Source organism: Pinus tabuliformis, chromosome 9 (genome assembly GCF_031772625.1).
Source record: "Pinus tabuliformis cultivar Carrire ecotype Pingquan chromosome 9, CPIR1, whole genome shotgun sequence".
In the NCBI taxonomy this organism is placed as follows: domain Eukaryota; kingdom Viridiplantae; phylum Streptophyta; class Pinopsida; order Pinales; family Pinaceae; genus Pinus; species Pinus tabuliformis.
This window is the reverse complement of record NC_142307.1, coordinates 1,440,928,901-1,442,082,333: the sequence shown is the minus strand read 5'-3', so window position 1 is coordinate 1,442,082,333 and position 1,153,433 is coordinate 1,440,928,901. Positions and strand designations below refer to the sequence as shown.

Genomic DNA, 1,153,433 nt, shown 5'->3' with positions numbered 1-1,153,433 from the left:
TTGAAAAATAAAGATTCACAAACAAAACCTAAATATGTCTTAGCAAATGCACTCATGATTATTATATGAATGAATATTAGTTGGCATGTTGACATGTTATATAATATTTGATTGACGGTTCCATGTGTGTAGTAACACAGAGAGATAGATAAATAAGGTAGCACTTGTTCCAACCAAAAAATAAGGGGATGAGTAGCAAGATGGTGCAATATAGTACAGACAAAGCCCCATATAATCAAGAGGACGAATTTGTTGGGAAGTGGGTGGAGGAATATTCTCCTAACTAGATGAACACTCTCATAAGTCTAAGGGCCAAGTTAAGAAGTTATAAGGTAGACATTAAAAGGAAGTCTAAGGGTCAAGTTAAGAAGTTATAAGGTAGACAATGAAAGGATCATCAAGGCTTAGGAGAAACAAGCAGAAGTGAATGTGATTATCTTGCAGATCATATCCTACTTATGAAGACAAAAACAATATGACCCTAGTACCAGCTACCTAGACAAATACAAATCTAGGCAAAGCCCCACTGACATAGAGAAGCATGAATTTGGAATTGATAGAGCAAAATATAGTAAATAAAAAAGGCACAATCAAGCTAACGAAGATACTGTGAGGAGAAACCTCATAGAACACCCTGGAGAGAAGGGAATACAACCCTAATCAATCATCAAGAATGAAAAATCAAAGACATTATTAACATGGAAGGAGTGAAAAAAGATGAATTTTGAAGGAATTTATGAAAGCGAAAACCCCCACCTTCGATGGAGAGAGTAAGAAAGTTAAAGAGGTGGAGGAATGGTTTTCTAAGGATCAAGAAGTATTTCATAGTGCATGACTACTCTGAAAAAATGAAGGCCAAAGTAACAATATTCAAATTGAAAGGAAAGGTGGATATATGGTGTGTAGATTTAAGCAATGTTAAAGTCATTTGAGAAAAGGAGTTACAATGGAGTGAGTTTCATAAATATTTTAGAGAGAAGTATACATCAAATAAGTATTGTGATGCTATGATCAAAGTGTTCCATGAACTCAAGTTGGGACAACTTACTAAATATGAGTACACAAATAAATGTTTAGAGCTACTAAGATATGTACCTTATATCAAGGATGAAAAAGTGAAAATTCAAAGATACCTCAGTGGGCTATCTTAATCATTTAAAGATAGATTTGAGTTTGTTAAAACTAAAACATTGGAAGATAGTATCTGAAAAACCAATTATCGTTACAAACAATCCAAACATAATATTAAGAACCAGATTGATTAGAAGAAGAAATATCAAAGCAATTTCAAGGGGAATGGATTGAAAACCTTTTAGCATAAGAAGATTGGAAAAGGGGGTAAATTCACCAAAGGTGAATTCCAATGGATACATGCCACTAATAGAGACAAACAAGCCAAGCTAGTAAGAGAAGAAATAGGGAGGTATAAGATATCATCAAATTAGAATGAAGATTGAAGACATTCTGAAAACAACATTCAGAACTCATGAAGGTCATTATGATTTTTTGGTCTTGCATTTTGGCCTTACTAATGCACCTTCCACATTTCAAGGTTTGATGAATTCAATTTTCAAACCCTAAGAAAATTTGTGTTATTATTTTTTGATGGTATACTAATATACAACAAGTCTTGAAAGGATCATGTTCAACATGTTGGAAGGGTGGTCAAACTATTGGAGGAGAAAAAATTGTATGAACAAATATCCAAATGTTTCTTTGGGGTACATGAGGTGGAATATTTGTGTCATATTGTATCTCATGAGGGTATTAAGGTATAGCCTAACAAAATTAAAGCCATTATATAATTGAAAATCGCCACAACCTAAAGGTATCTTCGAGGATTTCTTGATTTCACAGGGTATTATCGCAATTTTGTTAAAAATTATGGGAAAATGGTAGCACCTCTAATGACATTATTGAAAAAGATGCATTTTCTTAGACTCCAGAAGCAACTAAGGAATTTGAACATCTTAAAGACGCAATGTTCCGAGCTCCGATATTAGCTACACCAGACTTCATAAGAATCTTTATTGTGGAATGTGATGTCTCAGGAAATGGAATTGGTGTTGTTTTAATGCAAGAACGAAGACCCATTGCCTTTGAAAGTCATCAAATAAAGGGAAATAAGCTACAAAAACCCATTTATGAAAAGGAAATGTTGGAAATGATGCATGCCCTAAAGCAATGGTACCCTTACTTATTTGGAAGACACTTCAAGGTAAAAGCAGATCATGATAGTCTTAAATACTTCTTGTAACAAAGATTATCTTCATAAGAGCAGCAAAAATGGGTCGCAAAGATGTTGGGTTATGACTTTGAAATTATCTACAAGAAAGGGAAGCAAAATGTGGTTGCAGATGCACTTTCAAGAAAGGATGATGATGTGGAGGCATTGTTTTTTTCCATTTCTCTTATCCAACTTGATTGGATAAATGAATCAAGGGATGTGTTAGAGTCGGTCTAGTAGCCCTCCATCAGCGATCAAAGCTCTTTGCATTTGCATAAAGTAGGTGTTTCATTAGTGTCATCTCATTGCATTCCATTAGGCATGACATAACCCTGATGAAGGAGCTGGTGTCTTTATTCCCCTCTTGGCACTGCTGGATCAAGTTGTTTCAGTCAATAAACTCTTTCAAGGTTTCTTGTCTTGTCTTGAGGTCAAAAGTCCTAGGTCTAGGGTTTAGGTCCAATTTGTCTTTGAGGTCATGTCTTTAAAAGTCAATAAATGCCCAGCAGGCCAGAGGGATGACTATCAAAGTTTTTCTTCAAAAGATTTCATTTTGTACAACTAATTTTTACCTTGGATTTAAAAACCCTGTTTTTAAAGACAAGGTCATTTTTTCATTTTTGTAAAAGTTGTGAAAATTCAAAATTCTTTGAAAGTCGGCATACAACCTTGGTCCCCTTTGCTAAGATTCCTCAGAAGCTATCCCTGCAAAAATTTTCAAGAAAAAGCATCAGTTCAACCAATTTCAGGACAAAAGGAAACCATAAAGTCAGCAACATTTAAATTTTGAAAAAGTGTCAAGTTAAAAACATTAGAAAGAGGGTTTGAGGGGAAATTAATTTGAATCAAGCCTATAAAGCCCCTCCCTCCCTCCATTTGATCATCATTTGCCTCAAAGCAATAGTGAAAAGCGATTTGGAGAGAAATTGGGTGAAATTGTAGACAGAGCCCGCGCGCGACCTGTCAAGACCTGCGCGTGACGTGTTCAGGATCAGGGCGCGACGTGTTGGGCAGTTTTCACAGAAATTCACTTACAGCTCAGCAAAACGCAGTTTTTGACTTTTTGGAGTAGATTTTGATCCTCCTTGTTGTAAATGATGTAATTTTATGATACTTTAACACTTATTTATCTCTTCTAGAAGATTCATTCATGAGATAGGCAAAAATTTAATGAATGAATTGGTTTCCTAGCTTATAGAGGCAAGTTGTTTTGACTGCCTAGTTTTTAGTGCTCAGTTTAGAATTGGTTGAAACAGCTCCTAGGATAGTGAGCTCGACCCCTAGAGGCAAGGAAAGATGTTAGATTGCCTATATTATGTACTTTCTTGGTCATTTTCATGGTTGGACTCTTGAGGGAGAAAGCTCTATTGTATTACTCATTGTATCTCTGCAATTTTGGCAAAGGAAGAAAGACCAGGATTTTGCAGTCCTTTTTGGGATTCCTGTGGTTACATGTATTGATGGTGTGTTTCTCTTTGTACTTGTAAGTTTGTTATGTGAATCATCTCCTTACTTTTCCTTCTGCAAATTAGGCAAATGAAGTGTTAAAGTAGAATTCATGATTGCCATGCTCTGCTTTTAAGTTTGATTAATATTTATGTTTTCATCTGTCTAAAGAGAACTCTTGAAGGTTTCTTGCTCTCTTTAGCCCCTCACCGGTCATTCCTATCCATTCACTTAATTCAAAGCATCAATACAGTCTCCTACCTTGCCCCAAAGAACCCCCTGCAAAAACTGTGTCCAATCCCCGCACCCAAAATTGCCTTTCCCCGATTTTCCACCAAAATCCTAAAATCGCAAACCAAACCTTTTTATCAGTTTACTAGCCTAAAATCAGTGTTATTTATTGGTTATCTCTACCTCGTTGAAGATCTTTTCCGAGATAGACCGGAGAGAGCCCTCTCCTACCCCATATGGCTAGCTACGATGCTAAGTGGTTTGATGTTGCCTTGGAGTTTGCCTTTCTCAGTCTGAGGTGAAATTTCAAGCGCTAATAGGATGAATGGAAGAATGATGAAGAGGTGTGGACACTCATTCAAAAGTTGCAAGAATATCCCAGTGCATCTGATAATTTTATCTGGAAAATTGATTCACTGTGGTACAAAGATTGCTTATGAAAAATTTCTTCCGGAATTGCACACCTCTCCTATAGGAAGGCACTCAATATTTTAAAAAATTACCATAGGGTCAAGAAGGAACTTTTTTGGGATGGCCTTAAATCTGATGTTCAAAAGTGTGTGGTCGAATGTTTGGTTTGCCAATAAAACAAAATCGAGACAATTAAAACTTCAGGTCTTTTACAACCATTATCCATTCCATGTTGATGTTGGAATGAGGTCTCAATGGATTTTACCACATGTCTACCCAAGTTCGAAGGAAAGAGTGTGGTGGTAGTTGACAGAATTACCAAGTATGCACACTTTTGTGTGTTATCTCATCCTTTCATAGTCAATACAATCACCACTACATTTGTGGAAACAATTCAAAAGTTTCACGGAAATCGAAAGATTATTGTAAGTGACAGAGATCCCATTTTCACAAAAAAAAATTGGACAAAATTATTTTCTTGCCTTCTTACTCAATTGGCTCATAACTCATCTTATCATTCTTAATCTGATGGGAAAACTAAGATAGTGAACAAATGTTTCTAGGGATATCTTTGTTGCTTTGTGTTTGATAAAAAAACACAAATAGTCAAGTGGTTACCTCTGGTAGAATGGTGGTATAATACTTCCTTCTATATCACATCAAAAATGACCCCATTTATGGTGCTTTATGTGTATCATCCATTTTCCATCACATCATCTCTAAGAGACAATTCTAATATTCAAGCACCGAAAGATCACATCAAGCATCAACAACAAGTTCTCTAACTCTTAAAGGATAATATGACTCTAGCGCATAACCAAATAAAGCAACAAGCATATCAAATTACATCAAACTAGGTTTTGATGTGGGCGATTGGGTATTTTTACGGGTACAAACATACAAACAAATGTCACTCAAGAAAGCTAAAAAGGATAACAAGTTATCACCAAAGTACTATGGACCTTATAAGGTATTGCAAAAGATTGGTATTGTGGCATACAAATTGAAACTACCTGCATCTTCATTGAATACACCCAATTTTCCATGTTTCATGTTTGAAGAAGGTTATAGTTGACAAGCTTCCAGTTCAAACTATATTGTCGGAACTTGATGAGGAAGGAAAAATCATATTGGAGCCTAGAGTAATCATGGAAACAAGAATTTGACAACTACGAAATAGATCAATTTTAAAATAGCTCATTAAGTGGAAGAACTTACATGTTGAAGATTCCACATGGGAGGATGAGTACTTTATATAGAAGCATCCAAAACTACTCAAGCATTGAGGACAACACTTTTTTGAGGGAGAGGGGCATGTTAGGTCCCTAAAATACTAGTCTAGCCCCCATATTGTTATTGTTGTGCCCCATAGAAGCGCAATATTGTTATTACTGTGCCCCATAGAAGCCCACTATTGTTATTTTGTGTCCTTACATTATTATTGTTATGCAAGCCCTAATTATATTTTGACCCTTTAAACTCTTATTTATACCAAAGAAGCCTTGTCATTTGAATCATCCAAGAATTGTTCATTTATGTGATGTAAAAGGAGTTTGCCACCTTGAAGAGGCTTAATTTCAAGTCATTGATCTATCTTTTCTTCTATTTTGTGATCTGGTTCATAAAAAAAACCATAAGGGAAAGATTGCAATCGAAGGAGAATTTTGATATGGGTTGTGAATTCACACATGCAATCAATGTTTCGCATGCTAGGAATTGATCCTCGTATATATGAATGACCTTATATAACACATCTTTCCAATTCCATCAGTGCTTTGCCCAAAAAAACATGACGATGGTTGCCTAGATGGCCGCAATGGCATAACTCTCCATGGTGATCTGTGGCCATTTCACTGATACAAAATTTAATGAATAATCAAAGTAATACAAAGGAAATACATTTGAAAAGACCCAACTCTCCATTCCAAGCTTAGTATACATTATGATGAGAAGCATACTATTTTTGGGGTGAAACATTATGGAATTGATTTAAAGGACAATCCTCTTCATCAATTTTTAATTCACCTTGTTTTAGGAGTACACCTTAGTTAGCCAAGGAATTTGCCACTGTATTAAGATTTCTTTTAATATGAAATAAATTAATTATTTCATACTTATCCACTGCTAGTTTGATCTGATGGATAATAGAAATGGAAATTTGCTCCACTTCTTTAATTTTGATTACTTGTTGGATCACACTTTTTGAATTGCCAAAGATGATCAATTGGTGGAGTTCCCTGGAATAAGCCACTTCTAATCCTTGCCAGAGAGCTAAGTATTCAGTTTGGTTGTTTGTAGATATCCCTAATCCCCAAGCGAATTAAATCTCCATTTTTTCATCGAAGAAACATATTACCCCTCCCGCTCATGCCTCCCTAATTTGAAATAGCATTGTTGATAAAAAATGTGGTTGAATATTTTGAAACTACAACACTTTTAATACTATCATATTTTTAAATGATCCAAATCTTGTGTCATTTTCCTCTAATATTATAAAAACATGGAAATCATATTTTAAACCGAGTAAGCTTGGTTTTAATATTATGTTTTTCAAATTACTTTCTAAATAATAAAACATTATAAATTGATTAGTAGTACTAACAAAATAATATTAAATAATAAAATATTAATAATGTGTATTATTAAATTAAAATTAAAATAATATTAAATAATAAAATATCAGTAATGTGTATTATTAAATTAAAATTACAATATGATTAATGTGTATTCTTACATCAGAATTATATTTTATGAATAAAATTTATATATTTATTGATAACATCACAAAACATTTTTAAAAAATGTAGTTAGTTTATTTTTTAACAACAAATTAATAAAAATATAATTTGTTTTAGGCCCAGCTTAATGTATAGCCAAAATGACAATTTTAGGGCATTTTTTCTAGTTAATTTTAATGAAAAACTTGAGTTTAAGTGATTTAATTTATGGAATTCCAGTGCTCTAGTGGTTTTTCAAAGCGCTGAATCTATGTGTCAAAAAAATATTTTAAATAACAAAAAATCACAATCTTAATTCAAATTATATTGTTGTATTCTTGTGAAAAAAGATAGTCTATAAATTAGACTACACCTTTGTTTTATATATATTTATATATAGATGTAAAACTCCTGTTTTATAATCTACTTCTAAATATTTGGTATTTTTTTATACATATATTATAAATTTTTAAATTTATTTATAAAAAAAATAACACAAATTTATATAATTATGTTAATTTAAATTATATTTGTTAATATAGTTGTGTTAATTAATGGTCGAGTCTAGTTTTTAAAGCATCTTTGTTATTGAGTGGTTATGAGTTCAATTTTCTAGACACTCTCGAGGTCATCCTCAGCAATTGAGTCTAGTGATCCTAGTACAAACATTCTGTGAGGGTAAGGATCATTAATCTCGAGAATCCCTAAACTATATAAAAAAATTAATTTATAATAAAATACAATTTTGTATAGATCCCTTTTAGTTAATATGCCCAGATTTAAGAAAAATAAAAAAATAAATCAAATCAAATCTTTATATATATAGACACAAAAGGATTGAGAATCCTTCGCTATTGCAATGTAATGAGCCATTTGTTTAGCATTTTCTATATAAATGATAGTGTTTCTCAACATACTCTACATAGTAAAATATGATTGTTGATTTTTAATAAAATATAATATGTATGGATCCCTTTTAGTTATATATATATATATATATATACAAAAGGATTAAGAATCCTTAGTGTTGCAATGTAATGAGCCATTTGGTTAGCATTTTCTATACGGATGATGGTGTTTCTCAACATATTCTATACAGTAAAATATGATTGTTGATTTTTTTAAGGCCGTTACTTTTTCCGCTTTAATTGAACATAGAAATGAAATGAAATGAAATTTTTACATCCACGAGACTAGATATAGTCTAGGGGACCACTAGCTTCCTTGATTTTTGTCTTTTGTAATTCAATCCTCTTATTATTCAAATTAATGATGAGCTGACCCAACCTTATAACAATCCCCTCATTGAAAAGACAATGCCAAACAACATATGTTAACATATAGTTGTAACTATCTCTTGAGGTCTCAGAAAGCATCACATTCCAAAATGAAATGTTTTTCTTTTCCACTGACCTATTTTGCATCATAGTTGAGAAGAGCGCCCATAAAACACTGTGAGCATGCACGATCATGAGTGAAATTTCACAATTCCCAACTAATCCCAAAAGAGGATAGCACGACGGGTTCCTGTGGTGATGACACGAACAGAAAGTAACTAGAAATGTTCATCTACTCACACTTCCCAAATAACCCCCAACAATTGGCAATGTTTTGATGGATAGCACCAGGAAGTACCTGGAAATGTTGATCTGCTCACCCACCCACAAAATTCAATAATGGAGGAATCAATGTGGAAAATCTATGGAAATTTATCATGTACCAACCAATTTCCTCCATGGAATTGTTTGCCATTGAGAAAGTTGTGTCCATTGACAAGATGGCTATGGAAGTGTATCATGTACTATCCAATTTCCTCCATGGAAATTGTTTGTCATGGAAAAAGTTGTGTCCATTGACAAGATGGCGGTGGGAAAATTGCTCCAACTAGGAAATGGAAATTTCTTGTCATGTAGAAAGTTGTGGCCATTGACAAGATGGGTGTGGAAAAATTGCTCCAACTAGGAAATGGAAATTTCTTGTCATGTAGAAAGTTGTGGCCATTGACAAGATGGGTGTGGAAAAATTGCTCCAAATGGGAAATGGAAATTTCTTGTCGTGGAAATTTCTTGTCATGCAGAAAGTTTGAAAAATTGCTCCATCCGGGAAATGGAAATTGCTTGTCGTGGAGAAAGTTGTGGTAATTGACAAGACGGGTGTGGAAAAATTCCTCCAACTAGGAAATCTATAACCGTGATTCATATCCTATTATAACGATGATTCATATCCTATTCTTTCATTCACATGAAGCCAGGAATTGGCTAATAGCTTGGTATTTGTATCCTCCTTTCACCTTTCTTCCCTCATGCTCTACTACTGCAGGCTTACTGACGCCATGGTGGTTTATTCTCTATCTTTTCCTTTTCTGTCACAAAACGAACCATTGTTACCTTTCTTCCCTCATGCTCTACTACTGCAGGCTTACTGACACCATGGTGGTTTATTCTCTATCTTTTCCTTTTCTATCACAAAACAAAGCATTGTTACCTTTCTTCCCTCATGCTCTACTACTGCAGGCTTACTGACGCCATGGTGGTTTATTCTCTATCTTTTCCTTTTCTGTCACAAAAAGAACCATTTTTGGAACCTGGGTCTCCATCAATTGGGTCCATGTAGCTCATTTTTTACATCTAATTCACCTTAACTCGGATACATTCAATGTTTTGGGGGTAAAATTTTGCTTCTTCATAATCGTTCTACACTCGCAAATTTCTTCTGCAAACTCTGCCTTTGCTCTCTGCTCGGGTTTTCTTTGCTTTGAAGTTTCAAATCTATGGAGGTTGTTGGGACTGGAGCAACAACCAACATTATAAGCGAAGTTTGCAAAGTTGTTATGGCTCCACTTGTCCAACTCATAAAAGATGTTGTTCACTTAGATCGCAACACTCGACTTTTACAAGAAAAGTTAACAACTGCGAGAGCCTTGTTACAAGACACAGACAACCATTTTCAACAGCGGCAAAGAAGTACCCCAGGTGTGGTGATTGTTGGGTTGAAAATGCTCGGATGGTCCACTGAGGATGCGAAAAGGATTATAAATCGCTCTCAACAACAACAAGGTTGTTTAGATGGCAGCATATGCAAACCCAAACTCTGTAGACAGATTAGAAAATACAATATGGTTATTGAAAATCATTGCAACAATCTTCAAAGTGTCATGTCATCTGCACCACTGGAAGCAAGGGCATTAATTCAGATAGTACCGGAGTCTGGCTTTGTGGGCTCGGAGATAAAATCGGTGGAGATGCAGCTTAATAGATGACTTGAAGATGTGGAATATCATCAATTTCGGGTAATAGGAGTCTTTGGCATGGGTGGCACTGGCAAGACAACGTTACTGAAAACAGTCTACAACATCCACAAGAAAAGTAATGTGTTTGAAGAGGTAATTTGGTTAACTGTTTCTCAAAAGTTTAACATGCTGGACTTGTAGACTATTATTTCCAAAGCAATCAATTCGGACCTGGGGTTCGGAATTTCTAATGCTAAGAGAAATTTTGTTGTTCTTCACATGCAAAAGATGAAACTCTCTAACTATCTGAAAGAGGAAATATCTTCTAATATTGGACGATGAGTGGAATCCGATCCAACTGCAGGAAGAACTGGGAATCCCCTTGGGCAATGATAAAGGTAGCAGAGTGGTAATCTCTACCCGCAGTAGAGATGTGATTCGAATAATTGGGAAAATTACTACTCCATACAGATAAAATCCCTATCCATGGAAGAAGGATAGCAATTGTTTGGTAGAGTTGCCTTCAGACAATGCTCCTACAAAAAATGTAGAGGATATTTCCAGAAAATTTGCAGAAGGGTGTAAAGGTTTGCCGCTGGCAATAAATGTTGTTGCAGCAACAATGAGGGGTAATAATACTGATGATGAGTGGCATCTTGCTCTAACTCAAATGAAAAATGTTGATCCTGATTTTCTAAAGATGTGCAGTGGCATTCATGGAAAATTTTAGGGGCGAATGTTCGCCCTTTGGCGAAATTAAGGGGTTTTAAATTTTTAGTGGGCGAATATTTTGTATCATAGTACATTTTTACAAATCGCCTCAAATAGCCCACCTTATTTTAAGGGAGAGGGTAAAAAAGATAAATTTAGCCTTTGAAATTAGGAGTTACAACCTTCCATTCGCCCTAATTTTCAAGAATATGTTTTATTTAAGTCTATCCTATGGGCCAAATACCATATTTATAAAAGAGGTATGGTAAATTAATAAAAATATAAATAAATGAGAGGTATGGTAAATAAATAAAACACTTTTTATATTTACTCCATAAGTCACCTTATATACATGCAAGTGTGTAAACAAATAAAAATATAAATAAAGTGGAGGTATGGTAAATAAATAAAACCTCTTTTTATATTTAATCCATAACCCTCTTTCTATTTATGAAGGCTCGAAAAAGAGGTTTTATTTAAGTGAATCCTATGGACCAAATACCATATTTGTAAAAGAGGTATGGTAAATTAATAAAAATATAAATAAATTAAAGTTATGGTAAACAAATAAAACATTTTTTTATATTTACTCCATAAGTCACCTTATATTTACGAACACTCGAAAAATGCGTTATATTTAGGTGAAACCTATGGGCAAAATACCATAGGCTAGATTATTATTAATACCATGCAAAAAAACATTATTAACCCTAATACTAGTATTAATAAAAATAAAAATAGCACATGGTATTGACCCATGGTATTCACCCAGAATGTAGCCTATATAAATGGGGGAATTAAACCAGCATAGATCCATCTTTACTCTGGATCTACTAAGACCCGAGAGGTATCAAATATCGTGATATGAAAACTAGCATAGAGTGAAAATATTTGATCCCTCTCGGGGCTTGGTGGATCAAGAGTAAAAATGGATGTTGTAATTTAATGCATGTTAAACATTTTAACTTGGTTAAAATAAAAAATAAAATAAAAATCAATTATTAATTTTATTAATTTTTATAAATTACTCATAGTAATTTTTAAGCTCCATGTTTATGATAATCCATGGTATTGACCCATGGTAATACCATGGTATTCATTTGAGCATAGACTATTTCAAGAGGAAATTCTATCATCTTAGATCCATCTTAATTCTGGGTCTACCAAGTGCTCAGAGGGATAAATAGATTTCATCCCCCTAAGAGTGGTAGATGTGGAGTTAAGATGGATATAGGTTGGTTTTTATGATAATGAAGACATTTAGGAAATTATATTGGTGATTAATTTAATTAATTTTTATAAATTACTAATAGTAATTTTTAAGCTCCAGGTTTATGATAATCCATGGTATTGACCCATGGTAATACCATGGTATTCATTTGAGCATAGACTATTTCAAGAGGAAATTCTATCATCTTAGATCCATCTTAATTCTGGGTCTACCAAGTGCTCAGAGGGATAAATAGATTTCATCCCCCTAAGAGTGGTAGATGTGGAGTTAAGATGGATATAGGTTGGTTTTTATGATAATGAAGACATTTATGAAATTATATTGGTGAATGGTTAAAGCTACATTTAGTCACTTCACAAAATTTAGTAAAAAATACCAATATCTCCATTAATATTGGTTTTTAACTTTTTCTCTGATTTAACAAAAAAAATTCGAAACAATGAAACCTTATCACTCTTTTCGCATCACCCTCGTCGAAGATTTCTCACAATTTTTCAAACATTCTCAATATGATATCTTCATGAAAAATTTTAGGTACTAATGTTCGATTAGTTGTTTGAAAAATAAGTTGGTTTGTACAACCTTTCATCTTTTGTGCTATTCTTAGTTTGTCCTAATGATCTGTAGGGTTGGAGCCACTACACCATATTTTCCAAAAAGGTGGAGATTGTTCACCAAAAAGGAAATTAATCTACATGTTACAACGCTGTTAAAAAATGTGAGACCTATGAGGGTAGTGAATTATGCTAATAAGCAATTTAGATTGGGAGAGACGTAATTAAATTGTATTATTTAATTGAAGATTTCCAATTAAAATAATAATAAATCTACAATTATATATGAATGGTCACTTCTTTCAATTAGATCCCCTTTAAGCCCTTGGGATACCTAATACTTTCTTATATAATATAGTTGGGGCTTGCTACTTGTTGGCGTGTTGGGGTAAAAAAACTTGATGTGTTTTTTTTATCTCGCAGTTGGAGTCTATGGAATAAGAAAGAAATTTGATAACTTGAAAAAAGTGGTAGCTTGACAAAAGTTGTAGAGAAAAGATTAATCTCTCATACCTTGATAGAACTCGTTGTCAATATCAACACCTACAAGAACTTTGTTGTGGAATATTATCAAAACTAATAGAAGGATATGAAAGAGTGTATTGTAAGAACCTTGACAAACACGGCCACTGAAACTTGAAACATTGTTTGTAGGAAGAGAAAATTATGTTTCTTTTTCCAAACATGTATGTTAGTATATTACAACTTAATGAATATGTTTTCTTATTGTCATATATGGTTTCATATTTTAACAAAACATTCGCCAAGACTTCACAATGTTTTATTGTTCATTAAAAGATTTGCCAAGATCTTACAAGATTTTATAATTCAGCGAAAGATTCTCCATCACTGTACAAGATAATATAATCTGGTGAGAGATTCGCCAAAAAAATTATATATACATATTATGTTATTGATAAAATCGCCTCCCATTATTCCTATGTATCATGGGGATTAGCCCATTTATTATACATATAAATTTAGGTTTGTTCTTAAAATTTTCCCTAGTGGTATTGATCAAGATCTCTATGGGCGAATAAAATGGAGTTACGATCGTAACTTACAAAACTGTTTTCTATATTGTGGATGAAAGCATTCGGGTGGAGAAATTGATGGAGATGTGGATAGGGGAGGGATTGGTTAGTGGCAGAGACAAAATCCTTTTAATGGAAGCAGGGCACAGGTATATAAAGTTCTTAGTAGAATGTTGCCTGTTTGAGTATGTTACCATTAGGTACACTGGTGAAAATGAGTGCATAAAAGTTCACGACATTGTTCATGACATGGCACTATATATTGTTAAAAGGGAAGAGAAATGTTTACATAGAACAAATCAAAAGCTAGATGAGTTTTGTTAGTTTCAGTCTTTCCAGCCTTCGTCCAGTGATCAAATATGCTCTTACAAAGTGGTCTCAGAGTTTCCAAGTCAAATTTTGTCATTTCAAAGAATTTTCAAGCAAAATTTGGTCACTAGGCATTAGGTCTAGGGTTTGCTTTAACTCCTTCTAAAGTTGTCAAAATGTCGGTCCATGTCATTATTCAGCTGAGTCTATCATCATTCATAGGGTTGTCATTATCATCTCAGTGTCTTATGGGTCATTTTACATCTTGTCCATGCTTCAGTTGCGCCTAGGCAAGGTCATTTCCCTCTCCTAGGGTTTTGAAGCTAATTTCTCTTGGACGGTCAAAGCATCGGCGAAACTTGTATCCTGATGTTCATACACCTTTCCCTATCCTTAAAGTACCTTACCAAATGCTTTCCATCACTGAGATCCCCCAAATTCCTCATTTTTGCACAAACCCTAGTTTCTAGCTACAACCTGGCAATTTTCTAGGTTGGGTCTGTGTTTTGCCCTTTTGGACCCCTTCCCCTCACTAAATCTCTAAGATTCCACTTTCCCCTGCTTCCTAACATCCCTCCCCACTCCCAAAAATTTCCCCAAGAATTTAGAAGCCCCCTATCCCCTTCATTTCGCTCCATTTCGACAAAATTCCTTGTTTCACACATCGGGGCAAGTTTCACTCAAATGATGTTTCAGCGCAATCAACGATGAATTTTGCAAAACTGAGAGAGGTTTTTGTCCACAACATGCCAAAGACAAAAACCCTCCTTCACTTTTTTCACAGGTGTCATGGTTTTAGAGAAATGTCAAAATTACAATCGCCGGATCCAAGGAGGTTGGCCAAGGCACTAAAACGACGGAAAAGGCTCGATCCACTCCAAATTTTGGTCAAAGCCTCTTTGAATGAGCATGGTACTTGATTGGTGACTCCCAGCCCAAATTTCAAGAAATTTGGAGAAAATTTTGTCAATTGTGAATTTTTTGTGCCATTTGCAGGTTTTTCCCATTAACGGGTCTCACCCCCCGCGCGACCCTTCATCATGGCAACTCCATTTGGCAAAAACTCAGCATTTCCAGATTTTTCATGCAAAGTTACACATGCTCATGGATGGGCTTGAGATTTGGTGAAGTTTTGGGCCTCCAGAAAGTCAAAAAACTAGTAAAAATTGACTTTCTGCGACTTTTTTGAATTGCAGTCTTGGGAGATTTGAGTTTTGACAGGGCAAATGAACTCCAAATTCAAAAATTCCAGTTGGGTTGGAAAGTAGACTCACAGATCTTTCCAAAAAGCCCACTTTTTCTCAATTTGGTCACCTGGAAGTGCCCCAAACATGGCTCCAAAGGCGCGCGACCCGTCAGGCAGGGGCGCGCGACCTGTCAGACAGTTTTGTCCAGAAATGCACTGTACAACCCAGAAAACGTAGATTTGACTTAGTTTGACTTTTTGGGATGAAATGTGATTCTCTTTGATGTAATTATTTTACTTTTTAGACACTTTTACTCTTATGTAACACTTCTAGAACATTCATTCATGAAAAGGGTGAATATTAAATGAATGAATTGGTTTCCAAGTTTATAGAGGCAAGTTGTTTTGACTGCCTAGTTTGTAGTGCTTAGTTTAGAAGTGGTTGAAACAACTCCTAGGATAGTGAGCTCGACCCATGGAGGCAGGGAAAGAGGTTAGATCATCTATATTATGTACTTTCTTGCTCATTTTCATGGTGGGACTCTTGAGGGATAAGCTTTCATTGTATTATTCACTGTATCTCTGCAATTTTTGGCTAAGGAAGACCAGGGTTTTGCAGTCCTCTTTGGGATTCTTGTGGATTCATGTGTTGATGGTGTGCTTCTCAATGTACTTGTAAGCTTGTTATGTGATTCATTTCCTTTCTTTTACTTCTGCACATTAAACAAATGAAGTGTTAAAGTAAGAATTCATGCCTGCCATGCTCTGCTTTTAAGTTTGTTTAATTTCAATGTTTTCTTCTGTCTAAAGAGAATTCAAAGTTATTGTTTGCTCTCTTTAGCTCTTTATCTTTCATTCCTGACCATCCACCTCAGTTAAAGGCATCAACGTTGTCTCCTACCTCGCCCTAAGGAACCCCCTGCAGAAACTGTGTCCAATCCCCGCACCCAAAATTGCCCTCTCCTCAATTTGCCACCAAAAACCCAAAAAACCCCAAATCAACCTCTTTGATTAGTTTACTAGCCTAATATCAGTGTTACCTTATTGGTCATCTCATCCATTGAAGATTTTACCAAGATAGACCGGAGAGAGCCTTCTCTTGCCCCGTAGGGCTAGCTACGAGGCTAAATGGTTTGATGTTGCCTTGAGGTTTACCTTTTCTCAGCCTGAGGTGAAATTTCAAGCGCTAACATACTGGCGACCATATTGGGGAGAACAACTTGTCTGTTGATTGATGTGTTGGTTTCATAAGTCTTAGACGGAGCTTGAAGTTATGGCAGGTAGCCTTCGAAACGCTTTTGCTTTGCATTAGCGGAAGTAGATAAACGCTGCTTCAGTCAATCTCTGTGAGCTTGTGAAAACAATACTTCGATTGCATTTTACCCCAGTACATGTATTAAGTTCAGATCTGATTGTTGATGGTGAACAACGATCAGACACTGACAAGGCTGAAATCATTCACTGGCGACTCCTTCACTGAAAACTCCAGAGATCAATGCTTCATGGTGACTCCACTGCAGGAAGATTAGTAGCTTTGAGATTTTCAAGATGGATCGGATTGCAAGAAGATACGCTCCCTTGAGCCGAGATCACATTCCAGGTTTTCCGAATAAGATTCCCAAGGTAGATTGGTCAAGGAATTTGCCTACATTTAATGATGATGGTAAGAAGGATGCTGCTTTACATCTAGTTAGATTTCATATGCATATTCGCAAGTTGAAGGTGGATTTTCCTGAAGATTGCTTGATGAAGATATTCTTAGCCACTCTGGAAGGTGCAGCTCAATCATGGTATGAAAGTTTTCCGCCTGCTTGTATTTACTGTTTAAAGGATTTTCATGCCTTGTTCATTGAAAGATATCAAGCTTCTTATCCATCATTAAATTTGGTTCATGACTGTTGCAAGCATGCTTGTAGTTTTATTGAAAAACTTGACACATATTATGAAGATGATAATTTTATGGATGTTGAGATCATGGAGGCTCTGTATGAGAATCCATTTCAGCAGCATAAAGAAAACTTAGAGGATACCCATCAAGATGATCAGGAAATTTTGCAGCAAAATCAAGATCAGCAGGTTGAAGATAATATGGTTGTAATTGATGAAATAGAAGATCTGCCCACAGAAGACAACAGCATGCAACCCATCAAAGAGAGCTCTGCTGTTGAGATCATAGACAGAGTTTTGGATTCAGATGTTCATGAACAGCAAGGTGAGATCTTTGTGCAAGTAAGTGATGAATCTCCTTTCAATAACTCAGTAATAAATGATAGCTTGAGTGCCCTATCATATGAAGATAACTACTGTTTAAGCAGAAGAGAACAAAAGGCATTGTCTCCTTTGTCTGAAGAGGAGATATATCAACTTTTGAAAGGTCTTGTTACAGCCCAAGCTACAGCAGATTTGCAGTGCACACATAATCAGGAAAGTGTTGGGAAAACTTCTTCCTCGGTTGAAAAAGATGACTGTCTTGTAGATCAGCAAACAGATAATGTTTTCCTTCACAAAGATGATAATTCGGCTGTGATATCATATGAAGATGACCTACCATATTGTCAGACTACAGAAGATCATAGCATACAGGATTACCTTTCAGATTCTTCATATGTTTCATGTGTTGAAATGTTTTTCCAGGAAGAGATCTGCTCATCCATTTGTTCAGAGTTTTTTGAAGCCCATGAGCATACTTTCACCGAAGCACATGAGGAAGACAGATCAGAAATTGAAGCAAAGGATACCTTGCTCTTTCAGCAGGAGGTGGCAATGTCAAGTCTTTATGTTTTCGAGGATCCAATGGCAGATTTGTTACAGTCAGCAGTGAAAGTGATTATTGTTGTGTTCAGTGATGAAGGAGATCATGGTCAGCTATGTTTTTGGATGCTCAGTTATAGGTTTGTACTGTTGACCAGAAGTTCTGATAGGAAGAATCAGTCAAGAAGCCATCTTCTTGATTGGTTGCATTGGCATTTTGAAATAGTTTGATGGTATATTGTTTTGTAAGAAACACAGGTGGTTGTCATCATGATTTCAAATCTTGATGGACTGCTGCCCTTCAATAAGCTTTGTAAGTTCTTGTTTTCGTTAAGTCAGTCATGAGTCATTTGTGTTTGGTCTATTGAGTGAGTTTTTTCAAGTTATTTCAGTTTGCCATCGAGTCGGTTAAGTTTCAGTCAAGTTTTCATTCAATAAATGTGTCAAAGTTTTGTGTCAAAGGTGTAAATAATGACTCCATCGCCCAATGGTCAAAAGCACTGGTCTGCTCTCCCAGAGGTCTGCGGTTCTTGGCACCTCCAAGGAGCTACCATCCCCATTGGAGCCAATGTTAGTGTCAGTCTTTCCAGCCTTCCTCCAGTGATCAAATATGCTCTTACAAAGTGGTCTCAGAGTTTCCAAGTCAAATTTTGTCATTTCAAAGAATTTTCAAGCAAAATTTGGTCACTAGGCATTAGGTCTAGGGTTTGCTTTAACTCCCTCTAAAGTTGTCAAAATGTCGGTCCATGTCATTATTCAGCTGAGTCTATCATCATTTATAGGGTTGTCATTATCATCTCAGTGTCTTATGGGTCATTTTACATCTTGTCCATGCTTTAGTTGCGCCTAGGCAAGGTCATTTCCCTCTCCTAGGGTTTTGAAGCTAATTTCTCTTGGACGGTCAAATCATCGACAAAACTTGTATCCTGATGTTCATACACCTTTCCCTATCCTTAAAGTACCTTACCAAATGATTTCTATCACTGAGATCCCCCAAATTCCTCATTTTTGCACAAACCCTAGTTTCTAGCTACAACCTGGCAATTTTCTAGGTTGGGCATGTGTTTTGCCCTTTTGGACCCCTTCCCCTCACTAAATCTCTGAGATTCCACTTTCCCCTGCTTCCTAACATCCCTCCCCACTCCCAAAAATTTCCCCAAGAATTTAGAAGCCCCCTATCCCCTTCATTTCGTTCCATTTCGACAAAAATCCTTGTTTCACACATCGGGGCAAGTTTCACTCAAATGATGTTTCAGCGCAATCAAAGATGAATTTTGCAAAACTGAGAGAGGTTTTTGTCCACAACATGCCAAAGAAGAAAACCTCCTTCACTTTTTGCACAGGTGTCATGGTTTTAGAGAAATGTCAAAATTACAATCGTCGGATCCAAGGAGGTTGGCCAAGGCACTAAAACGACGGAAAAGGCCCGATCCACTCTAAATTTTGGTCAAAGCCTCTTTGACTGAGAATGGTACTTGATTGGGGACTCCCAGCCCAAATTTCAAGAAATTGGGAGAAAATTTTGTCATTTGTGAATTTTTTGTGCCATTTGCAGGTTTTTCCCATTAATGGGTCTCACCCCCCGCGCGACCCTTCATCATGGCAACTCCATTTGGAAAAAACTTAGCATTTCCAGATTTGTCATGCAAAGTTACATATGCTCATGGATGGACTTGAGATTTGGTGAAGTTTTGGGCCTCCAGAAAGTCAAAAAACTAGTAAAAATTGACTTTCTGCCACTTTTTTGAATTTCAGAAAGCAGTCTTGGGAGATTTGAGTTTTGACAGGGCAAATGAACTCCAAATTCAGAAATTCCAGTTGGGTTGGAAAGTAGACTCATAGACCTTTCCAACAAGACCACTTTTGCTCAATTTGGTGACCTACAAGTGCCCAAAACATGGCTCCAAAGGCGCGCGACCCGTCAGGCAGGGGCGCGCGACCTGTCAGGCAGTTTTGTCCAGAAATGCACTGTACAACCCAGAAAACGCAGATTTGACTTAGTTTGACTTTTTGGGATGAAATGCGATTCTATTTGATGTAATTATTGTACTTTTTAGACACTTTTACTCTTATGTAACACTTTTAGAACATTCATTCATGAAAAGGGTGAATATTAAATGAATGAACTGGTTTCCAAGTTTATAGAGGCAAGTTGTTTTGATTGCCTAGTTTGTAGTGCTTAGTTTAGAAGTGGTTGAAACAGCTCCTAGGATAGTGAGCTCGACCCATGGAGGCAGGGAAATAGGTTAGATCATCTATATTATGTACTTTCTTGCTCATTTTCATGGTGGGACTCTTGAGGGATAAGCTTTCATTGTATTATTCACTGTATCTCTGCAATTTTTGGCTAAGGAAGACCAGGGTTTTGCAGTCCTCTTTGGGATTCTTATGGATTCATGTGTTGATGGTGTGCTTCTCAATGTACTTGTAAGCTTGTTATGTGATTCATTTACTTTCTTTTACTTTTGCACATTAAACAAATGAAGTGTTAAAGTAAGAATTCATGCCTGCCATGCTCTGCTTTTAAGTTTGTTTAATTTCAATGTTTTCTTCTGTCTAAAGAGAATTCAAAGTTATTGTTTGCTCTCTTTAGCTCTTTATATTTCATTCCTAACCATCCACCTCAGTTAAAGGCATCAACGCTGTCTCCTACCTCGCCCCAAGGAACCCCCTGCAGAAACTGTGTCCAATCCCCGCACCCAAAATTGCCCTCTCCTCAATTTGCCACCAAAAACCCAAAAAACCCCAAATCAACCTCTTTGATCAATTTACTAGCCTAATATCAGTGTTACCTTATTGATCATCTCATCCGTTGAAGATTTTACCAAGATAGACCAGAGAGAGCCTTCTCCTGCCCCGTAGGGCTAGCTACGAGGCTAAATGGTTTGATGTTGCCTTGAGGTTTACCTTTTCTCAGCCTGAGGTGAAATTTCAAGCGCTAACAAGTTTACTGTAGAACAAGTGATGGATGATTGCAAGAGAATATCAATTCACTATTATAATGATACTGCATTTCTGCCGATAGATTTCAGATGCCCAACACTTGGAACTTTGTTCTTAGCCCAAAATGAGGGTTTAAGAGAAGTTCCAAATGGCTTCCTATTCAATCTCACCTCTCAGGGTTTTGGATCTAAGCAACACCAATATAAAATCGTTGCTAGATTTGATGTGGCAACTCAAACAGCTTGAGTTTCTGGGGTTGAATCGCACCGAAATCAATGATTTGCCCGCCGACATATGCAATCTTTCTCAATTGCAATTTTTGCATTTTAGCCACTGTTGAGAGCTAAAATAGTTGCCATGTACAATAGGAGAGCTGAAAAATCTCAAGCATTTAGATTTATGTTGTTACAAGTTACCGAGGATTCCAAGTGGGATCTCTCAATTTACGTCACTGAACAAGCTAGGCATGTTCACTGGAGGGGGCGTGCTGAGCGTGGACGAAGTGGAGAGTGGTATGTGAAGTTTGAAGGAAAGATGAAAGATCTTACCAGTTATTGTTTTACTAACCTTTTATAATGAAGCTCACAACCTGGAATATTAGAGGCATAGGCAATAGAAGGAAACAAAGAAATCTCAGCAATAGAATTAAAGAAGAAAAACCATACATTGTTTTTATTCATGAGACAAAATGCTTGATGGAAAATATTAGAGAAATTCACAATAAGTGGCTAATCAAGTATGAGTATCTAGAGGTGAAAGCAGAGAACTCGGCGGGGGGGATTCTCAGACTGTGGGATCCACAAAAATTTGCCATCCTAGATGCTTCAGCATCCAGGAACTATCTTTCTATGATATCTCAACCTATAGGTGATAAGGTAATATATATGATCACAAATGTTTATGGACCTCAGAAGCAAGCAGATAAACTCCAACTTCTCATCTCCCTTGAGGATCTTAGAGCAAGACACCTAAACATGCCCTGGATTGTTGCAGGAGTCAATATGATAAGATCTCTTTCAGAGAATAAAGGTGCTATTAGACAGTTAAGAAGAGATTCCATGGCCTTCCAAAACTTCATAATGAACATGGGGTTAGTGGACACTGAAACAATAAATGGAACCTTCACCTGGAACAACAAGAGGGGAGGGGCTTCTCAAGTTTCCTCCAAACTTGACAGATTTATTATTTCAGAGGACCTCATTCTCACAGGCCCTGCCATGACAGCTTCCATTCTGCCTTTTAGAGGATCGGATCACTGGCCTATACAGCTGGAGGCAACCTTTATGGGCACACCAAGAAATATACCTTTCAGGTTTGAAAACGCTTGGCTCTCCCACCCTAAATTCACCAGTAACATTGACAAATGGTGGATAGAGGATTTGAACATTCAAGGCCCTAGAATTTTCATGCTCTAGCAAAAACTCAAACACATAAAGTCTCGACTTAAAGAATCGAACAAAAAGGAATTTGGAGATATCTTCCAAGCCAAAAGAGAAGCTAGGCAGAAATTGCAGGAGATCAATCATATCAATATCACAGATGGCTTGACCAAGGAACGGAAAAAGCTTATTGACTCTTTGCAGACAGAATGGGAAGATCGATGCTTGCAAGAGGAAATTTTCTGGAGACAGAAATCAAGAATACAGTGGATCAGAGAGGGAGAAAGGAACACAAAATTCTTTCACAAATCCACCATGGCTCACAGGGCACATAACAGAATCACAAAGCTCAAAGACTCTCAAGGGATAGAGCTTGTCTCTCACAATGATATGGAATCAATCTTGGTATAACATTCTCTCAGTATAGCAGAGGAGCCTCCAGAGGATAGATCTAGGTTCATCAACCTTTTCACTCAGTATATCCCTCAGTTGTTTACCAGAGAGGACAACCATAATCTTAACAAGCTAGTGTCGCAAGAGGAGGTCAGTGAAGTGATTAATGAAATGCAAAATGGAAAAGCCCCAGGCCTAGATGGATTCAATGTAGATTTCTTTAAAACTTGTTGAGAAACAATTAAATAGGATATACTTGAGGTTGTGGAAGACTCAAGAAAATCCAAAAATATTATGAGGGCTCTGAATGCTTCCTTGGTAGCTTTGATCCCAAAACAGGAAAATGCCATGACTCTGGAGGGTTTCAGACCCATAGCCTTATGTAATGTGGTGTACAAAATTATTTCCAAAGTGATAGTTGATAGACTCAAGCCACTTCTACCATCTCTCATCTCGGAGGAGAAAACCGACTATGTGGAAGGAAGACAAATCCTCAACAACATCATCCAAACTCATGAGGTAATACACTCTCTCAAAAGCAATAAACAAGTTGGCATGATCATTCAGTTGGACCTTGCAAAATCCTATGACAAGTTAAGTTGGTCTTATGTCAGAGAAATTCTAAGAGACTTTGGCTTTGACCAAAATTGGATAATATGGGTCATGGCACTCGTAACCATGACCACTTTTTCCATTTTTCTTAATCGGTCCCCATCAAGAACCTTTACACCTTCCAGAGGTCTCAGAAAGGGATATACGCTCTCTCCTTTCCTCTTCGTCCTCATGATGGAAGGGCTAGGTGGAGCAATCAAAATGGCAAATGCTGAAGGATGGATACAAGGAATCAAACTCACCTTGGATGGAGCAACAAACACTCATCAACAATTTGTGGATGACACAATGCTGCAAGGCATCCCCACAGTCAGGGAAGCCCAAGCGATCAAACACATCTTAAATGACTTCACTATGGCAGCAGGCACTGAGGTAAGCCTCAACAAATCCAAAGTTTTTTTTCTTTAACACTAACATTGCTATTCAAAGAAATATTACCAGAATTCTTGGGTTTCAAAGGGAACAACTACCTTCAAAGTACCTAGGCATACCTCTCACTGATAAACCTCTAAGCAAGAAAGTGTGGGAGCCATTAATAAATAAACTTTAGGACAAGGTCAGAAAGTGGACATGTAGGACACTGAATTTGGCAGGATGCCTTGCACTCACACAGGCTCTCTTGCAGGAAATTCCCATTTTCATGTTCTCATCTCTTCCTGCTCCTAAAGGCATTAAGCAGCAAATCAGGGACATACAGAGAGATTTTTTGTGGGGTAGAGGAGAAGAAAAAAGAAGTGGACCTTAGTTTCCTGGGACAAGATATGCAAGCCCAAAAGCCATGGTGGTTTGGGGCTCCATGACCCTGAAACCCTCAATAAATTTCCAGGAGCCAAACTTTGGTCGAGATGGATTAAGGAGCCGACAACGCCCTAGGTTAAGCTTTGGAAGCAAAAATATGCCAGGTATTGGCAAGAGAAGGATCACATTAGAATGTGAGGGCAAATCAAGGGCTCCCATATTTGGAACCTTGCATGGGAAAATAAAATTATTGTTCAGCAACAAAGCTTCTGGGAAATTCGAGCAGGGAACCTTGCACGTTTTTGGGAGGATAACTGGCAAGAGGAACCCAACCTTTATAAGGAGGAATTAGCAGCTCTCAAGAATGATACAGATAACAAAGGTTTACTTATGGTCAAAGTCTTCTGGAACTAGAAAAGAAATGAAGGAAAATGGAGGAAGTGGAAGGATCTAGGCCACAGTGATGAGAGCCCTATGAAAGCCCAAGCAGATGCTCTCTCCCAGGAACTACAGCGGAGAAGGATTCTGGTATCCTCCTTACCTAACCAATTAAGATGGGGAAATAATACTGAAGGAGACTTCAAACTCAAAGAAGCTAAACTAGAAGTATCATTATTTAACTATTTGAATCCTAATCAAGTATGGAAAAAAATTATGGCAGAGCCCCCACTAGATGAAAATAAAGCTATTCATCTGGCTAGTGCATCAAAGGAAAATCCTAACTTGGGAGAATCTCCTAAAAAAATGCTTTATAGGTCCCTCCAAATGTTACCTCTGCGACTTATAGGAGGAGACGATGGATCACCTTCTCAACCTCTGTCCTTTCACATCCCATGTGTGGGACTCGATGGCCTCAATTTTTAGACGTACAGATCGGCATAACTTCAGCATATCAAACACTTTGAAGAACTGGAGGAAGAATTTCTCGGGGAATGAAATCATCAATAAATCCTGAACTCTGGTTCCAGGCTTTGTTATTTGGAATTTTTGGAAAGAGCGCAACAGTAGGATCTTCAAAAACAAGACAAGCACACCCCAAAAAAGAACTGACCAAATTTTAAGGCATCTCAAAGACACAGTTAGAAGTTTGGTAAGAACACTTCCTAAGGAAACTCCTCTGCCCCAAGAGGAGAGTATCATTCTTTAGTTGGGTCTTCAGTCCATAATCCCTCAGGACCTAACCAAGGGACTAGGAGAAATAAATGCAAATAGTATCATTTGGAAGCCTCCTCCTTATGGTTTCCTAAAGGTTAACATAGACGACACTTCTAAGGGCAACCCAGGATTAGCTGGCTTCGGAGGAGATATAAGAGATGAATAGGGTCAGGTAAAGAAGATCTTCCATGGGAATCTGGGAAAAGCCACTAATAATATGGTGGAGCTTATGGCATTAGAGCAGTGCTTAGAAATCCTATTAGATTCGAATTCTCATAATGTTATCATTGAAGCAGATTTGGAATTAATAATTAGAGTGGCCAAGAAAATATGTAATGGTTCTTCTCTAGATAAAGTTTCAAAGAATTGGAGGCTTCTGCAAACCTTTCACCATATCCACTCCCACCTGCAAACCTTAAAAACTATTCACTTTGTTCATGTGAAAAGGAAAGCTAACATGTTAGCAGTTCGTTTGGCGAACGGAGGAGCAACCAATATGGATAAGGATTTGTGATTTATTTGGGAGCTGTTACCCCCAAGAAAATTGTTGGAGGATTGTCTCTATCAGGCAGACAAAGATATGGAGCTATGGACTAATAGGATGGAGCGAAACAGTTCAAGAGATAGAGAATCTTGGAGGAGGGCACAAGAACCGTCTGTTACACTTGATAAATGGCCAGCGTGGGGCAAAAGTACATGCAGGTTAGTCAGCGAGGCGTCCAATGATAATACCATCAATGTTTATCAGGCGGGGTCTATCCGGTTTCTGGTTTTTTGGGGCAAGGCTCCAATTCCATTCCGCGTGTGACACGTAGTGGCGATAGGTGAGAAAATACTGCCCTCATCAGGCAGTTATTCTTCGCGCTTTTTGATCGCCCGATATCCACGTAGACCGTTGGATTCATGTAGGGGGATCAACAGTGTAGATTGATCGTGCAAGTTAGTTCGGTGTTCTATATCCGAAAAATTCTAAAAGTTGGACTAAAAGTTTCTTCGGGTCTATGCTTGACAGATTTTTGGGTGGGGCCCATTTGGATTGTTCGGTCGGTGGCACTTAAAACTTACTATGTTTTTTAGCTAAGCTTTGGTGGTTGTCCAGAGGTCCCTCGGTGGGTCTCTTAAGTTATTTTATAATCTCAATTCTATAGACCTGTCTTCCTTGAAGGTCAAGGTTACTTTCTTTCTATATACTGCTCACTTTTGTCCAGAGCGTTCAACTCTAAATCCCCAGTTTTCCTTTCCGGTCTTCTCATGTTTTTGAGGGTGTGGCCTGGGTTTGGGCCTAACCAGCGGCCTGACTTACAACACTGGGGTGGCGACATGTAAATTATGTACCATTGGCTAGATTAATAGAAGGTCCTACTCTTACTTGATAAAAAAAACTAAAGAAACTAGTATGAATAGTATATGAATTAAAATAAGCTTAAAAATTGGTGAAAATATTTCATGGTAATCAATACCTTCCATTTGAGAATATTCTTTTTCTACCAATGTTGTTTTGTGTCTTTCACACCCAACAACTTTCCTATCATTTTGGAGTTCTACTAGGTCCAAGGTTTTATTCTTCCCTAAGACATTCATTTATTTTTCATTGTGATTTTCCATTTAGTATTTTCAATATCATCCATAACTTCCTAATAATGAGAAGGTTCCCCACTATTAGTAATCAAAACAATAGATGAAACATAATATGTGTACCAGTTAAGAGGATTTTTGTCCCATGTAGAGCTCCTCATTGTTGGTTGTGGTATTTCCACATTTTCTTGTACATGCACGTCTTCCTTTTATTTAGAATCTTCTCCTTGCATCCCATATTTTGTAGATGGTTGAGTCTCCAACTGAATTTGTTGATTTTTTTATATTTGTTCTTATTCAATTTCTGAAATGTTTAATTTTATAAGGGGGGATTCATCAAATACTACATCTATTGTAATGGTGATTTTGTTGGCAATAGGATCCATAATCTATATCCCTTAACTACATCTCATAACCAACGAAGACATACTTCTTTGGCATGAGGTCTAACTTAAAATGTTAATTTTCAGGAGTGAGAGCATAAGCATCACAACTAAAAAAATTGAGTAACGCATAATGACCTATCCATATCTCTTTAGGAATATTAAAATTTATTGTAACTAATGGTGACCGATTTACCAAATAACAAACCATAGTGACTACTTCTACCCAAAATTCTTGTTGCAAATTGGTTGTATTAAGCATGCTCCTTACTCTCTCTATAAGAGTCATGCTCATCCATTCTATGTTATGCAACCAGCTCACAAATAGATAGATCTATGACTTAAAAATTATCCTCTTTGAGGGGGAAACCTCTTTTACATTACATAAATGAACAATTTTTGGATGATTCACATGACAAAACCTCCTTTCTATATATATGAGTCTAAGGGGTCACAATACAATCAGAGCCGATATAAAAGTAATAATTTAAGGGCACAACAATAATAATAGTGGGCTTCTATTGGGCACAATAATAACAATATGGGGACTACATGGGCACAACAATAAAAATAAGTTGGCTACACTGACAATAACAATGAGGGAATTCACTAGTATTATAGGGACCTAACTTTCCCCTCTTCTTCAAAAAAGTGTTGTCCTCAATGCTTGAGTAGTTTTTTATGCTTCTATATAAAATTATCATCCTACCATGTGGAATCTTCATCAGGTAAGTTCTTCCACTTGATGAGATACTCTAAAATTGATCGATTTTGTAGCTATCGAGTTCTTGTTTCTATGACTAATTCAGGTTCCAATATGATTTTTCCTTCCTCATTAAGTTCTGGAAATATTGTTTGAACTGGGAGTTTGTCACCTATAACCTTCTTTAAGCATGAAACATGGAAAATTGGGTGAGCTTTGGAAGATGCGGGAAGCTCCAATTTGTATGTCATAGTACCAATATTTTGCAACACTTTGTAAGGACCATAATACTTTGGTGATAATATATTATCCTTCTTGTCTTGCTTGAGGGCCATTTGTTTGTATGGTTGTAGCCATAAAAATACCCAGTGGCCTACATCAAAACTTCTTTCATTGCGATGTTGATCTTCATGTTGTTTCATTCTATTATGTGCCAAAGTGAGGTTATCCTTTAAGATTTGGAGAACTTGTTGTTGATGATCGATGTGATATTCCACTACTTGAACCTTAGAATTTTCTCTTAAATTTGATGTGATGGATGGTGGATGATATACATAAAACGCCATAAATGGGGTCATTTTGCTATAGTATGGAAGAAAGTGTTATACCACCATTCAACCAAAGGTAACCACTTGACCCATTATGTATGTTTATTAGATACAAAGCAACGAAGATATCCTTCCAAATGTTTGTTCACTATCTCATTTTTTCCATCAGATTGAGGATGATAAGATGAGCTATGAGCTAATTGAGTACCTAGACAAGAAAATAATTTCGTCTAAAAATTTCTAGTGAAAATGGGATCTCTCTCGCTTACAATAATCGTTGGGTTTCCATGTAGCTTTTTAATTGTTTCCATAAATGCAGTAGCAATTGTAGTGGATTTAAATGGATGAGATAATGCATAAAAGTGTGCACACTTGATAATTTTATCAACTACCACCATGATGACACTCTTTCCTTTGGACTTGGGTAAACCTGTGATAAAATCCATTGAAACCTCCTCCAAAAGTTGACTTGCAATGGATAAAGGTTCTAACAGTCCCGAGGTCTTAATTGTCTCAAGTTTATTTTGTTGTCAAACCAAAAATTCTGCCACAAACTTTGAATATCAGATTTAAGGCCATCCCAAAAAAAAATACTTCTTAACCCTCTGGTAAGTTCTTAAAAACCCTGAGTTCCCTCCTAAGGGAGAGGTGTGCAATTCCAGAAGAATATTTTGTTTGAGTTGGGAATTCTTACAAAGGTATAAATGATATTTGTACCATAATGAATCATTTTTCTAGCTAAATGTATCAGATGTACTGGGATCTTGCTGCAACTTTTGAATGAGTGTCCACTTTTCTTCGTCATTCTTCCATTCAACCCTTGCTTCGGTTATCCAATCTAGTTGGATAATAGAAATAGCAGAAAGAAATGCTTCCACGTCCTCATCCTTTCTTGAGAGTGCATATGCAACAACATTTTGCTTCACTTTTTGTAGATGATTTCAAAGTCATTGCTATAGATCTGACCTGAAAATATATGATAATAGAAATAAACTCAAGAAATAACAAGATATGAATATAGAAATGCTTCACTTTATTAATATCAAAACCCTTAAGGCAGGGCAACACCATACATTCACTCCTTAAGGAAGGAGAACAGTCCACAAGCCATATGCTTGTTCATACAATAATCCTTGACATCTCTCAATGGGGAGTCTCTAGCCTCTATATAGGCCTCATACATACAATACCATGGGTCATTACCATGGTTTCCTCAATACTATCTATCTAATACCATGGGCTTATTACATTATTGCTAATTACTTGTGGTCCCTTACATGATATGAGTTAACCACCTTATTTATTACTATGGCACATCCCATTATTACATTATTCCCTTGGGTACCTCCCTTTGTACCCCATATTATCTCCCCTAGGTATACTACATTCCATCCCCCTTAACATGTTTCATCCCCGAAACATACGAAGAACACAAATAATAAGATCTAGTCAAAAGAGTAGTCCACTGGTACCATGCGTGTGTATCTAGCCATCCCAGAGAAAGGTGAACCCTCGATCCAGCTGGTGCCTCACTCGCTTGAGATGGAAGTTGACCCTGGCGGCTTTTCTGTGTATATGTGTAGTAAGTGGATCGTTGCCCCTCACTATCTGTCATGCGGGGGTTGTCGTCCTTGTGGCTAATTTGTTTCCATCTTGTTGGTTGTTTTCTTACGGGGTGATGTGGGTGGTGATATGCTGAAGTTTTAACCAAATATGTCTTTTTCTTTAATTCACCACCTAATGGAGTCTGATTGGTAGCTAGTACATGTTGTGGTGCCTGTTGTTGTTTCTTATCTCCAATATTACTTCAACCACTGAGTCCTCATCTGATGTATCCGTACCTACAACATTTTCTGCTTCAACCTCCTTGGAATCTACCTGTTTTTCTTGTACCTGGTTTGATGTTTGTGTTTGGTTATCGAACATCAAGGGCTCATCATCTGATGTATCAGTCCCTGGAACATCTTTTGCTTCAACCTCCATGGACTCTCCCTGTTTGTTGATGGAAATATCCTGTAATGTAATTTTCTTCTTTTTATACCGAAGTTTCAGGAATTTCTTTTGCACATTAATATTGATAACACCCACAGATTCCATCCAAAGGTATCCTAAAACCACATCCACATTAACCATATCTGAAGCATGAAAATCACAATGCAACACATATTTATCCATAGAAAGCTTCAAACCTTTATAAACTTGAATATCATCATTATCAACATGTGTGTTTTCAATGTGTTTTGCTGGAACTTGCAATTTCTTGTCAAATTAACATTTATAAGATTTTTCTTGCAACTAGGATTTATAGACACAATGATTTTCTCCTTCTGAATACATCCATGAACCTACAATAAAGAGATACCAGTAGAAAATAACCCCTTACATCTCTCATTTCCTTGTTGTCTAGAATGATACCATTTGTCCAAAAGGAGTTTTTCAAATTCTTTATCTGAAAGTTCAGACAACTCTTTGTTGTAAAGTGAGTTCCACCATCTGGCAGCCTCACCTCTAAAATTAGCCACTACCCAAAATTTCCAATGTTTTTCCCATAATGAATTTTGTGTTTTTATGTGTTCTTCAATAGTAGGACCATCATCTTTTCCTATAAAATCTGGAACCACCATGAAGAGTGTTTTGAAAATAAAAAATAAAAAAAATAAAATTCACTTACTTGACGAAAATTTGAAATGGCCACAAATTAGTCAATATTGCTCAGAATCCCTATTATGACCTGTTTTCTGAAATGGAACAACCCTTTTGCTTCTTCCCATGTGATAAAAATCTTGATCTAGGCACTGGAATTTCAAATTCGTGCTGCACTTTTCTTGCCGTCACAAAAACTTTCTGAAAAAATAGTTGTTTTTAAATCAACAATATCTCCCTCATCCGGACTCCAATTCCACTGTTTTTTTTTTAAATTGGGTATTTTTTCGCCAACAACTCAGATCTGCAATAAGATTCTGCATATTTTGCACCAGAACATACAGATCTAATATGAAAACTCGTCACCACGAAAAATATCTGTAACACAGCTGATTTTTAAATCAACAATATCTCCCTCATCCAGACTCTGATTCGGGTGATTTTTTTTTAATTGGGTATTTTTTTTGCAAAGAACCCAGATCTGCAATGAGATTCTACAAATCTTGCACCAAAACATATAGATCTGATCTACAAACTCACCACCCCAAAAAATGTCTGCATCACAGCTAATTTTTAAATCAGCAATATCTCCCTCATCCGAACTCCGAATTCGAACGATTTTTTTTTTAATTGGGTATTTTTTCACAAAAAACTCATATCTGCAATTAGATTATGCATATTTTGCACTAGAACATACAGATCGGATCCACAAACTCACCGCCCTAAAAAATGTCTGCAACACAACTGAATTTTTAAATCAACAATATCTCCCTCATCCGGACTCCAATTTGGCCGATTTTCTTTTTCAAATTGGGTATTTTTTTGTAAGGAACCTAGATATGCAATTATATTTTGAAAAATTTTCACCAGAACATACAGATTCGATCTGTAAATTTTCCGCCCCAAAAAGTTCCTGCAAAAAATAAAAATAAAAATTCTGCTTTGCCCAAGAAAGTGCTCTGATACCACTTGTTATTGCTCCGATACCATTTGTTATAGATCTGACCTGAAAATATATTATAATAGAAATAAACCCAAGAAATAACAAGATCTGAATATAGAAATGATTCACTTTATTAATATCAAAACCCTTAAGGTAGGGCAACACCATACATTCACTCCTTAAGGAAGGAGAACACTCCACAAGCCATATGCTTGTTCATACAATAATCTTTGACATCTCTCAATGGGGAGTCTCTAGCCTCTATATAAGCCTCATACATACAATACCATGGTTCCCTCAATACCATCTATCCAAGGGCTTATTACATTATTGCTAACTACTTGTGGTCCCTTACATGATACGAGTTAACCACCTTATTTATTACTATGGCCTATCCCATTATTACATTATTCCCTTGGGTGCCTCCCTCTGTACCCCATATTATCCCCTTAGGTATACTACAGTCATAACCCAACATATTTATTACCCATTTTTGTAGCTCTTCTGAAGATCATCTTTCAAGTTCTAAGAAGTATTTAAAACTATCATGATGGGTTTTTACCTTAAAGTGTCTTCCCATTACGTAAGGTCACCATTTCTTAAGTGCATGTAGTATTTCCAACATTTCCTTCTCATAAATAGTTGTGTGTAAATATTTTCCTTTGATTGGACGACTTTCAAAAGTAATGGGTCTTCCTTCTTGCATTAAAACAACACCAATTTCATTTCCTGAGGCATCACATTCCACAATAAAGGTTTTTGTGAAGTCTAACATAGCTAAGACTGGTGCTTGGAACATTGTCTCTTTAATATGTTCAAAGGCCTTAGTTGTTTTTGGAGTCCAAGAAAATGAATATTTTTTAGTAATGCTATTATAGGTGTTGTTATTCTCCCATAATTCTTAACAAACTTGTGATAATACCCTATAAACCCGAGAAATACTCGCTATGCTTTATGGATGTGGGAATTTTCCAATCCTTAATGGCTTTAATTTTGTTAGGGTCTACCTTAACACCCTTATGAGATACATTATGACCTAGATATTCCACCTCTTGTACTCCAAAGAAACATTTGGAGGTTTTGGCATATAATTGTTTCTCCTCTAATAGTTTGAGCACCCTGTCAACATGTTGAGCATGCTCCTTCCAAGACTTGTTGTAGATTAGTATATCATCAAAAAATACTAACACAAATTTTCTAAGGAAGGGTTTGAAAATGGAATTCATCAGACCTTGAAATGTAGGTGTATTGGTAAGGCCAAAAGGTATGCCCAAAACTTCATAATGACCTTCATCAGTTCTATATGTTATTTTCAGAATGTCTTCAGTCTTCTTTATTATTTGATGATATCCTAAACAAAAATCAAACTTGGTGAAGTAAATTATTCCATGTAATTCATCTATGATAGGAATGGGAAATTTATCTTTAATAGTGAGCTTGTTGAGCTCCCTATAATCCGAACACATGCACCATGATCCATATTTCTTGTGCACCAATACTACTGGAGCAAAGAAAAAGCTTTTACTGAGTTGAATTATACTAGCCTCTAGCATTTCTGCAACCATATATTCAATTTCACTCTTTTGGGCATAGGGATATCTGTAAGGCCTTATGTTTAGAGGCACACTAACTGGAATCAAATTAATAGCATGATCATGATCACAAATAGGTGGGATGCCTTTGGGAGTCTCAAATACCTTGGAATGATTGTCCAAGAATTTTTCGAGATCTAGAGAAAATAGATGGTTTCGATGTTTGAACCTCTAGTGAACATAATTGTGAAATTACATCCCGTTGTTATTTATTTAGAATCTTTGGTATGCCATTAGAGTTGATTATAATTCATGGTTTCCCTGCGATTCCCCTTAATTCAACTTCCTTTCCTTCCCAAAAAAATTCAAGAAAATTTCTTGAAAATTAAAAGCTATCATACCCAAAGATTGTAACCATTGGACTCTTAGAACAACATCAACACCACCCATTGGAATGGATAGAATTAGACTATTAAATACATATTCCCCCATAGTTAGCTTGATATTATGGCACTTTCCAGAGCAATTTATAGTTCCTCCATTTGCAACCATCACTTGAAACTCTGGTGCTGGGTATAAGAAGCAATTCAATTCCTTGGCTATCTTACAATAAATAAAATTATGGGTACTACCCGAATCAATCAGCACTATTACCTTTTTATTCTTGTTGTGTCCTTCTATCTTGAGAGTTTGAGGAGTGGTAATTATTGCCAGTACATTACAAGATATGGTTAGATTCATTTCTTATTTCTTTAGGGTTGTTTCCTGGTTTATATCCTCTTGTTTGAAGTTTCTTGTTCCTTTTCTTCCTCCTATTCACAACCTATGTAAAATAAGTTTTTTCTCATCACACTTATGACCTTTAGAGTATTTTCTATCATAGATATAGCAAAGCTCTTTTTCTCTTTTTTCTTCCAATTGTTGTGGTGTCAACCTTGTAGGTTGTGGAAGGCTAGGGGCCAACCTGAATGCCTTCTCTAATGAATCAAGTTCTCAAAGGTGAACCTCATGTTGGATATTATCCTTTAAATTCCTTATGAACACATCAATCTTATGCTCCTCTAGAATATCATTTACCCTTATATTCAATTTTTGGAAGTCCTTAATGTGCTTTCCCATTGAACCCTTTTGTTTGAGATTTGTTAATTGGCTAAAGAAGGTGTTTCTCTTTGTATCCACATAATGTGCTATCATTTCCTCCATAAAAATTGACCAAGTGACAAGTGGTTTACAAGAAAAAATCCATCGATACCATACAAACTGATTGGGTTCTAAATATAAAGTTGCAATGCGTACCTTTTGTGTGTGTTGCACATTATAAAAATCAAAATATTTCTCCATTTGTAGTATCCATGTTACCGAATCCTTTCCATCAAACTTCCTCATATCGATATTTGGAATATGGTGGGTCTTATATCCAATGTTAGAGTCTATGAAATCATGATTAACATTTCTTTTGTTCTCATCCTGATTTTCATCTAATACATTTTCGCCATTAGGAATCATTTCTTATAGCAACTTTGTCAAAACTTCCTTCAAACCTTCCATGTATGCTTTTAAACCATTCTTCAAATCTTCCATGTTGCCTTCCATTTTTTCTTCTATGTCAACCTTCAAATCATCCATGTCTGATTTTAAACTATTCTTCAAACCATCCATCTTAGCTTCCATTTCATTTTTTGTTACTCTTTAAGAGAAAAAAATTTGTTTCACTTGGTCTTGTAATTTTGATATATCATGTTGCATTTCTTCCTCTTCTTCATGTGTCATAGTAGAGCTTTTTTTGCTTACTAGGTTTTTCCATTTTCTTGCTTCGAGGAATTTTTAAATCAAACAATGATAACTATGCTTCACTATGCCTTTTGAATCACTTCAAAATTATTTTTCAAACAAAAGTTATGCAATTTTTATTAAAAAAAAATACACACATTTTTCTTTCTCTTAGGAGCTCGATCTTGAAAAGATTGTAACTCTGTAATTTCGGATCTACAAGTTACACAATTTCTTCGTGTTTTATATCTCTGATTCCTCTTTCCAACCCCAAGATTCTGATCGAGATTGGATTCTTCAAGAAAGAGTTATGCCACATCTCCCACGATGCCCTGATAATGGATTAGTTCAGTAGAGTGAAGTTTTACGGGATGCCACGTGTCACTGTTTCTGCCTTCGGCCATGAAATTGCTACACAAAAAACTAGAGTTTGTGCATTTTCAACCACTTCTTATAGAATTCAAATCCGATGCCTGAAACGAAAGTTATGACTATTTTCCCTAGGTCACCTATTTGACATAGAATTCTGGAGCCCGTAAAAACCCTAACTTCCTCCGAGCATATATCCGAAAATATAGCAAACCAACGTCTGGAATTTTTACACGGATTTATTTGAGATTTCAGCTCCACATGGTAAAAATTTCAACTTCTAAAGTTTTGTAGAAAAAATGTTATAGTGCAAATTCCAAGATGTCCTATTTGAAAAATCAAAACCCTAAAATCCAAAGTTCTGATACCAAATGTTATGCAACCAGTTCACAAATAAATAGATCAAGGACTTAAAAAATATCCTCTTCTAGGGGGAAACCTCCTTTACATTACATAAATGAATAATTCCCTGATGATTCAAATGACAAAACCTCCTTTCTATATATAGGAGTCTAAGGGGTCATAATATAATCAAAACTGACATAACAATAATTAAGGGCACAACAATAACAATAGTGGGCTTCTATGGGGCATAATAATAATAATATGGAGACTACATGGGAACAACAATAACAATAATATGGCTACACTAACAATAAAAATGAGGGAATACACTAGTATTATAGGGACCTAGTGTTCTACCACACCATTTTTCTATGGAATTGTTGTCGCTGCAACAAACACCTTCCAAAATTTTGCCAATACTTGAATTTTGGAGCCTACTGTGGCTCTTTTGATTGGTCGTTCTATATTCACTTCTTGGATATTCATGCTTTGTTATTATCTTGAACTCCCTTCTTGAATTGCAAGTGTCGAAGTCACCTTCTCAAACATGCTCATTATGTAATGAATTTGTGATCACATTCTTTCATACAAGCTTGAACAGGCCTACGCAGTCTGTCAAGACATTGTTTGTGCTATGCTTAACCCATATTGAGTTTCATTTTCTCACAAGTGTCATTTTTGTTCTCACAAGTGTCATTTTCATGTTTTTGACTATCTCTTTTGCTTGATTTCAGTTAAATTTGTGTCGCTCTCATGTTATCTTCACTCTGGCATTTTTTTCTTTCACCATCATTCACATATTGCAAGTGTTGCTCACACTTTTCTTTCAATATCGCATGTGTCGTATTTTGGCATTGGAAGTGTTGCTTATCACATGAAGTGGAGTTTTGGTTTGTCTAAAGGGATATTCTTTATGATGATGAGTTTTTCTTATCATTTAAACATATATCGCACTCATTTCCTAAGTTGCAAGCATTGTCGCAAAAGTGTCGTCGTCATCGTCGCAAAGTGTATCTTTAGTGTCACACTTGGAGTGAGTTGTTGCAAAGTTTTCGCACTAAAAATAAGTATGGTATTCAAGTGTTTTGAGTGCTCCTTGTTTTGTGTTCAAAAAATATAAGCGCGTTATCATATTCAAGTCTTTCCTTGGTTCAAACTCTCCTCATTAATCGAAAACTTAGTCAAAACTAGGAAAACTCCCTGACCGTGCAACTCAGCCTCAGCAACCCTCTTGAACTATGCATTGCATAGTCTCAGTCCCTCGGCAACAACCTTTCCTCTTGGAAATGTGCATTGTGCAGTCTCTGCCCCCCAGAACTACTCATTGTGCAATCTCAGTACTCAAGCCCATCCCTCGAGCTCTAAAACTGCACAATATTTATCTCTAGCCCAGCCTGGAATGCACATTGAGCAGTCTCATTCCTCAAGCCTCAACCTTGAGCTCCTGAACTTTACAATTGCGTAATCACCTAGCCTCATTGCCTTTTTGAACTACACAATGGGAAAACTTAAGGCTCAAGCCTCCAGACTGAGTCCTCAAGACCCTCAACTAAGCAGTTCCTCTACCCAGGCCTCGAGAACTATGCATTGCATAGTCTCAAGGCTCAAGCCTCCAGACTGAGTCCTTGAGTCCTTCAACTACTCAATGCCTTGGCCTTTTTCCTCCCATAACTACGCAGTGGGTATCTTCAAGCCTTAATCCCTAGCCCTAAGCTCTTAAGCCCCTCAACTATGCAATCCCTTGAACTTGGCCATCCTAAACTACGCATTGCAAAATCTCAAGCCTCAGCCCTGGAACTTGGCCTTTGGAACTGTGTAATTCCTTAGCTAGTTACTCAACCTGTCACTAGTTCCAACCCTAATAGGCAAGTTCATGAAATATGTTAGGTTAGAAGTTTTCGGATTGATTTCGGTTTGTCATGAATGGTTTTCAATTGTAGGTACTTTGTTTTATCGTGATGGGATGACGAGGGAGAAAAGGAGAAGGGGACCTTGCTAAAAGACACATATGGAATTGAAGAGATAAGATGATCATCAAGCGTGAAGTCCAAGGAACAATAGATTACAACAGAAGATCAAAGATCAAGATTTCATGAAGACTCTATCTTATTCACAACCCTTTGGAGGGTGGATATGAAGAAAAATCATATCTCTCATGAAGATGAAGCATTGGACATCTCTTGTTGAAGATAAAGAAGCAGTAAAAAATAGCTTGAAATTGCCATGTCATCATGCAGTCCATATCATCAGTGTCATGTCATGTCACATCATGAGTCACCATGTGCCACATCACTTTTGTGGATTATGTAAATTTGTATTCAAAATGTATTATAAAATGGAAGTCCAAGGTACATGTACAAAATATGAAAAGCCATGGAAATCAAACAGTCATGAGGGTAGTCAAAGAGTCACAAGGGAGGTGAAGCATCACCCCATTGGTTATATATACACCCTCATTGTATGAGAAATGGAATTTTCATCTTAGCTTCTGCCATAAGGCACCACAGAGACAAAGTTAGTACTTTTGGGGAGCAAGTCATGGCTCCAATGCTCCACTATTGGAGCTAGTGGTTTTCATTGTATATGTGTGTCCTAGAAGTTTCATTTAATATATGAATCTTGATGCCCAACACGTTATTGATGCATGAATTATGCATGTTTTTGAGATTTTTCTATGAATATTTATGATTCATGTTTGTTTTTCACGTGTACTAAATTAGTTGAACTATTTCAGTTATTATAGTGCTCGTCATATCGAGAATACGTTGTACTGGTTGAACTAATCATCGCATCTTTATGGACTATTATGTTGGATACCAAACAGGTCTTTCTGCTTGTATTGGTTACATGATCATTGCATCTTTGTGGACTATTCTATTGGATGTTAAACAGATATTTCTTGTTTGTGTGTGTGTATACTAGGGTGGTACTATTACCTCTCTCTTAGGGGCCCACCTATTTTTTCCTTTGCAATAGAAGAACCTTGACACACCTACAGCTGAACACTCAACGAGAAATCTCACTTGCTTTTCAATGATACGTATGTGATCCTCTCTCTTGCTAACAACTAAATCCAAGGAAAATCTATAAGAATATATAGAAACCGGGCCAATTATTAATATGGGGATCTTATTCCAAATGTTGTGAGGTCTAATGGGGAATTCACATCGGGGAGACCCCCTTGGTTGACGGGTTTCCAACACCATCAACAAAATGGCACTAGAAGGGGGGCCATATGACAGGTTGTGCCTATTGACTTTGCTTTGAATATCTTATTCAAAATGGATCTTCCCCAAATCATAATCCCATGATATTTTTCTAAAGAACTTAATCACCATCCCTGCAGAAATTTTCCATAACATGTCCCAATTTAAATTTGATGGTGAGGGTGAATTGACTCTTTATGAACATATGTTTCTAGTTGTTCATTTTTTCCTTTCTAATGGAATACATTGCAAGGATGTTATGGCTATATTTATCACCCTCACATTTGAAGGTCATGTTAAAAGATGGTGTCATACATTACATGTTTCTTCTATCCATTCATTTGACTAGCTTGCAAAGGAGCTTCATACATAATTTGACAGGTATGATTACCAGAATGTTCTTAAAATAATTGATCAACTAAGAATGAAGCCTAATGAATCAGTTGAGGATTTTTCCGATCGATTCCTTAACCTTTGTTATGAATTTCCGGGAGAAGACACGGATTGGGATTTCTTTAAACAAAATTTTAATAATTTGGTTCATATCTCTTTGCACAGTGAATTTGAACCCCCTAATGCTTTTACCTCCCCGACTCTCTTAAATCATGAGAGACCTCAAATTTCAGAGGAGGAAAGCACTACTCTTTTTGTTTCCTTGTCCTCCTCCTTTTCAAGTCCTGATGTGGGTGCCTCCTTAAGATGATAATAAAGTTGGGAAATCCGTAAATCAAATTCCTAATCCATCTCTTCATCCCCCTTCTACTTCTCATGATTCATATCTAATGAAAGAAACCCCGAAGTGTCTCATGGAACCTAGGGTGAAGGCTAATCCTTTCATTCCTCAAGATGGCATTGGCACTCTTAATATCAATATTGAATATGGTTCCATTGAAGATGTTACTTCTTCAAGGGGAATTTGTCATCTTGTATCATCTACATGATCCATGCGATCAATCTGCTCTACCAACTAGCCCTTCACGCTCTCCTGATTTGTAGGAATTTACAGGGTAAGTTCCTCAGAAAGAACACCAAAGGACACCACTCACAAACAGATCAGAGATCAATACACCAGTATTGTTGACGTGGTTAAAACCATGAAAGAGGGAAACAGTCCACGACCTGAGCCAACGCGGCCACTTTAGGCAATTTATTAATAAAAGAATGAACATTTACATAAGCTTCTCTCATGAACGGTTACCCTACAAATGACCCTCCATGCTCTTTAAATAGATTCATGGACCAATCAGGTGTTAAGCCACGGATCAAGTGTCGGTGATACCGATGAGAGAATGAACCATCGAATCACTACATATCGTGACTGTCAGATTGTAAGTTACAAAATTACATAGTAAAGAAACACACTTTACCTAACTCTACACTAGACCAAGTTATACTTAACTATTTCCTATGTGTCGGAATATCCTAACATCCCCCCTTAAGAACAACTTAGGATAGGATTGAAGGATATACAAATATGACACAATAGGAGAAAGAAGGAGGCACTAGAGCCTGTCCCCCCTTAGTTACAACTTCCTGAACTCCAACCATAAATCGAAGTTTAGTAAACTTCGCCTCTATGAGAGCCTTTGTAAAGATGTCTACAACTCGATCATCCGTTGAACAATATTGCACTTCAAGAACATGGTTGTGAATGAGATTTTCGATTAAGTGCATGTGCAGTTCAATGTGTTTGCTGTGATGATGTTGGACTGGATCTTTGCATAGTTGAATGGAACTTTGATTATCACACCAAAGTGTAGTCTGATGTTGCTGTTGAAAGCCAAACTCTGACAGGATCTGACGAAGCCACGTGGCTTCCTTACTAGCTTCTACGACACCATGATACTCTGCTTCTGCTGAAAAAAGAGAAATGGAACTTTGTTTCTTGCAAGCCCATGTAATAGGTCCTGAACCAAGAGTGAACACATAACCTGCAGTAGACTTCCGATCATCAGGGTCACCAGCCCAATCAGAATCAGTGAAACTAAGCAATAGAGGAGATGCTTTTGCACTGTAATGAATCCCAAACTAGACTGTACCTCAAACATAACGAAGTATTCTTTTAGCTGCTTTCCAATGACTTTCATGTGGGTTTTGCATAAACCGAGCAATAAGGCCAACGACAAAGGAAAGGTCAGGACAAGTATGGGTCAGATACAAAAGTTTTCCTACGAGTTGACGGTATAAGGTAGCATCAACTTCAGGGGAAGTACAAGTGACTGAAATTTTGGCTCCAGACTAAAAGGGAGAAGGGTATGGCTTATAGTCTTCCATGTGAAAATGGCGTAGAAGATCACAAGCATATCTGGACTGGGAAAGGGAAATACCTTCCTTGGATTGCAATACTTGAAGACCAAGAAAATAATGCAAGTGTCCTAAGTCTATCATTTCAAACTTCTTTTTAAGGCTGGACTTCACATGGTTGATAAGGTTGGGATCACTACCAGTGAGGATAAGATCATCAACATAAAGAACAAGAATGATAAGAGACTTGCCCACTTTCTTGGTGTAGACAATATTGTCAAAATGACACCTAGAAAAGCCAGATTCTAAAAGAAATCTATCCATTTTGACATACCAAGGCCAAGGAGCTTTCTTGAGACCATAAAGGTATTTCTTAAGCCGACATACAAGGCTAGAGTTTGTTTGTATAAAGCTAGTAGGTTGTTCCATATAGATTTCTTCATGCAAGTCCCCATGCAAGAAGGCAGATTTAACATCCATCTGATGGACTTAGTCTTAATTTTTGGGCAAAAGTAATTAACTGTGCAAATTACATAATAAATCACACTCCTACTAAGGACATCGCTCAAAAACAGATCACAGATCAATACACCAGTATTGTTGACGTGGTTAAAACCCTCAAAGAGGGAAACAGTCCACGGCCTGAGCCAACGTGGCCACTTCAGGTAATTTATTAATAAAAGAATGAAAATTTAAATAAGCTTCTCTCATGAACGATTACCCTACAAATGACCCTCCATGCTCTTTAAATAGAGATCATGGACCAATCGAGTGTTAAGCCACAGATCAAGTGTCGGTAATACTGAGTAGAGAATGAACCGTCAAATCACTACATATCGTGACCGTCGGATTGTAAGTTAGAAAAGTACATAGGAAAGAAACACACTTTACCTAACTCTACACTAGACCAAGTTATACTTAACTATTTCCTGTGTGTTGGAATATCTTAACATGATTTTTTACTAGATGGTTCAAATTGCGATGAGATACAAGGCAGACATTTCATTGGTAGAGGAGGAGGAAAGTAAATATACTTTTGATCTCTCTTCCCTTTTTCAAAGTACCCCATGTCAAGATGATGCACTTCCATTCTTGGATGATTTTCAATATGCTAATCTCGGTAGTGAATCAAATACAACCAATTCTTCCAATCAATTTGTAGCCTTAGGTAACAATCATTCTGATGTTGATGCATGTGACCATGAATGCCCAAGTGCACAAACTTATCTTTTAGTTTCTTAATAAGTTTCTCTTTTGAAATATCTAGATCTTAAATCTGTTTCGATCAAATAATATTCGCTTAAAAGTGATTCTTCCTCTTCACCTCCCTATCCTTTGTGTTCTACTCTTTACAATGCATCAACTTGCAATGGAGATTCTCAATGCTTTTCAAGTTTTTTATATCATGAGTTGAATCTTGAAATGACACAGGATAGTGAGAATATCCATGAAGAAGAATAAAGTGATGAAACTATAGAGCATCAATTCCATCCCTTATCATCTCTTATTTTGTATGGGGGCAACCCTTCGAGTCGGTGTGATCATGAGACTTTTTCGATTCATACATCCTCATATTTGCGATCATGGTAATATCATGAATTGAGTAATCTATTTGGTGAAGTTGGAAAATCTGTTCAAACCATTGTTGTATATATCTACCATCTAGATAATGGTGATCATGTTAACGTAATCGATAACATCTATCCACATGCAATTTGAAACCTGGCTCAGTTTATAAAATGTTCTTATTTTCCTTTCCAAGTTTTTGGAAGTTGTCAGGAAGTCAAGGCACTTCAACTCTCGTTGATGGTGATGTCAAGTTCTCGCAATCCTGGTAAAATTCCTGAACCATGTCAAATCCATATTTTCTTACACAATTCTTTCATTCGTATTGTTTCACTAGATGAAAACTCATTCTTGATGGATTTTGGAATTCCTCGTTACAATTTTCCTATTTCTCGAGATCAGTGTTATGATCTACTATTGTATTAAATTCATCCTCGTACAAATCTCTTGTATTGAATTCGGAATTGGAGTGTATACCTTTCATAAATGCGTGGAATCATAAAGCTAATAAATTTGGATATCACCTTTTTCTGAAAAATCCATAACTGTTGAATTCTATGGCGAATAATCAACTCCTATTTTTTCTTATGAATGTCTTCACGGCACCATAAATCCTCTTGAGTGTTGGAAAGTGCTTGAGATATTTGTTGAATCAAGTTCCTTTTTTTCACTAATTACATCTGGATTGGTTTTGTATATTTTTTATACTAGCATTCCTTTTCAATTCTTTCGATGATTTCAATGCTTGTGCAATTTGTCACCAATTACAAAATGGTTTGTCACATTCAACATGCGAGGAAGTTGGTTCTATTCTTCAGAGCACTCATCGAGCTGTTCAAATTGATTTATCTTGGTTAATTACTAACTAGGAATCTAATGCTTCAATCAGTCCATCTGATCATGATTCTATCTCTGATGATTGTCATTCAACTTACCATTTTCCCATCAGCACATCCAATGACAATTGTTTTACATCCTTTTATCTTCATGGTTTAACATCTCATCCTTCGAGTACTTGTCAAACGGTTGAGGCGCTTTAGCCTTCGCTGATGGTCATGTCAAGTCCCCATTTTCTTGACAAGCCAATTGAATATGATCAGATCAATTGTCTCTGACAATATTCTCATTTGGACCTTGTGCTTATAATTTTCATATTTTCATGGATTGTTGGGTTTTCAAGAGTGTTTCAAATTTCATGATCCAATCTATGATTGCATGGAAGCATATTTCTTAGGAATCCCTTTGGCTGATGGAAAACTTCGGTCTTTTCTCATGCTTTCTGAGAAGGATGACACAGATGAAGGTGCATTCACAAGAATATTTCATGGTTTGTTTGCTTATAATGGTCATAAAGAAGGTAAGAATGTGAACTGTTTAGAAGTAGTGGCTATGGCCAATCTTTCTATTGATAAGAAATACCTTATATTTGTTTTGAAAGTTATTCAAGCTCTTATCTTTTATGTGGCACAGTATTTTGTATTCGTTTTAAGTGCTCACATATTTGTGTATGCAGGTTAGGAGAAACAATGGTGGCTTCACTATAAATTTCGTTACACTTGACCCTAACCTTCTAACTATTTAGGTTAGGAGTAGGATTAGTTGCATTCTAGTTTCCCCCCTCTTGCACTCATCCTTCACTTGTTCTCTTTAATCTTTCTTGTGCTTTCCTACTTCTCTCTTGTATCATGTTTGGTTTAGCCTCATTTTTCTTTCTGGTTGTGTCGTGTTTTTTCTTTTCTAGGACAGTTAATGATAATTTGCATGAACGATGTCCCATTTCTACTTAAAATGAAATTTTGAAAAGTAGAAAAAGACTTTGTGACACTGCAACATTTGGTTAATTCTTTGTCCTTCTTTATTGTCTTGGTTGCACCTTTTGGTCAATGATGTTCTAATGGAAAATAAGACCCTTGCGTAAGGAAAGCCTTGTGTTGAGCCATGATATTTGTGTATATCCTAGAAACCTTACACCTTCACTCAGTTCTTTATAGTTGATCCAATCAAGTAGAAAATGACAAAGGGGAAATCTAAAGGAGCAAACCAATATCAGATGTCTTACATATCCTTTTTTGAGGGGACAACCTCCTTTGCTCTCAATAAGTTGGGATCCCTCTTCTTCCCATAAAATGAAAAGCTTCCTGCATAGGGAGGTGAAGCAAGAAACTTTGTCAGGGTACTGTCTAGGCTCATTGGCAGTGGAGAAATGTTTGTGTCCCTAAAGTGACTCTGTCGGGGTATTGTTCAGGCCTGTTGGCAGCAGAGCAACATCAGAGATGAAAAACTATATTCTTAAAATTTAAAGTTCACGAACTTCTTTACTCTTTCTTGATTCGAACAATTGTGTGATCGTTGATCTTATGTTTGTGTTCAACCAAGCACAGGAATAAAGAGGGCTATGTTCATGCATGGCATAAGTGGGGAAGTCTTGGTAATCCGAATGTTGAATAAATACTCCCTAAAAAATAGACCCTACATAAATAATTTACCAAGGCTGAGAAGTTGGAGCACTACCAGTGTGTCACCAAGTGTTGTCGTTGCAACAAACACCTTCCAAAATTTTTCCAATTCTTGAATTTTGGAGCCTAATGTGGATCTTACAATTGGCCATTCTGTATTCACTTCTTGGCCAGTGATTCTTTGTTAATATTTTGATCTCCCTTATTGAATTGCAAGTGTCGAAGTCACCTACTCACACATTCTCAGTCCATAATTAAATCATGAGTGCATTCTTTCATGCAAGCTTGAACAGTCCTAGCGCAGTTCGCTAAGACAATGTATGTGTTATGCTCAACCCATGTCGACAGTTCATGTGCATGTTCATTGACAGTCTCTCACTTTTGGATACATTTGTACCTCAATTTTGGTGATTTTTTTTGAACTATCATTTTTTCTTGCTTTCACTTTAATTAGTGTTGATTTTATGTTATCTTCACTCTAGCATGTGCTGCTTTCACCGTCGCTCGCATATTGCAAGTGTCATTTGCACTTTTATTTCAATATCGCATGAGTCATCTTTGGTATGGGAAGTGTCACTTATCGCATAAAGTGGAGTTTTATTTTATTTAAAGGGGTAATATTTATGATAATGACTTGTTCTTTTCATGTAAACATGTATCACACTCATTTCCAAAGTTTCAAGCATTGTCGCACAAGTGTCGTCGTTGTCGTCGAGTTGTCACAAAGTTGTTGCATTGAGGAGAAGTATGTTGTTCATGTGTTCAAAAATCTGTTTGTCCTGTCATCAATTGATCTAAGTTTGTGATCATGCTCAAGTCTTCCCTTGGTTCAACTTTTCCTCATTGATCAAACACTTAGTCAAAACTGGGAAAACTCCTCAAACGGGCCACTTGGCCTCAGTTAGCGCTCCTGAACTGCACATTTCCCAGTATTAGTCCTCAAGCAGTAGCCTTTCCTCTTGGAATTTCACACTTTGCAGTCTCCTCCCCCTAAAAATGTGCATTGTGCAATCTCAGTGCTCAAGCCCAACCCCTAAGCTCTAGAACTACACAATCTTTCTCTCTAGCCCAACCTGAACTATGCATTCCATAGTCTTAGTCCTCAAGCCTCATCCTTAAGCTCTTGAAATGTGAAATTGCACAATCACCTAGCCTCCCTGCCTCCCAGAATTGCGCAGTAGGAAAACTAAAGGCTCAAGCCTCCAGTTTGAATCCTTGAGTCCCTCAACTATGCAGTTCCCCTACCCAGGCCTCCAGAACTACACATTGCAGAGTCGCAAGGCTCAAGAATCCATACTGAGTCCTTGATTCCATCAACTATGGAATTCCTTGGCCTCTATTTTCCCATAACTACGTAGTGGGCATCTTCAAGCCTCAAGCCCTAGCCCTGAGCTCTTAAGCCCCTCAACTATGCAATCTCTTGAACCTGGTCATCCTGAATTATGCATTGCATAGTCTGAAGCCTCAGTGCTAGACCTTGGCCTCTAGAACTCTGCAATTCCTTAGCCAGTTACTCAACCAGTAACCAGTTCTAGCCCTAACTGGTTAGTTCATGAAATATGTTAGGTTAGGATTTTTCGAACTGATGTTGGCTTGTCATGAATGGTTTCTAGTTGTAGGGACTCAATATTATCATGATGAGATGATGCGGGAGAAAGAGGAGAAGGGGAACATGCTAGAAGACACATGGAGATGAAGAGATAAGATGATCATCAGGCGAGAAGACAAAGAAACACTAGATTAAAACACAAGATCAAAGATAAGGACTGCATGAAGACTCCATTTGATTCACAACTCTTTGGAGGGTGGATATGAAGAACAAAGCATATCTCTCATGAAGATGAAGCATTGGAAATCTCTTATTGAAGACAAAGTAGCAGCAGAATATGACTTGACATTGCCATGTCATCATGTAGTACATGTCATCAGTGTCATGTCATGTCACATCAGGAGTCAACGTGTGCTACATCACTTTTGTGGATTATGTAAATTTATATTCAAAATGTATTGTAAAATAGAATTCCAAAGGACATGTATAGAATATGAAGATTCATAGAAGTCAAATAGTCATTAGGGTAGTCAAAGAGTCACAAGGGAGGTGAAGCATTACCCCATTGGTTATATATACACCCTCATTGTATGAGAAATGGACTTTTCACCTTGGCTTCTCCCATAAGGCACCAGAGATACAGAGTTAGTAATTTTGGGGAGCAAGCCATGGCTCCAACGATCCACTTTTGGAGATAGTGGTGTTCGTTGTATACATGTGTCCTGGAACTTTCAATTAATATAAGAAGCTTGATGGCCATCACATTCTTCATGCATGAATTATGAATGTTTATAAGACTGTTATGTGAATGTTTATGATTCATGTTTGTTTTTCACTTGTACTAAAGTAGTTGAACTATTTTGGTTATTTTAGTGCTCATCGTATTGATAATGTGTTGTACTAGTTGCAATGATCATCCCATCTTTGTGGACTATTCCGTTGGATGATAGGCGGGTCTTTTTGCTTGTATTAATTACATGATTGTCACATCTTTTTGGACTATTACATTGGATGTTATACAGATCTTTCTTGTTATTTGTGTCTCTTCTAGGGTGGTACTATTACCTCACTCTTAGGGGCTCACCTATTTTTCTCTCTGCAATAGAATAACCTTAACACACCTACAGTCGAACACTCACCGCGACCACTCACTTTCTTTTTGAAGGCACATATGCCATACTCTCTCTTGCTGACAGCAAAAACCAAGGCAAATCTATAAAAATATATGGCAATCGGGTCGATACTTCGGATGGGGCTCCTATTCAAAATGGTGTGAGGACTAATTGGGACTTCATATTGGGGATACTCCCTTGGTTGATGTATTTCTAACGTCGTCAACAAGAATGTATACTATGGTTTTATGCATTTTGAGGCCAACATTTTTGCAATATTTTTCACATTCCAAAGGTGTGAACTCACCTCCATTATCTTTTCTTAAATATTTTATTTCCTACCAATTCTCTTTTCAGCCAAAACTATAAATTATTTAAATACATTAAACACACTATCGTTTTTAGGGACATATACCCTCACCTTTTAGAGTAATCATCTCTAATTGTTACAAAATATGATGATCCTCCAAAATAAATTTTAGAGGATGGCCCCAAAACAGTTTGATGGGTATAATATAGAATATCTTTACTTGTGTGACTACCTATTTTAAACGTTTGTCTACATTTATTCCCAAACATACAATGCTTGCTGAAATTCAAATTCAAAGATTTTAAATTTGGAAGTAACTTATGGTTTATTGGTACCTTTAGCCCTTTCTTGATCACATGACCCAAATGATGATGCCATAAACATAGATTCATTTGCTTCCTCACACACCAGCGCTACTACATTTATTTGAGTACTCACTTCTAGATTATAAAGGTTCCCAATATTTGTATCCTTCATAACCACTAAAGTTCCCTTTGACACCTTCAATGCTCCACTTTGACCTACAAATTTGTAACCTCCAGAATCCAAAACTCCTAAGGAAATTAAATTGTTTTTGAGTTCAAGTATGTCTTGCCTCTATCATGAACCTTGTGCCATAAAAATGAAACCAATAATTACAATCCTCTTCTAAGGGTAAACCTCCTTTTATAATGAATATCATATACAAGACAATATTTTATGATGCTAAGACTATGTCTCCTTATTACATATATAGGAGATAAAGGGTACAATTATAATAAAATGGGACCATGAAAGGTTCTGGCCTACATAACAATATAACACTATAGCAATAGAAATGTAATCACTCCATATCTAGGCATTATTAAGGGGTTTAAGGGTTAAAATGGGCCTTGCATAGGGCATAATTAACATGCCCCTCCGCTTCAAAAAAGTGTTGTTCTCAACACTCGACTAACTGCCAATGAATTTTTCAAGAATAATTCATCTACCAATGTTATATTTCTAGTAGGTTCTTATATTTTATGATGTACTCCACAATTGTTGGGTTACTCGGTTACTTAATCCTTGTTTCAAGGATTATTTCTACTTCCAGTATGATTTTCTCTTCTTCATATCTCTTGCACATTTCCTGGATACAAATGAATATCATGGTCATGATCTTGATTAGATGGAAGACCCTTAGGCATTAATCCAAATGCCTAGAGATGATTTTTGATAGATTTATGGAGATACCATGACATAGATGATATTGATGTTTGAAAAATTAGTGAATATAATTGTGACATTACACCCTAGTGCCCATTTTTAAGTAATTTTTTCATTCCATTAGTTCTTATAACTTTAGAGGGTTTCCCTTGGATACCTCTAAGTTCAATTCCCTTTCTTTTTGAGGTAAATATTATGAAGAGGTCTTGAAAATTAAAGGTGATTGTTCTCAATTGTTGTAACCATTGGACCCATAATACAAAATCAACACCAATTATTTGTACTGAAATCATAGGACTATCCAACAATTAATCCCCCATATTGAGATTAATACTATGGCACTTCCCTGAACAATTTATGGTGCCTCCATCTGAAATTATTACGTGAAACTCTGGTGTTGGATATATTAAACATTTATGAAGTTTCGCTAATTTGTAATTGATGAATTTATAGGTATTGCCCAAATCAATTGGCATTATTACCTTTTTCTTTTTGATATATCCTTCTATCTTGATGATTTGTGGAGTATTGATTCTAGCCAATGCATGACAAGATATTGTTGGATTAGTCTCTTCTGGCTCTAGATCTTGTGATGATTCCAATTCTTGATCTTCTTCCTCTTCAAAGTCTATGTTGAATAATTTCCCCTCACTACATTTATGCGCCTTGTTGTACTTGTCGTCACAATTGGAACATAGTCCTGTTTCTCTTATTTCATCCATTTGTTGAGGAGTCAACCTTTTTAGTTTAGGAGAGGGAGCATGATCTTTGCTATAGTTATTAGCAATTGATTTTCTAGTGCCCATATTTTTACTTTCAACTTTCCTTGCCAAAATTGAAATCGTGCTCTAGAGATTTAAATTCAAAGTGATACACTTCAAGTTGGATGCTTTTTTTTTTTAAGTTCTCCTACATAGGTCTAACAAATTATCCTTCGAAATATTATTTAAACTAAGAATCAACTTTTGGAATTTTTGAATTTTCGCTTTAATTGGACCTTTTTGTTGAAGATTTAACAATTGAATGAAGAATATATTTCTCTTAATGTACCCATAATGTGCTATAAATTCCTCTATAAAAATGGGTCGGCATATAAAAACATATTTTTTCCTTTCACAAAGTCATTGATACCATACATGTTAGTCTTGTTCTAAAAACATTGGATGCAACATTTACCTTTTGTAAGGATGCCACTTGGAGTAGATAAAAGCATTGATCCGTCTTATAATACAATTTGTATTATAATTACTTTCAAACTTCCTCATAATGATATTTAAAATATAATGGTTCCTTGGTGCTAACTTGAATCCCTAATGATGTGGATCTTTGATTGAAAATTTATGATTACGGTTATGCAATTCAATATTTGTGTTATCCAATTATGATAACATACTCCCCAATGAGATTGATTCTCAATCCCATGATTCTTTGTGTGTTCATGATTCCTTGTATCTACACATCCCTTTCAGGGAGGTTTTAATATAATGCTTTGAAATTCTTTTATTTCTTCCTCGATGGATTTTTGCATTTCTGACCTTATTTTCATTTATCTTATTTTCTATTCCTTCCCTATTTTCATTCATCATTTTTTTCATTTCTCTTCTAATTTTTTCTTGAGAACCTAAGGATTCCACCTTTTTCACCACACTACCATTTATTTCATTAACTTTCTTCTCTAATTGAGATAACCTAAATTCTAAGTCCTCACTTCCCTAATGAGTCAAGAATGAGCCTTCAATAGATTTAATTGGTGTAGTAGCTTTCTTTGTAGGCATGTTAGAAAATAATAATTGCACTCCTATTTATCACAACTTTCAGGCAAAAAAAATAAAAATAAATAAAAATAAATAAAAAAATAAAAATAAAAATAGAAAAAGAAATAGAAATAAAAATAAAAATAAAAATAAAAAAAATAAAAATAAAAATAAAAATAAATAAAATAAAATAAAAAATAAAAATAAAAAATAGAAATAGAAATAGAAATAGAAAAATAGAAATAGAAGTAGAAGTAGAAGTAGAAATAAAAATAAAAAAAAAAATAAAAAATAAAAAAATAAAAAATAAAAAATAAAAAATAAAAAAAAAATAAAAATTAAAAATAAAAAAATAAAATAAAAAAATAAAAAAAAAATAAAAAATAAATAAAAATAAAATAAAATAAAATAAAAATAAATAAAAATAAAAATAAAATAATAATAATAAAAAATAAATTTGTGTACAAACTCAAGCAAGCGTTGTCACCATGTTCTTGGTACACCAAGATCGATAGTTATCTCACCAGTTTGGGCTTCACCAAAAGTGAAGCGAATGAAAACCTCTATCATATTTGGGTAGAAGGTAATTTTTTTATTATTTTATTATATGTTGATGGTCACTTGATTTTAACTAGTGATGAGCAGCCGATTAGATCTTGCAAAGAGGACCTTTCAAGGGAGTTTGAAATGAAGGACATGGGTATCATGCACTACTTCCTCGGATTGGAAGTATTCCAAGGCGATGGGAAATTAATTGTCTCTCAAGGCAAGTATGCACATGAGATATTATAGAGATTATGGATGGGAGAGTTGTAGAATCTTTGAGATTCTCTCACTTTGCTTCAGAATTTTCCATATTCTATAGCTCCATAACCATGCAATAAGACCATCTTCATAATTAAATATGGGTTTAGACACATTATTTTCTAATACATTTATTTTGGTATTTTGAGTGAATTTATGGTCAAATATTAGAAAAGTAACATGTATTCACTTATATATAAAAGTTGGATGAGTTTTGTGATGCGTGTAGGCATATTTGAAGATTCCAGGACAACGATATTTGGCATCTAAGAATCAAATTCGAATTTCATTTTCAAGCTCTTGAAAATTTGAGGAAGATTTGAGATCATTGAACAAGCACATTTCATGGAGAAAGATCATGAATGTTTTCATAAGTGTCTCCTATCAAATATATGAGATATTTGTGAGAGAATATATAGAGATATTACTTGCTATATGTGAGCACATGTTTGTGGATCTAGTAGAGATTTGTGGATGTACATTTATGAGTTAGTTATTGTAGTTTTTGTATAAATAGGTGTCTACTCCATTCATAGGGTGTGAAAAGTTTGGGGGCTATTCTCATGCTTTAGTGTAGAGTTTTAGATGTTAAGGATTGACAATATGGTTATGATTGTGTAATGAATACCATTGTAGTTCACTTTAATATGGTTGGTGTTTGATCAATAATTTTCTCAACTTTCCACCTCTCACACACTTTATAATGGCCACCTAATGAGTATGAGAAGTATTTTAATGTTTCATTTTTTAAGATATATTAGTTTCTTATATGATTCGTTTTAGGTCCTTTAATTAGATGCATTGTTTACATTCTTTTACGCTCATTCCATTTGTGTTCTTTTGCAGGTCAAGCATTATTGCTTTCATGTCATAGACTCATTACTTTTCAATTTGTTTGTTTTTAGATTCATAAATAGTCATGAATGATTCTAATTTGAGATTTCACACATTAGTAATTTTAATTGATCTTTCACTTTTTTCAAAATAAGTTTCCTTTAAATTTCATAGATTAAAAATTCAATGCTTTCTTAGTATAGGATTTGTTGCTTTCTAGGTTAAATTTACTTTCAAGTCTTTACTTTCCAGTCATTAGAATAAAACTACTTTCATGTTGATAAGATAGATTTACTTTCTTGTTGATAAAGATAGATTTACTTTCATGTCATTAGAATATATTTATTTTCATGTCAATAGAGTAAGTTCACTTTCATGTCAATTGTCATTTCAATTTCATAGATTAAAAGATTGCTTTCCAAGTTTTGAATTTGAGACTTTTGGAAAAGAAAGTATGTGCATATTCATCTTAGACATTTTTCATGAATAGATTTAATTTCAGTCTTATAATTTCTTTCAATAGAGTAGAATTTCCTTTTTGAAATTAAAAGTTGATTCCTAGCCTATATTGTGCAAGTATACTTCGCAAATTCGCAAACCTCGTGTTTGACAATTTAATGACAAGTAATTTAACTGAAAATTAAATACCAAACATTTTTGGCATTGTTGTCGGGGAAGTATACACAAGGTTTAACTTTCAATCTAGAATTCCTTTTTAGCTTCAATCTCAATTTCAATAAATTTTTGTACTATAAGAGTTTTGACTCTAATCCATTTATGGACAGGAGATCTAGAATGATGACCAAACATTTCTTGGAAACCAAGGGCTACATTGAAGGTTGGTTTCAAACAGTGGCTACAACATAACATTCTTCCATTCTTCAACAAACCCTAGCGCCTAATCCAAATGTACAATTGATCTCTCATATCCTAATTAATATTGAGGTATATTTTTCAAAGTTGGATGTTAGGATACTAGAGATCTTGATCCGTAAATGGCTTCATTGGAACTACTCCTACACTTTAAAAAAATTACTTTTCTTTTTCCAATAGAGTAGGAAAATAAAACTAAATTTGGTCATGTTTTTGAGTTTTTGTTTTGATATTTGATTTCATTTATTGCTTGAAAATTTTCATTTTGTGGTGCAGTAAGAGTCACCTCATTCACTAACCATTGGCATGAAGATTTACAAGAAAAGGGACATTTGTGAAGGAGAACATGTAGAGTTTTAAGAGCAAAACTTGAGGTTTGAAAGATCAATTCTTCTTAATTTATTTTTCAAAATTCAAAAGAATAAAGAAACATGATAATCCTAAGTATGCTCTCTTCTTGCGCCTTGTTGCAACTTGGAAGATCATAAAAGAAAAATGGATAAGTTAGCTTTGAAATTTCACAGTAAAATTCATAGATATGAAAAAATAACTAGGAGATCTAAATTTATTATTTATTCTAAAAATTTGCTCTAATTTGATCTCCAATATAATTAGATATGTCTCAAAATTTGCTCAAATAATTTCTTTATTTCAAATATATAAAAAATACCTAATTAGACTTTTCTCAAATTTTCTAAAATAAATCCTTTATTTTTAAATTAAAATAAAAGATATTTCAATAAATAAATAAATAGTTTATTTTTCTTTATTAAATAAAGGAAAAATTAGAATTAAAAAATAAAATAAAATAAAAATAAATAAACAAAATATATTGTTTTATTACAACATTTAAAAAAAATTATTATTATTAAAAAATAATTTAAAAATAAAAATTAAAAAAAATAATAATAATTTAAAATAATAATAATAATAAAATATTATAAAAAGTTTTTGAAAAAAAACCGTTTTATTATGTTTTGGACCAAATGCCCTATGCATATGTGTAGGTCGGCCATAGGCCATGGCCCAAGCAAATGTGTGAGGCTAAAAGAGGCCAACGCATGCCATGGTCAATGGTTGGCCTTGCGCATATGCGCAAGCCTCCGGGCTCCAAGCCAAGGCCCCCGCAGAGCAGCACATCCCACGACCAAGGTATGCAAGCCACCAACGAGAGTCAGTGCAACGCAACGCAGCTAGGTTAGGGGCTAATATTTTTTTTTAAATATATATATATATATATATATATATATATATATATCCCTGCAAATGAATCAATAACATTTGTAGAGCGAGGGGCCAAATTTGCTCCATGCTTTCAACATGCAACAATAAAAAAAAAATTGTGAATTTTGAGTTTTGGCTCAATTTTTTATAGAATAAATTGGTTGTGAGATCAAATTTTTTTTGCACGAGCATGAGTTCGATTGAAAATCAAACATTTTGGTGGCATTAAACTGAATGACAAGTGCCCTGGAGCAGTTAGACACTTAGATTTTTTCTCAAAAATCCTTTAGAATTTTTCTCAAAAATCCTGAATTTATTTTGCTGGGTGTTTGTCAAATTGTTGTCTTGTTAGTCATTTTGTCGAATGGTTTACAAATTTTCCAAATTTGATGGAGCTCAATGTGGGTGTCAAACCGGGAAAGATAGTAGACGAAACAAGGTCGGGAATAAAAGTGGGCACAATGGGAACTTGGTTGCAGATCAAGCACTTGGTATTGAGATTTGCCACTGTGGATGTGAATGAAGTAGTGGAGGATCTCCCCCGGACATGTAAAACATGAAGAACCTGCAGACATTTCATCTTGAAAATTACCAAGGGATAAGTTTGCCCAATTGTATTTGTGACTTTGAACAAGTGGAGGAGCTGTGTTTGAGCCATTGTGGCCAATTGGAAGAGCGTCCACCATTGGAGAGATTAAAAAATCTAAGGGTATTGACATTAGATGAAGTACATGCAGTGAGGAAGTTGGGGATTAGGGGAAGAGTTGGTGGATTTGCGATGTTGGAGCGCTTGGATATATAGAACATAACCGTGTTAGAGAGTATATCAAGCTCGCCATCATTATATGGAATTGCAGAGCATTGAAAAGATTGCCGATCAGAATCGAAAAGCTCTCCAAACTCTCCAATTTAAAACATACAAGCATTGATGAAGTTGTATGGGAGAGAGCAATCCAGGCAGATAATAACATAAAACTTTGCCTCCAAGAAAATGTTACATTATTTTAAATATCAATTAACAAGATGTTGCCGTACAATGTGGGTAGCTGGTAGATATAAATGTAATTCAGATTGAATACAAGTAAAATATTTTTAAAGCTTTATAGAATTATTTTCAATTTTATTTTCTTCAAATTTTTAATGAATACAAGTTGTAGCATAGGAGTTTCAAGCCTATATTCTTTGGCAACAATTGTTTGAAGATTTCTTTGGATCCTTTAGGGTATAATTTGGAAAGTGTTATGGGTTATTATTATAACCCAAAAAAGTTAAATTACTTGCAATGCAATGATACTCTAAGCGGTTCATATTAACCTCCCAATCTAGAATGTATTCACATTATATATATATATATATATATATATATTATAGCTTTCCTTCTAAGAAATATAAATCATTTTCGGACACAAAGCATAACATTTAAATCATTATACTGGTAAAGGGTGGACGTTTGGCACTTAAAAAAATTTAGTCCACACCTAATTCAAATAACATATGAAAATACTTTGAAACATCTAAACAACCATTGCTCCAGTTTCAGATAATGATTTTGTAAAAACCCTCTAATACCAAATAAGCCAGGCTGCCAATGAAGTGTCAGGCAAGGATGTAACACAGCTATTACAAGCAAAGCTACTAACTTATCAACAAAAAAAAATTGAATGTGTTTTAAGTTGTCCTGAGATTAGAGAGAGAGCCAATTAAAAGGGTATCTGTATTTTGGTGCGTGGCAAAATAATTTAACTGTGCCAAAGCTAACTATACAACGAACCAGCATATGTTTCCATGGACACCAACAAAAACTGCAAAGACAAGAAGCTACGGAAGCATTGATATTAGAATGTTAGCAAGCCTGTGAAATCAACGGGGGCAGATAGCTCAATTTCCTGGACAAGCCAAGAAGAATCTTCTTCAACCAACTCGGAATATGTTATGGGTATCTGAGTTACTCTGTATCTGGGGATTTCAATCTTTTGCAATGCTTCCCACCTTTCTGTCAACCCATCACCTTCCAACATTCTCAAAACATCACACATTTTGGGACGATGTCTAGGCTGAAATTGAGTACATAACAAAGAAACTTGAACCATCTCTTCTAGCTCAACTCTATCAAAATTTCCCTTAAGATCTTTATCAACAATGAGGTGCAACTTCTCTTGATGAAGCTTTTTTACCTGTCAAACAAGGACACAAGAAAACAAGTCAAGAGGTGAGCTTTCCCACTTAAAAAAAGAGCTATCTCATTGAACTTCAGGGCTTCATCCAACTGAGCATATCACCCAATCAAGCATTACAACTGTCTGTTTTACAGTAGGACCAAAATCTAAAGCCCTTTGTCCTGTAATGAGCTCCAACAGTAACATCCCAAAGCCAAATACAACAGTTTTCTCTGAAGATTGTCCTGTTGAAAGGTATTCTGGGGCAATGTGACCTACCGCCCCTCGAACAACAGTATTAGCACGAGAATCCTTGTGATCCAAGAACTTTGCTAACCCAAAATCTCCAACAACAGCTTCAAAATATTCATCCAGTAATATATTCGCTGCTTTCACATCCCGGTGAATAATCTTGGGATCACATTGCTCATGCAAATATAACAGTTCCCTAGCTGCTCCAAGGGATATACGCTTGCGAGTAGGCCAATCCAGGGCAAGCTTCCCTTTAATATGATCTGCAGTTACCTAATATCTAATTAGCTTCCTCTGGTAATGATACCTTGATAGATCTAACTAATTCAAGAAGACTTCCAACAGAGCTAAAGAAAAAGTGAAACACTAATAAACAATATGGGGATAGACCTCTAAGACAAGAGGCCACACTTCCATTTGGCATGTAGGGATAGATCAGAAGCCTCTCTCTGGAGGTTGTGCAAAATCCATACAATCACAATAGGTTCCTATGCATAGCCAAGTTGATCATTTCCACGTCTGTTTGAAATTGAATTTCTCCTCCCTGCACATTACCATCTTTCAACCTTTTTTATAGCTACTACAGTGCCATCTTGTAGGCATCATTTATACACAATTCCATATCCTTCTACTCCTAAAATATTCTTGTTACTAAACTTATTAGTGGCAACACATAACTCTTTGAAGGAGAATCTCTTCAAATGCCCTAGACAAATATCAACATTGTGTTGTTCTGCAAGAAAATTCGATGCACAAGATGGTACGACTGTTAGATCTATCATTGTCCCGTCCTAAAAAACATTGTTGGAATGGAAAGGAAATCAATTATGAAAAGGATTTGCATGCAAACGATTGACATCAATGAAAATTTGTTCATTGTGCCACCAAAGGAGAAGTCCAAGGAAACGACAAACACAAAGCCAAGAATAGCGGCCAAGACAACGACCAGCTTTCTACTTTTAGATTGTCTTGAAGGAACTCTACCTGAAAGCAGATGCCATCTTTTACTGTTTACATATGCTCCAAATATAGTAGAAAACAATGTGCAGAACTTGAATTGAGGGCATTACCTTGCGGTGTTTCAACGACTAATGGGATAGGCGTTGGAAATTCTCCAGGGCACTTATATGTTGAATTCGGTCCAAAGATCAAAGGGTTGCCCACAATACTGAACAAGAAGGAAAGGAAAGGAATCAATACTAAACACTTCCCATCTATTATTTAAGGCTTCCATAAAACAAAATAATAAATAGGGTGTCCTAAAAATTTCTTACTTGAAGGTTCTAGCAGAAATGCTTGGCACAAAACCGCTCAGATTATTGCATGATAAATCCCTGAAATATTTAGGAATCAGTACACCCATGTTATGAAAGCAATAGTTGTAATTTGGTCTGACGGGATATAAAAATTTAACTAAATATTGTAGGCAAAAGAATAAGAGAGCTCCAAAATAGTAGAGAGACATACAGGAAAATAAGCCCTGTGATAGTAGCTAGTGATGGGGAATTGGTCCAGATAGGTTATTATTGTTGAGCCACCTGGTTTGCCCAGAGAAAAACATACATACAGTAAGTCACATTATTTATTTTTTATTTTTTTAACTATATGGTGAATTTTTTATTTTTTTAATCATATGGTGAATCGGTAACTGTCAGTTCTAATCAATGGGAGACCCAGGATCAAACCTCATAGCTGCCACTATAACACCAAGAGCATAACCAACCACCTGCAAGTCGAGTATACTAAGTTCCTATGATTTTAGCAAGAGCAGACTCACGGGAAAGGGGAATCCCCCCCTCTAGCCGCCACTACAGCAGATCATTGTACTCAATGAGATTTGAACTTCGATCTCCCCGGGCTTCGCCCATGTGACTTACCGTCAAACCACACATCACTATACAGTAAGTCAGATTATTATGGGCCAAACAATGTAATATATTTTAGGTCTTTTTGATTTTCTTTTAGAGGCATTAGAATACTTGAGAGACAAAATCACATAAAGAGGCCTTGACCAAAGATATAGCCAATTTTTGAGCGGCTACATTTTCTTCTGTAATTAAAAAGAACTAAACCTAGTTTTCTTCTCTTGGCCTTTTCTTCACTGGCTCTGCAGTACCAGGGATTTGTGATTTTTTAATAGTAATTTATTGGAAAGGCTGAGGAGGATAGGCACAAATAACACAAATAATTCACACAATAACACACCAGTTGCCGCTTTTTTATTGATCACACAAAAACTTGATTGATTACAATGAAGCAGGTGAGGGGTGTTTAAATATTTTCCAACTAGCCACTAGCTTAAAATAACTTGAAATAGAACCACACACTAAATTCGACTTTACCCAAAATATGTCTTAACTCGACTTGACTCAACTTGACTCTCTAATTTTAAATAACTCTATGCAAAAGTAATTATCTATTTTAACAAAGAATAAGTTTGCCCAATTATATTTGTAACTTTGAACTACTGGAGAAGCTGTGGTTGATCTGTTGTAGCCAATTAGAAGAGCGTCCACCATTGGAACGATTGAAAAATCTAAGGGTATTGACATTAGAGCAGCTACATGCAGTCAGAGAGTTGGGGATTAGGGGAAGCATGAGTGGATTTTCGATGCTCTAGCGCTTGGAGATGTGGAACATGCCGTTGTTAGAGAGTACATCAAGCTCTTCGTCATCAAATGTTGTTGTGTGGAGGGAGAGTACAATGCCCAAACTCCACAACTAGATTATATGGAATTGCAGAGCAATGAAGAGATTGCCTATAGCAATCGAGAAACTCTCCCATTTAAAACATATAGACATTGACGAAGTTCTATGGGGCAGAGATCAATCCAGGAAGATAATAAAATAAAACTCTGCCTCCCAGAAAAGTTTAAATATTTTAGAATATCAATTAACTGATCAAATGTTTGTTTATTGATGTTTACTATTAAAGAAAGCATGACAATGTCAAATGCAAATGGATAATTGAAGAATACAGCCAAAGAATACACCTGCACTTAAATATATTTCAAACTATCACAAATTTTTTGATTAAACAATTTTGGAATTTCTAATAAATATTTTAAATATTTTTTATTTGATTTTTCTGTATTCATCTCAATTTTTTGTACGAGTTGGTGTTTTAAGCTGGCCAGTGTGATTAATTATCAGTTTTAATTTAATTTAATAATATAAATAGTTGAGAGATTAAAAAATTCAATTTTTTTTATATCTCACCAATTCTTTCATAAATTTTTATCAAACTTCTTATCAAATCAAAACTATTTACATCCCAAAAACCTAAACTGAAAAATATTTTAAATATTGTAATTTATATTGATTTTAGGATTTTTATAATATTTTATTTTATAATTGGGAAATAAATTTAATTAATTTATATATAAATTATATTATTTTTTAATGTGGTTAAACAAGGATAACAATATTGTTATCTTCTAATCCCGGATGCGGGTGTCTAAACGGCGTAGCGGACAGATGGGGAGTCACATGGGCAGGTGTCAGCCCATTAGTGACATGCAGTACCCCACGGTAGGTAAAGGAGGCTCGCATGCTGTAAAACCAGTGCCGGCATTAATGCTGGTCTTGTCGTCCATACTCCGCTGCTTGGCAAACTGCGCGATGGAGATTAATACACCCGGAATTCCTCTGGCATTTATGCATACCACTGCAATCGTTTGGCATTCTGCTATTTCACTGGTGCATCACTCGGCGGAGTGGGGAAGGGAACAAGAGCATCCATGCTCTGCAGCCAACTCAGGGCCTGCCATACGCCAGCGAAATCGGAGTGGTGAGTTCAATAAGGCAGCCCACGCCCTAGCTAAATCCTCCTCACCAGGTTCTTGTACGCGAGTTCATCTTCTGAATCCAGAAATGAGGGGTGAGCGACAGAGAATGTGCAGTAGGCGCGGGGGCTCTCGAGGGCGGGCCACCACCCAGCGGCCTGCCCCCACTTCTCCTTCCTCCTCTGTTGAAGTTACGTCTGTGCCGCAACAATTCTAGGGTCATAGAGCCGGGCACGGCAGAGGAATGGAGAGCGAACGAAGAATGGATTGTGGGCATGATGAACATCCTATGGTCAGGTATCGGACACCCTGCACACTCGCTAATTCCAATTTTATTATCTCTGTAACGGTTGAGCATTGTGACATTCTTAGAGAACCGGCAGATGCCACTCTGGAATATACTCCTCCTGTTCATGGGACAGGACCTATCATTGACCTGCAACGCCCGGTAAGGGAAAGCTCCCCCTTGGCCTGTCCATCAGCTCTTGCAGGTCCAAGCGAGCCTGACAGGGAAAGCTCCCCCATAGCCTGTCCACCAGCTCTTGCAGGTCCAAGCGCGCCTGTTCAGGGACGGCCTTCCAGTGCGATAGTCCCTCTCTCTGATTCTGATGACTCTCTACAATTTGGGTGCCAAATTGAGGAAGCGCCTTACACCACGGACAATGAATGAGCAAGACAAGGAGTTCTCTCTCGGCAACCTAGGCCGTAAGAGCTTTATTTTGTCTTTGTTTTCTGTGTCTATGTATCAGTTCGACAGCATAGGTCTGTCTGTCTATGTGTCGGTCGTATGGGTATATATGTATGTTTGTCTACGGGTCCCTGTTATGCAATGTTTAGAGTGACGGTTTCGAGTCTTAGAGGCAGCAGATATAACAGAAGACAGTAAACCAAATTTTGACTGTGTTCAATTTTGGAAGATGTAAGCTGAGCAAATGAACAATCTGTGTGCAGGATTACTGAGCCATGGCCCTATTGTAACTCTTCTGTAATTTTTGGCCTTTTTGTATTATAATAAAATTAGCCGTATTCAGAGAAAAAAAAAAAAAAAAAAAAGAAGAAAGAAGAAAGAAAGAAAGAAAGAAAAAAAAAAGAAAAAAAAAAGAAAAGAAAAAGAAGAAAAAAAAATATATTGTTATCTTCTAAACATATACTTATTTAATACAAAGTATTAGAGGAATTAATATTACTATTCACATCACAAAAACTTAAACTTAAAATAAAACATGGTAATTTATATTGACTTTAGGATTTTTATAATTGAAAAATAAATTTAATAAATTTATATATAAATTATATAATTTTTTAATGTGGTTAAACTAGGATAACGATATTGTTATCTACTAAATATGTACTTATTTGATGCAAAGTGAGGAATTAATATTTGGAAATGAAATTTAATGTAAAATAATTTTTTTCACATTATATATAAATATAAATAATTTAATTATGTTTAATGATTAGAAATTTAATTTAGATTTAATAGGAGATAAATATCTTTAATTATATTTGTAATTTTGATTTATGAAAATAATGATAGAAAATTTTGAATTTTGATGAAGTATAATATTATTTTATTTTTATTAGTTTTTAGTGATTTTGGTGATTCTCTATGGTTGTGAACTATAGGCGAGGAGTACATCCCACATGCAATGGAAGCAAATTGAGAAAATTTAGAAGCATTTGATTATAAACAAATTCAAAGTTAAAAGTGCAGTTCCTTATGCTATCTTGTTAAGTGAAAGAAGGGTTGCTCCTATTGAAGCAATTGTTATGGTGCAAGTCATAATGTATTTAAAAAAATTGAGCAAATGAAAGAGGGCACATGGCCAAAGGTTGTCTTTAATGACATATTGGGCAAAAGAAAAAAGACTTGGATGTAACAAAATAACAAATGGTTTAGTAATGGGGTATTTGCTTGAACAAGTCTCCCATAAACAATAAAGAGATAAAATTTTGTACTTGGGATAAGGCGCTGGGGAGAAAGAAAAAGTACTATATTGAAGTATTTAATCTCACTCAAAGTCATCAACAAAAAGCGTACATAGAGGTTAATATTTCTTTGAGAGACAAAATTCAACAATAAAGAGATAAAAGCTTTTGTTGTGGATAAGTTCTATAAGCGTACTTGGGATAAGGAGCTTGGGAGAAAGAAAAAGTATTATATTGAAGTATTTAATCTCACTCAGTGTCATCAACAAAAAGTGTACATAAAGGTCAATATTTCTTGGAGAGCCAAAATTCTTATTGCTCAGTTAAGGACTAATTGTCATCAACTCCGTTGTGAAACAGGGCGCTGGAAAAGGCCAAAAGAAATATGGGAGGAAAGAGTGTATTTTTTGTTCTTGGAAAAGTGGAAACATAAACGCATTTCATTTTAGAACAAGAGGTCTTCAAAGACAACAGGGAAAGTTATGCAGATATTTTGGCAGCGAGCTCTTGGGATAATTTATTTAGCGAGGGGTTTGTTGAAAAGTTGGAGCCTTTATTGTGAGGCAATACATCAACCATATGAAGAAGCAATATGTCCCATATACCATCTTTAGCCTCGTGGATGTTAAACTATTTTTCTTTCTTTTTTTCTTTCTTTAAATAAATTATTAAAATAAATTTATTTATTTATTTAAATAATTTTCTAATAATAATATATTGATTAATATTTATTTAAAAGGTAATTTTATGATATAAATGGTTGATAATTTTTATGTATTTAAATAATGGTATATTGATTAATATTCGATTTAAAAAATAGATGTTTTTTATTTTTTATTTTAGGTTGGAATTTAATTTTGTTATTAATTTTTTTATTCTTCTTGAAAATAGTTGTGAAAATGACTTGCATCTTTGAAATATGGAAAAAATTGGTGAATTTTATTTCGAATAGTTTGCATCAAAATGTTGGAATTTCTTTTAGGAATGTTTATATGAGGGTATTCGCATGTGAAAACAATGGGCTATATGAAATAATAAATTTTCATTAAATCAATGGGGGCAACAAAAAGAATATTTGACATATTTTTTAATTATTTAATCACGAAAGGAAACTAATGTGAGAATATGCTTCTCACACTAATCAATGACAAAAGAATTTATAGAAATTAGATAAACACAATTTTTAGTAATAAACAATGCAAAAATAACAAATATTAGACAACAATCCCTGATAGAAAATTCTTCAAGGTCGAAAAAACTTACATTTTCAAGGATGCTCAATGTATTATTAATAACTAAATGATTAAAATACGATATAGAGTCAATGTGCTCTTAACAAGATTGTTCAATAATAGTATAAGGGTGTTGGAGAAATTTTGACAACATAATAGTAAATTAACTCCCACTATGTCAAGCACAACAAAACCATTAACCATTTATAATTTCCAATTCTACGTGCTAAAAGCTACAAACAAATAATTGACCAACTATTACTACTTAGCATTCATTGCTATTCAACTATAAATTTCACTACACAACCCCTATTTCCTACTACATTTTAGAAATAATTACCTACTCCACTCTAAATCAAAATTTCACCCATAAACTAAATAACCAGATTTAAAACATTAAGCAAGTGAATTTATTAGTATATTAGTGTTTTTCTAATATTTACTCAAATATTAACTATAAAATATTAGATGTTAGAGAATTACTCTATGATCAGATAGAAAGAATTATATGTTAATTAGTCCACTAAAAAATAGAAAGGAGTCCGTGTAAATAGAGTTTCAATATACAAATGTCATGATCAACCTCCCATTCACCTTAATTTCTTGGAATTGAGATCTTTTATTAAGCCTTTCACCACGATTCCCTGAAGCCAAGTTTTTTTGGAACTATTTTACCTACCTTTCATGGAATTTCGAGCTATATGGGAACAATCGCACCATGGATTTCATTTAAGGTTTTAAGAAAATATTTTCATCCATGGATTTCCTTTAGGATTTATTTGAAGATTTATCTAAAAGATCTATAAACTTTTAATTTTTTTGAATAAATATTTCATGATAATTTGTTTAAAAGATATATAAAGTTTATGAGAGTTTTTAATAAAGATTTGATGGTGATGATTTTGTAATGTAGATAGTCATACATCTTCCATCAATTCTATTATTTCTACACAATTATATCATTATTGAATCAATTCTCTTACTAGTGCTCTTAATCAATCAATGCTACGAAGCTTACATATATCTTTGAAGGAGTGGCAAGTTTATTTGACATATACATGTATTCATAGTGTTTTCTTATTTCAGAGATGGTTCGCTTCCCACTACTTCTAGGAATACATTTGTGAAGATTCTATATACAACAATACATAGTCTTAATGCTTTATCAATATAGTATTATTTTTCTTTTCCTAAATAGTTAACATTATGAAGACTCTAGAGAGTTATTTTATACAGTCCATTACATAGAAGAAAAATATTTATGGATGTAAATGGGACAAATCTCTATGGTTTGATTCAAAATAACAAAACTCTTGGGGCATATTTACTATGAAGAAGTTGAGAAAGTCCACATTTTCATAAAATATGTAAATAATTTTAATGAATGAAGTGGCACATTAAACTTGATCACTAAAGAAGAAATTTTTGAGAAATTTTAAGCAAACCCTACAAAAGGGAAAAACAATGCATCTTGTGCCTTTTTTTCACTATTTCTATCATGTTATGGCTATATCAAAGTGGTAGGAAACAACTGAAGATAGATCAATTTTACAACATCGAATATGAAGTTTAGAAACTAGTTATGAAATTGTACTTGTTTATAAATATGATATATAGTATTAAGTTGGATATAGAAACCAAAGCTTCAAATAATTTTAAAACTCCATCAGATAATGAGATATTCACGTAGCTTTTGCCTCGACAAAGGCATTTGAAAGTCAAGTCACTAAATCATTACTAGGAACTCTAGTTTCCTAGACATAATTGTAATGATAATGTAAAATCCTCACCAAATTCAATTTCGTGGCCTACACATAGCCCTATTTGAAAAATAGAATGTTTAAATTTTTCTTGTAAACCTTGTATATTATTGATTACTGATGCAGGTGCAGATCCATCTCCAAGAAGATCATTTTGACCATACCCCAAAGGATCATGTAAATTTTCTAAAGGGAAAGGAAATTCCCTCAATTTGTAAATCTGTATAAAATTAGAATTATTATTTTTCTATAATTCCATGTGTCTTGATTGTAAGAAGAACTTGTATAATTTGGTTGTTAGGATATTTTAGGAAGGCTAGTATTCTATCCAAGTGGGCACATGTAATAATAACAAGTGTCTAGACAAGGTGTGAGTTAGTTTTAGGAGTGGACAGAAGTCCATTTTCTCTGTAGTTTGTTAGAATATATTTTGTCTCATGTAAATATTTGAAAAGTTTAGAAAAGAGGGGGAGAGAGCTTGTGTAAGGACGCAAGTATCCCTTCAAAGTATGCAATGTTAATTTTTCTTAGGGCTATATTGTTTTTTGCTTTGATAATTGCATTTATTCATTTACTTATTAAATTCAACCCATAACATCATAACATTATTCAGATTTACATCATTATTCAACAACATATGCAATTATATAGAAAGAACAACATCATCATCAATGTAGTGAAACATAAAGGAATAATAGAAGAAAATAATTCACCCATAAGGACACTAGGATTGGTCAGAGACTAGGAAAAAAAACACTATGGGGAATCCTTTCAAATTATTCTTCTTATTAGATTGTCATTGAATAATTCATCAAAAAGAGAGTACAATGATCAATGTCTTCAACCATAAACCTATACAACAAAATCAACTAAACAATATCCATGAAATGAACCCAATAGTGCTTGATCTATATTACAAACTTGAAGGTTCATTGAAAATTTGCAAGTAAATTTTATGTCTTTTAGGCAATGGATCAATTTGCAAAAGTACATAAAGTAATGGTTTTTTTTAAACCTCAATTTGCAGCATAAAAACTTCAATGTTGCAACTGTGGGGGAAGCCACCTGTGAAGGGATTGCCCTCAATTGCAGAAGAAAAACAAAAAAAGGATATATAATGTAGAAGAGGTGAAGATGATGAATGATGTAGCTCAATGTATGCCTTGGATTTACACTGCATTATCCAGGTGGTTTTAGAGAGGCTAAAAACTAGAAGTCTTTTGATTTCGAAAAAATCAAGACCAGATCGAAGACCTTGCCATCCTGATTCCAACGACACAGATGATACTCAAATCCAACTTGGTATGTGCAAGTTATTGGCAGTCAAATTTCCTAGCCAAAAAAGCAAGATTTTCTTTTTGCCAAATAAATTTGGAGGCTCACTAAATTTGGCAGTCCAGGTAAAATTGGAGGAACCCACTAAATTTGGTGGAAAATAACCGAGTGAAAAGTTAGCACTTAACAACAACTAGTCCTCGTCAAAATTTTGCCTAGCTATTATTTCTGGTAACCCCCCCAAAATTCGACAGACTGTTTTTTTCATTTTTTAGTATTTTCACTCGGATATTCCACAGTTTTCATTTTTGCTTTGTCGACGTTTCGAGTCTAGACCAAGACTCATCATCAGGACTTGATTTACAAAAGAGAGAGCCAACAGTGATAAATAAGGTTAAGGTTGAGATGTCATGTTAAAAAAAACATAAAAAAAGGGTCGGCGGGTGGTCAAACCCTACCAATGCTCCAACCAGCATTTGACCATATATATTATATGGAGGCAAGCCTACATTGGCGGACCCTATACCCAATGACACACCATTTTAAATGGGTTCAACAGGATTTGAACCCGCACCGACCCAAGCCGACCCACCAAAGAGTGACCCCAAAACCAAATGGAAACACAAATTAAAACCACATTAAAATTACCACCAACCAACAAATCAAAATGGTGCCCCATATTCGAGGAGGCTACGAGGTTGGAACTTGAGCCTTCCCCCACTAAATATGTCAACTACCAACCACCCAATGTGTGGATCTTTGTTAGTAATGCCGACATTTTTTAATTTAAACCAAGACTTTTTCCCATACGAGCATCGAATAACAACGGAGCCAAGAGGAACCACGTCGAGTGCCAACAACAGAGCAAAACCATGATGCACTATGGAACCATGAACCCCTGGCAGAACCATGACCCTGTGGAACCTTGACGCAGGGAATCTTTTGATGATGTGAGGAATATTTTAGATTCCTTGGAGGCCCAGATTTTACAGTGACAAAATGGGGTCGGCTTTATACTCAGATTGCTCAAAATTTTGCAAGGATCAAAATGGCACAGTTTTCTTTATGATATGAGCAACCAATTTTCCAGAGGTAGAACCTTGACATAAGAATTTGTGAGGAATCTTTTTGATTCCCTAGAGGCCCATAATTGACAGTTTCAAAAAGGGGTCAACTTCATAATTAAATTTCACGATTTTTCACGAAAATCATGATGGAACAAACAATTTTGGCATTTGTAACTGATTTTCAGTCCATCATCATATTGGGAGGTATAATGATGGATTTTGGCCTCTTTGCTTGTTTTTATTTTGGAAAAAGGATGGATGTACATTGCAGGTTCTAGTGATCTTTGTATGTTGCAGTAGGACATAGAGATATGAATATTTGTAGGAATTGCATCATTTTAGGTGTTGCAAGAAAACCGTGATGGTATAGAGTTGAAATAGGGCCATGTTGTCAGTTTGAGATAAAGTAGTTGTGTTTACAACCATTGGTCTTAGAATTTCGAGATGATTATGATGATGATGCGTATGATTTGAATTTGATCAGCGAATTCAAGAGGACCATTTTGTGCCACTTTATGTGAGAGGTCCATTTTATGCCACCTTGTGTGAGAGGACCATTTTATGCCACTTATGTGTGAGAGTTAATTTATGCCACTTTTGTGAGAGATCATTCCTTTGTCATGTTAAAGGAGAACGTCTTGTGAGTGAGAGTTATTTGTAGGAGAACATCTCTTGGGAGAGACATGCCACTCAATATAAGAGTTTCACCCTTGTGTTGACAAAGGTTTTTCCATGTACTCATCACCTATTTCAGATACTAATGAAAAAAACTCCCCACCCTTGACCCAAGGCCTAGAGCCCTAGAGACGTAGTCCACACTAGACGAACTCACTTACCATGTGTTGTGTTATGATTGCTTCATGGTTATTTGCTTCTTATTTATGTTGATGGATTGTTGAAGTATTGTTTAGAGAATGTATTTCTCATGTTTCACATGCAAATATAAGTGTCAATAAAAGTCCTACAGATGAATACTTTTGTTTAAGAAATACTCACAAAAAATATTGGATCAAGTGGTATCAGAGTGGTCTGACCATTTTTTCAGGGATTGTGAATATCATCATGGGCAAAGGATTGAAGTGAGTAAGACTTCAAGAGTTGGTAGAGATTAACCGTTTCATTTAGGTAGAGAATGCATGCTTCTGCAAGATGCAGAGGAAGAGAAGTGGAAATTAAGGATCATGTTAGAGTAGGCTATGGAAGAAAAAATGGGAGAATGTTCCACTACAAAAGAAGATTTGGCCAAAGAAGATGACCTAACTTCACTGGCAGAAGCAAAGGGAAAGGAAACTTCTTTTTGTCATGATTTTATTTCTATTGAAAGCATTGAGATACCTATTTCAAGAATTGGCATGAGACTCCTCAGCAAGATGGGGTATAAAGGAGGAGGACTTGGTATTAATGTCCAAGGAATTACGCAACCATTGGAGGTTGTAAGAAGGCCTCAATTTGCAGGATTGGGGTACCTTGTAGAAGAGTGCTCAAAGTAAGCAGAAGACAGGGATTCTTAAAACAAATAATCCAAGTCATTGCCAAAACCATAAAGGAAAAAGGATCATGAGAGAACATCACAATCTTCCTATGATAGTGAGAATTGTCAAGGAAGAGCTAATGAAAGTACTTCTTGTTAGGCTTGCACCAAATACAACTAAAAAAGGTATAAAAAGTGTCGGTATTCTAATGTTCCTTTTGATTACAAGAAAATTGATAATGATGAGAACAAATTATGGCATCGAAAGCCATGTACATTTTGTGGTTTGCATAACCATGTTGTTTCCAAGTGTTGGAAAATAATGGTAGTGAGGAAGAGGCCAAGACATGAAGACTCTTCTCCACATCAGGGTAGAAATAAGGTCAATAAAGTTTGGGAAAGAAAGAAATTTGCAACCATTGTAACAAGAGAGGGCATTAGAGAGATACGTGTTGGAAGATCCATCCAAAAAAATGACCAATTAAGGATAGGAAGCATGTGAAAAAACATGTGAAGGAACCAATCAATGAAGCCGTCAACAAGAGAATAAACTACAAGAAGATCCATTCACCTGGTTGGGTGAGATATGGTGGAATCAAAACATTTTTAAATAGTTGAGCTAATCTGAATGTATGCAAGAACGCAAAATAATACATAAATGCAGAAAAAATAAATCTTCATTTCATTAAAATAAAAAAATTGAAATATGCTTACAAGAAGAATGGAAATAAACTAGTTGGGGTGATGGTAGCTTATCTCTGAGAAGAGATGTGGCAACTACATGCCTATGAACTGTGTTATTATGAGGCTCAAGGGCCTTTTTATTGTTAAACAACAAAGAGAAACCTTAACCCTAGGAGATGGAATGCCAAGAGTTTGTGGGCCTCGTTGCATTAGTTGGGCAATAAACTTCTCGGGGTTGTAACTTGGTGATATGATCTCTTTTTGGCATACGATACATCGTTGGAAAGATATCTCTGAGTAATATTGGATTTACGGCAGGCCTAGACCAAGGGCCTACTGTGGACCTCAAAAAAATGTCGTTAAGGGGGTCAAAACAACTTTGGAAGTTTAGGAACCTAAAATATGATAAAAATAGTAAATGTTGCTATAATTAAGGAAGCTGATGAAACCCACTGGAGGTCTAGGTGGAATAGGTAGGTGGCCACCAATATCCACATGGATCATTACTCCCCCTTTAGGAAGCAATGTTCCCCATTGCTCGTAGAGCCTCCATGAGATCAATAAATTTTTGTTGAACCTGGTGTTAGTGTCGGTATCTTCATCCCTCCATCAATGATCAAAATTCTCTTGTTGCATGCATTCTTAGGTGTCTCATTCGATCAGTTGCATTCCATTAGGTCATGGATCATCTGATGGTAGTGGCTTATTATCAATTTTCCCTCATGATATTTACCTATTGGCCTATTTTTACAAGTTCAGGTCATTTACAGTCATTTTCTGTCTTTACATTTGCAAAAGCCATTTTTAGGGTTTTAGGTCTCATTAGGTCTAGGGTTTGTCATCAAAATCTTGTAAAAGCTCAATAATGGTCAGCAGGCACATGAGGAGGTCTAATAAGGTCTCAGCATCAAAAATTTCAATAATCACATGCTCAGTGATTGATTTTTCCTCAAAACCCTGTTTTGAGGAAAAACAAAGTTTTTATGTTTTATGTATAAAATTTCATGTAATTTTAATTTTCCTATATGTAATAAGTCCGGAAATGCAGCCCTGGTCACCTTGCCAAACTCCTACACTCCAGCTCCTGCAAAAGAGACAAGAAATTCAAAGCATTAGTCCATCAAAAGTCAAAAAGAGAGCCAAACTGCAAAACAGAGTTTTTAAAGGATAAAGTGAAAAGCAAACTTTAGAAAGTGGGTTTTTTTAAATGAAAAATTAAAGTCAAAAGGTATATAAGGGATCATTTGTATTATAGACTTCATTTGTGCCTAAAGAGAGAGTGAACAAGTGGAAATCACGTTTTTGAGGCGAAAGAAGGAAAAATGCAGCAAAACCTAGAACTTTCTCTGGGCGCGGCGCACATGGGTAGTGGCGCGGCACACCTGCTTGGCGCAACGCACAGAACGCAAAATTTACACTGGGACTTGAACTGGCGCGGCGCACCTGTTAGGCGCAGTGCACTTGTGTGTTAGCACAGCGCACCGGTCTGCCTAGCCATAATTTCACTCAAATTACCTTACCAAGCTCCAAATCTTGCAAACTTCATTCTTTCAAGTAAGTAAACATCTGAAATTGCCATTGCAAGAGATTTGATCATCTTTGATGGTGTTTTAATAGGTGAAAAAACAAACCCTAACTGTTGCACAGTCATATTGCAAAAAACTGTCTAGGGTTTTGAAAATTGTCATTCTTGCTGTTTTATTCCCCTGCATCATTTTCACATCCCTCTTCACTACATTTCCTAAATTTTATTTCCCTTTCCCTCTCTCATTCACACTCACCCTACCCCTTATCCCCAAAACCCTAAAACCTTAACAAATTCCCACTATTCCCAAACCCTAATTTGCATCCCCAAACCCTATCACTCCCTAAAAACCCTACAGCCAACATCAAATCCTTCATTCATCAGTCCCACTCATCAGTCCTATTCATCAAACAATAGTCACCTATTCTTGATATAAAATCTCTTCATACTCATCATTTTACACCATACAGTGGCAAATATGGAAACAGATTCAGCTTATGAAAGGGATGAGGAAACTGTGAGTGATTCCTCCCAAGAAATTCATGCACCAAGAAAACCACATAAGGGAGGAAAACACATCCAAGAGGAGCCCACTACACTCACAAAATTATTGGCTTGTCCTCTTGCAGTAGCATGTTTCAAACATCAGCCTTGCTACCAGTTTTGTGAGATGGTGGAAAGAGTGAAATACCACCATGAGCTTGCTAGACTATTTGTCCTTCATCTTCACAATGGCCAGGTCAATTTAGCAAGTGTTACCTTCACTTTGACACCTGAAACTATAGCTGAAGCAACAAGTATTCCTAATGTGGGTGAACAGTGGAACAAAGGACAGCTTGTGGACAAAGAGCATTATGAGCCTTATATCAAGGCTAGTTATCAGAAGCAAATCAGTAGGGTCTTTCCTTTCAGATACCTACAGGACACATATGCTCCACTCATGAAGCTCATTATCAAATACTTCAGCTGTGAAGGGAGATTTTCTCACTTGTACACTTATCATGTTAGATTATTGATGCATTTCACTAGAGTGAGGATGATGAACCTCCCCTATTTCATATGCAGAAATATTGAGAAAATGACCACATTGGTGCAAAGAAAACCTCCTCATCAACAGTACAATAGCATTTATCACTTTGCATTGATCAAGATTGTTGTTTTGCATTAGCTGAGTTTGCTGAATGTTTCATGGGATGATTTCATTTCACATGAGGTTTTCAAAAGCCCTCAAGTGACCCCATCAGTATTTCAAGAGGCAAGAGGGCCTTCAAATCAGCAAGAGGTTCATGAGACTCAAACTACCAGTGTGCCAGTATTTATCACTTATCAAAAGGGCACAAAAATATTATTTGCAGTCGCCAAACAAGTACTATCTCCACCTGGGGTGGAAGGGGTCTCGTTTCCTTCATCAGACCATAGGCAAATGCTATCTTCACCCGAGGTGAAAGGGGCTTTGCCTTCTTCTTCAGCAAAGCAGGTACAGGACAAATGGAAACAACCATTGCATGATGAAGTACCTTCTGAAGGTCAGGAGAATGATTTCATTTTGATTCAGGATGAGGATACTGATTTGGGCTCCCAAAGCTCAAAACTCAAGGAGATCATTAAAGAACAAGAAGCTGATATTCATGACTTATCTCTTAACCTTGAAAGAGCTAAGTGGATCATAAATTACCTTGAGAAATGGAACAAGCAGTTGGAGGACAAGCAGAAAATCATGGAGCTGCAAAACATAAGGGAAAATAGGCAAACAATCAAGAGGAGGAAAGTCAAATTGACACCGCTTGAGCAGGAGATTGATGCTGACCGGGAATATTAGCTAGAGAGGGAAAATATGCACTTGGAGAAGCTGCTTGAGAAAGCCAACAAGGAGAAAAATATGTCGAGGCACATGGCTTTTCATTATTTGGCAAGAAACAAGATCTGCAAAGCGAGAATAAGGAGCCTAAAAGCCAAGTTGAGGAAAACTTTGAGGAGCAAGAAAGAGCAAGATAAGCTCAAGATCTTAGTTGAAGCTTCCTTGGCCCAACATAGTACTTGATGCAGGTCACTCATGCCAAATTTCAAGAAATTTGGCACACTTTTTGGCAATTTTGAAATTTTGAAGGAAAAAATAGGTTTTTCTGCCTGGTGCATAGCGCCACCCAGTGCTCGCTTTTGATAGGGACCTCCTCTGGAGGAAAACTCTACATTTTTGGATTCCTTGTGAAAAATCATGCATACCCAGAAATTACTAGAAATTTTTGACAAGTTTTGAGCTTCCAAAAGGGTCAAAAACACCTCAAAAATGCCCTCTCTGCCACTTTTTGGCCACACAGGAAGCAATGTTGGGAGAAATAATTTTTGGAGGGGAAAATGGACACCAAATTCAAAAATTCCACTTGTTATGGAAAGTAGATAGATAGAACTTTCCAACAAGCCCACTTGGAGAAAATTTTGTGAAGGGGAAGGCCTCCAAAATCAGCTGGAAAAAGCACTACGCACAGGAAAAGTGGCGCTACGCATAGGATGAAAAAGTGCCATTTTGCCAAAAAACTCTGTTTTTCGCCTAGTTTTTTCTCAGTTTGAATTTTCTCTCTCATGGTCAAACTCATGATGTAAATTGATTTAAATTGATGGAATTTGATGTAAAAATGATGAAAATTCACTCAAGGAGGTAGATACATCATGTATAGGTGGTTTTGAACTGAATGAATCAGTTTCCTAGGTTTTAGAGGCAAGCTATTCCACTGCCTATTTTTTAGTTCTTAGTTTAGATCTTGTTGAAACAACTCCTAAACTCATGAATTCGACCCCTAAAGGCTAGCATGGGTGGTTTTTTGCCTATATCTAGTACTTTTTCAGTCATTTGTAAAGGTTGGACTCTTGTGAATGCTTTGAGCACTATTGTACATTCATCTCTGCAGTTTGGCAAGGAAATAGACCAGGGTTTGCAGCATTTTGTGGGATTCTTGTGGCAAGGTGACTTAGTATTGTTTTTCCTTCTGTGATTCAAGTTTACATGTGTTTATGTGTGCCATCATCTCTCTCTTTTCATCTTAACTAAATGAGTCAAGTATAAAGGTGGAAATCATTGATGTTGTAATGCTCTACCTTAGGGTTTCATTAGTTCTACATGTTTTCTATTGTTTGAAGAGGACTCGTGACACATTCATGCCCTCTCCAACTCCTCACCTGTCTCAAGACTCACCATTACACCTAATCTGGAGTACTAAAGCATTTTCCTATCTCGCTCCACAAAAACCTCTGCAAGACTGAGTTCATTCCCCAGACCCAAAACTGCCTTTCACATTTGATCCAACAATCCACCATAAAACTCAATCAAACTTCTCTGAGCATATACCTAGCCTAAAATTAGTCTTTACATCAGTCATCTCAAGCCTCACTTGCTATATTTTCCTGAGATTGACAAGGAGAGAGCCCTCTCTCGACCTGGTAGGGCTAGCTACCAGGTTAAGCTTGGTTTGATGTTACCTTAGACCTGTCTTTCTCAGCCTGAGGTATATTTAGGCCATAACACCTAGTCCCTAGTGAACCACTTGCCCTGGTGAAGGAGTTGACCTGCTTTGACAACTCGATAGCTAGATCCTCTGCTGGAAAGTGTTCTTGATTTTTATGTCCATGATCCTGTAATTTGTGGCTTGTTTGATGTAGCTTGGGTTGAGCTCCGCTGGTGTCAGCTGCTCAGCAACATTGGATGTGTCCAACAATGGGGGAAGTATGGTCGCAGTCAGTCCACATTAAATATTGGGTTTAGGCCAAGGAATGGTGGAATGTTGAGATCAAAGAAATTTACCCTTACATATTTGGTGATGGTGTGTAGCACATATCAGAGCAGTCGAAGCTTGTAGTGGGGCCCAATGAGGCGCTCCTTCTATAAATGTAACCAAACTTTGTCGCCCACCTGGAACTTGTGTGGTACTTGATGTTGATCATGACACTGCTTGTACTTAGCATTGGATTTGTCCAATATGTCATGGACCTGCTGACAAATGTTCTGAATGAACTCAATTAAGATGTTAACCCTGTTATCTTTAGATTGGACATGAGTTGAATCTACCTGAGTAGATGCAAATTGTATGGCCACATCAGTGGGACTTAGTGGCTAGAATCCCAACCCCACCTGAAAGGGGTTGTGGTCAGTTGAGCTATGGAGAGATCTGTTGTAGTTGTGCTAGACATGGGGGAGAATTTCATTCCATGTGCATGGATGCTTTGAGTTGTACATGCACAGAATGTGCATGATCATCTTGTTGACAACCTCTTTTGGAAATTAGTCTGGGGTGGAAGGTCGTGGAATTAGTGAGCTTGGTATCCGACATCAACCAGAGGCTTAACCAAAATGTACTGAGGAACCTGTTGTCTCGATCTAAGATAATATACTATGGTATCATAAAGTTTACCCACACTCGTTCAAAGAAAGATTAGTAGTGGCTTTTGTTGTGATACTCTTCTTTCAGGCCACCAGAATGACCATCTTAGAGAATTTGTCGACGACCACGAAAATTCAGTCGTTTCCATTCTTAGTAGAAGAAGGCCTGACATGTAATCCATGGAGATGGATTCCCAAGGCTGACAAGGAGTAGGAAGATGATTATATAGGCCTTGCTTCTTGATTGTTAGTTTGGAAATGGTGCATGCAGTGCAGGATCTAATGTACTTCCCAACATCTTGTTGAAGGTTCGACCAATACAAGTACTTCTACAACACTGCCACTGTTTCCTCTACTCCAAAATGTCCAACGACCTGACTATCGTGCGCCTCCCAAATAACCTTGGCATGCTCGCTTGAAGGAACACAAAGGCATCCTAGGTGGTAGGATAGTGTGCTCTAGAGGTGAAAATCTAGAACTTTCTTTCCTTCGAGGAGCATCTGATATGTGTTGTTGAATTCTAGATTGCTCTTGTAAATATGCAGCCATCCTGAAGTCTCGTGTCCACAAGAGTCGAGCACAATGGTTAGCGGCATAACCGGTGGTTGGCTGAGATAGTTTGCAACATTATTGGTGCTTCCCTTCTTATACTTGATGTTAAAATGGAACTATTACAGATATGTGGACCATTTCTAATGGCAATTGTTTTGCAAATTTCCTTGTGTTTGTATGAATTGCAGGGGTCGGTGGTCTGTGTGGATGACCATTTCCTTCCCTAGGATGTAATTCTTCCATTGTTGGTAGGCCTACACAATGGAATACATCTCTTTTTCATGGGCGGTATATTTTCAGACTGTGTCTAAAAGTGTCTCACTGTGATATGCCAATGGATGCCCTTACTGAGTAAGAACTACCGTGATAGCATAGTCGGAGGCATCTGTCTCAATCTCACATTAGGGGAATTTTGAGGTCTAAAATGGGCCTTATAAGAAAAATGTACAACCAAAATAAAATTTATAAGAACCAATAGGATTCAAGATGATGATGTCAACCGTGGGGGATGATTCACCATTTTTGAAGTAAAAAAGTAAAATGATTAAAAAATAATAAAATAATAAAATTTGATGATGTAATCTAACCTTATTTTATAATTTCCAATATTGTTTTATAATTTCCTTAGGAGGCCCATTTTAGACCTAAAAATTTCCCTAATGCAGGTGTGGTAATATGAGCACCGGTGCAGAGCAGAGGCGATGTGTTAACTCAAAAATTCATTCTATTTGGATTCAGAGTAGAAGAACTTTTCTTTCGCTCTGCCCTTTGTGACTTGACTTAGAGGCAAAGTGATATGAGAGAAGCCCAACAAGAACCTGCAATAGAAATTGGAAAGACCCAGAAATCTACGTAGCTCTGTTAGAGTGGTTGTGGCTAGTCAATATCGAATAACTTGTACTTTGGTTGGGTCCACATGCACACCTTTCTCATCAATGATGTACCCAAGATATTGAACATGGGTCATACCTAAAGTTCATTTCTCCAAATTTGCACACAACTTGTGTTGTCGCAGGGTTTGGAGGACATGTCGAATATGGTGTAGGTGTTCTTCCCAACTCTGGCTGAAGATCAGGGTTTCGTCCAAATACACTACCATGAATGATTTGGTGAAGGGACACAAGATGTCGTCCATCGGCCTCATAAAAGCTGTGGGGGCATTCGTCAACTCGAAAAGCACGACCAACCCTTTCAAAAGTCACTCCTTGGATTTGAAGGAAGTATTCTACACATCTAAGGGTTCGATTGGAACTTGGTGAAAACCAGACTTCAAATCAATCTTGTTGAAATATTTTTCCCTTTGAGCTGGTCTAGAAGGTCATCAATCCATGGAATTGGATACCTATTCCGGATAGTGATCTTATTTAGTGCTTGATAGTCAATATAAAGTCTCAAGGTGTTGTTTTTCTTTTGTACCAACAAGATAGGGCTCCCATAGGGTGATGAACTTGGCCTAATGTGCCCTTTCTGTGACAACTCCTAAATCTTCCTCTTAATTTCATCGTTCTCTAGAAGAGAGTATTGATAGATCGGTTTGTTGGGTAGCGACGTGCCTGGGGTGAGATCGATGGAGTGCTTGACTTGACAATGTTGGGTTACCCCTGTTGGTGAGGTGAAGATGTACCTGCACTCCTCCATGACCTTGTCCATCTGTTGTTGCCGTGTAAAGAAACCCTATCTAGAGGCTGTGGATTTGGCCACGGTCTTCTTCTTTCCCTGAGGGTGAATCATAAAGAAGAAAAATTTCTCGGTATGGGAAATGATCTTACTACATTGCTTCGTAGAGATCAAAGAGATGGCAGTAGATGATGCTACCTTTGGTATCCTGTATAACTATTTCCGAAAGAAATAATAATAGTGCGATGCCTAGACTCATATACAGCATGATGCTTCCACAAGTATGGTTGTCCTAATAATACATCAAAAACTTCAAGAGGAGAAACAACACACAATACCTCATGTGTGAAGGGCTTGATGTTGTGGGTAAGATGACACTACTGGCTGATGCAGAGATCTTGTCCTTGGTGAAGCCACCTGATGGTATATGATTGAGGGTGTAGTGTGGTTAGTAGGCCCAACTGCTTCACGACCTCTATTGAAATGAGGTTCTTTTGGCTTCCATTTTCGACCATGAACTGCAATGGATAACACTTCACCCACATCTGTGAGTGGAAGAGTCGCTCCCCCTCCCATGAAACTTTGGGCTCAATCTTCTGGATCTTGGTGGTGGTAATAGTGGCACTAGGATCCATGCCAATAATATGCTTCCCTTTGTCATTCCCCTTGTTGGATTCTGACTTAAAGTCAGAACATGCATCTGATTCAGAAGCCTTCAGCTCGACCACTAGTGACTGCTTGGATCGACAATCATTTGTGTTGTGACTCTTATGGAATTCACTCCATTTCTGATCTGGACTTAAACAAGAACGCAAAAAATTACAGAGATAACCATAAATACAGAGATGTGATAACCATAAATACAGAGATGTAGCGGAAATAATACTTCATTTCATTACTGAAATATGCTTCCAAACAAACATAGAAATAAACCAGCTAGGGCAATGGTAGCTTATCTCTAAGAGATTTGGCGGCTACATGCCTCTGAATTATGTTACAATGAGGCTCGAAGGCCTATTTATTGTTGAGAAACAATGGAAAACCCTTAACATTCCAAAACCTAACCCTAGAAGATGAAACGCCAAATTGTGGGCCCCGTTTGGGTAAATTGGTACATCAATTTCCCGGGGTCGTAACTTTGGCATATGATCTATGTTTGATGCGTACAGTAGCTCGTTAGAAAGATCTATCTGAGCACTACCATTTTGGGAAGGGCAACATTAGTCCACGGACCCATGTTGCCCCCAGATTTCCCAAAAAACGTCGTTTAGGGCCTCAAAACGGCTCCGGAAGTTCATGACCCGAAAAATTGCTAAAAATAGTAAGTTGTGCTACAATTTAGGAAATTGTAAAAACTGAAAGAGACAGTTGTGGGGGTCCAAATGGGATAGGTTGGTGGCCACCAACATCCACCTGGATCATTCCTCCCCCCTTAGGAAGCAATGGTCCCCATTGCGTTGAGTTCCTCCCTGAGATGAGGAAGCTTCTGGTGAGCTGTTCTGCAATCTCTGATGTGTCCAGAAATGGTGGGAAGCATGGTCGACAACGGTCCACATTGAACACTCGGTGCAAGCGAAGGAATGGAGGAATGTTGTGCTTCAAAGCATTGTTTCCCGTAGCCTTGGTACTGGTGTAACGACCATGTCAGAGTGGTCTGAGTTTCTGATGGGTTCTGGTAAGGCGTTCTCTCTGCAGATGTAACCAAACTTTGTTGCCCACCTGAAACTTGTGTGGTACTCCTGTGGGTGAGGAGAAGTTGTTCCTGTGTTCTGTCATGACTGTATCCCTTTGCTGCTACTATTGTGTGGAGGAACCCTTTGCAGGGGTCATAGATGTGGTGACGATCTTCTCCTTACTTTGGGAGCGAATTAGACAGAAAATGAATTTCCTAGTCTAGGAGATGAGCTTGCTGCCTTTCTTGGCAGTGATCAAAGAGGTGGCAGTAGGTGGGGCTATCTCTGGTATCCTGTATAATGAATTATCCAAAGAAATAATGACAGCGCGAGGCCTTGACTCATACACAACATGTCGCCTCCACAAGTATGGCTGGCCTAATAGTACATCGCAAACATCCAGAGGTGTAACATCACATAATACCTCATCTGTGAAGGGCTTGATGTTGTAGGGAAGGCGACACTATTGGCGAACTTTGAGATCTCATCCTTCATGAAGCCACCCGATATTGTACGATGACCGTGGGTGTGGTGTAGTTGGTGGGCCCAACCGCTTCACGACCTCTGCTGAAACGAGGTTCTTTTCATTGCCACTGTCGACAATGAATTACAGCAGTGAACCCTTCACCCACATCTGTGAGTGGAAAAGACGCTCCCCCTCCTCTGGGTCTTTGGGCTCATTCTTCTAGATCTTGGCGGTGGCAACAGTGGTGCTGGCATCCGCATCAATGATCTGCTTCCCTTTGCCATTCCCCTTGTCAATTTCTGGCTCAAGGTCGAAACGTATATCTGATTCGGAAGCCTTCAACTCGACCACCAGAGACTACTTGGTCCGACACTCACTTGTGTTATGAGTGGGACTCTTGTGGAGTTCACACCACTTTCTTGTGTCCTTCTTTGGCTTTGTGGTGTTGTTATTTTCTTGCGGCTTTGATGGGTTGTCTTGGGTCACCCCACCTTAGCCTTGTCCTCTGGTCTTCGGATTTGCAGATCCAAAGTCTCGCTTCTTCTGTTTGAACTTTTGCTCGATTTTGACAGCATATCAATACGCCGTGCCGAGCGACGAGACGTTCAGGAACTCCATCTCTTCCTGGATGTATCGGTGTAGGCAGCCGCGGTATTTGAGTACCAGATGCAGCTCAGAATCTTTGATACCCAACTATGTACGAAGGGTATGAAAAATATTGGTGAACTCTGGCACATCTTGGTCCTGCCCCTGCCGCAATGTGGTCCACTTTATGTATTTGTCCTCGTAGCTTTTGACAGGGTAGTACTGCTCCTTGACTGCATCCTGGAATGAATCCCAAGTGGGTGCGGCTAAAAATAGTGAGTCTGTGCTTTCATCCTTCTATTCGCAATAGGTTTCCCACCAGTCCTTGATGTGGGGGGGCTGCTTTGAGAAGACGAAAAACAATCTTTTCCCGACTTGAAAATTCATGAATAGAAAAATAACCCTCTATCAGATTTAACCACTTATCTACGGCATCTATGTCTATCTAACCCTCGAATATGGGGATTTCAAAATTAATTTGTACTTTAAAGGGCGTTGCGTTTCCGGAGTAGCTACTGGAAGTTGATGCGTCGCTTCTAGGTAGCCGCTGAAGGATCTAGGCAAAGTTGTCCATCATCGCGTTCCATTGTCGCTCGAGGGCTTCTTCGAGCAAGATTTTGATAGGATCTCCTGCCCCCTCGTCTTTCTTCTCATCTGCCATGGGAGGCCGTCGGGATTTGCGAGGCTAGTCTTGCAAAGGTTTGACCAGTTCAAGCCCTAACTCCTTATATCCCGACCTCGTTGGGGACATGCAAAGAAAAACAGAGAAAAAGCAGACCGCTCTAATACCACTGATCCGGACTTAAACAGGAACGCAACAAATTACAGAGATAACCATAAATACAGAGATGTAGTGGAAATAATACTTCATTTCATTACTGTAAAATACTGAAATATGCTTCCAAACAGACATAGAAATAAACCAGCTAGGGCGATGGTAGCTTATCTCTGAGAAGAGATGTGGTGGCTACATGCCTCTGAACTGTGTTACAATGAGGCTCGAAGGCCTATTTATTGTTGAGAACAATGGAAAACCCTTAACTTTCCAAAACCTAACCCTAGAAGATGAAACGCCAAATTGTGGGCCCCATTTGGGTAAATTGGTACATCAATTTCCCGGGGTCATAACTTTGGCATACGATCTCTGTTTGACGCGTACAATAGCTCGTTAGAAAGATCTATCCGAGCACTACCACTTTGGGAAGGGAAATAGTTGTACACGGACTCCCAAAAAACGTTGTTTAGGGCCTCAAAATGGCTCCGGAAGTTCAGGACCTGAAAAACTGCTAAAAATAGTAAGTTGTGCTACAATTTAGGAAACTGTAAAAACTGAAAGAGACAGTTGTGGGGGTCCAAATGGGATAGGTGGGTGGCCACCAACATCCACCTGGATCAATTTCCCTATGTCCTTCTTTGTCTTCATGGTGTTGTTATTTGCTTGCAACTTCAACGGATTTTCCTGGGTTACCTTGCCTTAGATTTTTTCTTTGTTCTGTGGTTTGGGGACACCTTTCTATTGTAGCGGCTACAACCACCCTCCAAAATTTTTCCTTAGCTTTGTTTTGGAGCCTCCCTACCAACCTTTCACAACACATTGTCTTGCTTCGTTAAGTACACAAGCTTCAGTGTTTTTATTGCATAAAGACAACTTGTTGATCGAAGCTTGATGCATTCCCCTCACAGGTTGATCACCTGGACTTGGTCCAGCTGCAAGCTGAGCAGCTCCCCCAATAAATTGCACAATTTTTTAGGACTGGGCTCCAGAATTGCATAATCCTTCCAGTTAGGCTTCTTAAAGAAAATTGTGCAATCCTTCCAAGCAGGCCTGCTCAGCCCAGGAATTGTGCAATCCTAGGCAACAATTAGCTGATTTGCCCAGAAATTGCATAAATCTCCTAGGTAGCCAGCCCAGCTCCCATCCAGAAATGCGCATTTTCTCCCAGCAGTTGAGCAGCCTCATGCATGAGCAGTTGGGTTGACCAGTTCCACCCAGGACCAAGGAAACTTGAATTGCATGCATGGATTTCTTTTTCCCATAATAGAAAAAGGCAACATGCAAAAATCATCCCATGTTTCAGGGAGCTATTTTTAGCAACCAGAGGTTACATCCAAAGTTCGTTTTAGAAACTTTCCTCCAAGTGTCGTTTTTTCCTAGATTTGTGGCATAAGCGTCATGAGCCCAAAATTATTTCTTCGACACATCAAAGCTCATTCTTTCACATTGATCTTCGATCTCTAACGTCCCACAACAAATCCAGGACCCTTCGACACATCCAACTCAGCTATTCATGGGTAAGTGGTCTTAACTTGTCTTTTTCAGCATTTCTGTCGCTTTTTGTGTTTTCGCTTATGTGAGTGTTATTTTCTTGATTTATTTCAACCGCTTATGTGAGTGTTATTTTCTTGATTTATTTCAACGCTTTTTTTCATTTACATGTATACTAGATTGTACTAGCACCATTTCAGTTTTCATTTCTATCTCACTGTTATCACATGCATGAAATTGTTTTGCACGAATGGTCAATGATTCGGCGACTCACTTCACCCACATGCATTTTGATCTTTTTACTGAATCTTTCATTCAATGTTTGCATGCACATTCAATCACTTCTTCTTTCACTTAGTGTCGCCATGCATTCACTTTCAGATTTTCTTTCAGTTGTCTGTCGATGGGTCTGGGTAGCCTTGGCCTGGACTCTGCCTGACCCAAACAACATTGCACAATATGGAGAAGGAAGGCTCTATCTTCCTCTCCAGAAATGTGCATTTATGTCCAGAAACTGCCCTCCAAAACTGTTTTCCGAATTTATGAGGGATAGTGATTGTTGGCCCAGAAAATTGCGCAATGCAATCCCTGAGCTTGCAGTCATTGTGAGCTGGAATTGTGTATTGTGCAATCCCATCAGTCAACAATCAGCCTGGATTGCGCATTGCACAAATACAGCAGCCAGTATTGCCTCCTAGACAGACCATACTTCCTTTTGGCCCAATTTTTGTAGCCAGTCACCCAGCCTCCCAGAAGAAATTGTGCAATCTTTGCCTATCATTCCCTAGGTATGTGTTAAGTCATTCCCCAAATTTTCTTTGGTTTTCGCTGACAAATTTCTTGCCATGCATGTTTCTTTGTCTCCAAATCTTTCAGGTGTTCATCTGCCTCTTAGTAGTATAGGATCAATGGCCTCAAAGAGAGAAGGATCAAAGGGCACTTACGGAAGTGCAACTGGAGCAGGAGTTGAGCAGGTGTCCACATGTCTACTAATCTATGAAGATACCAAGTTTTTTCTAGACAAGGACATCAAGCTAAAATGGCTAGAGGTCAATGAAGAATTTTCCGGTACTTTTGGGGAAGACCTCTAATATCGTCAGGTGTATGTGAACATTCACAAGTTTGGCTTGTACTAGATTGCATGCAGATACCCCACGTTCCCATGCGCGGACATGATACACTAGATCGTCTCACACATTGATCCCGAGACGATGACTTTGAGCAGTGTCAGCAGGATGAAGATTTCCACCTTCTGGGCAAAGGATTATGATGAGATGTATTAGATGTCAAAGCCCGTGACTATCATGGAGACTCCTTTCAGCTTACCCAATAACAATGCCAACTCTAAAGACATTCTGAAGAACTGGGTAAAGGAGTTGGTTAGATTCAGGATGACACCCAACCAGATCTATAAGACGAAGATGGTACAGAAGACATATCAATACTTGGTCATATTTGCATGTTGACTATGTGGCCAAGAAAGCACAAAAACCTTCCCACAAATTTGGGTGATCACGCTGGATCAACTGGCCAGAGAGGGTAAACCATGTAACTGGTCTGGCATGTTGGCTCATCAGCTGAAGGAATAGATAAAGAAGGCTCGACATTCACCAAGAGGTATGCAACCAGAGATCTACATGTTTGCCTACATCTTAGATGCAATCTGTGGCTGACAGGAGTTCCCGGGCTTGGAGTGGGCATGGTCAAAGACGGAGACTGCTATGAACACATATTGCAAGTTGTTGTCTGAATGCAGCTTCAGAGGAGTAATCACATGGCTGTACGATCATTTTTCACCCTAGTTTACAAGATGATATTCAAACAAGATCCACCCTACATGTCAAAGGAAGACATGGAGGCACTCATAGGCTTTGCCGATTGGTATGCCTCACCGTCTAGCACCTTCATACGAATGTTCAGTGTGGAGAAGCCTCCACATGTTCTACTGAAGTTTTCCTTGGATATATTCGTCATGCCAGAAGTAGCATATCACATCTCTGTAGGATTAAAAGCTATAATGCACTGGAAGAAGAAGGCACCTTTGCCTTCTCTTACATTGCGGATTGGGTTATACAAGATTCAGAGTTTCAAGCAAGTAGATGTCGAGGCAGAAATGATGAAGAAGTATCCATTCGACCTCTAAAGTTACAATTCATATGACCTGTTAAACTCCGTCTCAACATGAGATTGATTCTTCTTCAAAACAGGGTTTTGAAGAAGAAATCATTAATGTGCTGTTTAGATTATGTAATTTGTTCTCCAGCTCTTCAAAAGGCAGCAACAAACTTCAACGCTCCTATCCCTGCACAAGCACAATTTGAAATATCATCAGCAATCAAAGGCAAAAATCTATTTGGAGGGCGCCATCTACATTTTTGGAATAGGATACTAATCTTCATCTTTTTATGTTCAGTGACTAAAGTCAATTACTTCACATTGCGCTATGGCTTCATCTCTGCACACTTAGCTCCGGGAAGCAGATTTAATTTTCACAAATATATTGAGAGAAGCCCTGAATGAACACTACTCACAGGCATTTTAATTCTATGGTTCTTGCATATGTTATGCCCTGGAATAGTAAAGGTTATAACATGGCCATAAAATTTCGTGCCAAACTTACACATGTATCACCGGTCTGGTATCAGTTGAAGAGAATTGGGACAGAGCTACAGTTATTTGGTAAGCATGATGCTGGTCAACAGTGGATGGCTCAAGTTCGTAAGCATGGGCTGCCATTGATGCAGACTTTGAGAGAACATCATGGTTGGTTGTTGAATTTATTAGCATTTTTCAAACTTCCAGATTCAAATTCAAGATCGGCCGTGAACTGTCCCCGAATAATCATTGGGAAGCATAGTATAGAGATCAAATCCGATTTGAGGGACATGGCTCTCCAGCTTAGTTCTTTTCTGGCATTGGATGAGGTCCAGATATATATCCTGGTGAGCAGGTCTTTTAAACAGGAGACCCTTGTTACAACAGATGGAATTGAATCATTTTTAGGAAACAATTGCAATGCGATATTTCTTGGAGCGTCAATGTTCGTTAAAATGTGCACGGCAAATCCTCATGTACAATTGTACAGGTGTAAATGCTTTTTCAGAGTATATTGCAATATGGTAACAAGCTCTGAGCTCTGGACAGATGGGCTTATCTGTGTATTTGAATTTGTTTCTGGACGTAAGAGGAAATGCAGGGGCAGATCCAGTTATAGAAACCCATTAACACCTGAAAAACATGGTCAAAATATAACCAAGGTTAAACAAATGTCTCATCCAAATGATTGCCCTGAAATCAATACAAGTGAAGGTTATTTGCAGCATAAGAAGGTTGCTGTTGTTTCAACAGATTAATGTGATCAGTTTCCGGATTTGTTACATGTTGAAGAGCCAGCCCTTCAAGAGGTCATGACAGACACCAGAGAAAGTCCAATTGTAAGAAAATCTGATGGTGGGGATAAAGTCCAAGAATGTTATTGGGTTCCAATTGGATGTGCCAGATTTAAGGAACTTGTCCAGATGGTGTATGTATGCAGAAAGTGGGCTAGACGAGCATCAATGTTGGTTGCTCGTACAATGTTTGCTTGTTGTGTTCTGGATTAGAGTATTATTGTTGCAGGTGAGTTCACCAATTCTAGGTAGTCTATTTCCAAAGAAGAAATATATGATCCAGAGCGAGATATATGGGAACCTATAGCCGAACTTCAACATTCTCCTAATTCGTCTTGTTGTGGTTTAGTATTTGACGGGAAATTGCATGTACTGCGTAAGGGCCTTTCGACAGTTCAAATATTGATAGGAGTAAGTCTTGGTATCATTACAAGAAATGTGGATCATCTCTAACTGAAGTTTAAATGTCACTATACAGATTTCGGTACAAATATAATGTGAAGGCTTGCTCGGTGACACCTCAGTGAGAGGTTCAGTGTAATCTCAGAGAGGATGCTTCAGGAGCTCGGATTAGGCACAGTAGAAGGATCTCGGTACTACTACAGCCAGTGGAAGGGGTCTCGTCTTCATCATCAGAGCAGCGAGTGTTATCTCCACACCAGGTGGAAGGGGCCTCGCTTTCTTCATCGGCACAGGCAGTACGAGAGGGCAAGCAGCCCATGGTTGAGGATGAGGCAGTTGGCGAGGCACATGATGATTTCACTGGTCGTGATGCTCATTCTCCTTCCTCTTCAGATTTCTATGAGCTCAAGGAAGAGAACCTTGTGTTGCAGCGGAAGCTTGAGATGGCTCAGTGGACTATCACTTATTTAGAGCAGCGGACCAAACAGATGGAGACCGAGAAGGAGTTGGATGAGTTATGGAGGATTCGATTCGACCGAGTCATCAACCGCAGGAGGCCTGGGGACCCACTGCCCAAGGATAGAGAGTTATTGCTCATCCGAGCAAATTGGTGCTTGGAGGGACTGTTAGACAAGGCAAACCGTGATAAAGAGCTGCTCCGGAACATGAAGACACACTACTGGGCAAGATTACATGTTTGCAAGGCGAGAATGAAAATTCTCCAAAGAAAGCTGTCAGAGGCCCGGAAGAAGAAGAAAAGGACAAATCCACTCCGCATCTTGGCTGAGGCATCCCTCACTCATCATGGTACTGATCAGCCTTGATCTAGCATCAAAATCTGAAAATTTTGAGAATTTTGGAGCATTTTGCAAATTTTTGGTAAAATTACAGGTTTTGCCCACGGTTTGGTCTCACCCCGGGTGAGACCATTTTGAAGGGCTGCTCGGAATTTTGCAAACTTGGCATTTTTGGAAAGGGCATGCAAAAAGAAAAATTACCAGTACTTGGGGGCAGCCTAATTTTGAGTTTTGAGCCTCCAAAAGCTTAAAATACACCTAAAAAATGACTTTCTGCCCACTTTTTGAGTTGCAGAAAGTGACCTTGGGAGAAATGGTTTTTGAGGGGTCAAATCAACACCAAATTCAGAAATTCCACTTGGGATGGAAAGTATACAGACCAAGCTTTCCAATGAGCCATCTTGCACCTGATTTGGATCAGTGGAACCCACTCAAAAGCAGCTGTAAAGGGGCGCGACCAGAACCTCCAGAATTGCCAGAATTTGTCATTTTTGGTCAAAAAACACTGTTTTGACTATGGTTGACCATTTTTACTTGTAGATGATGGATGAATGTAATATTTTCATGGTAATTTGATAGGATTTATCTTTCTTTACTCTTCTAGAAGCTTCTTTGATGTAAATAGTTAATATTTAATGCATGGATAGGCTTCCTAACTTTTAGAGGCAAGTTGTTGTGCTGGCCTATTATCTAGTGACTGATTTAGAATTAGTTGTAACAGCTCCTAGGAAGCTGAGCTCGACCCCTAGAGGTGGGGAAAGAGGTTTTACCTTCTATATTATGCCTTCTCTTTCTCATTTTCATGGTTGGACTCTAGAGGGAGAAGTGCTATTGTATTTTTGACTTGTATTTTCTGCAATTTGAGGAAAAGGAAGGCCAGGGTTTTGCAGACTTCATTGTGGATTCTTGTGGATTATTATGTTGATGGTGTGTCTCCTACTGTTATTGTAAGTGTGTTTATGTGTTCCATTTCTTAATCTCTTGCTGCTATTTAAACAAAAGAAGTGATAAAGTTTGAATTCATGCATGCCATGCTCAGCTTTCAATTTTGTTTAAAATTTATGTTTTCCACTGTCTAGAGAGGATTCAAATTCATTGTTTGCCCTCTTTAGCCTCTCTTCTTTCTTCTCTGATCATCTCTTTCAGTTAAAGGCATCAGCATAGACTCCTACCTTGCCCCAAAGACCCACCTGCAAAAACTGAGCTCAATCCCCGCACCCTAAATTGCACTCCCTCCAAATTGCCACCAAAAACCCAAAAAATCTTTAAATCAACCCCCCTTATCAATTTACTAGCCTAATATCTTTGATCCTAATTGGTCAGCTTATTATATTATAAGATCTATCAAATCTGACCCGAGAGAGCCTTCTCATACCTCGTAGGGCTAGCTACGAGGTGAAATGGTTTGATGTAGCCTTGAGAGTTTGTCTATCTCAGCCTAGGTGAATTCCAAGCGCTAACATATTGGCGACCATACTGGGGAGAACAAACTTGTTTGTGTGTTGATGTGTGTGTTTCGCAAGTCTTAGACGGAGCCTGAAGTTACGCCAGAAGCCTTCGAAAACGCTCTTGTTTTACATCAGCGTTAGTAGATAAACGCTGCTTCAGTCAATCTCCGTGAGCTTGTGAATACATCACTTCATTTGCTTTTTACCCCAGTACATATATCAAGTTCAGATCTGATTGTTGATAGTGGACAACGATCAGACACTTGAAAGGCTGAATCATTCACCTGGCGACTCCAACTCGATCCAGACATTCCAGTGCCTGTTGATATGTTCATGCAATGGTAGGGTATGTGGCAGACCCTGCACTTTGTGAAGTTCTAGATGGAGTTAGAGAGATGTTAGCAGGTATTGAAATTAATGAATAATTTTTCAGTATTTTCCTTCAATGTGTGAAATCTCTGAAGCTTCATCTTGAAGGCAAAACTAGATTTTATGAGTTAGTTGTTGAAAGAGTTGAAAATGAGATTCAGTATCTCGATGAGCAAATTCAGTCTTATGATTTCCAGGACCCTAAAAAGTTCTTGGAAATCCTTCCTCCATCGAAACAAGAAATCATAGATTTGCCTATAGAGGTATACATTGACAATGTGCAGCTGGAAGTATGTATTGCAGAGTTGGGGCAGCCTACAGAGGCCGGTGTCCGTGATCCTATTGCAGCATACATGGACACATTTTTCACTTTGATTGACAGATCAGGCTGTCTTGTACCTGACCAGGATCAACATGTGCATGAAGGGCTGCCGGCAACTGCATCTGTGACTTCGTGGCAGCATTCTCAAGCGGCTTCATTGTCAGGTTTAATTGAATGGTTAATATGGCATTTTAGCATTACCTGATCTATTGTTTGTACAACAGATTAGAATAGGTTATGTACATAAATAAGCAGCCATAAGGGCAGCATCTTGTTTTAGTTTGCTTGAAGATTGTTTGAGTTCAGTTTCAGTGTGAAAGTAAATCCAGAGTTGTGTTGATGATGACTCCATTGCCCAATGGTGGAGGCACGGTCTGCTCTCCCAAAGTTCTGCGGTTCTTGGCACCTCCAGGAAGCTGCAGCTGCCATCCCAAGTGGAGCCAATGTTAGACTCCGTCTCAACATGAGATTGATTCTTCTTCAAAACAGGGTTTTGAAGAAGAAATCATTAATGTGCTGTTTAGATTATGTAATTTGTTCTCCAGCTCTTCAAAAGGCAGCAGCAAACTTCAACGCTCCTATCCCTGCACAAGCACAATTTGAAATATCATCAGCAATCAAAGGCAAAAAGCTATTTGGAGGGCGCCATCTGCATTTTTGGAATAGGATACTAATCTTCATCTTTTTATGTTCAGTGACTAAAGTCAATTACTTCACATTGCACTATGGCTTCATCTCTGCACACTTAGCTCCGGGAAGCAGATTTAATTTTCACAAATATATTGAGAGAAGCCCTGAATGAACACTACTCACAGGCATTTTAATTCTATGGTTCTTGCATATGTTATGCCCTGGAATAGTAAAGGTTATAACATGGCCATAAATTTCGTGCCAAACTTACACATGTATCACCGGTCTGGTATCAGTTGAAGAGAATTGGGACAGAGCTACAGTTATTTGGTAAGCATGATGCTGGTCAACAGTGGATGGCTCAAGTTCGTAAGCATGGGCTGCCATTGATGCAGACTTTGAGAGAACATCATGGTTGGTTGTTGAATTTATTAGCATTTTTCAAACTTCCAGATTCAAATTCAAGATCGGCCGTGAACTGTCCCCGAATAATCATTGGGAAGCATAGTATAGAGATCAAATCTGATTTGAGGGACATGGCTCTCCAGCTTAGTTCTTTTCTGGCATTGGATGAGGTCCAGATATATATCCTGGTGAGCAGGTCTTTTAAACAGGAGACCCTTGTTACAACAGATGGAATTGAATCATTTTTAGGAAACAATTGCAATGCGATATTTCTTGGAGCGTCAATGTTCGTTAAAATGTGCACGGCAAATCCTCATGTACAATTGTACAGGTGTAAATGCTTTTTCAGAGTATATTGCAATATGGTAACAAGCTCTGAGCTCTGGACAGATGGGCTTATCTGTGTATTTGAATTTGTTTCTGGACGTAAGAGGAAATGCAGGGGCAGATCCAGTTATAGAAACCCATTAACACCTGAAAAACATGGTCAAAATATAACCAAGGTTAAGCAAATGTCTCATCCAAATGATTGCCCTGAAATCAATACAAGTGAAGGTTATTTGCAGCATAAGAAGGTTGCTGTTGTTTCAACAGATTAATGTGATCAGTTTCCGGATTTGTTACATGTTGAAGAGCCAGCCCTTCAAGAGGTCATGACAGACACCAGAGAAAGTCCAATTGTAAGAAAATCTGATGGTGGGGATAAAGTCCAAGAATGTTATTGGGTTCCAGTTGGATGTGCCAGATTTAAGGAACTTGTCCAGATGGTGTATGTATGCAGAAAGTGGGCTAGACGAGCATCAATGTTGGTTGCTCGTACAATGTTTGCTTGTTGTGTTCTGGATTAGAGTATTATTGTTGCAGGTGGGTTCACCAATTCTAGGTAGTCTATTTCCAAAGCAGAAATATATGATCCAGAGCGAGATATATGGGAACCTATAGCCGAACTTCAACATTCTCCTAATTCGGCTTGCTGTGGTTTAGTATTTGACGGGAAATTGCATGTACTGCGTAAGGGCCTTTCGACAGTTCAAATATTGATAGGAGTAAGTCTTGGTATCATTACAAGAAATGTGGATCATCTCTAACTGAAGTTTAAATGTCACTATACAGATTTCGGTACAAATATAATGTGAAGGCTTGCTCGGTGACACCTCAGTGAGAGGTTCAGTGTAATCTCAGAGAGGATGCTTCAGGAGCTCGGATTAGGCACAGTAGAAGGATCTCGGTACTACTATAGCCAGTGGAAGGGGTCTCGTCTTCATCATCAGAGCAGCGAGTGTTATCTCCACACCAGGTGGAAGGGGCCTCGCTTTCTTCATCGACACAGGCAGTACGAGAGGGCAAGCAGCCCATGGTTGAGGATGAGGCAGTTGGCGAGGCACATGATGATTTCACTGGTCGTGATGCTCATTCTCCTTCCTCTTCAGATTTCTATGAGCTCAAGGAAGAGAACCTTGTGTTGTAGCGGAAGCTTGAGATGGCTCAGTGGACTATCACTTATTTAGAGCAGCGGACCAAACAGCTGGAGACCGAGAAGGAGTTGGATGAGTTATGGAGGATTCGATTCGACCGAGTCATCAACCGCAGGAGGCCTGGGGACCCACTGCCCAAGGATAGAGAGTTATTGCTCATCCGAGCAAATTGGTGCTTGGAGGGACTGTTAGACAAGGCAAACCGTGATGAAGAGCTGCTCCGGAACATGAAGACACACTACTGGGCAAGATTACATGTTTGCAAGGCGAGAATGAAAATTCTCCAAAGAAAGCTATCAGAGGCCCGGAAGAAGAAGAAAAGGACAAATCCACTCCGCATCTTGGCTGAGGCATCCCTCACTCATCATGGTACTGATCAGCCTTGATCTAGCATCAAAATCTGAAAAATTTTGAGAATTTTGGAGCATTTTGCAAATTTTTGGTAAAATTACAGGTTTTGCCCACGGTTTGGTCTCACCCCGGGTGAGACCATTTTGAAGGGCTGCTCGGAATTTTGAAAACTTGGAATTTTTGGAAAGGGCATGCAAAAATAAAAATTACCAGTACTTGGGGGCAGCCTAATTTTGAGTTTTGAGCCTCCAAAAGCTTAAAATACACCTAAAAAATGACTTTCTGCCCACTTTTTGAGTTGCAGAAAGTGACCTTGGGAGAAATGGTTTTTGAGGGGTCAAATCAACACCAAATTCAGAAATTCCACTTGGGATGGAAAGTAGACAGACCAAGCTTTCCAATGAGCCATCTTGCACCTGATTTGGATCAGTGGAACCCACTCAAAAGCAGCTGTAAAGGGGCGCGACCAGAACTTCCAGGGGCGCGACCAGAACCTCCAGAATTGCCAGAATTTGTCATTTTCGGTCAAAAAACACTGTTTTGACTATGGTTGACCATTTTTACTTGTAGATGATGGATGAATGTAATATTTTCATGGTACTTTGATAGGCTTTATCTTTCTTTACTCTTCTAGAAGCTTCTTTGATGTAAATAGTTAATATTTAATGCATGGATAGGCTTCCTAACTTTTAGAGGCAAGTTGTTGTGCTGGCCTATTATCTAGTGACTGATTTAGAATTAGTTGTAACAGCTCCTAGGAAGCTGAGCTCGACCCCTAGAGGTGGGGAAAGAGGTTTGACCTTCTATATTATGCCTTCTCTTTCTCATTTTCATGGTTGGACTCTAGAGGGAGAAGTGCTATTGTATTTTTGACTTGTATTTTCTGCAATTTGAGGAAAAGGAAGGCCAGGGTTTTGCAGACTTCATTGTGGATTCTTGTGGATTATTATGTTGATGGTGTGTCTCCTACTGTTATTGTAAGTGTGTTTATGTGTTCCATTTCTTAATCTCTTGCTGCTATTTAAACAAAAGAAGTGATAAAGTTTGAATTCATGCATGCCATGCTCAGCTTTCAATTTTGTTTAAAATTTATGTTTTCCACTGTCTAGAGAGGATTCGAATTCATTGTTTGCCCTCTTTAGCCTCTCTTCTTTCTTCCCTGATCATCTCTTTCAGTTAAAGGCATCAGCATAGACTCCTACCTTGCCCCAAAGACCCACCTGCAAAAACTGAGCTCAATCCCCGCACCCTAAATTGCACTCCCTCCAAATTGCCACCAAAAACCCAAAAAATCTTTAAATCAACCCCCCTTATCAATTTACTAGCCTAATATCTTTGATCCTAATTGGTCAGCTTATTATATTATAAGATCTATCAAATCTGACCCGAGAGAGCCTTCTCATACCTCGTAGGGCTAGCTACGAGGTGAAATGGTTTGATGTAGCCTTGAGAGTTTGTCTATCTCAGCCTAGGTGAATTCCAAGCGCTAACATGACCCACATTGTATTGTGAAGGATCAGTGCACAAGAGTACAATTCAACTAGATACATGGGGCATGTCATTAGGTGAAGGAGGACTCATGGAGATACTGTTACAACTCCTCCAGACTCAATGAACTAGTCAGCTTTGTTGTGGAGTGGTTAGTGAAGAAACGTGAAGCACCATCCCGGAGAGCACCAACATCAGCAGCAGTAACAACATAGGTAAGCATACCAGTGTGCGACAAGGGAAAGAGGAAGATTGTTGATCACATGGAGGAAGAGAAAAGCTTCAAGTTTTAAGTAGATCCATTGGTAGAGAAAGTAGTTATGGCTATAGAGGCGAAGAGGCAACAACGCGACAAGCGAATCGGGCAAAGGTAGAGGGAGAAGGGAAGAATGGAGGAAGCAGAGAAGGAGTTTCATGAGTTGAAGAAGAAACTTTGGAAGGAACAAGAGCTACGCAAACGGGAGAGAGAAGCACATTAGAAATACGTACAACAAGGGGTGCAACATGTGCAAATAGATGAAACAACGCTCGTACAGGTAGTGGATTCATTAGAACAACTAGCATCAGGAAAACAGGGTGAACCATCGTAGGAGCAGGACTTCACTCATGAGATAGAACAAGCACTTCAATATCTGGATACAGATATGGAGCAATGGGAATTGGAACAGGACATCGACATTATGCCTCACCACCAAGAGGTCGACTTACCTACTTCACCACATCCAGATGATGAGCAAGTCTCAAGTGATCGAGGAGGCACTGAGATCCTCAGAGATCAGCCGAAAGAAGAGTTGCACAACATCTCATTCGACAAGTCTCAACATAGAGTTGTGTAGTCTCGTAGGGTGTCGACTTCGGATGATCATACATCTCCTGCATAAGTTGAGGAATGAGTGAACGTATCTGACATGCAGAAACATCAATCAGCCTTGGCCAATGCAACTAGAGTGTATGTTGAAGCCACTAGCTCAAGTGTTCACTTTCTAATAGTTGAGAATGAGCGAATGGCTAAGGAACTACAGACAACCAAGCAAGGAGGAGAGTGGGTGAAAACATCCACCCGAGCTTAACTAAAGAAGGTAATACTAGATGAAGTATTGTCCCTTGACACAGTTATGCAAGTGTTGTACTCCAAGTATGGCACCGTGCATAAGGCAGTCGTCCATCTCAACGGATGGTAGTAGCGATGTGATAGAAGAGAACGTATCTTGATGAACTTGCATGCTTTCATTTATTACATGCAAGCATGGAAGATGAGATACAATGGAGCTCTACTTCACTTGCATAATATGATGAAGGTCAGTGTAGTCGAGCTGAAGGCATGTATCCGAAGTCAGATCAGGAACTATGAAGAGCTCTTGCAGCTCATCACTAATATATAAGATTCCCATGCACGTGTGTTCAAGAGTATGGATGTTGTGGTGTGCGCACATGCAATCCCATTTATTGGGACACTCACCTGGGTGAAGACAAAGGCACAGGTCTGACTAGATCTTGACTCGTACTTCGATGATTTGATGCACATTGCTACCAACCCAGAGTTTCCCATCAGTGCAGACATCATGCACAAGTATGTTGTTGGTCCAGACACATTGAAGACAATGATGCACATGCTCATAGATGAGTTGGATAGAGGATCCCGAGCAGTGTACTCGGATGCTATGGAGGCAAGAGTCAGGTTCCAGAAAGATGTCACCTTGGAGCACACATACACCATCAAGGACTACTGATCTTGGCATCAGTATGCTACTGTTTATCATCGCAAGGATGTTGAGGAGTTGGACTTCCATGGTTTTCTAAGTCATAGTGATGTCTAGCATGGCTTGCTCAAGCCATTTTGTCTCACATGGGTACATGTACATTGTATGTAACGTGATGTCAGGTGTAAGTCAAGTGTTGATAGTTGGATGTAATAGTCATAGAGTAGATGAAGAGTCATGAGGGTAGTTGAACTATCACAAAGGCGAATGTCAAGGGTCACCCCACCCTTTGCTATAAATAGTCCCTCATAACTCATTGTATAGGCTTTTGGTCAGCCAAGCTTCCGATAAGACTATATTGGGGAGATCTTGGACAGTATTGTAATGAGACTTGGTTTCTCCATTGCGCAAATCTAGTACATCTCTTTGGAGGAGCAGGCGGTTGTGGCTGCAACATTTTGCTACTGGGACTGGTGGTTGGACATGGATGTATTGTATGACTGGAACTTACAATTCTTAATATAACAAGAGCTAGCATTTTTCATGCATATGTTGTATTGTATTCTATGTTATCTGGTTTACTGTAAATGATATATATATTGGTTTGCTTATGCGTGCATGTATAGCTACTTGTGTATGTATGTATGAATCTTTTTGAAATGTGATGTTGGTTTAACCATCACTTTGGATTTCTTGCTAACTTACCTTCCATGTTGTGATGCATCTTTGCTTGTGTGTTCCCTTCTTAATGACGTGCTATCATAAGTTTCCAAGGGGTGCACTCATCTCAACCCCCGTGTGTTAGAACCTCTCATGCACCTTCCTTGGCTCGATGCAACTATCACACCCTTGCTATGAATAGAGTTATCTTACTTGCCTCTGTGCGAAATCACGGTCAATTTATTACCATACGACCCACTGCTGGGACTCCTACACCAAACGGTCTGAGGTCTAATTGGGACTTCTTACTGGGGAGATCTCGTGGCATGTTGGCAGGTCCAGCACCGTCAACACTTTCCCTTACTTCAGATTCGCAGATCCCGGAGAGCACCAACATCAACAATAGTAACAACAGAGGAAAGAATACTAGTGCACGACAAGGGCAAGAGGAAGATTGTCGATCACATGGAGGAAGAGCAAAGCAGCAAGTTCTGAGCAGATCCATTGGTAGAGAAAGCAGCTATGGCTATAGAGGCGAAGAGGCAACAACGCGACAAGCGAATCGCGCAAAGGTAGAGGGAGAAGGGAAGAATGGAGGAAGCAGAGAAGGAGTTGCATGAGTTGAAGGAGAAACTATGGAAGGAACAAGAGTTATGAAAATGGGAGAGGGAAGTGCATCAACAACAGGTACAACAGGGGGTGCAACATGTGCAAATAGATGAAACAATTCCCGTACAGGTAGTGGATTCATCAGAACAGTTGGCATCAGGAAAACAGGGTGAACCATCGCAGGAGCAGGACTTCGCTCATGAGATAGAACAAGCACTTCAATATTTGGATACGGATATGGAGAAATGGGAATTGGAAAAGGACATTGACCTTATGCCTCACCACCAAGAGTTCGACTTACCTACTTTACCACATCCAAATGATGAGCAAGTCTCAAGTGACTGAGGAGGCACTGAGATCCTTAAAGATCAGCCGAAAGAAGAGTTGCACAACATCTCATTTGACAAGTCTCAACATAGAGTTGCGTAGTCTCATAGGGTGTCGACTCCGGATGATCATACATCTCCTACGCAGGTTGAGGAACGAGTGATCGTATCTGACAAGTGGAAACATCCAGTAGCCTTAGCGGATGCTGATGAGCCCCAAAAATGGATAATTATATGGGCTCATTCAACCTCCTAATTCGAATTAATCCACTATTCTCATTAGTTTATTGCATGTTTTTTATTATATTTATGCTAATAGAGTGAATTGGGTTAGTCATTATGCCAACAAGTCTAATGTGTGCTTTGTGTAGTCTTTTTGGTCAATTTGGAGACAAAATCAAAGGTTTTAATGAGCACTTGGCAGCCAAATTCGTGGGAGAACAAGGGAGAGGATTTGTAGGAAGGTGTCCCCTTCATTTATGGGTCCTTACCTTGAATTCTCCGCCATCAGCTCGGAGTTCAAGGGCCACCAAATCAATTATCACAAGGGCAGCCAAGCAAGTGCTAGTAAAAGTGTTGTTAACTACAAGTTTTGGCAGTCGAGTTCCTAAAGTTTAGGAGGGCTGTTGGGGTCCTCAATCTGTATAAATAAGAAGGCTTAGGGCCTCATTTTGGTTAGCCAGTAGTTAGTCACTTTGTAGGCAGAAGTTAGCTAGTTTGTAGTTCGATTTTAGTCAGTAGATTAGTTTTGCATTTCAACACATTTTCAAGCTTTCCCTTGTGGACAGTTTTTGATGTAACTATTATTTCTTTCTCAATAAAGATGAATCCAGCTTTGCACCAGCTCTAAATCTCTCTTAAGAGGCTGTAGCTCTTGGGGTTGGACCCATCTCAAGTTCCCAATACCTCCTTTGTTTACTTTCATGTATCTTTGATGCATTCTTAGAATAAAATCTGCTATTTAGATTTAAATCTTGCTTTGTTATTTAAATTGTTTTTGATGATTAAAAAGGATCTTTATGTTTAGATTGAGTTGATAGGTTATTACAGGGAAGAGCTTAAGAAAAAGGCCATCAAGCACCTCTGATTTCACCTCTCCCAGTGGAATCAAGAGCTGGGATCAAGGTGACCTTGCTGCCAACAAAAACACAGTCTTTGCTTCGCCATGCAATCATTAGTGTTCGATTTTTATTTGCAGAAGTTGGTTACATGTTCAGAGTCTTTATTTCTTAGTTTGCATAGCATTTCACATTATTTTTTTGCAAATAAATTGCTGTTCATTTTCCTTGCTGTTATTTAGGTCAAATTAGGTCAAGATAGCTAGATCTTGGGGTTGCATAGTCTTTGTTTGGTCAGTTTTAGAAAATTGTGTGCAGATCACCTGTATTACCTCTCTATCTACCTTTCCTCCATTAGATAATATGCTCCAACCCTTAATCCATGATTCCTACCCTTCATTTGCCATACTTTTCCCACCTTGCCCTAATTTCTACATTCTTGTGCATCATCGCTTCCTCCATCCTTGAACCAAAATCAATCGCTCCTTAGCCTCATGCGCCAGGTCCTAAACCCCTTAACATAATTATCCAACCTCCATTTCCACTTTCCCACCATTTTCCTCCATCAACCCTCCAAAATCCACTTTCAGAACATCCTGTAGAAAATTACAGAACATCCTGTAGAACCCCTGCAGACTTCCTGTAGAAGCTCACGAATGAGGTTTCTTGATAGCCAAACTCTGTGAAACTCTCTGGAAGGGTGTTAGGGACCCCTTATGCCCTCTCTGAACCTTCTCGACCTCCTCCAAGCATTTCCTCTCACCAATCCACCTCTGCATAGTCAAAAACAGTTAAAACTCATGCATAATAATTCTGCCAACTTACTCAAAAATACAAAAAGATGTTTCTTTTCAGATTTCACTTCAGAAGTAGCTTAGGCACATGAATTTTACCTTTCTAAGAGTCAATGGCATTCCTTTCTGTAGATTCCATCATTTTTCTTGCACCAGTGGGGTTAGTCAGTAAAACTAGGGTTTGCTAGGGTTTGCATTTCCTTTCCTCTTTCAGTTTCTTTCTGCAAGTAGATTAGCCTCCTTTGAGTTAGCTTTCATCCATCAGTTAAAAATATTCTTCTAAGAGCTCATAGAAGTTGGCTTAAGCTCCTAGCGGACTTGTGCCAGCTGACCAAGTGACAGCTGCGGCAAGAGCTACTACTTGTGCATACAGCACCGTCGCTTCCAAGTTTGTTACGAACTACCGGGATGATAAAATTAAAGAAGGGAGTTCCAGGAGTTGCAGCAATATTTCTGCAATACTGGAGCTCACCAGATGCAACTAGAGTGTATGCTGAAGCCACTAGCTCAAGTTTTCGCTTTCTGATAGCTGAGAATGAGCGAATGGCTAAGGAACTATAGACGACCAAGCAAGGAGGAGAGTTGGTGACAACGTCTGCCCGAGCTGAACTAAAGAAGGCAATACTAGATGAAGTATTGTCCCTTGACACAGTTATGTGAGCGTTGTACTCCAAGTTTGGCACCGTGCATAAGGCAATCATCCATCTCAATGGATAGCGGCAGCGATGTGCTAGAAGAGAACATATCTTGATGAACTTGCATGTTGTCATTGATTACATGCAAGCATGGAAGATGAGATACAAGGGAGCCTCACTTCACTTGCACAAGATGATGAAGGCCACTGCGGTCGAGTTGAAGGCACGTATCCAGAGTCAGATCAAGAACTATGAAGAGCTCCTGCAGCTCATCACTAATATATAAGCTTCTCATGCACGTGTTTTCAAGAATATGGATTTTGTGGTGCATGCACATGCGATCCCATCTATTGGGACACTCGCACAGGAGAAGACAAACTTGGCACATGTCTTACTAGATCTTGAATCATATTTTGACGTGTTGATGTGCATTGCAAACAACCTATAGTTACCCATCAGTGCAGACATCATGCACAAGTATGTTGTTGGTCCAAACGCATTGAAGACAATGATGCACATTCTCACATACAAGTTGGACAGAGGAGGCCGTGCAGTGTACCCAGATGCTATGGAGGCAAGAGTCAGGTTCCAGAAAGATGTCACCTTGGAGCACACAGACACCATCAAGGACTACTGATCTTGGCATCAGTATGTTACTGTTGATCATTGTGAGGATGTTGAGGAGTTGGACTTCCATGGTTTTCTAAGTCAGAGTGATGTCTAGCATGGCTTGCTCAAGCCATTTTGTCTCACATGGGTACATGTGCATTGTAATGTAATGTGATGTGAGGTGTAAGTCAAGTGTCGATAGTTGGATGTAACAGTCATAGAGTAGATGAAGAGTCATGAGGGTAGTTGAACTGTCACAAAGGGGAATGTCAAGGGTCACCCCACCCTTTGCTATAAATAGTCCCTCATAACTCATTATATAGGCTTTTGGTCAGCCAAGCTTCCGATAAGGCTATCTTGGAGAGAGCTTGGATAGTATTGTTATGAGACTTGGCTTCTCCACTGTGCAGATCTAGTACATCTCTTTGGAGGAGCAGGCGGTTGTGGCTGTAACATTTCGCTATCAAGACTAGTGGTTGGACATGGATGCATTGTATGACTGGAACTTACACTTATTAATATAACAAGAGCTAGCACGTTTCATGCATATGTTGTATTGTATGCTATGTTATCTGGTTTACTCTAAATGATATATGTATTGGTCTTCTTACGCATGCATGTATAACTATATGTGTATGTATGTATGAATCTTTCTGAAATTGTTGTTGGTTTAACCATCACTTTGGATTGCTTGCTAAGTTGCCTTCCATGTTGTGATGTATCTTTTCTCGTGTGTTCCCTTCTTAACTGCTTTCTATCACAGGCTTCCAAGGGGTGCACTCATCTCAACCCCTGTGTGTTAGAACCTCTCATGCACCTTCCTTAGCTCATTGCAACTATCACACCCTTGCTACGAACAGAGTTATCTTACTTGCCTCTGTGTGAAATCACAGTCAAGGCATTAATATATGACCCACTGCTGGGAATCCTACACCAAACGGTTTGAGGTCTAATTAGGACTTCTTACCGGGGAGATCCCCTGGCATGTTGGTGGGTCCAGCACCATCAACACTTTCCCTTACTTCATATTCATAGATCTGAAGTCTCGCTTCTTCTATTTAAATTTTTGCTTGATCTTGACAGTGTATCTGTTATCACTCCCATGGTCTAGCCTCCTATGTCACTCAACGAATTCCTATCGCTTCTGCCTTTACTGCTTGAATCATTCATCCTTTAAAGCTAGGAGTGGGAAACTATTAGTTTCATGCCGCAATACAGAAGCAGAGGACCCCGGTGTGGTACTTCCTCTTCCCTCTATATTGTACACCATGTTGGATAATCAAGTCATTCTGGGCTTCCAAGTACTTTTTTACTTCTTCCACCATAGACTCTAGTTTCGTGTCAAAAGGGACCTTTTTGGGTCGGCCCATGCTGAGTTTGAATGCTCCATCTCCTTTCTTAAATGCCATAGCTTCCGACCCATCACACCTTTAAATTTTTGCACTACCTGGTCGCAGAGTTATCACATTGGGACTTTCCAGTAAAAATTCTTGACAGGATGGGGCCTTCCAATCCATTTTAGCCCCTTTTGCTTCATGTGACTAGGGGCCATGATCAAGTGCTTAGTCCTTAGGCACTAGGGCCTTTGGAATACCCTCCTGGGCTCTTTTTCCTTTGCTACATAAATTCCCACATATCTGTGGCTTATTACGCTCACCTTTAGTATCTCCCCTTGACACTTGTGATCGATGGTCTGCGAGATTGGGCCCATCAGGGATATCACAATCAAAGTATAGGAGAGAGCATTCCTACCATATTACATAGAGCCTACCAATTGTCCAGACATGAGACTTCAAGAAAGAAGGATGCATAAAATATCACATTTGGGAGGGGTCTCGCCTATCACAATCCCAGGTCATGAGGGACTTTGGTGGAGGAGGGACCCATCTTTGTGCGATTGCCGATCTACGAGATTAGCCCTTGGTTTTCAGGCCCTCAATGTGATCATGGGTCAACCCCCTTATCAGAGCCCCTTTATCACATGATTGCAATCAGGGGTTTCACTATGGAATGATGCCTTGTCTTGTCGATTGCCGATTTGCGATGGGTGATGTCATCACTGCCACATGTCACCTTATGAGTGGTGACACGTGTCACCCATAAATTCCCCCATGGGACCCCTGAAAATGATAGATCATCATGCCACATGTCCTCTGTATGACCACGTCATCTCTGTACCACCACATCATGATGATGTCAGCTTCTATGTGGATTCATCGGGACCAATGGTATTCTGCCATGTGACCATCTGGAGGAGAGATAAAATGGCCTGCCTTCCCTTGGTTTTTCGTTGCAATCCTTTGTTAACTGGTTTTCGGACCCTCCCAACGACTTTACACTATATCGAGACTTTTCCACTTCGCAATATTTTAACCCCAGTCTTGTCCAGAATCATTGATCATTGATATTGCAGGAAGTCTGACATGTAGGACCTCCAACCACCTATAGACTATGCCCGAGGACCCTTTGATCACCAATATGCCTTACCTTGGACTCGTCAATCACCGATGAGTCAATATGTTGTGCCTTGGACTCGCCAATTTGTGATTTTCGATATCTGCGATTAGCTGATCGAAGATTTTGTTGTTTTCCCCTATCGTTGCTTCAGAAAATCCTCAATTACGATTTGCGATGAGCTTGACCCTTAGCCATTTTTTATTTGTTTTCTAGCTTTCAAAGGGTGTCTTCAATCTTCTCTAAATTCTGATCTAGGAGTCCATTGTTTGACTTCCACCTACTGTTGGAAATCTTATTTCAAGCACTATCCATTGGAGAGGATCCAATCTAGCTTTGAGAGCCTCTGTGTCTCGGAAGATGGCTGCAAAATTCTTTGTTCTTTGGTACTCTTTGTACAACTAGAACTCTGTTTTCAAAAGGTGACAACATTGGCTCCATTTGGGGACAGTGCCTTACTAGCAAGGTGCTGAGAACCTACAAACTATGAACTTCTCCTTTGGGCATGGAGTCTTTTCTAAACAAACAATAGTTTTGTGAAAGTGGATTTTTCAACAGAAACTGGAAATTTCATATAATAATTACAATACACACACCGATATTTACAATGAGTGCAAGACAGGTACCTCTAGTTTTGGAAATAGAGTTTGAGGAACTGACCATTTACCGGTAATTCCAAAGATTCACCATCCAAATTTTCAAGTAGGTACGTGTTATTTCCTCTCTCTTCTACAAGCTTGAAAGGGCTAAACGATAGTGGATCAAATTTTCCATGTTTTCCCTTTTCTTCTCGTCGAACGTCCCATTCGAGAACTAAATCTCCTGGTTGAAGAGGTTGATCCTTAGCCTTCTTATCAAACATGGATTTCATCTTTTATAGGTAGTTTGACAATTTGGCCCCCACCTGTTCTCTATTTTCATGAAGTTTGACCAATTGATTTATCCTTCCTGTCAAGGCACTTGGCTCTTCCTCAACTTCCTGCAATAATTTTACCACTGGCATCTCTAATTGGATTGGGAATAATGTAGCCTTACCATATACTAGATCGAAAGGTGCTTTTCCACTGGATCGTTTAGGAGTTACTCATGTGGCCCATAGGGGAATTTTAAGTTTGGAGTCCCAATTCCTCTGATTCTCAGTGATGGGATTCTTCAACACCCTCACCATAGTTTTGTTTAAGGACTCAACCAAACCATTACCTTGAGGATAGTAGGTAGTGGAGTTCCCGATGATGATATTGAATTTCTGGCAGAAGTTGATGAATTTGGCAGATTTGAAGACCTGAGCATTGTCAGTGATAATTTTGATAGGAAAACCAAAGCGATATAATATGTTCTCCTCCATAAACTTAATTACCACTGAGTCTGTAGCATTTTTGGCTGGGATGGCCTCTACCCACTTGGTGAAATAATCCATGGCCATTAATATCCACTTGTGTTGGCCACTAGACGACGGGACTATAAGAGAGATCCACGCCTTAGAATTCAGCCTCTTCGAGGGGGCAACCTCCTTTACATTACATAAATGAACAATTCTTGGATGATACAAATGAAAATACCTCCTTTCTATATATAGGAGTCTAAGTGGTCCCAATACACTCAAAGCCTACATAACAATAATATTGTAGGGGACAACAATAACAATAGTGGGCTTCTATGTGGCACAATAGTAACAATATGGGCACTACATGGGTACATCAATATAAATAAGGGGTATAACTACAATAGTAATGGGGTAATCACTAGTATTATAGGGACCCAAAATGCCCCTCTCCTTCAAAAAAAGTGTTGTCCTCAACGCTTGAGTAGTTCAGGATACTTCTGCATAAAATTCTCATCCTCCCATGTGGAATCTTCAGCGGATAAGTTCTTCCACTTGATAAGGTACTCTGAAATTGATCGATTTCGTAGCTGTCGAGTTCTTGTTTATATAACTGCTTCCGGTTCCAATATAATTTTTCCTTCTTCGTCAAGTTCTGGCAATATTGTTTGAACTGGGAGCTTGTCGCCTATAACCTTCTTTAAGCATGAAACATGGAAAACTGGGTGCAATCGAGAAGCTGCAGGAAGCTCCAATTTGTATATCATAGTACCAATCTTTTGCAACACCTTGTACGGACCATAATACTTTGGTGATAATTTATTATCCTTCTTAGCTTGCTTGAGGGACATTTGCTTATATGGTTGTAGCCGTAGGAATACCCAATCACCTACATCAAAACTTCTTTCACTGCGATGCTGATCTGCCTGTTGTTTCATTCTATTCTGTGCCAACACAAGGTTATCCTTTAAGAGTTGGAGGACTTGTTGTTGATGTTCGATGTGATGTTCCACTGCCTGAACCTTAGAATTTTCTCTTAAACATGATGTGATGGATGGTGGTTGATACCCATAAAGTGCCATAAATGGGGTCATTTTTGTTGATGTATGGAAGGAAGTGTTATACCACCATTCAGCTAGAGGCAACCATTTGACCCATTGTGTCTGTTTATCAGATACAAAGCAACGAAGATATCCTTCCAAACATTTGTTTACTATCTCAGTTTGCCCATCAGATTGAGGATGATAAGATGAGCTATGAGCTAACTGAGTACCAAGACAAGAAAATAATTCTGTCCAAAAATTTCCAGTGAAAATGGGATCTCTGTCACTTACAATAATCTTTGGGTTTCCATGTAGCTTTTGAACTGTTTCCATAAATGCAGTAGAAACTGTACTGGCTTTAAATGGATGTGATAATGCACAAAAGTGTGCATACTTGGTAAGTCTGTCAACTACCACCATGATGACACTCTTTCCCTCAGACTTGGGTAAACCTGTGATAAAATCCATTGAAACCTCCTCCCAACGTTGGCTTGGAATGGATAAAGGTTGTAATAGACCTGGTGTCTTAATTGTTTCAACTTTATTTTGCTGGCAAACCAAACATTCCGCCACAAACTTTTGAATATCTGATTTAAGGCCATCCCAAAAAAATTCCTTCTTAACCCTGTGGTAAGTTTTTAAAAATCCTGAGTGCCCTCCTAAGGGAGAAGTGTGCAATTCCATAAGAATCTTTTGTTTTAGCTAGGAATTCTTACAGAGGTATAAGCGATCTTTGTACCATAACGAATCATTTTTCCAGCTAAATGTATCAGAAGTACTGGAATCTTGTTGTAGCTTTTGAATAAGTGCCCACACTTCTTCGTCGTTCTTCCATTCCTCCCTTGCTTCGTTTATCCAATCTGGTTGGATAATAGAAATGGCACACAACAATGCTTCCACATCCTCATCCTTTCTTGAGAGTGCATCTGCCACCACATTTTGCTTCCCTTTTTTGTAGATGATTTCAAAGTCATAACCCAACATCTTTGTGACCCACTTTTGTTGCTCTTCAGAGGATAATCTTTGTTCTAAAAAGTATTTAAGGCTATCATGATCCGTTTTTACCTTGAAGTGTCTTCCCATTAGGTAGGGTCGCCATTTCTTAAGTGCATGGAGTATTGCCAACATTTCCTTCTCATAAATAGCTTTGTTTAAAAACTTTCCCTTGATTGGACGACTTTCAAAAGCAATGGGTCTTTCATCTTGCATTAGAACAGCACCAATTCCATTTCCTGAAGCATCACATTCCACAATAAAGGTTTTTGTGAAGTCCGGTGTAGCTAAGACCGGTGCTTGGCACATTGCCTCTTTAAGATGTTCAAAGGCCTTTGTTGCTTCCGAAGTCCATGAAAATGAATCTTTCTTCAATAATGTTGTTAGAGGTGCTGCTATTCTCCCATAATTCTTAACAAACTTGCGATAATACCCTGTCAACCCAAGAAATCCTCGCAGATGCTTTATGGATGTGGGGATTTTCCATTCCTTAATGGCTTTAATTTTGCTAGGGTCTACCTTAACTCCTTCATGAGATACAATATGACCCAAATATTCCACCTCCTGGACTCCAAAGAAACATTTGGATCTTTTTGCATATAATTGTTTCTCCTCCAATAGTTGTAACACCCTGTCAACATGTTCAACATGATCCTTCCAAGACTTGCTGTAGATTAGTATATCATCAAAAAATACTAACACAAATTTTCTAAGGAATGGTTTGAAAATTGAATTCATCAAACCTTGAAATGTTGAAGGTGCATTGGTAAGGCCAAAAGGCATGACCAAAAATTCATAATGACCCTCATGAGTTCTAAATGCTGTTTTCGGAATGTCTTCAATCTTCATTCTGATTTGATGATATCCCGAACGAAGATCCAACTTGGTGAAGTAAATTGATCCATGCAATTCATCCAGTAATTCATCAATAACAGGAATGGGGAACTTATCTTTAATAGTGAGCTTGTTGAGCTCCCTATAATCTGGACACATGCGCCATGATCCATCCTTCTTGTGCACCAATACTACTGGAGCTGAGAAAGAACTTTGACTCGGTTGAATTATACCAGCCTCTAGCATTTCTGCAACCATACGTTCAATTTCACTTTTTTGGACATATGGATATCTGTACGGCCTGATGTTTGGAGGAACACTTCCTGGAATCAGATGAATAGCATGATCATGATCACGCATAGGTGGGAGACCTTTGGGAGTCTCAAATACCTTGGAATGATTGTCCAGGACTTTTTGGAGATCTGGAGAAATAGATGATTCCAATGTGGAAACATCTAGCGAACATAATTGTGCAATTACACCTCTTTGCTCCTTTTTTAGAAGCTTTGTCATGCCATTAGAGCTGATTATCTTTCCTGGTTTCCCTGCAATACCCCTTAATTCAACTTCCTTTCCTTCCACAGAAAATTTCATGAAAAGTTCTTGAAAATTAAAAGCTATTGTACCCAAGGATTGTAGCCATTGGACTCCTAGTACAACATCAACACCTCCCATTGGAATGGAAAGCATTGGGCTAGTCAATACATATTCTCCCATGGATAGCTTGATATTATGGCACTTTCCAGAACAATTTATTGTTCCTCCATTTGCAATCATCACTTGACACTCTGGTGCTGGATATAGGAAGCAATTCAATTCTTTTGCTACCCTACAATGAATAAAATTGTGGGTGCTTCCTGAATCAATTACCTTTTTTTTCTTGATTTGTCCTTCTATCTTGATGGTTTGAGGAGTGGTAATTCCCGCCAATGCATTACAAGATATGGTCGGATTTATTTGTTCTTCATCTAGGCTTTGTTCCTGGAATATATCCTCTTCTTTTGACCTTTCTTGCTCCTTTTCTTCTTCCTCTTCACAATCTATGTAGAATAATTTCTTCTCAGCACACTTATGACCTTTTGTGTATTTGCTATCACAATTGTAACAAAGCCCTTTTGCTCTTTTTTCTTCCAATTGTTGTGGTGTCAACCTTGTAGGTTGTGGAAGACTATGGGCAACAACACTTCCGTCTTTATAGTTGTGAACGGTATGCTTCCTAGTTGCCATAATTTTGCTTTCCATTTTTCTTGCTAACCTGAATGCCTTCTCTAATGAATCAGGTTCCCAAAGGCGCACATCATGTTGGATATTATCCTTTAAAGACCCTATGAACACATCAATCCTATGCTCCTCTGGAATATCTTTTACCCTTATGTTCAATTTTTGGAACTCCTCAATGTGCTCCATTATTGAAACCTTTTGTTTGAGACTTATCAATTGGCTAAAAAAAGTGTTGCTTTTTGTATCCTCATAATGTGCTATCAATTCTTCCGTAAAAATTGCCCAAGTGATAAATTGTTTACGAGAAAAAAGCCATTGATACCATACAAACTGATTTGGTTCCAAATATAAAGTTTCCATACGTACCTTTTGTGTGTTTTGCACATTATTGAGATCGAAGAATTGCTCCATCTGTAATATCCATGTGGCGGGATCCTTGCCATCAAACTTCCTCATATCGATTTTTGGAACATGGTGAGTCTTCGATCCAACATTAGAGTCTATGGAATCATGATTAACATTTCTTTTATTCTCATCATGAGTTTCCTTTACTACCTTTTCACCATTAGTGACCCTTTCTTGTAGCAACTTCTTCAATTCATCCATCTTATCATCCATGCCATCAATTTTAGCGTCCATGCCATTCACCTTAGCTTCCATGCCATCCATCTTAGCTTCCATGCCATCCATCTTAGCTTCCATGCCCTTTATCTTATATTCCACGCCATTTACCTTAGATTCCACGCCACTTATCTTAGATTCCATGCCACTTATCTTAGCTTCTGTTAGCTTTTGTGAGCGTGACATTTGTTGCACTTGTTCTTGTAATTTTGATATATCATGTAGCATTTCTTCCTCTTCTTCATGAGTCATGCTAGAGCTTTCAGGTTCCTTACTAGGTGTTTGCATTTTCTTTCCTCGGGGCATTAGTTACCGATAATAATGTTTTACTATGCCCTTTGAATTCCGTTAAACCAAGCTTACACAAAAATTAAAAAAAAAAACTACACACCTTTTTTCACTTTATAGAAGCCTGATATTGAATCTGATGTATCTCTGTAATTTCGGATCCTCCAATTCTGAAATTGCTACCTGTAGTAGCCTTCTGTGTCCTCTTTCCAATGCCACAAGTCTGAGCCAAATTGGATTCTCCAAGGAAGAGTTATGTGAAATCTCCCACAGTGACTAGCTTTTAGACTGGTTCAGTACAGCGAACTTGTACGACTTTCCACGAGTCCCTGTTTCAACCTTTGAATCTAAAACACACATAAAAAAAACTACAGTCCGTCCTCTTTCTGTAGCTTCTTACGAAATTTCAATCTGATCCCCAGAGAGAAAGTTATGACGATTTTCCCCAGGTCACCTGTTTTGAATGTAATTCAGGAGTCTGCAAAAAGACCAACTTCCTCAGATCATATCTCTGCAAATATCGTGCAAAAAGATCTGAAATTCAGACCCAAGGTTCAGCGCGATTTCTTCTCAAATGGGTTTTTTTTGCGACTTCTGAAACGTCACAGAAAAAAAGTTATAGCAAAAATCCCACGATGACTTGTTTGGAGCAGCGAAACCCTAGAATCCAAAGCTCTGATACCAAATGTTATGAAACCAGCTCACAAAAAGATAGAAAAGAGAGATCCACGCCTTAGAATTCAGCCTCTTCGAGGGGGCAACCTCCTTTACATTACGTAAATGAACAATTCTTGGATGATACAAATGAAAATACCTCCTTTCTATATATAGGAGTCTAAGTGGTCCCAATACACTCAAAGCCTACATAACAATAATATTGTAGGGCACAACAATAACAATAGTGGGCTTCTATGTGACACAATAGTAACAATATGGGCACTACATGGGTACATCAATATAAATAAGGGGTATAACTACAATAGTAATGGGGTAATCACTAGTATTATAGGGACCCAACATACTCATGTGGCCCATAGGGGAATTTTAAGTTTGGAGTCCCAATTCCTCTGATTCTCGGTGATGGGATTCTTCAACACCCTCACCATAGTTTTGTTTAAGGACTCAACCAAACCATTACCTTGAGGATAGTAGGTAGTGGAGTTCCCGATGATGATATTGAATTTCTGGCAGAAGTTGATGAATTTGGCAGATTTGAAGACCTGAGCATTGTCAGTGATAATTTTGATAGGAAAACCAAAGCGATATAATATGTTCTCCTCCATAAACTTAATTACCACTGAGTCTGTAGAATTTTTGGCTGGTATGGCCTCTACCCACTTGGTGAAATAATCCATGGCCATTAATATTCACTTGTGTTGGCCACTAGACGGCGGGACTATTTCTCCTATGAAGTCTAATCCTCACTGTCTGAAAGGTTCTTCCATGTGCACTGTAATCAGGGGTAGATGAGAAAGTTTTTGTCTCTCAACAAACATTTGGCACTTTTGGCATGACCTGACCTGGGAACGAATATTTCCAAACAGTATAGGCCAATAAAATCTTGCCTTGAGGATTTTGTGTGTTGTGATCTTCGAGTTGTAATGACCTCCACAAACTCCTCCATGAAATTCCTCAATCACTTTATGGGTTTCGCCCTCTACCAAACATAACAACAAAAATCCCACCGGGTCCTTCTAGTAGAGTTAACCATTGGATATGACATACTTTTTCCCTTGCAATCTCAGAGTTCAGTATTTGGATTTATCCAGCCCCATCGGGCACCTAAGGAATAAGAGATAATGGATGATATTCTTATACTGGGGTGATCCCTCATATTTAACATAGATCTTCTGCTTGGATGTTTTAATCCCATTCTAATGAACCTATTTTCTACCTTCCTCTGTTATCAGGTTCATCCCTAAATCTTGGCAATTAGATTTTGATAAAACCTTGGCCAACCCATGGCATTTTATGAGCTTAGTAGGATTGATGTCTAACTCATATTCTTGTATCTTTGCTATCCACCTACCCCTTTTTCCTTTGCTGTCGCACCAGGATGTCCTTGACCATTGTCGTTGGGACAAACTCTTTGATTTACAACTATAGCACATACATACAAAATGCCTTCAAAGCCTTGACTAGTGCATAGGCTTGTTTCTCTAAGATGTTATATTTTTTCTCAGTATCTAGTCTGCCTTCCTCTGTTATCAGGTTTATCCCTAAATCTTGGGAATTAGATTATGATAAAACCTTGGCCAACCCATGCCCTTTTATGAGCTTAGTAGGATTGATGTCTAACTCATATTCTTGTATCTTTGTTATCCACCTACCCCTTTTTCCTTCGCTGTCTCCTTGCGCCAGGATGTCCTTGATTGTTGTCGTTGGGACAAATGCTTTGATTTCCGATTGTAGCACACATATACAAAATGCCTTCAAAGGCTTGACTAGTACGTAGGATTGTTTCTCCAAGATGTTATATTTTTGCTCAGTATCCCTCGGGACTTGGCTGAAGAAGGTGATGGATTGTTCATAACCATATTTATTCTTCTGTAGCAGAACTACGGAAATAGTATGCAGAGAAGCAAAAGAAAATATATAGAAATGCACTGAATAGTTGGGGCTAACTAATATCGGGGCTTCAGCTAAAGCTTCTTTAATTATAATGAAAGAATCTCGAGGGGCAGGGCTCCACTTGACTTCATTTTCCTTTTTAAGCATGTCTGTAATACCCTTGACTATTTTTGCATAGTTGGGTATGAACCTCCTCAAGAAATTTATTCTCCCCAAAAAGGCTTGGACCTCTTTCTTATTTCTAGGTAGAGGAATATGACTGATGGATTCAACTCATTTAGGATTGATCTTAAATACTTCCTATGTTACTATGTGTCCTAGTAACTTCCCCTCACTTAAAGCGAACTAATATTTCTTGGGATTCAAAGAAAGAACATACCTCCTGCATTTCTCAAAGGTGAGCTTCAAGTGGAGGATGTGCTCTTCATCAGTCTTAGAGAAGATTATGATATCATCCAAATAAACAACCACGAACTTGTCTTAATGGCCTACAAAATCTATATCCATAGCTCTCTCAAACATGGCCCCTGCATTAATAAGACTGAAAGGCATGCTAGCATACATTAATGTTCCCCACGGGGTGGTGAAAGCAGTCTTCTTCTGATCATCAGGGTGGGCTGCCACTTGGTTGTAACCAGATAACCCATCCATCATGGAAATTATGACTAAGCCAACCACCTTCTGCAATATATAACCCATCTTAGGCAGCGGGTAGTTGTCTTTCAACGACGCCCTGTTCAGATTCCAAAAATATACACATAGCCTTATTTCTCCATTATTTTTTCTGACTAGGACTAAGTTGGCCACCCACTCCGAGTACCTTAAAGGCATTATGATTTTTGCCTGTAGAAGTTTCCTCACTTCTTTTTCAATGGAGGGGAGTAAGAGTGGATTTATCTGCCTGAGTGACTTCTTTTATGGTTTTATTCCACTCTTTAAAGGAATATTATGCTATATGATGTTAGTATCAAATGCTTTTAAATCTCATAAGACCGGGCAAAAACATCCTTGTAGATTTTGAATAGATTTAAGTACCTTTGTTTATATTGCAAGGGGATTACTTTTGATAGCTTGATCAGCTAGGGTTCATGCTCTAAGATGATACTGCAATCTTCTCCTTGATCATCCATCTCCAGATCCATTGGTTTGGAGGTTATGTCATCCTTATTAAAAAGTCTTTCAAGTGGGACTAGTTCGCGAGGAATGGTATTCCCTTTTAGCTGTAGAATTTTGTGTCTAGCCACTATGTCTTCTCATGAAGTGGTTTCTTGATCTACCTCTTTTTCCTCTTCTTGATTGATGTTTGAGTTAGCTAACTCTCCATCGACTTCTATAAATCTTTTCACCTTCTCGTCGTCCTCGAATACCTGCTAGTTCTTGACATTATCAGGTATAGAGAGTCTGTATCTAACTTCCACCTTATACCTAGGAGAAGATTTGAGGGGGCTTGAAACTGCTTGTTTCTACATCAATGGAATCAATCATTATGTTTCCTTCTCTAGGCAAAAATTGGGTATTAAAGGCTAGGAAGAAATTATCAATTAGATCCCACACTTCATTCTGGTAAGTCCTCAATCTGGGGTGTTTGGCCTGACACTAATTTCTGACATGCCTTATAACCAACTCAGAGTCTCCATAGACCATTAGGAATTCAATATTCATATTCTTTGTTGTTTTTAGCCCAAGGAGAAATGCTTCATACTGTGCCGCGTTGTTGGTTGCCTCAAACTCCAGCTTGAATGAGATGGGTATCAGGTTTCCCTCCGCAGATACCAGCAATACTCCTGCTCCATTTCCCTCTTTGGAATTTTCTTCGTCAAAGCATAATTTCCATGATTTGTTTACATTTGTGTGATGGTGTTCTAACTACCTTGTTAGGTGTATTGTTTTTTCTTCTAATATGGTCTCATCTTCTTCTAGGAACAGGCAGGAGAGGTCACTTTCTTTTCTATGCACTGGGGAGGTTTTTGAGCCTTTAGCTCGGGTCACAATTTCTACAAATCTGGACTCTCTGTACAACCTCCTTTGTTCACCTCCAAAAGTGGATATAGTGGCATAAGTTAGATCTAACTTGATAGAGGCCCCCACCTTGCAACCCCAAGATCTAGATAGGAGCATGCCGAACCGAAGGGGAATATCTTCCACTACTATGTCCATTACCATGCCTTTCACAGGGATCTGAGCCAGGTTTACCACTAAATCTTTTATCATTCCTAAGCATTTGACCCTCTTAGAGTATAGATCCTTGTAGGGATTGGTGATCTGCAAGCCAAGCTGTTCCATCACTGCTAATGGTATGAGGTTGTGTGAGGTTCCAGAGTCCAACATGCAATTATGCAATAAGAGGTCATGGATTACTGGGGTCACATAGAAGGGTACAATAGAAGGATCTAGTTCTTCCACATGAGACCCAAAAAAAACCATTGGCCTTTCTTATTGAAGGTTTAAACAATCATGGGTGGGTGAAGAGGTGGATGGATGCATGAATTGAGAGACTTGAGCTTTATAAGTAGGTTGCTTTAGCAACTCAATAAGAGGAACAAGAATATTTGCCTTTCAAGTTCCTTCTGAATATTGAACATAGGTTGGCCTTTTTCTATACCTCCTGGCTCTGCTTCTCCTTCCTTACCACTGACAGTTTTTAGCAAAACATGTGCCTTCTTTTCTATGTGTTCCTCGGAACTATTGCTTTCCTTATTTGAGGAGACTTTAATCTTGGATGAGTCAGGATTCATATTAACTTTCCCTTTATCTGGTACTGGGGGAATATCTTGGGGAGAACTTCCCTCTTGTTTTTCTGGTTCCCTCGACCTCTTTCTTGAAGATCTTAGATCATACCTTTGGTGTATCTGTGCTTGCATGAAATCCACAAACTATTTACAATAATAATCTATATCCTCCTCATTTTTTGTTGCTTCTCTATCATGACGGGTCTCCTAGTGAGCCATATTTTCATGTTCTTCTTCAGAGAAAGCAGAATACAAGTTTCCCTGCATCTCATGTGTATCTGACGATTGTTCATTGGGATCATCTTCTAAATATAGAGGATGAGGGATCTGATCGAGTTGTTCCTTTCTTTCCCTTGGAAGTATCTACAATGGAGGCCTTCTATACTGTGGGTTATAACCCCAGTTGTTTCCTTGAGAATTATGTTTGGAGAGACTCTTGTTCTCAAGTTCAAGCTTTCCAACCTTATGTGATAAACTCCTGATGAGTTTATCCAGTTCATCCCACTTCAGATCTGGTGATTCTTTATCTTGACCAGAGGAGGATGCTTCTTCTTTCCCCCTTTTATTCTCAGTAGGTTCCTGCTTTCCTCTTGACTTCCCTGCCGAGGTGAAATTTTCTTCCACCTCCATAGCATCGACTTGGAGTTTATCTAAAGTGAGAGACTTCCTTTCTCTTAGGGTAAAACCAAAGTTGGATTCAAAGGCTCCCAAAAAATCTACGCGAGCAGTAGCTGGAGGAGGCTTTATCTCACCAAGCAGGTTATTATACTACTTATTGAACCTTTTTATAAATTCTGAAGTGTCCTCTTTTGGCTTCTTCCTTATAGCATTAAACTCTATGAGGAGGTACTCATGATTTCTCTTTTCACCCCATTTTTGTGTGAAAGAGTTTTCAAGTTCCTCCCAGGTAGTGATGGAGGCATTAGGTAGGGCTTTAAACCATTTTTTGGCTTCTCCATCAAGGGATTGTACAAAGAGTCTCAAGACCACATCCAGTTGTTCTACATTTATATTCTCAGCAAAAGCACAGAAGGTTTCAATGTGTCTCTGTGTAGTGTTTTCATCCTCCCCATTGAACCTAGGCAAAAGATTTAGGTAGTCCTGGGGCATAGCACTTAGGGGCTGAGGTAAATAAAGAGGGGCATATTTATTCAGCAAAAAACCTGGAACAACCATCTGGATTAATGGAGGGGGGTTAAGATTTTCCGGAGGAACTTGGGCCAAAACCACAGTGGTTGGAGTGGCTAGACTGAAAGCAGGGTATGTAAGGGTCTTAGGAGTAAATCTTGAGTAGTGAGGAATAGAGGTTTTGGAGCTAGATGAGGAAGCTTCAAAGATTGATGAGATGGTAGCACAGGTAGTAGGATTTTTCTCCTTCCAGACTTTCCTAAAAATTAATTTCTCTGGGTCATATACAAACGAGGTTTTCTGCTGAGAGGTATCTGAGCAAGTGTGAGGCTTTTTAAAAGCTAGGATGATAAATGATAATGGGGTTTGTGGAGTTTCCAAGGTGATGTGGATGCAATCAAAACGCCTTTTCTCACCTACACAAAGAGCACTCAACTCGTCATATCCCAGGGGAAAAATCCTTCAATACATTCCCCAGCAATGGCACCAGAAGATGTTTCTCTCCCATAGATAGTTTTAGATTACTTACAAGACCAATACCTGGGCACATCTAGATTTTGTGTGTCTCGTATGATTCTCAAGAAAATGGAGACATCACACACACACACACACACACACACACACACACACACACACATATATATATATATATATATATATATATATAGATATATATATATATATATATCTATATATATATATATATATATATATATATATAGATATATATATATATATATATATATCTATATATATATATATATATATATATATATAGATATATATATATATATATATATCTATATATATATATATATATATGTGTGTGTGTGTGTGTGTGTGTGTGTGTGTGTGTGTGTAACAGAATGGGTTGGTTCATTCATCTAAAGGAGTAAGCCATGAGTTTCTGGTACTTCACATATACAACTCACATAAATATGTGCATAAAATAGTCGATGCCGAGTAGTTCAAGGGCCTACAGTTTTATAATATTTGAGATAGCAATGAGAGAGGATAAGGAGAAGGAGTAACTCATCGCATAGAGCTTAAAACATGAAGAGTTATACAATTAACACATAGAGCTTGAAGCATCAATCATTTCTACACTTATTTGAGTTATAGGTAGATATAATGGACAAAAGAGAGACTGGGTGCTATGATTCATGGAGCGAAATTTTAAAGATATAATCTCAATAATCCATATAGGCACATGCATTAACAAGTCAATACAAATGAATCTGCGAGGAAGTTTGAAATATTTCTAGCAGCTATGATTACATGAATTTAGAGAAGTAACATGAACATAATGGATTTTAACATAGGGAGAGCACACTGTAGTACTCGAAGGGGAATCACCACCATTTTCTTTATATTGAAAAAGATTCATATCATACGGTCATACAATCTGAAAATAACATGTAGCTTTTTCTTTAGGATTTCTGAACCTTTGTAAAGTGTCGCTTCCCTCTATTTATCTGGAGAGGGGAGAATTTTAATATTCATTACAACAAAATATATTCGATCCTCTCTTAGCTATCAGGTCGACTATTTGTCTCAGCCAAGGATGGATTTGTGGCCCAAAAACATTACAAAATATTAATTGCCTCATTTAATGGCGAAACATTACAGGGTAATAAAACAATTCAATAGTGAGATAAGAATGCTAACAAAATATCTTCATGCCCATCCCTATGATCACCTTTGCTTCAGGTTGTAGCTTGCCCATGGTCTGGCCTCCTATGTCACTCAACCAATTCTCGTCGCTTTTGCCTTTACTGATTGAATCATTCATCCTTTAAAGCTGGGAGTGGGCAACTATCAGTTTCATGCCGCAATACAGAAGCAGAGGACCCTTGGGTGGTACTTTGTCTTCCCTCTGTATGGGACACCATGCTGGATAATCAAGTCCTCCTGAGCTTCCAAGTCTTTGTTTACTTTTGTCAGCGTCGACCCTGGTTTCATGTCACAAGGGGCCTTTCTGGGTCGGTCCATGCTGAGTTTGAATGCTCCATCTCCTTTCTTAAATGCCACAGCTGCCAACCCATCATGCCTTTAAAGTTCTGCACTACCTGGTCATGGAGTTATCACATCGGGACTTTCCATTAAGAAGTCTTTATAGGATGGGGCCTTCTGATCCATTTTAACCCCTTTTTCTTCATGTGACCAGGGGCCATGATCAAGTGCTTAGTCCTTGGGCGCTAGGGCCTTTGGACTGCCCTCCGGGGGTATTTTTCCTTTGTTACATAGAATCCTGCATATTGGCAGCTTATAACGCTCGCCTTTAGTATCTCCCCTTAACACTTGCGATCGTCGATCCACGGGATTGGGCCCACCCGGGATATCACAATCAGAGTATAGGAGAGGGCATTCCTACCATATTACATAGAGCCTGCCAATTTTCGGATGCGAGACTTCAAGAAAGAAGGATGCATAAAATATCACATCCGGGAGGGGTCTCGCCTATCACAATCGTAGGTCGGGAGGGACTTCGGTGGAGGAGGGACCCTACTTTGTGTGATCACTGATCTACGGGATTGGCCCCTTTAGTGCTTGGCCCTTGGTTCTTCGGTCCTCCATGTGATCGTGGGCCAACCCCCTTATCAGAGCCCCTTTATCGCATGGTCGCAATCATAATTTTCAATACAAAATGATACCTTGTCTTGCCGATTTCTGATTTACAATGGGTGATGTCATCACTGCCATGTGTCACCTTATGAGTGGTGACACATCACCCGGAAATGCCCCCATAGGACCCCTGAAAATTCCAGATCAACATGCCATGTGTCTTATTCACTACCACGTCACAATGACATCAGCTACTATGTGGATTCATCGAGACCAATGGTATTCCACCATGTGGCCCCCTGGAGGAGAGAGAAAAGGGCCCACCTGCCCTTGGTTTTTTGTTGCAATCCTTTGTTAACTAGTTTTCGGCCCCTCCTGACGACTTTACACTATATTAGGACTTTTCCACTTCGCAATCTTTTAACCCCAATATTGTCCAGAATTTTCAATCGTCGATAATGCGGGACCTCCAATATTATGGGAAGTTCGACATGCGTGGTCTCCAACTGCCGATAAGCTGATAAACTGTGCCCGAGGACCTTCTGATCATTGATCTGCCTTGCCTTGGACCCACCAATTTGCGATGTGTGATATCAGCAATTGGTCAATCGCAGATTTTTCTATTTTCCCCTGCCACTGCTTCAGAAAAGCCCCGATTGTGATTTGCGATGTGCCTGACTCTTAGCCCATTTTTCTTTGTTTTTTGGCTTTCAAATGGTATTTTCAATCTGCTCTAATTTCTAATACAAGAGTCCATTTTTGGATTTCCACCGACCGTTGGAAATCTTATTTTGAGCACTATTGATTGGAGAGGGTCCAATTTAGCTTTGAAAGCCTCTGTGGCTTGGAAGATGGCTGAAAAATTCTCTGTTCTTTGGTACTCTTTGTACAACTAGAACTCTGTTTTCAGAAGGTGACAACAGTATCAATAGGCGTCGCCAAGCGAGGAGATGTCCAGGAAATCCATCTCATCCTGAATGTAATTGTGTAGATAGCCACGATACTAGAGTACTAAATTCCACTTAAAATCCTTGATACCCAACTTCGTGCAAAGGGTATGCAAAATATTTGTGAACTCTAACATGTCTTGGTCCCTTCCCTACCATATCGTGGTCCACTTTATGTATTTATCTTCATAGCTCCTAAAAGGGTAATATTGTTCCTTGATGGTGTCTGAGAAAGAATTCCAAGTGGGTGTGACTGAAAACAATGAGGGTTCCCTCTCATCTTTCTATTCATAGTATTTTTCGGACTAGTCCTTGACATTGGGGGTGACTTTGAGGACTACAAAAGTATTCTTTTCTTGATTGGAAAAGTCATGAATAAAAAATATCCTTCCAACATATTTAATCACCTATCTATGATGTATGCATATGGCCTTCAAATATGGGAATTTCAAAGTCGACTTGTACGTTAAAAGGAGTGGCACCTCTAGAGTGGCTGCTAGATGAATATGTGTCATATGTGGGTAGCCGCTGAAGGATCTGGGAAAATTTATCCATCATCACATTCCTCTGTCACTTGAGGGCTTACTTGAGCAATATTTTGAAAGGATCTCATGCTCCCTTAGTTTTCTTTTCTTGTGCCATGGGAGGCCGTTGGGGTTTGTGAAGTTGGTCTTGCAAAGGTTCAACCAGTTTGAGCCCTAACTCCTTATACCCTAAGCTCATTGGGGACATGCAAAAAAAAAAAGAGAAAGAGAAGACCGCTCTGATGCCACTAATCCAAACTTATGTAGGAACATAATAGAATACATAAATACAGAGATGAAACATAAATAAATCTTCATTTCATTAATATTACATAAATGAAATATGCTTATAAGCATAATGGAAATAAACTAGCTCGAGTGATGGTAGCTTATCTTTGATAAGGGATGTGGTGGCTACATGCCTCTGAATTGTGTTACAATGAGGCTTAAGGGCCTTTTTATTATTGAACAACAAAGGGAAACCATAAACAACCAAATTCCTAACCCTGGGAGATGGAACACCAAGAATTTGTGGGCCCTTTTGGGGTTAGTTGGGCAGCCAACTTACCAGGGTCGTAACTTGGTCATATGATCTCCATTTGGTGTGTATGATACCTTGTTAGAAATATATCTCTGAGTGTTACAGGATTTGCAGTAGGGACTTGTAGTGGACCTCAAAAAAGTGTTGTTTAGGGGGTCAAAACAACTTCCAAAGTTCAGGACCCAAAAAAATGCTAAAAATAGTAAATGTTGTTATAATCAAGGAAACTGAGGAAACCAACAAGAGGACTAGGTGGAATAGGTAGGTGGCCACCAATATCCACCTGGATCATGAGCATGGCCACATTTTTAAATCACATGTTGCGAAAACGTTTGTAAAAGTGGTGAAGTCTTTGCCATCACTTATGGATGCAACATGGTGACATTTTTGGCCTTTTAGTTGATAGAAAAGGGTTTGGTTTGTGATGTAAACTTGACCATGATTGTTATAAAATCGTGGCAAGTATGGGGTTTTCATGGGTCTTGTTTTGGTATTTTTATTGAACATGTATTAGTAGCTACAAGTTTTCATATGATATGGGTGTTGGTTTCATCATTCTAAGTTCAAAAGTACAAGGCCGAAGGAAAGGGAAGGTGGTATGTCAAGGGAAACTATTATGCATGTCGAGATGGAAGTCATGTTTATTCTTTTGGAGGACCAAAATATCCTTAGTGGGGAGGAATGATCCAGGTGGCTCTGGAGAGACTAAAAAATTGAAGTCTTCAGATTTAGATGAAACTAAGACTAGATTGAAGAGCTCACCATCATGATTCCAATGATGTAGATGGCATTTAAATGTGCCTTTGTATGTGCAATTTATTGGCTGTCAAAATTTCAGGTCAAAGAAGCAAGACTTTTGTTGCGAGATAAATTTGGAGGCTCACTAAATTTGGCAGTCCTACTAGATCTAGAAGAACCCACTAAATTTTGCGACAACTATCCGAGTGACAAATTAACACTTAACGACAATCAGAACTGGTCAAAATGTCACCTAGTTAATTTTTCCAATGACCCCGCCTGCAAAATCCGGCAAATTGTTTTTTCATTATGTTAAAAAAATATAAAAAAGGGTTGGTGGGTGGTCAAACCCTGCCAACATGCATTTGATCATATATATTATATGGGGGAAGGATGCAATTGACAGACCCACCACCCAATGAAACACCATTTTAAATAGGTCCAACGAGACCTGAACCCAAGCCATCTAGGGACAACCCACCAACCGGTGGCCCAAAACCAAATGGAAACCCAAATTAAAATGACATTTAAATTACCACCAACCAACAAGTAAAAATGACACACCATATTTGAGGAGGATGCATGATTGGAACCTAGGCCTTCCCCCCACCAAATCCGTCAATTACCAACTACTCAACAAGTGACTTTTTGTTAACAAAAAAAAATTATATTTAAACCGAGACTTTTTCCTGTACGAGCAACGAAGACCAACAATGCTAGGAGGAACCACACTGAATGCCAATAGAAAAGCGGAACCATGACGCGCTATGGAACCATGAACTAGATGTAAAAAATCATGACCCTATGGAAGCTTGACGTACGTAATCTTTTGATACTATGAGAAATTTTTTAGATTCCTTAGAGGCCCAGAATTGACAATGACGAAATGGGGTCAACGTTATACTCAGATTGCTCAAAATTTCGTAGGGATCGCAATGGTGCAACCTGTTTTCTGATATGATTAGTTAATTTTCCAGAGGCAAAACCATGAGTGTGGAACCTTGATGCAGGAATATGTAAGGAATATTTTAGATTCCCTGGAGGCCCATAATTTGCAGTTTCAGAAAGGGGTCAACTTTATATTCAAATTTCATGATTTATTTCAAGGATCACGATGGCACAAAACCTTTTGGCATTTGAGCAATTAATTTTTAGGCCATCGTTAGATTGGGAGGTATAATGATGCATTTTTTCCTCTTTGCTTTTTTTTTTTGGTAAAAGGATGGATGTATGTTACAGGTTATGGTGCTCTCTGTATGTTGCAGTAGGAGAACGAGATCTGAATATTTGCAGGAAATTCATCATTTTAATTGTTTCATGAAAATCAAGATGGTACAATGTTGAAAGATGGCCATGTTGACACTTTGACAAAAAGTAGTCACGTTTATAGCCATTGGTCTTAGAAGTCGAGACAATTATGATGATGATTAATATGATTTGAATCTAGTCATCAAATTCAAGAGGACCATTTTGTGCCACTTTACATGAGAGGTACATTTTATGCAAACCTGTGTGAGAGGACCATTTTATGCCACTTATGTGCGAGAGTCCATTTATGCCACTTTTGTGAGAGATCATTCCTTTGTCATGCTAAAGGAGAATGTCTTGTGAGTGGGAGTTCTTTGTAGGAGAACGTCTCTTTGGAGAGACATGCCACTCAAGATAAGAGTTTCATCCTTGTGTTGACAGAGATTTTTCCATGTACTCGTCATATTTTGCATAGAATAATGAAGCAACCTCCCCACTCTTGACCCAGGGCCCAGAAACATAGTTCACACTAAACTAACTTTGTTATCACATATTTTGTTATGATTGCTTCATGGTTATTTGATTCTTATTTATGTTGATGGATTTTTGAAGTATTGTTTAGAGAATGTATTGCTCATGTTTCACATGAAAATATAAGTGTCGACAAAAGGTCTTGCAAATGAAGATTTTTGTATAAGAAGTATTCACAAAAAACCTTGGATCACTGCATTAGACAATCGACAAGTAGATCATCAAGCCCCAGTCATCAAGATGGAATGTAAGATCATTAACCAATCAATTTTAATTTTAATTAATACAATATCTAACCTTATTTATATTAGCCCTAAAGTTGTAAAAGATTGCACCATGCAAAATAAATAACGTACTAGGTCGTGGATGGTTTAGTTGGCTATGGGGGCTAGGAAGAAAATAATAGAATTTGTGGATTCATGCCGCTTAGAACAAATGGAATGGATAAAATAGTGAACCTCAACATCCTTCTATTGGGTTTATATGATGTATTAATTGGTTTGGATTGGATGGAAACCCACAGGAACAAGGTGGACTATTACAATAAGTCATTGGAGTGCCTTGATGATAAAGGCAAGGATAAATCATTGCAAGGAAAGAAGAAACCTATTTTTGTCAAACAAATTTCAAAATTATATGCAAATAAATGCAGTGGAAAATGGTGCACTCTATTCATGATTCAAGTGAACAATGCAGCAGAGGATAAAAACGCCAAAGTTGAGAATTACCCCATTTCACAGTAATACAAAAATGTATTTCCAGATGAAATAGTAGGGTTACCAACTAAGAGAGATATTGATTTCTCTATCGAGTTAATTCATGGTTCAATGCCAGTCTCTAAGACACCTTATCGCATGAGCACCCTTGAATTGATGGAATTGAAATTGCAGCATCAATTATGTTTATGAAAAAGAAGGATGGCATGATGTGGCTATGCATCGACTACTAGTAGTTGAACAAAGAAATAATAAAGAAAAAATATCCATTGCCAAGAATTGATGACTCATTTTACCAACTAAGAGGAGCTATTGTGTTTTCAAAAATTGACTTAAGGTCTAGCTATCACCAAGTCATAATCAAGGATGAACACAATCATAAAATGACATTCAGAATGAGGTACGAGCACTACAAGTTCGTGGTGGTGCCATTCAAACTCACAAACATGCTAACCATGTTTATGTTCCTAATGAAAATTTTTCTCAACCAATACCTAGACAAGTTTATCTTAGTATTTTTGGATGATATTTTAGTCTACTCAAAAACCAGAGAGGAGCACAAGAAGCACTTGAAGGTAATATTACAACCATTGATGAAACATAAGTTATATTGTAAGCTCATTAAGTGTGATTTCTTTAAGTCTCAAGTTCAATATTTAGGGCACGTAATCTCAAAAGAAGGATCGGTTGTGGATCTCGATAAGATCAAGGCCATCATGGAATGGCCCACCCCCAGAAATGTCACAGAAGTTAGAACTTTGATGGGCTTTGTAGGATACTATCAAAGATTCATTCAGGACTTTTCGAAAACTGGACATCCAATCACAGATTTGCAGAGGAAAAGGTGTAATGTTTTAGTGTACATAAGAGTGTGCAATCAACTTTGAGTAACTCAAGTATATGCTCATGCATGCACCCATCTTAAGGATTGCTGATCTGGAGAAAGAATTCTTAGTTTGCATGGATGCTTGTAAAGAAGGATTTGGAAAAGTACTAATGCAGGAGGCATATGTAATTTTCTATGAATCAAGGAAGTTAAATGGGCACAAAATAAATTATGTCGAGTCATGAATTAGAAATCGTAACAATCCCCATCAAAGTGATGGTTCCCCATCACCCCCACCTTCCAACATCCCTCAGATCCCTCCAAGAACATCGTATGTACCGCTTCCTCATTATAGCTATTTACCCTGTAAAGGTCAGATTCATGAGTTGTATGTGGTGAAGGTTACTCAGATATAGATGGGGGGGTTTTACTCTATATTTATCAGAATTATGATCTGGTGTTTAGGGGTTTTTGGGATGTAGGGGGGTACCTCCTTTTATTTGGGTGTTTCTCCGCATCTTTTTTTGTTTTGGTTCTTTAGAAATTTTTTGGGCTTTGGGTGAGGGGGTATATACTTTTTTTCATGCTTTAAAAATGTGGATACATTACTTGATTGGGAAAAAATTTGTGTTGTTTTCAAACCATGTGGCACTGAGATATTTGTTCGACCAACCTAAATTGAATGCAAGACAAGCTAGATGGTTATCCCTCATTAATGAATTTGACTTCGAGATAAAGTACATCAAGGGTAAGGAGAATAAGGTGGTTGATGCACTTAGTAGATTTCTGCAAGTAAACCACTTGGAAGTTATAAGTTCTTGTGATTCTATCATTAAGGGAAATATTAAGGAGGAATTATTACGAGATGAACACTTTGAGTATGTGCAATATTTTTTACAAAAAGAGCCACAGGAGCCTTTGAGTAATAAATACACACTCAAAAATGATGAGATGATAAAGTTCAAAGATCGATGGTATATACCCTGCATGGATGACTTGAAGAAGCTCATCCTAGATGAGTTTCATAAAATACCTTATTGAATTCATCCCATTATCAAAAAATGATTGCCACTATCACGAAGATATATTATTGGTCAAGTGTGAAAAAGGAAGTTGCAGAGTGCATTTCCAAGTGTCTGGAGTGTCATCAAGTTAAGGTGGAAGGTAGGCATTCGACTGGATTACTACAACCAATTTCAATCCTAGTGTGGAGCTGCACAGATCAATAGAGAATGCATAGAGAGTTTCAAGTGGGGGATCATGTGTATCTCTAAATTAAACAAAGGAGGAGTTCACTAAAAGTGGGGTCTTATCCTAAGTTGGCACCCATGTTTTGCGGACCATTTCATATTTTGGAGAGAGTGGGACCAATGGATTAGAGACTAGCCTTGCCTCCCACCATAAAGGCACGTGATGTATTCCACATATGCATACTGAAAAAGTATGTATGTGATTCTAATCATGTGATCGATTGGTCTGTGATATAGGTGGAGCCCAAGGTAGATTTCCAACTAGAATCTTTGTGTATTATGTACTAGAGGTATACCATGCTCCGTAATTGAGTAGTACAGTAGGTCAAGGTGCAATGGAAGTACTTTGGACCCAATGAGGCAACCTGGGTGCATGCAGATTAGGTGAAAGCGTTGTACCCTTTTTTGTTTGATATGTAATCAAGAGTTGTACTTATAAAGCTCAAATGTTTTGTTTCCCTTTTTGGTTTTGTATGAACGCCAGGGAAGGTGTTCCTTTAAGGGGGTAGGGTTTATGACAACCTTGCATTAAGTATGACCTTAATAAACATTTTGTGTAACTGAGCATCTCAGTGCAATATCTTATTGATCTGATATTCACCCTATGAGTGACATCAGTTAAAGAATTATAAAACTAAGGTATTACAAACTCATGTGCTGGTGTGTGTGTTCTGTGTTATTGAAACAACAGATTGATCAGATTGCCAATACACAGACAATAACTTGGAAAGACAGTAGAGAAATACAGTAAGAAAACATAAAGACACAAGCAATTTTAATAAGGAGTTCACCCTATTCTCCAAGGCTACATCTCCGGTCCAGCTCTCAATGGTGGCCTTGTTTTATTGTGTCTTCAAGCAAAGAAATTACAATACAGGGACTCAATATGAGTTCTCTTGAAGCAGATTTTGCTTGGCAGGGTGGTTCTTGGATTCCCCAAGCCACTGGAGTGCAAAGACTCTTCTTCTTCCTACTAGCTCTGTGACCTCTTGGTCTACAGTGGAAAGAGACAAATGTGATGCTCAGTCCGGACAGATTCATCTATGGGAAGGCTTGAATCTTCAAGCTCTCTGGTGCTCGATGCTACCTCTGGTCAGATCGGCCCTCTTTCTCTTCTGCTTTGCTTTAATGTTCTCTGTGTTCATTCCTCCTCTCAGGGTTCACTGTTACACTTCGCCTCTCGACTTCTATCTCTCTAACTTGTCTTCCAACTCTGGGTCCTCTTCGTCTGTTCATGGATTTATCCATTCAAATCCTATGCCTGTTCGGTTCCTCTTCCGCCTGTCGATTCACCTTCTATAGCTGCGCTTGGAGTTCCCTGTGTTCGGCGTCATCATGAACGCTTAGGGAAGTGGCCACTTGTCCTCCTCTAAACGACGCCAGCAATGCTTTGTCGGTTCGTTTCTTCAGTTAATCCATGGATGCGTTCTTCCTTGACCGTGGCGGTCAAATGGATTCCAAATCCCTGTAAAATGCGGCTTAATTCCCTATCAATTCTGCTTCCTCCATCGGGGGTGATCTCGGTCGTCCAATCTGGGCCCTCCAGATCTGACGCCATACGCACGTTTCGCGCAGTTTACTTTCTCGACTGATAGCGCGCGATCAATTGCGGTTTTCTCTCACCTCCACCTACCACGCATCGATCGTTGTATGGAATTGCTCTTCTTTCGTCCAAAACCTCTTACCGTTCAAGGGCGCCCCGATCAAAACCGTCGATTTCCAGAGCGTGGGTCACGCCATTTGTGTTTAGCGCTTTTTCCCTTTTCCACCCGCAGTCCTCCAGTTCCCCCATGCAACCGAGTGATCGCCTTTTTCCTTCGCGGCCCTGTTTGCCTAGTGATGTGCGATCATCAAAAATCACTTCCTTTTCCCATTTTGGGGCTACTTTGGCCTCCTGCGCAGTCTCCATGGGCCTCAGTCAGCACGCTTTGACCGAGATCCTCGTCGTTCCACGTCAGCTGCCATGGCCACTGGTTAAGGGTGTTTTTTATCACTGTTTTGGATTTCTTCAAAGATTTTTTCGACCTGATACAATCATGGTTCTTTGAAAGTATTTCTATGGATCCAATTCGGATCATGGCCTCCCCACTGAAAAATAGTTTGGACCACCAAAAGTTGGTTTTCAAGCATCAACTAAGTGAGGATATTGTTTCTTCACTTGTCCAATATCAATCCACTTTGCACTGCCTGGCTTTGAACCTTTGAGCCCAATCCTGAGGTACTCATCTTCTCCCCTTTGTGTTGTCCTCACCTTCCTGTCCAACAATATGTCTTCCTGCAACTCATTGAGGTATTCAAGTAGCTGGTCATCAATAGAAGGCAACTGACTTTACTCTTCAGGGTCCTCAATCATTGAAGGTTCAAACAATCTCAAGCAATCTGCATTTACGACTGAGTAGATGTGCATGTAAGCTGGTAAATCAAGGCGAAAAGCATTTTCACCAATCTTCTCAAGTATCCTAAAAGGTCCATACCTGATGGGCTTTAGCTTTTTACCTTCACCTTGCATCCAATCTTTGCTGATATACAGCCAGACTTGATCTCCAACTTGAAAACTATGCTCCATCCGATGCCTATCATGCCTAACCTTATACTTGGCCTAGCTCTTTTCCAGTTGTTCCTGTACTGCCTGATGGATCTCATGGATCTGTTCAATGAACCTAGTTGCCTTGTCCACATCACTGTGTCCATCAACCATGGTATCTTTACCAAAGACAAAATCCAAAGGATACCTTGGTGTGAAACCAAAACATGTCTCAAAAGGAGATCTCTGTGTAGAAGAGTGTTTGGTTCTGTTGTAAGCATGTTGCACATAACACAAGTGTTCATCCCAAAGCTTAAGATGTTTACTACAATATCCTCTCAGTAACTGGATTACGGTGTTGTTTACTACTTCTGTCTGGCCATCTGCTTGTGGATGAAAAGTTGTGCTTTTCTTCAGTTTGGTGTCCATCAGTTCCCACAGACTCGACCAAGACTTCCCCACAAATCGGGTGTCTCGATCAGATACAATGGAAGTGGGTAATCCAAAATGAACCTGTTAGCGCTTGAAATTTCACCTCAGGCTGAGAAAGGTAAACCTCAAGGCTACATCAAACCATTTAGCCTCGTAGCTAGCCCTACGGGGCAGGAGAAGGCTCTCTCCGGTCAATCTCGGCAGATCTTCAATGGGATGAGATGACCAACAAGGTAACACTGAACACTGATATTAGGCTAGTAAACTGATTAAAGAGGTTGATTTGGGGTTTTTTGGGTTTTTGGTGGCAGATTGAGGAATTGCAATTTTGGGTGCGGGGATTGGACACAATTTCTGCAGGGGGTTCTTTGGGGCGAGGTAGGAGACCGTATTGATGCCTATGATTGAGGTGAGTGGATGGAAAAGACCGGTGAGGAGCTAAGGAGAGCAAATAATACTTTGAATTCTCCTTAAACAGTAGAAAACATAGAAATTAAACAAATTTAAAAGCAGAGCATGGCAAGCATGAATTCTCACTTTAACACTTCATTTGTTTAATGTGCAGAAGTAAAGAAAGGAAATGAATCACATAACAAAGCTTACAAGAACATTGAGAAACACACCATAAACACATGAGTCCACAAGAATCCCAAAGATGACTGCAAAACCCTGGTCTTCCTTAGCCAAAAATTGCAGAGATACAAGTGAAATAATACAATGATAGTTTCTCCCTCAAGAGTCCAACCATGAAAATGAGCAAGAAAGTACATAATATAGATGATCTAACCTCTTTCCCTGCCTCTATGGGTCGATCTCACTATCCTAGGAGCTATTTGAACCACTTCTAAACTAAGCACTACAAAATAGGCAGTGAAAACAACTTGCCTCTATAAACTTGGAAAACAGTTCATACATTCAATTTTTACCCTTTACATGAATAAATATTCTAGAAATGTTAAACAAGAGTAAAAGTATCCAAAAAGTGTCACAATTACATCCATGAAGACCATCATTAACCTCAGAAAGTCGAAAAGAGTCAAATCTGCAATTTCTGGGCTGAACTGGTCAAATCTGGCAAAATTTCCTCAACGGGTCGCGCCCCTTTTCTCAACGGGTCGCGCACTTTGGAGCTCTGTTTGGGGCACTTCCAGGTGTCAGAATTGGGTGCAGGATAGCTCGTTGGAAAGGTATACGAGTCTACTTTCCAACCCAACTAGAATTTTTGAATTTGGAGTTCATTTGCCCAGTCAAAACTCAATTCTCCCAAGACTGCTTCTGCAACTCAAAAAAGGGGCAGAAAGTCAAATTTTGCATGTATTTTGACCTTCTGGAGGCCCAAAACCCCATAAAAACTCAAGTCCATTCATAGGCATATGTAAATTTGCATGAAAAATCTAGAAATGCTGAGTTTTTGCAAAAAGGAGCTACGATGACAAAGGGTCTCACCGGGGGTGAGACCCGTTGAGGAGCCAAAACCTGTAAATTTCCAAAAAATGCCAAAATTACCCAAAATTCTCAAAAAATTTTGGGATTTGTGCTGTAGCTGATGCTAGTGAGTGCCATGATCTTTGAGGGATGCCTCAGCCAAGATACGGAGTGGATTGGTTTTCTTCCTCTGCCTAAGAGCCTCGGACAACCTCCTTTGGAACATTTTCATTTTGGCCTTGCATACATGCATCCTTGCCCAATAGTGATTCTTCATGTTTCTCAGTAGCTGTTTCTCTTGGTTGGCCTTAGCCAATAGCCTCTCCAAGTGGGCATTCTCCTGAATGAGCATTGACTCTCGGTCAGCAGGCAATGGATCACCGGGTCTTCTACGGTTCAAGACTCGGTCGCTACGAATCCTCCATAGCTCATCAAGTGCTTTCTTCTCCTCCAATTGTTTGTTCCGTTGCTCAAGGTAAGTAATAGTCCATTGGGCACCCTCAAGTCTCCTCTGTAAAACATCATTTTCAGCCCTGAGATGCTGAATGATCTCCTTCGCCTCTTGGCTAGGAGAACTGGCCTCAAGATCAATCACCGGATCCTCATGAATCATGGGCTCTTTGCCCCTCTGTAGTACCTGTGCTGGTGAAGAAAGCGAGGCCCCTTCCACCTGATGTGGAGATAACACTCGCTGAGCTAAAGATGAAGGCGAGACCCCTTCCACCTGCTGTGGAGATAGTACTCGCCTAGCTGCTGCAAATAAGGCCCTTGGGCCTTTCTGATAAGTGACCAAAGGAGTGGAGCTGACATGTCGGGTGACGGGAGCATCAGGCTGCTGAAAAACTCACGGGAGATGAACTCCTCCCATGAGATGCCCTGCTGAGTCAACTGATGTGAGACTATGAGCTGAATCAAACCATAATGACACAAGCTCATGTACTGCTGGGCTGGGGTCTTCTTCTGCAACATGGGCAACATCCTCTGAATGTTATGAAACAAGAAGACCGGGATGTTCATCATCCTCACTCGGGTGAAATGCATCAAAAGGCGAATGTGATATGAGTACACCTGTGAAAATCTGCCCTCACAGGTAAAATAATGCATAATAAGCCTCATGATGGGAGCATACTCGCTCCGGAGAAATCTGAATGGAAAAACACCTGTCAAAAGTCTCACGAATGGTGGCCGGACATAGGGCTCAAAGTGAACAAAATCTAGCAATCTGCGCTTAGGCCATACCTCACCCACATTTGGTATCCCTGTAGCCTGTGAGATCACCTCCGGTGTCAATGTGAAGTTCACCCCTGCCAGAGTGACATGTCCATCATGGAGGTGTAAGACAAACAAGCGGGCCAACTCTCTATGATGTTGAATCTGAGAAATTCTCTCACAGAAATCATAACAAGACATATACTGAAAACAAGTCACTGCCATGGGGCAAGCCTGTAATTCTGCCAGAGAGGTGGGCTCCTCTCGCTTATGATGTCCACCCTTACCACCCTTACGAGGCCTCCTCTGTTCCTCAACCTCTATAGATGATGAATGGTCATCACTTTGCTCATAAGTTTCGGTTTCTGACATGGTTTAGGAGCAAAGTGGACAAATAAAACTGTTGTCTCTGCCTGCAAAAAGTGCTGAAATCTATGTTGTTTCAAGGGGAACAAAACATGAGGGAAATGTTAGGGGAGGGATCTTTTAACAAGGAATGGGAATATATAAATATTACAGGGAATTTTTAAGGGAAATTTTGCAAATCATATGCATATAGGAACACATATTTGTAATAGGGAAATCATTTGCAAAGATTATTGCATATGGGAAAAACATGCATGAAAGTAAACATGGGAATATATGTATTCATGTTCAATAAGGGAAAAAGGGAAACCATGCACAAAACATGCTGACATTTTACCAACAGTTTTTGTTATTTTGCATAAGCATATGGTAGAGGGGAATTAGGGTTTTCATTTTTTGTTTTTGATGCTTTGGGAAAGGGGTAGGGTTTTCATTTTTAATGGCTAGGGATGGGGAAAAATTTGCATTTCATTTATAAAATAATATGGGAAGAGAGATGAACATATGAGTGTAAGTGATAGGGAAAGGAAGGGAAGCCAACCAAAGGGAAAAGTAACTTGAAACAACACAAACCCTAGCACAATTTGGTCATGAACATAGCAGCCATATAAAGAGTTCCACTTGCAAAATTTTGATCATAAACGCATGCCCATGACATCCACCATTCATAACAGCAATGAATCCATGTTTAGAGCACCTACCTCGAGCAAATTTGGTGATTTGGAAGAAGATTAGGGAAATTTTTTGAAGTTTGCAGCAGACCGGCTCAACAAGTCGCACAGGCCTCCCAACGAGTCGTGCCCCTTCCAACGGGTCACGCACGTTGATTTTCAGAACTGCAGAAGCGCTCTGGACGGGTCGCGCACCTCCCAACAGGTCGCGCACTTCTCTCGACGAGTCGCGCCCCTCTCAACTGCCCGAAATCGCTGCAATTTTGCTCCTTTCTCTCAATCACTCTCTCTATCTCTCTTGCAAGCATTAGAATGCACAATGAGAGTGAAAGGAGGGAATTTGGGCTTTTATAAGTCTCATTTGAAAAAATTTCATTTACAAACCCACTTTCTAATGTTTATTTTTGACACTTTTAAAACACTGATTTTTTGGTTTCCTTTATCCTGAATTTGACTCATTGAGTGCTTTGACTTGATTCTTTTTGCAGGTAGATCATCTGAGGGACTTTGGCAAGGAGACCAGGGTTACTGCTGCCCTTTTGAAGATTTTTTGGAATTTCATTCTTTTTACAAAAATTTAACATGACCTTGGCTTTAAAAACAGAGTTTTTAAATCCAAGGTTAAAAATGAACTGTACATGATGAAAATATTCAAAGAAACATGTTTACAATCCTCCCTCTGGCTTGTTGGGCACTCAAGGACTTTCAAAGACATGACCTTGCAGAGATAAATGACCAAAACCCTAGACCTAGGACCTTTGACCTCAAGACAAAACAGGACAAGCTTGAAAGAGCTTAATGACTGATATTGACCTGATTCAGCAAAACCAAGAGGGGTATAAATAAACCAGCTCCTCCATCAGGGTTATGGCATGCCTAACGGGATGCAAAATTTGACACTGATGAGACACCTACTAATGCAAATGCAAAGAGCTTTGATCACTGATGGAGGGCTTTCAAGACCGACACTAACAGAACCCATACATGTTCAAAGAACAACTTTGTAGTTTGTTCAGCTGTAATCTGTTTACTACAAGGTATCAAAATACACATTTTACTGAACCTATCCACAACAACATATAGATAATCATGACCTTTCCTAGATTTATGCAGTCCTCCAACGAAATCCATGGAAACACTTTCCCAAGGGTGAGAAGGAACTGGCAATGGAGTGTACAAGCCTAGTTTTCTATTGCTGGGCTTGCTTTTAGCACACATGGCACACCCTCTTACATATCTAGAAACTGTCTCATTCATTTTCGGCCAATAGCAGAATCTTTGCAGCTGTGCAACTATTTTACTTACCCCAAAGTGACCTGATATCATAGAAGTGTGTGCCTCCCTAATTATCTTTATCCTCTTAGTTTGTGGAATGCAGATTTTCCCACAATGGTATAAGAGTCGGTCCTTTATATGATAGTCCAATTCTTCTACTCTTTTTCCTTGACTCAAAGTTGCATATTGTTATAGACATATTTGGGCATTGCAACCCCAATCACATATGTCCATAAACCAAGGGCTTCTAAACCCCTAAAAGTGTTGTTCCATACCCTAAAGGATCAAGGTCAACTTATTACATCATTTCCCAAAAGTTCTCCCTGAAAAACTGCTCAGAACTGGTCAAAACTGGATCATCTCACATGCTCCATGGCTAGGGTGCGAGGCATCTCACCTTGTACACATGGGAGGTGTGATGCATACTGAAAAGGCCTTCTTTAGGGTGTGATGAGTGAGAATAGACAAATGTCAGAGACAGTTTGCTAAGTGGATGATCAAGAAATCTTCTAGAAACTTCTCATATGACACTTGCCTCTTAGAATTCGCCCAGGGATGAGTAAGAGATCAATGAAATGTCCAAGTGGAACCAAAAAATATCAGTGGAATGACACTAATCAAAAACCCAGAGCTGACTCACACCTCTTCAAATATCTATATATGGATCCCTCATCTTAGAGATCTGAGGGTTGAAGGCTGGAATTTTGTAATTTGCAAGGAAGTGTTGTTGGTTTCTCTTTGAAGACATCATTGGGTGATCTTGCTTTGTATGAGGTGAATAGGGCTTTCATGCTAGGAGGATGGCATTGGGTCAAACCAAGTGGTTGTAATCCTCTCTTCTACTACTTCTATCATTAAATATATTTGAGTTTTCCTCCATATTCTTGTAGATCTCTAAATATTGTGTTGATATATGCATTTGTATGGTCAATATATATCTGATCCTATGTTTTTTATGATGATAGATCTCTATGCTTTGATGGTATTATGCTACTTTGAATCTACAGGTGCCCTTTGAAGCGGGACAAGTAAGGAAGGAGTGGCGAGATTCTGTCAAAGGGGAAAGGAAACAAGCAAGGAGCCAAGCAAAAGACTGAGATTGGTACTCTTTGCTTCTTTCTCATCTATCTCTCGTAAAGGAAAACACAAGTGACTTTAGTTTGTTTGTTTCTAAGATAGCTACCCGTCTTAGTGGGACTAGCAATTTTAAATAGACACTAGTTTTCCCGATAACAAAATGGCGACTCCACTGGGGAGCGAATAGTTTGATTGCTTGTCTCTATTTGTTTGCTTCATAAACTACAGACGGAGCCTGAAGTTAAGCCAGCTAGCCTTCGAACTGCATTTGCTATGCAAGTGCAAAGTAGATCAATGCTGCTTCAGTCAATCTCCGGGTTTGTTTATGAACTGAACAACTGACTTGCAAACATCCTAAGTGCCCTAGAGGTAGCTCAAGTAACCTCATTAGATCAGCCCCTATACTTTGTATTTACTGACTATCATTAGCTCGGCCTAAATCCCTGAACTAAGCTGAAAACTATGACCAAAAACCAAGTTAAAGTCTCGTCCCTGGACCATCGCACTATCTCCTTTTGGCAGACTGGATGCATCGCACCTCCCGTGTGCAGTAGGTGGGATGCATCCCTGTTTCCCTGTGTTACAGGTGCGATGATCAGGTAAGATTGTTTCTGCCTCCATATTTTGGTTTTTTCTTCATTGTCTTCAGCTTTATTCGGGAGTTTTTTTGTCTACGATCAGTAGACCACTATTGAAACCCCCTTCCTTTGCATTATTTAGCCTCCAGTATAAAAAGAATTGTGAATGTTTTTATGTATTTTTCGCCATTTACAATTCTCCTTTACAAAATTGTAGCTTAATCGAACTGTCGTCTTTTGATTTGAAAGTGTCGCAAGTTTCGTTTTCAGTCAAAGAAAAGAATCCTCCTCTTTTTGATAGTCTATTACACTGTTACTCTTGTATTTGATATGAATTAATAGTATTTCAAGTTTCGAATGTAGCTTTCAATTGAAAATTGAAAAGTGTCGTCTTGTCTTCCTTTCGTTTTTTGAAAAGAAAATCGTTAGTACTGTCGCTTTGAAAGAAGAGATAATTCAGATTTGTATTTAGCATTCTTTTTGTCATTCACACATTAAGAAAGCGGAAAACAAATACATGCATGTGCATTTTCATTTAGACTACTTGTTGATTTTGATTTAGGACAATGCATCTAGTGTGTGCTCTCTGCTCTATGTTGAAAGGATTTCGCTTCTCTTTCCTTAGTAGCTAGGATTTTCATTGCAAAAAGAAGAGTAAACGATTGTTTATCATTTTAGATTTCATATTTAGGATTTTCATATCTACATCACGCGGTGAACCTTAAAGGCAAACTTCTTAAGAAAGATCAACTGTAAAATAAATTCAATGAGCATAAAAACGCTTTGGAACCTAACACACAACATCTAGAAGTCTAAGCTAGAGACGTATTCTGGCGTTGTAAAGCCTGGTAACTGTCGCTTTCGTCGTAGGTTGAGTGATTCCTCCTCTTTGAGATGACAAGTGCCAGTACGGACTTGTACTCCCACGTACCGTCGAGTATATATTGGGAGACCACAATAGGCTATATCCTTTATCCTTAGGAATCCATGTCTACAACCCTATCGATTGCAATCCACTGAACATAGCATTCAGGAAGATTAATTGCCATACCGTAAAAAGTATTCTGTAGTTTTGTGATTGGTTCGGTAATACCTCTCTCTAGATTCCAGAGTAGTATCTTCCGTTCCTTTTTAGACTCCTTAAAGGAAAAGGTCCATCTGAGCACTTGTCACTTCAGGCTCATTAAAAATCGAAGGCAACTAGAGTCATCTTTAGCTTTTTCTCAACTCTTAAAAATTGAAAAAGAAAGTTGTGTCAAAGCATCTAAAATTCATTTAATTCGGAATAACATTTTCCCCTCTTATTTTGAGTTGATCAAATAATCCGCAATTGTGGAAGAAAGTCAATCAAAACCCCATCGTTCGCGGAGACTTACGAGTCAGTCGTCTTTGACTCCAGAAACGAAACCATTCCGGGCCAAGAAGACTCATTTAACTGGGTCAAAGTCTCTTGGTTTGTTTGAAACTTGTGTTTCAACATCCTCTGAGACTCCAGTTACTCCAACCATTTCTGGTATCCCTGTCTCTATAGAAGAAGTTTCGTAGTTACAAGAGGACATTAGAACTAATCCTAGTGTAACAGTAAACACTTCTATTCCTGAACCAGCTCCATTTAGGGTTGATTCGAAAGGTGTTACCCCTCTAGCATCTGTCGCTGCAGAATCTATACCTTCTTCGACACCAAAAATATTTTACGGACCTGACGGTCTACCTCTTCCACCTGGATTGATCGCTATAGAAGAGATTATGAAGGATCTTCCATCTAGTACTCTATCGCATTTTGGAACTGGGATCCATCTATATCCTTCTACTTAAGAAGTTAGTACCCCTTCATCAAGTTCCTGTAGAATCGCTAGGAAGTCTTTTGGATAGACTCGATATGTCTGGAAAACCATCAACATCTAGGACTGTGTCACCCAATACAACGGTAGCAGAACCTCCTGCCGCCACTTCGACGATGTTTGCTGGTATACCATCTGTCCCAACTAGCTCTCAACCGCTAGAGGGAGTCCACCCAGGGACTGTTTCGACAGTATGGTCTGTTCCCGTTTGTTCGTCCGGAATAATATCTGGAATTTCTTATGTTGAGTCTCAGCAAATTGATCGTATCAATTTGGGTAGTTCGGTCTCCAAAAGCCAATCTTTCCTGTGAGCATTGGATTTACTCCATATGGGGGGAAGTATGCCCTTTCATTATTCCCTCCGGGAGAACAACCATACAAGAGTTCACAACCAAATTCAAGTCAAGTTGGAATCACATCCAATGGTTGGGTCCCAATACTGCCTCAACAACCTAGAGTTGTATACTCAATGCAACCAAGTCTACTTATGTTGAATATCCCCACTACACCAGCTATTGTGATAGTGTCGCAAGTACAAGAGTTGCATGTTGTATGCCAGCCTCAAGTTTCTCAGGTCGTAATACAACAGCCTCTTGTCCCCACGACGCAACCGCAATCCCCGATTGGTGGCTCCTTAACTGGAATGACTCAGGCTTAAACGGGTACTATTACCCCTCATCTTGGTCAAACATCCAGTATTGGGCAACAGCAAATGGTTTCACAACCATGGCTGGGGCAACATCAACAACCGCAATTCCAGCAAGCTTACCAAGGACCTGAGCAACAAAAATTTGCAAGTAATGGGTAGTTGTATATTCAAAATGGTTATCATCAATTATACCAAAATGGTTATACCCAACAACCTTATCAACATCAAATACATTATGCTGGTATGCAAAGATCGACTGCTCAGGTGATCCCATTTTATCCTGGGTATGCTTCGCCGAACCTGAATCAACAGTTGCCCTTCGTGGCGACTTTAGAGTTACCAGATCTAAATCGGCTAACAAATGATCCAATTTCTTATGCCCTTTGGTGGCCGACGAAATGGAAATCCAGGTGAAGATCCATCGAATCATGTGATGACCTTTCATCTATGGTGTTCCTCCAACACTCTAAATGATGATTCAATTAGGCTTCACCTTTTTCAACGAACGTTAACTGGTCCGACAGCAAAATGGTACATCGAATTGACTAGAGCTTCATTTGATAACTTCGGCGCCCTTTCCACCACTTTTTTAACCGATTTTCAGTTATCGATAAGGTATGAAACAGGAATAGAGCTTCTTACCAATTTCGAGCAGATGATGTCCACTCACATATCTGATCATATTCATGAGTGGCGACGTCGTCGTAGAATGGTAAAAACATATGTTCCTGATCAGCTACTAGCTGAATGGTTTATTAAGTCATTGTTACCTTCTATTATAGAAGATGTGGCAAAGGGAGGAGTCGTCATTAAAGAGCAAGTCATTGCTCGTGCGCAATATCTAGACTTGATCTATACTCAGTCTAGCATGCTCTATGACAAAATCCCTGATGCTCCCAGACTAGAATTTTCCATTCCTCCTCCTCCTAAATCAAACAAAGACTCTCATGCCGACGATGGCATGATAGGTACGACCAGCACGAAATACACAAAGGCTACATCTAAGAAAGGCCGTAAGGTTTCTGGTCAAAATGCAAATGAAGAACTTCTAGCCTTGGAGGTTAATTCCATGTCGACCGACAAAGGCAAAGAACTGAAGCACCCAGGGGGAAAGAAGAAAGGGAAGAGCAAAAAGAAGAAATAGGACGATTCGTCTCCTGGAAAATCTTCTGCAAACCCTTCTGGGCAAAATAAACCTAGTCAGCCATGCCTCATATGCGATGAGGACCATTGGATGAGAGATTGTCCATCTAAAGATGAAGTTAAGAAAATCTTTAAGAATTCAAGGACTTCAGTAGTATTGACTACCCATTTCCGAACCCAGGAACCAATCTGGTTGCTAGTGACAATGATCCCCCATCCCAAGTGCTTATGTTGTCCATTTCTAAACAGCAAAATGATGCTTTGATATCGACAAGGAATAAAGATTACAGGAATCCAGAGCTGTCGAACAACAAGGCTACTGATCAACCTAGTAGTTCGACAACAACTTCGATCGAAGTTGTGCCACCCATCATTCCTAAGCTAATGATAAAGCTACCAAAGGGAGTAGTACACAAATCGACATTTAATCCTCATGCCAGAGTAGCACAGAATTATAATATAGTAGAGGACCTAGCCCAATCGCCGTCCACTATGTCGACACTTGAGGTACTGTAAAATTTCCCCTCCCAGAAGCAGGCTCTATTATCAGCAATAGGTGGGATTGACCCAGCGGATTCCAATCTTGTGGCCTTTAATCATAAAGGATATGAACCTAAGTTACTAACTCAACTCGCTTTCCTCATTCAAGTGAAAGCCCTCAACAAAACTATTCATCGAACAATTATTGATGAGAGGGCATCTGCTTGTATTATGTCAATGAGTTGCTGGAAAACTTTAAGCTCTCCACCCTTGTCACGATCATCAACGCCATTAAAAACATTCGATGGAAGAACATACACGCCGTATGGGATATTAAGTAACTTGAAAGTTGAACTAGGGGGCAAGACAGTAGAAATTGATGTCGAAGTTATCGATGGAAACCTCGATTATAATATCCTACTGGGAAGGCCCTAGATTTATGCTATTGCTACTGTTATGTCAACTTACTTTAGAAAGATTGCATTTCCCTTTCAAGGAGGAATTACAATCGTTGATCAACAAACCTTTCTCCCCAATAGTTCTCAGTTACTGGAAGCATTCCATTGATCCATGGAATCTCTCAGTCACTTCAAAATATCGGAGTAGATCTCCTAAAAGACCCTTCCTTAATGGGTACTTTTTCCCTTCCGCCTCCAAGTAATTTGGCAGAAGTGGCCACAGTGGAAACCTGTCACATGATATCTTCTACATCAACAAAGATGAAGAAGAACTCTGAACATTTTGATAGTGTGGATCATCGCGAGGTAATGCCTCCAAGCCCTACCATAGCTACATCATCTGATGATCAATTCAATGATGTTGTACATTATGTATTGGGGGCATTGGAACCAGATCTTTCCTTCATGACCCCTTATGAGTTGTGATCAAAGTTCGCCATGAGGATAGTTCTTTTACTGTGTCAACCTCATTAAAAAATGAAGAAACTCCCTTTCCAAATCGAGTCTTTAATTATGATCTCATAAAATCCAAGTCGAGTCTTTCAAAAATCTCGAAAGTGAACCTTTCCATCCACCTCATTGAATCCAATGAAGCTTCGGGGGCATGCACCTCGATTTGTGTCATTATGCTGGGGGCATGCGAACTTATAACAAGCATAGTTTTTCATTTCAAGCTTGTGTAAACATGAAACCGAATCTGAGCATATGTTGTCGCATGGTTCAAGCTCATTAAAAAATGAACCAGGCCACGAGCATTTTTACGCGAAGTTCAAGCTCGTTAAAAAATAAACCTAGCAATGAGCATATGTTCCACCAAAGTTTAAGCTCATTAAAAAATGAACCCACCTTCGGTAAATAACCATTGCAATCGCATTATTATCAGCTTTTGAGCCTTGGTCGTGTTCTTACCATCACCTCCACTCTTTTTAGCCAATCATACGCCTCCATTTGATTGTTTACTCCTTTTGAGGAACAACTGTGACGAGCGATCATATTAGCCACCTTCTTTACACTGTCGTGATTGAAAAAAGTTCCTGTAACCAACTGTTATCCAAAAACATCACTCGTTCCTCAAAAAACGAGTCTCCTTTAAGCTCTTTTCATTTGACTCGTAAAATATGAAAATATTGCCGAGCAATTGGCCTCTCCAGCTCGTTAAAGCGATCGGAAGTGCTATCCCTCCTATAGATTTTAATCTTTTTGGACCTAAGGGATCATTACACAAGAAAATCGAGCGCTTGTCTTGTTCAGCTCGTTAAAACTATTGAAAATTCATCCCTTTCATATTATTTTATACTTTTTCAGACCTAAGGGATTATATTATGAAAAAGGATTACTGGAGTTTCCTTTCCGTCTCTTTTCAGACTCTCTAAAATTGAAAAGGACTGAGTTTTCTTTGTTGTTAAACTCGTTAAAAAATAGCGAAGAACTTGTCCATGCAGACAAGAGCAAGTTTCACTGTCGCTAGGCTCGTTAAAACATGGTGACAGGTTTGCCCGAAGGGCAAATTATAGAACAAGCATATGTTATCCTCCTCAAGCTTAACAAAAATAAAGAGGTACTGGTCAACAATGACTGGGAAAAATTGGGAAGAAAACTTGAAGGAACTTTATTGGTAGCAAGTCGCTCTTGAACATGACACTTTCACTCCATCACCATGATTGAGTCGGGTTGGGTTATTCCGTTCACCGATCATATCACCATTGGTCCACCGTACAATCCATCTTTGGGGTTAATGCTACCAATCCATTTTAGTGTCGTCGATATGTTCAAGAGAAGTCGCTCAGAGAATTCACCAACCCAGCTTGTGTCTCATCCGCTGCAATACCTTCACCCTTCATTCTTTCATGACCGCCACCCTGAACCTTGTATCATTAGATCGTTTTCACCTCCACAAAATCATTTGCTCCGTTTCTTGTCGTAGATGTGGGATTCAGTAATCCCCTCTTATGATGGGTCACTTCTTGTCGACATCAGCTCATTATCCAAGAAGTTGACTTAGGAACAACCCTTTCAGTAATTTGAAGCTTGCATGCCTCAATGGAAAGTTTCTCACTTCCGGCGACAGGTTTACATCAATAGCCTTCGACCAAAAGATTTTGCGTGGTGTTCGAAGTTAAGTCCCATTTTCACACCACGTGAATTGTACTGCGGTACCTTGAGGGTCATTATCATTATCGGTGATTCCTCTCGTACCTGTTAACATATTACATCAATGATTGGTAATTAGGTGATGTCTTTCCATGTTTGACTTCAGAACATCTTTTCACATGGATCGACTTGTACTTTGGGCAAATATTGAACGAGTTTGAAGACCCCCGATCTAGTTTCATCCATCCAAGCTGTGATATATTCAGGAAAATAAAGACATCAAATGTACATCATTGCTGCATAGATAATCATCCGAGCCAAAAGATGATGGCTCTACCAGAATCATCAGTCTGCCACACAGACGGTTTTCTGTCCTATGTACATGAAAATGAATTTATAAAGCTGAGCATGGGAATGCCCGCCTTAGCTAGATCATGAAAATATTATGAAGATAATTTATTGTATTGTATCTTATTACAGGTCACCTTCCAGTTCGAAGAACCTCGGATCCTGATGATAAAGCATTTCACTCGACATCAAAAGATTTACGACCTCATGCTTTAGGGGGCAACTATCATAGACATATTTGGGCACTGCAACCCCAATCACATATGTCCATAAACCAAGGGCTTATAAACCCCTAAAAGTGTTGTTCCATACCCTAAAGGATCAAGGTCAACTAATTACATCATTTCCCAGAAGTTCTCCTTGAAAAACTGCTCAGAACTGGTCAAAACTGGATCATCTCACCTGCTCCATGGCCAGGGTGTGATGCATATCACCTTGTACACACGGGAGGTTCAATGCATACTAAAAAGGCCTTCTCTAGGGTGTGATCGGAATAGACAAATGGCAGAGACAGTTTGCTAAGTGTATGATCAAGGAATCTTCTAGAAACTTCTCATATGACACTTGCCTCTCAGAATTCACCCAGGGATGAGTAAGAGATCAATGAAATCTCCAAGTGGAACCAAAAACTATCAGTGGAATGACACTAATCAAAAACCTAGAGTTGACTCACACCTCTGCAAATATCTATATATGGATCCCCCATCTTAGAGATCTGAGGGTTGAAGGGTGGAATTTTGTAATTTGCAAGGAAGTGTTGTTGGTTTCTCTTTGAATACATTGTTGTGTGATCTTGCTTTGTATGAGATGAAGAGGGCTTTCATGCTGGGAGGATGGCGCTGGATCAGACCAAGTGGTTGTAATCCTCTCTTCTACTACTTCTATCAATAAAGTTATTTGAGTTTTCCTCCATATTCTTGTATATCTCTAAATATTGTGTTGATATATTCATTTGCATGGTCAATATATATCTGATCCTATGTTGTTTACAGTGATAGATCTCTATGCTTTGATGGTATTATGTTGCTTTGACTCTATAGGTACTCTTTGAAGCGGGACAAGTAAGGAAGGAGTGGCGAGATTCTGTTAAAGGGGAAAGGAAACAAGCAAGGAGCCAAGCGGAAGACTGAGGTTGGCACTCTCTGCTTCTTTCTCATCTATTTCTCGTAAAGGAAAACACAAGTGACTTTAGTTTGTTTGTTTCTAAGATAGCTACCTATCTCAGTGGGACTAACAGTTCTGAATAGACACTAGTTTTCCCGATAACACATATACATCTTTAAAATCCATATCCTGAGCATATTGTTCTATGTAGCTTTCATGTGGCACAGAATTATGCTTAAGTATGGTAGATGCATTTATAATGGGTCTAGATAACATGTCTACAACCTTGTTATGTATGCCCTTTTATATCTGATGACTAAATGAAATTGTTGTAGAAAAACCATCCATCTATAATGTCTTGATTGTTGCAACTTAGTTTGGGAGTGTAGATATTGAAGTGGCTGATGATCAGTATGTATTATTGTCTCTTTTCCCATTAAATAACGTTTCCACTTTTTCACACTCTGAACTAATGCATACAATTCTTTATCATATGTAGGATAGTTAACTACTGCAGGATTAAAGGTATCAGAATGGTAATATATGGGTTTGTCATGCTGTGTCAACACTGCTCCCATGGCATAGTCACTGGCATCAATTTGGATCTCAAATGATCTTTGCAGATCTGGCAGTGCTAGTACAGGTGTTGTACTTATTTTCTCTTTCAAGGTGTCGAAGGCTTTCTGATGTTTTCCTCCCCACTGAAACACCATATTCAATCCTGTTAAAGCATGTAAGGGAGCTGCAATCGAGGAGAAGTTAGAAATGAACTTCCTCCAATATTGTGCTACTCCTAGGAAGCTTCTCACTTCTGTAGCAGACTTGGGTTTAGGCCATTTCACAATGACTGCCACTTTAGAGGGATCTATTTTAAATTCACCTCCCCCTACTATATGACCCAAGTAGTTTAGAGATGTTTTTCCAAATTCACATTTTGAGAGTTTAACATAAAGTTTTTCTCTTTTCAAAACATCTAATGTCTACTTAACATGCTTTAAATTTTCTTCCCACGTTTTACTACAAATCAGAATGTCATCTAGATACACAATAACAAAATCATCAAGAAAAGGTCTGAGTAAATCATTCATTAATCTCATGAAAGTAGCAGGAGCATTAGTTAAGCCAAAAGGCATAACCGACCATTCATACAATCCCTACTTTGTTTTGAAAGCAGTCTTCCATGCATCTTGCTCTGCAACTCTGACCTGATGGTATCCACTATGCAAATCCATCTTGGTGAAATAAACAACTTCTTTTAATTGATCTATAAGATCATCTATGCGAGGAAGGGGATAATGATTTTTTATTGTTATCTTATTCAGTGGTCAGTAGTCTATGCAAATTCTCCACGAGCCATCTTTCTTTCTCACCAAAACAATTGGTGACACACATGGTGATGTGTTAGGCTCGATGAAACCCTTCTCGAGCAACTCCTGCACCTGCTTCTTGATTTCAGCATTCTCTAAAGCAGACAACCTGTACATCCCAATGTTATGCAATGGAACATCTTGCTGCAAAATAATATCATGTACTATTCCATTTTTGGGTGGCAGACCTTTAGGTTCCTGAAACAAGACATCATACTCTAAGACAAACTTTTCTATATCAGCTTGCTATTCAGCATTATAGCCCTCAAATACATTGGTTTTATCAGGTTTCTTTTCCTTTACAACCATCAGTAAGAATTTTTTGCATGAATTAATCATTATTTTCATCTGTCCTAAGTTTATGAGAGTATACTTATTCTCAAGCTTATGAGCTCTTACAAAGTATTTGATTCCATCTTTAACCAGTAGATAATTTTTCTCGGATCTATAGAAAATAGCCTTTCTATCATACAAGTAGGGACTTCCTAAAACAATTCCACATATATCCAAAGGAATTATGTCTAACTCAACCTCATCTACAAATGATGACCTGAAAGAAAACTTGAGTTTGCACTGTCTAATCACTTGTAGTTGTGCTTTATCATTCAACCATCCTAATGGGTATGGTTTCTTGTGAGGTGTAGTTGTTAATCCCAATTTATTTACAATTGCTTCAGAATTTACTTGTAAGCCACTATCAAACAAAGTATCAATCTTTTGATTTTTGGAAATAACTCGAATATGAAAAAGCTCATGTCTTTTTCTCTCATTTTCTTCATCAACAACAGATTGAGCAGAATTACTAGTAGATGCTTCAAAATTCTTACCTTTTATACCTGTGTCTACTATAGCTGTTTCATCTCCCGAGTCTGACCCCAAATCTCTCTGAATAGCTGCAACTATCTTCTTCTTCTTGCCCTCAGAATTCTTAGGTCTCAGCTCTGGATGCAGAATCCAACAGTGCTCATCATCATGCCCCTCCTTTTTACAGTGAGTGCATGAAGCTTTGGCTTTCTGTGCAGTGTTAGCCTTCCTTGCTTTCCACTTTTGTTTCCTTTTCTCCTTTCTCTTGCTTATAGTGGGTTGGGATGGTCCCCTAACTTCTGGATTGCCATTCTTTCTTGTAGCCTCTAGATGAGTAGCTTGTACATATACCTCATCTATACTAGTGGGATTAAACATGAGGATGGTATGCCTCATGTAGCTGTGTAGACCACCATTGTACTTCAAAAGAGTCTCGGGTGAGTCTAATGAGATACCCAACATCAATGCTCTCTTTCTAAACTCTTGAGTATACCCTTGCACACTTTGCCCTTTCAACTATCGAAGAGTTTGCCAACTCATCATGGCTTGTTGCATGTAGGCCAATGGATAGAACTGCTTTTTGATTGCAGCAAAAAATTCACTCTAGATAGAGATGGTCTTGCCATGTCTTTTCATGTCAGCTTGGGTTCTGCCTTCGCACCAAACCAAGGCAGTTCCTCCTAGGCGTAGGCTTGCTAGCTGAATCTTACTATTATCTGAGTTTATGTTCTGTACCCTGCAATACACATCAATTTGTCTAATCCAGTTGTCCAACTTTTCAACATTTAGCTCTCTATCATATATAGAAAAATCAAATTTAACATCTAGCTTAATCAAAGATGCTTTTTTATTATGCACAGGGTTATTAGGAGGTGTGAGAAAGTGTTCCTCTTGCCCCTTTCCTTTGGAGTTGTCATGGAAGTGAGACTCATCTTCTTATTTCTCTTGCTTAGAGCCTGATGCATCTTGTCATGCGGAAAGAGTCGTTAGTGCAGACACAACCGACCTCCCTAGAAGCCTAAGACTTTCTAGTGACAAACAAGACAAATAAGAGCAATCCTTCTCTAAATATGCTTTTACAATATGAGAAATCAAGTGTGTAGATCCTACCTGTAACCCAACGCTGTTGTAGTAGTCCAGCTTCGTTGATCCAGATGAGCTCCTCCTTCCCTTCGAAACCTACATTCACTAACAATCAAACGATTAAATAGCACCTGAATATCACATAAAATAAAACATATTTAACATATAGACCAAGGAGTATATGAAACAACTCATAAATAACAAATTGTTGAGAAGAATGGACTAATTTGTATTAAAAGGTAACAAAAGGAACCATTACAACCTGAGCCTTGGTGTTGTGCAAGTCCCTCTCAGGGTCCACAAGAGTTCTCCTTTACTCTGATCAGCTCACCCACTTCCAAATAGAACAAGCAAAGATGGTAATCTCTCCTCACAAGCTTCTACAAGGAAGTCCTAATTCCAGCAGCATCTACCCTTAGGAATGTTCAGCTTTCAACCTCTCCTCCCTTTGGCCCAATGCCTGTATTTATAGTGCTCTAGAGGAAGTTATTCAGATCCACCATCAATGGGATAAGCCCCTCTTTGGATGGGATAGCTCCCCTCTTGATGGGATAAGTTCCTCTTTGGTAGGGATACATGAACCATCTGGAGGCACTTCATACACGTCAAACAAGCTTCTAGAATGCTCTAGAAATGACCACAAGTAACTTTTTAGAGTGAAACTTGCGCCTTTTGACCTTTACAGGAGTACGCACCCACCCCTTTACATACATAGCGTACAAGTACGCAGGTATTGTGAACTTGGGTTGCGTACATGCAGGTAAGGCTAAGAGAAACTGCGTACCAGAGATAATTGACTTTAAATGACTTTTCTCTCTTTCTTGAAGTTTGACATGAAGAGCAGAGGCATGAGACTTGCCAAGGAGGATAGTATGACAGTGGATGGAGCCATACTAACTGCAAATAGTCATGGTGACATTTTTTAGTGTAACAGATTGCCCCCTAAAGTGCGAAACCTATAGTAGATTAGGGTTTTTATGATCTAGGAAGGGTGAAGTACTTTATCATTTCAAGGAGTATCTTGCGGAGAGCCTGGTCAGAACCTGCAAATATTCAACACAAAATACATATATAAGATGCTATCATCACTGAGGTAGGCATTCCCATACTCGGATTGAAAACTTTAACTAACAATCTAACTACTGCTCTGATATAAGAATGATTTTGCAGTACATCACAATCGTAGACTTTTGTAGACACAGTCTGGACGCAGCCATCTGTTTATGGTTAGTCTACTATATAATGAATACAAAACTCCTCGCAGCCTGGATGGTGGAAACTAGATCCAGGGTCTTCATCTCTACTTCCTGAATTGGTATGATTCTATCCATGCGAGTAAATGAGTTGATGTCGAACATGGTAGAAACCACTTGATTACCAGTCGATGATGTAAACTGTTAACAAGTGTGAGAGAGACCACCAGTGATGTCAATGGTTCTCAAAGTACCCAGTACAATCCATGAAATGTGAATGAATGGGTTGATGTCGAACATGTCACGGAATCCTTTGATCGAAAGTCAATGATGTAAACTGTCGTCAAAGGCGAGAAACCTGCCATTGATGCATGCAGACTTCAAGGTACTGACGATTTCTAAGTCATCTTTCTAGATAATGTGCTGATGTCGATAGAAAGCGACCCGTTGTAGGCAAGCCCACAACACGAAATCATAGATCAAGTTGAAGAACTGTAGCTGTAAGGACTGACTCAGGGATGGTCAAAATGGATGACGAGTATTTTGCAGATGAATGTTTATTGCAGAGACCTATTGAACACATAACGACACGACAGATGGCTTGGTGACATTTGACCCAAAGTTAGTACCCGGCTAAATACTTTCAATGTGGTTTGATCAACTGTGAGGCAAAGGATTTCCCAAGCCAGGTGAATAAAAAGTGTCGTGTTCAAGAGTGGTAATAAGGCTTCTTCTGAGACAAAGGATAACAAATGGGCTCATTTATCTCTCTTTTCCCCCACCATTTCTGGCAAGTACCTCTTTATTTTTTACAAGCTTGAGGAGGATAACATATGCTTGATTATAAGCTTATCCTTCGGATGAGTCCAACTTAGTTTTGATTCGAACCCTAAGAAGGAGTGGTTCGTCCCTGTTTGTAATCGAACAGGTCCTTTACTGTGAAATTTTAACAAGTCCAGTATAGGAGAAACTCGGCGTTTTTCAATTTTAGAGAGTCTGAAAAAACTTAAGAAGACTCGAGGTTGAACTTTTTCGTAAATTTGTGTCTCCCAAGCCCGAAAAAGTATAAAATAATACTTGAGAGAACCGCTTGATCTTGCGACCAAGGAGTACTTTCATGATTAGTGTCTTTGACCTGAAAAGTAAAAAGTGATCAAGGACACGTCGTTTTATTTCCAGTATCGAATTTGAAACGACAAAAATCTGGCAATCTTTTCCTGTTTTTACGGTCAGAAAAGGGCTATAAGGGGACCGTCTTTTAATTCCGTTTTAACGAGTGTAAAAGAAACGCTCGGCAATCTTTTCATGTTTTAGGAGTAAGAAAAGGGCTTAAAGATGACTCTAAGGTTTCACTTTTTCGTAAGTTTTAATGAGTTTGAAAAAATGATAAAAATGTACTCATGGTTTTCATTTTTTCATAAGTTTTAATGAGTTCGAAAAAATGATAAAAATGTACTCATATGGACGACTTTCAATTTAATTTACGAGCAGGAAAAGACAGAAAGAACTCGGCATTTTCATTTGTTTTACGAGAATGAAAAATAGCAAAATAATCTCGGGATTTTCATGAGTTTAACGAGTCTTGAAAATAACTGAAATTGACTCGAGATAGGTTTCATTTTTACAAAAGCTTGAAACAGGGAAAAACTATGCTTCAAAGTAGTTTCATTTTTACACAAGCTTGAAACAGAGAGAAAACTGTGCTTGATGCCCCCTAAGCATAACTGCTAGAGCGCATGCCCCCCAGCTTCATTTCATTCAACCAGTTGGATGAAATGAAGGTTGAGTTACGAGATCATTTGAAAGACTCGACCTAAAACTGTAAGAAAATTATGCAAAAAACTGAAATAACTAACCTAAATACTTAACATCTATGAGATCTAGTCAAACTCTCGATTCAAGTTGAGGAGGATTTGTTTCATTTTTTAACGAGCTTGACACAGGAAAAGAACTATGCTCGGATTCGATTTCATGTTTACGCAAGCTTGAAATGAAAAACTATGCTTGTTATAAGTTTACATGACCCCAGCATAATGACGCAAAATGAGGTACATGCCCCCCAAGCTTCATTGCATTCAATGAGGTGGATGGAATGAAGCTTTACTTTCGCAATCTTGGAAAGACTCGTGGGAGTTGTTTCATTTTTTAGTGAGGTTGACACAGGAAAAGAACTATCCTCAAAACCCTTGTTTCATTTTTTAAACGAACTTGACACAAGATAAGGAACTATGCTCGTAACTACTTTCTACAATCTACCTAACAAAAAACTCTACTCTAAAAACCTTGATTCATTTTTTTAAAGAGCTTGACACAAGACAAGGAACTATGCTCTAGAAGTTCGCATGCCCCCAGCATAACGATGCAAAGCGAGGTACATGCCCCCTAAGCTTCATTGCATTCAACCAGATGGATGGAATGAAGGTTAACTTTCAATATTTAACTTGAAAAGGGAGTTGATTCATTTTTAAGGAGGTTGACACAAGAAAAGAACTATCCTCATACGTGATTCATTTTTTAACGAGGTTGACTCAGTAACAGGAACTATCCTCATACCTGATTCATTTTTTAACGAGGTTGACTCGGTAACATGAACTATCCTCAAAATCCTACTTTCTACAATATACCTATATAACCTATCCTTGTTTCATTTTTAAACGAGGTTGACACAAGACAAGGAACTATCATCGAACCTGATTCAGTTTTTAACGAGGTTGACTCAATAACAGGAACTATCCTCATACCTGATTCATTTTTTAACGAGGTTGACACAGTAAAAGGAACTTTCCTCACACACACTGATTCATTTTTTAACGAGGTTGGCACAGTAAAAGGAACTTTCCTCACACACACTGATTCATTTTTTAACGAGGTTGACACAGTAAAAGGAACTTTCCTCACACACACTGATTCATTTTTTAACGAGGTTGACACAGTAAAAGGAACTTTCCTCGTACTAGCCTGTTTCATTTTTTAACGAGGTTGATACAGGAAAAAACTATCCTCGTAACCTCCTATTTCATTTTTTAACGAGGTTGATACAGGAAAAAACTATCCTCGCGGACACCTGTTTCATTTTTTAACGAGGTTGACACAGGAAAAGGAACTATCCTCGCCCCTGATTCATTTTTTAACGAGGTTGACTCAGTAAAAAGAACTTTCCTCGTACTCACTGATCATGGCTTCCAACTGGAAGAAAGACATGTCAATGGACACACCTTGATCATGGCTTCCAAGAGGTCTTCATCAGAAGGAAGAATAGTTCTCTGGAAGGAACACATGTCAAGGGACTCAAAAGGGATAAGAACATCGTGTTCAAATAATCCCATAGAGTTTTCCATGTCAATTATCGGATCTAAATCAACAGTGAGAGGCTCACTTACATCGGTAACTGAAAACATGGGACTAGTTGCCACATAATTAACCCGTGGCAGGGTAGATACCACTTTAGAATCAGGAACATTTAGGGGTGTCATATTATTGGTAGTTGAAACAAGACTAGGGAACGAAAGCTGGTCTACAGTCAGAATACTGCCATTGTGAGGGAAAGACATCACGCGAAAGAGTGTCGATACGACAGCTTTCATTGCATAAACATAGTCTCGCCTAAGGATTAAATTAAAATCCAAGGGACCTCGAACTACCATAAGATCAATACAGACAATTTTACCTTCCAAGGTAATGGAAAAATTAGGAAGGATCCCTAAAGGTTCACTAATGGTTCTGTTAAAAGCTTTCAGATTCTGCATAATAGGCGCAAGCTGAGGGGAACCCAAAGCTTTCCAAACAGTTGAGGATAAAATACTAACAGAAGCACCTTCATCTACCTGAGTACGATGTATGTCCCTACCACCAGCCTTGACAATGATTTGGAAAGGGATGGAGGAAGGAAGACGAGGTTCTGTCATTCTATTCCAATCAAAGGAAAAAACCTCAGTACTTGGAGGGGGTTCTGTAGAAACAGGTGAAATGCCCCCTTGCATAGAAGAATCTGATGTAACAATAAGAACCTGAGCAGTATGAAGTTCACTCTCTAAAGGGAAAGTGGGATCGACCGAATGTGAAATTGAATCGACCACTTGATCAACTAATGGATCATCAACCTGAGTGACATGAGTTTCACTCTTCAATGGGAGAGTGTGATCGACTGTACTTGAATTTAGATCAATCACTCCATCAGTGGACGGTAGGTTGGGAGAAAGTTTACGGTAACCAGTTGGAAATTATTGTTGTGGAACAGTAAGGTTTTCCAACAATGTTGAGGCTTCATCCATGTGAGGGCAAATGTGAGTTTGATGACTCCCTTTGCATAACTTACAAGGAAACCTAACTTTACCCTTTTGCCCAGGAACCTGACTATCACTGGTTGATGGATCAATGGAAATTTGATGTGATTTTTCTGACCATACTTCCAAGACCTTTGGAATACCAGGACAATTGACAAGGAAGTGGTCACCCTTACAAAGCCTACAAGGGTATTTGGGTTTACGATGCATGTCGGAGTTTTCCTCAACACAACTAACACTTACAGTCATGGTTGGTTGGTTGACTTCTTTCTTATCTTGCTTCTTCTTCTTCTTCTTCTTCTTCTTCCCTTTCTTCTTCTTCTTAGCCTCCTGGTTACTAGCATCAAGGCTTTTAGCAGGCGAAGAGGAAGAAATGGAGGAAGAAAAATTAGGCGAAGAAGGTAAGGGGTCAACAGAAGGTTGGTGATGTTGAGATGGTGAACTATGTTGAGGTGAAGCATTCGGTTGAGGTGGAACAAGTGGAGTACTTTGGGCCAACAAAGTTGAAAATAACCATATCAGTAAACCTACTGTAAATCCAGGTAATGACAAAGTAGCCATATAAGGAGGACCAACATTTCCAAAGTAAGGAAAAGTACTAGGATTCAAGTTAGGAGGGGTTCCTAGGTTGGTAAATTCCGGAACATTTGCCATTATATTCAACTTCAATGAATTTTATTAACAATTTTAAAACTAAAATTAACAATTCACACTTAACAATTAAAATTCACAATTCACACCTATGGTCTCTAAAAGTAAAAACAAACAAATTAACACGCGCTATCAAATCTAGGAGTCAAACCACACACAAACAGTAGCCTTCCGGACCGAAAACACTAGTTGGTGATGAAATCCAACATCGCAGAATTCAGTACAGAAGTGGCGGGTGGAACAGTTACCCCGGCAACCTGCTTAATGAATAGACTGGACCAAGTTCCTCCACTTTAACCGTCTCGAGTGAAGTGAACCCCCCAGAAAATCCAAGTGAGTCTAGCCGACGTCTGCTCCAGGTACAGTGGGATCTTCCCTCCACCGTCACCTCGGGTAGAATCCTAAAGATAATGGTCACTAAGGTTACCAACAACAACAAATATACCTGGGGGAACAGTCTACGACCCGATAGCACGCAAGGGCAGAGTAACAAGTTCAATCCCCTTGCCAGCTCCTTGACAATAATCCAAGGTTTACCGACAAGTGACCCCAGGCTCCTCGACAATAATCTGAGGTTTACCGTTTGTAGTACATGCGTATCTGGCGTCTTTCCCAATGAAGGAGGATTGATCCCCTCACTGGTTCGGACATGGTATCGTGCTTCTCCTTTAAGAGGAGCTTTCCCAAAGTACAAATGAAACAGTTGGATTTATCCTACCACAAGATGAGCTACTTGTTTGGTTTTGCTGTCTTGGAGAGTTAATTACTGTCCTACTCCAAGACACTAGCCTAAGCTATATTGGTGTTTCAGAGCCCTGGAAATGTAAAAATTACTAGATGAATTTTAATTAAGCGCTGTGTTATTAAGGCTGTTATTACTCAAATGGGTAAATGGATATGAAACCAATGGTGTTATGACCCGACTCAACTGAATGCAATCGAATATGATAATGTAATCTTTTCAATTCGATGAATCCTAACTAAAGTAAGGAGAGAGTTTCCATTCACTTCCAACAATGCAAAAATTGATCACTAAGAGAAAATATAACAAATTCTCTAATGCACAATTTTATCAAGAAAAACTAATGCAAATCAATTCCAAACCATTTTTTATTTTTTATTTTTGTCTAAATTCAAATCAAAGAAATCTGATCTAAATCTACGATTGATTTTTCAGAATGTAAACTATGCAATTGTAATCTATGCACAATTCACTTGAAAAGTATGCAAATGTAATCTATGCACATTTTTTATTCATATTCTGAAAATGAGAATTCTAAATATGCAGATGTGATCTATGCAAGAGAATTCTCGAACACAAGATGATTCTAATGTAATCTAAGAACCAATCAAGTGTAAGTCGAGAAAATTGGGTGAGAGTTCCAAAGATCAAAAATAAAAACACTCAAAGGCGATTAACACTCATACACAATTTAGCCCCCCCCCCCCCCCCCCCCCGGCGAATGAGGGGGGAATTTTTTTGCAAAAACAAAAGCAAAAAGATGCAAAATTGTGAAAGGACTGAGAGAAACCTCCAAGTAATGACCAAAGGAAATCAAATTAATAATTTCTCAAAAAGAAACTCAAAACACCCAATTGATGAAAGCTTAAATCAGGAATGCTAATGAAACAAGCTTAGGTGAAGATTTATGGCAGGTAACCAGTGGATCTGGGCAGTAAAAACAAATTAACAACAAAATCTAAGAGGCAAAAAAGGAGAAAATTAAAATTTTCTTAATCTTGACAGGGTACGCAGGCGACCTGTTTGCACAGGTGTGGGTACGCTCTGTGCACAAAGCGACAGTCCGTACAAGTACGCACTGTGCTCAACGTAGAGGCTACGTACTTCTAGAAAAACAAAGAAAAACTAAAATCGAATTTAACCCTAAGCTAGCCCACCCAAAAACACAGTCAGACAGCCAAAAACCGGAAAACAAACGACTTTTCTCAGATCAAAATTTCATAGAAAGGAAAAAACATTCACATCAATGGCTTCCCCAGCGGAGTCGCCATTTTTTCATGCGGAAAGAGTTGTTAGTGCGGACACAACCGACCTCCCTAGAAGCCTAAGACTTTCTAGTGACAAACAAGACAAATAAGAGCAATCCTTCTCTAAATATGCTTTTACAATATGAGAAATCAAGTGTTTAGATCCTACCTGTAACCCAATGCTGTTGTAGTAGTCCAGCTTCGTTGATCCAGATGAGCTCCTCCTTCCCTTTGAAACCTACATTCACTAACAATCAAACGATTAAATAGCACCTGAATATCACATAAAATAAAACATATTTAACATATAGACCAAGGAGTATATGAAACAACTCATAAATAACAAATTATTGAGAAGAATGGACTAATTTGTATTAAAAGGTAAAAAAAGGAACCATTACAACCTGAGCCTTGGTGTTGTGCAAGTCCCTCCCAGGGTCCACAAGAGTTCTCCTTTACTCTAATCAGCTCACCCACTTCCAAATAGAACAAGCAAAGATGGTAATCTCTCCTCACAAGCTTCTACAAGGAAGTCCTAATTCCAGCAACATCTACCCTTAGGAATGTTCAGCTTTCAACCTCTCCTCCCTTTGGCCCAATGCCTGTATTTATAGTGCTCTAGAGGAAGTTATTCAGGTCCACCATCAATGGGATAAGCCCCTCTTTGGATGGGATAGCTCCCCTCTTGATGGGATAAGTTCCTCTTTGGTAGGGATACATGAACCATCTGGAGGCGCTTCATACACGTCAAACAAGCTTCTAGAATGCTCTAGAAATGACCACAAGTAACTTTTTAGAGTGAAACTTGCGCCTTTTGACCTTTACAGGAGTACGCACCCACCCCTTTACATACATAGCGTACAAGTACGCAGGTATTGTGAACTTGGGTTGCGTACACGCAGGTAAGGCTAAGAGAAACTGCGTACCAGAGATAATTGACTTTAAATGACTTTTCTCTCTTTCTTGAAGTTTGACATGAAGAGCGGAGGCATGAGACTTGCCAAGGAGGATAGTATGACAATGGATGGAGCCATACTAACTGCAAATAGTCATGGTGACATTTTTTAGTGTAACACATCTTCCACCTTTTGCTTTCTAAAGTCTCCGTACATTTCTTCAACCATAGACTTTATAGCTAGGAAACTCTCTATGAATTGAGGGTTTGGTCCTATAGAACCTTCCTTTGACATGGTCTTTCGAGGATAGACTCTCCCAATTTCATGATTAGTTTCCACCAACTCTCCTTCTCCTAATTTGAGCTTTGATCTTGTGAGCATTCACAGCTAAACCAACACAAGCTTATCTAACCTTACAGACTAGAGCTCTGATACCACTTGATCTGATATTCATCCTATGAGTGACATCAGTTAAAGAATTATTAAACTAAGGTATTACAGACTCATGTGCTGGTGTGTGTGTTCAATGTTATTGAAACAACGGGTCGAACAGATTGTAGCTTTTCCATTCACCTTCTGCAGCTGCGCTTGGAGTTCCCTGTGTTTGGTGTTATCATGAATGCTTAGGGAAGTGGCCACTTGTCCTCCTCTAAACGGCACCAGCAATGCTTCGTCGGTTTGTTTCTTCAGTTACTCCATGGATGCATTCTTCCTCCACCATGGCAGTCAAACGGATTCCAAATCCCTGTAAAACGCGGCTTAATTCCCTGTCAATTTCGCTTCCTCCATCGGGCGCGATCTCAGCCGTCCGATCTGGGCCCTCTAGATCCGACGCCATATGCACATTTCGCGTGGTTGAATTGCTCAACTAATAGCGCGCGATCAACGACAGTTTTCTCTCACCTTCGCCTGCCACGCGTCGATCGTTGTATGGAATCGCTCCGCTTTCATCCAAAACCTCTTACCATTCAAGGGCGCCCCGATCAAAACCGCTGGTTTCTAGAGCGCGGGTTGGTGGGCCCCAATATTGTATCAATAATGTTGCAACTCCTGGGACTCCCTTCTTTAATTTTATCAACCCGGTAGTTCGTAACAAACATGGAAGCGACAGTGCTGTATTCACAAGTACTAGCTCTTGCCGCGGTTGTCACTTGATCAGCTGGCACAAGTCCGCTAAGAGCTTAATCCAACTTCTATGAGCTCTTAGAAGAAGCTTTTTAACTGATGGATGAAAGCTAACTCAAAGGAGACTAATCTACTTGCAGAAAGAAACTGAAAGCGGAAAGGCAATGCAAACCCTAGTAAACCCTAGTTTTACCGACTAACCATACTGGTGTAAGAAAAATGATGAAAGCTACAGAAAGGAATGTCGTTGACTCTTAGAAAGGTAAAATGCATGTGACTAAGCTACTTCTGAAGTGAAATCTGAAAAGAAACATCTTTTTGTATTTTTGAATAAGTTGTTAGAACTGTCATGAATGTGCTTTTAACTGGTTTTGATTGTGCAGAGGTGGATTGGCGAGAGGAAATGCTTGCAGAAGGTTGGGAAGGTTCTAAGAGGGCCTAAGGGGTCCCTAGCACCCTTCCAGAGAGTTTCACAGAGTTTTTCTATCAAGAAACCACTTTCGTGAGCTTCTACAGGAAGTCTGCAGGGGTTCTACAGGATGTTCTAAAATTTCTACAGGATGTTCTGTAATTTTCTACAGAATGTTCCAAAATGGGATTTTGGAGGATGGATGGAGGAAGAAAGATGAAGGAGTGGGTATGGAGGTGAGATAAGGGTGTGAGGAGGTCCAGGACTTGGGGAATGGAGTTGAGGAGTGGCAAGGATGGTTGGATTTGTTCAAGGAGGAGCGGAGCAATGTTGCACGAAAATATGGGAATTAGAGAAAAGTGAGCAAATGGTGAACATGAAGCAAGAATCCGAGTTAGAGGATGGAGCAGATGGGATTGATGGAGTACAGGTAGATGGAGAGGTATTACAGGCGCTCTGCAAGTTATCTTTCAAATTAGACAAATGAAGACTTGGAAAATCAAGAAGCTAACTACTTTGACCTAATCTGACCTAGATAGCAGCAAAGAAATGAAACAAAAGTTTATTTGCAATGAAACACTGAGTAATCAGGAACCTGAACACGTAACCATAGCTGGTATCAATCTCTGCAAATTAAATCTAACACTAATGATTGCATGGTGAAGCAAAGACAGTGTTTTTGGTGGCAGCAAGGTCACCTTGATCCCAGCTCCTGATCCCACTGAGGGAAAGGTGAAATCAGAGGTGCTTGATGGCCCTTTTTCTGAAGATATTCCCTGTTATTAACCTATCAACTAAATCTGAACATGAAAATCATTTTTAATCATCAAAATCAACCTAAACAACAAAACAAGATTTAAATCTAAATAGCAGATTTTATTCTAAGAATGCAGCAAAAACACATAAAAGTAAACAAAGGAGGTACTGGGCACTTGAGATGGGCCCAAACCCAAGAGCTACAGCCTCCTAAGAGAGATTTATAGCTGGTGCAAAGTTGGATTCATCTTTATTGATCAAAAGAATAGTTACATTCCAAAAATTGTCAACAAGGAAAACTTGAAAATGTGTTGAAATGCAGAGCTAACTTACTACCTAAAAAATGACTAAATCGAACTACAAACTAGCTAACTTCTGCCTACAAAGTGACTAACTGAAATGAGGCCCTAAGCCCTCTTATTTATACAATTTGAGGACCCCAACAACCCTCCTAAACTTTAGGAACTCGGCTGTCAAAACTTGTAGGTAACAACACCTTTACTAGCCCTTGCTCGGCTACCCTTGTGATAATTGATTTGGTGGCCCTTGAACTCTGAGCTGATGGTGGAGAATTCGAGGTAAGGGACCATAAATGAAGGGGACACCTTCCTAAAAATCCTCTCCACGAATTTGGCTACCAAGTGCTCATTTAAACCTTTGATTTTTTCTCCAAATTGACCAAAAAGACTACATAAAGCACACATTAGACTTGTTGGCATAATGACTAACACAATTCACTCTATTAGCATAAATATAATAAAAAAACATGCAATAAACTAATGAGAATGGTGGATTAAGTCGAATTAGGAGGCTGAATGAACCCATATAATTATCCATTTTTGGGGCTCATCATCACCCCCCTACTGAAAGTGTTGCTCATCCTCTGAGCAACTAATCTATCTCCTCATCTTTGATGGCCTTGGTGGCCTCCCTGTCATGCCAAGCTTCTGAAGTGATGTCCTCTTTTTGGTCATGAAACCATGAGTTTCTCTCTGCTTCTTCCCATTGCCTGTGCTCCTTTTCCTAGAGAATTCTCAGCTTCCTGTAGAACTGTCTCAGCATCCTGTAGAGAGGCCTTTATGTCCAACATTTTCATTCTTTCTCTCTAGGTGGATGTCTTATGGCTTCCCCGTTCATAGGTGATGGATGCCTCTAAGAGAGACCTCTCCTTTTATGTAGCTGGGGTGTCTAAAATCGTGATTGGCTCTTTTGACGGTGGTTGGGGTCTGCCAATTTTTATCCACATGCTCCTTCTTGCCTTAAAATACATGGAAGGCTCCCTCTTTCACTTTCCTTTTTGCTTTGGAGATGTGCTTAGGGTGGCCAGCACAGCTGCTGCCTCCCTGGCTAAAATCTCAGGTGATTTTTCCTTTTGTTTCCCTGTCTCCATGCTTCCTGTAGAAAGTCCTGTGTTGACTGTTTTTTGGCTTCCTATAGAAACTGTTTTCTGGCTTCCTGTAGAAATTGTCTTCACTGTTTCAGTCTGCTTGGCTGGGGGTGTCTTCTCTTTTAATTTTGGTGTGGTTGCCTTGGTTGTGTCCTCACTTGTTTGGACTTTTTCAGTCTTATCTGCCCTGCTCTACAATCTCTTCTCCCTGGGTGTTTGTGCCATTGTTCCTCCCACAGCTTTAGGCTTGGCAACTTGGCATTTTCCTCGTTTCTCTTCTTTTTCTCTATGTGGTGGTCTGTCCTATGTTTCTTTTCCACTGGCTTTCTCTTCTAAAGAGTGGTGGGGTAAGCTTTAGGGTCAACCCTCTGAAATCTACAATGGCCAATGTCTTTGATTTAGGTTGCAGGGACATTAAGTACTCTTCTGTTACCTCATCGTCATGACCTTGAATTCTGTCACAAAAGGTCATCCAATTGGCACGGGTGAATAGGTTCACCACCTCGGGAGTTTCACGCAATTTTCTGGAATCCGAGGGTTCCTTTCTTATAAACCCTCCTGGCATGGTGAGAGTGTTATGTTCTGGTTTGTGCTCTGATCAGAAAGGGCTTGATGTTTTATGGTTTCCTTCTTCAAACTTGAAGACAGTATCCCTCAAGTGTTTATGTTTTAACTTTGCACCAGTTCCCTGGTTTTAAGAAACTCGACTGTCCGTGTACAGAAGGAAGACTTTGGTTTCCCTAGACAGAGTGCAGAGCTCAATTTCCACCCCCCAGCATACATATAACCATGTAAAATTCACATTTTTTTTCACACAGGTTAGCCCTGACAGTGCTTTAACTTTTCTACAGGAGGAATTTTCTTCAGGACCCGTGGAGAAAAACTTGGACGCAAACCAACGAAGAAATTTCATGCAACCACAAGTAAACTGCTATTTTGACTCACAGGCAGACTTGTCTCTAACCCTCCAATTCAAAACAGCTCAATTCATCACCTTTTTGGAGTATATCATGCATGGAAGAGTGTTTTCGATCCTACCTTTCTCGGGACTCCAAATTTGTCGAAGAAAAATCCATTTTCTCTGCTCCAAAAGGCTATGTTGTATTTCCTGTAGAGCCTCTTCCTGTAGAATGCTTTGCTGGCTTCTGTAGGATGTCACGGCGCTTCTGAACGAGCTTGGGACACGGGAGGATTTTGAAACAGGTAGAAAACCCGGTGGAGGACGACTAGTTAAGCATTTGGTGCATACTTCAGTTGAGGATGTTGCAAGTGCAAATGAACAGCAGTTTGTGAGTTTCAGCCGAGCATTTTTTAATTGTTGCGTGATTCGTGGTGAGGTGGCAAAAATGTGCGCTGGCCCATGCAGACGGCAGTGCTGTCACAAAACATCATGTTTCCTACCTGTGATCACTCCCATCAATTACGTTGAAGGCTAAACAGTCACCACTACCTATTTCCAGATTTCCACCTGAGATGGCAAAGCACACTGTCATTTTGACCCATCGAGCGTTGTTTGAACTGGATGAGGGTGGCCAGTTAGCTGGCCACCGATTTTTTTTAATTCCAACCATCTTATTGCTCATGCAGTTTTCAAATTACATTCATGCAATCAGATGAACGAGTTTTGGTCACGTACCTGGAAGTCGAATGTGGTTGATGTGAGGTGTTGTGGCCTTTCATTTGCTGCATGCATTGGTTTATGTGGTTGCATGATGGCTTGGTTGCTGATTCATGGTTGTTTTCCTTGTGCAGGTGTCCTCTGGCCGGATCTCAGTTGCAGGAATTTGTTTCCACGTTCAGACTTGCACCCTCAAGCTGCTACTGTTGAATTTTTACAAGACAGTGACTTATTTTCTCCACAGCTCCCAAACGATAGACCGGGTCGATCTGAAACTTTCTGAGCATGGTTCTATCATCATTATGCGCCTCCCATAGCGAAATTGCGATCAATGGATGCATAGATTTAGAGAAAAATGGAAAATGGTTGAAGATTACAGAGGTCAATTTCTTGGAAACGGTGCATCGGAATCAGCTGAAACTGCTTGGGTAGGTTATTATCACCCATCTCCCCATGAAACAAATTTTGAAACAGATGCACAGATATGGAGAAAATTCAAAAATGGATGAAGGTGATGGAGGCTGATTTCTTGTAAACCGTGCAACAGAATTGGTTGAAATTTCCCGGACATGTGGCCATCATCCCTATACAACTCCCCGTAAAATGATTTTGTAAATGGATGCACGGTTTTCACGTGAGGGAAAAACAAATTTCAGCACTATGTATTTTTTCTTCAAAGCATTCTGCAAGTTCTTGCATGGTAAAAAAAAAAATGAGCTTGGGCTGTGATGCAGGGATGGAGATGATGGAGGAGGAGTTTGAAGATTGCAGGAGGACTTTTGAACCCTTGAGGAAGCTATCATGTTCGCCAAACTACCTTTTTGAAATCCATTTCTAGCTTCCTGTAGAACACACAGTTTTGAGGAAAGAAGCACAATGAGATGGAAAAAATGATGGAGAAGGGTGAGGGATGGAAACATGGATGCTTGCAGGCCTCATGGACATATTCCTAGCCTTCTGGTCCTCTTTGGAGATCGATTTTGGATCGTTTGTATTCTTCCTATAGAGGACACAGAACTTCCTGTAGAAAACACAGAACTTCCTTTAGAAGGCATAGAACTTCCTCTGTCTTTGTTTTGAGCGCTCCTCCTGACCTGCAATTTCCTTGCTGCAACCTACAATTATTCAATGGAAATTAGGTTTATTTTTATTTCTTTTTTTCTCTTTTTTTTTTTGAAAAACAACTAGGGTGCCTCATGGAGGTTTTCACCTTAATTGCCTACCCTAGGCGCCTCCAAGGGAGGTTTTCACCCAGGGATCTTATTCCCTTTTTATTTTCTCTTCTTTCTAACCCATTGACCGCCTCATGGAGGTTTTCAATCAATGAGCCAATCTAAGGCGCCTCCGAGGAGGTTTTCACCTTAGATTTTTATTTTCTTCTTATTTTCATTTTTTTCTCTTTTTTCTCTTTTTTCTTTTTTCTACCCTACCCTACTTGAAAAGAAAAATCATTTTCAAGTGTAGTAATACTTCTAATGTAGCCATGTACACATTGAGATTAGAGACAAAATGATGTGGAGGCTTGAAATGCATGCTTTGATAGATATCCGGATTTCAGAGACCAAATGATCTGACTTTGAAGGGATCAAACATAGCTGAGGAAGAGAGTACCGCTACAACTTAGTGACCGTCTGAAACCATATCTCAATATAGCTCTGATATCCTTGGTCCTTTTGCTGATCTGGATCATGTTTCATGTCACATTCTACCATGACTTTCTCATCTTCCTCTTTTTTCTGATCTTTCTCTTGAATACATGGGAGATTTGATGGTAACCATGAGGGAACTCTCTTGATCTCTGATTTTGATGCCTTCTCTTCATCAAGTGCAGCCCATGGTTCTTTGATATTTTATTTTGAATCTTCTTTTGCCTTTGGTCCTTCAATGTTATCAACATAATCTATGTTTTGCAATACTCTTCCTGAGCTATGGTGAAGATCATCAAGCTCAAGAGGAGTCATTTGGACATGTTGTGCCTCAGCTTTGCAATTAGTTTGAGCTATTCCAATGTGCGGGTTTGGAAATGGTGGTACGGGTAGTTGAGTGGGGGTGTATTTTTGAGATGGAAGTGGATGGCGTTGTGGTTGCACAGGTGGTGGAGGAAAATGAGCGGGATGAGAGTTGTACGAGGGCCTCCACCCCTGATGAGGTGCATTCCATTGAGGCTATGGCTGAGCATAAGAATGAAACGAATGAGCAACTGGAGAATCATGGTATTGAAGAGGATACGACCAAGGAGGGGGTGTGGACCAGGAAGAATGAGTAGGGGGACCCCAAGAAGGCATGGAAGTGGCTTGATAGGGGTTATAATAGGTCTGGGATGTCTCTTGCATTCCCTCCTGGTAAGTTCTAGGTCCATGTGGCCTCCTTTGGTTCATGAAATAGGGTGGTTCAGTGGCTCCTTTGGCTCTCTGATATGCAGCTTTAAGTCCAGGCAAGGAAGGGCACTGATTCGTAGGATGGTATTCTTCACAGACGAAACACACTTCTAGGGAGTGCATTGGACATTCGTCCCTAGGATGCTTTCTATTGCACCTAGGAAAAAAGATGTCCAAAGCCCTCTTGGCTTCCTCTTGCTTCCTTTGGATCTGCAAGGTATCCAGTTGCATGGCAAGAAACTGCCTCATATCACTCTTGAAATCTTCCATCTGATTTTCAAATTTGTTTTTGGACAAGGTACTACTCCCAACATTTCTGCTTGTAGCCATTTGCTCCAAAGGAATGTTTTCTTCTTCTTCTTCCCTTGAGGTTCTTCAAATATGTCTTGTTGTCCACCTAAGGGTTCTTTAATCACAGCCATCGAAGAAGAGAGAAGTTCGGCTATGTGAAGCAGTGGGGGTGTTGTGCAATCATTTTTCTGACATTATCTCTACTCCTACAAGGCATGAAAGGAAATCTTTTTTGTTGATTTTTGCTTCTTCTTTTTTTCTGCTTGTACCTACAAAACTAAAATATACTGAACGGCAACTAACTAAAATCTATTTTGCTGAAAGGAAAATGCGGAATTGAAATGAAAGCAGGAGAGGACTAATCTATTTTGCTCAAATGAAATTGCAAGAATGAAATGCTAGTCTACGCTTGCAGAATTGAAATGCTAATCTACGCTTGCCAAATTGAAATTGCGGAATTGAAATGCTAATCTACACTTGTAGAATTGAAATTGCGGAATTGAAATGCTAATCGATGAAAGCAGGAAATATCTACTCTACTTTTACGGAAATGAAATGAAATAAACTACTTAGCAGAAGGTTGTAGTGGAAAATAGAAGAAAAGCAACAATCACCAATACTCTGATGCTTCCCCGGCAACGACGCCAAAAAGAGTGGTGGGCCCCAGTATTGCAGCAATAATGCTACAACTCCTAGGACTCCCTTCTTTAATTTTATCAACCCGGTAGTTCGTAACAAACTTGGAAGTGACGGTGTTGTATGCACAAGTACTAGCTCTTGCCGCGGTTGTCACTTGATCAGCTAACACAAGTCCGCTAGGAGCTTAAGAAAACTTCTATGAGCTCTTAGAAGAAGATTTTTAACTAATGGATGAAAGCTAACTCAAAGGAGGCTAATCTACTTGCAGAAAGAAACTGAAAGCGGAAAGGAAATGCAAACCCTAGTAAACCCAAGTTTTACCGACTAACCATATTGGTGCAAGAAAAATGACGAAAGCTACAGAAAGGAATGCCATTGAATCTTAGAAAGGTAAAATGCATGTAACTAAGCTACTTCTGAAGTGAAATCTGAAAAGAAACATATTTTTGTATTTTTGAATAAGTTGTTAGAATTATCATGCATGTGCTTTTAACTGGTTTTGACTGTGTAGAGGTGGATTGGCAAGAGGAAATGCTTGCAGAATGTTGGGAAGGTTCAAAGAGGGCCTAAGGGGTCCCTAGCACCCTTCCAGAGAGTTTCACAGAGTTTGGCTATCAAGAAACCACTTTCGTGAGCTTCTACAGGAAGTCTGCAGGGGTTCTACAGGATGTTCTGAAATTTCTACAGAATGTTCTGTAATTTTCTACAGGATGTTCACAAATGGGATTTTGGAGGATGGATGGAGCAAGAAAGATGAAGGAGTGGGTATGGAGGTGAGATAAGGGTGTGAGGAGGTCCAAGACTTGGGGAATGGAGCTGAGGAGTGGCAAGGATGGTTGGATTTGTTCAAGGAGGAGTGGAGCAACGTTGCACGAAAATATGGGAATTAGGGCAAAGTGAGCAAATGGTGAACGTGAAGCAAGAATTCGAGTCAGAGGATGGATCAGATGGGATTGATGGAGTATAGGTAGATGGAGAGGTATTATAGGCGCTCTGCAAGTTATCTTTCGAATTAGACAAATGAAGACTTGGAAAATCAAGAAGCTAATTACTTTGACCTAATCTGACCTAGATAACAGCAAATAAATGGAACAGAAGTTTATTTGCAATGAAACACTGAGAAATCAGGAACCTGAACACATAATCACAGCTGGTATCAATCTATGCAAATGAAAATCTAACACTAATGATTGCATGGTGAAGCAAAGACAGTGTTTTTGGTGGTAGCAAGGTCACCTTGATCCCAGCTCCTGATCCCACTGAGGGAGAGGTGAAATCAGAGGTGCTTGATGGCCCTTTTTCTGAGATCTTCCCTGTTATTAACCTAGCAACTAAATCTGAACATGAAAATCCTTTTTAATCATCAAAATCAACCTAAACAACAAAACAAGATTTAAATCTAAATAGAAGATTGTATTCTAAGAATGCAGCAAAAACACATAAAAGTAAACAAAGGAGGTATTGGGCACTTGATATGGGCCCAAACCCAAGTGCTACAGCCTCCTAAGAAAGATTTAGAGCTTGTGCAAAGCTAGATTCATCTTTATTGATCAAAAGAATAGTTACATTCCAAAAATTGTCTACAAGGAAAGCTTGAAAATGTGTTGAAATGCAGAGCTAACTCACTGCCTAAAAAATGACTAAAATCGAACTACAAACTAGCTAACTTCTGCCTATAAAGTGACTAACTGAAATGAGGCCCTAAGCCCTCTTATTTATACAAATTGAGGACCCCAACAGCCTTCCTAAACTTTAGGAACTCGGCTGCCAAAACTTGTAGTTAACAACACCTTTACTAGCCCTTTCTCGACTGCTCTTGTGATAATTGATTTGGTGGCCCTTGAACTCTAAGCTGATGGTGGAGAATTCGAGGTAAGGGCCCATAAATGAAGGGGACACCTTCCTAAAAATGCTCTCCACGAATTTGGCTGCCAAGTGCTCATTTAAACCTTTGATTTTGTCTCCAAATTGACCAAAAAGACTGCATAAAGCATACATTAGACTTGTTGGCATAATGACTAACCCAATTCACTCAATTAGCATAAATATAATAAAAAACATGTAATAAACTAATGAGAATGGTGGATTAAGTCGAATTAGGAGGTTGAATGAGCCCATATAATTATCCATTTTTGGGGCTCATCATGGGTCCCGCCATTTGTGTTTAGCGCTTTTTCCCTTTTCCGCCTGTGGTCCTCCGGTTCCCCCATGCGACCGAGTGCTCGCCTTTTTCCTTCACGGCCCTATTCACCTAGCGATGCGCGATTAGCACTAATCGCTAATCAAAAATCACTTCCTTTTCCCATTCCGTGGCTCTCAGGGGCTACTTTTGCCTCCTGCACGGTCTCCATGGGCCTCGGTCAACGCACTTTGACCGAGGTCCTCATCGTTCCATGTCGACTGCCATGGCCACTGGTTCAGGGTGTTTTTTATTGTTGTTTTGGATTTCTTCGGAGATTTGTTCGACCTGATACAGTCATGGTTCTTTGACAGTCTTTCTATGGATCCAATTCGGATCACTTATTATGGCAGAAAACTCTATTTTAATATAACGAAAACCATTACTAGTGAAATTCGTTCTTATTTCGATCATGGTGCCAAACAATATGAATACTTTGTTTAATGTTTGATTTAACACTCTAATTAATGTCAAAGTTAAAACAGGCATATATTCACACTTGAAATAAATTGACAGTGAATTAGTTTTTTAATTAAATATAATTATTTAAATGTTAATGTTATAATTAATAATTAACTAATAATTAGAATATTAATAATTAAATCTTTGTTTTATTAATAAAATATGAGGAGAAGGGACATAGGCCAGAGTCTGAGAGGACGGGGTTGATGTAAACTTCCATAATCATCCCATATAAGTTAATGTCAACCCCCCAAGACTAAAAGAGCCGCTCAAATCTCCCCTGGGAATTAAGGCAAATGCGATGCCATTCCAAATCGGTGCCCTTCTCGTGAATCAGAAGGGTGATATGTTGAAGAAGTAAGCGTAGGGGCAAATTTTTCCCTCTTATCCACACTCAAGAGTAAACTCGGGAAAATATAAACAGACGAGAAATTAAAACAAGGGGTTTGATTTTGAGTACTGAAGAAGAATTTCTGAGGAAAAAACTAGCATTGTGAATAGCTCATGGGGATCATCCACCACACTAGATTGTTGTTGTACAATTCTCAATTTTTATCTAGTGTCGTGAAGCCTAAGCATGGAGTGGGGTGGAATTAATATACTTGGTGCTTGCTAGGGGCTAATAAACCACTTTTGTCTTCTATGGTTGATAAACCATCATCTTATCTCTAGCTGAGAAGCCACTTGCACAATGAGTCAATGGTACTTGTTGGGACTGATAAACCATTGGTGTTTGCTATGAATGATAAACCATAATGTGTGTCTCTGGCTAGTAAACTACTTGTAATTGACATCATTCCTATAGCTTAGTTGGTGAATTTACTAGAAATTTTTACCACCTAAACTTTGGACCTGACATGGGGGTGGTGAGTTACAGCACCATATCACGTAACTACCTACAATTGGGAGGAAAATGTGATGCCCCTTTTCCATTCATCAAGAGAAATCAATTTAACCAGATAAGTTGTTCAACCTTTGTTTGTAAATTTTGAATGTTAAACTATGGTACCCCTATGAATTCTTGTAAATGGATTATGCCTAAACGTATATTTTTATTCTCACATTTTTGTTCTCTGAATTAAATTTATGTATTTTAAATTTTGTGTAATTGGGAGGTGTCTCATTGGTGGCCCTACCGTGAGTAATTATATCTATAATTAGTAGAAAAAGGAAAATTGGAGTGTTTCATCCTTTAATTATAACTTGAATGACCAAAGTGAATTTGAAACCACACTTGGGTGACGTCTCACTTACTATAATTATATGTACTTTTATGTGGTGGAAATCTGCTCAAACTACGTCCCCTTTCATTAATTGATCCGAAGTTAAATTATGTTATATGTGTATGATATATTTCACTTGCATCCGTCCATCATCTCACCGATGGGAATCCATTGTGTTAACTCTCGGGACCATGATCCCCAATGGGACAATAGGTGGATCCCTCGTACTAAATCGTGTGTATGTTCGAGTGTGGCTTCCTGGGACCCCGACCCTTGATGGGGAAACAGGTGGAAACATATGGAATGTTATAGTTAACATCGCTCACATTAATGAAGTCATGTTGTACCCTAAAGGATCAATCTAGAATTTAAATTGATAAGTAGTTTTATATCATCAGAAAACTTTCACTAAGTTGGGCACGATGATTACATTAATAATTAATTCTGTGTGTTTTAGAAAAACAACATTTTTATGGCCAATGCATTGTTAAACATTGAGAAATGTGAGTTGAAATGTAGGTAACACCTTCCATGGACCATATTATTTCTAGGGAGTAGTAGTTAGTGTTACACTTCTCCTAGGGATTATGCATGTTGATGCATCATGTCTATTTCTACCAGAAGTAAATGTCAAGTCGCTTGCCATGTTGTATCTACCCCTTGCATCTAAAGTTATTTCTTCAACATTCTTTTTTGTGGCTTTCTCTTCTAGAATAATCATGGGACTGATTCTTCCCATTATGAGAAATGAATATGATTCCTTCAAGGGGTTGAGTTGTTATCTTCCTCTTCCCAAAATATTTCTCACCTTCTACAACTTTTTCTATCAAAGAATCAAATGTAATAGACTTCATTTGGTCATTTCCATTTAAGGATTCAAGATAGTTGGAGTATGAAGGATAGAGGGCCTTGATAAAGGATGTGAGAGGAAGACATATATTTACTCTAGTGGAAGCCATGTCATTCATGTTGGCTTTGATCTCAAAATCCAATGCCATGGAGTCATTATCCTTCAACCCTAAGTTGAAGAATTTCAGTAGTAGTACACAAGCCCTAATTCTAAATGTGAGTCATATGAGTCTTTTAACTTCTTTAAATAACCACAAGAACTTGTAATGGAAATAATATGACAACTCACCTCTTCACTTACTGATGTGACAATAAGGGAATAGGATTTATTGTATTTATTCTTCCATATGGCTAGTTGTTTATTTGATGTAGGTTTCTTAGGTTCAATGTCTTTCTTTCCTTCATAGATGTCATCACACAAATCATTTATGAGTATATGTTTGATCTTTCTAGACCCTTATTTGTAGTTTTACTTTCCAATTAGCACCATGCTAACAATGAAAATGAGGGAATGCATCTTTGAACAAAACAAAATCTTTACTAAAATAATTGAATTAGGCTAGCTTTTCCTCCTTGACCAAATTCACAAGTGTATTAAAATGATAGGAGCTTCTTTGCATTTGAAAATTTGAAATGTTATTATTCTTGGATGAAGCCATATTAGTAGAAACATGAAAATCAAAATGGGTATATGGTAAAAAACCTTAAAAAATGGATGTCTTGTTCTACCTATTAATTTTTATTAAAGCACCACAAGAACTAATGAACACGTAGTTTCTAACACAAAGTTTCATGATTTCATATATTAGAGACAAAAATTAACCTCAAGATCACCATTTGAAAAATAATAACACTTTTGCCTCTAAAGCTAGTTTTGTTTCCAATTCTATGTGTGCATTTGAATTCCTAGGAAGAACCTTCAGATTTGGATTCATCTTCTACCATCATGGAGGAAGCTCATTTCCCCTTCACTGTATCTTCCCCTGATACATTCAGCAATATTGAATCTGAGACACACAATCGTATTGTGCCCTTTGCCTTCCGATCCAACTTCTTCCATTCTTCATCGGACACTCCCATTGGTTTAGTACCTAGATCTACCGCGATCCACTGATCTTTATCCACCAACAGATCCTCCATCTTGAGTTTCCATAACTCAAAACTCTGACCATTAAATTTCTTGATCTCTATCTTTCCACTGCTCGCCATCTTCTTTCACCACCAGAATCGATCTCGCAGATCTCCCACTAAAAAAGGTCTACCACAAGCCCGAGTGAAACCCCTTAGCAACAAAGGCGTCCCCTTGAAGCCAAAACATCTTTGATACCAAATGTAGGTTTTAACCCCGTACAAAAATTACTTGCATACAAATTCTAAAACACAAAAAATAAACAATGCGAGAGCATAACACATAAAACACATATACACAGATATTTCCCCTGGATCCCAAAACCGGGACTACCAGCTTGATTTTTCATTATGTTCCTTTCAATGTTACAATACATATTTATACATGTCGAAGTATCCAATACCATGGACCGAAAACCATCGCATCCAAAACCATGGACCGAAAACCATCGCATCCAAAACCATGGATTAAAAACCATCACATCCAAAACCATGGACCGAAAACCATCGCGTCCAAAACCATGTGCGAAAAACATGCACAAAACCATAGGTAGGTCCACCCAACCTAATATAGGGTCCAAAAACCAAAATTTTCTAGGGCGCTGCCCCGGACCCCAGAGAGGGGGGTTACCTACACCCCTATGACCACCCCCCTGCTATGCAATCGGCGCAACGAAGGGGGGGCTCCGCCCACCAGTTAACTACGTGAGCTAGTCGTGGAAAGAATATAACACAACCCAACACAAACATGTCACAAATACGCAATCTACATGTCATAACAACATATTTAAGCATAGGGGTCTCATACTTATATGAGAATCATTAAGAAGCATTGATGTCTTATCACAATAGTTGCAATATCATCTATTATAATATAATATTAGGTCTTATATTATATTGTTCATTCATTTTCTAATAAAAACATGACGAGAGCCATACATCAAGTATGTCATAAAACATCCTCATAACCAGCATATAGACAACAAAAATAGCAAAGATATAACGGCCATAAAAACCTCATATAAACAAGTATATTTACCCATAAAATACAATAGGAAAGGATCTCTTATTAACATATGCAAAATTCAACCAGATCTGGGACTTCCATGTACCACCTGACCGTAGATTGGGCTAAACCAAATATATCTTTCATCCAATCACCCCGGCACCATATTCCAAGCATGAATGTGGGATCTCATGGAAAAAATAAAACAAAACCAAACCAAAGCTTCCAGAGGAAAAACCACTTCAACCCTCAACCAAATATTCCACCTCACGATCTGACATCACTAACCTCACTAGATTGGTCTCTACCCAAGCTGTCCAGGGCTCCAGAGCGTTTAGTCCGACCAAGGCTTCTAGGACTAGTAACTAAACCCTTAGTTGTTGTCAGGATTCCATAGCATTTGTCCAACCAGGGCTTCCAAGACTAGTAACTCAACCCACCAAGGGCTTCCAAATCATTTGTCCAACCAAGGCTTCAAAGACTAGTAATTCAACCGAAGTTGTTACAGGGCTTCCAGATCATTTGTCCAACCAAGGCTTCCATGAACTAATAACTCAACCCACATCCATAAGGAACATGAAAACCAACCAAAAATCAAAATTAAACCCACAACACCATGGTTATCCAAGAAATGGAAAGGCTAGAAAAAAATCATTGTCAATGCAGACAATCCTCTATGCAAATGCTAGATCATAACCAAGAAACCACATCCATGTGCCATGCATTCGAAAACTAGCAAGGAAATCATACATACAACTTGGTACTTGCAAGAAAAATCTGTTGTAGCTGCTGATAGTGATGCCCTCTCATGCTTTCCTTCTATTCCTTTGCCTTCTTGATCCAAATCCCAAGTATGCCACACTCCTCCAAGAGATATCCAAACAACTCTAAGTGTCCAAGAGTATGAGAGAGAGAGAATAGAGGGAGATCTCCAAGCTAAAATTGACAAAATTCTGTCAACTGATCCTCATAAGCCTTTTTATTAATTAGGCCTCTAATTTCTTCAATTTTCCATTATTTTCCTTCATTTTCCTCCTCACATGCAACGTGTTACCTTTCACCTTCCTTTTCTCCTATTTTCCATTATTTTCATAAATAAATGCCAATAAATGGCACTTTTCCTTTCCAAAACCTTTTCCATTGCCTTTTCCAATTTCCATAGCCATTAATTAATCATAAGTGATCCCCGTCACTATGTTTTTTACCAACATTCAATTGGAATACGTGTCCCATGACCACGGTTATTATTTTTCCTTTATTAACTTTATTACATGGATTTTTAACCAAGGCTATTACACCAGTCTTCTTCTAGCATGAAAACAACTACCATCTCACAAACTATGAGGTGGAGTATATTATCAGAGTGCACAGTATGAAGATTAGTGAAAATCTTGTTAATGCGGGTTAAATGAAGAGGTTTATTAACTCTAGAAAAAGTTTCATGGTCATAGTTGTGAGAGTAAAGGATGTGAAGGCATCTGAAGCTTTCCAAGGTTATGATGTCACTCACACAGAAGAATTGTATGAGATTGTTTCTAACTATGGTGGGATTTTTTAGGAACCAAGTGATTTGCCTCCAAAAAGAGAGATACAACATAAAATTCATCTCCAACAATATGCTCATTTACCTAACGTGGGTATCTGTAGGTTGTTGGTTGTTCAAATGGAGGAGATCAAGAAACGGGTGCGGGAATTGTTGAACCAAGGGGTCATATGACCTAGCTCTTCTCTGTGTAGTCCACCTATAGTGTTGGTGCCAAATAAGGATGGCACATGGAAGATGTGCATAGACTATCATGCACTAAAAAATATTACGGTGAAAAACCGCTACCCTCTCCCTCACATTGATGATTTATTAGACTAGTTGAAAAATGTTGTTTATTTCACCAAACTGGATTTGTGCAATGGTTACCACCAAGTTAGAATTGCAAAATAGGATGTGTGGAAGACTGCATTCAAGACAAAGAAGGGGTTTTTCGAATGGTTGGTGATGCCATTTGGGTTTTGCAATACTTTAGCCACATTTATGAGGGTGATGAATGATATATTTAGGCCTTTTCTTGATCATTTTGTGCTTGTGTATCTTGATGATATACTTGTTTTCAGTAGAACTTGGAATGATCATGTGAATCATGTTAAGAAGGTGCTTGATATTTTGCAAAAGGAAAAACTATATGTAAAAATTTCCAAGTGTGAATTTGGCAAGACTTCTTTGGTTTACTTAGGTCATATTGTTAGAGGAGGACAGTTGAAAATTGACCCTTCAAAAGTTGATGTGATTGTTAAATGGCCTAAGCCTACCAATGTAATAGAAGTACGCAACTTTTTGGGTGCAGTGCAATATTGGAGAAGGTTCATTGTGAACTTCTCCATCATAGCATCTCCTTTGCATGATTTAACCAATGTGAAGCAAACTTTTTAGTGGGGAGGAAAGCAATAGAATACTTTCGACACCCTGAAGGAGAAGATTAGTACCACACCAGTCTTAGCCTTTCCTGACCTCCAACAGCCATTTGAAATGGAGGAAGATGCCAATGGTTACGCCATGGGTGCTATGTTGATGCAACATAGGAAACTCGTATGTTACCTGTTGTATTTGTTTCTTGAATGCAATTCTTGGTTGCGAAACTACATTGAGAAACCAACTCAACCAGTCTTTAGGTTCAAGTTGGCCCTTGAACCAAAGGGGGCTCCCTCAATATTACAAGGTTTTTAAATGTTTTTCACCATCACTGGATAGCAACCTATGAAGCACAATGGCCATATCTATTATTTCTTGTAGGTGGTTGTTGATGAGTATCCAATATTTGCTTAGAAATAAAGTCCTCTCCTGCTAAAAATTGATCAAAGTGCCAACATCCAACTTTGACAGAATAACATAACTTTAGAGAGTTTGGTAGAGGAATAAAAGAGAATATATGATAATTAAATATTCATATTGAATAATTAATCAACCAGATATAGTAGATGTGTGTAGAAGAATTCTAAATCCAAACAAATATGCATTCAAGAGATGATAGAAGGCAACAATTAAATGATGCAAAAGAGTTAATTTAAACATATTGTTCAATTGTCCGCATGGGGTAGCTCAAGTGGCAATGGCCGTGGAAATGAAGTCTCACCGAACCGGAGATCTTGGGTTTGATTCTTGTGCTACCCTCCCTGGAAATGGGGTGAATAACAGACATGTAAAAACTCGAAAATGAGAAGGTCCCACCTAAGCTTACAAAAAAAAAAGCATATTGTTCAATTAGCTAATCTTAGTGTAGATGATAACTTTGTGGTGGGTTGTCAGGGAAGTTAATACTTAACGTAGCCTTACCCTAACTCCTATGTTACCTTGAATATATGAAGAAATAGATTATGAAATCACTGGAAAAACATACACAAGAAAAAAAAAATTGTCATGAACTAGAGTCAGATACCTTCACTAAAAAATCCTGTAATAGAAGTCTTTACAAAAAAGACAGGGTTTCGGCATCAAAATCCAACCCTTTTGCAATGAAAATCAAATAATATATAGAGCATTACATCAAGCTAACTGTGTCTAAATTTCTAGAATAAAAATCTGAACAATATACTAAAAATAAAAACAATCTCTGAAAAACTGCAGAAATTTGGAGTTGTTTGCAAGTCTTCTGCCTTGAAATCTTGAGCTGCTTAAACTGTCTGTTGGAAAACTGCACTTTGATCCTCAGTTTGTTGATCTTATCCTTTTTTTTTTTTTTGAGTGTTGATATCTCTGCCTCTAAATCTGAATAAGAATGACTTTTGATCTTCCTCCTTCTTCAGATGCTAAAATCATGTCCATAATCTGGTTAATTGATCCTTTTTATAGAATTGATTAATCCCTTGTCTTTTGATAAAATCCTTTGATAATTCAATTGATTATCTTTTAGGTGCTTAATCATTGTCATAAAATTTGGAGATGATTTGGAAATCATTGATTTTTTGTCACTCTTTAGTTTTCAAAAATATTAATTTTAAGTTTTTGGGAATAAGATATTTTAATAAAAACATTTCCCAAAAATCTATAAAATTATATTTCCATATTTCCATAAAAATAATTATTTTATGTGGTTTTGAAAAAACATGTCTTCAATAGAAAACCATGTCTTGTTTTGACTTGTAAAACTATTATTTTCTTCATGAATTTCATAAATAAAATCCCTACATATTTCCTTAAATAATCTTTGCTTTGTAAAACCATCCATGGTTTTGAAAACCATGTCTTGTAATACTTTTCCATTGTAGCATTTATTTGTTTATGAATTTCATAAATGAAATTTAAAACAATTTACCCAAACCATCCATTGTTTTAATATTTAGTTTTGCCCACTTTTGGTATATGAATAAATGAAACTTCACAAATAATTTTAATTTTTCTATGCAAACCACTTACTGGTTAGCTTCCCATGGTTTTGAAAACCATGTCTCCAACCATGATTGGTAAATTATGAAAATATATTTTTTATCCTCATTTTTCACTCCTATAAAAACTTTGGATGAGAAAATATCCAAATTTTCTGTTCACATGCATTTTTCCTCTTTATAATTCTTTTCCTCCTTATACCATAGCAAAAAACATCCATTTGTATGCTCTGTAAAATTTCATTTTCACCTCTGTAAAATCATTCCACAAGGAGGAAATATCTCTTTGTAACATTGGAAACTCCACGATTTGTATTGAAATGTACTTCTAGAACATGTATCTTCACTTTTAATTTTTTACATTTTTTTGGCGTTATACCTCACATTTATAAATTCAAATCAATATGGTAAATGGTATGGCAATGGTATTGCAGGGGGTAGTAGGTGGTAAATGGTTTAGGAGGTGGGGGTCCGCAATACATGAAATAAAGACACATGTAAAAAGTGGTAAAAATAAAACAACTTTGCAGAAGGGGGGGTAGGTTAAAAGTCAGATAGGCAGGGCCCCCGCAAACCATCGATTTAATATTTCACACATCTCGAGGTATTGTAGATTATGGTGTTTTAATGTGTGAAATGTGAGATGGTGACATAGGTTTGAATGGATTTATTTATTTGACTTATTGATTTTGAATTTCGACCCGGTAATATATGGTAATAAATGTGGTTGTCATGCTTAGAGATTGGGGTTGACTAAATGTTTTTAACATAAGTTTAATGTTTTAAATAAATAATTTTATTAAAAATATATAATTATGTATATTTTATAAAATTAAATTTTATTTAAAATCAAAACTATTATAAATAATACCCCATAAACTTGTATAAAAACCATTTTTTCCAACGAGGTTCACATATAATTGAGGGTCTGGCCAGGAAACAAATCAACAAAATTAGAAAAAAGAAAAAATTGTAACTTTTCTTGGACAAGAAAAAGTTACAACATTACCATTCAGAGACTTTCTCCCAAGTTGTTTTGAATTATCCCACTTATGACAAGGAGTTGTATGCTTTGGTGCAAAGCATCAAGAAATGGAAACATTACTTGATTGGTAAGGAGACAATTATTCATACAGATCACCAGCCCTTACAATACCTCCAATCTCAAACCAAGTTGCAACAGACACGTCATTTTAGGTGGATGGGATTTCTTTAGCAGTTTCACTTGGTAATCAAATACAAAAAGGGCACAAGCAACAAAGTAGTGATATGCTCTCTCGTCCTCCTATTTTTGCATCTGTTATTTTGCAAAATGCTTCTTTGTCTCATGAAATTTATGTTGAAAAATATGTTGTTGATGAAGATTTCAAGGAGATTTATGAGAAGCTAACCCATGGATCACAGGTAGACAATTACCATTTGCAGGGAAAACTCTTGTACCATCTTGGCAAACTTTGTATTCCCACCAATGAAAGAGTCCATGTAATCATAGAAGCACACACTTGTCTTGTGTCGTGTCATTTTGGTGTAGGGAATACTATGTCTCATTTACAAAGGTTTTGTTATTGGCTTCATATGAAAGAAATTTTATCAAAATATGTAAAGGGACATGTTATGTGTTTTTTTTGTAAGCACACTAATAGAAAATTAGGGCTATACACACCACTCCTTGTTCCTTATCATCCTTGGGAAAGTGTCTCTATGGACTTTGTTAGGGATTTTCCTTTGCCTATAAAGGGTCATGATTATTTGTATGTCGTGGTGGATAGGTTTAGTAAGATGTGTATCTTAATGCCTTGTAAGAAGAAAATTATTGCAGAGAAAACTGCTCAACTCTTCTTTCAGTATGTCTGGGTCCACTTTGGGCTGCCCACATCCATCGTATTTGATCAGGACTCTTGATTCCTTAGGAAGTTTTGGACAATTTTGTGGAGAATGATGGACACCAAATTGAAGAGGAGCACGACATTCCATCCAGAAACCGACAGAAAAACAGAGGTGGTTAATCAAACAATGGTTCACTTGCTTCGAGGCTATTGTGGCAAACATCCCAAGTTGTGGGATGAGCAGCTTCCTTATGTGTAGCATGTATACAATAGGGTCATGCACTCATCCACTCAAAGCTCACCATTCAAAATGTGCTTTAGGTACCTGACAAAACATCCCTTAGACATGTTCTTTGGGAAGGATGAAGATTCCAGTAAACAAAATGAAATCATGCAAGTTCATACAACGAATCCAAATGATTCGTCAAACAGTGCAAGAACACTTAGAGAAAATCCAAGCTCAATACAAGGTTTGGCATGACAAACATCAAGTTGATGACTAGTTCTAGGTTGGAGATAGGGTATGGCTCCATATTCACAAGGACAGAATGAAGGGGGAAGGCAAGAAATTGATACCAATTTGATATGGTCATTTCACCATCTTTGTAACAACCCTGGTTAAAAATTCATGTCAAAATATATAAGACCACGATCATGGGACATGGGAAAAACATACTAGTGAGTGTTCATTTGATTTATTATGGAACAGGCTTTGGAAAGGCATGAGGCATTTATTGGCATTTTATTTATGAAAATAAAGGAAATTAGGAGAAAAGGAAGGTGAAAGGTCATAGGTTTCAGGTGAGGAGTAAAATGAAGGAAAATAATGGGAAATGAAGAAAATAAAGGCCTCATTGATAGAAAGGCTTATAGGATCAGTGGGCAGGCTTGGTCAATGTAAGCTTTAGTCAATCAGTTTTGGAGCTCTCATTTTATTCTCTCTCTCATACTCTTGGACACTAGAGTTTTCCTAGAGCACTCTTGGCAAAGTGTGTCATACTTGGATTTTTGGAGCAGGAAAGCGCAAGAGGACATCAAGATCAACAACTACAGTGAGTTTTTCTTGCAAGTACCGAGTTGCATGTATGTTTTCCCCATTAGTTTTGGAATGCATGGCATATGCATGTGGTTTATTGGTCATGATATGTCATTGGCATGGAGGATTGCCTGGATTGACAATGGATTTCCTTAGCCTTGCCATTTCCTAGATAGTCATGGTGTTGTGGGTGCATTTCTTTCTTTTTTGGTTGGTTCTCATGTTTCCTTTATCTTGGGTTGAGTTACTAGTTCCTCGAAGCCCTGGTTGGAAAAAATCTCTAGAAGCCCTGTAACAGCTTGGGTTGAGTTACTAGTCCTGAAAGCCTTGGTTGGACAAACGCTCTAGAAGCCTTTGGTGGGTTGAGTTACTAGTCCTGGAAGCCCTGGTTGGATAAATGCTCTGGAATCTCAGCAGAAGCTGTGGATTGATTTACTAGTCCTAGAAGCCTTGGTTGGACCCTAGAAGGCTTGGGTAGAGACCAATCTGGTGATGGTTTGTGATTTTTTACTGTAAGGTGGAATCACTGTTTGATGGGTTAAGGTGGTTTGGCCTCTAAAAGCCCTGGATGGTTTTAATTGATGTGTTTTATGAGATCCCACACTCATGCTTGGAATATGGCATGAGGGTGACTAGGTGAAAAGAGATTTGGCTCAGCCATGTCTACGGTCAGGTGGTTCGTGGAAGTCCCGAACCAAGTTGGTCTTTGCATCATTAATATGAGGTTATTTCTCCTTCTTATTTCATGAGCACTATACTAGTTTATATCATGATTATATGGTTGTTGTTTCCTTGGTATTTTTGTTGCTATTATGTTAGTTATGAACATGTATTATGACAGTGACTATGTATGGCTCTCATCATGTTTTTACTTGTAAATAAATGAACAATGTATCTATAGCCTAATGGATGAAACTATAGCTAATGCTTTGAGGCATCGATGCTTCTTAGCAATTCTCAGATGAGTATGAGACCCCTAAGCTCATATTTGTTGTTTAAACCTATAGATTACATAATTGTGACATGTTTGATGAAATGTTTGTCATGGCTAGTAGGTGTCCATTCAAGTCCTTGTCCAAGCAATTGAATTTGCATCATTATTTTGTTGTTATCTTTCAATTCTGAAAGTTTCATTGTGTTATGGGCAGTGACTTGGGCTCTGGGCCTAAAAAAGAGGCACAAATCTCAGAGTCACAGGCACAAGTATGAGGAGAAAAGTCCCCAGGCGCATGCATACCCATGTTGTGGGAGCATCTGGAGCCTCTTGGATGCATGCTTTTCCATATCAAGGGAACATATAGGGGTTTAATGGTCTAAAAACTCAGTGGGACCCAGGGGTTGGTTACCTGAGTGGTTGGGATGACTTCTGGGAGTTATGTTGATGATGTGGAAGGTATGTATGGTGTGTTTTTTTTTATTCTACTTCCTTAATTGACACATAGGGAGTCGAATCGTATCATAGTAACTTCTCGTCACATGTTTACCCTAGTTGGTTGATTACTTGGGTAGATGTGGGAGGAGGGAGTTACAATCTTGGAGAAGATTGGAGACAATGCTTTTTACCTTGACTTTCAAGCATACATGTGGATGTATTCCATGGTAAATATTAAAAATTTGAAACTCTACGAGCCTCCTATTATCATGGACACAGAGGAGATCTGACAGGTCCCTTCAGTGCATGATTTTGCACCAGAATACTTGGACAAACTTCCCAAACATATCATTCTTGACAGGAGGACTAATACTTCATTACAGGGAGATGTGAAGTACCTTCACGTAGGTTTCAAATGGATGCATCCAAGTAAGGCCCGATGGATTGAAAAATAGAAAGTGAGGGATAAATTCCCTCACTTTATAGTTGATCGATATGTAGAAATTTTGAATAATATGAAACTTATTCACAGAGATTATATTGATTATACACTATTGTGGAATGCATGCATAATACATAACCTCCTCTATGTTGACCATCAATTTTGCGGAATTAAAAACAATGAAACATCAATCGCATGCGCACATTAACACAGTATGTAATCCGGGGAAAGCATACAGCTGAAAACCCCACACTATCTGTATATTATAATGATAGAGAACATGTAACAATACATAGTACAATACTCCTCACAAGTACTCAGTATTATCTCCACCTGTTACACACAAACTAGCTCAGATCTTAATCAAGTCACATGTTCAAATCTCCTCCATTGTCTGCCTACCTCTACTGCGCAATCCAAAGTAAGATTAGGAATGATCCAAGCTCATTTTCCTTGGCTTGTACTGCGCAATCCTCATTGGCAATCTCCATCAATGCATGTGCAAATCTCATGCACAACTATAGTCACAACTGATAGCAGTCTCAACCTCTAACACCTGTCTCCACTGAACTGTCCATGCACTGAGTTAATTGATGTATTCTTTAGTTGCTTTGTGAGTTAATAATTAGTGAATTAATTAACAATTAATTCACATCAGTCATCACTAGTGTATTTGCAGTTAAACTAAATACAACTAGTTCAACCAAGTCAAACTGAACACAACTCCATCAAATCCTCAATCAACTCCACTAAACTCAATCACTTGAGTTCTAACTGAAGTCCACCATGCAATAGCTCAACTGACCCATAAGAAAAACATATTTCCTTCTGACAGTTGCATGTGCCACATCTGCAGCTCAAACTGAAGTGCTCCAAGAGGATAAGATAATGTTTATAGTCCAAATATTATTATGAGCCAATAATATTCGACTATTCTATTTTTAGCCTGGCAGTCTAAAAAATAGACTCCGCCCATATGTCTAAAAATAGAAGTCCATCTATTTTTACCAACATGACAAATCATCCACAAATAGCATCCTGCAACTCATAGACCATGATCCATATGTCTAAAAATAGACTTTGTGCCAAAAATAGCCTGCGGGCCCACTTAGTGAAGGCGACTCCTTTCCACTAAGCTCCATCATCTTGTTGCATTTTTAACACTCCCTCTCAACAAGATATGGATTATCTATAACCCCTATCCTACCTCGGTGGTATTCGAATTTGCTGCTAGTGAGCGCCTTCGTCAAGATATCAGCATCCTGATCCTTCGTTGGAATGTATGAAAGTAACATGATTCTCCGCTGCACACAATCTCTGATATGATGGTACCTGATGTCAATGTGCTTAGATCTATCATGAAATACTAGATTAGCCGAGAGTTTACTGTAACTCTGGTTATCACAATAAATCACAGTAGGCTCCAAGCATGAACCGAACAACCTGACCAGGATCTTCCTCATCCATATAGCCTCGCATGCAGCCAAACTTGCTACCATATACTCGGCCTCTACTGAACTGAGTGCCACGGATCTCTTCTTCCTACTGTACCAAGAAACTGTTGTCGACCCGATACTGAAAATCCCTCCAGATGTGCTATTTCTGTCTGTTGGGTTCCCTGCCCAATCCTCATCCGTGAAGCCAGATAGCTTCACCTCATCCTCCTGTCTGTACCAAAATCCATATCCCGATGTGCCTCTGAGATAACACAATACATGCTTGCCTGCCTTCCAGAAGAGCTTGGTTGGCTTAACCATAGCTTGTGAAAGCTGGTTAACAGCATAGCATATATCGGGTCGTGTATTGACCAGATACATAAGCGACCCCACCAACTGTCGATAAACAGTGGCATACACTACTTCTGCTGAAGTAGCATCCTCTTACCTCCAACCTCCAGGAAGAGGAGTATCAACAAGATTGCAGCCATGCATGTTGAACTTCTCCAATATCTCCCAAGCATACTTACCCTGAGAAACAAATAGTCCATCACTGCGCTGCCAAATTTCCAATCCCGGTAAATAATGAAGGAGGCCCAAGTGCTTCATCTCAAACTCCTTAGCAAGATCCTCCTTGCATGAAAGTATCAACAGCTCATCACCTGTTGGAATCAAATCATCTACATAAAGTACAATGATAAGAAACTTATCCTCCACCACAATCTCGTATAGGTTAGGATCCGCCTCACTCTTGGAGAATCCAAGTCCGGTGAAATAACTGTCTATATGTGTGTACCAAGCACGTGGTGCTTGTTTCAACCCATACAGCGCTCTCTTGAGCCTGCACACATGCAACTCGTTGCTGAAGATCTTGAAACCTTTGGGTTGCTCTATGTACACCTCCTCCTCAATGACTCCATTGAGGAACGCAATCTTCACATCCATTTGATGAATGTGCCACCCCATCTACGCTGAGAGAGCAAGAATCATCCGTATGGAAGAATATCTTGCGACAGGTGCAAAGGTCTCCTTATAATCGATTCCCTCTATCTGTGAGAAGCCTCAGGCAAAAAATATTGCCTTGTACTTCTCCACACTCCTGTCAGCTTCCTGTTTCACTTTGTAGATCCATCTCGAACCCACCACTGATTTCCCCCCCAGTCTTGGGACAATCTCCCATGCACTGTTTCTGAGAATCGAATCATAATCTTCCACCATGGCATCTACCCATGCGGGATCCTCCACAGCTTCCTCGAAAGAGGATGGCTTAGTCACAACACATTTTCTCACAAGAGCCATGTATCTAGTGTACCGATCAGGTGATTGTCTCTGTTTGCGTTGTCCTGTAGGTGGGCCTACAACCTTATCTGCATCTTGAGCCAGTCGCTCAGCTTCTGTAGTGCGCTTTCGCCCTCTGATGGTTGGCATTGCATGAGTGGTCTCTTCCACTCCACGAACTTCATCTTGTGGCTGATCCACGTCCTGAAGCTCATCCTTAGGAACTAATAGCTCTTCATCTGCATGCAAGTGTGGCTCCCTCTCAAGCAAACACTTCATGGCTTTCTCCTCCTGAAATTTCATATCCCGTTGCACAACAGTCTTGCGACTGTCTGGAAAATACACATGATAGTTGTGGGGTGTATCAGTGTACCCCACAAATATCCCAACCTCTGCAGTCGGCTCCAGCTTCTTCTTGGCATCCTTTGTCACATGCATGTAAACATTAGAACCAAAAATCCTCAAATGAGAAATATCAGGCCTCTTACCAGAATAAGCCTCCTCGGGTGTACTCATGCCAAGTATCCTGTGAGGACAACGATTCTGCACATATACTGCAGTATTGCATGCTTCCGCCCACAAGTGAAGGGGTAGGCCCAGATCATGCAACATCGCTCGTGCAGCACCCACGATCATTCTGTTCTTCTGCTCAGCAACCCCGTTCTGCTATGGGTTATGGGGAGCTATGAGCTCTCTTCGAATCCCTTCTGCACTACAGAAGTCCTTGAACTCGTCAAAGATGAATTCACCACCATTGTCGCTCCTAAGAACCTTCACCTTTTTCCTCGATTCCTTCTCGACTGGTGCTTTGAACTCATAGAACTTGAGTATTTCTCACTCTTCTTCTGCATGAAGAAGATCCAGCACTTTCGAGAGAAATCATCAACAAAGATCACATAGTACCTGTTTTTTTCTGTCAAAGCTACTGAGAAAGGTCCACACACGTCTGTGTGAATTCTCTCAAGGATCGTCGTTGTTATAGACATTTTTGGGCACTGCAACCCCAAGCATAAAATGTCTATAAACCAAAGGATCCTAAATCCCTAAAAGTGTTGTTCTATCCCCTAAAGGAACAAGGTCAACTGATTTCAGCTTCTCCCAGAAGTTCTCCATGAAAAACTGCTCAGAACTGGTCAAAACAAGAACATTTCAGCTACTCCATAGGCAAAGTGCATTGCATCTCACCTAAGTACACTCTGTGGGTGCGTTGCATTTCAAAAAGCCCTTCTATGGGGTGCAATGGGTGAGAAGTGACAAATGGCAGTGTCAATCCGCGAGGTGGAGAGGCATGGAATCTTCTAGAAACTTCTCCTGTGACACTTGCCTCTCTGAATTCGACCAAGGATGAGTAAGAGATCATCAATCTCCAAGTGGAAGCAAGAACTATCAGAGGGAAGACACTAATCAAACCACAAGCTGACTCATCTCCCTTACAGATATCTATATATGGATCCCTCATTCCAGAGATCCAGAGGCTGGAATTTTGCATCTTGTAAGGAATTGTTGTTGGTTTCTTGAGACAACATCATAGTGTTGGCTGATCTAAGATTTGTATGAGGTGAAGAAGGGCTTACTTGCTGAGAGGATGATGCCGGGTCAGAACAACTGGTTGTAACTCCCTTGGCTCTTTTCTTGATTATCAATAAAAGTTATTCAAGTTTTCCTCCATACTCTTGTGTCATTTATGTTTTATGCATTTGTATGGTCAATTTACATATGATCCTAGATTGTTTATGATTATAGATCCATGTTCTTGTATAGTGTTGTGCTACTCTGATTCTACAGGTACTCTATGAAGCTGGGCATGCAAAGAAGCAAGTAGCAAAAGACTATCAGAAGAGAGAGGAATCGAACTAGGAGCCAAGCGCAAGACAGAGGTTGGTCTCTCTTGTTCTTCTCTCATCTATATTTCATAAAGGAAAAACGAAAGTAGCTTTACTCTGTTTGTTTCTAAGGTAGCTACCACACCTTAGTGGGATAAGCAGTTCTGTATAGACACTTTTCCCTGTAACAAAATGGCGACTCCACTGGGGACCGACTAGGTTGTTTGTTTATCTTCCTTGTTGTTTATTTTATAAACTTACAGACGGAGCCTGAAGTCGAGCCAGGTAGCTTTCGAACTGCATTTGCTATACAAATGCAAAGTAGATAAATGTCGCTTCAGTCAATCTCCGGGTTTTTTTTATGAATTAAACAATTGATTTACGAACTCTCTAATTGCCCTTGTGGTAGCTCCAGTAACCTCCTTAGATCTACCCCTGATTGTTGATTTACTGATTACCATTTGCTCTGCCAAAACCCCTGAACTAAACTGCAAATTGTGACCTAGAACCCAAGCAAAGTCTCGTCTCTGGCCTAGCGCAGGCTTTGTTCTGTGAATCTGAAACTCAGCGCACTTCCCGAGTGTAGTAGGTGCGTTGCATTTCAAGTTCGTTGTGTTACAGGTGCGTTGATCAGACTAGGCATTGTTCCTCAGTTTTGGTTTCTGTGATCATCCTTTTTAGTTCTATTCATGAGTTTTGCTGCTTGTAATCAGTATACCTCTATTTGAAACCCTTTTCCTTGCTGTTATTCCGCCTCCATTGTGCAAATAACTGTAAATATTTTTGTGTATTTGTTGAGTCATTTTCAGTTCTCCTTTGCAAAAAAGTAGCGTAGTTGTACTGTCGTTTCTCGATTTGAAAGTGTCGTAAGTATCGTTTTCAGTCGTAGAAGAGAGTTTGATTGCTCTTGATAGTCGATTACCCTGCTACTATTGTATTTGATCTGAATTTGTAGTTTTTCTAGTGTCGAAAGCAAGTATTCATTTCCAAATCAAAGTGTTGTGATTGTCTTCATTTTTTATTTTGAAAAGAAACTTGTTAGTAATTGTCGCTTGAAAAGTAATTCAGATTTGTGCATTAGCTTTCTTTTTATCATTTGCATACTAAGAAAGCCGAAAACAAATACATGCATGTGCATTTGCATTTAGACTGTTTGATTGGTTTGATTTATGACAGTGATTATAGTGTGTGCTCTTTGCTCTTTGTGAAAGAATATTGTCTCTCTTTCTTTAGTAGCTAGGATTTTCATTGCACAAAGAAGATAAAAGGTTGTTTATCATCTTAGATTGCATTTTAGGAATTGTACATCTACATCACGCGGTGAACCTGAAAGGCAAATTTCTTAAGCAAGATCAACTATAAAATAAATTTAATGAATCTAACAACGCTTTGGAACCTAACCCACAACATCTAGAAGTCTAGGCTAGAGACGTATTCCGGTGTCGTAAAGCCTGGTAACTGTTGTTCTCACTGATGGTTGGGTGATTCCTCCACTTTGAGACGATAAGTGCCAGTACAGACTTGTGCTCCCACGTATCGTCGAGTATATTTTGGGAGACCATAATAGGCTTAATCCTTTATCCATAGGAAGTCGTGTCTGCCACCCTATCGATCGCAATGCACTGGACACAGCATTCGGGAAGATTGACTGTCGTACTGTAAAAAGTATTCTGCGGTTTTGCGATTGGTTTGGTAATCCCTCTACCTAGATTTCCAGAGCAGACCCTTTCATTCATTTTCAGACTCCTTAATGGAAAAGGTCCATCTAAGCACTTGTCACTTTAGGCTCATTAAAAATCGAAGGCGACTAGAGTCATCTTTTGTTTTTTCTCGACTCTTAAAAATTGAAATAACAAGTTGTGTCAAAAGTGTCTAAAATTCATTTAATTCGGAAACATACTTCCCCTTTGATTTTTAGTTGATCAAGTAATCTACAATCATGGAAGAAAGTCAATTGAAACCCCGTCGTTCACAGAGGCTTACGAGTCAACCGTCTTTGTCTCCGGAATCGAAACTATTACGGACAGAGCGAACTCGTTTAACCAGTTCCAAATCTCCTGGTAAAGTTAGAACAAGTGTTCCAACAACATCAGAGACTTCGGTTACTCCAAACATTTCTGGTATCCCTGCCTTTACAGAAGAATTTCAGCAGCCACTGAAGGACAGTAGTACTGATCCTAGTCTGAGGGTAAACACTTGTATCATTGAACCAGTTCCATCTACAACCGGTTCGGAGAGTGTTGTTCCCCAAACATCTGTCGCTGCAGATTCCATACCTTCTTTGGCACCAGAAATATTCTACAGACCTGACGGTCTACCCCTTCCACCTGGTCTGATTGCTATAGAAGAGATTGTGGAGGATCCTCCATCTAGTACTCCATCGCAATTTGGAGTCGGGATCACTCTGTATCCTTCTTCATCAGAAATTAGTCTACCGCCAGCGGAAGCTCCTGTAGAATCGCTAGGTAATCTTTTGGATAGACTAGAAATGTCTGAACAACCGTCAACATCTAGGACTGTGTCATCTGACACAGCGACGGCAGAACTTCCTGCTATCACTCCAACAATGTTCGCCAGTATACCATCTGTCCCAACTAGCTCTCAATCGCTAGAAGGAGCCCACTCAAGGGCTATTTCGACGGTATGGTCCGTTCCTGTTTGTTCATCCGGAATAATATCCGGGAACTCTTATGTTGAGTCTCAACAACTTGATCCATTTGGAGGTCATTTTGGGTTGTCTGGTCCTCAAGGGTAAAACATTCCCTTAAGTACCTGATTACCTCCGTATGGGGGAAGTATACCCTTTCATTGTCCCCTCCGGGAGGACAGCCATACGGGAGTTCACAACAAAATTTGGGTTATACTTGAATTACGTCAAGCAATTGGGTACCGATACTACCTCAACAATCAAGAGTTGTATATTCGATGCAACAATGTTTACCTATGTCAATTATACCAACTACGCCAGTTATTGTAACGGTGTCGCAAGTTCAAGCGTTGCCTATTGTATGCCAACCTCAGGTTGTAATGCAACAGCCTCTTGACCCTGCAACTCAACCACAATCGCTGACTGGTGGAATGACACAGGTTCAAACGGGTACAATTACCCCTCATCTTGGTCAAACAGTTAGTATCGGGCAACAACACATGGCTTCACAACCATGGCTAGTGCAATACCAACAACCACATTTCCAACAAGTATACCAAGGTTTTGAGCAACAAATCTTTGCAAATAGTGGGCAGTCGTATATTCAAAACGGTCAAAATCAACCATTCTAGAATGGTCATGCCCACCAACCTTACCAAAGTTACCAGCATCAAATGCATTATGCTGGTATGCAAAGACCAACTACTCAAGCGATCCCATCTTATCTTGGGTATGCTTCACCTAACTTGAATCAAAAGTTACCCTTCGTGGCGACTTTAGAGTTACCTGATTTAAATCGGTTAACAAACGATCCAATCGCTTACACCCCTTGGTGGCCAGCAATTCCGCATAAATGTCCATCAGATATTCCTAAATTTAATGGAAATCTGGGTGAAGATCCATCGAATCATGTGATGACCTTTCATCTGTGGTGTTCATCAAACACCCTAAACGATGATTCGATTAGGCTTTGCCTTTTTCAGAGGACGTTAACTGGTCCAGCAGCAAAATGGTATATCGAATTTCCCAGAGCTTCATTTGACAACTTCAGTACCCTAGCCACAACCTTTTTAACCCATTTTCAGTTACCAATAAGGTACGAAATGGGAACGGAACTCCTTACCAATTTCAAACAAACAACGGCCACTCACATATCTGATCATATACATGAGTGGCAACGTCGTCGTAGAATGGTAAAAATGTATGTTCCTGATCAGCTCTTAGCTGAATGGTTTATTAAGTCATTATTGCCTTCTATTACAGAAGATGTGGCAAAAGGGGGAGTCGTCACCGAAGAGCAAGTCATTGCTCGTGCACAATATTTAGACTTGATTTATACTCAGTCTGGCATGCTCTACGATAAAATACCTGACGCTCCTAGATCGGAATTCTCAGTCCCTCCTCCTCCTAAATCAAACAATGACTCTCATGCCGGTGATGGCGTGATTGGCGCAATAGACACGAAATCGACAAAGGCTACATCTAAAAAGGCCCTAAGATTTCCAGTCAAAATGCAAAAGAGGAACTTCTTACCTCGGAAGTAAATGTCGTATCAACAGATAAAGGCAAAGAAACCAAACAACCAGGGGGCAAGAAGAAAGGCAAAGGGAAGAAGAAGAAAGAGGAAGAATCATCACCTGAAAAATCTTCTACAAACCCTTCTGGAAATAGGAAACCAAATCATCCATGCTTTATATACGATGAGGATCATTAGACATCAGATTGTCCGTATAAAGCCGAGCTTAAAAAATTCTTCAAGAATACAAAGACCTCGGCAGTATTAACTGATTTGTTTCCAAATCCAGGAACAAATTTGGTTGACAGTGGAAATGCTTCCCCGTCTCAAGTGTTGATGTTGTCGGTTTCCAAACAGCAAAATGATTTTTTGATATCGACAAGGAACAAAGATTATGGGAATCCACAGCTGTCGAACAACAAGGATAAAGATCAACCTCGTAGTTTGACAACAACTTCAACAAAAGTTGCGCCACCCATCATTCCTGAACTGACAATAAAACCGCCAAAGGGAGTAGTACACAAGTCGACATTTAATCCTCGTGCTAGAGCAGCATAGCATTATAATATAGTGGAATATTTGGCCCAATCACCATCCGCTATGTCGACACTTGAGGTACTACAAAATTGCCCACCCCAAAAGCAGGCTTTATTATTAGCCATCGGTGGGATAGACCCAAAGGATTCCAATCTTGTATCCTTTGATCATAAAGGATACGATCCTCAATTACCAGCTCAACTAGCTTTCCTCGTTTAAGTGAAATCCCTCAACAAAACTGTTCATCGAACAATTATTGATGAGGGGGCATCTACATGTATTATGTCGATGAGTTGCTGGAAAACTTTAGGATCTCCAAGCTTGTCGCGATCTTCGACGACATTAAAATCATTTGACGGACGAACATATACCCCATATGGTATTCTAAGTAACTTGAAGGTTGAACTAGGAGGGAAAACAGTAGAAATAGATGTTGAAGTAATCGACGGAAACCTCGATTACAACATCCTACTGGGAAGACCATGGATATATGCTATGGCTGCTATTGTGTCGACCTATTTTAGGAAGATTGCATTTCCCTTTCAACGAGGGATTACAATCGTCGAATAACAAAACTTCCTCCCCAACGGTTCTCAAGTTATGGGAAGCATTCCAATGATCCATGGAAGCCCCCATTCGCTTCAAAATATCGGAGTAGGCCTACTAAAAGACCGTATATTAATGGGAACTTTTTCCCTTCCACCTCCAATCAATTTGGTGGAAGTAGCATCAGTAGGAACCTGCAATATGATATCTTCAATTAAAAAGATCTCATAAAACGATATCAACATGGATCATGCGCAGGTTTTGCCTCCAAGCCCAACAGAAATATTGTAGCAATCAATGTTCCTAGCATGGGAGGCAAACCCAAATCAATGATCATCAAGCGTTTGGATAGATAGGTATAAGGAATATGGCACCCCTTCAGATCCTTGGTTGAGAGTGCATGTCACCGACGAAGGAATTGTTCAATCAATGCTAATTGAAGGGGCACCATGGGAAGATTACCACCATTGTTCCCTTCTTCCAGATTATGAAGAAAATACTCCTGATGACCTTTATCATCCTTCAGTTTTAATTTTCTATCAAATACTCTAAACACGGTGGATTCAGAGCGAAACTTGTCCAACATTGAAGAGACTATCGCCATAAATATCTCAACCAAAACAGATGTTGTAGAGAATATTTATGTTGGCAAATGTTGTTCTCCTTCAGAACTGGAAATATATAACGCTCTTTTTCGCGAGTTCAGAGATGTCTTTGCTTGGTCATATAATGAAATGCCAGACATTGACTCGAGTATCGTTGAACACGAAATCAAGATGTATCCAGATGTCAAACCAGTACGACAACGGCTACGGCAGGTGCACCCCAAGAAATCCGATGCCATTAAGGAAGAAGTTGAAAAACTTCTCCATGTTGGTTTCATTTACCCAGTTCCTCTAACCGATTGGGTATCGTATATTGTCCCTGTTATGAAAAAACACGGAACAATTAGAGTGCGCGTCGATTATAGAGATGTAAATCAAGCTTGTCCAAAAGACAACTACCCTACACCCTTCATCAACCAGATAATTGATGAATGCGCCAGATGTGAAATATTTTCATTTATGGATGGATTCTCCAGGTATAATCAAATAAATATCCGCCCACAAGACCAGTCAAAGACTTCATTTATTTGTCCGTGGGGCACATTCGCATATCGAAAATTACACTTTGGTTTAAAGAACGCAGGGGCAACATTTCAGAGGGCAATGAATTATGCCTTCCATGACATCAAAAACATCGTTCAACCATACCTCGACGACCTTCCGGCTCATTTGCGAATCCGCAGCATTTAAGAGCAATATTTCTACGTTGTCGACACTATAAGATACGACTCAATCCACACAAATGTGTATTTTGTGTCAGTTCTGGTCGTTTACTTGGCTTTGTAGTCTCGAAAGACAGGATTCGTCTCGACCCATGTGAGGTTCAGGCAATCATAAATTTTCCTCCACCTTCCAATTTGCTTCAAATTCAGAAACTCCAAGGGAAAGCAAACTTTCTGAGGAGGTTCATTCCAAATTACGCCGAACTTTCTAAAGGTTATACGTGTCTTTTGAAAAAGGAAGTACCCTTTGTCTGGGATCAGGTTGCACAAGCTTCCTTTGATGCTTTAAAAGAATCCCTAATGAAAGCATCATTAATGTACGCTCCTGATTATCAAAAAGACTTTAACCTGTATCTGGCTGCAGCGGATACAACCATCGCAATGGTTTTAGTTCAAGAAGACAACGGAATTGAACATCCTAGATATTATTTAAGTAAGAACTTAAATGATACAGAAATCAAATATTCTTATGTTGAAAAGCTAGCGCTCGCAGCTGTTCAAGCAATACAGAGATTTCGACACTATGTCCTCTTTCGAAAAACTACCATTATGTCAGATTGCAACCCCATGACTTATATACTGTCGCGACAGTTGTTGGGGGGAAATATTTAAAATGGATAGCAATTCTACAAGAGTTTGATCTGGAATTTCCAAAATCCAAGTCAAAGAAATCTCTGTTTTTCGCAGAATTATTATGCGATCTCCCATCGTCGTCCAACGATGAAACATCCGAAGAAACGATCGTGGACGAAAATTTGTTTCTGATATCTTCAAGAAATCTGTGGTATGGGGATATAATAATTTATCTCCAAACCCAAAAACATAGGCCTAATACCTCTCGCTCCAAAAAAAAATGTATTTGATACCAATCAAAAGACTACATGATCGTCGGTGATACACTTTACCGTCGTGGTGTTGATACAGTTCTACGAAGGTGCCTCACCCATGAGGAGGCCGAAAAAGCCCTGAATGATTGTCATTCAGGTTTGTGTGGGGGGCATCAATCCGGTTACGCTACAGCACAAAAAAAATTACGAGTAGGATACTTTTGGCCAACAATGTTCAAAGATTGCATAACCGCAGTCAGAAGTTGCCATGCCTGTCAAATTTTCGATAGCAAAACCAGAAGACCACCCACACCTCTGCAGCCAATAGTTGTTGTTTGGCCATTCACCAAATGGGGCATCGATTTCATGACATATAACCCCACCTCGACCGGGGGGCATGGGTATATCATAGTCGCAGTTGACTATTTTACCAAATGGGCCAAGGCGATGCCTACATTAGATAATACTAGTGAAACAGCTTCCCTATTCTTTTTCAATCATGTAGTCGCCAAATTTGGCGTCCCACAAGCTATAGTCACAGATCATGGATCGTATTTTTGCAATCACTTGATGGTCGAATTAGCTGCCAAATGAGGGTTGTCTCACGACATCTCTACTCCATATTACCTGCAAGCCAACGGACAAGTTGAAGCAATCAACAAAGTCCTGAAGCGCATGGTGCAAAGGATGATTGGAGTTCACAAAAGAAGCTAGCACCTAATCCTGTACTCAGCCTTGTGGGCTTACCGAACATCAGTAAGGAATGCAACCGGGTTTACACCTTTCCAACTGGTGTATGGCCTAGAAGCAGCCTTACCAATCCAGTGTGAAATCTCATCCCTCAAACTCGCAATTTACCTTCTCCCCGGGACTTCAGAAGAGGAGGCTCGTTTCTTGGAACTAATCCAATTGGATGAAACCCGTCGTGATGCTGCTTTGGCTAACGAAGCCCATAAGAAACGAGTCAAGGCGCAGTTCGACAAAAGTGTCAAACCCCGTGTCTTCTCAGAAGGTGACTTGGAGCCCCTATATTGTTAAGTTAGTGTTAGAAAAAGGAGCCTACGAGTTAATGGATTATGACGGGATTCCACTGGCACAACCTCGTAACGGGTTGTACCTTAAGCGTTACTATGCGTGATTCAGTATAGTAACCTATATGCTTTTGTTATGTTTTTGTTTTCGCTCAAGTATTTGTTTTGGTCAAGTAATCCACTTTTTGCATTTATTGCAGATTTCAAACCTATTGGAGTCATGTGTTGGATATGCCGACGGAGCGAGTCGTAGTTCGTGGAACCTATCTTCCGCGGCCTGGGCCATTTTTGATCCAAGCAGCGAGTTAGTAAGTTTCAGAGGGGTATGTATTGGTCGATCAACGAATAACATCGCTAAATATAGCACGTTGATAGAACTTCTCTCTGATGCCATCACACATGGTATACGCCGACTGATTGTCAGGCTAGACTCACAAATCGTCATACTACAACTCACTGGTATCTACTCTATTCGAAATCCAGCTATTTATCGCATGTTCCTAAGGGTTAAGATTTTGGAAAGGCAATTTGATTTTATTCAATATCAGCATATTTCCATAAGCTTAAACACATTAACTGACTCATTGGAAAATTATGTGTTAGACAGGGATTTGCAGCATTTATAAAAAGAAGCATCCCATCAATATTTGCGTTTGGATAATGTAACTTAACCAAAATAAAACTCCGAAAATCAAAAATATATATATAACTGTTTATGGTTTACACATAATGTTCTGTAACCAAGACAAAATTGGTCAAACGACCCAAAACTCAAAACGCTAGGGGGCACCCTAGTCTAATGATGCTCGTGATAGCAAGTCACAGCCTGTGCGATCATGCGTAAGAGCCTAGTCCATCGTCTTGGCACACCAGTAGTATGTCGCTGCAACCTCAAAGGCAGCTCGTCAGTCCTCACATCTGGAATACTGAGAGTGAGGCCCTCGACTTGGTCCTGTAATGATGTAAGAGTCTCGGCCACATCGAGGTCGCGAAGAATAGCCCTTCCAACAGCCTCTCCTGCTGGGGCGGCAGCTGGCACTCTCAGGCGTACTACTAGCCGAACGGGACCGACATCTGCATGAACACAGGAGTTTTGATTATTCTTGATATAATAAAGCACAAGGACATTATAAAAGAAAAACGATAAACAGGAATATGGTCAAAGAATTTACCAATGACACCCCACTGTTCGCCAACCGGCAGTACTAAATCTGGGTCACCCCGGAAGTCCATACCAGCATATGGATACTCAGAATAAACCATCTCCTGATGATCAAACCACCTGAAGAAGGTATCAGAAAAGGAAATCTGAGACTGACCAGCATGCCTAGACATATGGTCGACCCATCTCTGCATACGTGGTTCAGTCGGTGAAGGTAAATCGAGTGCAATATATTGTGGCTGCATCAATGGTATCTTTTCCAAGGAGAAGGCGGTCAAGATAGAACCATACCCAAAGTTCTTCAACCTCCTGCTGTTCACCTTGTTCAACAGTTCTTTCATCACAAGAAGTACTGCGTCACACCAGTTGAACACCTTCGGTTGGAGACATTCCAAGGCATACTGCATATAAGATCGGTTGGCTACATGAAGAGCCGCACCACCAGCCATCCTACCAAAAGTGAACAGAATAGTCCTTAGGGACCTGTCAGTGACATCACGGATGATGATCTTGCCGTCTTTACTCGGTTGAGATCCCTCTCTGCAATACCTGCAAACATAATCTCTCACAGATTCACCTCCTCGGGCCAAACCTGATAAAGAGATGAGGGCACCCCACCTCAATAAGCTGGTCAAGAAACAGATGTCCACTATAGTCAAGGGGATGGATTTTCCCCTAATCTGAAACACCTGGCTAGTAGGATCCCAAGCATCGAGCAAATACTGCAGCAAGTTGATCTGTTGTCTCATGCTAGAAATGTGGAAAAACTTCAACAAGCCACAGTTCCGCAATGCATTTACGGTAACTGGATCATGCAAAGCAAGCATGTCCTCTTCTTCATGCTCACGTTCTCGCCATGTAATAGTCATCTTCCTCCAAAAATCTCTGAAAACAAACAAGAGAAGAGTTAGATCCTGATTTTGGTGAGAGACAAGCAAAATTTCCATCAAAAACTGTGCATAAACTTCCTTCCTTGCGCCCATCGCACCTACAGTAGTGTTCTGGGTGCGTTGCATGTCAGTTGGACAGTAGACAGGCTAACATCCAACGCACCTTTCGATACACAAAGGGTGCGCTGAAGCCAGGGCGAGTTTTTCAAACCCCAGAGGCTCAAAAAAACCAGGAATCAAGCTTAGAATGCAAAATGGAAAGCATGAAATGAAAGAGCTCGGGTTTAGCTCCTACCTGGTCTCCCGGAATCAGCTGATGAAAATCAAGGGGGGAAAAGCACCACCAAAGCTCCAATAAACCAAAGTTAAAATGAAATGGTAAAATGAGAGGTAAAAGCACTTTTAAATTACTTTTTACGTAATTCGAGTAAAATATTAGTGTTCTAACTCATTTTTCAAACATATATTGTTCATTTCTAACTAGTTTGATGAAGCAATTGAAAATGCAGTACAATCTTTGAAAGAACAAAGCTATTTATGGTAAAGTCAAGAAATGATCGTTGTATCGAGCAGTTTTAGCACATAGTTCAAGCTCGTTAAAAAATAAACATAAGTCATGAGAAAATGTTTCTCCCCGCGTTTAAGCTCATTAAAAAATGAACTATTTCCCGGTAAATAACCATCGTGAATGTAGTACTTCAGCCTTTAAAGCCTTGGTCGTGTTCTCATCATCACCTCCACTCTGTATTGGTCGATCATTCACCTCCATTTGATTGTTTACCCCCTATTGAGGAACAGCTGCGAAGAGTGATCCCACTAGCCATCCTTGTAACACTGCCGTAATTGGAAAATTCCAAACCTTACCTGGAATCAGATGCTACCCAATTTTATCACTTGTTCCTCAAAAGACGAGTCTCCTTTAAGCTCTTTTCAACTGACTCGTAAAATATGAAAAGATTGCCGAGCCATTGACCTCTCTAGCTCGTTAAAGGGACTGGAAGTGCTATCCCTCCTTTAGATTTTAATCTTTTTGGACCTGATGGATTATTACACAAAAAGATTGAGCGCTTGTTTTGTTCAGCTCGTTAAAAGTATTGAAAATTCATCCCTTCTGTATTGTTTTGTACTTTTTCGGACTTAAGGGATTAGATAACGAAAAAGGAATTTTTGAGTTTTCTTTACGTCCCTTTTCAGACTCTCTAAAATTGAAAAGGACCGAGTTATCTTTGTCGGTAAACTCGTTAAAACCTAATAGCAACAAACTTGTCCATAGCAGACAAGAACGAGTTTCATTATCGCTAGGCTCGTTAAAACATAGTGATGGGTTTGCCCAAAGGGAAAATTATAGAACAAGCATATGTTATCCTTCTCAAGCTTGACAAAAATAAAGAGGTACTAGTCAGCAATGACTAGGGAAAAATTGGGAAGAAAACTTGAAGAAACTTTGTTGGTAGCAAGTCGCTCTTGAACATGACACTTTCACTCCGCATCCAAGTCGGGTTGGGTTGTTTCATTCACCGGTCACATCACCATGGTCCCATCACACCATCCACATTTGGGGTTAATGCTGCCAATCTATCACGTCAGTGTTGCCGGTATGTTCAAGAGAAGTCATTCAGAGAATTCACCTGTGTCTCACCCGCTACAATACATTTACACTCAATTCTTTCATGACCGCCACCCTGAACCTTATATCACCAGATCGTTTTAACCTCCATTAAAATCATTTGCTCTGTTCCGTGTCATTGATGTGGGATTCATTAAGGCCCTCCTATGACGGATCGCTTCTTGTCGACATCAGCTCATTATCCAAGAAGTCGATCTAGGAACACCTCGTTCAATACTTTGAAGCTTGCATGCCTCAATGGCAAGTTTCTCACTTCCGGTGACAGGTTTACATCAATGGCCTGCGACCGAAAGATTTTGAGTTCGATTCCAAGTCCTTTATTCACACCACGTGAATTGTACTGCAGTACCTTGAGGGTCATTATCATTATCGGTGATTCCTCTCGCGCCTGTTAGCAGCTTACATCATTGGCTAATAATCAGGCGATGTCTTTCCATGTTCGACTCCAGAACATCTCTCACATGGATAGATTTGTACTTCGAGTGAAGATCGAACGAGATTGAAGACCGCGGATCTAGTTTCATCCATCCGGGCTGCGATATATATTCAGGGAAATAAAGACATCAAATGTACATCGGTGCTGCACAGATAATCATCCAATCAAAGGGATGATGGCTCTACCAGAATCATCAGTCTACACTCAGACGATTGTCTGTCCTATGTACATAAAAATGAATTTATAAAGCTGAGCATGGGAATGCCCACCTCAGCTAGATCATGAAAAATTATGAAGATAATGTATTGTATTGTATCTTATTACAGGTCTCCTCCCAGCTTGAAAGAACTTCAGATCCTCATAATAAAGCATTTCACCCGACATCAAAAAAGATTAACGACTTCATGCTTTAGGGGGCGACTGTTATAGACATTTTTGGGCACTGCAACCCCAAGCATAAAACGTCCATCAACCAAGGGCTCCTAAATCCATAAAAGTGTTGTTCTAACCCCTAAAGGAACAAGGTCAACTGATTACAGCTTCTCCCAGAAGTTCTCCATGAAAAACTGCTCAGAACTGGTCAAAACAGGATCATTTCAGCTGCTCCATAGGCAAAGTGTGTTGCATCTCACCTAAGTACACTTTGTGGGTGCGTTGCATTTCAAAAAGCCTTTCTATGGGGTGCGATGGGCGAGAAGTGACAAATGGCAGTGTCAATCTGCAAGGTGGAGAGGCATGGAATCTTCCAGAAACTTCTCCTGTGACACTTGCCTCTCTGAATTCGACCAAGGATGAGTAAGAGATCATCAATCTCCAAGTGGAAGCAAGAACTATCAGAGGGAAGACACTAATCAAATCACAAGCTGACTCATCTCCCTTACAGATATCTATATATGGATCCCTCATCCCAGAGATCCAGAGGCTGGAATTTTGCATCTTGTAAGGAATTGTTTTTGGTTTCTTGAGACAACATCATAGTGTTGGGTGATCTAAGCTTTGTATGAGGTGAAGAAGGGCTTACTTGCTGAGAGGATGATGCTGGGTCAAAACAACAGGTTGTAACTCCCTTGGCTCTTTTCTTGATTATCAATAAAAGTTATTCAAGTTTTCCTCCATACTCTTGTGTCATTTATGTTTTATGCATTTGTATGGTCAATTTACATCTGATCCTAGATTGTTTATGATTATAGATCCATGTTCTTGTATAGTGTTGTGCTACTCTGATTCTACAGGTACTCTGTGAAGCTGGGCGTGCAAAGAAGCAAGTAGCAAAAGACTATCAGAAGAGAGAGGAATCGAACTAGGAGCCAAGCACAAGACAGAGGTTGGTCTCTCTTATTCTTCTCTCATCTATATTTCATAAAGGAAAAACGAAAGTAGCTTTACTCTATTTGTTTCTAAGGTAGCTACCACACCTTAGTGGGATAAGCAGTTCTGTATATACACTTTTCCCTGTAACAGTCGTGGCGCAACTATCCTTCTCGTGAAAGGTGGCTTTCACAAATTTTCCCAAAGTACACCCCTTGCACTGATCTAACTGCGCAAGAGTGCCTTTAGGAAGCCCAGTAGTAATCTGTTGCAGTATCTTCAAGGCTCCATGGTGAAGGTGGCCCAATCTCCTATGCCACAGCTCACCATCATCCCGGCTCACCAATCCTTCTGCCTTACATGCCATTGTTGCACAGCCATCTACATGCAACTGATAAAGGTTCCTAACTTGAACCCCTATCTTCCAGGTTTCTCTAATTGTCTTACTGCGTAGGAAAGCCTTTCCCTCGCTGAAAACAACATCATATCCCTTGTCTTCTAACATCGCCACAGAGATAAGATTCTTCTTCAATCTTAGAACATGCATCTCTTCCTTCAACACGAAGGGTTTACCAAACTCCCTCTCAAAGGAAATGGTACCAATACCGGTCGCACTGTATCTACCATCATCTCCCATCTCGATGTGCACTCCAAGATTTTTCTCCTCCAGATCAGAAAACAAATCTCGATCTACTGTCATGTGAAAAGACACACCATTGTCCAAGAACCATATCGATCCCATCACACTTGATACCAAGCATGCAATTAATGAAAAATCAAGCTCAAACTGTGAGGTTAAGGCCTCTCCTGCTGCAGATCCAGCAGCTTGCTTATTTTTCTTCTTCTGCGAAAAATTTGTGGCATAATGTCCGTGCTGGTGACAATGAAAGCACTTCACCTTGGACATGTCCTAATTCTTGCCTTTCGCACCAGAATGAGAAGCTTTCTTGTTCTTCCCCTTCTTTGATTTGGCAGCCAAAGCGCAATTTTCTTCATCAGATGCCTTTGATGAAGATCCGTCCCTGGTATTCCGCCTGATCTCCTCCTGCACAAGATCTGACCAAAGTCTCTCCCATCCTGGCAACTTCTCCCGACCATTAATAGAGTCCTGATAAGAATGCCAACTCTTCGGAAGACCAAGAAGAGCCAAGCTCACCAAGTCCTCATCATCGACAGTCACCCCCACACTTCCCAGCTCATCCCTGCATTGGGTGAACTTCGTGAGATACTTGGGCATACTGTCTCCTTTCTCACACTTAATGTTTCTGAGTTTATCCTTGAGCGCCAACTTCCTCTGGTCACTCTTGCTTTGGAATAAATCTATCAACGCTTTCCACATCAAGTATGGAGAAGCCTTTCCATGCAGACTAGACACAATGTGATCCTTCACGCCCTCCAACAGAATCCTTCGACACTTTTTTGTCTTCTTTTGCCTAACCTCATCGTGAGCAGCATCAGTAGGATTTGGGACCACAGCCTTTATGAACTCCTTCAGCCCATTGTCATCTAACACCGCCTCCATCCTGTCTTCCCATGCAATATAATTCGAGCTGCCCTTAAGAGCATACTCCAATCGCAATCCGTTGAAAGACATTTCAACTTGACACCAAGAAGACACTGCTACAAATTCGAATTCCACCAGCTCAAAACTCAACCACTTCTTATCTAAAATTCGTGAGAACAAAGTATTTCTCATACAGAGATTGACTGTATGGGCTTTTACCGGATATCTCACCTTCCAAAGGAAGGATGAATCCAGAGGCTACCTGGCCCAATTACAGACTATGCTTGAAGAAATAAAATGTAACCACTTTCTGAATAATAGATCTGATGATCAACTGTCCTCTGATACCATGTAGAAATTTTTAATAATATGACACTTATTCACAGAGATTATCCTGATTATACACTATTGCGGAATGCATGCATAATACATAACCTCCTCTACGTTGATCATCAATTTTGCGGAATTAAAAACAATGAAACATCAATCACATGAGCACATTAACACAGTATGTAATCCGGGGAAAGCATACAGCTGAAAACCCCACACTATCTGTGTATTATAATGATAGAGAACATGTAAAAATACATAGTACAATAATCCTCACAAGTACTCAGTACTATCTCCACCTGTTACACACAAACTAGCTCAGATCTGAATCAAGTCACAGGTTCAAATCTCCTCCGCTGACTGCTTGCCTCTACTGCGCAATCCAAAGTAAGATTAGGAATGATCCAAGCTCGTTTTCCTTGGCTTGTACTGTGCAATCCTCATTGGCAATCTCCATCAATGCATGTGCAAATCTCATGCACAACTATAGTCACAAGTGATATCAGTCTCAACCTCTAACACCTGTCTCCACTGAACTGTCCATGCACTAAGTTAACTGATGTATTCTTTAGTTGCTTTATGAGTTAATAATTAGTGAATTAATTAACAATTAATTCACATCACTCATCACTATTGTATTTGCAGTTAAACTAAATACAACTAGTTCAACCAAGTCAAACTAAACACAACTCCATCAACTCCTCAATCAACTCCACCAAACTCAATCACTTGAGTTCTAACTGAAGTCCACCATGCAATAGCTCAACTGACCCATAAGAAAAGCGTATTTCCTTCTGACAGTTGCATGTGCCACATCCGTAGCTCGAACTGAAGTGCTCCAAGAGGATAAGATAATGTTTATAGTCCAAATATTATTATGAGCTAATAATATTCGACTGTTCTATTTTTAGCCTGGCAGTCTAAAAAATAGACTCCGCCCATATGTCTAACTAGCATTTGCACCTTATGTTGCAAAGGAAACGCCGTAAGGCAAAGAGTGGGGAAGAATTTCTAACATATTGTCTTGGAAATTTTTACATTTGCTTCTCATTCCAAAATTTCAATAATATTTGAATTACATGAAAGTATTTTTCTATTCGAGTAACACCATGGGTTAATTATTTCGTTGTCTCCATAGCTGAAGATACCTTGGTATTTTTTTGTTTGTTTTAATATATTTATTAATTTGTGGTGGATATGAAATGGGTATATACTATATAGTATTGGGATATCTATGGTTTTTCATGTTTTGTAAAAGAAATTGTTTCATTTGAAGTTGTTTGTGAAGTATCCGTTACAATTCTTCTATTAAATAAATTATATTATTATAGTACGTAGGTTGTCTGGCCAGTTGAATGAAGATGCCATCTCCAAATAAAATTTATGCAGCTCTGTGAAGTTCTATGCCGAAATGTGCCAACTAAAAAGATTCATTATTTTATCAATAAAAAAAGATAATTCATTATTTTATCCATAGCTGAAGATACCTTGGTATTTTTTTGTTTGTTTTAATATATTTATTAATTTGTGGTGGATATGAAATGGGTATATACTATATAGTATTGGGATATCTATGGTTTTTCATGTCTTGTAAAAGAAATTGTTTCATTTGAAGTTGTTTGTGAAGTATCCGTTACAATTCTTCTATTAAATAAATTATATTATTATAGTACGTAGGTTGTCTGGCCAGTTGAATGAAGATGACATCTCCAAATAAAATTTATGCAGCTCTGTGAAGTTCTATGCCGAAATGTGCCAACTAAAAAGATTCATTATTTTATCAATAAAAAAAGATAATTCATTATTTTATTGTGTAAATGCCATAATTTCCGTTAAAAATGGGACAATCATCCACTGAATAACTGGGAATTATAAGCCTCTGTTCAATTCTATTTTTTGGGAGCTCCAGAAAGTGGCGGCGTTGCTGCAACTGTATGTAGAATAGATGCAATATTTTCTTATTCAAAGGTTGAAACAACCCTTTTTTCACAGAAAGTAGAGTAGATCTATGGACAGTATTGTAATTGGTGTACACTTGGCTAAAGTATATATTGGGATGGATTTTCGAAGACGCATCTAGCACATTCATGGGGGAACAGTTTCCAGATTTTTCTCTGCCGCCAAAGAAGAGTTGCGTGCTGCAGCCCTAGCTTGCATACCTCCAAAGGAAACATCCCCGAACAATAACTCTGAAGACAGAGAGGCCATTGGGTTGGGAGACAAAAGGACAGTGTGAGGATCAACGATCAAACTTCGTTCAATCGTCCAACACCACAAATCCACGGTCAACAATAGGACACGGCATCGGCTGGGGCAATTCATTTCAAAGGGAAACGCCTTACGGCGTAATAAAGGTGTCTCAGGCCAAAAAGAAATTAGCATGTAATAGACTCCTCAAGCTTGAGAAAAACTGGCGTGGCAAGTTTCCAATCACAGAGAAACACTTAATCAATGATGGGAGTGGAAAAAAATCTGCCGAGACATGTTTCCAAGCCATAAGAAACTCTTTTGTGTGTAAAATGAGAAAAATAAACATCTCAAACTCCCAAGAATGCTTCTCCAATGCCCCAGGAGTGCCTCGCCAACACCACAGATGTCATATCCATAGGGAACACTCAGAAACTCATCTGCGAATGTGTGTTTTCAGTTCCAAAGAAATGCCCAATCGTAAAGGAATGTCCAATGCCAGCGAATTCCAAAAAATGGATAGCAAATGAATGAATAGGAAATGGTGTGAGTCATCCGACTTGGGATTTGAATAGATTTTAATACAAGGAAGTGGGTTGATGAATCAATTAGAAAAGGACAGGACAGATAAAGTTTTCTTCCTTTATTTTCTTTTATTGGAATGGGGTGCACCCGCATGCAGGGGATGTGTGGACATCCCTCAACCCACAGGATATGTTCAGGTGTCCATGACATGGCGAATAGGGAAGGGGGATATACCCCCACATACCCTCCCAAACTGGATACAACCCAGCCACATCCAACATGTACCCAACATCCCCATCCAGGATCTGTACCTGAGATACAGGTCTGCATACCCAGGACACAAAATTACTTCGAATCACTATTTTACAGCTTTTGTAAATTTTCAATTTAAAGATAGGAACACGAAAATGCATTTGATCAACCAACTGATTTAATAACAGAACAATTTTATCGTCCTGAGAGCTAACCAAAATGTTAAGGATTTCAAGAATAAAGATAGCATAATAATGATACTCAAATGTTATTTCATTCACTAAAAAAATAGATAAACATAGAAAATCCGGCCAGTAGCATTGCCACTGTTACAAAACACAAGTTACTTCCCATTTTGATCCAGCAATGAGAATATTTTAGTAAAGAGATATAAAAATGTACAATGCAAACGGAGTCCTCTGGAAAAAAAACCCCGGTCTCCAGGAATCCGGAATGTGCAATTTGTGATTTTCCAATGTCCTTGCAGACCAACCTGTCCCTCTTGAGTCTTTTCCCTTCATCACCTTTTAATATCGGTACCAAAATGAGAAGGGATAAGCAGTTTAGTATCCTTTTGTTAGCCAAATGCTCCGTTATAAAATAAAACATTAGAGCAATAATTCAATATCTTCACATGCAACTCCCAACTCCATTATAGCATTAATAGTGTTAATTAATGATGCATTTAATCGCAACTTGACAGGAATATGTTGAATTTAACGAAGTCTATATATAACTGCAATGGAGAACAACTCATTTCCAGCATCATGTCTATGGAGTGAAATTCTTCATCACACAGGACATTTACCTGCTAAAAGTCTCGGATGAAACAATCAAATGTCTTACCCTTGCTTCTATTGCATCAGTAGATGTTGCAGCAACCTTCTCATATCCACTATTTGTAAAGTCTTCATGAAATGTTATTCCACGACTATTTCTGGATGGAACAGTATGTATGGGATCATTGTACCTTCAACAGTTTCTCTGGACGTGAGTCAACCTCTTCTTCCCATTGAGGGATCTGTTCCAGGTAGCATGAATTCATTGCACCTACACAGGAATGAGGCTAACAACATCAGAGATGCAAGCGCCAAACTTAAACCTTCAGCAGCAACCAAACCAGTAGTACACATGCATATATATACACTGACAAGAAGTAACAGGCTGCTTCCGGGTATATGTTTCATATTTTCCATGATCATCATAGCTGATAAAACCATGCATTTTGGCTGCATTGTCAAGAGCAGCTCGATCTAACCACCCAGTTTTTCTCTTGTCAAGAGCAGCTCAATCTAACAACCTGGCTTTTCCATTGAAACTATACCTGTGCACAATTTGCACAGCTTCATTGTCAGACAAATGCTCCCTGAGGCCATCCCACAAAAATATCATGAATTTATACTCTGCTTTGATATCACATTCATGAACATAGGCCTCTCCCAACAAAAATGTTATCTTTACACTGTTCATATATCAAATTCCAGTATCTATTAAAACATGATTTACTCAAGTATAAAATCTGAATTATGCCTTTAATCAGCCAAGAGTTGTCCTTGGAAACCACTATATTTTGACCATATGGATGGAGTTCTTGAAGCTCTTTGCAAATCTCCTCCATGGATGCACTGTGATCTCTAACCAATCATTCTGCCCTTATTGATTTGTTTCCAGAAATCCCTAAAACCAACCCAGATTTTGCCAATGTTTGCCATTAAATACAATTTTGCTATTTATGTAATTGACCACACAGAAACATGAATGATTGATTCTGCTGAAGAAATGGCACTGATCACACTCTTTGCTTCATAACGTGCACTGTTTGTATTTTGCACATTTTCTTTTAACCAGCCAAGAGTTGTCCTTGGAAACCACTATATTTTGATCAACTGGATGGAGTGCTTGAAGCCCTTATGAGTCTCCTCCATGGCTGCACTGTGATCTTTAGTCAATCATTCTGCCTTGATTGATTTGTTTCCAGAAATCCCTAAAACAGCCCTGCAGTTGCCAATGTTTGCCATAAAATACAATTTTGCTAGTTATGTAACTAACCATACAACAACATGAATAATTGATTCTGCTGAAGAAATGGCACTGATCACACTCCTCGTTTCATAACGCCCACTGTTTGTATTTTGCACATTTTGTTTTCAATCCAATCTTATGCCATACCTCAAGTCTTCCGTAGCTAAAACATTACATGAATGGTTTGTATTTTGCACATTTTGTCTGCAATACAATCTTATGCCATACCTCAAGTCTTTTGTAGCTAATGCATTTACATGAATGATTGATTCTACTGAGCATACAGAAGTGGTCACACTCCTCTCTCCATATGGTGCACTGTATTTTGTTTATTTTGCTTGCAATCCAAACTTATGCCATACCTCCAGTCTCTGAAAGTGGATCAGCATGAGGGCTGTTATAATCCACTTGTGTTTCCGAGCTGGGAGAATCAAATGGTGGACCAATCAAATATGTAAGCCCTACTGTACCAGCATGAATACATGCCTCTCCAAAAAAGTTGCATTTTCCTTCATTAGCCTTATGTTTTGCATGGCCTGCCATTGTGCAGTAGGTTCTGACCAAATTCTCAAATGGGACATTACTTTCACTCTGAACCGAGACATGTTGCTTAATAAAATCAGATCCCGCCCCATAGAAAAACAATGCCATTGCACTGATTGTACCAAAAGATTGGCCCTCCCACTCAATAACTTGAGATACTCCAAGAGTGCTTGATGAATCTGATTTTATACCATACTCTTCAAAAGCAAGAGCATTTATTTCTCTAGGGCAAAAATTCACTGATGCACGAGTCAATAGTCATGGATGGTAGCCATTTGCTTTCAGAATTCATGTAATGCCATGTCTCTTTTCCGAGTAATCACTGTAGGAGAACAATTGATCTGATTAGATTTAAATGCGGTCAGGAGAACAAGGGGGGGACTTTATAAAGTCACATTATTATGTATTTACTTGCCCATGAATTTAAAGATAGGAACATGAAAATGGATTTTATCAACCAACTGATTTAATAACAGAACAATTTTATAGTCCTGAGAGCTAACCGAAATGTTAAGGATTTCAAGAATAAAGATAGCATAATAATGATACTCAAATGTTATTTCATTCAATAAAATAATAGATAAACATAGAAAATCCGGCCAGTAGCATTGCCACTGTTACAAAACACAAGTTACTTCCCATTTTGATCCAGCAATGAGAATATTTAAGTAAAAAGAAATATAAAAATGCACAATGCAAACAGAGTCCTCTGGAAAAAAACCCGTGTCTCCAGGAATCCGGAATGTGCAATTTGTGATTTTCCAATGTCCTTGTGGACCAACCTGTCCCTCTTTCCCCTTCATCACCTTTTAAGATCGGTACCAAAACGAGAAGGGATAAGCAGTTTGGTATCCTTTTGTTAGCCAACTGCTCCGTTATAAAATAAAACATTAGAGAAATAATTCAATATCTTCACATGCAACTCCCAACTCCATTATAACATTAATAGTGTTAATTACTGATGCATTTAATTGCAACTTGACAGGAATATGTTGAATTTAAGGAAGTCTATATATAACTGCAATGGAGAACAACTCATTTCCAACATCATGTCTATGGAGTGAAATTCTTCATCACACAGGACATCTACCCGCTAAAAGTCTCGGATGAAACAATCAAACGTCTTACCCTTGCTTCTATTGCATCAGTAGATGTTGCAGCAACCTTCTCATATCCACTATTTGTAAAGTCTTCATGAAATGTTATTCGATGACTATTTCTAGATGGAACAGTATGTATGGGATCATTGTACCTTCAATAGTTTCTGTGGACGTGAGTCAACCTCTTCTTCCCATTGAGGGATCTGTTCCAAGTAGCATGAATTCATTGCACCTAAAAAGGAATGAGGCTAACAACATCAGAGATGCAAGCGCCAAACTTAAACCTTCAGCAGCAACCAAACCAGTAGTACACATGCATATATATACACTGACAAGAAATAACAGGCTGCTTCCGCGTATATGTTTCATATTTTCCATGATCATCATAGCTGATAAAACCATGCATTTTGGCTGCATTGTCAAGAGCAGCTCGATCTAACCACCCAGTTTTTCTCCTGTCAAGAGCAGCTCAATCTAACAACCTGGCTTTTCCATTGAAACTATACCTGTGCACAATTTGCACAGCTTCATTGTCAGACAAATGCTCCCCGAGGCCATCCCACAAAAATATCATGAATTTATACTCTGCCTTGATATCACATTCATGAACATATGCCTCTCCCAACAAAAATGTTATCTTTACACTGTTCATATATCAAATTCCAGTATCTATTAAAACATGATTTAGTCAAGTATAAAATGTGAATTATGCTTTTAATCAGCCAAGAGTTGTCCTTGGAAACCACTATATTTTGACCATTATAATCTTTACAGATCGAGGCCCCCAATTATTCCAACAATGTATAGGAGAAACAAAACAACATAACTGTAAATCGTCCCTCAGATTAAGGGCCTAGTCTAAGTTAGATAATGGGATGGGTCATTAGCAATAATAAAGGGCTAACTTTAAAGCAAACCCTTAGGGCTAACTCTGTTTCCACTTATTTCAATGATGTATGCATTTAGTTTGATTAGAAAGGGAAACTGCTCGTTAACTGGTAACCACATCTGCTCCAAAATGGGAAAGAAGCCCTAGCTACAACCCTGGCTTCATAGCCAGATAAAGAAACCCTAGTATATAGCTAACAAAGAAGCCCTAATTGTGTTATCCCATAACACACGTCACCCACCTGTCTCCTTACTTAAATCAAGACACATCTCTTTAAAACATAATACAAACAATGATGGTCTACAGGTCGACCCTGCAACCTATGTTCCGCCAATGGCCCCACTCTAGGGCTATAACCAATCGCACCAACTAGTGCCTCATTACATATGCCCAAACAAAAAATATTTAAAGACTTCCTTTGTTGTCGATGGGGGAAGGGCGGAACAATATGCGTGCCAGCTCATGGAACCAAGACCGACATGAATCCTGCAACTGAAACCTGGAGTAAGGTTTCTACTAGGGAATATTCATTAGGGGAACCTATGGGGAATCTTTTAGACTCCCTAAAGGCCCAGTAGTGACTGAAAGTGGTCACCTTTATACTCAAATTTCATAATTTGTCGCCATGAATCTGATAGTGAATATGGTTTTCTGATCTGAGCAACCTATTTTCATGTCATCCCTAGATTTGGAGATATAAGATGTATTTTTCCATGTAATCATTTGATTTTTGTTGAGATTAATGAAGAAGCCTCCCCATTATTGAAGCAAGGCCTGGAGACGTAGTCCACATTAGACGAACTTCGTTACCAAGCTCTTAGCGTTATTTGTCTTAATGGTTTCCTTTCTTTTTCCTCTTGTTTTAAGTGAATGCATGTGTGGTTTTTCATGTTCTTTTACATGCAATTTTGAATACATAAATGAAGTAAAGATCTTGAATCAATGACAGTGGCAAATGATCTCATTGTTTCCCTATACCCGGAGTTCCTAGTGAGGCTTTGCACTATGCTACTCGATTTTGTAGTAACAAGCATAAATGAAGGGCTACTAATTTCCAAAAGAATACATGTTTCACATCAAGATGATAGTCAATAATCAAAGGAGACATGCAAAGATCATGGAGAATAGCCTACCTCTGTCATCTACATAATAATGCAAGTTTGCTTAAGGACCAAGGATAGCTTACATATCCTGAGAGTCACATCCAACAAGTTAGCAAAGTATATGATAAGAAAGCATGAAATAGTGATCAAGAGAATTCTTATATGGAAAAACACTCACAATACACAACATTCATCCTCACAAGCAACCATGAAAGTGTTGAATGGTGAAATAGTGCACAACCATTGTCAATTTCACAAGAGTATAAAGAACAAGTTAACCATTTCAATCTATTCTACATATGAAGAAACCTTACAACATCAAAAGAGTAACCTTTTACAAGAGCACAGCATATTTCTTATAAAAAAATCCTAATGGTCTTTGTTGTTTTAGTGACTAGATCCATAGCTTTCTATGTTCATGGCTCTTGGTCTTCCAATTTTATTTGTCTAATTTGCTTTAAAAATTTGTTGACATTCCAAATTAAATGAGATACATATTTACAATAATCTGGAAATTGCAATATGTGTACCCGAACACTCTTTATCCCTTACTTTCCGATTTCCTTTTGCAATTTTTCTTCTAAATTTGTCTTTCGATCTTTCTTCTAGTTTGTCTTTCTGACTTACAATGTACAATTGGGAACTCGAGCATATGGCCTTTCTCCTTCATGTTTTGGATGCAAATAAATTGGCTTTAAATTCTTCCTAATTTGTCTTCTTTTCCATTGTCTTTGATGGAGATGATTGGGCCTCTCTCTCACCTCCTTGGCTTGTTCAACCTTTCCTTGATTTGCCTTGTGAAATTTGCACATGCATGTTATGTCTTTGACTATGCCTAAAAGATATACTATATACTTTTAGTTCTTTGGATTTAATATTCTTTATATCATGGATAAAATTCAACCATATGAGGCTTTGGACGTTTAACTTTTTATTGGCTTTCAATCCGAAGGACTCTCTTCACTGCTCATTAAAATCCAATAAAGCTTCTCCAGTGTACAAATTCTATTATGTAATCAATAACTTATACCAATACAAGATATGCATGATAAAATTGATGAAGAGAATTTGTTTCAGGGGGTGGATTTATGCACATTCTTGAGGAAAGTACGAGTTTTTTTGTTTTATTTTAATTTTTATTTGGCAATGAACTCTATCAAATCATTATGAATCAAGAATCATTTCTCCTTATAATAGTTGATTTTCAAGCTTTCCCATCTCAACTTGTGCATGATCATATGAGCATGTTAATAAACTGATGAGAATCAATTCAAATACAATTTCCTTCATATAATTGTATCTTATGCCTGTAACCAAAAAAATCTGGGGTGAATTCAGACCATTAAAAGCAAATAACAATGAATTTGCTCGAAGGCTAAAATAATATAAAAGTATAAATTATTGAAGAAGTATACAAGGTAATAAGCTTGTAAACCAAACTAAAAATGTGTTCGCGGATAAGAGTCTCCTCAAGCTCTTCATCCAAATTTTCTTTTAAAATTTTGATAACTTTGTGAGAGCATTCAAAAGATATGCTTTGCATGTTATTCCTCTTATTTCTTGCTTCATCAACCTACTTTGTACTTTGGAAACATGACAACAATTTCACCAGAGAAACAAAATTCAAACGACTCCCAAATCTTTCAAAATGTAACTCAATCTTGAAAAATGGGTGGTGAGAAGATTTTCCACCTGTAAAAACAATGTATCAATGTAGTTTCAAACCTGAAACTCTCTTAGCATAAAGAATGAAAATACAACTTGAGATCTGAAAATGAAGACTCATCGTGGAAATCTATGCACTACTTTGTCTCTATTTGTTAAAGAAAGTTAAAGGCCTAGAAGACCAACATGATGAAAGAATGAAAAGCTTCATTGGTAGTGAGTTTTGTTTAATGAAATTATGCCTGTAACTACAAGAGAATACAAGAACAAGTTTATAGGCAGAAAAATTTAACTACAAATCAAAAGAAGAGAAAAAAAACGAGGATGACTTCAGCACAACATTAGACATGACTTTTCGAGCAAGCATAAACTTGAAATTTGAAAATAGAGATTAAGGAAACTCAAAAAAGAAAAAAAAACCTAGCACTTTCATTCTCCTTTTTAAATTAAAAATGTGAAAGTAAAGCCCAAGACAAGCTTTGAAGCTTCTCTTGTTTTGGGTTTCATTGTGTGTATAATGCAGTGGCAGGTTCCAATTTCATTCCTTTGAGTCGTAATGCCTTAAGCCATGAGTACAAAAATATATTGAAAAATGTTTCAGTGTGTGAGCTTTGAATGTTGGATATTCCAAGGTTCCTTTGATTTGGTGAGCCTCTCATTCTTCTAATAAAAATCTAGCATAAAAAATAATAGAAAACTCATCAAGCATTTTATGAAGATGAGCGGGATTTTTTTGTCTAGAAGTTACGCATATGAAACATTAATGAAGTATGAACACTAATAAAATTGTGAAGCAAACAATGGAGATCCTTCAATGGCCTCCAGAAAATAGCATCCTCAAGCTACATTAAGTTTGCTTAATCAACCATAAGCTCCCCAAAAGTAATATGTATTCTTGATGGAAAGATAAAAAGTATGGTGTCTTTATGAAAAATGACAAGCTCATAAGTTCTTCAAAACGTGTATGTTTTCTTCAATGCATACAACAAAATTATTTCAGCGAGCTTTGCTTAAAGGTAGCTTTACACACAAACAAGAAAGTCTTTAGTGCATAAGCATGAATCATATAATGAACAAGCATGAGCATGAAGGATTACATGCCTTCGTGCATAAGCATGAAGAGTCAATTGCACAAGTATGAATGCTTGAAACCAACAATGAATTCTTCATTAAACCCAACATCACTTTTCAATATCTGATGCATCAAATAAGAATGTGAATTTGTGCATGAATAGTGTAATACAATTTTAAAAAATGTCATCGAGTTTTTCAATGTAGAGTTTTTAAAATTTGTAGAGTTTGAGTGTTTCAGGTGTTTTCAGAGGGTTGAATCTATTTTTATATTAAAAACATATTTTAAATAAATAAATCACAATCGCACCCAAAATTGTATGATTAAATTTCAATAAAAATTATTTCATCTACCAACTAGATTGTGCCTAAAATCTTAGCAACCATTGTGAAGATGAAACAAATACCTTTAAATTCACTAGCCTAGATCCATCTAACATCATATCTATCCTGCCCCGAGAGGGATCAAATCCCTCGAGGTGAAAACCTTCGTGTTGGAGTGTAGAACTTGAGGAAACGTTTGCACATTGAGGGTTTTGATCCCTCTCGATGCATGACATATCTGGTGTTAGATGGATCTAGGCTCATTCTAGTTGGGGGCAGCAATGTTACATTTCATATTATCATTATTATGTATATTTTTGAGATGTACATCATACTTTGAAATTTACATGATTAGAAATACGAATAGTAACAAATGATATCAATGTAACAATTTTTAGTGATCAACAAAATGAAATAATTAATATATTAAAAAAAAAAATATTGATCATATCATTCAGATGTGATATGAAGAAAATATTGAAAAACATATAAATTACTTAGTAATTAATCTTAATCTCTCTTATTTTTCTTTTCTCTTAGACACATTGGCATACTTTTCCATCTCTTCGTATCGATCATATGGAAAAGGAGGTTGAAATTGAAGACCATCTAAAGATTTAACTTGAGATATTGCAGTAAAAGTGAGACCTTGTGGCTCTATCCTTCCAATATCAATAGTTGTCTTCTCTAGTGTTAATCCATGGGACTTATGAATTGTTAATCCCCAAGCAAGTCTAAATGGAATTTGTCTATTATGACCTCTTTCAATAGGTATAATAGGAACAATATGAGGGAATAGTTCATCCCATGGAACTTCGACATAGTTATCAAATTTTACTAAAACATATGTTGGAGGATCAAGAGGGGATGTTCTAGGATTATACACAATATCTTGAACTACTCCAAGGGTACCATTGACAAGTCTTGCATTAGTCCATAAATTTGAAGTAAGCATAACCCTAGATCCAACAAAAAGAAGGAGCTAATTATCCAAATTTTCCTCATTTGCTTCAATGGTGTGGTTGTTATCTAATATTGTATCAACACTATGTGCAATAGGGTGATTTAGGGCTATCAAGCAATGCTTATTGTGATTGTGCACATCATCATTTGTTGCAATCAAATGTATAACCTTATTAAATGTCTCTTTTGTTGAAGAATACAAATTGGAATCTGTATATTTCATTAGTAATTTCCAGTATTGTATTGTTGGAATCGCATCTCTAATGTTCATTAATAAATGACGAAGACATATTTGATCATTGCTTTGTCCAACTTACCTGGATATTTTATCAAGAGTTAGAACAATTGTGAATAAATTCCATAATGCTTTTGCATGACCTTCACATGCATATGTAGGTCTATCCATAATAGGAGATAGATGTCCCAAATCACCAACCGTTATAATTAATCTAACTCCAAAAGAAACTTCTTTATTATCGAGAAAATCTTGACGAAGTCGAACATCAATATGTGTCAACAAATTTCTCCCTATAAACTTCATCTCATCAATAAGGATACACTTAGCATGTCTCATCTCCTCTTGTAAGGTAATCAAACATGACCCTTGTAAATCAGTGAAGTTCTTTACTGGTATATAAAGAGAAAAATGTATTGTTGATGCAAATATGTTGAATGTTACAACACCAGTAGGGGCCAAAAGAAGTAATGGGATCTTATGAGGAACATAGTCAATTTCAAGTGTTTGTTTAATAGTACCAATCAAGTAAAACTTTCCAATACCTATCGTCCCTTAGATAATCATACACAAGGGTTCTCTAGTGTCATCTCCTTTGCAATGTTCAAGAATTATATTATATGTTATTTTTTGTGTTTCTCCTAAATTTTAAAATGATTATTTTTTTAAAGATTTAGTAGTAACAATTGCATTCACTTTTTCATATCATATATGAAATTCATTGCACCTCTTGATGTCTCTTTTTCAACAAAGCTAGAGCTCCATTTTTTCATAACATTACGATCCCTAAACCAATTATGTCAAATTCACTGGCATGTATAAACTTATTCTTATACAAACCTGAAATAATCCCTCTCTCATGTTGCTTAGGATCATTTTGTACATGTAAAATATTTTCATCCTCATCTAGAAATTGAGTTGGATCCTTTGGAGGTATTGGATTACGATCAATATACCAAGGATTATAGCAAAACAATTCCCAATTTCATATGATGCTATCATCTATAGCTCCAATATCTATATGAGAATCATGAAATGGCTTGTACAAGGTTAGAAGCTTCTATCTTGTTGAAGCGTATTATTTCTAGGAGAACTCTTCATGGTGAAAGGTTCTTTAGAGGGTGCAAGCAATAGAGAATCAAAGGCAAGTGTATATCTAATCAAGCAAGCTCAAGGTTTAGTGATTAAGCTCAGCTGAAGCAAGGTAATTACCAGGCTATGAACTCATACCAATAAAACTCCACAAACCTATCATTTTTGCAAGGGGGGATTGAACTAAATTGAGTAAAGGCTCGTACAATGGTTGAATTATTTCATGGTAACCATTTCTCATCATTGTGACATTTGTCATATGACCAAGATCTAGCAAATTCTATCAATGAAAGGTGCTCCATAATCATAGGTCTCTTCATATATGCATCAATAACAGAATTATCATTATGGTCGTTATATGTATCAACTTTTACTTGTTTTAAAACGTTTATCCCAACATTTAGAACAATGAATCAATGACTACATATAGAAAGAGGAATTTCCAAAAGCATATGACATGTTTCTTGTGCTCCTATATCCCTGTCAATGATAGTCTCGAACAACAATTTTCTATATGCATGTGTTGTTGGTTCATTTGGATTTTGAATAGAAGAAATACGCATCAACATATCATGGAAGCTCTCTACCCCTTTTTCTACTTTTGCTACATATTTCGCTATGTAGTTAATCACAACATGCCTAGAAAGAACAGGTTTCCAATCCATATTTGCATGCCACATCATCAATGTTTCACGATTATGTGTATTTAATCTATCATCATTTCATCTAGGTTCATATATTTTTTCTCCACTCTCATCAACATAAAGTCTTGACATTTTGCATAGCTCCCATGGTGCCTTATATCTACACACCAATTTTCCACCCTTCTTTCGAAGGCATGATTTCTCATTGCATGTTATGTGGCGCTCAACACAATTGAGAAGTTCTTCATAGTCCATCATTGGATCAAATTGAAATATTTGTTTAGTGTTCTTTAAGCAAGGATGATCATCATCATTTCATTTAATATGGATATTTATTTAATATTCGTTGTGTGGATTGAATGCATGAACAAATATATCAAAGTATTATTTTTCAATTCTAACTTTAGTGGGGTCATTCCAATTCAATCCATATTGGGAGCATCTTTTAGCCAAAGAAACCCATGCACATGTGGAAATCCACAATGTTGTTATTCATAACGACACCGAAAAGATTTTGCATGATGAAATTTTGAAAAAATATCATCTCGAAACAATGTATGTCTCAAATGCACATACTTGCTACAATGTGAATATTATCAATCACATTTTTGCATCTTCATTTCCTTGCTTCCTTTGGACCTGTAGGAGAGGTATCGGGCATCAATATATGCAAATTTGTCCATTGCATATATGTTATACTTAATGTGAAGAATATTGTAGGAGTCCTAATTTGTTGAACCAAGTCACATAATTATGAAATACATTTTGTCCAATATGCACATGTACCTCTTAGAACATTTCCAAATCTCATCAATCTATCGGCAATTTTAGAATTGGGAAGATTTTGTAAATTCTCTCATAAGTCATCAATTGTTGTAGGTAGTTCTATCATATTTTTTTAACAAAAACTACAAAAGATGCTTGAGCATGGTGTCTCATGATAATATTAAGTAAAAAGTATCTAAATCAAGGATGTCTCCTAAACCTATTATCATGAAATATAAGGAGATGTTTTGCATACTCATGAAGATGCATATTTCTTAGTCATGGTTGTAACCAATCAGCTTCTTCTTTAGGGAATAATGTTAGAAATGTCATATCAAATAACCCTTCAGTATTATACCCATTTATGGGAGGAACTAATTGTAGGTCAATTAATGACATTTGTAGATTTGTCATTTGGTTGGTTTGCTTCTCCATTATGATTATTTATCCATGCTCGAATAAGTTTAATTTCCCTAGGTGCATTTGGAGGCCTTGTAGCAAAGGAAGTTTTCAATCTTCTAAAGCACCTTCACAACCTAAAGCTCCTTGAAACCTTGCAAAGTCCATCTCATTGTCCATATCTGGTAGTATAATATAATTAATCATATGCGGCACATTTGTTGTTTTTCTTGGTAACTATGCCACAACATTCATATCAATTTCAACACCTTTATAATATAGATCATCTTGAATCTCATATATTAATGCATGTAGTACCATTTGTCTTCTAACATCCAAGTCTTTAATATGTCGAGGTAATTTCTTGGAAACATATTTAACATATTGAGGAAAAATGATGGTTTGTCCTCTATATTTGTATTAGCCACTTATTGAATGCATTACCTGCAAAATTGGACTCACTCATACTATCAACATTTCCTCAACTTATGTCAGACTTCCAAGGATCAAAGGCTGTAACGCAAGATTTATATGATTTTGTGATAAAAATCTATGATTATTACCCTCTCTTTTACATCTCGTACACATTGGACCTGTCTTAGTAGCCACCACTTGAATGTGAGGATATGACTACTCACACATATGGCATATTTAAGGATGACCTAATTTATCAATTATTTCACGAAAATTTTTATGTGCAATAACTTCATCTTCATATGAAACCATTGGTACATTAGACATCATTTCAAGTTCATCATCACCTTGCTCCATTGGTTGATGATTTTCTAGATTCATGCCCACTAGTACATTGGACATCATTTCATGTTCATCATCACATTGCTCCATTGGTTGATGATTTTTTAGATTCATACCTATAGGAGAAAGAGGTTCAATTATTGACCTTACATCATTGAGACTGTTATGCTCCTATACCAATAGGTGTCATATTTCATGATTGATTGGTAAAATCCCAAATATGTTCATCCTTTCCATGCTGCAAAGGTTCCATATTTTGAAAAAAAATCAAAAAATTAAAAAATGAAAAGAGGGTATGCCCTAAAAGAAAAATCAAAGGGCAAAAAGAATGAAATGGTCAAAAGAAAAGAAATGAACCCCAAATGAAGAAGACCAGGAAAGTGTGCTAGTCCAAAATGCCACTACTATTCTATTTTTCCAAAGAATCTCATTGTGTGCAATCAGTTGACTCTTGTCACAGTTGATGGATGGCCAAACAGCTTAATCTTGGCCAGTTCATGTTTAAATTTCTTGTTTTAGAAATAGAGAACAAAATATGTCCAAACAGTTCAAGCTTGGCAGATAAGTAGTTAGGTAGAGAAGCAAAGGTGCTCAATAGTTAAATCTGAGCCCCTGGAAGAAATAAGGGCAGGCTTAGACAGGATAGCAGTTAAAGAAAAGAAGAGAGTAAGGGTTTGCTAGTTTAAATGCACCCAAGGAAAAAGGAAGAAAAAATGTTAGATACAGTAGGCTGGGTAGGTAGTTTTGGTGTTGCAGAAGCAGACTTATGAGTAATTTTGTCTTTCAAAGGTGATTCATCTCATGGATATCATAAGTATCATGGCAAGGTGTGGCTACAAATCAGGTGATGCATGTCTAACTTCCCTCCATACTTCTCCCAAAATCACTCACTAACCTCCCCCCTAAAGATGTTGGGATCTGCTCAATACTCTTAAATCACTCCATTTCATGAGAAAACCAGAGGGAAATAGTATTCCTGTTTAATACAAAGAAGCCACATTTCTTGTGTAAAAATCCTATTGTTCCCTAAGCCTAAGTTGTTCAACCATGTTAACTTGGCGCCTACCCTTCATAAACCCATATTAACCCTTAACTTTATTATATAATTCCTATATAATATTCCCTCCCCCCCCCGTATTATATAAATATATGAAAAATCCCGAAAAATCTAATATCCCGCCCCTGCTAACTATAGCAATATGCCATTGTTTTAACGGGATTATAGGTTCATCAGGAACCATATAATAACCATCCTCATGCAAGGTTTCAGAGTCAATTAACCCCACGTTATTTGATTAACCAACAAACATTGCAAACTATACAAAAACCCTCCCCGCATGCAAATATTGAACGTTAATTAACATTTGGTTAATTAACCGTTAATCCCCCCAACAGCCAATAGCACATGCCCCGGGAAGTCTTAAACCATAACGAATATTTCGTGGGTCCCGCGCCGTGGTTCTCCGCCATATCCCGTTAACCGCCAGCCGTCGGATCTGGGCTCGCCCATCCAACGGCCCAGATCCATATCGCAACCCCCTCTGTTGCCAATGTTTACCGCCTGGGAATGGTGGTATTCCCGCCATACCAAGGGATGTGTGGCGCCCTCCCGCAATGCTCGCTGCCCTCCCCACCAATACCACCCTGGCCGATAAGCGGTGCGGGCCCAAAACCACTTACCGCCCCCGCTGACGTCATCGCCACCTCATCCATGATGTCATCGCCACGTCACCCCGCTACACGACAAAACACCACGTCATGCTGACGTCATTCGGAAAAAGGTACCAAAAGCCCGCCAAACCAATTTTTGTCAAAAACCCGTGAAAGTGTCGTTTTCATTCATTTCTATTGGTTGCTTTCACGAGACCGGTGCATGCAAATTATGTCGAAGCTGCTACCAGAGCTCCAGTCCGCCACCCGACCAGCATAATTCGGCATCCCACTCTGCAATTCGTCGTCCAAACCTGCAAATTACTCCATGCACGTCCAAAAACACAGGTATTTACCCATTTCACCTCCCAAAACCGTGTTTTTTTAGCTTTCCTCTGCAAAATTTTCCAAAGAAGCCAAATTCTAGTTGAATTCACCGTACTTCCTTCAAATAAGTGCACCAGAACCACTTCTCTTTACCCATTTTTGCCAAAAACCCTGCAAATTTCGTTTTTCTCTATAAATTTCACCCAATGAGCTAAATTCAAATCGACTTTGGTCTACAATTTCCGGAGAAAAGCCCCAGAACTGTTGTTTTGCCTACTTTTGCTACAAAAACCCAAATTCCAATTTGAAAATCACAGAAAATTGAGCAATGGAAGCTTCGGTGGCCCTGAACATTGCTCCCCTCAATGCACCTCATAAAGACCTGGAGTGGTTACCCCTGGCCGATAGAGATTTTCAAATCCAAGACTTAACTGGTAATGAAAACCACCTCCAAGCATTTTGTGAAATTAGAAACAGTCACAGAAGTAACTCTGATTTATATGGAATATGGGAATCCAACCTACCCAGGTACTACCTCCCCTCAGTCAATGTTTTTCCTGATATAATCTGCTTATGCTGTGCCAATTATGAACCTGTACAAAGAGCAGTCAAGAGTCCATCTGGAACTGTCCTCTTTTATATAACTCCTGAGTCCATAAATGAAATGTTACACTTCAAACCCATTCTGCCTCTGGCTCCTCTTTCTATGGGATTCTTGCTTGAGCAGGGCCCTAAAATACCAAACTCAGAGATAACCCGCATTGCTCAAACATTCATGAGACCAGATTGCCAGCCCAAATTCCCACCTCCCTTTCTACATGTCTAGTTCAATAAAGCTGGAAGATTCATCATTGATATGATATCCTGGGATTCAAGACAAGTGAATATGTTGATGAGACCACCCTAGTTTTGTTGTCCACATTTACTCCAGGACAGCCCCCTGCTGTCAAATATGACTATGCTACTTTCATTTCCAACAAGATCCATGACCAACTCTTGAATCTAGATAGAGAAGGAGTCTTCAAGTATACCTCTTATATATATCATCTGTTCTTGTATTTCCAAACAGAAAGTTTTCAGTTTCCCATCAAAAAATTGGATTCTAAAGGAGAAAGGAGGTCTGTGATCTTTTGGACCTCAGTCTTCCATGAAGTCCATAACTCTCCTTACACTTACTATGAATTCATTGATTTGTTTATACATCCGGTCTCCTCTCTACTGATGAGAACTCCTCCTCCTAGACTCTCTGGTGATATGCAGAAAATTTTACAGCTCTCCAAAAGCTACAAAATAGGTGACTAGTACTTCTACCAGAATCACACTGAAATCAGAATATATGGCTGTGAGTTGTGCCCTTATAAGCTGCCCAAATATGTGCCTATGAGACTGTTTGCTCTAGAATATTTCAGGCAATTTATCAATTCAAATTTGACTCACTTTTATAGTGCAAAGAAAAAAGCTCAGCTAAAAATAAGAAACCAGTTAAGCCCTTTTATCATTAACAAAAAGGAAGCATGGCAAGATGCTAACAAGATATTGGGAGAACAACTCAAATTAAAGAGGAGATTTTGGTGGGTACCCTATGACCCAAATGGCTTTATCACTGAAAGAAAAGTAAAAAATAGGCTATCAGCCTATAAACATTGTAGGATCCCTGAAATAGAGCAATTTGCTAATCAGGATGAGTGGGTAGAGGGCACATTAATTGAAGAACTCACTGAGGAAGAAAAAATGGAACAAGCTATGAAAAATCTAGAAAAGACTCTTGACCTGGACTCTTTTGGACAGGTATTTTTCAAGTTGCCTCAGCAAACCGAAGTAGGTACATCATCTGCTGGAACTTCATAGCTACCTGCCCAAGAAATCACTACACCAGCTGCAGGGACATCAAAGGGCAAAGAAGTGCTAGATTCAGAGCAGCACATAATGACAGATCAGCCAGCATCATCAAAGGAACAGGGCCAAGGGAAAATTCCTCCTGTCCAGACCAAAGCACCAGAGATACCAGCATTACAGACTCCTCTAAATGAGGAAAAGGGCAGGAAAAGAGACAGAGAAGAAGCCACACCTGTAAGTGGACCAGCAGAGCAACCAGGGGCAAAAAGGCAAAGAATAAATCCTCTACCTAAAGAGGAAATTATTGAGGAAACCATAGAAATCCCAAGAGGCGAGAGGGAAACTAGCCCATAGATTTCCCCGGTAATAGAAACATCCACTAGCTCTCATAGGCAGGACCTAGAAAGGCATCATAGTGTGGAAGTTTCATCCACAAGACCATCAAGCAAGCAGGCCTTAGATGTCAAAAGAACATTCACAGAAATTAAGGCTAGAAATGATCCATTGAGGCTGCAACTTTATGACCAATTTCTCAAGATGACCCCCGCCAACCAGCAAAGGCTAATGTCTGCATATGACATTAAAGAAGGAAAAATGATCTTGAGCCACTTTAAGCCCAAGGTGCAGCAACCACAGTCAGCAGCTGACTACATTAGAACAAACCTGGAGGTCCTTGCCAAAGACATTCATCCTATGGACCAGATTGAGTTGCACAAGCAAACTGGAGAGATGGTCTACTCTACATTGGCAGATAAGGCAATGTTGGCTTATAAATTGCAGAACTCATTAAACAACACATCTGCCCAACTAGATTTGGAAAAGGCATCTTCTTTAGCCAAGGACAACAGGATAAAGTCCTTGGAGGATATTATCATTGAGTTGGGACATGATCCTAAGGATGCCAAAGGAATAAAAGCATTGATTAAGAAGAAGGAAGAGGACATTGTTGCCCTCAGGAAACAGTTGAAGCTGCCTACTACCATGCATCCACAAACTACAGAGGTTGTGCAGAAAAAAGCAGAGGAGGACATGATGGACTTGCTGATGAGAATGAATCAAAGATTAAGCGAGACAGAGCAGGCCTTGGAGAAAGCACTACAAGATAAGCAGGGAGAGTCGACCTCCCAGCCATCTCAAATAGCTCCAACAGTCACAACTGCTCCTCCCACAGTTACAACAACAGTGCCTCCCACTGGCCCAGCATCAGCAGCAGGTACTTCAGCAACAACAACAGCAGCAGGCAGCAGCACTACCATGACCACTGAGGAGTTAATAAAAGCTATGGAGGAATTAAAACTCCAAGTATCAAAATTAAAAGAGGCCAAAGAGAAATTGGCAAAATTAGAAGTGAGTTATGACAAATCTAAAATGACTGTGGCAGAAAAGACAAGAGAGGTGAAAGCATTAGAGAATAGGGTAAAAGCATTGGAAAAGGACCTCTCTTTAGATAAGCCTCTGGGAGAAATCAAAGGCATTTTGTGGGCTAACATCAATCAATCCATCTGTAATATATGGAGATCTATTCAGGTTATATATGAGCAGATTGACTTGATAGCAGCAGCCCAGGTGGAAATTCAAAAGGCCAGAAATTTATTGGGACATATGCCCGAACAGGCCAACAGGTTAATAAATTTTTTGAATACTAAAACCAGCGAAGAACTAGCAGCACTGGACATCAGAGATAGGACAGGCACCATTCTAACAGTCAAAAGAGTTCTGACCATGAGAACCCTGATGCAGAATTTGGAGAGGAAGAGCCAAGACATGCAAGTGGAGGTAAATTCTTTTGTAGAAAGATTTGCAGTTTTGCATGAAAGGGGCTTGCCAAGTCTGGTGGGAAAAAATGAACGCCTATTGAGACAAGCTGAGTACACGCACAGGTTGAATAAACATGCTGCTGATCAACTAAATGCATCATCAAGTACTTCAGCAGAGTGTTGAGATTTTCTGTTTTAGTCAAATAGGCAAAAATCTCTGAAGGATGACAACAATAGGGATTCAGTTCCTAGATTAGCTCCAGGTTGTTGGGAGGGAGTTAATGCCTCCTATATTTGATGTGAGGGAGTTATGAGGCTGTTAGATTGTCTATGCTATATAACAGGCAGTCATTCGGATGATTTGCCAAGAGAGAGTGTGAGGATTTCATGATGTAATCTCCTAATTTGATTAATATATTCCTGATGCCTATGTTTGGTGGACGTAGCCTATATTGGTTGGGTGAACCACGTTAATTCTTGTGTTTATGTGCTTGATAATTGCTGTGTGTATTTATGTTTGTTGTGCACCTGATCCAACAATTGGTATCAGAGCATGTTGGAGGTGGATCGCAGTTGTTGCGTGGATGATTAAAGACTGGCTGCCTGGATCGTTTGCTGGAGCGTTTGCTGGCAGCGCTCGTGGAGCTGGAGCGAGTGCGTATCTGTTGCTGGTGCGTGGAGACAGTCCAGGGCTGGTGCGCACTGCCGTTTTTTTGCTGTTGGTGCGTGGAGAAGAAGCAGGGAGCCAATCGTTGCTGTTGGGAGCGCGGAATTGGTTTGGAGGTGGAGCGCGGAGCTGTTGCCAAGGCACTGGAGGTAAAGTAAAGGAAAATCTGCGAAAAGTTTTTTTTTGTTTGCTGTTACCTTCAGCATCTGCTGTACCCAGACTCTTCTGTTGCTATTCTCGAATCCTATGACCGTGGTATCGGGGTCCTTCTTGATTTTGTAGACGAGATAGATGTGGTAGGAAATCAAGAAAAGAAAACCTGTTGGAACCAACACTGCGTCCAGATTTACAACTAGTTCGCTCCAAAACATCTTGTCACCGAAGTTCTGGCCTTACAGGAATCCAAACGCCTGGTGGAATGTCTAACTTACGGGATTCTCACTTTAAACCCAGAAACGGTACTGGTATGTTGTTCATGCGATTATAATAATTCAACTGTAGCTTTGGGATTCGGAGCCAAGCCTGCCGAAATATCTTCTCCCACCATACGCTAGATTCAAATACAAATCCGCTGATTTAAAACTTGGAATTGCACTGTTGCCTGGTCCTATTAAGGAATCTGTTTGACAAATAATCAAAGGAAATTCGGTAATTATTTTAATGCCATTAACCAAACAAAAAAAAGGAGTATGTAATTATTTGTTAAACAAAAATTAGGAGTTATAAGGGATATTGAAGCTTTTTTGAAAAGGACGGATATTATTTTTTTTTTTTAGAAGTGCATATGGCAGAGGGCAGTTTTTTTTTTTAAATAAGTGCAAAGGGCAGTTTTTTAAATAAGTGCAAAGAGCAGTTTTTTTTGTAAAGGCATAGGCGGTTTTTTCTTTGTTATGTAAAAACAAAGGCATAGGCAATTTTTTTTATTGCTGGTTGGATATTGGAGATTATTGTGTTTTTTGTTGATACAAATGGCGAAAACTCAAAGTGCCCGGTTTGAAATTGAGAAATTTAATGGCAAGAATAATTTTGAGATCTGGAAGGTAAAGATGCACGATCTGCTAGTTCAACAAGGTGTGGCGAAAGCACTGTTAGGGAAAAATAAAAGGCCTCCTTCCATGACGGAGGATGAATGGGATGAGATGGACGATAGAGCTCTGAGCGCAATTCGGTTATGTCTGGCGGACGATGTTCTGTTCAACATTGTGTCAGAGAAAACCGTCGCAGGCCTGTGGACGAAGCTTGAGAAGCTCTATATGACGAAATCTTTGACAAATCGGATTCTCCTGAAACGGCAGCTTTACAGTTTGCGGATGAAAGAAGGTACCTCAATTGTTGATCACCTGAATGTTTTTAATACCTTGTTGGTGCAATTAAACAGTCTAGATGTGAAATTTGATTCAGAGGATAAGGCGATAACTTTATTATGTTCTTTGCCTGAATCCTGGGATCACTTTGTTACTTCCATAAGTTTTAGTACATCAGAAATTCTTGAATTTGACGATGTTGTTGGAGCCTTGTTGGCTAAGGAGACGAGGAAGAGGTCGAATGCAGATACCTCTACATCAGAGGTAATGATGGCCAGAGGTCGCTTACGAGAGAGACACTCCGGGGGAAAGCATAGCGACTCTCGTTCAAAATCCAAAGGAAAGAAGCCCAACGTGAAGTGTTGGCATTGTGGCAAGGCTGGACATCTGAAAAAGGATTGTTGGAAGCGAAAGCAGGCTGCTAAAGAAGGCTCTTCGACAAAAAAGAAGGAAGCCAACACCACGGATACAGGTTCAGTATCAGGTTCAGGTATGAGTGATGAGGTATTGTCAGTTAATATTTCAAAACATGATCAACATTGGTTGTTAGATTCCGGGGCATCTAACCACATGTGTATACATAGAGATTGGTTTAAAACATATAGATCAATTGATGATGGTGTTGTGTACATGGGTAATGATGTAACATGTAATATTGTTGGGATTGGAAGCATACAACTACAAATGTTTGATGGCACAACCAAAATATTAACTGATGTGAGGCATGTACTAGATTTAAGGAAAAATTTGATTTCATTAGGAGCACTTGATTCAAATGGATATAAAACTGTAATTCAAGGTGGAGTTATGAAAATTTACAAAGGCATCTTACTAGTTATGAAAGCTAAGAAAGTAGGAAATCTATTTCAGTTAGATGGTAGAATTGGTTCAGATCATGTGTCTGTGTCTGAACATGACAGTAGTTCCATTCACTTATGGCATCAAATATTGGGGCATATGAGTGAAAGAGGATTGAAAATTTTGGCTGACCGAAAGTTACTTCCTAATCTAAGATCTGGAAAATTGGATTTCTGTAAACATTGTCTGTTTGGTAAACAAAGTAAACAAAAGTTTAAAACAGACAAACATACTAGTAAAGGGATACTTGATTATATTCATTCAGATGTTTGGGGTCCAGCTTCATATGGTGGTTCATCTTATTTTGTATCATTCATTGATGACTTTTCTCAGAAAGTTTGGGTCTTCATGTTGAAAAAGAAGTCTGATGTTTTTACAGTTTTCAAGCAGTTTAGAGCATTGGTAGAAAACAACACTGGTAGAACTATAAAATGTTTAAGAACTGACAATGGTGGTGAGTTTTCCTCCAAGGAGTTTGACAGCTATTGCAAGGATGCAGGGATCGAGAGACATAAGACCACGGTTTATACTCCTTAGCAGAATGGAGTTGCTGAACGCATGAACAGGACTCTTCTAGAAAGAGCAAGGTGTATGCTGAGTAACGCCGGGTTGTCAAAGGAGTTGTGGATGGAAGCAGTGGCAACTGCTTGTTATGTGATAAACCGATCTCCATCAACGGCAATAGACTGCAAGGTTTCGCAAGAGGTATGGACAGGACACCCTTGTGACTATTCTAAACTCAGAGTGTTTGGTTGTGATGCATATGCTCTAGTGCCTAAACATCAGCGAACTAAATTAGATCCAAAGTCTAAAAGGTATATCTTTGTTGGGTATGGTGATGGAACGAAGGGATATAGATTGTGGGATCCTACTACCCGCAAAATCATCATCAACAGAGATGTAAGGTTTAATGAATCCTCTCTTGTACAGTTAGATGTAGATAGAAGATTGAAACAGGATGATGTATCTGATTTCCAGCATATTCAGTTTGAAAGCATTTCTAATGATAGTCATAATGACCATAGTTCAGATTCTAGTCATGAACAGGTTTCAGAATCAGATTATGAACAGGGTTCAGATGGAGGACATGAACAGGTCTCAGATGGCGATCATGAAGAAATTCCTACAATTGATAGACAGCCAATTGTGGAAGCACCAGAAACATTCTTAAGGAGATCTACAAGAATCAAACGTCGTCCGAGAAGGTATGATGATCATGTTACTTCAGTTGCTTTGATCGCTAATGATGATGAACCTTTGTGTTATCAGGAAGTTGTAGAAGGTTCAAATAGTGACAAATGGAAAGCAACCATGAAGGAAGAAATGATGGCCTTAGGTAAGAATGGCACGTGGGATCTGGTTGAACTTCTGAAAGGCAGGAAAACTGTGGGATGCAAATGGGTCTTCAAGCTGAAACGAGGTGTGAATGATACGGAAGACAGGTACAAAGAGAGGCTGGTTGCAAAAGGGTTTTCTCAGAAAGCTGGCATAGACTTTCATGAGATTTTTTCACCAGTGGTTAAAATTGTTTCAATTAGAGTTGTGTTAGCATTAGTGGCTTTGCTTGATTTAGAGTTGCAGCAGTTAGATGTTAAGACTGCATTTCTACATGGTGATTTAGATGAGGAAATATATATGGAACAACCGGAAGGGTTTGTTCAGCATCGCAATGCGAAATTTGTCTGCAGGCTCAAGAAGTCATTATATGGCCTGAAGCAGTCGCCTCGGCAGTGGTATAAGAAGTTTGATTCTTTCATGTTGAGTCAGAAATATGTAAGAAGTGAATATGATCATTGTGTTTATTTCAAACAGTTAAATAATGGCATGTTCATTATCTTAGTGTTGTATGTTGATGATATGCTTTTAGCAGGCAAAAGCATTGAAGAAATCAACAGGTTGAAGACTCAGATGGCAAGGACGTTTGATATGAAAGATCTAGGAGCCGCAAGACAGATTTTGGGCATGGAGATTTTCAGAGACAGGGGCAATGGTAAGCTGTGGCTATCACAACAGAAGTATGTTGAGAAAGTACTTTTGAGGTTTGGTATGAACAATGTGAAGCCTGTGTCGATCCCTTTAGCTTCCCATTTTAAGCTTTCTTCGAGTTTATGTCCTAATACAGATGAAGAAAAGGATTATATGTCTCGAATTCCTTATGCCAATGTAGTAGGATGTTTGATGTATGCGATGGTGTGTACGCGACCAGATATTTCTCATGCAGTTGGGGTTGTCAGCAAGTACATGGCAAATCCGGGTAAAGAACACTGGTCAGCAGTAAAATGGGTGCTTCGGTACTTGAGAGGCACAAGTAGTTATTGTATTTCTTACAATAAGAGTAGTGAATTTGTTTGCGGATATGTTGATTCCGATTTTGCAGGTGATTTGGATAAGAGAAGATCAACTTCAGGATACGTCTTTACTCTTGCAGGTGGAGCTATCAGCTGGATGTCAAAGCTACAGAACATTGTTGCTTTGTCCACTACTGAAGCAGAATACATTGATGCTTCTCATGCTTGCAAAGAGGCAGTTTGGTTGAAAGGTTTGCTTGGTGAATTTGGTAGGCTACAGGACAACATCAGGTTACTTTGTGACAGTCAAAGTGCAATACATTTGGCTAAGAATCCGGCCTATCATAGTAAATCAAAGCATATTCCAATCAAGTATCATTTTGTAAGACAGTTTATCACTGAAAGGGGCGTTTCTCTTGAAAAGGTGCATACAAAGGAGAACTGTGCAGACATGTTCACGAAACCAGTTTTGTTGGAGAAGCTACGCTGGTGTTTGGCTTCTCTTGGCTTGCAGAAAAGATAAAATAATAATAACAGGGCATCAGGCGAATTGTTGTCAAGGTGGAGATTGTTGAGATTTTCTGTTTTAGTCAAATAGGAAAAAATCTCTGAAGGATGACAACAATAGGGATTCAGTTCCTAGATTAGCTCCAGGTTGTTGGGAGGGAGTTAATGCCTCCTATATTTGATGTGAGGGAGTTATGAGGCTGTTAGATTGTCTATGCTATATAACAGGCAATCATTCGGATGATTTGCCAAGAGAGAGTGTGAGGATTTCATGATGTAATCTCCTAATTTGATTAATATATTCCTGATGCCTATGTTTGGTGGACGTAGCCCAGATTGGTTGGGTGAACCACGTTAATTCTTGTGTTTATGTGCTTGATAATTGCTGTGTGTATTTATGTTTGTTGTGCACCTGATCCAACACAGAGAAAACCCTTCCATCTGGCCAAACTCTCTACAACAACTTGGAAAATCTCTTCTATATTGAACATGAAGTGAAACATCTCTTTACAGTCTAGCCTAACTTCTACAAGTACACAGACGCTGATGAGACTTTGAGAAAGCTACTAAGACATCAGTTACCAGAAGAGCAGTGGTGGCAAAGCATGTTGGAAATCCTATAGGCATGTTTCAACTTTTGTTTTACCCAGGATACAACAGATACCATAAAGCGGAGGGAGGAAACAGATGAGAGTTATGCGGGGTAGCAATGTATCAAATCAAAATTAAATGCACCCGAGGAAGCCGGGGCAGCAGCGCGGAATATCAGTGGGAACAACCACCAGCCGACTCATCGAGCTTACAGTCAACACATCTCACCAACTGAGCGGCCAGCGCAACAGCAATTACTTCTTCATTTATTTCGCCCTGTTTTCAAGATCATTTACTTCGCATGTAAAGTAGGTAGAAGAAGTTATTACTAGATATTATCTCTTTGAGATATTTTGTAAACACTTCTATACAAATACCTCCCCAAGTGAAGTATTAGGGGTTGGTGATACATTTCTAGAACTGCGCTATAACTCTGAAAATCTTCTGAATACAAAAGCTGTTGGAATCCATTGTTGCTGGACTCTCTGGATGTGGAATTGATAGTAGAGGACTATGTTACAAAATTCCTGAATCATTTTGTGGATCAATAAGTCTCTCTTACTTGTGTTTTCAATTTCTGTGTTTACTATATCATATATGTTTCATGATCTGAATAATAGGGAAAAAGAATAACTCAGAATTTGTTTGCAAGCACTCTGAGTTCAATCTCTGTTATTATTAATGTTTTCTTCAGAATTAGCATAAGCAGGAATTCTTAACTGCTCCTGTTTCCCCTGGTTCTTACATCTTGAATATTAGCTAAGGAATTCTTAACTGCTCCCTGGCAATATTCATCCACTTTCCCTCTGTCAACATGATGAAGGATTCTTAATTGCCCTTCACCCACTGACTCCATCCCACCTGATTCCAGCTTATAAATTGTTCCATGATTGATTACCTTGCTCTGTAGTACCACCCTCTGTCAAAGAAACCATATCCAGCAGTTCATCCTCATAGACTCCATTAGCCCAATGGACTGAACTTCTTAGATTTACACCCCTGTTCTATTGAAGATCACCATCCAAAAATCAAACAAACCCTTGTACTTCATAACTAGCCTAATATACCTCAAAACAAAGCTAAATCATAAAGAGAGAGCCCTCTCTGGATGCAGATTGGCTAGAACCTGCATCTAAAAGATTGGTCTGTGGTTACCTCGGCCGTATTCCCTTTTTCTACAACTTTTGGGGAACAACCTCAGTGATAACAGAGACCTCTTAATTGTCTTCTTCGATGTGCTCTTACTTGTTCTCTATTTTGAATTATGTGTTCTTTTTTATTATCCTCATTCATTCCTTCAAATTTCAACCTTTTACTTTCATAAATATTTTTTCATCCTTCTTCCCTTTCATACTCATTCTTCCTTTGTCATTGCAGCGTTTTTATTTCACGATCCTTCCTTTATTGTTCTTCCCTTTGATCATCAATCATTTGTTGCCTTCGCAATATTTGCTGCTTATTTTTGTGTATCCTCTTCTACTCTCTTTCCATTTCAATTAGTTCTTTCATATGATTTATTCCTGGTCTTCTAACTTTTTGTCTCTATACATTTCTTGTTTCTTCAATATTGTTATTATTCATTTCCCCATTACTAGTATTCAAAACGTCATATTCCTATACGAAAAAATCAAACATATAAACTGACCATAATTACTATTTATTTTTATTTAAGACCTTATTATAAAATATTTAATACTTGGTAAATTGGAATCTACCTTGTTTAAGATTATTTTAGATCCAATAATATACGGTAACATGTAAATCATAAGCCCTAAACTTACACCTAAAACTGAAATAATTAATATATCAACTTAAAATAATTGTATAGTTAAAATACAATGTTATTATAAGACATTAAAATACGAAGCAATATAGATCAAACACATTATTTATATCTTTATAGTGCATATCCAATATATATTGTTTAGGCAATATCCAATGTGATGTTTTTTAATCAAGTGATATATTCTTCTATTTTTCAGAAACAGAGATTCAAGATCACTTCCTCAATATTCTTGAGGTGGATCCTTAATAGTCCAAAAGGAAATCCTGAGCATATTCTAGTGCTCTCTTTGCACATTTCAACAATAATGACAACTTTGTAAGCCAACCGAGATATAAAAGATTTCAGAGTTAGTTTCAGCTTATAAAATATTGATTGACTAAAACTACTCAAGTATTGTGTTAAATACGTCAATAGTTTGGGCATGAAAATTTGTTGATCTCTTGAAGAAAGCTTCAAGCAAAAGATGAATTATGAAATATTAGTCAAAAGTAGAGGTAATAAAAATGCACAGTGATGTAATCAACGGTATATAAAGAAGAATATATACACCATTTTATGTGGAGAATATACCTCACGCATTAGCTTGGATATATGCATTCAACCATGTATAATCCAGTGAGAGGAAGTGTGTTTTATTAGAAGAGGACGGTGCCCAGTTATCATAAATTAGTTTTTGGGGGGTTAAACTGGTAATGTTTTGTACTTTCTGAGTGGCTTAATATAAATAATGGCTCTATCCACAAAAAAATGCAATTATGTTGCTTATATTCATTGGAGCTTTTAAACCCATTCTAATATGGGATTTATTTATAAGCAAAATCTAATCAAACTTATTAAACAATTTAATAGTTTTAATAGTTTTTCAAAGGTTGTTTTCATTAGTTCAATAAATTTCTCCATCATCATCTGGATAAACATAAGCACGATTAAGGGTAGGTTTATGTTGCACCATCATGAGCAAAATGTAGTGATGCCAAGGAAGATGAAAAGCAAGCAAGAGTGCAAGGTTGAAAAAAGAATGTCAAAATTATTTATGATCGCCATAAGCTGAGACAACCAACTTTGTTAACAAACTGTGAATGTAAATAAAAATAATAATAATAAAGCAACCATTTTGAGTATATAATTTGTTTCTTCTTTATTAGGCCGATAGGCCTTCCTATGCATCAACTTCTTGGTCAACACTTTTACCTTGCTCTGTTAGATCAGGTGAGACATTTTCAACCGTTGATTTGAAGTGTGACTGCTTTTTCCACCATGGCAAGATATTTTTACTGTGTTTTCCCATTCTTTATGTTACTCTTGAAGATATTTTTACTGCTTTTTCCATTTTTTTGGTCTGCCAGTGATTGTTGTTGTTCTTCTTTCCTCGCTTTTGGCAAGCACTAATTAGTGTTAAATTATATACCCCACACACCAATTAAAACTACCTGCGGCCAACTCTTTAGCTGTATCTCCACAGACTTAATCCCCAAACCCCCAAAGCTGCGGTTTAAAGCTCTGTAAAGATCTTTTCGAAATTTGACTTCCATTCTCTGATTTGCCCACGCGGGTTTTGGTAGTCAGAAGGCTCAGGATTTCACCAGAAGTTTTGGCCGTTCAACTCTCAGGTTGATTACAACTCAATATATTGATTCTTGCCAATAATTTCTTCCTTAAACTGGTATGGATACCCATACTTCTAATTGGGTTCACTCTTCGCTTGATACCCTGAAATGCTCTAATGTGTTCTGCTCGCTGGTGTGGTTTGTTCTGGGTGCAATTTTGCATTTATGTTGAGCTCACTATATTCCGCCGAGACCCATCTGACTTAACAGAATTTTGTTGTTGTTCTAGGGGTTCTACACTGGCCCCTCAACCTACGTCAGCTTCCATCTTCTCCTACGATAGAAATCTCGGCTCGATTTGCAGGCCATTACCCGACAGGTGCTTATTTTCCTTCAAATTGTCGTAAACACGTGTTTTTGTTCTTTAGATAAGAGTTGTTAAATATATATTTTTTTCTCTATTTCTTTCTACAAATGGTAACTGAATTCATGTTTTTGGACTGCAGGGGTATTGTTTCACCTACACACGGGTTCTGGCAGTCAGAAGGCTCAGGATTTCACCAAAAGTTTTGGTTGTTCGGCTCTCGGGTTGATTCCAACTCAATATATCGATTCTTACCAATAGTTTCTTCCTTAAACTAGTATGGATACCCATAATTCTAATTGGGTTCGCTCTTCGCTGGATACCCTGAAATTCTCTAATGGGTTCTGCTCGCTGTTGTGGTTTGTTCTGGGCGCAATTTGTTCTTGGCAATTCCTTTGACGATCTCGAAAGAAAGGAAGTGAATTTGAACCCTCCGGTACTGCATGTTGGTTCATTGTTTCCCTCTTGTTTTTTGAATGGTGAACATTCCAAGGACATGAGAGTTGGAACGAGCATTTGGACAGAATGTGACTGTTCCGAGTGGCTGGATGCAAAACCTAATCGTTTGGTTCTATACGTTTCCTTTGGGAGTATGGTTCATGTGACTAAAGCTCAGCTGGAGGAAATAGCGATGGGTTTGAAGGACAGCGGGTAGTTGTTCCTCTGGGCTCTTCGTCCGGACATAGTCTCTTCAACAGTCTCAGACAGCTTACCCCACGGTTTTCTAGATGAGATAAAAGGGCAGGGGCTCGTTGTTCCACGGTGCAATTAGCTGCAAGTGTTATCCCATCCGTCCGTTGAGGGATTCGTTACTCATTGCGGATGGAACTCAATGCTTGAAAGCATAGCTGGTGGAGTTCCCATGGTAGGGCTTCCATTTTGGGCAGATCAATTCACCAACAGCAAGCTCATGGTCGATGAATGGAAAATTGGATACAGATTGAGCGGTGGGAAAGGGCTAATACTAAAGAAAGAGATATCCAGAACTATCAGAAAATTGTTCAGCGACAAAGGGACGGAGGTAAAGAAAAATGTCGAGGCTCTAAGAGACAGTGCAAGGACTGCGGTGCGAAGAGGAGGATCTTCAGATATAAACATTGAGAGCTTCCTAGAAGGTTTGAAGGGGAACCGTATCAGTAAATAACTGCATGATAGCTAACCATCTCACACATGTTTATCACTCGTATGACGCATGATGTTTTAGCTGAGTTTATAAATGTTTTAGTTGAATTTATACAAAATTCTTTGTATAAATTGGAAGTTATTTAAATTCGTAGGGGAAAAAAATTAAAATTGAGCGCTATTTGATCCTGTCTTTATATCTAAAATGTGTGGTTTCAAAACAATAAAACGACTTTAATTTAATTTCGTGGTATTCTAATATGTGCTTTGTTCCCTTTCTATCTAAGTAGAGGATGATTTAATCGATTACGCTGAATTTTACCAGTGAATCATTATAACTATTTTCGATTATCATAAGCATAAAGTTTTATATAATTTTTGTTTTTTAATTTTTTAATAATGATGGCGGTTATTCACATCATTAAAATAAATAAATAAATGAATATTTATTTATTTTACAATTTTAGTTTTCTAATTACAAAATTTAATAGAAGTGTTTTAAAGAAGTATATTTTGTTATGAGTTAAAAAGTTAAATAAAGACGTTAAGAGAAAATGTTTTCCCAAAAACTCTATGGGTCCCCTTAACAGTTGGATTTAGCAACCATTACTCCTCCATTGAGGCTCAGCCAAAAGGACATCAAAAATATATGGAAATTGTTTAATTACGTAGCCATTGACAATTACTTGCATTGATGCTTGGTGGGAATTTTAACCAAACAATGTTCATATATAGAATTCTAAGACATATGGATCGCCATAGAACATAAGAGAACTAAACAATTACTTGCATTGATGCTTGGTGGGAATTTTAACCAAACAATGTTCATATATAGAATTCTAAGACATATGGATCGCCATAGAACATAAGAGAACTAAACATAGCAGATACAAAAGTGAGTGACCAAGTGACATAATAGACTATTAGTCTAATATTATGACTTGAAAATGAGCATTGGAGTTGCCTTGGTTTCGAGTTGACAGTGCAAAGCCATTGAATAGAGAAAGTGAAGTCTTCGTTTGCGAAACTTCCTAGGCTCGGGAGTCAACCTGAAGATGTTTCCAATGATTTCAATATCAAAGAAATATGGTCTACCACCAAATTCCCTTGTTCCCAGTTGAAGGATATTGTTCCTCACTTTAGGTGGAATAGATTCAAAATGGTAAGTGACAGAGTTCTAGCCAAATAAACACTGACATCAAGAAGTGGATGCTCTTGTCGCACCACCCTGACAACTACCTTGACGTAACCTCAGAGCCATGAAAGGACTTGTAATAACCAAAGATGACCAAACTAGTGTATGAATAGACATAATTGGTGTTACCCACAATGGAACATGTGGTTTATAGTAATGGCAAGGTGAAAATATAGGTACATAGGGATTGAAATTTGAGTGAATAGGCCATGTTAGAAAGGCATCCTCAACCACTAAAAGGATGATTGGCCTTAGATATTGTTGTAGGTATTCTTCTTGTAGACATTGGTGTTGCTGGTAGGGAAGGCATATAGAGATGTGCAAAATATTGTTAGGAAGATTAGGCACGTGATTTTTTCAGAACCAAATGGAAAATGTGCCTCGGTACCAGACACCACATAGTTCATGCTTTTGAAATTTTACTCAGAGAAAGAAAATATGGATTTGGTATTGCAAATGAATGAGATGTATTTTCTACAAACCAATTAACTCTTCTAGAAAAATTCAACAATTCCAATTTAATAATCCTATCGGCCTCTCTTTGTACCTTTTGGGACAATTGCTAGTAGTTATAGTTTTGTATTTGCATTGTTTCTCACATCTACAAGAATATCTTACTACAGATTTTGTTAATATTGTTTTGTTGTATGGTTTGATTTGCTTTGCTGCAAAATTAAAAGTAAGGTTGGTTTTTTTATAAATATACTTTTATGGATTTGGATTTTTCTACCACATTCGTACATCATGTTTCAATTTGAATTCTTATACCATGTCCATTCAAAATATATATAAAATGTTTCAATTCTTGAATGCACTCACAAGAAGTTGTTTAAAAAAAAATATGTAAAGAAGCAAAGGATTCAATCCTCGATCTTTTGAATAGTACAACTTTATATAGATGCTGGATTGGGTCGGACCTTCCCCATTGCATTTGATATGCAGGTTCAATGATGTACATGCACATAATTACATGCTTATACCTATGCTTATTATATTTTTAAAGATAGCTTATGTTGAAAATTTATTTGGATATGGCGCGAACACGAAATCCGTGAATGCGAAGAAGATCAAATCTGAGCATAACGAACTCAGTGAAAAATTCTAATTGTTGTGTAAATCGACTTTTAGTTTTTTATTTATATGATTGTGGAGCAAGCACGAATGTAACAAATGCGAAGAAGATAAGCAGAATGAACTGAGTGAGAAATTGTAATCGTTGTGTAAATCCACTTTTAAATTTTTATTTGTATGATTGTGGAGCGAATGTGAAGAAGATCAAATCTAAGCTGAACGAACTCAGTGAGCAATTGTAATTGTTTTTTTTTTCTTTCAGGGGAGGGCGAACCCCTTTGAAGAAGCTATATAAGTCTAATTACAACTATGCATAGTACATCATATGCTGCAGCGCAGCCTCTGCAGGATTTGATACCGGTCGGGGTCGTGAAAACCGACCGCCCCGACCGTCCCAACATACACTCATGTGTGAGCAATTGTAATTGTTGTGTAAATAGAATTTTACTTTTTTATTTATATATTTAAATTTTTGTTTAGGGCGACATTATTTATATGGTTATTTAAATTTTTGTTTAGACCGAAATTAATTTGTTTAGAGAAAATTATTTTTATTATTTTTTATTTATTGGACACGTGTCAACTCTACATTGAGCATGGACATACTTAAATATTGCCCTCATACCGAGCTATAGAAGGTGTCTCTTAGCACAATAAAAACCTTTTGCCTATAACTTAGTCTACAACTCCAAAACTTAAGTTTCGAAATAGAGAAATGATTGTCCAATGTTTTGATAACCAACAAAAAGCATTGAATTGATGTATAAATCAAAATTTCGACCTCATGTTAGGCATAGTTGATACATTGAAAATCCATGGTTGCTCATGTTTAACTCTTCAGCCACTACCAAGAGTGATTCAAGCTCCAACGGGTTTGGAATAGCTCTTACTTTGAAACAAGCTTTGAAACCCAATGAACACCTTAACACCATAAATTAACTTCATTGTTAGAAATTTCAACAATAAACACTTTGGATCAACCCTGATAGATATTAAAAATTAGCAAAACCATAGCATTTGAACATTTTTTTCGTGAGGTTAAATTTGAAAAAACATAAAAATTAACTAAATTATAATTTTATTTTAAATTATTATTAATTATAAAAATAATTAATATATAAATTATATATGTATATATTAAAAAAATATGGGGCATAGAATATACCCTAGAATTGCTTATGTTTGGCTAAGAGCTCATCTTTCTCAAACGTAAATAAATATGGTAGCATTCCAAGACTTAGAGGCATCTAGCGAGAGTGAAAGTTTGTCCCTTTACAGGTCATTAGCGGTTAATTCTAGGTGGAAGGTTTTTGTTGAATAACAGTGAAGAGTCAGCCTACATCTGCGGATAGCAGCGAGTGATAGTTGTCTCCATTGTTGGTTTGACAACTGATTTATGATAGGTTTTCTCACTATTTAAAAAAAATACATTTAAAAAAATATGGAATAAGATTCATGACAATGGAAATTTACCCCCACTTTATTATGGAAATTTTTAATGTGTAAATAGACCTTGTTACAATACCATGGGATAATACCATGGCTTATCAATACCAGATGCCCAAAAAGTCAACTCATTTCATATTATACATGTTTATATGACATCTTTTTTAATTAATCAATACATTTAAAAGAGTTGAAAGGACATAACTACTTTGAGGATAAATCTCGACCATTGATTTGTGTATGCTACTATGAATATTCTATAATATTCCATGGAATTAAATCCCTACCATTCACCTAATAATTATTGACAATTAAATTAAAATTTTGGAAGCCCTATTCCAAAATAGACATGTCAATCAACATAATGAAATTAATTCGGCTGCTACTCAGACCCTTTGATTAACTCTACCTAGTCTCAAGCTGATGAGATAATTATCTATGAGCATGGTAGACGCTAAGCCTTATCCAACCAGTGGGGAAAGTTTGGTCACTTCATGAAAAAAAAAAGTTAAACAACATTTTCATAGATGTTGGTATCAAAATCAATTATGTTGATTATATTGAATTTGTATGTCTCAAAAACATATAGATAATATTTTTGGCATTAAGAAATTCAAGTTGGTGACTCACTAAAAATATGTCCAAAAGAGCTCAGCTAGCTAAAGTATTGTGTTTGTACAAACACTCATTTCACATTGATCCAAGTTCATTTGCTCATATTTCAGCGCTATTATATAGGCCTTTATAGCGGTCCATGAGTTAATCAAATTTTAATGTGTGAAGGAGGCCTTGAGGCACCTAATCCACTTATAGGGAAGCACTTAGTAATTGATGAAATTGATCTATAAAATTTCCATTCAATGGGAACATGTATCATATGCTTGGATGGAGCTAAACATGGAACTTGCATGCATCGATTCCCTCATCTCCTTGATTTTTCCACCTAATGTGTCATCGCCACCACACTTGATATCGTGTTTTGACTTTATCACTACAAATCATGTGAAGTGATTTTGTGGGTTGCATGCTCATGATATTTCATTGTTAGGCATGGCTCGACATCACTACCATACATTTTAAATCCACGTTTTCACTGCTTCATGACATTCTCTGTGATATTCTCAACTAGAAAATATTTCTAAGTGAAAATACAATTTTGCTCCATTTTTGACATTTTTGTTTTTCAACTTAGGAAAAGTAGGTTGTAGGGCCCCACTTGCAAATTTTTGCTAAGGAAGACTCCAACATAGGGAAAAGGGGAAAATCGATTTCTTAGTGGATAGTGAGGGCCACCCCCAAAGGGAAGTACGCACCCCTTGGACAATTCTCACTCTTGGAGGGAGAAAGGAAAGAGGGGGTCAACGAATGGGACCCACATGGAGAAAGGAAGCTCGAGGATAAATAGGAGAAGCATGCATCATTTGGGGGATTTTGAACCTTTGACAATCGAACTTACCTAGCATGCTTGAGTTGTTGAGCCAAGTTTGCAAGTGTTGTTCAACACACAAGATTTCCAAGGGGAAGTCTCAACTCTTTCTTTAGTGGACTTCGAGTGCCACCCAAGGGGCACCATTAGAACATTGTGGAGTTTTTCCAGAGGTATCTTGATAGGGTATTTCATGGAATTCTCAAGCAGTTTGGGTGCAGATAGGGACTATGCATTCCTGGGAGAGTGAGCTATATAGAAGAATTAGTTTCAGGATTTTAGGAGCAAATTCCCTTGTGGTTTAACAGCAATTTTGTAGGAGATTTCATGGTGGGTTGAGGGGCTACACTATGGGCCGAATTTTCTTCACCTGGGCTAGCATAGAAGTGACTAGAATAGGCCTGCGTAGTGCCTTGTTGTTGTTTGCTTGTTGTGGGGGCTCACTCTGGGATTTTGGAGTTGGGTTGGCTTGGAGGCATAAGTATAATTTGGGAGAAGGTTACTCGGCATTTTTTATGGACTTGGGAAGCGGAATTTCTTAGGAGTTCGAATTGCCCAGTTGATTGAGGAGTACGTTGATATTGGGGTGAATTTTGAAGGTTGGAACGAGGCCCAACCCTTTCAGGATTTTTGTGGGTTTCTTGAGGAGAGGTCAAGGTTAATTTCTCAGAATTTTTTTTTATCACTCTACAGGGGTTAAATAACATCTTCTTTCCAACCAACAATTGCATATTTCCAGGGCCAGTGCAGAAATAGAAGGGGAAGCACTTCCTAGTAGTTAGTCAGCATAATTTCCCACCTTGGGTTTTCAAGCTTGCTTTAACAAGCTCGGGTGCACTCACTCCATTCAGATTTGTACTTTCCCTTTGCATACATAATAAAATGGCTCAATTCTGCACATTTCTTGGCTAAATTTGAGGGTTACTTACTGCATGTTGAATTTTATGTTTTGCATGTAAAAAATTTCTTTGTTTATCATTGTATTGCCTAAGTAGGAATATTACAGTGGTATCAGAACTCTGGTCTTGGCTTATCCGTGAGGATATTTCTATGACCATAGAGGAAAAGCATAACATTACCTACCGGAAGTAGAGGTATAGGAGTCAAGAGAGAGATTTGGAAATCACACCTGAAACTGAGGCCCCATAATAGGCAATAGTGGAAGTAGATACGGGGGAACCAAAGAGAAAAGAGGAGGCAGCTTTTGAGAGCCTCTTGAGGGCCCTGAGTGACTTGGCCAAAGGACAAAAGGAGATGTTGGAGGAGATCAAGCAGCAGAGTCAGGACTAGGGCATTCACCAAGAAATTCTATTTGAGGAAACTTTAGGGGCTCCCCACTAGTATGACCACCATTCCCCCCTAACTCATCCACATGTTTTCAATGGGCCAACTAGGACTATGTTGCTCACATTCTTGCCCTTAGGAGCAGGGGAGCAAGCTAGTTAGGATGACATGCCTATGGGAGAATACTTTAAGGAGTGGAAATCTATGGGGGAGGATTTTCGAGTTGCATTGTCCTTCCAAGATTTCTGCCAGCTCAAGTAGAATGAAAAGGGCAAGGGCGCAAGGGGCTCACGCACACATAATTCAGAGCTGCAACACATTATTGAGAGGATGTATCTTCCCACTTTTTATGGGTCATCCAAGTGCATAGATAGGGCATGGTTGAGAAGCTAGACACGTATTTTCAGCTTAGCTGGATGACTGAGGTGGAAACCATCAAAATGGATACTTTGCACTTGGATGGAGCAACACATGATCGGTGGTTCCATGGTTTTACCACGCTAGGGCATGCTAGTGTGACCTCCTATGAGGTCTTCACATGGAGGGTTGTGGAGCATTTTGACAAGAGAGATCCAGAGGCACATTTCAGAGATCTTACACAACTTAGATAGACAGGCAGCCTAGAGCACTACATAACATAGTTTTTTAGGGTATCAGTGATGGTGTCGGACTTGTAGGATGCCAAGAGGGTCTACACCTTTGTTGAGGGCTTGGTTGAGTCGTTACATGGGTTAGTGAGGTCCCGCAAGCCCACCACTTTATAGGAGGTAGTATCTTGTGCTAGGGATTTACAAGATGTGATCCCCAAGCCTAGGGCACCAGTTCCACCACGATTTCATTTTCCACAAAGGGGTCACGACACTAGGCCTCCACCACAACGAGATATTTAGGGGCATGGATAGTTGGACGATGAGACCCAGAGAGACCTTCATAGGAGGAAGTTTTGATTCACTTGCTAGGAGTCGTGGGCACCAAAGCACAGATGTACCAAGGGCAAGGCCCACTACATAGAGGTGTTTTCTGATAGTGATTTGGAGGATGAGGAAGAGCAGGAGATTGGAACTAGTGACGATGAGCCATAGGTGTCCATAGGAGGAGGAGGAGAAGGAGGACCACCACCCCCACCTAAAGGAGATCCTTTCTTACCAATAGCAGAAGTTATCGCTTCACTTCGGGGGGTGTCGAAGAACCTTATGTTGAGGATCAGGGGCACGGTGCAAGGACAATGTGTTTCAGTATTAGTAGATAGTGGGGCAACCCAAAATTTTGTAGATGCCTAGATGGTGGAGAGGAGAGGCATGCACGCAAATTCCTTTGAGGGATTCTTTGTTTCGATGTTAGGAGACCGCACCATGTAGTTTACCAAACATGTTCTCGAGATGACAATGGTGATGGGGAACTATTCGATGACGGGCCATTTCTTTGTGGTTGACATTCCAGACACCAACGTGGTGCTTGGAATTCAATGGCTCTACTTCTTAGGGTGAGTTACCACTGATTGGCAGAAATTGGAGATGGATTTCACATGGCCTGATGGGAAGTCAGTTTTACTGAGATGCATGCACTCATATCCCCCATAGATAGTGTCAGTGAATAGGATGAAGGTAGACTTTATACATGGGGATATAGAGTGGGTTGTAGATCTTAGGATATATGATGCAAGGGGCGGGCCCAAACCACCACACCTGGACGCCCATGCCATCCTAGACAGGCACCCCATAGTATTTGGAGACATCCCACCAAGGCGGCCACTTGATAGTGGGTTTGAGCACACCATTGAGCTAGAGCCAGGGGTACAAGCATTCGTTACGACCCCTTATAGACATCCTAAGGTCTATCGGGATTAGATTGAGTGATTTATCCAGGAGTTGTTTTCATTGGGGCACATTAGGCCTAGCTCTATCCCCTTCGCTTCATTAGTTGTTCTGTTGAAGAAGAAGGATGGTACATTGCGGATGTGCATTAATTACCAGGCCCTTAATAAGAACCTAAAGAAACAGTACCCCATTCCCCACATAAATGAGATTATGGATGAGCTTAGAGGAGCTAAATACTTCTCTAAGATAGACTTACACTCAGGGTAGGTCTAGATTCGGGTGAGGGATCAGGACATCCCTAAGACATCTTTCAGGTGTCACTATGGCAATTTTAAGTTCCTAGTTATGCCCCTTGGGATTACCAACACACCTACTACCTTCCAGTTCTGCATGAACCATGTGTTCTGCAAGCAGTTGTGCAAGTTCGTGCTAGTGTTCTTTGATGACATACTAATTTACAACAGGATGTGGGAGGAGCACCTATATCATATAGAGGAGTTACTTCATATCTTGGAGGGGTAGCAGTTTTATGCGAAGTTGTCCAAGTGTGAGTTTGGGCTAACTGAGATGCTTGGGGCACATTATTGGATAAGATGGAGTGTGGATGAATGAGGAGAATATTAGAGCCATACGGGACTGGCCAGTTCCCTAGAATGTGACCAAGTTGAGTGGGTTTGTGGTCATTTTCACATACTGCAAGAAGTTCATAAAGGGCTTCTCACAGTTAGTAGCACCCCTCATAGATTTGACTAAGAAGGGGGAATTTGCATGAATGAATAGAGCATGGGTAGAATTTGAGCACCTCAAGGACCTAATGAGCAGTTGTTCGGTGTTGACTTTTCCTTGTTTTACATAGCCATTCACCTTGGAGTGTGATGCATCATGTGAGGGAATTGGTGTAGTGTTGTCGTAGGGAGGCCACCCGATAGATTTGGAGAGTCGGAAGCTCCTTAGTCATGAGAGGTTGTATTCTATCTATGACAAGGAGATGTTGGCCATCATGCATGCATTGGCCAAATTCCAACAGTACTTGGTGGGCAACAAGCTCAGAGTGAAGACCAATCATAACAGCCTTCACCACTTTTTGGAGCAGAAGGGCCTCAACAAGAGGTAGCAGAAGTGGGTCAACAAGATTTAGGCCTATGACTTTGACATAGAGCATGTCAAGGACAAGCAGAACATAGTGGCAGAAGCCCTATCCAGTAGACCCTCGACACTTTCACTCATGAGAATTTGCCATGACTGGAAGGTGCATATTTTGGTGGAGTACTCCAAGGATCGAAAGGCATGTGAGATCCTGGATGGTACTCATGGGGTTGAGTGCTACTGTTAGGCCCCTATACTACTAGTGTAACCCCTTATTGTTATTATTACAACCCACTTATTATATTGATGTACCCATGTAGTGCCCATATTGTTACTATTGTGCCACATAGAAGCCCACTATTGTTATTAGTGTTCCCTTACATTATTATTGTTATGTCATCTCTGATTATGTTATGACCCCTTAGACTCCTATATATAGAAAGGAGGTCTTTTCATTTGTATCATCCAAGAATTGTTCATTTATGTAATGTAAAGGATGTTTCCCAATCAAAGAGGCTGAATTTTAAGGCGTTGATCTATCTTTTCTATATTTTTCTTGAGCTGGTTTCATAACAGCTACCGGGTGATAGATGATGTCATTTACTACAAGGGGCACATATATCTTGTATCTAATTCATAGTTGAGGGAGAATATTCTCCATGCAACCCATGATTCACAATTTTCAGGACATCAGGGGTTCCTAAAGACTTACAAGATAGTTAGGGAGTGTTTCACTTGGAGGGGCCCCAAGGGGAACGTTTTGAGGCATGTGCAAGAATGTGAGGCCTTCTAGAGGAACTAGGGAGAGTTGAATCATCTTGTCAGGTTACTACAGCCGCTTCCCATTCTCAAGGGGAAGTGGGAGAGCATTTTGATGGACTTCATCATAGGACTCCCTATGGTGCAGGGTCGTGACTGTATATATGTAGTGGTGGACGGGTTGATGAAGTATGCCCACTTCTTTGTTATCCCCTCCAGGTACATTGCTTCACAAGTTGCGGAGCTATTTTTTAGGGATATTTTCCAATTGCATGGTCTTCCCAAAACCATATTCAGTGATAGGGACAACCACTTCATGGGGGCTTTTTGATATGAGCTCTTCAAGATGGTGGGAATAGAGCTTACTCCTAGTACCAACTACCATCCCCAGAAAAACAGGAAAACCAAGATAGTTAACAAATGGTTGGAGGGGTATTTGTGAAATTATGTGACACGGCCACATCGAACTTGGGTGAGATAGCTACACTTGGGGGAGTATTGTTACAATACTACTTATCACATGTTTATTGGTATGTCACATTTCCAAGCCTTAAATGGATATGATGTTTTATCTTTTGCTGGCCTTTTTTTTGGAGACAGTTGGGCCCCAAGAGCCAAATATTCGATACAGGAGAGCCAAAACATCCTTAAGGCTCTCAAAGATAATTTGCAGATAGCCCAAAACCAGCAAAATATGTATGCAGATAGGCATCGGGTTGAGAGACATTTTGAGGTGGGAAACTTGGTTTTCTTGCATCTCCAACCATATAGGTAGTCCACGCTGAAGAAGAAGGGGGTTGAGAAGCTACAACCACATTTTTATGGGTCCTACAAAGTGACTAGGAGGATTGGTGAGGTGGTATACAAGTTGGAGCTTCTTCTTGGAAGCAAGGTGCACAATGTTTTCCATGTCTCATGCCTCAGTAAGGTATTGAGACAACGTTTGATAGCAGCTACTGAGCTACCTTCGTTGGATGATGATGGGAATTTGGTTCTTGAGCCTGAGGCTATTCTAAGACCAGGGAGAGGAGATTGAGGAGTATAGTTATCAAGGAATTTTTTATCAGATGGAAGAACCTGCCCGATGAGGATGTTACTTGGGAGGGTGAACAGATACTTCAGCACCCATCACTACAGTTTCTTGAGTGCAAGCAAAATTTTTGCAAGGAGGACTGTGATATTCCCACTTAGCAAATATTGCTAAGTGAAAAAGTGAAAATACATTTTTTCTCCATTTTAGACATTTTTGGTTTTCAACTTCAAAAAAGTGGGTTGTAGGGCCTCACTTGAAATTTTTGGCTAAGGAAGGCTCCAACAAAGGGAAAAAGGGGCAAATTTATTTCTTAGTGGATTGTGGGGGGCACCCCCAAAGGGAAATATGCACCCCATAGACAATTCGCACTCTTGGAGGGAGAAAGGCAAGAGGGTTTTGATGCATGGGACCCACATGGATAAACGAAGCTCAAGGATAAATAGGAGAATCATGCATCATTTGGAGGCTTTTAAACCTTTGACAATCGAACTTACCTAACATGCTTGAGCTGTTGAGCCAAGCCTACAAGTGTTGTTCATCACACGAGATTTCCAAGGGGAAGTCTCAACTCTTTCTTTGGTGGACTTCGAGTGCCACACAAGGGGAGCCATTGGAGCATTGTAGAGTTGTTCTGGAGGTATCTTGATAGGGTATTTCATGGCATTCTGGAGCATTGTGTGTGCAGATAGGGACTACGCATTCCTAGGGAGAGTGAACTATAGAGCAGCATCAATTTAGAGAATTTAGAAGCAAATTCCCTTATGATTTAGCACCAATTTTGCTGGGGTTTTCCTGGTGGGTTGAGGGGCTACACTATAGGCCGAGTTTTATTGATCTGGGCTAGCACATAAGTGACTGGACTAAACCTGAGCAATCCCTTGGTGTGGTTTGCTTGTTGTGGGGGCTCACTCCGAGATTTTGGAGTTGGGTTGGATTGGAGGCATAAGGAGAATTTGGGAGAAGGGTACTCCAAAATTTTGGTGGACTTTGGAAGCAGAATTTCCTGGGAGTTCAAATTACATAGTTGATTAACGAGTACATTGAACTTGGGGTGAATTTTGGAGGTTGGAACCAGGCCTAACCCTTTATAGGTTTTTTTGGGTTTCTTGAGGAGAGGCCAAGGTTAATTTCTCGTCATTTTATGAGCACTCTACAGGGCCAAAAACCATCTTCTTTCCAACCAGTAGTTGCAGATTTCCAGGGCCAATGCAGAAATGGAAGGGGAAGTACTTCCTAGCAGTAGGTCAAGTACTTCCTGGGGTTTTCAATCTTGCTTTAGTAAGCCCAGGTGTGCTCACTCCATTCAGATTTGTACTTTCCCCTTGCATACATAATAAAATGGCTCAGCTCTGCTCATTTCTTTGCTAAATTTGTAGGTTACTTACTGCATGTTGGATTTTATGTATTGCATGTAAATTTTTGCTTTGTTTATCACTATATTTCCTAAGTAGGAATACTACATTCTCACATGAAAATGTCATTAAGCCTGTTTCTGCTCATTACTAGCTACATGACTTTATGTGCAATATTGTGTTTGGTAGATAAATGACTATGCTCAAAAATGATTTTTTTAATGCCACATATTATAGTCAAGCATGATACATACACATAAGTATATTAAGGTACATCAAGTCTTAAAATGACATAAATTCTCAATCAATCATAAAATTGGCATGAACCAAAACATATTCATGCATGAACAGAGTTATGGAAATAACTTGAAATCATGTGTGAACCAAACTCTTAAAATAATCATTTTTAAGCAATCAAAAAATAAGCACTATGCAATCAATCAACCTTGAAGCACATCTCAAAAATGTAAGTTTCCATGTAATCACAAGTGAAACTGATTAGTCATTATGCTCCAGAAGGTATCATTTAGATAAAAATGATTGAAGAAAGTACTCTTTCACAATAAAGCTTAATTCTAAATTGAAAAATAAAAAGGAGTCCCCATGACTACTAGGTTGGGCCTTAACAAATGGCAACACATTCAACAAATCCATTTATCAATTTATGAAACACTTGAGATACGAATCCAAAAGTAGGAAAATTTGAATTTCTTTTCCTTGAAAATGAATTTTTACATGGAGTGGGTCCATGTAAAATTTCCCCTGGCAAGGGAGTTCATGGTTCCTTTAGCAAACTAACTTCACTCAACTCATCAACTATATCAAAAGAACAAGTGATAAGGTTATTTTTTCTTGAGCACGAATAAATGGTCATAGCTAAAATCATAATCACAAGGATTATTTAACTTCAATGTAAACGATTTTCTCTTGGCATGAATTTGATTATTTGATGTTTCCCCACTAGTCGTGAGTGTCGATTGCCTTGATGGAGTTACCATGACATCATATAACTTTCTTCATTACCAATTAACATCCATAACATTAGCTAAGATATCTACATGACCCCTTTTATATGCAGTATTTCCATTCCAAATCCTTTACTATTAATGTATTGCTCTTGTAATTGGTGAATGAGAGGAGCAATAGCTCTTTTGAACCTTGATGGTGTTGACTACCAGCTTTAAAAATTTATTATTTTATTCACCACTCTTGAGTATTAATAATATCCCCTTATTATTGTTAACCTTAGACTTCTAGTATTTCATTGTTCACATGGCTCATTGATTTTTAATGTGGTGAATGGATTACCTTGACAAGTTGGTTCATCAACCAAAATCAATGCCATGCTCATCAAAGGATTAATCACTTTGAATCCTTCAAATCCAATAATTACTTTTGAATCTTCTCATAATATCATTGTTTGTCTTTCAAGTCCACTTTCTTCCAAATCATAACTTAAATGTAGCACATGGAGTTTTCTCAACTTCAATCCTTATGCACCAAGCATTGGTGCATGTGGAAGGCTTAAAAAAATATGCACTTAAGAAAGCAAGAGTTGTGTTGACATGATAATAAATCTAATGTTTTTGTAAAAGAAGCCTAATAATAGAAAAACAAAAACAACTTCAAGTAAAGAATGAAAAATATTGTATGAAAAATAAAAACTACTTATGAAAAAATTGCAAAAACCAAAAGATAAAAATTAACACTGAAATGAAACTACTATGTACAAGCTAGCCACTTTAAGGTTAAACTAACTAAAATACCACTTGAACAATTGATCATTAATAGGAAGGAGATTTAGACTTTCTTTTGTATTTGCAATCACTATGTACCATGTCAATCTTCTCAACCACTTCAAAAGGTCCAAGCCAAAGTTGTCGAAACTCCATGCGCTTTCCTTTTGGCTCACTCATCATGTCCCATTTCAAGATGAGATCACAAACTTGGAAATACTTGTTGCTAGATGCATGCTTATCAAGTCAATGTTTAATTATCTTTTAGTGAGCTCAAAATATACTATTAACTTTCTTTATCTCCTCTTCTAACTTTAACAATGTTTTTAATCCAAATTTGCATCATGGAGGAATGCTCACTACTTGTTGGAAAGAGGCTAAGAAGATGTTTATTGTTAAAAATACATATTTCCTATATATGAGACAATAAAGTGATGAGTTACTCCTATTTTCACATCCAAGTAACTAGGAATATATGCATGTTGCAAATAGTTTTTTGAATCACAGTAGCATGAATCCATATTTGCAAGTATGAAGACGTTGCTTGTTATATATAATGACACTTTAGTATCCCATATTATTTCATTAGTATCAATTTGATCTTGCTTCTCGGCTACTAGTCTACAACCCTTGTCCATAAACAATGGTGGCAATCTTGATATAAAAAATGTACTCCTACTTAGTTTGGGTTTCCTCGTCCTCTAAGTGAGTAGATACCAACAATGGCATATGGAATAATCATCTTCATGTAGCTTCTGAAATGTAAGTCTCGTGCCACTTAACTACTTTTACCATGATCAGTGTTTGTTTCTCAATTATCTATATTGGACCATTATATTATTTGGCATGCATCTTGTTGCTCTTGTATTGGAAAAAGTGGAGGAATTATCTTAGAAGACCATTTTTCCCGGCAGTTCCTAGTTTAGAAAATTAGGGTTTGAAATCTTCTAGAAACAGTTTGAGTCATTGAATGGAATTGATTGGGCGTAAAGTTTTGTTCCTTAAGTGTAGCACCCCCTAGCACTATTATACAGACATAAACCCCTCTGATGGTGCAAGAATCACCTCAATCAGAGTCTATATGCAAAAGTTATGCCATCAGAAGTTGACCTTCCTGTTTTGGCCACCATAATTTGAGAGGATGTCATGTTAGCCCCCATTATTCATGACAAAATGGGCTAGCCACATGATCATGATGAAGAATACTTTATAAGATTCAATATTATCTAGAAGAGTCCATATTATAACTCTAATTAAGAGTTAAAGGAGTCAAATTTAACCATTGGTAGGCTATCAGACTATGTTATAATCAGCCACTAGGAGGAAAAGGGGTTCCATTCTATTCAAGTGAATTTTTTTCCATATATGAGCAGAGTAATCGAGAGTGGATAGGGAGAGAGAAAACAAGGAGCTTTTGTGCACTGTAGTAGCCCACAAGCCACAAGTCTCACTTCTTTGTACTTGCATCCATTTCCATTTAGCGAAAGAGAGAGCAAAGAAGCTTCACCTTCCAATTGGGTTTTCTCCCAAAAGGATTTCCTAGGTCATATCTTGAGTTATTGTGGTTTTTGAGTGATTATTCTATTTTTTGCATAATTATAATTTGCATGCATACAAAATAACAATAATTAATAGATTCATAAATCAAAGGAGAAACAAACTCTCATAACATAGATTTCAGATTTTATAATATGTTTTAGTATATTTAATATGATGAAATTTGTAGTGTAATATCGATGGAAATTTATGGATCACTCAACCACTAAATAATTAAGTTTGAAACCTTGATAATCGATGTTGATATATTATATCAAAATCTCACTCCCTCATCTTGTTGAGTGCGTACGATAGCAAGGGATTGATTAGGTGCAAATGCATATAAGTTTAAAGATTTACCAAAGTTTAGACTATTCAAGGTCGGAGGAGCTATAATGGAAAGCATAATATTTTCAAATTCTCCTCTCTCATCCTTTGTCCTATGGAAAACTGCATCATTTTTAATTATCTTTTACATGGGTTTCAATGATAGGTAAATATTTTATAACTTCCACTAGTAAGGCTTGGTTCCAAACTTGAGAGGTGTCAAGTGTTGTATACCTTTTGTTTCATAGACTTCAAGCCTTGAAACATTGAAGCAAATATAACTATGTACTACATGAATAACTTGATCTACGTTCTTCTTTCAAATTCAAAACAAGAAAAACCCACATTTATAATTAGGCTTACTTAAATCACTTAGTTACCCCCTCACACTATATGGAGTTATTTTCTTTCACACCAAGTGCTTTCTTGAAATGATCATATAAGTCAAACAAATTCTTCGTAAATTTGACATTCTTGGATATCTTACTTGTCATTGTTTTTATTATCGTATTCCTATAGTAATCTAAAGATATGATCTTTTCTTCATCATTGATGACCCCAACATATACCCTTATTGGTCAATAAATGTTATGATCTATTAATCCTCATTTCCCTAGTACTTAATACCTCGAAGCAAGTTTAATTGATAGCTTATCAATTAAATATTTAATGGGGCTATGTTTGATGTGGCACTTGCTAACACAAGCATGCAATTTTCTCTCTAATAAATGAATATTATGTTAGAAAAAATAGAAAGAAAAGAAATGAATTGGATAAACCAACAGCTCACAGGTGAGCAAGCTGCACCTGTAGGCTGCAAAAACTAGAGCATCCACTCTCACATCAATTAACCAAAGATAAGACATTAAATACATCTCAAAATAATAGGGAGGCAAGAACAAACTCCTACAACCTAGGAACTAATCATAACTTAAGGAGATATGTTACAACCATGTAACCATTTCTCCATTAATACAACATAATATTAATTATTTTCAACTCTCCCCCTTAATGGAGAAAGGATTATCATGAAGTCCTAACATCCCCCTAAACAATTCAAACTTTACTTTCCCAAGAGGCTTTGTAAAAATATCAGCCATATTGTCACATGTTTTACAGTATTCAATAAAAAATTACTTTGACTAGACCTTTTTTCTCACAAAGTGAAACTGAGTGTCTATGTGTTTCGTGTTCTTATGAAACATTGGGTTGTTTTCGAGCTTAATGGAACTCTGGTTGTAACATTTGATGACGGTTGCTTCTATCTGCTCTTCTCCTACATCATGGAGAAGCCTCCTCAACCAGATAGCTTCACATTTCGTTGTGCATACTGCTTGGTACTCGATTTCAGTTGAAGATAAAGACACAATGCTCGGCTTCAACTAAAGATAAAGACACAGTGCTCTGCTTTCTACTACTCCATGCTATGACCCCATATCCAACACTAAATGCATAACCCGTGATAGATTGTCGATCATCCAGGTTACCTGCCCAATAAGAGTCTGAAAAACTTGCTAAAGTAACATCAGATGTATCAGTGTAAAAAATACCATAATCACAAGTACCATGAAGATACCTCAGTACACTTTTTTCTGCAAGCCAATGACATTCAAGAGGTTTAGACATAAATTGGCTGAGCACACTAATAGAGTATTCTAAGTCTGGTCTAGTTGTAGTTAGATATATCAAATTACCAACTAGATGCTTGTACAAAGTAGCATCAACCTCCTTAGAGCCATCGTCATTGCACAATTTCAGATTCTGCTGCAAAGGTATTGATGTTGTCTTACATTGTTCCATTCTGAAATTTTTGAGCAACCCTCTGACATACTTCCCTTGAGTAAGGAAGTTTGCTCAGAGTCTCTACACACTTCCAGACCTAGACAGTAATGTAAACTTCTGAGGTCTTTCATTTCAAAAACCTGTGACATCTGCAATTTGATTTATTTGATTAATGCATCTGCATTACCTATTATAATCATGTCATCCACATACAAGGAAATCAAAATTATCTGCCCTTGTTCATCATACATGGTATATAGATTTGGATCATTACTACTCCTATGAAAACCATGCTGTAAGAAAAATGAATCAGTGTTCTCGTACCAAGACCTGGGTGCATGTTTTAAACCATAAAGGATCTTTTTCAATCTACAAACTAAATGCTCCTGCCCTTGTTTAACAAACCCTTCAAGTTGCATTAAATAAACCTCTTCAATTAAATCACCATTTAAAAATGTAGACTTAACATATAACTGGTGTAGCTTCCATTGATGTTTTGTAGCTACAGCAATTAACATCCTAATAGTGTTCAGTTTGGCTACAGGAGCAAAGTTTTCTTCATAGACAATTCCCTCTTTCTGTGAATAACCCTTTGCTACCAATCTAGCTTTAAAGTTTTCTATACTCCCATCTGAATTAAATTTAGGTTTGTAAAGCCACTTGCAACCTATCGGTATTTTTCCTTCAGGCAATTCAACTAGTTCCCAAGTATTATTTCTAATAATAGATTCAAATTCTTCATTCATTGTGGTCCTCCACTCATGATATTGACTAACTTCTTTATAATTTGTGGACTCTATAACATTTAAAATGTTTGACATCAATGCCTATTCTTTCAATCTGGATGGTAGGGTAGTATGCCTACCTGATATTCTTGGTAAGGGACTCTCCTCAAATCTGTCTGCTTTAGGCCTTAACGGGCTTGACTTACTGATTACATCACCTGCTTCTTCCTCTTTTTGTTGTTGTTGTTGTTGCTGCTACTGCTGATTTTCCTTGTTGCTTTCTTCGATCAACAATGGAATGTGCCACTCTTCAATGTTGTTCTCCTTATTTCCTTCCTCAACCTACTCATGTAATAGCACATCTTGACTCGCAAAAACTTTATGAGTCAAAGGATTAAACAACTTATAAGCTTTAAACTTAGTGTTGTATCCTACAAAGATGCATTTAATGGCCTTAGGGTCTAACTTCTTCCTATCATCCTTGGGAATATGGGCAAAGGCTTTTGACCCAAAAACGCTTAAATGATTCACTGCAGGCTTGTATCCATAAAATGCTTCAAAAGGAGTTTTAAAGTTGAGACATTTAGTTGGACTCCTATTTTCCAAGCATAGTGCAGTGTTGATGGCTTCAGCCCAAAAACCATTGGATAGACCCTTAACTTGAAGCATACTTCGTGTGCATTCCACAAGGGTTCTGTTCTTTTGTTCAACAACTCCATTCTACTGCGGAGTGTGAGGTACTGTGAACTGTTGAATAATCCCATGAGTCCTACAAAATTTCATGAACTCTCCTTACTTGTATTATCCCCCTTGATCAGAGCGGCGAATCTTAATGAATTTCCCTGTCTTCTTCTTCACCATATTCTTAAATTTTTTAAAGCATTGAAATGTCTGGTTCTTCTTTCTGATAAAGTATACCTGGGAGAATCTAGTGCAATCATCAGTAAAGAGTAGAAAATAATATGCACCACCTAGCGACCCACTCTGCATAGGTCCGCATATATCTGTATGCACAAGCTCCAGAATATATCTTTTCTTCCTATCGGCATTCAAAGGAAACTCTTCCCTATCCATTTACCCTAATGCACATCCATCACAATCTAAATGAACATTCTGAAAAGCAGGAAGTCCATCAACCATACCTTTTCTTTGTAGTAGCATGAGATATTGTAGGTTAAGATGATTGAATCTTTGATGCCAAAGATTCTCAGTTGTCAATCATGTTGAAGCCAAAGCTTGATGTGGCATCCTCTTGACGTTCAACCTATACAGGCCTCCCACATGCACTCCTGACGCAATTGGTTCCTTCTTGTTGTCTTTTACGACACAATATGTTCTAAAGAATTTGACTTGCAAGTCTTGATCTTCCATCATTGAAACAGAGATCAAGTTCTTCTTGATCCCAGGTACATACATGACATTTTTAATATATCTAGTATTACAATCAGGAAACATCACTAGAATATCACCGTACCCCCTGATCTAATAACCTTTGTCATCACCTAGATATATGTTAGCTCCACAAGTAGTTTCTCCAAAATTCTCGAACCAATGTCTATTACCTGTCATATGTGATGACACGCCTGAATCTACGAACCATATTTCAGCCTCATCCTCCTCAAGAGCTGAAGGAGCAAAATTAACTATGAATAATCAAAGATCATGACTGTGGCCTTCATCGGCAAAGTTCCTTGTGTGCTTTCTCTGTTTATTTCTAGCCTCGTTTGTTTGTCTCTTAAAACAAAACTGAGCCAAATGATCGGTTTTCCCAAAAACATTTAATGTCAGATTTTTTACCATTGTTACTTGGAGACATATCTCTAAATGGTTTCTTCTAAAAAATTCCACCACCTTTCTGTCCCTGTGTTTGTTTCCCTTAGTATTTCTTCTTCTTCGCCATTAGAGCAAGATTGACACTTTGTGATCTCAAATTTCACCGCCACTCTTCTTCCTGTATCGGGATTCCTGTTAGCTCTTCAAATGCATGGGCTTTGTCCCTTGCAGACAAGCCTGTGATGAACATCTGGTATTCATCCATCATCCTATTCAATGTAATTGTGACAAGATTAAAATTAGACACCTTCTCCCCGATGTCACCCAATTTGTCCTTCAGGTCCTTGACCTGTGCAATGAATCCAGTCTCAGATTCATTCTCCTCCATCCTCATGGAAAACAACTTACCTTTGAGTGACAAGACATGATTGGTGTTCTGCATCTGGTAAAGGTTCTTGAGTGTACTCCATATCTCACTGGACGATTTACAGTCTCTGATATGTGGGATAATGTTGTCTTTAACATACATCTTCAATGAGACTTTCACCTTATTGTCCCTTTTATCCCAATCCTGTATTAGTGTTGCCATACCACCTACCGAAATGGTCGGCTTCTGTTCATCGTCGCTGACGATCGACCAAGCACTTGATCCCTTAAGCAACGTCTGTAGCTTGAATTTCCAATTGGTATAATTAGTCCCATCAAGTTTGTTAGTCTCATTGAGATAATATTATGTGAAATTGTTTATTTTCGACTAACCGGATTCCAGATCCCCTGATCTTCAATTTATTCTAACTAAGTGAACAATTACAAGCTACAGTAAAAAAAAATCTCAACACATACCAGAACCTTTGAATCGATCACAGATCTTCCACCATTCTACCACGATCTCTGTGTCTACAACTTAGATCCACCACCGATCTGGCAAGATCTCATGCACAAAACCATAAAAAATACACCATCACCCTATATTTCTGGAAAAACGTGATTTTTGGGGCGATGAAGAAAGTCGTACCCTGATATCCATGATGGTCATTGCTTCTGTCAGGCCGAAAAATGTAATGACCGCTTTGTGCTCAGCGGGAGGTACGCTAAGACCTGTGAGAAAGTAAATTTCTCTTGTGAGTAAGGTATGTCGTTCCCGACCACCTAAACTCTGAAACTTTGAGCACTGAGGCTCCTATGTTGCCACTGGGGAACTGTAGCCACAAAGGCTCTATAGCCACTAGGGCTCTAATGTAGCCAATAAGGCTTTGTAGGTAAATCAAGCTCACCAGATCTGAGCTCTGATACCATGTTAGAAAAATTGGAAAGGAAATAAATGAATTGGATAAACCAGCTACTCACAAGTGAGCAAGCTGCACCTGGAGGCTACACAAATTGGAGCGTCCACTCTCACATCAATTAACCAAAGATAAGACATTAAATACATCTCAAAAGAATAGGGAGGTGAGAACAAACTCCTACAACCTTGGAACTAATCCTAACTTAAGGAGTTACGTTACAACCATGAACCATTTCTCCATTAATACAATATAATATTAATTATTTTCAACTTATTACAAGATTGAAATTCCAAAAATAAACTCCATATCTCTTCTTGGTAGCATTTAAATTATATGAATGACAATGAATTCGAATTTCTTACTTACCACACAATGATTTTCAAATCATCAAATATACATACAATTTAAATTTCAAATCAAAGGCCTCCCCGAGTCAGAACCAAGGTCTCATACTTGGCAGTGTGGTCGATGTATTTAAGCTTGAAGTTGTAGGAAATCGAGGTGCACCTATCTTTTGGATCAAGAAGTGAATAACCAACATCTATACCTTCCTTCAATCCAGAACCATAATAGAACAAATTTTAAATGTTAGCAATCTAAGTGAGTATTCAAAACATTATCTAGTTCTACTCCATTATAATGGGGAACTTGTCAAATAAACGACAACCTCAAAATTAAAGCAATAAAATTAATGAACACACTCAAGCATACAATGAATAACTAAAATTGTATAAAATTGAAAGCAAACATATTGACAAGCTCAAACAATATACAAGTAGAGCCCTACTTTAAGCTTACAATCTAGAGTTGTAAGCTTCAAAAACATTGTGCATTATATTTGCAATTTTTGAGTCTAAACTCCTTTAGCCTTATTCAATTAAAAGAAAATTTATACAATATGGACATTTTTTTATACATAATTTACTAAAATCTAAATGGCACAATTAAACATTTACAACTACTCTAAAACTAATTTATCCAACTTGAAACTAACCTTGTAGTGCAAACTAATCATCTACAGTTATAGAAATTCGATAAAACATCTAAAAAATAAATAGAATAAAAATAAATAACTATGGTAGAAAATGAAACAATAGCAACTAATAACTTGTTATATGAAATAAACTACAATGATGCTATGGAAATTAATTACAACTATTGTTACAAAAACATATTGCAACTACAATATTTTAAATTGAAATCAAATCAGAAATTAAATCTCCAACTGCGAAAATGAAAGACTTACTACAACAACTAAAATGGACTACTCAAAAAATACATAATTTTGTTAAATAAATTATTCTTGAGATATAATATGTCCTAAGTGTATGGAAAATAGAAATTTCATTATACAAGAAAACATATGTTACAACAAACATATACATGCATGGATAAGGAAATAAATACACAAATTAGAAAGAAAATGGGAATAACGTAAAGATTATCGCTCTATAATTTGTTGAGATCACACACGAAAACGTTCAACACACTTTTAATTTAGAGATGAAAATAAGGAAAAACATTAAAACCCTCTTAAGCTCTCGTCTTTTATATTTTATACAAAAACTATTAACTACTTATGCAACTAATTAGCTAAATTCTAGCAGTTCTTTCCTTGCACGGAGGAAAACAAATGTTTTTATTTTCCAAAACGAACTACCAATTACCAAAAATTGTTAAACTGTTGGCAAGATTACACCCTATACTTCGGCCAAGTAGGTTGACAATCTTGTAATGACATAGACAAAGTTATGTAAGGTTGACTTAGGCAAAAACTAAACGAACTACCAATTACCAAAAATTGTTAAACTGTTGGCAAGATTACACCCTATACTTCGGCCAAGTAGGTTGACAATCTTGTAATGATATAGACAAAGTTATGAAAGGTTGACTTGGCAAAAACAATTTAACACAAGAGAGTGGTAAAAAGTAAACATTTATAAAATTTCATTCCATTACTTTTAACAAAAGATTATGTATCGATGTTCATATTTTTCTTTGGCTATATGGCCAGAAAAAAACTCTACAACAACTACCATTTTCATTTGAGTGGAGTGGCTGGATGTTGATGAAAGGCTCTTTAGCAATTATGCCAATGAGAAACTTTCAACAACTATTTTCTAACATGAAATTATGTCACTTATCTTTTAACATTTAACATGAAAGTAAATGGGTGTCTTGTTGAACCTACAAATCACACATTAGCCATGCAAAACAAACCATAGCATATAATTCACACATAATCCAACCATGTTTATGTGATATATTGATGGAGAAAAATGAGGTAAAATAAGGAAATAGTGGAGTAAAAAGGTTAAATTAAGAGTAAAAAGAGTGGTTTAATGTGCAATTGAGGAGGAAAATCACAAACCTCACCATCACCTCCATACTTTGATCTCTTGTACATCCCTTGTACAATTATTATAAATCTAGAGAGGTGAATTGCACACGTTGGACCATGCATATTGCTCTAAAATCATGGGAAACTAATTTTGTAGAAATTTTTTCAACATGGAATCCAACTAACATCTCAGTCACAGTCCACCTTTTCCTCTCATTTTCCTTATCCATAGTTAACTCCCCTCTATAATTTAGTATTGGATATAATAGAAGTGGATGATTGTATCTTTTTTTTAACCAGAAAGAGTATTTGTATTATATAATTTTGTGCCTGGTTTGCAACGAATACATAAGGTATTACAAAGTTAATTCATCAAAAGTTTCCATGTGTTTTCTCCTTTCGAATAGGATTACATGCTTTTCCTAAGAAGAATATCTTTAAGCAACAAAAATAGGGGTGATGTAGGAGAATTCAATACAAACAACACATAACGCTACTAGGGAATTTTTTTAATAGGCTTCATCCACCATTAGAGAATTATAGCATGTTTGATTTGGTTATTAGAATTTAATTCACCTATGTTCAATTTACACCCCTTATTAGCATACTTGTATGCTTTTTTATTGAAGTCCCCTAGAACATGAAAATATGCTTTGGATTGGATATCTTCTGTAATTTTCTTGTTTCTTTTCATGATGTTTTCCACAAATTTCTCCTTTGGGGGGGAGCCTTTGACCAAATGATGCAAGATTGGGAGGGAATCTCCCATAACCATAAGTGTGTCCACCTGACATTCTTTGGATAACACAAGTCCCTAGTAGAGACCATATATCTTTGTTTGATTGTTTTTTACATGACAAAGGACCCATGAGTATTTGAACACTTTGTCCTCCTTCGTGCTATAGAGTACTCCTCCCCCTCTTTCCACCTCTAAAAGTGGATGATCAAATCTTAACCCAATCCATTTTAATGCTAAACTTCTTAATGTGTGTACATAGAGTTTATTGTATAACAATGTTGCATGAAGATTCAAAAGGAAATGAGGTTCTTGTTTTTTAAGGATATCATTTAATTCTTCCCATCATTGTTGACAAATCATTGGAACTAGTAGTTTCGATATGTTCTAAAAGCTAACAAATGCTTGATTTGGAAAATGAATGTTTTTTTATATGGTCTTGGAAGATTTCTATGACGAAATTGGGAGTCAAGACATACCCATAAAGCTATAATTAGCTCCTCGGTTTTATATAGTTCCATTTCATGAGGCCTTTTGAGTTCATTTTCTAAGATAGATTGAAAATCTCTCAACTTGATGTCCTCAACATAATGGTTTGGATTCCACATGGTGTTGATTGGAATCAAATAATTGTGCAGAAATAATTCACAACAAAGTAAATTATGCCTTTGAGGAATACTTAAAAAATACAATGAACAGAAGCTCCTTCTGATAGGTTGTTGGCCTATGACCAAAGTTGAAACTAAACTTTCAATCTGAAATCTTACCCATTATTATTTTAAATATAATGTGTATACCAGTGATGGTGGTTTATACAATACAAATTATGTAGTTTATTCCCCAATTTTGTTAACCCTTTCTTTCAACTCCTCAATCTCTTCATCTTTTTCTTTAATTTCTTCTTCATGTTCCTATTTCATAGCTGCAATTTTTTTGCGCATCTCTTTATTATTTTATCAAAGTTGCCAAATACTCTTTGCTTGGCTACTACAAAATCTAAAGACTTTCTCCTTCTTTAAATTGATTTTTTTTGTGATTTTTCCATAGGGACATACTCTTATGGATTCAAGGATGTATATAAACTTTTCTAAGTACCATGCTCAAGATTGAGCCCTTTCACTTGTTCTGTTAACTTGTCTAACTCCTCCATTAAATTAAAATGAAATTCTTAAGTCACTTGGGTTGATTGTGGTTGCTCATATTTTTCTTCAGTAATTATGAATTCTTCTTCTTCCTCGGGACCATCAAGTTGCGTGGACACTTTAGATAGCCTAGCTTCTAGCCTATGGCTGCTTGAATACATGGCATTGTCTCTTCTTCTTTTTACCCTTTGCCCTATTGGTTCTTATGTGTCACTAGGCTTTCATTGATGTTGTTAATAAAAACCTAATATTTGTGGTTAATCTTCAAACACTTGTAGCAACTAATTTCTCTAAAAATTCACTCCAATTCATTGTAATATGTCACTTCTTTGATGCATATTTAGTTAATAAATAAATCAACCCATGATGGGCTAACTAATCATGTTTCTTTTTTCTAGTATTGCCCAACCATTAATTGTAGTAACATTAATAGAAAATGAGGGATATTAATTTTTCGATTCCTTCTTAGATGAGCTAGAAAACATAAATGATAATGCATGCATAATGAAGCACGACATTCATAGGTGATATATTGGATGATGTGCTATAGAGCCTCAGCCGAAGGGGTTAGTGAAGACAATAATCTTATCCCTTGTATTGTGTCCTCAATTGTTTCTTCTTCACCTAAAAATGCTCTTTGAGTAGTTGCAAAATTAACTCGCTCTTTGAACCATCGTTTTTCTTTTGGAACCAATCCCGTTACTTTAGCCACAGTGTCCTCTGTAACTTTGAATGTGATGTATGCAACCCAAGAGGTATTTGTTCACAATTGAAAATGTAAAGAAAACAATTCAACCATGGGTAGACTAGTATTTTCAATCCGCTGAAATAATTGTAACTAGCCTGCTCATTGAATAATGTTTGCAACTTTTAGATTTCTTGACACCATCTCCATAGTAAATGACTCTTGTCTAAATAAGCTTCTTCCCATTCTGTTCTTTATTAGTACACACATTTTTTTATGGTGTTGTTCTAAGTTTCGAGTGTGGAATTTTTTTGGGCACAATAACCAATTCAGTGATGCAGTTCTCAATACTAGATACATAGGAGTTCTTTTTCAAATGGAGTGGAATGTTACTTTTTTTTACATGAAATGATTTTGAATCCTCTTGAAATTCGTGGCCTGATATTGTGTACCAACCAATTAACTTCCATAACTTCCATACATGTCGATAAGACTAATCTGTTGGTCGTAGTCTAACCAGACTGCTTTTTGCCCTGAAAATCATGGAATTCCGACAAGATTTTGATAAATTCGGCAGGGATTTTTGTAAAACCAGGTTACAGTTGTAAAAATTCAAGGTTTTTGGTACTCTAGATGTTTTTTATGGTGCTAAATCCATTTCCACCATCAAAAACATGATTCAAACATTGCTCATGCAAGATTTTTTTAATTTTTTTTGCCTGGATTTCAGCGACTTTTGGTCGTCCGGGTAATTCCTACACCTTGGTAGACACTTCCAATTTGTTAAGTTGGGCCATTTAGTTATGATGTGCAATCACACGTATTCCTCAAATCATAACTAAAAGCAATGGGAGTGGATTGTTAGAATGATAAGTGTTAGCATCTAATGGTAGTAGATTAAGTTCAACATGCATGGAAAATAAATAGGTATCTATACACGTCACCATGCACACTATTCAAAAGATTCCAAAAAGTTGCATATTGTTGCAAAAGTTCCTAGCTTGAGTCTGGTTGACTATTGCTAGATTAAATAGTGGTGGAACACATGTCCCTTTCCCATTATTATAGAAGATGTTGGCAACATTTGATAATTAAATTATTTGGTGTAGTGGCTAATGTAATTTTCTGCAGCTACACTTTATTGCATTCTTGACATAATGTTTGTAAATTTTCTAAAAACAACCGCATTAATGAACTCTAATATTTTCACTACAAACTAAATTAACTTCATTGCTACTGCAGAAAAATTTGCAAAGTTTATGGTTGAAGGATTCTATAAACCGTCGTTGTTGGAAGATTTTGCATATTGTTATTGTTGAAAGATTCTACATACTGTTGCTACTAAAATATTCTCCAAAAACTTTACTTTTTTTCCTCTTTTATTGAAATGTTAGACATTTCCTTTAAAACAATTTTGGTAAAAGAACAATGAACAAAAAGATGATCCATTGATTCATTGTCATTATTGCACAAGTAACACCAACCAACTCAAATCCAACTTACATATATATACATATCACCACCACTGCCTTTTATCTCCCACATTCTGACTAGTTTAGCAATATAACCTAGCTTTTCTATAAGTATCCTTATCGTTGTATTTTTAAACCAACTTATTTCAGCATCATGTTTTGAAAGGCATATGGCATTGTGTTTAAGTGAGTTGATATAATGTGTCCATTTCACTACCATCTTGGCATGCAATCCCAAATCTATGGAAAATTCCAAACTTGTAACATTGCTTCATGAATCACTATTGTTGAAGTTTCTAATAAATTTGTGATGCCTCTATTATGAAGGTGCATATTAAGACGTTCAGAAGGCCTATAATTATCCCCACATCCAATCCATGGGTCCACACTTATTTTCATGTCAGTACCCTTTCCAATTTTCTGGGAAACCCACGATCCTAAAATATCATAAGTTTTAAGAAAACCTTTCCACACATTAGATACTCCTTGAAAGGATTTTGGGTTCTTGTCTAATTCATTCCTCTAGATTCCTATCCTCTAATAATTTTTCTCTCATCACCTTTCCCCGCAATCATTTGTTAAACAAAGGCCTCTAGAGACTTTTAGCTGTTGAAGCATATCTAAATAAATGAAAATAAATAAATAAATAACCCTGAAACACCAAGCTTTTTAAAGTGGCAATCCTTCATGAAATTATATGTGAAATCCCCTCCTTTCCCTTACTACCTATGCAAAGAAAACTAGAACATTTTTATGAATCCTTTTAATGATAATCTTTTTGGAATACGTGTAATGGATAACTAATAAACAAGAACTCTCAATTACATTCTTAACTTGTACCATCCTTTCACTCATATATGACCATCTATGACATCAATAATTGATCCTATGCTCAATCATTTTAATCAACCATAGTGAGTCCCTATTTGGATAATTGTTTGGTTTTAAAATAGCACCCAAATACTTCACTCCAGCGTCAAGGGGTTCCATCTCCATTAGAAAAATATGAGAAATCTACCTCTTCGTATTATCACTCAATTCATTAATAGAATAGAATATTTATTCATTTGATCCCTACTAATTTACAAAAGGAATCAAGTATGATTTTGAGGTAATTCATATCCCTCAAATTTCTGCTCCCAAAAAGGAGAATGTAATCAACAAACAACAGGTGAGAGATAACAATTGGACTTGCTATTGTGATCCCACCATTGAAACCATTTCACCTAGTTTCCATAATTAATCTACTTAAAGCTTCTGCTACTATGAGAAATAAAAAGGGCACTAAGGGACAACCCTATCTAATACCCCTATATACCCTAAAAAAATTGATAGTGAATTTATCTATACTGCAAAATTCACTAATTCAAGGCACCCTTAACAATCCCAATTACATCATGGATCTATAAATTGAATAAAAAGAACTATTATTTTGTGAACATGTTAGATAAAGCCCATTTTAATCTATTTTCTATTATCTTTGCAACAATTTTTATATACAAGATTATAAAGCAAAATTGCCATAAAATCCTTAATGTGATTGAATTATTCTTTTTGGGTATCAAAGCTATAAAGGTTGCATTCTTGTCCCCTGGGATTTTTCTAAGCAAATTTAATTCCTCAATAACCCTAAGGTCATCCTCCAAGATATCATAAAAACCCAATTAAAATTTTGTAATCCAACTATCAAGACTAGAACTTTTCACCTCTTTAAAAGATGATAGAGCAACCTAATTTTCCCTTTTTGAAATACTTGCTTCTATTCCAATATTTACCTACTCATCAAAGAATCTTGGAAATAGTCTTACCACCTTTGTGATCTCACCGATATTGGAAGCTACATTTCATTTCAACAAGGCTTGAAAATGATTTTTACCCATTGATAATATGTCCTTAAAGGAAAAAACCTTAGAGCCATCTACCCCCTCTAACTCCTAAATTGTACTGAATTTTTTGTGGAAAGATGCACATTTATGAAAGAATTTCATATTATTATTATCCTTCAAAAGCCAAATAGCTTGATCTTGAGCCTTCCTTTACTCTCCTCTACTTCCCATAGAACCATCTTTTTGTTTCTAGATCATTCAACTGCTTAAACCCCTCTTTAGAGAAAACACCATTGGATTTGATTAAGAGAAGTCTCTAATGCAACCTCCACACCCTTCAATAGCTTCTAATTATATTTTTGTCTATCTTTAGCCCATTCGATTACCAATTTGTTTAGTCTTAATCAAATTATCAGAGAATTGAAACAACAAAGAGGAACCATTGTTTCCCTCATCCTTTTTCCAATTATTCTTGGAAAAAATAACAAAACTTTTTTCTTGAAGCCATGTGTTGTAGCATCCATTGTCCTTTTAATTTTATTTTCAGTTTTATTACAAAAATGAAAAAAATCAAATATTATGTTGTAGCGAAATAAGGGGAAAAGCGGAAATTTGAAAGAAATAACTTATTTTATTTTATTGACAGCTTTTGAATGTGAGAAACCCACGAGAAGATCTGATCGGTTCGCTTGCAAGGCAATAGATCCGATGGCAATCGTGTGGGTAACTAGAACGAAGTTTATTTTGGAAATCGGATGTGATGGTGTATGAAATGCAGTTTAATCCGTTGAAGTCCGGATCAATCGCAGTCGTCCATCGAAAGGGACGAGATCCGACGGATATCGCGTCGAAAAGTAATCGGGTTTTATTTTTAAAATCGAACCTGATAAATCTTTAACTAGCAGTTTTATTTCTTATCAGGTCCATGTGGGAGTCAAAGGGTTGTTGAAAAAATGAACGCGATAAGGTTTTGTTCAACAGGTTTAAAGTTTCGTTGAATTCCGAAGGATTGGACCGTCCATTGACTGGGTGATCGAACGGTGATCACGCACAGCTCAGGCGGACGTGATAAGTTTATGAACCAGAGTCTAAATCCTTTTCAGTTCTGTGATATTTCACGTAAATCATCGATTTCGTTGTTTTAGCAAAATAACCAAAGTTAGAGACGAACAACTAAAATTCCAAAGGCAATGATAATTGGTCGGGTTTCTTTGTGTTTCCGCCAATCGAAACACTCCCGATACATACGTGGGCCCAAGTCCACGCACAGAGTTTTGTCAAAATGTAGTTTGTTGTGTTAAAACAGTTTAACCATTATCAGAACATCTACAGAGAAACTTCATCAGCAGCCAAGTCACAGATCTAAACAGCGAACAACCATTCTAAATTCTGTTACTTCTTGTTATTTTATTTTCTTGAGAATGAGGTGTCTTTTACCCTCTAATGTAATATTCTGTAGTGATTTTTACTTTAGACAGTTAGTAGATAGTTAAGCAGTTTGACAGTTTTGGTGATTACCAACTGTCTCATAATGTATAAAAAGAGGAAAATTTACAGAGAAAGGGTTCAAATTTTGGAGAACCTAGAGACTAGGCCACTGTATTCTTGATAGAATTGTTGATTAATGAAAGAATCAGAAGTTTTCCACACATTGTTGGGTATGATTTTGTGACTTCTCTATTATGTGTCATCATATGTTTTCTTCCTTTAAGTATGGTAATGAAGCTGCAGGTCTTTATTTGCTTGTGTAAATGAAGTTAAAATCCCTTAAAAGAGCACTCCTATACTTGAAGTTCCTACCTCTGCAATTCTTCTAAGTTACAGATAGTATTTTTTGTGTAAGACATCATATTATCTTTAAGTTCTCCAAGTGTCACAGATAGTATATTTAGTGTAAAATAGCATATTGTCTATGACTTCTTCAAGATTTCTTCATTCATCATTTATATTCAGCAATCAAATGGCATTCTGAGATTTTTCATGTCACCTAAGTATTGAGGGTTTAAAATCAAGTCTTTCAAGTCCTTAATTTGAGAATACAACATACAATTAAGTGACAAACAAGTGACAATAATTATAAACATTAATGTTTTAAGCACAATTTCTACACAACCAGGAAATTGGTTTCTTAAGGGACAACACCATGCATGGTTGAATTTAAAAGAAAATGAGGTTTTCGAATCCATCTCTTCAATCTGCAACAAAATAGACACGTGATATGAGAGCCCTCCAGAATCAACCCAAGATTTATACCTACTAGCCTCCTCTACAACCTTTTTTGCCACAAGGAAATGGTCTAATCTCCTTAAGATCCCATCCCTTCCTCTTCTAGATTTCCACCAACTATGAACAACCTTATGGGGATCCACATCAATTAAGTTAATATATTCAAAAATCCACGAGAAGTAATCAATAAGTAGGTTTGGCCTTGCTTTCTCGTCTCAATATTCCATAACATTTGACGTCAGATTCAGATTACCTCCATCAATCAAATTATTCCTCGATAATAATTGTTGGTCCTTATTATTGTCTCATGACAACTTCATGTTCTTATAAGGGGCATACAAGCTCACAATGCTAAAAACTTTTCCTAATATTTTATACCTTCACTAAAAGAGAATACTTGTAGCGATGAAAATAGAATTAATAACCTCAAATTTATCATTCCATATTGTCACAATGCCACCTTATTAACCCCACACGACAATTGAACATAAATTTCACTCTTTCAAAAATGAGGAAAAAACTTCTACAACCAACAACCCACAACACATCATTTCTTAAATTAAAATTACACAAGTTTGAGCACGGTGAACGTCCATCAAAGGGATAAGCATATGAGGGCACCTAAAACATTAAAGGAGAGAATAATCATGGAGAAACAACTTTATAGGGATTGTTTGCTCTAAGAACTACATCAATGGTCATTTTTTTACGGTCCTTCACTAATCTGGAAACTATCATGGATATTTCACTGGACAATTCGTCACAATAGATCTGATATTATTATATTAAAAATTTGAGATTCTACATTATTACAATTTTATTAAAGTTTAAGATCTGTAGATTTAACTATAATTAGTGCAAGCATGCAGATGGAAATTATGCAGAAAAATAGAGAATGACAAAATAATTTCACACACACACATAAGACACAAAATATGCTCTGGGAAACCCTTTCAGGAGAAAACCCAGTTGGAAGGTGAGGCTGCTTCGCTCTCTTTCTTCATCTACAAATATGGTTGCAAGTACAAAGAATTAAGGCTTATGGCCCGTGGCCAACTACAGTGCATAATTCCTCTCTGTGTGCTCTACCTCCAATCCCTTTTGGCTATCTTTGCTCATCTATGGAACAATGTTATCTTGAAAGAATGGAATGCCTCTTCCTCCTAGTGGCACAGCCTGATAGCCTACTAGTGGTTAAATTTGACTACATCAACTCTTAACTAGAGTTACAATATATACTATTCTAGATTCTTTTACATCACAAACACGTGACTGGCCTATTTTCCATTAATAATGGGGGGTGACGCAACATCCTCTCAAATTATAGGTGTGAAAATTGGAAGGTCGACTTCTGAGTGGCATAACTTTTGCATACAGACTCTGCTTGTCGTGATTCTTGCGTCGTTGGAAATATCTTTGTGTATAATAACATGAAATGGTGCATTAAGTAAGAAGGAAAGCTTTACCCTCAAAAAACGTCGTTTGATGCCTCAAAATGCTCTCGAAAGGTTTCAAACCCTATTTTGCCAAACCAGGTCCCATCAATAAAAACGGTCATGTGAGCTAATTCGTCCACTTTTCCACTCTTAATGCATCGAGATGGATGAAAAACAATATAATGATCCAATCTGGATCACACCTCCCCATTTTGGGAGGCTTTTGGTCCCCAAAAGCTTCTACTAAGTGAGGTGAGGAAAATTTTTCTCCAACTTCTCTTTGGTGTACCATTTAGATTTGCCTGGAAGTTGTACCTTCAACCTAATCTACCAAAGGTCATGTTGCCCCTATCTTGTAGTTTTGGACCTCTGCTGCAAAATTCTATATTATGTCAACTCTACTTAAGAATATGGTGCCAAATCCTCCACAAAAGGTAGGACATGTTCCTCTTCCTGATCTATCAGGAAAGGCTCATAGAGTTTCAAATTCTCCACATTCACAACTAATTAAATAAGCATATATGGTGATAAACTGAGTTTATATGCATTATCACCCACCTTTTCCATTATCTCAAAGGGTCCATACCTCATAGCCTTGAATTTCTTACCAGGCCCTACAGCCTCTCCTTGTTCAATTGTAACCATACTATATCTCCCACCTTGAATGATTTATTCATTCTATGTTGATCATCATTGGCCTTATACTTCTCCTACGACTTTTGCAGTGTTTCTTATACCTGTAGATGGATGTGCCTGGTCTTATCTATAAAATTTTCATCCCTCAAAGCATCTCCTGTAATATCTTCCCTCGCTCCTCCTTGTTTCCCATATGCAATGTCCAATGGTGAAGGCAGAAAATATCCAAAACAAGTTTCAAATGGGGACTTTCCTATAGAAGTGTGGACTGATATGTTGTAAAAACATTGTATATATATGATATTTCATCCCAAGTCTTCGGATTCTTCTAGTTATATACCCTTAGAAGTTGCACCAAAGTCGTGTTGACTACTTTTTTTTGCCCATCTATCTATGGATGGAATGTTGTAGATCTCTTCAACTTTATGTCCATATTCTCCCACAATGTACTTCAAAATGCACTAAGAAGTCTTGTATCCCTGTCTGAAACGATGCTCCTTGGTATTCCAAAGTGCACCCACACCTGTCCAAAGAACAAGTTTGTTGCTTCTTTCCCACTGATGGTATTTTTACAAGGCGTCAGAACACACATCTTATTGAACCTGTCAACTACCATGAATAGGTAGTCATGTCCCTTCCTGGTTGTCAGTAAACCTCCCACAAAGTCCATGGAAAAGCTTTCCCAAGGATGAGTAGGTATATGTAAGGGATGATATAGACCCTGTCTCTTGTTGTTAGGCTTGCTGGTACAACAAAGCATGCATCCTCTTATGAACCTAGCTACTTGCTCTTGCATCTTGGGCCAATAGACATACCAATGCAAGTTAGCCACAATCTTCCCTACAACCTTGGATGTGTGAGATTCTCTAATCAACTACAATTGCTCACCTTTAGGAACACATATCTTATCCAACATATGGATTAACTCATCCTCGAGATGGTAGTCAACGTTGTTATCGCCATCGTGCACATGACTCTAACTTGACAACTGCTGATACACCTCCTTGAAGTCCTCATCCTCTGAATATGCCTCTATATATGCATCATGGGTGAATGGCTCCATGTGCATAGGAGTCCCGAAAGTTGTGATATTTGATGTGGGTGGCCTTGAGAGCATGTCAACCAACTTGTTTGTGTCGAACTTCTTATACTTGATCACCAAATGAAACTGTTGTAAAAACCCCATCCACCTTTAATGCATGGTATGTTGTAGTTTACTTTGGGCCTCCAAGTACTATAACGGCTGGTGATCTATGTGGATTATTGTCTCCTTTCCCATCAGATAGTGTTTCCACTTCTTCACAGCTTTCACCATGGAATAGAGCTCCTTATCATAGGTAGGGTAGTTAAGGACTGCCCAACGAAATACGTCAGAATGGTAGCATATAGGCCTTCCTCCCTGCATCAAGAAAACTCCCATAACATACCCACTCGCATCTATCTCCACTTCAAAGGGTCACTGCAAGTTTTGTAATTCCAGAACTGGTGCCTGATTGATCTTCTTCTTTAACTCCTTGAAAGCCCTATGTTAACCTTTTCCCCACATGAAACTCTTGCCACTTGCTATTATGGGATAGAGTCTTGTTTCTACCGCTGAAAACAAGGCTATGATTTCCTCATGTACTTTTTTACCCCAATGGAACTCCTGACCTCATAAACATTAGTAGGCACCAGCCATTTCATGATGGCCTCCATCTTGGAAGGATTTATCTTCAGTCCTTCTCCACCAATCACATACCCTAGATACACCAAATACTACTATGCAAACTCACACTTCTTGAGATTTGCTAGCAGTCTATGATCCTGAGTCAAACAGAGCATCAACCTTTGTTTTCTTGACCTGTATCTTTATATGGAAGAGTTTGGTCATTTCTTTCTCTCCATGTTGCTGAAGGCTACTCAAATTCACCTAGTTCTGCATTGATGTAGAAATGATATTCTCATCCATGTACGAGTTTCTTTCGACTTAGTTGCTCAAATCAGTAGCCATCATATTCTTCTTCTTCTTCTTATCTTTCTACTCTTCAGGTTTAGATCTATATGCAAATTCCATCACTTCTCCTTTGTATGGCCATCAATGTTGCAGTAGTTGCTAGGATCTTTGCACTAGTGTGTTGTGGTTGTCATATTTTTATATTTTCCCCATTTTTTCTTCTTCTTTCCCTCCTTAGAAGCATCTTGTTGATCCTTCTACTTTGATTCACTTGATTGTGCTCTCTTTAGGTTTATGTTCTCCAAGTATTGTGCCTATACACAAGCCTTGTCCACCGACTTAGGCTTGAACAACATCACTTTCTAGTGCAGATGGTAGTGCAGACCCCCCAAATACTTTAGGAGTACATTTGGGTTCTTTAGAGAGATACCCAACATTATAGCCATCCTTTTAAATTTTGTGGTGTACTCTTGCATGCATTGGCCCGGCTTTTGCCTAAATTAATGCCACCGAATCCACTGGTCCTCCATGAAACCAATGAGATAAAATTGTGAATTAATGAGGCCTTTTAAATCCTCCCCCTTAGTCACTATAGGTTCTCCATCAAACCTCAGGGTTTTCATATGGCTCTCCCACCAAGTCAGTGCATAGCCCTCTAATTTCAGTTGCACGAATGAGATATATTTCCCTTCCTCGATGTGATGGACACTAAAATAAACTTCCAATTATTGCAACTAGTGGTTTAGCTTCAAAGTGTCGATCTCATCGTGGTATGACTTGATATCGACCTTTGCTTCCATTTTAAATAGGGATTATAATTGGTTCACGACACTCGAACTGGGTTGATCTTTTTCAGGTTCTTTCTGTAACAACCCTAGTCAAAATTCCATATAAAAAAGTTAATAAAGGTAAAATAATGACCAAGGTCATGGGACACTGATTCCAAGTTGAATGTTGGGAAAAAACATCCTAGTGTGGGTGTTCATTTGGTTATTATGGCTAAGGAAATTAGTAAAGGATTTGGAAAGGCAAAGTGGCATTATTGGCATTTTATGTATGAAAATAATGGAAAATAGGAGAAAAGGAAGGTGAAAGGTCATAGGTTATATGTGAGGAGGAAAATAATGGACACTTGAAGAAAATAGAGGCCTCATTAACAAAAAGGCTTCTGAGGATCAGTTGGTACCTTTTGTCAGTATAATTTTGGATCTCTCTCTCTATTCTCTCTCTCACACACTCTTGGACACTTCGAGTTTTCTTGGAGAATTTAAAATCAAGCAAGGGAGAGTAGGATCAAGTGGTTATAACATGATTCTTTGTAGGAATTGAGTTGCATGTATGATTTCCTTGCTAGTTTGGACATGCATGGTTATGCATGTGTGTTCTTGGTTCTCTTGTTGTCATGGGCATGGGTTTTGCTAGGTGTGACAATATTTTTTTAGCCTAGCCTTGCCATTTTTGGATAGCCATGGTGTGATAAGGTTCTCATGTTTTATTTAAGCTGGATTGTCAAATGGATTCGAAACTGAGTGAGGTGGTCTCTGAAAGAAAGAACACATGGCCTAGCGATCCATGAATCGGACTATGGAATGCGGTAAATCCTTGGCATAGTAACCCATGAACTAGACTATGGGTTGCGGTAAAGCCAAATTTTGTGTACCTCAGTGGGCCTAGGAATCCTCGACCGATGAATGGAGGGATATGCCCTCAATCAGGTCTAGGAATCCTTGGCTAGTGAATGGTAGAATATACGATAAATCCTGGAGGGTGGAGTCTTCATTAGGCCTAGGTATCCTCGATCATTGTATGGCGAGATGTACAGTAAAGCCTAGAGACTAGGAGACAGGAATATTCCTCACAGTGTAGGTGGAGAAATTAGGTGGCATCCATGCTTGTTTAGGGCCCAGTGATCCGGTTGGGATTGCGGTAAAGCCTAGTTCTATTGATAAGAGTGAGGTGGTTTAGCATGAAGAATCCATGGTTAATTTTGGTTTTGAGTCCCAAATTCATGATTGGAATATGGCACGGGGTGATTCACTGAAAGAAAGATTTAGTTCATCCAATCTATGGTCGGATGGTACATGGAAGTCCCAAACCTAGTTGGATTTTTGCATCCATTAATAAGAGATTCTTCTCCTTGTTATTTTATGTGAAAATGTATTGGTTTATATGTGGATTTTATTTTTTTCATATCCTTTTTATTTTTGTTGTATATATATTGGTTATGAGTATGTTTTATGGCAGTGATGGTGTATGGATCTCATCCTGTTTTGATTTGTAAATGAATGAACAATGAATATATGACCTAATAGAGTATAATGCAGCTAATGTGATAAGGCATCAATGCTTCCTTACAAATATGAGATAAGTATGAGACCCCTATGCTCAGATTTGTTGCTATGACCCGTAGATTACATGTTTGTGACATGTTTGACGAAATGTTTGTCATGGCTAGTAGGGGTCCATTCAATTCACTGATCAAATGCTTTCATTAGTACCTTTGTTTTTATGCTATTTATGATTTCTGGAAGTTTCATGGAGTTATAGGCAGTGGCCTGAGTCCTAGCTTTGAAAAAGTGGCACATAATTCAGGGTTGTTGGCATAGCACTGCCTAAAAAAGACACCAGTCACATGGATGCCTTACTATGGGAGTGACTAGAGGGTCCCAATGGCATGCATGTCTTATCATGGGAGTGACTAAGGCTCTAGAACAATGAAAAAGCAAGTTGTCTCAAGGGTTGGTTGGCTCCTGATGGTTCTATAGCATTTGTGGAAGGTCATATTGCTTATGTTTCATCAATTTCATTTCCTTAATTGTACATGGGGAGTTGAATCACATCACAATAGCCTCTTGTCACATTTCTACCCCAATGGATCGTTAACTTAGGTAAATGTGGGAGGAGAGTGGTTACACTTTCTTCAACCAGTTCTTTGTTTCTCCTCGATCTTCTGATCCCCGTTGTAATTTGTCCTCTGCATTTGAACCTTCATATTCTCCAAATATCCCAGCTTGTTATTTAAGTCTTCCGTGAGGAGGTTTACATTGTAGTTGATATTTGTGACTTGTTATTCCAGCCGCGTAAACCTCACCTCTGCAGGATCACGAGGTTTATTTACAGATTCGTCAGCCATGATTAGGGTTTTACGATTTTCGACCCCATTAACCTAGATCCACTACAAACTCCACAAAATACCTAAAGAAACCTAGCTCTAGTACCAATATGATTCGTAAGCTATCATGGATATTCCACTGGACAGTTCGTCACAACATATCTGTTATTATTATATTAAAAATATGAGATTCTACATTATTGCAGTTTTATTAAACTTTAATAATTGTAGATTTAACTATAATTAGTGCAATCATGCGGATGGAAATTATGAATACAAATAGAGAATGACAAAATAATCTCACACACACACACATAAGACACAAAATATGCTCTAGGAAACCCTTTCGAGAGAAAACCCATTTGGAAGGTGAGGTTGCTTCACTCTCTTTCTCTATTTGGAAATATGGCTACAGGTACAAAGAAGTAAGGTGTGTGGCCCATGAGCTGCTACAATGCATAATTCCTCTTTGTGCTCTACCTCCTATCCCTCTTGCCTATCTTTGCTCCACTATGGAACAAAATGCTCTTGAAAGAATGGAATGTCTCTTCCTCCTAGTGGCCCGATTATAACACAACCCCATAGCCTACCAGTGGTTAAGTTTGACTACATCAACTCTTAAATAGAGTTACAATATAGACACTTTTAGAGTCTTTTACATCACAAACATGTGGCTAGCCTCTTTTCCATGAATAATGGGGGTTGACGCGACATCCTCCCGAATTATAGGTGTGAAAACAAGAAGGTCAACTTCTCAGTGGCATAACCTTTGCATACGAACTCTGACTGACATGATTCTTGCGTCATTGGAAAGATCTGTGTGTAGAATACCATGAAAAGATGTAGTGCTAAAGTGATAAAGTTGTACCCCGAAAAAACGTTATTTTATGCCTCAAAACGCTTCTGAAAGGTTTCCAACCATGTTTCGCCAAAATGGGTCCCGCCAGTAAAAACAGTCCCATGAGTTGATTCGTCCACTTTTTCCACTCTGAACGCATTGACATGGATGACAAACAAAATAATGATCCAATCTGGATCATTCACCTTCTTTGAAGCCTTATATTTAGCCGTAGAAATGTATGAATTTCTACCAACTAGACTAGATTTGGACTCCAATGGTGTTAGGATTTCTTTGATCCACACCCCCCCCCCACTCACCCAACCTATTTTTATGACTCTAACTTATCCTTTCTTGAATAGAGGTAGTATGAAGAAGAAACATTGTGTTTTAGGTGAAGGTTAGAGGCTTATGAGGGATCCCCTTAACAAGAAACCCCCCTCTTCAAACTTTTTAGAGGTACTTTGAACCTTGTGAAATACAGAAGGTTGACTCAAACCTAACACCGATGCATTGAGAGGAGTATATTAAGACACTAAGATCCCTTCCTAGTTTGATTTATGAGTAGAAAAAGTTCCAAACTCGTCAAGGAAATTAAGAGTAAAAGAAATATGATATTGCATACCTTCACTAATTCCTTCCAAAAGCATATACTTAAAGAAATTCTTGTTTTCTTAATAATCCACACATGTTGAATGAGATAGAAACTATCCCAGGACCTTGAGCTCAAAACTCTTTTTCTTAGAGGAATTTAGAACCGCATTCTCCTTGGAAGGCAAAGTAACCTTCTCTTTGCAAACCATTTGTTTCTTGACCCACATTTTCCTCTAAGACTTTGTCATAGATTAATCGTTCCATAAGTACCCAACCCCCCAACAATTTTAACACCTAAATGGGACCCACTAATAGTCAAAATGATGAACTAGTTCCACACCCCCATGCATGATTTTCAGCTCAACCAATAAACCATCCTGATGTCCACATCCATCAAAACCCTATCTAATTTTTTATTTGTTGGATCCCAAAAAAAATCCTCCAAAGCGAGGAATCTTCCAATTTTATTACATATCAATATCAACACCTTTTTGCACTCTAATTCAAGTGTTAAACTAGGTAATAAGGATCAAAACTCGACTTCTACCTATCTAAGACCAGACTCAAGAGGCCCCACAACTAGGAATGCATAAGAATAGTATTATGTTCCCCGTAAACCTAAATTTGAAACAAATCCAACCCTTGTGTAAAAGATGAATTATTGGAATACATTTAAGAATCCTTCACCATTCTACATTTAACATTGCCTTAGGGTTTCCCTTTTAACCAATTTCCTTATAAATCTGTCAATTAAAGATTTACTGGATAACTCCTTAACCCTATCCAAATTTGCATCATAATTGAGCTCCATCTCAACTCTATTTGGTTTAACCCTAATGACATTTCTTCAAGTGACTAAGTCTTTACCTCCCCTATTGAGCTTTGGAGTTAGAGTTTATCAATTGAGTTTGAGTTTGCAAGGTAGAAAAATTAACATGAGTAGGAATTGTTTCCTTGTTCTTCCAAGTCGCACCTTCTAAATTATGGTTTGGAGTATTCCAAACACCTTTAGATCAAGGATATAATATCATATTCACATCCTTTCCATTAGCTACTTCATGAGAATATGGTAGGGGACTAAGCTCATGACTTGTTGTGGTTGTAGCAACCTCGAAGCTAAGACAAAAGTGGTCTCATCTTCCTTGAATGCATGAGCAGACTACCAGATGTCAAATAATTCTCATGGGCTTGAAATATTGTAGATGGCCTCATGAGGTCATCCTCATCATAATCCATAACCTTAGACCGCTACTGAAACAAACCAAACCTTGTGTAAACCCTAGATCCCATTAATCCCTTTGAGCAAATACACAATTAGATCAATTATATTCATATTAATGTAGTTAAGACTTATGGAAATGCTAATCCACTATCTAATTGCTACCTCAAATCCTTTTGGCTCTTTTTCAAAGCATGTGCCCCCCAGTTCGAATCTTGAAGATAACTACATCAAACTTTCATGGAAACTGAGTAATCCTTGTAGACATTAAATGCATCATCCTCACACCATCTCCATTATTGAAAAATCTTGCCTCTTATAGACCCATCACCCTCAAACCATCTCCTAAAAGCACAAGCACACCATCCCCACACCATCTTCCAAAATAACAAATTGTCCAGACGCTTTTGCTAACCTCATCTCATCTCATAACATCACATGACAACTCCACCTTAGAACCTCAAACAACATCTTCACTTTGACTCAAAACCTTAGATGTCAACTTCACCTCAAAGCCTTAGATCACTAATCTCAAACACAAACCTCAACTTGCCTTAGAGCCTCAGATATCAACATTTGCTCACCTCCAAGGTTTTCAGGGATATCACTACCTTAAAATCATAGAAAATTCATACATAATTTATGTTTATTTTTAATGGTAATGCAATAAATAAGATGTGAGAACACTTTATCTACCTATATACATTTTAAGATATGTTAAGTTTAAATTAAAAAATAATATAATAAAATAAGTTGAAAAAAAAATGAATTTGATCATTATAATTTATATTAAGTATGTATTTTACTTTTATAAATTTAATTAAATGAAAAGAAATCAATCTCACATAAAAATAAAAATAAAAATAATAAAGAAAGAAAGTGAATGATGCATTTTATTTTTATATATACAATTAAATAAAATATATATATATTATATAATAAAGAAGGAAGTGAAAGATGCATTTTATTTTTATAAATACAATTAAATAAAAACAAATATTCTTCTTCATCATTGTTAATTTATTAATTAGAAATGGTAAAATCATTAGAAAAAAAATGAATGTGGTATTTTGTAAATATCTTTATCTAAAATTAAATTTAAAGTAATATAAATAAAACAAGGGTAGTTGTAAAGTAGCACATCTCTGCGCGTGAGTGGAATCGGGAATGAAGAAGTTAAATCTACAAAAATATGATTTCCATTATGTTATATTCAAATTAATATGGGAAAAACAAATTAAGACAGTACCACAACTAAAAACCCAAGCCTATACTTAGTAAAAAAATGAGATTATTGAGCAGTATAGACTTTTCGTGCATGCTTCAATTATTCGTGAATTCAAAACATTTAAATATAAAATGTCAAACTATCCTTATTAAAATGATAAAATATTTTGAAGGGAGCTTATACGTACCTAAAAACAGTTCTTATGTTATCTACACGTGAACAACAACAAAAAAAGAAACAACTTGGATCCATTGTAATAAGGAATGTAGTATTAAATCAAGCTAGTTAGGAAGAAAATTATACAAGACAAAATATAAACTTGTAATTTTTTTGCATTTGTCCATGCAATTTGTGTAGATATCTAATATCTTTAAACAACAAAAGATGTGTTCAAAATGCTTAAGACTTGTTTTAATATAGAAGATAAGTAGCCAAAGTGTCTTTATAAAAGAACGCAAGATATGTTGCTAAGCTCAAGACAACAATTGTGGTTTTGCATAAGCATGTCGCATGTTATGCTCCAATGTTAAACATCTATCAGAATAAAACCCAAATAAGCCATATCTCTAGTTGATCTATACAAAAAACTAACATTACCAGTTTACTTTCTGCTTGCACATTTTAATTAGAGCTTGAAGTGATGACAAGAGCTAATTCCTAACCAGTGGCCCCATTTGGAATATCTAGAGCATTGTTTGAAGTTCCATTTAAACAATTATCTACATTTTCTTAGAATATGGGAAATGTCAATGAAGACAACTATAAATGGAAATAACTTGCAGCCAATATGCACCAATGATAAACATTTTACCCATAGTATGAATAATAGCAAGTGTCATCACATTATTTTCTTCGAGTGAGCAAGGATCGAGACTAATCTCATCAAAGTCATGTCGTTAGACAAAACACTCAAAAGTTTGACTTCACAGTTCATTGAGCAATGCTCAAAACTTCTAGCCACTTCATAAACCACAATATTCACATTTGAGAGAGTACCATGAGAATTTCTCAATATAAAAAGAGCATTATACAAAATCTTACCAAAAGATCAGTTTTCACAGTTGGGATGCTTTCTACAGGTGCAACATTTTCTTTAATTGGTTTCAAAACTGGAGGAGGACGAGGTGGTGGTGCATCATCTTGGGGTTCTAATTTTTTCTTGTACTCCAGAGATAAAACCTTTGGAATAACTCAGTATTCTATTTGAGAAACAACAATATCTTAATAAATATTTCTTTAAAATCGGAATAATTATTAGAAAACTTCACTAGAGCTTTGGAAATAACAAACAAACCGCAACTTCTATTGGAGAAATGAATGACGCTCATGGTTGTTCATTCAATAATTTGATTCACAAAAAACAAAGTATAACAACGCATGTTTGTAATGCCCAACAACATAACATTACACTCGAAAATGGCACTGAATATGATGACAAAGTTCATAAATTATCTTTACTTGTTCAGGTTTAGTAAATTTAAAGTCATCGTAACACCCCACCCCACATTTACCCACTTTAACACACTTACCAAGGTCAAATGAGCTTAGAGTTACAATGCATGACCCAACTTTAAAGATTCAATTACAGAAATGGGGTCTAACTTTCCCTGCACATGTTATTCAATTTTACAAACATTTTTTGGCCATGGTACATGTAGCTCATAAATGCTTAGTTTCATCAAGGGTTCATCAAGAAGGCTTGTTGCCCTCTTTTACTAGTTGAAATAGTACTTGTAGCAACTCATGCATTCATATAAGATAACAATAAGCCTATCAAACCATGGAATGGATCCATAACAAGAGAACATCATATAATGAGAAATGTAACACACATGTAATTAGCATTTACCCATAATAGAACCACGACAAACCAGTCATAATATCGTACATAAACTCAGAACTTGTGCTCATTAATCTCAATGAGAATCAAGACATAATAACATATGTAAATTCCAACCAAGTCAGGGACTTCCACATACCACCCAACCGTAGATTGGACTAAACCAAATCTTTCTATCATCTAATCACCCTCATGCTATATTCCAAGCATGAATGCAGGATCTCATGGGATAAACCAAAACTAACTAAACAAAGACTCCAAAGGTTAAACCACCTCCACCCTCAAGCCATGATGATCTCACCTAAACTAGTCCATAGATTTCCAAACCAACACAAGCTTGGATGCCTCAGAATTTATTCACCATACCTAGAGGAATTTTCCCATCTCCACCCACATGTCAAGGGCTTCCCAAAGAAAACCATCTCCACCCCCAACCCTTGGGATTAACCTGAGACCACCTCACCCGGATCTGAAATATTTCGACAATCCAAAGTTCCACCAAGAATGAATCCCAACACACCATGGCTATCTAGGAAATTGAAAGGCAAGGTTGTAACCACTGTCAATCCAAGCAAATCCCATGTTAGTGACAATAAATAACCAAATAAACCAAATGCATGCACCATGCATTCAAATCTTGTCAACTTCAAGCAAATCACACATGCAACATGTTACCTGAAAAATCCTCTTGTTTTAGATGCTCTTCCAATCTTTTTCTTGCACTCCCTTTCTTTTCCTTGCTTGTCCTTTGCTTGCTTGCTTGTGTCCAAGTGATCTCTTCTCTTGTTGTAGTTCTCTCTCTCTCTTCTCCTCCAAAAGTGCATGAGTGAATGCTAGAATGAATGTCCAAAAGTGTAAAAGAGTGTCAGAATAATCTATCCCTTCTTTTATTTTATTTTCCTTCATTTTCCCTTGCATGCATATTCTTGTATCTTCATCTTCCTTTTCTCCTATTTTCCTTTATTTCTTGAATTAATTGTATTTTATTTCTTTCTGCCTTTACCAATGCCAATGCCAATCTCCATAGCTAATTATTAACCACAAGTGATGCCCACTATAATGTTTTCCCACTCCATTCAACTTGGAATGTGTGTCCTGTGACCTTGGTCTTACTTTTTCCTTTATAATGTCCTTCCATTTACATGGAAAATAAACCTAGGATTGTTACAAACCCCTCTCCCTTGGGTGAACACCGTCCTCGGTGTTCTATGACACTTATGACAAAGAAATTTTGTTGAAACTTAACAAACATACTACTTATGGAGATTTATAAGCACAACTCAATGCAGTATTTACAATGACATATATATACATATGTACATATATTCATATATACATATGCCCATTTGCTTCAACCAACAAATAAAAGGATATGGTAAACATCCAGTTATAATTCAGTTGTCTTTCAATGGTCCTCTTTGCAGTCTTGGATGCTTTAGATGTGTTCCATCTGACTTGGATTTGCACTCTTTTACTTGGATTTTTGCATGTATCCAATGTCCAATGCTACAATCCTTATGCTACTTGTTTTCTTAGTGAATAATTATCGGCTCAATGTTCTCGGGCACACGCCCAATGTGCTTTTGATTCCAGCCAACAATGCTAATGATCAAAACAAATTTATTACCCGACCTTCCCTTCTTTTCTTCCCAATCCCTTGAGAATCCATTCCTTAGTAAGGTTTCCTCACATCAGAAGGTCCAAAAAGCAAGGCATGTCCCTACCTCAAAACCATCATACCAATCATAGCATGCTTATGGAAATCAATGGACACTATTAAGTACCAATGTCCCACAATGGCCCTATTCCTAAACCCCTTTACCAGGGTACTATTGCATGTTCCAATTCCTTTTGTTGCTACTACTAACACTCTTGAAGCTAGTTTCAACCACCCAAACCAGCCAATTTCCATTCTTTCTTGCATCAAGCACATAATTTCCATTAGACTCATCAAAAGGAATTGTAATAAATTCAAATCATACCTCATGGGTAGCTTATCAATGAGGTGACATTTGCAATTCTATTTAATTCCACATCTAGTTAGCTCAAAACGCAATCATCATAAATCATAATCCTAAATTATGTTCATAATTTTGAAAGTAAAAATTGAATAAAATATTGATAATCATCTTCAATTGTTCTTTGTTTATATCATTTGTCCAACCAGTAAGCATCCCATGGCCTTTGCTCCTATACACACACTAGATAGGTTTTCAAACCGGAAAGTGTTCAATACCTTCTCTTCTCTTCAACCACGTACACACACTAGATCAGTTTCCAAACCCGACAAGCGTCCAATGCATTCACTTCTCTTTCATATGCAGTATCAGTACCAAGGGAATCCAAAGATTATATTGCATATACCCTCAATACCATCATCAAGGGAATCCAAATACTATGCCACCTCTACCCTCAATATCAACAACAAGGTAATCTAGAGACTACACTGCCTCTACCCTCAATATGAGCAACAAGGGAATCCAAACACTATACTGCCTCTACCCTCAATATCAACAACAAGGGTGTCCAGAGACTATACCGCCTTGTTGAGGGTGCTGGACCCGCCAACATGTAAGGTGATCTCCCCGGTAAGAAGTCCCAATTAGACCTCAGACTGTTTGGTGTAGGATTCCCAGCAGTGGCTCGTACGGTAATGCCTTGACCGCGATTTCACACAGAGGCAAGATGTCCATGTTGGTAGCAAGGGTGTGACAACTGCAATAAGTCAAGGAAGGTGCATGAGAGGTTATAACACACTAAGAGTGAGGTGAGTGCACCCCTTGGAAACTTGTAATAGTACGCAGCTTGGAAGGGAACACACGAGTGAAGATGCATCACAAGCTGGAAAGCAAGTTAGTGAGCAATCCAAAGTGACGGTTAAACCAAAAACAGATTTCAGAACGATTCATAGATACTTATACATAATAGTTCATACATGTATGTGTGAGCAAAAAAATACATATATCATTTAGAGTATACTAGGTAGCATAGAATACAATACAACATATGCATGAAACATGATGGCTCTATTATATTAATAAGTGTAAGTTCCAGTCATACAATACATCCATGTCTAACCACTAGTTCTGACAGCAAAACGTTACATCCACAACCGCATGCTACTCTAAAGAGATATACTAACTCTACGCAGTGGAGAAGCCAAGGCTTGTTACAATACTGTCCAAGATCTCTCCAATATAGTCTTATCGGAAGCTTGGCTGACCAAAATCCTTTACAATGAGTTATGAGGATCTATTTATAGCAAAGGGTGGGGTGACCCTTGACATTCCCCCTTGTGACAGTTCATCTACCCTCATGACTCTTCATCTACTCTATGATTTTTACATCGAACTATCGACACTTGAACTTCCACTTGACAAGACATTACATTACAATGCACATGTGCCCATGTGAGACAGAATGGCTTGAGCAAGCCATGCAAGACATCGCTGACACTCGGTCCATTGTGGTGAGACCAACTCTTTGACATGTTTGTGATGGTGAAGGTGGTGAGCTGATGCCAAGCTTGGTCGTCCGTGATGGTGTGCATGCGCTCCATGGTGATATCTTGTTGAAGCGAACTCTTGCCTCTGTTCCATCTGGTGCATTGGTATGGCTCCTCCATCCAACTCGTCTGTTAGCGTGTGCATGGTCTTCATGGGTGCGGTCGCACCAGAAACACACTGATGCATAGTGTCCATGCTGATCTTGCAATGTGTGTTGGGGGACATGCGCATCAACTGTCACCTGCATGTTCAGCTCCAGTTAGACTTGCTTCTTGTCTTTGCCTCGGTGAGTGCGCTGAATGGGTGGGATCGCATGAGTGCGCACAATGACATCCATGCTGCTAAATTCCCCTGCATGTGATCAACAACACTACTCACCATGTCTCCTTGGTGCCAGCTCCTGGGATGGATATATAACTTGTATGGGCGCAGTTTCATCCATGAGTGCATGTTGTGCCCCTATTGTACGTGTTCCTGTTGCAACTCATTCTCTCGTCTATGCAGCTCCTATTCTTCCTTGAGTTGTTGCTTCAGCACATGAAACTCCTTCTTTGTTCCATTCTCTACCTTCGCGCGATATTCATGTCGCGTCGTCACCTCATAGCCTGAGTCTCCAAAGTTTCTTTCATCACAAGTGGATCTGCTTGAGCTTGCAACTTTGTTCCACCTCTGTGTTGTCAACAACCTTCCTCTTGTGTTCGTTGCATCCGGTATGCTGCCTTTAGCTATTTTTCATGGTGTTGCTTGTTGTGATGTTGCTGTTGTCATATCTTGATGTCCTTGTCTACAAACAACTTGATGTCTTCGTGGGTAGGCAAGTTCATAGACACTTGATCGACTGCATCCCCAAGTGTGCTCTGAGAGGTGTCTTCGACTCTACTCTCCTAGAAACCATTGGACCTGTACTGTTGAGAGGCAAATGAACACCTGCAATACCTAGAGACATGGAAACACTCATGGCAAGTAATTTGTCAGTCGAACACCAAAACAAACTTGAGAACTGACTTGCAACATACTTGTGTGACTGTTCATGAAGGTCGTGCAATTTCCGTCGGGAGGTCAAGAGACTAACTTCCAAAACTGTGCAAGGCACAGTCCAGGCTGTTAGGAGGCTGATTGACTATTGGAACTGCGCAATACACAGTCCAACCTGGCTTATTGAGGGCTGAAATTGTCCAATGCGCAATTTTAGTCAGCAGTGACATGCATCCAGCAAACTGCATTGTGTAGTTTCCGGGGCCAACAGGACACTGCCTCCAAGAATTTTGAAATGCAAGCCTGGAGGTCAGTGCCTGGCTAGGCTTGCATAATTTCTAGAGGGAAGGCAAATTCTTCGCTTCCGGAAATGCGCAGTGCTAGCCGGGCAAGGCACTGTCCGGGCCAAGGCAGCCTAGTTCGGCCAATGGGTGACTGAAAACATGAGAAGTTTGAATGCATGGTGAGATGAGCGCAAACAAGAGTGAATGATCATTCATGCAAACAACAAGGATAGCATTCAAAAAATGAGAAAGCATGCATGTGTGTGAAGCGAGTCACCGCAACAGTGACCCTCCGTACAAAACAATGTCATGCATGCGACAGCAGTGAGATGCATGTGAAAACTAAAATGGTGTTAGTAAAAGATAGTATGCATGCAAACGACAGAAAGTGCTCACTAAATCAAGCAAACAACATTCATACGAAGCGAAACACAAAAAGCGCCAGAAACGCAGCGCAAGTCATGAGCAGTGGGCTTACCCCAAGACAGTTCAGTTGAATGTGTCGACAACTCCTAGATGTAATGTGGGATGCCAAAGCTCCAAGGTCGATGTGAGGAATGAGCTCTGCAGCGTCCAATTGATGAGTTTTGATAAGATCGAGGTTGTGACACAAATGCCACAAATCTAGGAAAAGCGATTCTTGGCGGGAGGTTTCTGAGATGATCCTTGCATGTAACCTCTAACTGCTAAAAATAGATCCCTAAATCAAGGGATGCCTTTGCATGTTGCCTTGGGAGGAGCAGCCCATGCATGCAAATCAGTTTTTCTCAGTCTCGGAGGGAACTGGTCAACTCAACTACACATGCAACAATCTGCTCAGCTAGGAGGAAAAAATGCGCATTTCTGGGAGGGAGCTGGGTTGGCTACCCAGAGGGATTGCACAATTTCTGGGTAGAGCAGCTAACTACTACCCAAAATTGCGCAATTTTTGGGCTAAGCAACCCTGCTGGGAGGAATTGCGCAATTTTCTCAGTGAATAGTGACAGGCAGAATTGTGCAATTCTAGAGCCCAACAGGCTGCCAGACATAATTGCGCAATTTCTGGAGGGAAGGTTGGTTTCCCTCCAAAATTGTGCAATTTCTTGAGGGATCTACTCAGCCTACAGCTGGACCAAGTCCAGTGAAACAACCTGTGAGGGGGATGCAACAAGATTTGATGGATAGGTTGTCATTCTGCAAGAAAATCACTTAAGCTTGTGTACTTGACAAGACAAGACATGCTGCTGTGAAAGGTTGGTAGGGAGGCTCCAAAACAAAGCTAAGGAAAAATTTTGGAGGGTGGTTGTAGCCACTACAACACTTGGTGACACACTGGTAGAACTCCAGCTCTCTGAATGGACCTTGTTTGTGAAAAGAAAGTCTAACTCCGGAAGTATTGTTCAGTTCCCAGTTCATCTTGGTTTCCACACTTGCTTGATTGTAAGATGTAGCATCTGCCAAACTCTTGGTCGATTTACACACATTGCAAGCTAATTCAACACATTTGTTTCGATTGGGGTTGAGGGGTATATTGGTGCACAAGCAATATAGTCGTCAGAGCCTTAGTTCCATCTCTAGTGTTGTTTCGCTGCCAGTAGGCCTGGACAGTACCCCAACGGAGTCACGCATGAACACAAGAATTACTCCGCTACCAATCAGCCTGGTCAGTACCCCGAAGGAGTTACTTGCATCACCTCTCTGTGCAGGAAGCCCTTCTCTTCTTTCACCTTATTCATTTTCCATTTTTTTCAAACTTTTTTCACTTTTTCATTTTTTTCATTTTTCATCTTCCTAATTGTGCATAGCACTTATTCATTTCAGAGGCGGAAGAGGGATCCCAACTTATTGAGAACAGAAGAGGTTGTTCCTTCAAAGAAGTAGTTTATGTACACCTTTGACGTGCTTGTTAAGGTTTTCCCCCTCACCTTACTCTACTTGACTGAGCTGACAAGGAATAACCCAAAAACAACTGACTGGAGTAGGTGATACTAGTTAGCAGGCAAGCATTGTGTTTTCACTAAGGTTCACTTCGAACAACGTATTTTCTGTTGATGTATCATGGACTAAAGACAACAAGTTCTTACATAAGAGAGCGGACAATAGATAACCAAATGTTGATAGTTGTACAAGCCCTCTCGTACTTTACCGAGCTTGTTTCAAGAGTTGCACACAGTGCATGCGAAACTAACCTACGAATAATAACGAGAAAACAAACCAAAAAGAAAAGCAAGAAGCAGAAGAAAATGTGGAAGCAAAGTGAGTAAGCAAACAAACAAACACACAAAGAAAGAAGCAAACATGCATGCAAGCAAACAGCTCAAAAGCAAACACTACTCCTACTCCTAAGCTAACAGTGCATGGGTCATCTCACGTGAAGTGATACTTCCAATGCAGCCACCGGCGCATTGGTTGACCCATGTTGGTGAAGGCACAGTTTGCGAACATTGTAGTTGCACAAACTAGCAAGCATGAAAGATATAACGATGAAGATGGACACACTCTGAGCTTACAAGCGACCACAGAACAAAGATGAGTGAAAGCGCATGACATGCACTCTGTGGAGTTGCCATGGTGTTGTGCTACACTGTGTGTAGATGTTGAGTGTATGCATTCTCTTGACTGTGACATGCAAGCAAACGTGAGAAAGGTAGACCACTTACGTTGTGCATGTGTGCTTGTTGTGTAAGATTCCTCCAATGCATGAGTGATGGGATCGTGTAGTTCGAGTGGAGGAAGTGAAATCTGGGTGTTTGGTTGATCTTCAATGCAAAACAGAGTGATGAGGAGCCTTGAGCGTTTCAACAATTTCCTGACCAGAAGTGAAACCAACCTCAGGACAGCGAGGGCCTGACATAACCATCAGGTTGGGCTGAATTGCCTCAACAGTCTACGGGGTTTCAACTTTGTTGACAGACAGATCATCGTAGACCAGTATCTTAGATAGATTAACAACGATTCAATCAACATCGTGATCAGATGACGAAGTAAAGAGATCACGACAACCAAGATCATAAAATTCAAGATGTTTGTCAGCATCCTCATGATTTGATGAATTGGGCAGAGGGGTAGATGAGAAGCAAAGATGTTCACCCTCTGTATTTTCAGAAATGATAGATGACAGATTGGATGGATTTTCAGAGGAAGATGTGTCATCTCCACACTATGATGATAGACTGACATCTGACGTTTCCTATGAATGATCGGAAGTATAAACATCTGGAAATTGGTTTTCATAGGGGAAATCAGTTGTGGAAAAATCACAAGGGATGTCAGGATAAAGCGGATGAGGTGCGGCTGGAAGGGAGTCATCCTTCACCGCGAGTTCTTCTTTAGATTCCCGCACACACTCATCATGAATGATGGCACAGGTTCGATGCATAACACCAACTTCGTCGACAACTTGATCCTCATTCACAACATGTGAGGAGTTCGGAATGGGAAAACACAAGACGATACAATCTGGAGGATCAACATAATGCGGGGACAGAGGTTGAGGGAATGAATCCACCTGACAACCAACAAGCTTGCAAGCCAAATCTGCGCAGATCCCAAGAGCAGGTGGGGTGGGAGGATGTGACAGTTCAACATATGTGTGTGTGTGATCTCCCACATCACTCCTCGATGGTGGAGTTGTTTGATGAGGTGAAGGTGGACAATCATTTTTGACAGCAACTGTGCCTGCCTGTGATACGCAGCTCCATCATCGAAGTGTGCTGAGTGGGGTTTGGATATGCGAAGAAGATACTCAAATCTCCCATAAATAAATTCCCAATCAATTTCATCTTCTGGAAATTGATATGCAAGATTGCAAAAGCGTGTGTAAAACTGATCAACGGATTCATCAGGTGCTTTTCGTAATTTCAGAATTTCTTGATCGAGTACTTTATGGTTAAAGTGATTGAAATCACAGTCTATCTCTGCGACCAGATGAGCAAGAGAATGAATAGATTTTTCAGGCAGCATGGCACACTAGTGCATTGGGTGCCCTCGAAGCGTGTAGACGAACAACACGCAGGTCATGTACTCTTAAAAAATTCCATGTCTTTCGCATGAGCCTACAATGTCGACTGCGTGCCTGACCAAGGCTACGTGGCCTCCACCATCAAATGTTTTATATTAAAAGTTATCCAAGAGCTTTTCTGAGATAATGAAGTCGTTTCCATAAGGCATACACTCTGAAAGAGCAACTCTATAGTTAGTCATGATAGATATGTAGAGATTCAAAACAGATGTGAGGACTCAGCTTGTCATCTGGCCCTCCTTCTAGCGCCAAAATGTTGACAGTGTTGGACCCGCCAACATGTAAGGGGATCTCCCCGGTAAGAAGTCCCAATTAGACCTCAGACTATTTGGTGTAGGAGTCCCAACAGTGGGTCGTACGGTAATGCCTTGACCACGATTTTGCACAGAGGCAAGTAAGACGTCCCTATTGGTAGCAAGGGTGTGATAGTTGCAGTAAGTCAAGGAAGGTGCATGAGAGGTTCTAACACACTGAGGGTGAGATGAGTGCGGCCCTTGGAAACCTGTAATAGTACGTAGCTTAGAAGGGAACACACGAGCGAAGATGCATCACAAGCTGGAAAGCAAGTTAGCGAGCAATCCAAAGTGATGGTTAAACTAACAACACATTTCAAAAAGATTCATACATACTTATACAGAATAGTCCATACATGCATGCGTGAGAAAACAAATACATATATCATTTAGATTAAACCAGATAACATAGAATACAATACAACATATGCATGAAATGTGATGGCTCTATTATATTAAGAAGTGTAAGTTCCAGTCATACAATACATCCATGTCTAACCACTAGTTCCGACAGCAGAACATTACAGCCACAACCACCTACTCCTCTAAAGAGATATACTAACTCTGCACAATGGAGAAGCCAAGGCTCATTACAATACTGTCCAAGCCCTCTCCATGACAGTCTTATTGGAAGCTTAGCTGACCAAAATCCTTTACAATGAATTATGAGGTTTTATTTATAGCAAAGGATGGGGTGACCCTTGACATTCCCCTTTGTGACAGTTCATCTATCCTCATGAATATTCATCTACTCTATGGTTGTTACATGCAACTATCGACACTTGAACTTCCTCTTGACAAGATGTTACATTACAACGCACATGTGCCTATGTGAGACAAAATGGCTTGAGGAAGCCATGCAAGACATCACTGACACTCAATCCGTTGTGGTGAGACCAACCCTTTGACATGCTTGTGATGGTGAAGGTGGTGAGCTGATGCCAAGCTTGGTCATTTGTGATGGTGTGCATGTGCTCCATGGTGACATATTGTTGAAGCGAACTCTTGCCTCTATTCCATCTGGTGCATTAGTATGGATTCTCCATCCAACTCGTCTGTTAGCATGCGCAAGGTCTTCATGGGTGCGGCCACATCGGAAACACACTGATGCATAGTGTCCATGCTGATCTTCCAATGTGTGATGGTGGTCATGTGCATCAACTATCAACTGCATGTTCAGCTCCAGATAGATTTGCTTCTTGTCTTTGCCTTGGTGAGTGTGTTGAATGGGTGGGATCGCATGCTGCTGAATTCCCTTGCATGCGATCAACAACACTGCTCACCATGTATCCTTGGTGCCAGCTGCTGGGATGGATCTATAACTTGTACAAGCACAGTTTCATTGGTGAGTGCATGTTGTGCCCCCTATTGTACCTATTCCTGTTGCAACTTATTATCTCGTCTATGCAGCTCTTGTTCTTCCTTGAGTTGCTACTTTAGCACATGCAACTCCTTCTATGTTCTGTTTTCTACCTTCGTTCAATCTTCATGTCGTGCCATCACCTCATAGCCTGAGTCTCCAAAGTTTCTTTCATCACAAGTGGATCTGCTTGAGCTTGCAACTTTGTTCTGCCTTTGTGTTGTCAACAACCTTCCTCTTGCGTTTGTTGCATCTAGTATGTTGTTTTTTATGGTGTTGCTTGTTGTGATGTTGTTGCAGTCATATCTTGATGTCCTTGTCTATGAACAACTTGATATCTTCGTGGGTAGGCAAGTTCATAGACACTTGATCGACTGCATCCCCAAGTGTGATTTGAGTGGTGTCTTCGACTCAGCTCTCCTTGAAACCATTGTACCTATACCGCTGAGAGTTAAATGAACACCTACGATACCTAGAGACATGGAAACACTCATGGAAAGTAATATGTCAGTCGAAAACCAAAACGAACTTGAGAACTGACTTGCAACATACCTGTGTGACTGATCATGAAGGTTGTGCAATTTTCGCTGGAGGTCGGGAGACTGACTGCCAAAACTGTGCAAGGCACATTCTGGGCTGTCAGGAAGCTGACTGACTGCTAGAACTGTGAAATGCACAGTCCATCCTGGCCTGTTGAGGACTGAAACTACGCAATTTTCAATTTCAATCAACAGTGACATGCAACCAGAAAACTGCATTGCGCAGTTTCTGGGGCCAACAGGACATTGCCTCCAAGAATTGCGAAATGCAAGCCTGGAGGTTAGTGCCTTTCTAGACTTGTATAATTTCTGGAGGAAAGGCAGATTTTTCGCTTCTAGAAATGCGTAGTGCTAGCCGGGAAAGTCACAGTCTGGGCCAAGGCAGCCCAGTCCGGCCGATGGGTGACTGAAGACATGAGAAGTCTGAATGCATGGTGAGATGAGTGCAAACAAGAGTGAATGATCATTCATGCAAACAATAAGTATAGGATTTGGAAAACGGGAAACCATGCATGTTTGTGAAGCAAGTCGTCACAACAACGACCCTTCATGCAAAATATTGTCATGCATGTGATAGCAGTGAGATGCAAGCAAAAACTGAAATGGTGGTAGTACAAGCTAGTATGCATGCAAACGACAGCCAGCACTCATTGAAATCAAGCAGACAACATTCATACGAAGCGAAACACAAAAAGCGCTAGAAACACAATGCAAGTCATGAGTAGTGGGCTTACCCAAGACAGTTGAGCTAAATGTGCCAATGACTCCTAGATGCAATGTGGGATGCGAGAGATACAAGGTCGATGTGAGGAATGAGCTCTGCAACATCTAGTTGATGAGTTTTGATAAGATCGAGGTTGTGATGCGCATGCCACAAATCTAGGAAAAGAGACACTTGGCGGGAGGTTTCTGAGATGATCCTTGCATGTAACCTCTAGCTGCTAAAAATATATCCCTGAATCAAGGGATGCCTTTGCATGCTGCCTTGGGAGGAGTAGCCCATGCATGCAAATTAGTTTTGCTTGGTCCCGGAGGGAACCGGTCAACTCAACAGCACATGCAACAGTCTGCTCAACTAGGAGGGAAAAATGCGCATTTATGGAAGGGAGCTGGGCTAGCTGCCCAGAGGGATTGCATAATTTCTAGGCAGAGCAGCTGATTGCTGCCCAAAATTGCACAATTTCTGGGCTGAGCATCCCTGTTAGGAGGAATTGCACAATTTTCCCAGTGAACAGTGACAGGCAAAATTGCACAATTTTGGAGCCCAGCAGGCTGCCAAACAGAATTGCGCAATTTCTTGAGGGAGCTGCTCAGCCTGCAACTGGACCAAGTCCGATAAAACATCCTGTGATGGGGATGCATCAAGCTTTGATGGACAGGCTGTCATTCTGCAAGAAAGTCATTGAAGCTTGTGTACTTGACAAGACAAGACATGCTACTGTGAAAGGCTGGTAGGGAGGCTCCAAAACGAAGCTAAGGCAAAATTTTGGAGGGTGGTTGTATCTGCTACAACACACCTCTACCCTCTATATCAACAACAAGGGAATCTAGAGACTACACCATCTCCACCGTCAATATCAACAACAAGGGAATCCATATACTCCCATACCTACCTGTCCCAACACATTGTACAACACATACACATACACATTGTGTACAACACAACATTTTCACATATACACATGATACAACACATATAATATAGATGTTACAACACAACATGTACACAATACACATAGCACAATACAACACATACATAACACAACATGTACACAATAGTAGTGTTGCACATCCAGAGACCACACCATCTCTATAGGAAACCTTTCCTCTAGTGTCTTTCCCTCACTTTACTGCATGCATCCACAACCCAAATCCTCAGTATGTGGTTCTTTCCATTATCCATGCTTTTTCCATCACGTCGTAGATTATACTGCTTCCATTTTGCTGATGTATCCTCCAACATTCCTTGTTCATAGCATAAACATGGGCATAGTTATAAACAAATAAATCATGTTCACAATACAATTACAAGTGTTCATAAGGTCAAGGTTAAGATAACTTCCATTATTAGTGCAAATCATGCACAACATTGAGAACAACAATTCCCAACTTAGCTAAGGCATTTGTTACCTCAAGCCCATTTACTTTACATTTCCTAGTTACCTCTCTCATGGTTATCCTACCACTCCATTTATCCCTATGGACCCAACCAACCTAACTAGTTGTCATATTATTGCCTTCAGTTGCTCTTTATTCAAGCATTGAGCTTCATTTGGGTATTACATTGCTTTTTGGGTTCCACTTAGCTCTCCCCGAGCTCTATTAGTTTTTCCTCTTTCCCCAACAAATTCCCAAGACCCTCAAAACATAAAAGTAAAAAACAAGAAGGAAAAATGAATAAAACATAGAAATCCAAACAACAATACAACACCATAAACAAAGTGGCATGGCCATGCACCAATCACGGTCAAAATTATAAATCAAGCAGAAACAAATCATGAAACGCCAAAAGCACAAAACTTTCAACAGACACCATGAGTCAATCCCCATGATTTCCCAATGTTTTAAAGGGTTCATAAATAAAAGATCAGCTTGAGAATTCTTCAATATTTTATAAGACTCTTTTGCCCTATGATTCCCTACATCACACAGCATTAACTTATGCCTTTACAAGATTAGATCTTAGCCTCTTATCTCAAACATCGGCCTTAAGATAACAACCTATCAAATATAATGGCATTACATATACTCATTTAATCATCAACATGTGCATGAATATAACACATATCCACATAATGTCAGACAAAATCAAGGTTAAGAAAACTTCTTGTATTCATGCAAAGAATTCATTCATTTGGAATTGTGGTTTCCAAACATAGCCAAAGGAATTCTCGCTCAATTCCTTTTTTTTTTGTACCTTTTTAGCCTTTTGCAATTAAGTCATTTTCTGTGCTATGACACTCACACAATTGTTAATTATATCAACATAAATATATCAATCATTGCCTTGATGTTAATAACAAGCATGTTGCTCTACAAGTTCACACATGTTCCAAAGGTCGAGACATCATGTCTATTAATTTGAAATCAACCCTTACTAAGACTAACAACCATGTCATAATTTGCAATCAACTCATAGTCATTAGTCATAGTGCTATAACTATCACCCACTTGCACTCAAGTGCATATCAGTTGTCTCATCACATATTGTGTTAGTACAACTATCTTAAAACAAGATCATTCATTCATAAATTCTTATAATCCCATACTCATATCATGCACTTAATCAAGCATTCAAATAACATGTAAACATACCACCTTACTATCCATGGTCCACACTAAGGTAGAAGGAGGCAACTACTATAATGGCCCAATCTCCAATGTCCAATTATAGAAATGGGATCTCTAAAGCTCTACTAAATTTAACCATACTTGTCAAAAATTTATTTTCATTTATCATACATTTTGTATGAGATTAAATAAAAAACATTGCACTCATTCCACTTGAAAACATGCCACATAATCATGCCACTTTTCCATTTCCTTACATGTAACTTTTCAAATTCATTGCATGCAACTTTTCAAATTCCTTGCATGCAACTCTTCAAATTATGTGAATGCAAGAATGCATAGATCAACTACATCAATATTATCACACAACAATACTATCTCATCCAAAAAACAACATTTCCTTCAAACAATTACCATATTATTATATTTTCTTCAAAGAACCAATATACTATTAGATTTGCATGTAAGCATTTATTCAAACACTTTACATGCAACTTAATATAACAAACTCTTTTCATACAAATAAGCATATATCAAGTCCAACAACACTATTACATGACAATACTATCCCCAACCACAAACAACATACTCATTGGGGAATTTTATCAAACATTTTGTATGCAATGAATCATTGAACCATTTAAGCATTTCATCAAACATTATGAATGCAACTAATATGGAAAATGATTTAATGAATATCTTCTAAAATATAGTAGAACAAGTTATGGAAACATAACCATATGATCAGTGGGAGTCTCCCTCACTATGGTTCAAGTTTCAACTTCTGAAATTTCATAGATGAAAAGTTATAACAAAAATACCAACACAATCCTATTTGGTGCACAATTCTAGGAGCATTCAGGAAGCTCGACTTCCACTGGTCATATATCCTAAAATATAATGACCCAATATCTGAAATTTTTACCACAATATCAGTTGGATTTCCCCTCATTGTGGACAAATTTTCAGTTCCTAATACCACCAAGAAAAAAAGTTATAACAGAAATTTCGACATGACTTATTCGAGTCCTAATTTTAGTATCCTTCAAGAAGCTAAATTTCCTTTGCTCATATCTCCTAAAATGTTGTGACCCAATATCTGAAATTTTTACCACATGATCATCTAGATTTCCCCTCAATTTGGATAGTTTTTCAGCTTTTAGGACCTAACATAATATAAGTTATAGTAGAAATTCCAAGATGACTTGTTTAAAGATGCATTCAGTGAGGTCGTCTTCCTCATATCATAATTCCTAAAATATTGTGAACCAATATTTTAAATTTTAACCACATTATCAATGGGATTTACCCTCGATGTGGAAAAAAATTTAGCTTCTAAAACTCCACAGATTAAAATTTATAACAAAAATGAAATCAGTTATACTCAGTGATCCCTACATGTCCACATGCACATATTAACTTGCACAGTCTTGTAATTTAAAAAAAAATAAAAATCATATCACTACAATAAAGAAGATTGCATGCTAGCTAATGCAAGGATTGAATCATTTCTACCACATGTTATTCCAATACCTTTTACACAGTAACAAGAACACATTGGTTAATTCATAAACTAAAGAAATCATGAACCGTGTCATCAACAACCCATGAATCATGAACCATGCTTTGATATCACTTTATAACACCCCACCCCACATTTACCCACTTTAACATACTTACTAGGGTAAACATGAGTTGAGAGTTACTATGCATGACCCAAATTCCAAGATGTAGTTTTGGAAATGGGGTCTAATTTTCCCTGCACATGTTATTCATTTTTACAAACATTTTGTAACCATGGAACCTGTAGCTCATATATGCTTAGTTTCATCAAAGGTTCATCAAGAAGGTTTGCTTCTCTCTTTTACTAGCTGCAACAATACATATATCAACTCATGCATTCATATAAGATAACCATAAGCCTATCAAACCATGGAATGGATCCATAACAAGAGCACATCATATAATGAGAAATATACCATGTATGTAACCAACATTTAACCAGAATAGAACCATGAAAAACTAGTCATAAAATCATACGTAAAATCAGAACTTGTGCTCATTAATCTCAATAAGAATCAACACATAATAACACATGCAAATGCCAAGAAAGTCGGGGACTTCCACGTACCACCCAACCATAGATTGGATTGCACCAAATCTTTCTTTCAGCCAATCACCCCTGTGCCATATTCCAAGCATTAATGTGGGATCTCATGGGATAAACCAGATATAACCAAACATGGACTCCAAAGGTTAAACCACCTCCACCCTCCTTTTATTTATTTTTCCTTTTCCAATGCCAATGCCAATTTCCATATTCAATAATTAACCACAATTGATGTCCACTATAATTTTTTCCCCTCCATTAATCTTGGATTATGTGTCCCATCACCTTGGTCTTATTTTTGCCTTTATAATGTCCTTTCATTTACATGGAAAATCAACCCAAGGCTATTATAGTCACGTCCAAGGTCAAGATCTTTGTGAACTTCATAAAAATATGACAATCTCTTGGCCTACAAGGAAAGAGGAACAAACAATTTCTAAAGTTATTTCTATTTGTCAAGAGTGACACAAAATGCTACTCATTTCACATTTGAGAAATGGTGCCAAGCCAAAAATTTTGTTTTTGTCAACTAAACATGTTGGAAATGAATAGGAAAGTATGTATATGTAGCATGAGAGGAACTAAATAATTATGAAAACTTCAAATATGTTCAAATGGAGTGCCACTAAAGCATTTGTTTTTGAAAAAAAGTAATGATGGATCATAGTCATTTTTAAAAACAAAAAAAGTAAAGGCATTGCATTGTTTCGATAGGGTTTGAAACTGAATACATCAATTACAACACTTCTAGAATAGTGAATTTCCAACCATGCTTGTTTACCAGCTCACCTATAGATATCAAGATCCTAAATAACATCATGGTGTTGCATTTAAAATAAATGCAAGTAGATAGTTGTCTTCATCATATGTTGGTGTGGAGCCTGATTATCTTCTGTATTCAAAGGTGTCACCGCATTGGACCTCAATTCATAATGGGGCGGCAACGCCACCCGTAAAATATTTGCTGCAGGGGGGATCTGGGGGTGGTGGTTGCAACCTTTTGGAAGTCCCCCCTTGGCGGGGGGATCGGGGGCAGCGCCCCCAAAGCTAAGAATAGATGTAAAATTGCCTTGTAAAATGTTGTAATTTCGTAGTCAATCTGGGCCGTTCATTAGGCGGAGATCTGACGGTATAAGTTATGTTTAATTTAGGGGTTTTTGCCCTAGAAGGCAACCCCTCGCTATATATGAGGAATTGTATTGCGTCTATGCAGATTTGTATTCTGAGTGAGGAAGAGAGAGGAGATTGAGAGCGAAGAGAGAGTTACAGCGTATCTGTTGTAGGTTTTATCTCTTCAGTTTGCTGGATAATATAAAAAGAAGGACTGGTTGTTTCTCCGTGGACGTAGCCCAAACTGGGTGAACCGCGTATATCTGTGTCTCTCTTGTTTTATGCGTTTTCTGTGTTTATATTTCTGCAATATTTTATGTGTTCCATTGCTCCATAATATATAATTTTCTAACATCATAAGCTATTGATTGTCGATGATTAAGACACTAATTAAACATACTAAACCATAAAATTTTCTACCTTGTTAAAAAGGTTGATGGTGGCATCATTAATTGCGGTGTAAAGTTTAATTCTCTCCCTTGAAACCTACAACATTGTACAAAAGACAAATAAATATCCCCATCATAAACTACAACATCAACCTTAGCGAGTGAAACATCTTCCTTCATGCAAGATAGAAAATGAATTAAAACCACCAAAGGGTGAAGATTCTACAAATCGGTGTGAGCGCATATTGTTGGCCGTCAATTTTGGTCTATTTTTGCTTGAGGAAACTTACTTAATCCATATATTTTCCATATATTTTCCACTATATCTATCCCATTTTGATGTATTTCATGTATATTTGGGTATTTAATTTTAATTTTGCGAATTCTAAAGTTTTTTATGAAAATTTGATTTCAAGTGCAAATTTTGACAGATTCAGAAATTCCCATAATAGCTATGTGGATGACATGTTTCCAAGACACTTGGGCTCGAGTTAGATGCATGGATGGATAGCTTGGGAACTAGGACTGAACTAATTCCACTTGGTTCAGTCAGAACAAGCTTTATTAGGCCCGGTCAAGGCTGGTCAAACATGACTAGTCACCCAGAAAATCCCTAGGAAATAGGGCAGTTTTGAGATTTTATGGGATTGACCATATTTCTTGGGATGGATTGGATGAGTTCGACTTAGATAGGTGGATATGAGTAGATATGATTGTTAGAGAGATTATAGATCAGTTTGTTTCATAAAACTTCTATTTAAGCCAAGACTTTGATGGCTTATGATATGTAACTTTTATATAATTTTATGCTGAGACATTTGGATTTTGGAGATTAATTTGAAGAACCTATTCTACTTTCATTTTGTTGTTCATTGATGTGGATGAGTGACTGAAACTTCAGCTTTTGATATCAACTTCAAGTGTGCAAAGCAAGGGTGGAGGGCCCCCACTCCAAGCTAAGTACACTTCATTGTTAGACTAGCTTCATTTTCCATAAACTGGTTATCTTAGAACTTGTTTATGTACTTTGTTTCAGATTTGCTTATGAATTGATGTGTGATGATTTATATTATTGAATCTTAGTTTGTTTATCACTTTAGTAAGATGGAATAACAAAGTGTTCAAGTTGAATTCTCCTTCTATTAAATTGATAGATCAAAACTAGGCTTCTCCTTTGTTACATGCAAGCAGTTTTTCTTATGTATTTTTAGTTTTCAAATGATAGCATAATGATGAATGAATTGTGATGGAAATTACCCAAATATCTCTTAAGTTAAGAGTCTCCTTCATTATTGATTTATGCATCTTAAGCTATTATTAATTCATGGTTTCTAATTTCTATTCATCAAGTAATAATTGAGAGAGAAGAACACAATTGGACCTCTTAAGTTAAGAGCCACTTCATCTTTCCTTCATTGCAAAAGTGAATTAGAAATTGTTAATGTAGGTTTATATTTGTAATATGCACTTCTTCAGTTTTTAAAAACTCGTCTTTTAAGCTTGACTATTTCTGATATCCATATATTGTGGACTTGCCTCCAAGTTTTACAAACCTGGATTGATAAAGAATACTTGTGTTAATTTGTGTGAATAAATTAGCTCAACACATATTGTATCACATTATTGGATATAACTATTACAATTTAGAAAGCAATAGCCACAGATCAAAAGTGATAGAAATCTCTACTGTCAAGCTGTCAACCTTATTACATATCTATCTCCAATGATAGCTCATTGAATCTCGATCTTCGAATTTGTTAAAAAGTGTAGTTTGGAAGGTACTCCCATAACCCCTAGGTGTTGGGTTTGTGTGGAGCTAACCCACAAAATTGTTTTGTGGGTAATGTAACCAAGCAGTGGGATTTGCACCCAAAACAATGGGAAAATACGCAAGTGGAAAGTAATTGTTTATTCATTCGATGCATGTGGAGCACCCTTGATGGACTAAAGGGGACCTAAGGATATAGTGAAATGACTTAAACAAATGGACAGAATCTCATTTCTAATGATATTTAGGGTTTTGTCAAATGAAATCAAGTTGGCTTGGGTTAAGTGATGCCCCTTGAGGGCTAAATGTCACCCTCATAGATACTATAAGAAGAGATGAGACAAGTTAATTTGAGTCATCCATCCAAGTGAAATATCATCTCAAGAAGGCAAGTGAAGGAGTCTAATGAAGCCATAGCAAGAGAGGAGGGTTTTGGTTCGAGCTTACTAGCACTTGTGGAGGTCTTGCTTTGTCTTCAGCAGTCAAGTTCTCCTAAGATTTCACTAGTCTGTCGAAGGAAGGTTGCAAGCATGTTTTGGCATGAAAATGTTAGTTTTTAATGGATATGTAAAATCAGACAAGTATTCTAGTCTCAAAGGTGTCAAAGAGCCTAAGGAACACAAGCTCTCCAAAACCCATAAAAGGTTTCGAGAGAAAACACTTAGAAACATCTCAATTAAATTAATTGATCAATAACTAAAAAGATCCTAAGTCTAACTTAGGAAATTAATTAATTAATAGGTATTAATTGAGAAAATATATTTTTCTCTAGAGATTTTATGAAAAGTGACTTATGGATTCTGACATGATCTGAGCCATCGATCACGATTAAATCTTGGCTATTGATTCTCCAGTGATAGATTATAATAGAAAGTTGAAGGGATTGGAGAAGGCACATCAATTGAGCAAGGTAGTTCGAATTACCTAGTTTGCAGTATTCAACAAGGTGTAGTTCAAGCAAGGGAAGAGATAATAGCAAGGGTTGCAGCTGTGAGAATTTCTAGAGAAATTCTCAAGAAGTCTTCTAGTGTTCCAGAGTTAGGAAAGGGAGGTTGAATTTATCTTCAAAAGAGGTCATACAGAATAATGTGAGTTGCCCAGGTTGGTAGTGCGAGTTGTCAAAATCAACTTGCTTCAGTTGCAGGAGGCCAAATCAGGGTCCAAAAGGCAAAGCGAGTAGTTTCTAGTGACAAAAATAGGTAGGATGGCTCACCTAGACGTAGTTTCCAAGCTATATGAATTTCCTTCAACCAACAGTGCACATTTCAGGCAGCGAGTGCAAGTGAAAGCCAGTCAAAGGAGACATAGTTGATTTGCAGAGGAGATCTTGGATCTCAATCCATTTCTAGTCAAGATAAAGTGCCCGATGATTTCCAGTTGGGCATCCAAATGTAATTCCCTATTTACTGCATAATAATAAACCCCACATATGTTGCACTCGTTTTCCATTCAAAGTTTTTCCAGGGACATTTATCCAAAAATAACAGTGCCAGTTTTATTGTGTGTGTATCCATTTATCAGTTCCAATTTTTATATTTACGCATCATAAATTATTGTGAAGAATTCAAGTGTGAATTATTTGTTGTTTTTCATAATAATAATTACAGGAGACAAACATTGTTAAAGATAGGAGAATATTTTGCAGTTGTTGGAGATCAAGGATTATTCACATGGTATCAGAGCAAAGAAGAATAAATCACAGGCTCTAGGTTAAGGCAGCGAATTTTGTGCAGTTTTAGAGGAGATCTAAAGCACCAAATACCATATCTACACACGCCAAGCCAGGGGTGTGATTTGTAGAGAGGCAAAAAATTGATTTCCAGTTCAGGATGAAAGAAAAGTTCGATTTTGCCTCATATTTATAGCAACAAGCAGTAGCATTGTTGGTAATTCTTTTAGGTGAGTATATCATTTGATTCGTAGAGAAGATCTAGGGTGATGAATTTGTAGCAAAGGTTTTGCAGTAGCAGATCGGCGCAGGGAAAGGAAGAGAAAAACACACAGATGGAATTTACAATATATTTCTCATAGGGTTTCCAGTTTTCCAATTGTACGAAAGGAGGCAATAATTTTCAGTAACAAAGGTTGTACCAAACATGTTAGTCCATCCAATGCATGCTCTAGGGTCAACAGTGTGTTTGCTAGTGCCGAAGAAGGACATCTGCAATTAGAGCAAGTTGCCCAGATGGGAGTTGCGGGCATATAGTTATGGAAAGGACACTAGAGGCAAGTGGGAATTACCCAAGAGTAGATTTATGCATTCCAAGACAGGAGTGCAAGTGTAGAAGGGAGGTCAAGTTAGTTGTCAAAAAGGAGAAGGATATCTCCTAGTTTATTTCTCTAGTTCTTTAGTTTTCGTGGAGATGTCCACAACAACCCTTAGAGATTTGGACAGATTGGATGAAGCCTCTAATTTTGGTGCCTAGAAGGCTAGGATGAAATTCTTATTGGAAGAGCACGACTTGAAGGAATTTTTTATAGTTGTAATGGTTGAGCCTACAGGTCCGCAATAGGTGGTAGCTGTCAAGAAGGAGAGGCCAAGACCAAGAGGATGGTTCGACACTAAGTTTTGGATCATACTACCCCTCATATTAAAGATAATAACATAGAAAATTTCATGTGGGATGTCATTGTGAAGTTGTACAAAGATCCATCTAAGAATCAGAAAATGATTCTCAAGGAGAAGTTGAGGTCGGTCATAATGTAGAAGGATGAGGATGTTACATCCTACCTCACTAATATTCAAGGAGTCAGAGATGAACTCGCAACTATAAGAGAGAAACCATCAAATAATGAGATTGTGTGAATGGCACTCAACGAGTTCTCCAAGGAGTGGTGTACATTAATACAGATGATTTCTATACGAGACATTCTTCAGGGTTGGGAGCGCCTATAGAGTTACTTCACTCAGGAGGAGCTAACGCTTAACCTCGTAAATGGTACCACCAATAGTAGTAGCAAGGGGCTGAAGGTGGAGAAGGAAGAAAAGAATGTAACCCTTGTCGGTAAGGGAAAGACAAAGATGGGTCCCAGTCAGGGACAAGACTCAAAGGGAGAGAAGAAGAAGAAAGATCTGTCAAAGTTCAAGTGCTTCAGATGTGGTGAGTTTGATCACTACGTCACCCAGTGTCAAAATAGGAAGAGGGACAATGAGGGGTAGCATACAACAACTTCGATAGAAATCGATGAGTTGACTTCCATATTGGAGGAATTCGTATTGATAGCGGCAATACCTCCAGATGGAGGAGGAACATGATACTTCAAAATGCTAGAATGGATGAGGTATATTGAAGAGAAACAAGAAGTATAGATCAGATATAATTGTTATGCATTATTCACATGGATCAATACATATGTTGTGGTAGCCCATAGTAATAAAGTAGTAGGTGGATCGAAGAGTCACCAAGATGCAGTTAAATTCTTGGGGGACAATGCAGAGCTAGCGTTGGAAACTGTAATTAGGTCCAGTCTTCATAATAACCTATTTAAAATCATGGCATTGTATAGTTTGTATAAACAAAGAAAATTTTATTTTAGTAAAGCATGGGTTTCTGGCTCAACTCTAGGTCAAAATCTTGGTCTTCATGCTTCTAGATCTTTCTAGGAAAAAGAAGAAATGGTGTCATATATCATAATCCCATTTGGACTCATTGTAACAAAGAAAAATATTTATTTTGTCAAGAAAAATCCATGTATTTCTCCATGACCAAGTCTCCCTAAGGGAGGGCTATTCAACCCCTTAAGAAAGATATAAATATAAGAAGTTGGATGTCAATTGGTGCACTCACTTACAACAAGTTCGATCTGCAATAGTGAAGGTGAAGAAGAGATAGAAGGATGAAGAAAGGAAGACAATAAGTCAAAATTTCTTGGGATCATCTCTCTCTCTCTCCACACGTGTGAGGATTATGGTTTTAATGCTTCTGGTTGCAGGAAGTTGAAATTGCAGGGCCAAAATTCTAAGGTGCGGTTGCAGGGCCACAATTTTGGGACAAAGTTGCAGTAGGTCAAAGTTTGGAAGTTGCTTTGAAGAAGATCTTGCTTGAGGGGCTAACATGGTGTTTAGAAGGTTTTTGGGCTTTGGTTTTTGGGTCTTGCAAGTCTCTTTTTGAATATATTTTATACGAAGAGAAGAAGTTTTCTAGGTTTTCCCCTTGGAGGGTTTTTTCCCTGGCTTGGAACCTATATCTTGTGTACTCCGTCTTATTTTGATCTTCATTGTTTTGGTAATTTCTTCATTAAAAAGATCTAATAAAGTAATAAAAGGCCAACACATATCACAAGTAATTATCAATTAAAGACAAATCTTTGAAATGGTTTTTTCCCTGGCTTAGAACCTATATCTTGTGTACTCTGTCTTATTGTGATCTTCATTGTTTTGGTAATTTCTTCATTAAAAAGATCTAATAAAGTAATAAAAGGCCAACACATATCACAAGTAATTAGCAATTAAAGACAAATCTTTGAAATCTATAAGTCTCCTAATTTTCAACATGGTATCTGAGCTAAGGTGAAAGAAGGAGACTGGAGATTACAATCTAGTTGGCATTATTGCAAGGGTTATCGAGAAGGTTTTCAAGTTTCTTGGGAGTCTTTCTACATTGGTAAATAATTGCATATTGAATATCATCTCCAAGATAGCGACAAATGTAATAGATAGAAGTTTGTTCTCCAATTTATCTGGCACTTTCAAGGACAAGAATGTATGGGTTATTGATAATGGTGCTTCTAGAAAATTGACAAGAGAATGCAGTCACCTCTAGACTTTAACAAAAGGAACCTTCTCTCTTTCAATCAAACTTGGAGACAAGAAGAGTTATCTAGTGAAAGGGATTGGATCTACTTCATTTGAGCTCGAGTCTGGTGGAAATATTCACCTCAACAACATTCTATATGTTCAGGGTTTGAAGAAAAACTTACTTTCTATTTCTTGTCGAGAGGATAAGTGTGATAGAATTAGTATTTTTGATGGAAAGTTTTTGGCTTGGGGAAAGGGTTATAATATTAATAATGTTAGGTCGACTGGGATCTGTGAGGGGACATTATATAAAATATTGTTGACCTAGGTTGTCATTGATTCAATATGGCAATATTCTAGATATTAGATGACCCATGAAGGGGAAGCAGAGCAGATCCATGAAGAAACAGGAGCAAGGCCATCAGGAAAGCTAAGCCATGTTAATGGAGGAGTTAACAAAGGAGGCATATCAAAGCTGTCACTTATGCTTAAGAGTATTGCAGAATATCAGAGCAAGAGAGGCATATCTGAAAAGACAGAATCCATCAAATTATGAAGGTATCAGAGAAGACATTGGAGCAAGAGGAGCCACATCGAAGGAGCATCACATGTAATACATGCCCAAGAAGAACCGAGAGGAAGAAGTCATCAGAAGAGGAGTTAACATATCGGAGGAGCATAAACAGCGCTATCGGAACTATCGGAGGAGCCATATATATGTCATATATATGCCAAAGAAGAACTATCAGAGGAGCATAAAGAAAATCAGAAGAGTTAAAGGAGCGTAGCAATAAAGAAGAGCGGAAGAGTTAAAAGAGGTGGAGTTTACTTATATATCGAAATACACTATCGGAGGTGGAGTTTACATATATATCGGAATACACTATCGGAGGCAGAATATACATATATATCGGAGAAATCATATGGGGGGGTTCTAATATGTGCCACTACCCGAAACCCCCGACTGCGATATACATGTGCGGACTCGACGATATATATGTCTGGGGGCATAAACAAGTGAAGTCCGCTAAGTGTTCCGATGCATGCTTTTCAGTGTATTTAATATATTCTGGCTCTATGCCTTGCCACATTAAAACATGCGAATTGCAATATATATATAATTGTGATACGTTGCAGACCCACTGCAACGTTATGAAATGCTCTATTGTTATATCGCATCCACCTATCGGAACTCGCATATCACAATGTACAAAGGGTTGTCACCCCTGAAAGCGCTGATTGCGATAAAGTATGCGGACCCGTTGCAACATTGCAATATGACTTAATGCTATGTCGCATCCGCCATATCGCAAGTGCTTAAGGCCTTGCTGCATTGGAAGCGCTGATTGCAATATATGTTGCGGACCCGATGGTCCTGTCAGGCCAGGGTAACTCCAAAATGGGCAGAAGAAAACTGACTTACTATTTCATTAGATAACTATTGTTTATATACATAAAATGGACGGATCAGTTCATCTTCTTGATGACTATTCACGTTCCTGTTTACCCAACCGTTGAAGATTAGGTGTGAACATTCCCCCCCTTAATCTGAAGGGATGTTGGTGAGTCCAAGCATCGGTCTGAATCATTCAAGCTTTTCTCTTCCAAACGCTTTGGTGAAGATGTCTGCAATTTGCTCATTTGTGGAACAATGACGGAGATGGATTGTTTTGGCCTCAAAATGATGTCGAATCAGATGATATTTAGTATTGATGTGCTTAGTACGATCATGGAACTTTGGGTTCTTGGCCAAATTTATTGCAGAGGTGTTATCAATCATGAGTGGAGTTGATTGTACTTGTTTTACCTGCAAATCTTCAAGAATTTTCCTGAGCCACACAATTTCTTTCGTTGCTTCAGCTACTGCCACGTATTCTGCTTCTGTTGTGGAATCTACTGGAACTGATTGTTTACATGATCTCCAAGAGACAGCTCCTGATCCAAGACTCATAGCATATCCTGAAGTAGATACCCCAGTTTCTTTGTCTCCATCGAAGTCTAAATCAGAGTATCCAATCAAGCTGAAGTCGTCCACCTGTGTATACTTGATTCCAAGGTCTTGAGTTCCCTTCAAGTACCTTAGAACTCTTTTTGCAGCAGACCAATGTCCCTCACAAGGCTTTTGCATAAACCTGGAGAGGATTCCAACAGCAAATGAAATGTCTGGTCTGGTAGTAGTGAGGTAGATGAGACTTCCTACAAGCTGTCTATACTTTGTTGCATCCTCAAATTCCTTTCCTTCAATAGATGTGAGCTTCAAGTTTTGTTCCATTGGAGTAGAAAGAGGATTGCACTCTGTCATGCCAAATCTGTTTAACAAATCTCCAATGTATTTCTTTTGAGAAAGAAATATGGATTTTGGATGTTGGGTTAATTCAATGCCAAGATAGTAATGAACATAGCCCAAATCAGTCATTTCAAAACTTTTTCCTAATTCTTTCTTTATGGATGCAATATAGCTTTCATTGTTCCCTGTCATTAAAAGATCATCTACATATACCACAAGATATACAACTGTTTTGCCAACTTTCTTGACAAATAAAGTTGCATCATCAAGATCAAAATGTTTGAAGTTGAGTTTCAGAAGATGCTCAGTTAGTTTTTCATACCAAGCTCGTGGTGCTTGTTTGAGGCCATACAAGGACTTCAGAAGTTTGCATACTTTATGTTCATGTCCTTTCACAGCAAATCCTTCAGGCTGGGACATAAAAACATTCTCTTTTAGATCTCCATTCAAGAATGCAGTTTTTACATCCATTTGATGGACTTTCCAACCGTTCTGAGCAGCTAGTGCAAAGAGTGTCCAGATGGTGGCCCATTTTGCTGTGGGGGAAAAAGTTTCCTCATAATCGACCCCTTCCTTCTATGCAAAACCTTTTGCCACAAGCCTAGCTTTGTGCTTGTCAAGTGAGCCATCAGCTTTGTACGTGTTCTTGTAGACCCACTTGCAGCCAATTGGTTTGGTTCCAAATGGAGGATCAACCAGCTTCCAAGTGCCATTCTTTATGAGGGCATCATACTCCTTCTGCATCGCTTCTTTCCATTCATCATGAGAAGCAACTTCTTTGAAGGAAGTTTATTCAAAATCTGTAGACAAGTTCAATTCACAATCATAAGTAACATCCATATCAACAGGTGAATTAGAGTTATCTACATCACCTCCATCTTGTCGGTTTGTATTTCTGGTTCCTGTTTTTCCAATTTCATCAGGAAGAACACTTTCAAGTGTCTTTGTCAGCCACTTTGGGGGACCTTTCTGAGATGGTCCAGGCTGCTCTGTTGATTGAGTTGGGACTGAATCAAGATTGAGTCTCCCAATTCTATCAATTACATCACTTAAAGGATCATCCAGCGTTGGAGTTTCATGCAAGGGAGATTGTTCTTCAGAAGAAGATTCCACATGTTGATCTAGTATAGGAATCCCCCCTTCAAGATATGGAATCTGATTATCAAACTCTTGAAATGATTTCGTTTCTGTGAATCTATCCAAGCGATCAAGTTGTCACTCAACAACATTGTCAGATTTGGATGATTCAAGAAAAATGACATCTCTAGATACAACAAACTTTTTATTTACTTCATCATAGAGACGGTATGCTTTAGAGGTGTTTGAATACCCCAGGAAGATACAGTTACGACTTCTAGCACCAAGTTTGTTTCTATGTACCTTTGGTATTAAAGCATAACAGGTGGAACCAAAAATCCTGAGATGTTTTACCGAAGGAACATGTCCATACCACAATTCATAAGGAGTCTTGTTTCTTATAGCACTAGATGGACATCTATTCTCTATATATGCAGCACATAGGACAGCATCAGCCCAAAACATTATCTTTACATTTTTGAAGAAAAGCATGGATCATACCATATTCAAGATTGTTCTATTCATTCTTTCTGCTACACCATTCTGTTGGGGATTATAAGGTACAGTTGTTTGATGTTTGATCCCATGTTGGCGAAGATAGTTTTCAAATTCATTTGATGTATATTCTTTTCCATTATCAGTGCGAATAGACCCAATATGAGATTGTGCATCATTTTCAATCCACTTATGAAAATTCTTGAATGTTTGAAAAGCATCAGATTTGTTCTTCAATAAATAAACCCAACACATTCTGGTGTAATCATCAATAAATGTCATGATATATTTATTTCCATTTGCAGAAGGAACAGGCATTGGACCACATAAATCTGAATGAATGAGTTCAAGCTTCCTATGTGCTCTTGAATGTGAATCATGAAAAGACTGTTTGTTATGCGTTCCTAGAATGCAAGCATCACATTGCTTATGTTTTCTAGGAATTGTAGGCAAACCAGCAACACCATTTTTCTTTAATAAGCGAAGACTGTCATAGTTTAAATGTCCAAATCTAGCATGCCATAATAAACTTGATGGAAGTGTACCTTCTTCATGATGAGAAATATATGAGAAATGTTGTGCATGAGCAGAGGTTCCTTGCAGTTTAAGAAGTCTTTCTTCTTCTATTCCCCTCATGACCAGTGAGTGGTCAGATGCCTTTCTTACCTCAAGCTTTCCATCAAACATATGAATGGAGTGACCTTGCTGGCGGATGTGGACCAAGGATAGCAAGTTTCTCTTGAGCTGTGGGAGATATAGAACATGATCCAGAAGAAAGTCTGGAAGACCAGGCAGTTTAAGCCTGATTGTGCCAAGCCCTGATGGCTTGATTTTTGACTGATCTGCAAAGTATACTGCTCCATCAACATTGTCAGTGAAATCTTCAAAAAAATCTTTCCTATGAGTCATATGACAGGTTGCTCCTGAATCAAGCAACTAATCATTTTTCGAAGAAGCAAGTGAAGCATTAAACAAATCTTCATTTACTCCAATGTTACATTGTGCCTCAATATAGTGAGCGGATTCAGGTGCTTTACCTTTGTCTGTGTCATCAGTTTTACCTTTCTGCTGGTTTCTTCTCTGCTCAATTTTGTCCCATGGTAGCTTGCATGTAGAAGCATCATGTGATCCATTTCGTTTGCAGCGAATGCAATGCAGATTTGCCTTTTCTCCTTGAGAATGTCTGCCCCCCCTGCCTCTGAAGTATCTTCCTCTTCCTCTTCGTCCACCTCTTCCTCTTGTAGAATCTTGAGCAGGATGCTTTTCTTTATGAGCAAGGCAAACAGTCTCTTCAGAAGATTCAGGGACTGTCTTCTTTCCAAAGGCTTTCTCTCTTTCAGCAAACTTTTTCACAAGAGAGTCAAAGGTTATATCTTTAAGATTTCCATTTGCTTGTAATGACTCAAGATAATTGGAGTAGGTAGGATAGAGTGCTTTGAGAAAGGCAATAAGAGAGATATCCAGCTCAACCTTAGTGGATTTAATATCATGCATTATAGACTTTATTTCATATGCAAGAGCAAGAGGATCATTATTTTTCAGTTCAAGAGTGAAGAGTTTAATCATGAGCTGAACAACCTCAAGTGCAGAATGTGAATCATAGAGTTCTTTCAGCTTTTGTAAAGCTTCAAAGGCAGTGGAATAGGATGAAATATGACGACTTACTTCTTCATTTACAGACGATGCGATCAATGCATAGGCTTTGCTGTTCTTGTTTTCCCAAATGACAAGTTCTTTATCTGATGTAGGCTGCACAGGGTCTTTGTCTTCTTCTCCGACACACACTCCTTTCCACAACTCATTGTAGATGAGGGTGTGTTTTACCATCCGAGACCATTCAGAATAGTTCTCCTTGCCAGTGAGAACTATTCCTACCATAGAGATGATTGAATGCATTCTGTAAAAAATTACTTCTGCTAAAAAAATCCTTACGTTACAGCCTTCAAATCCCTCTAATATTTGCTAAAAGCATCAGCATTTCATTGTACATATTACTGCAATACTACTATGTTTTGAAAAAATACATAAGGGATATATCACTTCAATATATATCAATGCAAAACGCATAAGGGATATATCACTTCAATATACATCAATGCAATACTATTATGAAAGCAGCGCAATATGTAAAAATTTTGAATGATACTGCGCGTTTTAAACTCTCAATCTTCACTGTTTTAGCAGATTGCAGAGACAGTATGCTCAGAAAAGAAAATTTCCTCCTCTTGCGCCGAGTAGAACAACCCTTCCACCTCAAGTCTGCAGCTTATCAACAAATCTCCTCTTCACAGATTTCTGTGTCTATATGTGAAGCAACGGGGCATATATAACCTAGGTCGAGCAACGACACATATATATCAGAGATTCTATGGCTATGATTGTCCCGCAGATTCGCAAAAACTACGAACAGGCACCACCATGAATAAAAACCACCACACTTCAGTTGTGTCCACAAATCCACGCATCCACCAGCGTTGACTGCTTCTCTGATGTTACAATCTGCTACAAACGCCGGCTCTCCAGCAATGTAAGCGGAGCTACAAATGCCGAAAAATACAGTCCGGCCTCAGAGCTCTACTTGTTTCCCTGCTGTCGACGCCATAACTACATCCGATCTGGAATTTCAAGAGCTAAAAGGTTTTATGGAGCTTGGCTTTGACTTCAGCCACGACAAATTGAGCCCGCGACTACTGGATATTCTGCCTGGATTGAAGCGTTTATTAATCGATCATAATATCAACAAGAAAATAGAGTTTCGAGAATTACCCTTGGAAAACTGGGAACTGCCCAGCGTCGGGCTTCTCTGATACCATCATTTGCAGCGCAAATCGACCAAGAAAAACACTATTGTTTCTCAATAGACCACGAGAACATTCATTGCAGTTTAAGAGTTCGATTCATGCCCGCTCTGCTAACGTCCACGGTTCAGGCCAGCTAAACAAAGTTGAATTGCGTTTTGGGTATATCAATCGGTGTTTGGGCACAAAAGATGCTACCTATGAACTCTCAGCGATGAACCGCGCGAATCTGAGGTTTGGAGACAGCGAGGGAAAATTTGTTTGAAAACGTTTACCATGCAGATGCGCAGGGTATGATGAGGCCGACAGTAAATGACAGAGATTTCATGAGGCAGCGAAACCACGCAGGGATCTGAGCCTTTGTCAGGGGTGGAGAGGCAGGATAATCAATGATGCGCAGAGAATTAATAACACTCAGAACAGATGCAGCGCTCAGGACAGAGCAGCGCTCAGGACAGAGGAGCGCTCAGGACAGAGATAAGGGAGTTACAAGGAATCTGGGACCTGCGCTCTGATACCATGTCAGGCCAGGGTAACTCCAAAATGGGCAGAAGAAAACTGACTTACTATTTCATTAGATAACTATTGTTTATATACATAAAATGGACGGATCAGTTCATCTTCTTGATGACTGTTCACGTTCCTGTTTACCCAACCGTTGAAGATTAGGTGTGAACAGGTCCTATTGTAACACAGCTTAATACTATATTGCGTCCAACAGGGCCATCGGTGATGTAATGAGCTTAACTTATAAAAGACTTCCGGAAGCCGCGATTGCCGATTGTGATAACGTTGTGGAGGAGCAGACCCGATGCAGTTATAGATGCAGGTGTAATGAATTTGAAGTCCGGCCTTAAGCGTTCTGGTCGGGTTTTTCCATATATTCCTGTGTATTTCAAATAATTGTATTGCCCGGGGTTTTGAAGGCCAAAATGCATAAATAATGGTTCCGATAGTTCAGTGGGCCTGAACGATGGCGATTACGATTGCGATGGTGATGTGGCATGTGGGGCCTCCTGATTGGTACAGTCTCTCCGTAAACAGTAAAGCCCTATGTATGAACGTTATTAAAGAAAAAAAGGGATCTCTCTAATATTGTTTAGTAAGCATCATTTCCTGGGTAATTCGGCCTTCTCTTCTGAATTAACATGTCCATGAAGCATTGTTTAATTCTAATAGGCAGAGGAAACTATAGCGACCAAGAAGGGAAGCTGAAGGATCAAGCGAGTGCAGAGGAAACCATAGCGACCGAGGAGGAAGCCGAAGAGCCAGTGGAAAGAGGAAATCGATGGTCAGAGGCATCAGGAATATACAAAAACAAAGAACAAGGAAAGTTGAAGGTTGATTAAAAAAGGGCTAGAAGAAAAAGAGGCAGCTGGAGGGTCCAGCAGAACAGAAAAGGGCTGAACGACCAACATGACAGGAGGCATTCGAAGGGCAAGCATCTATGTTGATCGTGTTACCCTGTGAAAGAATCAGAACTGTGATGAATTAATCAGGTACACAATGCAATATGTATAATAATTCTGGGATGTAATAAATATAGGTTTATCTGACATTGTTTGAAGGGAGAAGTAGTTAGCAGAGAAGCAATCATGCTGAAGTATTTACTATGACAGTAAGAACAGATGCTTGAACAGAAAGTTGGTTATTGTACAGAGCTTAGTGCAGCTAATATTAGACTCACTAAAGCTGTGTGGAGACATTGTCAGAGATCATGAAAGCTATTACAGACTCTGTGTGGACAGTATGAAGAGTTGTAAAGACTCCTTCATAAGAAGACTGGTTGTTATTGATGTTGTAGCATGGAGACTACAGTGAAGCTGTAAATAGAAAGAACTCAGTAAAGAAGAGTTCTGAGAGCAGAACATTACTATCAAACATGCCTTGACAAGATTGGGTCGGAACCCTTAGGGTTGGTGCCTCAGAAGTAGGAAGGATTGGTGTCCTTGGGACTGGTGCCTCGGGAACTGGAAGGATTGGAGTCCTTGGGAGTTGGTGCTCCTAAGTCCAGGATTGTTGCCTTGGAAAAACAAAGTTGGTGCTCTGGAGGTTGGAGCCTCACAAAAGTCCAAGTTGGTGCTTGGAAACTGATTGAAACCATTTATATATTGTATATATTTTATTGTAAAGATTATATTAATAAAAGCATTGATACTTGTTGTTCATCTTGTGTTCTGGAAATAAATGTTTAAACTGGTAAAATAATAGCTAAAATAGAAATATTGATTCACCCCCCCCAGAATTTCCAACAATTGGTATCAGAGCCAGTACCTTCATTCAAAGCCTAACAGCTTGAAGGTTGATCTTTGGAACACAAATGGCGAAGTCAAGGAAGAAAGTCTCCAATCCTCCTAAGGATGTGTCTCCCTCTACCACTAAAATAGAAGACAATCAATTTGAGGAGGCTCCATGGTTCAATGGGAACTTTAATATATGGGAAGCAAGAATGAGGAATTTCTTATAGATTCAAGGCATTGAAATCTGGAAATCAATGATTGTTGATAGTAGGATGGATGGAGAATCCAAGGAGTACAATGCAAAAGCAATGAAGGCAATCTTGAATGGGCTGCTTGATTCTATAAAGAACGATCTAGGAAAATATTCATCAGCAAAGGTTATATGGGACAAACTTCATGACTTTCACTCAAAAGGAGCATTGACCATGACCATCAGTTAAGAAGATGATGGAAATCAAGAAGGAAATCTAGAACCCATCATAGAAGCTGAAAATGAGAATGATGACATCAAAGCTAAAGTAGACCTAGAAGATGACCTTCTAATCCATTCTAACTAGATTAACACTATGACCTTATTAAAATATAATTTAACAATAAACATCAATCGTAAATATCTTAACCATAATAATCCGCAAGCTAGGACACTATATAGGAAGCCTTAATAAACAATCAAAACACATAAATAAAAGTAATAAAATTAAGATATAAACATAGTAAAAACAATTACAATAATAACTATTCATCAAATAGAATGACCAAAAGGTTAATTAACACAATTAGAATAGGACATCACCTCCTAAAACAAATTAAAAAATAAAACATAAACAAGTAGAATCATAACAATTAAAATTAATAATTAACTAAAATAATAAAATAAATAAATATAATGAAATAAATATAAATATAACCCTTACATATGTATTTTAATTTTAATTTTAATTAATAAATTAACTAAAATACATATACATATTTGATTTTAATTAATATATAAATATGTATATGTACATAGACATATTTAATTTTAATTAATAAATTAACATGGATATGTGTTTTAATTTTAATTAATAAATTAATTAGAATTATAATAATTTTAATCAATAAATTAACTAGGATTAAAATAATTAAATCGTAATTCATCAAACATAATAACTTAAGGGCTAATTAATAAATAAACATGGACATGTATTTTAATTTTAATTAAGAAATTAATTAAAATTAAAATAATTTGAATTAACTAAAGAATTAATTAACAAGAATAGGGATATGTATTTTAATTTTAATTTATAAATTGATTGAAATTAAAATTATTAAAATAATAATTCATTAGAATAAGACAACGCATCCTTAGACATATTAAAAAATTAAAACATAAACAAATAGGATCATAACAATTAAAATAAATAAATATAAGTATACCCCATATATATGTATTTTAATTTTAATTAATAAATTAATTAAATACATATACATATTTAATTTTAATTAATAAATTAATATGTATATGTACATATACATATTAAGTTTTAATTAATTAATAAATAAACATGAATATGTATTTTAATTTTAATTAATAAATTAATTAAAATTAAAATAATTAAAAGAAACAATTAATTTAAAAACAAATATAATTAAATTAATTAAAGCAAATATAATTAAAATAGATAGAATTAAAACATGAAATAATTAATACTAATAAAATTAACAATAATACAATTAAATAGAACAATTAAAAATAATTTAAAGATCTGTCGGCTAAGCATCTCTTGCATCTCTATATATATTTGACAAATAAGACCAGTGTTTCAATTAATTCTTTCTCATCCTAAAGATGAACCACCGTTGCTAGTTCGAAACGTCGATCTAAAAAGAAATTGAATGCGATGGATCTAGAAGAAAATCTACACAAACATGAGACTCGCAGAAACCTCAAAGACAAAAGATGAAAAAGATTTTGTAGAAGATCTCCTCACTCAACTTATGGCAGCCATGGAAGAGATTAACAATTTGAAAAAGGAAAATGAGGAACTTAAGAAGATAGCACTAGCTGGTGACCAAGATCAAACAAGGGAGAAAGTTGACCTTGTCAAGCTTCAAGTACAAGAAATGGATGAAGAGCTTGCCAAGCTTAAGAAGGAATTTCGTCAAAGCAAAAGAAAGCATCATGAAGAAGTCATATCCATGACAAATCAATTGGATAAAGCAAAGAAACAGGAAGATACCTTGTCAAGTTAAATTGAACAAAGGCACAAGAGCTTGAAAAAACTTGAAGAAGAGATTGATCAGTACAAGGTAGAGGTATCCTCTCTCAAATCTCAACTACAAGAAGCAAGGAAACAAGCACAAGGAGCTGAGAAGACAATGGAAGCATTGGAAATCATAGTAGGACAAGTTGATGAAGCAAAAAAGGAAAGAAACACCATGATATGTCAACTAAAAGCAAAGGATGAAGAAAACTTCAAATTAAAATCTAACGTCAAACTTCTCAAAGCTGAAACATGTAAACCTACAAGGATCAAGGAAGAAATGGAGAGCAGTCTAGCAAAGGAAAATGAAGAAATCCTCAAAATAAATTCAGATATCATCTCCCTTAAAATAGAAGCACATGAAGCTACTCGTATCAAGGAAGAAACTGAGAAACAACTTGCTAAGAAGAATAGTGAATGTAAAATATTGGAAGAAGAGATTGGCTTCCTCAGAAAAAAGGTTGAAGGGATGAACAAAATCTTGAAGAGCTCTCAAGCCTTGGATGACATGCTCAGTTATCAAAGATGTCAATTTGATAAATCAGGTCTCAGGTATGCTGGTGAATCCTAAAACAAGAATGATAATGCTTCAAACAAAAGGGATGTGAAGAAGCCGGGATGAAATGGTGATGCTCCCAGTTCCAACAAAGGCAAGGAGAAAAATCAAGGCAACACTGGAAGAAATCCTGCGCCAAGAAGAAATGTAGATGATGTCAAAGATGCGAGAGGCAATGGTTATCATCAAAGGATCTCAAGACAGAAAGGCTTTAGAAGTACATCAAGGAAATCTCCATCTCCTAGGTACTAAAGTTCATTTTTTGGTTATTGTTATTCTTGTACAAACTTTGGTCACATGGCAAAAGATTATAAAGCATATTATAAAGATAGATATTATGGTCCCCAACAATCTCCAAGAAACAATTTTGCAGGAAGAAATCATGAATTATTATTCATGAACAATGTAGAATGCTTCAAGTGTCATAACACTGGTCATATGGCATGTGATTGTAACTTAACTTGGGCTCTTACACAAGCTAGAACCATGCAAAAGAAGAAAGTTACACAAGTATGGAGAAGGAAGCAAATACAATCCGAAAGTCCCTTGAACTCTCCAGCCAACAACACATGTTATTGGCCTAAATTTTGACAATCTAAGCATTTTATGGGAAGACTTTGCCAAAAGAGATGATGCATACAGTTAGGGGGAGCCTGTGATTCTTGATCATTATTACAGAAGCTATTAGTGAAAGGGTCCTTATGAAATCCTTGTTGAGCTATATTAACAATCATTCTTTGATAAAGATCATTTCTCAGGAGTACTCCATTGAAGAACATGATCCTGTAACCATTCTTTGGACTGTTGTTAAAGATGCTTTCCACTTAATCTCTAAGTAGTATTTGGAGCAACAAAGAAGGTCATCTAATGCTAGAGAAATAGGGCAAATAACTATGGTGCTGATATTACAGATGTTAAATGTCTTGACTCAGGGATTTAATGTGAGAACAGGTAAATTATGGACACAAATAGAGGCAACCTTCAAACAAACAGATACATCTGGAATGGAGTTTGAAGTAAGAGCAGCTGGAAACATATAACAAAACTGAAGCATTGCAAGAAGATGCAAATCAGCAAAATGAATTTAAAAGATAGTCACAGATTGGATATCTAAATCTGCTAGCAGAAATAACTTGTAGAGATATGTACAAGAACACAAGGAAAAGATGGCTCATAGAAAGGAGAATGTTGTGCAGTCAAATATAACTTAAGCTGATACTGGTCACTTAGAAAATATAGCAACAGTGAGGCACAACCTCTCACCATTTCATCCAAATGCAGTGATGTTGAATACTGGATGGCAGTGACTCAAGGAGAAGCACAAAGACACAAAGGAACTCGGATCTGAAGAAAGATAGCAAGAAAGACAATTTCAGTGGCATTTTCTCTTGATTCGAACTATGAAGGCCTCTCAATTCTGACTGTGGAGACAACAATATGGATTGAAGCATAAAATCTTGGACTTGGACACTTGGTGTGTGGCTATTTGCAATCTGGTTGAAAGCATTGAAGTAGAGCATCTTTAAGCATTGTTGAAGCCATGATAAAGTACTTCTGAGACATGAAGAGGGGATAATGTGCTAATTGATGATAAAGCATCAATCCTTCTATCTAATTGATGATAAAGCATCAATCCTTCTATCTTGAGTAAATAGAAGAGCACTATGACAGGGGGAGTCACAGACCCATGAAGATCTACCATTCATAAATAACATAAGCAGTTTGATAGGGGGAGTCCCAAAGCACTCCTTTGCCATTGATGTCAAAGGGGGAGAGAAGAAGAATATTGCCATCAATAACAAAGGGGGAGATTGTTGACCTAGGTTGTCATTGATGTCAATATGGCAATATTATAGATACTAGATGACCCATGAAGGGGAAGCAGAGAAGATCCATGAAGAAACAGGAGCAAGGCCATCAGGAAAGCCAAGCCATGAGTAAGAGTCTGTTAATGGAGGAGTTAACAAAGGAGGCATATCAAATCTATCGCTTATGCTTAAGATTATTGCAGAATATCAGAGCAAGAGAGGCATATCGAAAAAGACAGAAGCCATCAAAGTATGAAGGTATTAGAGAAGACATTGGAGCAAGAGGAGCGACATCGGAGGAGCATCGCATGTAATACATGCCCAAGAAGAACCAAGAGGAAGAAGTCATCAAAAGAGGAGTTAACATATCGGAGGAGCATAAACATAGCTATCGGAACTATCAGAGGAACCATATATATGTCATATTTATGCCAAATAAGAACTATCAGAGGAGCATAAAGAAGAGTGGAAGAGTTAACGGAGCGTAGCAATAAAGAAGAGCTGAAGAGTTAAAAGAAGCGGAGTTTACATATATATCGGAATACACTATCGGAGGCGGATTTTACATATATATCGGAATACACTATCGGAGGCGGAGTTTACATATATATCGGAATACACTATCGGAGGTGGAATATACATATATATCGAAGAAATCATATCGGGGGGTTCTAATATGTGCCACTACCTGAAACCCCCGACTGCGATATACATGTGTGGACCCGACGATATATATGTCCGGGGGCATAAACAGGTGAAGTCTGCTAAGTGTTCCGATGCATGCTTTTTAGTGTATTTAATATATTCTGGCTCTATGCCTTACCACATTAAAACATGCGAATTGCAATATATATATATATATATATATATATATATATATATAATTGCGATACGTTGTGGACCCGTTGCAACATTATGAAATGCTCTATTTTTATATCGCATCCGCCTATCAAAACTTGCATATCGCAATGTACAAAGGGTTGTCACCCCTGAAAGTGCCAATTGCGATAAAGTATGCGGACCTGCTGCAACACTACAATATGACTTAATGCTATGTCGCATCCGCCATATCGCAAGTGCTTAAGGCCTTTCTACATTGGAAGCGCCGATTGTGATATATGTTGTGGACCCGATGGTCCTATTGTAACACAGCTTAATACTATATCGCGTCCAGCAGGGCCATTGACCATCGGCGATGTAATGAGCTCGACTTATAAAAGACTTCCAGAAGCCGCGATTGTCGATTGTGATAACGTTGTGGAGGGGCAGACCCGATGCAGTTATAGATGCGGGTGTAATGAATTTGAAGTCCGGCCTTAAGCGTTTCGGTCGGGTTTTTCTGTATATTCCTATGTATTTCAAATAATTGTATTGCCCAGGGTTTTGAACACCAAAATTCATAAATAATGGTTCTAATAGTTCAGTGGGCCTGAACGACAGCGATTACGATTGAGATGGTGATGTGGCATGTGGGGCCTCCTGATTGGTACAGTTTCTCCGTAAATAGTAAAGCCTTGCGTATGAATGTTATTAAAGAAAAAAAGGGATCTCGTTGATATTGTTTAATAAGCATAATTTCCTGGGTAATTCGGTCTTCTCTTCTGAATTAACGTGCCCGTGAAGCATTGGTTAATTCAAATAGGTAGAGGAAACTACAGTGACCGAGGAGGGAAGCCAAAGGATCAAGTGAGCATAGAGGAAACTACAGCGACCAAGGAGGAAGCCGAAGAGCCAGTGGAAATAGGAAACCGACGGTTAGAGGCATCAGGAATATACAAAAACAAAGAACAAGGAAAGTTGAAGGTTGATTAAAAAAAAGGGTTGGAAGAAAAAGAGGCAGCCGGAGGGTCTAGCAGAACAAAAAAGGGCCAAAGGACCAACAGGATAGGAGGCATTCGAAGGGCAAGCATCTCTGTTGATCGTGTTACCCTGTGAAAGACTCAGACCTGTGATGAATTAATCAGGTACACAATGCAGTCTGTAGAATAATTCTGGGATGTAATAAATAAAGGTTTATCTGACATTGTTTGAAGGGAGAAGTAGTCAGCAGAGAAGCAGTCATGCTGAAGTATTTACTATGACAGTAAGAACAGATGCTTGAACAGAAAGTTGGTTCTTGTGTAGAGCTTAGTGCAGCTAATAGTAGACTCACTAAAGCTGTGTGGAGACATTATGAGAGATCATGAAGGCTATTGCAGACTCTGTGTGGATAGTATGAAGAGTTGTAAAGACTCCTTCATAAGAAGACTGGTTGTCATTGATGTTGTAGCATGGAGACTACAGTGAAGCTGTAAACAGACAGAACTTAGTAAAGAAGAGTTCTGAGAGCAGAACATTACTATCAAACATGCCTTGACAAGATTGGGTCGGAACCCTTGGGGTTGGTGCCTCAGAAGTAGGAAGGATTGGTGTCCTTGGGACTGGTGCCTCAGGAACTGGAAGGATTGGAGTCCTTGGGAGTTGGTGCTCCTAAGTCCAGGATTGTTGCCTTGGCAAAACAGAGTTGGTGCTCTGGAGGTTGGAGCCTCACAAAAGTCCAAGTTGGTGCTTGGCAACTGATTGCAACTATTTATATATTATATCTATTTTATTGCAAAGATTATATTAATAAAAGCATTGATACTTGTTGTTCATCTTGTGTTCTGAATATAAATGTTTTAACTGGTAAAATAATAGTTGAAAAAGAAATATTGATTCACCCCCCCAATATGTCCAACAATTTACACCTCTATCTTAAGCCTTACTTCACTTAGATGTGAAAGCTTCCGAACTGTGGCGTAGAAGGTATGGGCACCTTCATTATAAGATTTTTCCATCTCTAAGTCGAATGGTCAATGGCATCCCAAATTTGAAGGAACCTATAAGGGGTGTGCTCTAAGAAAGAATGTAAATAAGCCATTTGCAAGAAGTCACACCAGATCTAAGGAAGTTTTATATCTCATACACTCAGATGTATGTGTTCCTATGGCAGTGTAATCTCTTGATGGGCATCAATACTATGTAACCTTCATTGATTATTTCTCAATGAAAACTTGGTTATAACTTCTCAAGAATAAAAATGAGGTATTTGAGAAGTTTAAGGAATTCAAGAATGAAGTGGAGAATATAACTAAGAGAAATATCAAGAATTTTAGATCTGATAATGGTGGAGAATATACCTCCAATGAATTAATAATATTTCGTAAGGAAGCAAGGATTAAGAGGTAGTTTAATGTTCCTTATAATCTTGAACATAATAGTGTGGCCAAAAGAAAGATTAGAACAATTTGAAGAATGTGTCAGGGCCATACTACATGACTAGGATCTCCCTAAGTTTTTATGGGGAGAGGCATGTGTGACAATTGTTTACTTGCAGAACCGAAGTCCTCAAGCGATTCTCAACAATATGACCTAGAAGAACCATTTGTAGGAAAGAAGCCAAGTATGGATCATCTTTGAATATTTGGGTGTCCTCTGTATATATATATATATATAGATATATATATATATATATATATATATATATATATAGATATATATATATATATATATATATATATATATATATACCCAAGGAAAAGAGAAAGGAGTTGGATTTTACCAATATGAAGGGCATCTTTATTGGGTACAGTGCTTCATCTAAGGCATGCACAATCTATATTAAGGAGGGTCATTGAATTGAAGTAAGCGGGGATGTCATCTTTGATGAAAGCATAGCTCACAAGAAATCAAAGGATGTTCCAGTCGACTCTGGAGAAGAGGAGATACCTATCTGTGAGGATATATCAAGGACAATGATGATCAAGATCGACCATCTACTCAACAATATGTTGAAGGTCTAAGTGAACCTTTGCAACAAGTAATTGTTACAAAAAATCAAAAGGGACTTGCTTGGTTGAAAGCTACTCTTCAAGAAGCAGAAGGATACACAACAAAGGGGACCTTTAGGGCAAGTAGAATACCAAAGAGCTATTATGGGTATGTTGCATATATGATAAAGCTCAACGAACTGAAACCTTCCTCCTATGAAGATGTAGTTGAACATCAAGAGTGGATGAATGCAATGCAGGAAGAATACCAATCAATCATGAAGAAAAATGTTTGGGAATTTGTCCCTAGGCCAAATGACAAATCTATAGTCACTTCCAAATGGTTACAAGACAAAGCATGTTTTGTATGGGAGCATTGATAAATACAAAGCAAGGTTTCTAGCAAGAGGCTTCTCTAAAAAAGAAGTTATTGATTACGAAGAAACCTTTGCTCCTACATCTCAATATACAACAATAAGATCGCTTGTTTTTGTAAGGTCCCACCTAACCAACCATCAATAATATAGAGATGTAGAGGTCACATTAATCAGTAATACTCATTTTTTTTAAACTTATAATATGAGTAACTTGGTTATCATGAATTGGATACGATGGGAGACCTGGTTCTGCACACCCATGACAAGGTTCATGGCGGTTTTGGGGGTTAATCCTAGCGGGTCTGACTGCTATCCTCTTGTTTTCAACCGTTTGACCCTCGTGACCCACACTCTTCTGGTTTACTATGGTTTGGACTTTGATCTGGCTTCGCGGGAACCCTGTTTCATCATTTGTCTTACCCTCCCCTGGTTTTACAGACGATTGTTACTGTCGGTTCCCGATGGAAGAGGAGGACCTCGTGGACTACAAGGAGGACCCATCGCCTGACCAAGAGATATGGGCTTATCAATCTGGCCCCGACACTGGTCCCAGGCCTGCAAAATCTCATAAGATGACAGATGCTCGACTGATGCCTCTCCACCCGCTTCCCACCGGTAAATTGCCCCTGACTGATGTCCACATTGAAGATCTCCCCGGTTTGGATTGTCCTCCACTCTCTTCGGCTACCCTTAACCTGCTCGTCACCAGCCTTCAAGCCTCCCCCACTTTTGACTCACCCCTGGTTTCGTCTCTGCCTCCTTCCATGCCATTGATCGCGCCCTCATCCTCCTTCGCACCGGCTGGTCCATCTAACCCTACTCATCCTGCATTTTCCTTTGCTCATCCTGGGTCCAGTAGCTTTGACCTTATTTCTCCGATTCGCTCTGGATGTTTTAGCTCTCCCATCCCTAACCCTAAATCCAATCAGTCAACCCCTCGCAGTTCCTCTGAGGCATGTAGAAGTTTACTAAGAGAGCTCCGCATGGGCCGGCACACGGATAAGCCAAAAAAGGGAAGGTGCCTCAAGGAAGTGGATACAGACATTAATCTGACCTTTGGCGAGGACGTTCTGATGGGAGATGCGGCTGATACGGCACGTAAGGTTCTCGTTGGGCGTGTGTGTGGAAGAAACTATTCGGTGGAGCGCCTTCGTCAATGGACTATGGAAATTTTGGGTTCACTGTTAAAAGAACTCCCCGTCATCAGGGTTTTGGCTCGTGGTTGGTTTGCCCTCCGTTTTCACAGAGAAGAGTATACGGATTGGATTCTTTCCTGTTATTGGCATATTGAGATGGCACCTGTGCTACTAAAGCGATGGGATCCTCTGTTTGATCCAGAACGAGAGTAGTTGGGAGCAGGACCAATATGGGTCTGACTGCTAGGTTTACCCATGCAATTCTGGATCCCTCAATTTTTCAAGCACATTGGTGATGCATTGGGGACTTACCTTGAGCACGACCACTCCTACGAAAAAACTGGAATCATGACCATGGCCAGGATCCTGGTTCACCTTGATACCAGGGAGGGACTCGAGGAGAAAATTACACTCCACAGGAGGCATTTCTCTTGCAGACAGGTCCTCAACTATGAAGGAGTGCCCTTCCACTACAGAAGACGCCATAAAGTGGGGCATCTGTACAAGGATTGCCCACTTCTCACAACGCCGGCTTCGGAGACAACTCGAGGGGTCCAACATCACCTCTCGGAAGAGCGGAACATGAGCGACACAGAAGACAAAAAATCCACGGAAGACCCCCCATCACCACCTCGCACGCGCTCCAAATCTGCTGTGGGATCGGCTCCCCCTCCGGGTAATGACTCTGCTCCCATAACCTCTGTTTTTCTTTCAAATGATTTTCCTACTACTCTGCATATTCCATCCCCCCCCTTGCCACTTCCCCGTGCCCTCTCCCCACCATTTTTTGCAACATCGTAACCCCCCCCCCCACATTCTCCACTACGCCTCCATCGTTCCAAGGAAATTCTCCCCCTCCCCCCCTACCTCCTCCCCCTTTGTGTTGGGGTCCCATTCCTACAACCTCCGTTCCAGATCTCTGCAAAATACTCCCCTCCTCGGATTGGGTATAACTCCCATCTCAACTGACTCCAAACCCACCAGAGGGCGCCCATCCAAGATTGCAAAATCCATCAGGTCGGCGGTGGTTGATGTAGCACAGGGTCGACAATCCACTATTGAAAGGGCACTTAGAGCATCTGATCCCTTTGCTCCTGTTCCCCCGTGATCTGGCTTTCCTTCAACTGTAGGGGACTAGCCAACCCCAAAAAAAGATTGGCTCTCAAGCGTCTTTTGTTCAACTCCAACTGTAACATCCTCCTCCTCCAGGAAACTCTTGGATCGTCTGAATACATATCCAGAACCCTTCACTCCCTCCTCCCGGGCTGGTATTTCCAAGGTCTGGATGTTGTCTGTAGATCAGGGGGTCTTGCCACGGGTATCAACCCCAAATCGGTCAAATCTATTTCCTCCTAGGGTGGGAAAGGGTTCTTAGGCACGGATGTTTTTGCGAGTGACCTAGGGATTCAATTACGAGTCATAAACATATATGCTCCAAACCAGAACAGAATTGATTTTTGGCACTCCTTACTGGACAACCCTCTTATTACGGGATCCACCATCATGGGAGGTGATTTAAATTTTTCTCTGGGGAACGAGGAATCCTGGGGCCATCACTCTCAAATTGACCCTATTACGAACCAGATGGGTATACTCCTGGAGAACCATAGATTCATCGATGTGCCCATGAACAAGAAAGTGCCTACTTGGCATAATAGAAGAACCGGTGAGGCTGCCCTCGGTAGGAGGCTTGATTGATTTCTAATTCATGAAGAGCTCCTTAGTTCCCTCACCCTATACAGGCAATGGGTTGGCACTGGAGGATTATCTGACCATTCTCCCATTTTTCTACAAGTCTCAGGCCCTTCTAAAAATCCTCGAGCCCCTTTCAAATTTAACTCCGGATTCTTAAAAGACCCGGACTATATCAAACTAGTCTCAGATTTCTGGAATGCACAATCCCCTCTCAGGGAGCAGAGAATGGCTGTTGATTTCTGTGGTCGCCTAAACAAACTCAGAACACTTATTATGGATTGGTCAAAAAGGAAAAAAGAGAGAGACAAACAGACCCTAAAGGATTTAGAAGAACATATTGTCTACCTAACAGATGAAAAGGGGCTTGGTTTCCTCTCAAATGATACAAGGCTTCAACTAGTAAATCTGGAAACACAGAAAGCAAAGATCTTATTGGAAAAAGAAGAACTTTAGAGGCTTAGAAGTAAAGCTATTTGGCTTCAAGCTAGTGATGGCAACACAAAGTTTTTTCATAACTTCACCAATGTTAGAAAAGCTACAAACACAATTTGGCATCTTCCAAGGATGGTTGGGCCTCCACTCTCCCCCAGTTAGCAAGGCTGGGTATATCACACTTCAAAAATCAGTTTACAGCTCCCGCTATCACCACTCTCCCTGATATCATTAACCTAGCTGGTCATTTCCCTAGATTTGTGGATCCTGATGAATCTGAAGATCTTCTAAAACCTGTCACTATGGGGGAGCTTGAGAGCACCCTAAAATGGTTTAAGAAGGACAAAAGTCCAGGCCTGGATGGATGGCCTGTTGAATTCTACACTACATTTCTTGATATTCTGGGGCAGGATCTACTTGCGGTCATAGAAGAAAGTAGGATATCCGGCCGTATCTATGCCCCTCTAAATTTCACCTACTTAGCTCTGATCCCTAAATCTGACTCCCCTACCTCTTTCAATGACTTCCGACCAATTTCTCTTTGCAATTGTCTATATAAAATCATATCCAAAATCATCGCCAATCGTATAAAGCCCATCCTGTCTAATCACATCTCCCAGGAACAATTTGCTTTTCTTCATCACAGACATATCCATGATGCTATTGGCTCGGCCCAAGAAGCCCTTCACTCAATAAAACTCAAGAAGCTCAAAGGACTGACTCTTAAAATAGATTTATCAAAAGCTTTCGACAAAGTCAGTTGGTTATACATAAGAATGATCCTTACTCATTTGGGCTTTCCCCTAGCTTTCACAAACTGGATCATGGGATGCATCTCCTCAGTATCATTTGCTATCCTCATCAATGGGTCAGCCACTCCCTCCTTTCATGTTAATAGGGGCATAAGACAGGGTTGCCCTCTATCCCCTCTACTCTTTCTCCTAGTCATGGAAGGCCTGAGTAGATTGATTGATTCTGAAAAAAGAAGGGGGAGACTCAAGGGATTAAAGATCACTGAACATTTCAATCTGACTCATCTCCTCTTTGTGGATGATATTCTTATTTTCCTAAGTGGAAGTGTTCAGGACACCACATCCATGAACGAGGTGCTAAATATTTTCAGCAGAGCCACGGGGATTGAAATCAATAGGGGAAAGTCTACCATCTCATTCTCGGAATGCTCCTAGCAGGAAATACAACTTTCACTTCAAAAATTTCCTTTTCAAGTCATTGAATTAAAGGATGGACTGAAGTATCTAGGCTTTAGACTCAATCCTAATGGATACAAAATTGTTGATTGGAACTGGCTCATCACCAAGGTGAAGAAAAGAATAAATTGTTAGTGTCACAGATTCCTATCTAGGGCTGGAATAGTAATTCTTATCAAATCAGTTTTGGAAGCGACTCCAGTCTTTTGGATGTCTTTGGCTTGGATCCCAAGAGGGATTCTTCACAGAATACAACAAGCTTGCTGTCAATTTCTTTGGAAAGGAAGAAAGGAAGGGAAACCATTTGCCTGGGTTAAATGGAACAGAATCGCCACTCCCAAAAAATGGGGAGGATGGGGACTTAAGCAACTCCCTGCCTTTGCACAAGCTTTAGCTGCAAAACAGGGCTGGCTTTTATTAAAGCAAAAAAGCCTCTGGTCGGAGGTAATCACCCATAAATACATTTGGCCTTTATCTATCATTGATTGGATAAGACGACCCTCCTGGAACAGAAAGGGCATCTCGGTTATTTGGAGGGCCATCCTAAATACGATTCCCATTATAAAGGATGGACTCTTATGGAAAATTGGAAATGGAGCTTCAGTTCGTATTGGGATAGATCCCTGGACCGGAAGTGGGAACTCTTATCAACTCCCACCTGAGCTAATAAATTACTTAAACAACAGAGGCATAAGATATATTGAACAGCTTGGAGATCATCAAAACTCCACCTTTCTTTCACAAGCTTGGCTCTCTAGACAAAACTGGAACATTCCCATTGAATGGGATAGGACATGGCAAAATTTTCTCCAAGCACTCACAGAATCACATGTCAGATTAAATAATGAAGATGATGAACTTATTTGGGGACACTCAAAAAAGGGCCAATATTCCTCTAAACAGGGCTACGACATCATTGTTGCTGATTCAAAACTGGAAAGCATAAGAAGCTGGTGGAAGTCTCTTTGGAAACTGAAAGCCCCCATGTGCACAAGACTTCTGATGTGGAGCATACTTGAAAACAAAATTCCCACTGGAACTTATCTTAAAAAGAGGGCTTTCACTGGTCCTACCTGGTGTGTACTCTGCCATCAGGAGGAGGAATCGACACAGCATCTCTTCCTCACCTGTCCCATTACAATTTCAATATGGACACAAGTTCTTACAACTCTCAACTTGAACATGAGCTGGCATGGAGCCGATTTACTAACTGCATGGGACACTTGGTGGGGAGTTGCAACGGAAACAAAACAAGAAATTTGCCCCTTATGGTCTCATGGCATATTTGGGTCAAGCATAATCTCGTAATCTTTCAAGACAAGACAGTAATATGGAATCTGATCCCTCTGAAAATTTGCTTGGCGTTTGAGGAGTTACCTGCAGAGGAAAATTACAACAGACCCAGGATCATAAGATAGGAGCAGATTGACAAATCAATTCCTTGGGCCTACTTTGATGGGGCTGCTCAACCACATGGTTGTGGGGGTGGCATCATCTTCCATCTCACCGAATCACACTCCTTCCAGATTAGTATGGGATTAGGCCATGGAACAAATAATCATGCAAAACTGATATCTCTCTGACACCTGATTTACTTTGCTATCCTTCAACAATGCAAAAAATTACAAATTTTTGGGGACTCAAAGAATGTGATTGACTAGTTTAACAACAATGCTACTTGTAATGCTTGGGCACTGAGATCTATTATGGACGAAATTGTTTTTTTTAAAACATATTTTGATCATCTTTCTTGCTCTCACATCTATAGGGAGCGAAATGAAAGCGCGAACAAGCTTTCGAAAAAAGCGACGAATCGTCCTCTAGGAGAATGGATGATCATAGAACACACACCAGCAAGAACATATCGGTACTTCCACAGGCCATACATTGACATGGAACTTCAGAGGGGGAACAACCCCTAATTTACAGAAATTTTTGCTTATAATTTTGTTCATTATGCAGTTTTTGCAAAATCGATGTAAATAATATATATTACAAAACAGTCATCACCTTCTGGGTGACATTCTGATTTCTATTTTGGTCTTGGACCAGCACAGCACACCCCTCAGGGTCTTATTGTAATTATTTCTGATCTTTGATAGTGGACTTCGGCCACAGTACAGCATATGCCCATGGGCATCTACAGCATGTAATTTCACCTATAATGAAATTATGAATTTTCTTTCAAGGAAAAAAACTTGGTTATCATGAATGTCAAGTTCCTTCATCTATTTCGATATAATAATATCACACAAGAAGTTAGGGATAACTTTCCCTTAAGACCAATCCCAAAACACATTTCCTCTCAAGTTTAAGAGATAGCATGTGCTCTTTTCATACTTATACATGAGCTCTAAGTAAGAGTGGAAATAAATTCTACCATAATTCCATGTGCGGACATTAATCTAGGTCAACCTATTTGATTTCCTAGATTATGCTAAATAAGCTTCATTTATTGACTCTTGATATTATAACCACAAAAGTATTATACTTATTTTACAAAAATCACATATAAGTGTATGAGTATTAACCTACCTATAGAAAGGTCACTGAGGGAAGAATATGTCTCTCTTCATCACTAAATCTAATAAATATGATATGTTTATGAAATGGAATGACAAAATATATTAACCCAACAACATTTCCAAATTCATCAATTAAAAATTCTCAATGCCAATTATTAAGGCAATGCTTCAACCATCAGAATTATATAATGAATGTTGCAACAAAAGCAACTACTGTTACCAATTCAGAAGCATGTTATTCTTCAAAAAGTTCCATGTAAAGTAATGAAACTGCATAAATTGGGCACAAGTAGTTGTTTTCTATAGTCATTGAAGCACAAGAATGCACCCATGAACACATGCAGCTCAAACAAAACTTTTTATGCTAACTTGCACAAAATCCTACAGAAAGTCACTGTAAAATTGTTTCCAACAACCCTTTTTTTATGAAAGATTTAGATAATAAAATAAACAACAATCTTATTGTCTATTCACAATTCAAAAAATACTAAATTAATTTTCACGTTCATACCAAAAAACTGCAGACATAGGAAGCTACATCCATCAAATAGTCTATTCATAAATTTCTAGTACATAAAAACTACGAGAAGTAGGACTTTTACTCTAACAATTTATATGCACAAAAACTATAGCCATTCATGCCTTTTGACAAGCACTTTGCAAACATGTAATCTACAGCCATTGAGGCTTTTTGACAAACACTTGGCAAGCATGCAATCTACAACCATTGAGGCATTTTGCCAAACACTTGGCAACATTGAATTTGAGATTCTTATTCAACCTATTCAACTCAAAAAATTCAGAAATTGAAACTTCAAATGTTGGCATCTTAAAACAGGAACTAAGAAATCTTAGTTTTTCATCAAAAACTCGAAAACAGACGCATATAATTGACAGCAGCAATCTGTAAAATCGCCCAGATTCTCGATCTGGGTTGGGAAAAATACTTTTTTGGAATCAAATTGAGGGTTAAATGGCCAAATGGCATGGATACCCCCTGATGCTAAGCGGCAACTCAATAGAAATTTCCAAAGATGTGGTTTATTAAAACAACAACAAAAACATTCCTACTATCTCATTTATCACTTTTGTGAAACACTTAGTGTGCAAACTTCATATACATTTGTACATGGAGAAAAAAAAAACTCAGATTTATGATAATATGGTATTTTAGTCAACTCATGGCAACCTACTATGGACAAAAATTCATTATAAAAAGAACTTAAAACTTTGGCAACACATTATTGTTTTAATCCCCCTGCATGTACATTCTCAACTACGGTTGTCATTCATTATTGGTTAGCTCATATCTAAATCTGTAAATATCTCATAAACATTCACAAGTATCAATTTCCAATGAATTTTAAAGTTCTACAACACTTTTAAATTAATAATAAACTAAATTTTCAAGAATTCTTATGAACATACCTCGTAGTGTATTTATACAATTCCAAAAAGATGGGAATATGCTCCAGCTCCAATATCCTTACCAACTCATTGTGAACCATCCAGTTTTCCTCCCAACCACATCTAGGAAGAACTTCTCCCCCTAGAACCCTCGAGCTATATGCTCACAAGCAGTACCAAAATATAGCAGTAGAGAGATATACAAGGCAAACTGAGGAAGATAAATTTCAGTTTCTCTCAATACCATTCGTGGACAACTCCACTAAGTAGAACTACTTAGTAATTTAGTTTAGGAATTTCATATTCATTTCAACAACATTTGGCTACTCTCCAAGACCCTCCATCTCACAATCCTCTTCAAGTCTCTCCAACTCTTAGTATTACAATGCACCTCCTCCCAAGTGAAAATACGTGAGACATATATATAGGAGGAGCAACAAACCATTGTCACAAAGGAGGAGTAATATTCATGCCTTGTATTCCATTTAGAGCAGTGTAACTCGTGCCATTAAGGAGAGGTATGCATGCCTTAATTAAGGAGAGTGTAACTTATGCATTAAAGAGAGAGTAAGAGGAATTTTTTATGACATGTCTTTAATGAATGTAAGATGAACATGTCATTCTTTGATGGGTGCATAAAAGAGAGTGTAATGTATTATTAAAAGAGAGAGATATTTACATAGAGCCATGAAAGTCACCGAGGAGAGAGGAGATGAAGGTGACTAGTAATTCCTTTTTAATAATAATATCATAGTCTCATAAAATATAATAATAATAATATTAAAAATACTGAGGATTAAGTCAAGATTGAACTATTAGGATTGATTAATGATAAGTTAAGTGATTTTCCTTCAACTTTACTTGATTATCCATTAATTGAAGGCGATTTACTATTTTTGCAAAGTCATCCTTGAGATGCTAGACATGACTTTCTATTTTTATAAAGTCACTCCATAATTGTCAGAAATGGGATTTTATTAAGGAAATTCATCCCTGAGATGCCCATGAGTGGTATTTTTCTTCCGTAGAATAGGGATTCCACATACCTATTGCATACATCTCCATGCCTTAGTAGATTAAGGACTTTGCGCCCTGATCTACTCTAAATATCCAAGATTCCACACCTTGATCTTTTTAAATATTCAAGACTCCGTGCCCTAAACATTTTATTATAGATCCAAGACTCCACGTCTTTATCTTTCATGGATTTAGGACTCCATGCCCTAATTTCCATGGCTTCTCATCTACTCTGCTTTGAAACTCCGTGCTTCACCTTAAGGTACTGATTGTGAGCTCATACCCATCTAATGGTTCATTGGTAAGGCCTTGTTCCAAGACCTGCACACATCACAATCTCATAGATCAAAGGAATCAATTGAATTTCATAATTAACTTATTCACATTTTACCAAAGATTGTGCATGACTTCCACAGTCATTTTGGTTATGGAGAAATGACTTCCGCAGTCATTTATAATTTGAACATCCTTGTTTGAAAATAACCACATCCCTTGTCACATCCTACTCAATACAAGATTAAGCATATATAATCATAAAAATTATGTATCATGACTTCCACAGTCATTTATAATTTGAGCATCCTTTTTTGCAAATAACTATGTCCCCTGCCACATCTTTCTCAATACAAGATTAAGCATATATAATCATACAAATCATGTATCATGATTCCCGCTGTCATTTATAATTTGAGCATCCTTGTTTGCAAATAACTAGGTCCCCTGCCACATCCTCCTTAGTACAAGATTATGCATATATAATTATACAAATCATATATCATCCATAAATCATAATTAACCATATGTTCCACATAACTATGATAATCCATGGATCTATGTGTCTCAATCCTAGATCATCATCCATGTCATACACCTATGTCCAAACTAGGATACCAAAGAGAAAACATCAATAATATGCACTTAACCAAAATCAGTATCATAAGCACTTAGCAACAGTGTGACCTAAACCAGGTCTATAGCATACAAGCATATACATAAGTCTAACATGCATAATCTTTATATCACTACTTCAAAATCACCCTCTCCAAGTGTCATCAATGATATCTCACCAAGAAGGGACACACAGTTTCATTGGTTGCTACTAAGGGATCGAACATCCATCAAATGGACTTCAAAACAACATTTCTGAATGGGATTATTGATGAAGAGGTTTACATTGAGCAACCTCGAGCATTTGAAATAAATTAGAGGGAGACTCGTGTCTATAGACTGAAGAAGGCTTTATATGGCTTGAAGCAAGCACCTAGAGCTTGGTATGCTATAATGGATGCATACCTACTGAGACTTGGTTTTACCAAGAGTTATGTAGATCCTAACCTATACATTAGGGTGGTTCAGGGTAAACCAATTATCATACTTTTGTATGTGCATGATCTACTTATTACAAGTGTAAAGCATCAAATTCAGGAATGCAGGAAGCATTTAGCAGCAGAGTTTGATATGAAGGATCTTGGGATCATGCATTATTACTTGGGACTAGAAATTTGGCGAAACCCAGGTGAAATATACCTTGGTCAAGGTAAACATTTGATCAAGATACTACATAAATTTGGCATGATGGAATGCAAGCCTATGGTGACTCCTATGATTGCCAATCTAACAAATTTGAGGAGTTCATATTCTAGTTTGGTGGATCTTACTTGCTACAGACAATTGATTGGCTCCTTGATGTATCTGGTAAATTCGAGACTTGGCATTTATTTTGTAGTAAATGTACTCAATCAGTTTCAGATAGAGCCAAAGCATGACCATTGGATAACAACCAAGCATATCCTAAGATATTTGTGTGGAACCATACATCACTGCCTTCAGTACAATGGTAATGAAATCCATCTCATGGTATATATAAATTCATATGGAGTGGCAGTGAAACAGATGGGAAAAGCACAAAAGGTGGATGCTTGAGCCTGGGATCTTCCATGGTCTCATGGATGAGTAGAAAGCGAGATAATTTTTCTTTGAGTAGTGTTGAAGTTGAGTATGTTGTTTCTAGTGAAGTTGTCGAGAAGTTGTTTGACTTAGGAAGTTATTATCATATTTGTTTGAAGGACCACTTGGCCCTACATGTGTAAATTGTGACAATGAAAATTGTATAGGATTGATAGAAGACCTGATGTTCCATGCTAGGAGGAAGCATATAAATAACAAGTACCGCTACATCAAAAGTCAGGTATGAGATGAGGTCGTAGAGCTACATTATGTACCTCCAGATGAACAGGTAGTAGATATTTTGACTAAGGCATTACCAAACAAGGAGATTGAGTATTTTAGAGACAAGCTTGGTTTGGTAGACATCTCTTCCCTAATTGAGAGGGATTGATTTGGATAGTAATTGTCTTTATGGGTCATGCACTAGACTGGGACTAACAATTGTAAGTCTTAGTGAAGTCCATAAAGAAAGAATGGATTCTGGGGATCAGATAAGCATATGAGATTGAAACTTCTTATGGATTGTAATATCCAGGAAAAGAGTAGCCGAGGAGGACCAATATTCTTTGAGGATTCAATATTGGAAATCCAAGATAAGAATAGTCCTAAAAGTACATACCTGATTACATCTGGATTGGGTATGTGAATTAGAGGTAGTGTGGCAGCTCACGTAAAACCTCCCAACATAATGCTCTGAAATGAAGTTGAGATTGTCTAGTTAAGGCCTTCAAGGATAATGTTGGTTATGATATAGATGCTTGACAAAGATGGCCTATCAATCCAACTCTTCTTATGAAAATTCTTCAAGATTGATATTTCTTATACCATGTCATGGGACTATGAATACCTCCCTAGTTAAGATGGAGTGATGGAAAATTGTAACTAGGTTCAGTCTTCATAATGACCTATTTGAAATCATGACATTGTATACTTTGTATAAAGAAAGAAAATAAAAGTTTATTTTATGTAAAGCATGAGTTTCATGCTCAAGTCTAGGTTAGAAGCATGTTCATCATGCTTCCAGGTCTTTATAGGAAAAAGAAGAAATTATGTCATGTATTATAGTCCCATTTGGACTCATTGTAGCAAATAAAAATACTTATTTTGTCAATAAAAAACCATGTATTTCTCCAAGACCAAGTCAACCCCAGCCAAGGTCAAGTCAACATAAGGGAGGGTTATTCGACCCCTCAAGAAGGCTATAAATACAAGGAGCTCACCTCACTTGGTTCACTCACACACAACAAGTTCGATCTACAATAGTGAAACTAAAGAAGAGCTACAAGGATGAAGAAAGGAAGACAAGAAGTCAAAATTTCTTAGGATCATCTCTCTCTCTCCATGTGTGCAAAGATTAGGGTTTTGTTGTTACCAGTTGTAGGAAGCCAAAATTGTAGGGTTGAAATTCTAAGGTGTAGTTGTGGGGCCAAAATTTTGGGACAAAGTTGCAGTAGGTCAAAATTTGGAAGTTTCTTTGAAGAAGATCTTGTTGGGGGGCTGACTTGGTGCTTGGAAGGTTATTAGGCTTTGGTTTTTGGGTCTTAGAAGTATCTTTGTGAACATATTCTATAAGAAGAGAAGAAATTTTCTGGGTTTTCCCCTTGGAGGGGTTTTTCCTTTTCTTGGAGCCTATATCTTGTGTACATTGTCTTGTTGTGATCTTCATTGTTTTGGTAATTGCTTGATGAACAAGATCTAATTAAGTAATAAAAGTCCAAAACATATCATAAGTGATTATCAAGTAAAGGAAAATCTTTATAATCTATAAATCTCTTGATTTTCCAACAGCTAGTTGTAGTTAGATACTTGAGAGGTAGTTGTAGATCCAGTTGGGCATAGTTAGGTGCTTAGTAGACATTACAGAGCTAGTTGTAGTTAGGGATTCAAGGGACAGATGCAGAGCTAGTTGCAGGGCCACAATAGATCAAAAATAGTTTGAGACATAGAGGGAGAAACCCTATGGAATCTTGATTCTCGAGTTTTGAGGTGGTCAATACACAATTGCTGTGGTAGAAACAATGCAGAGGCAGTGCAAAAGCAGCACTGTTGGGGTATCAACAGTGTGAGATTTGAGATTGGTTCAACTACAGTTAGTAGCAAGTGAATTAGAGCATGTGTAGTAGCATGGTGAACCATTTTTACTAGAGTAATTTTCTTCGTAGTGACTTCCAATTACACGGATTTACATAAGCTTCAAGATGTGAAAAAAGGATGTATTACAGTTGCTAGACACCCGCAACTTGGATCAATATAACTAACAATTTATTCATCAGGGAGTAGATGAGTATAATGTATAGTGGAGAACACCTTCCTTGCTAAGAGGGAGTGTTAGTTTTCATGGATATGGTAGCATTAGACAGGTGTTCTAGTCTTTAAGGTGTCAAAGAGGCTAAGGAACACAAGATATCCAAACCTTAGAAAATGTTTCGAGAGAAAACACATAGAAGCCTCTCAATTAAATTAATTGATCACTAATTAAAAAGTTCATAAGTCTAACTCAGGAAAATTGATTGATTAATGGCTATTAATTACGAAAACCGATTTTTCTTCAGAATGTCCAGAAAAGTGACTTGATGGAATATAAGATTATCTCAGCCATTGATGATGATTAGTTCTTGTCCGTTGATGCTCCAGTGTGAGATTATAAGAGTAGGTCAAAGATATTGGAGAAGACCATCAAGTGAGCAAGGTAGTTCGAATTACCTAGTTTGCAATATTTAGTGGAGTGCAATTTGAGCCAGGGAAGAGATAATAGCAAGGGTTGTAGTAGTGAGAATTTATGGAGAATTCTCAGGAAGTATTCTAGTGTTCTAGAGCCAGGAAAGGGAGGCTGGATTTATCTACATAAGAGGTTGTACAGAGCAGTGTGAGTTGCCCATATTGCTAGTGTGAGTTTTCAAAATCAGTTTTTTTTCAGTTACATGAGGCTGGATCAAGGTCCAGAAGGTAAAGCAATTGGTTTCCAGTGACAGAAAGAGGAAAGACAACTCACCTGGAGGAAGCTTCTAGGGTGTATGAATTTCCTTAAGCCAACCATGTGCATTTCAAGCAACCACTATGAGTCCTGGGAAGGAAAGCGAGCAGGCTAAAGGAGGTAAATGTTATTTGCAGAGGAGATCTTGGATTTGCAGTCCATTTTTAGTTGCAAGTTGGCCAAAGGAGGTTGAGTTCATTTTCATAGGAGACTTTGGATCTCTATTCCATTTCCAGTTGAGATAAAGTGTCAGAGGATTGCCAATTGGGCATGTAGTTGTAATTCTCTCTTTTGTTGCATAATAATAAAATCGGCAACTATTGCACTGGTTTTCCCTTCGGGGCTTTTCCAGGGACATTTGTCAAAAAATAATGGTGTCATTTTATTGTGTGTGCATCTATTTCTTAGTTCCAAATTTTATATTTCCACAACATAATTTTTTTTGTGAAGAATTGCAGTGTGAATTATTCACTATTTGTCACAATAATAATTACAAACGACAAATAAATTGTTAAAGTTAGGAGAATAATTTCTAGTTGCTACAGTTCAGGGATTATTCACAAAAAAGGGAAGCAAAAAGGCCTAGTTCTCCTTCTTAAGGGAGGGTTGCAACATGGTTCGTCTGGCTACCTAAAGGAGGAGGATCGAGAGGCCTAATACATTTTATAAGATTGAAGAAAGAGAGTTGTAGGCCTAATGTGCAAGATAGGAGGCCTAATGGCCTAAAGTAAATATGGTTAGGAGGGTTAAGTACCCTCAGAGCATAGCGCAAAACTAGGAGTGTCCTGTGTAGCCTAGTTTTGATGCTAAAGGCCTAAAAGAGTGAGGTTGAATGTTTGATCTAGGTTACATATGTTTTGGACAGGGACCCCAAGGAGTTTAAGTTTGTGTAAGGGCTTCTAGAAAGGGTTGGTGCTAAGGAGATGTGTTTCTAATTGGATGTTTGTCCAAGACGGTTTTGGACAACAAGTTATTGTTCCCTAGTTCAGAGATTTCATGGGATAAATTTGTGATAAGAGGGTTGTGAGAAAAAGGCCCTAAGAATAGTGAATACAAGTGGTTGTTCAATGGTGTGAGGGCAATTTAGACAAGCCTTAAATTTAGTGAATGCAAGTGGCATACCCTTGATGTGTGGGTTGGTAAATGATGATCTTGTGTTGTAGCAAATTTTGATAAGTCTTAAGTTTTGTCATCCTAACAGCATCAAGGAGATAGTTAGTGGGCAGCTGGTTGAAGTCCCTAAGAACACTGATATTGGAGTAGCCTTGTCATTGCCAGAGGGAAATTTAAGTGATGCCCTAGTTTAGTGATTTGAATTGGTAAATCAATGATAAGAGGGAAAATTTGTGAAGTTACTAAGAATATGCACATTGGTGGAGTAAGAGGATTGCTAGAGGGCATATTTGTGAGCCTAAGATCAGTCACCTTTAGAGAAGCTAAGGGATTGATAGTGGTAGTTTGAGCGGTTGAAGATGTAAACAATTATGGAGCAACAAAACTACTTGTGAGTAACAAAAGAGGTGGCAAAGGACCTATCAGGTGTTTAAGGTGTGTGCACCAAAAGGGTTGAGTTGAGTGCTACTTCAACAAGTAATTCAAGTGTATCATGTTTAAGGGTAGATTGGTTGTCATAAGTTATTGACATCAAGCCCTAATTTTTCTTTTATCAGGGCTACTTGTAAGGGCCATAATCCCTAGAATGAAAGCCCTATGTTTGTTGTATTAGAGTTGTAATATAATAAGTTTTGGGTTGAAAAATTATCTTGTGTACTATATTGATTCACTATTGTACATTTTCTTCTATACAAAGTGCTTGTGTTGTGGCATTTTAATGTGTTTGTGATCATTTTCTAGACATAAATCTGATTCTAAAGTGTCGAGGATCAACATACCCTTAGCAAACACTATCAAATACTACTTAAGAAACACTTTTAAACAATACATTAAAGCATTCTTTTTGTAACCTTCACTCCAGGAACAATCGATAGGGAAAGCTCGAGGAAGAAATTTAAGCACTGATACACCCTATCCCCATGAACAAATAACCGGTACACGCCAATAGTCAGTCTCTCCCCAACAAAATTTCTTCGAATATAAGTCTTCGACCCTATTACCCACTCTCAGAACAAACATTATTACAACTAAACAATTATAAAGCAATTAAATATAGAACTAAGTCATTAAATATATCCCTCCCAATTCTAAAGCAATAGTAATAGATCTAAATCATTAAATATACCCCTCGGCAAAGCAATCCCCCTGGCCTAACCATCCTTCTATATAGCCCTTTACATTCTTTTCCTTCCAATGGCTAACTCACGAATAAGTAATCTGTCCTTCCAAGTTATCGGCCTGCCCAACTCTCTCTCTCTCTCTTGAAATAACTCATTGAATCTAGGTCTTCGACAATATCTAAACAACCCTTAATACTTTTATTCCATCTACCCACATTAGACATCAGTGTTATCCAACAAATGAACTTGAACTCCCAAATGATCCTGCCTACCCACATGACAGATAACATTGAGACTGCTACCTCAATACCCACACCTATACCAACCAACAATAATTATCACAATGATATAAAAATCTTTCATGTGACCCTTTATATTGTAATATTTTCATATCTAAAATGAAATATCTCTCTAGAACCAAGCCTTCGAGCCCTAGCAAGGTGGTGTGTTGAAGATTCAACAAAATCAACATGTCTCTCTTATGTATACTTTGTATTTGTTATGTCACTTGTGTTATTTTGTGATTTATTACTCTAGTGAAAGTCACCATAAATAAACACTAAATTCCTAAGGTATACACGTGGTAGAAAAATAGTTTAAAAGTGTTAATGGAATTAAACGATGTTCAAATGTCTCGAATAATTTGTAATTGTAACTGAGATTGTAAAATGACAAACTTTGAGGTAAGTCCTGTAATAGAAAGACTCCATACCAAGGAAATGAGTAAGTAGTCAACTACTTAGTCTCATGTATGAACAAATGGTTGAATACTTAGTCTCTCCATATGAGGTAGGTCGATTTTTCTCTTCATCAGTCTTTGTAGAAGATTTCTCATGCTTGTTAGGTGCAACACCATTGACATATGGGTCCTCAATCCGTTGGGTGTCTAAAGTAGGGAGCACATGGGTAATTTGGATCCCATGATGGGTTTTACATATGGACTACATGGCAATTCCTCCCTTCTTTTTGATTCCAGGGCTCATTTGTTTAGGGGTTTTGATAACCCTGGTTCTACTTCTAGCCTTGGTTTGGTTAGCTCATACCATGTCGACAGTTTCTTTGTATCTTCTGGCGGTGGGGATGTTTTACTGGTGGGAGTAGTTAGTTTATTAGTTGGGAAAGTTGTTTTTTTGCCCTTTTTGTTTGGATCTTTTCCACTTCAGGTGTTATAGTCTTTCTAATTTAGATTTCATTAGGGTTTTAGCAATGGGCTCTTCTGTTTTTTCCTCTTTAGTAATGAGTGAGTGTTATGCTGAGGGATTTGGAGGTTTTTTACTTCTTCATTTGTTATCCTCTCAACTATGTCGTGGTTTCTAGTATTCTCTCACCCTTGCATTGGCCTTACTTTGGTAGATTTGGGCAATGGTCCACCATCTTTGGGTTTTCAAGGACTGTCACAAGCCTTCTCACTACCAAAAAAATTTACCTACTTTGTTCTAGCATCAACATAATTTTTCTCTAATGGGTTCCATGTGAGTGGTGTCTTGTTGGGAGGTCCTCCTATTGGTAGTAATCCAGCTATTTCTAGAGCTTTGGGATGGGTATTTCAAGAGGGGGATAAAAGTGGAAGAAAATTTCTTGTGTAAAAAGAAAAAGAAAAAAAGGAAAGTTTGCCATGGTGTTGGGGGATGATGTGGAGATAAGGCAGGTAGTTGGATTATCAGAATTATCTCTAGTAGCTTGGCTAAAAGCACAAATTTCTCTTTATCAATGCTTATGGAGTGGGTTTCATTTTTGTAGGGAGGTGTCATCAGTTAGATTCCTATGGTTCGTACTCTAGTCAAGGGTTGGTTCATTTTCACTTTTGCTTCTGCAAAAGATGTCGAGAACGTCCTTCAAACTCCATGGTTGATTGACTCCATACCTATAATTTTAAAGAGATGGAACCCTCTTTTCATGCAAATCGAGAATGAATGGGTAAAGCGTAGGTTTGGGTGCATATGCCATGGTTGCTATTTCAGTTTTGGACTAAAGGGGATTTCAAATTTATTGGAAACAATCTAGGTTAATTTCTTGATTCTGATATGTCCTTTGAACATACTCATAAAATGAAAATTGCTCGTGTCTCAATTAATTTGGATATTTAGGATAGTTTGTGGGGAGAGATGGAAATTTATCATAAAGGAGTTACTTATACTCAATTTTTAGACTATGAAGTAATTATGTTCCGTTGCATAAGGTGTCATCAACATCGACACATATTTTCTCATCACACTCTACTATCCAAAAGAAACAAGGGGTTTGATGCATCTCCTTCAAAGAATTGAGCTTGTATTGGCGTGTTGAGAGTTTATTTAACTTAGGATTTGGTTCAAAAGTCTCCCACCATAGTTGTTGGTTCATTGAATTTGGACCCTCCTTCAACTATAAACAAATTTCTTCCTAATATTGAAAATGGAACTCGGCTCGAGGAGGAGCAACCAACACAAGATTCATTGGGTACCATTCATTTTTCTCTTTTTATTTCTCATATTTTCAATTATCTATCTAAAAAAGGACATAGTAGTCATTTGTTGAACTCAACCTCAATTGTGTTGTCTAAAAAGTCCCATATTCCCTCGTTTTCCTTATAAGTTTTTCCTATTGTTTATGGGGTTTTAATTAAACCTCCATCCATTATGAATATCCCTAAATAATCTCAGTCGGAGTATGGGGAATCCTCCTCTCGTTATAACTTTAGACCTCGGGTTCCAAATGTCTCTCATTCCGCCTAAGGGGGACTAAGTCACATACACAACTTAGTCCCTCACAATAAGGGGCGAGATCAGAAATCATGCCTCTTAATGACTTAGGTTCAAGCTAAACTAGACATGGCTTTAGGGAAGTAACTTTCTATTATTTGGGCACTTAGAGCAGCAATGGCCCATCAAAGAGATGCCATGTGATCATTATTTCCCTAAATTGTCAAGCGTTTTCCAACCCTTATAAAAAAACTGGCACGTCGCAAATTGGTTGAATTACATAATATGGCCATTAGAATGCTTCAGGAGACTTTAGCTGAAGGAGATTACATTCATCATCTTCTCTCTAATTTAATATTTATATGGGAGTTTTTTAGTTTGGATGCAAGGGGAAGTCCTAGGTGTTAGGTGGTAGGGCATAATTCTATATTTATCAAAGAATTAAATTTTTGGGGTTGTGATTCAGTTCTTGGCCTAAAATTCTCCTCTATAGAGCTCAACAAGGATGTTACTTTACTTAATGTCTATGAGTCGTATCAAAACATTTTGATTTTCTAGGGTTCTTCGGTGAGGAAGTCATTTTTTGGTGATGCTCATTTAATAAATAGAGGGGATTTGAATTTTGCATTGGGGAAGAAAAAGTATGGGGACCAAGAGCTCATAGAAACTCATCTTTAGGTTATTTTAATAGATTCCTCTTAGATCACTCCCTGATTGACATTAACCCAGTGAAGCTTAAATTCACTTAGACGAATAAGAGGGTAGGGGAGGAGTGAGTATCTAAAAGATTGATTGTTTCTTATTAGATAATCTCTTATTGATGGATCTCCTTTAATTCTTCAATGGATTGGTGAAGGAGGGGGTTCAGATCATTCTCCCAATTTTTTAGAAATCAAATATCTAGGAAGTAAATCACCTAGTACGTTTAAATTAAATTCATCCTGGATGAAACTTGAAGAATTTCAAAATTTGGTTTAAGCTTCTTGGGGAGCTTTTAATCCTCTTTCTCTAGCTTTTGTAGTGAGTTGATTTTTCCATAATTTAAAATTTGTTAAATAGGACATCATTACATGGGCAGTCCAAAAGTGACTAAGATACACTAAAGAATTAAGAGCAATGGAAGATAGTCCCATGCTTATCACTAATGAAGATTTTGAGGGTTATATTATTGAGGATACAAAGACTAAACTTGTCCAGCTAGAATCTAGAAAGAAAAGAAAAAAATTATTAGAACAAGACTCTACTTGGATACTTAAGAGTAGAGTTGTCTTGCTTATGGCAGGAGATGAGAATACAAGTTTTTTTCATAATCTTTCAAAAGGTGGGAAATCTACAAATACTATATGGGAACGACATGACCTAGAAGTAATAGAGCCTCTGCGTTTGAAGATTTGGCGAATATGGGAAGGTCTCACTTTGAAATTTTGTTTAAACAACCCCAAGGTGCAACGACATCTGAAGTTGTGAGACTAGCTTCTTTTTTTATTGGTTTTGAAATAATGTGGAGAATGCAACTTTAATGGAGGAAATCACATATGAAGAATTAAATGAGGTGTTATCAAGCTTTCAAAAGGACAAGAGTCCTGGTCCCGATGGGTGGTCAGTGGAATATTTCATTGATTTATATGATATGATTGGAGATGACCTTCTTTGTGTTGTGGAATAATAATGAACTACTGGGCAAATTCTAGATTCATTTAACAACACTTTTATTGCTCCAATTCCAAAAGTAGACAACCCTGCTACTTTTGACGAGTTCTATCCCATATCTCTCTGCAATTGCATATATATGTTAATTTTTATTAGGGTTGATTGTTCTTTTCTTTAGATAATTGGATTTCTTCGTTTCCATATTAAATTCACCCCACAACTTCATAACATTATTCATATTTACAACATTATTCAATAGTATATACAATTATGTAGAAAGAACGACATCATCATCAATGCAGTAGAACATAAAGGAACAATAGAAGAAAAGCATTCATACATTGAGATACAAGGATGAGTCAGAGACCAGGGAAAAACCCACTACGAGGAAAACCCTTTCAAATGATTTTTCTTATTAGATTTCCATTGAATGATTCAACAAAAAGAGAGAGTACAATAATCCATATCTTCAACCATAATCCTATCCAACAATATCAAATAAATAACATTCATGAGATGATCCCAACAATGCTAATAATCAAAGACATGCTTCAGAAGCCTGCAATCAATTGTCATTGTCTGCAGTCAACTACCGAACCCTGCAGTCAATGAGAGAAATTTGTGGTCAACTGGTAAAACCAAACCCTAGGTCCCAACCGCACGTAGAGAGTGATTTGTGTGCGACTGAAAGCCTCCAACCGCACGCATGAGTCTGCATGCCTACGTTATAGCCAAAAAATTCTTGTTACAAGCATGCGGTTGTGACCCAAAACCATAGACATGTGTGCGAGCTTCAGACCATTGTAATTTCAAACTTGTGAAAGCCAATCTTCGTGAATTACCTCAGAGCTGTGCGAGTTAAAACCAAAGAAGAGAATAGAAGTATGCTTCATGATCATTGTTCAAATGAGATTGAGGTCACTTGTATTTATAAACTTCCAAGGGTATCTAATTTTATTTAGGGTTAACCTGATCAAATGTGCACATGTGGGCTTTAATTAAAAATACACTTTCTTTTGTCCAAATTGAGTGCTTCAATTTAGTCAAAATTGGTCCTCTCGAAAAGAGGAATCGCGTCCCATGGTTGGAATTTATCACTGAGCTGCCAAATTAACACTCCCTCTCAGCTAGGGAGAAATTCCAACTGTATCATGTAATCATTGCAAAAATCTTGTTATCAAATCATATCCAATCTCAAGTATCTTGTCATCAAATGTCATCATTGCTTATCTCTGCTCATATGTTGAACATTATCAAATCTAAAAGAAGAATAATTTGATATCATAGGGGAGCTTAAGCTACTACCCTCTATCCATCGAGGATCCACTGCTACCATCTGAAATCACTACCAGCGAGGAGCCCAATGCTACTACCTGGGAAACATCAGTGGGGAGCCAATTCTACGACCCACATCAACATAAGAGAGCCTACCTCGATCCAAAACAACATCAGGGTGCACATCTCAATCTAAAACCACATTGGGGAGCTCAGTCTGAACCCAAAACCACATAAGGGAGCGCATCTCAACCCAAAATAACATCGGGGAGGACATCTCAACCCAAAATCCCATGGGGGAGCGAAACATCTTCAACCCCATATCGAGCAATAAGAGTTATTGCATAGGGGAGCACATCTCAACCCATCTATTGCCCACTGATCTTCCCAATAATGACCCTCAAGAGTCATGTGGTAGAACACTTGCATCATAATTAACTTAGGTTGTACACCACCAAGCACTCTCTCAACCCGTTGGCTAGACGGGGAGCGACATTCCCAACAAGCCTGGCTTGTGGGTATGATGCCAGCTAGGGTATACTCTGCATAAACCAAGATAGGGGAGCTAACATCTCTAACCTTATGGGTGACAGATATGGGAGCAACATCTATAACCCTATTTTCCATAGATCCCTCAACCCCAGGAGCCCTCCATCTCAATTCCTCACCTTGAGAGCTCAGATAGGGGGGAAGAGCTAGCTCAGTGTTCTCGATCAGTCCTAATATCTATAGATCAGAAACATATAACCATGCTCATATCTGGTATCAACTTAATCATCATGTCACAATAGTAGTAGTCTCTTGTTCATGCAGGGCATCAAATCAAATGTTATATTACAACAAAAAAATATATATATCACAAAAAGGATATCTTACTCATCCTCCCTCTCACAAAGAAGGCAACCAAAAGCCTAAGGTTATCCCGTACGACAACCTGTCTATATATATGAAGAGATCTCAATCCCATCTATATACAACATTCTCTTCCAATCAGATCTCACTCAATATTATCGCAGTGTATTCTTTTCATATCCAAAACCTGCTCAAACAAATCTCCAAAGAGCATCTTCAACCTGCCTCACATCTAGGCATGCCAACAACATCGTACTCAACCTTGGTTGTGCTTAAAGCTATGGATTTCTCATCCAAAAAAAATATCATGGCAAATCTCATACTAAGGAATCTCCCAAATGTTCTCATCTCATCAATAACGATCCCAAACAACATCAATTCATCCATGCAGTCACATATCATAGGAAGAATATCTTAGATCAAAAATTGATCATCCCATGTAAATATCTCAAAGGGTGCCCGACAATAACTCAATGTGTATGAAGCGATTCAGTCATGAATCCACTCAGGTTGTTCTATTCAAAACATATATATGTGGACGGATGTTCACACAAAACATCAATGCTTCAATCAACTATCGGTTGTGAAATCAGGTTCAACAATATCTCTTCATAATATTTTTAAATTCAATCGGAGTGTCCAAGGATTTTCATTTCCACTTTCAAACAACTCTTCAATAGATTCACGATATGGATCTTACTTTCCAAACTTCAAAAATCAATTCATCATACCATGATTCGTCATTTTGAACTTCAGAGGCCAACTCCCTCTTACTTTGATCATCAGAGGCTCATTACCTGTCAATAATAGATCATCAATATATAAAACCAAAATCAAAGCCATACCTTAGACCACTTTTGAAGTAAAGGTTTGGATCAAAACATCTTCCTAGCTTCATTAGGTAACTTTCAAAGCAGATATACCACGCCTAGGGAGCTTTCTTTCTGTAAACATATCACTTGAACAAACCAAAATGCTTAGCCTTACACAAATAAACATTGTACAATCAAATCAACTAAGTCAACTTATCAAGCCTTAGATGCCAAATCAAAGCTAATATCAAAGTCATAAAAATTTCTACCAATATCACTGTGACAAACTCTTTAGACTAGGTGCCAGGCGGAGATCTCATCCAAATACCAAGTTATCACAACCTTTTATTACCAAGCACTATCCAACCAAACTTTATCAAGCTATCCTTATAACATGAATCATTTCTACCACTAAATATGAATGCATACATGAGGGACAAGTCATATAAGTTTCATCCATCCATTGTGAGATTACTACATATTGAATCACAATTGTTTATACTTCAACCAATGTGTTGAAACTAATGAAGGAAATACAAAATCATTATTGAATACCAATATTAGTCAATGAAAGTCATTGTGCCCACATAACATTGTCATCAAGGCAAACCATCAGTTATCAAATCAAAACTCTAATTTGTTATCATAGTGAGTTCAATCAATCCATAACCCAAAAACATCTTTATGAACTATCAAGCAACAAGTCAATGTTCTAAAGCATCATCAATAATCCAAGCCAATATGCTCATTTATACTAAGTCAAGCCAATAAGCCAAATCTTTTCAAACCCTTGCAACTGTTATCAGATATTGTCATATACTAGCTTCAATGAAAAAATCAAAATAACATATTTATATGCATATTTTGGTTCCGTGCAAACACAGGTTTAGTCAACACATTCATTTTCTCTATAGTAAGTGAAACATTCAAATTTCCCAGCTCATAGAAATTTCTATTGTCTACTCCATATTTGTAGGACTATCATACTTCCAGTGCCCTTTTGATTTCTTTTTTTCCCTTTGGAAAATTCATAATTTTATTCATAAGACAACATATTGCAGATGTTGAAGAGCATATGCATATGGCTTGTTCCTATTTTCACAGGAAACAAAACAGACAAAAATAAAAAATAAAAAATATAACTACTGTTCTTTTCTCCCTTTCTTTTTTTCCACCTTTAGCGTTGGGAGTGGTCGTTACAATGGAAAGCTGATTTTCACTTGTATGAGTGGGAGTGTCTTTGTCAAAATCGAATCCTTTTGATCCATGAGTTCGCTTGATGCCAATTATTTCCATTCCTGTTAGTTGAGATGCTTGGTGTTGCATAGGGTTGCTGGGGACTTCCTCCTCCTTTTGTGTGTTGTTCTGGTCCTTTTGATCCTCTGTTTCTGCTTTGTATGCTGTTGTTTCTTCTTTTTCTACTTCTTCCTCCAAGGGGGCTATATATTGCCATCCTTTTGGCTGTTTCTGTTGCTTCTTGTTCCATTTGGGAGTTTGTTTTGCTTTAGGACAGGCACTATGGAGGTGTCCTGTTTGTAGACATCCACGGCATCGGAAGGTTGTATTTTCGTAGTCTAGTGGTTGTGTCCATTGTGTATTATTGAAATTCAAGTTTATGCTTTCTGGTAGTCCCTCATTGAGATCTACCTCAACGCATATCCTGGCAAAAGTGAATATCCCCCTTGTAAGTCTGTCCTCATCGATCTTTAGGAATTTTCCCAATACATTCCCTATGGCGATTAATACATTGTAATGCCAGAAGTGTAACAAGAGGTTGTGCAACTTGACCCAAACTGGAATCTTTGATACCACCATTGTGTTGGCGTCGAATTATGGAAACCAAGGGGTCATAAATAGTCCTGCATTGCCCCAGAACCATGGTCCCTTATTGAGGATATGTTCCCTTTCCTGTATTGTTCTGAATCTGACTATAAAAAAGCCTTTGGGGCATAAGTATATTTCACAGTCTGGTGACCAGGCATCATAAATCCATTGGTGCAAAACATCAGATTTAGGCCAAAACCCATTAAATCTGCATATAACTGATTTGGAATAGAGATTTGTGTACATGTCTTTTACCTCAGGCATTGCGATGGTAAGAGCAAGATTCTCAAATTTTCGTTCTACAATGTAGGGCCTTGGAAGCTTGGGCAACGTTGCAGACTTGGTTTGTGCTTTTTCCTTACCTTTGACTACTTCCTTGAAGGATCCTGTGCTTTTTGAGCTAGTTCCAGCACATCCACCCCTCAGACGCAAGTTAATTATGATGGTCGAGTCTGTGGTGATGCCATAATCCTGGAGTGTGAGGTTGTCCTGTAAACTGTGGCCTGAGCAGATCAGATTTTGCCGGCATGTTGGTATACCAAGGTGGTTCTGGATTTTGTTCCTTAGCTCCTGAATCTTCCTCCCTTTTCATATCCTCCAGCTAATCATCTTGCCTTCCAATGTTTTAATGAATATTTGTATCAGATCCTCCACATTTGAGTGTGGGTCTATCTAAGGAGGGGCTTGATCTGTTGCCCATGTGCCTGGATATGACAGATCTAAGCATATCAATGCTCTGTCTAGTTCTCTCTTTGCCAATTCCTTTTCTCAATGTGGTGGTAGGTCTGTATAGCGCGCCCAGACAGGTGCCCCATACCTTCTCATGTGCTGTCATGATCATCATAGAGGGTTCCCCTTTCCCTCTTTTCGCGAGGTCTGCTAGCTGGTGGTAAACAGGGGAGATTGGTTTATAGATGGTTAGATCTGGCCATCATATGAACTGATTTTCCGTCTAGCTTCCCACATCATTTTTCCTTTGGCCTGATCTATAAAGTGCACCTCGTATCAGATGGGGGGAGGACCTCCGTGACCATTGTGGAGGTCATTCTGCTACTGGGTTTTCATACCTTGTTTTCTGGTTCTGGCAAGCGGTTGCCTGCTTTCCTGCAACTTTGTACACAACTACCCAAATTCCCTTGTTGCCCAGGTCAATAGACTGGAAATCATCCTCGATCGACTCTATTGGAAAATACGCAACAACATATATCAAAACCATTGATTTCCGTGGTGTAGTCCAATCCTGATATAGAGGGTCCGTTAACTCCTCAAGCCCTACATCATTCTTACTCTTTTTTGTGGGCTCAGGGCTGTCTTTCGGCCATTTCTAGAGGGAGGCCCAAATGAGTGATCCATTGCAATCCGCCAAGCTTAGTGTGACCGGGTCTGTGCTAAACCCTCGGATGCATAATGTTGCAGCGGCGAGGTCTTCCAGTTTGTTGGCGGCCTGTTGGGTTTTTGAGGACTGGTAAACCCTAGCTGCACACACCATTTTGTTCTTTCCTGGGAGCACCAATCAACCTCCTCACATGGTGCCCTTTTGATTTCGTGTATGAGGTTTTAGATTTTGTGACCTACATGCACAACCAAACCCATAGACCTTCTTATGTGCGGTTGTGAGGCTTATAACCACACTGATAAGCTTTCTTCTATGCGGTTGGGGCCTAGACTAAGGGAAACCCTCTCTTCTTAGACCAGAATTGGCTGCAAATCAACAACATCATATATTTGTCTATTTATGTTAGAAAACTTCAACAATAAATAATCTTCTATACATCTATTTCAAATGATAATAGGTGTAGGGATATTATTGAGAGTTTCTTCCTCTAAATGAGAAGCTACTTCAGTCATCATTATTCAAAACATCAACCTATCTATCATAATATTGTCATGCATCAACATAACTATTAGATCATGAAATCAAACTATATCAGGTTCTAAAACATATATCCATCACGACCATAACATGTTAACATCAACTACTTCATCATCACATATGAACATGACATCAATTTTTCATCAAGGTCTAGAGTCATTTGATTAGGGTAGCTGACATGTGCATCATCATACTTCAAAGACTATAATAACTACACCACTTCTTTTTCATATTACTCAACCATAAAGTCAGGGCATCCAATTTTACCATGTTTCATAATTACTAAACTAACCAAGGTCAACAAGAAGATCCTGAATATCAATCTTATTGTCACTCTTTCATCATTAAGGTTACCATGCTTATCACAAACATTATCAATAGTATTAAGCTAACATAAGAATCAATGTGTTAGCCTTCTTTATATCAAGAAATCCATCATGTCTAAAAACGATAAATGCTAGCCATCAATAAATAAAAAATCAATGTTTCTTGTAAGCCTTGATATGACTTAATAGAATGTTAGATATTTGTCCAATACCAAGTGTACCCTATCATCATAAGTACCATGAATCAAACTTACTTTCATATGCATGAGTCATTCACGAGGGTGATATTCCCATCATACCTTAGGGCTTACCTTGTCATCCAATATTGCAGCTGAAACATTAAAACACCATACATACCTTGTAGTATTCAAATACCTATGCACCTTCTTATTTGACACATGCAACTGTAGCAATTTGTCAACTTTTCATTAGGTGCCTCTTTTCATTTTCCAGAGCTAGCTCTTCTCTTCCAGCACTAACCATGATCCTTGATAAGGATCCACTTATCACATCTCATCAAGGAGTTAGAAGTATCCAAATATTCACATATACATGCAGGAAGTATAATCAATAATCAAATCAATAAATATAAACAAAAGTAAAAACATAAAGGAGTAACATGAATCAAAAAGTACTTATCTTTAATGAGAGGTGATCATCTCCCTCTTGAACCATCCTTAAGAGTCGTGGCTGTCCATATAATATTCAAACAACTTCAACAATAACCAAGGCCTGATTGAGACTATCCCATCTAGGGCTACAACAAACTTGTCATAAGTGTTAGAGCATCTTCACACTGATCATGCTAGGGTTTCTAGATTTCATATCTCAAATGTTTGTCATAATCCAAGGTTTCTTCCAAACCATAACCTCATAATATCCATCAAACCCTAATAACTAGATTCCCTAGGGCTTCCTTCAAACCCTAATACGTTTTTAGGTCTCCACCATCTTGTCTTGTTTCCATCAAAGGTGTCTTCATTGGGGTGAGCTTCAGTGGCTTTTCTTCAACGCAACTTTGATACCATGTTAATTTTTCTGAGGGATTATTGTTCCTTGCCTTAGATAATTGCATTTCTTCATTTCCATAGTAAATTCACCCCACAAATTCATAACATTATTCAGATTTACAACATTATTCAACAATATATGCAATTATGTAGAAAGAACAACATCATCATCAATTCAATGGAACATAAAGGAACAAAAGAAGAAAATCATTCACACATAGAGACACAAAGATTGGTTAGAGACTAGGGAAAACCCACTACGGGGAAAACCCTTTCACATTATTCTTCTTATTAGATTGTCATTGAATGGTTAAAAAAAAGAGAGAGTACAATAATCCATATCTTCAACCATAATCATATCCAACAATATAAGCTAAACAACATTCATGAGATGATCCCAATAATGCTAATAATCAAAACCCTGCTTCAGAAGCCTGCGATCAAATGTCATTGTCTGCGGTCAATTGCCGAACCCTGTGGTCAACGAACAAAAATTTGCGGTTAACTGCCGAACCCTATGGTCAACAAGAGAAATATGGTCGATTAATAAAACCAAACCCTAGGTCCCAACCGCACACAGAGAGTGATGTGCGTGCGACTGAAACCCTACAACCGCACGCATGAGCCTGCATGCCTGCAATCATAGCCAAAAATTTCCTATTACAAGCCTGCGGTTGTGACCCAAAACTCTAAACATGTGTGAGAGCTTCAGACTGCTGCAATTTCAAACCTGTGTGAGCCAATCTCCACAAACTGCCTCAGACCTGTTCGAGCCAAAACCAAAGAAGAGAATAGAAGAATGCTTCATGATCATTGTCCAAATGAGGTTGAGGTTACTTGTATTAATAGACTTCCAAGGGTATCCAATTTTCTTTAGGGCCGACTTGATCAAATGTGCACATGTGGGCTTTAATTCAAAAATACACTTTCCATTGTCCAAATTGAGTGCTTCAATAGTCAAAATTGGTCCTCTTAAAAAGAGGAATATCGTCCCATGGTTGGAATTTATCACCAAGTTGCCAATTTAACAATATAAGGCCATTGTTAAGGTCATTTCCCATTGTTTAAAGCCAATCTTATTTAAAGCAATATCAAAAGAGCAGTTTGGCTTCCTTGAAGGGCGTCAGATCCATGAAGCTATTGGAGTAGCCCAAGAAGGACTACATAGTCTAAAATTAAGGAATATCAAAGGTGAAATTATGAATATTGACCTTTCAAAAGCATATAATTGGGTAATTATGATCTATATTCTCCTCTTGCTTACACATTTGGGGTTTAGTCTTCCTATTGTAAATTGGATCATGAGCTGCATAAACTTTGTTTCTTTTGTTGTTCTTATAAATGTATCAACCTTACCTCTCTTTCAAGCTCAAAGAGGTCTTCGACAAGGATTTCCATTATTGCCTCTACTATTTTTATTTTCACTTCATATTTACTGTTTATAGATGGCATTCTCATCTTTTGTGATGGTAAAAGAAGAGATGCTACAACCATCAAAGATGCACTTGCTCTCTTTGAAGTTGTTATAGGCATGATGATTAACATAACAAAATATACTTTAACTCTTTATGTGTTGAATGTTGAAAGATATGAATTTTTTTCAAAGTAATTTTCCCTTTGTCATAGCTAAGATTGATGTGGCACTAAAATATTTGGGATTCGAGTTACATCCTAACTCATATAAAATTGCAGATTGGATTTTGTTAATAGCAAAAATTGAAAAAAGGCTTAAACGTTGGAGCTTAAGATGGCATTCTAGAGTTGGAAGACTTGTTTTTATTAAATCAATCCTTCAGACAATACCAATTTATTGGATGTCACTTGCCTAGATCCCAAAATGTATATTAATTAAGATAAAGAAACTTTGTTGTATATTCGTATGCTCGAGTTCATCAAATCACTCTATTCTTCCATGGTTAAGCTAGGCAATAATAGTTTCTCCTAAAGCTTTTATAAGTTGGGGTTTAAAGGGCTTACATTTGTTTTCAAAAACCATAGTAACTAAAGTTCGATGGAGATTATTAAAAACTTGCTCTCTTTGGACGAAAGTTCTGTATATGAAATATATACACTTATTTAGTTAGAGGATTAGATACGTTTACCCAATAAATTGAAAACCAATGTTTCTATCATTTGTAAAGTTGTTCTTTACTAATTATCATTGATTGAATCGAGCCTAGACCAGAAAGTGGGTAATGGATCACATTTAAAGGTTGGCCTCAATCCTTGGATTGGAAGACATATTGATCATAGACTTCTGGAACATTTTATTAAATACCTACATGGTAATGGGCTCATTTTTTCGAGTCCATTTGTAGATTCAACTCAAACTAATTTATGGACACATGGTTAGGTTTTGGCATATCAATTAAGCATTCCACAACATGTTCATCATTTTTAGATTAGATATATTGGTAGTTTACATGCATCACATATCATATTAGTTCAGGAGGAGGATGAGTTGGTTTGGTCCCATGATCCATCATGGGGTTTATATGCCAAAAGCTAGAAATAATTTTCTTATATCTAATAGATTGTAGGATATTCATGAGGATTGGTGGAAACTTTTATGGAAGATCAAAGGTCTTGCAAAATCAAGACTTTTTATGTGGTGTGCACTAGCTAACAAAATACCATCTTGGGACAATTTAACAAAGAGATGTTTTCAAGGTCCAAACATATGTGCCCTATGCAGAGCTGATGAAGAATTTGTCAGTCATTTATTCCTATTGTGTCCTTACTTTAAAGGTGTTTGGAAATATGTTATGACAAAGCTCATATTTGAAGGTATTTGGTTAGGTGAAGAGTTAATGGAGGCCTGGTTTCAATGGGTTTCATTGAGGGAGAATAAACTGTATCGAGTATTGCCTCTTTTAATATTTTTGGGAGTTTGGCTTGCAAGAAATAGAGTTATCTTTGAAGATCGCCTCATTCCTATTAAGGTTTCTGCAACACAAATTTTAGTTATTTATGACCTTCTCCCAAAGGACCAAAGGGATAATAATAATAGAATCCTCAATCCAGTAGTCATTGATAGATCTCATCCTTGGGCATTCTTTGACAGGGCTTCACAAGGAGACCCTCCTGGATGTGGTGGAGGAGCTGTACTACATCTTTCAGAGACTCATTTCTTCTCTCTAAAAATGGGCTTGGGAGCAAGTTCCAACAACTATATAGAGTTCTTATCTTTAAAATTATTGCTTATGTTTGCAATTGAGAAAGGAGTGGATCATTTATAGGTCTTTGGAGACTCTATGTTGGTTATAAATTGGGTCAAAGGGTCTTACAAATGTCACAATATGAGACTATTGCCTTTGTTGGAAGAAATATCAAGACTAAAATATACCTTTACTCATTTTTTAGTGCTTCATGTTTAGAATGAACTTAATAGTCAAGTAGATGGTATTTCTAAGGAAGGTCTGTGATTGGATTTTGGGACTTGATTGATCAAAGAACAACAAAATGATCAATTCTATGAATTTTATCATAGACCTTTCATTGATAGAGTTGATCAAATATGATAGTTTTATTTTGATTCACATGCTTTAGTAACATTTTGTGGGACTTTTCATTATATCTCCATGCATACATACTTATCTCATCTGGTGATTTTATGTACAAAGACTATGATGATGTTTGCACTGAGTCTTGTTGTAATTATTTTGGAGGACAATATCTATATCAATTTTTGAATGGCTTTGGACATATCCTCGTGGATCCTCCTATTTTAATACATGTTTGACATGTACGTGTAGAATGTAGTTTTATATATTAAATAAAATTATGCCTTTTTTATGAGGGAAAAAAAGAGAGGTTGCAACATGACAAAACACTTGCATGGACTACAATTGTCACTTGTATCAATTTTCCTCTTTGTTTTGCTCCTCCTTTATTCATCTTAGTTGTAGTAAAGCCCATTCTAGAGCTTGTAGTTGGGGTTTAGGAATGAGGGCCAATCCCCCATAACTTAATGGTGTTGATTCAACATACATTGGGACAAGGAAAAATGGCATTGTATCCCGATCTTGAAGAGATGTGTAGACCAATGGATGTGGATACGAAACAAGCTCAACCTAGAGGATCTGCACCTATCTCTATTTTTGGCATAAGGCCTCTAGTTTTACTGCATAAATGCTAATTTTATTTTCATCTATGTCGAAGATAACGATTAATTATGGAGCTTCATAGTGCTATTGATAATGCAAGATAATCATGAAGCTTCATAGTGTTACCAATAATGTAAGATACGAGGTTTCTCAAATTGCTCTGTTTCTTTACCAGTGCCTCACCCCTGTGGTTGTTGTTGTTTGTTCTAGTGCTTGTATGTTGAGAAAAACCTTTGCATGACACATCCCTCTTCGACATTGTGGAACTTTTGGTTGGGGCCTTAATGCTCGTTAACGTTCTTGCTTCCTTGTCCCTTCCTGTACCATCTAATTTCCTTGCTCCAAGACCTAGGTGTAGCAATTGGTGTGGCTAGATCAACAAACTAGTCCAAGAATCTATTTGCCATGGTAATAGCAGCTGCCCCATCCAATTTATGCCTTTGGCATACTATGTGTACAAAAAGAGCAAGGTAAGAACCATGTGTCAGGGTGACGTTATGTCTGCGTAGATTTATCAACTCTTCCACGCTTGCATTTTTTAAGGGCTAGGCATGGACGCTCTAGGATCTGCACAATCAACCCCAATGGTTCAGGTGAAAACAAAGATTGAAATTTGTGATAAGTTAGCATGAATGATGCGGAGGAAAGGACAGATAATAGGAATGGTATATAAATAAAAAACAAATAAAAATAAAAGACGTAGCCTTCTCAATTGGATTGCAAGCTTGCAGCCATGGCTATGCACATTTCGACAGTGGTGGTCTCAAGGTATGTATAAATTTGTGCTCCATGGGAATTTGTATATGGGAAAAAATAAATGTATTCTTAATAACCTTAAAGTTACATGGTGTTTCATGACTAATCCCTAAATTATCTGTTAAATTGTTGTTTGCTTGTTTTTTGACTAATACATACCAAATTATGGATCACAAAATCTTAGATCTAACATACCAAATTGTTGCTCGCTTGTTGATTGGTACATACCATGCCCATGGATCATTTTCTTTTTGTCCCCTAGCGTGCTCACATAGGAAAACAATGCGTCTTGCTTGGCGACACAAAACTTACTATTTGACATCAGTTGTACACCAGGATGAACTCCATATTTGCTCCTTGCCCTCATATGTTGTCCTTCTCTTTAGCGTCTTGTTCAAGGTTATCATTCTTATATTTTGTTTCACGCAGATTAGGAAAGCAAATAGGAAGGCCGAGCAACAAGTGGGAGGATATGACTCTCCTATTATTTTGGAGTTCAAGGTTAGGAAGGCAAAGCAAAGGCACTCAATAGTGGAGGAGCCTTCACTTGAACAAAATGAGGATGTTATGGTCCCTAGGTGCTAGCTAGGCGTTTTCATGTTATAAAACAAAGTTTAGATGTCATAAAGCTTACAAGGTGGTGGGAAGTTTGAGATGGTGCAAAGTTCGAGGGATACTCATGAAAACATTTAATGTTTAGCAAACTAATGCTAGCATTGGTTTATTTGTGAAAGATTGTTAATGAAATATAGCTTGTAACATAAGATATATGTGTTGAAGAATTAGATATCTACCTCATGAAGAGGCCAAATAAGATCTCAAATTTAAATATAGGGTAAAATGTAAAATGCAATGTATGATTTTGACAAAACTTTAATTTAAAACAATGATATTTCATTGTTTTTTAACCTAATTAAGCTGAGAGGCTCATTCCGCAGTCTGGTATGATGTGTAAGGATGTCCGTCCGTCATCAAAGTTGAGATTTGCTCATGTTGGCCAAAATAAAATTTTAAAGACTTATGTTAGATCCATATTTAAGATGGATCTATGCTAGTTAATTAAAAAAATTGATCTATAAACCCCAAGAGCACGCCGAACTCGAAACAGGGAAAACAACAAAATTGAAAAATAACACTAAGTGAACTGATTAAGGTAGAATATGAGGTAATATAAACAAAATTCAATATTAAAAATTAATGCATAAACAAAACGAAAGATTAAAAAATCATGCATCGAGGAAGGAAAATTGAAAATGATGGCTGAAGGTAAGTGAATTTCATTATCGTGCGGATGTAGTTGTTCTACTTGTGGAGCATTAATCAAATTACCCGGACCTCAATAAATTTGATCTGTAACACACGCTACAATCTGTGCGGAGTACGAAACATGGAGGCCTCAGCAGCAGTTTGGGCTCGACCTTATCTCTCAGTCTGGAGGTCGTGCACTCGAATTCACGGGCGCGTTTCTCAAGTTCGGAGGCACGCGACCACCTCCTCCTTTCTCCCAAAAAAACTCAACGTCGGACGGAGCTCCGGTGAGGCGAAGCGGTCCATGGTACCTTGGCGGCAGCAGCAGCAGCAGCTGAGGTTCACAGCGCTGTCTATCAATGCCGGAAGTTCCGAGGGCGCTGTGCTCGCCAGGCCTTCTCCCGGCGGGAGGAACAACGAGAAGGAATCCGTCGACGGAAAACTGAGCGCGCTGAGACAGCTTTTCGACAAGGTTGGAGTCAAGATTGATGCCTATATCATTCCCTCTCAGGATCCACACCAGGTAGCTTCCAACTTTGCACCTATGTCATGCAGAAATTTCACGTCTATTTTGATATGTCTGGGAAAGGATTACATTTAAAGGGTATCCACTACTTCATCGTAGGTCACCATGCTATGTAGATAGGGATCATTGTTCACAGTTCTAACTTCTGTTAAAGAACTATAATGCTACGATGCATTATAATTGGGCCGTCTAGTTGTGTAGCAAACAGAGCCTCCGTCCTGCCGGCAGCTGGACAGAGCCTGGCAATGAAAATTCAGAATTTTGGCAATGTAAAGCTGCAATGCAAATTCTGAGACTGCAGATGGATTTCTCTACACCCCATTTTCAATAGAGAAACTCCATAAAACTGTTAAATTTCCATAAGGAAATCTATATTCCATTAATCAAATAATGTTAAGATAATAATAAGTGAGGTCTATCTTGGAAACACAATCACACAAATCTAAGAAACAAAATAGGAACAGACTCCTCTAGATAGAAATAATCACAATTGAGACAAATATGAATTACATATTCCAACCAATGTGGAAAAAGTCGAAGTCGGGATTAATTCGGCAAGGGTCCAAAAGTTGAAAAACTCGGCAAAGTAGGGAGTTTTTCGAAAAAGTCGGCAAAAAGTTGGCAAAATTAAAAAAACACAAAATTATTCATTTTTTTTATTTATTTTTTTAACATCTAGAGTATCCACAATATCAAATAAATGCATTTCCACATAAACATGTAAAGAAAGCTAACATATAATATGTATATGAAGTCTAGTGCTACATCACATATCAAAATAGTGAATCAACACCTGAATTTTGAGTCCTGTCTGAGTCTCAACTCTCAAGAGTCAAAATATCAACAAAAAATATAATAAATGTACATCATGAGTCATCTAAAAGTCATCAAGTAATCACTAATCAGTCACTGAGATCCTCTTCCCCTTTTACGGCAATAGGGAATGGCTTTGCCTTTTCCTCTAGAGGAAGAAGACCTTACCCCTGGGGATACAAAATGAAATGGACTCAATCGTCCTCTAGAAGTCGATGGAAGAGGTGGCCTCTGTGCTATGCTGCCACTGCTGCTGCCCACCCTAGATGGTGTCACCTCCTCCTCAGCATCCTCATCCAGCTCTGCTACTGCCTCCTGACCCTGATGTTGCTCCGCCTCCTCCTCCTCTATCTCTGGCTCTCCCTCCTCTGCAACTGCTACATCCTCTAGATCCACACCTAACCAATTCGGGATCGTGTCCAAGATCGGCCTCTCACTCTCGACTCTCCATGCAGCGGTGGTATCAATATTGTCCCATGAGATGGCTTCCACCTCAGTAGGTTTCTGAAGCTGTCTCACCCACAATCGAAGATTGTAGTAGACGTAGACCATGTCATTGAGGCGTTGGGACTCCAATCTGTATTAGGGTTATAGATTGTATATTAGTACTTAGAAAATTTAAATATTAAAATTAATCAAACGAATTCAAAAAATTTAATTTGAAATCTTTTTAGTTTTTACCTGTTGCGCTTTTTGGAGTGTATTTTGTCAAATACACTCCAGTTGCGCTCACACCCAGAGGAACTGCATGTTTGGCTGAGCACTCGAATGGCAAGCTTTTGGAGATGGGGTACTCTGGCACCATAGCTTGTCCACCAAGCATCTACAAGTTAAAAGAAAAATGAGAAACATAAAAAAAAAAACTATTGAAAGTTTGAAACAAATTGAAACCTTGAAAGTGTTGAAACAAACTTTGAAAGTTTGAAACAAATTGAAGCTTACCTAGCATTTTGGTCGTCCTATTCTTAATAGCCATGTTAAAACCAAATGTGCCACCTCCCATCCTATAGACCTCCATTTCTTTAGAAATCTCCTCACGTTCTAGCTTAGATGACACCATCCTCTCGACACAAGTGAAGAATCCATCCATCACCTCGGCATCAAATCTGAAACCACAAGCATAAGAAAATGCAGGGTTGAGGTAGACACCTGCAGCATGAATGGGGCGATGGAGGGTATTGTTCCATTGTTGATCAATCACTCTCCATATGACCTGTTGTTTCTCTAACCCCTCGTCTCCCTTATCTGCATAATAAGCACGGATGGCTTCTTTGGCCCTATCCATGGCCTCATACAAGTAGCCCATTGTGGGCTTCTCTCCATCAACCAACCGAAGAACCTTTACCAAAGGTTCTGAAATGGCACACACCTCCTCTACTCCTGCCTAAAAGCTTTGATCATATGAAACTAGTCTGCATATGACCTCTCCCTCCGGTTTGCGGCTAATAGATAAAGAACGCCAATCCGCTTAGAGAAACATGCTCTTCACCTGCCACATAGAATTCAACAGAGACTGAAGAGATATGAAAGTAGTGGCAAATCGTGTAATGGCAGGCCGCACCAACTCTTTGTTGTTGGTGAATTTTCTCATCAAGCTAAGCACAGATGAATGATTATATATAAATTTTGTTATGCTCTTGGATGATTCAACAATATCCCTCACAGTAGGAATCTTACCTATATCCTCCAACATCAAGTCAATGCAATGAGCAACACAAGGTGTCCAAAACAAGTTAGGATACCTCTCCATAAGCATCTTGCCAGCTGCAACATAATTTGCAGCGTTGTCCGTTATGACTTGGACAACATTGCTTGGGCCTACTTCCTGAATGAAGAGGTCCAACAACTCACATAATGTACGTGCATCTTTAATGTGTGCAGATGCATCAACATATTTCATAAACATTGTCCCCTTGGGACAACTAACCAAGAAGTTAAGAAGGGTCCTACCCTTCTGGTCAGTCCAACCATCTGACATGACTGTGCATCCAGTGTGCTCCCATGATGCCCTAAACTCTGCCAATCTAGCAGTGCACTCAGTCTTTTCATCTTGAAGAAGAGGCCCTCTCAATTCTGCAAAGGTGGGGGCTTTGTACCCCGGGCCAATGACAGCAACAACATCAAACATAGGCTGGTAGAATGGGTTTGTCTTGGCAATGTTGAAAGGAACATCACTCCATAGAAGACACCTACTGACCAACTTGTCAGCTTCTGCCTTTTCCTTTTTTTTCATTGATGATTTGATCCCAGGTTGTGAACCAGCTGTTGTTCTAGGAACAAAAAAAGATGAGATAGAAGGATGAGTACCCATGGGTGAGGAAGGTGATGTTGCTGTAGAAGCATTGCCACTCTCAATTCGCCCCACTCTTGAGCCCCCTACAAGTTGGTTTCTTAGTGTTGCCCTGGTGTTTTTTCCTTCCTCTTTATCCATCAATGATTGAATGGTCCGTCGGATGATTTTTAGACTTGGTTTTGTGCAAAGTTCAACATTTTGCCCCGGAATTTGCCCCAAATGGAATTTTAATCTGTTGATGCCTCCTGACATATGTTTGCCACACAACTTGCAAGTCAAATACATTCTATTGACCCCCCCAGTTTCGGGTGTAGCATCAGGCTCACCAAACTCCCACATAGAATCCAAAATCCTCGGCATTTTGTTTTAAACTTTGAGTTTGAATTTAAAGTTTAAACCTGGGCACAAAAAAAATTGAAACAAATTCAATTAGCAATGATCCATCAATTTAATGACAGAACAATCAATGTAATGACATATAAAATGACTGTCAATAATATATGACAAGAATCCATAGGTAATACCGTAATACATCACATAAAATTTGATCATATTTTTCCCAAAATATGGAAATATTAAATGTCGCTCAGTGACCAGTCACAGTGATTTTCATTTGATGCCCTTTCTGCAACTGTGCTACTCTACATTGCCCACTAACAGATTCAAATTTCATAGGCATTAATGTGACTCCATGGGCATGAATCTGTTAAAAAATTAGCATAGTGCAAGTGAGGAAAGCTACCATGTAACAGGCATCAACAAGTTTCCTTTTGATGAATTCAACTTCATCCCAACGTTTGGATTCAACATGTTCCCAGATTTTGGAACAACCCCATTTGGCTTCCATGAATCTTTCACAATTGATGAAGTTTATAACTTTATTGTTATTGTCCATGAAAATGCCTTGATGACTGTTTTCGCATTTTCTTTGAATGGAAAGAATGCATGAAAGTGGTACTGTCACTGTGATTTCAATTTTCAGCCCTTGTCATTTCCACATCTTGTTAAGAAATTTCAAAAATATTGGATGTGTGGATATGGTAATTAGTAATTACTAATGAGGACTCGAGATATAGCATATATTCAATGTTTTGATTCAACTATTTCACTGTCCTTTTCTACAGCAGTTGATATTTTTGTGGTTGAATTTTAGTATTTTACTCATCAAATTCATGCTTTCTGCTGTCCTAAATAGTAAACAGACCTTCATTGTAACTGTTGATCCTATGATACAATGAATGATTCAATTCCCTTTGACTTGGAATGGTTTTCCACTGGTTAATAAACCGTTAACTTGTTAAGTTTCCAGCGAAAATTTTCAAACCCACAAAATTGAGAAATCAACCACCAGAATCCTTTAAAAGTTTAACGTGTGTAGCAGTAGAACCAATTCATGCAGGCAGCAGGACTTTTGTTTTTAATATTTATAGGGAAATGAAAAGCAATAAATATTAAATAGGAAAGGATTTAACATTGGATCTACCGGCAATGTTGAACTGGAACAGTTATTCAACGGCAGATTGTTCAACGGTCAACCTTGGCAAATGCTATCAATCCGGCTCACAATTTGAATTTACGCCGGCTCCTCTCCACGCTTGCAAACCCTCGTTCTCTCGGTTCTCCACAACAGCCACAAACGCACAGGCCAAATGGCAAAAACTAAACTGAGTTAATAACCCTTTGCGGCTTTTTATCAGCCAAAAAAATTTCATGCCGATTTTTTCGATCGACTCGTGATTTAATCGGGAGTATTTCGATAAAATCGTGATTTTTTCGTTTATGAAAAAATCGCCAAAAAATCAACGGATTTAATCCTTTTGCTGAAAAAATCGCAATTTTAGGAATAAATCCCGATTTTTTCGGGACTTTTTCCACACTGATTCCAACACACCCCCTTAATGAGTACTTGTCTCGATATCAATTTGCAAAGTCTAATTGTGGTCAAACATAACAAAAGAATATGTTGATGTCCATATAAAGGAGCAACCATCCATCAGAATGCATGGGTGCCAACCGCTGCAACCACTAGTGTACTAGGATGCCCTTTGCATACATGGTTTTGTCAACCATTATAACTGCATAAATGTACATGTACTTGCAAACCCCCCTCCAATATCATGCGTTGGGTTTTATCGGATTACTCGTAACCATGCTCTGGGTTTTATCGGATCACCCTCAACCATGCCACCAAGGGCTCTCAGCCACCAAGGCCCAACTTAGCCACCAGGGCTCAACATAGCCACGGAGGCTCAACTCAGCCACGGAGGCTCAACACAGCCACCAAGGCTCTCCAGCCACTCTGGGCCACAAACCTGCCACTAGGGCACTCCAGCCACTCTGGGCTACAAACCTGCCACTAGGGCACTCCAACCACTCTGGGCTACAAACCTGCCACTAGGGCACTCCAGCCACTAAGGCTCACCAAAGACCCGACTCAACCAGGCTGAAGGTTTTCTCGACTAACCCTAAACCATGCCTATAGGAATCCATGTCCACTTCACTCTCACATGTGGTTTCTGGCTTACCACAAACCAACACTGCAAGTACAAAGTGGTTTTAAGAGTACCACAAACTTTATGGGATACACATGCCTCATCAAACTTACATTTCACACTCGAATTCTTCGAGTTACCAGGTACAAACTTTACAAAGACCACTACAACACATCCTAGACTTGTTTACTAATACATATGTGATTCACATTACAACATAATAGAGTCTGCTTTATTCTTCCACACACACAAACTCTTACCTAGTTGTAATACATATGTGATTCACATTACAACATAATAGAGTCTGCTTTATTCTTCCACACACACAAACTTTTACCTAATTGTCCATCATCCTTTAATCGCTATTGCTGCTCCTTTACCTCCTCCTTTAAAATTGTTCACATCTCGGGCATCTTTGTCTTTGTCAACTAAGTTTTGGATTTCCATACTTAACCTGTCATTTGTTAAAATAGCCAATTCTAAGAAAATAACTTTATTTTGAGGTGGCTAATCTCAATATATATATATATATATATATATATATGATTTTAATTCCAAAATACTTTCACTACAAAAAATTTCATTTCATTTACCCAAGTATGCACGAACAACCATGCTTTCAAACCTAAGTCGGATGGCCGAACAAAAATCCATTCAATAGCCAAAGGAGTCGCCAAAGATTGAATAAAACACGATACACGGTTGGACCCTCCAACACACAGTCTCTGGCTCGCCAGAACAATGCTTTGGGCACTTGGTTTCAACTTGCCCGTTTCCATCGTAATCTACACCCCTGCTCACACTAGGCACACAAACAAACTTCCGCTGTCAATTAGATAAGAGAGGTGGCACATGCATCCAACACTTCTTTCACCTCTCCGTCGCCAAATCTCTGCAGCATCAAGGCACTCTCCTCATCTGAATTCTTCAAATGCACAGTTTACAAATCTTGACTTTTGATAGTCATTGATCTTAATGACTCCTTTCCAGTAGTTTGCAACTTCTATAAGTCCATTGCACTCAGAGATGTAAATCAGGTTCATAATATCCTTCTGAAAACATGACCCACCAAAACCAACACTAGCATTCAAGAACTTTGGATCAATTCTCGAATCCTTACCAACAACATAAGCAACTTCTGTGACATCTGCCCCAGTTGCTTCACAAAGGGCTGACATTGCATTAACGGACGAGATTCTCTGGGCCAAAACTGCATTTGTAGCAAGCTTTGAAAGCTTTGCAGACCACATATTTGTAGCAATAATCCCATCTTTAGGAACCCAGTTGGCATAAACTACCTTCAAAGCTTTCACTGCTTTCTATCCTTTTGGAGTCTCCCGACCTCCAATAAGGACACGATCAGGGTTTAGAAGGTCTTGAATTGCAGTTCCTTCAGCAAGAAACTCTGGATTTGAGAGAATTTGGAAATTAATTCCCTTGGTATTATGTGTGAGGATTTTCTCAATTACTTAAGCTGTTTTTACTGGAATTGTAGAGTTCTCCACAACAATTTTGTTAGATTTTGAAACATCTGCAATCATTCAAGCTGCGCTTTCCCAATCTACAGTTTACAATATCTCTTCCATTCTAATCTCAGAAGCGCCCGATTGCACCAAAGCAGAGCATCCACGCTGATCCGGCTACGATCGACCTCACCACCCTTACCACTGCCTCGCTGTGGCCTCACCACGCCTCAACTCTCCACCGTTGGACTCGAACTCCTCACCTAGTGCTTCCTTGGACTCGTCCATTAGCGACAATGACCCTTCCCTTCTAGTGATGACGGATCTGATGGGTATGAGAAGCGCAACTCTGATCTCTCTATCAAGGAGTGATCTATATGAAGCGACCTGTATGTCGGGGGATCTCGTCTTCGAATGAAGCGATGTCGGCCTCAACTCAAAACTCGATAGGGACTGCAACGATCATACCACAGGAGCTTCAGTGCCAGATTAGGGTGTCGGGTCCACACTTCTCTCTTCGTTGACTAGAGGGCACTGCTCTAGCCCTTGGACAGACTTCAAGCGACCTCATTCAACCAGCGTGCAGTACTCCATATTACTAGCATGCAGTCTTTCACAGAAGGCCATCCGCTCGGCCCGCTGTCTCCACTCACCATTGAATAATACACTCCCTCGACTCTCAGAACAAGAGTTGAACCTTGCTTGATGGACAAACTTAAAAAAAACTAAAACAAAATGTACTTCTCTCTTATTTCCCTCAGTCCAGGACGGGCCAAGCCCAGGAGGGGCTAGGCCCTCAGGGGCTCTAATACCATGTTAAATTTCCATAAGGAAATTTATATTCCATTAATCAAATAATGTTACAAATAAATAAGTGACGTGTTGTCTCAAGATAGGGAAATTATCTTGGACACACAATCTGTTGGTTGAGAGAATATCCCAACCACACATAAATCTAGGAAACAAAATAGGAACAAACTCCTCTAGATAGAAAGAATCACAAATGAGACAAGTAGGAATTACATATTCCAACGATAATAATTTCAACAATTTAAGCTGAAATTTGAAACTTTTCATTGCGTAGGATAGAAAGACACTGGAAAAGGAGGTGCGGCTACACTATTAGCTTATTCCACTAGACAATGATACAAAGATATAATGACATCGTCAGTTAGGCTCAAAGCTTGGTCCTCTATCTCCAAGTTGTCTAATGATGATTGGGCCTTAATGGTGCAACATTACTCTCAGCATCATTGTATTTTCGTTCTTATAAATATTGACTTGCTCCCCAACTAAATTATACTACAACATCACCTTTCTCATTTATTCCCAACAACATCTTTTGTATCTACATGTTATATGTTGGGTGAGGAATTAGCACCATGCAATGGTTGAGGAACATGCACATTTCTCGTTTTTAGGAAATATAAAGATTTCTTCTCATGAAACATTGCATATATCGATATATAATTTTTTTTTGGTTCTCATGAGAAGAAATCTTTATATTTCCTAAAAACGAGAAATGTGCATGTCCCCCCCCTCAAGGGGCAGTGGCCAAAACCAATCAAAACAAAAAATAAATGCCATGTCAGAGTACATTTGATAATTCTTTTTGATACATTTGGCTCCTTCTTCAAAAGAGTTGAGATAAGAAATCCACAAAATAAGCTCATATACAATTTGCTTGTGAAGAAAAACACAAAAGATTTCCCTTGCTCTGTTAAATGGAGTTAGAGGAGGAAGGGTTCAACTAAATTTAGAGGTGCACTATATTTAGCAGCGGGATACACAAGTGGGCCAAAACCGTAGTTTACATTTTATCTCATTATTTTGACTTACGAAAATTTTAATTTTTCTATAATAAAAAATTGAAGTGATTTGAGCCATCCATTGAGATCTAATCTCAGCGATTCATGGAGATGGTGGGCCTAGGTCAACTTCAAAGGAGGAAAAGGGTGCAGACTTAGCTTATTATGCACTAGACCAAGGTTACTTGGGAGCGGAGCAAGAGCGACATTTTCAGAAGCTCCTGGTTTGGGAGCGATTCGGGGAGCAATTTTTTATATAATATATATATTTTTTATATTTTGATGCATATATGTCAACAAAAGCATGTAGAATGATGAATTAGTGATGAAAAACATAAAAACATGGATTAAGACATATATCATCATTCATCTAGTAGTTATAATCTTCATCAACCATGTCCACAAGTTAATAACATAGTAGCATACAACATATTGAGTTTCATGATTCATCAATCTTAAAGTTTCAAGCTTTCAAAATTCAATATATAACATTTATTATCATTGATCACCAAAGTTGTACTTGTAAGCTAAGTGTAACCATTACAACAAATAATATCTAACATGAAATGAAATGTTATAAAATGAAATGAAATGAAACAAATTTCAACTTTTACGAAGCATCATATTCATAATTCATTACCAATGAATAATAATTGTCAACTTCAAACTTACATTGTCATATATTGTTTACAAAAATATCATAATAAATATGAAAGAGTCAATAATTATAAAAACTACTAGAAACTAGAAAAGACAAGTAAATCTATTATCTATTGCTAATGCTTGGGCCTCTTGCCGCCATGAGAAATGTCTAATTTTTTAGTCTTGTTGGAAAATCAGGATCTTTGTCATTAATATCACCCTCTAAGCATTAATATCCAGAGGTATGTTTGTCATTACCTCTGGATTTGTATAGGGATCTTTGTCATTAATATCACCCTCTGAGCATTAACATAAGATAGAAAAAACATAGCATGTCAAGTCAAGATTTTGTTTCAGTGACGGGGACATTTTTAGCAGGGTCATGATAGAGGAGTTTCGACAACCAATGTCACCAACATAAAGGTACATAGAGGGATTGGTGCTCTTGATTAAATACAAGTTCCATACCCTAGTACATGACAAAATCCAATGGAAACATTGCAATCTTGAAATCGTGAAAAATTGATAAGTCTGTTGGTTATTTATTTATTTAACTATAACGGTGATATTAATTATTTAAAACCGGTTGGGCCGAAACCAAAACAACCATCATTACAATATTCAGAATTCCTTTTAGTTTCAACTCTCCTTTTCCTTACATAGGTGTAGATTTACTCTAGATTACGGGATCAGGTTCCATGTAGGTTCTTCATCATTCTTGCTTAAGGCTCCTTGTGGCAGGGGGCATGCCAGGTTTGCTTTTGCATCTGCTTCCTTATTTGAGCCACGTAGAATATGGAAAAGGAGATAGGAAGAGAAGTCTTGGAACACGTATCTCGGCCTTTGAAGTGTCTTGTTGAGCGCCAGATCGCTGAAGTGGTCCTTTGAATTTAATATCTTTATCAAAATTTCTGAGTCCCCGAAGGCTTGTATTTCCTTAATGCCTTTTTCACATGCTATCTGACAGGCTTTTAGCAGCCCAAGGATTTATGCCTGGTTGTTGGTTCTCTGTCCAAGTCCCCAGCTGAAGCTATCTTCACGAATACCCTTTGGGGAGTAGATCACTCCGCCTGCTCCTGTTGTCCCTGGATTGCCTTTGGAGGCACCATAAAAAAAGATTGTTGTTTTACCCTGTTTCCTCCACCAAGCTTGAAAATCTGAGTCCACTTCTCGTAGTCTCCATGCAAGAGTTTTAGTGGGGCAAGTGGTGTTATTTATCCTGTCTTGAAATATATAAGTTCCCATCCATTTTTTTTCTTTCGGGAGAAGCATGTTATCGTTTTTGAGGGGATGATTGGCCACAGTCTCGAGGAGTAATGCTTTTGCTTTTGCTGCCACCTTCAAAGGGGAGTTCGGAACGCTGTTGAAGATCTGGTTGTTTTTGGCGAGCCATATTTTCCAACAGACGTATTAAGTACTGCTTTCCAGATTCTATTCCATGCTGTCTTTCTTTGGGTCATGTGAGGATAAATCATTCTCTAGGTGTGCTGAAAAGGGTAGCTACTTTGACTTGCGATGGGGCAGAGACATTGAGGCCTTGAAGGATGCAGTCCCAGACTTCTTGAGAAAAAGAGCAATCCACAAACACATGCTCCATGGTTTCCTGGGCTTTGCAGCAGAGAGAACACCAATGTGGCCCGTGAATACCTCTTTACTCAGATTGTCGCCAGTTGGCACTTTCCCATGCATTAATACCTAGGTGAAGAAATTTATTTTGGGGAGACCGAGAGGATCCCAGACTTGTTTCCACACAGATGCAGTATGGCTCGAAGCTTGCTGTGGTTGAAGAGAGGCAAATCCATGCCTTGCGTTGTAGATTCCAGTCTTTCCCCATCCCCATTTGTCCGTCAAACGCATGTGAACCAGTGCCAGTCCCGTTAACGCTTCTTCCAGGAGGGTCTTTTGACTGCGCATTTGATCTGGAACTCGTGGGATTTCCCAATTTCACCATTTTCCAGAGTCGTCCCATGTCGAGATATCTGCCAGGGTGAGGAATCCTTGCTGCATGAGCTAGTTCTTGATTTCTTTGATTGCTTCATTTTTGCTCAAAGGCCACTGTCCCATTATGTTGTCTTGCCACAGCATTGTGTTTTTTCCATTGCCAGGAATGCGATACAAGTGCTTTTGGAAGAACTCTATCCCACGGCGGCAGAGATGCCATATCGACGTCCCTTTGATGCTGTTATCTATCTGAATGTTCCTTAGCGTTGAGCCTTTTAGATATTTTTTCTTTATGACCTAACTGATAGGGTGTTTGCTGTTTGAGAAGAGGGTCCAAAGTATTTTACCTCCAAGAGCTAGATTGGCAAGGCCTGGGTCTCTTATTTGCAGGCCTCCTTCAGAGATGGGGCGTTTAACTGTATCCCAATTCACTAGGTGGAATTTTCTTTGGTTTCCTCTTCCTCCTCTCCACAGAAAATCCCTGATAAGTCTGGAGATCTGTTCCGTGATCTTCTTTGGAGCCAGAAGAAAGGAAGCTTGATAAATAGGCAAGGAGGACAAAACAGATTTTATAAGGATGAGTTTGCCAGCGTTGGTGAGCCATTGACCTCCCCAAGCTGTAATCTTGGACCTAATTTTGCTTATTACCACTTTCCACAGTGATAATTTGTTACGGCCCAGGGTTATTGGTAACCCGAGATATTTGATTTTATCCCAAGAAGCGAATCCCAAAAAGCCTAAGGAGAGGGATATTCTCTGAATTGCTTGTTGATCCACATTCCACCCGTATATTGCACTTTTCCTTTTATTTATAAGAGCTCCTGATATGCTGCAGAATTTTTGAAGAATTCCATTGTAAACTTTGGCTATCTTGATGGAGGCTCCGCCCAAAAGAAGAGTATCATCTGCAAATAATGCGTGATTGAGAGGCTCTAGCCCTTTCGTCAACCTGACTCTTGGAGCTGTCCCTGCTTTCTTTTTAGCTGTCAGTTTTCTACTTAACGAGTCTGCCATCAGAATGAACAAGAAAGGGGAGAGGGGGTAGCCTTGCCTTATTCCCCTCGAGGCTTGAAAATAGTTTGCTGGCCTGCCATTAACTAAAGGAGCTATCCATGGCTTTTCAGTACAAGCTTTAATCAAATTGACAAAGTTAGAGTTGAAACCAAAGGAAAGGAGGACTTTGTACAGGAAAGAAAGATTTACCCGGTTGAATGTGTTTGCCATGTCTAGCTTTATGAGCATACCTTGCTCCTGTCGAAGATAATTGAAATTTATGACTTCTTGCACCTGTATTACATTGTCCAATATATATCTCCCTTTGACAAAGCCGCCTTGGGTGGGAGAAATGAGTTTCCCAAGCAGTGGCTTGATTCTGTTTGCCAGCATTTTTGTCAGGATTTTGTATGATGCATTGTAGAGCGAGATTGGCCTAAACCTGTCAAAAGTGCCCGGATTCACTTCCTTTGGTATTAATGCAAGAAAGGTAGAATTAGTACTGCCTCCCACTTTAGCTTTTTGATGAAAAGCTTTAATCATCCTCAGTAAATCAGTTTTTATTATTTCCCAGCAGATTCTATAAAAATGAATTGAGAAGTTGTCAAGTCCTGGTGCCTTGTCTGGCTCCATGGACCAAATTACTTTACAGATTTCTTCCTCCGAGAAAGGTTTTGTAAGACTAGTGTTGTCCTCGTTGCTTACCAAAGAAGGAATGTGAGAGAGAAATTTAGAGATGACTTCTTCACTACCATTCCCATCCTCTTTATAAAGGTTCTGGAAATGATCTTCTGTTGCTTCTTTTAGCTGTTCTTGACCTTTGAGTATAGTCCCATTTGAGCAAGTGATTTCAGAGATATGATTTCGGGATAGTCGAGCTCTATATTGCCTATGGAAGAACGAGGTGTTTCGGTCTCCTGCTTTAAGCGACAGGCTACGAGAGTTAAGCCTCCAAGTCTCTTCTTCTTGGCGGAAAGCGTGGAAAGATTTGATTTGGGCAGCTTGTTCTTTTTCTAAATCTGAAGCAGAGATCTCCTTATTTTCCATGTCCATTTGCAGATCTGTTAAAAACTGAATTGTCTCCTTTTTGTTGCTGGTGGGAGAATTTGGGGTTCTTTAATCCATTTTTTCAGAGCTTTCTTGGTTATTTTTATTTTCTGCTCCCACACGACGCTGGGAGATCCTGTCACAGGTGTGGACCATGCCTCCAGAACAATTTCCATGAACCCTTCTTTTCCTGACCAAAGCGGGTTGAATCTAAAAGGGATAGGGCCCAAATTTTCTTCCTCTTCCAGCTGTAAGAGGATAGGTTTGTGGTCTGAGGCCAGCTTTGGGAGAATTTTCGAGGAGATCAGTCTTTTTCCTAGCAACAAAGAGCTCTGCGCTAGGAAATGATCTAGACGGGCAGAGATGTGTTCTGCCCCAGTTCTATTGTTTGTCTAGGTATAAAGGCCTTTCTTCGGTTTGAAGTCAAGAAGATCCCAATGAAGTATTAGCTCCTCTACTAATGGAAGCATTTGGTCCCTGCCACTATTACCACCTCTCTTTTCTTTTGGATCAAAGACGAGGTTGAGATCTCCAACCACTATTATATTCTGAGGGGAGTAAATGTCTAAGAAATCAGACAAGGTCTGCCAGCATTCTTTCTTCTCTGTAAGGAGGACTGGGACATAAAGGTTGAAAAGAGAGATGGAGAGCTTACTAGATAGATGTCGAAGTTCGGTGTATATCCAATGTTGGGTCTCAAAGGAACTTTCTAATTGAAACTTGTCCTCCGACCACAATGTTGCTAGGCCACCAGAGGAACCTCTTGAACTAATGGCCTTTCCTGCATTTTTTCCCCATTTTAATTTGTTGATCTCAAGAAGGGTTTCCCCTTCAATCTTAGTCTCTTGGAGCATGAGGATATCAGGAGTTTCTATTTTCAGAAGGTCTTTAACTGCTTCAGCTTTCGCAGGATTCCCCAAGCCTCTGCAATTCCAAGAGACTAGTCTCATTACTTAACGGGAGTGGAGTGAGTTGATTCCCCCTTAGGGGGCCTTGCTCTGGTGTTTCTCCCGATAGACATTTCAATGGTGGATTGGCTGCCTTGCATTTTTTGCCTCTCCGCCTCTTCTTCCCTGGCTTCCTTGTGAGATTTCCTCCCAACTCTTTTGGAGGGTCTCTCGAATGTCTCATCTTCCGATGACCCAGAGGTTTCCAGAGGTTTTTTCCTTGTCATTTCTGCATAGGTAGGTGAGGAGGAGGTTCCTGCTGGGGAGTCAGGTTGGGTTACTTCTATGTTCTTCTTTTCTGCTTCGAGTGAAGGAACTTAGCGTTCAATCTCCTCTATCTCTGATTCTGGAATTTCGTTTAGTGTGTTGAGGGTTTCGAATGGGTTTATTGAGGCTGTTGTCCTCTTCCATCCGTTTGTACCATTTTTGTTAAGGGAGCTCCAGATTCCGTCGGTGCCTCTTTCCCTTTGTTCCTGTTATTCACCTTGGCCTGGACTGCTTTCTGCACCCGGGTCCATTTTTCTCCTTTCGACTTCTCTAGATCTTCCTCCTTTTTTTTTGCAGTATTTTGCGAAATGCCCGTATTCATGGCAATGTATACATTTGAATGGTAGCTGCTCGTAGTCTAACTCTTGGATATAAGACTAGTCTGCTATTGTTAACTTTACAGCTTCAGGTAACCCTATTTCCAAATTGACTTCGACGCATATTCTTGCACATGAGTACTGATCCCTTCTCTCTGCTCGATCTATGTATTTTCCCAGGGTGTTACCAATCGTTTCTAGTGACTTCGGGTTCCAACAGTGCAGTGGTAGATGAGGGAGGCGCACCCACACTGGAACTGCTGTCGGCACATCTTGTGTCGGATCGAAATCTGGTGACCATGAGTTTAAATACAGACCCTGAGGTCCCATGAAATATGGTCCATTCCTAAAAATGAGATTTCTGTCTTCTACCAAATAAAAAACAAAGACAAAATAGCCCTTACCAACCAGAAAACTACTGATGCCTTCCTTTGCTAATGGTCGCCAGTTCCTTTGTACCCAAGCCTCGATAGCCTTGGGGGAAGGCCATAGCCCTGTAAATTGTCCGATGAGCCCTCTTTCAACTAAGTTCAAAGCGGATCTGCAAGAATCTTCAACAGGCAGGGCGACTGTGGGGATGCTGTCAAGTTTCTTTACGAACTTGTGTTGAGTTTCCCTTGCTGGGCGTTTACTACTGTCGCCGATCAACTTCCTGAAAGCAAGGATCTCTGGCGGAGGAGGAAGAGGAGGAGGGGCCTCGGGACCCCCTCCCGAGGCCATGGCGGTGATGGTAGATATTTCGCACCAGGGGTATGCGCATGCAGATTTAAATTTTTCACTGTCGCTCTCGCTCGTCTCAAAAGCAATCGCAATCGACTTTCATAAGTTTGCTGGATTTTGAATGAGATTTAAAATTCTACTTTCTCCATATGAAATCCAATGAGGTTGAAACCACATTCAAACATCTTGAGTCATTTCATGGTAATGTTAAAAATTTAAGTAAAAGGTACTTTAAGAATTTAACATTACCATGAATCGCATATCAATACTAGGGCCATAGGCTTGATCATTAGGCTGCCCCACTCATTTTTTTTTTGTTTTTTGAAAAAAAATGTATTTGGAATGTTACTGCAAAAAAAAATTGTGAAAAAGACTAGGGAGCTCCCCCAATCGCTCCTTAAAAACCAGGGAGCGTTTTTTTTAAAGGGAGCGCGCTCTAGAGCAGAGCGCGAATTGGGAGCGTGTTCGTGGGGGGGGGGCTCCCCTACAACCCTACATTAGACAACTTGTGTGTTCAACTCAGTGGAAGAAGGGTGTTCAATTCAGTGCCTAGGGTTTTCAGTTCAATGCAACTAAGGCAAGATAAAGAAGTCAAACAACCTGAAATTTTTTCAGCCAACATTCGTCTTCAGCCAAGTCGATATCACCTGCATGGAGGGACTGTACTCAGACCATACAGGCCTATATGATTTCCTTACAATGTGCATGCAGCCAGGCCGAGAGGAAGAGGCGCATATCAGTTTGTGTTGAGGGATTTTTTGAGTGAAGGGAAGTCTTCCTTCCTCTTTGTAATCTTTTTCTGAATATTTTGTTGAAGCATAATAAGGACGGACAAGTTGGCAAGTTTTCCCCAGTTGGGGTTTCCTGGGTAAATTTCTGTTGTATTGTTTTTTTGGTGTGCCTGTGTCTTCAAGCTTATTTTCCATTGCAATATTCAGTTACGAAACTTAGTATATTTGATGAATGCTTTCGAAAGTTCAGGTTCAACTCTTTTATTTCTAAAATTTCATTAAATTAGTTGTTGGGTTTTAAAAACTAATAAGCTCCATTATGAATGTGGACTATGGCAAAATCTTAATAAAATAAAGGACATGTCTTGCTCTAGCCAATCCTCAAAGAACTCATGGATGTCTCGTATACTAGGATGCTCTCCAAGATGGCTTTTAACAAGACTAGTCTGTCTCCCCTAAACAACCATATGTTTGTCCATAATGAAACGTTGGCTTTGATTTTTTTTACAGAGCCATAACTAGTCTTCAAATCAATAGGTTCTAGGTTTCAAATAAAACCTTGAATACTTTTGGCCATCTTTGATCTTTCTTCAAAGCAAATGAAGGGAGGATTTTAAATTGGCTTGGAGATCTTCTCCTAGAAATGAAAAAGGATACACGACTTGTTGCAATTTACTTCCATTCCTGTAACTTGACAATATAAATCAAGAATTCTTTTTAAAGAAGAGGACTCCTTCGAAGAGCCTGCATTTAACAATTGCACATTGTCAACAAACAACAAATGCATAAGTGTCTCATAAGGAGAAGCCATAACCCCCTGTAGCTCCCCTTTATTTTTTTCTTCTGTCATGAATTTGCTAAGTCCTGCTACCAATAGAAATAGGAATGGGGATAGAGCGCATCCTTGTCTAAGCCCTTGAAAGGACTAAAAGAAAGGAGAAGGAGATCCATCGATCAACACTGCAAATGACGTTGTAGATATACATTCCATGATATAGTTTACCATTAGGATCCACATGCCTATTTGGATTAAAGCTAGACAGCTGAAGACCCACAAAACCTTATTGTAGGCTTTTTGTTAGTTTTGTTAGCATCAAATGGTGTTATAGTATCAGACTTTATGGAGAGGCTAAAACACATGGGATCTCCAAAACCCAGAAATCATTTTTGGAAATTCAACCTAGAGATAGCTCAGTTAAATTAATTGACCATCATTTAAAGTTTTTCTAAGTCTAACTTAGGAAAATTTGTTAATTAATGAGAATTAATTAAGAAAGGTGAGATTTCTCTAGAAACCCACATGGATCAACTCAGAAATGATATCAACCATCAATAATGATTTAATGGTGGTCCTTGAAGAATCAATTGGAGATTATAAGAAGGGATTGTTGGGGTTGAGGGGAAGACACACCAGTGCAGATACTCAATGATTAAGGCAGTTCGATTTTGTAGATTTTTATTGTAGATTCAAACTGCAGATTGTGATATGCTAAAACAATTGACTTGAATCTACTCTACTCATCAGTGGAAACAAAAATTGATCGATGAAATCACGAAGCAGAAAAGGAAGAATTTCAATCACACATAACACAATAATTTTATGGGGAAAGCCTCAGCTAAAATCTCTTGCAAGATCTGAGAAGAAAATACAATGCTTGTTCAACCCAAACAATTTCTGCACAAGTACAATCTCACTCACTGCTTCACAAACCAGCTCAAGCCAATACTTAGCCAAATCTGCTGCCTGCCAAGGTCCTACTTCCTTGCACTGTTCCTTTGGGAATTAGCCCATATTTAATTGGGAAATTCCTCACTCATAATTGCGCAATCCATCCATAGGCCTTCCTTTGATTGCATGCACCATTAGTTTAATTTAGATGAGTTTACAACTGATAGAACACTGTCGCTGAACTCTAATCTCAACTGGGTCTTTCTCAGAACTGACATGCATGAGTTATTTATGAGTGAATTATCAATTATCTGATTGATCACTGCATGTGAATTAAATCCAATTTAATTCACTTGACCTCTCACTAGTTCCTCCATCAATTAGAACTAGTTTGACAAAATTTAACTCAATTAAACTGAATTAAATAATTACAACTCAATCAGAACTCAACCTTGGCCCCTAAAATTTAGGGATCACTCGACATGACTCTATATAGACTTCCAACTCGAATTTACTGAGCCAACTAAGTCAACTTAACTTAATTAAATATTACAAGTTGCTATGAGAATAGAATTACAATTTAATTCCTAATTTAATTCAAGAACAAATTAAATTAGGATTTTCTTGTTGCTATTTTTAACACTCCCTCTCAACAAGAAAGGGATTATTTGCTACTCCGATTTTGCCTCTGTGAAACTCGAATTTGCATCTTGACAATGCCTTTGTCAAAATATCTGCATCCTGCTCCTCTGTAGGAATGTACTCCAGCAACATGATTCTCCTCTGCACACAATCTTGAAGATGGTGATACTGGATGTCAATATGTTTGGATTGATCATAAAAAACTGGATTCTCAGAGAGTTTGATACAACTCTGATTGTCATAGTAAATCGCTGTTGGATCCATCTGCTGACCAAACAACCCAACAGCCTCACACGCTGGTTGACTAACAGTCATGTATTTTGCTTCTGTTGAATTGAGTGCAACTGATCTTTGTTTCCTGCTGTACCAAGAAACTGCTGTTGACCCAATATTGAAGATTCCCCCTGATGCACTCTTTCTATCGGATGGATTCCCTGACCAATTTGCATCTGTGAAGCCTTTAAGCTTCACTCCCTCTGTCCGTCTATATCAAAGACCAAATTGAGTGGTGTCTCTGAGGTATCTCAACATATGTTTAGCTGCCTTCCAATACAGTTTGGTTGGCTTAACCATGGCTTGACTAAGTTGGTTAACTGCAAAACACATGTCCGGTCATGTGTTCACTAAATACATAAGTGAACCCACAAGTTGTTTATAAATAGTAACCTCCACTACTTCACCTGAAGTAGCATCCTCCTTCCTCCAGTTACCGGCTAGAGGAGTCTCCCTAGGTTTGCTGCTCTCCATGTGGAACTTCTTCAGTATCTCATTGGCATATTTGCCATGAGAGACAAACAATTCCTCATCTCCTTGCCATACCTCCATACCAAGAAAGTAATGCATGAGCCCCAAGTCCTTCATCTCAAACTCTCTTGCAAAATCCTCTTTGCAAGATTTGATCAACTTCTCATCACCTGTCAGAATCAAATCATCAACATATAATACTCTAATCAACAATTTACCTTCGACCACAATATGGTAAAGGTTCGCATCTGCTTCACATTTGGTGAGGCCCAACCTGGTGAAATAGCTGTCAATCCTGGTGTACCAAGCACAGGGTGCTTGTTTCAGTCCATACAACGCTCGCTTGAGTCTGCACACATGCGATTCTCTGTTGAAAGTCTTAAATCCTTTTGGCTGCTCAATATACCTCTTTCTCAATCATGCCATTGAGGAATGTTGTCTTTACATCCATCTGATGTATCTTCCATCCCATCTGCGTTGACAATGCTAGAATAGATTTGATTGATGAGTACCTTGCTACAGGAGCAAAGGTCTCATCGTAATCAATTCCCTCCACCTGAGAGAACCCTCTAGCCACAAATCTGGCCTTGTGTTTCTCCACACTCCCATTTGCTGCTTGCTTTACCTTGTAAAGCCATCTGGAACTCACCATTGACTTGTCTGCTGGTCTTGGGACCACCTCCCAAACATTGTTTCTGATAATGGAGTCATACTCCTCAACCATGGCATCAACCCACACTGGTTGCTGCACTGCTTCCTCGAATGAGGATGGCTCAATCTCTACACTCTCTCTCATCAGAGCCATGTAGCTAGTGTACTACTCTGGTGACCTCCTCTGCCTGCGCTATGATGTGGGTGCTCCCACATTCTCTCTAGCATCATGCAATAATCTGTCAGCCTCTCTGGTGTGCTTTCTCCCATCTCTGGAAGTCTCTGCATGAGTGGGTGTTTCCACTCTCTGCTCCTCTGCATGTGGCTGCTCCACATCATCCCGAGATTCCTCCTTTGCATCTAAAAACTCCTTAACTGCATGTAACTGAAGCTCCCTCTCAAGGGAACATCTCATGGCCTTCTCTTCATCGAACTTCACATCTCTACGAACCATTGTCATCCTGTTGGATGGCAGGTACACCCGATAGTTGTGAGGTGTATTAGTGTACCCCACAAATATGCCCAACTCAGCTGTTGGCTCTAGCTTTTTTTGTGCATTCTTGGTAACAAGACAGTGCATCCTTGGTAACATGACAGTACACTGATGAAACAAAGATCGTGAAGTGTGCCACATCTGGTTTCTTACCTGAAAAAGCTTCTTCTGGTGTACTCATCCTGAGAATTCGATGAGGGCTTCTGTTCTGCAAATAAACAGTTGTGTTGCATGCTTCAACCCACAAGTGCAATGGTAGGCCTTGATCATGTAACATTGCCTGTGCCTCTCCCACAATACTTTTGTTCTTCCTTTCAAACACCCCATTCTTATGTGGGTTATGAGGTGTTATCAACTCTCGTTGAATTCCTTTTGTTGCATGAAAGTTCTTGAATTTATTCGACACATATTCTCCACCGTTATCGCTTTTGAGAGCTTTAACTTTCCTGCCAGTATCTTTCTCGACAAGTGCTTTAAATTCACAAAATTTAGTGAACGTCTGATCTTTCTTCTGCATGAAGAAAATCTAGCACTTACGAGAAAAATCATCAACAAATATTACATAATACCTGTGCTTGGCCGTGGATGCTGTTGAGAATGGTCCACACACATCTGAGTGAACTCGATCAAGGATTGCTTGTGCTCGACTATCTTTATCATGAAAGGAAGCTTTGGTGTACTTCCCCAATGTACACCCTTTGCATGTGTCTCTCTGCTCTAGTGTACCCTTGGGAAGTCTTGTAGAAATTTGTTGCATGATATTCAAAGCTCCATGGTGCAAGTGACCCAATCTTCTATGCCACAACTCACCGATGTCTCGGCTCTGCACCTTCTCTACTTTAGTGCTCAAAGCAGCGCAGTCTTATACCTCCAATTTGTAGAGGTTCTTCACTCGAACCCCGATCCGCTTCATCTATCTTGTGGCTATGTGACGAAGGAAATCCGTTTCCTTACTAAATATCACATCATAGCCACTATCCTCCAACATGGAAACAAAAACCAAGTTCTTCTTCAAACCCGGAACATACATTACATCTCTCAATATGAGGGGAGAACTAGACTCCCTCTGAAAGCTAACAATACCAATGCCGGTCGCGCTATACCTCCCATCATCTCCCATATCGATGTGCATCTGGAGGTCCTTCTCTTCCAAGTTACTGAAGAGGTCATTATTTACGCTCATATGGAATGAGGCTCCACTATCCAGGGACCACACACTACCCATCATCGATGACACCATGCAAGCAATGAGGGTGAAATCCAGTTTGAATTGTGAAGCAAGGGCTTCACCTGCTCCTCCTCCTGAGGGCTTCTTATCGACCTTCTTGTGCGGACACTTTGTGGAATAGTGTCCCAGCTGGTAACGGTGAAAACATTTAATTTTCGAAATGTCCTTCTTGTCGCCCTGACCGGAATCTGATTTGGAATGGGATGACTTCGTCTTCCCTTTCTTCGCCTTTCCAGCTAAGGCACAATTCTCCTCATCATCATGCTTGGATGAGGATCCATCTCTGGTGTTTCGTCGAATCTATTCTTGTACCAAGTCGGAGCACAACCGCTCCCACTCTGGTAGCTTCTCCCTCTCATTAACTGAGTCTTGGTAGCTATGCCAGATCTTGGGAAGTCCTAAAAGAGCAAGGCTCACTAGATCGTCTTTTGCAACAGTAACACCGATACTTCCAAGCTCATCCCAACATTGGGTGAACTTGGTCAATTACTTCGGAATTTAGTCACCCTTCTCCATCTTGATCTTTCAAAGCTTGTCCTTCAATGCCAGCTTCTTGTGTTCACTGCTGTTTTGAAACAGGTCCGTCAATGCCTTCCACATTGCAAATGGAGTTTCCTTACCATGGAGATTTGAGACAATATGATCTCGAACTCCTTCTAGGATAATTCTTCTCGCCTGTAGGATGTGCCACGCACTTTCTCCATTCTGCTAGATCTTTAGCATCAAATGTTGGAGGCTTCAAGATCTCATGATCTATGAATTCCTTCAGCGCGTTGTCTTCCAACACTGCCTCCATCCTGTCCTTCCAAGCTATGTAATTCAAGCTGCCCTCAAGGGCATACTCAAGTCTCAAATCGTAGAACGACATCCTGCTGGCTCTGAAGTATGAAACTGCAAATTCGATTTCACCTACACAACAAACTTGTATTCTCCTCTTCTATAGTGATTTAAGCTCCGATACCATGTAGATTTTTATTGTAGATTCAAACTGCAGATTGTGATATGCTAAAACAATTGACTTGAATCTACTCTACTCATCAGCGGAAACAAAAATTGATTGATGAAATCACGAAGCAGAAAAGGAAGAATTTCAATCACACATAACACAATAATTTTTTGGGGAAAGCCTCAGCTAAAAACCCTTGCTATCTGTATATTGCATTAACCAGAAGATCTGAGAAGAAAATACAATGCTTGTTCAACCCGAACAATCTCTGCACAAGTACAATCTCACTCATTGCTTCACAAACCAGCTCAAGCCAATACTTAGCCAAATCTGCTGCCTGCCAAGCTCCTACTTCCTTGCACTGTTCCCTTGGGAATTAGCCCATATTTAATTGGGAAATTCCTCACTCATAACTGCGCAATCCATCCATAGGCCTTCCTTTGATTGCATGCACCATCAGTTTAATTTAGATGATTTTACAACTGATAGTACACTGTCCCTGAACTCTAATCTCAACTGGGTCTTTCTCAGAACTGACATGCATGAGTTATTTATGAGTGAATTATCAGTTATCTAATTGATCACTACATGTGAATTAAATCCAATTTAATTCACTTGACCTCTCACTAGTTCCTCCATCAGTTAGAACTAGTTTAACTGAATTAAATAATTACAACTCAATAAGAACTCAACCCGAGCCCCTAAAATTTAAGGATCAGTCTACATGACTCTAGATAGACTTCCAACTTGAATTTACTGAGACAACTAAGTCAACTTAACTTAGTTAATTGTTACAAGTTGCTATGAGAATAGAATTACGGTTTAATTCCTAATTTAATTCAAAGGCAAATAAAATTAGGATTTTCTTGTTGCTATTTTTAACAGATTTTCCAGTAGCAGGTGATTCAGTAGTGAGATTGAGCCAGTGATCGAGTAGCAGATTTCCGGAGGAGATTCCAATTTCAGAGAGTTAGAAGAGGAGGCCGTATTATTTCTTTAGGAGGATGCGCAAGGGTTGCACAATAGCCTCATAGTGGCAGTTCGATTTAGCCCGAGGATAGTTCAATTCAACATCCAGTGGTCAGGAAGATTTCGAGAAGGCCGGGAGAATCACTTCTAGAGGTAGCAACAGGTAGGATGTCATCATCAGAGGTAGTTTCCAGATAGTGTGAGTTGGCTTGCGTAGAGGCATCGCAGAAGGGCCTGTGCAAGGGTTTGGACGACCCAGTTACTGAGACAGTTTGTTGCGGAATTGCTTGTGGAGGGTAATTTCCCCCAATTGATTTTGCCAGTATTTCTCTCAGATAGAAATGCCAGTTTGGCGTCCATTTTATTGTACTCAGATTTTTTGCTATTGCATAATAATAAAACCCTCATCTGCTGCATCGGTTTTCCCACACTGTGTTTTTCCGGGGGCAATTGTCCAAAAATAACTGTGTCAATTTTTTTTGTGTGTGTGTGCTAGCATTTCTTAGTTTCCAATATTTTATTTTCTGCAACGTTTATTTGTGAAGAAATTGTAGTGTGAATTATTCATTATTTTGTCGTAACAAAATAAATTGCATAATAATTTTATCAGTTAGAAGAATAATTTCTAGTTGCTGCATTTCAAGGAATTTTCACATGGTATCAGAGCTTATTTGACGGATCATAGGCTCAAAGATGAAGAGGGAGAAATTCGCTGTTCAGAGGGAGTAGCAGAACGAATTTCCCAGAGGCTGTGTAGTGCCTAGCCGGGCAATGTGGATTGCTAGACGGGGTTCGATTTTCCAGTGGTAGAAAGTAGGAAGAGTTAGATTTGTCGGAGTTGTGATTCCAACAGGTAGAGGGAGCAACAACTCACTATTTTCACAGAGTAGACTCTTGGTCCAGGCACAAAGGGTTTGCAACAATTTACAGTAGCAAATTCAGTGCCAAGTGGAAGAGAAAGTGCACACACGTAGGGAGCTTCTCTTAGAGATTTTCCAGTTGCAGTAGGCCACAACAATAGGCAGGTTTTCTCACTCCAAAAAGGAGTGCGAGTAGCAGTGCTAGTAGCCGAGCAAGTGAAAGAGGGAGATTTCCACCCCAGGTCAAGTTTTTGTAGTAATGGCTTCAGCAGGACTCCGAGATCAATATAGATTAGAGGGTGCATCAAACTATTGTATCTGGAAGGCTAGGATGGCATTCCTGTTAGATGAGCATGGTTTGAAGACATATGCAGAAAGAGTAGTGGCAATGTCGACATACACTAATCAACTAGTGAATTACAATAAGGAGATGACCAAGGTAAAGCGGTTGATTCTCGAAGGAGTTCGAGATCATATTGTCTCACACGTTGCGGCCAAGAATACGACCAAAGAAATGTGGGATGCTCTTGTAGGACTATATCAGAATCCTTCTGAACAACGAAAGAAGTTCCTAAAGGAAAAGCTGAGGAATGTTCGAATGCAGAAGTGTGAAGGCATCACCCCCTATCTCACCATAATTTAGGATATTTGAGATGACGTTTCAACTGTAGGAGAGTTGCCTCCACCTACAAAACTTGTGCATTTGGCCCCCAATTGTCTCCGAGGAGTGGGAGACCTTCGTCTAAGGCATTCTAAGACAAGATCAACTACCTAGATGGGATCGTATGTGGGCAGATCTCTCACAAGAGGAGATGAAGTGAGTTCTAGTCAAGGGCTCCATGAGTAGCAGGAGCAACAACAAAGGATCAAAGGGTGTGAAGGAGGAAGAAAATGTGGCCCTTGTGTCAAAAGGGAAAGCAAAAGGTCCCAGTCAGGGACAAAGCTCACAAGGAGAGAAGAAGAAAAAGAAGGATCTGTCCAAGATCACGTGCTTCAAGTGTGGCAAGTTTGGCTACTACAGTACCCAATGTCCTCAAAGGAAGAAGGACAAGAAGGAGAAGTAGGATCAGGCGATAACATTCACAAAGATCGATAATCTTTCCTCTAGACTAGAGGAACAATTCGCTTTGTATGTAGCTAGACCTCCAGGAGAGAGGTGGGGAGACATTGAAGTCTAGACTCCAGAGTTGCTTAGCACTGGGTAGGGTCCATAGAGGAGCAACAGTTGCAGTTTACTCCTCACATGGATCATTACCCTTGCTACAGGGGCCCACAGTATTTAGTAGCAGGAGGATTAGTGTCAGTTGGTGCGGTCAGTTCTAGAGTGATAGTTGCAGACTAGTTGTAGTTAGATGTTGAGGGACGCAGAACAGTGTTGATAACAGTGCAGAAGGCATAGTGCAGAGTCAACAACAACGCAAAATTTTCCAGTAGATAGTGCAAAGGCTAGTAGCAGCCAGAGACTCAGGAGATAGTTGCAGCATGTGATCAAAATTGATTCAGTATTTTGAATGCTTCTCAGTTGTAGTCATTGCATCAACAACGACCACAGTGAGAGGGAGTGTTAGTTGCAGTGTAGGGGCAGAGTTGGCAACAATACAAATTGTACAAAGTAGTGTCAACAACAACACAGATGCAACATGGTTCAGCTACAACCAATAGCAGATGAATCAGAGTTAGCGCAATATTTGATGGACAGTGGCAGGCAGCTACAGTTGTTAGACATCAACAGTGTGTGTGGGAGGATGATGCAAAGACAAGGTGTTGAAACGGTGCAGCACTAGAACACCTTCCTTACTAAGAGGGAGTGTTAGTTTTTGTAGCATTGGATGGTGTTCTAGTCTCAAACTTTGTTGAGAGGCTAAAACACATGAGATCTCCGAAACCCAAAAATCGTTTCTGGAAATTCCACATAGAGATAACTCAATTAAATTAATTGACCATCATTTAAAATTTTCCTGTGTCTAACTTAGGGAAATTGATTAATTAATAGGAATTAATTGAGAAGGGTGAAAATTCTCCAGAAACTAACACAAATCAACTCAGAAATGATCTCAACCATTGATAACGATTTAATCGTGGCCGTTAAAGACTCAATTGGAGATTATAGGAGGAGTTCGATGGGGTTGAGGGGAATACACACCAGTGCAGATACTCATTGATCAAGGCAGTTTGATTTTCCAATAGCAGGTGATTCAACAGTGAGATCGAGCCAGTGATCGAGTAGTAGGTGGCGGAGGGGCAGAGTAGCAGATTTCCAGAGGAGATTCCAATTCCAGAGAGTTAGGAGAGGAGGCTGTATTATTTCTTTCGGAGAATGCACAGTAGCCTCATAGAGGCAATTTGATTTAGCCTAATGAGAGGTCGATTCAACATCCAATGGCCGATAAGATTTCCGGGAGGCTGGGATAATCACTTCCAGATGTAGCAACAGGTAGGACATCATCATCAGAGGCAAATTTCAACTAGTGCGAGTTGGCTTGTATAGAAGCAACACCGAAGGGATTGCGCAAGGGTTTGGACGACCTAGTTGCTGAGACAGTTTGTTGCGGAATTGCTTGTGGAGGAGGGTAATTTCCCTCAGTTGATTTTGCCAGTATTTCTCTCAGATAGAAATGCCAGTTTGGCATCCATTTTATTGTATTCAATTTTTTTGTTGTTGCATAATAATAAAACCGTCATCTGCTGCACTGGTTTTTCCACATTGGGTATTTTCAAGGGCAATTGTCCAAAAAAACTGTGTCAAAATTTGTGTGTGTGTGCTAGCATTTCTCAATTTATAGTATATTATTTTCCGCAATGTTTATTTGTGAAGAAATTGTAGTGTCAATTATTCGTTATTTTGCCGTAACAAAATAAATTGCATAATAATTTAATCAGTTAGAAGAATAATTTCCAGTTGCTGCATTTCTAGGAATTTTCACACCTTTGAGAGATCTTGTTTTATAATTACGAAGGATGAATTGTACCTCTTGATCAAATGTAAAGCTTCTCGAGTAAGAGAAACTGCATCATGGATTTGTCTTTGGAAAAGAAAACCAATTCCTCTTCTAAGATAAAATCATTGATCATTGGCTTGAGTCTATTAGCAATAGTCTTTAAAAAAAAGAAACATCTTGCTTCTTAGGAATGAGTGCCAAATGAATAGAGTTGAAAGATCCAAGGATCCTATTGAATTATGAGATTCAATTATTGCCCTTAAGGGGCCGTCCTTAATGAGATCATATAAAATCTTGTAAAATTCCATTCTAAGTCCATTTGTCCTTGGACTTTTGCCTTTCTACATCAAGAAAAGAGTTGATTGGATCTCTCATCTTTTAAGACATTTTTGGAAAGCTCATTATTCATTTCTTTTGTGAAAAATTTGGGGAAGAGGTTTAAAATTTCAAGAATCTCTCCAATGGGGTAGCCAATTGGTTTTGAGAATAAGGAGATGAAGAAATCCTTGCTAGACACCACTTTGTCGCAAAGGAGGAAACCCAAGACCCCCCTAGATTTGATCTTCCAAATAGTATTAAGACTTTGGCGATAACTGACAAATTTGTGGAAGAAATTAGTGTTGTTGTCAGTTTTGGATATCCAAATGGCCCTGCTTTTTAAACACCATAAAGTTTCTTCTTTTGAGAGGAGATCCTTCCTTTGAGCTAGCAGAGAATTTAGGGTGGCTTCAACAACCTCAGAAAGGGGCACAAACCAATTTCCCATTAGAAGATATTTTAGCTTTTGCTTCATCTCCAAGAAGAGCATTTGCAACTTGATTATGAATTAAAATGCCCATGGGGATCGAGACTACTTTGATCTACTTTAAATTGTCTGCAAATTGTTTCATCGCATAGTCGTCAGAATAATTATTGAAAGGGATGCAAATTAAAGACACTAGATTATGATAATCTTCTTCCATGAGCCATGTTGGGGAGAATTTGAAAGGATGAGGAGTTTGGATTTAAGGAGAAACCAATTTAAATACAAGGTGATCAAAAATACCTCCCACCTCCACCCAAGATTTTACAATCCAAGAGCCATTGAGTAGGGATTTCGAAACAAGGAATTGATCCCATCTTTTTGACACACTTGCTTCACCACTGCAACCATTCCTCTAGGTGGGGACTAGCTTGGATGGAGCCAGATCCATGAACTGAAGGGACTAAAAAAGGTGGCTAAAAAAACCCTTCCAAAGGATCTCGATGGGGATGGGAGCCCCACACCTCCTTTTAGGAAAGGGTTAGATTAGGATCTCCCCCTGTTAATTTTTCTTAGGGCTATATTGTTCTTTGCTTTGATAATTGCATTTCAACATTTGCATATTAAATTCACCCCATAAGATCATGTCATTATTTAGATTTACAACATTATTCAGTAACATATGCAAATATATAGAAAGAACAACATCGTCATGAATGCAGTGGAACATAAAGGAACAATAGAAGAAAATCATTCACACGTAGAGACACCAGGATTGGTCAGAGACCAGGGAAAAACCCACTATGGGGAAAACCCTTTTAAATTTTTCTTATTAGATTGTCATTGAATGATTCAATAGGGAGAGAGTACAATGATCCATATCTTTCATCATAAACCTATCTAGCAAAATTAACTAGACAATATCCATGGGATGAACCCAACCATGCCAATAATCCAAAAACCCTGATTCAGGGACCTGTAGTCAATTGGCAAACTTTGCGGTCAACAGGCGAAAACTTTGGTCAACTGAAAAATTGGCAACTAAGGCCAAACTCCATGTGGGTCATCTTATTTATGGCGACTGATATTTTTATTGGATCCCTCTCATCGAGAGGTGTAGGATTGATCTAAAGATCATCCGATTCCGATAAGTATTCATAGAGTTATGAATTTATTTGCGTTATAAGACAATTCGTCAAGGTCGGCCAGCAACCAAATAAACCCCACATGTGCTCAACGTTTTAGTATAAATAGAGGTGGCCTTCAAGTCATTTCAACACACTTGGGATCTCTTTCTCTCTCTACTTGTCTTTGGGTTTTAGTAGGAGGAGAGATCCTAAGGAATAAGGTTACCATGATCTAGAGGGAAAAAAGCTAGAACTGCCGGATTAGCCGGAACTGCCGGAAAATTCGGAAAAGCCAGAACTTCTGGAAAAGCCAGAAAAGCCGGAAAAGCCGAAACTGTCAGAAAAGTCGGAAAAGCTAGAAACGCCGGAAAAGCCGGAACTGCCAAAAAAGTTGGAAAAGCTGGAAATGCCGGAACTGCCAGAAAAGTCGTTAAAGCCGGAATTATCGGAAATGCCGGAACTGCCGAAAAAGCCGGAACTGTCGGGATTGCCGGCATTGTCGGGAACAATCGGAACTGCCGGGAACTGCTGGGAACTGCTGGGAACTGCCGAACTAGCCAGAGCATCTGTCTCCGAAGGAGAGCAGCATGCAAGGGACAACTAACTAACATTGGGACAATTGTATGGTACTTAGCAGCAAATACACCAAGCATGCAATGTTACAACTAGCATGCAACAACAAGCATGCTAGGGACAACACATAGGTCAAGATGGCAACATGGTGTAGCAATGGCACATAATGCAGTACAGTGATGGGTACAGTCATGATTAATGAAGTGTGATGAGATGCAACATAGTGATGATGGGTGCAGCATGGTGCAGCGCGGTGAGGTGCAACATGATGACGAAATGCAGCACAACGATAGGTGAAGGAGTCACCTTGGAGAATTAGTTGAAGCAGCATGTCTTCAACTGATCTCATGTATCATCTTCTTAGAGATGATCTATGCTCTTATCTAAATAAGTCAAAGTGTTGACTTCTGTTGTAAACGTACTATCTCTCTCTCTCTCTCTCTTTGCTGAACTATTGAAGAACATACCTACAATTAACATGGTATCAAAGCTGAGGTGAAGACAATGCCCAAGCAAGAGTGAAAGAGCAATCACCGAAGACAGTTGGGAAAGGACAAAAGGATCAGTGGATTCCTCATCCCTCTTCAAATTCACCAAGGGTGAAGTTGAAGCAGAGAATATTATCAGAATGGCGCAATGGAATATGGCCTACCTAAAGATCACTTCATTAGAAGACTGGATCTCAGGGTGGAAGGAAAGGCAGATAACTAGTTCGGCCATTATGCGAAGGAGTGTCCGAATGGCAGGGACACATCACTTGATGATGATAACAATCATTCCAGGGACATCTTCAATGATCAAAGGAATGACAGGTAATGCAGGTCATCAAGGAAATCGCTGACTCTTCATAGAAAGCAAGGAACCCTAGGTATGAAGAATCAAATGTTGTTTTTGATAAGATAAGAAGCGTTATCTTGTATTGGCCCTCTCCTTCAGATTCTTTGGGAATCAGGCTTATAGATTGTAGTGCTTCAAGGCACTTCATCGGATAGATGGGTGCACTCTCTAATTTGGTAGAGATGGAAACAATCATGGGATTATACTTGGAGCTGATGCCACCTATCCCGGAAAGGGTGTAGGAAATGTTAACTCTCAATTGAATAAGGGTAACTCGCTTCATTTATAGAATCTCTTTTATGTACCTGATCACAAGAAGAACTTGGTGTCCATCTCGGAAATGGAAGTCAAAGGTTTCAGGGTGGCATTCATCAATGGAAAAGCACGTGTTTAAAAATATAATTTTCAAAGATGCTTTTTCTCATGGGTTTAGGGTTGGCAATTTGTATCAAGTTGCAGGATGGTCCATTGGGGATCATGTCAATTGACATATTGGATCTATAACATCGTAGGTCTACCTATGGGGCCTTACCTGATGTGAGTCAAATGGTGATAGGGATGTCTGAATTCAAGTAAAGCATGAAGGTACATGTCTGAGATGTACTGAAGGAAAATCTTATAAGGGGACCATTCCCCTCATGCAGCAGGTCCATAGGTTTGGAACAACCCGAGGAGTTTGAGATTCATGATCAGGAATCTCATGTATACAGGTGGAAGAAAGCCCTCTATGGCTTGAAGCAAAACACCTCGGGCATAGTATGAGAGGATTGATAGTTGTCTGATGAAGCTGAGATTCACTAAGAGTGAAACTGATCCAAACCATTACTCGAAGGTTGTGGATGATAGACCTCTCATACCGGCACCTTATGAGGACGACCTATTTCTGACAGGTGCAGACCCTCTCATTTGTAGAAGTAAGAGGGAGTTGGATTCCGGATGTGGAATGATAAACTGCAAGCTTGTGACTACCTCGAGGATCTTAACTTTCAGAAGTTATATGGTAGTGATGTCGGACTAGATTTGGGAAATGCCTCTGAGTTTCATAAACTCATTTGTGTTGATGTTCTTGGTGAACTTCCCTCTGGACATATGTTTTGTAGTTAGCATGGTGAGCTCATATTTGGTTGAGCCTCACTGGATTGGTGCCAAGAATCTTCTGAGATATCTTCGGGGTACAATCTCTCATGGATTGAGATACATTGCCAGAAATATGAAACTGCATGATTATTCGAATGCTGACTCGGCAGACAATGTGGAGGATCACTAGAGCACTTCTCAATGCTGGTTCTCTTTGGATTCTGCTTCGATATCATGGATGAGCAGGAAGCAGAAGTCGGTTGCTATAAGCACCACCGAGACTGAATACATAGCTACGAGTATGATCTCGTGTGATGCTACATGGTTGCAGAAGCTCTTAAGTGAGCTGTTTATACACATGATGAATACCACTATGATTCTCTGTGACAACCTGACGGGGGATTCGATTATTGAGGAATCCCGTATTCGATGATTGCTCCAATAGATAGACACCAGATACTGCCTTATTTGCGATATGGTAAGTCGATGAGCGAGGAGGCTCCATCGCATTGAGACTGATGTACAGGTTACAGACATTTTGTCAAAGCCCTAGGGAAAGGTCAAATCTGTGACTTTTTGGGAGGTCTGGGGGCTTGGGGTACTTACTGGAGCAACATACGACCACAGGGCGACTCACCCTCCCTTGGTGGTACGCTATGAACAGGATGAGTAGTTCTTCTGTGGGTTGGGATGATTAGTTCTCCCGTGGCAACTGTGGAACAGGGTGATTAGTTCTCCTGTGGGCCAGGATGATTTGTTATCCGTGGGGACTATGGAACAGGATGATTAGTTCTCCTGTGGGCCAGGATGATTTGTTCTTCGTGGCGACTGTGGAACAAGATGATTAGTTCTCCTGTGGGCCAGGATGATTAGTTCTCTGTGGCATCCACTGACAGGATGATTCGTTCTCCTGTGGACAGGATGATTAGTTCTCCTGTCGAGGCATCCTAACCATGCAGTTTGGGACTTATGGGAAGTACCTCTCATCTAATCAATGAGCAGGGAAATGAGGATAGGGACCATAGTAGTACTATCAATGGACGCATCGCTGTATCTACCATACTCCCTATGCTAGGATGACCTCCATTGATCTGGGATTAGTATGAGTGGTTTGAGACACTCTCTTGTGACATTGATCTGGGATCAATGAAACTGATTTGGGATCAGTATGAGTGGTTTGAGACACTCTCTTGTGACATTGATCTGAGATCAGTATGAGTGGTCTGAGACACTCTCTTGTGATATTGATTTGGGATCAATGAAAATGATCTGGGATCAGTATGAGTGGTTTGAGACACTCTCTTGTGATATTGATCTGGGATCAATAAAATTGACTTTGGGTCAGTAAGAGTGATGTGACACACTCTCTTCAGATGAAACTGACTTCGGGTCAGTAGAGAATGGTATGAGACATTCTCGATCAATTCTTCTTCTTCATGGTTCAGCAGAGCAGAGCTCAACAGATTAGAGCATAGCAGAGCAGTGTAGGGCACTGATGGCAGAGATAGTATAGTTGGACATATGGATCAACGGATGGAGTTCTCCCTAGTTGAGAGAGAGTGTTAAAATTGGCAACTAGGGCCAAACTCCATGTGGGTCATCTTATTTATGGCGGCTGATATTTTTCTTGGATCCCTCTCATCGAGAGGTGTAGGATTGATCTAAAGATCATCCAATTCCGATAAGTATTCATGGAGTTATGAATTTATTTGCGTTATAAGACAATTCGTCAAGGTCGGCCAGCAACCAAATAAACCCCACATGTGCTCAACGTTTTAGTATAAATAGAGGTGGCCTTCAAGTCATTTCAACACACTTGGGATCTCTTCCTCTCTCTACTTGTCTTCTGCGATTTATGTTTATGTTCTATTTGCAGTTTACTTTAATGTTGATGTGATTGCTAATCTGGAAAAGATATGGAGCTAACTGTGAAAATTGAAATAAATTGCTCTAAGCATAGAACATACCTAAAATTAACAGTAGTCAACTGGCAAACTTTGCAGTCAACGGGCGAAAACTTTGGTCAACTGAAAAATTCAACCTTTAGGTTCCAGTTGCAGGGAAGATGTGTCATGCATGCAACTGAAAGGCTTTGGTCGAAATTTCTCCATGATGTGCCTGCGCCAACAGTCAAAATTTCTCCATGACATGCTTGCCACTGAGACCGAAAACCCTAAAAAACAGAGATGTGAGCTTTGGACCTTGCAATTTCGGACCTGTGCCAAGCAATCTTCGCGAACTTGCCTCAAACATGTGCTAGCCAAACCAAAGAAGAGAATAGAAGAGTGATCCAAGATGATGTCCAAATGAGGTTCACTTGACTTGTATTTATAGCCTTCCAAGGGTGCCCAATTTGCTTTGGGGCCGACCCGTTCAAATATGCACATGTGTGCTTTTAATTCAAAAGCACACTTTCCCTTATCCAAATTGGGCGCTTCAATAGTCAAAATTGGTCCTCTCGAAAAGAGGAATGTAGTCCCATGGTTGGAATTTGTCACTGAGCTGCCAAATTAACACCCCCAAGCACCACCTTAAGGGTTGAGAGCAATGTTGCACGACTCGTACTCGTATAAGACTTGTCTAACTATTGACTTGGCGACCAGTATAAGGCTCGAGAATGACCCATATAAGACTTGTATAAGACTCAACAAAATTTTCCCTCCATTTTTCCTTTCCCTCCACATGATCTCCAAACAAAATAAAAAAATTAAAAAAAATCGAATTTTGAGGGTCTCCATGAGTCTTATGCGGGTCATATGCGGTTCTTCACGGGTAGTCGAGCTTTATGTGGGTTTTGGCGAGTACAGGGAGAAACCGCGGGTTCTATGCAAGTGACTCGTCTCGCTATAAAACTCGTCAAGACCTGCCGGTACTCGCGAGTCTTATAAGAGTCGTGCTACACTAGTTGATAAAAAAGCAAAGGAGAGCAAATATTCCAATAATTGCTCTTTGTCCTTATATGGCCTGTAGATGTTAATAAAATGACCTCCCACACATCATTCAACATGATGGAGTTATATTCCTCCACTGTCGCATCCTACCACACTTGATGTTGTGTAGCCTCTTGATAACTAGAAGGCTCATTTTCAATGAGCTCACTCATCAATGCCTTCTACCCTGAATACCTTTCTGGTGGTCTCCTATCCTTGGTGCTCGATCTAGGAGCTCCCACAAACTCCTGTGGATCTCTCAATGTCTATAGCACCTCTTTGTTCTTTCTCCCACTATTGGCGGGTGGAGCTTCAAGCTCCTTTGCCTTCTGCTGCAGCTCTGTTTGTTGTGAAATCTCCTTTGCACCTATACTTGCACTTGTACTAGTCACTGTACTCATACTAGTGCCTTGAGCCCGCGATCCCTATTCATCCCTTGGAGCTTCTGCTAGCTCACTCTGATCAATTGCTAACAACGCGCAATATCTCATGAATGCTTTCTCCTCTTGGAACATTATTTCTTGTCTCACGATAATCTTTCGGCTACCTGGGATATAGATCCTGTATGCCTTGGACGTTTTGCTATAGCCAATGAAATATCCCTTCTCTGCAGTCGAATCTAGCTTAGTGCGCTTATCATCGGGAATGTGAGAATAAGCTATTCTGCCAAAAATTCTGAAGTGTTTGACTTCTGGCTTCTTTCCAATAAATGCCTTCTTTGGTGTCATCTTCCCTAACGCCTTGTGTGGGACCTTGTTTTGAATGTATACTCATGTACTACATGCCTCTGCCCAAATATATCTAGGCATGTCCTAGTCATATAACATTGCCCTTGTTGCTCTAACTATCATCCTATTCTTTCTTTCTGCAATCCCATTCTATTGCGGGTTGTATGGATTTGTCCACTCTCTCTTGACTCCTTCCTTTGTGCAAAATTCCTTGAACGCTTTCTCAATGTACTTGCCTCCATTATCTATCCAAAGAACCTTTATCTTCCTTCTTGTCGAGTTCTCCACAAGAGCCTTAAACTCTTGGAAGCGATTAAAGACTTCGTACCTTGTCTTAAAGAAGTAAATCTAGGTCTTCCTAGAGAAGTCATTAATGAAGGTCACACAATGCTCATAACCCCTGAGAGATTTTGTAGACAATTGGCCACATATGTCAAAATGTATCAAGTCTAGTACACCCTTGGCTCTATTGTCACTCCTTGGAAATCCCGCCTTTGCAAACTTCCCAAGCAAGCATTCTCTGCACACGTTATCATGTTCCGTGCTTATTTCTGGAACTCTTGTCATGATCTCCCTGAGCAATTTGGGTGCCCCATGATGGATATGTCCCATCCCCCTATGCCATAATTCTCACACATATCTGCTATTGCTGTTGTTCTCTAGTGCCTTTGGAGTGTCCAACTGCAACCAATATAACTTGTTGCTTCTCACCCCAATCTCTTTCACTGAGTTCCAATCCTAGTGTTTTATGTGCACCTTCTATCCTCAAAAGCAGACATCATATCCCTTATCTCGAAGAGCAGAAGTTGAAATCAGGTTCATTCCTAAACTTGGCACATGCAACACATCTGTAACACAAGTACTCTTGCTTGACTTCGTCTGAAATGTAACTTGGACTTATTTCCAATTTGAATCTGGAAGACCATCTCCTCTTCCTGGCAACTGGAGAAGTAATCGTTAACACTTGTCATGTGACATGATGCTCCATTGTCAATATACCAAACTCCTGTGGAGGTAGATCTAGATAAGCAAAGTATGGTAGTGAACTCATCCTCAAGTCTTGAAGATACGTCTTCAATATCCGCTGAAGCTGCTGTCTGTTGCTTCTTCTTCTTATCACCCTTCTTTATACTCGGACATTAACTGACATAGTCCATGTTGACCGCTTCCAAAACACTTGATTTTACTCAATTTCTTTTTCTTCTTCTCTCCCTTGGAGTTATACCCTTTACTGGAGCCCTTCTTGGCTTTGCCCTTTCTTGCTAGGGCCACATTCTCATCATCCTCACGTTTTTAGGTCTTATTGCTGCTGCCACTAACAAGACTCAGTCTAAGCTACTCCTTAGTGAAATTGCTCCACGAACAATCCCAATTCGGTAGGGTATCTCGTCCATTACTCACTTGAATGAATATGTCCCACTGCTTTGGGAACCCATTTTACGCTGTTCTCACGAGCTCTTCATCAATTAATTGATCTCTGATAGCTGCTAACTCGTCGTTAACAAGTCAGACTCTAGTGAGGTAACTAACAACATTTTCACCCTTATTCATTTGGGTATTTTTAAGCTTTTCTCTGAGAATCAACTTTCCGTTCATAGTAGCATCCTGGAACAACTTCAGAATGGCATCCCACATCTTCTTCGCTATATCCAAATATGAAATATGTGAAACAATTTGATCCTTAACCACGTCTAGGATTATTCTCCTTGCCTTGGCATCTTCCTTATTGTATGCAAGACGCTGTGTTGGATCTGCTGGTGCTGCTATAACACTGGTCACATATTCTTTGAGACCATTCTTTTCCGACAACAATGAAATCCTGACTTTCCAGACACTAAAGTTAGAAGCTCCATACAGTCTGTCCTAATCTCTTAATCTAGCGAAAGCCATTTCTAAAAACTCTCAGAAAAATAACCAAACCACAAATAAATTTGAAGAAATTGGATTGGGTTTTATAAACCCTTGATTTCTCTTCTCGTGCCATGCACTGAGCCACTTCTGCCCTTAGATTTGCACTTCATTGAGTTGCTCTGATACCATGTGAAAATTCCATTGCAGTTATTGGAAATTATTCTTCATCTTTAAAGATTATGTCCTCTACAAATTAACTTACGACAAACACTGAATGAAAACACAACTGCTATTTTACCAAAAATAAATCTCAGGAACTGAGAATATAACATACACATAAAAATTGGACACCAATATTTTGGGCAAAATAGTTCCTGGAAAAACCCCAAGTTGGAAAAATCGGTTCTTCAGATGAAATTTTACTATTAATATCTTCAGCAATAAAATTGCAATGGAGAAATGCAATCTGCTTGCCTCTCATTGGCAAAGCTCTGGTAAATTTCTTCACTTATGCAAGTCAAATCGAACCTTTGGAAGCTAATCAACCACTGCAAGCAACACGATCCACCTCTGACAATCCGCACTGCCTCAAACTAGCAACTCGCATTGCCTCAGCCAACTCGCACTGCCTTTTGGAAATGTGCATTGCCTCCGGGAAATTATTCCAACAAGATAAGTTGCCTCCAACAACTTGCTAAAGCCACTCGCACTACCTACAGAAAATATCTTTGGCAAGTGGTAATTTGATCTGTGACTCTGACAACTCGCACTGGAAAATTGGCTACTCGCTCTAGGAAATTTGGCCTCCTTTGGTCTCTTAGAAACTGGAAGTAACTGTGAAGAATTCTCTCTAGTAAACTCATCCTCAATCTCTACTATTGAAACCCTCGCTAATGTATCCCACGTTATCACTGCGCACTTACTATCACTGCAAATCTGTTCTCCAAAACTGTTCGAATGATCTCCAAAGGCTTCATCAATTTCCTCTTATAATCTCTTATTGACGAATCAATGACAACGATCTAATTCCAATCAATGGCTAAGATCATCTTGACTTCCTCAAATCACTTTTCTAGAAGTCACTAGAGCAAAATCGATTTGTCTCAATTAATCTTGAAAAATAACCTTGTTGACCATATTTTGTCAACATTCCAAGGAAGCAGAATGCAAAGATATGAAGAAATTATTTCAAAGTCATTAGCCAACACTATTGTATCATTGTAAACCCAATTTCTGCAAGTCGTATTGTAAATGATGCTAGTTGTATGTTTAATTATATAACAACACCTAGTTAAGCCTCTGATTTTGGCAAAGAATTTCATCCTAGGAAGTAATTTAACCTCACCAAATTATGTGTGTTTCTAAACACAAATAATTGACAGAGTTTTTTTTTAGCTTAAACCCCAAAGCTAGGGTGGAATTCATTGACAAGGTCTTAGGTGAGTCCCAGTGTTATATAGAGTCATTGTAAAAGTGTGTTTAGGGATAATTTAAGCACATATGGCTAAATTATTTTATTACAAACATACTTGGTCTATATTAAATCATATTGTGTCACAAAATTGGGTAAATTTTTGAGGGTATGAGTCTAAATGTGTTTTCTCCTTTCAAGGTTTGATATTGTAATAATTTGATGTAAAATATTTTAGTGCTTGGCCCCTCATATTTAGACACCATGGCTGAAATTTTTGAGTGTGGAAAAAATCATTAAATCTCCTCTAGTGTCAATTAATTAATTTTTCTGGCTAAATTAAATAAAAATCTTAAGCCAAAAAATTAATTAATTTTGAGTCAAAAATAATTATAGAGATTAATTTCTCTCCAAGTGGAAAATAATAAACAACTTCGTGGGTCAAAAAGAAGTTAATTTTTGGAGGTCCCCCACCAAAGGAAAAATGAATATTTAAAAGAAAATTGAGCCCTTGGACCTTGATGGTTGAGTTAAACTCAAATTTTGGAGGAAATTAATTTAAAATATTAATTTTTTGATTAATTAAAAGTGGGTTTTAAGAAAAAATCGATTTTTTCCTCAAAATTAAAAATTCGATGGTGGAGATTAAAAGGTAATCAAGTTATTTTCGACGATCGAGATTATTTTGACGAGGATCAAGCTAACTAGTCGTTATTTTTCACTTGGAGGGGTTTTCTCTATATAAAGAACCTATTGAGTTTCTATTTTATATCTTTGGATGATGTAATTCTTGAACGCTGGTATTGAGCTGCTGCTTTGCTGGAAACATTTTTTATCATAATAGAAAGACTTTGGGCTTCAGTTCATGGTGTTCTTCTTTTGCTGATCTATGGTATGTGTTAGCTATGTGTGAGCCTTTATTGTGCTGAATATTGCTAAACAATTGTTATTTCATTTGTCAGTGATAAGAACATTCTATTGGTACATGCTATCTTAGGTGATCTGATTCACCATATGATCTAACAATTTTACTTTGAGAATATTATAGAGATTTACAGGTACGCTAGCTCCTGGGCTCCAAGTTCAATGTGTTGTCGCACAAAGTGTCTAGGCACCATGACAACACTCAGAGTAAGGGTTGTCACTCTAATCTTTACTCACTCTGTTTAGACTCTCTCCTAGACAAGTCAAGGGGGTAGTCCCGAAGGTGAATGAACGAGAATAGCCTGTGATACACAGGCTCCAAGAGACTTAAAGATGGACAACTTGACGAATGTAAATGAGTCTTGATGAACTCAGATGAATAGATCAAACACTAACACCACCAAGACACAACCATAAGATGATTATAGGCCAGTGCCTTTATGTTCAATTTATCGTAGATTAAGTAAAAACAAGTTATCCAGAGCAATTTTCCAATATGTGACGAATAGTGACAATCATGAATGATCAATGTAAACGCTCAAAACTGCAATATGTAAGAGATTCTAGATTTAAAATAATTTTCATTAATGACCCAGATCTAGAATTAATTAACTTTCTCCTATCGCCAATATAATTTTTTGAAACATTAATCGCACTTAACAATAGAGAAATATTACCACAAAATGACACCAAGGAAATTTATTTTATCAATTCAATTGTTCCTTAGGAAATTAATTTAATGTGGTAAATAGAGAAATTAAATTTTTAATATGACAAAGTAAATCAAAAGGATTAATAAATTGAAATTTTATTGGGCCATAGGCCACATTAAAATTTTTAATGTGAAAGCACAAATCCTTTTTTAATTTAATTCATTTTTTTTTTTTTTTTTTTATTTTCATTGAAAAATTTTATTTTCGCAGAAATGGGTAGTTTGTGAGGGTCTATTACAAATGGGTTTTCCCCATTGAGATGTAAAAAATATGAAAATCATGATGTAAAGTGTTTAAATGGTTGGAAAAATAATTTATCTCCTCATAGTTTAATTAATTAATTTTTTTGGTAAAAAATTAATTAAAATCCTAAGCCAGAAATTTAATTAATTGTAGATCTTAGGTAAATTTAAATTCTCCAAAAAAAAAATTCGTCGGTCCTTAGAAATTATTTTAAGAGGTCTAGGGATTAAGGTAAATTAATTATTTTGATAAATTTTAAGCCTTTGATCCTTGGGGTTAAGTCAAAGTCAAAATTTTAGGGAAATTAATTCAAAAATGTAATTTTTGAATTAATTAAAATGCATTTAATTGAAAATTTCAAATTTCCCCAAATATTTAAATATTTCGACGGATGAGATTAAAAGAAATTTTAATCCTCGTCAATGGTCGATATTGCTTTGATGAGGATCACTCGAACTAGCTGTTGGAGGATTTATCTTTAAATAGGAAGTCATTCGTTAGTCAATTCATCCGACCTTTGAGTCGTGTGATAAGCGAAAAACTCTTGTGTAATATTTTTTTGAATAATAAAGAAAGACTTTGGGGTTAATTTTCGTCGGTGTTACTCTTCATGGAAATATTGTAAGATGTGTCGTTTTCATGCGTAATTTTTTTTTAGCCATTGATGATAGCTTCTGAAGAGTGATTTGAGTACAAGTATCTTGCTCAGTCGCTGGGGTTTAAATGATAATTTAAATTTTGAATGTAATAGCAGGTATCTCTATTTATCTGAATTTTATTATCATTTTCTCACTCTATTTTAATGGCTGGATTGAGTTTTGTTGGAAAATCTTGATTTTTAGATCATTGGGTGTTTCAGGAAGTTTTTAGTTGGACTAACCAACTTCCGATCCGTGTTATCTGAAGAGCCCAACTAAATTTAATCCCAGGCTTACCATAAGGTTTTTACTGGTGATGCATGAAGGGTTTCAAGCTAAGCACCTGCTTTAAAATTTAAAAAATTAAATTTTTATGTGAGAAATTGATAGATCTGGCTGTTGAGAGCCTTAGATTATCATATCTGGGAGCAGAGTTGGACTCATAATCCTCAGATCTGATAGATTTACCATTCTTGTACATGGATCTATAAATTTTGTAATTATTTTTTCTAACATGGGTTTTTTTGGGTTTTAGTTTTTATCATTGTATATATTGTTTGGGTGTTTTCTTGTTGTCGTGCAGTGACAGATCTGAGGAAGAAATCTGTGTAGAGTCTAGATCTAGGCCCTGGAGGGTAAGATCTGGATTTTTGGGGTTCATCAACATCATTTTGCAGGAATATTATTCAAATTAATTTTGCAGTCCAAGGGTTTAAAGAGTTTTGAATCTGGAAATTTTATAAGGGTTCCGAAATTCCTAAATTTGGACACTGTCATGAGGGTTTCAGGAATAAATCTGAAGCTAAAGGATTTAACATTTTAATCAGAATTTCTGGGGTTTTCTGGCTACCATTTGTCTAAGTTTTTTGATTTGCTGGTTGGGTTTTCGTTCACTGCAAAATTTCATTTTTTTTTACAAGACCCACAACCTTTTGCTGCCTGCCTGCATTCTCCATGAATCTCTGCAAACCCCTTCCGCTGTTTGCTTTTCTCTGCTGCGTCCTCATTTTTATGTTATTCCATTCCTTGCGATGTCCCTCATACTCCCGTTGCTGCCTTCAAAACCTCAGATCCCTCACCTGCCCTCGCTGTCCTCCCTCATCCTCTACTTTGCGTCCCTTTCTTTCAGCTGAGCTCGCACCCTCATTCCATCTGCCATATCCCTGTCGTGAATCCCTTTCCACTGCAAACTGTGACTTCTTAACCCTCCATTTGCCAAACGCTACTTCTTCGCTGCTGCCATCCACCGTCCTTGCAACAAATCCACGACCTCTCTTCTCTTCTTGCATTTATCTCGTCTTGCTGCCACCTGCATGCTTCCTCATGCATCTGCCACCATCTAGACTCTAGAGTCCAAACCCTCTCTTCCGCGCTCTCCTCTGTGTATCCTTCTCTTGCCGCTGTCAAAGCCCTGCACTCACACAACAAAACTTATTCATTCGACTTTTCCTTTGTATTATGTATGCGTGAGTTAGGGTGAGTAAGGGTTAGCAACATTGGGATTTCTTTTTATTTATGAGTTAGGTTAGTTTAATATTTGAATTTTATTCTTCGCTTTAGTTAGATCCATTTTTTTTTTTTTTTTAATTTGATCTTTTGTTTTTTTTGTATTTTTTGTTTTTGATTTCGATTTTTTTTATTACCTTTTGTTTTTTAACTAGTGATTTTAATGTTTTTTTTTTCATTGAAAAAACTTTAAAAAATTCTAAAAATAAAAAAATTTGAAAAACTAAAAAAAATCTAATATTTGAAAATGTGTTAAATTAAAAAAGGATTAATGTTTTCACATTAAAATTTTTAATGTGGTCTATGGCCCATTAAAATTTCAATTTATTAATCTTTTTGATTTACTTTGTCATATTAAAAATTTAATTTCTTCATTTACCACATTAAATTAATTTCCTAAAGAACAATTGAATTGATTACATAAACTTCCTTGGTGTCATTTTGTGGTAATATTTCTCTATTGTCAAGTGTGATTAATGTTTCAAAAAACTATATTGGCGATAGGAGAAAGTTAATTAATTCTAGATCTGGGTCATTAATGAAAATTATTTTAAATCTAGAATTTCTTACATATATTGTAGTTTTGGGCGTTTACATTGATCACTCATGATTGTCACTATTCGTCACATATTGGAAAATTGTTCTGGATAACTTGTTTTTACTTAATCTACGGTTAATTGAACATAAAGGCACTGGCCTATAATCATTTCTATCTTATGGTTGTGTCTTGGTCGTGTTAGTGTTTGATCTATTCATCTGAGTTAATCAAGACTCATTTACATTCGTCAAGTTGTCCATCTTTAAGTCTCCTAAAGCCTGTGTATCACAAACTATTCTCGTTTATTCACCTTAGGGACTACCCCCTTGACTTGTCTAGGAGAGAGTCTAAACGGAGTGAGTAAGGATTAGAGTGATAACCCTTACTCTGACCGTTGTCGTGGTGCCTAGACACTTTGTGCGACAACACACAGACTGTGGGGAAGAGCCGTCTATGTTTGGGCTTTTTGAGATTTCATTGTAGTATTTGATTTTGTAGGAGGGTTTTGGCCAATATCTATTTTTCGAAATTAATTCATCTATTGTTATTACTTATTCATTCAAAAATATTTTCTCCAAAAAAATATTATTTTATAAATATTGTACATTTGTAAATTATTTCTAACCCATTTATTTTGCGGCACTTGGGGTTTTATATTTTTGTATATATATATTTGGGGTTTGGCATTCTTTGATTCATTTATGCAAGTGGATTTCAAAATTGCTCAAGAGAATTTTCCCGGGGTTTTAAGGTAGATCTAGGCCTAGGAAGGCAAGATCTAGTTTCCAATCATCCTCCAAGTTCAACGTCCAACCTAAGAAGGGAAGTCGTCCAACATTTTGCAACAATTTTGTGGCAAATTTTTGTATTTGCAGGGGTTTGAATTTTTTTAGACCTTTAGGCCTAGCCGTCCTCCATTTTTGGCATAGTTGTGAGCTCTAGGAGCGTCCTAGGGCTCTTGATCCTCCTTTTTCCCTAGGACGCAAGCCCTGAAGGGCTGGCCATGGCCCTTGGTGCCCCTTTTCCCTAGCCGTCAACCCTTTTGGGCCCCCTTTTTCCCCTCGACCCCCTTGGTTTGGCTAGCCGCAGGCTTTAAAAGGCTTCGACCTCCCTTGTTTGGCCTTGTCGTAAGCTTGGGGAGCCTTTTTAGGCCTTTGACCCTCCTTCTCCCCTTGTCTGCAGCCCTAAAAGGGTTTTTTCCCCTGTCATTAGCCCTTGTAGGGCCTCCCCTACCCCAGCGTCAACCCTTCTGGGTTTGACGTCAGCCCTAAGGGGCTTCATCTTCCCTGCCGTGGCCTTGTAAGGTCTCTTCTCCCGCTTTTGTGCCCTTTTTTGTCATTCCTAACCCTGGTTTGGGGTTTTTCCCTAACCCTAGTCTCTTTCATGCCCTCATTCAACCATTATTCAGTCATTGATTTGGTTTTCTATCTCTAACATTTGGTTTTCCAACATTTTTAGAGCTCACGTGGTGGTTGCAGGTTCTCAGGTCCTTTGGAAACTCCACTAGCCACATACAAGGCCATAAAGCCGCTTGGTTTGCTCTCTAACCCTCTAATTTCATCACTGTACTAATCTAAATTTCTGAAGTATTTTATGACAACAATATAATTAAGGCCTAAGCACATTTTTTATAGGCCTAAGTTCATTAATAACTCATCTAAGGCATTGAGAATTGAGCCTAAGTCATTTTGAGTGCATATAAGTGAGTTTCTTGCAGACTGTTTGGTTTATTTCAGATCTGATACGTTTGCTACAACCACATAAAAACACTTACATTGGTGGTTAAATTTCATAACAGTGGCATAATAACTCATTGGCAATCATATTTCATCATTATAGTGTCACTTGCACTCATTGGGTTTGCATCTCTATGCATATTTGATCATTTTATGAAGGCTGAAATAAAAATTCAAGGTCTGAAATTTACTGCATAAGATCTGATATAAAAAATTATAGTGGTGAGAAAAGTGCTGAAAGACATCTAATCTCACTTGTCTCTTGTTTCTTACATCTTGTGGATCTTGGATAAGTGTTTAATTTTGTAATTGGGTCATTTTCCTATTGCTGAAATCATATGTTTATTAGCTGATTTATATTTTTTTCTGCACCACTGACATCTATTTGCACTCTTGCATTAACACACATAAGTTCTCTAATCAAGTTGACAATGTTTAATGAGATTGGATTATTGCTCTAAGTGAAATTATGATTAATGATCTTGCTTCTCATTGCCTTTGTCATTGTTGAATAAGTGAATATGATGCTCATTGTTGAATTAGATAACTCTTGTGGATGCTATAATGAAGTTTAATCATAGTTGTGATAAGAGATCTAAATTTCTCTCTTGTATCCAATTGGCATATTGGCGATTTATTGTTATAATATTGAAGACTACTAATTGTGTCAAGTAGCATTGATCTTGTCTTGTTTATTTCCTGAGGAATTGTCTATTGTTATTACTGGCAACATTTTCTGGCACCGTTAAATTTGAGCACTTTCTCTTGTGGTGGAGATTGTCATTCATCTATTGTTTAAGTACTTCATTGTTCATAATTGAAGATCATTGTAATTAAGTACTTAAGAAACTTAAATAATCTCACCTTAAGAGCACTTATATCTTGCATTTGCATTTTAGGACTAGCCTTTTGCATTAATTAATTAATTTCCAAGCATAAGCTTGGTCGATAGAGAGATAGGCCCACCTTTCTCATCTAGCTTGAGGAGCCTAGCACCTCCTTAGTGGTTAATACGGTGACCTTGCAGTCATTAGCCACAATCTCTGCAGCGCCGGAGGCATTGAGTGGTTAGAACCCAAGGGGAGGGATCGTTAATCAAGCCCTAGCTTGCTTCCCTTTGGCTTCTCTCTCACAACCTACTCTAGATACTAGCTTCAAAACAATTAAGAGGAAGGATACGCTTAGATCGACATATATCTTAAAATAAACCAAGATTCAATATCTCACCTAGATTATAGGATTTGCATCTCATTTAGGATAGTGAAACATCCTTAAGCAACAATTGTTCATCCCGTTACTTGGTAAATAAATTGTTTTAAGCAAGAAATTGACTCCATTTAAGGCACCGGCCTTTCACATAATCTAATCAAATCATTTAACTTGCTAATTCAACTAAGTTGCTAGGCCATTCAATCGTGTCTCCCGGACTTGTTGGTTGCCAACAAGTCTCCCATCTTCCCATTTTATAGGGACCACCCCTCATAGCTCGCTGTAGGGAGACAACTAGAATGGAGAGGGCAGGGATCAGAGTGACAACTCCCCTCCCGAGCAATGTCGCATCTTTTGCCTATATAGTTTGAGCGACAACAAACCCATTTCCCTAGGTTAGACTTAGAAAAATAATTAAAACTCTAATAAATCTAATTAAGGCATTTTCACTTTGATTTTTTTTTGGGTAGCCTCATTGACACCACTTGAGATTAGAACACTTGTTTGAGCTACAAAAACTAGCATGTTCTTGCTGATTGCGCTAAGAGGCGCTCTACAACCCAATACAGGGGAGATGTGTAGGCGTAATGTAAAAAAGTATGTAAACATTTTATGTCGGCTCAATATTTTGAATTTATATTAATATATTGAATTTATAAGACATGAAGGATATTAATACTAATTCAACATATTAATATTAATAGGATAGAATATCAATAGTGCAACGATATCTAGATCAAATACTCTCTAGCCCTTCTCTCGGTTGAGTCCTCCCCGATCACGGCTCAGTTGATCACAATGAAGTAAATCAAGCAACCCTTGAAGCCAATAGCATGTAGTCACCGGTGAGTATCATCAATATATTTTATAACGCAATAGGTACAATTTGTATTGAAACTCCATCACGATGAACATATGAAATAATTGACATTCAAATAGGTATTGCTTGAGAGTGGAGCATGTACAACACCAAGTATTGCTTGAACCTCGGCCTTTTGTTCGTTAAGTAGTTCATATTAGCGAATGACATGTAGTCATTGGTGAGTCTCATTAATATATTTTATAACACAACATGTACAAATTGTATTGAAACTCCATCACGTTGAACATATGAAATAATTGACATTCAAACAGGTATTGCTTGAGAGTGGAGCACATACAACACCAAGTATTGTTTGAACCTCGGCCATTTGTTCGTTAAGTAGTTCATATTGCAGTCAAAACCGGCAATCCAGAGCTCATGAAGAATAATATTATCGTTAAAATCTGTTAGAAATTTTGAAAAAAGTTGCATTGAAACAGATACAGATATGGGGTTTGAAACGGATACGACAAATTTTCTAAATATCTGGATACGATATGACACATAATATATATATATATATATATATATATATATATATATATATATATATATATATATATATATATATATATGTTGCACAAGGACCTTACCCCCTCAAAAATACTCACGTACCTCGCATCCCCGCGTTCCGGGTACTTTTGGACCCTTAGGAAACCTCCCAAACTGTTGGGGACTCCATTGGGGACTTGGGGACTTGCTAGCCGTCCCCAAGACGTTCCGGACAGATTTCAGGGATGTTTTGGACAGATTTCAGGGATGTTTTTGGCAGATTTCAAGGGTTTTCTGGGCAGATTTCAGGGATGTTTTGGGAAGGTTTTAGGGATAATCCAAGCACAGAGCTTCAGTTTTGACAATCATGGACATTGATGATTGAACAATATGATCATTTTTCCCATTCATTTTTTTTGGAATGCATTGAATCTAATTTTTTTGTACAAGTTGCAGCTCAAAACATGGGTTTTGTATGATGGGTTTCATTTTGGATTTCTAGTGATTTAGATATTGGATTTTCAATGGTAAAATTACAAAAAACAACCTCCATGTCAAGAAAACAAAAAATACAATGTTTTAAAAGGATGATCCTTGTGGTTATTTTTCTTGTTCTTTCTTAGGATCATCTCAACTTTTATATATTGTATGTGGATTTCGAAGACTCATTCAAGTTCAATGCTTCTATCATCCCAACCCCAAGCATTGTAAAAACAATCAGATAGTTGTGAATTGGATTGAGTACTAAATGTTTAAATAAATTCTTATTCAATCCCCTTCTTAATCTGAAATATGAATTTAATATCATTAGAAAACCAAATTATTTTATAGTGGTTTTCAACACAACTATAAAAGTTTGCAAAACCTATTGAAAAGGGAATGCCTTTTGTGTTTAACGTAGTCATCATTAACAAGGAATATGAGGAAAAAACTAATATAAAGACAGTTCTCCTCTCGTTCTTTCTTAGGATCATCTCAAATTTTATATATTGTATGTGGATTTCGAGGACTCATTCAAGTTCAGTGCTTCTATCACCCCAACCCCAAGCATTGTGAAAACAATCAGATAGTTGTGAATTGGATTGAGTACTAAATGTTTAAATAAATTCTTATTCAATCCCCTTCTTAATCTGAAATATGAATTTAATATCATTAGAAAACCAAATTATTTTATAGTGGTTTTCAACACAAATATAAAAGTTTGCAAAACCTATTGAAAAGGGAATGCCTTTTGTGTTTAACGTAGTCATCATTAACAAGAAATATGAGGAAAATAACTAATATAAAGACAGTTCTCCTTGATAGATTGTTCATAGACCTTATTACAAATTTAAAATAGTTACACTTAAGTTTCCTAAAGCTAAAGCTCATGTCTAGTGGCCAATACTTTAAAATGTTAATATTGAATTCTGCATATATATATATATTGTCGTCCCCAACCCCTCCGTCCCCTAAAAATTTGGGGGTGCGCTCTAGCCGTTCCCCCATCCCCAAAACCAGCGCAACATATATATATATATATATATGTATATAAATAACAAATTTCATATTAACATTCATCTTTCAGAATCTAGATTCTATATCTAAAAATACATAATCAATTATCATTTATCATCATCATCAATTCAACATAAACACTGTCATCATCATTAATGATTATTATAACATTCATGATTCATGATTCAACATATCATCAAGTTTCTGTTTCAAATTTCAATCATCAACAGGACAAGTTATAACATCATCACCAAAATTAATAATGCACACTACATAGTAAAAAGTACAAAATGAACAATGATTGGAAGTCTACTATCATTATTCATAATTCATATGGCATATTATGGTATTCAATATTCATTGTTCAAAAGTTTAAAAGTTAAAACTAAACCGCCATCATAAATTACATTTACATATCATCAAATATGTTTTCATTCATGTCACTAAGAACCACATCCTCTCCAAAAGTGGGAGCATTGCTTCCATGTCCACTTGAAGTTCCACCTATTGGTGCTTCCTCATCAAACAAAGTCATATGAGACTTGGCATTCAACGTCATATCCAAGTCAGACAACTTTGGTTCCACATCCCATAGTTTGGTGGCCCCAAATTTGTATTCGTCTCTCTTGTGTGACAAAAGGTGAAGGTTTGAATGAACATACACTAGTTCCTCAGCCTTCTTAGAGCCCAATTTGTTTCACTTCATTGAATGGATGAAGCCATATGTACTCTAGTCCTTTCTGCTGAAGAAGAACTAGCAACCTGTGACAAGATCTGATGGCCAATTTTTGGATATGTGGAAGTTCCCCACCATAGTAGTTCCACCAATCAATTGAACTTAATATGGTCTTGTTCCACATACAATCAATATCAAAACCCCAACCCTTTGATCCCACAAAATGAGCAAACTCTGCATGAATCTGAATCTCAATTTCAGGATCTACAAAAAGCTTTCTAAAAGCCTTTTTAAATCCTTGTGAGATTTCTAAGTATTTGCTTGGTGTGGTTATTTCTGGATCACTTAGCAACTTTGTAGCATAATATTTTTGATTCACTGCATAGGCCAAAAGGTGCAATGGGGTGGTCATCTTGTTCCACCTTTTGGTCAATATATCTTTTACTTCTCTGTAAAAGAATTCATCTGGGTCCTTCTCCTTGGCATTTATAACCACCCTTATCTTCTCTATCATGGAATCAATGCTGTCATACAACTCTACCAAATTAGGCATATATGTATCAAACAGGCAGAGCAAATCCACAATTGACTTAGTAAATGCCAAGAGGTACTCCACCCTATCACACCATTCATCATCAACAACCATTCTTTTCACTGCTTGTGCTCTATCAAATTGGGATTGCCTCTATTGATTCCAAAGAGAACTGCATACCATTGATTGTAATGCTTCTTTCACCTGCGTAAGCTTTGTTAAGGCTATGATGTGAGAAGAAAAATGAGTATCGACAACTTGTAAGTGCGAAATTGCCAATGTTTCAACTTTTAAATTTTAATAAATTAAAAATCATAATTTGATTGAATAACTATTATGATTCATGAATCATGACATTTGAGAATTCAATTTACATATTTGAATTTAAATTTTAGAGTCATAGAAATTAGAATTTATGAAATAAACTTTAAAGTTTAGGTACCTTAAGGAGCTCCAACTTCGCAAATTCCTTGTAGATGCCTTGGGACATGTGGTGGTTTGTGATGAAGGCTTGAATTTCTTTTGCCTTTTCAAAAATAACTCGAATCCACTCAATTTGCTTCCCCTTGCTCAACATGAGGTTCAATGAATGTACAACATAAGGGGTCAAAAGATGTGCTAATTTTTGCCTTCAATAATTAGGCCTGCTGCTCTACACACCGTTGCATTGTCAGTTATTCTCTGGACAACATTAATATGGCCCCACCATTTCAATTGTTTCAATCAAGATGTCAACAATGAATTGGGAATCTTTCCCCTGCTCCTCACAATCCACTGCCTTCAAAAATATTGCCCCCTTTGGGCTCTGAGCAATCACATTGATCAAAGGCCTATTCTTTTGATTTTTCCATCCATAAAAAATGATGGACACCCCTGAAATGCGCTGTGAATTACAAATGGGCTTAATTTAGTCTCCAAATCTAACTTTTCAACACTCAACATTGTGGTGCGGACCTTCTCATATCTAGGGCTCTTGAAGTCTTTTGGGGCTTCATTCACTGCTTTTGTCATCTTTTCCTATTAAGGAGATTGCAGAAGGTTAAAGGGAAGACCACTTGCATAAATGCATTGACCTATAACTGCATTTGCCGTCTCTCGAGCATCATTATTAAAACTCCTTTCAAGCGGTTCCAAATTAGATCGCTTTGAACCAACAATTCCATGAGAATGAAGTGGAGGCTTTGATGAAGATGCTCCCAACCTTGTTGGGTGTTTTAATTGAGAGGCAGGATTTTCCTCATTTGCTTTAGCATCTACCTCGTCTTGTTCTTTCTGATATTTTGCAAGTTTTTCTCTTGCTTAAACCATTTCCATCTGTCCCATTCTCTTTAGGTGGGCCACTGCATATTCAAACTCCATTGTCTTTTAACCCAAGTAAATGTGCTTTAACCTGTGTGTATGATCCCTTCATTCCCTTTTACACTCACTGCAAACCCATGCTTATGGTCCCCCTCGGATCTTCCCAACAATAGTTACATATTTCCAAAGTGGTGACTTTGGATCAACTTTAGGGGCAAATTCGATTTCATGTTCCACTTCCTCTGCTTCACGAATGGATGAACTTGAAGTTGTGATGGTGTAAATGAAACTGCAAAATAAAATTGACAAATATGTATTTCAAAACAAGTTACAAGCCTTCAATTTGTTTCAAAACCATGTTAAATTTTAATGCTCTTACTTCTATTTCCTTGTGTAGAGCTTGTAGTGTTCCTCATAGAGAGGAGGGATGTACTGTTTTTTGAGCATGTAGCAGTGAGCACATACATTTTACTACCCAGCAGAGGAAGAGAGCCAGCATGAAGTTGTCCATAAAATAGCATAAAATAGTTAAGAATCAAGATGGCGTGAAAAATGTTGTCCAACAGAGGGTTTAACATTCAAAATGACTATAGGAAGGTGCAAGACACATTACTTGACAATAACAACTAGCAATTTGTTTCTATGGACTTATACTTATCGCCATGCCAAAATGAGCCTTGAACTTAATCATCCATTATTATAGGTATTTCCATGTATTGCCACAACTAGTTCATCTGTATCAGGTTTCACCACAACATCTTCATGAGGCTCTGATGAATAAAGATGTCAAGAAGACAACAAGGGTAGATGGCATTTCCATGCCAACACTTTAGAGCAGCTACAACTACAACATATTTGACTCTTTATAAATCTACGAGGAAGTCTTTAGGAAACTAAATACTCAGCCGCACTCTTAATAACATAACACCAAAGCCATCACCCAACAAGGAGATCAAGAGGTAATCGATAAACAGAAGAATATCACTCTCGTCAATGTTTCAACTTTCTTTGAAAACATAATAAATACACCAGCGCAAGGACAAAGAAAATAAGTTCTTTAAGATAATATCAGTCCCTATACAAACTAGGTTCATGAAAGGAATATACATTCTAGTCTATCTCATGACTAATGTAACGAATGGATTACAAAAGCTAAGCAAGGCACTAGTGACAAATTCCCACATGCACTTTCTACAAGAATTGTGTCACCTTACATGCAACCACTCAATAATTAGCATATATCCAACAATCAAAATTTAGAAAGCATCTTCGTAGTTTTAGGAGTCACATCTAGCCTTGCTAACCTACAAGGAAAAAGAATGAATTGAAGGCTTTCTTGAGAACCATTTGAGAACCTTTGCAAGCTTATGACGATAACATGGCCTACTTACACTATTAGGCTCGGCTCAGGCTCCCACAGTGACACAGTTGGCTCGCGGGCTGAGGGCTCCAAGTCCACACTAACAGTCGCTTGTGGGATGAGGGCTCCAAGTCCACACTAGCAGTCGCTTGCAGGCTGAGCGCTGAGGGCTCCACATTCGTAAACAAGTCTCATAGTCGGGCTCGCGGGCTTAGGGCTCCACAGTCACACTGCACAGTCGCTTGCGGGCTCACTCCACAGTCACAGTCTCTGTTTTAAGACTCAACCGAATTGACTTCGAAATGATAGAGTCAATCCAGGTTAGATGCTGGCCGGGTTGAAACGGCGAGTGAACCGGACCGGTCGGCCGGGTTGTTACTGAGCTGGTCGAGTTGGCTACTGACTCGGCCGGCTCGGTAACAACCTGGCCGGCTTGGCCGAGTCCGAGCCAACTCGGTCGGCTCGGTAAGAGCAGCCACTGAACTCATTTCAGTGGCATTTTTTTTTAATTTATTTTTGGGGACCCCAAAGCCCACTATAATTTGCCTTTGGGTTCTTTGGGGTCCATTCCCCTCTCTTAAACCCTTCTAAATCCACCCAACCCCTCTCATTTCCTCATAGCCATCTAATTGCATTTGAGTGAGAGTTTGTGAGGAGTTGTGGAGTTTCTTTTTGGAGTAGTAGTGAGGAGTCTTGGGCAAGCATTGTAGCAGGAGTGAGGAGCTTCTTGGGCAGCCATTGGAGTAGCATTGAGGAGTTGGTTTGTTGGAGCAACTTTGAGGAGACATTTGTGTTTTTTGTAAAAGAAATGAACATTGAAGTAATTCTATTTTTTTGTTTTCATTTTCAGATTTTTTCCTTTGATTTCCAAGTGAAAAAATGTCACCTAGAGTGAAAGATGCTGCTTGGGCATATGTTGAAATGGTTGATAGTCAAATGCATTGCAAATTTTGCCATAGAAAAATTAAGGAAGGTCCTGGGGGCATTAATAAGCTGAAACAACACTTGGTAGGGATTAGAGGCCAAATTACTCCATGTGAATCACCAGAAATTGGGGAGATTGGGAAGGATTTGTTAAATAACTTTGAAAAGTTTAAAGAAGAAAAAACTAGGCAAAAAGAATTAGACGCTGAAATTGGGAGGAAGACGAGTATACAACAAATGATGGTTAGCAACCCCCATTTTGATTTTGAGGGTTCTTCTTCTATCCCTTGTACTGATGCATCCAACCCCTTCCGATATGTTCCTCCCCCTTTGGAGTCTATTCAAGAAAAGGGTAAGGGTAAAATGAAAAAAGAAGGGTGATATGAATATCAAAAATTTCATTGTCACACCCTCCTCTCCATGAGATGCACATGGTCCTCAAGCTAGTGGAACTTTGCAACCCACTTTAGATGACCATTGGAAGAAAGAATTGAGGGAGACTGCTTGTGATTACATATGTAGATGGTGGTATGATGTTGATATCCCCTTCAATGCTTCCCGTTCACCATATTATGAGCTTATGTTTGATGCCATACATGCTGCTAGAAAAGGCTTCAAAGGCCTTACTATGCATGAGATAAAGGGGTATCATTTGAAGAAAGAAATTGCCTCTATTAATGAGTATTTAAAAGATTTCAAGGACTCATGGTGAAGAACAGGATGTACCATCATGTCAGATGGATGGACTGATCAAAGGAACCATACCATCATAAACTTTCTTATCTTCTGCCCATAGGGAGCCATGTTTCTAAAATCAGTTGATGCATCTGATAGGGTGAAAGATGGATAATTGTTGTTTCAGCTATTGGATGAGGTTGTTGAGGAGGTGGGGGTGGCTAATGTTGTTCAAGTCATCACAGATAATGCCTCTAACTATGTTCTTGCTGGTAAATTATTAGAGGAAAAACACAAAACCATATTTTGGACCCCATGTGCTGCACATTGCATAGACCTCATGCTTTGAGGATATTGACAAATTAGATTGGGTCAAAACACTGTAGATCATGCCAAAAGCATAACAAAATTTATCTACAATCATTCATGGATTTTGAGCTTTATGAGGAGACACACAGGGGGCAGGGATATTATTAGGCCTGCCATCACTAGATTTGCTGCTCATTTTTTGACATTGCAATCTATGCTTTCACAACATAGAAACTTGCACAAGATATTTTCCAATGATGAATGGAATCAAAGCCAGTGGTCTCACAAACATGATGGCAAAGAATGGAAAAATAAAGTTAATGAAGAAATATTTTGGAGAAAGGCAACAGAGATTGTGAAGGTTGCTGACCCACTGGTTAAGGTGTTGCGATTTGTGGATGGGGAAAGATTGGCTATGGGCTTCATTTATGAGGCTATGGATCAAGCAAAGGAGCAAATAAAGAGGGCATACAAGGATAAAGTGGCTAAGTATGGGCCCATTTGGGAAATCATTGATGAAAGATGGAACAATCAACTCCATTGCCCTATACATGCAACTGGGTATTTTTTGAACCCACGGTATCATTATAAAGCTCTGGTGGCAGGAGCTTTGAGGGGGGAGGTTAGAGATGGATTGATTGACTGCATTGGTCACATGATCCCATTGGAGTGTGATCAGTTGGAGATACACCGACAGGTCACAACCTTCAGCAAAGCCATAGGCACCTTTGGGAAGAACCTAGCAAAGATTGCAAGGGAAGTGGATGAGCCAGGTAAACAAAAATTTCAATTTTCAAATTCTTAATACTTATTTTGTTAAATCGTTTATAATTTGAAAGTTGGATATAATTTGTAATTTTGTTGAGCTAACTCATTACACAATACACCCCTATGTTTTTTGCAGCACAATGGTGGGAGGATTTTGGTAGCCATTGTCCTCAATTGCAGAAGTTTGCAATTTGTATTTTGAGTCAAACTTGCAATGCTACTGGGTGTGAGTGCAATTGGTCTGTCTTTGAGAGGATTCACACGAAGAAGAGAAAGCGTTTGGATAAAGAACGATTAAATGATCTAGTCTATGTCCAATACAAACTCCGGCTCAGACACAACCAATTGCTGAACAAAAGACCTGATTCAAATCCCATTGTGTTGGAAGACATTGATCCAACATCATATTAGGTAGTGGAGAGTCATCCAGCAGAGTTTGATTCTGATGAGGATCTTGATTTGGATTTACAGGTGGAGGCATCACTCGAACATAATGTTCAGTTGAATGCAGATCCACTTGTACCAGCCTCAGGGCTAGCCCCAAGTCCTCCAGTTGCAGGTGCTTCCTCTGCTCAGCCACGACGAAAGCGCATATCTCGTCTATCTCAGCAGCCACCAGCTGCACAGCCTGCTAGTGCTACCACTTCTACAGTTGTAGTTGGAGATGATGATGAGGAGGAGCCATGGGCTTCCTTGTCTGACTCTGATTCAAAGGTTGAGCCAGATGATGTTGGCTCCTCTAGCAGTAGCCATTAGTAGTGGTCACAATTTACTTTTGTTGTAGAGGCCATTTCTAGCCTCCTTGGTTATGTGTTTTTGTTTTGATGTCTATATCATCATCATGTATGTATTGGATAGTGCATTGGGTGCCATTTTGATATAATGGATATGTTCATGAGCCTACTTTGATCATAAGTTGTCTTCTCTCTATATTCTTATGCTGTGCGTTTGGAAACATGAATGAAAATCTTTAAAATTTTATTTATTTTTTTTTTTTATAAAAAAATAAATATTTAATGTATTTTTTACAACAACTGAGTCATTGAAATCGAGCCGGCCGTGTCGATATCGAGTCGGAGTCGAAGTCGAACCTCGACAGAGTTGTTTTAAAACATTGGTCACAGTCGGCTCGTGGGCTCCAGGAAATGACAAAAATACATCGGCTCGGTAAAGGTTATCGCCTATTGGTTAACCTAAAAGTTTGCCGCTTCATTAAAAAATACACAATGAAAATCAAATTGGAAAACCGTTCTCAGCGACAAGAATCGTGAAACGTTTTTATTTTTGGCGGATCTGTTTTGAAAAATTAGAAAACCTTTTTTTTCGCTGGATCCATTTCCGTAAATTCTGAAACGTCTTAAAATTTAGAGGAAACGGATGATTTTTACAAAAACGCCTAAAAAACGTTTTCAAATTCTAGCCTGTCGTTTTCAAAATTCTAAAACGCTACAGATACGGATCCATGCCGTTTTTTAGGCGTTTCATACCAGTTTTCGGATCTGAAATGCTGAACGACATTTCAGGGAGGTTAGATCTGCATTTCTAGTAACTTAGGTATAAACTTGTTGATCTGTGTTTTAGTGTCAATTTTGTTACCTGCCTTGTTTGAAACCGTTTTAGTCCAAGCTCTATCTGGTCTTGAAACTCTAATAATTCTCTCATAGGAACACCCCCGAGGTCTTTGCTACTCATTCGCTTGGAAGGAAGATTAATGAACAAGGCACTGAACTGGAACAACATATAATGTCTTATTCTAGAATAATAAATCTATTCGAAGCAATCAATGGATAACACTAGATTTGAAGAAAGTTATCAACTTATATGTTACCTATACTTGTGCTCGAGCAATTCGTGACATTGTTGGAGCTTGGTAACCTTTGTTGCACCACCCATCTAGAAACATGAAAATGACAAGCTGGTGATTCAATCCAATCCAAGAATCACTGATATTTAACTTCAAATTCTCTCCAAAAGTTGACAAAACAATTTTTATAGGCAACAACTGTTTTCACAAAATAAAATGGGTTTCCCTTCGATGGATGACATAAATAATTCAAAAGCGAGAGCCATACTCCAATGGTTTTCGTTTTGGGATGAAAGTTTCCTCCGACACACAGAGCATATGAAATAATTGGCATTCTAACAGGTATTCATAAAAATGAAATTGTAATAATTCGAGACTTGTCAATAAATCCATGCCATTTTCCTATAAAATTTTGTCAATAGCCAAATAATGGCGATTTTGAAGAAAACAAATCATAATTATCATATTTTAATTATTTTTTATGCAAAAGGTTGCACTGTATGCTTAAAGTGAAGTTATTATTTCTTCTTCAAATCTCTTTTGTAATATTGAGAAGTTATTATTTATGATTCAAATCTCCTTCATAATATTATTGTTGGCCTTTTTCACGGGAATCAGGGGATACAATTTGAAGCAAGATTGTGATTTTTATTGTTTAAAATACATTTTTGAATGCTTAAATAGATTCAACACTCTAAAAAACTTTTGGAGTATGAGAATTTTACACATTAAACAACTTAAACTCAAGTTTTTAAAAATCATTGCTGAATTTTAAAAATATTTGTTCATAATCAGATGGGTGGTGCAACAGAGGTCACCAAAATTCGTTCACAAATTAAAAAACAAAGAAATTACTTATCATAGTCTTAGTTAATTAAAAAGATAAAAAAATTAATATTATAATAACTATTTGAAATGTGATTTAAGAGAGTGTTTTTGATATTCAAACCTAACATTATTATAAAGACATTATTTTTTTGATCCAAATTTTAAGAATTATATATCTATATTTGAACTTGTCTCATAATCCATGACCCTAAAATTGAATTATTGTTTTTATATTATTATCTTTTCATGGTATTGTTGACCAATGGAGTGGCACCTGATGATTATATGAAGACTCCATTCCCAAGGATGATCTAGAGGACACTTGTACCATCAGATATTGTCAGTCAACAAAGTTTTTTAACTCTACTTCTATCTTTTCATCATCTTTCTTGTACCCAGATTCCACACTCTACGGGGAATTGTAATAAGTGATACTAGTAATGATGAGTTTTGTGTTTGTAACAGGCCTAGGATGTTGGGACTCGATCAACAAACGAGTACACTTTGGAGTGTTTTTTTTTTATTTGGTTAATTATCCCTTCTTTTTCAGAGGCGGATAATTTTCTAGGTTTTTTCACTTACGTTTTACCCCAAAGCCGGGGTGACGGTTTGAAGATTGAGCCCCTGACACATCTTAGTGTCTAGAGTCAATGTATATTACCATACTAGATCACACAAAAAATTTCGTGGAATCTGGTAAAGTTTAGGTAATCATTTTTTAATTTTTTAGATTTCCCGTAGGTCAAAAATTGCAAATAAAATTGTATTTAAATTGTAATAAGTGTAGTCTAGAGAAGTTGTATGGGGTATGAGTAATCAAATTTACACTTCTCACCCTCAACTTTCTACTATAACACACTTTGAGGTGTTAATAATGTGTTTTGGACTCTCAAAACCCACTTTTCCTAAGTTTAGTGGGAAATTTGGCAATTAATTAAGCCAGAAATTAAATAAATGGAGAAAAATAAATATCCACACATGCTAAATGTTGTGGAAATGAGGTGGAAAATTATGGGAGAGTTAAAGTGAAGTTCCAAGGTGATGTGGACTCCTAAAATCAAGGAAAAGACGTGCTCAAATAAAATCGAATTTCTGGCATTAAATGAAAAAGCTGCTTGGAAATTCGAATTTGTGAAGTTAATGCACATTTGGGAGGATTTGGGAGAATATTTGGTAGAGATTTTTGTGGGAAATTGTCCCCACATGGGTTACCACCCATATGCACTTGTCATTCCACCATAAAATTCGAATTTGGCACATAAGGGAAGAAGAAAATAATGTCCACTTGCCAGAATTCGATTTTTACACTTGGCATTGGAGCTCCATTCAACAAATTCGAATTTCTCTTTGGGATTGTCATTTCATGCCACTTGTTTAATCACTTCTACATTGGGATTGGCTCCAATGCCATTTGTCATTGTCATTCTTCATTGGAATTTGCTCCCAACTCTTTATATAATAGAGCCATGGGCTCTTACATTGTATAATATTGTTACTGGCTATTGTGCTTGCGGAAGCATTGCTGCCTTGTACACTTTTAGAAATATCAATAAAGACTTTGGGGTTTCATTCATGAGGCGTTCTTCCTTTTCGAGTGTGATGAATTGTTGAGCATTGGTATAATTCCTTTTACTCGTGCTTTGATCTAATTTGCTTCCATATGCTCTTGTAGATTTGTTAATGTAGAGCTATCTTGCATTGACATTTGATTTAGAAGTATGCTCTAGGTATAGAATGCTCTAGTTGGTTTTAAATAAATCTCTAGAGTTTCTTATCATTGTTTATTGCTAAATCTATATGGAACTAATTATTGATTGAAGTTTTGTAGAGGGAACATCTTGTTGGGATTACAGAATCAAGTGTGAGGAGAAGTCTTTGGAGAGACCAACCCACTCTTGATACATTCTTAAAGGAGCTCTCATTTGTTCTTTGAGCCTTCATAGTCTTATCTTACAAAGTGGTTTTGCAGGGATTTCGACACATAGCTTGTACACAAACCGAGAACTTCTAAATTTAAATCTCTTTTTTAAAAAACATTGTACTTCATTTCTTTCATTTGCTATCTAAGAGCTTGAAGATGGCTAAGCAAAAACGAGAGTTTACTCTCACTCTTTAGCTTAGCCTTTTGTAAATTATAATTGTACATATACATTTTATCTTGCTGATTTTTCCATTAATACTTAACTTATTTTGCAGCCATTGTTTGGATTGTTTGCTAACTCTTGTGTGGCAGATTTTGAAGAGCAACTTCCCGCAACATCTAACAAGTGTTTGTAGGACCTTTGGCAAGTGTTGGGGGTTCGATTTCCAAGGATGTCGTGAGCCCTTTTGAGGCTTATTTTGGCCAAGTCGAGTTCACTAGAGGGCTGCCCATTTTCCTCTCTAAGTTGTGGGCATTTGGAGGAAACTCACACCTTGTTTCCCTTGCATAAGTTTTGTGAGATCTTGTCACTACTTTCTCAAGAAAAGAGGTCTAGTGTCCAAGTTTCAAGCAATTATTGTGAGGACTCTCCTTGAAGTATAGTTGAGAACTTTGAAGGGCCCTCTTCTCATTGTAATATTAATAAAAGATCTAACTTGCTTGTGGGAGCTTGGGATTTCTCCCATGGTATCGTATCTCTCCATTTAGAGGGAGGCTTCTCTTAGGTGGATTGACATTTGCATGGTTTAAGCTTTCATACTTCATTCACTTACATGCATGCTTTAATTGAGAATTAACACAACCTCACTATAACATTTCATTAAGTTAAAGTTTGTTACAATTTCATTTGAGCTTTGCATTTTCTTTCTCATTGTTGCTTGGAGCTACAAGCTTACACTTTACTTTGGGCAATTCATCCTTTACATGCAAGAATTTTATATTCTTAACAAACTTTGATTCGTTTCCATTTATCTTGGTAAATTGTTTCATGAGCACTTGAATACATGCTTCAATTTTATGCTACATTGTTATCTTGAATATTGGAGCAATTTATTGTCATTGTTTATTTGAAACAAATTTTACTTTCAAACAAATTACTTGTATCATTATTTTAATTTGGGGAATTAATACATTTTGCATTTCATCTAGGCATTTTAGTGTAGGAAGGCCCCAAGTCTCATTAAAATTTTACCTTCAACATAAGTTGGTTGAAGTAGACATGTTAGGGATCCTCTACTCCTCTATTGACTCCTCACTGTTAGATCCATATCATTGGGCGAGGGTGAGGTCTGAGAATTGAAGAGTTAAATAATAAATTGTAATCTTGTTGTAGAGCTAATTAATAAAATTAACCAAGAGCACTTTCCATTACATTTACTTTACTTGTCTCTTGATGGTTTGAGTTTTCATATGCAAAGTCTATTCCAAAAAAAAGTATTGTAATCATTTCAAACAAGCTCTTTCTTTTCATGTTTCAAGTTTAATTGCATATCGATGTCTTGGTTTAACACTTCTTTTCTTTTACATTTCTAAGTTAATTACTAATTTTTGGGTGTTGGCAAGATATGTTTCACATGTTTTGATTTATAAAGTTGATTATCTCAAAAGCATTTTTGTATCTTATATATCTTGTGCTAACAGTTCTTATTTACATTTCAAGGTTACTTTGTTTTCTCTTTTGAGAGCATTGCATTTTACTTTGAGCAAATATATCTTTAAATTGTTGAGCAAATTCCTTATAAGGCACTGGTTTTATGGTTTTTAATCATATTAATGATTGGCATTGTTATTTCAAGTTGCTCACTTCCTATTTGCCCATAAATCCTTAAAAGTAATCCATTTTCACTATAACACTCTCCTAAAACTCACATCTTTAAAGTTTTAACTTAACTTTTCATTAGGGACCACCCTCCTTAGCTAACCTTGGAGATAGCTCAAACAGAGAGAGTCGGGATGTCGGGATTAGTGTGACAACCTCTTCTCTAAGTTCCTTGCCACCAACCACACTTTGTGGGGTAGAAGGCTTTTCTCACTGACTTGTAGGTAGGTGTAGGCGGCAGGGTCAACAGGTATTATGGAGTTTAGAAAAAAATGGTTCAAGATATTTTAAAACCAACCTAGATCCATTTTAACTTTGGATCTACCAAGCACCTAGAGGGATCAAATCTCTTAAGATACAAACCTCTTTTAAAGTGAAAAGAGATTTGATCCCTTTTGGCTCTTGGTAAATCCAGTGTTAAAATGGATCTAAGCTGGTTTTACATAAGTTAAGGGCAATATGTTAAATGATTTAATGTTGTAATTGAAGAATGTAAGGGCTGTTTTACTGCTGCAAATAAGAGTTTTCAGATCTGGTTTTTGCATGATAGGATCGCCCTAGAGGGCCAAAACATATAGGAACACTTTGGTATATTTTCTCTTGGATTGTCTAGAAAATTGGGGTTGTTCAGAAATGAAATATTGTCCATGCCACTGCTGTTTTTATTTGTATTTCTTAACGGCCTCAAGCTTGAATTCACAGGGTCAATATCCAGGAAACCTTTAGTCAAGAGGTGAAATATCTGAATTCCATATTTCGAGAAATTTTCACGGTGTTTCCACAATTTGTCGATGCTGAACTGAAAGAAATGGATTTTGGAAAAAATTATTTTGAGTGTTAACACTCCTTTTTCAGCCAGTTGGAATGGAAATTGTGTTGTAAACATTAGGGATATTGTCATGGATGGTAGCAAAGATGTTAGACATTGCACCCTTTCTCAATCTGCCCAACATCTGGTTCACCATACTAATTCCAGCCATGGCTGTATATGGTTTTCTGCTTCAAGTCCAACTATTGTGAGCAATAGTGCATTGCCAGTTATTCTCTTTACTGGAAGTCCATCAATGTTGAATCTTAGAAGAGCTTCCGAGTGTAATTGCTAGTTACCACCTAGGGTAGCCCAACCTTTTTGTTCAGGGCCCAGGCCACTCTCTTGATGACATTATCATGCTTTGTATTGGTGACTTCATAGAGATATATGGGTCTATGTGCTTCTCCTAAATATCAAACGTTGATTAAGGGTAGGTCTTATATTTCTTGTTGGTGATCTGGCCAGCTCCCTTTCTTTTGAGGCACTGCTTATTGGTCTGTCTTCACCTTCAGGGCAGTACTCTATTGTAAACTGTCTTTGCTTAATTATCGACTGCCATATTGTTATAGTATTATACTTTTTATTCACTTTATTTCTTCTCGAGGGAGGAGGCGCCTCAGTTACTCCTTATTTGATACTATATTTGCTGTATTTCATGTCACATTGACCTGTTTGCTTTATTTGTGGATATCAATGTAATTTTCTTCTTTCTTTCTTGTGTCTATTTTAAATTTGCATGTACTCGTTTAAAATAATATCAAATTAAAAATTGGAAGACAGAGTAGGCTATTTGAACTGCTAAATATGAAGGGTTAATTTCAAGGTATTAAGATGTATGCACAAGCACAATCTATTCCTTTTCTTCATGATGAGATAGGTAGGGACATAACAGTAATTCTGCCACTTGTTTAATGGTTGCAATAACTTTTATGTTTATGCTTCACAGTTAATTTGTTCATGGATTGCAACTGATTATTATTTAGTATAATTGTGTATTCTTTTTTAAAGAGCTCTATGGTTTCTTTAACGGAAATGGTTTAAATAATCAAATTATGAGATCTAGTAGCTGGCGATCATTCTTTGGATTTAGACTGTGACATGAACCAAATTCTTTGACGAGGCTTGCCAAAAGATTAAGTTCATTTTATAGTAGAACAATAAATTTTGAATATAAAACTTGGTAGAGCGATTTGTCATCAGAGTTTTTAACAATTTAAAATTGTGTTTTAACTGCAGAGTGAGTTTATTGCAGAGTGCTTTATGCGCCGAGTCTTCATATCAGGATTCACAGGTAGTGCAGGCACTGCAGTTGTCACTGAAGACAAGGCAGCACTTTGGACAGATGGACGGTATTTCCTTCAGGTGTTTCCTTCAGAGTGTATGGAGTAAATATTTTGCTGTAATCTTTTTTTGCTATTTTGTTCTTATCTATGGTAAATTTCTATATTATAATTGACTTAATATATTTACCATTATCAGTGATTTCTTTATTCATGTATTTCATCATTTTCCAAGCAGATATTGCATATTGCAGATCATAGAATTTACTGTTGGAGAAGGCATATTTCAATCCGTGCATCTTATTTTAATATTTGCATTAAAAAATGAACAATTTGTATGTAGGCAGAGAACCAGTTAGGGCCTGATTGGATGCTTATGCGAGCTGGCACTGCTGGGGTTCCCACTATCAGTGAATGGTTAACTGATGTCTTGTCTCCAGGCTCCAATGTTGGCATTGATCCAGTAAGTCTGATAGATGGATATTTTACTAATGAATCCAGAGGACAAATTTTTGAGCACAATATGTTTGTCTGAATGACAATTTGTCATTTTTATGATATTGACAGAAAGGCACTAATAATCTGTCTGAAGTCTCTCTGCTTCTATACTAGCAGTTGCTGTGCATACTATGATATAATGCCTGTGCAAAGAAATGGTTCTTCCATCTCAGCTTTTTCAATAGCTATGGCATTCATGCTAGTTTAAGCTTCTCTGCATGATTTTGATAGCCAAGATAGTTAAGCTGATGCTGCATTAAAATATCGAGTATATGGATACCAGAAATTTGAATGCCAGTGCTTAAAATAGTTAGATTTCAGTGTGTATGGAAATGAAAGAATAGTGCTAATGGGAAATAACATCAGTTGCATCTTTTATTGTATTGCATAGATAATTCCTGGAGAATCATACTCCCACATTGACATCAAAATAGCAAGTAAACTTTAGATTCTCAACAGAAAAGACAGTTGGGTGCATTAAATAATCTAAGAACAAATAACTAATACTCTTCACTAGTGATATTTTAATTACATATCGAAAGCATTCTAATCAGCATTACATTAAATGAATGAAGCTACAGATGCTCCAATACTGGAAAGACGGTGACAACTTGAATAGCATAAAGTTTAAGACAAATGAATTAGGTAAGAAGTGCCAGTACAGAATTCTCCACCCTTACCGTTCATGTGGCTACTGCAAATGTCTTATTTGACTTTTATATGTTCCCAGGAAAAACATGTGGTCAATCTATCAAATGATTCAAGAATGCCTCTAGAGTATGCATGCGAGACTTTATTATAAAAACTTGAATGCACAGGTTTCACCTTAAAAAGCTTTCATTCTGATTGGTGTGAGACTATTTCCTCTAAGATCTGCCCCTTGTTGGGTGAACTCAACCCCTGATTGATTGACCCTTCAGCCAATAATTATTTCATTACTAATTTGCCTGCCACCCCCCCTGGGCAGCATTCATAGATTTTGTTACAATTATTTTGACATTTTACAGATTTATATTGTTAATTACAATGACCAATGTTAATCTCAGACTCCCAGGCCATACAATTTTCCAGCAATGCAAGATTCAGGCTTGACATAAATAACTGGGTTTGCTGGAAGCATGATGTGTTCTTCGAAAAATATAAAACAATATCAAGAAGGGTTGAGGTATTCTTGTTGCAACCAACAAGATTTGCAAATATATTTGAGGTCCATAATTAAATCTTTGAGTTGACAAGTTCTTGTTGCTTCAAGGCTATTAGCTGCTATAGATCCAAACAATTTTATGTTGAGCACACACTTGTACTGAGAGGGAGGGTGGGAGTGAATCAGTATAAGACACTTTTTTACCTATTTAAACATTCATGAACCATAAGAAAACAATCACATATGAGATCTATCAACCACAGTCAATGGAACACAAGATTTACGTGGAAACCCTTTTGGGAGTGTTGTCGCTGAAATTGTACACCAGAATGTGACAACACTCAAGATAGGGGTTGTCACTCTGATCCCTGCCCTGTCCGTTTAAGCTGTCTCCTAATTGCAGACTACGGGGATAGTTCCTATGAATGAAGATATGAACTACTTGTTGGAAATCAACAAGTAAAGGAGACACAACTGAATGTCCTAGCAACATGGTTAAAAACTTAAAATTATTAGGCAAGTATAATTATTAAGCACCTCTTGATTAGATTGATTAAGATAGCTAGTTAGAGACTAGTGCCTTTAAAGTTGATTACTTGCACAATTTAAATTATATTTCCATGTCACCGGATGAACAATGGTTGCAATATGCAAATTCTATCCTATATGAAGTGCATGAACTAGATCTATGTGAGATGCAGGCTCTTGGTTATTTTTAATTATATGCCTAATCTAGATTAGTCCCTCCTGTCAACTGTTTTGAAGTTAGTCTCGAATGTAGGTTGTAGAGAGAATTCCAAAGGAAGGAGGCTAAAGCCTCATTAACTATTCCTCCATGGAGTTCTAACCACCCAAGTGCCCCTGTTCCTACAAGGGATTGCCCGCAAGAGAATTGCAAGGTCACTTGTGTTAACCACAAATGAGGGTCTAAACTTCGCAAGTTAGGTGAGAAAGGTGGTCCTATCTTCTTACAACCAAGCTTATGCTTGGAGGTATATTTTATAAATGCACTTCTAGTCCTAGAATGAAATGCAAGATGTGAGTGAATGCCTTAATGAGATTATTAACCGAAATAAGTTCCTCAACAAGATTTATTCGATTCCAAACACTTATTGTGATGCACAATTAGCAAGAGGAACTTGAAATTACAATATTACAATAGAAAGTCCTTTGCAATATCAAAGTGTAAAAAGATCTTTTAAATGCAACACACTTTGAATTACTCAAATGAACCAGTGCTCTTCAATTAGTATCAAATCCCATAAATGAACCAATTTATCTCAATTGACAAATAGCAAGAGTTGTTATGATCACAATAACAAGATCTCTTTAAACTTGATATGTCAATTAGGGACAAAGAGAGAATAATGACATTCACCACAATTATCCAAGATTCTTATTTATGCCAATTAAGTTTGCCTTTTGCAATAATGAAACCGATGCTTATTATGAGAGCCAATTAGAGCACAATTATCTTGAAATGAGATTGCTAACAGTGATCTTCAAGAATAGAGGACACTGATGAAATGCAAGAGGAATTCTACCAAGTATGCACTTTCCAATGTGTAATGAAATTCAAGGATCCTTTTTTACCACTTTAAAGATAAACAAGTTTTCATAAAAGCAATCACTTTAACACTTTACCATTAGCTTAGAAAGAGAGAGATAATGTTCCCAAGACTTAGAGATGAATTCTTATTGGTGTTAAGCCTTTGCAAGATGTTTTCTTACCACTGTTACTTTATATATCAGACTCTTACATGCTCATATCAGACTTCAGAAAATTTATATCAGATCTCAAGAAACAGTTGAAATGTCATCAATAGAAAAGCATAAATGTTTACTTGGCTTATGCAATATCTTAGAGCTATTATGGATGATTTTATTGAGATTATACCACTGTTAAGAGCCACTTCAAGATCTGATTATCAAAACAGAGAGGAAAAGAGGGGATAAGAGGCAAACCCTTAGGCCTAGAGGCCTTGTTGAATGGATAGATGGACTTCCAATGTGCACTTGAACTCCTCCAAACACCTGCAACACCAATTTTAGTTTGATAGAAACCACAAAATGATAGATCAGCCCTCTTATGACTGTGGTTAGGGCTTCTAGGGCTAATTGATGGACTAGTGAGACTTCAAGCCCTTGAAATCCTTCCTCAAACCAATGGTAGGTCTGCAAAACAAAGTGTTAGCTTGAAACATAATAGATCAATGGCAAAAATAATATGAAAATCAACTTCAAACCCTTGCCAAACTTACCCTAAGCCTGCAAACACAAGAAATTAGTGCCAAAATCAATTGCAAAGCCAAAAATAAGCCCAAAAGGGACTGCGCTAAAGGGAATAAAGACTTAATGAGGCCTGCGCTAGGCTTTGAAAGGGAGAAAAGGCATGCGGCCTATGGATAGAAGCTCTCTAAGGCCTGCGACTATGAGGAGAAGCCCTCCAAAGGGCTACAACTAGGGGAGATAAGCTCTATTAGGGTTGCAGCCACAAGAAAAATCCCTCTAAAGGTCTGCGGCTAGGAGGAAAGGACCTCAAAAGGCTTGTGGCGAGCCTCCAAAGACTAGGGGAGATAAGCCCTATTAGGGTTGCGGCCAGAAGAAAAAGCCCTCTAAAGGGATGCAGCTAGGAGTAAAGGACCTCAAAAGGCCTGCGACGGGCCTCCAAAGGTTAGGACACCCCTACAAAAACAATAATAGCCAAAAATTTGTTGAAAAATCACCTCCAGAAACCCTCTGAGGGTTGCAGCCTCTTTTTATTGGCTGAACGTTGCGCAAATAAGGCTCGGGAAAGCTAGATCTAGCCCTCTAGGCCTTGGATCAGACCTTTTTTCTTGAATGACTTGCTCACTTGGGCTAGACGACTCCTCTAGAGGCCTAATTACCCTTGAAACCCTAGCTGTTTAGGCTAGGTGAGGCTAGGGCTCTCCAAAACTTGATTTCTCTTCAATCGCTTGAGCTAGCACCTACACAAATGAAAAATAGAAAGCCCAAATACCCAATATATACAAAAATTTCAAATAAACCCCAAAACCACAATTCTATTCAAAATAGAAACCACATGTTAGTATTAAAATACAAGGGTGAGAGAGAAAATATTTACAATATTTACAAAAATGGAATTGCTCTTGTTGTCGCACAGATTGTCACGACAACACTCAGACCGGGCGCTGTCACCCTGATCCCCGATCTCTCCGTTTGAGCCCGTCTCCCGTGGCTAAGGGGGGTAGACCCTATGGGACAATGGATGACCAACTGTGGATCAGTTGGGTTGGGAGACACGAGGGAAAACAAGCACTTATTTGATTTTATTAAGTTAATAGACCAGTGCCTTATGGAGTTAATGACTGAATGATTATTTATCAAATGCTTGCAGAAATATGAGCTCATTAACAATCATTTACCATCAAATAACTCAAACAAAAATTAACTTTTACCAAATGCGAGATAATCGATAAATGCTCAATGGCTTAACAATATTCCAGCAATTAAAATTCGAAAGATTAAGTGCTTTAAATAACCACGTAATTTTAAATGCTAACCAGAGATCACATTCATATAGCTAATCTTTAAATGATCATTCAAGCATATTTAACCACATGAAAATGATAAACATTAATCCCACATCAAAATTTTAGCCTTAGCAGAAAAGATATATTGCAAACATGACAAATCCCTGAGCCAAGACTGAAACTGGCAAAAAATTTCCAAAATTTTTTTTATATTTTCAAATAAAATGAGACTAAGCTAACTAAAGTCTAAATGAAACTTTAAATCTAAAATTTGAATAACATAAAAATCTAATCTAAGTTAAAAGAAAACTTTTCATGCCTTTTTTATATTTTATGAGAGGTTTTTATATTTTTTTATTTTAAAATCAAAACAAAACTAATTTTTTTTGGATTTTAAAGCTATGAAATCAAAAGTAAAAAGAAAGTCTAATTCTAAATCTAAATTTAAATGTTTATGATTTTTATTATATATATATATATATATTTTATAAAATTGTAAATTTAAGATCAAATAAAACAAAGGTTAAAGGAGTCCACATGGGGTAGCTCAAGCGGCAAGGGCCGTGGAAATGAAGTCTCACCGAACCGGAAGTCTTGGGTTCAAATCTTGGGCTACCCTTCCCCCGTAGAGGGGTACATAATGGACATGTAAATCGGAGAGTCCCACCCCAGCTTACAAAAAAAAAAAAAAACAAAGGTTAAAGGAAATAAATCTAAAAAAAAAATGATAGTTCTAAACTAAAACTACACTGTATAAAATTATACGCACAAAAAAAAATTGAAATAAAAATGAAAAGCTTCAAGCGTAAAACCTAAAGTCGAAAATGGAAAACGAATGCATACAACGAACCCCAGCTACAAACATTAAATCTATAAGAAAAATCGAAATCAAAAAATAAACGCTAACCCTAACCAAACTAAGCGCATACGTGGTGATTAAAAGAAATGAAAATCGTAAATGTCTGGTTGCTTGTCGTTTTGTGTAGGAGCTCGATGAGGGAAGAAGAGAACTTGACGGTAGGAACGGTAACGCGTAGGTGTGAACAGTGACGCGAAGAGGGCTCGAACGCAGCGCTTTGAAGTGGAACGCACAGGGAAATAGTTGCGTGGTTCAGTGAGAGAGCCGTAGATAGCATAGGATAAAAAAAACTGGAGCTCGTGGATTGCTTGCGAATGCACGTTGAAGGGAGATGAAGAAATGAGAAAGAAAGGGTTTGTGGTAGCAGCGTGGGATGGGCTGCGAGGTGAAGATGCTGACTTAGAATTACACGCAGTAAGGAGGCAACACGCAGATGGAGGGGGCAGCTTGAAGGCTGCGTGAGAAGAAAGGAGGGACGTGGAATGATGAATGGGGGATGAGCAGACAGCGTGAAGGGAACGAAAGAAAGCTTAGCAGATGATATTTCGAACGCTTGTAGTTTGCAGGTGTATGGATGAGGGCCAAGGTGCGGCAAAAGAGCAGAACGATAGCTGAGCGATATGAAAACTGCGGGCAGCGTTGAGGGCCGTGACTGCGCAGATTTTCTTCAAAAAATTCAAAATGCCCCTGTAACACAAAGAAACCCTGAGAATTAGCAAGAAGCTGATCAAACCCTCGGAAATCTTCAGAAAACCCTGCGACCTGTAATGGAAAGATAAACAGCCAGAGAATATATATATATATATATATATATATAAACTAAAACCCTACAAACCAGCTACAATTATTTACAGCTTTGTGACTCTACAACAACCAGATTTGTCATTAATCCACTAAAATATTTTCAAAACTTTAGATTTACTATGAGGCACTTCAGAAAACTTCTCATGCATTCAAAAGATAAATTAAAATAATAGACCCAGAATTAAAACTGGTTGGGCTCTTCAAGAAAATGCTTTGCGGGAGTTGGCTGGTTCAGCCGAGAACTTCCCCAAACGCCCACTGATCTTCTCAATCTAGATTTCCTGCATAGCTCACTTCAACCATCAATAAAGAGGGAAAAAACAGTACTAAATTCTAGATGCAATGGAGATACCTGCGATTATTTCAGAAATTCTATTACCATTCAAACCCTAGTAAGTGAACAAGATACCTGTGTTCAACAATATTCTACATCAAGCTATTACTAATGGCTGAAAATAAAATTATGCAAAAAATAAAACAACTCACAGCACTTCAGAAGAGTAACACTAGCAAGATTTCAACCCCAAAGTCTTTCTTTATTTGCACTAGAAAAAGCTGATAAGAGAGCTTTCTTCAGCACAAGACTCACAGATCGAATGATCTCAAATGACCCCTAGCACCCTACTTAAAGGAAAAATTCCCAACGGCTAGTTCAAGTGATCCATGTCAAACTAATCTCGACCGCCGATGAGGATCAAGATTTCTTTTAATCTCATCCGTCGAATTTTTAAATGCATTTTAATATATTAAAAAATTGAAATTCTACATTTATTTACTTAAAAATTTGACTTATTATTATTTTTTTTAAATTTTTATTTATTTATTTATTTAAATTTTATTTTATTTTTAATTATTTTTTTTGAATTTTTTTGAATTTTATTATTATTTTTATCTATTTTTTGATTTTTTTTAATTTTTTAATTTTTATTTTTGGATCCTCGAACTTAGCCTTTGCAAAAATTACCTAGGACCTAGGACCTAGGACTTATGAGGAGATTAAAACATTTTCTAACCTTCAAGACACTTTACATCATGATTTTTTTACAATTTTACATCTCAAGGGGGAAAACCCATTTGACATAGACCCTCATGGACCACCCAGTTCTGCGACCAAATATAATCTAGCAGATAAACACACTAGGATTCCCCTAAGATTCTAATGACAAAATTCATTCCGGCTTTGGGGTTAGGCTGAAGGAAAACTTTGCCGATCATGGATCCATGAGACAAAAAACCTTTCAGAACGTAGATTATCATTAGAAAATTAGGTCCACCTAGGAAATTTACATACAAGACTCAGATCTGCTAAGATTATTTACAATTTACACATGTAGACTGGGTTTACAATATAATATGATCAGGTCGACGATGACTGTCGAATGGCACGGACATGTTGATCAAGCGCTATCCCCTTTTGCGGAAAAAAAAAGGGGGTGTACTGCTACAGGAAGTTGACACGTAGTGGTCAACATCTGGCTCTACTTGGGGACACGTTGCTGCACTGTAGGAATGTGAGAATCTAGAATCTGCACCTACGCAACACACAACCAAGAATAAGTAGCGTCCATCCAAAAATCATCATATAACATTAAGCACATGAAAGATATAAGGTCTTCATTTGTTAATTATCTAATAACAAGGAAAGTAAATCTAATCCTAAAACAGAAACAAAATGCTGAAATAACAAGGAGTAGGGTTAGAAATGCAATACAAAGGATGCCCCATGGCATCATATCATCTTTGAAAAACAGCTTGAGCATTTGGCCATTTGCAGGTAGATCAATTGGTTAGCCATCCAATTTGCTCAAGTGGAATGAGTTTGGTTTGGCTATATCTCGAATGATGTATGGCCTCAGTGACAAACTGTCGAACTTTTTATGTTTTTTTGGTTTTTCATTCTTGCGATCCCAAAGAAGTACCATATCTCCTACCTGCAAAGATCTAGATCAAGAGGATTTATCAAAGCTTTTCTTAATGTTAGATTGATTTTTACATATAGCGTCAAAAGCTGTCCTATGAGCTTCATCTAACTCCACAATCTGATCTATTCTATTATGAACAACATCTTTATTAGTAGAAAAATGCTGAAGGAGCTGATAAGCTGGCAATTTTAGATGCACAGGTAAGGTTACATCCAAGCCATAAACTAATTCAAAGGGAGATTTACCAGTAGCTTTCTTCTTAGTGATCCTATCTGCCCATAAAGCATACTTGATTTTGCTATCCCATGATCTCTTATTATCTCCTACTATCTTCTTGATAATGGTTATGAGATTCTTGTTACTTGATTCGGCCAGACCATTACCCTGAGGATAGTAATTTGACGAATGAGATAAAACAATGCCATATTTGAAACAGAAAGATGAAAACTCTGAAGAACTAAAAGCTTTGGCATTGTCAGTAGTGATCTTAGCAGGGACACCAAATCTAGTAATGATATTATTTTCAGTGAAATCCATAATAACCTTTTCAGTGGCATTCTTAGCAGGAATGGCTTCAACCCATTTAGTGAAATAATCAGTAGCAGTCAAAATTCATGAGTAGCCATTGCTAGAATTTTCATGGAACTTCCCAATGAAGTCCAGACCCCAGTGCTGAAAAGGTGCCTCTACAATGACAGGTTGTAGGGGTAGGGCAGCAAGCTTCTGTTTCCTAGTGAATAGTTGACAGGCTTGACAAGTTCTAACAAACTTATGCACATCAGAAAAGATCGAAGGCCAATAATAACCAACTCTCAGGATTTTGTGGGTGGTAGTTCTAGCAGCATAATGACCACCACAAAATCCTGAATGAAACTCAAAGATTAATCTCTTGGACTCAATTTCATCAACACACCTAAGCATTATGCCCTCAGGATTTCTCCACCCAAGGCCATCTTTCACAAGGCAATACTTAGTGGCTTTTAGTCTAAAAGCCCTTCTTTTATGAGCAGCTAAATGGTTAGGACATGTAAGATTCATCAAGTAATAAACAATGTCCTTGTACCACTCATGCTCTCCTAATCTTTGCAACTCTGGCGAAGATAGATCGCTAAGACAAAACAAACCAAGAGTCTTTTCGTTACTTTCAGTCAACATTTGAGCCAAACCTTGGCCTTTGACTAGCTTGGTGGGTCTGATCTCTAAATCATATTCTTGTATTTTAGTAACCCACCTAGCACGAGTCCCTAAGCAATCGGTTTGAGTTAATATATCTTTAACAACAGAATGTGGGACGAAAGCAATGATTTTAGAATAACCCACATAAGTTTTGAAGTGCTTAAGAGACTTGACCAGGGCATAAGCTTGCTTTTCCATGGTATTGTACTTCAATTCGGAATTTTGAAGCGCTCTACTCATGAAAGCAATACGCTGCTCGTGACCATCTTTATTCTTTTGTAACAGGGCACCAACAATGGTATCTTCGGAAGCGAAAGAAAAAATCATGAAATCCTTGGAATAATCGGGACTAACTAAGACAGGAGCTCTTGCAATAGCGCATTTGATTTCTTGAAAAGCCTTTTTGCCGTCTTCTTGCCAAACAAATTTTGAATCTTTCTTTAGAAGACTTTGAATAGGCTTAGCTATTTCTGCGTAATTTGGAATAAACCTTCTAAGAAAATTTGTCTTTCCAAGAAAGACTGAAGGGATTGAAGATTATGAGGAAGAGGAATCTTTTGGATTGCTTCAATTCTTTCAGGATCAATCTTGATTCCATCCTTAGAAATGATATGGCCAAGCAATTTCCCTTCGGTTACTCCAAAAACAGACTTAGCTGGATTCAAAGAAATCTTGTATTCTCTACATCTATCGAAAACCTGCCTGAGATGATGTATATGACTGATACCATCTTTAGAAAATACAGTAAGATCATCTTGGTAAATCTCAATAAATTTCCCGATTAACCCCTTGAAGGCATAATGCATAGCCCTTTGAAATGTAGCTCCAGCGTTGGTTAATCCAAACGACATTCTAATGTATCCAAAAGTACCCCATGGTGTGGTGAATGTGGTTTTATGACGATCTTCCTTTTTAACCCACACCTGATTGTACCTAGAAAAGCCATCTAGCAACGACATCATTCCAGAACCGGTTACTCTTTGCAATAAAGTCTCCATGTTTGGCAAAGGGTAATTATCTTTCTTGCATGCTAGATTAAGATTTCGAAAATCGACACAGAGCCTTATCGTACCGTTCTTTTTCCTAACAATCACAAGATTTGAACACCACGTCGAATGCCTTGTTTGAGCGATAATTCCAGCTGCAAGCATTCTTGCAAGCTCTTTCTGAACCAAAGGGGCTAACTTAGGATTAATCTGCCTAAGTTTCTGGCGAAAGGGTTTAGCATTTTCATCTTTTAAGGGGATAGTATGTTCCATGACATCTTCCCTATAGCCCTTTAATTCATCATAAGAAAAAGCCAAATTATCTCGATATTCGCAAAGTAAATTAGTTAACTTTTTTCTTTCCTCCACACTAGTACCTTTACCAATTTTAACAATCTTCGGGTTCTCAGAAGTACCAATGTTTATCTCGAGATATTCACCTAGGTCCATTTTATTTTCCTCTCTCAACTTCGTGGCATCATGACGATCAACGTGTTGCTCTAAGGCAACCATATTCCTAGGAGTAGGATTTATGATATGCTCATGATTTAAAGATCCATCCTCCTCAGAATCTATCCAAAAATCTTCAAACTCATCTAGACTATTAAGAAAACGAATGACTTGCTTTTTATCATTAAAGACTTGCCAATGCTCTGAGTTATCCTTAATTAGCTCATCAGATATTTGGAAAGTAGTAGCAGCTACGGCAAGTTCATCCGCCAAACTATTTTTCTCTCTTGGGATAGCTTCGAGATCAAGGGCATCAAAATGTTCCATAGTATCCCACACAACATTTCGATAATTCCTTAGTCTTTGATTTTTACATGTGAATTTATTTTTAAGCTGCATGATAATTAAATCAGAATCCCCCTTAATGCTAAGCAACTTAATTTTCAAAGACTTTGCCAATTCAAGTCCCAACAACAAAACCTCATATTCAGCGACATTGTTGGTTGCTTCAAACTCTAATCAATAGGGAAACTTGAAAATGTGATCAAGGGGAGACTTAAGCACTATTCCAGCACCTTTACCATGCCTAGACGATGCACCATCAAAGTACATGTACCAAACTCTATCATTGAGATCCTTAATCTTATCATCAGGAGGAATTATGAAATTAGACATGATAGTGTAATTCCCAATGTCAGATTGCTCTTTAATTATCTCATTGTGAGGTCTCTTAGGATCTTCAACATGGAATTTTCTTTCGGGCTTTCTATTAAGTCTTACAAAACCATCACCTCTTGGTGAAGGAATCATAGCATATGACCAATTCATTTGAATACTTCCTCCTCGATCAAAGGCCCACTTTTTGGATAAAAGCATACCCCAGGCATCAGGCACATCAACAACAACTATATCCATAACAATCATGATGTCTGGGTAAACTGATAGATGAACTTGTAAATCTTTGATCAAACCATGCACTTCAATCTTTTTAGAATCCATGGCACATATATTATAGTAGGGTCTAGAAACTCTTAAGTTAAGCTGTTCCATGACCCTTTTAGTCATTACACAAGCTGATGCACCAGAATCCAACATGCAATTATTCAATTTATATCCATTAACTAACAAGGTGATAAAGAAAGGTTGGTGATCTTTGTTATCCGCATCTAAGCTTTGCAAATATATGGGAGCATCGTGATAGTCAACTTCCCGAGTCTTCTGTTGAGAAGTATTTACTTGAGGACCTTGAATAGCTTTTAGTAACTTATCTCTTTGGGAAGGGATTTTAGCAATCTCGGAGACAGGAACCCAGATTTTCGCATTGTTGAACCAACTTCCCAAATCGACATCTAATCCAGAGTTTAAACCAGGGTTAAAAGTTCGAGGGGGAATTTGATTCCCACTCTGATCTTTATCCCTTCTCTGATAGGTCAAACCTTTATCTCTAGCAATTTCCATGATTTGCTCGGGAGAGGGTTTTTCACCATATAACCTAGCCAAAATGTCATCTTCATTTTCAAGGTTATTTATACTAAAAGCTGATGAAGGATTCATAACGTCACGACTATTTTCCTTGACCTCTATCCAATCATCCATAGACAAAGGAAACTTGTTACCTACTACATTTATTTGATCACCTGCCCCAAACATTCCATTATCTAAAATTCTTCCTAACGATGGGACAAGTGGCCTCTTCATGAAGAGCATCACAAACCTGGCAGTAAGGAGGAGCATTATCAACCAAATTAGTTAACGGATTAGGAGGTCTTTGCTCACTAGATTGACCCTTCTTTTGCCAATTGTTATTTCTATTATTGTTATTTCGAGGTTGGAAATTTTGCGTTTGCGCTCTTTCCATTTGGATCAACCTATTCTACAAAGTAGCTATCTCCTTATTATGATTAATTTCCATGGTTTCAATCTTTTGGAGCAATTTGAGAACAAGTTTGCTTTCAGTTTCTTGAACTGCTTTTCTTTTAGGTTCTTTTAGTTTCGTAGTAGCCCTATTGAAATTTGGGATCTCAGACTTCCCAGATGCTGCCTTGTCCTTTTCAAGTTCTATAGCTAAGGCCTGGCAATCCCTATAATCATTAAGTCTAGCACGCCTTAATTCATAAGATGGCTCAGGACTAAAGGCACCAATGTAAAAATATCGAAGAGATTTTTCGGTAGGTTTATAGTCTTGAGGTAATTCTCTAACGATACCATTAAACCTTTTGTTAAATTCTTCAATAGTTTCATTCTCTCTCTTTTTTATTATGCTAATGGCTTTTACGAGGTGTCTTCCTTCTCTCTTATCTCCATACTTTTCCTTAAAGGCATCAATGATCGATTGTAAGGAATCAAATGAATTCTGAGGCTTTTCAGTAAACCACTCATGAGCATCGCCCCCCAAGGTTAAAATAAAAAGAGTCATTCTAACATCCTCATGATCGAAATCAGGAGACCTTGCGTACTTAGCCATCCATATACTAAAATCTCTCAGATGCGAATTAGCACTAATCGCATTATCTCCCTGAAAGCTAGGCAACTTATCTATCCCAAGTGATGGAAGATTATTGGGATACCTTGGAATGTTAGAAAAATTGCAAGGGGCATACATATCCATGATGTCGTGCCCAACTAGACTAGTAAAAAGCAAATGGATATCAGAGAGGGCTTCTTGTCCGAGGTTAACAAGAAGTGTACGAGAAGAGAGTTTGTGTAATCGTACCTTGAGGGCCCTTTCAGGATTAGGAGCAGGATTGCACAGACTACTTGGATGTCTTCTAGTATACACACTCGTAGATAATATATGAAGTGGAGTTGCCACCCAGACAGGAAGTGAAACACGGAAAAGCTTGAAAGGAAAGGACCAAGGACAGAAAAACTCTATCCCCGGCGACAGCACCAGAAAATGTTGTCGCACAGATTGTCACGACAACGCTCAGACCAGGGGCTGTCACCCTGATCCCCGATCTCTCTGTTTAAGCCTGTCTCCCGTGGCTAAGGGGGGTAGACCCTATGGGACAATGGATGACCAACTGTGGACCAGTTGGGTTGGGAGACACGAGGGAAAACAAGCACTTATTTGATTTTATTAAGTTAATAGACCAGTGCCTTGTGGAGTTAATGACTGAATGATTATTTATCAAATGCTTGCAGAAATATGAGCTCATTAACAATCATTTATGTTGGACACGTAATCCTAAATGGGTTAGTGTGGAAGCCGAATGGACAAAAGCAGTCCAAGAGACCTTGGGATCTGAAACCCAAGAGTCACATAATGTATTATAAATGTAAATCTCTTGTTAATAAAATTGTACTGCATGATTTATCTTTCATATCTCTTGTGCTGTCCATGTGTCTTTAACATGGTATCGGAGCTGGTACGTTCATAACCTTCTCAATATTGTGTAAGCCACTTGTTTTTGTGGCCTGTGTAAACCAACGCTTCTATGTCTTAATGAGTTTTTTATGGTCCATCTCTGCAAATTAGTTGGAAGTTTAGTTGGAAGTCGTTGAACTCGTATATGTTTGGAAGTTTTTATGATATATAAAAATCATTAAGTGGCGTATTGTGTTGAGAGTGGAACTGTATAAGCGCATGTTTCCTGTGCATTAAAAACTGAAACTTGAAGGGGTTGTATTCCTTTATTTGGGCCGGCATGCATTATGTCATAGATAATTAGTTCTGAAATTTCTGATCTGTGTCAGAAGCGTTTCAACGCTGATGCGCTACTGTGTTATAACGCCTCTGTTGATTCCTTTGCCTCCCAACGCTCCTTGTAACTGCTCTCTGCCATAAAATTTTTCTGCGCCCTCTTCTCTGACCGACCTTTTTTCAGGTTGCGCTGCTCTGCTATAATATCTTCCTTGTATAATACCTTCTGGACATTGCCAGAGGTGTTGGAGGAATTGTCAGTTGTAATCGTTGGAGGCAAACAGAAGAATCCTAATCCCTGTGCATGCGCTGCTCTGTCCTGTCAGATAACAACTCACGCCTTTGAAACAGTCTATTCGGCTTCAGTGCAAATTGCAAAGTACAAGAAACTTACAGGCTAAAACTCCCATCCCATTTTAAGGTGTGTACAGTACATTGTGAAGAGAGGAATAAAAGCTGATCACCATGTCTGTTCTTTGCACACGATAAGGTATGGTATTGAGATTAGCAACAAGAGAAATGATTACGAATTTAATATTAGCTACATGGCAGAAGTAAACTTGGAGACTATTGCTGCTGCTTGATCACCAGCTAATAAAAAATAGGGATGCCTCAAGGCTGCACTTGCTGATAATCGACCACGCCTTAAGAAGCCTCTCTCAGAAATAAGCTGTGTAGCCAGGTCCCAGCCCTTGGCGCCATCACAGTCTAGTATACTCAAGTCAGGCCTTAATCGTGTAATTTGTCTCCATTCTCTTAAATCATACTGAGCCTCCTTTATTTCCGACTTGAAGATCCGGATACTTGACGGAGTTCTGAGCTTTGGACTGGCCATTTGCAGAAATACCTGATAATCCCTTCTTCATATTGCAGAACAACTTATTCGGTTATTCTACAGTGGACGAAGAAGCCAAAATTTGAAATGAAATGCCTGTGTTTTGCAATATCGAAATGAAATGCGATGGCCTGCACCCCAGGCTGTTATTGTGAATGAAAGGAAGCATTGAAGAACTGGGCTAATAGACCAGGTCGCAGTGGAGTTGAGTGTTGACTGAGGGGACGAGATTCTGGTTACACTTGCTGCGTGTTACATCAAAGATCCATATCTGGGCGCTCCGGGCTGACGGCAAGGTCACAACGTTTGAATGCGCAGTCGTATTAACACTTGAATGTTGAATGCGCAGTGATATTATCATTTTGAACTTTGAATGTGTTTTAAACGTGCATGTTCCACCTACCAAGAAGCTTTCCATTGATCCATCGTCTACCGAGTAGATTATTACTGTACATTAGGGTCATCAGTAGCAGTTAATCCAAGCTCTGAAGCACATGCAGAATCAATTGGAATGCTTGTGTGCTAGCATATCGATGGTTACTTTATTATGTCTGTCATTGTTCGAGAGATGTGCTGTATGCAACTGGTGAAGTCCTTTTTAGGGGTGAACATATTCAAGCTATGCCAATGATTATTTGTCCAGTAGGGCTGATATTGGCGGAGGTTCTTATTCTTCTCTGTATTCAAGCCGCAGTATGGGTAGTGGATACTTACCTGGCAGTGGCTCGGGATCCTATTATTAAATTTGTGTTCACGAGGATGTTGTAGGCTAGCATAGATTCAGAGCCTGTGATGCGTATGATTACTTTGGTAGTTTTCACCAGCTAAAACCCAGCCTTCAGTTATTATTGATAAAGAAGCCTCTTTGATTTGAGGTTGAATTTAATGGATGGATGTAAGTGGGCGCCATAAAACTAGACAAGCTACCTGATATCGAATTTGAACTGTTTTAAAGTGATATATATACGGTGATATATATTGGTAGCATACAGTGATATATATATTGAATGCGCTGTTTTAATTTTGAATGTGCGCTATTTTTAAATGATGGTCACTGTAGGGCACTATTAGACTAAATCTCCTGTACCGTAACCTAGCATTGTTTTCAAAGTATTCTATTGCAAAATGGAATTTCAGCGGCTGCCTCAAACAGGATTACTCTAGCAATGCATTTTCCATTTCCGTTTAATGGTACTCCAGTTGCATCTAATGATTTCCTCCAATCTCTGTTCAAGACCTTCAGAAGCGGTCTGATGTGACACGGCAAGAGCGGAATTATTTCATCTTCCACAACGTGGTCAATAATACCAGGGATCAGTGAGTCAGTCGTGGCCATGGCGATTGAATGGATGTATGCTTTGATTGAGGGGCTTTCAATCATAACAGTTCTAAATTTCCAACGATAAGGAAAAGATTCTTGACATAGTATTGTGAGTGGGTGCTGCTTATTCATTTGTTCATAGTTATGATCAGTTTTTAAAAGGTGTAATTTTGACAATGGAGAATATGGCTAAAATTACTGAAGTATTAGAATTCTTGACACAGTGAAAATCAGCAAGAACACTCTCTGTGATATCAAAACCTATCTGCAGTATACACAAGAAAAGGTAGAATTTTTGGAACTTGAATCTCAGCTTCAGCAAGAAGAATTAAAACAAAGGAGTCATCATTCTGAACCTGTTTTTGTTCAGAACAGTGAAATAAACTCCCATAAGCAGCAAGTTCATTCAGATCCAATGCCCAATAAAGCAGCAGCTGTACATGCAGATGCAGAAACTCAGTCTGCACTTCCCAAGCCCATCATCAGACCTTGGGAACAACTTGTCCACAACAAGCACAAAACTGGTCTTGGATATGACAAGGACTTGTCCTTTCATATTCCAGACTATGCCAAGCCCATTCAGTTTCAGAGTGCTGGATTCATTCATAACAGTTCACTTGCTCCTCATGACAGTTCACCTGCTCCTTATGACAGTTCAGTTTCAGCTGTTCCAGATTCTACTCCTCTTCCACCGCAACAACAACAACAACAGATCGTGAAATGCCAACACTGTGACCGAGTTGGCCATCTGAAAGATCACTGTTTTGATCTTCATCCATGTAAGCACTGTCATAAAACTAGCCATTCTTCACACAGATGCTTCAAAAACAAACGTCCTGCAAGAACAAAGATTCATCTTGGATGGATCGCTTCTTGGCAATGGGCATCAACAGCCAAGAAGATATTCCAAACACATGTCAGAACTTGTTCCAGAGTATTGAACAGTCTTGCAGTTGAGTTTTCTCCATCTTCTCACCTTGTATCTGACAGGGGGGGAAATGATGGTCATCTACAAGCTTCAAAGCCACATCAAGCGAGCCTGAGCCACAACCTGCCACACCAGTTTCAGAGTTGTAGCCAGAGACAAAGATGCCCGTGAACATGCCTTCAGTTGGCAATCTGGGACACTTCCTCTAGCAGAAGACTTCAGCTTCTTGCCAGTTTTGGAAGAGTTCCGGGAACAAAATTGAGAACACTTCCTCTAGCAGAAGACACCAGCTTCTTGCCAGTTTTGGAAGAGTTCCAGGAATTGCATTAAGCATTCCAGAGTTGTTGGTCATCCTTAAACCATCACAGGTTGAGACTTCCCTTTTCAGGTTGAAGTTTTACCTTTTATGCGGGGTGAGACCTCCCTTTTATGGTTGAAGGTTTCCCTCTTTAAAACAATAGGATCACTTCCTCTAGCAGAAAACTTCAGTTTCTTGCCAGTTTTAGAAGAGTTCCGGGAACTGCACTAAGCGTTCCAGTGTTGGTGGTCATCCTTAAACCACTGCCCTTTATACCAACATTTCATAGAGCACATTCAGCCTAGTGCTGCCATGCATTTTTTGCACATTTTGTATTACAGCTCTCTTCTTGGACTCATACATAACCCTTCGGATTAAGGGGGGGAATGTTGGACACGTAATCCTAAATGGGTTAGTGTGGAAGCCGAATGGACAAAAGCAGTCCAAGAGACCTTGGGCTCTGAAACCCAAGAGTCACATAATGTATTATAAATGTAAATCTCTTGTTAATAAAATTGTACTGCATGATTTATCTTTCATATCTCTTGTGCTGTCCATGTGTGTTTAACAATTTACCATCAAATAACTCAAACAAAAATTAACTTTTACCAAATGCGAGATAATCGATAAATGCTCAATGGCTTAACAACATTCCAGCAATTAAAATTCGAAAGATTAAGTGATTTAAATAACCACGTAATTTTAAATGCTAACTAGAGATCACATTCATATAGCTAATCTTTAAATGATCATTCAAGCATATTTAACCACATGAAAATGATAAACATTAATCCCACATCAAAATTTTAGCCTCAGCAGAAAAGATATATTGCAAACATGACAAATCCCTGAGCCAAGACTGAAACTGGCAAAAAAGTTCCAAAATATTTTTATATTTTCAAATAAAACGAGACTAAGCTAACTAAAGTCTAAATGAAACTTTAAATCTAAAATTTGAATAACATAAAAATCTAATCTAAGTTAAAAGAAAACTTTTCATGCCTCTTTTATATTTTATGAGAGGTTTTTATATTTTTTAATTTTAAAATCAAAGCAAAACTAATTTTTTTTGGATTTTAAAGCTATGAAATCAAAAATAAAAAGAAAGTCTAATTCTAAATCTAAATTTAAATGTTTATGATTTTTATTTTATATATATATATATTTAAATTGTAAATTTAAGATCAAAATAAAACAAAGGTTAAAGGAAATAAATCTAAAAAAATGATAGTTCTAAACTAAAACTACACTATATAAAATTATACGCACAAAAAAAACTGAAATGAAAATGAAAAGCTTCAAGCGTAAAACCTAAAGTCGAAACTGGAAAACGAATGCATACAACGAACCCCAACTACAAACGTTAAAGCTATAAGAAAAATCGAAATCAAAAAATAAACGCTAACCCTAACCAAACTAAGCGCATACGTGGTGATTAAAAGAAATGAAAATCGTAAATGTTTGGCTGCTTGTCGTTTTGTGCAGGAGCTCGATGAGGGAAGAAGAGAGCTCGACGGCAGGAAAGGTAACGCGTAGGTGTGAACAATGACGCGAAGAGGGCTCGAACGCAGCGCTTTGAAGTGGAACGCACAAGTAAACAGTTACGTGGTTCAGTGAGAGAGCCGTAGATAGCATAGGATAAAAAAAACTGGAGCTCATGGATTGCTTGCGAATGCAAATTGAAGGTAGATGAAGAAATGAGAAAGAAAGGGTTTGTGGTAGCAGCATGGGATGGGCTGCGAGGTGAAGATGTTGACTTAGAATTACACGCAGCAAGGAGGCAACACGCAGATGGAGGGGGTAGCATGAAGGCTGCGTGAGAAGAAAGGAGGGACGTGGAATGATGAATGGGGGATGAGCAGATAGCGTGAAGGGAACGAAAGAAAGCTTAGCAGAATGATATTTCGAACGCTTGTAGTTTGCAGGTGTATGTATGAGGGCCAAGGTGCGGCGAAAGAGCAGAACGATAGTTGAGCGATATGAAAACTGCGGGTAGCGTTGAGGGCCGTGACTGCGCAGATTTGCTTCAAAAAATTCAAAATGCCCCTGTAACACAAAGAAGCCCTGAGAATTAGCAAGAAGTTGATCAAACCCTCAGAAATCTTCAGAAAATCCTGCGACCTGTAATGGAAAGATAAACAGCCAGAAAATATATATATATAAAAAAAAAAAAAAAAAACTAAAACCCTACAAACCAACTACAATTATTTACAACTTTGTGACTCTACAACAACCAGATTTGTCATTAATCCACTGAAATATTTTCAAAACTTTAGATTTACTATGAGGCACTTCAGAAAACTTCTCATGCATTCAAAAGATAAATTAAAATAATAGACCCAGAATTAAAACTGGCTGGGCTCTTCAAGAAAATGCTTTGTGGGAATTGGCTGGTTCAGCTGAGAACTTCCCCAAACGCTTGCCTGCTGATCTTCTCAATCTAGATTTCCTGCACAGCTCACTTCAACCATCAATAAAGAGGGAAAAACAGTACTAAATTCTAGATGCAATGGAGATACCTGCCATTATTTCAGAAATTCTATTACCATTCAAACCCTAGTAAGTGAACAAGATACCTGTGTTCAACAATACTCTACATCAAGCTATTACTAATGGCTGAAAATAAAATTATGCAGAAAATAAAACAACTCACAACACTTCAGGAGAGTAACACCAACAAGATTTCAACCCCAAAGTCTTTCTTTATTTGCACCAGAAAAAGTTTACAAGAGAGCTTTCTTCAGCACAAGACTCACAGATCAACTGATCTCAAATGACCCCTAGCACCCTACTTAAAGGAAAAATTCCCAACGGCTAGTTCAAGTGATCCATGTCAAACTAATCTCGACCGTCGATGAGTATCAAGATTTCTTTTAATCTCATCCGTCGAATTTTTAAATGCATTTTAATATATTAAAAAATTGAAATTCTGCATTTATTTACTTAAAAATTTGACTTATTATTATTATTATTATTTATTTATTTATTTATTTTTTTAATTTTAATTTTTTAATTATTATTTTTTGAATTTTAGTATTATTTTTATCTATTTTTGATTTTTGAATTTTTTGAATTTTTGAATTTTTATTTTTGGATCCTCGAACTTAGCCTTTGGAAAAATTACCTAGGACCTAGGACTTAGGACTTATGAGGGGATTAAAACATTTTCTAACCTTCAAGACACTTTACATCATGATTTTTTTACAATTTTACATCTCAAGGGGGAAAATCCATTTGACATAGACTCTCAAGGACCACCCAGTTCTGCGACCAAATAGAATCTAACAGATCAACACACTAGGATTCCCCTAAGATTCTAATGACAAAATTCATTCCGGCTTTGGGGTTAGGCTGAAGGAAAACTCTGCCGATCATGGATCGATGAGACAAAAAACCTTCCGGAACGTAGATTATCATTAGAAAATTAGGTACACCTAGGCAATTTACATACAAGACTCATATCTGCTAAGATTATTTACAATTTACACATGCAGACTGGGTTTACAATATAATATGATTAGGTTGACGATGACTGTCGAATGGCACGGACATGTCGATCAAGTGCTATCCCCTTTTGTGGAAAAAAAAGGGGGTGTACTGCTACGGGTAGTTGACACGTAGTGGTCAACAACTCTTATTAGCATATTAAATCCTTATAACACAAGTAAACAGATGAGAGAATTTTAATTAATTTTAAAATTTGGGAAAACCCTCCTGCATTAAATATTCGATAGATCAAGGCTTGGAGCCAAACGAAATGCTACCCCTCATAGTTGCCCTGTTGACCAAGAGTTGGAGCCAAATGAATTGTTACAACAAAAATTCCAAGTTTACTTGTTTGAAACTGATTTCAAGATCTTTCGGAAACCCTAACTTCCACAAGGCATATCTCCAAATATATAGCTAACCAAAGTTTGAAATTTTTACTTGAGGTATTGCTATATGTCTCCATATGTCTGTGAAAATTTTACAGTCTAAAACATCCCAAAAAATGAGTTATAGCGAAAATGTTGAATTGACCTATTTGAAACTGATTTCAGGACTATTCACAAACCTTAACTTACACAAGGCATATCTCCGAAATTATAGCAAACCAAAGTCTAAAATTTTGACCACATGTACCTAGAGATCTTGCCTCTCTTTCCTCAAAGTTTCATGTTCTGATACATTCCAAAACTTAAGTTATAGCAAAAATCCCAAGATGGCTCATTTGAAGCAGATTTCAAGATCAATCACAAACCCTAACTTCCATAGGGCATATCTTAGAAAGCGTAGCGAACTGATGCTTGAAATTTTTCCACATGTACATGAGGATCTCGTCTCTATTTTCTCAAAATTTTTCAAAGATGGCTTGTTCACTCCACAAATCACATTTTTGCTCCACCTTTAGAACCCCAAGAATATTCCCTAACTTCTTCGACGCACCTCAGAGGTTGAAATTGGGTAGCATCGAGAGGTACTCTCAGATGCCCTTGGTGTTAGGCTTGTGTGAGAGAAACGCTGGTAAAGTGTGATTTTATGAGTGTATGGGCTTTGCACCGAAGTTGTGGGCTTAGTACCCAAAGTGAGTGGGCTTTGTACCCAAGAAGAGCATTTAATATTCTAATTTAATGTTGAATTTGGCGTTGGAGGTTTCTTGAAGGACAAGGGGGGTTCTAAAGGGACCTTTGGTCAAGTATAAATAAGAGGCCATTGGAAAGGCATAAGGGAAAATTCATATGGACAAGTTGTAATTGATTTCTTCTTAATTGAGCTTTGAAATTTATGAAGGGAACTGCAGGATTGTGACTAGTGCAGTAGAGGGTTTTGGAGAGTATATTTTCTATGGTGAAAAAGGGTTACGTTTCGTCATTTATATTTGCTGCTTGTAGGTGAGAGGCTCAAAGGGAAGGCCATGCCCTAAGGAAGACTGGGCAGGCTAAGAAAAGGAATGCCGAGCTCAAAGGATTGAGGCCGGACCTTAAGGAGGTTGATTTGTGGAGGTCGTAGCCAAGAGGAGAGGCTGGTCGTAGGGAAAAAGAGAAGGCCAGAACCTATTTTGAGTCCTTGAAGGGCTTGCTGAAGGAGGCTATAGCCATGAGAGGCTGGCCATAGGAGGGAGAAAAGTGTTGGTCGACGGTCGCAGAGAAATGAGGCCTAGGAGTAGGCCGCAAGGGAAAGCAAGGAGGTCAAGGGATTGAAGAGGCAGGCCGAGGGCTTGAAGAGTACTACAACAAGGGGGAGGAGGGTTAAAAGAGCAAGCTAATTTGTTAAAGAAGAACAAAGGCCTAAAGGAGTAGGCTTGGGCACAATTAAGAGAAGACTATGGTGTTTGGAAGGGCTGGGAAACCCCTCGGTAACCACAACAAGGGTTTTAGTGGATGCTGTAGCAAAGAGACACTGTCAACAATGATAATTGGGCAGATGAGAGCCTAAAGGACTTGGCCTAAACTCTAGAGATTTGGTCAAAGGGTTTGACATTATATTTGGGCATTTTCTAGGGATTGTAAAGGGCCATTATCCCTGTTACAGGAGTGCTAAGGATTCTTGTTAAAGGACTAATAACAAATCAATTTTAGGCAATATATTGTATGTTGTGCATGATCTAATTATTGGTATATATCGATGTGCAAGAGTTGTTTTGAAATTAGGAGTTTCAGTATAAAGTTGCCAAAACATAGACCAGACCTGGGGTGCATGGAATTTTAACATGGTATTTGAGCTACAATGAAGAGCAGTTGGGTTAGAAATGTGCATAGGTGGTAGCTCTAAGAGGGAGTTGAGTTTCCTTGCTATTGAAGAAGGGACAACTAGTCTCTTCCATTATTGGTAGAATCCATTAGAGAAAATGGTTTCTGGTTTAAGGTTTGAGGACTGGTTGAAAGGGATATCCAACTACAACTCGTGGAAGGAAAGAATTAAGCTAGTGTTGTTGGTGAATGATTTGTGGGATTATGCCAACACCCAAATCAAGGCACCAACTGATGCAACAAATTTGGCTTTGTATAACAAAGCAAATGCAAAGGCCAAGTTGATCATCCTTGATGGAGTCAAGGATCATTTGATACCTCATCTTATCAAAAAAGGTGTTGCATGGGACATGTGGGAAGCTTTGAAAGTGTTTTTTTTTTCAGAACAAGAATGAAAACAAGAAGATGGTATTGGGAGCGAAGCTTTGAAAGCGTTGTTTCAGAACAAGAACGAAAACCGGAAGATGATATTGAGAGAGAAGCTTAGGGAAATCAAGGTGACAAGTTTAGAGAACTTGACTTCATATCTTACTAGGATTCAACAAGTTCGTGATGAGCTTGCAGTTGTAGAGGAGATAGTGGTAGAACTAGAGTTGGTGATGACTGCACTGAAGGGCTTTGTAGAGCAGTGGAAGCTATTAATCAAAGGAGTAGTATCTTGGGAGAAACTTCCATATTTGAACAGGGTGTGAGATGATTTCATCCAAGAGGAACTTCGAGACGAGGATTTTTAGCATAAGAGTCTTGATGAGGAGAACACTGCCCTCGCTAGTAAGCTGAAAAAGGGAAAAGGGAAGTTCGATAGTGCAACAAGAAGGACTTGAGAAAACTGAAATGCTTTGCATGTGATGTGTTTGTCATTATGCGAGCTAGTGTCTGCGTAAGAAGAAGGGAGGGAAAGAGAAGAAGCTTTAGATGGCTGCTCCAGCTACAATTGATGAGGATGATTTCGCAAGGAGATTCAAGAATTTTCTCTTATCTCTCATTTCTCCAAGAGCACCATTTGTGAGGGTGTTTGGTTCCTAGACAAGGAGGGCTCGAAGCATATGACAAGAACACGAGAAGTATTTGAGAGCCTAATCGAGTGGGACTTTGATCTACATGTGAACATTGGTGATAAGAGCCAACATGCTGTTAGAGGAACTGGGACTGTACCATTTAGGATGGAGTCAGGTAGATTGTTGCGAGTCCAAGATTTACATTGGGTATCAAAGCTCAGATGCAACGTGCTTTTAGTCTTATCAATTGAGGCAAAGGGTTTTGATGTTCTATTCCGAGATGAAAAAGTGATGCTCAAGCCTATTGGATTTAAATCTAGCTCGGGGGTGGTTCTTGGAGTTAGAGAGAATGGTCTGTACAGGTTAAAGGGAAATCCTGTTGACCAAGGAAAGAAGAAGGTTTCAGAGACTCAGAGGGAGTCAAGTTTTAGAGGGAGTTCGCCAATTCAGAGGGAGAGTCAGCAACTCCAAAAGGGTGCATTGTTAGAGAGAAGAAAGGAGACTTCCATAGCTAACAAAAGGGAGTCGTGGATTGGATTAAAGACCTATCAGGAAAAGAAGTAGGTGGATTCTAGTAGCAGGGAAACATCCAAGAAGGGTTATGTTCTTGCGGCAGATTTTGCGTATGTGATGAACGATGAAGCTTATGATGAATGTTGGAGAGCAACCATGGAAGAGGATTATGTTCTAGTGTGGGAAACAAAGAGACTTCCAAGGAATGGAAATACCTTCCTCGCTAAGAGGGAGTGTTGAAATTGGGTAGCATCAGGAGGTACCCTCACATCCCGTTAGTGCCAGGCTTGTGAGAGAGGAATGCTCATAAAGTGTGATTTTATGAGTGTATGGGATTTGCATCGTTGTGGGCCTTGTACCCAAGAAAAGCATCTAATATTATAATTTAATGCTGAGTTTGATGTTGGAGGTTTCTTGACGGATAAGGGGGCTTCTAAGGAGGTTGATTTATGGAGGCTGCAGTTCGGAGGAGAGGTTGCCGCAGGCAAGAAGAGAAGGCGGCAACCAAGAGAGGTTGGATGTAAGCAAAAAGGGAAGGTCATAACTTGCTTTTAGTGCTTGAAGGGCTTGTTGAAGGAGGCTGTAGTCAGGAGAGGCTGGCGACAGTAAGGAGAAAAGGGTCGGTTGTAGAGAATTGAGACCTAGGAGCAGGTCGCAAGTGAAAGAAAGGAGGACGAGGGCCCGAAGACTGCTAGGGGGCTGAGGGTTAAGGTAGCAGGCGAAGCTATTAAGGAATACGAGAGGCCTAAAGAAGTAGGCCTGAGCATAATCAAGAGAAGACTATGGTGTTTGGAAGGGATGGGAAAGCCCTAGGTAACCACGACAAGGCTTTTAGTGGATGTTGTAGCAAAGAGACACCTACAACAATGATAATTGGGTGGATGAGAGCCTAAGGGACTTGGCCTTAGCCTTAGAGATTTGATCAAAGGGTTTGACAATATATTTGGGAATTTTCCAAGGATTGTAAAGGGCCATTATCACCAGTATGGGAGCCCTAAAGATTCTTGTTAAAGGATTAATAATAAATTAGTTTTGGCTGATAAATATTGTATACTGTGCGTGATCTAATTGCTAGTATATTTTGCTATGCAAGGGTTGTTTTAAAGTTAGGCATTTCAGTATGAAATTGCAAAAACATAGACCAAACTTGGGGTGCATGGAATTCTAACATTGTAACTCTTTTTGCTTGGATGGTCTTTAAATGCACTCATCTATACTTTACTTATAGTGTTTCTGCGTTCACTTATGGGGCCGACTTGTAAAAATCGTCGGGATGACCTGATAGCATCTTTCTTATCTCCTCATTCCTATGAGATAGAGGGAATGGCATATATGGTTGGAAAGGTCTCGAAATAAGCTTTTCAAGCATATATCCTATGCTCCCATTTGAGTTGGATCTTTAAAGATAAAAGGCCTTCAGAGATAGGGTATCCAAATTGGACATAAAAAAAACTGTGTATCCAAACAATATTTCCAATAATCTTCATCTTGCAATCTTTATCTTGGACATTTGTAGTCTCTCCTTGTCTTTGACATCAATGACAACAATATTTCCAACATGTCAGGTTTTGAACATGGGTTGTGGTGTGCCCTTCCTTTAGCTCCTTATGTGTTCTCTTTTCAACTAGGTAGCAGTTGCTTATATGCAAGTTATGCGGGAGTAGTTGCTATGGACCTGTTACGGACCAAAAGTAGGAAACCCATTGGAGAAATTTTTTCTTCTCATTTGATAGCCAACTAGCTAGCAACCCTATGATGATCTTCAGATAGAATTATGCCATAATTCCCCACCTATTGCTCTGGTCAGATTTCTCACCCATTTGGCATTCTTCTCGAAGGAAGGTGGGTCATCTATTGATGGGTACTCTAACCATTCTAGCAATCATGTGCTTTCATTTAATGTTATGAGCATATTGATATGGATCATGGGGTAAACTGGATGATTGACCGATCTCGATCGTATCCTTGTTCCAACATTTTGTCTGGAGTCCAGTGTTTGACTCTAGCCTAGTGGGATCTCCTCTAAGCCATTAGGGTTTAAGAAGTGCACTACCAGGGAGGTACTGATTGATATAACATGTCCAAGGTAATTCATAAATACTACTTTTCATCTCCATTCTTTGGGTTGATAATAGTTGGTTATTGGGATTGACACCCTATATCCACATCATTGAATTGGGGCCCCAAATCTTGGCCTTGAGCGTTAATGCTTTTGAAGAACGTTAAAAGCATATGAAGCCACAATGAAAGAAAATATATAATGCAAAAAATTGCTGGGACATATTTAGCACGTGGGCAAAATCCCAGCATGATCTCTACCCTCTTCATTAGCCATCACCCAATTCCTCAAGCACTTAATGCTTCACCTAAAATAAAGGAACTTTTGAATGTCCCAACCTCAATGAGTGAGAAACTACTACATCTTGAAAGGGTATTGGAAAAGCATAAAGCAAAGTTGGGCTCCTTTTCTCTGCCAAAATAAAGACAAATCATTAAGGTAAAAGGCACACTAGAGGGGTAGAAATGAAGGTTGAGGAAAGGGGTAACTCATGCCACTTCGATTGTTCCCTCCTTACACTCGGGATGTTGGACCGCACTTAGCCGGTCTCTTAGTTGTGGCACCGTTTTTAAAGTCTCTCTCACTCCATGAGCACCATATCACACACCTATTGATAGATGGGATAACCTGGGACATGTCACTCCCCTTGGGGGATGGAAGCACCTAATCATCACTAACATAGGTGAGGTAACTTGTTTACAGATCCTAATCTAGTGGACATTTGAAAGTGAGTTTTGTGTGAAGTATCTATGTGCCTCTAGCATTAAATATGGTTCAATACGATGCTTTAATGGTTTCATGTCTTAAATGAAGATATTATCACTTGATCTTTAGATGTTTTGTTTAGGTGGTATGCCAGATGTAGTAGAGAACCCTTGAGGGATAGTTTGATTCTTCTTGAATGCCTTCTAGTGGGTACTTTACCCAGCTCTGAGAGCAGACATGACTTTGTGGCCCCAACATTGCCCCTCCAAAGATGAGCGTTGGGATTTGAGTAGCTTCCACATGGTACTAAACCTCTTGATGAGCCTCGAGATGCTCAAATGGTCGGCTTGAAAGCTTGGGCATTGGACTATTTGATGATGTGCCCAATTGGACCTAGAATACCCCAAGCTGGCCTTGACCCTATTTGATGGACAATACCTTGTTTCAGAGGCCAAATGAGGATGGTTATTGCTAAGATGACTTGGGAGGGCTAGAACATCCCTTTTTTATCCCAAAGATTCAAGCTTGGCAAGCTTTAAGAGTGGAACATGAACATTTACCTTAAAGAGGACGTTTCTGAAGTCCATATCTAATGGTACCCTATTGTTGGCATTAGAAGGGTTAGCCTTGGGATTAGTCTTACTGGAAGGCAAAGGTGCTTTGATACTTTTCTCGGGAGCAATACTACTACTTGCTTTAGGGTGGCTTGGCTCATTATTCTTCCTAGTATAATGCAACCCCTTAAATCTGTCCTTAGCTTCAACAACACTAATAGTCTCTATCATGTTCTTTACTAGGTTCTACAATTGACTGTTCATGCTTCTGTTGGAAAAGGGATGAAGTTTCATTGAGAAAGGTAGTGAAAGGGGTGGAGTCATTGATTAAATTCAAATGCTCTTGACTATCCTCCTCTCTAGCTTGATTATATGGGCACTCTTCATTATGGAATTCGTTGCATGTTTGACACCAAGGAAATCCCTCTTTATTAACCATGTTTGTAGGGGCAAGGGTATTAGGAACAATTTGTTGAGAAGGATTCTTGCCACTATTGGGATTTCTTTTAGGAGCCCTATCATGATTTTTTTTTTCATTTGTCAAGTTTTCTGTGATCCTCCAGACTAGACCCGTGGCTTGAGGAGTTGTGACCCAGGGGCATCTAATCTGTCAAAGTCACCCGCAGAATGCACCTGACTTGGGCCACACCAGCCCTTAGCTGACTGGATTTTTTAGCATGTCTCCTCTCCCTAGCACAGGGCACAACCACCCCCCGTGAGGTTTGATCCTGGGTCACCTTGCTAACGAGGCCCATCCTCAACTGGTTGTGCTAGTGGGACTTGACATGAGTCCTATCATGATTGAATTGAGGCTTCAAAGAATAATTTTGACACGACCCTCTCCCCTTATCTAAGATTGTCAACTTATTCATAATTGCCATTTGCCCTTGCATCAAATCATTAGTAATTTTATGAAATTTATGAGCTAAGGCTTGCAAAGTGTGGTCAACTTGGGCAGTTGGCTTAGACTTGACCTCCACTTTGGCTCTTGGATATGAAAGCAAATCAATCTTAGATGTGGTTAGATTGCATTCTATGGTTATAACATAGGCCTTGGCTTGCTCAAGACTTTGAGGGTCTCTATCTTTTAATGCGTAAGATATATGTGTAAGGAAAGCATATACATATAAGGCAAGGACAATTTGCTTAGTAGGTTTATATAATATAAGCACCTCTTTGTGTAATTTATCAAAGCTTTGAGTGAAATCCTTAACACTTTCATTATCTGTATTCTTTGCTTCCTGCGACCTAGCCAAGAGTGGCATCCCTCCATTCTGGCCCATCTATTGTTAAATGCCTCATGGAGTTGGTCCTAGTTCTTAAGGCTTCCCGCGTGCAAGTCTAGTTAACAATCTCTAGCATTTCTTTCTAGGGATAGAGTAAATGACATCATGACTATATCTTCTTCCTCAATCAACATTCCACTAACACACTAGTAAAACTTATCCATATGCTTCTCAACTATGATTGCACTAGTCCCATTGAACTTGGGTAGCCATTCTTCATACTTCTAGGGAAGTTTGTGGGGAGCTTCCTGAAAGCTACTCACATTGAAGGGCTTGAATGCAGTGTTAAGCCATGGGCTAGCCTTTTTGGTTGAGGTAGGAGGACTACCAAAGATGTTCTTAACTACAGGGGAAGGGGAAAATATAGGGGAAGAGGAAGAGGTAGTGGTATCATGAGTAGTTCTCTTCTTTCTAGGAAGAATGGCTCCTTTTGAACCACTACAAGAGGATATGGAATGAAAACTGCCTATAAGAATCCCTAGATGAGAGATTCTAACACATGCTTTGGGATGCCCTCATAAAAAACTATTGAAGCATAAACTTTGGATTTTGAGGAGGTGGACTTAATTCCTCCCTGGAAATGACACCACCAATGTTGCTGTAAAATCTAGCAAGCCTAGTGCAAATCCCACTAGACAAAACAAGACCTTATGGCAACAAGATTAAAGGGTTCCCATTGTCACCTCAACTACCTTTCTCCTACTCTTTAGTGGTATTTGACCACGAGGGAGGCTTTCCTAAATCACCTAAAGGATGCTCAATTACTATGGCCCAAGTTGATAGATATGAGGTCTATAATGTGGGATAAAGTACCAGCGAAGCCTAGAAGGCCTAGATGTTCTATGCCAAAATTCAAGTACTCAATTCCTAGACCAAATAGATGCCTATTATAAGTTAGGGTTTTGCTGATTTTCAATGATAGGGTACATGATGTCATATAACAACCAAGAAAAAGCCTTTCAAGGGATGATCAACAAAAGAAATGAGGCCTTCCAATAGACACCGAGGGTCAAGGGTTATTAATGGAATTTTATGGCTGAAAACATGCATAAGCAACAAATTAAGGATGATTTAAGCTCTAAAGAGGAGGTTTTTATTATGCAACAATGCTATATTTTGCTTTTGTATTATTTATTGATGCAATTCCTACTTTATGAACTATTAAATATCAAACTCAAACCAACTTTTAAGCAATTTCCCACATAAAACCCTAGCTGCTAACCCTAGATATCTAGGAAAAAGGTAAATGAGGAATTTAATTAATTCAATGGATTATCAACACAACTTATGACCAGTGCCTTATCCTAAATGGGTTTAATGGAGTCTTCTAGGGATAAGTTTAATGAGAATGGCTTTGATGGAGTAAGGGAGAATGACTAGGGCATCCACTTTTAAAACCCTAACTATTTTCCTTGTGAGGGGAGAATTTAAATATAAGGAATGCACATTTAGAGTTTCCTTATAGGTTTCAAAGAGAACAATTTTGCATGCTATAATGGAGCAAGATTTCAACATAGATTTAGCATTTAATCATGACACAAAATAGAAACACTACTACGAATGTAATATGCAAAATATATAAAATAGGCATGAAACTTACAAAATTTTCCAAAGAAACACTTCATTCAAACCCAAGGGAACATCTCCACACAAAATTCCATCTTGAAGAGAATTCACATCATATAAAAGTGACATTCTAGCCCAAGTAGAGAAGGACTAATTCACTCTTTTAGAGAAGATGAATGATGAATGTGTGATGATGAAAAATGAAATAAGGGAGCCTCTATTTCTATGAGGCGTAACCACCCTTATTTTTCATTAATTTACAAGTAAAGCCCTAATACGAGTTTGCTTAAGTGTTAAACAAGTGAGAGGTTACAAGCCAACATCATAATAGCTCAAAAACATAATAAATAATGCTGAAATAGTTTACACGCGTGGGAGATTAGGCTCCTCCACTATAATGTCATCCTTAATAATAATAAATGATCAATATGCCACAAGTAAGTGACAAATGGGTCATGAGTCCTCCATACTTTAAGAAATAGCTCAAAGTACATGGGTATGGCTCCAAAAGTGCCTCCAAAACCATGATGTCATCGCCAAGAAGTCTTGTGTCACCCTTATAAGGTTTTCACAATTAGTCATCATGATGTTGAATCTTTTGGAAATAAACTATGTAAGATATTTTCGATTGTACAACGTTTCCACTTGACATAGTACCTCGTGAAGACTTTGCATTTAAGGTGAGAGATTGAGTGGTAATAGTTTTGTTGGAATTTGGTTGATCAAGGTTGGATACTATGGAGGTATGCTATTATTTGGAGGACTACAAAGTTTTTCTTTGGATGGTGAAGATGGTAGCTAGGAACATAAGAAGAAACATGAAGAAAGCACTATAACAACTTAAGGTGTTAAGAATGCTCCTACAAGAGAATCCCTTCAAGCCTTAAATCCAAGCAAAGGTTTCTTAGATGGGGCACTTGATCAGATGTGGAGGGAAATAAGGTTGATTAATGAGAATTAGGGCAAGGCTACATTGGGTTAAGGAGGGTGATGAGTTGTCTTAACTTTATTTTGACTCTCACAATGAAGAAGACATATGAGAGGATCACACTCTTTTGGAACCAAATGTTATTCTTGAAGAAGACTTGCAAGATGTCAGGAACTTAATATTGTTTGTGATTTTAAAATATTTTTGCCTCCTATCCCCTCTTTCATCATAAATGGTAGGCTATGGAGGAATGTAAAAGAATTGTCCACATTAAGGTTTGTTGCTTTCGAGAGGGAAGTTCAAACAGATAGATCTCCAAGTAGGAACTCTTTTCTGTGTTATCCAATATGAAAAATGGCATGTCACTTGGCGTGTATGGCCTCCAATGTGACTTTTTTAAGGCTATGTGGGATATAGTTGGTAATGATCTATTCAAGATGGTCCATGAAGTGTTTGAGGAAGAGAGGCTCTCTGAGTTCTTGAAACAAACTCTCATAAAATTGATTCACACGAATGTAGTGAGATATATAAATGGTTGGAGACTAATAATGTTCTTGAATGTTTCATACAAAATCTTAGCCAAAGAATTGGAAGTGAGAATCTAGAAATTTATGGCTAGGATTGTAAGACTAGAGAAAATCGGTTTTGTCAAAGGAAGAGTCATCTTGGATGTGTTGATCACTGATTTGGAGTGCTCATTGTATGGTGTCGGCTTGAGTGATTATCTGTGATTCTTTGTTACCAAAAATAGACTTTGACAAATCTTATGAATGGGTTGACTGGGTTTTTTTATTATCTTGGACGTGATTTAGAACGAAATTCTCAGGGATGGTGTGTACCTTGATCATGGATGCATATGTTTTGGTCTCAGCTAATGTTGTTTTGTCTAACTAGACCTACACAAATTTATTAGATGGGGGTGCCCCCTCACACTCATTTCTATCACACTCATTTCTAGGTGTTAACTATTGGCACTTTTAGCTGTTTGATCAAAGTAGCTAACATGTAGGAGAGGATCCATGGGATCTAGATTCTAGGAGATAAAACAATCCTTAATTTATTGGTAATATCAGAGTATTAACATTGAGATATTTGGAGTCAAGTATAGTAGAGTGCCTATTAAACACCACCAGTGGGTGACCCCTATAGGAGAAATTTTCTCCTACATTGGTCTTCATCTGGCAGCGAGCAACCCCTTGTAACCACCATATAGTTTGGTGTGCTACCGTTCTCCGCCACCTGAGCCAAGCATTCTGTGCACTCGCCCATCTGTTATGATCGTATGTTTGAAGGTGGGCCTTTCAATGCCGAAGGCATGAATTTTCATTATGTAATTGGGTGTTTATGCTTGCTTTTCCTGGGCACATTTGGACATGGATTAGTGGGGGGATTCAGTGGAAAGAATGGGCTTGGATTGTACTCTTGTTCCCTCACTTCAACTTGGTGGTTACTATTAGTCTTGTCTCATAGTCCCGTGGGATCTCCTTTATGGGCTACCAACTTTAGGAGTGGCACTACATGGGAAACCCTGATTTTGATTGCGCGGTCCTGCTTCCCAAGACCATATATATCACTCCCCTCCACTCATTATAATCCCTTTTCACACTTTTCCCACGTGGGTCCACATTTGTCCATTGGGTCCACAAAGTGTCTGCCTCCCCCTCCCCTTGTCCACACTTTGGGTTGGGCCTGGAATGATGCCCCGAAGGTTGATGCAGCTAAAAGGAAAGATAAAAGCATAATTTGGCTACTTACAACAAGAGATGTACCACAAAATGCAAAAGATGGTCAGGACATTAAAATTTAGCGCGTAGGCAAAAACCAAACATGAGCTCTACCCCCTCTCACTATGGCCATCACCCTGGTTCCTAGGGCCCCTTATGAGTGCCCCTTGCATCATTAAGGAACCCATGATTGTCTCAACCCCTATATCATACACACCATACTCTCATCCCCTGGAACTCCGAGCAATAAATGAAAGCAAAATCGATAAAAGGCAAAAGGCAAATTAAGAAGGGTGGAAAAACAAAGGCCGGGGTAACTCATGTACCATGACTGCTCCCTCTTACATCCATATACCCAATGTGTGGGCTTCCTCCATCATTGCTACCCTTGTACCATAGCATGTGGCTTAGGACCTTCCCTGTTGCTCCACTTTGTTCCACCATCATTTCACATGACACCTGCCATTTGATGGATGTACCATGGACTTGCTACTCCCTTAGACGTTGAAACCACCTAATAGGGTCCTTTATCAATCTCTCTAGTTGAGCAAGGTAACACCTGTACCTTTTAAAGCCCATCTGGAAGGGCATGCCACTATGAAGTGTCCACTTTTGCCTTTGGTTAGCAAACTTATTTACTCAATTGCACTAATGAATTTTTGTATAGGAAGGTGAGGAGACACATTAGATTTTATACATGATTGCAGGTGGGTCTTCAATTGGACTTAGTCTCCCCATACGGGGTCTAAGCCCTCCAAAAGGTCATAATGGCACTTGCAAGCTGAGCGTTGAGAGCCATGGACCTCCACCACAAAAGAGCATTGATTGCCACACCATGGGCTTCTTCATCACTACACATTACTTGTTCGTGCCTCAGCCATACAGAGATGATGATGCACTTGGACCATGTTGCCCAACTGACCACACATTCGCACATGACACTTGGCAGCTGATCCAGGGCCCAGATGGGGTTTTGTCTCATCTGGAGAGACATGGGAGGGCACATGTCATCACTCCTGACCTATCGATGGAGCATCAACATGTTTGATCCAGTTGGAGACCCATGAGACATTGATTGTGCCTCGCAACTACTTGGGAGCACCATAGGATGTTTTGCTTGGGAATCAAGGGGCCACCCCATTGATCATCATTTTTGGAGCCCCTTTCTTCATCTTGGTGTTGAAATTTGATGACTAAAAAGTTTCCTGCAATCCCAACCTGGTTTTAATTTCACCTTATCACTCCCATTTAGTTAAATGCCCTTTCCCATAAACATACATTCAACATATAGAATTCTGAAAATGAAAATTTCAGATTAAAACACATGGGATTGTCAACACATTCTGAAAATAAATATGGACATAAATAGACCGACAACACACTTAAAAATACACACAGATTTTTGGTCAACTTAAATCCAGGCAAAACTCCTTCAAACTTCTCCTTGGAATCCCTGTTAGAGAGCTCTTCAAATTTATTTATCTTTTAAGTTAAGGAAAAATACATTTGCAAACAAAACAAAACACCAAAATACAACTTATCTCTTCAACCCAAAACTCCTTGAAAACCATGCCCACTTTGCCTTGATTTCCATGCCCACTTGAAGTTGAAAATATGTACTGTATCGATGCAGGCTATACGAATTGTATTGTACAGATTTCATATAGACTGTACGGATTTTTCAAATTTTTTTCTCAAAACCTTCTCTCGAACGATGTGCAACTCACAACATTAAATGTTGTTCGTATTGTACCTTCTGCTGTTTTCTATGCCTTGATTTCCGTGCCCAGCTTTGCCTAGAAATCACTCCTTCAACTTGTTGCAACAAATTTCTCCTTCAGAACTTTTCTCCAGCTCTCAGCCTCCTTTCTCCAATCTACTCATGAAGAATGAATGCAGTCTCTCTTTTCTTTTCCCCCTTTTGTTTCCCTAAATGATTTTTGGGCAACTCTAAGATCTAATGGCTCAGATTCATTTAGATCAAGGGGTGAGAATAAATGTGCATTTAGTTCTCACTTTCTATTTTTAACTCACTTATTAAATAAAGTACCCACATTGTATTTTATGTCTAAAGTCAATTTTCACTTTATAAAATAACATTGACTTTACCACTTATAAAGTCACTTTCACTTTATAAAGTCACACTTAGGAAAATAATTATTTTGGACACTTTTCCCTAGGTAGAGACTAACCCATGGGAAACCACTTGTCCAAGGTACATTAAAAGTCAACACTCCCTCTTACCGAGGAAAGTGTTTCTCACCACACCCATCTTGTCCCTGAAATGGACATGCTTGCCTCTTGGCAAGGACTTCGTGAGAACATCGACCACCTGCTCATCTGTCAATATATACTCCAGCTTCACGGCCCCCTTCTGAACATAGTCCCTGATGAAATGATATCTGATGTCAATGTGTTTTGACTTGTCATGAAACACTGGATTCTCCGTGAGTTTAATGCAACTTTTATTATCACAGTGAATAACCGTCGGTCTCAACTCTTGATCAAATAGGCCATACAACAAGTTGCGAAGCCAAATGGCCTTACAACTAGCCTGGCTAGCAGTCATATACTCAGCCTCAGAAGAGCTCAAAGAAACTAACTTTTTCTTTTGACTGAACCACAACACAATTGCCAAACCCAATCTGAAGCAACACCCTAAAGTGCTTTTCCTGTAAGAAGCACACCCTGCCCAATCTGAATCTGTGTAACTTGCCAACCTCACTCTATCTCCCCCCCATAGTCCAGACCATAATCAACAGTCCCCTCCACGTAGCGAAGAATGTGCTTTGCAGCGACCTAGTGCACCCTCCTGGGCTCAACCATGAGCTGGCTAAGTGTGTTCACTGTAAAGCATATATCTAGCCTAGTGTTGACCAGATACATCAAGGACCCAATAAGCTACCTATAGAATGTGGGATCCACCAAACAAGAATCTGAAGCATGAAGCTTCTTCCAGTTGGTGATCATAGGTGTAGACATGGGTCTACAGTTTGCCATGTGAAATGTGCTCAACACATCCACAACACACTGCTCCTGCCCCAGAAAGATATGCCCCTCCTCCTGCCACACCTCAAGCCCCAAAAAGTAATACATCAACCCAATGTCCTTCATCTTGAACTCCATAGCAAGATCCTCCTTGCAACCACTAATCAGTCTCTCTACCCCAGTAATGAACAAGTCATCAACATACAACACAAGAATGAGCAGATCATCCCCTATAACAATGTAGTATAGGTTCGGATCTGCATCACTCTTCGTGAAACCCATCTGTAGCAAGGAAGTATCAATCCTTGAATACCAAGTTCTCAGAGCTGGCTTATGTCCGTAGAGTGCTCGCCTCAACCAACATACATGGGTCTCCCACCCAAGTACTTCAAAGCCCTTTCGCTGCTCAACATACACCTCCTCCTCTATAACTCCATTCAGAATGCGGCCTTCACATCCATCTGATGGATTTGCCAACCCATTTTTGCAGCAATAGAAATAAGGGACCAGATAGAAGTGTACCGAGCTATAGGAGCGAAGGTCTCATCATAGTCAACTCCCTCTATTTGTGGGAACCCTCTAGCCACAAACCTCGCTTTGAACTTTTCAATGCTGCCATCCACAACATGCTTAATCTTGTAGAGCCACCTGGAAGTCACAACTGACTTGCCCTCGGGCCTAGGCACCACTTCCCATACAATGTTCTTAATGATAGAGGCATACTCCTCCACCATAGCCTCTCTCCATACCTCTTGGCTGGTAGCCTCCTCATAGCTAGTAGGCTTAGAGTCAACAATGCTAGTAGCCTTGGCTACATAACTACAAAACCGCTTAGGTGGCACACTCTCCCTGTTCACCCTTTTCGGAGGACCAGCGAACTCCACTTCCTTCAAGGTGTCTTGAAGCCACTTGGGCCTCCTCTTCCCTGAAGAAGCTTCCCCATAGGGAACCTCATCCTTTGTCCCCCAGTCTGGTGAACCTGAAGGTCTGCCAACTGACCTTGGTGTGCCTGTACCAAACTTGTCCTCGAAGCACCTGTACCGACACATTAGTCCAAGAGGTTTGGTGATCAACGTCTCTTTCCTCCTTTTCTTCTCCTAAACTTCAGTCCCCTAAAGGTAGGGCGGAAATCTAGGGCTTGCAACAAAATTTTAGGGAGGTGATTTTTCGGGAATCCAAGGATCCAAACATCAAGCATAGGGTCTAGGTTACCTATGCTCCAAGTTTGGTGGGCATCCGCCCGAGTTTCATTCATAAAATCTCTTGCCTTGGGTGCTACTCTAAGAAGGAAAACCTAGGAAATCTAGGGCTTGTAGCGAAATTTTAGGGAGGTGATTTTTTGGGAATCCGAGGGTCTAAACATCAAGCTCAGGGTCTAGGCTACCTACGCTCCAAGTTTGGTGGGCATTTGCTTGAGTTTCATCCATAAAATCTCTTGTCCTAGGTGTTACTCTAAGAGGGAAAACCTAGGTCTTTGTCTCTCACCTTGGGGACTTTTTTGAATAAATCATATTCATTGGAATAAATCATAAGAACCCCTTTCTTCTCCCTGTCCTTGACCTAGTGAATACCTTGGAAGCATTTCTTCTCACGATTATTCATAAAACCTTAGGTCTAGTGCAAGTCTTTCTTAGGTCTCTCAAAGAGATAAAAGAGCCTTTGGGATGTGTTAAATCATCACATAGAGCTTCATTGAGAGGTCCTACCTTACCTTGGAAATCTCGATTCTAGGCTCATCTAATTTTCATATCACTATAGATCCCTAGGTCTTGATTTTCCTCCCTTTAGGTCTTTTCGGAGAGCCATCAAAGATTCATTGAAGCAAGTGAGACTTACATTGAGCCTCTCCTTTGAATGGGCCTTGGAAATCACATCATACCTTGCCATTGATTTTATCATTCAAGTGATTTCCCTTGTACCAGGACTCCTCCCATTGGCGAAAGTCCGTAAAGAGTAGGGGACACTGACTGAGGTGACATTGAGTCTTTGGCCTATTGTTGTCATTTGGTCTAGTACTTGCCCCTTAGGTAGCCCTCCTAGGACCTCTACTAGATTGAGTGGTAACAGTGCCATTGGTGTGTAATACATGTCATAGATATGTCAAGTGGCCAACTATAGGTTAATAAAGTTTTATTAGATTATGAGATGGTAGTTTGGCCAATTAGGTAGCACAAATTGCTGATTCGTGAATAACAGAGGATTTATCTTATTTGTCCCAACTTAGTTTGTTTTTGTGTTTGTGTTTGACGACCATGAAATTCAGAAAAAAAATGTTATTGCAAGAGGATGTGATAAAAATTGAATTTAATCTGATTTAAATTAATTTCATATGATTTTAAACAAATATAATCTTAATTTTGTAATGACCCTTTCGAAGAGGATCAATTTAATTGTTCATTTTCATTTAATTAAATTAAAACGAGTTATAAAATTAAAATCCATGGTATTTTGATGACCCATGGTATTGTAATTTACCATGGTATTTTAGCGACCCAAGGTATTTTACCCATTGTATTTGAAGAGAAAAAGATATTAAAAGAAAGATGAGAGTTCATTTGGGGTATGATTGAGTATTGATGTTTTGATTATTGTTTCAAGAGCTCTAGTAGCTTACGATGTGAGGGAGAAACCCTTGATATATTTCCTGGTTTCAGTGTTGAAATATACACCCTAGATTGTGGTGGTTGGTTTCGGTGGTTGTAAAGCCACCCCATCTAATCATTGATCCTATAGAGAGTTCGAAGTGGTCCAACAAAGAGTTATCTTATCCATCCAGCAGGTGGACTGAGTTGTTGTGCTTTCAGAGCGCTGAGTTTGTACTAGCAAGGAGGGCTAAATTTCCATCTGCGAAAAGGCTGATTTATTCAGTTGGAGGGCCGAATTACCCAGATGTTCGAGGACAAGCATTTTTCAGGGTTCATTCACTAGGTTCCATCTTCAGAATTTTATGTAAATTTCCTCTTGAGAATCCATTAATAAAATTCGCTGGAGCAACAACATTATATTTAATTTTTGGGTTTTACATTGCAAACTTTTATTTAATTTGTTTGTAATTGCTGTGGTGTGAAATTGTGCAAATTTATGTTGTCTTTGGAATAGAAATTCATGGTTTAATTTTCTAGAGAAAATCCCCTAATCTTTAGTGAAAATAATACTATGGGATTTTACAGTGGTATCAGAGCTGGTTTTCCTACCAGCCTGAAGGGTTTAATTGAAAAATACTTCTGAATCAGCAAGAGAAACTGTTCATGGAATTATTGCAAAAATTTAAGATTATAATAGAAAAAATGTCAGAAGATTTGAAGATTATAATAGAAAATGTGAAGATTATAACAAAAAATATGAAGATTATAACAAAAAATTACTTGAAGATTAAAACAGAAAAATTGACGAATCTAATAGGAATTTCACAAGAATGGCAGACTGGATTGAAGCATGGGTAGAGGTGGCAAAAAGAAGTTGTAGATCTGTAGATGAAAAAGCAACAATAGAAGATAAAAATATCAACTTCACTAGCACCGCTGTTGAACAAAATCCTAACGCCCATGTTGCAAATACAGGTAAGACAAAGGTTGAAGGTAAAGTCTATGATCAAATTACCAAGGATAAATTTGGAGAGGTTACACCTGTTGAAGAGAATATGGGGTAGATATGAGTAAAGGTGGCCTAGCATTTTTAGTGACAAATCATTCAACGTCGCTGTTTGCTAATGATTGTAATCAAAAGCCTTCTACTCCATTGCTTAACAGCACTGTAACCCACCAAAAGTGGGCACCCCTAGCAAATTTTTTCTCTTAATCATATTCTTCCAAGTTCCAGTCGGCAACCAATAGCCCTTGACAACCACCTTGTAGCCGATGTGTTGTGCCATTTTATCTCCACCTCTTGCATCAACCATATGTTTCCTCGCCCATTCGTCAAGAGCACATGTTAGAAGGTGGGAAATTCAATCCAAAAGGCATGTTATTCATTGTGCAGTCAGGTGCTTATGCTTGTTTTTCATTTGGGCATTTGGCATGGATTATTAAGTGACTTGGAAAAATGAAGGGATTTAACTGTGGTTTTGTTTACTCACCTTAAATGGGGGTTTAATCTTCAATCCTAGTCTAATGGGACCTACCCTAATAGCCCATGGCTTTAGGAAGGACAATACTTGGGAACCCCTGATAAATATAGCGTGATCTTGTTTTCCCATTTCATACTTATCACTTCCCTCCATACATTATGAGCCCTGTTGACCACTACTGGTCAACTTCCCATGCAGTACATCCTCTTTTCTTGGCAGAAAGGGGTAGCACCTGAACGACGTGTTCGTGCCAGCCTACAGTCATCAGCAGCTTGATCATTTCAATTATAAACCCAGTCTGCATGTATGAATTGTAAATAATCTAAGCAGATCAGAGTCATGTATGTAAAATTGCCTAGGTGGACCTAACTTTCTATGATAATCTATGTCCCGGAAGGTTTTTCGTCTCACCGATCCATGGATCGGCAGAGTTTTCCTTCAAACCTGACCCCAAAGCCGGGATGGATTTTGTCATTAGAACTTTAGGAGAATCCTAGTGTGTTAATCTGCTAGATTATAGTTGTGTCGCAGAACTGGGTGATTTATGAGGGTCTGTGTTAAGTGGGCTTGTCCCCTTGAGATGTAAGTTGTAAAAGTCATGATGTAATGTGTCTTGAGGGTCGAAAAATGTTTTAAATCCCCTCGTGAGTCCTAAGTCCTAGGTCCTAGGTGATGTTTCCAAAGGTTTTGGTTCGATGATCCATTTAAAAAATGAAATAAAATAATAAAATAAATAAAAACTAAGAAATTTTAAAAATTTTAAAAATGAAATAAATAAAAAAATAATAAAAAAATTTAAAAATTTAAAAATTTAAAAAATAATAATAAAATAATAAACAATAAAGAATTTTAAAAAAAGATTTTTTTTTAAAAATTTAAAAAATAATAATAAAAAATTAATTGAATAAATCGACGGATGAGATCAAGAGATGTCTTGATCCTCATCAACGGTCGAGATCATTTCTACATGGATCATTCGAACTAGCCGTTGGGATCATTTCCTTTATATAGAGTCTTAGGTGGTCATTTCAGAGGGAATTGGATCTGTGAGTCTGATACTGAAGAAGCTCTCTTGTAAATCTGTTTTTGGTCAATAAAGAAGACTTTGGGGTCCATATCTTGCTGGTGTTACTCTCTTGGAATGCTGTGAGATCATTTCATTTTCTGCATATGTTATTTTCAGCCATTAATAATAGCTTTTTGTAGAGTATTGTGAGCACAGGTATCTTGTTCACTTGCTGGGGTTTGAGTGCTGTTAGGGTTTCTGAAGTAATGGCAGGTATCTCCATTACTGTTTGAGATCTAGCAGCATTTTTGCCCTCTTTGTTGACGGTTGTTTTGAGCTGTGCAGAAAACATTTTCTGAAGGAATTTTGTGGGCGTTCGGGGAAGTTCTCGGCTGAACCAGCCAACTCCCGCAAGCATTTTTTGTTGAGCCCAGTTGGATTTGATCCTGGGTCTATCATTCGGTTTATTTTTCTAAGTTTGCATGAGAGATTTTCTGAAGTTCTTCACAGTGACGATCTGAAATCTTTGTTTCTTTAAAATATCTCGTGCTTACTGCTGAATCTGGCTGTTGAGGGGCCACATTTGTAAATTAATCAGCTGTCTTAGGGTTTAAATTTTTTTGATCTAGGGTTTTAAATGTTTGTTTTATTCAGTTTTCACTAGGGTTTTGGTTTTCTTTTCTTGTATTTGTAGGAACAGGGTTTCTTTTCAGGGTTTTTTTTGGGCTTGTGCGTGATCCTTCTTGCTGTTGAAAACCCTTGGATCTTCATCTTTACGCAGTCAAAGTCCTGGTGTAAAGCATAAAGGCGCTGCAATCAACCTGAAGCCGTGCCAGGATAAGCTCATAATCATTCAGGTTATCGTTCCATTCGTAAATATTCCAGGAAAGAAGTCCGGCTTCACACGACTCGTTTCGGGCCAAAACTATCAGATAACATTTTTCTCCCTTCAGCTCTCGGATCGGTGTAATGTCGTAAGCATTGCGTAGAGGGTATTCAAACTAATCGTCGTGACTCACGGGTTTGCGTGAGGAGATTCCTGAACGTGTGTTTTCCTCCATCGAATGAGCTCAACCGAAATCGCCCATGTAATTTCTTGAGTCTACTGCGTATTATCAGTCCATGCAGGCCAGATATCTCACGAGTTTTGGCGTAAGGTTAAGGCATTCAAATTTATGACGTGGAATCTTGCAAAGCCGGCGGATCTGGTTTCAGTTGACTCCATTGTGGATCTGCAAGCGTTCAAAACATTTCTCTCTGCCATCGAACACATCACCCTTACGGACTTGTCTCAGTTCTTTTTCGAACCCATTTGTTACACGTGATTGCAAAACGAATCGATCCGTCGAAGTCCTGTTTTCAGTATAGCATAAATCGGATTGGTATAGTGCCGGCCTGTCAACACGCCGCTGTTTCAGGTAAAAGAAAATTTCGCGTTTCAGGTTGGGAGAGCTTCAAGATCATCAGGTAAATCATCCGTCGGCTCAGGTAAGAAAACCGATTCATCTTTCTTCTGCCCTCCTCCGTCTAGCTGTGCTCTCGATTTTCTGCGTTTCATTCTCTGACGGGGTCGGGATCTTCATTTTAACGCAGAGGGTAAGGGTACGCATCTTCAGGGCGGTAGTCTCACTATAGTTTCGTTTTTATTAAATCGTATTTCCTTTTTTTTTGGTCTTTGATGTATAGAAAAGGGTTAGCATAAAGCGTAATTTAGATTTTAATTAAATTCTTAGTTTAGTTAGACTTTGGTTTATTTTTTAGATTTTAATTGTTTTGACTTTTATTATATGAAAAAAAAAAAAAAAAAAAAAAAAAAAAAAAAAAATAAATAAATAAATAAATAAATTTATTTAGTTTTTTTAAACTTAGGTTTATCTTTTTGTATAGTTAATTTTTTTAGATTTTTTTTTAGATTTTAAATTTTAATTTTTTAGATTTTTTTAATTTTCATTTTTATAATATAAAAAAAAAAAAAAATTTCAAATGGATTTTAGGTTTAATGTTTTAGATTTTAGTTTTAAATAGATTTTGAATTTTAAATTTTTAGATTTGTTTAATTTCCTTTTTTTTTATATAATATTGAAAAATAAAAAATTAAAAAAGACATAAAATTTTTTGAAAAAATATAAAAATTTCTTGTGGAAAATTCTCTTCATCAAATCCAGTCACTTTCGGGAATTGTCATATCTTTCATGTTGAGATGTAGATTTTCAGGTCGAGATGCGAAATATGATATCTGGTTAATGATTTATGATTATCGTGGTGGCTTAAAGCATTCATCTTTTCAAAATTCTCAGTTACTGGATATCGTTTTGGTTATTCTAAGAGCATTGTGATTGAGCTGATATCTTGTGATGACATATGATGGTTGTTCATGGTTTATGTTTCTATATCATTCAACAAGTAATCATTGAAATAACAATCTTTTAAGGCACTGGTCTGCTCAATTAATCAAATCCATCGAGTGCTTTATCTTATCGCGTCTCGTGTCTCCCACCAACTGGTCGACAGTTGGTCCCATCATCTCACAGGGACTACCCCCCTTAGCCGCGGGAGACAGGCTTAAACGGAGGGATCGGGGATCAGAGTGACAGCCCCCGGTCTGAGCGTTGTCGTGTCAATTTGCGCGACAACAAGCCCAATACTCCACCTCCCATCTCTGGGTCCACATGACCATGGGTCCACTGGGTTCTAGCACACCACCTCCACTTGCCCACATATTTGGGTTGGGCCTGAAAACTTTGCCGCGGAAGGTTGATGCAACTAAAAGAAAAGTAAAAAGCATATCATGGCCACAAGGGAGAAACAAAACAAAAGAATATTATAAAACACAAAAGATGGGTGGGACATTAACAATAGTGCATAGGAAAAAAAGCCAAACATGAGCTCTACCCCTTATCATAATGGCCATCACTCGGTTCCTAGGGCCAATGTTGCCCTACCACATCATCAAAGGAACCCTTGCATGTCCCAACCCTTGGTGGGAAATGAATTGCCCCACCTTTAATGGGGTGATCCACTGATGCACATCATTCATGACATGCTCTCATTTCCTAGAGCTTCGAGCAGTAATATAAAAAAAATCAAGAACAAGCAAAAGGAAATAAGAGGGGTGGAAAAACAAAGGCCAAAGTAACTCATGCATCCATAATTGCTCCCTTCCCAAATCTTCATGCCCAAAATGTGGATTTCCTCATCATTGCTACCCTTTTGACAATGGCATATGGCCTTGAGACCCTTTTTCCCCTCCATGCCATCATTATTCATATGACACCTATGGATTGAGGGATGTACCAGGGACTTGTCTGTCCCCTTACGGGTTAGGAACACCTAATAAGATCGTCCATTAGCCACTCCTACCTAGGGAGGTAACACTATTACGTGACCAAAGCCCCAAATTTGGAAGGGAAGCCCAGTATGAAGTGTCACTTTGCCCTTGACTAACAAGCTTGGTCCACTTAGATGCATTAATGATCATTGTACCTAATAGTGAAGATGTAGCACTGGACATTGTGTGTGATTGGCAGATGGTTTTCATCATGGGTTGGGTAGCTTCACTGGGGCCCAAGCCCACTAAAGGAGCATATGATGCCCTATAGGTGAAGCATTGAGAGCCATGGGACTCCTATCACTTTAGAGCATCATTCCATTCCGTGGTCACCTATAACACTCCTAGCAGTCTGCACTTTGCCCCACATTGTTCATGAGATGATGCACTTGGACCAGCATGCGCCAACTGACTTAGTAGTGTACACATGGTTTGGCAGTTGATCTGAGGCCTAGATGAGGTTTGTCTCGCCCTTTGAACATGGGATGGCTAGCACCATGCTTAGAGCCCTTAACATTGGAGCAGGATCAGGCTATTCTATCACCAAGAGACCCATGAGATCCATTTTGTGCCCCAAACACAAAATTGGGGTTCACACGATGATTTGCATGGAGATTTAGGGGCCAACCCCTAGATCATGATTTTTGGAGCCCTCTACACTCAGTTTGGCACTGGAGGAGCCGAACGCATGCCCTCAAGAGGCCTACACATGCATGACGTCAAATTTTCAACCCTCTTGTGGGTGATCTATTATGATTTTACATTGGCTATATAGTCGGCTTGTGACCTTACCTAGTTTTTGTCCATTATTTTATTCTTTAAGGGGTTGGTAGGCTAAAATTAGACATCATTGGACACATATATATTAGAGAGACCTCATTTGATCTCTCTCATCATCAAACTTGTGAATTTTAGACCTCTTAGAGAATTCACACTTGCTTCTTGTGGGTGATTTTGGAGATACTTGGATGCATTTTGATATATGGACGCTGATTTTGACATTCTTTAGGGCTATTTCTTGTTCTAATGGAAGGATATATTGCATGTTATGTTATAAGTGAAATCTTTTGTTGAATATCTTTTTCTTAAATGTCTAATGCATGGAACCATTGATTCTAGGTTGAAATTATGTGCCCTAATTTGTTGAAGATCAATTTATTGAAGAATATCTAGATGAATGTTGTATGCATTACTCATTATAACATGTAATGAATGTTCCTAGTGGAGTAATTCTTGTTATTCTCCATCAAAATGCATTATTCCATCAAGTGGGTAATTGTTGAAATTTTGATAGCTAGGGCGTTAATTTCAACCTCCTTAGAAGGAATTTGGCTTGTCTTAAACATCCTAGACTCCATATCTGTGAGGACAAGGCACTAGTCCTATCACTTGGTGATCAAACATAAATTTTCTCCATAAATTTCTCTTCTCAAATTTGGTCCTTTTAAGGCTAGGAAGAAAAACTAGGGATTGTTGGGAAAGGGAGGAGGCTTTTTGGTGGTTTGAGAGCCTAAATATCAAGAGGTAGTCCCTGACTACACGACCTATCATTTTGGCGGGCATTCACTCAAATTTCGTCCACAAGATCTCTTGCCTTAGGTGTTTCCCTAAGAGGTAAACCCTAGTTTCATCTCCCCCAACTTGAGGACTTTTTTGAGGGTTTCAAGAGCCTTGGAATAACTGATTATCATTGCAAGAAACCCTTTCTCTTTGGCCTTGACCTTGTGAACACTTGTTTTCATCGAAAATCTCAAAAACATAGGTCTTGGACCTTGTTTTCTAAAGATTTTCTCTAAGAGTGTTTTGCTTCTTGGTGTTGGAAATATGGTAGCCATGGTCGGTATTTTCATCTTGAAAAGAAATTGGAAAATTTGAGTATTAAAATTTTGCCTCAAAATATTTTATGTCGGCTGGGCCCCCAAGAGGCATTGATTTGACCCCTTTCAGAGTCTATATAAAGGCAGCGTCCTCTCCTCATTTGATCATCGATTTGGCATCTTGATTATCTCTGATCGAGCAAAGTTGGGAGCAGAGGGAGGGGGCCGAAAATCTGAAGCAGGGCTTGGCATTTTTCTTGTTCTTGATTACTGGTTTGGCCATTATCTTGATATGGCTGTTTTCTGTTGTAATGATGAATTGAACTCTCTCTCTCTCTCTCACACACACATAAGGAAAGACTTTTCCTGGATTTTTCCCTTGTGGGTTTTTCCTTGACTGCAGCCTAATTTATGTGTCTCTTGCCTCATTGCCTCATGGTTATTTTCTACTGCTTAATGATATTGGATGAATGATATGGGAAATTAATGCTAATCGAATCATTGGATGTAGTTATTCGTGGAAGAAAATTTGTTTCTAGCTTGTGCCCTTAAAATCTCAACACTTGGAAGCCTTGAATCATTATTGAGCCTCTCTTTTGAATGAGCTCTAGCTGCATCACTTTGTTTGTCTAGCTCTTGTCTTGTAGTGTTTCCCTCTCTAAGGCCTGCTAGATTTTGTGGTAACATTTTTGGCACTGTTGCCGGAGACATGAAACATGTGTTTCATCCCTAACGACAATATAGATCATTATTTGACAACTTCATTGGGAAAACAAAGCCCTTGTTCTTCATGGAACCTCAAAGTCAATGCTTGTAGGGTGAAGCAAACATCTCTCAAGGCATTTTGAATTTACCTTGGCGACTCGCTGATTGTTATGCAAACCTCGGGGATTTGCATGATGTTGACATTTCCGAATTCTTGAATATAGAAGAAGGCAAATGGGACATTGGTCATCATTTTGGAAATGATCCGATATATGACGCTGATGATGATCTTATCTATTTCCTTCATCTTCCTTGTCATATCTCTCCCAACATGTTCCTAAGGACAATGATGAGACTGATATGCCCAAGGTTGCTCTTGAACAAAAAATTTCATGGGTTTGATTGTTGAATTCTCCTTTCTTTGGTTACAAGAGAGGATCCATTGGTGCAAGGTGGATCCCTCTTCTTCATCCATGGTTCTTTTCCATGATGCTTGCTCTTCTTGTTTTCGTGCCTCCCACCCTTGCCCTTCATGGAGCCAACTTTGCAAAGGAAGATGTGATATTTTGATGCCTTACCTCACAAGAATTTGTATGAACAAAAAATGTTATATTGATCTAATAATATGTTGGTTAGATTGGTTGTATGACTATACTTAGCTCATGCATAGTGTGCTATCATTGCATGGTAGTGTAGGATGCATTGCATGTTTCCTTTCGCATAACTACTATCATCATATTATGTTCTCATGCTAGATTATATTGCATTGTAGATTAATATTGCACTGAGAATAGATTTACCTTTTTGTATGGATTTATTACTTGATTAAAAACATGGGTGATAAAAGTACGGCTAGTGCACATGCTCTCAATAGTTGTATTTTGAGGTGTAGGATGCAGGTTTGCATCCTAGGATATTGCTGGAGTTCTCATGATCTTCCGGTTCGAGTACATGGATCATGCGCTTTATGGTGAGCTCATTTCTAATGCATGGATCCAATTGCAAGGCCTGCAACATAACAACTCTTATCATATTCCTTTATTAAAGAATATTAAAATGCAGGAGTTGATCTGTCAGCATATGTACAAGGTATTTTTGATCCTATAGACTATCTCAAGGATTTAGTTGATATGCTTACTATACATTATTACATGCTCTTTGATGGCCTCAATGAGCAATGGCTTCACATGAAAACTATGTACAGGATGGGATGGAACTAGAACGAGAAGATCTACAGGATGGGATGGTTAGTGGGGATTTTCAAGGGCCTGAGGAGGCATGAAGACCAATTTGCCATTTTCCCAGATTAAAAAGATATTTTAATTGAATGAAAAAGAGGCAAATGTGCTCATTGATTAAAATAATAATAAAATAGGAGCTTCTAGAGGGGTCCATCAGATCTATAAAAGAGGTCAAGTCCATTAGAGGACATCTTGGATTTGATCTTTCTTCTTGTATGAGAGGTTTGAGAACCTAGTTCTCTACTTCATTTGTAGCCCCAGGACGAAAACCCTCGGGTGATTCAGTGAGATTGGGCGAGTACCCATCTCCTCTTGGTGAATTCATCCAGAATTCACAGGAGAGCTTAGTAGTTGCATCTCAGTTTAGTTTTGGAGGGCCGGTTTTAGCATTGGAGCAGATTATTTTTGGAGACCAAATTATCTATCTTAGCTATTTCAGTGGTATCATCATGTACACTCTTTCCAGTTATTTATTATAATGAAAGCTAAGATTATTTTTGCTCATCGTATTATTGAATTGCATGCACTCTATTGGTTATGTTTTACATGACAAATTTCTGTTAAATGAACGGTAATTTTATGGAGAAATTCTGGTTGAGTTAGATTTTTGCAAAATTAGTCAAATTTCCCGTTTGGGATATTATAGTGGTATCAACGCTAGTGTTCTTGCCAGACTGAGGGTTTTAATTGCAGGTGCCAACGCCATCATTTTGTTACAAAAAAATTGTTTTGGGCACTAGCTATTCTAGAAAATTGCTGCTGCAAAGTGCTAGCCAAATTTCCTTGATTTTGTTGAGTACTTAATATTTATTCAACAAATCCAAAAGGCCAAATTATAAGGGCATTCGATCAAATTCTATCAATTTTTTTGTGCGTGTGGGGCAGTAGCACATATCGACTATTTTTTTTATATTGGCCAATGTTTATTATTAAAAGAGCGGAGAGTTAAAATAATTCAAGGGCCAAATTATTATTTCACATTTTTGTGAAGGCGTGGAGCACTTTCGTGAAGAGGCGTAAATTAAAATTTCCATGGGCCAACTTTTATAATTAGACTTTGAAATAAATTTCAAGGTTTTGTAGTCAACAAAAAATTGTTATGCCTAGGGCCGGATTAGTTGTAGTCAAGGTTGTTGTGCATATGTCACAGATCTAATGCGACTACTGGCAAGCTTAGATGCATGTGAAGAGATAAGAAGCCACAATTTTTGAGGTTAAGTTGATCGTTCAAGGAGTGGCCGCAGTGCTATTATCTTTTGAAGGGCCATTTTTTATTAATTTCTCAGAGTCGAATTATTGCCCAGGAATTGCGTGCCATAAAAAAATTCAAATCCATATTTGAGCCAAATATCAGGATGATTCTATCAATATTTACAACAGTTCGTGGTAGCAAGGGCCAAATACTTGTGATTTGTTGCTCATTGGGCCGCATTATTGTTGCTGAAACAAAGCTATCAACACAAAGGCAAAGACATGATCCTGTAATTTCCATATCCAAGGTGAAAAATACTTAGTGATTGAGGGACTTGTTCCAAATTTGCTTGCTTAGGGTCTTCAGAATCAAGCCCATATTAATTAGGGAGTTGAAGTCCATGGCCTTGAGGGCCGAATTCTCCTTGTACCCAGGGCTATTCTACTCTCAGAGATTATATGCCAAAGAGAGCACGCTCTCTGCTTAGAGGTGGACCGAATTGTCCCTAAAGGGAGGACAAATTTTTTGACATTTCAAGGAGGTCAAGCAATAAAATTACTAGAGATTGAAGAAGTTCTAGACCTGAGCAATTTTTCCTAGTGGGCCAAATTGAATTTAGCCAGTCAATTAAATTACCTGATTTAAAGTGTAATCACTAGGAGCAGACTGCATTGCATGAAAGAATAGATCCACATAACATTTACAACAAGTCCTAGTGTTGTAGCAAACTTGTCATCTTAGATTATCCATCTCTCATCACTGTCTGTAAGGAAGGATCAAACCATTGAAGAAGAGACCATTGTTGCTAGTTTGGACATGTGTCGCTGTATTTATTTGGAACGAGGTTTAATTCGCTCAAAGCACCGTGGGCTATGATAACTGTGTATTTTTTTGAAAAAAAAGGCCTAGATCGGATGTGTCAACAAGGACATATTAGTGGCGGATTTGAAGCTGAATAGATACGCACCAGGACTGTTCCACTGGAATCGCCGAAATTATCAGTCGTTGGGAGAATAATCATCGTTGAGTTGATCGCACCCTCTTCAAAGTAGCCGACGACGTGGGAAAAGTGCGTTGGTCTGGATCTTTCCATTTTTTATGCCGTATTGGACAAAAATTTTGGTTGGTCACTATTCTTGTTTGCTGAGGATCGAGAAGCAGATATTCTATTCAATTTACAGTGGCTTGAAGTTAATTGTGAGAACCGAATTCTTGTAAGTTGAATTCACATTGGTGAGTTGTCTTCATTTCTAACGCGAAGACAGATTGGTGATGCAAAATTGTCACCATTTATGGAGGGCCGAATTTGATTCTAAGCGGAGGAAGCTGGTGGGTTGTGTGCCTGATTCCCTTTGTTTGCTGGAGCGTAAATCTAATGTAAGAAGTATTTGTGGACACTCCATTGAACATTCCAGCTAAGTTTGCGTGCAAGTCCCAGTTCCTTCTTGTGACATTTACATTATCAAATCATTATATGATTTTGCATCTTCCTGCTTGTAGTATGTAGCAATTATTTGTGAAAAGTTGATATGATATTTTATACTTGTGCACTGTATAACTATGCTAAAAAATCAACAAGAAAACAATGCCCACAACAGTGAGGTTTACACATGTTTGAAGAACTCTCACTGAAGATATCCACTAAAACTCAGAAAATAGTGGCCTCATTATCACAGTATACTTGTCCTCATGAACTAAACCATTGAAAGGCTCACAACAAATGAATGAATTGAGAAAATTGAACAACACAGAAATTAGTTCCTTGAACCACCATGCATCATTGGACCAAAAACCCAAGCAAAACAACAAACTTTTATCAAGAGGAGTCTATGCCATTCTTCAAAAAGAACAACCAAAGGATTTGCAGATTGGACACCAAATCCTTGCACTTGGGACAAATTTGAAACATATGAGGGTCTTAGGGAAAGTCCTTTTCAAACTAGATGAACTAGATGCACTCCTTTCCGAGATAAACCAGTTAGAGGGGAAGAAGTTGATGTGGGCTTTGAAACTTGCCATGCTAGCTTTAATACAACCCAAGGTTTTAGAGTACCCTTGTGAAGGGGTCACAACTCCAGTTGCCTCTTGTCCTAGTAGCATCATGATGTTGATTGCCCCTATAGCTCCTTACAATGATGATATTATGAAGAGAGTCTTCGCGCTGATGGTAGAAACCTTGTGAGACGTAGATAACTACGTGGGTCCTACATTTGGGAAGAAGCTTCAAGTTTTGGAAATTATGGCCATGACAAGGACTTATGAAATCTTGTTTGATCTAGAGTGTGATGACTTGATCCTGCAAATGTTCCAATTCTTTTTCAACATTAGGAGACATCATCTTGACTCAATCAAGATACACATGCAGTCCATCTTATCGTGATGTATGAGAGGCCGTGATGCCCTTTGTCGGGAGTTGCAGTCTCGATTGCTGTCTGTTTGGAGGAGGGAACAATTGGTCTCACCTACTGCTTATGGGCTAGCCAGAAGTTTGGTTAAGCAGAACATAAATCTGCTTAGGAGGCAGTTGATTAGGGAGGAGTAGTTGAGAGTTGATTGGACATGCAACAGGAACGAGTTAAGGAGGAAGGTTCTTGCTTCATTTGCAAGGAACCTTGGGGACTTGACCACTCATGCTTGAGTGACACAAAGGGGATGACAGAGGTAGATTAGGGGGAACTCATTCTGACCTTCCAGATGAGGATTCTTCTGAAGAGCATCAACAAGCATGTGGGGATGATGGTAGCAACCGCTATATGCATAACTATCTGGTGGGTATCTTTGATGAGCAACAAATTATTCCCATGCAGGAAGGAGACCAGGGAGATGAGCTATCGGTGGCGATCCAGTGCGGTGAGCACATTGAGGAGCTTTAACAGACTTGTAGAGATGCTGACATCAACCTAGGTATACATCCATGTTCGATGAGTCATAATGTGTAGCACACAGTGGAGCATAGTATGCGTGATGGGCCATTTTTGGAGAGTCAGCCAATGGCTCATGTTGAGCCCATGGTGGAGGAGGATGAGCACTAGTCCCTAGGGCCAGCCGTTGATGAGGAGCATACAACTATGCAGGCTGCCAACAGGGAGGTAGAATTTGCAGACATTGATCATTAGGAGGCGTTGGGACTTGACAAGACAGTTTTCAGGTGACGAGTGGACCCAGGGAGCATGGGGTTTCCGGTCAGATGAGGGAGGCTCTTTTGGGGATAGTGATGCATCTATCCTTGGGTCTACCCATTGACGAGGTGCAAGTAGATGCAATAGTAGCTAGCAAAGCTATAGTATTTCCAGGCAACAACCCTCTCCAGGAGTACACAGACAGGGCGTGCAACAGGGGTTGCCCACTTATAGGGAGAGAGGCAGGGATTCCTAGACATATTTGGTTGATTGGTTGGGCAGAGCTGCATGAGTTGAGCATGGTGTAGCACAATGGACTCGTACCATATATAGGTGCACATGCATCCGATCCTTCCCACAGGATGGATTGGCGGGAGATCATGAGTTGGTATCCTATTGGTGGCACGATATTCTCAGTCGAGAGCATAGTGCAGCAGGGACCCTTAGACATGAGGAGTACTACATGCTCCAGTTGGCGGTGGGAGGTAGGCCAACAACTTCCCAACATTTTAGGCCTGCATCTACATAGTGGGATTGACCTTGGCCTATGCCAAGGGTTGGACTGGAGAGAGGTAATGAGTTGGTATGCGGTTGATGGAGCAACATTCATAGTCGGAGCTATAACAAAGCAGGAGCCATGGAGCATTGATGCTTGTTCTTGGTGGCATTGGGATCCAGGAGGATTTGTTGATGACAGGTTCAGTTAGAGATTGGTCTGGGATTCGGGCATTGAGGGGTCCATTCATGGTGGGTTGACATAGAGGCATAGCATCACCCAGTGGTTTGTATGGGATCTAGGCATTGGGTCTCAGTTGCATTGGGCCACCAGATTAGTCCATAGGTTTGGATTGCTTGAGGGCAAGCAATCTTGGGGTGGGAGGATTTGTGATGTTCCTTTTTTTGGTGTTCCTTATGGCATGGTTAGGATGGACTTTCAGGGTTGGAGGTAGACAGGTCACAGGTGCAGGTTTACTTCATTAGTGGGCCCAAGGACTTTTGGAGATGTTTTATGGGGTTTGGAGGAGTTCACTTGCCATCTTCCATCATCAAGATTGATTCCGCACAACTCGCTTCTTGTTCCATTGCATTCTGATAATTCTCGTAAAACAGGGTTATTATTGTGCCTAACTCAATTAATTACGCTTAAGGTGGCATTCCGAGAGGAATACTTGACGAAACACCTTAGTGTAATAGCTCGTTGGAATCAAAACGAGAAGATCTACAGGATGGGATGGTTAGTGGGGATTTTTAGTGGCCTCAGGAGGCATGGTTTCTAATTTACCATTTTCCCACATTAAAAAGATATTTTAATTGTATTAAATAGAGAGAAATGTGCTCAATGATTAAAGTAACAATAAAATAGGAGCTTCTAGAGGGGTCCATCAGATCTATAAAAGAGGAGAAGGAGGCCATTAGAGGACATCTTGGATTTGATCTTGCTTCTTGTATGAGAGGTTTGAGAACCTAGTTCCCTACTTCATTTGTAGCCCCAGGACGGAAACCTTAGGGTGATTAAGTGAGATTGAGCGAGTACCCATCTCCCCTTGGTGAATCCATCCAGAATTCAGAGGAGAGCTTAGTAGTTGCATCTCAATTTTGTTTTGGAGGGCCAGTTTCAACATTGGAGCAGATTATTTTTGGGGACCAGATTATCTATCTCAGTTATTTCAGTGGTATCATCATGTACACTCTTTCTAGTTATTTATTATAATGAAAGCGGAGATTACTTCTGCTTATCGTATTATTGAATTGCATGCACTCTATTGGTTATGTTTTACATGGCAATTTTTTGTTAAATTAATGGTAATTTTATGGAGAAATTCTGGTTGAGTTAGATTTCTGCAAAGGTAGTCAAATATCCCATTTGGGATATTACAATATGTTAGGTACAACAAAAGGAATGGCATGAATATGTAGTTTTTTGAGAGGAGAGGATGGTGTTGAAATCGTGGTATTGTTTTTGCTGTCTGGAGACTTGTTGAACTATGCTGCAATAATAATGCCATAGTTGGAGTTGGGGATCCATCCAAAGGGAGAGAAACTTCAAAGGGCTACTTTTTGCAATTTGACTATTTTCTAGTTGTAGAAGTTTCATTATGATGTGCTTCATATTTCACTTTTGGAACATTCTACAGGCAAATTTGGGATCTTGGTATTCTTATGCAGGTTTTGGGTCGCGTGAGGGTAAGCAATCACGGGAAGGGAGGACTGTAATGTCCCTTTCCAGGAGGATCATTTTAATTGTTCATTTTCACTCGGAGATAAAAAAAACAACATTAAAAGATGAAATGAATAATTAAATTAAAAGGGGTTGGAAAAGAAAATCCATGGTATTTTGATGGCCCATGGTATTGACTGTTGAAAAGTGTAACTAGGTTTGGTCTTCATAATGACATGTAATTGTGACTTTTGTAAATGATGTAATAAAATTATTTTTATAAGCCTTGCGTCATTAAGGTCAAAGAATTAATGTCATGTATGAAGAGCTCTTCTTGAGCATATGTAAAATGTATATGAGTCAATTTAGTGTGTAGAAAGCCCTCCAAAAAACAAGCACAGTCCTCTTGACTTGATGTTGGCCTGCACTATGAAGAAAATAACTTATGTCGGCTCACCCAAGTGTCACACCCATTCGAATGGTCATGTCGGCTTGAGTACATGGACGAACTACTATATATACACAGTTAGGCTCTTCGCATTATGACACAGAAATTCGGATCTGTCTCTGAGATTTTCGCATAACAACTACAGTCAGAAGTTCGGTGATTTCAGATGGGTGACAAAAGACAAAAGTTCGGATTCTTTGAAGTTTCGGTGATGAACAACAATGAAAACTTCGCAGATCTCTCTGTGGTATCGGATGGGTAGCAACAGAATGAAGCTCGGATAGATGGAACAATATGTAATTCGGATACCTCCATTCAGGTGGCCTAGTGCAGTGACACTGTCTTGGTGTTGAGGAGAGTCCACTGTCCGGAAGATAAGAAGCCTGTGTTTTGAATCAAGTTCTGTTTAGAAACCTTGGTGCTGTCACATGAAGAAGGATCCAGTGCTAACCTCGCTCAAGTCATGGTCTCAATGATGCTGCAATTTGGACATGCTTATAGTACAATGATATTACAGTGATGGATTTCGGATTGCTATCTCAGTGAAGGTATCTAGTGATGTAGCCTCAGCAGTGGAAGAAGAATCTAGAAGACAGAAGCAATTTGGACATGCTTACAGTACAATGATATTACAGTGATGGATTTCGGATTGCTATCTCAGTGAAGGTATCTAGTGATGTAGCCTCAGCAGTGGAAGAAGAATCTAGAAGACAGAAGCAGAAGAGGACTCATGTCTTGATCATGGAGTGGCTAATAGGTTAAGGGTCTTGGTCTTGGCATTCGTCAATTGGAATCTCTAGAAGAAGAATTTGTGCGGGTTTTCCTCTCAAAGAGTGAGAGGTTTTGGCCCTGGCTCATAGCCTACATGTTGTGTCTCTTGTCTATTTATGTTCTTGCATTGGTTATTGTTTGATGAAGAAGAACACTAAGAATAAAGAAGATCCTAACCTAATCATGTAAAAAGCATTCACAAGCAGTCACCAAAGAAGAGGAATCATCTAATACTAATGCCCTAGATTTCTCAACATTGACCATGGTATTTCTGTGACCCATGGTATCTTACCCATGGTATATGAAGAGGAAAAGATATAAAAAGGAAGATTTAGTTCATTTGAGGTATGATTGAGTATTGATGTTTTGATTATTGTTCCATGAGCTCTAGTAGCTTACGGGTGTGAGGGAGAAACCCTCTATATATTTCCTGGTTTCGGTGTTAAAATATACACCCTAGCTGGTGGCAGTTGGTTTAAGTGGTTGTAAAGTCACCCTAGCTAATCATTAATCCTACAGGGAGTTCGAAGTGGGTCTAGCAAGGAGTTATCTTATTCATCCAACGAGTGGACCGAGTTGTGCTTTTAGAGGGCCGAGTTTCTACCAGCAAGGAGGGCTGAATTGCCATCTGCAAGAAGGCCAATTTATTCAGTTGGAGGGCTGAATTACCTAGAAGTCCAAGGATAAGCATTTTTTAGTGTTCATTCACCAGGTCCAATCTCCAGAATTTTATGTAAATTTCCTCCTAAGAATCCATTAATAAAAATTGCTGTTGCAGCAGCATTTTATTTTATTTCTGGGTTTTACATTGCAATTTTTTATTTAATTTGCTGTTAATTACTGTGGTGTGAAATTGTGCAAATTTATGCTGTCCTTGGAATAGAAATGCGTTGTTTAATTTTCTGGAGCAAATCCCCTAATCTTTAGTGAAAATAATACTAAGGGATATTACAAATTCAAATGAATTTAATCGCCGAATTTCAATCTTGAGTTAATTTAATCACCAAATTTAATTGAATTTTGAATTTAACTCCAAAATGTTATCAAAGTTACTCAGCTGCTCATGAAATTCACCAAATTTTGAACTTCAAGGTTTAAAGTCAGCGAATGCAGTGATTTAGATTGTATCAAATGACACAAATATCTGCACGATTTTCTTTTTCAACATGGTAGCATGACCCCGATTCTGGAGTAGGTGAAGATTAGAGTTTGGATGTGCCTTAATTGGAGTCAAAATGTAATGTACCCACTTCTATATATAAAAATATAATACATAGTAATCTTCTATTTCAAAATAAAGATTAGTAATTATTTATTATTAATTCGGACACCTGGGTTTTAGAAACCATGATATTCTTCACAGGAAGGGAAGCCAATTCGAACTAAGATGTTACTTATTGGTAGAAGCAAAATTTGAAATACTAATAATAGTTTGCAAGGGTATGATTTCTTCATGTTTTGAGTTCTTGAATTTGTTGATATGATTTTTTTCTTTTTGGATATAGGCTGCAAAATATTACAAATTAATGTTCTTTGAGGCATTGGTGTCAAGTTGAATAGGCAGTGCCGTCTCTTCTAAGATTTGGAAAGAGTTTCAGCTTTTTATATTATTTTACAGTCATATTTGTTATATTCATTCATCTATAATGGTGCATTTTTACACAATTTAGATTGTTATTAGTAATGAATTTTTTGCTTTCTAGCTGAATCTTTCTAAAGTCCTTGTAATGGTCATGGGATTTTTATATTGTTAATTTTATGCTGACATTCTCTTATCTGTCCTTGTTGGTGTGGATGTTGTGATGTGAACAGTTCCTTTTTTCTTACGATGCAGCTGAAGAATTGAAACAGACATTGTCTAAAAAGGATCACAAACTGGTATATATATATGATGGGAACTTGGTGGATGAAATTTGGAAAGATGACAGGCCTAAATTTCCAACTGCTCCAGTTAGAGTACATGATATGAAGTATGCTGGTTCAGATGTATCTTCAAAACTGAGTTCACTGAGAAGCAATCTCATGGAAGTTGGCGCTAATGCAATTGTTATTTCCATGCTTGATGAAGTTGCCTGGTTATTAAACTTGGTAGGTTTCTTTTATATTTACTTTGGCTACTAGATTTGACTGTCCGCTAAATGGTAGCTACCCTGATATTTCACACATATAATGTCTTTTTTGGAACCTTGGAAAATGTCAGTGTTTCAGTTTAACTATAAATGCATCCATTCCATGGCAGAATTGAAATACAGCTCTCTAAAATACTATAGGCTTTCAAGGAGAGAGTTCACCTTTCATATCATTTAGTGGTTAATGGAAAAACTTGTATTTTTCATCAAAGATGTGGAATTCATTCAACCTGATTGAGTTCTCCACCTCCCCAACACAAAATTGGTGGCTTACAAAATTCTATTAAAGACCAAACAAGTCTGACAAAAACATTGCTATATAGATATGATGATGAGCACCATTGACTCCAAAGTTCTTATTCTTTTCTCCCCACTTAGGAATACATTGCCTCAATTTCTTGATGAACATTTCTATTGGGTTTTTAGATCATAAGAGGTGGTTAAGTATGTTAGAAACCCTTCGGAGTCTCTGCTTAAGTGATGACACGGCAATTTCTTGACCTAGAACCTATCCTGCAGTATCTATTGCATGAGCTTTGTATCATTTTTACAAAGATTGATGACATATTCTAAGTTCTTCACCTCCCTATCACCGTTGGTAAAAAAAAATGTGAGATTTTGACGGGTATGAAAATATCCTGATGTATTGTCAAAAATATTGTGAGATGAGGGAAATGTTTGTTGGGCAGGGGACTTTTTGGATTTATTTTGCTCATTTTCGAGAGGAAAAGCAAGGGATTGATTGCAAAATGGTTATCTGAACCTAAGTTGGGAATGTATGTGGTGATGGATGACAACATTGAATCAATCACATTGCATGAACTCATTGATAAGAATTTGACAGATAATTATGGACTGTGCATTTTGACGGTGCATGGTCCAGATTAGGAGCAGGGGCAGGGTTGTTCTCACATCCCACACAGGTATTATTTCTCTGTTTTATCTTTTTCTTTTTAGAATTTGATTATACTAACAATGTAGCCGAGTATGAGGCTTTGTTGTTGGGTCTTGAATGGCATGAAAGATAGGCATCAAACTATTAAAAGTGAAAGGGGATTTTCAACTTGAGATAAATCAAGTAAGGAGCTTATGTGAAGCAAGGAATCTTATACTCGGAAATATAGGGGATTAATATGGGATGAAATCGGCTGTTTTGAGTCATTTGGCATTATTATTGTCCCATAAACTTTGAACCAAGTGGCAGCTTCCACGGTATCATCCACCTCATCTTTTCAGCCATGGGTATCCATCCCTCATACTGGATACTTGGTTGAGGTAATTCCTAGACCTTTTGTTCATGACAATATTGGCTGTTGGCAAGTTTATGAAGATGAAAGGCACATTTTTATTTTCTTAGTTGTATTGATGATTTTTGTGCCACATAGTTGACAATGTGTAGGAAGATGTTGACATCCCCTTGGTCCAATTGAGGAATAATAGGATTAAGAAAGGTTTGATCCCTTTGGAAAAGTTATTCTATAAATTTGATGCTTTTGTAGGGACTAACAAATCTGGTTTGAATGAATAGGTAGTGGAGGTGAAAATGGCTCTAAAAGGTCCTTGAGAACCATCAAGATTGGCCAAGGTTGCACCCCACAAGAGCATAAAAGACTAGAGACCTTAGTATGTGAGTACAAAGATGTATTTGCATGGTCATATGACGAGTTGAAAATGTACAATCCTAAGATAATCATCCATGCAATCCCATTAAGGGAAGAGGCCAAACCATTCAGACAATGCCAATGCCACATGAACCCAACGGTGGCCCGAGTCATCCAAAAAGAATTGCATAAGATCCTGTATGCTTAGATTATTGCTCCTATTAGGTATTCAAACTGGGTGGTAAATGTTGTCTCAGTATGAAAGAAGAATGGAGAGGTTCGAATTGGCATTGGTTTCCTAGAAATTTGAACCCTGCATCATTAAAGGACAACTACCCTCTTCCTAGCATGGAACACATGCTCTAGACAATGATAGGATTAGGGATGATGTCTATGCTAGATGGATTCTCTGCTGTAATGTCCCCAAATGGGAATTTGAACATTGGATACCAGAAATAAACTTGAACAACAAAAGAAATGTAAATAGACACACAACCAACAAATAATACACAAATAGATGCTGATAAAATCACTGAGCCATTTTATTAATCCACTAAAAAGAGTACATCAACGTGAAGGAGTAGTGGAACCTGAGCTTGTTAAACAAGCGGAGCAAAATCCAGAAAAAGATCTTTGACCCAACTGATGAATGGCTCTAGCAATGATGTAGATGGCTCGGTGAGAAGATTGCTGCAAACCGGCTACGAAGCACTGTGAGATTTTTGAGTAAAATCTCAAGAGTATTGGGTTTTCGTCCAACACCTACTAACACACCCGAGGGTTTCTGTCCTGGGGCTACCAAGGAAGTAGAGAACCGAGTTCTCAACCTCTAATACAAGAAGCAATATCAAATCCAAGATGTCCTCCAATGACCTCCTCCTCCTCTTTTATAGATTTGATGGACCCCTCTTGAACCTCCTATTTTATTATTATTTTAATCATGGAGCACTTTTCCCCTCTTTTATTTTAATTAAAATATTCTTTTTAATGCGGGAAAAGGGTAAATTGGTCCCCATGTCTCATCAGGTCACTGAAACTCACATCTAACCATTCCATCATGTAGATCTTCTAGTTTCGGTTCCAACGAACTATTACACTAAGGTGTTCTGTCAAGTATTTGTCCCGGAATGCCACCTTAAGCGTAATTAATTGAGTATGGCCCAATAATAACTCTGTTTTTCGAAAGTTGTTGGAATGCGTTGGAATGAAAGACAAACTGTGTGGATGATGGAATAGACCAAGTGAATGCCATCAGACCTCATAGAAACTCCTCAAAACCCCTCCAAAATCCCTTGGTCCCGTTGATGACACCAGCCTGCGCCTGTGACCTGTCTACCCCTAACTTTGAAAGTCCATTCTAACCATGTCATACGGATCACCAAAAATAGGAACATTACATCTGCTCACAATTAGGTATCAATATTTGAAGATGACACGTACAAGACCATCACCGCTACCCCATGTAATGTCCCTTTTTATAGCATGCCAATAATTTCTTAAAATTGTCTTTCGGGCAATTTGACAACACTCTCCATGCCAACATTTTGTCAAACACATAGAATGCAAAGCAAGAGAAACCTTTGTGATTGATACATTTTTGTCAAACAATTTACATGCATTTAAGAACGAAAACTTCATCCAACATTTAAAACAATAAAACTCCACATTGATGAATTGTAATATCTCAACCAACTTATTTATTAATATAGAATATGGTATTGCATTCCAATTAGTAAATTAGGAAACTTGTAGCAGCTCATAAAATGGCGTGATTGGTTGTAGGTGACTTGGCCTCCTCAAGAAAATATAAACTATGCCAATCATTAGTCTTTGAATCCCGGGACTAGCTCAGTAAACAATACTATCCGGCCTGCAATTAATAGCCTTGTTGTCGCACAAAATGTCTAGGCATTGCGACAACGACTCAAATCAGGGGTTGTCACCCTGATCCCCAATCTCTCTGTTTAAGCTGTCTCCCTACAACAGGCTAAGGGGGGTAGACCCTACGGAAATGGAATGAAGGAGAACTAGTTGGGAACCAACTAGTTCGGGAGACATAGTTAAGCGACCAAGAACTTGATTTAGATTTAGCAAGACTTATAGGATTTGATTAGATTTAAACAATTGATACCAGTGCCTTATGGAGTCAACTATCTTGCTATGAAATTTAGGACCAAGTAATTGATTTGCAACTGCTGCTTGGATGAATAACTATCTTATATGAAATGCATATCCTAAAACTAATCTGAGATGCAGGAATCTCGGTTAATTTTAGTTAAATGCCTATCTAAGTGTTAACCCTTAGATACTTTCTATATTGAGCCTGATTTCGTAGTAATTGGCAAAGAGAAGATAAGGTGAAGCACACTAAGGTATGATTAACGATACCTCTCCTGAAAATCTAACATACCTGGTGCCTCCGACGCTACAGAGTGTTGTGGCTTTGACGACTGCAAGGTCACCGTTTTAAGTACTATTAAAAGTAGGCTTCTCAAGCAAAGATGGATGGGTACCTATTTTTCTATCGACCAAGCTTATGCTTGGAAGTAAATTTTAATTATGTAGAACTAACTTAATATGCAAATGCACAAGATGATTAGAAGATGAGATGAAGTTAGATTCAAGGATTAAAAGTGCTTATGTCGCAATCTATCAAAGCCCTTAATCATCCAATTGAAAAGTTCACTTCACTAGACAAAGACTAAAAGATAAACTTCTCAGTAATATCACAATTAAACCACAAGCTTCCTTCAAATCTTTTTAGTACAATTATAGCTCAGAGAGAACAAAAGCTTTTTCACAATTTGATATCAATGCCAATTGTATTGATGCTCAAAAGTAATACTCAGAAAGAGTATTTAACAATTACTTGAAAAAGTTCTCAAAAAAAATTTAATACGCAATAAATATCCAATTAATTCAAGTAACTAAACCAGGCTTAAAGCTACTTTAACTACGAGCAATCTCAAGAGATGTCAAGCATAAAAAATGCTCAAAACCTTTGCATGCAAAATACTTTAGCAATTAAATTTCGAAATTAAATACCATGTAGAACCATGAAATTCAAATGCTAAATACTTCAAACAATTCTAGAAATAAAATGATTTTTCTGAAGTGACGCAAATCCAGAAAAATTATTGTTTTCCTATAATCAACTTTAGAGATGATCTAAAAAATATTTAAATGTGTTTTGACTATAGAGAAATTTAAAATTTTTTACCACCACAAAATTTTCCCTTTAAAATTTTAGAGTTCCAAACCCTTAACACAAAAATACCAAGAAGGAACTTTAGATTAGAAATTTAATTATTCCCTCGGCAAATTTGATGTGCTAAGTTTTATTAAAAAAAATTTAATGTGGCAAATGATTAATTAAGTTTTTAATGTGACAAATGTAAAAAATAAAAAGGCTTAATGAATTAAATTTTTAATGGGCCAAAGGCCACATAAAAATTTAAAATTTTAATGTGAAAGCACAAAGTTTTCTTTTGATTTAATTCTTTAGAAACATCAAAGTCACATTAGTAATAAACTGAATAATTAATTTATCACTTAGGAGAAACAATACTCATTGCTGCAATAGGCTTTTAGTTTTGGAATTTTCACATAACTTCCCCAACAGAGGCAAGCTCATCTCGAACATGTTGAATCTAGTGAGGTATGAAGCCACTGTGTTTGATCTATTCATTTTAGTGTTTCTTGTTAGAGAATCAGAAAGGCAGAAATATTTTCTGATCTTGATATTTACTTGTGATGTTCTTATGTTCTTCTTTTATCTTAGTTCATCAAGCAATTACCAAACCATAAGACGAAGATAGAAGACACCAGATGTAGGCGTGCGACTAGGGAAAAACCCAGTCAACAACTCTTTGTTCAATAGTTTCATGAGATAATCCAAGACTACTTGACCTAGACACAAACTTTCTCCAATCACAAAGTTAGCCCTTTCCTCCTTCTGCAGATGATAACCTTCCAACACTATCTTCGACCTAGAATAGTAGCAACGACAACAACAACACTTCGATGCAACAACAACTTTGACCTAGCAGCATCAACTGATCTTCGACCTAGTCGCAACACTTCGACCTTGAAGTAGTACTTCGACCTAGATGCAACACTTCGCCCTTGAAGCAGTACTTCGACCTAAAAGCAACACTTTGACCTGCGAGCATCACTTTGTCTTTGAAGCAACGACAAAACTTCGATCTTGATGTAGTACTTCGATCTTACAACTGTAACCCAGAAAATTACATGTGAGAGAGAGAGAGAGATGACCCAAGACCTTCGATATGCAATTCTCCTCCTTCTGCAATTTCGTACCATTTTGCAACTTCTTGTTGGATATCGAACTTGTGTGAGTGTGTGTGTCTCAAATGAATCGAACTGCACTGTATATATACCCTTTTCTGGAGTTTGAATTACCTTCTTGTAGGCCGACTTGAACAGGTAAGGGCCGACTTGGTGTGGAGGTGACAAAATTCATTTTTGACTCAAAAATAATTCTTTTTACATGATTCAAAAGCTCAAGAAGGGTCTCATTAAATGTACAATGACTCTAATGACTCAATATAAATCCTAGAAGTCCTCAATGGGGAATTTGACCTAAAACATGATGACCCAAGCATGAAACCCATGCTTTAATAAGTCATAATAATAATAATAATAATAATTTTTTTTTCATTCTTTTTGATAAATACATTTCTTTATGACTCAAATACAATTGTGAAGATCAAACCTACTTACATTCTTCAACACTCCCTCTTAACTAGGGAGGTATCCATAATGACATATACAAGTACAAGGAAGATCTCAAAACTTATGAACCATGAAGAGTTTAGGCATCACAATGCCATTGACGAGATTCTTGACCAGGGCAATCTATCCAGGTCCTCAAATAGTTTAGGCACTCATAGTGCCATGGACTAGATTTCTGACCAGGGCAATCTATTTGGGTGGGACTAAGATGGACTAAAGCTTTTAGCCACTCTAGGTACTGTTAGACTTGCTAACCATCAATCGAGGAATCCAGGTGTGTATCCGAGGTTAGAGCTCTATGACCAACACCACCTTCCCTACTTTGAGATCTAGACATCAACACAATGTGCCGGCTAGATGTGCTCTGTTATGAAACCAGCTCAAGAAAAGATAGAAAGGATAGATCAACGCCTTAGAATTCAGCCTCTTCGAGGGGGCAACCTCCTTTACATTACATAAATGAACAATTCTTGGATGATACAAATGAAAATACCTCCTTTCTATATATAGGAGTTTAAGGGGTTATAACATAATCAGAGCCGACATAACAATAATAATGTAAGGGCACAATAATAACAATAGTGGGCTTCTATGGGGCACAATAGTAACAATATGGGCACTACATGGGTACATCAATATAATAAGTGGGTTATACTAATAACAATAAGGGGTTACACTAGTAGTATAGGGGCCTAACATGCTCCTAGGCAATGTGTGTTACACAAAGCCTCAACACTCCTGATTAATCAAATCGGTAGCAAATCCTCCCTGATCAAACATATCAGAAACAACAAATTTCTCATGATCAAACTGATCGGTCACAAGAAGCATGTAAAACGTGCTACCAAAACTCTGAGAGATTTACCTATACAAACACAATCCCAATCAGTAACAAAATTTCAAATATATATAAGCAAACATGAACCTTCGGGGTCTTCAAATATCTTGATGTTGCTTCATAATTAATCACAGTAGGACTTAGAAACTTCCCAAATGAATCTTGATAGAAGTTTCTTCAATCAGGCAACTTCCATTCCTACTTCACATTCAACAACATATTCTTCAATCAGATCTTGCTTTCCTTCTTACAACAACACCTCAAAATGCATTCTCCAATTTTTTTTTCAAGGTATTCATCATGACTATAATATGCCCTCCCTCTCAACTTGGGAGATATACTTTTTTCTTTCTTTTTATCCACGCTCCCTCTTAACTTAGGGAGATCAACTACTTTCTATGACATCAAAGAATCTTTCTTGGCTTCCATTCTTATCAGAGTCATCTTGATCATCATCATATAAGTTCCTTCGTCATGCTTACCAGTCAAGTCAAATATTTTCAGCATCTTTGAAGATTACGTATCTGCACAACTTAAACAACAAGTGCAACCAAATACATATATAGAAGCATGAAGTTAACTACATCAGAATCATATAATAATGGAAGCTTTAGACTTTATACATCAAATACCTAGACTTGGTTAGGTTCATAATTAGCAAGAGACTATTCTTCTATACTTCAACTTCTTTTACTTGGGATTTACAAATCATAAATCCCATCATCAAAACTTAAAGTAATTCAACCAAGATATCAGTCTCATTATATCAAGGGCTTCAATATTTCCTTCAGAAATATGACAAACTTTTCTATAACAAATTGCAATCCCTAGAAGCAATTTAAACAATGTATCTAACAACTTTCAAAATTCATATGTCAGACTTTTGTACTAGGATTTAATGCAAACCCTAGACTCCATACATGAGATATTTTCAACAGACAAAATCAATCAGAACATAGTTTAAGGTTTCAACAATATGACCAACTTCTTACTAGGGTTTGTTGTAAACCCTAGATTCATCATCAAAACAATATCATCATAGAATATCAAATTTTGACTAGGGCTTAGTTCCAAACGCTAGGAATTTTGACCATCAACAATTAGGTCAACACATATACATATCTAGGATTCCATCATATTATCATCGACATACCCTTAGGTTAGGGTTCTACGAAGAACCTTTTTAGAGTTCCATAGGAATGATAAAATATATGAGGATGGTAGATTTATCTAAAGATTAATCGGCCGATCAAGAATATTTATGATTCAAGAGAGCTAGACACAGTAATGTTAGTAATGCAGAAAAGATTACCAAAAAGATTTAATATACCTCTATTATGAAGAGAACAAAGCTAATAGTCTAAGACATACCTTTGTTTCTTAACAAACCTTGTAATTCCAATGCTTTGTCTTCTGAGGTCTTCTTCATAATCCTTGAGCAAGTCATCAGGCTTTCCTAAACAAAGAAAATATGAATAGAAATGTGATTAGTATTTAATACAGAAATAACTAGATAAGGAAAAGGGAAACCAACAACAACCTCAGCTACTTTAACAGGCAACCAACAACCCCTGAGAGCCACCCATAGCTGATGTGATGTGCCACTTTATCTCCACTCCCTGCATCAGTTATATGTTTCCTCGCCCATCTGTTGAGAACATATGTTATAAGGTCTACAATCCAATGCAAAAGGTATGTTTTTCATTGTGTAATCGGGTGCTCATGCTTGTTTTTCATTGGGCATCTCGGGCATGGATTATTGGGTGACTTGGAAGAAGGAAGGGCTTTGACCATGGTTTTGTTCCTTCACCTTAAATGGGGGGTTAATCCTCAATCCTAGCCTCGTGGGACCTCCCCTATTGGCCCATGGCTTTAGGAAGGGCACTTCTTGGGAAACCCCGATTTTGGTAGTGTGGTGCTATTTTCCTCTTCCACATGTTTCACTTCCCTCTGCACATTACAAGCCCTATTTCATCATTTTCATTTTCCGGGTCCACAAGGCACTGACACGAAACCCCTTCCCTCTTCCACATATCTAGGTCGGGCCTATAAATGTTGTCTCAGAGGTTGATGCAGCTAAAAGAGAGGTAAAAGTATATCATGACTACAAGCAAGAAATAAAAGAAAAAGAATATTATAAAATGCAAAAGATGGCCGAGACATTTAATATAGCATGTGGGCAAAAGCCAAACAAGAGATCTACCCCTTATCATGGCCATCACCTTGTTTCCTAGGGCTCATGAGTGCCCCTCACATCATTTAGGAACCCATGCACGTCCCAACCCCTGGTGGGCGATGAACTGACCCACCTTAAAGGGGGTGATAACTGATTTAGATCATTCACAACATGCTCTCATTTCTTGGAGGCCCGAGTAGTAATAGAAAGAAAAAATCAAGAAAAGGAAAAAGACAAACAAAAGAGGGGTTGGAAAACAAAGGCTGGGGTAACTCATGTATCCATGATTGCTCCATCCTATATCTATATACCCAATATGTGGACATCGCTTATCATTGCCATCCTTGTACCCATTGCATTAGTCCGTGAGACCCCTGTTTCCCGATCCATTTTATCATCATTCACATGCCACCTATTAATTGAAGGATGTACCAGGGACATGTCTTTCCCCTTAAGGGCTGGGAACACCTAATAGGGTCGTCTATTAACCACTCCTACCTAGGGAGGTAACACTATTATGAGATTAAAGCCCCAAATTTGGAAGAGAAGCCCCATATGAAGTCTCAATGTGCCTTTTACTAACAAGCTTGGTTCACTTAGATGCATTAATGAATTATTGTATCTAATGGTGAGGATGCAACACTAGACATTATATGTGATTGTCAAGTGGTTTCATCATGGCATGGGCAACTTAATTGGTGCCTAAGTCCACCAAAGGAGCATATGACACCCTCCGGGTGAAGCGTTGAGAGCCATGGGACTCCTATACTTGCAGAGCATCATTAATTCACTCCATGGGCACCTACAACACCACAACAGTCCACACTTTGCCCCATACTATTCACGAGATGATGCACTTGGACCAGTTTGCCTCAGTCGACGTAGCAATGCACACATGGTTTGGCAGTTGATCCGAGGCCTATATGAGCTTTATCTTAGCTTTTGAGACGTGGGAGGGTTAGCACCATTCTCCGAGCCCTCAACGATGGAGTAGATTCAAGCTATTCTATCACTAGGAGACACATGAGACCCATTTTGTGCCCCAAACACAAAACAGGGTCCACTTGATGATTTGCATAGATGTCTAGGGCCAAACCCCTAGTAGGTGATTTATGGAGCCCTCTTGACTCACTGTGGCACAGAGAGAGCTCAACACATGCCTCCAAAAGGCCCATGCAATGATGATGTCAGCGTTTTGGCCCTCTTGTGTGTTTATCTTTATGATTTTTCATTGGCTATGTGGTTGGCTTGTAACCACAATTAGTTTTGTCCTCCATTTGACACCTAAGAAGGGCTTCTAGGCTAAAATTAGACTTGATAGATCATGTATGAATAGATGAGAGCTCATTTGAGCTACTCATCATCATTAGACTTTGGATTAGTCTTCTTGGGATATTTTCGCACTTGTTTCTTTGGCTATTGGAGATCTTTGGGATGCACTTCGATGTATGGAAGCTAGTTTGCATTCTTCTTTGGAGCCATTTCTTGGATTTTTGGATGGATATATTGCATGTCATCTTGTAAGTGCCTCATGTTGATGGGATTTTTCTCTTGAATTTGTTTAATGTATGGAATTGCTACTCTAGAATATGCTAAAATTGTGCCCTAATTATTGAAAAATAATTTTGGAAGGCTTTCTAGTAGAGTATTGCATATGTTATTCAATGTATGGCATGTAATGAATGTTCCTAGTGGAGGAAAATCTTTTGAACTCTCCATGAAACTCCATTATCTCTTGAAGTGGGTAAATGTTTAGAATTGGTACCTAGGGCATCAATTCTAGGCCTCCTTAGAAATGTTTTAGCTCATTTTGAACATCCTAAGACTCCATATGCCAAAGGACAAGGCACTAATCCAAGCCTTTGGTGGTCAAACCTAAATCTTCTCCATAAATTTCTCTCCTAAAATCGATCCTTTCAAGGCTACGCCGAAAATCTAGGGCTTGCAACGAAATTTTATCGTGGAGGTTTTTTGGTGATTTGAGAGCGTAAACATCAAGCTTAGGGTCTAGGCTGCTTATGCTCTAAGTTTGGTGGGCATGCACTCAAATTTCATCCATAAAATCTATTGCCCTAGGTGTTGCTGCAAGAGGGAAACCGTAGTTCTTTTCCCTTCAACTTGAGGACTTCCTTGAAGGTTGTATGAGCTTAGTACTTGTTGAAGTATATCATAAGAAGTGACCTTGTGAATACTTGTTACCACCAAAAAATCTCAAAACGCTAGGTCTTGTGCCTTCTTTTCTAGGGCTTTTCTTAGAGAGCGATTTGCTTCTTCGAAGCCTTGTACCTTTATTGAGCCTCTCTTTTGAATGAGGCCTAGCTTGATCACTTTGTGCCCTATACATAGCCTATCTATTCTAAGTGATTTCTTTCCTACCCGGACTCCTCCCATCAGTTAAAGTCCATAAAAAGCAGGGGGTTTTGGTTGAGGTGACATTGGGCCTATTACTGCTCAAACTAGCAGGGGTCCTAGGAGGGGATCTTATAGGGCAACTACTAGGTCAAGGGCAACAATGGAGTGATAGCCCACTATCACCTCAGCTAAAGCTCCCTGCTCTTTATGGAATTTCACCGATGGGAGGAGACTCGGTATAGTAAGGATCACGATAATGAATGCATCAATGATAGGATGAAAGGTGATCCTAAAGACCTATTCACAAGAGAGGCTCAAATATATGACTTGCTTGCTTGGAAAGTAAGGTGAAAAGCTCTCTAGGAAGGGCTAGGAGGATTTCAAGGGCTAGGGTTTGAAGATATGGCTCACAAAGGAGATGCCTAGACCTCAGAATCTATGGTTTCTAAGTGGTCTTTGAAAGATTAACTTTGATAAGCAGTGGAACCACACGAGACCAAGTGGACTTAAAATAAGGTCAAGGGGATGGAATTGCTCAATCAAGGGTATGCTTGACCTAATTGCGAAGAAGAAAGGGATCAAAGGAGGAATTTTCTTTGAACTTGATGGAATGATCCCAATGAGGTCACTAGCCAATGGAAACCAAAGGTAAGAATCGATCTTGGAGCTAGGGCTTGGAATATCTCAAGATCCTACCATTAGAATTTCATGAAATTTGGAGGGCACTTAGGAGACACACCAGCGCAGTAATAGGCAAGAGATCGAAAATTTTTAATGGGCGAAATGCGAGAAAATTGATGCCCTAGGTCTCCTATGGAGGCCAGGCCTAAAAAGAAAGAGGGAGAGGTGAGAAAAATACGCTTTTGAGTGATCACCAATGGAGGATCAGTTGCTAATCCTTAGGGAGAGATGGAGTCAAGGAGATTCTAACGCTTTGAATGGATTCACTTAGTCAAGGAGGCCTCTAGAACAACTTCATATGTCATTAGGGCATGAGAACAATTGCTTCAAGGTCTTTACACTTCAATTTGCAATATTTGATGACTTATCAAGATAAAATTTTGACAAAATATCTCTAGGAATATTCACTCATTCATACATGGCCCATGACATGATGCAACGCTATAAAAGATCAAATTTCCACAATTTCGCATAAGAAAAGTAGTAAATTTCAGCCTAGTATAGCGAAAATCCCAGCAACATGCATGTGACATAAGAAAATAACAAGAATAGCATTAAAAGAGTACTTACATGTAAGAAAGAGTATATCCAATCATCATCATATGCCAATAGTGAAGCTCCAAGACAAAAATGAAAGAGATCCAAACATCAAAATTCATCCATTCATCCAAAACTCGTCCTCCAAAGGAATAGTGAAAATCTCTTGAGAGAGAACAACCCAATCCAAGTGATGATGATCAAAATGAATCATCTCACTTCTATTTATACACTCTCTAATGAATTCGATTTAGCTAATTTGGCCTAATTGAGCCCCTAAAATAAAATAATGTGCATAATAACAATACTTTTGGTGACAAGCCCACCAAATAGCTCAATAACATAAGAATAAGCCTCTCAAGAGGGTCGAATGATCAATAAACTGAGTCATTGGGCCTTTGAGGAGGCCTAATGAAGTCCAAGGGGTTCCATGATGTAGAAATGGACTCCAAACATAGTGGACAAGGGGTTGGCCCCTTGTTTTCCAAGCAAGAACCTGTGGTGCTCCCAAGTGGGTGTGGGGGCACAAGGACATCCTCATGGGTCTCCAAGTGGATCGAAAATGCCTGTAGACCATCTGTAAGGGCTAGGATGATGATATAAGCCCTCCCTCTGCAGCGAGAGACATCCTCTGGACCTTGGAACATCTGCCAAGTGTATGGTGCAAGTGTGGAGCCGACTGGGCATGGTGAACTAGGTGCATCATCCTCATCCAAAAGGTGGAACACGAGCAATCAATGAGTGGTGTTGGGGATCCATGAAGTACTCTCTGCTATGGTGGAGGCCCATGGCTCTCAACGCTCACCCTACAAGTGCCAATGTGGCCCTCTGGAGGGCTAGGACCTCGTATAGGGAGACCAAGCCCCAAATGGAAACCCACCTGCAATCCTGCATAAGATCCAATGCGTCCCCTTGCCCTCCAATATAACAAATCATTAGAATAATCAAGTAAAAGAGCTTACAAATCATGGAACCAATGGGGCACTTCATGGTGGCATGCCCTTCCATAATGGGCTTTGGTATGTACAAGTGTCTCCAAGCTCAATAGGGGGTTAATTAAGAACCCTATTAGGTGGTTTCAACCTCTAAAGGGGGTGACATGTCCATGGTACATCCCTCAAATGGTAGGTGGCAAATGATATAATAATGGAGCGGAATGGGGATCAGTGGAATCATCCAGACCACATTTCATGGTACATAGGTAGCAATAATAAGGGAAGCCCACATCTGGGTATATGAGTGTAGGAGGGAGCAAATTGTGGTACATGAGTTACCCTAACTTTTGTTTTTCCACCCTTCTTCATATGCCTTTTGCCTTTGATTGATTTTTCTTCATAACTGCTCAAGGCTCTAGGAGATGAGAGCATGGTGTGTAATATGTAGCAGTGGATACCCCCTTAAGGTGGGGCAGTTCATCGCCCACTAGGGGTTGGGACAATCATGGGTTTCTTAATGATAGAGGGGTCTCATCTAGGACCTATATGAACCAGGGTGATGGCGATCAATAAGGGGTAGAGCTCATGTTTGGATTTTGCTCATGTGCTAAATTTGTATGTCCCAACATCTTTTGCATTTTGTGGTACATTTCCTGTTGAGAGTGGGCAAATTATGCTCTTTCTTTTCTTTTTAGTTGCATCAACCTCTTGGGCATCATTCCAGGCCCGACCTAAGGTGTGGACAAGGGGAGGGGGAGGCTAACCCTATGTAGACCCAGTGGACACGTGTGGACCTGGATGGGAAGATAGATGAATGGGGCTAAAATGAGTGGAAGGGGAGTGATGTAGGTGGTGTTGGAAAGCGGGACCATGCTACCACAATTAGGATTTTTCATGTAGTGCCAACCCAAAAGCCAAATGGTTAGTAAAGGAGATCCCACGGGCTAGGATACGAGGGTAACCATGACATCTGGCAGTGGAGACAAGAATACAAGACTAACTCCCTCTTTCTGCCGAATCCCCCCACCAATCCATGCCCAAGAGTGCCCATGACAAGTAAGGAAAAATACTCAACTATACCAATGAAAAACCATAGCGTTGGGTTCGGGGGCTCACCTTCAAACATACATTCATGACACGTGGTCAAGGGACCACATGGTTGGTTTAGGTGGCGGAGAAAATGGCACATTGAGCTATCCGGGGGTCGCAAGGTGCTGCTCGCTGCCAGCTGAGGATCATCTAGGAGAAAATTTTCTCCTATATACACTACCCACAGGTGGTGGGTAACAAGGCCTTTACCCCATTGTTAGGACTTTCTCTCTCTTTTGTCTTGTAGGGTTTCCCTCTCCAAGGCTTGCTAGATTTTGTGGTAACAAGTGTTGAAATTGTAACTAGGTTCGGTTTTCATAATGTATATTTATCATTTATATATTTATTATATTTTTGTCAAGTATGTTCTTCATGCTAGAGTCAAAAGTTTTTTTTTTGAGTCAAAGGAAAAATTATTTGAGTCATGTCCCATTTGGGCATTTAAAAGAAAGAAATAATTTATTTTTATTTTGAGTCATGTTGACCATGTACATGTCAACAGGTTCAAGAAGCAAAGTATAAAGCAACAAATAAATTTTTTGTAGTCAATGTTATCATTGTTATCCCAAATTCTGCTTTTGTATTGTAAAAATGATTCTAGTATGACTATTAAGCCATGTAACAACACCTAGGTAAGCCTATGATTTTTGTCAAAGGCTTTCACTCTAGGGGGTTTTAACCTCCCCAATTATTTGTGTTTGTAAACACGTGTAATTGGAAGAGCTTTTCCCCTAGATATACTTCAGAGCTAGGATGAAACTCATTGATGAGGTCTTAGGTAAGTCCTAGTGTTAATCGAGTCTATGTATTTTTCATACTAGATCATGTGTCTTGTGTCACAGAATTTGGTTGAGTCTCAAGTGGTCTATGTCTATGTGTAATTTCCCCTTCTAAGGGTTGAATTATTGTAATATTTTGATGTAAAAGTGTGTTTAGAAATATTTTTGGTGAATGGTTCCTCATAATTAGAACACCATTACCAAAATATTTTTTAGATTCACTTAGAGGGTGAAAAAATATTTAATTCCCTTTTGAGTCTTTTTAATATAATTTCTGGCAAAAAATAAAAATAAAACGAGCCAGAAATTATCCAAAAAAATAAAATGAAGGGAAAATTAATTACCCTCCAAGTGGAAAATTTGTAGAAAATTATTTGAGGCTATTTTCAAAGGAAAATTATTCAAGTAAAAAATTAAATGTCTCATTTCCAAGGCAGAAGGACCTAGTCTAGAAATTTGTTTGGGCTAGAGAAGATTATTTTCCAGCAAATCGAAATTTTTGGACCAGGAAGTTAATAATTTTGCACAAGTAACAATAATTCTATTTTTTGGAGGTCCTCCATGGTCCAAAAGTCAAAGTTTGACCCCTCCAACACAGTGAACAAGGAAGGTCGAATTTTTTTGGAGATTTGTGCCAGCTAATCAAGGGATCAAATTTTTTCTTCCAGGATCAAGCCATGGATTGATGCAACTAGCCATTATTTCCACTTGGAGGGGTTTTGTTCTCTCATTTTTTCTATATAAGGAAGCTCCCAAGCTCTTCATTGTAACTTCATCCGTGTTGAAAATTTTTGTACTGAGCTAAGATCTGCTGGAGTTTTTTGCATTAATAAAATGTCTTTGGGGTTTCAATTCAAGGTGTATTCTCGCTTGATGATTCATGGTATGTGTTGAATTTATTTTAATGCTCTAATTGTTTTAATTGAAGATTATTGTTCCATAGCCAGTGGTTGGATTATCTATTAGCACAGGTATCTTGCTTTAGGTACTGGGTTAGAGTAAGCACATTGAACCTAGCAGATCTAGCAGGTATCTCTAGATCTCTAGACTTCTTGTGTGAATCGAGCCCCTCTGGAACTAATAATCTATCTTATGTGTAGAGATCTTCAAATATTCAGCCCTTGGGTGTGACCCAAGTACATGGACTTCAAGGTGATCACATCTTGTTTGAACTCTGAGCTTATCTAACGATTTGTTGTGCAGGGTTTGGGTTGGTACATCAAAATACAAATTATTTCTATCACTTATTTTCAAAATCTATTTGGGCTAAAAAGATTTATTTGCTAACTAGAGCATGATTTTAATTGTGAATAGTGTAAATTTGTAAATAAGTTTGTAAATTTATTTCTAACCCTTGTATATTATTTTTCCACATTTTGTAAAAATAGTTTGGGATTTTTATTTTAGAATTTTCTAGATCTCTTGGCTTGGCTCTATTTATTTAGCTCGCAGGTTCCATTAGCTCAAGAATTCAAAGACAAATATGAAGCAAGAGCTTTGAAAGTAGCTTAGATGGCTAGGTTTTGGGCCTATTTTCACCTAAGGAGGAGCCATCCAACCGAGAGAGGAAGTGCGTTCAGCCAAGGAAGGCTGATCTAGGCCTTTTATGGCATGATCTACAAGACCCAAGTGCTCAAATTGCAATGCCTAGCCTCCAAGAGGACACCGCTAACCCTAGAGGGCTTGTTTACGACTGCGAATGGGTTTGTCTTGAGTATTTATCTTATGGAGTGATTTTGCAGGTGGTTTCTTGGTGGTTGAGGTCATTTTTGGGCTTGAAATTGTCAAAATTTGCTTGCAGGAGGTAGCTGCAAGGGTTTTGAGGCCTCTAGGCCTTAGCCATAGCCCTAAAAGGGTCAATTTACCTTAGCCGTGGCCTTAATCAGGCCTATAAGCCCTAGCTGCAGGCCTAAATAAGCCTTGGAGACTTAGCTACAGGCCTAAAATGAATTTATCTTTGCAAGTGATTTCAAGGGCTAACAATTTGTTTTGCAAGCCTAAAGTGATTTTGGGTAAGGGTTTATAGTGGTTTCTCATTGTATTTTTTTCTCTATTTGTGGACTAATCTTGGTTTTGCAGGCTCATTATATCCTTTGAAGAAGGGTTTCAAGGGCTTGAAGTTCATTTGTTTCACCATCCAAGTCCTTTGAGGCCTAGCCCCTAGCCTTGAGGCTACTTTTAGGCCTGGCCATGAATATTATAGGGCCTAAAATCCCTAACCACATGCTCTAGGTGGGTTGATTCATCATCAATCTTGCTGTTCACACTAACACATTTGAGTTCCAAGTCTTTTCAAGGGCCATTCACCAAGTTTTGGGGCTTGCACTTGCCATTTTTGCTCAACTATCCTAGCCGCAGGCCTAGATTTTCCCTAGTCGTGGGGTTTTGAGAGCATTTCCTTTGGTTTTCAGTGTAGTCGTTGGTGTTTGCAGGTGTTGGAGTTATTGCATTGCTCTTTGAAAGTCAAAGTTAGCCTCTTTGGTTTCTCAACTTGAAGCTGGGCTGCTAGGCCTGAAGGGTTTGATCCTCTCTCCCTTCCTCTCTTTTGTTGACTGTCATAAATAACGAGATCTGAAGACTAATGTAATAGTGGCATAATTAAGTGTTATCTTAAAGAAGCTTAAAAACATCTATAAATAAGCCTAATAACTTTAAGAAGTAACACTCATCACTTAAGGGCTTAATCTCTATTGTGTTTCCTAGCTTTTCATTCAAGATTTGGGACCGTTTTCAATACTAATAGCTTGTTGGCTTGATTTACATGAGTCTGGTACATTTTTAAAGTGATAACGTTGTAAGGATTCATTGGTGAATTAGTTGTGTAAATACTGTATCTTGAGGATAGCCAATTATCTCGTTAACTTGTCTTTTGCATCCTTGCATTGTCATTGTTAAGATAGATAAATTGCCTCTTGCATTTTGCATCATTGCATTGTCATTGTTAAGATAGATAAATTGCCTCTTGCATTTTGCATCATTGCATTGTGTTGTCTAGCATTCACTGTTAATCATTGTTAGCAATCTCCTATTATGCTTGTTAATATTGTGTTTCATTGACTTATGATCTAAGTGATAACTGCTATAAGATTGTTCTTGTGCCTAATTATTAAATCACATTATTATAAGAAGATTTAAGTAAGATTTTATTGACACATTAATAAACTCTAATAAGTTCTTGGATAATTTGAATTGCTAATCTTGTTTCATTGAGATAAACCTCTAATTTCTCTCTAAGTGCTGCATTTATTTGCTTGTATTACTCTTGTCATCTTGTGTTTAAGAAACATCATTGTGAGCACTTTGATTTCATGTAATTTAATCTTGTTATATTGGAGCATTTGTCTATAATCTTGCATCTTCATTCTAAGAAGTGCATTTCTAAAAGTTACCTCCAAGCATAAGCTTGGTTGATAGAAAGATAGGACCACCTTCTTCACACAATTTGTGAAGTCTAGACCATCGTTTGCAGTTAACACAGTGACCTCGCAATTCTTTTGTGGGCAATCCCTTGTAAGAACGGAGGCACTTGGATGGTTTGAACTCCATGGAAGGTATTGTTAATGAGGCCTTAGCCTCCTTCCCTTGGACTTCTTTCTACAACTTATGTTTGAGACTAACTTCAAAAGAATTGAGGAGAAGGATTCACCTAGACTAGGCATATTATTAAAATCTACTAAGAGTTTGCATCTCACATAGATTTAGGTCTTGCATTTTATTTAGGATAGAGTTTGCATCCTGCAGCCATTCAGATGTGTCTTCTTGACTTGTTGGTTCCCAACAAGTTGTTCATCATGTCATCCATAGGGACTACCCCTGTTAGCCTGCATTTAGGAGACAACTTGAATGGTGAGGGCAGGGACCAGAGTGACAACCCTTGCCCTAAGCGTTGTTCCAATTCTGTGTACAATTTGAGCAACAACAAGTCATAAGACCACAAGATGACCAAGTCGGCCCTCCTTGGACAAGTCGGCCTGACCCTCCAAAGTGACACCTATTTGACCCTCCGGGACAGTGTTGGAATTTCTAAGTCTAACTGTTAGAAACCCTTTATGTGCTTTACTGATTTATTCCTACCTACTTGTTCTGTTAATTAACAAGTTATTTACCATGTAAGTACTGGAAATAAATACAAGTACATGCTTAACACATTATAGATCATCAACTGAAGGAAACAGAAACAAGCACACAAGTGACACCGTTGTTTTTGGACTAATGTCCCCTGAAAAACCCAATGTGGGAAAACCAGTGATGCTATCTGAGGGTTTGATTTATGAAGCAGTTTCATAATACAATCTGGGCGCCAAATCTGTCTCACCCAACAAAGAAAAATCTCGGTAGTAGTACCTTTCTACTCGAAAGTAGATATTGGGGTTGAAATCCCAGATAAACACTCCAGCAGCTTCACAACTCCAATCTGCCCCACGAAACCCTAATGTTAGCCTCTAGGGACAATGCCAATGCTTTCTGGTCTAGCATTTGCCCAACGTCACTCTGGCTTGGCCTGCGTCAGCCTCTGGAGGCACTGTGTCAACCCTCTGGCCCTCTGCGTCACCCGCGCTGACCCTTTGAGGCACTGCGCAACTCCTGGCTGCCCCTGCGTGAGCCCTGGCTGGCTCTGCGTGAACCCTTGGCTGGTTCTGCGTCCCTCTCTCCTGCTACTGCGTTGATCCTCCCGGTGTTATCTCTGCCTCTCTGCTTTTGTATTCATTGCCCCTCAGCTGCAACTCTGATCACTCTCTCAACTTTCTCAGTAAACCTAGCCCCAGAAAGTCGAAATCTTGATCTCTTGGTGTGTTCTCCAAGTGACCCTTAAGCTTCCTCTTATACTTTTCTTGTTGACAAATCAACGACAGAGATTAAGTCCCTAATCAATGACTAAGATTAGATCTGGCTTGATCCATGACTTTTGGACCATTCTAACACGGTTTTATATTAATTCACATTAATTAAAAATATTAATTATTTTAATATCTCCCAAACTGTTTAGAATCTGCCCAAACCCTTTCTGGGTATTGGAGATCTCATGTGTCTTAGCCTCTCCACCAATTTTCATAGCTAGAGCACATCCGATGCTACCCTAAATCAACACTCCCTCTTAGCGAGGATTGTGCTCTAGCAATACTCCTTACTGAGTATCACCCTGATCATCCGGCATCGGTCCCTGTGCTGATGCTAGGCCTGCTGCCCATCATCTGCATTGCTGCATCCTGTACTGCTACCCATGGCCCTACCACTGCCACTGCTGCATCCGTACTGCAACTCCCTCTGCATCTGTGTTGTTGCCCATGGCTTTGCCACTGCCACTGCTGCATCTGCACTGCAACCCCTCTCATCATGCTGCATCGTGTTGCCCATAGCACTACCACTACTAATTGCTGCACTGCAACTCAGTCACTGAGAAGTAAGTAACTGATCTCCCAACTCAGACATCTCTGTCAGGCTAGAGACACCCTCGATGCTGAAACTCCCTTTGTCGCTGACAAGTGATCCCTCTCTGACCTTTGTGATGCTGCAACAACTCCATGCATCTCACACCGTTGCACACCTCTCTGTGCCATCCTGCACTGGTGCAACACTCCCGTTCTTCTCGCACTGCTGACTCACGCTGTCTTGAGAATCCTGCACTATAGCTCCCTCTGTCGCTCCATCCGCATCTGTTTCTACTGACATCTGCCAGTACTTCTACTCCTCTTCGGGGCTCTCGTAGCAAGGTCTAATCCAAGAGGTTGGGTACCTCGAGGATCTTGCCCCTCATTGCCTATAGTCCGTCTGACTACAACTCGATGTCTCCCCACTTCTGCTCAAGTGGTGTGTGTGCACTCATGGCACAGTCATCGTCTGTCTCCACTTCCTTCTCTGCCCTTGCTGGCACAACCTTGGTCTCGGAGGCCTCTCCCTTGTTCTTCTTCCTTGGACATTGGGTCGCATAATGACCCAACTCCCCACAGTGGAAGCATTTGACCTTGGAGAGGTCCTTCTTCTTCTGTTTCTCCTACTTTCCCTCAGATGCTAGGGCAGCATCCACCTCCTCCTCCTTCTTGATTCTAATCCCCTTGCTACTGCTTCCCGCCTTGCTTAGCCTTCTGATCTCTTCTTGGCGAAGAGTAGCCCACATTTCCTCCCAATCTGGAAGGGTCGCCTTGCCCAGTATGCTCTGGACAAACGCCTCTCAGTCTTCTGAGACTGCGTTTAGGGCTGTTCTCACCATCAATTCTTGATCCGGCGTGGCCCCTATGGAAGTTAGGTGATCCCGGATCTCCTTCAGTTGATCGAGGAATGGGTCGATCTATTCTCCCTTCTGCATCTGGTATGATTGCAGCTGATTTTCTAGTAACATCCTTCTTTGCACAGAAGTATGCTGGTACAATTTCTTTAGGTTCTCCCACATCTCATTTGCCATTTCCTTTTCGGCAATATGTGGTACTACATGGTCCTTGACCTTGTCAAGAATGATTGTCTTGGCCCTCGCCATTGCCTCCTCGTACTTGTCGTTATCAGCTGGGTCAACTGGGATAGCTATCGTCCTCAAGGCGAAGTGCTTGACACGATTGCTGTCTAGAACGGATAGGATTCTGGGCTTCTAGACTATGAATTTTGAGGCTCCGTTCAGTCTGTCCTAGTCTCTTACCCCGTTCACTGCCATCTCGCTGCTCCTCTACTTCCCTCCTGGAAGTTCTTGGTGTGATTCCCTCTGAGCCTCGATTTCCCTCCTAGAAACCCTTCTGCCAATGTCGAGATGCCCCCACTCCGATAGTTAGTGTAGCGGCACCACTGATCCGGATTTCTCAGCTAGAAATCCTTGGTAGCAACTCCCTCCTCCTTGGCCTTGCCCTGTTAGGTACTGTTTTGACTACAGCGCCCCACCAACTCTACTCTGCAACTTACCCATAGCCTCCTAAACCCCAGCGAACTGAAGGTTAGAGCTCCTAGGCTCTGCGCAATCTCGGCACCGGGAAATCAACTTCCTCAGCCAACTGTGTTAGCCCTCCTAGCCTTTGTGTGGCTCTGCGTGAGCCTGTCTTTGCCTCCCTCAGCCTTTGCGTTGCCTCTTCCTGGCTCAATCTTGATGACGCAGGCAATGTGTCACCCCTTCCCTGCTGCTACTCTGCTAGGAACAACTTCTGTCACTCGGGACAACTGTTTTTTGCTGTTGCTACTCTGGTCGGCTGATGTCCTCAGTTCTCCTGTGATCTACAACCACGCTCTGATACCATGTTGGAATTTCTAAGTCTAACTGTTAGAAACGCTTCATGTACTTTACTGATTTATTCCTGCCTACTTGTTCTGTTAATTAACAAGTTATTTACCATGTAAATATTGGAAATAAATAGGAGTACATGCTCAACACATTATAGATCATCAACTGAAGGAAACAAAAACAAGCACACAAGTGACATCGTTGTTTTTGGACTAATGTCCCTAAAAAACCCCAATGCGGGAAAACCGATGCAGCGATCTGAGGGGTTGATTTATTAAGCTGTTTCAAAATACAATCTGGGTGCCAAATTTGGCTCACCAAATAGAGAAAAATCTCGGCAGTAGTACCTCTCTACTTGGAAGCAGATATTCCGGTTGAAACCCCGGATAAACACTCCGACAACGTCATAGCTCCAGTATGCCCCACGAAACCCTAGCGTCAGCCTCTAGGGACAACGTCAGCCCTTTCTGGCCCAACATTTGCCCAACGTCACTCTGGCTTGGCCTGCGTTAGCCTCTAAGGGCACTGCATCAGCCCTTTGGCCCTCTGCGTCACCCACGCTGGTTCTCTCAGGCACTGTGCAGCTCCTGGCTGCCTCTGCGTGAGCCTTGGCTAGCTCTACGTGAACCCTAGGCTAGTTTTGCGTCCCTCTCTCCAGCTACTGTGCTGATCCTGTCGGTGCTATCTCTGCCTCTCTGCTTCTGTATTCACTGCCCCTCGGTTGCAACTCAGATCACTCTCTCAACTTTCTCAGTAAACCCAGCCCCAGAAAGTTGAAATCTTGATCTCTTGGTGTGTTCTCCAAGTGACCCTCAAGCCTCCTCTTATACTTTTCTCGTTGACAAATCAACAACTGAGATTAAGTCCCTAATCAACGGCTAAGATCAGATTTGGCTTGATCCATGACTTTTGGACCATTCTAACACAGTTTTATATTAATTTACATTAATATTTTATTTTCCCTATGTTTAGATTTAGGTACTCCATTAAAAATATTAATTATTTTAATACCTCCCAAACTGTTTAGAATTTGCCCAAACCCTTTCTGGGTATTGGAGATCTCATGTGCCTTAGCTTCTCCACCAATTTTCATGGCTAGAGCACACCCGACGCCACCCCAAATCGATAGACAACTATATATAAGAGACTGTTTGACCTCTTGGAAAACTCACTAACTCAACACACAAGAATCATTTCTGAAGCTAGAGAAGAAGAAGAAGTTGAGTCAAAGGATAGAGAAGATGAAGTCAAAATAAGAAGAATATTCCCCTCATTGATTGAATCTTTGACTACTGCAGTTCGCACTTGTGAGAGGTTTGCTTTTCTATGGGAAAAAGGCTAAAATTTTTGAGCTAAGCACAGGCTGAAATTTCGCCCTAGTTGTAGGTCTTAAATTCTGAAGTTTGACCAGATTTGGAGCAGTTTGACCAACATTGACTTTGATTTTTGGAGGTGATCTGGAGGAGGGTTTGACTTGGTATCTTGGTGGCAGTTTGGTCTTGGTCTTGGCTTGGATATCTCTCATTTTGATTGGATTCTATAAGGAAAAGATTGTTGGGATTTCCCTTTGTGGGTTTTGCCTTGGCTACTAGCCTAATTTCTGGTGTTGCTTATCTCTTTGTGATCTCTATCTTTCTTGAATGATTGAACAAACGTATAATTGCTTGATGAAGAAGACATAAGAAGATATCTAATATTCACAAGTAATTATCAATAAGGAATTAAGTGACTAGATTACATTGCACTTGGCTTCTCAACATGGTATCAGAGATAAGGTGAAGGAAGGAACCTTGAAGATCAATTTGTTAGCATACTTGATTGAAGACACCCTTGTAGCAACTCTCTCTCTCAGTCCCAAGTAAGTACTCTTCTATTATCTATGTCTAATACTTCCAATCAAATGACATCTATCTGCAAGGAAGGCAACAAGCTTGAAGGAGCATCCAATTTCAAAGCTTGGAAGAAGAGGATTGATCTAGTCCTTATAGAAAATGAAGTCATGCAATTTGTTGAAGGCAATGTTCCACTACTAGATAAAAACAATGCTCAAGAAGTGGCCAAATATAATAAGGGTGAAATAAGAGCACAAAGGATTCTCTTTGAATCCATCAAATACCATCTCATTTCTTTTGTTTCAGATTTGTCTACATCCAAGGAAGTTTATGACACTTTGGTGAAATTATACTCCATCAACACAACTGGTCATAAGATATCTTTGAGGAATCAACTTTATGGAACAAGGATGGCAAAAGATGATAATGTGGCTTCATATTTTATGAAGATATCAAAAATCAAAGATCAACTTCAAGGGCTTGGTGAAACTATATCTGACTCTGAATTGATCACCTCTGTAATCAATGCTTTACCTGAAACTTGGGATGGTTTTGCTGGAGGCATTTATGCTAGAAAGGAAACTCCTACTTTTGAAGAATTATGGGATACTTGTATTCTAGAGGAATCAAGATTGAAGGCTAAAAGCAATACTCAACCTAATAATGAAGATTCTCAAGTTTTTGCAGCTAGATCAAGAAGGAAGTTTGGAAATAAGAAATTTGGATCTCAAAACAAAAATGCTGGTAACAAATCTCAAGGAAATAAAGATATGTCTAAAGTTCAATGTTATGGATGTCATGAATATGGACATTACGAGAGAGATTGACCGAGGAACCCTAAGAACAATAAGAGGAAGGAAATATATGAAGCATCAACAATTGAAGATGAAGAAGCTCTGAAGAAACCCAAGGACGAAAATAACAAGGATCTTTACTATTAAAGTTAATGAAGAATATGGCAGGTGTACATAGCTCTACAATCTACTTTTGTACTAGGTTTGCAGTAAAGTTTGATTTCTATTTCTTGTTTAGAAGATAACAGATAAAATAATATTTATTGATGGCAAGACAATTATATGACCTATGGGGGATAACATAGAAGACTATCGGGATTTGTAAAGGAAAATTGTATAAACTTGTAAGTCTTTTTCAAGAAGATTGAAATTAAGAGGGAGCTCATAGTCATCTACAATGTAGTAGTTGAAAGAAAGAATCAATTCATTGAAGTATGTTCCAAAGTTCTTATGAAGAGAAGCCTCCTTGACCGATGTCTACATAGAATCCTTCACAGAACTCTAGAAGAAACATTTAATTGCAAGAACAAAGATGTTTACACATAATGTAGAGAGACTTGTGTCTCCAATTCCAAAGTTCTTATGAAGAGAAGCCTCCTTGACCATTGTCTACATAGAATCCTTCATAGAACTCTAGAAGAAACATTCAGTTGCAAGACCAAATATGTTCCCACATAGTGTAGAAAGACTTGTATCTCCAAAATTTCATCATGAAGATCCAAAGGAAGCCAACATTTTTCTCTAAGAAGTAAGGACTACATGATGGCAGCCAAAGACCTTGGTATATAGAAGAATAAAACAAAGAAAGAGTTAAGAAGTCTATTAGTGATATATTTGTTTTTGAAAGTCAATATCTAGCTTGTAGCATGATAAGGATTCCTCTAGCCAGAAAGAATTAACATGCACTTCATGTTAGGTGGAGTATGTGCCTCGAAGAGACAGTTGTGTGGTGTCCTATTGAATGCCTCCTAACATTGTGCTCTAATCTAGCTGAGGGATAGAGATTACTTGTCAAGGCATTGGTAATTTGACAAAGCTGGTCATGGTGATGTTTATAACGATGCTTATCAATCTAGATCCTTTCTTATAAGATTATTTCAACTTGAGATTATCTCGATGAGTCATTATGAATACCTCCCTAGTTAAGAGGGAGTGTTGAAATTGTAACTAGGTTTGGTCTTCATAATGTATATTTATCATTTATATATTTATTATATTTTTGTCAAGCATGTTCTTCATGCTACAGTCAAAAGAAATTTATTTTGAGTCAAAGGAAAAATTATGAGTCATGTCCCATTTGGAAATTTAAAAGAAAGAAAATTTGTATTTTTATTTTGAGTCATAAGACCACAAAATGAACAAGTTGGCCCTCCTTGGAGAAGTTGTCTTGGCTCTTCAAAGTGACACCTATTCAACCCTCCTAGACAACTATATATAAGAGACAATTCAACCTCCTGAAAAGCTCATTAACTCAACACAAGAATCATTTTTGAACCTAGTGAAGAAGAAGAAGAAGCCAAGTCAAAGGAGAGAGAAGACGAAGTCAAAACAAGAAGAATATTCCCCTTGTTGACCGAATCTTTGACTACAGTTCACATGTGTGAGAGGTCTATTTTTCTTTGAAAGAAGGCTAAAATTTCTGAGGTAACCACAGGCCGAAATTTGGTCCTAGTCGCAGGTTTGAAATTTTGAAGTTTGACCAGATTTGGCACAGTTTGACCAATGTTGACTTTGACTTTTGGAGGTGACTTGGAGGAGGGTTTGACTTGGTATCTTGGTGGCAGTTTGGTCTTGGTCTTGGCTTGGATATCTCTCATTTTGATCTGATTCTATAAGGAAAGGATTGTTGGGTTTTCCCCTTGTGGGTTTTGCCCTAGCTACTAGCCTAATTTCTGGTGTCTCTTGTCTCATTGTGATCTCTATATTTCTTGAATGATTGAACAAACGTATAATTGCTTGATGAAGAAGACATGAGAAGTAATAAGAAGATATCTATTATTCACAAGTAATTATGAAGAAGAGGAATTAAGTGACTAGCTACATTGCACTTGGTTTTTCAACAACAAGCTCTCACAACTCTGTTGGAATCTCTCCAAATGAATGTGTCTTCATCCTGTCCCTGAGGCTCCTTTTATAATTTCAAATTGAGCAAAATCCCTAGACTTTAATCTCTAAAGTGATAGATGGCTAGGATTAAATCCTAACCCATTTAGTTCAATGGTTGAATTAGATCTAAGTCAATTGAATAATTAAATATTCATCCTTAGAAATATGCTTAATTATCCAACATTAATGAATTAAATTAATTAATGTGCTTTTCTTAAGTTAGACTTATGAAAGAAATCACATTGGTTGTTTCTTTCAAACCCCCACCTAAAGGAGACTTCTCCAACATGCAAGACACTATCCTATGCAAAAGACCTTCTAAAGCTACAAAATCAACACGTGGAAGGCTTCTTTAGCATCGATACCAGGTTCTATGACATTTCTCTGACTCTTTTTCATTGGCTATTGACAACCTCGCTAGGATATGATTAGCTTCCTTTGCAGTGACCTGGTCCTTGCCTTATATTGACATTTCCAACTTTTCATACCTCCTCGCTTTTGTTTCTAGGGTACTCTGAATACCTTCCCATTTCTCCTTATACTTAGTACCATTCAATTAACTACTTGACGATGTCACCTCCTCCTCATCAATCTTGTTAGTTTGATATTTTTTCCCCACATCCTTCCATGGAAGCTTTGTACTTTTTCTCAAAATGCCTAATGAATTGACATCTACAACATCAGAAGGGAATACTGGTATCATCTAATTTATGAATATGGCATTTATCCTCCACCAACCCATTTAGTAGATCTAGCTCCACTAGATTACAAGCATCAATTCATTTCAAAATATTCGGCTTTTAAAAGGGTTCCATTACAATTCCTAATAGCCTTAAGTGCTTCAATTGACTATAGCTCTAGTGCAAGACTTGACAACTTGACCCGTACTAGTTGTTTATATATTTTCTCTGATCTTGGGTCAAACTATGAAGAACATTTGTTTAGAATTGAAGAAATTGTTCTCGAAAACCATCTTGCTTGAATAATATTCACCACATCCTCCTTTAACTAGTGTATGAAAGCGAGACATATAGCCTATGAAAAGGTTCTAGTGGCTTTCCATCCAACTAGTTAGAATCTTGTATGAGATGAACTTACTATAGAATAATCACGTGAGAGTCTTGATAGACATTTCCACCACCTTATCCATTGTAACATCCTCCACCAATGCTAGTTTGGACCTCACTTTCACTGTTTCACACGCTTCCTCCATCACCTTTTTAACTCTACTCAAGGGCCTTTATCTTGAGGCATTGATTGATTCTCACCACCTTTGCATGAGCCTAACAAATCTTTAGAAACTGATAGAGCCCTTTTCCCAAAAAACTCACCATCCTTTGCTAACAAACAAACCTTAATGCTTTGCACCATGCCAGTGTGCTGAGGGAGAATACTCATGCTAAAGTCATTCAAAATGTTTCCAACATTGAGAGTAGTTCGTTGGTTCATCGAATGAGATTTGTACCCCTTGTTTAATGAAAATCGTCCACCCTATACTCCATGGAGTGGCTTTGTGGCATGGCTTATCCTTATGACAGACCTTTAGGGTCCTCTTGGGACTCCACCCTAGGTAGGTTGGCCATTTTAGCCAAAGATGAGCCTCTAGATTTGGCACCAAGCTCAATTTGGAGACCAAATCTAGGCCTATAACCATTGATAGGACCCTTCTTACATCCATTAGAGAAAACTGAGATACCTTCAGTTGGATCTCTAGAATAATCCACGTTCTCCTCCTCCAGCCCTAGGTTATGAAAACCCTAATTCTCCATGCTTTTTTTTGCCTCCATCTCTTCTATTGATAAACCTAAATTTTATCTCTTCTACTAAGCTACTTGTTGACTCCAACCGACAAATACTAATACTAGCAACGAGTAACTTTAAGTTATTTTCATGAATATATTGTGCCTTTGTAAAACCTGACATAATCTTTGTATCTGATTATAGCCGATGTGTAGCACTTAGTAATTCACACATTGAGTATAACTTTTTCTAACTCTGAATGTGTCATTTTCAGCTGGAAATTTCATGACTGAATCATTAGAACTTTTAAATTGGAACTTAAAATTTTGCAATTTGTGGTCTAAGAAAGTGAACTTTCTATACTATCCTTTGCATTTCAAGTAAGATATAACATAGGTTGTAAGATATTATGATATCTCGGCATAATATCTAAAGTTTGCTGGACTAATTCACAGCTTTGCTCTGCAAAGATAAGTGATACTTAGATATCGAACTTAGCCATAGGAGTTTTCCATTAAAGAGAAACTAGTCAAATTGAATCACGTGGCACTAAACCATGTTAATATGTTACCCTAGTCATGTTGGAAGAAACTATGACATTTTAAGGACGTGATGAATCAGATGTTCAAAATCTATAGGAGATCAGTTATCAGATTAAAAAACTATAATAAATTGTAGTGCTATTTTTTTTTTTTTAATGTTCATATTCATATGGATATTGGCAGGACAGTTAGGACAAACATAAGATTTTATTTGTGAATAGTACAGTATTTTAGATAGTGTAGCAGGTGAAGGTACACAGAGGAAGCACATATTTTTAGATCTCAACTTGTAATGCTTTTGTAAAATATTCTTTTATTAATATAATTATTCAACTATGAGCCAAATTAGCTCGAGCTAATTATGATCTGCATCATCGAGGTTTTCATAAGATTCAACGGGTTTGTGTTTATAGATTATGCATTATGGCTTTACAATAATTTTTTTTGATGCATATCAGTTTAGTCATATCCAATGACACATCCATAGCTTAAGATAATGGAAAAACTGGAAACTTTAAAAATTCATTTTTGTCAATTGTGTTTGTAATTAATATCAGGTGATAGTTTAATCCGTCCTCACATAGTTTATTGGTTGCTGCAGAGAGGAAATGACGTGCCACATTCTCCAGTTGCATATGCATATTTAATTGTGGAACATGATTTGGCGACACTATTCATTGATAACTCGAAGATCACTCCTGAAGTCATGGTTCATTTTACAAGCTCTAATGTTGTAGTGAAGCCTTACGAGACTATTCTTTCACACATAACCAGGTATTGCGGCTAAAGTGCCTTACTACTACTATGTTATTATTGGCAAGCGTGCATTTACAAGATTGACACAACCTTGACGAGAATGATGTCACAATGAAGTCTTATGAAACCCTTCTTTCATGAAAAGCCAAATATTTCATCTAAAGTACCTTACTTCTATGTTATTATTGGAAAGTGTTCATTGGCAAATGGCCTTGTATGATATTGTTTATTTTCGGGTCTTGAGGGCACGAGGAGAGTGCCACATATGGAGAGGGAGCTATATGTTGGATTTTTGTAGCTATGGTTGGTTTTCATATTGTATAATTTAGTTCTTCAAATATATGTATTGATAAATTTCAAGACATGTTCTTCATGTCTTTTTCAGAAGAAAGAATTTCAATTTTTAATTTCAAATATTTTGAAATTAAAGAAGTCAAGTTGGCCTCCACTTGGTCAAATTGGCCCAGCGCTATTATGGCACCCATTCGGCCTTCTAATAAAGATATATATATATATATATATATATATATATATATATGTCATTCTGATTCCTTTCCTTTGTGAAAATTCCTTAAACCAGAATCCTTACTGCTGCAACTGATGATATTTCTCCTACTTGTTATATTTACATGAACAAGTTATTTGCAGTTTCCTTCGGCAAACATCGAAATACATACACTGCAACCTACATCAATTAAAATAATATGCCAAAACAAGAAATTGAACAATAGAGAAAGATACACACAAATGACATAGTTGTTTTTGGACAAATGTCCCCAGAAAAACCCAATGCGGGAAAACCGGTGCAACAACTCTAAAAGTTTTTATTATTATGTAGTAGTTTTCTGAATACAACTCTGGATGCCCTCCCGACAATCCAATTATAGAGAAATACAATCGACAGAGGAAATTTGTGAGATTACCTCACTCTACTTGGCAAGTCCCGACTGATTCGCCAACTGAACCAACGTGTCCCCGACTATTTCTGCGCTGCCCCTGCATGGGCCCTGCATCAGCCTCTAAGGCTCTGCATCAGCTTTGCGCTGGGTCGATTTGCTCTCTCGGAGCTCTGACGTCAACCCCGCTGGCTTTTAGACGTCAACCGTCCTGGCTCAAACGTCAAACCCCAGCGAATTTTCAGACTTATACTTGGGAAGACTGCGCTGCTTGTGCGTGAACCCTTCTGGCTTAGCGTCAACCCCTCCTGGGTCTTGTGCAGCCTCCTTCTGGTGTCTCTCTGCCTTTCTACTGCGTATCTTGGCTTAGGAGAGGACTCTCCAACCAAACTATCCCTGCCCCTCACTGCAAAAGCTCACTATCGAAATTCTCCCGACAGCTGCTCTACTTCAGAAAATTGAACTTCTGAACTCACTTTGTGTGTCTTTTCAAATGACCCTCAAGCTTTCTTAAATAATCCCCTCATTGACATTCAACGACCTAGATTAGAAGCTAATCAATGGCTAAGATCATTTTTTCTTGATCCTCGTCTTCTTCTAGAAGTTACACCCATAGTTAGATTAATACCATTAATTATTTTATTTTCTTAAGTTTATACTTAGGGTCCATTAAAAATAATTAATTATTTTAATAAAATTGTCTCTGGGGGGGATTTCCCAAAACGCTTTCTGGGTTCTTTGGAATACATGTTCTCAAGGCTCCCTGCAAAATTTGAGACTTAGAGCACATCCGATGCTACTAGAAATCAACATCCTTGACACCATTTGACCTCAAGCAATTACATCTTCTGATCTGAGCGAAGGATAAGCAAAACAAGAAGGAAGAAGACAAGAAGAAGCATTTCTCTCTCCAAGTTTGACCTCACACATGTGACATTCTCTCTCTGTTGACTTCGCACGTGTGACGAATTTCTGGGCATATCTAGCAGCAGGTCTGAGTTTTTTGAGTTTAGGAGGAGGTCAAAATTCGACCCTAGTAGAGTAGAAAAGGCTGAGACTTGATTTGAAGACACTTTGACTAGGTTTGACTAGGGATCTCTTGTTGGTTTGTTTGACTTCATTTTGACTAGGAAAGATCAGTTGTATCTCTTGTTGAATTGAAAGATTTCTCTAAGGAAAAGGTTGCTGGGTTTTTCCCCCAAGTGGGTTTTCCCATGGTAAAATTATGTGTCTCATGTGTTTGGCTGTCTCTTTATGATCCTACTGTCATTTATTGTTTCTTTTGTTGAGATCTTTTGTGTAATTGCTTTATGATGAATGTGAACACAAGAAAAATTAACTTAAGAAATCATAAGTAGCTATCAGATTAGAAGACCTTTGAAAAGTCAACATGGTAATGGAGCGTGGGTTATGTTGAAGAAAGTGTAACTAGGTTCGATATTTACAGATGTAATTTTGATCTTTGTATTTGTCAAGGAAAATAAATATTATTTTTGTAAATTATAAGAATGAGTTTCTTGCTCATTCCATAGCTCTAGGAAAGTCAAAGAGTCAAAGACACGTGTAAAGATCTCTTCTTAGCATATATGTAATGTATATGAATCTACCTAGTGACTAGATTAGCCCTCCAAGACCAAGCACAATCCTCCAAGACAAGCACAAAGAAGTCTGCCTGCAAAACGATGGAGAAAACAGTTAAAGTGAGCCTCAAAATGAATATTAACATGAAGTCAGCTCACATATGAAGGCACATCTTTTTGGTGGACATGGTGGCTCAAATACAGGGGCAAACCACTATATATACCTAGTCAGTGTCTGCGCAGAAAAGAAGAAACATGATCTCGGATATAACTGAAATTGTGGGTGAAGTTTAGGGTACAATATTTCGTATAAGGTACAGGGTTACAGTATTTCGAATAAGTACAAAAGTACAATATTTCAGATGGGGGCGGTGAACAAAATGTCTTTGCAATTTTGGGTGTAATCATGGCGCAAGAAATTACAGTCATAAGGAATTCGATCAAGCATATCTGTGTCTCAGCCTCGTCACAGTATTAATGATCACTGTCTCAACATAATTGTGATCCCACAATAAGATACTCTCAGCATACTATACACAGTCATAATGGAAACCATGGTCTCGATTATAATCCTAGTGAAGACAAGGTCACAATGCAGATCTCAGTGCATTGATAAAGACATGTTATCAAAGTCATGATGAAGACAAGTTAGAGACCTCGTTGACATAGTGATAACCTCAGTAGAAGTGCAGTTATGATCTTGAGGGAGGCAAAACTATGATGAAACAGTCATGATCTCGGTGGATCTAAGAGAAACTCTCATTCATATGGAGATCTCGTGAAGACCTCAGTGAAGTTACAACAATGATGTTGCACCAGTAATGAATATCTCAGTGGTGTAGTAGTAATGGCCTCAGTGGTGCAGCGATGATGATGATCTCAGCAGTGACAAAGAAGATGATTGGTGTCTTGGTCTTGGAGTGGCGTAGAAGGTCAAGTGTCATGGTCTTGGTATTCATCAATTGGAATCTCTATAAGAAGAATTATGTGCAGGTTTTCCTCTCCAAGAGGGAGAGGTTTTGGCCCTAGTAGAATGCCAACATCTTGTGTTCTTGTCTCTTTGCTTTTGGTAGCTATTTGATGAAATAAGAAACACACACTCTAATAATGTCAAAGAGAAGATTGTGCTAATAAAAAAATTAAAAAGGCCTCACAAATAGTTATTAGAAAAGAAGAATCTCATTAACCACATGTGCCCTAGATTCTTCAACATGGTATCAGAGCTGAGGTGCTAAAGTCTAAGGAAGGGCAAAAAAGAGACATTCACGGATTAAGTTTGTATCTAAGCGAATCAAAAAGATGAGTTTGAAAAATGTACAGTGCTGCATCTCATCTTCATATCAAGGAACAATATTGGATATCATAGTCTTGTTGGCAATCACAGTGTTGGGTTCATACTACAAAACTCAAATATATGTCATATCACAAATGCTGAAGCAACCATGATATTACAAAACCACAGATCGATCATCCTCTGCAATCTTGGGTCTGCAATTGTCAGGTGTACTTCACAGTCTCGGTGCTTCCAATGATGAATGGCTCAATGTAACAACAAATGATACTTCACAATAATGCTACATGATCTCAGTACACAGGGATGCTTTATGTCTCGGGTTCACAATGATATTCTATACTACTGCATGATTTAGGGATGCCACTACTGCAAGAACAATAATAGTCTCAGATCTTCTCAAGAGGAATTCAAATCAGTGACATTATAATCTCTCTTCGTGGTGTCTAGATCACAGAACCTCCTCAATACAAATATCTCACACAGTTCAGTTTCTCATATTTACAATATATCTTGGTTTTGCAGCATGCAGTCCTGGTGACATCATAGTATGCTAAGTGTTGCATACTACCTCGGTAAAGTCACAGTTTGCAGATAATGTTGTTAAGCAAAACTAGGATAAATCTACTTGGGCTAAAGAAGTGTTAGCTCCTCTATTCTGGGCAAGCAGTGCTAAGTCTCATTGCCATAAAGAGATGATCAATATTTACACTCTGCTGCAAATACTCCACAGTCTATTTATGTGTCAACAATACAGTACCATATATCAATAATCATTAAGACCTGATAAGGAGTCAAAGTGCCTTAGAAGTTAAGATGATAAAGTAGTTTCGGACATCATAATAACATATAGTTTGGAGCAGTTTTTGTCATGCTTGGTGCTGGACAGTGCAAGGAGTCTTGGTAAGAGGTTTTCAATAATTCTTTAACAAGAATCTCATTCAAAGAAGCATCAAGGTAAGGATCTCCTTTTCATGTGCCAATTAAGTATCTTTCATGGTTATGATCTATCTTTGATTTAAATGACTTTGTTGTACAAATCGATATGCTAGTCCTTGTATAAGGAGGATAGTCTCTGTCCTTGTAGATAAGTGAAGTCATTGAAATAGGTCTCCTTTGAATTTATAAGAATAAACTTTTAAAGTCCTCTCAAATACATAATATTGCAGACTTAAAAGAAGCTGGAAAAAGAAAAGATGGTCCTTAAAGGACAATATCAAATAGAGGAGAAAAAGGAAATTCATGCTACTAGTTAGGATGGAAGGAGTTGAATGGATTCCATGATAAGAGGGAGTAGAATTCTTTAAGTTAGCCTCTCTCTATAAGTCTCTTTCTAGGCTCCTAGATCCTGCATAGAATGTGACTACAATATGTTATAGGTTGTGGTGTAACATTTTTGAAAGTATTAGAAACAAGATCTCGTGACATCATCACAAGGGTGACTATGCTCACGAGGATAAGTAAGATGCCTCTGTCAACAACTTAGGGTTTCTATGAAAGAAGGCAAGTTGTAAGCAACAACTTTGCAAAGCTCAAACATTTGAAGAATGCTCATCATGCAACAAAAGGGAAACATTTGTTAGATAGGGATCTTTAAGATCCTCAAGATTCTCCAATGGAATCTTCACTAGAAGATTCACTCATCCAAGGATGAATCAAGTGTTTCAATAGAAACTCCAAACTGTGGAGTTCATGAATAATGATATGATGATGTAAGAGCAGTTCAAGGGGTTGAAGATCTTTCAATCAAGGAAACTGCTGAAAGAAGCTTGGACAACCAAAAGGTAAAATGAGGTATGTATACTTGTATTTAAGTTTTATAATGTCATGTCATATGGTTGCAAATCAATACTTCTATCTTGAGAAGCATGATCGAAGGAAAATGATCTCCTCCTTTGAAAGGATGTAGAAAGACATAAGGCACACCAGATGAAATCAAGATTATATGTCATCATATGAAATATGAGGTGGTTGGCTACAATTACATAACTCTGAGTAGAAAACTCTAAAAGACACTTGGGAATGGAATGTGCAAGTGTTAATTTTAGTTATGTTCTATGCTGAGAGGCAATTTACTTCAATTTTCCATATTAGCTCAATATCAATTCCAGATTAGCAATCACATTTAGCATGATAGTAAAATGCAGATAGAACATAAACATAAATCGCAGAAGACAAGCCAAGACAAGAGGACACAAGATGTGGCACTAGCTAGGGACAAACACCAATGTGGGAAACCCTTGATCAATTCTTCTTATGTTCTTCAATAGTTCAACAGAGAGAGAGATAGCACATATACATCAAAAGTCAACAATTTGACTTGAAAAAATAAGAGCAGAGATCTTCACTAAGAAGATAACACATGAGGTAGTTGATCTGAACACAGGTGATTCTATCACCATGCTGTACCCATCACTGTGCTGCACTTCATTACACCATGCTGCACCATTCATGTTGCACTATGCTGCACCATGCTGCACCATTCATGTTGCACTATGCTGCACCCAACAGTGTGCTGCATTAATCATGATTCATGCTGCATCCATCACTGTGTTGCATTCATTGTCACCATGTTGCACGCAACAGTCAATGCATTCATTGTCCATGCTGCATCCATCCAAGCTGCAACCGACACCAAGCTGCACCCAACATTGTGTTGAATGGCTAATCTAAACAAACTCCAAACAATCCTAAGACAACAACCACAAGGTAGTCTAAGCTATGGTGCTATGGCTTGCAGCCTAGCACATAGCAACACTGAAGAGAGTGACTTCAAAACATCACCAATGCATCTGATACTATTTCTTCTCATTGCACACAAACCATGAAGGAGCACACACACACACACACACACACACATATACCGAGACCTACTGTGATATCACTGATATACATATTAATATAGCAAGGAGGCAGATCCATATACTGTGAGATAAAGCTCTATACACAGAAATGCTGAGATTGATATCACAGAAATTGTGACTATGTCATTCATATTAATACAGTGCCTCTTTTCTGCTCCATCCATCTGAAGACTATCTTGACTGCGTCTTTAATTTATAGGTGTACGGAGAATGATACAAGCACATACCTCCTTGCGTCTTGTTGACCCTGTCACCTACACCTACCTACAAGTTAGTGAGAAAAGCCTTCAACCCCACAAGGTGTGGTTGGTGGCAGGGAACTTAAAGAAGGGGTTGTCACACTAATCTCAACTCTCTTTGTTTGTGCTATTTCCTAGGTTAGCTAAGGGGGGTGGTCCCTAATGAAAAGTTAATTTAAAAAGGATGTGAGTTTCTAGGAGAATTGTTAGAGTTAAATAGATTATCTTTTTAAGATTTATAAGCAAAAAACTGATATGAGCAATAACCATCATAAGATAAGCATCAAATACATAAACAACCAGTGCCTTCCAAGTATTTGCTCTTTAAGAAATGAAATTGTATTTTGCTTAAAATGAAGTGAAATGCTTTCAAATGGAAAGCCAAAATAAACCTGAAAAGTGAAACACTAAATTGTTAGCACAAGATATTATAAATGCTTTCAAGATGAATAAGTCTACAAATCAAAGCATGGAAACTACTTTGCTCAAAAGGATACAAACATAACTCAATGTTAGACCAAGATGACAACAAAGTATGTTACAAAAATAATCTACAAGAAGCTAGGCCAAAGAGTATGAGCAAGATCTCCTCTTTGATTAGCCATGACTTAGCTCTTTGAAATAACTAGATATTGATAAATGAAGTACAATACGTAAAAAATAAATTTTTCCATGTTTGATATTTTGATACAAGAAATAAAAGCTTTAAGAAACTTGAAAGAATCCTTGCAAGACACAAATAAGATATAGATGAAACTTTGGAATTCAAAACATGCGGGTTCTTCTTGAATATTGTTCAAGAATGGGTTGATTCTTCCGAGAATTTCCCCTCATGCGTGAAAAGTTGACCAAATAATGATTCATCTACAAAACTTCACCACAAATCATTAAATCGACATGAAATTAAATAAGTGCAGTGGAAAGAATCCTTAGAGATATATCTATTATCCACTAGAAGATTTCAAATAATTAATTCTTATGCTAATATGAGATAGCTGCATACTAACATAACTTGAAACAAGCATGAAAGAAATAATGACATGAGGAAATAAATAGAAGCATAACAACAAGTCAAGAATTTACCACACATGCAAGGAGAAGAACACCATCATGCTTTACCTGTATTATATTGCAAGTAGTGAATACAATCTCGCAAAGTCTCCTCAAGCATAATAGCTCGTATTACATGATACAATATGAGAGCCCATGGCTCTATTATATAGAGAGTTGGGAGCAAATCCCAATGAAGAATGACAATGACAAATGGCATTGGAGCCAATCCCAATGTAGAAGGGATTAAACAAGTGGCATGAGGTGACAATCCCAAAGAGAAATTCGAATTTGTTGAATGGAACTCCAATGCCAAGTGTAAAAATCGAATTCTGGCAAGTGGACATCATTTTCTTTTTCCCTTATGTGCCAAATTCGAATTTTATGATGGAATGACAAGTGTATATGGGTGGTAACCCATGTGGGGATAGTTTCCCACAAAAATAGCCACCAAATATTCTCCCAAATCCTCCCAGATGTGCATTAGCTTCACAAATTCGAATTTCCAAGCAAACAACGTTCTCATTTAATGCCAGAAATTCAATTTTATTTGAGCACATGTCCTTTCCTTGATTCTAGGAGTCCACATCAATGTTGCACGAAGCGGGAGCGAAGTGGAAGCGCGGAAGCGGAAGCGGGAGCGCGGAAGCGTCATTTTCCAAAAATCTAGGAAGCGAAGCGTCCGCGGAAGCGTCTGCTATATATATATATATATATATTTATATTTTTTTGCATTTATACTCAAAACAAACATCCCAAATACCAAATTAATTGTAGAAGACATGAAAACATGCATATTTTTGCATAAATCAAGATAGATATGGCATCCATGATTCCATTGTAGTTACTAGTATGTACAACAATCATCTATATTCTAGCTATTACAAACATACATCAAATTTTTAAGCATATTATAAAACATAAAACATTTAAGCATATTATAAAACATAAAACATAGAGCATATTATGATTTATCTAGCAAGTGAGCAACTGTCAACATTTGTCATGTCCAAAATTCAAATAATAATGTTTACAAAATATGTCACTTGGTCACCGCCAAGCCAAAAAGGTTCAAAATTCAAATTCACAAGTCTACAAGTCTAATGAGTAATCTATGACAAAAAGTAGTAGATTGTGAATATATCTACTAATCTCTCCTCCTTCCACCACGAATAGAACGTGATGGCGGGCCTCCACGTGGTGGCAATGAAGAAGATGGCCCCTGTGTAAGTCGTGGCACTGAAACTGATGAAAAAGAACCCCCTGCTGTTGGTGTTGAACCATGGAACCTAGGAACCAAGGGACCAGATGGGGGTGGGGGTGGTGGCATATCAACACGGTCATCATCATCCTAGAATCGCTCAAAAAATTCATGCAAAAAAAAAAAAACACTAGTTAACAAAAAAATTAAAAACATGAATTAGAGAAATGCTTTATAAGGGAAAATTGGAAAATTCATACCACAATGGACATACCTGGATAAGAGCATCCTCTAATTGCTCTAGTCGCAACACTCCATCCTCCAAATTGGGCTCCTCTGGATTCTTGTCCCAAATCAACAAGTCTTTATTAGACTTTGCATCTTCACAGTAATGGGACAACAATCGCAAGTTGTAATGAACATAAACCAAGCTCTCTGCCCGGTCTAAATTCAACCTGTTCCTTTTAACACTGTGGATGAAAGAATAAGAGCTCCAACACCTCTCTGCAGAAGAAGTGTTTACCACCTGTGATAGCACCCGCAATGCCAAACTCTGTAGAAGTGGAGTACCCCCTCCATGCATGTTCCACCACTCAAGAGCAGAAAAAGTCTCTCGATCTTGAATTGCATGCATGCTCCCAAATGGACCAGTGTTGAGCGTATAGTTGCTCACCTGTCTCCGTACCAATGCAGCCTCCTCCTCATCAGGGATTAATTTACTCAATGCAGCCATATATTTTTCGTGAACCTCTCTATCTTGGTGTGGTTTTTTCCTGCTTCCCCCCCCAGGTGCTGGTGTTGAAAGCCATGATGGATGATAGTTTTTAGGTGTCAAAACATATGCTAATGCATGCAATGGAATATTTAGCATTTCCCATCGGTTTTGCACCTCTACACGAATATAATTGTACAAGGTGGTATCTCTAGGCTCAACAATGTCTTTAATCTGCCCCAACATGCTATCCATTTGCTCATACACCTCCCCAATTACTGGTCGATCTGAATCTGCAAACTTGATCATGTAATAAATTGGTTTGGTGAATTGCAAAACATATTTAACCTGTGACCAAAAGTAACTGTCAAGAACAGTGTCCTTGACTGCATTAGCACCATCTGAGTCAGTGTTAATTTCATCCCATGTTTCAGCACACACCAGATTAGTTAAAGCTTGTCTCACCCTCACTAGCCGCCTAAAGGTGAGGTAATAACTAGCAAATCTTGTCTTTGCAATTTTAAGCAATTGCAACTTGGAGTAAGTGCCATAGAAGTAGTTTACCCTTGTATGCCCTGTGATGAATTTAATGAGCTGCTTCCCTTTCCTGTAAACCTCAGCAATCCACCCACAATCTTTGTGTTTCACAATATCATGCATCAAAAGGTTCAATGTGTGAACCAGGCACCCAGACCAAAAGATGTGTGGATGAGTACGCTCAATAATTTTTCCTGCTGCCTTACAATTTGCTGCATTATCTGTGATCACTTGAACCACATTATTCGGACCAACATCTTTGATTGATTTCAATAGGAGATCTGCAATGTTTTGTGCAGTTGCACTGATGGAGGAGGAGTCATGACATGCAATAAATACTGCACCACTAGAAGAAACACCAAGAACATTTATCAAATGTTGGTTTCTAATATTTGTCCACCCATCTGATACAATGGATACCCCAGAATCCACCCACTCATGTGTAAAACGTGTCAAAGCTCTTTGAACCTTAGCTTTTTCTCTTTCTAATAACACTGTTCTAGCTTTCTCATAGTTGGGGGCCTTGTATCCTTTTGGGGCTTCATTGATGGCCTTTACCATGTCATGCCAATAGGGAGAGCGAAGCACATTGAATGGTACACCGCAAGCACAAAGAAAACGGACTATCTTTCCATCCACATCATCCCTCCCAGCAACATTAAGGAAATCCCCTATTGTTCTTCTACCTCCAGAGGTTGCAGAAGTACCATGAGGAGATGGGCAACTACCAAATTTAGAGGTTGCACTTGATTCAGAATGAGTTTTTTGTTTCTTGTTTTTTCGTTGTGCAGCCATCTCTATTTGGATGTATTTTCTTCTTTCTTCAGTTGAAATGTTTGGGCAAATTTGTACCCCCACAGAACCCTTTTTTTCATCACTGTCCAGCACCCCACAAAGATGCCTCCTCAGACGGGTATATGAACCCGTATATGGTTTTCCTCCATGACAACCATGAGGGCACACAAATTTGTAAGATCCACCATCCTTTCCCCCATCAAGTTTGGTCACATAGTTCCACAAGGGTGTTGATGTACCTTTCCCATCTTGTGCTTCAGTGTCCCCTTCAAGTTCATCCCCTTCCTCTTCAAACCCTTCCTCCTCATCATACATTGGGTCACTACTATTAGGACCAAGTTCATCCCCTTCCTCTTCCCCTCTATTCCTCACCCTTGCCATCATTAAAACCAAGAGTGGAATGATACATAGAAGCCAAAAGAACACCATCTTGGAATATGGATATAGGTGGTGGACAACCTGTAAATAAAGGAGCAAGTAGAAACAATGGGAAAGAGTAGGAGAGGGAGGAGAAAAATACAATTTTTTTTTCAAAAAAACAAGGGAGTTTGGGGTTTGAACTTACCTCTTTAGCTCTTGTAGATGAAGTCCTCCAAGCTCTTGCTCCAAGCTCCTCCTCCTTCTCCTAGCTCCTCCTTCTTCACTCCTCCAAGCTCTCCTCTCTTCTCCTCTCCTTTCCTCTCTTCTCTTCTCCTCTCCTCTCTTCTCTTCTCCAACTCTCATAAACTCAAAGTGAGAAAATGAGGAATGAATGGGAGCTTTATGCTTTTCATTCCTCACCTAAACTCACCCTAAACTCACCCTAACCCACCCCCTCATTGCAAGTTAAGTTAACTTTTAAAAAAAATTAAAAGAAATTTAAGTTTAAAACCGAGCCCGCGCGGAAATTTCCGAAAGCGCTCGTGAAGCGTGCGCTTCCGGGCTCGAAGCGTGGCGCTTCTGGAGGCCCGAAGCGCCCTCCGAAGCGCGGATCGGGGGCAACGCAACCCAAAAACCAGGAATCGTTTTAAAAATTCGGAATCGCGCTTCATGAAAACTGGAATCGCGCTTCGGCTGGAGGTTCCGGAACGCTTCCGTACGGGACGCGATTCCGGCCTAGGATCCGGGGGGGGGGGGGGCGCTTCCTGCAACTATGGTCCACATCACCTTGGTACTTTACTTTAACTCCCCCATAATTTTCCACCTCATTTCCACAACATTTAGCATGTGCGGATATTTATTTTTCCCCATTTATTTAATTTATGGCTTAATTAAATGCCACAATTTCCTCTAAACTTAGGATATGTGGGTTTTGAGGGTCCAGAACACATTATTGACCCCTCAAAGTGTGTCATAGTAGAATGTTGAAGGCGAGAGGTGTAATTTTGATTACTCATACCACATAGAACTTCTCTAGACTACATTTATTACAATTTAAATACGATTTTATTTGCAATTTTCACATTGCGAAAAATCTAAAAAATTAACACCGAACCAAATTCCACGAAATTTTTTATATGATCTAGTATGGTAATATACATCGACTCTAGACACTAAGATGTGTTAGGGGCTCAACCTTCAAACTGTCACCTCGGCTTTGGTGTAAAATGTGAGTGAAAAAACCCAGAAAATTATTCGCCTCTAAAAAAGAAGGGATAATTAACAAAATAAAAACAACAGCCCAAGGTGTACTCGTTTGCTGATCGAGTCCCAACATTCTAGGCCTGTTACTGACTCAAAAACTCATCATTACTAGTATCACTTATTACAATTCCCCGCAGGGTGTGGAATCTGGGTATAATAAAGATGATGAGAAGATAGAAGTAGAGTTAAAAAACTCTGTTGACTGATGATATCTGATGGTACAAGTGTCCTCTGGATCATCCTTGGGCATGGATGTATTCATATAATCATCAGGTGCCACTCCAGTGGTCAACATGTCCTTCTACCATGAGACTAACCTGTGGTGCGGATCTGGGTCTTCCTCTTGCTGCGTTTGAGAGTATCTTGTAACAGTGAGTAGACCTCTCCTGAGAATTGCATATGGGTGCTTTTATTCATACCTGCGTTAAGCCTTCTTCCATGACTGTCATAGGGCTATCTCCATGATAGTGTTGAGTTTCTCCACTTGGGGCAGCGTATCATATTGAGATCTCTCCTCCCACCAAAACCCAAAGACAAGTGGAGAGGGAGATCACAAGAGGTGTGTATCAAATGATTTGCAAGCCACCTCTTTTTAAAGCAAAACGTTGAGGATAGATGGGGGCAATTTGGTTGTTGGCTGACCTTGACGAATGGTCCCATAACACAAATAAATTCATATCTCCATGAATACATGTCAAAATCAGATGATCTTTAGATCAATCCTACACCTCTCGACGAGAGGAATCCAAGAAAAGTATCAGCTTCCATAAATAAGTAGACCCACATGGAGTTTGGCCCTAGTTGCCAATTTTAATACTCCCTCTCAAGTAGGGAGAACTCCATCTGCTAATCCATCTGCCAGACTGTACTATCTTAGCCATCAGTGCCCTGCACTGCTCTGCTCAACTATGAAGAAGAAGAAGTGATCGAGAATGTATCATACTATCCTCTACTGACCTGAAGTCAGTCCCATATAAATGGGAGTGTCTCATACCAGTCTTGAGTCTTACTGACCTGAAGTCAGTTCCAATAAAAGGAGTGTGTCATACCACTCTTACTGATCCGAAATCAGTTCCAAATAAAGAGTGTATCATACTGCTCTTACTGATCTGAAATCAGTTCCAAATAAAGAGAGTGTATCATACCACTCTTACTGATCCGAAATCAGTTCCAAAAGAGAGTGAGTTATATCACTCTTACTGACCCGAAGTCAGTTCCAATTGATCCCAGATCAATATCATCCTAGCATAGGGAGTACGGTAGTAACACGATGCGTCCATCGATACTACTATGGTCCCTATCCTCATTTCCCTACTCATTGGCCAAATGAGAGGTACTTCCCATGAGTCCTAGATTGCATGGGTAGGATGTCTCAGCAAGAGAAGGATGAAACACTCATCCTGCCTACATGTCGCCATGGGTATCCTAGGGGAAGGCTGAACCACCCATCCTGTACACAACAAATCACTAGGGGAAGGCTGAACCATTCACTCGATGATTGTGTCTCAACAGGATAAGAATGAACCACTCATCCTGCCTATATAGTAGACCACTAGGGGAAGGCTGAACCACACCCTATGGTTGCTCATTGCTCCATGATGTACTCCCAAGGCCCCCCGGAGCTCCCAGAGCTCAATGTCCATATCATACAGGACCCTTAGGAGAGAGTCTCTCCATGAATCCTAGTCGTTATCAGAAAGTCGAGAATTTGACCTTTCCCAGGGGCTTCGACAAAATATCGATGACCTGCACATCAATCTCAATGCGATGGAGCCTTCTTACTCCTCGATATACCATATCCCAGATAAAGTGGTACCTGATGTTTATATGCTTGGAGCGATCATAGAACACGGGATTCCTCAACAATCGAATCCCCCCTCTGGTTGTCATAGAAGATCACAATGGTATCTAGCACGTGTCCAAACAACTCACTCAAGAGCCTCAACAAATAGACAACTTCACACGAGGCCATACTCACAGCTATGTATTCGACCTCAGCGGTGCTCAAAACAACCGTCTTCAGCTTCCTTCTCATCTAGGATATCGAAGCAGAACCCAAAGAGAACCAACACCAGAAGTGCTGTTGTGATCCTTCACACTGCCTGCCCAGTCAACATCAGAATAATCATCTAGCTTCACTTTTTCGGCAGTGTATCTCAATCCATGAGAGATTGTGCCCTGACGATATCTTAAAAGATTCTTGGCACCAATCCAGTGAGGCTCATCCATTTATGAGCTCAACATGCTAACTGCAAAACATATATCCGGATGGGAGTTCACCAAGAACATCAATGCTAGTATGAGTTTATGAAACTCAGAGGCATTTCCCAAATCAGGTCCAGCATCACTACTGCATAACTTCTTAAAGTTAGGCTTCATCGAGGTAGTCATGGGCTTGCAGTTCACCATTCCAAATCCGGAATCCAACTCCCTCTTACTTTTGCAAATGAGAGGGTTTGCACCTGTTAGAAAGAGGTCGTCCTCATAAGGTGCCATTATGAGAGGTCTATCATCCACAACCTTCAAGCAATGGTTTGAATCGACTTCACTCCTAGTGAACCTCAACTTCATCAGATGGTTGTTTATCCTTTTCATACCAAGTCCGGGGTGCTTGCTTCATGCCATAGAGGGTTTTCTTCCACCTGCATACATGAGATTCTCGATCATGAATCTCAAACCCCTCGAGTTGTTCCAAATCTGTGGACTTGCTACGTGAGGGGAATGGTCCCCTTGTAAGTTTTCCTTCGGTACATCTAGGACATGTACCTCCATGCTCTTCTTGAATTCAGGCATCCCTGTTACCATCTGACTCACATCGGGTAGGGCCCCATAATAAACAGACCTTCGGTGCTATAGAAGAGATGTGTCAACTGGCCCCAAATAAAAGCCAACCCTGAACCCTGAACCCAAGAATAAAAGCATCTTGAAAATTCCATTTTCAAGCACGTACCGTTCCATCGATGAATGCCACCTTTATCTTCCATTGTTGAAATGGACACTAGGTTCTTCTTGAGATCAGGTACATAAAGAACTTCTTGTAAATGAATTGTGTTACCCTCATTCAATTGAGGGGTAACATTCCCTACACCCGTTTTGGGAAAGGTGGCATTGACTCCAAGTATAATCTCCACAATTGATTTTCTCTATCAAATTAGAGAGAGCTTCCTTGTATCTGATGAAGTGGCTTGAAGCACTACTATCAACAAGTTAGATTCCCAAAGAGTCTGGAGGAGAAGTAGTGGAGAGGGCCAATATAAGATAATACTCCTTTAGCTTATCAGAAACAACATTTGATTCTTCATACCTGGAGTTCCTTGCTTTCTTGAAGAGTCAACAATTTTTCTGATGACCTGCATTCCTTTTTGCCATTGTACCTGTCATTCCTTCAATCATTGAAGATGCCCCTGGAATGATTGTTATCATCATCAGGTGATGTGTCCCTTCTATTCGGACACTCCTTCGCATAATGGTGAAATTATTGTAAGCAAGGCATCTGTGTTTCCTTTCATTCTTAGATTCGGACTTTCCATTGAAATGACGTTTAGGTAGGCCACTAGATGCTCCGCTGCGTTATTCTGATAATCTTCTTTGCTTCTACTTCACCCTTAGTGAAGCTGAAGAGGGATGAGGAACCCGTTGAGTCTTTTGACCTTGTCCAACTGTCTTCGGTGATTGCTCTTTCACTCTTGCTTGGGCTTTGTCTTCACCTCAGCTCTAATACCATGTTAATTTTAGGTATGTTCTATGCTGAGAGCAAATTTACTTCAATTTTCCATATTAGCTCAATACCAATTCTAGATTAGCAATCACATTTACCATGATAGTAAAATGCAGATAGAACATAAACATAAATCGCATAAGACAAGCCAAGACAAGAGGACACAATATGTGGTGCTAGCCAGGGACAAACCTCAATGTCGGGAAACTCTTGATCAATTCTTCTTATGTTCTTCAATAGTTCAACAGAGAGAGAGATAGTAGATATACATCAAAAGTTAACATTTTGACTTGACAAAATAAAAGTAGAGATCTTCACTAAGAAGATAACACATGAGGTAGCTGATCTGAACACAGGTGATTCCATCACCATGCTGTACCCATCATTGTGCTGCACCCATCACTGTGCTGCACTTCATTACACCATGCTGCACTATGTTGCACCATTCATGCTGCACTATGCTGCACCCAACAGTGTGCTGCATTAACCATGTTGCATCCATCACTGCGCTGCATTCATTGTCACCATGCTGCGCCCAACAGTCAATGCATTCATTGTCCATGCTGCATCCATCCAAGCTGCACCCAATACTGTGCTGAATGGCTGATCTAAACAAACTCCAAACAATCCTAAGACAGTGGCCCCAAGGTAGTCTAAGCTATGGTGCTAGGGCCTGTGGCCTAGCACATAGCAACGCTAAAGAGAGTGACTTCAAAACATCACCAATGCATGTGATACTATTTCCTCTCATTGCACACAAACCATGAAGGAGCACAGATACACACACACACACACACACACACATATATATATCGAGACTTGTTGTGATATCATTGATATACATATTAATATAGCAAGGAGGCAGATCCATATACTGTGAGATAAAACTCTATACACATAAACGCTGAGATTGATATCACAAAAATTGTGACTACGTCATTCATATTAATACAGTGCCTCTTTTCTGCTCTGTCCATCTGAAGACTATCTTGACTACGTCTTTAATTTACAGGTGTGCCAAGAATGATACAAGCACATACCTCCTTGCGTCCTTCTACCATGAGACTAACCTGTGGTGCAGATCTGGGTCTTCATCTTGCTTTGTTTGAGAGTATCTTGTAACAATGAGTAGACCTCTCCTTAGAACTGCATATGGGTGCCTTTGTTCATACCTGCGTTAAGCCTTCTTCTATGACTGTGATAGGGCTATCTCCATGATAATGTTGAGTTTCTCCACTTGGGGTAGCGTATCATCTTGAGATCTCTCCTCCCACTAAAACCCAAAGACAAGTGGAGAGGAAGAGATCACAAGAGGTGTGTATCAAATGACTTGCAAGCCACCTCTTTCTATAGTAAAACGTTGAGGATAGATGGGAGCAATTTGGTTGCTGGCCGACCTTGACGAATTGTCCCATAACACAAATAAATTCATATCTCCATGAATACATGTCGGAATTAGATGATCTTTAGATCAATCCTACACCTCTCGATGAGAGGAATCCAAGAAAAATACCAGCTGCCATAAATAAGTAGACCCATATGGAGTTTGACCCTAGTTGCCAATTTTAACAACAAGGAAGGAAGAGATAGTGAGATATGCAACCCTGATGAAGGCAATCAACATCTAAAAAGATCAAGAAGACTTGACTAGAAAATCTCCTAGAAAGATATGAAGACTCTGATGGAAAAGATGTAGACCCTTGACAATGGATATCTTTGGGAGATGTGTCAACATGAATGCAGGATGCTGATACCTACAAAAATATGTCATGATGAAGAGCCACCTAGTAAGGTACAATTTGATTTAATGATATATTTGATTTATTGAATAATATCTGGATAAGTTCATGCAGGGCTACTTACAAGTACAACTAGCATTCATGTGATGAATGGAAGAAGTATGATGAGAAAGAAGTAGTCATATGACGAAGGTTCCAGATATGAAGAAGGCCACTTTCCATGAAGAAAGGAATGACATGACAAACTAAGGAGGAAAGTGATCGATGACTATTGCCCTACAAGAAAGAAGCTCAACTAACTTTCATGACATCAAGGAGAGAAGTTGATCAAGCAATTGAAGGACCCACAAAGAAGAAGTTGCTGATGTATAGAAGAGTCCCTAGCTAAGAGGAAGCTCTGACATGTCTCTGATCAAGAGGGAGCTTTGATTAGATCACCTCTGATTAAAAGGGAGTGACAATTGTGTTTTTCTATTTCATGTGTCACGCACTAGACCAAGACTAACAACTGTAAGTCTAGGTAAAGGCCATGAATGGAAATGTAGACACATGATAGACACAACATTCTTGTCTTCGTTTTGGAAAGACGAATGGAGGATTGGGTAATCATATGACATCTAATACTCTTTGAGGATGTCTAGGGCATCCAAGACAAGAGTAGGCAAGAGGACCGATATTCTTTGAGGGCTGGGAACCTAAGACAAGAATAGTCCTAGAAGGTCATACTCAATGAACACCCGGGTGGGTATGTACCTTGAGAGGCAATGACTAAGGTGTCTATAAGTCATTGGTCTTGCCAACATTGTGCACTGATCTTATGAGAGATAGAGTTGTTAGTCAAGGCCTTGTTATGAACAATGTTGGTTACTATGATGCTATACAGATGGGTTATTAATCCGATTCTTCTTATGAGAAATTATTCAAATTGACAATGGCCAAGTACCATTATAAATACCTCTCTAGTTAAGAGGGAGTGTTGAAGAAAGCGTAACTAGGTTCGGTATTTATAAATGTGATTTTGATCTTTGTACTTGTCAAGAAAATAAATATTATTTTTTGTAAATTATAAGAATGAGTTTCTTGCTCTTTCCATAGGTCTAGGAAAGTCAAAGAGTCAAAGACGTGTAAAGAGCTCTCATTGAGCATATATGTAATGTATATGAGTCTACCTAGTGACTAGATTAGCCCTCCAAGATCAAGCACAATCCTCCAAGACAAGCACAAAGAAGTCTGCGTGCAAAACGATGAAGAGAACAGTTAAAGTCGACCTCAAAATGAATATTAACATCAAGTTGGCTCACATACAAAGAAACATCTTTTCGGTGGACATGTCAGGTCAAATACAGGGGCAAACCACTATATATACCCAGTCAGGGTATGCGTTGAAATGAAGAAACATGATATCGGATATCTCTGAAGTTGCAAATGAAGCACAGGGTACAGTATTTCAAATAAGGTACAAGGTTACATTATTTCGAATAAGTACAAAAGTACAATATTTTAGATGGGGGTGGTGAACAAAATGTCTTTGCAATTTTGGGTGTAATCATGGCACAAGAAATTTTAGTCATAAGGCATTCGATCAAGCATATCTGTGTCTCAGCCTCGTCATAGTATTAATGAGCATTGTCTGAACATAATTGTGATCCCACAATAAGACACTCTCGGCATACTAGACACAGTCATAATGGCAACCATGGTCTCGGTTATAATCCTAGTGAAGACAAGGTCATGATGCAGATCTCGGTGCATTGATAAAGACATGTTATCAAAATCATGATGAAGGCAAGGTAGAGACCTCGTTGACATAGTGATAACCTCAGTAGAAGTGCAATTATGATCTCGAGAAAGACACAATTATGATGAAACAGTCATGATCTTGGTGGATGTAAGAGAAACTCTCATTCATATGGAGATCTCGTGAAGACCTCGGTGAAGGTGCAACATCATATGCAACAATGATGTTGCACCAGTAATGAAGATCTCAGTGGTGCAGTAGTAATGGCCTTAGTGGTGCAACAATGATGATGATCTCAACAGTGACAAAGAAGAATTGGTGTCTTGGTCTTGGAGTGGTGTAGAAAGTCAAGTGTCATGGTCTTGGTATTCATCAGTTGGAATCTCTATAAGAAGAATTATGTGCAGGTTTTCTTCTCCAAGAGGAGAGGTTTTGCCCCTAGCAGAATGCCAACATCTTGTGTTCTTGTCTCTTTCTTTTTGGTAGCTATTTGATGAAATAAGAAACACACTCTAATAATGTCAAAGAGAAGATTGTGCTAATAAAAAAATTAAAAAGGCCTCACAAATAGTTATCAAGTCAAGAAGAATCTCATTAACCACATGTGCCCTAGATTCTTCAATAGGTTATAGAGCAAAAGCCATTAAGGGAATTACCAGAACCAAGTCTAAACCAAGTTGAAGAAAGTCTGAAGCTGCTATGAAAGGAAGATCATCTGGTGCTAAGAATAATCAATTTTTAATGAAGTCGAGATCTACGAGTTGAAGGTTTAATGTCTATAGAAAATTTGCTGAAGCCCAAGTTCCAGGCCTCAGTCTATCTGTTAAAGGACCGAAAGGCCTCAGATTCATAGTACAAAAGCCAAGGATGCCTTAGTTTGGTTGTAGAAGGCCGAAAGGCCTCAGGGCTAATCTTAGGAAGGACGAGAAGGCCTCAGGACTAATGGTAGAAGGCCAAGTGGCTTCATAGATGACCTCAAAGAATCTGAAAGGTCACAATTAATGAAAAGGGAAGCTTACAATTTGTTTTTGTTTATAATCCTTTTGTGCTACATTTAGGTCACAAATTTGACTGATGTTTCATAAGACCATGTCAATAAGAAGGCAGATTACAATTGTGACTTGGATTTGTTGCCACAGAATCTAGCAAGGGTCCTAGGAGGGGTACCTAAGGGACAACTACTAGACCAAACGACAACAATGGGACAAAAACCCACTGTCACCTCAGTTAATGTCCCATGCTCTTTATGGACTTTCACCGATGGGAGTTGTCTCGGTAAAGAGGAAATCACCGATAATGATAGAATCAATGACAAGGTATGATGTGATTTCCAAGGGCCATTCAAAAGAGAGGCTCAATTATGGCTTAATGAAGAAAGGCTCTCCAAGAAAGACCTAAGAGCAAGGCCAAGACCTCGGGTTAGAAATATCCAATGATGATGGGTGTGTCTAGGGTCAAGACTTCCAAGGGAAATCAAGATTCCTCTAGGAGCTTTGAGTGATGATTCTTCTTCAAAATAAGGCTTTTCGCTCTACTAGAGAATTCTTGAAAGAAATCCAAACGAGACCTAGGGCTTATGAATAATCGTGGGAGGAATCCTTGCATACAATCACCAAGTCACACAAGGATAGGGAAAGGGTCACTAATGGTCAAATTTTCTTGAGCTCTATGTGCAAATGACCCTTTAGAAGATCACCAAACATAGATATTCAATATGAGCTTCCAAGGATGTAACTAGGGCATGAGTTTTCTTGCAAACTAATCGTGGGAATTGTTCCAAACTTACTAGAGACACCAGCATAGATACCTATCCAAACGAATTTGCAAGATCACCCCTCTAATGCAATTCGTAGGCAGCCCTAGGTAGCCATCTATGATAGGGGTTGAAATTTTGAAAAAGGTGAAAAAGAGAAGGAGAAGGAGGGTGACCACCAAATTTCTTGGATCAGTGCCTTAACCTTGGGCTATGGAGTCTGTGATTCAAAATTTGGCTAAATAGTTTCTCAAGGAGGCCAAAAAGTGATGTCCTAGCATGTACTTTTCAACAATTACCCACCCAAGATCTATGGATTTTCATGTAAGAAAAACAAGTTTTAATCCACTGGGACCATTCATCTACTTGTCATCCAATGAATAACATGTCCAATTCCACAATCTAACAATATTTACAATGATTTTCAATAAATTAGGGCACAAGAGAACTAGCTAGTTGCAACAACTCCACACATTAGACATTATTCATAAAATAATCTTCAACAAAATTTACTTACAAGATAACAAGAGATATATCCAATCCAAGATCAAGAAAGCTCCAAGAGACAATGAATTTAGCTCCCAAAAATATTGAAATGCATCAAAAGATCTCCAATAGACATCAAAAGGAAAAGTGCGAAATTCTCAAGAGAGATAGATCCAAGTTTTGTGATGATGATCTCTCTCAATGTGAGAGATCTAAATATATGCTCCTCCAGCCTAATTGAATTAGCCTAAGATGCTCTTAAAATAATTTTAATGTGTAAAATAACATAACTTTTGGTGACAAGCCCACCAAATAGCTCTTAATGTAATGAAGAAGCCGTCCCAAGTGAGTGGAAAATGATAGAATGGTGATGTACAAGGGTTGTTGGAAGGGCTAATCGGGTCCTCAAGGTGCCAAGATGAAAAAGTGGGCTCCATGAATGAAGGTCGAGGGGATTGCCCCTCAATCTTTATGCAAAACATCATGTAGTGTGCTAAAATTTGGCAGCTCAGAAATGTATTTCTCCTAGAAGAAATCATATCTTTCAGTTCTATTTGAACCACCTATAATAAAATTTCATTTCTAACAATTCTAATATGACTTTCCAAAAATAGTAAGTCACATTTCATTTTGGAAGTGACTTTCCAAAAACAGAAAGTCATGTCTAAATGATGAAGGATGATCTCAACATATGAAATTAACTTTAAAATCAAATCAATCATGATTATACAAGTCAAGAATTAATATTTTTATCCTTGCAAGTATTATTATTGTTATGATACTATTATTATAGCTACCGTAGGCATGGTATTATGCATTCAATTTTTCCTTTGACTGCGTATTAGTTTGTCTTTGACCAAAAAATTATGTTGCTTATCCGTAGTTTAACATTGGGAATTCAATTTTCGTTAGTTTTATTATTATTTAAATTTATTTATTTGTAAGGTGATTGTTTGAGGCCTTATTATGGGTTGTTTAGTAACTTCTATTTCTATTAGTTACTAATTTTTTGTTTTTAGTTTTATTTCTTTTTGTTTTTATTTTTTTTCCTTTTTCTATTATTTCCGTTTTCATGAAGTATAGTTTTTTTTTCCATATTTTCAATTTAAGATGACTTATTACTATACTAAAAACATATTTTAATAAATTTGATTATAAAAAATAAAACACATGAATATATATAAAAAAATAAGCATATATATTAAGTGTATATATGTTAGTATAAACAATATTAGTTAATCATATTTCTTTATTTTTGGTGATGGCATTCAACAATACAATATTTTATTAGTTGTTTTATTTTTGTGATGAAATCTTTGTCTTTATTATTTTTTAGTTTAATTAAGCTATATTCAAGCTAAGATACAAGTACTAGCTACTATGTAGCCATTGTTTATAAAATAGTCTAAAGTCATTCACCTTTAATGCATTAATAAAAATGAATTCTCTCATGGAATAAGTAAATTAAATTGAGAATCTCTTGGAGAATCAAATCTCTCTCTTGGAATAAAATAGTAACTCCACACTTGAGAGAATATAACTCTCCCTTACTAATTCAAAGTATGAAAAAAATGTAACTCCTCATTAAATGCACTTGTAACTCCCGTTGCACACTTTTTGTTGAAATTCAAGGAAGCAGAAGTACCCATTTTTTCAATACAATCGGATCATCCATCAACAATTTTTATGTGTCACTGTAAACTCATTCTGCAAGTTATGTAATGTAAATGATGCTAGTAAGACCTTGAGTCCATGTAACAACCTAGGTAAGCCTATTATTTTGGCAGGAATTTCATTCTAGGAGGGTTTTCTCTCACTGACTCATTTGTGTTTCTAAACATGGATGGTCGACAAAGTTTTTCCCTCTAGGCTCACCCCAAAGCTAGTGTGAAATTCTTCGTCAAAGTCTTAGGTGAGCCCTAGTGTTCTAGTCGAGTCTTATGTAAAAGTGGTTTGGGAATAATTTAAGCTAGTTGGCTAAATTATTTTATTACAAATCACTTGGTCTACTAGATCATATTATGTTGCAGATTGGCTATGTATTTTGAAGGTTTAAGCCGAACAAGTATTCTCCCTTTGAGGGTTGAATTGTAAATCTTATGTAATTAATATTTTAATGCAAGGTCCCTCATAATTAGACACCATGGTTAAAATAGTAGAAGGTGGAAAAACTATTAAATCCCCCCAAATGTCAATTAATTAAATTTTTTGGCAAAAAATAAATTAAAATCCTAAGCAAAAAATTTAATTAATTAGAGTCAAAATTAAATTGTTAGGAATATTGAATTCTCCAAGCAGAAAAATTTTGTGGGTCTTAAAAGAATTAATTTTTGAAAGTCCTCCACCAAGGGAATATTAGATATTTCAAGAAAAAATGGACCCTTGGACCTTGGTGGTTAAGTCAAAGTCAAAATTTTGAGGAAATTGGCCCAAAATAATTAATTTTGAGCTAATAAAAAAATGATCAAAAACAAAAATTCGAAATTTCCTCAAAAATAATTATTTCAACGACTAAAATTAAAAGATGATCAAGTATTTTTCGACGATTGAGATTATTTTGACAAGGATCAAACAAACTAGTTGTTATTTTTCCACTTGGACGATTTATCTATAAATTAGAGTCATTTGAGTCTCTAGCCATCTGATTGCTGGCTAAGAAATTGTTGTAGAAACATTCATGTAAACTATTGCCCCACTGGAAACTATTTTTTCTATCATAATAAATACTTGGGGTGCAATTCAAGGTGTTCATGTTCATTGATTTGTGGTATGCACTGAGTACGGGCTTTCTTATTTTGTCCGGATAAATGGTAAGATTTGTTTTTCATTAGATGGTGATAAGTCATGTTATTGATAGTTTTGGGCTAATCTTAAGTGATTTGATTCGCCATATGATTAACAAATTGTCTTGCGATAAATACATAGTGTTTGCAGGTACTTCAGTCTTTGGCCTCCAAGTTCACAAATTGTGGGCATAAACCACTTTGCTTGGATCCCAAATATTTATGTGGTGGATTAAATCTTCGCTAAGGCTATAGTGTGCATGGGGTTTCTAAAGTGTTTTTAGCCATTTATCAAAGAAAATAGGCATAAAAAATTTATTTCTCAAAAAAATTTTACTTCTCAAAACCCTTGTGTATTTGTAAAATAATTTTGTAAATAAATTTGTAAATTATTTTTGCTAATTGGGGTTTTGAGATTTTTTATATATTTGGGGTTTTGGTTGTCTTATTTTCATCTTTGTAGGTGAAGTCAAGAGAAAAGGCTGAAGTAGAGCTAGATATAGGCCTTTAAGGGTAAGATCTAGTCTCTAAGATTTTATAGAGGGCCAACCACGGAAGAATTTTCAGAAAATTTAAGAGCTGAAGTAAAATAATTTTTGGAACAGGGGTTTCAAGAGTTTTAGGGCTCCTAGCCCTGGTTTTCTCCTCCAAGCCTTCAACGTCACCCTTTTGGCCCTCTACGTCAGGGTTTCCAGCCTCCTTGAGGCTATTCGTGAGCCTTAGGGGCTTCAACCTCCCCTCTAGGCCTTGCTGCAGGCCCTAGAGTGCCTTCTCTTGCCCTCGACCCTATTCCTCTTTCCTCCGTCCCCTTTCCTCGACCTCCTTATCTTTCCGTCAGCGCTTCTCCTCTTCTCCTTGGCCCTCATTCTTCTCCCTTTCCCCTTCTTCCCTTGGCCATAACCCTCTCGGGCTTGCGGCAACCTTTCTAGGCATTTAGGCCTTAGGGCCCTCCCAAAGCCCCCAACCTTCTTCTAACCCTTCGATGTGGCCCTTGTGGGTCCCATGACAACCCTTTAGGGATTTTCCCTTAGCCGTTATGCCCTCCAAGGCCTTTCCCCTCCAACACTGACACTCTTTGACCTTAATCTGCCCTAAATCCATCTCTGAGTTTTTCTGGACTAAAATTCTTGGTGGTTTTGCAGGTTTTGGTCTATGTTCTAGGTGGCAACTTGATCCCAAAATTTCAGCAAAGTTTGACCAAGGTATCTTCAAGGCTTTGGGCCTAGGGTTTGCCCTCTAAACCCTAGCTTTTCACTAGTTTTACCACTATTGTAATTTTTTTTATAATAGTGATATATAAGCCCTAAAATCACATTTAAATTGGTCAAATTAACTTAAAATAACAAAATTTGAATTTTCCAAAAATTTGGCCACTTGGGCATCAAGGATCTAGCATAGATCTAAATTTTTGCTTGCTGGAATTTACTGCATAAATCACTGAATCAATTAATTTCTCTAAAAAATACTCCCTAAAAGCCCTAAAACTTAATTATTCAATTTTGGTAAATTTTTCCTCTTTTTGGGCATATTGGGCAATTGTTGTAGCATCATTAGCTTGCTGATCTCCTGATTTGTTTTTTGCTGTAATAAGTTACTTTAGATCTGATATATCACACTTCATTTTAAAGTGGGCTAGATTCATAAATTCACATTTTCTAATCATTGGAAAATTTTCTATTTCATATGCTTGGTAAATTCCATGACCTAAAATGATTTTCTTACTGCTGTCATAAGTTTAATAAGTGTTGGATTTTTTGAAGTATTACTATTGATTTGGATATTTGAGATCTATTGTTTGTTTGTCTTGTTTTAAGTTACAAAAAGTTTTGAATTTTACACTTAAAGCACTCGTACGCTTTAGCTCTAAATTTCTGATCTTGTGGTTTGTATAAGTTGCTGGCATTGTGATAAAAATATCTTGAATAACTTTCTATTGATCATTGGCTAATTGACAATCAAACAATTTGTTCTAAGTATCTTGTGGATTGATTCATTGGCACTTACACACTTGTCTTATTTTAAGATGGTCTTTCTAATTGTTGTTAAGTACTATTGTCATAAAGAGAAATCATAACTAAAGTACTTAAATACTTAAACAATCTTAAGTCAAGTGTTCTCACTCATCATTGTTGCACAAGCATTCTATCATCCAACTTGCATTAAAACTTTACCTCCTAGCATAAGCTAGGTTTATAGGCTCCTAGGGAAACCCTTTTCTGATTAGCTTGAGGGATTCCTCCTCCTCTTTCTTGACTTGAGCTCCCTTATCACTACTTCTCGCCTTAGTCATCCTCCTGATCTCTTCCCATCGAAGAGCTGCCCACATTTCTTCCCAACCAAGAAGAGTAGCCCTGCCCAAAATACTTTGGACAAATGTCTCCCACTCCTCGTTGACTGCATTCGGGGCAGTCCTAACCATAAACTCTGGATCCGGTGTAGACCCCACAGAAGTAAGCTGGTCACGAATCTCCTGCAACCTAAGAAGGAATGGATCTATCTGCTCTCCCTTATGCATCTGATATGACCTCAGCTGATTCTCCAATAGCATCTTCCACTGCACGGAAGAGCCCTGGTATAAGGTGGTCAGGGTGTCCCACATCTCCTTTGCTGTGTTCTTCTTAGCAATATGTGGTATGACATGATCTTTGACCCTGTCTAGGATCATGCACTTCGCCCTCGCCATTGCATCCTCATACTTCTCATTCTCAACTGGGTCAACTGGGATAGCCACTACTTTCAAGGCAAAGTCCTTGATGCGATGTTGATCCAGGACTGCCAGGATCCTGACCTTCCAAATGACAAAGTTGGAAGCCTTGTCCAACTTGTCCTGATCACTCAGTCCGTTCACTGCCATTTTAGCTCCTCTTCTGGACTCCCTCTGAGTCTCGACTCCCCTCTTGGAAATCTCCCTCTAAGTCCTGATTTCCCTCCTGGAAATCCTCTGGCCAGTTGTTAAACCACTCCTCTCCAATCCTCCTTGCAATTGCAACTCGGATCTGGATTCCTTGGCTAGAAATTCGTCAAGGTAGTGACTCCTTCTACCTTGGTTCCATCTCCTTAGGCACTGTTCTGTATCGACAGAAACAACGTCCCACCAACTCCTCAAATCACAATCTGCCCACATCTCCCTTAGCCCCGACAACTGAAGAATCTGAGCCCTTCAGGCTCTGCGGAATCACGGCTTCGGCTGAATCTGCTTCTTCTAGCCACAACATCGATCCTTCCTGGATGAGAAAGATGATCGGGCACTGCATAGGTCTGATCTACCCCTCTTTGCCTCTGCGCTGACCCTCCTCATGGCTCGAAATGATGACGCAGGCTCTACGTCACTTCTTCTCTTGCTGCTTCTACTCTGGAACAACGCTCTCTCTCGGTATAGCTGCTTCTGCTGCAAATTCCAGATTTCTGCTGGTGTCTTCTGTCCTCGTGTGATCTGCAATGCTCTGATATCATGTGAAAATTTATGAGTTTAACACATCAGAAACCCCTACTGCAATATCTGGTTTATTATCTCCTACTTGTTCTTTACATTAACAAGTTATTTATATGCATAAATATCGAAATAAACACAATTGCAGCCTTCACAAACATACAGATCAACAACTGAAATAAACTGAGACAACACAAGGGACACCGTTATTTTTGGACAATTGTCCTCGGAAAAACCCAATGCGGGAAAACCGGTGCAACAGATATGAGGGTTTTATTATTATGTAGTTTTCTGAATACAACTAGGGTGCCAGAAATGGCTCACCTTTTAGAGATTTTCCTTGGCAGAAGTACCTCTCCTCGGAGATAGATATTCCGACTGATCAACAACCTGATGATGAACCCCACAGTGACCACGACTGTTCCTTAGCTGGACAGCGAAAGCTGCTCCAAGCTTCCTTTCGGAATTGCGCCACCCTGCAGGGACTGCGTCACCCTCTATGGTTCTACATCTGCCTCTCAGCTCCTAGTTTGCCCCACGAAAATTCCTCAGCGCTGCTTCTTTAGCCTAGCATCATCTCTGCAGCCCTCTGCACTGCCTGCGTCAGTCTCTTGGTCCTTTGCGTCAGCCTCTTGGCTCTCTGCGTCTTCTGCGCTGGCCTCCTCAGCGTCTGCGTTAGTCCTGGTTGCCTTTGCGCGAGCCTTCCAAGCCTCTGCGTTGTCTCTTCGACACTTTCTCTGCCTCTCTGCTATGTATTCTCGGCCTTCTGCCGAACGACCCTTCGCTGCAACATATCACTAACTCGATTTCTCAGCGAACCTTGCCCCAAAAAATCGAATTGACTAATCAACTTGGTGTATCTCCAACTGACCCTCAAGCCTCCTCTTATAATTTTCTTGTTGATGATTTAACGACTGAGATTAAGTCCCTAGCCGACGACTAAGATTAGATCTGGCTTGATCCTCGTTATTTAGAACTTTCTCACCCTCATTATATTAATACACATAAATATTTTAATTTTCCTAAGTTTAGACTTAGGAACCCCATTAAAAATATTAATTATTTTAATATCTCTTTATCCAGGTGGAATTTCCCCAAACGATTTCTGGGTCTTGGATATGTTATTTGCCTTAGCTTCTCCACCAATTTTCATGGCTAGAGCACATCCGATGCTACCAAAAAAATAAACACAAGCTGCCACTTTTCCAAGGGAACAATGCTATCAACGCTGGAGCTCATATAAAGAAATTCAACAATTTCATCCACAAATTTGCCCATGCTATTGCTTACAATCATGAAGATGTTCAGATGAAGTTTGTGTTCTATCCTTGGAAGATGATGCTCTCGATTGGTTTCATGATAAAGCTAACAATGCCTTTGATTCTCTGAGGTCCCTCCTTAATGCATTTCAAGACAAGTATGGAGATAAAAGAGAAGGAAAGTATTTGGTTAAGGAATTCAACACTATTAAGAAAAAAGAAAATGAAACAGTTGAAGAATTTAACGAAAGGTTTAATAAACTATTAAGGGATATGACTCAAGACTACAAGCCTCCTGACAAGACAATTTTGGAACAGTACCTTTAGGCCTACCTTGTGGATACTTAGTATGAAATTAGGCATGCTCATCCCAACACTTTAGCTATTGCCCAAAGCACAATTGAGGAGTTGCAAAAAGATAAGAAAACCTTAGGAAAGTCGGAGATCCCTTGTTTTGAAAGTGATTAAATTAAGTCTAAGGGGAAAGAAGTTAAGAAGAAGAGTCATACTCAGTTAAAGAATTAGCTTGACTAATGAAAGAAATGAAGATTAAACATGCCCGACAAATCAACGAGATGCAAAATCGGTTAATTCAAATGGAAAGGTTCCGAATGCAGAGCATGCCGCCTAGAAATAATAATAACAGGGGTAACAACAACAATCCACGACCAAGAAGAAATCCACCAAATGACCAAGGGCCTCCCACACCACTTGAGTCTATTAATGTGATTGATGAGCCGGTTTCTTTCTGTAGACCTTGTGAGAGTTTCCATGAAGAAAGTACATGTGTATTTGCGAGAAGAATCTTGGAGGAAAGTAGAAACTAACAAGATAATTATACAAGTCAAGACAACTCCAAGGAAAGTTAATATACCGATATGACATCTACAACTTTTGCCACCAATACATTCAATGAAGAAAAGGGACCCCATTACTCAGGTATATGGTGAAAAACCATCTCAGGAGAAGATTCTAGAGCTTGCAAAGATTAAAGGTTATACAAAGAGAAGTAAAGATCAGAGTCAAAATAGACAGGTTCCTATTGAAAGGTATAAGTCGGGTTTAAAAGTAGATTGGGCAGCATGGATCAATAACAGTAAGATGTCAATTCTGGTCATAGAATTGTTGAAGATTCCATCACAAAGCTTCATTCTTTAAAGCCTTAGGCATTGCTCAACAAGAAAGATTTGATACTCAGCCTAAAGATGAAGAAATCATATTAAAGGACTAAGTGCTATATGACTAATGAAGACCATCAACCATTCTTCTTGACACTGGACATAAATGATCATTTGCTCCATAATTACATGCTTGGCTCTGGTGAATCTACAAATTTACGACTAAGAAAGTTATGGAACAGTTAAACTTAAGAATTTCTAGACCTTATCATAACATTTTCTTAATGGATTCTAGAAAAGTTGAAGTACTTGGTGTGGTTAAAGATCTACAAGTTGCCTTAGTTGATTACCAATATAGGATCATCACCATGGACATAGTAATAAGTGATGCACCAGATGTATGGGGAATGCTTCTTTCTAGGAAGTTTGCAACAGATTTGGGTGGTTATATTAAGATGGATCTATCTTATGCCACCATTCCCGCAACAACAGGTGCCATGGTCAGATTGTACAAAGAAGTGGAAAGAAGGTATCATGTGGAAGTTCCAAAGAAGTTGGAGAATGGTGAAGAGGTTGTTCCGCATGGTCACCTTCCGTATTTTGAGTCAGAGTTTGTCCAACCAGTATGTCACTTTTTCCACCACCCATCCCCTCCAAGCAGAAAGAGAAACATATTGCAGATTGACAAAGATATGCAACACAGTGATGAGCAGTTACATCGACCGAAGAGGGTCAAATTTCAACACGGGACATCTGAGAAGCAAACGATTGATCTACTAGTCAATAGACAAATGCCTGAGTTTGTGCGACATAAATGACATCTGATGCCACAAGGCATCGTTTTGTATAGTATCTCTAACCCTACTCCCTTTTTACTTCATGTCATTACATAGTTTTCTTTCACACATTTATATTAAGTCTTTTATGTTTTAGTTTGTTAAAGTAGATTTTTTCTATTCCACCAACATATGTTATGTATGCATTATGATTTCGATTTTGAATGGACATCTATTGGATGGACTTTTGTTTTCTTGGATGCAGGATTCTGGGGTTCTCACGTTAATTTTGTGGGAAACACTGAGAGGGTTTCAAGATTTTTAGGGCTCTTAGCCTTGGTTTTCTCCTCCAAACCCCCAATGTCACCCTTCTCGCCCTTTGTGTCCGGGTTTCTAGCCTCCCTGAGGTTGGTCGTGAGCCCTAGGGGCTTCGACCTCCCCTCTAGGCCTTGCCGCAGGCCCTAGAGGGCCTTCTCTTGCCCTTGTTGCAGTTCCTAGAGAGCCTTCTCTTGCCCTTGACCCTCTCCTCTCTCCTCTGTCCCCTTTCGTTGGCCTCCTTATCACTCCATCAACCCTCCTCCTCTCCTCCTCGACCCTCATTCTTCTCCCATTCCCCTCCTTCCCTTGGCCGCAACCTTCTAAGGGTTTGCAACAACCTTTCTAGGCCTCTACCTAAGCCCTTATCCTCCTTCTAACCCTTGGCTGTGGCCCTTGTGGGGCCCACGGTAACCGTTTAGGGCTTTTCCCTTAGCCGTTAGGCCCTCCAAGGCCTCTCCCCTCCAGCACTGACGCTCCTTGGCAATTTTTAGCCCAACCCTAGCCTGGGCTTGGTGTTAGCCCTCCTTGGCCTTAATTTGCTCTAAATCCATCTCTGATTTTTTCTGGACTGAAATTCTTAGTGGTTTTGCAGGGTTTGAGTATCAAAAATTCTATTTTCTAGGTGGCAACTTAATCCCAAAATTTCAGCAAAGTTTGACCAAGGGATCTTCAAGGCTTTGGGCTTAGGGTTTGCCCTCTAAACCCTAGCTTCTCATTGTTTTACCACCACTGTAATTTTATTTTATAACAGTGATATATAAGCCCTAAATCACATTTAAATTTGTCAAAATAACTTAGAATAGCAAAATTTGAATTTTCTAAAATTTTGGCCACTTGGGCATCAAGGATCTAGCCTAGATCTAAATTTACGATTTCTGGAATTTACTGCATAAATCACCGAATCAGTTCTGAAATTTTCTGAAAAATACTCCCTAAAAGCCCTAAAGGCTAAAACTTGATATTTCAATTTTGGTAAATTTATCCTAGTTTTGGGCATATTGGGCAATTGTTGTAGCATTATTAGCTTGCTGATCTGCTGATTTGTTTGCTGCTGTAATAAGTTACTTCAGATCTGATACATCATACTTCATCTTAAGGTGGGCTAAATTCATAAATTCACATTTGCTAATTGTTGGAAACTTTTCTGTTTCATATGCTTGGTAAATTCCATGATCTAAAGTGATTTTCTTACTGCTATCATAAGTCTGATAAGTGCTGGAATTTTTGAGGTATTACTGCTGATTTGTATATTTGAGATCTAACACTTGCTTGTCTTGTTTTAAGTTAAGTTTTGAATGTTACATTTAAAATACTCATACACTTAAGCTCTAAATTTCTGATCTTGTGGTTGTTATAAGTCGCTAACATTGTGATAAGAACATCTTAAATAACTTTCTATTGATCATTGGCTAATTGACAATCAAACAATTTTTCCTAAGTATCTTGTGGATTGATTCATTGACACTTAAGCACTTGCCTTGTTATAAGATTGTCTTTCTAATTGTTGTTAAGTACTATTGTCATAAAGAGAAATCATAACTAAAGTACTTAAATGCTTGAACAATCTTAACTCAGCTGTTCTCACTCATCATTGTTGCACAAAGATTCTAGGATCCAACTTGCATTAAAAATTTACTTCCTAGCATAAGCTAGGTTGATAGACTCCTAGGGCAACCCTTCCGATTAGCTTAAGGGATTCAACTCTTCTTAGTGGTTAACACAGTGACCTTGCAATCTTTAGAGCCACAATCTTTGCAGTGCCGGAGGCACTGGGTGGTTGGAACATAGGGGGAGGTATCGTTAATCAGACCTTTGCCTGCTTCTCGTTGGCTTCCATCCCACAACCTACTCCGAAGACTATTTCTCAAAATAGTTAACGGAGAGGTTCTACTTAGACTAGGCATCTAATCTAAAATTTACCAACATCCTTGCATCACACCTAAATTATAGGACTTGCATCCCATATAATTAGTCTGTCATTACGAGCAGCGGGTGTCCATCCGGTTACTTGGCATCAATTTATGTTAAGCAAGAATTGTGACTCCATAAGGCATTGGTCTCATACTTAAAATGTAAACTAATCATTAATCTTGCGAAATTTAACGAAGTAGCTAGGCCATTCATCCGTGTCTCCCAAACAAGTTGGTTCCCAACTTGTTTTCCTTCACCTCATTCCATAGGGACTACCCCCCATAGCGTGCTGTTGGGAGATAGCTAGAATAGAGTGACCACCCCTTGGCCTGAGCAGTTGTCGTGGTGCCTGTACAATCCGGGTGACAGCAACTCCCTCATTCAATTCGATTGGTAACTCTCACAAAATATTCTCTCATGTCCAAGTGTAACTTTCTCTCTCGTTAATTAGAATTGTAACTCTTCAAGACAAGTGTACTTCTCTCTCTATTCTTGGAATGAGTTACACTTCTTCTCAAGTAACTCCTCCTTCATGGAATTCGATTCTCCTATTATTGGCTGAAGGCATGAATTCATTTTGTAACTCCTCTCCTTTCTCATCTATTTAAGCAAGAGCAAGTGAGAGTTCAGTGTAGCATGTTCATTGTGAAGGAGAGCTAGTCTTGAGTGTGTGCAAGAGAAGTGTGAGAACAAGTGAAGAGTAAGAGCAAGTGAAGCGCTGGAGCAAGTGTGAAGGACAAGATCTGATCAAGAGAAGGAGGTGATCTTTAAGCAAAAAGCAGGAGCACTTCAGCTGTAAGTTGATCAGACATTGGTGAGTTTTTCATTCTCATTCTCTCTCTCTTTGTACTCTGCTGAACAATTGAAGAAATCTAATAGAAGAAGAATCATTTGGGTTTTACCCTTGTGGGTTTTGCCCTGGTCATTGGACCTAACTCTCAATGTCTCATATTTGTGTTTGGTTGTCTTCATATGATCTTTAAGTTTATGTTCTATCTACAATTGTGAAAAAGTTGTGAAAAAGAAATCTACATTCTAAGTAATTGTAACAACATAGAACATTCAATTTTTTGCAAAGTCCATTCAACTTTCTGCAAAGTAAATTCAATGCCATTCAATTTTATGCAAAGTACATTCAGTTTTCTGCAAGTACATTCAATTTTCTGCATAGAACTTTCAAGTTTTTGCAAAGAATTTTTAAATTTATGCATAGAACTTTCAGAGTTTAACATGGTTCTAAAGCCTTGGTGAAAACATGTCCAAGGAGACTAGAGATCTGAAGAGACACCACTCGCTGCCAAAGTCTTTTGATCAAGATGACTTTATCTTACTTCAAGGTAGAGGAGAAGTTGAATGATGTCTCAAACTTTGTTGCATGGAAAGCAAGACTAGATATCACTCTTGAAGAACACAAAGTTTTGGAGTATGTTGAAAACATAATAGCTGATCTACCAAGGAATTCAAGTGCTGCTGTTAAATCCAAACATACAAAAGGGTGAAATCAAAGCTAGATAAACTATCCTTGATTCCCTTAGTGATGATCTCATTGCTTATGTTTCTGGTTTGAAGAAATTAAAGAAATTTATGACAAACTAATTAGTATGTTTGCAATTAGTAACTTGAACCAGATTATTGCCTTGAAGAATCAGCTGAAAGACATCAAGAAGAAGAAAGGAGAGATAGTTCAGGCATACTTCCTGAGAATGACCAAAATCATGAATCAACTGTCAACAATTGGGGAAGTTGTACCCAACAAAGAAATGGGTTTGATTGCGCTTGGAGGCTTTTCTCCTGTTTGAGAGACTTTTATCACCACTGTCAACGATATCAACACTATTCCCACATTTGACGAGCTCATGGGAAAGTGTATCCAAGAGGAGGCCAAAATGATCTCCATAGGGAGAATTTCAAATCATGAAGAAGGGGAAATTATTGCATTTTCAACCTATCACAAGAGAAAGAAAGATAATAAAAATTAATCTGCTTTCAAATCATATAAAGGGAATCTAGACATGTCAAAAGTTAGATGGTTTAACTGTTAAAAGCATGGTCACTTTGGTTGTCACTGTAAAGAAAGAAGAACACCGAGATTCAAAAACAAATTTGATTATAGAAAAGACACTTCTGAAAATCAAAGAAAAGACCATTCTAAAAAAACAAGAAATCCAAGGTATAGAAATAATGCAGCGGAAACTCAACTAGAATATTTTTTTGTTTCTGCTTTTTTTAGTTCTTCTTCTGCAGATTCATTTGATAGCTGGTTAGTTAGTAGTGGTGCTTCCAAACATTTTACTGGTTATAAAGAAACACTCTACTCTAGTTGAGAGAGAGACTAATTTAAATGTTATCCTTAGAGATAATTTTACTCACCAAGTTAAAGGTTTTTTTTTTTTCTATGTTAAGACTAAACTAAGCACCCACGGGGAATTGAACCGGTGACCTATCGCAAGGAGTGCCTTAACAGCGCTCCCATTCACCGTCAATCCAAAGCCCCATGGGCCTCACCAAGTTAAAGGTTATGGTTTAGTTTCATTTCAATTAGATGATGACAAATCTATTTTTCTGCAAGAAGTTTTGTATGTATTTGGTTTGAAAAAGAATCTTGTATCCATATCTGCTCTAGAAGATAAGGGAATGAAAGTTGCTTTTATTAATGGAAATGTTCTAATCTGACATTTGAACTCAAATATGAGAGAAACCTTCACTCTTTGGATCAAGATGTGAATGACTTTACAAAGTCAATGGTAAACCCATTCATGCATTGGTACATGCTATCGATCTTTAGTGTGAGGTTATGGCATAAAAGATTTGCTCGCCTACACTACAAAACCTTACCTCATGTAAGGAAGATGGTTTTTGGAATGCCTGAGATCAAAATGAATCATGAAGGAATTTTCCCAGGATGTGCAAAGTGGAAATCATATAAAGGGACTATTCCCTTCAAGCATAATAAAAACTAATCAGCTACTTCAACTCATATATTCTGATTTATGTGGACCTATGTCTGTTATTTCTCTTGGTGGCTACTTGTATTTCATGATTTTTGTTGATGATTTTTCTCGCAAGACATGGGTATTCTTTTTGAGAAAGAAAGGGCAAGCATTTGACATGTTCAGAGATTTCAAGGCTCTGATTGAAAACCAAACTGGAAAGTTGATCAAAGCTTTCAGATCTGATAATGGGGGAGAGTTCACCTCTAATGATTTTAATGATCTTTGCAAAGATGTCGAAATAAAGAAAAAACCACTGTCGTACAATCCACAATAAAATGGTGTGGTTGAGAGGAAGAATAGAACCATTATGGAAGTAAGAGCCATGCTACATGATAAAAAACTACCAAAGTTTCTATGGGGAGAAGCTGCAGATATTGTGTTGTTTTTGTGCAAAACAAAACTCGTCATCATACCTTAGACAATAAGACCCCTCAAGAAGTTTTCACTGATAAGAGGCCTAAGGTCAGTGATTTGAGAATCTTTGGCTGTCCTGTGTACTTCCATGTGCCAAAAGAGAAAAGGAACAAACTGGAAGCTTCAGGTAAGAAAGATATGTTTGTTGGTTATTGTGATAATTCAGAAGCTTACAGAATTTGTGTATCGGTCAAAGAACTATAGAGTTTAGTAGAGACGTAACATTTGATGAAGATGCAGCGCTTAGAAAAGCAAGAGACTCTAGTCCTCCTACCATCGCTGAATGACAAGTTGTCAATGAAAAAGAGCCTACATCCGAATCTGAACCAGAACCTGAGAATGATCTCGCTGATAATCCAATGGGTTTTATGGATCCTCTAGATCCTCAACCACATTATCCTCCTACTAGAAAAAGACCACTATGATTGTGAGATACCTTGCAAGATGTTGAACAAATTGTTGCCCCAAGAGGAATATTCAGAGAACGTAAGAAGCCAAGTTGGTTTCAAGGGTATGTTGCTGCCATGCACAACATCATTCAGGCAGAACCATGTACTTTTGAAGAAGCTGCAAAAGAACAAGTTTGGAAAGATGCCATCACTGAAGAATACACGTCCATCATCAAGAATGATCTCTGGGAAGTGGTTCTTAGGCCTCAAAATAAATTTGTTGTCACTTCCAATTTCCAAATGGTTGTTTAAGATTAAACATGGTGCAGATGGTAATACTGAAAAATATAAGGCTAGATTTGTACTTAGAGGTTTTTCTCAGAAAGAGGGAATAAATTACGATGAAATTTTTGCACCTGTAGGTCAATATACTACTATTCGATTTGTTGTTGCCTTAGCTCCTAGCCACGGATGGACTCTTCACCAAATGGATGAACACATGAGATCTCCAAGACCCAGAAATCGTTTGGTGAAATTCCACCCAGATTGTATCTTATTAAAATAATTAATATTTTTAATGGGGTTCCTAAGTCTAACTTAGGAAAATTAAAATATTAATGAAAATATGGGTGAGAAGCTTCTAAGAGACGACGATCAAGTCTAATTTAATCTTAGCCGTTGATTAGAGATTAGATCACGACCATTGATATCTCAACAAGAGAAGTATAAAGCAAGACTTGGGAGTCATTTGGATACACACCGTGAAAATACTCAGTAACCCGAGGGAAATCGATTATCAAGGAATAAGAGTTCGATTTCAGAGGGAGAGTTTCAGGGTGAAGGAAGAGGAGGGTATCAACATCAGTCGGACACTAAGGAGGAGGGGACGCAGTGCATCAGAGGGACAACGCAGCGGGACAACTCAGAGAGGCAATGCAGTAAGGGATGTAGTCCTCACGCAGAGATGACGCAAAGGTGATGTAGTGAGGGCTGGAGGGTCTCTTAGGTGTCAGAATTTCCCCAAAGGGTGGAGGAAAATAATCTCAGGTGTTTTCTCAAAGGTTTCTCTATGTTCTGCAAATCATTACTTGTAAAGAGATTGTTGCTGAAGAATAATAAATAAACCCTCATTTGCTGCATCGGTTTTCCCGCATTGGGTTTTTCCAGGGACTATTGTCCAAAAATAGCTGTGTTGATGTGATTGATTCTTGTGCTTGTATTTCACTGTTCTTTTGTCTATGCTATTATGTGACCACTGCAGTGGAATTTACTTTCATGTTTACTGAAGGGTTTTGTAAATAACTTATTGTGGAAAATAAGTAGGAGAAATAAATCAGTTACTGCAGTAGAATTTTGCGTTAGAAATTTTCACATGGTATCAGAGTAGAGATCGAGCAACAAGATTAGAGAATCTGCAATGAGTCGTGAGCATGATGCTGGAGCAACAACTCAAAAGGACTCACGCATCTCTCCCGGGAAAGAGCAAAGAACGAAGAATATAACGGATCACGACAATTCTGTGTTAGCTTCCAGACTGGAAGAAGAAGTCGCTTGCTTGGCAAGTTTAGCTTCCTTTGAGGTTTGGTATATTGATAATGGAGCTTCTGCACACATGACGGGAATACGAGAATGTTTCTCGAGCTATCAAGAAGAACATATGAACTTCCAAATCATCATGGGAAATAAGTCTAAATGTACCCTCATAGGAAGAGGTACTGTAGTTTTTCAAACAGAAGCAGGGGATTGGCTTTGAGTTACCAATGTGTTGCATGTGCCTGGATTGGGGATGAAATTACTCTCTGTATCTCAGTTACAGAACAAGGGCTGTACTGTTTACTTCATTGGGAAGAAAGTATATGTCAAACATCCGAGTTGGAAGAAGAAGACCCAAATTGGAGTCAAAAGTAACAGACTGTATAAGTTACAACTAGAATCTCCAATGGCATTGATAGGCAGTAGTGGTGAAAAAGATTTGAATGAACTATGGCACATAAGGATGTGACACTTACACCATGGGGCTCTAAGAATTCTCAGAATAACCGTCACAAGAGTTCTAGAATTAAGTACCAAACGAGACGATGTATGCATAGGTTGCATACTGACCAAGTACACCAAAGAGGCTTATTCCAGAAGTAACAGTAGGGCAAAGAGTGTTCTGAGATTGATACACTTAGATATCTGCGGACACGTGTCCACAAAAGATCTTAGTGGCGAAGAATACTTAATCACCTTCATTGATGACCATTCTAGGAAGACTTGGATCTACTTTCTAAAAACCAAGGATGAGGTTTTTGATCAATTCAAAGAGTTTAAAGCTCTGGTTGAGAATTTGACAAGGAAGTGGATAAAAATGTTGCGCTCAGACAATAGTGGAGAATACATTGATAAGGACTTCACTGATTTTTGTGCAAGGGAAGGCACCAGAAGAGAATGGATAGCTCCATAAAATCCAGAGCAGAATGGAGTAGCACAGAGGAAGAACAGAACTATTGTTGAAGCAGCGAGGGCAATGTTGTATGATCAAGATATGCCCAAATTTCTATGGGCAAAAGCATACAACATGATAGTATATGTTTAGAACAAGACTCCTTAGAGGGCATTAGGTAAGATTACTCCGGAGAGTGACTTCACTAGCAAGAAGCCTGAAGTGAGTCATTTCAGAATATTTGGGAGTTTGGCATATCGCCATATACTCGAAGAAACGAGGAAGAAGTTGGATCAAATTGCAGAAAAAGGATATCTTGTGGGATATAGCGAGAATGCTAAGACATATAAAATCTACCTTCCAGGAAATAAAAAGATCGTAGTACGACGAGATGCAAAGTTCATGGAGGACAAAGCTTTTAGGAAATCCCGAGAAATGCCTTCTGAAGAGCAGTCAAAGGATGATCCATTGGTCCAGCCACTTTGACCAACAAAAACCAGCACCAATATTTCTCCAAAGGACACGAATCCAGAGGCATCACAACGGGTGGAATCTCAGGAAGAGGAGCAAATAGATCTACCCACTACCATTGGAAGAACGAGTTGAGAACTTCGACAGATACTACAGGATGAAAAGGATTTCATTGGAGCTCCTAGGAACGAGAAAAGGGAGTGTAGACAACTAGATAGATACCAAGCCTTGGTGGCTCAGGTTGGAGAACCCTCTAGTTTTGAAGAGGCTGTTCAGCATCAAGTATGGGTAGATGCTATGGTGGAGGAATATAGTTTTATAATGATCAGTGATGTTTGGGAAGTGGTACCTAGGCCTTAGGACAGATCAGTTGTAGGTTCGAGATGGATCTACAAGGTCAAATATGCTGCAGATGGCAATGTGGAAAAATACAAAGCCAAGTTCGTGGCTAAGGGGTATGCTTAGAAGGAAGGGATAGACTATGAAGAAAACTTCGCCCCAGTAGCCAGATATACTTCTATTAGATCCGTGATATTCCTTGCAGTATAGATGGGGTGGGAGATTCACCTGATGGACATCAACACTGCGTTCTTGAACGAGGTGACAGAAGAAGAAATATATGTTGATTTGTGGTAGCATCAGATGTGCACTAGCCATGAAGATTGGTGGAGACGCTAAGGCACATAAGATTTCCAAGACCTAGAAATAGTTTGGGGAAATTCCATCTAGTTGGAGTGATATTAAAATAAATAATATTTTTAATGGGTTCCTAAGTCTAAACTTAAGAAAATTAAAATATTAATTGGTATTAATAGACTTAGGAAAATTAAAATATTAATGGGTATTAATATAAAACTGGGTGAGAATGTTCTAAATGACATGGATCAAGCCAAATCTAATCTTAGCCGTTGATTAGGGACTTAATCTCGGCCGTTGAAGACTCAACAGGAAAAGTATAAGAGGAGGCTTGAGGGTCAGTTGGAGATACACCAAATTGATCAGTCAGTTCGATTTTCTGGAGCGGGTTTTGCTGAGAAAATCGAGCTAGTGATCTGTTGCAGCGAGGGGCAGTTCGGCACGAGGCTGAGAATACATAGCAGAGAGGCAGAGATAGTGCCAAAGAGACAACGTAGAGCCTGGAGAGGTTGACGTAGAGGCGGCTAGGTATCTGTTGCAGCGAGGGGCAGTTCGGCACGAGGCTGAGAATACATAGCAGAGAGGCAGAGATAGTGCCAAAGAGACAACGTAGAGCCTGGAGAGGTTGGCGTAGAGGCGGCTAGGTGTTATGTAGAGGCAGCTGGGAGCCACACATGTTGATTTGGGGTAGCATCAGATGTGCTCTAGCCATGAAAATTGGTGGAGAGGCTAAAGCACATGAGATCTCCAAGACCCAGAAATGGTTTGGGGAAATTCTACCCGGTTAAGGAGATATTAAAATAATTAATATTTTTAATGGGTTCCTAAGTCCAAACTAAAGAAAATAAAAATATTAATGGGTATTAATATAAAATTGGGTTAGAAGGTTCTAGATGACATGGATTAAGTCTATTTTAATCCTAGCCATTGATTAGGGACTTAATCTCGACCATTGATTCATCAACAGGAAAAGTATGAGAGGGGGCTTGAGGGTCAATTGGAGACACACTAGAGTGATCAGTCAGTTCAATTTTCTAGAGCGTTGTTTGCTAAGAAAAATCGAACCAGTGATCAGTTTGCAACAAGTGGCAGTGAGTACGAGGCAGAGAGGCAGAGATAGTGTCGGAAGATCAACACAGAGGCAAAGAGGCAGACACAGAGCCAGAGGGAGCCACACAAAGGCCAACAGTGACTGCGCAGAGGCCAAAAGGGCCTGCATGACCTACGCAGAGGCTGCAGAAGTGACACAAAGGGCTAGAGAGGCTGTGCAGAGCCTCAGAGGGCTGACGCAAAGGGTTTCAGGCTGACGCAGAGGCCAGGAGGGTTGACGCACTGCTTCAGATTGTGATTGAAGGGGTTTCGTGGGGCAGACTTTCAAAATATTTGCTTCCAAAGGGAGCTATTACTGCCAGATTTTGTATCTCTGTCAGGTGAGCCAGTTTGGCACCCAGTGTACTCAAGAAAAGCTGCTTAATAATAAAACCCTCAGAACTGCTGCACCGGTTTTCCCAAGTTGGGTTTTTCCGGGGACGATTGTCCAAAAATAACAATGTCCCTTGTGTGTTTGTTCATTTCTTTTAGTTGTTGATCTGTAGATAGTTGAGACTATTGTGTTTATTTCAGTATTTATATGGTTAAATACCTTGTTAGTAATTAAACAAGTAGGCAGAATAAACTAGAGAATACAGATAAAACTTCTAACGGGTAATACTTAGAAATTTCAACAAGCTATTAGAAGATTGCAGGTCACAGAAGAGCTGAAGGCACGAGCTGAATCAAAGAATTTGTAGTAGAAACAACTGTGCCGAGTGATAGGAGCTGTTCCTAGGCAGAAAGTAGTAGAGAAGGGTTGATGCAGAGGGCCTGCATCATCAGTTCGAGCCAGAGAGAGGCCAGCGCAGAGGCTGAGGAAGGCAGAAGAAGCTCACGAAGAGCCACACAGAGACCAGGAGGGTTGATGTAGTTGGCCAAGGGAGCAAATTAGGCTTGTCGGGATTGCGCAGAGCCTAGAGGCTCAGTTCTTTAGTTGCTGGGGCATAGGAAGCTGTGGGCAGATCACAGAGAGTGAAGCTGGTGGGGTGTTATTGCTGCCGAGACAGAACAATACCTAACGGGACAGAACCAAGGTGGAAGGAGTTGCTACCTAGGCGGATTTCTATCCAAGAAATCCAAATCAGTGTTGTAGGGGCATAAAAGATCAAAGAGGTGCGATTCAACTGTTGGCAAGAGGATTTCCTGGAGGGAAATCGAGAGTTAGAGGGAGTCTAGCAAAGAACTTCCAGGAGGGAAGTAGAGACTCACATGAGTCAAAGAGAGAACTTCCAGGAGGGAAGTAGAGACTCGGAGGAGTCGAAAATAAGAGTAGAGAGATGGCCATGAACGGGCTGAGGGATCAGGACAGGCTGGACGGGGCGTCCAACTTTGTCATCTAGAAGGCCAGGATCCTGTCTGTTCTAGATTGACATCGCATCAAGGCCTTCGCCTTGAGAACCGTGGCTATCCCAGTCGAGCCAGCTGATAACGAAAGGTATGAGGATGCGGTGGCCAAGGCGAAATACATAATCCTTGATGGGGTCAAGGATCATGTGGTCCAACATCTTACCGAGAAGGAGACGACAAAGGAAATGTGGGATACCTTGACAACATTGTATCAAGGCACTTCCGTGTAGAGGAAGATGCTACTGGAGAATTAGTTGCGGTCGTATCAGATGCAAAAGGGGTAGCAGATAGATCACTTCCTCAGCAGGTTGCAAGAGATTCAGGACCAACTTACTTCTATAGGGCCCACGCCGGATAAGGAATTAATGGTGAGGACCGCTCTGAATGCAGTCTTCGAGGAGTGGGAGACATTCGTCCAAAGTATTTTGGGTAGAGCGAATCTTCCAGGATGGGAAGAATTGTGGGCAACTCTTCGCCAAGAAGAGATCAGACGGCTGACCAAGGCGGGAAGTAGCGGCAAAGGAACCCGGGTCAAGAATGAGGAGGAAGAGGATGCGGCTTTGGCATCTGAGGGGTAGCAAGGGAAGAGGTAGGAAAATGACCTCTCCAGTATAAAGTGCTTCAATTGTGGGGAGTTGGGCCATTTCGCAACCTAGTGTCCCAGGAAGAAGAATAAGGGAGAGGCTTCTGACTCCAAGGCAGCATCAACGAGGCGGAAAAGGAGGTAGAGGATGATGACAATTGTGCCATGAATGCTCATGTACCTCTAGAGAAGAGGTGGGGAGACACCGAGCTATAATCAGGAAGACTACAGGCGATGAGGGGCAGGATCCTTGAGGTACCCAAACTCTTGGATCATACCCAGCTACGGGAGCCCCGAAGAGACAGTGGTAGGATGGCGGATGTTGGTAGAAACGGATGCGGATGAAGTGACAGAGAGCTATAGTGCAGTAGTCCTTGGCAGCGCAGTAGGGGTTGCAACAGTGCAAGAGGCACAAAGGAGGTTGCAGCAGTGCAGGAAGGCACAAAGGTGCTTGCAGCAGTGCGAGAGGCACAAACTTGTTGTAGCAACGCAGAGATAGCAGAGGGAGCACGAGATAGCAGTAGTGAGAGCTTCAATATCAAGAGGGTTTCTAGCCTGACAAGGATGTTAGTAGTTGGGTAGATCAGTTCCCATTGTCTCAGTAACTGAGTTGCAGTGTACCAGTAGCAGTGGTAGTGCTATGGGTAGCACGATGCAACATGAGGAGAGAGGGCTGCAGTGCAGATGCAGTGTTGGGAGAAAGGACCAACAACAGCATGGATGCAGGGGAGCTGCCGTACAGATGCAACAGTGGCAGTGGTAGAGCTATGGGCAACAATACAAGATGCAACAGTGTAGAGGATGTTGGGCAGGAAGGCCAAGCATCGACACAGGTAACGGTGCCAGATGATCAGGGTGATGCTCAGTTGTGCAGTATTACTAGAGCACATTCCTCGCTAAGAGGGAGTGTTGATTTGGGGTAGCATCAGATGTGCTCTAGCCATGAAAATTGGTGGAGAGGCTAAGGCACATGAGATCTCCAAGACCTAGAAATGGTTTGGGGAAATTCTACCCGGTTAAGGAGATATTAAAATAATTAATATTTTTAATGGGTTTCTAAGTCTAAACTAAAGAAAAAAAATATTAATGGGTATTAATATAAAACTGGGTTAGAAGGTTCTAAATGACATGGATCAAGTCTATTTTAAGCTTAGTTGTTGATTAGGGACTTAATCTCGGCCGTTGATTCATCAACAGGAAAAGTATAAGAGGGGGCTTGAGGGTTAGTTGGAGACACACCAAAGTGATCGTCAGTTCGATTTTCTGGAGCAGGGTTTGCTAAGAGAAATCAAACCAGTGATCAGTTTGCAGCGAGGGGCAGTGAGTACGAGGCAGAGAGGTAGAGATAGTGCTAGAAGACCAACGCAGAGGCAGAGAGGCAAATGCAAAGCCAAAGGGAGCCACGCAGAGGCCAGGAGTGACTGCGCAGATTGTGATTGAGAAGTTGGTGGGGTGTTGTTTCTGTCAGTGTAGAACATTATCTAAGGGGAAAGAACCAAAGTAGAGAGAGTCGCTACCTTGAAGGATTTCTAGCCAAGAAATCCAGATTCGAGTTGCAGTTTCAAGAAGGATTGGAGAGGAGTGGTTCAACATTCGGCGGGAGGATTTCCAGCAGGGAAATCAGGACTTAGAGGGAGATTTCTAGGAGGGAAGTCGAAACTCAGAGGGAGACTAGGAGAGGGGATGAAATGGCAGTGAACTGACTGAGGGATCAAGAAAGGTTGGACGGGGCTTCCAACTTTGTCATCTAGAAGGCCAGGATCCTGACAGTCCTGGATCGACTTCACATCAAGGACTTTGCCTTGAGAACCATGGCTATCCCAGTCGACCCAGCTTTATAATGAAAAGTACGAGGATGCAATGCAAGGGCGAAGTGCATGATCCTAGATAGGGTCAAAGATCATGTCATACCACATATTGCTGAAAAAAACACAGTAAAGGAGATGTGGGATACTTTGACGACCTTGTATTAGGGCACTTCCGTGCAGTGGGAGATGCTATTGGAGAATCAACTGCGGTCGTATTAGATGCAGAAGGGAAAGAAGATAGATTTGTTTCTCCTCAGATTGCAGGAGATTCGTGACGAACTTACTTCCATAGGGTCTACGCCGGATTTAGAGTTCATGGTGAGGACCGCCCTGAATGTAGTCTCTGAGGAGTGGTAGACATTTGTCCAAAGTATTTTGGGCAGGGCTACTCTTCTAGGATGGGAGGATATGTGGGTAGGTCTTCGCCAAGAAGAGATGACGAGGTTGACCATGGTGGAGAGTAGTGGTAAGGGAAGTTGAATCAAGAAAGAGGAGGAGGATGCGGCTCTAGCATTTGCGGGACAACAAGGGAAGAGGAAGAAGGACATCTCCAAGGTGAAGTGCTTACATTGTGGGGAGTTAGGACATTATGCATCCCAGTGTCTAAGGAAGAAAAGCAAGGGAGAGGCTTCCGACTCCAAGGCAGCTCCAACTAAGGTAGAGAAAGAGGTAGAGACTGATGACGACTGTGCCATGAGTGTTTATGCACCTCTAGAGAAGAGGTGGGGAGACATTGAGTTGTAATCAGGAGGACTACATACTACGGGAAGGATCCTTGAGGTACCCAAACTCTTGGATCATATCCAGCTATGGGAGCCCTTAACGACAGTAGTAGGATGATAGGGGTCGGGTGGAGCAAAGTGTAGTGGCGCAGCAAGGCAGTGCTTGGGTGCAAAAATCTGAGGCAGCGCAATGGAGGTTGTAGCAGTGAGAGAGGCACAGAGGTGTATGCAACAACACAGTGGCAACAGAGGGAGCACAGGATAACAACAGAGGTAGTTTTAGTTTCATGAGGCTTCCAGACTAACTGGGATGTCAGTATTTGGGAGAAGTCAGTTACCTACTTCTCGGTAACTGAGTTGCAGTGCAGTAGTTAGCAGTGGCAGTGTTAGGGCCAACATGCCATCATATTGAGAGGGAATTGCAGTATAGATGTAGCAGTGGCAGTGGCAATGTTATGGGCAACAGTTGAGGAAGTAATAGTGCAGATGATGTGAGGCAGCAGGCCAAGCATCAGCACAGGTACCGGTGCGGAGGATCAGTGTGATGTTTCCATGGTGAAACTTTACTAGAGCACATTCCTCGTTAAGAGAGAGTGTTGATTTGTGGTAGCATCGAATGTGCTTTAGCCATGAAAATTGGTGGAGAGGCTAAGGCACATAAGATCTCCAAGACCCAGAAATGGTTTGGGGAAATTCCACCTTGTTGGAGAGATATTAAAATAATTAATATTTTTAATGGGGTTTCTAAGTCTAAACTTAGGAAAATTAAAATATTAATGGGTATTAATATAAAACTGGGTGAGAATGTTCTAAATGACATGGATCAAGCCAAATCTAATCTTAGCCGTTGATTAGGGACTTAATCTCGGCCATTGAAGACTCAACAGTAAAAGTATAAGAGGAGGCTTGAGGGTCAGTTGGAGATACACCAAATTGATTAGCTAGTTCGATTTTCTGGAGCGAGGTTTGCTGAGAGAATCGAGCTAGTGATCTATTGTAGCGAGGGGCAGTTCGGCACGACGCTGAGAATACATAACAGAGAGGCAGAGATAGTGCCAGAGACACAGCGCAAAGCTTGGAGAGGATAATGCAGAGGCAGTTGGGTGCTATGTAGAGGCAGCTGGGAGCCAGGCAAAGGTTGAAGAGGCCAACGTGGGTGACGCAGAGGGTCTAAGAGTTGACGCAGAGGCTTCAGTAGCTGCGCAGAGGCTAGCAGAGCTGACGTAGGGCCAAGAGGCAATGCCGAAAGAGTTTTTGTGGCGCAGACTGAGTACTGGTGAGTCGGGAAGGGTGACGCAGTCCCTGCAGAGTGACGTAGAGCAGTGGAAGTTGCCATTTTTGCTGTGGGATCGTTCATCTGGTGATTGATCAGCCAGAATATCTGTCTCCAAGGAGAGGTACTACTGTCAAAGATGTATTCAGAAACTGGATAATAATAAAACCCAAATATTTGCTGCACCGGTTTTCTCGCATTGGGTTTTCCCGGTGACAATTGTCCAAAATAACGGTGTCCCTTGTGTGTTTGTCTCAGTTATTTCAGTTGCTGATCGATATATGAGTTAAGGCTGCATTTGTGTTTATTTTCAGTATTTATATTTTTAAATAACTTGTTAATGAAAAGAACAAGTAGGAGAAAATAAACCAGATAATGCAGTAGGGATTTCTAACGTGTCAGACTTAGAAATTTCAACAGTATACATTGAACAACTAGAGGGTTTTGAGACACATGAGAAGAAAACTCATGTATGTAGGTTGAAGAAAGCCTTGTATGGGTTTAAACAAGCACCTAGACCATGGTACGGTCGAATTGATGATTACTTGCAGAAGATGGGATTCGTCAAGAGTGAACCAGATCCCACCTCTACTATTTGATTGTAGAGAATGAGCCTCTAATTCTGGTGTTATATGTGGATGACCTTTCGTTGACAGGTTCATCTAGGCTCATCAAAGATTGCAAGGATAACCTAGCTACAAAATTTGAGATGAGGGATCTGAGACAAATGCATTATTTTCTGGGGTTGGAAGTTTGGTAGCAGAAGGGTGGAATTTTCCTTGGACAACGAAGATACGCTACAAAATTTTTAAAAAGATTTAGAATGCAGGACTGTAGACCCATGGCTACTCCAATGATTACCAATTGGAAGAAGATTGTTGCATCTAAAGATAAAGAAGTATCTCCCACCTTGTACAGGCAACTCATAGGGTCCCTGATGTATCTGGTCAATACCAGGCCAGACATTTGTTACGTTGTCAACACCCTCAGTCAGTTCATGGTGGAACTGAAGAGGGCGCACTGGGCAATAACCAAGCATGTTCTCAGATATATACGAGGAGCAGTCGAGCATGGATTAATGTACACCCGAGGCAATGATATTAGGTTGAGTGGGTTCAGTGACGCAGATTGGGCTGGAAGTTCAGTAGATCGGAAAAGTACCATTGGGTACTGTTTCAACATTGGATCAGGAATGACCTCTTGGTGTAGTAGGAAAGAGAAATCCGTAACTCTTAGCTCAACTGAAGCTGAATATATGGCAGTGAGCACAACATCGTGTGAAGCCATATGGCTTAGGAAGTTGTGTGTGAATCTATTCAGGAGAAGGATGGAAGCGACCAATATTTTGTGTGATAATCAGAGTTGCATCAAGTTCTCTAAGAATCCAGTTTTTCATGATCGGTCGAAGCACATTGACATTAGGTGTCACTTTATCAAAGACTGTGTCCAGCGAGGGGCAGTACAATTATAGTACACTCCGACAGGAGAATAGGTGGCAGACGTTCTCACCAAGGCTCTAGGAAGAACAAAGTTTGTATATTTCAGGGATAAGATGGGGATGGTTGAGAATCCGTTTTAGTAGCAAAAACAAATAGTGCAGGGAGTTGCAGTGCAACAATTAGCAATGGCAACGTTATGGGCAACATGATGCAACATATTGAGAGGGAGCTGCAGTACATATGTAACAGTGGCAGTGGCAGTGTCATGGGCAACAATATAGGTTGCAGTAGCGCGGTGGATGAGGGGCAACAGACTGAGCATCAACAACGCAAAGGACCGATGCCATGGATCAGTGTGATACTTCTGCTGGGAAGTATTGCTAGATCACATTCCTCGCTTAGAGGGAGTGTAGATTTTTGGGTAGCATTGGATGTGCTCTAACTCTGAAATTTTATAGAGGGGCTAGAACACATGAGATCGCCAAGGCCCAAAAATCGTTTGGTGAAATTCCACTTAGATTGTATTTTATTAAAATAATTAATATTTTTAATGAGGTTCCTAAGTCTAAACTTAGGAAAATTAAAATATTAATGGGTATTAATGAAAATATGGGTGAGAAGCTTCTAAGAGACGAAGTTAAAGTCTAATTTAATCTTAGTTATTGATTAGAGATTAGATCATGACTGTTAATATCTCAATAGGAAAAGTATAAACGAAGACTTGAGAGTCATTTGGAGACACACCGAGCAAATACTCAATAACCTGAGGGAAATCGATTCTCAAGGAGTAAGAGTTCGATTTTAGAGGGAGCAGGGTGAAGGAAGAGGAGGGTATTAGCATCAGTCAGAGACTGAGGAGGAGGGGACGCAATGCATCAGAAGGACAACACAGAGGGACAAATCAGAGAGGCAGCGCAACAAGGGATGCAGTCCTCACGCAGAGATGACGCAGAGGTGACGCAGTGAAGGATGGAGGGTCTCTTGGGTGTCAGAATTTCTCCAAAGGATGGAGGAAAATTATTTCAGGTGTTTTCTGAGAGGTTTCTCTATGTTCTGTAAATTATTCCTTGTAAAGAGATTGTTGTTGAAGAATAATAAATAAACCCTCATCTGCTGCATTGGTTTTCCCATATTGGGTTTTTCCAGGGACTATTGTCCAAAAATAACTGTGTTGATGTGATTGATTCTTGTGCTTGTATTTCACTATTCTTTTCTCTATGCTATTATGTGACAATTGCAGTAGAATTTAATTTGATGTTTACTAAAGGGTTTTGTAAATAACTTATTGTGGAAAATAAGTAGGAGAAATAAATCAGTTACTGCAGTAGAATTTCATGTTAGAAATTTTCACAAACACTGCTTTCTTGAATGGCTTCCTCAAGGAAGAGGTATTTGTGGAACAACCGCAAGGCTTTGAAGAGCATGATAGGGAAACTCATGTATGCTGACTGAAGAAAGCCTTATATGGGCTGAATAAAGCTCTAAGAGCTTGGTATGCTCACATTGATAACTACCTGATAAAGTTTGGTTTCACAAGAAGTAGTGCATACCTAAACCTCTCTTTCAAGACAATCCAAGGTATATCTTTGATTTTGGTATTGTATGGTGATGATTTATTTTTGACAGGAGAACTTTTTATCCTTCAATGTAAGAGGGAGTTAGCTTTTGAATTTGAAATGAAAGACCTTGGTTTGATGCATTACTTTCTGGGTCTAGAGGTCTAGCAAAGACCTGGTGAAATTTATCTTTCTCAAGGAAAATATGTTGTTAAGCTTCTTGAAAAATTTGCTATGGTAGAATGTAAGTCCATGCATATTCCTATGGAATGAACTTCAAGATATTATGTGTCAAAGTTGCAGGACCTAATCTGGCAAATCCCACAGAGTATAGACAACTTATTAGTGCTTTGATGTTTTTGCTAAATACTAAGCCTGACATATGCTTTGCTGTAAGCACTTTAACTTAACATATGATTGATCCCTTTCATGTCCATTGGATTACTGCAAAACATGTACATAGATACTTGCATGGAACTATCAATCTAGGATTGAAATACATTGCTAAAAATGTAAGGCTTCATGGATATACTGATGCTGATTGGGTTGGTAACTCTGTTGATAGAAAGAGCACTTCTGGGTGTTGATTTAGCTTTGGATCTGCCATGATATCTTGGATGAGTAGAAAGTATAAGTCTATTGCACTGAATACAACTGAAGCTGAGTACATTGCTGCTAGCATGGTTAGCTGTGAGGTAGTTTGGCTGAGAAAGCTTTTTGGGGAACTATTTGAGCAAGTTCGAGACACAATAGTTATATATTGTGACAATAAGAGTGGGATTTGTCTTGCAAAAAATCATGTGTTTCATGACAAGTCCAAGCATATTGAGATCAAGTATGACTATATCCGGGATATGGTGCAGAGAGGAACAATGAGGCTCCATCACATCTCCCCTGATGATCAAATAGTTGACGTTATTACCAAGTCTTAACCAAAATGAAAGTTCATGGTTTTTAGAGAGCAACTTGGACTCATGGATGGGACCCCTCCGGGAAGAGGTCACAGTTGATTGAGAACACTGAGCTGCGTTTCCCTGCTGTCAGAGATCACAGGATTAGGGAATGATGCCAGAAAGCTCTTGAGGATGAGGGACCTCTTGTGTAGTGTGTGTCACAAGAGTAGGCCTCAGTATTCGTTCGACCCACAGTCTGGGACGTGGGAAGAGCCAACTATCTGGCCAATAGGTGTAGCGAGACTTATTCGTGTGACTTGTCTACGATGCAGGTGTTCCACCACTTGATAAAACTTGGTTATGTTTGATTCTTGTCCGTGTGACTTGTTTGAGTCTTGTTTATGTGATGCCTGTGTTCTATCATTATATTTTTTGATATGAAAATTGGTTGAGTGTAATCCTTGTCTATGTGAAATGTGATGATCCTTTCCTTTCCAAATTTGCATCAAGTGGATGATTCTTCTTTAGATTGTGACTTCATTGTTAAAGATGTTATAGAGCAGAGTTGAATTGAGATGAATGAAAGAGATTGTGATATCCCCACTTAGCAATATTGCTAAGGGAAATATCAATCTTGCCCAATTTTGTCTTATTTCTTGTTTTCACTTAGGAAATGTGGGTTCAGAGGTCCGACATGAATTTTGGAATTAAGTGGGGGCCCAAACATTAAGAAGGAAGGGAAATATTGCGGTTGTAGTGGAGTGTGGGGGCCACCCCATGGAGAATTGTGGCCCACATGTGGAAGACACTCCCATTGGAGCAAAGTTGGTGGGGAAAGTCGAGCTGGACCTACATGGGCATCTTGGAGGCTCTTTGATAAATAGAGCAAGAGACACCCATTTTGGGCATTCATTCATCTATTCATAAATTGTGTCTTTGACATAGCACACTTGAGCTGAAGCCAAGTCTGCAGTGCTATTTATTACATGAGTGTCTCCGAGCGGAGATCTCAACCCTTGCTTCAGTGGACTTCGAGTGCTAGCCCAGGTGGGAGTCCTACCTATACTAGTTCGTACCAGCAACAGGGAGTGCAAGTTTGTGGAGAGGATTGACAGCAACAGTACAGGGACTGCGCAACTCTTGGAGGAGGCACACTTGGAGGTTGTGGAGTGAAGGGAGTTAGGGGTTGAAACTTGAGGTGGAGTTCGGGGAAGTGTTGTGGGGGCTTTTCCAGCATTTTGGTGGAGCAACAAACACAACATTTGCTTCAGGTTACATCTTCTGCTTGTGGAGGAGGGCCAAGCATTTGGGGGTCAATTTTGGAGCGTCAAAACTAGGACAAACCCTTTTTGGGTTTATTGAGGAGAGGCCAAGATTAATTTGGCAGAATTTTTTGGGCAGATTTGAGGGGTCAAACAAGGGTCCCAACTTAGCTAGCAGCTAGAGGAGCTAGGGGAAAATTGGGCTGAAATTCCAAGGTCAACATTTGGCCAATTCCTTCGTGGGTTTTTGTGGGTTATTGGTGGAGAGCTCGGGGTTAATTTCCCGGAATTTTCTGAGCATCCGAGGAGGCCCTAACAGTAGTTCTTTGCAACCAACAACATATTTTCTAGGTAGTTTCAGTGCAGAGCCAGGAGAGAGCAACAACAAATTTGAGAGGGATTTCTTATTGTTCATTTGGGCTTAGCTAGCTTGCCTTGAGCAAGCCCAGGTGCACTCTTTCCAACACCACATTGTACCCTCTTATTTATTAATAAAATGGCTCAGATCAACGCAATTCATGGAGATTTCTGGTTGTTAAATGTGTTGTAAATTTTTGTATGTGTTTCTGCTACGTTTTCTTTGTTTAACATTGTATATTTCCATTAGGAATATTACAAAGCTCAGAGGAAGCAAGGATCTTTGATGCAAAAAGAAATTCCTCCCTCACTGAGAAGGAGTGTTAAAATTTGACAGCTCAGGGATGAATTTCTCGTAGAAGAAATCATATCTTTCAGTACTGTCTGAACCATCTATAATAAAATTTCATTTCTAACAATTCTAATATGACTTTCCAAAACTAGTAAGTCACATCTCAATTTGGAAGTAATTTTCCAAAAAATAAAAAGTCATATCTAAATGATGAAGGATGATTTCGACATATGGAATCCACTTTAAAATCAAATCAATCATGATTATACAAGTCAAGAATTAATATTTTTATCCTTACTAGTATTATTATTGTTATGATACTATTATTTATAAAATAGTATAAAGTCATTCACCTTTAATGGATTAATAAAAATGAATTCTTTCATGGAATAAGTAAATTAAATTGAGAATCTCTTACTTGGAAAATCAAACTTCTCTCTTGGAATAAAATAGTAACTCCACACTTAAGAGAATGTAACTCTCCCTCACTAATTCAATGTATGACAAAAATGTAACTCCTCATTAAATGCACTTGTAACTCCCTCATTCAATTCGATTTGTAACTATCACGAAATATTTTCTCATGTCTAAGTGTAACTCTCTCTCTCCTTAATTCGAATTGTAACTCCTCAAGACAAGTGTACCTCTCTCTCTATTCTTGGGATGAGTTACACTTCTCTTCAAGTAACTCCTCCCTCATGGAATTCGATTTTCCTATTATTGGCTCAAGGCATGAATTTGTCTTGTAACTTCTCTCCTTTCTTATCTATTTAAGCAAGAACAAATGAGAGTTGAGTGTAGCATGTTCATTGTGAAGGACAACGAGTGTTGACTGGGTGCAAGAGAAGTGTGAAAGCAAGTGAAGAGTAAGAGCAAGGGAAGAGTTGGAGCAAGTGTGAAGGACAAGATCTGATCAAGAGAAGGAGGAGATTTTCAAGCAAAGAGCAAGAGCACTTCAACTGCAAGTTGATCAGACATTGGTGACTTTATTCATTCTCATTCTCTCTCTTTCTATACTCTACTGAACAATTGAAGAAATCTAATAGAGGAAGAATCATTTGGATTTTGCCCTGGTCATTGGACTTAACTCTCAGTGTTTCATATTTGTGCTTGGTTGTCTTCATATGATCTTTAAGTTTATGTTCTATCCAGAATTGCTGATCTGAAAAGTTGTGAAGAAGAAAACTGCATTCTAAGTAATTGTAACATCATAGAACATTTAATTTTCTGCAAAGTACATTCAGTTCCATTCAGTTTTCTGCAATGTACATTCAATTTTCTGCATAGAACTTCCAAGTTTCTGCAAAGAATATTTAAGTTTTTGCATAGAACTTTCAGATTTTAACATGGTGCTCCAAAGTGGCTCCAGGGAACATGTAGTGGTCTCATGGTTCTCTTAATGAAAAATAAACATGTAGATTGCTCCAAATGAGTGCATGAAATATGGTGCTTTCCCTCCCATGTCTCAAGGATGACAATGTCCTTATGACAATGATGTATGGTAGTGTCCTTATGACATTGAAGTATGACAATGATGTATGGCAGTCTCCTTATGACAGTGAAGTATGACAATGGCCTTATGACAATGATGTGTGGCAATGTCCTTATGACAGTGATGTATGGCAGTGTCCTTATGACAGTGATGTATGGTAGTAATACTTATGATTGTGATGTCATAAATACTTGACAGAGATATGTGCTACTTGTGACAGTGATATGGAGGCAGCCTCATGGTTTCATCTGTTGATCACTAGGAGTCCTATTAGAGGTTTTGTGTAGGACTTGTGAATGTCTCTTTGATATACTTATCTGCAGCCATCTCATGAGGATCTTGCATGATCCAGGGTTGGCCCTAGGAGGCCTAATGTGATTGTTGTTGAAAGACTTGTGTCTCATTATAATTGTACTTTGTATCTCAATTGAACATTGATTGACTAATAGAAGAAGAATTGATTCTGGGTTTTTCCCCTTGTGGAGTTTTGCCCTAGTCCTTTACCAAAAATCTTGATGTCTCTATTGTGTATGCTTTTCTTCTAATGTTCCTTACTGTTCCACTGCATTGTTAATGTTAATGTTCTCTCTATATAATTGCTTATGATGATATGGGGTGAATGTAATGTGAAAATTGTTGAAAAAGTTAAAAAATGCAATTATCTACAAGAGAGAACTATTTAACCCTAACATCAACAACTCCCTCATAAAATGATAGCTAGGGTTTAAAACTAGGGTTTTCATATTCCCTTTCTCCATTCTAGGGCATAGCCATTTTCTCCTAAGTAGATCTCTCTTAGACTCCATCATCCAAGGTCAAGGCACTGGCCTTATTCACATTGTTGATCACACCTTAAATCTTCTTCAAATCACATTCATCTCCCCATTTTCTGATTTTAGACCTCTTAAGGCAAGCCACTAGGCTAGGGTTCGGGTTAGAATTCAACTAGGGTTGATGCATTGCCTTGTGGAGGGATTCAACATGTGGATGTGAAGTCATTGCCTCAAAATCATATTTTTCCCGTGCGTAATTTTTCCATTTTAGGGCTAATGTCCTTTTCCCTAGGCAATTTTTGCCCTAGATAAACCCTAGTCATGCCCTAGGCTTCAACTTGGGGCTTTTAGAAGGCTTGTTGCACCTAAAGTTGATCATACTCAACTATTTCAAGCCTTTTCTTGGCCTTGTGATCCTAGATAAGCCTGTTGACCTTGCCTATTCTAAAACCCTAGGTCACTTAGCCCTAATTAGGCCTCCTGGAGGGAAAGCATTGCCTTGTTTGAGCTAGCTGAGCCTTGTTCTTAAGTTGAGTATTGCTCTTATGCCTATCCTTGTCACTTCCAAGCCCTAGAATTGATATATCTATTAGGTGACCTACATAGGGAAGCCTCCCTTGTGGTGAAAATCCACAAAAGAGTAGGAGGTAGTGGTTGTGGTGACAGTGGACCACCCCTCATAGTTTTATCACTTGGTCTAGCTCTCGCCTTGTGAGCACCCCTCACGAAACCTGGATTTTGAGGCAACAATTTTCATGAATGAACATTCTCTTCGTGTAGAAGTATTAATAATTAAAATGTAATTATAACATTCTGGATTTGAGGGTGTTTGAACTTTGGATTGATGCAAGACAAAACTCATATATTGAATGTCTTGGTGTGCAGATAAACTTACTGATTCCATTGGCTACCATTTAGTATGTTGACTACTTCAAATACTTTCCTTCTCTCTATTCCAATGATGAGTTTAGCGTTTGTGCCTTCCAATTTTTTCCTCTAAAATTAACAGTGCAGTTTCCTGTATGATTGCATATGTTGTAATAATATGCAGATTATTATCATGCATCAGAGAATTCATTATATAAGGCCTTGGTGTTAGTGTTTTGGTACTTAGGTGTATGCAAGGAAGTGGTTTTTTTTAGTGGTTGTGTGTTTTCGAAGTGCCGAATAAAGAGAGTTGCAGTTACCAGCTAAATCATATAAATCACAGCAAGTAAAAGTAAAGTATTTGTAGTAGCTCCATTTGTGTTACCTGTTGCAAAGTGCTTATGGAGTTTATTTCTTTCAGGTTGGCAAAGAATGGTGCAAAGCTTTGGTTGGATACATCAAGCATAAGTGTTGCAATAGTTAATACTTTCAATTCTGCATCCAATGATTACTATCAACGACTTGCCAAACAAAGTAAAAGGAAAAGCACCAAAGATTCCAATATGAAATTACAAGAAGGGAAGTCCCTAGACATTGAGATGGAAGGACCTGTCACAATACATAGAGCTTCCCCAGTAGCACTTGCAAAGGCCATAAAAAATGAGGCAGAATTGGATGGGATGAGGCAAGCTCATTTGAGGTACAAAAACATGTTTCTAATTCATTTAGCTGCTTTTTGTATGTAAGATTTGACTAAACCACATTCTGCTAGTTTAAGCCAGTGAGAAAAGTTTGTTCTAATTATCTCATTATAAGTCCTCTCTTTTATTTCTTATTTGTTTTTTCTTATATGTATTTAATCTGTTCTAATTCTCTGTCGTTTTTAACTAACCTCCTTTATTTCTTCACTGTGTTTTCTATGTATTTTGTTTTGTTATAAATCTCTCTTGAGTAAACTTACCTCCTTGATTTTCTTCATTGCTTTCTCTTCTGTATATTTGATTTTTTGTGGTACACATCTGATAGAAGGCATCTAGACTGGCATTTGAAGGGGAAGAATAAATGAACATGGAAAAATATAACAGTATATTCAATGATTTTTTATGGATGGAAGATTTCAAAAAGCATAGACAGTCAAAGGAGATTCTGGAGATTCTGACAAACTTTGTGACATCTGAAAAAAAAACTTTGGACAGCTTTGTAATAACCCTCTATTATTGATTTGTAAAACAGTGCGAAACACGCATATGGATTTCCAATGAATGAATTGAATTGATGAGCAAAATGAAGCTCAATAATAATACAGAGATATTTACAGTAATAGAAACATCAAGTTTCTATTAGGAAATAGAAACAATCAGTTTCATCTAAGAAACTGCTAAAAAGATAAAAATAGCAACAGCTAATAAGAATGAGCATTAAACACTAAATAGTATTATTCTAATACCCTCCCTTAATGCTCAATCTATTTACAACACCAATAGACCCTCTGAATTTTACAAACTTATCAGGACCAAGAGGCTTGGTGAAGATGTCTGCGGGCTACTCTGTGGTGGGAACATATCGCAACTGAACGGATCCGTCTTCAACAAGCTGGCGAATGTAGTGGCAATGGGTTTCCACATGCTTTGTTCGTTCATGAAAGACTGGATTCTTGGCAAGTTTGAGCACTCCCTGATTATCACAAAACAAGGGAGTAGGACCTGTCTGGGAAACATGCATATCCGCAAGCATACGTCGAAGCCAAACTGCCTCACAGGATGCCTTAACTGCTCCCCGATACTCTGCTTTTGTTGAGGAGAGAGCCACTGCCTGCTGCTTCTTACTAGTCCAGGTGACAGCACCGGATCCTAGACTAAACACATACCCAGCTGTAGATTTACGATCATCAACCGAACCGGCCCAGTCAGAATCTATGTAACCACTGAGTACAGGATCGGAACTTCGAGTGTATAGGAGTCCATAATCAGAAGTGCCACGCACATATCATAGCACACGCTTTGCTGCTATCCAATGATCAGCCTTAGGAGCTGACATGAAGTGGGAAATGTAGCTCACTGCAAAACTGATGTCAGGTCTAGTGGCAGTAAGGTAGATGAGGCTGCCCACTAATTGCCTGAATAAAGTTTCATCCACAAGGGGGGAGGATGACTGAGCTGAAAGTTTGAGCCCTGGTTCCATAGGAGTCGTGGCCGGTTTGCAATCCTGCATTCTGAACCTGTCCACAAGATTTTTGGCATACTTGGACTGAGAGAGAAAGATGTTGTTCTCAGTCTGCCAGACTTCAACCCCAGACAGTAATGAAGAAGTCCCAAGTCTGTCATATCAAAGGTGCTGCATAAGTCTTGTTTGATCCCATGGATCAAATGTGCAGAGCTGCCAGTAATGATAAGGTCATCCACATAGACAACCACAAACAAAATATCATCACCAATATGCTTGATATACAGGTTTGCATCAGATGGGCTTCGCTGAAAGCCATGATCTGTCAGGTACTGATCAATTTTCATGTACCAAGCCCGAGGAGCTTGTTTCAATCCATAGAGTGCTTTAGCTAATCTACACACTTTCTGTTCTTGACCGGCAATCTTGAATCCTGAAGGTTGTGTCATGTAGACTTCTTCCTGTAAGTCACCATTTAGGAAAGCACTCTTTACATCCATCTGATGAACTTTCCAATTGAATTGAGCTGCTAGGGCATGGACAAGCCATATGGTACTCATCTTGGCTGTAGGAGCAAAAGTCTCCTCATAGTCGATGCCTTCCTTCTGTGAGAACCCTCGAGCCACAAGATGAGCTTTATACTTGTCTAGGGTTCCGTCAGCTTTGTATTCAGTTTATACACCCATTTGCAGCTGATGGGCTTTTTTCCTGCAGGAAGATCAGAAAGGGTCCACGTGTGATTCCTCTGAAGACTCTGGAATTCAGCTTCCATAGCCTGTTCCCACTCAGAGGCACCCTTAGCCTCTGAATAGGTTTGAGGCTCAAAAATACTGTGTAGGTTAGGCATAAGAGCAAAATTTATTGTAGACTATTGTTTGCTCTTATGTCTAGAAGTTCTACCTTCAAAGAGCTCATCATCCCGGAGATCACCAATGGTTTTAGCCCACCATTTAGGCCGAAGAGTAGAGGAACCAATATCAGGAGGAGGTGGAGAAGACTCAAGAACAATAGGGGCAGCAAGAGGAGGGTTATTTTCTGGAGGAAGCTCAGGTAGTGTAAACACTGATGCTGCATCATCCCTCCCATCAGGTGGACCTACCGGAAGAAGAACACTGTGAGGCTGATCCTCAGAACACTGCTCAGAAGGAGAAGACTGAAAGAATTCTCTGTCTTCATCAAATACTACATCCCGACTGAGGCTAAGACAACCAGTGGCTATATCTATTAGTCTATAGGCCTTGTGATGATCACTGTACCCTGTCATCATGAGTTTTTGGCTTTTGGAATCCAACTTAGAGCGCTTAGCAGCTGGAATCCAAACATATGCAACTGAGCCAAATACTTTGAGGTGACTGATCTTAGGCGTATGGCCAGACCAAACCTCTTCGGGAGTCTTCCCCTTAACAGCCTGAGTGGGTGATCGGTTAAGAAGATAAACAGCAGTAAATACTGCTTCAGCCCAGAATTTGTTTGGAACACTCCTGTGTTGTAACATGGAACGAGCCATTTCAACAACCGTGTGGTTGCGGCATTCGACAACACTGTTCTGCCGAGGAGTGTAGGGTGTAGTTAACTGGCGTTTGATGCCATGAGTGTCACAGAAGTTGGAAAAAGCAGAAGAACAAAATCCCCCCCGTTATATGTCCTAAGAGTCATGATATTACAACCAGACTCTTTTTCAACTAAGGTTTTAAACTTCTGAAAGGTACTAAATGCATCAGATCTATATTTTAGAAAATACACCCACATCTTTCTACTGAAATCATCTACAATAAGCAAAAAATATTTGCAAGCAGTAATAGAAGATGTATTCATAGGACCACAAATATCAGCATGAATTAACTGGAGTACCTTAGATGCGTGCCAAGATTCTCCATCCTTGAATGAAGACCGATGTTGCTTGCCAGCTTGACAGACGCCGCATACGCCCAATTGCTGAGTATGAATATCAGGTAATCCTGACACAAGTCCCTCTCGAGAAAGCTGAGAGAGATACTGTATGTTTAGATGCCCATATCGCTGATGCCACAGAGTGCTGATGGGAGAAACACGAGCTGCTAGAGCCACTTCTGGAGAATCACCAGTGTCAAGAAGCCTGTATAGACCATGATCTTCTAGGCCAACAACAAACGTAAGACTAGTCTCCCTGTCGATAATAGAGCACTTGTGCGCACTGAACACTACATCAAGCTGAGGAGAGTTCCTCATAATCTGGCTGACAGACAGCAGATTAATTTCCATACCAGGAACATAGTACACATTCAGGAAGATGAGTGTGCGCCCACTAGACTGGATCTGAACTGTACCTCTGCCAACCACTGTGTACTTTTCACCTCCGCCAAATACCACAGAATCATTGAAAGGTGAGAAGTCAATAAACCAGTCACACCTGTGAGAGAAATGGCGTGATGCACCAGAGTCAATGTACCAGGCAGAAGACGGAACATGATCTGAAGACCTTTTAGCCATAAAGGCGTAAAAGGCAGAATCTGTCTGCTCGGAATGTTCTGCAACATTTGCTGTCTGATGGGGCCCTCCCTGTTTCTTCTGTTCAGAAGCAATCCTCTGTCGGCAATCTTTCTTCATGTGGCCGAACTTGTGACAGTAATTACACTGCACACTTTTCTTCCTAGCCGGATCAAAAGGCTGAGAAGAACCTTTCTGCTGAAAGGACTGAGAGGACTGATATTTGGCAGCAAAAGCATTTTCCGAGGACACTGATGAAGCACTACTACCAAACTGCTGTTTCCAACGATCCTGCTGCAGGAGTTTGGTGCATAACTCTGGAAACTTCAGATCAACATTTGTGGTGGTAATGTTGAGTGTTTCTATGAAGTATTCATAAGATTTCGGTCGACTTTTCAGAGTGATGACTACCATATCTTCTTCCTCCATGGTTCGACCAATGGCTTCGAGCTGATCTCGAATGTCTTTAATCCTGTTAAGATGTTCCTGTAAAGACATATGTTCGTCCATCATGATGGAGAACAGCTGATTCTTGAGAAAGAAAGCTCTGCTCTTGTCGGATGTCTCATGCAATTCCTTAAGATGTTGCCAAATTTCAGCAGCTGTTTTGCCGGAAGGAATCTGTGGTAACTGATCATCAGTGACAGAAAGTTTGAGAAGCATAACAGCCTCTCGATTTCGATCATCAAACTTATCTTGATCGGTACCAGCTGTACCAGGACGGAGCTCTTTGGCCAAAACAAGCTGGTCAAGACGCCTATATTAAAAAATGGTCAACATTCTCTGTTTCTAGATGTTATAATTGGTGCCATTAAAGCGTTGACTACCTTCCAACATCAGATTGGTTAGCGAAGCCATCTGCACTTTTCCCAAGACACAGAAAACACCAAAGAAATCTGGCACAAATTTTAATGCAAATGCCGGCTGATCCGGACAAAAACTCACAGATGATGGTGTAAAATATGAAGAAATGCCAAGAAAAACTGATTCTTCCACGCAGATTTTACAATCGTGATGGTGTAAATATGAAGGAATGCCAAAAACAATTTTTCCATGCAGACCAAAAAAAACTGATTCTTCCACGCAGATGTTACACTCGTTGACTGTAAAAAAAACAACTGTTACGTACTTACGTGATACTGCCCCGGCTCAGATTTTATTTTGCCACGCGGAAAGAGAAACCTTTGAGTAGCGTAATGCGTATTCTGATGGTGGGTCTTTCAACTTTAAATTGCTGCTGTCATGTGATACTGGCAATGTGATAGTGGCGGATCGAATCCAGACTGTAACAAATAAAGGACGATTGTGGTGACAGTATCACTGCAGCATGCAACTTCTCCTTGGCCTTATGTACACTCGTTCCCGATAAATTCTTGTAACATGCAGACAGCAGCACCCACGAAACAAAAATCACGCGGACAGCAGCACCCACGTAGCAAATCAGCAACACCCACGTAGCAAATTTGTACCACGCCGAGAAACCGAAACCGAGAAGGAAAACTTCTCTGGACCCGATCTTCGTCCAGGTATGCAGCCGCAAATGAAGCAATGTCGTTGCAAAGCGAAAGGATGTGTCTCGTAGGAGAGAAAATAGTCCCGACTATTGATCCGCTTCAAAAAACCCTCAATATTGCAATTGCATCACACGACCTCAGCAATTTCGCGCTCACCTTCAAACTGTCTGCCACGGAAAGCGAAAGTGAACCGTGGAAAACCTCCGTGGTGCTAGAAATACGAGCCCGAAACCCTTGAAGCAGCAAATTCTCGTGAGCCAAAAGCAGTCCCTCTACACAATCGCCCAGAAAAAACGACGAGTTTTCTTTGAGTAAGTCGCATGCCAAATTATATCCTAGCAATCAAGAAACACCAAAAACCCGTAGCTGCAGAGTAAACAACGACTTGGTGCTATTCGTCGCAAACCTGTAATGGTAGATCACGACGCCCAAAGAAGGATAAAATGCGACCCCCCAAAAAAATTCAGACTCGAAATGAAGCACGAAATTTTCCGAGCAATGAAAAATTTCGAAAAAAATAACCTGGCTCCGATACCATAAAACAGCGCGAAACACGCATATGGATTTCCAATGAATGAATTGAATTGATGAGCAAAATGAAGCTCAATAATAATACTGAGATACTTACAGTAATAGAAACATCAAGTTTCTATTAGGAAATAGAAACAATCAGTTTCATCTAAGAAACTACTAAAAAGATAAAAGTAGCAACAGCTAATAAGAATGAGCATTAAACACTAAATAGTATTATTCTAATAATTTGGAATGGGCCATAAGTCTTGAATTTGGGTTTTCCTGAGGTTATCAGTTTAGAGTAAGACAAGCAAATAGAATAAACAGAAAGCATGCGTGTCTTCATGACTTGAATGTATGGTTTAGATCAAATAGTATGATTTTCGGGGACATGAAGAATGTAATTCTTTATTAATTGACACGACAGTCTATGTGCGTGTTTATATATATATATATATAGGTGATCAAGCATTAGGTTAATGCTACAGAAGAAGAACTGAATCAAATTGAGAAGAACAAGACATGAGAACTTGTGCTGAGGCCAAAAGACAAGAATGTGATTGGCACCAAATGGGTCTTTAGAAACAAGATGAATGAAAATGGGGAAGTGGTAAGAAATAAAGTAATATTGGTCTGTGAAGGGTATTCTCAAGTTTAGGGTATTGACTTTGTAGAAACCTTTGCTCTAGTTGCAAGATTAGAAGAAATAAGAATGTTTTTGGCATTTTCATTTTTCAGGAACTTCAAAGTCTATCAAATGGTTGTCAAGTCAGCCTTTCTAAATGGAAACCTAGAAGAGGTATATATTGAACAATTAGAAGGATTTCAATTGTCAAAAAAGTAAAAGCAGAGGGAGGCCCAAGCCTCAAAACCCCACAATAAGGCCAAAACATGGCCCTAAACTAAGACACTAAGGGGAGGAAGGTTGACGTTGAGGCCTAGAAAGGCAAATCCGGGACTAGAAGCCTTGAAAAACTTGAAACCCTTGCTCCAAGAAATTTATGCTTCAACTCCTTTGATTTTCCAAAATTTTTCCGTGGGAAAGCTGATTTTTTTTTTTTTTTCCAAGAAACTAGATCTTGCTCTCAAGGGCGTAGATCTAGCTCTTCTACCACTTAACTCCTTGATCTAACCTGCAAAATAAAATTTACAACCATCGAACGCCAAATATATACAAAATGAATTTAAAAATCCCAACCCAAGTTAGAAAAATAATTTACAAAATATACATGGGTTTTTAAAATAAATTTTGAGAAAATAATTCTTATGATATTTTTTCCTTGAAAGAATGGCTAAAACACTTAAGAAAAATTAATGCTCACAATAGCCCAAGCGAAGATTCAATCCACCATATAAAAACTAGAGATGTAAGCAAAGTAACCCTTGCCCACAGTGTGTGAATTTGGAGACCAAGGATTGAGTACCTGCACACACTATGTATTATCTCAAAATAACAATATAAAACACCACATAGGAAGCCCGTAGTCAATACATACCACCTATCAGCGATAAGAACACCTCAAGTTGCACCCCAAAGTATTTTATTATAGTAAAAAAAATAGTTCCAAGCAGGACAATAGTTTACAAAATGCTTCAACAACAATTCTAGCCAGAGATCAAGATGACTAGAGACTCAACTGACTCTCTAATTTATAGATAAATCCTCCAAATGGAAAAATAACAGCTAGTTTTTTTTATCTCTATCAAAATAATCTTGGCCGTTGATAAACACTTCAAGATCTTTTAATCTTGGCCATTGATTTTTTTATTTTCGAGGAATTTTCGAATTTATCATTTAATTCCATTTTAATTAGCTCAAAATTAATTATTTTGAGTTAATTCCCTAAAAAATTGACTTTGACAACCACCAATGTCCAAGGGTCCAAATTTTCTTGAAATATACAATATTCCCTTGGTGGAGGACCTTTAAAAATTGATTCTTTCAAGACCCACGGATTTTTCAATTTGGAGAATTTATTTTCCTAAGACAATTTAATTTGACTCTAATTAATTAATTTTTTGGCTTAGGATTTAATTTTATTTTGCCAGAAAAATTAATTAATTTACACATGAGGGGATTAATTATTTTTCTAGCCCTCTAATACATATGATTTTTCATTTACAAGACTCAAAGAAGGAATACACATTCATCTTAGACCCTCAAGACACAACTCATTTGCGACACAATATGATCTAGTAAACCAAGTGATTTATAATAAAATAATTTAGCCAATTAACTTAAATTATTCCCAAACCACTTTTACATCATAATCGACTAAAAACACTAGGACTCACCTAATAATTCGACAATAAATTTCACCCTAGCTTTGGAGTTTAAGCTGGAGGAAAAAAACTTTGATTCGCTGCGTCGAAAAACATAGGTAATCAACGAGGTTAGAAAACCTCCTAGGATGGAATTCATCATCAAATTATAAGCTTACCTAGGTTGTTACATAGACTCATGGTTTTACTAAGATCATTTACAATATATAACTTGCAAAATGGGATAACCATGACACATGGATTGCTGATATGTGATCCGATTCATGTAGAAAAATTTGGTACTTCCGCTTCCCTGGAACTTTGATAATTTGAGTGCAACAAGAGGTACTCCAAACCCTAGGCTTGAGGATTATGGAGGAGCTGGCACACACAAGTCTTTTGTAAGCTTGAAACCCAAGCTTGGGGTTTTGTACCTAAGTTGCACGAAGCGCTGAAATGTTTCAGAGTTTCCAAAATGGGCATGTCTAGAAATGTCACCTCCCAAAAATGGAATCATCAACCAAAATGTCATCTGAAACGTCATATATGTTTATATATATAAAAGAAATTTATAAATAATTGAATAACACATTATCTTGCTAGAAGAAAGGGAATAAGACCCATTGATGACAATTTAGAAGGAAAACCAAGTATATATTAGCTCCCATAGATGATTACATGATGGTCAAGTTTCGGTCGAGTTTCAACCAAGTTTCGGAGTTTCGAGTATAGGTACGTCCCGAAACATCAGTTTCCTAGAAGTTTTGTGCAACATAGTTTTTTACCCATCGATGTTGGGGCCAAAACCATGATGAGATTTTGACATGTAATGGATGGAGATGATAGAGGACATTAAAATGAATCCAATGCAATGAAAATCATCGAATCTCGTGTCAATTTGGGGTAGCATCGGATGTGCTCTAGCCATGAAATTTGGTGGAGAGGTTGGGGCACATGAGATCTCCAATACCCAGAAAGGGTTTGGACAAATTCTAAACAGATCAGGCGATATTAAAATAATTAATATTTTTATTGGAGTCCCTAAGTTTAAACTTAGGGAAAATAAAATATTAATGAGTATTAATATGAATCTGTGCTAGAGTGGTCCAAAAGACATGAATCAAGCCAGATCTAATCTTAGCCATTGATTAGCGACTTAATCTCGGCCGTTGAATCGTCAACAGGAAAAGTATAAGAGGAGGCTTGAGGGTCACTTGGAGATCACACTAGATGATCAATGATTCTATTCTCTAAAGCGGGGTTTGCTAAGAGAGATAGAATCAGTGATCGGGAGAGCAGCTGAGGGGCATTGAGTATGGAGGAACAGAGAAGGCAGAGATTGTGTCGAGAGAGCAGCGCAACAACCAAGGAGGGTGACGCAGAGCCAGCAAGGCCTCACGCAGGGCCACACAGAGTTAGACAAGTGCTGCACAGAGCACTAGAGGGGCCAGCGTAGCTAACACAAAGTTTCCCAGAGCTGACGCATGGCCTCCTGGGGTTGATGCAGGCCAAGAAAGGCTAACACAGGGCTAGTGTGAGATAGAGAGGGGCTGACGCAGTCTAGATTGGGCAGATGTTGGGGTTGCAGGAGTAGTTTTGTGTTGAGGAGCTGCTGGAAGGGTTTTCCGGGGTTTTTGCCAGGAGATTTCTCTCAAACTATGAGGTATAGTTGCTAAAGAAATTCTCTGTTGGGTAGGCCATTTATGACACCCAGATTGTACTTTGATATTGCTTAATAAGAAAACCCTCAGATAGCTGCTCCGATTTTCTTGCATTGGGTCTTTCTGGGGACATTGGTCCAAAAATAATGGTGTCATGTGGTGTGTTTGTTCTTGTTTCTTTTAGTTGCTGATCTGTAATATGTTGAGCATGCACTGGTGTTTATTTTTAGTATTTACTTGTAAATAACTTGCTAAAGAAAAATTAACAAGTAGGTAGGAATAAATCATAAAAAGTGCATGAAGGGTTTCTAAATTAAGTAAACTTAGAAACTTCAACATGGTATCAGAGCGTGATTGCAGATCACAGGAGGACTAAAAGACATCAGCCGAGCGGAGCAATAGTAGCAGAAAACCACTGTCCCTAGGTGACAGAAGCTGTTTCTAGCAGTGCAGAAGCCAAGGAAGTGTGATGCAAAGCCAGTCAGAGCCTCGCAGAAGAAGTCGGGAACTGCGCAGAGCCTCAGAGAGGCTAGCGTTGCTGATGAAGATTGCCAGAGGGATAACGCAGGGCATCCCAGGGTTGACGCAGACCCATCTAGGGTGACGTAGAGGCAACATGAGGCAGAGAGGGGTTGACGCAGTTCACAGAGAGGTAGTTGCTAGGGTCTAGAAGGCTGCAGGAATATTGCAGAGTGGAGCTGGTGAGGTACCGTAGTTAGAACAGTCCCTGACAGGGCAGGGCCAAAGGAGTTGTTACCGAGGGTTTCTAGCCGAGGAACCTAGATCAGTAGTGCAGTTGCACAAGACGATCAGAGTAGGGGGCATCTCGACCAGAGGCAAAAGGATTTCCAGGAGGGAAATAAAGACTCAGAGGGAGTCCAGAAGAGAACTTCCAGATAGGAAGTAGAGACTCAGAGGAGTTGAACAGAGAACTTCCAGGAGGGAAGTAGAGGAGCGTCATGGCACTACACGGGGTAAGAGACCAGGATAGATTGGACGGAGCATCGAACTTCGCAGTCTGGAAGGCCAAAATATTATCAGTGCTTGACAGGAATCGTGTCAAGAACTTTGCCTTGAAGGTTAGAGCTATCCCAGTCGGCCCCAATGATAATGACAAGTACGAGGAGGTGATGGCGAGGGCCAAGTGTATTATCCTTGATGGGGTCAAGGATCATGTGGTACCACATATAGCCGAGAAAGAAACGGTAGTTGATATGTGGGAGGCTCTCAAGAACCTGTACCAGCATACTTCTGTGCATAGAAGAATGCTGCTCGAGAACCAGATTAGGTCGTATCAGATGAACAAGGGTTAAACGATTGACTCCTTCCTTGGAGGATTGAATGAGATCCGAGATCAATTCACTGCTATAGGAGCGACACCGGATCAGGAGCTTATGGTGAGGACAACCTTGAATGTTATCTCAGAAGAGTGGGAAGTGTTTGTCCAGAGAATCCAGGGTAGAGGGACTCTCCTACCTTGGGACGAGTTGTGGGAAGCTCTTCTCCAGGAAGAGATCAGACGACAGTCAAAGACAGGTAGCAGCAACAAAGGGATCAAGGTCAAGCAGGAGGAGGAGGATGTGGCCCTAGCATATGAGGGAAAGCAGGAGAAGCGGAAGAAGAAAGATCTTTCCAAGATCAAGTGCTTCCACTGTGGGAAGATGGGTCATTATGCAACCCAGTGCTCAAGGAAGAAGAGTAAGGGAGAGTCTTTCGAGACTAAGGCAGCACTAGCATGGGCAGAGAAGGAAGTTTTGACAGACGATGATTGTGCCATGAGTGCACACACACCACTTGAGTGGAAGTGGGGAGACATCGAGCTGTAGTCAGGTGGACTACAGGCGATGAGGGGCAGGATCCTCAAGGTACCCAGCCTCTTGGATTAGACCTTGCTATGGGAGCCTCGATGAGGAGTAGCAGGACTGGCTGAGTGGGTAGAGACGGATGTAGATGGAGCGACAGAGAGAGCTACATTGTAGGAATCCCGAGACAACGCAGAGCTAGTAGGCTGTAGCAGTGTGAGAGGCACAGGAGTGTTGCACCAGTGCAGGAAGGCACAACGAGGTGTGCAACGGTGCGAGATGCAAGGAGTTGGTGCAGCAATGCATAGGTCAGAGAGAGGGAGCACTTGTTAGCAGTAGAGGGAGCTTCCGCATCAGTGGGTGTTTCTAGCCCAACAGGGAGGTTAGTTGGGAGATCAGTTACTTACTTCTCAGTAACTGAGTTGCAGTACAACAGTGAGCAACACGATGCAGCATGATGAGAGGAGGTGCAATGCAGATGCAGTGCTGGGAGAAAGGACTAGCAGCAACACGGATGCAGAGGGAGCTGTTGTACAAATGTAGTAGTGGCAGTGGCAGAACCATGGGCACCAGTACATGAGGCAGTAGTGCAGAGGATTTTGGGCAGGAATGCCTAGCATCAGCACAAGTACCGATGCTGGATGATCAGAGTAATACTCAGTGAGGAGTATTGTTAGAGCACAGTCCTCGCTAAGAGGGAGTGTTGATTTGGGGTAGCATCGAATGTGCTCTAGCCACGGAATTTGGTGGAGAGGTTGGGGCGCATGAGATCTCCAATACCTAGAAAGGGTTTAGTCAAATTCTAAACAGATAAGATGATACTAAAGTAAATAACATTTTTAATGGAGTCCCTAAGTTTAAACTTAGGGAAAATAAAATATTAATGAGTATTAATATGAATCTGTGTTAGAGTGGTCCAAAAGACATGGATCAAGCCAGATCTAATCTTAGCCATTGATTAGGGACTTAATCTCGGTCGTTGAATCGTCAACATGAAAAGTATAAGAGGAGGCTTGAGGGTCACTTGGAGATCACACGAGATGATCAGTCATTCTATTCTCTAGAGCGGGTTTTGCTAAGATAGAATCAATGATCAAGAGAGCAACTCAAGGGCATTGAGTGCAGAGGAACAGAGAAGGCAAATAATGTTCTAGGAGAGCAGTGCAACAACCAAGGAGGGTGATGCAGAGCCAACAAGGGCTCACATAGGGCCACGCAGAGGCAGCCAAGTGCCGCGCAGAGCACCATAGGGGCCAGCGTAGCTGACGCAGGGTCTCTGGGGCTGACGCAGGTTAGTAAAGGCTGACGCCGGGCCAACGTGAGTCAGAGAGGGGCTGATGCAGTTCTAATTGGGCAGACGCTGGGGTTGCAGGAGCAGTTTTGTGCTGAGGAGCTGTCGGAAGGGTTTTCCAGGGTTTCAACCAGGAGATTTCTCTCAAACTGTGAGGTATAGCTGCTAAGGAAATTCTCTGTTGGGTAGGCCAGTTACGACACCCAGATTGTACTCTGATATTGCTTAATAAGAAAACCCTCAGATAGCTGCACCGATTTTCCCGCATTGGTTTTTTTCCGGGGACATTGGTCCAGAAATAATGGTGTCATGTTGTGTGTTTGTTCTTGTTTCTTTTAGTTGCTGATCTGTAATATGTTGAGCATGCACTGGTGTTTATTTTTAGTATTTACTTTGTAAATAACTTGTGAAAGAAAAATTAACAAGTAGGTAGGAATAAATAAAAAAAAGTGCATGAAGGGTTTCTAAATTAAGTAAACTTAGAAACTTCAACATTTCGTGACCTACAAGTGAAGATATTAATATGTTATGGTGGGCAAGGAGGGACATGAAGGGAAGTCGACCTTGTGTTAGAGGTGCCCTTTGGAGGGCTGTTCAATCCCCACATGAAACATATAGATAGAAGTCCTTGTGAGACCCCATAGACACATCCAAGTGCATCCACATCAAAGGAAGAGCTTTGAAATAGGACAATGAAGGTGGCAACAAGGATGCAAGGGTAGGAGCACAAGTTTTTGGGAGGATATCTCTGTTTTGGGTGCGAGTTTCTTTGTGAGGAAGAGTTGTAGCTCTGAGGCACCTTGCATGGAGGCAAGGAGGATGATTTAGGGCATTTTATCCCTTGAATGTAGTTCGAGTTCCTTGCAGGTCCTAGCCGCAGTCAAAGGTAAGTTATTAGAGTGTTTCTCTATGCATTAAGGTGTGGGGAACCTTTGCTACAGGTGGCCACGTAGCAACGACAAGTGTCTTGAGATGATTTGAGGGTCGTGAGGCCTTAAGGAGAGGGTAGACTCTAGGTTGCAACCACTAAGAGTAGCAACACATGTAATCAGAGGCAGGGGCGACTTCATCAAGTGGTATTTCCTTGTGTTAAAGGGAAACATCCTTTACTGTAGCAAACTGCATGTTGTGAGGGTTCTTAAGGAGGAGCCTTGGGCCCAAACAATGTGTGGAAAGACCTAGTAAAGGGCAATAAAGGACAATTGTTTAGATAAGGAATATAGTGGTATTTGGAGTTGTGGTTTAGGGCTGTTGTGTGCCCTGACCAGTCTTGTGCATGCACCGAAATCGATGTCAAGGAGGCAGCAAAAGTGAGTTATAAATGTCACCTTGTTGATGATTGGATGCTAAATGATGTAGTGTCGTAGGAGAGGACAATTGGTGAAGTCTGTTGGTAGCCAAGAGGAAGGGTTTCCTATGTAATTGGATGCCCTAACTAGGAGCAGATGCTACAACAAGGATTGGTCACTCGTGGTTTGTTGGAGGGTAGTGTGAGAGTGGACCAAGTGTGGACAGTGGATTGGGCATTTATGGTATGTTGGAGGGCAGTGTGATAGTGCCCAAGTTGGAGCCCGGTGTGCACCATCTTCATGGACTTAGGTGGTTGCTAGAGTGGCAGATGAAGAGCTCAAGGGTTTGATCAGCCAAGACAATTTGAGTAGCCCTAGACTTGTGTGTGGAGAAGGACATCTACAATAGAAGATGGGCAGTCCTCCTAGCCCGTGTTCATTGTGGGAGATGGACATCTTGCAGTGATAGGTGGCAGCCCTCCATGCCCTATGTTAGTCTTCATTGGAGCAAGGAAGATGGGCTGAAGTCACTAAGTAGTCGAGGAGCAACAGTGGGAAGTTGTGAGTTGTTCACAAAAGGAGTTGTGAACAACTCGATAGGAGTCTTGATGTGTTGATGCATTGATGGACGAACGATCAACAAGAGAGCAGATGGTTGAGCCGAGATTCAGTGGCCAGATGGACTTGGAGCATTGATAGAGGCAGATGTTGCAGCTTGGGAGTCGAAGGACCAGGCAGGTACAGGGTACGACCGAGAGGAGTTGAGAGAGCGCGCTACATCAGCCAAATGGTTAGAGTATCTTGTTGAGGGTAGATTGGTTCAATGGACTGACACTAAGCCCCAGTTTTGTATTCTTGTATTAGTGAATATATGGGGGCCATTATCCCAAGTACAGGAGCCCTAGACTGTTGTATTATTCAGGTTGATTAATATAACGAAGTTGGGATATTGTACAAATTGTGTAAAAAGTTGTGTATATTTTGTGCACTAGTATGTTTACTGTTGTTTATATTCGTTGTGCAAAGTAGCTTCGTTGTGATTCATGGTTTAGTAGTGTTAGTGATTTAAGATTCTATCCTAGACACGAGGATCGTGGAAAATCAACACAGTCAGATACTCAGGCGACAGTTGCAGAGCTAGTTGCAGTGACATAGTAGATTAGGAGAGATCGAGTTTCCAGTTGCAAGTGTGTATTGCAGGAAATTCATGTGAATGGGGTGGTAGTGTGAATTGGCAAGTTGCAGAGCGCAGGCATAGTTCCAACCAGAGAGAGACTCTAGGAAGGGTTTTCTAGCCAAAGTAGGTGTCCAACATTCTAGTAAAAAAGGGAGGCTGGAATCTCCAGTGAAAGAGGCAAGAATGAGTTCCCTAGTGGCAATGCCATGTAGTCCGGTTAGCTAGTGCATGTTGTAGGCATGAGTGTGAGTAGCCAAGAGGTTCTAGAGAGAGTTTTCGAAGGTAGAACGAGTTTTCTAGTGGCAGTACGCACAATCTAGTTAGGCAGGAGTGCGAATAGCAGGGAGGACATAGAGTTGATTTGCAGGAGGAGATTTCCCAGTTCTTATTTAGAGGGAGATCAAGACTCAGTATTGCAATGATAGCTCTAGTGCAGGGGCATCAACAATGTGAGATTAGAGTAGCGCAGTAACAACATAGGATGGTTCTATTGCAACATGTAACAGGGGATTCAAATATTATGTGCAACGTGGATCGTTTTAGCTACAACATGTTCCCATAGGCCAACAGGTGGATGATATACTCAGAAAGGCCAACAGGTGGCTGAAAGCTTGTCTACTTCAGATAGTAGATGGGTATAGTGGAGAAAACCTTCCTCGCTAAGAGAGAGTATTAGTTTTTGGTAGAAACGAACAAGTGTTCTAGTCTCTATGTTGTCTAAGAGGCTAAGGAACAAGAGATCTCCAAAACCAATAAAATGTTTCACGAGAAAAGACTTGGAGACACCTCAATTAAATTAATTAGCCAATAATTAAAAATTTCCTAAGTCTAACTTTGAAAAATTGATCAATTAAAGTGAATTAATTGAGGGAGTTTGATTTTGATCTAGAGACTTTCATTGATGAAGTCAAGTTGATCTTAGCCATTGGTTGAGATGTGATCATGGCCATTGAAATTCTAGCGAGAGATTATAAGAGTAGGTCGAAGGGTTTGGAGAAGGTATCCGTTGTGAGTTGGGCAGTTGGTCTACCCAGTTGTAGATATTCAACAAGGGTGTAGTTGAAGCTAGGGAAGCATTAGAGGCAGTGGTTTTAGTAGAGATTTGGAAGTAGGAGTCTAGAGGAGATTTCCTCAACATTTTTTAGTGTTTGGGAGACAGGAAGAGGAGGTCGCATCAGGTACTGTAAATAGCCAGATTTCCTGATGCCAGTTGCCGGGGACTACGTTTCAGTTTCTAGAGGCCGAATCTATCGTCCGGAGGTAGAGCTAGTGGATTCCAGAGGCAGAGGGAGGTAGGACGACTTTCAAGAAGGTGATTTCGTGGCTGAACGAATTTCTGGAGGCAATAGTACACATTTCCAACTAGGCAGTGCAAATAGCCAGGAAGTGCGAGTTGCTGGGAGAGAGGCAAGATCCAATTGTAGAGTGAGACAATTAGTCCCTAGATTATTTTTCCAGTGAAGATCAGTATTTGCCGGAGCTTTTCGAGTGAGAGGTAAGCATATCATTGTACTCCTAAATTTTTGAAGATTAATAATAATAAAACCCTCATCTGTTACATTGGTTTTCCCTTCGGGGCTTTTCCAAGAACATTTGCCCAAAAATAATGGTGTCAAATTATTGTGTGTGAATTATTCTCTCAGTTCCAGTATTTTATATTCCCCAACATTTTTAATTGTGAAGATTACAATAATGATTTAATCGTTATTTGTCGTAAAGTTAATTACATAAGACAAATAATCTCTAGTAGATAGAAGATTAAATACCAGTTTGTTGCAATTGTGGAAACATCAAAATTTGAACTTTGATTTGTTTACCCCAAAACCTTATTCCCTCCAAATAATTTGACTGGGATATGGGCTCTTGACAGCCTCACTGCTCACCATTGGATGGCGTTCCCAATGCTTGTTCCCTTACCAATGGGTGGTGGTCGATGGCCTTGCGGCATAAAATCACTCAAAATGCCAAAATATATTAACATTGTGAGGCCTTACAAAACCAGTCCTTGGCATAGAGCTTGAGGCATCCCGAGTTGCCATGTCATTTCCACGTGCACCAATCAGAGCTTGCCACATTGCCTCTGCTGACATGTACCTACCACGTGTACTTCCATGTGTCACCTGTCGACAGTCCATTTGGTCCTCTGAAAATGCCGATTCCACCTACCACGTGTCACTCTCTCACATTGCCACATCATCATCACTGCCACCTGTTGTGTCATGTCACTACCACATCTCTTTCTGCCATATGTTTTGCCACATCATTGTCATGTGTCACTTAGAAAAGGGCCACTTGGCCACCCAAAATGGCCAAATCCACCTGCTATGTGTCACGTCCACGAAGTGCCACATGTTATCCTTACACATGCACCTGCTAACTATCTCTACGCCATTGCCACCTGCCACGTGGAGGTGCCATCTGTATTGCCACATTGTGCTGATTGCTGCTCACCGCTTGTGCTTTTGTGTGCACATCATTTAGATCAAGCGGTCTGATAAGAACTTGGGTGCTTAGGCCAAGCACCCTGTGACCAAGAGCCTTGCCTCTCCACTACCTGTCGGCTATCACGCTGTTCCTCCTGAACTTTTTTGCCTTCTGGTGGGGATTTGCTGATCCGGTGAGGGGTTCGTGCTAGAATCATGAGCCTTTGGTACCTTGCTTGAACAGACATACTTCAAAACCTGATTCTCCTCATTCCTTGGGAGTTTGCGTAAGTGAAATATACTGTTGGAAAAAGCTCTTGGAGAGGACTATCCAGTCAAGCACTTTTTATGTGCTTTTGAGCAAGTCACCTACAGACAAAATGCCTTCAAAGATAGGCTACTCAACAATAGCTAAGGCATCATAGGCTTAGCACACTGTTAATAGAGACAACCAAGACGTCAACAACAGCATAAGCCTCATGTATGAAAACCTCAACAAGCTCCCCCTAAACTTGACACTACTTGACATCAATGACAACAACTGCCAGCATGCTCAACACAAACCTATCATTTCCTTTTAATAACCATCTCTGGGTCATGCCAAGACATGTTGAGTTGCCATCTAGAGATTTTTTCGTTTGCTCTTTATATGTGCTAGAATGTTACCCTGGCTTCCATGGAATTTGGTGACTCATTTTGATCACTACCTGCTACCCTATAGTCCAGCCTTTGCCTTAGTTGTGTCTGTAAAATATCTTAAAATGAATAAAATGGAAATCAGTTACTAATTATATTAAGAATCACGTGGTCTTTCTATTACTTAACAAAACACCTATCCCTCACTACAAAGAACCTTGTTCACATTTTGAGTTGCTGTATATGGCTATTGAAGCAGTTATAATATGACATTCTTGTTATCATGTCTAGATGCCCAGATTGGCTAAGCTCCCAAAGAAGTTGCCTTGTTTCCCAATACTTATTTGCTATTGCTTCAATGCAGAGATGCTGCAGCTCTTGCTGAATTTTGGTCATGGCTGGAAACAAAAGTTGTTCATGAGAAAGTGCTTCTTACAGAAGTAGAAGTTGCAGAAAAGTTGTTCGAGATTCGGGCTAAGCAAGCTGGTTTTATTGATACAAGCTTTGACACAATAAGTGGTAAAAATAATAGTCGACTAATTCCTGTTGCATGTTTTTCGTGTACTTTAAAGTTTAAACAGCTGATAATACAGAGAGACTTGAGATTTCTTAATCCTCTATAAATGTTTAGCTAAGGAAGTGGGTTTGTTGATACAAGATTTTACCGAATAAGTAGTTAAAAGTTTATCCAAAAGGATGCTAATTGTATTGTTGTCTTGTAGTTTGACTAGTTGAAAATCAGCATAGATTTGAATTCTCTGACTTCTTTTAATGACTAGACATTTCTTTTGCATAAATGGATTTCATTTTTTACTTTTAAATTTAGAATCATGTTGTAATATTTGTAGCTGGTGCAATCTGAACACATAAAATTTCTATTGACTTTCCAACATAAGATCTCAAATTGCTATTCATCAGTTTGTTTTTGTCTTCCATAAATTATGTTTCCCTATATCTTGCACTTGCAAAGGACTATGTTCTGCCTTTGTTCTTGACTTTGATTATTTGATGTTGAGCTGGTGAGACTCATGTCTCAAATAGAAATCTTCCTTTATTAGTTACCCATGTCGGCTCCCATTTCTTCTCCAGGACTTGGGAGGTCTGTACTGGGATTTGTATGTATATTGAATGGTTCCAGTGACCTAGAGCATGCTCCAAATTGACCCCTTTTATAAAACAATGAATATTAAAAAGGCCCATGAGTTCACCTCTGCATAAATTGAAGTGAGAGCTGGCCCTACCCAGTTGTGTGGCAGCTTATACTGTATTAAGAAGTTTAAACAAGTAGTGGACTGAAGATTGCATATTTATAATCATGACATTTTCGCTTCATCATCTCATGCCCATTAATTAGTTTGTCCTATCAGAAACCAGGTTTATGCAGTATGCAAAGTTATTGTTTATAAAGCCTTTAGACAATAATTTTTAAGCAAAGGCTTCAGATTTTTCATAAGCATGTTTCTTTATGCAATCCAAAAATAGCTCCTTTGCTGTTCTGAACTCGAAAGGATGTTCACAACTTGTCTGTTATTTAGAACTCTTTTATTTTTTATTCAAGTCATTGCAAAATCCGGAAGTCATCACAGCCAGATATTTCCCAATGTGTGATTTCATGGAGTCGTGCTAATTGATTTTTTCTTCTTTCTGAATTATCACCTATCACTGAAATAACAGTTTCCATTGCCAGGCTCAGGAGCAAATGGGGCAATTATTCACTATCGAGCTCAACCAGGTACCTGCAGCATTGTAGATGACAAGAATCTCTTCTTGCTAGACAGTGGTGGTCAATATGTCGATGGGACAACAGACATTACGAGGACTGTACACTTTGGAGAGCCTACTTCACGACATAGGGAATGCTTCACTAGAGTGTTGCAGGTCTGAAGCTTGATCCTATTTAAAGATAGTGGATAAATTAGTTTATAAAAACAAAAGTAAATAATCATCTAGCTGGAAAGCACCTGATTTATATTTGAAAATGATGATAGCTAGATTTACCAACTTTATATGCAATACCTGTTCCACTCATGTCCATGATACAGATCTGCAAACATACCAGAAAAGCAACTGATTCTCAGGAACCTAATAATGACCACTAGATGGATAGAATGGAGTAGAAAATATTTGAGTGATCTGATTTATGACTCTTACACTCATTACAAATGTACTATAGTATTGTTATATTACATATGCCTGCCGTGTTAGATCTTGTCTTGATTAAATTTTACAATCTATTTTGTAAATGGATTTTCCAGGGATTGGAGCACTGTGATATACCTTGCAGTAGTTAGGGGATGCCAAAGGAATTCAAAAGAAAGGGACAAGCCCATATTTCCCAAAATGATAGAAATGTTCTGTAATAAATGTGAATGTCTTAAGAATGAATGATATGCGGTCAATAACACTGGCATATATAATACCTAAGATACACGACAATGCTGAAGGACACAACATTCCATTAATATAACTATTATAATTAGGTACATTGCATGCCCTTCTTTCTAGGAAGGCTTTGTTCTTCAAGCATGTGAGGAAACAAAATGAAAAGATTGTCGAAGCTTCAAACAATACTGACCTATTGTAAAAGGATTTATCCATTTGGGTAGAATTTCATATTTTTGAATGGAACTTATTTGATTATGACTCTATGGAGCCTTATTGGAAGTTTGATTATTTAGGAACATGCATCTAGTGCCACCTTGGTTGAGGAGAATGATCTTAGGTTGATTGATCAGAGTGACAACATTCACGGTTTGGATTCTGATGGGATTTTATTGAAGAAATTTTCCTCTTGATCTCCACTTTAGGATGTCCTTGATTAACCTTAAGCTGTATATTTACATCAACATCAGATACTTCTATTGGTTTATCAATGGAAATGTTCATTTACATTAGTAGTGAGAATTTGATTTTAAAATTCAATTGAGTTTGTACATGTTTCTTCGTTGGAAATTTGCACTTAAGTTTTTGAAACATTGTTTTTGAACGTTTAATTCTTTTGTTCTCATAAGCATGCTGTCATTTTGACATTTTAAACGAGATATTTTATTTCTCTCTGACAATGTCTTATGTTGCAATTCTTTCTTGTTTTGAAAGACGATATCTGACGCACTATCTATATATTCTTTGAAGAGGTAGCTTCTGTGCATGACTACATTGTGAGGACATGCAATGCTATCTCGTTTTCGTGCCAAGATGATAAATATTTATTTTCCATGTCCAAAACAATGGTACCCAAGATTTTCGTCAATGTTGGACCCAATATTATACTGACATAATTCCACATATGCACAACTTCACATGGCATTTGAAAACATTATTTTCAAAAGCCAATTGTAGACTGTTTATTTCTTATTATTTATTTTTCCTAAAAGCAGGGTTTTTGTTATAGTTGGCTTGAGAAAATTAAATTGATTGGCCATCTGAATATTAATACAGTTGCCAATTGCATATGAATTAACAACAATGTCAATATCTTTTCTTTGAACAGTTGCTTGATTTCAATAATGCAGAAATGAATTTGTAAAAATCATTATAATGGTGATGGTTGAACTGGGAAAATGATGGCAATGAATAACAATGGGAGCAGTTGTGGGGATGCAGAGTGTGGTACAGGTGTGTAGGAGGGCCATATGACATGACAAGGAGGATACGACTGTCATAGTTGTAGCTTGTGGTTTTTTCATTGGTCTAGCATTCACATTTGCAGGGAGGGCAGTGACAGATGACAATGATGGAGGAGAGAGGAGGGCGGCCTGTAGATGTATTGCATAGATGTGATCCACACTAGTATGGATTCAGATATATAGCAGCCAGATTTTGTTGTGGATTGCTATGGTAATAGGCAAGGGCTTTTAAATGTCAACTGAGATGAGGAGTTTGCAAGGTGTGCCTTTCATGATGATGGAAACCCTCCAATTCTTGGGTTTGTTAATGTACTAGTATCAAAAGCATTCAAGGGATGTTTGTGAAAATTCTATCACTGCAGCAACTGATTTAATTTTCCTACTTATTCCACAATAAGTTATTTATGAAAATAATTCAATACACATTAAAATAAACACTGCTGCAGATATCACACTGTAATACAGAAACAAACATATGCACAAGCATTAACACATTGACACAAATATTTTGGACAACAGTGCCTGGAAAAACACAATGTGGGAAAAATGGTGTAGCAAGGGAAGATTTTATTATTCAGCAATTCTTCTGTACAATAGGGTGCCAAACTGGCTTACCCACAGAGAGAAATAATTGTCCAACACTTCTCCCAATCCTACCGTCAGCGCGACTAACCTCTGCGTGGCTCTCAAACCCTCTGCGTCAGCCCCTGCTTGATTGTGTCAGCCCTGGGCCTCTCTGCGTCACTCACGCAGGCCCAACAAGTGACTGCGCAGTCTTCTGCTGCCTTTGCGTCTGCCTCTCCTGCCTCAACGTTGATCTCCAGTGGCTGATCCCGCCTCTCTGCTCCGTACTTGCTGCCTCCTGACTGCTCACCAGACCACTGGTTCAATTTCTTAGCTAACCTCGCTCCAGAAATTGAACTCACTGGTCTCCCTTAGTGTGTTCTCCAAGTGACCCTCAAGCCTCCTATTATACTTTCTCGTTGACAAATCAACGGCCGAGATTAAGTCCCTAATCAACAACTAAGATTAAATTTGGCTTGATCCACGACTTTTGGACCATTCTAACACAGTTTTATATTAATACACATTAATATTTTATTTCCCTAAGTTTAGACTTAGGGACTCCTTTAAAAATATTAATTATTTTAATATCTCCCAAACTGTTTAGAATCTGCCCAAACCCTTTCTGGTTATTGGAGATCTCATGTGCCTTAGCCTCTCCACCAATTTCATGGCTAGAGCACATCTGATGCTACCCTAAATCAACACTCCCTCTTAGCAAGGACTGTGCTCTAGTAATACTCCTCACTGAGTATCACCCTGATCATCCGACATTGGTCCCTGTGTTGATGCTAAGCCTCATTGCCCAACATCCTCTGCACTGCTGCATCCTGCACTGTTGCCCATGCCTTTGCTACTGCCGCTGCTGCATCTATACGACAACTCCCTCTACATCCTTGTAGTTATCACTCCCATTTCTGCTACTCAAATGGGTTCTTTACCATCCCCATCTTTTCCATGAAGTAGTCAAATTTTGTCCTTCCAAGGGCCTTGGTGAGGATGCCTGCCACTTGTTCTCCTGTAGGAGTGTAGCTCAACTGTACAACTCCTCGTTGAACATAGTCCCTGACAAAATGACGCCGGATATTAATATGCTTCGACCTATCATGAAACACTGGATTCTCAAAGAGCTTGATGCAACTCTGATTATCACACATGATCCTGGTCACCTCCATTTTCCTTCTGAATAGGTTCACAAGCAGTTTTCTAAGCCATATGGCCTCACACGAAGCTGTTCTTGCCGCCATATATTCTACCTCATATGAGCTCAGAGCCACGGACTTCTGTTTCCTACTGCACCAGGAGGTCGTTCCTGATCCAATGTTGAAACAATACCCAGAGGTACTTTTCCGATCCACTTAACTTCCTGCCTAATCTGCATCAGTAAATCCACTCAATCTGATATCCTTACTCTTGGTGTACAAGAGTCCATAATTGACTGTTCCCTGTAAATAACTGAGAACATGCTTAACTGCTGCCCAGTGCGCCCTCTTCGGTTCCATCATCGACTGACTGAGGGTGTTGATGGAGTAGCAAATGTCTGGCCTGGTTATTGACCAAATACATCAGGGACCCTATGAGATGCCTATATAGGGTGGGATCGACATCCTTATCTTTTGTTGCATTAATCTTCTTCCAGTTGGTGACTATTGGTGTAGCCATAGGTCTACAGTCCTCCATCCCGAATCTTTTTAGGATTTCTGTAGCATATCTCCCTTGCCCAAGGAAGATTTTTCCCTTATATTGCCAAACTTCCAACCCTAGGAAGTAATGCATTCGTCCCAAATCCTTCATATCGAATTCTGTGGCTAGATTCTTCTTGCGGTCCCCAATGAGTCTGGATGATCCTGTTAGAAAGAGATCATCCACATACAATACTAAGATTAGCGACTCATTCTCTACAACCAGATAGTAGAGATTTAGATCCACGTCACTCTTGACAAACCCCATTTTTTGCAAGTAGCCATCTATTCGACCATACCATGCTCTCGGTTCCTGTTTCGGCCCATACAAGGCTTTCTTCAATCTGCATACATGAGACTTCTTCTCATGAGTTTCAAAGGCCTCTGGTTGTTCAATGTATACCTCCTCTTCTATTACCTCGTTTAGAAATTGCATTTTGACATCCATCTAATGGATCTCCCATCCCATTTGGGCTGCAAGAGATATCACGGTCCTAATAGATGTATACCTAGCTACCGGGACGAAGGTCTCTTCATAGTCAATCCCTTCCTTTTGAGCATACCCCTTAGCCACAAACCTGGGCTTGTATTTCTCAACACTGCCGTTTGCAGCGTATTTGATCTTGTAGATCCATCTTGAACCTACCACTGATCTGTCTTGAGGTCTTGGCACCACCTCCCAGAGATCATTTACCATTATGGAGTTGTATTCCTCTACCATTGCATCTAGCCAAACCTGATGTTGAGCTGCCTCCTTGAAACTGGCAGGCTCTCCATCCTGAGCTACTAATGCCTGATATCTATTTGGTTGTTTTTGCTCCCACTTATTGTTTCCTGGTGCATCGATGAAGTTCTTTGCATCTCGCAGAATCTGATGAAGTTCCCTGCTAGTTCTTCCTCTGCCAGTAGGTGCTTCTATTCGCTCCTCCTCCTCATCTTGACAATATTCCTGTCCTAAGGAAGAATTCTTTACTTATGTTGGTTGAAGAGGCTTAACCAACAGCTCCTTCCGATCGCTCCTTGGAAGGCATCTCGCAAGATCTTCTGAAAGCGTTGTCCTCCATGAACTTTACATGTCGTCGTACTACTACCTTCCTGCTCCCTGGAAGATAGATTCTGTATGTCTTAGCGTTCTCGCTATATCCTACCAGATATCCCTTTTCCGCAGTCTGATCCAGCTTCTTCCTCTTTTCTTCGGGTATGCGGCAATATGCTAGACTCCCAAATATCCTGAAATGACTAACTTCAGGTGTCTTCCCTGTGAATTCTTTCTCTAGAGTAATCTTGCCCACTGCCCGATGAGGAGTCCTGTTCTGAACATAGACTACTGTGTTGCATGCTTCTGCCCACGAGAATTTTGGCATATCCTGATCATACATCATGGCCCTAGCGGCTTCTACAATAGTCCCGTTCTTTCTTTCTGCTACCCCATTCTGCTCCAGATTATATGGAGTTGTCCACTCTCTTCTGATGCCCTCCTTAGCGCAAAAATAAGTGAAGTCCTTATTGATATATTCTCCACCATTATCTAAGCGCAAAACTTTGATTTTCTTCCCAGTTAGATTCTCCACTAGAGCCTTGAACTCCTTGAGTTGACAGAAAACCTCATCCTTGGTTTTCAGAAAATAAATCCAAGTTTTCCTTGAGTGGTCATCAATGAAGGTAAGGAAATACTCGACACCACTGAGAGCTTTGATGGACATAGCTTCGCAGATATCAGAGTGTATCAATCCTAGTACATTCTTGGCCCTGTGTTTGCTCCTAGGAAATGCTGCCCTGGCATACTTTCCTAGAACACATCCCCTGCATTACATCATCTCGTTCCGTACTCAAATCTGAAACTCCTGTTACAGTGCTCCTGAGAATTCTCAGAGCTCCTTGGTGCAAGTGACCCATTCTTCTGTGCCATAGTTCGTTCAAGCCCTTATCTCCATGACTGCCTATTAGTGCCATTGGTGATTCTAGTTGCAATCTATACAACCAATTACTTTTGATCCCGATCTACACTTTATTTTTCCAGCTTGGGTGTTTGACGTATACCTTCTCCTTGATGAAGTAGACATCATAGCCCTTGCCTTGTAGTTGTGACACGGAAAGTAAGTTCATCCCCAATCTTGGTACATGCACTGCAATTGTATCACGGAACCGTTCTCCCGATTTTGTTTGAAAAACTATGGTACCCTTCCCTATTGGAGTACACTTTGCCTTGTTCCCGATGGTGATCTGAAAGTTCATTTTCTCTTCTCGATATTCTGAGAAACACTCCCTGATTCCCGTCATATGCTACGAAGCTCCATTGTCTATATAACATACTTCTGATGATGCAACACTAGTCATACACGCCGCTTCTTCTTCTAGCCTGGAAGGCAACATAGAGAAATCGAAATCTCTTTCTCTTGTGCAGTCTTTTGAAAATCTGTGTGTACCCTGACGTGGATGCCTTTGCATCGTGGTATTGACCCATAGCTAATTTTCCCTTTCTGTCTTTGATTACTTGCTCTGATACCATGTGAAAATTCTATCACTGCAGCAACTGATTTAATTTTCCTACTTATTCCACAATAAGTTATTTATGAAATTAATTCAATAAACATTAAAATAAATACCGCCGCAGATATCACACCGTAATACATAAACAAACATATGCACAAGCATTAAAACATTGACACAGATATTTTGGACAACAGTCCTCGAAAAAACCCAATGTGGGAAAACCAGTGCAACAAGGGAGGATTTTATTATTTAGCAATTCTTCTGTACAACAGGGTGCCAAACTGGCTTACCCACAGAGAGAAATAATTCTCCAACACTTTTCTCAATCCCAGCATCATCCCGGCTGACCTCTGCGTGGCTCTCAAACCCTTTGCGTCAGCCCTGGTCCTCTTTGCGTCACTCACGCAAGCCCAGCAAGTGACTGCATAGTCTTCTGCTGCCTCTGCGTTTGCCTGAAAAGCCCTGCGTCTGCCTCTCCTGCCTTAGCGTTGATCTCCAGTGGCTGATCTTGCCTCTTTGCTCCGTACTTGCTGCCTCCTGACTGCTCACCAAACCACTTGTTTAAATTCTCAGCTAACCCCGCTCCAGAAATTGAACTGACTGGTCTCCCTCAGTGTGTTCTCCAAGTGACCCTCAAGCCTCCTCTTATTCTTTTCTCATTGACAAATCAACGACCGAGATTAAGTCCCTAATCAACGGCTAAGATTAGATCTGGCTTGATCCATGACTTTTGGACCATTCTAACACAGTTTTATATTAATACACATTAATATTTTATTTTCCTTAAGTTTAGACTTAGGGACACTATTAAAAATATTAATTATTTTAATATCTCCCAAACTATTTAGAATCTGCTCAAATCCTTTTTGGGTATTGGAGATCTCATGTGCCTTAGCCTGTCCATCCATTTTCATGGCTAGAGCACATTCGATGCTACCCCAAATCAACAATGTTCCCCCCCTTATTATGTTCCTTTGAAACCAATTTGGGTTGTGATGCATTCCTTGAATGGCAAGTTTTTGATGTCAAGAAGGGTTCTTTTGCTTCCGCTAGAGGTTAATGTGAGCACCTTAGGGGGCTACCTTGTGATCAGCTTGAGTGTGGATTTTAGACTATAGTTTTCTTGATGCCTCTAGACGAGCATGTCTGCCTAGAGGGCGTGACTGAGCAAGCTAAGAGTTTAGTGCTTTTAGTGTCGAATGGAGACGTGATTTCAGTGGTTGTGGTAGAGGATGCGATGATGGGTGAAGGAAAGCCAGGTTTGAATTAGTTATGTTGACCACTGAAGTGTCAACTACCCCATGAGCAGAGTACATTTCAGAGCAATCAATTTTTTTTCACTCTACATCATCATCATGTAGCTTCTAGTCTTCATTTGTAATCCGAATTCTACAGCCCTGTGGGTCATTATGTAAAAATAATTCTAGCATGTTTATAAAGCCAGGTAACGCATCTAGGTAGCCTAAGATTTTTGCTAGAGAGTTTCACTCTAGGGAGTTTTTTTCTTTAGCTAATTATTCATGTTTCTCAACACTAAATAATTAGTTAAGTTTTTCTCTCACTCATCCCCCAAAGCTAGAGTGGAGCTCGATGGTGAAGTCCTAGGTTAGTCCTAGAATATAGACTTTAGAGTGTTATAATTTGCAACTAGGGCCAAACTCCATGTGGGTCATCTTATTAATGGCAGCTGGTATTTTTCTTGGATCCCTCTCATCAAGAGGTGTAGGATTGATCTAAAGATCATCCGATTCCAATAAGTATTCATGGAGATATGAATTTATTTGTGTTATGGGATGATTCTTCAAGGCTGTCCAGCAACCAAATAAACCCCACTTGTACTCAACGTTTTAGCATAAATAAAGGAGGACTTCAAGTCATTTAGACACTCATCTTCTTGGGGATCTCTTCCTCTCCACTTGTCTTTGGGTTTTAGTGGGAGGAGAGACTTAAAGAGGATACGCTGCCCTATCCTATACACTGTGATGAAGGTGCCTTCTACGCAGCCCTAAAGGAGGAATCTTGGAGGTGCCCTAGTTGCAGGGATACATGCCCTAGCCACAGTCAAGGGAGGAAGAAAAGTATAAGCCCTCAACGCTGTGCAGAAAAGGCTCTCTGGTCTAAGGAGCTTCAACGCAGATCTAAGGAGTACTAGAGGGAGCCCTAGCCATAGTAAAAAGAAGCCTACACAACTGAAGGATAAGCCCTCATATGCTGTCCTAAATACTCTAGCCACAGGTCATGATTTGCTGTCACAAGTGATCCTCAAAACACAGCAAAAGAGAACCTTGATCTGATGTTTGAAGTGGCTTCTAATCCGCAATCCTTAAAGCACCTAATTCGCTGTCATAATGAGGACTCTAGCCACTGTATTGAGAAGACTTCTATATGCTGTCTAGTGGAAGAATGAAGCCCTAGCAGCAGTGAGGAGACACGCTGTCAACCTAATTGGCAGCCCTCATCTAGCTTCTATTTGCCATTGTGAAAAAGGCCTTATACGCAGCTCTTAGCTGCAATAGAAGAGGCCCTAATCAACAACATACAAGTGGTCCTATGCTGTAGCAAAAGGAAGTATTTAATCAGCATTTAAGTCACATTGATGTAGATGATAGTGTGACATATTTGAGATATGTTCTGGGCATGACTATACAACAATAAGGCTGATTGATAGACATTGTTTTCAAGGGCAATAGCTGGGTACTGTATGACAACCTTGCTTGCTACTGGCTAGGCCGCAGGCCATAGCCAGCAGCATATTGTGTTATAGGTTGCACAAGGATAAGGACTAAAGGTTAATGTGACTGCTTCTGTGGTCAGCGTGTTAGAAAACTTGGTTAGATGCAGCAGTTGGATGCAGCATGGTATTCGAGACAGCAATGAAGTGCAGCATAATAGTCATTGAGTACAAACCAGTGATGGTGCAGCATTGAGTGCAGATCAGTGATGAGTACAACATTGGGTGCAGATCTGTGATGAGAGCAACTCAGTGATTGGAGCAGCACAGTGACAGGAGCAGCAACATGAAGTGCATAGCATGGTCATTAGGTCCAGCACTGTGATGATGAGTGCAACATGGTGCAGCACGGTGAGGTGCAGCAAATGGACGAGATGCAGCACAATGATAGGTGAAGGAGTCACCTGGATAATCAGTTGAAGTAGCATGTCTTCAACTGATCTCATGTAGATATAGAAAGTTGAAGTGTTGACTTCTGTTGTAAATGTACTCTCTCTCTCTGCTGAACTATTGAAGAACATAGAAGAAGAATTGATCAAGGGTTTCCCCACATTGGGGTTTGTCCCTGGCTAGCGCCACATCTTGTGTCCTTTGTCTTGGCTTGTCTTCTGCGAGTTAGGTTCATGTTCTATCTGCAGTTTACTTTAATGCTGATGTGATTGCTAATCTGGAAAAAATATTGAGCTAACTGTGAAAATTGAAATAAATTGCTCTAAGCGTAGAACATACCTAAAATTAACATGGTATCAGAGCTGAGGTGAAGACAATGCCCAAGCAAGAGCGAAAGAGCAATCATCGAAGACAGTTAGGAAAGGACAAAAGGATTAATGGGTTCCTCATCCCTCTTTAAATTCACCGAGGGTGAAATCGAAGCAGAGAATATTATCAGAATGGCGCAACGAAATATGGCCTACCTAAAGATCACTTCATTGGGAAGACCGAATCTCAGGGTGGAAGGAAAGGCAAATAACTAGTTCGGCCATTATGCGAAGGAGTGTCCGAATGGCAGGGACACATGACTTGATGATGATAACAATCATTCCAAGTACATCTTCAATGATCAGAGGAATGACAATGCAGGTCATCAAGGTAATGGCTGACCCTTCAAGAAAGCAAGGAACCCCAGGTATGAAGAATCAAATGTTGTTTCTGATAAGATATAGAAGTGTTATCTTGTATTTGCCCTCTCCTTCAGATTCTTTGGGAATCTGGCTTATTGATTGCAGTGCTTCCAGGCACTCCATTGAATAGAAGGGTGCTCTCTCTCTAATTTGGTAGAGATGGAAACATTTGTTGGATTATACTTGGAGCCGATGCCACCTATCCTGGAAAGGGTGTTACCCCTCAATTGAATGAGGGTAACTCGATTGATTTACAAGAATCTCTTTTATGTACCTGATTGCAAGAAGAACCTGGTGTCCATTTCGGCAATGGAAGTCAAAAGGTTTTAGGGTGGCATTCATTGAAGGAAAGGTATGTGTTTGGATATAGAATTTTCAAAGATGTTTTTATCTTTGAGTTCAGGGTTGGTAGGAAGTCCATTGGGGACCATGTTAGTTAACACATAGCACCGGAGGTCTGTAAGACAGATGATGACAAGGATGTCTGAATTCAAAAGGAGCATGAAGGTACATGTCTGAGATGTATCAAAGGGAAAATCTTACAAGGGGACCATTCCCCCCATGTAGCAGGTCCACAGGTTTGGAACAACCCGAGGTGTTTGAGATTCATGATCGGGAATCTCATGTGTGCCAGTGGAAGAAAGCCCTCTATGGCCTGAAGTAGATCACCTCAGATTTGATATGAGAGGATTGATAGTTGTCAGATGAAGCTGAGATTCACTAAGAGTGAAGTCGATCCAAACCATTGTTTGAAGGTTGTAGATGATAGACCTCTCATACCGACACCTTCTGAGGACAACCTATTTCAGACAGGTGCAGACCCTCTCACTTGTAGCAATAAGAGGGAGTTGGATTCCGGATGTGAAATGGTAAACTGCAAGCCTGTGACTACCTCGAGGATCTTAACTTTCAGAAGTTATACGGTGATGATGTCGAACTAGATTTGGGAAATGCCTCTGAGTTTCATAAACTCATTTGCATTGATGTTCTTGGTGAACTTTCGTCCAGACATATGTTTTGCAGTTAGCGTGGTGAGCTCAAATTTGGTTGAGCCTCACTGGATTGGTGACAAGAATCTTTTGAGATATCTTTGGGGCACAATCTCTCATGGATTTAGATACACTGTTGGAAATATGAAGCTGCATGATTATTCGAATGTTGACTAGGCAGGTAGTGTGGAGGATCACTAGAGCACTTCCAATGCTAGTTCTCGTTAGGTTCTGCTTCGATATCATGGATGAGCAGGAAGCAGAAGTAGGTTGCTATAAGCACTGCCGAGACCGAATACATAGCTACGAGTATGATTTCGTATGAAGCTGCCTGGTTGTGGAAGCTCTTAAGTGCGCTGTTTATACACATGATGAATACCACCGTGATCCTCTGTGACAACTAGGGGGGAATTCGATTATTGAGGAATCCCGTATTCGATGATTGCTCCAGCAGATAGACATCAGATACTACCTTATCTGGGATATGGTAAGTCGATGAGCGAGGAGGTTCCATCGCATTGAGACTGATGTACAGGTCGCAAACACTTTGTGAAAGCCCAGGGGAAAGATCAAATCTATGATTTTCCCGAACGACTTGGAGTTGTTGAGAGACCTTTGTAAAAGGGTCCTACATGTTGCATGCATTGAGCTCTAGGAGCTCTGGGGGGCTTGGGTTACTTACTGGAGTGACATGCAACCACAAGGCGACTCACCCTCCCCTGGTGATGCGCTATGTACAAGGTGACAGGTCTAACCTTCCCTGTGATACCTCGTGGCAACTGTGGAATAGGATAATTAGTTCTCCTGTGGGTCGGGATGATTAGTTCTCTCGTGGCAACTGTGGAATAGGATGATTAGTTCTCCTGTGGGCCGGGATGATTAGTTCTCCCGTGGCAATTGTGGAACAAGATGATTAGTTCCCCTGTGCGTCGGGATGATTAGTTCTCCCGTGCCGACTATGGGACAAGATGATTCGTTCTCCTGTGGACAGGATGATTAGTTCTCCTGTCGAGGCATCCTACCCATGCAGTTTGGGACTCATGGGAAGTACCTCTCATCTGATCAATGGGAGGGAAATGGGGTTAGCGACCATTAGTAGTACTATTGATGGACGCATCGTTGTATCTACCGTACTCCCTACGCTAGGATGACCTCCATTGATCTGGGATCAGTATGAGTCGTTTGAGACACTCTCTTGTGACATTGATCTAGGATCAATGAAACTAATCTGGAATCAGTATGAATGATTTGAGACACTCTCTTGTGATATTGATCTGGGATCATTAAAACTGACTTCGGGTCAGTAGAGAATGGTATGAGACATTCTCGATCAATTCTTCTTCTTCATGGTTAAGCAGAGCAGAGCAGAACTGAACAGAGCTCAGCAGAACAGTGCAGGGCACTGATGGCAGAGATACTACCTTATCTAGGATATGGTAAGTCGATGAGCGAGGAGGTTCCATCGCATTGAGACTGATGTACAGGTCGCAGACACTTTGTCAAAGCCCAGAGGAAAGATCAAATCTATGATTTTCCCGAACGAATTGGAGTTATTGAGAGACCTTTGTAAAAGGGTCCTGCATGTTGCATGCATTGAGCTCGAGGAGCTCTGGGGGGCTTGGGTTACTCACTGGAGCGACATACAACCACAGGGCGACTCACCCTCCCCTGGTGATGCGCTATGTACAAGGTGACAAGTCTAACCTTTCCCTGTGATACCTCGTGGCAACTGTGGAATAGGATGGTTAGTTGTCCTGTGGGTCGGGATGATTAGTTCTCCTGTGGCAACTGTGGAATAGGATGATTAGTTCTCCTGTGGGACGGGATGATTAGTTCTCTCGTGGCAACTGTGGAACAAGATGATTAGTTCTCCTATGGGCTGGGATGATTAGTTCTCCCGTGCCGACTGTGGGACAGGATGATTCGTTCTCTGTGGATAGGATGATTAGTTCTCCTGTCGAGGCATCCTACCCATGTAGTCTGGGACTCATGGGAAGTACCTCTCATCTGATCAATGAGAGGGAAATGGGGTTAGCGACCATTAGTAGTACTATTAATGGACGCATCGTTGTATCTACTGTACTCCCTATGCTAGGATGACCTCCATTGATTTAGGATCAGTATGAGTCGTTTGAGACACTCTCTTGTGACATTGATCTAGGATCAATGAAACTAATCTGGAATCAGTATGAATGATTTGAGACACTCTCTTGTGATATTGATCTGGGATCAATAAAACTGACTTCGGGTCAGTAGAGAATGGTATGAGACATTCTCGATCAATTCTTCTTCTTCATGGTTTAGCAGAGCAGAGCAGAACTGAACAGAGCTCAGCAGAACAGTGCAGGGCACTGATGGCAGAGATAGTGCAGTCGAACATATGGATCAGTAGATGGAGTTCTCCTAGTTGAGAGGGAGTGTTAAAATTGGTCATCTTATTAATGGCAACTGGTATTTTTCTTGGATCCATCTCATCAAGAGGTGTAGGATTGATCTAAAGATCATCCGATTCTGATAAGTATTCATGGAGATATGAATTTACTTGTGTTATGGGACAATTTGTCAAGGTTGACCAGCAACCAAATAAACCCCACTTGTACTCAACGTTTTAGCATAAATAAAGGAGGACTTCAAGTCATTTAGACACTCATCTTCTTCGGGATCTCTTCTTCTCCACTTGTCTTTGGGTTTTAGTGGGAGGAGAGACCTAAAGAGGATACGCTGCCCTAGAGGATGCCCTATCCTATACACTGTCATGAAGGTGCCTTCTATGCAGCCCTAAAGGAGGAATCTTGGAGGTGCCCTAGTTGCAGGGATACATGCCCTAGCCACAGTCAAGGGAGGAAGAAAAGTATAAGCCCTCAACGTTGTCCAGAAAAGGCTCTCTATTCTAAGGAGCTTCAATGTAGATCTAAGGAGTACTAGAGGGAGCCCTAGCCGTAGTAAAAAGAAGCCTACATAGCTAAAGGGTAAGCCCTCATATGCTGTCCTAAATACTCTAGCCACAGGTCATGATTTGCTGTCATAAGTGATCCTCAAAACGCAGCAAAAGAGAACCTTGATCTGATGTTTGAAGTGGCTCCTAATCCACAATCCTTAAAGCACCTAATTCGCTGTCATAATGAGGACTCTAGCCACTATATTGAGAAGACTTCTATATGCTGTCTAGTCGAAGAATGAAGCCCTAGCAGCAGTGAGGAGACTGTCAACCTAATTGGCAACCCTCATCTAGCTTCTATTTGCCATCGTGAAAAAGGCCTTATACGTAGCTCTTAGCTGCAATAGAGGAGGCCCTAATCAACGACATACAAGTGGTCCTATGCCGCAGCAAAAGGAAGTATTTAATCAACATTTAAGTCACATTGCTGTAGATGACAGCGTGACATATTTGAGATCTGTTTTGGGCATGACTGTATAGCAATAAGGCTGATTGATAGACATTGTTTTCAAGGGTAATAGCTGGGTACTGTATGACAACCTTGCTTGCTACTGGGCTAGGCCGCAGGCCATAGCCAACAACATATTGCGTTATAGGTTGCACAAGGATAAGGATTGAAGGTTAATGTGACTGCTTCTGTGGTTAGCATGTTAGACAACTTGGTTAGATGCAGCATGGTATTAGAGACAGCAGTGAAGTGCAACATAGCAGTCATTGAGTACAGATCAGTGATGGTGCAGCATTGAGTGCAGATCAGTGATGAGTACAACATTGGGTGCAGATCCGTGATGAGAGAAGCTCAGTGATTGGAGCAACACATTGACAGTAGTAGCAACATGAAGTGCATAGCATGGTCATTAGGTCTAGCACTGTGATGATGAGTGCAGTATGGTGCAGCACGGTGAGGTGTAGCAAATGGACGAGATGCAACGCAATGATAGGTGAAGGAGTCACCTTGGAGAATTAGTTGAAGCAACATGTCTTCAACTGATCTCATGTAGATATAGAAAGTCGAAGTGTTGACTTCTGTTGTAAATTTACTCTCTCTCTCTCTCTGCTGAACTATTGAAGAACATAGAAGAAGAATTGATCAAGGGTTTCCCCACATTGGGGTTTGTCCCTAGCTAGCGCCACATCTTGTGTCCTCTTGTCTTGGCTTGTCTTCTGCGATTTATGTTCGTGTTCTATCTGCAGTTTACTTTAATGCTGATGTGATTGCTAATCTGGAAAAGATATTGAGCTAATTGTGAAAATTGAAATAAATTGCTCTAAGCATAGAACATACCTAAAATTAACATAGAGTCAATGTAAATTATCATATTAGATCATGTCTAAAGTTTCACAATTTTTTTTTGTGTCTAGAGGTCAATTTTTAGTTGTCTAAATTCCCCCTCTGAATGGAATTCTTATGTAATATTTGATGTAAAGATGTAAAAAGTGTTGTCTATAGATGTTATAGAGGGTATGAGTACTTAAATTTACACCTCAACTCCTAAAATTTCTAACTAGATACACTTTGAGGGTGGAAAAATATGTTTAAACCCATCTTGAGTCATTATTTTTATTTTCCAATGAAAAATGCCAAAATAATTGGCTAGGAATTGGTCAAAAAAATAAAAATGAGAGTAAATAAAATTCTCTCCAAGTGGAAAAATATTCAAAAAAGGTTTTGGACTTTCTCAAGATGGAAATAAATTAAAAGGTCAAGGAATCTCCATGATTCAAGTAGGAAAAATTCCCTTAGAAATTCGTTTGGCTAGAAGAAAATAATTTCTCAAGGAAAATCAATTTTTTCGGTCCAAGTGGTTATTTTGAATGAGAAAATTTAGAGGAAAATATTTTTTGAAGATATTCCAGTGCTTAGAACCACTCCAAAGTCAAGATGTGGTCCATCCAGCTCATCTATCAAGGAAAACAAATTCCTTTTCTAAATCTGTGCAACAACATCAAGGGTTTGAATTTTTTTGGGAAAGATCAAGCCATGGATCAAGTCAAGCTAGCCGTTTTTCTCACTTGGAGTGTTCTAGCTCTCTCATTTCTCTATATAAAGAAGCTCAAATCTCCTCACACAAACATGGAAAATTTTTGAGCTCTTGGCTAAGTAAAGCTCTACTGCATTTGTAATATTTATCCAGTGATAAAAGAAAGTCTTTGGGGGAAAAGCCATGGTGTTATTCTTCAGCCGTTTATGGTAAAACTGTTTTGATCTATTGTGCTTCATTATTTTATAACTTGTTATTTTCATTTGGCATTTGGATTTACTGGTGTATAGTTATCTTGCATCATTATCTGAATTGGGGAAACACTTTAGATTGGGCAGATCTAGTGGGTTTTTGGTCAAACCCCTAGAATTCCCTCTCACTATGCCATCCAATTCCTGTGGATCTAACAAATTTTTCCAAAGTGTCCATGCCACGTTCCAATTTTCTAATCAGATGTGGCAGTGACTAGTTACAACTTGGTCAAACTTGGTCAATAGGTCAAACAAGTTTCCAAGTGGCAGAACAAGGGCGACGTTGGGAACAAAACCCAAATGCTAGATTTTAGAGATTCATCAGGGCATTAGAGAACAAGCATAGGGCAAAGGACATGGTAGAGTAGGTGAGGATGTGGCAATGCCATGTAAGATAGGAAAATTCTGAGAGATATACAATTGAGATCTGGGCCATTTTAGTTATACTAAGGTTCCAAATTTGCCAGAAGATCAAGAGCGTTGGAGATCAAACTTCTAGGAGGCCAAGTCGAGTTACTAAAGGGAAAAGGTCAAGTCAAAATCGTTGTTGGTGAAGTCAACTAGTCATTAGAGGGTCTAACTAGATTTTGGAGGCCTCATGGACCAATTAGTTGAGGAATATAGACCAAAAAAGTAGTTGTTAAAAGATGAATCATTCCTTGAAGAGACTAAGTCGATTTTGTCTCTCCAAGTCACACCACCGCATGGACCAAGTTAAATTTCTTAAAGGTGTTAACTGTTGAGTTGCACTTAACAGATATTATGAAGACTGCATAGCCCGAGACAAAGTATATATCAAAATTTTTTAGAATCCAGAAGTTAGCAGGGAATTCTAGCCCCTTTCTCTCACCTCTCTCTTCTCTCTATCTTCAAATTCCCCAACCCTATAGGTAATTGTAAAAATGTCGCTAACATGACGGATAAAGCTTTGCAATGGGCCTAGGAGACTTGGGACTCAATCAACAAGTGAGTATATCCTAGAGTGTTTTTTTCACCTAACTAATATTCTCGCTTTTTAGCAACAAATAATTAACTGAGTTTTTTCACTCACATATATCCCCAAAGCTAGGGTGACGACTTGAAGATCAAGCCTTGGGTCCATCCTAGTGTCTAGGGTCGATGTACATTACCATGCTAGGTCATCTATAAAGTTTTGCGAAATTTGACTAAGTCTAGATAGGCTTTTTTAATAATTAAAAAATTCCCACAAAACGAGATCTTTTAATTAATTTCTATGTAAACATGCAAATAAGTGGTCCCAGGAAATGTTTGGGGCATGTGACTATTCGAAATTCATCCTTAGAGCACTGACATTATCCTAAGACCCATTCTCGAAGTCGAAAAATGAATATTCCCCAAGAAAATCCACTTTCTCCAAAGATAGTGGCAAGAAGGACAAGGAAATTCAAAAAATCAATAATGATAACATATTAAAATGTTATCGAAGTCAAAAAAGGATGAGAAGATATGCTTCCAATTTAGTGGGGGACAAAATAAAATGACTTAGCAAATAAGACAAAAAGAAATCAATAAAAAAATGTTAAGTGGGGGACACATGAGTATGTTTCTAAGTTGGGGCTCAAGTTTACCACATTGGCTCACGGATTTGATCATTTTGGAGAGGGAACAACACTTCTACATAGGACAAAACTTGTCCCCCACTAGCTTGTTCTTGTCTCCACTTATGCCTACAGAGATTTGGGACAAGCAGTTACACATCAATTTATCTCAGCCTCTTGCAGTTCAATACCAACTTGACTAATTCCACGTAGAGGTCAATTAACAGTCCAGTTTCGTGGCATATTTGCATGAGAGTTTGGTCCATATTTCATGGGGTGTCTCCTTGTCTCCCACTCATCTACACATATCAGCCAATGGGATCAATAGTTGACTCAGGTCCACAGACAGAGGTACATGCAACAGTTAGTTGACATCGTTTGGCACTTGAGTAGAGGTGTCATTGCCATGGATTTTGATTGAGATTCGATGGGAGTTTGTCTCCCATATCACCTACTTTGATTTGTTGAAATATGTAACTAGGTTCGGTCTTCATAATGACAAATGTAATCATGATTTTATATATTTAATGAAAAGAGAAAAATAAATTTATTATTTGAAGTCTTGAGGCATGGATTTCATGCTCAATAGAATTTAATTTATAGATCAAACACCCATTGAGTGCTTCCGGGTTTGTTATAAAGTCATTGAGTCATTGTCATGTATGAATGACCCATTTAGGCATGTTACATATTGTAAGAAAAATTGTTTGAGTCAAATTAGAGTTAAAAGGCCCTCCAAGACCATGTCAAATATGCAAGCATCAAGTCAGCCGAAGGAAACTTCTAGTCGGCTTAAAAGAAGCAATTCGACCCTATGTGAAGCCTATATAAAGAAGAACTTGGGCTCATTTGGAGAACACACACTCGCACACACAAGTTCGATCATAAAGATGAAAAGAAAAACGAAGAAGAGAAGGTCAAAGGAAGGGGAAGAAGTTGAAGTTTTAGGTTTTGGTTTTGGGCTACTTCTCTCCACACATGCGAAAGAATTAGTGCACATATTGTTGTAGTGAAGTCGAATTACAAGATTGAAGTTAGATCACCAAGAAGAGTTGTTCTAGGTGCCGAATTCTTTAGGAGAGAGAATCTACCCAAGCGAAGAAGATAAGTTGTAGTTTTTGGGCAAATCAAAGTTGTAGTTTCTGGGCAAGTCAAAGTTGCAGTTTTTGGGCAAGACGAAGTTGCAGTTTCTAGGCAAGTCGAAGTTGTAGTTTCTGAGCAAGTCGAAGTTATTGTTACAGTTGCAATTGCTGAGTAGATCGAAGTTGCTGGAAGAAGAAGCATATCAAAGAGGAAGCATTAACTTGGTCTTGGAAGGGTTCTTGGTCAAGGGTCTAGGTCTTGGAATTCGTCAATTGAAGATTCTATAAGAAGAAGAATTCTTGTGGGTTTTCCTCTCAGGTTGGAGAGGTTTTGGCCCTGGCTGATCGCCTACATCTTATGTCCTTTGTCTCATTGTTCTTTATGGTTTGGTCGTTGTTTGATGAAGAATAACACATAATAATAATAAGTATAAGAAGAAACTAATTAAGAAAAGTAAAAAGTCCTCACAAGCAGTTATCATTATAAGAGAAATCATCCAATAAATTTGCCCTAGATTTCTCAACATCATTCACACATGGCGCCCAAGGGAACTCACATCTCTTGACTTGGTGATACCCTGCCCACTTTGATGCCACTTACCAGCAAGTCGAATCACACTTGGCTTGGATCTCCACACTTGGAAATTTGACTTGGCATTGGGATTGTTACTCTTGCTTCACTTGTCATTGGATTTCTTCATTGGGATTCTCTCCATTTTGTGTATAAATCAACCATTGGAGCTCTCATTTGCACATGGTTGGAAGCTTTATGCTTAGTGTTACTCTTCTGGAATTTTTATTTGAGCAATAAAAGAGTCTTTGGGGGTTCATGCTTATTGGTTGTCCTTTGAGGATTGAGGTAACTTGTATCTTATATTGAGCTTCATTCATGTTATGATTATGTTTTTTTAATTGCTTAGGGATTGCTATTTTGTTTTATGTATAGCCTGAGGGCATTTCTGTTTAGGGAGGAAGAATTACAATTACTTGCAATTTTCCTTGAGCTCGGCATATTCTGAGCATTGTTGTGATTTGTTTTTTCTTGGTTGAACAACAAATCCAACCTTGCCTTCATATGACAAGACTCCTTTGCACTAATATTTCGTATTTGCAGTGTCGTTTGTGTTTTAGATAGGTTACCGGGTCCATTGGAGATTGGGGACATTTTTGGTTGGACCATCCATCTCCTTTGAATCTCAAAGAGCCCATAAGTTGTTCAAGTCAAGGATCTACTAAAGACATCAAAGGATCTATGAGAGGGGGTTTCATAATCCCTATTTGCTCCTTCCATCTCTAAAATTAGATCATTTCATTTCTTATTTGTGCTAACAATGATTTATGAAGCATAGAAGGCTAGATCATTGGGCTTAGGCCTTCTTTCTCTCTTTATATCAACTCATGCAACTCTGCGAGTTGATTTTCATGAGGAGATTGTTAGATCTGCAATTTCTTTCCATCTCATGCATTCCATTTCCTCTTGTATATTACAGCTTTTTATCTGTCTTGCATGCTAACTTGTCCTATTGATTGTGCATAGCAGTTGGAGGTGATTTCGATTGGAAAAAGGCTTTGAGGCAATTCAGTTTGAGAAGGAGAATCAAAGCGCATGCCTTGGAGTACTTTCATCTTTGAACCTTCAAGATTAATATTCTCTCCTCACTATTCATCATTTCTTCTTCTAGAACCTCACATGCTTGAGGAGTTGTGATTCTTGTATTCACTCAAGGATTTCAACCCCTTTCTCTTGTAAACAATTTCTCAAGTAGATCTTAAATCATTCATTTGTAACATTTTTTTGGGAAAGAGTGTCCTTGGTCACCAAGAATATTGTAAGCTTTCCCTTAAGATAATCACTCATATCTATAAGAGGGTTCTCACACAACTAATAATAAAAATTTATTCTTCCTTGGGAGCTTGGGGATCATCTCCTTGGCATCCCATCCTTCACTTTTGAGGGAAGGAGATCTTGGTTTGTTTGTTGTGGCCCTTGTTACCGACCACTTGTGGGTGACCCCTATAGGAGAAATTTCTCCTACGATTTGTCTTCAGTTGACAACCAACAACCTCTTACAACCACCTGATAGCTCAATGTGACACTATTCTTTGCCACCTGAGCCAACCATTGTGTGCCCTCACTCATCTATTATGATCGTATGTTTGAAGGTGGGCCATCCAACCCTGAAGGTATGATTTTTCATTATGTAATTGGATGCTTATGCTTGCTTTTCTTGGGCACATCTGGGCATGGATTAGTGGGGGGATTCAATGGAAAGAAAGGGCTTTGACTGTACTCTTATTCCCTTATCTCCACATGGGGGTTAATCTTGTATCTTAGCCCTGTGGGATCTACTTTATTGGCCATTAGATTTAGGAGTGGCTCTACATGGGAAACCTTGATTTTGGTTGCATGGTCCCGCTTCATGATACCATATATTTCACTCCCTTCCGCTCATTACAAACCCTTTTCACATTTTCCCTATTTCAGTCCACATTTGTCCATTGGGTCCATAAGGTGTTAGCCTCCCCTTCCCCTTGTTCACACCTTGAGTTGGGCTTGGAATGATGCCCCAGAGGTTTGATGCAGCTAAAAAGAAAGATAAAAGTATAATATGGCCGCATACAACAAGAAATGTACCACAAAATGCAAAAGATGGCCGAGACAATAAAAATTTGCATGTGTGCAAAAGCTAAACATGAGCTTTACCCTTTATCATTATGGCTATCACCCTGGTTCCTAGGGTCCCTATGAGTGTGCCCCCTACATCATTAAGGAACTCATGATTGACCCAACCTCTAGTGGGCAATGAACTGCCTCACCTTAAAGGGGTATTCACTGTTATCTTTTGCACATCATGCTCTCTTCCCTGAATCCACGAGCAATAAAATTAAGAAAAATTAATAAAAGGAAAAAGGCATATGAAGACAGGTGGAAAAACAAAGGTCGGGGTAACTCATGTACCACGATTTCTCCCTCCTACATTCATAGACCCAATGTGTGGGCCTCCTTCATCATAGCTACTCTTGTACCATGGCATGTGGCTTGGAGCCTTCCCTATTGCCCCCATTGTTATTTCACATGACACCTGCCATTTGATGGATGTACCATGGACCTGTCACTTCCTTAGAGGTTGAAACCATGTAATAGGGTCCTTCATTAACCTCTCTTGTCAAGGAAGGTAACATTAGTACATGTTCAAAGCCCATTTGGAAGGGCATGCCACTATGAAGTGTCCATCTCTGCCCTTGATTAGCAAGCTTATTTACTCAATTATACTAATGAACTATTGTACTAGAAGGTGAGGAGACACATTGGATCTTATACATGATTGCAGGTGGGTCTTTATCTTGGACTTGGCCTCCCTATATAGGATCCAAGCCCTCCAGAGGGTCATAATGGCACTTGTAGGGTGAGCATTGAGAGCTATGGGCCTCCAACCATGCAAAGCATTAATTGCCACACCATGGGCTTCTTCAACACCACCACATTGCTTGTTCATGCCCCAGTTATACAGAGATGATGATGCACTTGGACCATGTTGACCACTACATATCAACGACCCATAGCGGTACACCCCCTTTTTTCACAAGAGGGATAATGCCTGATCGATGTGTCCGTGTTGTCTAGCTTTCATCATCAACCTGATTGTCATGTTATAATGTAAACCCATTTTGCATGTATATGATGTAAATAATCTCAGCAGATCTGTGTCATGTATGTAATTGCCTAGGTAAACCTATTTCTCTGGTGACGACTTACATTCGAAGAGGTTTTTTGTCTCACCGATCCATTCTTGAATGGTTGACAGAGTTTTCCTTCAACCTTACCCCAAAGTTGGAATGAGTTTTGTCACCGGAATCTTAAGCGAGTCCTAGTTTTATAGATCGAGTCTATGTAAAAGTGATTTGGGAATAATCCTAACAATTTGGTTAGGTTATTTTATTACAAATTGTTTAGTCTGCTAGATTATATTTGTGTCGCAGAAATGGTTAGTTTGTGAGGGTCTATTTTAGATGAGTTTTCCCCCTTGTGATGTAAAAGATATGAAAATGATGATGTAAAGTGTCTTGAGGGTTGGAAAAATAATTTATCCTCTCATAGGTTAATTAATTAAAATTTTTGGCCAAAAATTAATTAAAATCTTAAGCCAGAAATTTAATTAATTATAGGTCTTAGGTAAATTTAAATTTTCCGAAGGCAAAATTCGTGGGTTCTTAAAATTCAAATTTTAAAAGGTACCAGGATTGAGGTAAATTAATTATTTTGCTAAATTTTAAGCCTTTGGTCCATGGGGTTTAAGTCAAAGTCAAATTTTTGAGGAAATTAACTCAAAATTTTTATTTTTGAGTTAATTAAAATGCATTTAATTGAAAAATTTGAATTTCCTCAAGAATTTAAAATTTCGACGGATGAAATTAAAAGAAATTTTAATTCTCATCAATGGTTGAGATTGCTTTCGAGGATCACTCGAACTAGCCATTGGAGGATTTATCGTTAAATAGGAGGTCATTTGTCAGTCAGTCTATCCGATCTCTGGATCGTGTACTAAGCTCTCAAGCTCTCTTGTATACTTTTTGGAATTAATGCAAAAGTCTTTGGGGTTTCAATGTGATGTACTGTTCCTCTTCATGAACTTATGGTAACATTGTTTTAATTTCTGCTTAATATTATGTGAAAACTATCAATCAATAGCTCTCTTAGAATAATCTGAATACAAGTATCTTATTCAGTTTGTTGGATCTAGGGTAACATTTTAAATTTTGATTGAAGTAGCAGGTATCTGTATTTCTTCAGAATTTTATTGTTGTTATATTTCTCTACTTGATTTGATGGTTGATCTAGTGTTTGCAGAAGATCTCGCAGGTTCTCATTGAGCGTTTGGGGATAGTTCTCGGTTGGACCAACCTACTCTCAACACATATTTTCTGAAGAGCCTACTGAAGCCATATTTTCTGAAGAGCCTACTGTTAGTGTCAATCTTTCCAGCCTTCCTCTAGTGATCAAATATGCTCTTACAAAGTGGTTTCAGAGTGTCCAGGTCAAATTTTGTCATTTCAAAGAGTTTTCAAGCAAAATTTGGTCACTAGGCATTAGGTCTAGGGTTTGCTTTCACTCCTAAAGTTGTCCAAATGTCGGTCCATGTCATCATTCTGCTGAGTCTATCATCATTCATAGGGTTGTCATTATCATGTCAGTGTCTAATGAGTCATTTTACACCTTGTTCATGCTTCAGTTGCGCCTAGGCAAGGTCATTTCCCTCTCCTAGGGTTTTGAAAGCTAATTTCTCTTGGATGGTCAAATCATTAGCAAAACTTGTATCCAGATGTTCATACACCTTCCCCTATCTTTCATGTACCTTATCAAATGCTTCCCATCATTGAGATCCCCCAAATTCCTCATTTTTGCACAAACCCTAGTTTCTTGCCACAACTTGACAATTTTCTAGGTTGGGCCTGTGTTTTGCCCTTTTGGACCCCTTCCCCTCACTCGATCTCCGCAATTCCACTTTCCCCTATTTCCTAACATTCCTCCCTACTTCCAAAAATTTCCCCAAGAATTTAGAAGCCCCTTATCCCCTTCATTTCGCTTCATTTCCACAAAATTCCTTGTTTCACACATCGGGATAGGTTTTACTCACATGATGTTTCTGAGCAATCAAAAATGAATTTGGGAAAACTGAGAGAGGTTTTTGTCCACAACATACCAAGGAAGAAAAACCTCCTTCACTTTTTACACAAGTGTCATGGTTTTAGAGAAATGTCAAAAATACCGTTACCTCAGGAGAATCGAATGCACCTCTGGAGTGACCTTGGGAAAATCAAATTTTCTCCTAGCTTGGTTGGTCAAATGAATTTCTTGATGAGTCCAATGATAACTAGACACAAAGAGCTTTCCAATGAGCTATCATGAGCTCAATTTGGAGTTGAGGAAGGCATTCAAAAGTTGACTGCAACAGCACTCTGCCTTGAGGCAGCCTCATTTGGCACATTTCGACCAGTCTTGGGAGATTTGATTTTTGACAGGGCAAATGAATTCCAAATTGAAAAATTCCAGTTGTGTTGGAAAGTAGACTCAAAGACCTTTCCAACGAGCTATTTTGCGCCCGATTTCGACACTGGGAAGGCCTCCAAAAGCCTCCTGCAAATGCACTATGTAGCTGGGTGCGCGCTACGCATCAGAGTGGGCGCGCTACGCACCAGGGGCGCGCTACGCATCAGCACACTTTTCTCAGTGTAAATTTACTCATGCGCTACGCACCAGGGGCGCGCTACGCGTTGGGTGAGGCGCGCTACGCGTTGGGATTTTTGCTTAGAAATTCGCCAGCAAGTGTGCAACTCATCCTCTAACTCAGTTAAAACACAGGTAGGCTTCATGTCCATGGTTTAAAGCATCTATCATTATGCATTGATCAAAATCATAGTGATGCATCAGTTGGCACAGCAGGGCATTACTTGGGAGGATTTTATTTCTCGTGATCTTTTCACAGCGCCACAGCCACCTCCTGAGATTGTTCATGATGAGGGAGGGCCTTCACATCAGTTTGACATTCCTAAGATAGAGCATGTCAGCGCTCCAGCGTGTACGACATATCAGCGAGGACACAGGGCCTTATTTGCATCTGCACGACGAGTACTATCTCCACCCGGGGTGGAAGGGGTCTCGTTGACTTCATCAGCATAGCGAGTGTTATCTCCACCTCGTGTGGAAGGGGCCTTGCTTTCGACAGCAGCACCGCAGGTACAGGATAAGGGCAAGAAGCCCAAGCATGAGGAGAGGTTTTCAGGTGAGCCATCGGGATTTGTTATCATTCATGATGATGAGACAGCTTCAGAATCAGAGGAGGCCCAATATATCAGGATTATCAAAGAGCAAGAAACGGACATTCAAGCCTTGCAAATCCAGCTGGAGATGGCAAAGTCAAATATTAGGTATCTAGAGCAGCGCAACAAGCAGCTAGAAGATGAACACACTCTTTATGAGTTGCGGCGAATCCAAGAAGACCGAAACTTGGCCCGCAAGAGACCCGGTGATTTGACACCTATTGAGCGAGAGTCTATGCTTATCCAGGTGAACACTCATTTAGAGAAATTGTTAGCTAAGGCAAACAAAGACAAAGATATGCTCTGCCATATGAAGAATCATTACTGGGCCCGCATGCATGTTTGTAAAGCGAGATTGAAGATCCTTAAGAGGCGATTGAGCAAGGCATTAAAACGGTGAAAAAGGCCCGATCCACTCCAAATTTTGGCCGAAGCCTCCTTGAAAGAGCATGGTGCTCAATGATACACCCCCAGCGCAAAATTCAGAAAATTTGGAGCAATTTTGGTCAATTTTGAATTTTTTTTTGCTAAAAACAGGTTTTTGCCCTCAACGCGTAGCGCGCCGCGCGCTACCCTGAAGATGGGGAGGTCCATTTCACAAAAACTCTGCATTTTTGGATTTGTCATGACAAATTACACTTGTTCAGCCACTGCCAAGACATTTCATTGAGGTTTGGGCCCCCAAAAGGTCAAAAAACAAGCAAAAAATGACCTTCTGCCACTTTTTGGACACACAGGAAGCAGTCTTGGGAGATTGCATTTTTGGAGGGGCAAATGGGCACCAAATTGAGAAATTCCACTTGGGCTGGAGAGTAGACATCCAGACCTTTCAAACAAGCCCACTTGAGCCTCATTTGGATGCCGGGAAATGCCCCAAAAGTGGGCTCAAATGCGCGCTACGCGTTGAGAAATGGCACGCTACGCATTAAGGAAATTTGCCAGTTTTTCATCTACAGCTCAGGACAATGCAGCTTTTGACTAGTTTTGACTTTTCATGGGATTTTTCACCCTCTTTGATGTAACTAATGTATTTTCATGATGACATGACACTTTTTTACCTATTCTAGAAGATTCATTCATAAAATAGCAAAAAATTAATTAATGAATTGGTTTCCTAACTTATAGAGGCAAGTTGTTTTGATTGCTTAGATTGTAGTGCTCAGTTTAGAATTGGTTGAAACAGCTCCTAGGATGATGAGCTCGACCCCTAGAGGCAAGGAAATGTGTTAGCTTGCCTATATTATGTACTTTCTTAGTCATTTTCATAGTTGGACTCTTGAGGGATAAGCTTAGACTGTATTACTCTTTGTATCTCTGCAATTTTGGCAAAGGAAAGACCAGGGTTTTGCAGCACTATTTGGGATTCCTGTGGTGATTTGTGTTGATGGTGTGTTTCTCTCATGTACTTGTAAGTTTGTTATGTGTATCATTTTCCTACTCTTTTCTTCTGCAAATTAAGTAAATGAAGTGTTAAGGTAGAATTCATGGTTTCTATGCTCTGCCTTTAAGTTTGCTTAATATCTATGTTTTCATCTGTTTAAGGAGAACTCTCGGTGGTTTCTTGCTCTCCTTAGCTCCTCACCGGTCATATCTATCCATTCACTTATTTCAAAGGCATCAAGACAATCTCCTACCTTGCCCCAAAAAGACCTCTGCAAAAACTGTGTCTCATCCCCGCACCCAAAATTGCTGTGCTCAGTTTTCCAACAAAACCCTAAAAATTTAAAATCAAACTTTCCCTATCAGTTTACTAGCCTAAAATCAGTGTTCTTTATTGGTCATCTCAGCCCTTTGAAGACCTTTTGCCGAGATAGACCCGGAGAGAGCCCTCTCCTGTCCCCGTAGGGCTAGCTACGAGGCTAAGTGGTTTGATGTTGCCTTGGATTTTGTCTTTTTCAGCCCGAGGCCAAATTCAAGCGCTAACACCTACTTCATATAAGCTTCAGGATTTATCTAACGATAATCTTTTTTCTGCATGGTGTTTTTGGGCTAGTAACTCTCTAAAATTTCAAAATCGTTTAAATATTTTGTGGAAATTTTGATAGATCTGGCTATTAAGAGCCTTAGATTATCAGATCTGGGAGCGGAGTTGGATTCATACTCCTTAGATATGATAGATCTGTAAATTATTTGTATAGATCTGTAAATTATTTTTATAGATCTATTATTTAGTTGTGTAGATTTGAAATTTTGTAACATAATTTTGAATTTTAACACTTGGGTTTTTGAGATTTTCTCTATTTTGTACATATTGGATATTGGGTTTTTCTTTTTTCACTTATACAGAAATAGATCTGAGAAATCAGCTAAGGAAATCTTCAGATCTGAGTTAGAGCTAGATCTGGGCTCAAAGATTGTTTGCAGGAATAGTTCTGAGAAATCAGGCAAGTAAATCTTCAGATCTGAGCTAGATCTAAACACTGGAGTGCAAGATCTGGGCTCAAAGATCGTTTGCAGGAATAGATCTGAGAAATCAGCCAAGTAAATATTCAGATCTGAGCTAGATCTAGACCCTAGAGGGCAAGATCTGGGCTCAAAGATTGTTTGCAGGAATAGATCTGAGAAATCAACCAAGTAAATCTTCAGATCTGAGATTTTTCAAGCAGATCTGGGGGTTTTGAGATAGATCTAGGCCCTGGAGAGCAATATCTTATCCCAAATAATTTTACAAGGCCAACCATTAAAGATTTTGCAATAAATCTGAAGATTTGAAGCAAAATAAATTTTTTCAGAACAAGGGTTTCAAGTTTTGGGGCTTCTAAGCCCAGAGCTGCCTTCTCCTAGCCCAATGCTAGCTGTATTAGGCCTAGTGCTAGCTCTCATTGGCCCTAGATTCCTTTGCTCCATTTCTAATTTGAATATTTGATTTTCTAAAGCTAATCATTAGTGGGTTTTTGCAGAAAATTTGGTAAAAATTTGTGTTTTAGATATTGAATTTTTTTTTTTGGCAACTTGGGGAAGTGATCTTCAAGGCCTAGGGCCTAAGGGTTTGATCTCTAAACCATCGTTTTCCTCACTGTTTGCTACAACAGTCATATACCTTTCTAATAGTGGTGAAAAACACATCTAAGTGGTTTGAAATTAACTAAAAAATTACTAAATACATTAATAAGTCATTTATGTTTGATGTGTATCAAGAATTTGGCCTAGATCTACATTTTGGGTCACTGTTATCTCTGATAATTCTGTTTATGAAGTTTGAAATATAACAGTGAAAAAATTTCATATGGGTTAGCTTAAAATCAGTTTCTAAGTTGTCTAATACATTAAGGAATTAATTTCTTGAATTGGACATTCATCATTAGGCTTATTTCATGTTTTAATTGTTGGCTGTAATAAATATATTAGATCTGATATAATTCTGGAAATCACATCATAATAGGCTGAAAATTTTTAATAATTCATATGGACAAGTTTGGAAAAAATTTGGTAAGTTTTTGGCATAAAGATATCATTGATAGCTTACTGTTTTCATTGTCATATTGCTGTTATCATAAAGTTTTTCTTACAGTTGTCCTAAAAATTAATTTCTGAAAATTAAGTACTCTGTCATGGAATTGTGATAAAATGCATATCCTTTGTTTCATAAACTGAGTATTTTTTTGAGCATCTATTGACATTCATATCGAATTGTAAAGTTGTTTTTGTTTTCTTTGAGCTAAATTGTATCAAGAAGATTTGAAATAAGCTGGTGTTTTAACTATAGTATCTTCAAGAGTTTATTTTCTAAGTCCTCATCTAAAAAAAGGCGAGCATTTCATTTGGGTAATTGAGGGCTTTTGTGGCATAAATGTTTTCCCATTCTCGAGTCTAATTTCATCTCATCTTCCAGTGCATTTGCATATAAGTTAACTTTGCATAGATAAAATTTACTTCGTAGCATAAGCTTGGTCGATAGACAGATAGATCTCCATCCGTCTTTTCTTGAGAAGCCTGTTTTAATAGTAATTAAAATGGTGACCTTGCAGTCGTCAGAGCCACAGTTCTCTGCAGCGTCGGAAGCACCGGGTATGTTAGAATTTCAGGAGAGGCATCGTTAATCACAGCTTAGTGTGCTTCTCATGATCTTCTCTCTGCCAGTTACTACGAAATCAGGCTCAACACAGAAAGGATTGAAAGGTTCACATTTAAATAGGCATTTAACTAAAATTAACCAAGATTCTTGCATCTCACATTAGTTTTAAGATCTACATTTCATATAAAATAGTCATTCATCTAAACAACAGTTGTTAATCAATTACTTGGTCTTAATTTCCCTAGCAAGATCGTCGACTCCATAAGGCACTGGTATCAATCGTTTAAAATCTAATCAAATCCTATAAGTCTTGCTAAATCTTAATCAAGTACTTGATCACTTCACTGTGTCTTTCGAACTGGCTGGTTCCCAACTAGTTCTTCTTCATTCCACTTTTCCATAAGGTCTACCCCCCTTAGCCTACTGTAGGAAGACAACTTAAATGGAAAGATTGGGGATCAGGGTGACAACCCCCAATCTGAGCATTGTCGCGATGCCTAGACATTCTGTGACAATAGACCACATTGCCCAGATGGCTACACATTGCACCCGACACTTGGTAGTTGATCCAAGGCCTAGAGGAGGTTTTGTCTCTCTAAGGGAAACATAAGATGGCATGTGTCATCTTCTATCCCTCATTGATGGAGCATCAACATGATCTTAAGCCATTTGGAGACCCATGAGACCCATTTGGAGCCCCATCTAGAGCCCACAGAGCCCAAATTGGGGTTTAGAGATGTTTTGCAACATTTAGAGGAATCCCCCTCTTATTCATTACTTTTGAGGCTGTCACTCTCATCCCCAACACATGAGACCTCAATTCTAGCATTGGAGAACACTTCACATTAATTACATGGGCTAAAAGAGAAATAAAATAATAATTTATGTTAAAGCTATCTTGCTTGGCTTGTAACCAAGGGTTTATTACCTTGTTTTAACACTTTAGGGGCTTCCTCATTAGAAATTCAAACTTATGCATCTTGTATAAATATGAGAGGCTCACTCTTATTTGGGATCATCACACTTTGGATTTTTGGCTAGCCTCATTAGATATTTTCGGCCTGCAACTTTGTGGAGTGATTTGGATGAATCTAATGCATTTTGACATTTGGAAAAATTCGTTTTCTCTCTTGGAGCTTCTCTTTGGCAATTTGATGGATGGATATATTCTCCATTATCTTGTAAGTGTTGTTTAATGCTACAATTCGGGTCTAATAGATGTGTAATGCATGGAATATTCTCTATGGTCTTTAACGTGCCCTAATTTTGTTAGAACATTGAAGCTATTGGAAATTTTACATGTGTTATTCATGGATAATGAATGAATGAATGTTCCTAAAGGTTGTTTTGAATATTGCATCCTTGAAACTCCATTTATTCTTGCCAACAAAGTATAATTTCCTAGAGTAGTTGTGAAGTTGCCTCCATTAGGGCTAGCGAAGCTACCTTTAGGTCTCCTTGATGAGCAAAGTTCTCAAATCAAGATCATTTTTTACTCCAATCCTCCCAATTGCGAGGCATTGGTCCTAAATCCTTCGTGATCACACATACTTGAGAAATCATTCTTCTATCAACTTCTTATCGCTCTTTTTCAATGTCCCTCTAAGGCTAAGGATGTCTCTCTAGTGCTTGGTGCAAAAGTATCTAGAGGAGTGCATTTTGAATTTTAATTGGATAGACCTTTCCCTTAGTGTCTTTTCTAGAACATTGAAGCTATTGGAAATTTTGCATGTGTTATTCATGGATAATGAATGAATGAATGTTCCTAAAGGTTGTTTTGAATATTGCATCCTTGAAACTCCATTTATTCTTGCCAAAAGAGTATAAATTCCTAGAGTAGTTGTGAAGTTGCCTCCATTAGGGCTAGCGAAGCTGCCGTTAGGTCTCCTTGATGAGCAAAGTTCTCAAATCAAGATCATTTTTTACTCCAATCCTCCCAATTGCTAGGCATTGGTCCTAAATCCTTGGTGATCACACATACTTGAGAAATCATTCTTCTATCAACTTCTTATCGCTCTTTTTCATCGTCCCTCTAAGGCTAAGGATGCCTCTCCAGTGCTTGGTGCAAAAGTATCTAGAGGAGTGCATTTTGAATTTCGATTGGATAGACCTTTCCCTTAGTGTCTTCTCTAGCTATCACACTAAGTGGGAACCCTAGAAGTTGTTCTTCGAATTGGGGGTTCCTTGAAGGTTCGTACTCTATTACTTATTGAAGTATATCATTCACAACCTTTTCTCTTTCCTACCTTGACCTTGGATGAACTCTTATCTCTTCAAATATTTCAACCCTAGGTCTCATGTAGTATCTATTCCAAGGGGTTTTTTGTGGAAAGTCATACTAGCATCTCCCAAAGCTCACATATTTATTGAACCTTTCCATTGAATGAGCCATCGTTGGCTCACTTTGAAACTTATTATAGATACATCAATCACAAGTGAGGGATATCGAGACCCCTTTGGTTGGTGAAAATCTGAGAAGAGAAGGGGACATACCTATGGTGACAGTGGGCCTTTTTCCCATTGTTTTCATTTGGTCTAGTAGTTGTGCCTTAGGTACCCCTCCTAGGACCCCTGCGAGATCATGTGGCAACAGTGCCATTTTCTCTTTTTCATTTCTTGCAAGTAGTTTAGCTTCTCATTTCTTGTTTCATGCTAAAGTATTGGATCTAGTTTCATGCTCATTTCCATTCACTAATTTTGAGCCGAGTGATTATCTTATGCTTCATTGCATGCTATTCTTCATTTCACTAATACATTTTTGGTATTGGGGTAATTGCTTAGTTTAAGTTTCATCTCATTTAACTTTCAATACATGGTAATTTTCATTTGCTTATTTACATGTTAATACCCTCAACAATCTAATTTCGATTTCCATTTCATTGTATTTTACATGCTAGTTTAGTTTCATTTACATTGCAAGATCTCTAATTTCAAGTTTCATGTTCTATAGCTTCATGTTCATTTGATTTGGATCGCTAACTCATTCACAACTTATTTCATTTGCTCAAATTGCAATTTCACTCACGACTTTACTTTGAGCTTTTTTTGTACATAGAACATTCATAATCAATCATTCTATCTAAAGTTAACCTCCAACATAAGTTGGTTGCTAAGTTACCTGACATGGGGACACGAGACATGCAGGACATGAAAATTCGAGTGTCTGACACGGGCATGTTGACCCCCTAGAACAGGACATGTAAGACACGTTATATATATATATATATATATTAAAAATTTGATATTTCTTAGACAAATTCTCATTCATGATACAAAATTTAGACATAGATCTAGATTCTACATTGTAAATTTAAAATTTGTAAGTTTTACAAAGTAACATTATGCATACAAATACAATTGTGATAGATTCATCAATCATCCTATAGGAGAAAGACAAGAAACTACAATTTTCTCATTAAGTCATCATAATCAAAACGTGTTACATAGGTAGTAGCAATGCCAATGGAAAATAGAAATAGAAAATACAAAACAACTACAAGCCTCAACGTAGTAGGTAGCTTATGACTCATGAGTCACAACTCATCAGTCATCATCATCAAAATCAACATTGTTACCCACCATTTTTGGGTGATATCCCTAGGAGAATTGTTTTCTCCAAGATGGTCCTTAGTCGGCAGCTAGCAGCCACTAGCTAGCTCATTGTGCCATTTCTCTGCCACTTGAGCCAACCATGTGGTCCCTCACCCATCACCCTATTGAAGGAAGTGTAACTAGGTTCGGTCTTCATAAATGTAAGTTTGACTTTTGTATTTATTCAGGAAAAGAGAAATTATTTTTATGATATTTGTCAATGAGTTTCTTGCTCATTGAATTAGGTCAAGCACATGTTTAAGTGCTTTTAGGAAGTCACTAAGTCAATGTATTTATGTAAGACCCTTTGAGGGCATGTTACACTTTGTATAAAATAGTATAAGGTCAAAGGAATACCTCCAAGCAAAGTCCAAGTCCTCTCCATGCAACAACGTCATGCAAATGAAGCAAAACGAAGAAAATAGTGAAGATATGGTCAAGTTAGCTTGAAGATAGATTGTCGGCCTAATGTCGGCCTAGAGGAGGGACAATCCTCTACATAAAGAGGTTGTCCACTCCTTCATAAAGCACATAACGCATGCTCTGAAATCAGCGAAGGTGGAAGTCGAGAAAGTGAAGGGTAAAGGCAAGTCTAAGGGTCTCCAAGACAAGCGAAGAAAGGAGGAAGAAGACCAAAGTGTAGGGGACTGTTTCTAGGGCTAGAAATAGTCACACATGCGAAGAGGAGGACAGATTGTGGATATAACAACAATAGTATTTTAGTGCAAGATTCGTTGGTGTTTGGGCTAGATATTAGACCTACAAGGCCTCCCAAGTCAAGTGAAGAACTCTCTCTCTCTAGCGAAGGTGAAAGAACCCTAATTCACTAAGGATACCCTCCACACGTGGGAAAACTAGGGCAACAAAACAACAGCATAGTCATACACGCATATCTCATGAAGGATCTCATTTGGTCAACAAAAAGAAGAAGTCTACTTGAACAAAGGATAGAAGAGGAACATCTCATCTAGAAGGCTCACTCAAGAAAGGTCTATCTTTAGACAAGAAACAAAGAGGGAGGACGAAGTGTTGGGGAGCAAATTGCCGGAAGGAGGAAGTCTATGTGCCGGGGAACCAGGTGCAGAAAAGAGGAAGGATTTGACTTGTGCTTGGAGGACATCCTAGTCAAGGGTCTAGGGTTTGGCATTAATCAACAAGACGCTTCAATAAGGGAAACTTACCAAAGGGTTTTCCTCTCTAAGAGAGAGAGGTTTTGGTCTTGGCAGGGAGCCAACATATGTGTTCTTGTCTTTATGTTTTTGGTAGCAGTTTGATGAAACATACACACTAATAAGAAGAAGAAGATTAAGCTAAGATAATTGTAAAAGTGCTTCACAAATTGTTATCAAGCAGTGAAGAATTACACTACACCTAATTGCCCTAGATTCTTCAACGCTGCCATGATCGTATGTTTAAAGGTGGGCCTCCCAAACCTAAAGGTATGCCTTGTCATTTGGTAATTGAGTATTGTAGTTTGCTTATCATGGACACTTCTAGGAATGGATTAATGGGGCGATTCGACAGAAAGAATGGGCTAGGTCTATGCTCTTGTTTCCTAGACCCCTTTTGGATATTAACCTTGGATTCTAGTCCCGTGGGATCTCTTTTACTGACCATTTGGCTTTAGGGATGGTATTTCATGGGAAACCTTGATTTTGGTTGCGTGGTCCCGTTCCCTTATCTGCATATATTACTCCCTTTTCGCTCATTACTTCCCCATTCATCATTTCTCCCACCATGGTCCACATTCTTCCATTGGGTCCACATAAGGCTAGCTCACCCCTTCCCCTTGCCCACATCTTGGGTTAGGCCTGGAATGATGCCCGAGAGGTTGATGCAACTAAAAAGAAAAATAAAAGCATATTTGGCCACATTCAACTGGAAAATGTACCACAAAATGCAAAAGATGTCCAGGACAAACACATTTAGGAAATGGGAAAAAGCCAATACATGAGCTCTACTCCATCATCATGGACATCACCCTAGTTCCCACAGGTTCTATGAGCCTCCTTCATCATATAGGAAGCCATGATTGTCCCAACCCCTGGTGGGTAATGAATCACCTGTTGAAGAATCTAGGGCACTTCTAGTTAATGTGATTCTTCTTAGCTTGATAACTATTTGTGAGGAGTTTTAACTTTTCTTCTTAGCATAGTCTTCACTTGTTATGATTAGAGTGTGTCTTCTTAGTTCATCAAATATCTACCAAAACAAAAGAGACAAGAACACACGATGTTGGCTTTCTTCTAGGGCCAAAACGTCTCCCTCTTGGAGAGGAAAACCCACACAAAATTCTTCTTATAGAGATTCCAATTGACGAATACCAAGACCTTGACCCTTGACCTACTAGGCCACTCCAAGACCAAGACACCAATCCTCCTATTCAGCTGAGATCATCATTATCACTATTGCTTTATTGAGATCATCATTACTACACCATTTCTTCTCCTTCATCGAGATTTTCTTCATTGTTGCACCCATGGTACACCTTCACTGAGAACTAGATCACTGTTGTACTATCACTAAGATCACTACCATGTCAACGAGGTTTCTTCATTAGGATTATGACGGAGACCATAGGTGTCATTATGCTGAGGTCTTGTGACTTCCTTTTCTTCCTGCACAAAGGCCTTCATGATATTGTCTAGTATATTGAGACAGAGTGTTCCCTTCTTGTATTGAGACCCTCATCATTATGTCAACACTGTAATCATTTCAGTGACACCCATCCGAGATTACAGTGATGTTGTCCATCCTTACTGTTATGCGAAGATGATTGTCCTAAATTCTGTTCCTCCTGTACCCGTACAAGATTACAGATTGTTCGAGATTTTGTGTCTCCTGCACCCACTGTGTCATCCGAAGTTTCAGAGAGATGTTCGAAAATCCTGACTGTAATTCCGAACCTTAATGCCTATTTATAGTCGCCCTGCCTTCATAAATAAGCCGACATGACAGAATGAAGTGTTGTGTCTCCTTCTGTGAGCTGACTTGTCATTTATATTCATTTGTAGGCCGACATGACTATGTTTCACATCGTTTTGCTGGCAGACTTCTTCTTGTGCATGTCTTGGAGGGCTTTTTAGACTCTTATTTATTTACACATATGCTCAGGAAGAGCTCCTTATACATAACTTTGACTCTTTGATTTTCCTAGACCTATGAAATGAGCAAGAAACTCATTCTTATAATTTACAAAAATAATAAATCTTTTTCTTGACAAGTATAAAGATCAAAATTACATTTGTAAATACCGAACCTAGTTACACTTTCTTCAACACTCCCTCTTAACTAGGGAGGTATTTATAATGGTGCTTGGTCATTCTCAATCTAAATAATTTCTCATAAGAAGAATTGGATTGGTAACCCATATGTATAGCATCATAGTAACCAACATTGTTTTCACAACAAGGCCTTGACTAACAGCTCTATCTCTCATCAGATCAGAGCACAATGTTGGCTAGACCAATGACTATAGACACCTTTATCATTGTCTCTCAAGGTACATACCCACTCAGGTGTTCATTGAGTATATGACCTTGTAGGACTATTCTTATTTTTGGTTCTCAGCCCTCAATGAATATCGGTCCTCTTGCCTACTCTTGTCTTGGATGCCCTACACATCCTCAAAGAGCATCGGATTCCAGATGATTACCCAATCCTCCATTCTTTCTTCCAAAGTGAAGACAAGATTGTTGTCTCTATCTCTCCTCAACTAGGGAGGATATCATGTGTCTTCATTTCTCTTCATGGCCTTCACCTAGAATTATGGCTGTTAGTCCTGGTCTAATGCATGACTCATGAAATAGAAAAACACTATTGTCACTCCTTTTTAATCAGGGGTGATCCAATCCAAGCTCGCTCTTGATCAGGGACCTGCCAGAGCTCCCTCTTAGCTAGGGACTCTTCTATACATCAACAACTTCTTTCTTCATGGGTCCTTCAATTGCTTGATCAACTTTTCTCCTTGATGTCATGAACTTTAGTTGAGCTTCTTCCTTGTAGGGCAACAACCATTGATCACTTTCTCTTTAGTTCATCATGTCATTCCTTTCTTCATGGAAAGTGGCCTTCTTCATATCTGGAACCTTTGTTATATGACTACTTATTTCTCATCATGCTTCTTCCATTCACCACATGAATGCTAGTTGTACTTGTATTTACAACTCTTGTTTAAGTAGCCCTACATTATCCAGATATTATTCAATAAATCAAAATATCATATTAAATTAAATCATACCTTAAGAGATGGCTCTTCATCATGACATCTTCTTGTAGATATCAACATCCTGCACACATATTGACACATCTCCCAAATATATCCATTGTCAAGGGTCTTCATCTTTTTTAGACTTTCATCAGAGTCTTCATATCTTTCCGGGAGATTTCCTAGTCAAATCTTCTTGGTCTTTTGGATGTTGATTGCCTTCATCATGGTTGCATATCTCACGATCTCTTCCTTTCTCACACATTCCATTCCCAGTAGCTTTCAATCAAAGTTTCTTCATTGTAGTTAATCACCTCATACTTGATATGAGGACATATTATGTTGATTTCATCTAGTGCGACTTATGCCTTCTTGCATCCTTTCAGAGGAGGAGATCCTTTTTCTCTTGATCATGCTTCTTAAGATAGAAGCAATGATCCATGTTACCTGCAACCATATGACATGACATTATAATATTAAACACAAGCATACATACCTTATTTTACCTTCAGGTCATCGAGGCTTCTTCTAGCAGCTTCCTTGATTGAAAAGTTCTTCAATCCCTTGATCTGCTTCATGTCATCATATCATCATCTCATGGATTTCATAAGTTGGAGTTCTTGTTGAAACACTTGCTTCCTCTCTAGATTAGTGAACCCTACGATGAGGATTCCATCAGAGAATTTTGAGGATCTTGTATATCCCCAACTAGCAGATGTTTCCTTTTTGATGTATGATGAGCCTTGTCCTAGATGACTTCTTCCTTTCCTTCAATGTCCACTGAGGTTCCTAAGAGCTATATCCTTCATGTTTTGTCTATCATGGATTTTTGCCCTTCATTATTCCCATGGAGATGTCACAAGTTCTTGTTTCTAATGCTTCCATGATGCCACGATGCATCTTACCATCATTGTCATATCTTATAGCAAAAGCTTACGATAGGACCCTTTTGTGAGGGATACCATCTTACTCATAGGAGAAATTTGGTACTCCCTCTTTCCATGGCCCTTTTCTTCAGCTTCCATGATTTTAGGTATACCTATTCTGCCTTGTTTGAGGGCCAAACTTCCCTTTCCTTTCTGCACATGATTTAGTTCTTTACCTATTCAATATGTTTGTCATCAACTTGTCTTTCTCTATTTATCATAGAGACCATAAGTTGTCAAATGAGGTAACCTTCTTATCCTATGGATATTTGTTAACTTGATTATTTGTTAGTGCATTCTGGTTATCTTCCTTTCTAGGTCTTGTATATGGAAGATATCCTACATCCTTTGATACCCTTTACTTTCATGTAGATCAGATTTCATGTGACCTTCTTCATTGCATCTGTTAGTGTCAGTCTTTCCAGCCTTCCTCCAGTGATCAAACGTGCTCTTACAAAGTGATTTTGAAGTGTCAAGGTCAAATTTTGTCATTTCAGTGAGTCTTCAAGCAAAATTTGGCCACTAGGCATTAGGTCTAGGGTTTGTTTTCACTCCTTTCAAAGTTGCCCAAATGTCAGTCCATGTCATCATTCAGCTGAGTGTATCATCATTCAGAGGGTTGTCATCATCATATTAGGTTCCATTGGGTCATGTTACACCTTGTTCATGCTTCAGTTGTGCCTTGGCAAGGTTCATTTCCCTCTCCTAGGGTTTTGAAGGCAATTTCTCTTGGATGGTCAAATCATTAGCAAAACTTATATCCAGATGTTCATACACCTTCCCCTATCTTTCATATACCTTATCAAACACTTCACATCACTGAGATCCCCCAAATTCCTCATTTTCGCACAAACCCTAGTTTCTTGCTACAACTTGGCAATTTTCTAGGTTGGGCCTGTGTTTTGCCCTTTTGGACCCCTTCCCCTCACTCGATCTCCGCGATTCCACTTTCCCCTGCTTCCTAACATCCCTCCCTACTTCCAAAAATTTCCCCAAGAATTTAGAAGTTTCTTATCCCCTTCATTTCGCTTCATTTCGACAAAATCCCTTGTTCCACACATCGGGATAAGTTTCACTCAAAAGCTATTTCAGAGCAATCAAAGATGAATTTTGGAAAACTGAGAGAGGTTTTTGTCCACAATAGGCCTCCTTCACTTTTTACACAGGTGTCATGGTTTTAAAGAAATGTCAAAAATATCGTTGCCTCAGGAGAATCAAATGCGCCTCTGAAGTGACCTTGGGAAAATCAGGTTTTCTCCTAGCTTGGTTGGCCAAATGACTTTCTTGATGAATCAAATTATAACTAGACACAAAGAGCTTTCCAATGAGCTATCATGAGCTCAATTTGGAGTTGAGGAAGGCATTCAAAAGTTGACTGCAACAGCACTCTACCTTGAGGCAGCCTCATTTGGTACATTTTGACCAGTCTTGGGAGATTTGATTTTTGACAGGGCAAATGAACTCCAAATTGAAAAATTCCAGTTGGGTTGGAAAGTAGACTCAAAGACCTTTCCAACGAGCTATCCTGCGCCCAATTTGGACATCGGGAAGGCCTCCAAAAGCCTCCTGCAAAAGTGCGCTACGCACTGAGGGCGCGCTACGCATCAGGTCACTTTTCTCAGTGCAAATTTGCACGTGCGCTACGCACCAGGGGCGCGCTACGCACTGAGAATTTTGCCCAGAAACTTGCCAGCAAGCACTCAAAACCTTTCTTAACTCAAGCAAAATTCAGGTAGGCCTCTCCTCCATGGCTAGTTTTGGTTTGGCAAGATGAATGAGAAATTAATATGTTAAAAAATGCCATGCAAATGTGAAGTTGAAACCCTACATTGCTGTGTGAAATTTAAAGACTTAGTTGTGCTAGGGTTTCAAAGTATTTTGCTGTCCAAGGTTGCCCATTTTTTATCCCTCTTTTCCCATATCTTCACCAACATTCTCCTTAAAATTTTCCCATGCAATTATATAATCTTCCTACCAAAATCCACTAAACTCCCTAAACCCTACTAAAATCCTTAAACCCTATGAAAATTCCCAAACCCTACTTCACCTTAAATCCCACAAGTTATGATTTTTCATGTTCCCTTCCCTAAATTCCTTTTTCATGTTTATTGTCCCTAATTCCCTCATGTTCCCCTTTCCCTAACAATTCCCTTGTATTTATGTCCCCTTGGTAACAACATTTGAAAAAGTCAAACAACAGTCAATTGTGTGCACAGTCAGCATATACATTTCAGCCATCTCGCCTTCTTCATCGACACAGTGAGTATTATCTCCACATCAGGTGGAAAGGGTCTCGCCTTCTGCAGCACAGGTACAGGTACAGGACAGAGGCAAGCAACCCATATTTGATGAGTTGCGACGGATCCGAGAAGACCGCAACTTGGCCCGCAAGAGACCCGGTGATTTGACACCCATTGAGCGAGAGGCTATGCTCATCTGGGTCAATACTCATTTGGAAAAGTTGCTGGCCAAGGCAAACACGGAAAAAGACATGCTCCGACACATGAAGAATCACTATTGGGCTCGAATGCATGTGTGTAAAGTAAGAATGAAGGTGCTCAAAGGACGGTTGGCCAAGGCACTAAAACGGAGGAAAAGGCCCGATCCCCTTCATATTTTGGCTGAGGCTTCCTTGGAGGAGCATGGTGCTCAATGATGCACTTCCAGCTCAAATTTCAGGAAATTTTGAGCAATTTTGGTCAATTTTGACTTTTTTTTGTGCCACACACAGGTTTTTACTCTCAAAGCGTAGCGCGCCGCGCGCTACCCTGAAGATGGGCAAGTCCATTCCTCAAAAACTCAGCATTTTTGGATTTGTCATGACAAATTACACTTGCTCAGCAATTACCAAGACATTTCATCAGGTTTTGAGCCCTCAGAAGGTCAAAAAACATGTAAAAAATGACTTTCTGCCACTTTTTGGACACACAGGGAGCAGTCTTGGGAGATTGCAATTTTGGAGGGGCAAATGACCACCAAATTGAGAAATTCCACTTGGGCTGGAAAGCAGACATCCAGACCTTTCCAACAAGCCTACTTTTGCCTCATTTGGATGCCGGGAAGTGCCTCAAAAGTTGGCTCAAAGGCGCGCTACACGTTGAGGATTGGGGCACTACGCATCAGGGAAGTTTGCCAGATTTTCACCTACAGCTCAGCAAAACGCAGATTTGACTAGTTTTGACTTTTTGGAGTGATTTTTCATCCTCCTTGATGTAATTGATGTAATTTTATGATGTCATGGCACTTATTTATCTTTTCTAGAAGATTCATTCATAAAAAGTCAAAAATTTAATGAATGAATTGGTTTCCTAGCTTATAGAGGCAAGTTGTTTTGACTGCCTAGATTTTAGTGCTCAGTTTAGAATTTGTTGAAACAGCTCCTAGAAGGATGAACTCGACCCCTAGAGGCAAGGAAAGGTGTTAGCTTGCCTATATTATGTATTTTCTTAGTCATTTTCATGGTTGGACTCTTGAGGGATAAGCTTCTATTGTATTACACTTTGTATCTCTGCAATTTTGGTAAAGGAAAGACCAGGGTTTTGCAGCCCTCTTTGGGATTCCTGTGGTTACTTGTGTTGATGGCGTGCTTCTCTCATGTACTTGTAAGTTTGTTATGTGTATCATTTTCCTACTCCTCTCTTTTGCAAATTAAGTAAATGAAGTGTTAAGGTAGAATTCATGGTTTCTATGCTCTGCCTTTAAGTTTGCTTAATATCTATGTTTTCATCTATTTAAGGAGAACTCTCGATGGTTTCTTGCTCTCCTTAGCTCCTCACCGGTCAGATCTATCCATTCACTTATTTCAAAGGCATCAAGACAATCTCCTACCTTGCCCCAAAAAGACCTCTGCAAAAACTGTGTCTCATCCCCGCACCCAAAATTGCTGTGCTCAGTTTTCCAACAAAACCCTAAAAATTTAAAATCAAACTTTCCCTATCAGTTTACTAGCCTAAAATCAGTGTTCTTTATTGGTCATCTCAGCCCTTTGAAGACCTTTTGCCGAGATAGACCCGGAGAGAGCCCTCTCCTGTCCTCGTAGGGCTAGCTACGAGGCTAAGTGGTTTGATGTTGCCTTGGATTTTGCCTTCCTCAGCCTGAGGTAGATTCGAGCGCTAACAGCATCTTTAGAGAATGAGTTTATCATCTACATCACTTTGATGTCTCCAATATTGCTATGTGAGGGGATCTTTCATAAGCATCCCTTTCCATAAATTCAGAGGAGACCTTTTTATGACTTCAACTACTTAGAGGACTATGTCTATCCTCCTCCTTCATGCAAGGAATCTTGATAACCCATCCAATTCATAGATGTCCTTGCAATCATGAAGTCATTTCAACCAAACTTGAATATAGAATGAAAAGATACTTACTTATAATGTGAAGATGAAATCTTCACCTTGATGCTTTCTTGAATGATCTCCTTCAATGAGATTCTTGCTTGAGCTGCCTGGTACAATTGAGTTCCAAGACTTTTCTCTAAACTTCCTTGCCTTGTTCAGCACCGAGCACTACTGCTTTGATAAAATGTTGAGATTACTTGATTCCTTGTGAGGGTATGAAATCAAAATCAAGAATTTTAGAGTACTGTCATGATGCCCATCTGAGATGTGGCATTGTGTTCTCCTGCTGAAGTGATATTGCTGTAATGTATGATGTGATTGTATGTCCTTGTAATCTTGTTGTAATGCTCCTTGCTGGAGTAGAATCTTGCTTGAGTTGACTAGCACAAGCAAAGATTTTTGAGGCCTTTGAGCATTGTTCAATACCAAGCATCGAAACTTCTTCAGACTTGAGTTATTGATATCTCTATGGTATGACAAAGATTGTAATGACACCCAATTTGGGGCTAGCATTGAAACTGTGAGAGTTACTTCTTTTGACTGTGATCCGAATTCTGAGCAATGGTATTGGGACTTCACTTTATCTGAGATTACTTGATCTTGAATTATCTTGTTGTTATATACTTCTTGTTGAAGACTGATCTTTCAATTCCTTCAACTTGTTTTGATGCCCTTCTTGAATTTGATCCTTAAGTGTCTCTTTCTGCTTCCCTTTCCTTGACTTTAGCACCTTATGTCTGATACCATGTTGAAGAATCTAGGGTACTTATAGTTAATGTGGTTCTTCTTAGTTTGATAACTATTTGTGAGGAGTTTTAACTTTTCTTCTTAGCATAGTCTTCACTTGTTATGATTAGAGTGTGTTTTCTTAGTTCATCAAATAGCTACCAAAACAAAAGAGACAAGAACACGCGATGTTGGCTTTCAGGGCCAAAACCTCTCCCTCTTGGAGAGGAAAACCCACACAAAATTCTTCTTATAGAGATTCCAATTGACGAATACCAAGACCTTGACGCTTGACCTAGTAGGCTACTCCAAGACCAAGACACCAATCCTCCTATTCTGCTGAGATCATCATCATCACTACTTCTTTATTGAGATCATCATTACTACACCATGTCTGCTCCTTCATCGAGATTTTCTTCATTGTTGCACCCATGCTACACCTTCACTGAGAACTATGTCACTGCTATACTATTGCTGAGATCACTACCATGTCAATGAGGTTTCTTCATTAGGATTATGATCGAGACCATAGGTGTCATTATGCTAAGGTCTTGTGATTGCCTTTCCTTCCTGCATAGAGGCCTTCATGATACTGTCTAGTATATTGAGACAAAGTGTTCCCTTCTTGTATTGAGACCCTCATCGTTATGCCCAGACTGTAATCATTTCACTGATACCCATCCAAGATTACAGTGATGCTGTCCATCCTTACTATCATGCGAAGATACTTGTCCAAAATTCCGTGTCTCCTGCACCCATCCAAGATTACAGAGTATCCGAGATTCTATGTCTCTTGCACCCACTGTGTCATCCTAAGTTTCAGAGAGATGTTCGAAAATCCTGACTGTAATTCTGAACCTTAACGCCTATTTATAGTGGTTCTACCTTCATAAATAAACCGACATGACAAAGTGAAGTGTTGTGTCTCCTTTTGTGAGCCGACTTGTCATTTATATTCGTTTGTAGGTCGACATCACTGTGTTTTACATCATTTCGCTGGTAGACTTCTTCTTGTGCATGTCTTGGAGGGCTTTTTAGACTAGTATTCATTTACACATAGGCTCAAGAAGAGCTCCTTATACATAACTTGACTCTTTGATTTTCCTAGACCTATGAAATGAGCTAGAAACTCATTCTTATAATTTACAAGATAATATATCTTTTTCTTGACAAATACAAAGATCAAAATTACATTTGTAAGCACCGAACCTAGTTACACTTTCTTCAACACCACCCTACCCTAAAAAGGGGTATTCAGTGTTCATTGCTATATCTCATACAACATGCTCTTACCCCTTGAGCCCCGAGCAGTTAATCAAAGAAAAATCATAAAAAGTAAAAAGACATATAATGAAGGGTGGAAAAATCAAGGTCGAGACACCTCATGCACCCCAACATGTGGCCCAGGGTTGCCCCTTCTCATTCCCTACTTCATTCATCTATCTATCTCATACCACCACCTTTTAAAGGATGTACCTTGAACATATTATCCCCTTTAGAAGTAGAAACCACCTAATAGGATACTTGGTTAATCCCATTTGGAGTTTGGGAGACAGTGGCACATCCCGAAGCCCATTATGGAAGGACAGACTCTTATGAAGTCCCCACTTGGGGTCCATGGTTGGTAAGCTCATTTACTCTATTTCTCTAATGACTTGTTGTACTGGAAGGCTAGGGGACACATTGGATCTTATGTTGGATTGCAGATGGTCTCCATCTTGGGTTTGGTCTCTCTATATGGGGTCCTAACCCTCCATAGGGCTACATTAGCACATGTAGGGTGTGTGTTGAGAATCGAGATCCATGGGTCTCCACGGCAGTAGACAACACTCCATTGATCCTCAAGGATGTTCAGAGATTGCTTGAGATTCACCTATTGGACGAGGAATATGCACCTGGTTCACCTTTCCTCAGCTGACCACACAAATGTACCACGTAGTTGTCAGCTGACCTAGGAATTGTAGGATGATGTGGCATCACCTACACCATCATCAGAGCCCTTGTAGATGATTTATAGGCATCTTTGACTCATTTGGAAACCCATGATATTATTATTGTGCCCCCACACCCACTGGGAGCACCATAGGTTTATTGTTTGGAGAACAAGGGGCCAACCCCTTTTCCATCACTTTTGAGGGTCCTATTCTTCATTATGGCATTTATGGACCTCATTAGGCCACTTAGAGGGCCCTATGAAATGTACTATTTGTCATCTGACCTCTTAAGAGGCTTATTATTTTATTTGTGAGCTAGTTTGGTGGGCTTGTCACCAAAAGTTAGGTTATTAGCACATTATTTTATTTTTGGGGCTTATGTAGGCTTAGGAGACTAATTCAAACTCCTCATTAGTGTATAAATAAAAGTGAGATGAGTTCATTTGCTCATCATCACATTAGATTGGATCTCTTCTCTCTCTTGAGAATTTCACACTTTTTCTTGGAGGATGAATTGGAGCTTTATGGATGAATTTTGATGTTTGGATTTGGTTTATCTTATCTTGGAGCTTCTCTATTGTCAAATTGTGGATGGTTGGATATGTTCTATTACATGTAAGTACATGCTTTTAATGTTATTCTTGTTTTACTTTGTCATATACATTGGATTGGGAATTTCGCTATTTTTAGGGCTAATTGTTGCATGCATTTACTACTTAAATTGTGGAATTTTGCTGTATATAGCATTTCTCAATGTATGGGCCATGTGATTTTGAATGAAATTTCCTAGGGATAATTCTATCAATGAATTCATCTTGATAAGCCATCACCTTTTGCAAGTTGAAGGATAAAAGCTGTAAGGTTGCTTCCCTTTGCCTTAGAAGGCTAGTGAGGTAGTCTTAAGGCATCCTTTGTTGAAAAATCTAGGGTATTCAAAGTTAACAATTTCTTTGCTTGATAATTGCTTGTGATGTACTTTTACTTCTTAGCTTATGATATTTTATTCGTTAGCTTATTGATGTGTTCTCTTCATCTAGACAATTACCAATATGCACAATAAAATGCAAGTGACACAGTATGTAGGCTTCTCATCTAGGGCCAAAACCTCTCACCTCTTGAGAGGAAAACCCGATCAAAATTCTTCTTCTAGATCTTCAATTGATAACTACCAAGACCATGACATGGACCCTTGACTCCAATGTCCTCTCAAGAACCTTGTCACTAACCTTGATGCTCTGCCTCTTCCTTTCCTCGCCTTTCTTCTTGATCTTGAACTGCTCTACTTGGCTTCTACTTAGAAAAAGTTGGTCTCTATTCTTCTCACTGCTCCTCCCCGACTTCCCTAGAGAATCTCGGTCTCTAGGTCTTTGCTTCGGCTTCCTAGAGGAATCCTTCTCTTGTTGCCCCAGAAGAAACATCTCCTTCGCTTGCCCAAAAGAAACTTTGCTACCCTAGAAGAAACTTCATTCCCCTAACTTCGCATTGTCCATAAGAAACTTCGCTGCCCCAGGAGAAAGTCCTCTTCGCTGATCTAGAATATCCTTTCTTCCCTGCCCCAGAAAAGTCACTTTCACTGCCCCAGAAGAAATACTTTTGCTGCCCTTATTTTGCACTTTTCTTCTTTACTTCGTACTTCTCTTTTGCACCCTTTCTTCGCACTTCATTTTGGACCGAATTCAGATCGAATTGCTTGCTTTGAATGGAGGCTGAGTTAGGTTATATTTACACCTTTTCACTGGGTCTTTAGGCCAACTTGACAGCTTGAGTTTAGGCCGACTTGTTCTAGCATATTCCTTCATCATTGTAGGCTGACTTGAAGAGGGTAGATGAGAGGTTCTTAGAGGATACTTTACATAGACAATATTGACCTTTTACAAAGTGTAACATGACTTCATTTACATGACAATGACTCTAATATTTTATGACTAGATGACAAATAAATCCTAAAGACTGTCAATGGGAGTCTTGACTCAAAAACAAAATCCTTGCTCATGAAACCCATGAAGCAAGTCAATAAAATAATTTCATTTTTCTTATTTACATCTCATTACATAAAATCACATTTACATGTCATCATGAAGACCGAACCTAGTTACATTTTTCAACACTCCCTTTTAACTAGGGAGGCATTCGTAATGTTACTTAGACTTTCTCAATTTAAAGAATCTCTCATAAGAAGAATTTGGATTTGTAACTCATTTGCATAGCATCATGTCAACCAACGTTGTTATATAGCAAGGCCTTGACTAACAGCTCCATCTCTCCACAAGATATTGAGTCCAATGCTGGCGAGACTAATGCTTTATAGACACACTCATCATTGTCTCTCTAGGAACATACCCCACCCAGGTTCACTCAGGATATGCTCCATGAGAACTATTCTTATCTTGGACTCCTCAGTCCTCAAAGAATATCGGTTCTCCATGACTACAATTACTGTTGGATGCCCTATCTCATCCTCAAAGAGCAACAGATGCCAAATGATTACACAATCCTCCATTCTGTCTTCCCAGGTGAAGACTAGAATGACATGTCTATCTCTCCTTTTTCAAACCAGGAGGATTTATTCCATTAAAGGAATGTACTCATTCCTATCACAAAGGAATGTACCTAAGCTTCTTGCTTAGGAATTTTCTCTAGTGTCTTCCAAGTAAGAAGCTTCCTTTTTTGGCTCCCTCTTAACCAGGGACCTATCGCAGCTCCTCATGTAGAGATCCTCAAACAATCAGTTGCTTTAAGAGCTCCTTCCTTCGATGTCATGGATTTCTTCTTCGTTAAGGAGTCTTCATCTTTAGGAACTTCTATATAGGGCATAGATCATCCATCACTTTTGTCCATGAGTCAGTCATGTCCTCAACTCATTAGAAAGTGATCATCAGATTTTTCCATCCGGATTTGCTTCATGTTATTTTGCTTTCATGTCATATATTTCGGAAGGAAATTACCTTCTTCTATATGGTTCACTTGGAAGTCATTCACAGATTTCCCTTAGGCAAAACCTGCATAAGCCCAACCAAATGTTAGTTAAAAAATAATCAATGAACACTTAAACTCAAAATTACCTTTGTGATGATATTTCACCATGACATCTTCTTGAATGTATCAGCATCTTGCATGTAGATTGACACATCTCCCGCTGATATTCATTGTCAAGGGTCTCTATCTATTTTTGACTCCTATCGAGTCTTTACATCCTTTCGGGAGATACTCTAGTTAAATCTTCTTGGACTTCAGATGTTGAATGCCTTTTTCCTTTGTTTCATTTTATCACGATCTCTTCCTATCTTTTCTCACGCTCTTCATTCCCAAGAGCTTCCAGTGATAGTTCCTTGATTGTTGTCAACTTCCTCATGATTCATATGAGAATATATTATGTTGATTTCATCTAGTGTGACTTGTGCTTTTGCTGCAATCTTTCGAAGGAGGAGATCCTTCCTTTTCTTGATCATATTTCCTAGGATGGAAATAGTGATCCATATTATCTGTGACCATATGACATGAATTTCATAATCTATGCAAGCATACATACCTTATCTTTCTTTCGGTCATTTAGACTTCTTGTAGCAACTTCATTCGAAAGGACTTTATCCTTCAGACCTGATTTCTTGTTATGTCATTATACCATCATCCCTTGAAGAGTTGGAATTCCTGAAGAAAACATTTGTTTCTTTTCTAGAACGGTGAATCCTTTGACAAGGATTCCATCAGAGAAACTTGAGGATCTACCATATCCTTACCTGGCAGATGTTTCCTATATTGACTATGATAATCCCAGTCGATGATGACCTCTGCTTCTATAAGTATTAATGAGGTTTCCTAAGAGCTTCCTTTTCTTTGTAATTAGTAGGATCTGTACCAGACATACTTTTTGCTTCCCATGTCACAAGCTTTTACTTCTAATGCTTCTATTATGATGCTTCTTTCTAATATGATGCATCCTATCTTATTTACATTGCTTCCTATCTATAAGTTACAAGGGAAATTAACGTTCTAATGAAGAAGATCATCTCAGTCATCTTTTTTGTTCTTCCTTCTTACGCTTCTTAGTTTCAGGTTCTTTTACTTCTTCAGTAGAATAGTCTTCTTCCCTGTCCCTTTTGAGATTAGGACAATCTTTTCTGTAGTGCCCAAAATTATGACAACCATATCATCTTTCTTCAGCCATGTTCTTCTTTTTCTTCTTTGGATTACTAAAACTTTCCAATTTTTCCCTTTCGTCTTGACACTATTTGTTCCCTTCTATTTGATCTTTTGTCACCTTCATTCTTCATCCTGTCTTCCTCTGCCTTGGAGAGAAACCATAACCTGATGAATGGGATAACTTCCTCTTCCCTAGTGGCAATGAGGTTACCTTGTTCATTAGTTAATCCATTTAGAATAGCGGAGATTATTTCGTTATCAGATACTATCTCTCCTAGATCTTTCAATTAACCTTTTATTTGAGATACCTTAGAGAGGCATGACGATATCCCTTCATCCTTTGGCACTTTCAATTTATGAAGATTAGATCTAAGTGATAAGATCTTTTCTATCTTGCTTCTAGAGAAAAGTTCTCCCAGCTTATCATATATTTCTTTAGATGTCTCTAGCTTGGCTACATAGGAAATGAGTGAATCTTTGATGGACTCCTTGAGAATCTTTTGAGCCTTGAGATCCCTTTCCATGTATTCTGACAATGCTTGTTCTTTGGATGGCTTGGAGACCTTCCCATGGACATGATCAATGACTTCATTTACTTCGAGGACAATGTCTATCCTTCTTTTCCAAACAAGGAAGTTTGATATCCCAACTAACTTTTGGTCTTCCTTAAAACATGAAGTCATTTTTACTAGATTGTATTATAATAAGAGGTACTTGAGAAGATCAAATCTTCAGCTCGATGATGAATTTGATGCTTCTTATTTCAAATCTTTCAGTGAGGGAGGATTGCCTTCTATGAGATCTTTGCTTCAATAGAGAGAGAATTGACTTTTGATTCAATCTTAGATTTGAAGAGCTTTTGCTTTCCTTGAAGTGCTTGTAGAGTTTTGGTCTTTTTTCCTGCTTCATTCGATATAGGGTTTCTTTGATGTAGATCTTGAACTCATTGATAACCTTTGACTTGCTTTGATGCCTTCTTTGAAGATCGATTCTTGTGTGTCAACTTGCTTTGACTGCCCCGTCTTGTCTTCAACACTTAAGCTCTGATACCATGTTGAGAAATCTAGGGCATTCAAAGTTAACAATTTCTCTGCTTGATAATTTCTTGTGATGTATTTTTACTTCTTAACTTATGATCTCTTCTTCATTAGCTTATTAAGGTGTTCTCTTCATCAAGACAATTACCAATATGCACAATAAAAGACAAGTAACACGGTATGTAGGCTTCTCAGCGAGGGCCAAAACCTCTCACCTCTTAAGAGGAAAACCCGATCAAAATTCTTCTTCTAGATCTTCAATTGATAAGTACCAAGACCATGACACGGGCCCTTGACTCTAGTATCCCCTCAAGGATCTTGTCACTAACCTTGATGCTCTGCCTCTTCCTTTCCTCGCCTTTCTTCTTGATCTTGAACTGCTCTCCTTGGCTTCTACTTAGAGAAACTCGATCTCTATTCTTCTCACTGCTCCTCCCCGACTTCCCTAGAGAATCTCGGTCTCTAGGTCTTTGCTTCGGCTTCCCAGAAGAATCCTTCTCTTGCTGCCCTAGAAGAAACCTCTCCTTCGCTTGCCCAGGAGAAACTTTGCTGCTCCAGAAGAAACTTCGCTGCCTTAACTTCGCACTGCCTAGAAGAAACTTCGTTGCCCAAGAAGAAGTCCTCTTCGCTGATCCAGAATATCCTTTCTTTGCTGCCCTAGAAGAAATATTTTTGCTGCCCTTACTTTGCACTTTTCTTCTTTACTTTGCACTTCTCTTTTGCACCCTTTCTTCGCACTTCTTTTTGGACCGAATTCAGATCGAACTGCTTGCTTTGAATGGAGGCCAAGTTAGGCTATATATACACCTTTTCACTGGGTCTTTAGGCCGACTTGACAACTGGAGTTTAGGCCGACTTATTCTAGCATATTCCTTCATCATTGTAGGCCGACTTGAGGAGGATAGATGACAAGTTCTTGGAGGATACTTTACATAGACAATATTGACCTTTTACAAAGTGTAACATGACTTCATTTACATGACAATGACTCTAATATTTTATGACTAGATGACAAATAAATCCTGAAGGCTCTCAATGGGTGTCTTGACTCAAAAACAAAATCCTTGCTCATGAAATCCATGAAGCAAGTTAATAAAATAATTTCATTTTTCTTATTTACATCTCATTACATAAAATTATATTTACATGTCATTATAAAGACCAAACCTAGTTACACTTTTCAACATCTTTGACTAAGAAACAAGGTCCTCATTCATATTTATCATAGAATCCATTCTCCCAAGACTAAGGCACTAATATACCAAGAGGTGGTCACTCAAATTCAACTCCATTTCTCCCTTTTTAGGTCTAGCCAAGTTGGGTCACCTAGGGCAGCATTTTCTCGACAAAGTAGCCCTCCAAAAAGTTTGATCTTCTAGCCTCTCTTGTGCTGGTGTGTTCTCAAGGTCTCCAATTCTAAAGTCATTCCGATAGTGGAGTTGTGAGAGAAGCCAAGCCCTAGCTCCGAGATCAAACTTTGCCCTAGTATCCCCAAGGTTAGTGCCTTATAGGATCAATTCAACACCTTTAAGTGAAAATTCTTACTTTGATCCTAAGTTGTAGGAAACGTTGGAGAAGGGCTCGTTTCTGGCTGGAATCGAAATGGAAACGAGGAAACTCATACTGTACGACCTCTCCTTGTTGGTTTCTCAGTATTGTCTTTGGCTCTCTGCCTCGTACTCACTTCCCCTCATTGCTGATCACTGATTCAACTTTGCTTAGCAACCCCGCTCTAGCAAAATGAATGACTGATCACTCTGGTGTGTTCTCCAACTGTCCCTCAAGCCTCTTCTTATACTTTTCTCGTTGGTCCATCAACGACTGAGATTAAATCTCTTATCAATGACTAAGATTAGATTTGGTTTGATCCATGACTTTTGGAGCCTTCTTACCCAGTTTCATATTAATACCCATTTATATTTTATTTATCTAAAGTTTAGACTTAGAAACTCCATTAAAAAGATTAATTATTTTAATATCTCCCAAATCGGGTACAATTTGTCCAAACCATTTCTAGGTCTTGGATATCTCATGTGCTTTAGCCTCTCCACCAATTTACATGGCTAGAGCACATCTGATGCTACCTCAAATCAACATGTTGTGCATCCTCAATAATACTTCCAATCCAAGGCACATCAGAAGCAATAGATTCAAGTGCTAAATTCAAGGAATGGACAATGCAAGGTGTCCAAAATACTTGTGGATATTTAGCTTCAACAATCATGCTAGCGACCTTGCAAACAGGTGCATTATCTGTAATGAGTTGCACAAAAGAATCAACACGTACATCTTCAATAACTTTAATGAACAACTCACCCGTATATTGTTCATCCTTGTATTGTCCAAGTGCATCCACTGATTTCAAGAAAACAGGTCCATTCAAGGAAGACACCATGAAGTTGATGAGTGGGTGGCGTGTTGGATCTGTCCATCCATCAGAAACAATACTAACCCCAGATGTTGGCCATGCTGATTTAATAGGCTCAAGCATTTTGTCCACCTCTTTCTTTGCCTTAGTCAACAATGTGGTTCTAAGCTTCTCTGACCCAAGAGGCACATACCCTGATGGAGCCCCTTGAGTTAGAGCTCGGCACATCTCAATAAATAAAGGTGAGCGTGCAACATTAAAGGATATGAAGTTCTGATAGAAAAAGAATGCAATGGTGAGATCAAGCTCTTCCCGTTTCTCTTTTTGAAAAATCTTGTCCATTGGACCAAGTGCCACTGCCTTTCTTTTTGCTGCTTGACCCACACCCCCACCAAAACTCTCAAATGGAAATTTGTTGCTTCTTTTCCTCAAGAATGGAAGGGGATCATCATTCTTGTTTTTTTTAGATGATGCAACCACCCTTGCCACACCAACATTGGCCTCTTTTTCCATTTCTTTCCTCTTAGCTAAAGACACCTGTGTACATGCTCCAATTCCACAAACTGGTAAAGCCAACAAATGACCTTTCTTGTGGTAATAAGTGCTTTTGAAATGATTGTTGCAATAGTTTCATTTCCAAGCAACATTGCCTCCTCCCTTCAACTTGTTCCCTGGCCCTTGATCTCTTGTGACATACTTCCACAAGGGATATTTGTTTTCTTGAGCTTGCTGTCTTTCTAAATTCATTCTTCCCTCAACATTTGAAGTTGCTGTTGCAAACCCAGTTCCAATAGAGGGAACACTTATTGTTAAAATTGGCAACTAGGGCCAAACTTCATGTGGGTCATCTTATTCATGGATGATGATATTTTTATTATATTCCTCTTGTCGAGAGGTGTAGGATTGATCTAAAGATCATCCGATTCCAATAAGTATTTATGGAGATATGAATTTATTTTGATTATGGACTAATTGTCAAAGTCAGCCAGCAACTTATGTAGACTCAGAAACCCAACAGTCGCATCTATTCAATCCCAACGTTTTGCATATAAATACGAGGAGTATTCTCCTCATTCGCACACTTCACTCTCATCACATCTCTCTCTCTCCTGCACATAAAAGAGTCTCTTCTCTCTCCTGTGCAGAAAAGACTCTTCTCTCACATGTGTGGAAGGAAGGACGCAGATTTTAGGGCTGCAACTGCAGATCGGAAGTTTGACCAGCGTTGACCATCATTCTCTCTCTCTGGACTGCGCAGTAGGTGAACTTGACTCTCTTTGGAAGGCCACATTTTTTGGTGAAGGAATCAAGGCGATCCGACAGTCGGTTTGCAAGATATTGACTGCCCTAGTTTAGGGCTGATCTAGGGTTTGTTGCTGCTGATGTAAATCAGATTTTTGTACTATTTCTCTCTGTTGAATTATTGAAGATAAAAGAAGATTTGATCAAAGGGTTTCCCCATATTGGGGTTTGTCCCTAGCTAGCCGCCACATCTTGTGTCTCTTGTCTTCGCTTGTTTTCTGTCGGTCGTTTAATGTTCTATCTGCACTTTACTTAATGTAGATGTGATTGCTAATCTGTGGATAATAATAAGAAAGATAAGTAAACTGCTCTAAGCATAGAACATACCATAACTTAACATGGTATCAGAGCTGAGGCGAAGAGAAAGCCCGAGCAAGAGCAAGAGCAATCACCAAAGAGAAGATTGGCAAGGCTATCCTAAAAGAACTATGGGGTCCTCAACACTCTTCCTCGCCGAAGACAAGCTTCGTGAGAAGTCTAACTATCACGGATGGAAGATGTCTCTCGATCTGACTTTAGAAGATCAGGGAGTGTTGGACCATGTGAGAGGAAATATTGTTGAGCCTCCATCAAATGCACCTGCTGTTGTCAGGAACAAATGGAAATCCGGAGAAGTCAAAGCGAAGAAGATCATCCGGGACTCTATCGACAAGAACTTGGTGGCCTATGTTTTTGCACTGAACACCTCCAAGGAAATCTACGATAGATTGGTAAGTTTATTTAAAGTTAATGATGCAAATCAAGTTCTGTTTCTTAGAAATATGCTGAAGGAAATTAGAAAGGGCAAAGATGAAAACATGCAAGCATATTTCTTAAGAATCACCGAGATCAAGAACGATCTCCTATCTATTGGAGAAGTAATTCTTGACAGGGAAATCGCAGTCACAACTCTTGGAGGACTACCATTTGAATGGTATGTATTCAAGACTACTCTCCTCAACAATAATGTAATTCCTGGATTTGAGGAATTAATGGCAAGATGCATTCAAGAAGAAGCAAGGATGGAAGAACAGGAAATGCCTGCACTTAAAGGTCATCCCGCTGCCTTTTCTTCTCATGCTAAAAGAAGAAACCATTCCAAAAGGAAGACTGGACCAAAGGGTGGAAAAGGACGATGTTATCATTGCAATAAACCAGGTCATTATGCAAGGGAGTGTCTTGATAAAAGGAACTCACACCGGGATGATGATCAAAATCCCTCTCAAGGCAATCAAAGAAATGGCAGGTCAAATGGCCGAGGTAAAAGGAGTGCTGGAAATCAAGGAAGAGGACAACCATTCAAGAACGCAAGAAATTCCAGGTATGAATCTAACACTGTTGACAATAAGCAAGATGAATATTATCTACCAGCTGCTCTATCTACCTCTGCTCCTCCAGACTTGCTGTGAAATTGGCTTATTGATAGTGGTGCCTCAAGGCACTTCACTGGTTACAAAGAAGTTCTCCATAATCTGATAGAGAAAGAAACCAACCTGGAAATTGTCCTTGGAGATAATATGAAATATCCCGTGAAAGGTGTAGGCAATGTCTCTCTTAAATTGAATCAAGGTAATACAATCCACCTATAGGATGTATTATATGTACCTGATCTCAAAAAGAACTTGGTGTCCATTTCGACAATGGAAGACAAAGGCTACAAGGTGGCTTTCACCGATGGCAAGGTACGTGCATGGAAAAACAATATTAAAAGTTCCTTCACTCTTGGGTTTCGAGTTGATTCATTATATCAGGTTGGAGGAAGTCCGCTAGGTGTCATGTCTTGTGACACATCTCTTTAGTCCGAACTATGGCATCGAAGGTTTGCTCACCTTCATTATAAAGCTCTACCTGATGTAAGAAAAATGGTGACTGGGATGCTCGAGTTCAGATTAGAGCAGGAAGGTGTATGTCATTGATGTGTTGAAGGAAAGCTAAAAAGGGGACCATTCCCTTCAAGCCAAAGCAAGACCTCCGATATATTGCAGTTAGTTCACTCGACATATCTGGTATGATGCATGTGAACTCCTCGGGAGGATATTCATATTACCTCACTTTTACAGATGACTATTCTTGCAAGACTTGGATATACTTCTTGAAAAAGAAGGATGAAGTGTTCTCCTGGTTTCGACACTTCAAAGCCTTGATCGAGAATCAAACCGAAAAGAAGATCAAGATCTTAAGGATTGATAATGGGATTGAATATGAATCTAATGAGTTTCATGACTTTTGTAAAGAGGCTGGCATTAAGAGGGAGACTACTACACCGTACACTCCTGAACATAATGGTGTGGCGGAAAGGAAGAACCGTACGATTGTGGAAGCTGTCCGTGCTATGCTCCATAATCAAATACTTCCGAAGTTTCTATGGGCCGACGCTGCAAACACCGCCGTATATGTACAAAACCGATGCCCCCATCAAGCATTGGGTTCCAAGACTGCCGAAGAAATGTTCACCGGTAAGAAACCTGACGTATCTCATTTTAGAATTTTTGGAAGCCCTATATATTTTCATGTGCCGAAAGAGAAAATGAACAAATTGGGTGCATTTGGAAAGAAAGGAATCTTCGTGGGCTATAGTGAAAATACTAAAGGCTATAGAATCTATGTAGTCAGTCAAAGGGAAGTCATGATTAATCATGATATCACTTTTGACGAAGATATGGCTCTCAGCGAGGTGAACAATCTTCTTACTGTGAGGAGCTCTCAAGAAGCTGACATCAGGGAACCGAAAGAAAAAGATGATGAAACAATGCCCAATGTGGAAGAACCCATGGATCCTATTGATCCTCCTCTACCTGAGCCTTCCTCTTCTAGGAAGAGGTCTTCATGCCTTAGGGGGACACTTGATGATGCTGAAGGACATGCTGCACATCGAGGAACCTTCCATGAAAGTAAGAAACCAATTAGGTATCAGAGATACCTGACCATCATGAGCACCATCATTCAAAATGAGCCTTCATCATTCTCAGATGCTGTCAAGCATCAAGTATGGAAGGATGCTATGACCGAAGAATATGAGTCTATTATGAAGAATGATGTCTGGGAAGTGGTTCCCAAACCCCTGGACAAGACAATTGTCACTTCTAAATGGCTTTACAAGATAAAGAATGCAGTTGATGGATGTACGGAAAAGTACAAGGTTCGTTTTGTCGCTCGTGGCTTCTCCTAGAAGAAAGGTATAGACTATGACAAGATATTTGCACCTGTTGCCAGATATACCACCATCCCCTCGATCATAGCCCTTGCGGCTTTACAAGGATGGAAAATACATCAGATGGATGTTAAGACTATGTTCTTGCATTGTTCAATCAAGGAAGAGGTCTACGTGGAGGAACTCGAAGGATTTGAGATTTATGATCGAAAATCTCATGTGTGCAGGTTGAAGAAGGTCCTCTATGGGCTGAAACAACCACCCCGAGCATGGTATGAGAGGATCGATAGCTACTTGATGAAGCTGGGATTCACTAAGAGTGAAGCTAATGACAACCTTTACTTCAAGGTTGAAGATGACAAACCTCTCATACTGGTGCTGTATGTTGACGACCTCTTTCTAACAGGTGCAGACCCTTTCATTCACAAATGTAAGAGGGAGTTGGCTTCTGAATTTGAAATGAAGGACCTAGGATTGATGCACTATTTCCTAGGACTTGAAGTTTGCAGAAGCCAGGGGAAATATTCCTATCTCAAGGAAAATATGTGGTCAAGATATTGGAAAGATTCGGTATGGTGGACTGCAAGCCCGTAACTACCGTGATGGAGCTTGACTTCAAAAAGTTAAGCGGTAGTGCTGCTGGACCTATTTTACGAAATGCCATTGAGTATCGTCAACTCGTCGGAGCATTAATGTTCTTAGTGAACTCCTGTCCAGACATATGCTTTGCAGTCAACACGTTGAATCAACACATGGTTGACCCTCACCACATACATTGGATTGGTGCCAAGAATCTGTTGAGATATCTTCGCGGCACAATTACTTATGGGTTAAGATACACTGCCAGAGATGTGAGACTACTTGGATATACTGATGCTGATTGGATAGGCAGTGTGGTGGACCATAAGAGCACTTCCGGGTGCTGTTTCTCCTTGGGATCTGCTTCGATATCCTAGATGAGTAGGAAGCAGAAGTCGGTGGCTTTGAGCACTGCTAAGGCAGAGTATATTGCTGCTAGCATGGCCTCCTGTGAGGTAGTCTGGTTGCGAAAGCTCTTCAGTGAGCTATTTGGATTTACATTGGATACCACTGTGATTCTATGTGACAACCAGAGCGGGATCCGTTTATCAGAAAATCCCATATTTCATGATCACCCCAAGCATATCAATATCAGGTACCACTATATTCGAGATATGGTGCAACGAGGAGCAATAAGGCTCCAACATATCGGTGCAGATGAACAGGTCGCCGACATTCTGACAAAGCCCCTAGGAAAGGTCAAATTCCTGACTTTCCGAGAACAACTTGGTGTCGTTCAGAGACCTTCTGATGAGGGTCAAGTATGACATACTGAGCTCTGGAAGCTCCACGGTGGGTACAGGGTACTTCTTGGAGTGACACATGACCATAGGGTGATTCACCATCCCCTGTTGGTGCACTTGGTACAGGGTAAAAGTTTCAACCTTCCCTTGTGACACCCCATGGCGACTATGGAACAAGATGATTAGTTCTCTTGTGGGCCTGGATGATGTGTTCTCCATGCGATTGTGGACAGGATGATTCGCTCTCCTGTGGGACAGGATGATTCACTCTCTTGTGGGACAGGATGATTCACTTTCTTGTGGACAGGATGATTCGCTCTCCTGTGGGCAAGATGATTCGCTCTCTTGTGGGACAGGATGATTTGCTCTCCTGTGGACAAGATGATTAGTTGTCCTGTCGAGGCATCCTACCCATGTAGTCTGGGGCTCATGGGAAGTACCTCTCATCTGATCAATGAGCAGGGAAATGAGGATAGGGATGATAGTAGTACCGATGCACGCATCGTTGTATCTACCGTACTCCCTATGCTAGGATGACCTTCATTGATTTGGGATCAATGAGACTGGTCTGAGACCAGTGAGAGTGGTACACACTCCGAGACTGACTTCGGGTCAGTGGAGGATGGTATGATACATCCTCGATCATTTCTTCTTCTTCGTAATTCGAGAAAAGCAGAGCATAACTGAGCAGAGCAAAGCAGAGCAGAGCAGAGCAAGAAGGGTCAAGCCATACAGGTCAGTGCATTTGATGGATGGACAACAGCGATTGTCTGACAGATTGCAGATGAAGTTCTCCCTAGTTGAGAGGGAGAGTTAAAATTGGCACTAGGGCCGAACTTCATGTGGGTCATCTTATTCATGGATGATGATATTTTTATTAGATTCCTCTCGTAGAGAGGTGTAGGATTGATCTAAAGATCATTCGATTCTGATAAGTATTTATGGAGATATGAATTTATTTTGATTATGGACTAATTGTCAAAGTCGGCCAACAACTTATGTAGGCTTAGAAGCCCAACAATCACATCTATTCAACCCCAATGTTTTGCATATAAATACAAGGAGTATTCTCCTCATTTGCACACTTCACTCTCATCACATCTCTCTCTCTTGCGCAGAAAAGAGTCTCTTCTCTCTCCTGCGCAGAAAAGACTCTTCTCTCACACGTGTGGAAGGAAGGACACAGATTTTAGGGCTGCAACTACAGATCGGAAGTTTGACTAGCGTTGACCATCATTCTCTCTCTCTGGACTGTGCAGTAGGTGAACCTAACTCTCTTTGGAAGGCCGCATTTTTTGGTGAAGGAATCAAGGTGATCCAACAGTCGGTTTGCAAGATATTGATTGCCTTAGTTTAGGGCTGATTTAGGGTTTGCTGCTGTTGATGTAAATCAGATTTTTGTACTATTTCTCTTTGCTGAATTATTGAAGATAAAAGAAGATTTGATCACAGGGTTTCCCCATATTGGGGTTTGTCCCTAGCTAGCCGTCACATCTTGTGTCTCTTGTCTTGGCTTGTTTTCTGTCGATCGTTTAATGTTATATCTGCACTTTACTTAATGTACATGTGATTGCTAATCTGTGGATAATAATAAGAAAGATAAGTAAACTGCTCTAAGCATAGAACATACTGTAACTTAACACTTATAGACCTTGATGAAATTGGAACATGAGGGGCATCACCAATGGGGACAGTCTTCCCCTTCCTTTGCCCCTTCCCTGCTACCCTTGATTGAGGCATGAATGCTGTAAAAAAAAAAGAAAAAATGCACAAACTTGTAAAAAAAATGCACATGCAAACTATTGTAATAAAAATGCAAAAAAAAAAGAAGCAAAAAGCACCTACATGTTGCTTGAATTGCCTCCAAAATGCTCCCAAACCCTTTGCTAGTCGCTCCCAAACACCCATAACAAGAGAGACACAAAATAATGAGGGAGAAATGAGCCCAAACCAGGCTTTATGAGCCGTGCGACACGACTTTCCAGGGGACATGTGTCCCAAGATTGGAAAATGCTGTGCACACTGACGAGATTTGTGTGTCCATTGAATCCCACATGTCGGGCGCGCTAAGACACGCTTAGAGGACACGTGTCCTAGCGAATAATGTCTGATTCGTAGGATTTAGGACACGACAGGGGTTTAAGACGAATCCAGCTTCATAGGTTGGTTGTATAGCGAATAGGACCCCTTCCTCAAGAGTCAATACTCTTTTCCCAAGTTTGTGAGAAAGGTACATGACCAAGTAGTTCATGTTCAACTTATCCAATGTTAGAGCACTAGAACGTGGGTTGACTTGATGGACTAGGTGGATGCTCATTAATGAAGCTAAGCTTCTCCACTTGAGGCCCCTTGCAACTATCGCTATCCTTACAAGGGTAAAAGTTTAAAGAGGAAGTTTCACTTTAGAATAGGTCTAATAAAATAAACCAAGAGCACTCTACATCACATCATTACAATATCTTATATGTTTATGCTATCTTGAGGATCAAGTTTTATTTGCAAGTATCATTCACTTCCAAGTAGCATTTCACATTTTGCAAGTATTGTGGATTTACTTTTACAAGCATTCACATTCTTGTACTTGGAGCATTTTGTTTAAAGTTCACTTGTTTATCTTGAAGTATTTGGAGCTTATTTATTCAGCGTGGAGTATCTTTCATTTCGTTGGATGCAAGTTTTCCTTCAAGTATATTTCATGTGAACACATTTTAATTTCAAATGCAATTGTATCTTTTACTTGCTATCTTTCCATTACATGTTCTTACTTTACAAGTAACATTTCCTTCCTTGAGCATTTATCTTCTTGCAAGTTTACTTATTTGGCATTGGTCTTATCATTTCAATTCTTGCAAAGGATCTCTCTTGTTGATATCATTTCTTATCTATTTGCTTTACATATTTGGTTATCTCTACATGCTCATGGTTATATCATTTACTTGTTGAAGTATTTACATGTTTTAATTTGATGGTTGATGTATCTCTTGGTTAACTAATCTTTCATCTCCTAGAACTTGTTTAGTATCACTAACCAAGCCTTAGATTTTCCTTAGGGTCTACCCCCCTTGGCTTCATCTAGGAGAGAGCCTAGATGGAGGAGTTGGGAATTGGGTGACAACCCCAACTCATAGCTTGCCCCCAAGGCCACACCAAGTGGAGTTAGAGATTTTCTCCACACTAACCTTAGGTGTGGAATTAGACAACAACACAAGAGAAACTAGTGGGATGTTGAGCTACTTTATTCTTCATGGTTGACCATGCTAGGCCATTACTAAAGGGATTCATGGACCGCATTGGGAAATGTGAACCAAGTCAACCCCTTAGTGAGTAAACAATTTTAAGTCTTCAACTTGTGGATGACTAGTAAAATAATATTTGGAAGAATCCAACTAGCCATTGTGTAGCCATTGTAAATCGTTCTATAAAAGGATAGGCTTCCCCCATGTATTTGTTGTTGTTATATGAGATGAGTGCTATTATTGTAATAAAGAACTCCTTGTTTGCAAACCCTTGTCCATATTTTTTTTATTTACATTGTGTGGTGGATTTGTTACCGCTCAAACTAGCAGGTGTCCTAGGAGGGGATCCTATAGAGCAACTACTAGGTCAAGGGGAAACAATGGAGTGATAACCCATTGTCACCTCAGCTACGGTCCCTACTCTTTCCGGGCTTTCACCGATGGGAGGAGTCCCAACATGAGAGGAATCACAAGAATAGATGGACCAATGATAAGGGATGGGGTGATTACTAAGGCCCATTACAAGAGAGACTCAATTGAATCGCTTGCTTGCTTGAAAAGCAATGTGATAGGCCCTCTAGGAAGGGCTAAGAGGACACATGAGCCTAGGTTTAGGGGATATGCCTTGACAAGGGGCTTCCTAGACTTAAGGATCCTCATGGATTAATAGATTCTATGTAGTCCTTATGGAATTTGAGTTGTAGTGTTGTGGGACCGAAGAGAATCCAAGTGGACCCTAACTAGGTCAAGGGTATGGAATTGATCAACCAAGGAGGGGCTTGGCCTAATTAGGGAGGAGAATAGGATCAATGGATTAATTTTCTTTTGAGAGTTAAATACAATGATCCAAATGAGGACACTAACCAAACTCAATCTAGGGCAAAAATGGTCTTGTGGCTAGGGCTTTCTATATCTCGAGATTTCACCGTCTAAATTACTTGAAATTTGGAGGACCTCTAGAGATAACCCCAGCACAGTAGTGGACCAAAATTCAAGGGTTTTGAATGGCTAGAATGAATTTCGCTTGATGCCCTAGGTGACCCTCTAAGGTTAGGCCTATAATTTGGAAAAATGAAGAAAAAAGAGGTAAATTTGACCACCAAAGGGATACAAGGATCAGTTCCTTATTGCTTGGGCTTAATGGAGTCAAGATACACATAGATCGAGAATTTTCGTGAGCTAGGGAGCCCTAATTGATCTTTGCTAGCCTCTCTAAGGGCAACAACTAGGTCAATAGGGATTTATACTTCATATTTGCGAAAGAGACAGTTTCGAGGTCTTCATCCTAAGAGGTGCCCCTAGGAACATTCACCCAATCCATCAAAGATCAACACATGCATTTAATCACTTATTCAAGGTCCCAGAAGAATTGCGCATTATATTAACCTACACAAGAATAATGATAACAAGATACATGCATCTGATGAGTAAGATAACAGGAATAGCATAAAAAATTCGACTTACATGAGAGAGAGAGAGTATATCCATTCATCAATTTCACATTAGAAAGAAGCTCCAAAGACAATAGCGAAAATCCAAACATCATAGTGCATCAAGAAAGCTCCAAAAAATAATCCCAACAAAAAGTGTGAAAATCTCTCAAGAGATACTAATCCAATCCAAGTGATGATGAGAGAAATGAATCACCTCTCATCAATTTATATGATCTCTAAGAGTTCGATTTTCCTAATTAAGCCCCAAATAATAAAATAATGTGCAATAATAACATCCCTTGGTGACAAGCCCACCAAGATAGCTCAATAACATATAAATAAGCCTCTCAAGAGGGAAGAATAATCAATATAATGAGTCGTTGGGCCATTGAGAAGGCCTAATGAAGTCCAAAGTGTGCCATGATGAGAGAATGGACTCCAATCATAGTGGACAAGGGGTTGACCCCTTGTTTCCCAAGTAAGTCACATGTGGTGCTCCCAAGTGGGTGTGGGGGCACAAGGACATCCTCATGGGTCTCCAAGTGGATCAATAATGCTCGTAAACCATCTTTAAGGGCTAGGATGATGACATAAGCCTCTTGTAGTGAGACACATCTTCATTTGGACCCTGGCACATCGAGCTATCCAATGGCTGCAAGGGGTTGTTGGCTGCCGTCTGAGGACCATCTAAGATAATTTTTTCTCCTATGGTCGCTACCCACAGGTGGTGGGTAACATTTGGCTCCAACTGGGACATGAGCTCTCAAAAGAGTGGCTGAACATACTCGAACGGGAGGTCATGAGAACTCCAACAGTCTCTTGGGATTGCACTCCTGTTCCCTGCACATATCAAAGACCAAGCACACGGGGCAGCATGTTTTTGCAGTCTCGTATGATCACCCATGCTTAGTATTAGGCCATAAAACCAACAAGATTTTTTTTTTTTATCCTAATCATGATAATATAATATGATGTTAGTTATAATGAGAAAAATCAATATGCAATGCATCCTACCTTACATGCATATTACATCGTACAAGTACTAAGTGTAATCATAGAGCCAATGCAACCAGGACATCATTAGATCAATATAAAAACATTTTGCCCAATGATTACTTATGTAGCAAATCCAAGAGCAAGGACAAAAACAATCATATGGAGGGTCACCAGGGCGGGAGGTGGGAAAACAAAATGCCCACACATGGAGGATTACGGGAGAAGAGGGAACAAAGGGATGTAATCTACTCCACGGGATCCTTTCCTCTAACCAAAAGATAGAGATGTCAATAATCAAGCTCATAAACTTTTAATGGATGGCAACCTTAGGGATATCACTTCTATCATGGTCCTTATCATTTATGTCATGCTTTATGGCTAGCATTGGGTCATGATTAGAAGGAAAGGGAGACTGATGAGATGGAGAAACAAAAGTAGGCTTCCCACTAAGTTGCACGAAATGCTGAAACATTTCGAAGTTTCCGAAATGGGTACGTTTAGAAACGTCACCTCCCAAAAATGCAAACGTCGGCCAAAATGTCAGCTGAAACTTCATATATATATATATAAGTGAATAACACATTATCTTGTGAGAAAAAAGGGAATAAGACCCATATATGACGATTTAAAAGGAAAAACAAGTCTATATTAACTCTAAAAGATGATTACATGATGGTCGATTTTTGGCCAAGTTTCGGAGTTTCAGGTATGGGTATGGCCCGAAACGCCGGGTTCTTTGAAGTTTCGTGCAATATAGATTTCCCACGATGATCATGCTTAGGAGGGATGGAGGATTCCTCATTATTGGTGATAATGTAGGAAGGATTGAGGAAAGGGTCCACAGGAGACTCAACTACAACCCCAAGATTGCGAGGAAAGATAAGGGTCCTATCAATATCATCGTCATCAATGTCATAGATAGGGTCCTTGTCGAAACGATTTCCACAAACCTCCCATTTTCCTTCTTTAATATGTAAGTAATCATTGATATCAATGTTTGAAAGGGCTATAAGATCACCTTCTCCAAGGTTTTCAAAGAGTAGATCATCAGAGATAATATCTTTAGGAAAGGTAGGGTTAACCCCAACTTACTTTCTACAAACGTGCCCTCCCTATCACACATGTTTTTAGAATTATCATCATCCCATCTTTCGTCATGCGGACCTAGGGAGGACCCCCTTTCCTGCTCATCATCTAGATTCCCAAGGTCATGATGATGCCAATGAAGGCTTCCTCTTGGATGTTTAATGCGGGGCATACTTGAAAATGTCTAAGAAAGCCATCAAAGAATTCTTTAGTAGATGAGATGCTCCTAGGTTCGTGATTTTGTAACCATGAGTTATGACCACAGAGAGATCTCATGAACAACAACATAAGGACATCATGGTGGACCACTTTCTCCTTTGAAGTATGTTCATTAAGTCTTTCCACATGATCGATTGTGGAGAGTGGATCACCATCAAAACACAGGTACCCCACGTACCATCCTTCCTGTGACATGATTAGGATGCCCATAGATGTTGGCGGTGTCCAAAGCGGGAAAATCATCAAGGAAAGACATCCTATTGAGATATACATATAAATTACATAGGAGTTGTTGTTGAAGAATCTAGGGAAATTAAAGTTAATGAGATTCTTCTAAGCATGATAACTATTTGTGAGGTGTGTTAATTTTTCTTCTTAGCACAATATTCATTTGTTATCATTAGAGTGTGTCTTCTTTAGTTCATCAAATAGCTACCAAAACAAAGAGACAATAACACAAGATGTTGGCTTTTTGCCAGGGTTAAAACCTCTCCCTTTTGGAGAGGAAAACCCGCACAAAATCCTTCTTATAGAGATTCCAATTGACAAATACCAAGACCATGACCCTTGACCTATGAGGTCACTCCAAGACCAAGACACCAATCCTCTTCTTTGTTACTGCTGAGATCATCATCAACACTGCTGCTTCACCGAGTTCATCATTCATGCACCTTCATTGAGATGTTTGTTGCACCATATCTCCATCTTCACTTAGATAATTACTACGCTCTTACTGAGATCATTATTATTTCAACGACCATGTCTTTATTGAGATTATCACTGTGTGTTCATGATTACTTCTATATCGAAAGTATAGTTGTACTTAGAATGTATGTCGAGACAGCTAGTATTACTAGAGGATCATCAAGGTCCTTGTCATTGCAATGAGACTGTGATTGTGAACATGCCGAGAGTGTATTATCCTCAAGTACGTTGAGATTGTGTATGCTAGTTGAGACAATGAGGATTACTGAGATTCTTCTCATGCCAAGATTGTTGATATTCACCTAGACTATAATAGTATTCTTCCTGCACCTACACCAAGACTGTTTCAGAGACATCCCGAAATGTGTGCTCTTGTAATGCAGATTGCAAACTCCGGTACTTGTCTGAGATTTCAGAGATCCAAAAACACTGTTCTACTGTACTTTCTATACCCATCTAATGTTCAGAGAGAAATCTGAGTTTTGTTTTGTTTGTGGTAACCCTAGCCACATATATATAGTTGTTTGTCCTATATATAAGCCGACTTGAGATTTTGAAGAGATGTGTCACCTTATTTAAGCCGACATGCCTGTTCTTTAATTCATTTGCAGGCCGACATGAAGAGGATTGTGCTTGTCGTTTTGGAGGGATACTTTGACATTTCTATATGCACATATATATTTTTCTCATGGTCGTGAAGAGCTTCTTTTGACATATTAATAAATCCTAAGGCTCTCAATGGGAGCTACTAATAAATAAACCTCTTGCTCATGAAACCCATGCAACAAGGAATAATAAATTCATTTTCTTGTTTACAAAAATCATAATTACAATGTCATGAAGACCGAACCTAGTTACTCTTTCTTCAGCAGTCTTCAGGTGAATTTAAATATGCCTAGACAAATGCTTGCTCCACCTTACAAGCATTGACCTTAAAGTTCAATGAAGAACTAGGGCTTCGTTTTTCCAATGGAGTCGCCAAAATGATATGTCAATGATGTCGTATGAGTAACAAGACACACGTCTCGTGTCCCCAACAATGACGCCAAAAATGTTACCGCTCAAACTAGCAGGGGTCCTAGGAGGGGATCCTATAAAGCAACTACTAGGTCAAGGGGCAACAATGAAGCGATAGCCCACTGTTACCTCAATTAAGCCTCCTTGCTCTTTACAAGCTTTCATCGATGGGAGGAGTTTTGGTGTGAGAGGAATCACAAGAATAGATGGATAAATGATAAGGCATGGGGTGATTCCTATGGCCTATTCCAAGAGAGACTCAATTGAATCGCTTGCTTGCTTGAAAAGCAATGTGATAGGCTCTAATAAGGGCTAAGAGGACACTTGATCCTAGGTTTAGGGGATATGCCTTGACAAGTGGCTTCCTAGACTTAAGGATCCTTATGGAGAAAAGGATTCTATGTAGTCCTTATGGAATTTGAGTTGTAGTGTTGTAGGACCGCATGTAACAACCCATTAATAAAATTTTAGACCTTAAATTTTATAAATATATATCTATGTATTAAAATTTATAAAGTATGTGGTTAAACCTTATAATATGAATTTATAAATTATATTAATTAATTTTATATCATACATAATTTAAATATTATAAAATATACTTATATCATATATAGTTTAAATATTATGAAATATACTTTACATCATATAGTTTAAAATGTTATGAATTATATTACTTAAACTTTACACCATATATTAAAGGTTATAAAGTGTACCACATAACACCTTAAAGCATTATCGTGAAAACGCTATAAAAGTAGCAGTTATAAAATGTTATAAGATACACAAGGAATGTTTGATCGTAAATATCAACGAACCTAAAAAGGAATCCATATACGTATAACCAGCCCATTAATAAGGTGGGTGGAACCAGCTAAAAATTCATTACTGAGCGCCAAGGACAGAAGAAATATCGGAGAGAGCCATCAATGCGTAAGAGGCGGTGGCTGCAAGTGGGAGGGCGGCCACCGCCAGGCCAGGGGATAAATAGCAGAGGCCTGAACCGGGAGAATGGGGGGGAAATAAAAACCAGAGAAGTATAGACTCATGAGGAGGAAACCCGGAAGAAGAGATTTTTCAGTGGAAGAGCTTTGAGTGATCTGAGTTTTGGGCACGGAGGGACAGAGAGCCTCTGTGGAGAGCTTCTCTGGATTGAGCAACCAGGTTGCTCTGTCTGGTCGGGTGGTATTGGCCATCTCGAAATTGGATCAAATCAGTCAGCAGTTCAGGATCGCCAGTCCAGTAGCAGAACCGGGAGTCCGCCAACAGTTCAGGTAGGTGCAGATTACAGTTTTATGCATTACTGTTTTCAAATTTTATGAGTATTTTTATGGTTGCTGTAATTCGAAATAAGGGCGCTACACCGCAGAGAATCCAAGTGGACCCGAACTAGGTCAAGGATATGGAATTGATCAACCGAGTGGCTTGACCTAATTAGGGAAGAGAATAGGATCAATGGACTAATTTTCTTTTGAGAGTTGAATACAATGATCCAAATGAGGACACTAACCAAAATCAACCTAGGGCAAGAAATGTTCTTGTGGCTAGGGCTTGCTATATCTCGGGATTCCATCATCGGAATTGCTTGAAATTTGGAGGACCTCTAGAGATAACCCCAATGCAGTAGTGGACCAAAATTCAAAGGTTTTGAATGGCTAGAATGAATTTCGCTTGATACCCGTCATACCCTAGGTGAGCCTCTAGGGTTAGGCCTAGAATTTGGAAAAGTGAAGAAAAAAGAGGTAAATCTGCCACTAAAGGGATACAAGGATTAGTGCCTTATTGTGTGGGCTTAATGGAGTCAAGATACACATATATCGAGAAATTTCATTTGCTAAGAAGCCTTAATTGATCTTTGCTAGCCTCTCCAAGGGCAACAACTAGGTCAATAGGAATCTATACTTCAAATTTGTGAAAGGGAAAGTTGCGAGGTCTTCAACCTAAGAGGTGCCTCTAGGAACATTCACCCAATCCCTCTAAGATCAAAGCGTGCATTTAATCACTTATTCAAGGTCTCAGAAGAATTTCGCATTACATTAACCCATACAAGAACAATGATAAAAAGATACATGCATTTGATGAGTAAGATCACATGAATAACATCAAAAATTCGACTTACATGAGGGAGAGAGTATATTGATTCATCAATTTCACATTAGGAAGAAGCTCCAGAGACAATAACTAAAATCCAAACATCATAGTGCTTCAAGAAAGCTCCAAAAAATAATCCCAACAAAAATTGTGAAAATCTATCAAGAGATACTAATCCAATTCAAGTGATTATGAGAGAAATGAATCACCTCTCATCAATTTATATGATCTCTAAAGAGTTTGATTTGCCTAATTAGGCCTAATTAAGCCCCAAATAATAAAATAATGTGCAATAATAACATCCCTTGGTGACAAGCCCACCAAGATAGCTCAATAACATAAAAATAAGCCTCTCAAGAGGGAAGAATAATCAATATAATGAGTCGTTGGGCCATTGAGAAGGCCTAATGAAGTCCAAAGTGTGCCATGATGAGAGAATGGACTCCAAACATAGTGGACAAGGGGTTGGCCCCTTGTTTCCCAAGTAGGTCACATGTGGTACTCCCAAGTGGGTGTGGGGGCACAAGGACATCCTCATGGGTCTCCAAGTGGATTGATAATGCCTGTAAACCATCTGTAAGGGCTAGGATGATGACATGTGCCCTCCCTTTATCTCCTGTAGTGAGACACATTCTCATCTGAACCCTGGAACATCTACCAAGTGTCTGGTGCAAGTGTGGAGCAAGATGGGCATGGTGAACCAGGTGCATCATCTTCATCCAAAAAGGTGGAACATGAGCAATCACTGAGTGGTGTTAGGGATCCATGAAGTACTCTTTGCTATGGTGGAGGCCCATGGCTCTCAACGCTCACCCTACAAGTGTCGATGTGGCCCTCTAGAGGGCTTGGACCCCGTATAGGGAGATCAAACCCCAAATGGAGACCCACCTACAATCTTGCATAAGATCCAATGCATCCTTTTGCCCTCCAATACAACAAATCATTAGAATAATCAAGTAAAAGAGCTTACAAATCATAGAATCAATGGGGCACTTCTTTAGCATGTACAAGTGTCTCCAAGCTTAATAAGGGGGTTAACTAAGGATCCTATTAGGTGGTTTCAGTCTTTAAAGGGGGTGACTTGTCCATGGTACATCCATTAGGTGGTAGGTGGCAAGAGATATAGTGATTGAATAGAGTAGGGATCAAGGGAATGCTCCAGGCCACATGTCATGGTATAAGGGTAGCTATGATGAGAGAAGCCCACACTTGGGTATATGAATGTAGGAGAGAGCAAATCGTGGTACATGATCTAACCCAACCTTTGTTTTTGCACCCTTCTTCATATGCCTTTTGCCTTTAATTGATTTTTCTTCGTAACTGCTCGAGGCTCCAGGGGATGAGAGCATGATGTGTAGGATATAGCAGTGGACAACCCCTTAAGGTGGGGTAGTTCATCGCCCACCAGGGGTTGGGACAACCATGGGTTCCTTAATGATGGAGGGGTCTCATCTAGGGCCCATAGGAATTAGGGTGATGGCCATAGATAAGGGGTAGAGGTCATGCTTGGCTTTTTCTCACGTCAGTGTTGTGGGGGAGCGCCTCCCCCCCCCTCGATCTCGCTCCCAATCCGTGCTCTAGGCAGGAGCACGCTCCCTAAATTTTTTTTCCGCTTCTTGCTATTTTCCAATTCGAACTAGGGAGTGTCGCTCTCGTTGCTCTGGGAGTGATCACTCGCGACCGCTCACTCTCTCAAATAATGAAATGAATTAGAATATGAGGGAGAGGGTTTATTTATATTACCCCCCTCCCCTCCCTTCCCTCCCTTTATTTTCCTTGCTGTCGTATTCTTTTTTTCGACATCGCTTTTTTCTATGGGCATCGCTCACCGTCGCTGGGAGCGATTTTTACAACCGGGAGCGGTCGGGGAATGATCGCTCCCCGACCGCTCCCGGCGGTGGTGAGCGACGCTCGCGGAAAAAAGGCGCTCCCAATGGTGGTGAGCAACACCTGCGGGAAAAAAGCGCTCTTGGCGGTGGTGAGTGACGCTCGCGGAAAAAAAGCGATGCCGGCAAAAAAGATCGCTCCCCGACTGCTCCCGGCGGCGGTGAGCAACGCCCGTGGAAAAAAGGTGATGCCGACAAAAAAATTACGACAACGAGGAAAATAAAGGGAAGGAAGAGAGGGGAGGGGTGTAATATAAATAAACCCTCTCCCTCGTATTCATTTCATTATTTGAGAGAGTGAGAGTGAGAGCGAGAGAGCGAGAGAGCAAGAGAAAGCAAGGAGCAAGGAGAGAACAAGAGAGAGCAAGGAGCAAGGAGCAAGGAGAGAGCAAGGAGCAAGTGAGCAAGAGAGTGAGAGAGCAAGGAGCAAGGGGAGATTGAAGAGCTTGCAAGGGGAGATTGGAGGCCAAAGAGGTAGGCTCTACACTCTATTCTAGCAATTATTTTTAATGTTCATTCCTAAATAAATAAATAGTTTTTTTTTCTCTATTTCCATTTCCCATTCCCATTCCATTTTTTCGCAGATTCCAAACTTCAAATTTCAAACATCATGGTTATATTTCTTGGCATTTTCTTCTTCTTGGTTCCTTTTTTGGTTATTATGGTGTTGGAGAGTAGAAAAAGGAGGGTTGAAAATGAAGAAGGGGATGAAGAAGTGGGTTATAGTGGATTTGATGAAAACCTTGGAGAGTACCTTGGTGGGGAGGAGCTGGAGGAGAGTAAACATGAGTTAGCTCAAAAAACTAAAAAAGACCAAACCCCATTGTGGAAATATGTTAATAGGCCTGAAGCAAGGAAAGGGGGTGGAACCACTAACTTTCATTGCCCCCATTGCGACAATAATTACACAAGTTCATACACCTGTGCCAGAAAGCACCTCTGCGGGAAAAGGCCATGGGATGGAGATAAACAAATAGGAATGAAAACTTGTACAGGCAAGTCAACAACATGTAGAGCCAAATACATAAGGGAAGAGGAGGAAGCCCAATACAAATCTAAAAAATCAAAGGGTTTCTTTGAACCAAGTTCACAATCACATGCACAAAGAACTCCTTCAGCATCCTCCCATGGCAGTGGATATGGAGGCACAAGGTCACCAAGTTTAAGGCATAGAACCATATCAGATTTCCTTGATGAAGGGTGTAGGAATGATGTGGATTCAAAAGTTTATAGGTTTCTCTATGTATGTGGGATACCATTCAATGTTCTTCGCTCACCTTATTGGCATGAAATGGTTTTTGCCATAAATGATGCCCCTAAAGGATACAAGAGCCTTGGGCATGACAAGGCTAGAACCGTTGGACTTGATCATGAAAAAGAAAAAATATCACATTCTTTGAGTAGAATGACAAATTCTTGCACTGACCATGGGGTGTCCATTATAGTCGATGGATGGACAAATGTAAAAGGCAAGCCATTGATAAGTGTTCTTGCTGTGTTTGTTAGTGGTGCCATATTTCGTTCAGCATATGATTACTCAGACAAGTGCAAGACCGTCATCAACATTGCAGAACCATTACTTGAAACAATTGACCGTATTGGGCCATACAATGTCATCCAAGTCATCACTGATAATGCTCCTAATTGTAAGGCATTAGGAGCAATTATTGAGGATAAATACCCTAACATATTTTGGTCTGGGTGTTTGGTTCACACAATGAACCTTTTGATGCATGATATTGTTAAGAACAAAAACCAACAATACAAATGGATTGGTGATTTGTACAAGAGAGGCAAAGAAATGATACAATTTATTACAAATCATAGCAATACCCATGGCCTTTTCTGCAGTCACTCAAGATTGGAGTTGTTGAAGATTGCGAGGACTAGATTTTGTAGCTATTACCACACTTTCAGGCGCCTTTTGAAGGTAAGAGAGTCATCGGCTAGCATGGTATCAAGTCCACACTGGCAGGTATTAAAGGAAAGGGCTACAAATGCAGCTAACAGGAAAAGTTTTGAACAGGTGGAGGAGACCGCTCTTGATGGTATGTTTTGGGCACGTGTGAGGCAAGTATTGGAATTCACCAAGCCCATTTATCACATGATTCGGTTTGTAGATACAGATAAACCAGTGATTGGGGAGGTGTATGAGCAGATGGATACCATGTTGCAGTAAATAAAAGATATTGTTCATAAAGGTGATCCCAACTTGTATACACTGATTCACAATTGTGTGTACACAGTGGGATAAACTTAATGTTCCACTTCATGCCTTGGCGTATATCCTTGCGCCAAAATAGTACTCTGCATCTTGGTTGGGCCAACCTGCACCAGGGGGTGGGGTTAGGGTCAAACCCCATATAGATGAAGAGGTATCTACTGGATATTTGCAAGCATTAGACAAGTTGATACTTGACAGGGAGGAATGTGCTAGTCTGTATCTTGAATTAGGCATATATTTTAGTTGCACTGGTTTGTTTGGTACCTTCCATGCAATGGAAGATAGAGACAGATTTAATGCTCTCACATGGTGGGAAGCATATGGCGGCTAGGGACTTTTGCCAAAATTAGCAAAAAAAGTTCTCTCACAGGTTGTAAATACTTCTTCTGTAGAGAGGTGTTGGAGCACCTACAACTTCATACATAATGTGAAAAGAAACAGACTCAATGAAAACTGGGCTGAAAGCTTGGTTTATGTGCACTACAACTTGAGGTTGTTGAGTCATTATTGTGATTGGGCTTATGAGGATCCAACATATAAAATTTGGGACAACCATTCAGAGGATGATAATTTGGAGGATGGCACAATACATCTTGAAGAACTGGAAGCGAAACTTATGAGAGAGGAAGATGAAGCAACAACCATGCCACCTCCACCATCCAGTAGCAGTGCTCGAGTTCCGAGTCTTGTTCCTTCGTTGTCGCCGCTTCCATCTACACCCTCACGTGGAGGGCATGTACCTTCTGGTTTTGGTCATCGGTCTATGTGGGAGGAGACTCCTAGAAGACCACCATGACTTGCTCAGACATTAGACATTTCTCGTGGCAAGGGCTACATGAAGTAGTAGATAATAGATTTACAATTTACTTGTCTTTTCTATTTTCTAGTAGTTTTCATAACTGTTGACTCTTCATATTTATTATGATATTTTTTTTGTAAACAATAGATGACAATTTAAGTTCGAAGTTTGAAGTTGGCAATTATAACTCATTGGTAATGAATTATGAATATGATGCTTTGTGAAAGTTCTTTCATTTCATTTCATTTTATAACATTTCATTTCATGTTAGATATTATTTGTTGTAATGGTTAAACTTAGCTTACAAGTACAACTTTGGTGCTCAATGATGATAAATGTTATATATTGAATTTTCAATTTTGAAAGCTTGAAGTTGAAACTTTAAGATTGATGAATCATGATTCATGAGACTCAATATGTTGTCTGTTACTAACTTATGGATGTGTTTGATGCAGATTATAACTTCTAGATGATTGTTGTTATATGGTTCAATGATCAATCTATGTTTTTTTATGTTTTTTAACATCATTCTACATGTTTTTGTTGACATATATGTATCAAAATATAAAAAATATATATATTATATAAAAAACGCTTTGGGATTTGCTCCCAAACTGGGAGCTTTTGAAAATGTTGCTCCCACAACCGTTTTCGCTCCCGCTCCCCTCTTTCGCTTCCGAACCCAGGTAACACTGGCCCATGTGTTAAATTTGTGTCCCGACCATCTTTTGCATTTTGTGGTACATTTCTTGTTGAGTGTGGCAAAATTATGCTTTTCTATTTTTTTTAGTTGCATCAACCTCTGGGGCATCGTTCTAGGCCCGACCCAAGGTGTGGACAAGGGGAGGGGGAGGCTAACTCTATGTGGACCCAATGGACACATGTGGACTCGGATGGGAAAAGAGATGAATGGGCCTAAAATAAGCGGAGGGGTGTGTTGTATATGGTTTCAGGAGGCAGGACCACGCAACCAATATTGAGATTTCACATGTAGTACCACCCGTAAAGCAAATGGCTAGTAAAGGAGATCCCACCGGACTAGGATACAAGGCTAGCCACCAAATTGGGCATAGTCCTAGTTCACTTTTCCTGCCGAATCCCCCGGCCAATCCATGCCAAAAAGTTTCCATGATAAGTAAACAAAATTACTCAACTATACCAATGAAAAAGCCATACCTTCGGGGTAGGGAGGCCCACCTTCAAACATATGATCATAACAGATGGATGAGGGACCACATGGCTAGTTCAAGTGGCGGAGATAGTGGCACATCGAGCCATATGGTGGCTGCAAGGGGCTGCTAGCTGAGGACCATCTAGGAAATTTTTTTCTCCTATGGACACTACCCACAGGTGGTGGGTAACAGGATCTTATTTGCATTTTTTTCTTGATCATATTGCTATTGTGAATATAATCTAATAAACTTAATAAAACTGCACAAAAATTAACAGATTGAGCCATCGAGAGACTATTTAGTCACGTGGATAGGGCAAACTAGGGGGAAACCCCACTTGGCTTTCTTGTTTTGCAAGTGAATCACTCCAAGCAACTAGACCATTTTGAGAGAGCTTCAAATCATATAGGTGTTCATATTCATCAGACTTAATATGAAGACCAAAGACACCACACCCAAAGGGGCCACTCTTAGTTGGGTTTGAATGTTTTGGGGGTTATCGAGTCAATAGTGTAGGCAACTTCTCGTAGAGGCCAAAACCACTCCCTTGATTTATCAGCAAGATCAATTTAAAAGGGTGCAAATTTCACACTACAGCAAAGGTGAGGTAAGTGCAACCACTCTATTATTCAAAAATTCATTTTTTTTTTCTACTTTTAGCATTAATGTAGGATTTTATTTACTTGCTGATGTTTAATTGATTTATCTCACCAGTAAGTTTAAAAAATCTTTTGGAGAAATAGGATTTACTGCTAGATCTAGTCCAAGAATGGAAACATGTTTTATATGGGTATATTTTAAATTGTATCTAGCTAATATTTTGCAAATTTGAGCATGTTTTGATGTTTGTACCTGCATAAATCTGCATGAAAACCAGATATTTGCAACACTTTACAAGTAAGTCATACTCAAGAAATATCTCTAGTAAGTCTACTATGCCAAATATTGACTAGTTTGCTTGTTTAGAGTGAATTTCATTTAATTTCTATCTATATTTAAAGCATTTTAGTGCATGGCATTTTCAAGAGGATATTGTCAAGCTTTGCATTGGCTCACTCACGGTAGTGGATAATGAGGATGTTTTTTCAACCTCTACAACTGCTACTTTGATTACAATATAATACATTTTTCGATGTTTGTTTTTAGCTTCTTACTACTTTGATTTTCACATGCTTTGGATTTTTTTCCTTGGCACCTAGGAGTTGCCTTTGCAGTCCCAAACTACTGCTGTGGTGCATTGTACTCTCTGTTATGAATGACCTGTTTTGGTCACAATAAAATTCTATGTCATCTAGCTCTAGATTGTTTCCCTTGAATTCAAGTTACTTATATTGGCGAAAACCTGGATGTTAGATTTGAATATTATGGGTGAAGTTAGTGCATTCTATCTTAAAGTATCATACTGTGTATTTTAAATGCTTATTGCTTTATCTTAATGTCACACCTATAAATGTTTAAGACAGTAGTTTTTAATGGTTGTATTATTATGCTCGCATCTTCAATAATTGATTATTAATACCAGGCATGAATCAGGGCCATATAGCTCTTGACCAAGCACGATTTCCTGAAAACACTCCTGGTTTCGTGCTCGATGTACTAGCACGCTCTTCACTTTGGAAGATAGGACTGGATTACCGCCATGGTACATGCTTCTTCATCTTATTGTAAATCAATCGTAACAGAGCACTTCAATTTCCCAAGTTTCTTATTCAACTAGACTACTATGGGTTTAGTCAAAAGATGGTCAGTCATTCTCAGTAAATAGAATAGTACATGGTATTTTTCAATTTCCTATATGTTACAGTTAAACATTATAATGACGATTTCATTAACAGTATAATAAAGTTATAAATAATAAAATTAAATATCTAATTATTAATAAGGTAGATAGTTATTAATTAGGTGACCATTTCCTAACGAGAGCAACAGAAACTCTTAATATTTATATAACACCATCTTATGCAATTTGAAGACATCGAATAATACATCTATCGTTCGTTCATATTCTCTTGCCTATGTCTCATAATCTCCATAAGTTTAATATTTTACCATCTGCAGGTACAGGCCATGGAGTAGGAGCTGCACTGAATGTGCATGAAGGTCCTCAAAGTATCAGTTATCGGTATGAAAATATAACTGGTTTGCAAGGAGGCATGATTGTGAGTAATGAGCCTGGATACTATGAAGATCGATCCTTTGGCATTCGTATTGAGGTATATTCATCACTTTGTCCAGGTTTATCAATAGCTCTCAGAATGATGGATAATGTATATGCATTTCAATCAATTTTTAGGTTTTAATCATACATGTTTCTCAGCAGTTTAGACTGATAATTGTGGAAAATGTTGTTGAAGATTTAAACAAGAAATCCTTCAGTATGAATGTATTCTCTTTGAAAGTTGTCATCAAGTGCATCAACTCTTTTTGCTAGACAAGTTCATCACAATATTACTGTAAATGAGTCACACTGCATAATGCATGAATATAGGGTAAAGTATGACTAAACCAGCACTGAAAGTTACCCTTGTGTATTGTTCAAATTAATTAAGTATGATATTTTTTTGGGCATATGAGTACTTAAATAAAGATTGATGGCTGGTTCAAACTCCCACAATGCAAGATATGCCCCCAGTAATTGTTTACAAGAAAGTCGTTGTAAAATAATTAAACATGTAGTAAAGTATGTTAATCAGAACAATAAATAAATAAATAAGAAAATAGAGGGTTACTGTTAGAATTTGAACATATGAACACTTAAAGATATGATCCCTCATGGAAAGTCTGACAGTGCAATAAATCAGACCAAGTAATTCAACAAAACAAATGTTGTATAAAATCCTTGGACCATGTAGACGAATGTATGTAAAACCTTCATTAGATTATTGATCAGATTTTTCTGTTTAGTATCATGGTGGAATAGGCATCCTTAGTAGGGAATTGCACTCTCTTGCAATGGATGCCAAAGCAGACAGGTTGCCGTTGGTTATTCTTGCCCATGTTGGCAAGGGAAATTTACATGTCTCGGCTCCATTGAAGTATTGTATGATGCTATGGTGTATATTTACGTGAGTACGAATCAGTTATAAAATATAAAAATATGTAATCTAAATAGAGAACCATTATTGCTATTTGAGGAAACTATGTCTCTAGTGCATTATTATCTATGATTGAATTGGTATTGGGTGATATTCTGTAATAACTAATAAAATTGTATGCTTGTACTAATGTCAATTCTCTAAAGCAGTCAATTCTACAATAGTAGTGAAATGAATTCCAGGTAAACAGAAACAGAACATTAGAACTGTCCTATTTTATTAACTAATGTCTGAAATTGAAATCCATCTTTTACATTGTGCTAAGTTTCTGTTAAATATTTAACTAAAGTAATTTTTTTTTTCTAATCAGTTTTAATTATATAGTGTCAGGTTCAATGGTCGACTGCAGTATGCAGATTTTGACATTTTAGGATTTCCATTTACAAGGAATATATTTCAATTTTCAATGCATCCTTTGAGTATATCATTCTACAAATCTTTAAATGGATAAGTCTTTAGCTCATGCAAATGTCAGAGCTGATTAATATGGAATTTTGCAGTCTTATTCATTTGGTTTGATTATTTTCTTACTAGTTCTAAAGCAACAACTTGGTATACACACATGCAGAATCTACTAGTTGTACGAGAAGTCGAGACTCCAAATCGATTTGGAGGCATCACATATCTTGGATTTGAAAAGCTTACGTTTGTTCCTATCCAGGTATGTTGATTCATTATTTCATTACCTTTGCAAGCAAATTTTGATTAAGTACAAACTACATATAAGCTAGCTTTTTGTGGCGTTAGAGCCTGGATTTGCACCCTTGTTTTTGCAGAACCTATCCCTTACGGCAGTTGAACTTTCACAACATTTCTTCATGGTGTTGCACAAGAACAAAGGAATCCATTCAACCTTGACTTCATCAAGGTTTAATGTTCAACAAAAGGAGTTCTCTTACATGCTTTAAGGTTAGATTGGATGATCATCTGTTGGATGATTGGAGCTCGATGACATAGTCTCTTTGAACATGGTGAAATTATCTTTGGGACGCACATGCTTGAAGTTTACAGGTTCTCATTGGAAGGCAAAAGTAATTATAAGATAAGATAGAGAAGATGCTTTTATTAATGTCCAACGAATGTCCATAAATAGGTCAATGGGACTAAGGGGAACAACCAGTACTAGTACAATGTGGGAGTGCAAACACAACTCGTAGAAATTTCCAAAGCTAAATCTGAGATAATGTAAAGAAGGATACAATAATAGGACTGTTTGTTTTTGTAGCATTAGACAGGTGATCTGGTTTCAACTTGTGTCAGAGAGGTTAAGAATACGAGATCTTTAAAACCCAGAAAATGTTTCTCAAGATAAGCTTGGGAAACGTCTTAATTAAATTAATTAGCCATCATTTAAATTTTTCCCAAGTCTAACTTAGGAAAACTGGTTAATTAATATGAACTAATTAAGAAAAGGCGAGAATGCTCTAGAAATTCACATAGATTGAGTTTGAGATGATCTTAGCCATTGATGAAGATCTAATCATGGCCGTTGGTTCACCAATGAGAGATTATAAGAGCAAGACGATGGGGATGGAGAAAACACATCGAGTGAGAATGAGATCAAGGCAGATCAAATTTCGCAGAGAGCAGAGATTCAGCTCGGGAGGAATTCGAGCAAGTGATCGGCTCGCAGAGATTGAGGAGCAGCATTAGAGTGATTCCGAAGAATTTTCCAATGCCTGAAGAGTCAGCTGAGAGGTCAAGTTATTCCACAGGAGGCTCCGCAAGGGCTTGCGTAGAGCCTGAAGGAGGCAATTTGATTCAGTTGAAGAGGAGGTCGATTCAAGTGCCAGAGGCCAGGATAATTTTCCACAGGGCCAAAGAATCACTTCCAGAGGCAACAACAGGCAGGACATATGGATGGCATCTCTGGTAATTAGTCCCCAGCATCATTGGATCCTATGAGTTGGGAAAAGTGGTTAGGGTTAATTAGTACTACTGACGGATGTGTCTGATACTATTGTATTCCCTATGACTAGGATGCATGATATTCAATAGCTTGATCACTAAGGATCAAGCTTGGTAGGGCTGCTACCCTAGACACGAGGACTTGCCTCTATCATTCTTGGTGAGGGTGGTAGGGTCTTGTGACCCACCCTCTTTCAATCCTTCGAGTGTGATCCTTGCCCTTGCAGTAAGTCGATCTCGCCCATTGTCTATACATTTTGGGTGGTAGCAGAGGCTCCTCGATGATGATTCTTTTGAGCTATGGATTTTGTAATGTCCCCATTTTTATTTTTCTCCATAGTACAGCTAGGGTTGATTTCCGGGGCAGGGGATGGCCAGGTCAACAGAGAAGGTTTATGTCATTAGGGGTTCCAATGGAGTTTGAGGAGTTTCTATGGGATCTGATGGCATTCACTTGCCATATTTCGTCATCCACACAGTTTGCCTTTCGTTCCGTCACATTCCAACAACTTAAAAAAATTAGCATTATTATGGAGCCTAACTTAATTAATTATGCTCGAGGTGGCATTCTGGGGAGATTACGACAAGATCTACAGGATGGGATGCTGAGAAGTGACTTCCAGTGGCCGAAGATAGTATGTTGGGCGATTTACCATTTTCCTTAGTTAAAAATGACTTTAATTAGTCATTTAATTGAGGAAAAATAATTAAGTTGGAGAAAATGGGCCAAAAGTGACTTAAGTGAAGCAAAATTAAATTAAAAGGTCACTTAAGATAAAGTCAATGGAAGAGCTTCTAGAATAATAATAAAATAATAAAATAAGTTGCTTTTAGAGGCTTGGAGTTCTATCCGACAGATCTATAAAAGAGGAGTAGGAGGTCATTTGGAGACATCCTGGATTAGTGTATTGTTTTTGTGGAGAGGTTTGAGAACTCGGTTCTTTACTTCAGCAGTAGCCCCACGGCGGAAACCCTAGGGTGATTTAGAGAGATTGGGCGAGCACCCATCTCCCCTTGGTGGATTCATTCAAAATCCACAAGTGTAGTGATTGATTTCATGTTTCAGTTTGGAGGCCAGCATCAACATTATAACATATATTGGATTGTTGCTTCCAGCTATTGTATTGGCACATATTTCTATATAATAAAGCTAGATTTTGTTGCTGCATTTCTCATTGTTCCTCACGTTGTGATCTTTTAATGAGATTTTCGTGCAATTTATGGGTTTATTGTTTTTATCTGTTTGGGTTTTACATGGCAATCTTCTGTTAAGTGCATGATAATTCTATGTGAAGTGCTTGTTCCAAATTTTCTTCATTTGGGACATTACAGTGGTATCAGAGTTGGTGTTCCTGCCAGCCGGAGGGTTTAGTTGCAGATCTATTCAAGGGTTTATTACATTCGCTGGAGTTCATTATTTTGCAGGTTACTTTGAAACATTGTCACGGGCCATTTGTGTTTTTTTTTTCTTTGCAGAAGGAAATTTTTATAAATTCAGGGAAAATAATATGTTGGCTCAGATATTTACTCAAAGTCATGCATTTCACTTTGGCCAAGATTTATTGTAAAGCAGGGCATTATTATAAGGGGCCAAACATTATTTTTTGAAGGAGCCGCAAACTATCATTTTAAAAAGGGTTGTATCAAATCTGAAAGTGCAGAAGGCCAAATTATTTTATGATATCATTTGACAAGAGAGCCAAAATTGTCAATTGATCGGATTACTCTGTGCACCAAGAATTGTTGAACTCTCGCTTAGGCCAGATCGACTTGAACGACATTTATTTCAAATTGAAGTGCATTACCAGCCAAGATTTGTAAAGGGGATGATATCATTTGCTTATGGACAATTTGGATGGCAAATTACATTTCTGAAGGAATCGTAATTGTCACGGGATCAAACTCAAATCGAAGAGAGTATGATGAGCAACTAATTGTTCCCATGAGGGAAGGAGATCCAGGAGCATATGAGCGATTGATGAGCTATTGTATTGGCACATATTTCTCTATATATAATAAAGCTAGATTTTGTTGCTGCATTTCTCATTTTCCTCATGTTGTGATCTTTTAATGAGATTTTCGTGCAATTTATGGGTTTATTGTTTTATCTGTTTGGGTTTGACATGGCAATCTTCTGTTAAGTGCATGATAATTCTATGTGAAGTGCTTGTTCCAAATTTTCTTCATTTGGGACATTATAGTGGTATCAGAGTTGGTGTTCCTGCCAGCGTGAGGGTTTAGTTGCAGATTCATTCAAGGGTTTATTACATTCGCTGGAGTTCATTATTTTGTAGGTTACTTTGAAACATTGTCGCGGGCCATGTGTTACTTTTTTGCAGAAGTAAATTTTTATAAATTCAGGGCAAATAATATGTTGGCTTAGATATTTACTCAACGCCATGCATTTCACTTTGGCCAAGATATATTGTAAAGTAGGGCATTATTATAAGGGGCCAAACATTATTTTCTAAAGGAGCCACAAACTATTATTTTAAAAAGGGTCATATCAAATTTCAAAGTGCAAAAGGCCAAATTATTTTATGATATCATTTGACAAGAGAGCCAAAATTGTCAATTGATCGAATTACTTTGTGCACCAAGAATAGTTGAACCCTCGCTCAGGCCAGATCGACTTGAACGACAGTTATTTCAAATTGAAGTGCATTACCAGCCAAGATTTGTAAGGGGGATGATATCATTTGCTTATGGACAATTTGGATGGCAAATTACATTTTTGAAGGAATCATAATTGTCACGGGGTCAAACTCAAATTGAAGAGAGTATGATGAGCAGCTAATTGTTCCCATGAGGGAAGGAGATCCAAGAGTAGATGAGCGACTGATGATTGAGAATAGAGAGCACATAGAGGAGCATGAGACAGATGATACACACAATGTACGGGATGGGCCATTTTTGGAGAGTTAGCTAGTGGCTCATGTTGAGCCCATGATAGAAGATGAGTAGACACCCTTGGGGCCAACCATTGGAGTGGAGCAGACAGATGTGCAAGCCGCCTCCAGGGAGGTAGTATTTGCAGACACTTGTCCTCAGAAGGTGTTGGAGATTGACAGGGTAGTTTTGCAGGAGGCCAGTAGATGGAAGGAGTTGTTGGAGATGGTGGTGCATCCATCTTTGGGCCGACCCACTGATGAGGTGCGGGTAGATGCACAAGCAACTAGTAGAGCTGCAGGAATTTTAGGGAGTAATCCTCTCCAGGAGTACATAGACAAGGCTTGTAGCACATCTTGCCCAATTTTGCCTATTATAGAGAGAGGGGCAGGTTTCCTTAGACAGATCTAGTTGATTGACTAGATAGAGCATCATCAGTTGAGCAGGGACCCATATCAGCCTAGTAGACTTGTTCCTTACACAGGTGTCCATGCATTGGATTGGCGAGAGATCATGAGCTGGTACCCTATTGATGGAGTATTATTTTTAGTCAGGAGCATTATACTGCAGGAGCCCTTAGAGGTGAGGGATATTACATGCTTCAGTTGGCAGTAAGATGTAGGCTGGCCACTCATCAGTATTTCAGCGCAACATCAACATGATGAGATTGACCTTGGTTTATGCCAAGGGTTGGATTGGAGAGAGGTGATGAGTTGGTACGTAGTGGATGGAGCAACATTCATGGTTGGAGTTTTAGCACAACAAGAGCCTTGGAGCCTTGATACTTGTTCTTGGTGGCATTGGGATCTAGGAGGATTTGTTGATGACAGGTTCAGTTAGAGATTAGTCTGGGATCCGGGCATTGAGGGGTCCGTTCATGGTGGGTTGACACAGGAGCAGGGCATCACCCAATGGTTCGTATGGGATCCGAGCATTGGGTCTCAGTTGCATTGGGCCACCAGATTGGTCCATAGATTTGGATTGCTTGAGGGCAAGCAATCTTGGGGCAAGAGGACTGTAATGTCCCCATTTTTTTTTCTCCATAGTACAGCCAGGGTGGATTTCTAGGGCAGGGGATGGCCAAGTCAACAGAGCAGGTTTATGTCATCCAGGGTTCCGATGAAGTTTTGAGGAGTTTTTATGGGATCTGATGGAATTTGCTTGGCATATTTCATCATCCACACAATTTTCCTTTTGTTTCGTCGCATTCTAACAACTTTAAAAAATTAGCATTATTATGGAGCCTAACTTAATTAATTATGCTCGAGGTGGCATTCCGGGGAGATTAATTGATGGAATACCTTAGCGTAATAGCTCGTTGGAACCGGAACAAGAAGATCTACATGATGGGATGATGAGAAGTGAATTTCAGTGGCTGAAAAGAGTATGGTGGGTGATTTACCATTTTCCTTAGTTAAAAATGACTTTAATTAGTCATTTAATTGGGGAAAAATAATTAAATTGGAGAAAATGGGCCAAAAGTGACTTAAGCGAAATAAAATAAAATTAAAAGGTCACTTAAGATCAAGTCAATGGAAGAGATTCTTGAATAATACTAAAATAAGATGCTTCTAGAGGCTTGGAGATCTATCCATCAGATCTATAGAAGAGGAGGAGGTTGTTTGGAGACATTTTGGATTGGTGTATTGTTTCTGTGAAGAGGTTTGAGAACTCGGTTCTCTACTTCAGCAGTAGCCCCAGGACATAAACCCTTGGGTGATTTAGAGAGATTGAGCGAGCACCCATCTCCCCTTGGTGGATTCATTCAGAATCCATAGGTGTAGTGATTGATTTCCTGTTTTAGTTTGGATGTTGGCATCAACATTATAGCATATATTGGAGAGTTGTTTCCTGCTATTGTATTGGCACATATTTCTCTATATATAATAAAGCTGGATTTTGTTGCTACATTTCTCATTGTTCTTCACGTTGTGATCTTTTAATGAGATTTTCATGCAATTTATGGGTTTATTGTTTTTATCTTTTTGGGTTTTACATGGAAAGCTTCTGTTAAGTGCATGATAATTCTATGTGAAGTTCTTGTTCCAAATTTTCTTCATTTGGGACTTTACAAATTCCTAGCCTTCTAGCTGAGCAGATTTTTGGTATTGGAATTAGGGTGGAAGTTGGGTGCTCCCCTATATGGGTTGAGATTGACTCCCCTATGTTTTGGGTTGAGATGGGCTCCCCGATATGGTTCCAAGTTGAGTAGGACTCCCTGATGTTGTTCCGGGTTGACCTAAGCTCTTCGATGTTATTGTGGGTTGAGTTGGGCTACCCTATGATGTTTGATTCTTCTTCTTCTTTAGATTCGAGAATGTTCAACATATGAAGATGAGAAAATATAAGTTGAGATGAGATATGGCTTAATGATGATGTTGAATGATCGAATTGATTATTGGATATAGGGTGGAAGTTGGATGATGATTCTTCTTCTTGAGCTAATGATAGAGTTATGTTGTGATATGATGGATGAATTTTGATGTCTCCGAGACTAGTAGGGTTTGGAGGTTTGATCTCCCCTACCTTCGTTATGGATTCCTCTTCTTTCACGAGATGATATGAGATGAGTCTTATTAATGATACAACTATTTGTCTTTCTTATGATTGAAGATATGTTCACTCGAGATTTGCCATGATGTAGCTATGATGAAATTCCTCCCTAGCTGAGAGGGAGTGTTAAATTGTGGGGTAGCTTCGGGAAGAATTTCCCTTGATTGACAAAAGATGAAATTCAAATTAATTGGCATAGATTTGTATTTTGAAAATATGAATTAAAATTAATAAGTGTCTCCCGCCATCAATATTCAAAGTCGGCCTTGGAGGGAAAATTATTTTAATTTGAAATTTAAAATCATTTTGAAGGTCGGCCTCATGTCAGCCTCCTCCAAGGGTCGTGATCCTTTATCTTCACCAACAACTATAAATAGGCCATCGAGTTGATCTTCAAATGAGAAATTCAAACAACTAAGGTTTGTTTGAGATTTTCGGTGGAATATTTAAGCCTCCAAGCTGTGAGATAAGGTCAATTTAAGGTGCGAGAAAAGGCCTCTCTAAGATGCAGCTTAGAGTCTCTCTCTGTGGTGAAAGAACAATCTATCTCTTATGTTTAAGACCTTGGTCTCTGTTGATTTCGCACAGGATCTATAATTGCAATGTTTCTCTGCAATCTTGCAAAGGTAAAAGTCTCGATTGATCTCCTGATTATGTATTTGTTTGATTTCACTACGTATGGATGGCATCTCTGCTAATTAGTCCCCAACATTAGTGGATCCTCTGTGATATTGTTGAAGTCAATATATGATCTTACAACTTGATTGGGCTACTGATATCTTAGCATTATAATTGATATATACGTATATATGGCATCCTCTGTCTCTGTGCTATGTATACAACAACCTCAACATATTATTTATGGCATCTACGATATCTCCTCCTATGGATTGTATAAGGCTCCTATGGATCATATGTACATTTTCTTCCAGCTGTAACTATGGCACAATTCAATGGTTTTCATTTATCATTGATATATGTATAGTTTCCTGGACATCACAGTTCAATCATACGTATGGCATCCTTGATTTCAGTACTATGTTATGGCATCCCTGCGCTTGACATTGTCTCTCAGCTCTGATGTATGGCTTCTCCATATCCACTGTATGGTTTCTTTAGAGTATGTATATATTTTTTTATCGTATATGTTGGTATGGCTTTCTATACAAAGCAGTGGCATCATTGTAGTTCGGAATAGTAGTATTGACATTGGCGTCAGAGCAATATTGACATCACATTAGCATTGGGATCAAAATGGTATTGGCATCAATGTTTTCAAACTCTGACTCAGGTTTGGAACTGGCTGAGGGTCGACTCCGACTCTGACTCGGTATCGACTCGGCCGGTTTGATTTCAATGACTGTCATTGTAAAAAATATATTAAATATTTATTTTTTTATGAATAAACATAATTTTAAAGATTTTCATTAAAGTTTCCAAACACAATGGATTAGAATATAGAGAGAAGACAACATATGATCAAAGTAGGCTCATGAATATATCCATTATATCAAAATGGCACCCTACGCACTGTCCAATACATACATGATATAGAGATCAAAACAAAAACACATAACCAAGGAGGCTCTAAATGGCCTCTAAAACAAAAGTAAACTATAAAACATCACTAGGCACCAATACTACTTGCTACTGCTAACCTCCACAGTGAAGCTTCTACCTTCATAGCTTTATAATGATACCTTGTGTTTAGAAAAAACCCAACTGCATGTGCCATGTATAGGGCGATGGAGTTGATTGTTCCATCTTTGATCAATGATTTCCCAAATGGGCCCATACTCAGCCACTCTATCCTTATATGCTACTTTTATTTTCTCCTTTTCTTGATCCATAGCCTCATAAATGAAGTCCATGGCCAATCTTTCCCCATCCACCAACTGGAACACCTTAACAAACCTGCCAGGGGTTTGGCTTAGTCAGCTTGGTAACAAGCCGGCCATCAAACCAGTTTTTCTACCGAGTCGGCTCGATCGGCTTGGCTGAATCCAATTCGGTCCAACCGAACTTTAAAACACTGATGGGTATCACCGTGGTATGGCATCCCAATGGATGACGGGTTATTGAAATTTGATACAACATTGTGCTTCAACATTAATAGTGAATCTTGTTCACAAATGAAGTTGTGAACAAGACATGTATTTGTACCCTTGTACCTAATCTAATAGAAGAAGAATTTGAAGGGGTTTTACCCCTTACGACCAAAAGTTGTATACACAGCAGAAATATTTAGAATACTTCAAAGACAAAAACATCCATCGTAAGATAGTAATTGTACAAAAAAATTGATACAAGATGAGTATAAATGAGAATGAGGGTCTTGTATATATAGCCCAGGTAAGTACCCATTCACGAACAGGCATGTCTCTAAGACATGCCTTTTCATTATTAACTAACTAACGATTAGTTAATTTACTTATTATTTATTATTATATTTATATTCTTATGATTATTATCTATTATCTATTTTTATCTAGTTTTGCATAATTTATGTTCATAACATTTCTTTCCCCTTCAAAAATATTTGTCCTCAAAGCTTGTTGATGAAAGGACTTGATCTCTTTTCCTGCTACGAGCGTCTTTCTCATCTCGGAACAGTCATCCTTGTTGATACGAGTTGATATGATCCTCTAAGTGACAAACAAAACTGTCGCACTGAGAAGGGATTAGACCATCCTAAATTAATCTTTTGTCGAATCTTGCAGTGACTAGAAACTTGTGATGAATTGTTATCACATGAATGGATTGCACTGACATTAATATTCTTTGGAACATCAGGTTGTTGTTTATGTTCTAAATACATAGCTTGATTGAGTTGTCTACTCGTGATTCAGATGTCGATAAGGAATTCTAGTGATTTGATTTTCCCTTATCTTGTTTGTGTTGTTTTCCTGATTTATTTGAAGCATTGTTGTTGTTGAATTGATTATTGAATCCTCATTTGGAGTGTTCGTCATTTGAATGGAAACCTCTGAGTACGTCTTTACTTCAGTACAATTTGGATTTTCCTGAACTGTGAGATTAGTGGGATCGATGTTTGTTTCTTCTTCCCCAACTTGGACTACTACATCTAGCGATTTTGATGCTTCTTTTGCGTCAATTTCTTCAAACCTATGCGTTAATGATTTCTTATCGTCTTTAAGTTTTTTAATATGTTTGAGCATATTTTGATTATGATTTTTGAGACGTAAGCATTCTTCATTTTTTGAGTCAACTTTATTGTGGCCTTCAAGCTTCTTGTCTTTAAACACTTGATTTGTTCTAATAATGTTTTGTTAAGGTCTTTCAAGCATAAATTATCCTCTTCTTTCTTTGATAGACTTTCGTTGAATTTTTTGTCAAAACTCTCTAGTTTTGTTCTAACTTGTGCTTCTTAGTTTGACACTTTTTGGCTTGTGCAAGAAATTTTTCTTGATGATCTCTGAGGTGTGAAATTTCTTTGTCTTTGTTGCGGATGACTTCTTCAAGCTCTTTTTGCTTCTTTGATATAGTTTTTTTGTTATCTTGAAACAATAAGTCTGAGATATCCTTAAAGTCTTCTAATGAAGATGTTATTGATTTTGATTTACTTGTTATGTCTCGAAATGTGACCATCTTCCCCATATAAGGAAACATCAAAACTTGTTTCTCTATGTTTAACATGAATGTACCCAAATCCATTAACCAACGTTGATAAAGTATGATGTCAATATCCATCTTTACAACATGAAATTGAGATATGTACTCATAATGACCTACTGTCACTTGTAAATCACTAATGTTATACTCTTTTTGGTCAAAAATATTTTTCCTTACACCAATGCTTGGCTCTAGAATTAATAGTTGATTTGCCAAGTTAACGTTGATGTAATTTTTATCGTTGCTTGTGCTGATAGCGATATTAATTTCTCTTCCTTGGATACTTCCTTTTAATGTAATTACTCTGTGATCCATAATTGAAAAACCTTTATAGGAAAATCGTTCTTCCTTTATCATTTTAGAATTAGGTTCCATTCGCTTTTTTCTTAAAAAATGGATTTCTTCTTTAAAATAAGTGCCCTTTTATTTGATAAACTTGAACACCTTTATAAATTCCTTTAACTTTTATTTTCCTCAATTATATATTTTTTTCCCACTTTAAAATAAGTTAATATAGCTCCACTATTTAAATAATTGCACCTTATATTTATTGTACTGCTTTTAAAAAGTACTCTTCCTTTGTTATAACTTGTTATCCTTTTGTCTCTTTATAGTTCTAGATTTAACCCTTTATATACTTTAATATATGGATCTTTTAAGTAACCTTCTATAATAATCTCTGCTTTGTACTTATATATATTTTCAATAATTTTATGACTTGAAATTTTCTTTAAAATACCCCTTTATAATATAAAACTTCTCTTTACATATATTTTATTTATAATCTTTTCTTTTTCTTTTTTGAAAAGTTACAACCCTAGTGAAACGTGGCTATTCACCTCTTTGGGGTATAATATAAAATATATGTCCACTTATGTGCCTTTGACTCAGTTAATTTTCTCTATGTAAAAAGTAAAACTTATCATTCACATAAAGAGTTTTTGTATTCCTTTTGTTTTTCTTTTACCTTGAAAATACCATGGGCAATTACCATGGGTTGCTAAAACCACGGGCTTGTAAACCACTTAATGAAGAATCAAGATAATATTATCTACTCTTCCTTCTCTTACATATAGTTTTAAAGATATTTGGAAAGATTCCCTCTTAACTTTATCATGCACTTTTTATCAATAATGTAGAACCTTTTTATATATATGAATGTTCTTTTTCAAAATTTACATCAGACTATATTTTTTTTAAAACCTTTTTTTTAATCGTTATATGTACTTCTTTTATTTTCTTTTTTTCTTTGACTATCTTATTTTTTTCTTCCATTTTTTTTTGTTTAATGGCCAAAGCCCTAAATGACGAAATTGCGAAACAGAGAAACTTCAACTTTGTGTAGCAAAATGCTTCAATTGTGACAACAAGAAGGTTGACTAAGGATTAATGGACAAAGGCCGAATCAGGCCAGTTCTCTTCAGCGGTTAAGCATCTAAAGGGCGAACAACTCTGATAGCAATGAAATGACCAAAAGTCATATACGCAGTGGAAATATTTAAAATACTTAAAAAACAAAAACATATATCATAGGATAGTAATTGTAAATTGTATATTGTATAAAAGAATTGATACAGGATGAGTACAAGTGAGAATGAGGGTCCTATATATATATACCTAGGTAAGTACCCATTCACGAATAGGCATGGCTCTAAGACATGCCTTTTCAATATTAACTAACTAACCATTAGTTAATTTACTTATTATTATATTTATATTATTATGATTATTATTTATTATCTATTTTTGTATAATTTATGTTCATAACAGTCTCTAACCTAAATCATGGTGTCCTTTGAGCATGCTTTTCTTCTTATGTTCCTTTCTGTTCCGCTGCTATGATGTTTTTGTTCTTTCTACACAATTGATAATGATGTAATGATGTTATGGGGTGAATTCTATACGAGAATGATGAAAGATAAATGCAATTATCTAAAACAAAGAAGAATATGGCCCTAGTAAAAACTTAACACTCTCGAATCCGATTTGCTCTGGTACCATGTGAAATTTCCATGATTGTAATAATTTGGAATTTAATCTTCTATTTACTGTAGATTACTTTTCTTATGAATTATTAATTCGGCAAATAACTATCAAATCTCTATTGCAATCGTCACAAATAAAATACGTTGCAGAAGATAAAATACAAAACTGAGAAAAGAATGCACACACACATAAAAATATGACATCGTTAGGTTTGAACAAATGTCCCTAGAAAAACCCTGAAGGGAAAGCCAATGGAGAAGATGAGGGTTTATTATTATTCCACAATTTAGGAGAAATTACAACTAGTTGCCTTTCACTAGCAGACCTCTGGAAAATACTGATCTCCACAGTAAAAATATAGTGGAGACTAACTATCTCCCTTTGCAAACCAACTTGGCCACCTAGCCACTCATACTGCCCTCCTAAAATGTGCATTGTTGGCTGAGGAAAATTTGCACAGCCTCGGGAACCCTTCCTTGCAAGTCGTATTGCCTCATGTAGCTGCTTAGACCCACTCGCTCTGCCTCTAAGAAGTAGATTCGTCCCATGGCAACTGAAATGTGGTCTCTCCGGCAACTCGCACTGGATAAACTGGCTAACTCGCATTGTTGTTTCCTACCTCCTTTGCAAATGAACTCGACCTCCCTTTCTTGTCACTCTAACATTGGAAAATATTGAGGAAATCTCCTTTGGAATCCTGCTTGCAAATCTCTGTTAAACCCCTGCTCCTGATGCTTCCCTAGCTTCAACTACACCCTCGCTGAATATTGCAACTGGGTAAGTCAAACTGCTCTAACGAAAATTGTGTCTTCTCCAAACTCTTCGACTTGCTCTTATAATCTGTCATTGGAGACTCAATGGCCACAATCACATCTCAACTGATGGCTAAGATCATCTTGACTCCATCAATTAACTTTTCTGGAAGTCTCTAGAGAAAAATCGAACTCCCTCAATTAATTCACTTTAATTAACTAGTTTTCCTAAGTTAGACTTGGGAAATATTTAATTATTCACGAATTAATTTAATTGAGGTGTCTCCAAGTCTTTTCTCACGAAACCTTTTTTGGGTTTTGGAGATCTCGTGTTTGTTAGCCTTTTAGACACCTATCCGCTGTTACCCCAAACAAAAACTAACAAATTCACTCTCCCCTCTAGAGGAAAATAACATTATCTTCTATAATTGTTGGTTGTTTGATTGGAGGCTTTGCTTCTTGGAAGACCCTCCTTGTAGGATTTTGCTTCTATTACTTGTCTTGTTTTGATGCTAAGGTTGTATTCTTGGTGTTCCACCTAGCATTCCAAAACCTCAAGCATTGAACCAAATCAAGAGAGGACATAACTCCCTGTCTTTGACTCTTGTTGAAGAAGGATTACTTCCTTGTTCCAACAATTTACAATCAATTTCTTCATAAAATTATCTCAAAATTGATTTTTTTTTGTAAATTTGTAGTTACTATTAAATATAAAAAACCCTAAAAAAATTACATTTCAAAAAATCAAATTATTTCTTATAAAAAATCCCAAAAAAAATTCAATAGTGAATATTTTCACTAAATTGTGGTTATATTGTATTTATTGATTATATCATTGGAAAACTCACCACAAAAATTGTATTTGAAGAAGCCCTAAAGCCCTAAGGCTATACATCCCCCTCCCTATCTTATCACATATTGTTGTACTAGTTTCATTTCCAAGTGTCTTGAAGCTAATTACACGTCCTAGAAACATTTTACTTCAATTGGAAGCGATTGGAGGCAAACCCTTGCCTTGGGATATGTGATACTTGAGATAAAATATTTTGTATCTATCATACTTGATCTAAAGAGGTTTTTCATTGATTATATATTACTTTTCAATGATATATTGGCTACCCAAAACAATTTGCAAGTTTGATCATCACTTTTGGTCAAGCCAATTTTTAGCCATCACAATTGTGGACTATTTTTGGATACTTGAGTTGTAGATTAAATATCTCTCAAACTACTTACCCAAATTGGGTGTTTTTGTGCTCTTTGGAAAGGTATTTTATAGTACTAACATCTCCAATCAAGTCCTTTGATTTTCAGGTCCACCGAAATCTTTTTTTCAGGGATCTAAAGTGGGCTTCTGCTTGTTGGCCCTGTGCACTAAAAAATACAAAAATTACAGGTCTAAACAAGTATATTTTCTTGTTACAACCATATAGAACAAGTATAACAACTCGATTCTATATTTTATTGTGGTAAGAAGTTATCATACTCAATTTGTGGCATTTTGAAGCTTATTTCCTTAGCATATTGAGTATTTATATTTGGTGGTCTGCAATATAAGTTTTTTGTTATATTATTAATCATATCAAAATTTTGTTATCATAATAACTCCCACCTCTTCCATACATTATTTGGGCACTGGTCTATTTATTCCTTGGTTGAGTTATTATGCATAGGGATACTGCTCGTGGCATTTTGTAGGAGTTTTCCTAAAGTGAGAGGAATATGCTGAGGTGACATTAGGTGTATTCCTAATAGTGCTTACCACGTAGAAGTCATAGTTGAACCTTGCTAACACGGTTAATTCGACCGGTGACACACAAGAGGTGAGGTAGTTGTCAGGATGAAAGGGGTTGGTCTTAGCTTGAGGCAAAATATAGGTAGCAAGGAGAATAACACGTATCTATTGAAAGGACAACTAGCGAAATCCCTAGTACATAACAATGAAATCCAAAGTGAGATTTGGCACAGGAGGATGGAACATCTACACTATAGGGCTCTATCATTGTTACTAGAGATGGCCATTGGTTTTTTGGAGTTTAGTATAGAACATGTTGGTGTTTGTAAGGGATGTATACATAGCAAGCATGCCATGGCAACATTTCCTAGTAGTAAGACCAAGTCCAAGGGTGTGTTGTATTTGGTACTTTCCGACAACTGTGGTCCTATCTCTGTGGAGTCTATCTCGAGGTGCAGTTATTTTGTGATATTCATATATGACTAGTCCCAAAAGACATAAATTTAGTTCCTAAAGGCCAAGGATGAGGCTCTATCATTGTTACTAGAGATGGCCACTAGTTTTCCGGAGTTTAGTATAGAGCATGTTGGTGTTTGTAAGGGATGTATACGTAGCAAGCACGCCATGGCAACATTTCCTAGCAGTAAGACCAAGTCCAAGGGTGTGTTATATTTGGTACTTTCCAACAACTGTGGTCCTATCTCTGTGGAGTCTATCTCGAGGTGCAGTTATTTTATGATATTCATATATGACTAGTCCCAAAAGACATAAATTTAGTTCCTAAAGGCCAAGGATGAGGTCATCGGTCAATTTCAAGAGTTCATAGTTCTTGCGAAGAACCAGAGTGCGAAGAACATCAAGGTCTTGAGATCACACAATGGGGGCAAGTCTATCTCCAACAAGTATGAGGATTTCTGCAGGGAAGCAGGAATCAATAAAGAGTTGACAGTGCCCTACAATCCATAACAAAATGGATTCGTAGAGAGGAAGAACAAGAGCATGGTTGGAGCAGCCAAGGGCATGATCCATGATCAAGAACTGCTTATTTTCTTGTAGGTGGAGGCATGTAATACAACTATATAATTGCAGAATAGGAGCCCTCATCGAACAATGGAGGATATGGCTCTTGAGGAAGCTTTTACGGGAGTGAAACTAGAGGTGAGTAAGAACCCTCATCTAAGAGGGTATTTTATTTGGATATAGTGACACTTCAAAGTTCTACAAGGTCTACATTGTAGGGTAGAGGAGGATAGTGGTTAGGATGGATGTCAAATTTGAGGAGGGTATGAATTTTAGGTCACATGGGGCAAATCCAGTTGGGAGCGAGAGGCTTCGAAGGTTGAGTAAGGACCAACAACACTAGTAGCAGGGGCACAACATTCAGATCAAGAGGAGCTAGATGTTCCTTCGAGCTTTGTCAAGAGGAAGCCGATATGGGTTGAGCAGACATTGAAGGATGTTGAGGAGCATGTGGAAGCTCCTAGTAGCACTTTTAGGGAAAGTAGACCACTTGTTTATTTGGGGTAGCATCGGATGTGCTCTAGCCATGAAATTTGGTGGAGAGGTTGGGGCACATGAGATCTCCAATACCCAGAAAGGGTTTCGGCAAATTCTAAACAGATCAGGAGATATTAAAATAATTAATATATTTAGTGGAGTCCCTAAGTTTAAACTTAGGGAAAATAAAATATTAATGTGTATTAACATGAATCTGTGTTAGAGTGGTCCAAAAGACATGGATCAAGCCAGATCTAATCTTAGCTATTGGTTAGGGACTTAATCTCGGTCGTTGAATCGTCAACAAGAAAAGTATAAGAGGAGACTTGAGGGTCACTTGGAGAACACATTAGATGATTAGTCATTCTATTCTCTAGAGCAGGGTTTGCTAAGAGAGATAGGATCAGTGATCAGGAGAGAAGCTAAGGGGCATTTAGTACAGAGGAATAGAGAAGGCATAGATTGTGTCGGGAGAGCAGCGCAACAGCCAGGGTGGGTGACGCAAAGCCAACAAAGGCTCACGCAAGGCCACGCAAAGGCAGCCAAGTGCTGCGCAGAGCACCAGAGGGGCTAGTGTAGCTAACGCAGAGGCTCCCAGAGCTGACGCAAGGCCTCCTGGGGCTAACACTGGTCAAGAAAGGCTGACGTAGGGCCAGCGTGAGACAGAGAGGGGCTGATGCAGTCCAGATTGGGCAGACGCTGGGGTTGCAGGAGCAGTTTTGTGCTGAGGAGCTGCAGAAGGGTTTTCCGGGGTTTTAGCCAGGAGATTTCTCTCAAACTGTGAAGTATAGCTACTAAGGAAATTCTCTGTTGGGTAGGCTAGTTACGGCACCTCGATTGTACTCTGATATTGCTTAATAAGAAAACCCTTAGATAGTTGCGCCAGTTTTCCTGCATTGGGTTTTTCTAGGGACATTGATCCAAAAAATAATGGTGTCATGTGGTGTGTTTGTTCTTGTTTCTTTTAGTTGTTGATCTGTAATATGTTGAGCATGCACTGGTGTTTATTTTCAGTATTTACTTCCTAAATAACTTGTTAAAGAAAAAGAACAAGTAGGTAGGAATAAATCAGAAAAAGTGCATGAAGGGTTTCTAAGCTAAGTAAAATTAGAAACTTCAACACCACTAGCCAAATTTTCTAGTTGTTTGGCCTTGATGAGAAACATCAATGAGGTCAAGCATTCTACCTGTGAGGAGGAAGCAAACCAAAAGGTTTGGAGGGACACCATGGTGAAAGAGTATAGTTCCATCATGAGGAACAATGTGTGGGAAATAGTACTGATGTTTGAGGGGAAGTCGGTGGTCAATTCTCGGTGGATCTATAAGATCAAACAAGTAACAGATAGCTATATTGAGAAGTACAGAGCAAGGTTAATGGTGAGAGGGTTTTCCCAAAAGGAAGAAGTAGACTATGAGGATACATTTGCTCCTATCGCCAAAATTTCATCTATCAGAGTGGTCATTTCTATTGCCTTAGAGATGGAGTGGAAGATACATCAAATGGAAGAGAAGATTGTCTTCCTCAATGGTGTGATTGAGGAAGAGGTGTATATTGAGTAGCCTCGAGAATTTGAGGTGCATGAGAGGGGGTCCCATGTATGTACACTAAAGAAGGCCTTATATGGACTTAAGCAAGCACCTCATGCATGGCACTCCAGGATTGATGGGTAGCTAATTGGATTGCGCTTCATCAAGAGTGAGGCAGACTCCAAGTTGTATTGTGTACTTCTTCATGGTGAGTTGCTTATCTTGGTATTGTATGTTGACGATCTTGTTTTGGCAAGATCGGAGAAGCTCATAGAGATGTGCAAGGAGGGCCTTACTTTGAAGTTTGAGATGAAGGGCGTTGGTTTGATGCACTACTTTTTTGGATTAGAGGTGTGGCAACAAGCATGAGGGATCTTCCTTGGGCAAGACAAGTATGCAGTTGAGATTAAAAGGAGATTTGGGATGGAGGATTGCAAGCTAGTCTCTATGTCTATGATCACCAACTTGAGGAAGCTAAGTGCTTCTAAGGGTGAGTTGGTGGATCCCACCTTGTACAAACAATTGATTGGGTCGATGATGTATTTGGTCAACACTAGCCCAAATATTTGTTTTGTTGTGAAGACACTAAGCCAGTTCATGGTAGATGTTGATTTGGGGTAGCATCGGATGTGCTCTAGCCTGGAAATTTGGTGGAGAGGTTGGGGCACATGAGATCTCCAATACCCAGAAAGGGTTTGGGCAGATTCTAAACAGTTTGAGAAATATTAAAATAATTAATATTTTTAATGGAGTCACTTAGGGAAATTAAAATATTAATGTGGATTAATATAAAACTATGTTAGAATGGTCCAAAAGACATGGATCAAGTTAGATCTAATCTTAGCCGTTCATTAGGGACTTAATCTCGGCTGTTGACATGTCAACGAGAAAAGTATAAAAGGGGGCTTGAGGGTCACTTGGAGGGCACACCAGATGATCAGTGATTCTATTCTCAAAAGCGGGGTTTGCTAAGAGAGATAGAATCAGTGATCGAAGTTGTAGCTGAGGGGCAGTGAGTACAGAGAGACAGAGAGGCAGAGATAGTGTCGGGAGATCAGCGCAGGAGCTAGAGGGAGTGACGCAGAACCAGCCAGGGCTCAAGCAGGGCCACGCAGAGGTAGCCAAGAGTTGCGCAGTGCTTCAGAGAGGCTAGCATTGCTAACGTAGAGGGCCAGAAGGTTGACGCAAGGCCTCCTGAGGCTGACGCAGGCCCATTGAGGGTGACGCAGGGCAAGTGTTGGGCATAGAGAGGCTGACGCAGTCCAGAAAGGCAGACGTTGGGGTTTTTGAGGCAGAATGGAGCTAAGGAGCTGTCGAAGGGTTTATCTGAGGTTTCAGCCGGGACATTTGTCTCAGACTGAGAGGTACTACTGCCAAGGACATTCTCTGTTGGGTAAGCCGGATTTGGCACCCAGATTGTACTCTGAAATTGCTTAATAAGAAAACCCTTAGATAGTTGCACCGGTTTTCCTGCATTGGGTTTTTCCGGGGACATTGGTCCAAAAATAACGGTGTCATTTTGTGTGCTTGTTTCTATTTCCTTCAGTTGATGATCTGTAATATGTTGAGCATGCACTAGTGTTTATTTTCAGTATTTACATTGTAAATAACTTGTTAAGTAACGGAACAAGTAGGTAGGAATAAATCAGTAAAGTGCATGGAGGGTTTCTAACTGGTAGACTTAGAAACTTCAACATGGTATCAGAGGGTGGTTGCAGATCATAGGAGAATTGAGGACATCAGCCGAGCGGAGCAATAGCAGCAGAAAACAGTTGTCCCGAGTGACAAGCTGTTTCTAGCAGAGCAACAATAAGGGAAGACTGACGCAGTGCTTGCATCATCAAGGGTGAGCCAGGAAGAGGCAGCGCAGAGGCTAAGGGAGACTCGCACAAAGCCACGCAGAAGCTAGGAGGGTTGACGTAGTTCGCTTAGGAGGTCGAGTTGTTGGTGCCGGGATTGTACAGAGCATAGTTGCAGGAAGCGCCCCCCCCCGGATCCTAGGCCGGAATCGCGTCCCGTACGGAAGCGTTCCGGAACCTCCAGCCGAAGCGCGATTCCAGTTTTCATGAAGCGCGATTCCGAATTTTTAAAACGATTCCTGGTTTTTGGGTTGCGTTGCTCCCGATCCGCGCTTCAGAGGGCGCTTCGGGCCTCCGGAAGCGCCACGCTTCGGGCCCGGAAGCGCACGCTTCACGAGCGCTTCGGAGCGCTTTCGGAAATTTCCGCGCGGGCTCGGTTTTAAACTTAAATTTTTTTTAATTTTTTTTAAAAGTTAACTTAACTTGCAATGAGGGGGTGGGTTAGGGTGAGTTTAGGGTGAGTTTAGGTGAGGAATGAAAAGCATAAAGCTCCCATTCATTCCTCATTTTCTCACTTTGAGTTTATGAGAGTTGGAGAAGAGAAGAGAGGAGAGGAGAAGAGAAGAGAGGAAAGGAGAGGAGAAGAGAGGAGAGCTTGGAGGAGTGAAGAAGGAGGAGTTAGGAGAAGGAGGAGGAGCTTGGAGCAAGAGCTTGGAGGACTTCATCTACAAGAGCTAAAGAGGTAAGTTCAAACCCCAAACTCCCTTGTTTTTTTGAAAAAAAAATTGTATTTTTCTCCTCCCTCTCCTACTCTTTCCCATTGTTTCTACTTGCTCCTTTATTTACAGGTTGTCCACCACCTATATCCATATTCCAAGATGGTGTTCTTTTGGCTTCTATGTATCATTCCACTCTTGGTTTTAATGATGGCAAGGGTGAGGAATAGAGGGGAAGAGGAAGGGGATGAACTTGGTCCTAATAGTAGTGACCCAATGTATGATGAGGAGGAAGGGTTTGAAGAGGAAGGGGATGAACTTGAAGGGGACACTGAAGCACAAGATGGGAAAGGTACATCAACACCCTTGTGGAACTATGTGACCAAACTTGATGGGGGAAAGGGTGGTGGATCTTACAAATTTGTGTGCCCTCATGGTTGTCATGGAGGAAAACCATATACGGGTTCATATACCCGTCTGAGGAGGCATCTTTGTGGGGTGCTGGACAGTGATGAAAAAAAGGGTTCTGTGGGGGTACAAATTTGCCCAAACATTTCAACTGAAGAAAGAAGAAAATACATCCAAATAGAGATGGCTGCACAACGAAAAAACAAGAAACAAAAAACTCATTCTGAATCAAGTGCAACCTCTAAATTTGGTAGTTGCCCATCTCCTCATGGTACTTCTGCAACCTCTGGAGGTAGAAGAACAATAGGGGATTTCCTTAATGTTGCTGGGAGGGATGATGTGGATGGAAAGATAGTCCGTTTTCTTTGTGCTTGCGGTGTACCATTCAATGTGCTTCGCTCTCCCTATTGGCATGACATGGTAAAGGCCATCAATGAAGCCCCAAAAGGATACAAGGCCCCCAACTATGAGAAAGCTAGAACAGTGTTATTAGAAAGAGAAAAAGCTAAGGTTCAAAGAGCTTTGACACGTTTTACACATGAGTGGGTGGATTCTGGGGTATCCATTGTATCAGATGGGTGGACAAATATTAGAAACCAACATTTGATAAATGTTCTTGGTGTTTCTTCTAGTGGTGCAGTATTTATTGCATGTCATGACTCCTCCTCCATCAGTGCAACTGCACAAAACATTGCAGATCTCCTATTGAAATCAATCAAAGATGTTGGTCCGAATAATGTGGTTCAAGTGATCACAGATAATGCAGCAAATTGTAAGGCAGCAGGAAAAATTATTGAGCGTACTCATCCACACATCTTTTGGTCTGGGTGCCTGGTTCACACATTGAACCTTTTGATGCATGATATTGTGAAACACAAAGATTGTGGGTGGATTGCTGAGGTTTACAGGAAAGGGAAGCAGCTCATTAAATTCATCACAGGGCATACAAGGGTAAACTACTTCTATGGCACTTACTCCAAGTTGCAATTGCTTAAAATTGCAAAGACAAGATTTGCTAGTTATTACCTCACCTTTAGGCGGCTAGTGAGGGTGAGACAAGCTTTAACTAATCTGGTGTGTGCTGAAACATGGGATGAAATTAACACTGACTCAGATGGTGCTAATGCATTCAAGGACACTGTTCTTGACAGTTACTTTTGGTCACAGGTTAAATATGTTTTGCAATTCACCAAACCAATTTATTACATGATCAAGTTTGCAGATTCAGATCGACCAGTAATTGGGGAGGTGTATGAGCAAATGGATAGCATGTTGGGGCAGATTAAAGACATTGTTGAGCCTAGAGATACCACCTTGTACAATTATATTCGTGTAGAGGTGCAAAACCGATGGGAAATGCTAAATATTCCATTGCATGCATTAGCATATGTTTTGACACCTAAAAACTATCATCCATCATGGCTTTCAACACCAGCACCTGGGGGGGGAAGCAGGAAAAAACCACACCAAGATAGAGAGGTTCACGAAAAATATATGGCCGCATTGAGTAAATTAATCCCTGATGAGGAGGAGGCTGCATTGGTACGGAGACAGGTGAGCAACTATACGCTCAACACTGGTCCATTTGGGAGCATGCATGCAATTCAAGAACGAGAGACTTTTTCTGCTCTTGAGTGGTGGAACATGCATGGAGGGGGTACTCCACTTCTACAGAGTTTGGCATTGCGGGTGCTATCACAGGTGGTAAACACTTCTTCTGCAGAGAGGTGTTGGAGCTCTTATTCTTTCATCCACAGTGTTAAAAGGAATAGGTTGAATTTAGACCGGGCAGAGAGCTTGGTTTATGTTCATTACAACTTGCGATTGTTGTCCCATTACTGTGAAGATGCAAAGTCTAATAAAGACTTGTTGATTTGGGACAAGAATCCAGAGGAGCCCAATTTGGAGGATGGAGTGTTGCGACTAGAGCAATTAGAGGATGCTCTTATCCAGGTATGTCCATTGTGGTATGAATTTTCCAATTTTCCCTTATAAAGCATTTCTCTAATTCATGTTTTTAATTTTTTTGTTAACTAGTGTTTTTTTTTTTTGCATGAATTTTTTGAGCGATTCTAGGATGATGATGACCATGTTGATATGCCACCACCCCCACCCCCATCTGGTCCCTTGGTTCCTAGGTTCCATGGTTCAACACCAACAGCAGGGGGTTCTTCTTCATCAGTTTCAGTGCCACGACTTACACAGGGACCATCTTCTTCATTGCCACCATGTGGAGGCCCGCCATCACGTTCTATTCGTGGTGGAAGGAGGAGAGATTAGTAGATATATTCACAATCTATTACTTTTTGTCATAGATTACTCATTAGACTTGTAGACTTGTGAATTTGAATTTTGAACCTTTTTGGCTTGGCGGTGACCAAGTGACATATTTTGTAAACATTATTATTTGAATTTTGGACATGACAAATGTTGACAGTTGCTCACTTGCTAGATAAATCATAATATGCTCTATGTTTTATGTTTTATAATATGCTTAAATGTTTTATGTTTTATAATATGCTTAAAAATTTGATGTATGTTTGTAATAGCTAGAATATAGATGATTGTTGTACATACTAGTAACTACAATGGAATCATGGATGCCATATCTATCTTGATTTATGCAAAAATATGCATGTTTTCATGTCTTCTACAATTAATTTGGTATTTGGGATGTTTGTTTTGAGTATAAATGCAAAAAAATATAAAAATATATATATATATAGCAGACGCTTCCGCGGACGCTTCGCTTCCTAGATTTTTGGAAAATGACGCTTCCGCGCTCCCGCTTCCGCTTCCGCTTCGCTCCCGCTTCGTGCAACATTGGTACAGAGCCTAGGAGCTCTCACCTTCAGGTTGTTGGGGTTTAGGAGGTTGTGGGACACTTGCAGAGTGGAGTTGGAGGAGTATTGTAGTCAAAACAATACCTAACGGGGCAAGGAGGAGGGAGTTGCTACTGAGGGTTTCTAGCCGAGAAATCTAGATCAGTGGTACAGTTGCACAGACGATTAGAGTAGGGGGCATCTCGACATTGGTAGAAGGATTTTCAGGAGGGAATTCGAGAGTCAGAGGGAGTCACATCGAGAACTTCCAGGAGGGAAGTAGAAGAGCATCATGGCACTACACAGAGTAAGAGACCAGGACAGACTGGACGGAGCCTCAAACTTCGCTGTCTGGAAGGCGAGAATCTTATCCGTACTTGACAAAAATCGTGTCAAGCACTTCGCCTTGAGGACAATAGCGATCCTAGTTGACCCAGCTGATAATGACAAGTACGAGGAGGCAATGGCAAGGGCTAAGAGCATCATCCTTGACGGGGTCAAGGACCATGTAGTACCACACATTGCCAAGAAGGAAACGACAAATGAGATGTGGGAGGCCCTAAAGAAATTGTACCAGCATACTTCTATGCAGAGAAGGATGTTACTAGAAAATCAGTTGCGGTCATACCAGATGAAGAAGGGAGAACCGATTGACACCTTCCTTGGTCGACTGAATGAGATCCGGGATCAGCTGACTTCCATAGGGGCCACGCCGGATCAGGAATTGATGGTGAGAATAGCCCTGAATGCAGTCTCAGAAGACTGAGAGGTATTTGTCTAGAGTATACTGGGCAGAGCGACCCTTCCACATTGGGAGGAAATGTGGGCAACTCTTCGCCAAGAAGAAATCAGAAGGTTAAGCAAGACGGGAAGTAGCGGTAAGGGGATCAGAGTCAAGCAAGAGGAGGAGGATGTTGCCCTAGCATTTGAGGGAAAGCAAGAGAAACGGAAGAAGAAGGATCTCCCCAAGATCAAGTGCTTCCACTGTGGGGAGTTGGGTCATTATGTGACCCAGTGTCCAAGGAAGAAGAGTAAGGGAGAGTCTTCCGAGCCTAAGGCAGCGCCAGCAAGGGCAAAGAAGGAAGTGGAGATAGACGATGACTGTGCCATGAGTGCACACACACCACTTGAGCGGAAGTGGGGAGACATCGAGCTGTAGTCAAACGGACTATGGGCAATGAGGGGCAGGATCCTCAAGGTACCCAGGCTCTTGGATTAGACCATACTACGGGAGCCCCGAAGAGGAGTAGCAGGACTGGCGAATGTTAGTAGAGATGGATGTGGATGGAGCAGCACAGAGAGCTACAGTGCAAGATTCCCAGGACAATGCGAAGCTAGCAAGTTGCAGCAGTGCGAGAGGCACGAGAGTGTTGCATCAGTGCAGGATGGCACACAGAGGTGTGCAATGGTGCTAGCTATAGGGAGTTGTTGCAACAACGCAGAGGTCAGAGAGGGAGCACTTGTCAGTGGTAGAGGGAGCTTCAGCATCAGTGGGTGTCTCTAGCCCAACAGAGAGGTTAGAGTTGGGAGATAAGTTACTTACTTCTCAGTAACTGAGTTGCAGTGCAGCAGTGGGTAGCACAATGCAACATGATGAGAGGAGATGCAGTGCAGATGCAACAATGGCAGTGGAAGAGTCATGAGCAGCAACACAGATGCAGAGGGTGTTGTCGTACAGATGCAGCAGTGGCATTGGTAGAGCCATGGGCAGCAGTACAGGATGTAGTAGTGTAGAGGATGATGGGTAGGCCTAGCATCAGCACAGGGACCGATGCGGGATGATCAGGGTGATAGTCAGTGAGGAGTATTTCTAGAGCACAGTCCTCGCTAAGAGGGATTGTTGATTTGGGGTAGCACCAGATGTGCTCTAGCCACAAAATTTGGTGGAGAGGTTGGGGCACATGAGATCTCCAATACCTAGAAAGGGTTTGGGTAGATTCTAAACAGTTTGAGAAATATCAAAATAATTAATATTTTTAATGGAGTCCCTAAGTCTAAATTTAGGGAAATTAAAATATTAATGTGGATTAATATAAAACTGTGTTGGAATGGTCCAAAAGACATGGATCAAGCCAGATCTAATCTTAGCCGTTGATTAGGGACTTAATCTCGGTCTTTGATATGTCAACGAGAAAAGTATAAGAGGAGGCTTGAGGGTCACTTGGAGGGCACACCAAATGATCTGTCATTTTATTCTCTAGAGCGGGGTTTGCTAAGAGAGATAGAATCAGTGATCGAAGTTGCAGCTGAGGGGCAGTGAGTACAGAGAGACAGAGAGGCAGAGATAGTGTCGAGAGATTAGCGCAGGAGCCAGAGAGAGTGACATAGAACCAGCCAGGGCTCACGCAGGGCCACACAGAGGCAGCTAGGAGTTGCGCAGTGCTTTATAGAGGCCAACATTGCTGATGCAGAGGACCAGAAGGCTGACACAGAGCCTCTTGAGGCTGACGTAGGCCCATTCAAGGTGAGGCAGGGCCAGCGCTGGGTAAAGAGAGGCTGATGCAATCCAGAAAGGTAGACGCTGGGGTTTCTAGGGCAGATTGGAGCTGAGGAGCTGCCGGAGGGTTTATCCAGGGTTTCAGCCGGGACATTTGTCTCAGACTAAGAGGTACTACTGTCAAGGACATTCTCTGTTGGGTAAGCTAGATTTGGCACCCAAATTGTACTCTGAAATTGCTTAATTAGAAATCCCTCAGATAGCTGCACTGGTTTTCCCGCATTGGGTTTTTCCGGGGACAATGGTCCAAAAATAATAGTGTCATTTTGTGTGCTTGTTTTTGGTTCCTTCAGTTGATGATCTGTAATATGTTGAGCATGCACTAGTGTTTATTTTGAGCATTTACATTGTAAATAACTTGTTAAGTAATGGAACAAGTAGGTAGAAATAAATCAGTAAAGTGCATGGAGGGTTTCTAACTGGTAGACTTAGAAACTTCAATAGTAGAGTCGAGGAGGATCCATTAGGGGGTAGTGAAGATGTGCTCAGGTATCTTTGTGGTACAATGGAGTATGGATTGAGGTATGTCAAAGTTGGTAGAGTGGAGTTGTAGGGCTACACAAATTCATACTAAGTCGAGAGTTCAGTGGATAGGAAGAGTACTTCAGGTTGTTTCAACTTGGGATCAGATATGATCTTGTGGTATAGCAAGAAGTAGCACTCAGTGGCACTTAGCTCAATAGATACTGGATATATTGCAGCAAGTCTGGCGAGTTGTGAGGCCATATGGGTTCGCAAGATGCTCATGGGATTATTTGGTCTATGATCAGCAACTTGAGGAAGCTAAGTGCTTCTAAGGGTGAGTTGGTGGATCCCACCTTTTGCAGACAATTGATTGGGTCGATGAAGAAGTGCTTCTAAGGGTGAGTTGGTGGATCCCACCTTTTATAGACAATTGATTGGGTTGATGATGTATTTGGTCAACACTATGCCAAATATTGTTTTGTTGTGAAGACAATGAGCCAGTTCATGGTGGAGTTGAGGAGCATCCATTAGGGGTTAGTGAAGATCTGCTCAGGCATCTTCACGGTACAATGGAGTATGGATTGAGGTATGTCAAAGTTGGTGGAGTGGAGTTGCAGGGCTACACAAATTCAGACTAGGCAGAGAGTGCAGTGGACAGGAAGAGTACTTCAGGTTGTTTCAACTTGGGATCAACTATGATCTTGTGGTATATCAAGAAGTAACATTCAGTGGCACTTAGCTTAGTAGATACCAGATATATGGTAGTAAGTCTTGCGAGTTCTGAGGCCATATGGCTTCACAAGATGCTCATGGGATTATTTGGTCTTGAGGTAGGGTCCATTGTGATTCACTGTGACAATTAGAGTAGCATTAAGTTCTATGAGAATCCAGTGTTTCATGATCGGTCCAAGCATATAGAGAACACATATCACTTCATCAGAGAAAGGATCCAAAGAGGTATTGTAAGATTGCAATACATCTCCACAGATGAGCAGGTAGTAGATATTCTCACCAAGCTTTTAGTGAAGGTGAATTTTGTGTTATACAGAGACAAGATAGGGATGTTGGAGAATTCGTTCCTTGCTAGGAGGGAGTGTTGATTTTGTTGTCTTGGAAGGTATTCTACAGTGGCTCGATATCTTTGCATGTAGAAGGTATTTGATTGCCTCTTTAGGTGCTTGCTTGGTGGACTAAGTGATTTTATGATTTCTTTCCTAAGGTTAACCTAGAAAAAGTACAATAATTAATTTAAATTAATTATTGTGGACTGTGAAAATTCCTTAAACCCGGGAATCCCTACTACAACAAATGATGATATTCCTCCTACTTGTTAGATTTACATGAACAAGTTATTTGCAGTTTCCTACGGCAACCATCATAATACATACACTGCAGCCTACACCAATTAAATTATATGCCAAAACAAGAAACTGAACAATAGAGAAAGATACAACACAAATGACAGTGGTTTTTAGACAAACTCCCCTAGAAAAATCCAATGCGGGAAAACCGGTGCAACAGATCTGAGGGTTTTTATTATTAAGCTAAAGTTATTTCTAAATACAACTTTTGGATGCCTTGCTGGCAATCCAATACAGAGAATATCACTCGGTAGAAGAAACTAGTGAGATTACCTCACCCTACACTTCAAGTCACGACTAATACGAAAGCTGAACCAACGAGGTCCCCCGCTACTTCTGGGCTGCCCTTGCGTGGGCTTGTGTCAGCCTCTAAGGCCCTGCGTCACCTCTGTTGGGAATCAATTTTCCCTCTGGAGCTATTTCTAGCCCTCTCGACTCAGAAATGTCAGTCTCCTCAGCGAATTCGGACTTCTGCGTAGGAGGCTCTGCGCCTCTTTGCGTGGGGCCTGCGTGAGCCCTTCATGGCTCTGCGTCACCCTTTCTGGTCTTTGTGCTACCTCATTTGTGTGTCTCTGCCTCTCTGCTGAGTATTATTGGCTCCAGAGAAGATTCTCCAACCAAAACCCCCTCTGCCCTTCTCTGCGTGATCACTACAAATCACTGCGATGCCTCTAGCTTCAGCAATTCGATCTGATTGATCAACTCTTTATGTGTCTTCCAAATGACCCTCAAGCCTCCTTAAATTATCTTCTCGTTGGCATTCAATGACCCAGATTAGAAGCTAATCAATGGCTAAGATCATTTCTACTTGATCCTCGTCTACTTCTAGAAGTTACACCCACATTTAGATTAATACCCATTTATTATTTTAATTTCCTAAGTTTAAACTTAGGGTCCCATTAAAAATAATTAATTATTTTAATAAAATTGTCTCTGGGTGGAATTTCCCAAAATGCTTTCTGGGTTCTTTGGAATACATGTGCGCAAGCCTCCTTGCAAAATTTGAGACTTAGAGCACATCCGATGCTACCAAAAATCAGCACTACCTCTTAGCGAGGAATGTGCTCTAGCAATGTCTCCCACTGAAGGATCACCTTGACTTCCCAACATCATCCTCTGAAATGCTTATGTTTGACATGTTGTCCACCAACTACTGTGTTGCTGCTCCAACTGTACTGTTGCTGACACTGCCATTGTCAACACTGCATCCGTACTATAACTCCCTCTGAATTTCTGCATCTATGTTGCTGCTAGCATTGCCCCTGCACTGCAAACTGTTGCTGCTACTACATCAACAATGGAAAAACATCCCAATTTTTAAACAAGTGTTCAATATAGATACATCTCAATACTAAAGATCTGACTGTTGCTATTCCCACGCTATCCCTCTAAAGCCACTGCGTTGTTGTTGCTGCTGCATTATGCCTCCCTGCACTATTGCAACTCCGCACTATGCTGCTCAGACTTGGCGTTCTAGCCACTGCATCTGTCGCTCCAACACTCCTCTGGACCAATTGACATTGGTCCATCCTGCTACTTTTGATCTGGGCTCCCATAGCAAGGAATTGATCTATAAGAGGTGGGCTGATTTATCCTCCTCCTTGATTTTCGTAGGTGTAGCCTTCGGATCGTCCTTCTTATCTTTGTCCTTCTTCCTGAGAGGACACTCTGTTGCGTAGTGACCCATTTCACCACACTTGAAGCATTTGATCTTCGAGACGTCCTTCTTCCACCTCAACTGCTCCTATTGTCCCTTAGATGCAAGGGTTGCATTTTCTTCCTCCTCCTTGGGCTTCGACCCATTGCTGCTACTTTCGTTAAGCTTACACTTGACCGGGTCTCTCCTCAACTCCTCTTGCTTAAGAGCTGCCCACATCTCATCCCAATTTGGCAAAGTTGCTCTGCCCAGGATACTCTGGACAAAGACTTGCCACTCATTTGAGACTGAATTGAGGGCCAATCTGTTAAGTTATGGTATGTTCTATGCTTATAACAGTTTACTTCTTTTTCTTATTATATTCCACCGGTTAGCAATCACATGTACATAAAGTAAAGTGCAGATAGAACATTAAACGATCGACAGAAAACAAGCCAAGCCAAGAGACACAAGATGTGGCGGCTAGCCAGGGACAAACCCCACAATGTGTGGGGAAACCCTTTGATCAAATCTTCTTTTATCTTCAATAATTCAGCAGAGAGAAATAGTACAATAAATCTGATTCATATCAGCAGTAGCAAACCCTAGATCAGTAGCATCAGCATTAGCGGCTTCATTATCAAACTAGGGCAGACCATATCTCACAAACCGACAGTCTGATTGACTTCATTCCACCACCAAAAGTTTCGGCTTCCAGAGGAGGTTCAGATGAACCTACAACGCAGTTCAGATGAGGAGATATTCTAGGCCACGCAAGTCAATCTTTACTTCTGCAGTTGCAGCTTCAGTTTCAGCAGTTTCCGGCTTCAAACTAGGGCAGTCGATATTTTGCAAACCGTTCGTCGGATTGACTTCATTCCACCACCAAAAGTTGTGGCTTTCAAAGGAGGTTCAGATGAACCTACAACGCAGTTCCAAAGAGGAGATCTTCTAGGCCACGCAAGTCAATCTTTACTTCTGCAGTTGCAGCTTCAGTTTCAGCAGTTTCCGGCTTCAAACTAGGGCAGTCGGTATCTTGCAAACCTTTCGTCGGATTGACTTCATTCCACCACCAAAAGTTGCGGCTTTCAAAGGAGGTTCAGATGAACCTACAGTGCAGTTCCAAAGAGGAGATCTTTTAGGCCACACAAGTCAATCTTTACTTCTGCAGTTGCAGCTTCAAATTCAACAGCTTCCGGCTTCACATGTGTGAGAGAGAGAGACCCATTTCAGCGCAGTAGAGAAGAGACTCATATCTGCACAGTAGAGAGAGAGAGATGTGATGAGATGAGTCCAAATGAGGAAAAGTCCTCTTATATTTATACACAACGTTGGTGGGTGAATAGATGCGACTGTTGGGCTTCTGAGCCTACATGAGTTGTAGGTCGGCTTGATAATAATTCCATAATCAAAATAAATTCATATCTCCATGAATACTTATCAGAATCGGATGATCTTTATATCAATCCTACACCTCTCGACGAGAGGAATCTAATAAAAATATTATTAGCCATGAATAAGATGACGCACATGAAGTTTTGCCCTGGTTGCCAATTTTAACACTCCATCTCAACCATGGAGAACTTCATCTGCAATCTGTCTATCGGTCGTTACTATTCATCCATCAAATGCACTGCCTTGTACAGCCTGACCCTTGCCCTGCTCTGCTCTATTTTGCCTGTTCTGCTTTGTCTTGTTCTGCCCTGCATTGATCTGTACTTTTTTGTTCTATTTTGCTCTGCTCTTGCATTGTTCTGTTCTACTCTGCTTTTGTCCGAATTATGAAGAAGAAGAAATGATCGAGGATGTATCATACTGACTCAAAGTCAGTCTCAGAGTATGTACCACTGGTCCCAGACCAGTCTCAACCAACCCAAAGTCAGCGTCATAGTGAGTACAACTCCAATGGTCCCAGACCAATATCATCCTCCACTGACTCAAAGTCAGTCTCAGAGTATGTACCACTGATCCCAGACCAGTCTCAACCGACTCGAAGTCAGCGTCATAGTATGGTACAACTCCTACCACTGGTCCCAGACCAATATCATTGATCCCAGATCAATGGAGGTCATCCTAGCGTAGGGAGTACAGTAGTTACAACGATGCATCCATCAGTACTACTATGGTCCCTAACTTCATTTCCCTGCTCATTGATCAGATGAGAGGTACTTCCCATGAGTCCCAGACTGCATGGTTAGGATGCCTCGACAGGAGAACTAATCAATCCTGTCCTCACAGGAGAACACATCAATCCTGCTACAATTGCCATGGAGAACACATCAATCCAGGCCTCACAGGAGAACACATCAATCCTGCTACAATTGCCATGGAGAACACATCAATCCAGGCTGCCATGGAGAACACATCAATCCAAGCCTCACAGGAGAACACATCAATCCTGCTACAATTGCCATGGAGAACACATCAATCCAGGCCTCACAGGAGAACACATCAATCCTGCTACAATGTCGCCACGGGGTGTACATGTATACCACCAGGGGATAGTGAATAATCCTGTGGTCATATGCTGCTCCAAGAAGCACCCCGCACCCCCCTGGAGCTCTCAGAGCTCAATGCATCATACATGACCGTCATTGGATGGTCTTTGAACAACTCCAAGTTGTTCACGGAAAGTCAGAAATTTTACTTTCCCAAGGGGTTTTGTCAGAATGTCGGCCACTTGTTCATCTGTACCGATATGATGGAGCCTTATATCTCCCCGTTGCACCATATCTCGAATATAATGGTATCTGATATCAATATGCTTAGAGCGATCATGGAATACGGGATTCTCTGACAAACGAATTCCACTTTGGTTGTCACAAAGGATCACAGTGGTATCCAATGTGAATCCAAACAACTCACTGAAGAGCTTTCGCAACCAAACTGCCTCACAAGAAGCCATGCTAGTAGCAATATGCTCTCCTTCGGCGGTGCTCAAAGCCACCGACTTTTGTTTCCTGCTCATCCAGGATATCGAAGCAGATCCCAAGGAGAAACAACACCCAGAAGTGCTCTTACGGTCCTCCACATTGCCTGCCCAGTCAGCATCTGTGTATCCAAATAGTCTCACATCTATGGCAATGTATCTTAACCCATAAGTGATAGTGCCACGAAGATATCTCAGCAGATTCTTGGCACCAATCCAGTGTATGTGGTGGTGTATGTGTATGTTGGCTCAACGTGTTGACTGCAAAGCATATATCTGGACGGGAGTTCACTAAAAACATTAATACTCCGACGAGTTGCCGATACTCGGTAGCATTTCGTAAAACAGGTCCAGCAGCACTACCGCTTAACTTCTTGAAGTCAAGCTCCATCGGAGTAGTTACAGGCTTGCAGTCCACCATTCCGAATCTTTCCAATATCCTCACCACATATTTTCCTTGAGATAGGAAAATTTCTCCTGGCTTTTGCCACACTTCAAGTCCTAGGAAGTAGTGCATATAGGTTGTGTCAATTTTTTTGTGAGATTGGTTTTTTCTGCTTCCGCTAATTAAAGTTTAGAACCTAGTTGTGCATTCATTTAGTAAGTCTGTAATCTACTTGGTCAAAGGATTATCAAGTGTTAGGTTTGCAGGACATTTAACAAATGAAGGAAGAAGATATATGTGTTGCAAACCCATTGGGAGGATATTATAATGCCAAGTTAGGGTATGTAGAAGCTTTTCCTTGGGAAGAGGAAGGTGAGAAAAGACGGTGGTGGATAGATTTGTGTAAATTAGAATCGTCTATGAAAACTAGAATTATCTTATGCTTAGTCGTTTCAAATGAAATACTATCCTAGTTTTTAACTTGTAGAGGAGATCTTGGTGTAGACCTAATATTTGTTTGTTGTGCAAGGGAATGGAAGAATATTTGTGCCATCATTTTAATGAATGTCACTTCTCCAAATCTGAATGGGATGCTTTGAAGACCTTAATTGGGGGAAAAGGAAACTGTAATGGATTAATATTGAGGATGCCTTGGAGAAGTGATTTGATGACAAAGTGGCAAGCAAACACTCCCAACTTTGGTATTACTAATTTGGCAGCTCAGGGACAAATTCCCTGCATTGGGAAGTCTTCCTCATCTAGAGAAGCCCCTCCTAGCCCTTGGAAGGATTTAATATGGACAAGGAAAAATATTATTTTTATGGTGAAACCCACATGTGCACAAAAGTACAAGTCGACCTGGGCAAGCTAATTCGACCCCTTGGGGCACATATAAATAGCAGTGTTCCATAGGGACACGTCGCCCAGGGTCAGGTGCATGCACTCCTCGCACCCGACACACCCGGGAGGAGGGGACGTCTTGGGATGTGTTTCCCCACACACCCTTTTTGGGGAGTTGTGGGGAGATGCAGGGGGTGCGTTTCCCCACACACCCTTTTTGGGGAGTTGTGGGGAGATGTAGGGGGTGCATTTCCCTAGTGTGGGGGGTGTGACTCCCCAAATGGGGTGCTTCTGGGTGTCTCCCCTCAAAAGGGGTGCTTCATGCAGTAGATGGATGTAGAGGACCAATCATTGAGATTGAGTCCTTGATGTTGATTTTATTTTCAGTGTTCATTATCCATTTTTACTTTTTAGTTTTAACTTTTGAGTTGTGACACTAGATATTGATGACCTCAGACTGATTCTTGACTCCTCACTCTTAACTATTTTTGAGTTTGAGACTTTGAGTTATATAAATTTTGAATTTAGTAATTTACTATTTTAGTGTTCAAACTTCAGTATCTAGTATATAGTATATATAGTATATAGCAGTGTTGAAAATATCAGTATCGGCAAAATATCGGTGAGGGTCCAGAAAATATCTTATCGGCAATATCAGCGAAAATATCGACAAATATCAGCAAGCATAAAAATGCATAATATATTTATTTTTTTTTCAGATTTTTAATCATATAAAGCAATAACAACATGAAATAAACACATTGGCACATAAATATGAAGAAAGCACTGATATATATGATGTCAAATAGAAATGATACATGAAAGGCGATACCAAATTTTGTTGATCACTGATAATTGTCCATTCAAGGACTCAAATGTGGAGAACCAATACAAAATAACATCACATATATAAAAGTATCTCATCATCATGAGTTATATGTAGCATAACAAATAAAACTAGCAGCTATCTATCTGAAATCACTGCCCTCTCCCCCTTTTACGGGAAAACATGATGGGTTGTTTGCCAGGCCTGCCCCTAGTAGTAGAAGGCCCTGACCCTGCCTCTGCACCTAATGTCAAATAATGAGTGCTAGGTATGGGGCTGTGCTCTCCTATATCTATAGCAGATGGTGTTGATGCTGATGCTCCCACAATGTCCTCCTCCTCCTCCTCCTGCTCCTCCTCCTGCTCCTCCTCCTCTTGCTACCCCTGTTCTAATGGATCATCTGGCTCTAACCATGAAGGTGAATCCTCTAAGATGGGCTCCTCAGACTCCACCCTCCACTGAGACAATACATCAATATTGTCTAAGGAAATGGCATCTGGATCCATTGGTGCTTCTATTTGCCTCACTCGAAGTCGGATGTTGTAATGCACATACACTAAATCATTGAGGCGTGTGAACTCCAACCTGTAAGAGTGTCAAAAGAACTAATGAGTCTTGACTCTTGACTGTTGACACTTGAAGGTCATAAATTAAAAATTAAAAATTACAATAAGTGTAATTGCTCAATTGAAGGCTGGAGCTCAAAGTTATACCCGTTGCGCTTTTTTGCGTGTATTTTCTCAAATACACTCCAATTGCGCTCACACCCTGAAGAGCTACATGTTTGACTCAAGATTCGTATGGCTAATTTCTGCAAATTTGGTGCCCTTGCACCATAGCTTCGCCACCAAATATCTACAACAAAATAAAGAATTAAAAAATTTAAAAACTTAAAACATAATTAAACTTTCAAATAAAAGTTACATAATTGAATTTAAAAAAAATAGAATTATAAGTAAGGAAATTCTAAATTGAAAATTCTAATTTCTAATGAGTGATGACTTGTCACTTATGTGGCATGAAGAGGGTCCTTTCCCTAATAGCATCATCAAAGCCAAATAGGCCAACACAATCCCGATAATACTGTATCTCGCGATTGATTTTGCTACGAAGCTCAGGATCAGGTACCATCCTATGAATATAGGAATGGAGCCCTTCTATCACCTTGCCATCAAAATCAAAGCCACATTTGTATGAAAATGCGGGGTTGAGGAAGAGTGTTGCTGCATGAATGGGTCGATGAAGCATCCCTGCCCATCGACTATCAATCACATCCCATAACATCATCTGCCTATCAAGGCCAACAGAACCCTTGTCTGCATAATAAGAATGAATGGCCTCCTTGGCCCTATCCATGCCCTCATACAAATAAGCCATTGCAGGCTTCTCCCCATCTACCAATCTGAGAACCTTTACTATAGGTTCACTAACTGAGCATGCTTCTTCCACTCCATGCCAAAACGTCTCAGAGTACAACATTTTTGCGATGGCTTTCCCGTCTTGTCTCCTGCTGTATCTACAATTACGCCAATCATCAGACACAAACATTTGCTTCAACTCGAACTGACATCGAAGCAAAGATTGAAGAGTAATAAAGTTTGTGGCAAAACGTGTGATCGCAGGACACCGCAACTCCTTGTTTCTAGTGAACCTCCTCATGAGGCTAAGAAGAAAATCATGGTTATAAATAAACTTGGGGACGCTCCTAGCCATCTCAACCGCCTCCTTGATGAAGGAGTGTTTCCCCATATCCTCAAGCAACAAATCGAGACAATGTGCTGCACACAGAGTCCAGAACAATGTGCGATGCCTCTCCATAAGCATCTTGCCGACAGACACATAATTAACTGCATTCTCTGTTATGACTTGCACCACATTCTGCACACCAATCTCCCGAATGAACCCATCTAGCAACTCACATATCGTTGTTGCATCTTTGATAAGTTCTGATGCATCCAACGATTTAATAAACATGGTACCTTTAGGACAATGTACCAAGAAATTTAGAAGGGTCCTACCCTTCCTATCTGTCCAACCATCAGACATCACTGTGCATCCAGTAACTTCCCATGTTTTTTCAACTCCGCCAATCTAAAGCTGATGTCCTGCTTTTCTACTTGAAGAATTTGCCCCCGCAACTCCTCATATGTAGCACTTTTGTACCTTGGGCCCACAACAGCAATAGCATCACACATTGGCTGCAAAATGGATTGGTTTTGGTGATGCTGAGAGGTAAGTCGCTCCAGAAAATACACCTCCCCATGACTCTATCTGCTTCTTGCTTCTCCTTTTTTTTAACAAGCGATTTTATGCCATGTTGTGATCCATGTCCTGTTTGTGAAACAAAAAATGATGACCTCACACTAGCAGTGGCAGGTGATGATGTGCCAGCTTTGGAGCCCCTCCCACTACCCTCAACATCAAAATCAGGAGAAGATATCCCGAAAGATCTACCTGCACGTTCAACCTTGTTTCTTTCTGTCTCTTCCTTCTTTCTGTCTTTTTCATCAATTGCCTCAAGAGCTTTTTGTATAAGCTCCGGACTAGAAACTGTACAAATCCCAACATCATGTCCAGTGAGTCTAGCTAGATGGTATTTCAGTCGTGTAACCCCTCCTGTCATCTTGGTCCCACACAATTTGCATGTAAGATATGCCCGATTTGTCCCACCATCAGGGTTCCCATACTCCCAAAATGGGTCCAAGGCTTTTGGCATATTTGAATTTTGTAGTGGGCTAACTCAAACCTAGGGCACCAAAAAAATAAATTGGAATTAATAACTTAATAAGTAATAACCACATCATTTTACAAAATAGTTTTTTTGCTACATTATTTGCAATGTGAATTCAATGAAAAACCATAAATGACAATAAGAGGGTGTATTTGAAAGTTTAAAAAAAAAAATGGAGTTTGCTCTCCAAATATGGAGAAAAGTTAAAACCCTTGCATTTGCTCATGGGCATGAAAATCATAGCAAATGGAAAAAAAAAAACAAGCAAAATGATTGTAGGCAAATAGGCAAGCAAGAATAATCCTAAAACTAACAAAAAATTCATTAACATAGGGGTTTATTTGAACATACCTGTTAATGGAAGAAATGAAATTGTCTCACTGTTCTTCAAGCTTAGATCAACAAAATCTTTGTTGTTGGTGGCGATAATAGCTATTCAACGCTCAAACCCTCCTTGGCAGCAAGCACATAGCTCTCCCCTTCCTTCTCCAGCAATCAGAAATGAAAATGATTGAAAAAAAAACAAAATCGGACTTTTATAGCCGCGCAACAATTTTTCACTGTCTCCGGGCGATTTTTTGCATCGTCACGCGATATTTTCCCGAAATATTGCCAATATTTCGGAAATATCACGATATTTTCGGGGAGACAAAATATCGCGATATTTTCTCGGCAATATTTCATCTCCCCGAAAATATCGCGATATTTACGAAAATCGCTGATATTTCGGCGATATTATATACACTGGTATATAGTAATACTAATATACTAGTATGTTTTGCTTTCAATTTAGATTCTAGAATGATGAATGATGAATTTAATTGTTAAATAACTGTAGGTTGTAGAATGATGAATGATATGGTTTAATGTATTTGAATATTTCATTATTGAATCTCACAGCATTGATGAATGATGGGTATGTCCTATGAATGATGAGGATGGATCAATGTATGTCATTATCTAATTCAATTATGAATTTAAATTTTGTCTGGATCAAATTTCAATGTGTTACTATTAGTCTATTTATGATGTCCCCTCGCACCCCCAAAATTTCCCTAAAATTTGAGGGTACTCCCACACGTCCCACCTAGTGCGTCTCCCTGCATCGGAGTCTTGGTGAAACATTGATAAATAGACCTAACATCACATCACTTTGGAGCATCATCATCACACATCACATCTTCTCTCTCTTGATTGGATTGGTTCGTACAACTCTAAAATAAGGAGGTTCGAGCCCACACGTGCAAAGGGAAGGAGGAGAATTATGTTTTGTGCGTTGACTTTCAGATTGGGACAGTTTGACCAGCCTTTGAATTGGGTTGACTTGGATCTTTTCCACTTGGAATTTCAAAAAAATTCTCTATTTTGGAAGGTCGAATTCATTGGGCAAGAGGACAATTTTTTCTGAGCAGTTTGACCATCTTTGACTATAGTATTGCACCTAGGTTTTCGCAGGTTAAAGGTTGAATTTGACCAAAGTTGTATGGGTAGAATTTTGATTGTTTTGACTGAACTTTCACTAGAAAGGAAGGCCACATTTATTGGTAGGTCGACTGGGCCTTTTTGGAGCAGCGTTGACCGTTGACTTTTGGATTGGTTAGGGCATCTTTGACTATTGTTGACTTTGACTAGAATTGCAAACTTTGACTTTGGATCAAATTTGACAATTGGGCTCATCTTTGATTAGATATTGATTAATCGATTTTGTGATACTCAAAGGTTTGACTTTGACTCATTGTTGATGAATTGGAACATTTTATCTCTGTTGAACATTTGACGACAATCTAATGTTAATTTTCCATTGTTTTATGCTATTACAATTACTTTAGCGCAATTTAAATCAACACTCCCTCTTACCGAGGAATGTGCTCTAGAAATGCTCTATCACTGAACATCACACTAATCCTCCGCACTGGTACCTGTGCTGATGTTTGGCCTGCTGTCTCACATCATTTGCACTGTTGCTTCCTGTACTGCTACCCATGACACTACCACTGCTACATCTGTACTGCAACTCCCTCTCAATATGTTGCCCATGCTGCCCCTAGCACTGCCACTGCTAACTGCTGCATTGCAACTCAGTTACCGAGAAGTAGGTAATTGACTTTGCCCAAATACTGACATCCCAGTCAGTCTAGAAACCTCGTGAAACTGAAGTTGCCTTTGTTGCTATCCTGTGCTCCCTCTACTGCTACTGCGCTGTTGCACACACCTTTGTGCCTCTCGCATTGTTGCAACCTCCACTGTGTTGCCTCAGATTTCTGCACCGAGACACTGTCTTGCTACTCCACTACACTTTGCTTCACCTGACCTCTGTCATCCTACTACTATCGTTAAGGGCTCCCGTAGTCGGATATGATCTAAGAGTTTGGGCACCTCAAGCATCCTGCCCCTAGAATGTAGTCCTCTTGACTACAACTCGATGTCTCCCCGCCTCTTCCCTAGAGGTGCATGAGCACTCATGGCACAGTCGTCATCAGTCTCGACCTCTTTCTCCGCCTTAGTTGGAGCTGCCTTGGTGTCGGAAGCCTCTCCCTTGTTTTTCTTCCTTGGACACTGGGATGCATAATGTCCCAATGTCCCACAATGGAAGCAATCCACCTTAGAGATGTCCTTCTTCCTCTTCCCTTGTTGTCCCGTAGACGCTAGAGCTGCATCCTCCTCCTCCTCTTTCTTGATTCGACTTCCCTTGCCACTACTCTGCGCCTTGGTCAACCTCTTGATCTCTTCTTGACGAAGAGTTTCCCACATCTCCTCCCATCCTGGAAGAGTAGCCCTGCCCAAAATACTTTGGACAAATGTCTCCCACTCCTCGGAGACTGCATTCAGGGTGGTCCTCACCATAAACTCTGGATCCGGTGTAGACCCTACGGAAGTAAGTTGGTCACGATTCTCCTACAATCTGAGGAGGAACGAATATATTTGCTCTCTGTTCTGCATCTGATACAACCGCAACTGGTTCTCCAATAGCATCTTCCGCTGCACAGAAGAGCCCTGATACAAGGTCTTCAAAGTATCCCACATCTCCTTTGTCGTGTTCTTTTCAACAATATGTGGAACGACATGATCTTTGACCCCGTCAAGGATCATGCACTTCGCCCTCGCCATTGCATCCTCATACTTTTCAATCTCAACTAGGTCGACCGGGATAGCCATGGTTCTCAAGGCAAGGTCCTCGATGCGATGTCGATCCAGGACTTCCAGGATCCTGGCCTTCCAGATGACAAAGTTGGAAACCCTGTCCAACCTGTCTTGATCCCTCAGTCCATTCAGTGCCATTTCCGATCCAATTCTGGACTCCTAAGTTTCGAGTTCCCTACTAGAAATTGCCCTTTAAGTCTTGATTTCCCTGCTGGAAATCCTCCCGCCAAATGTCGAATCGCTCCTCTCCAATCCTCCTTGCAACTGCAACTCGGATCTGGATTTCTTGGCTAGAAATCGGTCAAGGTAGTGAGTCCCTCTACCTTGGTTATGTCCCCTTAGGTACTATTCAACACCGACAGAAACAACACCCCACCAGCTTCTCAATCACAATCTGCCCACAGCTCCCCAAACCCTGGCCACTGAAGAAACTGAGCCTTTCAGGGTCTCCGCAATCTTGGCAATGGCAAAATCTGCTCTTCCTGGCCACAGCGTCGATCCTTCCTGGCTGAGAAAGATGATTGGGCACTGCGTAGGTTTGATTTGCCTCTCTCTGCTTCTACGCTAACCTTCCTCCTGGCTCGAAATGATGATGCAGGCCCTCTGCATCACTTCTTCTCTGTTACTTTTGCTTCTGGAACAATGCTGTCTCTTGGGACAGCTGTAAATTCTCCAGATTACTGTTGGTGCTTTTAGTTCTCTTGTGATTTGCAACTCTCTGATACCATGTTGAAATTTCTAAGTCTGACAAGTTAGAAATCCCTACTGCATTATCTGGTTTAATTTCTCCTACTTGTTTATTCCATTAACAAGCTATTTATAAATATAAATACTAAAATAAACACAAATGCAGCCTTAACTCATATACAGATCAACAACTGAAATCACTGAGACAAACACACAAGGAACAACGTTATTTTTGGAAAATCAAACCTGGAAAAACCCAATGCGGAAAAACCGGTGTAGCAGATATGAGGGGTTTATTATTATGCAGTTTCTGAATACATCTAGGGTGCTTGAAATGGCTCACCCAACAAAGAATGCCCTCGGCAGTAGTACCTCTCCTCGGAGACAGATATTCCAATTGATCAATCACCAGATGAACGATCCCACAGCAACTACGGCAGCTCCTTAGTTGGACAGCGAAAGTTGCTCCAAGCTTCTCTACTGCTCTACGTCACTCTGCAGGGATGACGTCACCCTTCCCGCCTCACTAGCACCCAGTTTGCCCCATGAAAATCTTCTGGTGCAGCCTCTTAGCCCTGCGTCAGCTTTGCTAGCCTCTGTGCAGCTACTAAAGCCTATGCGTCAACCCCTTGGCTCTCTGCGTTAGCTCTCAGACCCTCTGCATCACCCACGCTGGCCTCTACAATGTTTACGTAGCTCCCAGCTGCCTCTGCGTCACCCACGCTGGCCTCTACAACCTCTGCGTGGCTCCCAGCTGCTTCCGTGTCACCCACGGTGGCCTCTACAGCATCTGCGGAGCTCCCATCTGCCTTAGCATTTCCAGGGTCTGCTTTGTCTCTCTGGCACTATTTCTGCCTCTCTTCTATGAATTCTTGGCCTCGTGCCGAACTGCCACTCGCTACAACAGATCACTGGTTCGATTCTTTCAGCAAACCCCGCTCTAGAAAATCAAACTAACTAATCAATTTGGTGTATCTCCAACTGACCCTCAAGCCTCCTCTTATACTTTTTTGTTAAGTCTTCAACGGCCGAGATTAAGTCTCTAATCAATGGCTAAGATTAGATTTGGCTTGATCCATGTCATTTAGAACATTCTCACCTAGTTTTATATTAATACCCATTAATATTTTAATTTTCCTAAGTTTAGACTTAGGAACCCCATTAAAATATTAATTATTTTAATATCTCTCCAACCAGAGGAATTTCCCCAAACCATTTTTGGGTCTTGGAGATCTTATGTGCCTTAGCCTCTCCGCCAATTTTCATGGCTAGAGCACATCCGATGCTAGCACAAATCAATAGAATTTTTTCCAATGAAGGAATTTATCCCTAAGCTGCCAAATTAACATCTTAATAGATTAAGAATTTTGAAAGGGTTTTCCCCCTTGTGGGTTTTTCCCTGGTCTTTGACCAAATCTTGTGTCTCTCTTGTTCTTGTTCTTGGCTGTCTTCTATTGCATTTGGATTATTGTTCTATCTACAATTCCTGACTGTCATTGGAAGATTGAATTTATTGGATAAAGTGATTGCTAATTAAAAAAGAGTTGTTGTAAGTGGTTGTGCTAGACATAAAACGCTAGAAAATTAACATGGTATTAGAGCAGAGGTGAAGACAAGAGACAAAAGCAATCACTTTTGAAGGAATCTAATTGGAAGAAGTTACTTGGTCAAGATGTCTACCTCATACTTTGAGGAGGGAGAAATTTGAATGACTTATCAAATTTTGATGCTTGGAAGATCAGGTTGGAATTAACCTTTGATGAGAATGATGTCTTGGAATATGTGGAAGGAATATTACCTAAGCCTTTGGAGAATGCTTTTGTTGTTATCAAGGCCAAGTACAACAAAGTTGAGTTGAAAGGTAAGAAGATTATTATTGATTCACTGAAAGATCATTTGGTTATTTACATCTCAAAATTGAAGAAGTCCAAGGAAATGTATGATAAGCTAGTTGGGATGTATGAGGTCAACAATTTGAATCGCATTCTATTCTTGAAAAATCAAATCAAGGACATCAAGATGAACAAGGGAGAGACTGTGCAATCATACTTCATGAGATTGTCACAACTCCGGGATCAATTGTTGTTTGTTGGAGAATCTATGTCTGATAGAAAGCTAGTACTTGTTGCACTGCAAGGTCTTCCTCCAATTTGGGAAACATTCATTACTATTATAAGCAAGAATGACAAGTTCTTGTCATTTGATGAGTTGGTTGGCAAGTGTACTCAAGAAGAAACCAGGATGATTTCTAGAGGGAGAATTCAAAAGCGTGAAGAAGGAGAGCCATCTGCGTTTGCTACTCAAGGTTAGAAGAGGAAAGGAAGAGGAAAACCATCTAATTCAAGGAACCTTGCTCCACCATCCAGAGACTAATAAAAGGATCAAAAGGGATGTTGTTGAAGTTTCTAAGTTTAATTACTGAGAAACCCTCCATGCACTTTCTTTGATTTATTCCTACCTACTTGTTATTTTACTTAACAAGTTATTTACAATGTAAATACTAAAAATAAACAGTGGTGCATGTTCAACATATTACAGATCAACAACTAAAGGAAACGGAAACAATCACACCATATGACACCATTATTTTTGGACCAATGTCCCCGGAAAAACCCAATGCGGGAAAACCAATGCAACTATCTGAGGGTTTTCTTATTAAGCAATATCAGAGTACAATTTGGGTGTTGAAACTGGCCTACCTAACAGAGAATTTCCTTGGCAGTAATACCTCTCAGTTTCAGACAAATCTCCTGGCTAAAACTCCAGATAATCTTTCCGGCAGCTACTTAGCACCAATCTACCCCAGAAACCCTAGCGTCAGCCTCTCTCTGGACTGCGTCAGCTCCTGTCTTCCTAGCGCTAGCCCTGCGTCACCCCGAATGGGTCTGCATCAGCCCTAGGAGGCCTTATGTCAGCCCTCTGGCCCTCTGCGTCAGCAATGCTAGCGTCTATGAGGCTCTAAGCAGCTCCAGGATGCCTCTGCATGGCCCTGTGTGAGCCCTGGCTGGCTCTATGTCGCTCTCCCTGGCTACTGCGTTGTTCTCCCGACACTATCTCTACGTCTCTACCTCTTCGTACTCAATGCCCCTCAGCTGCAACTCCTGATCATTAATTCTATCTGTCTTAGCAAACTCCGCTCTAGAGAATAGAATGACTGATCACTCTGGTGTATTCTCCAAGTGACCCTCAAGCCTCCTCTTATACTTTTCCTGTTGACATATCAACGGTCGAGATTAAGTCCCTAATCAACGGCTAAGATTAGATCTGGGTTGATCCATGTCTTTTAGACCATTCTAACACAGTTTCATATTAATACACATTAATATTTTATTTTCCCTAAATTTAGACTTAGGGACTCCATTAAAAATATTAATTATTTCAATATCTCTTGAACTGTTTAGAATCTACCCAAACCCTTTCTGGGTATTGGAGATCTCATGTGCCCCAACCTCTCCACCAAATTTCGTGGCTAGAGCACATCCGATGCTACCCCAAATCAACACTCCCTCTTAGCGAGGATTGTGCTCTAGCAATACTCCTCACTGAGTATTACTTCTGATCATTTGGCATCGGTCCCTGTGTTGATGCTAGGCCTACTACCCACCATCCTCTGCACTGCTATATTCTGTACTGCTGCCCATGGTTCTGCCACTGCCACTGCTACATCTGTATGACAGCTCCCTCTGCATCCGTGCTGCTGCTGGTCCTTTCTCCCAACACTGCATCTGCATTTCACCTCCTCTCACCATGTTGCATCGTGCTTCCCACTGCTGCAATGCAACTCAGTTACTGAGAAGTAAGTAATTGATCTCCCAATTGACCTATTTGTTGGGCTAGGGACACCCACTGATGCTGAAGCTCCCTTTGTCGCTGACAAGTGCTCCCTCTCTGAAATTTGCATTGCTACAACAACTCCTTGCATCTCACACCGTTGCACACCTCTCTGTGCCATCCTACACTGTTGAAACACTCTTGTGCCTCTCGCATTGCTACAGCCTGCTTGTGAAAATTCTATCACTGCAGCAACTAATTTACTTTTCCTACTTATTTCATCATAAGTTATTCATGAAATTACTTCAACAAACATTAAAATAAATACTGCTGTAGATATCACATCGTAATACAGAAACAAAAACATGCACACATTGACATAATTATTTTGGACTAATGTCTGCGGAAAAACCCAATGTGGGAAAACCGGTGCAGCAAGGGAGGATTTTATTATTCAGAAATTTTCTTGTACAACAGGGTGCCAAACTGGTTTACCCACAAATAGACCAACTTCCTACACTTTCCTAAACCCAGCATAGGCCCTATTGACCTCTGCTACAGCCTGAAACCCTCTGCGTCAGCCTACTGAGGCTCTGCGCAGCCTCTTTGGGCTTTTGCGTCACTCTTGCAGCCTCTGCATGGATGACGTAGGCCCTTCTAGCTTTGCGCAGTCTCTGCTACCTCTGCGTGTCTTCCTCTGGTTTTGCGTCTTCCTCTTCTGCGCTGATCTCCCGTCTCTCTGTTCCGTACTTGTTGCCTCCTGACTACTCTCCAGATCACTGGTTCAATTTCTCAGCAAACCCCGCTCCAGAAATTGAACTGACTAGTCTCGCTCAGTGTGTTCTCCAAGTGCCCCTTAAGCCTCCTCTTATACTTTTTCTGTTGACATCTCAACGGCCGAGATTAAGTCCCTAATCAACGGCTAAGATTAGATCTGGTTTGATCCATGTCTTTTGGACCATTCTAACACAGATTCATATTAATACACATTAATATTTTATTTTCCCTAAGTTTAGACTTAGGTACTCTATTAAAAATATTAATTATTTTAATATCTCCTGATCTATTTAGAATCTGCCCAAACCCTTTCTGGGTATTGGAGATCTCATGTGCCCCAACCTCTCCACCAAATTTCATGGCTAGAGCAAATCCGATGCTACCCCAAATCAACACTCCCTCTTAGCAAGGACTGTGCTCTAGCAATACTCCTCACTGAGTATTACTTTGATCATCTGGCATCGGTACCTGTGCCGATGGTGGGCCTCCCTGCCCAACATCCTTTGCACTATTGCATCCTGTATTGCTGCCCATGGTTCTGCCACTGCATCTGTACGACAACTCCATCTGCATCCGTGTTGTTGTTGGTCCTTTCTCCCAGCACTGCATTCGCACTGCACCTTCCTCTGCATGTGTGCTGCTGTTGGTCCTTTCTCCCAACACTGCATCTGCACTGCAACTCCCTCTTCATTCGTGCTGCTAACACACTACTTCTGAAAGGGGTTCTTTACCATCCCCATCTTTTCCCTGAAGTAGTCAAATTTTGACTTTCTAAGGGCCTTGGTGAGGATATCTGCCACTTGTTCCCCTGTAGGAGTGTAGCTCAATTGTACAGCTCCACGTTGGACACAATCTCTGACAAAGTGACACCGAATATCAATATGCTTTGACCTATCATGAAATACTGGATTCTCAAAGAGTTTGATGCAACTCTGATTATCACACATGATCCTGGTCGCCTCCATATTTCTTCTGAATAGGTTTACCAGCAGTTTTCTAAGCCATATGGCCTCACACGAAGCTGTGCTTGCTACCATATATTCTGCCTCAGACGAGCTCAGAGCCACGAACTTCTATTTCCTACTGCACTAGGAGGTTATTCCTGATCCAATGTTGAAACAGTACTTAGAGGTACTTTTCCGATCCACTGAACTTCCTGCCCAATCTGCATCAGTAAATCCACTCAGCCTGATATCCTTTCCCTTGTTGTACAAGAGCCCATAATCAACTGTTCCCTGTAAATACCTCAAAACATGCTTGGTTGCTGCCCAGTGAGCCCTCTTTGGTTCCACCATGAACTGACTGAGGGTGTTGACAGCGTAGCAAATATCTAGCCTGGTATTGACTAGATACATTAGGGACGCTATGAGTTGTCGGTATAGGGTGGGATCGACATCCTTGTCTTCTGATGCATCAATCTTCTTCCAGTTGGTGATCATTGCCGTACCCATAGGTCTACAGTCTCCCATCCCGAACCTTTTCAGAATTTTTGTAGCATACCTCCCTTGCCCAAGGAAGATTTCTCCTTTCTGTTGCCAAACTTCTAACCCTAGAAAATAGTGCATTCGTCCCAGATCCTTCATATCAAACTCTGTGGCTAGATTCTTCTTACAGTGTTCACCCTGTCTGGATGATCCAGTCGGGAAGAGATCATCCACATATAATACTAAGATAAGTGGCTCGCTATCTACGACCAGATAGTAGAGATTCGGATCCGCGTCACTCTTGACAAACCCCATCTTCTGCAAGTAGCCATCTATTTGACCATACCATGCTCTTGGTGCTTGCTTCAGCCATACAAGGCTTTCTTCAGTCTGCATACATGAGACTTCTTCTCATGAGTTTCAAAGCCCTCTGGTTGTTCAATGTATACTTCTTCTATTACCCCGTTCAGAAATGTCGTCTTGACATCCATTTGATGGATCTCCCATCCCATCTGGGCTGCAAGAGATATCACGGTCCTAATAGATGTATACCTGGCTACCGGGGCGAAGGTTTCTTCATAGTCAATCCCTTCCTTTTGAGCATACCCCTTAGCCACAAACCTGGCCTTGTATTTTTCAATACTGTCGTCCGCAACATATTTGATCTTGTAGATCCATCTTGAACCTACCACAGATCTGTCTTGAGGCCTTGACACCACCTCCCAGACATTGTTTACCATTATGGAGTTATACTCCTCCACCATCGCATCTAGCCAAACCTGATGTTGAGTTGCCTCTTTGAAGTTGGCAAGCTCTCCATCCTGAGCTACTAACGCCTGATACCTGTCTGGCTGTTTTCGCTCCCTTTTACTGTTCCTTGGCTCTCCGATGAAGTTCTTTGCATCACGCAGAATCTGACAAAGTTCCCTGCTGGTTCTTCCTCTGCCAACAGGTGCTTCTGTTTGCTCCTCTTCCTCATCCTGAGAATCTTCCTGATCTGAGGAAGGATTCTTCACTTCCGTTGGTTGAAGAGGCATGACCAACGGATCTTCTTTCAACTGCTCCTTAGAAGGCATTTCGCGAGATCTTCTGAAAGCTCTGTCCTCTATGAACTTTACATCTCGTCATACTACTACCTTCCTGCTCCCTGGAAGATAGATCCTGTATGCTTTAGCGTTCTCGCTATATCCTGCCAAATACCCCTTTTCTGTAGTCTGATTCAGCTTCTTCCTCTTTTCTTCAGGTGTTCGACAATATGCTAAACTCCCAACTATCCTGAAATGACTGACTTCAAGTGTCTTCCCAGTGAAGACTTTCTCTAGAGTAATCTTGCCCAATGCCCGATGAGGAGTCTTGTTCTGATCGTAGACAGTTGTGTTGCATGCTTCTGCCCACAGGGATTTTGGCATATCTTGATCATACAGCATGGCCTTAACTGCTTCTACAATAGTCTTGTTTTTCCTTTCTGCCACCTCATTCTGCTCCGGATTATAGGGCGCTGTCCACTCTCTTCTGATGCCCTCCTTAGCGCAATAATTAGTGAAGTCCTTATAAACATATTCTCCACCATTATTTGAGTGCAAGACTTTGATTTTCTTACCTGTTAGATTTTCCACTAGAGCCTTGAACTCCTTGAATCGATAGAAAACCTCATCTTTGGTTTTCAAAAAATAGATCCAAGTTTTCCTCGAGTGGTCATCAATGAAGGTAAGGAAATACTCGGCACCGCTGAGAGATTTGACGGACATGGGTCCGCAGATATCTGTGTATCAATCCTAGTACACTCTTAGCCCTGTGGTTGCTCCTAGGAAATGCCGCCTTGGCATACTTTCCTAGAGCGCATCCCCTGCATACATCATCTCATTCCGTACTCAGATCCGGAACTCCTGTTACAGTGCTCCTGAGAATTCTCAGAGCTCCATGGTGCAAGTGACCCATCCTTCTGTGCCATAGTTCGTTCAAGTCTTTGTCCCCATGACTGCCTATTAGTGCCATTGGAGATTCTATTTGTACTCTTTACAACCGATTACTTTTGATCCCGATATGCACTTTCTTTTTCCAGCTTAGGTGTTTGACGTATACCTTTTCCTTGATGAAGTAGACGTCATAGCCCTTGCCTTATAGTTGTGACACAGAAAGTAAGTTCATCTCCAATCTTGGCACATGCAGCACATTTGTGGCATGGAACCGCTCTCTTGATTCTGTCTAAAAAACTATGGTACCCTTTCCCACTGGAGTACACTTTGCCTTGTTCCCCATGGTAATATGAAAGTTCATCTTCTCTTCTCAATATTCTGAGAAACACTCCCTGATTCCCGTCATATGCCACGAGGCTCCACTGTCTATATACCATACTTCTAATGATGCAACACTAGTCATGCACGCCACTTCTTCTTCCAACTTGGAAGCCAACATAGAGAAATCGAAATCTCTCTCTCTTGTGCAATCTTCTAAAAATCTCCATGAGTCCCCTGAGGTGGATGCCTCTGCATCGTGGTCTCGACCCATAACTGATTTTTTCTTTCTGTGTCTGATTACTTGCTCTGATACCATGTGAAAATTATATCATTGCAGCAACTGATTTACTTTTCGTATTTATTTCATCATAAGTTATTCATGAAATTACTTCAACAAACATTAAAATAAATATTGCTGCAAATATCACATCGTAATACAGAAACAAAAATATGCACACGTTGACACAGTTATTTTGGACTATTGTCCCTAGAAAAACCGAATGTGGGAAAATCGGTGCAGCAAGGGAGGATTTTATTATTCGGCAATTTTCTTGTACAACAGGGTGCCAAACTAGCTTACCCAAAGATAGACCAACTTCCAGCACTTTCCTAAACCCAGCATAGGCCCTATTGACCTCTGCTACAGCTTGAAACCCTTTGCATCAGCCTACTGAGGCTCTGCACAGCCTCTTTGGGCTTCTGCGTCACTCCTGCAGCCTCTGCATGGATGACATAGGCCCTTCTAGCTCTGTGCAGTGTCTGCTGCCTCTGCGTGTCTTCCTTTGGTTCTGCGTCTACCTCTTCTGCACTAATCTCCCGTCTCTCTGTTCCGTACTTGCTACCTCCTGACTGCTCTCCAGACCACTGGGTCAATTTGTCAGCAAACCCCGCTCCAGAAATTGAACTGGCTAGTCTCCCTCAGTATGTTCTCCAAGTGCCCCTCAAGCCTCCTCTTATACTTTTTATGTTGGCATCTCAATGGCCGAGATTAAGTCCCTAATCAACGGCTAAGATTAGATCTGGCTTGATCCATGTCTTTTGGACCATTCTAACACAGATTCATATTAATACACATTAATATTTTATTTTCCCTAAGTTTAGACTTAGGGACTCTATTAAAAATATTAATTATTTTAATATCTCCTGATCTGTTTAGAATCTACCCAAACCCTTTCTGGGTATTGGAGACCTCATGTGCCCCAACCTCTCCACCAAGTTTCGTGGCTAGAGCACATCCGATGCTACCCCAAATCAACACTGTTAGCCTCGCGCTATCTCGGGACTCCTGCACTGTAGCTCTCTCTGTCGCTCCTGTTAGCGCTTGAAATTTCACCTCAGGCTGAGAAAGGTAAACCTCAAGGCAACATCAAACCACTTAGCCTCGTAGCTAGCCCTACGGGGCAGGATAGGGCTCTCTCCGGTCTATCTCGGTAAAGATCTTCAATTGGTGAGATGACCAATAGGGTAACACTGATTTTAGGCTAGTAAACTGATCAAATGGGTTGATTTGGGGTTTTTAGGGTTTTTGGTGGCAAATTGAGGAAATGGCAATTTTGGGTGCGGGGATTGGACACAGTTTCTGCAGGGGGTTCTTTGGGGCGAGATAGGAGACAGTATTGATGCCTTAGATTGAGGTGAATGGATGAGAAAGACAGGTGAGGAGCTAAGGAGAGCAAACAATAACTTTGAATTCTCCTTAAACAGTAGAAAACATTGAAATTAAACAAACTTAAAAGTAGAGCATGACAGTCATGATTTCTACTTTAACACTTCATTTGTTTAATGTGCAGAAGGAAAAGAAAGGAAATGATTCACATAACACACTTACAAGTATATAGAGAAACACACCATCAATACATGTAACCACAAGAATCCCAAAAAGGACTGCAAAACCCTGGTCTTCCTTAGCCAAAAATTGCAGAGATACAGTGAATAATACAATGATAGCTTCTCCCTCAAGAGTCCAACCATGAAAATGAGCAAGAAAGTACATAATATAGATCCTCTAACATCTTTCCCTGCCTCTAGGGGTCGAGCTCACTATCCTAGGAGCTGTTTCAACCACTTCTAAACTAAGCACTGAAAACTAGGCAGTCAAAACAACTTGCCTCTATAAGCTAGGAAACCAATTCATTCATTTATTTTTCACCTATTTCATGAATGAATCTTCTAGAAGAGATACATAAGTGTAAAAGTATCAAAAAATTACATTATTTATATCAAGGAGGATAACAATCCACTCCAAAAAGTCAAACATGGTCAAATTTGCGTTTTTCTGAGCTGTACAGTGAAATTTTGAGAAAATTACCTGATAGGTCGCACGCCTCTGCCTGACGGGTCGCGCGCCTTTGAGGGCACTTTTGGGGCACTTCCAGGTGTCCAAATTGAGCAAGAGTAGGCTTGTTGGAAAGGTATGTGAGTCTACTTTCCAACCCAGCTGGAATTTCTGAATTTGGTGGTCATTTGCCCCTCCAAAATTGCAATCTCCCAAGACTGCTTTATGTGTCTCAAAAATGTGGCAGAAAGTCATTTTTTGCTTGTTTTTTGACTTTCTGGAGGCCCAAAACTTCATAAAATCTCTTGGCAATGGATGAGCATATGTAACTTTTCATGACAAATCTGGAAATGCTGAGTTTTTGCAAAATGAAGTTGCCAAGAGAAAGGGTCGCGCGGGGGGTGAGACCCGTTAATGGACAAAACCTGTAAATTGCCTGAAAAAACCAAAATTGACCCAAAATGCTCAAAATTTCTTGGGATTTGTGCTGTGGCTAAGCTATTTAGTGCCTTGCTCCTTCAAGGAAGCCTCGGCCAAAATGTGGAGGGGATCGGGCCTCTTTCTCCTTTTTTGTGCCTTGGCCAACCGCCTTTGGAACATCTTCATCTTCGCCTTGCACACGTGCATCCGCGCCCAATAATGGTTCTTCATGTTTCTCAACAATTTCTTATCTTGGTTGGCCTTAGCCAACAGCCTCTCCAAGTGAGCATTGAGCTGGATAAGCATAGACTCTCGCTCAGCGGGCAATGGATCACCGGGTCTTCTTCGATTCAAGTTGCGGTCACTACGGATCCTCCACAACTCATCAAGAGCTTGCTCATCCTCCAACTGTTTGTTGCGCTGCTCTAGATATGAGATTTTCCATTGTGCCCCCTCTAATCTCCTCTGCAATGTATCATTTTCAGCTGTAAGGTGCTGAATTATCTCCTTTGAATCTCGGCTAGGAGAACTGACATCAAGATCAATAAGCTCTATATCTGGAACACCTGATGGTCCCTCATCAATCTTGGGCTGCTTGCCCCTCTGTGCTGCCTGTGCTGCTGAAGAAAGCGAGGCCCCTTCCACCTGCTGTGGAGATAACACTCGCTGAGCCGATGAAGAAGGCGAGACCCCTTCCACATGCTGTGGAGAAAGTACTCGCCGAGCTGCTGCAAATAAGGCCCTTTGGCCTCTCTGATAAGTGACCAATGGTGAGGAGCTGACATGTCTAGTCACGGGGATGTCATGCTGCTGTGATGGTCCTCCCTCCTCGTGAATAACCTCAGGATGTGGCGGTGGTGGTGCTGTGAAAAGCTCATGAGAGATAAACTCCTCCCATGAGATGCCCTGCTGAGCCAACTGATGTAATACCACAAGCTGAATCAAACCATAATGGTAAAGGCTCCTATACTGCTGTGCCGGGCTCTTCCTCTGCATCATGGACACCATCCTCTCAATGTTCTGATAGAAGAAAATAGGGATGTTCATCATCCGTACCCGTGTGAAGTGCATCAATAGGCGAATATGGTACGAATATACCTGTGAAAATCTGCCCTCATAGGTAAAATAGAGCATGATGAGCCTCATCATGGGAGCATACTCACTCCTGAAAAATCTAAAGGGAAACACACCTGTCAAGTGTCTCATGAGTGCTGGTCTAACAAAAGGCTCAAAATGAACACTGTCCAACACCTTGCGCTTATTCCATACCTCTCCGACATTAGGTATCCCTGTGGCCTGTGCAATCATCTCGGGTGTCAATGTAAAGTCCACCCCGGCAAGGTTGACATGTCCATCATGCAAATGTAAAACAAATAGGCGAGCCAACTCTCTGTGATGCTGAATCCGAGAGATCCTCTCGCAAAACTCATAACAAGACATATACCGGAAACATGAGACTGCCATAGGACAAGCCTGTAAATCTGTCAAAGAAGTGGGCTCCTCTCTCTTATGATGACCACCCTTTCCACCCTTATGAGGCCTCCTCTGTACCTCAAACTCTGAAGCTGATGCCTGGTCATCACTTTGCTCGTAATTGGTTTCGGTTTCTGACATTGTTTAAGGAGCAAAGTGGCTGAAATGTACTGCTGTTTCTGCTTGGTAAAATGCTGTTTCAAGGGGACAAGGAGCACGAGGGGAATGTTAGGGGAGGGACATTTTAAAGGGAAAATGGGAATAAATATATAAAACAGGGATTTTGGGAAAAATCATTACAAAATCATTGCATATGCATCATTATATAAATTTGTTTACATGGGTATTATGAGAGGTAGGATTAGGGCTTGATTTTTTTTTTTATTTTTTAGGGAAGAGGGGTAGGGTTTAGTTTTTTCTTTACAATTTAAAAGGGAAATTTACATAGGAAGACAAGGAAAATGAAATGGGAAATGGGGAAAAATGATTACAAGGGAATACCCTAAAACAGCATAAAACCCTAGGCATATTTTACAATTTTAAACCACAGCCACATAGAGCCTTTTCTCTTGCACAATGAGATCTTTAAAAATGTATTCATGATGTCTTTAACCATAACAAGCAGCAATTTGTAAGTTGGAGGGCCTACCTTAGGCAATTTGGCGATTTTGTTGGCTCCTTGGATGAATTTGCAGGCGATTTTATAAGGAGGGCACTGACGGGTCGCGCGCCTCACCCAACGGGTCGCGCGCCACTGACGGGTCGCGCCCGTTAGAAATTAACACTGCTGGAAGGCGCTTGACGGGTCGCGCGCCTGGTCTGACGGGTCGCGCGCCTGTCAAGCTCCCAAACTCAGCTCGAAATCACTTGCAAGCACTTGCTCAACGACTTGGATACACAATGAGGGTCGATGGAGGGAGATTGGGCTTTTATAACTTTGATTTGAATTAATTTCATGCCCAAACCCACTTTATAATGTTTATCTTTGATACTTTATAAACTTGACTTTTTCTTGGTTTCCTTTGTCCTGAAATTGACTGATTTGATGCTTTTCTTTGATGCTTTTTGCAGGGATAGCATCTGAGGGATCTTGGCAAGGGAGCCAGGGTTACATGCTGTGTTTGGAAGCCTTTTGAAATTTTACCATTTTTTTACAAAAATTTGAAAAATGACCTTGGCTTTAAAAACAGGGTTTTTAAATCCAAGGTGAAATTTAACTGCACAAGATAGAAATTTTCGAAGAAACACTTTGGAAAAACATCCCTCTAGCTTGCTGGGCACTTATTGACCTTCAGAGACAATGACCTTGAAGACAAACTTGACCAAAACCCTAGACCTAGAATTTGATTTCAAGACAAGACAAGTAAGCTTGAAAGAGTCTAAGGACTGAAACAACTTTGATCCAGCAATCCCAAGAGGGGGACAAAAACACCAGCTCCTCCATCAGGGTTATGGCATGCCTAATGGAATGCAAAAATTGACACTGATGAGACACCTACTTATGCAAATGCAAAGAGTTTTGATCGCTGATGGAGGGCTACTAGACCGACTCTAACAGCTCCATCTGCATCTGTCTCTACCCGACTCAGCCAGTCTTGCTAGTCCTCTTCGGGGCTCCCGTAGCAAGGTCTAATCCAAGAGGCTGGGTACCTCAAGGATCCTGTCCCTCATCGCCTATAGTCTGCTTGACTGCAGCTTGATGTCTCCCCACTTCTGGTCAAGTGGCGCGTTTGCACTCATGGCATAGTCATCGTCTGTCAAAACTTCCTTCTCTGCCCGTGCTGGTGCTGCCTTAGTCTCGGAAGACTCTCCCTTACTCTTCTTCCTTGGACACTGGGTCGCATAATGACCCAACTCTCCACAGTGGAAGCACTTGATCTTGGAGAGATCTTTTTTCTTTTGCTTTTCTTGCTTTCCCTAAGATGCTAGGGCAACATCTTCCTCCTTCTGCTTGACTTTGATCCCCTTGCTACTGCTACTCATCTTCGACTGTCATCTAATCTCTTCCTGGCGAAGAGTTGCACACATCTCGTCCCAAGGTGGGAGAGTCCCTCTGCCTAGTATACTCTGGACAAATACCTCCTAGTCTTCTAAGACAGCATTCAGGATTTTCCTCACCATCAACTCCTGATCCAATGTCGCTTCTATAGCAGTCAACTGATCCGGATCTCATTCAGTCTTCCATTGAAGGTGTCAATTGGTTCTCCCTTCTTCATCTGATACGACCTCAACTCATTCTCAAGTAGCATTCTTCTCTGCACAGAAGTATGCTGGTACAATTTCTTGAGAGCCTCCCACATCTCAAATGTCGTTTCCTTCTTGGCTATGTGTGGTACTACACGATCCTTGACCCCATCAAGGATGATGCTCTTGGCCCTCGCCATTGCCTCCTCATACTTGTTGTTATCATTGGCGTCGAGTGGGATAGCTATTACCTTCAAGGCGAAGTTCTTGACATGATTTCTGTCAAGTACAGATAAGATTTTGGCCTTCCAGACTTCAAAGTTCGACGCTCCATCCAGTCTATCCTGGTCTTTTACTTTGTGTAGTGCCATGATGCTCCTCTACTTCCCTCCTGGAAGTTCTCTATTCGACTCCTTTGAGTCTCTACTTCCTGTCTGGAAGTTCTCTTCTGAACTCCCTTTGAGTCCTGATTTCCCTCGTGGAATTCCTTCTGTCACTGTCGAGATGCCCCCTTCTCTTATCGTCTTGTGTAACCGCACCACTGATCCGGGTTCCTCGGCTAGAAGCCCTCAGTAGCAACTCCTCTTGGCCTTGCTCTGTCAGGTATTGTTCTAACTATAGTACCTCACTAGCTCCACTCTGCAATATACCCACAGCCTTCTGAACCCCAACAACCTGAAGGTGAGAACTCCCAGGCTCTACGCAATCCCGGTACCAGCAACCCGACCTCGTTAGCCAACTACGTCAACCTTCCCGGCTACTGCGTATCTCTGTTTGAGGTTCCCTTTGCCTTCCTTAGCCTCTGCGCTGCCTCTTCTCGGCTCACCCTTGATGACGCAGGCACTCCGTCACCCTTCCCTTGTTGCTGCTCTACTAGAAACTACTTCTGTCACCTCGGGACAGCTGTTTTTTGTTGTTATTGCTTCGCTCGACTGATGTCCTTAGTCTTCCTATGATCTGCAATCACGCTTTGATACTATGTTGAAGTTTCTAAGATTACTTAGTTAGAAACCCTCCATGCACTTTATCTTATTTATTCCTACCTACTTGTTATTTTACTTAACAAGTTATTTACAATGTAAACACTGAAAATAAACACTAGTGCATGCTCAACATATTTCAGATCAACAACTAAAGGAAACATAAACAATCACACAATATGACACCATTATTTTTGGACCAATGTCCCTGGAAAAACTCAATGTGGGAAAACCGGTGCAGCTATCTGAGGGTTTCGTTATTAAGCAATATCAGAGTACAATCTGGGTGCCGAAATTGGCCTACCCAACAGAGAATTTCCTTAGCAGTAATACCTTTCAGTTTCTAACAAATCTCCTGGCTGAAACTCCATATAATCCTTCCGGCAGCTACTCAGCACCAATCTGCCCCAGAAACCCCAACGTCAGCCTCTCTCTAGACTGCGTTAGCCCCTCTCTACCTAGCGCTGGCCCTGCGTCATCTTGGATGGGTCTACGTCAGCCTTAGGAGGCCCTGCGTCAGCCCTCTAGCCCTCTGCATCAGCAATGCTGGTCTCTATGAGGCTCTGCACAACCCTCGACTGTCTCTGCGTGGCCCTGTGTGAGCCCTGGCTAACTATGCGTCACTCTCCCCGACTACTACATTGTTCTCTCGACACTATCTCTGCCTCTCTATCTCTCTGTACTCAATGCCCTTCAGCTGCAACTCCCGATCACTAATTCTATCTCTCTTAGCAAACCCCGCTCTAGAGAATAGAATGACTGATCACTCTGGTGTATTTTCCAAGTGACCCTCAAGCCTCCTCTTATACTTTTCTTATTGACATATCAAGGGTCGAGATTAAGTCCCTAATCAACGGCTAAGATTAGAAGTGGCTTGATCCATGTCTTTTGGACCATTCTAACACAGTTTCATATTAATACACATTAATATTTTATTTTCCCTAAGTTTAGACTTAGGGACTCCATTAAAAATATTAATTATTTTAATATCTCCCGAACTGTTTAGAATCTGCCCAAACCCTTTCTGGGTATTGGAGATCTCATGTGCCCCAACCTCTCCACCAAATTTTGTGACTAGAGCATGTCCAATGCTACTCCAAATCAACATATGTATCACAAGTGGAATGCTACAATTTCCACAAGCTTGGTCACCTTGCTTGAGATTTCCCTGAGAAGAGAAGAGCTCCAAGGTCCAACTTCAACAACAATCGTGGCTACAACAACTACAGGTCAAATGATAGAAGAAGAAGAGATGCTCCTAATGATCGTGAAGAAGGCCATCGTCCTGAAAAGAGATCAAGAAATTCAAGGTATGGAAATAATGCAACTGCTACTCAATCTGAATATTTTCTTATTTCTGCTCTTTCTAGTTCCTCTCCCCCAAATTTGTTTGATAGCTAGTTGGTAGATAGTGGGACCCTTAGACACTTCACTGGGTATCGTGAAGTCCTCTCAAATGTCGTTGAGAGGCAGACTAATTTGAAAATCATTCTTGGGGGTAACTCTACTTATAGCTTCATGACCCAGATGGACCCCCTTTGGGGTTTGAAACGTTGGCAAAATGAACAAGAAACTGTGGATAATCCGGGTCATGAAGCTACAAGAAACCTCCACAGAAGCCTAAAATCTAACATAACTCTACTTATCTCATGACAAGATTTGGTTATGTTACATTTCATTTGGATTATGGGGAAATTGTACATTTTCATGATGTTATGTATGTATTTGGATTGAAGAAGAATCTTGTATCTATATCTACCTTGGAAGACGAAGGGATGAGGGTTGTCTTCATAAGAAGGAAGGTCCTCACCTGGTCTACGGAATCACACATGAGGGATGCATTCACTTTGGGATTAAGAATTGAAGGACTCTATAGAGTCAATGGAAGACCAATCCGAGCATTGGTGCATGATAGCAATCATCAAAATGAGTTATGGCACCGAAGGTTTGCTCATCTTCACTATGAAGCCTTGCCGAAAGTAAGGAAAATGGTTTTTGGAATGCTTGAGGTTCAATCTAATCATGGAGTATGTCCAGGATGTGCAAGTGGAAAGAAATCAAAGGGACTATTCCTTTCTAGTAGGAGCAGGACCAATGATATTCTACAACTTATACATTTGGACTTTGTGGACCCATGTCGATGAAATCTCTTGGTGGCTATCTATACTATATAACCATTGTGGATGATTTCTCATGAAAGAAATGGATATTCTTCTTGAAACGTAAGGATGAAGCTTTCGAGATGTTCTAGGACTTCAAAGAACTAATAGAGAATCAAACAAGGAAAATAATTAAAGTCTTCAGGTCGAACAATGGTGGAGAATTCACTTCAAACGAGTTCATTGACTTTTGCAAGAAGGTTGGGATCAAGAAGGAAACCATCAAACATTACAATGCTCAACAAAATGGAATGGTTGAAAGGAAGAACAGGACCGTCATGGAAGTTGCCCAATCCATGTTGCATAATCAAAATTTGTCGAAGTTTATGTGGGGTGAAGCTGCAAACACTGCAGTCTATGTTCAAAATAGGAACCCTCATCAAACCTTGGGTGACAAGTGTTGAAGAATCTAGGGCAAAGTAGTGTAGTATGATTCTTTGTTACTTGATAACAATTTGTGGAGTCTTTTTACTTTTTTTGTTAGCTTATTCTTCTTCTTATTATTATTAGTGTATATGTGTGTACTTCATCAAACTACTATCAAAACATAAAATCAAGAACACAAGATGTTAGCTCTCTGCCAGGGCCAAAACCTCTCTACTCTTGAGAGGAAAACCCTTTAGTGAATTTCTCTTATTGAAGCTTCTTTTGATCAATGCCAAACTCTAGACACCTAATAATGAGATCCTCCAAGCACAAGTCAAGTCTTCACTTCTTTCTGCAAAATGTACTCTGGCACTTCATCCTCCTTCCTCCGGCACTTCGTTCTTCTTTCAACTTCTTAGTAACCTTGTTGCACTAGCTCTAGAGAAGGTGTCTTTCCCTTATGATGATCCTTCACTCTCCAACCAAATGAGCTCCTTCTTCAAAGTGTAGGTGCAGACTGGAAGTGACTGTCTGGCAGCCCTAAATTCTCGCACATGTGACTGTTGTAGCCTCTTTTCCTTCTTCGTTTGAGTGCCCTTCTTCTTCACTTGAGGGTCTTTCTTCCACGCTAGAGTAGTAGGCCTTGTAGGCCTAGTTTCAGCCCCAACCGAGGGTGGATGTGTGGTTTACTATTGTCCTAGCCACATGAATAGCTCTCAGATTTCCACACGTGTGACTGTAGTAGTCCTTGGAACAACCTTCAAGACTTCGGTGGTGTACCCTCTCACTTTGCTGCCTTTGGAGACCTTCTCACTTCATTTTCCTTACCTTCTTCTTCGCTGATTTCAGAGCTCTTGTTGTGCGTTTTATGAGGAGTGGACAACCTCTATAAATAGAGGTTTGTCCCTCCTCTTTAGGCCAACTTGTCTGGCTGCTTGTAGGCCGACTTGTAGAGTGGACTTTGGATGGTTCTTTGATGGAGTAGAGAGCTTGAACGAGCTTATTGATGGTGCCATTGCTAGGAGGAGACTTGCGACTTTGCTTGGAGGTGTTCTCTTGACCATAATACATATACATACAAGGTATAACATGCCCTTAATGTCTTCAACTTATTCTTTTGACTATTTGACTCACCTATAGCACTTTAAATAGTGTTGGACCTATTTTCAATGAGCAAGAAACTCATTGACATATATTATAAAAATAATATTTCTTTTTCTTGAATAAATACAAATATCAAGAGTACTTTTATGAAGACCGAACCTAGTTACCTTTCCTTCAACAACAAGACCCTTGAAGTGTTCATAGGTGTGAAGCCCGATGTTGGATATATGAGGATCTTTGGTTGCCTCGTGTACTTTCATGTGTCAAAGGACAAGAGGACCAAGTTAGAAGCCACGGAAAGAAAGGTACATTTGTTGGATATTGTGAAATTTCTAATTCTTTTATAATGTGTTTGGTCAAAGGAATATCGAGTTTAGCAGGGATGTGACTTTCGATGAAGATGTTGCCCTTGGAAAAGCAAGGGACATTCCTCCTCCTCCTCCCGTAGAAAAGGATGATGACATGGACTCACTAGAAGGTCCTTCTATACTTGAACTTGAGACAGATGTTGTTGATTATCCCATGGAACCCATGGACCCCTTGGATCCTTTTCCATGTCATCCCCCTGCTAGGAAGAGACCTCTTTGGATTCGTGATACATTACAGGGAGCTGAAAGACATGCCATTGTTATAGGAACTTTTAGAGAAAGTAAGAAGCCATGTCGATACTAGGGTTATGTTGTGGATATGAGCACCATCATACAAGTTGAGCCTCCCACCTTTGAAGAAGCAGTGAAAGAGCAGGTTTGGAAAGATGTTATGCTAGAGGAATATGAATCTATTATGAAGAATGATGTGTGGGAAGTGGTTCTTGTTACCCAGCACATTGTGGGTGATATCCATAGGAGAAAAATGTTCTCCTAGATGGTCCTCAGTCGACAGCCAGTAGCCTTTTGCAACCCCTAGATAGCTTGATGTGTCATTATCTCCACCACCTGAGCCAACCTTGTGGTCCCTCACCCATATGTTATGATCGTATGTTTGAAGGTGGACCTTCCAACCCCGAAGGTATGGCTTTTCATAGTGTAATTAGGTATTTTTGTTTACTTATCATGGACACTTTTGGGCATGGATTAGTGGGGGGAATTCAGCAAAATGGGAGGGCTAGGTTTGTACTCTTGTCATCTCTGTTTAATTTGATAATTAACCGTGTATCCTAGTCCTGTGGGATCTCCTTTATTGGCTACTAGCTTTAGGGATGGCACTACATGGGAAACCTTGATCTTGGTTGTGTGGTCCCGCTTCCCGACACCATATACATCACCCCCCTTTTTTTCATTATAACCATGTATGTTTGAAGGTGGACCTTCCAACCCCGAAGGTATGGCTTTTCATAGTGTAATTAGGTATTTTTGTTTACTTATCATGGACACTTTTGGGCATGGATTAGTGGGGGGAATTCAGCAAAATGGGAGGGCTAGGTTTGTACTCTTGTCATCTCTGTTTAATTTGATAGTTAACCGTGTATCCTAGTCCTGTGGGATCTCCTTTATTGGCTACTAGCTTTAGGGATGGCACTACATGGGAAACCTTGATTTTGGTTGTGTGGTCCCGCTTCCCGACACCATATACATCACCCCCTTTTGTTCATTATAACCCTATTCACCATATTTCCCATCTGGGTCCACATTTGTCCATTAGGTCCACAAGCAGTTAGCTTCCCCTTCCCCTTGTCCACACCTTGGGTCAGGCCTGGAATGATGCTCGAGAGGTTGATGCAGCTAAAAAGAAAAGAAAAAGCATAATTTGGCCACTCTCAATTGAAAACATACCATAAAATGAAAAAAATGGTCGGGACAAACAAATCTAGCAGGTGGGCAAAAGCCAAACATGGCTCTACTACCCCTATCATTATGGCCATCACCTTGGTTCCTAGGGCCCATCATATTGGCCCCTTCATCATTAAGGAATCCATGATTGTCCCAACCCCTGGTGGGCAATGAACTGCCCCATCTCATACACTTAAGTGTGGGCTTCCCTTTTCATAGCTACCCTTGTAATGTGGCATGTGGCCTGGAGCCTTCCCTCACACCCCACTTCGTTGCATCATTATATCACATGCCACCTACCATTTGACGAGTCTACCATGGACATGTCACCCCCTTTAAAGGTTAAAGCCACTTAATAGGGTCCTTGGTTAACCTTCTTTTTGAGCTTGGAGACACTTGTACATTCCAAAGCCCACTATGGAAGGGCATGCCACTATGAAGTGTCCACTTGGATCCATGATTTGTAAGCTCTTTTACTTAGTTACATTAATGATTTGTTGTACTGGAAGGTGAGGGGGTGCATTGGATCCTATATAGGATTGCTGGTGGGTCTCCATTTGGGGTTTGGTCTCCCTATACGGGGTCCAAGCCCTCCAGAGGGTCATATTGGCATTTGTAGGGTGAGCGTAGAGAGCCATGGACCTCCACCATAGCAGAGAGAAGATTGCCACTTCATGGGAGCCTTTAACATCTTTCGTTGCTTGCTCGTGTTCCATTTATTTAACGATGATGATGCACTTGGACCACGTTGCCCAGTCGGATACACTCTTGCACCACACACTTGGCATTTGATCCAGAGCCCAAATGAGGATGTGTCTCGCCATGGGAGACAATGGGAGGGATTGCATCATTCCTTCAGCCATTATAGATGGGATACAAGCTCATTCGATTCATTTGGAGACCCATGAGGATGTTATTATGCCCCCACAGCCACTTGGGGCACCACAAGTCATTTGCTTGCAAATCAAGGGGCCACCCACTTTATCACTACGATTGGAGCTCATTGATTCATCTTTGGCACACACTCGACCCCATTAGGCCTCTTCAACGACCTTTTGACCTATTGCATTTATCATTTTTCCCTCTTAAGTGGCTTATTTTTGTATTATGGAGTTATCTTGGTGGGCTTGTCACCAAGTTATGTTATTTTTGCACATTATTTTATTACTAAGGGGCATTATTAGGCTAATTAGGCTATTCAAAGCCCCTTATGGATTGTATAAATAGATGAGAGGATGATTCATTCTCTCATCACCACTTGGATTTTGACTTGTATCTCTTCTTGAGAATTTCGCTAGCCCTATTGATGGATGAATTGGATTCTTGATGCATTTCGATGTTTGGGAGAGCTTATCTTTTATCTTAGAGCTTCAATTTTATTGTCTATTGATGACTTGAGGATTTTCGCTATACTTGTTAGTATCATTTTCATGGTTTATTTCTCATGTCTTTTCACTTGTGCAATATATGAAGATTTTCGCTCATGAAGTTGGTGTAGCTGCCTTAATGAAATGCAAATTTATTGAACTTGTCCTTGTGAGGGTTTTTCATGTGTGTCATGCAAAAGTATGGTGAATAAATGCCCTAGGGGTATATGATTGTTCATTATTACCTTGACAAGTCATCAATTGCAGCATCAAAGAAGTATAAACTTTCCTAGTGACCTATTTGTTGCCTCTAGGGATATGCGAAGTTGCTAGGAGACTCCTTGATTGGGTATAAGACATCTCTAAACATTGATTTGCATTGACTCCATTCTCCCAATAGAATAGGCATTGGTCTAGTCCTAGATGATCATCAAATGAATATATTTTTTACCTCATTTTCCTCTTTTCTAAGCCCTAACCTAGAAGGCCATCTAGGGCATCACATAAATTCTATTGTAGCCATCAAAAATTGATGAAAATTGGTCTAGAGCTGCGCTGGTGAGTCCTTTAGAGGTCCTCCAAATTTGAGGCTATTCCGACAGTGGAATCTCGAGATATCCCAAGCCCTAGCTTATAAATCGTTTCCCCTGTTTGCTTTTGGTTAGTGGCTTCATTAAGAATCATTGCATTGAACATTAAAGTCAAATCCCATCTCTCCGATCCTTTTCTACTCCCTCACTTGGTCAAGATCCATTGTTTGAAGCTTCACTCCGAAGTCCGAATGCTTGACCTCGTTTGGGTCCACTAGGGCTTCTTTGTGGTCTTGCAACCTTGTCACTCCAACTAAACAAGGATTGCTTAGAAACCCTATCCTTCTAGGATTCCTTGGTCTAGGGAATCTTTTATCATGAAATACCCCTCAACCCTTGGTTTAGGACTCCTTCTAGCCCTTCTAAGAGAGCCATTCACCTTGCTTATAAAGCAAGCAACCCCTATCATTAGAGTTTCTCCTTTGAATAGGCTCTTGGAATCACTACTCCTACACAATCGATATATTTCTCTTGGTGATTTCCCTAATCCTGGGACTGCTCCCATGACTGAAGGTCCATAAAGAGCAAGGAGCTTTAGCTGAGGTGACAATGGGCTATTGCTCCATTGTTGCTTCTTGACCTAGTAGTTTCTCTATAGGAACCCCTCCTAGGACGCTTGCTAGTTTGAGAGGTAACATTTTTGTCATTGTCGCTGGGGAAGCGAGACCAGTGTTGCAAGAAACGTCCTCCCCGGATCAAAACCTTGATCCGCGATCCGTACAGATATGTGGGGGAAGCGTCGTCCGAAACACGTTTCGAGCTGATAAACACGCTTCCTGGAAATTTCAAGAAGCGTGTGCTCGAAACACGTTTCGGACAGCGCTTCGGTCGTATGAAGCGTCAAGCTTTGAAGCAATGTTGCACGAAGCGGGAGCGAAGCGGAAGCGCGGAGCGCGGAAGCGTCATTTTCCAAAAATCTAGGAAGCGAAGCGTCCGCGGAAGCGTCTGCTATATATATATATATATTTTATATTTTTTTGCATTTATACTCAAAACAAACATCCCAAATACCAAATTAATTGTAGAAGACATGAAAACATGCATATTTTTGCATAAATCAAGATAGATATGGCATCCATGATTCCATTGTAGTTACTAGTATGTACAACAATCATCTATATTCTAGCTATTACAAATGAAGAAGACATAATGACTTGTAATTATGAATTTATGTAATGAAGAAGACAAAGATAATAAAAAGAATTTTATAATACTTGCATCATGGGTTTCATGAGAAAGGAGTTTTTATTATAGGTCAAAGACTTCTTCTTGATGTCTTTAGGGATTTGTCATCTGTCATAAATGTATAATTCAGTGTCATGTATATGAAGTGTTATTAAGCTTGTAAAATTCCTCCAGAGTAGACAAGCATAGTGATCCTTTATTCGGCTTCAACATGTGCAGAAAGAAGCTCCACGCCAACTCCAATATACATATATATATAAATGACCTGTCGGCTCACAAAAAAGGACACATCAGTTCATAAAGACAGGTCGGCTTAAATGTATGACCCAACTACTATATATAGGCGTATACCCTCGCTGTCCAGACACAAAAAAAACAAGCTCGCATTTCCTCTGTAATTTCGGGTGTATCTTCGCACTGTGCCACAGAACAGAGCTCGCATTTCCTGTCTGAGATTTTCGGTGATCTAAAGGAGCTTGATGACACAGTACAGTTCGGTCTCCTCTATGATTCGGTCAGCTTCTGAAGTCTTCATATGAACATATATAAGTTCGGATACCAGATAAAAGGAAGGATACTTCAGTGCGGATATCACAACAACTATATCACAGTATGACTAAGTACAGTTCGGATGAATGGAGCAAGTCTGAAGTTTCGAAAAGATAATCTCAGTATACATGGGTCTCGGTGCATGGTATGTATTCGGTTCAGAGTTCAATGATAAAGTTACTATGATGATCTCGGTGCAAGCAATGCTACAAGATGATAAGGTCAGTGCTACTTGGTGCAAGCAAGATGATCTAGGAGGATGACTTAGCCCGCGCGGATTTTTCGGAAGCGCTCCGAAGCGCTAGTGAAGCGTGCGCTTCCGGGCCCGAAGCGTGGCGCTTCCGGAGGCCCGAAGCGCCCTCCGAAGCGCGCTTCGGGGGCAACGCTTCTCAAAAACCAGGAATCGCTCAAAAAATGCGGAATCGCGCTTCGGGAAAAATGGAATCGCGCTTCCTTTGGCGCTTCCGGAACGCTTCCGTACGGGACGCGATTCCGGCCTAGGATCCGGGGGGGGCGCTTCCTGCAACACTGCTTTGAAGTACGAAGTGTACAGATCACGAGCTTCCTCCATGTTTTTTTTTTGTATGAATTTTTTGAGTGGTTCCAAGATGATGATGATTGTGTTAAGATGCCACCCCCATCTGGTCCCTTGGTTCCTAGGTTCCATGGTTCAACACCAACAGCAGGGGGTTCGTTTTCATTAGTTTCAGTGCCACAACTTCCACATGCACCATCTTCTTCATTGTCACCACGTGGAGGCCCGCCGCCATGTTCTCTTCGTGGTGGAAGGAGGAGAGATTAGTAGATATATTCATAATTTACTACTTTTGTCATAGATTAATCATTAGACTTGTAGGCTTGTAAATTTGAACCTTTTTGGCTTGGCGGTGACCAAGTGACCTATTTTGTAAACATTATTATTTGACTTTTGGACATGACAAATGTTGACAGTTGCTCGCTAGATAAATCATAATATGCTCTATGTTTTATGTGTTATAATATGCTTAATGTTTTATGTTTTATAATATGCTTAAAAATTTGATGTATGTTTGTAATTGCTAGAATATAGATGGTTGATGCTCGAATAATTAATCATTGATGTACATACTACATACTAGTAACTACAATGGAATGATGGATGCCATATCTATCTTGATTTATGAAAAAATATGCATGTTTTCATGTCTTCCACAACTAATTTGGTATTTGGGATGTTTGTTTTGAATATAAATGCAAAAAAAATATTATATATATATATATATATATATATATATAGCAGACGCTTCGCTTCCTAGATTTTTGGAAAATGATGCTTCTGCATTCTCGTTTCGTCCCCACTTCGTGCAACATTGAGCAAGACATGTGCCTTGTCCCCCATACGACAATATAGACGTATCATTCCTGGCAACTCGATTGGAAGAACGAAGCCTTAATTCTTCATTGAACCTAAAGTTCAATGCTTGTAGGGTGAAGCAAACATCTCTCAAGGAATTTCAAATTCACCCTGGCAACTCCATATCTAAGATCTTGTAACGAACAAAGTTCGTCTACTCAGAGGAATGCTCTGATACCAATGTAACAAACAAAGTTGGTCTACTCAGAGGAATGCTCTGATACCAATGTAACAAACAAAGTTGGTCTACTCAGAGGAATGCTCTAATACCAATGTAACGACCAAAAGTCGTATACACAGCGGAAATATTTAAAATACTTCAAAGACATAATTGTCCATTGTTAAACATGTAACTGTATATTGAATATTGTATAAGAATTGATATGAGATATGAGATGATTACAAATGAGCATGAGGGTCTGCTTATGTACCCTAGGCAGGTGCCCTTTCATGAATGGTCATGTCTCTAAGACATGCCTCTCCATTTCTAACTAACTACCCATTAGTTAATACGATGCTTTGAGTGATAGAAAAAAACTTGTACTGAGAATGGATGAGACTATCCTAGATTGATCTTCTATGGAATCTTCTGATCTCTGAAAATTTGTGATGAATAGTTATTGTAGGACCGGATTCTGCAAAATTCAGTATTCTTGGGAACATGAATTTGTCATTTATGTTCTGAGTGATATTGGTACATAGATTGATTGGAAAGTCTTCTCTTGTGATTCAAATGTCGATAAATAGTTCTTCTGGTTGGACTTTCCCTTTTCAACTTAGCGGTTGTTTCCCGATTTCCTTCAGGTGATGTTGTTGTTGAGTTGGCTACTAAAATATCATTTGGAATGTCCATCGTTTGAACTGCAACTTCTACATGTGTCTTTACTTCAGTAGGTTTATCCTCTGAGTTACGATTTTCATTGGGTTGGTATTTGTTTCTTTCTCTTCAACTTGGACTGAAACGACTAGAGACTTCAATACTACTTCTTGAAGTTGTTCTAATTTGTCATTTAGTGATTTCTTGTCAATTTTAAGCTTCTTTATTTGCATAAGGCTTGGTTATGATTCCTTAAATGTGAACGTTCGTCATTTTCTGAGTCGTTGACTTTGTCCTTAGTATCTTTCTCTTTATCTTTTAAATTATTTATTTTCTCTAATAATTTTTTATTAAGGGTTTTTAGGCACAATTTTTTTTTTCTTTTTCTGATAGATTCTCCTTTAGTTCCTTATCAGAACTTTATTTTTCTTGTTTTAGTCTTTGTTTCTTAACCTTGGAATTTTTTATCTGTAAAAGTAATTTCTCATTATGGGCCCTTAGATGCCAAATTTCTTTGTTGCTTTCTATTGATTTTTCATGAAATCGATCTTTGAGATTTTTATATTTCTTTTCTAATGCTTTATTCTTTTGTTGAAGTTTTGTGATTTCTTCTTTTAATCTTTTAATTTGTGTTTGGGCGTTATCTTGATATTCTTTTAAAGTAAACAGTTTTCAACATTTTGGAAAAGGTATTGTCTGATTTTTAAAAATCGATAAATACTGATCTTTTGTTTGATAAAATGGACATCTGGTTCCAAATGTAGAGTTATATATGGAATATATAGTTTCTTTATTCATCTTCGAATCAGACTCCATTCACTTTTTTCTTCAAAAACATTCTTCTTCTTTAAAATAAGTGCCCTTTTATTTGATAAACCTGATGACCTTATTAAATTCCTTTAACTTTTATTTTCCTCAATTATATATTTTTTTCCCACTTTAAAAAAGTTAATATAGCTCCACTATTTAAATAAAATGCACTTTGTATTTATTATAATGCTTTTAAAAAGTACTCTTCCTTTGTTATAACTTGTTATCCTTATGTCTCTTTATAGTTCTAGATTTAACCCTTTATAAACTTTAATATATGGATCTTTTAAGTAACCTTCTATAATAATACCCGCTTTGTACTTATATATATTTTGAATAATTTTATGACTTGAATTTCTCTCTAAAATACCCCTTTATAATATAATATTTCTCTTTATATATCTTTTATATATATATATATATATATATATATATATATTTTTTTTTTTTTCTTTTTGAAAAGTTACAACCCTAGTGAAACGTGGCTATTCACCTCTTTGGGGTAAAATATAAAATATGTCCATTTATGTGCCTTTGACTCGATTAATTTTCTGCACGTAAAAAGTAAAACTTACCATTCACATAAAAAGATTTTGTATTTCTTTTGTTTTTCTTTTACCTTGAAAATACCATGGGTTGCTGAAACCACAAGCTTGTAAACCACTTAATGAACATCTACTCTTCATTCTCTTACGTATAGCTTTAAAGATATTTTGAAAGATTCTCTTTTATCATGCACTTTTTATCAATAATGTAGAACCTTTTTATATATATGAATGTTCTCCTTCAAAATCTACATCGGACTTTATATATATATATATATATATATATATATTTTAGTAGTATTTTTTAAATGATTTTTTTCTTTAAATATATATATTTTTTTAATTTTTATATGTGTTGTTTTTTTCTTCTTTTTTTTCTTTGACTACTTTTTTTTCTTTTTTTGTTTAATGGCCAAAGCCCTGAATGACGAAACTGGTCAAACGAAGAAACTCCAACTTTGTGTAGCGAAACGCTTCAATTGTGACAACAACAAGGTTGACGAAGGATTAATGGCCAAAGGCGGGATTAGACTAGTTCTCATTAGCGGTGAGCGTCCAGAAGATCAAACAACTTTGATACCAATGTAACGACCAAAAGTCATATACGCAGCGAAAATCTTTAAAATACTTCGAAGACATAAATATCCATTGTAGGACATGTAACTGTATATTGAATATTGTATAAGAATTGATATGAGATATGAGATGATTACAAATGAGAATGAGGGTCTGCTTATATACCCTAGGCAGGTGCCTTTTCATAAGTGGTCATGTCTCCAAGACATGCCTTTTCATTACTAACTAACTAACCATTAATTAATTAATTATTAATTATTATAATTATATTTATATTTATTATTTTTTATATGAATTATATTCATAACAAATCTTACAAAAATTTGCATGGCAATAAATGGCTCATTGGAGAGGCCTATTTTACATGTTTCAAGATGATGATCCTCAATCTGATGATCATGATATCATTAGTAGCCAAGAGGAGTTTGATACTTCTATTAGAGAATCTCTTGGAAGCCATGAAACCAAGGAACCTTCCCAATGCCTTGAAAGGGGAGTGTGGTTCTTCCCAAGATATGATGATTGTGGTCCACCTCGTTCCTCCTTCAATAATCATGATGATGTGATCGGTAATATGTATGAACCACCTATCTCTTCATATCATGAAGAGGATATGCCCAAGCTTGCTATTCACTAAAAATTTATGAGCTTGATTGTTGAGTTCTCCATATTCTCGTTGCAAGAAAGGTTACACAGGATGCATTCTTCTCTTTCCTCATCTTCCATGACCCTTGATGCATGGTCCTCAAATGTTCCCACTCCCACCCTTACTGTTCATTGAGCAAATCTTGCAATGGGAAAAGTGATATCTGGGTCCCCTACCTCACGAGGGTTCATAAGGGAAAATGCTTTTGTTTTGGTTTGATAATATGTTGGTTACATTGGCTATAATATTACACTTAGCACTTGCATAATGTAGCCATGCATGTTAGAGTAGGATGCATTGCATGCTGATTTTTAGAATTAACATCATATGATATTATCGTACTAGATTAGACACATTTAGATTAAATTGCATTTAAGATAAATTTTATTTCTTGTTGATCTTTTTTATGGCTTAATATAAGCATGGGCGATCATGAGACGCTGCAAAAACATGTTGCCTCGTGTGCTTGGTCTTTGAGCATGTGCAGGTGGCAGGTCTGCGGTCCCAAGATATTGTTGGCATTCTCATGACCTCCCCGTTCGAGTACGTTCTAGCACTCTTTTGAGAGATCATGTTCCAATTGGAGTCAGATGTTACCCACCACCTTGTGGGTGATATCCATAGTTAAAAAACTTCTCCTAGATGGTCCTCGGCTGGTAGCCAGTAGCCCCTTGCAACCCCCAGATAGCTCGATGTGCCACTATCTCCACCACCTGAGCCAGCCTTGTGGTCCCTCGCCCATCTGTTATGATTGTATGTTTGAAGGTGGGCCTTCCAACCTCGAAGGTATGGCTTTTCATTTTGTAATTGGGTATTTTTTATTACTTATCATGGACACTTTTGGGCATGGATTAGTGGGGGGATTCGGCGAAAAGAGTGGGCTAGGTTTGTACTCTTGTCTCCTCTATCCAATTTGATGGTTAACCTTGTATCTTAGTCCCATTGAATCTCCTTTATTGGTTACCAACTTTAGGGATGGCACTACATGGGAAACTTTGATTTTGGTTGTGTGGTCCCGCTTCTCGACACCATATACATCACCCCCCTTCTGCTTGTTACAACCCCATTCACCACATTTCCCATCTGGGTCCACATTTGTCCATTAGGTTCAGATGGAGTTAGCTTCCCCCTCCCCTTGTCCACACCTTGAGTCGGCCCTGGAATGATGCCCCAGTGGTTGATGCAGCTAAAAAGGAAAGAAAAAGTATAATTTGGCCACCCTCAATAGAAAATATACCATAAAATGCAAAAGATGGGCGGGACATACAAATTTAGCATGTGGGCAAAAGCCAAACATGAGCTTTACTACCCCTATCATTTTGGCCATCACCCTAGTTCCTAGTGCCCTTCATATTGGCCCCTTCATCATTAAGGAACCTGTTAGAGTCGGTCTTGTCGCCCTCCATCAGCGATCAAAGCTCTTTGCATTTGCATAAATAGGTGTCTCATCAGTGTCAATTTTTGCATCCCATTAGGCATGCCATAACCCTGATGGAGGAGCTGGTGTCTTTGTCCCCCTCTTGGCATTGCTGGATCAAGTCATTTCAGTCCTTAGTCACTTTCAAGCTTGTCTTGTCTTGTCTTGAGGTCAAATTCCTAGGTCTAGGGTTTTGGTCAAAATGGTTTACAAGGTCATGTCTCTGAAGGTCAGTAAGTGCTCAGCAAGCCAAAGGGATGGTTTTAATGGTGTTTCTTCGCAAATTTCTCTTTTGTACAGTTAATCTTCACCTTGGATTTAAAAACTCTGTTTTTAAAGCCAAGGTCATTTTTAAATGATTTTGCAAAAAATGTAAAAATTCAAAAGTTTTCAAAGGATAGCATGTAACCCTGGCTCCCTTGCCAAGATCCCTCAGATGATCTCCCTGCAAAAGAATCAAGCAAAAGCACTAAATGAGTCAATTTCAGGACAAAGGAAACCAAAAAAGTCGGTTTTATAAAGTGTCAAAAAGAAACATTAGGAAGTGGGTTTGAGCATGAAATTTATTCAAATAAAGCTTATATAAGCCTAATCTCCCTCCTTTTACCCTCATTATGCATCCAAGACACTTGCAAGAGAGATTGGGCAACCATCCAAGCGGTTTTGAGTGAGACTGGTCGAAATTGGGGAGCAGGACAGGCGCGCGACCCGTCAGGCAAGGCGCGCGACCCGTCAACGGCGCGCGACTCGTCAGAGCTCATCCCGCAGTGTAATTTCATAACGGGCGCGACCCGTCAGACGCGCGCGACCCGTTGGGTGAGGCACGCGACCCGTCAGCGCCCTCCCTTTGAAATCACCTGCAAATTCACCCAAGGAGCTATCAAATCGCTGATTTGCTTAAGGTAGGCCCTCCAAACTCAAATTGGTTGCTTGTTATGTTTGAAGGACATCATGAATGTGTTTTTAAAGATCAAATTGTGCAAGAGAAAAAGCTCCATATGGCTGTATATTAAATTTGTAAAAGTGTGCTAGGGTTTATTGCTGTTTCATGGTTTTTCCCTTGTAATTATTTTCCTCTTTCCCCTATTCACTTTCCTTGTATTTCCATGTAATTTCCCCTGCTAATTTGTAAAAGAAATACAAACCCTACCCCTCTCCCTAAACACTAAAACTCAAACCCTAACCCTACCTCTCCATATGCCCATGTAAACACATGTATTTAATGATGCATATGCAGTGATGTTTGCAGTGTTCTTCCCTAAATTCCCTGTTATATACATTTATTCCCATTTTCCTTTCAAAAATGTCCCTTCCCTAACTTTCCCCTCATGTTCCTTGTCCCCTTGAAACAACAAAGAAATCAGCACTTTTAAAGGCAGAAACAGCAGTACATTTTGTCCACTCTGCTTCTTAAACAATGTCAGAAATCGAAACATATGAGCAGAGTGATGACCAAGCATCCGTTTCCGACATTGAGGTACAGAGGAGGCCACATAAGGGTGGAAAAGGTGGCCATCACAGGAGAGAGGAGCCCACTTCTTTGACAAGTTTACAGGCTTGTCCTATGGCAGTTTCATGTTTCCAGTACATGTCTTGTTATGAGTTTTGCGAGAGGATCTCTCGGATTCAGCACCACTGAGAGTTGGCTCGCCTTTTTGTTTTACACTTGCATGATGGACATGTCAACCTTGCCGGGGTGGACTTCACTTTGACACCCGAGGTGATTGCACAGGCTACAGGGATACCAAATGTCGGGGAGATATGGAATAAGCGCAAGGTGCTGGATAGTGTTCACTTTGAGCCTTTTGTCCGGCCACCATTCATGAGACATTTGGCAGGTGTGTTTCCATTCAGGTTTCTCAGGAGCGAGTATGCTCCCATGATGAGGCTCATCATGCACTATTTTACCTGTGAGGGCAGATTTTCACAGGTATATTCATACCATATTCGCCTCTTGATGCACTTCACCCGAGTGAGGATGATGAACATCCCTGTTTTCTTCTATCAGAACATTGAGAAGATGGTGTCCATGATGCAGAGGAAGACCCCGGCACAGCAGTACAGGAGCCTTTATCATTATGGTTTGATTCAGCTAGTGGTATTACATCAGTTGGCTCAGCAGGGCATCTCATGGGAGGATTTCATCTCTCGTGAGTTTTTCACAGCGCCATCATCACATCCTGAGGTTATTCACGAGGAGGGAGGACCATCACAGCAGCATGATATCCCCGTCACTAGACATGTCAGCTCCTCACCTTTGGTTACTTATCAGAGAGGCCAGAGGGCCTTATTTGCAGCAGCCAGGCGAGTACTTTCTCCACAGCAGGTGGAAGGGGTCTCGCCTTCTTCATCGGCTCAGCGAGTGTTATCTCCACATCAGGTGGAAGGGGCCTCGCTTTCTTCACCAGCACAGGTACCAGGGAGGGGCAAACAGCCCAAGATTGATGAGGGACCATCAGGTGTTCCGGATATAGAGCTTATTGATCTTGATGTCAGTTCTCCTAGCCGAGAGGCAAAGGAGATCATTCAGCATCTCAGAGCTGAAAATGATGCCTTGCAGAGGAGATTAGAGGGGGCACAATGGACCATCACATACCTCGAGCAGCGCAACAAACAGTTGGAAGATGAGCAAGCACTTGATGAGCTGTGGAGGATTCGTAGTGACCGCATTTTGAACCGGAGAAGACCCGGTGATCCATTGCCCGCTGACCGAGAGTCCATGCTCATCCGGGTAAATGCACACTTGGAGAGGCTGTTGGCTAAGGCCAACCAAGAGAAGAAATTGCTGAGGAACATGAAGAACCATTACTGGGCAAGAATGCATGTGTGCAAGGCAAAGATGAAAATGTTTCAAAGGCGGTTGGCCAAGGCACAAAAAGGGAGAAAGAGGCCCGATCCCCTCCATATCTTGGCTGAGGCCTCACTGAAGGACCAAGGCACTAAATAGCCCAGCCACAGCACAAATCCCAAGAAATTTTGAAAAGTTTGGGTCAATTTTGATTTTTCAGGCAATTTACAGGTTTTTACTCATTAACGGGTCTCACCCCCCGCGCGACCCTTCATCATGGCAACTCCATTTGGCAAAAACTCAGCATTTCCAGATTTGTCATGCAAAGTTACACATGCTTATGGATGGACTTGAGATTTGGTGAAGTTTTGGGTCTCCAAAAAGTCAAAAAACTAGCAAAAAATGACTTTCTGCCACTTTTTTGAGTTACAGAAAGCAGTCTTGGGAGATTTGATTTTTGATAGGGCAAATGAACTCCAAATTCAAAAGTTCCAGTTGGGTTGGAAAGTAGACTCACAGACCTTTCCAACATGCCTACTCTTGCCCAATTTGGACACCTGCAAGTGCCCCAAAAGTGGCTCCAAACGCGCGCGACCCGTCAGGCAGGGGCGCGCGACCCGTTAGGCAGATTTTTTCAAAATGCACTGTACAACTCAGAAAAACGCAATTTGACCCAGTTTGATTTTTTGGGGTGAATTATGATTTTCTTTGATGTAATTATTGTACTTTTAAGACGCTTTTACTCTTATGTAACACTTCTAGAAGATTCATTCATGAAAAGGGTAAATATTAAATGAATGAATTGGTTTCCTAGCTTATAGAGGCAAGTTGTTTTGACTGCCTAGTTTGTAGTGCTTAGTTTAGAAGTGGTTGAAACAGCTCCTAGGATAGTGAGCTCGACCCATGGAGGCAGGGAAAGAGGTTAGCTTGCCTATATTATGTATTTTCTTAGTCATTTTCAAGGTTTGGAAGGTTGGACTCTTGAGGGAAAAGCTATCATTGTATTATTCATTGTATCTCTGCAATTTTTGGCTAAGGAAGACCAGGGTTTTGCAGTCCTTTTTGGGATTCTTGTGGTTACATGTATTGATGGTGTGTTTCTCTATGTACCTGTAAGTGTGTTATGTGAATCATTTCCTTTCTTTTCCTTCTGCACATTAAACAAACGAAGTGTTAAAGTAAGAATTCATGACTGTCATGCTCTGCTTTTAAGTTTGTTTAATTTCAATGTTTTCTACTGTTTAAGGAGAATTCAAAGTTATTGTTTGCTCTCCTTAGCTCATCACCTGTCATTCCTGACCATCCATCTCAATTAAAGACATCAATACTCTCTCCTACCTCGCCCCAAAGAACCCCCTGCAGAAACTGTGTCCAATCCTCGCACCCAAAATTGCCATCCCCTCAATTTGCCACCAAAAACCCTAAAAACCCAAAATCAACCTTTTTGATCAGTTTACTAGCCTAAAATCAGTGTTACCCTATTGGTCATTTCATCCATTGAAGAGTTCACCGAGATAGATCGGAGAGAGCCCTCTCCAGCCCCGTAGGGCTAGCTACGAGGCTAAGTGGTTTGATGTTGCCTTGAGGTTTACCTTTCTCAGCCTGAGGTGAAATTTCAAGCGCTAACAGAACCCATGATTGCTCCAACCCCTGGTGGGCGATGAACTGCCCCACCTTAAGGGGGTATTCACTGCTATATCTTACATATCATGTTGTCATCCCCAGGAGCCTTGAGCAGTTATAAAAGAAAAATCAATCAAAGGCAAAAGGCATATGAAGAAGCGTGGAAAAAACAAAGGACGAGGTAACTCATGTACGATGATTGCTCCCTCCCACATTCATACACCCAAGTGTGGGCTTCCCTTTTCATAGCTATCCTTGTACTGTGGCATGTGGCTTGGAGCCTTCCCCTAATGCCTCACTTCGTTCCATCATTATATCATGTGCCACCTACCATTTGACGAGTCTACCATGGACATGTCACCTCCTTTAAAGGATAAAGCCACCTAATCGGGTCCTTGGTTAACCTTCTACTTGAGCTTGGAGATACCTATACATTACAAAGCCCATTATGAAGTGTCCACTTAGTTCCATGATTTATAAGCTCTTTTACTGAATTACACTAATGATTTGTTGTATTGGAAGGTGAGGGGACGCATTGTATCTTATACAAAATTGCAGGTGGGTTTCCATTTGGGGTTTGGTCTCCCTATATGAGGTCGAAGCCCTCACGAGGGTCATATTGGCATTTGTAGGGTGAGCGTAGAGAGCCATGGGCCTACACCATAGCAGAGAGAAGAATGTCACTTCATGGGAGCCTTCAACATCTTTCATTGCTTTCTCGTGTTCCATTTATTTGACAATAATGATGCACCTAGACCACCTTGCCCAGTCGGCTACACTCTTGCACCACACACTCAAGAGTTGATCCAAGGCCCAAATGAGGATGTGCCTCGCCATGGGAGACAATGGGAGGGCTTGCATCATTCCTCCAACCATTACATATGGGATACAAGCTCATTTGATTTATTTGGAGACCCATGAGGATGTTATTGTACCCCCTCAACCACTTGGGGCACCATAGGTCATTTGCTTGCAAATCAAGAGGCCAACCCCTTTATCACTATGATTGGAGCTCATTCATTCATCTTTGGCACACATTGGACCCCATTAGGCCTCTTCAACGACCTTTCTTATCTCGACCTATTGCATTTATCATTTTGCCCTCTTGAGAGGCTTCTTTTTGTATTATGGAGCTATCTTGGTGGGTTTGTCACCAAGTTATGTTATTTTTGCACATTATTTTATCACTAAGGGGCATTATTAGGCTAATTAGTCTATTCAAACGCCCTTATGGATTGTATAAATAGATGAAAAGATGATTCATTCTCTCATCATCACTTGTATCTCCACAACCACTTGGGGCACCACAGGTCATTTGCTTGCAAATCAAGGGGCCAACCCCTTTATCACTATGATTGGAGCTCATTCATTCATCTTTGGCACACATTGGACTCCATTAGGCCTCTTCAATGGCCTTTCTTGTCTCGACCTATTGAATTTATCATTTTGCCCTCTTGTGAAGCTTATTTTTGTATTATGGAGCTATCTTGGTGGGTTTGTCACCAAGTTATGTTATTTTTGCACATTATTTTATCACTAAGGGGCATTATTAGGCTAATTAGTTTATTCAAACCCCCTTATGGATTGTATAAATAGACGAGAAAATGATTCATTCTCTCATCATCACTTGGATTTGGACTTGTATCTCTTCTTGAGAATTTTGCTAGCCTTATTGATGGATGAATTAGATTCTCGATGCATTTCGATGTTTGGTAGAGCTTATCTTTTATCTTGGAGCTTTGATTTTCTTGTCTGTTGATGATTGGAGGATTTTTGCCATACTTGTAAGTGTCATTTTCATGGTTTATTTCTCATGTCTTGTCACTTGTGCAATCTATGAAGATTTTCACTCATGAAGCTAGTGTAGTTGCCTTAATGAAATGCAAATTTATTGAACTTTTCTTTGTGAGGGTTTTTCATATCTTTCATGCAAAAATGTGGTGAATAAATGCCCTAGGGGTATATGATTGTTCATTATTACCTTGATATGTCATCAATTGCAGCATCATAGAAGTATAAACTTTCCTATTGACCTATTTGTTTCCTCTAGGGCTATGCGAAGTTGTTAGGAGACTCTTTGATTGGGTATAAGACATCTCTAAACATTGATTTACATTCTCCCCATTCTCCCAATAGGCTAGGCATTGGTCTAGTCCTAGATGATCATCAAATGAATATCTTTTTCACCTTGTTTTCCTCTTTTCTAAGCCCTACCCTAGAAGGCCATCTAGGGCACCACACAAATTCTATTGTAGCCATCAAAAATTGATGAAAAATGGTCTAGAGTTGTGCTGGTGAGTCCTCTAGAGGTCCTCCAAATTTGAGGTTATTCCGAGGGTGGAATCTCAAGATATCCCAAGCCCTAGCTCGGAAACCATTCCCGTAGTTTGCTTTGTGAAAATTCCTACACTCGAAGGAACCCCTACTACAGCAAATCTGAATCTACTTCACCTACTTGATTTTTAATATACATTAATCAAGTTATTCTTCTGAATAGTGAAGTAAATTACTTTTGCAGCCTACACTAATTAAATATTTGATCTCATGAACCAGAAATTAGAGCAAAGAACAAGATACATATGACACTTATTTTTGGACACGATAGTCCCCGGAAAAACCCAATGCAGGAAAACCGGTGCAGTAGTCCTGAGGGTTTATTATTATGCAAGAGAAATATTTGAATACAACTCTAGGATGCTCATCTAGCAATCGTTTAGAGAGAAAATATTGACAGAAATTTTGATTAAGTTTTACCTCACTTCACCCGACAAAATTCTGGCTGATCTGCCGCAAGACTGGCTAACCCTGGCTATTTCTACGTTGGCTCTCTGTCATCCCTGCGTCACCTCCTTTGCCCTCTGCATCAGCTCTCTCGATTGTTCTAGCAGTTCTCGGCAGTGCCGACGGTTCCCAACAGTTCCAACAGTTCTAGATTCTGTGTGACAAGCAACTTTTTTGTGTCATCTCTCCCGACTACTACGCTGCCTCTACGTCAACTCTCTCGGTTGTTCCGGCAGTTTTGGATTCTGCGTGATAGGCAACTTTTCTACATCAGCTCTCTCGGCTACTGCACTGCCTCTCTGCTTCTCTATTATGTATTTTCCGGAAAGTCCTCCCGGATTCTCTCTTCTCCTCAGCAGCAAAATCTCCCCATTCGATAATCCTCCTGAGAACTTCTCACCTCAGAAAATCGATTTCCTCAATCTCTCTGTGTGTGTTTCCAATCTCCCTCTCAAACGATGCATCTGCTATGCTGCTAGCATTGCGACTGCTAACACTGCATCCGTACTGCAACTCAATTGTTGAGAGAAGCAACTGAAAAACATCCAAAATTAGTTGAACTTAACTTTGTTCAGCATAATACAATGAATGTTGGAATCTAACTGCTACTGATTCTGACCCTTTGAATCTTCTGTGTTGTTGCTGACTCCTGCAATGTGCCAACTGCACTGCACTAATCAGTCTCTGGGCCCCAGCTATTGCATTTGTCCTCCAAACACTCCACTGCATCATCTAACACTAAATCCATCTCGCTATTGTTGAATCTTAGGCTCCCATAGCAAGGAATTGATCCAAGAGGTGGACTCCTCAAGGATCCTGCCCACATGTAGTCTTCTTGACTACAGCTCAATATCGCCCCATCTCCCTCCTAGAGATGCATGGGCACTCATGGCAAACTCATCCTCGTCAATCTTTGCTGAAGCAACCTTACGATCATGTTTCTCATCCTTGTCCTTTTTCTTCAAAAGACACTGGGATGCATTGTGGCCCTGTTGTCGCGCAGATTGGCACGACAACGCTCAGACCGGGGGCTGTCACTCTGATCCCCGATCCCTCCGTTTAAGCCTGTCTCCCGCGGCTAAGGGGGGTAGTCCCTGTGAGATGATGAGACCAACTGTCGACCAGTTGGTTGGGAGACACGAGATACGATATAAAAAGCACTAAAATGATTTGATTAATTGAGCAGACCAGTGCCTTAAGAGATTATTATTACAATGATTACTTGTTAAATGATAAGAAAGATGAATCGTGAACAACAATCATTTGTCATCAAAAGGTATCAGCGAAATCACATAACCAAAACGATATCCAGCGACTGAGAATTTTTTAGAAGATAAATGCTTAAAACCACCACGAGTCATGAATTATTAACCAGACATCGTATTCGTATCTCGACTTGAAAATTTTAGATCTCAGCATAAAAGATATAACGTGAAAGCGACTGAAACTGGCAAAAATAATTTTCCCCAAAATTTTAATATTTTTTTAAAAAAATTTAAATCTTTTTTCAATTTTTTTTTTTTTTTTTTTTTATATTATAAAAATCTAAAAGGAAAAAATCTAAAGCTAAAATCTAACAAAAATCTAAAGACTAAATATTAGAATCTAAAAAAAAAAAAAAAAACAAAATGAAAATTAATTAAAATTATATTAAAATCCTAAATCTAAAGTCTACGTTAATCTAAAATTATAAAATCAAAAATCCTAATAAATAACAATAAAAAATAAACTGAATGCTACCTTTTTTATTTTTTTTTTATTTTCCATATTATAAAAATGAAAATTTTAAAAAATCTAAAATCTAATTAAAACGAAATCTAAATATTTCCAAATTTATAAGACCTAAATATATTCAAACCCTAAATAAAAATAAAAGGAGAAAATTTATATTTACAATCTATTCTAATCGAATATTTTAAATCTAAGATTTACAAACAACAAACGAAACTTGAAAGAAAATCAGAAATTAACTTAACGCATCCTAAATTAACCTACGCTATAAAAAAATGAAACCTACGCTATGAAACAATTCATCCCCGACTGCACATACAACTTAAAAATGAAAACTCAGGCAGATTCACGATGACACAAACAGACCCGCGACGTCTCTCAGCAAAAAAAAGGAACTCAGCTGGCGTGATTTACCTGAACATTTCCCACGCCTGCCCACGGAACCTCGGCCAGCACAAGAGGAAAAATAACTGGGCGAAAATTTACCTGCCCTTTAAATCGTTTTGGACGTGTTGACAAGCTGTGGCGATGACCGAGTCTGGCCACCGAAGATTCAACGTGCTGCTGCTTGCTCTCGTAAAAGGAGACTGGGCACGATCTTGTTTGTTAGCTAAAGGGAATTCGGCGGCGATTGCAGGCCCACGTAGCCCTGAGTGCTTTGACACTGTCGGCGGCTTAAATGAAATGTATTATTGCAATTTTCACTGACTGATAGCGTCGCCTTGATGGTCTGAGACTGCAATCCGAATTTTGGCCAGCCCACGTGAACTGAATAACTGGAACGGTGCAACTGAGATCGAATCTAGACAAGTTCTGGCGTGATGGAATATGCTGGGCGCAGATCAAATTGTTTTGCTGCTTGGTCCTCGGATCAATACCATGTATGCGTTTGCAGGTTAAAGAAACGGCGGAGGCTAGAAATCGCAGATGTTCACGACGGCAATCAATCACACATACGCTCAGAATGCTGAAGAATAATATAATCAGAGCCGAAAATCGTAACCCTGAATGCTTTGACTGAGATTTGATTATCATGAGGGTTAAACGCTTTTCTCTGTGGTGAATGCTCTTTGTCTGCGGATCAAATACCCTTGACGGTGGTGTATACACAGAAAATGCATGCGATCCGGGGCCGCGAAACCGAGATATACTGGATTGACGTTTATCATTACAGGTGCAGTGGGCGAGAAGATTGACGGCAGTCCTGCAATTGCAAAAAAGACAAAACCCTATACCCAGGATCAAATCCAACTGGGCTCAACACAAAATGCTTGCGGGAGGTGGCTGGTTCAGCCGAGAACTTCCCCGAACGCCCACAAAATTTCCTTCAATGATGTTTTCTGCACAGCTCAAAACAACTGTCAATAAAGAGGGCAAAAATGCTGCTAGATCTCAGGAAGTAATGGAGATACCTGCCATTACTTCAGAAACCCTAACAACACCCAAACCCCAGCAAGTGAACAAGATACCTGTGCTCACAATACTCTACAAAAAGCTATTATTAACGGCTGAAAATAACATATGCAGAAAATGAAACAATCTCACAGCATTTTAAGAGAGTAACACCAGCAAGATATGGACCCCAAAGTCTTCTTTTATTAACCAGAAACAAATTTACAAGAGAGCTTCTTCAGTCTTAGACTCACAGATCGACTGATTTGAAATGACCACCTAAGACCCTATATAAAGGAAATGATTCCAACGGCTAGTTCGAATGATCCATGTAGAAAAGATCTCGACCGTTGATGAGGATCAAGACATCTCTTGATCTCATCCGTCGATTTATTCACTTAAAATATTATTTTATTTTATTTTTAAAATTTTAAAATTTTTTAAAAAATTTTTTTTATATATTTTTATTTATTTTATTTTTTAAATTTTTAAATTTTTAAATTTTTTATTATTTTTTATTTATTTCATTTTTTTTAAATTTTTAAATTTTTTGAATTTTTTATTATTTATTATTTTATTTCATTTTTTAAATTTTTAAATTTTTAAATTTTTATTATTTATTATTTTATTTTATTTTTAAAATTTTTAAATTTCTTAATTTTTATTTATTTTATTATTTTATTTCATTTTTTAAATGGATCATCGAACTAAGCCTTTGGAAACATCACCTAGGACCTAGGACTTAGGACTCACGAGGGGATTTAAAACATTTTCAACCCTCAAGACACATTTCATGATGACTTTTTACAATTTACATCTCAAGGGGACAAACCCACTTAATACAGACCCTCACAAAACACCCAGTTCTGCGACACAACTATAATCTAGCAGATCAACACACTAGGATTCTCCTAAAATTCCAATGACAAAATCCATCCCGGCTTTGGGGTCAGGTTTGAAGGAAAACTCTGCCGATCCATGGATCGGTGAGACAAAAAACCTTCCGGGACGTAGATTACCACTAGAAAGTTAGGTCCACCTAGGCAATTCACATACACGACTCATATCTGCTAAGATTATTTACAATTAATACATGCAGACTGGGTTTACAATTAGATTGATCAAGCTGCTGATGACTGCAGGATGGCACGGATATGCTGATCAGGTGCTGCCCCTTTTAACAAAGAAAAGGGGGGTGTACTGCATGGATAGTTGACCAGTAGTGGTCAACAGGCCCATCTCACCACAACTGAAACATTTCACCTTCAAAATGTCCTTCTTTCGCTTTGGCTTCTGTCGTCCTTTCGATGCTAGAGTTGCGTTCTCCTCCTCCTCTGTCTTTGTGCCACTCCCACTGCTACCATTGAGGTTGACCTTCACTCGGTCCCTCCTTAATTCCTCCTGTTGAAGAGCCACCCACATCTCCTCCCATGAAGGTAGTTTTTCTCTGCCCAATATGCTTTGAACGAAAACTTGCCATTCATCTAAGACTCCATTCAGGGCTATCCTCACCATCGTTGTTGGCTGAGGAGTGGACCCCACTGTAGGATAACCTAAAAATTAATTAGAAAAAAAATTTTAAAAACACAAGTACAAAGCTGAAACGTGAGTCATACGGCCCTGAAACGCGTTTCAGGCCGTACTGGCCACGTTTTAGCTTTGTGAAACGTGGCAGTACGGCCTGAAACACATTTCAGGGCTGTACCACATGCGTTTTAGCGTTTTGTACCCGTTTTCGTACGGAAACGCCCCCTTGCCCTACGTTTCCTGCAACATAAGCGCACTCCCTTCAAGGGGATTCGAACCAGTGTTGTTAAAATCGCGATTTTTTCACCTTTCCGCATAAAACGCGATTTTTATCCCAAAAAATCGCCGGATTTTTTTTATAGCAATTTTTTCGAAAAAATCGCCGAGGGCGCGGGCAGCGGGCTTTTAATAGGGAAAAATGAATTTTTTTTATGTCATTTGACTGTCGCCGCGCGGAGGAGGAGGAGAAGAGCTGAAGGAGAAGAGCTGAAGGGTTTGGGTCGACTTTGGGAGCGAATCCAAGTGTTTTTAGGAGAAATCCAAGACAAGATCACCAATTTGTCCATAAAAACGGTATGTAGATTAATTTTTTTTTGTTTTGCTTCTTTAAAAACTTTGTTTTTCATTGTTTTTAAAGAATTTTTTGTAATTTTTCATTGATTTGGGATGGGTAATTTGTTATGACTATGAGAACCAATTTTTTATTTTTATTTTTTCATTTTTTTTAAACATTGTTTATGTTTTTTGAATTTTCATTGTTTTTTGGCATTTGCCATTGGCATTTGGTTGGGTAACTTGGGTTTGGAAATTGGGATTTTGGAAATAATTAACTTGTAATTTTGTAAATGCTAAATTGTAATTTGTATTATGTAATCCTAAATTCCTATTTCCTAATCCTTATTTTTCCATAGGTTTGCAAATTCAAAATTCAAAAACAAACATGCCAAGGAAATTGGATCCTTTCTGGGAATATGGTGAACCTAAAGCTCCGAATGATAGACAAAACTTGAATTGCAAGTTGTGTGGAAAGGAGATAAGCGGGGGGGTGTACAGGTTGAAGTTCCACCTTGCACAAATCCCTGGACGTGATGTGGGGCCCTGTATAAATACAAATCCTGAAATTATCCAAAGAGCCATGAGAGCATTGGGAGAATTAGAGCACACTAGAGAGGCCAAAGAAGAACTCAAAAGGCAACTAAAAAGGTCAGCTGAAGGAAGTGGGCCAAGTGGCACTGGTTCTACTGCAGCGTCAGTCAATCCGGTAGCTGCATCATCATTTTTTGTTCCTCGAACCACACCTGGTTCACAACCAACTATCGGTTCAATGCTAAAAAGAACTGAAAAAGAACAAGCTGATAGGTTGATGGCAAAATTTCTCCTCTGGAGTGATATTCCTTTCAGCATTGTAAGGAATAATCCATTTTTCCAACCTATTGTTGATGCTATTGCCAGTGTTGGCCCGGGGTACAAAATTCCTTCTCTTCATGATTTCAGAGGCCGGATTCTTCAAGAGGAAAAGCGTGACTGCACCCAAAGATTGGAGGATTTTAGGGCATCATGGGCACAAACAGGATGCACTGTTATGTCAGATGGTTGGACTGACCAAAAGGGGAGAACCCTTATAAACTTCTTGGTTAGTTGTCCCAAGGGGACTATGTTTATCAAATCTATTGATGCAACTCATCAAATCAAAGATGCAAGAACTTTATGTGATTTGCTGGATGTGTTTATTTTGGAGGTGGGTGCAGAAAATGTTGTCCAAGTCATAACGGACAATGCTGCAAATTATGTTGCTGCTGGTAGAATGCTTATGGACAGGCATCCTACTTTATTTTGGACACCTTGTGCTGCCCAATGTATTGATTTGATGTTAGAGGACATAGGGAAAATTCCCTTTGTCAAAGATATTGTTGACTCATCAAAAAGCATCACAAAATTTATTTACAATCACACATCTGTGCTTAGCTTGATGAGAAAATGCACCAACAACAAAGAGTTGGTGCGCCCCGCCATTACACGGTTTGCGACGAGTTTCATATCTCTTCAATCCCTCTTGAATTCTATGTGGGATTTGAAGAGAATGTTTCTTTCAGAGGAGTGGCGTGCTTCGTCAATGAGCCGCAAACCAGAAGGAGAGGCCGTGTGCAGACTAGTTTCATACCAGGAAGACCTCTGGGCGGGAGTGCAGGAGGTGTGCGCTGTTACTGAACCTTTGGTAAAGGTTCTTCGGTTGGTTGATGGTGAGAAGCCCGCAATGGGCTATTTGTATGAAGCCATGGACAGGGCCAAAGAAGCCATTCGGTCCTACTATGATGATAAGGGAGATGATGGGTTTCAGAGACAACTCCTTCTATGGGAAGTGATTGATGAGCGATGGAACAACACACTCCATCGTCCCATTCATGCTGCTGGGCTTTTCCTGAACCCTGCATTTTCTTATGCATGTGGGTTTGATTTTGATGCTGAGATCGTGGATGGATTATTAACCTGTGTCCAGAAGATGGTGAGATCTCCAGAACAACGTATAGAGATCTCTAAACAAATTGAGACATATAAGATGTCAGGTGGCACATTTGGCTTTGAGATGGCTGTCACTGATAGGACGATTAAAATGCCAGGTATTTTTTAGTTTGTACTTTGTAACTTTGTTTCAAATTTCATTGTCTCTTCAAATTCCATTTTTTTCTTATGTTTATTTAAAATTCTATTTGTAATTTTGTTGTAGACGCATGGTGGAAGATGTATGGTGGCAGAGTACCCCTTTTGCAAAAGCTTGCCGTACGCATCCTCAGCCAAACATGCAGCTCCTCAGGATGTGAGCGCAATTGGAGTGTATTTGAAAAAATACACAACAAGAAGCGCAATAGGTTAACAACTTAACACTTAAACATTTAAAATATTGCAAATTTCCAAATAAATTTTTGAATTCATTAAACAATATTTTTTTTATAATATTAATTATTAATTATTATTTCATGAACTTTGTACAGGTTGGAGTCCCATAGACTTAATGACATGGTCTATGTCTACTACAATCTTCGATTGTGGGTGAGGCAACTAGAGAAGACACCTGATATGGATGCCATCTCATTGGATGGGATTGACACCACTGCTGAATGGAGGGTTGAGACCGAGAGGCCTCTCATGGATCCCACTGATGATTGGTTAGTGCAGGATGAGGGGGAGGAGGAGGAGGAGCAGGAGCAGGAGGAGGAGGAGTTGGAGGAGCAGGAGGAGGAGGTGACACCGCCTACCCGGGCTACCACTACCACCAGTAGAGGACGTGGTCTCCGTCTACCTACAGTAGCTGCTACTTCTACTTCTTCAGCTTCTAGAGCACGTCAGACTCCACTGCCATTTCCACCAGCACAGGCACCAGCATCTTCATCTAGGGGGAAAGGGAAAGCAGTGACATTTTCTCGCAAGAGGGGCAGAGGAAATCAATAGGATTAGAGTCTTAGACTTTCATTTTATTGTATATGACATTATGACATGATGAGATACATTATCATATTTTTTGTTGATATTTTGAAGCTGAGTTGGGACTCAGGACTTACTATTCAGGACATGATTCAATGTTATGTGTGATTTTAGCGCTAGAAATGATATTAAACATCTTATATATTAGTTTTTGTATCATATTTATGTGTCAATGTATTTATTTTATGTTGTAGATGGTTTAGATATTAAAAAAATTGAAAAAAAATGAAAAAAAATGAATATTTTTGTGCCAAACGTTTTTTTCCTGCTTTTTTCCCGCTTTTGCCGATTTTTTCCGCTTTTTTCCCGGCGCCGATTAAATCCCGCTCGCGCTTTTAACAACATTGATTCGAACTGTTGCCGAGTGCAGATTTCCGCCTCACTGCTCAACACTGGATCTGCTCTTCCTGTTCCAAAATCAATGCTCTGATACCATGTGAAAATTCCTACACTCGAAAGAACCCCTACTGCAGCAAATCTGAATCTACTTCACCTACTTGATTTTTAATATACATTAACCAAGTTATTCTTTTGAATACTGAAGAAAATTACTTTTGCAGCCTACACTAATTAAATATTTGATCTCATGAAACAGAAAATAGAGAAAAGAACAAGATACATAGGACACACTTATTATTATGCAGGAGAAATATCTGAATACAACTCTAGGATGCTCATCTAGCAATCCTTTACAGAGAAAATACTGGCGAAAAATTTGAGTGAGTTTTACCTCACTTCACTTGGTAGAATTTCGGCTGATCCGGCACAAGACTAGCTAACCCCGACTATTTCTGCGTTGGCTCTGCGTCAACCCTACATCACCTTCTCTACCCTCTGCGTTAGCTCTCCCCGTTGTTCTAGCAGTTCCCGGCAGTTCTGGATTCTGCATGACAGGTAGCTTTTCTGCGTCAGCTCTCTCGGCTACTGCGTCATCTCTCCTCGCTGTTTCAGCAGTTCCCGAAAGTTTTGGCTGTTCCAGCAGTTCTGGATCTGTGTGATAGGCAGCTTTTCTGCATCAGCTCTCCCAGCTACTACAATGCCTCTCTGCGAGATCTCTCTGCCTCTTTGATCTGTATTTTCCGAAAAGTCCTTCTCCCAGACTCTCTCTACCCCTCAGCTGCAAGATCTCCCCAATCGATTTTCCTCCTGAAAACTTTTCACCTCAGAAAATCGATTTCCTCAATCTCTTTGTGTTTATTTCCAAATGAACCCCAAGCCTCCATTTTATACTTTTCCTATTGAGTCTTCAACAGGCGAGATTAAAACATGACTTGATCCGCATTCCAAATTATTCTCACCCATATTTTGATTTTAATATTTTAATTTCCTTGAGTTTAGACTTAGGAACCCCATTAAAAATATTAATTATTTTAATAAAATACAATCCGGGTGGAATTTCACCAAACGGTTTATGGTTTCTTTAGAACTCATGTGCCTTAGCCTCTCCACCAATTTTCAAGGCTAAAGCACTTCCAATGCTACCAAAAACTAACATGTTTTTGGTTAGTGGCTTCATTAAGGATCGTTGCATTGAACATTAAAGTCAAATCCCATCTCTTTGATCCTTTTCTTCTCCCTCACTTGGTCAAGATCCATTGTTTGAAGCTTCACTCCAAACCCTTGACCTCGTTTGGGTCCACTAGGGTTTATTTGTGGTCCCGCAACCTTGTCACTCCAACTTGACAAGGATTGCTTAGAAACCCTATCCTTATAGGATTCCTTGGTCTAAGGCATCTCTTATCATGAAATACCCCTCAACCCTTGGTCTAGGACTCCTTCTAGCCCTTTTAGGAGAGCCATTCACCTTGCTTATAAAACAAGCAACCCCTATCATTAGAGTTTCTCCTTTGAATAGGCTCGTGGAATCATTACCCCTACACTATCGATATATTCCTCTTAGTGATTTCCCTAATACCGGGACTCCTCCCATTAGTTAAAGTCCGTAAAGAGCGGGTGCTTTAGCCGAGGAGACAATGGGCTATTGCTCCATTTTTGCGTCTTAACCTAGTAGTTTCTCTATAAGAACCCCTCCTAGGACCCCTACTGGTTTGAGCGGTAACAATTTCGAGACCCAAAGGGAAATCTGTTGTGACTTCTAAATGGTTTTACAAGATGAAGCATGGAGCAGATGGGAGCATTGAGAAATATAAGGCGAGATTCGCGGCTAGAGGTTTGTTCCAGAAAGAGGGAGAAGATTATGATGACATCTTTGCACCAATTTCCCTTTACACTACTATTCGATCTATTGTTGCCTTTGCTGCTAGTCAGGGATGAACTCTTCACCAGATTGATGTGAAGATTGCATTCCTTTATGGCATACTCCGAGAAGAAGTATATGTTGAGCAACCACAGGGATTTGAATTATAAGACAGGAAGACTCATGTGTGCAGGCTAAAGAAGGAACTCTATGGATTGAAGCAACCCCCTACGACTTAGTATACCTGTATTGACGGCTACTTGATGAAGCTTGGATTCACAAGAAGAAATGTCAACCCAAACCTGTACTTCAATGTTGTACAAGGTATGCCCCTGATTTTGGTTTTATATGTTAATGACTTATTCTTGACAGGTGGCCAACCTTTAATGCTCAAGTGTAAGAGGGAGCTGGGCTTTGAATTTGAAATGAAAGACATTGGATTGATGCACTATTTCTTGGGCTTAGAGGTATGATAGAGACTTGGTGAGATTTTCCTTTCACAAGGGAAATATATGGTGAAACTATTGAAAATATTTGGAATGGTAGAATGCAAGTCCATGGCCACACTAATGGAGATGAACTTCAAGAAGCTAGATGGAGAAGTTGTTGGCGCTGACTTGGCGAATCCCTCTGGGTAGTGACAGTTGATTGGGGCACTAATGTTACTTGTGAACACCTGACCGGACATATGTTTTTTAGTTAATACTTTGAGTTAATTCATGATTTAGCCTCTACATGCACACTGGGTCACTATTATATTTACATGGGACGATTAATGTTGGTCTAAGATATACTGCTGGAGATGTGAGACTACAAGGTTACAGTGATGCTAATTGGGTCGAAAATGTTATTGACAGAAAGAGCACATTAGGGTGTTGCTTTAGTTTGGGTTCTGCCATGATGCCTTGGATGAGCAAGAAGCAGAAGTTTGTTGCTTTAAGCACTGCTGAGGCAGAATACATTGCTACTAGCATGGCCTACTACGAAGCATTATGGTTGAGGAAGCTCTTTGGAGAGTTGTTTGAGTAGGTTCTGGATACAATAGTGATATATTGCGACAACAAGATTGGGATCTGTCTAGCAGAGAATCCCATGTTCCACAACAATTACAAGCATATTGATATCAAGTATCACTACATTCTAGATATGGTGCAGAAACGAGTAGTGAGACGCCGTCATATTTCGACAGATGAGCAGATAGTAGACATTCTTACCAAGGATTTGCCGAGAGGGAAGTTCTTGGTCTTCAGAGAGCAGCTTGGTCTGATGGATGTGACCCTCCTGGGTAAGGCTCACGGTGGATTGAGGACACTGAGCTATGCTCTCGCCCCTACTTGAGCTCACAGGGAGAGGAATTGAGCCAGAGAGTCTTGGGGTTGAGGGACCTCTAGACAATAGGTGTGTGTGATCCTTACCCCCTGTAATAAGTTGTGTCTCTCCTATTATCACCATAGGGTGTGTTATTCTTGTCATTTATGACAAGTTGTATCTCCACCTATCAATTCTTGGACATGACAGAGTATACCCCAATATGCATCCTACCCTCAGGTTGGGCTTGTAGGGATTGCCAGCTATCTGGCTGATGGGTGAGAAGACTTGAGTGTGTGTGATCCTTACCTTTTATGGTAAGTGGTACCTCTCTCAAGTGATGGGACGCAGGTGTTCTACCACTTGATTCTTGAGAGTCAAGGTGGGAAGACCAATGGACAATAGGTGTGTGATCCTTACCCTTTGCAGTAAGTTGTATCTCTCCTATTGTTGGGCAATAGGTGTGCATGATCCCCCCCAAGGATCTAGAGGCAGAACCATGTCTCGTACAGATCCGCCACCGATCCTTCGGCGGATCCGCGGTTCCGCCTTTTTTTGGCAATTCCTGGAAATTTGGATCCATGACGGCCCGATCCGTAATTCCTATTGCCCTATCCGCGGATCCAGAAAGGATCGAGTACGAATCTGTGGAGGTTCGGGCGCGGATCGCGAGCGGGTCCGAGAGAAGGTGGACGGTTTACACGATTCCACAGGGCTTTTTTTGTTTTTTTTGGGTTGAATTTTCGAATTGTTATGTGAGGAACTACACTTTCCAAATACTCCCAAGGTGCCCCTTGATGCTCCCTAATGGTAATGTTAAATTCTGAAAGTAAAAGTGACATTCTCCTTTATCTTTCATTTCCATCCTTTTACTTAAATTTTTAACATTACCACGAAATGACTCAAGATGTTTGAGAGTGGTTCCAACCTCATCAGACTTCATATGGAGAAAATAGAATTTCATTTCCTATTCAAAATTCAGCAGACTTTACAGTTTTCAGGATCAATGGGATTGTGGCATTTCATTGGATTATATAATGTATGAGGGAATGTGATTGGCATTTAATCAAGAGCACCAAGCCCTATATGTACCCCAATGTTTGTGTTGTTGATTGTTGAACTCCTTTGTCATGGCCTTAGCAATTATGTACCCTTCACTCAAGTGAAAATCATTGATCAAGCATGTTAAGCTTTCTCTACCATATTATAAAGCTTGGATTAAGTTGTTTGATCAAAATTAGGAAATGTTGACTAATATCCCTATAGAATTGAAGTAGAGGCAAAGGCTAGACAAGAGAAGAGGAATCTAGATTCTAGATGGTTAATGTTGGAATAATTAATCATTGATGTGCAATGGATGCCATATCTATCTTGATTTATGTAAAAATATGCATGTTTTCATGTCTTCTACAACTAATTTGGTATTTTAGATGGTTTTTTTAATATAAATGCAATATATATATATATATATAGTAGACACTTTTGAGATGCTTCGCTTCCTAGATTTTTGGGAAATGACGCTTTTGAGATACTTCGCTTCCTAGATTTTTGGGAAATGACGCTTTTGCATCACCATTTCCAAAAAAATGTCCCCGCTTCGTGCAACGTTGTATAGGGCGGTAGCTGGAGCTCCATATGATGATTTTTCTTCTTTAGATTCAAGAGTGTTCACCAAATGAGCAAAGACGAGACATAATATGATACAATGATAATGATGACAAGACAATTGAGATGCGACTTATGATGCAGTTGAAAATTTCTCTCTAGTTGAGAGGGAGTGTTAATTTGGCAACTCATGGACAAATTCCCTCAAGGAAGCCTTCCTCATCCAGAGAAGCCCCTCCGCCCTTGGAAGAGTTTAATTTGGACAAGGAAAAATATTATTTTTAAGGTGAAACCTGCAAGTGTACAAAAGTACAAGTCGGTATGGGCAAGCTAATTCGACCCCTTGAGACATAGGTCTGAAATAAGGAGGTTTGAGCTCACATGTGCAAAGGGAAGGAGGAGAATTATGTTTTGTGTGTTTTCTGATTGGGACAGTTTGACCAGCCTTTGACTTAGGTTGACTTGGATCTATTAAACTCACATGGACAGTGAGACAGATGGAAAGATAAATCATTCAGTGCAATTTTTATTAACAACTCATTTACATTTATAGTACATATTGTGACTCTTGGGATTCAGATCCCAAGGTCTCTTGGGCTGCTTTGTCCATTCAACTTCCACGCTAACCCATTAGGATTAGGTGTCCAACATTCCCCCCCTTAATCCGAAGGGTTATGTATGAGTCCAAGAAGAGAGCTGTAATACAAAATGTGCAAAAGATGCATGGCAGCACTAGGCTGAATGTGCTCTATGAAATGTTGGTAAAAAAGGGCGGTGGTTTAAGGATGACCACCAACACTGGAACGCTTAGTGCAGTTCCCGGAACTCTTCCAAAACTGGCAAGAAACTGAAGTTTTCTGCTAGAGGAAGTGTTCTCAATCTGTGATGGTTTAAGGATGACCAACAACTCTGTAATTCCTGGAACTCTTCCAAAACTGGAGGCATGTTCAGGCATCTTTGTCTCTGGCTGCAACTCTGAAACTGGTGTGGCAAGTTGTGGCTCAGGCTCGCTTGATGTGACTTTGAAGCTTGTAGATGACCATCATTTCCCCCCCTGTCAGGTACAAGGTGAGAAGATGGAGAAAACTCAACTGCAAGACTGTTCAATATTCTGGAACAAGTTCTGACATGTGTTTGGAATATCTTCTTGGCTGTTGATGCCCATTGCCAAGAAGCGATCCATCCAAGATGAATCTTTGTTCTTGCAGGACGTTTGTTTTTGAAGCATCTGTGTGAAGAATGACTGGTTTTATGACAGTGCTTACATGGATGAAGATCAAAACAGTGATCTTTCAAATGGCCAACTCGATCACAGTGTTGGCATTTCACGATCTGTTGTTGTTGCTGTTGTTGCTGCTGTGGAAGAGAGGCAGAGTCTGGAACAGCTGAAGCTGAACTGTCATGAGGAGCAGTTGAACTGTCATAAATGAATCCAGCACTCTGAAACTGAATGGGCTTGGCATAGTCTGGAATATGAAAGGACAAGTCCTTGTCATATCCAAGACCAGTTCTGTGCTTGTTGTGGACAAGTTGTTCCCAAGGTCTGATGATGGGTTTGGGAAGTGCAGACTGAGTTTCTGCATCTGCATTTACAACTGTTGTTTTATTGAATACTGAATCTGAATGAACTTGAACAATATTGACTTGCTGTTTATGGGAGTCTGCTTCATTGTTCTGAACAGAAACAGGTTCAGAATGATGACTCCACTGGTGTAATTCTTCCTGCTGTAGCTTTGTTTCCAGCTGCAAAAACTCAATATTTTCTTGTACATTTTTCAAACAGATTTGAATGTTTGCGACAATGGCTTTATCAATCACAATTGTATTGTCCGTGGTAGAATGTATTAGAGTATTCAGTAATTCTAATACAACACTCATTCTATCCATTTCACAATAACATCACTGGTTACACAATGAGATCTCTTCAAAAATCTAAATCAATATATGAAAACCCAAACATTTGCAGAAGTCATAACACTTGTCTTATAACTTGAATATCTATGTATTTCAGCTGTCAGACTTGAATTTCAAAAAACCCCTTCAAATAGGAAGACCAGTGTGAAGCTTTGAGTCTGCTAAAAGAAGCTCCTCCAAATGTGTCTGCAGCTCTACCAAAAGATCCTATATATTTGTTGTCACTGATTTTATCTCAATGTCAAATTGAAGATGAATGCATTCATAAAGTGCCAAAGCTCACTGTTGCTATTATGAAAGCATACAGATCGGCTGCAGAGAGTTCACAAAGACATTATTACAGCAATCTCCTAAGCCATGCATTGGAAGTGATTTCATACGTGATTCATAGGCTTACATCTACTGATATTTGGGAGGTTCTAACCACTCTAGATGGCCTCCTTACCACTGGTGATTCAACCTTGGATGAGGCGCCAAGAGAATTTAAACCAGCACTTGCTTCATTTCTTGCAAGTTTAAGTGCGGTGGAAATACATGATAACTACGGACTCGGGAGGATGTATTGCATGTGACAAGTAATGACAAAAATGTGGACGCTTTGATATTTATCACTTCATATTGAGAGAACGACATTGGGCTGGTGTATTGAGAGACCAAGATGAACACAGTGGATCATATACGTGACAGATGTTCATCGGAGATGGTGCCAAACTCGTTCTCTATGCTTTTCAACTTGCAAAGGAGAAAGCCCCATGTATTATACCAGAGTTAGTTGGCAAATAACACAATATTAAAAAGTCTAATTTTATCATGGGCCGCAGGCATATATGCATATTAAATCCACCACCATAAATATTCAATCCAAATCATATGAATTATATCCAATTCATATCGCACTGTTTTATGGATACATATACGGCAATTTATATGCGTTAACCTCACCTTGTTACGCTGACAGCAATTCTTCTTTGGGACTGGCGCTGGTTCCTTGTATATATACCACGCATATATACTTCTATTCTCTCATAAAGTTTCATCAATGTATAAACAGCTCAGACTCCGGTTATATATTCGCTCCCAAGTTCTGAACCCCGCCTCTGTTACGCTATACAGCATACAGCTTCGCGCAACCCTGCATACATATCTCTGGTGGCCGCCGTTCTGCAAGAACTAATCACCAACGAGTCAGATTTCTTCCGCCGGCACTTACACAATAGACCTTTCAGCGCTTAGCTTTAATACCATATTCAGCTAAGAGTTAATCTAATCGTCCCCACACACAAACGAAAAAATAAAAATAATCCCTCTAAAGGAGCGGATTTCAGCACACCGCCTATAAGTCAGAAATCTCAGCATGGATGTAAAGATTTCGAGCAGGTTTCTCCGCCATTTTGGATCTGGAAACACTCCGGAATGAATCCATGAAAAAGTACCAGGAGTTCTGAAGTGAAAGCGCGCAGCGCCTTATGGTCTCAGACGATTTATACAGTCAATTCGCATTCGACAAGAAGGCCGCAGTGGTGAAGGATGTGAAGATTACGAGCAGACCGATGGCGGTTGATACGAGGCCGGACATGGCTTGAGGAACAGCATTAATAATAGCATCATCTTTAGAAATGCCTTCCTTAATACCAAATCGAAGTTGAATGTCTCCGCATTCTTTTAAAAGCACTGCAACCCAGCTCCAGGTCCGTCAGAAGACGCACAATCTTAACCGTCTTGAAGCCCAGCGAAACGATCTTAATTCCAAAGTGAGAGCGCTGAGGGAGGAATTACAGTCGCTCCAGGAACCGGGATCGTATGTTGGTGAAGTTGTTAAAGTTAGCAGCGAATGTTGGTTTGTAGGCGAAGGCGAGAGATGTTGACTGTGAATTAAAGCAGAGATAGCAGCGTATATTGGGAGCAACATACAACGTATTGGGAGCAACGTGGAGAGGCATGAGCAACCGGAGGTCTGGCAATGGAATGCTGGCAGCGCTTAAGGGAGCAATACATAAAACGCATACCAATTCACTGAAAAAACGCAGAGGATAGAGGCGTTGATGAGTTAGCGCAGAGCGACCAGCGGAACCGATGGGGAGAGCGACAGGGTGAGCGTTAAACTCATTAGACTGAGAATGGCAGAGTATATAAAACGCATAGATGATAACCGCAGAGAATTGTCAGACAGTAGAGGCGCAGGTGTAATGACGCTCTGTACAGGCAGGCACAATTAATCGAGCGATTACAGGTAATGAAGACTAGGCCAGCACTATTCAAGGTAACTCAGACGAGTTGCTCAGGGAAAACAGGCCACTCATCATGGCGCTCTGATACCATGTTAAACTCACATGGACAGTGAGACAGATGGAAAGATAAATCATTCAGTGCAATTTTTATTAACAACTCATTTACATTTATAGTACATATTGTGACTCTTGGGATTCAGATCCCAAGGTCTCTTGGGCTGCTTTGTCCATTCAACTTCCACGCTAACCCATTAGGATTAGGTGTCCAACAGGATCTTTTTTACTTGGACTTTCAAATTTTTTTCCCTATTTTGGAAGGCTGAATTAATTGAGCAGGAATTTTTCTGAGCAGTTTGTGTTGGAATTTCTAATTCTAACCCATTAGAAATTCTTCCTGTACTATCTGGTTTATTTCTTCCTACTTGTTTAATTACTTAACAAGTTATTTCCCATGTAAATTCTGAAAATAAACACAAGTACAGTATCAACATCTACAGATCATCAACTGAAAGAAAAACAAGCACACAAGTGACACCATTATTTTTGGACCAATGTCCACGGAAAAACCCAATGCGGGAAAACCGATGCAGCTATTCAGAGGGTTTTATTGTTATGCAGTTTTTAGAATACAACCAGGGTGCCAAAAATGCCTCACCCAACAGAGAATGCCCTCTGCAGTAGTAACTCTCACCGGAGATAGATATTCCGACTAATAAATCACCGAATGAAATATCCCACAGCAACAATTGCAGCTTCTGTTGCTCTGCGTCATTCTGATAGGGATTGTGTCACTCTATCTAGCTCACCAGCTCCCAGTTTGTCCCATGAAATCCTCCAACGCTGCCTCTAGGCCCTGTGTCAGCTCTGCTAGCCTCTGCATCAGCTTCTGGAGCCTCTGTGCCAACCCCTAGACTCTCTGCATCTCACACGTTGGCCTCTCTGGCTCTATGTAGCTTCTGGCTACCTCTGCGTAGCCTCTAGCTGCCTCTGCGTCAACCTCACTGGGCTTTGCGCTACCTCTCTGGTACCAACTCTGCCTCTCTGCTATGTATTCACTGCCCCTCAGCTGCAACTCAGATCACTCACTCGATTTCCTCAGCAAACCCTGCCCCAAAAAATCGAATTCTTGATCTCTCTTTATGTGTTCTCCAACTCACCCTCAAGCCTCCTCTTATACTTTTCTCATTGGTCCATCAACGGCTGAGATTAAATCTCTAATCAACGGCTTAGATTAGATTTGGCTTGATCCATGACTTTTGGACCATTCTAACCCAGTTTTATATTAATACCCATTAATATTTTATTTTTCCTAAGTTTAGACTTAGGAACTCCATAAAAAATATTAATTATTTCAATATCTCCCAAACTGGTTAGATTCTGCCCAAACCATTTCTGGGTCTTGGAGATCTCATGTGCTTTAGCCTCTCCACCAATTTTCGTGGCTAAAGCACATCCGATGTTACCCCAAAGCAACACTCCCTCTTAGCGAGAACTGTGCTCTAGTAATACTCCTCACTGAGTATCACCCTGATCATCCAGCATTGGTCCTTGTGCTGATGCTAGGCCTCCCTGCCCAACATCCTTTGCATTGGTGTCATCCTGTACTGCTGCCCATGGCCCTACCACTGCCACTACTACATTTGCACTGCATCCCCTCTCATCATGCTACATCGTGCTGCCCATAGCACTGCCACTGCTAACCGCTGCACTACAACTCAGTTACTAAGAAGTAAGTAACTGATCCTCCCAACTCTGACATCTCTGTTAAGCTAGAAACACTCCCAATGCTGAAGCTCCCTTTGTCGCTGACAAGTTCTCCCTTTACTGACCTTTGCGTTACTGCAACAACTCCATGCATCTCGTACTGTTGCCTCACACTATCCCCGGACTCCTGCACTGTAGCACCCTCTGTCACTCCATCCACATCTGTCTCTACCGACATCCGCCAGTTCTGCTACTTCTCTTCAGGGCTCCCGTAGCAAGGTATAATCCAAGAGGTTGGGTACCTCAAGGATCTTTCCCCTCATCGTCTATAGTCTGTCTAACTACAGCTCAATGTCTCCCCACTTCTTCTCAAGTGGCACATGAGCGCTCATGGCACAGTTGTCATCCTCCTCGACTTCTTTCTCCGCCCTTGCTGGCGCTGCCTTGGTCTCAGAAGCCTCTCCCTTGCTCTTCTTCCTCGGACACTGATTCGCAAAATGATCCAGCTCCCCACAATGGAAGCACTTGACCTTGGAGAGGTCCTTCTTCTTCCTCTTCTCCTGCTTTCCCGCAGATGCTAGAGCCACATCCTCTTCTTCCTCCTTCTTGATTCTGACCCCTTTTCCGCTACTCCCCGCCTTGGTCACCTGTCTGATCTCTTCTTGACGAAGAGCCACCCATAGTTCCTCCCAATCTGGAAGGCTCAACCTGCCTAGTATGCTATGGACAAATACCTCCCAATCTTTTGAGACTACGTTCAATGCATTCCTCACCATCAATTCATGATCCAGCGTTGCCCCTATGGAAGTTAGTTGGTCATGGATCTCATTCAATCGACCGAGGAAGACATCTATCTGCTCTCCCTTCTACATCTAGTATGACCACAGCTGATTTTCAAGTAACACCTTCCTCTGCACGGAAGTATGCTGCTACAATTTCTTCAGGGCATCCCACATCTCATTTGTCATGTCGTTCTCGGCAATATGTAGCACCACATGATCCTTGACCCCATCAAGGATAATGCACTTCGCGCTGGCCATTGCCTCCTCGTACTTATCATTTTTAGTTGGGTCAACTAAGATCGCTATTGTTTTAAAGGCGAAGTCCTTGATGTGATATCTGTCTAGAATGGACAAGATCCTGGCCTTCCAGACCACGAAGTTGGATGCTTCGTCCAACCTATCCTGATCTCTCAGTCCATTCACAACCATTATGTTGCTCTTCTGTCGACTCCCCCAAGTCTCTCAACTTCCCGTCTGGAAGTTCTCGGTTTGACTCCCTCTGAGTCTCGATTTCCCTTCTAGAAATCCTTCTGCCAACGTTGAGTTGCCCCACTCCGATCGCCTGTGCAACTGCACCACTGGTCCGGATTCCTTGGCTAGAAATCCGCCTCGGCGGCAACTCCCTCCTCCTTGGTCTTGCCCTGTTAGATATTGTTCTGACCACAATACCCCACCAGCTTCGCTCCACAAATTAGCCACAGCCTCATATGCCCCACCTACTGAAGGACATAGCCTCTAGGCTCTGCGCAATCCCAACACTGGCAAAATCTGCACCTCTTGGCCACAACGTTGATCCTTCCTGACTGAGAAAGATGACCGGGCACTGCATAGGTCAGGCCTCCTCCTCTCTGCCTCTGCGCTGATCCTCCTCCTGGCTTGAACTGATGACACAGGCCCTTTGCGTCACCCCTTCCTTGCTGCTTTCTGCTAGGAACAACTTCTGTCACTCGGGATAGCTGTTTCTGCTGCTACTGCTCTGCTCGGCTGATGCCTTTAGTTATTTTGTGATCTGCAACCACGCTCTGATACCATATTGGAATTTCTAATTCTAACCCATTAGAAATTCTTCCTGTACTATCTGGTTTATTTCTTCCTACTTGTTTAATTACTTAACAAGTTATTTACCATGTAAATATTGAAATTAAACACAAGTACAACATCAATATGTATAGATCATCAACTGAAAGAAAAACAAGCACACAAGTGACGCCGTTATTTTTGGACCAATGTCCCCTGGAAAACCCAATGCGGGAAAACCGGTGCAGCTATTCAGAGGATTTTATTATTATGCAGTTTTCAGAATACAACCAGGGTTCCAGAAATGGCTCGCCCAACAAAGAATGCCCTCGGCAGTAGTACCTCTCACTTGGAGATAAATATTTCGGCTAATAAATCAGCGGATGAATGATCCCACAGCAACAATTGCAGCCTTTGTTGCTTTCCGTCACTCTGATAGGGACTGCGTCAGCCTATCTAGCTCACCAGCTTCTAGTCTATCCCACAAAATCCTCCAGCGCTGCCTCTAGGCCTTGTGTCAGCTCTGCTAGCCTCTACGTCAGCTTCTGAAGCCTCTGCGTCAGCCCCTAGACCCTCCGCGTCTCACACGCTAGCCTCTCTGGCTCTGCGCAGCTCTTGGCTGCCTTTGTGTCAACCTCACTGGGCTCTGCATTGCCTCTCTGGTACCAACTCTCCCTCTCTGCTATGTATTCACTGCCCCTCAGCTGCAACTCAGATCTCTCACTCGATTTCCTCATCAAACCCTACCCCAGAAAATCGAATTCTGGATCTCCCTTGGTGTGTTCTCCAACTGACCCTCAAGCTTCCTCTTATACTTTTCTCGTTGGTCCATCAACAGCCGAGATTAAATCTCTAATCAACGACTTTGATTAGATTTGGCTTGATCCATGACTTTTGGACCATTCTAACCCAGTTTTATATTAATACCCATTAATATTTTATTTTTCCTAAGTTTAAACTTAGGAACTCCATTAAAAATAGTAATTATTTTAATATCTTCCAAACCGTTAGATTCTGCGCAAACCATTTCTGGGTCTTGGAGATCTCATGTGCTTTAGCCTCTCGACCAATTTTCGTGGCTTGAGCACATCCGATGCTACCCCAGCAGTATTACACCTAGGTTTTTCGTAGGTTAAAGGTTGACTTTAACCAAAATTTGTATGGGTAGAATTTTGACTATTTTGAATGAACTTTGCCAGCTCTTGGCTGCCTTTGTGTCAACCTCACTAGGCTCTGCATTGTCTCTCTGGTACCAACTTTCCCTCTCTGCTATGTATTCACTGCCCCTCAGCTGCAACTCGGATCACTCACTCGATTTCCTCAGCAAACCCTGCCCTAGAAAATCGAATTCTTGATCTCTCTTGGTGTGTTCTCCAACTGACCCTCAAGCCTCCTCTTATACTTTTCTCGTTGATCCATCAACGGCCGAGATTAAATCTCTAATCAACGACTTAGATTAGATTTGGCTTGATCCATGACTTTTGGACCATTCTAACCCAGTTTTATATTAATACCCATTAATATTTTATTTTTCCTAAGTTTAAACTTAGGATCTCCATTAAAAATAGTAATTATTTTTAATATCTTCCAAACCGTTAGATTCTGCGCAAACCATTTATGGGTCTCGGAGATCTCATGTGCTTTAGCCTCTCCACCAATTTTCGTGGCTAGAGCACATCCGATGCTACCCCAAATCAACAGTTTGACCATCTTTGACCATAGTATTGCACCTAGGTTTTTCATAGGTTAAAGGTTGACTTTAACCAAAATTTGTATGGGTAGAATTTTGATTGTTTTGAATGAACTTTGACCAGCAAGAAAGGCTGCATTTAATGGTAGGTCGACCAAACCTTTTGGAGCAGCTTTGACCATTGTCTTTTGGATTGGTTAGGGCATCTTTGACTACTGTTGACTTTGACCAGAATTGCAGACTTTGACTTTTGGTCAGGTTTGACATTCGGTTTCATCTTTGATTCGATATTACTTAGTTAATTGATTTTGGGATATTAGTTAATTTATTTTGGGTTGTATCTCTCCTATTGTCAGGCAATAGGTGTTCATGATCCTTACCTCTAATGGTAAGTCGTATCTCTCCTATTGTCCTTGGATATAGGATGGTAGCTGGAGCTCCCTATGATAATTCTTCTTCTTTAGATTTGAGAGTGTTCACCAGATGTGCAAAGATGAGCAAAGATGAGACATAATATGATACAATGATGATGATGATAGGACAATTGAGATGGGACTTATGATGCATTCGGAAATTTCTCCCTAGTTGAGACGGAGTGTCAATTTGGCAACTCAGGGACAAATTCCCTCCATTGGGAAGCCTTCCTCATCTAAAAAAGCCCCTCCTAGACCTTAGAAGAATTTAATTTGGACAGGGAAAAATAATATTTTTAAGGGTAAACCCACAAGTGCACAAAAGTAGAAGTCGGCCTGGGCAGGCTAATTCGACCCCTTGAGACACATATAAGTAGACCTAATGTCACATCACTTTGGAGCATCATCATCACACATCACATCTTTTCTGTCATGGATTGGTTCGTACAGGTCCAAAATAAGGAGGTCCGAGCTCACACGTGCAAACGGAAGGAGGAGAATTCTGTTTTGTGCATTGACTTTGTGATTGGGACAGTTTGACCAGCTTTTGACTTGGAATTTCAGAAATTTTCTCTGTTTTGGAAGGCCAAATTCATTGGTTAGGAGGACAAATTCTTCTGAGCAGTTTGACCATCTTTGACCCGTCTTGCACCTACGGTTTCTGCGGGTCAAAGGTTGACTTTGACTGCATTTGTATGGGCAGAAGTTTGACTGTTTTGACTGAACTCTGACCAGTGCTGTTGACTTTTACCAGAATTGCAGACTTTGACTTTGGGTCAGATTTGACATTTGGGCTCATCATTGATTGGATATTGGTTAATTGATTTTGGGATAGTCAAAGGTTTGACTTTGACTCGTTGATGAATTGGAACATTGTATCTCTCTGCTGAACATTTGATGACAATCTAATAGAAGAAGAATTTTGAAAGGGTTTTCCCCATTGTGGGGTTTTTCCCTGGTCTTTGACCAAATCTTGTGTCTCTCTTGTTCTTGTTCTTGGCTGTCTTCTATTGCATTTAGATTACTGTTCTATCTACAATTGCTTACTGTCATTGGAAGATTGAATTTATTGGATAAAGTGATTGCTAATTAAAGAAGAATTATTGTGAGTGATTGTCCTAAGCATAGAACACTGGGTTAACTGGTATTATGGACTATTTGTATTGGTTGGAACAATCTTCCAAGACAGCTTTCTACGCCACTCAACTTTTTGATATGATAAAATACAAATTTGATGATCTTCAACAGTGAAGGTATAAAAGAAATGACAGAACACCAAGGCATCTTACGACAACAATGATCCTTTTCTTTCCTTTTCTGTGTATATTTAAATATTATGGAGCTTCCAAGAGTAATCGGGGACAATGTAGAGCCGGCAGCTGCTTATTTTTCTCAAAATCACATTTGATCACCTTCTTCTATGGGTTGGGCATAGGCACTAATAACATGGCACAACTAAGAGTAGCTTTCATACTGTTGGCGCTGGCAAGGGAGTGGGGTATAGAGGGAATACAGGATTTTGGTGGTAGAGTGTATCGATGAATGCTACCGAAATCAAAACATTCTCCTAAAGTATACCATTCTTTGAGTACAAAACTCAAGACCTCCTCAAAATATTTCTTCAAGTATACCTGTAGAGAACACAATGCCATGGAAGATGATTGGCCAAAAGAGCAGCAGAGTCACAGGAAGCAGGCTTAAATTTGACATACATCAAAGGAAGAGAGGACACCCGTTGCCCTCTTAGACAGATTCAGATCTAATTCTGCTCTTCTCCTAGTTCGGGTTGTGTTATTCTTGTTGAATGTTTCGAATCATATGGTCTATGTTTGACAGATTGTCAAGATGTTGATGGGTTAATGCGCTGGTATTTGAGACTTGTACTATAGGCCTTCTTATGAAGACGGTTCCTTTTAGTGATACGGTTAAGTTCCACTAGACTATTATGAGATGTAACATTATCTGTTTCTTTTTGAAATAAAAAATGCTACAATATTTTTCGAAAGGAAAATATATTAATATAAAGTTATATATTTATAAAACCTTAAACTAAAAGCTTAGTCTTTATATTATTTTAGATCTGTTAAAATTTATAATATATAATATATATTATTATATTAAAAACAAATATAATTGAAATATTTCTTCTTCATCCCTACTTTTCGCCCTATTTTATTTTTTCTATATTTTTAACATATATTATCTCTGCTCCTAAGCTGTCGTTTCCTGCAAATTTGGGCAAAGCTTCTTACCCTTATGGACACCTATTCTTATGTTCCCAATGTTCCCGCATTCTGGAAACTTGTACAACATAAGTTATTTACTAATATTTTATCTTCCTCGCCAGAAACTAGATATTTTTGAAAGCAGGAACATAATGCTAGCATAGTGCAATCAAAAGGATAGATGCATTCTGATTTCTCTTGTACCTTCCATGTTCTTTTGCAGAGTAAGCTAGTTGATCTGTCTTTGGTGTCAGCTGCAGAAATCGAATGGTTAAACAATTATCATTCAGAAGTTTGGGAAAAGGTTAGTATATGTGCAATTCTAACTTAACTCTGACAATTTCAGAAGCTTCTCTGTTTGATATATTCACTTCTTGATGTAAGCAATATTCCTTTGGCTGGTACATGCAGTATTTAGAATCCAGCTTCTGTCCTCCATTCAACTCTGAAGTTTCATACCCTTTTGAATACTTGAATTTATTATTTGCACTAGGATAGATCCATCTTGATCCGTAATCCCAGATATATTAAGCACCAAGAGGGACCAAGAAAAACTGCAATTCTCTCAGCACTTAAAAGATCATGGGTTAAGATGGATCTATTCTAGTTTACCTTTTAAATTATTCTTTATGTTTGTTTATTAATATATTTTCATTAGATATTGGATGTCAACTTCTTTTCCATCTTTTTTTATGCACATGACACATCTTTTTTGCTAGGGTGGTAAGAGCACCTCACTTCTGTCTTTGCAATTATACCGACATGCTTCTTGCTATCTTTACTAAAAGATAAGGGTAAGTGTGTGGGGGATTTTCATTCATGGTTCTATCAGTTGCTGTCCATAATCTGGAAGTTGTGTCTACATGATCCCCACTGTAATGTAGCACAACTTAAGCATCTCACTCTCCTTTAACAGTCTGGATTGTCTATAATTTTGGACATAGTGATTGTTTATCTAACTGTTAACCACGAGTAGGATTGGCAATTTGTCAGATGGTTTTATTTTTATTGATTAATTTCTTGAACAACCTCCAAAGACATTATTAAAATCTAAGAAGAATTATTTGACGTTCACATAGATCCATCAGTCTATAATACTTGTTACAGAGGATAGGCCTTATTCACCAAGCAATAAACTCTACAGTTCTTTCAGGGAAGTACCTTTGTGAGTCACCTGAGCTAAATTGCTAATCTTATCACTTAAAAGAGACAAAAATGCTGACACCAGATCCAGTTTTTGTTTTTGCTTTTTTGGGATCTTTGTTCTAGTTCAATATTTCCAATGCCAAGTTAAGGATATACTGTTTACCTTGAAATCTGAAATAGATATTCTAGAAAAATCAGCTTATATCCATCTTAACCCCAAATCTACCAAGCGCCAAGAGGGATCAAATCTCTCTCTTGAGGTGCAAAGCTCTTTTAGAGTGAAAAGAGATTTGATCCCTCACATCACTTGGTAGACCCAGAGTTAAGATGAATCTCCACCAATTTAATTATTAGCCTTTAAATAGGCTATGTTAGAGAAGAATACCGTGGGAAAAACCATGGGCTGAAGAATTTTATGTTTTTTATTTTATCTTTAATTGTTATTTAATTTAATTTAATTTTGTTTTATTTTGACTGAGTCAGAATGTTAAACATTACAACATCTCTACCATATTGGGCTGGAGAGTGTCTCTCAGTGCAGTGACCTTTTTAGTGGCTCCATGGGAATTTGTGTTGTTCCTTCCATGGGAAAAATTGATGATTAAATCTAATTTTTTGGACATTAATAAAATTATTTCTTATCTTGGGTAACTAATTTGAAAGACATGGCAACTGCATATTGGTAAACAAATACCACATGAGATTTAATGTGAAAATTACTGAAACCTTGCCTGCTTTTGAGTAAATAGAAGCTAATGAGATGTTATCAGATAAATTTGCACCTAAAAGCTGAACAGAATGGAGCAACAATTGTAGGTGATTTACCTTGTCACTTGCTAAATGCCTCTCCATTTGGGTTGATACTTTTCTAGCCATAAGGGTGTGTCTTGACTCCCTGTTACGGCAAAATCTCGCAAGCCTAGTGCAAAGCCTCACTAGGCAACCTAATTATTATGGCAACGAAAGATCAGCGACCATTGTCACCTTAGTGACTTCTCTCCAACTGTTTAGCGATGGATATTATCCCTGTCAATGAAACATGAATCTTCGATCACTCGCGATTAATCGTGATTCAAACTCTGCTCTTCTCTCAAATGATCCGATTCAACTCTAGGTGATTCATACTCACGTTGACCAAGTTTGACTTGCGACTCACCAATCAATTGCAATTTAGGTGAATGAGGAAATTTTCAGCCCTCAACTCGGCGAGCACGGGTTTTAACTTTTTAGGGTTCACACATTTTTTGTTGTGTGGTTTAGTTAGGTTAAAAATTATTTGGTCTATAACTGACTTCTCACTGCTCAGGCCTGCAACTCATACGCCGAAAAGTTCATAGAGGCATGGTTTCTGTTTCAGTTTACTTCGCGTAATAGAGTCGTAGTGTAAGAGAGGCATAGTGTGTAGTGTGCTCCATTGTAGCTTCAACGTCTGCATGTGTGCTCTGTCAGAGATTTCAGTAGAAAACCATTATCATATCATTTCAGCAGCAATCAAGAGATTTCAATTACCACTTTTTCACTGATTAGTATGCAGTACTTTATAAACTTTTAGAAGCAGATGCTTCTGGTTCCATGTAGTCACTGGTTACAAGTTAGGACTCGGTACTTTGGATCATGTTTGGACTCATAACATATATGAGATACTTATTCATCCATGATATTTTGGACTTCTATTGATATTATGCATTGTTTGGACATGGCTTTATCGAATATCAATGAAATTTTTATTTATTTTTTTTAATTCAATATATGTGTATATCTTTATTTAATGAATTCACTGATTTTTTCCCGATTTTTCCCCGATCCAATTGAAACTATTCGCTCTTTTTCCTCGCCGATTTATTGTCGATTCCGAGTCTACTAACATTGATCCCTGTTACCCACCAAAATGGGTAACCCTATAGGAGAAAACTTTTTCTCCAAGAGCTAGCCAACAGCCCTACATATTTGGTTATTGATGATGATATGCCAATTCCTCTGCCATGTACACCATCCATCCTCCTCTCACCATCCAGCATTCCTCTTGGATGAAGGTGGGCTAACACTAAACAAGTATTTTAGTACTTTTGCAATAGAGTGTTTTTACTTAATGTTTTGGGCATTTAGTATGGATAAAGGGGTGATTTGGATTATTGACAAATCGTGACCATAAACTTGTTCTCTCACCTTACAAGGGGGGTTAATCTTTAACCCTAGTCCAGTGGGACCTCCTCTAAAGCCTTAGGGTTATGACAGGGGCACTACTTGGAAAACCTAGATTGAAATAACGTGCTCATTCTCCCTCACCATACTTAAGATTTTCCATGTCACACTATTATCCTTTGATATCATCTCCATTCTTAAAGTTAAGTGTCATTGGTTCATTTGGGATTTGTCACCCTTATCCACATTCTTGAGTGGGGATGGGAAATATTTCCCTAAAGGTTTATGTAACTAAAAGAATGGAAAAATGTAAGATGACCACAATAAAAGAAGAAGAAAAGTTAAAATGCAAAAGATGGTCAAGACATAAGTTAGCAAGTGGAAAAAAGCTTAGTATGAGCTCTACCTTCCTCATTAGCCATCACCTGATTCCTAAGCACTTGATGCTTCATCTCATCAAAAGGAACCTTTCTATTTCCCAACCCTGATGAGTGATAAATTGCCTCATCTTAAGGGGTAAAACAAATATTATATCATAAAGAGCAAGCTTTGATCCTTGAGCTATGCACCAAATAAAGAGCATTATTAAAAAGATGTAAAAGTCCCACAAGATGGATGGAAAAGGCAGACCAAGAAGGAGAACTCATGCCTCCACGATTTCTCCCTCCATCACATCTATACACTCAGGATGTAGAATCCCATTAGATGGTCCCCTGACCATGGCACTTGGCCATGAAGTCCTTCCCTTCCATTACCACTTTCTTTTATCAACACCTATTGATTTAAGGGTTGACCTTGGATATGCCACCTCCCCTTGGGGGTTGGAAGCATGTAATAGGGTTGATTACTTAGCCAACCCTACCAAGGTAGTGAACACTTTTACAGAACTTGGTCTAGTTAGATATTTGAAGGTAATCCCGATTTGAAAGGTAATCATAAATGCATCTAAGTCGACCATCTAAGAAAAGGTTTGTAACAGACATGGAAAAAGAGACAAGTTCAAATTGAAGGCAAATTAATTCATGGAGTATAGTGACTATAAATTGTAAACATAAATAAGTCATTAAAATTTTATTATAAATCCCAAATTAAGAGTCTCTAATTTCGCCCTGTCACTCGAATCTTACCTCACCTGCAACCCTTGCAACCTGTGTTTACTTGCAACCTTCGCTCGAGCTCAGTGTTTACCTGCAACCTTCGCAACTTGTGTTTACCTTCGATGTCGTATCTCTATAACAATGTTTACGTTCGTCGATGTGTCTCTATAACAGTCTTTACCTTCGTCGTCGTCGTGTAGTGTAGTGTGTAGTATGTGATAGGTTTAGTTTAGTGTGTATGCGATAGGTTTAGTTTAGTCGATAGGTTTAGGTTGCAATAAGGTTTAGGTTTCAAAATTTGTTTTTTAATTTTTTGACTTTAAAGTTTAGAACTTAGGTTTTCAAATTTTTTTTTTTAATTTAAATTTTTTTTAAGTTTAATGTGCATGATATTGGGGGACATCCTAAAGTCCCCCAAAAAGTCCCCAATTTTTCAAGAGACAGCTTGGAAGTCCCCAAGTCCCTGGCCAATTGGGGAAGTTTTTTATGAGTTCCAAAGTACCCAGATCGTCAGTACTAAGGAAATGCCATGAATTTTGGTGGGGACAAGTCCCTGTGCAACATAGTAATAATGTCTAATGTGTGGAAGTTTTGCAACTAGCTAGTTCTTGTGCCCTAATTATTGCATATCATTGTAAAAATTGTTAGATTGCAAATTTGTGCATGTCACTCATTAAATAACAAGTATATGAATGTTCCTAGTGGATTGAAATATAATTTTCTTCCATAAAAGTCCATAGATCTTGGGTGGGTAAATGTTAAAAAGTGATTGCTAGGGAATCACTTTTTAGCCTCCTTGAAGACAACTTTGGCCAAATTTCGAATCACATAGACTCCATAGCCCAAGGGTAAGGCACTAGTCCAAGAAAATTTGGTGGTCACCCTCCTCTTTTTCTCCTTTTTCTAAATTTTGGCCCCTACCTTTGACAGCTAGCTAGGGCTTCTTGTGAGTTGCATTAGAGGGGTGATCTTATAAAACCGTTTGGATAGGTTATTGTGCAGGTGTCTCCTCTAGTGATCCTCCAAGTTTGGAGTAATTCCAATGGTCAATTTGTTAGAAAACTCAAGCCCTAGTTGCATCTTTGGAAGCCATCTTGAACGTCTATGGTTGGTGGTCTTCTAAAGGGTCATTTACATATAAAACCTTAAGAAATCAATCATTCTTGATTCTTTCCCTATCTAGGCTTGACCTAGTGATCACATTAGAGGGATTCCTCCCACGATTATTCATAAACCCTGGGTCTTGCTTGGATTTCATTCTAGGTCTCTCTAGTTCTGCGAAAAGCCTTATTTTGAAGGAAAATCATAATTTAAAGCTCCTAGAGTCTTGCTTCACCTTGGAAGTCTTGATCCTAAAGTCCTAGACACACCCATCATCATTGGATATTTCTTAACCCTAGGTCTTGACCTCCCTCATAGGTCTTTCTTGGAGAACCCTTAACTTCTCTTGAAGCATTGAGTCCTAATTGAGCCTCTCCTCGAATGGGCCTCGAAAATTACTTCGTACCTTGACATTGATCCTACGGGTGATTTCCTTCACATCGGGACTCCTCCCATCAGTGAAAGTTTGTAAAGAGCAGGGGACACTGACTGAGGTGACAATGGATCTTTGTCCCATTGTTGCCATTTGGTCTAGTTGTTGTCTCTTAGGTCCCTCTCGTAGTGCTCCTGCTAGATTGTATAGTAATAGGCCATACATTACATTTTCAGAGAGCATGATGACTTAGCAGATGCAACATTGCCCACTTATGGCAGAGCATTAGGCACTTTGATGACTTGAGCAATTGATGCATATTCAAAAGTGCCCCCACAAGCTAGAATGTTGAGCTTCTCATGCATAGCATGGAGAATTCTTGATGATGTACTAGTGGACCTAGCATGCCCCTAAGTTAGCCTTGAGAATACTTGATAGGCTTGCCATAATACAGGGACCAGATTAGGATGTTCATCCCGTAGTATGATTGAGGAGTGCTTGTTGCACTTGATGGAGCCCCAATGTTGAAGAGAGAAGGCACCACGTCTATTTGGCACCCACTACTAGGTTTTGGACCCCTAGAGTTACTTGAGGATTTTCCTCAAATGGAGGATGATCATAATGCTTGGAAACACTTTCAGCCTTTTCTTTTCCCTAATGTAGCATTTGGAGCCCTAAAAAGGCATGACATCATCACCCTTTTAGGCTTACAGCTCACACAGGTGGGCTTATTTTGGCATATTGTGTTATTAAGCTAATGAGTTTGCTTGTAACCCAAATTTGCTTTGTGTGCACTAAAAAATTAAACTTGTGTAGGGGATTTTAGTCGTAAATTAGAGTTGGTAGACCTCATATAAGTAGAGGATCATCTCTCTCATTGTTTCATCATCACTTTTGTGGAATTCCACCTCTCTAATAGAGAGTTAGCCTTGCTCTTTGTACTTCGCTACTTGTGGAGATGTGATCTTATGTGGATTTTGTGGAGACTAGTTCTTGTTGTGGAGATGTCATTTTGGGATTGCAAGAAGGAATTTTTTTTATTCTATTGTGAGTACTTTTTATTCAATATCTTTTATGATTATTGCATATAATGAAATATTTCTAAGGTTTATATGCTCCTTGTCTAAATGCTTATGTTTATATGAAATGTTCGGTAATTATTGCATGCTTTAATCTTGTATCCTTGAACTCCCTAGAAGACCTCCTAGAGAGAATTTTTCTAGTGAATTTTCCCCCTCATAAAATGATAGCTAGGGTTAGCAAGTGAAATCCTAGGGTTTTCCCCCTTGTTCATTTTCTTAGTGCAATTAGGGCTAGCACAATATTTCTTGAATTTTGATAATTACTTTTGATGTAGATCTTCTTTTAACTTATTCCAATATATCAGTGAACAGTTATACTTCAGAAATTCAACCATAAAGAACAATAGAGATTACAACACACAAAAGAAGACAAGATTTACCTTGGGAAAACCCAATAACCTTTTTCAATAGAGAAATTCCTCGTGTTCAATGAGAGACACACCTAGACCTATGGTCAAACTTGGTCTTCACCTCCAAGTCAAGTCACCCAATTTGATCCTACACTTCGCTTTGTCTGTCTAACCCAGAATTTTTGCCCTCCTACAATAGCTAGTTGCCCCAGAAATTTTGGCCCTACAACAGTTGCCCCAGAAATTTCGGCCCTGCAACAGTTGCCCCAGAAATTTCGGCCATGCAATAGTTGCCCTGGTAACTGAGAAATTTCGGCCCCCCTACAACAATTTCCCCAAAAAATGTGAACCACAGAGAGAGAGACTAATCCACAAGTGCAAGTTGCAAGAGAGAGAGAGAAAAGAGATATTTTGGACTCCTTCACCCTACTTTGTCCTTCTTGTCCTTTGCTTGCTTTGCCCAGCAACTATCTTGTTGGAGAGAATGTGAATGTCCAAATGGAGGAGGTCGAGCTGCCTTTATATAATAGTTTGTCTTAGGTGAATGGACATGTCTCTTAGCTAGGGTTGACTTAACTTGGAGGGAAGCTGACTTGTCACTTTTGGAGCCAAAACTTTCATTTCAAAAATCAAATTTTCATCTTTAAAAAGTCACAATGGGACTTTGACTCAAAATAAATTTTCCTTTGACTCAAGCATTTATAAATATGCTACAATTATCAATACAATTACATCAAGTGACCAAATGTACATAATGGAGACCGACCATAGTTACAAATTCAACACTCCCTCTTAACTAGGGAGGTATTCATAATCACTATCATATATGTTTTCAAGTTGAACAAATGTCTCTAAAGAAAAAGGTTATCCATCATTATTACAATCATCATCTATCATAACCATTCGCTAGTGACCATATCCGAGGTAGTGTTATTAGTACCAGATCGAAAATGGTGGGACCAACTGATCCGACCAGTTTGGGGGTGAAATCGATTTGGTTCAAGGCCTAAAACCAAAAATGGTCGGTTCGATACCGAACCGGCCAATTTTGTCACTGAACCGACCAGTTCAATACCGAATTGGCCATTTTTCACTAAACTGGTCGGTTTTGTACTAAACCGGCCAGTTTCGTACAACTTGACCAAAGACATTCAAAATGCATTTTTTTTAAAGACATTTTTTTTTTAGTGGGAAGCCTAATATTAAAGCCTATGACCCTAGTATTGCTATGCAATTCCTGGCAATGTTAAATTCCTAAAGTAAAACTGACATTCTCCTTTATCGTTCATTTTCTTCCTTTTACTTAAATTTTTATCATTACCATGAAATGACTCAAGATGTTTGAGATCAGTTCCGGCCTCATTGGATTTTATATGAAGAAACTAGAATTTTAGATCTCACACAAAATTCAGCAAACTTAACAATTTTTTAGGATTTTAGTATTGGAGGGATTGCGATGTTTCCATTGGATTTTGCCTTGGATGAGGGTATCGAACTAGTATTTAATCAAGAGCACCAAGCCTTATATGTACCTTGATGTTAGTGACATTGGCTGTTGAACTCCTTTATCATGACTCTACTAAAAATGTACCCATCACTCAAATAAAATCTTGGCATGCTACATTTTTTCTACCTTATTTTGATGCTTAGAGGGTAATATTGATGATGAAGATCCCAATATAGGTAATGATTTTAATGATATGTAGGTATTTGTTGTAGCATGATTTTGTTTAGATGTTAGAGGCCATCTACAGCTTGTTTGTTGATGTATTTTTCTTTCAGAGATGGATTTCAGGAGATGCTATTTTGGTTATGTGCACCCATACATGCCATATAAATGAGAAATTTTGCTTATTTGTGTATAAATGGTTTGGATTCCTATGGATGCACATGAATATATATGTTTTTCTTTAAAATTTGAATATTGTATGTATTTTTGGTTGACTAGTTTTTTGGTCCCCTTTTTTTATTGGTTCTCGATTCAGAGGGTTTTTCAGTTCGATCACCAGCTCAGTTTTGATAACATTGATCCGAGGTGGTACCAAACCCATGGCAATGTCATCAGCATATTAGGACTCACTCCTCCAAAGTGATTGATCCTCAAATCCGACGGCCTCTACCTAAGCCAAAATGTTGAGATCCTCAACTAGCAAGCACTCACTCACCTTTCCTGGTGAGCACTTTAGGCCAAGACCTCACTCAACCCCTTCCTGGTTGGTGATCGAGTCTAGATGCTGAAATGACTGTACTCCACCCTACTCGGTGTGCGATTAGGGTCCAAGACCTCACTCCACCCTTCTCAATGTGTAATCAAGGTCCAGATGTTGAAGGACCTCACTCCACCATGCCTGGTGTGTGATCAGGGTGTAGGACCTCACTCCACCATTCCTAGCGTGTGATCAGGGTTCTGCTCTAGGAGACACTCACTCAACTTTCCTTGTTGTGCCCTCTAGGTCTCTTGGACCCATTCTTCCTTGCGAGAGAATGTCATCCATGTTGCAGACATATCAGCACTCCCTCTCAACGATATGGGTAATCTCCACGAGCCCTGACTTATCTCTAAAGTACACAAACTTGTCTCTCAGCAATGGCTTCGTCAGAACATCAATTGTCGGTCCATCGATGGAGATGTACTCATGCCTTATTGCTCTGCATAGCACCATGTAATAGATGTAGTGGTACTTGACCTCAATATGTTTCAACCTGTCATGGAACAACGGATTCTTTGAAGGCTTCACACAACTTTGATTATCGCTATGTATCACCATTGGTTCCAAATCTTTGGCCGAACAATCCTGCAAACAATTTCCGAAGCCATATTGCTTCGGTACAAACCTCATTGGCTGCAATGTACTTTGCTTTAGCAGTGTTGAGTCCAATCGACCTCTACTTCTTGCTCATCCATGATATCATAGTGGATCCCAAGTTGAAGCATACTCCTGAGGTACCCTTCCTATCTTTAGCACTTCCTGCTCGATCAACATCCGTATATCCTTGAAGTTGTACATCCTTGTTTCCAACAAATCTAAAGCCATAATTCACTGTACCACGCAAATATCTCAAAATTTGCTTTACTGCAATCCAATGCTCATGTCTCAGTTCAACTCGGAATTGGCTCAATTTGTTCATAGCAAAGCATAAGTTTGACCTATTGTTCACCGAATACATCAATGAACCAATCAGTCACCGATACATAGACAGATCTACCAATCTGGAGTCGAGGCCTCTTAAGTTCTTCACGTCAATCACCATGGGAGTCGCCATGGATTTGCAATCCATCATACCAAATCTCTGAAGCATCTCTAACACATATTTTCCTTGACCAAGGAAGACATAGAATGTTTTTTTGGAGTTGGAAACGAATAGATAGAAGAGACCTACCTGGTTGGATTGTGAGCAGCCCCAGGTTTCTACCATACTTCTAATCCCAAGTAATAGTGCATCAACCCAAGATTCTTCATATCAAACTTTGAAGCCAATTGCTTCTTGCACTAAAGGCTCAACACCTGTCATAAACAAGTCATCAACATATAATATTAAGATCATAGTTGCATTCTTCATAACCTTATAGTAAAGGTTTGAATCAACCTCGCTCTTGGTAAATCCCAGTCTTGTCAGATAGCTGTCAATACGAGCATACCAAGCTCTTAGAGCTTGCTTGAGTCCATACAAGGCCTTCTTCAATCTACAAACATGAGATTCCTTTCCATATACCTCAAAGCCTTGATGTTTCTCTATGTACACCTCTTCCTCAATCACACCATTGAGGAAAGTAGTTTTCACATCCATCTATTGCAATTTCCATCCCAATGAAGCAGTAAGGGAAATAATGGATCTAATAGTGTTGTACCCGAAAACTGGAGCAAAGGTCTCATCATAGTCTTCTCCCTCTTTTTGTGAGAATCCTCTAGCCATGAATCGTGCCTTGTATTTGTGAATACTACCATCTGCAACATGCTTGATCTTGTATATCCATTTGGAAGTCACCATTGACTTCCCTTCAGGCTTTGGCACAATCTCCCAAACATCATTCTTCATGATCGATCGGTACACTTCATTCATTGCTTCCTTCCATACCTATTGGATAGCTTCTTCTTCATATGTGGAAGGTTCTTCATCAATGATTTCTATCATGAGAGTTGCATAACTAGAGGACCTCTTGGGTTTCTTGACTTCTCTAGTTGTGCCATTAGGAGTTGCATGTCCTTCTACCTCTTCTAATGTAGATCTAAGTTATGCTGGTCTCTTCTTGATCTCTCGAACTTTGACTAATTTTGTTGGATGTTGAGGCTCTTTTGGCCTTCTGCTACATTCTGTAGAACTCAAATGCTCCTTCATTGAGGCTTCCTACTTCATTTCATCCAAGGAATCTACAAAGACTTCCTTAGACTTTCAATATGCCACTTTCTCATTGAAGGTGACATCTCAGCTGACCTCAATCTGTCACTGCTCTGGAATGTATACTCTATAAGCCTTCGATGATTTGCTGTATCCAACAAATATGCCTTTCTTTCCTGAAGGCTCAAGCTTGTTCCTCTTATCCTTAGGAACATGAATATATACAAGACAACCAAAGATCCTCATGTGACCAACCTCTGGATTCCTTTTAGAGAATGCTTCTTCAAGAGTCATACCTTCCAAAACTTTATGAGGACTTCTATTTTGAATGTACACAACTATTTGTGGTCTTCCCCCCATAAGAACAATGGCAAGTCCAAATCATGCATCATGGCCTTGACAAATTCTTCAATGGTTCTATTCTTTCATTATGTTGTACTATTATGTTGTGGATTATAGGGGACAATCAACTCCCTCTTAATCCCAGCCTGCTTGCAAAAAGCAACAAGCTCCTTCGAGGTGTATTCTCCTCCATTGTCAGATCTTAGTATCTTGATCTTTTTGCTTGTCAAGTTTTCCACTTCAACTTTGAATTCCTGGAACTTGTCGAATACCTCATCTTTAGTCTTCAAGAGATATATCCATGTCTTACAGGAGAAGTCATTAATAAATGTCACACAGTACAACAAACCACCAAGCGATTTCACGGGCATTGGACCACATACCTCTGAATGAATCAAATCCAAAGCTTCCCTATATCTGTTGTCACTATTTGGAAATGGTTTCTTGATGTTCTTCCCAAGAGCACAACCTTTGCATACACCATCGTTCTTTATTTGTAGTTTAGAAACCCTTGACACTATTTGACTCAACTCAGACAATGCTCTAAAATGAAGATGTCCATACTTTTGTTCCATAACTCACTTGGACTTATTTCGTCATGTACTAGTGCTTGATCTGGTTGACTTACAAGTCTATACAGTCTTCCATCACAAATCCCAATAACCCTAGCATCATCTATACTAGATCCCTTGGACCAAACAAGTACTTTTCCATCCACAAAAGCAACTCTATCTCCTTTATCTTCTAAACAAGAAACAGAGACAAGATTCTTTTTCAAACTGGTACATAAAGAACAGAACATTGTTGAGATGCACATTATTACTGGATTCCAACTCTATGGTTGCCTTTCCAACTCCTTTAACTGCATAATTGTTATTGTCTCCTATTCAACCCTTTGAGACAACTTATTTTCTATCATGCTTGAAAGATTCCCACGCTCTTCGGTCATGTGCCTTGATGCTCCACTATCTACCAACCACATGTCATCATCATCTGCAAAGGAACCTATCAAAGCAGAATAGTAAAAGAAATCCTTATCACCTTTGGCCTTCTTTGGTTTTTCATCTTCAACATCTGCTACGGAAGCATGTTGTTTCCCTTTTCTCTTCTTGTTATTAGCCATGTTAGGACAATCTCTCTTGAAATGTCCATATTCTTGACAGCCATAACATTGGATCTTTGATAAGTCTTTCTTCTTCTTAGAGGAATAAGATCCCTTTCCTGACTTCTATTGAGGTCCAAACTTCTTCTCTTTGAGTATAACCACAAAATCTTGGCTTATTGAAATTATCATTTTCGGTCGTGTATCTTTCTTTTTGGTAGCTTGGTCTTGTAGTCTTTTAGGTCTAGGTTTTGGACCTGTTGTAAATAACATTCTTTTGTGTGCTAAAGCTTGTACCATTATAGGTAGGTTTGTTTTAGGTCTCTTCGTAGGTCTGGTCTTAGGGTTTGTTTGTGGCTTAGTGAAACTTGAGAGCAATGGTCTCAAGTGAAAGACGGCCTCTCTAGGGCACAAGAACGCAGAACAGCAAAAGATTATTTCATCTATTGTCTTGTTAAAAATAAAAATAAAAACTTCTTGAATCTCCTCAGTTCTATTTAAGGTCATCGTGTTAACTTGTGTGTTTTAATCTCTTTTCTTGGTAAGGTGTCTATAGAGATGTGTTGTCGTGTTTAGTCCTTTTAGGACACAAAGTGTACAACAGTAAAGTTAATTTTCATTGAGCTAACATGTATGTAGAGGTTGGTTGTCACATTTAGTTCTTTTGATAGGGTACAGGTTAGAAGTCCTTTAGAGTTAGTTTTAGGACAATTGGTGAGTTCAAGTGTAATGTTCCAAACTTAAATAAACAGTGATATGCAAAGCAAAAACGATTTGCAACACATTAAATTTCAACAATTAGTAAATGCTCATAAAAACTCCAGAAGTAGAACTAGTTGAGCCATTTTATTAATCAATCAAGCAAGTACAATAGTATGGAGGAATGCACTTGGGCTTGCCTCAATGGCAAGCGTGACAAAACCTAGGTGATAAGACAATGATCTCAAATACTGGAAATGATTGCTCCTCTAATGCTATGCGTTGTCCCAAAAAATAACATTGTTGGCTGGAAAAGAATTGCAAGAAACTCCACTTCCACTGCTTAGAAAATGCTATAACTTCAACCCTAAGCTCCTTGACCAAAACCCACAAAAACCCAGAAATGGTTTGGTCTGAATCCAACCTCCCAAATTCGGCCTCCAATATGCCCTAAGCCCTCCAAACTGCTCAAGAATATGGCCTGCAAGGAATACTAGCAAAATCCTCCACCCAAGCTCTAGAAATGTAGCAATCTCCTCCACAAATGCTTCCCTTAGATCCCCTGGCAAAGTCCAGCCTCAAACACTGATACTCTATCTCCTACATGTGCACCAAATGTTGCCTTTGTGCTAGCCTAAGAAGTGCGAAAGTCACACTGCAAAGAAGCAATCTCCTCCAGCTCCCAAACTCTCCAAAATGACAGAAAAACTCCTATGCCTCCTCCGGAAATCCTCCCAGCCAAAACTCCTCTGCAAGATGCCACAAACAAACTTGGTCTCCCTTCATTGTGTCCTCCAGAAATACGCACCACCTGGAGATGAATGCAACTGCTGGAAACCACAATGAAATCCTCCTCTGGAAAGACTGAAGAAAAACCTCTCTAGGGTGGCACTCGAAGTCCCCCGAAGAAAGGGTGAGCTTTTTGTTTGAAGAACTCTTTCCAAACAGCAAGTGACTCGACTAAGCAGCTCGAGCAACCAAAGAGAAATTTGATATGCCAAAAGATGAATGAAAAGAGGAGAGTTGCCTTCCTTATATAGATTTCGTGGAGCACTTTTCCCTCCATCGTAGGTCCCTCACTTAACCAACGACTTCTCCTCCATGCAAATCGAACTAGGGAATGTGTATTCTCCTTATGTGGGTGGCCCCCACGTATAACTTAACCACAAAAAAATAACTAATGCTAAGTCTAACATCTTAATAAAATTGAATGGGTCCCATCACCTCCAAAATTGGCCCCAAAATGTAATAATTAATATTGTTCCAAATTAATTTGGGAAGGGACATGATAGTCCTCCCCTCCCAAATGTTGCTTGTCCCCAAGCAACTTCAATGCTAGGTGCTCAAGTATGTGCTCTCCCTCCCAAGTAGCATCCTCATCTAGTAAGCTCTTCCAAGTTCCAGCACACTAAATATTCTCTGATGATCCTGCTTCTAAGCTTCCTTTCCCTGGTCTCCAAGATGGCCTCCAGTTCTAAAATCAGGTGCCCCTCATCATCAAGTGGAGGCAACTCCACAGCTGCTGTAACTTGTTGCCCCAACACCCTCTTGATGCATGAAAGATAAAAAATATTATGGATCTTGCTCCCAAGTGGTAGCTCCAACTCGTAAGCCACCTCTCCAACTCTCCTGATCACCCTGTAAGGCCCAAAGAATCTCGGTTGCAACTTCTCAGCCCCCTTCTGCTTCAGTGTGGACTGTCGGTATGGCTGCAATCGAAGATACACCAGGTCCCCTTCCTCGAAATGCCTCTCCACCCGATGCCTGTCAGCATACATCTTCTACTGATTGTGAGTTGTCTACAAGTTATCCTTAAGAGCCTTGAGGATATTGTTAAAATTGGCAACTAGGGCCAAACTCCATGTGGGTCATCTTATTCATGGCTGATAATATTTTTATTAGATTCCTCTCGTCGAGAGGTGTAGGATTGATCTAAAGATCATCCGATTCCAATAAGTATTTATGGAGATATGAATTTATTTTGATTATGGAATAATTATCAAGCCGACCTACAACTCATGTAGGCTCAGAAGCCCAATAGTCGCATCTATTCAAACATCAACAGTTGTGTATAAATACAGGAGGACTTTTCCTCATTTGCACTCACTCATCTCATCACATCTCTCTCTCTCTCTCCTGCACAGAAAAGAGGCTCTTCTCTACTGCGCAGAAAAGAGACTCTCTCTCACACGTGGAAGGAAGGACGCAGTTTTAGGGCAGCAACTACAGAACCAAAGTTTGACCAGCGTTGACCAGAAGACTCCCTCCTCAGAACTGCGTTGTAGGTCCATCTGGATCTCCTTTGAAGGCCGCATTTTTGGTGGTGGAATCAAGTCGATCCAACGGTTGGTTTGCAAGATATTGTTTGCCCTAGTTTGGTACTGATCGAGGGTTTGTTGTTGCTGATGTAAATCGGATTTATGCACTATTTCTCTCTGCTGAATTATTGAAGATAAAGGAAGATTTGATCAAAGGGTTTCCCCACATTGGGGTTTGTCCCTGGCTAGCCGCCACATCTTGTGTCTCTTGTCTTGGCTTGTTTTCTATTGATCGTTTAATGTTCTATCTGCACTTTACTTTATGTACATGTGATTGATAATCTGTGGATAATAATAAAGAAAGATAAGTAAATTGTTATAAGCATAGAACATACCATAACTTAACATGGTATCGAAGCTGAGGTGAAGACAAAGCCCGAGCAAGAAAAAGAGCAATCACCGAAGAGAAGATTGCCAAGGCTATCCTAAAAGAACTATGGGGTCCTCATCACTCTTTCCTGCCGAGGACAAGCTCCGTGAGAAAGTTGACTATCACAGATGGAAGATGTCTATCGATCTAACCCTAAAAGATCAAGGAGTGTTGGACCATGTGAGAGGCAATATTGTTGAGCCTCCATCAAATGCATCTGCTGCTGCCAGGAACAAATGGAAAACCGGAGAAGTCAAAGCAAAGAAGATCATCCGGGACTCTATTGACAAGCACTTGGTGGCCTACATCTCCGACCTGAACACCTCCAAGGAAATCTACGATAGACTGGTGAGTTTATTTAAAGTTAATGATGCAAATCAAGTTTTGTTTCTTAGAAATAAGTTGAAGGAAATTAAGAAGGGTAAATATGAGAGTATGCAAGCATACTTCTTAAGGATCACCGAAATCAAGAACAATCTCCTATCTATTGGGGAAACTATTACTGATAGGGAAATGGCACTCACGATGCTTGGAGGATTACCATCCGAATGGTACATGTTCAAGAATACTCTTCTGAACAATAATGTAATTCCTGGTTTCGAGGAATTAATGGCTAGATGCATTCAAGAAGAAACAAGGGTAGAAGAGCAAGAAATGCCCATGCCTAATGGTCCTCCTGCTGCCTTTTCTTCTCATGCTAAGAAAAAAAATAATTCCGGGTCTAAATCAAAAAGAAAGGTTGGACCTAAGGGTGGAAGAAAAGGACAATGTTACATTTGCAATAAATTAGGTCACTATGCAAGGGAGTGCCCTGATAGAAAGGACTCACACTGGGACGATGATCAAAATCCTTCTCATGGCAACCAAAGGAATGGCAAATTCAATAGCAGAGGTAAAAGGAGTGTTGGAAATCAAGGAAGAGGACAACCATTCAAGAAGGCTAGAAATTCTAGGTATAAATCCAACATTGTTGAAAATAAGCAGGATGAATATTATCTACCAGCTGCTCTATCTACCTCTGCTCCTTCGGACTCGATGGGAATTTGGCTCATTGATAGTGGTGCCTCAAGGCATTTCACTGGTTACAAAGAAGTTCTCCATAATCTGATAGAGAAAGAAACTAACCTAGAAATTGTCCTTGGAGATAATATGAAATATCCCGTGAAAGGTGTAACCAATGTCTCTCAAATTGAATCAAGGTAATATGATCCACTTACAGGATGTATTATATGTACCTGACCTCAAAAAGAACTTGGTGTCCATCTCGACAATGGAAGACAAAGGCTACAAGGTAACCTTCAGCGATGGCAAGGTACGTATATGGAAAAATAATGTTAAAGTTGCCTTCACTCTAGGGTTTCGAGTTGATTCATTATATCAGGTCGATGGAAGTCCGTTGTGTGTCATGTCTTGTGACACATCTCTTCAGTCTGAAATTTGGCATCGAAGGTTTGCCCACCTTCATTACAAAGCTCTACCCGATGTAAGACAAATGGTAACAGGGATGCCCAAATTCCAAATAGAGAAAGAAGGTGTATGTCTAGGATGTGCCGAAGGAAAGCTCAAAAGGGGACCATTCCCCTCAAGCCAAAGCAAGACCTCCGATATATTACAACTGGTTCACTCAGACATATCTGGTATGATGCTTGTGAACTCCTTGGCAGGATATTCATATTACCTTACTTTTACAGATGACTATTCTCGAAAGATGTGGATATACTTCTTGAAAAAGAAGGATGAAGTGTTCTCTTGGTTTCGACACTTCAAAGCCTTGATCGAGAATCAAACCAAAAAGAAGATCAAAATCTTAAGGACTGATAATGGGACTGAATATGAATCTAACGAGTTCCATGATTTTTGTAAAGAGGCTAGCATCAAGAGGGAGACTACTACACCATATACTCCTGAACAGAATGGTGTGGCGGAAAGGAAGAACCGTACGATTGTGGAAGCTATCCGTGCCATGCTCCATGATCAAAGACTTCCGAAGTTTCTATGGGCCGAAGCTGCAAACACCGTCGTATATGTACAAAACCAATGCCCTCATCAAGCATTGGGTTCCAAGACTCCTGAAGAAATGTTCACCGGTAAGAAACCTGACGTATCTCATTTTAGAATTTTTGGAAGCCCTGTATATTTTCATGTGCCGAAAGAGAAAAGGAATAAATTGGGTGCATCTGGAAAGAAAGGAACCTTCGTGGGCTATGGAGAAAATACTAAGGGCTATAGAATCTATGTAGCCGGTCAAAGGGAAGTCGTGATTAGTCATGATGTCACCTTTGACGAAGATATGGCTCTCAGCAAGGTGGACAATCTTCCGACTTTGAGGAGCTCTCAAGAAGCCGACACCAGGGAACCGAAAGAAAAGGATGATGAAACAATGCCTAATGTGGAAGAACCCATGGATCCAATTGATCCTCCTCCACATGAGCCCTCCTCTTCTAGGAAGAGGCCTTCATGGCTTAGGGGGCTACTTGATGATGCTGAAGGACATGCTGCACCCCAAGGAACCTTCCGTGAAAGTAAGAAACCTAACAAGTATCAGGGATACCTGACCATCATGAGCACGATCATACAAAATGAGCCTTCATCATTCTCAAATGCCATCAAGCATCAAGTATGGAAGGATGCTATGACCGAAGAATATGAGTCTATTATGAAGAATGATGTCTGGGAAGTAGTTCCCAGACCCCAGGACAAGACAATTGTCACTTCTAAATGGCTTTACAAGATAAAGCATGCAGCAGATGGAAGTACAGAAAAGTATAAGGCTCGTTTTGTTGCTCGTGGTTTCTCCCAGAAGGAAGGTATAGACTATGATGAGATATTTGCACTTGTTGCCAGATATACAACCATCCGCTCGATCATAGCCCTTGCGGCTTCACAAGGATGGAACCTACATCAGATGGATGTCAAGACCGCGTTCTTGCATGGTTCGATCAAAGAAGAAGTCTACGTGGAGAAACCCGAAGGATTTGAGATTTATGATCGAAAATCTCATGTATACACGTTGAAGAAGGCTCTCTATGGGCTGAAGCAAGCACCCCGAGCATGGTATGAGAGGATCGATAGCTACTTGATGAAGTTGGGATTCACTAGGAGTGAAGCTGATCCCAACCTTTACTTTAAGGTTGAAGATGACAAGCCTCTCATACTGGTGTTGTATGTGGATGACCTCTTTCTAACAGGTGCAAACCCTCTTATTCACAAATGTAAGAGGGAGTTGGCTTCTGAATTTGAAATGAAGGATCTAGGACTGATGCACTATTTCCTAGGACTTGAAGTCTGGCAGAAGCCAAGGGAAATTTTCCTATCTCAAGGAAAATATGTGGTAAAAATATCGGAAAGATTTGGTATGGTAAACTGCAAGCCTGTAACTACCCTGATGGAGCTTGACTTCAAGAAGTTAAGCGGTAGTGTTGCTGGACCTGTTTCACGAAATGCTACCAAGTATCGGCAACTCGTCAGAGCATTAATGTTCTTAGTGAACTCCCGTCCAGATATATGCTTTGCAGTCAACACGTTGAGTCAACATATGGTTGAACCTCACCACATACATTGGATTGGTGCCAAGAATCTGTTAAGATATCTTCGTGGCACAATTACATATGGGTTAAGATACACTACCAGAGATGTGAGACTACTTGGATACACTGATGCTGATTGGGCAGGCAATGTGGAGGACCATAAGAGCACTTCTGGGTGTTGTTTCTCCTTGGGATCTGCTTCGATATCCTGGATGAGTAGGAAGCAAAAGTCGGTGGCTTTGAGCACCGCCGAAGCAGAGTATATTGCTGCTAGTATGGCCTCCTGTGAGGCAGTCTGGTTGCGAAAGCTCTTCAGTGAGCTGTTTGGATTTACATTGGATACCATCATGATCCTATGTGACAACCAAAGTGGGATTCGTTTATCAGAGAATCTCGTATTTCATGATCGCTCCAAGCATATCGATATAAGGTATCACTATATTCGAGATATGGTGCAGCGAGGAGCTATAAGGCTCCAACATATTGATATAGATGAACAGGTCGTCGACACTCTGACAAAATCCCTAGGAAAGGTCAAATTTTTTACTTTCTAAGAACGACTTGGTGTCGTTCAAAGACCCTCTGATGAGGGTCCTATATGATGTATTGAGCTCTGGGAGCTCCGAGGGGTTGCGGGGTACTTCTTGGAGTAACATATGATCACAGGGTGATTCACCATTCCCTGGCGGTATACATGTACACCCCGTGGCGACTATGTAGCAGGATGATTAGTTCTCCTGTGAGGCCTGGATGATGTGTTCTCCATGGCGACTATGTAGCAGGATGATTAGTTCTCTTTTGAGGACAGGATTGATTAAGTTCTCCTGTCAAGGCATCCTACCCATGCAGTTTGGGACTCATGGGAAGTACCTCTCATCTGATCAATGAGCAAGGAAATGAGGATAGGGACCATAGTAGGACCGATGGACGCATCACTGTATCTACCGTACTCCCTATGCTAGGGTGACCTTCATTGATCTGGGATCATTGAGACTGGTCTGGGACTAGTGGTAGGAGTTGTACCCATTATGACGCTGACTTCGGGTCAGTTGAGACTGGTCTGGGACCAGTGGTACATACTCTGAGACTGACTTCGGGTCAGTGAAGGACTGGTCTGGGACCAGTGGTAGGAGTGGTACATACTATGACACTGACTTCGGGTCGATTGAGACTGGTCTGGGACCAGTGGTACGCACTCTGAGACTGACTTTGAGTCAGTGGAGGATGATACTGGTATGGGACCAATGGTAGGAGTGGTACATACTATGACGCTGACTTCGGGTCGGTTGAGACTGATCTGGGACCAGTGGTACATACTCTAAGACTGACTTTGAGTTAGTATGATACGTCCTCGATCATTTCTTCCTCTTCATAATTCGAACAAAGCAGAGCAGAGTAGAACAAAACAGAGCAAAGCAGAGCAGATCAGAATAGGGCAGAACAGAACAGAGCAGTGCAGGCAGGATAGAGCAGAGCAGAGCAGGGGTCAAGCTGTACAGGGCAGTGCATTTGATGGATGAGTATTAGTGACCGACAGACAGATTGCAGATGGAGTTCTCCCTAGTTGAGAGGGAGTGTTAAAATTGGCAACTAGGGCCAAACTCCATGTGGGTCATCTTATTCATGGCTGATAATATTTTTATTAGATTCTTATCGTCGAGAGGTGTAGGATTAATCTAAAGATCATCCGATTTCGATAAATATTTATGGAGATATGAATTTATTTTGATCATGGAATAATTAGCACGCCGACCTACAACTCATGTAGGCTCAGAAGCCCAACGGTCGCATCTATTCAAACATCAACAGTTGTGTATAAATACAGGAGGACTTTTCCTCATTTGCACTCACTCATCTCATCACATCTCTCTCTCTCTCCTGCATAGAAAAGAGGCTCTTCTCTACTGCGCAGAAAAGAGACTCTCTCTCACACATGTGGAAGGAAGGACACAGTTTTAGGGCAGCAACTGCAGAACCAAAGTTTGACCAGCGTTGACCAGAAGACTGCCTCCTCATAACTGCGTTGTAGGTCCATCTAGATCTCCTCTGAAGGCCGCATTTTTTGGTGGTGGAATCAAGCCAATCCGACAATCGATTTGCGAGATATTGTTTGCCCTAGTTTGGGACTGATCTAGGGTTTGTTGTTGTTGATGTAAATCAAATTTATGTACTATTTCTCTCTACTGAATTATTGAAGATAAAGGAAGATTTGATCAAAGGGTTTCCCCACATTGGGGTTTGTCCCTAGCTAGCCGCCACATCTTGTGTCTCTTGTCTTAGCTTGTTTTTTGTCGATTGTTTAATGTTCTATCTGCACTTTACTTTATGTACATGTGATTGTTAATCTGTGGATAATAATAAAGAAAGATAAATAAATTGTTATAAGCATAGAACATACCATAACTTAACAGATATCTTGGCTCTCTAGGATCCAATCTTTGGCCTTTGGGGCCATGTTGTCTCTAAAAACAATGTCAGCAAAAAACAAAGTATCATGCCCATACAAAGCATGGAAAGGAGTCATACCAATGGACATGTGATGTGTCATGTTGTAACAAAACTCTTCCAAATGCAACCATCAAATCCAAGCCCTTTGTTGTCCTGTCACATAGTTCCTAAGATAGCCCTCTAACCATTGGTTCACCCTCTCTATCTGATTGTTGGTCTGTGGTTGGTAACTAGTGCTCGAGGTGAGCTCAGTGTCAATTAGCCGGAAAAGCTCCTACCAAAATCCCCCCATGAATCAGCTATCTTGATCACTGACTATAGTCTTAGGGAGTCCGTGTAGACGAAAGACCTCCCTAAAGAACAACTCTGCCACCTGTGAAGTTGAATATTGTGTCAGAATGGCAAAGAAATGTGCAAACTTGGTCAGTCGGTCAAACACCACAAAAATACAATCCTTCCCTTGTACCGAGTTAAGTCCGGTGATGAAGTCCATAGAGATACTCTCCCATTTCTCCTCAGGGATAGGAAGAGGCTGGAATAGTCCTGCTGAATAGGTCAACTCTCCTTTGTTCTTCTGACAAGCCTTGCATTCCTGCAAATGCCTCAACACGTCCCCATTGAGGCCCTTCCAGGTGAAGCATTCTCTCCCTGCCATATAAGTCTTCCTGAATCCTTGGTGTCCAAACAAAGGAGAATCATATGCTGCACGAAGGATGCTCTCCCTCAACTGAGACCCCGCAACCAAGAATATGCGCTCTTTGTAATATATAACCTCATCCATCACCCTGTGGCGCTCATCTGCATAGCTGCCATCTAAGCTCTCACATGCCCAACGATCCTTGGAGTACTCTACCAATAACTATGCCTTCCAATCATGGCAAATGCTCATGAGTGAAAGTCTTGTTGGTCTCTTGGATAGTGTATCCGCCACCACATTGTGCTTCCCCTGCACACTCTCAATATCAAAATCATAGGCCTGCACCTTGTTGACCCACCTCTGCTGCCTATCTTTGAGGCCATGCCACCTACCCCATGAAGTGGCGAAGACTGTTGTGATCCATCTTCACCCGAAATCGGTTCCTCACCAAGTACTGTCTAAACTAGGCCAATGCATGCATTATGGCCGACATCTCCTTGTCGTATATGGAATATGACATCTCATGTGGTAGGAGCTTCCGACTCTCAAAAGCAATGGGGTGCCCTCCTTGGGACAACACTGCCCCGATCCCCACACCCGATGCATCGCACTCCAATGTGAAAGGTTGTGTAAAATTCGGAAGTGCCAATACCAGGCAACAACTCATCACCTACTTGAGGCAATCAAATTCTACCTGAGCTCCCTCTGTCCACGCAAAATACCCCTTCTTAGTCAGATCATTAAGGGGTGCTTCCAATTGTGAGAAGCCCTTCACAAACTTCCAATAATAGGTACAAATGTCCAAAAATACTCTCAACGTTGTCACATCTCGAGGCTCTGGCCAATCTCGAATGGCCCGAATCTTCTCCTCGTGCACCTTGACCCCATCTGCGCCTATGATGTGCCCCAAGTAGAGCATCTTTGTCAGCCCAAACTTGCACTTGGACATCTTGGCATAGAACTATTGCTCCTCCAATATACGCAATATTGTCTCTAGGTGCTGCAGGTGCTCCTCCCATGTCCTGTTGTAGATCAAGATGTCATCAAAGAATACTAATACAAACCTCCTCAATTGGCCTCTAAACACAAGGTTCATGCACAAGTGGAAAGTAGTCAGTGCATTGGTCAACCCAAAAGGCATGACCAAGAACTCGAAATGCCCATAATGACATCTGAAAGTTGTCTTCGGGATGTCCTGCTCCCTCACCTGAATCTGATGATACCCCAATCGCAAATCTATCTTAGAGAAGTACTTGGCTCCTCTAAGTTCGTCCATCAACTCATCAATACGGGGAATCATATACTTGTTCTTCAGTGTCTTCTTATTGAGGGCCCTTTAGTCAATACACATGCGGAGAGTCCCATCCTTCTTCTTCACCAGCACAACCGAAGAAGCGAATGGACTAGAACTTGGTTTGATGTGGCCCAACGCCAATAGCTCCCTGATGGTCCTCTCAATCTCATCCTTATAGGCTTTGGGATGCCTATAGGGTGTAGTAATGACTGCCTGCACACCAGGCTCCAGCTCTATAGTGTGCTCGAGCCCCTATCAAGTGGTTGTCCTAGCAGTATGTCTCCAAAGACGGCCAGATATCTATCCAGTACTGCCTGTATGTCTAGATGTGGTTTCTTGGCCTTCCCCCCAACCTCTGAAATCCTCAGCTCTACTGCCCGTGTTATGTCTCCATGCCTCAAATCGGCCTCCATCATGTGGGTCGAAACTGCCTAAGGGGGGTACGAATGCATGCCCCAAAGAACCACCTGCTTGCCATCTAGCCCAGCAAACTCCATCACAAGTTGCTTCCAATCAGTTGTAACTTGGCCAAGGGAATACAACCATTGGACACCCAGCACCACATTGGTGTCTGGTATATCCACCACGAAAAAGTGGTATGTTATCGAATAGTTCCCCATGGTCACTGTCAGAGCGGGAACATATCGAGTGCACTGCATAGTCCTGTCTCCTGGTATTAGGATTGAAAACCCCTCAAACTCTGCAGTGGTGATGCCCCTCCTCTGGACCATCTGAGCATCAATAAAATTGTGGGTGGCCCCATTGTCTACTAAAACTGAGACACGTTGCCCCTGCACCATACCTCTGATCCTCATGGTCAAAAATTTGGGAATCTCGCACAAAGAAGCTAGGACTCCCCCAGCTGGTGCAAAAGATGCTCCTCCTTGTGGTGGTGGTGGTGGTGGTCCCCTCCCTGCTAGATCCTCGTTGTCTCCTCCACCAAGCTAACTCTACCTCGTCCGCCTGATCGTTGTCTGAGAAGACCTCGATGTAATGGGCCTTGCTCGTTGTGCACTGATGGCCTGGTGCCCAAGGCTCTCGACATGTAAAACACAACTTCCTCCTCCTGAGGCCCCTCTTGGTCTCATCGACCTCTGGTCTCATCATCCAACTGACCCCGCCCTTGTGTTGTTCTCTACAGTGCAGGTGCTATATTGTTACCTCCCTTTTGAGTGTAGGGAGTGCATGGAGGAAATGGTGCCCAGGTCTTGGGGATGGCCCCCTGCAAATCTCGCATATAGGTCACTGCCTCCAGAAGAGTAGATGGTCTGCATGACTTCACCAGTCCCTGCAGTGGCTTTGTCAACCCCTCCACAAATGTGTATACTTTCCTAGCATCTGACAAATTAGGCACCATGACTGAGACCCTCAAGAACTCCGAAATATAATGCTTCAGATGTCCTGTTTGCCTAAGCTAAGTCAACTCCCTGAAGTGAGCCTTTGGATCCCTCTGATCAAAACGCTCCACTACTCTTCATGTGAAGCCCTCATAGGAGGTCACGTCGACATGCCCCATAATGGACAAGCCATGAAACCACTAATCATGTGCCTCCCTCTCCAAATGCAATGTGGCCATCTTGATGGCTTCTGCCTCCATCATCTTGTTGAGTTGGAAGTATGCATCCAGCTTCTCCACCCAAGCACGTGTTGTGCACTTGGTAGTGCCATCATAGGTGGGAAAATACATCTTCCCAATGGTGCGGTGTAGCTCATAATTCTCCGTACCATGGCTTCCATAACCCTTCCCCTTCTCATTCTGTTTGAGCTAGCAATAACCTCTGAAAGGTAGAGCCTCTCTGAAATCTGCTCCCATGGACTTCCACTCCTTGAAATGCTCTCCCATCAATTATGGATCCTCTCCTCCACCTGTTTCACCCTACACCAAAGGTATAAAAGAAGGTAAAGTAGCTCGAGTTGGCTCACTCGAGGATGGTCGTTGCACAGTAGGTGAAAGGTGATCGAGTTGTTGAGAGGCCCCTGAAGTCTCTCCAAATATGAACTCTTGGTGAGTGCTCCGCTCTCGGTTCTGCATCTTAATCTCGTCCAGCATCTCCTTCTGCCCTTTTGTCAAATTGCTCAAGGCCTTCAAGAGACTGTCGAAGGACATTTCTTCCCTGCTCTTGGGCTCCCTCATATCCTCTGCTACCAGTGCCTTCCCACGATCCTCTGTGTTTGGAGTAATCTCCAACTCCCTCTCCCTGCTCTGGTACCTTTGCCTCCTGTAAGTAATATTTTTTCAGTCCTCCTCACTCATAAAAAATTTCCCCCACGGCTAAGCCAGAATCTAAGCTCTGATACCACTGTAATGTTCCAAACTTAAATAAATAGTGATATGCAAAGCAAAAATGATTTACAACACAAAAAATTTCAACAATCAGTAAATGCTCATAAAAACTCCAAAAGTAGAACCAACTGAGCCATTTTATTAATCAATGGAGCAAGTACAATAGTATGGAGGAATGCACCTGGGCTTGCCTCAATGGCAAGCGTGACAGAACCCAGGTGATAAGATAATGATCTCAAATACTGGAAATCACTGCTCCTCTAATGCTCTGCACTGTCCCAGAAAACTGCACTGTTGGCTAGAAAGGAACTGCAAGAAACTCCACCTCCACTGCTCAGAAAATGCTATAACTTCAACCCCAAGCACCTTGACAAAAACCTAGAAAGGGTTTGGTCTAATTCGAACCTCCCAAATTCGGCCTCCAACATGCCCTACGCCCTCCAAACTGCTCAAGAATATGACCTGCAAGGAATACTAGCAAAATTCTCCACCCAAGCTCTAAAAATGTAGCAATCTCCTCCACAAATGCTTCCCTTAGCTCCCCCGGCAAAGTCCAGCCTCAAAGACTGATACTCTACCTCCCATGTGTGCACCAAATGTTGCCTTTGTGCTGGCCTAGGAAGTGTGAAAGTCACACTACAGAGAAGCACTCTCCTCCAGCTCCCAAACTCTCCAAAATGACAACAAAACTCCTATGCCTCCTCTTCGAAAATCCTCCCGGCCAAAACTCCTCTACAAGATGCCACAAACAAACTCGGCCTCCCTTCACTGTGTCCTCCAGAAATACGCACCACTTGGAGATGAATGCAACTGCTGGAAACCACAATGAAATCCTCCTCCGGAAAGACTAAAGAAAAACCTCTCTAGGGTGGCACTCGAAGTCCCCCGAAGAAAGGGTGAGCTCTTTGCTTGAAGAACTCTTGCTAAACAGCAAGTGACTTGGCTAAGCAGCTCAAGCAACCAAAGAGAAATTCGATATGCCAAAAGATGAATGAAATGTCTAACCTCCTAATAAAATCGAATGGGCCCCATCACCTCCAAAATTGGCCCCAAAATGTAATAATTAATCTTGTTCCAAATTAATTTAGGAAGGGACATGACATCAAGTTAGGGACTGTATAAAGTCTTGGTGCTTGTATAATGTAGTGTTGTGAAAAGACAACAAAAGTTTCAGATTGTCTAGGACTGATTTGAAGTATAGATAAGTCTTGAACTCTATCTCAGTGGCAACAAGCAAGGTCCAAGTGAGCATTATTGTACTCTTTTATTGTTGCATTTAATTCAATTATATGATATTAGCTGTTATAAAATTAATATTGTGCTAAGCCCACTACTGCAGGCACAGGTAAGTGTTTGGTTAAGGGTTTTTTTTTAATTTGATATTGGGATTCGTCTTTGGCATATCTTAAATTGCAGATGCAATTCTTCACAAAACAAGAGCATCTACATCAATTCAGGACAGAACTGTGATCACATAAAGCATCATAAGCACAAGAAATAAGCAGTGGACCCATGGAGTTAGAAGCACAAGCAGTGAAGTAGTGAAGTCAAACAAAAGTACTACAGCAGTATCCCATTGGCTTGTAAAGAATTGTCTTCAAGTTATGTTCATCAATTGAGTCAATTATTGTACATCATTGTAATTGGGCCATGGTCCTTAATTTGGGAGCACAAATTTTGTAAAGAGTCTGAGATGTTGCCTAGAGTTGAAGGTGGAAAAATTGTTTTGGGATAACAGTTTGTATTGCAGTTGAGTCAAGGGTTCTAGGAGTCAAGGGTAGTTTAGTCTAGAATTGTTGATCAATCAAAGCAAATCATTGTTTATCATTGTAAGTGGACCATTGTCCCTAGTACAGGAGTCCACAATCACTTTTTTCCTTTTAAGGTGGTAGGGTGGTGCTAGGTAGGTGAATGAAGTCATCTTCAGGTTGGGGCCTGTAAGCACTTCAAGGTGGTAGGGTGGTGCTAAGGTGAGTTGTGGCTCACTTGGGTGTTGGGGCATCCTTTCAGTTGATTGTTGATAAAACCAGGGCGTTGGAGCGTCCTTCCAGTGGGAGCTGGAGAAGAATGTTTTTCTAGAGTTCTAGGAAGTTGTAGCTTTTTTTTCAGTTGGGGTTGAAGATTAAAGAACTTATTAGAAAAGCATTCGGTGGTTTTTGACCCGGAGGGGGTTTTCCACCTAAAAATCTTGTGCCTACTGTCTCTATTTTGCATTGTTGTTTACTGCTCTTACTGAACAATAATAATAATAATCACTGAAGATTAACTAATGCTCTGAAAAAGATTATTAAAGTGTTATTGCTAATAAATATTGATTCACCCCCCTCTCAATATTTCCAACAAAATTTAAAATTAAAATTCTATTTCTTGGGCATCATGTAGGCTCAAAAAGGACAAGTCAGCCCCACCATGAAAGGGTGTGTCCCTTGGTCAAAATTCAACCCATTTGTCAAGTATATATACATGATGTGACATTCCATTTTGATCATAAATTCATCAACATCTTTTTTCTCCTAAAGCAATCGCACGTGTGACAGAAGGCAGAACTCTGACTGAAGTTCACCAAGTGATCTGTTTGACAATTGAGCAGGCCACAGGGCTGCAAACCGCAGACTGCAGAGATGCAGGGACTGCAAGGCCTGATTTCTGACAGAGTTGACCAAGGTTGACTTATATGAGTTTGACCAGGTTTGACTGGTAATTGACTTGGATTATTGGCACAGATTTTTAGACAAATTGTTGATTTGTAAACCTTGCTGAAAATTTATTTCTCCTAAAGAAAAGTTGTCGGGTTTTGTCCCAAGGTTGGGTTTCCCAAGGTAAATTTGTTGTCTCTATTGTGCATGGCTGTCTTTCTCTGATCTTTATTTTTTCCGCTGCATTTACTGTTGAAATTTTCTGAAGTGTAATTGCTCAATGATATCGGTGAGAATACTATGTGTGGAAGTCATTAGGAAGTAATTATCTAACAGAAAATTGTATCTTGTAAAAAAATTCAACAGTTTGGACACCCAATAATTAAAATAGATATGTTTTCCCTTCAAAAAAAAATTGTGGTCTCTGTGGTTCTGCAGTTGACTCCTATCTTGAATATTTTTCATAATTGAATTGTTTTCTGTATGTTATCCAATTTACTTGAGGACTAAAAGTGTGTCCTGTTATGTTAACTAGAAGAATTATTATTCTCTTATAAAGTTCCCCTCATCATGTAAATGTGTCTGAAGAACCTCTTTTGGTTGACAGAATCATAAGCACTTGGTGGTTGTTTATAACGTCTTGATAATTGGATTAATTTTGTTCAGGTTTCACCGCTTGTGGATGGAGATGCTCGTGAGTGGCTTTGGAAGAACACAAGACCTGTTTCCAAACATTGTAAAACATAAAGAACTTCTAAATATACAAGTGAGAGAAACACAAGCCTCGTCAGGTAAAGGTTTCTACAGACCATATGATCTGTTCTGATGGCTTCTTCTTTCAAGTTGTTGTGGAATATGCTTTTTCTTCATTGATTTCTGTCGATCCTTATTAGAGATAACAGGAGAGGTTTTATTTATCACTGGAATAGTGCTATAAGTGATCTGTGAATAGTGAACGACATAGTATTAACTGCTTATAATAACAAAACTTAAGAAAACTTGCAGGATTTCAAAATCTCTACAAGTTTTTCTAACTGGATGGTTATAAAGATGAGACCATCATAAGCATCAGCATTTCTAAGTTAAATTGGAAGAAGTATATCTTGAATGAAGATCATTGAATGCTGAATATGATGTGTCATAATGGTCTTTGCAATCCTTTTTTCTGAAGAAATTTAATGGTTTCCATGGAAACTAGTAAGAGACCTTATAATGTTACGAATACTTTGTATTCCTGCTTGAGCCACCACTGTTCAAGAAAGGGAATTTTATCCTGCCTTGGTTGGACGATAGTAACATAAACCCACATGTGCACCAATCAATTCTGTTGCTATAGTTTGAAGAAAAGGCATTTTGAATAAAAGCCATCACCCATCACCTTTTCCCAGATAGGAGCTACAGGTTAAATTCTGTCATCACAATTACTATAATGCATTTGGATTACAGTTGACAAACCCAATGAAAACTACCGCAGCCCAATATTTAGTTGGGAAACTTCTTGTTATCCCATAGCTGAATTTAGGGGCAATAATGTTGAACTTCAGATTCAGTGCCACTTTATGACCAACCTCATTCCAGCCCTTGGGAGAGTTATCAATCTTTCAAAGTGGACTTTAATAGAAGTCTGCCATATACATCAAGAGTTGCTTGCAGGTAATCTGAACTAGCCACGTTATATGATGCTGAAATATCCCATTGTATAAGAAGTCTCCAACATTCGGACCACTATTAAGCTCTTCCATTAACCTAGTTCTTCAAGTGAAAGGTTTCCTGCCACTTGGACCAGAAGTGTTTGCCCACCTACAGTCCTAGAATAATATGACATGTCATCTCTTTCAACCCAACAAACAAGGTGCCTAGTATCCTATCTTTTCATCCAAAAATCACACAGAGGCTAAGGAGCTGTTGCTCCACAGATCTCGCCTCAAGAAATGTCAAACAGTGGGTGAAACAACCAAACTAAATTCCTAGTTGCAATGCCAGAACCAACATATAAACAACAGAGACAAAATAGAGATGTAACTGTTGGAAAATCAGAAAAGCAGAAAAATTTTCTTATACTTGATAATTACTTGTGTAATTCTTATTTACTTATTATCTTTTGTGTTCTTCTTTTAGTTCATCAAGCAATTATCAAAACCATATAAAGATCATGGACACCAGATGTAGGCGGACAGCCAGGGCAAACCCCCACTCTAGGGGAAAACCCAGTCAACAACTCTTCCTTCAATAGTTTCACGAGACAATCCAAGACTTCTTGACCTAGACACAGACTTCCTCCAATCACCAAGTCAGCCCTTTCCTTCTGCAAATGTCAACCTTCCAGCACTATCTTCGACCTAGAATAACTGCAGCAGCAGCAGCACTTCTAGTAGCCGTAATGACTTTGACTTAACAGAAATTGGTAGCAGCAACTGAACTTCGACCTAGGTGCAGTACTTCGATCCTGACCTGAAGCAGCACTTCGATCCTAAAGCAGTATTTCGACCTGGAAGCAGCAGTAAAACTTCGACCTTGATGCAGTACTTCGATCTTGCAGCAGTAGCCCAAAAAATCACGTGTGAGAGAGAGAAATGCCCCAAAACCTTCGATCCTTCAATTCCCTGTCGTCTTCTGCAACTTCCCACTTTTTCACTGCTTCTTCTTGGAGATCGAACTTGTGTGAGTGATTGTCTCTCAAATGAATCGAACTACACTTATATATACCCCTTTCTGGAGTTCGAATTACCTTCTTGTAGGCCGACTTGGTGTGGAGGTGACAAGTTACATATTTGACTCAAAAATAATTCTTTTTACATGATTCAAAAGCCCAAGGGTCTTATTAAATGTACAATGACTCTAATGACTCAGTGTAAATCCTAGAAGTCCTCAATGGGGACTTTGACCTAAAACATGATGACCCAAGCATGAAACCCATGCTTTAATAAGTCATAATAATAATAAAATTTTCTTTTTCATTTTACATTTCATAATGACAAATACAATTATGAAGACCAAACAAAGTTACATTCTTCAACACTCCCTCTTAACTAGGGAGGTATTCATAATGACATATACAAGTACAAGGAAGATCTCAAAACTTATGAACCATGAAGAGTTTAGGCACTGTAATGCCATGGACTAGATTCCTAACTAGGGAAATCCATCCAAGGTCCTCCAACAGTTTAGGCACTCATGGTGCCACGGACTAGATTCCTGACCAGGGGAATCTATCCAGGTGTGACTAAGACAAACTAAAGCTTTCAGCCACTCTAGGTACCATTAGGCTTACTTTCTAACCATCAACCCAGAGATCCATGTGCATATCCAAGGTTAGAGCTCTATGACCAATGCCACCCTCCCTACTTTGGGATCTAGACATCAACACAAAGTGTTGGCCATATGTCCTCCCAAGCAATGTGTGTTACACAAAGCCTCAAAGCTCCCGGTTATTCAAATCGGTAGCAAATCCTCCCCAATCAAACAGATCGGTAACAGCAAATCTCTCCCAATCAAACTGATCGGTAGCAACAAGCATGTAAAACATGTTATCAAACCTCCGAGAGATTTACATGTACAAACACAATCCCAATTTAGTAACAAACTTTCAAATATACATAAGCAAACACAAACCTTCAGGGTTTTCAATCATCTTGATGTTGCTTCACAATTTCACATAGTAGGACTTAGAGTCTTCCCAAATGAATCTCGATAGAAGTTTCTTCAACCATGCCACTGCCATTCCTACTTCACATTCAGCAACGGATCCTGCTTTCTTTCTCTCAGCAACACCTCAAAATGCATTCTCCAATTTCTTCTTCAAGGTATCCATCATGACTGTAGTATGTCCTCCCTCTCAACTTGGGAGATATACCTTTTCTTTTATCCAGGCTCCCTCTTGACTTAGGGAGATCAACTTTTATGACATCGGAGGATCTTTCATGGCTTCCATCCTTCTTATCAGAGTCATCTTGATCATCATATAACTTCCTTCGTATGCTTATCAACCAAGTCAACTTTATAAATATCTTTAACATCTTGAAGATTATGTAGTTGCACAACTTAAACAGCGAGTGCAACCAAATACATATATAGAAGCATGAAGTTAACTATATAAGAATCATTTAATAATGGAAGCATTAGACTTTAGACATCAAATACCTAAACTTAGTTAGGTTCATAATCAGCAAGAGACTATACTTCTATACTTCAACTTCTTTTTCTCAGGATTTGTTACAAATCCTAGATCCCATCATCAAAACTTAAAGTAACTCAACCAAGATATCAGTCCCATTATGCCAAGGGCTTCAATATTTCCTTCAGAGATATGACAAACTTTTCTATAACATATTGCAAACCCTAGAAGCAATTCAAACAAGTAAAATTCAACAATGCATGTAACAACTTTCAGAATTTATATCTTAGATTTCTATTAGGATTTAGTGCAATCCATAGATTCCATACATAAGACATTGGGCCTCAACAATCAAAATCAATCATAACACAATTTAAGTTTTCAACAATATGACCAACTTCTTACTAGGGTTTGTTGTAAACCCTAGATTCATCAAGGCTAAACAATATCATCCTAGAATATCAAACTTTGACTAGGGCTTAGTTACAAACCCTAGGACTTATGACCATCAACAATTAGGTCAACACATATACATATATAGGATTTCATCATCATGCACAAGCATATCATAACATATATCAGGCAAACCCAATGACACAAATATCAATATATTAAAGTTAGACATCTAACAAACTAGATCAGACGAGCAAACATATACCTATGGTTTCATTCCTAGGACATCATCTAAAATAAGGGTCTTGCTTATAAACCCTACCAAACCCTAAAGATCTAGGGTTTCAATACATAACACAACAAACCCTAATTTACCAAAACCTCAAAGGTTTGGGATTTCAGACATCACCATCCAACCCTAACAGGTTAGGGTTTCCATAACCATACCAAAACCCCAAACATGGCATTACCATTAAAAACTTCAAACATTAAAAATAACATTTTCTTAGACTTCACCAATAACCCTAAGTAGGCTAGGGTTTCTCATATTATCATCGACATACCCTTAGGTTAGGGTTTTACAGAGAACCTTTTTAGGGTTCCATAAGAATGATCAAAAGTATGAGGAGGGTAGATTTAATCTAACAATTAATCACCCAAATAAGAATCTTTATAATTCAAAGGTCCTAGACATAACACTTGTTAGTAGATTTATTACAAGGAATGAATATACCTTTATCACGAAGAGAACAAAGCTTATGGTCTAAGACATACCTTTGAGTTGTTTTCTAGACAAACCTTGTAGGACATAAATAGTACTTCTTCCATGCTTTTCTTATGAGGTCTTCTTCCACTAATCCTTGAGTATTCAGCAAGCCTTTCCTAAACAAGGAAAATATGAATAGAAATGTGATTAGTATTTAATACAGACATAACTAGGTAAGAAAGGGGAAACCAAATATAAAAGATACAAGGAGTAAGATACTTATCTTTGGACAGTGGTGAGGGCTCCTTCTCAATCCAATCTCGAGGGATACCTATAACCTTATAAAAACAATTCAAAAATGTTTCTCCAAATCATGTTAAACCTACAAATACTAGAAATCAAAATTACAAATGAAAACAACTAAAACATAGAGCAAAGAACTTAGTAATGTAAGTCCCTTATTTTTTATTCTTCGGTTTTATTCTTCTTTGGAGATCCTTCTTTGGCAACATTTGCTTGATCCCTGTTTCTCTTCTTATTCTTTAGATTGTTAGGATAGTCACTTTTGTAGTGACCCATTTTGTGACATTGATAGCATTCTATTTTGGATAGGTCTATCTTCCTTCTTGGCCCTTTAGATTTCTTGAATTTTCCTTTCTTGTGATGAGTGGAGTAAGCATTTGAAACTTTCTCTTCTTCATTGTTGGTTACTAATGAAATTCTCATTTCTTCTTGACTACAAGCATTCCATAGTTCCTCGAATGTAGGATTTTCTCTCCAATTGTTGATCCCTGAAACAAAGGCACTCCAAGAGGGTGGTAACCCCAATAGTCTAGCAATCACGAGCTCTTTTTCAGGTACTATCTCATCAATGCCTTGGAGATAATCTCTAATTCTAGCTATCCTTACAAAGAAGGAAGCCACAGTACCATCACAAAGAAGGAAGCCACAGTACCATCCTTTGACATCTTTGTGATCCTTAGTTCATTCTTAAGACTTGCAACTTGACCAAGGTTCTTGGAGATCAAACTTGTGTGAGTGATTATCTCTCAAATGAATCGAACTGCACTTATATATTACCCTTTTCTGGAGTTCAAATTACCTTCTTTTAGGACGACTTGGTGTGCAGGTGACAAATTACATATTTGACTCAAAAATAATTATTTTACTTGATTCAAAACCCCAAGAAGGGTCTTATTAAATGTATAATGACTCTAATGACTTAGCATAAATCCTAGAAGTCCTCAATGGGGACTTTGACCTAAAACATGATGACCCGATTATGAAACGCATGCTTTAATAAGTCATAATAATAATAAAATTTTATTTTTCATTTTACATTTCATAATGACTCAAATACAATTATGAAGACCGAACATAGTTACATTCTTCAATATTAACCACAACTTAAACCTCTCAAGCTGATGTAGTTTTGCAAAGCACTTTCACAGTTGGAAGACCTGCTCCTACTTGTAGATCTCACTCCAACTCCTAGACCTGAGCTCCTACACACGAGCACAAACATACAAGGACAAGTTTTGCCTTTGCGGAAAGCAGATTAGCATGCATCATAGACTTAATGCAACATTGTGATCAAGTTTCTCATAACTTAGACATAAAATAGAGAAGGAAATAGTTTGTTTTCGTATCAAAATGAAAATGTGCAAGGCAATATACCCTAGCTGCAGCACATACTCTCCTCTCCCTCAGTTCCCCTTCCCTTGACCTACTGACAAAATGAGCTCATTTGACATGCAAGAGAAGAGTATTTTGGTAATATTTCACCATCATCATTGAGCTATCTCTATCTCTCCTCCTCTCACCCTTGAGAGTGTTTCAATAAATAGGTCTTTCCTAGATTCGAGAGTGTTATGCAACCAAATCACAAAACATTAGAAAATATAGATCAACGACTTGAAAATTAGCCTCTTCAAGAGGGCAACATCCTTTACATCACATAAATGAACAATTCTTGGATGATACAAATGACAAGACCTCCTTGGTATATATAGGAGTGTAAGGGATCACAATATAATCAGAGCTTACATAACAATAATAATGTAAGGGCACGACAATAACAATATGGGATCTACACTAACAATAACAATAAGGGGACTACACTAGTATTTTAGGGACCTAACATATGCCCCTTTCCTTCAAAATAGTGTTGTCCTCAACACTTGAGTAGTTCTAGATGCTTCTGTATAAAATTATCATCCTCCCATGTGGAATCTTCAACTAGTAATTTCTTCCACTTAATGAGATACTGTTAATTTTAGTTAACGATGGTATGTTCTATGCTTACCTCAATTACTTCAATGTTCCTTAGCAGCCCAATGACAATTTCCAATTTAGATTTCCAGTAGCAATCACATTAACCATTAATCACATTGACAGTAAAAGTAGATAGAACATGAAACAAAATGCAGAAGACAAGAGGACACTAGATTTGGCAGATGCCAAGGAAAAACCCCAATGTGGGGAAAAGTCTTTGATTAATTCTTCTTATTATTATATCAAAATGTTCAACAAAGAGAGAGAGTACAAAATTCAAATTGACTTGCCCAATTCAAAGTCAAAATAATCATGTCAATTTCTGCAGTCAAACTTCAGCCCTAACCAGAAAGTCAACACTAGTCAAAGCAGCAATAGAATGTTCTCAAAACAGTTCGTCTTCCCCAATCAAACTTGACCTAATCAGGGGGTCAAAGTCAGCCCAAAACAATGACAAAGTCAATAATCAAACTTAGTCAAACTGTTGTCTTGAAATCTGCGGTCGACATGCAATTTTGGTCTGCAGTCAAAGTGCTCAGAATACCTCAATTTTTGTGCCAGAAAATGTGGTTTGTTGAGACAGAAATATCCCTAGAAAATCAAAGTCAAATGATGCCTGGAAAGTCAACGTTGGTCAAACTGCAGAATTTTCCGAGATTTTTGGACCTGTAATTTTGTCATGAAATTTCGTGCTCCTTGTGCCACACGTGGGAGAGAGAGAATGCCCAATGTTGTATGAACCAATGAGAGAAGGGGAGAGAATGTGTGATTTATGAAGATGCCAAATGAGTGAGAGGTCACTTGTATTTATACAATTCGTTGTGGGTGAAGAGACAGATCCATTGGGCTTCTTGAGCCTACATGTTGATGTGGTCGACCTGAACAATTTGCACATATGTGGGCATAAATTCAAAATCACACTTCTGCTTGTCCAAATGAGATGATCTTTATATCAATTTTGGTCTTCTCGAAAAGAGGAATTCAATGCAATCATCATCTCCATAAAATGAGTTGTCCCATGGTGGAATTTGGCCCTAATTGCCAATTTTAACACTCCCTCTCAACTAGGGAAAATTCCACCTGCGAATCCATCGATCATCATGCCATTTTGTCATCATGTACCATCTCTATATCTCATCTCATCTCTGCTCTGTTGAACCATGATGTAATATTGAAGAAGAATTGATCGAGAGTGAGTTACAAGGCCTTACCACTCTCCATTAACAAAATTCAGTCCAGAGGTAGAACCTCAATTGATCCCAGATCATGTCGTTGAACACCATGCGTCCTAGACATAGGGAGTACGACAGTACACAATACGTCAATCAGTAGTGTTGTGGTCCCTATCCACATTTCCCAACTCATTGGCCAGATGAGAGGTACTTCCCATGAGTCTCAGACTACATGGGTAGGATGTATGCCGGGGCATCAACAGGAGAAGGTGAACCACTTATCCTGCTCATATTCCATAGGAGAAGGTGAACCACTCATCCTATGCATATGTCAATGGTACGAGAAGGTGAACCACTCACCCTACACACATGTCATCATGGGGTAACACAAGGGAAGGTGAACCACTCACCCTGTACATAGCGCACCAATAGGGGAAGGTGAACCACTCACCCTAAGGTCATTCATAGCTCCAAGAAGTACCCCAAGCCCCTAGGAGCTCCCAGAGCTCAGTGTCCAACTCAAGCAGGACCCTCATAGGAGGGTCTTTCCATGACTCCAAGTCTCTCTCAGAAGGCTAAGAATTTGACCTTCCCTAAGGGCTTTGTAAGGATGTCTACGACCTGCTCATTAGTCCTGATGCGTTGGAGCCTTATTGCTCCCTCTTGTACCATATCCCGAATAAAGTGGTACATAATTTCAATGTGCTTGGAGCGGTCATGGAACACGGGATCCTCTAAGAGGCGAATCCACTCTAATTGTCACAAAAGATCACAGTGGTATCTAGCACGTGCTCAAATAGCTCATTGAAAAGCTTCCTCAACCAAACAGCTTCACAATAGGCCATACTTGCTACAATGTATTCAATCTCGGCGGTGCTTAAAGAAATCGATTTTTGCTTCCTTCTCATCCAAGATATTGAAGCAGACCCTAATGAGAAGCAACACCTAGACGTGCTCTTACGATCCACCACTCTCCCAACCCAGTCAGCATCAGTGTATCCATGTAGCCTCAAATTCTTGACAGTATATCTCAGTCCATAGTTGATTGTGCCATGCAAATATCACAAGAGATTCTTAACAGCAATCCAGTGTATGTGATGAGGCTCGACCATAAATTGACTCAACATATTCACAGCGAAGCATATATCCGGTCAGGAGTTTACCAAGAACATTAGGGCCCCCACAAGTTGTCGATACTCGAAAGGATTTGCCAATGTGGGCCCAACAGCACTTCCACATAGCTTCTTGAGTTTGAATTCCACTGGAGTAGTCACAGACTTGCAATCCACCATCCCACATCTCTCGAGTAGCTTCACAATGTATTTTCCTTGAGAAAGGAAAATCTCACCTGGCTTTTGCCAGACTTCCATGCCTAGGAAGTAGTGCATTAGACCTAGGTCCTTCATCTCGAACTCGGAAGCCAACTCCCTCTTGCATTGATAAATGAGAGGGTCTGCACCTATCAGAAAGAGATCATCTACATAAAGGACTAGAATGAGAGGCATGTGTTTTTCAACCTTGAAGTATAGGTTAGGATCAACATCTCTCCTTGTAAATCCCAACTTCATAAGGTAGCTATCAATCCTCTCCTAAGTCACCTGACACGGGGATTCGGGACACGTAGGATTCGAGATTCGTGGTGTCGGATTCAGACACGCTGACCCCCCGGAACAGGACACGTTAGGACACGTTATATATTATTTTATTAAAAAATATATATATATATATTAAAAATTAGATATTTCTTACACAAATTTTAATTAATGATACAAATTTATTGATTTCAAACATAGATCTTCATCTATAGCTATTAGCATGCATAGTACATACAAAATTCAAATAAATGTCAGTGGTACTGGTCACATAAATGATAAATCATCTAAAATCTATTAAAAATTTAAATCATGATTCATAATTCATAACTGAAAGACAACTTACAACTACAAGATAGTAAGATAAACACACTGACCACTGTAGTTTTCTCATTAAGTCATCAAATCAAAATGTGTTACATAAGTAGTGTTGGTGCAATGCCAATGGCAAATAAAAATAGAAAATATAAAACAACTACAGGTATACAAGCCTCAAGGCATCAATCAGCATCATAATCAGCATCACTGTCCTCATCATCATGGTCCCCACTGCTCTCCTCTGCATCCTCCTCCTCCCCTGTATCCATAGTCGCCTCTGCATCTGCTGGTGTGGAGGTTGACCCCTCTAAGTCATCAAATCTAACAGGCTTTAGCACTGGATCATTGAGATCCATGTTGGTCAATGCCAACTCAACAGTGGTGTCTAGACCCATATCATCAGGAAAGACATCCCACATCTTTGTCTTTCCCCTCAACCACTCTTCCCTCTGCCTGTAAATAAGACGAAGGTTGATGTCCACATACACCATTGTCTCTGCCCTGGACTGCTCAAGCCTGCTCTTCTTCACATTATGCAAATTCCCATATGTGCTCCAATTCCTCTCGCAACAAGAGCATGAAGTCACCTGAGAGAGGAGCCTCATGGCTAACTGCTGAAGAGGAGGGCTTGTTGCCCCATGATTTGCCCACCAAGAATAGGGCTTCTTAACACCCCTATCTCTAATCACATCATAACCTCCAAATCGACCAGTGCCAGTGGAAAACTCTGCAAAGGCATCCTCCACCTCAGCAAGCAATGCACCATCTTGATAAATCCGCCTGAATGCCTCTTTCCTCCCCTGTGAGATTTCACCATCCATGTGAGGAGGGAATCTGCGGGAAGGTCCACCATTCAGCCACTCATGGCTGTAGTAGTTGGGGTTCAATGAGTGAGCCAAACAATGTAAAGGTGTACAATTCTTGTCCCATCTGCTGACAAGAATATCATGTATGGTATCGCAGAAGGCCTCTAGTGATGTCTCATACTGGGGGTACTCACTCTGTAGAATAATGCTCCTCACAGACTCAATCATGGAATCCCATCCCTCATAAACCTCTCCTAGGATGGGTTTGTCTGTATCTGCAACTCGAAGCAAAGAGATGATAGGGTCCATGATCCCAATAATTAGATCTACCCTCTCCCACCAAGCATCATCTAGTACCGTGTCCTTCACTCTTTTAGAGGCTGCCTGATCTGTCTTTCTCCAAAAAGACCAAAACTCAAAAATAACCATGGACCCAAGAGCGGTCTTGACCTCCCTCAACCTCTTCAACATCATGAATGAAGATGCAAACCATGTATCAGCAATCTTCAACAATGATAGATTGTTGTACTCCTTGTAGATAGTGAGGGCATTTGTATGATTTTGCACAAAGTTACGGATATGTCTTGCATCCTCAATAATGCTTCCAATCCAAAGCACATCAGAAGCAATGGATTTCAGTGCTAAGTTCAATGAATGGACAATGCAAGGTGTCCAAAACACTTGTGGATATTTAGCTTCCACAATCATGCCAGCAGCCTTGCAAACAAGTGCATTATCTTTAACGATTTGCACACAAGATTCAACACCTACATCTTCAACAACTTTAATAAATAACTCACCCATAAATTGTGCATCCTTATATTCGCCAAGTGTATCCACTGCTTTCATGAAAACTGGACCATTCAAGGAAAACACCATGAAGTTGATGATTGGGTGTCGTGCTAGATCTGTCCATCCATCAGAAACAATTCTAACCCCAAATGTTGGCCATGATGCCATAATAGGCTCAAGCATTTTTTGCACCTCTTTTTTTGCCTTCATCAACAATGTGGTTCTCAGCTTCTCTGACCCAGGAGGCACATACCCTGCTGGAGCCCCTTGAGTTAGAGCTCGGCACATCTCAATAAATAAAGGTGAACGTGTAACATCAAATGATATGAAGTTTTGATAGAAGAAGAAGGCAATGGTGAGATCAAGCTCTTCCCGTCTCTCTTTTTGGAAAATCTTGTCCATTCGACCAAGTGCTCTTCTTTTTTATGCTTGTCCCCCAGTAGAAGTAGAACTCTTAAATGGAAATTTGGTGGTGGCTTTCTTCAAAAATGGAAGGGGGTCTTCATTCTTGGGGTTTTTTTATTTTGAAACCAGTGCCACATGTTCCATACCAACATCGGCCTCATTTTCCAATTCTTTTCTCTTTTGTGAAGTAATAGCTCTACAAGATCCAATCCCACAACCAGGTAAAGCCAACAAATGTGATTTCACACGGTAATATGTGCTTTTGAAAGAAATATTACAAAAGTTGCATTTCCATTGCACATTGCCTCCTCCCTTTCCCTTGTTGTTTGGCCCATCCTCTCTTGTGACATATTTCCACAATGGATATTTATCATTGTCTTTAAGTCCTCTTTGTAGAAATTTCTGTTTTCCCACCCCGGTTTTCAGTTTCACCTTATTTCTCCCATATAGTTAAATGCCCATTCCCATATCCATACATTTAACACTAAAAAAATAAATTTTTGCTAAAAATACAAATTCTGAAAATTTTACAGAATGCTGGAAAATGCAGAAATAAAATTCAGCAGTTACAAACAGCGATTAAAACACATTTAAACACAGAGATTTTTGGTCAAGGTGACCCTGGAAAAACCCCCTACAACTCTTGGGGAAAACCAGTTCGAGAGCTCTTCTTTATTTCTGAAAATTGTCTTTTTACAGTGAGAAATATTTAGCAAAAAATCAGCAAGCAAATTTACAACTTATCTCTTTTCCCGTGCCTCACAGCAATCTGGAAATCACAGCAAACAGGACAGCAATAAACGCTGTACAGCCTCCTCGACTTTCATGCCCAATTTCAGCATTAAATGTTGTTGTACGGCTAGCATTAAATGCGCTGTACAGACTGCAATAAATGCGTTGTACGATCCTCGTTTTGCGTGCAGAAAAACCAGCAAACTGCTCGATTTTTGTGCAAACCACTCCTCGAAAATCGTGCCAAAATCTGCCTTTCACTGTGTGTTGAATCAGCTGTACAAATCTGCTCAACTGCTGCCTTGGAATGTGTGCCAAGCTGTTGTCTCCTTCTCCTCCCTGCTCAGAAATCTCTCTTGCTCTCTTGCTCTCCTCCCAATCTGCTCATAAAAGAATGAATGACCTTTTCCTCCTTTTCCTCCTTTAATCTAACCCTAAATGACTTTTGGGTGATCCCTAAATCCAATGGCTGAAATAGATTGAGATCTATGGCTGAGATTAAATGCTCATTTAAATCTCACTTTCTATTTTTTAATTCACCCCACTTTAATAAAGACCCACTTAGTCATTTATTGCCAAAGTCACTTTTCCTTTCTAATTTTTCATTGACTTTATAAAAGTCACTTTAAAATTAGACTTTAGTAACTTTATCACTTAAAGTCACTTTTAAATTAGATTTAACTTTATAAAAATTATAAAGTCACTTTAGGAGAAAAATTAAATTCTTTTGGACACTTTTCCCTAGGCCAAAGATCAAAGCCTTAGGTAACCACATGTCCTCCGGTACCAAATTTCAACACTCTTCCCTCAACATTACTTGCAGCAGACTCTGATGATATTGGGGGAGGAAGGGCATCTCTACCCATGACATTCTTGCCCTTCCTTTGCCCCCTAACTGTTGCATTTGATTGAGCCATGAACACTGTTACCTCAACCTGTAAAAAAAATGAACAAACTGCTGTAAAAAATTTAAAAATGCAAAAAAATGAACAAACTGCTGAAATGCCAGTCTTAGAACAGAGACAATACACATAAATTCAAGGTTACAATACACATAAATTATAATTAAATTATTAAATAGATTCCATTGTTTACCTCTGTTGGCCTCACACATCTCATTGCTACGTTTCCATTAAAAATAATCTGAAGGGTTAATAAATCCTCTATGTTGCATTTAAAGTTTCAACTTTCAAGCCAACTTTCAACATGACCTTGATAGAAGAGATATCCATGGTGGGTATCCTTGTAATATGAATACATCACTGCCAACTGGAGGGTTGGATTTCAGATTTAAGTCATCCTCTAGTGAACTGTGAAATAGCTTCCACGGTTTAGCAGTATTTGCACTCCACAGTTTGAGTCTATTAGATTACAAAAATGAATATTGAGACAATATGTGAAAGCAGGTAACAATTCTTAAAATGGGTGATGAAATGCCCAATCATGAGAGTCAAATGAAAAGTTCTTAAAATCGGTGATGAAATGCCCAATCATGAGAGTCGAATGAGAAAAACACATGAGCGTTAGTACAAGGCTTCGAGCAAAATGTATCTGCATTTTAGTGATAGATTTATTGATTACAGAAAAAGGGACTGAGACAAAAATTGAAAGCAATATTGGTCATGTAATAGAAAGGAAACATCCTTCAGGAACTGCAGTAGCGTAATAGGTGTAGGATTCAACAAGCACGCTAAGGTTTCCGTTTCATTTTGAATCAATGTAAACACCATATCCACCAGAAAATGGGAATGTGATAACTTAGAACTAGGATTTTATTATCAAACTGGATAGTTTGGATACAGGTAGCCTCGTGAACTTCTATTTGATTTAGGACCTTGAAATACCATTTTGAATATCTAATACAGTGGTCTCTGCGTCCCTGCGTATTAAGTAAATGGCTTGCCGCTTGTTAGTAAATAGTTACCAACTTACCTGGTGGACTGTGGACACTGGAACGGTGGTCGATTCTCCTTGCTGAGAGTCTGCTCCTTGCTGCAACAGCACAATCACTTGCCAAATCACTTGCAAAATGAAACTATTAACGAGCAAACCCGCGCTGGGCTTAGCGAGTCCTGGAAACAGGACACGTTTTTCAAAATCGCGACACGCTCTGCAAAATCGTGACACGTCCTAGGACACGACGTGTCATAAAATTTGGACACGAATACGTACCAAATCATGTCGGATTTGCTATTCGAGGGGCCTTTAGGACGAATCCGGTGATCTAGATCCTCTCATACCAAGCCCTAGGGGTTTGCTTCAACCCATAGAGGGATTTCTTCAACCTGCATAGGTAAGTCCTTCGATCTTGAACCTCAAACCCCTCGGGTTGTTCCACGTAGACTTCCTCCTTAAGCGAGCCATGCAAGAAAGAAGTCTTAACATCCTTTTGGTGTAGGCTCCACCCTTGAGAGGCTATGAGAGCTATAATAGATCGGATAGTGGTATATTAGGCAACTAGTGCAAATATCTCGTCATAGTCCACTCCTTCCTTTTTAGAGAAGCCTCGAGCAACGAACCTGGCCTTGTATTTTTCAGCACTTCCATCAGCTCCATGTTTGATTTTGTATAGCCACTTTGAGGTGACTACGGACTTGTCCTTTGGTCTAGGCACCACATCCCAGACATCATTTTTCATGATAGATTCATACTCATCATTCATCGCATCCTTCCATACTTTATGTTTTACGGCTTCTTCGAACGTACATGGCTCAGATTGAACAATAGTACTCGTAGCAGCTAAGTACCCTTGATACCTTTTCAGCTTCTTACTTTCACGAAATGTCCCTCTTGGAGCAATATGTCTTTCAGCATCTTCACGAGTGTCTTTGATCCACAAAGGTCTTTTCCTTGAGGTAGAGGTATCACCAGGAGGTGGATCAATGGGATCCATCGAGCCTTCAACATTAGGCATCAGTTCATCTATCCGAGATTCATCCTACTTTCCTATAACATCATCATTGACCTTCCTTGGGATAGGGAGATCTCTGGCTTTCCCAAGGGCAAAATCTTCATCGAATATGACATCATGGCTTATTTCCACTTCTCTTTGACCAGGCACATAAATTCTATATGTCTTTGAATTTTTGTTGTAGCCCACAAAGTACCTTTCTTCCCAGATGCTTCTAATTTGTTTCTTTTCTCTTTAGGCACATGAAAATATACGGGACAACCAAATATTCTAAAATGAGAAACATTAGGTTTCTTACCCGAGAAAGCTTCTTTAGGGTTCTTGAAATCCAATGCTTGATGCGTTCTCCTAATTTGAACATATACGGCAGCTATGAAACTGGACTCATCCCCCAGGCCCTATGTGTCTCGAATCCGGCGAATCAGACATGATTCAGGCGATTCGTGTCCAAAAATTTGGACACGCCATGTCCGATCGAGACACGTCGAATCCGGAACGTGTCCCGATCATGGCACTTCGAATCCGGAACATGTCCCGATCATGACACTTCTATTTGCACATTCACTTGTTTAGTTTGTTGTGGGTTTGCTATGGGTGTTTGAGAGAAAGGAGCAAAGGGTTTGATGATGGTGATACTATAGAGGGTTCATCCTCCACACCAGCAGATGCAGAGATGACTTTGGATACAGAGGAGGAGGATGCAACAGAGGAGAGCAGTGGTGACTATGATGATGAGGACAGTGATGCTAATTTTGACGATGACTATGAGGATTGATGACTCATGAGTCATGAGCTACCTACTACCTTGAGCCTTGTATACTTGTAGACTTGTAGTTGTAGTTGTTTTGTATTTGCTATTTCTATTTGCCATTGGTATTGCACTACCTATGTAAACAGTAACACATTTTGATTTTGATAACTTAATGAGAAAACTACAATATCTTTATCTTACTATCTTGTCTTTCTCCTATTAGATCATTGATGAGTTGAATATGCATTATAAATTTATAATTTATCATTTATCATTTATGTCACAATTGTATTTGTAATTTTGTATGCATAATGTTACTCTGTAAAACTTATGTCTAGATGAAGATCTATGTTTGAATCAATGAATTTGTATCATGAATGAGATTTGTGTAATAAATATCTAATTTTATATATATATATATATATATGTCTATATATATATATATATATATATATATATATATATATATATATAACGTATCCGAAAGTGTCTTGTTCTGAGGGTCAACGTGTCCATATCCGACACTCAAATCCCCGTATTCACTGAATCCTGAATCCACGTGTCAAGTGACGTAGTGCAGTAGTGTTGGCAACTTCTCCCCATAAGAACTTCAATAGGCCTTGATCATGGAGCATGGCACGAGTGGCTTCCATGATTGTTCAATTCTTCTTTTTAGCAACTCCATTTTGTTGAGGAGTGCCTGGAACGGTTGTCTCCCTCTTAATGCCAGCCTCTCTGCAAAAGTCATTGAATTCATTTGATTCATATTCAATTCCATTGTCGATCCTCAATATTTTGATTCTTCTTCCCTGTTTGATTTTCCACCAAGGCTTTGAAAGAACAGAACCATTTGAACACTTCATCCTTTTTCTTCAAGAAATAGATCCACGTTTTGCAAAAGAACTCATCCACAAAAATTGCATAGTATAAGTGTCCTCCTAACAATGTTACCGTCAACATACCAGATAGATCAGAATGGACCAATTGAAGAATGTTGGTAGTTTGACTTTCACTTGATGGGAATGGTCCCCTTGTATGTTTCCCAGTTGCACAACCCTAACAAACACCTTCACGATTCATGTTGAACTCGAGCATACTTTTGACCATCTTCCTTACCCCAGGTAAGGCTTTGTAATTAAGGTGACCAAATCTTCGGTGCCATAATTCGGATTGAAAAGAAGTATCGCAAGTCATAGCTCCCAAAGGACTTCCTCCAACTTGATAGAGACCTTCAACCCTAAATCCAAGAACAAATGCATCTTTAGGGTTCCTTTACCAAATACGTACCTTTCCATTAGTGAATGCTGCCTTGAAGCCTTTATCTTCCATTGCAAAAATAGACACCAGGTTCTTTTTCAAATAGGGCTCATATAGTACTTCTTGTAGATGAAGGGTTTGACCTTGATTTAAGTGAAGAGTGGCAATCCCTATCCCTTTCACAGGGTAGGTGGCATTGTCTCCAAGTATGATCTCCAAATTAGTCTTCTTTTCAATCAAATTTGAGAGGGCTTCCTTGTACCCAATGAAGTGCCTTAAGGCTCCACTATCAATCAACCAATGATCCAAAGTGTCTGAAGGAGAGGCGGTAGTGAGGGCGAAAATAAGATAAAATCCTTTTTGTTTTTCTACAACATTGCTTTCCTCATACTTAGAGTTTCTCGTCCTTTTGGGAGGTTGACCATTTCCATATCGAGCAGCGGGAGCATTCCTCTTTCCTTTATTGTTGAACCTGTTGTTCCTTTGATTGCCATTGCCTTTGAAATTATTGTGATTGTTGTTGTTGTCGTCATCCCGTGGAGTATCCTTCTTGTGAGGACACTCTCTAGCATAGTGGCCAAACCTGTTGCAATTGTAGCACCTTACTTTTCTTCCTTTGAATCCCGACTTGATCCTTGACCTTGCCTTTTTGGACCAGCTTTGCTCTTCCTCTTTGCATGAGCGGAGAAGGCAGTAGGTTCATTTCCATTTGAAGGCTTGTCTCTCTCCATCATTCTTGTCTCTTCTTGAGTGCATCTAGCCAATAATTCATCGAAACTAGGAATCTTGTCATTGTTAAGAATGGTGGTGTTGAACACATCCCATGCTCTTGTAAGACCTCCAAGAGCGATGAGTGTGAGCTCCCTGTCAGCAACGACTTCTCCAATATATAGAAGGCCATTCTTGATTTACGTGATCCTCATGAAGTAGGATTGGATAGACTCCCCTTTATCCATCTTGATGTCCTTCAACTTGTTCTTGAGAAAGAGGATTTGATTTGCATTGTTTACTTTGAACATCCCAATCAATTTATCATACATCTCCTTAGATGTTCCCAAATCAAAAATATAGGAAACCAAATGCTTTTGAATGGAGTCAATGATAATTCTTTTAGCTTTGACCTCACCTTTCTTGTACTTTGTCTTTGCAACAACAAGTGCATTTGAAAGAGGCTCCACTACTTTTCCCTGCACATAGTCCATAGCATCATGCTCTTCCAAAGTCAAGTCCAAAGTCATCTTCCATGCATGATAGTCAGATTTGTCCTTGAGCTTATCCTCAGATTTGAAGTAAGATGTAGTAGCCATTGAGGCTAGATCAATATTCTTGTCTAACATCTCTCTCTTAGTGATTGCTTTTCTCTCTCTTGCTTAGGCTTTGTCTTCACTTGGGCTCTGAAACCATGTTAATTTAGTTAACAATGGCATGTTCTATGCTTATCACAATTACTTCAATGTTCCTTAGTAGCACAATGACGAATTTCGAATTTAGATTTCCAGTAGCAATCACATTAACAGTAAAAGTAGATAAAACATGAATCAAAATGCAGAAGACAAGCCAAGACAAGAGGACACCAGATTTGGCGGATGCTAAGGAAAACCCCCAATGTGGGGAAAACACTTTGATCAATTCTTCTTATTATTATATCAAAATGTTCAGCAAAGAGAGAGAGTACAAAAGTCAAATTGACTTGCCCAATTCAAAGTCAAAACAGTCATGTCAATCTCTGTAGTCAAACTTCAGCCCTAACCAGAAATTCAACGTTGGTCAAAGCAGCAATAGAATGTCCTCAAAATAGCTCGATCTTCCCCAGTCAAACTCAGCCTGACCAGGAGGTCAGAGTCAGCCCAAAATAGTGACAAAGTCAACAATCAAACTTGGTCAAACTATTGTCCTGAAATCTGCAGTCAACCTGCAATTTTGGTCTACGGTAAAAGTGCTCAGAATACATCGATTTCTATGCCAGAAAATGCGGCCTGCTGAGATAGAAATATCCTTAGAAAATAGAATTCAAATGATGTTTGGAAAGTTAAAGTCAACGCTGGTCGAACTGCGGAATTTTCTGAGATTTTCGGCCCTGTAATTTTGTCCTGAAATTTTGTCCTCCTTGTGCCACACGTGGGGGAGAGAGAATTCCCAATGTTGTACGAACCAATGAAAGAGAGAGAACGTGTGAGTGATGAAGATGCTAAATGAGGTGAGAGGTCACTTGTATTTATACAATTCGTTGTTGGTGAAGAGACACGTCCATTAGGCTTCTTGAGCCTACATGTTGATGTGGTTGACCTGAACAATTTGCACACATGTGGGCATAAATTCAAAATCACACTTCTGCTTGTCCACATGAGATGGTCTTTATATCAATTTTGGTCCTCTCAAAAAGAGGAATTTAATGCAATTATCATCTCCATAAAATGAGTTGTCACAGGGTGGAATTTGGCACTAGTTGCCAATTTTAACAGATACTCTAAAATTGATCGATTCCGTAGCTATTAGGTTCTTGTTTCTGTGACTGCTTCAGGCTCCAATATGATTTTTCCTTCTTCAAGTTTTGGCAATATTGTTTGAACTCGGAGCTTGTCACTGATAACCTTTTTTGGTTGGAATTTCTAAGTTTAACCCGTTAGAAATTCTTCCTGTACTATCTGATTTATTTCTTCCTACTTGTTCAATTACTTAACAAATTATTTACCATGTAAATACTGAAAATAAATACAAGTATAGTATCAACACATACAGATCATCAACTGAAGGAAAAACAAGCACACAAGTGACACCGTTGTTTTTTGGACTAATGTCCCCAGAAAAACCCAATGCGGGAAAACCGGTGCAACTATTCAGAGGGTTTTATTATGATGCAGTTTTAGAATACAACTTGGGTGCCAGAAATGGCTCACCCAATAGAGAATGCCCTCGGCAGTAGTACCTCTCAGTGGGAGAGATATTCTAGCTAAATCACCAGATGAACGATCCCACAGCAACAATGCAGCTTCTATTGCTCTGCGTCACTCTGATAGGGACTGTGTCACCCTATCCGACTCTCCAACTCCTAGCCTGTTCCACGAAAAATCTCCCAGCGCTGCCTCTAGGCCTTGCGTCAGCCTCTCTGGCCTAGCGTCAGCCTCTCCAGGCTCTGCATCAGCCTCTGGAGCCTCTGCATCTCACACGTTGGCCATCTTTGGCTCTGTGCAGCTCCTAGTTGCCTCTGTGTGGTCTCTGGATGCCTCTGCGTGGCCTCTGGCTACCTCTGCATGGCCTCTAGATGACTCTACGTCAACCTCACCTGACTTCTACGCTGATCCTCCCAGTACTAACTCTGCCTCTCTACTATGTATTCACTGCCCCTCAGCTGCAACTCGAATCACTCACTCAATTTCCTCAACAAACCCTGCCCTAGAAGATCGAGTTCTTGATATCTCTCGATGTGTCCTCCAATTGATCCTCAAGCCTTCTCTTATACTTTTCTTGTTGGTCCATCAATGGCCGAGATTAAATCTCTAATCAACAACTAAGATTAGATTTGGCTTGATCCATGACTTTTGGACCCTTCTAACCCACTTTTATATCAATACCCATTAATATTTTATTTTTCCTAAGTTTAGACTTAGGAACTCCATTAAAAATATTAATTATTTTAATATCTCCCAAACCGGTTAGATTCTGCCCAAACCATTTCTAGGCCTTGGAGATCTCATGTGCTTTAGCCTCTCCACCAATTTTCGTGTCTAGAGCACATATGATGCTACCCCAAATCAACACTCCCTCTTAGCAAGGACTATGCTCTAGTAATACTCCTCACTGAGTATCACCCTGATCATCCAGCATCGGTCCCTGTGCTGATGCTAAGCCTCCCCGCCCAACATCCTCTACACTACTGCATCATGTACCACTGCCCATGACCCTACCACTGCCACTGCTGCATCTGTACAGCAGCTCCCTCTGCATCCGTGTTGCTGTCGATGGCCCTGCCACTGTCATTATTGCATCTGCACTGCATCTCCTTCTCCTCAGCTGCATCATGCTGCCCATAGCACTGCGACTGCTAACTGCTGCACTGCAACCCAGTTACTGAGAAGGAAGTAACTGATCCACCCAACTTTGGCATCCCTTCACCATGTATTTTCCTTGTGATCGGAAAATCTCTCCTGGATTTTGCCAGACCTCCAGCACTAGGAAATAGTGCATCAGTCCTAGGTGAATGAGAGGGTTTGCACCTGTCAGAAAGAGGTCGTCAACATACAACACCAGTATGAGAGGCTTATCATCTTCAACCTTAAAGTAAAGGTTTGGATCGGCTTCACTCCTATTGAATCCCAGCTTCATCAAGTAGCAACCGATCCTCTCATACCAAGCTCGGGGTGCTGCTTCAGCCCATAGAGGGCTTTCTTCAACCTACATACACTAGATTCCCAATTATGAATCTCAAACCCCTCGGGTTGTTCCACATAGACTTCCTCTTTAATCAAACCATGCAAGAACGCGGTCTTGACATCCATCTGATGTAGGTTCCATCCTTGCGAAGCGACAAGGGCTATGATCGAGCGGATGGTGGTGTATCGAGCAACAGGTGAAAATATCTCATCATAATCTACACCTTCCTTTTGAGAGAAGCCTCGAGCAACAAAGCGAACCTTATACTTTTCAGCACTCCCATCAGCTCCATGCTTGATTTTGTAAAGCCATTTCGAGGTGACAATTGTTTTGTCCTGGGGTCTGGGGACCACATCCCAGACATCATTCTTCATGATGGACTCGTATTCCTCATTCATAGCATCCTTCCATACTTGATGCTTCACAACTTCTTTTTACGATGAAGGCTCATTTTGAATGATGGTGCTCATAAGTCAAGTATCTCTGATACCTGGTTGGCTTCTTACTTTCATGAAAAGTCCCTCTGGGGGCAATATGTCCTTCGGCATCATCAAGTGTCCCCCTAAGCCATGAGGGTCTCTTCCTAGAAGAGGAAGGTTCTTGCGGAGGGGGATCAATAGGATCCATAGGTTCTTCCACATCGAGCATCGTCTCATCTTCCTTCTCATCCAGCTTCCTAGTGTCAGCTTCTTTATCTTTCCTTAGAATAGGAAGATTGTCAACCTTGCTAAGAGCCATATCTTCGTCAAAGGTGACATCATGACTTATTTCGACTTCCCTTTGACTAACCACATAGATTTTATAGCCCTTAGAATTTTTGCTATAGCGCATGAAGACTCCCTTCTTTCCAGATGCAGCCAATTTGTTTCTTTTTTCTTTCGGCACATGAAAATATACGGGACTTCCAAAAATTCTAAAATGAGAGACATCAGGTTTCTTACCAGTGAACATCTCTTCGGGGGTCTTGGAATCCAATGCTTGATGAGGGCATTGGTTTTGAACATATATGGCGGTATTTGCAACTTTGGCCCATAGAAACTTCGGAAGCCTTTGATCATGGAGCATGGAACGAATAGTTTCCATAATCGTATGATTCTTCCTTTCCACCACACAATTCTGCTCAAGAGTGTATGGTGTTGTGGTCTCCCTCTTAATGCCAGTTTCTTTGCAAAAGTCATGAAACTCATTGGATTCATACTCGGTCCCATTATCAGTCCTCAAGATCTTGATCCTCTTCTCGGTTTGATTCTCGATCAAGACTTTGAAGTGACAGAACCAAGAGAACACTTCATCCTTATTTTTCAAGAAGTATATCCAAGTCTTGCGAGAATAATCATCTGTCAAAGTGAGATAATATAGATATCCTTCCAAAGAGTTAACAGGCATCATACCAAATATGTCAAAGTGAACCAACTGCAAAATGTCAGAGGTCTTGCTATGGCTAGAGGGGAATGATCTCCTTTTGAGCTTTCCTTCATCACATCCCAGATATACACCTTCTTGCTCTACTTTAAACTCGGGCATCCCTATCACAATCTATCTCACATCGAGTAGAGCCTTATAATGAAGGTGAGCAAACCTCCGGTGCCATAGTTCAGACTGTAGAGTTGTGTCACAAGACATGACTCCCAACGAACTTCCTCCAACTTGATATAAAGAGTCAACTCGAAACCCAAGAGTGAAAGCATCTTTAAAATTCTTTTTCCACACACATACCTTGCCATCGATGAAGGCCACCTTGTAGCCTTTGTCTTCCATTGCCGAAATGGACACCAAGTTCTTCTTGAGATCAGGTACATATAAGACTTCTTGCAAATGAATTGTGTTACCCTAATTTAATTGAAGAGTAACATTCCCTACACCCTTTACGGGATAGGTGGAATTGTCTCCAAGAATAATCTCCAAGTTTGTCTCCTTCTCTATCAAATTAGAGAGAGCTTCCTTGTAACCAGTGAAGTGCCTTGAGGCACCACTATCAATAAGCCAATTTCCCAACAATTCCGAAGGAGAGGTAATGGAGAGGGTCAATATCAGATAATATTCATCTTGCTTATTGTTAACAACATTTGATTCATACTCGGAGTTCCTTGCTTTCTTGGAGGGTTGACCACTTCCTTGATTTCCTGCATTTCTCTTTCCTTTGCCATTGAACCTGCCATTCATTTGATTGTGGTTGGAGTTGCCCCGGGAGTGATTTTGATCATTGTTATGAGATGTGTCCTTCCTATTTGGACACTCCCTCGCATAGTGGCCAAATTTATTGCAAGCAAAGCATCTTCCCTTCCTTCCACCCTTCGATCCGATCTTTCCTTTGAAGTGACCTTTAGACCCAGAATTATTTCTCCTTTTGGCTTGAGAGGAGAAAGCAGTGGGGTTGCCTTTGCTTGAAGGCATTTCTTGCTCCACCATCCTTGTCTCTTCTTGAATGCATCTTGCCATCAATTCCTCAAATCCCGGAATTCGATCATTGTTGAGAAGAGTGGTTCTAAATACATACCATTCGGATGGGAGCCCTCCAAGGGTAGTGATAGTTAGTTCCCTGTCAGCAATGACTTCTCCAATCGATAGGAGATCATTCTTGATCTCAGTGATCCTTAAGAAGTAGGATTGAATATCCTCATCCTTGCCCTTCTTAATATCCTTCAGCTTATTTTTGAGGAACAAAACTTGATTTGCATCACTAACTTTAAACAAGCTTACTAGTCTATCGTAGATCTCCTTGGAGGTGTTCAACTCGGAAACGTAGGCCACCAGACGCTTGTCAATAGAGTCTCGGATGATCTTCTTCACTTTGACTTCACCCTTAGTGTACTTGTTCCTTGTAGCAGCCAGTGCATTTGATGGAGGCTCCATAATTCTGCCTCTCACATAGTCCAACACTTCCTGCTCTTCCAATGTTAGATCAAGAGACATCTTCCATCTGTGATAGTCAGACTTCTCACGGAGCTTGTCTTCGGCGGGGAAGTGCGATGAGGAACCCATGAAACCTTTTGACTTTTTCCAACTGTCTTCGGCAATTGCTCTTGCTCTTGCTTGGGCTTTGTCTTCACCTCAGCTCTGAGACCATGTTAAATTATGGTATGTTCTATGCTTAAGAGCAGTTTACTTCAATTCTTCTTATTAGCCCAATGTCAATTTCCAGTATAGCAATCACATTAACATGAAAGTAAAATGTTGATAGAACATAAATGAAAACAACAGAAGACAAGCCAAGACAAGAGACACAAGATGTGGTGCTAGCCAAGGATAAACCCCAACGTAGGGAAACCCTTTGATCAATTCTTCTATATTCATCAATAATTCAATAGAGAGAGAGAGAGTACAATATCACAAATCTGTGATTTACAACAGCAGTAATGAAACCCTTGAACAGCAATAGCAAGGGTGATCAAACAGCTCCCAAATGTGTCCAAGACAACCTAGGAGAACTCGGTCTCCAACAGCAGTGAAAGCAGCCCAAAACAGTCAATGTAATATGGTCAAAACAGCAGTCAATGCTACAGCATACTGCAGCCAGCCCTAACCAGTCAACGTTGTCCCAAATCAGCTCTCCAACAAGTCAACGCAGGTTGTCCCTAGCCTAGGAGAGGCTGCCCACACAAAGCCGCAGTCAATGGAGGCAATACGCTGGTCAACGCAGGCCTAAATCACCCCAAACAAGATTGTTGTACCTTCCTGCGTCCTTGCTGCCCTAACTGCGTCCTCTCACAATGATGCCCTAGCTGTGTCCTCTTTCCCACGTGAGAGCTGCGTCCTCTTTCCTTTGTATACCCAAGAGACAAGGAGAGAGAAGAGATGTGAGGATGAGATGAGTGAACTAATGCCTCAAGGTCTCTTCTATTTATATGCCACGTTGGGGTTTAGCTAGGGGTGTGCAACACAACTTTACTTGCTGGCCGACCTTGACAAATTGTCAAGAAATACAAATAAATTCATATCTCCATGAATACATGTCGGAATCGGATGATCGTTAGATCAATCCTACACCTCTCGACGAGAGGAATCCAAGAAAAATATCAGCTGCCATAAATAAGATGACCCACATGGAGTTTGGCCCTAGTTGCCAATTTTAACATGTGGGCCCCTATAGCAAATGTGATGTTAAAATTGGCAACTAGAGCCAAACTCCATGTGGGTCATCTTATTTATGGTAGCTGATATTTTTATTGGATCCCCCTCATCGAGAGGTGTAGGATTGATTTAAAGATCATCTGATTCCGATAAGTATTTATGAAGTTATGAATTTATTTATGTTATAAAATAAATTGTCAAGTCGGCCAGCAATTTGAGTAGGCTCAGAAGCCCAACAGTCATGTTTACTCATCATCTACATTTTCGTATAAATAGAAGAGGATTTGAAGTCATTTGTCATACACTTACTCTTCAAGTGATCTCCTCCTCTCCACGTCTTTGGGTTTTTGGTGAAGGAGAGAGACACTAAGAGTATGATGGGCTAAGTAGTTGATGCCCTAGCCGCAAGTAATACCCAAGACGCAGTAATGCCCTAGCCGCAGTAAGCAATAGGCTTATGAAGAAATATAAACGCAGTCAATGGGTCAATAAGACGCGGTGAGTCAACAAGCCCTGTTCACGCATTCCCCTCTGCCATTCTATAAATATATACGCTATATAGGTATGGCCATTCTACGTGAAGATTGGATATATATACACGCTATATAGGTATCGACATTCTATGTGATACATATATACGCTATTTATGGCAATTATAACCGTGACAGCCGCAGTTGAGGAATAATGACGCCATAGGAAATGAAGTAGCCGCAGTCAAGTGAAAATGACGAAGCCACTGGAAATGAAGAAGTCGTAGTCATGTATATGAAGTCGCAGTAAAGACATAGACAACCATAGTCAAGGAAAGGGTAGCCGCAGTAATAAGGAAGAGCTGTAGGGCGTTGTAGGTGGCCGCAATAAGGTAATGAGGCCATTGGAACGAACTGTTGTAGCCGCAATCAGTCAATATAAATCTCGGTGGTATCCCTGTGACAGTTTAGATGCAATGAACAACATAACTCAGATTACACAATGAAATTTATGTTGGGTATCATCTCAGTCTCACAAATGTATATGTCACTGTCTCGACATAACCATAATGATGAAGCAGGTTTCAGTATTGATCAAGAGCTTCTCAGCATACTTGTAAAAGGAGACATACAGTGGCAATAGTCATCACAGTATTCAGATCTAGTATTCTTGATATGAGCAAGTATCTCAGAGGTGCAGCAAGGATGATAATCCCAACAGCGTGATGATGAATGAGATCATGGACATAAAGGGCAGCGTGATGATGAATGAGATCGTGGACATAAAGGGCAGCATGATGATGAATGAGATCATGGACATGGGCAGCATGATGATAATCATGATTATTCAGCGTGGTGCAGTATGCAGTGGTGCAGCAAGTGGACCAAATGCAGCATGATGATAGGTGAAGGAGTCACCTTGGAGAATCAGTTGAAGCAACATGTCTTCAACTGATCTCATATAGATATAGAAAACCAAAGTGTTGACTTTTGTTGTAAATGTACTATCTCTCTCTCTTCTCTACCGAACTATGAAGAACATAAAAGAAGAATTGATCAAGGGTTTCCCCACATTGTGGGGTTTGTCCCTGGCTAGCGCCACATGTTGTGTCCTCTTGTCTTGGCTTCTCTTCTGCGATTTATATTTGTGTTCTATCTGCAATTTACTTTAATGCTGATGTGATTGCTAACTGTGAAAATTTAAATAAATTGCTCTAGCATAGAATATACCTAAAATTAACATGGTATCAAAGCTAAGGTGAAGACAATGCCCAAGCAAGTGTGAAAGAGAAATCACTGAGGACAGTTGGGACAGGACAAAAGGATCAATGAGTTCCTCATCCCTCTTCAAATTCACCAAGGGTGAAGTCGAAGCAGAGTATATTATCAGTATGGCGCAGCAGAAGTTTCTGATGGCCTACCTAAAGATCACTTCATTGGGAAGTTCGGATCTAAGGGTAGAAGGAAAGGCGAATGCCTTGGTTGCAAGAAGTTCAACCATTATGCGAAGGAGTGTCTGAATGGCAGATCATTCCTGGTACATCTTCAATGATCAAAGGAATGACAAGAAATACAGGTCATCAAGGAAGTGGTCGACTCTTCAAAGAAAGGAAGGAACCCCAAGTATGAAAAATCAATTGTTGTTTCTGATAAGATAAAGAAGTCTTATCTTGTATTGGCCCTCTCCTTCAGATTCTTTGAGAATCTGGCTTATTGATTGTAGTGCCCCGAGGCACTTCATCGAATAGATGGGTGCACTCTCTAATTTGGTAGAGATGGAAACAATCGTGGAATTATACTTGGAGCTGATGCCACCTATCCCGGAAAGGGTGTAGGGAATGTTATCCCTCAATTGAATGAGGGTAACTCGATTCATGTACCTAATCGTAAGAAGAACTTGGTGTCCATTTCAGCAATGGAAGTCAAAGGTTACAGGATGGCATTCATCAATGGAAAGGAAGTCCACTGGGGACCATGTCCATTGACACATAGCACCGAAGGTCTGTGAGTCAGATGGTGACAGGGATTCCTGAATTCAAAAAGAGCATGAAAGTACATGTTTGAGATGTACCAAAGGAAAATCTTACAAGGGGACCATTCCCCTCATGTAACAGGTCCACAGGTTTGGAACAACCCAAGGGGTTTGAGATTGATGATTAGGAATCTCACATATGCAAGAGGAAGAAAGCCCTCTATGGCTTGAAGCAAAACTCCCCAGGCGTAGTATGAGAGGATTGATAGCTGTTTGATGAAGCTGAGATTCACTGGGAGTGAAACCGATCCAAACCATTACTCGAAGGTTGTGGATGATAGACCTCTCATACCGACACCTATGTCTAACAGGTGCAGACCCTCTCATTTGTAGGAGACAGAGGGAGTTGGATTCCAAATGTGGAAAGATAAACTACAAGCCTATGACTACCTCGAGGATCTTATCTTTCAGAAGTTACATGGTATTGATGTCGGACCAAATTTGGGAAATGCCTCTGAGTTTCATAAACTCATTCCCGTTGATGTTCTTGGTAAACCTCTGTCCAAACATATGTTTTGCAGTTAGTATGGTGAGCTCATATTTGGTTGAGCTTCACTAGATTGGTGCCTAGAATCTTCTGAGATATCTTTAGGGCACAATCTGTCATGGATTGAGATACACTGCCGAAATATTTCAAATGCTGAGTGGGCAGGCAGTGTGGAGGATCAATAGAGCACTTCTCAAGTGTTGGTTCTCCTTGGGATCTGCTTTGATATCCTGGATGAGCAAGAAGCAGAAGTCGATAGCTATGAGCACCGTCGAGGCAGAGTATATTGCTACTCGCATGGCTACCTAAGAGGCAGTCTAGTTACGAAAGCTCTTCAGTGAGCTGTTTGGGTACCATTATGTAGCAGGATGATTAGTTCTCATGTGAGGTCTAGATGATGTGTTCTCCATGACGACTATGTAGCAGGATGATTAGTTCTCCTATGAGGTCTGGATGATGTGTTCTCCATGACGATTATGTAGCAGGATGATTATCTCTCCTGTGAGGCCTGGATGATGTGTTCTCCCTAGTTGAGAGGGAGTGTTAAAATTGGCAACTAGGGCCAAACTCCATGTGGGTCATCTTATTTATGGCAGGTGATATTTTTATTGGATCCCTTTCATCGAGAGGTGTAGTATTGATCTAAAGATCATCCGATTCCGATAAGTATTTATCGTGTTATGAATTTATTTATGTTATAAAATAAATTGTCAAGTCGGCCAGCAACTTGAGTAGGCTCAGAAGCCCAATAGTCATGTCTACTCATCATCTACATTTTAGTATAAATATAAGAGGATTTGAGGTCATTTGTCATACACTTACTCTTCAAGTGATCTCCTCCTCTCCATGTCTTTGGGTTTTTGGTGAAAGAGAGAGACACTAGGAGTATGTTGGGCTAAGTAGCTAATGCCCTAGCCGCAGGTAATACCCTAGACGCAGTAATGCCCTAGCCGCAGTAAGCAACAGGCTTATGAAGAAATATAAACGCAATCAATGAGTCAATAAGACGCAGTGAGTCAACAAGACCTGTTCACGCATTCCTCTTTGCCATTCTATACATATATACGCTATATATATACGCTATACAAGTATGGCCATTCTACGTGAAGATTGGATACATATATACGCTATATATACATGCTATACCGATATGGCCATTCTACGTGATACATATATATGCTATTTATGGAAATTATAACCGTGACAGCCGCAGTCAAGGAAAGGGTAGCCGCAGTTGAGGAATAATGAAGCCGCAGGAAATGAAGTAGACACAGTCAAGTGAAAATGATGAAGCCGCTGAAAATGAAGAAGCCGCAGTCATGTATATGAAGTCGTAGTCAAGACATAGACAACCACAGTCAAGGAAAGGGTAGCAACAGTAATAAGGAAGAGCTGCAGGGAGTTGTAGGTGGCCGCAGTAAGGTAATGAGGCCGCTGGAACGAACTGCTGTAGCCGCAATCAATCAATATAAATCTTGGTGGTATCCCTGTGACAGTTTAGATGCAATGAACAACATAACTCAGATTGCACAATGAAAATTACGTTGGGTATCATCTCAGTCTCACAGATGTATATGTTACTGTCTCGACATAACCATAATGATGAAGCAGGTTTCAGTATTGATCAAGAGCTTCTCAGCATACCTGTAGAAGGAGACATACAGTGGCAATAGTCATCACAGTATTCAGATCTAGTATTCTTGATATGAACAAGTATCTCAGAGGTGCAGCAAGGATGATAATCCCAACAGCATGATGATGAATGAGATCATGGACATAAAGGGCAGCATGATGATGAATGAGATCATGGACATAAAGGGCAGCATGATGATGAATGAGATCATGGACATGGGCAGCATGATGATAATCATGATTAGTGTAGCATGGTGCAGTATGCAGTGGTGCAGCAAGTGGACCAGATGCAGCACGATGATAGGTGAAGGAGTCACCTTGGAGAATCAGTTGAAGCAACATGTCTTCAACTGATCTCATATAGATATAGAAAGTCAAAGTGTTGACTTTTGTTGTAAATGTACTATCTCTCTCTCTTTCTCTGCTAAACTATGAAGAACATAAAAGAAGAATTGATCAAGGGTTTCCCCACATTGTGGGGTTTGTCCCTAGCTAGCGCCACATGTTGTGTCCTCTTGTCTTGGCTTGTCTTCTACGATTTATATTTATGTTCTATTTGCAGTTTACTTTAATGTTGATGTGATTGCTAACTGTGAAAATTTAAATAAATTGCTCTAGCACAGAACATACTTAAAATTAAGATGGTATCAAAGCTGAGGTGAAGACAATGCCCAAGCAAGTGTGAAAGAGCAATCAATGGGTTCCTCATCCCTCTTCAAATTCACCAAGGGTGAAGTCGAAGCAAAGCATATTATCAGTATGGTGCAGTAGAAGTTTCTGATGGCCTACCTAAAGATCAGTTCATTGGGAAGTTCGGATCTAAGGGTAGAAGGGAAGGCAGATGCCTTGGTTGCAAGAAGTTCGGCCATTATGCGAAGGAGTGTCTGAATGGCAGATCATTCCTGGTACATCTTCAATGATCGAAGGAATGACAGGAAATACAGGTCATCAAGGAAGTGGTCAACTCTTCAAAGAAAGGAAGGAACCCCAAGTATGAAAAATCAATTGTTGTTTCTGATAAGAGAAAAAAGTCTTATCTTGTATTGGCCCTCTCCTTCAGATTCTTTGAGAATCTGGCTTATTGATTGTAGTGCCCCAAGGCACTTCATCGGATAGATGGGTGCACTCTCTAATTTGGTAGAGATGGAAACAATCGTCGAATTATACTTGGAGCCGATGCCACCTATCCCGGAAAGGGTGTAGGGAATGTTATCCCTCAATTGAATGAGGGTAACTCGATTTATGTACTTGATCCCAAGAAGAACTTGGTGTCCATTTCAGCAATGGAAGTCAAAGGTTACAGGATGGCATTCATCAACGGAAAGGAAGTCCACTGGGGACCATGTCCATTGACACATAGCACCGAAGGTCTGTGAGTCAGATGGTGACTGGGATGCGTGAATTCAAAAAGAGTATGAAAGTACATGTCTGAGATGTACCGAAGGAAAATCTTACAAGGGGACCATTTCCCTCATGTAGCAGGTCCACAAGTTTAGAACAACCCGAGGGGTTTGAGATTGATGATCAGGGATCTCACATATGCAGGAGGATGAAAGCCCTCTATGGCTTGAAGCAAAACTCCCCGGGCATAGTATGAGAGGATTGATAGCTGTCTGATGAAGCTGAGATTCACTAGGAGTGAAACCGATCCAAACCATTACTCGAAGGTTGTGGATGATAGACCTCTCATATCGACACCTATGTCTGACAGGTGCAGACCCTCTCATTTGTAGGAGACAGAGGGAGTTGGATTTCGAATGTGGAAAGATAAACTGCAAGCCTATGACTACCTCGAGGATCTTAACTTTCAGAAGTTACATGGTAGTGATGTCGGACCAGATTTGGGAAATGCCTCTGAGTTTCATAAACTCATTCACGTTGATGTTCTTGGTGAACCTTCGTCCGGACATATGTTTTGCAGTTAGTATGGTGAGCTCATATTTGGTTGAGCTTCACTGGATTGGTGCCTAGAATCTTCTGAGATATCTTCAGGGCACAATTTCTCATGGATTGAGATACACTGCCAAAATATTTCAAATGCTGAGTGGGCAAGCAGTGTGGAGGATCACTAGAGCACCTCTCAAGTGTTGGTTCTCCTTGGGATCTGCTTCGATATCCTGGATGAGCAGGAACCAAAAGTCGGTGGCTATGAGCACCGCCGAGGCAGAGTATATTACTGCTAGCATGGCTACCTGAGAGGCAGTCTGATTACTAAAGCTATTCAGTGAGCTATTTGGATACCACTATGTAGCAGGATGATTAGTTCTCCTATGAGGTCTAGATAATGTGTTCTCCATGACGACTACGTAGCAGGATGGTTAGTTTTCCTGTGAGGTTTGGATGATGTGTTCTCCATGACGACTATGTAGCAGGATGATTAGTTCTCCTGTGAGGTCTGGATGATGTGTTCTCCATGATGATTATGTAGCAGGATGATTATCTCTCCCGTGAGGCCTGGATGATGTGTTCTCCATGGCGATTGTGTAGCAGGATGATAAGTTCTTCTGTGAGGACAGGATTGATTAGTTCTCTTGTTGAGGCATCCTACCCATGCAATCTAGGACTCATGGGAAGTACCTCTCATCTGATCAATGAGCAGGGAAATGAGGATAGGGACCATAGTAGTATCGATGGACGCATTGTTGTATCTATCGTTCTCCCTATGCTAGGATGACCTTCATTGATCTGGGATCAATGATACTGGTATGGGACCAGTTGTAGGAGTTGTACCTACTATGACGCTGACTTCGGGTCGGTTGAGACTAGTCTGGGACCAGTGGTACATACTCTGAGACTGACTTCGAGTCAATGTAGGACTGGTCTGGGACCATTGAGAGTGGTACATACTATGACGCTGACTTCGGGTCGGTTGAGACTGGTCTGGGACCAATGGTACACACTTTGAGACAGATGATACTGGTCTGGGACTAGTGGTAGGAGTGGTACCCCCTATGATGCTGACTTTGGGTCTGTTGAGACTGGTCTAGGACCAGTCGTACGCACTCTGAGACTGACTTCGGGTTAGTGGAGAATGGTATGACACATTCTCAATCAATTCTTCTTCTTCATGGTTTAGCAGAGCTAGCAGAGAAGAGCAGAGCCAACAGCGCTGAGCAGAGCAGAGCCAGCGGAGCTGAGCAGAGTAGAGCCAGCGGAGCTGAGCAGAGCAGAGCCAGTAGAGTTGAGTAGAGCAGAGCCAGCAGAGTTGAGCGGAGCTGAGCAGAGCAGAGCCATCAGAGCAGAGCCAACAAAGCTAAGCAGAGCCAGCAAAGCTGAGCAGAGTAGTGCAGGGCACTGATGGCAGAGACAATATAGTTAAATATATGGATCAGCAGATGGAGTTCTCCCTAGTTGAGAGGGAGTGTTAAAATTGGCAACTAGGGCCAAACTCCATGTGGGTCATCTTATTTATGGCAGCTGGTATTTTTATTAGATCCATACCATCGAGAGGTGTAGGATTGATCTAAAGACCATCCGATTCTGATAAGTATTTATCAAGTTATGAATTTATTTATCTTATAAAATAAATTGTCAAGTCGGCCAGCAACTTGAGTAGGCTCAGAAGCCCAATAGTCATGTCTACTCATCATCTACGTTTTAGTATAAATAGAAGAGGATTTGAAGTCATTTGTCATACACTTACTCTTCAAGTGATCTCCTCCTCTCCACGTCTTTGGGTTTTTGGTGAAGGAGAGAGACACTAAGAGTATGTTGGGCTAAGTAGCTAATGCCCTAGCCACAGTTAATACCCTAGACGCAGTAATGCCCTGGCCGCAGTAAGCAACAGGGTTATGAAGAAATATAAACGCAGTCGATGGGTCAATAAGACGTAGTGAGTCAACAAGACCTGTTCACACATTCCTCTCTACCATTCTATACATATATACGGTATATATATACACTATACAGGTATGGCCATTCTATGTGAAGTCTGGAACAGGTATGGCCATTCTACGTGATACATATATACGCTATTTATGGCAATTATAACCGTGACAACCGCAGTCAAGGAAAGGGTAGCTGCAGTTGAGGAATAACAAAGTCGCAGGAAATGAAGTAGCCGTAGTCAAGTGAAAATGACGAAGCCGCTGGAAATGAAGAAGCCGTGATCATGTATATGAAGTCGCAGTCAAGACCAGTGTTGCGGGGGAGTGCCCCCCCCCCCGATCCTGCTCCCAATTCGCGCTCTGGGCGGGAGCGACTCGGGAGCGGGTCGGGAGTGCACTCTCGAAATCGCTCTTGAAAAGCGAGCGATTTCGGGAGCGCACTCCCTAAAAAAAAATTTGCTCCCTGCATTTTCGGGAGCATTTTCAGGAGCGTTTTGCTTTTTTTGCAAGTGGGATAGCTTAATGATCAAGTCTATGGCCCTAGTATTGATATGTTATTCATGGTAATGTTAAATTCTTAAAGTAAAAGTGACATTCTCCTTAATTTTCATTTTCATCCTTTTACTTAAATTTTTAACATTACCATGAAATGACTTAGGATGTTTTAGAGTGGCTCCAGCCTCATTAGATTTCATATGGAGAAAGTAGAATTTTAGATTTCATTCAAAATCCAGCAGACTTATCAGTTTTTCAGGATTTCAGGGTTGGGGGTTTGCAATGTTTCCATTGAATTTTGTCATGTATTAGGGTATGGAACTCGTATTTAATCAAGAGCACCAATCCCTCTATGTACCTTGATGTTAGCGACATTGGTTGTTGAACTCCTATATCATGACCCTCCTAAAAATGTACGCATCACTCAAACAAAATCTTGACTTGACATGCTATGCTTTTTCTATTTTATGTTAATGCTTAGAAGGTGATATTAATGACAAAGATCCCTATACAGATACAGAGGTAATGACAAAGATACCTCTGGATATTAATGCTTAGAGGGTGATATTAATGACAAAGATCCTGATTTTCCAACAAGACTAAAAAATTAGACATTTCTCGTGGTGGCAAGAGGCCCAAGCATAAGAAATAGATAATAGATTTACTTCTCTTTTCTAGTTTCTAGTAGTTTTTATAACTATTGACTCTTTCATATTTATTATGATATTTTTTTAAACAATATATGACAATTTAAGTTTGAAGTTGGCAATTATAACTCATTAGTAATGAATTATGAATATGATGCTTCATGAAAGTTGAAAGTCGTTTCATTTCATTTCATTTTATAACATTTCATTTCATGTTAGATATTATTTGTTGTAATGGTTACACTTCGCTTACAAGTACAACTTTGGTGATCAATGATGATAAATGTTATATATTGAATTTTGAAAGCTTGAAACTTTAAGATTGATGAATCATGAGACTCAATATGCTGTATGTTACTATGTTACTAACTTGTGGACGTGGTTGATGATGATTATAACTTCTACATGATTGTTGTTATATGGTTCAATCTATGTTTTTTTTATGTTTTTCATATCTAATTCATTATTCTACATGTTTTTGTTGACATATATGTATCAAAATATAAAAAATATATATATTATATAAACACGCTCCGGGATTCGCTCCCAAACCGGAGCTTCTGAAAATGCCGCTCCCGCTCCCAAGTAACACTGGTCAAGACATAGATAGCCACAATCAAGGAAAGGGTAGCCGCAGTAATAAGGAAGAGCTACAGGGAGTTGTAGGTGGCCGCAGTAAGGTAATGAGGCCGTTGGAACGAACTGTTGTAGCCGCAATCAATCAATATAAATCTCGGTGGTATCCCTGTGACAGTTTAGATGCAATGAACAACATAACTCAGATTGCACAATGAAAATTATGTTGGGTATCACCTCAATGTCACAGATGTATATGTTACTGTCTCGACAAAACCATAATGATGAAGCAGGTTTCAGTACTGATCAAGAGCTTCTCAACATACCTGTAAAAGGAGACATACAGTGGCAATAGTGATCACAGTATTCAGATCTAGTATTCTTGATATGAACAAGTATCTCAGAGGTGCAGCAAGGATGATGATCCCAATAGCATGATGATGAATGAGATCATGGACATAAAGGGCAACATGATGATGAATGAGATCATGGACATGAAGGGCAGCATGATGATGAATGAGATCATGGACATAAAGGGCAGCATGATGATGAATGAGATCATGGACATGGGCAGCATGAAGATAATCATGATTAGTGCAACATGGTGCAGTATGCAGTGGTGCAGCAAGTGGACCAGATGCAGCATGATGATAGGTGGAGTCACCTTGGAGAATCAGTTGAAGCAACATGTCTTCAACTGATCTCATATAGATATAGAAAGTCAAAGTGTTGACTTCTGTTGTAAATGTACTCTCTCTTTCTCTGCTAAACTATGAAGAACATAAAAGAAGAATTGATGAAGGGTTTCCCCACATTGTGGGGTTTGTCCTTGGCTAGCGCCACATGTTGTGTCCTCTTGTCTTCGCTTGTCTTCTGCAATTTATATTTATGTTCTATCTGCAGTTTACTTTAATGCTGATGTGATTGCTAACTGTGAAAATTTAAATAAATTGCTCTAGCATAGAACATACCTAAAATTAACATGGTATCAGAGCTGAGGTGAAGACAATGCCCAAGCAAGTGTGAAAGAGCAATCACCGAAGACAATTGGGACAGGACAAAAGGATCAATGGGTTCCTCATCCCTCTTGAAATTCACCAAAGGTGAAGTCGAAGTAGAGTATATTATCAGTATGGCGCAACAGAAGTTTTTGATGGCCTACCTAAAGATCACTTCATTGGGAAGTTCGGATCTAAGGGTAGAAGGAAAGGCAGATGCCTTGGTTTCAAGAAGTTCAGCCATTATGCGAAGGAGTGCCTGAATGGCAGATCATTCCCGGTACATCTTCAATGATCAAAGGAATGACAGGAAATACAGGTCATCAAGGAAATGGTCGACTCTTCAAAGAAAGGAAGGAACCCCAGGTATGAAAAATCAATTGTTGTTTCTGATAACATAAAGAAGTCTTATCTTGTATTGGCCCTCTCCTTCAGATTATTTGAGAATCTGGCTTATTGATTGTAGTGCCCCGAGGTACTTCATCGAATAGATGGGTGCACTCTCTAATTTGGTAGAGATGGAAATAATCATGGAATTATACTTGGAGCCGATGCCACCTATCCCGGAAAGGGCGTAGGGAATGTTATCCTTCAATTGAATGAGGGTAACTCGATTCATGTACCTGATCGCAAGAACCTGGTGTCCATTTCAGCAATGGAAGTCAAAGGTTACAGGATGGCATTCATTGATGGAAAGGAAGTCCACTGGGGACCATGTCCATTGACACATAGCACCGAAGGTCTGTGAGTCAGATGGTGATAGGGATGTCTGAATTCAAAAAGAGCATGAAAGTACATGTCTGAGATGTACCAATGGAAAATCTTACAAGGGGACCATTCCCCTCATGTAGCAGGTCCACAGGTTTGGAACAACCCTAGGGGTTTGAGATTGATGATCAGGAATCTCACGTATGCAGGTGGAAGAAAGCCCTCTATGGCTTGAAATAAAACTCCCCGAGCGTAGTATGAGAGGAGTGATAGCTGTCTGATGAAGCTGAGATTCACTAGGAGTGAAACCGATCCAAACCATTACTCGAAGGTTGTGGATGATAGACCTCTCATACCGACACCTATGTCTGACAGGTGCAAACCCTCTCATTTGTAGGAGACAGGGAGTTGGATTCCGAATGTGGAAAGATAAACTGCAAGCTTGTGACTACGTCAAGGATCTTAACTTTCAAAAGTTATATGGTAGTGATGTCAGACCAGATTTGGGAAATGCCTCTGAGTTTCATAAACTCATTCCCGTTGATGTTCTTGGTGAACCTCCATCCGGACATATGTTTTGCAGTTAGTATGGTGAACTCATATTTGGTTGAGCTACACTGGATTGGTGCCTAGAATCTTCTGAGATATCTTCAGGGCACAATCTCTCATGGATTGAGATACACTTTACCGAAATATTTCAAATGCTGAGTGGGCAGGCAGTGTGGAGGATCACTAGAGCACTTCTCAAGTGCTGGTTCTCCTTGGGATCTGCTTCGATATCCTGGATGAGCAGGAAGCAGAGGTCGGTGGCTATGAGCACCACCGAGGCAGAGTATATTGCTGCTAGCATGGCTACCTGAGAGGCAGTCTGATTACGAAAGCTCTTCAGTGAGTTGTTTGGATACTACTATGTAGCAGGATGATTAGTTCTCCTGTGAGGTATGGATGATGTGTTCTTCATGATGACTATGTAGCAGGATGGTTAGTTCTCCTGTGAGGTCTGGATGATGTGTTCTCCATCACGACTATGTAGCAGGATGATTAGTTCTCCTATGAGGTCTAGATGATGTGTTCTCCATGATGATTATGTAACAGGATGATTATCTCTCCTGTGAGGCCTGGATGATGTGTTCTCCATGGCATTTGTGTAACAGGATGATAAGTTCTCCTGTGAGGACAGGATTGATTAGTTCTCCTGTCGAGGCATCCTACCCATGCAATCTGGGACTCATAGGAAGTACCTCTCATCTGATCAATGAGCAAGGAAATGAGGATAGGGACCATAGTAGTATTGATGGACGCATTGTTGCATCTACCGTACTCCCTATGCGAGGATGACCTTCATTGATCTAGGATCAATGATACTGGTCTGGGACTAGTTGTAGGAGTTGAACCTACTATGACGCTGACTTCGGGTCGGTTGAGACTGGTCTGAGACCAGTGGTACATACTCTGAGACTGACTTCGGTTCAGTGTAGGACTGGTCTGGGACCAGTGGTACACACTCTGAGACTGACTTTGGGTCGGTGGAGAATGGTATGACACATTCTCGATCAATTCTTCTTCTTCATGGTTCAACAGAGCTAAGCAGAGCCAGCGGAGCTGAGCAGAGCAGAGTCGAGCCAGCAAAGCTGAGTAGAGCGAGCAGAGCTGAGTAGAGCCAGCAAAGCTGAGAAGAGCCAGCTGTGCAGAGCCAGCAGAGCTGAGCAGAGCAGTGCAGGGCACTGATGGCAGAGACAATACAGTCGGACATATGGATCAGCGGAAGGAATTCTCCCTAGTTGAGAGGGCATGTTAAAATAGGCAACTAGGGCCAAACTCCATGTGGGTCGTCTTATTTATGGCAGTTGATATTTTTATTGGATCCCTCTCATCGAGAGGTGTAGGATTGATCTAAAGATCATCCAATTCCGATAAGTATTTATGAAGTTATGAATTTATTTATATTATAAAATAAATTGTCAAGTCAGCCAGCAACTTGAGTAGGCTCAGAAGCCCAATAGTCATGTCTACTCATCATCTACGTTTTAGTATAAATAGAAGAGGATTTGAAGTCATTTATCATACACTTACTCTTCAAGTGATCTCCTCCTCTCCACGTCTTTGGGTTTTTGGTGAAGGAGAGAGACGCTAAGAGTATGCTAAGCTAAGTCGCTAATGCCCTAGCCGTAGGTAATACCCTAGACACAGTGATGCCCTAGCTGCAGTAAGCAACAGGCCTATGAAGAAATATAAACGCAATCGATGGGTCAATAAGACGCAATGAGTCAACAAGACCTGTTCACGCATTCCTCTATGCCATTCTATACATATATACGCTATACAGGTATGGCCATTCTACGTGAAGTCTGGAACAGGTATGGCCATTCTACGTGAAGATTGGATACATATATACGCTATACAGGTATGGCCATTCTACGTGAAGTCTGGAACAGGTATGGCCATTCTACGTGAAGATTGGATACATATATACGCTATACAGGTATGGCCATTCTACAGTTTGGAACAGGTACGGCCATTCTACGTGATACATATATACACTATTTCTGGGAATTATAACTGTGACAGCCGCAGTCAAGGAAAGGGTAGCCATAGTTGAGGAATAACGAAGCCGCAGGAAATGAAGTAGTCGCAGTCAAGTGAAAATGACGAAGCCGCTGGAAATGAAGAAGCCGCAGTCATGTATATGAAGTCACAGTCAAGACCAGTGTTGCGGGGGAGCGCCCCCCCCCCGATCCCGCTCCCAATCCGCGCTCTGGGCGAGAGCAACTTGGGAGCGCGTCGTTCCCTAAAAAAAATTTCGCTCCCTGCCTTTTCGAGAGAGTTTTCAGGAGCGTTTTGCCTTTTTTGCAAATTTGTTTTTGTAGTAATGTTCGAAATGCAATTTGTTTTGAAAGAAACAAATAATTTTTGAGTGGGACAGCTTAATGATCAAGTCTATGGCCCTAGTATTGCTATGCTATTCATGGTAATGTTAAATTCTTAAAGTAAAAGGATGAAAATGAAGATTAAGGAGAATGTCACTTTTACTTAAATTTTTAACATTATCATGAAATGACTCAGGATGTTTTAGAGTGGTTCCAGCCTCATTGGATTTCATATGGAGAAAGTAGAATTTTAGATTTCATTCAAAATCCAGCAGACTTATCAGTTTTTCAGGATTTCAGGGTTGGGGGATTGCAATGTTTCCATTGAATTTTGTCATGTATTAGGGTATGGAACTCGTATTTAATCAAGAGCACCAATCCCTCTGTGTACCTTGATGTTAGTGACATTGATTTTCGAACTCCTCTATCATGACCCTCCTAAAAATGTACGCATCCCTCAAACAAAATCTTGACTTGACATGTTATCCTTTTTCTATCTTATGTTAATGCTTAGAAGGTGATATTAATGACAAAGATCCCTATACAGATACAGAGGTAATGACAAAGATACCTATGGATATTAATGCTTAGAGGGTGATACTAATGACAAAGATCCTGATTTTCCAACAAGACTAAAAAATTAGACATTTCTCATGGTGGCAAGAGGCCCAAGCATAAGAAATAGATAATAGATTTACTTCTCTCTTCTAGTTTCTAGTAGTTTTTATAACTATTGACTCTTTCATATTTATTATGATATTTTTTTAAACAATATATGACAATTTAAGTTTGAAGTTGGCAATTATAACTCATTAGTAATGAATTATGAATATGATGCTTCATGAAAGTTGAAAATCGTTTCATTACATTTCATTTCATTGTTAAGATAGTCTTCGGCAAAATCACATAACCAATCTTTTGTCGACGCGTTTCGAACCAACCAGTGTGGTTCATCGTCAGGACAAGTTGAAGAACTAATCCGGCTTAGCTCGATTAAATAGAGTGTGCAGAGACTCCAACAGCTAAAATGCTAACGGCTAATTTGACCTAATGAACCTGGTCAAACTACTCAAAAATTTTTAATTAATATTTCTAGAATTAAAATAGGTAAATAAAGGAGTTTATTTGTTAATTTAAGGATAATATTAATATTTTAATTATAATGGTCATTACTTGCATGCTTCTTCGCATCATTTCCCCGCTCAGAAGATAGGGGTTCTTAGCACGCTTGCCACCCGTGCTGTTAGAATTTCGGATGAGGAGAGCTTGGAGTCGGAGAAGGCTCACCTCCTAGAAGTCTTTGAGAAGAATGGTTACAAGAGGCACCTCGGTCAAAAAGCCTTCCTCAGGGCCAAGAAGGAGCCTTCAATCCGAAGGGCTCCTAGTGATCATATCTTGGGTGTGAATCTTCCTTACATCCAAGGAACCACGGACAGGATTGCGAGGATTCTAAAGAAGTATAATGTTCCCGCAACTTTCAGACCTCTCAATACTATCCGTGGCTCCCTCAGGTCTGTGAAAGACCCGATTGACCCTAAGGACATGAAGGGCGTCTATGTCATTCCATGTTCCTGTGGGACCCCTTATATTGGTGAGACTGGTCGCTCTATCAATCAACGGATCAGCGAGCATTCGGCGGATTTAAGGCATGGTAGGACCAAGTCCTCGGCCCTGGCTGAGCATGCTGGGAAGACTATGCATCATGTATGTATAGAGGAGGCTCAAGTCATTGCCAAAGTTGCGCAGTTTCACCATCGAAAATTCAGAGAGGCCCTGGAGATCGAGAAAAGGCCAATAAATCTTAATAGGGATGATGGATGGAAGATTAGCAGTTGCTGGGTCCCAGCCTTATCTTCCTAGCCTCCTCATTCCCCTGTCTTTTGGTTTTAGGTTTCTATCTTCCCCTTCCTTTTATTTTCTTTTAGCAGTTTTGTCCGATTATTTTGGAGTTTTAATTAGTTAGGAATCAGTCTCGGGCTTATTAGTGTATTAACCTTAACCTTTTTTTGATACTATTAGGCATTTATTATTATTTTTTCATAAATTTATTAATTATACCTTGATAATTATTTCTATGATTAATTGAGTTTCCCTTTAACTAATGTCTAAAACGACCCCCCCCCCTCCTTTTTTAATCCTTATAAATTATAATAATATTGACCTTATAACATAGTTGGCTTTAATACTTTTGAATAAATAAAATTTGAATAAATATCGATTATTTGACCAGTGATTTTAGTTATATTCTTAGGAATAATCATTCAACCCTATAAGTAATAATTTATTTACCGAAGGACTTAGTTACCTCTAATATTTTTGAATGAAAAATATTGAACTAATATGGATTATTTGACCATTAAAGGAATAATTTTGTTTTACCAATATTATTGGTTATACTATTATGAATTAACTTGGACCTTACCCTTAATTATGGCATTTACCTAGGATAACAAAACTCTAGGAAGAATAATGTTTTAACAATTTGTTTAGTTAGTTAGTAGTTATAGATTATTCAATAAGCATATATTATGAGTTTAATGACCATTATATTTAAATAATAAAGAACTAACTTACCAATGGACCATTAAGAAATTATTACATAATTACCCAATGTAACTAAATTATAAATAATAGTAGTGATTTATTACATAATAATTAGATAGCAATTGAATAATAATAAATCAATTAATATATATTATATAATGACCATGTAGATAATTGAAATAATATTAAACTAACAAATGAATTCAATTATATATCTTTTTATTATTAAATAAATATATTATTAATAATAATTATTTAGTAATATAATTAAATAATAATAAATCATTTAAAATATATATAATGACCATTATAATTAAAATATTAATAGATTCTCTTAATATTCAAAATAATATTATTAATATATCAATTTATTTAAATAATAATTGAATAATATTAAATAATTTGAATATATATTATATAATGACCATTATAATTAAAATATTAATATTATCCTTAAATTAACAAATAAACTCCTTTATTTACCTATTTTAATTCTAGAAATATTAATTAAAAAATTTTGAGTAGTTTGACCAGGTTCATTAGGTCAAATTAGCCGTTAGCATTTTAGCTGTTGGAGTCTCTGCACACTCTATTTAATCGAGCTAAGCCGGATTAGTTCTTCAACTTGTCCTGACGATGAACCACACTGGTTGGTTCGAAACGCGTCGACAAAAGATTGGTTATGTGATTTTGCCGAAGACTATCTTAACAATGTTATGGATCACAGAAGTCTAAATTCCTTAATAATTTCATTTCATGTTAGATATTATTTGTTGTAATGGTTACACTTAGCTTACAAATACAACTTTGGTGATCAATGATGATAAATGTTATATATTGAATTTTGAAAGCTTGAAACTTTAAGATTGATGAATCATGAGACTCAATATGTTGTATGTTACTAACTTGTGGACGTGGTTGATGAAGATTATAACTTCTAGATGATTATATGGTTCAATCTATGTTTTTTTTATGTTTTTCATATCTAATTCATTATTCTACATGTTTTTGTTGACATATATGTATCAAAATATAAAAGATATATATATATATATATATATATTATAAAACACGCTCCGGGATTCGCTCCGAAACCAGGAGCTTCTGAAAATGTCGTTCCTGCTCCCGTTTTCGCTCCCGCTCCCAAGTAACACTGGTCAAGACATAGACAGCCACAGTCAAGGAAAGGGTAGCCGTAGTAATAAGGAAGAGCTGCAAGGAGCTGTAGGTGGCCGCAGTAAGGTAATGAGGCCGCTGGAACGAGCTGTTGTAGCCGCAATCAATCAATATAAATCTCGGTGGTATCCCTGTGACAGTTTAGATGCAATGAACAACATAACTCAGATTGCACAATGAAAATTACGTTGGGTATCATCTCAATCTCACAGATGTATATGTTACTGTCTCGACAAAACCATAATGATGAAGTAGGTTTCAGTATTGATCAAGAGCTTCTCAGCATACCTGTGAAAGGAGACATACAGTGGCAATAGTCATCACAGTATTCAGATCTAGTATTCTTGATATGAACAAGTATCTCAGAGGTGTAGCAAGGATGATAATCCCAACAGCATGATGATGAATGAGATCATGGACATAAAGGGCAACATGATGATGAATGAGATCATGGACATAAAGGGCAGCATGATGAATGAGATCATGGACATGGGCAGCATGATGATAATGATGATTAGTGCAGCATGGTGCAGTATGCAGTGGTGCAGCAAGTGGACCAGATGCAACACAATGATAGGTGAAGGAGTCACCTTGGAGATTCAGTTGAAGCAACATGTCTTCAACTGATCTCATATAGATATAGAAATTCAAAGTGTTGACTTCTGTTGTAAATGTACTATCTCTCTCTCTTTCTCTGTTGAACTATGAAGAACATAAAAGAAGAATTGGCCAAGGGTTTCCCCACATTGTGGGGTTTGTCCCTGGCTAGCGCCACATGTTGTGTCCTCTTGTCTTGGCTTGTCTTCTGCGATTTATATTTATGTTCTATCTGCAATTTACTTTAATGCTAATGTGATTACTAACTGTGAAAATTTAAATAAATTGCTCTAGCATAGAACATACCTAAAATTAACAGGTGATGATCCTTCTACAGCTAGAACTAATCTAACTAATCTCCTTGCTGCTTCTACACTGGATCCTGCCCATCTGGCACAGTGGAGTTTCATACTCCTCCTGCTGGATTTGGTGCTCAACTATCTCCTTTCAAGCCTAGTCCCTAGCTAGGACCCTTTGCTTTGCAACTCACACTGGATAACTCATACTTCCTCTAACACCTGTCTTTGGCAATTGGAAGTTGATCTGTTGCCCATATCTGCATTCTAGCTAACTCGCATGGACTACTCAAGCAATCTCGTACAAACATCTTTGCAAAGCTGCAAAATCTACGAAACTCAAAAACTGGGAAAATAAATAGGAATCTCCTCACTTTCCTGCTTGGTTGCCTACTTTGCTACTCGCATTCCTTTGTGGAATGCGCAGTCCTGCTAGTTTCTATTGCCAACTGCAACTAGAAATTTAGATTTCTGGAACTCGAAACCCTTTGAGAGAAACTCCCCTAGTGTGTGCACTTTCTCTTCCACTCGACACGGATTCTGCTCTAACAAACTATTGCAAAACCCTCTATGCCCAGACAAGAAATCGCTCAGTGAAAATACTAGTTGATGTTGCTCCCTCTGCCTGTTGGAATCACTATTATGGACAAATTGAAGTTTCCTACATTTGCAACTGGAAAATCGAACATTTGCCCAGCAATTCGCACTGCCTAGCTAGGCACTGTGCAGCGCTAAAAAAATTGTCCTGTTGCTCCCTCTGAACAACGAATTTTCCTTTCCCTGCCTCTGAGCTTCCCGTCTGTCAAATTCGCTCTAATACCATGTGAAAATTTCTACAAAATTTCTATTGCAGCAACTAGAATTAATTCTTCTAACTGTAAAATTAATTATGCAATTTATTGTTACGGCAACAATGAACTAATCACACTGCAATCTTCACAAAAATACTGCGGAAAATAAAATCATTGGAAACTGAGGAATGCTAGCACACACAAAAATTGACACCATTATTTTTCGACAAATGTCCCAGAAAAACCCAGTGAGCAAACTGGTGCAGCAACTAAGGGTTTTATTATTATGCAACAGTGAGAAATTCAAAGTACAATTGGATGCCCAAACTAGCAATCTGCTATAAGATAAATTGACCAAAATAATTAGTGAGACAAATTTTGTCTCACCGAGCCCGATCCAACTCCAAAACTGGCACTCACTGGGCTCCACGAAACCCTTGCGTCAGCCTATGCATCACCCCTGCACAAGCTCTTGTATGCTCTGCCTAGAACTGCAGCTGATCAAGTCATTTGCCCAACTCAACCTCTAAGAATGACTCGCTGGCCCCTTCCAAAATTTCTCCCAGCCTCCATCAAGTGAATTGACCCTCTAACTAGCCAAATTGAGCTCTGCCTCAAAAGCTTTTGCACAAGCCCCGTGCGGCCCCACTGAGAAAACTCGACCCTCCTATAGTTGACTCTCCAAAATTGGAAGACTTCCTTCGGACTCATTGTCTCAGCCCCTCTCACACCTACATCTCTTCTGGCTCGAACTCTTCCTCCCTTCTCTGTTGCTGCAATTGGATAGCTCTATCTGCCAAGAAACTCGCTGCTCTGGTGTCTTCTCCATCTATCCATCGACCTCTTCTTATAATCTCCAGTTGGGATTCCAACGGCCACGATTAAAACTTAATCAATGGTTGAGATTATCTCCAATTCAATCCGTGTGAGTTTCTAGATGATTCACACCTTAATTAATTCCTATTAATTAACCATTTTTCCTAAGTTAGACATAGGAAATTTTTAGTTATGCTCAATTAATTTAATTGAGCCATCTCTAGGTGGAATTTTCATAAATGATTTATAGGTTTTGGAGAACTCCTATATTTTATCCTCTCCACAAAGTCTTGAGACTAGAACACCATCCAATGCTATAAAAACTAACAAGGAGGTCAAAATTATTTTGCAAAGAGGCCAAATAGCCAGTGTGGGTGCCGAAAAGGGAGTCGTTTCAGCTGTTGGAGGCCGGGAGATCCCCCGTAAGGTAGATGGAGTCATTTCCAGAGGCAGAGGGAGGTTGGAAAACTCAGTTGGAGTTGAATTGCAGGCAGTATGAATTTCCGAGGCCAATTGTGTGAGTTCCAAGCAGACCGTGTTGTCGTGGAGAGAGAATGAGTAGGCCAGAGGGAGGTCGATTTTGTCTGCAGAGGAAGAATTTTTCTCCATATTATTTTTGGAGGATTGCTAGTTGGGCATCCAGATTATTGTACTCAGATTTTTACTACTGCATAATAATAAAATAAACCCTCATCTGTTGCATCAGTTTTCCCTTCGAGGTTTTTCCAGGTACTATTAGTCTAAAAATATGTGTCTATTTTATTGTATGTGTGCATTATTTTCTCAACTTCTAGTTTATTTTCTACGACATATTTTATTTTTGGTGAAGATTGCAATTATGAGTTTATCGATATTTGTCGTAATAACAAATAAACTACAGAACAATTAGGAGATAAGTTTCTAGTAATTGCAATCAAGGAATTTTCACAACGGATGCATCAGAGTATTTCTCTCAAAGATGCGTTAGTTGTTTTCATAAATGAGCTCCAATGTCTCTTGTGACCCTTAAGTGAGGTCAACTTGATGAAGTGCCCCTTTAATTTGATCTTTATAATATTAAATATATTTCTCCACATGTCTTAAAAATTGCTTGCCCAAACTAGGCTGTCACATCAAGTAGGAGTGCCAAGAACATATTAAAAATAACATTTTCCTTCAACCAATTTGAATTCATCTTTGGGCAACATGGGCTTCTTTTGGGGTAGTTAGGCTTCTCATGGGAAATCCATGCCATAGTTGTGCCAAATTTTAACACGAGTTGCTCGTTGTACCTCCATTAGAGCAGTGATATCTATTGCAGTTGAGGTGGGTTGGAGGATTCACCAGATGGATGTGAAGACTGCCTTTCTCAATGGGGTTATACAGAAGGAGGTGTACATTGAGTAGCCACAGGGCTTTGAGGTGCATGGGAGAGAGTCTCATGTGTGTAGGCTTAAGAAAGCCTTATATGGACTGAAGCAAGCACTGAGGGCATGGTACGAGAGGAACATTGCCTAGTTGCAACATATGGGTTTCTAGAAGGGTGATGCAGATCTGAACCTATACTTTATCATGGTCGGTGACAATCCACTCATTTTGGTTCTGTATGTGGATGATTTGTTTATTAAGGAGAGGACAGACACATCGAACACTGCAAGAGTGACCTTGCTTCAAAGTTTGATATGACTGATCTTGGATTGATGCATTACTTTTTGGGGTTTGAGCTTTGGCAGGAGGATGGGCATATCTTCGTGGGCCAAGGCAGGTATGCAGGGGACATATTGAGGAGATTTTGTATGGAGGGTCGCAAACCTATGGCTACTCCTATGATCATCAACTGGAAGAAGTTGCATGCTTCAGATTCCGAGTTGGTGAACTGCACCTTGTATCTCAATGAATTGGTTCTTTGATGTATCTGGTCAACACTAGACTGGATATCTATTTCGCAGTCAACACATTGTGTCAATTTATGATGGAGCCCAAGAGAGTACACTAGGTGGCTACGAAACATATGTTGAGGTACCTTCAGGGCACAGTGGATTATTTTCTGGAGTCTAGACTATATCCAAGGAGATGGAGTCAAGTTGACAAGTTGTATAGACTCTGACTGGGTAGGCAGTGCTAGTGACCAGAAGAGTACTTCCGAATGTTATTTCATGTTGGGTTCAGGAGTTGTGTTGTGGTTCAGCAGGAAGCAGAGATCATTGGCATTGAGCTCAACAAAAGTTGGGTATATTGTGCTAGCCAGGCCAACTACGAGGTTATTTGGCATTGCAAGATGATATATGGCTTATTTGGTCAAAGGTTGAGACCAACTACGATATCCTGTGATAATCAAAGTTTTATCAAACTCACAAAGAATCCAGTATTTCATGATCGTTTAGAGTACATAGAGATCAAGTACCACTTCATCATGGATTGGGTTCAGAGAGGAATAGCGAGGCTTCAATATATATATATATATATATATATATATATATATCCATTGATGAACGGGTTGTAGATATTCTCACCAAGTCATTTCCAAGGGGAAATCATGTGTATTTTAGAGATAGGATGGGACTTAGGAGTGGTGAGGAACACTTTCCTCGGTAAGGAGTGTTAAAAATATTAAGGGTACCAAGGAAATGTTTCCTAGTGCATTAGCCTTTTTGCATAGGAAAACACTTTAATACACCTTTTTGGCATGTGACTTTGAGTTATATTAAAGTCATGGTGTAAAAGTCACTTAATGGGGTACATGTACTAAGTACTTTATATTAATGTCACTTTATGTCTTAAAGTATTTTCTAATATTAAAGTCACTTTATATTTTTAAAGTGACTTTGTGGAGAAAAAGTACAAGGTACAAAACTAAAGTTATAAAGTGACTAGGAGTCACTAATGAGGGGGGCCACATTAAAAGGATGTCAAGTGAGGGAATGATATCCACCTTTGATGTCATGGGTTGAGACTAATCTCAGCCCTTGATCAATAGGGTTAGGATATCAATATCCAATATCCAAGTATGACAATAAGCCAAGCAACTTATCCAAATCAGAGACAAGAGAGATGAAATTAACGAAAGTCAAATCTGATCCTTCTGCAAATCTGTCCAAGTGAGCAGCAGACAAAAACAGCAAAGTCAGCCCTAACCAGTCAACAGTCAACGGTCAAAAACAGCCCTTTAGGAGCTCAGTCGACATCAGTCAAACTCGGCCTCAAAAGCTAGTCAAAGTCAGCCCAAAACAGTCTTCAAAAATTCAGTCTAACTCGGTTAAAGGAGAGAGAAAGTCTGCTGTCACAGTCTGCAATTTTCTTCAGTCAAACTAGAAAGTCAGCGCCAGTCAACTTGGCCTCAAGAAATCGGATTTATGCAGGTCAAAACATGAAGTCAAACTGTCCAGCGGAAAAGTCAAAGTTGCGTCTAAGATCCTCGCACATGTGAAGAGAAAAGAGTTGCCTTTAAACTATACGAACCAAACATATGAAGAGAGAAGAAGGATGTGTTGTGTGATATCCAAATGAGGCATGAGGTCACTTGTATTTATATGCAACTTTGAAGGGGCAATTTATCCTTAGGCCAACCTTGACAATTTGAGCAACTATGGGCTTGACTTCAAAAATCCACTTTCCCATGTTCAAATCAAATGCTTCAAATGTCAAAATTAGTCCTCTCGAAAAGAGGAATTCAATTCAATGGTTGGAATTTGTCACTAAGCTGCCAAATTAACAAAGCTTCAATTGTAAGCCTAACATATGTTGAATGAAATAAAATATGGCCTTAGCAACAATTAGAGTACATAGCAATACATATGAATGGGTTATGGCCACGTGTATTAATTACACCAATAATTCCAATACTATTGAAGTTTCTAAGTTTACTTAGTTAGAAACCCTTCATGCACTTTTTCTGATTTATTCCTACTTACTTGTTATTTTCTTTACCAAGTTATTTACAAAGTAAATACTAAAAATAAACACTAGTGCATACTCAACATATTACAGATCAGCAACTAAAATAAACAAGAACAAACACACCACATGACACCATTATTTTTGGACTAAAGTCCCCGGAAAAACCCAGTGTGGGAAAACCTGTGCAGCTATCTGAGGGTTTTCTTATTAAGCAATATCATAATACAATTTGGGTGTCGAAACTAGCCTACCCAGCAGAGAATTTCCTTCGCAGTAATACCTCTCAGTTTCTGATAAATCTACTGGCTGAAACCTCAGATAATCCTTCCGGCAGCTACTCAGCACCAATCTGCCCCAGAAACACCAGCGTCCACCCAATATGGACTGTGTCAGACAATCCTAGCCCAACGTTGGCACTGTGTCAGCTCTCTGAGCCGCTGCGTCAGCTATGCTGGCCCCTCTAGTGCTCTACGCAGCACTTAGCTACCTCTGCGTGGCCCTGTGTGAGCACTCGCTGCTCCTGCGTCTCTCCCTGTGGCTGCTCTGCTACTATCCCGGCACTATCTCTACCTCTCTGTCTCTCTGTACTCAATGCCCCTCAGCTGCTCTCCCAATCACTGATTCTATCTCTCTTAGCAAACCCCGCTCTAGAGAATAAAATGACTAATCACTTTGGTGTATTCTCCAAGTGACTCTCAAGCCTCCTCTTATACTTTTCTCGTTGACATATCAACGGCCGAGATTAAGTCCCTAATCAACAGCTAAGATTAGATCTGGCTTGATCCATGTCTTTTGGACCATTCTAACACAGATTCATATTAATACACATTAATATTTTATTTTCCCTAAGTTTAGACTTAGGGACTCCATTAAAAATATTAATTATTTTAATATTTCTTGATCTATTTAGAATCTGCCCAAACCCTTTCTAGGTATTGGAGATCTCATGTGCCCCAACCTCTCCACCAAATTTCATGGCTAGAGCACATTCGATGCTACCCCAAATCAACACTCCCTCTTAGTGAGGACTGTGCTCTAGCAATACTCCTCACTGAGTATTACTTTGATCATCCAGCATCGGTACTTGTGCTGATGCTAGGCCTTCCTGCCCAACATCCTCTGCATTGCTGCATCCTGCACTGCTGCCCATGGTTCTGCCACTACCACTGCTGCATCTGTACGACAGCTCCCTCTGCATATGTGCTGCCGCTGGTCCTTTCTCTATTAGCACTGCATCTGCACTGCACCTCCTCTCATCATGTTGCATCGTGCTGCCCATTGTTGCACTGTAACTCAGTTACTGAGAAGTAAGTAATTGATCTCCCAATCTGACCTCCCTATTGTGCTAGAGACACCAACTGATGCTGAAGCTCCCTCTCTGACCTTTGCGCTGCTGCAACAACTCCCTGCATCTTGCACCGTCGCACACCTCTCTGTGCCATCCTGCACTGGTGCAACACTCCTATGCCTCTCGCACTGCTACAACCTGCTAGCCTCGCGCTATCTCGGAACTCCTGCACTGTAGCTCTCTCTGTCGCTCCATCCGCATCCATCTCTACCCACCCAGCCAGTCCTACTACTCCTCGTCGAGGCTCCCGTAGCAAGGTCTAATCCAAGAGGCTGGGTACCTCGAGGATCTTGCCCCTCATCGCCTGTAGTCCATCTGACTACAATTCGATGTCTCTCCACTTCCGCTCAAGTGGTGTGTGTGCAGTCATGGAACAGTCATCGTCTGTCAAAACTTCCTTCTCTGCCCGTGCTGGCACTGCCTTGGTCTCAGAAGACTCTCCCTTACTCTTCTTCCTTGGACACTGGGTCGCATAGTGACCCAGCTCCCCACAGTGGAAGCACTTGATCTTGGAGAGATCTTTCTTCTTCCGTTTTTCCTGCTTTCCCTCAGATGCTAGGGCCACATCCTCCTCTTGCTTAACCTTGATCCCTTTGTTGTTGCTACCTGTTTTCGACTGTCGTCTGATCTCTTCCTGGCGAAGAGTTACCCACATCTCGTCCCAAGGTGGGAGAATCCCTCTGCCTAGGATAATTTGGACAAATACTTCCCAATCTTCTAAGACAACATTCAGGGTTGTCCTCACCATAAGCCCCTGGTCCGATGTCACTCCTATAGTAGTCAAATGGTCTCGAATCTCATTCAGTCCTCTGAGGAAGGTGTCAATCGTCTGATACGATCTCGTCTGGTTCTCGAGCTACATTCTTCTCTACACAGAAGTATGTTGATACAACTTCTTGAGAGCCTCCCACATCTCAAATGTCGTTTCCTTCTCGGCTAATCCTTGACCCTGTCAAGGATAATGCACTTGGCCCTCGCCATCGCCTCTTCGTACCTGTCATTATCATTGGGGTCGATTGGGACAATTATTACCTTCAAGGCGAAGTTCTTGACACGATTCCTGTCAAGCACTGATAAGATTCTGGCCTTCCAGACTGCGAAGTTCGATGCTCCGTCCAGTCTATCCTGGCCTCTTACCCCGTGTAGTGCCATGATTCTCCTCTACTTCCCTTCTAGAAGTTCTTTGTTCGACTCCTCTGAGTCTCTACTTCCCGTTTTGAAGTTCTCTTCTGGACTCCCTCTAAGTCCTGATTTCCCTCCTAGAAATCCTTCTGCCGCTTGTCGAGATGCCCCCTACTATGATTGACTTATGCAGTTGCACTGCTGATCCGGGTTCCTCGGCTAGAAACCCTCGGTAACAACTCCTCTAGCCCTGCTCTGTCAGGAATTGTTTTGACTACTATACCTCACCAGCTCCACTCTACAATATTCTTGCAACCTTCTAGACCCCAGCAATTGCCTCTGTGTGAACTACGCCAGCCCCTATCTGCCTCACGTTGGCTCTGCGTCACCCTAGATGGGTCTGCGTCAACCCTGAGATGCCCTGCGTCAGCCCTCTGGCCCTCAACGTCAGCAATGCTGGCCTTTCGGGGGTTTTGCACAGCTCCTGGCTTCCTCTACGTGGCCCTGGCTGGCTCTGCATCACATTCCTTGTCTTCTGCGTTGCTAGAAACAGCTTCTGTCACCTCGGGACCGCTGTTTTTTGCTATTATTGCTCCGCTTGGCTGATGTCTTTTCGTCTTGTAATCTGCAATCACGCTCTGATACCATGTTGAAGTTTCTAAGTTTACTTAGTTAGAAACCCTTCATGCACTTTTTCTAATTTATTCCTACCTACTTGTTATTTTTCTTTAACAAGTTATTTACAAAGTAAATACTAAAAATAAACACCAATGCATGCTCAACATATTATAGATCAGCAACTAAAAGAAACAAGAACAAACACACCACATGACACCATTATTTTTGGACTAATGTCCCCGAAAAAACCCAATGTGAGAAAACCGGTGCAGCGATCTGAGGGTTTTCTTATTAAGCAATATCAGAGTACAATTTGGGTGTCGAAATTGGCCTACCCAACAGAGAATTTCCTTAGTAGTAATACCTCTTGGTTTCTGATAAATCTACTGGCTAAAACCCCGGATAATCCTTCTGGCAACTACTCAGCACCAATCTGCCCCAGAAACCGCAGCTTCTGCCCAATCTGGACTACATCAGCCAATCCTAGCCCAGCGCTGGCACTGCGTCAACTCTAGGAAGCCCTGCATCAGCTACGTTGGCCCCTTTGGTGCTCTACGCAACACTTCGTTGCCTCTGTGTGGCCCTGCGTGAACACTGGTTGCTCCTGTGTCTCTCTCTTTGGCTGATCTACTGCTATCGTGGCACTATCTCTGCCTCTTTGTCTCTCTGTACTCAATGCCCCTCAGCTGCTCTCCCGATCACTGATTCTATCTCTCTTAGCAAACCCTACTCTAGAGAATAGAATGACTAATCACTCTGGTGTATTCTCCAAGTGACCCTCAAGCCTTCTCTTATACTTTTCTTGTTGACATATCAATGGCCGAGATTAAGTCCCTAATCAACGGCTAAGATTAGATCTGGCTTGATCCATGTCTTTTGGACCATTCTAACACAGATTCATATTAATACACATTAATATTTTGTTTTCCCTAAGTTTAGACTTAGGGACTCCATTAAAAATATTAATTATATTAATATTTCCTTATCTGTTTAGAATCTGCCCAAACCCTTTCTGTGTATTGGAGATCTCATGTGCTCCAACCTCTCCACCAAATTTCGTGGCTAGAGCACATCCAATGCTACCCCAAATCAACAAATACCACCCCACCCCCTACCCACCACCCTCGTTCTTGAGCTAAATAGGGGGACATGGAGAAAAGTCATTACAACACAAGATATGCATCCCCCCCTTAATGTTGAGTAAAGGGCCATATCACCCCCCTTGAACTTTACATTGCTCTTTCAAAAAGTCATCAAGAGCATTAGTAGCAAAGCCTTGACCCCAAAGAGATTTAGGTGGGGATGTGTGATATGGGATGATGTAGTTTGGTAGGAACATTAGAAATTTCAATAATGGCTCATGGTGGAGAAGATTCTTGTTGATAGTGCTGAATGGAAGAGCAATAAACTCAACTGCACTAGATTCATCTTGAAATAGTCAACAATCTAAGCAAAAAGGGCATAAGGTGTGGAGGAGATCTACCCCTTATAACATGTGAATAGACAAGAGCCCAAGTAAGCTCTGAATTTTTTAATGAAGAGTTGTTGATTGGGCAGAATTTTGATTGTGTCAAATGTGTGATTGATATTGGTGTATTTTGCTTCCACTAATTAAGGTAAGAACTTAATTGTGTTTTCATTTAGTAGATTTGTAATTTTCTAGGTCAATAAATTGTCAAGTGCTAGGTTCGCAAGAAAATTAACACATCCTACCTTCATGGAGCATTATTGTTGGAGACTTGTCCATGTAGGTTGACCACCACTATTTTATGCAGTTTTGGCTTAGTTCATCAAGGATATTGTTTTTTGAACTCCTCCCTAAGCTAGACCTAGAGTTTGATATTGGATATTTTTATTTTGTTGTAGATGACGATGGAGATAAGACCTATATAATGGTTTTCTCTCCATTATTCTCATGGTTGGATTTTTGGAGTTTCCCCTCCATTGAGCTTAATGAATATATCTTTCTTGGAGCATATGTGATATGTAACGATTTTCTCCTATCAATCTCTAGGTTATTGTGCTAATGCTTCTTATTGTTTCTTATGTGGTAGAGATTTAAGCTTGCTTTGTAGGGCTAAAAGAAGGGTATTACCTACCCCGTTGGAAGGGTTTTATGAGTGAAGTTTCTCCCTTTTAAATCCTTTGTTATCTTAGACATGGTTTTTTCCTGTATCTAACATCTGATCAATACTTCATTGTATAGGGCATACCCTCATAGCATATTTTGGTGTGTCATGTTCAATGCCATCCTCATATTTCTATACTTTTATTTTCAGCAATGTTAAGTTCTTATTCCCTGCATATTGTAGCACTTGCAGTCTTGACTCTTAACTCTTTATTGAGCTTGCCCCACTTGGATCAACCTCTTGACTCCACTTGGCCTTGTTGGTTTGTTACTGACCTCTTGATTCCTCCATCATTCTTTTACCACTAAACTACAAAATATTATTTTGCTAGAGCTGTTTCTTCTTATCACCTTTGAGTTTCATTCTTATAGCTTTAGTAATCCTAATACCTAGGGATACCACCTTGAGTTGTGTTGACCACTACCGGTCAACTGCCCATGCAGTACACCTCCTTTCTGTTGGCAGAGAGGGGTAGCTCCTGAGCGACGTGTCCGTGCCAGCCTACAGTCATCAACAACTTGATCATTTTTGTTGTAAACCCAGTCTGCATATATAAATTGTAAATAATCTAAGCAGATCAGAGTCATGTATGTAAAGTTGCCTAGGTGGACCTAACTTTCTAGTGATGATCTGCGTCCCGGGAGGTTTTTCGTCTCACCGATCTACGATCGGCAGAGTTTTCCTTCAAACCTGACCCCAAAGCCGGGACGGATTTCGTCATTAGAACTTTAGGAGAATATTAGTATGTTAATCTGCTAGATTATAGTTGTGTCGCAGAACTGGGTGTTCTATGAGGGGCTGTATTAAGTGGGTTCATCCCTTTGAGGTGTAAATTGTAAAAAATCATGATGAAATGTGTCTTGAGGGTTGAAAAATGTTGTAAATCCCCTCATGAGTCCTAAGTCCTAGGTCCTAGGTCATGTTTCCAACGGCTTAGTTCGATGATCCATCTTAAAATGAATTAAATAAAAATTAAAAAATGAAATTAAAAAAAAAAAAAAAAAAAAAAAAAAAAAGCAAAAACCCTAAACAATAAAATAATAATATTTTTGTGAATGCATGCAAATATCTTTTTTTAGTAAAATCGACGGATGAGATTAAGAGATGTCTTAACCCTCATCGACGGTCAAGATCGCTTCAACATGGATCACTCAAAACTAGCCGTTGGGATCATTTCCTTTATATAGGGTCTTAGGGGGTCATTTTAGAGGTTTATCTGATCTGTGAGTCTGTACTGAAAGCTCTCTTGTAATCTGATTTCTGATTAATAAAAGATGACTTTGGGGTTCAAAACTGGCTGGTGTTACTCTCTGGAATTGCTGTGAGATGTTTTTTTTTTTTTTTTTTTTTTTTTTTTTTTCTGCATATTTCAGTTTTCAGCAGTTAATAATAGCTGGTTTTCAGAGTATTGTGAGTACAGGTATCTTGCTCACGTGCTAGGGTTTGAATGTTGTAGGGTTTCTGGAATAATGGCAAGTATCTCCATTATTTCTTGAAATCTAGCAGCATTTCTTGCCCTCTTTACTGATGTTTGCTTGAGGTCTGCAGGAGATTTTTAGGTGAAGGGTATTTGTGGGCGTTTGGGGAAGTTCTGGGCTGAACCAGCCGACTCCCACAGGCTTTTCTGTGCAGAGCCCAGCTGATTGTGCCCTGGGTCAATTATTTAAAGTTTATTTTCTGTTTTACATGAGAGATTTTCTTTCTGCTCACAGTAAAGTTCAAATTTCTGATATATTGAAAACATTACTGCAATTATTGTCAAATCTGGCTATACCAAAGCCGTAAATTTTTGTGACTTTGGGTAAATTTTGAAGGGTTTACTGCAAAATTTTGTGTATATCTGCCAGAGTTCCTTTCCTGCAGGATATCTGTCATCAGGTGATGTTGCAGTTCAACTTTTAGTGACCAGGTCAAGGATTAAGCACTATGCGTGGGTGAAGCGTGTAATTTTCCACTGCATAGATTGATTTAACAAGACCAAGTGAGCAGCGTGAATTGCTTCCGACTGCTGCTGAAACATATTGTGCCAACGTGAGAGCCAAGCGTGAAAAGGTGTGTTCTACGTGGTTCAAATCATCCCAGGTATTTCCAAAACCCTGCTGTCCTTTTTTAAACTGCAAGCACACAACCAAGAACGACGGAGAGGTTTCTGAAACACGTAGCCTGATATGGTTTGTTTCGATTTGATAAATTTGTGATTCGATTTCTGGTGTAATGCATCTGCATATTTTCTTCTGGCGTAAGACGTGAGTGTTTCCAAAGCCCCGCTGTCGTTTTCCACAAGTCTTTTGTTTGACATTTGACATCCTTCCTTCACCGGCCGACCTGCGTACAAAGCAGTCTTGTGTGGATTTGATTTAAGTTCATATTGTCTAAACGCCAGCGAATTGAATGCAGCGCTCAGGAAACATTTTTTTTTTTCAAATCCGATTCCATACCTTTCCTTGTCGTTTGCTGTGCATGCGTTGACATTTTTTTTTCTTCTGTTTGAGCCGGCTTTCACTAATCCGTGGCTCGGCCTGTCATATCAGAGTACCTGGATACGCATTTAAGTTTCATTTTTATTTTTTTTGTCTCTCGTCCAGATTTGCCCTGCCATCACCACTGTATCAGCCATGTAAATTTCTCCCGCTCGTTGACATTTTAACTGCGTCGATTTGTCTCCAGATCTTCAACGAATTTCAAAATCGTTTCCTTTTGGATTGCTGTCGACTGTGCATCGGATGCATTGGGTGGTTGAGCCTTGCGTATCTGCTGCGTTGTTTGTCGTTCTGGTCTGCGGCTGCCGTTTTCCTTTTAATTTTTTTTATGGTGCCCATTTCTTCAGGATACATCCGAAAATCGTTTGCGTTTTTGATTTTGAGCCTCATGCATTTTTCGTTATGCATAGCCGTAGCTTAGGGTTTAGATTCATTTTTTTTTATTTTTTTTTTAATGCGTTTTAGTTTTAATGTTTTGGAATTTACGTAGTTTCCTTTTTAAATAGATTTTTTAAGATTTTAATTAGATTTAGATTTTAAAGTTTTAATTTTAGAATTTAATTTAAAGTAATGTAGATTTAAATTTAATTCTAATCTTTAGTTTAGTTTAGAAATTTGTATAGTATATAGATTTTAAATTTTTTAGATTTAATTTTAATTAGATTTTAATTTTTGTTTTATTTTTGATTTTAAAATTAAAAAAATAAAATAAAATAAAATATTTTTAAAGGGATTTTTAGGGTTTTAGTTTAGATTTAGGATTTTCTTTTTGGAACCAAAAAATAAAAAAAATAAAAAAATTTGAAAAAGCATAAATTTCTTGTGGAGAATTACTTTTACCACCTTCAGTTGCTTATCACTGCATATCTTTCATGCTGAGATCTGAACACAAAATAGATATCTGGTTTCACTGTTATTTAAAGCAATTTATTTCTCTTAGTTTGCTGGATATCGTTATTTGAAGAGCTTTGTGGTTTTACTAGATATTTAAAGCATTGCTCTCTTTATCTGATGATAAATGATTGTTGTCCGTGGTTCATGTTCTTATATCATCTAGCTAGTAATCATTTAGATCTTTTAAGGCACTGGTCTGCTCAATTCATCAAATCATTTTAGTGCTTATCTCAATCGTGCATCTCGTCTCCCAGCCCAACTGTTTGGCAGTTGGCCTCCATCACCTCACAGGGTCTACCCCCCTTAGCCGCGGGAGACAGGCTTAAACGGAGGGATCGGGGATCAGAGTGACAGCCCCCGATCTGAGCGTTGTCGTGTCAATCCGCGCGACAACATTTTTTGGCGCCGTTGCCGGGGATAGAGTTTTTCTGTTCCTGGAAGTTTCATCGACATTCATCTTCTCATCTTTCTCATCTCTCATTTTGAGCTGGCAAATTCAACCTTTTGGGTTATCATTTGGATCTTTTATTGCTTTATTTTTCGCCATATCAGTAGCATCTCTTTGGTCTGTTTCTTGTTTGGGTGGCGACTCCACTTTCTCATTTTTCCCAGGCAAGAAGCCTTCCTCATATCTGCTTGTGATTCCTTTTTGGATCTTAGAATCAGATTCATTGTTCGTGGCGACTCCACTTCTCTCATCTCTTAATTCTCTTGAGCAGAAATCTCTATCATCCATTTGATCCCTTGTTGTTCATCATGGATTATTCATGTAAACCATGTCATTTTACTAATAATCTCCATGATCTTCCGAAAGAGGCCATTTCTAAATTATTTAAGTTCTCGGGTGATGATCCGGTCGCTGTTAGACATCATTTAAACATGTTTACTTGTGTAATGACCATATATTGTAGACTTCCTCAATATAATCATGAAGATTTCAAGATGCGTCTATTTGTCCATTCTTTAGAGGGTGATGCCTTGAATTGGTTTAATAGCTTTCCTAATGATTTTTTCACTTCTTTACAAGACATTCTCAATGCTTTTAAAGATAGATATGATAGTCCAAACAGCTTGCCTTCTGCCCCTAAAATTGTGCAACAGAAAGAAAGAGTTCAAGATCAGAATGTGTCATCAACCGGAACTATTGCAGATCAAGTTCATGATAGTAAAAAATCAGGGATAAATGACAATCAAAAGGAAGAGCAAAAGCAAATAATACAAGATTTAATGATGCTGGTGAAAAATATGGAAAGTAACCAAACTAATCTTATCAATGATGTTAAAACTTTACGCACCCATCTGGAAAAACGTAATAAGGAGATTGAGGACACGCAAAATCAGCATGCTAAGGAAATTGAGGCCATGAAAACTAAACATGAAACAGAAATTGGAAACATGCAAGCGAATCATGAAGAAGAAATAAATTCCATGCAGCATTGCTTGATGAACATAAAGGAAGAAAATGTTAAAGTAATAAAAGACATGGAAGAACATCATGCCAGACAAATTAGTGCTATAAAGGTTGAACACTCTAGACAGATGGATGCCATTAGAATACAGGTTCAAAAGTTTCAGCAATTGGAAAATGAAAGAAACCAGATAACATCAATAGATCAGGAGCCTTCTCATTTGTTACAACAAGCTCCATCTTATTATGAGGAGGTTATTAGTTCAGTTGAAAGATGGTTGATTGAAGATGGACTTAAGAGTGATAAAGATCAGATGCGGGCTAAAGAGAGACATATCACGCATACTTCATCTGATAGTTTCGAAACAGAAAGTTCCAGCTCATCAGTAATTCATCCTGCCAGAAAGAAAAAGCGCAAGAGGAAGAAAATGAGAAGAAGATTTGACGCATCAGACGGCCGCGAGCTGCTTGATTTTCGGATAGGAAAAAGTCCTACCATATGCAAAATTGGACATGGCACATCCGACAAGCAACCGACGGATTTGCCTGAAAGCAGGCAAATGCTCAGTATGCACTATATTGAACACATCTGATGCCGTGGGGCATTTTTTGTATTGTATTTCTAACTCTACTCCTCGTCTTTTCAGCGTTTCATTTCTGTTTTAGGATTAGATTTACTTTTCATGTTATTAGATGGTTAATAAATGAAGAGCTTTTATGTGCTTAATGTATATGCTGATTTTTTGGATGGACGCTACTTATTTTTTGTGTTGTATGGATGCAGATTCTGGATTCTCACATTCCTACCAGTGCAGCAACGTGTCCCCAAGTAGAGCCAGATGTTGACCACTACCGGTCAACTGCCCATGCAGTACACCTCCTTTCTGTTGGCAGAGAGGGGTAGCTCCTGAGCGACGTGTCCGTGCCAGCCTACAGTCATCAACAACTTGATCATTTTTGTTGTAAACCCAGTCTGCATATATAAATTGTAAATAATCTAAGCAGATCAGAGTCATGTATGTAAAGTTTCCTAGGTGGACCTAACTTTCTAGTGATGATCTGCGTCCCGGGAAGTTTTTCGCCTCACCGATCTACGATCGGCAGAGTTTTCCTTCAAACCTGACCCCAAAGCCGGGACGGATTTCGTCATTAGAACTTTAGGAGAATATTAGTATGTTAATCTGCTAGATTATAGTTGTGTCGCAGAACTGGGTGTTCTATGAGGGTCTGTATTAAGTGGGTTCATCCCTTTGAGGTGTAAATTGTAAAAAATCATGATGAAATGTGTCTTGAGGGTTGAAAAATGTTGTAAATCCCCTCATGAGTCCTAAGTCCTAGGTCCTAGGTCATGTTTCCAACGGCTTAGTTCGATGATCCATCTTAAAATGAATTAAATAAAAATTAAAAAATGAAATTAAAAAAAAAAAAAAAGCAAAAACCCTAAACAATAAAATAATAATATTTTTGTGAATGCATGCAAATATCTTTTTTTAGTAAAATCGACGGATGAGATTAAGAGATGTCTTAACCCTCATCGACGGTCGAGATCGCTTCAACATGGATCACTCAAAACTAGCCGTTGGGATCATTTCCTTTATATAGGGTCTTAGGGGGTCATTTTAGAGGTTTATCTGATCTGTGAGTCTGTACTGAAAGCTCTCTTGTAATCTGATTTCTGATTAATAAAAGAAGACTTTGGGGTTCAAAACTGGCTGGTGTTACTCTCTGGAATTGCTGTGAGATGTTTGTTTTTTTTTTTTCTGCATATTTCAGTTTTCAGCAGTTAATAATAGCTGGTTTTCAGAGTATTGTGAGTACAGGTATCTTGCTCACGTGCTAGGGTTTGAATGTTGTAGGGTTTCTGGAATAATGGCAGGTATCTCCATTATTTCTTGAAATCTAGCAGCATTTCTTGCCCTCTTTACTGATGTTTGCTTGAGGTCTGCAGGAGATTTTTAGGTGAAGGGTATTTGTGGGTGTTTGGGGAAGTTCTGGGCTGAACCAGCCGACTCCCACAGGCTTTTCTGTGCAGAGCCCAGCTGATTGTGCCCTGGGTTAATTATTTAAAGTTTATTTTCTGTTTTACATGAGAGATTTTCTTTCTGTTCACAGTAAAGTTCAAATTTCTGATATATTGAAAACATTACTGCAATTATTGTCAAATCTGGCTATACCAGAGCCGTAAATTTTTGTGACTTTGGGTAAATTTTGAAGGGTTTACTGCAAAATTTTGTGTATATCTGCCAGAGTTCTTTTCCTGCAGGATATTTGTCATCAGGTGATGTTGCAGTTCAATTTTAGTGACCAGGTCAAGGGTTAAGCAGTATGCGTGGGTGAAGCGTGTTATTTTCACTGCATAGATTGATTTAACAAGACCAAGTGAGCAGCGTGAATTGCTTCCGACTGCTGCTGAAACATATTGTGCCAACGTGAGAGCCAAGCGTGAAAAGGTGCGTTCTGCGTGGTTCAAATCATCCCAGGTATTTCCAAAACCCTGCTGTCCTTTTTAAACTGCAAGCACACAACCAAGAACGATGGAGAGGTTTCTGAAACACGTAGCCTGATATGGTTTGTTTCGATTTGATAAATTTGTGATTCGATTTCTGGTGTAACGCATCTGCATATTTTCTTCTGGCGTAAGACGTGAGTGTTTCCAAAGCCCTGCTGTCGTTTTCCACAAGTCTTTTGTTTGACATTTGCCATCCTTCCTTCACCGGCCGACCTGCGTACAAAGCAGTCTTGTGTGGATTTGATTTAAGTTCATATTGTCTAAACGCCAGCGAATTGAATGCAGCGCTCAGGAAACATTTTTTTTTTTTCAAATCCGATTCCATACCTTTCCTTGTCGTTTGTTGTGCATGCGTTGACATTTTTTTTTCTTCTGTTTGAGCCGGCTTTCACTAATCCGTGGCTCGGCCTGTCATATCAGAGTACCTGGATACGCATTTAAGTTTCATTTTTATTTTTTTTGTCTCTCGTCCAGATTTGCCCTGCCGTCACCATTGTATCAGCCATGTAAATTTCTCCCGCTCGTTGACATTTTAACTGCGTCGATTTGTCTCCAGATCTTCAACGAATTTCAAAATCGTTTCCTTTTGGATTGCTGTCGACTGTGCATCGGATGCATTGGGTGGCTGAGCCTTGCGTATCTGCTGCGTTGTTTGTCGTTCTGGTCTGCAGCTGCCGTTTTCCTTTTAATTTTTTTTATGGTGCCCATTTCTTCAGGATACATCCGAAAATCGTTTGCGTTTTTGATTTTGAGCCTCATGCATTTGTCGTTATGCATAGCCGTAGCTTAGGGTTTAGATTCATTTTTTTTTTTTTTTTTTAATGCGTTTTAGTTTTAATGTTTTGGAATTTACGTAGTTTCCTTTTTAAATAGATTTTTTAAGATTTTAATTAGATTTAGATTTTAAAGTTTTAATTTTAGAATTTAATTTAAAGTAATGTAGATTTAAATTTAATTCTAATCTTTAGTTTAGTTTAGAAATTTGTATAGTATATAGATTTTAAATTTTTTAGATTTAATTTTAATTAGATTTTAATTTTTGTTTTATTTTTTATTTTAAAATTAAAAAAATAAAAATAAAAAAATATTTTTAAAGGGATTTTTAGGGTTTTAGTTTAGATTTAGGATTTTCTTTTTGGAACCAAAAAAATAAAAAAATAAAAAAATTTGAAAAAGCATAAATTTCTTGTGGAAAATTACTTTTACCACCTCCAGTTGCTTATCACTGCATATCTTTCATGCTGAGATCTGAACACAAAATAGATATCTGGTTTCACTGTTATTTAAAGCAATTTATTTCTCTTAGTTTGCTGGATATCGTTATTTGAAGAGCTTTGTGGTTTTACTAGATATTTAAAGCATTGCTCTCTTTATCTGATAATAAATGATTGTTGTCCGTGGTTCATGTTCTTATATCATCTAGCTAGTAATCATTTAGATCTTTAAAGGCACTGGTCTGCTCAATTCATCAATTCATTTTAATGCTTATCTCAATCGTGCATCTCGTCTCCCAGCCCAACTGTTTGGCAGTTGGCCTCCATCACCTCACAGGGTCTACCCCCCTTAGCCGCGGGAGACAGGCTTAAACGGAGGGATCGGGGATCAGAGTGACAGCCCCCGATCTGAGCGTTGTCGTGTCAATTCGCGCGACAACAAGTTGGAAAAGAGCCAACCTAAAGTGAGAGGATAGATTGCTTAGGTGATAGTGCTGACCATATTAGTAGTTCCCTCTTCAGTTGCACCTTGTGAATTAAGGATTTTATCACAAGTGCAGTTTGGAGAGGTAACAAGACCTAAACCCCTAAAAGTAATTATGCCATTACTATGAAATAAAGAAGCATAAGCATGATCTTTGCAAACTGTTGTTTTAATGTCTTGATTCATGCTGTTTCAGGAAATGTTTGAAATATGACTAAATTGGCCCTTTATATTGCTATTCAATGCAAAGATATATATATCTAGGTTCTTCTTGATTTTTGGGACCATAACTATTTTTAGAAATCTAAACCACTTAGCATTTTGGCAGAATCGGGAAAAAAAATACAAGACAATATTCTGTGGAGCGGATTTTGTGACTAAGAGGCACAGTGATATGTCGCAGTTGTACTATCGATAGAAAAAATGTACAAGGTGCAAAACTGATTACTTATTCAGTCATGCTAAAACGATCAATGGGAAATAGATAGACAGATGAGAGATTGGATTCTCAGGCATGAATGTGTCATTGGTTTTGTTGCTCAGATTTCTAAATATGCATCATCAAATGAAGTTCACTTGTAAATCATGGGGGAAATGATATAATTTGTTGATATCTCTTATTGTTAAAAATTGAATGTTCTTTATGTATAGGGAATTCGCATGAAAAGCACATGGCATTTTATTCAAGGCTTCTTGTGAAATTGTTGAATATAATTAGTTTTTCCACTACGGCTCCCCTTTGTCTTGACTAGTGCATTTTGCTGCTAATTAAGATCACATGTTTATATCTGCTACTTGGCTCTAACTGTGGTGGAATGTGCCAGATAATTTAGCAGTTGAGTAGAAGTAATTCTAACTTTTGAAATATATGTTGTATTTTCAATTTTTTTTGCTGTTGGATTTTTATAGCAGACATCTGGATTTTGTGCAATAGGCTAAGTGCTGCCTTTTAATAATGATATAGAATAAGATCTAGAGAGATTGTAATTATGGGAAATCCTACTTTTGCTACTTTACTTTGGAAGAGGACCTCTATCTTGTGCCATTATAAGTGTCTCCAAGTTGAGTACGTGTATTATTGTTTCATTAGTTCATGTTGTTGCTATTGTCAATTTTTCCTGCCTTAAGTAAAACTTGTGCTAGTAGACATCGGATATTTGGTTTTGGTAAAATGAACATCTTATTCGTTTCTGCTTTAACCATAATAAAAATGGTCATGAAGAATCATCTACGTATTCAGGCTTGTCCATCATATGCTATGAACTCCCTCTACTAGAAGAAATTCACGGTGGTGTACATCATCTTAAGAAGTAATACTTAATGAACTTTATATATACTTCCAACTTGGATATTGACAAAGGGGAGATTGAATGGCATTACTGCAAGAAAACAGGTCTTATAGTTTGGAATCATGGAATTTGAGCTAATGATGTTCTCAAGGGAAAGCTGAAAGACAAACCAAAGTAGCTAATGTTGAAAATCCATCAGATGCTAATAGTGGTGATGGCCTTACTGAAGAACAATAGTTTCCACATTTTAAGAAGCCCACACTATGAAGACAAGGGATCTAGTGTAGATCAAGCTCAACATGGATGGCTACACAAATAGTTTGGGAGTTTGTGGATCTTGGGAGATCTTGGGTATTATACCCTTATGAGGGTGACAGGGCAACTTGATGGAGTGTTGTTGGATGTAGCTCAACATGGATGGCTGTCCAGCAATTCAAGAGATTTGTAATTCAAAAGTTTGGAAGGGTGGAATATGGGAATTTGTGAATTCAGCTCAAGAGTTGCACCTTTACAAGTATTGTGAGGTAACTTGATAGAGCTCTATCTAGTCCAAGAGTGGGTTTCAAATGTAAGTTTTTGAAGAACGTTATCTTTATTATTTTTGTGTTTAGTTAGTGTGATTTTGCTTTTAGTGAGTTTTGTTTTCATCATTCCAAGAGAGGTGTTAGAATATAAGACTTACATTTTATAGTATAAGTCACTGTGACTTTTGTCTAAGTTACAGTTTTTTTACTTCGTGTAATGAAGTAAGGAGGTGAGCTCCATTATAACGGTCGCTAAAGTGTTTTTCATCATATTATATTGCATTAGTTCTGTGTATCTTCCTTTGTGCTAAGTGTCTCATCCTATCTATGGTTTTGCCATTAAGCGATCTATCTCATTTTTGTAATAGTTTTCCAATGGGACCTTTTAAAACCGTAGAAAGAAATACAGCCATAGCATTGCTCCAGCCAATGATTTTCATACCAAATAATGTCAAAATAAAGGAATCATCCTATAAAGTATTGCGTGTCCAATGATTTGTTAGGGGTTGATGCTTCTGATCTATTCGAACTCAAGTTACAACTTAGGATTGAACTATAATATAATCCAATTTAGAACAATAAGTACCAACGATACTTACATATCCCTTCAACGGTTTTCTCATACAATTTTTTTCATGGAAGCGTAGTAATAGCTTTGCATTGATTAATTTAGCCATAGTCTTACAACATAGGGTTAGTGCTAATTATTTTTCATATATACTAAGTGACAATTATACATAAGCCACATAGGTTATATTTAACACCCTTCATTCCTTACTTTCATTTGGTCCGAAATTTCAGTCAAACACTTTGCAAGTAAGATTTTAACAAAAATATATTAATTGAAGAATTATGTCCAACACTCCCAAATATATATTGAATAAAGAATTATGTCAAACACTTTGCATATAAAGTACTAATAACCTTTGCTTTGATTGATTTTTTTAACAGATACATAATATGTAAGATATTCATAATGAATTCATAACCAAGACTTGGAGCTAGCATCTACTATTATCAAAACCCATTGCCCAAAATAGAGCATTGTTCCTATGTAATTGAAGCTCTAATTCTGATTCCACACCAAATTCAATCATACATATTGTAATCGTAAGGGAGATGAAATCCTATCATCAATATGTTGTACATTGATGCAAATAGAACCCATAAAACACAAGGATGAAGTTCATAAGTTGTTTCTTTTCTGTTTTCTTCAAAATTTCATCACCTACAAGAAATCATTGTCAATTGTTTACCTAACAAAAATGGTTGCCTTGATTTTTGGAAGTGCCATCTGCAAGGACACACTTTTATAAACCCTATAGTGCATGGTCAAAATGAATTTTATGAATTTTAAATAACCAAATTGAAATTAAAACTCACAATTTCTTCCTATTTTAGTCCCAAAATGAAAGTAAAATCTAAAATATTTCATATTTCAAACAAAAATCAAACTAAAAACTATGAATTTTTTGAATGGAGAAAAGAGTGCAAATTTCCATGAGAATAATAATAGTTGCCCTCTACATATAAGAAGTTAAAACAACCCAGCCATCATTGATAAAAGAACCCTTTTTTCCTTTTAAAAGATCATTACCATTTTTACTTCGTTTTTACGAATGCAGCACAACTCCGAAACAACTTCCCACAACCTGAAGGAAGCATTATCAATTTTGCAACAATTGCTTGTTATCTTACAAATTTGTTGACAAAAATCCACTAAATAGCCATAAAAAAATCATGTTACTAATTGTAAAATTGTATTGTAAGTTCATCCAAATTTAACTCTAACACAAATATGAAATTCAAAGTAATAATAAAACATTTATGGAAAAATAGATTGTCAGACAAATTCATACTTGTCTGAAACTCAATTCCACCTATTGCATAAATGTTCCAATGTTTATCCTCCTCTTTGCCTACTCAGTTATTGCAACTGTTGAATTTTGTAGCGATTTTCGGTCTTCGGAATTAATATTTTTGGTCTTGATGTATTTATAATGATAAATATAAAACATGTTCTTCATGCTAGTGTTAAAAGAAAAATATTTAAGGCGTGTTCTTCATGTCCTTACTAAAAGAGAAAATTTAAATTTTGAAAAATGAATTATTTGGCTCCAAAGAAGCCAAGTTGGCCCTCCTCCTAGTCAAGTTGGGTGCAACCTAAGAGGCACTCATTTAGCCCAACAAAAGGCTATATATGTGATGCATTTGACATCCTTCCCAACCATGCAATTCAAATCTTCTGAGGCAACAAGATAAGACGAGTCTAAGGCGGATAGAAAGGACTTCTCTGAGGCAAGAAGATAAGAAAGATAAGGGTGAATCTAAGGAGAAAGAAAGCAAATTCTTATTCAAGTGTTGAATCTTTGTGACAGCATTTTGTTGAAGGATGAATCTCTATATTGAAGGATCAAACCTTTGAAGTAATACTCAGTCGAAAGACCAAACTTTTGAGGAAGCAATCTCTGTGAAAGTAAGAAGGATTGAGCTTCTCTAGGGCAAAATATGAGGCCGAAATTATGACCTAGCATAGCAGAGCAAACTGAAGTTATTGGGCAACCAATTGACTTGACTAGGAGGTCGATGGACTAGGTTTGACCATGCTTATTTTGTTGGTTAATTTGACATTTTAAATGACTAGGATGTCTAGGTGTGTCTCTTGTTGAAGTGAACAGTTTTTCTAAGGAAAAGGTTGACGGGTTTTTCCCCCATGTGGATTTGCCTAGGGTAAACTCTTGTATTCTTTGTTTGGTTGTCTCTTGATGATCCTATTGTCATAAATGTTATATTGACGATGTCTTCTGTCTAATTGCTTAATGATGGAATAAGGAGTACACATGTAAAAAAAATAAAGAACTAAGTCATTAGAAGTAATTATTAGTATAGAAGACCCTATGAAAAAATCAACATGGTATCAGAGATAGGATATGAGAGCATCCTTGAAGTAGTCAAATTGTTTATCACAATCTAAGTTTTGAAAGGGAAGGAGTATATCCAAAAGAGACCAAAATTTGTTTGTGCCCTAATCCTAAGTTGATAGCATGGAAAATATCTCAAAAAAGATTGATCAAAGATACATTGTTAAGGTTGAAATATGGTAGTAAAGGGTCGAAGCCTCGACCAAACCTCAGATGGCCAAAACTCTGGTGAAAATAGTCCTGGTTCAATAAAGTATATTCCAGAGATGTGTTTGTAAGAAGCCCAAACTCATGTCTCTGACTTATGACTAGGTAGGCTGAAGTTTCATCTTGTACTGAGATTCATATAAGAAAGGATTGTGATCCATCCTTAAAATTTGAGAGAAGACAGAAACATAAGATTGAAGTCTCAAGTAAAGTTAGTTACAAAGGTCTGAGAGCCTTAGTAAGCAGTTTGAGACATATTGCTTCAAAAAGGCCAAGGTTATGAAAAGATCAAAACTAATGGTGGAAGGTCGAAAGGTCTCATAAAGGACCTCAGAGAATCTGAGATGTCTAAGTTGATTTATTTTGGTTTCCTTCTTGTGGTATAATCAGGACACATGTCTGAGCTTGAACTTGTGATGAAAAATATTGATGTATTCATGAGTATATCATAAATCTAAGCATCAGATGCAAGGTCACCTCTATGCAATATTTGGAAGAAGAACAAAAACTTATTTTTACAATGATTCCAAAGAAAGTCAAGGTTGATATTTGAATATTGCTTTGTCTTATAAAGGGTTGAGTCTTTTAAACTCTTAAGGATTTGAGCTTGTGTCACTTCAAAGAATCAAAATCATATATCACATTGTAGGGTGAATTTTTATTACCTTGGAAGCCTTGTTAGTGGATCAGATCAATTCATTCTCTCTTGGTGATCCAAATTTTATATTCGTTTTTTAACTGTACCAAATTGCCTTTAGGGGAGTCTTTTTTATTGTTTGGATCAAGAGAGGTCATTTGTAGGTGTTGCAATAAAACTTGAAGTTTAGCAAAAATGAAAGAATGTTACTACAATCCAAGGTTCGATCTCCGAGGTATGTATCAAATACATTCTTTGAAATATTAAATAGATCTGCAAAATGAAGATCGAAGTTTAGAACCTCATATCAAAGTTCTTGAAGATTATTGAAGTATTTTCAGTATGACTGGAAGGACAAAGTTTTAAATTTTTTTGCAAAATTGTAGCTTCTTCTTTAGTCAAAGAACTATGTCAAGTTTGTTTGGATTATTGTCTTACAAAATACAATCATCAATGGGATTTGTAGATAATGTTCTATAAAGTAATCTCGATAAGTCCTAAGAGAACAATTATGGGAAATAGATCAAATGGACTGAAAATGCTCAGGATTGATGTGACTTGAAATTAGGTAGACAGTTTCTCTAAAATACAAGCTTCCTTGAATATGCGAGAAATCTAAATATCTAAATATCATCTTATATGACCATATAAAGGTTCTTGTCTAAGATTTTGCCAAGTGCGCAATAGATGGTTTGCATCATGACAAAGTAGTGTGGCAATCTGATCTCAAAAGTTCATGAAGTTAAGATGGTCATTTGCAAGAAGCTTGGTTGTCAAATTTGAAGTAAATCTCTTGAAACCCTTGTTACTTAATTATCAAGAGTTGATGGAGGTCGAGTTACTTGATTTGAAAGAATCAAGAAGGTATGAAGATCCCATGGTCTTGAGCATTTTTTATATAGAAATATTACTTGCTACTAGTGTTGTTACGATTGCTAGAAGTGTTGAATAAACTCGTAGTGTTGCTAAGGAGTGTGTGATTTTTCTGAGCTTGCAATGAAATGGAAGTCGAGTTCCTTTTCAAGATTGAAGAAGTCCTCTCAAGAAAGATGAGTCACCTGCAGAATTTGGTGAACCCTTGTTATTTACTATGATAAAGGTTGATGTTTAACTAAGAATACATATATGTGAAAGCATCATTGCAAGTATTTTTGTAGTAACCAACATGAGGACTCTATATTTTTAGACATTAGAGAGTTTGTTGGACTTGCAAAGAATAAAAATATGAATATTATAAAACTAGGGTTTGTAAACCCTAGACTAATTTTGAAGGATTATGAAGATCTAGGGTTTGAATTCAAAACCTTAGAACTAGATCTTAAGTATTGGAGGTTGATGTTTTCGTTGAAAGAAGAAACCCTAACTCTAGCAAGAAAGGAATGGTGGCATACTAATGATGAGGATAAATATAGTAAAGTTGCAAGATGAATGCAAGAAGGCTAAGATCAAGAGGGGCCTGACATTTCCCTATAACTCTCAAAAGATAAGTATTATATATCTCTCCTCTTTGATTATTATTGTTATTTTATTATTATTTAGTCTCTTTTCTTTGTATCCTTTGTTGGGTTGTAATTGTTCTTCCATGGACCAATGAGGATTGCAAGTACATAGTGAAAGTTGTCAAGGCTTTGGCAAGTAGATGGAAGAAGTGGAAGAATGAAGCAAAGCAAGAGGACTTTCTATTTGTGTTGAGAGATATTATACTAGATCTGAGCTCAGAGGGAGCTAGAAAATCAACAAGTTTGAAGTATATTTTGATTGTGTCAAAGTGAAGTCAATGGTTCTGTTGTAGCGCAGAGTGTCTAAGCACCGCGACAATGCTCAGATCGGGGGTTGTCACCCTAATCCCCGATCTCTCCGTTTAAGTCGCTTCCCTATAGCAAGTTAAGGGGGGTAGACCCTATTGATAAATGGGATAAAGGAGAACCATCATGAAATCAACTGGCTCGGGAGACACAACGAGGCAAGCCAATACCTGATTTAAGGCTTAGCAAGAAAATTTAAAATGATTAATACCAGCGCCTTATGGAGTTAATGATCTCGCTAGATGAAATGAAAACCGAGTAATTGGTTTGCCGCTGCTGCTTAGGAAATAGAAATGTGAACAAACTTTTAACAATTGCTTGAAAATACTTACCAAAATGTCTAGCATATAATGAGCATTAAAATATTCAAGCAATAACGATCAATTTTAATGACTTAGCAATGCTCCAGCAATTAAATTTCTAAAGATATGAATTCATTACTCAACCATGAAATTCAAATGCTAACCAATTTCAAAAATGATTCACCACTTTCGAATAGTTAATCTTTAAATATAAGAATCTAAGCACATTTAACTATGACGAATACCACAAAAACTTTAGCACAAAGAAACTTTAAATCCACAAACTTAGAAAATCTTTTTCTCAATTTGCTAAGCAAGACTTAATGCAATAAATGATCAACAAAAGATTTTCAATTTTAAAGTGACCAAACACATCCAATTTGCTCAAATATATATATATTATTTTTTTATTTTTTTTTATTTTGGATTTATTTTAAAATCAAAATCAAAATAGAACAAAACTAAAATTAAATATATCCAAAGCTAAAACTAGAACCTAAGTTAAATAAAATCAAAAGTAAATAATAAATAAAAGTCTAATTCTAAAACTAAAACCTAATTGTATCAAATATATAACAAAAATGAAAATCCAATTTTTTTAATTTTTATATATTAACACACACTTCATAAAAATAAAAATAAAAAATAAATAAATACTCTAACCAAAGAATTGAATCTAACTATGCCAACCCTAACTAAACGTAATGCATACAAATAAAAATAAAAAAAGAGAATATCGAATGTCTGGATATGCTTTTGGTTTGCAATTGTGTAGGCCGATAGCGGAGGAAGCGATTGCAGGGGTGGAGAAGGAGCGAGGGCTTGCTGAATGAGCAGCTGAAGGGCGAATGTGTAGAGACGTTCATTGCAAGGATGATGGAATGGCATGACAAGGATGAAGCCTGCATGAGGGAGAATGTGAAATGGCCAGCTGTGAGAGTGAGGAGTGCGATGATGGAGAGGAAAATTGTGGGATGTAAGAAATGGAGCTCAGGGGGACGCGGGTTTGAAAAAAGGCTATGGAAAAGAACAAAGGGAGCTGCATACAGGTTTGAATATGCAATGGCAGCGAGCTCACATGATAACGCAGGTTTGGAGCAGCGTGAGGGCTTCGATGACTGCATGCAGAGGTGGGGTGTAGCTGGATGGATGGGAGCTCTGTAAGATATGGAGATACTGCGTGAGAAGCAGAGTGAAGCCACGTGAGGATAGTGAAGAGTTACGTAGGCCTAGCAGCTTATGGAGATTGTGTTTGCAGGTTGAAGGGGAATGTTGGGCAGCGTAAGTGGAGAAAATGGATGTCGCGTGAAGGCTAAGTAATGAGGACGGATACAACTGCGGCAGAGAAAAGAGGAACAGCGAATGAGAGGTCGTGGAATGAGGGGAAGAGAAATCGCGGGCTTGGAAGAGGGAGCGAAGAGCTACGTGGGTATGGCAGAGCATCTTTGCGGGAAAACTGAGGCTGCCAGAGGGTTTTTCTGGCAGCAATCAAGCAATCACAGCTTGCTAAAAAAAAATCAAAAATTTCTTGTAACAAAGATGGCTTGGAAACCCTCGAATTTCTCCAAAAAACTTAAAAAATTTAAATCCTTTTGCTTCAGGTTTCCCTGATGAAAACCCCACAAGAAATTTCTAGATCTGAAATAAATACTCTTGCGAGAGCTAATCTTGAGGCCAGATCTTACCCTCGAGGGCTTAGATCTAGCTTCAAAAAATATTTTTCCTCATATCTGCAACCTGCAATGGCAAACCAAAATGCCCAGAAACAATATATGCAAGGATGAAACTAAAAAAAAAAAAAACCCCAAAAACTAGCTAAATAATTACAATATCCACAAATTAAAGGCTCTAAGCAGCCAGATCTGTCATTATGCCACACATATATTTTTTAAAATTTTAAATTTAAGATGAGGTGCTTAAGAAAACCCTTCATGCATCCACAATGGAAGTTCTAATGATAAGCTTAGGATCAAAACCAGTTGGGCTCTTTAGAAAATGCTATCTGGGAGTTGGCTAATCCAACTGAAGACTTCCCCGAACGCCCAGTGATCTCAAAATCAAAGATTTCTTGCACAACTTAATTCAACCATTAACATAGAAAGAGAGAACAACAATAAAATTCAGATCTAATAGAGATATGTGCCATTATATTCAGAAATTAAACTATCATTCAAACCCCAATGACCAAACAAGATACCTGTGCTTAAATCACTCTTCAATAAGCTATCATCAATGGCTGAAAATAAATCTATGCATAAAAATAAAACATCTTACAGCATTTCCACGAAGAATAACACCGGCAGAAATTAACCCCAAAGTCTTTCTTTATTTGCACATGAAAAACGATTACAAGAGAGCTTTCCTTAGCACACGACTCAAAGATCGAATCCATCTGACTGACAAAATGACCCCCTATTTAAAGATAAATTTCCCAACGGCTAGTTCAAGTGATCCTCGTCAAAGCGATCTCGATCATTGATGAGAATTAAAATTTCTTTTAATATCATCCATCGAAATTTTAAATATTGAGGAAATTTCAAATTTTGCAATTAAATGCATTTTAATATATTTAAAAAATAAAATTTTGCATTTATTTCCTCAAAACTATGACTTTGACTTAACCTTAGGGACTAAGAGCAAAATAATCATTTAGCCTTAGTCCTTGGACCTCTTAAAATTTAATTTTTTAAAGGACCCTTGAATTTAGCCTTTAGAAAATTTAAAAACACTGAGGACCTAGGACTTATAGGGGATAAATTATTTTTCTAACCTTCAAGACACTTTACATCATGATTTTTACATTTTTACATCTCAAGGGGGAAAACCCATTTGATATAGACCCTCACAAACTACCTAGTTCTGCGACACAAATATAATCTAGCAAATCAAGCAATTTGTAATAAAATAACCTAACCAAATAGTTAGGATTATTCCCAAATCACTCTTACATAGACTCGATCTAGCACACTAGGACTCTCCTAAGATTCTAATGACAAAATCCATTCCGGCTTTGGGGTAAGGCTGAAGGAAAACTCTATCGATCATGGATCGGTGAGACAAAAAACCTTCCGGAATATAGATCATCACTAGAAAATTAAGCTTATCTAGGCAATTACATACATGACACAGATCTGCTGAGATTATTTACAATTTACACATGCAGACTGGGTTTACAAAATAACTTGATTAGGTTGATGATGATAGTTGAATGGCACAGACACGTCGATTAAGCGCTATCCCTCTTGCAAAAAAAAAGAAGGGGGTGTACTGCTATGGGCCGTTGACATGTAGTGGTCAACAGGTTCAACATGCATCAATTGACAATATAAACAAGTACAAAGCAAGACTTGAGAATAGAAGGCTCTCCTAGAAAGAGGGAGAGGATCATGACAAAACATTTGCTCCAACTATGAGGTACACTCTATTAGAATTATTATTATTGCTTTGAAATTGTACTAGGTAGATGCATAAATCATTCTTCTCAATAATTGAAAAGGAATAAGTATACATAGAGCTATCTCAAAGTTTTGAGGTACATGAGAAGAAATCTCATGATTGAAGAAGACTTTGTGCAATCACGAGCAGACATGTTGCGCTTGGTATTTTTTGGTTGATGGATCAAGGATGATCCTATATGATTTGTTTCTGACGAAAGCAAAAGGACTCGTGTCAGCGGGAGCAATTGTGCCAAAAAGAATTGCTTGTGTAACAAAAGGAGCAATCAAAGAGCCTTTTTTTAACTCAAAGGGAGTTGACCTTTGAGTTCAAAATGATGGACCATCATTGACATTGTCAGACTAGATAATTGGTATGTTGGAAGACAACAATGGCAGAGGGAGCAACCAGAATTACCACAATAGGATATGTTTCAATGAGAGAGGAAGCACCCATTTAGGGTTACAAGAAAGCAACTATGATGATGGACCCAACGAAAGGAAGTTGATGTGATTTATGAGCCAAGGCATGTTGCTTAACATGAGTTGGAGTACCAACATGGTACAATTGGTCATGGCAAAGTCAGTTATGTTTTGAGATTTGTCTCAAAAAATAAAGTACATTTGCATATTTAGATTAGGCAGAGAGTGTTAAAGACAAAAAGATTTCATCAAGATATTGCTTCTGTTAGTGTCAGTCTTTTCAGCCTTCCTCCAGTGATCAAATATGCTCTTACAAAGTGGTCTCAGAGTGTCAAGGTCAAATTTTGTCATTTCAGTGAATCTTCAAGCAAAATTTGGTCACTAGGCATTAGATCTAGGGTTTGCTCTCACTCTTTTCAAAGTTGCCCAAATGTCAATCTATGTCACTATTCAGCTGAGTCTATCATCATTCATAGGGTTGTCATTATCATCTCAGTGTCTAATGAGTCATTGTACACCTTGTTCATGCTTCAGTTGCGCCTAGACAGGGTCATTTCCCTTTCCTAGGGTTTTGAAAGCTAGTTTCTCTTGAATGGTCAAATCATTAGCAAAACTTGTATCCTGATGTTCATACACCTTCCCCTATCCTTAAAATACCTTACCAAATGCTTCCCATCACTGAGATCCCCCAAAATCCTCATTTTTGCACAAACCCTAGTTTCTAGCTACAACCTGGCAATTTTCTAGGTTGGGCCTGTGTTTTGCCCTTTTGGATCCCTTTCCCTCACTCAATCTTTGAGATTCCACTTTCTCCTGCTTCCTAACATCTCTCCCTACTCCCCTAAATTTCCTCAAAAATTTAGAAGCCCCCTATACCCTTCATTTCGCTCCATTTCGACAAAATTCCTTGTTTCACACATCGGGACAAGTCGCACTCAAATGATGTTCCAAAGAAATAAAAGATGAATTTTGGAAAACTGAGAGAGGTTTTTGTCCATAACATGCCAAAGAAGAAAAACCTCCTCCACTTTTTGCACAGGTGTCATGGTTTTTGAGAAATGTCAAAATTACAATCGCCGGATCCAAGGAGGTTGGCCAAGGCACTAAAACGACGGAAAAGGCCCGATCCACTCCAAATTTTGGCCAAAGCCTCTTTGACTGAGCATGGCACTAAATAGCTCAGCCCCAGCACAAATTCCAAGAAATTTTGAGCATTTTGGGTGATTTTTGGTTTTTAAGGCAAAAACCAGGTTTTTCCGCTTAACGGGTCTCACCCCCCGGGCGACCCTTTCACTTGGCAACTCTATTTTCAAAAAACTCAGCATTTCTGGATTTGGCATGAAAAGTTACACATGCTCACCCATTGCCAAGAGATTTTATGAAGTTTTGGGCCCCCTGAAAGTCAAAAAACAAGCAAAAAATGACTTTCTGCCACATTTTTGACACACAGAAAGCAGTCTTGGGAGATTGCAATTTTGGAGGGGCAAATGACAACCAAATTCAGAAATTCCAGTTGGATTGGAAAGTAGACTCACAGACCTTTCCAACAAGCCTACTCTTGCCTCATTTGGACACCTGAAAGTGCCCCAAAAGTGCTCTCAAAGGCGCGCGACCCGTCAGGATTTGGCGCGCGACCCATCAGGCAAATTGCTCAGGATTTCAACCTACAGCTCAGCAAAACACAGTTTTGACTATGTTTGACTTTTTGGAGTTGATTTTTATCCTCCTTGTTGTAAATGATGTAATATTATGCCACTTTTTCACTTATGTATCTCTTCTAGAAGATTCATTCATGAGATAGGTGAAAATTAAATGAATGAATTGGTTTCCTACCTTATACCTTATAGAGGCAAGTTGTTTTGACTGCCTAGATTTTAGTGCTCAGTTTAGAATTGGTTGAAACAGCTCCTAGAAGGATGAGCTCGACCCCTAGAGGCAAGGAAAGGTGTTAGCTTGCCTATATTATGTATTTTCTTAGTCATTTTCAGAGGTTGGAAGGTTGGACTCTTGAGGGAAAAGCTATCATTGTATTATTCACTGTATCTCTGCAATTTTTGGCTAAGGAAGACCAGGGTTTTGCAGTCCTTTTTGGGATTCTTGTGGTTACATGTATTGATGGTGTGTTTCTCTATGTACTTGTAAGTGTGTTATGTTAATCATTTCCTTTCTTTTCCTTCTGCACATTAAGCAAATGAAGTGTTAAAGTAGAACTCATGACTGTCATGCTCTGCTTTTAAGTTTGTTTAATTTCAATGTTTTCTACTGTTTAAGGAGAATTCAAAGTTATTGTTTGCTCTCCTTAGCTCCTCACCTGTCTTTCTCATTCATTCACCTCAATCTAAGGCATCAATACTATCTCCTATCTCGCCCCAAAGAACCCCCTGCAGAAACTGTGTCCAATCCCCACACCCAAAATTGCCATCTCCTCAATTTGCCACCAAAAGCCCTAAAAACCCCAAATCAACCCTTTTGATCAGTTTACTAGCCTAAAATCAGTGTTACCCTATTGGTCATCTTACCAATTGAAGATCTTTACCGAGATAGACCGGAGAGAGCCCTCTCCTGCCTCGTAGGGCTAGCTACGAGGCTAAGTGGTTTGATGTTGCCTTGAGGTTTACCTTTCTCAGCCTGAGGTGAAATTTCAAGCGCTAACATATTGGCGACCATACTGGGGAGAACAAACTTGTTTGTTGATTGATGTGTTGGTTTCATAAGTCTTAGACGGAGCCTGAAGTTATGCCAGGTAGCCTTCGAAACGCTTTTGCTTTGCATCAGCGCAAGTAGATAAACGCTGCTTCAGTCCATCTTCGTGAGCTTGTGAATACAACACTTCATTTGCATTTCACCCCAGTACATGTATCAAGTTCAGATTTGATTGTTGATAGTGGACAACGATCAGACACTGACAAGGCTGAAATCATTCACTTGGCGACTCTTTTCATTGAAGAATCCAGCAACCTGTGCTTCATGGTGACTTCACTGCAGAGAGATCAGTAGCTTTGAGATTTTCAAGATGGATCGGATTGCAAGAAGATATGCTCCCTTGAGTCGAGATCACATCCCCGGTTTTCCAAATAAAATTCCGAAGGTAGATTGGTCAAGGAATCTGCCTACATTTAATGATGATGGTAAGAAGGATGCTGCTCTTCATCTAGTTAGATTTCATATGCATATTCGCAAGTTGAAGGTGGATTTTCCTGAAGATTGCTTGATGAAGATATTCCTGGCCACTTTGGAAGGTAAAGCCCAATCATGGTATGAAAGTTTGCCGCCTGCTTGTATTTACTGTTTAAAGGATTTTCATGCTATGTTCATTGAACGATATAAGGACTCTTATCCATCATTAAATTTAGTTCAAGACTGTTGCAAGCATGCTTATAGTTTTATTGAAAACCTTGAGAAATATTATGAAGATGATAATTTTATGGATGTTGAGATTATGGAGGCTCTATATGAAAATCCGTTTCAGCAGCACACAGAAATCTTAGAGGATACTTGTCAAGATCAGCAAGCTGAAGATTTCCATATGGTTGAAAATGAGGAAAGAGCAAATGTTGTTTCAGATCTGTCCATAGAAGAAGACAGCATGTAGGTAACGCAGGAAAGTAATGTTCCAATCTCAGAAAGTGATGATGATAAATTAGATCGGGAGATAAATTGTGATGAGGCAAAACATGTTGTTCCGGATCTCATAAAAGAGAGTTGTATTGTCGCGGCTGCCTCAAATGAAGAAAATGGAGTAGCAGACCTAAATGCTCTCATCTCACCAGTACTAGATCTTCATGAGGAGGTAGTTCCTTGCCTCTGTGAAAAACAAGACAAGATCTTCGTTCAAGTAAGTGAAAAGGTTTCTCTGGATGAATCTATGATAGCTGATAGAAATGTTAGTGTTGGGTTTTACGAAACATCTGAAAATTCTTTTCTCATGATTGATGAATGTGATGATAATCCGGCTGTCATATCCTATGAGGATGACCTACCATATTGTCAAACTACCGAAGATCATAGCATACAGGATTACCTTTCTGATTCTTCATATGTTTCATGTGCTGAAATGTTTTTCCAAGAAGAGATCTGCTCATCCATTTGTTCAGAGTTTTTTGAAGCCCATGAGCATACTTTTACCGAAGCACATGATGAAGGCAGATCAGAATTTGAAACAAAGGATACCTTGTTCTTTCAGCAAGAGGTGGCAATGTCAAGTCTTCATGTTTTCCAGGATCCAATGGCAGATTTGTTGCAGCCAGCAGTGATAGCGTTTATTGCAGTGTTCAGTGATGAAGGAGATCATGGTCAGCTATGTTTTTGGATGCCCAGTGATAGGTTTGTACTGTTGACCATAAGATCAAATCAGGAGAATCAATCAAGAAGGCATCTGCTTGATTGGTTGCATTGGCATTTTGATATAGTTTGATGTATATTGTCTTGTAAGAAACACAGGTAGTTGTCATCATGATTTCAAATCTTGATGGACTGCTGCCCTTCAATAAGCTTTGTAAGTTCTTGTTTTCGTTAAGTCAGTCATGAGTCATTTATGAGTCAGTTTTCAGTCATGTTGGTTTCATAATTGTGTCGGCTTGAATCAAGTTTCAGTCAATAAATGAGTCAAGGTCTTGTATTGTTTGTCAAATAATGACTCCATTGCCCAATGATTGAAAGGCACTGGTCTGCTCTCCCAGAGGTTTGCGGTTCTTGGCACCTCCAAGGAGCTACCATCCCCATTGGAGCCAATGTTAGTGTCAGTCTTTTCAGCCTTCCTCCAGTGATCAAATATGCTCTTACAAAGTGGTCTCAGAGTGTCAAGGTCAAATTTTGTCATTTCAGTGAATCTTCAAGCAAAATTTGGTCACTAGGCATTAGGTCTAGGGTTTGCTCTCACTCTTTTCAAAGTTGCCCAAATGTCAATCTATGTCACTATTCAGCTGAGTCTATCATCATTCATAGGGTTTTCATTATCATCTCAGTGTCTAATGAGTCATTGTACACCTTGTTCATGCTTCAGTTGCGCCTAGACAGGGTCATTTCCCTCTCCTAGGGTTTTGAAAGCTAGTTTCTCTTGAATGGTCAAATCATTAGCAAAACTTGTATCCTGATGTTCATACACCTTCCCCTATCCTTAAAATACCTTACCAAATGCTTCCCATCACTGAGATCCCCCAAAATCCTCATTTTTGCACAAACCCTAGTTTCTAGCTACAACCTGGCAATTTTCTAGGTTGAGCATGTGTTTTGCCCTTTTGGACCCCTTTCCCTCACTCAATCTCTGAGATTCCACTTTCCCCTGCTTCCTAACATCCCTCCCTACTCCCCTAAAATTTCCTCAAGAATTTAGAAGCCCCCTATCCCCTTCATTTCGCTCCATTTCGACAAAATTCCTTGTTTCACACATCGGGACAAGTCACACTCAAATGATGTTCCAAAGCAATAAAAGATGAATTTTGGAAAACTGAGAGAGGTTTTTGTCCATAACATGCCAAAGAAGAAAAACCTCCTTCACTTTTTGCACAGGTGTCATGGTTTTAGAGAAATGTCAAAATTACAATCGCCGGATCCAAGGAGGTTGGCCAAGGCACTAAAACGACGGAAAAGGCCCGATCCACTCCAAATTTTGGCCAAAGCCTCTTTGACTGAGCATGGCACTAAATAGCTCAGCCCCAGCACAAATTCCAAGAAATTTTGAGCATTTTGGGTGATTTTTGGTTTTTAAGGCAAAAAACAGGTTTTTCCGCTTGACGGGTCTCACCCCCCGCGCGACCCTTTCACTTGGCAACTCTATTTTCAAAAAACTCAGCATTTCTGGATTTGGCATGAAAAGTTACACATGCTCACCCATTGCCAAGAGATTTTATGAAGTTTTGGGCTTCCTGAAAGTCAAAAAACCAGCAAAAAATGACTTTCTGCCACATTTTTGACACACAGAAAGCAGTCTTGGGAGATTGCAATTTTGGAGGGGAAAATGACAACCAAATTCAGAAATTCCAGTTGGGTTGGAAAGTAGACTCACAGACCTTTCCAACAAGCCTACTCTTGCCTCATTTGGACACCTGAAAGTGCCCCAAAAGTGCTCTCAAAGGCGCGCGACCCATCAGGCAAATTGCTCAGGATTTCAGCCTACAACTCAGCAAAACGCAGTTTTGACTATGTTTGACTTTTTGGAGTTGATTTTTATCCTCCTTGTTGTAAATGATGTAATTTTATGACACGTTTACACTTATGTATCTCTTCTAGAAGATTCATTCATGAGATAGGTGAAAATTAAATGAATGAATTGGTTTCCTAGCTTATAGAGGCAAGTTGTTTTGACTGCCTAGATTTTAGTGCTCAGTTTAGAATTGGTTGAAACAGCTCCTAGAAGGATGAGCTCGACCCCTAGAGGCAAGGAAAGGTGTTAGCTTGCCTATATTATGTATTTTCTTAGTCATTTTCAGAGGTTGGAAGGTTGGACTCTTGAGGGAAAAGCTATCATTGTATTATTCACTGTATCTCTGCAATTTTTGGCTAAGGAAGACCAGGGTTTTGCAGTCCTTTTTGGGATTCTTGTGGTTACATGTATTGATGGTGTGTTTCTCTATGTACTTGTAAGTGTGTTATGTGAATCATTTCCTTTCTTTTCCTTCTGCACATTAAGAAAATGAAGTGTTAAAGTAGAACTCATGACTGTCATGCTCTGCTTTTAAGTTTGTTTAATTTCAATGTTTTCTACTGTTTAAGGAGAATTCAAAGTTATTGTTTGCTCTCCTTAGCTCCTCACCTGTCTTTCTCATTCATTCACCTCAATCTAAGGCATCAATATTGTCTCCTATCTCGCCCCAAAGAACCCCCTGCAGAAACTGTGTCCAATCCCCACACCCAAAATTGCCATCTCCTCAATTTGCCACCAAAAACCCTAAAAACCCCAAATCAACCCTTTTGATCAGTTTACTAGCCTAAAATCAGTGTTACCCTATTGGTCATCTCACCAACTGAAGATCTTTACCGAGATAGATCGGAGAGAGCCCTCTCCTGCCCCGTAGGGCTAGCTACGAGGCTAAGTGGTTTGATGTTGCCTTGAGGTTTACCTTTCTCAGCCTGAGGTGAAATTTCAAGCGCTAACAGCTTCAATTTGGGCTCTATTATAATTTATTTAATGAGCATGAAGTAGTCATCCACTGCACTCGATATTGAGGAAGCCGAGTTTATTATAGTTGGATTGGCAAGTTGAGAAGCAATTTGGCTTTGGAGACTACTTGCAGGATTGTCTTGATCAGGTGCAGATGACAGCCATGATGACAGGTCGAAGCACAGGAAGCAGTGTGGCTTCAGTATTATTCTATAGTCAAGCATATTGATGACAAAGCCTATGTTCCAAGGCAAAGTTCATAGACTTCAGGGACAATCTTAGACTTGTTGAGAATGTCTCTCATCTCAATGAGAGGGAGTGTCGATAAAATAGCATCATGGACTGACATTCTAACTATGTCACGTATGTTGACCAAAATTAGGGAGAATGGTCTAGTAGAGGACAATCATTCTTATGTTGACCAGAATTAGGGAGAATGGTCCAGTAAAGGACAATCATTCTTATGTTCACCATAATTAGGGAGAATGGTCCAGAAGAGGACAATCATTCTTCTTATGTCAAGTATGTTGACTAGAATTAGGAAGAATGGTCCTATAAGCCCATAACTACTCAGATAGAGTGTGGCCTTTCAACATCAAGCTCATTTACCATCATGCCAAGAATTACTCAGACAGAGTGTGGCCTATGGGGATTTACCATGTGTCAATGATATTGACCAGAATGATGGTGAACCATGACTAGTATGTATACCATGTGTCAGATATATTGGAATTATGGACTAGTCGTTGCTAAATGATGTACCATGTGTCTGAAGTACTAAGCCAAATTATGGTAACTTGTTTATGTTGTTGACTTACCATGTGTCAAAGATGTTTGACTAGATTATGGTAATTGGTTGATGTTATTGGTTTACCATGTGTCACAGTTGTTGATCAAATTATGGTAACTTGTTTTACTATGTGTCACAATTGTTGACCCAATTATGGTACTTGGATTGTTATAACATTTTCTTAGAGAAATTTATCAACATGAGAGCATCTACATAGTCATTATGAATACATCCCTAGCTAAGAGGGGGTGTAGAACTTTGTAGCTATGGTCGGTCTTCATAATTAATATTTTTGGTGTTGATGTATTTATATAAGTGTAAAGTGTGTTCTTCATGCTAGTGTCAAAAAGAAATATTAAGGCATGTTCTTCATGTCCTTATTAAAAGAGAAATTTTGAATTTTGAAAAATGAATCATTTGGCTCCAAAGAAGCCAAGTCGGCCCAACCTAAAAGGCATTCATTCAGCCCAACAAAAGACTATATATATGAGGCATTTTACCTCCTTCCCAAGCATGCAATTCATATATTTTGAGGCAGCGAGATAAGACGAGTCTGAGGCAGATAGAAAGGACTTCCCTTAAGCAAGAAGATAAGAAAGATAAAGACAAATCTAAGGAGAAAGAAATCTAAATCTTATTGAATTGCCAAATCTCTGTGATAGCATCTTGTTGAATGATGAATCTTTGTATTGAACGACCAAATCTATGAAGTAATACTCTATGGAAAGACTGAATTTATGAGGAAGTAATCTCTGTGAAATTAAGCAAGATTGAGCTTCTCTAGGGAAAAATATGAGGTCGAAATTATGCCCTAGCAGAGCAAACCAAACTGAAGTTATTGGGCAGCGAGTTGAATTAACTAGGAGGTTGATGGACCAAATTTGACCATGCTTATTATGTTGGCCAGTTTGACCTTGTAAATGACTAGGTTGTCTAGGTGTGTCTCTTGTTGAAGTGAACAATTTCTCTAAGGAAAAGGTTGTTGGGATTTCCCCCATGTCTGTTTTCCCAGGGTAAACTCTTGTGTTATTTGTTTGGTTGTATCTTCATGATCCTATTGTCATAAATGTTATATTGTTGATGTCTTCTATGTAATGCTTAATGATGGAATAATGAATAAGAATGTTAAAAAAAAAAGAACTAAATAATTAGAAGTAATTATCAATATAGAAGACCCAATGAAAAATTCAACACCAAGTTGTTTCCACCTAACCATATATAGAGAAAAGGTCATTCTCTAGTACCCCCAAGATGTGTGAGGTCACAATCAAGGTCTTCATTAGAATTTAACATCAAAATATATTTCAATGATGGGTTTTCGACCTACTGAAATTCTCAAGCAACTAGCAACACCTCGAACAAGAGGATTGGAATCACCATAAAACTCAACTACCTTCCAAATCAAATGGACTCAGTGTTTGTGATGTTTAATCTCTCCTTATAATTCTAGCTACATCCCAAAACCGATGGAGATCCCCTTTATTTATAGACTTTAAAAGGCCTACCGCCTTAGCATCACGCAAAAATCCTATCTATCTAATTTATTATTCACCAAATATTCACCTTGTAGGTGCCATTGCCGCTACCGCATTTTTATATTTTTATATTATTTTGACGTCATTGAATAATCACTCTTATGTGTCACTTCATAATTTTTTTAATAACTAAATTCAAAAATGCTTAATTCCTTTTTATTCATCAAAATAAGCATACTTTAGGTAGTGGCTAGCATTGAACCGATACTGCCATGGGGTTACTTAAGGTTACCTCAACATAACTTAAAATATAGAAGTTTAGTTGCTAAGGAGTAAAAGTTTCACACCTTACCATGTTCCCTTCAATCATAGCCATGAGGCATATCATATCCCATTCGAAGTGCTTAGAATGGATGTCACCTCAACTTTTAGATATATAGGTATATTATTCTACCTATATTCGTTGCAATACAACAAAGCCAAAGACTCTTGGTTGTGTCCCCCGCCCATATGTTCGCAAGTTGGTAATACTTTGCCCTATGTCTTGCATATGCATGAACACACACATATCAAGATTTGAAATATTTCATAATTAAACTCAATTACTTCAAATCACAAGTTACCCTCAATAAATCATATTTTTAGACTCCTAACCCAGATTTCTCCCAAACGGTGATTCAAATGGCCCTAGATCCAACATGTGTGATTTAAATACCCAAGTTTTCTCTCCGGTCTATCTCGGTAAAGATCTTCAGTTGGTGAGATGACCAATAGGGTAACACTGATTTTAGGCTAGTAAACTGATCAAAAGGGTTGATTTGGGGTTTTTAGGGTTTTTGGTGGCAAATTGAGGAGATGGCAATTTTGGGTGTGGGGATTGGACACAGTTTCTGCAGGGGGTTCTTTGGGGCGAGATAGGAGACAGTATTGATGCCTTAGATTGAGGTGAATGAATGAGAAAGACAGGTGAGGAGCTAAGGAGAGCAAACAATAACTTTGAATTCTCCTTAAACAGTAGAAAACATTGAAATTAAACAAACTTAAAAGCAGAGAATGACAGTCATGAGTTCTACTTTAACACTTCATTTGCTTAATGTGCAGAAGGAAAAGAAAGGAAATGTTTCACATAACACACTTACAAGTACATAGAGAAACACACCATCAATACATGTAACCACAAGAATCCCAAAAAGGACTGCAAAACCCTGGTCTTCCTTAGCCAAAAATTGCAGAGATATAGTGAATAATACAATGATAGCTTTTCCCTCAAGAGTCCAACCTTCCAACCTCTGAAAATGACTAAGAAAATACATAATATAGGCAAGCTAACACCTTTCCTTACCTCTAGGGGTCGAGCTCATCCTTCTAGGAGCTGTTTCAATCAATTTTAAACTGAGCACTAAAATCTAGGCAGTCAAAACAACTTGCCTCTATAAGCTAGGAAACCAATTCATTCATTTAATTTTCACCTATCTCATGAATGAATCTTCTAGAAGAGATACATAAGTGTAAAAGTGTCATAAAATTACATCATTTACAACAAGGAGGATAAAAATCAACTCCAAAAAGTCAAACATAGTCAAAACTGCGTTTTGCTGAGTTGTAGCCTGAAATCCTGAGCAATTTGCCCGATGGGTCGCGCGCCTTTGAGAGCACTTTTGAGGCACTTTCAGGTGTCCAAATGAGGCAAGAGTAGGCTTGTTGGAAAGGTCTGTGAGTCTACTTTCCAACCCAACTGGAATTTCTGAATTTGGTTGTCATTTGCCCCTCCAAAATTGCAATCTCCCAAGACTGCTTTCTGTGTGTCAAAAATGTGGCAGAAAGTCATTTTTTGCTTGTTTTTTGACTTTCAGGAGGCCCAAAACTTCATAAAATCTCTTGGCAATGGGTGAGCATGTGTAACTTTTCATGCCAAATCCAGAAATGCTGAGTTTTTTGAAAATAGAGTTGCCAAGTGAAAGGGTCGCGCGGGGGGTGAGACTCGTCAAGCGGAAAAACCTGTTTTTTGCCTTAAAAACCAAAAATCACCCAAAATGCTCAAAATTTCTTGGAATTTGTGCTGGGGCTGAGCTATTTAGTGCCATGCTCAGTCAAAGAGTCTTTGGCCAAAATTTGGAGTGGATCGGGCCTTTTCCGTCGTTTTAGTGCCTTGGCCAACCTCCTTGGATCCGACGATTGTAATTTTGACATTTCTCTAAAACCATGACACCTGTGCAAAAAGTGTAGGATTTTTTTCTTCTTTGGCATGTTATGGACAAAAACCTCTCTCAGTTTTCCAAAATTCATCTTTTATTGCTTTGGAACATCATTTGAGTGCGACTTGTCCCGATGTGTGAAACAAGGAATTTTGTCGAAATGGAGCGAAATGAAGGGGATAGGGGGCTTCTAAATTCTTGAGGAAATTTTAGGGGAGTAGGGAGGGATGTTAGGAAGCAGGGGAAAGTGGAATCTCAGAGATTGAGTGAGGGAAAGGGGTCCAAAAGGGCAAAACACATGCCCAACCTAGAAAATTGCCAGGTTGTAGCTAGAAACTAGGGTTTGTGCAAAAATGAGGATTTTGGGGGATCTCAGTGATGGGAAGCATTTGGTAAGGTATTTTAAGGATAGGGGAAGGTGTATGAACATCAAGATACAAGTTTTGCTAATGATTTGACCATTCAAGAGAAACTAGCTTTCAAAACCCTAGGAGAGGGAAATGACCCTGTCTAGGCGCAACTGAAGCATGAACAAGGTGTACAATGACTCATTAGACACTGAGATGATAATGACAACCCTATGAATGATGATAGACTCAGCTGAATAGTGACATAGATTGACATTTGGGCAACTTTGAAAAGAGTGAGAGCAAACCCTAGACCTAATGCCTAGTGACCAAATTTTGCTTGAAGATTCACTGAAATGACAAAATTTGACCTTGACACTCTGAGACCACTTTGTAAGAGCATATTTGATCACTGGAGGAAGGCTGGAAAGACTGACACTAACATTGGCTCCAATGGGGATGGTAGCTCCTTGGAGGTGCCAAGAACCGCAGACCTCTGGGAGAGCAGACCAGTGCCTTTCAATCATTGGGCAATGGAGTCATTATTTGACAAACAATACAAGACCTTGACTCATTTATTGACTGAAACTTGATTCAAGCCGACACAATTATGAAACCAACATGACTGAAAACTGACTCATAAATGACTCATGACTGACTTAACGAAAACAAGAACTTACAAAGCTTATTGAAGGGCAGCAGTCCATCAAGATTTGAAATCATGATGACAACTACCTGTGTTTCTTACAAGACAATATACATCAAACTATATCAAAATGCCAATGCAACCAATCAAGCAGATGCCTTCTTGATTGATTCTCCTGATTTGATCTTATGGTCAACAGTACAAACCTATCACTGGGCATCCAAAAACATAGCTGACCATGATCTCCTTCATCACTGAACACTGCAATAAACGCTATCACTGCTGGCTGCAACAAATCTGCCATTGGATCCTGGAAAACATGAAGACTTGACATTGCCACCTCCTGCTGAAAGAACAAGGCATCCTTTGTTTCAAATTCTGATCTGCCTTCATCATGTGCTTCGGTAAAAGTATGCTCATGGGCTTCAAAAAACTCTGAACAAATGGATGAGCAGATCTCTTCTTGGAAAAACATTTCAGCACATGAAACATATGAAGAATCAGAAAGGTAATCCTGTATGCTATGATCTTCGGTAGTTTGACAATATGGTAGGTCATCCTCATAGGATATGACAGCCGGATTATCATCACATTCATCAATCATGAGAAAAGAATTTTCAGATGTTTCGTAAAACCCAACACTAACATTTCTATCAGCTATCATAGATTCATCCAGAGAAACCTTTTCACTTACTTGAACGAAGATCTTGTCTTGTTTTTCACAGAGGCAAGGAACTACCTCCTCATGAAGATCTAGTACTGGTGAGATGAGAGCATTTAGGTCTGCTACTCCATTTTCTTCATTTGAGGCAGCCGCGACAATACAACTCTCTTTTATGAGATCCGGAACAACATGTTTTGCCTCATCACAATTTATCTCCCGATCTGATTTATCATCATCACTTTCTGAGATTGGAACATTACTTTCCTGCGTTACCTACATGCTGTCTTCTTCTATGGACAGATCTGAAACAACATTTGCTCTTTCCTCATTTTCAACCATATGGAAATCTTCATCCTGCTAATCTTGACAAGTATCCTCTAAGATTTCTGTGTGCTGCTGAAACGGATTTTCATATAGAGCCTCCATGATCTCAACATCCATAAAATTATCATCTTCATAATATTTCTCAAGGTTTTCAATAAAACTATAAGCATGCTTGCAACAGTCTTGAACTAAATTTAATGATGGATAAGAGTCCTTATATCGTTCAATGAACATAGCATGAAAATCCTTTAAACAGTAAATACAAGCAGGCGGCAAACTTTCATACCATGATTGGGCTTTACCTTCCAAAGTTATTGGGCAGCGAGTTGAATTAACTAGGAGGTTGATGGACCAAATTTGACCATGCTTATTATGTTGGCCAGTTTGACCTTGTAAATGACTAGGTTGTCTAGGTGTGTCTCTTGTTGAAGTGAACAATTTCTCTAAGGAAAAGGTTGTTGGGATTTCCCCCATGTCTGTTTTCCCAGGGTAAACTCTTGTGTTATTTGTTTGGTTGTATCTTCATGATCCTATTGTCATAAATGTTATATTGTTGATGTCTTCTATGTAATGCTTAATGATGGAATAATGAATAAGAATGTTAAAAAAAAAAGAACTAAATAATTAGAAGTAATTATCAATATAGAAGACCCAATGAAAAATTCAACACCAAGTTGTTTCCACCTAACCATATATAGAGAAAAGGTCATTCTCTAGTACCCCCAAGATGTGTGAGGTCACAATCAAAGTCTTCATTAGAATTTAACATCAAAATATATTTCAATGATGGGTTTTCGACCTACTGAAATTCTCAAGCAACTAGCAACACCTCGAACAAGAGGATTGGAATCACCATAAAACTCAACTACCTTCCAAATCAAATGGACTCAGTGTTTGTGATGTTTAATCTCTCCTTATAATTCTAGCTACATCCCAAAACCGATGGAGATCCCCTTTATTTATATACTTTAAAAGGCCTACCGCCTTAGCATCACGCTAAAATCCTATCTATCTAATTTATTATTCACCAAATATTCACCTTGTAGGTGCCATTGCCGCTACCGCATTTTTATATTTTTATATTATTTTGACGTCATTGAATAATCACTCTTATGTGTCACTTCATAAATTTTTTAATAGCTAAATTCAAAAATGCTTAATTCCTTTTTATTCATCAAAATAAGCATACTTTAGGTAGTGGCTAGCATTGAACCGATACTACCATGGGGTTACTGAAGGTTACCTCAACATAACTTAAAATATAGAAGTTTAGTTGCTAAGGAGTAAAAGTTTCACACCTTACCATGTTCCCTTCAATCATAGCCATGAGGCATATCATATCCCATTCGAAGTGCTTAGAATGGATGTCACCTCAACTTTTAGATATATAGGTATATTATTCTACCTATATTCGTTGCAATACAACAAAGCCAAAGACTCTTGGTTGTGTCCCCCGCCCATATGTTCGCAAGTTGGTAATACTTTGCCCTATGTCTTGCATATGCATGAACACACACATATCAAGATTTGAAATATTTCATAATTAAACTCAATTACTTCAAATCACAAGTTACCCTCAATAAATCATATTTTTAGACTCCTAACCCAGATTTCTCCCAAACGGTGATTCAAATGGCCCTAGATCCAACATGTGTGATTTAAATACCCAAGTTTCTTAGCTGAAGTGGTTGGGATTGTGGCTTGCGACCCCACCCACCCAGTTTCAAGTCTCTAGAGGCATGTTGTAGCTTGTATTGATTAGGCTCAAAGAGTAGGTGGCCCTAGGGAGTTTCACTCTGTTCGTGGTCAATACGGGATGTCTCGGCTCTTGCTTAGTCATTGGGTCTTTCCTGTTAAAAAATAAAAACAAGGTGGATTACAAATCATATTTGATGGTAAAAAGAAGAAAGAATTATGAGTTCTCTAGAAGATAATAATCACTAGGAGGGACAAGAACTTTCATAAGTGAGATTGAAGGGAACAAGAACTATCATCCAAGGCCAAATGTTGTTCCAACGAAAAAGTCAAGGAATTGTTTTCTCGTCTCCTTCATAACTAAAGCTTTGGAGACCAAAATCCTCCCAAAATGGTGGGGGTGGGGGGGTTTCCAAAATGGATGTATATAGTTTCTATGTTGTTTTATGGATGTTCTAGAATGGGGAAGATAGAATTTGGGACCTGTAGGGGAGAAATATAGCAACTAAATTTTGTAATTTCAGTATTTCTCTTATCTACAACTGAATACTTAGTGGATTGGTCCAAACTTCTTATATGTTGTATCTATTTCTTTAACCAATCATTATTAGCCTTTCTTTCTAAAATATTTTGGTGTTTCCTAAGATTTTTAGTCTCATATTTAGTTTTTTGGTCTAAGGAATTAGATTTGCATATACATGGATTCAATTACCTAAGAGAGGGGGTTGATACTAATTAGGAGGATTTCAAGGGGTGTAAGGTCATTAATTCATATGAGATGATTGTTCCATGCTTGTCAGAGGATTGAGTAATTTGTAAGGTCAATATATTTTAAATGCATGTAAAACTTTGTTGATTGTTATTGTTTGAATTGATATTTTGTTTAAGTCTTGGTCAAAAGGATTGTAGGTATGGATAACACCAAGATAACAAGTCTCAAGGAATTTGACCCATTAGAGGTGGCTTCTAATTTCACCCCTTGAAGTTTAGGTTGTGTATGCTTATCAAAGAGATTCGTTTATGGGTCATCATCAAGTATACAATGGCTTCTTCAATTGATCCCCAACGGTTTATCCAATATGAGAAGAAGGTTGCTTCGGATAAGAGGATGATTTTGGACTCCTTGAAGGACCATTTAATTCCTCTCATCATAAGAAATTCATCTAAGGATATGTTCAAGGAATTGACAATTTTTTATCAGTGTCAACATTTCAAAGAATATGCTTTTGAGAAGATAGTTTTCCCCAACACATATGAGTAATTCAAACACTGTGATAACTTACCCTGTGAATATTACCTAGCTTAGATTGGCTATTTTCCATTGGTGTGAAGATAGGATATGAAGAATTAGTGTCATTTGCACTAAATTGATTTTTTCTTATTTATGCTCTTGCAATGGTCTCAACTTATGGGGAGCTTTGGGATTTTTTTTTTTTAAACGAAACAAGGTGAGAATTAGTTGCACATAGAAAGAACATGCCCAAGACTTTGGTCTCATCAATAAGATGAATAAAGGAAGAAAGCAAAAGAAAGGGCATTATGCTAATAAATGCTCAAAGAAGAGAATATCTGGTAAAGTTTTTGAAAGGTTAGAAACCATTTAAACAATTACCAAGGAGCATAGATTGTTCAATTGAAGTGGATGGGTTGGAATCCACATTAGAAACTATTTTTTTTTCATGAATTCATTATTTTTACCAATACTATTTCATGTGTTGGTTGGTATCTTGATTATAGAGCTTCATGACATATGACATTTGATTAAACGTTTTTAATCAAACCTCATGAAAAGGAATTCAGTGTGCAATTGATTGTTGATGATTAAATTACCTATCTAGTGATTGGAGTTGACATGGTACCAATTAAGATGCCTTTAGCAGATTTTCTATGTTGTATCATGTTCTTTTGTTCCTGACATGATTTAGAATCTCCGGTATCTTAGCCATTACAAATTTGAAATGTAATGAGGCAAGTGCAGGGGACACGTTTTTAACCTTAAATGGAGAAAATAAGTGGAGTGTGCTTGGGGTCTTGGTGATGCCACACCCAATAAAGAGGAAGCCCTTTTAGAATTAAAGGACCTCGCCATCATTCAAAGCAACAAGGCTCTCAAAGTCATAGTGATGAAAGATTCCATGGCTATTACTAGAATTTAGATTATCAAACATTCTCTACTCCTTAAACAGGAATTTACTAATAAATTATTGCTATAGCAATGAATTCAATTCCATTAATGTTTTCCACATTCATTTCTCATCGAACTCAAAAGCAAATTCAAAAGTGAATGAAAATGTAACACTTGATGAGGGTGTTCTTAGCTTAAAGGGGGAGCTAGGCTATCACTCTCTACATTTCCCCAACCATAAATGTTATTAAGGTGCTCTCATTCCTTCCTCACATGCTTTGCTACATCATTAAGGGAATCTTGAGGTCTAAAATGGGCCTTCTAAGGAAAATCATAAAATAATGGTTAAAAAAATAAAATAAGAGATGATTTTTTAAAGGAAAAGATATAAACTATTTTTTTAATTATATTTTTGGTTTATCTCCTTATAATCTTACTCAAATTCAAGTGTAAGCGCTCGTTGGATGCAGATTTTAATTCCACATCCAACGGGTGCCTACACTTGAATTTGAGAATACCTATAAGGAGATAAGCGAAAAATGCAATTAAAAAAAATAGTTTTCTTCTTTTCCCTCCTTAAGTATTTGCCTAGGGATAACATCATCATCTTGAGTCTTATTGTTCTTTTAAAGTTTATTATATTAGTACTTTTTAGGCCTATTTTGACTTCAAAATTCCCCCTATGTTAATCAACGACGAGGGTCTCCATTAGATATCATTGCCTCACCCCTAATGTTGTTAACTTCTCTTCCCAATATGTTGTTAATCAGGTATAATGGAGGAAATTGTTCTCACATGTGGGATGTTTGAGGAGTTGGTGGGAATATATATGACCAAAGTAGAGCTAGAGATTATTAGTAGAACGCGAGTGGTACTATTGCAAATCGATTCCAAACACCAAAACTGTGAATTCTTGGGCAACATTGGTCCTCCATCCAAATCTAGATAATCATGTTTCTTATTTTGTGGGGAGGGTGTCCATCCATATTATATTGCAATGTTGTAATTAGTGTCAATATATTCTCTGTGATCTAAAGGAGCTTCAAAATGGTTTAAAGAAATGTAAAGGAGACAAGAAGAATTATTTCTTCATCCACAAAACAATGGAGCAAGTGGAAGGAAAATGAAATACAAGGGAGTGAAACAAATAGCGTTCATGATTAGTGTAATGTTCCCACTTAGTAACTTTTGCTAAGTAAATACTTTTTTCCACAATTTTGGTATTTTGACATGGGGAACTTAGGAAAAGAGGGTTAGGGGGACCCCATTTTGAAATTTTGACTTAAGAAGGCCCAAACATAGGAAAATGGAGGCAAATAAAAATGTTAGTGGAAAGTGGGGGGCACACCAAGAGGGAATACGCACCCCTTGGAGAATCTTGCTCTTGTGGAGAGAGAGAGGGAAGAAAGGGGGATGAAGGATGAGCATATCAAGGATAAATAGGAGAATGCATCATTTTGGGACATTTTGCTAAACTAAGATTTGAGCATATTGTATGTTGGGTCTCCTTAGTCCAGTCTACATGTGTTGTTGAGCACAAGAGATTTTTGAGGGGGAATCCCACCTCCATCTTCGGTGCACTTCGAGTGCCATCCTAGGGGAGTCACTTGTTGCATTTTGGAGTTTTTCCGGGAGGATTTTCTGGTGGGCTCGAACTTCCTTTGGAGCAAACAGGGTGCAGTTAGGGGAGAACGCACTTGTGGGAGAAATTGCTCCTGGACATACCAGATTTAGGTCTTTTGGGGAGCTATCATCTTGGTATTTTTTGGAGGTTTGGAGTGTTTTGCAGGGCTAGAGTTGAGGGAGCTTGGAACAACATTTAGCTAGCCTTTCAGCAGTGTGCAGAGGGTATTTGGATTGGGCTACGCAGGGGGTGAGGGGATGGAGATTTGTGGAGGAGGATTGTAGGGAATTTGGGGCTTGGCTGGGGAGATTTTACAGTGGAATTGTTGTGGAGTTTTTCAGGAGTTTGGGAATTTTTTTGAGGGTGATCATTCTTGTGGTGTGTATTTCTAGTTGAAGAAGGGAGTGCACATTTGTGGGGGCTTTCGGGTCAGTCAGAAATAGCATGATTCCTTGTTGGTTTTTGCTAAGCTGGTGGAGTAGAGGTTGTGGCTAATTTCTTAGAAATTTTGGAGCAAACGGGAGAGCTAAATCAGTAGTTCCTTCGTAGCAGTTGTAACAGAATTTCTAGTTGGCCGCAAATCTTGTAGCAGAGTCATTTCAGGCACTTGGGCACTACCATTTCTCACCTAGGATCTTGTCTTACTTGTTGTAGCAAGCCCAGGTGCACCTATTCCATACATATTTGTACTCCTCTTGGTTCAGTTAATAAAATGGCTCAACTTGGCACAGTTTTTGAGTAAATGGTTATTAATGCATGGATTGAATTTTGTATTGAATGTTGTGGTTTTGCTTGATTAACACTATTATTTCCTAGTATGAATATTACAATTATTGCAATATAGAAACAAGAAAACACATTCTTAGTTTAAGAGAATGAGAAGTAAAGACATGGGATTTCATGACTATCTATTAAGGAAAGCAAATTGAGTTTCCTTTACCATAACAACAACACAATCTTTAGCTAGAAGATTAGAAAAGTGTCTTCATCTATCCCCACCAATTCTGGTGTCTCCCATGCCATCAACATGGACACCATTATCCATTCAGTCTCAAGCACCCTAGCTAGAACTTATGCGGATACCACAAGTGAAAAATAACATTCATGATTAGAGTGTTATCTAAACAAGCAAACACATTCTTAGTTTAAGAGAATGAGAAGCAAAGACATGGGATTTCACGACTATATATTGAGAAAAGTAAACTAAGTTGCCTCTACCATAGCAACACTACATTCTCTAGTTGGAAGATTGGGAAAGTGTCTTCATCTATCCCCACCAATCATGATGTCTAGATTCTTATTTTCCTTTGAATTAATATTTGCTTGTGAACTTATTAGTCTTCTTGTGTTCTTTACTTAGATATTTTCATCAAACAAATATTAAGAATAGAAACAGAAACAATAGAGGACACAGATATTAGGCTCTCAGCCAGGGAAAAACTCCTCCAAGGGAAAACCTAGAAAACTCTTCTCTTCTTAGAATCTGCTTCAAATGAGATACAAATACCTAAACCCTAGACCAAGTCCTTCTCCTAGTACCAAGGCAAACCTTCTTCAATTCCTTTAATTCTGCACCAACCAGCTACAAACTGCAACTTCGACCTACCAGCTTCAATACTGCAACTTGTCCTGCAACTTTGACCCTACAAATTCGGCCTTGCAACTTCCAACGAAACCCTAATTTAGCCTCCTCTTGAGACCTTCTTGGAGCAAGGAATCTCCCCCTAATGTCAACGAGGTCTAAATAGAGTATTCTTCCTTCCAGCTACAAGATGTTGCACCTTGTCCAACTGCAACTTCGGCCTCTTTCTACAGCCTTGAAACCCTAGAATTTTGCACGTGTGAGAGAGATAGAGCCCAAAAACAAGAGATTTTGTCCTCCTTTCTTCTCTTAGACCTTTGCTCTTCTTTTATGCTTCTTCCAACTACAGATCGAACTTCTTCTTGTGATATCAAACCTGTGGAGTGTGTGATTGCCAAATGAGGTCGAACTGCTCCTTTATATAGCCTTTCCAAGGGGTTGAATTGTCTCCTTTAGGCCAACTTGATGTTGCCAAGGTCGACTTGATGCTTAGGAGTTTCCAAGATTTTCTAGAGTCAAAAATAATTATTTTACAAGATATATTTTGCCCAGAAGGGTCTTATAAACATGATGTTGACTCCTTTGACTCATGACAATAAATCCTAAGGCCTAACAAACCCTAGAAGCATGAAGAACATGCTTTTACCTAGAAGACAATCAATAAAGAACATGAAACCAATACAATAACAATTATGAAGATCGAAACTAGCTACATTTTCAACACTCCCTCTTAACTAGGGAGGTATTCATAATTGTACAACATCATTATCATATTGAAGAGTTCTCATAAGAAGAGTCGATTTGATAAGCCATATTGTAAGCATCATCATTATGACCAGCACTGTCTCTGAGGTCTAATTAGACAAGTTTTTCTTCATTCAAGAGCATTATGCTGGGAGACTTTACATGTGATACCACACTACCTCTACAAGGCACATACCCCATTCTAATGTCCACAAGGTATGTCCTTTTAGGACTATTCTTATCTTGGCTTTCTAATCCTGAATCCTCAAAGAATAACAGTCCTCTTCAAACACTCTTCTCTTGAATGCATGTCCCATTCTCAAAGAGTGTCGATATCTTTCCTTTCTTGGATGTTTTATTCTCAAGGAAACCACAGATTCTTATCCAACCCTTCGTCATTCTCTCTTCATCTCTTGGAGAGGAAAATGTGCATGTGATGTCCAACATCACTCCCTCTCAAACTGAGAGTACATCCTTTTTCTCCCATTTTATTAAAGAATAGATCCTTGCTCCTATTTAAGGAGACTCCTTTTTGCTCCCTCTTAAAACCAGAGGAGATTCCTGACTTCCTTTCAAACTGGGAAGTCAACATCACAAGCCCCATAGCTTGTCTTCATGAGAGTATCAGCTACTTGTTCTTCATAGCTACATGGCTCCCTCTTTCTTTTGCATCTCTTGCATCAAGCTTTGCTTCCTTCTGAGGTAGCATGGATCCATCTTCTCTCCTCAATCTTGTGAGAGGATCCCAGTCATCTTTCTTACTCATCACTTTCATCTTTGTCATGAAGGCACTGTATTAAGCCTTTCCAATTCCTCAAGCTGATTATGGTTTCTACATGAAAGTGATCTTCTTTGACCTTTAGGTTATCTCTTCGCATTTCTCCCTTCCAAGATGAACACATCTTGACTTCATAGTTGCCTGGAACCAAATATTGAGCTTCCCTCAATACTCTTTTATCCATACAATTGAACTTGCCTCAATTGTCTTCATTTATTCCCACAACATCCTTTCCAGGTATCAAAATAATATGTTAACCAAATAACCAAACTATAAACAAATTAGACTTACCTCACCATGATGACTTTCTCACTCATGCATCAAAATCCTCATCAACCATCTCCTCTTGAAACTTCCTTCATGCAACAGAGTGCCCAAGGATCGAACTTGATTACCAAGTTACAACTTATCTTCCAAAGATTATATTGGATGTTAATCTTTGTTATATATTCTAGAGAAAGTATTAATTTTGTATTCAACATAAAGCAAGTCAAATCCCATTCTTTTCAAGCATCATATATCCATATACTTAACCATATTTTATGACAAACTTTCAAGATTCGATACATATGAATCTTATCCAAAGTTTACCTTCAACATGCATTCTCATGCTTTCATCCAATCATCTACCTATATGCCCTAAAGTGAACCTGCAACCTAACCCATTGTATTCTTTCATCCCTTCAACAGTATTGTTTCCATATTACATGGAATGTATACTACCCTTGTCATGATGCCTTTTTCAAGGACCTTTCAAATGATGGTCCTTCCAGGATCATAATGATCCACTTAAGTAATATGACATCCTCCAACATAATCTTATGAAAATTATGAAAAATTGGTTTATCTATCTATCAAGATGATTTCTGTAAAGCAAATTAATCATGTAAACTCTAAATGTGCTACTATCATATGCTTTCTCTCTATGATGCTTATGCAAAACATACTATCCTAAAGGAAAGATTAACCCTTATAAAGAAATAGACAGTTAGTTATCCTTCTTCAATAGTAAATATCTTGTACTTCTTCCTTCTTTGCCTTCTTCTTAGGTTCTCCCACTACCTTGGCTACATGAGCTTCACTCCTTTCCTTTCTCTTGTTGTTTTGTTGGTTTGGATAATCCCCCTTAAAGTGTCCAAATTCATTGCACTTGAAGCATTGAACCTTGGACATATCTTTCTTCTTGGACTTTCCAAACTTTCCCTTCTTCAACTTCTTAACTCAGGATAGAAAGGCTTGAGTCTGCTCATCTGATCCAATGTCATCTTTTACCTTGTTCTTGACTCTTCTAACATGCATTGAGCCCACAACTCATCAAAGGGAGTTGAATCTTTCTTGGAGTAGATGTTGGTTACAAAGCTACTTCATTCTGGTGGCAATGTATTTAGTACATAGATGGTCACTTTTGAATCAGTAATTGATTCCCCAATCCCTTGCAGATGGTCTCTTAGCTGAGATACTCTCATGAGAAAGGATGCCATATCCTCATCCTTTGATTTCTTCATTCTATATAATTTATTTCACAAAGACATCTTCTATGACGATGTACCTACAGAGTACAAATTCACTAGCTTTTCATACATAGCCTTGGAAGTTTTCAAGTTTGCAACAAATGGGATAAGAGAATCTTTAATGGATTCAACTATGATCCTTTGAGCCCTTACTTCCCCTTTCTTGTACTTTGCTAGTTCTTGAATCTTGTCTTTGCTAGGTTTAGTGAGTTCCCCAATAACATACGCCATTACTTCTTGTTTGTGAGTATCAAGTCAACCCTTTTCTTCCATGCTAGATAGTTTGATGCTCCAATGAATTTATTACTTTCCTTGCATAACCAATATGACTTGTAGATTCAGACATTGAGAAATAATATCATACTTAATTGATAACCAAGATTTTCCTTGATGATGTCTCCAACCTTCTTGATGCCTTCAAAATCTTCTTCTAGGAGAGATCAACAACTTTCTTGCAGACTTTCTTCCAAGCCTTCCTTTTATGAGAGCTTGATGTAGTCTTGACCTTCTATATGTAGAAACTTTCCTTCTTGATCAATAGGTTTTCTACCTCCTGTTGGAAATATTGAAGGGGGGGGGTTGGTGAATCAGTATTTCTTTTTTTTGTTGTTCTTGTTGTTACCAAAAGCACATATATATATATGAAACACATAAATAGATAGTTGGAATTAATGCTTTTATTAACACAAAAACAGTGCACTGAAATAAATACAATATATATATATATATATATATATATATATATATATATATATATATATATATATATATATATATATATATATATCTATATCTATATATATAACTGGTTGCAATTAGTTGCCAAGCTCCAACTTGGACTTCAGTGAGGCTCCAACCTCCAGAGCACCAACTCTGTCTTGTAATAGTTCTACACTTAGGATCACCAACTCCCAAGGATTTCAATCCTGTTTAGTTCAGAGGCTCCAACCTCTTGGGCTCCAACCCAAACCTGGTATCAATTGTTTTGCTGCAGTTTTCTGCACCCAACCCTGTTGAGCTTCTGCCTTTCTCCAGTTCTCCTGCTTCTCTGGTCTCTCCTGCCTCTTGCATGTTCTTCGGCTTCCTCTCTTACAGATTATGCATTCATCAACAACACTTCACCTTGTTTTTTTGTTTTTATATGTTTTAGACACCTCTGAATGATCGTTTCCACTTTCCACCGCCTTTTTGGCTTCCTCCTTGGTCGTTGTAGATTCCTCTGCCTTGCTTGATCCTTCAGCTTCCCTCTGCAGTCGTTGTGGCATCCTCTGAGTTGTTTGAGTTCACTGATACTCCATGGACACGTAAAATCACAAGAGAAGTCCAAAGGAAAACTCATAGAAATCATTGTTACGCGTTACACCGTAATAGCGTTCATTTTTTGCAATCATTATGGACATACACAAGGATTTTTTTTTCAGTTTAACGGAGATGTTGTGTCCAAATCACAATCATTATCGCCATGATTCACCCCATTTAACTAACGTTCAGCCTCCTGAACCATCGGAACATCTATCATAAGCCTTTTGGCCTAAAACACCCCATGCAATCCCAATATTTAATTGCACAGAGAATATGAGAAAAAACAGTCAAAAAGACTAAAGGCGGACTTCAGGAAATATTACTCCTGCATCTAAACTATATCAGATCCATAGTGAAATCGCAATCGGTGCTTTAGTGTGGCAAGGCTTCATAATATATGTGATATGTGACAGATGCGATGATAGAATAACACATATTGCAATGTGCGGTGGGTCCGCATGTATATGTATCATAGTCGGGAGTTGCCCTTGGCGGAGGTCCGATGCGGCATTGCAAATCACTATCTGTGATCACAATGGACTGCTTGACACAATGTAACTCCACTCCAGAAGTGTCGATGCGATATACATCGGCAATCGCAAGTCGCAAGGGTTCAGGGCTCAACGTTAATGCAGACCACTCATAGTGATGCGATATGTCGGACCCGATACAACTCAACACTCCCGTGTATGATGTTTCAGATCCGCTTTCCACCTCTGATAGTGTATTTTCCTATGTATGTATGTTTATGCCGCTAATAGTGCAACCGCATAGTGCAAATGCATATATATATCCACCGATAGTGTTAAAGCATACATATATGGGTTTTTGGCCATCGATAGCTCCTGATAGTGTAATCAGCCTGCGTTCTTTGACATTCTTGCTCCCGTAGTGTTATCTGTGGCATATATGGCTTCTGATGGTTGTTAAATGCATGCATATGTATGTCTGCGCTCCGATATGCTCTTCGATGGCGTATGTAGCTCCACTCCTTTAACCCTGTATATATATTGCTCCGTTGTTATACTCCTTCGGCAGGTTCTGTTTATGCTCCTCTTGGCTCCTCTTGGCTCCGTCTGCTCCTCTAATATTGCCATATTGACATCAATGACAATCTGTGTCCAACAATCTCCCCCTTTGTTATTAATGGCAAAATTCTTCTGCTCTCCCCCTTTGTTATTAATGGCAAAATTCTACTGCTCTCCCCCTTTGATATCAATGGCAAAGGAATGCATACGGACTCCCCCTGTCAAATTTCTCCCCTGTCCTACTACATCTTTATGAATGAACTTGAGTGATGATAAAGAGATAACCCCCATCTTTTGACGCAGATGTTTGAATGCTTCTCAAGGAAGAGGTTTTGTGAAAATATCAGCTATCTGCTCCTTAGTACTGATATATTCCAGGATGATTTTTTGTTCAGCTACTTGCTCACAGAGGAAATGATACTTGATTGGTATGTGTTTGGTCCTTGAGTGCATCACTAGATTTTTGCTGAGATTGATAGCACTTGTGTTGTCACAATATACGATAATCGGTTTATATGTACATATGTCGACATCTTTTAGAGCTTCCTTCATCCATAGTATCTGAGTACAACAATCTGCGGCAGCAATATACTCGACTTCGGTTGTGGATAATGATATGGATGATTGTTTTTTGCTGAGCCATGATACTAAACAGTCTCCTAGGGAGAACGCATTTCCACTAGTACTTTTCCGATCATCTATACTTCCAGCCCAATCAACATCAGTGTATGCAGTTACAGTCAGTGTTGAGCTCTTTGGGTACCAAAGACCGAAATCAGAAGTTCCTTTCAGATATCTGAGAATTATTTTTACAGCTAATAAATGGGATTGTTTGGGAGCAGATTGAAATCTTCCCACCATTCCTACTGCCTGCATTATGTCTGGTCTTGTAGCTGTTAAGTATAGAAGGGCTCCAATTATTGACCTGTAATGAGTTGCATCTACTGGAGGGGAGTCATCATCTTTGCTCAATTTGCAGTTTGTGGTCATAGGTGTGCTCATGGGTGCATAGTCCTCCATTCCATATCTTTTGAGCATGTCTTTTAGATATTTGGTTTGAGATATACACAATCCTGCTCTAGTTTGAGATACTTTAAGTCCAAGGAAGTGAGACAACTCTCCTATCATTGACATCTCAAACTCTTTTGACATGTTTTGAGAAAATTCATGGCTCATTTCATCATTATTGCTAGCAAAAATCAGATCATCGACATAAACAAGAGTAACTAGTAACTTACCTTCATCTGTCTTTATGTATATATTACTTCCAGCCACTCCCTTTTTGAAGCCTTGTTGTTGTAGATAGTGATCCAATCTTGCATACCAAGCTCTAGGAGCTTGTTTCAACCCATATAAAGCCTTTTTCAACTTACAAACGAAGTCCTTTCCTTCTGTTAGATCAAACCCTTCTGGCTACTCCATGTAGACTTCGTCCTTGAGTTCCCCATTTAGAAATGTTGATTTCACGTCCATTTGATAGATTTTGAATCCTTTTGAGCAAGCAAATTCCAAGAACAACCTGATAGCTTCCATACGGGCTACTGGTGCAAATGTCTCTTCAAAGTCAATTCCTTCAATTTGTGAATAGCCTTTGCAGACAAGCCTTGCCTCGTTTTTGATAACTTGTCCTTCCTCATTCATTTTATTTTTGAACACCCATTTGGTTCCTATTATGTTTTTGTCCTTTGGACGAGGTACCAGCTCCCATGTCTTGTTCTTCTCAATTTGGGACATTTCTTCTTCCATTGCTTTTACTCAATGAGGATCCTTACTTGCTTCTGCAAATGTTTCTGGTTCTATCATAGATAGAAGAGCAATAGCGTTTCTCTTTGGTGTAATGGTCATCCTTCTTCGGGTTTGCATCCCTTCATTTCTATTGCCAATAATCTGTTCTTCTGGATGATATTTTTGGATAAACTTCATCTTTGAAGGGGTATGAGGTGGTTCTTTCTCCTCTTCTTCTTCTTCCTCATCTATTTCTTCTTCTTCAGGTTCTTCTTCTTTAGGTTCTTCTTCTTCAATGAGAAGATCATCTTCATGTTCTTCAATTTATTTTTCTGGAAGGTCTTCATCAACCTTTACATCAATGCTTTCCACTATTTTCTTCAGTCGAAAATTGTATCACTTGTAAGCCTTGCTCTGTGTAGAGTATCCAAGAAATATCCCTTCATCAACCCGAGAATCAAACTTTCTTGGTGATCCATCATTGATTTTTATGAAGCACTTGCTTCCAAAGATCTTAAAGTACTTTACTGAAGCAGGTCTTCCTTTCCATAACTCATAAGGAGTTTTTTCACAGTTTGGTCTTAATTGAGTTCGATTTAATGTATAGACAGCTATCGTTACTGCTTCTCTCCAGAAATTTGGCTGCAAGTCTGCTGCTAATAACATTTTTCTTGCCATTTCTTGGACTGTTCGGTTTCTTCTTTCAACTACCCCATTTTGCTGAGGTGTTCTGGCAGCAAAGAATTCCCTTTTAATTCCATGAATATTACAGAACTCACTAAACTTGTTTGATGTGAATTCTCCCCCTCTGTCTGTTCTGAGGCACTTAATTTTTGAATCTTTTTCATTTTCTACAAGGGCTTTTAGATTCTTAAAACACTCAAAAGTTTCAAATTTATACTTTATAAAATATATCCACATCATTCTAGTATAGTCATCAACAAATAACACAAAGTACCTTTCTCCTTGGAGTGCCTGATTTCTAGTTGGTCCACACAAATCAGCATGGATGATCTCCAAGGGCTTTGATGTAGAGAGCTCCTTTGTCTTGTGGCTGGTTCTGGTTTGCTTTCCATGTTGACATGGACCACATACTCCTTGATTTGGTTTGAACAGCCTTGGGATGTCTCGTACAACTCTAATCTTGCTGATATTGATCATATTTTCGAAGCTTGTATGTCCAAGTCGCTTGTGCAACAACCAACTTTCATCTGTCTAACTAAGGTAGCATTTATTTTCTTGAATATTGTTCAGAATGTAAATGTTGTCTAGTGTTCTAACCCCTTTCGCCACAAGTTCCCCTAAGGAAGAGTTCCTTATTTCACAGTCTTTGGTGCTGAAGACAACCTTATGTCCTTGATCACAGATTTGGCTGACACTCAGGAGATTGTGTTTGAGCCCATCTACTAGTAGAGCATCTTGAGCTTTTCCTTTTCCATTGATTAGAGTAACAGTTCCTTTTCCCGCAATTCTACCAGATCCACTTCCAAAGGACACATTCCCTTCCTTTTTGCTCAATGAGACAAACTTCCTTTTGTCTCATGTCATGTGTCTGGAGCACCAACTATCCACAAACCAATGATTTCCATTATTTTGAGCATATAGAGCTAGGCCGCATTTATCCATGTTTGAATTCTTACTACTCATCTTTATTCCTTTAAGTGGGCAGTTTTGTTCATAGTGTCCATTATTGTAGCAGAATGAGCAAATCAGATCAAATTTGGTCAAGGGATCAAATGAATTGAAGGTTTTGATTTGTCCCTTCCTTTTAGGGGCATATGAATTGATTATTCGGTCCTTTAGCTTTGGCATTTCACTTCTGCGAGCCATGCAATGTCTGGCTTGATGACCGAAGTTTTTACAGTGAAAACAGTGTCCAAGAAAGATGGTTTTGTACCTGTTGAAGCAGCCACGATTTGAGTCGATTTCCTTCCTAGGAATTACAACCGCCTCATTCTTTGGATTTGAGATGGGCCCTTGGTGGAGTACAGGTTTGTATTTGTTGTAGTATCCATGATTCGACTCCACATTCTTCTTTGGAGTAATTCTCTCTTCATTCTTTGGATCTGGGATGCACTTTTGATAACATACTTTTTCTTCTTTTGGATTGCAGGAAAGTGCATCGGCATAGCTTTTCACACTATTCTTAGTGCTTGAGGATTCTCCTTTGAAACCTATTCCAGACTTGTCATGTTGAGATTTTTGACTTTTTAGAATAGTCTCAAGTATTTGAGAGCTTTTACAGCCCTTTTTAATTTGCTCCAACTCCTTTCTCAGAGACACTATTTCGGCCTTACATTCTTCGCAAGTCTCTTATTTTTCTTTTAGCTTTGCTTCCAAGAGATCTTTTCTCCTTCTTGTTTCCTCGTTTTCCACTTTGAGAGAAATGATTTTATTCCGTAGTTTCTCATTTTCTTCAATGGCACTTATTAACAGTTCATCTATACTTCCTTTCAGCCCTGAGTCATCATCATTTGTGAATGCCATGAATAATGTTTCTTGGCTTTCATCATGGTCACTTTCCTCATCTGATTTCTTTTTTATGACCATAAACTCATCCTCATCAGACTCATCTTGCTTAGAGAAGAAGTTCTTCTTATTGAACCCTTTCTTTTTGTGTTCCATTCTTTTAGAATTTCCTTCATCATCACTATCATGTTTATGAGGACATTTTGCTGCATAATGACCTATTTTTCCACAATTAAAACAGATAAGAGGGTACTTGCCTTTAAGCTTAGATCCTTTCTTCATCTTTCATACAAATTGAGCCAATTCGGATTCCACATCGGACTCATCACTACAATCATTCCTTTCTTTCCCCTTCTTTGACTTTGAAGCCTTGAATGCTACATCTTTGGAGCTTGGGCCACCTTTCCTCATCTCATAGGCAGTGAGGATTCCATGGAGTTCATCCATCTTGAGGGTATCTAGATCCTTTGCTTCTTCTATGGCGCTTATTTTGGAGTCAAATCTGTCTGGAAGAGATCTTAATACCTTTTGAACAATGGTACTTTCTTCAATTTTTTCGTCCAATCCTTTAAGGGAGTTGACCACTTCAGCTACTCGGAGGAGGTATGCTGCAATATCTTCTTCATCTTCCATCCTCAAACTTTCAAATTGTCTTCTGTCATTTTGAAGCTTTGCCTTCTTGACTTTTGAGTCTCCATCGTATAAGCCAACTAGCTTCTCCCACATTTCTTTGGAAGAGGTACAGTGTATGACATTTGTAAACTCGGAATCAGTGATTCAACTAGTGATGGAGTTCAAGGCCTTTGCATTTGCAATGTAGGCTTTCCTCTCGTCTTGATCTGTTGGAAAAGTGGTAGGCATATGGTACTCATTTTAAACAAAATGCCAGACTTCAGGTCCAAGGGACAGTAAGTAGTAGGTCATTCTTTTTTTCCAGAAACCAAAGTTAGTGCCATCGAACAGAGGAGGTCTTCCTGATGCTTCATGATTTCTCATCATGGCTGTGGATCCTTCTTCAAGATGTTAGGCTAGTATGAAGAAGCCTTCTCTGATACCAATTGTTGAAAATACTGGGGGGGTGAATCAATATTTCTTTTTTTTGTTGTTCTTGTTGTTACCAAAAGCACACACACACACACACATATATATATATATGAAACACAGAAATAGATAGCTGGAATTAATTAACTTTTATTAACACAAAAACAGTGCACTGAAATAAATACAATATATATATATATATATATATAACTGGTTGCAATTAGTTGCCAAGCTCCAACTTGGACTTTAGTGAGGCTCCAACCTCCAGAGCACCAACTCTATCTTGCAATAGTTCTGTACTTAGGAGCACCAACTCCCAAGGATTTCAATCATGTTTAGTTCAAAGGCTCCAACCCAAACCTGGTATCAATTGTTTTGCTACAATTTTCTGCACCCAACCCTGTTGAGCTTCTGCCTTTCTCCAGTTCTCCTGCTTCTCTGGTCTCTCCTACCTCTTGCCTGTTCTTCAGCTTCCTCTCTTACAGATTATGCATTCATCAACAACACTTCACCTTGTTTTTCTGTTTTTATGTGTTTCAGACACCTCTGACTGATCGTTTCCACTTTCCACCGCCTTTTTGGCTTCCTCCTTGGTCGTTGTAGATTCCTCTGCCTCGCTTGATCCTTCGGCTTCCCTCCGCAGTCACTGTGGCTTCCTCTAAGCTGTTTGAGTTCACTGATACTCCATGGACACGTAAATTCATAAGAGAAGTCCAAAGGAAAACTCAGAGAAATCATTGTTACGCGTTACACCGTAACAGTATTCATTTTTCCAATCATTATGTACATACACAGGGTTTTTTTCAGTTTAACGGAGATGTTGTGTCCCAATCGCAATCACTATCGCCATGATTCACCCCATTTAACTGACGTTCAGCCTCCTAAACCATCGGAACAACTATCATAAGCCTTTCGGCCTAAAACACCCCGCGCAAGCCAAATATTTAATTACACAGAGAATATGAGAAAAAACAGTCAAAAAGACTAAAGGGCGGACTTCAGGAAATATTACACCCACATCTAAACTGTATCAGATCCATAGTGAAATTGCAATCGGCACTTTAGTGTGGCAAGGCTTCATAATATATGTGATATGTGACGGATGCGATGATAGATTAACACATATTGCAATGTGCGGCAGGTCCGCGTGTATATGTATCGTAGTCGAGAGTTGCCCTTGGCGGAGGTCCGATGCGACATCGCAAATCGCTATCAGCGATTGCAATGGACCACTTGACATAATGTAACTCCGCTCCCGAAGTGCCGATGCGATATACATCGGCAATCGCAAGTCGCAAGGGTTCAGGGCTCGACGTTAATGCAGACCACTCATAGCGATGCGATGTGCCGGACCCGATACAACTCAACACTCCCGTGTATGACGTTTCAGGTCTACGTTCTGCCTCCAATAGTGTATTTTCCTATGTATGTATGTTTATGTTGCCGATAGTGCAACTGCATAGTGAAAATGCATATATATCCGCCGATAGTGTTAAAGCATACATATATGGGTTTTTGGCTTCCAATAGCTCCCGATAATGTAATCAACCTGCATTCTTTGACATTTTTTCTCTTGTAGTGTTATCTGTGGCATATATGGCTTCTGATGGCTGTTAAATGCATGCATATATATGTCTGCGCTCCGATATGCTCTCCGATGGCATATATAGCTCCACTCCTTTAACCCTATATATATATATTGCTCTGTTGTTATAGTCCTCCAATAGGTTTTGTTTATGCTCCTCTTGGCTCCATCTGCTCCTCTAATATTTCCATATTGACATCAATGAAAATCTGTGTCCAACACCTCCTTCCTTGAGTCTTCACCTTGATGCCTTCAAGAGACGATTCTTCTTGAAGTCTTCTTCTTCAAGTTTTGATAACTTCCTTTTTCCTTCCCCTTAGTGTCCTTCCAGTTGCCTTCCTTGTTCACCTTAGCTCTAATACCATGTTGGAGAATGAAAAGTGGAAGCAATTGGTTCTTATTTTCCTTTGAATTAAAATTTGCTTGTGAACTTATTAGCCTTGTTGGTTCTTTACTTAGATCTTTTCATTAAACAAATATCAAGAATAGAAACAAAAACAATATAGGACTTATATTAGGCTCTTAGCTAGGGAAAAACCCCTCCAAGGGGAAAACTCAGAAAACTCTTCTCTTCTTGAATTTGCTTCAAATGAGATATAAAGACCCAAACCTAGACCAAGTCCTTCTCCTAATACCAAGTCAACCCTTCTTCAAGTCCTTTTTTGATTCTACACCAACCAGCTACAAACTACAACTTCGACTTGCCAGCTTCAATATTGCAACTTCGAACTTGCAAATTTGGCCTTACAGCTTCCAAGGAAACCCTAATTTCGCCTCCTCCTAAGACCTTCATAGAGAAATATATTTCCTCTTAAGTTCAATGAGGTCTAGATAGATTATTATTCCTCCCAGCTACAAGATGATGCAACTCATCCTACTATAACTTAGATCTGCAACTTTGACCTCTTTCTGTAGCCTAGAAACCCTAGAATTTCGCATGTGTGAGAGAGATGGAGCCCACAAACAAGATATTTTGTCTTCCTTTCTTCTCCTAGACCTTCTCTCTCCTTTTCTACTTCTTCCAGCTACAGATCAAACTTCTTCTTGTGATATCAAACTTGTGGAGTGAGTGAGTGCCAGATGAGGTCAAACTGCTCCTTTATATAGCCTTTCCAAGGGGTCAAATTCCCCCCTTTAAGTTGACTTGTACTTCGGGAGTTTCTAAGACTTTTAGACTCAAAATTAATTATTTTACCAGATATATTTTTCCTAGAAGGGTCTTATAAACATTATGTTGACTCCTTTAACTCATGACAATAAATCCTAAGACCTAACAAACCCTAGAAGCATGAATAGCATGCTTTTACCTAGAATATCATCAATAAAGAGCGTGAAACCCCTCCTTTAAAAATGATAACTTTTTATTTCCTTCTTGTGTTTGATACATAGGATACATATTGAAATGAGTATAATAACAATTATGAAGACTGAACTAGTTACATTTTCAACAACATGTGCCAAAGCCTTGTCAAAACATATAGACACATTTATTAGCAAAAAGTTGAATAAAAAGCAACAATACATGTGAACCTAGACTTCATTGACCAATTCAAGCTCAATTAAATCACTTGGTTTATTTTTGGTTTCTAGTATGTATTGTTGATTTATGTTTTGTTTAGGTGAGTTTGTTAGATACTATACCTGTATATTAGAAACTAAAGGTTTCTAAACAAATGAATGTAAGTACTTTTTGGATGGAATACCTACACACACACACACACAAAAAAAAAAACAACAACAAGAGGCAAGGTTTCTATCCCTACCCTAGTTATTGTAACTCTAGATGTATGATTCAACCACAACCCTTTTTAATATAAATCTCTAACCATTAATGTAAAAAATAAAAATGAAATGTACAATTGAGTTTGATGACTAATTGTTTATAATAAAAAAATTCAACCAACAATCTTCTCATTTTTTGGCCAAGGGAGTTTATGAAGGAGGCCTCTATAAGATTCTTGCAAGATCTAAAGATTATGGAACTTTCATGAGAATGGTAATTTGTGTCACCTATGGCATATTCATTTCAATTATTCGCACTATGGACCCCTTTCTCTACTAAAGAATATGTTGTGGTTATTGTCAAATTTCAAGGTGGAGCAAATTGGTGTGTCCTAGTAAGCACTCCAAGACCTGCTTTCCTTCTAGTGAGAAAAGGTCAAAAGTTACACCTAGGTTGATACTCTTTGATACTTATGGGCTTATGTCATATCCTTCATTGATTGGTAGCATGTATTATGTGACCTTCATCGATGATTCCTCTCATAAATGATGAATTTACTTCATGGAAACTAAAGAATAGTAAGGAAAATTTTAGGGGCTAAATTTCACAAATGGGTTAATTTTCCATGTTTTTTCCAAAAATTATAAAGGATTCACAAGTTTCCTTTTTTTCTAAAAATGATCTGCCCAAATTTTATGAGATAAAACTAATTTACCTTAAAAATTTCCAAAATTTTATAGATTATATAAAATCATTCAAAAATTGAGTATTTTTTACAAAAATATCACCAAAATTTTTATAATTTGCATATTATCTTGTAAGGTTCACAAATGTTTCCACGCATTAAGATAAATTTTCATCCTTATAATTCTCCCTACTAAAGATCAAATTTTTAGTCAATTTAATGAAATTAGAACCTCAGTCAACAACCAGATAGGAAAGGAAATCAATATGTTTGTATCAAATAATGGAGGGGAGCACATCTCCAAATATTTTGATGCATATTGTAAGGAAGCACAAATCAAGAGCAATCTTACAATGTTGTACAACGCACAAAAAAATGGAGTTGAGGAAAGAAAGAAAATGTTGATCATTGAAGCAACTAGGCCATGATTCATGATGGACTTATGAATGAGCCTATAGACTTAATCATGTTTTTCCATTATCTACATCTTAAATAGGTTTCCACACATTCATAAGGAAATAACAAGGAAATATTTATTGGTGAGAAGCCATGTGTATCCCATTTTCATGTTTTTGGTTGTTTAGTTTACACTTCGTTCCATGTGAGAAGGGACTGAGTTTGAAACCACAAGTATCAAAGTGATTTTTGTAGGGTATAATGACTCTTCTAAAGGATACAAAGTTTTGCTTCCAATTAAGAGGGAAACAATGGCTAGTAATTATGTGAAGTTCATCAAGGATGGATGTCCTTCCAGTGCACAAGATCCTCCAACAAAGATTGAGGAGGGACAAAAGTGTATTGTACCAAATTCTATTCATATACCAACAAGAAAATAGCCAATGAAGAGAGTGCTCACTGCTCTCTAGTTCAACCAAGAAGTTGGGATCACTTTCCTAAGCCTTACAAATGAAAAATAACATGTTTGCATGCCTAATCCACTTATGAGAAGTTCTAAATTATGTTTCATTGATGCCTTCCATTTTTCAAAGGCATCCTTCTAGCTTTGAGGAGAAAAACCAAGAGTAGATATGGTGAGATTCCATGGTAGATGCATCTAAATCCATAATCAATAATGATGTTTGGCAGATAGTTCCAAGACTAATTGGGAAATTGGTGATGGATTGGTATGGATTTGCATAATTAAACATGATAATGGAAGCATTGGAAAGTTCTAAGTCAAAGCTTGTTTTCATTAGGTTTTCTTAGAAAGAGAGTGTTGATTATGATGAGACATCTACTCTAGTTTCCAAGTTTACCACTACAAGAACTATTATGTCATTAACTTCTCATTTTGGTTAGTCCTTATATCAAATAGATGTAAAAATATGTTCTTGAATAGTGTGATTGAGGAAAATGTGCACAGAAATCAAAGGATTTGAGATACATGGGCTATACATGCCTATTTGCAAGTTCAAGAAAGATTTTTATGAGTGGAAGTAGCCAGCATGGATGTGATATGTCAAGGTTGATGAGTACACACATAGCTTGGGGTTTCCAAAACTTGTGCAAATCTAAAACTTTATCACATGAATAACTTCAATCTACTTGTCTTGATGATGTATGTAGATGATATTATCTCTACAAATAGCTCAAATTAGCTCGTTATATGGTGCAAGAAGTATTTAGCTAGTGAATTTAACATGAAAGATATTTACTTCCAAGATTATTTTATTGGATTAGAGGTATGGTGGGTTGCTGACGAAGTGGGAAAGGGAAATGTGCTTTAGAAATTATAATGAGATTTCATATGTTGGATTACAACCAATGTCTTCTCCCATGTTTCAAAACCTAAAATTGGCTTCTAGTTGGGATTCTAACTTGGTTAATGTTCCTACCTTGTATTAGAATTAGTCAATTGAGCCATTGATCTATCTTGTATATGTTGTGTTACATATATGTTATTCAAATAATACATTGAGCTAATTCATGGGTGGAGTGTAAGGAAACTCATTGGAAAGTTCCTAAGTGTATTCTTTGATATACTAAGCAAACTATTCATTATGGCATGTGGTATATAGGGGATGGTGAGATTTTACTTTGTGGTTTTATTGATTCATATTAGGTAGTATGTGTACAGACACATATGAGTACTTGCAACTATTATTTTAGTTTGAGTACATGTAAGATTCCTTGGTTTAGTAAGAAACATGTAACAGTTTCCCCTAGCTAAATAGAAGCAGAGTGCATTGTACCTTCACTAATTGTAAAGAAGTTTGGCCTCAAAAATTGATAATCGAAATATTTGATGTGATTTTAGAGCCCATGCTCATTTATTGTCGCAATTAGAGTTGCATTAAACTTTTTGAGAATCTTGTTTTCCATGATACGTTGAAGCATATTATGATTGTTGCTACAAAATCTAGCAAGCCTGGTGCAAAACCCCATTAGGTAGAACAAGACCTTAGGGCAACAAGAGATTGGTTGTCATTTTCATCTCAACAACCTTTCTCATACTATTTAGTGATGTTTGACCACAAGGGATGCCTCTTCAATGTAGAAGGAGATGAATCTAAGTAGCCTTCATCATCATGAGGAAAAGGAGATGGCCAAGCTCTTCCACATTAAGATACATATGAAAAACACCAAAATTGATGCTTTGCTTTACTCAAGTTCATAGGAAAATCTCATCACAGCATATCTAGTCAAGAAACTTGGATTGGAGGTTCAATATCATCCTAGCCCATATCAATTATGATGGGCACAGAAATTAAGGCAACTAAATAGTGTAGGATAATATTTGCTATCAATGTTGATCTTATTGATGAAGTAGAGTTAGATGTAGTTCCACTTTATTTATGTGGGTTTGTGTTTGGGAGTTCCTATATGTATATAAAAGTTGCAATCTTCATGAAAATAGTTAACCAATATTGCCTCGTTAAATATGGGAATTCATTCACCATCAACACACACAAGCGTAAGTCTAAAATTTTGTTGGTAAGTGCCAACCAAGCCAAGAAATTAATGAGATCTAAAGAGAAGTGTGTTTTACTTTTTTAAGAGAAAAATAGTTTATTAAGTGATCTGGAATTTATCCAGGACAAATAATTAAAGGTATTACAGACTCATGTGCATGGATGTGCCTATGTTACTTTATGCAATGGATCGATAAGATTGCGAAATACACAGACACTGAAGCAGTTTAGAGAAAACATAATAGGCAAACATGTAAACACAACAAGTTTAATAAGGAGTTCACCCAATACTCCTGGGCTACGTCTCCCGGTCCAGCCTTCAGTGGTGGCCTCTCTATTATGTTTTCAAAGCAAAGTTTCTTTACAACAGTGAGCTCAATTTGAGTCTCACTCAACAGATATGAATCAGTAGGATTTGAGTACACAGACTCTCCTTACTGGTACTTGACCTCTACCAGTCACAGTAGTATGAGCCCAATCTGAAACTCATACATGACAGGCCTATGCCGAGGAGCTCGCTTGAACCTCTCAAGCTTTCTCTAGAGTGCACAGACTCTCTGACTCTCTCTGGCTCTGTCTGGCTCGATGCTGCCCTTAGGTCAGCTCGGCTTCTTCTCTCTGCTCTTAACTAACTCTCCTTCCTGCTTTTTTCCGCCTGCTCTGTCTCTATCAGTTCGTGGCTTTAAAGTCAGTCTTCTTTTTGTCGATTCGTTTCCGCTTCCTATCATTCTGGTTTTCCTTCCTCTATCTGTTTGAACTCCCCTGTTCTGCGTCATCATCACTGTGTAACGCTTCATAGGGAGGTGGAAACCTATTCTATAACGGGTGAGTGTGTTAGATTCCTTGGACACATTTGAATGATCGTTATTTCCATTTGCTCCAAGATGCCTACGAAACACGAATCTTCTGCCAACTCATCATCCACATCAGACTTCAAATCCCATGTAATCTTGCTTTACAACCTTGTCAAATCCAGTCATTTATCGGGACGTACCTCCACCATTGATCTGGACCCCCCAGATCCTACGGTCGTCGTTCATATCAGGCGGGTAAGTAGCATGACGTTTACCCGTCCGATGTGAGCGGTTTTCTCTCTCTTCCGTCAGATGCGTGTCACTCAATGTGTGGCATCGTGCGGGACTCGGCCAAAACTGCTTACCGCCTCGAGGCCTTCCGATATCCTATCGGTTTTGTGGAATCCACGAAACCAAATTTATTACTTTTCCGCATTTCATAGCCATTTTGGGTCCGGGAACTTCGGGGCTTTCCTTCACTGAGGGGGACACCCTACGATATGCGATTAGCGCTAATCGTGTATCAGAAACCACCCCCGTTTCTTGAATTAGCCTCTGGTTTTGCCAATTTGCGCCAGCGCGCATTACCATGGGCCAACGGTCTGCATGCTCGACCGAGGGTCCTCGTTGCTCCGCGTTGATCACAAGTGAAACTGTCATGAGGATTCCTTCTAATAGCTTGATCTTTCTAAGACTTGAATCTGTTTGGCATAATTTGAACGAGTTTATGAAAACTTAAAGAATGTTTAGGATCCAATTCAGATCACGGCCTTCCTACTGAAAAAGCTTTTGGACCACTAAAAGTTTATTTTTAAGCATCAATCAAGTGAGGGTATTGATTCCTCGCTTGCCCAATTTCTATCCATTTCGCATTTCTTGGCTTTGAACCTTTGAGTCCAATCCTGAGGTACTCAACATCCCCTCTGCGCGTAGTTCTCACCTTCCTGTCCAGAACTGTATCTTCCTACAATTCATTAAGATATTTAGGCAAGAAATCATCAATAGAAGGAAATTGACTCTGCTCTTTGGGATCTTCAATTAATGAAGGTTCAAATAACCTCAAGTTTTCTGCATTAACAATTGAGTAGATGTGCATGTAAGCTGGTAAATCAAGGCAAAAAGCATTCTCATCAATTTTCTCAAGTATCTTGAAAGGTCCATACCTTATTGGCTTCAGCTTCTTACCTTCACCTTGCATTCGGTCTTTTCTGATATACAGCTAGACTTGATCACCAACTTGGAAACTATGCTCCATCCAATGCTTATCATGCCTTGCCTTGTACTTGGCTTGGCTCTTTTCCAGCTGTTCCTATATTTCCTGGTGAATCTCTTGGATTTGTTCGATGAACTTGGTTGCCTTGTCCACATCACTGTATCCATCAACGGCTATGTCTTTACCAAAGACAAAATCCAAGGGAGACCTTGGTGTGAAACCAAAATAGGTCTCAAAAGGAGATCTCTGCGTAGAAGAATGTTTAGCTCAGTTGTAAGCATGTTGCACATAACATAAATGTTCTTCCCAAAGCCTGGGATGCTTGCTGCAATAGCCTCTGAAAAACTGGATCAATGTCCTGTTGACTACTTCTATTTGGCCATCTGTTTGCGAATGAAAAGTTGTGCTCTTCTTCAGCCTGATGTCCATCAGTTCCCACAAACTTGACCAAAATTTCCCAACAAATCGAGTATCTCGATTAGATATAATGGAAGTGGGTAATCCAAAATGAACCCATACATGCTGAAAGAACAACTTTGCAGTTTGTTTAGCTGTAATTTGTTTGTTACAAGGTATTAAAATACACATTTTGCTGAACCTATCCACAACAACATATAAATAGTCATGACCTTTCCTAGATGTAGGTAGTCCTCCAATAAAGTCCATGGAAACACTTTGCCAAGGATGAGAAGGAACTGGTAGTGGAGTGTACAAGCCTAGTTTTGTATTGTTGGGCTTGCTTTTAGCACACATGGTACACCCTCTTACATATTTAGAAACTGTCTCATTCATTTTTGTCCAATAACAAAATCTTTGCGGCTGTGAAACTGTTTTACTTACACCAAAGTGACCTAATATTAGAGAAGTGTGTGCCTCTCGAATTATCTTTACTCTTTCTATTTGAGGAATGCATAACTTTCCCAAATGATACAAGATCTGGTCCTTAACATGATAATCCAATTCTTCTACTTGTTTGCCATGACTTAAAGTTGCATATACATCTTTAAAATCTATATCTTGAGCATACTATTCAATGTAGCTTTCATGCAATACTGAATTATGCTTAAGTATAGTGGATGCATTTATGATTGGTCTGGACAACATATCTGCAACTTTATTGTGTATGCCCTTTTTATATCTGATAACAAGATGAAACTGTTGTAGAAAACCCATCCACCTATAATGTCTTGATTGCTGCAACTTAGTTTGTGAGTGCAAATATTGAAGTGGTTGATGGTGAGTATGTATAATTGTCTCTTTTCCCATTAAATAATGTTTCCACTTTTTCACACTCTGTACTAATGCATACAATTCTTTATCATATGTGGGATAGTTAACTACTGCAGAATTAAATGTCTCAGAATGATAACAGATGGGCTTACCGTGCTGCATCAACACTGCTCCCATGGCATAGTCGCTGGCATCCGTTTCAATCTCAAATGGTCTTTGAAGATCGAGCAGTGCTAATACTGGTGCTGTACTAATCTTTTCTTTCAAGGTGTCGAAGGCTTTCTGCTGTTTGCCTCCCCACTGAAACACCTTGTTCAATCCTGTTAAAGCATGTAATGGAGATGCAATCAAGGAAAAGTTAGAAATAAAATTTTTCCAATATTGTGTTGCTCCTAATAAGCTTCTAACTTCTGTAGCAAATTTGGGTTTAGGCCAGTTTACAATGACTACAACTTTAGAGGGATCTATCTTCAATTCACCAACCCCTACAATATGACCCAAATAATTCAAAGATGTTTTGTCAAATTCACATTTTGAGAGCTTAACATAAAGGTTCTCTTTTTTCAAAACATCTAGAGTCTGCTTGACATGCTTTAAATGTTCTTCCCATGTTTTACTAAATATAAGAAAGTCATCCAAATATACAATGACAAAATCATCAATAAAAGGTCTAAGTACATCATTCATTATTCTCATGAAAGTAGCAGGAGCATTAATTAAGCCAAAAGGCATAACTAACCACTCATACAATCCCTGCTTTGTTTTGAAAGCAGTCTTCCATGCATCTTGCTCTGCAACTCTGACTTGATGGTAGCCACTATGCAAGTCCAACTTGGAAAAATAAACAGCTTCCTTTAATTGATCCAACAGATCATCTATGCGAGGAAGGGGATAACAATTTTTTATCGTTATCTTATTCAGTGCTCGGTAATCAATGCACATTCTCCATGAGCCATCTTTCTTTCTCACCAAGACAGTTGGAGACCCACATGGTGATGTGTTAGGTCTGATGAACCCTTTCTCAAGCAACTCCTGTACCTGCTTCTTTATTTTTGCATTCTCTAAAGCGGACAACCTGTACATTTCGATGTTAGGCAATGGAGCATCTTGCCACAAATTAATATCATGTACTATTTCCTTTTTGGGTGGCAGACCTTTAGGTTCTTGAAATAGTATATCATATTCTGAAACAACTTCTTCTAAATCAGCTTGTTGTTTAGCATTACAGCCCTCAAATACATTGGTTTTATCAGGTTTCTTTTCCTTTACAACCATCAGTAAAAATTGTTTGCATGAATTTACAATTCTTTTCATCTGCCCTGAGTTTATGAGAGTATAATTATTCTTGAGTTTATGAGCTCTTACAATATATTTGATTCCATCTTTAATGAGTTGATACTTGTTCTCAGCTCTATATAAAATAGCTTTTCTATCATACAAGTAAGGACTTCCTAAAACAATTCCACATATATCCAAGGGAACAATATCTAACTCAACCTCATCTACAAATGTTGACCCAAAAGAAAACCTAAGTTTACATTGTCTAGTCACTTGTAGCTGTGTAGACCACCTATATACTTCAACAGAGTTTTAGGTGAGTCTAAAGAAATTCCTAGAATCAAATCTCTTTTCCTAAATTCTTGAGTGTAACTTTGTAGACAGAGCCAGAGAGGGTCAGAGAGTCTGTGCACTCTAGAGAAAGCTTGAGAGGTTTAAGCGAGCTCCTCGAAAGGGGAGTGTTCCAAGAGCCTAAAGGGCTACCATTCCAAGGTTCAGGGGAGTGTTCCAAGATCCTAAAGGGCTACCACCCAAAGGGGAAGTGGAGCATGAGATCCAATTATTTCCAAGTTCTATGTTTCCAAATATTGGGATATATAAACAATTCATTTTGGAAGCAAGTGAAGTGAAAAATAAATTGTAGTCATTGTTAGATCTGAGTGTGACTCAACCAAGTACCTCACCTTGTGGATCACCCATCATAGTTTCACAAAGAATGGTGGGACATGGTGAATGTGCATTGATTATGGAGCGTTAAACAAGATTACACTCAAGAATTGGCACCCATTGACTAGGATTTGTGTTTTTTTGGATCAGTTGTAGCAAGAAAAATATATCACCAAGTTGGACTTAAAATCAATGTATCATCATGTCCAAGTCAAAGAAGAAGACACCTGGAAGACCACCTTCAAAATAAAACAAGATTTATATGAGTGGCTAGTCATGCCATTTGGTGTATGCAATGCACTAACTACATTCATGAAATTAATGAAGGATGTATTGCACTCTTATCTAGATTCATTTGTTATTGGTTATTTGGATGATATATCAATTTATAGTGCTACCTGGGAGGAGCACATCTTGCACTTGATGCAACTGCTAGAGACTTTGAAGAGGCTCTAACTACTGGAAAATCTCAAGAAATGTGAATTTACACAATAGTATTTAGTGTATTTGGGCTATGTGATTGGTGGAGGGAAGCTCAAGATATATCCTAAAAAAATGGATGCCAACATGAAGTGGTTAGTGTATGCAAGTGTCTCTGAAGCCAGGAGTTTCATTGGAGGGAAGCACAGTGCTTAGGGAAATTCATATCTTCATTTTTAGCAATAGTTAAACAACTCCACACCATAATAACGAGTGGCAAGAGCTTCCAATGGGGGGAGGGTCAGTAGAATGCCTTTGAAGAATTGAAAAAGCAAATCAATCAATCATTAGTTCTTGCAATACCAAACTTGCAACAACCCCTCAAAGTGGAAACAGATGCAAGTGGGTATGTTATGGGAGTAGCCTTGATGCAAGGAAGAAGGAATGTATGCTACCATTTTGAATTTTTTTAGGGGGTAGTGTTCATCTGCGTTACTTACAGCAAGGAGCTTTATGCCCTGGTACAAACTGTCAAAAAGTAGAAACATTGTTTAATAGGAATGGAGACTATCGTCCACACAAATCGCCAACCATTACAGTACCTACAGTCCCAAAGTTAGTTATAGAAAACTAGACACTATAAGTGGATAGGTTTCTTATAATTTTTCATTTAGTGATCAAGTATAAGAAAGGAAGCATAAACAAGTTGCCTAACATGCTTTCAAGGCCACCCACATTACAAATTACAGTGTTGGGAACTTTTTGTGCATGGAGCCTTCCACCTATTATGCATACAAAGAGGCATATACTTAGGATGAGGGCTTCAAGAAGGTGTTTTAACAATTGCAAAGTCAAAGTCATGTAGACAATGGAAAAAACACAGTTGACTATCATCTCTAGAATGGGTTACCTTACAGCATAGACAACATGTGTGTTCTTAAAGGTGAGCAACTACTACTGATCAAAGAGGCTCACACTTCCAAGGTTTCATGGAATTTTGGTATAGGGAAGATAGTGGCCAACTTCTAGAGGTATGTATACTATACTATAATTCAAGAAGATATAGCTAGGTTCATTAGCGGATATATTATTTTTTATACTAGCAAGCCTAACAATAGGAAACAATTTCTACCATCCCTTACTTATACCCATTCATCCTTGGGAAAACATTTCCATGGACATTATGGGTGGTTTACCAACAATTATGAAAGGGCATAACTACCTTTTTGTGTCAGTTGACAGGTTTAGAAAGACTTGCATTCTCATGCCCAATAAAAAGACTATCAGAAGGAAAAAAGCCACAAGCTTGTTCATTGAACAAGTCTAGGTGCACTTTGGGATACCAAGGAGCATTATTTCATATAGCGACACCAAATTTATCAGTGCATTTTGGACTATATTGCGAGAGAAGATGGACATGAAGTTGAATAGTTCTACAACATTCCATCCACAAACAGATGGACAAATAGAAGTAGCCAAAAAGGATTTGGTGCAACTGTTGAGGGGTTACAATAGAAGCATCTAAAAAATTAGGATGAAAATTTGATATATGTACAACACTCTTATAACAAAGTAGTCCAAAATTCTATTGGTACGTCCTACGTTGAAACTTATTTTAGATATTTTCCACCTTCATCCTTGGATATTGCATATGGGAAATAAGGATAATTGAGGGAGGATCTCATAGTGGATGCTCTGAGGGAAGAAAAAGTTGTTGAGAAAATTAGGTAGATCCATTTGCAAGTACATGAGACATTGAAGAAGTCACGAGAAATGTACAAGGTTGGGCATGATCAACACAAGACAAAGAAGTCATTCAGAGTGGGAGATAGAGTATGGTTACAATTGAATAAGAAATGATACAAGGTCTTAGTAAGAAAATGAAGGCTTTGTGGTATGGTCCTTTCGATATACTAGAAAATGTGGGAGATAATTCCTACAAACTCAGTGTACCCCAATACATGTGAATTTACTCAACGGTGAATGTGGAAAATCTAATACTCTATGAGCCTTCCATGTTGGATCAGGGAGAGGATTCGGTCCTACCATACATAAAGGATCTATCTCTAGATGCCCAAGTAGAGTTAATAGAGGATACAATTTTTTAAAAGAGGTCTAGAACTATAAGACTAGGTAGCATGACCTTTAGCAGATTGGGTTGCAAGGACAATTTCCAGATGAAGCAAAATGGTACTCTAAGGAGAAGGCAGATGAAATGTTTCCTCACCCTATTCAGTAAATATTTTGGGGACCAAAATCCTCCATAATGGGGAGATAGGATCCATATTGGATCGTTATATAAATTTTCATCCATCTCAATGCTTTTAGAGTGGACAAATTGGAGGAATCAACTTACAAGAGTAGTTGTATTAGTAGGACCCAATTTGGAGAATTAGGATTTGAAACATTATGAGCCCATTTTGAGGCCTTAAATGACAATTTTTGGGGTTAAAACATTCCCTTTGGCCATGTGACACTATTCTACACTCAAATACCTTTCCAGATGTGCAAGAAAGATGTCAATCAAAGTTTGTATGCAAAGTTTATGCATCCCAAAAGTTGAACTTATCATGATTGACTATCATAATTCAAAAAGGATGCCACATTAATCCCCATTACTCATGGAAAATGTTGAAGAATGTGTAACTAGGTTCGGTCTTCAAAAATGTAATTTTGATCTTTGTACTTGTAAAAGAAAAGAAATATTATTTTTGTAAATTGTAAAAATGATTTTCTTGCTCATTGCATAGGTCTAGCACGTGTTGAAGTGCTATAGGAAAGTCAAAGAAAATGTTGAATAACCCTTCTTCGGATTATATCAAATGTATTTGAGTCACAGACACTTTCGAATAGCCCTCCAACGACAAGCACACAGTCCTCTTCTTATGTCAGCCTCCAAAATAGCTAAAAAACAGTCATGTCAACTCAAATAAGTAGACACAACAGTTCATACTCTCATGGTGGCTTATATGCATAACTAACCACTATAAATAGGCATGTAAGATCCGCATTACAAGAGCATACAATTTGAACACCTCTACAACTTTGGATGAGGTACAGGATCTCAAATGTCTCGAAAATATCAAGGATAATTACAGTGAGAGAACTCGGATACTTCTGATGTTTCGGAGGGCAGTTATAGGATGGATTTTAGAAGTTTGTCCACTATATTTTTGACCTCCTCCCAGTCTCGATGATCATAGTCTTCACTGAAGTAGCATTGCAGTCTCGACATACTTGTGAAGAGGAGGGTCTTGTAGTGACACTATTTGTCTCAGCCTACTCTCTAGATATAGTCACAGTCTAGGCATAATTATGACAAGAAGGATTCTAGTGATCCCACAGTAATGCACTATGTCTCATTAACACAGTCATGACCTGGGCATAGTGATCTCAATCATAATGAAAATGTAGTTTCAAGGTCATGATCCTAATGAAGATTACAATGGTGTAGCAATGATGCAGCAATGATCTTAGTGCAGCAAAGTACAGTTATGGTGAAACAATCATGATCTTAAGTGTATCTCTCATTATGTATATGGAGATCTTGTTGTTATGTTGAAGACCTCAGTGAAGGTGCAGCAATGGTGTTGCAGCAGTAATGAAGATCTTAGTGGTGTAGTAGTGATGGCCTCAATGTTTTTGCAGTGATGGTGATCTCAGAAATGATGAAGAAGAGGATTGGTGTCTTGGTCTTGGAGTGGCATAATATTTCAAGGGTCGTGGTCTTGGTATTCATCACCTGGAATCTCTATAAGAAGAATTTTTTGCAGGTTTTCCTCTCAAAGAGTGAGAGGTTTTGGCCCTAGCAGAAAGCCAACATCTTGTGGCCTTGTCTCTTTTATTTTGGTAGATATTTGATTAACTAGGAAAACATACTCTAATAATATCAAGAGAAGATTGTGCTAATAAGAAAAAGTTAAAAATTCCTCACAAATAGTTATCATCGAAGAAGAATCTCATTAACTCTAATTGTCCTAGATTCTTCAACATGGTATCAGAGTGTTGTGGGGAAAAGTATCCAACACGGAATGACCCTATCCCACTCTAAGGGTGATAGTTCCTTAGCAACAGTCAAAGCAAAGCTATCTAAGATTACTTCTTTATGTCATGCAAAAGAGGAAAGGAAGAGATCCACTTACCGATGTCTTGCGCAAATGGTTGATCCAATCTTCTCTCTTTGCCGCTTGCTCCCAGCTCCTTGTCTTCTCACGGGCCCAGCTACACAAGATCCTGCAAACAAGACGAGAAAAGGAAACTACAAGAAGCATGCATTCATAATTGATTCAAGGATTAGCATAAATCAAATACGCAAGTAAGACAATACATCAATGAAACACATGCGAATAGAAGAACCTCAAATGCTTTATTAATGGAAGAAAGTAAGGTTCAGGCGGTGATACAACCATAAGAGGTCCAATCCAGCATCACCTTCCCGACGGAAAGAAATCTCCTCTTCACCTCCCTCAAGCAATCACCCAATACTCTCAACTGTAAACCAACAGCAATTCTTTGCACTAAATTCTGGCCTCCAGATCCCATGGGATGAGATCCTTATATAGAGTTTTGGAGTGAAGATAAGTCAGCTTGATATTTGACTTCTTGTCCTCTTCAACTCCAGTTGTTCTTCAGTCCTTGAGTCCACTCGGAGTTTCTACCTTCCACTTGGAGTTTTAGAACCTCTTTACTCATCATTAGGCGAATCTTCTGATCCAAGTGTCATTTTGGAAGCTTCCTGGGCACTGGCACATTGAGAAAAGATTCCTCCACATGTCAAAGTACGCCCAGCGCAGGTAGCCTTTGTTTCACTTGCTATGCAGCACAGGTACACCATAGAGCTTTTGACATTCAGTGCAGATGCTTAGTGGAGCAGCTGCTTTGATCCAAAATTGACCTGTTTTTGAGTGTTTTTCAGTGGAGAACTGATTTGCAGTGCTGTGGTTTTCTGACCTTGTTCCTCTAAGGGTAAGAACAACATGTTTAGGGACTTTGGATCCCTCAGATTATTGACATTTCATGCTCCATGCTGTAAGGCACAAAAATGTCTATAACAGTTGCCCCCTAAAGTATGAGGTCGTTTATCGGGTGAAATGCTTTATTAGGAGGATCTGAAGTTCATTCAATCGTCGGGAGGTGACCTGTAACAAAATACAATACAATACATTATCTTTTCATACTTTCTTTTCATGATCTAGCTGATGCGGGCATTTCCCATGCTCAGCTTTATAAATACATTTGCTGTACATAAACAGACGATCGTCTGATAATAGACCCGGGGTCTTCAAACTTGTCCGATCTTCACTCTAGTACAAGTCGATCCATGTGAGAATTTCTTGAAGTCGAACATGGAAAGACATCGCTTGATTACCAGTCAATAATGTAAACTGTTAACAAGCGCGAGAGGAATCACCGATAATGATGATGACCCTCAAGGTACTGCAGCACAATTCGCGTGGCGTGAATATAGGATCTGACGTCGAACACCACGCAAAGTCTCCCGGTCGAAGGTCATTAATGTATACCTATTGCCGGAAGTGAGAAACTTGCCTTTGAGGCATGCAAGCTTCAAAGTACTGAGGGGGTGTTCCTAGATCAACTTCTTGGATAGTGAGCTGATGTCGACAAGAAGTGATCCGTCAAAGGAGGGCCTTAATGAATCCCACATCAGTGACACGGAACGGAGCTAGTGATGATGGTGAAAACGATCTGTGAAATATGATTCAGGGTGGCGGTCATGGAAGGACGAAAGATGATGTATGGTAGTGGATGGGACCCGGTTGACACTTTCTGAATGACATCTCTTGAACATATAACGACACTGATGTGATGGATCGGTAGCATTACCCCATGTATGGATGGTATGGCGAGACCATGGTGAAGGGACCGGTGAATGATAATAACCCAACCCGATATTTACGGAGGCAAAAGTGTCATGTTCAAGAGCGACTTGCTACCATTAAGCTTTGAGGTTCTTCCCAATTTTTCCCCAGTCATTTCTGACCAGTACCTCTTTATTTTTGTCAAGCTTGAGGAGGATAACATATGCTTGTTCTATAACCTGCCCTTCGGGCAAGCCCATCGCTATGTTTTAACGAGCTTAACGATAGGGAAACTCGTTCTCGTCTAAAGACAAGTTTGTCGCTATCTAATATTTTTAACGAGCCCAGCGACAAAGACAACTCGGTCCTTTTCATCTTTAGAGAGTCTGAAAAGGGTACATAAAGTGGACTCCAGGGGTCCTTTTTCGTCATCTAATCCCTTAAGTCCGAAAAAGTATAAAACAATACAGAAGGGATGAATGTTCGATATCTTTATCGAGCCGAACTAGACAAGCGCTCGATCTTTTCGTGCAATAATCCCTCAGGTCCAAAAAGATTAAAATCTAGAGGAGGGATAGCTCTTCTGGTCCTTTTAACGAGCTGGAAGGCCAAAACTCGGCAAACTTTTCATATTTTACGAGTCGGTGAAAAGAGCTCAAAGAAGACTCGTATTTTGAGGAACGAGTGATAAACAGGGATAGCAGCAGATTCCAGGTACAGGTTGGAATTTTCCAATCACGGCAGTGTCACAAGGATGGCTAGGTGAAATCACTCTTCGCAGCTGTTCCTCAAAATAGGTAAACAATCAAGTGGATGTGAATGATCGGCCAAATGAAAAGTGGAGGTGACGGTGCACAAACACGACCAAGGCTTTTATGGCTGATGAATCTATGGTCTCAAATGGTTATTTACCGGTTCATTTTTTCTGGATGAGCTTGAACTCTGGGGGGGAAGCCTGCTCACATGCTTATGTTTATTTTTTAACGAGCATGAAGTCCGCGTTAAAACTGCTCGGATCTTGCGTTTATTTTTTAACGAGCATGAACTTTGCCAAAACTGCTCGTTTATTTTGCATGCCCCCAGCATCATAATAACGCATGTCAAAGGAGGGTGCCCCCCAAGCTTCATTGCATTCAACTTGGTGGTTGGAATGAAGGTTTACCTTTGAATTTTGAAAAGGGGATTTGTTTCATTTTTTAATGAGGTTGACATAGTAAAAGAACTATCCTCATGACTCCTTGTTTCATTTTTTAACGAGGTTGACACGAGATAAGAACCGTCCTCGGGGCCCACTGTATTTACAGTATTTCCATTAGGGCGATGATCCATGCTGACAAAATGTTTAGGAATCTTCCGAATCCGTTAGATATAGAAGATTTCATATTGTAGGTTTCCACTGTGGCCACTTCCGCCAGATTACTTGGAGGCGGTAGGGCAAAAGTACCCATTAAGGCAGGGTCTTTTAGGAGACCTACTCCAATATTTTGAAGCGAATGATTGTGTCCATGGATCATTGGAGTGCCTCCCGTAACTTGTGAACTGTCGGGCAAGAAAGTTTGTTGGTCGATGACTGTAATTCCTCCTTGAAAGGGAAATGCAATCTTCCTGAAGTAGGTCGACACAACTGCGGCCATGGCGTATATCCAGGGCCTTCCCAGTAGGATGTTGTAATCGAGGTTTCCGTCGATTACTTCAACATCAACTTCTACTGTTTTGCCCCCCAGTTCAACTTGCAAGTTACTTAAAATCCCGTATGGAGTGTATGATCGTCCATCAAATGCTTTTAACGTCGTTGACGATTTCGACAAGGGTGGTGAGCCTAAATTTTTCCAGCAACTCATCGACATAAGACATGTAGATGCCCCCTCATCAATAATTGTTCGATGAACAGTTTTGTTGAGGGCTTTCACTTGAATAAGGAAAGCTAGTTGAGCTGGTAACTGAGGGTCATATCCTTTATGATCAAAGGCCACAAGATTGGAATCCATTGGGCCAATCCCACTTATCGCTGATAGTAAAGCTTGCTCTTGGGAGGGGCAATTTTGCAGTACCTCAAGTGTCGACATAGAGGACGACGATTGGGCCAGATCCTCTATTATATTATAATCCTGTGTTATTTTTTCACGAGGATTAAATGTCGATTTGTGTACTACTCCCTTTGGCGACTTTATCATTGGTTTAGGAATGATGGGTGGCACGACTTTGGTCAAAGTTGTTATTGAACTACTAGGTTGTTTATTTGCCTTGTGGTTCAACTGCTTTGGATTCCTGTAATCTTTATTCCTTGTCAAAGCATTATTCTGCTGCTTTGAGGTAGACAACATAAGCACTTGGGATCGGGAAGCATTTTGATTAGCAACCAGTTTTTGTCTTGGATTAGGAAACGGATCAGTCAATACTGCTGGGGTTTTTGAACTCTTGAAGAGTTTCTTAACTTCAGCTATATGTGGACAATCTTTCGTCCAATGATCCTCATCGCATATATGACACCCTGTCGGGGGTTTCCCTTTCCTTTTCTTTTTCTTCTTGCCCCCTGGTTGCTTCAGTTGTTTGCCCTTGTCGGTCGACATGGCATTTACTTCTGAGGCAAGAAATTCCTCATTTGCATTTTGACTAGAAATTTTGCGTTTGCCAGTCACACCATTACTGGCGTGAGAGTCAGTATTTGATTTAGGAGGGGGAGGAATTGAAAATTCAGGTCTGGGGGCGTCAGGTATTTTGTCGTAGAGCGTGCCAGACTGAGTATATACTAAGTCCAGATATTGAGCACGAGCAATGACCTGCTCCTCTGTTACGACTCCCCCCTTGGCCACATCTTCCGTTATAGCCGGAAGTAACGACTTTATAAACCATTCAGCTAACAGCTGATCGGGAACGTAAGTTTTCACCATCCTACGACGACATTGCCACTCATGTATATGATCAGATATGTGAGTGACCGTTGTCTGTTTGAAGTTGGTAAGGAGTTCTGTTCCCGTTTCATACCTTATCGGTAATTGAAAATGGGTTAAGAAAGTCGTGGCTAAGGAGCTGAAATTGTCGAAAGAGGCTCTTGGCAATTCAATATACCATTTAGCCGTTGGACCTGTCAATGTCCTCTGGAAGAGGCGAAGTCTTATCGAATCATCGTTTAGAGTGTTCGATGAACACCACAGATGAAAAGTCATGACGTGATTCGACGGGTCTTCACCCGGATTTCCATTGAATTTAGGAATGTCCGACGGAAGTTTATGTGGAATCGCTGGCCACCAAGGGGCATAAGCAATTGGATCATTCGTCAACCGGTTTAGATCTGGTAATTCTAGAGTTGCTACAAAAGGCAACTGTTGGTTCAGATTAGGCGAAGCATACCCAGGATAAGATGGGATCGCCTGAGCAATGGGTCTTTGTAAACCAGCATAATGCTGGCAACTTTGACAAGGTTGATGGGCATAGCCACTATAGTATGGTTGCCCATTACTTACAAAGACTTGTTGCTCAGGTCCTTGATATGATTGCTGGAATGGCGGTTGTTGAGATTGAAACAGCTCTGGTTGTTGGACCATTTGCTGTTGACCAATACTGGATGATTGACCAAGATTAGGAGTCACAGTACTTGTTTGAGCCTGAGTCGCTCCAGATAAGGAGGCACTACCCTGAGATTGTGATTGAGCCGTTGAGCCAAGAGGCTGTTGTATTGCAACCTGAGAAACTTGGGGTTGACATACAACAGGTAGCGCTTGTACTTGCGACGCATTCACCATAGCAGGTGTGGTGGGAATATTCGACATAGGGTGTACTGGTTGCATTGAATATACAACCCCTGGTTGTTGAGGCAGTATTGGTACCCAACCGCTGGATGTAATTCCAGTTTGACCTGAACCTTGTTGTAAACTCCCATATGGTTGTTCTCCGGGAGGGAACAATGAAAGAGCATACTGCCCTCCATATGGTGGAAATCCAGTACTTAAAGGGTAAATTGGCCTTTGAAGACACATTGGATCAATTTGTTGAGTTTCAACATTAGAAATACCAGATGATAATCCGGATGAAGAAATAGGAACTAACCACATCGTTGTCCCTGATGGGACTCCGGCTTGTTGTTGACAATTTGCCGGGACAGATGGTATACCAGCGAACATCGTTGGAGTAGCAGCAGGAGGTTCTGCTGCTGCTGTGTCAGACGACACAGTCCTAGATGTCGACGGTTGTTCAGACATATCTAGTCTATCCAAAAGATTTCTTAGCGATTCTACAAGAACTTACGATGCCAAAAGACTAACTTCGAAGATCAACGCAGGAATAGGAGGTGATTATGTTCCGTTTAAAATGAATTTTATTATGACGACGCTTTTAGACACAACTTGCTTTTTCACTTTTTAAGAGTCGAGAAAAAGCTAAAGATGACTCTAGTCTCCTTCGATGTATTAACGAGCCCGAAGTGACAAATGCTCGGATGGACTTTTTCAGTTATAGAGTTTGAAAAAGGCCAAAAGAAACTACTCTGGAGTTCTAGGCAGAGGGTGTGCCAAACCTTTCGCGAAACCACAGAATACGTTTTACGGTACGAGTGGTCGATCTTCGTGAATGCTGTGTTCACTGCATCGTGATCAGTAAGGCGGCCGACACGGCTCCCTATGGATAAAGGCTTTGTTCCTATAGGGGTCCCCCAATATACGCGATGGTACGCGAGGGCACAAGTCCGTATTAGTGCTATCTTCCCTCAGGAGGAATCACCCACCTTCGTAGAGATCGACGGTCACTATGTTTAACGACGCCGGAACACGTCTCTACCTAGACCTCTACTGTGTTTCATTATGTTTCAAAGCGTTGTTAGATAAATTCAGTTCTTTTTAGGTTGATCTTGCTTAGCAGTTTGCCTTTATGGATCACCACCTGATGTATGATACAACTCCTAAATGCAGTCTAAGAATGATAAGCAAGCTTTTTCAATTCTTTCAACTTTATGAAAATCTTAACTACTGAGGGAAAAGAAAGACATCATCTTTTCAAACAGATCGTAGAGCACACACTGATGCACTTTTCCTAAATCGACATGCAAACTGTCAAAATGCACACGCACAATGCAAGTATTTCTTTTCTTCTTCCTTAATGTTGATGTATTACAAAAAGAAAGCTGTTGTATAATTTCGAATTCAATTTCAAGTGAAAGAAAACAAGTTTTTGTCCAATAATCAAAAGAACACCTTAAGATTCACTCGTTTCAACACAAGAAATACTGAAATTCGAACCATATAACGAAAGCAAATGTTCAAGCAGCTATGAACAGTAATAAACTAGCTCTTAGAATCACAACGACACTTTCTTACAGGCCTAGATCCAAGAGGTCACAGCAAGACTAGTTCACTTTTGCTACGGGAAACTGTGAATGAAAGCAAGAAATACAATAAGAACAATCACGGTTTCTTCATACAACTGAGGCGGAATGAAGGCAAAGAAAGGTAGTTTCAGCTGGGTATACAGGTTGACAACAGGCTGCAAAAAAAATATTGAAAACTGGGCAACAGACAGTAGGGAACCCCAGTTGCACAAGGCAAAACTGGATCAGCGCAGGTACTGCACTGTCAATCTGACATGCAGCGCAGGTAGCCCCTTCGGGACCTGCGTTGCAGCACAGGTAGCCTTTGCTGCAGCTGCACTGAAGAGACAACTCTCGTCTCTCTCAGATTCCGGGTCACAGTTTGCTCAAAAATCAATGGTTTTTGGCCAAATCAGAGGCTATCAGCCAAGTATACACTAGAGGATGATTAAGGAAGATGAACACTATCACAAAGAGCTAAAAAGAGTCCTTGTGGATCAGCTCTTCAAATCATAAACATGCCCAGCACTGAGCTAGAGTAGTTGCCCTCTACTTTGCATTCGAAGGATTCGAATGCAGTTCGATTCGGTATTCCCTTTGTTTAAGAAATGAATAGCAAGAAACACAAGCTACCAACAAGACACGATCCCCAGCGGAGTCGCCAGTCTGTTGTGGGGAAAAGTATCCAACACGGAATGACCCTATCCCACTCTAAGGGTGATAGTTCCTTAGCAACAGTCAAAGCAAAGCTATCTAAGATTACTTCTTTATGTCATGCAAAAGAGGAAAGGAAGAGATCCACTTACCGATGTCTTGCGCAAATGGTTGATCCAATCTTCTCTCTTCGCCGCTTGCTCCCAGCTCCTTGTCTTCTCACGGGCCCAGCTACACAAGATCCTGCAAACAAGACGAGAAAAGGAAACTACAAGAAGCATGCATTCATAATTGATTCAAGGATTAGCATAAATCAAATACGCAAGTAAGACAATACATCATTGAAACACATGCGAATAGAAGAACCTCAAATGCTTTATTAATGGAAGAAAGTAAGGTTCAGGCGGTGATACAACCATAAGAGGTCCAATCCAGCATCACCTTCCCGACGGAAAGAAATATCCTCTTCACCTCCCTCAAGCAATCACCCAATACTCTCAACTGTAAACCAACAGCAATTCTTTGCACTAAATTCCGGCCTCCAGATCCCATGGGATGAGATCCTTATATAGAGTTTTGGAGTGAAGATAAGTCAGCTTGATGTGTGACTTGTTGTCCTCTTCAACTCCAGTTGTTCTTCAGTCCTTGAGTCCACTCGGAGTTTCTACCTTCCACTTGGAGTTTTAGAACCTCTTTACTCATCATTAGGCGAATATTCTGATCCAAGTGTCATTTTGGAAGCTTCCTGGGCACTGGCACATTGAGAAAAGATTCCTCCACATGTCAAAGTACGCCCAGCGCAGGTAGCCTTTGTTGCACTTGCTATGCAGCGCAGGTACACCATAGAGCTTTTGACATTCAGCGCAGATGCTTAGTGGAGCAGTTGCTTTGATCCAAAATTGACCTGTTTTTGAGTGTTTTTCAGTGGAGAACTGATTTGCAGTGTTGTGGTTTGCTGACCTTGTTCCTCTAAGGGTAAGAACAACATGTTTAGGGACTTTGGATCCCTCAGATTATTGACATTTCATGCTCCATGCTGTAAGGCACAAAAATGTCTATAACACAGAGCTAAGGTTTTGAAGTCAAAGGAAGGGCGGCAAAGAGACAATCAAGGATCAAGTTTCAAGAAGAAACATTCAAGGATCAAGTTTCAAGAAGAGACATTCAAGGATCAAGTCTCAAGAAGCAGTCTACAACAACAAGATTTTTTGTTTCCGAAGTCATCATCAAAAATCCCCCAAGATGCTCATCAAGTTGTCTACAAAGCAAGGTAGCTCAAAAGACCTCAAAATCGAAGATCACATCATCTTGGAGTAGTCCTGATCTACACTACAAAAGAAGGCAAAGCATATTGAAGGAAATAAGGCATGGTCATCTTCAAGAAAGGATCATCTCCTTGCCCTAGAAGAAGATCATCTGAAGAAGCAACAAATTATCCTCATCAAAAGGAGCAACCTTTTCTATTGAGGAAAGGCTCTCTCATTTGAAAGAAGATCATCCAAGAAGAAGCCCTAATACATCTTCTTCAACCATCATCAAAGTGATCAAGTGGAAGAGTTCATCTTCACTTGTCAAGTAAGTATCTTTCATTTTATAATCAAGTTTGGTTAAATGACTTTGTTTTTTCAAGGAGATCTGTAAATCGGTTAGGTCATTTAAATTCCTTACACAAGAAAGGAGGATAGATATATTCCCCGAAAGAGAAGTCATTGATGTCTATGGAAAAGTATCTAAAGGTCAAGCTTTGTTTGAATGCATGAAGGGACTCATAAGATTCTTATGAAATCTGTGAAGGTCCTCTCATTCCTATGTAGTAGGAGAGAAGACATAAAAAGAGATATATGAAATGCTAGAAGATATATTCTCTGAAAATGTAGTAAAGAAGGGCATATCACTCAGACCTGATCTACACAAAATTGAAGGTATCAAAAAATGAAGGGATATTCTCATAAGATCTCAATTGGGAGACCTGGGAGACATGATAAGAAGATAATCATCATTAACTAATAAGCAAGGTAACAAATGTCCATGGGACAAGAGAGTTGCCTCATTCAACAACTTGTGGTTTCTATGTTAGATGGAAAAAGACATGTTGAGGGAAAAAATTATGAAGGACTCAAACATTTTTCAGAAAGGAAAGGTAAGTTTGGTCCTCAAACAAGACCAAACAGTGTTATGGAAAAGATTATGGAAAGAAGCTCATATCACCATAAAGATGGAGGAAGTTGAAGAAAAGGGCCAAGGAAAGAGGGAGTAACAGATCTCTACTATGATCTAGATGTTATCCCTCACAAAAGGGTCCTATCATAAGCTCCTAATTTTTTTTTTTATAGATATGACCATGATAATAAGATGCATTGTGTCATCAAGGGAACGTTAGATACAAGAGCTCGTGACATCACCATGGAATTCATGAAGGACAAAATCCATGGCAGTCAAACATGAAGGATATAATTCTTGGTAACCTCACTAGATATTGAAGGAAAGAAAGAAGTCATCCAAGACAAGGCTCATCATACATCAAGTCAAAAAGGAAACATCTACCAGATGGGGATATGAAATATCCTCAAGATTCTCTGATGGAATCCTCATTGGAGGGTTCACTAATCTAGAGAGGAAGCAAGTGTTTCATCAAAAACTCCAACTTTTGGAATTCATGGATGATGTTATGATCACATAAGGGAAGAAGCAGATCAAGGGGTTGAAGACACTTCAATAAAGGAAGTTGTTGGAAGAATCCTAGATGAACTAAAGGTAAACTGAGGTATGTATGCTTGTGTTTAATATTATAATTTCATGTCGTATGGTTGCAAGTAACATGGATCGCAACTTCTATCTTCAGAAGCATGATCAAGGAAAAAGGATCTCCTCTGAAAGGATGTCGGAAGGCATAAGTCAATATGTCCTCATATGAAGTATGAGGTGGTTGAGTAGAATTAATAAACTCTAATTGGAAGCTCCTGGGAATGGAATGTGTAAGGAAGGAAGAGACAGTGAGATATGCAACCATGATGAAGGAAATCAACATCCAAAAGACCAAGAATATTTGACTAGGAAATCTCCTGGAAAGATATGAAGGCTCTGATGAAAGCTTGGAAAAGATGGAGACCCTTTAAAATGCATATATTTGGGAGATGTGTCAACATGTATGTAGGATGATGATACCTACAAAAAGATGTCATGATGAAGAGCCATCTCGAAAGATATGATTTTATTTATTGTTAAGTTTTTATTTCTTGAATAATATTTGGATGAGTTCATGCAGGGCTACTGACACAAGAGTTGTAAGTATAAGTACAACTAGCATTGATGTGGTGGATGGAAATTCTTGAAAGAAACATAATGTGGAAGAAGTAGCCATATGAAGAAGGTTCCAGATATGTATCAAGAAGGCCATTTTCCATGAATAAAGGAATGACATGATGAACCAAGAAGAAAAGTGATGGATGAATAATGCCCTACAAGGAAGAAGCTCAATTGAATTTCACGACATCAAGGAAAGAAGTTGATCAAGAAGCTGGAAAACCCATGAAGAAGAAGTTGTTGATGAAAAGGAGAGTCCCTAGTTAAGAGGGAGCTCTGACAAGTCCCTAATTGAGAGGGAGCTTGGGCAAGTTCCTAGTCATAAGGAACTTGGGTACATTCCTTTACAGGAATGGGCATATCTTCCCTAGTTGAGAGGGAGAGATTGACACAACATTCTTGTCTTCATTTGGGAAGAAAGAATGGAGGATTAGGTAATGATATGGCATTTGATGCTCTTTGAGGATGTGTAGGGTATCCAAGATAAGAGTAGGCAAGAGGGTATATATTCTTTGAGGGTTGGGAACCCAAGATAAGAATAGACCTAGAAGGTCATACTCAGTGAACACCCGAGTAGGTATGTACCTTGAGAGACAATGATGAATGTGTCTATATTCATTGGTCTTGCCAACATTGTGCTTTGATCTGATGAGATATTGAGTTGTTAGTCAACACCTTGTTGTGGAAAGAATGTTGGTTACTATGATGCTATTCAGATGGGATTACCAATGCGATTCTTCTTATGAGAAATTCTTCAAACTAACAATGACCAAATGCCATTATGAATACCTCCCTAGTTAAGAGGGAGTCTTGAAGAAAGTGTAACTAGGTTGAGTCTTTATAAATTTAATTTTGATCTTTGTACTTGTAAAAGAAAAGAAATATTTTTTTCGTAAATTGTAAAAATTAGTTTCTTGCTCATTGCATAGATCTAGCACGTGTTGAAGTGCTATAGGAAAGTCAAAAAGTCAAATAAAATTTTGAAGAACCCTTCTTTGGCATATATCAAATGTATTTGAGTCACAAACACTCTCAAATAGCCCTCCAACAAGAAGCACACAATCCTCTTCTTATGTCGGCGTCCAAATAGCTAAAAAGCAGTCATGTCGGCTCAAATAGGGAGACACAACAGTTCATACTCTCATGTCGGCTTATATGCATAACTAAGCACTATAAATAGGCATCTAAGATCTACATTACATGAGCATACAATTTGGACACTTGTGCAACTTTGGATGAGGTACAGGATCTTGAATGTCTCAGAAATCTCATGGATAATTACAGGATGGATTTCGGAATTTTGTCCACTGTATTTTGGACCTCCTCCCAGTTTTAGTAATCACAGTCTTCACTGAAGCAGCATTACGGTCTCGGCATACTTGTGAAGAGGAGGGTCTTGTACTGACACTCTTTGTCTCGGCCTACTCTCTAGATACAGTCATAGTCTCGGCATAATTGTGATGAGAAGGATTCCAATGATCCCACAGTAATGCACTTTGTCTCATGAACACAGTCATGACCTCAGCATAGTGATCTCATCATAATGAAGATGTAGTTTCAAGTTCATGATCGTAATGAAGATTACGGTGGTGAAGCACTGATGCAGCAATGATCTCAGTGCAGCAAATTACAGGTATGGTGAAACAATCATGATCTTGGTGAATCTATGTGAAGCTCTCATTTATGTATATGGAGATCTCATTGTTATGTTGAAGATATTGGTGAAGGCGCAACAATGGTGTTGTAGCAGTAATGAATATCTCGGTGGTGCAATAGTGATGGCCTAAGTGTTTTTGCAGTGATGATGATCTTAGCAATGATGAAGAAGAGGATTGGTGTCTTGGTCTTGGAGTGGCATAATAGGTCAAGGGTTATGGTCTTGGTATTCATCAATTGGAATCTCTATAAGCAAAAAGTTGTGCAGTTTTTCCTCTCAAAGAGTGAGAGGTTTTGGCCCTGGAAGAAATCCAAATTCTTGTGTCCTTGTCTCTTTTGTTTTGGTAGACATTTGATGAACTAAGAAAACATACTCTAATAATATCAAGAGAATATTTTTCTAATTAGAAAAAGTTAAAAATGTCTCACAAATAGTTATCATCGAAGAAGAATCTCATTAACTCTAATTGCCCTAGATTCTTCAACATGGTATCATATCTAAGGTGTTGAAGTCAAAGGAAGGGCGGCAAAGAGACATTTAAGGATCAATTTTCAAGAAGAAACATTCAAGGATCAAGTTTCAAGAAGATACATTCAAGGATCAAGTCCCAAGAACCAGTCTACAACAGCAAGAGATTTTGTTTCCGAAGTCATCATCAAAAAGACACCAAGACCTCATCAAGTTGTCTACAAAGCAAGGTAGCTCAAAAGAACTCAAAATCGAAGATCACATCATCTTGGAGCAGTCTTGATCTACACTACAAAAAAAGGCAAATCGTATTGAAGGAAATAAGGCATGGTCATCTTCAAGAAAGGATCATCTCCTTTCCCTAAAAGAAGATCATCCGAAGAAGCATCAAACCATCCTCATCAAAAGGAGCAAAATTTTCTATTGAGGAAAGGCTCTCTCATTTGAAAGAAGATCATCCAAGAAGAATCCCTAATACACATTCTTCAACCATCATCAAAGTGATCAAGTGGAAGAGTTCATATTCACTTGTCAATTATCTTTCATTTTATAATCAAATTTGGTTAAATGACTTCATGTTTGCAAAGAGATCTATAAGTCGGTTGGGTCATTGAAATTCCTTTCATAAGAAAGGAGGATAGATATAGTCCTCGGAAGAGAAGTCATTGAGGTTTTTTGGAAATACTGGGGGGGGTGAATTAGTACTCTTTTCAATTACTATTGTTATTAATCTTTCAGAGCATTAGTTAATATTCAATTATTATCAGTATTTGTACAATGATAGCAGTAAAAAAAAGGAACACAAATTCACACATTTTTTAAGGTGGAAACCCCCTCCGGGACAAAAACCACTTGAACACTTTTCTAATAATTCTTTAATATTCAACTCCAATTGAGAAGAAAGCTCCAACTTCCAATCATATATAAAATCATTCTTCTCCAGCTCCCACTAGATGGACGCTCTAACGCCCAAGATTCCTCAGTAGTCAACTAAACGGATTCCCCAACACCCAATGAGCTACAATTCACCTTAGCACCACCCTGAAGTTTTCACTGGCTTGAACCTGTTGGTGACTTCATGCACCAGCCTAGCACCACCCTACCACCCTATAGAAGAATAAAAGAAGAATGGACTCCCGTACTAGGGAAAATGGTCCACTTTACAATGATATAGAATGATGTAGAAGAAGAAGACAAGCTAGACCATAAACCCAACTATGACACAACCACCTAATGATGATCCTAGACCTCCCGACATTGCCTCTACAACTCTTAGCAGATAGAAACTTGTACAACTTTAACAATGATGCTTTTACAATGACTCTGTACAATGACACTTTTACAATGATTGTATGCAATGCTGCCCACTTGAAGACTTCAAGTGGTGAACTTCTTGCTATTGTTTTGCACCTTGATTATTGCGTTTGTCATGCTATCCTTTCTCACTCTTCAGAAAATTAGATTATGCATTGATTTTTCTCTTGATGAATATATAATACCTATAAAAAGTCTTCAAGGAAATACCCATGACATGATAATAGCAAAACTTACCTCATCCTGCAGAGCATATGTCAGTGCTAAACAAAAACAACAAATTAGAATACAAAGAAACTAATGCAATTAAGAGATGAACATGCATATATAGAAGATACTTACCTGGATCTTACCTCTGCTGCATCATTTTGCTACACCTTGCTCTTTGCTGCCCTAGAAAGTCTGGTCCTTTGCACCCCTTGACAGCACTTGATCTAGTTTTTTTCTTGCCTTCTAGGAGCACGATATTGAATCTGATATATATTTGTGATTTCAGATTTCCAATATGTGATTTTTGGTCTTGTGGTATCCCTATGAGTCTTCTTTCTAATTCCATAGGTCTGACCCGATTTGGATTCTTCAAAGCAAAGTTATGCGCAATCTCTCAAAATGACCTAATTATGGACTAGTTCAGTAGAGCAAACTTTTACGATGTGCCACGTGTCATTGTTCCCTCCTTCAACTCTGAAATTGATATAAAGAAAACTACATTCTGTGCACTATCTATCACGTTTTATAGAATTCCAATCCGCTTCTCAGATAGAGATTTATGACGATTTTCCTAAGGTCAACTCTTTGAGATGAAATTCAGGAGGCTGCAAAAACCTTAACTTCCACAGATCATATCTCCGAAAATATAGTGAACCAAGATCTAAAATTCAGTCACGACGTTCATCAGGATTTTGGCTAAAATGGGTTTTAATTTCAGCATATAATACTTCGCATAAATAAAGTTATAGCGAAAATTCCACGATCGCTACTTTTGGAGGATATATGAGATTTCTTTCTATAGAGTTGAGAGGGGCTTCTATAGAGAATGTTGGAGGGATTTTAGGAGCTTAAAAATTATTAATTATTGACTATTCAATTACTAAAATCAATTATAGATGCCATGCCACAACCCCATGGGGTTTTAGCCCACTAACTAGGGTTACTAACTTCAACCTTGAATTACTTACAAACCGTGAGGAATTACGAGGAGAGCTATATGCCAATAGAAAGATATTTTTGGGTAGAGTATTCCTATAATGGTTATGAGACAAGAAATCATGAATGATGATGCCCAATGTGCCATGGAAGTTCAGGGTCATCCTTGGTGTTGCTTGGGTTGACATCAATGATAACCTCATATCATCTTTAGATCAACAATCTTCCCCTTTGGCATTGATGGCAACACAAGTACTCCCCTGCGGTCAAGGCACCACTTCCTACTGCCTTCTCTCCCCCTAACACACAACCATCCTACGAACTTGTACACACTTCCAGTCCCCCTTTATTTTCTAAATAAGGAAAATCTAATAAGAACTTGGTAAAATCCCAAGCTTCTGGCAAAGATATTCAAATGCTTCACGAGGTTAAGGTTTAGTGAAGATATCAGTGATTTGTTCTTTTGTACCAACATATTCAAGTTTGATATTCTTTTCAACGACTTGTTCTCTAATAAAATGATATTTGATCGGAATGTGTTTTTTTTTAATGCATGACAGGATTCTTGGAGATGTTGATGGCACTAGTGATATCACAGAAGATGGGAATAGGCTCACTGAACTGTACTTGAAGATCTTGTAAAGTTTGTTTCATCCAAAGGACTTGAGTACAACAAATTGTCATTGCAATGTATTTTGCTTCCGTTGTAGATAACGAGATTAAGGTTTTCTTTTTGCTAAACCATGATACGAGACAACCACCTAGATAGAATGTTGCTCCACTAGTACTCTTACAATCATCAATGCTTCCTACCCAATTTGCATCTGTAAAGGCTTGAATAATGAGATTGTTGCCCTTAGGATATGTAAGGACCACAATTCAGACTAAATATTTTATTTTATTTTATTTTTATTTTTATTTTTATTTTTTTTTACAGCAAATACAACCAGAAAGGAAACGCATTGAAATTTCAAATTTATTTAGCACACACATTCCTGACACTCATTTCAGGAAAACATATCATAACATACATTTACATATGTTTAACTAAGATCAATAGTAATGAAATACATGTGTACCGTTCACCAGAAGGCGAGACTCCGCTTGCTCTGCTGTTACTGGTATTCCCTTGTAGCCGGTCACCTCCGCGAGTGAATGATGACGCACTTGATCCAAATGCGAAGACCCACCAGTTAACCTCCCAGCCTACTCCTTGGGTACTCTTCTTCCCCGCGGACCCCCGAGCTGCAATGGGGTTGTACAATGGAGGAAAGCACTAGCTGGTAGAGGAGAGCACACCTTGGCTCAAGAGTCCCCTCTCTAAAATCCTCTACCTCACCAAACTCACTATAGCTTCGTAATCACTGCTCTGACATCATCTCATCCACCCAACCATAGGGTTCCCAAAAAAGTCCCTTCTCCCATGGCTTGCCCCTTCTTTTATAGGAGTCCTCATAGGTGACACTTGTCATGTCATGCATAATTAATTATTTTTTTATAATTCAATAGCTTGATTATTCACCCACCCATGTGTCATTCTCATATCAAGGGTCTCCCAAAATTATTTACTTAAATTTTTATTTAAAACTAATATTTTCCTCACCTCAACAAGATTCCTATTTCTTCTCCTAGTTGTCTCTTTATTCCCCCCCTTTTATTCCTTAATTTGTGTTCATTACTTGAAGTCAATTAATGAGTCAAGATTTTATCCCCAATCTACTCCCTAATTTAACTCAGGTTATCTCCTAGATGGATATTCTTATGTTGGTTGTTGACACATGGAGCTTCTCTACATTTCTCTAAATTTAATTTATTAATCTCATTTTAATTCACCTTCCTCTTTTCTTAATTAGGTTTAAATTATTTTAGGATTAATCTTTATCCTTACCATTATGTTTGTCTTTCCCCTTTTTCCTAATTAAACCACATAATCTTCCTACTATTTTCCAAAATGGGAAGGGTAGAGTTTTTAAGGTACTCTATTTTAATTCTTCCTATGATCCTCCTTATTCCAAGTTTTATTTTTGATTTAATTACATTGGTTTCTAATCATCATTTACCCTTGATGTAAATTTACCTAGTTTTCATTCCTTGCTTATATTTATTTATTATTATTTATTTTTAATGATTCCAAGGATGCCAAGTTTGGTTGTGCCCTTCAAGAACTTCCCTAGAAGTTCCAAGGGTGCCACACCTAATAGCTTATTTGTGATGTCAAGGGTGCCAGTTTGGTTGTGCCCTTCAAGAACTTCCCTAGAAGTTCCAAGGGTGCCACACCTAATAGTTTATTTGTGATGCCAAGGGTGCCAAGTTGGTCGTACCCTTCAAGAAATTCGCCTACATAATCATTGCATGTACATAATCACTCTTTGCTGGATCGTTCTTTGTTGTTGGATAAAATAAATCTTAAATAAGGCTGAACTCTTGGAATCAAACTTCATCTACCATCAAGGGGTTTATTCCATTATAAATTTGATAAATTCTTTATAGAAGTTTCAAGAATAAATATAGTTCTATTACTACTATTATGATTTAAGTTTATATATTAGATTACTTTTTATTGTATCAATTTATAGGGAACCAAAATGAGCAAGCTAAACATCAAGAGAAAAATCACAATAAGTCAAGAAAGTTGAATACTTAATAGAAACTAAAATAATTAGAATTACACTGTAAATTTTTATTGGAGATTTTATTTCAATTAAAAATAATACCTTCAATATATCTCACTTAAATTCTCCATGGCAAAACAACCTGCTCGAAAACATTAAAATATCAAATAATTTACAGACCAAAATACTCGACCAACCGCACAGAATCCATAAAATTGTAAATTCAATTGAAATGGAAAATCGTTGCAAAGAAAATTGAAATACAAATATCGAAGAAAGATATTTTAAATATTCTAGATTTACCCAATTTTAATGAATGGAAAATGTCGAATTTATATGATTACATGTTCCATGTTTTAATGAATGGAAAAGGCTTATGAATACTCTTCAACAACTTTATTTTTCTTTGCCAATAAAGCAGAGAAACAATATATGTAGGAATTAATTGTGACAACTGAGAGTTCTACGTCACCATATAACTGGTAAACCCAAAATACAAAGAGATATATGTTCAAGAATTCCTTAAAAAGAAAGCCAGTAAGATGGCTAATGTCAGGCAATTGGAAAATTGAATTGAAAATATAGAAACTGTTTAAGATATGCCTTGAACCCCTGTTATTTTCTTAAATTGTTTAAGATATGCCTTAAACTTTTTTATCAAATATTTTTATAATGCTTATTATTACTTTTATGAACCCTTGTACGAAAATACTTTAGCAATGTAGGAACGAAAACAATTTAGAAATGAAGGAGTCGTCAATCCTATCATTCCAATTTACTTTACAGATTGGCTTCCATTAGACGCTAATAATGCTCCTAATTTGCATGGAGTATTTATAAACAGTTCGTAGAAATCATGAAAGGATTTAATGTTAATGTGGTCAATACTGTTGGAAAACCATTTGATCCCATGCTACACGAAGCAATTATGCGTGAGGAAGAAGATTGTCACTGACTACCATTTTTATGTACAAATATCTCACTTTAAGTCATGACAAATACAATCACCTCCCTCGAAATTAATGACTGCCAGATCTACCAACTTCTTACCCTCATTGGGCCCTAAAGCCCTGAACGTTTTTCTCCATTTGTCCAAAACAAATTTGCATAGATCTTGAGCATTGAGTCAAATCAAACACTTAACAAACAAAGCTAGACAGCGCTTTGTTGTAAATAACGAATTCATAATGTTCTCTCTTCTCAGAAAACGTGTTGAATGTCATGTGCTAGACCATGGAAGTAAAGCTATAACCTTTTCCTCCAAACCTATTGGAGTTCATCAACAAGAACATCCTTAAAAACAAAACCATGTGAGCAAAAGCGAGAAGGATTTAAAGCAGAACAAAACCGTTTTTAATATCTAAGGGTAAGATGAATGCAGCATATATTCAGATGCCCTCAAAATTCTGGAAGGCTCACCAATTCAAAAGCCACCTCAAGTTCACAAAGCACAATGTGCAAAGTTTATATGAAATTCTCGAGATCATCTAGGACAAATATACTGAAACAAATAATGAGGAATGAAAACTTTAAAAGAATATTAATGTTCAAGAGGCAAAATTAATTGTGTTTCATATGCTCTGACATCTTGATCCATGGACTGCTAGACGACAGTTGTATGTAAAGGTGTGTAAAATCTCTTCTAATTGATCTAAATCCACAAAAATCTTCTCTTTCCATAATTCATGCATCCCCTCACAGAAAAGCATCTCTTCCAACCCAAAATAACTGCATATAGGCGCATTTGAAAAGGCATTCCCAACCTTTCAGTTGTCCATGTCCCATAAAGTTCATAGTGATACACTTTTCCAGCATGCAACAAATTTCCAAGCCAATCAATGTAATCGGGAAGAGGGAAACCTCTAAAATTAGAGCTAGGACATGAAAACAAAACTGCAGCATTTTGGGACCCATGAGGAGTTAACAGAACATCTGCCTCTGCTACCAGCCTAACTTGCTGACAGACCTCGAGTGGTCCAGGTTCAATTACTTTTACTGCTAGATGCATTTCTTTTTCAAGCAACTCCTGCATTTCTTTAAAATTAGCTATATTTCTTGGAGAATTAGGCCGATTGCATATGATAACATCCAACAAAGGCCTTCTAGCATTCATACAAGGAGTTTTTACAGTGCCAAGACTTTCTGTCTCAACCAATCATGGGAAAATTCATTAGGAATGTAGGCAGCATTAGTCAATCCAGCAAAGGTTATGGATCCTTAAAGCAGATTGGAAATTCATCTGCAACCATGGGGTGAAGATACTCCACCTCCATTTGCGATGCAAAACCTTAAGCAGGCCCTTAGGCCACATGCTAATGGATGTTGGGTCATAGGGGTCTGTAAACCAGCAAAAGGTAGAATTTTTCAGTGAGTATAGCTGAGACATGAGAATGGCAGGGATGACCTTCTCAGACTCATGATGTGGGTTGGGTCCAGCATTCCCATGAGGCATCAAAGTGAGATCTGCTACCATTTGCAATCCATGAATCCACCAAGCATGCTTTATTTTCGGATACCCACTTGTCCCTAGTTTGTCTTTTCTAGGGACCTCTAATTATCAGGATCCCATCTAGGGAAAAACCCACCTCTCACGGGAACCTTTTTCCTAGGTTCATCCATATGAAAACGCATTTTCTTGGGCATCTCTGAATAAAATTGAGGTTGACCATCACAAATTGTGACTTGAGAATGACCGAAATTCATACGAGGGAAACAAACTCTTCCATAAGTCTCTGTACAAATTGACTCCTCTTTCAAAACATATCCTTCCTTGCTATATCTGCATGATGGGCACGTTTATGGGCTGAACTTGGGAGGTGGGATGGAGTATAACCATTGAAGTAATAAGAGCATAAAAACAGTCCCAAATAATAAAACTAGTAGAGTTATAGGTCTGGCCCTTCACCCTCTTCTCACTGTTTTCAGTCCTGTTAACTGCTTCATCCTCTCCATCACACCCTCTGATGTTTTCAAATTTCTACCAACACTCACTTTGATCCCTCAAGGTTTCCCTCCTCTCTGTGTATCGAGGGAACATGTAATTTGGATCTGACAAGTTTCAATAATTTGGGAATGCATGGAACATAATATAAAAGCTTCCCACAGTAAAATTTTGTACAACTGTAAGCACTTATACCATGAAACGGAGATTTTGTTTCAGATACTATTTACTTGGATACATACATGTCCCAGACTACATACAGACTGCCCACAGGGTTTCCATGAAGAGAAGTTAATACCAATTTCCGATTGTGGAAGTCTGGCTCGCAAGTGATCTGTAAAGCAAACTGTTTGCTTTAAAAAGTACCAAACTAACTGATATATTCTCTTGGACAGTCATGGATTACCACAAACAGAGATCCTTTAATGGCAAATTAGTAGCACACAATATTAATGGATATCATGATCAAGTTTACATATCACAAAAGCCTCAGAATAAACTTGAAATTTTAAAATATTTTTTTTGTGGTAACCTAGAATATTTAGAAAGTGTTGAGGGACAAATCCAAAACATTATCAAAACTAACAAGCACAGTTCTTAACAAGGTGTTACTTTGCGCCTAAAACAAATGAGTAAATCAAAATGTCCTACCAAAGAGCTTGCTCAAGCGCCCTAAACATATGAAGAATTAGAAAGGAACACAGAATTCCAGTTTGATCAAGCACGTATGTTAAAAAGGAATTGCTTTGTTCCTAGAAGGAATAAACAAAATAGAATCCATAGATAAAGGCTTCCTAAAACTCTCTGAACCCATGTACCTCTTCTACCAAGTTCTAAATATCCAGTAAACCATTCTCACAGAACTCCATATGATGCCTCCATCATATTTGTTCACTCTATGTTGTCTCTAGCATGATTTATTTCCTACTTATTTACCTTATGTACCTTCAATTGGCTCATCACATACTAAGGCTCCAAAGGCTGCAAAATTTCAACATTCGAAAACCTATACCACATGTTTGTGTTGAATGTTGTATATGGATGGAATTTGTGCAGGGATACTTCTACATTATATGCTGTTACAGATAGCAGTATACAATATAAATTCATTTCATTCCAAACCCTTCACCCGGCTGCACAATGGTTGTTGCTTCATTGTTGCTAAGGGTACCATTTAATATCAGGTATAGACAAAAAACATCGTTGCGAGCATTCTTCAACTAATAAGTAACCATATTCATAAATGAGCTAGAAAGGATGCACCCATAACCAGTGGGCAGTATCATGCCAAAACTCTGCTAAATAAAAACGGTGGCCAACAAGCACAATTTAGTGGCTTTTGGGTGAAAACACAATGGAAATACGTCTTCTGACTCATGATGCTTTTATATTTGGAAAATCATGTGGCAATGATGATGTAGAATATCGTCTTTGTCTTCCTGTAGATCGCCCAACTCAGCGTATGCCGGGACTATACTCAGAATGGTAACTCAATTGAAATTCGGCATCATGCCACTCGATTTCATTTGACGGACAGCGTCAAGGCGTCGTTGGCATGCCCATCCTAACCATACCCAGAGATCATCATCGTCCACTAGACCACATCTCTCTCAGACATTTTGGATAAGTAGGTTGCATGCAATATCCATTCTCTGGCATTTAGCATACATATCCACCAGGGCGTTCCCTACACAACCATTCGAGTCCAATCTCCTTCTAGTTATATCCACATGGATCTCCATACCCCACTGTAGAGCCACAAGGTTTGCGCAGGCCTTGAAAACAAAAGGAATCATGAAGTTGTTGGGTTGTACGCCTGCCTGCTGCAATTGGCAATAGAGCGAAAGAGCCTCCTCACATGATCCATCGCAGGCATAGCCCTCATTTCATTCTATACGAATATATTTCGTTGACGTGTTTTGTCAAACACTTTACATGCATCCTTGAAAAAGCCAAATACAACATACATACCCACGAGTTTGGTTGTTAAAAACATGTTCTGGCTGTGTCCATTTGCAAAAATGTCAGCATGGAGCTGTCCAAGGGATTTGATCTGTGAACATGCCTGGAAAAGGAAATCATATGTATCTTTGCTTCATCAACTTTAAAAACAGGAACAGAAACAGCGAAGGTAGTGAAGAACATATAAACGTAAACATGTCTCTGAATTTTGATATTGTGACAAAATGTCACTTCCATAGTAGGCCACACAGAAGAAGACTGATAAAAGAAGCCATGGATTACTCGAAAACTCACACAGACGTAGACGAGGTTGATAATCGCAATGTTGCAATATCAATGCAGGCAGAAAACATTATGATCGATATGAGAAGCTATGTGCATTCAATAGAAGTGTGTTATGTAGATCTAGTGGAATGAAGTTACACTCTACAATTAGCAGGAAGTGCCCCGATCTCCTTGTATTATCATCAAGTCCCCAATATTCTGAACAGCTCCTGTCGAAACAGAAGCCCATACTTGTAATTTCTGGAAACCCTACCTAAGGGCTACGCCAACCACTGAAACTACCCTATAAAGCTGAATATTGCTAGTTTAAAACGAATTGGGTCAAAGTGTTGTCCCCTGTTTGTGAATGAACAATGCAATTGACCTAGAAGCTCCATGTTCCCTATTTGATAACTATCAAGCAGCTGGCAACCATTCCAAAATTTTTGCACATGTGCTCTGTCTCTAGCCCATGTAGGCTCAGTGCTGCAACCTAGGCTCTGATACCAAGTGTAAGGACCACAATTCAGACTAATTTTTTATTTTTTATTTTTTATTTTTTTTTTTGCAGCAAATTCAACCAGAAAGGAAACGCGTTGAAATTTCAAATTTATTTAGCACACACATTCCTGACACTCATTTCAGGAAAACATATCATAACATACATTTACATATGTTTAACTAAGATCAATAGTAATGAAATACATGTGTATCGTTCACCAGAAGGCGAGACTCTGCTTGCTCTACTGTTACTGGTATTCCCTTGTAGCCAGTCACCTCCGCGAGTGAATGATGACGCACTTGATCTGAATGCGAAGACCCACCGGTTAACCTCCCAACCTACTCCTTGGGTACTCTTCTCCCCCGCGGACCCCCGAGCTGCAATGGGGTTGTACAATGGAGGAAAGCACTAGCTGGTATAGGAGAGCACACCTTGGCTCAAGAGTCCCCTCTCTAAAATCCTCTACCTCACCAAACTCACTATAGCTTCGTAATCACTGCTCTGACATCATCTCATCCACCCAACCATAGGGTTCCCAAAAAAGTCCCTTCTCCCATGGCTTGCCCCTTTTTTTATAGGGATCCTCATAGGTGACACTTGTCATGTCATGCATAATTAATTTTTTTTTTATAATTCAATAGCTTGATTATTCACCCACCCATGTGTCATTCTCATATCAAGGGTCTCCCAAAATTATTTACTTAAATTTTTATTTAAAACTAATATTTTCCTCACCTCAACAAGATTCCTATTTCTTCTCCTAGTTGTCTCTTTATTCCCCCCTTTTATTCCTTAATTTGTGTTCATTACTTGAAGTCAATTAATGAGTCAAGATTTTATCCCCAATCTACTCCCTAATTTAACTTAGGTTATCTCCTAGATGGGTATTCTTATGTTGGTTGTTGACACATGGAGCTTCTCTACATTTCTCTAAATTTAATTTATTAATCTCATTTTAATTCACCTTCCTCTTTTCTTATTTAGGTTTAAATTAGTTTAGGATTAATCTTTATCCTTACCATTATGTTTGTCTTTCCCCTTTTTCCTAATTAAACCACATAATCTTCCTACTATTTTCCAAAATGGGAAGGGTAGAGTTTTTAAGGTACTCTATTTTAATTCTTCCTATGATCCTCCTTATTCCAAGTTTTATTTTTGATTTAATTACATTGGTTTCTAATCATCATTTACCCTTGATGTAAATTTACCTAGTTTTCATTCCTTGCTTATATTTATTTATTATTATTTATTTTTAATGATTCCAAGGATGCCAAGTTTGGTTGTGCCCTTCAAGAACTTCCCTAGAAGTTCCAAGGGTGCCACACCTAATAGCTTATTTGTGATGTCAAGGGTGCCAGTTTGGTTGTGCCCTTCAAGAACTTCCCTAGAAGTTCCAAGGGTGCCACACCTAATAGTTTATTTGTGATGCCAAGGGTGCCAAGTTGGTCGTGCCCTTCAAGAAATTCCCCTGAAGTTCCAAGGGTGCCACACCACTTGCCCTTCAAGCATCCAGTGATTACGAGGGGAAAGTATAGTGCAACGTCATAGACCACTATCATCTCTTATGTTGCCTGCTATAGTGAGACTAATGGTGTCGGGGATCAAGGAATCTGCCTTGATGCACACCCCCCGGTAAAGTCCTCATGAGCGACCCAACTTTGGAACCTGCCCTCATGGCATCGTGATCTTCAAGGCGAAGGTGTTTCAACCCTTCCAGCCCAAGTCACGGTGGGAGTGCTAGTGGGTGAGATCAGGGACTCTATCCCACCCCTCCCATGTAGTTCCATCCACTTGTACAACCCCATCACCCATATGTGAGTCATTCGGTCAAGAAACTAATCTGTGCCTGCAACCATTAATATATCATCAGAATATAGTTAAACATATATGGCAGATTCCAAGATCGACTTAGACTTTCAAAGATAAAGTAATATAAATTTTCATCAAACCAGGTGTCATCGGCATGTCATATGCGAGTGCCTCTGATGGTTTCCTGCCATACTCAATAATCATCAATAACAAGGTTTCTCAATGTTAGTCAATTATCATAATAGCATCATTAACAATTCCTGGTCATTCACATCATTTTCCATTGTAAGTTTGAACTAAAGGAAGTAGGTAACATAGGGGACACATCCCTCATGGCTATCATCAATAATCATCAATGGAAACATACATATTCATTAAGCTATCAACATCGTAACATCGTAGAACTATACCTATCCATAAAATTTATCCTCATTATGCTTTTAGTAGAGCGCATACATATTCTTTACTACCCTCGTCATAATTTCAAATAGAGACCAACTTAACTATTTAATATTGCAATCATCAGAATATTGATAGATAAGATACATAACCATTCATGCTACCATAATATCAATGGAAAGCATTCATAACATCACAACCATGAATATCTCAATCGCTAATAGTAGTGTCATGGGTCCAGATCCTCAATCTGAGGTCCTCGAAGAATAGAGTGTCTAAGATAATGTCGTATTAGGGTCAGGAAACTAGAGTGGGCACTACAGGATACCAGAAGCCATATTCTGTTGTTCCCTTTATATATCGAAGAATTCTTTGGACAATAATAATATGTGATTCTTTTGGTGTTTCTTGGAATCTTGCTACTTGTCCAATTGCTTGCATAACATCTGGTCGAGAGGTTGTTACATATAGAAGACTACCAATCATAGATCTGTACAACCTCTGATCCACATCCTTAGATGAGTTGTCTATGCTCAATTTGCAACATGTTACAGTCAGAGTAAGGACGGGTTTGCAATCTTCCTTTTTGAATTTATTAAGCATTTCCTTGATGTGCTTGGCTTGACATATAAATATTCCTTTCTCTTGTTGATATATTTGAAGCCCTAAGAAGTATGTCAACTCACCAAGTAAAGATATCTTGAACTCACTTTGCATCTTTGTAGCAAAGTTCTTACTTAGTCGATCATCATTGCTACCAAAGATTATATCATCCACTTATACCTCAACGATTGTTAAATTATCTTTATCTATTTGTATGTAAATATTGTTATCAGCAATACCTTTCTTGAACCCTTGTTGACATAGATATCCATAAAGATGAGCATACCATGCTCTGGGAGCCTACTTGAGACCATACAGAGCCTTCTTTAACCTGCAAACTTTGTCTTCTTTTTCTGATAGTGGAAAACCTTCAGGTTGTTCGATGTAAACTTCTTCTTCTAATTCGCCATTCAGAAATGTTGACTTAGCATCCATTTGGTAGACTTTTATTTTTCTTGAACATGCATAGGCGAGAAACATCTGGATGGCTTCCATTCTATAAACTGGTGCAAATGTTTCGTCGAAATCAATTCCTTCCACTTGTGCATAGCCTTTGCAAACCAATCTTGCTTTGTTTCTGGTAACTTGTCCATCTTCATTCAATTTGTTCCTGAACGCCCATTTAGTCCCAATGACATTTTTATCTTTTGGTCGTGGAACTAATTCCCAGGTGTTATTCTTCTCGATTTGATCCAATTATTCATTCATAGCTACTACCCAATGTTCATTCTGACTGGCTTCCTCCAAACTACTAGGCTCAAAGGTTGCTAGAAAAGTAATGTGAGCTTATTGTGATGAACGAAGTTGTTGACCTTTTCTTGTTCCAATTCCTTCATTTATGTCACTAATGATTTGATTTGATGGATGGTTCTTTTGAATCCATTATTTTGTTCTCTTTGGAGGAGCTTCTTGTTGTTGTTCATGTATATATTGTTGATCATTATTTACTTCTTCTTGGTTGACAGTTGCTTCTTTTTCTAGAATTTTCTCTGTTCCTTTTTCAGTCTCTGTCTCAAGTTTCAAAGATTCTAGATCCTCATCATTATTCGTTAGAACACCATCTTCATAAAATGTAACATTTATTCTCTCCACTATCTGTTTTCGTCTTAGATTATAGCATTTATAGGCCTTTCTTTTGCATGAGTAACCAACAAAGATACCTTCGTCAACACATGATTCAAACTTACCCAACTTTTGATCTTCTCTTTTGACATAACATTTGCTTCTGAAGATTCTGAAATATTTTACATTACCTGATTTTCCTTTCCATAAATCATATGGGGTCTTGTTACAATCATTTCTGAGAAGACTTTTGTTGATAATGAAGACTGTCGTATCAATTGCTTGAACCCAGAATTTTTCATCCAATTTTGAGTCCTTCGGCATTGTTCTACCCATTTCATGTACGGTTCTGTTCTTTCTTTCAGCAACTCCATTTTGCTGAGGTGTTTGTGTTGTTGAAAATTGTCTTTTTATTCCATTTTCGTCACAGTATTGTTGAAATAATTTGGAAGTGCATTGTCCACCATTATCTAATCTTAGACACTTTATTTTCAAATCAGTTTCATTTTCGACCAACTCCTTGTAGATCTTAAATCACTCAAATGCTTTAGATTTTTTCTTTAGGAAACTGACAGTTGTCATCTATCATTAACATGAAATATAATTCTCCATTTAAGCCTTTTGTTCTCATAGGACCACATAGATCAGTATGTATCAATTCCAATGGATGTGATGCAAAGTGTTATTTTGTTTTAAATCCGAATTTTGTCTACTTGTCATGCTGACAAGCCTCACATAGTGTGTTGGAAGGTTTTGAGATTTTCAACATTTCTTGTACTGCTTCCTTCTTGCTTATCCTGACAAGATTGTCAAATTTTATGTGACCCATTCGTTTTTGCCATAACCAGCTTTCATATTCTTTAGCTAGTAGACATTCTTTAGTATCCAGAACATATATTTCGTTTGGAGCTCGACTTGTTGTAGCCACAATTTTACCATACCCGCCTTTCCTGATTTCACATTTTGTGGAGTTGAATAGCATTGTGTGTCTTTGATCACACATTTATCCAAAACTGAGCAGATTGTGATTCATGTTTTCAACCAATAGAACATTCTTGGCTAGAGCATCTTTGCTTCTGAGGCTGACGGTACCTGATCCTATAACATTTGAAGGTCCATCATTTCCAAAGGACACGGTTCCATCCTTCTTCTCTTTCAGAGATACAAATTTCTTTCTATCTCCAGTCACATGCGTTGAGCAACCGCTATCAACACACCACACATATTTTTTGTTTCGAGCCTTGAGAGCGAGGGCACAATTATCAGTCTTCTTCTTCTTCCATGTTCATTCGTTCTGTGGCTTCGAATATGTGTCCAAAGTTTCGACATTTGTAACATTCCATATTATTTCTTAAATGTTCAAATCTATTGATGTTTCATTGAGCCCTAGGAGTTTCATATTTGACAGATCTCCTGGAATTGTATTGGCTCCTAGGGTACGTGCGACATTCTACAGCTTTATGACCAAATTTTCCACATGAATAATAATAGCCATGAAAAATATGTTGGTACCTGGATGGAAATCTTCGTTGGGGAATTGTCTTCCAAGGTTGTTCATTCCTGTCAGAGCTCATAAGTTCATTGTATTTTGTTGTAGAAGGTCCTACTTCTTCTTCTTTGTAACCGAGGCCAGTTCTGTCATTGTAATATCGTTGATTGTTGATGAGTTCTTCCAACGCCCTTGAGCTGTTGGCATAGTTTTGGACAGTGTTTCCCTTCTTCACTTCCTTATACAGCGAGACTAATTCGGCTTCTAATGCTTCCTTTTCTCGGTTGCTTTCTTCCAGCTTCTTTTGAAGTGACTCTTCAATACATTTGTGTTCTTCAACTTCAATTTTGAGACCTTGAACTTGTTCTTCAAGAGTATTGGAACAGATCTTCTTAGCCTTGAGCTCTTTTATAAGCTTGATTTCCTCCTTAGAAAATTATTCTATGGTCAACCCTTCATCTTCATTGTTTGATACCTCTTATTTATTGTGCTTGGCCATAAACAGTACTCTCTCATTGGCTTCTTCTTCACTGTCACTGTCTTCATCGGATGATGAGCTATCTTCTTTAGAGAGAAAGTTCCTTTTAAATCATTTCTTCTTGCCTTGCTTGTTGAATTTCTCAAAGCCTTTATTTCCTTTTGAGTTTCCATCACTTATGTTTGGACATTTTGCTGTGAAATTCCCAACCTCACCACAACCGAAACATATCAATGGAAGTTTACCTTTGAATTTTCCCTTACCAATTTTTAGTTTTCTCGTAAAGTAAGCATATTCTCCATCTAAAAAACCTTCTTCATCATCTTCCTTTTCTTCACACTTGCAGGTGCAGGTCTTTGCCTTTGAAGGTTGTTTGTCCTTATTGGTTTTCTTAGATGCAGCAAACGCAGTTTCTAGATGCGAAGTACCCTCTTCTTCATCAAGTCTCATTTCATATGCTATGAGAACTCCATGTAATTCCTCTTTGCTGAGTTTGGCCATATTTGCACTCTATTCTATGACTGATACCTTTGGGTTGAATATTCTCGGTAACGTTCTAAGAATATTTCGTATAATAGTCTTCTTGTCAACAGGATCTCCCAATCCTTCTAGAGTGTTGGTTATTTCATCAATGTGTTGGAAGTATGCAGCAATGTTGTCATCTTCTTTCATTCTAAGTTGCTCAAATTTTTCTCTATATATTTGAAGCTTTGCTTCTTTGACATTTGATTCACCTGCATATATATTCTCAAGCTTGTCCCATACATTTTTGGTGGTTTTACAACCCAACACCTTATGATAAGCAGATTCAATAAGTCCACTGATAATAATATTCTTTGCTTTTGCATCATTTGCCGAATTCTTCTTACCTTGTTCATCCGCGGTTGGTGTAAAGCCATTTTGAACAGTGTCCCATACTTCGTAACCTTGCGCCAAGAGATAGACCTCCATTCTTCCTTTCCAGAGTGCATAATTATTTTCATTTAACAGAGGTACACCATTCTTGGTATGCTCCATGATCTCCTTCCAGTTGTTAAACTGTTGTTGAAGGAACCAAACTCTGATATCAATTGTTGGAAACACTGGGGGGGGTGAATTAGTATTCCTTTTAATTAGTATTATTATTAATCTTTCAGAGCATTAGTTAATCTTCAATTATTATCAGTGTTTGTACAATGATAGAAGTAAACAAAAGGAACACAAATGCACACATTTTTTAAGGTGGAAACCCCCTCCGGGACAAAAACCACCTGAACGCTTTTTTAATAGTTCTTTAATCTTCAACTCCAATTGAAAAGAATGCTCCAACTTCCTAGAATCTAGAAAAGCATTCTTCTCTAGCGCCCACTGGATGGACGCTCCAATGCCCGAGATTCTTCAATATTCAACTGAACGGATGCCCCAACACCCAATGAGCTACAATTCACCTTAGCACCACGCTACCAACCTGAAGTTTTCACAGGATTGAACCTGTTGGTGACTTCATGCACCAGCCTAGCACCACCCTACCACCCTATAGAATAATAAAAGAAGAATGGACTCTCGTACCAAGGAAAGTGGTCCACTTTACAATGATATAGAATGATGTAAAAGAATAAGACACACTAGACCATAACCCCAACTATGACACAACCACCTAATGATGATCCTAGACCTCCTAACACTGCCTCTTCAAATATTAGCAGATAGACACTTGTACAACTTTTACAATGATGCTTTTACAATGACTTTGTACAATGATACTTTTACAATGATTGTATGCAGTGTTGCCCACTTGAAGACTTCATGTGGTGAACTTCTTGTTGTTGTTCTGCACCTTGATTGATGCTCTTGTCATGTTACCTTTTCTCACTCTTCAGAATAGTATATTATGCATTGAGTCTTCTCTTGATGAATATATAATACCTGCAAAAAGTCTTCAAGGAAATACCCATGACATGATAATAGTAAAACTTACCTCATCATGCAGAGCATATGTCAATGCTAAACATAAACAACAAATTAGAATACAAATAGCCTAATGCAATTAAGAGATGAACATGCATATACAGAAGATACTTACCTGGAGCTTACCTTTGTTGCATCATTTTGTTGCACCTTGCTCTTTGATGCCCTAGAAAGTCTGGTCCTTTGCACCCCTTAACAGCACTTGATGTAGTTTTTTTCTTGCCTTCTAGGAGCACGATAATGAATCTGATGTATCTTTGTTATTTTAGATCCCCAATATCTGATCTTTTGTCCTATAGTATTCCTCTGAGTCTTCTTTCCAATGCTATAAATCTGACCCAATTTGGATTCTTCAAGGCAAAGTTATGCCCAATCTCTCACAATGACCTAATTATGGACTAGTTCAATAGAGTGAACTTGTACGGAATTCCACGTGTCACTGTTTCCTCCTTCGGCTCTGAAATTGATACAAAGAAAACTACATTCCATGCACTATCCACCACTTTTTACAGAATTCCAATCTGCTTCTCAGAGAGAGAGTTATGACGATTTTCCCAAGGTCACCTCTTTGAGATGAAATTTGGGAGCCTGCAAAAACCCTAACTTCCACAGATCATATCTCTGAAAATATAGCGAACCAAGATCTGAAATTTGGTCACGACATTCATCAGGATTTCGGATCAAATGGGTTTTAATTTCAGCATCTAAGACTTTGCATAAATAAAGTTATAGTGAAAATTCCATGATCACTACTTTTGGAGGATATATGAGATTTCTTTTTATAGAGTTGAGATGGGCTTCTATAGAGAATGTTGGAGGGATTTTAGGAGCTTAAAAAATTATTAATTACTGACTATTCAATGCCCAAAATCAATGATAGATTCCATGCCACAACCCCATGGGGTTTTCACCCACTAATTGGGGTTACTAACTTCAATCTTGAATAACTTACAAACCGTGAGGAATTACGAGAGCTATATACCGATAGAAAGATATTTTTGAGTAGAGTATTCCTATAATGGTTATGAGACTAGCAACCATAAATTATGATTCCCAATTTGCCATGGAATTTCAGGGTCATCCTTGGTGTTGCTTGGGTTGACATCAATGACAACATCATATCATCTTTAGATCAACAATGTCTATGGAAAAGTCTTTGAAGGTCAAGCATTGTTTGAATGCATCAAGGGACTCATAGTATTCTTATGAAATTAGTGAAGGTCCTCTCATTCCTATGTAGCGGGAGAGAAGACATAAAAAGAGATATATGAAATGCTAGAAGATATATTCTCTGAAAAAGAAGTAAAGAAGGTCATTTCACTCAGACCTGATCTACACAAAATTGATGGTATCAAATAATGAAGGGATATCCTCATAAGATCTCAATTCGTAGATCTGGGAGAGATGATAAGAAGATAATCATGATTAACTAATAATAAAGGTAACAAATGTCCATGGGACAAGATAGTTTCCTCATTCAACAACTTGTGGTTTCTATGCTAGATGGAAAAAGACAAGTTGAGGGGAAAAATGTTGAAGGACTCAAACACATTGTAGAAAGGAAAGGGAAGTTTGGTCCTCAAACAAGGCAGAACAATGTTATGGAAAAGATTATGGAAAGAAGCTCATATCACCAGAAAGATTGAGGAAGCTAAATAAAAGGGCCAAGTAAAGAGGATGTAATAGATATCTACTATGATCTAGATGTTATCCCTCACAAAAGTGTCCTATCATACGCTCCTAAATATTTTTTTATAGATATGACGTGATCATAAGATGCATCGTGGAATCATGGGAGCATTAGAAACAAGAGCTCCTAACATCACCATGGAAATCATGAAGGACAAAATCCATAGCAGTCAAACATGAAGGATATAATTCTTGAGAACCTCATTAGATTATGAAGGAAAGAAAGAAGTCATCCAGGACAAGGCTCATCATACATCAAGTCAAAAAGGAAACATCTTCCATATGGAGATATGCAAAATCCTCAAGATTCTCGGATGGAATCATCAATGGAGGGTTCACTAATCTAGAGAGGAAGCAAGTGTTTCATCAAAAACCCCAACTTGTGTAATTCATGGATGTTGCTATGATGACATAAGGGAAGAAGTAGATCAAGGGGTTGAAGAAACTTCAATCAATGAAGTTTTTGGAAGAAGCCTAGATGACCTAAAGGTAAAATGAGGTATGTATGCTTGTGTTTAATATTATAATGTCATGTTGTAAGTTTTCGGGTAACATGGATCACAACTTCTATCTTGAGAAGCATGATCAAGCAAAAAGGATCTCCTCTAGAAGGATGTCAGAAGGCATAAGTCACACTAGATGAAATCAACGTAATATGTCCACATATGAAGTATGAGGTGGTTGAATACAATTAATGAACTCTAATTGGAAGATCTTGGGAATGGAATGTGTAAGGAAGGAAGATATCATGAGATATGAAACCATGATGAAGGAAATCAACATCCAAAATACCAAGAAGATTTGACTAGGAAATCTCCTAGAAAGATATGAAGACTCTGATGAAAGTCTAAAAAGATGGAGACCCTTCACAATGGATATCTTTGGGAGATGTGTCAACATGTATGCAAGATGTTGATACCTAAAGAAAGATGCCATGATGAAGAGCCATCTCGAAAGGTACAATTTGATTTAATGTTATATTTTGATTTCTTAAATAATATCTGGACGAGTTCATGCAGGGCTATTGGCACAAGAATTGTAAGTATAAGTGCAACTAGCATTCATGTGGTGGATGGAAATTCCGGAAAGAAACAGGATGAGGAAGAAGTAGCCATATGAAAAAGGTTTCAGATATTTATCAAGAATGACACTTTCCATGAAGAAAGGAATGACATGACAAACCAAGAAGGAAAGTGATGCATGGTTAATTCCCTACAAGGAAGAAGCTCAACTAAATTTTACAACATCAAGGAAAGAAATTGATCAAGCAATTGAAGGACCCACGAAGAAGAAGCTGTTGATGAAAAGGAGAGTCCCTAGTTAAGAGGGAGCTCTGACAAGTCCCTAATTGAGAGGGATCTTGGACAAGTTCCTGGTCAGAAGGAACTTGGGTATATTCCTTTACAGGAATGGGAATATCTTCCCTAGTTGAGAGGGAGAGATAGACACAACATTCTTGTCTTCATTTTGGAAGAAAGAATGGAGGATTGGGTAATCATCTGGCATTTTATTCTCTTTGAGGATGTGTAGAGCATCCAAGATAAGAGTAGGAAAGAGGATTGATATTCTTTGAGGGTTGGGAACCCGAGATAAGCGTAGTCCTAGAAGGTCATACTCAGTGAAAAATTGGCTAGGTATGTATCTTGAGATACAATGATGAAGGTGTCTATAGTCGTTGGTCTCACCAACATTGTGCTCTGATCTGATGAGAGATAGAGTTGTTAGTCAAGACCTTGTTGTGGAAACAATGTTGGTTAGTATGATGTTATATAGATGGGATTACCAATCTAATTCTTCTTATGAGAAATTCTCCAAATTGAGAATGACCAAATACCATTATGAATACCTCCCTAGTTAAGAGGGAGTGTTGAAGAAAGTTCAACTAGGTTCGGTCTTCATAAATGTAATTTTGATCTTTGTACTTGTAAAAGAAAAGAAATATTATTTTTGTAAATTGTAAAAATGAGTTTCTTTCTCATTGCATATGTTTAGCATGTGTTGAAGTTCTATAGGAAATTCAAAGAGTCAAAGAAAATTTTTGAAAACCCTTCTTGGGCATATATCAAATGTATTTAAGTCACAAACATTATCAAATATCCCTCCAACAACAAGCACACAGTCCTCTTCTTATGTCAGCCTCCAAAATAGCTAAAACGTAGTCATGTTGGCTCAAATAAGGAGACACAACAGTTCATACTCTCATGCCCTCTTATATGCATAACTAACCACTATAAATAGGCGCGTAAGATCCGCATTACAGGAGCATACAATTCAGACACATGTGCAACTCTTGATGAGTTACAAGATCTCGAATGTCTCAGAAATATCAGGGATAATTAAAATGAGAGAACTCAGATACTTCTGATTTTTCAGTGGGCAGTTACAGGATCGATTTCGAAATTCTTTCCACTATATTTTCGGCCTTCTCCAAGTCTCGGTAATCACAGTCTTCACTGAAGCAACATTACAGTCTCGGCATACTTGCAAAGAGGAGGGTCTTGTAGTGACACTCTTTGTCTTTTCCTACTCTCTAGATACAGTCACAGTCTCAGCATAATTATGATGAGAAGGATTCCAATGATCCCACAGTAATGCACTCTATCTCGTGAACACAGTCATGACCTCGACATAGTGATCTCAGTCATAATGAAGATGTAGTTTCAAGGTCATGATCCTAATGAAGATTACGGTGGTGTAGCAATGATCTCAGGGCAACAAAGTATAGCTATGGTGAAACAATCATGATCTCGGTGAATCTAAGTGCAGCTCTCATTTATGTATATGGAGATCTTGTTGTTATGTTGAAGACCCTGGTGAAGATGTAGGAATGGTGTTGCAGCAGTAATGAAGATCTTGGTGGTGCAGTAGTGATGGCCTTAGTGTTTTAGTAGTGATGATGATCTCAACAATGATGAAGAAGAGTATTGGTGTCTTGGTCTTGGAGTGGCATAATAGGTCAAGGGTCATGGTCTATGTATTCATTAATTGGAATCTCTATAAGAATAATTTTGTGTGGGTTTTCCTCTCAATTGCTAAGAGTTTTTGGCCCTGGAAAAAAGACAACATCTTGTTTCCTTGTCTCTTTTGTTTTGGTAGCTATTTGGTGAACTAAGAAAACATACTTTAATAATATTAATAGAAGATTGTGCTAATAAGCAAATGCTAAAAATGCCTCACAAATATTTATCATCAAAGAAGAATCTCATTAACGCTAATTTCACTAGATTCTTCAACAGAAAAGGACCTAGCCACATAAAGATTATGAAGAAGACTCTAGAAAGATCAAAGTTGTAACTAGTTGAGAGTTCAAGGATTGAGACTTAACCTCTAGTTGGCTATCGAGCTATCTCATAGTTGAGCTACTAGGAGGAAAAGGGGTTCCATTCATTTCAATTGTATCATGTTCCATAGTAGAGCATAACAACTTGGGAATAGGAGTGAGAGAGAATAATATGAGGGGTTTAGTATCTATAGCAGCCTACCAAGCCATAAGTCTCAGGTAACTCCATAGAGAGTGCATTTCTCCTTTGTACCTACATTATTTCCATTCCAGAAAAAAAGAGCAAAGTAGTCTCATCTTCTAGTTGGGTGTTATCCTATAAGGGTTTTCCAAATCATATCTTGTGTTTGTTGTGGTTGGTGTGTGATTGATTTCATTTGTCTCTATTTTCTTAATTTTATATTTTACTCTCATAAGTAAAAAATGGTAATTAATAAATATGGAATATAAGGAAATTAACCCTCATAGTATACATTTTAGTCTAGTTTTATTAGATCTATTGTGAAAATTTGGTGGAATATCCGCAGTAGTTTACATATTACTAAAATCACTCAACAATTATTTAAAAACTAAGATATCATGTTACAGTTTTGGGTTCATAAAACGAGTCTTGATAGTTATACAATGTTGATTAATAATATGGACCCTTATAATAATGTAAAAATATGGGAAGTGTGAGGGTGTTCTCTTTGTTCTCTCATTTATGATCATTAAAATTGCTTTATTATTAAAAACATTGTGAGTTATAAGCAAGAACTAGTTCTATTAGTAATGTAGGTGTAACATGATGTGATATATTTTTCTCTCATTAATAATCATTAAAATTTCTTTATTATTAACAACGTCATGAGTAATACGCGAGAACTAGGTCTTTAAGTAATATTGGTGTAACATGATGTTGTTAACAAAGCAATTTTGATGATCATAAATGAGAGAATGCCCTCACACTTCCCATATTTTTACATTATTATAGCGATCCATATTATTAATCAACATTGTATAACTATCAAGACTTGTATTGTGAACTAAATATTGTAATATATTAGGTTTTAAACAATTGTTGAGTGTGTGTGTGTATACACATGACCGATAAATCAATTAAGAAAATGATATATATGGATTTTTTTCTCTTATCGATACTTCACTTTGTTGTGTTGAGTGTTTGGAAAAATTCTAAGTGTATGTTGTTATTGTTGTCATTGCCATCATCATTGATGTCTTGGTTGCAGTGTTTGAGTGTATGTTGCCATTATTTGACTAAGTGTAGGTTGTCTAGCTCGATGTCATGGATGGAGTTGCAGTTTGAGTAGCCTATATTTGCAAGTATTTTCTCCACAATTTCTTAGTTTATATGAGCATGAAATATGTGTGGTTGAATAGGTTGTTTTGAGACCTTTCCAATGGTATATGGCACTTTTCCTAACTCCTAAGAAACAAGGAGAAAAATCTATTTTAAGTTTAACAAGTTTAGGAATGGTTTAAGTTTGGTCAAGGTTCTGCAACATCTAGGCATCTGGTGTTGAGAAATCAATGTAGATGTATATTAGGGTTGATTCCTCTTACTTGATAATTACTTGTGAGATTTTGTTAGCCTTTATTAGTTTATTATATCTCCTTCATCAAGCAATTATCAAAACATAAAATGCATGAAGATCACAAGAACACAAATATCACAAGATATAGGCTCCAAGCTAAGGAAAAACCCCTCCAAGGCAAAAACCTAGTAAGCCCTTCTCTTCTTATAGAATCAGATCAAAGCGAGACATCCAAGACTTCCTCAAACACCAAGTCAGCCCTCCTTCAAAACCTTCCTCAAGCAAGTCAAAGTCAACAATAGTCAAACTTCACCAAATCTGGTCCAACTCAAATTTTCGGCCCTGCAACTCGAATATGAAATTCAACCCCGCAATTTTTGGGCCTATGGTTCGTACAATTACCCCATAAATTCGCATGTGTGGGTAGAAACAATCAAAAATTCAAATTTTTCCTTTCTTCCTTGGCTTTCTTCTTTCTTCCTTGGCCTTTACACTTCTTATTCTTCCTTCTATTTCAAAGATCAAACTTGTGTGTCAAGTGTGCAAATGAGGATGAAGTCTCTTCCTTTATATAGCCATCCATGTGGTCGAATTAGGCCTCTTTGAATCCAACTTATTTTTGACAAAACTGACTTGACCTTGGGGGTCAAAGAGACTTTTCTAGACTCAAAAATAATATTTTTCTTTTGTTACAAATTGTCCAAATGGGACTTTGACACATGACAAAATTTCTTCTTGACTCAAATAAACCCTAGAAGCATGAAGAACATGCTTGACTAGAAAAATAACAATAATAATAATTATCTTTTTCTTCTTTTGCTTTTTACAAGAAATATATATATTGATACAAATACAAAAAAACAATTATGAAAACTGAACCTATTTACATTTTCCAACATTTGGGTTATCTGAAGTGTGTCAAACAATGGTTTGACTAAAAGAGCCAAATAGCAAGTATATCTAGATTATTGTCCTACATCCAAGCATATGGTTCATCTAGGGTTGCAACAAAGAAGCACTTAGCAAAATAGTCAAATATTGAATACGATATGGATTTATTAGCTTTAGACAATTGGTGTACACTAGTACAAGTGGCATGTGAGGTGGCACCAAGTGGTAGATCCAGTCGATGCAGAGGCATCCGAAGGTAGTGACATGTGGCACCCACTTTTGGCATTTTTGGGTGGAAAAATGGATGTTTGGCATGTGACTTGTGGCACAAATACAGGTGGTGTGTGATGACTAGTCCACAATGGCATGATGTGGAAACTATGGATGTCTTGGGATTTGTGTCAGGTTGTTTTGCAAGGCTTTGCAATGTTAAAATATTTTAGCATTTTCTGTGTTTTTTGGATTCCAAAGGCAAAGACCATATTTGAATCCAGTTCAAAGGTTAATGGATGAAGTGGAAAGCCTTTACGCATACTTGGATCTATGGATCCCTAGATTCAAGGGAAACTTAGGTCAAAGTTCCCTCTAGTGTTGAGGTTCCACGCACAAGGAATGATATGGCAATCTGGTCATCCGATGCTATGATCTAGTATGAAGGGAGAATAAACGAATGTCAAATCCCTGAATATTTGAAAAGGATTTTAAGCCTACAGTTTCCAGCCCCAAGTCACAAGGAGGCTTGGTTTTAAGCCCTCAACGGTGAAGGCATTCGACAAAGGATATCAGGGAATTCGATATGTGTTTGCATTTAAAGTGTTTGGTGTATTGTTAATGCCAAAAGGTCTACAAATTGGGTTTGTAGTTACAACAAGTGTTAAGTGTTAGGTAAACTTGACTCAGGATAGAGTCAAAGTTGACCAGGTTAAACAGTGATGGTTTTGGGGCACATGGTATTGTGCACCCATGGTATTTTGCCCGTGGCATTATATGTAATGGAGCTTATAAAAGGTTGGAAGGACTTCATTGTAATGCAAGTTAATTGTAATGCAAGACCTAGAGGTGAGCGATGAAGGCTCGCTTGGTCGGATTGGCCAGGGTTTTGGCCAATGCTAATGAGATCTTATTAGGTTGGGTTTTTCCCCAGATTTGGGGTTTTCCCGGATAAACATTGTGTTTATGTGTTTATGTGTTTATGGTTGTTGCTGGTTATTTTCTTATATATATTCCTCTCAGTAATTATTTATGTTATGCAGTAAATTTCTTAACAACTGGTATCAAAGCCAGATATTGGTTTCAAAGGGATTCTTTGATGCCAGGGGTTTATAGTGCCTGATGAGATCAATGCAGCCTTTTTTTACAGATCTGTGTCTGGAAAATAATGGTGGAACAATCGTACGTGAAGAACCTCGAAGAGAATGTGCGGAATATAGTGTCGTCACTGCCAAGGATCGCAGTGCATTTGCGATATTTACTGGTTTGGAACATGTTGACGAATTGTTCGGGATTCATGCGGCTATTTAAAGAAGGTCAGCAGAAGAAAATTGTTCATGCGGCTTTGAAAATTGTTCGCTTTCTGCTACATGAGGCCACTGGTGCTGGAATCTACGAGGTTCTCGTTGGGCTCGCAGTTGGAGCGGTTTGATAGAAGTTTTTGAGCAAATCAAATTGAGAGAGGATGGATCAGAATCGCAGCAGCAATAAAAAAAATATAAAAAAAAATAGATATATATATATATATATATATATATATATATATATATATATATATATATATCTATATATATATATATATATAATAATGAGTCAAAATCATTGCATGTAAATGGACATACTACTGTAAGACTTGGTAAGGCATGTGTACCCCTCGGTGATCACCGGTAAAGTTTGGGTTAGACCTAGGTGATAGGGGGAATGTCGGGTTAACAATACCCCAGGTAAAAACTCTGAGGGGGGTAAGAGCTAGAGTGAGCGGGATTGTCTCACTTAGCAAACTTCACTGGAGTTAGTTAAGGAACCCCAAGTCAAGTTTAAGGGGGGAATATTGTTAGGTAAACTTGACTTAGGATAGAGTCAAAGTTGACTAGGTTAAAAAGTGATGGTTTTGGTGCACATGGTATTGTGCACCCATGGTATTTTGCCCGTGGCATTATATGTAACGGAGCTTATAAAAGGCTTGAAGGACTTCATTGTAATGCAAGACCTGGAGGTGAGCGATGAAGGCTCGCTTGGTCGGTTGTTAAGAAATTTACCCGGGAACACAAATTAATTACAGAGAATTACTGAGAAAAACAAATATAAAAATAACCAGCAACAACCATAAACACATAAACACAAATATTTATCTGGGAAAACCCCAAATCCGGGGAAAAACCCAACCTAATAAGATCTCATTAGTAAAGGTGCCTGAAAATAATAATAATCAACAACCACAACAACAGCAACAAGAACCCCAAACACCTGAAAGTGGTGTTAGAAGATCTACCAGGATAAGTAGACCCCTTGAACGATATTCTCCTTCATTATATTATTTATTGTTGATTGATTCTAGTGAACCCGAATGTTATGAAGAAGCAATGCAGGTTGAAAGCAGGAAGAAATGGGAGGTAGCCATGGAAGAAGAGATGGACTCCTTAATGCATAACCAAACTTGGGACTTAGTCAGGTTGCCTGCAGGAAAAACTACATTGAAGAATAAATGTGTTTACAGGTTGAAGGAAGAAGATGGAGGAAAACAGAGGTACAAAGCTAGACTTGTGGTGAAGGGGTTTGCACAGAAGAAAGGTATTGATTTTGATGAAATATTTTCTCCTATTGTTAAAATGACTTCAATCAGAACTATTTTAAGTCTAGTAGCAGCTGAAGATTTGCATCTTGAGCAGTTAGATGTAAAGACAACCTTTCTCCATGGGGATTTGGAGGAAGATATATATATGCAGCAGCCACAAGGATATGAGGTGAAAGGGAAGGAGAAACTAGTGTGCAGGTTGAAGAAGAGCTTGTATGGCTTAAAACAGGCTCCAAGGCAGTGGTATCTAAAATTTGACAAGTTTATGTCTGAACAAGGTTATACTAGATGTCACTCTGATCATTGTGTTTATCTGAAAAAGCAAAACGATGGCAGCTATATAATATTGTTATTGTATGTAGATGACATGCTTGTTGCAGGGTCTAACATGCAGTAAATAAATGTGCTCAAAAGAAAATTGGAAAATTCATTTGCAATGAAGGATTTGGGAGCTACAAAACAAATCCTTGGTATGAGAATCACTAGAGACAGGAAAAATCGCAAATTAACATTGTCTCAGAATGAGTACATACAAAAGGTGTTGAAAAGATTTAATATGCACAATGCAAAACCAGTTAGTACACCTTTTGCTAGCCATTTCAAACTTAGTAAGGAAATGTGCCCAAAAAACTAAGAAGACATGGATTATATGTCTAAAGTTCTATATGCATCAGCAGTTGGAAGCTTAATGTATGCAATGGTATGCACAAGGCCTGATATTGCACATGCAGTGGGAGTTGTAAGCAGGTACATGAACAATCCAAGAAAGGAACATTGGATGGCAGTGAAATGGATTCTCAGATATTTGAAAGGTACCACAAATCAAGCATTATGCTTTGGTGGTTCAAACATTTCTCTACAGGGATATGTTGATGCAGATATGGCAAGTGACAGAGATAATAGGAGGAGCACTACAGGATATGTATTTACTGTTGGTGGAACAGCTGTCAGTTGGGTTTCAAAAATCCAAAGTGTTGTTGCACTTTCAACAACAGAAGCAGAGTATGTTGCTGCTACAAAGGCTAGTAAAGAAATGATTTTGTTACAAAGGTTTATGGGTGAATTGGGTAAGGAGCATGATATGGGCACGTTATACAGTGATAGCCAAAGTGCCATTCATCTTGCAAAGAACTCATCAATTCATTCTAGGACTAAACACATACATCTCAAGTACCATTTCATACGATCAATGTTGGAAGATCAAGAGTTGAAGCTGGAAAAGATACACACTAGCCAGAATCCTGCAGACATGCTAACAAAAGTTGTAACCAGGAAGAAACTGAGAACTTGCTCAGTTTCAATTGGTATTCAAGGATGATGATGAAGATGAGAAACAGCCAGGTCCAAAGAGGAGTCATTGTCCAGCAAATGAAGCAGCGGTGGAGTTGCTACAATCATTCTCCAAGTGGGAGATTGTTGTGTGTGGAGCATGATTGTTCAGAGGTCTTTGTTTCACCCGGATGTATACCCCAGGAATTTTGTACACCCCTCCACACGGGAGGGGTGCGGGGGGGACTTGTCCCCCCCGCGGGGGTCTAGGGGGGCCAATCCCCCCTGGCTGGGGGGTCCGGGGCCAACGGTCCCCCGGAGGGGGTTTGGGGGCAGCGCCCCCGAAGCCAAAAATAGATGTAAAATTTCCTTATAGAAGTATAGTAAATTCTAGTCAATCTGGGTCGTTCATTAGGCGGATGATCTGACGGTAGAACTTATGTTTAGTTTAGGGTTTTTTGCCCTAGAAGGCAACCCCTCTCTTTGTATTAGGGCATTGTATTGAGTATGTGTAATAGATGTGTATTCTCTGAGTGAGAAACAAAGAGGTGAGACTATGAGAGAAAACAGAGGATATTACAGCGGATCTGCTGTAGGTTGTGTCTCTTCATTTTGCTGGATAATAGAAAGGAAGGACTGGCTGTTCGGGGTGGACGTAGCCCAAACTAGGTAAACCACGTATATATGTGTCTCTCTTGTTTTATGCATTTTCTGTGTTTATATTTCTGTAATATTTTATGTGTTCCATTGCTCCGTAATATATAATTTTCTAACAACTGGTATCAGCCATATATTGGCTTCAAAGGGATTCTTTGATGCCAGGGGTTTATAGTGCCTAATGAGATCAATGCAGCCTTTTTACAGATCTAGATCTGGAAAATAATGGTGGAACAATCGTACACGGAAGAACCTCGAGGAGAATTTGCGATATTTACCGGTTTGGAACATGTTGACGAATTGTTCGCGATTCATGCAGCTATGTAAAGAAGCTTAGCAGAAGAAAATTGTTCATGCGGTTTCGAAAATTGTTTGTTTTCTGCTACGTGAGGCTAGAATCTACGAGATTCTCGTCAGGCTCACAGTTGGAGCGGTTTGATAGAAGTTTTTGAGCAAATCAAATTGAGAGAGGATGGATCAGAATCGCAGTAGCAATAAACAAAAAAAAATAAAAAAATGAAGTCAAAATTATTGCATGTAAATGGGCATACTACTTTAAGACTTGGTAAGGCATGTGTACCCCTCAGTGATCACCGGTAAAGTCTGGGTTAGACCTAGGTGATAGGGGGGATGTCGGGTTAACAATACCCAGGGTAAAAACTCTGAGGGGGGTAAGAGCTAGAGTGAGCAGGATTGTCTCACTTCACAGGTTTTGCTAGAGTTAGTCAAGGAACCCCAAGTCAAGTTTAAGGGGGGAATTGCTAGGTAAACTTGACTCAGGATAGAGTCAAAGTTGACCAAGTAAAACAGTGATGGTTTTGGGGTACATGGTATTGTGCACCCATAGTATTCTGCCCATGTTATTATATGTAATGGAGCTTATAAAACGCTAGAAGTACTTCATTGTAATGCAAGACCTGGAGGTGAGCGGTGAAGGCTCACTTGGTCGGATTGGCCAAGGTTTTGGCCAATGCTAATAAGATCTTATTAGGTTGGGTTTTTCCCCGGATTTGGGGTTTTCCTGAATAAAAATTTGTGTTTATGTGTTTATGGTTGTTGCTGGTTATTTTTATATTTATTCCTCTCAGTAGTTATTTATGTTATGCAGTAAATTTCCTAACATTAAGCCTAGGGTCATAGTGCCCAAGTCATATGATTGTATGTGGTTAAAAAATCGATTGCTAAGGCCAGAAAAATTGATGTTTCAGACGCGCAAACAAGTAAATCATTAAAAATAAAATATTTCTAAATTGAGGCTAAATATTAAATTCCATGGGTATAAAATAGATATCAAACTTGGAGTTAGCATGCAATGACAATGTAAGGCTATTGTGGACAACTAGGGTTGTGGTTGTTCGTAAGAGGGAGCAATGTTGTAGACAATTAAAAAGGAGTCAAGTGCCATATTTGTAAAGTTTGAGATAGAGTATGCTCAAGAGTCTTGGGTAGAGGTTGAAGGTGCAGAATGATGGAGATCTTAAGCATTTTAGAAGGTTGATTTAATTTGGCAGAGGTTGAAGGTGCAGAATTACAGAGATCTTAAGCATTTTAGAAGGTTGATTTAATTAATCTAAGTAAAGAATCATTATGTGAGGTTGTTATGTGAAAAGAAATTGCAAATCTAAAGATTTGAGGCAATAATTGAGGAGCTATCTTAGAAAAAGAATTGTTTCCAAAGTAGATCTAAGGAGTAGCAAAGATTTGGTGGAAGATCAATTGAATCATAGAACTAGAGAAGCAGAGTTTGTTGTTGAGAAATATAAGAGAGAGAAAGCATATCTAGAATTAAAGATTGATGTCTAAGTGAAATTTAAATGTAGTGCCATTAGATATGAGTCTGAAAATCTATAAAAAAGGGGATCTAAGTGGTTGAGCAAGTGATTTCCTATAAATTAATGGATTGGTGTCTCCTTCTGGTTGGTGCCTATAAATACTAAGGAGATTGGTGTCTCCGGCAAGGTGGTCCATACAAAGAAAAGGGTATTGGTGTCTCTAATAAGTTGATTCCTAAAAAGATAGATGTTATTGAATTGGATGATTGTAAGCACATCTAATCAAAAGAAGTTTGTGGTTTTCTCCCGAATGGGTTTCCACGTTTATTCTATGTTGATACTTTGTGCATCTTGATTGCTATATGGCCACGTTAAATAATTCTTTATATTGTTAAAAGTGCTTTGTATTGATTCACCTCCCCTCTCATTGTAAACTTAATTCCCAACAATCAAAATTACTATAGATTCCTACATCAACAGTCTAACCACTGGAAGGCATATCTAACTAGAAACATGGCTAGCTTGGATGGTGGCTTCTCTAATAAAGATCCCCTATTTAACGAAACAAACTATTCCTTTTGGAAAGTGAGAGTGAGGACATATTTGGTGTCTCTTGGTGTGAATATTTGGCATGTAGTGTTGGATGGTTATTCAAAGCCAACTCTTTTAATAAGTAGAGATAATAAGATAGACTTCTCCTATAATGCCAAAGCCATGAATGCAATACTAAGTGGTCTTTCAGAATCTAATTTTGTTAAATTCATGCATTGTAAATGAACAAAGGAGATATGGGAAAAATTACATAATAGTTAGGAAGATGATGACAAGTTAAATAAAGCTAAATTTCAAGTTCATAGAATGCAATTTGAAAGCTTAAAAATGAATGAAGATGAGAATGTAGCTAATTTTTTTCTACATATAGATGAAATATTTAATACCATTAAAGGTCTTATTGAAATTGTTGGTGAAAGTACAATAGTCCAAAAGGTCTTAAGATCTCTTCCTTCTAGACTTAATGTGAAGGTTTCAACCCTAGACGAGATGCGAGATCTTAATAAACTAAATATGGATCAACTTCGTGGAATTTTAACTACTTGTGAGATAAGGGTTACTAAAGATAGATCAACATCAATGGAAGCAGCCTTCAAGGCAACAAAGAAAGCACATGCTTATCAAGAATGTTCAACCTATGAATCTAATGAAGAAGAAGCAAAGTTTGTAAGGAAGTTGAAGAGAGGATTTGGTAAGTACAAAGGTAAGTTACCCTTTAAGTGCTTTAACTATGGTAAAGTTGGTCATTATTCTTCTAAATGTCCCTATAAAAAGGAAGAAAATGAATATGATGATAAAGAAGAGGAAATCTAGAAAATTCAAGAAGGAGAAGAATTTTGAGAATAGATTTTATTCTAAAGAGGACAGTTGCTCCTCAAAAGATGAGGATGAGCAATCTTCTGATGAAGAAAATACAAATGAATTCATTCTTATAGCTATAGAAACCCAAGATAAAGTTCAAGACGAATATGAAATAGGTGAAGAAGAAGTTGAAGTAGATCTTGGAGGTGAATTGATCAGTGAGCTTAAAGAAATAGACAGACTTAAGAAAAGGAACAAGAAGCAAAAGGATCTATTGGTGAAGTATGAAACAAAAGAGCGTAAATCTGAAGATTTGTAACTCATTATTCTAATAACATAGTTATAGGAACCCAAGAAGATTGAAGACACTCTCCTAGAACAACTGAAAGGGAAGACAAAGGAATGTGAGAAGATATAGGAAGAAATATTGTCCACTGGAAAGGAACTAGAAAAGTCCAAGGGTTAGTTGAATTAGAATTTAAATTATATCAAAGGATCTGAAAATTAGATGAAATTTTAAGTGTTCGAATATCTTCCTTCATCATAATTGGTCTATGTTATGAAGGAGAAACAAGTACCAAGAAATCTAAATATAAAGATCTCAATTCCTATGTTGAAAAGCTCAAAGGATCCAATGACAATGCAAGTAGAGACACCAACAAAGCTCAAATGCAACAAAAGAGTATTCACAACAAAAATTCAAATAGCTACAAATATGAAGCACAAATTTAGCAAAAGCCACACCCCCTCAAAAAGGCAATCAACAAAGAATCAGAGGAACTTTTCCTCAAAGGTTGTTTGCTCCTAGGTACCAAAATATATTCTATGGATATTGTTATTCTTGTACCATTTATGGTCATAAGGTTGTTAATTGTAGAGCTTCTATTAGAAATAACCATATCATAAATAAAAATAAAGAATCTTATCAAACCTCAAGGACTAGGGATATCAAATTTGTAAACTCACAAAGGAACAACCCCAAAAGCAACAATCCCTTTACTCCTTTGACAGATCACATTGAATGTTATAATTCTCATAATTATGGACATAAAGTAGCTAAATGTAGAACCATAGAAGTCATATCACCCCCTTAGATCAAGCATGAAAATGAAGAGACTAAGACGTGGAACAAGAAGAAGCCATAAAAGCAAGAAGAATGTGGCATTGTTTTATATGCTCAAAACCAAAGCAGCCAATGGTATGTGGACAGTGGGTGTTCAAAGCACATGAATAATGACAAGAATAAATTCATATAATTAAAATAATGTAATAATGGTAGTTTTACTTTTGGAAATTATGTACCCAGCAAGATCATGAGTAAAGGCATAGTTAGTTTGGATAATTGAAATGTAAGGCTCATAATGTTCTTTATGTATATGGACTCAAAAATAACATGTTAAGTGTGATCCAAATGTGTGAACAAGGGTATGATGTCACCTTTCATTCCAAAGGTTGTGAAATAAAGAAGGCAAACATGAGGAAGGTAGTACCATAGGAAGTAACAACTCCAGGCAATGCATACATACTTAATGAGGAAAATGAAAAATGTTGTTTGGGAAAGTTGTTGAAATTTTTTGTTTATGGTGCCAAAGGTTGTCCAAATGAAAGAGAAAATTACATAGTAAAATAGCATCTTTTGAGACATTTCCAATAATATATGACATCCCTCTAATTCCTCAAAAATAAGGATATATGAAATATTCTATGAAGATGACCCAACCAAATTAGTATAGGCAGACTCCACTTTGATACCCTATATTTGAAGGAGTTTTTACTCCAATTAAATATCTCAAATGGGAGCATAAGATATATGTTTCGAAAGCATATTTTGGTACCCTTTCAGTGTTATATGCAACACCTTCTAACTCCTCACAGTTTAGTAGAAATGATTTTTTGAATATTCACAATACATTCTACCAAACCAATCAGACCAACCAAAGGACAAGTCAGACATGCCCCATGGTCCAAAACCATTATAAATAGGCATGAGAAAGAGAATTTATAACCAATAAACTAAAGAATTCAGTTTTGGTTTAACTACAGTGAAGGAGCAGGTCTGAAATCCATACCTCGTGAACTAAGAAGTGAAGTGAAGTTGAGTTGAAGCAGCCTTCTATGGAAGGGTTTTCACACATCTTTTGAAGTTTTTTTGGCATTGTTCTTGGGAAGGGTTTTTTTAATGTTTGAGGCCTATTTTTTTGGAGCTGGGTATTGTTTTTTTTAAGGTTGAGTTTTATGGGATGAGTTACATTGTTTGAAGGCCAAATTTCAAGGGACAAGTTCTACTATTTGAAGGTTGAATTTCAAGGTTGAGTCCTACTATTTGAAGATCTAGTTTAGGCTTGATTTGAAGTCCATGTTATGTTGTATTGAAGGTTGAATTCAGGTTGGAACCTACAATTATTCTAAGATGGTGCTTACTAAGGATTGGCATCCTCATTTTCTTAATAGGTTGGAGCCTATAATTTTTTGTAAGTAGGTGCTTACATAGGGTTGGTGACCCCACAAGAGATTGTAATAAATTAAATATTATTTTCAAGTATGTATTATTCATATTTTGATTTTCACTTATATCTCTATGTTCATACGTTATGGATGATTAATAATATGATGTGAATTCAATTTCAAGATTATCTAAGTGAAAATTCATCAAAAGTAATGAAATATGGATTCACCCCCGTCTTAGTATTTCTGACAATTGGTATCTGTTGGTCACTTTAATTGCTTATTGAATTAAACAACAAAGTGCGACATTAATTGTCAACCCAGGGAAGTCATGTTATTTCAAAGGCAACTGCGTACTGTATGTACTTTAATTTTAAAAGTAACAGAAGTTATAGTATAAGCAAATCACGTCTTAGGTCAACAAACTGAAGCTCCACTCCGTATTACATCAATTATACTCTGTTGCAGATGGCTATCAGAAAAGTGCTTAATTCAAATAAAGAAATGAAGAAAATTAATCTACAAAAGGAAACAGTGGCTACGCTGTAACAGAGGGTCAAGACCCTATTCCCCGGAGCGGGAATCTCCAGCACCTGCCTCTGATTAATTCAGCCTTTCCAATTCACTCTGTAACAAATCACCGGTGAAACACTCATATAACAATAATCAGAAACAGAGTTTCAGCAAAGGTATTATAAATAATGTTCAGCAAGCAGTATTGTTTAACAAGACAAAAAGGCACACTTAACACACTGCGGAAATGTAATGGGTGAATCTTGTGATGAAGGTGGGCCCTGTCCTCCTCACAAGATTCCCCAGGAAACAAGAACTAGAAGAAGATGCTCAGAACAAAACTTTATTCATCCATCAATATATCATATTACAGAAAAGAGTTCCAATCCTGTTCCTTTCAATTAAGCCTTTCTCTACAGTCCATCCCCCTCTCTAATGTAGATGTCTCCTCTTTATAGAGGAGACATCTATTAAAAAAGATTTTCATTGTTCTAACTCATTACACAAAAATAGGGAAGTCAATTCCTTGTCAATAAGATGCGGTTACAGTATTGTTGTCTTTAGATATAAGCGTTACATCTCGTTTAACAACTTCTTTGGTGATCAATCATGATTCTTTGCTGTTGTTGTATTTAGAATGCGAATCTCAACTGTTTCAGCATCGTGATCCGCATGTTGTTCCTGTTGTTTCAGCAACTACAAAAATAGTCTTCCAGCTATTTCAGCATCACAAACTGCACATCATCCTTTAACTGTTTAACACTTAATAATTCAAAGATTAACTATGAAGATATCGTGATTTATATGCTAAATAATTAAACATAGTGATGAGAAGAATTGTTTCGTACCTTAGAGATAATTGGGTCAAACTCTTAACAAAGGCTTTTAAATATAAGTTTGAAAGGGGTAGTATCATAGCAAAATATATGGTCAAAAAGGGACAATATGAGGTCCAAACATCCCCCCCAACTAAAACAGTTGCATGTCCCCATGCAACATCTACTCTGAATCTGAATCGAAATACTGGGATGTACAGTGAAAATTACTTATACAGTAAGTATAAAAGGTGCTATCAGTCGGAAGTCTGAAACCCTGGACACTCTGTAATCTCTGCCATGCTGCAAGCTCCTCCTTTTTGGATACCTTAAAGTCGGCCTTATATTGTTGTACTGGCAACCAAATAAGGGGAAAGTGAAAGTGATAACCTAACCATTTGTTACCACATTGTTGAACACATTTAACATAATTAGGCACACGTGAAATTGCTGCATGAAGATTGAGAGGGTTGAAAGGATGATATTCCCTCCTCTCCTTAGGGCAGTGTTCCTAGAACAAATTGTTTGCCTGCATGGCAAGAGATCCTTTCTTCTTGATATACTGCTGACATTCTTCTAAGACTGTTACCTGTAATTCCTTGATATACTCAGCCATTCTTCATTCTTTTATAATCCTATGATGTTCAGCAATGAAAATAGCAGCGTTCTGTGGTTCAGCTCGAATCCAGAGAAGGCGATTTTCTTCATTATGTTTTGCTGAAAGAAAAGCGTTTTTCCATGTGAGCTGATTAGCCATAAAAGAAACCAAGGCTGTAATCTGAATATCATCAGCTACAGGGATCAAATTAAACTTTCTATCTTCAGGTATGGCCTCATTATGAAGATAAAGTTCACATAACAGGTTATGTTCGCTGACTGCGACTGCTGCAAAGGTTTCCATAAACTATTATTGTGTGGTGACTTCATGTGGTCGTCCATCTCTGACTGCTTTTATCTGAAGGAATGCTAGGCGTTCTGCTAGGAACACGGAATAATTGAAAGATGGTTTCCTGGTGGCCAGAAGTTTTTGAACTAATTCAAAGATAAGGGACAGTCTGGTTTTTAACTTTTTGTTTTCCTTCTGCTGCGCGTGGAACTGTTCCAAGACTTCCCAATTCCTATATGCATAGTTGTTGGCATTATGATACATATGTTGTACTTGATGGCAACCCACTCATCTCAGATGATAAATTATAGTGTAGCAAAGTTCACGCACTTTCATGAAGAGAAAAGTTTATTTCATGTAGAGAAAAGTTCACGCACTTTTATGCAGAGAAAAGTTTATTTCACGTAGAGAAAAGTTCACGCACTTTTATGCAGAGAAAAGTTTATTTCATGTAGAGAAAAGTTCACGCACTTTTATGCAGATAAAAGTTTCTTTCATGTAGAGAAAAGTTCACGCACTTTTATGCAGAGAAAAGTTTATTTCATGTAGAGAAAAGTTCACGCACTTTTATGCAGAGAAAAGTTTATTTCATGTAGAGAAAAGTTCACGCACTTTTATGCAGAGAAAAGTTTATTTCATGTAGAGAAAAGTTCACGCACTTTCATGCAGAGAAAAGTTCCTTTCATGAAGAGAAAAGTTCACGCACTTTCATGGTTGGCTCATGGTATTAGTCCGACAGTTTTTGATGCTATGGTTTTGGTCCGTGGTATTGCATCCAAAAGTGTTGATCTCACGCACTTTCATGGTTGGTTCATGGTATTAGTCCGACAGTTTTTGATCCTATGGTTTTGGTCCGTGGTATTGCATCCAAAAGTGTTGATCCCAAGTATTGGGTTCGTGGTATTGTGTTATTATGGTTTTGGACCATGGTATTGTGAAAGGCCTAAGACTATATAAGAGGAAGAAGATCATTTGGCAAAGGATCATCGAATGAATTGAATATCTAATAAGTGCTAGATCTGAAATATTTGTGATTGGGTTATGGTGCAGATCTGGATCTGAATGAAGGAGGAACCTTAGTGCATAAAGAAGGATAAGTTCTATTGATGGGTCATAATATTTATGCTTGAATAATAGTATCTTTGTATGATTTTGATCTGTTATATGAGGCGCATGCTTGATCTATAAATCTGACAATCTGGGTTAATTAGTGTCTGAATATTTGAAAGAAGGAATTATCCTTTATAGATCTGCACGCAGGTTTCAGGTTGTTGAAGTAGCGTATATCTTTAAATTATGATCTAGCTGCCTCTATCTATTGCTGCAGTATTCTGAGTTCAGAATTTGGTGTGTGGTTACTATTACTGTGTTCTGGGTACAGCTGTCAGAGAAGTGTTTACTTGATTCAGTGCTAATTGGGAAAAGGAGATTGTTTGATGCAGATATACTTGATGATTGATTGATGTTCATGGATCCAGTCTGAAAATTTATGAAAAGTGGTCCTTGAAAGAAAAGAAGTAGGGGGTTGTAACTCCCTTCCAGGAGAGAGAGTTGTAGCTCTCTGCAGGTTGCAGCCTGCGTACTGGTAAAGGACTGCACCAGTACAAAATCATTGTAAAAGGAGTTTCTAATTGAAAGAATATAGAGACATATTGCAGCAGGTGGTTTTCACCCACATTGGGTTTCCACCTTATATCTGGTGTTCTTTGGTGTGACTATCTGTTTTTCTTGTTCATGCTCATTATTTTATGGTACTGACATACAATAATTCAAAGTATAAATATATTGAAAAAGAATTAGATAATACTGATTCACCCCCCCCCCCCTCAGTATTATTTCCAACAATTGGTATCGGAGCAGGTCCTTCTGAAGGAGCTTGATCACTTGAAGGAAGATCTATCACCATGAGCAACTACGAGAGGGAAGCATCAATCAGGCCACCGATTTTTGATGGGACAAACTGCGTGTATTGGAAGGTAAGAGTTACTGCCTATCTTCAATCTTTGGGTACAGAAGTCTGGGACATCGTAGAAACAGGGTATACTTTTCCATCAGCTACTCCTACAGATCCAGCTGAGAAGAAGAAATATGAAACAAATGCAAAGGCAGTCAATACTCTTCTAGGATGTCTATCTCAATCAGAATTTGTGAAAGTTATGCAGTATAAATCCGCAAAAGAAATATGGGACAAGATTGTTCTGAGCTATGAAGGAGATGATAAGGTAAAACGTGCAAAACTTCAAACCCTCAGGATTCAATATGAAAATCTCAAGATGTATAATGATGAAAGTGTGGCTAACTATTTTCTTCGTGTGGATGAGATTGTTAATTGTATGAAAAATTTGGGTGAAGAAATAAAAGAGGTTGTTGTGGTTGAAAAAGTTCTAAGATCTTTGTCACCTAGGTTTGAATCTAAAGTTTCTGCTATAGAAGAAAAGGAGAATCTACAACATCTTAAAATGTCACAACTACATGGAATTCTAACTGCTTATGAAATGAGAAAAGGAGGTCCATCTGACAGGAAAGAAGCTGCCTTCAAGGCTTCAGGTAAAGGAGAGTACTATGAATCAAGACATGGGTCAGAAGAAGAAGAAGAATCAAATTTTGTCAGAAATCTTCAACGGGGTGCTGGACGGTTCAGAGGTAAGTTACCCTTCAAATGCTTTTCTTGTGGAAGAGTAGGTCACTATGCTGCCAAATGTCCTCATAAGGATAAGATCGACAAGGGAAAGGAACCTATTAGATGGAACAAGAAACAGAATGCAACTAAGAAAAGCTACTACACTCATGAAGACAGTGATGGTCTATCAAATAGTGATGAAGATGAACGAGATAATGACTATAAACTTTTAATGGCCTTTGAAGATGATGATTACATGGATGCTATAGATGTGGATAGTTTTTATGAAGAGATTTTTAGACTCAAGACATGTATAGAAGAAAACAATGTGATCATTGATACTCTACAATTTCAAATTGATGAAAAAGAAAAATTTCTTGAAAAGTTAGAATGTGAAATTGTTGGCCTTAGAATGAGAAAACAAAGACTATTAATCTTAAGTTTGTCAAAGGATCTGAAACTCTGGATGAGATCATCAATGTACAATGTGCTCTGCTAAACAAGACAGGTCTGGGGTATAATGGAGAAACATCTCAAGCATCCACCTCAAAGAGTTATCTTGATGCAGCAAGAAGGAATGAGCAAAAGCACAATGGAGATCACCAGGTAAAGCAGGGACGAATTACATCAAGAACTAACAAAGACTACCAGGTAAACCAGACGCAATCTGTCTTAAGGGTGAACAAAAGCTACAACCAGCCACAGGTAAAATCTTCTCAATTTGCTTCAAGAATGGATGACAATAAGAATTACAATCATTTGGGCAGTAGATTTGATAACCGCAGAAGTTTCTTCAATGGCCAATGTTTCTCTTGCCATAACTTTGGTCACAAAGCAGTTCAATGTGTTGCATATAAAACAATCATGACTAGAGAAGCTCAAAAACAAAGAAGTATGACTGGGATTACAAAAAGGACCTATAACAACTTTTCGGCTCTTGAAAATGAAATTGAATGTTCTATTTGTAATAACTTCGGTCATGAAGATTCTGAATGCAGGAGCAGATTTCAGCAGACAAAGGAACAAGCCTCAAGCACCAGAACATGGAGAATAAAGGAACCACAATCAGAAAGATGTGGGATAGCCTTTTATGCAGAGGGACAGGAAAATCTATGGTACATCGACAGTGGATGTTCGAAGCATATGACAAGTGATAAAGAAAAACTTGAATCATATTCTGCTTTAGAAAAGGGAAAGAAAGTTTCTTTTGGAAATGATACTCCAGCAGCTATAAAAGGAAAAGGCACAGCTCAGTTAAAAGAAAAGGTCAAAGCTGGAAATGTTTTGTATGTTGATGGCTTGAAGCATAACCTTCTGAGTGTCAGTCAGATGTGCGATCAAGGAACCGAGGTAATATTTCGATCAAATGGATGTAGCGTTCGTGATCTTGATACAGGGAAAACAGTGATCAAAGGTAGAAGAACTCCAAATAATCTATACATATTTGAAGAAGGACAACAACAATGCTATTTGAGCAAGGATGATGAACATTGGTTATGGCACCGGAGGTTGGGGCATCTAAGCTTTTCACAAATAAGGAAGGCATGCAAATATCAGGCAGTTTGTGGTCTTCCAGATATCAAAATTCCAGACAACACTATATGCAAATCATGTCAGTTTGGTAAGCAAACCAGAACCAACTTCCCGGAGAAGGAAGGATCAGCCAGCAAGCCTCTTGAACTAGTCCATACAGATGTATGTGGTCCTTTCAGGACGAGGTCACCTCGAGGAGAAGAATACTTGATATTATTCATTGACGATTTCTCCAGGTTTGTTTGGTTAGGACTTTTGAAGCACAAAGATGAAGCATTCGAAAAATTCAAATCCTTCAAAGCCTTGGTTGAAAATGAATCAGGTTACAAAATTAAGTGCCTCAGGTTCGACAGAGGTGGGGAGTTTACCTCAAATGAATTTTTCGATTTCTGTGAAGAACATGGGATAAGAAGGGAATTCTCTACAGCTAGAACTCCTCAGCAAAATGGAGTGGTGGAAAGGATGAACAGAACAGTCCAACAAATGGCCCGTGCTATGCTTGATGAGTCCGGAACTCCCGCAACTTTCTGGGGTGAAGCTGCATATGCTGCGGTTGTTATTCTCAATAAAATAAATGTCCGAGTGAACAGCACTCAAAATCATCATGAACTCTGGTATGGTGAGACTCCTTCGGTAAAACACTTCAAAATCTTTGGGAGCAAATGCTATATTAAGAATACTGATGAGCAACTTGGCAAAATTGAACCTAGAGCAGATGAAGGCATTCTTCTTGGTTATTCTCCACACAGCAAAGCATATAAGTGCTACAATAAAAGACTTGGAAGAATTGTTGATAGCATTGATGTAGTGGTTGATGAAAAAGGATACATTCCTAGGCAAGTAAATCATGAAAATATCGAAGAAGATGAAGACTACCCTCAAAGACAGAATGATGAAAAAGAAGAACCTCAAGAAGCACCAGAGGAACAGATAAGGGTAGAAGAGAAGACTCCATCCAAGTACGTTCAGAAGAATCATCCAGAATCTCAGATTTTGGGGCAAAAAGAAGCAGGTGTACAAACAAGAAGAAAAATTGCAGAAGCTTCAAGCTATTTGGCATTACTCTCATCCACTGAACCGCAAAATGTAAAAGAGGCATGCAAAGATGAATGTTGGGTCAAAGCAATGGATGAAGAACTTGAGCAGATCGAAAAGAACAACACTTGGGAGTTGGTTCCTAGACCAAAGGATAAGAATGTTATAGGGACAAAATGGGTCTTCAAAAATAAGTTGAATGAAAATGGGGAAGTAATTAGAAACAAGGCCAGACTTGTTTGTAAAGGGTATGTGCAGCAAGAAGGAATAGATTTTGAAGAAACTTTTGCTCCTGTTGCAAGACTTGAGGCCATCCGAATGTTCCTTGCTCTCTCAAGCTTTCAAAAGTTCAAAGTATTTCAAATGGACGTGAAATCAGCCTTTCTGAATGGAGACTTAGAAGAAGAAGTATACATTGAGCAGCCAGATGGTTTCATTCTTGGAAATGATCCAAATCTTGTATGCATATTGAAAAAGGCTCTCTATGGTCTTAAACAAGCTCCAAGGGTTTGGTACTATCGTTTGGACAAATATCTTCATCAACAAGGTTTTTCAAGAGGATCAGCAGATAGCAATCTTTATATAAAAATTGAAAATGACAAATTGCTAATACTTGTTGTGTATGTAGATGACATTATCTTTGGCAGCAATGAAGAATCTGTTAGTGTCGGTCTTGAGCCCTCCATCGGTGATCAAAAGCTCTTTGCATATGCATAGGTAGGTGTCTCATCAGTGTCAGTTTTGCATCCCGTTAGGCATGCCATAAAACTGATGGAGGAGCTGGTCCTTGTTCCCTTCTTGGCTTTGCTGGATCAGGTCATATCATAATGAAGTTGGGTCATACTTGTTTTCATTTTTGTCTTGAAGTCCCAAGTCTTAGGTCTAGGGTTTTGGTCAAAAATCACTGCAAGGTCATGAGTCAAAGGTCAATGAGTGCCCAGCAAGCCAGAAGGAGGTATGTACATATGTTTCATTAACATTTTTCATCAGCTACAGATCATTTATACCTTGGATTTAAAAACCCTGTTTTTAAACCCAAGGTCATGTAATATTTGTAAAAAATAAGGAAAATTTCAAAAGTCTTCAAAATGCCGGCAATAACCCTGGTCTCCTCGCCAGACTCCATCAGATGGTCAACCTGCAAAAAGAATGAAGTTAAAGCGCCTCAAAAGCTAAATTCAGGACAAAGCAACTCAAGAAACAGTGTTAAAGTGAATGCCAAAATAGAACATTAGAGAGTGGGTTTTGTGATTTAATTTTTTCAAATTCAACCTACAAGAGGTAAATTTCCCTCTAAACATTTCATTATGCCTCTATGAGCTAACAAAGAGGAGCAAGAGGGCGAAAATAGTGAAGGAGGTCGAATTGCAGTGAAATTGGAGAGTTTCTCTAGTGCGCGACCACTCGGGCAGGGTGCGCGACCACCTGGGCGGTGCGCGACCACTCGAGCCCTCCTCCGCAGTGCAAATTTTACACTGGCGCGACCACTCGAGCTGCGCGCGACCACTCCAACCCTGCGCGCGACCACTCGAGCTGTAACTTGCAGAACCGGCTCAAACCCACTCAAATTGCCTTGTGACTTGTAAATTGCTCGAGGTAGGCCTCTCAAATGTTTTGAATGTTGAAAATAAGGATGATGAGCTTGTGTTTGTGCATTTTTATCATCAAAATTATGAAGAGAAATAGGTTAAGTGATTGCTTGTTCTTGTAGGCAATTTTGCTAGGGTTATGTTTGATTTCAAGGTTTTTAATTCCTTTTTATTCCCTCCATTACTCCTATTAGATTTACACTTGTCATCATGTGTCTCAATCTCATCTCATTTGCAAAGAATGAATCTCAATTCCCCATTCCCTATACCTAAAACCCTAAACCCTCTATACAAATCTGTCCCAAAACCCTAATTCATTCCCCACAGCAATATCATTATAAAAATATGTAAAACCACAGCAAAGATCAAATAGTGATGTGAAAATGAAAGAGCAATTGCAATAATAAAACAAAAAGACAAAAAACAGAGAAAAAGATTACTATGTGTAGCCAAGTTATTGCAAAGACAAAAGAAACTTATTGCTGTGTATAGTCCTCATAAAAACAGTGAAAAGGAGGTTGTTATTCATAACAAAAACAAAGTAAATACAGCTGTACCTATTTGTTAAAGGACAGGTTGCCTTGAAATACTGTTTGTAAAGGAAGATTGTTGTGTTTTCAGACCCAAACCTATGTATCTTTTTTCCTTCTATTCCCCTAGATGCAATACATCTCCTTTCTCTTTGAATCTGTCAAATAAAGCCCTCCTCCCCTTATGACAAATGCAAATTAATCCCTTATTGCCCCTTAGCATCAAAAGCATATCAGTCCCTTGGAAAAACAGAGTATGCTTCAAAATGTACAGTCAAAGGACATAATTAAAAAGCAAGTTGTTGATGCTAGTTATCATTGTTGCCCTATACCCCTGTAATCATGCTATCCTTTACCCCCTGTTGAAAATTGTATTGTCCTTTCCCTTGGTGACCCTATTACATGTTTTCCCTAATAAAGATATGTCTTTGCAAATGATTTCCCAATGATGAGAGATGGGATAACATGTTTGACATTGTGTGAATTATTCCTTAAAAGTTCCCTGTTTTTATATATTTTCCCATTCCTTATGATAAAATCCCTCCCCTAACATTTCCCTCATGGTTTTTCCCCTTGAAAACAGCATACTTCTCAGCATTTTGCAGGCAGGGCAGCAATCATCTTTGCCTATTTTCTCCACCTTGCTCAATAACACCATGTCAACCACTGAAACTAATGAGCAAGGTGATGACCGGTCTTCTTCTACGGAGGTTGAGACACAGCAGAGGCCTCGTAAGGGTGGCAAAAGTGGTCATCATAGGAGAGAAGAGCCCACATCTTTAGCAGAATTACAGGCATGCCCTTTGGCAGTGACTTGTTTCCAGTACATGTCATGTTTCCAGTTTTGTGAGAGGCTTGCCCAGATTCAGCACCACAGGGAGTTGGCTCGACTATTTGTTTTGCACCTTCATGATGGGCAGGTCACTCTTGCAGGGGTGAATTTTGTGTTTTCTCCAGAGGTGATTTCACAGGCTACCGGGATACCCAATGTGGGTGAGGTGTGGCCAAAGCGCAAGTGGCTGGATTTTGTCTATTTTGAGCCATATGTCAGGCCAGCATTCACACATAACTTGTCAGGGAACTTTCCTTTCAGATTCCTCCGAGAGGAGTATGCTCCGATCATGCGGCTTATCATGCATTACTTCACATGTGAGGGAAGGTTTTCACGAGTCTTTGCTTGTCACATTCGCCTGTTGATGCACTTTACCCGAGTGAGGATGATGAACATCCTGGTTTACTTCTTCCAGGACATTCAGAGGATGGTGTCCGTGTTTCAGAGGCAGACCCCAGCTCAGCAGCACAGGAGTTTGTGCCATCATGGTCTTATCCAGCTCATTGTTTCCCATCAGCTGAGTCAGCAGGGCATTTCATGGGCAGATTTCATTTCCCGTGAGTTCTTTACACAGCCACAGCCACAGCCAGAGCCAGAGACCATTTATGAGGAGGGAGGTCCATCACACCAGCCCGAGATTATTGTTCCGAGACATATGGCTTCTTCACCTTGGGTCACCTATCAGAGAGGTCATAGGACCTTATTTGCAGCAGCTCGGCGAGTGTTATCTCCACACCAGGTGGAAGGGGCCTCGCATTCTTCATCAGCAGAGGCAGTGCAGGAGGGCAAGCAGCCCATGACAGAGGAGGAGAGAGCCGGTGACACACAGGTTGACATCATTGATCTTGATGCTCGCTCCCCTACTTCAGATTTGCATGAGATCATCCGACAGAGAGAGGCGGAGAACCGCTTGTTACAACAGAAGCTCGACATGGCCCAATGGACAATAAACTATCTTGAGCAGCGCAACAAGCAACTTGAGGATGAGAAAGAGTTGGATGAGCTGTGGAGGATTCGAAGTGACCGAGTCATCAACCGTAGGAGGCCCGGTGACTTGCTGCCCAAGGAGAGGGAATCCATGCTTATCCGTGTGAATGCACACTTGCAGAGGCTGTTAGAGAAAGCCAACCAGGACAAAAGGCTGCTACGAAACATGAAGAATCACTATTGGGCGAGGATGCATGTTTGCAAGGCGAAAATGAAGATACTCCAAAGGAAGTTGTCCGAGGCCCCTAAGAGGAAGAAGAAGACCAACCCACTCCGTATCTTGGCTGAGGCCTCTCTTACTCACCATGATACTCACTAGCCTTCTTCTAGCAGCAAAACCAAAAAATTTGAGAAGTTTTGGAGCATTTTTGACATTTTTGAGAAATTTACAGGTTTTGGCCGTTGGAGTGGTCTCACCCCGCGCGCGACCACTCGGGGGGACAGCTCAGAATGAGAAAAACTTTGCATTTTTGGAATTGTCATGCAAAAATACACTTGCCTATGCATGGGGTCAAATTTTTATGGAGATTTGGGCCTCCAAAAGCTCAAAATACATGCAAATTTTGACTTTCTGCCCACTTTTTGAGTTGCAGGAAGCTGTCTTGGGAGAAATGACTTTTGAGGGGTCAAATCAACTCCAAATTCAGAAATTCCAGTTGGGTTGGAAAGTAGACTCACAGACCTTTCCAATGAGCTATCTTGCACCTGATTTGGACACCAGGAAGGCCCTCAAACACAGCTGCCAATGCGCGCGACCACTCCAGGGCAGGGGCGCAACCACTCAGGGAAATTTTGCCAGTTTGACCATTTCGGCCTGCAAAACTCAGTTTTTACTATGGTTGACTCTTAATGCTTGTAAATGATGGATTTTTGGATAATTTTCATGGCACATGGATACATTTACTCTCCTTTAACCCTTCTAGAAGTTTCCTTGATGTAAATAGTGAATATTAAATGCATGGATGGGTTACCTAAGTTTTAGAGGCAAGTTGTTTTGACTGCCTATTATCTAGTGCTTAGTTTAGAATTAGTTCAAACTGCTCCTAGGAAGCTGAGCTCGACCCCTAGAGGTGGGGAAAGGAGTTAGATGATCTATATTATGCCTTCTCTTACTCATTTTCATGGTTGGACTCTTGAGGGAGAAGCTCTATTGTATATTTTACTTGTATCTCTGCAATTTGAGGAAAAGGAAGGCCAGGGTTTTGCAGACATCATTGTGGATTCTTGTGGATTATTGTGTTGATGGTGTGTTTCCTACTTGTCATTGTAAGTGTGTTTATGTGTTCCATCTCTTATTCTATTGCTGCTAATTAAACAAAAGAAGTGATAAAGTTTGAATTCATGCATGCCATGCTCAGCTTTCAATTTTGTTTAATATTTATGTTTTCCACTGTCTAAAGAGGATTCAAAGTCATTGTTTGCCCTCTTTAGCTCCCTCTCTTTCTTCCTTGATCATCCATCTCAGCTTAAGGCATCAGCACAAACTCCTTCCTTGCCCCAAAGATCCACCTGCAAAAACTGAGCTCAATCCCCACACCCTGAATTGCACTCCCTCCAATTGCCACCAAAAACCCCAAAAACTTTAAATCAACCCTCCTTATCAGTTTACTAGCCTAATATCTTTGATCCTAATTGGTCAGCTCACCCCATTGAGAAAATACCTTGAGTCTGACCGGAGAGAGCCTTCTCCTTCCTCGTAGGGCTAGCTACGAGGTGTAATGGTTTGATGTAGCCATGAGATTTGTCTATCTCAGCCTAGGTGAAATTTCAAGCGCTAATAGAATCTATGAGTCAAAGCTTTGCCTTGGTGATGCAGAAAGAATTCGAAATGTCCTTGCTTGGAGAATTGACATATTTTCTTGGTTTGCAAATCCAACAAAATGAAGGAGGGATCTTCTTGTCTCAAACCAAGTATCTCAAGCAGATTTTGAAGAAATATGGTATGGAAGAAGCAAAACCAGTATGTACACCCATGGTCACAGGATGTAACCTCAGTGCAAATGATGAATCAGCAGCAGTGCATCAACCAACTTACAGATCTATGATTGGAAGTCTACTCTATTTGACAGGGACCCGACCAGACATCATGCATGCAGTGGGAATAGTTGGAAGATTTCAGGCAAATCCAAAGGAAACTCATCTTCAGGCAGTGAAGAGGATCTTCAAATATCTTCAAGGGACTCAAAACTATGGCTTATGGTATCCTAGAGATACAGATCTCACACTTCATGCTTATACAGATGCAGATTGGGCCGGAAGCGTGGATGACAGGAAGAGCACAAGTTGTGGTGCATTCTTTATGGGTTCCCGATTCGTATCTTGGTTAAGCAAGAAACAGAGTTCAATTGCTTTGTCTACAGCTGAAGCGGAATATGTGGCTGCTGCATCTTGCTGCACTCAACTCCTTTGGATGATGCAGACCTTGCAATATTTTCAAATCACTTGCACACCACCTATCTCCATCTTATGTGATAATACAAGTGCAATCAGCATTTCAAAGAACCAAGTCATGCATTCAAAGACCAAGCACATACCAATCAAATATCACTTTCTCCGAGAACAAGTTCTTGAACAAAAGGTCAAGTTGGAGTATGTTCCTTCTAAGGAACAAGTTGCTAATATACTCACCAAACCATTACCCAGGGAGACCTTTGAATACCTCAGGCAAAAGCTGGGGGTTATTGATGCATCATCTTGTTGTTGACTCTCTTCTGATTGTTGGTTGTACGCAAGGTTCATCTGAAGTATATGCGTACATGTGCTGGGTTGCAGATTGGTCAAAGATCGAATGGCACAGGTTCAGGGGGAGCATATCATGCATTGTTGGCATTATGGAGGAAGTACAGAAGGAGATCATGGATGCTGGTCTAAATATTGTTGCAATACGTCTCTATCTCTTTCATGGTCATTTATGGTGTTTGATGGATTATGGTTCTTCTTTGCAGATCTGGTTTATAGTCAGGGGGAGCATGTTCTTAGGGGGAGCATAACCCTTTGCCCTTGATGTCAAAGGGGGAGAGTGATTGGTTGTTGTTGCCATCAAGTCCAAAGGGGGAGATGGTTGGCATTATGATACATATGTTGTACTTGATGGCAACCCATTCATCTCAGATGATAAATTATAGTGCAGCAAAGTTCACGCACTTTCATGAAGAGAAAATTTTATTTCATGTAGAGAAAAGTTCACGCACTTTTATGCAAAGAAAATTTTATTTCATGTAGAGAAAATTTCACGCACTTTTATGCAGAGAAAAGTTTATTTCAAGTAGATAAGGGTTCACGCACTTTTATGCAGATAAAAGTTTCTTTCATGTAGAGAAAAGTTCACGCACTTTTATGCAAAGAAAATTTTATTTCATGTAGAGAAAATTTCATGCACTTTTATGCAGAGAAAAGTTTATTTCATGTAGAGAAAATTTCACGCACTTTTATGCAGAGAAAAGTTTATTTCATGTAGAGAAAAGTTCACGCACTTTCATGCAGAGAAAAGTTCCTTTCATGAAGAGAAAAGTTCACGCACTTTCATGGTTGGCTCATGGTATTAGTCCAACAGTTTTTGATGCTATGGTTTTGGTCCGTGGTATTGCATCCAAAAGTGTTGATCTCACGCACTTTCATGGTTGGTTCATGGTATTAGTCCGACAGTTTTTGATCCTATGGTTTTGGTCCGTGGTATTGCATCCAAAAGTGTTGATCCCAAGTATTGGGTCCGTGGTATTGTGTTATTATGGTTTTGGACCGTGGTATTGTGAAAGGCCTAAGACTATATAAGAGGAAGAAGATCATTTGGCAAAGGATCATCGAATGAATTGAATATCTAATAAGTGCTAGATCTGAAATATTTGTGATTGGGTTATGGTGCAGATCTGGATCTGAATGAAGGAGGAACCTTAGCGCATAAAGAAGGATAAGTTCTATTGATGGGTCATAATCTTTATGCTTGAATAATAGTATCTTTGTATGATTTTGATCTGTTATATGAGGCGCATGCTTGATCTATAAATCTGACAATCTGGGTTAATTAGTGTCTAAATATTTGAAAGAAGGAATTATCCTTTATAGATCTGCACGCAGGTTTCAGGTTGTTGAAGTAGCGTATATCTTTAAATTATGATCTAGCTGCCTCTGTCTATTGCTGCAGTATTCTGAGTTCAGAATTTGGTGTGTGGTTACTGTTACTGTGTTCTGGGTACAGCTGTCAGAGAAGTGTTTACTTGATTCAGTGCTAATTGGGAAAAGGATATTGTTTGATGCAGATATACTTGATGATTGATTGATGTTCATGGATCTAGTCTGAAAATTTATGAAAAGTGGTCCTTGAAAGAAAAGAAGTAGGGGGTTGTAACTCCCTTCCAGGAGAGAGAGTTGTAGCTCTCTGCAGGTTGCAGCCTGCGTACTGGTAAAGGACTGCACCAGTACAAAATCATTGTAAAAGGAGTTTCTAATTGAAAGAATATAGAGACATATTGCAGCAGGTGGTTTTCACCCACATTGGGTTTCCACCTTATATCTGGTGTTCTTTGGTGTGACTATCTGTTTTTCTTGTTCATGCTCATTATTTTATGGTACTGACATACAATAATTCAAAGTATAAATATATTGAAAAAGAATTAGATAATACTGATTCACCCCCCCTCTCAGTGTTATTTCCAACAATAGTTCTGCCATGATGGTTTTTGTGCCTGAAATGTCCGTTCTTGCGATAAGGCATACTCTTCCTTCCATATGGCACTGAGTTCTTGAATGCTTAAAGTTTGAGCAAACACAGTCTCTGCACAAAGAGGCTCAGTCTGGGTAAATACTGTCTTTGCAGACTTTAGTGCAGGATTCTCAACTTTGATAACTGGGGTAGGCCGGTGTACTTGCGGTTTTTCTTCTTTTTCAGAAATCTTTGAAGGCCCTGCTGGTTCTTGTGTGACAACAGGGCGTTCCTTTTTAACTACAACAGGAGTGACTGGAGGAGTAGGTCCAGACAATGGAACTTCCACTACCTTATAACCAGCTCGAGAATAAAGATCACCACATTGGCTGCACATATATTCCTCATATCGGTCCTTATCCGCACTTCTCTCGGCTGCAGATGCTACCTGGGCCAAAGTATACAAATTAAGTTCTTTTTCATAAGCTTCCCTTGCTATTATTAACTCCTGCTTATAGGCCTCAATCTCGGCTTTCAAAAACTCATTCTCCTGTTGCAGGGAAGCTATCATGACTGGGTCTTCTGTAACAATTGTAGTCTCCGTGGTTAGTTCAGGTGGAAGGGAGGAAGGTTGTTCGGTAGCCGCTTCATCATTAATTTCTCCAACAGGTGGTTCTTGTGTGACAACTGTTGGGCCATCGGCTGGTATTTCCTTCTGAACATGCAAATTTTTCATACTGAGCAACTGAGTGACTAGCTCTTCTGTAGCAGTAGTATCCTGGGTATCAATTCTTTGCTCATTGGCAGGTGGTTCTTGTGTAACACCTGCTTGAGTAGTAGCTAGTTCTTGTGTATCAACTATTGAGTCAGTAACAGCTATGTCTTGTTCAGTTTCTTGTTCCTGGTCATCAGCAAGTGGTTCTTGTGTGACACTTGCTGAGACAGTGGCTGATTCAGCTATATGTTGATTACCCATTTCCTGTTTGTCAGCAGGTGGTTCTTGTGTGGCACCTGCTGAGACAGTGGCTGCTAAGTCCTGATGTGTTTTCAGATCATGGTCGTCAGCAAGTGGTTCTTGTGTGACACTTGCTAGTCTGGTAGCTGGTTCTTGTGTAACAACTATATGCCGCACATCGTCCTGGGTATCTACTTTTGATAAGTTAGCAGCTGGTTCTTGTGGAGCAGCTGCGTCTTCTAAGATGAATGATGTCACAAAATCCTGGGTGTTTTGCATTTCGGTACCCGAGGGTGAGGAAGGTTGGGATTCAGGCGGGGTATGGGGTTTTAGAATGATGGGTGGGGTATCTAGGATAGGAGTCTCTATTGCTGCTGCAGGAGACGTCCTCCTTCGTCTTCGAGGTAAAGAGGCGGAAAAAACAGAGGTTTTTCTTTTATGGATTGCCTTTTCTGGGGTAGGGGGAACACTCGAAATACTAGCTTGTTTCGCTGAGACCCTTGTTCGTCTTTTTATTGATGAAGCAGCTGTTTCTTGAGCTTTTCTTTTCCTTCTCAGCCTAGCCAGAGGAATGTCATCGTTTGAATCACCACTGGGAATATGGATAGTGGGAATGGATGATTTCGGTGAATTATGGGACGGGGTTGATACACTCGCGGGGTCAATGGGTCTGGCTGTTGTAGATGGCTGAGGAATTTCATCCTGTACATGAGAAGTCTCAGCTGCCGCCTAAGAAGTTTCAGTGATTTCTTGCGGAATTGCAGCAGCTTCCTGGGGTGGGTTATTAAGGGGGATAGGGTTCTGCAGGGCAAAGCCTCTGAGGATTAAGAGCTGAACCAGTCGATGGTGAGTGATGGAGAGGAGTGGGTACCTTGCATCCTTAGAATAATGCGACATATTCTTTAGACACCCAAGCAGATAATACGGCATATTCAATAAATGACCATGTCTTAAATGATTCAATAATACAAAGTCATGCTGGTACACTACCTGGTAACGTCCTTCGCAGGTAAAATAATGCTTGACAAACTCCGCAACCTTTGGCCATGGAGGTGGTAAGGAACGTAGTGCAACTCCTCTGCCTTTAGGTTCGACCTGCTCCCCAGGTAGAAGAAAATCTTGCTGAGCATTCAGAATTAAGAGTTTTCGGCTGAACCAGCGGATACCATTGGCAGGTAATCCTGAAACCTGTGCTATATCCTCCTCTGTTACGGGAATTCGCATACCCCGAACAATAGAATGGTCTTCTTTTAAATTAAGTGCGAATTCCAGGACTTGCTGAGAGTCAAATTCCTGGAGCCTTCGGAAGTAATCCACCCAGCCCACTTGCAGAAAAATTTGATATACTTCTGGGTAAAGTTCCAGTAAGGTCGTTGAACTAGGTTCATTCTGGACAGCGTTCCCTCCCATAGTTGTTGGTTCAGTAAGATGCACAATACAGAGCCGATTACCGCAGCAGAGACAAAGTAAGATATTGCAAAATGGGGCGTGACTGAATAAAACCGGGACGGGATGATGAGACTCAATCGTGTTAAAAAAATGACGGTGATTGACATATCGGGTAATTATTGCAAAACTTTGATATTCCCCCCCAACTACGGCTAAAAGGTGTACGACGATTTCGGCAATCATATCGTGATCTTCTCATTAACTATTGTTTAATATTTACACATAAACACGCATACCTCACGTTTTACCTTTGATTGCCGTGCTGAAAGTCCATTTTTGTCGTTTAGTGGATCACCAATGGTTATTAGAACAAGTTATAAGATGTGAGGGTATAAAAGGCTTTCTTTATACATAGGAGGTGACGGCGAAGGAACTTTAATTATTAGGATAAATGGCTGATTCTCTGAGAATGGATAATATTAATTATTTTGGAGAGAAATTGATGCCTCAATTATGGGAAAGATGGGAAAAATTGACGCTTTTTCTGAAAAATGAGAAGAAGTCGGTGTTTCCATAATGGAGAAGAATGAGGAAAAATTGATGTTTTAGCGACGGGAAAAGTGAGGGAAGATTGGTGTTTCAGCCACGGCCAAAACTGGTGTTTCAGCAACAGCTGAAACTGGTGTTTCAACAACGTGGAAAAGAAGGAAATGTTGTTGATGGATAATGAATTGAGATGAAAAGGCCATGCTTCCCAAACTGAAACCTGATCTCGCTTGTAATGCCATTACTCCTTCAACCAGCCTCTAGATTAAGACCTGAAAAATAAATTGTAATATGGCAACCTTTGACAGGGATTATTAGTTAAGTAATCTAATCTAATACTAATACAAAAATAAATGCAGAAATTAGGTGCAATGAGGGGCGAGAGACTCCCCTAAGAAAATGTAGTGTGATTCTACCATGCAAGTGGCTTTAAAATCCTCCTTAGAAATTGGTTGCTTTTACGGACGAAGCCGATACCCATTTACTAGTAATGGAGTTCTAGAACCATCAATTGTTAAGAGCCTTACTGTTCCATTGGGAAAAACAGTGTCTATTTCATAAGGTCCCAGCCACCTTGTTCGTAACTTTCCTTGAAAATTTTCGTAAAGCCCAATTACCTTTTAGGAACTGCTTATGTTTAATAGCTTTGTCATGCCACCTGGTTCTTTGCTGCTGAGTCATAGTTGTTTGATGGATGGCATCCAACCTTTTTTCATCCAATTCCTGCAGCTGCTGCAATCTAGCTGTCTGTGCATCAATTAAATCAAGGTTAATAGCTAAAGTAGTTCTTAAAGTTTTAATTTCAAATTCCACAGGGAAAATAGCATTTTTACCGTAAACCAATTCATAGGGTGAAAAACCTATAGTGTTTCTCCAAGTAGTTCTATAAGCCCATAATGCCTCAGGCAGTCTTTGAGACCAATCTTTCCTGTTCTCTTTCACAGTTTTTGTTAAAATAGCTTATATGACTTTATTTGTGCTTTCCACCTGCCCATTAGCTTGGGGGTGGTAAGGTGTAGTCATTTTATGGTTGATATGATATTTTTGAAGCATATCTTTGAAACTGTGTGAATTGAAAGGAGGTCCTCCATCTGTAACTAATTCTCTAGGCACCCCAAATCTAACGAAGATTTCTTCAAATAAAAAGGTTAAAACAGATTCTTCATTAGCTTTGATTAGTGCCTTAGCTTCCACCCATTTAGTCATGTAGTCTGTAGAAACCAATATATAAACTCTTTGGTTGGATGGAGGGTTGATGGGCCCTACAAAATCTAGAGCCCATATTTCAAAGGGTTCAAGTATTACCTGAGGGTTCAGCGGCATTTCATCTCTATGGCTGGGTTGGCCCATTCTCTGACAGCTGTCACAGGCCCTGACATATTTCTTTGCATCCTTGAAAAGTGAAGGCCAATAATATCCCATCTTGAGAATTTTATGTGTTGTTCCTTTATCAGCGAAATGCCCACCACAAGGGCCATCATGACAAGCCTTCAATATGTCATAAACTTCATCTTCTTTAATGCATCTCCGGATCTCCTGGTCAAGTCCTGTATGAAAAAGACACCCATTTATCCAGTTGTACCTAGCACTTTGTTGAATGATCCTTCTTTTCTCCCTATGTGATAGGTGTGATGGTAACTTCCCTGCAACCAAGTAATTAGCAATGTCTGCATACCATGGTGAGTGAGCAGATACTGCAAACAAATATTCATCAGGAAAAGAATCATCTACTGGAGTATTATCATCAGTTTTTATCCGAGAAAGGAAATCAGCAACCACATTCTCTTTACCTCGTCGATCCACAATTGTAATATCAAATTCTTGTAGTAATAATAACCACCTGGTAACTCGAGCATTTGTAACAGATTTATTCATTAAATACTTAATAGCTGAGTGGTCAGTGTGAACAAAAGTAGGATAACCAGTAATATAATGCCGAAATTTATTTATAGCATAAATGATTGCTAAAAATTCTTTCTCGGTAACTGTGTAATTAAGTTCAGCAGGGGTCATATTCTTACTGATGAAGTAGATAGAATAAGGAAGATTGTTTTCTTCTTGACCCAAGACAGCTCCAATTGCAGTGTCCGAAGCATCAGAGGATATGTGAAAGGGAAGTGCCCAATCAGGTCCCCTCAGAATAGGAGTTGTTGACAACTGATGCTTAAGTTCATCAAATGCTTTCTGACAGGCATCAGTCCACTTAAATTCAGCATTTTTCATAAGTAACACAAACAAAGGGGAAGCTATTTTAGAGAAATTTTTAATAAATCTTCTGTAATATCCAGCATGTCCTAAAAAGCTTCTTACATCAGTTTGTGTTTTAGGAATAGGAAGGGTCTGAATTACCTGTATTTTGGATGGATCCACCTGAATCCCAAGAAATGAAATGAAGTGTCCTAGTACAATTCCTTCGTTCATCATCATATGACATTTTTCAGTACTCAAGGAAAGGTTAGCTTGTATACATCATTTGAGTACTTTCTCAAGGTTTTGCAGCGCAACTTCAAAAGTCACACCATAGGGAGTGAAATCATCCATAAATATTTCCAAAGAATCATTAAGCATATCAGAAAAATTCCTATAACTGCTCTTTGAAATGTTGTTGGAGCATTACATAGTCCAAATGGGAGAACTTTATAGGCAAAAGTTCCCCAAGGACTAGTAAAGGTGGTCTTGTCCTGGTCTTGGGGTGCAATTCTGATTTGGTTATATCCGCTAAAACCATCTAAAAAGGAAAAGAATTTCTTCCCTGACAAACTATCCAACACCTGATCAATAAAGGGCAAGGGGAAATGATCTTTTTGGGTGGCTTTGTTTAATGCTCTATAATCCACACACACTCTCCATTTCCCATTTTCTTAGGTACTATCACTAATGGTGAAACCCATTCACTGTCAGATATAGGATATATAAACCCGGCATCAAGCAATTTTTGAAGCTCTTCCTTAACAATTTCCCTTAGGTTGGGATTCATTCGTCGCTGGGGTTGACAGACTGGTCGGGCTCCTTCCTTAATATAAATACGATGAGTACATAATTCAGGAGAGATCCCCTTCATGTCCGTGTAATCCCAGGCGAATGCTTCTTTGTTTTCACGGAGCAACCTCATTAGCTGTTGTGTTTCAGCATCTGATAAATTGGGGTTTATGTTTAATGTTTTGCCAAGTTCAATTTCTATTGTTATACTTTTAGAGGAGATAACAGTTGATGTTTGAGGTAAATCTTCAGATTTAAGCTTTTGCTGTATTTCAGGATCCAGAATTGCAGTTAACTGATTATGTGCTTCAGAAGTAACTGAGGAAGGTTCAGAAATGAAATTACTAATTACTTCATCTTCTGTAGTATCTTTAAGAGTTAAGGCCTGTCCAATGGTCAAGATGGGCTGGGTATCATTATCCTCATAGTCTAACCATACAGAATCGTCATTATTAATCATAGGTGTAGCATGAGGGTACAACGTAAGCTGCTTAGTTTCACAGCCATTAGAAATTGTCATTGAGCCTGATCGACAGCTGATAAAAGCATCTGTTGTAGCCAGCCAGGGTCTCCCCAAAATCAGAGGATGCCCCCCCAACTTTGCTTTAGTCTGTAACACCACAAAGTCAGCTGGATAATTCCAGGATTCAACTGAAATAATCAGATCTTCGACAACCCCTTCTGGTTTGATTGTGGAACGATCAGCTAATTCCAGGATAGTTGGTGTTTCTATAATTACATTTTTCAATTGTAACAGCTGTGCAGTTTCAAGGGTCATGATATTTATAGCAGCACCTAGGTCTACCAAAACTCGTGAAACAATAGTTTTTCTGACCTGTACTATGACCGTAGGGTGACCAGGGTCACCATATTTGATAGGAGGGGCTTTTCCTATCATTAAAGCAGCCATCACATGAACTGTAAGGGGATCTTTAGCCTTCCTTCCAGGTTTCTTAATGCAAATTTCTCTAACAGTTCTTGCATAGATTGGTACATCTCTGAGTGCTTGTAAGAGTGGGATTTTAACATAAAGATTATGTAATTCCCCTAAAAGGTTAAAAGCAGGTGGCTCAGGCGTCTTAGTGATAGCCAAGCGCTCAGGGAATGGTGGTTCTGTTGTTTCAGTAGTTCCATTAGAGGATGGATTGACTGTCTCAACAATTTTATTAGATGATTTATTATGTTCTGCTTCCTCTTTCTCAAAGTCGGAAGAGGTAATATCATCTATAATTGGCTCGACTACTCTCCCAGATTGTAAATGAATATCATTGCATTGAATAGGAGATGTAGGCAGGTTATGCACGTTAATAACTTGCATAGCTTTATTGCTATTTGGGTTAGGGTTTGGTTGTACAGGCAGCTGAGGCTTCATGGTATGATTATTAGACGGGGTACCTGCCGGGAGAGAAAGTTGTTGCTGGAGCTGAGGAAACTGATCTGGAAATGGAGTCTGTTGAGCTCTCCAGTTTGGGTTCCATTGGTCAAAATAGGATTGTTGTAGAAGCCAGGGATTCCACATTGTAGGCTCTACAAAGGGAGGGTTTGTTTGCTGCATGGGTGGGAAATTAAAGGGTGGGTATTGCATTTGGTTAAAGGGGGGGTAATTTGCTTGATTAAACGAAGGATAATTATTCCAACGATTAAATGGCATACTAGAATTCGTACCTTGTCCTCGTGGTTGCCATTGCCTCCTTTGTGTCAACAGATAAACTGCTTCAGCTTCTTCCTCCGTTGGTTGTAACGCTGCTTTTATCCCTGGTAAAGAGGGGCATTGTTGAGTTTCATGGTCCTTTTCACAAATGGTACAGATCGGCACCTTGTCCAGTGGGCATTCCCTCAACGGATGTTTTTCCCTGCATTTAGAGCAGAAGATGGCCAAAGCAACTTCTGCCTCTGCCTGCTTCTTTTTAATCTGCAAGGTATCAATCTGTGAAGCAAAAGAACTTAACATTTCAGTTTTAAATTCTTCAAGTAAATTACCTATTTCAGCCCTTGTTGCTCCACTACTAGCTGATTTCTGGACCCTTGAATAAGTACTATCCCTGCTCTTTGATTTATTTGCAGCTCCTCTTGAACACCTCTTGCAGAGGTTAACAATTTCGTCAAACGATTCTTTGGATATATCTCCTTTACCAAGCATATTTAGCATATCTAAACAATCATCTCTTACTCCTTTCAACAATATTGTTTTGAGAATATCCTTACTTACATCGGGGTGTTCGGATCTCTGCAGATTATACTGGAGTCTTTCCACGAAGTCTTCCATATTTTCATCCTCCTTCTGAACCATCTTGAATAATTCCTCCCTTTTTTCCCTTGTCTGGCAATAGTCTTGGTATTTGGCTAGAAATTTCTCCTTCATCTAGTCCCATGTCGTAATCACATGAGCTCCCAAGCTCATACACCATCTTAGTGCATTTCCCTTTAATGTAGCTGGAAACAACTTCAATTTCTGAGCAGCATTAACATAGTCATAGCTTCTACACAATATATCAAATTCAAAAAGAAACTCATCAGGATCTTCTGAGGATAAACCATGGAAATTGGGTAATGCTGAAAGTGGGATATTCTTCATAGGAGTTGCTCCTCTGGGGAGTTCCCCAATAGGGAATTCCAGGGTGGAGAGAGAATTCTCTCCCCTTCCTTCTCCTCTGCGACCTCCACCGAAAAGTCCTTCATTGTTATCCTCCATTGGTTGTTTTCCTGATGCGCTTGCCCGGTCTTCGGTGTTTTCTGTTGGACTTTCAATGTCCTGCACTGGTTCCTCCACTTTAGTCTCCTCTATTGGCTCCTCAATATTTTCTACTGGTCCTTCGACTTCTTCCACCGGTTCCTCAGTATATTCTGATGGTTCTATAACCCTCTCCGGTCCCACTACTTCCTCTGTTTGATAGTCTGTTTGGAAAGAGTGTTGGGTCTGTGGCCTTCGAGAGCTTAACCTCTGGGATGTCTCAGCTTTTCAAATAATATCATCGATGAAAGTTTTTCTTCCTCCTCCTTTGCCCTTGCCGCCTATAGGATTAGTTTTCTTACCTCCTCTAATGCATTCTGCATACCTATAGAAAAATCATCAATACTTCTAAAATCTATAATTGCCTTCCCCGGCAACGGCACCAAAATGTTGGTCACTTTAATTTCTTATTGAATTAAACAACAAAGTGCGACATTAATTGTCAACCCAGGGAAGTCTTGTTATTTCAAAGGCAACTGCGTACTGTATGTACTTTAATTTTAAAAGTAACAGAAGTTATAGTATAAGCAAATCACGTCTTAAGTCAACAAACTGAAGCTCCACTCCGTATTACAGCAATTATACTCTGTTGCAAATGGCTATCAGAAAAGTGCTTAATTCAAATAAAGAAATGAAGAAAATTAATCTGCAAAAGGAAACAATGGCTACACTGTAACAGAGGGTCAAGACCCTATTCCCCGGAGCGGGAATCTCCAGCACCTGCCTCTGATTAATTCATCTTTTCCAATTCACTCTGTAACAAATCACCGGTGAAACACTCATATAAAAATAATCAAAACGAGAGTTTCAGCAAAGGTATTATAAATAATGTTCAGCAAGCAGTATTGTTTAATAAGACAAAAAGGCACACTTAACACACTGCGGAAATGTAATGGGTGAATCTTGTGATGAAGGTGGGCCCTGTCCTCCTCACAAGATTCCCCAGGAAACAAGAACTAGAAGAAGATGCTCAGAACAAAACTTTATTCATCCATCAATATATCATATTACAGAAAAGAGTTCCAGTCTTGTTCCTTTCAATTAAGCCTTTCTCTACAGTCCATCCCCCTCTCTAATGTAGATGTCTCCTCTTTATAGAGGAGACATCTATTACAAAAGATTTTCATTGTTCTAACTCATTACACAAAAATAGGGAAGTCAATTCCCTGTCAATAAGATGTGGTTACAGTAATGCTATCTTTAGATATAAGCGTTACATCCCGTGTAACAGCTTCTTTGCTGATCAATCCCGATTCTTTGTTGTTGTTGTATTTAGAATGCGGATCTCAACTGTTTCAGCATCGTGATCCACATGTTGTTCCTGTTGTTTCAAAAACTACAAAAATAGTCTTCCCGCTGTTTCAGCATCACAAACTGCACATCATCCTTTAACTGTTTAGCACTTAATAATTAAAAGATTAACTATGAAGATATTGTGATTTATATGCTAAAAAATTAAACATAGTGATGAGAAGAATCGTTTCGCACCTTAGAGATAATTGGGTCAAACTCTTAACAAAGGCTTTTAAATATAAGTTTGAAAGGGGTAGTATCATAGCAAAATATATGGTCAAAAAGGGACAATATGAGGTCCTAACAGTATCATAGCAAGCTTCTTCAAGGGAAATCTAATAGCTGGAAGAAGATCTTACAAGAAACCATGGCTAGTCGAGAAGTATCAATCAAAATTCCTTTCTTTGATGGAACACATTTTGAATTTTATAAGAGAATAATGAGAACACACTTGATGTCTCTTGGTGTTGAAGTTTCGCAATTTGCTACAAATAGACATAAGGTCCCATCCTCTCCTCCAATTGATCAAGATGGGAAAAAGGCTTATGTCTCCAATTCAAAATATATGAACTACATTTTAAGTGTCTTTCCAAATTCAAAATTTGTTAACATTATGCAATGTGAATCAGCTTCAAAGATGTGGGACAAGCTTGTAAGCAACCATGAAGGAGATGACAAAGTAAAGAAGTCAAGGCTTCAGACTTTCCAAAGACAATTTGAAAGCCTAAAAATCAATTATGAAGAAGACGTTGTTGTTATTTCCTTCAAGTAGATGAATTGGTTAATTCTCTCAAAGGATTTGATGAAGAACTTAAAGAAGCAACAGTTGTTCAAAAAAATTTGAGGTCTCTTCCTCTGTATTTTGAGGAAAAGTTCTCTACCATAGAAGAATTAAGAGATTTGGAGAATCTGAAAATGGACGAGCTTCATGGAGTTCTCACTGCATGTGAAATTAGGAAGAGAAAATCATCACATAAGGAAATAACATTTAAAGCATCTAATAAGTCAAGACAATGCAAGTTTCATGATTGTTCCAGTGATGAATTTGATATGTAAATGGCTCAGTTAGTCTGAAAACTAAAGAAAAAATCCAAATTCAAATGTAAATTACCTTTCATCTATTTTAACTATGGTAAGATAGGAAATTTTTTTGCTAAGTGTCCTTACAAGGAAGATAGTGATGATGAAGAACCCAGAAAAAGGGTCTTTATAGGAAAATCTTCAAAAAAAGAAAAATCTTTATTCCAAAGAGGATAAAAAAAATTATGGGGAAGGAGAATACAATTTTGATGATGATGGAAGAAAGATCTTATTTTTAGCCACAGATGAGGATTCCAACATAGACAAATCAAAGGAGCAAAAAGAAAAATCAAAAGGAGAAAGTGTTGAAGGCATAGTGGATCTTGAAGCATAACTTATTAGTGCATTAGAAGAAATTGATAACTATAGGAAGGAGAACAAGAGACTATTTAAGGAAATTTGATTCATCAAGATTGAAAAAGAGGAAGCAAAAAGAGAGGAATAAGTGTTGAACATTCAGTTACAAGAAAACGAAAAAAAAAATGTGAAAAGCTTGAAGCAGAAATTGTCTTATTAAGGAAATAAAAAGATAAGCTCAACAAAAACATGAAAATCTCTCAAACCCTATACACTATTCTCAAATATCAAAGATCACCATATGACAAGACCGGTATTGGTTATATGGGTGATACCTCGTATAAAGATGCAAGCACCAAGTCACCAGGTTAGGAAGTTGAAGAAAAACCTAAAAGATCCAATGTCAGCAAGAGCAAGCACACGAGACGGTAGGGGTATAGAATCACTTCTACATCATAAATATATGTTGATGCTCTCAATGGGTCCATTAAAAATGAAAGAAACAATGTAATAATGGACAAGGACAAACGATCTTCTCCCAACCAGATCAACTCCAAAAGAACTGCTCCATTGTGGCAATTAATATAGCTAGGCTTAAAACTATTTTTCTTGGTTATTGTTTCTTATGAAAAAAGTTTGGACATCAAGAAAGAGAGTGTAAAGCTTATAATGATTATGACATAGGTCCTCAACAAACCTCTAAGAATGATCTTGTAAACAAAAAAATTAGATATATTTATGGCTTCCATAACAGAAATCATATTTCATTTGCCCCATTATCCAAGTATAGTATAGAGTGTTATAGATGCAACAATTTTGGACATATGGCATAAGACTATCCTATAAAGTCAAGAAGAGTTTTTGTTGTGGGGAAAAATGCCTATGCAGGACGATCCTATCCACCTAAGGTGTGACAGTGCCTTAGCAACAAACGAGTACAGCTATACTGGTTTCTTCCTTTATGAAATGTGAAAGAAGAGAGATCAATAGACTTACCGGTGTCTTCCGTTTGTCCCTCGATCCAATCTCCCTTCTCTTTGGGTGTTCACAGCTACTTACCTTCTTGCTTATCCAGCTACAACTTCCTGCAAGATCACAAGAGAACAGCTACTTGCAACAAGAGAACAGCTACTTGAGACAAGAGAAGAACACTACACAAAGACAGATGTTCACATTCATAACTAGTTTAGGATTAGAAATAAACCAAATACACTAATACATTCATACATCAAAATACATCAGCATATAGGAGAAACCAAGATAGCTTTATTGATGAATAACAAGGTTCAGGAAGAGATACAACCCAGAGGGCTCCAATCCAGCATCTCCTTCCCAGCAAATGGAATTCCTATCTTCAGCCCCTTCAAAGCATTAAGCACCCAATGATTCCATTCTCAAACCAACAGCAATTCTTTGCAATAACAAAATTCCAGCCTCTGGATCTCATGGAGGAGAGATCCATATATAGCTGTTTGGAGAGAGGATGAGTCAGCTTGAGATCTGACTAGTGTCCTCTCCCTCTGTCAGTTCTTGAGTCCACTTGGAGGTTCTTGCTTCCACTTGGAGAAATGGAACCTCTTACTCATCACCAGTCGAATTCCCTGAGGCAAGTGTCATTTTGGAAGCTTCCTGGGTTTTGACACCTTGAGAAATGAGCCTGCCATTTGTCCACTCTCGTTCAGCGCAGGTAGCCTTTGTTCCAGTTGACATTCAACGCAGGTAGCCAGTGTTGGCTTTGACATTCAGCGCAAACAGCTAGTGTAGCCACTGAAATGATCCTGAATTGACTTGTTTTTGAGCAGTTTCAGGTGGAGAACTTCTATGAATTGCTGTGTTTTGTTAACCTTGTTCCTCTAGGGGTAGGAACAACATGTTTAGGGACTTTGGATCCCTTAGATTATGGACATTTCATGCTCAATGTTGTAAGGCACAAAAATGTCTATAACAGTTTTCGAAGAAAAAATAGGAAAATCACCGACATGAAAAGGTGGATTCGTTATGTATACTCGAAATAATAAAAGTCAGTGGTAGGTTTATAGCAGGTGTTCTAAACACATAACTAGAGACCAAAAGAAATCTATTATTCTAAAAGAAGAAAAAGGAAGAAATGTGTCTTTTAACAATGGATCTATAAGAATCACTAGAAGAGGTACCATAAGCCTTGACAATGTTAGGAATAAAGCACAAAATGTTTTGTATGTTGAAGGACTCAAACATAATCTTTTAAGTGTCATCCAGAAGTGTGATCAAGGTTATGATCTTAGTTTTTGTGCTAAAGATTGTGAAATGAGGAAGGCTAATTCAGGAATATTAGTGGGAAGAGTGATAAGGACTCCAGGAAATGTATATATTCTTGATAAAATTTAAGGATAAAAATGTTACATTGGATAAACAAATTATGGTTGGTTATGGGATAAAAGGCTAGGACACTTGAGCTCTAATAATTTGGTAAAAATCATTAGAACACAAGTAGTGAGAGGTATGCCCAAAGTATCAAAACCAACAAGTGCCATTTTTGAGTATTGATAACATGAAAACACAAAGTCACAAAGTAAGGAAGTTGAAGAAAAACCTAAAAGCTCCAATGTCAACAAGAGCAAGCACAGAGGACAACAGGACTATAAAAACACTACTACACCAAGAAGATATGTTTATGCTCTCAAGGGGTCCATTCACAATGTAGGTAACAATATAATAAGGGAAAAGGACCAACAATCTTCTCCTAAGTAGATCAACTCCAGAAGGACTACTCCATTACAACAATTATATACACCAAGGTATCAAACTATTTTTCTTGGTCATTATTTCTTATGAAAAAAAATTGTACATCAAGCAAGAGAGTATAAAGCTTGCAATGATTATGATAGAGGTTCTTACCAAACCTCTAAATATAAGCTTCTAAACAAAAAAATTAGAGATATTGATGACTTCAATAATAGAAATCATAATTAGCCCATGGGGTGCAACTCAATTGGCGACAGTCGTGTTATGCAGCATTATGTAAATTGTGAGATTGAAGATTCAATGTTACGAATATAAATTATATAAAATAAAATGAATATAAATAATAAATAATCAAAATAATGATTATCTTAAATAGTCATTAGTTAAGTTAAAAGACATGTCTAAAATACATGCCCAATCATGAAAGGACACCTGCCTAGGTATATAAGATGGGCCTCATTGTAACATTCATCATCCTTGTACATTTTATATATTAATAAAATAGTATTTATAAATACATTTTTGAATTTTATATTAAAAACACAAACAATTATAATTTTTGTCGCTTCCGTGATATCAGAGCCATGCAATCCTTTGGACGTTATTCGCTGCACAATATGTCATTCAATTTTCGCCTTGAATTCATTGAGCAATTAAGTGAAATTCAAGAAATGTTTTAGCAATTAAAAAAACCATGTGTAGAATTTAAAGCATGTCTAAAGGAAGAATACATTGACATGAAAGAGACTAACAATAAAGAATTCCCAAATGAAGGAATTGATGTTGAACACGATGAAATAAGAACTCCTCAGGGTAACATGAATGAAACTGAAATTCAAAGCGGATATGTGACAATTGAAGATGAAGAAGTTCTTCGCCAAGATGACAAAATGCCTAGAAGCATTGATCGCAATACCTATGAGCAAACTTTTGATGAGAGGGTTTCATCAAGCCAAGCTTTTAATATTACGATGGGTGAAGCGGGCAAGAAGAAAGAAATTGCACAAGAGATGGATAATCATAATAATATAGATGATAGAGCAGGGAAGCAGATGCTACATCTTTCTCCAGTTCTTGGATCGTTGCAATCTCAAATAATGCCATCATTTACTATGATATCACAAGTAATTACACCTCATACTACAATGCATCAAGTTTTATTACCATCAATAGCAGTGTCACAACTCTCTTTTCCAAACAACATATCATCTTCATCTCAAGTAGAAATGACTATTCCCCGATAGCTTGCTTCTGATGCTGGCCATGATTCTCAAATGGATCATTGCTGGATGGCCTCACGACATATGGATGTACCATTTATTGTGTCTTTAGCATCTACAAGTACATAGGACACAAATAACGTGCCATTTATTTCACAGCATGGATTAGACTCATTTTCAAGTACACATCGATTGGTTGAGAGTGAAGGCTTGATAGCTCCATTAGATAGAGACCAAGCAAAATCTCCCCAAAAAAACATTCATGGCTTAGATGGTTTTGTTTCCATTGAGATGAAGATTGATATTGTTAAGCATATTATTGAGTCATTCTCAGAACCAATAACAAATACACATCCACTTTTGTTGAGCATCTCTGATAGCAATGGAATGAGGGAGTTTTTTCCACTCAGACCAAGAACTGATAAATCTGAACCAATGGTAACAAAAGTGTCTTCTTTAGAACCTATGAGATTGTCTCTTACAACATCAGTTACAACCATGTCCATAAGTCCACCTTCTAGGATTTTAGTAACGCCACCAATTGTCAATTTAACATAGGAGCAACAAGATTCATTAAATAAAGTAGCAATTTAGCGCATTGTCAAAGTCATTATTGGGTGTGCAACACCTAGAAATGATGAAGATCGTCCCAGAAGTGATGAATATTATCGAGATAAGGGAAAAAGGGATGTTTATATTCATTTTAAGAGATATTTCAGTGGAGTATGATTCAATAGTTTACCTTCTTTCTGTGATAAATTACAGTTCAATTTTCTTGGACTTTATAGTCATGGGGATCATTGCATCCAAAATAAAAACTAATGCATAAGTTTAGGAAATAATCAAGGAAATACAACTTGCTGGTGAAAAGTTACAAAAATCTTCCTTTTCTTATGCTTTTAAACATACATCAATTCAACCACTGGTACCATCTTTAGATGGACCTGAAATTCCAAGGGAATTATTTGGTAGAAATGCAAGTGATGATTGTCAAACTTTTATTTCTAACGTTGAGAGAGTCATTGAGCCAACACTTGTGATTGTTGAGATGTATATACCACCATGTCCCTTTATTGACGGTGTGCATGCCAAGAATTTTTTTGGAACGAGGGTGATTACCTATCATTCTAAAACAATGGGAATAGTTGTGGTTGACAAATATACAATACCCATTTTTGTTTCAGATATTACCCTAACATTGGTTGCTAACAAAACTGAGATACCTGGAGATGTTGTTTCTCTACACCCTGTACACAATTATGCATTAGTAGTGTATTATCATGAGAAATTGGGTCCAGCGAGGGCCATAGTTATACGTACAATTGTTCTTTGTCCTAAAACTGATTTGCATAAGGGGGGTGTTTTATATCTTGTTCGATTGAACGGAGTTTTCAAGCTCAATCATGCAAGTCCATTGTAAAAAACACAGTGGCCGCCTTGAATACTAATCCATTTACTTATCCTCGGTATAGAGCTATGAACATGGAGGACATAGTATTGGATACAGATTTTTGTGATGGTTTTTCTGGTGTACTAGCAGATGAGGATGGAAAATTACAAGCATTATGGGGTAGCTTCTCTTGGGAAATGACAATGAATAGTGATGGCTTTAATGGCAACACGCAGTTCATTTTTGGAATTCTGGTTGATTCCATTAATGAAGTGTTATATAAGATTATGAATGGTACCAAAGGTTCACGCTCACTATAAATAGGTCCAGCATGCCCGTGCCTCTAGTCCGCTCTTTAGGTGTTGAACTTAATTCAACCCTACCTTCAAAATTCCACATCTTTGGCTTAATCGAGAAGGTGGTTTCTCTACTGCACCACATGTTGGATCCCAACCTAGTAACGCTGATTATAGTTCCTACCATTCGTATGAAATCTAAGCGAGCAGAACTAATTATAGTGAGTGAAGGAATTTGACATTGTCAATTTGATTCATACAAACAACGAAGACAACACGACCCTGACCCTGTCAATTTGTGTTTTCTGGTTCCGAAATCAATTAAAACTCGTCTGTCGTCTTTTTCGGACCATGATCAAACGATGTAACCCTTCCATCACGACTCGATCCATTTCACTATATAAATACTATCTGTTAATAATTATATAGTTCATAATATTATATAGTTAGGGTTGGATATACTATATAGTGACATAATAATAAATCAATTATGTAATAGTATTAATTATATAATTTAATTATTTAAAAAATAATGTTATTATTATTATTAGTTAGAAAAAAATAGCATTATATATATAATGCTATTTTTTTAAATAATAATAATATTATTATTTTTTTAAATAATTAATATTATTATATATATTATTTAATTAAAAAATAGATAACCCTGGTTTCAAGACAGTGTTACCGGCAAGTTATACAAGTTGAGGTACCAGTGACGTCGAGATACATATGTCGAGATGACAAACACAAGATGAAGGAAATTTTCAGCAATATAGCTTTGAGGAAAAAGATTTTGAAGGAAGGGGCAATGTTACGAATATAAATTATATAAAATAAAATGAATATAAATAAATATAAATAATAAATAATCAAAATACTGATTATCTTAAATAGTCATAAGTTAAGTGAAAATGCATGTCTAAAAGACATGCCCAGTCATGAAAGGACACCTACCTAGATATACAAGTAGGGCCTCATTGTAACATTCATCATCTTTGTACACTTTATATATTAATAAAATATTATTTATAAATACATTTGTGTATTTTATATTAAAAGCGCAAACGATTATAAGTTTTGTCGCGTCATTCAAATCCCCCTGTGTGTGTTCACCCCACAAAAAAAAAATAATAATAAAAAAATCATAATTCACTTCCTCCATTATCCAAGTATAGTATAGAGTGTTACATATGCAACCATTTTGGACATATGGCACGAGAATGTCCTACAAAGTTTGGAGAAGGGTTTTTGAAGAAAGAAAAAAATCACCAAAAAAAAAATGTGGAATGGTTACGTATGCTTGAAACAATCAAAGTTGGTGGTACATTGATATTCGGTTTTCTAAACACATCACTAGATATCAAAAGAAATGTATTACTCTAGAAGAAGAAAAAGGAGGAAGTGTGTCTTTTGGAGACAATGGATCTGTAACAATCGTTGGAAGAGGTGTTGTAAGCCTTGAAAATGGTAGGAATAAACCACAGAATGATTTGTATGTTGAAGGTCTCAAACACAATATTTTAAGTGTCAGCTAGATGTGTGATCAAGTTTATGATCTCACTTTCCGTGCTAATGATTGTGAAATAAGGAAGACTAATTATGGAAGATTAGTGGGAAGAGCGATAAGGACTCTAGGAAATGTATATATTTTAGATGAAATTCAAGGAGAAATATGCTACATAGGATAGACATGTTGTAGGGACCAACCCTATAATTTTTTTATTTTTTTTAAATGCTAAAAATACAACCATAAGAAAAATATCATTGGGAACCCAAAAATTATTAAGCATTATATAAAACTTTCCTGAATTTCACTTCATTGAACATATCATCTAATTACATGTTATTAACTAAAACCATAATGAAATCATACAAAAGAATATCATAACAACATAGGTATCGTTCACCAGGAGACGAGATTCAAACTTGACTTGTCGTTGTTTTCCCTCCTTTGTTGTCAGTCGCCTCCAAGTGTGAATGTCGGGTGCTTAATCTGAATGTAATGACCCACTGGTTGACCTCCCAGCCTACTCGATGGGTACTCTCTTTCCCCGCAGACCCCCAAGCTGCAATGGGGTTGTACAATGGAAGAATGTATTAGCTGGTAGAGGAGAGCACTCCTGGGCTCAAGATTCCTCTCTCTGAAGTCCTCTACCTCACCAAACTCATTATAGCTCATAGTCACTAGTCTGACATAGTCTCATCCATCCAACAATCGAGTAAAAAAAGTCCTTTCTCCCATGGCCTGCCCCTTCTTTTATAGGAGTCCTCATAGGTGACACTTGGTATTTTATGCATAATTAATTATTTTTGATAATTCAATAGTTTGATCATTCACCCACACATGTGTCACTCTCTCATCAAGGGTCTCCAAAATCATTTACTTAAATTTTAAATTAAAACTAATATTTTTCCTCACCTCAACAAGATTCCTATTTATTCTCCTAGTTGTCTCTTGATCCCCCTTTTTACTCTTTAATTTGTGTTAATTGCTAAAGTCAACTGATAAGTCAAGATTTGATCCTCTATACTCCCTAATTTAACTCAAATTATCTCTTAGAAGGATATTCTTATGTTGGTTGTTGCCACATGGAGGTTCTCTAAATTTCTCTAAAATTTAATTTATTATTCTTATTTAATTCACCATCCTCTTCTATTAATTAGGTTTAACTATTTTAGGATTAATATTTATCATTACATTTATGTCCCTCTTTCACCTTTTTACCTAATTAAACTACATTATCTACCTAATATTTTCCAACATGGGAAAGGTAGAGTTTTTAAGGTAAAATATTTTGTTTCTTCCTATGACCCTCTCAACCCAAGTTTTATTCTTGATTTAATTACCTCAGTTTCTAACATCATTTACCCTTGATGTGAATTTACTTGCTTTTCATATCTTGATTATATTTATTAAATTATTTATTTTTAATGATTCAAAGGGTGTCAAGTTTGGTTGTGCCCTTCAAGAACTTCCCTTGAAGTTCCAAGGGTGTCAGGCCTAACAGTTTATTTGTGATGCCAAGGGTGCCAAGCTGGTCGTGCCCTTCAAGAAGTTCCCTTAAAGTTCCAAGGGTGCCATGCCACTTGCCCTTCAATCATTCAGTGGCTACGAGGGGAAAGTATAGGTGCAACAACAGAGACCACTATCATCTCTTATGTTGCGTGCTATAGTGAGACTAATGGTGTCGGGGATCAAGGAATCTGCCTTGATGCACGTCCCCTGGTAAAATCCTCATGAGCGACCCAACTTTGGGGCCTGCCCTCGTGACATCGTGATCTTCAAGGCGAAGATGTTTCAACCTTTCCAAACCATGTCACGCGGGAGTGCTAGTGGGTGAGAACAAGGACACTGCCCCACCCCTCCCATGAAGTTCCATCTAATTGTACAACCCCATCACCCATATGTGAGTCATTCAGCCTGTTAGCGCTTGAGATTTCACCCTAGGCTGAAAAGGTAAATCTTCAAGGCTACATCAAACCATTTCACCTCGTAGCTAGCCCTACGAGGTATGAGAAGGCTCTCTCGGGTCAGATTCGGTAGATCTTTCAATATGATTAGGCTGACCAATTAATAATAAAGATTTTAGGCTAGTAAATTGATAAGGGGGTTGATTTAATGATTTTTGGGGTTTTTGGTGGCAATTGGTGGAAGTGCAATTCAAGGTGCGGGGATTGAGCACAGTTTTCACAGGGGGATCTAAGGGGCAAGGTAGGAACTTGTGTTGATGCCTTTGGCTTGGATGAGTGATCAGGGAAGAAAGAGAGGAGGTTAAAGAGGGAAAACAAGGACTTTGAATCCTCTTTAAACAGTGGAAAACATAGATATTGAACAGAATTAAAAGCTGAGCATGGCATGCATGAATTCAAACTTTATCACTTCATCTTGTTCAATTAGCAGCAAAGAAAGAGAGATGTAACACATAAACAAACTTACAGTAACAATTAGAAGACACACCATCAACACAATGATCCACAAGAATCCACAATGAAGTATGCAAAACCCTGGCTTTCCTTTCCTTAAATTGCAGAAATAGATGTACAATACACAATAATGTTTCTCCCACAAGAGTCCAACCATGAAAATGAGAAGGAGAGAGCATAATATAGACCATCTAGACCATCTAACTCCTTTCCCCACCTCTAGGGGTCGAGCTCAGCTTCCTAGGAGTAGTTTGAACTAATTCTAAACTAAGAACTAGAAAATAGGCAGCGAAACAACTTGCCTCTATTACTTAGCTAACTCATCCATGCATTAATTTTTCACTTTTTACATCATGGAAGCTTCTAGAAGGGTAAAGAAAGATAAAAACTACCAAAGTGCCATGAAAATATTACATTTATCCATCATCTACAAGTAAAAATGGTCAACCATAGTCAAAACAGTGTTTTTTGACCGAAAATGGCAATTCTGACAAATCTGGAAGTTCTGGTCGCGCCCCTGGAAGTTCTGGTCGCGCCCCTTTACAGCTGTTTTTGAGTGGGTTCCACTGGTCCAAATCAGGTGAAAGATGGCTCATTGGAAAGCTTGGCCTGTCTACTTTCCATCCCAAGTGGAATTTCTGAATTTGGTGTTGATTTGACCCCTCAAAAACCATTTCTCCCAAGGTCACTTTCTGCAACTCAAAAAGTGGGCAGAAAGTCATTTTTTAGGTGTATTTTGAGCTTTTGGAGGCTCAAAACTCAAAATCAGGCTTCTCCCAAGTATTGGTAATTTTTCTTTTTGAATTCCCTTTCCAAAAATGCCAAGTTTTCAAAATTCCGAGCAGCGCTTCAAACTGGTCTCACCCGGGGTGAGACCAGTTCTTGGGAAAAACCTGTAAATTGCACAAAAAATTCACAAATGACAAAATTTTCTCCAAATTTCTTGAAATTTGGGCTGGGAGTCCCCAATCAAGTACCATGCTGAGTCAAAGAGGCTTTGGCCAAAGTTTGGAGTGGATCGGGCGTTTTCCTTCGTTTTTGTGCTTTGGCCAACCGTCCTTGGAGCACCTTTGTTCTCGCCGGTATTTTTGACATTTCTCTCAAACCATGACACCTGTGTAAAAAGTGAAAGAGGCTTTTCTTCCTTGGCATGTTGTGGACAAAAACCTCTCTCAGTTTTGCAAAATTCATCTTTGATTGCTCTGGAACATCATTTGAGTGCGACTTGTCCCGATGTGTGAAGCAAGGAATTTTGTCGAAATGGAGCGAGATGAAGGGGATAGGGGGCTTCTAAATTCTTGGGGAAATTTTTGGGAGTGGGGAAGGATGTTAGGAAATAGGGGAAAGTGGAATCTCAGTGATTGAGTGAGGGGAAGGGGTCGAAAAGGGCAAAACACAGGCCAAACCTAGAAAATTGCCAGATTGTAGCTAGAAACTAGGGTTTGTGCAAAAATGAGGAATTTGGCGGATCTAAGGGATGGGAAGTGTTTGATAAGGTACTTTAAGGATAGGGGAAGGTGTATGAACATCAGGAAACAAGTTTTGCCGGTGATTTGACCATCCAAGAGAAATTGCCTTCAAAACCCTAGGAGAGGGAAATGACCTTGCCTGGGCGCAACATGAAGCATGAACAAGGTGTGAAATGACTCATTAGACACTGACATGACAATGAAAACCCTCTGAATGATGATAAACTCAGCTGAATGATGACATGGACTGACATTTGGGCAAACCCTAGACCTAATGCCTAGTGACCAAATTTTGGCTTGAAAACTCACTGAAATGACAAAATTTGACCTTGACACTTCAAAATCACTTTGTAAGAGCACATTTGATCACTGTAGGAAGGCTGGAAAGACTGACACTAACACAGCCAAGCAACAAATCTGTGCCTGCAACCACTAACATATCAGCAGAATATAGATAAACATATATAACAGGTTTCAAAATTGACTTGGAATTTCAAAGATAAAATAATATAAATTTTCATCAAACCGGGTGTCGTCAACTCGTCATATGTGAGTGCCTCTGGTGGTTTCCTTCCATACTCAATAATCATTAGTAACAAGGCTTCTCAGTGTTAATCATTGTCATAATAGAATCATTAACATCACCTACTCATTCGCATCATTGTTCATTGTGAACCAGATCTAATGCAAGTAGGTAACATAGGGGACACATCTAGCATGGCTATCATTATCATAACATCAATGGAAACATACATATCCATCAAAGCTATCAACATCGTAACATGAATAGAAAACATACATATCCATCAAGGCTATCATCATCATGATATCAGTAGAGAGCATACATATCCTTTACTGCTATCATCATCATAAATTCAATAGATACCAAACATAACCATTTATGCTACAATCATCATAGTATCAATAGAGAACATGCATAACCATTAATGCTACAATCATCATAATACCAATAGAACATGCATAACCATTAATGCTACAATCATCATAATACCAATAGATAACATACATAAACATCACAACCACTAATAATAGAGTCATGTCAGGATCCTCAACCTGAGGTCCTCAAAGAATAAAGTGTGGGCCTTAGGGCTAAATAAATGTTAGTGTCATATCACTGTCAGTCGACTAGAGCGGGGCACTACATACACCCCCTCTTAATACTAGACTTTGTCTCGAAGTCCTTGGAATAGGTAAGGAAAACGGTGACGCATCTCCTCGGCGTCCTCCCAAGTAGCTGAATTGGGACTATAATTGTCCCCCTATACCTTAACCTGGTCCACTAACCGTCATCTAAGCTGCAAACTTTGTTGGTCCAGTATGAGAACTAGTTCAGCCATCATTGTTCCCTCGTCTGAAACCTGCAAATGACCAAAGTTAATAACATGCGAAGGATCTAAAATATAATGACGCAAAACAGAAACATCAAACACATCATGCATACGGGCTAAAGAAGAAAATCTTGTAAGGAAGCTGAAGAGAGAATTTGGTAAGTACAAGGTAAGTTACCTTTTTAAGTGATTTAACTATGGTAAAGCTGGTCATTATTCTTCTAAATGTCCCTATAAAAAGGATGAAAATGAATATGATGATAAAGAAGAGGAAATCTAGAAAATTGAAGGAGAAGAATTTTGAGAAGAGATTTTATTCTGAAGAGGACAGTTGCTCCTCAAAAGATGAGGATGAGCAATCTTCTGATGAAGAAAAGACAAATGAATTCATGCTTATACCTATAGAAACCCAAGATAAATTTCAAGACGAATATGAAATAGGTGAATAAGAAGTTGAAATAGATCTTGGAGGTGAATTGATCAGTGAGCTAAAATAAATAGACAGACTTAAGAAAAGGAACAAGAAGCAAAAGGATCTATTGGTGAAGTATGAAAGAAAAGATCGTAAATCTCAAGATTCGTCACTCATTATTCTAATAACAGAGTTAGAGGAACCCAAGAAGATTGAAGACACTCTCCTAGAACAACTGAAAGGGAAGACAAAGGAATGTGAGAAGACAAAGGAAGAAATAGTGTCCACTGGAAAGGAACTAGAAAAGACCAAGGGTTAGTTGAATTAGAATTTAAATTATATCAAAGGATCTGAAAATTAGATGAAATTTTAAGTGTTCAAAGATCTTCCTTCATCATAATTGGTCTACGTTATGAAGGACAAACAAGTACCAAGAAATCTAAAGATAAAGATCTCAATTCCTATGTTGAAAAGCTCAAAGGATCCAATGACAATGCAAGTAGAGACACCAACAAAGCTCAAATGCAACAAAATAGGATTCACAACAAAAATTCAAATAGCTACAAATATGAAGCACAAATTTAGCAAAAACCACACCCCCCTCGAAAATGCAGTCAACAAAGAATCAAAGGAACTTTTCCTCAAAGGTTGTTTGCTCCTAGGTACCAAAATCTATTCTATGGATATTGTTATTCTTGTACCATTTATGGTCATAAGGTTGTTAATTGTAGAGCTTCTATTAGAAATAATCATATCATAAATAAAAGTAAAGAATCTTATCAAACCTCAAGGATTAGGGATATCAAATTTGTAAACTCACAAAGGAACAACCCCAAAAGCAACAATCCCTTTACTCCTTTGACAGATCACATTGAATGTTATAATTCTCATAATTATGGACATAAAGTAGCTAAATGTAGAACCATAGAAATCATATCACCCCCTTAGATCAAGCATGAAAATGAAGAGACTAAGACGTGGAAAAAGAAGAAGCCATAAAAGCAAGAAGAATGTGGCATTGTTTTATATGCTCAAAACCAAAGTAGCCAATGGTATGTGGACAGTGGGTGTTCAAAGCACATGAATAATGACAAGAATAAATTCATATAATTAAAAGAATGTAATAATGGTAGTGTTACTTTTGGAAATTATATATCCAGCAAGATCATGAGTAAAGGCATAGTTAGTTTGGATAATGGAAATGGTAAGGCTCATAATGTTCTTTATGTAGATGGACTCAAAAATAGCATGTTAAGTGTGATCCAAATCTGTGAACAAGGGTATGATGTCACCTTTCATTCCAAAGGTTGTGAACTAAAGAACGCAAACATGAGGAAGGTAGTGCCATAGGAAGTAAGAACTCTAGGCAATGCATACATACTTAATGAGGAAAATGAAAAACGTTGTTTGGGAAAGTTGTTGAAATTTTTTGTTTATGGTGCCAAAGGTTGTCCAAATGAAAGAAAAAATTACATACTCAAATAACATATTTTGAGACATTTCCAATAATATATGACATCCCTCTAATTCCTCAAAAATGAGGATATATAAAATATTCTGTGAAGATGACCCAACCAAATTAGTATAGGCAAACTCCACTTTGATGCCCTATATTTGAAGGAATTTTTACTTCAATTACATATCTCAAATGGGAGCATAAGATATATGTTTGGAAAGCATATTTTGGTACCCTTTCAGTATTATATGCAACACCTTCTAACTCCTCACAGTTTAGTAGAAATGATTTTTTGAATATTCACAATACATTCTGCCAAACCAATCGGACCAACCAATGGACAAGTCAGACATGCCCCATGGTCCAAAACCATATAAGTAGGCATGAGAAAGACAGTTTATAACCAATCAACTACAGAATTCAGTTTTGGTTTAAGTATAGTGAAGGAGCAGGTCTAGAATCCATACCTCGTGAACTAAGAAGTGAAGTGAAGTTGAGTTGAAGCAACCTTCTATGGAAGGGCTTTCACACATCTTTTGAAGTGTTTTTGGCATTGTTATTGGGAAGGGTTTTTTTAATGTTTGAGGCCTATTTTTTTGGAGCTGAGTATTGTTTTTTTTAAGCTTGATTTTTATGGGATGAGTTACGTTGTTTGAAGGCCAAATTTCAAGGGACAAGTTCTACTATTTGAAGGTTGAATTTCAAGGTTGAGTCCTACTATTTGAAGATCTAGTTTAGGCTTGATTTGAAGTCCATGTTATGTTGTATTGAAGGTTGAATTCAGGTTGGAGCCTATAATTATTGTAAGATGGTGCTTACTAAGGATTGGTGTCCACATTTTCTTAACAAGTTGGAACCTATAATTTTTTGTAAGTAGGTTCTTACATAGGATTGGTGACCCCACAAGAGATTGTAATAAATTAAATAGTGTTTTCAAGTATTTAATCTTCATATTTTGATTTTCACTTATATCTCTATGTTCATACATTATGGATGATTAATAATGTGATGTCAATTCAACTTCAAGATTATCTAAGTGAAAAATCGTCAAAAGTAATGAAATATGGATTCACCCCCTTCTTAGTATTTCCAACAATTGGTATCATAGCAAGCTTCTTCAAGAGCAATCTAATAGCTGGAAGAAGATCTTACAAGAAACCATGGCTAGTCGAGAAGTATCAATCAAAATTCCTTTCTTTGATGGAACAAATTTTGAATTTTATAAGAGAATAATGAGAACACACTTGATGTCTCTTGGTGTTGAAGTTTCGCAATTTTCTACAAATAGACATAAGGTCCCATCCTCTCCTCCAACTGATCAAGATGGGAAAAAGGCTTATGTCTCCAATTCAAAATATATGAACTCCATTTTAAGTGTCTTTCCAGATTCAAAATTTGTTAACATTAGGCAATGTGAATCAGCTTCAAAGATGTGGGACAAGCTTGTAAGCAACTATGAAGGAGATGACAAAGTGAAGAAGTCAAGGCTTCAAACTTTCCAAATACAATTTGAAGGCCTAAAAATCAATGATGAAGAAGACGTTGTTGTTATTTCCTTCAAGTAGATGAAGTGGTTAATTCTCTCAAAGGATTTGATGAAGAACTTAAAGAAGCAACAATTGTTCAAAAAAATTGAGGTCTCTTCCTCTGTATTTTGAGGAAAAGTTCTCTACCATAGAAGAATTAAGAGATTTGGAGAATCTAAAAATGGACAAGCTTCATGGAGTTCTCACTGCATGTGAAATTAGGAAGAGAAAATCATCACATAGGGAAATAACATTTAAAGCATCTAATAAGTCAAGACAATGCAAGTTTCATGATTGTTCCAGTGATGAATCTTGTATAGAAATGGCTTAGCTAGTCTGAAAACTAAAGAGAAAATCCAAATTCAAAGGTAAATTACCTTACATCTATTTTAACTATGGTAAGATAGGAAATTTTGTTGCCAAGTGTCATTACAAGGAAGATAGTGATGATGAAGAACCCAGAAAAAGGGTCTTTACAGGAAAATATTTGAAAAGAGAAAAATCTCTATTCCAAAGAGGATAAAAAAAATTATGGGGAAGAAGAATAAAATTTTGATGATGATGGAAGAAAGATCTTATTTTTAGCCACAAATGAGGATTCCAACATAGACAAGTCAAAGGAGCAAAAAGAAAAATCAAAAGGAGAAAGTGTTGAAGGCATAGTGGATCTTGAAGCATAACTTATTAGTGCATTAGAAGAAATTGATTACCATATGAAGGAGAACAAGAGACTATTTAAGGAAATCTGCTTCATCAAGATTGAAAAAGAGGAAGCAAAAAGAGTGGAATAAGTGTTGAACATTCAGTTACAAGAAAACGAAAAAAAATGTGAAAAGCTTGAAGCAGAAATTGTCTCATTAAGGAAAGAACTAGATAAGCTCAACAAAAACATGAAAAGCTCTCAAACCCTAGACACTATTCTAAAATATCAAAGATCACCATATGACAAGACCAATATTGGTTATATGGGTGATACCTCATAGAGAGAAGATGCAAGCACCAAGTCACCAGGTTAGGAAGTTGAAGAAAAACCTAAAAGATCCAATGTCAGCGAGAGCAAGCACATGAGACAGTAGGGGTATAGAATCACTTCTACACCATAAATATACGTTGATGCTCTCAAGGGGACCATTCAAAATTAAAGAAACAATATAATAATGGACAAGGACAAACAGTCTTCTCCCAACCAGATCAACTCCAAAAGAACTGCTCCATTGTGGCAATTAATATAGCTGGGCTTCAAACTATTTTTCTTGGTTATTGTTTCTTATGAAAAAAGTTTGGACATCAAGAAAGAGAGTGTAAAGCTTATAATGATTATGACATAGGTCCTCAATAAACCTCTAAGAATAATCTTGTAAACAAAAAAATTAGATATATTGATGGCTTCCATAACATAAATCATATTTCATTTGCTCCATTATCCAAGTATAGTATAGAGTGTTATAGATGCAACAATTTTGGACATATGGCATGAGACTATCCTATAAAATCAAGAAGAGTTTTGGAAGAAAAAACAGGAAAATCACCAACATGAAAAGGTGGATTCATTATGTATACTCGAAAAAATAAAAGTCAGTGGTAGGTTGATAGCGGGTGTTCTAAACACATAACTAGAGACCAAAAGAAATTTATTATTCTAAAAGAACAAAAAAGAGGAAATGTGTCTTTTGGAGACAATGGATCTATAAGAATCACTAAAATAGGTACCATAAGCCTTGACAATGTTAGGAATAAAGCACAAAATGTTTTGTATGTTGAAGGACTCAAACATAATATTTTAAGTGTCATCCAGAAGTGTGATCAAGGTTATGATCTTATTTTTTGTGCTAAAGATTGTGAAATGAGGAAGGCTAATTCAGGAATATTAGTGGGAAGAGTGATAAGGACTCCAGGAAATGTATATATTCTTGATAAAATTTAAGGATAAAAATGCTACATTGGATAGACAAATTATGGTTGGTTATGGCATAAAAGGCTAGGACACTTGAGCTCTAATAATTTGGTAAAAATCATTAGAACACAAGTAGTGAGAGGTATGCCCAAAGTATCGAAACCAACAAGTGCCATCTGTGAATATTGACAACATGAAAACACCAAGTCACAAAGTAAGGAAGTTGAAGAAAAACCTAAAAGCTCCAATGTCAACAAAAGCAAGGACAGAGGACAAGAGGACTATAAAAACACTACTACACCAAGAAGCTATGTTGATGCTCTCAAGGGGTCCATTCACAATGTAGGTAACAATATAATAAGGGAAAAGGACCAACAATCTTCTCCTAAGTTGATCAACTCCAGAAGAACTTATCCATTACAACAATTATATACATCCAGGTATCAAACTATTTTTCTTGGTCATTGTTTCTTATGAAAAAAAATTGTACATCAAGCAAGAGAGTATAAAGCTTGTAATGATTATGACAGAGATTCTTACCAAACCTCTAAATATAAGCTTCTAAACAAAAAAATTAGAGATATTGATGGCTTCAATAATAGAAATCATAATTAGCCCATGGGGTGCAACTCAATTGGCGACAATCGTGTTATGCAATATTATGTAAATTGTGAGATTGAAGGTTCCATGTTACGAATATAAATTATATAAAATAAAATGAATATAAATAAATATAAATAATAAATAATCAAAATAATGATTATCTTAAATAGTCATTAGTTAAGTGAAAAGGCATGTCTAAACTACATGCCCAATCATGAAAGGACACTTACCTAGGTATATAAGACGGGCCTCATTGTAACATTCATCATCCTTGTACATTTTATATATTAATAAAATAGTATTTATAAATACATTTTTGAATTTTATATTAAAAACACAAACAATTATAATTTTTGTCGCTTCCGTGGCATCAGATTCATGCAAGCCTTTGGACGTTATCCGCTGCACAATATGTCATTCAGTTTTTGCCCTAAATTCATTGAACAATTAAGTGAAATTCAAGAAACGTTTCAGCAATTAAAAAAACCATGTGCAGAATTTACAGCATGTCTAAAGGAAGAATACATTGACATGAAGGAGACTAACAATAAAGAATTCCCAAATCAAGGAATTGATGTTGAACACGATGAAATAGGAACTCCTCAAGGTAACATGAATGAAACTGAAATTCAAAGTGGATATGTGACAATTGAAGATGAAGAAGTTCTTCGCCAAGATGACAAAATGCCTAGAAGCATTGATCTCAATACCCATGAGCCAACTTTTGATGAGAGGGTTTCATCAGGCCAAGCTTTTAATATTACGATGGGTGAAGTGGGCAAGAAGAAAGAAATTGCACAAGAGATGGATAATCATAATAATATAGATGATAAAGCAAGGAAGCGGATGCTACATCTTTCTCCAGTTCTTAGATCATTGCAATCTCAAATAATACCATCATTTACTGTGATATCACAAGTAATGACACCTCATACTAAAATGCATCAAGTTGTATTACCATCAATAGCAGTGTCACGACTCTCTTTTCCAAACAACATATCATCTTCATCTCAAGTAGATATGACTATTCCCCAACAGCTTGCTTCTGATGTTGGCCATTATTCTCAAAGGGATCATTGCTGGATGGCCTCACGACATATGGATGTACCATTTATTATGTCTTTAGCATCTACAAATACATAGGACACAAATAATGTGCCATTTATTTCACAGCATGGATTAGACTCATTTTCAAGTTCACATCGAGTGGTTGAGAGTGAAGGCTTGATAGCTCCATTAGATAGAGACCAAGCAAAATCTCCCCAAAAAAACATTCATGGCTTAGATGGTTTTGTTTCCATTGAAACGAAGATTGATATTGTTAAGCATATTATTGAGTCATTCTCATAACCAATAACAAATACACATGTGCTTTTGTTGAGCATCTCTGATAGCAATTGAATGAGGGAGTTTTTGCCACTTAGACCAAGAACTGATAAATCTGAACCAATGGTAACAAAAGTGTCTTCTTTAGAACCTGTGAGATTGTCTCCTACAACATCAGTTACAGCCATGTCCATAAGTCCACCTTCTAGGATGTTAGTAATGCCACCAATTGTCGATTTAACACAGGATCAACAAGATTCATTCAATAAAGTAGCAATTTAGCGCATTGTCGAAGTCATTATTGGGTGTGCAATACCTAGAAATGATGAAGATCATACTAGAAGTGATGAAGATTATCAGGATAAGGGAAAAAGGGATGTTTATATTCATTTTAAGAGATATTTCAATGGAGTATGATTCAATAGTTTACCTTCTTTCTGTGATGAATTACAATTCAATTTTTTTGGACTTGACAGTCATGGGGATGATTGCATCCAAAATAAAAACTAATGTATAAGTTTAGGAAATAATCAAGGAAATACAACTTGTTGGTGAAAAGTTACAAAAATCTTCCTTTTCTTATGCTTTCAAACATACATCAATTCAACCATTAGTACCATCTTTAGATGGACCAGAAATTTCAGGGGAATTATTTGGTATCAATGCAAGTGATGATTGTCAAGCTTTTATTTCTAACATTGAGAGAGTCATTGAGCCAACACTTGTGATTGTTGAGATATATATACCACCATGTCCCTTTATTGACGGTGTGCATGCCAAGAATTTTTCTGGAACGAGGGTGATTACCTATCATTCTAAAACAATGGGAATAGTTGCGGTTGACAAATATACAATACCCATTTTTGTTTCAGATATTACCCTAACATTGGCTGCTAACAAAACTGAGCTACCTGGAGAAGTTGTTTCTCTACACCTTGTACAAAATTATGCATTAGTAGTGTATTATCATGAGAAACTAGGTCTAGCGAGGGCCGCAGTTATACATACAGTTGTTCTTTGTCCTAAACCTGATTTACAGAAGGGGGGTGTTTTATATCTTATTCGATTGAATCAGAGTTTTCAAGCTCAATCACACAAGTCCATTGTAAAAAACACAGTGGCCGCCTTGAATACTAATCCATTTACTTATCCTCGGTATAGAGCTATGAACATGGAGGACATAGTATTGGAAACAGATTTTGGTGATGGTTTTTCTTGTGTACTAGCAGATGAGGGTCCTTTTGCTGGAAAATAATTTGGTTTCTGGCTATCCAGATGGCCCAACAAATGAGGAGAGGGATGTTCTTTTCTTTATCAGATGCTAGTTGCCACCAACGGTTCCATGAGTCTGCAAAATTTGTACCCTGCCATCGGTGAGAGGAGGAGAGCGAAGTAAGGAGGCTGTTCCAAAGTTCTTGTGTGCTGGGATAGAAAAGGAAAAGATGGTTCGTGTCTTCACTACCGCTCTTGCAAAGATAACACTAGAATGGGCCTAAGAAGGATCGTTTCATCAGATTGGCACCAGTCGGGACCTTGTTCCGGAGAATGGACCACATAAGGAGTCTCGTTCGAGGAGCCACCTTCAACTTCCACAAATGCTTCCACCATTGCTCTAAGGATGGAGGCTTATAAGGATCCATCAGCACCTGATATCCTATCTTGGGGGAGTATACTCCATGTTTAGCAAACACCCAAATAAGTTCGTCATCCCCCTCTGATATTCTTATATGGGCCTCGGTCAAAGCTTTTGAGTAATCCCTCCACTCCTGTTGCCAACACTGCAGTAAATTTAGATCATGCACTGTTTTCCAGGCCTGCTGAAACAGAGAGGAGTGTACCTCATCGGCAATGTGACTGATATTCGAAATGCCTTGTTCCAAAAGGTGTGCTCTCAGCTCCTCAGATAGCCTGTGAGCGTTGCCGCACCCCACCCAGGGGTCTATGCCTAACCGCACCTGAGATCCAGACCAGATCCTCCATGTCAAACCATTCCAAATAAGTGCCTTAGTGCTTATGACTGCCTTCCAGATAATGGAGATGTTGGCAGTATTCCTGTGGTCTTGTCTAATCCAGTCAAAGGCATTAGAGGGGGATATATACTTGGAGACGGCCACCTTCGTCCATAGACTGTGGTTGTTGAGTAATTGCCATCCTAACTTTGCTGCCAATGCCTTTGAGAATATATCCAGCCGCTTTATCCCCCATCCTCCCCATCGCTTCGGTAGGGCCAAAGACTCCCAGTTTGCCCAAGCAAAAATTCTCCCAGACTATTTCCCTTTCCATAAGAAACGGCAGCAGATGTTTTGAAGGCGAGCCAGAATGCCTCGAGGGATCCAAGCCAACGTCATCCAATAAATCGGAGTTGCTTCCAAAATGGCTTTAATGAGGACCAGCCTCCCTGCTCTAGACAGGTATTTGTGATACCAGATATTAAGTCTCCTCTCAACTTTTGAAATGAGCCAAGTCCAGTCTGCGATTTTGTAGCCGTGTGGTTTTAGCCTATACCCAAGATACCTCAGTCCTTCTTCGAGTGATGCCTCTGCAAAAGCAAATCTTCGAAGAGCAACCTGTGGCAATGATAGTGGATTTTGCCTCATTTAAGACCATACCCGTAGCTTTTAGAAAAATGGCCAGGGTACGGTGGAAGGATGTGATGTCCCCAATACCTCCATTAAGGAATACAAGCACATCATCCACAAATAATAAGTGGGTGAGAATACAAGCTTCAGTGATTTTAATTCCCCTTATTCGCCCTTGTCTGTGTTCATCTCCAATAGTTCTGCTAAGGCCCTCCATAATCTATATATATATATATATATATATATATATATATATATATATATATATATATATATATATATAATGTTATTTTTTTTCTAAATAATAATAATATTATTATTTTTAAAATAATTAAATTATATAATTAATATTATTATATATATTATTTAATTAAAAAATAGATAACCCTGGTTTCAAGACAGTGTTACCAGCAAATTATACAAGTTGAGGTACCAGTGACGTCGAGATACATATGTCGAGATGACAAAAGCAAGATGAAGGAAATTTTCAGCAATATAGCTTTGAGGACAAAGATTTTGTAGGAAGGGACAATGTTACGAATATAAATTATATAAAATAAAATGAATATAAATAAATATAAATAATAAATAATCAAAATAATGATTATCTTAAATAGTCATTAGTTAAGTGAAAAGGCATGTCTAAAAGACATGCCCAGTCATGAAAGGACACCTACCTAGATATACAAGCAGGGCCTCATTGTAACATTCATCATCTGTGTACACTTTATATATTAATAAAATATTATTTATAAATACATTTGTGTATTTTATATTAAAAGCGCATATGATTATAAGTTTTGTCACGTCATTCAAATCCCCCTGTGGGTGTTCACCCCACACAAAAAATTAATAATAATAGAAATCATAATTCACTTCCTCCATTATCCAAGTATAGTATAGAGTGTTACATATGCAACCATTTTGGACATATGGCACGAGAATGTCCTACAATGTCTGGAGAAGGGTTTTTGAAGAAAAAAAAAAGTCACCAACAAAAAAATGTGGAATGGTTACGTATGCTCGAAACAATCAAAGTTGGTGGTACATTGATATTCGGTTTTCTAAACACATCACTAGATATCAAAAGAAATGTATTACTCTAAAAGAAGAAAAAGGAGGAAATGTGTCTTTTGGAGACAATGGATCTGCAACAGTCGTTGGAAGAGGTGTTGTAAGCCTTGAAAATGGTAGGAATAAACCATAGAATGATTTGTATGTTGAAGGTCTCAAACACAATATTTTAAGTGTCAGCTAGATGTGTGATCAAGTTTATGATCTCACTTTTCATGCTAATGATTGTGAAATAAGGAAGACTAATTATGGAAGATTAGTGGGGAAAGTGACAAGGACTCTAGGAAATGTATATATTTTAGATGAAATTCAAGGAGAAATATGCTACATAGGATAGACATGTTGTAGGGACCAACCCTATAATTTTTTTAATTTTTTTTTAAATTCTAAAAATACAACCATAAGAAAAATATCATTGGGAACCCAAAAATTATTAAGCATTATATAAAACTTTCCTGAATTTCACTTCATTGAACATATCATCTAATTACATGTTATTAACTAAAACCATAATGAAATCATACAAAAGAATACTTTAACAACATAGGTATCATTCACCAGGAGACGAGACATTGTTTGCCCTCCTTTGTTGTCGGTCACCTCCAAGTGTGAATGTCGGCGTGCTTAATCCGAATGTAATGACCCACTGGTTGACCTCCCAGCCTACTCCTTGGGTACTCTCCTTCCCCGCGGACCCCCAAGTTGTAATGGGGTTGTACAATGGAAGAATGTATTAGGTGGTAGAGGAGAACACTCCTGGGCTCAAGAGTCCTCTCTCTAAAGTCCTCTACCTCACCAAACTCACTATAGCTCATAGTCACTATTCTGACATAGTCTCATCCATCCAAAAATAGGGTAAAAAAAAGTCCTTTCTCCCAAGGCCTGCCCTTCTTTTATAGGAGTCCTCATAGGTGGCACTTGGCATTTCATGCATAATTAATTATTTTTGATAATTCAATAGTTTGATTATTCAACCATCCATGTGTCACTCTCTCATCAAGGGTCTCCAAAATCATTTACTTAAATTTTAAATTAAAACTAATATTTTTCCTCACCTCAACAAGATTCCTATTTATTCTCCTAGTTGTCTCTTGATCCCCCTTTTTACTCCTTAATTTGTGTTCATTACTAAAGTCAATTGATAAGTCAAGATTTGATCCCCTATCTACTCCCTAATTTAACTCAAGTTATCTCTTAGATGGATATTCTTATGTTGGTTGTTGCCACATGGAGGTTCTCTAAATTTCTCTAAAATTTAATTTATTAATCTTATTTTAATTCACCATCATCTTCTATTAATTAGGTTTAACTATTTTAGGATTAATATTTATCCTTACATTTATGTCCCTCTTTCCCCTTTTTACCTAATTAAACTACATTATCTACCTAATATTTTCCAACATGGGAAAGGTAGAGTTTTTAAGGTAAAATATTTTATTTCTTCCTATGATCCTCTTAACCCAAGTTTTATTCTTGATTTAATTACCTCAGTTTCTAACATCATTTACCCTTGATTTGAATTTACTTGGTTTTCATATTTTGATTATATTTTTTAAATTATTTATTTTTAATGATTCCAAGGGTGTCAATTTTGTCCATTCCCTTCAAGAACTTTCGTTGAAGTTCCAAGGGTGTCACACCTAACAGTTTATTTGTGATTCCAAGGGTGCCAAGTTGGTTGTGCCCTTCAAGAAGTTCCCTTAAAGTTCTAATGGTGCCACGCCACTTTCCCTTCAATCATTCAGTGGCTATGAGGGGAAAGTATAGGCGCAACAACAGAGACCACTATCATCTCTTATGTTGCCTGCTATAGTGAGACTAATGGTGTCAGGGATCAAGGAATCTACCTTGATGCGCACCCCCCGATAAAATCCTCATGATTGACCCAACTTTGGGGCTTGCCCTCGTGACATCATGATCTTCAAGGCGAAGGTGTTTCAACCTTTCCAGCCCAAGTCACGCGGGAGTGCTAGTGGGTGAGAGCAGGGACACTGCCCCACCCCTCCCATGCAGTTCCATCTAATTGTACAACCCCATCAGCCATATGTGATTCATTCAGCCAAGCAACAAATTTGTGCCTGAAACCACTAACATATCATCAGAATATAGATAAACATATATAGCAGGTTTCAAAATTGACTTGGAATTTCAAAGATAAAATAATATAAATTTTCAGCAAACCAGGTGTCGTCAACTCGTCATATGCGAGTGCCTCTAGTGGTTTCCTTCCATACTCAATAATCATTAGTAACAAGGTTTCTCAATGTTAGTCTTTGTCATAATAGAATCATTAACATCACCTAGTCATTCGCATCATTGTTCATTGTGAACCAAATCTAATGCAGGTAGGTAACATAGGGGACACATCGAGCATGGCTATCATCAATGGAAACATACATATCCATCAAAGCTATCAACATCGTAACATCAATAGAAAACATATCTATCAATCAAAGCTATCATCATCATGATATCAATAGAGAGCATACATATCCTTTACTGCTATCATCATCGTAAATTCAATAGATACCAAACATAACCATTTATGCTACAACCATCATAGTATCAATAGAGAACATGCATAACCATTAATGCTACAATCATCATAATACCAATAGAGAACATGCATAACCATTAATGCTACAATCACCATAATACCAATAGATAACATACATAAACATCACAACCACTAATAATAGAGTCATGTGTCTGGATCCTCAACCTGAGGTCCTCAAAGAATAAAGTGTGGGTCTTAGGGCTAAATAAATGTTAGTGTCATATCACTGCCAGTTGACTAGAGCGGGGCACTACATACACCCCCTCTTAATACTAGACTTCATCTTGAAGTCCTTGGAATAGGTAAGGAAAACGGTGACGCATCTCCTCGGCGTCCTCCCAAGTAGCTGAACTGGGACTATAATTGTCCCACTGGACCTTAACCTGGTCCACTAACCATCGTCTAAGCTGCAAAGTTTGTTGATCCAGTATGCGAACTAGTTCGGCCATCACTGTTCCCTCGTCTGAAATCTGCAAATGACCAAATTCAATAACATGTGAAGGATTTGAAATATAATGACGCAAAATAGAAACATCAAACACATCATGCATACGGGCTAAAGATGGAGGGAAGGCAAGCCTATATGCCACTGACCCTCTCTTTTCTAAGATTTCAAAAGGTCCCACAAACCGTGGAGACAATTTTTCTCCTTTTCCAAATCTTATAGAGATTTTTTGGGGCCTTACTTTCAGTAACACCCTATCTCCCACTTCATAACTTCGGTCTACCCGATGAACATCAACACAGCTCTTTTGTTGATCTTGTGCTTCTTTTATCCTTCCTCTAAACATAGTCATTTGTTATTCCATCTCTTGCACCACTTCTAGTTCTATTAATACTCAGTCCTCTAGTCGGTCCCAATTGAGAGGTGTTCTGCAAAGGCCTTCCGTATAAGAACTCAAATGGCGCCATCTTGATGGAACTCTGATAACTATTATTGTAAGCAAATTCCATGAGGGGTAAAAACTCCTCCCATCTCTTTTATTGTTCCATCACATACATCTGAAGCATGTCTTCAAGGATTTGATTAGTCCTCTCTAACTTCCCATCTATCTCAGGGTGATAAGTAGTGTTGAAGTTCAACTAGGTTCCCAAAGCTTCTTGGAAACTGGCCCAAAACCTTCCTATAAACATTGCTCCCCTATCAGATATGATCTTCCTAAGCACTCCATGCAATCTCATTAATAAAAATTCTGGTTATTTCTGGTGCCTTATATGTAGTCTTGACTGGTATGAAATGGGCACTCTTAGTCAACATGTCCACCACTACAAATTTGGAATCATGTTTTCTTGAGGTCATTGGTAGTCCCACAATGAAGTCCATTGATATAACTTCCCATTTAGATTTTGGTATCTCATGGGGTTGCGATAATCCTGTTGGATGTCTGTGTTCAGCTTTTACTCTTTGGCACTCTAAGCATCTTGCTACCAAGTTTATGATGTCCTTATTTATCCCTTTCCAAAACAAGAGTGGTTTCAGGTCCGCACTCATCTTCTTAACACCAGGGTGTTCCATGTATATTGTGCGATGTGCTTCATTCAAGATTAACTGGTGTATATCTTCATTCGGTGGCACATATATCCTTCCCTAAAATCATAGTAGCCCATCATTATCGAGGGAGTATCCTTCATATTTTGGGACCCTCTTTTCATCCTCCCTCAAACTTTTGCTAACCTCCTGATACCAAGTGTCTTTAAATTGTAAATCAAGCAGTTTCTCTCTCAAATTTGTCTTTAAGGGAATCACTAAAAATATTTGAGGCCTCCTACTTAAAGCATCAGCCACCCTATGTATCGTTCCTTTTATGTAAGTGATATCAAAATCATATCCACTAATTAGCTCATACCATCGTCTTTGTCTTGAATTTAAGTGGTCTTGAGTGAATATGTGTTGTAGCCCACAATGGTTAGTCCTAAGATCAAACTTCCTTCCTAGAAGGTAGTGTCTCCAAATTTTTAGTGCAAAAACAATTTCTGCCATTTCTAGATCATGGGTTGCATAGTTTTCTTCATGGGTTCTAAGTTTCCTTGATGCATAAGCTATTACTCTTCCTTCTTGCATCAACACACAGCCCAGCCCTTCCTTGGAGGCATCAGTGCAAACCAAAAATTCTTGTTCCATATCCGGCACCTTCAAAATTGGTGTTTTCATTAATAACACATTTAACCTTTGGAGTGCCTCTTCACATTTTTCAGTCCAAATGAATTTCTTGTTCTTTCTTTGGAGCTCGGTAATGGGGCTTGCTATCTTCGAAAACCCTTCGACAAATCTACAATAATACCTTGCCATGCCCATGAAACTTCGTATTTCATGAACATTGGTTGGTATTGACCATTCCATGATGGCCTCGATCTTTACCGAGTCTACTATGATATCATCCCCAGAGATAATATGTCCAAGATAATGAATCTTGGTTTGGTAAAAGGAACACTTTGACAACTTCCCGTATAATTGGTTTTCTCTAAGACATTGCAGAACTATCCTCAAGTGTTTTTCATGCTCTTCTGGGGTCTTTGATTAGATCAAAATGTCATCGATAAAGACTTGTACAAACTTGTCTAAGTAATCCCAAAATATTTCGTTCATCAAACTCATGAAAACACCCAGGGCATTTTTCAATCCAAAGGGTAAAACTACAAATTCATAATGCCCAAATCTTGTCTTAAAGGTTGTCTTCGGGATATCTTCTTCCTTGATTCTCAACTGATGATATCCCAACCTTAGATCTATCTTTGAAAACACAGTTGCTCCCCTCATTTGATCAAACAATTCATCTATCCTTGGCAGAGAGTATTGGTTTTTTATCGTCACTTTGTTCAACTGACGGTAGTCAATGCACAGTCGCCAAGACCCATCCTTCTTCTTGACGAAAATCACAAGGGCTCCCCGTGAAGATATGCTAGGTCATATGAACCCCAAGTCAACCAGTTCCTTTAATTGGATTTGCAATTCCTTTAGCTATGGAGCCGACATACGATAAGGTGGCTTTGCAATAGGCTCAACTCCTGGTTTAAGGTCGATGATGAAATCAATTTCCATTTTTGGGGGTAGCCCAACTAGTTCTTCTAGAAATACATCCTTAAATTCAACAAGAAATGGATGTTTATGAAGGTTTTCATAATCACCCTTATCGTTTAGAGCTACCACTGAGAACATTTGACATCCCTTTCGCCTATATTTCATTAGTTTCATGGAGGATATGAACCTCAGGGACACCCTTCAGTTCTTTCCCCTCAATGATTTTCTTTGGCCGTCATCATCTGTGAAATGTAGAATCTTGTCTTTGCAGTCCAGGAGTGCCTCATGTCGTTCCAACAAATCCATTCCTATAACTACGTCATAGACTCCTAAAATTGTATAGTACAAGGATACCTTGGTCTTACATACACCCAGTTCCACCTCACAATCCTTTATCATCCTTCCTACATTTATCTTCATACCACATGCCATTTCTACATGTCTAAATTCATATTGTGCAATTGCTTATGTTTAATCCTTGATAATGCATTTAGAGAAATAAAGTAATTAGTAGCTCCTAGATCTATTAAAATGACAAAACTCATACCATGAATATTACCTGAGGTTTCCAACACAGTGGACTGGTGTTTGACCTGGCGATTGTTCACCGTTGCATGGATGCGATGAGCCTTCCCCAGATCCCCCACCGTAGTTTCATTCTTAGTTGAGTTGGTATTACCTTTATTTTGAGGGCAATCTCTCTCATAGTGACGACCTCCACAAGTCCAACACCCCTTCTTAGGGGCTTGGCTCATACTACCAACTGAATTGGAAGTTGGCCTGGAACTTTGCTGGAAAGAGCCAAACTATTCGGATCGGTGTTGAGGTGGTGTGACTTGGTGTTTTCGCATAGGCCGGTACTGTTGTGGTTGACGAGTTTGTTGAGGTACTCTATGCGGATACTGAGCTGGATGCCTATATGGTTTTCTTTGATTTCCTACTAGCCACTTTTGATGATTGAGAACAAGACCCCTTTGTAAATTTCTACATTCCATATTGTTTCCACTTGGTACTCCTGATCATGTGGGCCTTGTTGACTTACTAGGTCCACTGCTCATGATCTCCTCCTCTGCAATGATTGCCTGTTGAACTTCCTCGTGTAAGGTGTGAGGCATTAAGATTCTAACCTTTGCCTGAATGTTAACATTTAACCCATACACAAATTTGTTCACCTTGAGCTTTTCTGTATTTAAGTGAGGGGCATAACAAAGTAATTCCATGAAACTAGCCTCATACTCTAGTAGTGAGCGACTCCCTTTCTTTAATGCATTGAATTCATTTAGCTACATCTCAAGGAATTCCTCTGACAGGTAATGTTCTCTAAATTTTTCTTCAAATAGTTCCCAAGTTAATTCTGATATATCCATCCCCAATTGGATTAATAATGTCTTCCACCAAAGTAGTGTGTTTCCCTTTAGCTGGAATATACCCATCTTGGCCTTCATATTTGGGGTGTAATCTCTCAAAGTAAAGCACATAGCCATGTCTTCTAACCATGCCTCTGCAAATTGACCATCCGTGGACCCCAAAAACTCTAGAAATTTTACTTTTTCCAAATCTTGATGTACATCATTTCTTGTAGTGTTTTGGGTACTTTGTTTTGTATGACAGATCCTCCATGCTCCCGTTCCAAACGGTTGATTAATGCTTCAAACATGTGTTGGAATGATCTCATTAATTTCAACACTTCTCCAGCTAGTATCTGTTTTGGTGTTGCAATGTTTTCCCCATCATTGGGTGGGGAGGTAGGAGTCGGTTGTTGTGGTGGTGCCATGTTGTGCCCTTTAGTTGCCCCACTTCTTCTTGTACCTCTTCTAACCATGGTTTACCAATGATTCATGCCACAATTTAACACGATTTTCTTATAAGATAAAAATAAATAAATAAACATTAGATAAAATCATAACCAACCTGGGTGGTTTATAATTTACTAATTATATTTATATACTTCCAAAGGAACAATTTATGAATTTATAAGTTCTTGACATTCCTATAAGATTTAATCAAAAGAATACCAACCTCCATAAATTTTAAATTTAACACTTAGCTTCCATGTTAAACTTGTAGTTTTAAATTTTTTAAATTTTTATCATATAGAAATGATAAGTGATTAAAATTAATCTTTAAATTTAAATTTGACAATATACAAGCCCATGAAAATATATGAAGATTTCAACTTCCTCCATATTTTCATATGTACGAATGGAATTTCATGTTTGTTTATGCGGTCTCCATACATGCTAAAAAAACAAAAGTTCAATTACTATAAACATACTTAAGAATGCATTTCTAGACTTATTTGACTTAAATGAAAGCGTAATATTTAGTCTTGTCTTTTTTTCCAGATGAGAATGAAATTCCAATCCTATTTCAAGATTGATAGGGAAAGTCTCTTTTCAAGCTTGGAAGTTCATTTCTAGCACACTTTTCAGAATTAAAACATATAATTTCATTCATACTATGAAATTCATTTCTACCCCTCATTCATTTGCACGTAAATGTAGATTTTGAACTTTCCTTATTTTATTTTATTTTATTAGAGCCTTTTCTTGCTTGGTTCTTATTTGGTTTCTCATTTTACATACCTGATTGCCTTCAGACAAAGGTAAAGTAAGGGAACACCACTAATCGCTTAGTAGAAATCAACACTTCCCAGAGCTACCAAACGATTTTCAAACAATATTCAGCCCCACAATTATATTGTAGAAACCTGGTTAACCTTACGTCCTATTAATTTAATTTCTTGTTATTCACTGAACATTAAAATCTACTTCAACTAAATTGCGAGATGATAGTTCAGTTTTCGGGGATGCTGCCACGTGTTGTTAGTTCAATGGAGAAAATGGTTCGGAAGAAGAAGCCACATATTGCCAGATCTGGGACTCTAATGGTGTCACATGTCAAATCATTGGACTCGATCTAGGGCTCTCGCAGTGCCACATGTTGCCAGATTACTTGTTTCTTCCTTGAAGACGCATTTGATTTAGTTTTTATGGCCAATTTTAATTGAAATATGTCAAATCTTGCAAGATTTTGAAATTTTATTCTATTTAATGGCTTAGAACAGTGCAGAGTCCTCCAAGAACTTGAATTCGAAGTTGTTCCAGGAAAAATGAGTCCGGGAACTATTTCTTCTTTAAAGAACAAATAAAAATATGGCGCAAATGGGTTATACGTGTCAATCGACGTGGGTTATACAAAAGAAGATCTGATGTTGCTTAGAAATTGTGTAGGCCACTCATTTTTCACTTCTAGTTCAACATCAGTTCAAGAAACCCTTAATCTTGAATATCTAATATCACTACTAGATTTCATGAAAGCATAGGTGTCTTCAAAGCCGAAGAGCATTGAAGAGTTGGGTCAGCGAGAATGGTTGAAACGTCTTCATATTTCATCGCATACTAGAGGAAACCTGGATTGACATGCTGTAAAGTTTGGCGAAAGGAGCATGGTGCTATGAGAGGATATTCATAAATAAATATGCATAGAGAGAAGATATTCGGAAATAAATATGCATAGAGAACACATAGTAAAGTTTGGTAAAGGTAATGCATTGACGGTATCTTACATAGTTATGGTAACAAGCAGCTCAATTCAAGTTATACATCCAGAATTTGCATTTCATTTTAATTTCATGGGTTCCTCTGCATTTTGTAATGGATTTAGAATCAACGTACGAGGTTGTCCACTCCTGAGAGCTTTATTATTAACAATGAGGTTTGGTGCAACAGCCAAGAAAGTTGAAGCGGTCATTTCTCCAATAATTTCAATTTGTCTCTGGTGATGGCTAAGAACGGTTCAATGTCTCATACAGATGCTCCAACAAAACGTTTTTATAATTTTCATGAAAATAAATGTCAAGTTTATCCTCAAAACTAGATGGGTGATACGAAACACAAAAGCCCTGGGTCAATTCAGAGATATAAAGAATTGTTCTTACAAGTCTCTAATGATTTTGTTTTATCTTTTGCTTTTCTCGTTTGATTTAGGGTTCTAAATGAATTATTTAGATGTAAATCCCTTTATTAAACCCTTACAATGATATTTGGGAACTAAGAGTTGGACATTGATAAAATGTTTTGGTCTTCAAAAGACATTGCATCAAAATAGCCAGACTCGATGTGAGAAACTCAACCACGATGGAAAGTGAAGAGTGCGTCTCGAAGTCGGCAAAAATTTGGAAAATACAAAAAAACTTAGATAACACAAATATTTAGCCAAAAATAGGTTGTTAATGAATGAATTGATCCCAAAGGAATTTTGACGGATCGAGAAGCTCGACAAAAAAATTTGGAGGACCGAACTTCCAACAAGGAAAGAAGAAAGCATATCACTATAAATCATAGGGATCATCATATTGAATCCAATATATTTGCTGAATCGAACTCTGGTTTCGAGTCTGAAAAAAATAAATCAAGAGCTATTCCGGAGTTCTAAGATTTTTCCAAGATGTTGTCACAGCGTATTTTTGCCTGGCCGATTCTACTCGATAGCGGACACGGTTTTGGCACAAAGTCGCTTATGATTAGCGAGTCGATGCCATCTTGCTTCAATACAGGGTATGGGTGTCCTGGTTGATATTAGAAGTTGGGTTTCAGGGCTATTTATTTTGCCAAAGTCACTAGTAACTTTGATCTGCTCACTTTCCATTTGAACTCATACCATTCTAAAGGGGAAAACCACAACTGGAGTGTAACCTTGGTGGGAAACTCCTCGGTCTCAGCAATGAACCCAATGCTCCACTGGAAATTGCTCCATAGTTTAAAAGCTAAGTTGGAAATATTACTAATCTTTAGATAGTAAGTTTGCAATATTGAAGTAGTACTAAAATCATGAATACATCTTTCTTCGTCTTTTATATTGTTTCTCGGTACATTTGCCAACATTTTTGTTATCTATCAGTTTCAGTTTACCTTTGTTCTCAATTTTTATGTATTCCTTAATTTTTAATTTTTATTTTTTTTTAATATCAAGTGAGACGTGTTCCCTTGGAACACTTTACTCCTTAACAATTTTCTGATTTTCTGCTTAAGTTTTGTACAACTCTAGCCAAACTTGCAATCATTCTAAAGCAAGTTCTTAGTTTTAGCTATCTAGGTTTTCTATGTAACCTAATCAGAGAATGTAGTAGATATTTGACAAAACTAATCATGCATGCATGGGCCGATAGGTCTCAAGGATTCAACATAGCTCTCATACCAAGTGTAGGGACCAACCCTATAATTTTTTATTTTATTCTTTTTAATGCTAAAAATACAACCATAAGAAAAATAGCATTGGGAACCCAAAAATTATTAATCATTACATAAAACTTTCCTGAATTTCACTTCATTGAACATATCATCTAATTACATGTTATTAACTAAAACCATAATGAAATCATACAAAAGAATATTATAACAACATAGGTATCGTTCACCAGGAGACGAGATTCAAACTTGACTTCTTGTTTTTTGCCCTCCTTTGTTGTCGGTCACCTCCAAATGTGAATGTCAACGTGCTTAATCTGAATGTAATGACCCGCCAGTTGACCTCTCAGCCTACTCCTTGGGTACTCTCCTTCCCCCGAGCTGCAATGGGGTTGTACAATGGAAGAATACATTAGCTGGTAGAGGACAGCACTCCTTGGATCAAGAGTCCCCTCTCTAAAGTCCTCTACCTCACCAAACTCACTATAGCTCGTAGTACTACTCTGAAATAGTCTCATCCATCCAACAATAGGGTAAAGAAAAGTCCTTTCTCCCATGGCCTGCTCCTTCTTTTATAGGAGTCCTCATAAGTTACACTTGGCATTACATGCATAATTAATTATTTTTTATAATTCAATAGTTTGATTATTCACCCACCCATGTGTCACTCTCTCATCAAGGGTCTCCAAAATTATTTACTTAAATTTTAAATTTATTTAATATTTTTCCTCACTTCAACAAGATTCCTAGTTGTCTCTTGATCCCCCTTTTTACTCCTTAATTTGTGTTCATTACTAAAGTCAATTGATAAGTCAATATTTGATCCCCTATCTACTCCCTAATTTAACTAAAGTTATCTCTAGATGGATATCCTTATGTTGGTTGTTGCCACATGGAAGTTCTCTAAATTTCTCTAAAAATTAATTTATTAATCTTATTATAATTCACCATCCTCCTCTCTTAATTAGGTTTAAATATTTTAGGATTAATATTTATCCTTACATTTATGTCCCTCTTTCCCTTTCTTACCTAATTAAACTACATTATCTACCTAATATTTTCCAACATGGAAAAGGTAAAGTTTTTAAGGTAAAATATTTTATTTCTTCCTATGATCCTCTTAACCCAAGTTTTATTCTTGATTTGATTACCTCAATTTCTAACATCATTTACCCTTGATGTGAATTTACTTGGTTTTCATATCTTGATCATATTTATTAGTTTATTTATTTTTAATGATTCCAAGGGTGCCAAGTTTGGTCGTGCCCTTCAAGAACTTCCCTTGAAGTTCCAAGGGTGTCACGCCTACCAGTTTATTTGTGATGCAAAGGGTGCCAAGCTGGTCGTGCCCTTCAAGAAGTTCCCTTGAAGTTCCAAGGGTGCCACGCCACTTGCCCTTCAAGGATTCAGTGGCTACGAGGGGAAAGTATAGGTGCAACGGCAGAGACCACTATCATCTCTTATGTTTCCTGTTATAGTGAGACTAATGGTGTCGGGGATCAAGGAATCCGCCTTGATGCGCACCCCCCGGTAAAATCTTCATGAGCGACCCAATTTTTGGGCCTGCCCTCATGACATCGTGATCTTCAAGGTGAAGGTGTTTCAACCTTTCCAGCCCAAGTCACGGTGGGAGTGCTAGTGGGTGAGATTAGGGACACTGCCCCACCCCTCCCATGTAGTTCCATCCAGTTGTACAACCCCATCACCCATATGTGAGTCATTCGGCCAAGCAAAAAATTTGTGCCTGCAACCACTAACATATCATCAGAATATAGATAAACATATATAGCAATTTTCAAAATTGGCCTGGAATTTCAAAGATAAAATAATATAAGTTTTCATCAAACCAAGTGTCGTCAACTCGTCATAGGCGAGTACCTCTCGTGGTTTCTTGCCATACTCAATAATCATTGGTAACAAGGTTTCTCAGTGTTAGTCATTGTCATAATAGCATCGTTAACATCACCTAGTCGTTCGCATCATTGTTCATTGTGAACCATAACTAATGCAAGTAGGTAACATAGGGGACACATCCATCATGGCTATCATCATCATAACACCAATGGAAACATACATATCCATCAAAGCTATCAACATTGTAACATCAGCAGAGAACATACCTATCCATCAAAGCTATCATCATCATGATATCAATAGAGAGCATACATATCCTTTATGTTGGCATTATGAATCTGGTATGGCTCTATGTTACAGATGTTGTACTTGATGGCAACACCCGTGGCAATGCTCTGATCAGGCTCTCAAAATGTTGAAAATTAAGAAGTACGCAGGAGAACAGTTCAGAAGATGTGTACCCGTAGGTACACCGTGAAGGGACCGCGGCTAGACACACAGGTCACCCGTTTAGGAGGTGCGTACCCCCAGTTTCACTTACTTCAAGGCAGAGAAGCGCGTTCACGTGGGGTTTCCTATGTTTGGCCCGTGGTATTTAGCCCGCCGCTCTTGATTCTATGGTTTTGGCCCGTGGTATTGTTTTATATTATTATTATTATTGAGCCCCATGTTTTTGGGCCCCTTGTATTGGTTATCTATGGTATTGATCCATGATTTTAGGAGGAGCTTGCCTATATAAAGCAAAGGAGATCACTTGGCTAAGTATCTTTTGCAATTGAATATCTTAAGATCTGAAATATTGGGTTATTGTCTTAAAAGCTTGATCTATATGTAAGTGAAGTTGAAAGCGAATCTGTGAAGGGTGATCTCTCGAGCGCATGATCAGATCTGGGCATCTAACTAACTGTGCCACACTGGTGGACTGCCAATTCGGCCCTAATCAGAAGTACGCAGGTGATTAACAGTACAGGTGCGTGGGTACGCAGAGCAGAAACAGGAGAGCTGTGTGGGTACGCAGAGCAGAAGAAGGGGTACTGCGTGGGTACGCAGAGCAGAAGAAGGAGAACTGTGTGGGTACGCAGCGCGACAAAGGTTCAGGTGCGTACACACAGCAAAAGTACGCGGCGCGATAGTATCTTTGAGTGCGTGGCTTCAGTAATAGTACGCGGCGCGATAGTGTCTCTGGGTGCGTACCTACAGTAACAGTACGCAGCGCGATTGAAGAAGCAGTGCGTGGGTACGCGGTGCAGCAGAAGGCTCTCTGCGGGTATACGCAGGGAAGCAGAAGGTGAAGTGCGTAGCGACGCAGGCCACAGAAAGAAAAACTGCGTATCTGTCTTAAGATCTTCTGTTGACTGAATTTTTTCTGTTGATAAGGTGTTCTGGGTTAGTTCTGTTATTGTTGATCTGGTTACTGCAGTTGACTGTGTAATTTACATGTACTTGATGATCATTTGATGCTTATGGATCCAGTTTGAAAATTTATGAAAAGTGGTCCTTGTAAGAAAAGAAGTAGGGGGTTGTAGCTCCCTTCCAGGAAAGACTGGAAAACGAGAGAGAGTTGTAGCTCTCTGCAGGTTGCAGCCTGTATACTGGTAAAGGACTGCACCAGTACAAAATCATTGTAAAAGGAGTTTCTAATTTGAAAGAAGATAGAGACATATTGTAGCAGGTGGTTTTCACCCACATTGGGTTTCCACCTTACATCTGGTGTTCTTTGGTGTGACTATCTGTTTTTCTTGTTCATGCTCATTATTTTATGGTACTGATATGCAAAAATAATTCAAAGTATAAATAAGGAAGATTTGTTAAAAGAACTTGATAATACTGATTCACCCCCCCCTCTCAGTGTTATTTCAAACACTTTACTGCTATCATCATCATAAATTCAATAAAGACCAATCATAACCATTTATGCTACAATCATCGCAGTATCAATAGAGAACATGCATAACCATTAATGCTACAATCATCATAATACCAATAGAGAACATGCACAACCATTAGTGATACAATCATCATAATACCAATAGATCATCAACCTGAGGTCCTCAAAGAATAAAGTGTGGGCCTTAGGGCTAAATAAATGTTAGTGTCATATCACTGTCAATCGACTAGAGCAGGGCACTACACATGTGAGGGTTGGTTATGGCATAAAGGCTAGGACACTTGAGCTTTAATCATTTGGTAAAAGTCAACAGAAAAAGCAGTGAGAGATATACCCAAATCTTGAAACTAGCAAGCACAATCTATGAATCTTGCCAACATGGGAAACAAAAAAGAGTGAACTTCAAACCAAAGGAGTGCTCAATATCAAGACCACTAGAGCTTGTTCACATAAATCTATGTGAACCAATAAGAACACCAACCCTGCAAGGTGAAAGGTACTTTATGTTGTTTATTGATGATTATATGAGAATGGTTTGGTTTCATTTCTTACAACAAAATTAGAAACACTAGATACTTTTAAATCATTTAAAGTCGTCGTTGAAAATGTAACCGATCTAAGAATCAAATGTCTAAGATCAAATAGAGGAGGTAAATTTACCTCAAATTATTTTAATGAATTCTATGAGAATTTTGGAATCAAGAGACAACTTTTGGTTGTAGAAACTCCACAACATAATGGAGTTATAGAAAGAAATAATAGATCAATGCAAGAAATAGAAAGAACCATGTTGTTAGAGGCTAGACTACCATATAAGAAATGGAGAGAAGCAGTTGTTGCAGTAGTGTACATCATGAACAGGGTGCAACTCCAACTTAATAGAAACAAGACACCATATGGGCTATGGAAAGACCGACAAACTTCAGTTAAATATTTCAGAAATTTTGGAAGAAAATGTTGCATGAAGATAAATGATGATAAACTAGGGAAATTTGATTACAAATTATATGAGGGAATCTTCCTTAGATAGTCAACAAGAAGTAAAGCTTACAATTGTTAAAATAAAATACTACACAAAGTTGTGGAAAGTGTTGATGTAAGAATAGATGAAGCATTTATAGATAAATAAGTAGAACAAACAAGTAAGAATTCAAAAGATACCATCTATGAGGACCAAGAAGAGATTACTACAAAGGAATATCAACAACAAGAAGCACAACCTCCATCCAAAACAACTTTCATATTTGTGCTAAAACATCACCTCGAGAACCAAATCATTGGAGATGTTGATGCAAGGATACAAACCCGAAGAAGAATGATGAATAAAACAAGAAAAGGAAATTCTTCTTAGTTATCGAAAATAAATCCAGAGGATTTTTCAAAATCCAGTAAGAACCAAGATTAGGTGAATGTTATGCAAGAAGAATTGAATCAAATTGGGAAAAATGGAACCTGGGAACTTGTTCCATGACTAAAATATAAAAGCATCATTGGGACTAAGTGGGTATTCAAGAACAAGATGAATGAAGAAGGACAAATTATCAAAAATAAGGCAAGACTTGTTTGTAAGGGCTATGCAAAAATTGAAGGAATTGACTTTGAAGAAACTTTTGCTTCAATTGTAAGATTAGAAGCAATAAGAATGTTCTTAGCATTACCATGCTCAAAAGGCTCCAAAGTTTTATCAAATGGATGGTACATCATCCTTTCTAAATGAATACTTAAAGGAAGAAGTATACATCAAAGAACCAAAAGGTTTTGACTTGTCTTAAAATAAAGACTGTGTGTGCAAATTGAAGAAATCTCTTTATAGGTTAAAGAAAGCTCCAAGAACCTCGTATTCCAGGTTGGACCACTATATTAAACAACAAGGTTTCAAAGAGGAATTGTTAACAATAATTTATACATAAAGATGGAAAAGGAAAATCTATTGATTACACTTGTATATGTGGATGATCTTATTTTGGAAGTAATAACAATGATATGGGTCATGGATTTGCCCAGGAAATGTCAAAGGAATTTGAAATGTCAATGATTGGAGAATTATCCTTCTTCCTTGGACTACAGGTTTCTCAAACCAACGAAGGAATATTCATTTCCCAAACCAAATACCTCAAGAAGATGCTCAAGTGATTTGGAATGGAAGAATGTGCACCAATTAATACCCCTATGATTATCGGATGTATGTTGAGCAAGGATGATGAATCCCCTTAAGTCAATTCAACAATTTATAGATCTATGATCAGAAGCCTATTATACTTGATAGCTTCGAGACTAGACATTATGCAAGCAGTTGGAATGGTTGCAAGATTTCAATCAGCACCAAAGAAATCACACAAGGAAGAAGTAAAAATCATATTTCAATACTTAAAGGATGCACTTTATTTTGGGCTTTAGTATCCCAAGAGCACAAACTTCACATTAACATCATACGCATATGTCGATTGGGTAGGTAGCATTGATGATAGAAAAAGCACCAATGGGAGTGCATTTTTCTTGGGAGATAGCCTTGTATCTTGGTCAAGCATAAAGAAATCATCAATTTCTATTTGTCCACCTGAAGTCGAATGCATAGCAGTAGTAGACTATTTTACCGAAGTTCTTTGTATGAAAAAAACTTTACAGGACATCAAAGTGGAATATGATCATCCCATTTTTATTTCTTGCGACAATGCTAGTGTAGTCAATATATCAAAAAATCTTGTCATGCACTGTAAAACAAAGCATGTTCCAATTAAGTATCATTTCCTTAGAGAACAAATCATCAAGTATAATGTCAAGATGAAATATATTGGCACCAAAGAATAGATTGCTAACATATTTACAAAATTTATGCCCAGATAAACTTTTGAATATCTCAAGCGGAAATTGGGAGTGATCTCTCCCTTATATCAGTAAAGGAAGCACAAATTTTGGGGAGCACCCTTTCTTATTGATGTCATTGATGTCAAAAGGGGAGAGAAAGCAAAAAGGAGTAATAGTTAACAAGAAGTATGAAAATAATGTAGATAGGGGGAGCAATCCTAGGAAGAAGTAGATATCAAAGTATTGCCATCAACAACAAAGGCGGAGATTGTTGAAAATGGTTGTTATTGATGTTAAAGGTTGTCCAAATGAAAGAGGAAATTACATAGTCAAATAGTATATTCTCAGATATTTACAACAATATATGACACTCCCTCTAATTCCGTAGAAATGAGGAGATATGAAATATTTTGCGAATATTACCCAACCAAAGTACAAGCAGGTCCCATTTGAATACCCTATCTTTGAAGGCATTTTTACTCCAATTACCTATCTCAAATGGGAGCATAGGATATATGGTTGGAAAGCTTATTCTAAGACCTTTCCAACTATATATGGCATGATTGAGGAGAAATGAACATTTTAATATTCACTATACATTCTTTCAAACTAATTGTTTATTCCCAACGTCCAAATGCACTATAAATAGGAAGGAGGAGCATTTCTAACCACTCAACTCAAAAATTTGGTTCTGGTTTTAGGAGAGTGAAGGAGTAGGTCCGAAGTACATATCTCATGAACTAAGAAGTGAAGTGAAGTCCAGTTGAAGCATATTTCTATGGAAGGGTTTTGGCACGTCTTTTGAATGGTTTTGACACATATTTTGAAGGGTTTTGGCATTGTTCTTGGGAAGGATTTTTTGTATGTTTGAGGCATTTTTTTAGGGATGAGTACTACTATTTTTAAGGCCAAGTTTCAGGGGACAATTTTTACTATTTGAAGGTCAAGTTTCAAGGCTGAGTTTTACTATTTGAAGATCTAGTTCAGGCTTGATTTGAAGTTCATGTTCTAATGTATTGAAGGTTGAATTCAAGTTGGAGCTTAGAATTGCTATAATTTGGTGCTTGTTGAGGATTGGTGTCCTCCTCTTCTTGATAGGGTGGAGCCTGGAATTTTTTGCAAGTTGGTGCTTACAAAGGATCGGTGCCCTCACAAGACATTATAATAAATTAAAGATTGTTTTCAAGCATTTCTTCATCAAATTTGATTTTGATTTTAATATTTGTGTTCATACATTATGGATGATTAATTATGTGATGTGAATTCACTTTCATGATTAACTAAGTGAAAATTTGTCAAAAGTGATGAAACATTGATTCACTCCCCGTCTCATTATTTCCAAAAAAAGCTTGATGAAAGTTGGCTCTAGCACAAAATATTGGGGCACGTAAACTTTGATCATCTGGTAAAGCTAAGCATGAAGAAAGTTATGAAGGATTTGCCAAAATTTCAAAGCCCAACAATGTAATCTACAAGTCATGTTGACTTGGAAAAAACAAGTTTGAGTATCTTTCAAGACATGAGCATTCATCAACCATCCATTTATAGTTGGTTCATACAAGCTGTGTGGGACCCTCAAGAACATAATCCCCAAGTGGAGAATGATATTTTATGTTGACTATAGATGAATATACCAAGCTGACTTGGGTTGCATTTTTGAACTAGATATTTGGAGCATTTGGTAAGTTCAAAACCTTCAAATCCCTTGCTAAAAACTAGTTAGACTTTAAAATTAAATTCCTAAGGTCTATCAGAGATGGGGAGTTTACCTCAAATGAATTCAATGACTTTTGAGAAGAACGTGTGATGAGGATACAGTTCTCAATTACAAGAACCCCACGACAAAAGGGTGTAGTGGAAAGGCAAAATCAAACAATGTAACAGATGGCTAGAGTGATGTTAGATGACATAATACTTCCAAATACTTTTTTGGCTGAAGCCATTATTACAATAGTCCACATCTTAAATAAATATCACTTCAGGCCAAATTGTGATAATACTCCTTATGAGCTTTGGTAGGGAAAGCCAACATCCATAAATCACTTCAAATTATTTGACAGCTAATTCTATATTAAAATTAATGATGACAATCTTGGAAAATTCAATGCTCGAATTTATGAAGGTATATTTTCAAGCTATGCAATGGTAAGAGACTATGTAAGATTGTTGAGTACATTGATGTCAAAGTTGATGAAGCTCTACCTCACAAGGAGAAGTAACACACAAATATTAGTCCAAATGATCAAATCATCAATGAATATGAAGAAGAAGTGGCACATTCACATCCAAAGACCCCATCCAGGTATGTGCAAAAGTATCATCCTGATAGTCAAAATCTTGGTGACAAAGACCGCCCCTAAAAGGAGGTTTTAATTTTGAAAATAGTTTTAAAAATGGGAGGTCGAGTCGGCCTCATTATGGGGGCAGTTTTAAATTAAATTTCAATTTCTTTTGGGAAAGGCATCCCACCTTTCATACCCCTTATTCAAGTATAAATAGGGCACTCGGTTACCCTTCAAAATCATCAATTCTTCCTGAATTATCACTCTAAGATTTCCGAAGGCCATGGACAGCGATGTGGGTCAGAGGAAGGAGGTTGAGTTTCTAAGGGTTTCGGCTTCATTGTTTTATCTTTTGGTATGGTACTTTTTGCTAGACCTAATTCAAGTTCCTAAGGCCTAATCAAAGCACATTGCTAAGAAAATTTTGGCCTTCCTAAGGCCTGATGTGACAGCCCCAAATCAGCTTATATTTATGTATGCAATGTAAAAAAAAAAATGGGCTAAGTAATGGGACACGGATTCTAGAGGGATAGGGTGATTAATTATTGGAAATAATTGATCTATAGAAAATTTAATGAGGAATATGAAGATACACACAAGAATGTTCCATGAGGAACATGGAGAGACATAAGAAAAATAATCAAAGGCATTTGAACAACATTAAAGGGGATTTTTTTTCCTAGAGAATTCAAGCTAGAAAAGAGAGAGCACAGGGGCAACAATCGAGATAGAGAAAATTTTGAATTTACAAGAGAGGTTGAACAACTAAAAGGAATAAGTTTGTGATTGGAAAGGTAGCTAAAAGAAATCACCAGGTAAGGAATTGATTGCCTCTTGAGTCCCTAGTGGTGTGGATTGAAGATGGTATTTCTCAAGAAATCCCAAAGGGCTAGGGTAGAGGAATTGATCCTGGAAAATTCTGTTGGGTCCCTATAATACTAGTGATTACCCCATTACTATTGTAGTTATACCCCTTATTTATATTGTTGTGCCCCTATTACCCCAATGTTGTTATTTCTGTGCCCCATAGAATCCCTCTATTGTTATTTTTGTGGCTTTATATTATTATTGTTAGGTCGGCTGGATTATATTGTGACTCCTTAGACTCCTATATATAGAAAGGAGGTTTTGTCATTTGTATTATCCAAGAATTGTTCATTTATGTAATGTAAAGGAGGTTTCCCCCTCGAAGAGGCTGAATTCTAAGGCGTTGATCTATCTTTTCTATCTTTTCTTGAGCTGGTTTCATAACATTTGGTATCAGAGCTTTGGATTCTAGGGTTTCGCTGCTCCAAATAGGTCATCGTGGCATTTTCGCTATAACTTTTTTTCTGTGACGTTTCAGAAGTCAAAAAAAAACCCATTTGAGAAGAAATCGTTCTGAACCTTGGGTCTGAATTTCAGAGCATTTTGCGCGATATTTGCAGAGATATGATCTGAGGAAGTTGGTCTTTTTGCAGACTCCTGAATTACATTCAAAACAGGTGACTTGGGGAAAATCGTCATAACTTTCTCTCTGGGGATCGGATTGAAATTTCGTAAGAAGGTACAGAAAGAGGACGGACTGTAGTTTCTTGTATGTGTGTTTCAGATTCAAAGGTTGAAACAGTGACTCGTGGCACATCGTACAAGTTTTCTCTACTGAACTAGTCTAAAAGCAAGTCACTGTGGGAGATTTCACATAACTCTTCCTTGGAGAATCCAATTTGGGTCAGACTTGTGGCATTGGAAAGAGGACGCAGAAGGCTACTACAGGTCGCAATTTCAGAACAGGATGATCCAAAATTACAGAGATACATCAGATTCAATATCAGGCTTCTATAAAGTGAAAAAAGGTGTGTAGTTTTTTTTTTAAATTTTTGTGTAAGCTTGGTTTAACGGAATTCAAAGGGCATAGTAAAGAATTATTATCGGTAACTGATGCCTCGAGGAAAGAAAATGCAAACACCTAGTAAGGAACCTGAAAGCTCTAGCATGACTCATGAAGAAGAGGAAGAAATGCTACATGATATATCAAAATTACAAGAACAAGTGCAACAAATGTCACGCTCACAAAAGCTAACAGAAGCTAAGATAAGTGGCGTGGAATCTAAGATAAATGGCGTGGAATCTAAGATAAATGGCATGGAATCTAAGATAAATGGCGTGGAATCTAAGATAAAGGGCATGGAAGCTAAGATGGATGATTTGAAGACAAATTTGAGGACAGATTTGAAGACAGACATGGCAGATTTGAAGACAGATTTGACAAATTTTCTACAAGAAATACTTACTAATGGTGAAAAGGTTGTAAAGGAAACTCATGATGTGAACAAAAGTAATGTTAATCATGATTCCATAGACGCTAATGTTGGATCGAAGACCCACCATATTCCAAAAATCGATATGAGGAAGTTTGATGGCAAGGATCCCGCCACATGGATATTACAGATGGAGCAGTTCTTCGATCTCAATAATGTGCAAAACACACAAAAGGTACGTATGGAAACTGTATATTTGGAACCAAATCAGTTTGTATGGTATCAATGGCTTTGCTCTCGTAAAAAATTTATCACTTGGGCAATTTTTACGGAAGAATTGATAGCACATTATGAAGATACAAAAAGCAACACTTTTTTTAGCCAATTGATAAGTCTCAAACAAAAGGGTTCAATAATGGAGCACATTGAGGAGTTCCAAAAATTGAACATAAGGGTAAAAGATATTCCAGAGGAGCATAGGATTGATGTGTTCATAGGGTCTTTAAAGGATAATATCCAACATGATGTTCGCCTTTGGGAACCTGATTCATTAGAGAAGGCATTCAGGTTAGCAAGAAAAATGGAAAGCAAAATTATGGCAACCAGGAAGCATACCACTCACAACTATAAAGACGGAAGTGTTGTTGCCCCTAGTCTTCCACAACCTATAAGGTTGACACCACAACAATTGGAAGAAAAAAGAGCAAAAGGGCTTTGTTACAGTTGTGATAGCAAATACACTAAAGGTCATAAGTGTGCTGAGAAGAAATTATTCTACATAGATTGTGAAGAGGAAGAAGAAAAGGAGCAAGAAAGGTCAAAAGAAGAAGATATACTCCAGGAACAAAGCCTAGATGAAGAAAAAATAAATCCGACCATATCTTGTAATGCATTGGCGGGAATTACCACTCCTCAAACCATCAAGATAGAAGGACAAATCAAGAAGAAAAAGGTAATAGTGTTGATTGATTCAGGAAGCACCCACAATTTTATTCATTGTAGGGTAGCAAAAGAATTGAATTGCTTCCTATATCCAGCACCAGAGTGTCAAGTGATGATTGCAAATGGAGGAACAATAAATTGCTCTGGAAAGTGCCATAATATCAAGCTATCCATGGGAGAATATGTATTGACTAGCCCAATGCTTTCCATTCCAATGGGAGGTGTGATGTTGTACTAGGAGTCCAATGGCTACAATCCTTGGGTACAATAGCTTTTAATTTTCAAGAACTTTTCATCAAATTTTCTACGGAAGGAAAGGAAGTTGAATTAAGGGGTATTGCAGGGAAACCAGGAAAGATAATCAGCTCTAATGGTATGACAAAGCTTCTAAAAAAGGAGCAAAGAGGTGTAATTGCACAATTATGTTCGCTAGATGTTTCCACATCGGAATCATCTATTTCTCCAGATCTCCAAAAAGTCCTGGACAATCATTCCAAGGTATTTGAGACTCCCAAAGGTCTCCCACCTATGCGTGATCATGATCATGCTATTCATCTGATTCCAGGAAGTGTTCCTCCAAACATCAGGCCGTACAGATATCCCTATGCCCAAAAAAGTGAAATTGAACGTATGGTTGCAGAAATGCTAGAGGCTGGTATAATTCAACCAAGTCAAAGTTCTTTCTCTGCTCCAGTAGTATTGGTGCACAAGAAGGATGGATCATGGCGCATGTGTCCGGATTATAGGGAGCTCAACAAGCTCACTATTAAAGATAAGTTCCCCATTCCTGTCATTGATGAATTACTGGATGAATTGCATGGATCAATTTACTTCACCAAGTTGGATCTTCGTTCGGGATATCATCAAATCAGAATGAAGATTGAAGACATTCCAAAAACGGCATTTAGAACTCATGAGGGTCATTATGAATTTTTGGTCATGCCTTTTGGCCTTACCAATGCACCTTCAACATTTCAAGGTTTGATGAATTCAATTTTCAAACCATTCCTTAGAAAATTTGTGTTAGTATTTTTTGATGATATACTAATCTACAGCAAGTCTTGGAAGGATCATGTTGAACATGTTGACAGGGTGCTACAACTATTGGAGGAGAAACAATTATATGCAAAAAGATCCAAATGTTTCTTTGGAGTCCAGGAGGTGGAATATTTGGGTCATATTGTATCTCATGAAGGAGTTAAGGTAGACCCTAGCAAAATTAAAGCCATTAAGGAATGGAAAATCCCCACATCCATAAAGCATCTGCGAGGATTTCTTGGGTTGACAGGGTATTATCGCAAGTTTGTTAAGAATTATGGGAGAATAGCAGCACCTCTAACAACATTATTGAAGAAAGATGCATTTTCATGGACTCCAGAAGCAACAAAGGCCTTTGAACATCTTAAAGAGGCAATGTGCCAAGCACCGGTCTTAGCTACACCGGACTTCACAAAAACCTTTATTGTGGAATGTGATGCTTCAGGAAATGGAATTGGTGTTGTTCTAATGCAAGATGAAAGACCCATTGCTTTTGAAAGTCGTCCAATCAAGGGAAAGTTTTTAAGAAAGCTATTTATGAGAAGGAAATGTTGGCAATACTCCATGCACTTAAGAAATGGCGACCCTACCTAATGGGAAGACACTTCAAGGTAAAAACGGATCATGATAGCCTTAAATACTTTTTAGAACAAAGATTATCCTCTGAAGAGCAACAAAAGTGGGTCACAAAGATGTTGGGTTATGACTTTGAAATCATCTACAAAAAAGGGAAGCAAAATGTGGTGGCAGATGCACTCTCAAGAAAGGATGAGGATGTGGAAGCATTGTTGTGCGCCATTTCTATTATCCAACCAGATTGGATAAACGAAGCAAGGGAGGAATGGAAGAATGACGAAGAAGTGTGGGCACTTATTCGAAAGCTACAACAAGATTCCAGTAAGTCTGATACATTTAGCTGGCAAAATGATTCGTTATGGTACAAAGATCGCTTATACCTCTGTAAGAATTCCCAGCTAAAACAAAAGATTCTTATGGAATTGCACACTTCTCCCTTAGGAGGGCACTCAGGATTTTTAAAAACTTACCACAGGGTTAAGAAGGAATTTTTTTGGGATGGCCTTAAATCAGATATTCAAAAGTTTGTGGCGGAATGTTTGGTTTGCCAACAAAATAAAGTTGAAACAATTAAGACACCGGGTCTATTACAACCTTTATCCATTCCAAGCCAACGTTGGGAGGAGGTTTCAATGGATTTTATCACAGGTTTACCCAAGTCTGAGGGAAAGAGTGTCATCATGGTGGTAGTTGACAGACTTACCAAGTATGCACACTTTTGTGCATTATCACATCCATTTAAAGCCAGTACAGTTTCTACTGCATTTATGGAAACAATTCAAAAGCTACATGGAAACCCAAAGATTATTGTAAGTGACAGAGATCCCATTTTCACTGGAAATTTTTGGACAGAATTATTTTCTTGTCTTGGTACTCAGTTAGCTCATAGCTCATCTTATCATCCTCAATCTGATGGGAAAACTGAGATAGTAAACAAATGTTTGGAAGGATATCTTCGTTGCTTTGTATCTGATAAACAGACACAATGGGTCAAATGGTTGCCTCTGGCTGAATGGTGGTATAACACTTCCTTCCATACAGCAACAAAAATGACCCCATTTATGGCACTTTATGGGTATCATCCACCATCCATCACATCATATTTAAGAGAAAATTCTAAGGTTCAGGCAGTGGAACATCACATCGAACATCAACAACAAGTCCTCCAACTCTTAAAGGATAACCTTGTGTTGGCACAAAATAGAATGAAACAACAGGCAGATCAACATCGCAGTGAAAGAAGTTTTGATGTAGGTGATTGGGTATTCCTACGGCTACAACCATATAAGCAAATGTCCCTAAAGCAAGCTAAGAAGGATAATAAATTATCACCAAAGTATTATGGTCCGTACAAGGTGTTGCAAAAGATTGGTACTATGGCATACAAATTGGAGCTTCCTGCAGCTTCTCGATTGCACCCAGTTTTCCATGTTTCATGTTTAAAGAAGGTTATAGGCGACAAGCTCCCAGTTCAAACAATATTGCCAAACTTGATGAGGAAGGAAAAATTATATTGGAACCGGAAGCAGTCACAGAAACAAGAACTCGACAGCTACGAAATCGATCAATTTCAGAGTATCTTATCAAGTGGAAGAACTTATCCGCTGAAGATTCCACATGGGAGGATGAGAATTTTATGCAGAAGTATCTAGAACTATTCAAGCGTTGAGGACAACACTTTTTTGAAGGAGAGGGGCATGTTGGGTCCCTATAATACTAGTGATTACCCCATTACTATTGTAGTTATACCCCTTATTTATATTGTTGTGCCCCTATTACCCCCATGTTGTTATTTCTGTGCCCCATAGAATCCCTCTATTGTTATTTTTGTGGCTTTATATTATTATTGTTAGGTCGGCTGGATTATATTGTGACTCCTTAGACTCCTATATATAGAAAGGAGGTTTTGTCATTTGTATTATCCAAGAATTGTTCATTTATGTAATGTAAAGGAGGTTGCCCCCTCGAAGAGGCTGAATTCTAAGGCGTTGATCTATCTTTTCTATATTTTCTTGAGCTGGTTTCATAACAAATTCCTAGAGGGTCTCTAGATGCTTCCTTGTTGTCATTTTATTTTATTGTGGTCTCTGGAATCCCTGCAATGGGTGGAACCACAGTGTTATGCTTTAATGGGTGGAAACCACTAGTCTCTAGTTCTATGTGCGTTTTATCAATTTTAATTCATTTGGTGGGTGGAGGTGGTTGAGCCTGTGGATTCCCTATTTCAATTGATGAATGTGTTTTATCCTTGAAGCAAAATATCCCTCAACCTATGGAATCTAGCTCAGGGGTGACAGTTGCAAGTGAGACTTTGTTGTAGTTGTCTATGGTTAGGTTATATATATATATATATATATATATATATATATATATATGCTTGTTTATATTTATGGTTTGTACGATTTTTTTTATCTTATGATTGACCAATGAATTGTTTTCAATGTGTAAAAGGTATCAGAACAACATGTGGTAGAGTTGGTTTAGTTCTTGCAGTGACTTACATGCAATCTTCCTAATGTAGTGATATGGTTTTGATTAAATTACAAGATTGTGAATATTTACTGTGTAAATTTCAAGCTACATGAAGATGTGAAAGTGTGGATGCATAGAATGCATGGTTTACACTAACATCTTGGTTGAATGGATTATTTATTATGATAATGTTGAGTTTCATTGGTAGAAATGAGTGCTTAGTAGTGTTAAAAAACAATGTGGAAACATTTGAAATCTTGTTATTGAATGTATGTTTAATTTTTTGTATAAGTATTGGTAGATTTAGTCTCAAGGATGTGGTTCAACGGTTAGGTGGGTAGGTTTGGTCCCCACATGTCTCGTCGTCCAATCCTGGGCAGGACTATGTATTCCTGAGGGTTGCTCCATACCTGATTTCTTGAGGTGAGAAAAGAAGTATTGGTAGATTTATTGCATGTTATTGGTTACAAATTTAATTGAAGGGTAGGAAGTCTTGATTCAATTCCCTTTGGTTGCATTATCTCATGCATCAGCAAAGAAGATCAATTTTCTTCCTTGTTAATGAATTGGTATAGCTATCTTTATTTTCCAATGAAATGCACTTGAAAATGGTGTTAAATTGATATCATGCATAAGACTGAGTATTTCTCAAGTTTAGCCTTAAATTCCTTATGAATTTGTTAAGCATCAAGTGGTGGAAATCGCGTTTGAAAAGTTGGAAATTTTTGAAAGTTTCAGCATTGTTAAAGTGTTGGAAATATTTTAAAAAAAATTGCAATTTTGTTTTGCAAATCGATTAGGTCGGAGGTTTGGAGATCAGCTTGAAAGGCTCGACCTCCAACAGCCAACTTGACTCTCTACACCCGCAGGTCAGGAGGTCAGTGGGTCCAAAGGTTGGGGTGGTTAGGGGGTCGAAAGCGCCTGACCCTTTGTATCACAGTGCTGGCGGAATAGGGTCGACCCCAACCTGGGTCGGAGGTTGGGGATCGGGCTTGGTCATTAAAATTTAATTGTGTGCATTCGGGAGGAGGGTCAACCCCAACCTTCCTCAAGAATTGATCCTACCACGTGGGTGCATCAGGTTCCATGTGGGTCTACCATGTAGGCATGTCAGATTTCCATGTAGGTGTCATGATGATGTGGTGGGGTGTAATTGCCCAATTTTCAAAGGGCCATAACTTATGATCTATAAGTTGGATTGAGGCGAAATTTATATCATTGGAATTGTCTTGACGAGACTAACACAGTGATGTTGTTTATTTGATATTCTCTAAAAATAAAAAAAGTTCAAAAAATTTAGCTCTTGTTCCAATAATTATGCCTTGGGAGTTGGGACAATAGAGTAGCCACCTCCTTCTAATTCTAGTTGGGTTTGGACTTAGGAGGGGAGTGCTTACATGTGGTATTAGAGCATCCAAGTTTAGCACTTGAATTGGATGGGCTCTTCCATGAGAAAAAAACAACATGTTTAGTTGTTGTGTGAATGATTGAATCTATGAATACATGATTGACATGTTTTACTGTTATTGATGAGCTAACAATTTGTGTTGACAGAAAGATGTGTTGGAGTTGCATGCATCGTTATTTGTTACAGTTGGCCTCATTATGGCAGCTCTACAAAAGCAAGTTCATGGAAAGATTTATTGTTATTTATTTATATTATCATGTGTCTAACAATTGCATGTGAATAACAACACATCACAAGAAGCAAAAGATAGAGAAATGCAATAAATGAGGATAGGAATGGTATAATATATCTCTCATCGGTCACAGCATGGGTATGAAGAAGTAAGGATGAATGAAGACAAAAGATCAGTTGGCAAAGGGGGAGGGTAAACTCTCTTGATTGGATGGACACCTTAAGAAGCCTAAAGGTTGAGATCCAAAGTTGCAAAAGAGATAATGAAAGGTTGTTCAAGGCTCAAAAAATGGAGGCTAACGTGAATATAGTCATACTACAAAGTCTCTCAGAGTTGCAGAGATAAAGATAGCATGAGCAGGGAACTAGTCATAGGGGCAAGCAACACTCTTTGGGGTCATAAGAGAAAACAAATGAGATAGATGGTGGTAGGTCCGAAACAAGGCATAGATGTGAAAGTGAGGACACTATGAGAGAAGATGCACCATTGAGCACACTAGAAAGAAAAACCCAACATTCATGGGCATCACTCTATTACAAATTCTAGCTCTGCTACCAAGAGATATCATCACCATTCTCATCATTGTCATCATCAAAGAAGAAGAGAAAGGGACTATATGCCTGAAAAATTAAGAAACTCAAACCACCTACATTTGATGGAGAGATGAAGAAATCTAAAGATGCAAAAGCATGGTTGCTTGGCATGAAGAAATTCTTCAGAATCCATGATTATTCTAAAAACATGAAAGCAAAAGTGGCCACCTATAGTTTGAAAGGAAAAGTAGACATATGGTGGGAGGACTTGAAGAATTTTAAAGGCATAACTAAAGAGAAAGTGACACGTGCAAGTTTGAGAGATTATTCAGAGATAAATACTTATCAGAAAGATATTGTGACAACAAGGCAAAGGAGTTTTATGAGTTGAAAATGGGACAGTTGACATATGAAGAATACATTACTAGATTTCTGGAATTGTTGAGATATGTGCCATATCTCAAGGAAGAGAAGGCCAAAGTTCAATGATTTATCAATGGGATTCCCATGTCTTTTGAAGACCACATAGAGTTTTATGATCCAAAAACTCTTGGTGATGTTATAAAGAAATTAAATCATTGTTATGAACAAGAAAAGTGCAAGCCAAATTTTAAAAGTGATTGGGAAACAAGGAACAACAGTAAGGATAAGAAGAAATGGCCCAAGAAAATGGTGGACAAGAAGGAAGGAATGCATTCAGCCAATGAAAATTGGTTTCAGCAAAAATCTAGTCTAATTGTCAAAGGTAGTATGCATTAGAAAGAAGGAGAACATCGCATATTTGAAAATAAAGAGCAATTGAAATGTTGGACTTGTGGGGAAAATCATCGGAAGGGGGGCTACCCACACTAGGAAAATGCAAGTCTAAAAATTTACAGTGCCCATAAACCTCAAATTGTAGGGGATGTGGCACCAAGTCTATCCAAAGTCTATCTAGTTGTGGATAATCATCAGGCAAGTTTCTAGACATCCATCATTGAGAAGGAAGGTAAGATGTGCAATCCGATTATTTCTATTTTAATTGATCTTGGTTCTAATTACAATTATATCAGTCTAAATCTTGTGGAAAAGTGCAATTTGGCCAAATAATTGCATGCAGAACCTTGGTTAGTTCAGTTGGCAACGGGAACAAAGAGAAAAATAAGTTATCGGGTGAAATCGTGTGCATTCGAGCTTAGAGATATGCCAAAAACAACACATTTAAATTTGCTACCATTAGGTGCATAAATCATGTTGTTGGGCATGAACGGGTTGTACATGCAGAATACTAAAGTTGAATGCTATGAAAAGGCAATTACATTCCTGGATAATGTTGGAGAAAGAAAAATCTTGCAAGGTAAAAAGAAGTCAATTTCAGTGAGACTAATTATAGCCATGCAAGCTAAGAATAGTTGCCAAAAAGGTTGTAAATGATTTGTTATAAAAAAATTCAGCGATGGAAAAGCTAATGACAACGTTGGGCAAGAAGAAATTGAAGTGTTGGAGGAATATCTTGTGTTGCATAAATTTATTGATGTGTTTCCAACTAATATTTTGGAATTGTCTCCTCATAGAGAAGTTGATTCCAGTATCGAATTAGTGCCTGGAATAGCACCAGCATCCAAGGCACCATATTGGATGAGTATGCCTGAATTGGTCGAGTTAAAGCTACGACTGAAAGAGGTGCTTAATAAAGATTGCATATGGCCAAGTGTGTCACCGTGGGGAGCTCCAGTATTATTTATGAAGAAAATGGATGGGACACTCAGACTTTTCATTGATTATAATCAGTTGAACAAAGTGACAATGAAGAACCAGTATCCATTGCCATAGATTAATGATCTATTTAATTAGTTGAGAGGAGAAGCAGTCTTCTCTAAGATGGATTTGAGATCTGGATTTCATGAGGTGTGCATCAAAGAGGAATACATCCATAATACAATTTCTGGACAAGATATGGACACTATGAGTTTGTAGTAGTACCCTTTGGGATTACTAATGCCACTGCCACTTTCATGTGTTTAATGAATAGTGTGTTGCGTCCTTACTTGGACAAGTTCATGATTGTATTTGTAGATGCCATATTGGTGTATTTAGAGACTGAGAAGAACATGACAAGCACCTAGCTGCAGTACTACAATTACTGAGGGAGCACAAGCTTTATACAAATCTCAGGAAGTGTGATTTCTTCCAGACATAGATACATTATTTGGGGAATATTGTCTCCAAGGAAGGGATATCAGTTAATCCAAAAAAGGTTAAAGCCATTATGGAATGGCTAACACCAAAAAGTGTGAATGAGATTAAATCATTCATGGGATTGGCAAACCAGAGGTTCATCAGAAACTTATCCAAGATAGGTCATCCTATTACATTTTTGTAGAGGAAGGGAAATAAGTTTCAATGGATAGTTGAATGTGCAGCAAGCCTTGAGCAGTTGAAGTAGTTGCTCACTAATGCTCCCGCGTTGAGGATTGCAGAATTGGATAAAAAAAATTGTGGTTTGTACAGATGCCTGCAAAGAAGGGCTTGGTGAAGTCTTGATGCAAAAAGGGTAGGTAGTCTGCTATGAGTCACAAAAATTAAATGAGCATGAGACAAACTGTGACTCGTGATTTAGAGTTAACAACAATTATTCATGCATTGAAGATGTAGAGACATTACGTCCTCGACGCAAAGTTCATGTTCATGACAGATCATGGTGGACTCAAATATTTATTTGACTAACCTAAGTTGAATGAAAGGCAAGCTAGATGGCTAGTTATATTTAGTGAATTCAAATTTGAGATCAAGTACATCAGAGGCAAAGAGAAAAAGGTTGTTGATGCACTCAATAGAAAATTGAATTGAATCACATAGCATCCATAAGTTCTTTTGGAGTGGATCTAGTATAACATATCAAGCGTGCAGGACAACATGATGAGAAATAACAAGTGAAAGAAAAGTTGCAAAAATATGGTGAGAATGAGAAATATCATCTCACAAATGAGGGCCTAATTAGATTCAAGAATAGAATCTATGTACCAGATAATGATGAATTGAAGAGGCTTCTAATGAAAGAGTTTCATGCAAAACGATATGGTGACCACCCGAGATACCAAAAGACTCTCACAACCATCAAGAGGTTTTATCATTGTTGTAATTTGAAAAAGAAAGTGGTTGATTTTGTTGCAAAATGCATAGAATGTCAATAGGTAAAGGTTGAATGTAAACATCCAGTAGACTTATTGCAACCCATTCCCATTTTGGAATGGAAGTGGGAAGTGATTTCCATGGACTTCATCATTAGTTTTCCAAGAACTTCAAAAAAACATGTTGTAATTATGATGGTAATTGAAAAGTTGAGCAAGGTGGCTCACTTTGTAGTAACTAAATCTGCTAACTCAGTAAGTGAAGTGGCTCAAATCTTCATCAAGGAGATTGTGAGGTTGCATGGTGTTCTCAAGAAAATGATTTAGATAGAGATGTCAAGTTCACTTCCAAGTTTTGGTAGGAATTGTTGGCAAGATTTGGTACAAAAGTGGCTTTCAGTACAACTTATCATCAACAGACAGATAGGAAAATAGAGAGGACAAATAGAATCCTGGAAGACATGTTGAGAATATATGTAATGCACCAGCAAAAGAAGTGGGAAGAGTAGCTTCCACTTGTAGAGTTTGCATACAACAATGGGTACCATAAATCTTTAAATATGAGCCCATTTGCGACATTGTATGGAAGGAATTGTAATACTCCTATCACTTGGAGTGACCAAGTGAACAGGGTCCTTATTGGGCCTAATATGCTAAGGAAATGGAACAGAAAATGAAAATCATTAAGTATAATTTAAAGGTAGCATAGGATAGGCATATTATGTGGAATTTACCATTGCGGACAAAGGTGAATTCCCTAGATCTAGTGGGTTGGTCCAGAACAATAGGAGACAAAGAGCATAGAGTTTTTCCTTAGAGAAATTGAAGAATGGGAAAGAATCCTACTTGGAATCTGTCACAAGCTTTACCTTCCTCATTTCTTGTAAGCTCCATGTAGGTTTTAACGCCGTACAGAAATTACCTACATACGAATTCTAAAACACAAAATAAACAATGCGAGAGCATAACACATAAAACACATATACACAGAGATTTTCCCCTCGATCCAAAAACCAGGACTACCAGCTTGATTTTTCATTACGTTCCTTTCAATGTTATAATACATATTTATACATGCCGAAGCATCCAATACCATGGACCGAAAACCATCGCGTCCAAAAACATGTGCGAAAATCATGCACAAAACCATAGGTGGGTCCGCTCATCCTAACATAGGGTCCAAAACCAAAATTTTCCGGGGCGCTGCCTCGGAAACCATAAAGTGGGGTTACGGGTACGCCTCAAACCCATTGTGACCCCCCCCCCCGGGCTACACAATCGACGCAATGAAGGGGGGCTCCACCCCCCCTCTAACCTCCCGGTTAACTATGTGGGCTAGTCGTGGAAAGAATATAACACAACCCAACATTCTCCCACTTGTTGTTTTCTTTCCATAGGGGGCCACAAGAGAGCTTAGTCATTTTTCCAGCCCTGAAATGCCCATTGTCTCTCTACACCAAGAGAACTTCTCAAAGCTCATAGATTTTATCAATGCATCTACAGTATTCTTCAAAGTGTCCACCTTTACCAACAACACCTTTTTGTCTTCTATCATATCCCTCACAAAGTGATACTGAACATCAATGTTCTTTGTCTTTGAATGATATGCGGGGTTCTTTGCCAAGAAAATTGCACTTTGGCTGTCACAGTCTATCCTTATAGCTCCCTGTACTAACCCCATACTTGAACATAATCTCTAGAACCAAACTGCTTCCTTGCTTGCATGAGTGGCTGCCATGTATTCTGCCTCTATAGTTGATAGTGCCACTACAGATTGTTTCTTACTCATCCAACTAACTGCACCTCCAAATAGGTTAAACACATACCCACTTGTAGATCTTCTCTGATCCAGATCTCTAGCCCAGTCTGCATCAACAAAGCCATGAATATCCAACATTCTGTCCAATCCTGGTCTTCCTTGGTAGCACAAACCATAATCACTAGTGCCACGCAAATACCTGAAAACCCGCTTCACTGTTGTCCAGTGCTCCTTCCCTAGTTTTGACATAAACCTGCACAATACTCCCACTGCATGTGCAATGTCTGGTCTAGTACAGACCATTGCATACATCAGGCTACCAACTGCACTTGCATATGGAACACGAGACATATCCTCTTCCTCTTCTTGTGCCTTGGGACACTGTTCAGCAGATAATTTTACACCTACAGGAATAGGAACCTTCACCGGTTTACTATCTTGCATATTAAACCTCTGTAGTATTGTCTCGACATACTTCCTCTGGTTTAACCAAAGCTTCCTCTTTGCCCGATCTCTTTTAATCTTCATGCCCAAAATATAATTTGCAGCACCAAGATCTTTCATGTCGAATTTGGAGGACAATTAGGTCTTCAAATCCTGGATAATTTCTTTGTCATTTCCAACCAGCAACATATCATCCACATACAAGACCAGATAAATAACATGGTCACCAATTAATTTAAAATACACACAGTGATCTGCTTTGCTTCTGGTGAAGCCAAGTCCCCTTATAAATGTATCAAATTTTTGATACCACATCCTTGGTGACTGTTTTAACCCATACAGAGACTTCTTTAACTTACATACCAGTTCTTTCGTACCCTTCACCGCAAAGCCTTCAGGTTTCTTCATGTAGATTTCCTCTTCCAAATCCCAGTGAAGAAATGTTGTCTTCACATCCATCTGTTCTACGTCAAAATCAAAAGCAGCAACAACAGATAAAAGTAATCTAATAGAAGTTACCTTGGCAACAGGAGAAAAAATATCACCAAAATCAATTCCTGGCACCTGGGAATAACCTTTTGCTACCAACCGAGCTTTGTACTTCTCCACTTTTCCTTCTGCATTTGTCTTCTTTTTGAACACCCATTTGCTGCCAATGGGTTTCCTTCCAGCCGACAACTCGACCAGATCCCAAGCCTCATTTCTGTGCAAAGATGCCATTTCATCAACCATGGCCTCTTTCCATAGTTTTCCATCCTCTGAATCTACTGCTTCCTTCAAAGTTCTGGGATCATCATCAGTAATAGATAAAGCAACATTTGAACAGAAAGCAAATGGACTATACCTTTCTGGTTGCCTTCTTTCTCGAGCTGATCTTCTTACACCCGGAGTTTGTGGCTCTTCATCTTCTGATTCCTCCTCTGCTGTAGAGTTTGATTCTTCCTCCTTTAGCTCAAACTCTATCTTCTCAGGTTCATTTGGTTGGACTTCATGTTTAATAACAGCTTTTACCTCTCTGAACACCACATCTCGGTTGTACACAACCTTCCATGTGACTGGGTTCCAAAGCTTATAACCCTTTAAACCATCCTTACACCCAATAAAGATGCACTTTTCAGATTTACTATCCAACTTGGTTCGTTTCTCCTTTGGAACATGTACATATGCATCACATCCAAATACCCTCAGATGTGAAAGAGAGGGTTTCTTACCAGTCCATACCTCTTGTGGAGTCTTATCCTCCAACGCTGATGAAGGTGACCTGTTGACCAGGTAACATGCAGTATCCACCGCCTCTGCCCAGAATTCTTGTCCTAACCCGGCACCACTGAGCATGCTTCTTGCCCTTTCCATCAACATCTTATTCATTCTTTATGCAACTCCATTTTGTTGAGGTGTATATGGAGTAGTCTTCTGTCGTGCTATACCACACTTCTTACAGAATTCTTCAAATTCCTTGCTGCAAAACTCTCCACCATTATCTGTCCTCAGCACCTTTATCTTCTTCTATGTCTAGTTTTCCACTAGAGTCTTAAATTATTTAAACCTGTCAAAGACTTCAGATTTCTTCTTAAGGAAATATATCCATGTATTCCTTGAGAAGTCATCTATAAATGATACATAGTACATAGACTTACCCAGTGATGGAACCTTCACAGGTCCAAACACATCACTGTGCACAAGTTCTAATATCTGTTTCACCCTCTTACCATCAAAGGGGAAACTCACCCGATTCTGCTTCCCATATACACAATTTTCACAGAAATCAAAATCCAAGAGCTATTACTCATACCTTCTACCATGCCTTTACCATGAAGTATTCGAAGGCCCTTCTCTCCAATATGTCCAAGCCTTTGATGCCACAGCATGGTCTTCTCTCCAGAGACCACTAGATTTTCTGCTCCACTTTTAGGAACCACAAAACTATTGCACCCATTAATAACAGTGCTACCTTGCAGCTTTTACAGAGTTCCAATCCGAACTCCCCACATCAATACCAGTGCTCCCCGAACCATTTTGCAGGTATCCTTCTCGAACACTGTTTTTACACCTGCATCATCCAGCTTGCTTACAGAAATTAGATTTCTGGCTAATGCAAGAATATGAATATGTAGAACACCTGGAAGTGTTCTAACCCTTCCACCTTGCAACTTCAATTTTACTTTTCCGCGACCAATGATTCTAGCCTTCCTATCATCCCCCAAGAAGACATCACCACCATCATATTTCTCATACTCGCAGAACCACTCTCTATGGGGAGTGAAGTGAAAAGATGCACCTGAGTCAATCAACCATGCCTCATGATCTACATGTGTACTTGAAGAAGCCAAGTACACATCCCCACCTTCATCTGAGGTGGTTTTCGCCTCTGCAGAAGGAGCCTCATCAGATCCCTTTCCTTTGTCAAGAGCTTTAGATTTACAGTCCCTTTTGTAGTTCCCTTCCTTTCCACATTTCCAGCACACCACCTTTACAGGTTTTCCTGGAGATTTAGATCTCCCTCTAGATTTAGATCTCCCACTCGATGACTTATTTTTGTTTTTGTTCTGGGACCATCCTCATACAGACAAGGCATCACCATTCTGGCTCTCCATATTTTTCTGTCTCATCTCCTCCCTCAGCAGGGATGAGACTATTTCATCAAACTGCAAGGCAGTTGCATTTCTACCTATTGCAATAACCATACTACCCCACAAATCTGGTAGAGAACACAACAAATTGATGCACTTATCTTCATCTGAAATTTTAATATCAACAGATGCTAACTGACTTACCACAGTATTAAATGCATTCAAATGCTCTGTCACCGAGTCTCCATCTTTCATCCTCAGGTTATACAGCTTTTTCCACAAGAACAGTTTATTCACCAGAGACTTAGATTGGTACAAAGTCCCTAACTTATCCCACAAAGCCTTCGTCGTAGCTTCCCCTGATACATTTAGCAATACTGAACCTGAGACACACAATCGTATTGTGCTCTTTGCCTTCTGATCCAACTTCTTCCATTCTTCATCGGACACTCCCATTGCTTTAGTACCCAGATCTACCTCAATCCACTAATCTTTATCCACCAACAGATCCTCCATCTTGAGTTTCCACAACTCAAAACTCTGACCATTAAATTTCTTGATCTCTATCTTTCCACTGCTCGTCATCTTCTTTCACCACCAGAATCGATTTCGCAAATCTCCCTCTAAATAGGGTCTACCACAGGCCCGAGTAAAACCCCTCAGCAACAAAGGCGTCCCCTTGAAGCCAAAACTGCTCTGATACCAAATGTAGGTTTTAACCCCGTACAGAAATTACCTGCATATGAATTCTAAAACAAAGAAAATAAAAAATGCGAGAGCATAACACATAAAACACATATACATAGAGATTTTCCCCTGGATCCCAAAACCGGGACTACCAGCTTGATTTTTCATTATGTTCCTTTCAATGTTATAATACATATTTATACATGTCGAAGCATCCAATACCATGGACCGAAAACCATCGCGTGTGAAAATCATGCACAAAACCATAGGTGGGTCCGCCCATCCTAACATAGGGTCCAAAACCAAAAAATTTCGGGGCATTCCCCCGAACCCCATAAAGTGGGGCTATGGGTACGCCTCAAACCCCCTATGACCCTCCCCCCCCCGCTACACAATCAGCGCAATGAAGGGGGGCTCTGCCCCCCCTCTAACCCCCCGGCTAACTACGTGGGCTAGTTGTGGAAAGAATATAACACAACCCAACACTCCAAGTGCTATAATTAGAACTTGCACATACGAACGAAACAAGTCAAGGAACTACACCATCTATGTAGCATAACTCAATTACTCTATTCAATGAATCAATGAGGCATTAAAATACATGAATGTAAACAAAACATAACACATATAAGAGAACAGGATACTCTTTTTATTAATATAAATAGGAGAGAGTTTACAAACAAGAATAGTAGTTGATCTTGTAAGGATATCCCCAAGTTGACTTTTCCTTTCTTGTCACACAACACACTTCAATGTCACCCTAATGCATTAAGATAATGTCTCCTTTAGGTTCAAGACAACAGCATGAGCACATAATCAATCTCCAAAATCCAACCCTGATGCTATGGATGGCAGTAGATTTATAGGAGAGGTGGGGTAGTTTAGGATTTACCATAATGGGCTTGAGATCCACATATGAAGGGAGGATGAGCTCAAGGGATAAGAGGTGAAGTCTCCAAGGTAGGATCAGATAGGATTCAAGTTCTTATCCATGGTAAATGGTTAAAATAACCCTTAGAATCTTATGGAAGAGGAAGCTTTGAAAATATTTTTAATTTTCTCCAATTTCTAGAATCAATGCACCTACAGAAGGGAGCAACAAGCTCTGATCAATGTTGGTTCAAAAAGGAGAAACCAGTGTTGAACTCAGGTGTCTGAAGGGACACGGTGCGTTAGCATTAAAAACATTGTTTTTGAGTAGTTAATCCCATAAACTCAAACTTTTTGGAAAGTTCATGCTTAGGGCTTTGTGTAGGGATGATGACAACATGTTCACGGATGTTGATTGATCCAGTTCGCAGGCCTATTGACCAGATGTGACAAAAAGGCCTATAACAAATTGTCCCCTAAAGTGAAAAGTCAAAAGCAGTAGTTGATGACAAAGTGCTTTACCTTGTGACAAGTCCAGATCAAGAACAATTGATCGAGATCATCATCTGTTACAATACATTTTCATCATGGTATCTTTGTTGAAGGAGGCATACCCATGCTCAACACATAAGTTAACATTACATGTACAATGATCAAGAAGTCTCGTCCACTGATGAAAAAGTGTGGACCCATGATTGGATGATTGTCTGGATGATCATATCCATCATACTTCCTAATCTTGTATTAATCATGAAATCGCGGCCTGGAAGGATGGAACTAGATCTGGGGTCTTCTCTCTCATTCATTCGATCGTCCATTGTATGAGTCTAACCATACGAATAAATGAGTTGAAGTTGAACATGGTAGACACCATCTGATTACCAGCCAATGATGTAAGTCGTTAATAGATGCAAGAGAAATTACTGATGATGTTAATGGCTCTCAAGGTATTGTAGTACAATATGTATGGTGTGAATATATGAGTTGAAGTCAAACACCACGCAGAATCTTTCGGTCGAAGGCCACTGATGAAAACATGTCGTAGAGAGCGAGAAAAATTACCACTGTTTTATGCAAGCTCTAAGGTACCAAAGGGAGTTTCTAAGTCAACTTCATGGATAATGAGTTGATGTCGACAAGAAGCGACCTGTCACAAGAGGGCCTTGATGTATCCCCCATCAACAACATGAAACGAGTATCAAGATTGATGTGAGAAGTTGGCACTATGGTTTTGTGGACCTTTCAAGATGCTTGAAAGGATATGACCAGTAGCCTATAGGCTAGCCTTACCTCCCTCAATTAAAATCCATGATGTTTTTCGTGTTTCTTTACTTAAAATATATGTACATGATTCTAATCATGTAATTGATTGGTCTATGCTACAGGTGGAACCAGAGGGAGAATTCCAACCATAACCACTTTTCTTTCTATACCAGAGGAACCTCATGCTCTGAAATCAAGCAATATAACAAGTTAAAGTGCAATGGAGGTACTCTGGGCCCGACGAAGCCAGTTGGGAAATGGTTGATTCAAAAAGGGAAGCATGTCCTTCTTTATTTTTTGGTTGAAGCAAATGTAAATATTGTATAGAGCTATGATTATAAATCTCCATAAATAGTATGTGTGTGTGATTTAAAGCATGTTTTGGTGTTGCATATGGAATAAGAACATCGAGGACTATGTTCCCCTGAGGGAGAGGGGCTTGTGACAACCTCAAATCAACTTATATTTATGTATGCAATGTAAACATTATGATAAAAAATAAAAAAAGAATGGGTTGAGTAATGGGACACGAATTCCAGAGGGATGGGGTGATTAATTGTTAGAAATAATATTAATCTACAGAAACTTCAATGAGGAATATGAAGAGACACACAAGAATGTTTCATGAGGAACATGGAGAGACACAAGAAAAATAAAAAAGGCACTTTAACAACATTAGAGGGCGTTTTTTTCCTGGAGAATTCAAGTTGGAAAAAGAGAGAGCACAGGGGAAACAATGGAGATAGAGAAAATTTTGAATTTCCAAGAGAGGTTGAACACCTAAAAGGAATGAAGTTTTCGATTAACAAGGGAGATGGAAGAAATCAGCAGGTGAGAAATTGATTGCTCCTCAAGTCTCTGGTGGCTTCGAGGGTGGTGATGGTGTTTCTTAGGAAATCCCAAAGGGCTAGGGTGGAGGAATTGATCCTGGAAAATTATTGGAGGGTCTCTACATGCATCCTTATTGTATTTTGATCTTACTGTGGGTTTTGGAATCCCTGCATTAGGTGGAACCACAATGTTATGTTTTGATGGGTGGAGACAACTAGTCTCTAGTTTCCTTTTGTGTTTTATCAGTTTTAATTTAGCTATTGGGTGGAAGTGGTTAAGCCTTTGGAGTCTCTATTTCAATTAATGAATGTGTTTGATACCTTAAGAAAAAGGTTCCTCAACCTCTGGAATCTAGCTCAAGGGTGATAGTTGCAAGTGAGACTTGGTTGTAGTTGTATATGGTTAGTTGGAGAGTCATAATCCCAGACTCAATTGCGCATTGATTTTGAGATAAGTATCTCTCATGTACTTCTGAAATAAAATAAAATAAAGATATGTGTGTGTGTGTGTGCATGCCTTGTTGAGTCCCAGTTTTGCTCCATTTTAACAGCCTTCCAAGACCTTGTTTTCCCATTTTCGAACTCTATTTGACCCCTAGTTATACCTATTTCGATAATATTATCTAGATTTTGGCCAAAAGGGTACTATGTGCTTGAGGTATGCAAATTAACTTAAAAAGTGTCATTTTATCTTACTCTTAAATAGTTCCTTAAGTTGATTGTTTCCTTATTGAAATTATTGAGTCAACTGATCGAAGTCTTATGCAAATTTGAAGCAACTCTACCATTTCCTGTAGACAGATTGCGGTCCCTATTTTCCTGCAGATGCTCCGCAATTTGCTGCAGTTGCGGATTTCCTGCAACCGTCCAGATTTCCTGCAATTGTCCAGATTTCCTGCAACAAAATTGGTATTTTTCTATGTTCCACTTAATCTCAAAACAAATGGGAACATGGGTTTTGTGGATAAATCCACCTACATGGATGATGTCCTATTGGTTGCCCCAGATTTATCATCAAAACCACCCAGATCTCCTTCTTGTTGGCTGCATGAGGAAAAGCTCCAGCAGATGTAGCGAAATAGTCTGATCCATGCTTTCAGTCATGGATCATACTCATATGATCTATTTTTGATATTTGTACCTGTAATAATAGTAAATAGTTCAGCAAGTAGTTTTTCCTTATTCAAGCAAATCACATGCTTGCAAACTTGTATAAATATTATTACATTGTATGTGTAAGGGGGATTGGTTGGTTGATCAGCGCATCAAATTGTACAAGATTGTGATATTTTCCATATTAATACAAGTTATATGTTCTGTTCATTCTACTGAGTAAACCCTTTTAATATTGAAGGGGTTGTGAGTAAGGGAGGGCCCCCTTTACTCACAACTCCATTAGTAGTACTAGTGTATTCCTTTAATTATGTTTATGCAATGATATTGTTGTTGCACATCTAGTGTTCTCTTTTCTGATTCAATAGCATATATCAATTGATTTATGGTTAAAATTTATGTGATTCATTTAATCAGTTTCAACTTTCCATTGTCAAATTGATTTCTTTTGGCTCTGTGTTTGATCTTTTATCTTTTCTAATCAACTTCAGTAATATCAAAGTTGTAGAGGGAGGTGAATCCACTCTATAGCCTTTGCTGCCAAGTGTTGATGCAGAAAGGAGGCATTAGTGTTGTGTATATGTGTCTGATTTAATTAGGAAGCACTTGAGGTATCAAGCCTACATATATTTTTCACGACATATCGCAAGTTTACTTACCCTTGGTTGATAATTTATGTTGGTAAATTATAAGCCTATAATTTAACTCAACATTTTGGCGTCATTCCCGGGGAGTTGCTAAGGGATGATACTGAAAGTGTTTTAGTATGATTTCTCTTGTTTAAGATTTCTGGGACTAGAGGAGTTGAACTAGTAAGACATAGGGTAAAGCTTACGCACATGTAGAGTTCGTAATTCGCCAAAGACATGCCCTGATTGCTTGGTAAGTAGAAGCTCTTGAATTTGTTTGCATAATAGATAAATAGGGTCCAATATTTACAATTTTCTTTTGTGATGGTCTAAGCACCACTTCATTCACTAATAAATTGGCAAGAAAAAGGAAGTCTACAAGAAACAAGGAAACAAAAGATGAAGAATCCTAACAGGGGGTTTGTGGTCCTAAAGAAAGCTTGGTCTCCGACCCTAAGCAGAATAATACTTCCACAGCAGAATATTTTGTTGCAAAACCTTCTGTTGTTGCTCATTTAGAACCTACTCTTACAAGGAAGATAGTATCTTTGCTCAGTGGTCAACCTGAGAAGCAATTCATCGTCAATCATATCCAAGAACCAGAGTTCCGAACCATTGACTCTGAAGAATTTGTAGTTTATAAGGGTCCTACTTTCTCTTGGATCGACATGGCTCATGAAGAAGGTACCAGTAATACAGATGGAGGCCACATTGAAGAGGAACTAGTCACATTTGAATTTCTAATCAGAGAGACTGTTGGAGCTACTCAGATGAAAAATATTCCTCCCTTAGCCTTGCCCAACTTTCGTGGTGTCTCTAGTGAAGATCCTGATGCCTTCTTATTCGAATTCAATGTACTATGCAGGAGCTACGACTATTCTTCCAATGCTCAAAATTTGAATTTGTTTCCTGCTACATTAAAGGATGCAGCTCTCAGGTGGTTTATGGGGTTGGGCTCAAACTCCATTACAACCTAGGATGAAATGAAGAAGGTATTCCTAAAGAAGTACCAAGATTATTGTAAAACTAGGGACCTCAAGGAAGAAATTATTGGCATGACTCAAAAGGAAGGCGAGAGCCTTGAGTACTTCGTGGAAATATTTCAATATAATCTCTAGAGATCCAAGATGAACCAGCTAAGCAAAGAAACCTTGAGAATAATTTTGCTCAGGGAAATCAAACCAGAATATCTGGAGGTTTTGAACCTAATGGGAGCAGGTGATGTATCAAAATTGAGCTATGATGATGTGTGTGAGTTGTGCATATGTTATTCATGAGGAAATTATAAGGTTGGAGGAGGATCAAGAGACACTTCTTCCAAGATTGTCAAATCAGTTGCCGGAGCTAGAGTAACCAGAGCTGAAATGGGTAACTTATTTGAAAATTTTAAGACTGATATTCTTAGCACTTTATCTTCACAATTGGATGTTTTGCAGGCTAAGAAGAAACAAGAGGAATTGGAAAAATCCCTGGCCATATTCTGCTCCAAATGCAGGAAGAAACATGCTCTAAGGGAATGCCCTGCTAACAATATAGAGGTATGCTGAATTTGTGAAGTCGAGCATTCTACTGATCAATGTCCCTCTCTTCCTGAGATTAAAGAAGCCTATGTAGCAGATCAAGAAGTTTTCAATGCACTCTATGCAATGGCACCTCAACGACCATGGCAACCACGTCCTATAGGTATGTCACAGTCACATTTTCAATTTCCGTAATGTGGAATGTTCCAATGCCCTGGAAGCCCTGGCCTCCTCAACAACCTTAGCAGGGGAACTTTTCTTACCTTGTTGCACAAAATTCTCTACCTCAGAAATTTTATCCACCACATCCCATGCCACAACAAATGGTACAGCCACAACAGCAGCAACTTCAGTTGCCTGCCCCACCAAATCAACCTCGTCCCACACAACTTCTTGCTCAACCAGTATCTAACCCCAATAATAAAACCATCCAATCTGCTCACAATATTGGATTGGTCACTTATCCCACTTTTCCTACTTATTGTATTGCCCCACAGCCTCTGCAGGAAGTTTTTGTTCCTTTACTGCAGGAATTTCCTGTGTCGCTGCAAGAAATCAAACTCCGATCTGGAAAACTGGTGACTCAGCCTGAAACAATTGAAGAGGTTGCAGGGGAAGACACTCTGGAACCACCTGAAGTAGAAAACATACCTAAACCAGTAGAACAAATCACTTCAGGATCTCAAGAACCTTCCTCATCCCATATGGTCCAACCTCCTTTTCCTGAGAGGTTGGAAATGAAAATAAAACAACCCGAGTTTGATCTTGTGGCTGAATTAAGAAATTTGTGCATTAAAATCTCGTTACTGCAAGCAATTAAGGATATCCCGATTTATGCCAAAACAGTGAGTGAACTATGTACCAAGAAGCTAGGAAGACAGAGAAAGAACCCTCGACAATTTAAGTAGGTGGAAAACTTACAAGTCTTATGTCCACCGGATTTTCTACTGAAAAATATGCAGATCCTGGAATCCCTGTGGTTACCACCTTTATTAATGGGTATCCAATAAAAAACACTTTAATTGATTTAGGTGCAGCCATCAATGTGATGACCATGGAGACTTTATCTCACATAGGATCCTTTGACTTACTACCTACTCCTACCATGTTAGAATTAGCAAATAGGTCTAAGGTAAAGCCAGAGGGGGTATTAGAAGATATTGTCATCTCATTGGATTCTTGGGAATACCCTATAGACTTTTATGTTCTTCAACCTAAAACTAACTTGGGAGGGCATCCTTTGATCTTGGGGAGGTCGTGGTTAGCCATAGCAGATGCCTACATAGCGTGTAGATAAGGGAATATGACTATCACTCACGAGGCTGAAACAAAGCATATCAATTTGTATCCCCCTGCTAAACCCCTCTTAAGATCAGAAAATACACAGTGGGTTGAAGAAGAGGAGCATGATTTAGAATGTACCCAACCAGTTTTAACAATAGCCCAAGCCATGAGCCTTAAGGAAAACTCAGAAGAAAATCTTATAAATTGTTATATTTCTAATCCTGACTTTTCGCAGCATGAAGAAGGGCAGTCTAGTCATAATATAGATAGCATTACTAACTTGCAGAATTCTTATGAGCATAGTACAGCGGTAGTGGTTGAATTACATTCAGCCTCTTATCTGTATTTCCTACATATTCAATCACTGAATTTGGAGCTAAGGTAGTTGAAATTTTTCCCGCAAAAAACAAACAAAAACAAACAAACAAAAAACAAAAACAAAACAAAAAAAAAAACAAAACAAAACAAAACAAAAACAAAACAAAATACAAAACAAAACATAAAAACTAACTCTTAATATTAATGTTGCCTTGACTCTTGAACAAGAAAAACAATTAATTCAGACATTAGAAGAATTTTCAGATACATTTGCATGGGAATATATAGACATGAGAGGTATTCACCCAGATACTTGTATTCATCATATTTACATTGAGGGAAGTGCCAAACCCGTAAGACAACTGCAAAGGAGGATGAACCCTGCTTTAAGAAAAATTGTGAAAAATGAATTGTAGAAATTGTTAGATGTAGGGTTCATCTATCCTATTTCAAACAACCAGTGGGTGTCCCCATTGGTTATTGTCCCTAAAAATAATGGTAAATGGTGAGTGTGTGTATATTATAGGGAACTAAACAAAGCTACATTAAAAGACCACTTTCCCTTGCCTTTTATAGACCAAGTGTTGGACACTTTAGCAGGGAAGAAGTATTTCTCCTTCCTAGATGGATTCAGCGGGTACAATCAAATCAGGATAGCTCCAGAGGACCAAGAGAAGACAACATTCACATGTCCATGGGGTACCTATGCATATAAGGTACTACCATTTGGTTTATGTAATGCACCAGCCACATTTCAAAGGGCGATACTTGGTATTTTCTCTGATCTTTTGCATGATTGTGTAGAGGTCTATATGGATGATTTTACAGTAATAGGTGATACTTTTGAAGAAGCTTTACATAATCTTAGGAGAGTTTTGCAGAGATGTAGAGAAACTAATCTTTCATTGAGTAATGAAAAGTGTTTTATGATTATGACTGAGGGCATTGTTTTGGGACATCATGTTTCTGTTGTAGGAATCAAAGTTGATCCAGCTAAAATCGAAGTAATTGTAAAAATGCCCCCACCAACCAATCAAAAGGGAGTACAAAGTTTTCTTGGACATGCGGGCTACTATAGAAGGTTTGTTGAGAATTTTACAAAGGTAGCCTCGCCATTGTTTAAATTATTAACTAAAGAATCTGAATTTCATTGGAGTGATGAATGTCAAGCTACTTTTGATACACTCAAGGAAAAGCTTTCTTCAGCACCTGTCTTGAGAGGTCTAGATTGGAAATTTCCCTTTCACATTTCCATTGATGCCTCTGATTCAGCTATAGGAGCGGTATTGGGCCAAAAGGAAAATCTCGTAACCCATGCTATTTATTTTGTTAGTAAAAATTTAACTCCTGTAGAGTTGAATTACACCGTAACTAAGAAAGAATTCCTTGTTGTAATTTATGTTATTAACAAGTTTAGACATTACATCACTGGGTACAAAGTTTTTGTACATACTGATCATTCTGCTATTCGATATCTCATGAACAAACCAGTCACTAATGGCAGGATTACTAGGTGGTCTTGCTGCTATAGGAATTTGACATCACGATATTGGACAGGCCAAGGAAAGAAAATCAGGTAGCTGATTTCCTATCTAAGCTTAACTATTCCAGTGAGGATGTTCCTGTTAACGATAACTTTTGGATGAAAAATATGTTTTTTATCTCTGTGAAAACACCTTGGTTTGCAGATATGGCCAACTACCTTGTTGTAGGAAAGTTAGCCCCCTACTTTTCATCTAGTCAGAAGAAAAGAATTATTAGGAAAAGTGTTAATTACTCTTGGATAAAAAGAGACCTCTTTTTCACCGGACCTGATTTGATTATTCGCAGGTGTGTCAAGGAGGATGAGATGTATGATATCTTGAGAGTTTGTCATGATGAACCTTGTGGAGATCACTTTACAGATAAGAGTACAACCTATAAGATCCTTCGCTCAGGTTATTATTGGCCAAGTCTTTTTAAAGATGCAAGGGAGTATGTCCGGAAGTGTGATAGCTGCTAGAGAATAGGGTGGCCTGTTCAATCAGATGAAATGCCCTTGTAGCCACAAGTTCTCATAGAACCATTCGAGAGGTGGGCTCTTGATTTTGTAGGTCCCATCAATCCTATGTCCAAAGGTAAGAAGTATATTTTAGTTTGTACTGATTATGTGACGAAGTGGGTGGAAGCAAGAGCACTACCTAGAGAAATGGAGAAACCAGTGGTATAATTTCTTTTGTATGATATTTTGTAAGATTTGGGGTACCTAGAGAGATAGTTACTGATCAGGGTACTCAATTTGTGTCAAATATTATGCATTGAATTGTACAGAAATATCAGATTACTCATTGGAATTCCTCCCCTTATCATGCACAGGCCAATGGGAAATTGGAATCAACAAATAAGGTGTTGGAGACAATCCTTACAAAGACAGTGCAACTACATAAAAATGATTGGTCTTATCAACTTCCTGAGGCATTGTGGGCCTACAGGATCACATGGAGAAACACCATTGGCTTCTCTCCATATGAATTGGTGTATGGAAAACAGGTTTTACTACCCATTGAATTTCAGATCAGAACTTTCAAGATGGCAGCAGATTTGGGTATAGACCTTGATGAGGCACAACAGCAGAGGATCTTGCAACTCAATGAGTTGGATGAGATTAGGCAGGATTCTTTTCAGCATACTGACTTGATCCAACAACAACAAGATAAATGGCACGATAGATACATAAAGAAGAAGCAGTTTAAAGAGGGAGACTGGGCATTGTTGTATGATTCAAGATTTAAGAACTTTAAAGGGAAATTCAATACACATTGGTTGGGTCCCTATGAAATTGAGAAATTTTTTGACAATGGATCTGTCCGGGTTAAAACAATTGATAATGGGAATGTTGCCTTCTTGGTAAATGGGCACAGACTCAAGTTATATCAAAAACCCCAATCCAAGGAGGAATTTGTGGAAGAAATTGTGAAGAAGAAAGAGCTGGAAATGGCAGGAGAAGGAGTTGTTCCTTCTACTACCTCTTCTTGATTTTCTGTTGTCATAAACTGAGCTTACTTTGTTCCTTCTCGTGCTCAGTAAACCATGAGAGGAATGTCTATTTGGTACAGGTTTATTCCTCTTTCCGGGCCCAATGGACTAATTACGAAAAAGGATCCCCCTTGGAGTCTTCTTTTTCAGTATTTTAGACTCTCTAAAATTGAAATCTAGTAAGCATGAACTTCCCTCGGCTCGTTAAAATAACAAGACAATAGATCCTTTGGATCCTCAGAATAAATTTTATTTTTCAGTTGATCTTTGGTTTGCTCGTGTTGGATTGATGTGGGATTCCTTAAGGCCCTCCTTCCAGCAATCTTGGCCCATCAACATCAACAAATTATTTGGGCCCAAGATCAAGAGCCTTATGATGCCTTGAAGCTTGTATGCCTTAATGACAGTCTACCTTGCCAGCAACTATGGGGAATCATCATGGCTCCTTGACTGTTGGATCCTACAGAGGGTTCGAAATCAGCTCATAAATTCACACTTGATAGGATGCATCAGGGTACCTTGGTCCTCACTCTCATTAATGGTGATGGGCCTTGCATTGGTTAATAGTTGACCTCAATGGTTGGTAATCCAATGAGCTCATTGCACATTCGACATCAGCACCTTCATTCATGTGCAATGAACTGTACAAAAAGGGGAAGAAATGGGTTTGTTTTCTACAGAAGAATTTCTTACAGAACATTCAGCAATTGTGCAGACAGAACAATTCATGCAACACACCAACGGTTTCTTGAAAATACAGACAGAACATTAGCTCAAAATTAATTTGATAAAGTACTGATAATTTATTATTGGTTAAGATCACGAATTATGTAATCATGTTTATAACTTGTCATGTTTAATGTATACATGAATTATGTAATTCTAAGGTGGGTTATCATTTTGAAGACAATGGCAATCATCATCAAAGGACTGGATCGTTGGGAGGTAAGATCGGTAAGGTACAATTGGTGATAGGACGCTTAAAGTGAAAGGTAATGATGCTTTAATCTTTTTTAAAATTTGCATGAACTTAAGCCTCGGTACCCTTTGCGGAAATGCGCGGCCATGACCGTTACGTCATAAATGGAGTTCCATGTCCACCTATCATAACTCTGACACATTCTTTGGTGATATTTCTGATATCCATTCCGCAGGTCAGATCATGATGTTAATCATGATCATAGTCGGTGTCCTTTTTAAAAAATTGACATACTTCCCTAATACTTCCAAAATTAAAATCTTGTTGTCAAGTTTTTGCAAAGGCTTGGAAGCGTCACTGTAAGTCGAGTTAGCTCTATTTCTTCCACTCCTAACCATGTCTAAACTCCGTGCCCCTGTTCAGTTTGAACCGCAAGACTCTGCACTGTTAGATGTTGAGCCCAGAAGCAAAGCTAGGATGGAAAAGGCAAGGTGGTTTCCCATATTTCATAAATTTTGTGGGCACAATTCGGAAGTGACCAAATCCTTCGCTCTTAACCTTAATGGCGACAAAGCATAGGTGGGAAATGTCCAATTTCGATTAACGGAGGAGTTGGTGGCTCGAGCCTGTGGTATTCCACAGGAGGGAGAATGTTGGTTTAAAAATCAACAGTTTGAAAAAGGAATTTGTGTGCCCTTCCTCCGGAAAGAACACACAAACCCCGATTGGAGTAAAGGCATCCCACAAGAATACCTTTGGAGTAAGTATCGGCACCTACTATTTCTCTTACAGAAATATATAACTTGCGAAGGTCATTTCCAACTTGCATTTCTGTTTCATATTCGCCTTCTCAGGCACTTCCGAGATAGGCCTTTAAATTTGCCTTATTTCTTAAGGATGTATTTGATGAAAATGTCTATTGTCACTAAGGACAGAGTAGCCCACATAGAGGAAAACCTCTATCACCATGGGTTAATAAGAATTATCCTGACCGAGGTTTTGAAGAAGAAAAATAAAACGTGGGACGATTTCCTGTCAGAAAATCATTTCGTGGAAGATGAGAAGGACTCTAGTCCTTCTGAAGTTAAGGAAGAAAAGTCAGATGAAAATCCAAGGAAAAAGCCACGAACCTGAGGTCTACTGATAAAGGAGAATCAGAAGGATGAAGAGGTAGTGGTGACTGGAGAACTCATAAGGAAGAAGCCTAAAATGAAAACTCTTCTACCAAAAGAGTTACAAGGAGCCAAGCTGCAAAGCTGGCCACAAAGAAAATCGCAACAGAAGGGACATCACCAAGAAAACCTAATAAGAAGAACAAAAAGCCCAGAGCTTGGAAAAAGGGAAAGAGAAGGTGGTATCGGCCGAATTTATTGATAGAAAAGAAGTATCCTTCCAGGATCCACCGCTACAAGAAAGTGGAGATAAGACAGTAGAAGACCACCAAGGGCAGGAGGAGCCTAGTTTGCCTCAGTCCTCCCCTGGACGACATGAGGTGGAGGTAACTTCTCAGAAAAAGTGATGTCGACAGGAAGTGGAAGAAATCATCCATGAACTTATTGTGTTAGAGTGGGCTCTGCGGAAGGAGAATGAAACTTTGAAAGAAAACAATTTACGCATGCAGAAAGAGCATGATGAATGGCATCAGAAGGCAGCCCGAATCATGAAGAAGAAACAAAACCAGATTGACCACCTGAAGAAGGAGAATGAAACATATAGAAGCCAGATTCAGGCAGAATCCAGTAGGACCCAATTGGACCATTTGGTTGCAGTAGTTGTAGCACAGGGCAAGGATTGATCTTTTTCTTTAGAGGCTGCATAATTTTGCTTGCATAGGGGACATGCAAGAAGTTAGGCATGGGGGAATGTTGAGTCCCAATTTTTCTCAATTTTGACAGCCTTCCAAGACCTTGTTTTCCCATTTTCAAACTCTATTTGACCCCTAGTTATACCTATTTCGATCATATTATCTAGATTTTGGCCAAAAGGGTACTATGTGCTTAAGGTATGCAAATTAACTTAAAAAGTGTCATTTTATCTTACTCTTAAGTAGTTCCTTAAGCTAATTGTTTCCTTATTTGATCTGAAAATGGGGCTCTTAGGCTTCTTGTCTAACTTACAAGAACCTCTCCCACTTCCAAAGCTTTAAATTCTCCCAAGTCTTAATGATTAACCAATGCAGAATTAAGAAATGCTTGAAAATATAGGTGTATGCTTGTATTTGTTTTTTACTTTTGAGTGCTTAAGTGCATTTGCTTATGCTGATGTGAAACACAAATAACAATAAATAAAGCAGCAATTCAACAAACCCATAAGACAACAATATAATATGGAGTTCACCCTGATATCTTGGGCTACGTCTCCTTGAGCTCTAATCAACTCGATTAGGCTCTCTGGGATTATGGCTTCAATTCTTTTACAAGTGCTACACTTAACTCCATTAGTTTACAGTTGAACCAATGGGCTTAGAATGTTATCTTACCTGTGGCTGACTTTGTTCTACAAACAGGTCTAGGCTTCTCTAGACTTGACTCCTTCAGTCAATGCTCTGATCTTCTCAAGCTTCTAGATTCTTTGACTCCCTCAAAATTCTCCTTTGTCTCTGGAACTCCTTCTCCTGTATTCAACACACCTCATACAACCAGCCACAGCTCGATCATTCGATCTCCTGTTGTGTTGCAACTTCACTGCAGCCTCGTGGCTCTTTAGAAGTCTATTAGAGCTCTCTAGCTCTACGGCTCTGCCTCCAACCTCTAGTGGCTCTGCCTATTACAGTGAGCTCAATTTGACTCTCACACAACAGATACAATCAGTAGGATTGTACTTGGATCCCCCAAGTCTCTCTATAGTACACAGACTCTCTGGAGTACTCTCTCTATCTTTGTCTTAACTGTGGCTCACTTGCTGCCTTTGCTTCTTCAGGTCAGCTTGGCTCTGGTTTCTCTACTTCCAGGTCTGCTTACTACTTCCTGAGCTACTCCTCTCCTCTCTCTTAGTATGTGGCTTTTAAGCCAATCTGCTTTCTCATTGTTCGTTTCCGCTTCTCGCTTTCTGATTCCCTGCTTCTGTCCGTTTGAATCCCTTCTTTCAGTGGTTACAATAACTACATAACGCCTTATAGGGAGGTGGCCACCTATTCCTTTAACAGATGAGCATGTCAGGTTCACCGAAAACACTCGATCGTTTGAAATGGCCATTATTTCCGTTTACTCCAAGAATGCCCGCAAAACACGAATCTCTGCCAACTCATCGTCCATGTCGGACTTCAGAATCCCGCACAATCTGCTTTATAACTTCATCAAATCTGGTCATCCATTGGGTCACATCTCCACCATTGATCTGGACCCTCCAGATCCTACGGTCATCGCACATATCGGGTGGATAACTTGCTCGACGTTTACCCGTCCGATGTGAGTGGTTTTCTCTCTCTTCCGTCGGACGCGTGTCACTCGTTGTGTGGCATTGGGCGGGACTCGGTCTAAACCATTTACCGCTCGAAGCCCTTCCGATATCCTACCAGTTTCTGTGGAATCTCGCCTCAGATGGAACCGAAACACTTTCTGCTGCATTTTCATGATTTTTTCAGGTCCGGGCGTATGTGACTCTCCTTCTTCGAGGGGTTTTCCCTGCAATATGCGATTAGCGACTTGTCGCTCGCTAACCGCATATCAAATTCCTCCCCCATTGACTCAAACCATTGCTGACTTTTCTAATTCGCGACAGCGCGCGTTATCATGGTCCTCCACTCTGCGCGCTGATCGCAGTTAGCAACTGTCATGAGGATTCCTCTGATAAGCTTGATTTTTACAAGATTTTTAATCTTTGGCATAAATTATAGAGAGTTCATGAAGACTTAAAGAGTTTCAGGATCCATTTTGGATGACGCCTTCCCACTAAAAGAACTTTTGGTCCACCAAAAGATTGATATACTGATCTGAGCAGTGAATGAGAGTAACAGCACCCTCTTCTTTCAACCTCCCTCCACTTGCCCTTGCATAGTGCCTCTGAACCAAAATATCTGACCACTTCCCTTATTGGATGCGTTGGTTGTTTCGGGAAGAACTGTTTCCCTCCTTGACTTCATGCATAACTTCTGCTGTGAAGTTTACAAAAGGTAGTTTGAACTTATTTTCCTTGATCCTTGATCCAAGGTGGCTCAAACGAATGTGAAGTACATCTGCTCCACACAACTTTCATCTATACCTGTTTGAAAGGCTGCCAACAACAACTGTTAACAATAGCTGGCATACATACAACAACTGGATGGACTGACTCCTGCTTCAACAAAGAAACAAATTTCACATCTTGTGAACCCTTCCATGTCTTATATCTGCATACAAATGATTGACTAGATAACCAGCCAATAAAACATGCCTTTACAACAAATGACTCTTCAAGTCAAGCATGTAGGAAAAAGACTTTTAGGACTCTTTTCCAAAAGATGAACACTTCATCATTATCTCCATTTTGGATACCAAGTTAACTTCTCCCAAGCCAACATCACATGCATCTCATGCTCATGCATGCATTCCATCTTTCAACTTTCGCTTAAGTACATTGTACTTTCGAAGCTGAAATGAACATACCATTGCAGCAATAAAGTGAGTTTCCTACTCAACTTCTTTCCATTTACCATTTTGGTAAGATCCTGCAACTTGCATTTATTCCACAAATAAATGCAAACAGATGCATCAATAGACATGCAATCTTAATTGGATAAGAATTCTAACCATTTCTTACCAATCCATTTCAAAGGTCCCTCCTTTTTCTGCACATCGGCATCAATATGTGAATCATCTTGAAACACATCAATCATGGAATCGTTATTTCCATCCCTGCCATTTTATTTTTCCACCTTCTCCTTCAGCTTTGGTGGAAGCAGTGCTGGATTCAAAGTCCAACACCTTTCAGCAAGATGCCCTTGCTTATGGTAGTAAGTGCAACACATGTGCATCCTTTTGACAACATGATTTGCCTTGTCCTATGGACCTTTGGCTACTTGCTTCTTTTCCTTCAAAAGTTTCCTGTATGTGGCCATCCTCTTCCAACATCTAGAAACATAATGGTTATCCAAACCACAAAAGGAACATGCAATTCTTTTTCCATGCTTTACAAAATCAAAAGGAATGTGTTTAGAACCAGATTTATACCTACCTCTTTCACCTTTATTGCCTTCATGAGGAGGTGAAGCAAATGAAGAAGTGGCTCCCTTTGGAACACCATCACTTTCTTCAAGGCTGTCAGAGTTTCCACAACTCTTTGGTTCAAGTGTGTGCTTCTGAACACTTACATCCTGCGAATGATGTTTCGAGCTATTGCATTCCTCCTGAATACAATCCTCACACTTCTGAGGTAGAGGACCTGCAATGAAACTCCTTTTTGGAATTGTTTCAATGGCCTTCATGGCAGCTTTAGAACTCTCTCCATAAGACTGTCCATAGCCAAGACCCAAATACTTAGGCCTTTCCTCAACCATTATTGGCTCAACAATACCTTGTGCATGTTTTCCCAATCCTTTTCCTTCATAGCCCATCTTGGACATTAGCTTGGAACCTATGCCTCTGGTATGTTTTTCAAAAGAACCAATATAAGCATTCTTAGAAGAATTTGAAGACAAACAGGAATGGTTTACCTCTTCTTCAAGCTGATACTTGGCCAAGGCTTCTTTGGCAACAAAGAGTTGTGACTCCAACTCATGCATCCTTTTCAGGTTCATATTTGCAATATGAAGTTGCCTCTCCATTTCTTGCAATTTGCAAGAAAGCATCTGCTTCTCTTCCTCCACGGAATTCAACTGCTCTCTAAGTATGTTTCTCTTCCTTCCATCCTCATACATTTCTCTGACCATATCCATCATGGTGGACAAGTCTTGCTTCATGTCTCCATTAAAGGAACTTGGGGAGCAAGAAGAATTTGAGAATTCACTTGTAGAAGTTGTCATTTTCAAAGTGCACAAGATAACTTCAAACAAGATTATTAAAGAGATTATTCAGTAACCTCTTGCAACAACCTTTTGTGCTCCAAGGATTGCCCTGAGGTCCTTTGGGATAAAAGGATGCCTTCAACCCTTCTTCCTTCTTGTCCTTCCTGGATTGAGCTATCAATAGCTTTCCCTTCACCTCTGCAAACTCAAACAATAGTCAGTCTGCAACCAAGCATACAATCAATGAGGCAATCAATCCTTGACTGTCCAAACACCTTTCAGACAAGCAATCTTTTCCCTATCAATCAAGCATTCTGATATAACCTTCTTTGAAGGTGGGGTTAATCAATCTTAAGCTCCGATACCACCTGATCTGAAAATGGGGCTCTTAGGCTTCTTGTCTAACTTACAAGAACCTCTCCCACTTCCAAAGCTTTAAATTTTCCCAAGTCTTAATGATTAACCAATGCGGAATTAAGAAATGCTTGAAAATATAGGTGTATGCTTGTATTTGTTTTTTACTATTGAGTGCTTATGTTCATTTGCTTATGCTGATGTGAAACACAAATAATAGTAAATAAAGCAGCAATTCAACAAACCCATAAGACAACAATATAATATGGAGTTCACCCTGATATCTTGGGCTACGTCTCCTTGAGCTCTAATCAACTTGATTAGGCTCTCTAGGATTATGGCTTCAATTCTTTTACAAGTGCTACACATAAGTCCATTCGTTTACAGCTGAACCAATGGGCTTAGAATGCCATCTTACCCGTGGCTAACTTTGTTCTGTAGACGGGTCTAGGCTTCTCTGGACTTGACTCCTTCAGTCAGTGTTCTGAGCTTCTCGAGCTTCTGGCTTCTTTGACTCCCTCATAATTCTGCCTTTGTCTCTGGAACTTCTTCTCCTGTCTTCGACACAACTCAGACAACCAGCCACAGCTCGATCATTCGATCTCCTGTTGTGCTGCAACTTCATTGCAGCCTCATGGCTCTTTAGAAGTCTATTAGAGCTCTCTGGCTCTGCGGATTTGCCTCCAACCTCTGGTGGCTCTGCCTACTACAGTGAGCTCAATTTGAGTCTCACACAATAGATACAATCAGTAGGACTGTACTTGGATCCCCCAAGTCTCTCTGGAGTACACAGACTCTCTGGAGTACTCTCTCTATCTTTTTCTTAACCCTGGCTCACTTGTTGCCTTTGCTTCTTTAGGTCAACTCAGCTCTGCTTTCTTTTCTTCCAGGTCCACTTACTACTTCCTGGGCTGCTCCTCTCCTCTCTGTTAGTCTATGGCTTTTAAGCCAATCTGCTTTCTCACTGTTCATTTCCCCTTCTTGGCTTTCTGATTCCCTGCCTCCGTCTATTCGAATCCCTTCTTTCGGTGGTTACAATAACTGCATAATGCCTTATAGGGAGGTGACCACCTATTCCTTTAACGAATGAGTGTGTCATGTTCACCGGAAACACTCGATCGTTTGAAACGGTCGTTATTTCTGTTTACTCCAAGAATGCCCGCGAAACACGAATCTCTGCCAACTCATCGTCCACGTCGGACTTCAAAATCCCACACAATTTGCTTTATAACTTCATCAAATCCAGTCATCCATCAGGTCACATCTCCGCTATTGATCTGGACCCTCCAGATCCTACAGTCATCGCACATATCGGGCGGATAACTTGCTCGACGTTTACCCGTCTGATGTGAGTGGTTTTCTCTCTCTTCCACTGGACGCGTGTCACTCGCTGTGTGGCATCGGGCCGGACTCGGTCTAAACCGCTTACCACTCGAAGCCCTTTCGATATCCTACCAGTTTCTGTGGAATCCCACCTCGGATGAAACCGAAACACTTTCTGCTACATTTTCATGATTTTTTTCGAGTCCGGGCGCATGTGGCTCTCCTTATTCAAGGGGTTTGCCCTGGGATATGTGATTAGAAACTTGTCGCTAATCTCATATCAGATTCCTCCCCCATTGACTAAACCATCACTGACTTTGCCAATTCGCGACAATGAGTGTTACCATGGTCCGCCGCTCTACGCGCTAATCGTAGTTAGCAACTGTCATGAGGATTCCTCTGATAATCTTGATCTTTACAAGATTTTTAATCTTTGGCATAAATTATAGAGAGTTCATGAAGACTTAGAGAGTTTCAGGATCCATTTTGGATCATTATCGAAATTTTCGAGTCAACTAATCGAAGTCTTATGCAGATTCGAAGCAGCTCTACCATTTCCTGTAGACAAATTGCGGTCGCTATTTTCCTGCAGACGCTCCGCAATTTCCTACAGGTGCAGATTTCCTGCAACCATCCATATTTCCTATAGTTGTCCAGATTTCCTGCAACAGAATCGATGGTTTTCTATGTTCCACTTAATCTCATAACAAAAGGTAACATGGGTTTTTTTGGAGAAATCCACCTACATGGACGTTGTCCTATTAGATGCTCTAGATTTATCATCAAAACCACCCAGATATCCTTCTCGTTGGCCGCATGAGGAAAACCTCTAGTTGATGTAGCGAAATAGTCTGATCCATGCTTTTAGTCATGGATCAGACTCAGATGAGTTATTTTTTATATTTTGTACCTATAATAATAATAAATAGTTCAGCAAGTAGTTTTTCCTTATTCGCGCAAATCACATGCCTGCAAACTTGTATAAATATTATTACATTGTATGTGTAAGGGGGGTTGGTTGGCTGATCAGTGCATCAGATTGTACAAGACTGTGATCTTTTCCATATTAATACAAGTTATATGTTCTGTTCATTCTACTGAGTAAACCCTTTTAATATTGAAGGGGTTGTGAGTAAGGGAGGGCCCCCTTTACTCACAACTCCATTAGTAGTACTAGCGTATTCCTTTAATTATGTTTATGCAGTGATATTGTTGTTGCACAACTAGTGTTCTCTTTTATGATTCAACAGCATATATCGATTGATTTATGGTTAAGATTTATGTGATTCATTTAATCAGTTTCAGCTTTCCATTGTCAAATTGATTTCTTTTGGTTGTGTGTTTGATCTTTTATCTTTTCTGATCAACATCAGCAATATCAGAGTTGTAGAGGGAGGTGAATCCACTCTATAGCCTTTGTTGCCAAGTGTTGATGCAAAAAAGAGGCATTAGTGTTGTGTATATGTGACTGATTTAATTAGGAAGCACTTGAGGTATCAAGCCTGCATATATTTTTCACAACATCTTGCAAGTTTACTTACCCTTGGTTGATAATTTATGTTGGTAAATTATAAGTCTATAATTTAACTCAACATGCATGTTTTCATTTATGGTATGAAAATGGTGTTTGTCGATGGCATAGGTTCATGATTTCTTTATCTTATAATTGGCCAATGAATTGTTGTCGTTGTGTAAAAGGTGTTTTAATAGCCTATGGATGAGTTGGTTTAGTTCTTGCCATGATTAGCATGCAATCTTCCTTATTGTAGCTATATTGTTTTGATTAAATTACCAGATTATGTATGTTTACTCTCTAAATTTCAAGATACATGAAAATGTGAAAGTGTATATGCATAGAATGCATGGTTTACATTAACATCTTAGTTGCAGGGATTATTTATTATGATCATGTTGAGTTGGAAATGAGTGCTCGAAAATGTTACGAAATAATGTGGAAATATTTGAAATTTTGTGATTGAATTCATGTTTAGTTTCTTGTATAAGTACTGGCATATTTATTGCATGCTATTGGGTACATTCTTGATTGAAGGGAAGGAACTCTTGATTCCTTTCCATGTGGTTGCATTTTTTCATGCATGAGCCAATGAGATAAATTTTCTGACCTGTTAATGAATTGTTACAGCTCTCTATATTCTATGATGAAATGCACTTGAAAAATTGTTAAAATGGTATCATGCATAAGATTGAATATTTCTCGAGTTTATTCTTAAATTCCTTATGTATTTGTGAACCATTATGTGATGGAAATATTGTTTGAAAAGTTGGAAATTTTTGAAAAGTTCCAACATTGTTAAAGTGTTAGATATCTTTAAAAACTTTGCAATTTTGTTTTGCACGTTGGCCAGGTCAGACATCAGGAGGCCAGCCTGACCTCTTGCTGGCTTTGTCACTTGACCTCTGACAAGCCGAACTAACTCTCCACGCCCAAAATTCGGGAGGTCGGGATGGTCGGGGGTTTGGATGCGCCCGACCCTTTGTATTGAAGTGCTGACAGAATAAGGTCAACCCCAACCTAGGTCGGGGGTTAGGCCCGATCATTAAAATTTAATTATGTTCATTCAGGAGGAGGGTCGACCCTGACCCTCCTCAAGAATCGTGCATGCCACGTGGTTGCATTAGGTGCCATGTGGGCACATCAAGTGTCACATGGGCACATCAAGTGCCAAGTGGGCACATCAAGTGCCACGTGAGCACATCAAGTGCCACATAGGTGTCATGATGAAGTTTCAGGGTGTAATTGGCCAATCTTCAAAGGGCCATAACTTTTGATTCGTAAGTCGGATTGAGGAGAAATTTATATTGTTGGAATCATCTTGACAAGGTGAACAAAATGATGTTGTTTATTTGAAATTCTGGAAAAGTAAAAAATGAAAAATAAAATATTTCAGCTCTCATTCCCTTAACCATGCCTTAGGGGTTGGGCTAGAAGAGCAACCACCTCCTTCTAAATTTGATTGGGTTTGGAGTTAGGAGGGAAGTGTTTACACCTGATCATAAGCACTTCATGAGACTAATTGTGACCTATTCTAAGGCCCTTCCTAGGCAGATTTCCGGCTATTATGAGGCAAAAATTTGGGGCTGTATCATAAGTTATGTCAGCCTAATCTAAGGCTAGCACCGACCTAAATTTTGGACATTATGAGGCAAATCTGAGGCATGTTGTAAGGTTAATATGAGGTATCTTAGGGTTAATTTAGGCATGTTTTAAACGGCAGAAGAAAAGAATATCAGGTTGAGTTTGAGGGTCAAGTATATCAAGACCAAGTTTATAGACCACATTCAAGGGCAGTTACCTGTGACAAGGTCGAGCTCGAAGACCTAATATTGATGTTGTTCAAATGTCTTGTTAATGTGATTTAAGGGGGTTAGGGTTGGCTATAAAGGCTAGTTAGAACCGAGTTCAAGCTGCATAAAGAAGGTTTTTTTAGGTCACGTGAAGTAGTTTGGAAGAGGGATTGTCTACATCATAAGTTGAGGCTACGGCATGTTATCTGAGGCAAGTTTTTGAAGATTGCTAGCGTGATCCATGAAGCTATTATGGATTGGTTTATGATTCCTATATTGGATCAATTCTGAGGACAAAACATTGATGTACTTCTGAGGGATAAGACATGATTGGAGCATGAAGATCTGAAGTTGATCTACAACAATTATTTTAAGGAACAAACCTGAAGTTTGTTTGATCAAGTCTTGAGTCCGTATTTTAGAGGTGGTAAGATAGCAATATTATGACAGTTTGAATTCTGAGATCTAAGCATGTAGTAGCAGAGACAGCATTGAACCATCATTAATAGTGATTGAGTACTATTGTAAGTGGGTCACTATCCCTGGAACATGAACCCACAAATTTATTCTTCTATCCTTCATTTCAAGGGTGGCAGGGTGGTGCTAGGGTATCAAAAATGATGATAGAAGGGCATTGGAGCATACTTTTAGTTGGATATGGTAAAATCAGGTGTTGGAGCATCCTTTCAGAGAGTTGGGGATTCTTGATAAAACTGAATTCTTTCTATACGAGTAATAGGGAGTTGGTGCTTTCATTCAGTTTGAGTTGATAAACTATTATACTCTTTTATATACTAGAAATCATTTTGTGGTTTTCTCCCGCATTGGGTTTCCACGTAAACATTCTTATGTATTTTTCATGTGATGTGGTGCTAATTTGTGTTTTAATCTAATGTTAATGATATTTAATGCTCTGTAAGTCCAAAATTGATTAATAGAAATGAAATATTGATTCAACCTCGTCTTAGTATTTACAATAGGCATCATGTTCATCCAGAGTGCATCAAACAATGGTTTGACTGAAAGAGCTAGATACTAGATATATTTGGACTCTTTTCCTACATCCAAGCATCCACATCATTTGGGGGTGCAACAAAGAAGAACTTAGCTAAATATTTGAATGTTGGATACAACTTGGATTTCGTAGCTTTAGATCGCAGGTGGACCCCAGTATAGTTGGCATGTGAGATATCACCAAGTGGCAAAGCCAGTCGATGTGGCAACCCAAGGTAGTGACATGTGGCACCCATTTTGGGTATTTTTGGGTGGCCAAGTGGAAATTTGGTGTGTTACATGTAGAACGTTACTTGGAAAGTCACGTGGCACAAATATAAGTGTCGCATGGTGATTAGTCCACAGTGGCGTGATGTGGAAGCTATGGGTGCCTTGGGATCTACACCAAGTGGTTATTCGTAGGCATGGAGTTTGGAGGCAAAGAGCATATCTGGACCTAGTTTAAATGTTAATGGGTGAAGTGGAAACCCCTTGCGCATGCTTGAATCTCTGAATCCCCAAATTCAAGGGTAGCTTGGGTCAAAATGATATATGATGTCGAGGTTCCATGCACAAGGAGTGATTTAGCCATCTAGTAGTGTGATATAGTGTGAAGGAGAGAAAGGACTGAATGTTGAACCCCAAGTCACTAGGAGGCTTGGCTTTCAGCCCCCGGTGTCGAAGGAGTTCAACAAGGGATATCCAGGCATCTAATATATGCTTGCATTCAAGGTGTTTGATGTTTAGTCAATGTTGAAAGGCTCGGACATCAAATTTGTAGTTGTGGCAACTATTAATCCCTCGATCAAAGTATTGAGATCACATGAATCGATTGATCTAGGTGGGTGTTGGTGGCCACCCACCTATCCCATTTGGACCCCCACAACTGTCTCTTTCAGTTTTTCAGTTCCCTAAATTATAGCACAGTTTACTATTTTTAGCAGTTTTTCGGGTCCTGAACTTCCGGAACCGTTTTGAGGCCCTAGACGACGTTTTTTTTTAAATCTGGGGCAACATGGGTCCATGGACCGATGTTGCCTCCCAAAGTGGTAGTGCTCGGATCGATCTTTCTAACGAGCTATTTTACGCGTCAAACAGAGATCGTATGCCAAAGTTACGACCCCGGGAAATTGATGTACCAATTTACCCAAACGGGGCCCACAATTTGGCGTTTCATCTTCTAGGGTTAGGTTTTGGAATGTTAAGGGTTTTCCATTGTTTCTCAACAATAAATGGCCTTCGAGCCTCATTGTAACACAGTTTTTAACAATTCAGAGGCATGTAGCCACCACATCTCTTCTCAAAGATAAGCTACCATCGCCCTAGCTGGTTTATTTCCGTTACTGTTTGTAAGCATATTTCAATATTTTACATTAATGAAATGAAGTATTATTTCCACTGCATATATGTGTTTATGGCTATCTCTGTAATTTGTTGCGTTCCTGTTTAAGTCCGGATCAGTGGTATCAGAGCGGTCTGCTTTTTCTCTGTTTTTCTTTACATGTCCCCAACGAGGTCGGGATATAAGGAGTTAGGGCTTGAACTGGTCGAACCTTTGCAAGACCAGCCTCGCAAATCTCGACGACCTCCCATGGCGGATGAGAAGAAAAACGAGGGGGCAGGAGATCCTATCAAAATCTTGCTCGAAGAAGCCCTCGAGCGACAAAGGAACGCGATGATGGACAGCTTTGCCCAGATCCTTCAGCGGCTACCCAGAGGCGACGCATCGGCTTCCAACAGCTACTCTGGAAATGCCACACCCTTTAAGGTACAAGTTAATTTTTAAATCCCCATCTTCGAGGGTCAAATAGACGCAGATGCCGTAGATAAATGGTTAAATCTACTAGATGGGTATTTTTCTGTTCATGAATTTTCAAGTCGGGAGAAGATTGTTTTTGCTCTTCTCAAAGCAGCCCCCCACGTCAAGGACTGGTGGGAAACCTACTGCGAGCAGAAGGATGAAAGTACAGGCTCACTATTTTCAGCCGCACCCACTTGGAATGACTTCCGGGATGCCATCAAGGAGCAGTACTACCCTGTCAAAAGCTATGAGGACAAATACATCAAATGGACCACACTGCGGCAGGGACGAGACCAAGATGTGCCGGAGTTCACAAACATTTTTCATACCCTTCTCCACAATTGGGTATCAAAGATTCTGAGCTGCATCTGGTACTCAAATACCGCGGCTACCTACACAGATACATCCAGGAAGAGATGGAGTTCTTGAACATCTCCTCACTCGGCACAGCATACCGATACGCTGTCAAAATCGAGCAAAAGTTCAAACAGAAGAAGCGAGACTTTGGATCTACAAATCCAAAGCCCAAAGGACGAAGCCAAGGCAGGGTGACCCGAGACAACCCCTCAAAGCCGCAAGAAACGAACACCACCACGAAGTCGAAGAAGGACACAGGAAAGTGGTGCGAGTTCCACAAGAGTCCCACTCATAACACAAGTGAGTGTCGGACCAAGCAGTCGCTGGTGGCCGAGTTGAAGCCTTCCGAATCAGATGCATGTTCTGACCCTAAGACAGAACCTGACAAGGGGAATGGCAAAGGGAAGCAAATCATTGATGCAGATCCCAGTGCCACTGTTGCCACTGCCAAGATCCAGAAGAATGAGCCCGAAGACCCAGAGGAGGAGGAGCGTCTTTTCCACTCACAGATGTGGGTGAAGGGTTCGCCACTGCAATTCATTGTCGACAGTGGCAGCCAAAAGAACCTCGTTTCAACAGAGGTCGTGAAGCGGTTGGGCCTACTGACTACACCACACCCACAGTCGTACAGTATCGGGTGGCTTCATGAAGGACGAGATCTCAAAGTTCGCCAGCAATGCCGCCTTCCCTACAGCATCAAGCCCTTCACAGACGAGGTATTGTGTGATGTTACACCTCTGGATGTTGTGATGTACTATTAGGCTAGCCATATTTGTGGAGGTGACATGCTGTGTATGAGTCAAGGCCTCATGCTGTCATTGTTTCTTTGCATAATTCATTATACAGGATACCGGAGGTAGCCCCACCTACCGCCACCTCTTTGATCACTACTAAGAAAGGCAGCAAGCTCATATCACAGACTAGGAAATTTATTTTCTATCTGGTGCGCTCCCAAAGTAAGGGGAAGATCGTTGCTACATCCATGACCCCCGCAAAGGGTTCCTCCACGCAGCAGCAGCAACAAAGGGATACGATCATGACATAACACAGGAACAACTTCTCCTCACCCACAGGGGTACCACATAATTTTCAAGTGGGCGACAAAGTTTGGTTACATCTGCATAAAGAACGCCTTACAAGAGCCCATCAGAAGCTTCGACCACTCCGACATGGTCCTTACACCAGTACCAAGGCTACGGGCAACAATGCTTTGAAGCACAACATTCCTCCATTCCTTCGCTTTCACCGAGTGTTCAATGTGGACCATCGTCGACATGCTTCCCACCATTTCTGGTCACATTAGAGATTGCAGAACAGCTCACCAAAGACCCAGCTCAGCAGAAGCTTCCTCATCTCAGGGAGGAACTCAACGCAATGGGGACCATTGCTTCCTACGGGGGGAGGAATGATCCAGGTGGATGTTGGTGGCCACCCACCTATCCCATTTGGACCCCCACAACTGTCTCTTTCAGTTTTTCAGTTCCCTAAATTATAGCACAGTTTACTATTTTTAGCAGTTTTTTGGGTCCTGAACTTCCGGAACCGTTTTGAGGCCCTAAACGACGTTTCTTTTAAATCTGGGGCAACATGGGTCCATGGACAGATGTTGCCTCCCAAAGTGGTAGTGCTCGGATAGATCTTTCTAACGAGCTATTTTACGCGTCAAACAGAGATCGTATGCCAAAGTTACGACCCCGGGAAATTGATGTACCAATTTACCCAAACGGGGCCCACAATTTGGCGTTTCATCTTCTAGGGTTAGGTTTTGGAATGTTAAGGGTTTTCCATTGTTTCTCAACAATAAATAGGCCTTTGAGCCTCATTGTAACATAGTTTTTGACAATTCAGAGGCATGTAGCCACCACATCTCTTCTCAGAGATAAGCTACCATCGCCCTAGTTGGTTTATTTCCATTACTGTTTGTAAGCATATTTCAGTATTTTACATTAATGAAATGAAGTATTATTTCCGTTGCATATCTGTGTTTATGGTTATCTCTGTAATTTGTTGCGTTCCTGTTTAAGTCCGGATCATCGATGTGGTTAATAACTTGAGTTCTAAGGCCAGGAAATTCGATGGTTTAGTCACGCAAACAATTAAATCATTAAAAATAAAATATGTCCAAATTGGGGCCAAATCTTGAATTTTTTTGGTATAAAATAGAGATCATATACTATGAAAAGATGGAGTTCTTATGCAGTGACAGTGTAACACTGTTATGGACAAGCATGGTTGTGGAAATTCGTAAGAGAGAGCAGTGTTGTAGACAAGTAAAAAGGAGTTGAGTACCATATTTGTAAAGGTTGAGATAGGGTATGCTCAAGAGTCTTTGACGAAGGTTGAAGGGACAAAATACCAAAGATATCAAGTATTTTAGAAGGCTAATTTAATTCATCTAAGTAAATAATTGTTGTGTGAGGTTGAAGATTGGTTAGCCAAGGGATCATCATCTATAGGATAAGAACAATGGAGAGCGTTTCAGATTTGTCGATATGTGTGGATCGTTTTCCTTGGGATTTTCTTATAGCGATTTTAGAACCTCGGTCAGATCCACATCTATTTGCAGCGGGATAGAGCCCTAATACATGCACATTCATTGGATCTAATCTCTGATATAGCTTAGATGAAGGGGAAAGAGAATCGATTATGAGAAACTTGCCATCGTCGTCCTCGCTTCCAAGTTTCCCAACAGTTTTCCTGAGAGATTCGTGAACATGATCCCCAATTCCCAGATCTCTGAGACTAGAACTGATGATGGCCGCTCTATATCTGGCCGCTTAGGATTTGATGAGACAGAGCATGCTCACGCCCCTAGGAGGTCAATGGGTTACTCTCTTCCAATAACCGTGAATACAGCAACAATGACAGTAGTAATATTGGGGGATAACCAATACATCGAAGACCGTCTCACTCACAATGGTTCGAATCTCATCGACCACTATTAGGTCCCTATAATACTTGTGATTCCCCCATTACTATTATCATTGTAGCCCTTATTGATATTGTTGTGCCCCTATTGTCCCCATATTGTTATTATTGTGCCCCATAGAAGCCCACTATTGTTATTGTTGTGCCCCTATTGTCCTCATATTATTATTATTGTGCCCCATAGAAGCCCACTATTGTTATTGTTGTGCCCTTATATCATTATTGTTTTGTTGGCTTTGATTATATTGTGACCCCTTAAACTCCTATATATAGAAAATAGGTTTTTTCATTTGTATCATCCAAGAATTGTTCATTCGTATAATGTAAAGGAGGTTGCCCCCTCAAAGATCCTAATTTTGAACTTGTTGATCTATATTTTCTTCTATTTTGTGAGCTAGTTGCATAACAATTGGTATCAGAGCTTTGGATTCTAGGGAATCGTTGCTTCAAATAGGTCATCGTGGAATTTTTGCTATAACATTGTTTCTACGATGTTTCATAAGCTAAAATTAAAACCCATTTGAGCCTAAATCTTGATTAACCTCGGGTATGAATTTCAGATCTTGTCTCACTACATTTTCGCAGATATGATCCAAGGAAGTTAGGGTTTTTGCAAGCACCTGAATTATATCTCAAACAAGTGAACTTAGGAAAATCATCATAACTTTATCTCTAAGCATCATATTGAAATTTCGTCAAAAATTATAGAAAGCGAATAGACTTTAGTTTTCTTTGTATTGATTTCAGGTCCGAAGGTTCAAACAGTGACACATGGAACTTCGTACAAGTTCACTCTACTGAACTAGTCTATAATCAGGTCATCATGGGAGATTTGGCATAACTTTTCCTTGGAGAATCCAATCTTGGTCAGACTTGTGGGGTTGGAAAGAGGACTCAGAGGGCTACCGCAGGACAAAATTTTAGACCTTGGAGATCCGAAATTATAGAGATAAAATAGATTCAATATCAAGCTCCTACAAAGCGAAAAAAGGTGTGTAGTTTTTTTTTTGTAATTTTGCATAAGTTTGGTTTGAAAATTTAGTTTGAAGGAAATCAAAGAGCATAGTGAAGCATAATTATCATTAATTGATGCCGCAAAGAAATAAAATGTAAGCACCTAGCAAGCAACCTGAAAGCTCTAGCATGAATCATGAAGAAGACGAAGAAATGAAACATGATATATCAAAATTACGAGACCAAGTGAAACAAAATTCGCTCTCACAAAAAGTAACAGAAGCTAAGATGGATGGTTTAAAGAAAGGCGTGGAAGCTAATATGGATGGTTTAAAGAAAGGTGTGGAAGTTAAGATGGATGGTTTAAAGAAAGGCATGGAAGCTAATATGGATGGCATGGAAGCTAAGATGGATGGTATGGAAGCTAAGATGGATTGCGTGGAAGCTAAGATGGATAGTATAGAAGAAAAAATTAAAGACAACATGGAATATTTGAAGATATATTTGACAAAGTTGCTACAAGAAATGCTTACTAATGGCGAAAGGGTAGTAAAGGAAACTCATGATGAGAACAAAATAAATGTTAATAATGATTTCATAGACTCTAACGTTGGATTGAAGACCCACCATGTTCCAAAGATCGATATGAGGAAGTTTGATGGAAATGATCCTGTAACATGGACACTATATATGCAGCAATATTTCGATCTCCATAATGTGCAAAACACACAAAAGTTACGCATTGCAACTTTATATTTGGAACCAAATTAGTTTGTATGGTATCGATGGCTTTGCTCTCGTAAACAAATTGTCACTTGGGAAATTTTTACGGAAGAAATGATAGCACATTATGAGGATACAAAAAGCAACACCTTTTTTAGACAATTGATAAATCTCAAACAAAAGGGTTCAAAGATGGAGCACATTGAGGACTTCCAAAAATTGAATATAAGGGTAAAAGATATTCTAGAGGAGCATAGGATTGATGCATTCATAGGGACTTTAAAGGATAACATCCAACATGAGGTTCACCTTTAGGAACCTGATTCATTGGAGAAGGCATTCAGGTTGGCAAGAAAAATGGAAAGAAAAATTATGGCAACAAAGAATCCTACCACTCACAACTATAAAGATGGAAGTGTTGTTGCCCCTAGCCTTCCACAACCTACAAGGTTTACACCACAACAGTTGGAAGAAAAAAGAGCAAAAGGGCTTTGTTACAGTTGTGATATAAAATACACTAAAGGTCATAAGTGTGATGAGAAGAAATTATTTTACATAGATTGTGAAGAGGAAGAAGAAAAGAAACAACAAATGTCAAAAGAAGAGGATATACACCTGGAACAAACCCTAGAAAAAGAAGAAATGAATCCAACCATATCTTGTAATGCATTGATCGGAATTACCACTCCTCAAACTATCAAGATAGAAGGACATATCAAGAAGAAAAAGGTAATAGTGTTGATTAATTATGGAAGTACCCATAATTTTATTCATTGTAAGATAGCCAAGGAATTGAATTGCTTCTTATATCCAGCACCCGAGTGTCAAGTGATGGTTGCAAGTGGAGGAACCATAAATTTCTCTAGAAAGTGCCATAATATCAAGCTATCCATGGGAGAATATGTATTGAATATCCCAATGCTTTCCATTCTAATGGGTGGTGTTGTGTTGATGTTGTACTAGGAGTCCAATGGCTACAATATTTGGGTATGATAGCTTTTAATTTTCAAGAACTTTTCATGAAAATTTTTTCAGAAGGAAAGGAAGTTGAATTAAGGGGTATCGCAGGGAAACGGGGAAAGATAATCAACTCTAATGGAATGACAAATCTTCTAAAGAAAGAACAATGAGGCGTAATTGCACAATTATGTTCGCTAGAGGTTCCCACATCGAAATAATTTATTTCTCCACATCTCCAAAAATTCTTGGACAATCATTCCAAGGTATTTGAGACTTCTAAAGGCCTCCCACCTATTCGTGATCATGATCACGCTATTCATTTGATTCCAGGAATTGTTCCTCCAAACATTGGGCCTTACAGATATCCCTATGCCCAAAAGAGTGAAACTGAACGTATGGTTGCAGAAATGCTAGAGGCTTGTATAATTCAACCTAGTCAAAGTTCTTTCTCTGCTCCAATAGTATTGGTACACAAGAAGGATGGATCATGGCGCATGTGTTCAGATTATAAGGAGCTCAACAAGCTCACTATTAAAGATAAATTTCCCATTCCTGACATTGATGAATTATTGGATGAATTGCATGGATCAATTTACTTCAACAAGTTGGATCTTCGTTCAGGATATCATCAAACCAGAATGAAGACTGAAGAAATTCTGAAAACAACATTTAGAACTCATGAGGGTCATTATGAATTTTTTGTCATGCCTTTTGGCCTCACCAATGCACCTTCTGCATTTCAAGGTTTGATTAATTCCATTTTCAAACCCTTCCTTAGAAAATTTGTGTTAGTATTTTTTTATGATATACTAATCTACAACAAGTTTTGGAAGGATCGTGTTCAACATGTTGACAGGGTGCTCAAACTATTGGAGGAGAAACAATTATATGCAAAAAGTTCCAAATGTTTCTTTGGAGTACAAGAGGTGAAATATCTGGGTCATATTGTATTTCATGAAGGTGTTAAGGTAGACCTTAGAAAAATTCAAGCCATTAAGGAATGGAAAATCTCCACGTCCATAAAGCATCTACGAGGATTTCTTGGGTTGTCAGGGTACTATCGCAAGTTTGTTAAGAATTATGGGAGAATAATAGCACCTCTAACAACATTATTGAATAAAGATGCATTTTCATGGACTCCAGAAGCAACGAAATCCTTTGAACATCTTAAAGAGGAAATGTGCCAAGTACCGGTCTTAGTTATGCCGGACTTCACAAAAAACCTTTTATTGTGGAATGTGATGCCTAAGGAAATGGAATTGTTGTTGTTTTAATGCAAGAATAAAGACCCATTGCTTTAGAAATTCGTGCAATCAAAGGAAAGTATTTACACAAAGCTATTTATGAGAAGGAAATGTTGGCAATACTACGTGCATTTAAGAAATGGCAACCCTACCTAATGGGAAGACACTTCAAGGTAAAAACGAATCATGATAGTCTTAAATACTTTTTAGAACAAAGATTATCTTCAGAAGAACTGTAAAAATGGATCACAAAGATGTTGGGTTATGACTTTGAAATCATATACAAAAAGGGGAAGCAAAATGTTGTGGCAGATGCACTCTCAAGAAAGGGTGAGGATGTGGAAGCCTTGTTTTGCACCATTTCTATTATCCAACCAGATTAGATAAATGAAGCAAGGGATGAATGAAAGAATGACGAAGTTGTAAATTAATTAATTAAAACCAATTATTTAATTTAACAAATTAATTAATTTAACAATTAATTAATTAATTTAACAATTAATTAATTAATTAAACAAATTAATTGATTAATTAAACAACTTAATTAATTAAGTAAACAAATTAATTAAATTATCAAATTAATTAATCAAATTAATTAAAAATAATAAAAAATAAAAAATAAAAAATCTGAATATTAACAAAATTGGAGATTGGTCGACCTAATTTCTTAGATTAATTCTTTCATAACCTATATATATAACCTTAAATATAGCTCTTGGATACATCATTAACATCTCTAGAATATCTATTGTCGCATCCCTTGATGATGGACTCACTTGGTAGTCCGAAACGTTGGGTTCATAAAACTCTATAACAGGTCATTCCTCCTCTATTTAAAACTATCCTCACCTTTATGGATTCATTATTTAATCATTCAAAAGTTACAACAAGATCTCAATACATATGATACATTTAGCTGGAAAAATGATTCATTATGGTACAAAGATCGCTTATACCTATATAAGAATTCCCAGCTCAAACAAAAGATTTTTATGGAATTGCACACCTCTCCCTTAAGAGGGCACTCAGGATTTTTAAAAACTTACCACAGGGTTAAGAAAGAATTTTTTTGGGATGGCCTTAAATCTGATATTCAAAAGTTTGTGGCGGAACGTTTGGTTTTCCAACAAAATAAAGTTGAAACAATTAAGACCCCAGGTCTATTATAACCTTTATCCATTCCAAGCCAACGTTGGGAAGAGGTTTCAATGGATTTTATCACAAGTTTACCCAAGTCCGAAGGAAAGAGTTTCATCATGGTGGTAGTTGCGAGACTTACCAAGTATGCACACTTTTATGCATTATCTCATCCATTTAAAGCCAGTACAGTTTCTACTGCATGTATGGAAACAATTCAAAAGATACATGGAAACCCAAAGATTATTGTAAGCGACAAAGATCCCATTTTCACTAGAAATTTTTGGACATAATTATTTTCTTGTCTTGCGACTCAGTTAGCTCGTAGCTCATCTTATCATCCTCAATCTGATGGGAAAACTAAGATAGTAAACAAATGTTTGGAATGATATCTTTGTTGCTTTGTATCTGATAAACATACACAATGATTCAAATGGTTGCCTCTGGCTGAATGGTGGTATAACACTTCCTTCCATACTGCAGCAAAAATGACCCCATTTATGGCACTTTATGGATATCATCCACCGTCCATCACATCATATTTAAGAGAAAATTCTAAGGTTCAAGCAATGGAAGATCACATCGATCATCAACAACAAGTTCTCAAACTCTTAAAAAAGAACCTCACTTTGGCGCAGAATAGAATGAAACAATAGGGAGATCAACATCGCAACGAAAGAAGTTTTGATGTAGGTGACTAGGTATTTCTACGGCTACAACCATATAAACAAATGTCCCTCAAGCAAGCTAAGAAGGATAATAAATTATCACCAAAGTATTATGGTACATACAAGGTGTTGCAAAATATTGGTACTATGGCATACAAATTAGAGCTTCCTGCAGCTTCCCTAGTGCACCCAATTTTCCATGTTTCATGCTTAAAGAAGGTTATAGGTGACAAGCTCCCAGTTCAAACAATATTGCCAGAACTTGACGAGGAAGGAAAAATCATATTGGAACCTGAAGCAGTCACATAAGCAAGAACTCGACAACTACGAAATCAATCAATTTTGGAGCATCTCATCAAGTCGAAGAACTTACCCGCTAAAGATTCCACATGGGAGGATGAGAATTTTATACAGAAGCATCCAGAACTACTCAAGTGTTGAGGACAACACTTTTTCGAAGGAGAGGGACATGTTAGGTCCCTATAATACTAGTGATTACCCCATTAATATTGTCATTGTAGCCCTTAGTGTTATTATTGTGCCCCTATTGTCCCCATATTGTTATTATTGTGCCCCATAAAAGCCCACTATTGTTATTGTTGTGCACTTATATTATTATCGCTATGTCAGTTTTGATTCTATTGTGACCTCTTAGACTCCTATATATAGAAAGGAGGTTTTTTCATTTGTATCATCCAAGAATTGTTCATTTGTGTAATGTAAAGGAGGTTGCCCCATCGAAGAGGCTGATTTTGAAGTCGTTGATCTATCTTTTCTTCTATTTTGTGAGTTGGTTGCATAACAACCACCAACGTGCTCCATCCATCAAATCTGAAGACAAAATCTCGGATCTAACGGTAGATCACCCAACAGCAATGTGTCTTCTCGTATATCTGAGTATCAAGAGACTAGATCTGCATAATCATAATCCCATAAAGGAATATCGATGCCAAAATAGAGAAGCGGACTTAGATATGGGGAATCTGACTCGCATCTCGCCGATTCAGACTTTTCTTCCTTCACTGTGGATGGCTTCGCTGATTTGGCCATCGCATACTTGGTAGATGACCGAACAAAGTCCGCCACAAAGAAATACCCTCGTTGTTGGTCTGGATCTGATCCAAATTTTTATCAGAACCTTGCAAGGGAGAGTTATCTACAAGCAGATCTGGAAAGGGAAGTGGATTCAAGACTTAAAGTGCGAGCTACAAAAACAATTGGGTATACCAACAAGTATGCAAATCTTGAACTGTGCAGGGAAAATATTGCAAAATAACTTCACTCTCCAGGACTATGGCATTGCCACAGATTCGACCATCATCCTCAATCTGAGATTGAGAGGTGGTTGTTCTGGGACCATTTCAAAGGGCATAGGCTCATTTAAAGACACGGTCAAAGGCAAGGAGGAATCCCAAACCAAACCAACACTGGGCCCTATATCGTGGAGAAAAACTCCCAGATACCAGCTTTGTCAGTCCCTTTACCTGAGCTAAATGAGCTCTGTGCAAATTTCCATACCAAAGCATTCATATGTAGATTCAATGGTTTTTGGCCTAAATCGGACGCATTACATCAATGGATATACTCCACATGGACATCAAATTGTGATATTTATTTATGTTCCAAAGGGTTTTTTATTGTCAAATTTGAAACAGTAAAAGATAAGGAATATGCCCTTAATGATGGACCATGGTTCTGGAGCAATGCAGGACTATTCATGATCCCTTGGTTCCTAGGTTTTGATACCACCACTATGGTGATATCCAAAATGCATGTATGGGTCAGGATACACAATCTACCACTACATTTTTGGCACCACAAAGTATTAGAAGGAATTGGGAACTCCATGGGAAAATTTCTCAAGATTGATGCGGATAGAGTCTTAAGAGGCATTTTTATGTTTGCCAGAATCTGCCTTGAAGTAGATCTTAGTCAAGGTCTACCTGGCTGCATTATGCTAGTTCACAACAATATACAATGGACTCAACCTCTATATTACGAAAATATGGCATTTCGTTGTCATTGATGTCTTCAAACAAACCACCTTCAAAATGCATGCCCACAAGCAAAAAAAAAGATCCCAAAAGAAACAAGAAACAATCCCAAAAGCCAAAAGGTTGGCAATGCACTAACCCCCGGAAGCAACAACAAATGAAGTAGAAATACCAGAAAACGTTGTAGATAAAAATGAGCAGATCATTCAAAACATCTCACGAAAGGAAGAGATCGAGTACAACTCTGCATTAATTCCAAGGCCCATCCACTGCAGCAGAATGAGCAGCACACACCTAGAAAAGAAGTGGCAACAAACGAATACACTGATTAGAAGGTTCTGATTCTAACAAATAATTTCTAGCAAATACAAAAGAGAATCAAATGTTTATTATAACATTCACACCAACACTAGTGGTTGGTGAAAAGTGGAAGAAAAGAAAGGTAAAAACAATAGATCAGCTCTTTATAGATCCTGAGTAATTTGGACCCGATTATTATGCATATGCTCATTAGCATCTACAACATGTAATTTTTCTCATCATGAATAAAATTACAATTTTTCTTGGGGAAAAAAATAATTAAAAAAATTGTTGTGTGAGATTGTTATTTGAAAAGAAATTGTAGATCAAAAGAGTTGAGGCAATAATTGAGGAGCTATATTAGAAAAAGAATTGTGTCCATAGCAGATCTGAGAAGGAGTAGCAGAGACCTAGAGGAAGATCAATTGAACCAGAGAAGTAGAATCTATTGTTGAGAAATATAAGAGAGACAAAGCAAACTTGGAATTAAATATTGTTGTCCGAGTGAAAATTAAAAGTAGTACCATTGGATATGAGTCTAAAAATATATGAAAAGGGGATCTGAGTGGTTAAGCAAGTAGGTGCCTATAAATCAAAGGGTTGATGTCTCCTTAATGTTGGTGTCTATAAAAATCAAGGAGATTGGTGTCTCCTGCAAGTTGGTGCCTATAAACAAGTGGGATTGTTGTCTCTAGCAAATTCATTACTACAAAGAAAAGGGGATTGGTGTCTCCTATAGGTTGGTGCCTACAAAAACATATGTAATTGAATTTTGGTGCTTGCAAATAGATCTAATCAAAAGAAGTATTGTGTTTTCTCCCATATAGATTTCGATTTATATCATGTGTTGATACTTTGTGCATCTTGATAGTTGTATGGTTGTGTTAAATAATTATTTATATCGAAAAATTGTTTTATACTAATTCAACCCCCCTCATAGTATAAACATAATTTCCAATGTGTTGGAGAATGAAAGCTAAAAGATTTTTTCCAGAAACAAGTTTTTAAGCGATAAGGACCACCCAAGGAAAGAAATTAATCTCCCTCTCAACTAGAAGGCAAGAGAAAGGTTGTTAGTATCTAGCTAAGCCAATCCACAATGTATATTTACTAAAGAGCACCACATAAATACTCTACTCCAGAACTTAAACATGTCAACTTACCAGACTTAAATATGGATAAAAAAAATTCATAATTATTCCACTCCACTACCCAAACTAAATTTAATTAACCTGTAAAATTTATTAAACTTTCAAATATATAATATTATTTTTTACTAAATAGTATACCAAAAACAAAAAACATTTTTTGCATGATAGTTTTTAATTTAATAAATCATGAGAAATCTTGTTCACTTTTACTAAAAGAATTTATGAAAAATTGTATTGGTCTTTTATTTGTAACTAGGTTGATAATTTTCATTTTCTGTTTGGACTAGAGAATAATCAATTAAGCTCTGTGAAAAGAAACTGCCCAAAGGTTCGTTGAATTCGTATGACCATAGTATCTAGATTGGTTAGTGTAGCAGCTTAATTTTGTATGTAATTAAAATAATGCAGGCCATAGGATTTCTTTTTTAAAGGGGGTAAACAGATTCTCTTTTTAGTTCCATCAAAGGACGTTGATGTATTTTGAAAAGTATGCACAGTCAATAATGAACAGAATTTTTGAAGAAATGATGTATTCTGAAATGTTTATTGCGTTAGTTAATGGCAATTCAGTTCTTTAGTTAAATCGTGAGATGCACTGCAATTAGTCGATATGAATGGTAATTGGATATATAAAAGAAAATTGTGGTATAGAAAAAAAGAAAGAAATTATTTTAACGTTTATAAAGTTAAAGATAGTTTATGGGACAAATTGCTTCTTTATCTGTTTGATGTATTTCACCTTTTTTTGTGAAGCTTCACAATAAATGCTTCGAGCTTTTCGACAAACCCCTAGTTAAATAGATTATCCCAAAAGCTAGCTGCCAGCGTATCTGCATAACTTTCCCTATTGTTTTTTAAAGCTTCACATTCTAAAATGAAATGTTTTTCTGTTTCCACTTTTTGGGAAGAACAAAAAATTATTCTTAACATGGGAAAAAGATTAGATGCTATTATCGCCAATTATTTTTGCTTTAAATAAGTACATACACATACTATTAATGTGCACTCATTTTAGTATTATAATAAAAGTTGAATTTTGTTTTGAATAGAACACTTAAAGTTATTTTGGGATTATAATAATGAATTTTGAGAGACATATTATTAATAATATTATAAAGACATTTTATTATTATAATAATAAAATTTGAAATGTGAATTATTATTATTATTATTTTTATAAATTTATTTATATATAAATTTTATTTATAATTTTATTCAACATTTGAATGTAAGTGTGTGTTCACACTCTCAATCAAATCATAGCCATTAGCGATCATGAAGCAACATTGTCATCGAAAGTAATTTATTTACTTTGATGATGAGGAGAATGAGTTTTGAATGATCATTTAACTTCTGGGATATTCTTTTATGTTTTCTTTTACTAAGCTCTGCACTGTAGCATTTTTGGACTTCAATGGCTTGGGTTCGCGGTTTATCTCGTGGATTTGCTGTGATATGTTTATTTTATTTTTATAATATATTTATTTTTATAATTAATTTTTAACGATGGTTGATTTCATGATTATATCAGTATAGATTTATTTTAAATAAGGATTTAATATGAATTACATGTAAATTTTTTTATGAGTGGATATTATTTAAATGTTTTGTATGGTTATTTAAAAAAAATTATTTTAAATTTTTTTTTTAAATTATTTCGATAAATATGAGTAAGTGCAATTTTTTTATGAGTTGATATTATTTAAATGTATTTAAATTTCAACTTCGTTGTAGAATGAGTCTCTGAGCTCAATAATATATTATATACATTAAAGTAATAATATTTCAGATGATGCAAATACAATGTTGAATTCATTTTTATTTAAATTGTCCGTGAGAATTTTAGTAATAGTTTTTTCCGTATTATAAAAAATATATGAATAATTTATTTTTTTAATTAAATTAGAAGTAATTATGAATATTTTCAATTTTCAATTTTAAATAAACAATTTAATAATTGATATTTTAGTTTATATATATATATTTCATTTTTCATGGTATGAAAATCAATTTTTTTTTTTTTCATAATATATTTTTTCACTCTATGAAAATCAAAATTTTTTTTGATGACTAAAAATTCTAAATAGGTACATGGGTTTTTATATTGATGCATCACACAATACTACATTTATAAATAAGGCATACTAGTGCCCCTTCACTTAACGTGTATTAAATTTTTATGCAATTCACCAAATCTATTTAGTGTCAGCTTAATCTTATTTTCCCAAAAAAAAAAAACAAATGATATTATCATCAAATGTATATCTTAAAAATATACAATTGTAATTATATAATTATAAAATTATTTTTTTTTAAATTATATAGTTTATAAATTATTTATAAATTAAATTTTTAATAAATTAATTAATAGATAAAGACGACATATCCCTTTTGATTTAACAAGATTCAACATGTTTTTTTTTAATGTAGTTATTTGAGTGAAATTCAATATATTATAATTATCATTCATTAAAGTCAATTTTGGTTTACTTAATTATTTGGGAAATTAAAATGTAAATAAATAAACATTACAACTAATGATGTTACCAGCAATATCAATGCTTAGTCAAGCACAATGTATATTACACAACATTTCGCAATAGAAAACATATAGTAACAATGTGCAAATGCAGTGGCTCTAGTTATAATTCAAGATGAAAATGTTAGTCACTTAGTTATCGAAATCAATATATACATGTTACAAAAATAAAATTTCTATAATATATAGTATAAAAGTATGTTACAAAACTCAACAACTGATATGAAGTATGGGATAGAAGTAACTTATGCCCTTATGATAGCCATGAACCAAATTGAAGATAGGATTAAACCACAGAAGCTCGTAGGAAATAAGAAAAATCAACTTATAATTAGTCTAAAAAGGGATGATGTCACCAATTGATATGATTCCTATAATATGTTAGTTTCCATAAACCAAATAAGAAGATAATGGAATTATGTTATAGACATGCCTACTAAGTGTGTAAGAAGAATTAGAAGCAAGTAAGGCCTTGAATCACTGCAATAACCCACCCAATCCTATTGGAAGATATATGGATATTTAGAATTTGAATATATTCCAATTGTTACAAATCAAAATATTCTTGAAACATAAAACCCACAAATAAATTGTAGTTGACAATTATTATTAGCATACCAATTTGGGGTTCCGCGGATAATCAAAATCATAATTATATTTTCTATGAAAATTGAGTGGATTGAAAATTCGATGAAGAGAGTAGCCAAGGTGGTCGAATGCTTAATGGTATTGAAGAATTCAAAGTGTTTGCAACCTTTTTATTTTATGACAAAGGGTTGGGATCCTTTGGTGTCCAATTGGGAGAAACTACAACCTAACTTGTGGGAAGATATTTTAAGTAGAAAAAATTTATTGGATTTTGGAAAAAAACCTAAGAAGACAGTCACAAGTTTATTAGTGAGTTGTTAAGAAAGATATATGCAATGGATTTTCGAAAATAGTATGCAAATACCCTCTAAGGACAATAAACCTATTATTAGAATGAGAAGATGGAAAAATAAGTACAGAGAGACAAGGATTTTATGGAATGAAGAAAAATTTTTAACCACAACGCTAGTATTGTATATTTGACAGAGTTACCTTATAGAGGAATGGAAAAGGGTGAACTTGCCAATATCCTAATGATGATATTCCAGTCCTAGTAACCATGATCAACTTGGAATGGTAAGGTGAAAATAAAAGAGTGATAGATTGATACTTAAGGTGAGTAAGTGGGAGTGTCACAAATGAGTGTAAGAAATCAACAAGAAGTAGTGATGCATCCTAGAACATGACGGGTAATTTTGATTTAAGGAATAATCCTGATTAAGTCACTTAGCACTTTTGAGATATCCTTTGAATGAATAATCTTGGGGAAAATGGTTGTGGAATCATTACAGTATTTCCACGGAAGAACATGACAAGAACCACTATAAAGATGATTCCTATTGTCAATCAAAGTTAAATGACTGTGATAATCTTGTAGGCCAACTTTAAGGAATTGTATAAAGTGAATTGACATTAAATTAAAAATGTCATTAACCCATGAGTTCCAATAGGATGGCAGAGAAGAAGATAAAATAGAAATTGAGAAATTTTCACAAAGGGAAAAGAGGAAACACCTTAGCATATAAACAATATTTTCCTAGCCAATCCAAGGTTAGTGATATTTGGGCAGGGTGCTCAATTTGAATAACAACAATTTGAAATTTTAGGATTGGAGGAGCTAATTAATCTCATACAATTCCTAAGGTGTATAATTAATGGATAGCATTGAAGTGCTAAGGAACTATGAAAATGTAATAAAACCTAGGGCCAATTATGAGATGATGGTGAATGGTTGTACATTAGATTCGAACAAAAAAATAAAGGAAGGGCCAATTATGAGATGATGGTGAATGGTTGTACATTAGATTCGAACAAAAAAATAAAGGAAAAGAGTTCATTCTAGATATATTAATGGACTCAAGTAAGCTCTCTATGATGATCTTAGCATGGTGAGAATTTCATCTCTTCAAGAGGCATGTGATTGAAGGTTGAAGAGATGTTGTCAAGAAAACAACAAAGTTCTCAAGGTAAAAGAACTTCGGGCAAAGGCATAACCATGTTTGTAAAAGCACAAACAAGTGGAAGGGAGAATGAATTAGCATGAGTGTTGTAATTTAAATTAGCCACGAGGTTTCTAGAGGATGGGAATCTCCTAAAGGAAGAGGAGGAAGGTTTAACAAAAATGTTCTTCAAGTGTGGAGCCAAGGGTATTGAGATTACAAGTGTGGAAACCTTAAATTCCTATCAAAATGTCATTCAAGATTTACATTTCTTAAGGAGTGGAGAGTGTAGTTGAATCTATTGTTGGAGGAAAGTTGATGAAGTCTAGAAAAAACATGTAGAGAACTCATGTTCTTGAGAGTGTTGTTGAAGTCATTGGCATAGCTCAAAGTAGAGATAAGTCAATAAAAGGTTGTCTTCAAAACCAAATACAAAATTGGAGGTAAATGTAGTTCTTTCATTGTTAATGGAGGTAGTACTGAGAACTTAGTGTCTACAAAGGTCATTCTAAAGCTAACATGTTTTCACCTAGGGAATTACCATGAACATGTTTGATGTGATTTTTTGCTAAAGGATTTTTTTTCATGAAGACCATGGAAAAATGGTAAGAAAGTTGTGCATGATGCCTACCTTGTAAATTGGCACTTGTAGTAATGATGATCTAGATATGTTGACAAACATAACCAAACATATCCTAGATGGATGTTTAATGATATTATTGCATTAAGTGGTTGGTATTTGTTGTTTATAAAAGCTAATGAATTGCCTTTTGCTAATGAATAATAATAAGAACACTTATGGTGTTTTGTTTCTCTACATCTGATATGTGATGGTGTTATGGTAACATGTGGTTCTAATTGATGTAATGTTACGTCTTTGATATAATTATGTTGATGGTGTATTATGATGTGATGGCATATGGTAATTGCATGCAGTTTTTGTGATGAGATGTTAATGATGGCACGCATGAGCATGTCATGTCCTACTATTTAGGATGTTGTGATAACAATGATGTTGAGTTCTCAAAATGACTTGTGAACATTAGCATGTTGACTTTTTTTTAAGATGATGATGTTATGCTCATACATAATGCATTGGTTGCATGTTATGAGGTGGTAATTGATAGGAAATCCACCAATGGGCTAAGTGGTCTGGTTTATTTGATGATCTTACTGGAGCTCGTCTTATGAGGGAGAATATGTACAAATAACACTTTATAAACTAGGCAAATTTTCAATTAGCTACTTATTCAATGTTTATTTTCCTTGTATAAGTCTCAATGGTACTTAAGGCTATCTTGAGAAGGTTGAATGTGTGATATTAGAGTTGCGATGTTGAAATTCAGAAAATGGCTAGAGTGTTGTTTGTCAATGGAGTTATGGGATCGAACTTAAATGCATGGGGTCATGTACCTTAGTGATTTGTGTCGAGAGTTTGAGATAGTATTTCAATATGCCTTATTTGGAAAATGAGGTCTAGATCCTTTTGCGGTAAAACACAACCCCCTCCCTCCCCCCCATTTTTGACTTGTTTACTTCAAATAATAGGGACCCTTTCTATAAAGTTTTTGGCTAAACGCCTTTTAGGATTTTTATTAAGTTAATTATCCTACGATTTTGTTAATTTTTCATTTTCTTCAGATTTTCGTTTTGATTGCTTTGTTGAAATCAATTTTTGGCAAGCTTCCCATCAATACTTATTTCGCCTCATTTGGTTAATTGGTTTGTAAATGGCACTCCTTTGAAGTCTAATCATTTATGTCGCCTGGGTTAAAAATGCGTAAAATGTACAATATTCTATTTTTGTAATTAAATTAATTCAATAATGCATTTATTTTAAATATTAACCCCTAGTTAGTTATTACTAATATTTTTTATTTTTCACTTATGATCCTATTATGTAACCCAACCAAATTATGGAGCATCGAGATTTCAGTAATTTATTCCAATTTTCAAATAAATTACCAATCTCGGCAACTCAAAATATCAAAGTGGTTGTAGTTTATTTTTATTTTTACCAAGAGTGATTGTAGTTTAGATAAGCAAATTATGCTCTAAATAATCTCATTTAACTTTACTCCCCTAACTTAACCAAACCTTATTAAATTTAAACGAGAAATAATAAAAATTTATAATATGATTGCATCGCAAGTTCTCAAACGAAACAATTTTAAAAAACCCTGATAACTTAATCCTTCCGATCTTCCAATTGCGAAAAGTCAAAAGGATATAAAATACAAAGTCTCGTTATGAACCTTGGGATTCGATTTTCAAGTTTTCACTCATACGTATGAATGAAATGGTAGGTTAATTTAATTTAATATTAATTTAAATATTTAATATTAAATTTTGAATTAATTAATATATAAGATATGATTAACTTAAAATTAATTATTAATTAGATTAATATTAATTAATTTATAAATAATTAATTTATTTTATAGTTAGATTAAAATTAATTATTAAATAATTAAAATCTAATTTAGGATTAGAATTTAATTATACAAAAAAAATTAGCCCAACAACAGAATTTCCAGAATTATGCTAGATTTGACTCATTAACTTTGGAGGCTCATAGATTGAGTTTTACTTGGCGAAATGAGGCCTAAGACGACTCATTAGAAAGATAAAATCAAGGAGAACATTTTTGAGGAGGTTTCACTAACAGATTTAGTTGTTTATTGGGTCTAAAATCAAACAGAAGATCAAGCTCTGGATTTTTAAACAAAATCAATTTTCTGAGTTTTATTTTCTTCATTTTCATTTGACCAAGCCTCTTCTAAGTGCAGATTTATTCATCAATGATATCATTGGCCAATTAAAATCATCATTTGCATCAATAGAAAGCTCAGATTTATTTTTCAATTAATTAATTGCATTTGATTGAATTTGTTTTAATGTCAGAAATAACATCTTAATTTTATTGTTGCATCTTAATTTATTTTGATTTCTTTTTGCAGGAAAACAGTAGAAGAGATATGGAGAAAAAGATCTCAATCAATGAGAATGCTCCAGCAATTAAATATTGGAATTTTGAGCAAATAAAATTGGATTGGGCAGATTTATTCTCCAACAAACTTTCTCCTAAAAATACCTTTGGAAATATTATAAATAGCAGATTGCAGAATGTAATTAAAGGGTTGTTTTCCTCTGCAATTTTGGACTTCTAAAAGCACTTTTGTAATAGGAATTTAGAGTTGTAGGAGGGAGGAGAGAAAATCTCAAATCTGAAAATTATTGAGGATTTTTCCTTTGTATCTTGAATTATGTATGATGGGTAGAGTTTGCACTATTGAAGCTCTAGTTTTGAAAGCAGAAGTTCAAGAAATGTAAAGGACTGTTGGAGACCAGAGTCAGAGAAATGGATTCAATAAATTGGTATTTCTAATACTACTATTTCAAATACTAGTTTCATTTTTATGATAACAAGAATGTGTCATTTTATTCATATTTGTGCACTTGTGTTGATATGGGTAATTTGTCTCAATGTTGTTATTATGTATCTCTGCTCTTATGGATTAAATTCTGATTTCTGAGTAACTATTTACTCATAAATCTGTCTTATAAAATTGATTTATTAAATAGTGATGTGTTGTAAACTATTTTCGCATATTATTGTTTAATTATTGGATTTACTTATTTGACAATCAATATCATTTTTTGTGAACTACTTCTTGAGTGTTGTTGGTTTATTATTTCAGTTAAGAGGTCTCAATAGGATGTGTTTCGGTATTCACAAATGTCAGTTAATTGAATTACTTCATTAGCTTGATATTAACTAAAAGCTAGACATATTTAAATCCTTATCATTTAATTATATTTCTCTTAGTTGGGTTAGATTTATATCTGCCTAATTGAGATAGGATTAGGATTAATTTCTTTTGCTTGCATTATAGAATAAGTTTTCATTTAGATTAAGTTCTACATTATTTTAAGTCCTCCTTTCAAAGAGGCAAAATTTTAGTTGTGGCTTGGCTGAACCCAAATCAGCTTAAGGGTCATTCTCTTGCCCGATCAGCAAGAAGAAGAGTGATCTGATATCCCTGTCTATTGGTAATTAAAGATACATCATAAACCAATAGCAATAGAAAAAATATAACTAGACCTAGTTAAACCAGTGGAAGCCACTACTCCAAACGGAAAAGGAGTTGCTTGAAGGTCCGGACCGGGTGGTTATCCCCCAATGTTGAGGCAGACATTTTTGGCCCTCAACATTTTTGGTGCTAAAAGGAAGCCCTGAAACTTGTTGTCTATTGGAGTCTCTTCAATTTTAAAATTTTATTTAATCACGATGGCTCCTCTTAAACTTCAAATTTGGAGTTGTATCCATGGACGTGCATCTTCCAATACTTCACCCGAAGTGGTTAGACTCTTGTCTCAGGTAAAGTTTAATGGTAAGAGAAATTCTTCTGCTTTTAATCATGTCTTTCAATTTATTCAAAAAGTTTCAAATTATGATTTTCAAGGAATTGATGAAGGCATTTTATGTAGAATTTTTACTCTCACATTCGTGGCAAAAGCTAGAAACTGGTGTAGAACTCTTCCAGTTGCCTCAATTCACAGCTGGGATCAATTTGTTACAATTTTCATTTGTAAATTTGACGGCTATGATTATGAACAGGTATGTGATGAAATGGAATATCTACGAAGATTTGAAAATGAGTCTGTTAGAGATTTTAATATTCAATTTCATTTAAATTGTTTAAAATTTAAAATCGAAGATAAACCTACGGAAGAAGAATCACTAGATTGGTTTGAACATATTTTCTCTCTTCCTCCCATTCCCAATCCATATGAAATTAGTTCAAGCTTTGTTCCATCCCCTTCCAACATAAATGAGAATTCCAATATGGATGTGAAAATAAATTATGATGAAGTGGTCTCACAAAGCTTAGAAAATATTTCTAACCAAATGCAAGAAGACAACAACAACAATTTTGGAGAAAGAGCTACCTTGAAATCTGAAAGTTACTCTACAGTGAATTCAAAAAATCAGATCGCAAATCATCAAGTACAAGCAGCAATCAAAGTAAATAATAACACGCAAACTGTCGTACAAATTTCTGAATTTTTCATGATGAGAAAATGCCAAATTCAGAGAACCAAAGCACAATTCTTCAAGAAAGAGCGAGTAGACAAATGAATGATATACAATCTGAAATTTACAATGAGCATAATGTACAAAATTTCTCAAACATAGACATTTTTAAATGCATTGTTTCAGATCCGCATTTTTCCCTTTATCTTGATATTTTTACTGATGGTAACTTTCCTCATCTTGTTAGTAATAATATTTCACAAAATAAAGAGGTTGATCTAAATGAATTACCAATATGTTTTTATCAAAATAGAGAAACAATTATTGATCATTCTTTTTCCATTAATGAACATGAAATTTTTATCTCTCATTGTTTTGATATATTGGGCGAGATCGAAGGGAATTCTAGAGAATATTGTGAAGTCGTTTATGATAATTACTCTAACATTGAAGATGTTGATTTCTATTCTTCTCAAGAGAATCCTTGTGATAAAATTCAAATAACATCTGAAAATGAGGAACATTTCAAATTAGAAATTATTCCAACTAATCCTCATTCTATAGCAGCAAATTATCTTCATGATTTCCCCATTCGATAAAACATTCCAATTTATGATTCATATCATGATCAAGCTCTCATTCCTACTCATAATTATAAATCTCTTCTAATTCACAAGTTGGAATTGGCAATTATTCAAATTCCATTATTCTGGCCAATCCTTGTGAAAAAAGAAATTATTTCAAAACAATCCCAATTGTGTTGTAACATTAGTTGTACCAATAGTGATTTCATTTTTTTTTTCACTTATTTTGTTTAAATTTAAATCTATTTTCTGATTTTATTTTTCAAATTTTTTACATTTTACGCTGGCATATTGAACACTTTAATAGTGAACACTCAATTGATGCATTGCTCGATTGGGAAATCAAAGTTTCATGTTATAACCATGAACATCAAAAGCTATTAATATTTCAATTTCAATCGATGTTTATCTCTTATCAATTGCGTCTTTCTTCTCAAAGGCAGTGTCAACAAGAGAGTGCATTTTCACAACCTAACTAGCAATCTAATCCAATTAATAATTTTCCATTTTATTTAATAGATTTTCATCCATTTTTTGGCCTATTCAAAAACTATTTGAAAAGTTTTCCTTCAAGGAAGATTGTTAATAGTTTAACATTTGTAAATAACACTAACAATTTTTTTCAGGCCTTTGGATCTAAAAGCTCAACGCCACAATCTAGCTTGTTATCTTCCCTTTTCAAACCTTTCCAATCATTAATAGAAATCCATGCAGATTTCTATGATCCAATTGGTATTCAACTAGAAAGGAAATTTCAAGAGAATGAGATTTTAATTAAGTTGCTAACAATCACTGTAAATTCTACTTACAGATTTATTTTTCTTAGTTCAATTAGATCTGTATTTTTATTATTAACATTCAAAATGTATATATATGAAGGAATTAAAATAAGAGAATGGTTACACTGGAAATATGACTATACCTAGCCATTTTCATGTATATGGTTAGAATATCAGTAGAATTAATTAGTTAGCTTGTTTTATGTAGTTAATTTATTCCTAATAATTCTGCATATAAAAAAATAAAAATATAAAGCAAAGCAATCAGCCCTTCTCATACACGTTCAGTGAAACATTTTCTTCTCATCAGAAACTTTTTAATTCTTGCTTCCCATTTTTAAATCAAAATCTATTGCAACAATACCTCTACTCATAACTATATCTCTGCCTATTTTGAATAATGTCTTGACTAAATTCAATTGAGTTTGCACTTGGCACCGATCACCTCAAAGCCACTTTTCTTCATTTCGAGATTTCCTTCTAAGATTTTCTTTTGAAATTTATATATCGAAGGTTTCGATGATACAAAGCTTCTTGCCATCATTATCCCGTGAAAAATATAACTATCTGAGCTCAAAAGCTTAATACCAATTTGATTATTATTAATCAGTCTAACTTTTCGCTATAATCACATGAAGTTTATGTTATTTTCCTTGAAATTGATTAAAATGACCTTAAGGGTGTCCATGCTACTATGTGCACACATTTGAATCTGTAATTATATTCTTTCATGATGAGCGATTTATCCAATTCTGATTTTTAGTTTATTATCTGATGTTGCAATACACATCATATTTACTAAAGGCATTATTGAACAGTAACTATAACAATACAGATTCTTCTCAAGTTAATTCGGAATGAGCAGAGGTAATAAATTACTATTGCAGTTCAAAGGGGAGCATATTCTCATTTACGTTTCTGATGAACTCTATGAATTTCAAATTTTTTGAACATGAATAATTGATTTCCTTTAGCTTGATTGCCCACTCTAATTTAGAATAAATAATGAGATGATTTTGAACAAAGTTAGAATTTTAATAAATCCAAAAAAGAATTTGAAGATTCATGAGGTGAAATTTACAGACAATTTCCTTCCAGGTACGCATTTACAAGTTCATTTTCATTTAGTTTCTATTTTCCTTAGTTTATTTCTGATTCTTGTTCTATTTCATTTGCAGGTTTCCATTTGTTTTCGAAACTTGAAGTAAGCAGCAAACCCATTTCAAATTTGCAAGAGGTTCAGGGAAATTTTATTTGTTATTCATTAGAATTTGAGCATTCTTTAACTTTGCTTTCATTCATTAGAAAACCCAATAGACATTTAAAACAGTATCAGAAGATTCATATTGGAACATTTCATATCACCGATACTACAAAGTCCATACATCTCTGATGTTCCTTTTCATTCATTTTCCGATAAAATGACTTTACCAATATTGTGATGTTCACACAATTCTGGACCCGATATGAAATTTAAATCAAGTTCATAAAAATATCGCGTCCATTCAATCGCGATAATGGTAGAGTCATAAGCCTAAAAGTACCGATGTCTCGGAGCCAATATGATATTAAAATTCTCATAACAAATTTATCGGGTCCATTCTTCATCACATATCGGCGTATCAAAAATATTACATCATGTACTTAAATTTGCCGATCGTCGATTTCTTTTTAGATCCAAAGTCAGTCCCACCCAAGAGCCACGTCATCCATCGCATTCTCGCTATTGCAAGAATCATATTGGCATTTCCGACATGACTATTTTCCGATACTCCAATATGTCGATATCGCAATCGCTTCACGCATTTTTATTTATGTTCATATCACAATTTCGAATTTGCAATGTGCGAAATACAAAGGACGATGTGACTATTCCTGTAGTGCGCACTCTAGTTTCCTGACCTTAATATGACATTATCTTACATACTTTAGTCTATGAGGAACTCAGGCTGAGGATCCAAAAACGTGACTCTATTATCAGTGAATGTGATGGTTATGTATGTTCTCTATTAATATTATGATTACGATATAATTAATGGTTATGTGTACTCTCTATTGATATCATGATGGTGATAGTAGTAAAGGATAGACATGTTTCTATTGATGTTATAATGATGATAGCTTTGATCTATATGTATGGTTCCATTAAGGTTATGATGATGCTAGCCATGATGGAGGTATCCCCTATGTTAGTTACTTACATTAGTTCTGGTTCACAATGAACAATGATGTGAATGACTAGGTGATGGTAAAAATGCTATTATGACAATGACTAACACTGAAAAACCTGGTTACTGATTATTATTGAGTATGGCAGGAAACCACCAGAGGCACTCGCACAAGACGAGTTGACGACACCTGGTCTGATGAAAATTTATATTATTTTATCTTTGAAATTATAATCGATTTTGAAACCTGCCATATATGTTTATCTATATTTTGATGATATGTTAATGGTTGCAGGCACAGATGAGTTTCTTGGCCGAATGACTCACATATGGGTGATGGGGTTGTACAAGTGGATGGAACTACATGGGAGGGGTGGGACAGTGTCCCTGATCTCACCCACTAGCACTCCCGCCGTGACTTGGGCTGGAAGGGTTGAAACACCTTCACCTTGAAGATCACGATGCCATGAGGGCAGGTTCCCAAGTTGGGTCGCTCATGAGGATTTTACCGGGGGGCGCGCATCAAGGCGGATTCCTTGATCCCCGACACCATTAGTCTCACTATAGCATGCAACATAAGAGATGATAGCGGTCTATGATGTTGCACCTATACTTTCCCCTCGTAGTCACTGAATGCTTGAAGGGCAAGTGGTGTGGCACCCTTGGAACTTCAAGGGAATTTCTTGAAGGGCATGACCAACCTGGCACCCTTGGCATCACAAATAAAATGTTAGGCGTGGCACCCTTGGAACTTCAAGGGACTTTCTTGAAGGGCACGACCAACTTTTCACCCTTGACATCACAAATAAATTGTTAGGCGTGGCACCCTTGGAGCTTCAAGGGAAGTTCTTGAAGGGCACGACCCAAACTTGGCACCTTGGAATCATTAAAAATAAATAAATTAATAAATATAATCAAGAAATGAAAACTAAGTAAATTTACATCAAGGGTAAATGATGTTAGAAACCGAGGTAATAAAATCAAAAATAAAACTTGGGTTAAGAGGATCATAGGAAGAAATAAAATAGATTACCTTAAAAATTCTACTCTTCCCATGTTGGAAAATACTAGGTAGATTATGTGGTTTAATTAGGTAAAAGGGGAAAGAGGGATATAATTGTAAGGATAAAGATTAATCCTAAACTAATTAAACCTAATTAAGAAAAGAGGAAGGTGAATTAAAATAAGAATAATAAATTAAATTTAGAGAAATGTAGAGAACCTCCATGTGGCAACAACCAACATAAGAATATCCATCTAAGAGATAACTTGAGTTAAATTAGGGGGGTAGATAGGGGATCAAATCTTGACTCATTAATTGACTTTAGTAATGAACCCAAATTAAGGAATAAAAAGGGGGATAAAGAGGCAACTAGGAGAAGAAATAGGAATCTTGTTGAGGTGAGGAAAATATTAATTTTAAATTAAAATTTAAGTAAATAATTTTGGGAGACCCTTGATGAGAGAGTGACACTTGGGTGGGTGAATAATCAAGCTATTGAATTATAAAAAAATAACTAATTATGCATGACATGCCAAGTGTCACCTATGAGGACTCCTATAAAAGAAGGGGCAAGCCATGAGAGAAGGGACTTTTTGGGAACCCTATTGTTGGATGGATGAGATGATGTCAAAGCAGTGATTATGATCCTATAGTGAGTTTGGTGAGGTAGAGGATTTTAGAGAGGGGACTCTTGAGCCAAGGAGTGCTCTCCTCTACCAGCTATTGCAATTCTCCATTGTACAACCCCATTGCAGCTCGGGGGTCCGCGGGGAAGAAGAGTACCCAAGGAGTAGGCTGGGAGGTTAACTGGTGGGTCATCGCATTCGCATCAAGTACATCGCTATTCATTCACGGAGGTGACCGACAACAAGGGAATACCAGCAACAGCAAAGCAAACGGAGTTTCGTCTTCTGGTGAACGGTACATATGTGTTGCAATACTATTTTGGTCTTAGTTAAATGTATGTAAATGTTATGATATGTTTCTTGAAATGAATTCCTAATGTGTTTCTCTTCTAGTTGCATTTTGCTGTGAAAAAAAAAATAAATAAATAAAAATATATATATATATATATATATATATATATATATATATATATATATATAGTCCGGATGTGGTCCTTACACTTGGTATCAGAGCGGGTTCAACCTCTAGGACCTATGGACCTTATTTTTGCTTCCTACTCGAATTGTTTCTTTAATTTCCCTCATCTTGCATATTCTAATTATTTTAATTATTTTAAGATCTTTAAAAATAAATAAAAAGAAGCTCTGGTGCTTGATTACCTCTAAAAATAATTGTGTCTACATTACCTATTGCGTCTACATTGCCTATTGCATATACAGTCATATGTTGTGATGGTGATCCCACAATCTGCGTTCTAGCATTTTTTTTGAAGAATATGCCAGGCATATTGAACACTCAACCATGATCTGACAACAATAGTGTGAGGTGGGCATGCCCAAGATGTTAGCTCGTTTGCGTGGTAATGTTAAGAATGCCCAGGGAGAAATCAGAGGCCGTGGCTCATTTGCCTCATCATGTGAAGATTATGCTGCCTCTCTGCCTCACGTATTTACTTTAAATCCTAGGAATGCATTTATCATTTTCTCTGTTTTCTCTCTAAACAAAAGTTGTAATGGATTTGCTCATCAGAAACCTCATATTCCCCATATTTCCCAAATACCATTTAGGGCTTCCAACCACGCATTGCGTTTTATTTTCTGTGCATTAAAATTCAGTCCTAACGTAAAAATTATAATCATAGCGATTCTTAAGATTAATCAAGAAATAGCTTCTGCTGAAATATCTTGGCAGACTCAGCTCATAAATCTATGAGAGTATATACTTACACCAAAGTATTCCGTGGGCAAACTAGGGTATCCTCGTGGAAATATTCAACCACCATCAGTACTCTTATCCTGAGCTATTCCTCCAGTTGCATTATTTTCTCTGTAACAATCAACTTGGTTGTTATGCTCAAGCATCAGACCTAATCTGGGTGCCAACGTAAGGGTCTGCACCGCATGCTTGACGGAGCTCATATTCACATCGAACGATTCCACTGATCGAGCACGGAAAACTCTGCAGATGGCTTATAGAGGTGCTGAATCTTTGAAGTCGCTCCTTCAGACATGTTGGACCGAAATGAGAAGAGGTTTGAAGACTTTCCGTAAATTCGGTGACCAGAGTATGCAGGAAACTCAATTTGTCTCATATTCTATTCTTTTCTCCTGTGCATATCCTGTGATCATTGCATTCCACGAGGGAATATTTCACTCAGGCATTGAGCTGAATAGTCCGGTAGCATCCTCGGTCCTCCCATTTTGCCATTATCCCGCAATAATAGCACCCCATGAGACCATATTCGTTGAGGTATTTCCTCAAACAATTGGCAAGCAAGCTCAATACAGCCACTCTGGGCATACCCTGCAATCAGCGTGGTCCATGAAACTACATTACGTTCAAGCATTCTGTCAAACTGTTGCTGCGCATCCTCTACTATCCCATTCTTACATATCTCGTAATAGCCACTGTCCCCGAGATCACTTCAGTTTCAGCACCATGACTGCCCTTAGTCTTCTGACTCTAAATTCGAGTTTATGGGATTTGTCCAGACCCTCGTTTAAGAGCGTGGGAAAATGTCTCTGATGGTAACATTTGAATAAACCTTAAGCACATGACAGCAATAAAGTGTATCGGTATTCTCAGTTTAGAGTCCTAACTGAGAACAGAACAACAACAAATAGCATGCACGATACATCAATTTATATGCATATTTACAGTTTTGGGTCACAATATTCTGCTAGTTGAAATTCAGTGCTTAAAGAGGAGAATGAGATTCGATAACAGCCACAGCAACATTTACCGGAATGAGATTCGATAACATTTATGAGATCGCATAATCTAGGTGAGAGGAGAATGAGTTTAGTCCCTTTTATGCACAGAACTAGAAGACGCCAATAACCCTCATAGGGATTAGAGCAAGAGTAATTTGGGTGTGTGTGCTTTGTAATCTATCTCAAGGTGTGGGATTCTAAGAGTTTTCACTAATGGTGTATGTTCTTGAGTTGAGCAGTAAGCCGAGATTCGGCAAGTTATTGAAGGATCACATCTGCTTTTGACTAGAAGCATCCCCAGCTTATCCCTGTTGTGAGAGCTGAGTTGAGGCTCCATAAGTGTGTTTGGCATGGAAGAGTTTATTATCTGTAATATTCATCCCTATCTTTGTGACACAGTTATGAGATATTTTATGCGCATTTCAATTATAAGATAGATCAAAGAAGATTGATGCAAATGTAATTGTATGTTTTCCCAAATTAGATTTATTAATAATTGTTGTCTATATTTTATTGACATGCATTATGTTACAAAGAGCACTTAGTTCCCTTTGCAGCTTTTATTTTGATACTGCTATGTCTTTGAGAAAATTAGAAACATATGAAACAAAACGAGACTGAGATTGTCTAGACTTTAGCCTTCCTACAATTCAGACAAATTTCTCCACTTTTTCCCATTAGAGGATTTATGTTTCCAAGTGAATCATAGAGTTGGAGAACTAAAAAAAAATGGTCTGACCACTATCGTAGTCATTCACAATAAAAATGGTGTTTGCCCTAGTTGTCCTAAGCGGTTCTTGATCTGACTGCAATAGACCCATTTCATTTTGGAGATTTATGTAGTAGTTGTTTTCAAAGGCATCTGGGTGCCCGGATCAACTTTCGTTATGGTGTCCCCATTACCATTCTATGGGATCGTGCTTTGAAAGGGGGCACTTCTCTATAGGTTTCAGTATGTCGTTAGTAGACTTATTGTTCCCCGTACTAAGAACAATTGTTTTAATGTTTAGTGAACAAATGGTAATTAATTTCCATTCCTAACAAATTTTCGTCTCCAGTACGAGTTCAGTTCTTCAATTCAATTTCTCGTCCATCTAATGGTTCATCGTGTCCATTTTAAATTTTAATTGTCTTATAGCAATTTTTAAAACCACAATATGTTTTGAGTCTCTGTGTTGTGCCTTGCTTTCCAACTTAACTGCTGAGTAAGGCTTGCTCAAAACGATTTAAAATTTTCTCTGAAATTAAAATACCTTCCCTCTAAAACCATATGCATTTTATACGGTAAAATAGTAGTGAATACAAAAATTGAACCGCATCTGTTTAACCCTAATCAAATGAGCATCTGGACCTAAAAGACCGATAATTAATATGCAAAACAAATGAAAAAAATTAAATTAGGTACTTTGGTATTCTCTCAGAGCACCAATATTTTCGATTCAGATAGAAACATCCACAATCAACTCCAGGGCATCATTCATATTTGGACAGCAATATAAAATTGCTAATGAGATTTGTGACCTATGCTGAATTTAGATTCTAGATTTCTTCATTGTCATACCACGAGAAAACTGCTGATAGAATGTTCATTGCAAATCCTTTTTAAAGGAGGTAGTACTCTTAAGTAGCAACCAAATTGAGCAAGAGTTTTCTCAGAGCTGTTATGACCTGCTCTTGGTACATGAAGATTCTTCAGCATAACCATAGAAAACATATGATTGTGACATTGCCTCAAAAAAAAAAAAAAAACACTTTAAAGTTTAGATTTACATTGTGTCTTGAGGCTTGAATTTTGGGCCTTGGCCCAAGCTTATCTTCTTCTTGTGAAATGACATAATCTGAGTACCATTCACAGCTTTGCAATCAGAAGCTCACTCAAGCTCCCTTTCTCTTTAACCATCTTTTCCCAAATAAGATCAAGGACAATCTCATTCCTTTTCAGTTATTTTGTAATCATAGTTGCAAAGAAAATCCAGTAGTGGGGGCTCTGGATGGAATTTTTGTTATAGTCCACCTTCTGTTGTATATGGATTGTTCTTTCTGCATTGTCTGCTAGCAACCTTTGGGCCTGCTGCTACCATTTCTTTGTCAGTGTCATACTCATATACATAGTTGAATGCAATGGTTTCAACACGGTTTTCAGGTTGAAATTTTATTTCAAAATCGATTGAATATTACATCCTTAGAGTTTAATTTGAAAGTGAGCAGCTAAAAGCTCGAAAGCCATAGAGTATCAACAGTAAGTACATATATATACATATAATAAAAACAAACTGAAATGATGTCCAACCATTTTCGTTTAAAAAACGAATTTCACGACAACTCTCCTTATCTTTGTCATTGTATTTTAGAATTAAAGTTACCCAAAATTAATTTCAAAGTATTTGCTACGGATTTGGTGGAACCTTTAAATCGGTCTCAACGTGCGTGATCCTTCAACATTTCTTGAACTAATACGATACATTGTGTTTTGTTTGGAATCCACACTTTGCATTGTGCATGATAGCCTTGCCTTCGGACATTCATATCAAGCACGTGCTTTTATGACAATCACAATTTTATTTTCGTGATAGATATGGCCGAAGGTGAAGCTTTCATTGTTGTGTGTGATCATATGCATAATATTATTTGGCATACTTTATGTCTTCCCATCACATTCACTTGACCCTTACAAGATTTGATATCAACTCGATACTTGTTATCCTTTGATATTTTTCACATGTTAATTTTCCATCCATCTAGGACCTCAATGTGATAATAATGCATGGTAACTCATGGCATGGGAATGTGTCATTAATCATTAGAAAATGTGGCATATTTGTAATAACTTTATCCCATTTTATGAGCGATGTTCTTTTCTCCCAATCAAGGTGTCAACAACCTTGTATGGTTCGATAGTCACAAGAGATTTCTATAGTTATGTTTAACACAACAATCATCGATATTCCATTTGATTAAAAAGGGTTTCGTTTAAAAATCATCAACATTGATTTTGTTAAATGTATAAAGTTTTGATCATTTTCAACATAAGTTTATTCATTTTTTACAAGCGCAGTTTTAGTTTAAAGAGATCAAAGGCATTTATTTTCACTTTGGTTTGAATACATGACATTGGTTGGGTTTGGGTAATCTTACGATTAAAAAAAAAAAAAATCAATCCATACATTAGATTGTTGGTATAGTTTTATGGCCAAAAAAAAATCAGATTGTTGGTATAATTTTATGACCAAAGAAAAATCAATTATTCTGAATGGTTAATTTAATGGTATGGTTTTGAATTTTTGAATTAAACCTGAGTTTACCTCGGTATAATACAGATAGGTTAAAAAAAAAAATGTATATAGGCTGTGATTTTCCTTTTAGGATGAACCTTAGTGATAGCAGGGGATGTCACTATCTCTTTCTTTATAGGTGAGGCGTGGTAGGTGTTATAATCAATTTGATTCATCTTGATAGTTTCTATGTAGCTAAAATAAAATTTTCCCACCTTTGCAAATAGAAGACAACTTCCTTGGATTGGGAAGTATGCTTTTCGTTTAATTGGCATAAGTTCCTTATTTAGAGTATTCTCGTTTATCTCTCAATTCAATGCTCGATATATTATCAACTGCATGATTAGATCCTTCAATTGTTAGGTCATGTGTCACATCATCTCTAACCAGTTGAGACACTAGCATCGTCACTTACTAGTTGGGGTAACAAGGATATTATCGATAATCAATTAATGTGTGATGTTTCTTGGTTGGTTGAACTCTTAGGAACTATTCCTTAAACACTACATACACCAGATATAGTCCTTTAATTTAAAATGGAATCCATGGTATAGATACTTTGGGAAATTCTAACCTGCCCACTAGAAAGTAAATCAATTTGGATATTCACTTACTAAAGAGTCATTATTTCTTGGAATAACCCATATTCAGATCCCAAGTCAAACTAAAATGGTAGATAACTATGACGTCGACCAATGTGAGCTTAGATTGGAGGGATTGCATACCTACTATTAATTTCCTTGAGAAATGGCCAACAACAACGAAGAAAATGGGGAGCAAACTTTTGATTAAAAAAAAAAAGAGAGACTTGCATTATGAACATAGTATGAAGGATGATCATAACAAGGACAATTGTTGGACATTACATCTCAAGCTCATGTTCGAAGGAACTATTCTAGAAGGACACTCTTGAATATTCAAGAGGTTAATGGAATGAAAATGAGAAGCATTAGATTTTATGACAATGTTTCATGAGGGCCTAATAGAACTGATTAGGTAAAAAAAAAATGATAAAAATAATAATAATAAATAAATTAGTTGAGAAAATTACTTAATCCAGAAGATGAAAACGATTTTGTTAATTGATTTCAATTCATTAGAGCAAAAATAAATAAATAAATTTGCTTAGTTTAAAAATCAGAGATACCTGTTACTAGAAGGTTAGCAACAGTTTTAGGAAGGATTCCTAGGATATGTGTCGTCGTTTTTCCTTTATGTTCTGAGGACTTCGAGACGAAGTCCATTGTTAAGAGGGGGTGTATGTAGTGCCCACTCTAGTTTCCTGACCTTAATATGACATTATCTTACATACTTTAGTCTATGAGGAACTCAGACTGAGGATCCAAATACGTGACTCTATTATCAGTGAATGTGATGGATATGTATGTTCTCTATTAATATTATGATTACGATATAATTAATGGTTATGTGTACTCTCTATTGATATCATGATGGTGATAGTAGTAAAGGATAGACATGTTTCTATTGATGTTATAATGATGATAGCTTTGATCTATATGTATGGTTCCATTAAGGTTATGATGATGCTAGCCATGATGGAGGTATCCCCTATGTTAGCTACTTACATTAGTTCTGGTTCACAATGAACAATGATGTGAATGACTAGGTGATGGTAAAAATGTTATTATGACAATTACTAACACTAAAAAACCTGGTTACTGATTATTATTGAGTATGGCAGGAAACCACCAGAGGCACTCGCACATGACGAGTTGACGACACCTGGTTTGATGAAAATTTATATTATTTTATCTTTGAAATTCTAATCGATTTTGAAACCTGCTATATATGTTTATCTATATTTTGATGATATGTTAATGGTTGCAGGCACAGATGAGTTGCTTGGCCGAATGACTCACATATGGGTGATGGGGTTGTACAAGTGGATGGAACTACATGGGAGGGGTGGGACAGTGTCCCTGATCTCACCCACTAGCACTCACGCCGTGACTTGGGCTAGAAGGGTTGAAACACCTTCGCCTTGAAGATCACGATGCCATGAGGGCAGGTTCCCAAGTTGGGTCGCTCATGAGGATTTTACCGGGGGGCGCGCATCAAGGCGGATTCCTTGATCCCCGACACCATTAGTCTCACTATAGCAGGCAACATAAGAGATGATAGCGGTCTATGATGTTGCACCTATACTTTCCCCTTGTAGTCACTGAATTCTTGAAGGGCAAGTGGCGTGGCACCCTTGGAACTTCAAGGGAATTTCTTGAAGGGCACGACCAACCTGGCACCCTTGGCATCACAAATAAAATGTTAGGCGTGGCACCCTTGGAACTTCAAGGGACTTTCTTGAAGGGCACGACCAACTTTGCACCCTTGACATCATAAATAAATTGTTAGGCGTGGCACCCTAGGAGCTTCAAAGGAAGCTCTTGAAGGGCACGACCCAAACTTGGCACCTTGGAATCATTAAAAATAAATAAATTAATAAATATAATCAAGAAATGAAAACTAAGTAAATTTACATCAAGGGTAAATGATGTTAGAAACCGAGGTAATAAAATCAAAAATAAAACTTGGGTTAAGATGATCATAGGAAGAAATAAAATAGATTACCTTAAAAATTCTACTCTTCCCATGTTGGAAAATACTAGGTAGATTATGTGGTTTAATTAGGTAAAAGGGGAAAGAGGGATATAATTGTAAGGATAAAGATTAATCATAAACTAATTAGACCTAATTAAGAAAAGAGGAAGGTGAATTAAAATAAGAATAATAAATTAAATTTAGAGAAATGTAGAGAACCTCCATGTGGCAACAACCAACATAAGAATATCCATCTAAGAGATAACTTGAGTTAAATTAGGAGGGTAGATAGGGGATCAAATCTTGACTCATTAATTGACTTTATTAATGAACCCAAATTAAGGAATAAAAAGGGGGATAAAGAGGCAACTAGGAGAAGAAATAGGAATCTTGTTGAGGTGAGGAAAATATTAATTTTAAATTAAAATTTAAGTAAATAATTTTGGGAGACCCTTGATGAGAGAGTGACACTTGAGTGGGTGAATAATCAAGCTATTGAATTATAAAAAAATAACTAATTATGCATGACATGCCAATTGTCACCTATGAGGACTCCTATAAAAGAAGGGGCAAGCCATGAGAGAAGGGACTTTTTGGGAACCCTATTGTTGGATGGATGAGATGATGTCAAAGCAGTGATTACGATCCTATAGTGAGTTTGGTGAGGTAGAGGATTTTAGAGAGGGGACTCTTGAGCCAAGGAGTGCTCTCCTCTACCAGCTATTGCAATTCTCCATTGTACAACCCCATTGCAGCTCGGGGGTCCGCGGGGAAGAAGAGTACCCAAGGAGTAGGCTGGGAGGTTAACCGGTGGGTCATCGCATTCGGATCAAGTACATCGCCATTCATTCACGGAGGTGACCGACAACAAGGGAATACCAGCAACAGCAAAGTAAACAGAGTTTCGTCTTCTGGTGAACGGTACATATGTGTTGCAATACTATTTTGGTCTTAGTTAAATGTATGTAAATGTTATGATATGTTTCTTGAAATGAATTCCTAATGCGTTTCTCTTCTAGTTGAATTTTGTTGTGATTAAAATATATATATATATATATATATATATATATATATATATAGTCCGGATGTGGTCCTTACAATTCCTTGATCCTCGATATAACAATTCTTCAATATTGTGATCGCTCCATCTCATCGCATATATTCTCATCGCATGTTCTCATATCGCAAATTTGCCATTGCAACAAATATATCACATCGCAAAATTAAAATGAAACCTTATCTTAAAATTTTCTGATGCGATAGACTCCAATGCATGCCTCTATGCCATTAACATTTAATCGATATATGGCATATCAGCAAAGGTGAAATTTTGCAGATTGAACTTTAAGCATGGTGAAGAAACATGCAATGCGAATCATCCGATAAGGCGTTGTGTTGTATGAAATATTTTAAAGCAATCTTGGGTAACCACTATGGTACTAAAGCAATTGATAACAAATTTGCAGCATATTTAAATCATTTCGATTTCTCATATATTTCAGTTTTAAATATATAATTCCATAATTAATATGAAATTCAAGACCTCTCTATCTTCACATTTAAATTTCATTATCTTGGATTTGGTTTTAATTGTAGACAATTAAAAAAAAACATGGAGTTTACATGAAACTTATAATATTTTGAGAACATTCATCACTGCATATTCTCATTCTCATTTCTGATGCATTTGTTTTAATTTCGATTCCCTTGAACACAAAGCATTCCCTTTTTTATATTTTACTGCTTGCTTTAGTTTAAATAAAATAAATAATGATTTTGGGTTATAAGATTTTGGTTAGTTTGACTTCTTCATGTTTTTAATGTTAACTAAAAGAAGAAGTCAGCTAGTATTGGAGAAACTGATAACTCTCAAGTAAGATCAAATGCAATTATCCAATGGTAAGATTCATGTACCCACTTTCATTAATTTCCATTTCATTACTTTAGTTTCAGTTTTTTTTTTTTTAAATTATGTTGATATATATATCTATATATATATATATATATGTGTGTGTGTGTGTGTGTTTTTCAGCTCTTCATAAAAGCTTTCAATCCTTCGCCAGATCATATTTTGAAGCCCTATATCTTTTCCTTGTTTGCTTTTAAAAAGCAATGATAATCTTCGTCAAAACAATTACACTAGGAAGTTTTGAAACCTTTAGTTTGTTTCTTTAAGCATTACTTTTATTAGAAAATGATTGAGATGATGCTTTGAAACAAGAAGATTGACATCAAACAAAAAAATTTCATTGTGACTGAATTTTATCATCACTGCTATCTAAAGCCTAAAACACTTACAACCCTCCAAGGTATAATTTATCTGAATCTTGACATAAGAATGAATGATTACATGATTATTTTCCTTTACTTTATTTTGTTGAGACATTGGTATAAACATTCTTGTTAGAGTTTATATTTCAAAACTTGGATTTTCCTTTCCATTTTTAAATTTCTTCATTTTTATTTTTGTTTGCTGATTTTTTTCTCACTTTAGTTTAAGAATTATTTTCCTTTTGTTTTCAGTTTTAATTTTGGTGACTCTGTCATGATTTATATGGAAGGCCTTCTTGTTACCTAACAATGGTCGGCATACATAGAGAAAAATTGTTAATAGTCTACTATTAGCTTTTTCTTAAAATATCTTAATAAAGTTTGTTTTTCTTATTATAAAGGTAAACATACTTAGGGAAGAGATTACAAAACAAGAGAATTTGACAAGGTATCATAAAATCTAAGAAATTTCTTTTTCATCAAAATTGTAATTATTTTGAAATTTCAATATTTTATTAAGATCTTTCAAAATTTAATTATCAGTGAAGAAAAATTATTTTTAATCAAGTAAAGACACTTTACAGCAAAGCACCTTTAACTCTAAAATTGTCATTCTTAATTCTTAAGGAGTCAATGATTCTCTCTGTCCAAAAAAGTTTTATTTTTTTTAAAGTGTAATCCAAAAATATATTTAAACTTAAAAGATAAGAGGTCTCATCATGAACATGCTTACCATGATCATAAGAGAAAAATAGGCTGACATTACCAACACTGTTAAACAAACCAGGGTAATGGATTATGATTGCAAACAATTATAAGACAAGGGGTCTTATCACGAGCCAACTTGTTTAGTCCAATTATAACCAGTGAATGGCATTGTCAACTATCTGGCTACCAAACCAGGACAATGGCTTTTAAGAACTAAAAAATAAAAGACAAATACAAAGAAAATAAACATATATAAATGGATTTATCTCTAGGTCAATAATTCTTAAAAAGATGGGATTATGAATCATTGATGATTAAAAGGTAACCCTGTCGAGACTATAGATGTTTGCTGGCAACAGTGGCTCTACCTATGACAAATGAGTATATTTTAAAAGCTAAACTATAAAGTGACCCCTGCTTTATCTCTACAACTAATTAAATATTGATATAGAGTTTTGAAATATTTTAATTTATGAGGAATTTTTAAAAAAATACAGTAAGATGATTCTTTCTTTTATTCATACTAATGAACCTAGTCAAACATTCTAAAAATAATTTTCCCTTTTTTAATTATTTTTACTTTAATTTTAGGAAAATCTCATCCATATCAAACAGAGATAATTGGTTCTCTCTCGTGTGTTGTCATTGTTGTGGTAAAACACAACCCCCCCTCCCCTCATTTTTGACTTGTTTACTTCAAATAATTAGGACCCTTTCTATAAAGTTTTTGGCTAAACGCCTTTTAGGATTTTTATTAAGTTAATTATCCTACGATTTTGTTAATTTTTCATTTTCTTCAGATTTTCGTTTTGATTGCTTTGTTGAAATTGATTTTTGGCAAGCTTCCCATCGATACTTATTTCGCCTCATTTGGTCAACTGGTTTGTAAATGGCACTCCTTTGAAGTCTAATCATTTATGTCACCTGGGTTAAAAATGCGTAAAATGTACAATATTCCATTTTTGTAATTAAATTAGTTCAATAATGCATTTATTTTAAATATTAACCCCTAGTTAGTTATTACTAACATTTTTCATTTTTCACTTATGATCTTATACATAACCTAGCCAAATTATGAAGCATCGGGATTTCAGTAATTTATTCCAATTTTCTATTTTCAAATAAATTACCAATCTCAACAACTTAAAATATCAAAGTGGCTGTAGTTTATTTTTATTTTTACGAAAAATGATTGTAGCTTAGAAAAATAAAATATGCACTAAATAATCTCATTTAAATTTACTCCCATAACTTAACCAAACTTTAACCAAACCTTATTAAATTTAGACGAAAAATAAAATAATATACACATATCTATATAAAATAAAAATTTATAATACGATCCCTCAATCGCATTGCAAGTTCTCAAACTAAACAATTTTAAAAAACTTCGATAACTTCATTCTTCCGATTGCAAAAAGTCAAAAAGATATAAAATACAAAGTCTACCTTGGGATTCAATTTTCAAGTTTTCACTCATACGTAAATGGTAGGTTAGTTTAGTTTAATGTTAATTTAAATATTTAATATTTAATATTAAATTTTGAATTAATTAATATATAGGATATAATTAATTTAATTAATTTAAAATTAAATATTAATTAGTTTATAAATAGTTAATTTATTTTATAGATAGATTAAAATTAATTATTAGATAATTAAAATCTAATTTAGGATTAGAATTTAATTAAATTTATTTTTTTTAGTCTAGCAACGAAACTTCTAGAATTATGCCAGATTTGACTCATCAACTTTGGAGGTTCATAAGTTGAGTTTTACTTGGCCAAATGAGGCCCAAGACGACTCATTGGAAAGATAAAATCAAGGAGAACATTTCTCAGAAGGTTTTACTAACAAATTTAGTCATTTATTGGGTCTAAAATAAGACAGAAGATCAAGCTCCAATTTTTAAACAAAATCAATTTTTTGAGTTTTATTTTCTTCATTTTAATTTGACCAAGCCTCTTCTAAGTGCAGATTCACTCATCAATAATATCTTTGGCCAATTAAAATTATCATATGCATCAATAGAAAGCTCAGATTTCCTTTTCAATTAATTAATTGCATTTAATTGGATTTGTTTTAATGCCATAAATGACATCTTAATTTTATTGTTGCATCTTAATTTATTTTGATTTCTTTTTGCAGGAAAACAATAGAAGAGATATGGGGAAAAAAAGATCTCAATCAATGAGAATGCTCCAGCAATTAAAGATTGGAATTTTGAGCAAATAAAATTGGATTGGACAGATTTATAATCCAACAAACTTTCTCCTCAAAATACCTTTGGAAATATTATAAATAGCAGATTGCAGAATGTAATTAAAGGGTTGCTCTCCTCTACAATTTTGGACTTCTAAAAGCACTTCTGTAATAGGAATTTAGAGTTGTAGGAGGGAGGAGAGAAAATCTCAGATCTGAGGATTATTGAGGATTTTTCCTTTGTATCTTGAATTATGTATGATGGGTAGAGTTTGCATTATTGAAGCTCTAGTTTTGAAAGCAGAAGTTCAAGCAATGTAAAGGACTGTTGGAGACCAGGGTCAGAGAAATGGATTCAATAAATTGGTATTTCTAATACTACTGTTTCAAATACTAGTTTCATTTTTATGATAACAAGAATGTGTCATTTTATTCATGTTTGTGCACTTGTGTTGATATGGGTAATTTGTCTCAATGTTGTTATTATGTATCTCTGCTCTTATGGATTAAATTCTGATTTTTGAGTAACTATTTACTCATAAATCTGTCTTATAAAATTGATTTATTAAATAGTGATGTGTTGTAAACTATTTTCGCATATTATTGTTTAATTATTGGATTCACTCATTTGACAATCAATGTCATTTTTTGTGAACTACTCCTTGAGTGTTGTTGGTTTATTATTTCAGTTAAGAGGTCTCAATAAGATGTGTTTCGGTATTCACAAATGTCAATTAATTGAATTACTTCATTAGCTTGATATTAACTAAAAGCCAAACATATTTAAATCCTTATCATTTAATTATCTTGCTCTTAGTTGGGTTAGATCTATATCTTCCTAATTGAGATAGGATTATGATTAGTTTCTTTTGATTGCATTATAGAATAATTTTGCATTTAGATTAAGTTCTACATTCTTTTAAGTCCTCCTATCAAAGAGGCAAAATTTTAGTTGTGGCTTGGATGAACCCAAACCAGCTTAAGGGTCACTCTCTTGCCCGATCAGCAAGAAGAAGTGATTTGATATCCCTGTCTATTAGTAGTTAAATATACATCGTAAACCAATAGCAATAGGAAAAAGGTAACTAGACCTAGTTAAATCAGTCGAAGCCACTACTCCAAACGGAAAAGGAGCTGCTTTAAGGTCCGGGTCGGGTGGTTATCCCCCAATGTTGAGGCAGGCATTTTTGGCCCTCAAAATATCCCTGTGGTCATGATAGGCCAAGGTGGCTTTAAGCCTAGTTTTCCAAAAGTAGAGAAGTGTTATAATGTTGCTCGCGCTTCCTACGAACTTTCATTACATGTTGTGGTCACTTAGGGTGACCTAATACTATTCTATTAGAGGATTATTTGGAAGATATCAAGAGAAAGAAAGAAAAAAAGGAACAATGACAAAATCAAAGTTAACTTTAGGACAAAGTTCCTTAAATGGGGGGAGTGTGTAACACCCCATATTACTAAATAAGTAATGCACTCATAATAAATAAATATACAAATATCAAAGTAGAAAAAAAAATGATAACTACTTATCTAATAAAAGGAAAAACACTTAAAATAAGATAAGTTTATGGGAAAGGAAAAAGTTAATATAAAGAAAGAATTACATAACAATAAGTGAATCCTTGGCATTGGGTTTTTTTTATCATAAATGGGTTTTGCATGGGGAAATAGTAATAGGAGAAAGATTATCTCTTTTTCTTGGGAAACTAAGTACAATGCTAAGGAAAGATGGCATATTAGTGTATTGTGAGCTCAGGGGTGACCTGATGTTGAGAGAACTAGAGTAGCAGCGTCTACAGTTGGGTAGAGAGTTGTCACGCACATATTTGTTGTTATTAGTGAGATCGAGTCTAAAGCACATTAGATCTACGTCAATATTCATTCAAAGTAAACTATTAGTGGTGACCATTGAGTAAGTCGTTTTCTTATTAGGAAATAATTAAAATCATATTGGGGTAGAATTTAATTATGAATATTTAGAAAATTAGATCTTTACACCTTAACCATTAATTAGAGGGCGAGATCAAGGGTGGCGATCAACTAGTCCATAAAGGTTTATGATAAGCTCATCAAGAGATAAGGGAGAAGTAGTGGATAAGAATGACTTATGAGTGTAAGTCATTATTACTTCAAAGACAAGTCACCACCAAATAACTCCCAAAATTCTTTCCATGTGCACATGTGCAATGTTACAAGATTCTAGTGAGCCCATGTTACGTGTATAAGTACCCCACAAATGTTGTTATTATAATGATGATCATTATGATAGTAAGTTTCAAAATTACATCAAACCACTACAATACATTAAACGCATTCGACCCTCTTTCCAACCATAACTTTGATAAAGTTCTAGTAATAATTTCAAGCATAAGTAAAGTTCTATATGATTCAAGTTTTGTGCATGGTATTTTGAAGAACCAGGTGGGAAACCCTAACTATGGCGATCAGCTCTACAGGGCCGAGACAGTGACAGGAAGAGAGGTACAACGATCACAGCTGGCGCAATGAGGTACCGTTTGTCAGGAACGGGAAGGCAGGTGGAGGTCGTCATGCAAAGAGGTTGATGTCTTGGGAACCATGCTAACAGGACTTAGGGGAGACTGGAGGATGGTGAACGGACTAACAGAGAACATTTCGTTATTACGCTGCGTTGTCGTATTTATCCTTCAGCACGCGCCCGTGGTTGAAGCTTAGGCAGCCAGTTTCTATGGTAACCTGTTAACAACAGACTGTAGGGTGGAAGATGGTCAAACAAAGAGAAGTGGTTGATCTAGATCCCGAGCCTGAGGACATTCTGTCGGTTTGGGGGCTGGAGGTCACAGATAAAAACATAGAGAGGTATATTCGTCCAGCTGGACAACCAGGAAGGAAGAAAGGTGGCTCGGGTGCGGGTCGGAAATAGAGCAAATCCCTAGGACTTTTGGAGGAAAGCCTAGGCCTGACCTATCTGGAGAATTGGGAGGGGCAAGAGCTACAAGGGAGGCAGAAATCTTTACCTTCTGGGCACAATGCAGTGGGAAACGTAGTTTTTCAAGTACTTAACACTACATCATGCTCGCTTAAGGATTTTTACTCAGATTTTTAGAGGACATACTCATTAGCTGTGGGTTTAAGGGCCATGAAGGCTTGTGTTCTTTCCTAGTGGAAGATTTGGAGCCGAAAGAGGGAGGGAAAGGGTTTCGATTGAACAATATTCGTTCATGCAGAAGCCCTCTAAATGTGGGAAGTAGAGAATTTTTTTGGAATGACTCACATGTTGGGGCGGGTATAGTAGGGCTACTAGGACAAGGAAAAGAACAGACAGGAGTCTGGAAGGCAATAGAAATAGGGAAGGAAGGGCTTGGGAAGGTAGGTGGAGGGGAAGAACAATCGCCTGAGGAAGGAAGGGAGGGCTACCTAGAGGCGAAAGGGCTATCAGGAGGAAGGGAGACTTTTCTAGGGGTTGGGGCAATAGTCCAAGAGGAAGGAAGGTTATTCGACGGACTCAGAATTTTCAGGAAGGAGGGGCGTTCTGGAATGCTCCCAGAAGTTGCAGTCAATGCGGAAGAAACCACACAGGACAGGGGGGAAGGGGTTTGGCATCGACAGGTTGGGGAAAAGAGGAAAAAACACAAGATAATAAAGAGGACAGAGGTAGTCGCAAACTTGGTTCTTGGGATGGATGTACAAATCGACAAGGCCATGGAGGTCTCAGAATTAACCCTGGTTGGCCGAGCAAGAGGGAAGAAATATTCAGCCAACTATATTCAAGAATGGACAGCGAAAAACTGGCAGGAGGCGCTAGATAAGTTTTTTGTGGTCTCATCTCTTGCAAAAGGATGGTTTATGATAAAATTCAAGAAGATTGAAACTGTGGAATGGGTTCTGGGAAGGAATTGGAGTTTCGGGAGACACCCGATCTTCTTCAAAAAATGGAACCCTTTGTTTGATGCACAGTGAGAAAAGGTGGATGAATCTCTTGTGTGGGTTCGAATACCTAGGCTACCACCGTTTTTGTGGTTCGATTCTGTTTTTAGGGAAATTGGGAACCATCTGGGCTGATTCATGGAAGCTAATATGTCATTCTTGCAAACCAGAGATCAAGGGATGGCTAGAATACTGGTAAGTTTAAACCCCCAGGAAGGTTTGGCAGAAGAAATTAATTTGCAATATAAGGATTTCTCCTACACCCAGATGCTAGATTACGAACACCTGCCCTTTAGATGTCATAAATACGGACACCTGGCAAAGGAATGCCCCTTGGGATTTAGGCGAAGAAGGAGGCAGAGAAAGGAAGGGGGAGGGAAAGGAGCAGATGAGGAGAACAAATGGAACAAGGTGACTCCGGGCTCGGGGGAGGATCAGATGGAAGTTGACAGGATCCAGGAGGACCCAGTGGAGAAAATGGAAGTACAGGAGGAAGAACATCCTATCAGCATGCATCAACAACAGGAGATGGCGAACAGAACAGTTCTAGCATAAGAGGCTGGCATGGGCCCCACTCATCAGCCAGAGGGTATGGCTCTGGAACCTAACCCTTCCATCCTTTCTCCTGTTCAATCTTTGATTATTTCATTATCAAAGCTTGGTCCTTCCAGGCCAAAGAACTATGATAATACTCATGTTAACACTGTATGTGAACAATTGGATAGTATAATCACCTAAATCCCTGAATTACATCTGAACCGAAGCCTTGGGATGGGTGAAGAAGCTGATGGATTGGTAGAAACTCTTTCAGTAAACCCTCATTACAATCTTAGACCTCGTGAAAAAAAAAACCCTCCTTGGGAGGCAGTGGGTGGTTTGGGCATGCATCCATATCAAGAGGGGGCCTAAAAGACTAGAGGGAGGAAATCAAATCTATCCAAGGCTCAACAGAGAGCCAAAATAGACATTGTGGATGGTAAGTAATTATCCATTTCAAGGGTGCTTAGAGTAGAACTGAACCCTCCCCCACGGTGGTTCCTCAATGATCATTATGTCCTTTAACTGTAGAGGTTTAGCCAGTGTTCCTAAAAAACTAGCTCTGAAATCTTTGATCAATAATTACAACCCTGATATACTACTCTTGCAAGAGACACTGGGAGCTAGAGTAGAGGTTACAAAAGCCCTGTTGAAAATTTTTGCCTGGATGGCACTTCTAGGCATTGGATGCAAAAGGTAGATCAAGGGGGCTGGCATCGGGAGTGAAGGAAGGTAGACTTAAGGTTATAAATTCATGGGGGATGGACCAGGCCCTAGGAGTAGAAGTTTATTCCTTGGAGCTATGTACAAATATGTTGATCCTTAACATCTATGGACCTTGTCAGGATAGAGTCTCTTTCTGGAATAACCTCTACTCAAAGTCTTTCATGGATAAATCAAGCTTGGTGATTGGGGGAGACTTAAATTTTTCTTTGGGAATTTCTGAAACCTGGGGACCATCGGCACATGCTGACCCTCTCTCTGATTTCTTCTCAAATAAAATCAGAGAAAGGAAGCTGATGGATATCAACTTGTTGAAACCTAGACCTACCTGGAGGAACAGGAGAACATGGGAAGATAGGGTGGCCAAGAGGTTGGATAGGTTTCTCTTGAGAGAAGAGGTAGTGGTCACGATTCCAGTATTTAGACATTGGGTAGGAGAGGGAGGCGACTCCGACCACTTACCTATTCTACTTGAAATGAAAGGGCCTAATAGAAAGTCGTATGCTCCTTTCAAATTCAATCCAGCCTGGCTTTTGGAGGACTCTTATAACACTCTCTTCAAAAAAACTTGGAGACCAGTGGACCCAAGTGAGAATGGAGGAAAAGATTTCTTCTTTATGGAAAATCTAAAACAATTAAAGAAGGCAACGGTTGAATGGGCCAAAGAGAAGAAAGTTAAAGAAGAAGAAGAACTAAAGAAGATTGGGTTGGAACTTGATCAACTTGAATGTCCAAAAGAAGATGGATATGAAATAGTAGACAAAAGAGATAGGATCAAGATGTTGGAGTCACAATGTAGAAAAATTCTATTAATAAGAGAAGAACAGTGGTGACTGAAAAGCAGGGCTATTTGGCTGAGGGCTGGGGATGAAAACACAAAATTTTTCCAAAATTATGCAAAAGGAAGGAAAAACTCAAATACCATATGGTCCCTAAAATCGGAGGATGGAAGGCAGGCCAACTCTTTTGAGGAACTGTCATTAATGGGAAGAAGCCATTTCAAAAACCTTTTCAAAGCCCCCACAGAAGTGTCGATAGTGGAGGTGGTTAGGACAACACATGTTTTCCCTAGGTATGTGGGAGAAGAGGAAAACGAAGATCTCATGGGGGAAGTCACTAGAGGGGAGGTTGAAGGAATATTAAAGTCAATGCCAAAGGATAAGAGCCCTGGTCCGGATGGATGGACTATGGAACTCTTTCAACACTTTTTTGAGATAATTGGGAATGAACTAACTGAAGTGGTTGAAGAATCTAGGATAAAAGGGATGATTTATGAACCTTTCAACGCCACCTTCATAGCCCTAATCCCAAAAAATGAGGACCCCTCATATTTTGAGGACTTTAGGCCGATATATCTTTGTAATTACATCTACAAAATAATTGCCAAAGTTATAGCTGTCAGATTGAAACCAATCCTATCACGGAATATTTCAAAAGAACAATTTGGATTCTTGGATGGTAGACAACTACATGAAGTAGTAAGAGAGGCTCAAGAAACCATCCACAACATCAAAAGAAGTAAAAACAAAGGCACAATAGTGAAAATTGACCTCTCAAAAGCCTATGATCGGATCAGTTGGATGTACCTCCGAATGCTGTTGACTCACCTGGGATTCCAAGTTGGCTTTATAAACTGGATTATGGGTTGTTTGAACAATGTTAGTTTTGCTATCCTGATCAACGGGGTGACATCCTCGTTTTTTTCAAAGTCAAAGAGGATTGAGACAAGGATGTCCATTATCCCCTCTTCTCTTCCTCCTAGTAGCAGAAGGACTTAGTCAATTGTTACTGGAAGCGAGGAGAAGAGGGGACATACAGGGAGTAGAAGTGGCAGTCAATCTATATATAACTCACTTTTTATTCGTGGATGATATTCTTCTATTCAGTAATGGTAGAAGGAGTGAAACAAAGGCCTTAAAACAAATTTTAGACCTATTTCTCAAAGCCACGAGCATGTGTGTCAATAAGGAAAAATCTTCATTAATTCTGGAAGGTTTCAATAGGATGGAAATCAGAAATATAGCAGAGGATTTGCCCTTTGAAGACCGGAAGATGGCAGACAGCTTCAAATATCTTGGTTTCTTTCTAAAGCCACACTCGTACAGGAAACAGGATTGGTATTGGTTGGTGGAAAAAATCGAATCTAGGATCAACCATTGGAGCTTCAAATGGCTATCCAAAGCAGGTAGATTAGTACTCATAAAATCTATATTAATGGCAATCCCTGTATACTGGGCGGCGCTTACCTGGGTTCTGAAAGGAATCTTGGAAAGGGTGAGGTGAGTGTGCAGTAGATTTCTATGGGCTAGATCTAAGGAGGATTTGGTCCTGCCCTAGGTGGCTTGGGACAAGGTGGCTAGACCTAAGGAATGGGGGGGATGGGGTATAAAAGACCTTTCAGATTTTGGCCCATCTTTGGCAGCAAAATTGGGATGGAGACTACTAATGATGGAAAATCTGTGGACAATAGTGGTCAAACGAAAATATATTGACCCCACTCCCATGGATGAGTGGATCAGGAAGCCAAACAAGAAGAATGATAATTCTTCAGTTGTATGGAAAGCAACTTTGGATGCTATCAAAATTATAGAGCAAGGTCTCTCCTAGCAGGTTGGGAATGGAGATCAAGTAAGGATAGGGAAGGATCCATGGGTGGGATGCAACGAAGGCTTTTCACTATCCCCGGGTATTATTAATCAACTAGAAACAAGAGGCATACACCATCTAAACCAGATTGAAAAAGTTGGCCATTCCACAATATGGGGCCAAGCATGGTTATCTGGGACAAACCTCAACCTTGACCAGCAATGGATGGAGGAGTGGCATCACTACACCAAGGAACTATCAAGATCCAATGTCAGGCTCAGAAATCGACCAGACCAACTCGTGTGGGCATATGCCCCTTCGGGCATTTATTCCCCAAAATATGGATACAAATTCCTTATGTCAAAAAAGGGATGGGGAATCCGGAATGGTGGGTGAATCACATTTGGAAGCTGAAATGCCCAACAAAAGCAAGAATTTTTTTCTAGTGCATCCTTAGGAATAAAGTTCCAACTTGGGACATTCTATAGAGGAGATTTAAGTCAGGTCCAGGCAGGTGTGCCTTATGCAAAAATGATATAGAATTGATCCAACACATTTTTCTAAAATGCCCTTTCACTAGGGAAGTTTGGTTTCAATCTGGGAGGCCGCCACAGAACAATAAGAAATGGGAAGGGGAAGTCCTAACAAAGGTATGGAAAAAGTGGTGGAAGGACTCTCCGGAAGGGAACCTGCGAAATCTCCCTCTTATTATATCTTGGGGTATCTGGCTGGCCCAAAACAAAAGTATATTTAAGGATCTGATTCCCTCAGCAAGGCACATTGCTATCGAATGTGTTGCAATCTATGAAAGTATACCTGAGCCAACCCGGGAAGCACTCCCAAGGGTAATAAGGGAGGAACAGATCAGAGAAAACATCCCTTGGGCTTATTTTGACGGGGCATCAGATCAAAATAATAGATGTGGGGCAGGCATGGTGATACACATGAATGCACATAGAAGCCTAAAAGCCTCAGTAGGGTTGGGCGAAGGATCCAATAATTATGTTGAACTTCTAGCATTAAAACTCCTACTTTGTTGGCTCACCCATCTGGGCATTCCTTCGGTTCAGATTTTTGGGGACTCTATGAATATTATCAAATGGTTCAATGGCGAGAGTAGATGTCAGAATTATATTCTATCTCCTTTGTTAGAAGAAGCTAAATATCTTAAACAGTTTTTTAATGATATCAAAATATGTCATATTTACAGGAACAGAACAGTGCAGCAGACCAACTTTCTAAAGCGGGTGTACAACAGGATCTGGATTGTTGGCGGATAGAAGAGTTTGAGTTTGAAGAGATTTGTGTGTCGAATCAGCCTCCTTTTTGAGACCAAAGACAGAAAGAAAGTTTCATCCAGCTTTTACTTATGCTTTTTTTTCCTTTTTGTTAATATGTCTTTCGTTTGGATACACAGACTTTATTTCTATGTAAAAACATGAACCTGGAACAAAAGAAACTAGTTTTGATATTGTGTTGATAAGCCTTGGTGACTTGCTGCTGACCATACTCCTGTTTGGGTTGTTTTCCTCTATGAGGAAGCCTGGGAATTGGTTCAACGTCTTTTCTTGCACATTAAAATAGCTTAAGCTATTTTTGGTCTTTTTGCTTTATATGCAGTGCTGACAGACTGCTGACCATACTCCTGTTTGGGTTGTTTTCCTCTGTGAGGAGGTGCGGGAATTGGCTCAGCGACATTACTTGCATATTGAGATGGAAGAGTAATAGGTTTTTTGCTTACCATCTCAGAACAGTTGTATGTTTTGATGGAAAACATACAGTTCACTGAATGCTTAAATGCATATACTATGTAACTTTTTATTGTCTTAGTAAGAAGTTCGATTTTTTCTTTAGAAAAAAAAAAACATTAAACACATTCTAACATTCCCCTATAATGTTGACTAGAATAATGAACACCTAAACCAGAGAAGGATTTTTGTTACATAAGAGTAATAAGCTAATAATGTGAGATATTTGAGATATTACAAGTATAATGATGCTTCATTGTGTGTACAAATGTCTTAGAATGAGGCTATACAATGGTAAATATGGCCTCTAGACAATCATTACATCATGGGCTATAATTAATACGTTTAGAAGAAGATGGAATTACATTACATTCCCCCTTAATGAAAACTTCAAATATCCTAGATAAGTGGCAAAGATAGCATTATAGTTATTATTAACGATAAGCTACTAAGTGGAAAAATGTAGAAAATCATCAATATGTTGCAACTATATCCTCAATAAGGTGTAAGGAGAAGAGACCTACTACCATTAAGAACCAATGCAAAATGACCAACAATGACAACATTGATATGTTCATGATGAGGTGCCAAGAAACTTAAGATAAAATAGAGGTCTATGGAACCAAATTGTCTCCAAACTCTTCATAGACACCACTCAAGAACAAGTGAAGTAAATGGAGAATCAAATTTCAAGAAAGAACCTTGAATATAGAAGGCAAGAATTATCATGGCAAGTTCCACAATGTGTCAAGGAACAATCTTTCCAAGAAGACATGAATGATAACAAAAGATGAAGTTGAATGTAATCTAACAGGTTGAAAGTGTCGACGATCAACTGAAGTGTTTCAACCAGCAACTTGGACATGATTTTACAATGAACATCAAGTTCAACAAGTGCTCAAACATGCACCACATGCAATGTAATATGGTCTCCTCATCACAAATATAGAGTGCCAAGCAAAGCACTAAATTCCTACCATAAAAAAACTGTCTCAAATATTTTTTTGTCCCAATCAAACAAAAGATAAATGTGTGACCATTAGTATCCTAAAAAATCATATGGCCAAATAAAATAGAAAATGATATCACCATTGCATAATGTATGGAATTTTGTGAAATAAAAAAAAACCACTTGAAACAATGTTTGTATCAATAATGCATAACCCTTTTAAGTTCCAAAATTGATGTCTAGCCTTGGGTTTTTTTTTTTTTTAAATGAAAAAATGCTAGCATAAAGCTCAATAATTGATTGAAGCCACTCATGTAACTACTAAGACGACTCAAAAATACAAATTTTGGATATAAAAAAAAACAAACTTAAAGTGAATATCATATGCAAAAGTTATGAGCGATAGAAAATAAGCTTTGAAAACTAAATTACAAACCTCGTAGGCTTAGCCAAAAGTGTTATGTGAGAACTCCTAATTGGTTAATTTCTCTGATGGATAAACATAAGGTTGGAGCCCATAGCTAAGTTGGGAAGCGATATCAAAGCTTAAGTGATGGTGTGGCAATTCTATACCATATAAGTCCATCCTCTCGATAAAAACACACTTATAGCTTGTAAAGTAGGTATATCCTATTGTTTCACTAATAAAGTAAGTCCCTACAATCACGAATTATAACCAGGTCATAATGAATAATATTATTGAGCATGTGCAATATCCCCTTGACCTCTAATATCTATGCCAACCTACACATCTTGGGGTACACAATATTAATGGTTGGTTTACAAGGAGAAAAATAAATGCTTCCACTTGTTAGTTATTTAGTGTATCTTAATCATACACATAATAAGTGTACTTGTTGTAATTTAGGGACTTGTGAGCAGTTACTAGTAGTGCACTAGCATATAAATGTACATTGTTATATACATTAACACACATAGATGAGAGAAAGGAGAAGATAACACAAGTAGTGGGAGACCGATAAATAAACTTCTTATTAAGATACCACAATGCTTACAATATTTCTTTCTTATCTCTACCTCTTTGTTACAATAATGAGTTATTTATATATATCCTTCAGTTACAATGTAGTTGTAACTATTTACCTACCTTGGTATGTATGAAGAGCACAATGAGGATGAAATTGGAAGGGCTTCAAGGTATATTTATATTAGTTCTAACTTTGGGGATAACATATAAAAAACAAAACAAAAACAAAACAAAACAAAAAAACCAAAAAAAACAAACAAGACCTCATTGTTACTATAACAACTTGGAGGATGTGAGGTTGGAGGAGCTTCTTCAACCAAGAAAGACATGGTAAAGAAGAAAACCTTCGAGGAAATGTAAGCATTCTAAACATGTTAATTTTGAAATTGATTGCATTCAGTCATAATTCCTTTGAACATCATTATTATGATGAATCCATAAGGTGTTATGAGTGGGAAATGACCACAAAGCCTGTGCCTGATGCATTTATGAGGAGGTAAAATTAAGTGGTAATTGGTGATTCTAGTAATTTATGTAAATGAAATAATCATCGTAATCCTTTCCTTATAAAACCCAGCGATCCTTTCCTTATAAAATTTGTGTTAACAAGATAAATCCAAATCACATCTAACATGACCAGTAGACTAATTTTCCAAGTTCCAAGTCAACCCTCCATTAGATAATAATTGTCATTAGTCTGTCCATAGAAGTTTTGTAATAAGGCTACAAGACATTCTCCAATTATGCTACAAAACTCACACTGTGCCACATAGGTCATCCTCTTTTCACAGAAAAATCAACCTCGGGATCTTGACCCCTTATCTTAGATCTCTACCTTAAGGTCTCAGCCCTTCACCTCATATATCTATGGCTCAAACTTGTGCAATGAACCTCAAAACCTTCACACAATACTCGCCCTCAAAGATATGCTACTTGTTGTCATGGAGGTGATCCATTTTCTATCTCAGAGATCACATTCTCCCTGCTATAGAGAACATATACTTGCTTCGACAGGGATCGTATACTTGTTACCATAGAGATTATATACTTTCTCCCTCGAACATTATATACTTGTTGCCTCAAACCATACCCCAGGAGATGTGAATTTTCCTTGCCTTAGATCAAATTCGAAATTATGTTTGATGGAGGCGAATTGGCTCTATTTATAGTTTTTCATTCATGCGAAGGGGCATGTCCCTTGGGTAAGACAACTTGTCTTTTGGAGGGCCGACTTGGTCAACTTGGAGACACTAAAATATGCTTTTAAAAAAATCAAATTTCTTTCTTTTAAATGTCCAATTGGGAAATGGTACAAATAACTTTTCTTTTGACTCTAGCATGAAGATCATGCTTAACAAAATTAATAAATACATCAACGATAAAATACATTTATGAAGACTGAACCCAGTTACAACTTCAACACCTTTGAGTATGCCAACATTTATGACAAATGAGAGGATTTTTTACTTCTTAGTTATATATATTTGATTGGATAGGTTCAATTAATGATATAGTTCCACCACGTCGTATGTTTTTAGTCTTAGTATAAATATTGTTTCAAGGTCAAGCAAGAAGCAACATGCATTATCACTTTGGTCCACTAAAGGAAAGTATAAGGCAATGATTATTACAACTTTTCAGACAATTTGGTTGTTGGTTGTGTGTTATATTCTTTCCACAACTAGTCGCACACATGGTGGGGTACAAGGTGGTGGTAGACACCCTGTACATTGTGTTGGGCGCAGTAGGGGGTCATAGGGGGTTGCAACCCACCCTATCGTGCGATTTGCAGGGGGGTTGCAGGCCCTTGCACGGGGTTTGGGGTAGCACCCCAGGAAAAAAAAATTGCGGACCCAAAGATGGCGTGTGGACCTACCCATGGTTTTGTGCATGGGTTTTGCACATGGTTTTGGGCATGATGGTTTTGTTCCCATGGTTTTTTGTAGATCCTATCAAGGGAACTATGGTTATGTTCTAATCTAGGGCTAATGGATTGGGGTTTATGAATGCTTTGATATATATATATATATATATATATATATATATATATATTGTAACATTGAAAGGAATATAATGAAAAATCAATCTGGTAGTCTCGGTTTTGGGATCTAGGGGAAAAACTATGTGTATATTTGTCTTATGTTCTCTCCATTGTATATTTTTCTTTTTTAAGAATTCGTTTGCAGGTAATTTTTGTACAGGGTTCAAACCTACAATGATTAAGTAGGTTACTCTTTGATTTACAAGTTTTACACATTGATCCTACCACCCTTCGCTGCAATAATCATAGTGCTTTGAAGTTGGTTAAGAAACTATTTTTCATGAGTGAACAAACCATGTGGAAGTGCATTGTCATTACATTTGACAATTGGTGGAAAGTGATAAAATAAGCTAGCAATATTGTGCAAATTAGGAGTAAAGTGTAGATATTTTAGTGAACCCCTTGGTTTAGATTACTTTATGTATTTTAGAGATAAGTTTGGTGTAGTTTATAGCATGAGAATTAAGGGAGAGTAATAAATTTAGATATTCAATAATTATCTTTAATACTTAAGGAATTTATGCTAGAAAAGTACATTTTGTAATCAAATCAATTTATTATGACTTTAAATTAGGTGAATCAACTTTTGTTGATATACAAAGTGAGTAGTGGGGGAGGCAGGAGTGGGAGGGGTCTTATTTAGCCCTGATGAATAAATTGTGTTTCAATATGTTTGGGGTCTTGGTACAACGGCCAATAACCAGGCTGAGTTTCTTACCTTGTGGAAAGGTCTCGAAATTGTTGTATCAAAGAAATTTGCCAATTTATTAGTTTGTGGTGATTCTTTGATTGTCATAAAGCAAGTTATTAAGGAAAAACAAAAAATGGTGTGCTCTGACAATTCTCCCAATCTATAAAGGATTTCATTATTAGTTCCCCAGATCGATCACCTACAATTCATACATGTGTATAAACACTTAAACACAACGACAAATAGGTTGGCCAAAAATGGATCCTCTCTTGGCCAAGGCAATATAGAAATAAATCATAGATGAGTTAAATATGCCCCCATTTGCTAAGTATGGTTAGTTTTTCAAAGTGCATTATCGGTGGTCAAGTGTACAGTCTGTCTAGAAATTTAATTCACCATGAATCTAGTTTTCTTGCACCACACTATGATCATCTCCTGGAATGTGTATTGAGATCAAAGGGCTTGGTGGCTCTCTTTGGCCTCGAAAATTGAAATTCCCTCTTCGGTGGCACATTCCTTACAACAAGTGGAAGACTCTCATAAAATTTCATTGTCCAAGATGTTACTTGCATTTAATTTGTCTATGGAAGAAGTTGGTCCTTTCTAATGTGGAAAAGGTGGTAGTCTTATCAAGCAGAGGGATGAAGTTAAGTTATTAACGTCATCCTACACATCCCATTAGCAGTGTTTTCACAACCCTTTTGAATATTATGGATCGATTGTGGATTATTTTCTTTTTTCTAGTTCATGGAATTGATTTACTTGGATTATATAATGGCTTATTGGGCTATCATGGGCTACTATGGGATATTATATCTTCTCAGGGAATGGTTCACTTTGGTTGGTGTTTTTTCTAATTGCTCTCTGAGGTTTTTTTGGAAATGGTTGAGCCTCTGCAGATTTTAGTGTTGGAAAATGACAGATCGATGCTAAACATAATTTTGGATTCAACCAAAACTTTTCTGGAGGCTAGGAAAAGGCAAGACGACATGGTGGAAAAACAATGCCAGTCATTCTAGCTTCTTTTGGAAGTGAAGCTCTTGCGTCACCAGTTAATTTTCCAGTGTTCTATGATATGCACAATCACTTGTAACAATTCTTATTTAATTAGCCATCACTTTATCCAATAAATTCAATCTTCCAATGACCATAAGCAATTGTAGATTGAACAATAATCCAAATTTAGTAGAAGACAACCAAGAACAACAATAAGAGAGACATAAGATTTGGTCAAAGACTAACACAAAACCCTGCAATGGGGAAAGCCCTTTCAAAATTCTTCTTCTATTAGATTGTCATCAAATGTTCAATAAAGAGATACAATGTTTTAATTCATCAATAATGAGTCAAAGTCAAACCTTTGGCTATTCCAAAATCAATTAACCAATATCCAATCAAAGATGAGCCCAAATTTCAAATCTGATCCAAAGTCAAAGTCTGTAATTCTGGTCAAATTCAATAGTAGTCAAAGATGCCCTAACCAATCCAAAATCCAATGGTCAAAGTTGCTCCAAAAGGTTCGGTCAACCTGGCAATAAATGTGGCTTTCCTTGTTAGTCAAAGTTCAGTCAAAAAAATCAAAATTTTGCCCATATAAATTCATTAAAAGTCAACCTTTGACCTACAGAAACCCTACGTGCAGGATTGTAGTCAAAGATGGCCAAACTGCTTAGAAAAATTCGTCCTACTTCCCATTGAATTTGGCCTTCCAAAATAGAGACAAATTCTAAAATTCCAAGTCAATCCAGGTCGATGGTTGGTCAAACTGTCCCAATCATAAAGTCGACACACAAAATAGAATTCTCCTCCTTCCCTTCACATTGTGAGCTCAAACCTCCTTATTTCATACTTGTATGAACCAATCCAATCAAGAGAGACAACATGTGATGTGTGATGATGATGCTCCAAAGTGATGTGGCAGGAGGATTATTTATATGTGTATCAAGGGGTCGAATTAGCCTGCCCTCGACTACTTGCAATTTTGTGCACTTGTGGGTTTCACCTTTAAAATAAAGTTTTTCCTTGTCCGAATTAAACTCTTCCAAGGGCTAGTAGGGGGTTCTTTGGATGAGGAAGACTTCCTAATGGAGGGAATTTGTCCTTGAGTTTCAAAATTAACACTCCCTCTCAGCTAAGGAGAAATTTCTGACTACATCATAAGTCCCATCTCAAATGTCATGTCATCATCATCGTTGTATCATATTATGTCTCATCTTTGGTCATCTCTGCTCATCTGTTGAATACTCTTGAATCTAAAAAATAAGAATCAACATAGGGAGCTTCAACTACCACCTTATATCCAAGGACAATAAGAGAGATAAGACTTACCATTAGAGTTAAGGATCATGCAAACCTATTTCCTCATAATAGGAGAGATACACCTTACCGCAAAGGGTAAGGATCACACACACACACCTATTTTCCATTGATCTTCCCACCTTGACCCTCAAGATTCAAGTGGTAGAACACCTGTGTCCCATCACTTGAGAGAGATACCACTTACCATAAAAGGTAAGGATCACACGCACTCAAGTATCCTCACCCATTGGCTAGATGGGTGGCAATCCCTACAAGCCCAGCTTAAGTGTAGGATGCATACTAGGGTACACTCTTTCATGTCCAAGAATTGATAGGGAAAGATACAACTTATCATAATTGACAAGGATCACACACACCCTATAATGACACTAAGAGAGATACAACTTACCACAAGGCATAAGGATCACACACACCTATTGTCCAGAGGTCCCTCAACCCCATGAGCTCTCTGGCTCAACTCCTCTCCTTATGAGCTCAAGCAGGGGGGGAAGAGCATAACTCAGTGTCCTCAATCAACAGTGACCCTTACCTAGGAGGGTCACATCCATCAGTCCAAGTTGCTCTCTGAAGGTCGAGAATTACCCTTTCGACAAAGCCTTGGTAAGAATATTTGTTATCTGCTCATTTGTCGAAATGTGATGGAGTCTCACTGCTCCTCTCTGCAGTATATCTCTAATGTAGTGATACCTGATCTCAATATGTTTGGACTTGTCATGGAACACAAGATTATTTTTAAGATGAATCCCACTCTTGTTATCATAATATATCATTATCGTATCCAAAACCTACTCAAACAACTCTCCAAACATCTTCCTTAACCATATTGCATCGCAGCTAGCCATGCTAGCAACAATGTATTCAACCTCAATCATGCTCAAAGCAACAGACTTTTGCTACCTACTCATCCAAGATATCATGGAAACACTCAAACTAAATCAACACCCTAATGTGCTCTTCTTGTCAATAACATTTTTGGCCGAGTTAGCATCAGTGTAACCATGTAGTTTCACATCTCCAACAGTATATCTTAGACCAAGATTAATTGTCCCATGTAAATATCTCAGCATATGCTTAGTAGTGATTCAGTGTGCATGTAGAGGCCCATTCATGAGTCGACTTAAAGTATTAATTGCAAAGCCTATGTCTAGTCGGGTGTTCATAAGGAACATTAGTGCCCCAATCAACTACCAATACTTAGAGGGATTTTCCAAGTCGGGTCCAACAACTTCTCTACATAGCTTCTTGAAGCTCATCTCCATTTGTGTGGCCATGGACTTGCATTCTACCATTCCAAATATTTCCAACAGTTTCACCACATATTTCCCTTGTGAAGGAAAATCTCACCAAGTCTCTTCCACACCTTTAAGCCCAGGAAGTAGTGCATTAATATGAGGTCTCCCATTTCAAATTTGAAGGCCAACTCCCTCTTACACTCGAGCTTTAAAGGCTCACCACCTATCAATAATAACTCATTAACATATGAAACCAATACCAGGGGCATACCTTGTACAAATTTGAAGTAAAGGTTTGGGTAGACATTGCTTCTTGTGAATCCAAGCTTCATTAGGTAGCCATCAATATGAGCATACTAAGTCCTAAGGGATTGCTTCAATCCATAGAGTTCCTTCTTCAACCTGCACACATGAGTCTTCTTGTCCTGTACTTCAAATCCTTGTGGTTGCTCAACATATACTTCTTCCTGGAGTATGCCACGAAGAAATGTGGTCTTCACATCCATTTGGTGAAGATCCCATCCTTGACTAGCAACAAGGGCACAATTAGATCAAACAGTAGTATAACATGAATATGTTATCATAAAAATCTCCCTCTTTCTGGGAGAAACCTATAGCCACAAACCTCGGCCTACATTTTTCAATGGTCCCATCTGCTCCATGCTTGATATTGTACAACCATTTAAAAGTCACAATTGATTTCCATTTGGGTCTCGAAACCACTTCCCACGCATCATTCTTCATAATAGATTCGTATTCCTCTACCATAGCATATTTCCAAACACACACTTTCACTACTTCTTCAAAGGTGGGAGGCCCATCCTGTATGATGGTGATCATAGCCACAACATAACCTCAATATCGGCATGGCTTCTTTTATTCTCTAAAAGTTCCTCTAGCAGTGGCACGTATTTTAGAATCTTGTAATGTATCATGGAGCCAAAGAGGTCTCTTCCTAGTAGGGGGATCATATGGAGGAGGATCCAATGGGTCCATGGGTTCCGTGGGATCATCAACAACATATGTCTCAGCTTTAGGTATAGAAGGACCTTCTAGTGGGTCCATGTCATCATCCTTCTTCTCTACAGGAGGAGGAGGAGGAATTTCCCTTGCTTTTCCAAGGGCAACATCTTCATCAAAAGTCACATCCCTACTAAACTCGATATTCCTTTAACCATGCACATATATTCTAAAAGCTTCAGAATTCTCACAATATCCAACAAAGGTACCTTTCTTTCCAATGGCTTCCAGCTTGTTAATTGTATCCTTCGACACATGAAATGACACGAAGTAGTCAAAGATCCTCAGATGTCCAACATCGGGCTTCATACTTGTGAACATTTCTTTGGGGATCTTGTCACCCAAGGCTTTATGAGGGGTCTTATTTTGAACATAGATTGTAGTGTTTACAACTTCACCCCACATAAACTTTGGCAAATTTTGATCATGCAACATGGCTTGGGAAACTTCCATGATGGTCATGTTCTTCCATTCAGCCACTCCATTTTGTTGAGGATTGCAAGGTACACTGGTTTCCTTCTTGATCCTAGCCTTCTTCCAAAAGTTAATGAACTTGTTTAAAGTGAAATCTCCACCATTATATGACCTAAAGATTTTGATTATTTTCCCTGTTTGATTCTCTATTATTGCTTTGAAGTCCTGGAACATCCAAATGCTTCGTCCTTATCCTTCAAGAACAATATCCATGTCTTTCATGAGAAATCATCCACAAAGGTCATATAGTATAAATAGATACCAAGAGATTTCCCCGACACAGGTCCACATAAGTCTGAATGGATAAGTTGTAGAATATCATTGGTCTTGCTCCTGCTAGAAGGGAATGGTCCATTTGATTTATTTTCACTTACACATCATGGACATACTCCGTCATGTTTAGCTTGAACCTCAACCATTCTTGAAACCATATTCCTTACTTTCGACATGGCTTCATAGTGAAGATGAGCAAACCTTTAGTGCCGTAACTCACTTTGATAATTGATATCATGTACTAATGCTTGAATTGGTCTTCCATTGATACTATAGGGCCCTTCAATTCTTGATCCCAAGGTGAATGTATCCCTCATGCAAGATTCCATAAGCTAGGTGAGGACCTTCCCTCTTATGAAGGAAACCCTCATCCCTTTTTCTTCCAAGGCTAGATACAAGATTCTTCTTCAATTCCGGCACTAATCTGAACATAAACAAGAATGCAACAAATTATAGATATAACCATAAATACAAAGATGCAACAGAAATGATTCTTCATTTCATTATCAAATATTGAAACATGCTTACAAACGTAATGGAAATAAAGTAGCTCGGGTGATGGTAGCTTATCTCTGAGAAGAGATGTGGTGGATACATGCCTCTAAAATGTGTTACAATGAGGCTTAAGGGCCTATTTATTATTGAACAACAAGGGAAAACCCTAAACAAAAAAAAACCATAACCCCAGGAGATGGAGCATCGAGAATTTGTGGGCCTCGTCAGGGATAGTTGGCCAACCAACTTCCCGGTTTTGTAACTTGGTCATATTATCTTCATTTGGCACGTATGATACCTTGTTGGAAAGATCTCTCCGAATACTACAAGATTTATGATGACAATGGGCTTGTTTCGGGCTTCAAAAAACATGATTTAGGGGGTCAAAATTACTCCAAAAAGTTTAGGACCTGAAAACTGCTAAAAACAGTAAAAGCTGCAATAAACAAGGAAACATATGAAACCGACTGGGGGTATAGGTGGAATAGGCGGGTGGCCACCAATATCCACTTGGATCATTCCTCCCTCCTTAGGAAGCAATGGTCCCCATTGCGTGCAAAGCCTCCATGAGGTGAGGAAATTTATGTTGAACCTAGTCCCTGGTGAACCACTTGCCTTGGTGAAGGAGTTGGCCTGCTTTGACAATTCGATATAGATGGATCCTCTGTTGGCGAGTGTTCTTGATCTGCGTGTCCATGATCTGATCAATTGTGGTCTATTCCATGTAGTATGGGTTGAGCTCTGTTGTTGTGAGTTGTTTTGCAATGTCAGATGTGTCCAACAATGGTGGAATGTATGGTCGAAGACGGTCTACATTGCACATTGGGTGTAGACCAAGGAACGGTGGTATACTAAGATCGAAGGCATTGTCCCCTACAACCTTGGTGATGGTGTGTATGGCCCATATCTGAGTGAGTGAAGCTTGTTTTGGGGGTCCAGTGAGGCTCTCCTTCTGCAAATGTAGCCAAACTTTATCGCCCACCTATAACTTGCGCGACACCATATGTTGATCATGGCACTGTTTATACTTAGCATTGGCTCTATCCAATATATCATGGATCTGCTGGCGGATGTGTTGAATGAGCTCAATGAAGTTGCTAACCCTATCAGCTTCGGATTGGACGTGATCCGAATCTTCTTGAGTAGCTGCAAATGGTATGGCTACATCAATGGGACATAATGGTTGAAATCTCAACCCTACTTGAAAGGGGTTGTGGCTCGTTAAGCTATCGATACCTTTGTCGTAGTTGTGTTGGACATAGGGGAGGCTTTCATCCCATGTGCGTGGATGCTTCAAGTTGTACATGGGAAAAATGTGCACGGTCATCCTATTGACAACCTTTGTTTGGCTATTAGTTTGGGGGTGGAAAGTCATAGACTTAGTAAGTTTGGTATCCAGCATCGACCAGAGACTTAACCAGAATGCACTCAGGAATCTGTTATCCCGATCTGAGACAATGGACTGTGGGATCCTAAACTGTACCTGTTAGCACTTGAAATTTCACCTCAGGCTGAGAAAGGTAAACCTCAAGGCTACATCAAACCATTTAGCCTCGTAGCTAGCCCTACGGGGCAGGAGAAGGCTCTCTCCGGTCAATCTCGGCAGATCTTCAATGGGATGAGATGACCAACAAGGTAACACTGATATTAGGCTAGTAAACTGATCAAAAGGGTTGATTTGGGGTTTTTTGGGTTTTTGGTGGCAAATTGAGGAATTGCAATTTTGGGTGCGGGGATTTGACACAGTTTCTGCAGGGGGTTCTTTGGGGCGAGATAGGAGACCGTATTGATGCTTTTGATTGAGGTGAGTGGATGGAAAAGACCGGTGAGGAGCTAAGGAGAGCAAATAATACTTTGAATTCTCCTTAAACAGTAGAAAACATAGAAATTAAACAAATTTAAAAGCAGAGCATGGCAAGCATGAATTCTTACTTTAACACTTCATTTGTTTAATATGCAGAAGGAAAGAAAGGAGATGATCACATAAACACACTTACAAGAACATTTGAGAAACACACCATCAACACATGAGTCCACAAGAATCCCAAAGAGGACTGCAAAACCCTGGTCTTCCTTAGCCAAATATTGCAGAGATACAGTGAAATAATACAATGATAGCTTCTCCCTCAAGAGTCCAACCATGAAAATGAGCAAGAAAGTACATAATATAGATGATCTAACCTCTTTCCCTGCCTCCATGGGTCGAGCTCACTATCCTAGGAGCTGTTTCAACCACCTCTAAACTAAGCACTACAAAATAGGCAGTCAAAACAACTTGCCTCTATAAACTTGGAAACCAGTTCATACATTCAATTTTTACCCTTTACATGAATAAATCTTCTAGAAGAGTTACAAAAGGGTAAAAGTGTCTAAAAAGTGTCACAATTACATCAAAGAGGACCATCATTAACCTCAAAAAGTCAAACCAAGTCAAACTGTGCTTTTCCGAGCTGTTACAGTGAAATCTGGCAAAGTTTGCCTGACGGGTCGCGCACCTTTGGAGCTCTGTTTGAGGCACTTGCAGGTGTCAGAATTGGGTGCAGGATAGCTCGTTGGAAAGGTCTGTGAGTCTACTTTCCAACCCAACTGGAATTTTTGGATTTGGAGGTCATTTGCCCTATCAAAAATTAATTCTCCCAAGACTGGTTTCTGCAACTCAAAAAAGGGGCGGAAAGTCAAATTTTGCATGTATTTTGACCTTTTGGAGGCCCAAAACTCCATAAAAACTCAATTCCATCCATAGGCATATGTAAATTTGCATGAAAAATCTAGAAATGCTGATTTTTTGCAAAAAGGAGCTGCCATGACAAAGGGTCTCACCGGGGGTGAGACCCGTTGAGGAGCCAAAACCTGTAAATTTCCAAAAATTGCAAAAATTACCCAAAACTTTCAGAATTTTTTTTGGGATTTGAGCTATGGCTAGGCTAATGAGTGCCATGATCCTTGAGTGAAGCCTCAGCC

At 38.8% G+C, this 1,153,433-nt stretch overlaps 3 protein-coding genes and 1 pseudogene across 4 annotated transcripts; 2 read left to right on the top strand and 2 right to left on the bottom strand.

Annotated features, from left to right (window-relative positions):
- Nucleotides 1-57,023: 57,023 nt before the first annotated feature.
- On the bottom strand, nt 57,024-59,286 carry LOC149153987 (protein CLAVATA3 INSENSITIVE RECEPTOR KINASE 6-like; annotated as a pseudogene).
- A 195,431-nt stretch (nt 59,287-254,717) lies between these two features.
- On the bottom strand, nt 254,718-255,146 carry LOC149153986 (uncharacterized). Its single transcript, XM_089443999.1, has one exon. The coding sequence runs from the start codon at nt 255,144-255,146 to the stop codon at nt 254,718-254,720; it is 429 nt and encodes a 142-aa protein (XP_089300125.1).
- A 101,035-nt stretch (nt 255,147-356,181) lies between these two features.
- On the top strand, nt 356,182-868,704 carry LOC149153984 (Metallopeptidase M24 family protein). Of its 2 annotated transcripts, XM_089437961.1 has the most exons (14): nt 356,184-356,650; nt 420,865-420,990; nt 421,252-421,371; nt 480,001-480,276; nt 510,874-511,046; nt 568,351-568,629; nt 587,491-587,645; nt 588,814-589,004; nt 666,399-666,507; nt 666,924-667,078; nt 668,529-668,621; nt 773,146-773,226; nt 802,875-802,999; nt 868,243-868,704. In XM_089437961.1, exons 1-13 carry the CDS (start codon nt 356,267-356,269, stop codon nt 802,953-802,955), a joined length of 2,223 nt encoding a protein of 740 aa, XP_089294087.1. In that variant the 5' UTR covers nt 356,184-356,266; the 3' UTR covers nt 802,956-802,999; nt 868,243-868,704. The 2 variants fall into 2 exon arrangements, with proteins under 2 accessions (XP_089294088.1, XP_089294087.1); XM_089437962.1 differs by lacking the exons at nt 773,146-773,226; nt 802,875-802,999; nt 868,243-868,704 and adding an exon at nt 668,737-668,883 and having other exon boundaries at nt 356,182-356,650.
- On the top strand, nt 755,086-755,884 carry LOC149153985 (uncharacterized). The gene is made up of 2 exons (XM_089445764.1): nt 755,086-755,226; nt 755,350-755,884. Exons 1-2 carry the CDS (start codon nt 755,099-755,101, stop codon nt 755,804-755,806), a joined length of 585 nt encoding a protein of 194 aa, XP_089301890.1. The 5' UTR covers nt 755,086-755,098; the 3' UTR covers nt 755,807-755,884.
- Nucleotides 868,705-1,153,433: the final 284,729 nt, after the last annotated feature.

Excerpts from the sequence above, each read along its gene's own strand:
- LOC149153986 (XM_089443999.1), bottom strand. The coding sequence starts at position 255,146 with ATGGCAACACTAATACAGGATTGGGATAAAAGGGACAATAAGGTGAAA.
- LOC149153984 (XM_089437961.1), top strand. The coding sequence starts at position 356,267 with ATGGAGGCCTCAGCAGCAGTTTGGGCTCGACCTTATCTCTCAGTCTGG. Across the intron at positions 568,630-587,490 it reads ATGAGGCAAGCTCATTTGAG|AGATGCTGCAGCTCTTGCTG; the intron begins GTACAAAAACAT and ends GCTTCAATGCAG. Across the intron at positions 589,005-666,398 it reads GCTTCACTAGAGTGTTGCAG|GGCCATATAGCTCTTGACCA; the intron begins GTCTGAAGCTTG and ends GGCATGAATCAG.
- LOC149153985 (XM_089445764.1), top strand. The coding sequence starts at position 755,099 with ATGTATGGTGGCAGAGTACCCCTTTTGCAAAAGCTTGCCGTACGCATC. Across the intron at positions 755,227-755,349 it reads CACAACAAGAAGCGCAATAG|GTTGGAGTCCCATAGACTTA; the intron begins GTTAACAACTTA and ends AACTTTGTACAG.